At 40.3% G+C, this 1,153,433-nt stretch overlaps 7 protein-coding genes and 1 long non-coding RNA gene across 10 annotated transcripts; 4 read left to right on the plus strand and 4 right to left on the minus strand.

Moving 5' to 3' along the window:
- Window positions 1–94,126: 94,126 nt before the first annotated feature.
- LOC115258541 (G-protein-signaling modulator 2) lies at window positions 94,127–133,365 on the minus strand. Of its 2 annotated transcripts, none has more exons than XM_062850691.1 (7): window positions 132,546–133,365; window positions 122,477–123,216; window positions 104,221–104,728; window positions 102,593–102,811; window positions 102,442–102,530; window positions 96,864–97,101; window positions 94,127–96,795 (listed from the first exon to the last, which is right to left on the minus strand). In XM_062850691.1, exons 1-7 carry the CDS (start codon window positions 132,597–132,599, stop codon window positions 96,391–96,393), a joined length of 2,253 nt encoding a protein of 750 aa, XP_062706675.1. In that variant the 5' UTR covers window positions 132,600–133,365; the 3' UTR covers window positions 94,127–96,390. The 2 variants fall into 2 exon arrangements, with proteins under 2 accessions (XP_062706675.1, XP_062706676.1); XM_062850692.1 differs by having other exon boundaries at window positions 132,555–133,364.
- LOC109398700 (uncharacterized) lies at window positions 121,583–122,482 on the plus strand. Of its 2 annotated transcripts, XM_062850693.1 has the most exons (3): window positions 121,584–121,758; window positions 121,820–122,319; window positions 122,378–122,482. In XM_062850693.1, exons 1-2 carry the CDS (start codon window positions 121,680–121,682, stop codon window positions 122,314–122,316), a joined length of 576 nt encoding a protein of 191 aa, XP_062706677.1. In that variant the 5' UTR covers window positions 121,584–121,679; the 3' UTR covers window positions 122,317–122,319; window positions 122,378–122,482. The 2 variants fall into 2 exon arrangements, with proteins under 2 accessions (XP_029714420.2, XP_062706677.1); XM_029858560.2 differs by lacking the exon at window positions 122,378–122,482 and having other exon boundaries at window positions 121,583–121,758; window positions 121,820–122,365.
- A 3,007-nt stretch (window positions 133,366–136,372) lies between the features above and the next one.
- Window positions 136,373–138,077, minus strand: LOC115258546 (uncharacterized). The gene is made up of 3 exons (XR_003893682.2): window positions 137,555–138,077; window positions 137,370–137,472; window positions 136,373–137,306 (listed from the first exon to the last, which is right to left on the minus strand). It is a non-coding gene; the product is annotated as an uncharacterized LOC115258546 (long non-coding RNA).
- Window positions 138,078–140,789: 2,712 nt separating this feature from the next.
- On the plus strand, window positions 140,790–142,151 carry LOC109406705 (S-adenosylmethionine sensor upstream of mTORC1). Its single transcript, XM_029858688.2, has 2 exons — window positions 140,790–141,226; window positions 141,389–142,151. Exons 1-2 carry the CDS (start codon window positions 140,930–140,932, stop codon window positions 142,094–142,096), a joined length of 1,005 nt encoding a protein of 334 aa, XP_029714548.1. The 5' UTR covers window positions 140,790–140,929; the 3' UTR covers window positions 142,097–142,151.
- A 34,770-nt stretch (window positions 142,152–176,921) lies between these two features.
- On the minus strand, window positions 176,922–788,395 carry LOC109398676 (netrin receptor unc-5). Its single transcript, XM_062850694.1, has 11 exons — window positions 787,019–788,395; window positions 769,443–770,665; window positions 768,865–769,081; window positions 680,104–680,300; window positions 668,450–668,528; window positions 609,739–609,909; window positions 597,872–598,147; window positions 370,418–370,543; window positions 214,157–214,478; window positions 181,290–181,396; window positions 176,922–178,441 (listed from the first exon to the last, which is right to left on the minus strand). Exons 2-11 carry the CDS (start codon window positions 770,058–770,060, stop codon window positions 177,066–177,068), a joined length of 3,489 nt encoding a protein of 1,162 aa, XP_062706678.1. The 5' UTR covers window positions 770,061–770,665; window positions 787,019–788,395; the 3' UTR covers window positions 176,922–177,065.
- LOC115258557 (uncharacterized) lies at window positions 353,792–355,225 on the minus strand. The gene is made up of 2 exons (XM_029858733.2): window positions 354,981–355,225; window positions 353,792–354,918 (listed from the first exon to the last, which is right to left on the minus strand). Exons 1-2 carry the CDS (start codon window positions 355,166–355,168, stop codon window positions 353,838–353,840), a joined length of 1,269 nt encoding a protein of 422 aa, XP_029714593.2. The 5' UTR covers window positions 355,169–355,225; the 3' UTR covers window positions 353,792–353,837.
- Window positions 788,396–837,962: 49,567 nt separating the features above from the next.
- On the plus strand, window positions 837,963–845,655 carry LOC134286262 (uncharacterized). The gene is made up of 2 exons (XM_062847850.1): window positions 837,963–838,611; window positions 838,682–845,655. Exon 2 carries the CDS (start codon window positions 839,089–839,091, stop codon window positions 845,653–845,655), a length of 6,567 nt encoding a protein of 2,188 aa, XP_062703834.1. The 5' UTR covers window positions 837,963–838,611; window positions 838,682–839,088.
- Window positions 845,656–1,144,323: 298,668 nt separating this feature from the next.
- Window positions 1,144,324–1,152,458, plus strand: LOC109407273 (uncharacterized). Its single transcript, XM_062854650.1, has 4 exons — window positions 1,144,324–1,144,329; window positions 1,144,507–1,144,695; window positions 1,151,522–1,151,886; window positions 1,152,052–1,152,458. The coding sequence occupies exons 1-4, from the start codon at window positions 1,144,324–1,144,326 to the stop codon at window positions 1,152,392–1,152,394; spliced, it is 903 nt and encodes a 300-aa protein (XP_062710634.1). The 3' UTR covers window positions 1,152,395–1,152,458.
- Window positions 1,152,459–1,153,433: the final 975 nt, after the last annotated feature.

The raw sequence follows: 1,153,433 nt of genomic DNA on the forward strand, positions 1-1,153,433 counted from the left end.
AGGAGTTACTCCGGTAATTCCTCCAAAATCATCGGAAAGCTACTTCGAGGACTCAGAAAATTCTCTAAAAATTTCATTGAGATATTTTTTCAGATGATTTTTATTCAATTTTCACGGGGGTTACATGGAGTTCCATTAAATTTTTTTAGAGGAAATTTTCACAAAATTCTTCGAGTTCCCGATGAATATCCAGGAAAAGTTTCTTCAGAAAATCTTTCAACATTACCTCGCGACATACCTCCACAAAAAAATCTTCAAATTATTCTTCGGCAAAATGTTGGTAAGGAATTTCTCGAAAAGTTCTTTCAGGAATTCCTCAGGAAATTCCTCTAAGAAAATCTTATTTAAATGTCTCCTCAAAGTCCTGGAAAATTTGCAGGAATTCCAAAGAAAATTCTGCCAGTAGTTTCACGAAAAATTTCTCCAGGAGTACCTTCAAGAGTTCCTTGGAAAATTTCTTCAAGCGTTCTTGAATGATTTTCCCGAGAAGTTCTCCCAGAAGCACCTTGGGCAATCTCCTCCATAGTTCCTCAGGTGAATTCTGTTAAAGTACCTCCAGGAGTAGTTCAAGTGATTCCTCTAGGAATTTATCGGAAAATAACTCTAGCAGTTCCTCCAGAAACTTCTGCAAAAACTCTTCGAGGAATTCCACCAAAAGTTCTTGAATAAAATTCCTCAGGAAATTTTCTTCACTAGTTTCTCTGGAGCTTTTGGTAATTCCTCCTGAAACTCATCGAAAAGCTCCTTCGAGGACTCGGGGTATTCTCTCAAGAGGTCCTAAAATTCCTTCAAAATTTCATCGAGAATTTTCTTCAGAAGATCTGTAGTCAATTCTTTACAGGGGTTAGACGTGAAATTTTTCTAGGTTTTCTCGAGAGAAAGTGCTGTAGAAATTCACAGGACGATTTTCCAGGACTTTCTCAGCAAATTTCTCCTTTGGTGAAATTTCTCTCGAGGTTTCATAAAAAAATCTCACAGAAAATTTTCCTAAAATTCTTCGAGTTGCCGAAGAGTATCGTGGAAAAGTTTTCCCATTAGATCTTGCAGCATCACTTCGGGAAATACCTCTAGAACAAGTCAAAGTATTCTTCAAGAAGGAATTTCTCTGAAAATTTCTTCAAGAATTCCTCGGGAAATTGCCTGGGCAGTAATTTCAAAATGATTTCAGGAGTTACTCGGAAAAATTCTTCCAAGAGTTTTTCTTCTAGCTCCTCCTTGAAGTCCTGGAAAATGTATAGGGATTTGTTCAAGAACTCCAAGGCAAATTCTCTGGTTATTCCTCCAGAAACTCATCGAAAAGCTCCTTCGAGGACTCGGGGTATTCTCTCAAGAGGTCCTAAAATTCCTTCAGAATTTCATCGAGAATTTTCTTCAGAAGATCTGTAGTCAATTCTTTACAGAAGTTAGACGTGAAATTTTTCTAGGTTTTCTCGAGAGAAAGTGCTGTAGAAATTCACAGGACGATTTTCCAGGACTTTCTCAGCAAATTTCTCCTTTGGTGAAATTTCTCTCGAGGTTTCATAAAAAAATCTCACAGAAAATTTTCCTAAAATTCTTCGAGTTGCCGATACTCTTCGTTTCCCATTAGATCTTGCAGCATTACCTCGGGAAATACCTCTAGAAAAAGTCAAAGTATTCGTTAGGAAGGAATTTCTCTGAAAATTTCTTCAAGAATTCCTCGGGAAATTGCCTGAGCAGTTATTTCAAAATGATTTCAGGAGTTACTCGAAAAATTCTTCCAAGAGTTTTTCTTCTAGCTCCTCCTTAAAGTCCTGGAAAATGTATAGGGATTTGTCCAAGAACTCCAGGGCAAATTCTGCCAAGAGTTCATCGAAAAACTTCTCCAGAAATACCTTCAAAAGTTACATGGAAAATTTCTACAAACGCTCTGTGGTAATTTTTGTGAAAAATTTTACCAGGAGCACTTTGAGAAATTCCTCCCGGGAATCCTTAAGAAATGCCTCCCAGTTCCTCCGGAAATTTCTCCAAAAACTCTTCGAAAAATTCCACCAATAATTCCAACAGAAAGTCATTCAGGAGTTTCACAGGAAACTTTTTTCACTAGTTTCTCTGGAAATAGGTTAAGGGTTAATTTGGAAATTCCTCCGGAAACTAATCGAAAAGTTACTCCAAAAACTATGAAAATTCTCCCTAGAGTTCCTGGAATTCCTTTAGAAGTTCATTCGGAACGGATCTTTGATAAATTTTTGCTGCGGTTAGACGAAAAATTTTCTAGGGTTTCTCTAGCAATTCACGGGACGATTTTCCAGGACTTCCTAAGACAACTTCTTCCAGAAGCAGCTTAGGTGATTTCTTTAGGAGTCCTCGGAAATGATCCTCCACAATTTTCTCTAAGAATTCTTCGAGCAATTTATGCAGTAGTTTATTTAAAAATTCTTCCAAGAAATCCTCTTGAAATCTTCCAAGAAGTTCCTCATATATTTCCTCAAGGAGATCCTCCGACTTATTTTTTCAGAGGCTCCTCGAAAAATTCTTACAGATATTCTTCAGAAAATTCATACAGTAACACCCTGAGATTTTTTATTGCAATGATTTCTTATCAAATTCCTCCAGAAATTCATCGAGAAATTCTTTCGAAAATTCTCCGAAAAAAATCTATAAGAGCTCGACAAGTGTTCCTCGAAAGATTCCATGGCACTTCCTTTCTTCTTTCCTCAAGAAGATTCGCCAACAATTCCCCGGAAACTCCTCAAGCAGTTACTTGGGAAATTCCTCCAGCAGCCCTTCAGAAAAAATCCTCCTAAAGTTCCATGTGAAATTCCTCTAGTAAATTGTCGAGAAATTCTTCCGGTGAGTTTCGTGGGGAAGTTTCTCCAGAAATTCTTCCAGCAATTTCTCAGGAAAGGAAAACTTCCAAGAAGAATTGTTTGATGGGAACTTTTTGAAAATTCCTCCAGGAGTTTCTCTGGAAATTCCACAGAAAACTTCTACAAAAGTTCAACAAATAAATTGTCCAAGAGTCCCTCCAAGAATTTTTGCAGGAGTTCCTCGGAGTGTTCGTTTAGAAGTTTCTCAGGAAATTTCCGAGTTCGCTTGGAAAATTCATCCAATAGTTCTTTGGGAAATTCCTCGCAGCTTCTCTCGCAACTCTGGAAACTGTTCCATGACTGTTTTTGATCAGTTCGATTCTTCCTGGAATTGGTCTAGAAGTTCCTCCAGATACTCATCGGATAGTTACTCCGAGAAATCAGGAAATTCTCCCAAGAGATGCTGGAATTCCTTCAAAAGATTCATGATATTTTCTAGGCCTCGAAAAATTCCCGTGGACAACTTGTCCACTTTTCTCAGAGTTCCTCGGAAATAATACTCCAGAATTGTCTCCAGTAACTCTTCGGATAATTTATGCAAGAGCTCCTCTGGAAATCCTCCAAACAGTTCCCCGAAATTTTCCTAGAGAACCTCCTCCAGATTTCTTAGTGAGCTTTCGGGAAATTCTTTCAATAGTTTCTCAACAAACTCCTCCAGAAGTTCCCCAAGAAATTCCTTCAAAAAATTCTTGAAAATTTCTCTGAAAGTTCTACAGATATTCCTCGACAGATTCTCAAAAAAAATCCCGGGAAACTCTTCATGCAGTTACTTGGGAAATTCCTTCAGCAATCCTTCAGAAAACTCCTTACGAAAGTTCTTTGCGAAATGCCTTTAGCAAATTTTCGAAAAATTCTTCTAGTTTCCGATGAATTTCTCGTGGAGAAGATTCTCCAGAAATTTTTTTAGCTGTTGTCGAGGATATTCTTCGAGCAATACTTCGGCGATCCTTTCATTAATTCTTTGGAAAATTCCTCCAGGAGTTTCTCTGGAAAACAGTCATGAAACATCTGCGAAAGTTTGACAAATAATTTGGCCAGAAATTCCTCGAAGAATTTCTCCAGGAGTTCCTCGGATTATCCTTCAAGAAGTTCCTCATATATCTCAAGGATTGGCCGGGGCCCGTGGCGTAGTTGGTCACACGTTCGCTTCATATGCGTATGGTCATGGGTTTGATTCCCAGCCCCGGCACTTGCAATTTTTCGTCAGTTGCTCTTCACCGAGAGCGGCTGACACTGACCCTCTTCTGAGCCCCATGGCTCAAACGGACCCGGATACCTAAACATCGGCGAATTGCTACTCATAATGGACCCCCAATCGGACTGGAAAGGAACAACGGCCACCTATCATCCTTGTGCTCATCATTCTACCATGTATAAAGTAGAAAAGTGAAAGCAGCAGAAAGGCAACCAGCTCGATAAAGTATAATAGAATACATCTAGGCGTTGTACAATCTGTAGGTACAGCTGTCAATTGAAATCGCTCACGTAGTGTTCTAGTGGACAATAGAGCTTTAAATTAGGTTAAGTGATTAAGAATAAAAAAATTTCCTCAAGGAGATTCTCCGACTTTATTTCAGAGGCTCCTTGAAAAATTCTTCCATCCCCGAAGGACCAAGCAGCAATGGAGTGTACAATAGCTTTCTTAGCACTTAGTCACTCGCATCGAAACGAAGCCATATTATTTGTAAAACATACGGAACGGTTGGTACGAGATGTCCCCGTTTTTTATTATGTTATATCCAATAACGCTACACAGTGGGCTTGGCCGTTCAATGTCGGTAATGTATTTCTGATACATTACAAACATTAATAGACAAGAAAAATGGCAGATCGAAATCTGTCATTTTCCAGGATTCTTTCAAGTACCGTCGTGCGGGGCTTCTTTATACACTTTTTAATGGTTTTTCAACCTTATGACATTATAGCTCCCAGAGTAGTGAATGTATTTCCACAATTTTTACACATAATAATTGTGAGTATGTATGTAGGATGCATGCAAAATTTGAACTAAATCCATCCATAAACAAAAAAGTTGTCCATACATCAATCGGAGACATATCATATAGAACCAGAGAGGGGCTACTTTGGACATTCATAATTAAAACAAAACTGCAGTTAAAATTCCGGGTTTGTTTAGAATACTACTTTGTACCAATACTGTTGTATACTATATCATACATGATTTCAATAAATATATGCGTTTTTAGGTGGTTCTGTGCTACCTTTGGTTTTATGAGCAGCGTGATATTTTAATATAGACTAAAAGGCTGTCTGGGGGCCATCATTCCATTATTTAGGTGAAACGGTCATTTATATTGTGTATCCATACAAATATTCAATTGTATATGCTACGTCGATACTTCTTGCACGAATTGAGCAACCCTTTGAAATTTATGAACTGCAGAAACAATGCTTACAGAGCAAATGTTCTGATACGTTATGTATATTTTTATGATTCATTCGATGTTTTTTCGCCTCCTGACAAGCAATAAAGAGTTTGTTTGAAAAACAATTTCAACCAAATGAAGGGGAAAATATTGCGTCATAATAGTCCCAAAGACATCAAACAGATTTGAACGATATTTCAAATTCAAAAAATCCATATTCAAAAGTGTCCAAAGTAGCCCCGTATTTCAAAAGTAGCCCCGCACGACGGTACTGGATGTGTTAGTGTAGACCTGAAACGTGTAGACTAGACTGGACTAGAGGCTCCTCGAAAAATTCTTTCAGGTATTCCTCATGAAATTCATGCAGCAGCTCCCTGAGATTTTTTGCAATGGTTTCTTATCAAATTCCTCCAGGAGTTCATCGGAAAATTCGATTAGGTGTTTCGCTTAGTCAATAGACTTGCTGAATCCTAACGTATGGTTACTAAATCGTTCATAAATGTAGTTCAAATATTACAAATCAAACGACAGCGTGACTCTAAGTAATTGATAGCAGTAGCAAACAGTTTCCAGCTGATGCATCAATTTTTCCAGCATTATAATCTCTCTCGCATGTATTTAGTAGTATTTAATCAGTCATGTAAATATGCTGTAGATTGTAATTAATTAGCGTACGATTATAATAGGCAGACCAACTCAGTATTTGCCCCCGTGGCAGGGCTGCCACACAATCAGAATAAAAATCAAAAATCAACAACACGGAAAACAAATGGGTGTAATTATTTTAATGCCTTAGTTTGTTTGCCCATTCGACGCTTTTTTGCCTCCTTTCTTCGATACGGCCATAAATTCAGGTAGCGCGCGAAAATTATCCCGCGCGGTTGCTAACAGCTTGCGATTTCTGCTGGTTGTTGGGCAGTACGTATTACCATATCAAACAATGTATGATTTTATCCGCGAACCAAAGCGAATTTCTAGCCTCGAAGCAAAAACAAAAACTGAACCACCATGAAGGCTTGTAGAGTAATGCGGGGCAAAAGTTCGCACGGGGCAAAAGTTCGCAGTGGGTCTTTTTCTGAGCACAAGTTAAGAACCCAAACAAATCTGTATGGGTTTGACACATAATCAGGTCAGTTACTCGTCAATAAAAATTGGATTGATTTCGTTATGGTTTGGCAGAGTTATGCAAAAAAATGTGTTTCGAGGTGTTTTGATAGAATTTTTGGACCTTTTGGAATAAGAATTTGTAGTAACAAGAAGAAGAAAAATCTCATAACCTCTTGACGTCGGAGAATCGTTATTCCATAGTAGTTCGAGAGGTGCACTCGACTAAACAATAAACTACTAGTGCTTCTTACAGAAAGGGACATTGTTAAAACCTCGACAATGGGGCAAAAGTTCGCAGTAGCTGTGGGGCAAAAGTTCGCACTAGATTTCTGAATCTAGTACATTAATATGATTACAGAATCTTTGAAGCAATGAAGATTTCGTATAGAAACTACTATATATGTATAATATGTGTAGTATGCACCTCGAAATCGTTCCGGTAGAGGGTTTGAACTTAGTTTTGTGAGAAGTTCCATTGTAAGGCAAACATTATGTTAACCCATTTAAATCAAAAAATGAAAAATGGCTAAAAACATTTTTAAACATTTTCTTCGTCATCCTCGTCGTGTCTTTTCGTATGTTTCTGAAGTTCTTATGTTCATCTACTCTACCAGGGTCTTTCATAGTTTAATTTGTAAATTGACAGCTATAACACATCACCATACTGACGGGGATAAGATTCGATTTTGGTCTTGTTCAACAGTTTTGCTGCATATTTGTTTTTTTTTCATGTATTTTGTGCAACATGTATCTCTATGATTACCCCACAATGTATTTTGACAACTTTCAGTAACGCTGGAAAGGACAGCTCTTAGTTGATAGTTGTGGAAGTCCTAATAAAAACACATTCTATACAAAAGCTGAACACCAGGTCGTATTCCAGTTGGGCCGTAATGCTAAGAACAGAAGAAAACAGATTTCATGGCTAGAGTGAAAAGACGAACATGAATTAACATGAAATAAATGAACAATCACACCAAAAAAACTACCCTGTACAAGGTGCGAACTTTTGCCCCGCATAATGCGAACTTTTGCCCCCACTATGGGGCAAAAGTTCGCATTGGAGTACTTGTATTAAAAATTGTATTACTAAAACTACAAAAGTAACACGAAAAAATCCAGTACTACGTTTTGAAGGCAACATGATAGGGACCCCTTTAACGAAGAAAAATGATATTGTTTTCTTTTCGTTTATTAGTTATTTTGTGAAGTCTGTTAGGTGCGAACTTTTGCCCCGCATTACTCTAACTTGTTTTTTTTTCATTCGTTTGTTTATACAGCTCTGGCCAGCAGTTCGCCCAATGAGAAATTGCGATCCATTAACTCGTGTACAAATTACCCGAACAAATTAATTTATAAACACTATCCTTGCGAACGTTGTTATTAAAATATTTATGCGTTGTTATTCCATCCAAACCGACGCGACGAGCGATGCACCTGATACACGGACAACGATACAATTTGCCGATGTTGAACGGGTTGGATCTGGATGGTTATAGGGTATGTGTGCCATCAGTAATCTCACGCTCTCATATTCATCCTATTCGAAAACAAGCGATTACGGCATCGATTGATTCCGTTCTTTTTGTTTTCATGGGTGCTCACTTCTAACAAAAAATACAAAAATAAGAAACAAAACAAACAACGCTTTAATCCTTTGTTTTTCGTAGGATGAAAATGGGAGCCACATGCTTAAAAAGGGAACCAATACCCTATCACAAGTCCCTATGGGTGGTGCGAATCGTCATTTGGTTCGATGTCACTACACGTGAATTCTTTGGATGTAAATTGTGGTCAAAATTCTGGCAAAACTCCTAGGTATGAGAAAACACCACCCATTAAAAGCCCAATGTCCAGGTTATCTTCCAGCCCAATTTCAGTAAGGGCCCGACTATAAACTACGCAGACTCTAAGGAGAGAAAGGGGAGTTATGACCGAAGTACTTGTGCCTTTGTGTTAGGGCCCATATAGCCGAGGCGGTAAACGCACGGGTATTCAGCATGACCATGCTGAGGGTGACGGGTTCGATTCCCGGTCGGTCCAGGATCTTTTCGTTGTAGCATCCCTTACATCTTTCGCCTTATTCAAATCTGTTTCACATTAACATCTTGAAATTCAATCCTAGAGAACGAAGCCTTAAATTTATAGTTTACATTCCGTTCTCAGTAGGTCATAAAATTCCATTACAAGGTCGTCTCGAACCTTTCTTTTGTTTACACACTTTTGCCTGTTGAATAAGCACAACTGTTTTTAGCCTTCCGCATGGGCGCAGCTATGCTTACGCTGCAGGGCCATATGGTTGTAATTAAATTGTTTTTGGAAACATCGCCGGTGGCTTGAGTTTGGGCAAGCATGAGCAAGTAGCCTTTAAGATATATGGTAAGCGAAATACACGAGCTGTCGAGTACTGAAGCTGAAACAGAGAACGTGACATGTTATGCTATTATCCGAACTCCAAACGTTAGTTGGCATACCGTGACAGAGATCACTGAAAGTGTGAATAGTGATAGATTAACTTAGCCACTGAAAAGTGAAATCGAACCAAAGTCGCAAAAGTTGAACTACTATTGGTGAACAAACCTAAGTGGCAGTGCAGTGCATACACGGTGAAACGGATCGAGCAAGTGTTTGTCTCTTTGGCCAACGAAAATTGAACAATCGAAATGGGTTGGTTTAGTGACACATTTATCACCCACAATGAAATAAGCACCACCGAAATACGTATCGTCGCTGGAACAGCAGTGGTTCTGCTAGTAGTGTTGTTGGCGTACATGTGCTTAAGAATGCATGGCAAATTCACAAACGCAAAAATACAGGATAGAGTGCAACGAGAAATCCGACTCAATAACTTGAGCGCTAGTAAAGCGGTGTAGTGCAGGAATTATGCACGAACATAAAAACTTTCAATGTCAAAAACTAAACTCTTTGGGTAACGTTAACGAAAACCAACGTACATATAGACAATAGTGCAGTGCGTTAAGTTCAATGAAGACGAGTATTAGACAAAAGTGAAGAACAGTAGCCAAAGACGAGCTAAATTATTATCAACAACAAGAAACAGGCGAAGGAAGAGCCAATTATGAGTTAATAAGCAACGACGAAGATTGACCAAGGAAGAGCCAAATTATCATCAACACCCGTGGATTTTGGAGATCGGTGCGCTATGACCCAGCGCTATAGACGACGTTGCTGATGATGTGCTGTACACTGCGAGCGGTAAATTAAGGTACTGTGAATCTTGAAATGTAAATAGTGGATCCAGCCTTGAATTGATTACTAGATTATATACCCAAACTAAAAATCATGTGCGATTTTAAGTGTAATGGACATAATAGAAAGTAATTTAGCTCAATTAAAGATTATTCTAACGAATTTTAGAAAAGCTCCTAATCGGAAATATCGCAGAAGTACCCTACTAAATAAACTTGCGGAAGTTCAAACTCTTAGAAATAATATAAATAACGAATTAATTACCCTTGAAAACACTATTGCTATTGGAACATTTGATCAAATTAGAAAACTAGAAAGGTCGTTAACTGGGGAATTGCAGCTAATTATTGACCAAAAATTAGCTAACCTGGGAGATAAACCCGATATAACATTAAAAAGCTTAGGAAAACTTATTGTCATTAGTTATCGATTAACCAAATCGGCAAAAATGGCAACGCTTATAGAAACAGTCAAGACTGTAACCGCACTTTTGCCTACGTACGATGGCACACCTAGCAAACTGAGAAATTTTTTGGACGCACTTAAAGTCGTCAAACAGATAGCCACAAACGCAGATCAATTACCGACGGTAATTAACATCGTTTTAACAAAATTGGAAGGGCGAGCAAGACATGCTTTCCCGGCAGCACCTGAAACTATTGATGCAATCATCACCAAACTAAAAGAGGTATCTTCACCGATTCCTCCCGAGACTATCATTGCCAAATTGTCCTCTTGTAATCAGAGAAATAATATCGCTGCATACACTAAGGAAGTCGAAGAACTAACAATGCAACTTGAAGCGGCGTATATAGCGAAAGAAATTCCTACGGCCGTAGCTCAATCAATGGCTACGAAAGAAGGAATTAAATACTTAACTGCGGGACTGAAAGACGAAAAAACTGCCATCATTATTAAAGCGGGCCAGTTTAAATCAATTACAGAAGCAATTAACAAAACTCTTGAAGAGTCTCCTCAGAGCTCAAATGTGGTAACAGTACAGTATGCAAGAAGCCACCCTAGACAATATCAGTCTAGATGGCAAGCATCTGGAAATCAACAGTCCAATCGATTCCATAATTCAAACTACCGTGGTGGACGCTATAATTATCGCACCCAAAATAATCAGCGGTACCATGATCGCCCACAAAATAGTGAAAACCGTGAAAATCGAGATAGCAGAAACGAAAATTTTAACACTCATCGGCGGTATGGTAATAATCAATCTCGTGGGAGCAGAGGTCGAGGTGGACCTCCTCCTCAACGAAACGTGTATGTTTCGGAAAACGGCAGAGGTCCTTCGGAAAATCCCCAAGCCGAGGCACGACAAAGCAACGGGGAGACAACATTTCCAAACAGGGAGTAAATGTGTTTAACTGTGACTTAAATTACTCCAATTTCGTTCAAATTAGAGTAGATATGTGCGAGAAACCTGTAAATTTAACTGTAGACACTGGTGCGGATGTGTCCATAATTAAAGAAAATTTATTAAATGAATTCCAAAAAATATATATTAAACAAAAGTGCACCATTAAAGGGGTGACCGATGGGAAAATTGAAACTATCGGAAGCACACCCACGAACATAATAATTGATAACACTTCCATACCACATAACTTCCAAGTTGTTACAAAACATTTCCCGATTCAAACAGATGGTATACTTGGAAGGGATTTCTTAGCCAAGCATGGATGCAATATTTGTTTGAAAACTTGGCTTATAACATTTGAAATTGGTCGAAAAAGATTTAAAGTACCAATAGAAGATAAATTTAATGGTAATATAGTTATTCCTCCAAGGTGTCAAGTCATCAAAAAGTTAAAATTATCCCACGTAAAGGAAGACAGTGTAATTCTGTCCAAGCAAATCAGACCAGGAGTGTTCTGCGCCAATACCATAGTTGGTCCTGACGCACAATATGTAAAATTTGTAAATGTTAATAATAATGCCGAAGTAATTCCACATAATTTTGACGTTTTGAAAATTGTACCAATCAGAAATTACTCCACATTACCGCTAGATAAACATGAAAATAATGACAACGATAGGGTTCAACAGCTAATGAATGAACTTAATTTACAAAGCTCATTGCCAGAAGTCAAGCGGAAGCTGGGAGACTTATGCGCAAAATTTAATGATATATTCGCATTGAAAAATGACACACTAACAGCAAATAATTTTTATAAACAAAAAATTCATTTGGAGAAAATTAATCCAGTTTATATAAAAAATTATAGATTACCGGAGGTTCACAGGCAAGAAATAAATAACCAAGTGAACAAAATGCTTCATGATAAAATTATTCAACCATCCATCTCACCTTTTAATTCACCAATTCTTTTGGTGCCCAAAAAATCCAACACTGACGAAAAGAAATGGCGATTAGTCGTTGATTTTCGCCAGCTCAATAAACAAATAATACCGGATAAATTCCCACTTCCACGTATCGACGAAATCCTTGACCACATTGGACGAGCAAAATATTTTACTACTTTGGATTTAATGTCCGGGTTTCATCAAATTGAGCTCGACAATAAGTCAAAACGATATACAGCCTTCTCCAGTCCTGATGGACATTACGAGTTCAATCGCCTACCATTCGGATTGAACATATCACCTAACAGCTTCCAGAGGATGATGACGATTGCGCTCAGTGGACTACCACCAGAGTGCGCGTTTCTTTACATTGACGATATTATTGTCATGGGTTGTTCCGTCAGTCATCACCTTAAAAACCTGGAATGCGTGTTTACCAAACTACGAGAACATAACTTGAAACTTAATCCCTCGAAATGTGTCTTCTTTGCATCAGACGTTACGTATTTGGGTCATCATATTTCTGAAAAAGGCATCCAACCAGATAGGTCGAAATTTTCCGCAATAGAAAATTATCCCACACCGAAAGATGCAGACGAAGTTCGTCGATTTGTCGCGTTCTGTAACTATTACAGACGATTTATTCAAAATTTTGCAGAGATTGCCTACCCTTTAAACAAATTATTACGGAAAAATATAAAATTTGATTGGACCTCAGAATGCCAACTTGCATTCGATTCTCTGAAAAAACAATTAGTATCACCTACCATACTACAATTTCCTAATTTTAAAGAACATTTTACCCTGATAACCGACGCTTCAAAAATTGCATGTGGTGCAGTCCTTACTCAAAAGTATGATAATATTGACTTACCAATTGCGTTTGCGAGCAAAGCATTCACAAAAGGTGAAGCCAATAAATCAACTATTGAACAAGAGCTCACTGCAATTCACTGGGCTATTACTCATTTTCGTCCCTACCTTTACGGTCGTAAATTTACTGTGAAAACAGACCATAGGCCGTTAGTCTATTTATTTTCGATGAAAAACCCATCATCAAAACTGACTAGGATGAGAATAGATCTCGAAGAGTTTGACTTTGATGTACAATATGTACCAGGCAAGATAAACTTTGGAGCTGATGCTCTATCTAGAATCAAAATCAATACCGAAATCTTAAAAGACATGTCTGTTCAAGATCTGTCTGTTCTTATGGTACAAACAAGAGCAGCAGCAAAGAAAAATGAAAATAATACCGATAATGACATACAAGTGAATTCCGGCAATGAAGAGACTGATCACCTCAACATCCGAGAGTCACTCAACTACTATGAAACATACAACCTTCCTAAATTAGTCATTGAGCGCTCAGCCACACGAGATGGCATTTTAATTAACATAATGGATAAAAGCTATAAAAGGGAGTTGACTCAAGCGTCAATCATCCACACAAAGCTATCCGAAGTAAATGAGAATCTAAGTAAAATCGTGAAACAAATTGAAGCAATTGCAAATAAGCTGAAGGTAAAGTTGTTAGCTCTAGCGTTGACTAACGAAATCTTCCGAATAACTGATATTCAAACTTTCAAGCAAGTTTGTAACAACGAATTGAAGAATTTAAACATCTTGATTTATCAACCACCACAGTTGGTTGTTAACAAAGATGAAATAGAAAACATAATTAAATCATACCATAATACATGTATTGGAGGCCATGTTGGTTCAAACAGACTTTATCAAAAGTTAAGGTGCCAATACACATGGAAAAATATGAAGAAATCTATTTTTGATTTTGTCAAAACATGTTCAAGTTGTCAGAAAAACAAACACACAGTTAAAACAAACGAAAATTTTGTCCTAACACCCACACCGCATAAACCTTTCGATTCAATTGCCATGGATACAATAGGACCATTTACAAAATCTAATACAGGAAATAGGTATGCACTTACAATACAATGCGACCTATCCAAATATATTATCATCAAGGCAATACCAAATAAACAAGCAGAAACTTTAGCTAAAGCGTTTGTGGAAAGTTTCGTTTTGATATATGGAACACCTTCAATCATTAGAACGGATCAAGGTACCGAGTATAAAAACGAAATTTTTGACAAAATCGCTGAACTATTACATATGAAGCAATCTTTTTCAACACCTTACCACCCACAGACTATTGGAAGTCTTGAAAGGAATCACCGTTGCCTAAATGAATATATAAGACAGTTTGTCAATGAATCACATAGTGATTGGGATGAATGGTTACCTTATTATTCATTTTGCTACAACACGACTCCACGTCCAGATTTTCAATATACTCCATTTGAACTAATTTTCGGTCATCAAGCAGTTCTTCCTCAAAACCTAATTGATCCAAAAGCAATAGAACCAATTTATAATTTAGATCAGTATCAGTTTGAACTTAAACAAAAATTGCAAGCAGCTAGAATTAAAACCAAATATTTAATAGAAAAGGAGAAAAATAAACGAACTCAAAAGCAAGGCATGAATAGTAACCCCATCGAAATTCAAGTAAATGATAAGGTAATGATAACAAATGAAAACCGAAATAAATTAGATGCAGTCTACAAAGGACCATATACAGTGGTTCAAATAAATCATCCAAACGTTAAAATCAAAAATGAAAAATCAGATATACAAGAAGTTCATAAAAATAGATTAATTAAACTTCACTAAAAATAATATCAAAAAAAAAAAAAAGAAAAAAAAAATGTAAAAAAAAAATATAATAATAATAGCGAAGTTATCTCAAATTCAAGCCAGCTACTTTTATCGGAACGCTCTGGGCATTCCTTCTCAAAGGGGGATGGTGTAGCATCCCTTACATCTTTCGCCTTATTCAAATCTGTTTCACATTAACATCTTGAAATTCAATCCTAGAGAACGAAGCCTTAAATTTATAGTTTACATTCCGTTCTCAGTAGGTCATAAAATTCCATTACAAGGTCGTCTCGAACCTTTCTTTTGTTTACACACTTTTGCCTGTTGAATAAGCACAACTGTTTTTAGCCTTCCGCATGGGCGCAGCTATGCTTACGCTGCAGGGCCATATGGTTGTAATTAAATTGTTTTTGGAAACATCGCCGGTGGCTTGAGTTTGGGCAAGCATGAGCAAGTAGCCTTTAAGATATATGGTAAGCGAAATACACGAGCTGTCGAGTACTGAAGCTGAAACAGAGAACGTGACATGTTATGCTATTATCCGAACTCCAAACGTTAGTTCGTAAATGAAATTTCCTTGAATTCCTTTGGCATAGAGTATCTTCGTGCCTGCCACACGATATACACATGCAAAATGGTCATTGGCAGAGGAAGCTCTCAGTTAAAAACTGTGGAAGTGCTCATAGAACACTAAGCTGAGAAGCAGGCTTTGTCCCAGTGAGGACGTTACGCCAAGAAGAGGAGAGGAGGACTTGTGCCTTTCAGTCCTGAGCATGGTGATGCAGAGGGCCGAATTGAAAGATCTCCATCCTTAGCGATTGCTTGCCATCTCCTTGACCTATGGCCAGATCAAATTTCTTTCGACCACCCTAATTTCCTTGTTGAGGCTGTGCCGCCATGAGCCTCTAAGCCTGCCTCTGAGGGGTCCCCACGTATTTTTTAGTTGAGACGATCGAAAGCGTTTTCGTAGTCAATGAACACCAGCAAGAGAGATTCTTGGAGCTCATTGATTTACTCCAAGACTATATGTAGCGTGACAATATGGTCCACACAGGATTGTCCGACACGGAATCCTGCTTGTTCGCTGCAGGATTTGCCGCACGGTGAAGATTTGATCCATTTTCGAGCGACCGTCAACGAAGCCGGATTGATAACTTCCTGCAAACTTATGACCTTTGGGTGAAAGACGACGGAAGATGATCTGGGATATCGCTTTGTAGGCGGCATTCAGAATTGTAATCGCTAGGAAGTTCTTGTACTCCCAAGCTCTCTAGTAGATAATGAGATCAGCTCGGATACCACCCTCACCAGCTGACTTCTTGTTATTGAGCTGCTGGATAGCTTCCTCAACTTCCCTCAACGTGTGTATTAGCGTGGGTCATCGAAACCTTTTCCTCAGATCAAAGCATTTTTGGTTCCGTTTCAGGTCCTGAGTATCTGTGCAAAATTTGAGCACGATCGGGTGCGTCTACACTTTGCGCATTGCAATTGAAATTTGTATTGGATTTTGTATGGGGAAACATACTTTTCTGCATTTTTGTCATAAGTTGAAAAAGTTTTTCTGAAACTTTTAAACCGACATCGTGAAATGATAGCCTTGGATGTTCTGAAAAACTTTGTTGAAGACCGCAAAGCGATCCGATGCATGTGAAAATAGTTCTGGTTCGCAGCATCCTCGAGTATGGTGTGGTGGTGTGGTGCCCTTACCACGCAGTGCATATCGATCGCATAGAACGGGTGCAAAAGGCGTTTCTAAGATTTGCGCTCCGTGGGCTACCGTGGCAAAACCGTCTTCAGCTACCAGACTATCAGCTACCAGCTGATCAGACTTCCAACACTGAGGGATAGAAGAACGTTATTGCAGAGGCTATTTATCTTCGATTTGCTTGAAAGCAATATTGACTGTCCTGAGCTGCTATCGCGACTTCGATTCAACGCACCTGAGAGAGTTACTCGGAGGATGGGATTTTTCCGGCAACCCCTGCAGCGGACGCAGTACGGTCAGAATAATCCACTGAATGTTTGTTGTCAATTGTTTAATGTTGTTTACTATCTGTATGACTTTAGCCTAAGTAGAAATGTTTTTAAATCAAGAATTAGTAATTAAGTTTTAGTCTGTGCGACATAAAAATCGAAGACTGTAGATAAAATAAAATAAATAAATAAAATGTGTGTTGCTTGGGAACCAACGAACCGCATGCTTGTGATTATGTTTTAACATGTAAAGGAATAACAATAGCAACAAAATCATGCTGTTTCGGCAAGCAATGTCAACGCTATAACTTTTTTCATAAGCATCAGATCACTTCGCGGTCTTCGACAAAATTTTTCAGGACACCCTAAGCTATGTTTTCACTTTATCGGTTACTTGGTTTTAGAAAAAATCGTGCTTGTTATGAAAGAAATGCCAAAAAGTGTGTTTCCCATGTAAAATCCCATACAAACTTCAAACGCGATGCGCAAAACGTAGACATAACCAGGGTGCAAAATGTTCATAGTCATTGACTGAAAACAGTACGAATTTGAATGATTCTGCACTGAATATTCAAATCAAATAAATTCATTTTCACTCTCCCTCTTCACACAGTCAGTCAATTCGTAGTCATTGAATATGCGGTCGATCGAGAAACATCTTCATAATTACCTACGTTTGTGGCTACGATTCCTTCCAAAATCACTCCACAACAATCAAATGAGAAAAGATCTGTGTAAAGCACCGTTAAATGTAATCGAAACGTTAATATTTTATCAGCAATTTAACACTTCGTAAGATGTTCACAAATATTCATTGGCTTTCATTCAGTTGACAAACGAGTATCGAGCAGCTGAATATGAATATGCAGGCAAGTGAATGAAAATTGCCGCACGGTGAACTTCAGCTCGTCTGCTCGAAAATTTTGCGCCCTGGACATAACCGATCGTGCCCAAATTTTGCACACATATTTGGGTCCTGAAATGGGATCAAAAAAGCTTTGATCTGATGGGATACCATTGATTTTTTTATTTTCATGATGGTTTTCATCTTATTCGGAATGATCGAAACCGGCATGGGGGAGGAATCTGTATATACTTGCGAAAAGACTTGACTTATCGACTGATCAGGAAATCATTAGTAAACATGAATGGTTCATCTAATGCTACCGAATATTTGATTTTAGAAATCCAAGTAGGTAATAATCGTTTACTACTAGCTGTTTATTACAACCCCCCTGAAGTTGACTGCTCTGATTTGCTACAGAATCATATTAATGAATTTTCTTTCAGATATTCCTCTACCTTTTTCGTTGGTGATTTCAATACCAATCTCCTTAAAGAAACTAGGAGATCTAAACTTTTCAACGATGCAGTTGCAAGTATGTCTTTTAAAGTTGTAAATTATGAGCGTACTTTCTTTTTCAATTCGGGAAGTTCGCTATTAGACTTGCTGTTAACAAATACACCAGATGAAGTACTGAAATTTAGCCAGATTTCAATGCCAGGGATTTCTAAACACGATCTTATTTTTGCATCGTTGAATTTTTCACAGCTGGATAGACAATCCGATTACTGGTACCGCGATTACTTCAATTTCGATAATGCATCCCTAATCGATGCCTTTTTCGAAATTGACTGGAACAGTTATTTTTGTATTGATGACCCGAATATTCTTACTGATATGTTGAATAATCATTTTAGTTTACTACATGACCAATTTTTCCCATTGAAATTTCGAAAGTTTCGCAAAAATCCCTGGTTTAATCAAGATATTGAAAAAGCGATAATCGAAAGAGATTTAGCATATCGCAATTGGAAGCGGTCGAAAACTGTTGAGAATAAAACTCAATACAAAAGATTGCGAAATAGTGTGAATTCAATGATTTTCAATGCTAAAGTAGCCTACGATCGCCAGAGGTTAAATCTGAATCTCCCTAGTAAACAGCTATGGAATAATGTAAAGAATCTTGGAATTTCAGCGAAAAATTCTTCATCTGTTGTTTGTGAGCATTCCGTGAATTCCATCAATGATTACTTTTCATCAAACTTTTCGGCTCTAGGTAATGAAAGAATCCAGTTTTCTTCAAATGATAACGGATTTCGCTTTAGACCAGTGTTTGACTATGAGATAATAAATGCAATATTTATTATCAAATCTAATGCGACTGGCTTTGATGGAATACCCATAAGTTTTCTGAGAATTATAACTTCCTATGCCTTACCTGTTTTTGAACACCTTTTTAACTCAATAATATCTGCTAGTAAATTCCCTTCCAATTGGAAACGTACAAAAGTCATTCCAATCTACCAAAAACCCAATGTTAAATCAATTTCGAATTTGTGGCCAATAAGTTTACTGTCTACGGTTTCTAAAGTGTTTGAGATGCTGCTTAAAGGCCAAATCCTGCAATATGTTAATAGAATGAATTTTATTCATCCTTTTCAATCAGGCTTCAGAAGTCAACATAGTACTGAAACTGCTTTGTTGAAAGTACATGATGACATCGCACAGTGAGTTGACAAAAATGGCGTAACAATTCTATTATTAATAGACTTTGCTAAAGCTTTCGACCGTGTGGTTCACAGTAAATTGATCAACAAATTGATTTCTTTGTACAATTTTTCAAATCCTGCTGCAAAACTGATAAAAAATTATTTAGAAAATCGTACTCAAGCTGTGTCCTGTAACGATGAGCTGTCTGATTTCACATCAACCATTTCTGGAGTTCCACAGGGATCGGTCCAGGGACCAGTACTTTTTTTCCTTTTTTATAAACGATTTGGCAAGTGTTCTAGAGTTTTGTTCGGTACATCTTTTTGCTGATGATGTCCAAATTTATATTTGTACTGATGGTAGCAGTGATATGTTTACCATTGGTAATTTGATAAACCATGATCTGCGCAATGTCATAAAATGGTCTAAAGAAAATTTACTTCCCATCAATTCAGAAAAAAACAAAGGCGATGCTTATTTCTAAGCGCAAAGTTCCTCCCCAACCACCTCTAATTTTGATAGATGGTGAAGTAGTGGAATTTGTTGATAATGCTAAAAATTTAGGACTTCTTTTCAAAAATAATTTAGAGTGGGATGCCCATATAAATAACCAATGCTCCAAAGATTATGGGTCTTTGAAAAGATTGAGTTTGATAACTAAGCATTATGACTCTGGAACTAAGTTAAAACTTTTTAAATCTTTGATTTTACCTCACTTTATATATGGTGATTTTGTCTACTCTAATGCAATGGCCGGATCAGTCGATAGGCTCAGGGTTGCTTTAAATGCTTGTGTCCGTTATGTGTATAATCTTTCACGGTATGCTCACGTATCACATTTACAAAAAAACTTAATAGGTTGTTCCTTCGTAAATTTTTACAAATACAGATCGTGCGTGACTCTGTTTAGAATAATCAAAACTTCTTCGCCCGCTTATCTCTTGGAAAAGCTTCAGAGTTCCGCAGCATAGTTCTTGTTACTATAGCCAATCGTTTTTTGTTAGGGGTGTTGTAAGCTGGAACAGTTTACCAACTTATTTGAAAGAACTTAATTCTACATCACAATTCAGGAAGGATCTTCTGCAGAATCTGCGGTAATTGGGTATGATTAGCAAAAGAGAACAAATTATAGTTTTAAGAAAATACGTGAATTCCAGATGAAGAACCACATTGTAACATTAAAAAAGATGATTATCTTAAGTTACATGCATTTGAATGCCAAATAAATAAATAAAATAAATAAATAATCTTCTTATTTTAAGCTGATTACAAGTGAGCAAGAACAGAATAATGAAATTCATTGTTTTTTGAAGCTTGCTTCTTGAGATTTGTGCGTCTGAAGTACTGATGCACTGTTGAAGCGGGATGTCAAGACGTTTGTCCTTAAGGAGACAAGGGGCGACCTCTGGGATTTTTTATCAGAAAGTGTAACTTTTCCCATAGTAAATCCTATGAAAACTTTGAACCGCTTGCGCTAAATTATAGTTTCACCAATTGCGCTGAAATTTTGCACAGTTCATATGGGACCTAAATGGAATCAAAAAATTTGACTGGAGCGAGAATTTAATGTTTGTCCCATACTACTGCACATTTTGTCTTGTGGCACGAAGCATCTGCGGGATGCGTTGAGCTTCTGGTAGAACTTCCATGTTTCTTGTGAACGACTCATCGGTTCCATTTGTACATATTCTGCTTCTTCCAGGCGGTGTTTTTTCTCCCGGAAGAAGCAGGTCTGCTGTTTCAGCGTTCTTTTAAGTCGCTTCACGTTCTGTCGAGCCCCGTGCTGCAGCACAACCGGCCTCGCTGCGTTCTTCTCTTCTAAAATCTCTCTACACTCACCGTCGAACCAATCGTTCCTTTGGCTCCGTTTCACATACCCAACGTAGGTCTTAGCTGCGCTGTTGATGGCTGCTTTGTCATACTCCAGCATTCCTCGAGAGGGGCTTCATTGAGTTCGTCCTCGTCCGGTAACGTTGCCTCGAGATTCTGCGCGTGTGCGGTGGGGACATCCGGTTGCTTCAGTCACTCCAGATTATACCGAGGCAGTTGTCGGTATCTTACGTGGTTGATCACGGAGAGTTTTGGTGCATTTTTACCATCACCAGGTAGTGTTCGGTGTCGATGTTAGTGCCACGATAGGTCTTGACGTCGATAATGCCGGAGAAGTGCCGTTCGGACGTGGTCGATTTGGGATTACGTTTAATATGGTGTAAAGATAAGGTAGGCTGTGTTGAGAAAAGGTGCTACGTATGGACATATTTTTGGAGGCGGTGAAATCATTGTGTCGTAGGCCGTTTTCGTTCGTCAGTTAGTGGGTGCTGAACTTTCCAATCGTCGTCGGTCTGAATTCCTCCTCCTGGCCTACATGAGCGTTTAGATCTCCTATGATGAGTTTGACGTCGTGGCTTGGCTAGCAGTTTCACTCACGTTTGAGCTGCATGTAAAATACGTCCATGTCATCATCATTGCTCCCGAGCAGAAGGGAATAGCAACAGCATAATATAATGTGTTATTTTGGAAAAATAACTGAGTAACGGAAAGAGTTATTTTCATGTTATTTACATAACATATCCTGTTCTAAACTTGTCTGTCATAAGCGGCAAAATAACAAAAATTATAACAAAAAAATGTTCCTGGAAGACCTGTTTAATAACATGTTTTGTTAGTTTTAATAACAACTTAATAACAGCGATTTTTTAAAATATTTCAATAACAAATTTTGATATGAATATGTTATTGATAACAATCTGAAAACAAAATTTGCTTTTTTTCTGTTGCAGATAGGAACTCCTCCATAGTCCCATATGAATTCAATGGGATACGCAACAATAGCATCTATTGTTAAATGTTTCATTCATAATTGGGACGCTATTGTAATTGTTGTCGCAAGCGATTTATTATCGAAAACAGAGAGAAACAATAGTTTTCGTTTATTTTCCAAACAACTTAAGTTGAAAAACTACCGACGTTTAGAAGCCCTTTATTATGTGATTCATTGTTTATAAGATTAATTTACATTATTAGCTCATTGATTGACACATTTTTCTAAGTGAATCTAAGTGGGATCGATGCAGTGAAATCAATAAAAATAAAATGTCTAAAAATAATAATCAATAGAGTTCTTCTTCTTGATGACTTATTTTTACGTTTTTGTCAAAAAAGTGATGTACGTACTTGAATTCCACCAGTTGATCCAAAATGTTTCATAAAATGGCTAACACTCTATTACACTCTCTATATTCATATTCATACTTAACTGAAAAAAACTGGTATACTTTTCAAAGTGCTTATAAAACAAAAGGCTGATAAGTTGGCTCTGTCACAGTTAAAAAGTAATGTCAGAAAGAAGACGAATTGATGACAAAATAATATTTTCTCTTACAGTTCCTCACGGAATGATGTGAACAACGAAAATCTCGAATGGTGTAGTTTTGATTGCAAAGCTAGTTATGTTGTGATATTAATGATCAAATGTTTGTGCAGTCTCAATGACACAATAATAACTGAACTTGTGCTACAACAAAACATGTTATTGAAATGTAATTTAAAGAAAATATACCAAGAGCACGATCATAACAAAATAAGATTGCCTAACAGAACATGTTATGGAACGGTGATGACTTAATAAGTTAATAATAACAATCCGAGATATAAAAACAGGTTTTGTGATTCCGTTGTTGTTATTTTGATATTTTCCTCTGCTCGGGCTTCCGGAGTGTGGGCTGTGCACGTTTATTATTCTGTAGTTGAAGAATCGGCCCTTGATCCCTAACCTGCACATTCTATCGTCCATCGGCAACCAATCCATCATTCGCCTCTGCATGTCACCCATCACGATAAGAGCTGTTCCCAGCTCACGTGTGTTGCCGCAGCTCTGGTAGATAGTATGACTACTCCGAAACGTTTGCACCATGGATCCTGTCTGACACACCTCCTGCAGTGCTACGAGAACCCGCGGTCCTTCAGTAAATCGGAGGATTTGCGGATGCTCCCAAATAAGTTGAGAGCTTGGCAGTTCAATGTACCGAGTTTCCAATTATGCTGTTGCTGATTTTCCGTTTTTTATGGCTGGCTCGTAGGGCCGGACACCAACCCCCTACTTTCTGGATAACCATATTAAACTAAACCCTCTAATACCCAAATTTTATATTTTGATCTAAATATCATTTTTCGTCATCTAAAATCGATTTAAACATGTTTTGGAAGATGATTCTTTTCAATTCTCGATTTCGTGAATTTCAGGTTTTGATTTTTCTAATTTTTATTTTTGAACATCCCCACACTTTTAAATTTTTCCTGGATGCCAATTTGGGGAACGGATTTTTTGAGATGAAAACATTTTAAGATTTTTTGATTATTGTTGAAATATTATTATTTTTAATTTTTTTTACAGAAAATTTTATTTTCCGTGTAATTTTAAGGAAAATAATTTTAGAGTGTATTCGATTCCCTCAAACTATTAAACAAGGGTAGAATGATTTGGGAAAAATTTAAAATATGTTAATTGAAGCGATTCAATACAAAATAAACAATAATTTCTAAAAGGTGACTAAAACATCAATTTTTCAATGATTTTCAAAAAATGTAAATACGCTTTATAATACACCAAAAACCATTTTGAGATATACAAAACAGTCCTAAATATCAGCCAAAAATATAAAAAAATTGGTTTACTACGAAACAAAAATTACAAAAATGCTCAAACTATACCCCGTCTAAAGGCGGGATTGGGTATTAGAGGGTTAAAGATATTAAATAGTGAATAGAAATATATTACAAAATTATGCTCCTGCGAAATCAATGAGGATGTTTTGTTTGTTTGTTTGTTTGCCAAAAATTATTAAAAAATAAATCAAGAACTTGAAATAAAAGCTATTTTTATATATTTCGGTGTTGATTATTTTCGGTGATAACTCACACTAAAAGTCGATGTTCATAACGTTTCAGCCTACTGAAGTTCAGCCCTCATCAGATCTGTAAGTTTATAATTGATGGGATAAGAGGCAAAGGGATGTAAGTGACAAAACCCCACTTTCGAGTAAATGAGGTTTAAAGTTATTCACCAAATTTTTATCCCATACAAAATGTATGGAGTTTCAAAATCGACCTAATTTTTCCCGATTTATTGCAATTTTTCTGAGCATCGTAAAAACAATTTTAAAAACGTTTCTTGAAAGCTTGAAATCTGAAGAATTGTTTGGTATGCTCAGCTCAAAATCGACAAAATGGTCACTTACACCCCTTTGCATCTGGGCCCCTCAATTGTTATTCTCTTTTACAATTTTCATAAGAGAGCGTCCATAAATGACGTAGCTTGCAGTTCGTATTAGGATGACTTATAATGCAGGGGTTTTCAGCCGTTTGACGCGCGGAGCACTTCATTTCAATAAATTGATTTGTCATGGCATAATTAGTTTTATATATTTACCTTAATCTCGCGTATAATTTTTCATATTTTTTTTACAAATATCCCTCGCTTTGTGCTTTGTCGATGATCACGATGGTCGGTGAGTATATGGAGTGATTCGCCCATTCGTCAAGCTTTTCCTCAAAGCTCACTAAAACAAACATCTATCAGCATTTCTTATGACTTCCTCACCAAGAGTTGTAGTATATTCCTGATATTTTTGGTAGATGTCTTACCATCTTGGCGTGTACTCAGCTGATTGAATTCCACAATTTATTGCAACTTCCATAAAAAGGTTAGCAGATTACTGACAAGATGTGTGATATTTTTTTTTTCTAGCTCTGTCATAGTCAGAGCTAGTTAGTCAAGGTTCCCGATTTCAGCGCCTGAATTGCTGGAGGAATTTCTAAAGGAACCGCTTGAGCAATTCCTAAAGGTACTGCTGGAACAACTGCTGGAAGAGTTTATGGAATATTTTTTGAAGACATCCCTGCTGAGGTTTCTAAAGTTATTTTAGGAATTTTGAAGAAGTCTCTAAAGATATTTTCGAAAGTATCGCTGAAAAAATTTAAAAAAATCTGAATAAAATTCTAAATGAACTCCTGAAGGAATTTCTAAAAAAAAACAGGAACATTTTAGGAATCCAAAATCCAGAACGAAAACCTGAAGAAACACCCGGAAACCCCTGACGGAAAACCTAACGAAACCTTTTGGGATATTTTTGGAAAAAAAAATCCTGGAGAAATTCCCTAATAAAAAACCTGAACATTTTTTAAATGAATTCCTGGAGGAATCCATAGAGAAATTCCTAGAGGTACGCTTGGAGGAAATCCTGGAAGAATATCTGATGAATAATGTAATGTTTCGTTTACGTCGCGAAAGGAAAGAACTAAATTTTCACTGCCTAACTTAAATTTTTTTTATTCAAATTTTAGAGTCGTAACAAAATAGGCGACCAAACATGGCACGGCTCAAGTCAACACTATCCGTGTTCTATATTCGGTATTCGTTCGTGATGATCGTTCAACAATTCATTCGTAGTTTATTTCATGAACCACAGCGCTCGTTACAATAGATAGAGGAATACCCAGCAGAATTCCTGTTGAACTCTCCGCGAAAATTCCTGCAGGATTTTTTTTAGGAAATTGTGAAAGATTTTTTAAATGAATTCTTGGATGGATTTTAGCAAGGGTTAATGAAAATAATATAAAAAAAGTAGAATCTTTTTCAAAGTAAACCTTGGAGTAATTTGAAAAGATATCTCTGGAGGAAAATCTGAAGATATTTCTAAAGAAATTATTAGTCAAATTATGAATACAGGCCATGGGAAATTTCCCTGGAAGAATTTCTAAAGAAATTCAGATATTCCAAAAAAAAAACTTTGGAGCTTTTCTAAAACAACCCCCGTAGAAAATTTTGGACTACATCCTTGAAAGAGTGTTTGAGAGAATGCTTAAAGGAATTTCCGAAGAAATTTTCTGAAAAATATCCAGAAAAGTCCCGAAAAAATAGGGTAAATCTCTGAAAGATTTTCTAAAGAAATCCCTGGATGAACTTCTGCAGTAACTCATACACAACTTTCGTACACAACTCTTTGTCTCTAGTGGAATTTCTGGAGAAATTGGAAGTTTCTGTGAGAATTACTGCCAAAATCCTTGGAAGAATTTCCAAAGAACTCCAGTACAAATATTGATGGAACTTTTGAAACATTTCCTGCAAAACTCTGGAATAGTTCCTGAAGGCATCGCTGAAAGTTTTATTAAGGAAATCTCTGGAGAAATTTCTGCATAAATGTTTAAAGAAATTCCTGACGAAATCTTTGAAAAATTTTTTTAAAAGAATTCCTGATGGGATTTCTGCTCAAATTCAAGGATATTTTTTGGGAAAAAAATGGAGGGATTTCAGAAGTAAATCATGCAAGATGCTTTAAGACAATTATTTATGAAATTTGTAGAATATGTTGATTTTTTAAACAAATCTCTAAAGTTTCGGAATGAATACATGTAAGATGTTTTAAAGAATCTGAATTTCTGAATATTTTTATTACGAAAAATGTATGTCAAACCATTGAATTGAATTGCTGGAGAAAATTCAGGAAAGAGTTTTTGACAAAACTATGGCATGTTTTAAGTTGAATTCCAATATGAAGCACTGGTAGATTACTGGAGGAAACACTTTAAAACATTTCTTGGAAGTAATTCTGAAACAATTTCTCCAACATTCCCATCACATATATCATTATGTGTACATTTATTCGACATTAAAAGAATACAAGTTTCAAAAAATATTAAATTTGTTTTCAGAAATTCCATCCTTCTTCTGCTTCTTCTTCTTCTTCTTCTTCTTCTTCTTCTTCTTCTTCTTCTTCTTCTTCTTCTTCTTCTTCTTCTTCTTCTTCTTCTTCTTTATGGCTCGACGTTCGCATTGGAACTTGGCCTGCCTCTCTTCAACTTAGTGTTCTTAGAGCACTTCCACAGTTATTAATTGAAGGGCTTTCTTTGCCTGCCATTGCATGAATTTGTACATTGTATGGCAAGTACAATGATACACTATGCTCAGGGAGTCGAGAAAATTTTCTCGACCGGAACGGGAATCGAACCGGGAAATTCCATCCATTAGATGCTAATAATCTGCCCGAATTTCACCGGTAAGAATTTTCATGATGATCAGCCATATATATGGAAATCCCTTGATTATTTTCAAAAATCCCGGCGAAAATCAGATGAGTAGAATATTGGAGGAAGCTTATAAAAGTGCAAGAATTTTTAACGAAAACTTTGGAGAAAAAATCCTGTGAAATCTTTTCAGGCATTTCTTGATGAATAGTTGGAGTAATTCTCAGAGGAATCCTTTGAAAAAATCTGTAGTTTGAACTATCTTGCTCGAGGAAATCTCAAAAGAATTCTAGAAACTTGTCTTCGTTTCGTTCAGTTTTTTTAAGATACCTCTATACATTTTTCCGTTATTCTTTAGAATTGCAGAAAAATGATATTTTGATATTTTGTGGCAAAATGTGATGTGAGTTTATTTTTGTACACACTGTCGAACTGAGTTGATTGGTGTGATTCGGACCTCCGAATTTTCTATCAAATAGTAATTTTTGAAGTGAACATTAAGCCTTTCCAGTACACTTAGTGTACGACAAAGGCAAACAATCATCCGTTTTGTACGTCGTTGTATAAATTACTATTATTGCTTAACAAAAAAAAACTTCATGTTTTGACCAGTATTTTTAACTCAAACGTTCCATGTGCATCTCAAAATTTAATTATTAACTGTCCACTAAAGTAAAGTCCTTTACTGCTAATTACCCATCGGTATGGGGGCACGGTAGCCAGTAATGTTTGCGGTACCAACAGTGCAGTAATGGGTGGTATACCAACCTATAGGTAAGTACAACAACATAACAAATGGTAACGAGTGCAACAACGCGATGGCTACTGTTCCTCGCAACGAGCTATAAGCCATTGCCGCCGCCATCCCAACAAGATGGCGATAGGTCACCTATGGAAAGCACAAACATCGCGCTTAAGATCGCCGTCTACCATCGGTCGTATAGGTTGCTAATGATATTCATTACAGCGGTTCGCGCTCACTATCAGACCTAAGTCATGCTATTCCACGTTGCAGGTCCTCGCCTCTCTATATAGTACTACAGTGCAGCCCCAGCCAGTCAGTTGTTGGTTGGTGCAGGGCAAACAGATTAAATCTTATTATCCAATTAAAGTCCAATTATCTTACTTACGGTTCCTCCGACGACAGTGCGAATATCGAGGGCTCACTCTAAGTGTGAATAATGTCATTTCAATTGAGATAGCACGTCCACAGCACGTCTGTGTGTGACAACTCTTGGCACGAGATCGTGCGGGTCACAAATTATTCACTGACATAGTGATTAGAAATGATGAACTTTGCTCTGAAGTCATGCAAAGTTACAACGATAGATTATGTTGATTGACAAATTGCTACAATGTATTCCTAATTTAGACTGGTTGGCAAAATGAATATTGAATAAATGAGAAATAAAGATGCGTGCAATTGAGTTGCATAATGTTTATAATGCATATCAAATTAGTTACATAATGAACCTTATGCAACTCATTTCAGTTGCATAATGAAACCGTTCAGAAAAATTTACCATTATGATACCGAAATAAGTAATATAAAATAGAAATTATGATACTGAATTGCATAAAAGCTAATTCTTCACATAGAATGCAATCCGTCTATTATTGACATCCAACATTTCAACAAGACACCCAGTAAATTAGTCGCATCCAAAGTTGATTCAACCCCACCGTAAACGCCTACAAAGCAACTCGGTGGCTTCAAAGTGCATTACATTAACATTTTATAGCCTTAAACCGTCTTTTTTATGACAATTTGCGCAAATCTACGCTCTTCCAACCAGTAAGCAAAGTAAAAAGTAAGTAAGCAATAAGCATCCACTACTACATGAGTCCCCACTTCCCAGCGCAGCGATCATCCTCTTTCATCAGATCAGTATCCCATCGTCCCGCTGCCGCGCCATCGCGTCGTAGCAATGAAAAACATGAAAGGCGTTCTTTGTTGAGCCTCATTTTATTCCAACTTAAACAGCTTAAATGACAAATAAAACGTCTTATTTTACAGCGATTGTGAAACTACTGTTCGCTTTTTGCGCAGTGCCTGTTCTCAGTGCAACGAATCGCTAGTCGACGTATAAGTATTAAAGAACCGTTCATTGATGGAAAGGAATGTATTTCATAAGAAATCCTGCCTACAAAATTACGAGATCGTTTGAAGTTTCAACTCATCTGCCTGGCTCGTGATTTGACAACTTTTTTAGCATTTGTACATTAAATAATACTGCGCAATTGCTTTTCATTGTAGTCATATACAACTTAAGTTGGGCTGCAAAACGGTGAGTCGAGCTATGTTTCTGGTTCTCACAAGTTCCTACCTCATGCTACCACGGGTCAAGCAATGACAAAGAACGCCAGCTAAGAGTTGTGTGCTTTGCTGGTAGTGTTGTCTGGGCACTGTTGTCCTTCTGACTTCAGCTAGAATGAGGAGGCACGTCTCGAGCGCCTCTCACCTAGGAGGTGGAGGTCTGTTCTGGCATCCAGCGGCTGAGTAAGAAACGCTACATAACGCCCAGCTAGATTCAAGGTGATGGCCTCATTAGTGTGGTCGTCCTAGTGTTGGTTGAGACGCTAAACAGAACTGGCACGATGACCCTTCGGCGAGACAAGAGTATTGGCGTAGGCCCAAGAAGCCACTCGTTAAAATCCCCATTACGAATAACATAGAAGAAAATACGACTCGATACAATCGACACAGACCCACGTGACGTAAAAAGGACTACGTTCAGAAACTTGGAACATTGAGTTGCAAGTCACTTGGTTTCACAGGATGTGACAGGATAGTCTACGACGACTTACATCCCCGCAACTTCGATATCGTGTCGTTGCAAAAACTTTGTTGGACTGAACAGAAAGTGTGGAAAAGTGGGTATCGAGCTTGGTATCGAGCGGCTACTTTCTACCAAAGCTATGGCACCACCAATAAACTGGGAACAGGATTTATAGTGTTGAGCAAGATGCGACGAAGTGTGATCAGTGGTAGCCGATCATCGCAAGGATGTGCTTGTTGGGAGTTAAGGGCCGTTTCTTCAATTACAGCATCATCAATGTGCACTGCCCACACGAAGGGAGACCTTAATATGCCAAGAAAGAACAAGCAGGTCACGGTGTGTCTGGTAGAACAAAATTATTTAAAAAAAATCGGTATCGCTAAAACACCCACCAAACGAAAGCTGAAGGTCCCCCCTTTCATTTGAGGCTAAAACAAGAAAGTTCTATCGGCGGTCCTAGAACAATTTTTTTTTTTCAAAAATTTATTACTAAAGGACACATTTCACGCACTACTACACCGCGGTTTTTGAAATTCATTGAACGATATTTCCGGACTCCTGCTGTCGATTTTGATTCTTTTTGCACCAAAATGAAGATAATAACCTATATTTTTCTAATAGTACCTGAAACTGAAAACTGCTTCTTGAAAGTAGCAAATTCCTCGGCGTTCGGTCGAAATTCGTCATTTTTTGCGATGGTGTCCCGTTACGCTGTATTTCTTGTTTTCTTTCGAAGTACAAAGGTCCAATTCCCAATTAGAAAGCATAAACTGAATCTTCTATCCAAATCTGATCGTTTGATATGCTGGTTGGTAGGGTCTTGTATCATTTGGGCAGGTGTACCTATTTTGGGCACTTGCCGCTAGAACTGAGTCAATTTCAAACCGATTGATTTGAAATTTTGTCCAGAGTTAGGCACGTACAGTATCTAACTCTGTACAAAAATTCAAATCGATCGGTTTGAAATTGACTTAGTTATAGCGGCAAGTACCCAAAATAGGTACACCTGCCCAAATGGTACAAGCATTAGGTATTGAATCATAAAAAATAAAATAAAAACAATTTCAACATAACTTTGCTCCAAACCTTTAGAGAAACAACTATGACATGAAATCATAAAGTCACGATGAAAACCGTACCAAGGTGTGCGTGTTGTGTTTGAAGAAGCTTTTTCTGCAACCATTAACCCTAAAAAGGATACCTGGGGTCCATTGGACACCAGGCGCCTTTTAGAGCGAGGTGACGAAACTGAGGCCATGAAGGTATCCCTTTTAGGGTTAATATCATCGAAGGTAGTTGATATTCACAGATTTAGATATTTGTTTTATGTGGCTGAGCATACAAATAAAAGACAGAATAGAATAGAAAAGTCCCAATTTGTTTTTATTTGTATTTGCAGGTTATTGAGATTATTGATCAACTTTAATATACCAGATATAGAAGTTGGTATTATCCCACGATAATATATCGCAATTACTCATTTAAAGTTTATTCGTTCAATGATGAGATCATACCCTTTAGAATTAATCTCATTAAGTATAAATATAATTTGAGTCTTCTACGCAGAGTATCGATATTTGCTGTAATTGCGCTGCAAGAACTGCAGCAAGAAAAAGAGCAAACGCAGCAGACCTAGCACTACTACCGATGATGCAAAAAGATAGTGCTCGTTGCAGTTCTGCTAAAGATGCAATCACTGTACTGCATTCTCCTGCAGCAGTACAGTAAATACATTTTTGATACGAAAATATCAGCATTGGACGAGAAAACCGCTTTAGATTTTTCAATGATGATAATTATGTTAATGACGGCCTTGAGAACAAAAAATGTCGGATAACAATTAGATATTATGAAAAAGTACCTATTTTACCAAAAAACTAAATAAATCAACGCAATTTTTATTTAAGTTTTGTTCCATTATTGTAGGACCACCTTTCTCAAATTATGTGTCGTGACTCACCTGCCCTATTAGAAATACACGCGTTTTAAAGATTTGATTCCAGAAAATATCGAGTTGCGGTCATCTTAGGATTCTGGAAAGTGTATGTCATCTTGTAATAAATTGTAGTATCTTAGCATCTAACATCGTGGCCTTAAGGATGTTTTCCCTTTAAAACAGCTCAGTCAAATAAATTAGCAATGTTTTGTGCCTAGAGATTTGTAGAACTTGTTTATAAAGTAAAAGTATCAATAACATGTTCAGTTAGCCGGGGCCCGTGGCGTAGTGGCTACACGTTTGCTTCATAAGCAGATGGTCATGGGTTCGATCCCAGCTCCGGCACTTCCGTCAGTTGCTCTTTCCCCTGAGTGCAGCTGACACCTGACCCTCTTCTGAGCCCAATGGCTCAAATGAACCCGGATACTTGGACATCGGCGAACGGCAACCCATAATGGACCCCCAATCGGACTGGAAACAGGAACAACAGCCACACATCAACCTCCTCGTGTTCATCATTCTACCATGATAGGGTAGAACGTGAGAGCAGCGCAGCGGCAACCAGTTCGATATAGTACAATAAAAATAGAATACATTTAGGCGCTGTACAAAGTGTATGTACAGCTTCCAATTGGAATCGCTCACGCAGTGCCCTAGTGGACAATAGAGCTGTAAATTAGGTTAAGTGATTGAAGAATAAAAAAAAACATGTTCAGTTTGCAGTTTTAGCCAATTCATGGTATTTGGAACACATAGCCGTTCCCTTCACAGACGTTGATATTAGAGAAAATTCATTTTTTTGCTGTCTTTTTCATGAACACGCATCCACCTATTGGTAGAACCGCGCGAGACACTGTCGGCCATCATAGGATGCGATTTGACGTTTGCATAACACGCACACTTTTATACATGTCTCCTGTAAGTTTCGTTTGTATCATTCAGCAACGTGTACACTTGCAAACATCAAAGCGATCGAACATTTGCACCTATGATGAAAGAATCGCGGAAATCAAACTAAATTTGAATTCATCGTTAAATGCATGTGCCAAGCCCTATTGAAGAGTGTTACGTCTGTTTGTCTGAGCTTATATCGTGCATTGCTCAATAGAGAAAATAATAAAATTCATTAAATAATTGAAAGTGTTATCAAATGCATTCTATAAGGATGAACACGGTGATTTAATAATAATTACGAGTATTAGTGCATGATGCGGTACACATGTAAATTGAAATTTGAACTCATCATGTCCACCTGCTTGAAACTATTACATTTTTTTAGCATTACTGCCCATAACCACGAAACTGACAACTGTATACTGTTTTTTTTTATTAACATGGGACTATTATGCTTTTGTGGGAAGTGTAATTAACATTATATAAAAAATCTTCCGTCGGAAAGCCATGTTGGCAATGGACAAACTGTTTTTCGTTATTACTTAGTATTTCGAGAAAATACAAAAAATATCACACTATTTCAAAAAAAAAATGTTCTAGAACCGCCGATAGAATTTTCTCCTTTAAGTCTCAAATGAAAGGTGGGACCCTTAGCTTTCGTTTTATGGGTATTTTAACGATACCGATTTTTTTAAAATAATGTTGTCCACCAGACACACCGTGAGGTGGGAAGGGAGAAAATGTACAGACCAGTAAATCGTGCGAAATAGCCTGCACGCCGTATGGATTGATAACGGCCAGCGATGCGTAAACTTTGCAGCCTATTGTGGCATGATAGTCCGGACCATCAAATAGTAAACCAAATCGATCACGTTCCAATCGACGGAAAATTCTTCTCGGATATTACCAATGTCCGCACATACCGCAGTGCGAATATAGATTCGGATCACTACTTAGTCGCTGTATGCATGCGCTCAAAACTTTCGACAGTTATCACCACGCATCGAAGTCGAACGCCGCGGCTCATCATCAAGCAGCTACGTAACGTAGAAGTGGCCAAGACTACGTGAAGCAGCTAGCAGTGGCCCTACCAACGGAAGAGCAGCTTGTCGTAGCTACAATTGAAGATGGTTAGATGGACATCCGATCCGCCATAAGTAGCACATCGCCTACAGCACTAGGCTTCGCGACTCGAAATCACAGAAACGACTGGTACGACGGCGATTGTGATCAGGTGAAAAACGAAGAATATAACATGGGCGAGAATGTTACAACACCGTACGAGGCACGTTATACACAGGCGCGGATCAGGCAGAACGCAGTCTTCCGGAGGAAGAAGCGCCAGCAAGAAGAACGAGATCGCGAAGCGATGGAAGAGCTACACCGCGCTAAGGACACGCGGAAGTTTTACGGAAAGCCGAACCGCTCGCGCAGAAGCTTTGTTCCACAAGCCGTCATAATCCAAGAGAGTCACGAAAATCTTCTCACGAGCGAGCGTGAGGTGGTTGAGATGCGGCAGCGTTACGATGAGCACCTCAATGGCGACGTTGCAAACACCGAAGGTGACGTGATTACAGATCTACTTAAGAGTACGTGAGCAGGACAAAAGATTTCCAGCCCCTAACCTCCAAGAGATTGATGAGGAGGTTGGCCGGATGAAAAACAACAAAGCCGCTGGAGCAGATCAGCTACCAAGCGAACTTCTAAAATACGGTGGAGAAACGCTGGTGAGAGCACTACACTGGGTCGTTACCAAGATTTGGGAGGAGTAACTATTACCGGAGGAATGTATGGAAGGTATCGTGTGTCCCATCTACCAAAAAGGGCGACAATTTGGATTGCGGCAGCTATCGCGTAATAACACTACTGAGCGCTGCTTACAAGATATTCTCTCAAATTTTATGCCACCGTCTATCGCCCAAGTAACAATTCCATCGCTGATTGGTTTTGTTTGATTTTTATTAATGTTTTATTACAGCAATAATTAAAACTCACAGTTTTATGACTGCTTTTATGAAAACCATTAATAAAATGTTTTATAGTATACTTGAAGATATCCATAAAGACAGATTTTAAGAGTAAACAAAACTTTCCGATATGTAAACCTTCTGGTAATCATGATTACCGGAATAAAACTGTTAAAACTCTCAACAGATGGCGATCCGTTCGATTAGTAACGACATCTGTTGGTGGAAAAGCAGAAACTACGACACTGCTAGGTTTATTGCGGTCATCATAAAAGTAAACTTGCTTTCGATTTATTTTCGCTGATTGTGGTCGTCGCCATATTGAGGAATTAGCTTACGTGAATGAAAAATAGTTAATTTTGCTTAAATTAGCAATGAATTGGTAGTTTGCAACCATTTTCATAACATGCTCACATAAATAAACTCTCTCTGCTGAGTTTTCTTGTGATTCGGGATAGTTTTACTAAATTCACAAATTGATTTATTTCATTCCAAGATGATAATATTCACTATTTTCGAAGCGCATTAATTTTATGATTCTGCAACCCCAATATTCACGGTAAATTCGAATGCGCATAAGCCTACCAGCACAATAACTACTAAAATACTACTTTGAAATAATCGCTTTCTACTTACGAATGATGTATCCTCCTGAACTTTACGTGCCATCGAAGAAGCTTCTCTGCATCTTGAGCTGTCATAGTTTTTGTTGAAAAAAAAACAACAACAATCGAGAATGGGAAATATTTCAACTAGGTTTTAAAACGGGTTTATTGCTACTCTTAATGCGGTTTGCAAAACCTCTCCGAGAGTGGTCCACTTAGCCGGAAGATATTCTTAAAGAGGTTATCAAGAGGTTTTGATGTATGATTCAGTTTTATTGCAAGTTTTATAAAATTGGTCATGAAGATCCCTTGTAGAGCCGAACAAAACTTAAAATGTTACTTGGGTCACCGAACCAGATGTTCGCCATTCGCCAGGTCCTGCGGAAATGCCGCGAATACAACGTGCCCACACATCATTTGTTCATCGATTTCAACCCTCCTAGGATGTTAGGATTTTTGAACCACGGTGGCGTAGTGAACGTTGACCCCAATATCTAATTAGGGTAAATTCGACGTATGATACAATCGATCGAGACCAGATATGGCAGATTATGCACAAATGCGGATTCCCGAATAAACAATACGATTGACGATAGATTGAGTGATATGTGTAGTTCGAGTATCAGGGACATTCTCGACTCCCTTGGAATCTCGCAGAGGATTACGGCAAGGTGATGGTCTTTCGTGCTTGCTTGCTTGCTGTTCAACATGGAGAGTGGGGATAAGCACGAATGGAATGGTTTTCACGAGGTCCGTTCAGCTAATTGTTTTCTCTGATGATATGGATACTAAAGCTCGCAAATTTGAGACTATGGTGGAAATGTACATCCACATAAAGAATGAAGCTAGGTGAATCGGATTAGTCATTAATATGTCGAAGGCACGGTAAAGGCTGGGTATGCTGTGCAATTCAGATCCCATTGTGATCCACTAGCCTCTGCCCAGCAACTCCTATTCATACTTCCTCGCGGTACCGGCCGGAAACTATGAGCAACCTTAGGGAAGATCGGGTAACCAACCCCGGTGGGAACTTTGGTCGTAGGCTGACAGGGAAGGGGGGGTTTGCTTCGGCAAACCTGAGCGTCTGTTCTCCAGGGGGAGCGACTCATAACAGCGTCTGGTCCCCATGTTAGGGGCGGCTGATCTACGTCTGAGTGCCAGGGAAGGACTCTAAGCTCAACTGTGCACTATGGTCCTCCGAATTTGTTTTTGTTTTTATTAATGTGTATTTTAACTTAAATGCTAATTCTACACTTACCTCCGGAAAGTAGAGGGTTGGTGTCAGGCCCTAAGAGCCAGCCGTAAAAACCCATTGTAACGGAAAATCAGCAACAGAATAATACGAACCGAGACGAACGCCAACGACCCTAGCGAAAAAAAGGACTTGCGATTGAAAACGTGGAACTGCCGATCTCTCAACTTGATTGGGAGCACCCGCATACTCGCCGATCTACTGAAGGACCGCAGGTTCCGCATCGTAGCGCTGCAGGAGGTGTGTTGGACAGTATCCATGGTACGAACGTTTAGAGGTAATCATACCATCTACCAAAGCTGCGGCAACACACGCGAACTGGGAACAGCTTTCATCGTGATGGGTGATATACAGAGGCACGTGATCGGTTGGTGGCCGATCGACGAAAGAATGTGCAGGTTGAGGATCAAGGGCCGATTTTTCAACTTCAGCATAATAAACGTACACAGCCCACACTCCGGAAGTACTGATGATGACAAGGACGCATTTTACGCGCAGCTCGAACGCGAGTACGATAGCTGCCCAAGCCACGACGTCAAGATCATCATAGGAGATTTGAACGCTCAGGTAGGCCAGGAGGAGGAATTCAGACCGACGATTCACACTGGGCCAGGAACAGACATTAGCCAGACAAAACCTCTAGCACATTGGGGTTACGTCCTATCAAGTTGGTGTCTCGGCAAAGTTGTTGGGATTTATCTGCGCCTTAAATTGCGCTTGGAATTTAGTTCGTAAAACCGCCGCATAAGTGGCGCTGCGGTGCTAACTTTTTTTATTTTACATCCTAGAGCTTTGGCGTCTTCGACAAAGTTGTAGAACAGGCAAAAATAAGAAAAGTTGTCGAAGACACCGAAACTCTAGCTCTTGAAATAACAAAGTTACATTGAATATTATAAAGGAACGACTTAAATTTGCGCTTTTATGTTTTTTTCTTGTTTATCAGCCTACATGTTGCCATGGCAACAGTAAACAATAATCGCAGTAGTCGAATAAGATCGTATTTTTGAAAATTGTATTTCACTCTTGCAACAATCATGCGTTTTGAGGAATAATACATACATTTGTCTAGGTATCACTAGTAGAAATTCCTGTTTTAGTGTATATGAGTGATATGATTTTGCCTTAATGAAACGCATGTTTTGTGTGAATCTTTTTAAATAGTCAGGACTGCTACCAGATGCTGCCACTCACTTTACGCTCACCGCAAATTCCAGGTTGTCGTGCATATAAATAAGTTTATTTTGAGTATTTGACAAGTCTAAAGAGGAGCCTAAACGAAACCAAAAATAAACTAAATCGGATATAAGTTAGCTGAGATATTGTTGTTGGCGTAAAGTGGATGGCAGCGTCTTATATGAGTCCCAACTCTACTTTTGTTTTATCCGTTTTCACGTCAAATCTGAAACAATATCAACTGCAACAGAAAATATGAAAGATTTGTCAGATATAAGGTCCCAAATTATTCATTTTACAGTTTTTGTGTTATTTCAAATGGCTAAAGGTAGTTTTTTTTTATTTCACTAATATAGAGATTGGTACCCTTTTTAAGCATATGGTTCTCATTTGCATCCTACGAAGAACACGGGATTGAAGAACTGTTTGTTTTGTTTCTTATTTTTGTACTTTTAGTTAGAAGTGAGCTGAGCACACAAAAAAAAACAAAAAGAACGGAATCAATCGGTGCCGTAATCGCTAGTTTCTAATAAGGAAGAATTTGAGAGCGTGATATTCCTTATGACACTTACACCCTAATTAAAGGGTGATACGGTCAAAATTTGGTCACACAATTTGTTTCATAACTTGAGACTGCGTACACCAAAACAGCTGATTTTTGGACCATTATTGGTACATTATATATAGCTTATACCATAAAATTTTCATCAAAATCGGTTTAGTATTTGCGGAGATATTGTGAATCCTGAAAACTGCAATTTTAAAATTTTGTACAAAGTGGATTAAAAAATAAGAACACATTTTTACTCTTTTTTTCATAGAACCAGAAATACTGAACCAATTTCAATGAAAATTTTTCTGTGTGTATAGTATACATATCAAAACGTTATGTAAAAATTTCATTCAATTTGATTCAGCCGTTACAAAGTTATAGTTGTTTAGGTGGTCAAATTTTGTCAAATTTTGTCAAGTCAAGTCAAATTTTGATCACACAATTTTTTTCATAACTTTAGATTGCGTACACCAAAACTGCTGATTTTTGGATCAGTAATGGTAAATTATATGTAGCTTGTACCATAAAATTTTCATCAAAATCGGTCTAGTATTTGCGGAGATATTGTTGAACCCTGAGATCCGCAATTTTAAAATTTTGTGCAAAGAGAATTCATACATTTTTACTGTTTTATTTATAGAGCCAGAGATACTTAACCGATTTCAATGAAAACTTTTCTGTATGTGTAGTATGCATATCAAAATGTTGTGTAAAAATTTCATTCAATTTGATCCAGCCGTTACAAAGTTATATTTGCTTAAGTGGCACCCGGTCAGTTTTTTTCATATTCAAACTGCTACAACTTTGAAAGTATTCATACAAAATGGCTCAAAATTTTACTAAGAACGTATTTTCATAATAGTACTATACTGTAAAATTTTGATACAAATCGGAGCAGTATTGGTAGTTCTATAATCAAAATTGTGCTTTATTGACCTTAAATTTCCGAAAATTTACTATGGAGCGCCTTTGTACAAAATTTTAAAAAGGTAGGTCGATGGTTTTGTCTATATATCAACCAATACTCAATCGGTTTTGTTGAAAATTTTATGGTATAAGCTACATATAATGTAGCATTACTGGTCCAAAATTCAGCTGTTTTGGTGTACGCAGTCTGAAGTTATGAAAAAAATTGTGTGACCAAATTTTGACCGTATCACCCTTTATTATATCAAGCGTAATGCGTTTGCTGAGAGATTTCATGAGCATCTTTTAGAACATTTCACCATCAGAGCAATCGATTTTAATATTCATATAAGATCCCACCTACATACTTCATCGATAGTTTTATTTTTAAGAAAGATCCCGCAATATTTTGCATGCTAATGCTGCTTACTTTAATCATACTTAATATAATAAATATATTAGTGAATTAAAATAATAAACCTTTAGTCCGCTATGTTGACAACTCATAAAGACCGTGGATGGATAATGTGGGGTATGAACAAAGCTGAGTAGCATTTCCCATGCGTGTATTTCCCCTAGCAAGCATCAGTGACAGCCAGCACCATGACGGGGTCGTCGTCAGTGTGATGCTGCCGCATTGACGAGTGGACTGTTGGCGGAGCAAGACGCCATCACCGTGAGGTTCCGTATTATGCCAAGTGATTCTACTGCAGTTTGCTAAGATGGCTGGGAACGGCAATGTGAATACCGGGCAACTCACTGGAACAATCCGTTCCCAGCCATCTTAGCAAACTGCAGTAGAATCACTTGGCATAATACGGAACCTCACGGTGATGGCGTCTTGCTCCGCCAACAGTCCACTCGTCAATGCGGCAGCATCACACTGACGACGACCCCGTCATGGTGCTGGCTGTCACTGATGCTTGCTAGGGGAAATACACGCATGGGAAATGCTACTCAGCTTTGTTCATACCCTACATTCTCCCTCTTCTCCGAAAAAAAAAGTTTTCGACTAGCAGGCTTGTTATTTTTACGCTCAAACCCTCAATTTCGTTCTCTTCATCCTTATGGCACCAATGCAACAAGATACACTTTAAGATACAAGAATTAAGACGAATGGCCACATTTACTTTTTTGTTTAGTAAACGCACTTTTGTAAATATCGAGCCTATATCATTTGATTGATAACTTGCAATGCTAACCAATCATCTATGGGGTTTTGCCGAGCTCCAATAAAAATAACTACAACACACGCAGTTGGGTGATGCGTCTTCTCTCCTTCAAGCGCACGTCTCGTTATGTAGCCGGCCCTGTTTTTCTCTCACTCAAATCAATCGTTATTCACGATTGCGAAAATTCGACGCATTCAACGAAAACGAACATATTTTGTAAGAATTATTTGTCAAAAAAAAAAAAAAAAACAAGAGATTAACGAATTTGAGATTTATCAGACTAAAGATTCCGTATATCATACAACTCCATTTTCAATGCTTCAATGTGATGGTACAGATGGACCATATATAACACACAAATGTCCTTCATTATACGAAAATAGATTCTACAAAACGAGTTCAAAAGAGGTTCTACAACATATTTTCAGTAGATATGTTTTCATTGCGTACTTCGAATTTTAAACTGTTTTACGATATGCAATTTTTATGGGCGGTTTTCATTACACGTCCCTGCATTTTCCTCACGCACAGCTTTCGGCAGTTATCATGCAACGCCATTCCCAAGTAACATTTTAAGTTTTGTTCGGCTCTACAAGAGATCTTCATGACCAATTTTATAAAACTTGCAATAAAACTGAATCATACATCAAAACCTCTTCATAACCTCTTTAAGAGCATCTTCCGGCTAAGTGGACCACTCTCGGAGAGGTTTTGCAAACCGCATTAAGAGTAGCAATAAACTCGTTTAAAAACCTGGTTGAAAAATGTTTCATTCTCGTTTGTTGTTGTTTTTTTTTCAACAAAAACTATGACAGCTCGAGATGCAGAGAAGCTTCTGCGATGGCACGTAAAGTTCAGGAGGATACATCATTCGTAAGTAGAAAGCGATCATTTCAAAGTAATATTTCAGTAGTTATTGTGCTGGTAGGCTTATGCGCATTCGAATTTTCCGTGAATATTGGGGTTGCAGAATCATAAAATTAATGCGCTTCGAAAATAGTGAATATTATCATCTTGGAATGAAATAAATCAATTTGTGAATTTAGTAAAACTATCTCGAATCACAAGAAAACTCAGCAGAGAGAGTTTATTTATGTGAGCATGTTATGAAAATGGTGGCAAACTATCAATTTATTGCTTATTTAAACAAAATAAACTATTTTCCATTCACGTAAGCTAATTATTCAATATGGCGACGACCATAATCAGCGAAAATAAAACGAAAGCAAGTTTACTTTTATGATGACCGCAATAAACCAAGCAGTGTCGTAGTTTCTGCTTTTCCATCAACAGATGTCGTTACTAATCGAACGGATCGCCATCTGTTGAGAGTTTTAACAGTTTTATTGTGGTAATAATGATTGCCAGAAGGTTTACAAATCGGAAAGTTTTGTTTACTCTTAAAATATGTCTTTATGAATATCTTCAAGTATACTATAAAACATTTTATCAATGGTTTTCATAAAAGCAGTCATAAAACTGGGAGTTTTGATTATTGCTGTAATAAAACCTTAATAAAAATCAAACAAAACCAATCTGCAATGGAATTGTTACTTGGGTTTCCTTAGACGGGTTTCTTTACACATCGCTGCATTTTCCTGATGCAAACAATTTTCGGCAGTTTTTCAATAACATTTCCTTGGACGGATTTCATTTCACGTCCCTGTATTTTCCTTATGCAGAAAAAATTTTCGGCGGTTATCCAACAACGCCTTTATCTTGGACGGTTTTCACTACACGTCCCTGCATTTTCTTTATGCAGAATAATTTTCGGCAGTTATCCAAAAATGCCGTTTCCTTGGACGGTTTTCATTACACGTCCCTGCATTTTCCTTATGCAGAAAAATTGTCGGCGGTTATCCAACAACGCCATTACCTTGGACGGTTTTCATTACACGTCCCTGCATTTTCTTTATGCAGAATAATTTTTGGCGGTTATCCAAAAATGCCGTTTCCTTGGACGGTTTTCATTACACGTCCCTGCATTTTCCTTATGCAGAAAAATTTTCGGCGGTTATCCAACAGCGCCTTTACCTTGGACGGTTTTCACTACACGTCCCTGCATTTTCCTTATGCAGAAAAATTGTCGGCGGTTATCCAACAACGCCATTACCTTGGACGGTTTTCATTACACGTCCCTGCATTTTCTTTATGCAGAATAATTTTCGGCGGTTATCCAAAAAAATGCCGTTTCCTTGGACGGTTTTCATTACACGTCCCTGCATTTTCCTTATGCAGAAAAATTTTCGGCGGTTATCCAACAGCGCCTTTACCTTGGACGGTTTTCACTACACGTCCCTGCATTTTCCTTATGCAGAAAAATTGTCGGCGGTTATCCAACAACGCCATTACCTTGGACGGTTTTCATTACACGTCCCTGCATTTTCTTTATGCAGAATAATTTTCGGCGGTTATCCAAAAAAATGCCGTTTCCTTGGACGGTTTTCATTACACGTCCCTGCATTTTCCTTATGCAGAAAAATTTTCGGCGGTTATCCAACAGCGCCTTTACCTTGGACGGTTTTCACTACACGTCCCTGCATTTTCCTTATGCAGAAAAATTGTCGGCGGTTATCCAACAACGCCATTACCTTGGACGGTTTTCATTACACGTCCCTGCATTTTCTTTATGCAGAATAATTTTCGGCGGTTATCCAAAAAATGCCGTTTCCTTGGACGGTTTTCATTACACGTCCCTGCATTTTCCTTATGCAGAAAAATTTTCGGCGGTTCGAAACGCCATTAATATGCCCAACCAAAAACCCGAGCAAAAACCAACCCAACCAACCAACGCCGCGAGAATTTTACGGCAACATTCAAAATAGTCAAACACCTCTACCATCATGCACATCAACCTGTTTGCATTTACCGTTCAACCGAGCGACAACACGAGCATGTACGATCCGAGGAATCAACGAAAGCGCGACCATCCATGCCGAGCAAGAACATGAAGAAACATGCATGCAATCATCGACCGACCACCTATCCACAGCGTGCTACCATAGACTAATTTCAAGACCTCGATGTACCAAAGAAAACGATCAAATTTTCGGTGACCAGTCCGGTACCCAATAAATATTCATAACCGTGTATTTTTTTCCGTGTAAATGGCCTTTTGTGTAAATTTTATTTAGCGTGTTACATTGATCTGACAGCTCTGACAATAAGGGACTAAACATAAATTACGTAAAGTGAGTACCGAGGATTGTTCACAATCTGCGAACTTGACTGCGGAAAAAATTGCGACCATGACGCCGCTGGTGCTACCAGCCGACAACAAAAATCAACCACGTCACCGCGCCTTTGTTCATGTGTTTGTGCTAGAACCAAGGCTAAAACAGAACGCGGTTGGCATGACAAAAACTTTCCGCGCTCTAGCTTTCGTCAGGAACCGCAGAATTGCAACACCCACTTCACTGTGTTTGCAGCACCACCACACACTTCACACAAAAAAAAAAACGATTTGTTTTCTCTCACTGTTTTTATGCCAAGTGATTCTACCTATTTTATGATTAACTTGTTATTGATTATGGTGCACTCCTGGCAGGATCGCCAATGTGAATACCGGGCAACTCACTGGAACAATCCGTTCCCAGCCATCTTAGCAAACTGCAGTAGAATCACTTGGCATAATACGGAACCTCACGGTGATGGCGTCTTGCTCCGCCAACAGTCCACTCGTCAATGCGGCAGCATCACACTGACGACGACCCCGTCATGGTGCTGGCTGTCACTGATGCTTGCTAGGGGAAATACACGCATGGGAAATGCTACTCAGCTTTGTTCATACCCCACAGATAATTTGTCAACTTTTATCTGGTAAATCTTTCAGTTTTTTTTTCTTTATTAACGAGATTTTTAGCCCTAGGCTAGTTCATCTCGGAACCTACGCTTAACTTCCCTTCCGAAGGAAAAACTCACATTTTGTGAGTTTGTCGGGAGTGGGAGTTGATCCCAGGTCCTCGGCGTGATAGTCACGTGTTATAACCATCCAACCAGGTCCGCTCCACAAAAAAAATCTTTCAGTTTATTCAGATTCGTTTCTGATTTGATGTTAAAACGTATAAAACAAAAGTATAAAAGATACTACAAGTGAATTCACCTATGAAAAATACGTTTGATTTGGGGAAAATCAGGAAGGTGCACATCGACAGCTAGCGATTTAACATTCATATATACTAAACCAGGAATTTATACTAGTAATACAAATGTATATATTATTCCTCAAAACGCAAGATTGTTGCAAGAGTGAAATACTATTTCAAATATACGATCTTGTTCGACTACTGCGATTATTGTTTTCTGTTGCCATGGCAACATGTAGACTGATAAACAAGAAAATGACACAAGAGCGCAAATTTAAATCATTCGTTTATAATAATCAATGTTACTTTGTTATTTCAAGAGCTACAATTTTGGTGTCTTCGACAACTTTTCATTTTTTTGCCTGTTCTACAACTTTGTAGAAGACGCCAAAGCTCTAGGATGTGAAATAAAGAAGTTAGCACCACAGCGCCACCTATGCGGCGGGTTTATAAACTAAATTCCAAGCGCAATTTGAGGCGCAGATAAAACCCAACACCTTTGCCGAAGACACCAACTTGATAGGACGTAACCCCAATGTGCTAGAGGTTTTGTCTGGCTAATGTCTGTTCCTGGCCCAGTGTGGATTGGTAAGTTCAGCGCCCACCAGCAAACGAACGAAACGACCACTCATTGATTTCGCCGCCTCCAAAGATATGGCCATACGTAGCACCTTTTTCCAACACAGCCTCCCTTATCGTTACACCTGGAGATCACCACAGCAGACGGAATCTCAAATCGACCACGCTCTGATTGACGGACGGCACTTCCCCGACATTATCGACGTCATGGCCTATCGTGGCGCCTCCGACCACTATCTAGTGATGGTCAAACTGCGCCCAAAACTCTCCGTCATCAACAATGTACGGTATCGGCGACCGCCACGGTACAACCTAGAGCGACTGAAATAACTGGATGTCGCCTCAGCATACGCGCAGAATCTCGAGGCCGCGTTGCCAGACGAGGGCGAGTGCGATGAGGCACCTCTAGAGGACTGCTGAAGTACAGTGAAAGCAGCCATCAACGACGCACCCGAGAGCACCATCGGGTACGTGGAACGGAATCGACGGAACGAATGGTTCGACGAAGAGTGCAGAATGGTTTTGGAGGAGAAAAACGCAGTGAGGGCGGTAATGCTGCAGCAAGGGACTCGACATAACGTGGAACGTTGCAAACAGAAGCGGAAACATCAGACCCGCCTCTTTCGGGAGAAAAGCGCCGCCTGGAAGAAGCGGAGAGCGAAGAAATGGAACTGCTGGCTTCGTGTCACGAGTCGAAATATGCAGAGATAAACACGGAGGCATTTGACGGACGGACGTGAGGTGATCGAAAGGTGGAAGCAGCACTTCGATCAGCACCTGAACGGCGTGGAGAACGTAGGCACGGGAGCCCATGGCAACGGAGGAAACGACGACGCCAGTGCAGCGGAGGACGGAAATGAACCAACTCCCGCGCTGCGGGAAGTTAAGGATGCCATTCGCCAGCTCAAAACCAACAAAGCAGCTGGTAAGGACGGTATCGCAGCTGAGCACATCAAGATGGGCCCAGAAAAGTTGACCACCTGTCTGCAGCGGCTGATAGTCAGGATCTGGGAAACCGAACAGCTACCGGAGAAGTGGAAGGAAGGGGTAATCTGCCCCATTCATAAGAAAGGGTACCATATGGAATGCAAGAACTTCAGAGCGATCACTATTTGGAATGCTGCCTACAAAGTGCTATCCCTGATCATCTTCTGTCGTCTGTCACCTAAAACGAATGAGTTCGTGGGAAGTTATCAAGCCGGTTTCATTGATGGCCGGTCGACAACGGACCAGATCTTCGCCGTACGGCAAATCCTCCAGAAATGCCGTGAATACCGGGTCAAAACGCATCACCTGTTCATCGACTTCAAAGTGGCATACGACAGTATCGATCGCGCAGAGCTATGGAGAATGGCTATGGCTATGGACGAAAATGGCTTTCCTGGGAAGCTGACTAGACTGATTAAAGCAACGATGGACGGTGTGCAAAACTGCGTAAGAGTTTCGGGTGAACTATCCAGTTCATTCGAATCTCGCCGGGGACTGCGACAAGGTGATGGACTCTCATGCCTACTCTTCAACATCACTCTGGAAGGTGTGATGCGACGAGCCGGGCTCAACAGCCGGGGAACAATTTTCACAAAATCCGGTCAATTTGTGTGCTTTGCGGTCGTCATGGACATTATTGCAAGAACATTTGGAACGGTGGCAGAACTGTAAACCCGCCTGAAACGCGAAGCAGCAAAGGTCGGACTGGTGGAGGAATTCATCTACCTCGGCTCTGTACTGACGGCTGACAACAACGTGAGTCGTGAAATTCGAAGGCGCATCATCAGCGGAAGTCGAAAAAGATTCACCCACTCACCAAATGCACCATGTACAAAACGCTATTAAGACCTGTGGTCCTCTATGGATGGACACGAGCCATGGACCTGCAAGGAGAACGATGTGTGGTGGAGAAGGATGATTCACGAGCTCGCTGCACTTTACGGCGAACCCAGCATCCAGAAGGTGGCCAAATCTGGAAAGATACGGTGGGCAGGGCATGTTGCAAGAATGCCGGACAACAACCCTGCAAAGTTGGTGTTCGCGACAGATCCGGTTGGTACAAGAAGGCGTGGAGCATGCTCTCTGCGCGGATCAGGTGAGTTGGCGAGCATCGGGCGTGACCGAGGATGGAAAACGGCAACCATGAACCGTGTATTATGTAGAAATATTGTTGATTCACTTTTATCTTGAATCACATCAAGTAGGGTATGTGTTCCATCAGTAATCTCACGCTCCCATATTCATCCTATTCGAAATCAAGCGATTACGGCACCGATTGATTCCGTTCTTTTTGTTTTCATGCGTGCTCACTCCTAACAAAAAATACAAAAATAAAAAACAAAACAAACAACGCTTCAATCCTTTGTTTTTCGTAGGCTGAAAATGGGAGCCACATGCTTAATAAGGGAACCAGTACCCTAATAAATGAATAAATGAAATGAACTATCAGACCATCAATCAACTGGTTTTTAAAGAACTTTGCGGAAAAATCATGAAAACAAGGTTGTTTAATGAATTTACTATTGATGTATGTATGTGACTCAATTTCGTTTTAGTTATGTTGCAATATTGAATAGAAACGAGATAAGGTCTGATTAACTGCTATCTCATTCAAGAAGAGCATCACTTTCATCTTCAAAATGTGCATCTAAATTCATTTGGAAATGCTACCACCTACCACGATCTTTTAATGGCCCAAAATCATTTATTCGTTTTTATTAGTTGCCCGCGCAACTGATGACAGCAGCTGATAAACCGATAAAGCCCAACATAATTCCCCAAAATTTATGAACCAGCGCCACACGAAGAATCTCCATTGGAACGACGGCGACCGACGGTGTCGTTTTGAAACATCGATAAAACCCATTAATTCAACAACGTCGACGACGACGATGAAGCTACTTCAGAACAACATGCCACAACAAAGTCCAACTCCCACCGATCGATGATCTAATTTCCGCCGTTTCTCGACTTCTTCATCACCTACGTACCTCCACCGAAATGGCAGGTAGAATTTCTTCGCCCAGGAAGGATCCTGCCCCTTTTTTCGACTTTTGTCGCGTCCGTCGTGGTCCCTAAACCTACCACGGTTCAAATATTTCGGAATGGAGATATCGGTCCCTAAAGCGATATATCATATCGAGATTTTAATCTTTCACCCGAAGATGCTACCGAAATAGTTGAACCATCCGAAACCGGCCTGATGGGATGGGATGTCCCATCGGGCGCTTAACATTTTTATCTCACGGTTAATATGGGAAGCTCGAGCTGGGCCCGATTTCCAATGAAGTGCTCGCGGTTGAAACACTCCCGGATGGACCTTTTCTACATATTTGTAGCACTTCTATTGCCAATCCGCTGGGATGGAAAGGCCAGGTTTTGCGGTCATTGCCATATTGGGGAAGGATCGCCGCAATTCAATCGGTAGCCCAATCAATGCACTCATACGATACGCGGTAGTAGGGGAACAAAGCCCAAAATGCCAAGATGGGGTAAAATGGCCCAAATCATAAAATTATTGCTGAATGGGACTTGATCATTACTATAGGTGAATGGTGTCAAGATATGTTTGCATCGAACATTCTTCTAGAAGCTAGGCGACCAAACCCACAAAAAATCTTTAGGTTTCCCAATGAAAACTGGCAACTTCAGGTTTTTCGTGCTTGCAATTAAGGTTTTCTGGTGGTTTTATTATCAGCCAAGTGTTTCCAAGCAAATTGTGGCGCACATGGAGACGCATGGTTGTTGATGTCTACGCTTTCCATGTTAGGAGTCATTTAAATATGACGACCATCGTTTTGCGGGGAGGGGGGTAACACTCCATTCATTGAGTATACAAAAAAGGCGGGACAGAGGGGGGTAACGACCGTGCTAACAGGGCGAAGGCCGGTGGTAATAGCGGGTGACTTTAATGCCTGGGCTGTGGAATGGGGAAGCCGTTTCACGAACCAGCGGGGTCAGATCCTGCTAGAAACACTGGCCATCTTAGATGTCGACTTGGCTAACGTCGGTACCAAGAGTACCTATAGTCGAAATGGAGCGGAGTCAATTATTGACGTGACCTTTTGTAGTCCTGGCCTAACAAGTAGTCCGAACTGGAGAGTAGATGATGGCTACACTCACAGCGACCACCTGGCGGTTCGCTACAGTATCGACTACAACAACAGCAGACAGCGGATAGAAGAAGAGGCGGCTAGGCCAAGGCCAAGCCCTCGTAGGTGGAAGACATCATACTTCGACGAAGAGGTATTTAGGGAAGCGCTCCGCCGTGAGCGAAACTTACTCGGTTTAGACGGCGACGAGCTGGTAGCGGTGCTCTCACGTGCGTGTGATGCGACCATGCCTAGGCGAGTCCACCCTAGAAATGGGAGGCCACCGGCTTACTGGTGGACCGACGCGATTGCGGACCTGCGCCGCGCCTGCCTACGGGCTAGGCGGCGGATGCAGCGAGCACGATCAGAGGAAGAGCGAAACGAACGGCGGGTGGTGTTCGCCGCTGCAAAAGCCGCGCTCAAGACCGAGATAAGAGCAAGCAAGAAGGCCTGCTTTGAGGGTCTCTGTCAGAGTGCCAATACGAACCCGTGGGGTGATGCCTACAGGATCGTTATGGCCAAGACGAGAGGTGTGATGGCTCCTACAGAGCAATCTCCAGAGATGTTGGAGGGGATCATTGGAGGACTTTTTCCGCGTCATGATCCTAGTCCTTGGCCTCCTTTCGTAGGACAGCCGGGGACTGGGGCTGGCGATGAGGAAAGGGTCACCGATGTGGAACTTGCGGGGATAGCTAAGTCCCTTAGCGTAGGTAAGGCCCCAGGTCCGGACGGAGTTCCGAACCTGGCCTTAAAAGTAGCTATTGCAGAAGCTCCCGAGATGTTCAGGTCTGCTATGCAGAAATGCCTGGACGAGGGAGTTTTCCCAGAAGCTTGGAAGAGGCAGAGCCTGGTACTATTGCCAAAGGCGGAGAAACCACCCGGAGACCCGTCGGCATATAGACCAATATGCTTGATTGACACGGCGGGGAAGGTGCTCGAAAAGATCATCCTCAATAGAATGTTGAAGTTCACTGAGGGCGTAAATGGTCTCTCGAGCAACCAGTATGGCTTCCGGAAGGGGAGGTCCACCGTAGACGCTATCTTGTCGGTTACAAAAACCGCCGAGAAAGCACTCGAGCCTAAGAGGAGCGGAATTCGCTCCTGCGGGGTAGTGACTTTGGATGTAAGGAATGCATTTAATGGCGCCAGTTGGGCTGCTATTGCCGATGCGCTCCTGCGTCTGGGGATACCGGAGTACTTGTACAAGATTCTCGGAAGCTACTTCCAGAATCGCGTACTAGTTTACGACACGGAGGTGGGTCGGAAGTGCTTTCACATAACCTCAGGAGTCCCGCAAGGTTCCATCCTGGGTCCGGTGTTATGGAATGTCATGTACGACGAGGTGTTGAGGTTAGAGTACCCAGTGGGAGTGGTGATCGTTGGATTTGCCGACGATATTACGCTCGAAGTCCACGGTGAAACGATCGAGGAGGTGAAGTTGACTACCGACCACTCGATCAAGGTTGTGGAGGCGTGGATGCGGTCCAGAAAACTGGAGCTGGCTCACCACAAGACAGAGGTGACGGTTGTTAACAACATGCAGTCGGCGCAGCAGACGGAGATCAGTGTAGGAGAGTGCACTATCCTGTCGAAGCGCTCTGTCAAGCACTTGGGCGTGATGATCGATGATAAGCTTACCTTCGGTAGCCACGTCGATTATGCCTGTAAAAGAGCCTCCACAGCTATTGCGGCACTGTCCCGGATGATGTCCAATAGCTCAGCGGTGTACGCCAGTAAGCGCAAGCTTCTGGCTAGTGTTGCTACGTCCATACTTAGGTATGGCGGCCCGGCGTGGGGTACCGCGCTAAGTACTGAATGCTACCGACGGAAGCTGGAAAGTACTTACAGGCTTATGTGTCTGAGGGTTGCAAGCGCGTACCGTACCGTGTCACACGACGCTCTCTGTGTCATTACTGGTATGGTGCCTATCAGCATTCTTATCAGTGAGGACATGGAGTGCTTCGAAATGCGCGGCACAAGAGGCATACGCAAGACTGTCAGGATGGCCTCTATGGTCAAATGGCAGCGCGCGTGGGACAGTTCCACCAAAGGAAGGTGGACCCATAGGTTGATACCGAGGGTAGATAGTTGGATTAATAGGCGCCATGGGGAAGTTTCATTCCACCTGACACAGGTCCTTACAGGTCATGGTTGCTTCCGACAGTATCTACACCGTTTCGGGCATGCGGATTCTCCCGAATGCCCAGTGTGCAATGGTTTAGAGGAAACGGCGGAACACGTTTTGTTCGTGTGCCCGCGTTTTCGCACAATGCGTGACCGCATGCTTGCCACATGCGGGGAGGACACAACTCCGGACAACTTGGTCCAGAGAATGTGTAGGGATGAGATTAGCTGGAATGCCGTTTCAACGGCTATCACCCATATCGTCTGGGAGCTACAGAGGAGGTGGCGCGTGGACTCGGAGAATGGCTAGTCCAGATGCAGTACAAGAGGTGGTCCAGGGGTTCGAAGTCGGCTTCGTAGGTCATACCGGTGCCCTGCGGTCGAGATCGACCCTTACAGCGATTAAGTGGCCGCGGAGAGGAAGTCCCGGTAGCGGTGCTGTCGTGGCGTCGGTCTACTGGGTTGGATCTGAGCCCGCGGTTGGAAAGGGGTCCCCGGCAAGGGTCGGGGTAGGTGAGATGCTGCTGTCTGCAACCTACGGGTGCATCTGATAGGGCCTGAAGGGTAGTGATACCCTTCCTTACGGGCAGGTAAGATCGGGTTGCACGTGGGCATCAGTTCTTGATGTCCGCTCAGCAGTAGGGCGCGGGCGGGGTTGACCCTGCCCGCCTTCCGAGGACAAAGGGAGTGGCGAGGACCACTCGGGAAACTGGCTAAGCGCCAGCATGCTATCGTGATGGACTCTCCAGAGCGAGTCATCGATGTTCGTTGCTGCTAGGCTACGGCAGCTAACCTTGAGGGTGCGATATGCACTAGCCCCTCTCTGAAGCAATACCTTCTTGGTGGTTCCGGAGAGACGTAGGCTTTGGCGACCATAGGAATGTGTTTTAGTGGGTCGAGGAGAGAGTAGTCCTGGCTTCTACCGGCATTGTAGAAGACGGCCTCATCCCCACACTACCCTAACCTTCCTGTTAGGATGTCTGATGAGCAGATTTATCCCCCTATGGTTTAGAAGGAAAAAAAAAAAAAAAAAAAAAGAGGGGGGTAAAGGAGTCGGAAATGCCCGAAAACTGATGGACGTAATTTTTGAATGTTTTCATGAAGTGACATCTTACCACATGGCAGATGGTATTTTTGTACCACTACGAATCAGTTTTAAAAATCGCTAAAAATCGATGAAAATGCAATAGTTTTTAGTGAATATTTTTGCTGAAGTATCGAGAAAATATTGTCTAGTTGCTGTTACCACTTTGAAAGCCTAACAAATGAGGCTAATTATTATTGAAAACGATGAAAGTTTGAAAAATGGCATCTTACCCCACTTGACCCTATCGGAAATTTCCTTTGACTTCCTTGGGCACATACAAAAAGGCCATTGGCGGAGGAAACTCTTAGTAATTTTAGTTACCTGTGGAACTTTATCAATTTCTATTATTTCTAACTGGATTTGCATTTTTTTGTGGGTTTGTACTTTTGCTATGTTATTCTGACCGGCAGCTATCAGGAATTTAAGCTTTTGTTCGATTTTATATGCTAATTCAGAAAATGTAGAATATGTAATTAAGTAGTTATCTTAAGATTGCTTCTTCTGGATCACTAAATCCCCCACTACAGATTTTAAAGTAAGTTCTTTACATAGAAGTACACTGAAGTTTTTTTTTACGACGGTAATGGTCCCGCGTAAAAAAAACCGCGTAAAGAAAAACCGCGTTATTTTAAAAAACGTCGTAAAAAAACCACGTTATTTCAAGACCCGTCGTAAAAAAAACCGCGTTATTTCAAAAAACGTCGTAAAAAAAGTCAAGTCCCGTTAGATGTGGTGCTGACTATTTTACGCGTGTTTTTGAAAAATCGCGGATTTTTTTACGACGGTTTTTGAAATAACGCGGTTTTTTTTAGGACGGACCGCGTAAAAAAAAACCGCGTAAAAAAAACTTCAGTGTATCGCAAAAACTTTATGCCAATCCAATCGCCAATGAATCATGAGAACGTATAATCTCTGTGGAATCGGTCCGCCGCTGAAAGGCTTCGCCGCATGAATGAATTAGTTTCCCGTTTATTTGTTTTTCGCTTCGTTCCTGTCCTTTTCGGCCCGCCGCACTCCTTACCTTCAGTTCGATGACGGCGACGGCTTGACTCCGCGCGCCAAATATATATCATAATATTTCACGCGGGAACAAGCAAGATATAAAACAATTTACACGTACTCAAGGTGGTAATATCAATATTTCATCGTTGCACCAAACTTCACACCCTCCAACGCAACAACAACGAGTTGTTTATGCACGTCAGACCATCGCATCGATGGACGAACGGCGGAGAGAAGACCTCCTGCCCCATCCTGGTTACACATCACTGCGCACAGGTTTCATTCCAGAGACCTTTTGGATGATGGTTAGGAAGAAAAGGGGGAACCAGGGTAAGATATTTGTATGAAAATTTCAATTTCATTTCAATATGGTTAGATGGTCATAAATAAAGAAACCCGTTCGTTGAGCTGTTCGGACCTGGTGCGCTAGCTGCGGGATCGAAACATTTACGCATTGAGGGTAGATTAAAACAGGGTAGAGTAAATGATTTGTAATATTTTGAAAATTTGTTCAACTAAAAAATTTCATCTTACAAATAGAGTTATTCGCGACATGTCATATACTACTTACTTTCAGTCCTGAGCACCTAAGGTTGTGCAGAGGGCCGAATTGAAAGATCTCCGTCTTGGGCGATTGCCCGCCATCGCCTTGATATGTACCCAGGTCAAATTTCTGTCTACTTGCATTATTTGGTTGTTGAGGCTGCGCCGCCATGAGCCTATGGGTCTGCCTCTGCTGCGATGTCCTGCTGGATTCCAATCTAACTCTTGCTTGCAGATTTCATTTCCGCCCTTTATTAGATTATGGCTGATTCATCTCCACTTTCGCTCCTGAATTTCTGTCGCTATCGGCTTTTGATGACATCGATGGTGGAGCTCTACGTTGTGGGGCCACCATGCACGAATTATATACCGCAGGCATCTTTTGATGGATACCTGCAGCTGTTGAGTGTTCACTGATACACACCAAGTTTGACTGGCGTACAACAGCACAGATTTCACGTTCGAGTTGAAAATTCGGATTTTAGTGCGTCGAGTAATATGGTTGTTTTTGAAGCAGTAGTTGTGCAGATACAACGGTGTCAGCTTTGACCATCTCAGCTGATATGCGATCGATCCTCGGGGCTCTGTTCGATTTTATGCTACGGATGGTTGTTTCTATCTACTACACTGATGGAGCTTCGGTGTTGATACAGGTTATGCGTCGAACCCTTGAAGGATCATGCTGAGGTGTTGATGGCGTGGCCGATACTTGAAAAACTACCGTGTGCAGCATAGTTGTCCCATGTACTATGGGAATCCCTATTAACTTGAGACAACTATGCTGCACACGGCAGAAAAGGCTTCCAAAGTGTTCGAACCAGCGTTTCAACTGTCAGCCGGATCGGTCAATAACTGTCCAGACGTGTCTTTCACGGGTATCATAGCATTATTTTTTTAACAGTTTCTTTATTTTGTAGGCTCACTTGTTTACTAAAAAACTCTACCGAGTTGAAATTCGTGTTAACAATTTATTATTCTAAAAAAAATATCAAACACAAACAGAAGCGAGTCCTACGAGGAACCTTCATTCTGGGCCAGGATCTAGAACTAGAGCTAGAACCAGAACCTGTCTGTAGCCGCAAATTCAGCTGGTCGTTTTTTTCCTCCCCTGTCGGGTAAATTAAGCCACTGCGTCCAATAAGTTGAACTATTGTGGCATGTCCCGTTTTGATATTCGCATCTAGCTAGTTGATTACCATATGTCAAGTAATCAGCTTCTGCCACGACGCGTCGTCTCCCAGTCAGGTGCAATGGAATTAATAAACCCTAAGACCTTACCAGATTCTGCAGACCAGATCTCACTGGGTTGCAAGCAACCACTATTTGGTCGGGGTTCTGCCAAACCGAATCTTTGCCTGCGTGTGTATAAAGCACCACAACTGCAAAGCAGATGTTCCGAGGTTTCACGTTCCATTACAGAAACGACAGATATCACTCTGAATCTGGCCAATATTTTTCAAGTGATACCTGCTCGGACAAGGTCCAGTTACTAGGCCAGTGTATGTACATAGAGCTCTCTTGTTGAGCTCTAAGAGCTTTTTGGTTTTATAAGCATTTGGCGTTTTGACTGATTGCAATTTTTGACATCCATCCAATTGAATATCACCCTATGCTCAGCCCAGCGTTTCAGGTCCATTTTTATTGTACAGTTTGATATACCACAGAATGGTTCTGGGCCAGCAAACTGTAAATTGGAATCACTTTTAGCAAGCTCGTCTGCCATTTCATTCCCTTCAATGCCACAGTGGCCTGGAACCCAGTATAAGTTTACTGAGTTCTATTGGCACAACCTGCGCAGTGAAAGAATGCATTCCCAGACAAGCTTTGAAGTACATTTGTAAGCGCACAATGCTTTTAGTGTAGCTTGACTATCTGAGAAAATACAAATATTTGCATATCTGTATTTTCTCTCAAGGCAGATATTTGCGCAATCTCTGCTTGAAGCACCGTAGGATAGTGTCCCATCGCCACTGGAATTTGTATTCCAGGGCCGTAGATTCCTGCTCCCGTTTTTATTCCAACTTTTGAGCCATCTGTAATGAATTTGATTGACCCTTGACGAACAGTGGGACCTCCGAGTTGTTTCGTGCAATTTGTAAAGAACATCATGGTTCTCCATAGGTTTCATCCAGTCTTTAATCATTTTCATTACTGGCCTATTTTGGAAGTATTGTGAAATGCTCAGGTGACCAACAAGATCACCTGGCATAAACTTTTCAACTCGTTCAAGTCTCAGCAATTCCTTTTCTGCTTCTAATTGCACGTAATCGTGCAAAGGTAGCAGATTGAGAATCGCATCTAAGGCTGTGACCATAGTGGGTAAGGTGAGATGCGATCGGATGCGATAAGTTATGAGATGAGAAGAGGGATGTTTGATAGGCCATAGTGCATGAGGTTTTCAATGAGGGTGCGCATGTTGTTTTCACATCCTTTTTCGCCTATTTCGTGCGCATCAACGACTCGCGTGATTTGATCGATGAAGTCGCTTGTATGTTGAAGCGCTTCTTTGGATGTGGGTAGTGAAATGATCGTTTCATCTATAAGAGCGGAAAGATAAAATGCACCCGCTTTTTGTTTTGCACGGGTCGATTTTTTGCTATAACTTAGTCAGTTTTGATCCTGTTGCAATAGCAAAAATCGTCCAGTTAAAAAAAATCTGGTGTAACTGTACAAGATTGAGATTATTGAGTTAATTATTTGAGAAAAGAATGTATAACATGTAATCAAATCCGCGTGTGCGATGTCTTTATATATACACATATTTTAACTTTCCGAACTGGGCTATCTGAGTGTTGATTTCAATTTAAATCAATATGAGACTGTTATACTGATTTTCGGCATTAAAACATTACTTGATTGTGCTGACCTCGGCAAAAAGAAACAAAAATTCGGCAAGTATGTATTATTTAAGGGTATAGGTTTTTTTTATTACAAAATTTTCGGTGATATCTACGAGAAAAGATGTCTCTAATAAGTACACAATATTCATCATAAGGACTGTATCGTTAATTATGAATACATCTTTGAGGCCCTGTATTAAAAAGACTAAGTCTTATTTTGACAACTGCTGTGTGTTTATGTGTTGCTAGCGTTGTAAACAAAAGATAACCTTTATAAAAAGTTAAAGTTTTTCCTCAAGTGGAGCAACGCGAGTGTTTACGGATGAGAAGCGAAAATCGATTGTGACCAGGTACTGCTATGAAAAATGATTATCGCTAAGAAAATTAGCAAAAGTTGGAGATGTTAGCGTTTTTTCTGTCCAAAATGCTGTCAAACGATTCGGTATGCATAACACACTGATAGACTCACCCGGACGCGACAGAAAACCAGGTGCGTCCAAGTCAAATTTGGACAGCAAAATTTGCAAAATCTTCAAAAGAAAAAAGGAGGTATTCATCATAGATTGCGCAAAAAAGTGTGGAATGTTTATTGGTATGGTTCAGCGCGCCAAGGAGCGTTATTCCCTGAAGACTTACCCAAAACAGAAATGTCCAAAAAACAGTCAAATTCTGGCGGATCATGTGAAAACTCTGGCTCGGAAACTGTACGACGATGTTTTGAGCAAAAATTACATGTGCATTATCATGGATGATGAAACGTATGTCATATTGGACAACAAGGCACTTCCAGGGGCACAGTTTTTCACTGTGAAGCGTGGCACTGATGTTCCAAATTCGAAGAAATCGATTTTTTGCAAAAAAAAGTTGGGAAAATGTATTAGTTTGGCAAGCAATTTGTCAAAGTGGTATGAAATCGTCACCTTTCTTCACCGTCCCAAGTATGAACGTCGAAATATACCGGAAGGAATGCCTCCAGAAACCAATTCTGCCACTCATCTGAAAGCACAAAGGTCCTACATTATTTTGATCGGATATGGCATCCTGCCACTATGCGCGTGACACCTTTGACTGGTATGAAGAAAACAATGTCCAATTTGTGGAAAAGGCAATGAACCCTTCAAATTGCCCGCAAATTAGGCACATAAAGAAGTATGTGGCTTTGATGAAAAGGAAACTACGGCAAACGGATAGAGGAGCAGAGGACGCCATCAAATTCAAGAAAAACTGGGCCAACCCAAGCCAAACCATCGACGGAACGGTTGTCCAAAACCTTATGAAGAACACCAAGAAGAAGGTGCGAGAGCTGGCAAGATCCACGAAAAATTAAATATAAAATGATACCATGGGCTTTTCTGATGGTCAATAAACAATGTAATTGAATTTAATTTACAAAACAAATAAAACATTTTCAGATACAGCAATTTTCAGGTGTACTCAAAATTAACGATACAGTCCTTATATTAGGTAAAAGAGTATCAATCGAAATTGATGTCACACTATTTTCGTTTAGGGATCTAGTTTTGCCTGACAAAGAAAAAAGCAGAACTTTTCAATCAGAATGCTTTTAGCAATTAAGTTGAATACCATAAAACCTTAAACTTTCTAACTTGCACATGAATAACATGTACTGGACAAACGACCATATCAAACATTGATCACTTGATTCAAATCTCGAACAGAGAAAATAAAATGTTTTCTTATACACATATAATAACAAAATTATGCTGTTAAAAACTTAAACGATTTGATGGAATACTATTTTATATGCAATGAAATATGTTATTTTACATAGTGATCGAAAGACAATAATGATAAATTTTTATTACGTCCGGTCCATCAAAATGCATGTCATGTGAAAGAGCATTGAGTTATGTTTAAAAACAACAACATATTAACGCATTTTATATTACCTACTAGCATTCCCAACACATTAAATCTGCATTGCTTTACATACACAACGAGCGCAATCATAAAATCCATACCCGACGAGCATTCTCTTGCGTTCTGTTGCGATCACATGCGTCGAAGCAGCTCCATCGCATCTCCGCACTCATCGCAACTCATCTACTATGTGCGGTTCATGCGTTCTGCATATAGTTTCCACAGAGTGTGCTTCGACGCTTATCCGATCTCTTATCTCTTTGCATCGCACCTTAGCCACTATGTGCTCAACGTAAAGCTTTTGATGGAGTGCTTCGCATCGCTCCTGTAACAGCAATGAACGCAAGACGTTGAATTTTCGTAAGCTTTGATTGCGTGGTAGCCTCTTTTGTTTTTGGCCATCAGACAAACGAAGCATACGTTACTTTTGGGCAAATTATGGCAGTAGGTATAAATCCACATTATCATTTTTGATTTCAAGCCCCACTTCCTGCCAATAGTTTTGGAGCATAACCAGAACGCACTTGTTGCCTTACCGATCACGGACTCAATTTGAGCATTCCAGTTCAGTTTGGCATCCAGAATCAAACCTAAGTATTTGACTCGATCACTAGAATGAATTTGTATCCCTCCAGGCCGAAAAGCTCTAAGGTTGATCTTCCTTCTCCTAGTAAGAGGGACAATTACGACTTTTGACGGGTTGATGCTAAGGCCCTCCTTAATACAGCATGAATGTGTGTAGTTTAGGGCCCTTTGCATTCTCTCCGAAATAGTTTCGTCATACTTTCCTCTCACTATTATGACTATATCGTCTGCAGAGCCCATAACTTCGAAACCTTGTAACCGTTTGGTTACTAATTGTAGATTTTTGTTTTGTATTTAATGTTGTTTGTGTCGGACCCTTCACGTTTCTTGTGTAAAACCAGCAGAGATACCACAGAAGTGAGAGGGTTAAGTGCCGCTGTGAATGTATTCGTCTGCTACCAATTATGTAACATGGCTGAACTAATGAGCAGGCAGAATACACAGAGAATGACGGAATGTGGGAAATTGGGATTTTAACGGCCATTGCCCAAATTAGGCAGCTTTTGCCAATAGGCGTCCGTGTGCTGTGGATGTGGTTTTTATTAGTGCAGTGGTAAAATTCGGTTTAAGAACCCCCCCCCCCCCCCTTTTCCTAGCAGGAGCTAGGTTGTGCTTTGGGGAAGAAGACCGTTCAGGTAATTTGAATACCCTGCACAATAGTCAGAAACTATTTTAAAATATACGTCCCCAAATAGGACCTCTTCTGTTGGACCTAAAATAGGTCTCCGTCCAGCACACGGCTCGGCCCGCGGAACCGGCAACGGTTCCCGCGCCTAACCGTCAAAGATCGCGAATCCTCATAGGAGGATCAATAGCTCGGGCCGAAGGCCCTAACCGTAAAGGAGCTTTCCCCTCTCGGCCGTCCAAGGTGGCCATGCCACGGCCGGCCGATTGCGCCTAAGAGGGAAGACGCCTGCATCCCCCCCCCCCCCCAGCAACGCCCGCTGGTCCCGTCGGCCGAGTACCGGCCCCGCTCGCCTAATCATCCGGCGAGATTTCCGGCCAATGAGGTACAGATACAGGTGGCGCAGATAAACATTGCAAACCACTGGTTGTCTCTTTCGTTCTACCGCTGATCAAATGCAACTCAATTAGTGACGTCACTAATTGAGTTGCATTTAATGAGCGGTAGAACGAAAGAGACAACCAGTGGTTTGCAATGTTTATCTGCGCCACCTGTATCTGTACCTCATTGATTTCCGGCCGCACAGCTTGACAGGAGTCGCTGTGTCGGCCATCGAACCCACCATCAACACAGCAGCGGTATGTACCGGTACCACCAAACATTAGAGTAGGTCACACTTAAAAAAATTACACTAAATTATTACACAGAACAACACGCACACTCAACAAATAGGATTTTTCAATAAATTATGTGAGTAATGTGAAGGATCTGTGTTATTAGTTTTTGTATCGCGAACCGCCCTTGATTACCCGGTAGCTAGCCGACCCTGGGATTGCCGGAGAGATCTTGTGTCCTGAGTCGGCCTGGCACTGATAGATTGTCGATTAGTTTCAACCTCTTTCCTTCAAGCTTCTTATAAGATCGTCTACAACTAAGGACCACATTAGTGGTGAGGAAACCCTTTGTTGCTTTTACTGTTATAGAAGAACTTCCCAGCTCAGAGGTGATTTCTCTTTTTGCAAGCACAGTATAAATCCAATGTATGATACATTGGTCGAAGTTTTTATTCTCCATGGCACGCTTCATAGATGAATAGGAGGCATTATCGAAAGCTCCTTCTATATCTAAAAAGGCGCATAGAGCTATTGCTTTTGCTGAAAACGTTTTTTTCACCTTTGTTACTAGCGAATGAAGTGCCGTAACAGTTGACTTACCAGATTGATAAGCAAACTGAAAGTCCGATAGGGGATGCTCTTTCATGAAGGAAGAATTAATAAAATCTTTCAAAACCTTTTCCATAGCCTTCAACAAAACTGAAAAAGACTAATTGGTCTATATGCTTTCGGATGCGTCTTGTCTCGCTTCCCCTTTTTTGGTATGAAAATAACTTTTACAAGTCTCCATTATGATGGAACGTAATTCAATCTCAAACTAGACTTGAACATCTCAATTAGTGACGGAACCAACACCGCTTCTCCGTTTTGAATCAGTGCTGGAAATATTCCATCAACTCCTGCAGATTTCAAAGGTTGAAAAGATCTAATTGCATTTTCCACTCTGGCCTTCGTGAAAATTTCTTCAGCTAAATCTGAGGCGGTGTTTACTGTAGTATTTGACTCCGTAGTGTTTATAATAGGACATCCTTCACCTTTCACAGAAATAATATCATTGAAATCCACACTTAGAACCGACCCTGGAAAATGTGTTTCCATCATTAAATCCAAAGTTTCACGAGGAGTTTTGGTAAAAGCTCCATCGTCACGCTTCAAGTTTCCCAATTCATTTGCGTGATCTTTTGCAAGCGTTTTTTGTAGTCTTGCAACTACAGGAGTACTGTTTATGTTTTAACATGCCAGCAGCCAAGATTTTCTTTTAGATTTTCATATTTCGTTGTTGTGATCAGTCAGGGCTTTCCTATACTGAGTCCAATCTCCCGTTTGTTTCGCTCTATTGAACATTTTACGAAAAAATTTTCTTAGGCGATCCAGTTTAATTAAAGTTTCACCATGGCACGTCTCTAGTAGAAGATGATTGTATGGTGGGACAACCTTCGTTAAAGGAGTTGATGATACTTTCATTTATCCTTTGAGAAAATGATTCCAACTTTTGGGTTGAATCAATAGTTTCTCCTATTGTTAATGAATGCGTATTCAACAATTCTACATATTGATCCCAGTTTGTTTTCCTGGGATTTCTAAATGCAGTTCTAGAATAATCTCCACCGCTCCATTTAAAGATTATGTGTTTATGATCAGATAGAGAAATCTCATCTGACACGTGCCAGTGTGTGATCTTGTCAAAGATGGCCCCAAACCGTGTGATGCGCATTGGCGTCACAGCCAATGATAAACGATTTGTTGTTTTCTTTACAGAATTGAACAAAATGATGAGATCTCAGAAGCATCATAAACATGATGCCTAGATCGTACAGGGGGTGGCCAAAATGTTTGGGATATTCAATTTTTTTTCTCTCACAAAAAAGTTCAACAAGCTGTAATTTTTCCTGAAGTGCATCAAAAATACTCAAATTGTGGCTATTTGTCAACCAGTTATATGTTCATCATTGGTATAAATTTGAGCTCGATTAATTAATCCTTTGCGAAGCTAGAACCATTCTCGTAAAACACTATTTTTTAGAGTACTTTTTTTAACTGTCATATCTCAGAAACCAGTGAACCGAATTGAATGAAATTTTGAACATTTATCAACAATATATTAATGCCTAAAAAGGCTTTAAAACTTAGGTACATTTCAGACGTCGAAAAAAGTTGTGATGGATTGACACTTTTTGGATCTTTCTCGAAAAATCTAATTTTTTTTTTTTTAATGTGATTAATTATTAGTTTCGATATCCAACGATGTTCTACTTCTGTTCTCTAGATATCTATAATAAGATAAATTAGAGCCTAACTGGATTGAAGCAAGAAAACATTTAGTAATTTTTGTGTGATATTGTAAATTTGAGTTATTTTTCTCTATATGGGTGGAAAATATTCGTCGTGAGAAAACATTAAATTTTATAACGTCGTAGTAAGTATCAATATATTGTTGATAAACGTTAAAAATTTCATTCAATTCGGTTCACTGGATTCCGAGATATGACAATTCAAAAATTAGTTGTCTTAAAAATAGTGTTCCACGAGAACGGTTCTATCTTCGCGAAAGATTAACCAATCGAGCCCAAATTTGTACCAATAATGCACATATGATAGGTTGATAAGCAGTCAAAATTTGAGAATTTTTGATGCACTTTATGAAACTTTTTGTGAGAGCAAAAAACTTGCCTATCCCAAGCATTTTGGCCTCCCCCTGTATGTAATCATTGAACATGATGCCTAGATCGTAATCAAATCACCCTTTTAGGGTATTTTTACGTAGATGCCTTGCATCCAGTTGGCCGGAAATGTCATGGGTTCCCATATGGTACAGAAAAATGAATGCAGCAGTTGTGCAGGTACTACGGCGCCGGCATCTCGCGTCAGCGATCGAGCCCCGGGGCTGAGTTCGATTTCATGCTACGGATGGCTGTTTATATCTCCTGCAATAAGCTTCGGTATTTACTCGGCTAATGCGTCGAACCCATGGCGAATCATGCTGAGATGTTGATGGCGTGGACGACACTTGTAAAAGGTGTTCACAGTGCACGAACCAGCGTTTCAACTGGTCAGCCGTGTCGGGTATCAGGTATCAGGTATCAGAAGGCCGGCTCCAGAGGCACGTTATCCTCCATTTGGGACATTTGTGCCATCGCCAAAATAACAGCCTATTTCATCATCTACCTGAGGGAAAAGGAAGGAAAAAGGATTTGGATGGGGATAGGGACAGGTAGGGAAAAAGGAAAAACACCCTGGAAGAGGGTACTAACGCACAAGCGTAGCACAATGAGTTCAAACAGCGCCCTGAAAAGGGCACTGTAATAACGCATAAAGCGAAAGAGAGCCTATAGCTCTTTACCACAGCGGGTTAAGAACAACAGAATATCCTGAAGATTCAGGTTTCTGAAGTCAGTTTCACTTAATAAGTGTTTACCGAATACTCGGAAACGCAGTTGCGCGAAAACTGGACAGTTACATATCAAATGATACGAAGTTCCATAATCGGATTCACAGCTATCACAGGCAAATGAATCAGCTTGCTGAATATTCGCCATGTGATAGCTGAGTCGGCAGTGGCCAGTCAATGCTTTGACCAGCATGCTGCAATTCTGCTTAGACAGATTAGTTAGATACTTCGCCACCCGTAGAGATGGCTCAGCACTATACAATTTGGTTTGACGACATGACTCCAAACTATTCCAATATTGTCTGTGTTGAGTGACAGCCCAGGTGTGAATCTGAAGCTTATTCCAACACTTCGATATCGGAATAGTTGGCTCAGGGCCAATGAAGTCATGTGATGATCCAGAGCGAGCTAACTCATCAGCCAATTCATTTCCAGCGATGGAAGAATGACCAGGTACCCATAGAAGGTGAACAGCGTTTGCTGAATTCAGCTCCTCGATTTGAGTTCGACAAGCGATAACTATCTTCGACCTGGAGTTGGCCGAAGCAAGTGCTTTAATAGCAGCCTGGCTATCTGAACAGAAGTATATTACTTTGCCCATTACGTGCTGCTGAAGTGCTGATTGCACTCCGCACATAAGAGCAAAGATTTCGGCCTGAAAAACGGTACAGTGTCTACCAAGTGAATAAGACTGTTACAGCCTTAGCTCACGAGAATAAACACCAGCACCTGCTCGACCTTCGAGAAGGGAGCCATCAGTGTAACATACGATGCCGTCTGAAATACTTCTTTCCAGATAACCAGATGTCCACTCTTCCCGGGAAGGGAATTTCGTGGAAAATGTCCTATATGGAAAATTACAAGCAATTGTAAGATCACTTGGAGCAAGGACAATTTTGTCCCAATTCACCAAAAGTGGAAACAACGAGGTGTGTGTTGAACTGCGGTTCACAGGAGTTTCCTCTAGTAGACCGAGTACCCGTAACCGGTAAGTGCAAGAAAGGGCTTCTTGTTTGAGATGAATGTGTAGTGGGGCAACGTCAAAGAGAACTTCTAGCGCTGCCGTAGGAGTTGAAGAGAACGCTCCAGACATCGCCATTAAGCACATCCTTTGGAGATGGCCTAATTTTGATTGGACCGTTCTCACTTCACCCTTTTGCCACCACACAAGACATCCATAAGCCAATATTGGCCGAACCACAGTTGTGTAAATCCATTTGATATACTTGGGTTTTAGACCCCAAGTTGTACCAAAAGTACGCCGGCATTGCCCGAAGGCCATACAAGCTTTCTTGATTCTGAACTCAATGTGAGGTGTCCAGGAAAGCTTGGAATCAAGAATGACTCCAACGTACTTTACCTGTTCAGTCACATCGATTCCAGAATCAAAGAGACGCAAAGGTCGAACGCCATTACGGTTTCGCCTTTCCGTGAAAAGAACAATAGATGTTTTACTCGGATTAACCGAAAGGCCATATTGGCGACACCAACCCTCAACTACCTGAAGGGCGTTTTGCATCAGGTCGAAAAGGGTGCTGATGCACATACCAACTAACAATGTTAGGTAGTCGTCGGCAAAACCATAAGTAGGAAAACCGCTATTATTGAGTTGCCTCAATAGCGTATCTGCTACGAGATTCCACAAAAGCGGTGATAAGACTCCCCCTTGGGGGCATCCACAAACACTCAATTTCCTAATCCCTGCTAGACGCAATGTCGAGAAGAGATATCGGTTTTTGAGCATTTGGTGAATCCAATTGGAAATCATTGAAGATATACCATGACTCCGTGCGGCTTCCAATATGGCATCGAAAGGCACGTTGTCAAAGGCACCCTCGATATCTAAGAAAACACCCAAACAAGATTGCTTTTGAGCGAATGCTTTCTCGATATCGTAAACAACCTTGTGTAAAAGAGTCACAGTGGACTTACCAGATTGGTAGGCATGTTGGTTCACATGAAGAGGCACGTTGGCCAGATGAACATCACGGATATGATGATCCACAATGCGTTCTAAGCATTTCAGAAGAAAAGAGGTCAAACTGATAGGTCTGAAACTCTTTGCTTCTTCATACGACGCACGACCCACTTTCGGAATAAACTTTACAGTGCAAACAAGTAGTTTTTTCAAAACATGTTTGAAATAATCAAATCCCTTCTGAAGCAAAATAGGATAAATCCCATCTGCCCCAGGAGATTTGAAAGGAGCAAAGCTATTAAGAGCCCACTCAATCGATTCTATAGTTACAATACTCCGAGCCGAAGCTAAAGAATCATAACTACAAGAAAAGACATCAGGATCATCCGAAGATGTAATATCCACACATCCAGGGAAGTGTGTGCTGAATAAGCATTCCAGAACTTCCTCATCAGAGGAAGTCAGATCGCCATTTGGCAAACGAAGTTCGTTCACCCGGAAATCCTTAGATTTCGCAAGGATTTTGTTTAACCGACTGACTTCACTCAAGCTGGAAACATTTGTACAAAGGTTTTTCCAGCCGGATCGTTCAGCAGACCGGAGAGCTTTCCTGTAGGCCTTGCGAGCCGACCTGAAAGCCTCCGAACCAGCCGAACGTCGTCTGTTCCAACTCTTTCTACATTGTTTCCTGAGTTTCGCCAGATCAGAGTTCCACCAAGGGGTTCCTCTTGTGATCTTCACAGACCGTAGAGGGCATGCTTCTTCAAAAGCTTCCATGATGAAGGTCGTTGTAGTATCAACGGCATCATCTAAATCACTTGGAGTGTCAATGGATGGTGAATATCCATGAAATTTGGCTGCAACCAAATCAGTATAAAGATCCCAGTTTGTTGACCGAGGATTCCTGAAACGCAATGTTTGCGAAGTAACATTTAAATGTTCAAAAAAGATATTGAAACTAATGTTCTGCCCGACAACAACTCAGCAGCGCGAGACTCGGACGTAGTCACAGGGTCGGCGCGCTACCGGGCAACCGGAGGGGCTTCGCGGATCTATTAGGGCGCTCAAGGATTTAAATAATTAACACTAAAGCGGTTCGAATCTACGGTGTATTCTGGTGTTCTGTTGTTTGGGTCACTGGTTCACTGCACGTACCTTCTTTGGCTGCAAACCTGCGAGCGCTCGCGACGGGGCTGCTGTTCCAGCGATGGCTGACCAGGCTCGTTGTAGTCCACCGGCAAGATGGTGGAGCAGCTACCGATGATCTTTGGAATCCCGAACTTACAATGGCGTTGGAGATGGACTGGAATGGCGGTTTGTGGAGTTGGTTCTAGACTACAGGCGCTTCCTTCAAACGTAGTCGGTCGACGACGGCAAGGCCGCCCTCTGTCGAACCGAGAAAGGAATCTCTCCTTGGTAATTAGGGCTTTTGCCCGAGAGCTAGTTCCTCCTTAGCGTTTATGGCCCGAAGCCAGAGGAACAGTGTCGGTCCTTTACGATTAGATTTGGGCACCTTACGGCAACCCAGATCGTGGCGTGCACTGGCGGTCCTTCGACGCGCCAATCAGAAGGCTAGTTATAAAAACGGACATTCCAGGATCAGTCTCGATCTATCTGGTATTGGAGGGTCTAGTTACCTGAATTCGGAATAACCTTGGCACACCTCACTATTGGCCTTACTATTGGCTTTGTTCACTCCACTATTTAACTTTAGCACGTCTGATCTACACGCTCGCCTGTTTTAAAGTGGACGATGGCCGCCCCCCGAAAGTCCTTCGAACCCTTCAGCCATCTCATTTGTTTCGTGACGTCATTAACTGTGACTTGATTCACGCCATGTTTAGCTGTAGAACATGTTTGCAACCCAGTGGTTTTCTAATCGCTGAAGTATGTGAACCTACCTTAATCCTCGACTAACATGGCGCATATTTAAAAAACTGATTTGAACCTTGTAACAACGGTTACAATATAGCGATGGTCAGATAAAGATTCTTCATCTGACACATGCCAATTGGTCAGCTCGTGACTAAATCTGCTAGAGCAAAGCGTTATATCTAACACTTCCTCTCTAGCAGATACCATGAAGGTTGGGCGGTTGCCTATGTTAAGTAATGCAAGATCTGTACTACTTAAGTACTCCATCAAACTGGAGCCTCTCAAGTTAATGTCTGAGCTTCCCCAGATGATATGGTGAGCATTAGCATCACTGCCAACAATTAGCGGAAGGCCTTTTGAAGTGCAGTATGCGATGACTTGTTTGAAAGCATCCGTAGGGGATGGTTCATCATGTGGTAAATACACAGAACAATAGACGTATTTCCTGTTGAGGTTTCCAACAGATACATCAATTGTGATAGCACATACATCTCTGGTGGTTAGTTCAGAGATGAGTGTAGCAACTATTGCGTTGTTGACAAGCACACAGGCTCGAGGCATGACACGCGAGTTTGCCATTTCATGTTTACTGAAAGTAGCAAACACCGGGTTCACAAGGTTTCCTAGATAGAAATTTCCCTTACGAAAGTAAGGTTCTTGTACCAAGGCCACTTGGGCTGTACCATTTTGCATAAGTCTGCAAAGATTGATCGTTGCTGTTCTTTTATGCTGAAGATTGATCTGAGCTATCCTAACCGTAGCCACTACCCAAACTAGGTAAGATTAAACTCTTCGCAACAGCAGCACAACAAAGAACAGCAACAATAAAACCAAATCGGTATCGATTGGAAAACGCCAAAGGCGAGGATACACAGAATACACTGTGTAAATCGCATAATGCGAAACCATATAGGTGAAAATTTAAACTAATTAACAACATCTTCATAATCCCGCCCTTATTTAGCCTCAAGTGAGACTAAAGAAGGGCAGCTGATTGTCTCGGAGAAACACAAGGTCCACTGCACCATTGCTCCGGTTAGCGCAGTAAGGGCTACATACTGTGGAGGGCGCCCTGGTACTCCACAGGCTCCGTTAGCGGTTAGGTATTTATTAGACCCCCCTAGCCATTCATTCCTAGGCACGGTAAGCATAAAGCCGCATCACACCATGAATTAGGGGTCACCTGTTGGTGGATTCTTACCACCGGAACAGGCGGTCCGCAGTGTTATTCTTAGCCAATTGAGACAATCGCTACCGACACTACACAGCTATCTAGGCTGATCGAGAAAAGAAGTTAATATTGATGATCAACTTCATACGGACTCGAACAGCCGTTAACATTAAATTTTATAACGTCGTAGTAAGTATCAATATATTGTTGATAAACGTTAAAAATTTCATTCAATTCGGTTCACTGGATTCCGAGATATGACAATTCAAAAATTAGTTGTCTTAAAAATAGTGTTCCACGAGAACGGTTCTATCTTCGCGAAAGATTAACCAATCGAGCCCAAATTTGTACCAATAATGCACATATGATAGGTTGATAAGCAGTCAAAATTTGAGAATTTTTGATGCACTTTATGAAACTTTTTGTGAGAGCAAAAAACTTGCCTATCCCAAGCATTTTGGCCTCCCCCTGTATGTAATCATTGAACATGATGCCTAGATCGTAATCAAATCACCCTTTTAGGGTATTTTTACGTAGATGCCTTGCATCCAGTTGGCCGGAAATGTCATGGGTTCCCATATGGTACAGAAAAATGAATGCAGCAGTTGTGCAGGTACTACGGCGCCGGCATCTCGCGTCAGCGATCGAGCCCCGGGGCTGAGTTCGATTTCATGCTACGGATGGCTGTTTATATCTCCTGCAATAAGCTTCGGTATTTACTCGGCTAATGCGTCGAACCCATGGCGAATCATGCTGAGATGTTGATGGCGTGGACGACACTTGTAAAAGGTGTTCACAGTGCACGAACCAGCGTTTCAACTGGTCAGCCGTGTCGGGTAGTAACTATCCAGGCGTGTCTTCAACCCTAGTAGGATGTTGGGGTCAATATGACGCAGGCAAGCTAGCCTACTTAGGATGGTTAACGAGAATTGTTTCATTTACCTTAGTCCTACTAAGGCAAGATGAGATATCGAAGAGGAGACGAATGTCGCCGGGATTTGCGGCTTTCTCGTTTTCGTCGGCTAGGAAGTTCGCTAACATTTTTTGTCCCGTCTACATGAACATTTCACTTTTTTCTCGAGAGCCATGACAAAAAAGATGAAATGGATGAAATTCCTGTTAAGAAATCATTACACATACTTTTAAAGCAAATGGTCACATGTCCTGAAAATTCCACCTGGTACTGTTGGTAATCTCAGTTCCTCTCAGAGCCTTTTCGCGTACCATCGGCCAATGTATTATTTATGGCTTTCAATTTCACATCGCACGCAAATTCATCGATGTTTGTACGAAACAATATCGTACACGGTAAGGTGCACATGCATCAGCGCTTCTGCTCAGCGAAGACATTGAAACTCTCATGCCTCGAGCAGCTATCGGGCCAAAATCGATCCCGCTTCACTATCTTCTTTTCATTTCGCCTACCGTAAACCGGTGGTGATGGTTTTGGATGGACCTTTCGAAAGTTCAAATATTTCTAATATCATAAACATTATAATTTCTCATTCAATCATTTACTTACTATTTACAAGATCCCCAACAACAACAGCAGATGATATAAGTTAACTCTAAACTAAACGAACCAAATCTCCAACAAACTCAAATAAACCCAACAAGCACTGCAAATATTAATTGGGCTGGTTATACATATCGAATAACTAAGATAATCAACGGACTTAAGCAGACTTCTCTCTCTCTTCTTGGCGTAACGTCCTCATTGGGACAAAGCCTGCTTCTCAGCTTAGTGTTCTATGAGCACTTCCACAGTTATTAACTGAGAGCTTCCTCTGCCAATGACCATTTTGCATGCGTATATCGTGTGGCAGGCACGAAGATACTCTATGCCCAAGGAAGTCAAGGAAATTTCCTTTACGAAAAGATCCTGGACCGACCGGGAATCGAACCCGTCACCCTCAGCATGGTCATGCTGAATACTCGTGCGTTTACCGCCTCGGCTATATGAGCCCAGACTTACAAAACCTGAGTCTTACAAGTTGTTGAAAAGCGTTCGATTTCCCATCAAGTTACGGTAACCATCAAGTTAGATGCAAAGAGAACCATACATTCCGACACTCACCGGGTGCGAATCAACGAACGGTACTGACTCTTCAGGTACCGTGTAAAATTTATTGCCCCATATCGATAAATAACACCTCAATTTTCAATAAACTACGGCAAATTACATTGATGAATGTTTGCAAACATTGGGCACATAATTCAAATCCGCAATCAAGCCAACGTGCACGGGAACGTGTTAATGGAAAAGCGTGATCGAAAATCGTTCTTGAGTTATCGTCGTCGGTTGCTGCCGCCGACCAACCGTACCTAAGGTTTGTTCTTGTCTTGCATGGTCACACTCCCGGAAGCGAGGCAACAACGACTCGAACCGATGAAAATGCGTAAACCATACGAGAACAGCATGACGCCGCGCAAATCTGGTCGAACCGGGGCGTACACCTTCTCGGTCGTAATCGTCCCACATATTGCACCATCATCCTACGCGTCATTGTCTTAACCCGCATGAGGAAGATTATAACCTTCCGTGGAGACTTGGGACTGTTGTTCCAAGCAGTAAGTTCTAACCTGGCACCTTAGAATTAGCATTTGTTCCCAGTCAGTGTCGAAGCAGTAATGGTGGTTGTTCGACCCATCCTACTGCGGCTACTGGATGCCAGCCGACCAATGTGATCTATAATTTTCTCATTGTGTAATTTCACTTTCCGGCGGCGATCGGCGTGTTAAAGTCCCACCACACCGTATGATGGACAAGAGCCATGGGTGGAAGGTCGCCGCCGGTTGGTTCAACCATTCGATCCACGTACAAATGTAAGAATGGCAGCGTCAAACTCTTCTGTTCCTGCTGCTGCACTCTGCGGGTACGCCGTCTGGCCATCAGTATGGAATTAATTGAATAATCACCATAATCTAAAGACAACGACTTAATAAGCGACGAACCTGCTCGCCGTTCGCTTGAGCACAGCTATGTGCTACTGTCTGACAGTAGAGGACGCAGTACGCTGCTCCTAAATGACGAAGGGAAGATGTCTACGATGGAGGAAGATGATTAAACGCCCCAAAATCTGTGGTGGTCATGTAGTATGCGTTGTGGTTTCCTTTGTCCGCCATTCATGTTGGCTACCAAATGACTTGCGCTATTGACGGGTTGTTGCCTGTTGCGAATGCTGAAACATCTTACATTAATACAGAACTGGACGAATTTTTAAATCAAAAAATAGGAAAATTATGTAAAGCACAAGCTTTCCTTTAACTGATATTCCGGGCCCATACAGTTGAAGCGGTAAACATTACGGATTTTCGGACTCGTATGAAGCTGGTCTTGGTGTTATGCGGCTTTATGCTTACCGTGCCTAGGAATGGGGCGTTAGGGGGTCTTATAAAAACCTAATCGCAAACGGAGCCTGTGGAGTACCAGGGTACCCTTCACAGTATTTTGCCCTTACTGCGCTAACCGGAACAATAGCGCGGTGGACCTTGTGTTTCTCCGAGACAATCAGCTGCCCATCTTCAATCTCATACTTGAGGTTGAATAAGGGCGAGATATGAAGATGTTATTAATTACATAGTTTAAACTTTCACCTATATGGCTTCGCATTGCGCGTTTTACACAGTGTATTCTGTGCATCATTGCCTTTGGCGCATTCAAATCAATACCGATTTGGCTTTATTGTTGCTGTTCTTTTTTGTGCTGTGATTGTTAAGAGTTTAATCTTACCTAGTTTGAGTAGCGGCTACGGTTAGGATAGTTTGGATCAATCTTCAGCACAAAAAACAGCAACGATCAATGTTTGTAGACTTATGCATAATGGTACAGCCCAAGTGGCGTTAGTCCAAGAACCTTACTTTCGTAAGCGGAATTTCTATCTAGGAAACCTTGTGAATCCGGTGTTTGCTACTTTCAGTAAAAAGGAAATGGCAAACTCGCGTGTCATGCCTCGAGCATGTGTGCTCGTCAACAACGTAATCGTTGCTACACTCATCTCTGACTAACCACTAGAGATGTATCTGCTATCACAATCGATGTATCTGTTGGATTGTAGGTACACCCTTGAAGGTGCATCACCCATCAGTGAAGCTAAGGAATTCCTGAATGAATGCCGAAAGAATTTCTGGAGAATTCATTAAAATCAGAAGGGTTCCCTGAAAGAATCCTGTAAGTTCCGGAGAGAATCTCGGCAAAAATCCATAAAGGAATCCCGGGAGAAAGCAATGAAGAAATTCTACTTGAAAAAATAATCTTTAAAGAACCCTTGAATGGAGGCATCTGCAAAGGCAACCTGGAAAAAAATCAAAGAGGAAATGCCAGGAGAAATTTTTGAAGGAAGCACGGAGAAATCTCTAAAACAATCTCTGGAGTATAAAACGGGAGAAATGTCTGAAGGAATTCAGGGAGGAATCAACGAAAGAATGTCACAAGTAATCCAGGGAGAAATCTCCAAAGGAAGAATCCCTGAATGAATCAATGAAGAATTCTGGAAGGAAGCCTTGAAAAAAAACCCTGAAGAAATCCCGAGAGAAACCACTCGAAGAATACATGAAAACCCAGGAAAGGAATCTCTCAATACATCTCACTAGGAATACCGGAATATGATGATCACGGGATTGCTAAATGAAAACATCCCGGTGGATATCAACGAATAAGTCCAGTGATGAATTCCTTAAAAAAGCCCGAAAAAATCCCTGAAGGAATCCAGAAATAATACCTGGAAAAAATCCACAAAGGAATCCCTAAATGAATCTCAGGAGGAATACCGGAATAAGTTCCAAGAAAATCAATGAAGGAATATCGAAAGGAATCCAAGGCAGAATCCTTGAAAAAATATCTGAATGAATTTTGGTAGGAATTCCCCGGAGATTATCTGACGGAATTCCAGGATAAATCCCAAAGGATAACCCGGGAAGGATTAATGGAAGAATTCCGAAAAAAAAACAAAAAGGATTTCGGGAAAGTACCAGGAAAGCTCAATGAAGAAATTCCGGAAAGAATCTCTTAAGGAATTCCGCAAGGATTTCCTGCGCAAATTCATTACAGAAATACAGGAGACATTTGAAAAAATCTCGACAAAAAGAAATCCCAGAAGTTTTCCCGGGTGAAATCCCTGAAAAAATCTCGGGAAGAGTACCTTTAGGCATACCAGGACAAACCCCTGGAAGAATCCCAGGCGTAATTCTTTGAGGAATCCTTAGAAGAACATGTGATGAGATACCAGGAAGAATCCTGAGTGGTATACCGAGAGGAATTCCAAAAGAAATCCTAGAACAAATCCCTACAGCAGAGGTTCCCAAACTTTTTGCTATCGCGGCGCCTTTTGAAATTTTCAAAAATCTCGCGGCGCACCAGCAACTTTTAACAACGAATTTTGATAATTTTAACACTTTCAGTTGAAAATTTCAAATACAAATCGTAAAAAATCAATGCAATACTTACAAATCAATCAAAACTTAAGAAATCAATGCAAAACTTACAAATTTGATAAATAAAATATGTAGTTTATTCTATTAAAGAAAAAAAAATATAAAAAGAGATTTTTCAGTCATTTTTTCGTATTTTTTCACCATAAGGAGATGAATCAGGCTAGGACTTAAAATCTCAATAATTACGGTAATGATGAATGTACACCATGAGAATCACGAGAATCGACTGAGTTATAGCCAAAACTAGACCCGTGCAAAAAATGAATTGGGTGTATACATGACGTTCAGAAACTTTTGATACAGCATTATTATTTTCAAAAGAACTTCAAAAAAGTTCCTTGAAAACATTACTTTGAATTCAAAAGAATTCATGAAATCAAAAACTAAGCAAAAACATAAAAAAGTTCAACTTCATAGTGCTCTCGATCCTGTTCTGAACATTTTTTTAATTCTCAAAACAACTCCTTTGTAGGTTCCATTACAATTTCAATAGGAATAGGAATCTCCAGAAATTAGAAAATTTGGTAAAAAAACTAGACGTTTCATGAGGATATAAGAAATTTCGGAAAACATTCAAAGACTTTGGAAAAGTTAGTTATTAATTGAAAATTTGGAAGAGGGAAAACTCCGTTGAGTAACTTTCTTTCGAAGTCTTTCCTAAAAAGTCAAGACTTTGGTCTACAACGCAAAAATAGTGAGGCGATAAACAAAACAGAAAAGATTTTCCGCCTTCAATAATAAGAGTTTGTTCTATGTGCTTTGGCTCAACAGCCTGCGGCGCACCTGACAAGTGTTCACGGCGCACAGTTTGGGAAGTACTGCCCTACAGGATTCTCAGAAAGAATTCCGAGATGATACCTGGTAAGAATCCTAGGAAAATTTCATGGACAATCATGGAAAAAAAAATTCCGCATTAGACCTTGTCTTTGAAACATCGTAACTCAACAACGAAGCAACGTATATTATTTGGATTTTTTTTTCGCGAGTACGCATAGCATAGCATTTCCTAAGGAATTTTCTTTACGGTGGATACTTTCGTGAAATTTTCAGTTTCCGATTTTTTTCAGCTTGAATTTTTACATACATAAATACTTCGTTTCTACGATGCGCCGTTCTTGAGTTATGATTTTTCCTAAGAACATATTGCCCGTTGTGAAAATTTATAGATTCCGACGCCAACAAATGATTAGGTTCATTTCCAGCGTTGGTGCGCTATAAATGTTTGTTTACAATGCAAAACTATCACCAAATGTGTACACAGATCGAAAAAAGAGAGTAAAATTCTGTGACATATGATGCACATGTTTGGAGCGTGGGATATCACAGAAGTTTACATGACATATCATGTAAAAGTCATAAAATATCATGTAAACTTCCATTATATGTCATGTAATTCAGCATGACTCTGTGTGTTTACATGACATATAACAGAAATTTACATGATATATCATGTAAACCATCATAACACTAAGTTTACATGACTAAACTGAAGTTTACATGACGTGTAAATCTCATCATTTTTATCTGTGTACCTAACAACACAGCGTAAAATATTCACCAGGGCGCGGTCTACACTCAGAAATAAATAAAGTCATTAATGAATATTTTCTATGAAAAATTGCGGTTCGACTGGGTTCATGCATTAACTTACTAAATGTGTATTAGTTGAGCAAAACTATATACCATTTAGTTTTCAGAATGCATATTTTTAGTACTTTTTGGAAAAGTGGTTCCTTCTGATTTTTTTCTTAATTTTATGCATTTTATGTATAAATTTAAGTAAAATTTCACCTCTCTTTAGGAGTTTCAATTCAATATAATAAATAAATGAATCAGCAGTCAAATTTCAACTTGAGGCGTTTCTAGTTTAAAAATAAGTTTATTTAAAAAATAAATGGAATCGTTTTAACAAAGTTCAATATTTCAACATGCAATGGTTCTGCTGAGAAACCTTCACTTCTCATAACTTGCTGGGCTCTATAGATGAGTAGCCTGGTCCATGAGCAATGTTCCAAGTTCGCATCCTCATATCTTGAGCCACCAACCAAGGGGAATGACATATCCTTTTCTAACCGGAATATCCGCATTTATCCGTTTCTAACCGTCGCTAACCGTTGCTAAGCGAGCTGCTAAGTGAGCAGCGGTTAGACACGGTTAGCGACGGTTAGAAACGGATAAATGCGGATATTCCGGTTAGAAAAGGATATGTCATTCCCCTTGCCACCAACAGGAACCTGTCCACGGTGTCAATCAAGGGGAATGACATATCCTTTTCTAACCGGAATATCCGCATTTATCCGTTTCTAACCGTCGCTAACCGTTGCTAAGCGAGCTGCTAAGTGAGCAGCGGTTAGACACGGTTAGCGACGGTTAGAAACGGATAAATGCGGATATTCCGGTTAGAAAAGGATATGTCATTCCCCTTGGTGTCAATCTGTCCTCTGCAAAGAATATGGTGTAATTAAATATTAATATTAAATATGGGATAAGGATAATCTTCATTGTCACGTTTTTGTTTAGCTCACCGCGCCATTTTTTCAGAAAGCGCTTCCTACAGATATAGTATCACCGTATCACTGCACTGTATCCCTTATGCGGAACTTGTCGAGTTGTACTAATACAAATATTACAAATATTTATATGCAAACTTAAAAAGAATATAACGAAAGCGGAAAATAAAGATACAAAATTTATAACTGCTGCGCTTTTCTTGTAAGTTGCCGCCAATCAGGTGTTTGGAAATTATGCATTCTCTCACTTAAATTAATTTATGCATTCTTATTATGAAATATATGCACTGAGAGTCTATTTTTTAGAAATCTTTATGTATAAATGCGATTTAGTAACGGAATGAATGAAAAATAGTCATTTCATGAATATCCTTATTTCTGAGTGTAGTTTTATATCTGTGGGCCCACGCAAAAAAAATCCACGCAACTAATTTTCGCGCAGGAGTTTAAACAGGTGGATATAAACAGGCAATATAAGCATATACAGATAGGCACATCTGGAAAAAAAATGATCATAACTCCATGAACGAAAAAAAGTTTATTAATTTCACTCTCTCTAAAAAATACGATTCTGATTTCTTTTCCGTGATGCGTCTTTACCGTGGAAAACTTTTCGCAGTAAATTGCTGAAAATATGTGCTTGTATTTTCACAAAATAAAAACTTTGTTTCCACGATTCTACAATTTATTTATTTTTTTATTCGTTAGAATAGTTTAACAAAATTCCAGGCTTACTCTCGTTGCTAGAACATTACATTACCCACACGCTAACGCCGCTCAGCACAAAAGTGCATAATTTCCAGACTACACCAAAAATGTGTAACCCTTGCACATTCACAAAATCAGCTCCTGTGTCCGCAAAATCGTTAAATTCGCAAAAATTTTTGTACAGCAATCTAGCTAGGTTTACTAGTGACCTTGGAAAACAAAAAAAATCGACATTTCGCATCTAGACGAGTGTACGAGCTGTTTTTTGAGAATGTGTAACTGTAACACATTTTTGTGTGGTCTGGAAATTATGCACTTATGAGTAGGGCTTACACATTTTAGTGCTGAGCGGTTTTACTGTGTATATGTAATGTAAAAATCGGAAGTAGACATGTTATCTAAGTTTCGTGCAATTTTCCTTTGATTGTAGGTAGAATTTGAATTTTGCTTGCCAGCTGCCTCATGAGCATAGATATCAAGCTTCGATCAAATAAATTTTGAGCGGCTACTTCCTTTACTGCTAACGGCAATAGTGCAAAGTTTTAGACTTTTCTCATTGGTGACCCGCAAACTTTTACCGAGAATTTTCATTGTCCCCTTTCATTTATCGCTCCATCATCCAACTTAGCCTATCCTCTAATGCATTGCAAATTGTTGACTGAGTTCACAGGATCGAAAACCAACCAAACATTTCCGAAGCGTTACTGAATGTATGGGAAAATGTTCGATTGCAACCGTTTACCCTTCTGGGAAAAATGTGCCTAATATCTCGCTCAAGTCAATTCGCCGAGAGTAAAAAAAAACTGCGGATTGTGCTACTGTTATCGTCATAACCGAATCGATCGATTAGTGCAACGAGCAAAACTGGCCGGTGTGCACAGAGCCAGAGCATTTTTCGTGCCTAAAAATTCAAAATGGAATTTGCATCCAATTAAGGAATATTTGGGGCTGTTGGTTCGATCCCTTTCTTAAATATACTTCCTATCTCTGGGCGCAACAACAACAACGGCGGCCACATGATCGTGTAGAACCGGCAGCAGCCAGCAGTCCCCTATCCTGTCCTAAAAGCAACAACAATAACATGCCCACGGATCCTCAGACAATAGAGAATTATGGGTACCCGCTCACCAGCTCGAAAGTGCTTACTTCCTCGCTGTCTTCTGACGGGTTTGCTTTTCGCTACAGGGTGCTCGTATAAAATATCAAAATTTATCGATACATCTAGATGACCGCATCACACCTAAAAGGTTCATACTTTAAAACATTCCAATGAAACTAGGCTTATAACAGTTGGACATTTTTTCGCATCTGTTCTTATTCTTCTACTTTTTATTATTTTTCTTCATAAGCTTCTTCTTCTTCTGCCAAAGGGGATTAGAATGGTAGGCAGGCGCCGCCCAGGTCCGCAATCTCTTGAGTCCACCAGTATACCAATGGTCTCCTATTTTTAGGGTGGATTCGCCTAGACATTGCCGCATCGCACGCACGCAAGAACGCCGCTACCAGATCGTCGCCGTCTAAACCAAGTAGGTTTCGCTCACGTTAGACCGCCTCCCTAAATACCCCTTCGTCGAAATATGATGCCTTCCACCTTCGAGGGCTTGGCCTTGGCCTAGTAGCCTCTTTCTCTACCCGCTGCCTGCTGTTGTTGTAGTCGGTACTGTAGCGAACCGCCAGGTGATCGCTGTGGAATGTAGCCATCGTCTACTCTCCTGTTCGAGCTATTTGTTAGGCTCCTCACCGTTCCGACTAAAGATACTCGTGGTACCAACGTTAGCCAGGTCGACATCTAGTATGGTCACTCACTGGTCTGTGTCGCTTCTAGCAGGATTTGACCCCGCTGATTCGTGAAACGGCTTCCGCATTCCCCGGCCCAGGCATTGAAGTCACCCGCTATTACCATCGGCCTTCGCCCTGCATCTGCGTCAACTGTTCGATCGACCATCGCGGAGGCGCATAACAACTACAGAAGAAGACCCCATTTACTTTGGCGACCACGAACCCTGATAGGTAGTAAACAACAACTCCTAGACGAAGTATTAACCCGTTGTCCATATCGCCATCATTTTTCTGGACCCATCCACGACCAAATGCAGTAACCGGCGGGTACTCGGTATGGGTCCGCTATGATGGCGATATCCGTTCCTCACTCAGAAACCGTCTCACAAAGCAGTTGCTGAGCTGCGTCGCAGTGGTTCAGGTTCAGCTACGTTTACCTGTACTGTGATTTGTTCACTACGGCTTTCTTGAAGGCCGGGCACCTTGGCCCACCCGTTGGGTGCCTGTTGTTCAAGGATTTCCCGGAACAAATCAAACACATGGGTGGACTCGTACCTTATGGCCTTCAGCGCCGCATCGCCTGCACAGCTTGCTCCTTTTAGGGTTTTTGGGTCCCATGATTTGTGTCCTACTTCCCGGACACCTGACGCCAACCTCCGGTGGCTTATGAAAGGTCAGTTGGCATACTGACCAGCCCACCTTCAGCTTCCCTACTTTTTTTTTCCTATCTAGTTTATTTGGCAGGCTCAGTCATGAATCACAAAAGTTAACAGAAAATCAATCGTGGTAAAAAAAAACAAAATGATCCACCAACACCCCGGCTTTGGCTGTCCTCTGCTTGTCCTCCTCAATCAACGATTGCCGTTCGTTTTCATCGGTGATCCAATCATAGCTTGCAATCCTGTCTGATTTTCCTAGGTGACGCATCAACGGCGGCGATCAAGCTGCAGCCCTCACTTTCACTCGAGGACGTGTTACTTTTATTCTGTCGCTTGTGGGCTTGACTCTATGCAGAATCAGGTTGACTGTCCGTATCTAACGAACGCTGTCTCTTTGTTTCGGTCTTCTTGGTCTTCTGTTGTCGTTTCTCGCTTGTTTTACCATTCTTGTCCACAATTCCCTCCACAACACTAGAGGCGTCTTCAACTAATGGTTTCTCAGATGTTTCGATTTCAGCGACAACGACAACAGTCGCCTGCTTTTTCTGCTTCACAGGCGTCCGTTCACGCAATACTGGGCAGTCCTTTTTGAAGTGTAATTCTGATTTACAACAGAAACACTTCGATTTAATTCCGTCATAATACACTCTGCCCTTCCGGTTGCGGAAGTAGAGGATATCCGGAATTTCTTTCTCTATATTCATATAGAGGCCTCGAACCCCGTGTAGAGTATATAAACACTATGGATGGACCCCTTGATAAAAAGCCTTTAAAAGAGGAAGAATAAACATTGAAAACGAGAGAGGTAGTTAGGTGCCGCAGCCTCAGCAAATACGAGCTTGGGGCATTAGAAGTGTAACCACATCGGAGAGTAGAGTGAATAATAAATCGCTGTTCGTTACTTGAATGAGGTATTCGGAATCTCTGCAGTATCCGAAAGTACATGTAATCGGGAGTGAACTCGACGCCCCGGTAAACAGATCCAGTTGGCGGTCTGCCGGAAATCGCTCGCGTACTGTACGTTTGATTTTTCCATATTCCTTCATCATTGTTACTAGGTCTGCATCCGATATACTTCGGGTGGCAGATCGAACACGCGCACATATCGCGTGTGTCCTGCCATCACCATGCGAACAGCCACTTTGTTCCCATTTAAGTAATGGAAAGGCATCGATTGACTGTTGTTTTCAAGTAAAAATTTCATTGCTTCTTCTGTTTTGAACCGAATGAAAACCAACTTTTCATCGGTAATCTTGTACGCCGTTTCCATCAACGAAAGGTCACCTTTTGAGTGCCTTCACAAAGCCGGTCATATCTGCGACGGTCGGTTGCGTGGCATCTTCGGGGAACAGGAACGCTATTAACGTGTTTGTAATCTCGATTTCGCTGTCATCAAACAAAAGGAGCTGCTGCAACAAGCAAACAAAAGGAACGTTTTCACGAAGCGTCTATTCGCAGCGAGAGCTGATTGTCCACTGAGCTTCCCTACTTTAACGGACTTATTTACGTCCGCCACAGGTAGCTGTACCAAGGCTACCTGTGTCCCTGCCGTCCCCTTCCGTATTCGAAAGGCTGTGGTGGCTATAGGGTCTGGATCAGTGACGTATTAACACAAGTGCAGGGAAAAATTAGAGACTACCTGACGAAGAGAGGACTTTGGTGAAGAGGGTGCGCGAGGAGAGGTGGTTGGTGGCAGCTGCGATTAGGATGCAGAGAATCCGGATTCTGGCGATTACCTGGACCAGAAGACATAGTAGCGGAAACGATCAGAAATACGGTCAGCGGCAGATACTACAGTGACCACCTGCATTGTTGCCGCAGTGGCGTGACGATCTCGTCCGCTTCGGTGATCTTGTCTAGGTTCTTCACCTTCAGAGTCACCTCCGTTGTAAGAGCCCTCACCTCGCCCCTTAACCTAGGGCCTCTTCAGCCAGGCCTATGTAAAGCCTGTATCCGCAATAATCGGGACACAGAAGAACGGCAGTAACTCTGTACTGAATCGATAAAAATTGGCCAAAAATTAACTGAGAACTCTTCAATGTATGTTTATTATTTGTGCAAAATTTCATAAAAATCGATGCATTACTTTTAACTGTGGATGAGAAACAAACAGACGTGGTTTTTAAGATTTTGTACAACCATGACCAATTTTCATTTGCATAATAGGTGGTTCTTTTCCGCTACAATTCAAAGTTCTGTGAGGATAATTTCGAAATTTCGTAAGTTATGAATTTTCACAGAAGGTAGTTGATTATGTGTGTATTATGCCTGAAAAATTTGATGATTATTGGTAGAGTACTTTCAACAATATAATTGAAAGAATACGGGCTGCTGACTAATTATAGTCTGAGGGGCTAAAATCACGTTTAGCCCCATTATATGTTTCGACTATAAAATTGTTGATAGTGCATCGATTTTTCTGAAATTTTGTCTATGCAAGTAAAGTAGATTGAGAGGTTTATGTTCAAAATTTCAATCATTTCCTTTATCAAATTCAAAAGTTACAGCGTTGACAAGCTAAACCAGGGGCTGTACAAAATTCAATTGCACGCGTTCTACTGTTTCATTGCTACAACAAGAAGTACTGCACCGATTCACATGAAATTTTGCAGGTGAAATTAACACATCTTAAGATATTATCAGGTCAAATTTGAGCAATTTTAATTTATCTATTGCAGAGTTACAGCTATATTTCTGTGTCCCGATTATTGCGGATACAGGCTTTAGGCAGCTCGCTTGCGGTCCTTGTTGCGCTTGAGCTCCAGGATCATTTCACCCGTACAAGTACGTCTAATCCAGAAAACTAAATCGATCACGTTTCAATCGACGGTAAATTCTTCTCGTACATAACGAATGTCTGCGCATACCGCAGTGCGAATATAGATTCGGATCATAACCTAGTCTCAGTATGCATACGCTCAAATTTTTCGACGGTTATTACCACGCGTCGAATTCGAACGATGCGGCTCATCATCAGGCAGCTGCGTAACGTAGAAGTGGCCAAGACTACGTGCAGCAGCTAGCAGTGGCCCTACTAACGGAAAAGCAGCTTGGCGCACCTACACTTGAAGATGACTGGAGGGACATCCGATGGGCCATACCCAAGAAACAAAATTAGCTGTATAACAGTTTCTTAAGCTAAAGCTTGCTTAAGAGTGGCTTGTTCCACTCTTGTACAACAAAATTGTTTGTTGGGTAGGTAGTACCTCGGCTACAGCACTAAACTTCGTGACTCCGAATCACAGAAACGACTGGTACGACGGCGAATGTGAACAGTTCAAAACGAGAAAAATGCAGCATGGGGGAGAATAATGCAACACCGTACGAGGGCGAATAAGGCACGTAATAGACAGACGCAGAACAGGTAGAACTCAGTCTTCCGGAGGAAGAAGCGCCAACAGGAAGAACGAGATCGCGAAGCGCTGGAAGACTACAGACGCGCTAGGACATACAGAAGATCTACGAGAAGCTGAACCGCTCGCGCGAAGGTTTTGTGCCACAAGCCGAGACAATCACGGGAATCTTCTCACGAGCGAGTGTGAGGTGGTCGAGAAATGGGAACAGCATTACGATGAGCACCTTCATGGCGACGTACCGAAGTGGCGTTGGCGTGATAACAGATCTAGTAGAACGTGCGCAGGACGGAAGATTTCCAGCACCCAACTTCTAAGAGATTGAGGGGGAGATTACCCGGTTAAAAAACAACAAAGCCGCTGGAGCAGATCAATTACCAGCTTTTCAAATACTGTGGAGAAGCACTATGGTGGAAACGTACATCCAACTGAAGAGTAAAGCCAAGCGAATCGGATTAGTCATTGATTTGTTGAAGACAAAGTACATGATATCAAAGGGCTCCAGGGAGGAATCACCGCGCCCGCCACCCCAAATTTCTATGAACGGTGATGAAATCGAGGCGGTTGATGAATTCGTGTACTTGGACGCCGACAACGACACCAACAGAGAAATTCAGAGACGCATTGTGGCAGGAAATCGACCTTACTTTGCACTCCGCAGAACTCTACGATCGAACAAAGTTTGCCCTCACACGAAGTTAACTATCTACATAACGCTGATTAGACCGGTAGTCCTCTATAGGCACGAGACATAGACCCTATGTGCAGAGGACCAACAAAACACCCTTGAAGTTTTCGAACGGAAGATGTTGCGTACCATCTACGGCGGAGTGCAAATGAAAGACGGGACTTGAAGAAGGCGAATGAACCACGAGCTGCATCAGCTGCTGAGAGAACCAACCATCGTCCATACCGCGAAAATCGGGAGGCTACGTTGGACGGGTTACGTCATCAGGATGTCGGATAGCAACCCGACTAAAATGGTTCTTGAGAGCCATCCGACCGGTACAAGAAGACGTGGTGCGCAGCGAGCTAGGTGGGTTGACCAAGTGGAGGACGATCTGCGGACCCTACGCGCTACGCAGAGTGCGGAACTGGAGACAAACATCCATGGACCGAGTGGAATGGAGACGGCTTCTACAAAGACCCAACTTTAGGTCTTTGGCTTCTATGCACTGAAGAGGCCACCCAGGCCTTAGCCTGATCGGTAAGGCAAATAGTTTAAACGGATATTTGTTTTCTCTAGAAATTATGCATGCCTCAACTGAATCGCTACGACTAGCTTATAAATTTCTTGTAGAAATCTCTCAAAATCTCTGAATAAATTTTGTTCCACAAAAATTTATTGAAATACCGGCTATTATAGTTAAACAAATCTTTTCAAACTATTCCTATGGCCACTAACATCATTAATTTGAGAAAAATACTTTTTTGTAATTACGTTGTGAAAAGTTGAACATTTCAGTTGTCTGAAGTATGCTGAAATGGCCTACTTTTCACCCATAATGCAAGTGTGCCGAAAAGTACTACTTTTCGGCACTCTTAAGAGTGCTGAAAAGTAGCACTTTTCGGCACTTTTGCTCGTACGCACTTTTTACTTACTACTATGCCTTCCGTAGATTCAGCTTCTGCCTCTACATCTACTGAGCAGCTCGAATCCAAATCAGGACGATTTCAATTCGAATTCGAACTACGAATCCAGTGTAGAGGCAGCTGCTGAATCTGCTTTTGCTTTTTCCCGTGTACAACTGTTTGACAACGGGATGTCGATCATTGGTGACGCCTACTACACCAGAGCCTACCTGATCAAACGAAAAACTACGCCGACAAGCATGGGCGCGCGCACGTGGTTCCTTCTGATACATGTTTGTGTAGCTAGAAAAGATCGCACTAAATGGGTGTTTTTCGTAATTACAAAAAACTTTGTATGCAACTCGTTGCAAAACTCGATTTTTTCAGCACTCGTCGTATTTATCCAACTCGGCAAGCCTCGTTGGATAAATGTACGACTCGTGCTGAAAAAATCATCATTTTGCAACTTGTTGCATAAATAACTATTCTCATTTAGTTGCTTCTTCAGTGTCTCATCCTGTAACAACCCAAAATTTTTCGCTATCTGTTCGGATGCTTCCTGACTATGACCAGAAGAAGGCCACGGCAGAACTCACGATACACCTCTTCATCCCCACCGTACACACGATTTCGTTGCACGTTTTTTGGGCAACCAAACCCCGCCATGCAGGAGAACGGGGGAAGAGGCCAAAAGCCGAGAGAACAAATGAAGATTACACACGGATTTCGCGCTGAGCTTCCCAATCCGCGTGTCTTCTCAGTTCGTTGTTTTTTGTCCACGCTGAAATGCCTTTTGTTTCGGTTGTATTTTTTCTGCACATATTTACATAATTGTTAGATAGCAGCATCAGCGGATTATAATAACCTATAGGATTTTGCTGGCTGCAGAGCGAACGAACGGATTTCTTCCGAGGAAATTCGAGAAATCAAAATGGAGTTTGTTCGATCGTGGGCCGTTTGTTATGTATGGACACAAAAGGCTAAAACAAAAACAACTGTCTGGGGGTCTTGAAAGTGGGTCTCGGACCTCAGAGGCTCAGACGCGGTTGAGGATGGTGCTCGCCGTGGAGCAGGATATCGTCGTCTCAATACGAGAAGCAGCCTGCAAACGTTCTTGTTGCGGTTGTCATCGTAGCTACTTATGCGTCGCTTGGTTGGCCCTTTTTCCATTCAAATTCCAGCGAAAACCCGCATTCATCGGAAAATAAGCCAATTAGCCAAATACCGAATAATTCAATTTACGACACTCTGGTTCGCTTTCTATAGCTGCTGCTGTTGCTCTGAAGTTGGGGGCTGTTGGGAAGGATACCGCAGATCTTGATGTTTTTGTCACTTTTAGGCGTTCGGCAAAATTGAGGGCATTTATGTTTCGGTCAAACCATACAGAGCATGGCCAAACCAGGCAGGTGAGAAGACCATGTTTGGTGGCAGCCGTGCAGACTGCATCAGCCGAGAATGAAAGGATTGCATTCCGACAACAACCATCGGCGACGGACGGAAGTTGGCTGAATTATGACAAATTGCCGCCACTGATGCTTGATTTAACGCAATTATGGCGTTCACGTTTCAACAAACGATATGTTTCAGGGCGGCCACACTAATGGGAACACGAGCACACGAACATGGCGATTATGGTAAATTTTAACAAATTGATCATTAGGATATCCGGTAAAGGATTTTTTTTTCGCCTGGTCAGGAATAAGTTTAAAGGTAGACAGTTTTTTTTACTGAAACCTATTTATTTCAACAAATTTTAAACCGAGTTTATTTTTTGAACGTGGTAGGATACAGACTAATACTAATCGTAATCAGCACGACCATGTTGGGAGTAGCTGGTTTCGAATTCAAGTCCAGCCGGGAATCTTTTCGTGCCTGCTACAGAATAAAGAGTATTTATCTAATTCCCGTCCAACTATAGCGATCAATAATGGTCGAGCACCTCACCTAATGTCTCAAGGTCAATTTGGTATCAATTACTACTTTATAAATTCTCTTCCACATCATGTAAAAAAAAAACAGATTGATCCACCTAGTGGTGATAGTGCCTTTCTCGTCAAATATGTACTCATGTTCTTTCCATCGACGTTAGCCAAAATGTTCCTGAATCCTGAGAACACTTCATATAGAAAAGCAACATTTTTAACAAAGCCATCATCAATTTGGGAAACTTATTGATGGTACATAATCCGATGTTACACACTAAACGCTTTCAGCAATATTTTGCTGAATTTTGCCGAGCTGAAGGGTCCAGCAAAATTTTTAGCTGAACTTTCAGCAAAATTTTCTGAATTTCAGCAAAGCGTTACTGGTGATCAGCAGACTTTACTGAACAAATCAGCAAAATTTTGCTGAATTCCAGCTGAAGCCTTCAGCTCGGCAAAATTCAGCAAAATATTGCTGAAACCCTCAATCTTCCGATACTCTCACTTTGATGTTTTTTTATTATATTGCGGGAATTGAACCTAGACTGTTGAAACTGAACCACGATGAAGCTCGGACGCGCTAACGTTGTGTGCTACGATACCATATATTTTGCACCTGGAAAAATGTGCAACATTAAGTAACGTATGCTTAGCTCTTGCTTTATTGAGTTGTGTTTTCAGCAACTCTAAAAAATGTGTTGAGGTCTGAATGCCATTAGTTATATTACTCTCGAATATAAATTCGTCTGTGTGGATCCTGTTTTTTTTTGTTTTCATACGTGCTCACTTCTACCTAAAATACAATAAATAAGAAACAATACAAACAGCGCTTTAATCCTTCCTTTTATGAATTCGGGGCGTTATGTTAAATAAGGAAACCGATACCCCACATAATTTTTGTTCCCTCAGCATCTGATTGTTTTCATGTCCCAACCAAAAACCCAAAAAAACATATATAATATAAATTTTCGAACAGCAACATTTGAGCATGATAATCTATGTGCTCCGCAGCAATCCACGAAAATTTTGGTTTGTTTTTCTTTTATTTGAATGGTTCTGTTTCCAAAAGTGTTTTACAGTATTTTTTCGAACTAAGCGATATTTTTCTGTTTACAACGATGGACGCTTTAGTAAAGGCATATATAAAGTAATAAATGCTTGCATTATTGATTGCTATAAAGCTTTTAACATGGTAATGCAATGAAGCATTTAACAACGGCTCTATGGAACTATGCAGGACTGTCAAAATCTCGTAATGCTTCAATGCTTTCTCTCTCTCTCTCTCTCTTCTTGGCGTAACGTCCTCATTGGGACAAAGCCTGCTTCTCAGCTTAGTGTTCTATGAGCACTTCCACAGTTATTAACTGAGAGCTTCCTCTGCCAATGACCATTTTGCATACGTATATCGTGTGGCAGGCACGAAGATACTCTATGCCCAAGGAAGTCAAGGAAATTTCCTTTACGAAAAGATCCTGGACCGACCGGGAATCGAACCCGTCACCCTCAGCATGGTCATGCTGAATACCCGTGCGTTTACCGCCTCGGCTATATGGGCCCGTTGTTCAATGCTTTCATAATGTAGATTAAACGCTCCATTACTTGACATATGTAAAATAAAAGTTATGTTGCATTAGCTAAACTATAATACGATTGAATTAATGTTATGATATAATGCTTGTGGTTACTTGGGGTCATTATGACCCCATTCCATGCACTACGGCAGCGGATGAGCAACAGCTAATGCATGAAGAAGGTTAACTTTATTCACAATCACAGATCACTTTATGATTTTCGACAAAGTTTTTTTTAGCACACTTTAGGCTATATATTATTATCATGGGTAATACAATTCATGTAAAATTTGACCTCCTTACGAAAAAAAATGCAGAAAATGGAAATTTTACATTCAAATTTCAATCGTAATTAGCAGTAATTTTAGAAGCAAAAGGAGATTGAAGATTGAAAAAAAAAACTTTTTTTGCAATTGGTCGGCGTTAAGTCAGAGTGGACCACGCGATTTATTTGGCAGGTAAAGATTAGTGAAGGAATTCGATAATTCTTAATTTTTCGACGTTTCTTTTATGCAAATGGGTCATTTCATAAAAGAAACACATACACACACACAGACATCACCTCAATTCGTCGAGCTGAGTTGATTTTTTTTACTTATTCGTTTATTTGGAAGGCTCGGGCGCCACATGGGCATAACTGAGCCGAAATCTTTTGTTTTTACAATGATTTTACATTTTACAATTTATTACTGCCTTAAAACTATGTTAGTTTGGGAAACCGAAGTACTCGCGGCTGTTTCGAGGTTAAGGATTGAAGAAAAAAAAATTGGGAAGGACGGATTTATGGGTTTAAAACTAAATTATTTGCTAACTTATACTAAAACTTTGATGGGACAAATTGTCCATATCTGTAACGGAACCAAAAAGAAAGGACTTTATCGGTAGAAAACGACAAGAACAGGACAAACGGAAGGGGGTGACGACAGACAGGGGCGAAAAACAAAACCAAAAGGCGGACAACGAAAACAAGGGGCGTACTTCATCAAACTCTGACATCAACACGTTTCAAAAACTGGTAAATCAGGTTCATGTATTCCAAATCAAGTCCTGCCAACACTTGTGGAGCGGACCTGGTGTGGTGGTTAGAACACTTAACTATCACGCCGAGGACCTGGGATCGAATCCCACTCCCGACATACTCACAATATGTGGGTTCTTCCTTCGGAAGGGAAGTAAAACGTGGGTCCCGAGATGAACTAGCCTAAGGTTAAAAATCTCGTTAATACAGACAAAAAAAAATAAAAAAACACTTCTCTAACGGGTTTCTGTTGTTTTCCTCGGGCCCGGAGAATTTCGTGCAGCTCAGATCTGACCTCACGATACTCATTGCATCTCCACACGACATGTTCGATATCCTGGTAAGCCACGCCACAGACACAGAGATTGCTTTCTGAGAGCCCAACACGGAAGGTATGTGCGTTCAACAAATAGTGGTTGGACATCAACCGACACATTACACGAATGAAATCGCGGCTCAAATCCAACCCTTTGAACCATGGCTTCTTCGACACCTGTGGAATGATGGAGTGCAACCATCTACCCATCTCTCCATTTGTGTTGCCAGCTGATCAAGGTCTCCTGACAGGCCAATGCAAAAAATTCGTCGAAGGCGATTTGACGCTCGTAAATATCGCCTTCGCTAGCGCCCACCTTAGCCAGTGAGTCCGCTTTCTCGTTGCCCGGGATTGAGCAATGTGAAGGGACCCAAGCTATGGTGATGATGTATGAGCGTTTGGACAAAGCACTCAAGACTTGGCGTATTCCTTTCAGGAAGTACGCAGAGTGCTTCATCGGTTTCATTGACCGAACAGCCTCCAGAGAGCTTAGACTGTCGGTAAAAATGAAGTAGTGCTCAGGTGGAAGAGTGCGAATGTACTCTAAGGTGTAGTATATAGCCACGAGCTCAGCAATGTATACCGAACATGGCTTTTGAAGCATGAAGGTGGCGCTATGAAATTCGTTGTAGACACCGAATCCAGTCGAATCATTGGTTTTGGAACCATCTGTGAAGAACTGTCTGGCCCCGCTAACATGCCCGAACTTACTTGCAAAAATTTGTGGAATGCCTATGGAACGAAAAGATTCCGGTATACCGGTGATCTCATCCTTCATAGAGAGATCAAAATCCACAGAGGAGCTGTCGAAGTCTGAGAAGTTGTCACGATTGGTGTTAACCGGAGATGGGCTTACCTCCAGCGTCATGTACCAGTAGTACGCACTTATAAAACGAGTTTGGGGATTCTATTCGAGCAGCTTTTCTATGACTAACGGATTCACAACCTCGCATCGGATGAGGAACCGGAACGACAACTCCGCAAAGCGGTCTGCCAGAGGCTGTACACCAGCAAGTACTTCTAAACTCATTGTGTGAGTCGAGTTCATGCAACCTAACGCGATCCGAAGGCAACGGTACTGAACCCGTTGAAGCTTCAGCAAGTGTGTTTTCGCCGCGGATTAAAAACAGAAGCTACCGTATTCTAAAACCGATAGAATGGTTGTTTGGTACAGCCTAATCAGATCTTCCGGTGTGCTCCCCACCATGTTCCGGTAATAGTTCGCATAAAGTTGATTCGTTTTTGGCATTTCTGTATCAGATACACAATGTGCTTCCCCCAGGTGCATTTGGAATCGAACCAGACGCCGAGGTATTGTGAAGACATGCTATGAGTGATTGTCTTACCCATCAGAACGAGCGGAAACTTAGCCGGTTTGTGTTTTTTAGAAAAGACAATCATATCAGTTTTCTCCGGAGAAAACTCGATACCCAGCTTGAGAGCCCAAGCAGACAAATTGTCCAAAGTATCCTGTAGTGGTCCTTGCAGATCGACTGCTATTGATCCCGTTACAGAAACAACACAGTCATCCGCAAGCTGCCTTAACGTGCAGTTTTCCATGAGACATTCATCTATGTCTCTAACATAAAAGTTGTAAAGAAGGGGTCTTAGACATGAACCCTGGGGGAGGCCCATGTAGCTAATTCGTGAAACTGTCAAGTCGCCATGAGCGAAATTCATCTGCTTCTCAAACAGCAAATTATACAAAAAATTGTTCAGAATTGGTGAAAGGCCACTTTCGTGTAGTTTGTCGGAAAGAACATCGACACAAACTGAATCAAAAGCCCCCTGAATATCCAAAAATACTGAGCCCATTTGCTGCTTTTGAGCAAAGGCAAGCTGAATTTCTGAAGAAAGCAACGCAAGACAGTCGTTTGTCCCTTTGCCTCTGCGGAAACCAAACTGTGTATCTGACAACATGCCATTCGATTCAACCCATTTGTCCAGCCGAAAGAGAATCATCTTCTCCAGCAGCTTCCGTAGACAAGACAACATCGCGATTGGACGGTACGAATTATGATCCGACGCGGGTTTCCCGGGTTTTTGAACAGCCTCACTTGTCTCCAGTCATCCGGAACGATGTTGTTATCCAGGAACTGATTGAACAAGTTCAACAAGCGCCTCTTAGCGACGTCGGGGAGGTTTTTGAGCAAGTTGAACTTGATTCGATCCATTCCTGGAGCGGAATTGTTACATGAAAGAAGAGCAAGTGAGAATTCAATCATTGAAAACGGTCTATCCATGTCGTCCCTATCGTCGGAAACATCACGAATTATTTGCTCCACGGGCACGGAATCTGGACAAACTTTTTTTGCGAACTTGAGGATCCATCGAGGCGAGCTTTCTCGATCCTCGTTGACCGACATCGCGTTACGCATTCTTCTACCGACGTTCCAAAGAGTTCTCATCGAAGTCTCGCGCGACAAACCCTCGACGAACCGACGCCAGTAACCGCTTTTCTTCGCCTTGATCAAGTTCTTGAACTTGCTTTCAAGGGAAGCGAACCGCTTGAAGTTTTCGACCGAACCGCGTTTCCGAAACTCTTTGAACGCCGCGGATTTCTCGCGATAGATTTCTGTACACTCATTATCCCACCACGGATTGGGGGGTTTCCTGCGAACCGACGGACCTGGCACTGGTCGACGTTGTGCCTGAAGCGCACTACTGATGATCAGTTCTGATAGAAACTGATACTCTTCCCGCGGTGGAAGGAATTCTACCGATCGATCACCGTCGATGGTTGCTTCCACGAACTTCCCTCAGTCAATGTGTTTCGTGAGGTCGTAGGAAATGTCGATAGATGAAGTACAGACAAACAGACGTAACACCTTGAACGATTTTCATGGAAATCCATTGCCCAGTTCACACTACCATCACCTGGTGGAGAAGTTGCACGCATCATTGTGTTGTGCAATATCGTCAACAGAAGGCGCTAGTGTGAAACGTCAAACGCATAGAAAAACGATGCGCGCGCCTCTGGTTGTGAAAGCCACAACTATGAAAATTTAAAATGATCGTTCAAAGCGTGGTCGATGGAAATTTCGCAAGTGTTACGTCTGTTTGTCTGTGGATGAAGGTTGATGTGAACCATGGAAATAGAAACAACGATCGGAAGGTGATCACTACTATGGGGATCCTGGATAACCCTCCATGTGCACTCCAGCGATAGTGAGCTCGAACAGATTGAGAGGTCTAATCGGCTGTTTTTAGGGCTGCCATCTTTAGCTGGAGGCGCCACTCGCGTAACTTCTCCGGTGTTCAAAATTGTCATGTTGAAGTCGTCGCAGAGGTCATATATCCATATTGAACGGCTGTCATCGTACAGTTCCCCCCAGCTAGTACCATCGGAGTTGAAACCCCCCATGAGCAGCCGTGGCTCAGGCATATCCGAGCAGATGTGGGCAAGATCCCTGCGAGATATCGCAGTTCTTGGTGGAAGGTATATGGAGGCAATACTGAGGGTTTTACATCGGACAGCCACCTCACATGCGACGGCTTCAAAGCCTGTCATCGGATGAAAATCTCATGGTGCCTACATGTGTTCAAAATTTCATGAGAATCGGCTCAAAATTGATTGAGTTATAGCAAAAACCAGACCCGTGCAAAAAAATTTTAATAGTTCTGTGTCAAAAAAATCAGCTCAATCCAGCAAAGTAAATAGTTACAGCATCTAAAACAGCAATTTTGTATTATAATCGGGATCGGGATGAAGTTTGGGATACATATTTATACAAGTAGGTAATACCTGCTGCAATGAAATATCTCACATGGAAGTTCGCCTAATGTTATGCTACATGAAGGCAGCAGTTTTCTGGAAGCGGTGTTCCCAATACACAGAGAAAAATTTCTACTCAGTGGCTGAGTTAGTCTTACTCAGAAATCGAAAAATCCTTTGTTTTCTTACTCATTTTCCGTTAAAAGTGGGACAACCCATTGCCAATGGGTTGTCCCACTTTTAACCGAAACTGAGTAAGAAAACAAAGGATTTTTCGATTTCTGAGTAAAGCCAACTCAATCATTGAGTAGAATTTTTTCTCGGTGTAAGGCGACCGTGCCATTCTTATTGGAATAACTTTCCTTTGCAGCGGCACTAGGGAGGAGTGGACTGTTTTAAATATGTGCACATCTACACATTAGAAACTTCTACAAAAATGGATTGAAGTCGTCAGGTCAGAAGTTACGTTGTAATCATCAATTAATGGGAATAGTATGGTTTGGAATGCTACTGTAGAAGAGACGTGATCTCTATTGGCCAAAATATAGTACTAATGGTTACGCGGCTAATCTTCAATCTCCCATTGTTATTGTCGTTATTCTAGACTCTAGAGCACCATCCGTTTTCGATAAAATCAAAACAATCGGAACAAGATAATTATGAAGCAACACATTTATAAATCTTATCTAATTAGGCCTGAATTGTTTTTGAATAATAAAACATTAGCAAAATTAAAACTAATGATTTACAACTAAATTTTTCAACGAAAATTTCGGAAAATTTAACATATTAGCAACAATGTTTGTTGAAGTATATTTTTCAAAAAGGATTTCAATAGAAATTTGCGCATCCAATGAACAACTCCAATGACATTTCGGACATGGAACAACACACAAAACGATTAGACAATACATAATTTAGATGCTTCATATATATTTTGTTTTCGTTAATCAGACTGTTAGGATCGGACATAACAAGAATTTATTGTAAGATAAAACATGTTTGAACTTTCAACATTTTTTTTTCAAGTACTTCGACTTACGTGCTCACGTTTCTTCCCTCTTGGGACACTACTACTTACAGAACTAAATATACCGACCGAAAAAGTAAATGATTGGGACCACCTAAATATCCACTAAATTGTAATATTTTTTGTTTTCCAACTGCTAATGAAGCATTATCACAAACAGGAATGAAGGTATACTTGAAATTCACACATAACACCGAAAAATGAAACAATTCGTCTAGTTAGCGTGGCTTCCAGTGCCACTGAAATGCACCCAGCAAATATCAAATCGTTTCTCTGCTAACTAATTGAAATTGAAAGAAACAATTTCCAACTCATGCGGTTATTTATTGGCATGATTCAAACCAACACTCATTCTAGTTTTCACGCAATTCGCTAGCGTTGTGAGGTGTGTTTTTATTTTCGGTTTAGGTTTTCTTTATTCAGTTGCTAGAAATTCACACGTTTGTCTCATTTGTTAGTAGTTATAATTTAGTAGATTGTATATGTTATAATTTGATTTCAATGTTATATTTTACAATTTAAGAGTTAAATATATTGGAAGATTTGACAGCACTGCTAGCAGCAATAAGTGCGTGCAGCTTTGGGGGAACAAAAGCCTTATCATATTTTGTGAATTTTCTTTAGTGTTAAATGCAATGATCATTGGCGGCACTGTTAGTGCACGCACACACATTCTAGTAAGGGAAGTTGTACAACAGAGTATTGCAATAAATTTCATAGATGGAATTCCGCTGGTCACGTTGCACGGATGTCGGAAGAATTACAGATGAATATAATATTTGGTAAATAACGGCGACTCCGTGGAAGGTCACACATTCACAATTACTGTTTGTAGTTAAAGAGGACCTAAGGTCTAATGTTCAGGGAGACTGGAAAAGATTGGATTCTTCATTCAGCGATTATTCGAAGAAGCGAATTTTAGCTCAAGAAGTAAGTAGCATGGGTTAAAGCAAAGTTTAATAGTTATGATTTTCAAGTAAATGTCAAATCTAATTTTCTCTGTAATAGTTCATCTATGCCAATGCCAGCCCTTGTCTTGTAGAAATATACTTGTAGGGACTGGCTGTCAAGCGGAATTCACACCTTAATATCGAGAAAAGGTTTTGCAGTTTCTGTGTTTTCTGGACTTTATCACCTCTAGAAGTATATAAATGGCTGATGTTCGTTCCTGCTCACTAAGCTTATTCTAAGTTTCAATAATACATATTTTATCATCGTATTGGAAAGTTCAGCCATAGCGCGCTGATTGTTAAAAGGTCATTTTGGTCATTCTAGTCGGTTCTTAAAGATTAGGATAACACCGTCCTGCTCTAGTGGGTCTCACTTTTCGAGGATCGGTGTCACCATCTAATATTGTTAAATGTTTTTTATGATGGGAAAAATACTTATCGCACTCGAAAAAACTATCCAAGAGGTTGGTTTTAGTCTTGTGTTTTGTATTTGTTCGATTCCTTTTATTGTAAAAAAATACCGTAAAATAATTCGATGTATAGAAAAATAAATCTCGGTCGAAAATATATTATAAAAGACGCACTCATTTGAAAACTTAATTTGTTTCCTATGTACAAAAAGTGAAATTACATGCGACGAATTTCTATTTAAAAATCTAGAAGATTCATTGTTTTGTTTTTACAAATTCACATCGGAGGGATATACTTATACATAGCTGCAGTTTCAAAATTAGCACTAAATCATCAGTACAACATTTTATCTCTTCGAGAAAACAAACACACGTACATGCAAACATCCAGAGTGCAGAAGAGACAGAAAATATGGCGCGGATCGATTTCTATGTATCGTTTTTTGATATCGACGTGGTTTGTGGGGATTTCATTTCTTGTTATCGCATGTGTCTAGTCAAAAGGTTCTATGAAATTTGTTAAAAAAGCCCAATTTTGCGCGATGTTGAAAAAAATCCCCATGGTATCTCTAGTTTTTATATAGATTGTATAATCCCTACCGCTAATATACATAATAGGTATCTAAGCATACACCCAGCAGCTCTTCAGAGTGCTTCTATCCTGCTACAAAGGTTCTAGGAAGCGCACTGAAACAGAGTGCCGGCAAGCGCAACAAACGTCAGGTTTACAATTTCCGTTTCGTAACAATCACCAACAAGTTCCAATTCAAACCCGATCTAGCGAGTAAAATCATTTCATTCCCTTCCCTCCGCCATTGTTTGAACTTTGGTTTTGACTATTATTCGAATTGGTTCCGTTGCTACTGCTGCTACTACTGCTATTGCTACTAGCGCTACCACCAACAGCTCCATTGTTGTGATTATTACTACTGTTGTTGCTGTTGTAATTTTGATTGTTGTTGTTGTTGATACGACTGTTATTGTTGTTGTTGCTGTGCAAAGGTACCGTAGCTCGTTGGTCTTCCATGCGGCCGCCCTGGAGGCGCATGATGAGCGAAAAGAAATCTTCATCTGGGACTGTGGCTCCGCTGTTGGGATTACCCATCGTTGGTGCCCTTCGGCCACCTCCAGCTTCAGCGTCCATAGTGATGTTGGGCGTCGGCAGTTCCGAACGTTGTTCTTCAATTCTCGAACCCTACAAATTAATACAAGTTCGAAATAAAATGCCCTCAATCTCGCTGAACACATCAAACAGAAGCTAACCTGGCATCGCATCAGCATATCCAGGAATGCATCATCCGGCGGTGTACCGATTCCATCCGATGTCGGTGGGAGCTGCGGTGGCTGCTGAGTCGATGGGAGACTGTCGGACCCTGAGTTGTTCATACCCGGACGGTTCGTTGCGTTGTTAAGTGATATTCGTTTCAGCCCCGGCAGCAGCGCTCGCTGTTCGTCCATACGTTCCGACTGGAAGTCGGCAATCATCTCCAGCAGGGCGTTTCTGGAAAACAAATGAAGGTTAATGTTAGTTGACATGACTTAACACTGGAGATGAATGCTCAGACAGCTCAGGTTTTCAGCACTTTATGTGGAGCAAAGCCCAATGCTGCTTCCAAACCTTAGCTTCCGAGAAGGTAAGCCCAGTGCCCTGGGTTAAAGGTTTGGTGTCATGGTCCTGCGAGTCAGCGTTAGAAACATATGTAGTGTCTACCTACTTGTAGTAAATGTAGTAAGTGTAAGTAGTGTTTAGAGAGACTTTACCGTTCTCGGCATTCGTCTCTTTTCTGGAGGATTTTAGTAATATACACCTAAAGGATTTCCATCCCCGAAACATCTGGGAGAATTCTAGAATGGACTTCAGGAGGAATTGTAGAAGGATCTGTAGGAAATCCAGAAGGAACTTCTGGAGGAATTTAGAAAACAGTTTCTAGAGGAATGTTGGATAGAATTCCTGGAAAAATCCGTATGCTGTATCTGAAATAATCCCGGCAGAAGTTCCCGAAAAAATCCCGTATGAAGTTCCGGGAGAAATCCCGGAAGAAGTTCTTTGAGCACGTCTTTGAGTAATCTGGGAAGGAGTTCCTGGAGGAATCTCGAAAGGAATTCCGGAAGGAATCTCAGAAACAATTCTTGAAGGATTCCCGAAACTCCTGAAGAAATCCGGGAAGAATTCCTTTGAAGTATCTTAAAAATCTAAGAAGAAACCATGGAAGAAGTTCCTGGAGGAATCCCGGAAGAGATTCTTCGAAGAATTTCGAAAGGAGTTACCGGAGAAATCTCCGAAGAAATTTTCGGAGGAATCCCGGAAGGAATTCTGACGCAATTCCGGAAGTAGCTTTTGAAAGAATCTGAAGGAGGTCCTGGAGAAATCCTGGAAGTAGTTCTTGATAAAAAAAACTGGAATAGTTTTCGGAGGATTCTCGGAACGAGATCCCAGAGGAATTCCGGAAGCAATTCCTGAAAGAATCTCAGAAAGAGTTCCCGGAGCAATCCCGGAAGGAGTTTCCGGAGGAATCTAGGAAGAAGTTTCCGAAAGAATCCCGAAAGGAGTTTGTGAAGGAATCCCGAGAGAAATTTCCGAAAGTATCCCGGAAGTAGTTCCTGAATGAATTCCGGAGGAGGATCTTGGAGGTATTCCGAAAGGAGTACACGTAATAATCCCGGAACGAAGTCACAGAGGTATACCAGAAGAAGTTCCTGAAATTCCTGGAAGAATTCCGAAATAATTCTTGCAGTTGTATCGGAAGGAATTACAGAAGAAACCTTGGAATAAATTTCTGAAGCAAGCCAGTGAAAATCTTCTGGAGGAAATCCGGAAGAAATTGCTGGTGAAATTCCTGAAAGTATCCCAGAAGGGACTCCCCAGAAAAAACATCCTTGAGGAATCCCAGAAACCGATGGAACTCGTAAGGAACAGGGCGAATTCTTCGAGAAAGCCCGAAAGAAATCTCTGGAGGAATCCCGGGAGGATTTCCTGGAGGAATCCCAGTTGGAACCTGTATAGAAGCAACTCCTGGAGGAAACCTGAAAAAAGTTTGTGTAGAAACCGCAGAAGGATGTAATTATTCTTGAATAGGAAGCAATCAGTGAAGTACTAGATTGAAAGTAGTGAGATGGATTTTTGTATGGTGAGATGATCAGTTCTCCATTTCTGTAATGAAGTGGTACACACAGTGTGGGTTATATGATTTCTTGATTAATTTGATGCTATTTGAGCAAAAGTTTGAGTAACTGTGTAGTTGTATTATTTATTTCTTGCAACTTCAACAACACAGTTACCCAAACTTTTGCTCAAACAGCATTAAATTGGGCAAGAAACCACATAACCCATACTGTTTGCACCATTTCATTGCAGAAATGGAGAACTGATCATCTCACCATACAAAAATCCAGCTCACTACTTTCAATCTAGTACTTCACTGATTGCTTCCTATTCAAAGAGCTCCTGGGTGGTTCCAGTAATTTTAGCCGGGATTTCTTTCGGGATTCCTCCAGGAGTTCTGTTGGGGATTGCTTCAGGAATTCGTTCCAAGTTCAGAAACTCTTTATAAAATTTCGTTAGGAATTCGTTCCAGGAATTCTATGCGAGATTGCTCCCAGAGTTCCTTCACAATTTTTTCTGGGATCCTTCCAGGAATCTACTTCCAGGATTATTTCGGGAGCTCTATCAGGTATTAGTTCGGGATTTTTTTTCTGGGCTTCTGTCAGGAATACACATAAGATGCGACGCGAGACAGGACACAACACTTATAGTTCTTACAACAAATTAAAAGGATTTAAATTTACTTAAGTCGACCGGTTTCGGGCTCGACGTTGCCCATCGACAGGACGATGTCCGACTGATAACATGGAGCACTAATACAATCGTACTGCGAACAGTACTCGTCGAAGTTGTTGTTGTTTCACTGAATTCTCAGCTTAGTCAAGTTGAAGAGGGGGGATTGTATTGGAGGATCGTCTTCGTTCATGAGAGGGCGATCAGCTGTGGCGATGTACATAGATTCCCAGGCGTTTAGTTCTGCAGCTTTTCTAACGTTCTTCACCAACTTAGCGTTCTCCCAATCCACAGCATGGTCCAAATGTGTGGTGTGTAGTACACACCACACATTTGGACCATGCTGTGTACTGCTACACTGGATTCATTGGTTCGTTCATTTTCGACTGCGTGTTTATGCTCACGAAGGCGAATTTTGAACTTCCTCCGAGTTTGTCCAATGTACACCGCAGGGCAGCTCTGACACGGTATTTGGTAGATCCCAGATTTTTCCTCCGCTGGGACCTTGTCTTTCAAGTTGCATAACAGGTCTTTCAACGTGTTGTTACTTTTGTACACAACCTGAAATCCATGGTGTTTAAGGGTTTCCTGAACAGGGTTGGAGATTTTAGAACGGGAGACTAATTCTTTTTACTTCTTTCTTTTCCGGCTTCAGTGTTGTGGCTTCAGTGTTTCTGTGGTTTTTCCTCTCGTGTTTACGGAGGATTTTATCCACGAATTCTTCTTCGTAGCCATTCAGCTCCCCAGCTCGATGAATTTTATTTCTCTCCTCCACAAAATCCTCTCTTTCCATAGGGATGTTATACAAACGGTGTGCCATGGAATGAAACGCTGCTTGCTGTTGCGCACCAAAGTGGTGTGAATCCGAAGTAATGTACCTGTCTGTCGAGGTAGGTTTCCGGTAGATTGCGTATTTTAATCTATTTTCCTCTGTTTTAGAGATCATCAGATCAAGAAACGGCAGCTTCCCGTCCACCTCTTTCTCCAGCGTAAATTTTATGCTCTCATGTTGGGAATTCAACAGATCAATTACCTGAGACAAATATCGTTCTTTTACGACATCGAAGATATCGTCTACATACCGTCTCCACACCCGGGGGAACAACTTTTCTTTCTGTAACCCTACTTCAAAGTCGCTCATGAAAGCATTTGCCAACAGTGGAGATAGTTTGCTTCCCATGCTGAGACCGAAGGTTTGTATGATGTAAATGAATGAATGAATGAAAAGTAGTTCTGATTCATATTTACAAACCTCGGCTACCTGGAGGTAAGCGTCGATCTGGTTGTACGGTACTCTATTCCTCTCCAAATGTCTTCGCAGGCTTCGCAAAGCATCACCCACCGGCACGCTTGGGAACAGCGCAGTGACGTCAAATGAAACCAACACCTCCCCTCGCCGTATTTCAACATCTTTTAAATGTTCTACCAATTCTACCGAATTACGAACACTTTTACCGTGGGTTATCTGTCAGGAATTGCTTCTGGAATTTCTTCAAAAACTCCTTCGTGAATTTCTTCGGGAACTTCTTCCGGGATTCCTTCTGGAACTTTTTCTGGGATTCCTTCTGGAACTTTTTCTGGGATTCCTTATTGAACTCATTCCGGGAAATTCTTCTGGAATTCTTTTAGAAACTACTTCCAAAATTCTCTTCAGGAACTCTTTCCAGGATCCGTGTAGGAGCTCGTTTCTGGTTTCATTCATGAGTTCTGTTTGGAATTTCAGCAGATCGTTGTGGAGTTCCTCTGGAAGTTCATTCAGGAATTTTTCAAATGTTTCTATAGGAAATCCTCCAGGAGTTTATTAAGGAGTATTTTGAGAAAATACTTTTGCAGTTTTTGTTTATGGATTTCCTCATCAAGTTCCTTCTGGCTATCATCAGAAGCTATTAAGAGAATCTCGGATGGAATTCTTGGAGAACTTCCGGAGCTCCATAAGAAATCCCGGAAGGAATCTCAGAAAGAATCTTGGAAGAAATTCCTGAGATGGAACTTGTTAGGAATCTCAGAAGAAACTCCTGGAAGGAATCCCACAAAGAATCAAAGAAGTTGTTGAGGAATCACAGAAGGCAATCCCAGAAGGATGCTAGAATTGCTTGGGTAGTCTTGGAAGGAGTAATCTTAGAGGTATCTCGGAATTAACTTCTAGAGTAATTTCGGAAGGAATTTTGAAGAAATCCAGGTACTCCTGAAATCCAACCGCCCGCACCTCCCACAACCGCAACAATTTGAGAAGGTATCGCTCAATCAAATCAATAAAGAATCTCTGGAAGAATCCCGGGAATACTTCCTGGAGGAATCTCCAAGGCAAGAGCTCTTGAGAGAATCCTCGACGGAACCCCAGAGGGAACTTCTGCAGGAATTCTAAATAAACCATTAGAAGAATCTTATCCCTGGGAATCCCATAAGAAACTTCTGGAAGAGTCCTAAAAACAAATTTGCAGAGAAACCGCGAAAGATTCCTGGGATTCCTGTGGAACTGAAAACTGACGGAATTGTTCCAAATCCGAATTCAAATCCGAATGCCAAATCCAACTCAATTAGAGTCTAATAGAGGTGGGAAGAAGATACTTCGTGTGCGTGAGATCCGTGTGGTGCAAAACATGTCACTACTACATGCAACGCGTGCTCCCATAAGAACGCGTGTCAAATAGTGACGTCACTATTTGTGTTTACATTTTTCTTTGCTTACTAATAAATGGCCATCTCTTCTTCTTCCCCACATGTAATATACTCTCATTGTAAACAACTATAGGCCACGAATCGTCAACTTGATCGTCAAAGACTTTCGTAGCAACTTAACCTTAGCAACCACTCATCACAAGGCCTGAGCACACGACTCCATTTCCAAGGATCCAACGTGATCACCGTGTGGTTTTTGCCCGATTTCACTCACATGGGTTGTGCTAATTAAATTACATATTAAGCAAATTGTAACCCGGGAAGATAGCACAAGTCGCCTAAGAATGGATCCTCATAACTCTCTAAGTAGAGTTAATCGGATTGGTTTGTTTTCTTCCTCTACTCTTAAAGATGGCGTTTTGGACCTTAATTTCTTAAAACACTCACCTGTTATCCTTAGCTGCTGCAGTGGTCGCATTGCTGTTATGTTGCGTCAACGGTTTCCTAGCCGAGTCGACGCTTTCCGCGTGAGTCAACTGCAACCATATAAAAGTTTAGATTACGCCTATCCAGACGAAATGCCCATTTAAGTACTTACCTTCAACGTGCACCGTTGATCATCCATCCGTTTGCTCTGCGATCTGGTCAACAGTTCAAAGAAATCTTCGTCGTTGTTCTTGAAAATGTTCTCGTTCTGCTTGTTGCTTAGCTTTTGCGCTTGATGATGGTGTTGCTGCTGCTGTTGCTGTTGATGTTGCCCGATCAAGTGTTGCTTCTCGTGTGCAGTATTTACCATCTTCTTGCCATCCGGCGTCAGCTGTGGATAGAGGCGGAGCACGGTAAAGACCAGACAAATTAATTATCTTGCGCGTTGGGAAAACCCCCTGAAAATTGGTTTCGGTACCGGAACGTTTCGTGAACAGGAAAATTTATGATAACGCGTCGCGGTGGTAGATTATTACGACTCGAACTAGGTAAAGTAGATAGTCATGTCACTAAATCAAAGCTTGCGTATCGCGATGACTAATGTAGTTATATCGTTGATCCGTGGAGTATTAGGTTTCGAACGTACGACCGAGACCGAGCGAGTGGAAATGATTATAATTTGCCTACACACTCCATCCATCGAAAATTAGGTGCACTGTTTGATGTGCGCTGCGAGCGGCTTTCACACGGGGTTATCATTGTTTGTCGATTAATTGCCGCTGAAGTTGGATGTGGTGCAGGGCTTAGCGTCTAACAAATGCGATTGATTACAATTAACGTGGCTACAGTGACCGTCAGGGAAAACGATTCTCTCGCTAGGTAATAATTGCACTAGGTATTACTGTAATTCATTTTTTTTTCATTCATTTCAAACATATGTTCGAACACATGTTTATGTATTTCGTGTTTTATTGATAGTACTAACTTTGGTTTCAAAGATTCCGCAGTCAATCAAATCAGTTACGCAGGTGGAGCTGTTCTACTGCCGGTCACTGTGAAACCAAAGCTGATAAAGATCTTACACATTGCATCATTTAAAATAGACATGAGCGTAGCAAGATTATGGTAAATCATGTTATAGTAGCAATTTAATGAACTGATTATTGAAAGATGTGTATACAACAATTCCGTGGACAAATTCATTAAAAAATCATGTTAGATGTTTGACAGAATTCCTAAAAACTGGAAGCAAAATACTATTACCGTAAACCGGGGTCAAATTGATCTTCGGGTCGAAATTGATCAGACGTTTTTCGGTTAGAAAAAGCATATTTTTTAAAGTTTTATTTTAAGTATCGTGCTGTTGGAATCTGATACTTGATGCAATTTGTAGAGAAACTGTTCAAGAAATGCTTTATCTACTTGAAAATCGACTGATCAATTTCAACCCAGAGATCAATTTGACCCCAGTTTAAGGTTCTTCAAAAAAATATTGTGTAGGAACTCCTCGACTTGAGTTTACAAAGTTTTTTTTTACAATGTATGTCCTATTTTAGATATCCACGTGCTGCCAGTCTAGATCTATGAGGTCTTTGTTTTACTAGTCTAGATCTATGAGGTCTTTGTTTCACTTCACAGCAATGAAAAATGGAATACATGCTGAAAAATAGTATGGCAATAATGTTATAATGCATTTGACATTTTCGATGTCCTGTATACGAGCGTACGAACTCGGAAAGGCATCAACTTTTTGAGCCAGAGTTTCACTTATGTTATGTGCCCACAAACAGTCAAACATACCTTGATCAGGTCCAACTGTTCCATGCTCTGCCGCCGCACGCGGTACTGTTTGGACAGCAATCCCGATCCGGATTTCAACGCCCCGTGCTGAGTATTTTGATTGCCGGGCAGTTCCTGGAGAGTATCATTCTCGATGGCCATTCCGGAGCCGCTGCCCTCCGCGGGCATTTCCGGTAGACCGAGTATTTTCCTTAGATCCGATATGTTCATTTTGGCGGTATTTTCGCCCACCACATCGCCGAGTTCCCGGGCCAGTATGTGGTGCGAGTTGGCGTAGTGGAGTGCTTTTTCGTGATTACCGATGGACGAGTGGGCATTGCCCAGGCTCCAGCAGGCCCGGGCTTCTCCGATGCGATCGCCCAGTTCCTGAGCTATCGCCAGGTGGCGCTGGTGGTAGTCGATTGCCGTGGGGAAGTCCCGCAGCAGGGTGTAGGTGTTCCCTAGACTGTAGCAGGCTTGCGCCTCCACCGCTCGTTCGCCCAATTCCATTGCAAGGGATAGAGTACGCCTGTGGGGTTAGAAAGGAGGTCAAAGATTAGTAAGTGTATACCAGCTTTTTACGCTAGCCTGCCATAAATTTTGAATCACCCCCTTGTGACGTATCTTGCCGACACTATAAAAACTGTTATGGTTCAATCAAAGCAAGCAGAACATGTACAAAACAAACGTCAACAATTTTCACGTGTGTTACAGAAACATAAATCAGTCTTTAAATCAGTTTTATTTCTAAAATTTGAAGGCTAATTCTAACTTTCTCGCTATTTTAGGTCGAAAATAAACAGTTAATGATAGCTGGATGTAAGGAACTAAGGGATTAAATGTCGAATGTGTGAAATTCTACGCCAAATTTTACAACCTATTTCAAATCACTGCGCGATCTGAGGTCAAGAATTTCGTAACTGCACCAAGCTACACCTGATTTACGGTTTTCACGATTTCTTGCCAATTTATTAGAGTATTCGAGTTATATAGTTCCAAATGAGGAAGCATCCATACAGTACGTCAGGCGAAAATGGGAATTTTGAACCCCCCTCCCCCCTTCGCACGGGTTTTCCTTATACTGAATACATTCCTTGTCACACATTTGGAAAAAAAACCCTCCCCCCCCTCCAAGCGTGACGTACATAATGGGTGCCCCCTAATGGGGTCGAAACTCACCCAGAAATTTCTCAGTTCATGTTCCTATATGTTGAGAATATCCGCTCATTGCGTAATCATCCCGCCCCCAAAGATGGACGTACGAATTTAGTACAAATGTATACCGTAATGTGAATAACGTACAACATTTACGATACCTTCTTTCCTATAGATTTTTGCCAATATTTTAGCATAGATCATTAACAAAAGAATTTAATAACGAATAATTTGTTCTGCACTTTTTCTTCACATAAAAGTTATGAGAGTAATGAGTAACAGGGTGGCCACTCTGAGCGGCAAATAAAATTCCCGTGTTTTTCCCGGTTTTCCCGATAGCTTTTTGAAATTTTTCCCGATTCTAAAATAGAATGATTTACAGTGAAAATTAAACGTAACTTACTAAGAAAAATTTAAGAGAATTAATATTGAATATTTTCAAATCATTGGGTTTTACATAGTATTTATATGAACTTGAAAATAAGTTTATAACTGATTTACTTAATATTTAGCTAAGTCATGTGTTGATTGTCTCGTATCCAATGATGGGCATTGAAGTCACGACATCCTCATTAAAGATTCTTAAATTTAAATTTTAGGATGACCAACTAGTACAAATTATGCAGTTGTTTAAGCAAATAAAAATAAAAAGGATAATCCGGAAGGGGGGGAGTTTGTCGCAATTCTCAGAGAATACACTATGATTATAGGATTTACGAATCTAATAATAAGTGAATTTCTTAGTAATAGTCCAAAAAAAACTTGGTAAATTCGTTTGGGAAACTAATAGGAAATAACAGAATGCCCAGAAAAAAAAATATTCTGGATGGACTTCTGGCGGAATATCTGGAAAGATTAATCGTGAACGAATATTGGAAACGATTTTTAGGGATATCTTCCGTGTAGTATTTGTGATGGTCATTTTTAAGATAATTTGATAGAAAACCAGTGGCGAACTTTATGGTAGCATAAATGGCTACTACAGAAAAACAGGCAGGTTACTTAGGCTGAAATCGTTAATTCTAGGAGAAATTTGAGAGATCAAAGAAATCTTAGATTTTGTCTAATAAACGTCTAGCTATCAGTTATTTCATCAGCGATTGCAATATGAAGTTCTCAGAGATTTAATTTTTGATCACATTTTCAGATAGGATGATGGGTATTATCGGCAGGTTTGTTCTCTTCGTCATGGGGGGTTTTTGTGGACCGAATTGCCTGAAATTTGGGCATATAACTCAGCTTGGTTGGGAAGGATTTGAGGCCAACTCTGAGCCCTACAGGTTTCAAAAAACCCCCCATGACGAAGAGTACAAAACTGCCGAGAATACGTAAGTTCCCCTATGTCAAGAATTTCTCCAGGAATTCCTGAAAGATTAGTTTTTGAGAAATTATTTCCCCAAAAATTTAGAGGCAGATTCATTATTTGGGATTTTTTTATTTCCATAAATCATACAACTATATTGCTCCAGATGCTTTTGAATACTCACTGAAACTCCCGCGAGAATTTCAATTGATAGTTTAACTAGAAACTACGAATACTCCAAATTCTCGAGAATTTGCTGAGCCAAGAGTTTTAGCAGGCACTTATGCTAAAGCTTCGCCTAAACGGGATTTTTCCGATAGAGAGTTCGGCTTTCTCCGAACATTTTTTTTTTCACCAGTTCAACAGATGAGTACATCAAAGCACTTCATAAAAAACAACAGAAATCTTTCAAACAAAATATTAGAAATACTTTTATGAACTACACTAGGCGTGCTTTGAGGAATTCCATCAGATATTAAAAATCCCTTTAAATATTCTTTCAAATGTTTTTCACTAACTATTTTTAAATTGTAAGAATTTTTTCACCAGAATTACTCATCTAGGTTTTCATAATTTTTATTTGAATTTCTTCTTGCAGCAATTCATTCATTCATTCAAAATTTTATCAGCATCTTATCCAAATTTTCTCAATGACTTTTCGCTCAAAGGACAAAGGCTATATCAAGTATTCTCCTAGAGATTGTACAAGGATATTTTTATAGAAAGAAGTTATAATTTTTGTTTTGTTTTATAAAACTTTTATAGGACGCTTGGACGCTTGATGTTTTCTGGAACATGTACATCCTGAAATGCATAAGTGTCATATGAATCTATAAATTTTTGTAAGTGTCTCAACCAGTCTTTCCACCAGAATGTTCTTTAGAATATCTTTAAAATTGTTCAAATTGTGATGTTAGGTAATATCACTATGATTAACTTTACTTGTCATGAATCGACGATAAGATATTAATTTCCAAGAATGGTTTTTACGCCAATTCACCCACTATGTTATTAAGTTCAACAGTTGTTAACTGCATTTCCCACAAATTCCCGTACTTATGATTCTGAAGACTGCACAAAATTTAGAATTTTGGAAATTCCCGGTGACTAGCAACAATTCCCGAGGTTTTCCCGACTTTTTCCCGGTGGTTTCAAATTCCCGAGCTTTTCCCGGTTTTCCCGAAATTCCCGACTGGGTGGTCACCCTGGAGTAAGTACACCTCATTCAATCGGAGTACAATACGCATTGCCTGTAATTTTTTACTTCGAGCCTGTAATTTACTATCTCGTGGAAATCATGGAGTAACAGTCCTCGGGTATCCTAAAATAATAAAAAGGACAATTAATAAAATAAAATGAATTGGTGAATGAAGCAACTTTAAGTAACGAATAATTCGTAGCTCCCAAACAATCGTTGTGAAAATTTTTGACAGTCTGATAAACAAACTAATATTCCCGCCTACTTAGAATAAACTATAAAATCTGTCGGCAAGAATTGTCAAATTCGAATCACCCCTCGCAGTTTTATAGCCAGCGTAAAAAGCTGGATTCAAGAAAAAATGGACTAAACTCTACGATACTCGTTCATGATCACATTACGGTTCCATATGAATAGTAAACCAAGCAAAGATGGGACTGATACACGAGTTCTTGGAAAAGGAAGAACGCCAACTCAACTTGCGTTCCACTTGATTCACCGTAAATATACTACGAGGGTAATGTCGTCGTCGGCAAAGCCAACCAGCTTTACGCCAGGTGATAAAGTGACCCGCCATCATACGTCCATAGTACCGGGCCTAAGATTGACCCACCCCTGTGATACCCCCGCGGTGTCGTAGAGGACTATCCTATTTTGAAAGTATCTCTCAGATATTCGGCAAATATTATATGGGACTCTTTAATGATGTAGGTAAGGCGCTCTCGATGATAGCCCAACTGACACTGTTAAACGTGCTCTTCATGTCTAGCGAGATAACCGCGCAGTAGCGGACCCAACTAACATTTTCACTTTTCAGCGCTATAAGCTTCAGTCATTTGCTTTCTGTTGTGTAACCATCGAATAAAAGCAGTCAACTCTGAAGCTAGTCAAATATAAATCATAAGCTAATACACGACTGCAAAGCAAGCACCATACAGCTACCAAACTCGGTTTTCAGAAATCCATCGCTTGTCACTGGGGTTGCCTTTACTTCACTCTATTCCAACTCCGGGAGATTTCCCGGAATATGTCAAAACTTGAGCAAATCGAATAGGAGTCCCCACTACCAAAACAGCTGCTACTATACAGTCAATTCGTTATACTGACGAATCCCAAAACCAGCAGCGCTTTGAAGGCCGTTATGCGATTTCATTACAGCTAGAAGCTGTAATAAAGAAACTGTTGGCATACCAACACGGCTTGTCAAATGTAAACATTATTGTCAAAACAAACGTTAAGTAGGATATATAGCTACTACACAAATTGTTTACAGCTAGCCATCTCTGTGCTGTGAAATTATTTGGGTTGCTTTTATTGCACTTTAATTCAATGCCGGAAGATTTGCCGGAAGATGTGCAAATCGAGTAAGAGTCCCAGCCAATACAACAGCTGCTTTTATACAGTACGTTTTGTAAAGCTGCCAAATACACACAGCAGCAGCGCTTTGTAGCTGTTTAAAGAACACTCTTTCAGCTAGAAGCTGTGACGAAGAACCTGCTGGCGCAACCACACAGCTTGTTCAAAGTAAACATTATTGCGTTTGACGTTTCACAAGCTTTTGCAGCAAGAAGAAGTTGGGTAAGGTTTTATGTAGCACAATTATGAAGCCTTGTCTGGAGTAAAACAAAACGGGCTATTTTCTATGTTATTTATATATAGCAGTGTGGCAGCGAGGACATCATCGGGACCAGTGGATACGGAGAGCGGGAGTTCGATTCCAAGTAGCGGCAAGTACTTTAATTATTCAATTTTAAAAGTGAGGATTCCAGTTCCACATGTATTGCGTCACGGTATCCATAAGCTAATTATATTTAATCGATTAATTTGGAGATCCCGTATAACTATTACTTAACAGCTGTGAAAAGGCTGAAAAAGCGCCTTCTCAAGATGTTATTCAGTTAGTGGTTACATAGGAGTCGAGAAAAAAGCTATGACTTGGTGGCATAGAAGCTGCTCGCACAGCATGTACAAGTAAATTAAGTTCGCCAGATTCATTGGTATAGGGCTTGAATAGAAGCTTCCGTCCACACATACAACACAGTAACTCAGCATCAAGCCGTATTGAAGACGCTTTGTTGACGTTTAAATTCACAATAAATGTTAGTTGGGGATTCTCCTTCGCTTCATTTGGAGCGCTATCTCGGCCTTTTTGGTTACAAACCTAATAGCGTCTACCGTCGATCAACCTTTCCGGAAGCTGAACTGGATATCCGAGAGCTTAGAGTCATCTGGCCTCTTGGTATATAGACACATCTGCAGGCACATCTGCATAGCCATTCTGAACATGTCAGGGCGAGCCTTGATGCTTTGCCCGGGTAGAGGCTAATGGCAAACAAAGGACAAAATAATAACTGGATTTGCCATCATATCACTTTTTGCCATTCTTCTGTTATTATGAAAAACTTAAAATGGCAAATCAATAGCAAAATATACAATCATAACAAATCTTGTCATTGATATGTTATTCATGAATAATGCTAAATAACACATCAATAACAAAAATTACTATCATGGTAAAACTTGCAATTTAGCACCTTTTATTAGGATACCAGCTTTTTACGCTAACACGAGGGATGATTCGACTATGACGTTTCTTGCCGACAACCGAATTTCAGTTCAATCTGGTTAAGGAACTTGTTGATTGAAGTGTCAACTTTTTTCACTTCATCGAGTCCAAGTGTAATTTGAAATGGTGTTGTATATTTATTCTGCTGAAGCATTCAATCTAGTTTTTGTTTCTTTTTAGGTTACATTCCAACAGGTTAATTACAAATTCTGGAAGGAAGTCTGAGGGCTGAAATCTGATGAATTTAACCAAGAAAGTTTTGTAAATCTTCACGCACTTTGGACGTTAGTTTATGGCTCATTTGCGTATTTGATTTCTCAGCTTGAACGCTATTTCGCAAACGGATGGTCGTCCTTCAGGCAACATATTGTACCCGGTTACGTTATTAAGAACTGAATAAAATGCTCTTGATAAACGGAAGATATGTTTTTTTTTTTATCAGACGAATGATTTTTTGACAAATTATTTGTTTTATTAGCTTGACCTAGAGTAATTTGTTGCGAACTATGCGAATATGGGCCAAAGGTTACCGAATTCGAGTGTCCCTAACAAGTCTCTACGCAACTTACATGACATTCTGCTATTTTTGACCTCTATGAAGGAAAAATATTAGTTTTGGGCTGTTACTACACAACGTCAAATGGAAAATGGACGTTGTAAGCTCGGTTAATTTGTCAGAGCGTCAAGGTATATTGGCATATTTTCACATACATGATATATTTATAATCAATGTGGGTCAGTTTTTTAAAGTTGACCTAAAAGAATTAAAAACTAGATTAATTTCTCCAGCAGAACCAATAAATGTATGTATGACGCCATAACAAAATACGCTGATGATCGCTGTTGGTACAAAATGGTCCACTGCACGAATTTATGCTGGCCTGCTTACTCTCACGCAAAATTTGACGTTTGAGCGGTGCCGACACCGCTCAAACGTCAAATTTTGCGTGAGAGTAAGCAGGCCAGCATAAATTCGTGCAGTGGACCATAGTTCAAGTGAAAATTTCGTTACCAACAACAAAATCTCAAACAGTCTACTAGGATAAAATTGAACTGAAATTCGGCTGTCGGCAAGAAACGTCATGTTTGAATCACCCCTTGCATTAGCGTAAAAAGCTGGATAAAATATCAAAACAATAACATAATTTACATTCCTAGCTAAATTTGCCATTATTTTGATATTGTGAGAAATTATTTATAAACATTAGGCACCATAACATATTTTACTCTTAATATACCATTAACTATTATATCGGGAGTAATTCGCGAATAGGGCGTAACTAACAAAACAATAACAATGCGAAAACAACAACCGAATTTTGCTGATCAAATTTCAATTCCTATTTAGAAGTAATACAGAATAATTCAACTTAAATAAGGTTAATTGATACAGTTCTGACATAGTTTCTTGTTTTTCTAAGAACACTGCACGAATTTGAAATTTTTTGCACTAAAAATTGCAATTATTTAATTACGCCTGAATTGATACCTAAGAATGCTCATTTCGCCCAATACTATGCGCCTCGAATCGATATCATTTTCAGAATCGCCTTTTACTTTTCGCCTTGTTTATGATTTTGACAGAATTTCGCCATTTGCTTTCGCCGTGTTTACGTTTTGATTTCAGTTTCGCCTTCTACTATCGCCGTGTTTACGTGTTGATTTCAGTTTCGCCTTTCACTTTCGTAAACAAAACACCAAACAAAACAAAGGAGTAGAAGGCGTAATTCTTGTTTTTGTTCGTTTGGAATAGAATGGAATTACGCCTTTCACTCAATCAGTGATTTTGAATAGTTATAAAAGTGATATCAAGGAAACTTTGTGAGCATTTAGAAGACAAATCTAGCACCTGTTCAGTCCTGCAATTACTCAAATTGTGTACATTTTGTTGGTTACGGCTTTTTCGCTAATTATTACGGATATTGTATAACTTTTCAATTCGACGTATCTCGTAAAAGTAAACAAATCCGAATTCTCAGCTGTGTGTTTAGGAGAAGCCAGAGTAGATCGCGGGGCAACGGTTGGTGGCTACGTTCATCAAAGTGAATTTGATTTTTAAGTTCGTTTCGTTTTGAGTTTTTAATTTCCACAAAATAGAACTGTTTTTACCTTGATTGATGAACTTAAATTTTATTGAAAAAAAAAAGAAATAGCTCATTTTACCTTTCTTCTGCTACTTTGACATAATAACTGAATCTACCATTATTTTAAAATTGAATTTGAACAACTAAACCTACCATTATTTTGATCGCCACATAAACAGCTAAATTTGTTCTTATTCTGTTATCAATAACTCAAGAGTGTCATATTTTGTTATTCACCGATAACAGTTAATTTGGGTCTTATTTTGTTATCAATATCTCAATAGTAACTTATTTTGTTCTTCAATTTAATCCGCATGCTTTACCATTACTTTGTTATTACAATGGCAAAATAAGTTATTTTTAAGTTTTTCTGCTACCAAAATTTTGTTATTATTTTTGTTATTTTAACTCTTATTTCAAACAAATAAATAACACATTTTGCCATTCAAACATTCTGTTTTAATGGTAAAATTTGCCATTCTTTTGCCATTAAGCTCTACCCGGGTGCTATCGCGATGAGTTCCTCGTTTGTCACCGGAGCAACCTGGCTTTGGCCGGTTTGGCTATAGGAGACAGGAGCCCATGGTCGTGTGTCGTGGTGCGGGAACAACTTTTCCACGATCTGCTACAGCATCTCGCACAATCTCTCGCAGCTTACGCACTTAATTACTTTGTTCAGTGCCAATTTAGTCGCCCTGTAGGCCTAACACCACTCCGTTCTACCCTCGTCGGTTGTAGCTCTCTGCATCCTCCTCCTCACTTTTTGGAGAAAGCGCGGAATCCTGCGATTTCTGAGCACTATTGGTAAACACGGCTTGTCAATATTGACTTATTTTCTCGATCATCCTCGATAGCTGTGTTCGACTGGCTAAGAATATCACTACGAACTTGTTCAAGTAGTTGGAGCCCACTAATCAGGTGACCCCTAATTCATGGTATTATGCGGCTTTATGCTTACCGTGCATAGGAATGAATAGTTAGGGGGGTCAAATAAAAACCTAATCGCCTTTGGAGTACCAGGGCGCCCTCCACAGTATTTTGCCCTTAGGGGATCTAAAATTGCCAAATTTTGCATTACGTAATATTTGAATGAACCCTTACTGCGCTAATCGGAGCAATGGTGCAATAGACCTTGTGTTTCTCCGAGAAAATCAGCTGCCCTTCTTTAGTCTCAAACTTGAGGCTAAATTATGGCGAGATTATTAAGATGTTGTTAATTAGTTTAAAATTTCACCTTTATAGTTTCGCACTATGCAATTTACACAGTGTATTCTGTGTATCCTTGCCTTTGGCGTTTCCCAATCGACACCGATCTGGTATTGCTGCTGTTCTTTGTTGTGCTGTGATTGTAAAGAATTTAAGCTTGCCTAGTTTAGGTATTGGCTACGGTTTAGGATAGCTCAGATCAATCTTCAGTATAAAAGAACAGCAACGATCAATCTTTCCAGAATCTTATGCAAAATGATATAGCCCAAGTACCGTTAGTCCAAGAACCTTACTTTCGTAAGGGGAATTTCTTTCTAGGAAACCTTGTGCATCCGGTGTTTACTACTTTCAGTAAAAATAAAATGGCAAACTCGCGTGTCATGCCTCGAGCATGTGTGCTAATCAACAACGCCATCGTTGCTACACTCATCTCTGAACTAATCACTAGAGATGTATGTGCTATCACAATCGATGTATCTGTTGGAAACCTCAACAGGAAATACGTCTATTGTTCGGTTTATTTACCGCATGATGAACCATCCCCTACGGATGCTTCAAGCAAGTCATCACATACTGCACTTCAAAAGGACTTCCGTTAATTGTTGGCAGTGATGCTAATGCTCACCAAATCATCTGGGGCAGCTCTGACATTAACTTTAGAGGCCCCAGTTTGATGGAGTACTTAAGTAGTACAGATCTTGCATTACTTAACATAGACAACCGCCCAACCTTCACGGTACCTGCTAGAGAGGAAGTGATAGACATAACACTTTGCTCTAGCAGAATTAATCACGAGCTGACCATGTGTCATATGAAGAATCTTCATCTGACCATCGCTACATCTTTTTTGAACACTTGAATGTTACTTCGCAAACCTTGCGTTTTAGGAAACCCCGGTCAACCAACTGGAATTTCTATACTGATTTGATTGCAGCCAAATTGCATGGATACTCATCATCCATTAACACTCAAAGTGATTTAGATGATGCCGTTGATACTACAACGGCCTTCATCATGGAAGCTTTTGAAGAAGCTTGCCCACTGCGTTCTGTGAAGACTACAAGAGGAACCCCGTTCGGCTGGATCGGAGGCTTTCGGGACAGCTCGTAGGCCTTGCACTTCGGTCCGCTGAACGATCCGGCTGGAAAAACGTTTGTACAAATGTTTCCAGTTTGAGTGACGTCAGTCGGTTAAACAAAATCCTTGCAAAATCTAAGGATTTCCGAGTAAACGAACTTCGTTTGCCAAATGGCGATCTGACTTCCTCTGATGAGGAAGTTCTGGAATGCTTATTCAACACATACCTTCCCCGGATGTGTGGATATTACATCTTCGGATGAACCTGATGACTTTTCTTGCAGTTACTTATGATTATTTAACTTTGGCTCGGAGCATTGTAACTATAGAATCGATTAATTGAACATCAAATAATTTTATTCCTTTCAAATCTCCTGGAGCAGATGGGATATATCCTGTTTTCCTTCAGAATGGACATGTTTTGAAAAAAAACACTTGCTTGCAATTTTGCTACAGGGTATATTCTCAAATCCTGGAGGGATATTACTACATATAAAAGTTTATCCTGAAAGTGGGTCGTATAAAGAAGCAAAGAGTTTCAGGCCTATCAGTTTGACCTCTTTTCTTCTGAAATGCTTAGAATGCATTGTCGATCATCACATCCGTGATGTTCATCTGACCAACGTGCCTTTTCATGTGACTCAAAAGGGTGTGGCTCATGCATTCAACCAGTGGCGATTCCCTAACCTCAAATCTACCTGTTCAACAAACGTAAATTCTTGAATTTTTTCATCAAATTGGCTTGTAATTTGTAATTTGATTCTGGTCATGAAATCTTCGCAAATTCAAGTTTTAGGGTCGTTGAACAAGTAAAAAGTGAGGTTACGAGACGCCACTGCATTTAACGACGACTACCTAACATTGTGTTGTTGTTGGCACGGTAAAGGCTGGGTATGCTGCGCAAATCAGATCCCATTGTGATCCACTAGCCTCTGCCCAGCAACTCCTATCCCTACCTCCACGCGGTACCGGCCGGAAACTATGAGCAACCTTAGGGAAGATCGGGTAACCAACCCCGGTGGGAACTTTGGTCATAGGCTGACAGGGAAGGGGGGGTTTGCTTCGGTAAACCTGAGCGTCTGTTCTCCAGGAGGAGCGGCTCACAACAGCGTCTGATCCCCATGTTAGGGGCGGCTGATCTATGTCCGAGTGCCAGGGAAGGACTCTAAGCTCAATTGTGCACTATGGTCCTCCGGAAAGTAGGGGGTTGGTGTCAGGCCCTACGAGCCAGCCGTAAAAAACCATTGTAACGGAAAATCAGCAACAGAATAATACGAACCGAGACCAACGGCAACGACCACAGCGAACAAAAAGGACTTGCGATTGGAAACTCGGTACGTGGAACTGCCGATCTCTCAACTTCATTGGGAGCACCCGCATACTCGCCGATCTACTGAAGGACCGCGGGTTCGGCATCGTAGCGCTGCAGGAGGTGTGTTGGACAGGATCCATGGTGCGAACGTTTAGAGGTAATCATACCATCTACCAGAGCTGCGGCAACACACGCGAGCTGGGAACAGCTTTCATCGTGATGGGTGATATGCAGAGGCGCGTGATCGGTTGGTGGCCGATCGACGAAAGAATGTGCAGGTTGAGGATCAAGGGCCGATTCTTCAACTTCAGCATAATAAACGTGCACAGCCCACACTCCGGAAGTACTGATGATGACAAGGACGCATTTTACGCGCAGCTCGAACGCGAGTACGATCGCTGCCCAAGCCACGACGTCAAGATCATCATAGGAGATTTGAACGCTCAGGTAGGCCAGGAGGAGGAATTCAGACCGACGATTGGTAAGTTCAGCACCCACCAGCAAACGAACGAAAACGGCTTACGACTCATTGATTTCGCCGCCTCCAAAAATATGGCCATACGTAGCACCTTTTTTCAACACAGCCTCCCTTATCGTTACACCTGGAGATCACCACAGCAGACAGAATCTCAAATCGACCACGTTCTGATTGACGGACGGCACTTCTCCGACATTCTTCTTCTTCTTCTTTTTGGCGTAACGTCCTCACTGGGACAAAGCCTGCTTCTCAGCTTAGTGTTCTATGAGCACTTCCACAGTTATTAACTGAGAGCTTCCTCTGCCAATGACCATTTTGCATGTGTATATCGTGTGGCAGGCACGAAGATACTCTATGCCCAAGGAAGTCAAGGAAATTTCCTTTACGAAAAGATCCTGGACCGACCGGGAATCGAACCCGTCACCCTCAGCATGGTCATGCTGAATACCCGTGCGTTTACCGCCTCGGCTATATGGGCCCCATTCTCCGACATTATCGACGTCAGGACCTATCGTGGCGCCAACATCGACTCCGACCACTATCTGGTGATGGTCAAACTGCGCCCAAAACTCTCCGTCATCAACAATGTACGGTACCGGCGACCGCCACGGTACAACCTAGAGCGACTGAAGCAACCGGATGTCGCCTCAGCATACGCGCAGAATCTCGAAGCCGCGTTGCCAGACGAGGGCGAGCTCGATGAGGCCCCTCTAGAGGACTGCTGGAGTACAGTGAAAGCAGCCATCAACGACGCAGCCGAGAGCACCATCGGATACGTGGAACGGAATCGACGTAACGAATGGTTCGACGAAGAGTGCAGAACGGTTTTGGAGGAGAAGAACGCAGCGAGGGCGGTAATGCTGCAGCAAGGGACTCGACAGAACGTGGAACGTTACAAACAGAAGCGGAAACAGCAGACCCGCCTCTTTCGGGAGAAAAAGCGCCGCCTGGAAGAAGCGGAGTGTGAAGAAATGGAACTGCTGTGCCGTTCCCAAGAAACACGGAAGTTCTATCAGAAGCTCAACGCATCCCGCAACGGCTTCGTGCCGCGAGCCGAAATATGCAGGGATAAAGACGGAGGCCTCTTGACGGACGGACGTGAGGTGATCGAAAGGTGGAAGCAGCACTTCGATCTGCACCTGAACGGCGTGGAGAACGTAGGCACGGGAGCCCACGGCAACGGAAGGAACGACGACGCCAGTGCAGCGGAGGACGGAAATGAACCAACGCTGAGGGAAGTTAAGGATGCCATTCACCAGCTCAAAACCAACAAAGCAGCTGGTAAGGATGGTATCGCAGCTGAATTCATCAAGATGGGCCCAAAAAAGTTGGCCACCTGTCTGCATCGGCTGAAAGTCAGGATCTGGGAAACCGAACAGCTACCGGAGGAGTGGAAGGAAGGGGTAATCTGCCCCATTCACAAGAAAGGCGACCATTTGGAATGTGAGAACTTCAGGGCGATCACTATTTTGAATGCTGCCTACAAAGTGCTATCCCAGATCATCTTCCGTCGTCTGTCACCTAAAACAAATGAGTTCGTGGGAAGTTATCAAGCCGGCTTCATCGACGGCCGGTCGACAACGGACCAGATCTTTACCGTACGGCAAATCCTCCAGAAATGCCGTGAATACCAGGTCCCAACGCACCACCTGTTCATCGACTTCAAAGCGGCATACGATAGTATCGACCGCGCAGAGCTATGGAGAATCATGGACGAAAACGGCTTTCCTGGGAAGCTGACTAGACTGATTAAAGCAACGATGGACGGTGTGCAAAACTGCGTAAGGGTTTCGGGTGAACTATCCAGTTCATTCGTATCTCGCCGGGGACTGCGACAAGGTGACGGACTCTCATGTCTACTCTTCAACATCGCGCTGGAAGGTGTGATGCGACGAGCCGGGCTCAACAGCCGGGGAACGATTTTCACAAAATCCGGTCAATTTGTGTGCTTTGCGGACGACATGGACATTATCGCTAGAACATTTGGAACGGTGGCAGAACTGTACACCCGCCTGAAACGCGAAGCAGCAAAGGTCGGACTGGTGGTGAATGCCTCAAAAACAAAGTACATGCTGGTGGGCGGAACCGAAAACGACCGGATCCGTCTGGGTAGTAATGTTACTATAGACGGGGATACTTTCGAGGTGGTGGAGGAATTCGTCTACCTCGGATCCTTACTGACGGCTGACAACAACGTGAGCCGAGAAATTCGGAGGCGCATCATCAGCGGAAGTCGGGCCTACTACGGGCTCCAGAAGAAACTGCGGTCGAAAAAGTTTCACCCACGCACCAAATGCACCATGTACAAAACGCTAATAAGACCGGTGATCCTCTACGGGCACGAGACATGGACCATGCTCGAGGAGGACCTGCAAGCACTCGGAGTTTTCGAGCGACGCGTGCTAAGGACGATCTTCGGTGGTGTGCAGGAGAACGGTGTGTGGCGGAGAAGAATGAACCACGAGCTCGCTGCACTTTACGGCGAACCCAGCATCCAGAAGGTGGCCAAAGCCGGAAGGATACGTTGGGCACGGCATGTTGCAAGAATGCCGGACAACAACCCTGCAAAGCTGGTGTTTGCAACGGATCCGGTTGGCACAAGAAGGCGTGGAGCGCAGAGAGCACGATGGGCGGACCAGGTGGAGCGTGACTTGGCGAGCATTGGGCGCGACCGAGGATGGAGAGCGGCAGCCACGAACCGAGTATTGTGGCGTACCATTGTTGATTATGTCTTATCTTAATGATGTTGAACAAATAAATGTATGTATGTACCTAACATTGTTAGTCGGTATGTGCATCAGCATCCTTTTTGACCTGATGCAAAGCGCTCTTCAGGTAGTTAATCCGAGTAAAACATCTATTGTTTTTCACGGAATGGCGAAACCATGATGGCGTTCGATCATTGCGTCTCTTTGATTCTGAAATGAATGTGACTGATCAGATAAAGTACGTTAGACTAATTTTTGATTCCAAGATTTCTTGGGAGTTCAGAATCAAGAAACCTCGTATGGCCTTCGGGGAATGCCGGCGAACCTTTGGTAAAACTTGGGGTCTAAACCCAAGTATCAAATAGATTTACACAACTGTTGTTCGACCAATATTGGCCTATGGATGTCTTGTGTGGTGGCAAAAGGACGAATAATCCCATCAAAAGTAGGAAATCTCCAGAGGATGTGCTTAACGGCGATGTCTGGAGTGTTCACTTCAACTCCCACAACAGCGCTCGAAGTTCTCTTTGACGTTGCCCCACTACACATTCATCTCAAACAAGAAGCCCTTTCTTGCACTTACCGGTTACGGGTACTCGGTTTACTAGAGGAAACTTCTGTGAACCGCAGATCAACACACACCTCGTTGGTGTGGTGAATTGGGACAAAGTTGTCCTTGATCTAAGTGATCTTACATTGCTTGTAATTATCCATATAGAACATTTTCCATGAAATTCCCTTCTGAAATCCTGTTACACTGATTAGGGGGCATCCATTTAGTACGTCACGCTAAAAATGGGAATTTTTAACCCCCCTCTCCCCTTCGTACGGGTTTTTCCTATACTTAATACATTGCTTGTCACACTTTTCAGAACCCCCCCTCCCCCTCTAAACGTGACGTACTTTATAGATGCCCCCTTTCTCCCTTCTCGAAGGTCGAGCTGAAGCTGGAGTCTACTCTCGTGAGCTAAGGTTACATAGGTCTTACTCACTTGGTAGACAATGCACCGTTTTCCAGGTCAAAATCTTTGCTCTTATGTGCGGAGTGCAATCAGCACTTCAGGCATCACGTAATGGACAAAATAATATTATATAGTTCTGTTCTGATAGCCAGGCTGCTATTAAAGCACTTGCTTCGGCCATCTCTAGGTCCAAGTTAGTTATCGCTTGTCGAATTCAAATCGAGGAGCTGAATTCAGCAAACGCTGTTCACCTTCTATGGGTATCATGTCATTCTTCCATCGCTGGAGATGAAATGGCTGATGAGTTAGCTCACGCTGGAGCATCACATGACTTCGTAGGCCCTGAGCCAGCTATTCCGATATCGAAGTGTTAGGAAAAGCTTCAGATTGACACCTGCACTGCCACTCAGCACAAACAATACTGGAATAGTTTGGAGTCATGCCGTCAAGCAAAATTGGATTGGACTGAGCCATCTCTAGGGGTGGCGAAGTGTCTAAGGGGCTGTTCATAAACCACGTAGACCAAAATTTGGCCATCTTAGAACCCCCCCTCCCCCTCGTAGACTTTCGTCCATACAAAAATTTTGAAATTAGTATGGAGCGTAGAATTTGGTCAGATCACCCCGCTCCCCCAAAAAAGTCTACGTGGTTTATGAACGGCCCCTAACTAATCTGGTTATGCAGAGTTGCAGCATGCTGGTCAAAGCATTGACTGGTCACTGCAGCTATCACATGGTGAATATTCAGCAAGTTGACTTCGTATCAATTGATATGTAACTGTCTAGTTTTTGCGCAACTGCGTTTCCGAGTACTCGGTGAACACTTATTAAGTGAAACCGACTTCAGAAACCTGAGTCCCTTCATGACGTTCTGTTGGTCATGAACCGCTGTGGTAAAGAGCTATAGGCTCTCTTTGCGCTTTATGCATTATAATAGTGGCATTTTCAGGGCGCTGTTTCGTGTTCATTGCGATGGTACAAATTTCCCAAATGGAAGAGCACGTGCCTCTGGAGCCGACCTACTGATACCTGAGCATACCTGATACACTGGTTTCTGAGTAGGAATCTTCTTGTTGTTACCGCTAGACAGATCGTCTGCGTTGCATGAGCAATCGCAATACAAATTCCGGCTTGTCGAAGTGCGAGGTCAGCCATTCCTGAGGGCTATCCATGACCCTGGGCTGTGGCCCTCTTCCTCCGTGTTCAACCTTGTACCGAATCGCCTCTGTAGGTATACCCATCGTCATCACGCCATTCTGAGGTACTTTTGTCGCTCATCAGAAATTTTCATCAAATCATTAGCAGTTCTATAAATTTCCATCCCAAAGAAAATCGTAGCAACCAGCGTTTTTCACCATTTCCTGTCATTAGAAAAAAAATTCTTCGCCCACGCTGACGTCCGGTTTTGAAGCTCCCGAAAACCTGAAGCAGAATGCCCGCCGTAGTACCGAAAAAATTCTACCGAAATGTGTTCCGAGGAGTGTCCTACTACACTCGGGGTCAGAAAAGGCGTAAGTTCTCCTACACCTGAATAGCGTAACTTTAGAATTAATCGGATTCTTTTTTGATCAGCCTGTAAACTGTCGGAGTTGGTCGCGTATGTCTACCTGAAAAATGGTCGAGCTCTTCCAGCGAATCGCATTGAAGTAATCGTGAAGAACGCCCTAGCCGATTTGTGCTCGTCCGGGGTCATCAAAAAGAGTCGGGACCGCTACCAGTTGTCGGATGTGCTTGTGAGAGATGCTTCCATTGCTGGTCCAAGCACAAGCGGTGCAACGAACAAAACCACTCGAAGAACAGCTTCCACTAGCCGCAAAACGAAGGCTCCGGCTAAGCGAACCAAAAGATCTCGCAGGGGACCCGTTGATGCCGAGGGACCAGAAGAGGAGGATGCGAGTGATGGTGAGGATGAGCAAGAGGCGGAGCCAGAGCCGCAACCATTCCTGCATCGGCCGTTGAAAATGGAGCGAGAAGACTCCGACGAAAGCGACGCGAATGATGGTGCAGGGCCAGCGACTACGACGACAACGGGGAACTCAGCTGATCAACAGGCACCAAACAGCTCGTAAATAGTATGAAACTCATGTACAGATAACAAACATGTTTTATATAATCTTTTTTTAATGGCAGATGGTTTTCGTGGTTCAATTTTTGGTGAAGCCGTCAAAATCCATTATATTTTATAGTAATTTATTATTTCTAGAATAAATACGTGATAGAAAAACTTACTTGTAATGATTTGCTGCTTGCTCAAATTGGCCAAGAAATATGTGAGAATTTCCCAGGTTGCTGTTTGCGCGCCGTTCTGCTGCTTTGTCGCCAAATTCCCTCGCAATCCGTAACCGCTCCTGGTGATGTTCGATGGCAGTTTCAAAGTTTCCCAAAAGGTAATAAGTATTTCCCAGGTTTCCGCAGGCCCGTCCCTGAGCTCCCCGATCGCCCAGTTCCTTCATAAGTGTCAGGTTCTGCTGGTAATATTCAACGGCTTGCATGAGTGATTCTTTCACTTCGTCGGAAAAATCTCCCGGATCTTTTTGACCCAGCTGTTTGCCTTTGGCGTGATATACATTGCCCAGATTGTACAAGGCGCGGCCTTCCGAGAGTCGATCGCCGAGGGACTGTGCAATGGCCAAGTGTCGCTGACAGAAGATCGCAGCCTCGTCGAAGCGACCCATCACCTTGAGCGTATTGCCCAGATTGCCGGAAGATTTGGCCTCGCCTAGCTTATCGTTCATCGAGCGGGCCAGCGTGAGGTCGTGCTTGTGGTATTGCATCGCTTTGGTGTAATCTCCGAGATAGAAATAGGCATTTCCCAGCTGACTGTATATGGCACTCAGTGTCCGCAGGTCGTCGGTTCCGGCTTGGATTGCCGCCTGGAAGAATGCCACTCCAGCACGACAATCTCCAGATTTGCACAGACGTTCACCTTCCAGGGCCAATTCCAGGCACATTGAAGATCCATCGTTATTCTAAAAATAGTTCAAAAGAAAAACGAAAATGTTGATGTTAGCACAATAGGGAAAAAAAAGGAAATATCTTTACTTAGTTGGGTTAATTATGACTATATTCAATAACGTCCAGACAAATATTTAGCAAGTAATCAGCCCAAATTAAACAGTAGAAATGTTCGTTCCATCTACAGCTTTATTCGCATGCGAACGAGAAGCAGGTGCGCAACCGAAATTAGTAAATTAAATAATAACTGTATTTTGCTTCTCAGACAATAACAGACTGAGCATTACGCGCCCAGTTGGTAGAGCACCTAGAAATAATAAAGCAAACATCCGCTCGCTTGGGAGAAGGCTAAAACAAATTCACATTTGGTCCGACTGAACTTTATGGGCTGAAGCGAGCAACCATTCAAGCGGCGTAAATCGGTTTTGGTTAAATGTGAAAGATTCAAGACTGAGGTCTTAGCTGCTTTACGGGTCTGCATGGTTACAATGATTACAACGATTAGGGGTCGTGCACAAATTACGTCACGCTTTTAGGGGGGGAGGGGGGGTTTGGCAAAACGTGACGAGCCATACATAAAGTTTTAGGGTCTCATACAAAAAGTGTGACATAGGGGGGAGGGGGGTTTAAAAAGGTCGATTTTAGCGTGACATAATTTGTGTATTACCCCTTATATCAAATTAGTTATTTATGCAACTAGTTGCAAAATGATGATTTTTACAGAACGAGTTATACATTTATCTAACGAAGCTAGCAAATACGACGAGTGCTGTAAAAATCGAGTTTTGCAATGAGTTGCATATTTACAACATTTTTTGCAATATTCACTAGAATATCATCATTCTCATTAATACCATCGTGCGAACGGCCACGTGCTCGGACACGAAATTTAGATCTACCAAGCTGTGCTATATGGCTGCAAAACAGTGAGTCGATAAAGAAAGCGTCCAGCATAGCTCTGGTCCTCACAACTTCCTACCTCATGCTTCCACGGGTCAAGCGATGACAAAGACCGCCAGCTAAGAGTTGTATGCTTCAGCTACGTTCAGCTGAGGAGGTACGTCTCGAGCGTCTGTTCACCAAGGAGGTGCGGCTGAAACAGCGTCTGTTCTGGCATCCAGCGGCTGAGTATGAAATGCTCCTCCACCGGAAGCTATACCTAAGGTGGCAGCCTTACTACGGTGGATAGGGAACCTTAAGCCAACAACCTACTGTTTCCGAAACCAAAAAACCGTTACAGAAACCGAAAATAAAAGATTACGGACTGATTCACCGGCAACGACTTTTAGCGCGAAACAACGGACAAGAATTGGAACTTGGAATGTATTAACCCTAGCCCAGCAGGGTAAACTGGCACAACTAGGCAATGAGGCATGCCGTATGAAGCTGGAGATCCTAGGACTGAGCGAAGTCCGATGGCCGAACTTTGGAGAACACCGATTGGCGTCACGTCAAATTCTGCTATACTCTGACCTACGAGGTGAACACGCTCCTCGCCACCGTGGAGTGGGTTTCCTGCTCAGCGCTCACGCCCACGCTGCGCTCATAAAGTGGGAACCTATTAATGAGAGGATAATTGTAGCCAGATTCAGAACACGGGTTCGAAACCTTACCATGATCCAATGTTACGCGCCAACCGATGCTGCCGAATTGCAAGATAAAAAGAACTTGGACAAGACTCCGAAAGGTGATATCAAGATCCTCATGGGCGACTTCAACGCGAAGGTTGGTTCCGACAACTCGGGCTATGAGCACGTCATGGGCAGAGCCGTAGCGTGGTCCCACGGCGCCCTTGGCAAGCATCCAGATTGGCGCCCCACGACAATTAGACATTATTATTTTGCTAAATTTGTTTATTCAAAGTTATGTGTACGTTTTCGAAGTTTTCAAAGAGTACGAACAGATTTTGCATTTCAAGAATCATACTTAGACCAGCACAATAGTTAAAAATGACATTTAAAATTCTTAAAATGTATGATGCATACATTTCTAAAGGAAATCTTAGTTTTTTTATTTTATTTTTAAAAATACTGAATTGAATTTCAGGAGCATTCAGAAATCCTCAAACGTTTTTACTATTTTTTGGCTATAGCTTCAACTGGTTTTACCAGAATTTCCTAATAACTTCACCACAAGTTTCTTCTGAAGTTCAATCAAAATATTTCTTAGAAAATTTTCAGAAATCATTAGACAAAAATGGATATGAAGTAATACCAGGAGAAATTCCTGAAGGATGAAGTTTTGTTGAAATCTCCGGAAGAATTTTTGCTGGATTCATTGAATGAAATTATGAAAGAGATTGCGGAGGAATTCCTGCATTTATCCGCATGAATAAATGATTAAAATTTTCAAGAAATTTAAGTAAGCATTCTAAATGGAATTTAAGGAGTATTTTTTTGCAGGAATTCATGGAGCAATTCGTAAAGAAATGCCTGATATGCTAATGCCCTTAATAGTTTGTAGAGGACCATTAGAAGAGTTAAAAAAACTTGGCAGAATATTTGAAGGAATCTCTGAAAAAGTTTCTTAAGGAATTTTTGGAGGAATTTCTGAAGAAATCTATGAATGGCATTCAGAAGAAAGCTTTGGAGAAATTTTGGATGAAGTCAATTGCAGATTTTCTAACGGAAAACCTGTAGAAATTTTCAAATTATTCCAAATTTATAATTTTATGGAGGAATTTATAAAGACATTCATGAAAAGTTTTCTAGTGAAATTCTAGCAGAAATTTATGGATCAATCCCTAGTAAGCATGATACAGTTTCATATAAGATTTTATTTCAAAAATTCCTAGAAGAATTTCTGAAATAATTCATTCTTAGAGGGACTTCTGAAGGAATCCCTGAAGTGATTTCTAATGGAATCTCTACAGAATTTTTCATAGGAATCCATGGAGGAATTACTAAAGAAATCTATTGAAGGGTTATTTAGTAATCCTTATACACATTTTTTGCAGGAATCCATTGAAGGAAATTATTAAATATCCATGTATAAATGTCGAGAGGAATCCTTTGACTTTGAGAAAATGACATGGTTCATCTACCTAGGTAGGACCGATAGGACAATTGAACGAATTTGAATATTTTTAATAGTATTTGTAGCGGGATGAAAGTTGACATGAAATCTTTATTATTTTAAAATTTTATCACAATCAACTGACCAACTTGGCGTATTTTTGATTATCTCTTAGATGTTCAGAAGTTCAGTTACATGTTTCTGTGGATTTTGGACCGATGACAATTTAAGGACACAAGAGATGAACACAAGTAGAAAACGATTAGCGAAATCAAGAAAAACAATTTGATACAGGATCGACTATATTTTAACATACAGGGTTCGATTGATTCGATGAAAAAAAAAACAACATACGACAACTGACTTAACGAGGAGAAAAACATATTTAACCATACCACAAAATCAAACAAGGAGACAAACACAAACCGTGTGACCATAACACTACATAGGCAAATCTTGACTGACTGACCAATTGAAAACTTTCCAATCTTCTACCGTATCTTTCTGAGTCAGTTGCAACAGTGTCTTAATGGATATCATTTTCCGCGTACGGCTGGCAAACTGCTTCTGAAAGATTACGTACTCTTTTCTATCTTCGGGTCTAGTGTAGAGGTTTCAACTCTATTCAGAGTGCAGCTAGAAACCTAGCAAAAAAAAAAAAAAAAAAAAATAAATGTCGAGAGGAATCCTTTGACTGATTCCTGAATAAATCCCTAGATAACTTCCTGAAAACCTCCCTGAAGGCATTTCTAAAGGGATTCTTCGAGAATTTTTAGTAAGAATCTCCAGAAGAATTCTTTATTTGCTTTTTTTAAATAATTTTTAATATAAGATTTTGAGAGAATTTCTGGAGAAATTCTTTGAAATGTTTTTAAAGAAATTTCTTGAGAAAATTCTGAAATAGTTTTTGAAAGATTTGCTTAAAGAAGCCCAGCAAAAAATCCGAAGAAATACCTGGTGAAATTTATGAAGAAATTCCCGAAATATTTTATTTGTTTGAAGGGAATGAACAGCGTCGTCTGAATATTTTTCATTTAAAATACTTGTTAAAACACTCTAAAATATGTCAATAAATAAGTTTCCAGTAATTTTCAGAGAAAAACTTTCACTAGAATTTTGAAAACTTATTGATTTTGCTTGCTCGTTAAAAAACAACTAAAATAACTTCAAAAGTAAAAAAAACAAGCTAAATTCCCAGGTAACATCATGATAAATAATCTAGCGAACGAATTTTTGAGAATAACGTAATGTTTTTACATTACACTCGATCAATCTTAGATATTTTTTGCAATTCAGCACTATAAATTATTGTTTTACACTTGCCGTTTTGGCACCGAAACGGCCTACTTTTTTGCACTATATCAAACAGTTGCATTATGGTTCATAATGCAACTCATTTCGGTTGCATTATGAACCATAATGCAATTGTTTGATCAACAATCTGAGTTTCCACATTGGTTGCCACCGTTTCATCGGTTAGAGCTTGCAAAACTGTGACGGTTATAGTTGGTTATAGCACAGCTTGCTTGATCCAAACTTCAGGTCTAGTAGGTATGTTGGAGCACGTGGTCGGTCTCATTGAACTTCCGCGAAACATGATGGTACTGACGGAAATGATCATATTCTAGTAAATAATTTTGGTCATTGCAAAAAATGTTGTATGCAACTCGTTGCAAAACTCGATTTTTACAGCACTCATCGTATTTATCCAACTCGGCAAGCCTCGTTGGATAAATGTACGACTCGTGCTGTAAAAATCATCATTTTGCAACTCGTTGTATAAATAACTATTGAAGTCTTGGTAACATACAAGAAAACAATAGCATCATAATATTCCTTCTAGCCTTTTACCTTTTCGGCGCCCCTTAGAGGCTGGTGCCCTTGGCGGGGGCCAACCTGGCCAACCCCACGCTACGGCTCTGGTCATGGGACGCCATGGTCTCGGAGAAATGAGCGAAAACGGAGAGCCGTTTGCAGAGTTTTGTGGCAACAATGACATGATGATTGGGTGATCGCTGTTTCCTTATCGACCATTGCACAAAGTGACATGGGTTTCCCGTGATGGCGTCACGGAAAATCAAATCGACCACATCTGCATCAGCCGAAAATGGAGAAGGAGCCTTCTTGATGTGTGAAACAAACGTAGCGCTGACCATCATCTCCTAATCGGCGAGATCCGACTGCGCATTGCTAGGATCCATCGACAGTAGGAGAAAATCGGGCGCCGGTTCAACACACGCCAACTGGAAGACGCTACGGTGAAAAGGTCCTTCGTCGAGGAGCTAGAGTACCGACCGTGCTGCGGATATTCCAGAAGGTGGAAGCGTAGAAGATCAATGCAGCAGCAGCGCCATCAAGAAAGCCTTCATCGCCACCGGATGAGCTACGCACCCGGAGAAAGCAGTGGATGATACAGATGATACCTGGAGAAAGATAGAGGAGCGAAGGAACATCAAGGTCGCGATAGAGCGAGCAAAATTACGGGGAGCCATAGCCCGTCAGCGCTATTCGACTCTCGAGAAGGAAGTGAAACGTTCATGTAGACGGGACAAAAGAGCGTGGGCGGACTCCCTAGCCGACGAAGGCGAGAAAGCCGCTAACACCGGCAACATCCTTTTCCTCTACGATGTCTCACGTCTGGACACGTCTGGACAGTTACTGACCGATCCGGCTGACCAGTTGAAAGCATTTGAGCACTTCGGCAATCTTTTTCAAGTGTCGGCCACGCCACCAACACCTCAGCATGATCCGCCAAGAGTTCGACGCATTACCCGTGTCAATACCGAAGCTCCAACAATGCAGGAGATAGAAACAGCCATCCGTAGCATAAAATCGAACAGGGTCCCGGGGTTCGATCACATATCAGTAGAGATGCTTAAAGCTGACCCCGTACTATCAGCACAACTGCTGCATCAAGTATCTTGCAACATATGGGAAGCCGCGACATTTCCGGCCGACTGGATACAAGGCGTCTTAGTAAAGGTACCCAAAAAGGCTGACCTGACTGTATGCGATAATTAGCGGGGCATCATGTTACTGTGTATCGTTCTCAAAGTCCTCTGCAAAGTGATGCTTAACTGGATACAATAGAAGATTGACGCAACTCTCCGATGGCAGCAAGCAGGATTCCGTGCCGGACGATTCTGTGTGGACCATATTGTCAAGCTCCGGAGCTAATCAATAAATTACAAGAGTCTCTCTACCTGGTATTCATTGATTACGAAAAAGCTTTCGACCGTCTCAATCACGAAAACATGTGGGAAACCCTCAGGCGCAAAAAAGTCCCGGCCTCATTGAAGCACAGTACAGGGCATTTTCGTACAGAGTACTGCACAACGGTGTTTTATCCGATCCCATCCGGGTTGTTTCTGGAGTGAGACAAGGATGTATACTACCACCGCTACTGTTCCTCATCGTAATCGACGAGATCCTGGTTGGTGCGATTGACCGTGAACCAAATCATGGATTGCTGTGGCAGCCCATTACCATGGAGCACCTAAATGACTTCGAATTGGCTGATGACGTTGCTCTCCTAGCTCAACGGCGCTCTGATATGCAGAGCAAGCTCGATGATCTAGCCAATCGCTCCGCAGCGGCAGGTCTTACCATCAACGTCAACAAGACCAAATCGTTGGATGTAAACACGGTCAACCCTTCCAGTCCAGCTTTACGGTAGCTAGGCAATCAGTCGAGAATGTTGAAAGCTTTCAATATCTTGGTAGCCAACTGGCGGCCGATGGCGGCACCAAGATCGACATAGGTGCACGGATAAAGAAGGCGAGGGCTTTTGCGAGTTTAAGAAATGTATGAAAAAAAAAAACCAAATTAGAAGACGCAACCAAAATCCAAATTTTCAACTCGAACGTGAAATCTGTGTGGCTATACACCAGTGAAACCTGGTGTGTATTAGTGGAGAACACGCAACGGCTGCAGATCTTCATGAATAGATGCCTGCGGTATATAATTCGTGCATGGTGGCCTCACAATTGGATCTCCAACGTGGAGCTCCATCATCAATGTAATCAAAAGCCGATAGCGACAGAAATTCGGGAGCGAAAGTGGAGGTGGGTCGGCCACACTCTACGCAGGGGCGGAAACGAAATCTGCAAGCAAGCGTTAGATTGGAACCCAGCAGGACATCGCAGCAGAGGCAGACCCTGAGGCTCATGGCGGCGCAGCCTCAACAACGAAATCAAGCTAGTTGACAGAAATTTGATCTGGCAACAGGTCAAGACGATGGCGGGCAATCGCCGAGGATGGAGGTCTTTCAATTCGGCAATCTGCACCACCGTGGGTGCTCAAAACTGGAAGTAAATAAGTATCCGTATAGTCGCTGGTGTAATGCAAGGATGCATATGTAATCGACGAATCGTGGGCATGTTTGTTAGCTAATCACTATTGAGCATCTGAACGACTTCGATTCGGCTGAGGATGTTGCTCACTAGCTGACTAGCCCAACGGCGCTCTGACATGCAGAGTAAGCTCAACGACCTGGCCGAACGCTCCTCTACGGCGAGTCTAACCGTCAACGGCAGACCAAATCGTTGGATGTCAACACGGACAACCCCTCCAACTGGGCAAGCAGTGGAAAAGGTTGAACACTTTCAATATCTTGGTAGCCAGATCGCGTCAAATGGCGGTTACAAAATCGACAGAGGAGCACGGATCAAAAATACTATAGGGCTGCTTTAGCAAGCTTACGTAATATATGGAAATCCAATCAGATCAGTCAACGCACCAAAACATGAAACCCAGTGAAGAGAATTATCAGACAAAAGAGGCTCAAAACAAGCAACAAAGAAGGTGCGACGATTACTCTTTATCCCTACTGGTAACAGATAATGACATGATCTCGAAATTTTTTGTTGCAGACAAAACGGAAGCTGAATTTGTTGCGTACTTTTCAACTCGTGAATAATCAATTATTGCTAACCCAAAATCGAAACTGTTTGATGATAGAGCTTCACCAGAGTTGCTGTGTTTACCGACTCGAAGTTACCGTTCGAAAATCGCAATGCAAGGCTAAAAAATCTCTAAACTCATGGTGTACGATGTTAATCTCATTATTTTCAAGTTGGGACAAACTTATGTCGCATGGGTTTGTTTGTCGCAATAAATACAGGTTGCGACATTGTCATTATTGTTGCGCGATGGTTGAATTTTGATTCACTGATGAAACCTAAACCTGTGCTGTTGTACGCCAGCGGAACGCGGTGCGTGTCAGCACAGACCACGGAGAAGCTACAGGTTTTCATCAATCGATGTCTGCGGTTTATAATTCGGGCCTGATGGTCTCACAACTGGATCTCGAATACTGAGCTCCAATGACGATGCCATCAGAAACCGATATCAACAGAAATGAGAGAACTTAAATGGAGGTTGGTCGGCCACACACTATGAAAGAATGCAGACAAAATCTGCAAGCAATCGCTGGATTGGAATCCGACAGGACATCACAGCCGAGGCAGACCCAGAGGTTAGTGGTGACGACACCTCAACAAGGAAAACAAGGAAGTCGATAGGAATCCGACCTGGGTCCAGGTCAAGGCTAAAGCGAGGAGCCGCTCAGGATGAAGATCTTTTACGTTGGCCATATTTACCCCCAGAAGTGCTCAGGATACATGAGAGAGTGAATGAGTGTTGGACTATGGACTCAAAAGTGGCCCAAAACATTCGCTACTCAGCTGAATTATACGGTCAAGCTTTGAGCAATTTGATTGCCCTCACGACGAAGAGAAAAAAATCTGCTAAACCGAAAATACCCAAAGTTACCCTATATAGGGGGTCTCCAGTTAGTTAGTGGTTAAGGCTATGGATCGCCAATCCGATGACGGCAGGTTGGATTCCCGTTCCGGTCGGGAAAATTTTCACGACACTCTGGGCATAGCGTATCATTGTGCTTGCCTCACAATATACAAATTCATGCAATGGTAGGCAAAAGAAGCCCTTCAATTAATATCTGTGGAAGTGCTCAAAGAACACTAAGTTGAAGCGAGACAGGCCAGGCCCCGGTGGAGACGTAGAGCCACAAAGAGGCATTTTCTGTATTACTGTTTTTGGTTTGAAGTAAAGGACATAAATAAAGCCACTTATCAAGCTTATTCAAAACCTTTTCATATAGATGAATGCTTTATCTGCAATCGTATAGAAGCTGAAAAAACATCGAAGGCAGGAAACATACAAGATTCCAATATCAATAATCCAAATGAATCATTGAGTCAATTCAGGGAATCGCCGCACCTCTAACAATGAATGAGAAATTATCTTATCTTTCAAGACATTCACGTATATTTGCAACTTTCGCAATTGAACCCATGTTTGTATTTACCGTATTTACCTGGTCGCTGGACAGGTTTTCAGCGCTAGCCGAGAGTGAAGACATCCTGCACAATCGTTGAAATCTGCTTCAGTAATAAAATCGATGAATTCACAGAAGATTCGAAGCCAACGAAATTATCGTTCTTCCACGACAAGCAACCGACCCAATCAGCCAATTATAATTGCTTTCCGCACCCTTTTCTTCTACACACTAAACACTAATGGACATTGCACTCCCGAGACGGCACGTCAGAACAATCTTCAATTAATGCCACACACGAACGAATCACATCAGAAGGAATTCCTCCCACCCCAGCCCAGAGCACTTCCAAACACTGCGCGAATCCACTAGCGATGGACTGTTCCGTAGAAAATAAAAATGGGTGACGCATAAACACCCGAGCCTATTTGAATTCGCGCAACCACCAGAGAGCACCCCGCGGACGGACGGAACGACACCTTAATCCCGATTACCAATCCGCACAATGCACACTGCCCTTTTGGCACTCTTGACTCACGACGATAATTTCACTCCGTATCCGCGTATCGACCGTTTCCTTCCGTAGGTCTGGAACGACGACGTTCAATTTAGCAGAAAAATATCTTTGAAGATTACACACAGACGAAAAGAAAAAAGAAACGATTCCACTTTGATGATGTTTGATGCTCTCTTCGCGTCGCACCCACCGCACCAGTACCAGAATATGATGCTACTCTGCTGCGTGTGTTTTGCTTCCAATTTCCAGCAACCAACCAGCAGCAGCACAGTCAGCTATCGCGCACCACTCGTTCACAACCGTTTACCGTTTGTTCCTCCTCTTCCGAACCATCCGCATGAACGAGACGTTGATTTTTTCCCTTTTTTTTTTTCTCTGCTGCTTTTGCTGTCGGTTGACGTTTTATTTACACAGTTCTCGTGGGTGTGTGCGTAAGAGCGTGTAACGCTTAGGTGACGCTTCGATGACAGCTTTTTCTTTGAGGCACTGTGATTCTGAAGGGTTTAAACCTGCACGGAAAGAAACTCATGTGGAAAATTTTGCAACATAATTTATTTCGACAACGATTTTTCATTAGGGCCCAATAGATCGACATTCCAAGCTCAAAATATCACAGATGGCTCTTTTTTGTGTGGTAGTATTGCGAATTTTTTTTACACTTAGACTTCAGTGCAATAAATTTCGTCGTTCTCCTATTTCGCTTTCGATTTCGCTGTCGCTTTCTGCTGCCGGTCTTTAGCAACTCGCCCGATATAATGACAGATTTCGCCGGCCGTCTCAATGTTTACACATTTCTCTTATTGTTCTCGTTCCACCAGCTGATCATGTTTACACAACAAAATCAGCTGGACATCCGATGTTTACGTTCATCCTCATTGTTCGGCAACCACCAGCTGATCTTGTTGCCATAACAAACCGCACTGATTTCGCCTGAATCATGGGTCGGAAGCGAAAAGCTGTCGGAGATGACAGATTTGTACGATTTTCGGGCGATTTCAATTTCGTCACGAAAGTCTGATTATTCGTAAAAAATACAATAAAATCAAATTTTCTCGGTGAAGTAACTGTTCCGGAACATGAAGTAAACACAAAACGTTGCCTTTTCAAACCATTCTTGATTATTCAATAACTTTTCACAAAACTATACTGTTTTCTAAAAAAATAACGTTTTTCGCGATTTTTTCATACGATTTGACAGTTCTTGACTACCATACTTCCGTGAGCTTGATGTGAAGATTTAAGAAAGTTGACAACCGAGAGTAGCACAGACGATGCATTGAATACAAGTGATGGTGTCGCCGCCGGGCTGTCAGCGCTGGAAACTAGATGCTATAAAAGTTCTTGCATGCAATTTTCACTGCTGGCGCCAACTGATAGCAATCAAAAATGCACACAGCAATCATTCTATTGATGATTTAAAAGAAAAATAACTAATAACTCTGGCGTTCGATTTGAAAAGGTTTTATCAACATAGGAATTACAGCAAACATACGACCTATTCAAATCGAACGCCAGATCTGGTCAAAATCTCCACGCAACTAAAAAAACATAGAAAATTCGTAAGATTTTTGCCATAACTATATGAACTTGATATGAATGCTATGAGAAAAAACTTATGAAACATATTTCATGCTACAAGAGTAACTTATGCCTTAGGTGCCGGCCACATTGGACGCGTCACGCGATGCAACGCGAATTGGTCATACACGAAAAAAAATTTCCTTATTAAATGTAAAAGAAAATGTTATACATTTTTGCCATTTCGTTTGCCCAATGAAATGTATGCAAAACCTTTTTAAATCCTATCAGGAAAACATCATGAATAGTATAAGTTTGTCTTATACTTTTCATGTACTTTTTTCTAATAATGATTATTACACACATTATACTAGATATAAAAGAAAACTAATAGAATTTACTATTTTTTGTTTTGAATAATTGTTGTTACTTTGTAATAAAATTTAAACAAAAACTCAAAAATGATAATAAAATAGCACGTGATAATACTTCAATGTTTATTTTCTCAATGGTTTCTTTATAATTTATACAAACTCGCCGATGTTGGAACAATGTCCCAATTACCAAATACCGTTCACCACCTGCCAGACTTAGTGCGACGACCGTAGTCCTTCACCGTCGGAATGGTTTGGAGACCTGAATGACGAGGTAATTGAAGTCCAACTGCATCAACATCTCCATCTCCTGGATGAACCCGGAGCAGAACCTATGGCGGAAACTTCCGGGAAGTAGGAATCTCTGCGCTCACGTTCCTCCTGCAGCTAAAATACCACGGAGCTGTGAGTGGCACAAACGCAGCGATCTCTTTGGGCAGGTTCTGTGTGAAAATGGTGGCCACTTCGTTCCCGCGTTGTAGATAACCACTATGAACTTCGATGTATACCTGAAATTAAGAATATGATGAAAATTAGTTAACTGATTATATAACGTATGGATTAGTTTATCACTTACCAGAAACATTCTGATCCAAAAACCACCACCATTATGCAGCCGATCACCGAGATAAACCGAAACATGTGTTCCTTTCTAAATTTTGTGCCGACAGCCATGCTGGAGATTTTTCAATACTAAACATTATTAGAAGTATAAGTTTTGCCTAATATATTTTCGCCATTAGGCAAAACTTATACTTATCACTAGGACGAGTTATACATTCCATTAGGTTTTGTTTTAAAGTTAATAAAGTGACGTAATGAAGTTTATATGGTACAATGTAATGAAATTTGTTTCTAAAATCTAATAAATTATATCATTACTTTTCTTTTCGTGTACGTTTCTACAGCTCCTTATTATTGATTCTAATTCCTTTGCATGCAAATTTTCACGTCGCACCGCGTGGCGCGCCCACTCTGGCCGTACCCAAGGCCGTAGCCTTATAAGGATAACTTATGGAGAATATAGAATTAAGCCACACCTTGAATTTTCAAAAGCACAAATCTGAGGAACCAAATATCCTAGAGAAGATTCATTTTTTACGCCCATCGTTTTCGGAATTTCTAGACCCCCTCCCTCCCCCCTCTGTCACGCTATTTTCCTATACCTAATACACGTCTGTCACACTTTCTTAGACCCTCCCTCCCCCCAAAATGTTGGACGTAAATTTTGAACGTTCCCCTATCGCGCTGAAAAGTTGATCGATTGGTCACCTGTTGGTGGTGCCCAATCGATCAAGTTTTTAGGGCGATCCGTCATTTGGTTCCTCAGATTTGTGCTTTTGGAAGTTCGAGATGTGGCTTCGTTCTATATTCACCCTATGGAAACTAATTTTCATTATATAGATAGTACACTCAAAAAAATTTTCACGTCTGAGTAATGTGTTTTACATATAGATTTGCGCAAATTGTAAAGCCCCACGAATGTCACGTGTGGAACATATAGAATCACCAACAAATGTTTTGCCCCGATCTGTCAACAATCCACACGAATCTCATGTGTACCTCACACGATATTTGAATGAAATACATATGCATTCCGATTGAAGAGTCAATAAATAACAACTTATGAAAACATAAATGCCACATTACGCTGAACATAGATTTCGTGTTTTGTTGCACATAGATTTCACGTTATGATGCCCATATAGTCCTCCAGGCAAAAATTACTTTATGTTATGACCTTATTTCATGCGAGCTCAGTTTTACCATCACGATTTTAGTTTGGAATTTCAAGAGATGTTGAATCTCTTGAAATTTTATTTAAAATCGTGATGGTATAACTAAGCACGCATGAAATAAGGACACTTAAAAGGAAACTTAAATTCAGTGATTTTAAAAACATTTATTGTTGTTTTCTTCTATTTTACACTTTACATGATAGACAATCTACATATACTTACGACCTATAAAATGGCCCTGGCGCATCGATAGCTCTCATATTGGCAATATTGGCCACAGAATCATCTCTTCCGGTAGTCCTCCTTTACAGCACATTTGGAATCACAATTATGTGACACCTCCCACTCGGGCTGCTCCTGAAGAACGAAATCGTCAGCAGATACCTTCCATTCGGAGAGTTTTTCCGGAAGATTCGGTGGAAGCAACTCCGGCTCCGGTTGGTGGTGGCGGCAGCAGGCACTTGTTCCCAATTTATCAAAAGGTTGGCCGTGTTCATGTATGATACATACTTTTTCGGTCCGATAGCAGCTCTAAAGCATTGTCGTGTCCTCCTGCTATGCGTCATGCACTTCCACGGAGAAGTAATTTCCGGAACTCGGTCGACCGTAGCAGATCTTTTTGGTTATGTTGGCATACGCACACCTAAAATATGTTTTGGATTTTCATTTAATAGTGAAGGTTCTCTTTCCTGTGCATAATTCTTACCATTATCACCAGGAAATCCGTTCGTGGAGATCATGCACTTCAGTTCGATTAGCCCGACAAGTTCGAGGAATGACTGGCGTTTAAAAATGACAAAAGCTGAGGCCTGCAAAAATAGAACATAATTTGGAATAGTTTAATTGGTTCCATATAATTGTCGGAACTTCATAATTTTGTAGGTTCCTTACCACCAAAACTAGGTCAAGTCGTTTCTTCGAATCCTCCACCAGCTCCGCCAATCTGCTGTTGGTGAAAATTGACGAAATGATTGACGGCACGATCATGTTCTGCTGTTGGCGAGGCTGTTGGTTATTCAAAATGGCCGTGATAAAACATGTTTTATGTTTGGAGGCTTTTTTTCATTGGTCATGTGCCACCAGTTATGGAATGCATTTGGAAAACCTAGTAGCGCAGATTCGTTAGAAAAATTCTTCATTTTCTATGGTAGCACACATGAGATTGTAATGTTTTGGCAATTGGATTCTGTTAAAAACAGAGGCATTTGAATGCCAAGTGTATCAAATATTACATCGAATTGAATTACATTTGATTTGGTGATGTAGGTTTTGCCGCAAAATCCATGTTATGTATCAGATTAATCTAACGTGTAGAAAACACATAATACATTGGAAAGACACATCAGACTAACGTTGACGTTTTTGAATCAGTTCACAAGTTAAAACACATGAATCGATCGTGTCGATTTTTTTCAGTGTACCGTCTACCCACGTCTGTTTGACCGCATCTAATCCGAGCACTTTTTAATTTGACCCCCGCTTATCTGCACCTCGTGCAAACTAAAAATAGTTCAAACAGAGGAATGACGTTTGTACCATTTTTAGTTTGAACGATGTGCAGAGTAGAGGTGGTCAAATTAAAAAGTGTTCAGATTGGACGAGGTCAAACCAAGGGACAAACCAACGGGGGTAGACGGTTTACCACCGACGAACCGACGTGACAGCTAGAACAAATGAATTCAAATTTGTTGTCCGCGACGCCATGATGAAAAATAAGCGAACTCTATCGCCACCTCTATAAAACGGCTCGCGATGATTTGATAGCTCGACACCGAACCCCCGTGTGTTCATATAGACGGTTCGCGTCTGCGTTAATTTGACAGAAGCGATCGCTCGCTTCGGTGGTCGACCGTTAAATTTGGGGGGACACTTTTGAATCACCACTGTCACGTCGGTTCGTCGGTGGGTTTACATTGATTTTTTCAATGCTTTCGTTCTGGGGACTAGGCCCATTTCAAATGTATCGCAAGAAATAATAGGTCACTGCATGAAAATCACTCCTTCTCTTTCACTCTTACAGAAATGTTGTAAACAACAAGGCCACGAAACGTCAAAATCCCATACAAAATCAAATCAGTGCAGTGCCCTATATTACATATCTCGCGTTACATTTGAAAAGGGCCTATCCCTAGAACGTAAACATTGAGAAAAATCGATGCAAACATTTTCCATCACATTTCCTATTCCTATTTCACAGTTTTCGGATTTTTCAACACGTATTTCGTTTTAATGACACAAGAATAGATCTATCTATGCTTCAATAATCAAGTTTAAATTAAAAATTATCAAAAAAGTATGAAAAATTATAGATAAACATGTTAAGCTAATTTGAAAAGTTTCACCCAGGGTACCGTCAAGGCACCATTCACCGTGGATCTAAGAGGATTCGGGGCAAATAAGGGCTGTCATTTGACACCAGTCTTGTAAACAATGTTGGTGCCGCTTTTAATTGCCTTCATTATAGGTTAAAATTAAAGCAATATCCACAGAAGTAGAAAATTTTTCACAAAATTTGGTGATATAGTACAATTAGTAAAGGGTAGTAGGGTCGCTTAATTCCGTGGTAGGTCACCATTCACCGTGGTAGTAGGGACCCATTCACCGTGTATGAGAAATGTTATTCTACTTTGTTTAAAAATGACCAAAACAACACAGCCAAGGGAATTTTCTTCTTTTAAATTCATTTCAAGTAATAATTTGCAATATTTTATTGGAAAAACGAATGTTCAAATTTTCGATTTTTTCTAGATATATGGGACAATATGGGGCACGGTGAATGGAGACCATTGATTTTTAGGGTACCCATTCACCGTGCCTTTTTGTTTCAATTAAAAAGTAAGAGTAATCGTACTTTCTTGTTAAACTTACTTCGGTAATGCAAAATACATACCTGATATGTGAATTTAATTGCTTCTTGGTGGAATAAAAACGTTACTACATTTATTTTATCGCTTAAATCACCTTAGCGCAGTTTTCGTTTTTTCACTATGAATGCAGTGAACAAGCAGAAACCCGCTTCATGTAAACACACTTTAGTGTCAAAATGATACTTTTAAATGTTTCTAATGAGCGTTTTGACATGGTAACAATACATGAGTGTTGTATTGGTGAAATTGAAGGGAAATTGTCATATCATTCAATCATAATATGGAAATAATGAAAAAATATTCGAAGGCACACGGTGAATGGAGCCCCCACGGTGAATGGCGCCTTGACGGTACGCCTTATTGTGAGTCTTTCTGAAATTTTCTTAGCGTGGATTGGTCCCCCGAGTGAGTCCGTTGTTGACATCGTGTCAAGGCTTGGCCGTTTTTGACAGAGAGAACTCTCTCTCTCGGCGCTCGAGCCGAGAGCCGTTCGGAAAATTTTCGGTTGTCGGCCCTTTAAACGAGAGGACCAGCAAATGAAAACAAAATTTTACCGTTACTGGCCCATTTGGAGCACGGGCTTATGAATGATTGGGAAAAAAAAGCAATGTTCGGCTGTTTTGAAGGTGGGGTTTATTTTGATAAGATTAACGGTTAGGCGGGTGATGTTTGCACAGTATGTTACTGTTGGGGGGTGCTATTGAAAGGTATCAAAATCGATTTGTTTACATTTTAGGGATAGGCCCTTTTCAAATGTAACGCGAGATATTTTGAAAAAAAAAAATTCGGTTTGTGCTCACTGAACGGCGGCTTGCGGTGAAAATTACTATTCTGAGGGTCAATTTAAATGCACAACGCCACTAAATTTGTGCAGACTGAATTTCGTTTTAATTCAACAGAATTATGTTTTCAATTTTACCATGGACTCGATCTTCAATTAAAAAAAGTTTCTGTTGGCAACCGGATTCGAACCAAGAACCTTGACATCACCAGGCTCGCACGCTACCACTCAGCTATCGAACCGGTTGATGTGAGAAGAAACAAAGCGCACACAAGAAGCGTTGGTGGGTCGATGATCATGTTTTGCCATGGTAAATTTAAAAACATTTTTATGCTTGTCATTACTGCAAGGCTCCTTTCAGTGCTCGTTTGAATGGAAACTTCTGAAGGGGTTCAAAATGTCATCAACATTTCCTTTTCTCTCTTCTTCGCAACACGTTTTTGTTTTGAGTCTGATTTTCGTTGTAGTGTTTTTGGTCGGTGTCGGTCTGGGTCTGCACCATTCGTTATCCTCAGCTCTGCATGGTTCGTTGTTGAATCATGTAATTATTAATTTATATCCCTATTTGAAGAAATTCGAAGTTTTGCAAGCTCGATCAGTTTATTTAACCAACCTACCATGGCTTCGGAAGAACAGCTTGCCCTTTCCGGGCTAATCAAATCGGTTCATCAGCGGTTGCGAGACTCCTCCAAGGAGACCCCTCCGGATCAGGTTTGGAGAGAGCACTTGCAAAACGAGGACCTTTTGCGGCGGTACGCCGTAGCAATGCACACCCTGGCCACATGCTACTGGGACAAAACCATGGAGGTATCCTGCAAGAAGGACAACAGCCGCATAGAGTGGGTGGTCAATTCCTGCCGGGAGTACTTTTTCCGGTCGCGCTTGTTGAACTTGTTTCGCGAGAAGGATGACAAGGTGAGTTGGTATAGTGAAGGAACACGAGTTTATACTCCTAGGGTAAACCAACGGTAACGGTTTAGAATTGACCTTATGAGTAGAACGTTTTTTTTTCACCTAAGGTCCTCTATACTCCGCGCTCACAAACCAAACATTCTATACTCATTTAACTTATTTCAGGTAATGAAAGCTCTTGAGAATTTCAACTATCAACACCACCCGTACGAGATTTCCCGAGTAAGACTGCTAGACGTCGGAAGTTGTTACAATCCGTTCAGCGAATTCGCAGATTTTGAGGTAACTGCCATTGACATTGCACCAGCACATGAATCGGTGATATACTGTGACTTTCTCGAAGTTCCCCTGGGTCAAAGTTTAACAACTGACCTCAAACCTTCTTCGATCGATAGCCTTCCACTTGGGTACTTTGATGCCGTCGCCTTCTGCTTACTGCTAGAATATATGCCATCGTCCGACCAGCGCCTACTGTGCTGCCAGAAGGCGTACGCTGTGCTGAAGCCGGAAGGAATCCTCCTTGTAATCACACCGGATTCCCGCCATCAAGGAGCCAATGCCAAATTGATGAAAAATTGGCGCTTTACCTTGGGGTTGATGGGCTTCACCCGGATAAAGATCGAGAAGCTAGAACACGTGACCTGTATGGTGTTTAGGAAGTCCATTTTCAAGGAAGTTTCCGAACGGTGGTGTAGAATTCACAAGGAGGATTATATGACGGCGGTGCTAAATATACCACAGGATTTCAAAAACGACACAATGTCGAATGAGGATGATGATCAGGGAGAACACGTCGAGAAGTCTGTCGAAGATATGGTTGAAATCAGGGAAATGTTTGGAGGGTTGCCGTTTGTCGATGATGAAATGAACTGATGAACCAAACAACATAGTATAACACTTGCGAAAGAAAGCCATGGCATAAAGATCCACACATCAACCTGTACCTGGGTTTTTGATCATATATCTATGTAGAAAAATTATCGGGTGGTGCAGGGACCACGATGATTTGGTGACTCTCTTTCTATAGATGGCAAATTTTTGCTAATATAAAATGACAACATTCTGAAATCAACTTCTGGCAAATTTGAAAAACATCGAGAGATAACCGCTTAAGATAAGTAGCTTCTACCCATTGTTCGTCTTGTTTAGAGCGGTCCTGTCGTAAGCGACATCAACAAACACTTTTAATTTGTGCTTTTTAGTTCTTGGAGCCTCACTTCTCGTTGAGTGGCTTTTGCTATTTGATTGTTTTGTATTGAAACTTGAACAGCTTGAACACAGTGCTCTGGCAGTGACTATCTACTAATAGCCTTATTCGTGGTAGTGCATAAAATGATTTCATTACAGCTAGGGGAACTTAGGCTAGCCACACGTAAGGATTGGAGACGGGTGTGTAAAGACATCAATAACGCTCCTGCAACGGCAAGGCTCCATAAAGTCCTTTCAAAAACCATCCCAATGGTCTTGGAAGCCTTAAAAAGGAAGATGGCAGTTTTACTGTCGATTCTTCTAAAACTTTGAAAGAGACGATGAAGGTTTATTTTCCGGGGTAGATCTCTTACTCGACTGAAGAACAGGACTCAGACAAGGTAAACCTTGTATGGTCGACAAATGCCTATCAGTAAGCCTGTGAAATCTTTACGCCATCGAGGGTCGAATGGGCACTGAGTTAGGTACTTGAACAAGGTAAAAAAAGGATCTTAAATGAAATATTTAGAGCCAATATCACTTTAGCTTACATTAAGGCATGGCGTAAGGTTCATGTTGTTTTTATTCCAAACGCTGACAAAAGAGATAACACAACACCTAAAGCCTTCCGACCATTAAGCCTTTCCTGTGTTCTATTAAAGACCATGGAGAAAGTCTACTAGCTTAGTAGAAATGCCTCTAAGCAAGTTTCAATCTGCTTAAGGTAAATCTGCCATAACAGCACTTCAGTCGCTAGTCAGCAAAGTTGAGAAATAGTTTCAAGTCAAGGAAATAGTCGTGGTTGCTTATCTCGACATTGCAGTAGCAGGTTAGAACTCTTGACCATCAAGCCGAGGACCTGGGGTCGAATCCCACTCCCGACAAAACTCGCAAAAAATGTGAGTTCTTCCTTCGGAAGGGAAGTAAAGCGTTAGTCCCGAGATGAACTAGCCTACGGCTAATAATCTCGATAATACAGATAAAAAATGGAACCAAGGGGCTTGGATAAAAATTCATTATTAAATGAATATTTTCAATGCTTGAAGATCGAGAGATTTTCTCCGTTCGTGGAGGTGCGCAGCGCAACTATCAGTCAGATATGTGACCACCTGTTCCGGGGGTAAAAGTCCACTAAACAGATAATTCCAATCCAAGGTGTCTGGCGACCCGTGCTGATGGATGAATGATTAAGGGGGTTTGAAACATGCTCAATCTTTAACGGGACGGAGCCCGTAGCGTAGGTAGATCACCTTTTTGGGTTGTGTTGCGGCGAAAGATCAACCAAACCGAACCCTAGTCCTAACTGCTTTCAACTATGGAACAGCCTATTTTAGTAATAAAAAGAAAAACTTTGGTCCTTATTGCATTCGGTGTTCACTGATTTGAGCCAGTAGGGACTAGGGCTCCGATGCATGGTCAATATAGGTATTCATTTCTTGACTTTTTCGTTAAGGGATCCAATTTTGGCTGAAAAAGGAGCGTGGTAAGAGTGGAACCTATCAATCAGAATCCTTCCTTGCGATTAAGTTGAAAAAGGCTACTGTAACAAACCGAATACTTTAAAAATAAGGAGGAGTAATATCGCCCTTATTGTGATTTTTTGTTGAGAACGAACTCCTTAAAAAGCTTACTAACTTCTTTCAAAGTTGCGAATAATGCACTGGGATCATTATGACATGTGGAATAGCATTATATTTTGTCAGTAGTTGTGGAATATGTTGCGTTCTGGACCATTTAGAAGGATACTATCTTCCGAAAAGTTGCTCAGAAGATTAAGAGTTTTCGCATAGAAAACAATATAATTCGAGAATCACTCACTACTTGGCACTAGTGCTTCTGGGAACTTCCAGTTTAGTCTAAACGTTTTTTTGCGTTCTGGGCCACTTAGAAGGATACTGTCTTCGGCAAAGTTCCTCAGAAGACTACGAGATTTCGCATAGAAAAGATTACTGGCTTCAGAAATTACTCAAAAGAATAATAGCTTACGATTTTAAGGGAGGTTCTCAATAAATTCCTTTGCAAACTCTTATGGATATTTTCAAGACAATCGATAAGAAGCTTTCTAGGAGTTCCATTGGCATTTTACAACAATTCCTTTGAAAACATTCGGCATTTCTTTTGGTAATTGATTCAGCACTCCTTTGAAAACCGTTCTGCATTTCATTTGAGAACTCATTCAGATTTTTTTTATCTGATTGTATTTTGAGAATTTCTCAGGGAATTTCGAAAATTTCTTCTAAAATATTTTTTTTTGCAATTCTTCAGGGAACTCATTCAGAATTTTATTAGGATTTATTCGATCGCTTCGGTAATTCCTTGGAGTTCTCTCTGCAAATTCTTCGTTTTTATTTTTATATATTCTTTTTCAATACATATTTGCTTTGAGTATTTGTTCAGCAATTATAACGGAAATTCATTACAAAATTACTCTAAGAATTTATTTTACAACAACTTAAAAAATATCCGGCAATTTCTTATTGATTTCTTGCGTTTCTGTCGGCAAACTAAATGGGATATTCTCCAGCAATTCTTTTGGTAATTAATAATATTATTTCATTGGAAGTTTTTGATATAATGTTCAGTACTCTTATCTCTTATCTCGAACAATCCAATATCTCGTTTTGATTGTCAGTACTTTTATTGACAGTACCCAGCTATTCAAACGTATTTAGGAATCGCTTATTGAAATTTTTTAGCAATTTTTTGGAAACTGTTCTGGCAATCACCTTGATTTTTGGTTAATTCTTACGTAACTCCTTGGAGATTTTCTCCGGCCATTCATTTGAAAATTGTTTCATTCTTAAGAGAGTATCCAATAGTGCTTCCAAAGTAATTGCAGACGGGGATCAAGAGAGTTTCCATAGGAATTATCGAGGAAATTTTCAAATTGCCTGAGAAATTTACGAACGAGTTTTCTAAGGCATTTTCACAGTGTACCTTGCGAATGAATTTCTCACGGAGCTATCGAATGAATTACCGTTAGGTTTTTCTTACGTGGGGGATACGTACCGCGTAAAAAATAAACTCAGTTCAAAATTGAAAAAAACGCATAAAAACGTCTCACCATTTCTCGACAAATCATGCAAAAATTAGACGATGATTTTTTTTTTGCATGGAGTTTTCAGTTACGCGGCCGCGTAAATGAAAACCGCGTAGAAAAAGACCTGACTGTACTAAATTGTCAGAATTACAAAGTTGTCCAGAGAGATTGCCGGTGAAATACCCAAAGAAATTGATGAAGGAAATCCCATAGTAGTTGCCTGATGAATTTACAAAGCAATTGCACATACCTTCTTAAGCTAGAGACTGTACAGTGTACAGACTGAACATAACTTATACTAGACAACGGATAACGTATAAGACAATTAGTGGCCAAATAATGATTTTTTCTATCGACGAATGTTTCCTCCAACTTGAATGGAAAGGCTGACGGCACTAACCGCCACAACCGGTCACAAAGCTCACGGTAATGCAGTAGGTATTTTCAAAAATAATAACCTAAATCAATTTCCCAATAATACGCTGAGAAATTTCCACAAGAGTTATCAAACAAAATTCCAAATTGCCAAAATACTTTTCAAAACAAAAAAAAAATGCCTAAATAGGCCAAAAAGTACCCTTTTGGATCTAATCTATAGATACCTATAAATAAAATACAGGGTGTTAGGTTCGTGAGTGCAAACTTTTTAAAGGATGATATAGGACCATAAATGGTGGAAAACAATATTCTACGCATATGGTCAAATCTAAACCGTTACGTAGTTATTGAATTTCCCATGTTTTTGGGCTGCAAAACGGTGAGTCGATAAGGAGAGCGTCCAACATAGCTCTGGTCCTCACAAGTTCCTACCTCATGCGTAGGAAGCGATGACAAGCGATGACAAAGACCGCCAGCTAAGAGTTGTGTGCTTAGCTGGTAGTGCAGCCTGGGCAGGGCACTGTTGTCCTTCTAATTTCAGCTAGATTGAGGAGGTACGATTCGAGCGTTTGTTCACCAAGGGGGTGCGGCTAAAACAGCGTCTGTGCTGGCATCCAGCGGCTGAGTAAGAAACGCTGCACCACGCCCAGCTAGATCCAAGGTGGTAGCCCCATCAGCGTAGTCGTCGTAGTGTTGGTTAAGACGTTAAACAGAACTGGCATGATGGCCCTCCGGCGAGACAGGAGTGTTGGCGTAGGCCCAATAAGCTACCCGTAAAAATCCCCATTGCGAATAACATAGGAGAAGATACGACTCGATACAATCGGCATAGATCCACGCGGCGAAATAAGGACTACTATTGGAAACTTGGAACATGGAATTGCAAGTCACTAGGTTTCGCAGGATGTGACAGGATAATTTACGACGAACTACATCCCCGCAACTTCGACATCGTGGCGTTGCAGGAACTTTGTTGGACTGGACAGAAAGTGTGGAAAAGCGGGCATCGAGCGGCTACCTTCTACCAAAGCTGTGGCACCACCAATGAACTGGGAACAGAATTTATAGTATTGGGCAAGATGCGACAGAGTGTGATCGGGTGACAGCCGATCAACGCAAGGATGTGGATGTTGAGCGTTAAGGGCCGTTTCTTCAATTACAGCATCATTAACGTCCACTGCCCACACGAAGGGAGACCTGATGACGAGAAAGAAGCGTTCTACGCGCAGTTAGAGCAAACATACGATGGTTGCTCGCCGCGTGACGTGAAAATCGTTGTCGGCGACATGAACGCGCAGGTAGAAAGGGAGGAAATGTACAGACCGGTAATCGGGCGTAACAGCCTGCACGCCGTTTCGAATGATAACGGCCAGCGATGCGTAAATTTTGCAGCCTCCCGTGGTATGGTAGTCCGAAACACCTTCTTCCCCCGCAAAGATATCCACAAAGCCACCTGGAGATCACCCGACCAACAAACAGAAAATCAAATCGACCACGTTCTAATCGACCGTAAATTCTTCTCGGATATAACCAATGACCGCACATACCGCAGTGCGAATATAGATTCGGATAACTACTTAGTCGCTGTATGCATGCTCTCAAAACTTTCGACAGTTATCACCACGCGTTGAAGTCGAACGCCGCGGCTCAACATCGAGCAGCTGCGTAACGTAGAAGTGGCTCAAGACTACGCGCAGCAGTTAGCAGTGGCCCTACCAACGGAAGAGCAGCTTGGCGCAGCTACACTTGAAGATGGCTGGAGGGACATCCGATCCGCCATAGGTAGTACCTCGACTACAGCACTAGGCTTCGCGACTCCGAATCACAGAAACGACTGGTACGACGGCGAATGTGAGTAGTTGAAAAACGAGAAGAATGCAGCATGGGCGAGAATGCTGCAACCAGGGGCGTTTAATTTCGTTTCAATGAGACACTTTCATGCAACATTTGAATGAGTCACTTTATCTGTTTGACACACTAAATATTCGAGTCTTTCTTTTCGATTCGGAAAACGTTCTCATTCATCGTAGCACTCGGTTGTCCCTCTTCGGAGTGGCGTTGCTTGTGCTTCACTCGGCAGAGCCGAGAGAGCAGTAGTGTCTCACTCTTGCGCGTTAGGGCACCGTTATAGTTACGCGTGAGAGTGGGAGTGAGCGTGTGCGAAGCCGCAAAGAAGAATAGCAAATCCACGAAAATCCTATGGACGCGCTCTCTCTTTCTCACTTTGAAGCGGCACTATGGCAGCGTGGTTAGTCTCTCCCGGTTAATTGGATTAAAGCGGTCGAACTTGTGTTCCTTTTCATAAAACATAATGATCATTCTATTGGCGTGCACCACTATTTGGGAAATTGTTTTAAATAGTGTTTTTAGCACATTGAAATTTTTCAATGACCCTCAATTGAAACGAAAATCCAAAGTGTTCCACTTCAATTTTTAAACACACTTGTTTCAGTAGCAATAATGAACGAGCGTGTTGCAGTGTGAGTTATGAAGCATCGCAGCAGTCCCGTCGCATGGGAAACGGTTTGCTACAGCTTTCGTGCGTCATGTTTTCCATTCGAAATTGCACGTCCCTGGCTGCAACATCGTACGAGAGCGAATGAGGCACGTTACAAACAGGCGCGGAACAGGCAGAACTCAGTCTTCCGGATGAAGAAGCGCCAGCAGGAAGAACGAGATCGCGAAGCGATGGAAGAGCTGTACCTCGCTATACACGAAATTTCTACGAGAAGCTGAACCGCTCGCGCAGAGGCTTTTGTGCCACAAGCCGACATGTGCTGAGATAATCACGGGAATATTCTCACGAGCGCGCCTGAGGTGGTCGAGAGGTGGCGGCAGCATTACGATGACCACCTCAATGGCGACGTTGCAAGTATCGAAGGTGTGTGGTGCACGTAGCATATTGGTTAACTTCCCTTTGGCGTGTAATATGTCTTGAGGCTTACCCCCCGGATTGACAGATGGATGAACACGCATTCATCCATCTCAGCCACACATGCGTCATCGAGAAGCGACTTCGTGCCACGGCCTCTTTCACCGGTGGACCATCAGGCGAGGCAGACGCACCCAACCAGCACCATCCACGAAGAGGCCGTATTGCGTGGTTCTCACCGGCAAGCATAATCCGGACTCCCACAATGGCGTTCCTGCCAGGTTTTGTTGCCCGCTAATGGTGGGGCAGCAAAGCAAATCAGCGAATTAAAAATCTGGTGAAAATCGCTCAGCTTATGGAATTGTCGGTAAGTCAAAAAAATAAGGAAAAGAGTGTGTGTGTGTGTGCGATCGAACGGGAAAGTGAAATGTGGAGAAATCGCGGCATAATCCATCACATGATTTTTCGTTTACGTTTGGAAAAAAAAAGAAGAAACAGAGTGCGATAAAACAGACAGCTAATGTGCAAGTGTAAATAGTAAAAATGATTTTTCATGTGTTGCGAAATTGCGATTTAGTCGACGATTACTTGTGCGACGGACGGAACGGACGGAACCGATTGAAATTTCGTGAGTACAGGTGGGAAGAAAGGTTGGTTATGTGTTAGTAGGGAGAGGAAAAATGCACACAAGTAGTGACGTCGGTATTTGACGCGTTTTTTTATGGAAGCTCGCTGTGATACATTTTGCACAATCCACAGCGTTGCGTGCGATTAGTTGGAAAGAGATTTTGATCGAACGGAAGGAAGGGATTTATAGTGACTATTTTCATCAAAATTCGAGCCTCAGTCGGGGCCTTTAATCGTATGATTGTATACACTGCCTTTGTGAGTAACGATTTGCATTCAGCTAATTATTATTAGTTTGTGCATGTTGTATTTTGAACGTTTTTAAAGTAAAACTGACTGCATCTGAAGAACATGCATTTTCTGATCAGATGGCAACTAGGTGGACATGAGAGGTTAAGTTTTGGAGCGTTTTCATTTGGAGGAACCAGTGGGCCTCACGCTGCTGTTTGGTTTTCTTGTTGTGAGGCCCTACAAACTCCGTGTATGGTCCACTAGTAAATCTACAAACACAGATGTGTTTTTACGACTGCACTCTCGACGCAAGGCGTAGTAATAGCATGCTCAGTACGACATACCCAGGGGCATACCTTATTGTGAGAGTAGTCGGCACAAATGGGCATTAGTGGAATCAAAATATGTGTGTAGTATTCAACATAAAAATCCAATGGATTACATAATGAATTACACAAAGTATTTAGCGATGTAAATACAATTTTAGATATCAGAGATATTATCTAGAGTTCTATCAAAAAAAAAAAACGCACAAGATGTTGCATATTTTGTGGGACGAGCATGTGTTTAAAGTATTTCATCTCACGAAAAAAGTTGTGCGCGTTGATCGGGACGACGACGCTTGAAAAGTGTAACATGTTCGGGACGAGGTTTGTCTCAGAGGAAGAGTAGGCGTGTCGATCGGGATGACCACACACGACGGAAAGTTTCATGTTGTTCGGGACGACCATGTACTTGAAGAATTTCATATCACGGAGAGTGTACGCGTGTTGATCGGGACGACCACGCACGCCGAGATGTTGTTCGTGGCGATCATGTTATCGGTAGAGCTCTCTCTCAGAGAAATGATTTGCGTGTAGATCGAGACAAAAACGCATGACGAGGCACTGCACGTTGTTCGGGACGACAATGTATTGAAAGAGTTTTGCGTGTTGATCGGGACGACCACACATGATGAAATGTTGCATGTTGTTCGGGACGACCATGTATTCTAAGAATTTTGTCTTTCGGAAAGAGTTAGCGTGTTGATCAGGACGACCACGCATGAAGAAATGTGTGTAATCCGGGATGATTATGCACTAAGATAGCTCTGTCTCTAAGAAAGGATTCGCGTGTTGTTTGTCATGATCTTGAAGGACAAAATGCTGCGTGTTTTTCACGATAATCATGTATCGAAAAAAATCGGTCTCAGTACAATAATTTCGGTGTAGATCAAGACGATAACGTATGTTGTTCGAAACGACCATATATTGGATGTTTTGTCTCATAGAAGTATTCTGTTCATGAATCTAAACGATCACGCATAAAAAAAATGTTACGTAAAGGCACAGAGAACAGACATTTAAGCTCGAACAAAAATACGTCAAAATCGTGTGTAAAGGATTTAAGTGTACCTCAACGCCACCAACGGAGACTGCCCCACATAAAAAGTCGATTTGACCCCACGATGGCAGTGTTCATCGTTAAAATACACTAGCCCACAAAGCGACACAAGCGCCAAACGGCCAAAAACGGCGAGCACTGGAAACAAATTTGACAACACAACAATGTAAGTGATGGGACGCTAGCGCCGCGCAACGGGGACATAACCACATACTCTGAAATGACCGTTACAAAGTTTTACACAAGGCAAAAAGCGAAGATAGACGTCTGTTCTCTGTGGTAAAGGTAAGAGAGACCATGTAACGGAATAATTTGGCCTGTTGAATGAGACAGCCACGGATAAGAAGATAGCGCATGTCGAACATGGGATTTATTATACTAATTTTCGGCTCTCACGACAATGAGCAATGAGCGACGAATCCGATGTTAATTTGTAATTTTGTAATTTGATGTTTTATTGTAAACGATAACCTTTTAGTTGCTTCTTTACATAAGGTCAAGGATTCCTAATGTGCAGGTCGTTTGAGACTTGTGCGAGTTCAACTTATAAACCGTCTAATTTTCAAGCTGCGCAAAAATACAGCCATTAATGACCTGTTGCATGATCAGAATTCTTGAGAGAAAAGGTTAGTACGTGTAATGGCTTAAATTTTGGGATAAACAAAAGTAGATAATACACTTTTAAATCTATTAGAGAATACGCATACCTTAACTTTACAGTGGATATTGATTTCATCAGTAGTGATCGTAACACAGTAAGGCGAGCTTTTGCTTCTCTGAGGAATTGGCGGTCGTAGACGTCAAAAAAAAAAATAATTAACGAAGTGGTGCATAGAGAGAGAGGCAGGTGCAGAGGTGATGTGGTATTCCTTGACTGCAGAATGTTCGAAGTTGTTGAAAGACTTGTGAATCCTAAATTGTGTATAAAGGACTAAGCATTTGAAAAAAATAGTACAGCAAACCGTCTACAGCATTTGAACTACTCGTGACCCTACATAATCAGTTCGAATCGAATGCTTTGTTGCCTTGAATTAGCATAAGCTGTGCTGCTCATAAGCTTTCTGCATTTAAACCAAAAGAAAGATTGCTGCAGGTAGTTTGGATTGGGAACATAGCTATCCAAAAATTCTCTTTCTTTCTAATTCCAAAAAAAATGCGCCAAATAAGTGGATCCTTGGACGGACTATAAGTTATAGATCAAAAGAGGGAATAAGAAATATGTTATAGATCGAGGACGGAAGAAAAATGCTCTAAGTACGAGGGAAAGTTTTTTGAAAACAATAAGTTTGGTGGAGTTGAAGCTGTTTTCTAATCATTCTATGTATTGGAAATAAAACCAGTACACAGCATCGCAACGGCTGTAGCATATCTTGGAGCGTGGAGAAGCAGTACAACTATGGTTGAGTAATCTCCGGTTCATAACCTTAATCACTATTTCAACCCTAGTAGGATGTTGGGGTCATTATGGTCCTGACAAGATCGTTGAACGTGCACTTCATCATCATGGAGCGTCCTACTTAGCATCTTAGGAGGGCTAACAGGCAAAAAAAGTATCAACGCACTTCTACCTTAACCCTACGCATCGTTGTGAAGAAGAACAAAGCTGTTGATGGTGTGTGATAGTATGTAGATTCACGCTAACATATTCAGCAGCCAACAACGACGCACGCTCTTCTAATAGGCATAGCGAAACAGACACTCGCGTCGTGCGTCGTCTTTCGTCGAAGAAAGTCAGTCAATTTCCCACAACATACGCTTGTTTGTCAAATTTAAAGCGCACATATGGTATAAGCTATGAAGATTAATGACTGGTTTTTTAGTTGGTGGTTTCGTCGTTTGATGAAAAAAGAACTTCGCAAAAGAGTTTACGATAATAAGAGGCTTCCAACAAACCTTTGTCAATACCATTACAAATTGTGTCATAATCACGAAAATGATTATCAACAACAAAATTCAAGGGGAATTTGTGGCCTTAACTCTTACTGTCAAATTACTATTGACTATAGATACAAAATTGAAAATGATGATATTTTCACCGTACTGCAGTGTTTATAAATACGAAATTGTTGAAAGATTGCCACAACAAATACAGAGTGTCACAAAGGAAAGTTGAATGATGTGGTATACCTAAATTTTATTCAATTCATATAAGAACAGTAAAATTATGTGAGGCCCGTGAAACATACCAAATAAATCAATCGTTAAACTCATAAAAATATGTGAAATTAGTTGAGTGCTTTAACTCATATATAAATAAAACCTAGTGCTATATTTCGGACAATACTCGGATAGAACTCCTAAACAATAAACGACATAAGATATACTAGATATTTAAAACAGCTCCATTATTTTTTTGTCAAATTGTATATTTAGGTCGGAGATGAACCAGCCAAGTTTCAGCCCTATAAGTCAAGTCAATAATTGTAACAGTACACTTATCAAACAACAAAAACTAATCCGTTGAACAATTAAGCTTTGGCAATTTTTTTTTTTTTCATATTATTTTCGAGTAGAAGGGGGATGTGTGGTGCACGTAGCATATTGGTTAACTTCCCTTTGGCGTGTAATATGTCTTGAGGCTTACCCCCCGGATTGACAGATGGATGAACACGCATTCATCCATCTCAGCCACACATGCGTCATCGAGAAGCGACTTCGTGCCACGGCCTCTTTCACCGGTGGACCATCAGGCGAGGCAGACGCACCCAACCAGCACCATCCACGAAGAGGCCGTATTGCGTGGTTCTCACCGGCAAGCATAATCCGGACTCCCACAGAAGGTGGCGTGGTAACAGATCTAGGAGTATGTGCGCAGGACGATAGACTTTCGGCCCCTGACCTCCAAGAGATTGAGAAGGAGGTTGGCCGGTTGAAAAACAACAAAGCCGCTGGAGCAGATCAACTACCAAGCGAGCTTCTAAAATACGGTGGAGAAGCACTGGTGAGAGTACTACACACCAAACGCTTTCAGCAATATTTTGCTGAATTTTGCCGAGCTGAAGGGTTCAGCAAAATTTTTTGCTGAACTTTCGGCAAAGTTTGCTGAATTTCAGCAAAACGTTACTGGTGATCAGCAGAGTTTACTGAACAAATCAGCAAAATTTTGCTGAATTTCAGCAAAATGTTTACTGAAACCTTCAGCTCGGCAAAATTCAGCAAAATTTTGCTGAAACCCTCAATCGATTTTTGGTGTGTACACTGGGTCATTACCAACATTTGGGAGGAGGTGGCAATTGTGGCAGAAAATCGTGCTTACTTTGGACTCCGCCAAACTCTACGATCGAAAAAAGTTCGCCGTAACACGAAGTTAACTATCTACTAAACGCTGATTAGACCGGTCATCCTCTATGAGCACGAAACATGGACCCTACGTGCAGAAGACCAACGCGCCCTTGGAGTTTTCGAACGGAAGGTGTTGCGTACCATCTACGGCGGAGTGCAGATGGAAGACGGGACTTGGAGAAGGCGAATGAACCACGAGCTGCATCAGCTGCTGAGAGAACCAACCATCGTCCATACCGCGAAAATCGGGAGGCTACGGTGGGCGGGTCACGTCATCAGGATGTCGGATAGCAACCCGACTAAAATGGTTCTCGAGAGTCATCCGACCGGTACAAGAAGACGTGGAGCGCAGCGAGCTAGGTGGGTCGACCAAGTGGAGAACGATCTGCGAACCCTACACAGAGTGCGGAACTGGAGACAAACAGCCATGGACCGACTAGAATGGAGATGGCTACTATGTACAGCAGAGGCCACCCCGGCCTTAGCCTGATCGGTAAGTAAGTAAGATTTCAGTGAGATCTCGCCATGAAACTCCCCATAGATCTGGGGAAATTCTCATATATGTAGAGCTGCTTGGTGTGAGGGGGAGTGGCGGAGAGAAAAGGTCTATTGGAAAATCAAGCTCTCAGCTATTAACTATTGAAGGTATCCTAGAACTTTCAGCCAGTGTTGCAAAATGAGCGAGTACTCACACAACTACTCAAACTCACGAGTGAGTATGAGCAGTACACCTTAAACTCACCGTGAGTATTACTCACATTTGAGTAAGCGCTGTACAACTCACACTCACTCGTGAGTATTGACGTGCAGATACTCACTCACGAGTATGCTTTACTCATATTCATACGGTAATCTAAAATTTATTTAAAGGCTTGGAATCCTACCAAACATTAAAATGGTATGTTTTATTGGGGCGAATGTATTGAATCAGTAGACCCAAGGTTGCTTGTCAATAATTCTATTGTTTTTTTTTTATTCTAGTGAATTGTATCTTACTGGTAGTTCTAAGCGCTCCGTTAAGGGCGGTCCTGAAGAGGTCCCCTTTGAGCCCAAGAGCTCAACGTGAGGGCTTTTGTTTGAACTCAAACCTCTTGTAGACAGAGATCAATCCCCTGAAATGGCTGTCATCCGCATATAACTGGCGTGAAGCCAAAAATTTGGTGCAGGACGTGATGCTGATTTGAATGGGCGGTTGCATTAAGCTGGAAACAGTGATTTTTTTCTGTTACTGCAGGCGTGACATTCACATATAATTGAGTTCAGCGTTGTTTTAAATGGACGAAATGTATTTGCATGCTTGAGCGTCTTGTAAATTTAATAAAGAACACTAAACGCATTGAACAAATGTGTAAACGATCGTTTCTCAAATGCAAGATAATTCGTACGACAAAGTTCGCTTCCGCACGTAGCAGATTGAAAGGCAGGCTGATATTTCGTAAACGAGCCCGTTCGAGCCGGCTTCAAGAACTAACGCTTTCTTCGGGGGGTTGGCAGAGATATACTGCCGTGAATCGCATATCTGTCCCATTTTCATAGGAAATCCAGCAAAGATGGGACTAATATGCGATTCACGGCAGTATAGCAATTAAGAAAAAGTAATTTTACGGAATCGTGTGGTGTGCTCGATTGGTAGCCGATTTGACCTTGGATTTGACAGTTCGATAGCAGCAGACCTGCTGCAAAGGCGCATACAGTGCTGAATTAATGCCATTTTAGCTGCTTATTGGTTACCTGGGTGTGATTACTGGCCATGTTACTGGTAGTAATTTGCTCGGCAGTTTTTTTTTTCTTTTTAGGTCCGAGGCTCATATAATTAGGGTGGTCCAACTTTATATGAAAAAACCCAGATTAATCCACCTAGCGGTGATAGTGCCTTTCTCGTAGAATACGTTCTCTAGCTCCTGCAACATAGAAGCTTGGAGCTTGTAGTAGTTATAGCAATTAGATTCTTTAAGGGCACCGTAATCCGGGGTCAAATTGATCACTTTAAAAAAACTTTTGAGCATAACATCAGTGGTAATTCAAATATTGCCAAAAGAATTTCTGTAAAACCAGTACCCAGTGGATCTCCATGGAACCATGTGTTAGAATTTTGTTCAACAAATTTAAACTTTGAGTTAAATAACGCCAAAAATCAATAAATGGAAATGCCACTTTGGGGCGAAATTGATCAGTGTACAGTTAAGCATCGGTTGGAAAGGAAAATTTCCTTCTCCGCATAATTTTTCTCTTCTAAAACCGAATAAAGCATTTAAAATATTATAACTAGTGAATTTAATACCTAAAATGCAAAATTTAATTTTAAAATTAAACGCCTAAAGGTAGACAATTTCATTTGAAATAAGTGATTTCTATAGTAATAAATGACTATTCCATCATAAAATTAACTATTCCAAACTATTTCATGTTCAGAATAGCTACATGACTTCCCCACCAAGGCTCCACAAAAATATTAAAACAGAAAATTTACGGGAAGTCCTATTAGCAATCGATTGTTTATTAGCAATGATTTCATCCTAATGAGAAATACATTGTAAATTCCTAAAAAAAAATGAAGCTAAGCTAACTTTTTTCTAAAAAAAAAATAAAAGTCTACACTCATCTCTAGACATATAGAGCCGAATCGATAGATGACTCTTTTATAGGTAAAATATTGGCATGGATTCGTACACTGATCCGTTGATTGTGAGGCATATCCTTTACCTCTCGGCCATTTCACCGAGTGGGTGGGTGTGGGTGTGATAAAATATGATACTGCTTTTAGGTATCTGCTGAAACGGGTTTATCGACGCTTTCCGTTGCCAACCAGGGTGTACATGGTAAGTGTGATAATTGTTGGAAAACAATGTAATCGGGTGAAATTACATTCAAAAGTGGATAGGGGGATTAGGGGCATAATGGACACCCGGGCGAAATGGACACCCCTGTTTTTGCCGAAACCGTTGACTTTTATGTAAAACTTTTAATGCATAAGTGTAAAGGAACAAGTCATTGTTCTATTTTTCAAAAGTACCATTTATATTCCTTCAAAATAACCAAAATATCCTTGAAATTGAAGCATGTTTTTCATATGGTGGATTTCTTATAATTTTGAAGCAGCAGCAAATAAGGCATAACGAGTGATTGAGTGTGTCCACCATACAAACAAGTGTATTGTCAGCTTATCTACATGTATACGTAGATTACGCAATGGAAGAAGTATTATATTTTTGATCAGAACACTGAAAATAGCAATTTTAATGTTGTAGTCTATTCGGGGCGAAATGAACACTGGCAATTTTGAATGGATGTACGCACGTTGCATACTGTTAGGCGTTTTAGAGAGTTTGAAAAAATTCAATCCGATTATTTTAGCCTAAAATTTATTTAATTAACTTTGAAGTTATGTAAACTCGTCTAAGATGGAGTATTATATATGTGGTATTGATCTCCGTTGGCAAATTACTTAACTGGTCGATATTCTCAAAGATACAGCATAAAATATGCAGGGGTGTCCATTTCGCCCCGTACCTTTCCTGCCAGCCCCAAAAAACACACGGTTTTCAATTCATTATTTCTTCACAATAATGACATTCTACTAGCTGTAAATTATTGAAATACGTAGGAAACAAGTTAAAGTTGTAAGCCAACTGATAATATGTTAAGTTTTTGTCTGTTATACATGCCTAAAATACTCATTATGCCCCTAATACCCCTGCATCGCCAGAAATTACACGCCTGGATATTACGAAATTATTTGCTGTGTACCCGAATGATCAATTTCACCCCGCTGATCAATTTGACCCCGGTTTACGGTACCGTAATCCGGGGTAACATTGATCAGAATGTTCGATCTTTCTTGAATAATTAACTTGTTTTAGATTTTTAAAACAAGTACTGGCTCTCTGAGTATGTGTTAAGCTACTCGAAAAAGTATTGCGAAACTTTGAAACATGTTTAAATCGGCTTTTAAATTTATTTTTTTTATTTTGTTGATTAGGGGTAACATTATGATCATGTCATTGATCAATGTTCATTTGTGTTGAAAATACCCTTACTTACTAAATTTGGGGTCTCTGATTTCGTTTCTGTTGTGGAAATTCTTACAAGTTATGTAATTTTTGAGATTAAAATTCTCCAAACCACGAATAACGCCTAAAGGTAGGCAATAGCTTAAGGAATTGATAATCTACTTTTAATAAATCGTATATTTTATTGAAAGAGTTTCATAAAAGTTTCGTTTATTAAATCCAACTCTCGGATATCATATTGAAATTATACAGTGATTTCGAATCGCATATTGTATCTAGTATTCATGCCAAGCATGAATGTTTAATAATGTATCTCATTGATCTCATTGAGTTACGAAATACAGTTATGGAAAATCGATTTATTTCAATGTTTATGAAATTCAATTTTGATAAATAACATGTCATTTAATACCTGAATAATAGTAGATTACGAAATGCCATTCGAAGGAAGAAACTGATTCAATGAAAATGCTTGTTTGAACATTTCATGAGGTCGGTCAAACCGATCAATGTTACCCCGCTGACTAATGATACCCCGTTTTACGGTACAAGCGAAACCGAAGTCGGGTTAGGGTTGAAACTGTGATCCCATCCAGTTCTAACCCAGGTTGGAACTGGATCAAAAAGAAAAACGACATGAGTTTCGTTTCAATTCAACATAGGGTAATTCATGTATTTTGGACAGGCTGAAGACAACGTTGGAAAAATCATCCCCTAGCTTCCATATAAAGCAATTGATTATTTCGCAAAGTTACTAATACGCTTATAATATGACAGTACTTTGCGTTCCTGGTGACAAAAACCTTAACGAAAGCATTTTAAGCTGAGAAAACCACAATTTCCAACCGCCTTTTAGAATTGCATTTTGGACACCGAATATATGTTTTGGACACCCTCAAGTATATATAATTTGGACAGGGCAATTATCTCAATATTTAACCATGTGTACTGCTAAATCATGGAAGTAGCATAAATTAACAAATATTTTCTTACGAATAATCAAATTTCTCCGCTTAACAGGCATCTATTTTGATAACTATTAGAGTTTTAGTTAAAATAGAGAAAATATCGCCAGACCCACAGAATACGCCTCCAAGTATGCAATGTACAGCATCCCCATGTAGTTCGTCAGATGACCAAAATATATAAACAGTAGAAAACTAGTAATGTATTTTGGACACCATCTATTTTAAGCGTTCTAGATGCATGTTAAGAGATTGGCTGCCTAATGCTTCTTGATTGAACACTTTCCATCGCAATAAGGCTTTTAAATTTCTTACAATTATTAATTCAACGATTTTGAGGCGAATATTGTATGTGACTGCGAAATGTATGTCGTCTTGCATACCTGTGCATTTGAGGGGTTTTAGGGAAATAATTTACATTTTCGATAATTTTGAAGTAAATTCTCAATTGTTAAGCGTATTTTCACCGTAAGTCATCAGAATAGGGTCTGCTTGATCCAATAATCGATATTGAGAAGTATCTACTTTTATAAGCTCTCCGGAACAAGACATACAACGCCGTGCCTGTCCAAATTACATACATGTCCAAATTATATTTTTTACCCTATTTATGTTTTCAATTTTACTATGGACCCGATTTACGATTTAAAAAAACTGTTGGCAACTAGGTTCAAACCAACAAGCTTGAGATCAACTGGCTCGCACGCTACCACTCGGCTATCGGACGAGTTGATATCTCAACAACAAAATGCAGACAACAAACGTTTGTTGGTCGATGATCACCTTTATTGCCATGGTAAATTTGAAATCATTTTTATGCTGGTCAATACCGCAAGCCGTCTTTCAGTTAGTTTTCGCAACAAAATTAATTCCAATGTAAAGTTGTAAATTGGGTCAATTATAAATTGACAGTGTTGAATTGAAGCGAAACTCAGTCTGCACAAATTAAGTGGCGATATTTAAATTGATCCTGCAGAATTTTACGAGCCGTTTTTATGAAATCGATATCAACTTCAACATTGTTGTCACTTCGTGAAATGGCTCATAGTAATTTCAACCGCAAGCCGTTATTCAGTGTTGGAAAACATAAACTATTTCTGAGTAAGATCAACCCAGTGACTGAGTAGAAATTTTCCTCGGTATGTGATAATTAGAACCTGACAAATGTACATTTATTCGTTAAGTGGTAGGTAAGTTAATCGCCAAGATGTATGCAACAAACAAACCATTAAATATATTAATATGTTCGAGACGTTCATAGATTACGTCACATTAAAATTTTCCATTCTAAATCACTTTTCTCCCTCTACGTCAACATTTTAACATTTTCATTTCCAAAATATGTGCATGGATTATTACACTTTGTGAGTACCTCTTATAGCGTGTCGTGATTCACGATTGCTGCCTTGCCTAAGCGAAGCACACGCTTAAAAATGTTACATTACGTAACGTGTACACCTGCAAAAAATGTACTCAATTTCTTAGTTGTTCTCACTCAGAAATCGAAAAATCCTTTGTTTTCTTACTCAGTTTCCATTAATGATGGGACCTCATTGGCAACGGGTTATCCCACTTTTAGCTAAAACGGAGTAAGAAAAATAATCGTTTTTTCGATTTCTGAGCAAGATTATCTCAGCCACTGAGTAGAATTTTTTCTTGGTGTACTAATTAGAACCCGGTAAGCGGAAAGTTAATCGCCGAGATGTATGCAGCACACGACCCATTAAATGTACTAATGTGTTTGGGACGTCCTCAAATTACGTTACATAAAAATTGTCCTTTTTCAACCCGTTTTTCCCTTGTAATCAAACTTTTTGCATTGTATCTCCAAAATATGTATCGGGATTATCACATTTTTCAGATATCCCTCGAAATTTGACGTGATTTATGGTCGCTTCCTTACCTGTTACAACACACACGCTTAAAAAATGCTACATTAAAAGGTGTACAATAATTCACTACTTTTCGAGCTTTAAATAGATCATCAAAACCACTCCGTTGAATATGCAACTTAAATTTACTACATCTACTGTTGGGCTACAGTTGAAAATGGTTTTCGCTACAACTTTGTCAATCTAAAACATTGCGAATTAAATTCACAGCTCAGGTGAATTATTTTAGGGTGCCCGATAAGCGTTCGTGTCTAGACTTGGAAAATGGGATCGTGGGGAATGAGAAGTTTTTATTTTGTGGTAGCTCGCAAACTTTTTCGAATATCTCTGAAATGGCTTGAAATATCCAAACCAAATTCAATAGCGTTCAACTACAACCTATTCTCTATCAAATGAAGCATGTTGCGGCTCAATCGATTGACATTTACTAGGAAAAACATAAGCTCATTTCTTTGCTTAGCATTATTAGCACACTCATACACACACTCATACGGACGGACATTTGCTCATGCCGTTTTTCTTTTTGAACCTGGGTTGGAACTTGATTGGCGGAAAATGTGTAAACAAACAAACGTCAAACAAACTCAAACAAACTTTAGTACAAGCGAAACCGAAATCGGGTTGGGGTTGAAACTGTGATCTCATCCAGTTCCAACCCAGGTTGGAACTGGATCAAAAAGGAAAACGGCATCAGTTCGTCAAGCTGTGTCGATTGATATATGAGACGTGATAATCTGAGCTTTCTATCAAAAATGATTTTTGGAATGAAATGATAGCCTTTCGGTAAAACTTTGTTGTGCAAGAAAGACAAAAATGCCAAAAAACGCAAAAACAAGTAGGGGTTTCATACCTTATAGGTTGTTTGTTTTGTGTTTTTGGCATATTTTTTGGTAATTTGTTTATTCGTGTGTAACGTGTACTAATTAGAACCCGGTAAGCGGTAATTTAATCGCCGAGATGTATGCAGCACACGACTCACGAAATATACTCATAAGTATGGGACGTCCTCAAATTACGTTACTAAAAATCATCTATTTTCAACCCCATTTTTCTTGCAGTCAAACTTTTTGCATTGTTTCTCCAAAACATGTGTCAGAATTATAACATTTTGCAGATATCCCTCAAAATGTGACGTAATTTATGGTCGCTCCCTATCTATTACATTGCACACGCTTAAAAAATGCTACATCAAAAGGTGTACAATGCACTACTTTTCGAGCTTGAAATATAACTTCAAAACCACTCCGTTGAATATGCAACTTAAATTTACTACATCTACTGTTGGGCTATAGCAGAAAATGGTTTTTGTTACAACTTTATCAATCTAAAAGAATATGAGTTAAATTCACAACTCAGGTAAATTATTTTAGGGTGTCCAAGAAGCGTTCGTGTCTAGGCTTGGAAAATGGGAACGTGGGAATTAAAAATATTTATTTGTGGAAGTTCGCAAAGTTTTTCAAATATCTCTGAAATGGCTTGAAATATCCAATCCAAATTCAATAGCGTTCAACTACAACCTATTCTCTATCAAATGAAACATGTTGCGGCACAATCAATTGACATTTACTAGGAAAAACTTAGGCTCATTTCTTTGATCTATTATTTGCACACACATACACACACACATACACACACACATACACACACACATACACACACACATACACACACACATACACACACACATACGGACGGACATTTGCTCAGTTCGTCGAGCTGTGTCGATTGATATATAAGACTTGATGATCTGAGCTTTCTATCAAAAGTTGATTTTTGGAGTGAAATGATAGCCTTTCGGTACAACTTTGTTGTACGAGAAAGGCAAAAAAAACTAAGACTTGAAAAAGCCCATGGGATTCCTTCAGAATTTGTTCCTTTTTTTCATTCTTCAATCACTTTACCTAATTTACAGCTCTTTTGCCCAATTGGAAGCTGTACTTACACTTTGTACAGCTCCTAAATGTAATCTATTATAATTCTACTAGATCGAACTGGATTCTGTTGCGCTGCTTTCACTTTCTACACTATCATGGTAGAATGATGAGCACGAGGATGTTGATGTGTGGCTCTTGTTCCTTTTCCAGTCCGATTGGGGGTCCATTATGAGTTGCCGTTAGCCGATATCCAGGTGTCCGGGTCCGTTGGAGCATATGCTCTGAAGAGGGTCAGGTGCCAGCTGCTCTCGGGGGGAAGAGCAACTGACGAAAAATTGCAAGTGCCGGGCTGGGATCGAACCCATGACCATCCACTTATGAAGTGAACGTGTAGTCACTACGCTACGGGCCCTGGCAATTTGTTCCTTTTGTCACCCATAAGTGCCAATAAAGTTTTGTTTCAATTCTATCAAGTCTAAGTACTTTTTTATGAAACATCCAGCAATTTGTGCTGATAGGGCACAAAGTTGTACCGGATTCTAGCAAAAAAATGCCTAAAAATCAACTATTCGTTTTGCTGGTTTTTGCTTTGCTGGATGCGTTAAGTGTGTATGTTTCATGTTCGAAAGTTGAGTACTCAAGTAAATTTACTATTTTTTTGTAAATGTTAACTTATAAACTGATCAAGTGTTTAGTATGAGGAAAAACGTTACTTTTCCTTACGGAATAATAGAACGGACTATTTTTCCGCGCAGAAAAATCTACAGCTCTTTTAGATTTACAAAGGAGGCGTTACCAGTGTAAAACTTTTTTTCCTTACTTGCCTACTCAAGTAATGGGGCACGTTCGGTGTAGTACTAGAATTGTAGTAATGAGCTGAATTTTAGTATGGTGAGAAGGTCAATTCTCTGTTTCTGCAATGAAATGGTGCAAAAAGCGTGGGTATTATGATTCCTTGCCTAATTTGATGCTGTTTGAGCAAAACTTAGGATAACTATGTTGTTTATGTTACAAGAAATGGAGAAAACAACAACACAGTTACCCAAAGTTTTGCTCAAACAGCATCAAATTAGGCAAGGAATCATAATACCCACGCTTTTTCCACCATTTCATTGCAGAAACAGAGAATTGACCTTCTCACCATATTAAAATTCAGCTCATTACTACAAATCTAGTACTTCACCGATCTGTCCTATTTTGAAGCGAAACCACTATTTGTCCATTATATGCCCTATATTTTTGCACAGTAATAGAAACTAGCCACATGGGAAAAAACGATCAAATGTATGCAGAAAAGAAAAGTTTTAAATGTTTGGACCTAGGAGATGCTGTAATTGACCCTACCATTTTTTATTTGAAGGTAGGTAAATATATGCCAAACATCTTTATTGAATACCGTAAAGTGACCCGACGTATGCGAAAAAAGTTATACCATTGACAAAGTGTGGTGAAATATAGAGATTTCCTAATTGATGATATTACTTTGCATGCGTAGGTAAACAATAAAAGTTTTTAGCCTATGGTGCCAAAGCTCTCGAGCAGATCCACCTTTCCTCGAAAACTGTGCCTTGAATATAAATAATCACCATTCCAGTACAGAACAAACGAAAACATAATTTCAAACCAACAAAAATAACTTACTCACTAAACTCACCGTGAGTAAAATGAGTAACTCACGCGTGAGTAATGACGTCATACTCTCGCGTGAGTATTACTCACAAGTGAGTAATACTCACGCGAGAGTATGACGTCATTACTCACGCGTGAGTATACTCATACGCGAGTAACTCACAGCGTGAGCATTACTCGCAAATGAGTAAGGTGAGTGAGTATTTTTTACTCGTGAGCATGAGTTTCGCAACACTGCTTTCAGCTGAGAAGTAGATTTTGTCCCGTCAGTCCTAAAAACTGGATTTCTCCATATTGAATCGCTATCACATTTCAGGATAAAGTTATGAACCTATAAGGACTTCGGATACTTATTGCCGATTAAAATAGTTTCTATATATTTTTTGTATAATTCAGGTTATATTTTATAACAAATATATACTTCCATAAGTGTATAATATATAAATTTCGTAACCTTACTTTCTATACATAAATTTATTACACATGTAAAATATCTACAATGTTACGCATTTTTCACTACTTTATGTTTGTTGTTACTTCGTCTAAATACACCATGGTTTCCATTTTTTACTTGCACTACTACAAACAACGCTCAACTTTTATTTAATTAGCTGACATTCGGCCATTTTTGCGTAACTTTCTCTATTTCCTTAGTATGCATAATGAGTTTTCGCACTTTTGTTTCAACAGTGTGCAGTGTTTCCTGTGGTTTGCTATATGGTTTTTGCGATGTATTTCCGTTTCATAAATGCACATTACTATTGTTTCTTTTGTTGGTTTGCGGTCGCTACTGTACTATTAGATTTATCCACGCTAAATGTTTTATTGTTTCCGGCTAGACACTAAGCGAGTCGTTGCGCTTGACTGAAATCCAACAACAGGATCGAGCTGATTATGCTGATTATAATATTAAATGTGGTGACAGGGGATTAAAAACTAGGAAAGTTTCTGGCGTTGTCTGTGTGAAAAATGCGGATATTTAGCGGCGGGCGTGATGCAGAGATAGCACCGGATGTCACTACACGCTGTTTTTTTTTGTTTCGTGAACGTGTTTCCTGTTTTCGATCCAATAAAGCATGGCCAGTTATAATTAAACAACATTTAAATTCGCGCGCATTGTTGTGTACTCACTCATATTTACAAATCGGTTGACCAACATAAATTTCGAAATTTATCCGCGGAGCCTCCGCGGCCAGCGCTACATGCAACCGGTGTATTATGCTTTGGTTTTGCTTTATTGGTGTTTTCGCTTTTTGGGAATTTTTTCTCCGGTTGTGAAAATTTACGATCACAGGCAAGCAGGCGTCTTTTTTCCGAAACGTGTCCTAGAGACGAACCAGCCAAGGGCTGAAAGTCTCTCTAATAAAGACAAATCAATCAATCCGAAACGTGTTCATTGGAGAAATCATCATGTTGTCTACAGGTAGGGCAGTGAATTTTGGTGATTCTGTTTCAAAACACATTACTAGTGACATCTATTGAACATTTTGGTAACTGTTTCAAAACTTGTAAGTTGCGATTCCCTAATCAACTTGATTAGCGAATTCAAATTCTTGAATTTTCTGAACAAGTTACCTTATAATTCGTAGAACATTACGAGAATAACCATTTTATCTATTTCCAGTATGATTTCGATCCAAAATACCCCGTCCGTAATCGTAAGTCGTAGGGTAAAAAGTGAGGTTATGATACGCTGAGATGAGTTATGAAAATCTCGTGCAAATCGTACGCCCGCTTATCTGTGACCGCAACAACGGTTTCGCACCGGAGGCGCCATAATTTGCGGCCATGATCCGGAAGTGCTAATTGTTTGCTGATCTCGATTATTTCGTGTTGGCGAAGCGGATCTGCTGACAGGATTTAAAATGCATCGCTTCTACCTCTACAGATGTATGCATGACATGGATGGCAGTGGTCGGGTCGGTGGCGGCGGTAGTGACTTTCCGAGCGATTAAATCGCTTGCGGCTTTTGGCTGTACGTTGGCACTTTCCGATTATTTCAAACCAACAACCTCGGGCGTTCATCGGTGGTTGGAGTTTTGCCTAGGAAAAAAAACTTAACCGCTAATTTACTGTGGAAAACTTACACGCATTCAAACACGGGGATAGTTCATGTTTTAGTATAGCTTAAACAGTTACAACCATATATAGCACGAGTGTGGTAAGGTAGTTTCACCGAGCGACGGCGAGACAGTAGGATTAGGGATCAAAACATTTAAGTAGAGGTTTTTTTTTCGTTAAAACAATTCACATAACTTATAGTGTGTACGGTTTGAAGTAGAAGGCATTTTTCGTAAGTTCGGTTAATTATTTTTGAAATAATTTTCAAATTCTTCCAGCAATCCTCCAAGGGATTATCGCTACAGCTTATTTTGCTAAACTAGTTTTTAGTGTATCACTTTGGAATCTACCAACTACAGAACGTAACAACTAAAGTTAAAAATAAGCATACATTATTTACACGAGTTGGGAAAGGATAAAAACAACTAATGGAATATTTGAGCTGGGGATGCGATGCTCTTGAGTCGTACAAACACAAACTGAATAGGTTGAAAATCATTAGTTCTTTTGCGTAGTATTCGATGCCGTAATTTGGTATGTTTTATCTATTTAACTGCTTTTGTTTTATTGTTTCTTCTAAAATAGCTTGACATCTCATTTTGCTGGTACGCTTTCCGTTTAGTAGTTACAAATGTATATTTGATTCGCTTTAGAATTCTTCCTTTTTGCTTTATTTACACTGATCAGTCTTGATATTTTTTCTTTCTCATTAGATTACTAATGCTCTATGATTATAGTTTTGTTTCCAAGCAACATACGTGGTAGCATCTACTTTCACATTGTTTATTTGTTTGAATTGGTGTTCGGAGTGCTGACGTGATGAAATGAAGCAAACAAAATGCAACCTACTTGCTTTCCGCTGAAATTAAACTATGATTTTAGTAACAATAATGAAGCCATACAGTTGGCTTTACTGAGGAAAAAAAACTTCTAAATACTTAATTCTGATAATTTTTGAACTCAAATGATTGTTTTAGAATTCATTAAGAATGTCCCTCATGAATTTTTTCAAAAGCTTTCCATTTTTCCCGTTAAAACATCACTCCATTTGTTCCATAGGTTTCACCAAAAAAGCTTTATTTCTAGCTTTGGGCGCCGTCCACAAATTACATAACGCAAGAGAAAGAGGAGGAGAAGGAGTACGGCCGAGCGTTATGGCCCACACAAAAGTTTTAGGATATTTCATACAAAAATGCCTTACGGAGGGGGGTCAAAAAATGACGATTTTAGTGTTACGTATTAAATGCACACTACCTTGACATCTTTATTGATATTTTTCTTAGAATTTGGAATATTCCCTTCCTCACCAATTATTTTGGGCTTTGTTTCCAAATTAGTTCGACTAGAAACTTTGTCTCAAGTTCGTTCATAAGTGCTTCTACCGTATGTTCTTTCCAGATTCCTAATTAGAAAGATCATTCTTCCCCAACCCGCATAAATATTCGCAGAAATCTCGGGAATATTATCTGGAGAAAACCAGTATCAGGATACATCGAGAAAGAAAAAATAGTAGGATGATCCCCGGGAGAAATTCCAGAAGAAACCCCGAAAGAAGCCGCGGGTTGTATCTCGGGACGATTATCGGACGCAATTCCTGGAGAAATCCCAGAAAGAATCCAGGAGTAATCTCAACACAAGTCCCGGAAAAAAATAAGAGAAGTATCTGAGAGAATTCTGAATGAATTCCTAAAATAATTCTAGAAGGATTCCTAGGAGAAACCTAGGAAGGATTTCCGAGAGGATAGCAGGATGGAATGCCGAAAGAATTGCTGGAGAAAACATTGAAAAATCTAAGAAAAAATCCCTGAATTCATGATTGAATGCCGGAAAATGTCGCTGAAGGAATCCCGGAAGAATTATTTGAAAAAAAAAATCCCGGGAGGAAACAATAATCAATGAATGAATCCCGGAAAGAATCCTGGACATAATTACTGAAGGATTCCCAGGAAAACATTGTCGAAAGAAATCGATAAAACAATCTCGAGGTAAATCAATGAAGAAATTTTCATGGATTGATTTGATTGATTGGTTTGTCTTTATTTAAGAGACTCGCAAAACCCATGGAGGTATTCCTGATGAAATCCATAGATCCATAGAGAATCCTCCTCTGGAGAAATTTCCAAAGCAATCCCCAAATGAGCGGCCCATATAGCCGAGGCGGTAAACGCACGGGTATTCAGCATGACCATGCTGAGGGTGACGGGTTCGATTCCCAATCGGTCCAGGATCTTTTCGTAAAGGAAATTTCCTTGACTTCCTTGGGCATAGAGTATCTTCGTGCCTGCCACACGATATACGCATGCAAAATGGTCATTGGCAGAGGAAGCTCTCAGTTAATAACTGTGGAAGTGCTCATAGAACACTAAGCTGAGAAGCAGGCTTTGTCCCAATGAGGACGTTACGCCAAGAAGAAGAAGAATCCCCAAATGAATCATACGAGAAATTAATGAAGAAATCATGGAAGAAATCGCTGAAGGAGTGCCTGCAAATATCCAGGAAGAATTCCTCGGGAGAAGAATATCTGAAAAACTCCGAAAAGAGTCCGAGGGAAATCAATGATTTGAAGAAACGTCGGAAGGGGTATGGTGATAAATCTCCAAAGAGATCACCGAAAAAAAATCCTAAATACATCTTGAGAGGAATCCCTAACAGAAACCCGGTTTTAATGAATGATGAAATCCCGGGAGGTATCAATAAAGAAATTCTGGAAAAAATCCTAAAAGAAGTGCGGAAGGAATTCCGGGAGGAATACCTAAAAGAATCCCAGATGAAAATTCAGGAATAATTCTGGGGAACCTGCACGCAAAAACATCCGTTCCGATATACGTGCACTCTCAGTCACGGCAACGGGAACAAACGGGAACTATATTTGCGTTTGTTTGTTCATGTCACGGATTTTTTCGCGTGTGGCGAAATCTATGAAATAATCCTTGACAGAACTTGGATGGAATCGCGAGAGAAATCCCTAAAGGAATCTGTGGAGGAATAAATAACGAAGTTCCAGGTGAAATCAACAAAGGAATCTCAGAGAAATTCCTGAAGAAATCCCTAATGGATCACCTTGAAAGAATCCCTGAATGAAACTCGCAAGAATTTCTCAAAAGAACTTGCAAGAATCAATGAAGAAAGCCCGGAAAAGACCTATAGGAATCCCGGGGAAAATTCTAGGAAGAATCCCAGATCAATTCCTAATCCAGTCTTGGGAATAATCTTTAAAAGAATCCCGAAAGAAATCCTTAAATGGATCCCGGGAGGAATCGATGCATGAATACCACCCCCCCTTCGAGTCTACGTAGTTTATGGACAGGCCCTTATGCCGAAAGTATCCCTGAAGGATCCCGGGAGAAATCAATGAAAGTTTCTCGGGAGGGATTCCCAAAGGAATTCCAGAAAATATATTGGATGAATCGCAAGAGACATTCCTAAAAGAAACCCGTGGACAATCAATGGAAAAATCCCAAAAGGAATTCTGAGAAAAATGCCGGAAGATATTACTGAAAAATCCTGGAAGATATCTCTGAAAAAATTCCGGGAGAAATCTATGAAAGAATAACACGAGGAATCCCTGATGGAACCCCATGAGACACTGTTTTTAGACATCCCCAAATGAATTCTTTGAGAAACGAATGAAAGACCGCCAAGTAGAACTCTTCGGAGGACCCTGGAAGAAATTTCGGGAGAAAGACCTGAAGGAACCCCGGAAGGAATCCCCTAAAGAACTCTAGATAAAATACTGGGAAAAAATCCTGGAGGAATCCTTAGAAAAATAATTTAAGGGATTCCTTCTGTAATTTAGTTGGAATTCCAAAGCAAAAATATGGGACGAATAACTACAAGATTCTCTGGAGAAATTACAAAATGAAACCTGGTAGGAATCCTAGAAGAAATCCAAAGAGAATTATAAGGAAGAATCAAATCAGAAAAAAAAACATTCAGGAGTCCAATTAGTAATCCCATAGATCATAAGATATGATCTTTGAAATTCTTACAAATTTTTGTAACTCAACCTGGATTTCTGTTGTCTGGAGATTCCGTTGCGACGAGATTTCAAAATTCTATCCATGATTTTTCCTTGAATTCCTTCTTGTTTGTTTTCGCGGTTTCTTACGGAATTCTTTCCGCGAATTCATCCTTTAATTTATTGAAGGTTTTTCTTTCATGGAGGTTTTTTTAATCTCTAAACTGCCGTGAATCGCAAGTCAGTCCCATATGTAAAAAGTAGGCATTGAGAAAATGGCCTCTGAAGTTTTCAAATTCCATTTCTATGAGAAACTCTAAAAAATCGCCTTTAATTGAAAACATCTGCGATCATCATGAAACTTTCACACATAGTTTCAAACAATAAAACGTAACAGTGAAAAATATTAAACTAGCTAAAATAGTGACAGGTTTTGTACTGGAGGGTGCACAAGTTCGTAATGGGACTGACTTGCGATTACATTTCATTATGGGACAATCTGACTTGGTGTTGTTTTTCAATTTTACTGAACAAACTACATATTATTTTGCACGCAGCTGAAAGATCATCCGAAGAAAGCTCGAAAACGGCCATTAACTCATTTTTGCCCAAAATGCATATGGGACTGACTTGCGATTCACGGCAGTAAAGTTTCCAGAGATTTTTTTACATACTGACGCCTATAAATAGTTCCTTCCGAGATTTTTCGGTTTTTTTTTGAGATTTCAGGGATTTCTTGGGATATCTTCATGTGCTCCTTGCAAAAGTTCTACTGAAGTTTCGACAGGGTCTCTGCTGGATTACCTTCCGGGATTTTTTCAGGGATTTTACCGATGTGCACCTAGAGTTTCTCGCTGGATGCCATCCGGAATTCGTTTATCCAAAGTTACTTCAGGAATTTCCTCCAGTAGTTTTCCGGGATAGCTTTCCAAAGTTTCTCTTGTGAAGCTCTTCCAGGGAGTTTTTCGACATTCCTTTTGGATTTCCTTGCTTAGTTTCTTCCGGGATTTTTCTGATAGGTTTCCCCAGTTTCATCTTGAATTTCCTTAATATTTTATTCCGGGACTACTACCACAACTTTTCTCTAAAATGCCCCAATTTTTCTAAAGGTTTCTTCCGAAGTTTCTCTTATAATTTCTTTTGCGGAGTTTCTTGCTAGATTTCACCTTGATTCCTTCCAATATTTCTCCGGAAATTTCATACAAGGAGTTTTGTAACTTATCCCAGCAGACATTCCGGAAAAAAACTCCCGAAAAAATCCGTGTAAGAACTCCAGGAGCAACTGTTAAAGAAATCCCAAACGAGCATCCATAACCTCGGGACCCTTTCTAGTAGGGATTACGAGAAGAGCTCTTTTAATAATCCAGAGAAAATCTGTAATTTCAGGTGGATCACTGTGAGAAATCCGGTAAACAACTATGAGGAAAAGTCAAGGAAATTCTCGGAAAGACAACATGAGAAGAACTTCATTAGGAATATCAGCAGTAGCACCAGCAGTTATCCCAGCAGACATTTCGTAAAAAACTCCCGAAAAATCCCTATAAGAACTCCGGGAGCAACTATAAAAGAAATCCCAAAGGAGCACCCAGAATTTCGGGGCAATTTCTAGTAGGGATTCCGAGAAGAGCTCTGGGAATTATCCCGAGAAAATCTGTAAAAAAAATAATCTCAGGCGTGATCACTGTAAGAAATCCGGTAAACAACTACGAGGAAAAGCCTGGAAAATGCTCGGAAAGACAACACGAGAAGAACTCCATTAGACATATCAGCTGTAGCTCCGACAGAAATCCCAGAAAACACTGCGGGAAAAATATTTGGAGAAAGTACAGGGTAAATTCAGAAAAAAAAACGGAGATACATTCAAGGACCAATACCAGAAAAAAATCTTTGGTAGAATCCCTAGCAGGAACTCCTGAAGCAAAATCCTTGCAAAAATTCTTGACAAATCCTTGATGGAGCTCTAAGAGAAAACCCAGGAATACCTCCTGTAGCATTTCTGGGAGAAGTCTCGGAAGATCTTTTGGGGAAATCACAAGTGAAACAACGGAAGAAATTGTGGGGAATCTTCCGGAGGAGATAAATCCTGGTAGAAGTTCCATGAAAATGTCTATGAAAAAACGCAGTTCCACGAGGAACTCTGGAAGAAATATCGGTCTCTGGAAGAAATTGTGCAGAGAAATTTTGTAGGATCCCCGGCAGAAATCATCAGGAGGTATTTTCAACATCTTCACGAAATCATAGGTAAACAAGTAGTGACAGCTTATGCTCGATAGAAGTAAACACTACATAATGTATTTTTGCTGTTTTGTTATGATTCTGCGTTCCAATTCATCCCGCTTCATGAGCGAATTGAACGTATAAACACCACCGTTCATATCACATGAGCCATTCACTTGACTTCAACGAAAGTTGAACATGTTAAACTTTTTCATTCAAGTCAAATGAAACCATCTCACTTGTAAATACTTGAGATACATTTAGGGTAAGAAATCAAACTTTGAACTAGTCAAATTGTAATCTTAATTTGAACCATTTCAAAATTCATTAAAAAGACGTACATTTCAAGCAAATATTGTCCCGAAAAAGATGTTAAACAGCTTTCCGTAATATAACCTGATAACATGGACTTTAAAAGCATTGAAAAAAAGCGTTTTTGTCATGGAAAATAGGCAATTGAAAAATCACTGTGATTTCACCCATTTCTCCCAAGATAAAGCACATTTTCGGTGCACTCGTACAGCCCATGCATTGTATCACACGCAATATGTGAACACGCCAAATGAAAGCTTATTTATCGTAGAATCGACCAACCGAATAATATTCCGCATTATTTGTCATAAAATTATCAAATTTAAGTGATTCTTACTTGGAGATTGTTATCTTAAATTGAACCATTTGTAATCTAAATTTGAACTAGTAAACTGGGGTGAGCTTCTAGTGTTGGCCTGTAGATTGCGCTAGTGGTTGCTTTGTTTACTCTTGGGGGATGAAAAAATCCAAATTTAGTTTCCAAATTCCTAAAGAATTTCGAACATTCTGAGTTGAGATTCCACTGCCTAATGAAAAATAGGTATGAGAATTAGCAGATTCATGTGATTTTTCATTGCTTAGCATGGAATTGGCTGTTTTGTGAGTTGCTCGAGCTGCTGCCGCCAGTAGTTCATATTAAGATTAAAATTGGTTCAAATTATGATTACGATGGTTCAAATTAAGATTAAAATCATTGTTGATGAAAAATCAAATATTTCAATGAAATTCGGTGCAAATACAAACTTTTTACCATTTAACAGAAAGCTTATACCCGTGGCTTTCATGTACATACGATTTTGCCGTAGTAAATTATTTCCATGTGGGAGAAAAAATCACTTAAAATTAGCACTGCTTCAGAAAGCCTCAATTTGGTTCAAATTTTGATTACCTACCCTAAAAGAAAACTCGTTGGCACAGTCTAAAGATGTCATTAAATTGGATTTAATAGTTTAACAATAATCTTGAAACGTTATAGTTGTGGCACAGACGCAGCACGTGGAACAATTTTCGTGAAAATCCATCGCCCATATCACACTATCATCACCAGGTAGAAATATTTCACGACACATTGTACACAGTGCGTTGTGCAGTATCGTCAACAGAAGGCGCTAGTGTGAAACGTCAAACTCATAGATAAACGATGCGCGCGTTGTGAAAACCACAACTATGAAGATTTAAAATGATCGTTGAAAGCGTGATCGATGGAAATTTCGCCATTTTTACGTCTGCTTGTCTGTGGTTGTGGCTTTCCAGATGCGAGTGCATCGTTTTTCTTTACGTTTGACGTTTCAAGGATATGAAATCCCCAAATGCACCGGAACTGAGGCCTATCGACAAATAAAAACTGGGCTATTATGAAGCAACACTACGCGTGCATAATAAAGCAGAGTCTGATGGGCAGAGGAAAGACAGTGAGTATTGGCTTGACAACATACTCTATCAAGACGAAGTACATGGTCGCGAGTAGAGATAGCCGCAGTCCCCTAGTCGTGTTGGAGCTCAGGTAATGATTGAAGGAGAAGCTTTTGAAGAGTATGATAACGACATTTCCCAAAGACCGACGCAGTTGTTATAAGCTGACCGTTGGACTAAAGCTATGGTGTAGCCATTAAAGCATCAATGCAGGTACTACAACAGAAACGCATACGTTTCTTTGTGTCTCCTGAAAGTTATGCAGGCTGCAACTAAAATGGCAACAATGTTGCTCCCGGTTGCTCGTTACTGTACGTTCGGCAATAAAATTTCAATTACTGGAGGCATATCAACGCAACTATAAAATTTTACAGATCTTTACTATCGGCGTTTGAAAACATACGTCTCAATCGTCGCCGTCGTAAACTAAGAAGCGTTTTTCATGTCCTTCCGCGTTTCAATTACATCTCCACATCAATAGGCATATAAGCAGCCTCTATTGCGTCTCTAGTCCCGCCGGAAGGCGTAATTCTTGTGAAATAAAATCACTTTCAGCTATCAATATTCAATTAATCGGTTGAATTATCGGTAGTAAAACGTGAGGTGTGCCCTGCTACCGCACCTCTCGCAATATGAATGGACCATTTGCGTTTGAGCTGCAGCTCAGTTGCAAGTGATTTGCCGCTTGTTTCCTTATAGCCCTATGTAATCGATAAAATGAGGGGCCGAAAGCGAAAGATTAACTCACCGCAACTAAACCGCTCGCTCGTTCTTCTGTTATATGTTAATCCGTAAGCTATGAAATCTTTTCCCAATCGAACAGTAGGTAGTTTGGCCTCCGGAACGATAATATGGTGGTATCTTCACGGACGACCGACCCCACCGTGTCGTCCACCGATCATCGCGAGAGGAACCAAGAAGGATAGAAGTATCTACCGAGAGTTCTACCACCATCAACTCCTGCCCTATAACAGATGTTGCTCGGCCAATCGAGCGCGAGGCCATCGGGCTCGGGCTGACGACGGCTGTAGTAGGTACTGAAACAATAATTTAAATAATCACAGAGTGTTGCAAGATGTTGTTGATCGCCGCAACAATCGAAACAGCGACCGGTGCGCTGGCCAAAGCTCATGCCATGATTTGACCGCACTACCGCACGCGTTTGCGCGCTTGTTAGCGAGAATCGCAAGGCGTGCGCTCGCGAGAGGGACATGCGCCCTAACAGAAGAGGCCATGCAAATTAAGTAGCGGAGAATGTGATTGTTCTTATCATCCGGAGTATTTTACAAAATCTGCAAAATTTGTGATCTTGTAAATCATCTATAGAAAAAATTTTGAAGACTAATCATGAAAACGATAAAAAAGTAAGAAAGTTACCATGAAAACAAGAACAAGATTTGAGAAAAACGAGCACTCGCAAAAAACTAGATGTCTTTATGTAATAATATTATGGAACGAACTCACCAGTTCATATTTGAATCCCTCTCTTGCTCCTATGCTAGTCAAACGCCGAACGGCACACTTACCGACGGCCATTTTCTCGTCGATTAGACGCACAATTGACCAAGAATATAGTCTTTGTGATGAGGAAATGTTAGTTAATGGTTCATTACGGTACGCAAATAAGTGCTGTAACGAACCATTATAGCACTGCTTATTTGGTGTGGGGAAGTAGGCCTTTTCCCGGCAGATTTGCGTGACGTGTTATATGCTACTGAATTCAACCTGTTTTTATGATCTTCAATGATATTCGAAGGAAAACACATTCTCTCCTGTGGTGGATTAATACCAATTTTCTATAATGAAAACGGAACGAATAGTGTTTGCGGCCTAGCGATTGGCACAGCGGCGCGTATCAGCCAGATAATGATTTATAAATATTTATTAAGATTGGTTTGACCTATATGTGAGAGCGCTGTGCGCATGTGTAGTATAATCCGAACCGATCTGGCAGCGCAGGATGCATCTTGTTTGCTTCGCTTAAGTGTGGCTACCGGACTTTTGAGATGGGCCGCCATGCTCAATCAACGGGCGGGTGAGCGGAAAGTGACGAGTGAAACGAAATTCGCAGAACATAATCACGTGCCCCGATCGCCCAAGTTGCGCGCGCGGCGCAAAGGTTAAATACCTACTTTGATTACCGGGCCCGATTACGATTAAAGAGCATGGCGGCGAGATTTTCCGTAGGTAGGAGTCTGCACCTAATCGTTTCGATTATGTATACATCTTCTTCGTCGCAAATTACTTCGAGAGTTACACGGTGGTTCTCTTGTTGCTATTATTGGGAAAATATAACTATCATAAATATTTTGAATGCCTGTCAGTTTGTATAACTTTTATAATTCTTGATCAAACTAAAATAAAACGGTGTTTGACGTTTAGAAGGTATATTTTTCCAACAATAGTGGCAACAGAAGCACCGTTGGTTACGTATATTTATGTCCAACAACCGACATCGATTGCGCCTCTGTATATATCATGTTTCCAACCTTTGACTAAAACCTATATATCTACAACCAGGAAGGCGTTTGAATCTCTTGCAATATGCTAACCGCGTCGTGACGACCCATATTCCGGCAGATCTCGATCAGATTGCAGACCGCGTTCAGATCCCGGTTTCGGCATTCCCACAGATCGAGGATCTGATCGGTGGGCGAGGGTTTGGTGGCAAAGTACGCCAGGTAACGATCCACGCTCAGATGTGCGGCCAACATTCGCCAGTCGTTACCCTTCTGGGTCGGCGGATCCAAACACTTGCACAGCTTCTTTTTCACCAGTTTGCTCAACCGGAATTTGTCCGTGTTGATGACGTTGTGTTCGCCATTGGCCGAATTCGAGCCCACGCTGCAAATGGTCATCGTTTCGAAGGAACTTGACGAATGCTGACAATTGCTGCCATCTTTCGAGAGAGGAGTAAACGACGAAATGGTCAGCGTCGACGGTGCCACGTTGAAGCCGCAATTCTCCTGTATTGCTTGTACATCGATCTTGAAATCGCACTTATCGTGCTCCGTCCGACTCAGCGTAAAACTACAGTGCAGCGTGGAGTTGCTATTGTTCCACACGTGCGAAAACGGTATCACCTGTCGATCGCCGTAAGGCTTCGATTTCCACCCTCCTACGCATCTAATATCTATACACAGATCTTGGCTGTTATCGGAGAAATACAGCACCGTACTCTTCCCCAGCAGCACTCCTCCAATCTCCTGTTCACAGTATCTACAGCGCTCCTCGGCTCCCGGGTTATCCTCCACTATGTATATCCTTACGCTAACATCCGAAAACTCCGGCACCGTCGACGGACCGCAAATGAACATCCGGAGCTTCTTGCAGGCCACTCGCTCCTGGATGTCGTTCGCCGACTCGCCCACCAGCACATACTTCCCAAAGGCCTCGGTCAACACGTACGCGTACCGTTTGTCTATCTGTACAAACGCCGGTGTGTTGATGTTCTCCTTCCCGATGGTAACTGACTCATTCCACCTTCCAGACCCATCCGCCGAGTGGTACAAAGAAAACTGCCAATTGGACAGATTCTCCGCACAGTGCGGCACCTTCAGCACGATCGGCTTGTGCACTTTGGTATCCGGAGGGCCGCAGAACACCACCGGACTGAGGAAGGTGATGCGCGATCCCGGGCTTTGGATGGAGAACTTTTCGTCCTTGACGATGGACAGGACAACGCTCTGCTTCTGGTGCTTGGAGATGGCACCCTCCGGGATGAGCAGAGCCACGTAGTAGGTATTGAGCCGCATCAAGGCACCCGCTGGCGTCAGGGTCATCTGGGTGTAGTCGGTGGTTCGAAGGCCGTTGGATATGGTTTGATCGACCGTGGTCGGCAGGGTGGAGTTCATTATCAGGGCTTGGTCGTAGTTGGAGTCACCGGCTGGAATGAGAAGGCAGGACAAAATAGATAGATGAGAATCGTTTCGTAAGAGTAGCGTTATAAATATAAATAAGTATACATGAACAAATGTGTATCAGATGTACCCAGAGACTCTGGGTACCGTAAAAGGCCGAGTATCAGATTTTATTGAGATCACAAGCCTCTGCACGACAACTGCTATCCCTACCTCCCCGTGGTACCGACTGGAAATTGCGAGCAACCTTAGGGAACATCGGGTAATAAACTCCGGTGGGAACATAGATCGTAGGCTGACAAGGAAGGATGGTTTCGTTCTGCAAACCTGAGCGTTTGCCATGTTAGGGGCGCCTGATAGACTTCCGAGTGCCAGGGAAGGACTCCAAGCTCAACTGCACTATGGTCCTTCGGGAAGTAGGGGGTTGGTGTCAAGCCTTACGAGCCAGCCTAAAAAACCATTGTAACGGAAAATCAGCAACAGAATAATACGAATCGAGACCAACGGCAACGACCCCAGCGAACAAAAAGGACTTGCGATTGGAATATCGGTACGTGGAACTACCGATATCTCAACTTCATTTTGAGCACCCGCATACTCGCCGATCTACTGGAGGACCGCGGGTTCGGCATCGTAGCGCTGCAGGAGGTGTGTTGGACAGGATCCATGGTGCGAACGTTTAGAGGTAATCATACCATCTACCAGAGCTGCGGCAACACACGCGAGCTGGGAACATATTTCATCGTGATGGATGATTCTTCATCTTCAGCATAATAAACGTGCACAGCACACACTCCGGAAGTACTGATGATGACAAGGACGCATTTTACACGCAGCTCGAACGCGAGTACGTTTCGTACGAACTCTCCCAGTTCATTCGAATATCGCCGGAGACTGCGATAAGGTGACGGACTCTCATGCCTACTCTTCAACATCGCTCTGCAATGTGTGAGGCGACGCGCAGGGCTCAATAGCCGGGGAACGATTTTCACAAAATCCGGTCAATTTGTGTGCTTTGCGGATGACATAGAAATTATCGCCAGAAATTTGGAACGGTACACCCGCCTGAAACGCGAAGCAGCAAAGGTCGGATTGGTGGTGAATGCCTCAAAAACAAAGTACCGTCGTGCGGGGCTACTTTTGAAATGCGGGGCTACTTTGGACATTTTTGAATGTGGATTTTTTGAATTTAAAATATGGTTCAAATCTGTTTGATGTCTTTGAGACTATTATGAGGCAATAGTTTTTCCTTCATTTGGTTGAATTTTTTTTTTTCAAACGGACCGTTTATTGGTTGTCAGGACGCGAATAAACATCGAATAAACCAATAAAATATTCATAACGTATCAGAACATTTACTCTGCAAACATTGTTCCTACAGTTCATAAATTTCATAGGGTTGATCAATTCATTCAAAATGTATCAACGTATCATAAACAATCGAATATTTGTATCGTTATACATTATAAATGACTGTTTCACCTAAATAAAGGATTGATGGTCCCTTTTTCCAGGCTATCTATACAGCAATATCACGCTGTTCAAGATACCAAAGGTAGCACAGAACCATCTTAAAACGCATATATTTATTGAAATCATGCCTGATATAGTATACTACAGTATTGATACAAAGTAGTTTTCTAAATAACCCTGGAATTTGAAATGCAGTTTTGCTTAAGATACAAATGTCCAAAGTAGCCCCCATCCGGTTCTATATGAGATGTGTCCGATTGGTGTATGAACAACTATTTTGTTTATTGATGGATTTAGTTCAAATTTTGCATACATTCTACATACATACTCACAATTATTATATGTACAAATTATGGAAATCCATTCACTACTCTGGGAGATATAATGCCATGAAGTTGAAAAATCATGAAAAAGTGTAAAAAGAAGCCCCGCACGACGGTACATGCTGGTAAGCGGAACCTAACACGACCGGATCCGTCTGGGTAGTAATGTTACGATAGACGGGGATACCTTCGAGGTGGTGGAAGAATTCGTCTACCTCAAATCCTTACTGACGGCTGACAACAATGTGAGTCGTGAAATTCGAACGCGCATCATCAGCGGAAGTCGTGCCTACCATGGGCTAGAGTAGAAACTGCGGTCTAAAAAGATGCACCGTCACAAATGTACCATGTACAGAATGCTACTTGAATTGGTGGTTCTCTGCGCACACAAAACATGAATCATGCTCAAGGAGGATCTGCAAACATTTGGGAGTTTTCGAGCGATGCATGCTAAGAACGATCTTCCCTAGTGTGTTCTTGAACGGTGTATAGCGGCGAGAGATCAATTCGAGCTCTCTGCCCTCTACGTCGGACTCCGCATCCAGAAGGTAAACCAAAGCCGAAAGGACACGACGGGCAGGTACAAAAATGCTGAACATCAACCCTGCATTGTTAGTTTTTGCTACTGATCCGGTAAGCACAAGGAGGCATGGAGCGTAGAGAGTTCGATAGGCCGACCAGGTGGAGCCTGATAGATTGATGCTCTATCCAGAAAACAATCCTCACATCATGTCGCATTCCAATTGATGAACAATAATTTAACAGCATTCCAAATCGAAACAAGCGAAGTGGTCGGTCCACTTTTCCAATGACGACCATCGTCGTCACCCATCTCAGTAAATGGTCGCCGTTGATGACAACTTATTGACAGCTAACAAGGCTCAACTTCACCGCCTTCGCACATGTCAATCAAAATTGGTCTTGTCGGTATGTCTTGTTTTTTTTTCGCAATACGCGATGCGTGAATCTGTCCATCACCTATTTTAGTATCTAATAGGTTGGGACTTCAATTAAGTGTTCTTTGAAAAATGATACTTCGAATACGATGCCATCCGCGATCAGTATGAGAGGAACTTACATGTGTTGGTCGATGTGGCCAAGGACTCCACACTGCAGACACGCTTCGAGTAGCTGGACGACGAGTATGATTCATTGATGCTGATTTTGTCCAGCGGGTACATGTAGCTGAAACGAAACGGAAAAGGAGGGATACGTTAGTAGTTTGTCTAAGAAAGAACTACGCATGAATGAATCGAAAGATTCCCTAGGAATGCAATGCTGCTCATTGCATTACTGAGTATTAGACTAGTCGTAAGTTAGAAACCTTCTTTGAACAGTGGATTTCTATGTCACACTTTTAGGGAAAATTGTACGTCATTCGGAATGATAGTTTTAGAGCGGATGTGATTCTGAGTCATGGGATAGAGCAGGGGTTTTCAAGCCATTTGCTTCACGGTGCAATCTTCAAAAACTCTTGGTACAGAATCATAGTCTTTACGATTTTTCTGCTTATTCGTGCAAAAATGTCACAGAAATCCTAAAAAATACTGTTGGAGCATCAACTTTACAAAACTCCACGAACCCGCCTAATGGACATCCGTTGAACCTCCCGGGGTGAACCCATCTGTGGCGGACGGATATTTGATGGCAACCGGCTCTACGCTTCACAGGCGCGCGCGCGCGCGACTAGAGGTCGTAAATAATATTCCCAAGTTTTTCAACGTTTTGGTCCTCCTCTTTCCCTCGTAAAACATAAATGCCGGACTGCCGGAGAAAATTAATTGTTGGTTTTCGACCATCTCACCATCATCAGAAACCGTGGTAAACAAACGAGTTAATGGTAATTAGATGTGTCCACAACACCAACCCGGACGGACGACGCGGCGACGAGGATCGATGCTCGCGCTTTGGTGTTACCGTTGGACATTTCTCGTTTTTCATGAATTACGTGTGTAATGTCATACGGTACCTACTGCTTACTCTGGTTGGTAAGGTTAGGCAGAATAATTGCCTCGTCGAGTTGGAGTGGCGCGAACGTTGCATAGTCGGAGGATAAGCTTTGCAGCTAAATGGCGCACCGTTGCTGCTGGTAGACTAAATAATGTCATAATGTAGCGTTTGATTTATGGACATGCTATATTTTAAACACGTCTCGTGATGCGAATCAAATATCATTTAGCGTCTGTGTGCATGGTGGCCTATTTATTATGTGAGTGTGGCCCGTGGAGCTGGAAATGTTTGATTTATTTTGAACATTAAAGTATGAAAAATGCTGACTCGTGCCTGTGCTGAACGTGTATACGGTGTGGGAAATGATGAAGGCTTGTTCAAATGGCATTTTGATAAAGTTGCTGAAGCCGTTTAAACGACCCAATTGTGTGTAGAGATGCAAGTTTGTTTCGATTGAATCATGGTTGAAGCATCTCGTTAAATTGAGTGATCTTTACTCATAGAATGCACTAGGTATTAACAGATATTTATTATATAGCGGCGGTTGATCGACGTCTTTGTGCCAGATTGAAGGACTTAAAGCTCAACTGTGTACTATGTCACTTTCGGAAAATTAGGGCATCGGTCCTGTGGGCCATCTGTAAAACCAAGCATCCAAAGTAAACAATACAAGAATACGAACCAGATCCAATAGCAACGGCCCCAGATCAACTTCATCGAGAGCTAGGATAGGATGTGACACCTGCAACTTCTCTGTCTAATTTCACAGCTTGCTGTCTTGTTTTTCCGCTTTGCTGAGATTATTGGTCCCCAAATTGGTCTCTTTTGGGCTGACTAGTTGTCGTATCCTATCCTAGATCGAGAGTACCCAGATACTCGCCGATGTACTGAACGATCGCAAATTTGGCATCGAATCGCTGCCGGAGGTGTGTAACATCTACCAGATCTGCGGTAAGAGGTCGATCGAAAAAAAATTGAGAGTTGAGAGCCGATTCTTCTCAGGAAGTAATGATGATGATAAAGACGCATTTTACGCGCAACTCGACCGCGAAAACGACTGCTACCAAAGCAACGACGTCAAGATTATCATACGAGGCCTAAATGTTGTAGGAGATCCATGACAAAGGAAACATAACGAAAGCTTAGGTCAGGAAGAGGAATTCCGGCCTGATGTTTGAAATGTTCAGTGTCCATCATTGTTGATTTTGCGACCCCCAAGAATACCTTCTTTGAAAACATCCTGCCTTATGCCACCGTCTACTGTGAAAGAATCGCAAGTGGATCACGTTTCGATTGAAGTGCAAGGCAAAATTGCATCAAACAAACTTCGTTGGCCTGCTCAGAGATCAATGAGATTACCAATGAGATCTCTGCCGAGGACTTGCAGACATCTGCAGTGTGTGTGCGTTTGGTTTCTATTTATAGGCGACAATGCAATGGCGCCTGCCATGTCAAGTTGCAGGTCAATGCAATGTAGGGAAGGGGAAGGATGTGATGATTGCAATCGTTTGTATCTACAGCAGATCGAATATACCTCTGCGTCTGCACAAATTCATGCGGATATCGGAGTGTTGGGTGGGATATGGCTGTCATAGGGTTCACAAATTGGTGCATGGATGCCAGGCTTATGGTCATAGACTTGTGTGATTATTACTATGGAGCTAATGCAGCGCAGTTCGCATGATTGCATAAATCGTAGGCGTTATTTGATAGGTCAACACTGTGATGTGATAGTTGGAAGGAAGAGAAACGCCATTAACCAACCACACAGAATGGAAGTTCGAAAATATTATTGCATGAGTTGGCAGATCCGTCGGACAACCAACCAGCTAACCCACCAAAGTGATTCAGAATGGAATCGCGGTTGCCGTCCCAGCAAAATCGGAAGTGTTGTTCAGTCTTGGACCAAAACTGGCACTACCGATCACCGCTGTCCACGAGCTTCCGTACTACCATCCTACGGCCAATGTAGAACAAGTAATAAAAGCAACCCCAAACGTTGTCATCAAAGATAACTGCGTTCTGCATAGACTTGGCTACCGCCCTGCACCGTATGATAGTCAGGATCTTGGAAACCGAGTAGCTAACGGAGAGGTAAGCCCCAGCGATAACTTTAGAACGATCAGCATTTTGAAGGTTGTCTACAAAGTCATATCTCAGATCATTTTCCGTCATCTGTCTCCAAAAACGAACGAGTTCGTTGAATGTTAGCAAGCCGGTTTCATCAACGACCTTTCAACAACGGACCAGATCTTCACCGTACGGAAAATCCTTAAGAAATACCGTAAATACCAGGTCCCAACATGTTCATCGTTTTCAAAGCGGCATGCGACGGGAACAGCTTACCTGGGTATCTGACCAGACTGATCAAAGAAACAGCGATGAACGATGTGCAGAACTACACATTACACAAGGGTTTTGGGTGAGCTATGAAGTTCATTCGAATCATTCATTCGAATCTGCGACAAGGTGACGAACTAAACAACGCATTACAATGGAAGGTGTAATGCGACGAGCTGGGCTCAACAGCCTTTAGCATACAAATGCTTACAGATAAAGTGGGGTATTGGCATGATCACCAAGGGTAGGCTAGGGTAGCGGGTTATGGTAGAAGGTAAGGTAGCGGGTTGGGGTATAGGGTAGGATAGCAGGGGTTCTCAAACTTTTCCACCTTGCGACCCACTTTTGATTTCAATAGAATTTAGCGACCCACACCAGTACATATTTTCATAACATGAGTCATGTTTGAAAATTTGAACTGATTTTTTATCGATTTTACAGTGACCCCACACCGATGAATCACCTTAACTTTGTACACTATTTATGAATCACCATGTTGATCAAATGAGTGATCCATAAACTGTGGTCATTTTTGCCGATGCATAAATTGTGGGGTCACTGTATAAATTTTGAAGTTTTTCAATTACAGAGCTGTGTGGAGAGAACCTGGTGTGATGGTTAGGACACTTGATTATCAAGCCGAGGACCTGGGATCGAATCCCACTCCCGGCAAACTCACGAAAATGTGAGTGCTTCCTTCGGAATGGAAGTAAATACGTGGGTCCCGATATGAACTAGCCTAGGGCTAAAAATCTCGTTAATACAGATAAAAAAAATACACAGCTTTTTCTGTTTTTTGAAAAAGGTCAAAATAATATAGACATGCCAAAGCAATTAGTTTCAGTGAACTTTCTATCACCAAAAAATTATGTAAGTTGGTGAGTTTACACAAATTACATTACTATAGTACTCCACAGGAATTATGTCTCACATTTTCAAAAAACACTTTGAAGGTATAATAGCAACTTTATGCTTATGTAAAACTTTAAGAAATTCCTGTCGAATGAAGGTGCACGGCGTTCACTCAAAATCGTACATTCTGTATGTAACGACGTGCATAAATTTCAAGATTCATCAAACAGGTACTGATTAAAATGTTACTCAATGTTTACGCGAGTAGGCAAACATTTAATAAGTTTTTTAGAATTATAGTGCTGCTAGAAGATGATCAGATATTGAATATGTTCAAAATACCGAAATTCAGGGAAAATTTTCCGAAGCTCTGCTTATACATATATACTTATGAGTTCACTGATTCTTCCAGAGTGTTTTTAAATTTCGAAATACGATTTGAAGTGAAACATCAAATCAGAACATCACACAAACCTTCGCGACCCACCGAAAATCAGCCCGCGACCCATAGTTTGAGAAACGCTGGGATAGACAGTAGGGAAGAGGGTAGAATGCAGGGAAGGATGAAGGGTAGATGGTTAGGATGAAAGGTAGGGTTGAGGGTAGAAATGACAGTTTGGGTAGAACGTATTATAGTGGGTAGGGTAGAGGGTTAGGGTAGAGGGTAGGATGAGATGAGATGAGATCATGTCAGATCAGATGACCTCGAGATACCTTCAGGATTTCATCAGAGATTCCTCTCGTAATTCTTCCCAGGATTCCTGCAGATGTTTCTTCCGGAACTCCTCCCGGGATTGCTTTAGAAAACCCGGAACGGGTTCTAGGCGGCAATCCTCCAGGGATTGTTGCTGGAATTTCTTCAATGATTCCTTCCAGTATTTCTAAAAGCAATCCCTTTATGGACTCCTGCTGAGATTCCTTTATGGATTCCTCCCGAAAAGCAATTTGAATAGATTTCTGCCAAGATTTCTTCAGGCAGTTCTGTGGTTATTCTTCTAGATATTCTAGGTATTCGTGCTGGAATTTCTGATGGGATTCCCTAAAAAAACGGAGTTTATTTTTCAGAGATTTCTTTAATACAACCTTAAAAAATACCTCTGGCGCGAGGACGTTTTTGAGATCCTTATCTTCAACATTACTTTTTTCAAAGGTTTATGATTTATATCAGTAAATGTTCCTATGCCGTTGATAAATTAATGCCTTGACTATATTATCCAATAGAAAAATGCAAGGTTTATCGATTGGAAGAACGTGAGCAATGTCTTTGAAAACTTTCGCATTTTTTTATGGGCCATACTGTATTTCAGTAACCTCTCGGGAATCCGTCAAGGATTTCTGCAGGTAGGTGCTTTAGAAAATCTTGAAAGGTTTCATTCGTGTATCTTAGTCGGCGTTCCGTCAGGGATTACTGTTGGAATTCCTTCAAAGAGTCATTCCGGGCTTTCGTAAGGATTCCTTCAGGGGTTCCTGCTAGGATTTTATTAGGGATTCCCCTGGCATTTTTTCTAAGATTCACGGAATCTTGGCGAGATTCTTTTAGGTATTCGTGCCAAGATTTCTGTAGGGGTGCTCTCAAAGATTATTAACGTTTTTTTGGAACTCAACAGCGGATTTTTTCAATTGTTTTTTTTTCAGGAACCACTGTCGAGTTTCCAGTCGGGGATTCCTTTCATTATTTCTTCAAGGATTGTTCTGTGATCTTCTGGGATTTATCCCGATAACTCCCGGGATCACTTAAGTGATTCCTCTTGGATTTCTTTCGGGGATTATCTTCGGGATTCCTTCAGTGTTTTTTTTTCGGGAATCTTCAAGGTTTCCTGCCGGGATAGCTTCGATGATTTCTTCCGGAATTTCTCTCTGGATTCCTCTAGGATCCCTTCTGGGATTTCTCCGGAGATTCTATTTGTTCTTGGATCCCTAACGATGTTTGTTTTGTATTTTTTCCCAAATTTCTCCAGGGATTCTTCCCTGAATTCATCCGAGAATTTCTTCTGCAATTTCTTCGGTTATTTCGACAACAGAACATCTGTTTTAGTTAACGAGAGTGGAAGGGTAAGAGACAAATAGAGAAACAGAGAGAAATGGCTCATTGATGCATCAAAATATCTCTAGTAAACCATGCTGTCATCTACTAGTCGATTTTTTTATTTTTCCTGAGTTGTTACGTAGCTCTTTTTTACTCATTATATGCATCATATCTATTTGGATCAGAAGACAAACATAGTATAAAAATTGTACTTAAAAAAAATATCAGATATTTATTATCCACATTGAAGATTTTTTGGAACTACACCATAGGCTTCAAATTGTTTCGTGAAATTATGATTATTTTATTGGAAGATGACTGTTTATAACTTTTTATGGAGATTATGTGAGTCACTTTGGGAATTAACTTGCTAAATTTGATGCAGTGGAGATAATGGTGTGTATCAACATTAGATATTTGGGATCTATCCTGAAGCAATAAACGATATACGTATGCAGAATGGTCAACTCTCAGCTGATAAATTAGCTGAATAAATTAGAACATTAAACTAAGAATCAGGATTTGTCCCAGTTGGAACGTCATGCTAACAAGAACAAGTAAAGGTATTCAAAAGATACTATTCAGTTTACATATAGCATTGAAATAGCATACAACTGAGTAGTCGATAGCCCATATACCTCGACTCATCAATCATTAATTTCCCTAAACTAGCTCGTGAACCCTTCAATTTCGCTTGATATCAACCGCAACACCGCCAATGATGGCCCGTTGGCTCCCCTTCCGCAACATGCCAGGTCCCTGATGGCAGCACATTAACAATTTATAATAACATAATCTATATTGATTAAATGCCATTTAGCTAGGCGCCATAACAGCAGCGCGTGAACTAAAAGACTCGTTTTACGACCACAGACGGATGGGTGGGGACTACTGCTGCTGGCTGTTGGAATTACCAAGCTGCTCGGTTACCTACTACCTATTGAAGAGCTCAACAAAGTTTCCATTAGGTAGCTAGCTAGCTAGAGCACAGTGGCTGAACGAGTTGTACCATTATTGTCGCCCGAAAGAGAGGTGAAATTAAATAATTGCTTCATCATCGCCGAACACAAACGCCATCAGTTCCCGCGGATCCGTGGTTGGGGAAACTAGGACCCAGTCAACAGCGGTATTCGTGGCCTTCCAGCAACGGTTTCCGCGCCCTCGGAGTTGTCTATTATTATTCAATTAATTACACTTTCCCGAGTTATGACAGCTTCATAAAGGTCCGATTTGATTAAAGCACGCCAGAACGCGCGATGGAACGAGCCACGTAGATGGCGTCATCCAGACGTACCACGAATTGGTTAGTTTATGGGGTTTTGTTCGTAGCGATAGTGTAATGGTTGTACTTTTACGGTCCTTGCTTGGAATGCCCTCCGCCGCTCTCAATTGTCCAATTAGAGAGAAGCGCTACTGTGCGAGTTATTTCGCACCGTCGGCCGCCGTCGACCAAGATCCGCAACAATCATTCGCAGAATTATAAGCTTCAAAACCCCGAGAAGCTGATGCAGCTTGGTGGGCTAGGGCTGGTCGGGGACGACGAGAGAAATGGCTTTATTGCGACGTAATATCGCACATCATTTGTAATGTGCGCGCACTTATTCAATTAATAATTATTTACGGCTGTAATTACAACATTTGTCATCCGGGACGCCGACATTAATCTAGTGGCTTGTCTTGCATGAGCAGAGCAGCACCGGATCATATTTGCGCCGGGAAAGCGGTTGCAATTTACTGCCAAGTTGTTGCATTTTGACGGGGTTACACAAGAAGAAAGCAGATACGTTGAGCGAGTGGAGAAACGAAGTGTTTGCTTGATAAGTTTGATCATTTTAGTGATACAGCGAAGTATGTTCAATTAGCTGTCTATTATACTGCTTGCAATCATATTGAGGGACGTACCCCCAAGATGTACTCTTTGTGTCCCACTAGTTTTGGGTCATGGATCGAGTATGGCAAGGATGACAGTATATTGATGGATGGCTGGTAATTGAAAAGTGGAAGCAGTATTACGATGAACAGTGCATTGATTTTCAATTTGGCATAACATTATAATAGCATAAGCGTTTGAATCGGCATTCCAAAGATGTCAGATTTGATTCTCGGAATGGTTGAAGTAGGATTTCTTTTCTTGACCTCCTTAGCAGAAAGTATCATGAAGATTGTATCATTGCATCCTTTTGCTACCAAAGCCGCTTCAATTAATAACTGTTGTTATGCTCAGAAGAACGCAATGTTTAATAACGCATTCTAAGTACCATTAAGATTAGGTAGAAAATAAAAGAGAACCCGAATATCGCAGAGATTGCATGCATGATAAGTAATATCTACCATGATAATCCTAAAGTAAGGGGTCTCCAGTTAGCCTTGTGACTAAGGCTATGGATCGCCAATCCGGAGACAGCGGGTTCGATTCCCGTTCCGGTCGGGAAAATATTCTCGACTTCCTGGGCATATGTAGTGTATCATTGTACTTGCCTCACAATATACAAATTCATGCAATGGCAGGCAAAGAAAGCCCTTCAAATAATAACTGTGGAAGGGCTCAAAGAACTCTAAGTTGAAGAGAGGCTGGCCAAGTTCCGATGCCAGCCTAGAGCCAAAAAGAAGAAGAAAAATAATGCTAAAGGGAAATCGCTGGAAAAACTCAAACATTGCAATGACGCTAGTTTACCTTACTCCCCTTACAAAACTACCTTCCTGAGACAATCGTGGAGTTGCCAAGGAATCATTCTCACTCTTCCTAAAATACCTGATCATTTTCAGTCACTCCTTCTTCGGACTAAATTAGTCACCTTATGCCGTTCTCGCGCCTCGCGCCAATAGCAATTTGTCGGTAAGACATTGCAAACATCATTCAAACACGCCGATTCCCCTGCCAAAACCCCTACCCCCTGTGGCACAAGTTGAGACATTGCATTTTAATTCGAATAAATAGATACTTTAATTAGATAGACACCACCGACCACACTGCACAGTCAGTGCAGTGTTCAGCGCCATGACACCCGAGAGCGACCTGATGGCGCTTGAAGCCAGGAACGTGATGCAATTGTTCTGGCTTGGGTCTCCCTGGGTCGTATGGTCGGTATGGTAAAGCTTGCCTAGAAAGTGCATCGCAAAAAGTGTATCAGCATAGCAGGCACGACCCCCATTTAACACTGCCACCACACAGGCACTTACACTGACTGTTTCTAATGCTCGCTTGGCGCGCGGCAACAGCAGCAGCTCTGGGGAAATTGTGTTATGTGCTACAATTTAAACAAACAACTTTGCCGCAAGCGACCAGATTGTTTGCTATTTATCATCTGCTCAAGTACGACCTACCAACAACGGTTCCGCACCTACGCCACGCCACGATTGTTCCCTGTGGCGCCGCACAAAGGGTTGGGCTTTGATAGGAGCAGTCCAAAAGGATTTTTTCCTTATTTTCTTTGATTTGATCTGAATTCTCAGGAAATCATTTGAACTTTACAGCCACGATCCCCGAAAACTCATTTTCAAAATGTTGACATTTCGTCATTTTTCATCAAAATTTTTGAAAACCGCCTCCAATTGATCATAAATTTCAGCAAGCTTATTTAAGTGGCCATGCATTACCCACATCCGTTTCGGAGATATTCCGAATTGTACTGGAGAATTATAAGAATCATAAAACATACACATAAAACTTGACGCGAGACAGGACACAACACTTATAGTTCTTACAACAAATTAAAATGAATTACATTTACCTTTTGGTCAGAGATCGACTATTGGTAAGTTCAGCGCCCATCAGCAGACGAACGAAAACGGCCTACGACTAATTGATTTCGCCGCCTCCAAAAATATGGCCATACGTAGCACCTTTTTCCAACACAGCCTCCCTTATCGTTACACCTGGAGATCACCACAGCAGACGGAATCTCAAATCGACCACGTTCTGATTGACGGGGGCATTTCTCCGACATTATCGACGTCAGGACCTATCGTGGCGCCAACATCGACTCCGACCACTATCTGGTGATGGTCAAACTACGCCCAAAACTCTCCGTCATCAACAATGTACGGTACCGGCGACCGCCACGGTACAACCTAGAGCGATTGAAACAATCGGATGTCGCCTCAGCATACGCGCAGAATCTCGAGGCCGTGTTGCCAGCCGAGGGCGAGCTCGATAAGGCCCCTCTAGAAAACTGCTGGAGAACAATGAAAGCAGCTATCATCGACGCAGCCGAGAGCACCATCGGGTACGTGGAACGGAAGCGACAGAACGAATGGTTCAACGAAGAGTGCAGAACAGTTTTAGAGGAGAAGAACGCAGCAAGGGCGGTAATGCTGTAGCAAGGGACCCAACAGAACGTGGAACGTTACAAACAGAAACAGCAGACCCGCCTCTTTCGGGAGAAAAAGCACCGCCTGGAAGAAGCGGAGTGTGAAGAAATGGAATTGCTGTGCCGTTCCCAAGAAACACGGAAGTTCTATCAGAAGCTCAACGCATCCCGCAACGGCTTCGTGCCGCGAGCCGAAATATGCAGGGATAAAGACGGAGGCCTCTTGACGGACGGACGTGAGGTGATCGAAAGGTGGAAGCAGCACTTCGATTAGCACCTGAACGGCGTGGAGAACGTAGGCACGGGAGCCCACGGCAACGAAGGAAACGACGACGCCAGTGCAGCGGAGGACGGAAATGAACCAACTCCCACGCTGAGGGAAGTTAAGGATGCCATTCACCAGCTCAAAACCAACAAAGCAGCTGGTAAGGATGGTATCGCAGCTGAACTCATCAAGATGGGCTCAGCAAAGTTGGCCACCTGTCTGCATCGGCTGATAGTCAATCGATATCGAGATACCGGTGAGTGCAGACGTATCTTGCTGAGCTGGTGGAAAATAGTATCGGTAGTGCAATTTTATCACACACAATTACACACAAACACGGACAACATGGCGGCCGCCAACGGAAATCTACGAGAACGAACATTCCTTATTAACTTCTCGGAAGCCTTGAAGAAGCCGAAGATTGAGACGGTTACGGATTATCTGTTCAACGTCATTGCTGTTGCATCGGAAAGGATCAGGTCAGTGCAAGCGAATTTATCGAGAGGTATCACGTACGTTGAGGTTGACAATGTGGAGTATGCTATGGAAATGGTTGAGACCCATGATCGGAAGCACGAGATAAAATACGACGACTACAAATTCACGGTACCGTTGCATATGGAGGATGGAACCACGCTGGTTAAGGTACATGACCTGCCGCCTCAGATGGGAAATGATATGATCAAGCGAGAAATGTCGAGATTTGGAGAGGTTTTATCGATCAAGGATGAAACGTGGGAGTCGCCATCTCCGCTGAAGGGCATCGTAAATGGAGTAAGAGCAATACGAATCCGCATACATGAACAGATCCCGTCGTACATCAACATCGCTGGACACTTCACATTCGTTACACATAAGAACCAGCTCATCACTTGTCGTCACTGTGGTAGAGCGGTCCACATCGGTATGCGTTGTGCAGATGTGGGTCAGTTACTTCAAAATCGAACTAGCGTAAACGAGAGATTGAACAGAGGAAGTTCATCGTATGCCAACCAGCTACGTGGACCGGCAGCTAATAGACAGCCGGTACGTGAGGACAGCGGAGCGAACAATGTGAAGCCAATGACAATGACCAATCTCAACGAGCTGAACAAGGAGAGAAGAGCCACTACAGCATCCAGTTCATCAACTAACACTACTAAATGGGAACTCAGCAATACATCCAAACACGGAAGCAGCTCAACGAGAGTGACCACGGTCCCAGCGCCTGCTGGACCTACCGTGGTTTCTACGAACATTTTCAACGAGCTTCGGATGGATCAGACGGAGAAGGATGGAAATATCACGGATTCGTCGATGAACTCTGCGACGAGTAATGCAAGCCGCAAGCGGCTTCGGCGTCAGCGATCAAAGCAGGATAAGTAGATATTTCGAGTTTTAACATATACTTTTCGTTGTTTCTTTTTTTTCAAATGAATTCAAATGGGATAGATAGGACAGTTGTTTCATACAACGTTGCCACTATTAATTTGAATGGGATTTCTAATGCAACTAAATTGAATCATTCAAGACATTTGTGCGTTCAATGGAATTAGACATTGTAATGATGCAAGAAGTTGAAGGGGAATATTTTGAAATGTATGGTTTCGATGTGATTTACAATATTGATCAGAGCAAAAGGGGGACAGCAATTGCTATCAAATCTCATATAAACTACGGTTCAGTTGAAAAAAGTCTAGATTCAAGATTGATCAAGATCAAAATATCAAATCATTTGACAGTTTGCAACATATATGCACCATCAGGATCTAACAACCGGTCACTAAGAGAAGTATTTTTTTCGGAAATTGTTCCACATTACTTGCGGAATCCATTCGAATATTTGGTGTGTGGAGGGGATTTCAACTGCATTGAGTCTTCGAATGACAGTTCCAATGTACATTGTAATAATTATAGTATGAATTTGAGAGCATTAACTCGGGAGCTTCGATTGCAGGATGCGTGGGCTGCAGTGAATGTGAATTGCGTTGATTATTCATTTGTGCGTGCTGGTGTGGGATCAAGAATAGATCGAATATACGTTTCTTCAAATTTGAAATAAAGTGTTGTAAGTGGAAAGATGCATGTAAATTCCTTTTCAGATCATAAAGCCCTAATCATTAAACTCAAACTTCCAAACCTAGGTCGCATCTTTGGACGAGGAGTTTGGCGATATAAATCTAGAATAATGAACCAGCAGAATAAGAACGAGTTTAGAATAAAATGGCGCTACTGGACGTCACAAAAAAGATACTATCGTAGCCCAGTTATTTGGTGGACAGAATATGCAAAACAAAAAATATCGTCATTCATAAAGTGGAAAACTGGTGAGATGAATAGAATTTTCAAAGATTCAATGGAAATTTGGTACTGTGCTCTCAAAAAAAGCATATGATGAGTATTTGGTTAATCCACTAAAAATTTCGGAAATCAACAGAATCAAGGGAATTATGCTAAAGTTACAAAAACAGTTCACAGCTTTTCAAACAAATGAAAATGGGAATTTCAATATTGGCGAACCAGTTTCGGTGTTTCACGTAGCTGAAAAAGTTCGCAGGTGCAATGCAGCACAGATCAAAACGATCGAAATTAATGGAAATTGTTGCTCAGATTCTGCTGTTATAAAAAATCACATTGTAGAACATTTTAAAAATTTATTTGACCGTGAAAATGTTAATCCCAACACAGATTTTTTCCCGCAAAACGTCTTGCCACCAGATTTGATTGAAAACGATAATTTAACGGAACCGGTAGATGAAATATTTGTTTACAATTTGATTAAAAATAGTAGTTCTAACAAAGCGCCGGGAAATGATGGTTTAACAAAACAGTTTTTCATAGATACGTGGGCTATTATCAAATCTGATTTCACAGAAGTTGTGAACGATTTCATAGCTGGCAACGTTCACAAAAAGTTTTGTGACGGAGTAGGGGTGTTAGTGAAAAAGAAAAATAGTAGTCAAATTCAAACAGTTAATCAGTTCAGGCCTATCACGTTATTAAATTTTGATTCCAAACTGTGCTCCAGAATACTCAAAAGCAGATTAGAAAAAGTTATGAATTTTATTATTTCACCTAATCAAAAATGTGCAAATAAGAACCATAATATTTTTGAAATCACTTGCTCTCTTAGAGATAAGATTACAGAATTACATTTAAAACAGAAAAAGGCGTATCTTATATCGTTTGATTTAGACAAAGCATTTGATAGAGTGGAAGATTCATTTTTATTAAACACGATGGAGAGGATGGGAATCAACATAAGATTTATTGATTTGATTAGACAAATAAGATCAATGTCTTATTCAAAATTGTTAATCAATAGCAGATTAAGTAGCGAGATACACATCAGAAGATCGGTTAGACAGGGAGATCCTTTGTCTATGCATTTATTTGCTATTTACATGGAACCTTTAATACAGAAATTGAGGGATATTTGCGATGGTGATTCAGATTTCTTAGGATCGTATGCAGATGATGTAAGTGTAGTAGTTGATTCCATAGAAAAAGTAGAGAGAATTAAACAAATTTTCAATAATTTCGGATTAGTTTCAGGAGTTAGGTTGAATCTTTCCAAAACAGAATGTTTGATCATAGGGCATGGAACTGACCTGTTATTTCAGCCGGATTGGCTTCATGTTACACAAAATATCAAAATTTTGGGAGTCTTTTATTCTAACGAGTTCAAAGAAATGATAGAAAAAAACTGGATACATGTTTCGGACAGCCTGTCAAAATTATTGTGGCTACACAAAACAAGAAATCTGAACAAAATACAGAAAGTACAATTTTTAAATACGTTTGCATTATCAAAAGTGTGGTACATAGGATCTATTATCGAATTACCAAGTAAATATAGAGCTAAAATTATCTCATTAGTAGGAAGCTTCCTGTGGAAAAATTATGAACAAAGAGTAGCATATACGCAGTTAATTTTACCAAAAAATAGGGGTGGATTAGGGCTTCATGATGTCGAAAGGAAATGTAAATCATTAATTATCAATAGATTTTCGAAGCTTTTCAATGATGGAAACAGCTATCTGAGGAATTCGTATTTCGATAGAAACAATCAATCAGCACAAAGATTATCTTTTCCTTCCAAATTCGGGTACATAAAACTCATAGCCACTGAGCTTGCAATCTTGCCTTCGTCAGTTTCTGATCAAATGTGCTCAAAATCATTGTATCTTCATTATATAGCAAAACTTCCAGGCTCAGAAATTGAAAAAAAAATATCGTCAACAGCAATGGAAACTCATTTGGAAACATGTTCATCACCGAGGACTCGATTCGGATGAGGTTTCCTCTTTATACCTTTTCGTGAATGAAAAGATTCCAAATTTGGAGCAATTTCATAGGCATGGACGAGTTCCTCAGCCTTTCTGTACGTTTTGTCCAGGATTGGTTAAGGATTTGTCGCATAAATACGTAAATTGTGTACAGAGTAAAGATTTGTGGACATATATGTTACATATTTTGTCGAGAAGGGTAGCAGTTGCTAATAGTATTCAGTGCAATGATTTGAAATTTCCAAGTTTAGGTAGATTTAGTCGAATTGAGAAAAATATTTTGTTAATAGCTTTAGGTAAATATGTACATTATATAGAAAGCACTCCTCCTTTGACTAGACATGTGAATGATTTGAAGATTATACTAGATAACTAATATTTGTAATATGTAACTTGTAACTAAAAAATAAACAAGCCATTGAAAAAAAAATTGTACTGGAGAATTATGAGAATCATAAAACATACACATAAAACTCGACGCGAGACAGGACACAACACTTATAGTTCTTACAACAAATTAAAATGAATTACATTTACCTTTTGGTCAGAGATCGACTATTGGCAAGTTCAGCGCCCATCAGCAGACGAACGAAAACGGCCTACGACTAATTGATTTCGCCGCCTCCAAAAATATGGCCATACGTAGCACCTTTTTCCAACACAGCCTCCCTTATCGTTACACCTGGAGATCACCACAGCAGACGGAATCTCAAATCGACCACGTTCTGATTGACGGGGGCACTTCTCCGACATTATCGACGTCAGGACCTATCGTGGCGCCAACATCGACTCCGACCACTATCTGGTGATGGTCAAACTACGCCCAAAACTCTCCGTCATCAACAATGTACGGTACCGGCGACCGCCATGGTACAACCTAGAGCGATTGAAACAATCGGATGTCGCCTCAGCATACGCGCAGAATCTCGAGGCCGTGTTGCCAGCCGAGGGCGAGCTCGATAAGGCCCCTCTAGAAGACTGCTGGAGTACAATGAAAGCAGCTATCATCGACGCAGCCGAGAGCACCATCGGGTACGTGAAACGGAAGCGACAGAACGAATGGTTCGACGAAGAGTGCAGAACAGTTTTAGAGGAGAAGAACGCAGCAAGGGCGGTAATGCTGTAGCAAGGGACCCAACAGAACGTGGAACGTTACAAACAGAAACAGCAGACCCGCCTCTTTCGGGAGAAAAAGCACCGCCTGGAAGAAGCGGAGTGTGAAGAAATGGAACTGCTGTGCCGTTCCCAAGAAACACGGAAGTTCTATCAGAAGCTCAACGCATCCCGCAACGGCTTCGTGCCGCGAGCCGAAATATGCAGGGATAAAGACGGAGGCCTCTTGACGGACGGACGTGAGGTGATCGAAAGGTGGAAGCAGCACTTCGATCAGCACCTGAACGGCGTGGAGAACGTAGGCAAGGGAGCCCACGGCAACGAAGGAAACGACGACGCCAGTGCAGCGGAGGACGGAAATGAACCAACGCTGAGGGAAGTTAAGAATGCCATTCACCAGCTCAAAACCAACAAAGCAGCTGGTAAGGATGGTATCGCAGCTGAAGATGGGTTCAGATCAAGATGGGCTCAGCATGGGTTCAAGATCAAGATGGGCTCAGCAAAGTTGTCCACCTGTCTGCATCGGCTGATAGTCAGGATCTGTGAAACCGAACAGCTACCGGAGGAGTGGAAGGAAGGGGTAATCTGCCCCATTCACAAGAAAGGCGACCATTTGGAATGTGAGAACTTCAGGGCGATCACTATTTTGAATGCTGCCTACAAAGTGCTATCCCAGATCATCTTCCGTCGTCTGTCACCTAAAACGAATGAGTTCGTGGGAAGTTATCAAGCCGGCTTCATCGACGGCCGGTCGACAACGGACCAGATCTTTACCGTACGGCAAATCCTCCAGAAATGCCGTGAATACCAGGTCCCAACGCATCACCTGTTCATCGACTTCAAAGCGGCATACGACAGTATCGACCGCGCAGAGCTATAGAGAATAATGGACGAAAACGGCTTTCCTGGGAAGCTGACTAGACTGATTAAAGCAACGATGGACGGTGTGCAAAACTGCGTAAGGGTTTCGGGTGAACTATCCAGTTCATTCGAATCTCGCCGGGGACTGCGACAAGGTGATGGACTCTCATGTCTACTCTTCAACATCGCTCTGGAAGGTGTGATGCGACGAGCCGGGCTCAACAGCCGGGGAACGATTTTCACAAAATTCGGACAATTTGTGTGCTTTGCGGACGACATGGACATCATTGCCAGAACATTTGGAACGGTGGCAGAGCTGTACACACGCCTGAAACGCGAAGCAGCAAAGGTCGGACTGGTGGTGAATGCCTCAAAAACAAAGTACATGCTGGTAGGCGGAACCGAACACGACCGGATCCGTCTGGGTAGTAGTCTTACGATAGACGGGGATACTTTCGAGGTGGTGGAGGGATTCGTCTACCTCGGATCCTTTCTGACGGCAGACAACAACGTGAGCCGTGAAATTTGGAGGCGCATCATCAGCGGAAGTTGGGCCTATTACGGGCTCCAGAAGAAACTGCCGTCGAAAAAGATTCACCCACGCACCAAATGCACCATGTACAAAACGCTAATAAGACCGGTGGTCCTCTATGGACATGAGACATGGACCATTCTCGAGGAGGACCTGTAAGCACTCGGAGTTTTCGAGCGACGCGTGCTAAGGACGATCATCGGCGGCGAGCAGGTGAATGGTGTGTGGCGGAGAAGGAAGAACCACGAGTTCGCTGCATTCTACGGTGAACCCATTATCCTGAAAGTGGCTGAAGTTGGACAGGGCATGTTGCAAGAATGCCGGACAACAACACTGCAAAGCTGGTGTTTGCATCTGATCTGGTTGGCACAAGAAGGCGTGGAGCGCAGAGAGCACGATGGGCGGACCAGGTGGAGCGTGACCTGGCGAGCATTGGGTGCGACAGAGGATGGAGAGCGGCAGCCGCAAACCGAGTATTGTGGCGTACCTACTATTGTTGATTATGTCTTGTTTTAAATGTGATGTTGAACAAATATTTGTATATATGTATTGGGTTTCTCATTAATGTTTAGACTACTGTGATAATTTGAGAATCCACTTAATCATCATTTCCAAGCGAAATTTCACACTAATCAAACTTATTTTGTTTACCTGACGTGCATCCGACGCCCCTGTCATGAACTCAACCAAACTTGTGCATGCCAGCCGCTGCGAAGTCGTGTGCGAAATTCAACTGTGATGATAATGAATTTCGGCCGAGTCTAAATGGGTGCAAATGTCGCAATATGCACATTTACCTTTAAAGTCGACCGGTTTCGGGCTCGACGTTGCCCATCGACAGGACTGTGTCCTGTCTCGCGTCGCGTTTTATGTGTATGTATTGTCGAAGTTCTTACGTTAGCACAAAACTCAAGAAATTGAAGTGTCATAAAACTTAACTGTTATAATACGTGACAGTTCCGCGGAGGCTTCATTGGGAACACTTCTGGTTTTCAACCAAATCATTGCGTACGACGTATCAATCATGACTTCGAGAGAATGAGGCAGAAAAGGTAGGCTGAAGTCTGTATCAACTGATATGGTTGATCAGAGACGTCTGGCACAAACTGATTTTGAGAGAATGAGCCAGAAAATAGGCTCGGTAAAGGCTGGGTACGTGCGCAATCTAGATCCTATTGAGATCCATTAGTCTCTTCCAGGCAAATCCTATCCCAGCCCCTACATCCGCATGGCTTAGGGAAGATCGAGTAACTAACCCTGATGGGAACTTTGGACGTAGGCTGACAAGGAAAAAAAGGACTTGCGATTGGAAACTCGGTACACGGAACTGCCGATCTCTCAACTTCATAGGGAATCCCGCATACTCGCCGATTTACTAAAGGACCGCGGATTCAGAATCGTAGAGCTACAGGAGGTGTCTAGGACCGGATCCATGGTGCGAATATTTAGAGGTAATCATTAGGGACAATGGAAATTCGCGGCAAAATTTCTTAAATTTCGCGGGCTACTATTGTTAATTTCGCGGCACTGTCGCGGTCACATATTTTTGACCGTTTTTTATGAAGAAAACGCTAATTTTGCATGCCAAATAAATCATTCACTTGGTTTTCAGAGGTCTAATGATGAATTCATCGAAAAAGTAACATATATGACGTAAAAATAGAAAAGAATCATACATTGAAAATACAGTAAACTTGTATTATGCGATACAATCAGTCAATTTGAGTTTAAAAAATTGAAATTTATAAGGTATTTTCACAATTTTGTAAATTTTCGCGTCATTTCGCGGGATTTTTCACATTTCGCAACCAAAGGCCAATTTCGCGGATTTCGCGGCTCCCGCGAAATCGCGAATTTCCATTGTCCCTAGTAATCATACCATCGGTTGGTGGTAGATCGACGAAAGAATGTGCAGGTTGAGGTTTAAGGGCCGATTCTTTAACTTCAACATAATCAACGTGTCAGTTGCTATCCATGTCTCAGCGAAACCACACGCGTTCGGTTCTTTTACGTTTTATTGCATTCTACCATCATGCCGGTTGCAAGGAAAAATTGTGTTGTGCTGGACACATCAGTTCTTCCGAAACGGCCAAGCATTCCCGATTTAAAACAGTTGTTAGATTGTGAGTTGGAGTTCGATATAACGCAACCCCACATCGTGCGGCATGTTATTTATATGACAATGCAAAGTGAAGAAGCAGCAGTCAACATTGCATCAAAGTACCACCTGAAGCACTTTATGAATTTTGAAGGGAAGCGACTTCCAATTCCACTGCCAATTTACATCGATAGCTGCGCTGTCGACGTTCGTCTACATGACCTACCGGAGGAGATCGTAAACCATACGATCACTACCCATATGCAGCAGTATGGCGAGGTGATCTCCATACAGAATGACGTATGGAGAAGCCACTTTCCTGGTACGTATGCAGCTGACCCAACCCATTTCATCATATATCACGGTGGCTGATGAAACAACGTATGTTTCTTATCTGTCACAAACACGCACCTGCCGCAATTCTGGTGGAAGAGATCACCCAAAACTGCGGTGCTCTGAAGCGGTAGCATCCACAGCTAACAAACAGCCGGTGCAGTGCAAAAAAAACTAACGAGCCACAAGTTCCATCAACGCTCGCCGAAAAACAATGGGCATCTCTCTCCAAGCCGAAGATCAGTGGTAAGGGCAAAACAAAAAAAAAACAAGAAAACAATAAACCAGATCCCAAGCGACATCGATCGGTCGGCTCAGACATAGCTAGTACCAACGCATCCAAACGTATCGCACTGCCTCTATCTATATCCAACGAAAGTGATAGCAACGTTGCTGATTTTGATGTCCTCCTCGCTCCCGCACCATCGCGATACCGACGTGGTTCGTATTCACACATCGACGACCCCGTTCTTCGACAACAGTATATTGAGTTGTCCAAAAAATGTCTCACGAAACCTACTGCAAGCCTATCCATATACGTGAGAACAAAAGATGTTTACAAAGTTCTTACAGATAGATTAACACGGGAAATCTGAACACAAACCACTACCACACAGGCATTTGGATTGGTCAATTGAAGAAGAGAGCATTAATTAATTAACTGATAGAGCAAAGATACACACTTGGAAAAAATGACGGATTACGGTAAAATTTTACCGTAATCTCGACAGCTGAACGCACGGTAAAAAGTTCGGTGATTTTTCAAACCACCGAACGTACTGCGAATCTCAGGAAAATGCATCTGTCAAAATTACCGGAACGTTCGGTACTTTTTACAAATTTACCGTAAAAATCGCAGAACGTTCGGTATGTTTGTTTACAAATGAATTCTCAATATCACTGAACGTACGGTAAATTTTATAAATTTACGGCGATTTTATGCGAGCACAAAAAACAATATTTTCATAAAAAAACGTCGATGATGGGATTGAATACATGATCTTCTGATCAGGAACCACACTTGCTGCCACTGTACAAGAGAGTCTTGCTTGGAGATGATGCGCAAATTCTAATAGAAATGCTGCTCGAAGCTGCCGGCGTGGCTGTCAAACGCATTTTACAGTAGTACGGTAAAATAGTCCCACCACCGATCTGTTCGGTAAAATATTCACAGGTCTCCTGTAAATTTGTCTGATTTCACTGGTTCTTCGGTGATTTCTTAGTTTTCACCGATTTTCTACTGCAATTTCATCGATTTCGCCGTAATACTGTAGTTTGCTTGTTTACAGACCAGTTTCGGTGATTTTTTTCACCGATTACTGTAATTTATTCTAAGTGTGTATACACACTTAATTAAAATGTAATTCATTAATACAATTATACGGCTCCGTTATGCCTAGTGCGCATGAGCCTTATAAATAAATGCTAGGTTAAAAAAAATTAACGTGTTCACAGCCCACACTACGCTACGGTCGGCCCAGACCGACGACTGGAAAGTTCAGCACCCACCAGCTGCCAAACGAAAACGGCCAACGACGCATCGATTTCGACGCCACCAAAAACATGGCCATACGTAGCATCTTATCGGTACACCTTGAGATCACAGAACTCAGTCTTCCGGAGGAAAAAGTGCCAGCAGGAAGAATGAGAAGCGATGAAAGAGCTATACCGCACCAAGGACACACGGAAGTTTTACAAGAAGCTGAACTGCTCCCGCAGAGGCTTTGTACCGCAAACCGACATGTGCCGAGACAATCACGGGAATCTTCTCACGAGCGAGCGTGAGGTTGTCAAGAGGTGGCAACAGCACTACGATGAGCACCTTAATGGCAACGTTGCAAGCATCGAAAGCGACGTGGTAATAGATCTAGGATTACGTGCAGAAGATGAAAGACTTCCGGCCCCTGACCTCCAAGACATTGAAGAGCAAGTTGGTCGGTTTAAAAACAACAAAGTCGTTGGAGCAGATCAACTACCAAGCAAGTTTGTAAAAAACGATGGAGAAACACTGGTGAGAGCACTACACTGGATCATCACCCAGATTTGGGAGGAAGGCCGTCGTCTATCACCGATTGCAAGAGAGTTCGTGGGGGCAATATCAGGTTGGATTTATGGGTGATCGCGCTACAACGGTATTGCAGAAATGCCGCGAATACAACGTGCCCACACATCACTTGTTCTCACTCGATTTTAAATCGGCGTATGATACAATCGATCGGGACTAGCTATGGCAGATCATGCACGAATACGGATTCCCGGATAAACTGATATGATTGATCAAGGCGATGGTGGATCGAGTGATGTGCGTAGTTCGAGTATCAGGGAGTACCTTCGAATCTTGGCAAGGGTATGGTCTTTCATGCTAACTGTTTAACATTGCTTTAAAGGATGTAATAAGGAGAGCGAGGATAAACACAAGTGGATAGATTTTTACGAAGTTCGTTCAGATGGAAAACGGGACTTTAAGAAGGCGAATGAACCACGAGTTGCATCAGCTGTTGAAAGAACCAACCATCGTCCCCACCGCAAAAAATTGGAGGCTACGGTAAGCGGGTCACATCATCAGGATGTAGGATTGCAACCCGATTAAAATGATTCTTAAGATCCATCCGACCAGTGCAAGAAGACGTGGTGCGCAGCGAGCTAGGGTAGATCAAATGAAGGACCAAGTCGAATGGAGACGACTTCTACGTAGGTACAGCAGATTACACTCAGGCCTCAGGTTTGGATTTTTAGGAATAAAAACGGTAAACTGCTGGCGGACGGAAGTGAGGTGACTCAGGAGCCGACCTACTGATACCTGAGGTGACTGAAAGGTGGAAACAGTACTTTGATAAACACCTGAATGGCATGGAGAAGGTGAGCACGGGAGATCAAGGCAACGAGAAAAGCTTAGGGTGAAGATATGACAAAGCCACACCTCAAATTTTCAAGAGCACAAATCTGAAGAACCGAATGTCGGTTTGCGCTGAAAAGTTGATCGATTGGTCACCACCAGCGGGTAACCAATCGATCAACTTTTCAGCTCAATTCGATATTCGGTTCTTCAGATTTGTGCTCTTGAAAATTCGAGGTGTGGCTTCGTCATATATTCACCTTAGAATACCTATATTCCCCCTTTTTTTCCCCCTGTTTTTTTGAAATTTCGTTCGAGAACGCGACAAGGTGATGGACTCTCAACATCGTTCTGGAAGGTGTAATACGACGAGCCAGGTTCAACAACCGGAGAACAATTTTTCGGTCAGGCTGCAGCTCTGCAGTGTACCTTATTTGACTCATTATTATCTTTGTAAAATAGGTCAGTAGCCAATTTACTCCTACTTCGCGTTTTGACCTACTATCTGCGGTATTTTTGCCGCTGTGCGGCGGGAAAATCGCTTTTCATGTTCCTCCCGACACCACTCGCACGCGGTAAAGTAAAGTGAGGCATAATTTGACGGAACTAGTTGCAACAAAATATAAAGTTTTATTTGAACTCAGAGGACTCTGACAGAGCGGTTCTTCCCTGGTATGTACATAAGTATACGTCGAAATGTGTACCAACTGCTATCAAATTGCAGTTGCTTGTCTCGTCGCCGATGTCGTTTGCGAGTCAGTAGTGCAATTGCGAATTAAAGAGCGTCACAATCAAAAGCGATGTCCGCTAGCTAGCCTAGTTGGGTTCGACTGACCGACCGACCGGCGAGTGCCGGAGAGTGTGTCAGAGTAAATAAGTTTGTCCAATTAGGGCGCCAGCCACAATTTCAGCGAGGCGTGTACGCTGATTTGAGTTTGTTGCACATTTGCTCTCGAATGGCCGTTGCACGGTGGGGACACCGCACCGTGGTGGTGCCTTAAATGGTGATAATACGCGGATGGTGTGTCATTGGCAGAATGTATGCGTGTGTGGTCTTGTTTGTTGCCCCATCAGTCAGTTAGTTCTTCTATCTATGGGTAGATTGCATATTGGTTGAATTCGACATGGGACGTAATTACCGCGGACAAGAGCAGTCATCTGTAATAAAGTTGCAATCATTCATCGTAATTATATTGAACGCCCGGGCGCATATTTCATGGTGGTGCACTGGATGTCAGCAGAGTGCCATCATCGCTGGCCAGTGGTGCATTTCTCTGCTCGGTACTGCACCGGTTAGTGGAGTTATGATGGGAAGTTGGGGCGGTATGAACCAGCGTTGAATTGATTTGTTGGATAGCTTTTTAAATAGCAAGCATATTTGCATTTCTGGAACTCGACGAGATTTCTACAAACAACCTTTAGCTTCCAAATTGCACCCCAGATTCCACTACTTACGATGTAACGCCAACAAATGCTCTATGATGCGACATGGTTGATTTCTCGCTCTGGTTAGTTTCTAGTGGCCTGGCACCTAGAAGCCATTAGTTTCAATCAAAGGCGATGAAGCGAGGTTGACGTTTCACTTGACTTTGCTGTAGTACATTATTCGTTGGGTTGGCCCAGACTGCCAAATTAATGAGTGCAGCCATCGTCGCTTTATTGGCATTATGCCCAATTGGTTATTCACTACGCTACATCGTGATGATGCAATGGAAACTGATTTCGTATAATTATATTTTAATGCTATGGACACGGATCGGCGGATGCCGTTGAGCATACCAAAATGCAAATTTTATAGGCGTATTACAGTGTAAAATTCTAGTCATACGTTTGGGTTGAAAACAGTATTGGGATTCTATCGTAACATTCCATAAATTTAAATTTAGCTAGATTTTCTTGAATTTCAAGCTTGCAGTCATATTGGCTTTCTATTCCATAATTTGTACCATACCATCTATGTAGAGTGGTTCGCTCGCCATGTATTGCAACCCAGCAGCACCATTGTCCATTTTTATTCTCCGTCGGCTCCCACGCTTCATTATATTCCTCCCTAGTTCCGAAAGAAGAACACCCGTCCAAGAGAAAGAAAAACAACTTCAAAATTAACCGGCAACCATATTTCAATCCGGTCGGTCGGTTAATTTGCTACGACATCATCGCGTTTAGCTTCATGCAAATTAGCTGCCCATAACTCATCTCTCGGGTCGCCGTCGCCTCGCCCACGCCACCATCCGCACTCACAGCTCCCACGAAGTTCGCGGGGTTCGTCCGCGTCAATCACAAATCCGCGAACGAAGAAGAAAGGTGCAAATCGTATTTTCTACATTTGGCCAAAGAAAGACCATTCGACCGGCCGAGGCCGGACTAGGTAATTGATTCACCCGGCATCACGCTTTGAGATTGCTGCGCCGTGCCGCCGAACGTGTGGTTGCTTTCCAGTACAAGTAAGTTGGGGGTGGGCGGTCTCAATCCTTTTGGGTCGTTTGTAGTGTGGTCATTGGTCAATAGTATCCCGCAGTGACCTGGATTGGGTCGACACGAAAGGATTTTGCTATGATTCAGGTTGCGTGTGGATGCAACCAGAAAGTATTATGGCTTAATTGCTTTGGATCACGCTGAGATGAAACGCTGGACCGCGCATCTTCTTCATTGTGATTGTGTGGTAAAGTTAATTGTCTTAGCATTTCATTTTTTGAGATTGAACACTAATGGAACTTTTCTTTTTATTGCTTATTTGGATCAGTAGCTTCCAACATGCCAAACGGTAGGTCGACAAGGAGCGTCCATCAGAGCTCTGGACCGAAGACAAAGATCGCCAGCTAAGAGTTGTTAGCTTAGCTGATAGTGCAGCCTGGGCGCTGTTGTCCTTCTAGCTTCAGCTATAGATTGAAGAGGTACGTATTGAGCGCCTGTTTACTACACGAAAAGAAAAATCATTATTGAATGTATAAGAAAAAGTTATACATTTTTGCCATTTCGTTTTCCTCATGAAGCTTATCTGAGCGTGTAATATGAAGCATAACATACGATAAATACAATGTATAAGTTTAACTTATGAATGTCATTTTATATTCTTAATAATTTAAATTAGAATTGCCTAGTAGTATGTATGCATTAGATCTAATAAAATGTATTACTGCATATTTTGATTGCGGATTCCAAATATTTTACTTTTTCTATACTTTTTTGAAAAAATATGAAATTGTTGATAACGATAAACTTTATTTATTTGTTTATTAAAATCAACATCACTACAGTATGTTATAAAAACGAAATCATGAACGCTCAATAATTCCAGCCGGAATCTTAGTTTCGGCAGCATGTGGCACCGCCCTTTCCAGCTGGAGCGTCGAGAAGCAGCGAAGCCAGAATCTCCGTTCCGGTACTAGGGAGCAAGTGGGAGACAGCACCACCAGGTAGTAGGATGTCGAAGAGTGACGCTGCCAGCCGGAGTTTCCGTTCCCATACCGAGCAAGTGGGAGACAGCACCTTCAAGTAGCCGGAATGTCGAGGAGTGATGGTACCAGCCGGAACCTTCGTTCAGGTTGCGAGCAAGTGGGAGACCTCGTGGGGGACAGCATCTTCAGGTAGCCACGATGAGAAGGAGCGATGGTGCCAACCGGAATCTCCGTTCAGACAGTGATTAGTCATTATCACCGTTAGCTACAGTATCGAGAAGCAGCGAGGTAATATGTCGACGTTGTGGCCAATGTATTCACTCTGTTGAAATGGAGATTGAAACAAACAATGATTAAGTTATACATTAAAATGATGTAATTATCACTTACCGTGTTCTACAAGCACTTTTAAGTATTCTACTCCGCCGGAGTACAACATTTTTCGACGGTTTTTGTTTAAAGAGCAATGGCGCCGTTCCTCAAGCCGAATCTTCACGATGGTGAAAGTTTCCAAAACAAAGCCGTGGAAAATTTATTAGTTGAAACTTATACTTTTCTAGCCATAACATAAAACTTATACAGTGCATAAGGAAATGTTATAGCTATTATTAAGTTCTGGTATGAACAAAATTAGTTGAAATTATAGAAGCAATTAGGGCATTCCTAATGAAAATTATTAACCAATACTCATAAATAAAATAATTAAATTATTTTTCGTGTAAGGAGGTGCGGCTAATACAGCGGCTTAGTATAAAATGCTCCTTCACCGGAAGCTATACCTAAAGTGGCAGCCCCAATACACGGGAAAGGGGACCTTAGGCCAACAAACTACTGTTCTCGAAACCCACAGATACCGAAAATGAAAGATTACGAACAGATTCAACGGCAACGATTTTGAGCGCGAAATAACGGATAAGAATTGGAACTTGGACTGTATTAACCCTAGCTTAACGGTTTCAACTAGCCGAGACGTGCCGTATGAAGCTTGAGATCCTAGGACTGAAGGAAGTCCGTTTGCCGAACTTTGGAGAAAACCGATTGGCGTCGGGTCTGATCTACGAGGTGAACACGCTCCTCGCCACCATGGAGTTGGTTTCCTGCTCAGCGCTCACGCCCACGCTACGCTCATGAAGTGGGAACCTATTAAATTAATGAGAGGATAATTGTAGCCTGATTCAGAACACGGGTTCGAAACGTTACCATGATCCAATGTTACGCGCCAGCCGATGCTGCCGAATTGTAAGACAAGGAGAACTTTTACAGCCAACTGAATGCTGTCGTGGGCAAGATTCCGAAAGGTGATATCAAGATCCTCATGAGTGACATCAACGCGAAGGTTGGTTCCGACAACTCGGACTATGAGCACGTCATGGGACGCCATGCTCTCGGAGAAATGAGCGAAAACGGAGAGCTGTTTGCAGAGTTTTGTGGCAACAATGACATGGTGATTGGGGGATCGCTCTTTCCCCATCGACCAGTGCACAAGGTGACATGGATTTCCCGTAATTGCATCAGCCTAAAATGGAGACGAAGCCTTCTTGATGCGCGGAACAAACGTAGCGCCGACATTGCCGACAGGAAGAGAAAATCGGGCGCCGCGCCGGTTCAACGCACGCCGACTGGAGGACACTGCTGTGATAAGGTTCTTTCTTTGAGGAGCTGAAGAACCGTGCTGCGGATATTCCAGAAGATGGAAGCGTAGAAAATTAATGGAGCGCCATCAAGAATGCCTCCATCACCACCGGCGAGAACAATTTGGGTGAGCTACGTGCCCAGAGAAAGCAGTAGATCACAGATGGCACCTGAAGGAAGATAGAGAAGCCACGATAGAGCGAGCGAAAATACGAGGAGCCAAAGTCGTAGCCCGTCAGCGCAAATCGGCTCTCCAGAAGGAAGTGAAACGGTCATGTAGGCGGAACGAAAGGACTTGGGTGGACTCCTTAGCGGACGAAGGCGAGAAAGCCGCAAATAACGACGACATTCGTCTTCATCTGACGTCACCTTAGTGGAACTAAGATGAATGCTACGATGCCTGTGAAGCACTTTGGAAAGCTTTCTCAAGTGTCGACCACGCCACCAACATCTCAGCATGATCCGCCAAGGGTTCGACGCATTACCCGTGTCAACACTGCAGCTCTATCATTTTAGAATATATAAACAGCCAATAGCCATCCGTAGTATGAAATCGAACAGGACCCGGGGATCGCTCACACATCAGATGAGATGCAGTATCTGCACAACAGCTGCATCAATTATTCTGAAACATATGGAAAACCTCAACGTTTCTGATCGACTGGCGTCTTTGTAAAGGTTTCCCAAAAGAATGACCTAACTATATGCGATAATTGGCTTGGTATCATGTTGCTGTGCATCGTTCTCAAAGTCCTCTACAAAGTGGTCCCTCACAGGATACAGGAAAAGACTGACGCAACTATCCGGCGACAGCAAGCAGGATTCCATTCCGGACGATCCTGTGTGGACCATATTGTCACGCTCCGTGTCATCTTGGAGCAAATGAATAAATTCCAAGAATCTCTCAACCTGGTGTTCATTGATTACGAAAAAGCTTTTGACCATCTCAATCATGAAAACATGTAGGGAGCCCTCAGATGCAAGGGTGTCCTTGAGAAAATCATCGGCCTCAATGAAGCACAGTACAGGGCATTTTCGTGCAAATTGCTGCACAACGGTGTCTTGTCCGATCCCATCCGGGTCGTTGCACGGATGTATACTATCACGTCTACTGTCCCTCATCGTAATCGACTAGATCCTGGAAGGTACCATGTCGTGGGTTGCTGTAGCAGCCCTTTATCATGAAGCACCTAATCATGACTTTGAATTGGCTGATGACGTTGCTCTTTTAGCTCAACGGCGCTTTGATATGCAGAGTAAGTTCGACGATCTTGCCGATCGCTCTTCGGCGGCTGGTCTTATTATAAACGTCAACAAGACCAGTTTGGTGGATGTAAACACGGTCAACCCCTCCAGTTTTACAGTAGCTGGGCAAGCAGTAGAGAATGTTGGAAGCTTCCAATATCTTGGTATGGTGGAACCAATATCGACATAGGTGCACGGATCCAGAAGGCGAGGGCTGCATTTGCAAGTTTAAGAAATGTATGGAAAACAATCAGATTAGTCGACGCACCAAAATCCGAATTTTCAACTCGAACGTGATATCTGTGCTGCTGTACGCCATGGTGTTTCTTGGTTTGTTTCATCGGAGACTCAACGGCTGAGGTCTTCACCAATAGATGAATGCGGTTTCAGTGTAACCTCAATTTATGCATGTTATTTTTATGCAGTTTTAATTTATGCACCTCTTCTCTTTTATGCCTTGCATAAAAAGAGGGAAAGCTACTCAGAACGAATATTGCATTGCGCATAAGAATATTTAATGACGGTAACTATTCCAAAGGCGGCCAGGGTGTGTTTATAGAGATGAGCAAATGGAAGTCACAGGGGAGTTTCAGGGGGTTCTAAGGGTTTTCCGCGGGGTACCTGGTGATCTCAGTGGTGGTTTTCTAGGGTCTGAGGGGGTTTTTGAAAACATTGCAGAGAGTTATAGGGGATTTTCGATGGGTTTTGGAGGCGTTAAAGGTACGTTTTCGAGGGTTTCCGAGAGTCTCACGTGCGTAACATGGGGTCCAAGTGGGTCTTAGAGGGATTTGGAGGCCTTAGGCTGGCGTTTTTGGGGGTTCAGATGCGTTACATTGGGTCCGAGAATATTTTAGAAGGATTTTGGAGGCATTTCAGGAAGTTTCAGAGCATATCCGGTGTGATTCAGAGGCAGTACGGAAGCGTTACGAAGGAGTTTTCGGGGGTTTCGATGCATCTCAGGTGCGTTACATGGGGTCCGAGAGGGTTTTAAGGGAATTTTGGAAGCATTTCAGAAAGTTTCAGAGCATTTCCGGTGGGACCGAGAGGCGTTATGGAAACGATACGGAGGAGTTTCCGGGGGTTTCGGAGCATCTCAGGCGCGTTACATGGGGTCTGACCGAAGGGGTTTAAGGGGGTTTTTGGAGGCATTTCAGGATGTTTCAGAGCATTTTCGGCGAGATTCAGAGGCGTTACGGAAGCGTTATGGAGGAGTTTTAGAGAGTTTCTGACCGTCTCAGGTGCGTTACATGGGGTCCGAGAGGGTTTTAGGGGGATCTTTGAGGCGTTTCAGGAAGTTGCAGAGGATTTACAGGGATCCCATCCCAAAATCCTTTGAAATGCCCCTGAAATTAGATTTAAAGATATTCTTGAAGCCCCCTGATACGACCCTGACCTGAAATATCTCGAAACGCCCCTGAAATGCTATCATACACACCTTAAATCTCTAGGAACGCCATTAAAATACTCCTGGAACCCCCTGAAATTCTCTTAAATTATTCTGAAATGCCGTGAAACGCCTTTCAAAGGCTCCTGAGATCGCCTGAATTGCCTTTAAAGCATCTTGAAACCCCCTAAATTCTATTGAAATGCTCCTGAATTTCCCGTAATCCCCGTCCTTGGAACCCCTTTTTCTGGGCTCTCGGGAACTTTATGGAACAAATGCCCATAGGAGCAAGACCTGTTGTCACGATCTAGATTGCCTCAATTTCCCTCATTTTATGCCTTTTTTAATTTATGTACATTTTTAATTTACGTACCCCCAGCCATGTGCATAAACAGTGGTTTAAGTGTATATAATTCGTGTATGGTGGCTTCACAGTTGGTTCTCCAACTTGGAGCTCCATCGTCAATGTCATCATAAGCCGATAGCAATAGAAATTCTGGCGCGAAAGACAGGTGGGTCGGCCACACTCTACGAAAGGGGCTGGAACGAAATCTGCAACCTTTTAAGAGCTTCAATGAGATCATTGAAGCGTTTTTTGGGATTACCTTCAAGAAGTTTCTACAAAATCTTCTACAAGAGTTTCTGCAAAAAGTTCTATTTTTCCAGGATTACTCCAGGACTTTCTTCAAAAGCTTCTCGAAGTGGCGTTTCTGGGGTTGCTGAAGTTTCTCCAGGAGCTCCGGGAATTTCCACTGAAGTTCCTTCAGAAATTTCTCCGAATGTTCCAAACCTTTTCTGGGTTAAGTCAAAAGGTGTACTACAAATTTACAAAGGGATCTTCACCACAGGTTCTTTCTGATTTTTTCTAGGATTTTTTCAATAAGTTTATTAAGAATGCCTCAAGATGTTCATATTTTTTTTCATGAAATTTCTTCTCTTGCTTCACGATTTCTTCGAAGAGTTCTTCCCTGCAGAATTCTAGGAGTTTTTTCAACCAATACATTGGTTCTTTCAGAAATTCATACAGCAGTTTCGATTTTATTCAGGAATTCCCCCAAACAATCTTGCAGAAATTTCTCCAGGAGTTTTTCTACAAATATTGAACGTTCCCTTCAGAAATTTATCCTTATCCATGTTAAAATATTCAATAGAGAAATACATGATGAAATTAAAAAAAAAAACACACATCCTTAAGGTTTTCCCTGGATTTCCTGAAAAACTTTTAGGATTTTTTTTATGTCTTTATTTATGAGATTTTCAGCCCGAGGCTGGTTCATCTCAGACTTTAAGGATTTCCCAATGAAACTCCTGAAGTAACTGTTAGAGAAACTTTTGAAGGAAGGTAATTTTATTGCCCCTTATCGGCTATAACAGTCGGCTAATATGTCAGAAATAGATAAATAATCTCAAATTTCGAGACACAGTATGTGTTTAAGTGAGAGATAAATTTATGAGAAAATTATTACTTGTTTTGGTGGGATTCGAACCCACGACTCCGTATCACTAGTCAGGCGCTATTTCTCAACTAGGCCACAGAATAAGTTACGAATCGCGAGAGTATGGGAGATTGACAGCTTAAGCCGAAAGAAAGTTGAAGTTGTGAAGGACGGACCCGATTAGGGTGGTGCTTCGAATTCGGTTTGACTTTCTATTCCACAGAATCGTAACTTGTTCTGTGGTTTAGTTGGTTAAAGCGCCGGACTAGAGATAAGGAGTCGTGGGTTCGAATCTCATCAATACAAGTGATATTTTTTCACAAATTTGTCTCTCAATTTGTCAATCAAACACACACTGTGTCTTCGAAATTTGATTTTTTTCGTTTATTTCTGAAGGAACTTCTAGAGAATTTTTTGAAAGAATTTCCAGAGAGATTATTGCAAATACTCCGGAGAAAATCACTGGAAAAAAGCATAGAGAATTTTCGCAAGAGACTACTTCAGAAGGAACCGCTGAGAAGCTCCAATAGAAATTCCGTTGTAGAAATTGCTGGGGTATTTTTTTAGAATATCAGGAACCAGCTGCTGTAAGTTGGTAAAATAATTTTTAGAAGATATTTCTAAAGCAAATTTTGAAGCAATTGATGAACGAACTCTCTTAAAAAGCCCTGAATAAACTCCCAAAATAATTACTTAAACATATTTTTCAGCAATTCCTAAAGGAACACTCCTAGCGAGAGTCATGTAGGAACTTGAACGATTTCTCGAAGAAAATCTTGAACGAAACCTTGACGAAACTTCTTTGGACATTTTTAGGTAATGTATGAAGAAACTGCTTAAGGATTTCATACAGTAAAGTTTTATTTCACTTTTGGAGGAATTTTCATATTTGTTACAACCAAACAGATTCAAGAAATAGCATACAGAAATGAGTGTGAAGACTTTTGATAATTTCACCAGGCATCCCTGGTAGTGATAGCTGTCCTATAGGATATATAGCTATAGCTACTGCGGACGATCATTTATGCTTCTACTCAGATATTGAAATTCAATAGGGGATACTCACTTATTACACAAATGAGGCACATCGTAGTGATGCTCCGAGTTGGACCGCGGGAAGGGCACTGAATTTTTGAGCGAATTGCTCTGGTGAAGTCCTCCCGGGTGCTGCTGCTGTTGCTGCTGAAGTCCGCCTATCCTGTCCACCGACATTCCGTGGTGCGCTGATTGCTGCTGCTGCTGTTGCTGGAGCAGATGATGTTGGGAGGACGGCTGGTGGTGTGGCGTTAGGGGATACTCGTAATTTATGGCCACCGTATTCTGCGTCAAATCGGGCTGAAAATGGGTTAGCTTCTTGCTTTCGGTCGGGAAGTACTCGGATGGCATTTCTGCAAAGACAAGATGAAGAAACAACCGCTGGTTAGATGGCGACGCAAAAAGTTTTTAGGGTAAAATGAGAATAAATGTGCGAAGACGCGAAGCTTTGTCGTCGTCGTCGTGAGCAGGACGTTGTCATGTGTCGAGACTCGTGGGTGGGCACAGGGCTTCGCTTGCGTGCCCATTCCGGAAGGAATGTAATAAAAATCTAATTAGGCCACTAATTTCATTGCGTGCGCCAGATAGTAACATCCAGATGGATGGCAAGTATCATGCGGTGGGACACTATGGGGCTACGAACCAGATGGCAACCGGATTGGAGTTTTCCGGCGGATGGTGGGCGAGAGCCAAAGTACATTGACTTTGGTGGTAGGAGTTCGGGGTTGGAGAACGGGGGATGCTTTAATTGCGTAACTAAGATGCCGCCACCAGGGGAAGTGCGGCACCATCTTTCGGAATATTTTCAACCAATTAGATGTAGATTAGAGTTTGGTAAAAGTTTCTTAAAGCCATTAGAAAAGCCACTTCAGTTGGAAAGTCTTAGCGCGGGGCGGTTGATGAGCGTACGGATGACTGTCAATTCCATTAGTTGAATGCGATGTAGCATCGAGATAAGAGAACGATGCGGCAATGGATGGAGGTAAGATGCGGCGGATGTAACTTTGTGATTGAACTTTGTCTAATTTCCTGTGATTGCGGCGGTCCGTAGAAACGTATCGTTCTAACGAGTTTAATGCCGATTGGTACTGAACAACGTGAGGGGAAAGAGTTTGTCCAAATCACACTCATTACGGAGCGGTTTCAATCGGGGAAACATCCTGCAGCGCTTTGATTATACGAATTTAATGCTTTCAAAATGGTAGCTATAGTTTATTTGTTGATAATAGCGATTGTACAAGTTGTTGTTAATGGTGCGCCTAATTGCTTCCGAAACAGGCGATTACACGATGATCAAAGCCTTTGTTCTACACTGACGTATAGGTGTCAATGTAACGCTTGGTTCAATTCATTCAGTAAGTTCATGCTGCGTATAATTTCTTGACCCATCGGGATTCGTGAAACTATTGGGGTCGTAATAACCATTTCAAGATACTTGTCAGATATTTCAGGGCTGCCGAACTCCACTAGGTCTACAACTTCAAGTCTTGTAAACATTTCACTACATAGAGAAAGTCCTCTCTAATCCTTTTGTCCTGGAGCTCAGTCCTTAGAAACGTATTGATATTACAGTAGTTTATATGCTAAAAATAGTAACGATCCTTTTGGAATCTCAAAGGGCCGACTCAAAATACTTTTCAAATATTCCACTAATCTGGAGTTCCGAATTTCAGTTCTTCGATGTACAACTGTACTTCCCTGAAGATCGACAAAATGAGCTAACTATTTCACTGGGACAAAGCCTGCTTCTCAGCTTAGTGTTATATGAGCACTTCCACAGTTATTAACTGATAGCTTCCTCTGCCAATGACCATTTTGCATGTGTATATCCTGTGGCAGGCACGAAGATAATATGCTAGGATTTCTTTATGTATTCATATAAGAACTCCTGCAAGATTTTTTTTCGAAGATTCTTACTCAAATTCCTCCTAGAAATTCTATAAAAATCCTTCCAGAGGATGCTTTATTTTTTTCGTTAGAAATGCTTCAGGAATTCCTCTAATAAGCCATTCATGGATTCAGGAACTCCTTCTTTCGACATTCAAAAAAATATAGGATTTTATATCAAGAATTCTCATAGAAAATCCTCCTAGAAATTGTATTGAAATTTCTCAAAACATTTTTAGGAATTGCTTTGTGATTTTTTTTTTTTATAAAATTGTTTGTAAACTTCTCTAACAATCACGTTATTTTTGGGAACTTTCTTAGGTAATTCTTTTGAGATTTTCTTCGGTCGTTCCGTTGTAAATTCTTGGATTTATTTTTAATTCGCAAGAGTGTAACTCATAGAACTTCAAAAATAATAACAGACGGAATTCCGTTAGGAATTAACAAAACAAATTTCCAGGGGAATTGCCAAAGGAATTTTCTGAGTAATTACCAGAGTAGTTTTCAAAAAAATCCATGTTAATTTACAAACGAATTCACTGTGGACTTTTCAAAGTACCTTTCGAATGAATTTCTAAAGGAACTATTGAAAGAATTACAAAAGTAATTGTCAGGTTTATTAGTAAAAGATGAAACTTTCAATGAAATTGCTGAAATCCCGTAGGAGTTGCCTGATAAATTTCCCAAGCAATTGCCCAAAAAATTTCGAATAATCATGATTTTCAAAAAAAAAAAAAAAAAATATGACCTGAATCATTTTTTTATTACTGCCGAGAAATTTCTATAAGAGCTACCGAAGCTAATTCCGAAATAGTTAAAAAAAAATGGAAAGGAATTTTCGAATCAAATCCATTAAAAATTGAATTTCCATAGAATTTCTCGAAAAAACTCCGCAAAAGGTAATTTGATGGATTTTGTCTACTCACAGGAATTGCCAAATGAATTGCCAAAGTAAATGCCATATGCATTATCCAATCAATGCCCGCAGGAGTTGGCTTAGAAGTTTCCAGAAGAGTGTTGCAGTTATTCCCAAAGGAATTACTAGAGGATTTTCCATACGAATTGCATGCCTTGCCGAGAATTGATTGAAGAAGTTTCCAAAGGAATCGCCTAACAATTTCTCAAAAGAATTGTCGTAGAAATTTTATTTCTGTTATCTATAGCGACTTCTATCGGAGATCCTAAAAATAGCTGAGACTGAGATAGTTTTCGAAAGAATTGCCAAATAAATTTTTAAAAAATAATGCAGAATGAAATCAGAAAAAATAATTGCTTAGGAATTCACAAAAAGATTTCCGAAGTTATTTTTCAGATAAATTGCTGAAGGGATTAAGATATTACTTAACGAATTGTTCCACGGATTTCCAAAGTAATTACTGAAAAAGATCTAAAAAAAATTTTCGAAGAAATACTTCAGAAATTCTAATAAAAAAGTGTAAAAAATCCTTCAAGAATTCTCTCAAAAAAATCGTTCGAGAATTCTCATAAAAATTCTTCGAAGAAATTCTACAGGGATTCGTCCAAGGTTTCCATCATGGATCATTCATGGACCGAGTGGAATGGAGACGGCTACTGTGTACAGCAGATGCCACCCCGACCTTAGCCTAATCGGTAAGATAAGTAACTTTTTATTTTATTCGTGAATTTTAACTTAGGCTAATTCTTCAGATTCTATGGATACCTCTAGGTAAACAGCGATAACAGCTGTTCGGATTCCCTTCACTAAACTTCTAAAAAAATTTCTTACGATTTCATCAAGCATTTGTTCCAAGTGAGGAACTACAAAAACTCTTTCTTGGATATCTTTTACGATTTATCAGAAATTACTTCAAGGACTTCTTTACAAATTCCTCCAAGATTTCCTTCGAAAGTTGCTACAACGATTGCTTCGGGAACTCCTCCATGCATTTCTGAAGGAGTTTCTTCAGTAATATGTATTCCCAAGAATTCCATAAAGTTTCCTAAATATTTCCTCCTCCGATTCCATTGGGGCTATTTCATATAATCACTTCAGCTAATTTCCAGAGGAATCTTTTAGGAATTCCTTCAGGATTTTCAAAAATTTCTTTAAGAATCCCTTTTGCAATGTATCAAGCAGTTTTTCTTGAAGTCCTTTCAAGGAATTCTTACGAATTTGTTCAAGCATTTTTTTTAGTAATACTTGCAGGGATTTCTTCAGAAATTCTTCCAATAATTGCTGTAGGGAATGATCCAAAGATTCCTTAGGCGATTTTTTCAAGTCCTTTTGCACTATTCGTCCAAGAATCCTTTAAAAAAAAGTCCAGTGAAGATTTGATCTTTTTCTCTAAGGATTTTTCCAAGCTACGTTACAAAGATTCGTTCAGGGCTTTCTCAAAGTTTCCCTTCAGATAACCTTACAAGGATGAACACATTCATCCCCAAAGGATTCCTGCAGAAATATTCTCAGGGGGCCCTGTAGAAATTCCTCCAAAAAAATATATAAGATTTTTTTTTGAAGATTTGCTTTTTGATTTGCTTCAAAGAAATTGAGAGAAATTCTTTGAGGTTTTCGCCATTAATTTCTTTGAGAAATAAGCTAGGCTTTTCATCAAAACTTCTTCTGGAATCCTTTACATAAATCCTCAAAGTACTCCTAGTACTTCTAGTACTACTTCCTAGTATTGTAGTAATCCTTTGAGAATCTCATCAAATATACCTCCAAAATCAACCCAATGATTTTTTCCGAATACATCTTGGAATTCATCTAAATGATTCTTCAAAGATTCCTTTAGAAATACCTTCAAAAATTCTTGCAAACATTTCTACAAGGATTCCTTGGGGAATTCCTCCAAAATTCTTTTAGAAAATCTCCCAAGGATCCTTTCAGGTATGGCTTCAAGCGTGATCTCCGAAATTCATGAAAGATATTTTCCATGAGGAACTCCTGCAAGGTTGCTAGTTGAAGATATCTCTAAAGGAATCCTTGGCTTCATCTTTTGAATCTTCCTGGACAAATGGTTGAAGAAATTCCTAAAAAAAATCCTTGCAGGAATTCCTGAAGGTTTTCTTGAAAACTTCCTGAAGGAAATATTGTAAGTATTCCTAAATCAATGCTTAGAAGAACTTCTGAAGCTTTCCCTGAAAAAAAAACCTGAAGTTAATCTTATAGAAACTTTTGTAGAAATATTTGAAGTAACTGCTAGATAAATCGTAAAAGATGTCCTTGAAAGCAAGGTAAGTATTTACCTTGCCCGATGAAATTGCCGCAGAAACCCTTCAAGGAATAGTTGGAAAGAAATACTGGGTGAAGTAGATGGAATACGTTGATTGCACTGGCTATATGGGCCTAACTACTTTAACGATATTCAGGTTGTTCTAAGATCTTAATTCTTGAGATCTGCAGCAGTTACAGTAGTTAATTTCACTGTAAACTTTAGCGGTACATAGTCTGCTGTCCTCATATCGGGCGGTCATGTTGCATAATCGAGTTATAACAAAAAAAACTATCATCACAGCTTCAGATACCATTTTCCGAATTACAGAACAGTTTGGATAATCCTGAGTATCTCATCAGTATTTCATGGTCTCTCTCTCTCTTCTTGGCGTAACGTCCTCATTGGGACAAAGCCTGCTTCTCAGCTTAGTGTTCTATGAGCACTTCCACAGTTATTAACTGAGAGCTTCCTCTGCCAATGACCATTTTGCATGCGTATATCGTGTGGCAGGCACGAAGATACTCTATGCCCAAGGAAGTCAAGGAAATTTCCTTTACGAAAAGATCCTGGACCGACCGGGAATCGAACCCGTCACCCTCAGCATGGTCATGCTGAATACCCGTGCGTTTACCGCCTCGGCTATATGGTCTATGCTGATATTTTATGAACTTCAATAAGCCTAGCTAGTCGAATCTAGATCTCTTACAAGCACAGTTTTTTTAGGATTTTGCTATTCAACATGCCCTGCCCACCGTATCCTTCCGGGTTTGACAATCTTCGGAAAGCGATCTCCCTTCTTCAGCACTCACCGTTCTCCTACATAAGCTTTATCCTAGGTCGTCCTTAGCACGCTCGCTTGACTCCTCCAAGAGCTTGTCCGTAGATGATCACCAATCTTATAAGTGTTTCGTACGGTTTTATGCGCAGGTGAATCTTTTTTAATAACAATTTCTTGTAGAGCTCATAAATGCCAGAATTTCTACTGATGATGCGCTTTCGTAATTCGTCGCGGACGTTGTTGTCTGCCAAGGAACCGGGGTAGTAGGAACAATCCTAAATGTTCAAAGAATTCAACACTTTAAGTTTACAGTCAAAACAATTATAAAATTACCGCTCTAAAATTGATATGGAGTTGTTTTTTTCAAGGTTGAACTAAATAAATCCAAGAAATATTTATTTGCTGTCAAATAAGAAAAAAAAAACACCAGAACAAAGTAAGTATTGTTGTGTTGCTCTCCTTTGTAAATGTTGTTATAGTATCTCAAATTTATCGCCTCACCCTGTCACAATGTTCCACTGTCATGTTCTTGGTACCATTTCGTCATAATGGAATCCTCCCTGTATGCGATAAACTACTAAATCAAAGTCACATCCTTCATCAGCTTCACTCCGTTTTTCAACTCTTGCTTATTTTGAACAGCTCTCAATCAATAGATACATATACGTAAATGTTGATGGGGGGTGGTAGCCCGCTCGCTTTTCATCGGGATAAGATGGGTAGGGTAATCCTTTTTGAGAAATTGATTTATTGCATCTTAGCTGTCACACGCAACTACAACTAGACAGAATGTAGAACCCATACGGACCACAGAGCGAGAGGCAGACCTACGATTTATGCCCAGTCTGACCATCGTCGTCGTCCCGGTCCCAGAACACACGGAAGACACGAGCTTGCGCGACCGAGAGAATGCTAATTTACCACCTTTCGGGAATGAAATATAGTCCCAGGGTCCAGACAATTAGCAGATTGGTACAAGTTGTAGAACTGTTATGGCACCGCATCAGAAAGGGCTAGGAACAGCTAGGAAAAATACACACAGTCGGTGTTGAGGTAGAGGCGCATACACACGGTAGGAATGGGCTGCAATAAATCATAAACAGCTCGGCATTAACATATTTCGAGCAAAGTTTTATTGGAGAAGGGATCGCAGCTTGAGCCGGACCGAATGATCCGCACTCGAAACTTGAAAGGCACTTTGTGAACCATATTAAATGGCTATTTGTCTTGTTGATTAGGCCGCCTCAACCGACGACGATGCCATCTTCAATGGCTTTCGAAACGGCACTTGAAGTGGACATTAGCTACACACACCGGTTTGAAGTAGTTTCAAAGTAGCCACTCTGTGCACCGTGTGTAAATTATATCACCTAATTGGAATTTGTCAAATCCATTCAATTATCGCGTTATTGATTGATGTAGTGCTGCCACACACGTTATCAATCAGATCGATTTCTGTTGTCGGCTGCGCGAAACCATACGAGTATTATGCAATTTAGGTAATGGACAAATTTGTTCATCATTCCAATTATGGAATCGTACCTATTTGATCAAAGTGCACCGCAGCCCAGCCGAAGCCCATCGACCTTCCATTCCACCAATAATGGACCGTAACCATTTCGCGCCCATTTCGAATTTTACAACCCGAAATTGCCAAATTAATTCAATCCCTCAGTCTACTGCCACACCACTTAAAAAGTCATAAAACGTATTAGGAGATTTTGTTCCTGCGCAGCCCGATTCGATCCGGGTGACGACGGCCGAACGGACGCGATGGGGCGAGAATGGTGATGATCGATCCTCCCAAATAAGGAACTTCGCGGTTAATCCACACGGTGTGCGCGTTGATGATTGACCACAATAAACTGCTGCTTCTCGAAATCCACCAGTGGAGAATGTCGACGATGTTTCACAAATTAGCATAGATAAAACTCATTAATAATTTAATCAAGAAGCCGCTCTCTTCGGCCATAAAACCATGCCTTAGCATGCTCATTAGAGTTATGATCTCGCTGGCCGTTCGGAGACGGGAGCCATAAATTCAAGCTCACGGGGAGTTGGGATTCCACCACTGCACGCAAAAACGGCTACGCTCAAAAATGTGTTCGGCCTGCACATTTTTAGTAAACATCCATGCCGCACATGACTGTGTTCGAAACACACATTTTTTTTAAATTACTCGTACGCTTATATGAGCATGTATTTTGCAATAATTTCGACATGGCAACCTCACTGGGTTTATAAACCACCTTCAAATACCGAAAAATATTGATATTTTGCAAAAATGTGAGAGTGCGAGCAATTTAAAAAAATGTGTGTTTCCAACACAGTCCCTGTGCGGCATGGACGCTACTCAAAAATGAGAGCTTTTATTTTAGAGAGTGACTGGACTGAGAAGCGGCGGTGTATTTGCTGACCGAGTTCAAGCTGAGCTGCGTAGATCTAGATTCACCACAGGAAATGGAAAGGGTCTGTCTTCAGCTGGCTAGCGGGATAAGCTTTCCAAGAGCACGGTTCTACGCATAGCTGACCCATGCTGATTGGAAACCCCATACAACATGGGACAATTATGCGTAAAATGGCATATCGATATACACAAGAAAAAGCGGCAAATCGCGTGTTAAGCAAACATTGATTTTTCTTGCAGGATTTCGGTGCCGTTGAAGGATGAGTTATTGAAATGTGTTAGCTTCTGCATCCCGTGGCGTAATTATTTGCACATCTGTCTTGAAACAGAATGCCCATTTTATCTAGCAATCAGGCTATCATTTTGAATGAAATATTACAAAAATGCTGAAACTATAACCGCCTTAAGGCTCAAATGAGGATCACCTATTATCCAAAACTGAAAAAGCACTTTTCTCTAGAATGACGAAAAATCGAACAAAACCATCATGTCTGATTGTCATTATTGACAAAATAAACAATAGGACATGTGGGAGCGGACCTGGTGTGATGGTTAAAGCGCATGCCTTTCACGCCGAGGACCTGGGATTGAATCCCACTCCCGACAAACTCATAAAATGTGAGTTCCTCTTTCGGAAGGGAAGTAAAGCGTGGGTCCCGAGATGAACTAGCCAAGGGCTAAAAATCTCGTTAATACAGATAAAAAAATCGGACATTCTTATTTTCTTTGATTTGTGGATAATTTTGAGAAAAAGTTCATTTTTAGTTCTGGAACATATGCCATTCTCAATTGAGTCTTAAGGCAGGGTTGGGTGTCTGAGGGTTAATAGTGTCCAAACTTCATTGGATATGCCTCATTGGAAAATTTTCCAATTTATACTGTTGGTCTAGAGTGATTACACTCCAATATCCAGTTTGGTACCAAATGCCTCGATTGGTACCAATTACTAATTCATAAATTAGCTTCCATATCACGTAAAAACATACTGTGAAAACACTATAATTCCCTTAAAATAATAATATTGAATGATTGTCCCTCAAATTCTGTTTCCGTCTAATCCAAGTCTATTTCGGGCACAATCTGGATTCAATTCCCGGCACACCTTCTAAAATTATGATTTGACCGTAGGTAATTATTCGAGAAGTCGATCTAATTCTTCGCAACCCAAATTGAATCATGTGTTCAAAGTACGATTGAACAGAAAGCATTTAAATTGAAATGAATCTACACTGTGGTGCATAATTGATCGGACAAACGCCGATTTTCATACAAAATGGCCAAGTTAGAAATGCTGAAAGTATGGTTTGCTTTGGTGGATTGAGCTACACGGAAATATGCTGAATTTTACGTGTACGAAGAACAAAATGTTTTCGTTCGGAGGCCTTGGCGAAGTAAAAAACCCTAGCGGTGATGGCGCCTTTCTCGTGCCTTCAAAAACCCATTTCAACAAAACTCAAGTGACATGTTGATGGATATCGCACATTCATACGTTTAACAGATATCCGTTTCATAGCAACAGAAATCATATCGTTTTTCTGGCTCTCGATATTTGAGCCTCAAACTCTTGAAAAAAAACCGCAATCTTGAACTTTGAGCCGCCATTTTGGGTTTAAGTCCGGAATCTTGGAAATTCTGGTTGCCATTTTTTGACTTCTCTTGCATACCAGCTATGCTCATATTGAACGGTTTTAGAGCCCAAAACTCAATTAAACAATCGCAATAATGATTTTCAAATGCCATCTTGAGTATTCTGGTCGCCATTTTTGAACTCCGGCTGTCTTCCCCATACCAAATATACCCATATTGAATAGTTTTAGAGCCTAATTCTCCATTAAACAGCCACCATCTTGAATTTTGATCCGCCATCTTGGATTTTCGATCGCCATTTTGGGTATTTTGATCGTAATTTTTGCACTCCAGACATCTTCCCAATACCAAATATACCCATATTGAATGGTTTCAGAGCCTAAACTCTATGAAACAGCCACCATCTTGAATGTTGAGCTGCCATCTTGGATTTTCGATCGCCATTTTGGATATTCTGGTCACCATTTTTTTATCTCCGGACATCTGCCTTATACCAAATATATCGATATTGCTTGGTTTGAGCGCATAAAACTCCATTAAACAGCCGCCATCTGTGACTATGGAGCCGCCATCTTGGATTTCAGACGGCCATATTGTATATTCTGGTCGCATGCTTGGACACCGGATATCTTACCCATACCATATATACAGGGTGTTAGGTTCCTGAGTGCAAACTTTTTAAAGGGTGATAGAGGACCATAAATGGTGAAAAAATTGTTCTACGCATATGGTCAAATCTCAACCGTTACGTAGTTATTGGACTTCCCATGTTTTTGACTCTTATTGCCTCAACTGGCAATAACTTGAAAATGGTCAAACTTATCGAAGTTTTTTGACCCTTATTCGAAAGATTATTGAATTTTCTATCAAAAGGCATCTTTGAATCGATTGGTTTAGTTAAATAACTAAGTTTTTTAGAGCAAAATAGCTAAAAATAGTGTATTTTTAATGGTTTTTGTCAATTATCTTTAAAAAATGCGTAATAAATTAACATTCTTTCCTTGGCAAAGTTGTGGCCCCTGTTACACTCTACAATTCGTTTTTTGACGCCTAACTTCTAGCTCTTATCGTTTTCTTGCAATTTTGATTTAAATGTGCGGCACCATGCGCAAAAAGGTGCTTTCCATGACAGTTGCAAATTTATGATAAGAAATGCGATGTTTAAATCAAAATTGCAACAAAACGATAAGAGATAGAAGTTTTATGTCAAAGAACGAATTGTAGAGTGGAACATTAGCCACAACTTTGCCTAAGAAAGAATTTAAAATTATTACGCATTTTTCAAAGATAATTGACAAAAATAAATTAAAACACACTACTTTTGAGCTGTTTGCTCTAGAAAACTTAGTTATTTAACTAAACCAATCGACTCAAAGATGCCATTTGAAAGAAAATTCAATAATCTTTCCAATAAGGGTCAAAAAACTTCACAAAGTTTGAACATTTTCAAGTTATTGCCAGTTAAGGCAATAAGAGTCTAAAACATGGGAAGCTCAATAACTACGTAACGGTTGAGATTTGACCATATGCGTAGAACATTTTTTTCTCCATTTATGGTCCTCTAACACCCTTTAAAAAGTTTGCACTCAGGAACCTAACACCCTGTATTTTTATTGCATAGTTTTGGAGCCTAAACAACCGTCATCTTGAATTTGGAGCCGTTATCTTGGATTTTAGACCGGATTTTTAGGCTGGATTTTCCGGTTTGATTCGAGTTATAACCCAGAAAATCGGCCAATGGGAAGTGCCTTAAAAATGAGTAAACTTGTTTTGCGCACAGACATACATACATACACACATACAGACATCATCTCAATTCGTTGAACTGAGTTGATTGGTATATGTGACTTGACCCTCCGAGCCTTTTAACGAAAATTCGTTTTTTGAGTTAAATAAAGCCTTTTAGTACACTTCGGTGTACGAGAAAGGCAAAAATGTTTTTGTTCGGAGGTCTGGGCGTGGCACGTTGTTGAAAATATTGCAAAAGTGATCGGACAGCGGTACCCCTTCGACTTACACACGTGCCGCTGTCCGATCACTTTTGCACTATTTTCAACACCTTGGCACGCCCAGACTTCCAAACGAAAACATTTTTGCCTTTCAGCAAATTTGTAGTTCTCAGTAAAAAATTGAGCTCAATCCACCAAAGCAACCCAAAGTTACAGCATCTCAAACTTGGCCATTTTGTATGAGAATCGTCGTTTGTCCGATGATTTATGCACCACAGTGTACATCCATTTAGAAAAACGACCAAAATATTGTAAATACAGTACTTTACCGATTTTAGCAACAACCGTTTTTGTCTACTCCCGATTTTGTCAACACTCGTTTATGGCAACACTTTCTTACCAATTTTGGCAACACTTGATTTTGGCCACAATTTTTTCGCGATTTTGGCAACATCAATTTTTGCTACAGTTAAATACATATTTTTTGGCTTACATTGCTTAAAAAAAAAGTAAAATTCATTAACTTTTTCAAAATCACCATTTTTACAAATCATGACGTAGTTTATGAGAGAGCGTTCACTAACTTGTGAATAGTTCATATTGATAATATAAGCCAAAATACGCATAAAAGTTGAAAATAAACCACAAAAATATTTTACCGATTTTGGCAACATTCCATTTTGGCAACATAAACTTCATCTCGTATTTATTACTAAAATCGGTAAGAAGCTGTAATATAATATTTTTGCCCAGCAGATCATAATACGTCATCACAGTGCACCGAAGAAATCTTTCTCTGCGATTGTGAAATACGTAGTTTAGTATGCAGACAATCCACGCACACATTTGCTTGCATCCTCAGTAGGTCGACTCTAGAGGCTTGCATCCTACTTCGGAGAAGACAACTTGTTGCTAGACTTGTTGTTTACATTTTATCGACGGCAGAACAGTAATTTAAGTAATTTAGGGTATGTTCACCAATCGTGGACCCCTTAGTAGCTGAAATTTGCTATGATCGTAAAATTATAATGATTTTATGATCCCGTGGGGTCCACTATTGGGTAGATCTTATTCTCTTACCATGTTAAATCGGTGGCAATAGTGGATCCCCCAACTTGTTTACATTTCCAAATTTACTAAATTTACCAAATTATAGCTTTCAGTCTAGTTTCACCAAATGGAACTGCTGTCTAGGAACATGAGTCACGGCCTCCCGGTGGAAGTTTACCGGTAGAAGCAAATTTGAGCGGGAAATTTGAAAATTATTGCTAGGGAGGGGTCCACTATAGGTTAAGGGTTCACCATTGGCTGAAATATCCTATTTGATTGATTCAACAGCTTTTGCTGCATTTTGCAACAATGAAATCCAACTTTGAAGTGCCACAGCGCTTTTTTTTTTGTTTATTTGTTTATTTGGTAGGCTCGTTCGTGTATAACACATTGCTGAGCCGCATACGTTATTGTTAGTTTTACAATATTACAATATTAATTGTATATTAAAAACAAAGAAATACAAATCAATCATGAAAGAAAACTATTTGGTCTAACGGAACACCAGCGGCTACGGCTATCCTCTCCTTATCTTCTGCAATCAGCAATCGTCGTTCGCTTTCATCCTCGATCCAATCGTACGTTGCGACTCTGTACCTAGCCTCGGTAGGCGATGCATCACGAACAACGGTCACCGCACTGCTACCGCCATCGCTAGGCGAAGGTTGGTCTTTGCTTCGCTTCTTCTGTGCCTGGTTAGACACAGAGGCTGACTCCGGGTCTGAATCCAACGAACGCTGCCGCTTCGATTCCGTTTTGTTCGCTTTGTGTACCTTCTTTTTACTTTTTTTCTCGAAACTATTCTCTGTCGCTTCAACCATTTTATCTGCTTCGATGTCTGCTTCTTCTTGCTCCCTGTCAAGGTCATCGTGTGCTGCCGTAGTCAATCGCTGTTCATCATTTTCTCGTCGCTCACGCTGGAGTGGACATAACCTTTTCAGGTGTGTGTCTGACTTACAGATGAAACACTCTTGTTTCACCCCCTCATAGTAGACTCTACCTTTTCGGTTACCGAAAAGCAGAATCTCGGGAATTTGCTGCTCGATGTCTATATAGATACCCCGAATTCCGGTGAACATGTTTAACTGAAACTCGGCCGGAAAGCGCTCGCGAACGGTACGCTTTACCGCTCCGTATTTCGCAAACACTGATGCCAGATCGTTGTCTGAAATTTCCGGTGGTAGGTCGAATACCCGGACATAGCGAGTATTCCCTGCTACTGACATTCGGACCATCACTTTCTTTCCGCTATTGTAGTGGAAGGGCAACGACTTTGCATTGTTCACAAACACAAAGTTCATTGCTTCCTGGCACTTGAAGCGAATGAACACTGATTTTTCGTCAGAAATCTTGTATGCCGTCTCCATCATAGATTGATCTCCTTTCAGCGTTTTGATGAAACATGCCATATCTGCTACATTTGGCTGATCAGCATCTCTGGGAAACAGGAATGCCAACGTATTCTTCACTGCAACTTCACCTGCCATGACGCTCGGAGTTCACACACACACACCGCGTACCACCAAAAACCGCCACAGCGCTTTTGTGGGAGTGAATTGAAAGTTGGTTCAACAAGTGAATCTGGCGAAGTGAAAATTGAGTGATGATGAAGAACAATTCGGCTAGCTGCTACTTTGGTGAGGCTGCCTTCGTCGTACGCAAAACGAGAACAATTTTGAACTCGTAAGTGGAGTGAAACTGAATCGTGAAATTATGCGTAATTATTCGATTTTCAGTGCTATTGTCATTGACTGTTTTGCTTCTATGTGAAGAACCATTGACAAAGGTAAGTTGGGATATCTGTAATAATTTCCCGTCTGATAATTATGACGTGGGTTACGCATGTGACGAAGCAGATTTTTTCCCTATCTAAAATTATAGTTGGATGAAAATCCTCTCTACAATCCATATTTTTATGTACCATGTCATTCTAGCGGCCATTGCCAGAACTTTTTTCCGGACGCCCTAGTGCTAATTTCAAGTTTCTTCCATTCGACCGACATTCAAATTAATTTAGGATAGCGCTGCATTAAGTAGAATATTATATCACTTCTCAGCAATCTTTTCCCATTTCCATTCCACCTTCAGTACCGAAGCCCTAAGAAAAACCAAAAAAAAAAAAACTTCTTAACCAGCTAGCTATCATCTTTTCTGAATTGTCATCATCACGGCTTTCAACGTGCACACAGCGACAGCACACAACCAATCCGTCACAAACGACGATTCACCCTAGCTTTCTTCTCGAAAAGGCGTCGTCGTAACCAGCAGAACTCAGTTGTGGAAGGGTGTAGAGAGTCGGAGGAAAAAAAATGGCAACAAGATTGGATTGTTCGCCAAGAAAACTTTTACTCGGATGGTACAGAAAGTCACGAAAATGAGTTTTCACTCTTGTGCTTTTTGTGCGCACGGGACGAATCTTGGATGATAGTGGGGAAAATGGGGCATCATGCGCGTACAGGACATTTAAAATAATCATTTCTTCATCTATTCGTAATATGTAATACAAGCCTTTGCTTGATTTTCTGCAAATTATGGCATAGTAAGTAGTTTCGGATCACCGTAGTGCATTTCACTCAAAATCCCCCCACCCTTCATGTGAACTCCACGACTTGAGGCTCAAGTTTAGACTTTCTAATTAAGCGAAAAAGGGTAAAATTGAAAAGTGGGTCCAGCGGCCGAGGAAAAAAGGGAATCCGAAATTAAGAACCAAACGAACCACGAAGCTTTCCAGTTGCGGTCGAAAGATTTTCGGGCTTTTCATTTCGCGTCCAGGAAGATCCTTCCTTCGCATTGAAAAACGAGCATCCAGATTGGGGTGCACATTCGCCTCGCCACGTTATGAATAATGGTGCTGATGGCATAATTTGAAAGTTGTCGAGTTTATCTTATTTTGGCGGACTGTCGGCGACAGAATTAGTTTGCTCAGTTTGTGAGATTATTTATAAGTTGTGCACTGGATTCAGCTGATAAAATTCAAATTATTGTTAATGACTACAAAATATTATTCTGTGTACAGCGAGAAGCTTTCCATGTTACTTATTCACGTGTTCAAAACATAGGAACAACCTGACTTTGATCATTCTAATTATTTCATAACATAGATTAAAACTTCTCCAGGTCCTTGTTTCTTCAAATATGCAATTAGGAATAAGAGAATAGCTGGTAAAGAAACAAAATGGATTTCATCATGGGGCTGTCCATAAACCACGTGATCATTTTTATGGATATTCCAAACCTTATACGGAGGGAAGGGGGGGGGGGTTGTTAGAAGTCACGGTGTGCCAAAAACCGTTATTAACAAATAAAAATGTCCACCCAAATGGCACCCGGCATTCGAAAGATATACTGTTCTAGTATCTCCTCTGAAAATTTGAAAATCTTTCATCGAGGGAAACTAAAGTTTTTTTGTGATTTGAAGATTTTGAGCCATTTCTATAGAATTTTCTTATATGAGTAAATATGCGCGCACGGTGTGTCTAGAACCACTATTAACTAATAAAAATATAAATCATATTGCCACCCGTTATTCGGAAGATATTTCATTTTAGCACCACCTCAGAAAAATTGAAAATGTTTCATCGAGAAAAACAAAAGTTTTTACTGTTTGAAGGTTTTCCTCTATTTTCATAGCATTAGCTCATATTTGGCAATATTGTCATAGGATGTTTCAATGGCTTTTCAAATCATAAACAAATAATCTTAAGTTTCACAAACATCATTCCAAAGATACAACACTCAAACAACTTCTCTGGAAATTTGACAACATTTCATTGAAACGATCGCAAATTACAGTGGTTTGAAAATATAAGATATGATTAAGTATATTGAAAATGTAGTAACTTCATTGAATATTATTTCAATTTCTCATGTTAATCATTCCTCGCAATGAATATATATTTTGTAACTCATCTAAGACTTTGATTATATATCACATTTTTTGCGATACTGTTACAAAACTCAGTAGGTGTCTTTAACGTGTTTATAGGCAAAGCGATACCCAACTAACATTATTGTGAATGTAAACGTCAACAAAGCGTCCTCAATACGGCTTGATGCTGAGTTGCTATGTTGTACATATAGATGGAAGCTTCTATGCAAGCCCTATACCAATGAATCTGGCGAACTTAATCAGCATGTATATGCTGTGCGAGAAGCTTCTATGCCACCAAGTCATAGCTCTTTTCTCGGCTTCTATGTAACCACTAACTGAATAACATCTTGAGAAGGCGCTTTTTCAGCCTTTTCTCAGTTGTTAAATAATAGTTATACGGCATCTCCAAATTAAACGATTAAATATAATTAGGTTATGGATACCGTGATGCAATACATGTGGAACTGGAATTATCACTTTTAAAATTGAATAATTAAAGTACTTGCCGCTATTTGGAATCGAACTCCCGATCTTCGTATCCACTGGTCCCGATGATGTCCTCACTGCCACACTGCTATATATAAATTACATAGAAAATAGTCCGTTTTGTTTTACCCCAGACAAGGCTTCATAATTGTGCCACAAGAAACCTTACCCAACTTCATCTTGCTGCAAAAGCTTGTGAAACGTCAAACGCAATTATGTTTACCTTGAACAAGCTGTGGGGTTGCGCCTTCAGATTCTTCTTCACAGCTTCTAGCTGAAAGAGTGTTCTTTAAACGGCTACGAAGCGCTGCTGTTTTGTGTTTTGGCAACATTACAAAACGTACTGTATAAAAGCAGCTGTTGTAGTGGTTGGGACTCTTACTCGATTTGCACATCTTCCGGAAAATCTTCCGGCATTGAATTAAAGTGCAATAAAAGCAACCCAAATAATTTCACAGCACAGAGATGGATAGCTGTAAAGAATTTGTGTAGTAGCTATATATCCCGCTTAAAGTTTGTTTTGACAATAATGTTTACATCCGACAAGCCGTGCTGGTAAACCAACAGTTTCTTTATTACAGCTTCTAGCCGTAATGAAATCGCATAACGGCCTTTAAAGCGCTGCTGGTTTGGGGATATGTCAGTATAACGAATTGTACTGTATAGTAGCAGCTGTTTTGTAAGTGGGGACTCATATTCGATGTGTTCAAGTTTTCACATCTTCCGGGAAATCTCCCGGAGTTGGAATAGAGTGGAGTAAAGGCAGCCCCAGTGGATTTCTGAAAACCGAGTTTGGTAGCTGGATGGTGCTTGTTTTACAGTCGTGTATTAGCTTATGATTTATATTTTACTAGCTTTCCTTTTATTCAGCGTTGACTGCTTTTACTCGATGGTTACACAACAGAAAGCAAATGACTGAAGCTTATAGCGCTGAAAATGTTAGTTGGGTAGTGTGCATATTTCCTATGAAATAGAAATCAAGCTAAAAATTGTTGCTACTGATGATCATTCAAATGAAATATTTCTGAATTCACGGCAAACACGTTAGTAACATGACGTATACAAGCTGACTAGTGAAACGATTAGCATTTAGGTATGCTTTAAAAGCTTCAATATTTAAAACATTATACCAATGATTTACAAAGCTTCCTACGAACACCAAAACCTTGGGCAGTTAATTCGCTTTAACTCTCGTTTCACCATGAAACGTTTTCAAATTCATCGACAAGATACCTTGCTTAAAAACAAAAAAACGATGTGAAACTCTTAGAAAGTTTATGTAATCAACGCCGTGAGCGTGCCACATTTTTATTTGTATTCGAGTAACAGGTAGAACTGTGGAATATTAATTAGATTCTCACATCATGGTAATTGACATTCCACTCAATGAAATGTTGTCAAATTTTCAGAGAAGTTGCTTGAATATTGTTCTTTTGAAAATTATGAACTCATAACACCGTTCAACACTAGTTCGCGTTATGAGATGAGAAAAAAATAATAGGGGGTTGGGACCCTAGAAACCCTAATGCGTATATCAATTGAACACCCCAAGTTCTCAATTCAAACTTCGGTCTTGAACTGTGAAGTCGCGTTCCAATATTTTTCGAAAATTCTTTCAATATGACACTTCTAGGGTTCCAAAACCCTGTTCTCTTTTTTCACATCTCATAATACGAACTTTTTTTTTTAAATTTTGTCGAGCAGTGTTATTATTGGTTTATGATATTAAGAGCACCGTATGACAATATTCCCATACACTCCCGTTCAAAAGTTTGGGGTCACCCCCTCAAAAACATGACATTTTTTTTGGCCCATATCTCCGCCAATTTGCGTCCGATTTCAAAACCCTAGGTTTCATTCAAAAGATAATAAGCCAAAGAAACTTTGAACATGATTTAAAAGAAACTTTTTCAAAAAATTTTGTAAGTAAACTTAACCCAAAATTGCCAAATTTTCTAAAAAATGAATATATACTTACGGCAGTGTCGCTGGAAATTGGGTCGACCAAATTTTAAGATGAGAGCGGCAATATGACCCATTTTCTATTAGCTTTCAACTGCTTTTACAGAACTTAGCTAAAAAATCTAGAAAAAAAGTTATTAAGTAAATTAATCCTTGATGTCATCGACCAAAAGTTTGGGGTCACCCCTCAAAATGATGTATCGGCCAAAAGTTTGGGGTCACTATCGTAAAACATGGAAAAGTGATTTGTTGATATCTTTGTCATCTTTCATTCAATTTTAATTCTTCTTGGCTTATTTGAAACAAAATGAATGATACTTACTGCATAGACATTGAACCACACATATTTGTTGAAATTTGCATACTAAAACTTAACGTAAAGTTGCCTCATTTTTCGAAGCGTGGTAAAATGTGCTAACTTTACATAACATTTTTATATACAAAAATCGTTAAATACGTTAAGTTGAAGACATCAAACGTAAATTTAGTTAATTATCTTTGAAATGAGCCAAAAATAATTGAAATTAAACTATAGATGACAAAGATATCACCAAATCACTTTTCCATGTTTTACGAAAGTGACCCCAAACTTTTGGCCGATACATCATATTGAGGGGTGACCCCAAACTTTTGGTCGATGACATCAAGGATTAATTTACTTAATAACTTTTTTTCTAGATTTTTTAGCTAAGTTCTGTAAAAAGCAGTTGAAAGCTAATAGAAAATGGGTCATATTACCGCTCTCATCTTAAAATTTGGTCGACCCAACTTCCAGCGACACTGCCGTAAGTATATATTCATTTTTTAGAAAATTTGGCAATTTTGGGTTAAGTTTACATACAAAATTTTTTGAAAAAGTTTCTTTTAAATCATGTTCAAAGTTTCTTTGACTTATTATCTTTTGAATGAAACCTTGGGTTTTGAAATCGGACGCAAATTGGCGGAGATATGGGCTTAAAAAAATGACATGTTTTTGAGGGGGTGACCCCAAACTTTTGAACGGGAGTGTATATGAGCTAATTCTGTGAACATAGAGGAAAATCTTCAAACAATAAAACCTTTGGTTTCCCTCGATAAAACATTTTCAAATTTTCGGAGGAGATACTAGAATAGTATATCTTTCGAATGCCGGGTGTAAGTTTGGAGTACATTTTTATTTGTTAATAGCGGTATCAGGCACACCGTGCGCGCATATTTACTCATATAAGAAAATTCTATAGAAAAGGCTCGAAATCTTCAAATCACAAAAAAACTTTAGTTTCCCTCGATGAAAGATTTTCAAATTTTCAGAGGAGATACTAGAATAGTATCGAATGCCGGGTGCCATTTGGGTGGACATTTTTATTTGTTAATAACGATTTTTGGCACACCGTGAAGTGGTCTTACGTACATACAATAAATTTAAAATTGTTAAACAGATTATCTCACCCTATAGCTGGTCAAAGTTAATCTTTTTAATCCTTAAGGACAAGGTATTTGGAGTACATAGCTCAAATTTTGTAGAGCACCGTTAAGGCCGTGGTTCAAGGGGTTGGACATGAGTCGAGATTTTATCAAGATAATGTGTAGACTTATGTCCAATCTCTTCTCTCTGGGCTCGCATTTCTATCGAATAGGGCTCATAGATAGCAATCGCTGTAGCTGTGGTGCAGGCTATCAAGATATCAACCATGTTGTATGGGCCCGAGGGAAACCAGAAAAGGTAGATATTAGAGATGGGTTGGGTAAACTTGATCTTGAGTACATGAAGCACGACTTTTTGAAACAAGCTGAATTCTTCGTTTGATAACTCGTCTTGTCGTTTTACTTGTCCTAAGAACTGATGTCTACGTTCAATCCGATCTGATCTGCTGAAGGCACACTACCCTTCAGACCCTATCAGCTGCATCAGAAGGTTGCTGAAAATAAGATCTCCACCTGCCCCGGCCCTTACTGGTGACCTCGGGTCCAACCCAGTAGACCGACGCCACGACAGCAACGCTATCAGGATGTTCTCTCCGTGGCAAGTCAATCGCTTTAAGGGTCGATTTAGACCGCAGGGCACCGGTATGAACTACGAAGCCGACACCAAACCCCTGGACCACCTCTTGTACCGCATTTCAATTGACCATTATCCGAGTCTACGCGCCACCTCCTCTTCAGCTCCAAGACGATATGGGTAATAGCCGTTGACACGTCATTCCAGCCAACGTCATCCCTACACAGAAAAAAATATGTAATTAAAATTCAGCGAGAAATCATGCACATAAAGGGAATGCTAGAGTTAGTGCACTTTTACATGGGATATGATGTAAAATTACATTACCATCATGTAAATTTCCGCCAACCATCGCGTAAACCATCATGGACGCCAACCGTTTACGCGTCTATTAGCGGAAATTTACACGATTTCAACGTAATTTTACATGATATCTAATGTAAATATGCACTAACTCTAGCATTCCCTTTATGTGCATGATTTTTCGCTGAATTTTACATGAATATTTTTTTCTGTGTACACATCCTTTAGACAAGATTGTCCGGAGTTGTATCCTTTTCGCATATGGCAAGCATTCGGTCACGCATTGTTTGAAAACGCGGGCACACGAATAAAACGTGTTCCGCGAATTCCTCTAAACCTGCACATACCGAACATTCGGGAAAACCGCATGACCGAAACGATGTAGATACTATCGGAAGCAACCATGGTCCAAAAGGATCTGAGTCAGGTCAGGGAATGTTTCTTTCCCATTGCGTCTGTTAATCGAACCATCTACCCTCGAGATCAACTTGTGGGTTAATCTTCCTTTGGTGGAACTGTCCCACGCGCGCTGCCATTTCACCATGGACCCAGGATGGAACCTTGCGGGACTCCTGAGCTTATGTGAAAGGACTTCCGACTCACCTCTGTGTCGTAAACTAGTACTCGATTCTGAAAGTAACGTCCAAGAATCTTGTACTAGTACCCGTACTAGTACTAGTCGCCGAGCTGACGCTTTTGAACGCGTTCCTTAGATCCAGAGGCATTATTGTACAATAGCGAATCCCCCTCCTCTTACGCTGGAGCGCTATCTCGGCTGTGTTTGAAACCGACAGGATGCGTCTACGGTCGATCTCCCCTTCAAGAAGCCGAACTGGCTGCTCGAGAGACCATTTACACCATCGTAGTGCCTCAACATTTTATTGAGGATAATTTTTTCGAACACTTTCCCCGGCGTGTCGATCAAGCATATTGGTCTATATACCGACGGGTCTCCGAGTGATTTCCCTGCATTTGGCAATAGAACCTGGCTCTGCCTCTTCCTAATTTCTGGAAAAATTCCCTCGTTCAGGCATTTCTGCATAGCAGACCTGAACATCTCGGAAGCCTCTGTAATAGCTACTTTTAAGGGCAGGTTCGGAACTCTGTCCGGACCTGGGGCCTTACCTACGTTAAGGGACTTTGCTATTCCCGCAAGTTCCACGTCGGTGAACCTCTCCTCATCGCCAGCCCCAGTCTCCGGCTGTCTTACGAAAGAAGGCCAAGGACTAGGATCATGACGTGGAAAAAACTCCTCAATGATTCTCTCCAACATCTTTGAAGATTGCCCTGTAGGAGCCATTAAACCTCTCGTCTTGGCCATCATGATCCTGTAGGCATCACACCACGTGTTCGCATTGGCACTCTGACAGAGACCCTCGAAGCAGGCCTTTTTGCTTGCCCTTATTTCGGTCTTCAGCGCAGCTTTGTCCCTGCTGACCCCTTCCATAGCCGAATGGCTGCGGTAGCCATCTGCACGTCGCACTGTTGCCGCAATGCCGTGACGAGCTCTTTCGCTTCGATGACCTCGTCTAGGTTTTTCACCTTCAGAGTCGCCTCTGCTGTAAGAGGCCTCACCTTTTCCGCCAAACTTTTGGAGGCGGTGCCCTTGCGTTCCTTGTCGCGCTTCAGCTCAAGAAGCATTTCCCCCGTACTTGTACGGTAATGCGCACGTCGGCTTCCAGATCCACAAGCTTGGCGTCGCTTCGCATCGCCTTCAAGACGTCCGAGTACTTAGACTGTTTGGTCTTGATAACGAGCGCGTCGCCTACCTCGCGCTTGGCACCTATCCACTCACGCCTTCTTGGTTTGCCGTCCCTAACCTCCTAAACTAGCGGTTTCTTCTTCTTCCTTTTCCGTTCGACTTTCGTCCAAGGAGGTCCTTCTCTTGATTCGCCCTACTCCGTGGTTGCTGAAGGCCTAACAACAGTCGTTCCCTCTCACCCAGGACCGGCCAGCCTTTTCAGGTCCACTCTTCCTAGCTATGCGGAACGCCTTGCCGGCGTTACTGCCGACCTTCTGGGTTAGTATCCGCCTAGCCTTACGGACACCGCCAGACAGCTCCTCACATGACAGCTGCCTCACCCGCTTCTGCGAGTGTTTATCAAAAGCAATCGCATCCGCCACACCTTTTGGGCTTCCTGCGAAAGCGAAGGTCTCCGTCTATGGGTAGACTTCGTAACCTTTGCTTTCGCCGGTTCTGCCGCTGCAGCAGTTTTCACGAGTCTCACGTGGTCTTGCTTGGCATCGTCCACCGACTTACAAAATATTTAGCAACGGTCCTGGTTTATGTTGGACTTCGTGGACGCAAAGTCGATGATGTTGCCAAGCTGCTGCAAAGCAGCAGTCGTCTCAAAGAAAAAAGTTTAGCGGGTGGGGGATATTGTCATGCCGACAAATTTCGTTGGCTGTTGGAGGTGATCCCTTACATCACAATATCACTTTATTGTGCTTATTTAGTTTATCGTCCCATCTTAGTTTATTGTCACATCAACTTTTGCTCCGAATTCCTACTAATCTTTTAGTCCAACTTATACTTTCCATTTCTCACGTTTCACTTTTTACTCAATGAGCTCACAAAACTGCACAATCTTCCAAGAACCAATAACTTAATTTATAATGGTATTACACTTCCATGGGGTGCAAATTCAGGCGTTCAAATTTACGCAAAAACTTTTAATCCCTCCGGTTTGTTTCTCCGAACGGACATTTCTTTTGCTTTTCACTTCGGTGCGGCGGGGCGTTCCCCTGACCAAATCGATCGATCTGATCCGCTGCCTCTGATGATGAGAGCACACAGTTCAGAATTGTAATAAAATTTTATAATCAAACTTTGTCCTATGGCACGTCGTCAGCGTTCGACGGAACTTGGTCTCGCGTCCCAATTCGATTTCGGGGCGTTGCATTTAGAGCACAGCAGAGCAAACTTTTTCCAGCAGCAGCAATGAATTGCATCAAACAGGCCCTGCCCTAGGGGGACGTCCATCCCGAAAAACGAACGAAATATGCTTAAAACAATTAATGAAGATATTTATCGTTGGCAGAGTCGTGCCAAATCGTTGATGAAGTCACTCCAACGTCGGTGCTCCAGTACAAACGACGGCAACCGGGGTCTAGCTCGTAACCGTGGTCCTCCCCTCCATGGCATACCGAACCGCGCACAAAAAAGGTGTGATTTGGAAGCTGGCGGCTGCCGCCACGTGCTTTGTCACTCTTTTATCTTGACTCGCTCCAGCTGAAGTTGCTCTCAGGCTGGGATGTCGAGAACGGGCGCTGCGCCTACCGTTCTACCCATTCCTCAGTCCACGACCTAGGTACCTACCGGAGACGACCGAACCGATAAGTAACTTTTTGCGCTTTGAAGGAATGAATGAACGGTGTCAACTTGGTCGCCTATCACCGCCGCCGCCATCACCATCGGATCGCGTGAGCGCAGCGGCGGGGCGAGGAAAAGCCGGAAAATTTCCAAGGCGGGAAATCTGCGGTGGAACAGGGACTTCAAACAGCGAGACAGTGTGAGATCAAACGACAAAGCTAATGAAGATAACACAGAAAGTCTCGCAACGATGCGAGGGCACGCGGTGGACGAGAGCTGCTGAGTCAAAGCATTGATGAACGCAGCGGATAAGGCACACTCCTGGAAGCTGGACTTTTCCGATTCCGTCAGGGGACTCTGCGTGGGGTAGTGGCGGGTTTTGTTCCATCGGATCGAAATAATGGGCGACCGGCGGCGTGCGACAGTCAGTATAGTGTCGGCGGCGCCAGTAAGGCTACAATTAGAGGAACTTTGTCTACTAGGTTCGGGGCGGTCACGGTTCGAGTGAAATGCTTTAATGAGTAATTTCTCGTGACAAGTGTTCCATGATTAAAGACTGCTCCGGTAGACCGGAGATGGGATAAATTCTGCGGACTTTGATACAAATTTGACTGGAGCAGAGTCTGTTGTGCCAAAACAGTCTATTTCGTAGTTTTCGAGCACCAGTTGATTGATGGCTTCTGTGCATGAGTAGCCAATACTCAAGCGCTGAGTGATTCATGTCTAAAAAATAAATACATGAGTAGTTCTCACCTGTTTTCGCAGAGACTTCTATCTCTACCTTTCTTATACACCCGATTCTATTTTTGGCCCGGATCTTGTTTTTGCTATAACTCAGTTTTTCAACCGATTCTCATGAAATTTTGTACACATGTAGGCACGATTAGTACTATCAGTGAACAAAATTTCATGAGAATCGGTTCAAAATTGACTGAGTTACATCAAAATAACGACACGTGCAAAAAAAGAATCTGGTGTAATAGTTTTTAGTTGTTTCAGGTGTTCCGTCCGAAATCTCGATCGTCTGGGACTTACCCTAATCTAAAAAAGAAATCTTTTGTTAAATTCGGTATTTTAAGGCAATAGTTTTAAATGATTACTGAAAATCTTGAGGGTTCTCGGAAATACCCAAAAAACTTGGGATGTATTCGAAAAATAATTTTGTTTTTCTAAATGTACTCATATGATTCTAAAGAAATCCCTAATGTTTCTAAAAACTAATAAAAACCTTTTATCTTATAGTTCATTATTTTATGAAACCAGTCACTTTATGAATTATTGTTATTATTATTATTGTTTATTTTAACTTCAAATTTTTAAAGAGGGAAAAATCCCTTTGAGTGATTTCAACAGTCACTTTATGAAATATACTCTAAAATGTTATCCGGGGTCCATAAAGATTCCTAGAAATATCCAGCCATCTGGGATACATTCATAAATTTAATAAAAGCATCTCGTAGCCTCACTTTTCACCTGTCTAACGACTTTATAACGTACATTATCAAAGAGTTCAAGACGAAAATTAGATTGGGAATGGGTGAAATAGCTGTTATTGTCACGATAACGAAACAAACAAAACATCAAACAATTTTCGAAAATCTTAGACTAATTTCGGTAATTCTCAGCCATCTGGGGCACATTTTAAGAACCAAATAAATAAAATCCTCAATCAATTTGAAAATCAGTTGATTTACGAGATTTACGAATGCTCTTTTTTTCGCTACCACTTGGAATATATTCTAACAATACATTAGGAGTTCCTTCAGAAATTCCCAGTTGTTTGGTATTTGTTAAAAAAAATCTTTTTTTGGAATTTATTAAATATATTCAAATGAATACTAACACTCCCCGCTTACGGGGAGAAGATTAACTGATGAAAAACTAAAAATTCCTGAAGGTTTTTAAAATCAATAAAAACTTTTATCATATAGTTAGTCTTTTTATGAAATCAGTTGATTCACGAAATATACTCATATGATTTTTAAAGTTCATAAAAGTTCTCAGGCATCCTTGTAATATTTTAAAATATCCTATTATGAAGATTAAAAATAAAGCTCCATAGTTTCACGAAGCAAGGAAATTATATTTTAATAAGTTTTGAAAACCTTTACAGATTTTCAGAAAATTTTTAGCTATCCGCGTAATTTCATTGAAAACGCTCTGTCTTTTTCGCAATATATACATCAGACATGAATCACTTAAATATGAAGTTAACCAGGCCTTAATATGAAGTGAATCAGATGTGAATCACTTAAATATTAAGTGAATCAAACCTGGAATACTTGAATATGAAGTGAATTAGACTTGAATCTCTTGAATATGAAGTGAATCACTTGAATATTAAGTGAATCAAACTGAATCACTTGAATATGAAATAGGTCAGATCTGAATCATTTGAATTTTAACTGCATCAAACCAGAATCAATTGAATATGAAGTGAACTAGATCCGAATCCATTGAATATGAAGTGAGTCAGATCTAAATCACTTGAATATGAAGTGAATCAGACTTGAACCACTTGAATGTGAAGTGAATCAGACCTGAATCACTTGAATATGAAGTGAATCAAACCTGAACCACTTGAATATTAAGTGAACTAGACCCGAATCCATTGAATATGCAGTGAATCAGATCTAAATCACTTGAATATTAGGTGAATCAAACCTGCATCACTTGAATATGATATAAATCAGACTTCAATCACTTGAATATGAAATGAATCAGACCTGAATCTATTGCATATGAAGTGAATTAGACCTGAATCACTAGAATCAAACCTGAATCACTTAAATATGAGGTGAATTAAACCTCAATCACTTGAATATTAAATGAATCAAAGCTGAATCAATTGAATATTAAGTGAGTCAGACCCAAATCATTTTAATATGAAATGAATTAGACCTGAATCATATGAATATTACGCGAATTAGACGGGAATCACTAGGATATGAAGTGAGTCAGACCTGATATACTTGAATATGATGTGAACAGTGCTGAAAAATTCATTTCGTCATATCTAAATTCAATCACCTACAGCTCATTTTAGAAGCTGAACCTGAGAATATGGTATATGAAAAACTTGTGCGGCTAGAACAGTTCTGCAAGAAAGTCACGGAAAAACCGTTATTTTTCGAATATACAGGGTGTTAGGTTCCTGAGTGCAAACTTTTTAAAGGGTGATAGAGGACCACAAATGGAGAAAAAAATTGTTCTACGCATATGGTCAAATCTCAACCGTTACGTAGTTATTGAACTTCCCATGTTTATGACTCTTATTGCCGTAACTGGCAATAACTTGAAAATGGTCAAACTTATCGATGTTTTTTTACCCTTATTCGAAAGATTATTGAATTTTCTAACAAATGGCATCTTTGAATCGATTGGTTTAGTTAAATAACTAAGTTTTCTAGAGCAAAATAGCTAAAAATAGTGTATTTTTATTGGTTTTTGTCAATTATCTTTGAAACATGCGTAATAAATTAAAATTCTTTCTTTGGCAAAGTTGTGGCCCTTGTTACACTCTACAATTCGTTCTTTGACACCAAACTTCTATCTCTTATCGTTTTCTTGCAATTTTGATTTAAATGTGCGGCACAATGCGCAAAAAAGTGCTTTCCATGACAGTTGCAAATTTATGATCTGAAATGCGATGGTAAAATAGAAATTGCAACAAAACGATAAGAGATAGAAGTTTGGTGCCAAAGAACGAATTGTAGAGTGTAACAGGGGCCACAACTTTGCCAAAGAAAGAATTTTAATTTATTACGCATGTTTCAAAGATAATTGACAAAAACCAATAAAAATACACTATTTTTAGCTATTTTGCTCTAGAAAACTTAGTTATTTAACTAAACCAATCGATTCAAAGATGCCATTTGTTAGAAAATTCAATAATCTTTCGAATAAGGGTAAAAAAACTTCGATAAGTTTGACCATTTTCAAGTTATTGCTAGTTAAGGCAATAAGAGTCATAAACATGGGAAGTTCAATAACTACGTAACGGTTGAGATTTGACCATATGCGTAGAACAATTTTTTTCTCTATTTATGGTTCTCTATCACCCTTTAAAAAGTTTGCACTCAGGAACCTAACACCCTGTATATGGTAAATGTCACGGGCTACCTTTGAAAAATGCCAAATGATATTCACGGTGAATATCATTTGGCATTTTTCAAAGGTAGTCCGTGACATTTACCTTAAATATTCGAAAAAATGCGATTTTCCGTGACTTTCTTGCAGAACTGGTCTAGCCGCACAAGTTTTCTTTATACCATATTCTCAGGTTCAGCTTCTAAAATGAGCTGTAGGTGGATGAATTTTGATATGACGAAATGAAATTTTCAGCACTGGATGTGAACAAATACTCAAACACTTGATTGAGTAGTAAATCAGACGTAGATCACTAGAATATGTCACGAATCAGACTTTATCGGAATCGCGAGATAGAGCTGGTTAAAATGCGTCATTTGCTCACTAGAGTCGCCTAGCAGCAGAAATGCGAACCAAACTTCTTGCCTTTATGAAGCAAGCGGCCTTCTGATCAACTTTTGTGAAAACTTGAATTTTCTATTTTGTCGTGATCGAGTGATAGAATTGATTAAAACATTAAATTTTACATGCTCACTAGCACCACCTAGCGGCAGAATTGCGAACCAAACTGTTTGTCTTTTAGATATGAACGACCTTCTGAACAGCTTTGCTGAAGACTGTATCTTTACAGATAATTAGGATTTCGAGATATAGCAGCATGAATTTACTAGTTTTCAGGCAATATGTTGCAATACTTTTTCATACCTCGACACAATGATACTTCTTTTTGTTGTTGTTACGACGTTGATAACGTTGTTAGTTTGTGTAGACAAGTTGATGGGGGCTCAGCATTGTTTACCAATGCTTTTAAGCTTTTTTCAAATGTTGCTCCAGACGTTATATCTAAGTTACATTATATCGAAGTAGAATGGTTTCCAGATTTTTGTTTTTAGGCAAGTTTTGGAAGAGAAAATTATTTATTCATGTTGTACCAAACAGGGCGTTGCAGTCTTTCTCATACATTTATGTCTATTTATTTCATTTATTGAAAAAAAAAAAACACTTTGATTCGTATTATTCCACACTTATGGTAAACAAATATTATTCTAATACTCTAAGGGTGCTTTCCACACAGCATAATCTTTTTAGAACAAACGTTAATTTAAAATTTCTCCAGGGATTCATGCTAAAATTCTTCTAGTTATTCGTGCTACTAGAATGTCTACTTGAATTAAGGAATGCCAATCGTTCCTAAGAGTTTCTTTCAAAAATTCGACTATGAATTTATACATGATTTTTTTAGTGATTCCTTCAGGAATTATTCGCAGAAGTCGTTAAGTATTTATTCAGTGATTATTTATGTAATTCCCAATTTCGTCAGCTCAGAAGCTGAGTAGCTGGCTTGATTCCAGAAGGAATGTAATGTATAGATTAGTCTTTAAATCACACTTATCATTTAAATAGGCAAAAGTTAGGAGCAAGTAAGTTGTATCGAGGTTTCATTATATCGAGGCATGACTGTATTCTATCTCTCTGCGAATCGATAGAAGTTTACAACAAGATTTTAAACGGCTACGCAGCCTTCAATACGGAAAATGAGGTTTGGTTTTTGTCCGGCGTTTCGACATGGGGGTTTTGTGCCATCATTAGTTACCCCTGAAGATGACACAAACTCCAGTGTCGAAACGTTGGGTGAAAAATAAACCTCGTTTTCCATATTGGAGACTGTGTGGCTGTTGAAATACTGCATTCCACGTTCTTATGATTTTCGAAAACTGTTTAGTTGCTAGTTGTCTGGGTTATTTTTTTGAAACATAATAAAAAAATATCATTTCAAGAAACTTGTCGCTTTACGAAACATATTCCAACAATTACCAAAAATTTTAATTTTTTTTTCGGAAATACATTTGCTTGCCATTGCATGAATTTGTATATTGTGGGGCAAGTACAATGATACGCTATGCCCAGGGAAGTCGAGAAAAGTTCTCGATCGGAACGGGCTGACAGGGTTACAAAAATGACGATTTTTCATCACATCACACCTGATTTGGCGCGTAATATCTTAGAAATTTATATTGTTACATGTACAAAGCTTAAGCATAATTTTTGGCAGCCATCTTAGATTTGGTCGCTGTTTAAAAACTTTATCATAAAATCGCAACTAAATAGAATATCTTAAAGGGTTATGAAAATTACCAATATCCTGCTTTTAAATGCATCCTATAATTACAGCAAGGCGAAGAATTTTTGAAATTTTTAAAATTTGCGACTTTAGGGAGGCAGTGATCAAAATTTGAATAATTTTCGAAAATCCTTGAAAATTTTCAAAAACTCTCAGATGTTTGAAAACATTCTTGAAAAAAATCTTTAAAAAATATAAAAACAGAAATTAGAAATTAATATAGAAAAAAGAGAAAAAATAAGAACAAAAATATATAAAAGAGAAAAAATCAATCTTCAAATTGATTGAATAATGAATAATGAATGAATTAAAAAAAGGAGTTTTGTTTGGTGTTGTAATAACCATGTCTGTAGGATAATAAGATTGACTCAATTTAGACATTAATTCAATGTGCATTTCCATGCAAAAGTACCGGTTTTCCGTTCCAATCCATCGCGCCACGGTTCAGCTTTAACAGGATAACCTCTGACGTGTCTTAAATTAGAATAATGAACCACGCGCCCGGAGGACACACTTCTTCCATTAGCGTGACTGCTCAAGCCCAGTTCCTCTAGTCTTTTTTTTCTTTCCGTACCGACGACGCCGACGGTGGCAGCAGATGCCGCCTTTCGCTGAAATTGCAGTATATGTACAATCCGTTTAATATTTGCTCGTTTTTCTCCATTTGCACGGTTTTATTGCGCTCATTCTTCGGGGGTTATGCTGCGCGATTTAGCGACACAGAAGCTAAACCTACCGAACCGACACAACCCATCATGATGGATACAAACAACAGCAGACACGCCGGTTGATGGTAATTAATTATTTGACACCATCTCAGTAAAGCTGATTTAATGCCGCTGCTGCTGGTTGGCTGGCTGGCACTACTCCTCGGCGGTGGCGGCTTCCTTTCAGAAACGGTTAGAGGAGTTGCCATTCATTTGACTGTCGCTCTCGCCATAGGTTTTGTTTCCTTTGTTTTTCCGCTAATTTCATGTTATGAGGAAGCTTCAGTCTCAGAGTCAGACCCGTCCGCAGACGGACGGCGCACATGTAGGCAGGGTCACGGTAAATGGAATAACCGCAACAATCACGCGACACTTTCGAAACTGTCTCCTCTACGGCGGTGAGTTCTTCCCTTTTGGGGCCGGGAACAGTAGCAACAACAACAGTGGGGAATGTGCCATTTGGATGGTTGATTCGGCACGGGTCGGGGCATCGTTCATCACGTTGGAATAAATTTAAATAAATTCTTCTAGGAAATTGAAACAAGCCTATCTTAAAGAGGAGCGAAAAAGAAGCAGGATTGTAATCGAATTCGAAAGTTGGCATCTATATTCAGAATTGAAAAAGTTTGGTGAACAATGAATGTAATGATTGTACATGCAGATTTTTTAATATCAAATTACTTTAAAGAAAAGTTTAACTTTTTCCAATTACATATTTATTTTTTTCGTAAAATAATAAAAATAATTAAAACTCCTGAAGGAATTCCCGGGGAAATTCCTGAAGGAATCCCCGTGAGAATTCCTGGAGGAATCCCCGTGAGAATTCCTGGAGGAATCCCCGGAGGAATTCCTGGAGGAATCCCCGGAGGAATTCCTGGAGGAATCCCCGGAGAAATTCCTGGAGGAATCCCCGGAGGAATTCCTGGAGGAATCCCCGGAGGAATTCCTGGAGGAATCCCCGGAGGAATTCCTGGAGGAATCCCCGGAGGAATTCCTGAAGGAATCGCCGGAGGAATTCCTGGAGGAATCCCCGGAGGAATTCCTGGAGGATTCCCCGGAGAAATTCCTGGAGGATTCCCCGGAGAAATTCCTGGAGGAATCCCCGGAGGAATTCCTGGAGGAATCCCCGGAGGAATTCCTGGAGGAATCCCCGGAGGAATTCCTGGAGGAATCCCCGGAGGAATTCCTGGAGGAATCCCCGGAGGAATTCCTGGAGGAATCCCCGGAGGAATTCCTGGAGGAATCCCCGGAGGAATTCCTGGAGGAATCCCTGGAGGAATTCCTGGAGGAATCCCCGGAGGAATTCCTGGAGGAATCCCCGGAGGAATTCCTGGAGGAATCCCCGGAGGAATTCCTGGAGGAATCCCCGGAGGAATTCCTGGAGGAATCCCCGGAGGAATTCCTGGAGGAATCCCCGGAGAAATTGCTGGAGGAATCCCCGGAGGAATTCCTGGAGGAATCCCCGGAGGAATTCCTGGAGGAATCCCCGGAGGAATTCCTGGAGGAATCCCCGGAGGAATTCCTGGAGGAATCGCCGAAGGAATTCCTGAAGGAATCGCCGGAGGAATCCCCGGAGGAATTCCTGGAGGAATCCCCGGAGGAATTCCTGGAGGAAACCCCGGAGGAATTCCTGGAGGAAACCCCGGAGGAATTCCTGGAGGAAACCCCGGAGGAATTCCTGGAGGAAACCCCGGAGGAATTCCTGGAGGAAGCCCCGGAGGAATTCCTGGAGGAAACCCCGGAGGAATTCTTGGAGGAATCGCCGAAGGAATTCCTGGAGGAATCGCCGAAGGAATTCCTGGAGGAATCGCCGAAGGAATTCCTGGAGGAATCGCCGGAGGAATTCCTGGAGGAATCCCCGGATGAATTCCTGGAGGAATCCCCGGATGAATTCCTGGAGGAATCCCCGGAAGAATTCCTGGAGGAATCGCCGAAGCAATTCCTGGAGGAATCGCCGAAGCAATTCCTGGAGGAATCGCCGGAGGAATTCCTCGAGGAATCCTCGGAGGAATTCCTGGAAGAATCCCCGGAGGAATTCCTGGAGGAATCCCCGGAGGAATTCCTGGAAGAATCCCCGGAGAAATTCCTGGAGGAATCCCCGGAGGAATTCCTGGAGGAATCCCCGGAAGAATTCCTGGAGGAATCCCCGGAGGAATTCCTGGAGGAATCCCCGGAGGAATTCCTGGAGGAATCCCCGGAGGAATTCCTGGAAGAAATTCCGGAGGATTATAAAGTGTTCTTAGCTATTCCCAGAAGTAGGTTAAATACACCAAATCCATTCCCAACTAATCTGATCAAAAGCGTTCGTTCAGGCAATTTATCATCATCCACATGCATTTGTCACCATTAAAACTCCATTTTCAAACCACTTGCATGAGTCACCCTCACACTTTTGTCATTCAAACCTCAATCAAGAGTGCACCACCAAAAGCCTCTTCCATTTATTCTCTCACAACCAGAAAAACCACAGTTGGAAGAATGGAAATTGAACCATTGACAGCTCTATTAAGCCAAGCCGAGTAGCGAAACGGATTTATGTAGGGTGCCAAAACAAGTTCCTTCTATGGCATAGAAACCTGCCACGATTACCTTCGACTTCGTCGTCGACTGCTGTTCGTTCACCATTGTCGGCATGTGGCTAAGAGGTCCGCTAACCTAGCCTAGCCCATTGTCCTCGGTGGTGGTGAGACTAGGACACCCTTCGTTTTTATTCACCTCCCGATGCCGTTCGAGAGGACCGTGAATAATTTGCACCGCGTCCGAAGGGGAAGCAACCTGCTGTCAGCTTCCTGAACAGGCCAAATTCTCTTTTAATTATTTCCCAATTTGGTAGATCTTATTATTATCCCTTAAGAGGATCTGCGACGGAGGATGATGAGCTTCCTCCCGTTGGGTGAGTGGATTCCCAAGCGACCCGAGCAATTTGGTCTCAGTAGCTCCGCCGGGATCGAACGAGGGAACGATTCTTCTCCGGTAAACATACATTCTGATTATTCCATATATGAATGAATGGATGGATAGCGGTGATGCTTCTCGAACCTGACCCACCGCCACCATCACGAAGTAGCAAAATGCAATCAATTTGCTATTATAAAAAGAATCGAGCAACCCTGCCCGGGAGATTAGGGAGATATTACATGATTACCCTCTAGGCGGCGAACAAACGAAAGGGGACAAACCCGGTGATGGTGATGGCGGTGGAAGCGCTTTTTTAGAGTGAATTGAATTTGAAAAGAATCCGAATGGGTGGAAATTGAAACGTGATGCCAATATGGGAGAAGTACGCTTTGCTTGCTGAATGTACCGTGGTGCGACAGCTCTTGGTGGTACTACCATCATCCCCGGGCGTGATCTAAAATTATAATTATGAATCAATTGTGCAAATTTGCCCTTTTCTCGCGCAGGATGGACTCGATGCCAACTCCTGCTGGTTGAGTGGGTTTTTGGAAAGCAGGGTGAAAAGCAAGTCCACTGTGGACTCTGTAGAATAGTTGATAGACTGGTTCAACTTGTTTGAAACTTCTTTAGGAACAGGACATCTCAGACAATCAGAAGTCGCATAAGGATACACGCAGTACATCATATAAAGTACTAAATGGTACTTTAGTATAAATAGTACGTTTACTACGATGTAATATTCTTGTCTTATTGCGATGAACTTAATTTATCAAAGTATCAAATGAAATCGCACAATTGCGTACTGCGATCATTATTCGACTTCATTTGATGTTTCTTATCAAGCTATTTCATCTCGCATTGATGTACGAATGAAATCGCATAAACTCATTAAAGTGTGCATACAAACTCGCATAAGCTAGAATCGTTTATGTTGATATAATACGATTTGATATGTGAAAACAATGAAAAATGTACTGTTGGACTGCGGTTGCCGAGCCATAAGGCTATAAGAAAGTGATCAGCTATCATTATGGTGACGAAGTCATAATTTTTGTTTTTTGGTCCTGATAATCAACATGATAAACAACGGGCTTGGTGGTCTAGTGGCTACTCTTTCTGATTCCTATGCAGAAGGTCCTGGTTTCAATCCCTGGCCCGTCCCTTTCCTCCTACTTTGTATCTTTCTATATACTTCCTTTCCCTCTCTACATATACAACTCCCCATCCAACACACGATCTCATATGATGTAGGATAGGATTCTAAAGCGGAGGCGATATGCGTACACGTTACATGCGGTTAAATAGGAGCATGTAAGCATATGGCCTCCACTTTAACATCTTATTCTACATCGTATACGACTTCGTGTTGGCTGGGTCATGTATATTCACATGTTCATAGCTATCGCTAGAACAGAAACGGGTTGAAAAAGCCGTTTCCCTTCCTTTCAACTTTGATTGCACAGTGTCAATCTATCATATAACGCCTGTGAGTTATGCAACTAAGCGAACTGTGCCGCATTATCTTCAGAGTAATAAATACACTAATCTATCACCTTACACCTGGCATTCACGCTCCAATGTGTGAACCCTTTGCCAACCATATCTCACCAACGCTCCGACATCGGCATGAGTTTGTGCAGGCGCAGAGGTATATTCGGTCTGCTGTGGATACAAACGATTGCAATCATCATTTCCTTCCCCTTCCCCACATTGATCTTCAACCTGACGTCGCAGGCGCCATTGTCGCCTAAAAATAGAAGATCACCAACACTCACACACTGAAGATGCCTGCCTAGTTCCCGGCAGATATCTCATTGGTTCCTTGTGTGAGTGTAGCTGGTCTGGCGGGAGTAGCATCTACGGGCGGTCAATCAAACTCAGGCTGAAGCTGATAATCAACATGATAAACAGCGTTACCCAAGTAACCACGGTGTTGAAGCCTTATTGCATGCAGATATACGGTGTATTTAGAGCAATAATTACTTTGCATGAACACTTAAGGTTGATTTAAAGTGGAAATGGCAATTATGCGGCTGATTTGAGATTATACCAGTATAATCGTAATTTGATTCTATAATTGCCCATTTCCACTTTAAATCAACCTTAAGTTTGCATGTAAAGTAATGATTGCTCTAAATACACCCTATATCAGCATGCAATAAGGCTTCAACACCGTGGTTACTTGGGTAGGTATTAAGTGTGTAGTGTAGATCGATAAATAATCCAAAGATCACTTGTTCGACATTGAGGTGACATGTTTTTTTAAATATTATTAAGTCACATAAGATACTTTATTACGTCGCAATTGTACTCACCGTACTACATCGCATCAGATATCACTTCAAATCATATAACGTTATTATTATTCCGCCACTGCATTTCAGCTTTGTATGAATAAGGCATTTTTGCTGCATCTTATGCGTTGTAACTTTGCCGCATAAAAGTATGTATAACACTGGCATAAACTGCATTATACGTGCAAATTGGTTGTCTAGGGGGAAGCTTGTGAATAAAATGATGACTTGGTGCACAATTTGAGCATTACGTGACTCCAATGCATTAAAAAACTAACGCATTTATATGTCGTGTGCTTTGCCTCGTGAGCACATACGATGCTTACTCGGATTTGACGGCTACACAGTCTTGTTAAATCAAAACAAGTTGTTGTCTAACCCGACGTTTCGACACTTTGTATTGAGTCTTCTTCAGGGGAACAAAAATCACAAAAACGTATCTTTCCCCGGAAGAATTTCTAGGTGGAATTCCTCGAAAATTATTTAAAAAAATCCTGGTAAAACCCTAAGAGTCATTCAGGAATAAATCTTTGGAAGAGGAGTTCTCTTAGGAATTTGTGGAGAAATAGCTAAAGTATTCATTGGAGGAATAGCTGAAGAAACCCTTGTATGAATTAGTGGATGAATTTGTGAAAATCTTCTAGGAATTCGTGGGAGCTTCGTGGCCGAGCGGTTAGCGGCATCAGTCGTTTAGGTGTCTCGTAAGCCTCGGTGTGTGGGTACGATTCCCGCTCCAGTCGGGAAAAGGTTTTCGTCAAACGGAAAACTTCCCACTGGTGCAGTTCGTTTTCAAATGTTAGTAATGATCAGTCTGTAGAGACTGCAAGGTCGAAGACGGTGTAATTGTATTTTCTTGTTTTGTCTTTTCGAAGAACTTTTGAAAGTAATTAGGTTAATGATATTTGGAGGAACTCTCAAAGAAGTTCTTGGAGAAAAATCTTAAATAATTTTCTAAAAATTGCACGGTGCAGTTCCTGAAGTAGTCCTCGAAGAAATGTCTGAAGAAAACCTTTAATTGAATTATTGGAAGATTTCCTGAATAAAAACTTGGTTAAAATTCTGAAGCAAACCTTGGAAGAACTCTTTAAAAATTCTTGGAGGAAGTCCTTGAAAATTTTTCAGAAAAAATCTTGGTGAAACCCTAGGAGGAATTTAGAAATAAATCTTTGGAGGAGTTCTCTTAAGAGTTTCTGAAGAAAAGAACTTCCAAAGGAATCCTAGGAGAAGTTTTCGTGTGAAGCTTTAGGAAAATGAATGATTTTTTGGGGGATTTTCAAGTAATCCTTCAAGGAATTCCTGTAAGGTTATTTGGAGAAACTTCATAGTGAATCCTAGCATAAATTTCTGATAGAATTCATGCAGGAATTCCTGTTAGAAACCATGTAGGAGTTTAGGGATGAATTTTTGGAGAATTGCTTTTTTCATACTTTATGAAATTACTTGTGGTATCCTGAATGGAGTTCTTGAACAAATCTTTGAAGGAGCTTTTGCTGAAATCAGTTGAGAAATTTCCGAAGGAATCCTTAGAAGAATTCCTCGAGCAATTTTTGAAGTTATTCTTCGATTTAACCGTAGAGGCCAATTTTCAACGCATGCCGCCAAAACCAAACTAGTTCTTAGCAACAGACTCAACTTCATCAGAGCCTTATCGCCCAAAGCAAGCAGATCGTCATTATGGAAAATTGCCAACGCCGTGTGTATGTCCAAACTCACATATGGAGTAGAATTGTTTGGCAATGAAATTACCTCACTGTTAAAACCCACCTACAATGAACTATTAAGGATCTCTTCCGGAGCTTTCCGAACCTCTCCAATCCTTAGTCTAGCTGCGGAAGCTGGAGAACTTCCATTCGACTTTCGGCTAGCAGAATTATTTGTGCGAAAATACTGCAGAATTGTCGAAAAAAATAATAAAGACTATCCACACTTCCACTGCGCCGTTGATCGCGTATTGAACGAGCTAATAGGGGTGCAAATACCGGACGTCGCTAAGCTACAGCGAATAGGCCGACGGCCATGGAATTTTTCACGAACGAAAGTTGACTGGTCTATCAAAAAAGCGTTCAAAAAAGGACAAAACCCAAAAATCGCCAGGGCGTTAACTCAAAATCGCCTCGACACCCAGTACCAAAAACACACGAAATTTTTTACGGATGGATCAAAAACTCTTAGAGAGGTCGGGGTCGGAATCATCGGACCAAACATTGTCGTCGAAAGAAGTCTACTACCTCAATGCGGAATTTTCACAGCAGAAGCAGCAGGACTCTTATTTGCAGCTCGTCTTGCTCCAAAAACATGTACTGTGATATTTTCGGATTCTGCCAGCTGTATATCTGCCGTAGAGAAAGGGGAATCTACCCATCCCTTCGTCCAAGAGTTTGAAAAGGTTGCTGCCGAAAAAAACCTGGTGGTATGCTGGATCCCTAGCCACACCGGAATCTCAGGAAATGAACAGGCCGATCAAGCTGCCGAACGAGGTCGATCCGGCAGACTCTTCCGCCGAACAGTCCCCGCTTCGGATATCGCCCAGTGGATTAAACAACAATTTCGTATAAAATTTCAAGAAGATTGGGACAAAAATCAGGGTTTATTTTTAAGGCGTTGTAAACCAATAATTGAAAAATGGTCGGATAGGGAAAACCGTCAAGAACAAAAACTTTTAACAAGGCTTCGTATAGGGCATACCAAAGTAACCAAGGAACATTTATTTAACAATAACGGATCGCCGAATTGCGATGTCTGCAAATCTGAACTCACTGTAAAACACATACTCATAAATTGTAAGAAATTTGATTTAGTCAGGGATGAACTTCATCTAAGCAACAACTTGCAAATACTTTTAGGCAACACAAAAGAAAATGAGTCAAAATTGTTAAAATTTCTCAAAAAGTGCAACCTCTCAGATAAAATTTAAATTTAAATAAACAGAGGCGAATGAACCAGATGGTTTAAAACCTCTATAATAAAAAAAAAAAAAAAAAAAAAAAAATTCTTCGATTAATTGATTTGATTAGAGAAATCTTTCGGTGGATCCATGATAGTATTATGTATGCTCAAATGAATTGCCAAAGGAATCTATAGAGAATTTCTGAAGATACACTTGAATTGCAAATTCACTTGAAAGAATGTTTGGAGCAATTTTTTGGAGAATCCTTAGACGAGTAATGGATTTCTTGGAGGATTTTTAAAGAAGTTTCTCATGGAATTTGTGGAAGGATCCATGGAGTATTTCTGAAGGAATTTTGATAGAAATTTAAGTTGAATGCTTTGGATGAATTCTGAGACGATGGAATCCTTGGGAAAATTCTTAAAAGTTTCAATTGAGAAAATCCTGAGAAGTCCTTCATGAATTCTTAGGGGAATTCTTGTAGGTAGCATTGGGTAAATTTGTGAAGTATACTTAAAAGAAATGCCTGAAGGATTCCTTGTAGGATTGCATAAAACTTTTTTTTTATAATTATGGTACAAACACTTGGGTCTCTTCTGAAGAAATCATTGGAGGAATTCTTTGAGGAAATTTTGAAGTCATCCCTGAACAATTTCGCGGGAGAATTTCTGGAAAACACAGAATTCTGGGAGAAATTCTTGAAGCAATCCATGGAGGAATTCATTGGAGGATTAGTCGGAAGAACAAGAGGTGGAATTTTTGAAGGATTTTTTACAGAAATTCTTGGCACAATCCTGGCGGATGCTGAAGAAATCCTGATTTTTTTCTGAAAGACATAAAAAACTTATCGTTCTTATAATCGTCAAGACCGGTTTCTGGCGTGATTTTTCCCATCTACAGGACAATGTACAACTGACTGCATTGTGAGAGCTAGGAAATCGAAGTGAACGATCTGAAAAGCCAGATCTTCGGCATCGAAATTCGTCAAACTGTCGGAGGAATTGTTAAATTCCGGAGTAACTGCTTCAAAACTTATGATTCATAAGTTATGACAGAATTTCTAAAAAAATACAGGTGGAAAGGAAAGGCTTAAAAAAAAAACAAAAATGTTGGAAAATTTTTCACTTTTTTAATAAAAAAAAAACCTTCGAAAAAACATGCAACAAAAGGTGACTAACTAAATCTTTAAAGATAATCCCAGAAAATTTCATGGAAGATTTTTAAAGATATTCATGGAGACTGGAAAATAATCCCTGGTCTCAATGTCGTCAACAATTACCGTCGTTCCGTCACAGACATTATTACACTCACTGCTAGACGACTGCTGGAGCAGATCAACTACCAAGCGAGATACTAAAATACGGTGGAAAGCACTGGTGAGAGCACTACACTGGGTCATTACCAAAATTTGGGAGGTCGAAGTATTACCGGAGGAATGGATGGAAGGTATCGTGTGTCCCATCTACAAAAAGGGCGACAAGTTGGATTGCGGGAACTACCGCGCGATCACACTACTGAGCGCTGTCTACAAGATACTCTCTCAAATTTTATACCGCCGTCTATCACAGATTGCAAGAGAGTTCGTGGGGCAATATCAGGCTGGATTTATGGGTGAACGCGCTACAACGGACCAGATGTTCGCCATCCGCCAGGTGTTGCAGAAATGGCGCGAATACAACGTGCCCACACATCACTTGTTCATCGATTTCAAATCGGCGTATGATACAATCGATCGAGAACAGCTATGGCAGATTAGGCACGGATACGGATTTTCGGATAAACTGATACGATTGATCAAGGCAACGATGGATCTAGTGATGTGCGTAGTTCGAGTATCAGGGACACTCTCGAATCCCTTCGAATCTTGCAGAGGGTTACGGCAAGGTCTTGCGTGCTTGCTGCTCAACATTGCTTCAGAGGGTGTAGTTAGGAGAGCGGGGATACACACGAAAGGAACAATTTTCACGAAGTCTGTTCAGCTGCTTGGCTTCGCTGATGATATTGATATTATAGCTCGTAAAATTTAGACGATGACGGAAACGTACATCCGACTAAAGAGTGAAGCCAGGCGAATCGGATTAGTCATTAATGTGTCGAAGACAAAGTACATGATGGCAAAGGGCTCCAGGGAGGAATCACCGCGCCCGCCATCCCGAATTTATATCGACGGTGATGAAATCGAGGCGGTTGAAGAATTCGTGTACTTGGGCTCACTGGTGACCGCCGACTACGACACCAACAGAGAAATTCAGAGGCGCATTGTGGCAGGAAACCATGCTTACTTTGGACTCCACAAAACTCTACGATCGAATAAAGTTCGACGTAACACGAAGTTAACTATCTAATAAACGCTGATTAGACCGGTCGTCCTCTATGAGCACGAAACATGGACCCTACGTGCAGAGGACCAACGCGCCCTTGGAGTTTTCGAACGTAAGGTGTTGCGTACAGGGTCGTGCAATTTCGAAAGGAAAACATGACGTACGACGACTGTAGCAAATCGTTTCCCATGCGCACGGACTGCTGTGATGCTTCATCTCTCACCCAGCAACACACTCGTTCGTTGCTGCTACAGAAACAAGTGTGTATGAAACATGGGATGATACACTTGGATTTTCGTTTCATTTATGAGTCATTGAAATACTTCAACATGCTAAAAACACTATTTAAACCACATTTTTAAATAGTGGTGCACGCCAATAGAATGATAATTATGTTTTATGAAAGAGGATAACAAATTCGACCACTTAAATCCAATTAACCGGCGCCCGTAACCATTGAGAGACTAGCGCGCACCAGTGAGACACTAATGCTCTGACGGGTGAAGCACAAGCAATGCGACCGGGTGGGAGACTACCGAGTGCTACGATGAGTGGAAAAGTTTTTTTTAACGACCGAGTCATTAGAAAAATGTATGAAACACTTGAAGTGACTCATTCAAATGTTGCATGAAAGTGTATCATTGAAACGAAATTGTACGCCCCTGGTTGCGTACCATCTACGGCGGAGTGCAGATGGAAAACGGGACTTGGAGAAGTCGAATGAACCACGAGCTGCATCAGCTGCTGAGAGAACCAACCATCGTCCATACCGCGAAAATCGGGAGGCTACGGTGGGCGGGTCACGTCATCAGGATGTCGGATAGCAACCCGTTTGAAATGGTTCTCGAGAGTCATCCGACCGGTACAAGAAGACGTGGAGCGCAGCGAGTCAGTTTGTTTAATATCATTAGTACTCGGCGCTACAAACACAAATGTAGCACTCCATTTGAGTGTATATGTGAGGCGGAGAACAAAAACTTATGCAGTCAGAGCTTCGTGTTTCATCGTGTGCTTCAAGAAGAAGATATGATCGCCGCTGCTGGCTGATATTGATACTGCTTGGAATAACGGGCAATGTATGCTGCTTGTATGTGCGAAAGTATTGCTATGAGTGCCGGCGGCATTGCACAACTCTGCACATAGATCTCTGCTTTAGATTTAAACCGGTCTATTCTGTGCAGATTAGACCACTTACTCTCATCACAGAACGCGTTCCTATTCGTTTCCTGTATTGGCACACGCTCCCGTCCAACGATGACCAACGTATGGGCGATAAAAAAGGAGACTCGGCCAACGTCGTCGGATGTGTCAATAAAACGAGCCGGAGAATGTGAGAAGGGGATTCACAATCAATTGCTTCATTAGAGTTCCTGGCAAATCATCCCATCGTCATCCACCCATCACACACGGACATCATCATCATAATCATTATCGCTCCCGGGGATCAATAATCGGAGGTCTTATGCTTCCGCTGGATGGATGAGCACACATTCTCACACCATATAATTTGCCCAACGCGCGCGATCCAATCTCTGAAACGACAATAAATCACAGAGCACTTTATTTGGATTTAATGAGAAATCACGCACGGTTCCTCAGTCCCGCTGCGAGGTGGCGGTGGTGCATTGTACGCCTGCGGAGAATGACTTTGTGCGGGTCGGTTCATCTCCTAACAATGATTGGATCTCTGAGCTCGACAAAATTAGTCTCGCAAATCAGCCACTCTTGCCCCCATCATCGCATCATGGCAAACTATTTTCATCGTCATCGTCTTCACCGCACCAACCGCTTTCATCAGTCGCTATCTCTCCACTAGGAGATGCTGCTTCAGCATTGGCGTATCTAGGATTTTTTCCTAGGGGGTGCCTAGGGGGTGCCAGTTTCAATGGCTTCCAGGTTGTTTTGCATTTTTGTAAAAGGAAATATCTTTTTTTTAGTTTTTATTGTTTTTTTTTGCACCGTATTCGACCCCCTGCAGAAATTTTTTGTCACACCACAATATGTTCCCACCGGTTTCAGCATACATTTGTTCGTTTCGCTGCTAGAAATTTTAAGCGTCGGTTACACTTTTTGGGTGGTGCATGGAATAATCGGATTGTTCACTTGCTACTTTCTTTGGTGTTTGACGTGTGAACAAATCGACAATGATTTTTCATGAGGGCCTAACTGACTTGATCGATTTCTCTTCATCGACTCTCTTTTTCGCTAATAACTTGATCAAAACAAACAAAATCAATATTCTTTTCATTTCTATAGCAAGATATAGTCGTCTTCTTCGCATTTCATCCAAAAAATCTTTGGAAAACTCAATATACAATGTGTAATAACACAAAGAGAGGACCGATGAAGAGAATTCGAAAATGTCAGTGAGGCCCTCATGAAAAATCAGTGTCGAAATATTTCTGTCGATTGAACATTTGCACGGTAAGCTAAAAAACAAAGCAAGATGCAATATTACCGTGTATTTTAACTATTGCTAATTCTACACTAGGAAATGCCGATTCACCCTCAATTTCTTAGTATAATGATATACTGCGTTGCTAGAAAAATAAGCCCACAAATTTAAACGCGCTATATTTTAAAAATATCTTTTTTTTTTGAAAATTTGAAACGTTGTACTGATTTAACACTTTCCCCGCCATGTGAGGTTTGAAAACTTGATACTTTCTGGAAGTATCCTAGGAAAACTGCCTGGAAGAGCCCCAGCAAGGATGCCAGGAAAAATCCCTAGAGGGACTCCTGCAGGTATCACAGTAATATTTTCTGGAGGAGACCTAGGAGGCATTCCTGAAACGTTAGAAGCAGCAGGAATTACTTGTAGAATCCTAGGAGGAGTTCCTGGATGAAAGTTAATAGCAGTTCCTGGAGGAATCGAAGGAGAAATATTTGGAGAAATCCCATGAAAAAAATTCTTTAGGATTTCCAGGAGTAAACACCGAAGGAACTTCTGCAAGGCTTATAGGAAGATTGCCTTGAATAATTCCCGCAAGTTTTTGAAGGAATCCCTGAATATTTCTCAAAATAATCCCTAGAAGAATTCCGGGAGGTATTACAGTAAGAATTTCTGGAGGAGTCCTAGGAAGAACTGCTGGAAGAACCACAGCAGAATAGCTTGAGAAATCCAGCTGGAATTCTTGGAGGAATACCAAGAAGAATTCCTGGAGGAATCACATGAGAAATTTATGGGGGAATCCTTGGATATAATATCGTGGATTAAAATTCCTATATGGATCACTGGAGAGCTTTTGAAGAAAAAATCTCACGAAGTATTCTTAGAAGGATTCTTGGCTGTATCAATGTGGAAATTTCGGCAGAAATCCTAGGAGAAATTGCTGGAGGAAACTATACAGGTATTTCTAGAGAAACTATCAAGAATGCCTGGAGGAATTCGAAAAAAAAATCCTTGGAATACCTAGAGAAGTCTCGATTCTCTATGCGATTCCATAGAGAAGGCCCTGAAGGCATCGCAAGATGAATTTCTGAAGTAATCTCAGGAAGATTTTTCGGAAGAATTCCAGTCATAATGCCAGGATAAATTCATATAGGAATCACTAGAAGAGTTTCTGGAGGTATCATAGTGAGAATTTCTGGAAGAATCGAAGGAGGAGTTGTTTAAGGTATTCTTGGAGGAAGGCCAAAAGGATTTTCTGCAGGAATTCCACGAGGAATTTCTGGAGAAACCTTTCTAATCTAATCTAATCTAATACAAACGCAGCCAGTACGAGAAAGCATCCTGGAAAGTAATCGGGTTAGATCATGCCCGATTACTTTTCTTGTCAATATTGAGGCTTGCAGCATATCAAAGATATGACACAAGCGTCAAAGCGGCCAGGCCTACTGCGTTGTATTTGCCGCAAAGATGATTCTTTGAAGTACCTCGAGTTTTGAATGATTGTTCTTTCGTCGAAGTAATTCTTGAATCTACAGGGGAGGAAGGATGCGTGGACATACCGTACCAAACGCTCCAGATTGTATATGGTCAATATGGTTGAAATATATGTAAATGTGTCATATTGGGTGATATATAATGTAAATTGGAAAGGTCTCACCCATTTATTGAGTAGCTTTGTAGTACGACGTTGATCCTACAATTCGTTGATTCAGGAATCCGCTGCGACACTGATATCACTATAGAAACATTCAAACAGTAACTACAACTCACACAATTTGTCATCGCCAGACCATATGCCGGGTGCGTACACTTTCAAACTTAACTTATCTGAACACAAAATTTTCTCTATTCAAAACACGCGAACATTTCATCTAATTCACATTATGAACGACACCAATAGGAAAACAAATTGTGCAGCATCACCGCAGGTGGAAACTGATTTTCATCAACAGAAACTGTTTCAGCTCGAGATCCACGATATACAAGCGCCAGCCAAACGCAGAGAAACACAACTTCTTCACAGCAAATCTTCTGAGGCGCTAAAAGATTTCTTCGACATTTTTTCAAAGGGAACTTGCACTTTCCACCATTTCACCAGAGGAATCCTAGTCTAGTCTAGTCTACACATACACAGCCAATCATTGAAAGCATCCTGGAAAATGATAGAAACGACTAATTCCATCATTTTTCTTGTCATTATTAATGATTGCAGTACATCGTAGGTGCATTACAATCATTAAAGCGGCCAGGCCTACTGTGCAGCGTTTTTAATTCAACAATAAAAACAATGAGTGGGGACATCTCGTACCAACCTGAGGTGTGCGGACTCAACTATTTTGGTCATTCAATTTGAGCACGTACGTTTTCTACCAGTGCTCCACGTTGTTGAGTTGCTTATCTCTATGGAGATTTATTTCAAAGTGTACGCATAAACTACTCCACACAAAGTTTAAACAGATGAATAACAGCAAAAGTTACAATCAAACGTAAATATTCAGATGATTTGGTCCTATATGGGCTTGGAGGAATAATTTGCAAACATTGGGCAAGTTTTGCACAAAATTTTCAAATAAATAAACGTTAGAAAAACATTTTCGTATCTGATGGCAAAGTTTGTGTGTCATTTAACGTTTCACTTGTTTTAGCGTGACTAAACAAACCGAACTTGTATCCAGGCACACTCTGATCATTTTGGAGATTTGGCAGCAGCCTGGCTGCTGTCAAATTTCAGTCCGCAATCCTCAGGTACCAACCGCTCAGTTCATGGAAAAGCAAAATACTGTGAAAATCGATGGGGGTGACGATGCTAAGAAGGTTAATGTCACCCCTTGGTCCTTGGTGCTTCCTGGGATGGGACACAGGTATTTAGTCCGTGTCCTGGCCCTATTGCCTAGGCTTAAGCGCCATTGCTCGCTCTCTGAAACGAAAAGAAAAGAAGATGCCCTTCTAACCCATTTACAGTAATTAGCCCAGTGCATCACTATACTACAACTCAAAAATAATTAGATCAATCAATAGTACTTCTGAAATTTTAGCACTTTTGCTCTTTTCGTCATGGTGTTAACCTTCCCTACAAAATGAAACCAATTTGGCCGACGAAACCCTCTTATAACGAAGAAAACAATTCCACGGAAAATACCCAAAATCACCCTACATAGATTTGTAGATGAACAAAGATGTAAGATATGTTGTCTTGGCAAGTGTTCAATAATCCTACGGGATACTTAGTAACTATCTATAAGCTAAACTGGTAAGATCTCACCGAATTTCAGCGTCATTTTGTTCAGGTAACGGAACGGACTCACTATGAAAATGTTTAAACATCCGGAGAATACACACGCAGCCAATCAACTCTGGCAAAACAAGTCATTATGTACGGTATGTTATTCACAATCACAAGCGTTTTTTCAATTTCCTGATCGAATATTTCTGTTTGGTTCAGATCAGAAATTTATCACAAAATGATCGATTTATATTGAAAAAAAAAATGAAATTTTCACTGCCAGCCGATTTTAGTTCAATTGTTCAAAGGCAGCCAAATGGATTTCTGATGCTGATTCACGGCAGATTTTCTTTTCCGGAAAAGAAGTCTTTCCTTGTTTTTCTTTTCACACCGAAGACACTTATGAGTTTGGATTGCGTGTACCACTAAAAGATTAGCTGCACAGATCTTCTTCAATATCACTCGCGGAATTAATGGTTAAATCAATTTCACAATAGCCATTTCGTTGGTCAAATCGTACGCGGAGCCGAAGTAAAACATGACAGGTCCCAGCAAATCTTCTGAGGCGCTAAAAGATTACTTCGACATTTTTTCAAAGGGAACTTGCACTTTCCACCATTTCACCAGAGGAATCCTTAACTCAAACTTATTCTTCAAACGTTCTTGCACACTAAAACTTCCCGGCTGCACACGGGTAATGACGATGCACTAACAAATCGACGGTAGCGCTATCAAACCTATCAAACCGACACGAAAAAGGTGGCCTCCGGCTACTGACTGGCAGCATCGTCACTGCAAATCACACTCCAATCACTTTGCAAGCGCTTCTCCGAGGAATTTCTGGAGAAACCTTTGGATAAAATCTCTGGAGAAATTCCTGGAAGAACAACCGAAGGAATTTCTGCAAGAATTCCATGAAGATTGCCTGGAAAGATACCAGCAAAAAAAAAACAGGAGAAAGCTCTAGACAATCCGTAGCATAATTTTACCAAGTACCACAGTTAGAATTTCTGGAGGTGTCCTTCTAGACGAACACCATGAGATATCACTGAATAAATCCATGGAAAATTGTTGAAGGAATCTCTGGAGGATTCACTGTAGGAACTTTTGGAAGAACCTCTCAAATATTGCCATAAATAATCCCAGTAAAAACTCCTGAAGGTATTACAGTAAGAACTTCTGGAGGAGTCCTATGAGAAATTGCTGGTAGAACCACAGTTGCAATTGCTTGGGGATCTCAGCTAGAATTCCTGGATAAAATATCTGAAGATGTGCATTGAGTAACCACCGGAGGAACTTCTGGAATAATTCCAGGAAGATTGTCTTGAATGATCTCATCTGGATTTTCTGGATGAATTCCTGGATGATTTTTTTCTAGAGAAATCCTAGAATCAGGAATGCCGGGGGAATCCTAAGAGAAGTTCCTCGAGGAATACCTACAGTTCTCCTCGAAATAATGGGTAGAAGTATACTGGAAGAATCCCTGATGGAATCGCAGGAGGAATTTCTAGAGGAATCTTAGGAAGATAATCCGAAAGTATTGGAGCAAGTTAGTATGCGAGGAGAAATCCCTAGAAGTATTTCTGAAAGAATCCCAATGGGAATTGCTTGAAGAATTCCAGCTGGAATTCATGGAGGAAGGTCAATAGAAGTTCTTGGAGAAATCCCATGTGGAGTTTCTGGAAGAACCTCTGGAGGAAGTCCTGGACAAATCTTGAAGAAATCCCTGGAGGAATCACCGAAGGGATTTTTGAAAAAAAAAAACTCAATAGAAATTAAAGAAATCACTAGTAGAATTCTGAAGATAACACTGTGAGATTTTTTGGAGGAAGTTCTAAGAGGAATCGCTGGAAGAATCGCAGCAGAAATTGCTTGAGGAATCCTAGCTAGAATTACCAGAGGAAGGTAAATACCCGCATAAACTATAACCACAAGATGTGCTTAACCACCCATTCGAGATACAATTTGAGCAGTATGCGGTATTGTTGAACCGTCTATAATACGGTTCGTATATGGTGTTCGTTTATTAGGATAGGAGCTCCTGGAGGAATCCCATGAGAAATTTCTGGAAGAATATCTGGATAAAATCTCTGAAGAAATTCCTGGATGAATCACCGAAGATTGTCTTGAATAATTCAAGCAGGTATCCTGCATGAATCCCAATAGAATTTTTTGGAGGAAACCCTAGAAGAATTTCGAGAAGTATCATAGTAAAAATTTCTAAAGAAATCCTAGGAGAAATTGTTGGATGAATCTCTGCAGAAATTTCTAGTCTGTATAACCCCATCAGGACTACCTTGAGAATCCTAAGAAGAAATATCGTAAGGAACCCATAAAGGGAAACCTAGGGGAAATCACTGTATGAATAGATAGAGGTATTTCTTGATGAATCCATGGAGAAGTCTGTTGATTGTTCTCACAAAATATCCAAATCGCCAAAACGTACAAAAGGGATATAAGTAATTCCGGGTGTATAAGTTTTGTTCAAATGTGCTATTTATAAATATTAGAATTATTGTGTGAAGTTTTAAATTTTAGATGGCTGTCAAGGAAAAATTCTAGGGGGTGCCAGGCACCCCTGGAACCCCCCCTAGCTACGCCAATGTGCTTCAGCCACTCTGAATTGGTTTCGAGCCCGGTCCCCGGAGTTCGGTCGGGGTCGGTAGGCTACTGGTTCAGGCAGAAAAGCACTCGAGCACTCGCTGTCTCTCTCGCCCCTTTTACACAATGCTTCACCACCGCAACTCTGAACTGCATTCTGCGGATTTTGTTGAGCTTGAGCCAAAAATTGTTCAAGTGTCATAAAGAGGGACTGTTATAAAAAGCTCACTTTGCAGTGCCAGTGGCCTTCCCACCCCACCTCACTGCACCATTGCATTGTGGGTTCCTCCGCTCCAGTTGAGCTTGAGCAGGTCCATAAACAGGTGTGCGCCGAAGTGGGTTGAAGCCAATGAAAAACTTTCGAGTGCAATTAACATCTTCCACTCGAAAAACGAGGGGGTGCAATTTTTCGAGTCTGGTGCAAAATCCGATGAGTGGTTTGCTGATGGGTGCCGAGTCGGTGCGGTACGGTGAGGTGCTCCAGCAAAAGGTGACCTTGTACGAGTGTGGTGATGATGAGCAGAGCATGAACCCGGGGCACTTGTGCGTTTCTCTGATGTAATGAGTTTTTTAACAATTTTGGCCAGATGGTGGTCAGTTTGCAAAAGGGATGTCGGATTTATTTTTAACCCGTAAACATCCGAGACAACCTTCTAGAAATGCAATATCATCTTTGTTTTTAAACTTTCTAGCCTGTCGTTTTTATATAGTCAATGGAACCACATCCCTTTTGATGATTGCCGAAAATACGTGACTTTTTTTTCGTATTTTTCATTTTTTACTTTTTATTCGTGAATTTTTACTTATGCTAATTCTTCAAACCGTATTTTTCATCATTTTGCTAATCATTAACAGTTTTCACTGATCCTCGACAGGCAATGTCTTACTATCGATCATTATCTGTTAAAGTTCTCATTTCAGAACTATTCTAAGGCCTCCGAAGTACTCCGAATTTTGGGTCACAAATCGGTTATCGTAAACCACATTAAATACACAACTAGTGGTCGCGGAACATAGTCTTGTGGTGTTCAATAAGCCTCAAGGCACCGCGAGAAGGTTTTTGTACCTAAATTGGCTATTCAAGGTCATCCAAAATACTCTAGAATTGATTGTTTCAAAATCTACACGATATACCATCCTTTCTGTTTACTTTTTCAAAGAACTTTATTCACGTTGATGTCCGTGGGACTTCGCAATATTACGAGCAACTCGATACTGTACTAGTTGGACATTCCGTGAAATAAAAATGGCCTCCAAAACACTTAGAAGTTTGGGTTACAATATCTACGCACTGTATTATGCTTTAATTGTATGAATGTTTGAGTCCATGCTACTGATGGAGCCTCAATGTACAACTATATTAATTTTGATACATTCATGGGATGTTCTAGCTAGAGGCTATCCAAACTTTTCTTGAATCAAGACCTTCAAAATCTACAGGTTCTACTCTTGTTTCTCTTCACTTTATCGGTGTAATGCTTCCACAGAGACAGTAACTCATAATAATACGAAGATATTTATTAGGGTGTCCATTATGGTACATAAATGGACTCCAATGAATTTGAACTCCGTTTGAACTCCAGTTTTATTGTAGTTAAGGCTCTCGGAATATAATCTACGCTACTCCTGGAACCACGCAGTGCAATTATGATGGTTTTGAAACATCTACTTGGTAAGTGTAGAATTAGCATAAGTTAAAATACACAATAATAATAAAAAAAAACATCCACTTGGGGATCTAGGTCATCCAAACTATACTGGAGTTAAGACCTTAAAGGTCTACAAGCTCTACTCTTGTTTCTTTTCACTTTATCGGTGTGATTCTTTCACGATTGCCTCTGTTGTATCTCATAATATCACAAGTATCTCTTTGTGTTGCTTTTGTACGTACAGTGGCATAACTGGCATACCAATGATGGTGATCTAGGTCATTCAAACTATTCTTTAATTAAGGCCTCTAAGGTTTGCCTGCAGCCTTGTTTCACTTTACTCGTGGAGCCTCGTAGCAGTGCGGTTAGGGTCACCAAGCTTCTAATCGCACCATCTACGTGTATCCCTTGTCTAGTGTTAAGTTTCATTCAGTCTGTACAGCCTCTGGCTGAAGACGCTGTCCACGTCTTTTATACTCTATCCGTGTAATTATTTCGAGATTTTCTCTGTTTTACCTCATAATATTATGAATATCTCCTTGTGTTGCTCTTTGGGTGATTTCTAGCACACGATCAGTCAAAGTTAATCAAGTGCTTGATATTTGTTCACACAGTGTTACATAACCTTCCTAATACATCACATTGGGAACAGTTCGCTGACGAAGTGTACGGTTTGGATAAAAAATGATCCTAATGCACAAGGAGGGTTAATTTGCCTTGTTATTTCATTAATATCATCATTTATCGTCTCCTGTGTAAAATGATGAACATGAGATCTCGCGACACCATCCAAGTATTCAAAACCAGTTGAATACGGTTCGGTATTCATTAATGTGGTATTAAACAATGATGATTACAGCCACCGATGAATTATTGGATACTGCAACATCTGTTTTCTAAATATGTAACGCGTTTAATTTTTCCAAATATGGTCACTATGACGGTAAGAATATCACTTCTTTAAACTTTAAATGTTTATCTATTTGTCCAAATTTGTAATATTTTCGCCTATTCTATGGGATGATTTACAGTTCGCTTTGGTTTAATGAAATACGACTTTTCGTCTGTTCTGCCAGAAATTTACAAATAACTCCACGAACAGTTGTTCGGCTTACTCGACTTTTACATCGTAGGAACATGATCGTTTTCTGCATCCAATAGTGAACAAAAACTTAATTTTCGAAACAAAATGGAGTTTAGTACGGTTTAGTATTTAGAACCCCGACCGAATGCACTTTCCAAGTAACATTTCGATGACTTGTAGAGTTTTTTATTACTGTCATACAACCTCACACCTCTTATTTTGGGTTTAAAATGGTTCTAAGAACCTCTTCTAGTATATTTTACAAAAATAAAGTTACTTGGGTTACCTCTTCACTTATAAGTTCCTAGGTGTTACAATTTAAGGTAAAGCATCAGAAAATACAAGTATTGTTGTCACAATGGCCAACTTGCACCCCTACTCAAGTTTTCAAGTGCACCATTTTTTTTTATTTTTTTCTTTAATTTGAGGAGCTAAGAAGCAAAGGGGTGTGTAACAAAAACCCACTTTCGAGTAAAGTAGGCTCAAAGCTTTCCACCAATTTTTTATCTCATATAAAATGTATAGAGTTTAAAAATCAACCCAATTTATCCCGATTAAAATTTTTATAATAAAAAAAGTTAAAAATTTTCTTAAAAAACCCTGAGAAACTTGAAGTCTGAAGAATTGTTTGGAATGCTCAACCTAAATTCGATAAAAAGGTCACTGTATGTGTAACTTTTGCATTTGGTCCTTCTTTTTTTATATTCTTTTGTTTTAATATTAATATATTTGATTATCAAGCTCTTTTGATGCTATGTTCGTTCGATTAGTGCCTTTCAAGACTGTATTAGGGGTAGGTGTTAGGAAAAAAAACACAGAATCCAAACATGAAACAATAACTAATCCAACTAAACTTGTCAAGAGGACAAACCTCTAAAATTCTTGCGACTGAACTTATTTTTCTTAATAATTGTACATATCAGCAAAGATAGGATAAACAAGCCAAAGTCTCCAATTTTTTAAAATAAATTTTCCTACAAAATTGAGTTCAAAGCTGTTTTACCCTAATGCAGGGGTTTTCGGGTGATTTAGATCACGGTGCACCCGATTATTTTTCACAAGAGTACTTTTTAAAATTTATCAAAAAAATGCTGTTGTATTTGCCAAAACTACTTCCGATTGCAAGCAATGTTTCCCTCACCGAAATGTTTACGATATTGACGTCATTGTGTTTTGGTTTTTTTTTATTAATATTCTGAGCTTTTTGTTGTGATTTTTATTTGTTTTTTTTAAGACTTTCTGAAATATTGAATCTACAAAGAAAACTCTAGTAAATTTCATTCGAGTTTTCTGAAAGACTCATTGTTGAACTTTGGTACATTACAATCAAGATTTCTGGTTTGTTTTCTTGGTTTCCGGTGCTAGCTCATGAAAAGATGTACAGAATATTTTAGAAATTTGTGTGATTTCTCAGTACATTCTTTGGTAAGTTATTAGAGTGACTATCAACGGACCTCTTCGCAAATCCAAAGCAATACAAGTTAGATTTCTTCGGTTTTTTTTGCAAAGCTCTAAGATGTTTGGTGTTGATATCAGTCATGAAAAATTCTAAACGAAAACTTTTTCAACGAGATTTATTCACGGGAAGGACTAAATTGGGTTATTTTCTGTGGTTCCTTGGTGCTGCCAGAATTTCTTAGAAGTTTTAGCGAGCCTTTTGCACATTCGCTATTGCACAATTGTTGGTTGAATAGTTTTTCAGAAAACCCATCTTGTGATGAGTTGACAGTATTTTTTTAACTCGGCAAGCTGATGATCATACAAATGATCCTATTTTTTTTTTTGAAAATAATCCAAAATTGAAGGAGGTTGTTCCACATAAATACTCATCAATATCTCGACTTGCATCAAACTGACGCAAAAATTGTAAAAAATGTAAATCCCATATTTTTTTAAAACACGAAAACTGTTTATTTTTTTTTAACACGAAAACTGCTTATTTTTTTTTAAGCTGCGTCCCTAAACCAGCACGTAATTATGCTTCCAAAAATAAAGTCGGTGATAGATTTTCAAGACTTTCATTTTATTTTATAGACTAGTTCATAGACAATTTTCAAAATTTTTTGTCTGTATATTATTATTTTTTTCTCAAGCAGAGGCAATAAAATTAAAAGTGGCTAGAAATCCGTATGTCTCTACTGATATGTAACGGTTTTGACAAACATTCAAGACAAGTTTTTTCATAGCTCAATACAGGTAACTTGAATGAAATTTTAAAAACAAATTTCACTAGGTTAGAGTTATCTAATTTTTTATTGACAAACTATGCCATATCATATGACCCATATGTACATTACTTGTTTGTAGACATGTTTCTTTCATTCTTTCAGAAATTTTCCTAGAAGTTTTCTTTCGAATAATGGTAAAAATATCCTCAATTTGTAATTTTGCCATAACGAATGCATCTAGGAAACCCTTTTCAGGGTTTGAAATTTCGCTTAAAATTCTGTCTGAAATTTCCGCCCATAAATCTTTTGGTGATACATCTAATTGAAGTCTGGCAAGTTATGTACACACTTATGAATTGATGTTGGCGAACACATCGCCGTTAGCGCTCACCTTCTACACAGCAACCTTGCGCCTCACACACACCACCCGCGGACGTCTGAGCGACAGGTAATGTTCAGCTGTCAACCGGTGAGTAGCAGAAAACCAAAACAACCCCAAGCGTGAACAAGTGCAGAAGCAAGTGAATTATCCCTAATCATTAGAAGTTGTTACAATATATTGAATTATCGTCTCAGTTGCTACAAATATCTGGGCTTAATACTATTAGTAACAAGGTAAACTTACATAAACTACTTAATTGAACTTAAAATTAGCTTAACATATTTCTTAGTCTACTTGTTGAATTTGACAGTCATCGAACTGAAATCTAACCTACAACTATATACAGAAGTACTTCAAGACCGGTAAGCCTACAATTTATAGAATTTCTTCCACACAAATCATAAAATTTATAATTATATATGTAGCTACCCGAACCAAACCGACTAAGACTTAGACAAGACGAACGAGATAACTACTTGAGGGACTAAACGTAAGTTACTTTATTTGATATTATGACATACTAAGGACACACAACAAAAATCACACAAATATGTACACTAGAGTGGGTCATCGTTTATATGAAAAAAAATTAAAAATTCAATGGTATCCCATCAGATCAAAGCTTTTTTGATCCCATTTCAGGACCCAAATAAGTGTGCAAAATTTGGGCAGGATTGGTTATGTCTACGTTTTGCGCATCGCGTTTGAAGTTTGTATGGGGTTTTACATGGAAAAACACACTTTTCTGCATTTCTCTCATAGCAAGCTCGAAATTTACTAAAACCATGTAACCGATGAAGTGAAAACATAGCCTAGGGTGTCCTGAAAAACTTTGTCAAAGACCGCGAAGTGATCTGCTGCTTATGAAAAAAGTTATAGCGTTGGCATTGCTTGGCGAAACAGCATGATTTTGTTGCTATTGTTATTCCTTTACATGTTAAAACATAAACACATGCATGTGGTTCGTTGGTTATAACTTTTTTCACAAGCATCGGATTGCTTTGCGGTCTTTAACGAAGTTTTTCAGAACATCCTAGGCTATCATTTTACAGTATCGGTTAAAAAGTTTCAGACAAACTTTTTCAACTTATGACATAAATGCAAAAAAGTATGTTTTCCCATACAAAATCCCATACAAATTTCAATCGCAATGCGCAAAGTGTAGACGCAACCGATCGTGCTCAAATTTTGCACAGATACTCAGGACCAGAATTGCAACCAAAAGAGCTTTGATCTGAGAAAACGGTTCCGATGACCCACGCTAATGTACACTATCAAATCTATGGATGATTAACTATTTATATGTATGTTCATAACCACTAAACAGGAAAATTATAATCTACCGTTCAACTGCATCAAATACCTGTGTTTCCATACGGTGATTATAATCACGGAAGCAACCCTTTCAGTACCCGTTGGTTTAAAAACCAACAATTGGTTTAGGATTTTCTAGACATGAATTTCTCTAGACCTTTGTCGGATTTAGTGTGAGAAAGTCCTCTCAAAAATCTTCTCTGAGGTCTTTCTCAATAAGATTCTCCTACAAGGATTCGCTTTGAAATTTCACGTGAAAACACCTTTTTTCGAGGCTCTTTCAGAAAGCCCTCAACAATTGTCACCAAAAAAGGTTTTTCTTATATTTTCTATATTTTTTATTTTTTGTAAAAATAAAGTCTTTCTTGAACTTTCAACAATGAACTCCCACTCCAGAACAATATATTCATTTGTAAGGAATATGTATCCACAAAAACTTTTTTAGAAAATATGTTAAAAGTATTGCCAGAAGTTCCAATTAACATTGTTTGTATAAAATTCTTCATGAATTACAAATATAATTTCCCCGATTTTTTTTGAGAATCTTCGTTGTTAACCTCAGAGACGAGTAGGAATCAACATTGAAAGCAAATGATATTTCTGTTTTAAAATTCAACATGGTTTTAAGTGTATATTTTTAATTGATTTATAAAGAATTGGCTAAGATTTCAATGTAAAGAGCATTTCCAGCCTAAAACACGAGATATATTGCCATTTTTGACTCGATATTCTGATATGTTATTGAATGAGATTTTTTTATGCGCTGTATATAGTAAATCATTTGCATCAACACGTAACCGTTTTTCCTCACCTAACTTCTGAAAAGGACGTATGAAAAATACCAAAATTTCTTCTTTAAAAAATTATACCTCGAAAACGATTTATTGGATTGAGAAAAAGCGCAGTAGGCGTTGCCGCGTGCAGACGTGTTTTGCTCTGCTTGTCGTGGTTTCGTTCGTGCTCGATTTTTTTTTTCTCGCGATTCCGCTGACGGTTTGTTTGGTGCTACGCCATCTGGATTGTTCTTCCGCGGGTGAGAAAGTGTCAACGATTGGTTTTGCGAAGATTTGTGAGTGATTCGGCGGGTGCTACGCCTCAAGTATTGGAAATTTCGACTCCAGTCCTTGTTTTAAGATAGAAAGTGCTAAATATTTTGATTACGAAAATGAAAGTGCGTTCTAATAAAAAAGTTTTCTCCGCCACCCTTTTTTTCGCGATTCTGGTCGTGGAGTGACAGCCGGTACTACGTGTTCCGGAGAGTTCAGTAGTTTCGTGACGTAGGGGACCGGGAAAAGTCAAAAGTGCCGAAACTCGTTGTTGTTCTCGCGTTTTGTCATGTGCCGCTACCGCTACCAATTGTCCGGCAGACGCAGATTGGAAATTTAGAATCACGGGGATCATCAAGAGAAACTTTGGACCGCACAAGCTAAATGGGTGAGAACTTTCCAATATTCACCATATTCCATTCAGTATCATTATTTACATATTCTTATATTTCTCAATCATATTTAACACATATTTGGAGCGTTTGGTACGGTATGTCCACGCATCCTTCCTCCCCTGCAGATTCCAGAATTGCTTCGACGGGAAACAATCGTTTAAACTCGAGACAATTCGAAGAATCATCTTTGCGGCAAATACAACGCAGTAGGCCTGGCCGCTTTGACGCTTGCACTATATCATTGATATGCTGCAAGCCTCAATATTGACAAGAAAAGTAATTGGGTCTAATCTAACCTGATTACTTTCCAGGATGCTTTCTCGTACTGGCTGCGTTTGTATTAGATTAGATTAGAGATTAGATTAGAAAACGATTTATTGGATTGAAATGATGTCTTCGAAGATGTTTGAGGATACTTGAAGGGCTTTTCGGAAAAAATACACTGAGAGTATTTTTTATCGTGGATCTATGTTAAATGTCATGTAATTTTAACTTTCCAAAAACCTTATCATTCGTTATTTTTAATTATTTTTCTCAAAAAATGCCAATTAGCCCAGAATGCTTCCAACTTTTTTTTGCGAATTATTATTTTGTATAGATTTTCAAAGCAAACAAAAGCAAACATTGTTTGTTTTTAATCAAAAATAGATTCTACGTACAGTTTTCAATGAAAAGACAATACCTTTTTTCCCCTACATTTCACCATACTTAGGTTACAGCAAATTAAAAAAAATAATAAGAAACATTTATGAACCTAGTGAAGGTTTGTGAAGTTTTTATTGTACTGTTTTATAGTTTTTATCAGAGAACGATTTTATCTTAGATATGTGAATTTTCAAACAATCTCGAACGACATTTAACACGGTCCATTTTATTCTTATTTTTTTATTTTTCGAATTTGGTTTAACTTAAGTATAGTTAGGTGTGGGTTGATATAAAAATCTCAAAAATTGGCTTCCTTTTTCTCGTTAAAAAACGATGAAAAATAAAAGTTCAAGAAAAACTTGTTATGTAGAAATATTTGATCATCCTGGGCTGCCGTGTGCACCATAGTTATCTCCCATGTTCTACGGAAATCCCTAATAACATGGAACAATTATGCTGCATACGGCAGAGGGCTACTTGGCCAGTTTGGAGGCTAAAATTTTGCTTTCTACAGAAAAATAATAAAAATTTAAATTATGTATATGACATCTAACACAGATTCGCGATGAATCTTACTCTCAATGTATTTTTTTCAAAAAGTCCCTCGAATATACTGAAACATCTCCAAATAAATTTTTAAATACAACAAACCGTTTTCGAGATATATTTTTTGAAATAAAAAATATGTATTTTTCATATGCCCTTTTCTCTAGTTTAGAATTAGCATAAGTTAAAATACACAACAATAAAAACTAAAAAAAAAATATGCCCTTTTCAAATGCTAGATGAAGAATATTGCAAAACAAATACATATGTAACACGAAAACCAATTTTAGATAAAAGCTTATACATGAGCAATATTTCATTTGAATTGAAATAAGCCTCATCTGCACCATTCGTTCATAGTGCTGGAAGTGCCCTAAAGTGTAAATATATATTACCACATTAGGACATAAAAAAGTGAACGTTAACCTCTCAAATATATATTTTTGGAATGCCCGATTCGCAACCACCCTAAGCGAGCAATCTGGAAGCCATTGCACCACATTCCGAAATGAGATTTTCATGGTGCAAGAGTTTTAGCAAAATTAAAATGACCTGGTTGGTCTCATTTGGTGCAACGTACCAACCTGCTCTCCAGCTGCGTCCCACGACCACCTCTGAAGACCAGGGAAAACCACAAACTCCCAGCCGTCCCGTCGGCGAGCTCAGGGATAGAAGACCCGAATCTAATTGAACTAGGAATCTTAAACGTTTTAATTTCTTAATTATCCTCATTTGCTTTCACTGCTCCACACTGAGCTGCCCTGCCCTGCCATTCGACGACGATGAAGGTTCAACAGCTGCATTGTTTGCTGCTACTCCCACAGCCAACGTTCCCTAATTGCCCATAATGCTATCTTCACCCTTCATCTCGCCGTATACGTACGGTGCGGCAGCGAACTTGGGGAACGAGTATTGCTGGGAAGCAACATTTCGTCATTTTTTTCACAACCGCCACCACCGCACAGCACTGCTACCTACTGCACAGCTGCTTTCAGATGAGACATAAATTGAGCCATCAATCAGAACCACGTCTCTTCTTCGGTCGGAGGAGTTTTTCCCCGAAGAAGGAAATGAGTTTCCATCATTTCACCCGAATAGCACCGACAGCCAGACACCTTTTTCGCCGTTCGTGACACATCCAAAAATGACAAAGTCACGACTTTGTGCGCGCGAGTTGGAGCTGTCGAATTGGATTTTGAATATGGAATGCACCTCCGCTGAGCGGTTCATTGATGCGGCATTTGGACGATGATAACAACCTTCCAGAGTCTGCTCCCGTAATAATGCATATGCGAGCTACCAAGCTTAGTTGATGCAAAAGAAAATTAACATCATCAACGATGGTGGTGTGGTTTCGTCTGCAGTTAACACGATCGAGCGATGCTGCTGATTATAGTAGTAGGTACCTACCTATGCTCGTTGATGCTTGCTTACAGAAAGTAGCAATTTTCTTATCTTCATCCATCAATTTGCGTGTGTGGGGACAGCGACGACATCATGCGACAATGTGCTGAAGTCAGGAGCTTGATGTGAAATTAAGTAATTTCCAGAAGAGTATTTAGGTATAAAATATTCTTTCATGGATGGAATAAGTGCTGCAACATACACATTGATTGTTTTGGGATATGTTTGCTTTCATAATTCTTATAAAGTTTTTCTACCTAGGGTCTGTCCATAAACTACGTAGACTCCTGCCGATTAATTTTTGGAAAACCCTGCGGTTCCTTCTATTTTTTTTTTAAATTTCATAGTCAGCTTTCATGGTAAATTAACTGAAAAATTTTCCACGATTCTTTCGCAATATTCTTTTGAAATCCCTGCGGCAGTTTCTTTTGAAAATTTATCATAAATTGTTTCGGAATTTCAGAAATTTCGAATTGGAGCTGCCGAAGGAATTTTTGAATAGATTTATTCCAGAAAGGATTCACAAAGGAATAGCGAAGAAATCTGAAAATAGAATTGCTATGTCAATTTCCAAAGGAATAGTCCATTTTACGAGGCGATTTTCCATCACTCGATATTGATGGGGCCATCCACTGATGGAGGTTTGACAATAGGAACTGTCACAGAAAAAAATCCGATAGGAATAAAAAAAAAACTTTCTGATAAATTACTAATGGAATTGCCGAGGTCGGTTCCATGGAAGATACCGAAGAAATTTTCAAAGTTATTGCTGAAGGTTAAGCTATGCAAGTTGCCTAAAGCAAAAGCCGAAAAAAATCAATAGAAATTTCCACAAGCATTCACAAAGAAATTTCTGAAGGACCTCCTGAAGAACATGCTGAAATAATTCCAAAAGAATTGCTTGGGGAATTTGAAAGTCATTTCCGAACGGTTTTTAAAAAACAATGCCAGAGAAATTCGTGAGCGAATTGCTGGACGACTCCTCAATAGGAATAACTAAAGGAATTTTTGAAATAATTTTGAAAGGAATTAGCTAATGAATTTTCAAAGCTTTTTTCAAAGGTATTGCCAGAAGAATCCTGAAAGAATTGTCAAATAATTTTACGAAGAAATACCCGAAAAAAAAATTTCTTGAGACATTGTTCTCAGGAATTGTCGATGACATTCCCAAAGAATGTTTCGAAGCAAGTTCGAAAGGAATTTCCGAGAAAATTCTCAATAAAACTACCGCAGAACTTTCCAAAAGCATCACTGGAGTATTCACGTTTCAATCATCTGAAAAATTCATAAGAATTGCAGAAGGAATTAACAAAAGAATTTTGACGGAAAGGAATTACCGGAAGATTCTTAAAAAAAATACCGACAGAGTTCCGACTGTAGAAATTTCCAAAGCATTTTTAGATAATATTACTGAAAAAATTGCTTGAGTAATTCCAAAGGAATTGCCAAAACAAAACTCTATCATATTTGCAATCCAAAAGCATTGAATTAATCACTAAAAGCATCACGGAGGGAATTAATTAAAAAATATGAGAAATTCCCAAAATTAGTGGCAAAATACTTCCGAAACAACTTCCAAAAGGTTTGTTGATGAAATTTCTAATTCCAAGTGTGCTGCTGTAGGATTTGTCCAAGCAGTTTCCAAATGAATTGCCAAAGAAGATTTTGAAGATTCTTCGTAGAAATTTTTAAAGAAACTTTCGAATGGAATCCAATGCCAAAACCAAAAGAATTCCAGGAAATGACAAAACCGTTGCTACTGAAGGAACTTTCAAAGATATTTTTGGAGGAATTTCCAAATATTTTTTTTCACGAATTGCAAAAAAAAATCAAAGAAATTGTCGAGAAAATTAAAAAAAAAATAACAGGAAAAACTTGCTTAGGTAATTCCAAAGAAGTTGCAATAACTAATTTCTAACAAATTTGAGAAGAAATTTCCTAAAGTATTTCCAAAATAATTACTGAAGGCGAGGGAATTTTCAAAAAGATTGTTGGAGGGAATTCCAAAAATAAAATAGCTAAAATAATCGCAAAGAACAACTTCCAAAAGAACTGCTGCAATAATAAAAAAACTTGAGAAATGCCCAAATTAAGTGGCAAAACACTTCCTTAACAACTTCTGAATTGTTCTCTAATGAAATTGCTAATAAAATGTCAAGTTTACTCCTAGATTAGTTTCCAAAAAAAAAAAATTAAAGATTGTTTGAAGAAATTTCCAAAACAAATTTCGAAGGGGATTCAAAGTAAATGTCAAAGAAATTCCCAAAGTCATTGTCACCTAAATTTCCAATTGCGTTATCAAAAATATTTTAAAAAGAAATTGCTGGAGGAATTCCCAAATACATTGTCTAAAAAAATGCAGAAACAAACCGTAAGAAATGCTTAGAAAATTTTCAAAGGAATTACAGAAAAACGTGAATATCCAAAAAAATGCCCAAAACATTTTTTAGCGCTTGGCATGACGGTTATAGATTTCGATTCGGTGTTTACATAACTCTTCTATTACACTATTTCTATGGACATTTCTAGAATTTTAAAATTAACCTTTATGGCCATTGTAGTGAAAATTATCTCCCTTGTAGATAGATAATAAACAATCTTAAAGAGATTTCCTCAAGAATTTTTCGAAGAATACATTTAAAAAACCATTCACGGATTATGCAAAAAATGTTTAGTAATTCCTTCAAGAATCCTTCAGGTGATTCCTTCCATGTAATCCTCAATAAATTCTGCCAGGGATCCTTTCTGAAATTTTCTTGAGAATTCCTTTCAAAATTTTTCAAAAGATTTCTACATAAAGTCAATAAAATCATTTATGAATTTCTCTGAAGCTCTCTAAAGATTCATCCAGAAATTAAGTACTAAAAATTTAAGTACACTTTTAGAAATCCTCTCATGGATTTCTCCCGAAGTTGTTCCATGGATCCTTTTGGAAAATCCTCCAAAGATTTTTTTTATTTCAAAAATCTCTTTTGAGATTCTTTCTGAAAATTTGTTCCGCGTTTTTTTTTTAAATCTAAAGATCTTTTTTTTTGAAATTTCGCAAAGGATTTTTTTCCTCCTTTAAAAGTTTGTTTCAACATTTTTTTTCGGAGATTCCTCAAGACAATCTTTCAGAGATTCCAATTAACCTTCTTTGGCAATTATATTTATGAATCCCCGGAAGATTGTCTTGAGGAATCACCGAAAGAATTAAAAAAAAAAACTTTGAAGGAAAGAAAGACTTTCAGAAGTTTCGATTTTCCTAGACCTGATGGATACTTTTTCTGAAAGCATCTCAGAAGAGATTTCTGAAATAATTTATAGACCAATTTCTTGGAAGCAAGAAACCCAGAAATTTATTAAGAAAATCTTTATTCAACTTCATCTAACGTTGCACTAACTCCAGTGATTTATTGATTTCTGCAGAAAACTTTGGCGAAATTGTTTTATGAATCTCTGGAAGATCATCTTATGGAATCCCAGAAACATTTTTAAAAGAAACTTTTTGTAGAAAGAAAGAAAACTTTTGCGAAATTCTTCCAAGGTTTCGTTCAGAAATTTCTCCAGAGACTTTTTTAGAAAATCTTCTTTGAACTTCTTCCAAATTAAACTATGGAACTATGGAATCTTCAGAACTTACTCCACGGATTCATTCATATAATCTCTTAAGGATTCTTTCAAAAACTCTTCCAGGAAATCTTTAAGAAATTTTAAGATATGTCCTTAAGAATTTATTCAAGAATATCATCAAGAATTTGTTTAGAAAATTCCTCCAGACACTTCTGCAGGGATTACTGCAGAAATTATTCTTGGTTGTTCTTTAGTAAATCCTTATGAAGGAATCATAAGTATCTTCAGGGGTTCCTTCATAATTTTTGCCAGGGACCGGGAAATTTTAAATGTCCTTCTTTTGAGATTATCAACCTTAGTCTGGTCCATCTCCGTATTCAAACATTCTTTCAAAAAGATTTTTATCGGAAATTTTTTCAGCCAGTGATTTTAGTTTCCAAAAAACATTCCAGTGGTTCCTTCAGGAATTCGTACAGGTATCTCTTCACAAACTCCTTCTGAGATTTCCTCGGGAATTTCATTGGAAATATTCACAGAAATATCTCCATGAATTACTTCATCCAGAAAACCCAGCAAGAGCTTCTCCAGGGATTCATGCATTTCTTTCAGTGATAATAGCAAGAAGTCCTCCAAAAAGTGCGGCAGATATTCATTAAGAGATTCTTCCCGGAGCTTCAGTAGTAGTCCTACGTATATTTCACCTGAAATTCCTCCAGAATTGCCTCTAATGACACCTCTAGGATTTCTTCCATGGATTTGGAAATTTCTCTCAAAATATTTCCTAAAAAATTCACGATTTCATCTAGAGATTTTTCGAATTCCTCCAGGTTAAAACAAAAATCTTCAAGTGTTCTGTTGACGGATTTCTCTTGGAGCTCTTCAAAAGTTTCTCAATAAATTATCTTGGAGTTCCACCAAGTGTTTCCCAAAAAGTTTTGTTTGATGTTCCTCCTGGAATATCCTGCAATTGCTCTAAGGATCTCCCTCTATTCCTTCAAAAATACCCTCAGGGATTTTTACAGGAATCAGTGTAGGAATTCAAAAAATGCTTCAGAGATTCTTTCAGTAGTTCATTTATGGATTCCTTGTGCAATTGCTTCAGGATGTTTTTCATGACTATCTCCAGGGACTCTTTCAGTATTTCAAGCCTTTCTTTAGGAATTCTAATGAAGGATTTTTTTCTAAACTTCTTCTATGGATTTTTTTTCCATGAAATTCTCCTTCAACCATCCTTGTGGCATTTTTGGCCCAAGCCGTGCACTACAGCAGTGAGCTGTTCCCCAATGGAATCTCTCAGGAATTTCTGAAGGAATCCTTGAAAGAACTCCACACAGGTATGTATGTGGAGACTTTTAAAACAAATCTTTGAAAAATTTCTGCTACGATTCTTGGACTAAAATTCCTGAAGCAATTTTTGAAGCAACCTCTGCAAAAAATCGTGGAAAATTTCATGGAGAAATACATGAAGGAATTCCCTGATTTATCTCTGAAGGAATTCTTTAAAGAGTATAGTGAGAAATTTTTGATGAAATTCAGGAAATATTTCCAAGGAAAAACTCTTGGTGGAATTCTGCAGTAATTTCCGACTGTGTTCTAACGAACACCCTTGAAGAGTTTCTGGAGGAATCTCTGGTATTTTTTTTTAAGCTTTTCCTGAGAAAATCCTGTAGATACCTCAGGAGAGATACTTCATAGAATCTCGTGTACCAAGGGACTCTGTCAGTATTTAAAGATTTTACATAGGAATTCCAGTCAAGGATTTCTTCAAAATTTCTTCCATGATTTTTTTGTCCATAAAGTTCACCGTTTTAAAATACTGCGGAAATTTCTCAAGGGATTCCTACAAAAGTTTCATAAAGGTGTTTTTTGAAAATATTCCTGCGATTCCGCCAAAAATATCCCCTAAATATTTCCAGAGATATGGATATGGAATCCCTCAGGGATTTTCTAAAAGAATCCATAAAAGAACTCCAGAAGATACCAATGTAGATTTTTAGAGAATTTTCTGGAATTATTCCTGGACTTAAATTCCTGAAGCCATTCCTGAAGTAATCTCTGCAGGATGCAGGGTTAGTTCTTGAAGAAATACTTGAAGGAATTCCATGAGACTCTGAAGGAATTCCTGAAAGAGTTTAATGAAAAACTTTTAAAGAAACTCTGAAAATATTCCCAAGGACAAGCTCTTGGAAGAATTTATGTAGTAGTTTTCGAGGAAATCCTTGAAATTTCTGTTGAAACTTCTAAAGCAAATTCTGAAAGAATTCCTGTAGAAACCTCAGAATAGATGCTTCGTAGACTCTCTTGTATCCAGGAACTCTTTCAGTATTTTAATACTTTCATTAGGAATTCCTGCAAAGGATTTCTTAAAAAGTTCGTTTTGGATTTTTTTCATAAAAATCTCCTTTTGAATATCCTGCTAAAATTATTCCAGGAGTACCTAGAGAAATTCTTCAAATTCCTGCAGAAGTTTCTATAAAGGTTCTTTTTAAAATAGTTGCTGCGATTTCATCAGAAATATCTCATGGGAAAGATATATCCAGAGTTTTATTTTCAGTAGTTCCTCCAGAAATTTCACAAAAATATTGAAGGTCTTGTGAATAGCTCACGGAATCCCTGAAATCCCTGAAAGAACTCCAGAAGATACTAATGTATATGGCATTAACATTTGATTAGTTACACGTCAACGTGTAATCAGCTTTTACAGCAAAAAACTGGCAGCACTGTTGTCTGTAGACACCTTTCAATAAACAAGCCTTCAGAGGCTCTCTTTTAATATGTGCAATCGAACTAAATGAGCGTGCTTTATTTCACTCCGCGTATTACGAAGAAAACCCACGTTGAGAGTAACCCCTTTTTCAGTTGTTCCTGTTATTTGGTTCGTGAAAGCTATTGGTCGGTTTGGATTCTCCGGTAGTCGAACTAATAGGATACTTTAGCGGATTAAATATGTACACTCCCGATCAAAAGTTTGGGGTCACCCCCTCAAAAACATGTAATTTTTTTAGGCCCATATCTCCACCAATTTGCGTCCGATTTCAAAATCCTAGGTCTCATTCGAAAGATTATAAGTCAAAGTAACTTTGAACATGATTTATGTGAAAGTTTTTAAAAAATTTTTGTTTGTAAAGTTGACCCAAAGTTGCCAAATTTTCTAAAAAATGAATATAAACTTAAGGCAGTGTCGCTGGAAATTGTTTCGACCAAATTTTAAGATGAGAGCGGCAATATAACCTTTTTTTCTATTACCTTTTAACTGTTTTTTACCGAACTTGGCTAAAAAATCTAGATAAAAAGTTATTTAAGTAACTTAACCCTTGATGTCATCGACCAAAAGTTTGGGGTCACCCCTCAATATGATGTATCGGCCAAAAGTTTGGGGTCACTGTCGTAAAACATGTATAACTGATTTGGTGATATCTTCGTCATCTATAGTTCAATTTTAGTTCTTTTTGGCTCAATTCAAAGGTAATTAACTAAATATACGTTAGATGTCTTTAATTTAACGTATTCAACAATTTTTATGCATAAAAATGTTTTGTAAAGTAAACACATTTCAACGAATTTCAAAAATTGAGGCTATTTTACGTTAAGTTTTAGTATGTAAATTTTAACAAATATGTGTGGTTCAATGGCTTTACAGTAAGTACGATTCATTACGTTTCAAATAAGCCAAGAAGAATTAAAATTGAATGAAAGATGACAAAGATATCAACAAATCACTTTTCCATGTTTTACGATTACCCCAAACTTTTGGCCGATACATTATTTTGAGGGGTGATCCCAAACTTTTGGTCGATGACATCAAGGGTTAAGTTACCTAATAACTTTTTTCTAGATTTTTTAGGTTAAAATGAGTTGAAAGCCAATAGAAAATAGGTTATATTGCTGCTTTCATCTTAAAATTTTGTCGAAACAATTTCCAGCGACACTGCCGTAGGTATATATTCATTTTTTAGAAAATGTGGCAACTTTGGATTAAGTTTACATGCAAATATTTTTGAAAAACTTTCACCAAATTCATGTTTAAAGTTACTTTGACATATTATCTTTCCAATGAGACCTAGGATTTTGAAATCGGACGCAAATTGGCGGAGATATGGGCCTAAAACAATGACATGTTTTTGAGGGGGCGACTCCAAACTTTTGATCGGGAGTGTAGATACCTATGGAGATTCTTAAAAAAAAATCTTGAAAAATTTCGAAAATTCCTGATGAAATTTTTAAAGAAAATTTGAGAAATTCATGGAATAATCCTTGGAGAAATACCTGTACAAATTCCCTGAGATATCTCTGAATGAATTCCTAAAAGAAATTCATGGGAATCTTCTGAAGTAATACTGAAAATATTACTAAGGGAAAAGTCCTGGAGATATTTCTGAAGAAATGTCTGAAGTAGTTTCTGAGGAAACCTATGAAGAGATTTCTAACAGATACCCCTGAAGAGTTCCTGGAGGAATCCCTAGTGAAATTTCTAAGGCAATCCCTGAAAGCACTCCAGGAAATACCTCAGGAGAAATGCTTCCAAGAATTTCTTGTATCCTCTCTAGGTACTCCTAGAATTATTTCTTCAAAGTATTCTTGAGAAATGCCAAGGAATAATACCCTGGAAAAACTCCTGAAGGTTCTTACCGGTGATGCCTGAAGGAACTCATGAAGTTCTGAATAAATCCTTATTTTAATTTATGAAGCAGTCTTTGAAGTAATAATACCTGAAAGAACTTCTAGAATGAATAATCTTTTGAGAATTTTCTTGAGGATTTTTTGGAGAAATGCCAAAGAATAGTTCGTAGAGGAGTTTCAGAAGAATAATAATATAACTATCTATGGTACCCCAAGAGAATATATGGAAGAATAGCAGGAATATAACCTGAAGAAACATCGAAAAAAATAAGAAAAATCACACATCCATCTGAAACATTTAAAAAATGGAAAAGCAAACACATTAACAACTAATTTAGAGATACCCACAACGTCATCTTTATTTTCCACTTTATTGCAGTTTTTTTCTCCCATTCTCCCTCTCTAATTGAGTCATGAAATATGAATATGACATTTCCTCCTCAGATGCACTTTTCTCATTTCAACCCATCAACCCATCCAGCAGAGAGGAAAAAAAGTGACTCCAAGAAGTCTGTTTTCCTTTTCCACTTGTCAAGAAAACTTTTCGTCCCATTTTTGCTTCTTCATTGCTTGACAAAAGAAACTAACTTGAACGCACACAATATAGAGCAACTTGAAGACATTGCTCATCTTTTCTCATTTTTTTTTTCTGTTCCTTCTGCCATCCAACTTTCATCTGCCACTAATTTTGTTTCAACCACTCTTAGAGCAAGACTTTGCTCTAAGTTCTCCTCCGCAGCAGCATCAGCGGTAGATTGCCTCCTCCAAGAACTCAGGAAAAGCGAAGACAATCGGAACTGAGATAATATTCCTCGTCACGAAGCTGTCAGTCACATACCCACCAAGTGGAGTGTGGCAACGAACGAACGGCGGGAACAGAGTTCGTAACCAACTTGGTTTTAACGGTGGTGGAGCTGCAACGTAGCGTGGGCGTGATGATGGAACGTGGAGATATGAGTTGCATCCTCCTTGGTTGTCGTCACCGTCGTCAATGCACCGCCACTACCGTGTCGTCGGTCGTGACTTGTTATCTCCATCTAATTTTGAACAAGCGCAACCAAAGCCACTTTGCGCGCGACGCCCTACTGCTGCTGTTGCTGGGTGAGAGGAGGTCGTAATCCGGAAAATTGCTTAAGATGACGCCCGTCCAACCGATAATAAAGGGCAAACTTTGAGAAGCAGGGTGTTGATTAAAAATCAACATCGCGTTCTTTGCTTGTGGAGAGCGATTTTAAGAGGTGAACGTCTTGAAGATGGGATTGAATAGATTCTTTTGGTCTATTGTTACTCAGTTTTTTTTCGTACACATGTGTGAATCTTAAAAACTGATATGCCTTCCTCCTTCCTGGCGTATGGTATATGTTCAATCGTGTGGCTGGTACGAAACTGATATGAAATGAAACTTAAAGATCTACTTTTGGTTATTTGTTAAATTTATTTTGACATTTGTCCTAAAAATCATGGTATCTCAAAATAGACACCAAATATATTAGTACCTAATACAGATATGTCAATCAAAAATTCTTTTATGACTGCAAAGAAAATATGAACGATACTCTCACAAACCAACTCGGTAACGAAATAAGGACTTTGATTGGAAACTTGGTACGTGTAACGTCGCGAGGGTGAAATGATTATGGACGAGTGAGCCTTTTGGCCTCCAGAAATAGGTCTGAGAGTTTCTTCATGAATTACTTCAGAAGTTCTTCCAGGAATTCCTACAGGTGTTTCTTTGGGAACCAGTCTAGGAGTTTTCTCAGAAATTTTTCTAGGAGATCCCGGCAATTTGTTCAAGAATCCCTTCTGAAATTCCATCGGGGATTATTCTTAGAATTACTTCGGGATGTTTCAAGAACATTTTTCAGAGATTCTTTCAGGAGTTCTTTCAAGGATTGCTCCAGAAGTCCCTTCGGTGATCTCTCCAGGAGTTCGCTCAGAGATCTCCCTGAAAGCACCAGGATTCAGGCATGCCTCCATGTGTTCAATAAGAATCCCTTCAGATGTTCCCTAAGTTATTTCAAGAAGGGCTCGTCGAGCTATCCTTCCAGAAGTCCCTTTAAAGATTTTATCAGAACGATTCATAAATGCCACCTGGATATCCATCAAGAATCCCGTGTAAAGCTTCTTCAGGAATTCCTGCAGGAGGTTTTTAGAAATTAGTCTAGGAGTTTTTGCAGGGATTCCTTCTGAAGTACCATTAGAAATTCCTACAGGAGTTCTTTCCAGAAGTTCCATCAGAGATTCCTCCGTGAATTCTTGCAGATGATTCTTCACAGATTCCTCCTAAATTTCTTCAGGGATTTCTACAGAAGTTCTCTCAGAAATCTCTACAGAGGTTCCTTCAGAGATTTTTTTATGTAGATTCAAGGATACCTCCAGGAGAGTTCAGGGATTACCCCAGAAGTTTATTCAGGGATTTCTATATAAGAGTTCCTTCCAAGATTCCTTCAGAATATCTGTAGGGGATTGCTCGAGAAGTTCCTTTAGGAATTCTTCCAGAAGTTCTTCCAAGGATCGCTTCTGGGGTTCATTCAGATTGTAGATCGGGATTGAGATTTTTCCAGAAAGACTCACGGATGCCTCCAGGAGTTACATCAGAGATTTCTCCAGAAGCTCATTCACTAGGAACTCTTATAGGAGTTCCTTCAGGGAATCTTGTAGGAGTTCCTTCAATAATTGCCGTAGGTTCTAATCAGGCAAATCTTCAGAATATTCTTGAGGGATCTTTCATGCAGTTTCTACAAGTTTTCCTCAAGGATTTCCTTCTGGAATTCTTCCAGGAATTCTTTAGATAATACCTCCTGCAAACCCTTCCTTCTACCCGGAAAGATCCGCTGAAAATCCTTCGAGGATTCCGCCTGGTAATTATTTGAATATTCCTACCCTGCAGGGATTTCTCCTGCAATTTTTTTGGGGATTTCTCCTGGACTTCCTTCAGGGGTTGCACTGGACTTCCTTCGAGGATTCCTTCTGGCTTTTTTTCTGTTTTTTTTTTCGGGGATTGCTCTTGGAATTTCTTCGGAGATTCTTCCTAGATTTCTTTCGGGGTTTCCTCCTAGATTTCCTTCGAGGATTCCTCCTGAAATTCTTTCGGGGATCCCTCCTAGTATTCCGTCGAGTTTTTTTTGCTAATTGCTCTTAGAATTCCTTCGGAGATTCCACCTGGATTCCTCATGGAATTCCTCCAGGGAATTCTCCTGCACTTCATTTGGGGATTCCTCTCGGACTTCCTTCGAGAACTCCTCCTAGATTTCATTCCGAAATGTCTCCTGGAAATCCTTTGAGGATTCCTTCCGGAATTCCTTCGGGTATTCCTCCTGGACATCCTTCATGGATTCCTCCTGAAATTCTTTCGGGGTTTTCTCCTAATATTCTAACGTGGAGTTCTCCTGAAATTTCTTCGGGGTTTCCTCCTGGAATTTCTTTGATGATTTCAGTTAGAATTCCATCGGAGATACCTCCTGGATTTGCTTCAGGAATTCCTTCAGGAGTCCTTCTGGAATTCCTGTGGGGTTTTCTTCTGGAATTGCTTCAGCGATTTCTCCTAGAATTACTTCGGGGATTTCTCCTGGAATTCGTTTGGTAATTTTTCTTTAAATTCCTTCGGGAATTCCTCCTCGAATTCCTTCGGAGATTTTTGCTGGATTCCCTATGAAGATTCCTCTTGTAAATCCTTCGAGTGTTCCGCTTGGAAATCCTTCGAAGATCGCTCCTTCAAGGGTTCCCCCTGGGATTTCTGCAGGGATTTCTCCTGTTATTTCTTCGAAGATTTCTCTTGGGATTCCTTCAGGCATTCTTCCAGGAATTCCATCTGGTATTCCTGCTGGACTTCCTTCAGGGATTTCTTTAGGGATTCCTCCTGGAATTAATTCAAAGATTCCCCCTTAAATTCCTTCTAGAGTTTCTTCATGGATTTCTCCGGGAATTCTTTTGGATATTCCTCCTGGAATTCCTCTTCGAATTTCTTCGGAGATTTCTCCTGGAATTCTTTCGAGTTTGCCTCTTGGAATTCCTACAAGAACTCCTCCTAGAATTATTTCAGGGGTTTCTCATGGAATTCCTTCGATGATTGCTGAGAGGATTCCTCCTGGATATTTTTCGATGGTTCCTCCTAGAAATGCTTTGAGGATTTCCTCGAATTCCTTTAAAAAAACTGGAATTTCTTCGGGGATTCTTCCTGGACTTCCTTCATTATTTAAATCCTCCTGGATTTTTTTCGAGGATTCCTCTTGATTTGCCGTCGTGAATTCCTCCTGGGATTACTTTGGTGATTTCTCTTAGATTTGCTTCAAAGACTCTTCCTGAAATTCTATCAAAAAATCCTCATGAAATTACTCCAGCATTCCTTCTGGAATACCTTCGGGATTTCCGTCTTGAATTTCTTCGGTGATTTCTCCTAGAATTCCTTCGGAAATTCCACCTGCTATTCGAAGATTTTTCCTAGAGTTCCTTCTTGAATTTCTTTAGAGACTCCTTCATCTTAGAATTCCTTCAGGGTTTCCTTTTTGAGGAATCCGCTTGTAATTCTTTCGGAGATTCCTTATGGAATTCCTTCAGAGGTGCCCTCTGGGATTTCTGCAGGGATTTCTCCTGTAATTTCTTCGGGGATTTTTTCTAGACTTCCTTCGAGGATTCCTCCTAAAATTCATTCGGGGATTCCTCCTGATATTTTGTCCCGGAACTGTTTCGGGATATCCTCATGGAATTCCTTTGGTGATTTCTCTTCAATTTTCTTCGAGGATTCCTCCTGGAAGTCCTTTGGGAGTTCTCTTAGAATTCCTGCAGGGTTTCCTTCTGGAATTCCTTCGGTGATTTTTCACTGAATTCCTTCTAGAATTTCTCCTGGAATTCTATCGGGGATTTATCTTAGAATTCCTTTGGGGATTCCTCCTAGAGTAGTTTCGGGAATTCCTCTTAGAATTAGCTTTTTTAAGCAGTTGCTACGGTATCTGACTATCACCGGAAGCTGGATGAGTGGATAAGTGGGACCATCAAGAACGACAATCTCAACACTCTGTTTAAGTCTATCCACGGATCGGATAAACACTGTTCAAAGACAACCTAAGAACGGGTGCTTCGACAACGAGGAGTGCCAGAGGGTAACGGACGAGAAGAATATTGCCAGAAGTCGGATGTTGGTGTCGGGGACCAAGCAGAACAGGGAGCAATACATGGAAGCTAGAGAAGCTGAAAAGCGAAGCCACCTCAAAAGGAAAAGAGAGCATAAGGAAAATTTGATTGCCCAGGCGCAAAAGAGTCACTGAATAACGTGCGGTGAAAAACAGCCCCTGCTCCTGTCGCGTCGTTAGCAACGACCGTGATGGAAACTTGTTGACAGGTAACAATGGTGGCTCCCAGGAGGAGAGAGCTCTTCGAGGTATTGTTGATCAAGTCAGCAATTAGAGAACTGAAGAATACCAAGGCTGCTAGGAATTACGAACTCCCGGTCAAGCATGGTAGTGAGCAGCTGTAACAAATCTTTCGCCATTTTAAATTGAAGATATTGGAAGAGGAAGAACTGTTTGATAATTAGTTGGATGGTCTCATTTGCCCTCTATACAAGAAAATGCATCGAATGGAGTGCGTGAATCAAAGAGGAATATCATTTCTCAATAGAAGTTGATCAGAGTGCCTGTTGAGTCTTCGAACGTAAAGTGTTGTGAACAATACTCGGCGGTAAACTGGACGACGCGACGGCATCTGGCAGCGTCTCATGAACTTCGAATTGTACTAAGTCTGTGAAGAGATGGATATAGTGAAGCAAAAAAAATACAGCAGGCTGCGGTGGGCTGGGCACGTAGCTCATATGTCATAGGACCGACCATATTCAGCAGAGTACCAGTAAGTGGCCGTTGGCTTCTTGGAAAGCAGCGCATACGTTGGCTTCTTGCAGTTGAGGAGAACCTATGGACTCTAATCGTTCAGGGCGACTGGAAGCGATTGGCTCAGGACCGAGACTAGTACTGCATGGCCTGCTCAAGTCTTAAATGTAGACCTCTATTCACTTAAAATATTAAAGGTTCAAGAATTTACAGCATTCATCATTCCCCACACCAGACACCAAACGTTTGTTTACCCGTCACTTATCTATTGACGATCACGTTCTGTTTGCTCTGCAAACAAACACAAAAGTACAAACAATCGCACTCCAGCATATCAAAGTGCCAAAGCCTTACATGCCCACCTTCCGAATGATTTCTCGTAACAGAATCGACTTCAGAACTGAACGTCGTCGGTCGGTCGGTGCTTCCCTTCACAGAAGCCTTACAAATCGAACTTAATGATAATGATTGGAAAATGATCTCTCTGTGTTCTGAAGGCTCCCACATCCTCACCAGCAGCAAGCAAGCAACCCACGCCAAACAGGAGATTCTCGGTTTCCCGGTTCATTTCCGTTTCCTCCTAGCATCACCTCTCATCGAATCAACCCAGTGCCAGTCAGTGCAGTCAGTGTTTGTTCTCAGGAGGTACGCCGATGTTTACTTTCACTTCACATCCCCATCATCAGACCTGGGCGATTCGTGGGCTGTTTGTACTTTGGATGTAGGCTGTGCGTGCGCTGTAAGGTAGGACCGAACCGAGCAAGTCGGTTTATTCTCGGGTGTTGGCTTCGAAAGATGTGAAAATGTCAGTTTGCCGTGACAGTATCGTATTAAGGTTCTTGATTTCCCCCCTCTCCATCAATCAGCCAGCAGCGGAGCACCCTGCCATTTTGTTGTACGACGTCGTCTTCGACGTCGTCGTCATTCACGTTCGATACTCCACTCGATAACGATGAAATTCAATTAAGCGGAATAGATTCGATATGTCGATTTGCTCCTGGGAAGCAGCCGTAAATCGACGAGCTGCCGCATATGGGGAACTCAGGACCGAGAGTCTTGAGCCAATGGCAAACGATGCCGAAGCTGGAAGATTGTTTTCCCAGCATTTTCTGGTTGAATAGACGTGAGGTATATTACAAAAAATCGCTTATACCTGGAGTGAGAATGGACGAACAGTCTGCAGTATGTAGAACGAATGGTTTTACGGCACCTGGACAAAATCTCGAAGTCGAAGGTCGTATTGAACATCGGCAGCAAACTTTTCGGTCGGGATAAGATTGGGTTCGAATGCATTCTGGTTTGAGCATTTCGTAAACAAGAGTATCATTTTGACAGAATTGTTGTATTCGCCAATAACTCTAGAAATATGGTAAAGCATTCTGTACTTCATTACGAAACGGAAAACCTGAGACTTACCTGGTAATTTTGACAGTTTTCGAAACAAAACAGTTAATAAACAGTTTTTATAAATGAACATAGATTTGCGTGAATAATCACGAGAAGTTTTTAAGGTATATCTAAAATTTGTGTTTTATACAGTTTAAAAAGTTCATTCAAAACACTCAAATATCTTGCTTTGCAGTGAACCAATTATTAATCTCTGTGCTAGTCTCTGTGTGAATTGAAAACTGAATAAGGTACACCGGGGCAAGTTGAAACGGGTAGGGTAAGATGAAACAGCGGGTTAACAGGATGTTTTCTAATGATGACAAACAATTTGATTGTCGTAACACATAGTTTTTGATTCAAACAATCTTTTAGGGAAGGATAAATTTCCAAATTGTGTTGAAATCTATTTCAAAATTCCGAGTTTCATTTTGCCCCACCCGTTTCAACTTGCCCCGGTGTACCTTATATTTTTTGGAATCTCTTCAATATGCATACTTCAGGGTGTCATAATGGTCAATATATAAAGTTTTGTAAATATTTAAAACATTGTCCAGTCTCTAAATGTTCAATGCTGAAACCCTCAAACAAGATATTTAAAATCATAGAAATGTTGTTGCTTACATATACTGTCTGATATAACATTCTATATAGATGACCAAGTAGATGACGCAATATTTCAAAAACCGAAACTTTTAACGAATGTTTAGTACATACCATGAATATTTAAAGAAAAAAAATAATAAAAAATGTATTTTTTTCTCAAGTAATGGCCTGAGGATCTGTGCCCTAGTGTGATGCATATGACTATTACGCCGTGGACCTGGGATCGAGTCTTATACACCACAAATTCACAAAATGTTAGGTCTTCCTTAATTAATTTCATTAATAAAGTTAAAAAACTAATAATTCCGGTGATGGCGCCTTCTCGTGCCTTCGAAACCCCATTTCAACAAAACTCAAGTGACATGTTAATGAATATGGCACTTTCATACGTTTAAAAAAATCTATTTCATGGCACCAGACATCATATTGTTTACCTGACTTGACCCATAAACTCTAAAAAAACCGCAATCTTGAATTTTGAGTCACCATTTTGGTATTAAGCCCGCCATCTTGGAAATCTCGGCCACCAGTTTTTGACTCCAGACTCCAGACATAACTCCATATATACCCATATTAAATGCTAAATGCAGCCTAAAACTTCCTTAAACAACCGCCATCTTGGATATTGGATCGCCATCTTGGTTATTCTGGATGCTACTTTTGGACTCCGGAAATCCTTCCTATACCAAATATGCCCATATTGCATGGTTTTAGAGTCTAAATCACCATTGAACAGACCGCCATCTTGGAAATGTCAGTCGCCATTTTTGGACTCCGGACATCTTCCTTAAACCAAATATACCCATATTGCATAGTTTTTGGGCCTAAAACTCCATTAAACAGCCGCCATCTTGAATTTAGAGCCGCTATCTTGGATTTCTGACCGCCATCTTGGACATTCTGGTCACCATTTTTGAGCTCCAGGTATCTTCCTCATAACAAATATACCCATATTGTATGGTTTTAGGGCATAAAACTCTTTTAAACAGACGCCATTCTGACCGCCATTTGGACTCCAGACATCTTCCTCATACCAAATATCATATTGCATGGTTTTAGAGCCAAAAACACCAACAAACAGCCGTCATTTTGAATTTTGAACCGCCATCGTGGATATTCTGTTCGCTATTTTTGGACTTCAGACATATTTCCCATACCAAATACATATATTCATATTTCATGGTTTAAGGGCATAAAACTCCATTAAAAAGCCGCCATTTTGAATTTGGAGCCACAATCTTGGATTTTAGATCACCATCTTGGATATTCTGTTCGCCATTTTTGGAATCTAAACATCTTCCCTATATGTACTAAATAATGCATATTGAATGGTTTTAGGGCCAAAAATTCCATTAAACAGCCGCCATATTGAATTTGGAGCCACCATCTTGGATTTGATACCGCCATCTTGGATATACTCGCCATTTTTGGTCTCCAGACATCTTGCCCATAACATCGCCATCGTGAAAGTTTTGGTCTTCAGTGTTGTTTTCCGCATAAAATTCGTCAACCATGCCAAAGGTTACAAAAATCGTCGCAGCTTGATATGTCGCTTGATGGGGATTCAAAGATGCCATTTGATAGAAAAATTCAATAATCTTTCGCATAAGGGTAAAAAAACTGCAATTAATTTGACCATTTTCAAGTTATAGCCAGTTGAGACAATAATAGTCAGAAGCATGGAAGCACAGACAAACAGACGTAACTCTCTGATAATTCTCATCGTACACTGATTTAACGGTCTATTTAAAAAATGATAGTTGACCAACTGGCCATCCGTGGCGCTCACATAGTTTTTGTTCGAGTTTCACGTTTGCTTACTACCGCCACCTAGTTGATGGTTGGCCAAACTCAATCCTTTTAGCATTGGGCGAAAATGTTTCCGTGACTATCATTTGAATTGCAAAATGTTCGAAGTGTTACGTCTGTTTGTTTGTGATGGAAGGTTCAATAACTACGCAACGGTTGTGATTTGGCCATATGCGTAGGACATTTTTTCACCATTTATGATCCTTTATCACCCTTTAAGAAGTTTGCTTTCAGGAACCTAACATCCTGTATATACGGTCAGTTCTACCGGTGCTGATCCGAATCATTGAAATGGCCATACCCGAGTAGGTGAGAAAATCTAACCAATAACACATTCAGTTATTATCACATGAGTTACTGAATAACAAAAACTGATATTCGTTAGATTGAGATCAGAGGTAAAACATCAGAAATAATATCAAAATCTAGAGAAGTGCTCAATAATAGCTCGTTACAAGATTTTTCGTCATTTTTCCTTGAAAATAAAAAAACAAAATCTGTCAATAGCGAGCATCAAACCTTTAACCTTACGATCCGTAGGCGGCGATGCTTACCACTCAACTGTAGCTCACTGTTGTGAATATGAGGGGAATAAGAGCATACATTTCTTCGTTTCCACAGCTCAGAAAGAGGCACATAGCGTTTCACTAACATTGATCCAACTTTACTAGTGTATGAGTTCCATTTCGATCAGAAGAACTATTTTTTTCTTTTGTAGAAATTACAACAAGAACAAAAACTGATATTATATCACTTTGAGTTATTTGTGAGATATTTATTTATTGAATTTTTAAATAACACGTCAATACCACATAGAGATATGACATCAAAAGTTGCTCGCTTTGAGATCTCATTTAGACATTCTCATCTACCCGGGTAACTTCGGAATGCAAACAATACATTAAAATTTAGGTTTGGTTGCGAAAAATCGGCCCATTCGAAGTGCCTTAAAAGTGCGTGACATATTTTGTACACAGACATTCACACTGACATCATCTCAATTCGTCGAACTGAGTTGATTGGTATATGTGACTTGATTCTCCGAACCTTCAATCGAAAGTTTGTGTTTTTGAGTCCACATGTTGCCTTTCAATACACTTTTGTATACGAGAAACGCAAAATCAAAAAAACGTCCAATAATAATGTTTGTTTGTTTTTTCGACACTTGACACCAGGGTGCATTCGTGTCACAGTCCAATAATAATAAATGTTGCAAGTACACGACGCGTCCTATCCTGGGTTAATGTATAGTTATTTCTTACCATAAATTTAAGGTTAAATTGTCGACATACCTGAAAAGAAACGAAGAAAAGAAGAAATTAGCATGGACAGTTGAAGGACGTTCTTAAAAGGCAAGTTACAGTACAACATAAGCTCGATATTCTAAGCTAAAAATATAACCGATGGCTCTTTTTTGTATGAGTGTAAGGTAAGCTATCCTTTGTTGGATTTTTCAGCCTAAGCTGTCTCACGTTATTTTGTTTTTCTCAAAAATTTTCCTATGTTCATTTAATCTGTATAAAATGTGTAAAGAATTAGTAATAAGTGAAAGTTTACTAATAATAAAGTTATTCCACATATGAGAGAGGAGATCCCACAAAGAGTGAAGAGTGAGCAATGTCAAATATGCAATGAGATGTTTGAAAAACTGTGAGGAGTAACCTGTGCTATGATGAGTGAAAAACTGTGGGGAAGTCAATAGTAACGCGTGAGCAGCGCCGAATGATAAATGGGGAGGTTGGCGTGATAAATGAAGAGTGAGCTGTGATTAGTGAGGACTGAGCAGTGGATATGGGAGAGTGTGAAGTAAGAAGTGTGAAGCAGCTATTACCAAGAAATGAACAATGGGGAGGAGTAGGAGTGAGCAATAATTACTAAGCATTGCGCAGCGAAGACTGAGGAGAGAGACATGAGAAATGCAGAGCGAGCGATGATGAGTGAGAAGAAAGTAATGAGCAGTGAAAAGTGGGGAGTAAAATATAAGGAGAGAGGAATGAACAGTGAGAAGCGTGAAGCAATGAAAAGTAAGCAGTGGAGAGTAAGGAGTGAGCAGTGAACAGTGAGAAGTGTACAATGAGGAATTGGAAAGGAGGGAAGAGCAGCACTGAAAATGTAATTTTGGCTTATCTAGGTTCAATCGCTCAAAGCTCACTGCTCAGAAGCTGAACCTTTTAATATGATATGTGATGAACTTGTGCTGCTAGATCAGTCCTACACACTAAGAAGAGCTCGGTATTTTTCCCATCCTTCTACTGAATCTGAGTTCTCAACAGCAGATTGAACTCGGTACGCTCGGTTGTATTTTTTGCGGCAACTCTGTAACTGTAAATGTAAACGAGCTCAGCGAATCAACTGTCAACAATTACTGATGTACCAAGATAAATCTGCTGTTGAGAATTCAGTAAAAGATAAATAGTTCTGAGCTCAGTGAAAAGATTGCTGAGCTGGAACATTAGCATCTAAGTGTGTACAATACAACAAAGTCACGGAAAAACCGCTCTATCTCTAAAATTTGAGGTCAATGTCATCGTTTATCTTCAAAAAATGCCAATGGGGCACGTTCGGTGTAGTATTAGATTTGTAGTAATGAGCAAAATTTTAGTATGGTGAGAAGGACACTTCTCTGTTTCTGCAATGAAATGGTACAAGAAGCGTGGGTATTATGATTCCTTGCCTAATTTGGCGCTGTTTGAGCAAAACTTTGGATAACTATGTTGTTTATGTTGCAAGAAATGGAGAAAATAACAACATTGTTGGCCAAAGTTTTGCTCAAACAGCATCAAATTAGGCTAGGAATCATAATACCCACACTTTTTGCAGTATTTTATTGCAGAATAGGAGAATTAACCTTTTCACCATACTAAAATTCAGCTCATTACTACAAATCTAGTACTTCACCGATCTGTCCTATTGGGGTTTTAAATTTTGAAACATTTGTTGATTTTTTATTTAATACGGTAGATTACCTCTCTCTCTTAGATTTTTTTCAGAATTTTTAAGTTTATTTTGATATTTGAAACCAATTGAAAGAGATTTTTTGATACGTATCACCGATTGACAGCTGGAAAGCTGCTTGACAGCTCCGCCCAGTACAAAATCCGACGAGGGGTCGCTCAAATCGTTCCCATAAAAACTTCGAATTGATTTTTAAATAGATTCCCGGGCATCATTATTCATGAACATTTTGATTTCGGCCCAGTTTGGCGTGTAAATTTTTGATAAAGAGTTATCACAATACCGTTAAAGAAGCCGATATTCATAATTTATGTCATACATCATATTTTCGGGCTAAGCTTCTGAAATGAGATGTGGGCGATTGAATCTAGATAAGTCTAAATTACATTTTCAGCACTGGTAAGGAGTGAAAAGTGAAGAATTAAAAGTGAGTAGCGGTGAAGAATGAGGAGTGAGGAATCAGTGGAAGTGAAGAGTGAGAAGTAAGTATGCAGTGTGGAGTGGAGAGTGACCATTGAAAAGTGAGATTTGAGCAGTGAGGACTGAGAAATCTCGAGTGTGTTTCAGTGAGAAGTGAGTAGTGAGGTGTGGTCAGCGAAAAGTGAGAAATGACCTGTGAGTAATAAGCAGTGAGAAGTGAAATATGAAAAGTGCGAAGTCTGAAGCGAGCAACATACATTAGCGAGGAGAAACTTTGAAAATCTATGTGTTTTGTAAGTTTAGGTTCAAATTAATGTGCGTTAGTATGTATTTAGCATGGTTTTAAAAATGGCGCCGATCATTGATTTTCGACATCTAGTCACCGAGCCCGTTCCGTTTATTGCATGGTTTCCCATGGGTTTTATTTTTGTTTTTAAATCGGAAGGTGACTTCTTGAATACCGAAATGGCATCTGACATCGATTTTGAATGCCTACTGGTTGAGTCTGTTCCAAAAATATCCACTTTCAAAAACATTCAAGCAACTTGGCAAAACTGCTCGTTCCACCCTATCATGCCTTATGCTTAAAATATTCTCCACGAATTCCAAAAAACACCTCACGAATTTCAAAAACCGAAACGTCGGAGCGAGAACATTGTAGTTCGCTTAATTCTTTAATAAGACTGCCGAGCCATTACAACTTCAAATTTAAACATGGTACTCTTTTGGGCTGGATTTGCTCTATTACGACAGTCCAACAAGTGAGAACTTCATCCGCTTTTCAAATCAACCAAAAATATTCGACGACACTATACCTATCTTATCACGCAATCGCGCCAAACAAATTGTCTGTCGTTTTTCGGTGTTCAGCATCGAATTGAATATCTATATCAAATGGCCAGCTGACTGGCACCCGTTCCGGCTACGATCCATATCAATCAAAAATTCCAGCCAATTTGGGACGAGTTGTAAACAACCCCGATAACACCTACTACATTCCGGAAAGGTGCCAAATTTGCTCCAATCTCTTTAATTAGATTCCCGCGAAATCAACTTTGACGCCATCGCATTTCGAACGAACGCAATGGTGGAATAGAAGAAAAAAAAACATAATAATCAAGCACCTGAGAAAATCAAAAGCCAGCTTGTCAATGGGTTTGTGGTTATGGGTTGTTTTCCCCAAGTGAACGCCCCCATCACGCCGCGCCGGTAGAAACGTTAATGTAGCGTGAAATGAAGTTATGAACTGCCGAAGTGAGAACATTATTTTCGCCGGTTTTTCAATTGATGTGCCCCGTTAGGTAAACGACCGTTTACGATGGGCCATCATGTTCACCTGCAGCTGACGAAAAAAAAAACTGCCATGAAATAACAACTCCATTCAGGAGAGCTGCCCTGACTGTCTACGCCGCACTCGCGCTGCTGGGTTGATTGGAACGGACGCTAAATGTGCACGCTGCTGCTCGAGAGAGCTTTGTGCCGGTTGTAGGTAGCAGCGCTGTGTGATTGGAATCAAATTATCATCCATTTCAAATGTTATAGTACTAATAATAACATTTTATGGTAAACGTCCGACCCATACCTGCCTGCCGCTCATCGAGCGGGGCGCACCACGTTTGCTTCCTCCCAATTAGAGGAGCGAAAACTACCGGGACCGAGTGATGCTAATAAAGTTTAATTCCTCAATCACAATTTAGATGAAGCACGGGCAAAGGATTGCTTCAGCAGTCAGCAGTGCCATGCCAGTCATCAGTAGCGCGGTTGGCCGATGCAGGGATTCCAGAGGCCATGCTGAGAATGCGTTAATGAGATGCACTCTGCGTCTGCACTACTCCGGCGCAAACATGCAGTTTGGTGCACTGCACATACCTTTCGGTATAGAGGTAAATAGCTGGTGGTGTTGCTGCTGCGAAATGATTGCAGCAGCGCATTTGAGCTGTGGAATGTTGCTGGAATCGTTTCTTCGCCAGGGATTAATCCTGGGAAAGTGGATGGATTCCGGATGAATTCTTGATGCATCTACGATTTTATTTCTATACCTACATAAGAATAGGAATGTAGCTTGTATAGGCTTTTTTTCCCAACGGTTCTACTGTGAACCTTCTTCGAGGGGAAAGTTGGACTAATCCGAATGCAAATAGAAGGATTTGGATACCACTCAACCATCGGCGCAAAGTTGTTCCGGCGCCTTCGAAACGGTTGGCGGCAGGGTTGCCAGCTGGTCATCTTATGCGTCGACAGTCTCCCCCGGGTGTAGTCCTCCGGAACTTCACGTACCTTTTGTAAGTCCAGCAGCGCCAACTGTAACACGGGTCTTAACAGAGTCTTGTTCCCAATCATCACAACGGCCTGACGATGCCAGCCATCGGGGTTTGGAATCGTGCGAATGATTCGTCCTCGTTCCCATCCGTTACGGTTCGTTGGTTCCGCGACCATTACCAGGTCCCCTACTACAAGCGGTCGAGTTTTATCAAACCATTTCGGTTGCCGACAGATCACCGGCAGGTAATCTGTCAACGAGCGCTTCCAAAAAACGTCCAGCTGGCGCTGGATTAGATCCCAGGATCTTCCTAGGATCTCTCGGCGGATCAGTACACTGGACGGACCGTGAACTGTAGGTGCAACTCCTCTGCCGTAGTGTTTCACCCCGGACGAACTCAACATCAAAAAATGGTTGGGCGTAAGTGCCTCTGCCTCTACGGTCTCGAGTAGCAAATACGTCAGAGGCCTCGAGTTCACTATATGTTCCGCCTCCACGACCAGTGTTTGCAGCCCCTCGTCATCAAGCTTTCCTTGAGAGTATGCTTCAGCAGTCTCTGACAGTCCCCTCTTGCAGTACACGTTCGGCGCCTTGGAAATTTGTGCCGTTGTCACCGAAGAATTCGGCGGGAGATCCCCGGCGACCCACAAATCGACGTACACAAGAAATGCACGACTCCGTAGACAGCGTATAAGCGACTTCGAGATGGACGGCACGCATCGTTAGGCACGTGAACAGTGCGATCCATCGCTTAACGTTGGATCTTCTTAGTTTCACCAGCAGCGGCCCGAAGTAGTCCACCGCTGTGTAGGTTAAGGCTCGTTCATGGTGAGCCAGTCGCGCACCTGGGAGAGGTGCCATCGGCGGAATCGCTGGTCTCGCTCGACGGATCTTTCAGAACGGGCATTCACGGCTTACTTTCTTAACCACCAAACGCAGTCTTGGGATGTTGTACACCTGGCGGATTTCGTTGACAACGGTTTCCGCATTGCCGTGACGGTATTGCTGATGATTTCGGCGAACCAGGAGCTCCGTGACTTGGTATTTTCTCGGTAGGATAATGAGATGACGTACGCTGTGACAGATGTCTCCAGCAGCCCCGGTCCGTCCGCGCTCACGCAACAAGCCGTCATCGTCCAGAATCGGCATAAGTCGGTAGATCGAGATCTATTTCCCAATCAATGGCCTCCTGTCCGGGTTCAGTCGGTGCCCTGTTAGAGAGTGCAGCGTACTCATCGGGATAGGACTCGCGCTGCACCAGCTTGAAAATCGTTATCTCTGCTGCTCGAAGGTCCGCTTGTTGTAGTTTTCCTGCATATTTCATCTGCCTTTTGTTCGAGTTGTGTACGAATCGGATAGCGAAGGCTGTTGCTCGTAGTAACCGGTTCCACGAGGAAAACCGGGCGAAATCGATCACAGGCTCGATCAAACAATGTTGCAGGATTGATGCACGTATCTCCTCCGAAGTAGCGGCCTCCGGCTCTTTGGGACAAGGCCACTCAGTCTCCGGGAGACGTAGGAACTCAGGACCCTGAAACCGCTTACTGTTGCGATCGAAGTATGGACCGCTTCCCCATTTAGTATCTTCAACTGCTGGGTTGGACTTAGATGGCACCCATCTCCAATCGCTGGCCGTGGTGTGCTCCAGAACCTCACCTTCTCTAAAGGACACAAACTGCCTGTAGTTTCTGGGGTCGACCATGATTCAGGCCAAGGCTGTCCTGGAATGCGTCCAAAACACCATCTTGGAAGCAGGAATTCCGTGGTTTTCTCGGACGAACTTCGACCAACGTACGCTCAAGACGCACCCTTGTGGGTCCAGCCTGGGGATCAACCATGGCTTAAGTGGAGTGACTTTCGAGTTTGCGGCGATCAAACAACACTGTGAATTAGCTTCTGTATCGAGCGTGCGCAGATAGATTGCGCAAGACTACGCCACCTCACTCGCATCGACAAACACGTGGAGTTCGGAGTTGAGTATGTCTTCTGATTTGCGAGCCGGAAGTAACATGTTGGGATGCGCACGACGTCTGCGCAAAGACGTCTGCGCTAACTTGCTCGTCCCATTCAGTGCCTTCTCTCCAATTGTCCTTGATCAGGACTTTACCATGGATGAGGAATGGTGAGAGCAACCCTGAGGGGTCGAACAGCGTCTTCACGCACCGTAGTACCTGTCTCTTTGTCGGTCTCGTGGACGTTTGAATCAGCGCCTGAACTTCCTCACTCATCTGGGTGGAAAAGCTCAGCTCATCCGTAGACGGACTCCATAACATTCCGAGCAGTCTTTCCGTCGTCACTCCGTCGATAAGTTTCAACTGCTTTTCCTCTGCAAGTGGAACTTCACCCAGCCGTTCTAGAACCGTACTGCTATTGGACCGCCAGTTGTGCAGCTTGAACCCTCCGTTGCAGTGTACGTGGCGTACATCGCGAGCCACCTTTGCTGCTTCTTCGTCCGTGCCGAAACTAGCCAGGTTATCGTCTACGTAGTGGTCGTCGATAATCGCTTTCGCCGCTTCCGGATACAACTCGCGGTGTTGTTCGGCGTTCCGATTCTTGACGAACTGAGCCGAGGCTGGCGAGCAAGTGCTTCCAAATGTGGCAACGTCCATAAGGTATACCGTCGGCTTTTCGGATGGGTTGTCGCGCCACAGGAATCGCGGTGAGTTTTTGTCCGTTTCTCGGATTCGGATCTGGTGGAACATTTCCTGGATATCCAAGCTGACCGCCACCTCGTACAATCGAAAACGGAAGAGAATAGCAGGAAGGGAAGAAAGTTGATCCGGGCCTTAGAGGAGTGCGCTGTTGAGCGATACGCCGTCGACCTTGGCCGCCGCGTCCCAAATGACGCGCACTTTCCCCGGTTTCTTGGGGTTCGTTACCGCTCCGACTGGCGGGTGCCACACTCTCCTTGGGTCCGCTGCTTCCATCCCAAGTAACACACATGTTATAATAAAGTTACGACAGCGCAAGTTTTGGTTGTGTAGAAGTTTATTTTACGTTATTTCAACATAATGTTAGAATTACGTAAAATAAACTTCTATACAACCAAAACTTGCGCTGTCGTAACTTTATTATAACATGTGTGTTGCTTGGGATCTCCGCCTTGTGTGCATATCCTTTCGCTTCGTACTCTCGTATTTTCCGGTGCAGATTCTCCTTCAGACCCGGGTCCTGCCTTCTAGGCATTCCAACCGACGAACTGCCATGGAATAGCTGTTCGGGAACTCTACGTGGTCTTCCTTCCAAATTAGTCCCGTTTCGAAGCGATTCCCCACTCGATGAGTTGTGGCTTCCATTATGGTAAGCGCCCGTTCATCTTCCTTCTTCATCGAAATCGCTGTCGGACCCACTCCTGCTCCTTCGATAGCAAAAAGTCTTTCACCGCCTCGTGAAGTGTTTCATCACAAGAGCACTCGCAAATATGGAAGCTGTGAGACATAATGCTACTGCTTCCCCAGGGACCGTAGACGCACCAGCCAAGTCTGGTTTTTACAGCCACCGGTGCTGGTCCATCACCTTCTCGCATCTTCAGAGGCAGAGCCAGACGTAAGTTGTCTACACCGATGAGGATCTTGGGCACTGCGTCGTGGCAGCTGGAGAGCGTGATGCCTTGTAGATGTTTGTGCATCTTAACTGCTTCTTCAACCTCGAAAGTTTGGCGAGGTAGTTCGAGGTTGTTGACGGTTCTCGCGTTTAGAAGTTTGTGCCGCTTGTCTTGTCCAATCCCGGCGATTACAATCGTAGTTATCTACGACTCCTTTTCCACGCGCGAGGTATTTCCTGTCCACCGGAGACATAGAGGATGTTGAGTACCTTTCACTCCAAGCGAAGCAACCAAATCACTCTCTACCAGTGTCAGGTCGGATCCTTCGTATAATCCTGTAAAGAGAAAAGTCGAAGATCCTCGGTTGAGGTTAGATTTTCCATAAGGGCGTGTGAGAAAGAACAAAAGCTTACCGAATTTTTGAAGTTTGTCGGGGTTCGGGGCGTGAGTTGAAGTCAAACAGGCTTTTTTAGCGTACATTCAGAGTATATTCAGTTGTTTAACTTTTAAAAATTACTGCTCAAAATGCTATCTCACACTGTGGTCTTTTCTGTGCTACGAAATATGACAACTGATAACCGGAAATGGTAGACCCGTCCACGTGACGGCTGTCATTCGCATTGCCACGGCGCTTTGAAAGCAAAACGCGGCTCCTTCGAAACGGTTGGCGGCAGGGTTGCCAGCTGCGTCGACACTCACTATAACGCGTTTTGGTAGTCATAGAAGATCAGTTGATTTACGTGATTATATACATGCTAGAAGTTTCCCGGATCATCCAAACTATTCCGAAAATGAGACATATGGTTTGCATGAACTCCTGGTCCTGAAATCTTTGGAGGATTCCCGAGGAATACTCGGGGAACTCCCGGAAAAAATCCCGTGGATTTCCTGGAGGAATTCTCGAGGAACTCTTGCAGGATTTTTCTAAAGGTTCTTGAAGTAATTTCCGAGCATCTTCTGGAGGAATTCCAGAACAGCTCCTGAAGGAATTTTAAAGAAACTGCCGGAAAACTTGTGAAGGATTTAACGGGAAGTCCTAGAGGCATTTCTTAGGAATTCGTAGAGGTATTCTCGGAGAACATCACGATGAATTTCTAAGGGACTCCTGGAGGAATTTTTGGGTAATTTCAAACACTTCAAAATACTATAAAAATCATTTTTATGTCAGTGGATGCATGAAAAACACAACGAGGTACTCAAGATACATCAGAAATAATCGTGAAAAATTGCATCGATAAAGGAAAGAGATACAAGAGTGGAGCTTGTAGAGCTTGAAGGTTTTAATTCCAGAATAGTTTGGATGACATAGATCACCAAGTGAATATGACTAAGTTAGAATTGTACGCTGTGGCTCTAGGTAAGAGTACCGTTATATTCCGCGACCATTCGCTACAATAGAAATATCCTAAGACATTGACACCCATGCTTAAAAATATATTGGGTCCATTTGTATGTCAATGAACTCCCAAATAGAAACACATAGACATACTCGTAATATTATGAGGTGCAACAGACACAATCATGAAAGAATTAGAGTGAAGTGAAACAAGAGTTGAGCCTGTCGACCTTGAAGGTCCTAATTTGAGAATAGTTTGGAAAGGCTGGAATATTTCATGAATGTACCAAAAGAATTGTAGCTATACACTGAGGCTCCATCGGCAGTATATACTACATTCCACGTATATTTTTCACATTTAAAGCATTATACAGTATGTAGATATTGTAACCCAAACTTCAAAGTTTGGATTACAATAAGACATACCATTAAGTACGTGCCTCTCAATCAGCGGACCAGAGTTCGAATCTAGTTCATTATTTTACTTACATATATTTTATCTCTCGTTTCGGCTCTAGCGATTGCTAGCTCGACTTTATTTGTGATAGAAGACGTAAATTTGTGTCCAACGGGCCGCTCCTTTTATGTGCATCCAAGTGAACTTAAATTTGCACGATTTTTTTCTAAGAGTGTGCGACAGTAACCTAAAATAGTACTTTATACCATCCACTATTCGCCCTGGTTGTCTGGGTACGTTTTTCTCCTACAGCAGAAAAAAAGTTCAGATACCTTGACATTTCGGGGGGGAGCCTAAGCAATAACTTCTACAAAGATAGAACGCTGCCAATTGTTTCGGCAGGAAGCATCGTTCCGAATTCAACCCTTTGTTCGCTAATCGCATCCACGATCCAACTATTGCTGGAATCTCACCGTTTGTGGGTTCGGCAGCTTAGCCGGCCAAAACCTCAAACCACACCTGCGCGTCGCCACTCGTGGGATACCCCTTGCACACTCCATAAACAACTCATTAAAATTTAAATTAAAGACTTCGCAGTTCCATGTGTTTATCTAGCTTTAGTCCGTTCGCATGCTCCATCTCCGTCGACGTGCCTCCTCTTCCAGGTCCCCCGACGCGATTATTAGTTGAATCAACAGGAATGAATGGAAATGCAAAGCATTTCCTAACCCAGAGTTGGGCCGAATTTGTTACCACTACCCTCGAGTTGCAGTGAAGTAGAAAAACACTTGGTATAAAATCTCGTCCAATCAGTTCTGGTGTTCCTGGGTCCCGCTGACTGGGAACCGGTACCTACATAACGTACTAGATGGACGTAATTAAATTCAATTGCTATTTTACATAGACACCACGCGAGACACACCGAGAGATTTTAATTTTATAAACAATTATCGTTTACAACAAACCATTTTACTTGCCCTGCTCAAGTCCCGTCGTTGCGTCGTCGACTCTCGAGGCTTTCCCCTCTGTATCGATCGCACCGTTGTTGTTGTTGCGTTGTTGTTTACCTACTTGGACTATAGCTGGGAAATCCAGCAGTTCGTTTGACTAAAATATGTATGGAGTGTTATTTATTCTTCCCGGTCAGCCCAGGGCCTATTGGCTTAGCCTGGCAGTGCCAACCGACAACCGAGCCAACTCCACCACCAGCTCCAACAGACGACGTAGGTATATTTCAGCACATGTTTCAAATTGTTGTTCCTATTTGGAAAACGATGCAGAAGTGCATTAAACAAGTTAATTTAAAGGGAATGGCGCGAGTGGATGCGATGGAGCAACTGCCGCTGCCACACCGCCGTCATCGAGTGAATAGTTTGTACTAAACCGGTGTAATTCACGATTATTGCCATTCGTTGTACCAACTCTGCTAGTCGAACGTGCGAGTCTAAGTTTTTGTGTTTATTTGATTTTTATTTTCTCAATGTCCTACAACATTATTCGCTTGAGCACTATTGCAGTCTTGATGTTCTTAATTGCGCCAGAGACGGTGGAACGGTTCGAAAAACGATGCCGAGAGTCCATCTAAAGGTGTACTCATTAACCAACACCAATAGGATCAACTGGGGATACCTGCCTTACTGACTCGTGGCCGAAAGGAATACATAACTTTCCTGGAGTTTGTTTAGCAATGCTTGAGCACGATCGTAGTTTCGATCGGTGAGATGGGCTCGAACATGCATGTAAAATTGACTTTTTTACCTGAAAGGATAGACCATCTTGGACCAACCTGGAAGGACCATCAAAAATGACTCCTAGAAGTTCTTACCTCATACTTCTACAGGTCAATCGGTGACAACGACCGCCAGCTTAGAGTTGCGTGCTAAGCTGGTAGTGCAGTTTTGACACTGTTGTCCTTCTGCCTTCAGTTAGATTAGAGAGGTACACCCTGAGCGTCTATGAACCAAGGAGGTGCGGCTCAAACAGCGTCTGTTCTGGCATCCAGTGGACCAACTTGAATTTCTGTATCGTGTCACCTATCCTATACCTAAGGAGGTAGATCCTTCAGCGCGATGTAGATAGCACGACTCCAGCAAGATAGCCTGCTGAAAAGCTTCTATCACCAAGAAAATAAAAAGTAAAGCAACTAATAATATTCAGGACCTTGATAAGGCCTTCGAAGAGTGCCCAAAACAAGATATCAACATAGTTATCGGAGACGCAAATGCGCAGATCGGCAGAAAAGCTGTTATCGACCTGTCATTGGAATGGAAAGCCTCCATTCTGTTTCCAACGATCATGATCTTCTGCATGTAATATTCACTGCTGCTAGGAGAATGGAAACCAATCCTACTTCACAAGTAAGAATATCCGAAAACACACCTGGTGACACCAAAGTGGTAACTCTAGCTCCCAGATAAACAACGTGCTGGTCGACATTTTCTGGACAGGAAGAAGATTCTCGTAGGATTTCTTGAAATGATTTTAGCATGAATGTCGATAAATTTTCATCTTAGTATCCCTTCAAAATGCATTCCTGTTTATGGATTTCTTTGAAAATTTTCCTCCAGGAATTCCATTAGAGATTCTTACAGGAATCCCCCAAGAATTTTCCTAGCTTCTCAAGAAATACTTCAAGAAATACTGATTTTGAAACTGGTCCACGGGTTTTCTTAGAAATTCATCTTAAAATTCCTTAAGGTCAAGAATTTCTTCAAGGATTGCTACATAAGTTCATGCTTGTATGCTTGTATATCTTCATACATTTCTAAAGGAACTCCTCCAGAAAAAATCTCAGATTTTTTTCCAGATCGAGATCCTAAAGAAAAACTTCTTTAGGATTTCTAAAAAAAAAAAAATCTCCAGGAATTCATTCAAACGTTTCTTTAAATGTTGCAATTTCAGAAGTTTTCTTTCACAAGGATTTGAAGATTCTTTCAAAAATTTCTCTAGGGTTTACCTTTAGAAATTTAGAAACTTTCCCAGAAATTTTTCATAAAGTTTTGCATTAATTTCTCCAGAGGTAATTCCAATTATAACTCCATTTATTCAGGGATATTCTCGTGCACTTATTTGGAAATTGGCCTATAAAATTATCAAGAGATTTTTCTGGAAGATCCTATCCTTCACAGTTCCTTCATTTATTTTTCCAAGTATTGCTATAGATTCCTTCAGGGCTCTTTCAGATTTTTTTTTCCAAAGTTTCTTTCAACAAGTCTTGCATGAATTACTCCAGATTATTTTCATTGCCTTTTTCTCAAAAAGTTTTTCAAGAAAAATCTACGAATACCTGCAGAGGAATATCTGCAGTTCTTCCAGGCATTATTTCAAAGATTCCTTCAAAATTCATTTTTTAATTCTTTTACTGGGTCGCTTAAGAATTTGTCCAGAATTTTGTTAATTTTTCTGCAGTTTTTCTTTCCAAAGTATCTCTTAACTTAGGGCGTACAAATTCCTTCAGAATTCCAGCAGTACCTTTGCATCCTATTTCTACAGGCATTTTCTAAAAAAATGCCTTTAGAATTTCCTTTTTGGAGAATCTTTCTTGAAGTTTCCCCAGCATTTTTTTGGAACTTCTTGCAGAGTTCCTTCGTAAGTCTCCCGTATTTTTTGTGTCTGAGAATTAACGAAGTATCTTAAGGTATTTCTTCACGTATTCTCTTAAAGATTATCCCAGGCATTATCCGGGAATGGCTCCAAAGATTACTTCAGAAATTTTTGTCCTGAAATTCTTCCAAAAAAAAATCAAGAATGCCTTTTAGAAGTTTTCAAAGATACAGGGGGTGGCCAAAATGTTTGGGATAGGCAACTTTTTTTTCCCTCACAAAAAAGTTCAAAACGCTGTAACTTTTCATAGAGTGCATCAAAAAATCTCAAATTTTGACTGTTTGTTTGCCTATTACATATGCATCATTGGTACAATTTTGAGCTCGATTGGTTAATCTTTCGCGAATCTAGAATCGTTCTCTTAGAACGCTTTTTTTTAGACAACTTATTTTTGAACTGTTATACCTCGGAAACCAGTAAACCGAATTTTATGAACTTTCGAACGTTTATCAACCATACATTGATGCTTCTCATGTCATTTAAACATAGGTACTTTTTGAACGTAAAAAAAGTTTTCATGATTGAATATTTTGGATTTTTCTTGAAAAAAATGTAAATTTTTTACATCAATGTCAATACATTTCAGTGTTTATATCCAAAGATTTTCTGCTTCTGCTTCTGCTCAAGATATCTCAGATAAGATGTATTAGAGCCTATTTGGATTGAAAGAATAACATATTTAGTAATTTTTGTATGATATTACAAATTTGACTTATTTTCCTCTATCCAGCTTTTTACGCTTGTGTGCCATAAACCGTGAATGATATTTCTTGCCGACACTATAAATTCCATTATGGTTAAATCAATGTAAGGGGTCGTCCATAAATGCCGTAGCTTTTTGGGGGGGAGGGGGGTGTTTGTGATTTTGTGACGAAGTGTGACGATAGGGGGGTAGGGGTTTGTGATATGCTACGTAGCTTTCTACTAGGCCTATAGAAAAAAATATTTCATAATTAATAAACTTTTTACTTGCATTAAGTATCATTATCCAGTAAATAATAAAAATGCATGATTTTTTTTCCATTCACATTATTGTACAGAGATGAACCAGCCACGGGCTGAAAGTCTCTTTAATAAAAAAAAAAAAAAATTAATGTAAATAACAAATAATGGAAATAAATGCCGGCTTCATTTCATTAGACATGCAGCTATCGGACGCAACAACTGTATCTGAGAAAGTGGTTTTGAAACCCTGCGTAAACAATAATATATTGTGTTTGCCGACAAAACTCAATTTCGCTGAAATGCTTCTCAAGACCAATAAGTTTGCTGCTTGATACAGAGGGCACTGCACGCCGCTAAGGTTACAAAGGAAAATTTTTCTAAGCTTTTGGCATAACGGCAAGATTCCAAGAGTTCCATATATAGTTTCTAGCGGACTTCCACGAAGAATTCATCCAACAATTTCTTAAGGAACTCCTCTAGCAACTCTGTAAGGAATTTCTCATTGCGTTCTTCATAGGTTTCCCAAACAGGAGAAGGATAACATTTCCACAGGAATTCCTACTGGGAATCCCAGAAAAAAAAAACTTCTGAAAACATTTCAAAAGGATCTGGAGGAATCTCAGAAGGAATCCTTGAAGGAACTTCCAGAAGAATTTCAGAAGGACTCCTGGAACAATCATGAAAGGAAATAGAGAAATTTCAAAAGAAATCCCGTGAGGAGTACCTGGAGTAATTTAGATAAAACTTTCGGAGAAACCTTGAATAAACTTCTTAGATTAGATTCTTAGAAGATTCTTAGATGGAGATATTTGTAGATTGTCAGAAGGAACTCCTGGTTTAATTTCGGAAGAAAGCACGGAAGAAATAATTGAAAGAATCCCGTAAGGAATTTCAGAAGCAATCCCGAAAATTACTTTTGGGAAATCTTAAAAGATTATCTGGATATAACTCCTGGTGAAATCTAAGAAAGACAATCCTGGAGGAATTCCAGAAGCAACTACCGAGATCTTGGAATGTAGAACTGAGTGAATTCCTGAAGGAAGCCAAGAAGGAACACCTGGAGGAATCCCGAAAGGAACTTTTTTAGGAAACACAGAAAGAAGTTCTGATGGAATCTCAAAAGAAATTCCGGTTAAAGTCCCTGTAGAGACGTTTAAAGAAACTACTGGTGAAAAAGAGGAGAAAAAAAACTCCTAAAGGAAACTATGGATAAGCTTTTAGAAAAACCTCAGAAAAAAACTCCTGGAGAAATCTCAGTAGGAACTTTTGGAGGAATCTAAGAAGGAACTCCGGAATGAATTTTTGGAGGGATCTTTGAAGGAACCCCTGAAGGAATACAATAAGGAGGAATTTTCTAATGGAATACCAAAAAAAATCCTTGGGGAAATCCCAGAAGGAAGTGCTGGAGGAACCAAAAAGGGAGACATTCTTAAACATGGGAATTCCAAAATAAACTTCTCTAGGAATTCCAAAATGAACTGCTGTAAGAATTTTAGAAGAAACTCCTGCACGGTCCTTCGAATGTCGTGGTGAATTTTATTCAAATGAAATCAATTTGATATTCTTATTACATTTATTAGTGAACAAACTAATATCTTCGGATGAGCTTGTAGGCTAATATGGTAGCAGAACGATGGGTGGTTTATTGAGTCATTAGCTTTGGTGATAATCTCCACTGGTTGCACCTATGGTCTTGATGTCGGCGATCTGAACCTGGCAGTCGGCAATGTTTCTTGCTATTGTTGTTTTTTCATAATATTGTATTAGCATACAAGTTAAAATTGAAATCAGAGCTAAGTTCGAGTTTTTTTTACATGCAAATTTTGTTAAGGGGGGGGGGGATGTTTAACAAGCTACGACATTTATAGAGGGGGGTATCTGAATTTGTGACGAAATGCTACGAGGGGGGAGGGGGGTATTAAAAATCGCTCAAAAAAGCTACGTCATTTATGGACGCCCCCTAAGCTTTGTGGAAAATTTTCAATGTTGACAAAGTGGAACGTCAAGAATTTTCACGCCTCCGGAAACAAGAGAAATTTAATTTAATTTTTTTATGATTTCCAATTCGTTTTTACATTTTTTACTATTCTAGCTTGACAAAAAATGCTGACGATAACTAGCAGGAAGGAAATATGGAATCAGCCGTAAGTTTCAAAATGGCTTTTCCATAAATATTTATATACAACTAGGAGAGACTACACCGAACTGTGTTCGAACGAGTCAACACCTATGTCGGCCATCCAGTTGAGCCAGGTTTAGGCTTTTTTTTACTTAACAGGACCTAGAAGGACCGAGATCAAGCGAGATTTGACGGGTTGCATGCTTTGCTTTTGCCCGAAATAACTTCACTTATGGTTTCACTTATACCCGCTCTCGGTGTAGCGCGATCAATCGACTTTGTTAAACGCTAGTTGCTCATAAACATGGCTGATTCATACCAAATAGTCCCTCTAATTTACCACCTTACGTTTTGGAGACATGAGACGTGGTTTTGTAGTCAGGCTCATGCTGCGTGGCGTGTGAGGTGACTAATACAAATCAAACGGGATTGAGCCGACTTTTGTCACCTAATTCGACGCGTCTCATTTTAAGCAGAATAAGCCTGAGTGTATACTTCTCTACCTTTAATCAATCACAAATTGAGTCTGATCAAAACCCAATTGCAGTTGGAAGTGGAGAGGCAACTATCGCTTGGGAATTGTGTATTTTTGTTCTTGTATAAAGCGCGGCACGAAAGGCAACATAAGTTAAATAATCATAAAAAAAAGTGTAAGCCCCGTAATGTGCACTGTTCGTTGTGATTTTAATAGTCAGCATCGGCGCTACGATGAACTTTTGGAAAATCTCATTCCTCAACGCCTTGTACCTAAGCCCTTTTTCAGTTTTGCGGTCCTCGGATGCCTAAAGTAGTCTAAAAATCAATTAACAATAAAATTTAATGTGGTACGCAGGAGAGGTTTGAAAAAAAAAACACGGTGGCCTTCGAACGGTGAAAATTTTTGACAGATGAATCAACAAGTCTGAATACCCCGCCTACTAAGATCAAGCTATAAAAGCTGTCGGCAAGAATTGTCAAAAACGAATCACCCCTCGTTGATTTATAGCCAGCGTAAAAAGCGTAAAAGCTGGTGAAAATGTCAAACCGGTATAACTTCATTCATCGTGAGAAAATATAACATTTTATTGCGTTAAAAATTTCATTCATTCGGTTCACTGGTTTCCGAGATATGACAGTTCAAAAATTAGTTGTCTAAAAAATAGTGTTTTACCAGAGCTATTCTAACTTCGCGAAATATTGACTAATCGAGCTCAAATTTGTACCAATCATGCACATATAATGGGTGAACAAACAGTCAAAATTTGAGAATTTTCGATGCACTCTATCAAAAGTTACAGCATGTTGAATATTTTTGTGAGAGAAAAAAAAAGTTGCCTATTCCAAACATTTAGGCCATCTCCAGGAGTTTTTAAAGGATTTCCTGGGACCATCCTTCAGGGTTTTCATGGAAAATTTTTCAGAGATTCCTCAAAAAATACTTCAGTAATTTTTGTGCAATTTGTGACCGCAACAGCAAGTCCTTGTAGGAATTTCTGCAAGAACCATAGAAGGAATTTCGCAAATATTTTTGGAGAAAACCTAGGGAAGAATTTCCGAAGCAATCTCTGTGGTATTTGTAAAGAAAATGTTTGAAGAATTTTTCAAAACCCCATAGATTCCACTTGTAATGAAATCCTTTACTGAAATTTTTATAGCTATCCGTAAAATTCTTAGGAAATCTCTGAAAAGAAATATCTCTTCAAAGAAATTGCAGAAGGAATCCCATCAGGAATTTCTGAAAGAAACCCTGAGGAAATTTTTGAGAAAAATCTTCAGTTAAATCCCTGTTGAAATCTTAGTGCTTTTGAATAAATCTTTAGGTTAACATCCGATGAAATCTCAGGGAATCCCAGAAAAACTTGTCGAAAACTTTTGGGAATTCTTGGAATTAAAATATTGTGGGGATTATAGGGAAATTCCTGGAGAAATCCTTTACCAAAATTCACGGAGGATTATCTGAAAGTATTCTCAAAGAAATATATGGACGAATTAAAAAAAATCTGCTTACCTGGAAAAACGCATCTATAGATAAGACCTGTTGCCAACCAAATGTTTTTGAGAGAATCGGTGTAGAAATTAGTCTGATGGAACCGCAACAGCAATTTCCTTGCAATAATCTTTGCAAAAAATTCGGCAATCCTATAAAATCTGCAGAAATCATAAAAGTAATTTCTCAAATAGTTGCAGAAAACCTAGGGAAGAATTTCTGAAGCAATCTTTGTAGAATTTGTAATGAAATTTTCTGAAGAATTCCTCAAAAACTTCATGGAAGAACTTTTGAAGAAATTCCTGAACTTGCTAAAATTTCTGAAACAATCCCTCAAATTCTGAAGAAGACTCCCGAAACGAAAATAGCTCCTCAAGGAATTTAACAAGAAATCCTTGCTGTAATTCTGAAAGAAACCTTGAAATGACATCTGAAGAAAAAATCCCTGTAGAAATCTAGGCGCTTTTGAATGGCTCTCTGACGCAGAGAAACTTCTCGAAAACCCTTGCAGAATTCCTCTAAAAATATGGAGGGTATTATAGGGAAATTCCCGGAGATATCCTTTACCTAAATTCATGCATTATTTTCTGAAAAAAAAAATGTGGACGAATTCCTGAATACCTGGAGAAACGCATCGACAAGATTTAACGCCGACCAAGTGTCTGTAAAGATCCCTAGAAAAAAATCATGAGATAATTCTAAAGGAATTTCTAGGAAATGTAATTGTAATCTCTGGAGAAATTTCTGCCTGAATCACTGAAAGTAGAAATGCAAGCACATCAAAAATATTTTTTTGGAAAATTATCCGCGAATTCAGGCATAGTTTTTCCTGTTTTCTTTATGAATTTTCTCAACGATGACAAATTTTGTGGATTTTTTTCCACTTCATATTTTTATTTGGATTCCTGAGAAAAGTTAATTTCAGTTTTCTTAAAAAAAAACTTTGTTTCTACGATACTTCGTATTTGAGTTATGAAGGAAAAGGCTTATATGGCACATTTGGACATTTTTCACAAAATTGGCTATACCTCAGGAACGAAAAAAAATGCATTCCAAAAACTTCAGCGATCTAAGCTTATGAAATAACCTTCTCAAAATATTTTTTGGAAAATTTTCCGTGAGTTCGGGCATAGTTTTTCCGGCTTTTCTTCATGAATTTTCTCAACAGTGGAAAATTTTGAGGAAAACTTTTTCCACTTCATATATTTTTTGGATTCATGAGAAATTTGCTTTCATTTTCATTTAAAAAAAAATGTTTCTACGATGCATCGTATTTGAGTTATGATTTTTCAAAGAAAAAGCTTATGTGGCACATTTGGACATTTTTCACAAAATCGGCCATAACTCAGGAACGAAAAAAAAGCGCATTCCAAAAATTTCAGCGGTCAAAGCTTATGGAATATACTCTTCAAAAATATTTTTGGAAAATTTTCCGCGAATTTAGGCATAGTTTTTCCGACATTTCTTTATAAATTTTCTCAACGATGGAAAATTTCTCAATTCATATTTTTTTGGCTCCATGAGAAAGTTTGCTTTCATTTTTATTTAAAAAAAATTTTGTTTTTGCGTATTTGAGTTAGGTTTTTTTAAGAAAAGACTTATACGGCGCATTTGAACATTTTTAAACAAAATTGGTCATAACTCATAAACGAAAAAAAAAGTGTATTCCAAAAATTTCCGCCAACCTTCTCCATTTTTTTTGACAATTTTCCATGAGTTCAGGCATAGTTTTATCGGCTTTTCCTTACGATATTTCTCAACTGTGGAACATTTTGTGAAATTTTTTTTTCTATTCATATTTTTTTTTGATTTTTGAGAAAATTTGCTTTTATATTCCCAAAAAAAATTTTGCTTCTACGATGCTTCGTTCTTGAGTTATGATTTTTCAAAGTAAGTAGTATCAGGGAAAAACAAAAAAAAATCCACCTGAGTTTTCCGGGAAAGTAGGCGACCCTGATTTTTTTCTCAATTTTTTTTTTTCATATATCTATTAGCTCTGTCTGTGCAAAAAGTTTCATGGGAATCTGAGACCCTTCGGCTCAGATTGTACGATAGTAAAAAAAATCCCCTCATCGAACAGTTCGAGCCGAAGGGTATCCGATTTTCATAAATTATGAATCATATATGGAATTCCAAAAAACATATTTAGCAATTAGTCATTAAAAATTAGGCATCGTAGAATAAACTTTTTATAATGAAATCGACGTCAAATTGGCTCAGAAAACCAACAGCTGGTTATTCAGTGAGTAACTTGGAGTAATCTCGATGACACAAGGGCCCATATAGCCGAGGCGGTAAACGCACGGGTATTCAGCATGACCATGCTGAGGGTGACGGGTTCGATTCCCGGTCGGTCCAGGATCTTTTCGTAAAGGAAATTTCCTTGACTTCCTTGGGCATAGAGTATCTTCGTGCCTGCCACACGATATACACATGCAAAATGATCATTGGCAGAGGAAGCTCTCAGTTAATAACTGTGGAAGTGCTCATAGAACACTAAGCTGAGAAGCAGGCTTTGTCCCAGTGAGGGCGTTACGCCAAGAAGAGAGAAAGAGACCCCTGCGTCACACGATCACATTTTTAACGTTTGATTCAAATATTTGATAGTTGATCGATTAACCAGTCGCGGCGCTCACATCGTTTTTCCTTTATTTAACATTTGCTCACTACTACCATCTAGTGGTTGCTCGGCCAAACACAGCATGATTAGCATGGAGCGGTAACGTTTTCGTAACGATGTTTTTTACTGTAATTCGTTCTTGGTGTTACGTCTGTTCCTCTGCGGGGCGACGTTTTACGGACGTCTTTAACGTTAGGTCTCACTGATTGACTCGGATCATTATCTAGTAGTTTCAAAAAACGAGTGCCGAATGCGAAGAATGTCATCTGAAGTGGCCCGTACCCCGTTCAACAGGAAGCGGTACAGGGTGACAAAAGTAGAAGAGAAACGTTTCCACCGCTCTAAGAAACGGCAGTACGGAGAGAGTGTGATTGCTGAAGCGCAGGAAACCATAGACAGGAACGATATGCGGAGGTTTTATGCAACCATCAATAGCGTGTGGCACAAGACTGCAGAGGGAAATTTGCCGACAGTTGTGGCAGCCAAGTGGAATGAGAACTTCGAAGACTTGTTGAATAGTTGAAATGAAGGTACACCCAGGAACAGGATTAACAAAGTTGATGACGAGATCAAGCAGTGGAACCACCAGAACTGGATGAGGTTAAAAAGGCCCTTAAGGAGCTGAAAAACAGCTAGACTTCTGGGGAGATCTTCGTCGAACTTTTTAAACACGGAAGCGAGCAGCTGCATCAATAAATCCACTAGACCTAAGAAGTGTATCTTTGATTTTGCTATGCAAATTAACCACTGCCGTCTTTTCATACGTGATCGAAAGAGTTGTCTATAAAGCTAGTTTTTTTAACTGTATTAACGAGATTTTTAGCCCTAGGCTAGTTCATATCGGGACCCACGCCTTATTTCCCTTCCAAAGGAAGAACTCACATTTTGCGAGTTTGTCGGGAGTGGGATTCGATCCCAGGTCCTCGGCGTGATAGTCAAGTGTTCTAACCATCACACCAGGTCGATTCCTAGTTTTGTTTATCATCTGTATTTTATCGTTGGGTAATGGGTATGCATATTCTTGCAGAAGTCAATGGCCGTCGATAAATTATCGATAAATTTTGTTTGTGATCATCTAAAACTAATGATCGATATACTCCTCATAATCTCTGTTGTGCTACCTTCAAGAAGCTCGATACTAACTGCCGTTAATGATGCCCTATATGAAAAGTATACTTCCAGAAACAATCATATCTCAGCATCATCGAACCATTCTTCGAACTACGTGCAGCATTCGTTGGTCAGTCATCTATTTTCTAAATTTGACAACCATCAGCTTCCATTAATCATATTAACAAATGAACCCAATGTCTTTACCGACGGCGACGACCCCGCGACACCATTATTCCTGTTCAGCCACCTTAAAAGCACGAAGAACCACTCAAACGATAATCGAACCATTCCAAAAACATCAGCCAAACAACCGAACCGACCGACAAGCTTGAAGCAACACAGACAGCAATGGCAGAAGCTAAAAATGGAAGCATTTGAGTCACTGTGCCACGCGCCACCAGCTATAGTTCGGCCGGACTCGATAGCAGAGCGCGCGCCACCGACCATCATCATCCATCCATGCCAGGACCACGGTGGAAGTGGAAAAGAAACACCAACAAAGTCGTGATCGAACCAACTTTTCACAACATGGCATGCTTGCAAGCGTGCACGACACCTCTCTTGCCCTCCTATAGCGAGCCCACAACCTCATTCAATCTGATTCAAACCCCAACAATAGCGGAAAGAATCCGCACAAGAAAGGGGTTCAAGTGTTACAGTGAAAGGTTAATTTCTTAATTTTATTCTCATTTTTCATGCAGTTCGTGGAGAGGACGGAGGGTATGAGGTGGGTGACTTGTGTCGACCAGCCAAGCAGCGTTCCGTAAGAGTGGTCATTCAATAGGCACTGCTGGTCGAGTTCTGTTGTAGCCAATGTTGCGCAGCATAAGATGACCAACCGACGGAAGCGATACCTAATTTTGAACGGATAGTTTAATATAATTGGTGAAAGAGAAACCTATGGATTCTCATCTTAATGCAAACAAACGTGGAAATGTAACAAAGAGTAGAATAGAGCGTCGGATACGGCAGACTTATGTGGTCTGGTGACTTAGTGGAAATGTCAACAGAAATAATTGCAAAAACAATATTCAGTATGGAAGAGGTATCGCCAACTTACACATTTCGAACACGCTGAAAGAAGACCTGGGAACCCTAAGCATTTCGAAAAACTGGTAAAAGATTGCCCATATTGCCCACGACCGACAGAAAGATATTCATAATACAAAATAGTTACTTAAGAATTTTTGTGATAGTTAGAAACTTGCAGTTTGCAGGTGAATGCACAAGGTGATGAACTAAATTAGAATATATTCGTACAATGTGTTAACGCATACATACAGCATTTCATCAGATACTGGATAACTGATGATAAACCTTGAAATTAAAATGCATTCAAACCCAATCTAAAATTTTACAATCTAATAAAACAGCAGATCCCGCCTAACCCGCATCTCTAATTAAACATACCAGCAATGTGTCTCGCATATAAACCCGACCCTACCCATCCAGGACTCAAAATGTACACGATCGTAACTTCGCATTATTCTTGAGCCCGGCTGCTGTCAAGACCAGCCACTAGTGCTAATCTTACAGCACTATTTTCCACTATAGCAAGAACGCCCCGCCCGACCATCGGAATCATTGTCGTTGGTCGTGGTTACCGACCGTCAGGGCCATAAAGCTTCATACATACTTTTGTATCATGCAGTGCGACAACCGGACAGGCCGGTAGTAGTGCCATACAATCTATGACTTCCCCCAAGGTACCTTATAAAAAAGGATTTCTGCGGACTCTAGTGCTAGGTACCTACCAACTAGTGCGTTGCTATCGAGCAAATGTGGTCGGTCAGTGACACATTCACTACACAACCACTCAGAATGTAACCGCAGTGTGCAAAGGACAACGAACACCCAACGGCAAGGCCGAGTGTCGTCTGGACTGATATAAATACCTACTTGGTTGCCGGTTTCGGCTCCCAGCAGATGCAACTCCAAATGGGCTCAATGGAGCAAGCTCACAGCTCGGTTGTACAGTTGCGATTGAAAAAGTTTGGCTTTTTTTCAAATTCGCACGAATAATTTATTCAACAATTTTCACGGCCTCTCGATTTTGGACATTCATTGACTTATTTAAACTGAACTCGAATTATTATTTTAAGAAACCCCTAAATAATCCACTTAGCGATGATGGCACCTTTCTCGTGCCTTAGAAACCTCATTTTAACAAAACTCAAGTGACATGTTGATGAATATCGTACTTTCACACGTTTAACAAAAGTTCATTTCATGGCACAATAACTCTTTTCGGTTAATCTGGCTATCATGGAAATTCTTGCCCCCACTTTTGAACTCCGTTTATCTTCCCCATACCAAATATACCCATATTGCATGATTTAAGGGCCTAAAACTCCATTAAACAGACACCATCTTGAGTTTGGGGCGGCCATATTGGATTTTAGACCAGCATCTTGGATATTCTGGTCGCCATTTTTGGACTCCGGTCATCTTCCCCATACCAAATATACTCAAATTGCATGGTTTAAGGGCTTGAAACTTCATTAAACAGACACGATCTTGAATTTTGAGCCGCCATCTAAGATTTTAAATCGCCATTCTGGATATTTTGCTCGCCATTTTTTGAATCCGGACATCTTCCCCATACCAAATATACCCATATTGTATGGTTTAACAGCCTTAAATTCCATAAAACAGACAGTTTGAAGTTTGAGTTGCCATCTTGGGTTTCAGATTACCATCTTGGAAATTTTGGCTGCCATTTTTGAACTCTACACATCTTCCCCATACCAAAATACCCATAAAGCATTGTTTTAGGGCCTAAAACTCCATTAAACAGACACCATGTTGAATTATGAGCCGCCATTTTGGATTTCAGACCGCCATCTTGGATATTCTGATCGCCATTTTTGGACTCCAGACATCTTCCTTGTACCAAATATACCCATATTGCATGGTTTAAGGGCCTAAAACTCCATTAAACAGGCGCTATTTTGGATTTTGAGCCGCCATCTTAGATTTCAGACCGCCATCTTGGATATTCTGGTCACAATTTTTGGACTCCGGATATCTTCCCCATACCAAATATACCCATATTGCATGGTTTTAGAGCCTAAAACTCTATTAAACAGCCTTCATTTTGAGTTTAGAGCCACCATCTTGAATGTTATGCCTTCATCTTGAATTTTCGGCCGACATCGCGGAATTTCTGGTCTCCAGTTTTGATTTCCACACAAAATTCGCCGCAGTTTGATGTGTCGCATGATAGGACTTGGTTCAGTTTCTTATACGGCCAGTTCAAGCAGTGCTGGTCCGGATCACTGAAATGGTCATAACTTCGGAACGCCTTCACCGATCCGACAGACCTCATCTCAATTCTTCGAATTGAGTTGATTGGGATATGTGACTTGACCCTCCGAGCCTTGTATAGAAAATTGGTTTTTTTAGTACACTTTGGTGTACGAGAAAGGCAAAAAGATACTTTTGCTTGATCTTCCATAACGGTGATAATTTCAATAACTATTTTGTGGATTTGAATTTCTATTGCACCATTTAACATCAATTGAATGGCCGGAGTTAGGAATCATGAAAAAGCAATTGGAATTAGATGTGGTTGCAAATATATGATAAGAAATCATAAATGAGAGCACAAATTTAATAAATAAGGCTTATGATTTCATAAGTTTTCGTCATGATTCTGGAGTGCATGTGGCATGATATTATGACTCAGTTTTCCTCTTTTGGCCGATAGAACCGAAATCATAAAAAAAAAATCCTTGTTTCACGAATAAAGTAATAATAATGACAATGACACAAATGTCCCAAATGGAGGAAAACGTGCCTGTGGAGTCGGCCTTCTGATACCTGATCCTTTTAGAGCTAATACATATGGACAACGTAACGCCGAGGTTATTGGGCAAAACAAGTCATGATATCATGCCACTTTTTATGGTGTATTATCATATCATCTTCTTCTGCTTATTTGTGGATCTACGTCCCCACTGGGACTTGACCTGTCTCGCTTCAACTTAGTGCTCTTTGAGCACTTCCACAGTTATTAATGGAAGGGCTCTCTTTGCCTGCCATCCCGAGCAGGAATGAATAACTGACACATAACTACAGCATACCAAAGTCAGGTATCATACCAAGACGAGGTATTGGTCGGTTACCCAGGTATTTAAAATAACTTATTTTGGTATTTTCTAGGTATTTATAAAATACCTCAACGAGTTATTGATTTGGTGTTGAGGACTGCTTGAGGTATTATTTAATTATGGAAAATCGCTCTTTGTATGGCAAAATCGCCGATTATTATTTAGGTATTGTCATACCTGAGGTCATTATTTACGTGTTATGCACAGAATATACACCAGTTATTATTTGAGGTATTTGACCTCTTATGCAGGGCTTCTTAATACCTCATTCAGGTTGTAGGTATTCGGTTTTCCATATCTGAGTTTGGTATTCTGCAGCTATTTTCTCCTGCTCTGGATTGCATGAATTTGTACACTGTGTGGCAAGTATAATAATACACTATGCCCAGGGAGTCGAGAAAATTTTCCCGACTGGAACGGGAGTCGAACCCGCCGTCTCCGGGTTGGCGATACATAGCCTTAACCACTAGACTACCTGGAGACCCCTGGAGAAAATTGTACAACTTATAGCTAACTATTTGAGGAACTAACAATTAAAATTTGAGAATGTTTGCTGTGCTTAATGAAAAGTTACAACTTATTGAAAATTGTCTAGCTACCTAATAATTAAAATTTGCGTGATTTACATTTACATCCAACACCACCCATTGGCAGAAAATCGAACCAAACGGCAATTCAATCGAGAGCCCATTATCTACGATAATTCGAATCAAAACCATACTTCTGTAGGTTCTTGACTTGCCAAACAACCTTACCGAAGGCACTAACATTTCAAGTACTAAGGGTTCTCAAATATATGAAATTGCAATGGCATTAGCGTAACATCTGTTTCTGATTTCTGTGATGTCATAGACAAACGTAAGTCTGACAAAATAACCATCCTATATGCAGTGCTTAAAATGTCATTTCGACATATCTAAATTCTACCACCTACAACAGTTCATTTTAGAAGCTGATCCTGAGAATATGGTATGTGAAAACTTGTGCGACTAGAGCAGTGCTACAAGAAAGTCATGGAAAGACCGCTCTTTTTCGAATTTTTAGGATAAATGTCACGGACTATCTTCGAAAAATGCCAATTGATATTCACCAATTGACTTTTTATGTATAAAAAAATAACCCAGGTAAATTACAGAAAATCTATACTAAAACCAAAAAACGGAATACTGTTGCATCTAAAATCTAAAGCACCTTGTCGAAGACTGCATCGCAGTCTTCTGGATGCAAATCCAGAACAATAGACCAACACACAAAAAGAAAAAATGTCTAGAGCAGGTATAGCCAATATAGATCAAAATCGAAGGCTTGTAAATGTGGTACCAATAAATCCAAAACAATCCTTCAAAGACTTCATGACTTCATCGACCTATCATGATATCTAGAACACTACATAATCACATCAAAAGATACAACTGATCTAGATCAGTTTCAGAAGATCTAGATCAAATCCGAAGACGTAGGAATCCAGTACCAACAAATCCAAAGCACTTTGCCGAAGACTACTAACCTCTAGGATGCATATCGAGAATACTAGAGCATGGTATCAGAAGATAAAACTTATCTAGATCAGTTTTAGCAGATATAGATCAAAACCGAAGACGTAGGAATGTAGTATCAACTAGTCCAAAACACTTTGTCGAAGACTCCAACCCTCTGGGATGCATACCAAGAACACTACAGCATCGTAATGAAAGATAAAACTTATTTAGATCAGTTTAAGCAGATCTAGATCAAAACCGAAGACGTAAGAATGTAGTACCAATCAATCCAAAGCACTTTGCCGAAGACTCCAACCCTCTGGGATGCATATCGAGAACACTAGAGCATGGTATCGGAAGATAAAACTTATCTAGATCAGTTTCAGCAGATCTAGATCAAAACCAAAAACGTAAAAATATAGTACCAAGCAATTCAAAACACTTTGTCGAAGACTCCAACCCTCTGGGATGCATACCGAGATCACTAGAGCGTCGTATTGAAAGATATAACTTATCTAGATCAGTTTCAGCTGATCTAGATCAAAACCAAAGACATAAAAATGAAGAACCAATCAATCTAGACAACTTTGCTAAAGACCCTAACCTTCTAAGATGCTTGGCAAAAGCACTGGTGCGCTTGTTCGTGGAGAGTCGCAATTGATCGTAACTAGGGATGTTCAAGATAGTTGCGAACATTTTGTACTACCTCTACAATATGTCTGACTACTTTTTTATCTGTATTAACGAGATTTTTAGCCCTAGGCTAGTTCATCTCGGGACCCACGCTTTACTTCCCTTCCGAATGAAGAACTCACATTTTGCGAGTCTGTCGGGAGTGGGACTCGATCCCAGGTCCTCGGCGTGATAGTCAAGTGTTCTAACTATCACACATGGTCCGCTCCTTTATGTCTGACTAGCAGAAATCACGTTTTGCAGTCATTTTAAGTTGTCACGCAAACAAAAAATATCAATTATTAAAAAACGTTCCTTACTCACGCAATTCTGGATGAAAAATGAGCATCCCTAAAAAGTGAATTAAATGAAGCTAATCCAAGGGTAACCTAAAAGTTTTACCGTAAATGTTGTTTAAGGATTTCGTAGAATGTAAATCATCAAATCTACCAGCATAACCAGCAAACTAAAAAAAATCCCAGAGAGCCTTAAACATTTTGAACATTATTCAACATGCTTCATAGAATCACTAGCTCCGCTTGTAGACTCAATGGCCTACATTCAATATACATCATTAAGACCCAAAAGCACTAAAGAGGCATTGGGCTCGAATCATTACATTACGCAAATACATGACCATGTGTGAGAGCAAACCTAATGCCATAGCAAGCACCTAAGCAAACCATAATGCTTCAAAAGCCCGTTTTTCTAAAAGGAATTCTTCGGAGATTCTTGCATGATGATGTGTTATTATAAAACTTACATATTCACAATGTTTCATAGGATCACTACACAATCAACATGTTGAAGCCCAATTAGACTTTAGAAAGTTCTGGGAGCCGTCCCAAAAACACGTTTTTTAAAATTTTGGTCTCATGATGGTTTTATCAATGGCTTGGAATATGTTCTGAAAATGTTAATATGGTAGCCAGTGATAATATGATAATCCCGAAGGTCCTCAAAAATGATTCGTAACCAACATGAAATAAAACAAATTTAATTTTGGTTTTATGATGGCTATAAACTCTTCTGAAAACAATTTGACACACAAATGAGATAGACAGTAGTTCTAGATTGCGTATAATGCCATGTAACCCTAAGAGGTCTTGGATATTTTTATGTAACCGTTGAACTCTAAACGAGTAAAAGTAAAGCCACAGACAAACAGACGTAACACCTTGAACGATTTTCATGGAAATCCATCGCCCAGTTCACACTACCATCACCTGGTGGAAAAGTTGCACGAATCACTGTGTTGTGCAATATCGTCAACAGAAGGCGCTAGTGTGGAACGTCAAACGCATAGAAAAACGATGCGCGCGCCTCTTGTTGTGAAAGCCACAACTATAAAAATTTAAAATGATCGTTAAAAGCGTGGTCGATGGAAATTTCGCAAGTGTTACGTACGCAGTTGATTGACTTTTGACCACCACTGTACAAGAGAAAGCTCCAAGTTTTCAGTTAGGTATTTGTAATGTTGGTTTAATGCGGTGCGGCCAGCCAGCCCGGAGATTCAGCCCAGTCCACACTACTGGGCAGCGCTATTGGGGCGTCCATAAGTGGACGAGTGTATGCTTCTGATATAAATTTAAGTTATTTATTTGCAACCATCGCACCACCGCACCGTTTGGCCAGTTGCTATGTGTGTTGTTATAGTTTTGCAGCAGAAGGTCCCCGTTGTGTGACGCAGCGCAGCGCGACCAGGGCGGTCATTGATTCTTTCATGTCCGTCCACTGACTGGGTTGGTCCCAATGCGATGGTCGTGTCCAGTTGCGGCTGTATGTTGCCATCAATCGGACCTCGGGGATCTGCCCCTGCCTGGTCGGCGTTGTATCGAACCCATGTTCAAGTGAACCATAAATCAACTACAGACGCGCCATCGTCCGGCCCCCTCGCCGTACGAAGCGGGTGAAAATCGTCTCACGCTGAGGTCCTGCCCCCGGGAGACGACGGTTGGCAAATACAGCTGCGTCGCTGCTCCGGCGAGAAAAACTTTTTCATTAGTGCGATAATTTCAGTCACATTACGGAAATAAATCAAGGCCCGCGGTGTGCTTCGGTTTGGGAAGGAAGAAGTCTGCTTTCTGTCGCAAACTCTCCCGTCCTCGGTCACAAACGGAGCAATTGAATTTATTAACATTCAGGAAAATCAGTGCGAGGTAGCACTTCATTAAATATGATAACCACTTTTGCGAGTCGGGTTCACCCTCGGAATGCACGCGACAGAAACGAGATAATTTCCTTCATAAGACAAAAAACACGCTTCCTCTTCAAGGTAAGCGGTCCGACCCACTATTATCGTTTGAAATACCGGTTGGAAGTGAATCTCGTCTAACAAATTAAATCGACGAAAATAAGGAGTTCGGTTCAGATTTCGGCATCATCCTTTGGCTAAAGCTGTCAATTTCCAATTTCTGTTGAAGCCAAAATGTACGCAACGTGGTGGGTGTGAAGATGGCTCGTGTTTCTGTCATATTTCACCCCCCGTTTCTACACACCTTGATGAAGATTTATCTGCCGATGGCAACCAATGGCGTGAGAAAGGAAGAGAATCATGGAATGGCATAGAAGCAGCAGAACTTGATGGTATCCTGCCGGATGGTTTGCACTACGCATAGCATTTCCTCATTGTTTCATTTACTGTTATTAGTTGAAATTTGTTTTTTTTTTCTATTTTCAGAGGAAAAAAGTTCAGGGATAACAGCCAAACAGTTGGAATGTTACAGATGAAAGTGCAGTTATGATGTAATAGGAAGCAATCAGTGAAGTACTAGATTGAAAGCAGTGAGCTGGATTTTTGTATGGTGAGATGATCAGTTCTCCGTTTCTGCAATGAAATGGTGCAAACAGCGTGGGTTATATGATTCCTTGCCTAATTTGATGCTGTTTGAGCAAAAGTTTGTGTAACTGTGTTGTTGAAGTTGCAAGAAATAAATATTACAACAACACAGTGGAACAAACTTTTGCTCAAACAGCATCAAATTAGGCAAGAAATCATATAACCCACGCTGTTTGCACCATTTCATTGCAGAAACGGAGAACTGATCATCTCACCATACAAAAATCCAGCTCACTACTTTCAATCTAGTACTTCACTGATTGCTTCCTATTAAGGACAAGGTATTTAGAGTACATTGCTCAAAATTTCTAGAGCACCGTTTTTTAGAACCGTTGAACGGATTTGGATGAAAATGCATCACGCTAATTGTTCAGTGGTTGTCAACAGCGTGATGCATTTTCATCCAAATCCGTTCAACGGTTCTAAAAAACGGTGCTCTAGAAATTTTGAGCAATGTACTCCACATACCTTGTCCTTAAATAAGACATCAATCTTTTTCACTTTTATTTTTTGTTTCTTGTGTTACATCTGTCGCAGGTCCCGTTTTTTAAACATTTTGTTTTTCTTCTTCTTGGCGCCACGTTCTCACTGGGAGGTTCCAGGTGCTAGGTCATTCTTACTAAATTTGGGTTCCGATCTTTAGGTCTGTATTCATAACAGTACACTCTTAGAAAAAATCATGTAAATTTAAGTTCACTTGGATGCACATAAAAGGAGCGGCCTGTTTGACACAAATTTACGTCTTCTATCACACAAATAAAGTCAAGCTAACAATCGCTAGAGCCGAAGCGAGAGATAAATCATATGTAAGTAAAATAATGAACTGGATTCGAACTCTGGTCCACTGATTGAGAGGCACGTACTATACCTCTCGGCTATATCACCGAGTTGTGAGACGAAGGATAAAGGTAAAACTGTTTCTACCTATCTGGTCAGATAGGTTTGTTGACATCTTGTGCAACCAACTCGAACTTACATGATGGATGTAAAATTGAATCAAATTTGCCATTCAGTCATGAAATGTTTACGTACGTTGATGGTTTACGTCACGTGTAAATTCCTAATTTTTTAAGAATGTACATAGTCGCATCCAGTATACAGTGTAACATTGCATAATCAAACCTAATAGTTATTACTATATACATTTGGGGCATCCAGGGTAGTCCAAACTGCAGCCGCCAGTTTTGTTATGAAGCGTAACATTACATATCCAACTATAATTTATGAACCCTTGGAATTGTTTAAACCACTCCAAAATTATTTTGGGATATTACCGACAAACCAAACTGCAGACCATCATTTATAGTCAGTAGTCACATTCGCTATACAGGGTAACGCTGCATAATCAATCATGGTCTTCAATCATTGATGTTTTCACAACTGTTGAGCTCAATTACTCTAGATTGGTTTTATTGGATCTTGTTTAATTTTTTCCTTTATAGACGTTTCCGTACTTTCACATTTTCTTTACTTTAGTGCCTTTCAACTTACTTTAATCAATGGAGATGACTGTATACTTTTGGGACACTTCGGGTCGTCCAAACCGCCCTGAAGTATAGTCTTATGTGTAGATATCTAAATATTGAAATGCCTTCTAGGACTTACCACAAGGTCTAGGATTCCCCGGGATCTCTACAGGAATTTCTTTCAGGATATTCCTTAGATCTTATCTCTAATTTTTTTCTAAAGTTCCTCGCGGGATTTCTTCAAGGTTTCTTCCGCGGATTAAGCCCAGCGTTTGACGTTATTCATGGAATTTTTACTAGAGTTCGTCTTGGGAATTTTTTTCAGAGGGTTTTCTCGTTAGATACACTGGGTTAAGATGAAACAGCGAGTTAACGTGATGTTAACAAATAACGAAAAACATTTTGAATACCATGACACACAGTTTTTGATTCAAACAATACTTTGATAATGGATGATTTTCCATACTGTCTTGATATCTGTTTTCGAAATTTCGCGTTTAATCATGCCCCTTGAAACTTCGGCAGGAATCCCGTTTGGGGGCTCCGGAAGCAATAATGTACACATTGCTTCCAGAGTCCCTAGTGGGATTTCTGCCGAAGTTCCTTCTATTTCTTTCTTCAAGAAATATCCTTTAGATTTTTTTAAAAGAAAATTTCTCCCGGGTTTCAACAGTAATTCCTATCGGTTTTTTCTTTCCATAGAATCTTTCCTAATTTCTTTTGAAGTTTTACCTTAAACTTTCCCGGGACTTCACTCAAAAAAATCCTTCCGGTGTTTCCTGGATTTGCTCCCAAGATTTGCTCCTTGTTGGTTTTGAGGGGTTTTTCAGGCTTCTTCTTGTATTGGCAGATATTATTGAAAAACAAGCCTGAGTTAAAAATCACAGTAAATAAAAAAATACCTGCAGTGATCCTTCTGAGATTTTCTTAAGAGATGTTGCGTTTGTTATTATTTTTGCTATCATTCAGTTTGCTTGTAACGATCAAGTACAAGACACGATAACCGTCCGTGCTACATTCAAAATACAGACCGTTATGAATTGTGGCTCAAGTCGGGGTACCCCTTAGGATTAGAAATACTAGATCAAAAAAAGAATTACCGTAAACCGGGGTCAAATTGATCAGAGGGGTGAAATTGATCACTCGGGTACTACATTGTATTTCCATACTAGGAACTCTTAAGCGTTGTAATAATCTTAAACTTTTTACGTCATCTGATTCGTAGATGTCTAGAGATGAGTGTAGACTTTTCATATTTTAGAAAAAAGTTAGTTTTGCCTTAATTTTTCAATGAATTTGCAATGTATTTCTCATTTAGCTGAAATCATTGATACTAAACAATCAATTGCTAATAGGACTTCCCGTGAATTCTCTGTTTCAGCATTTTTTGTGGAGCCTTGGTTGGGATGTTATGCAGCTAATCAGAACATGAAATAGTTATAAAAAGTTCATTTTATGAAGAAATAGTCATTTATTGTGATAGACATCGCTTTTCAAACAAAATTGCCTATCTTTAGGCGTTTAAGGTGAAATTCCAAAATTAAATTTTGCATTCAAAGTATTCAATTCACTAAAGACCGGTCCAGAAAGTATGGACGCATAAAGAAAATACTTGCATTTCAAAACTATTGATGACAAGTTCTTTTTGAAAGCTACATCCTGTTGGTCAACCTATTTTCTCAGCATTTGTATAGCAGTTTTTGTTATTCCAACAGTTTGTTTCAAAATACATGAGCTTTCAGCGGAACATCATCGAAAAAATATGCACAAACGATGAACAGGGCTTCAAAGATCACTAAGGAAATGAGCAAAATATGGTGGGAGTAAGTGAGAAAACCGTGCAAGCAGCAATCAGAAAACACGGTGGGGATAACACGTTTAAGCATAGGCAAAAATTGGGTAAAAAAAAAATAAAGGTCCTGCTAACCACCGTTTGGAAAAACAAATGATGAAGATATTTGAGCGCATGAAAAAACCTTCTAAGTTACACAGAGCGAGGCATGACCAAAAAGGTTATCATTTCGAATTCCGATGTTTATCGTGGCAAAGAACGTTTGAATATTCGATCCTATAGTAAGCAGAAACAGCCAAAACGAAGTCCGAAACAAGAACCATCGATCAGGCCTAGTCAACTGAAGACTAGGTGCGTCTATACTTTCTGGGGCAGTCTTTAGTTGTAAGATTTTAGACGCGTTATTCGATTTTAAAAGAACAAAATTAAGCAGTGAAGGAAATTTTCCTTTCCAACCGATGCTTAATTTTATACTGATCAATTTCGCCCCATTTAAAATATTTAGATGTTTGAAGTTATTTAACTTAAAGTTTAAATTTGTTGAACAAAATTCTGTCACATGGATCCATGGAGATCCACTGGGTACTGGTTTTACAGAAATTCTTTTGGCAATATTTGAACAGGCACTGATGTTATCCGCAAAAGTTGTTTTAAAGTGATCAATTTGACCCCGGATTACGGTATCGTTCGTGCGGCTTGCTAGAAAAATAATGCGATTACAGGAGGAATGACTGATAAACCATGAACAGTTATGGGACCTGGTCATCCTAGGTTCGGACATCGTTATCCATTTGGATAACAGGTCCGTTTATTTACGTTTTATATGTTGTTTTACGTTTTATATGTTGTTAATTTGTGGTGTGTTTTATGCATTTGTAGTGTTCTATTTCATTTTCGAAGCAGAATCCAACGTGGAACCCAATGCAAAATATTACATAGATCATTTGTAGAGTTCTATTTCTAGTCGATCGTGATACACGATGCATTTGCAATGTTCTGCATACGTTTTTTCGTTACAGAATTATTCCTGGGATTGCTAATCTACGAAATGCCTCGTATGACATTCCCCGAGAAATATTGAAAGGAAACCAGGTAAATTCTTGTGAGATACTCCGGGAATACCTTTCGGGGAAACCTTGAGAAGGAATTCTTAGAAAGACTAGGTTATCCCATAAAAAAAAATGTGGGAGTAATCTCGGCAAATATTAGGGAAATGCTAGGGGATTTACGAAAACTTTTATGAGAAATCCTGGGAGAGTCTACACAGCCAATAATTTTGTAATATTTAGGCGCGTAATATCTGGAACATCATGAGAAATCCTGTAAAACTCTCACGATGAAATCTCTGGAAGAACTGGAGTTCTTCATGGAGAAATTCCAGGAAGTTTAAAACAACTTTTTGAAAAATAACCTTAAGGCGAAACTGGAAGCATTTCCTCATTTTTATGGTTTTTGATTTTTTATAAAATAACGAAGCATTTTTTTCAAAATCGGTTTTCGTACATATGTAGAGTATTGATCAAGGTATCTCCTGTATTTTTTTCAGGTGGAAAATGTTTTTCGTTTTTGTAAAAACCTTTTTTTGTGATTTTTTTTTAAAATGATTTTAGCAAAAACGAGAAACATTTTCCACCTGGAATAAATTCAGGAGATACCTTGATTAATACTCTACATATGTACGAAAACCGATTTTGAAAAAAAAAATGCTTCGTTATTTTATAAAAAATCAAAAACCAAAAAGTGAGGAAATGGATCCAGTTTCGCCTTAAGAGGAGTTTCGGGACTTTTTTTTATATATTCCCTTTAGATTTTATTAGTATTCATCGGAATATCCACTATCTTATCCGGCACCACCCGTTTTTGTATGTAAAAATCTTCCGTGAAAGAATCTCTGAAGAAACCTCCAAAAAATTCCAAGACGATTCACTGGATTCACTTAAATTCCATGTAAAATTTTTGAAGAATTCCTTGGAAGAATATCTGGACAAATTACCCGAGGAATTACAGGAACTCCTTAAGTAATTCCGTGGGTAACTTATGCAGAAGCCTCTTAATAAGGTTCCAGATAAATTCTTTGAATGGTTTCTGAAATAATCTCTATATCAATCTCCGAAGACATCCATGTTAGGATTCCAAATGAAATTCCTGGTGAAATTTAAGGTGGAATCCCTGAAAAAAGTTCTGGGCAATATCTGGAGCAACTCCTAGAGAAATCCCAGTAGAAATGGCTTTAGAAATTCTACCGCGAATTCCGGGAGAATTCTCCATTAGAAAATCTAGCATGAATTATAGAAGAAACTACAAGAAAACATCCTGGAGGAATACCACGAAGCAATCCTGAGGGAATCCTAGGGGTCCACCCAGTTAGATCCATAGAAGAAGCCCTATAAAAATATCAATATCTATAGGAACTCTGGAGAAATCCCCAATGGAATTTCTTGTTCGATTGTTTGAGACATAACTGGAGGCGTACAAAATTCTGGAAAACCCCCTGTTTAAATTCCTAGTAAAAGTTCTGAAGGAATTCCTGGAAAAAATTACGGAGTAATTCTAGGAAAAATTATCGGAACAATCCTTTTTTACATAAATTTCTGGATACATGCCTAGCGGAGTTCCTGTGGGACTGGAACTGGGAAAAGTGCTGCAGAAATACCAGCAAGAGTTTCTGGAATATGAGTATATTGGAAGAGACCCTTATTGAAGCTTCTGGAAGGATTACCGGATGAATTTCTGTAGGAATTTCTGAACGAATCATTGCAAGAACTTCTGGACTGATGGATAAATCCCACAACGAATTCCTGAAGAAAATCCAATAGGGATTTTGAGAAAAATCCCAAGAAGGATCCATCTTCAAAAAAAAAATCTGCTAGAAATCTATGGAAGACATTTTTAGAGCATTTCCTGGAAGAATGCCAGCTCCTGAATCAATCCTAAAAATTCCTGAAGCAATGCCAGTAGGGAATCTACTGCATAAACCTCAGCTCAATATCCTGTATAACACCAGCAAGGGGTCCTTCATAAGCCATGTAGACCTATGGATTGACATCTAAGAGCCGAAGGAGAGATAAAGTTGTGAAAGACGGACCCGGTTCGACTTCCGCAGAATCGTATCTTGTTCTGTTGCTTAGTTGCCTTGGTTGTTTATAAATGCTTCAAATTTTTACATCTACGTAGACCCAATTTTTGTCATCTTCGAGCCAACCACCCCCCTCCTCTTCTAAAGTTTCGTTCCCAAAAAAAAAAAATGTAAACTTATGTGGAACGAAGATTTTGGTCAGATCCCCTTCCCTCTCCTTCATGCGTAGTTTACATCTAGATGGTTTATGAATGGCCCCAATTATTCTTCAAGGAATGGTATCTCAGAAAGAGAAGCAAATTTTGACGAAATTCAGTTAAAAGAATGATTGCTATCACAGTATCGCATACTTGAGAATGTCTAACTTATGATCACACTAACAGGCAACGTTTGACGTTTGTACTGGTCCAAGGGATTACTAAGAAAAGGTCTTTTAGCTTTATGAAACGATAATGGTTTAAAGGTTGAACAAGATTGGACCACGTATCGGCCGACGTCAGGTACTAAATGGTTATATGCCCACAAGGCTGACACAAATTTCGACTTTTCTTATATCATTCTCCCCCTCTCTCGAAACATTTTGGTCGGAATTTGACATGTTGAGGGGGGGGGGCACACATAAATTATTCAAGAAATTTAAAAATTTTGGAGTGAAATTAGAGTCGCCGAGAAAATTCCTTTGCAAACCCGATAAGTTTGATGATTTTGCCTAATTGTTTGTGTAATTTTTCATCAAATACATTTATTATTTATCATCTCCCCCCCTCCCCTCTTGACGAGTCAATGAACAAAGTGACAAAAGAAGAAAATTGAGATTTGTTCCGGCCTAATACTTCACTGAAAATGGCTTAACAGTTATTATTACGACTGCACCATGTGTCGATATTCAGGACAGTTTTGATAATTCTAAATATGTACCTTCCATAGTTTCTGTTGATAAACCATGAGCTCCATTAAGCTTAATAGTTTGGATGACCTACATATACCTTTTCAGTCCACCTTCGTTATTTGAGAAACGCAAATCCTGCGCACACCTCTGACCTCCAGAAAGCATATGACAAAAAAAAGCAATTTGATTACGGACCATGTGTATATACAGGTGATTGTGCGCCTGATGCTCCTTTAACTGAATGGGGGTGAGCGTCTGCTTTTGAAGGATTTCTCACGTTGCCAGCCGGAGGCTTTTTTTATTTGCTCCTTCTGGGCTGCTCTCGTCATATTGCAAGCATATGTAAGACGAACGATGGCGATGACGACGACGACAACAACGAAGGTGTGCGATATTCTGGTAAAGACTTTGATGAATTGAATCAGACTGACACCGTTTTTTTCCTGCTTCTGGCTCTACTCGATGTTGTCAGCGTTGATGTCTATCTCTAGAAGAAAGAGGAAGCTGCTTCTGAGTGATGGCGATGGATTCCACCTTGGTTCCAACGAGTCTTAACAACAATGTATATATACACACGGTGGCATACCGAATGAGAGTTGGTGGACACAAAGGAGGTGAAAATGCGTGAAATGAACACAATTTCCTCTATTGTTCGGGTTGATGAATGGGGAAGAATGGGAAGGGAGTACCGGCAGGCAGGCAGGTGATGAAATTAGAGTGGGAACAAGCAATATTGATGGTAAGTGATTCATTTTGCCCTGTCAAGCATAGAGCTACGGATTTTTAAATTTTTCATTAAATTCAATTAAGTGATTCATAAGTAGACCGAAAATTTCAATTTATTGTAAGTAGGAATCTACACTGCACTCATGATTTCATGGTATTCAAAAAACAAACGTTTACAGGAACTTTTAATTTCCGTTATTTTTATCATCATATATGATCCTTTCTGATAAAAAAACACAATAACAAAAGAAAACAGTTTTACAATTCATCGTATTGAGTTGGTTGAACATTAGAAGTACTCCACTAACAATGTGAAAGGTCTCTTAATATAATAACAACAACCTTCTAAGCTTAATTGCAAGTCTAATTTCGCTAGATCAGCAGCACTCCAACATCGAACCAATGATATAGCTGCTTCGAACTAACAGATATCTTCAAGATGTGAGTGTTCCTGATCTTATATTTTTAGACAAGAATGACGCCTGTTACGTCAAATTGCCGGTCCACATGAGGGAGGGGAATAAATAGATTATTTTTCGCTCATCCACGCCAGACCGCATATACAACTGAGACAAGTTTATGCGGATGTAGGAATTGGGAAATGATTGTAAGGTAGAGATTCACGTTGTAGCATGGATTGATGTTTGGTAGGCATAACATGTATTACTGTGAATTATTGTTGAACCCACTGTATATTAATAGTTTCCAGCTATTCTGACTAATAGAGCCCGTGAGAACCGACCGCAAAGACTACATATTGGCACCCGCAAATTGCATTCAATTCTTCTTAGCATGCCGAGCAGTCAACTACTCCGTGACTATAACCGTATAATAACCACAACCATAATCACTGGCTGCGAAATTGAAAAATCTTTCCGCTCCTCATCTCCATACAAAACCACTTCCAGCAACAGCAGATGGTTGCTATTAATAGTTTTAAATTTCCTGTCACATTTCCGTGATGAGTTCATTAACGACATGGTTTATCCCGCTGCTAGTCAGAAAATGATTCCACAACGCTGACTGGCGCATAGTTCGCTCCAACCAATGCACACAACCGCAAACGACCATGAATGCCGGGGTATAAACTGTGTACACTGTGCAAAGAAGTTTAATTATAGAAAAAGTAGTTAATGAAAAGCGAAATTACGTAAACAATTTCTCTACGCGTAAGAGCACCCGCAAGGCACGATCCACCCGAGCTACTTAACTGCTTCTGCTAACAAGCAACCAACATAACAGTGTGCTGTTCAGCTATGAAGTGTATTAGGGTAATTGTTCCCTTCGTTGTGGTAGTACCTATTGTTGCGGTAGTGGCAATTGAGCACTTTTTCAACTGAAATGTTACCAAAAGGCATTTTTAATAGATGTATTATGCTTAAATTATGAGATTGCACCATTTGTGTGCTTAAGATTTGCCCAAGAACCTATTTTAAAAAAATAGTTTCCTTAAATTTTTTGCTGCTGTGTTCCTATTGTTGCGGTAGTGTTCCTAATGTTGCGGTATCCCATATGATTTCAATGGGATACCGCAACAATAGGAACCAAAATTAAATTTTACCTCCATAATAGGAACAATGTGCCTAATGTTGTGGTAAGCGATTTATGATTGAAAACAGAGAGAAACGATAGTTTTTATATTTTTACAAGCAAATTTGGATAGAAAACTATCAACTAACGTTTTGCAACCCTTCATTAGATGGTACGATCATTGTTTTTAAAATGAATTTACCTTAATACCACAACGATGGGCACACTTACCCTACTACTAGCGAAATAAACAATTAGTTACAAGCATGACAAGCACCACAGGAGCAAACGCGGAAAAACTCACGGCACGGACCCTTCTTAACCTATGAGACGACGATGCTGGCGACGACGACGACGACGAGGACGACGATGACGGTTGCAAACAAATGAACAACCGATGACGTTGCCATATCGTTTAGTATTGGGCTCTTCCATGTCTCTGGTCTGAACGTCGTCGTCCACCCTCTCTGATCGAATCGGATGGTTTACTACCAACAGAATAGCTGTTTAGCTGTTGCTGACTTGCGGTAAAAACTGCGATTCAAGCTACGACGAAGACTATGGGTCGGGACATGACTATGCCATCAACGTGAAACGGTCTCGTTCGTGCATATTACATGTCAACCCTTAATTATTGAACGCGCGGAGTAAGGCATGGAGCGCTGCCAACGACACCAAGAATTGCTGTCTCTGCTGGTGATGACGCTGTTCTAGTTCAACGAGGACGAACGGCCGCGATGGGACGGGATGGCAGCCTTAAGTTGACAAAGCGAACATTTAGCACGCACGATGAACATAAACTGCGGTGTGCCACGTCGCGTCGGGCGTATGAGATGGTGTCGTGCGATAGATACTTCTGCACTGTCAGCATACTTGAGGGAAAGTAGTTAACAGTGGGGCATGAGGTAGACTTGAACGTCCAATCCGTTCGAACGATGGCACTTTGAAAAAAATAGCAGAATGTTTTGGTTTACCTGCAATAGGACAGATCGGTGAAGTACTAGATTTGTAGTAATGAGCTGAATTTTAGTATGGTGAGAAGGTCAATTCTTCGTTTCTGCACTGAAATGGTGCAAACAGCATCAATTTAGGCAAGGAATCATAATACCCACGCTTTTTATACCATTTCATTGCAGAAACGGAGAATGGACCTTCTCACCATACTAAAATTCAGCTCATTACTACAAATCTAGTACTACACCGAACGTGCCCCATTGAGTGTTCTCCAATGATACACACCAGGTTTCACAGGTATTCATCTACACACAGATTTCTCTTGAGGGCCCCAGATACAATGGGGTGCATGTGACCATTTTGTCGATTTTAAGCTAAGCATATAGAGTGCGTGTACCAGTTATCGCACTACCTAAAGAAAACTACTTCTACAAAAATAATAAGAAGACAACTTCAAACCTCATTTACTTGAAAGTGGGGTTTCGTCACTTACACCCTTTTGCTTCTAACCCCCTCACTTTACAGTTTAATAATTGAGCCTCTGTGCTTCAATAAATTCGATAGTTTTTTTTTCCGAAACATATTTTTTGTCGATGAAGAACTTTAAATGAGATCATTAAAAAAATCACGTTAATTTACCAAACTTATTATCACATTTTGAGTTTTATCATATTGTAAGAAAATTCTTTTTTCAGCTAGTTTCTTAACGACAGCTGAGAAAATTATGTGAATAGGGTAACAGAGTCCAAAATGCCAAGATGGGGTAAAATGGCTCAACTCATAAAATCATTGCTGAATGGGGCTTGATTATCACTATAGGTGAATGTTGTCAAGATATGTTTGTATTACACATTCTTCAAGAAGCTAAGCCACCAAACCCACGGAAAATCTTTTGATCTCCCAATGAAAATAGGCAACTTCCGGTTTTTCGTGCTTGCAATTAAGGTTGTCGGGTGATTTTATTACCAGCCATGTGTTTCCAAAGAGATTGAGGCACACATGGAGGTGCATGGATGTTGATGTCTAATTGTCTACGCCAGTGTTTCCCAAACTTCTAGGATGCATCGCCCTCTTGTAGCTGAAGAAAAACATTTTCAACCCCCCCTCCCCCCTACGTAAAATTTTATTTTTTCAATGAGCCAAAAGCTGAAACAATGCTTAGATGAAGACCTTTAAAGATCACTATGATACCATGGCATTTAGTGTATCTATATGGGTATCACTCTCATTTTGATTTCATTGCATTGTAAACAAATTGATTCTCCAAATCATAAGTGGAAAATAGTTATCAAATTATTGTTCGTTTGAAATTAGGTACAACTGAGAAATATATCGGTATATTTTTAAATTAAGTCAGTTCTGACAGCTTTTGAAGAGATTGAGAATTCAGAAATTGTTGATGATCCTTTTTGACAAGCCACGTTTAAAACCGAGTCAAGAAAAATGCAAAAGTAGCTGATTTTTTGAGCGATTCCTGGCATGAATTTCCCGCTTATCGAGATAGGCCAAGAAATTGCTTGCAACCTGCATACTACCCATAATAAGTCAACTATTTTGGGCACTTGCTGCTATATCTTAGTTTATTTGAAACCAATTGACTTGATTTTTGGCATACTCACAACAGTACATAACCCGATTTCGTATTACTTACAGGTATTCAACTAATACGCCCAGGTTCATCATTATCATCATAGATACCAAGCGGACGGAGCAGAATTATTTCATCGATTTTAAGCGATCGATTGTAAGCATTCAAAACGACGTGGCCTTTCTGAAGAAGTTTAAAAAAGAGAAACTAACACCCATTAGTTATAGGATTAAGGTCAAGAGGAATATCACATTGAGCGTCACCAGGAAGGCTGAAACAGAGTATATTGCAGACGGCAAAAGGTTAATGCAACCATAACAAATTGCAAATGCTCCATAAAAAATCAAAAAGCGCTCCATAAAGAATGAACATATGTTCCATTAAAATGTGAAATGTTACCCAAAAAAAATTGAAAGGTTCCATACTTTATAAAAAATGTACCGGTAAAACAAAAAAAAATTCTCATTAAAAGTGAAATTTTGCACCAATAAATAATACTGAAATGCTCCATAATAAAATACAAATGCTCCATAGAAAAATGCAAACGCTCCATAAAAAATTGAAATTGTACCCATAGAAAATTGAATATTGCTCCATAGAAAAATTAAATTGCACCATAAAAAATAGAAATTGCACCATAGAAAATATTTGAATGCTCCATAAGTATTAGCAAACTACACCACATAAAATACAATTTGCTCCATAAAAAATTGAAATTCTCCATAATTTTAAACATTTGCACCACTAAAGCAGTGCAATGTAAAGCAATTCAGCCCTGTCGAATTAAATTAAAAGAATATGCTATCTATGGAGGATTTTCAATTTTTCATGGAGCAATTTAATTTTTCTATGGAGCAATATTCAATTTTCTATGGGTACAATTTCAATTTTTTATGGAGCGTTTGCATTTTTCTATGGAGCATTTGTATTTTATTATGGAGCATTTCAGTATTATTTATTGGTGCAAAATTTCACTTTTAATGAGAATTTTTTTTTGTTTTACCGGTACATTTTTTATAAAGTATGGAACCTTTCAATTTTTTTTGGGTAACATTTCACATTTTAATGGAACATATGTTCTTTCTTTATGGAGCACTTTTTGATTTTCTATGGAGCGTTTCTATTTGTTTATGGGTGCAATAAATAGGCTGCCATTGCAGACACCATCAACCGCCACTATGCCAAGTTGGACATGCTGTGCTGATACTTAAGTGATATTCCCTGCATTTAAAGTTTGCTAACAAATTTCCGGAAGGCTCCCCTTTGTTCCTGACCTAGGTGAAGCAAGCGGAAGAATGTGAAGCAGACAGGAAGAGACGAATACACAATAGAAAGCTGACGAATCTACGGAACGAGACCAAGGCGACGAAGGATACCCACACCGCTTCACCAATATTCCGGTGGCTCAACCCATTGAAAGATTCGTAGCAAACCGTTCGACGCAACAGTTCACAGTGGAATAATTGACACAGCTCAATAAGGGGTTAGGTTATGCGGCTACTTCGAAGCCAGACTTGGAGCAGATCACCGTAGACATGGACATAGTGATAACACAGAACGTTGCCATCAAAGATCAACATACAGCCAAGAATAACGCGGCAGAGGCCATCCAAACAAGAAACCACAGTAAGGGAGATCCGAACGAGAAAAGCGGAACTTAAGAAGAAAACAGTATACTACATGATGGCAGGCGAAGGAACTTGGTGGTTATTATGGACAAGAAGAACTACGACTAACAGATGGAAAAGAAGATAACTATTAGAGCGGGTCATCAGAACCGTTTTGTCAGTTCAAGGCTTTTTTTGGTTCTATTTCGGGTCCTGAGTAACTGAGAAAAATTTGAGCACGATCGGTTGCGTCTACACTTTGCGTATTGAAATTAAAATTTGTATGGGATTTTGTATGGAAAAACACACTTTTTTGCATTTGCATTTGCATAAATTGCAAAGTTTGTCTCCGAAAAAGTAAAAGTATAGCCTAGGATGTCCTGAAAAACATTGTCGAAGACCGCAAAGCGATCTGACGCTCGTAGAAAAAGTTATATTCTACAACCCACATGCATCTGCTTTAGCTTTAACATGTAAAGGAATAGCAATAGCAACAAAATCATGCTGTTTCGGTCAGAGAATCAAAATTCAACCATCGCGCAATACGTTTGTCCCAACTTGAACAGAATAGGACAAAGATCGTGCACCACGAGTTTAGAGATTTTTAAGCCTTGCATTGTGATTTTCGAGCGGTAACTTCGAGTCGGTGAGCACTGCAACGCTGCTGAAGATGTATCATCAAAAAGTTTCGATTCTGAGTTAGTAATAATTGATTATTCACGAGTTGAAAAGTACGCAACAAATTCAGCTTCCGTTTTGTCTGCAACAAAAAAAAATCGAGATCATGTCATTATCTGTTACCAGTTGAGATAAAGCGTAATCGCCACGTCTTCTTTGTTGTTTGTTTTGTGCCTCTTTTGTCTGACAATTTTCTTCACTGGTTTCGGTAAGCAATGTCAACGCTATAACTTTTTTTACACGCATTATCGCTTCGCGGTCTTTGACAATGTTTTTGGGACATCCTAGGCTATACTTTTACATGGTCAATTATAAAACATTAGAAAAGTTTGAGCCTCCGATGAGAAAAATGCAAAAAAGTGTTTTCTCCTATGTAAAATCCCATACAATCTTCAAATGCAATGCGCAAAACGTAGACGTAACCGATCGTACCAAAATTTTGCACAGTCATTTGGGACCTAAAAACCTTTGACCTGGTTGGATGCATCAAATTTTCCATTTCCCCATATAACGGATGACCCACTCTAATAACCATACAAACATCTACTAGTTGACCCACTACCCTGCAATGGGACATAACTGACAGACAAAACTCTTCACAAGACCGATCAAAAGGTGCTTGAGCTTGATTGACCGCCCGTAGATGCTACTCAGTATCGCCCAGGGATGCCAGATGATTTTTTGAAAAATCTGTATATCAAATTTCAAAAATCTGTATCCCATACAAAATTTGGGTGAAAAATCTGTATCCCATACAAAAATAAAATAGCCCCTTCAGTTCAAAAATCGCATGTTTATTCCACACCAGCTGTGTAGGATTGACTGAAGACGACTTGTGCACAAAGGCGCTGAAACCCAATTTGATTTGGATGTGTGGTCAATGCCTGAACAAGTTTCGGGGGATGCGTGACGGTACGTGGACTGATTCGGCTGCTGAATCGTCCAAAACTTAATCGATCAACGACGATGTTGAGGCCCTTAAAATCACCGTTGACGGAATGCTGGAAATGCTATCGAAAATTGCTCCAGTTGCTGCTCCGGACTGCCGTGCTCTACTACATTCAACGCCCGTGTCAACAATTATGCATTACGAAGAAGTGAATACAAGCAATATCGAGGCCAACACAGATGGAAATGAGCTACAATCGCAATGCATGGATGAAGGGTATTTCTCATTGTTTGTTTCGAATAATGACTGTAGTGTGTCTGAGCGTGACGTCCACAAAATGGTTTCGCGAACGCTGAACGTAGCTGAACCCGATCGATTTGATGTGTTAAAACTGGCTTCAAAGTGGAATCACCGCCAACCACCAGACTTCATCTCATAGGGTATTGGTTCCCTTATTAAGCATGTGGCTCCCATTTTCATCCCACTAAAACAAAGGATTGAAGCGTTGTTTGTTTTGTTTTTTATTTTTGTATTTTTTGTTAGAAGTGAGCACGCATGAAAACAAAAGAACGGAATCAATCGGTGCCGTAATCGCTTATTTTCGAATAGGATGAATATGGGAGCATGAGATTACTGATGGCACTCGTACCCTATAAAATAACGCTAAATAGAAAGCGAAGGCTTTAAACCCGTTAATCTGGCCAAAACAAATAAAATTAAGAGAGTGAGTGTAATCAGTTTCGTACCTTTTAATTCCGTTTTAATTGCTTATCCTTTGGCAGATACGCGTATTTCGACTACCACTTGTAAGCTTCCTCAGTGTCAGTTATCCACTGAGTGGATACTACAAGGATTTACATTTTGGTATATGGTATGAGTACCCTTATTCAGCCTTAAACCTTATGTTCATCATGTTCTAAAAAACAGACGATTTAAGCACCGATTGTTGCGGCCTCTTTGTATGTATGCTCACTTCTAACAAAAAATACACAAATAAAAAACAAAACAAATAGTGCTCATTACTATTGTTTATGATATGACGAAAATGGTAGCACTTTGTTTTAAGATGGATTCCGGTCCCCTACTCACTATACTTTCACTTTGGTCAAAAAATGCACAGGTGATTTGTTGTATTTACGCTACATACATGGGGTCAGATGCCATTTTTCAAACTGTCGTCGTTTCCAATGATAAAACGCCTCATTTGTTGGGCATTCAAAATGGTAACAGCAATTCAATAATATTTTCTTGATACTTAAGCAGAGATATTAACGAAACTTTTGCATTTTCATTATTGTTTAGCGATTGTAAAAACTGGTTTGTTAAACGAAAGTCATGCAAAAAGGCCATCTTCCATGGGGTAAGGTTCCACTTCATAAAAACATTCAAAATATACGTCCGTCCAGAAAAATGCTTTTCAGACCCCCATTACCCTCTCTGTCAAGCTTTTTCATAAATTCAATACAATGAGTATCACACTTTTACCCCCTAAATGATGATCGTCATATTTGAATGACCTCTAACATGGATAGCGTAGGCATCAACAATCATGCGTCTCCATATTTTTCTCAATCTCCTTGAAAACACTTGGCTGGTAATAAAAATCACCAGAGAACCTTAATTGCAAGCAAGAAAAACCGGATGTAGCCAATTTTTCTTGAGAAATCAAAAGATTTTCTGTGGCATAGCCTGCCTGGCATCTAGAAGGATGTTTTACGCAAACATATCTTGATTCCATTCACTTATAGTAATCACATTCAGGAATGATTTTATGAGTTGGCCCATAATAACCCATCTTGCCATTTTGGACTTTGTTTCCCTATATCACTGCAGAGATAAGAAAAAAAACTTGCGGCGCAGATTCGTTGGCGTTAATAGAGAAACTGTTTATCCTGTATTGGGGTGTTAGAAACATAAAAACATAATGGCTTTTTTGCAGGCATAGTTTTATCCTTAACTTTCGAATGTAGTGAATTGTTAACCATAGCAAATCACTGTTTATCACAAATATTCAAATGAGTTCCTTTTGTTCCGATGGTCGTCCACACCTAACCACTTTCAAATGAATCTTGTTAGCATTCATTGGATTCCGCCGGGAACTTCCTCGCCTCAACCCACTAAGTCAAAAATCTACACCGGCCGGCCACTTATTCCGCTGGACGTGCTTTGCATTTTTCACCTTGCCCGACATGCAAATTTCCCCGCTCAACTATTCCGACACTGACTGCAAACAGTATTTCATTTTCCCATCCTTCCGACTTGGCACTGCTGGCTGGCTGGTCTAATCTTCCCAAGTTGCCCCAACTCCGTCGAGTCGGGAAACGGCAAGTTTTTGCTCCAGTTTCCAGTTGCGCCCAAGTTCCGCCGGCAGACCGACCAAGAGCCAAGAGCCCGCCGGATTAGGAGACTAACAGTTAGTCGCGCTGGTCGGGTCGGTCCGTAGAACGCGAGGAGCGGCAGCACCGGCGCAGGAAACCAAGTGCAATGAAAAAGGTAATTAATGAAAATAATATGGAAATTAAATCTTGCTGGGCGCAAGCTGACTTTTGTTAGTTGTCGGAACCGGGTAACTGGGGCTGCCGGCCTGCAAGTTTTTCTCTTACGTTTCTCGGTTTGTGGATGATGTTTAAGTCGAGGGTGGAGGATGACCGTGTCGGTTGATTGAGGATGGCTGGGCTACCACGTCGGTGTAGATGGGAGGTGGACAGTTGGAAGCGATAAACAAACGTTTGGACATTTTAAATTGTTTTCCAGCGTCGGTTGATCCGGCTGAAGTCAGCGCATTTGCCTGTGATCGTCCTTGTTGTCCGAGTGCGCCTCAGAGGACGAATGACTGATGTTCACACAGGAGTTACAGGTTAAATTTTGTGACAAAAGTGTTGCTCTACGGAGCTGCCACTTTCTATCATCTTTGCACCTCTTTTACTTCCTGTTATTTACTTAATTCTTCTCCTTCTTCTGTGAGTGGCCTCTTCTTTCTTCTTCTTCTTCTTCTCTTTCTTCTTCTTTTCTTCCTTTATTAATTAACCTTTTTTTCTACCCTATCCTATCTTTTAATCTTGCTAAATTCTAATAATCTCAATATCCTAATACTTTTTTCAATATTCCTATCCTTTCCGTATTTCTATATTTTACACTTTTTGTTTGCTTTTTTTTTTCTAAACAGTTAAATGAACAATTGTTTTCGATCAGAAATACAATTAATCAACTCCTACGTGCGGCGACCTAGCAGGAAGCAGGGACGCAGAAGCCTTATCTCTACGGGTTTCTGCTTCATTACCATTGTGGAGAGTGATTTTACTTTGCAGTTTTCAGTTTTTTGTTTTTTTACGGGTGGTGGTGGCTGACAAGATTTGCCCGACAGAATGGAAATGTTTGCCTTTGAAATGATTTTTCACAATAAATCTTTTGTCTTGGTGCGTTTTAGGGAATGGTTCCGGGGAGCAGCCAGAATAGGAGCCATGTTGTTGGAATATTGAGGGGACATTTTTCGTGATTCGCTTTTGTTGCGTTTTTGTGCCTGGATTAATTACGGAATCTGTCAACATTCGATTGAATCTTTCCATTTCGGTTCCATTGTTTGAATGTCTTCGATATTTTTTCATTAAAATAAAAACAACGGGGGAGGACGTATACCCTCTTGCAAGAACGTGATCAGCAGCGCTTGTTAGGCCGATGACGACGGGCCTGGGGCGCCTTAGTTTTCCCCGTGCTGCGTCAGGTAAATGGTTCGTTTACTCGGGAAAAACGGGAAAGGACAAAGCAAATTGGCTGCGTGCAAAGCAAGTGCCCTGCTCCTGGATTGGACGCCATCCGTGTGGGTGGTGACTGGTGGTGAGTGAAAGCCTATTGTGATGGAAAAACATTTGTTGACGAGTCACTTCCTTCTAGGTGATTTTCCACGTGCCAGCGTGGAGGAATAACAACGGAAAGGAAAAAGTACTTGTGGATCCAATTCCCCAGCGGTGTTACATGGAGCCAGTGTTTTCTTTGTTTTGACGGAACAATCACGAGCGGCAGTTGGCATGTCATGATCGTAATGAAGAATGGTGGAAAAAGTTTATTACGATTACTTAGTTGACGTGGAATAGCATTATCACTTCGTTCATTCAATTAGGAAAGTTAACATTTCAATAACGTAGGGTGTGCCATAAGATTCTAAATACAGAATATAACACAAACGATGAACTGATTGATATTGTATTATATCTGAATCCCTGGAGGATTTCCTGGAGAAATCACTGGAGGATTTCCTAAAGGAATCCCTGGAGGATTTTGTGGAGGAATCCATGGAGGATTTTATGGAAGTATCCCTGGAGGATTTCCTAGAGGATTCCCTGGAGGATTTCCTGGAGGATTTCCTGGAGGTATCCCATGAGGAATCTCTGCAGGATTTCCTGAAGGATTTTCTGGAGGAATCCCTGAAGGATTTCCTGGAGGAATCCCTGAAGGATTTCCTGGAGGAATCCCTGAAGGATTTCCTGGAGGAATCCCTGAAGGATTTCCTGGAGGAATCCCTGAAGGATTTCCTGGAGGAATCCCTGAAGGATTTCCTGGAGGAATCCCTGAAGGATTTCGTGGAGGAATCCCTGAAGGATTTCCTGGAGGAATCCCTGAAGGATTTCCTGGAGGAATCCCCGAAGGATTTCCTGGAGGAATCCCTGAAGGATTTCCTGGAGGAATCCCTGAAGGATTTCCTGGCGGAATCCCTGAAGGATTTCCTGGAGGAATCCCTAAAGGATTTCCTGGAGGAATCCCTGAAGGATTTCCTGGAGGAATCCCTGAAGGATTTCCTGGAGGAATCCCTGAAGGATTTCCTGGAGGAATCCCTGAAGGATTTCCTGGAGGAATCCCTGAAGGATTTCCTGGAGGAATCCCTGAAGGATTTCCTGGAGGAATCCCTGAAGGATTTCCTGGAGGAATCCCTGAAGGATTTCCTGGAGGAATCCCTGAAGGATTTCCTGGAGGAATCCCTGAAGGATTTCCTGGAGGAATCCCTGAAGGATTTCCTGGAGGAATCCCTGAAGGATTTCCTGGAGGAATCCCTGAAGGATTTCCTGGAGGAATCCCTGAAGGATTTCCTGGAGGAATCCCTGAAGGATTTCCTGGAGGAATCCCTGAAGGATTTCCTGGAGGAATCCCTGAAGGATTTCCTGGAGGAATCCCTGAAGGATTTCCTGGAGGAATCCCTGAAGGATTTCCTGGAGGAATCCCTGAAGGATTTCCTGGAGGAATTCCTGAAGGATTTCCTGGAGGAATCCCTGAAGGATTTCCTGGAGGAATCCCTGAAGGATTTCCTGGAGGAATCCCTGAAGGATCTCCTGGAGGAATCCCTGAAGGATTTCCTGGAAGAATCCCTGGAGGATTTCCTGGAGGAATCCCTGGAGGATTTCCTGGAGGAATCCCTGGAGGATTTCCTGGAGGAATCCCTGGAGGATTTCCTGGAGGAATCCCTGGAGGATTTTCTGGAGGAATCCCTGGAGGATTTCCTGGAGGAATCCCTGGAGGATTTCCTGGAGGAATCCCTGGAGGATTTCCTGGAGGAATCCCTGGAGGATTTCCTGGAGGAATCCCTGGAAGATTTCCTGGAGGAATCCCTGGAGGATTTCCTGGAGTAATCCCTGGAGGATTTCCTGGTGGAATCCCTGGAGGATTTTCTGGTAAAATCCCTGGAGTAATCTATGGATTTCCTAGATTTCCTGGAAAATTCCTTGAGGATTTCCTTGAGGAATCCTTTCCAGGGTGTCCTGGAGGAATCCCTGGAGGATTTCCTGGAGGAATACCTGCTGGATGTCCTGGAGGAATTCCTGGATGATTTCAAGGAGTAATTCCTGTAAGATTTCCTGGATGACTCCCTGAAGGATTTGCTGGAGGAATCCCTGGAGAATTTCCTGGAGGATTTCCCGGAGTAATCCCTGGAAGATTTCCTGGAGGAATCCCTGGAGGATTTTCTGGAGGAATCCCTGGAGGATTTCCTAGAGGAATCCCTGGAGGATTTTCTGGAGGACCTCTTGCGGTCCTTGAGGATCTCTCTAGGATTTCCTGGAGGAATCCCTGGAGGAATCCCTTGAGGATTTCCTGGAGGAATTCGTGAAGGATTTCCTGGAGGAATCCCTGGAGGAATCCCTGAAGGAATCCCTGCAATCTTGGAGGAATTCCTGGATTATTTCTGAAGGGATTCCTGGAGGAATTTCTGCAGGATTTCCTGGAGGAATCTATGGAGGATTTTGTGGAGGAATCCTAGAAGATTTCATGGAGGAATGTCCTGAGGATTTCCTGGAGGAATCCCTGGAGGATTTCCTGGGGAAATCTCAGGAGGTTTTCGTGGAGGAATCTCTGGAGCATTTCCTGGAGGAATTTTCAAAGAAGTTTGCGGAGGAATTTCTTTAGGATTTATTAGGGTTATCCCTGAAGAAATTGCAAGAGAATGAGTACCTGAAGGAATCTCTGAAGGAGTTTCTGAAGATTCTGGAAGAATTCCTAAATAAAAAATCGTTCAGGAATTCCTCCAAAGGTTGCAACAGAAATTCCCCTGGGACTTCTTTTAGCAATTCCTTCCACAAATTGATCAGGAAAAGGAATCCTTCGTGAATTCCTCCAAGAATTTATTGCATAGTTGTGGATATTCTTGCAGAAATTTCAGGATTTCTTATATGAAATCCGGAAAATCATCCGGCGAATTCGCCAACAATTCCTTAGAATAGTTCTTCAAAAGTTTATTCTGGTAAACTTTGGTGGGTTCCTCTAAAATTTAATTACGAATTGTTCTTAAAGATCCTCCTGGAATACCTCTAGGATTTTTTTTTTCCAGTAATGCATTCAGATATATCAAGTTATGTTATAACTTGTCATCTTCTTCGCGCGACTTATATAACTTGTCATTCTCCTTTGGTGCGCTGAGAAAAGCTTCTTAAACAGCAAACCATTACTGGGCCATAAGGGACTACAACATACATACATTCCTTGAGACCTCGGCCCACCGTTCGTGGTCATATAGACAAAACGAAGAAAAACACAACTCGCTGTTGTCGTTGTAGCACGAGACAAATGAATCAACATGAAAAACTAACACCGCTCATAAACTCGTTTGTAAACATAATTCTGTTGTTCGTCGTGAACTCGTGGAGCAGAACCTCTCTAGTTTCTCTACGGCGGAGCAGCAGCAAGCCACAGGGGGAAAATCTACTAGGTACGATGCATCCAATACCCAACTCCACGGACGACGACGTGTGTTAGTTCACGGCTGGTGTGCGACCCGAGCGTTGCTCTCCGGCGCACAGCTGGAAGTCGCGAGCAGCGTGGCACGCTGACTGCTGGCTGGGTGACCGTGTGACCGAGCCGCTCGCGCTACAACTAGAACCCCGACCGTCGACCAACAACAGCGGAAAGGTACCTCAGTCGTCGTTGGTTGTAAATTCAACTAGAGTCACCCAGTGCACAGTGGTGGTATCTATTTTCAGATTTATGGGTTCACCCGGGAGATTGTAATGTTGTTTGCGAGGTGCTACATGAAGTATTGCGCGGCTGAACAGCTGATTGCTTGCGACACAGCACCGGCGCGCGCTAACCTGTCTGATCCGTAGGGAATTATAATCTCGAGTCGTGTCGGGGAAGGTGCAATTTCGGTGTGGGGATCCATGTCGAAAAGTTTTATTGGTTTTGCTGTAGGTACCTAATAATTGATAAATAAATGTGCCATGTTTCTTAAATGATCACGGTGCTCCATTTACCGTTATTATAAAATAAAATATACCATCAAAACCTGAAACGCCATTCTCTTTATTTATCTATCCTACACCTCTGGGCAAATTTTTAAAATCATCGTTGGGCGAAATTTTGAGTTACGCCCTTTTAAAGTGCCTAACCTCTTAAAAATCGTGTTTTCTATAGAATAACACCACATTTCATAACAGAATCATGAATTAAAGGCATTAATAACATAAATTATCATGAATAATATTGAAATTTGGTAGTATGCATCCATATAAATATTAGTGGAGTGCATTTTCTATCAAAATTGGTCATTATGTCAATAAACGGTAGGTGTTCTTAGGGCCTATAGAAAGCAAACATTTAATCGGTGTAACAATTCAATTAAAAGTATATTGTATTGTGATTCCATATGTCTATAGATGTTCATATTGTGCATCCTAGCTTATTCACTCAGATCCTGCTGATCTGAGTCAGCCGCCATAAGATTGCGCCCGTTTGATTTGTACACGGCGGCTGACAGCTCCACCCGGCGGCTGCAAAACAGTTTTAGCCAAGGTGCACACCGTGTACAAATCATACGTGCGCGGTCTGGCCCGATCTGACGCTGCGCGTTTCGAACGCAGCTTGCTGAGAATCTAAGATAGGGGTGGTGGGGGTAAAGTGGACAGGTGGGGTAAAATGGACAGGGTACAGTTTCATGGCTTCTATTGTTTTTCAACATGTTTTAACGATTGACGCTTATGCCTGAGCATGAATCGTTATGCTTTTGCTGATCTTGAACATTGAAATTAAATAAACCTCTTTAAAATGACAAAATCTTTAAAAATAACGTGAATAATCGGAAATGATGTAAAATCTGCTTAACATGGCTAAGGTTTTCTCGTAAGTTATTTTCAAATTATTACAAGTTTTACACCCTTAACCAATGAAGACCAAGTAGAAGACTACATTTGACCGAAAAAAAAATGAGTTTTGTGAAAAAAAATGTTTTGGGAATAATTTTAACATAATCAGACGGTGGGGGTAAAATGGACAATCGGTTCAAATTTCACCAAAATTTCATATTTTTTTATGCAAACTCCAGAATCATCAGCCATCATACATATCGTGAGATAGTTGAAGTAAAAAGTTATAAAAAAATATTTTATATCAACAAAATATAATTTTCATCCAAAAAAGTGCTTATTTTTTACACTATTTTTACGATAATTATTTGAGTGTGTTTCAAAGTTCGTATTAAAAATTTTAAAGCAACAAAATAAAGGTTTCGTATGAAATTTGATAGTTTGTAATTAAAAACATAGAAAAAATATGCTGTTATATAACTTTTAACGACTTGTTCATTTTACCCCATCGATTGTCCACTTTACCCCCACCGATTTTTTTCACGCTATTTTGATGCACGTTTTGGTGAAGAAAATAATCAAAGAAAACAATATTTTTTTAAATGCAATCCTTCACGAGAATTCTAGAGTACATCATTACCTTCCATGTTACTCGGAAAAGCAGATGGATTTTGCAGTATTTCCACTGGAAACGACCAAATTGCTTAGGTTGTCCACTTTACCCCCACCACCCCTAAGCGCGACAATATTACTCTCAGTCAAGGCGATAGTATTCACATGCATACAGCACCAACATTTCAAAAGGACGTTACTGATCTTTAACACAATATCTTCTCCCATAGCTGTAGATCGTATCTCATCTTTCCCAGGACACCAACAACCACTATCGGAAAGAATGGCATTTTCCCCGTCCGGTAATGGTTGTACATTGCGTCGGAGAGATAAAGGTTTGGTTTCTGAAACCGTTTCAGCAAGCAGTTTCACCTTTTTGAAATGATATCACCGATTGAGTTGAAGTAAGGGCGAAAGTAACATGAGCGAGTTCTCTTCATCGACTCTCTCTTCCGCTAATTAAAGTTACAAGATGCAAATTCAATCGCTTTTTTCACACTTAGACGCACTTAGACTAGCGATTTATGACCAAAAAGTGTAACCATACTTGCATCTGGTCACTTTAATTTGAAGAAGAGAGTCGATGAAGAGAACTCGCTCATGTTACTTAACCCGGGGGTGGTCGCGTCGTGTACTGAGTACACGCACCATGAAAAATGCACGCTTGTGATACACAGTGTGAACGTAGTGCCGTTGTAGGTAGTTGAAGACGCGACTGCTCGAGAGTTTAACTCAATATAGATTATACTAATATTTGAAAAGTGCGTGACAAATATTGCAAATTTCTGCTTCTTCAGATCCTCCTGAGCGTATTTCCCATTATTCACGTAAACTCTAACCAGTAACAGGTAAAGCAGTCTCCCCTTATCTGATAACCGGATAAATTTGCATGAATGAATTGAAACACGCCTAGGAGAGACGGAAGAAGTTGAAGCGTTCAACGGTTGTTCCGCCCTTTTCACATGTTGGTCTAGAGAGCGTACACTCTCTATACAGCAAATCTGCTTTAAAAACAATAGTCTCATATGGGCAACCATAAATTAAACAAAAAGAAATATGTCTGTGTGCCAAATATCTTAAATTATAACTTATAAGAATAGAAAACCAAAAGCATTACAAGGCTAAAAGACAAAAAGTCGAAACAGGCTTCAAATAATCGAACATAATATGCTGCATGAAAATTCTCTCTTTTTTAATTTGTAGGTAAGACCTTTTCACTTTTATCGACCTACTGGCGACGATCTATTAGCGATTTTGAACATTTTTGCGCGATAATCTACGGTTAAAGGCGCAATATTTTCTTTCGATTTTTTTTTCATTTCTACGTTTTGTCTTCTCAGCCTCAGCATTTCAACAGGACGTAACAACTTCCCAAAACAACACCTTTTTTCAAAGCTGTGGCATGACACTTCTAAACGAAAATAATATTCCTCTTTTGATGGCTTACATTAGATGGGTGACATGCAATACACATCCATAAAAGAAGGTGCCGTATCAAAAAGCAGTTACGCCCAGTGACGGCAATTGTCAAATTACGGTCATCTGCACCGACGCCCAGCGGCGCCAGCGTCGTTGATTTGTTTTTGTTTTGATAGTCGTCTTGACAACCCGAGCGGAATTCTCAGAAATGTATGCTTTCGAAATTCTATTGACCGCTGTCTGCTGAACTTCAACCACCTACTGATACTCAAAATCAGTATTTTCATTTTCAACTGATTCGTTTTAATTAAGCACGATGCAGAAGCAAAAAATGCAGTTTTTTTGCATCACTCACCAAAAGTAACTATAATGCATTGAATTAAGGTAACATTTCGGTATTTGCATGCCTAAAACTATAATAAATCAATTCCAAATTGAAATATTCATATTCGAATTCGTCGAGCTGAAGTTCAGCTGAACACTGAACTTCAACTGCTGTGCATGACACCACAAGACGCCGCTTTCATTGTCTCGTCTCTTCATTGTCATGTTCATTCTCGGCCTCGTGTCTATGGGTAACTGTGTTTGTTTATTTGTGTTCGTTTTCGCACAAATTGAACATCTTTGTGCTGATTTTTTTCGACACTGGTTACGCCCTTCTGAAATGCTGAAGCTGATGAAGACAAAACGTACTAATGAAAAAAAATGAAAGACAAAAGGTCGAATAAAAGTAAATTCAGAAGGGACAAAAGGTCTTACCTACATATTTTGATAGAAGAAAATAATTTCACCCTGCAAATTATGCTTGATTATTTACTGCCTGTTCCGACTTTTTGTCTTTTGACCTTTCCATATTTTGGTTTTCTATTCTTATAATTTAAGATATTTGGCACACAGACATTTGTTTTTGTTTAATTTATGGTTGCCCATATTTTTGACTATTGTTTTTAAGGCAGATTTGCTGTATAGAAAGTGTACGCTCTTAATATATCGGTGCTAACATTTCAAAAAGGCGAAACTGCTTGCTGAAACCAAACCTTTATCTCTCCGGCGCAATGTACAACCACTACTGGACGGAGAAAATGCCATTCTTTCCGATAGTGGTTGTTGGTGTCCTGGGAAAGATGAGAGACGATCTACAGCTATGGGAGAAGATATATTGTGTTGAAGATCAGTTACGTCGTTTTGAAATGTTGGTGCTGTATGCATGTGAATACTATCGAATTGACTGAGAGTAATATGAACATCTATAGACATATGGAATCACAATACGATATACTTTTAATTGAATTGTTACATCGATGAAATGTTTGTTTTCTATAGGCCCTAAGAACACCTACCGTATATTGACGTAATGACCAATATTGATAGAAAATGCACTCCACTAATATTTATATGGATGCATACTACCAAATTTCAATATTATTCATGATAATTTTTGTTATTGCTGCCTTTAATTCATGATTCTGTTATGAAATGTGGTGTTATTCTATAGAAAACACGATTTTTTGAGGTTAGGCCCTTTTAAAGGGCGTAACTCAAAATTTCGCCCAACGATGATTTTAAAAATTTGCCCAGAGGTGTAGGATAGATAAATAAAGAGAATGGCGTTTCAGGTTTTGATGGTATATTTTATTTTATAATAACGGTAAATGGAGCACCGTTAAATGAGCTTATGTTTCCACTTTCACCAACGAATATCTGTGAAACTATAGTTCCTAGATCAAGCAAGCTACTGTACTACATTCTAATCTCCTTTTAAGTTAAATCAAACTTTACGTAGGATCAAGGTAAGAAAACATCTTGCGTAGGATCTTATTAAACTGTCTTACTGCGCTGCCATAGTGCCGCGTCAAAGTGAGAGTGGGAGTGCGCGTTCAAAGGATTTTCGTGGATTTGCTGTTGTTGATATTCTTCTTTGCGGCTTCGCACACGCGCACTCCCACTCTCACGCGTAAGGGTGCCGTTATAGTTACGCGTGAGAGTGGGAGTGCGCGTGTGCGAAGCCGCAAAGAAGAATATCAACAATAGCAAATCCACGAAAATCCTTTGAACGCGCACTCCCACTCTCACATTGACGAAAATCCTATGGACTCTCACTTTGAAGCGGCACTATGGCAACGCGGTAACACGTCAAGCGAAGCGTGCGCGTGAGCATTAAGCAAGTTCAAGCCACGTCGTTGAACAGTACTCCCGAGAAAAGTTTCATAATAAACGGATAACAAACTATGTTATCTGATATCAAAAATAAGTAACTAAATTTGTTCTCAGTTTGGTTGAATAAGCAAACATGATAACAACCAATTATAGGGCACTGCATGAAATTCTCTCCTTCTCTTTCACTCTTACAGAAATTTTGTAAACAACAAGGCCAAGAAAAAAAATCATAACAATGCAGTGCCCTATACCCACGATATCATTAAAATACCTCATTATGTTATCATCAGGGGCATCCTGATAACAATTTTTGTAAATCATTTGAATTGATCTGATTGAAAGCTCAGTTTGTTATCAGTGAGATATTTTCTCGGCCATTGATAACTAACTTCCAATGTTGTTGTCGATGATGACGCTTCAGAGTTTGACAGCTGTGGTAACATGAATTATCAGGATGATAACATAAAATTGGTAAATGAGTTCTGGAGTGAGCACCAGTCATCATTTTGTTATGGTGCTGTTATTCGACTTTGCTCGGGCTGCTTATCTGTTCATTCAAGCCTTGTCAAACTGTACTGTGTACTGAAAGCTACATCTTCTACGAGGACTTTGAGACAATCTTTATTATTATAAAGAGTTATTTTTCCGTTAAATATTATAATTTATTCGTTTTATTTAAATAATTACAATAGAAGATATAGGCCATTGGCCAACATGAGAGCAGCGAACGCTAGGCCGCTACGTCCGCCAGCGGAATCGGCTGGTTTATCTTCCGTTGCGGGAGGGTCATCCCTGTTCTTGATTTCAACGAAAGCTTGCTGCTCAGCCACCTTCCATGGATCCTCCCCAATAGCAGCAGTCGGGGCAGCTGGTGCCATGGTTTGACCTGGTAGGGCACGGCATCCTGTGGGAGGTTTGGCCATTGGAGGCTGCGCCATTGCAGGTTGTCCCATTGGTGGCCCTCCCATTGGTGGTCCTCCCATTGGTGGTCCTCCCATCGGCGGTCCAGCCATCTGCGGTCCTCCCATCGGAGGGGCATTACCCAACCGGCACGTTTGTTTCGATTGGCACCGGCGTTGCGGCTGCTCCGAGAACCGCCAATCTTGAGGACCCATCACGCGAGTATGCTGGCGTGGTGGTGCCACGTTGGTGATTTCCGGTGCTGACGGGAGCGGATTTGTAATTTGGGGGGCTTCAACATGTGGTGTCTGGGTTTTAGCAACCGTGGGGACATCACCGGACGATGCACCGACTTTTTCAGCCGGCGGCAGAACTACCGGATCATTACTTCCGGGAACGTTAAACTCCGACAGGTCCAGCACTTCGGGAGATTCGCCCAGCTCGGGCAGACTGACCGAATCGGAGGCGGTCACGCTTTCCTCTACGGGCGGTTCAACGGGAGTTAGGTCCTTCGGCGAGATTGGGTCCTGATTCGAGAACTCCAACGTGGAGGACGAATCTGCTGATGCGGATGGAATGTTTCCTGCGGGATAGGGGCTTTGGACTCGAATCGGTCTTCGCGGCCTTGTCGGAACGGGTGGATGCTGGACCACGTCGAGGGATGGAAACGGGAAGTCCTTGGGCATATTGGGAAAAACTTGGACCGGGGGCGGTAGCGGAGCATTGCCTGCATCTTTATCAGATGTGGCGGCTGCAACGGCAGCGGCACTACCGGATGTTCCGTTTGCGGCGCCTGCGGTATCATCGGCAGGAGCGGGTTTTGCGTCATCAGTGTCCTGCCGTTTCATACGTGAATTGTTTTCCCTGACAACGAATAAAAAATTATCACCATGAAACAAAGTATCCAATGGAAACGGAAAACTTACGGGCAATAGGATTTACTGCACTCGCTTCCAATCTCGTCCCGGCTCTCCAAATCTGCGGCCTTACTGATGATGACCTCCGGTATTGGCCGAGCATGGCGGGGGCTGTGATGAGTGGTACCCGAAACGATGGCCACGACAAACGGAACCAGAAACAGGAGGATCTTCAACCGGATTCGCTTGATTCCCATCTTGACAGCTTGACGATCCAACGAGAATTGGAAAAAATTTCACCCTTTCGGAGCTCTAAGATTGCTTTGATCTCTGAGGAGTTTCAGGAGGAGCTGCACATGATTTCAGTTCAATGCACTGAAGCGACGCGTCGCTTGGGTTGCGAGAGATGACCCATGATCCGGAATAGGGTGAGCCTAAAGCGAAAGGCTCGAACACCGAGAATCGTGATTTATAGGTATTCAAGTGGTCAAATTAGTGCTGTTTTCCGCTGGTTGCTAGCCACGAGCGGTTAGGACTGGTTATGCTGCCTGGTGAACGGCTCATGCAAATTTCTCACGCCAACCAACCGCCGCATCGAACGGACTCAGCCAGGAAAGACACGAGCTCAGTCGAACAAATATAAATCTACGTAATGGAGAGAAATCGATATCTTACTTAATTTGCACGTTAAATCGCGCCAAGGCGACCTGACCGACCGGCTGGAGGCTGGTGGTGTGGTCACTTTTCACATTTAATGACGAAATCATTCAGACGGTGCTAATGGTCGGTGTCCGAGCTGCTGAGAACTGGTGGACGCAACGCGGGATGCTAAAGCGTTCGTGGCGACGGCGACGGGAAGTTCGATTTGAATAAGTACTTACTTACGTATGTTAGTGGAATTAATTTCTTGCAATCGAGGTCTCCGCTAGTTGGAACCGGTCGGTTTCGACGTTTATAGATAGAACTGGTGAAAACACCTCATTGACCGGTAATTAAATGCAATTGGAGCGAACTTCCACAACGGTGCTTCGAACGTTTAAAGTCTTTATTTAAAAACCAATAACTGTATAGCGTTAAGGGTAACATAAGTTTGATGTTTAATTCACAACCCCAAACAAATGATAATTTTAGGTTTTTTTTTTTTTGAAGCATTCAGATTTATTTTAGATTAACTAAATATGAAATATCTAATCGTTGATTGAAGTCATCGGTTAATCGGTTAATCGGTTAGTCAAGTTAATGTATTTTATGGATACGTGGAATACAGAGGACTCTACTTTCAGAGCTCCAAAACTTCTCTCAGGTTTCTTCAAAAACATTTTTTCCCGAAATTCCTCAGGTTTCGAAGAAACAGTTTTTCTGAGATTTCATCAGAAGTTCCTTCTCGAATTAACACAGTTGTCCCTTTTCAAATTACTTCTGGAGTGTTTCGGGGATTCTTTCTGAAATTCCACCAGAAATCCGAATTCATTAACCTTCCTTTTGCATCACGTTGGTTACTGCTGTACGCTTCGGCTACTGAGGCGTAACAATTCATATTGTAACTGGATTTATTTAAGTTTATGAAAGCTTTGTCGTAGCATCAGTTATTCTCATCGATTTTATCATAATTCCAGCTAAGCACAATCCTCGCGTTTAGTATCATACAGGCGTATCTACAATGATCGATTTCTCTTCGGATTATTCCGGAAAATACGACCAGTATTCGGATGAAAACTCGGTGTATTTCGGTGAAGGACGACTAGGACTAGCATCTAAAACAACAAAAACAACCAAAAATGATTTGCAGGCCAAGTTATTAGCCGAAGAGGAAATCTATGAAGAGAAATCGATCATTGTAGATGTAAGATTTTGATTCTGATACACTTAACACGTCTGCTTTAGTTGCTGGTTGCGAAGGAAGAGAGAAAGGAATCTATACGAATGAATGACGTTACCACATCGCCTACTAGATTGCATTAGCTCCAATGTTCACTGAAGGTACAGCAAACATGAACAAGGTACAGCAAATATAATTTTATTGTGATCGTCAACCATGACGTCAGACAATCCTCAACATACTCCCCCGCCAATAACTCATTTCAACGAAGGCCATTGACGGTTGAGAACCCTTATGCGTTCAGCAAATGATAACCATTCCATCTAATGGGTAGTACGCAGATGGCAAGAAATTTATTGGCCTATCTCGATGCGTGGAAAATTCAGGTAAGGAAACGCTCAAGAACTAATAAAGAGTTGCTTTATTCCGGATCCTAGAACGGAGCTGAAACAAAATGTCAAACCAAATGGGGCTTGCTGTGTTAAATTTCTTGACCATTCCGGTCACGGAAAAATAATGCACTGAACGAAAATTATTTGAGCGATTCCGTTTGAAGTGCATACCTCGCATAACAAGGCGCTGTTGATCAACCTGTCAAATGAATCCCTATACACAAACGATCACCAGTTCATCAGTGTTGTTCAAATATTACAACTGATATAATGTGTTCATTCATATATAATGCAGTTAATGTCGTACACCTACGGCTATCTAAGGATCGAGCACATTGCCGGCAGTACACAATACCTTGAGTGTGTCCAAATGTAGCGTATGTGGTGATACAATGCGACTAATGAGGCAACTCTGATCATATCAGCATGATGATCATGTATAACACCCTCTGTATCTGATTGACCTCAACTTGTATTCAAAGTGTCTTCGTCTTGGGGTCAAAAACTCGGCCGTCACCCCATCCCTCAGCTCAATGTTTGGAAGCCGATTTGATAAGTGAACCACTCTTGTATTGCACTATGCACACACAACTCCCCCATACACAATCATTGGTGTTAAATTTGGTCTGTCATCATCCTGTCTCCTCTGTCAATTAGAAAAAAAGTTCCTTTTCTCAGATTGCCCAACACTACCAGGAGATTACAAGTAATTTAATGCCGACCCTCACACTCGAGGGCAAACCGTTCTTACGCGGAGCACACAGCTAAAATGGAACAAAGTAGGCCTCTCAGTGAAGCCTCCGACAGCCGTCCAAACATGTGCTGCCTGACTTATGCGTCAGGTCTTACGTGGATTTCAAATTGTAAATGTTTTTACTCCAACCCACATGTTGGACAACGAAAACCTTTCCAATTCTGATTCAAAATTATCAACCCAACCCGGGTGTTCAATGTCCATAAAAGATGATCAGGATGTTATTGTCAACCCATGCGTTGATTTGGCACAACGATGCATGTGTCGTTAACACTTGCATCTAACACAATCATTAGAGATCCCACGATTGTATCGTTCTCGCTAGACAATATAACCCTCGTGTCGCTCCACCATTCAATCCCGAAACTGAAGAACATTGTCCGAACTCAACTGACCCACGTGCTAATTGCATCCAACCCAGGCGTTGGATGCAGAAATCCAGAAAAGGTGATTCAAAAGCCAACCACAACCCATGCGTTGATTTTGCATAACGACCCACGTGTCGTTTATAATTTCATCCAACCCAGGTGTTGGGATATTCCAAATGCATAACGACCCACGTGTCGTTTTCAAATTCATCCAACCCAAGCGTTGGGATATTCCGAATGTATTAATTCGACCCATGCGTCGATTGTACTCAACCCGAGTGTTGAATACTTAGATCAACCCACGTGTTGATCCGCCATAGCGACCCGTGTGTCCCTTTGGATTTGTGTTTCATTCGACCTTTGCGTCGATTGTTGTATTCAACCCTGGCGTTGAATTCGTAGATCAACCCACGTGTTGATCTGCCATTACGACCCGTGTGTCGTTTCAATGACAGCTCCAAGAAGAAAGTTATCAGCGTATATGTTTTTGACCTAAGTATCGTATGTATGTATCCAACTCTGGTGTTAGATAGCTAAGGTTTCATCAGGCTCTTCGAAAGCTAGGAACTGGGAAAATTAAGAAACAAATTACCTCTACGATAAAACACCAATCCGGTTCGAAGGACCAAATGTAAGATTTTGATTCTGATACACTTAACACGTCTGCTTTAGTTGCTGGTTGCGAAGGAAGAGAGAAAGGAATCTATACGAATGAATGACGTTACCACATCGCCTACTAGATTGCATTAGCTCCAATGTTCACTGAAGGTACAGCAAACATGAACAAGGTACAGCAAATATAATTTTATTGTGATCGTCAACCATGACGTCAGACAATCCTCAACAGTAGATACGCCCGTATGATACTGAGCGCGAGAATTATGCTTCGATGGTATGTGGTTTTGAACACCCTTCAAGTATACTTGAGATTCTGCATAAAACTTCTTTTATCACAAGACGGTTGCGCGGACATTTTCAGGGAAAAGGATGCAGGAGCTCGCTATTGCTGCATCCAAGTGATTATTTTTTTGGTTCGTCAGATCGAGGCTTTCCATATTGTGGCAGAAAACGTCAGATCTGCGGACTTTTTCAGGGAAGTGGCTGCAAGGAGCTCGCTGCTGCTGCATTCGAGTAATTGTCTTTCAGTACATCAGTTAGTGCTTTCGCGTATTTGTATTTTTACGGTTTATCAGTCCTCAAGAAGTTTCTTAGAGTCTTTCTTGGATTTCTGCACAAGCTCTTACAAGGATTCCCTCAGGAGTTCCTTTACGAATACCTCCCGGAGTTTCTTTCGGGACTCCTCCAAGACTTTCCAAGAACGACCAGGAGTTGCTTCTGGGATTTATCCGAGAGTTCCTTCAAAAATTCCTCTTCTGGGAATTTCAACCATGATTTCTACCGGTATTCCTCCAAAAGTTCCTTTTGGAATTCACTCCGTTCTTTTAGGATCTTTTCAAGAGTCTTCTGGGATTTTTCAGGGACTTTCTTCTGAAATTCAGGAGAAATTCCGGAGCGACTTTGTAAAACTCCAACGCGATTTTATATGGGAAATTTAATTAATATTTCCCCAGGGGTTTTTTGTGATTCCTCCAGCATTTCCTTCTGATATTCTAAAGTTACTACAAATATAGTACTTCACTGATTACGTCCTATGTATTCATGGAGAAATGTAATCCCAGAAGGGGCTTTTGAAGGGAACCCAGAACGACCATCTGGAAGAATTCATAAAAATATGTTGGGGAATGGAGGAGGAACGCCAAAAGGCTAATACAAAAAGTAATCCCGGAATGAGTTCCTAATAATTCCGAAATATGTTATACACAGCTAATCGCGTTCGGTATTTTTTACCGAAATCTCTACCGCTGAGCGTTCGGTAATGGACTTTTAACGAAATTCTGTAAAAAAATAACAAATTTCGGTAAAATGTTTTCGTTTATCTGTCAAACTCTAACGAACTTCGGTAAAAGTTGCTACCCTTACCGAATTTTTCCTGTAAAACAAACTTAACGGGTGAGATTTCGGTAAAACATTACCGAAGTCGGTGATTTTTTCTAACTGTGTAGGAGGAATCCCACAAGAAGTTTTTTCTGGGTGAAACCAAGAATTTCTGAAGGAACTTCTTAAGCGATTCTGGAATTTCTGAAGGAACTTCTTAAGCGATCCTGAAAAAAACTTCTGGAGGAAACTTGAAAAAAAAATCCAGAGTGAAATTCTTAAAGGAATTCCACAAGGAACTTCTTGTGTAATCTTCGGAGAAGATACTGAATGAATTTTAGAAAATTTCACTCATCCTTTTTATCCTTTTCATTAAGGAATTCTAAAGGAAGTTCCCAGAGTAATCCCGCAAAAAAATCTTGGCGGAATCTACAAAAGATCTCCTAGATCAATCTCAGAATGAACTCCTAGCAGCATCACATATATATTAGAACAATCCAGGAATGAATTTCCGGAAGAATCCCGGAAGAAATTCCTGAAGGAATCTAGGAATTTTCAAAAGGAGGAATCTCAGAAGAAACACATTGAAAAATCCCAGAATACTCTCGAAGAAATCCTAATAGGAAGGAGTGAATTCTGAAAAGAACTTCTGGAAGAATACCGGTAGAAATCACTATTGAAATTTGTGGAAGGGGAAATCTTTGAAGTAACTCTTGGATAAATCCCAAAAACAACTCCTGCTCAATCTTGGAAAATTTTGAAGAATCCCAAAAGGAACTCCAGGAGGTATCCGAGAAGGAACTCCTGGGAGAATTCTCGAAAAAGGTCGTGCAGGAATAAAAAAAGGGAATCTCAGAGAGAACTCCTTGAAAAATCACAGAAGAAACTTTTGAAGAGTTCCCAGCAGAAGGTGATAAAAGAATTCTCAAAAAAGAAATCCTATATAAGGAATTTCGAATACAAGAAGAAACTTCTTGAGGATTCCCAGAAAAAATCCTGGAGAAACTGCTGGAGTAGTTTCAGTAGAAACTCCAGGGGTCCCTCGAAGGAACCCCCGGAGAAATCTTGGAAAGAACTTTCAAACCAATCTTTGAAGCTACTCCTGGAGGAATTCTAGAAGGAGCTCCTAAATGAATATCAGAAAGAGCTATAGAAGGAATCTGAGAAGAAATTTCCGCGGAAAAATAAGAAGAAATTTATGGAGGAATTCACAAGGAACTTCTGGAGGAATGCCTGAAGAAATTCATGGAGCATTCGCTGGTATTTTTTCGCTAACTGAAGTTCAACGGGTTTCAGAGGCGTTACAGGGCTGCTTCAGGTATTTCGGGGGTCTCAGGGGCATTACAAGGGTCCGAAGAGGTTTCGGAGAGTTTTCTGTGGTATTTCCGGTATTTTTGGAGGCTTTTCAGCGAGTTTCAGTGGCGTTACAAGGGAGTTTTCGGGGGTTCAGGAGGGACTCATGGGGTCCGAGGGGGCTCCAAGGATATACGGTGGCATTTCAGGAAATTTCAGAGGATTTTCAGCGGGTTTCAGAGGCGTTACATAGGCGTTTTCGGGAGGTTGAGGATGGGTTCGAAGGCGCTTCAGGGGGTTTTCAGAGGCATTTCAGGAGTATTCAGAGGGTTTTCAGCGGATGTCGGGGACGTTGCAGAAGCGTTTTTGGACGTTTCATATGTTCTCATGTGCGTTACAGGGGATCCAAGGCGATTTCAGGGGTTTTCAGAACCGTTTCAGAAAGTTTTTGAACATATATTTTGTATTAATGTTCTCAGGTGAGCTTCAGGTGGATCTCAGAGGCGTTTTAAAACGAGTTTCAGTATGCAAGACGTTCCTGACTGATTTCGCTTGTACATCTGTGATGACCCACACTCAAGGGAGCTCTAGGCGATTCTTAGACAAACATTGAACTCACCCCAGCACATAGTAGCCTGGGGCTGTGCATGCATGAATTTTATTCAAACACACAAGTTATGCGATGACTTATGCTGCCGTTCTACGCATATTTGTCCTATATATGGGATTCCCGTATAACATGGGACAATCGGGTGTAGAATGGCAGTATGCTCGTGAGAGGTTTTAGGGAACCCTAAATACTCCAAAATCCCTCTCATCCCTTACACTTAAACGCACCCGAAATTCCCCTTAACTCCACTCGATACTCATTTCCCGTGAACTAACCTTACCCCTAATCTTAGGCACTCCAACTGTTTTCAACACAATCAAATTCCATTTAGGTAACTTTACCTAAATAGATTCTACCTTATTGAAGGTTCTAGTGTAAATACTTATGAAGCACTCTCATCCTACTTCTTCCGTTCCGATGAATGTTTTATATCCGGTTAATTATTCCACGAAATCAAACAAAGAACGACTTCTACTTTTGTTCATCGAGCGAATACAGATGCTAACCAAACCGTAAAATGACAGCAATTGCATTCATATCCATACTTAAAAAAGTGCAACACGAAATGTTAAAACACTACCAATAAATTATTCGGCTCCCACTGACCTTAATCAGTTCGGCTCGGTTGGCAGTTGGAATGCATCAGGAGACTGACAAGCGTAAGCTTAACTGCGTTTCTCACACTTAATTTCCTTGTAGTGTACACTCACGCTATGGGCGGGAAGATACAGTACTGGACGAAATAAAGTGCGCACTGGCTGTTTTTCATGCTCATGTTTATTGGGGAGCCGAATCTCAGCTTCTAGTGCACCGATTGATCTCAAATTTTGACTAGACATTTGTAATAACTTGAATTGAATTGATCTGTGAAAAAACAGGACATTTCTAAGCAATACTTTTTAAAATATCGCAAAACTCCTACTCCTAAAAAAATGAAAAAAAAAAATATTTTGAAATAATTCCAAAATTTTGATTTTTTGATAAAAATATTCTTCTGCAAAGTTGATGTAGTATGGGGAACCCGACTTGCAATGAATTCAAAGCTTTGCTGTAGACAAAAAATATTTAGTGTTTGTTAGTAACCTTATTTGTATTTCTACCATTAATTGGCTTCTTAAACGATGTTGAGATAATTGCATGTTCTGAATCTGCATTCAAAACTGTACCGAAATGCAAATTTTCATGATTTTCGGTGCCCGGGAACCTATTTAGAAATCGATTTGAAATTTGTATGGGAGCGATTTGTCGAATCACCCCTTGTCGCATTTTGTACTGAGCGCAGCTGCCAAGCAGTTGCCCAGCTGTCAAAAGATGATTTCAAAAAATCTCTTTGAAATTGATTTTAGGTGCCAAAATAAAGTTCTAAAAATCTGAAAAAATCATAGTGGCTCAGAAAAAGGTGCTATTTCGTATAAAATAAAAAAAAATCAAAACATTTTACAAAATTTAAAAACCCAATTAGAAATGACACAAGTTTTTTAAGCCGATATGAGCCACTCTTTAGTTGTTATTTTCTATTCGGGTTGCCGCGCAAACTAACGATGAGTGTCTGTTGATGCAATAAATTCTGCCCTACAAACGAACGCATCAGCCACGAGACTAGATGGTCGAGGAGGGGCAAACCACTTAATCTGAGTTTTAGTAGGTAGTAGGTAGATATTCAGCCCATGCTTGGCCCATACAGAACAAATTTGGTGCTAAAGGTTGTTCTAGATTAATTTATCTGTCTATCATCGGCACCTCTTTTGCGAAAGTTGCGCTCATGGGAAGTGGATCGGAGTGAAGAAGGAGTGAGTGGATGGTTTAGAGTTTTTTATATATTGGTGCTTTCAACAGATTCGGATGTAAACAGTCAGTATTAAGTATCTAGCGAGAGTGGAGATTTCGAATGAATGGATTTTGGGTTGTTTTGGTGGCTGGAATGGTGTGTTTGGTTGAACGAGTTGGCGTAATGATCTGTTTCAATTAACGAGCTTGCCGTATGGATTGATTTGAGTTGATTGATTGATCGCAGGTGCTTCGCCTAATTGGGTTGAATGTTGTTTTAGGATCTACCACTGTGAAATATGATCATCTGTGCTGTAGAACTAATGGCCAGGAGTGATGATGGTTATGCTTCCAGTTTCACTATAAAATAGGTGAACATGTTTTTCTGGGTGGCAAGTGGCTACCGTTTCTTATTCTTATGTAGAAAATCCTCATTCCAATCCCAGACCCGTCACATTCCTCGTAATTTGGATCTCCCTCTTGTTCACATTTACAATTATATGTATATTAGCGATCGCTAGAACCAGACACGAAGTAAACCCACAGAGAACAGACATCCAAGTCCAGTTCTGAAACTGTGTAAGGAATTTAACGGCCATTTGAAATCGGCAACACAAGTGGCAATAGCGGGGCGTTGCAATCGGTTAATTTCCCATACTAATTGAATTCACCACTTGAAATGTTTCAATTCACCACTGACTGTGGCAATATGGTGTTTGGTGGCGTTAGTGTTGTCATCGTGTATTGGTTTGCAACCTTACTCAAGTAAAGATTCAAATCCTTACACAACTTTCCGAATGAAATTTGTTCTAGCCTGGATGTCTGTTCTCTGTGGTAAACCTGCTTTACTTCCCGAGTAGAAGTAAAAATCAGAACAATATCATCATTTGATATTCCTCAGTGAAATACTCAAGATCATAATTAGCTATTGGTTTGTTTGACATAAGAGATAAAAGATCAGAAATAAGATCAAAAATTAGTATGGGAAAGAACATAATAATATCTCATTTAGATGTTATAAGATCAGACTAATATCTGGGGAGATCTGGGCTGTAGCACATCTATCCAATATCATAAAATGATCTGACAGATGGGTTAGAGTAAAAAAAAAGAAAAATGGCCGCGACCAGAATCGAACTTATGACCTTGTGATTTATGAGCAGTGACATTACCACTGCACTACGACTCATATCTGAAAATAGGAGGTAACAAGAGCATCAACTTCTACGTTTTCCAAGGTGTTAGCGAGTCATGGTAATTGTGTTGGTTTGGTCCCGCCATGTTGTAGATGAGTGTGTGAAAGAACTAATTATGATCTTGAATAGTAGTTTTCAGATCTTACAATTTTCGGATGTCATAGATGAATGTGTCAAAGAACTGATTTTGATCTTGAGCAGTAATTTTCAGATCTTTCGAATTCTGGATGTCGCAGATGGAAATGTGAAGAGCTAATTTTGATCTTTAGCAGTATTTTTCAGATTTCTCAATGATAAATGTTCTATTGCAGAATATTAATACAGTTTCCACCCAAAATTTGTAAACTGACGTGATGGTATGGAAAATAAAAATGAATTAAGGCTATTCGGCATATTTTCCTAAACTAAGAGAGCACTTTTCTCTAGATGATTCCACATTTCATGCTCATTCTCTGAATTGTTAACAAAGCTAGTGATCCAAACTTTAAAAACGACATGCGCAGAAACATGTTTGGTTTATTTTGCCCCTAAAACAGGACGAATTTCCACCAATAGGACGCAATCAGTGAAGTACTGGATTGTAGTAATGAGCTGAATTTTTGTATGGTGAGAAGGTAAATCTAGTATGTACTTCACTGAACGTGCTCTATTGTGAACTGTCGCCCAGAAAAGCTTTGGAAACATTTAGAAGATCGTAGTCGTCACGACTGTCGGCCGTTCGTATACCTCATGCAGAATCGCTACGCAATTCGTTGGTTGAAACTCAAAAAGCTTGTCGTCTGCAGTGGTATGTTTTGTTGAATCTAGAATCAAACGGTCCGTTTTTTGAAATGGACGTATTTTGCTTAGCGGGCCGATAAAGTTCCCAATCTGTCCGGTGATTCATTTATTGGATTCGTACCATAAATGCAAGCTCGACATCGAGGTCCAGCTCATGTTGTCATCGGACTCAGTTGGAAATCCTCTGCCGGTTTACTCTCAGTGAAATAAAATAAATATAAACTGGGTTTAAGAAATCTATCAGATAAAATCAGTATATATTGTTATGCCTTTTTTTAAAGAAAAGCAAATATCGATTATATGCATTTTTTTGTGCCGATTACTCTGTTTTTTTTATCAACTGCCGCATCCATAAACCCGCTTATTTAAAATAAAGGCCACTGCTTCTTCCTTTTTGTCCCAGTGCTCGTCTATAAAATTTGTGGTGTACATAAGGGAACATCTATTTATTATGTAGCGCTAAATTCGATATCTTTAAACTCGGTGGTTAGTTCATTAGGATCTGGCGGAATCCATAATATGCTTTTGTATGATAACTCCAACTGTTTTGTATGGGTCGTAACGCTAGGCTGTATTCCCTATTCCCCTAGAGCGTTACGGAATTTATTGAACCCATATCTCCTGAAGCGTTACGTTATTTGGGGACGGCGCATAATGAAAGTTGAACACTTAAAATAGTTTTTTATGCGCAATGTTGGGAAATTTCGACATTAATACAGCGGGTTGCACTAGGCTTTCCAAAGATCAAATTAAGTACTAATTTTGAAAACATATCACGATGAGATATTGAGCAGATATTCGGCAAATTTTTGAATATCTCATCAATATCATATTAAGATATGACATCAAAATTTGATCGTTTTAAGATATGATTATGATATTCACGTTATATAACAAGTGAACTGTGCCACATCATCATCGGACTAATTTGCCCCCGCACCAAACGTGAACCCTCTATCAAGCAACAATTTTTCAACAGGCGTGGGCTAGCAATTGCAATCATTTCTCACTTCCCTCCTCACATTGACCTGCAATCTGACGTAGTAGACGTCATTTTCATCTGGAAATAAGAGATCTCAAGCAGTTATTTCATTGCATTGAACCTTGTGTGAGTGTAGCTGATCTGGCCACACTGCAGTAGGATCTGAGACCATTTCGGCAGGAGCATCTATTTTGGGCACTTGCTGCTATAACTGAGACAATTTTAAGCCGACTGACTTGATGTTTGAGACATGATGAGATACGAACAGTATCAAGCCATATTCATAAATTCAAGTCAATCGGTTTGAAATTGACTGAGTTATAGCAGCAAGTGTCGAAAATACACTCCCGTTCAAAAGTTTGGGGTCACCCCCTCAAAAATATGTCATTTTTTGGCCCATATCTCCGCCAATTTGCGTCCGATTTCAAAACCCTAGGTTTCATTCAAAAGATAATAATAAGTCAAAGAAACTTTGAACATGATTTAAAAGAAACTTTTTCAAAAAAATTTGTATGTAAACTTAACCCAAATTTGCCAAATTTTCTAAAAAATTAATATAAAATTATGGCAGTGTCGCTGGAAGTTGGGTCGACCAAATTTTAAGATGAGAGCGATCATATGACCCACTTTCTATGAGCTTTCAACTGCTTTTTACAGAACTTAGCTAAAAAATCTAGAAAAAAAGTTATTAAATAAATTAATCCTTGATGTCATCGACCAAAAGTTTGGGGTCACCCCTCAAAATGCTGTATCGGCCAAAAGTTTGGGGTCACTATCATAAAACATGGAAAAGTGATTTTTTGATATCTTTGTCATCTTTCATTCAATTTTAATTCTTCTTGGCTTATTTGAAACAAAATGAATGATACTAACTGCATAGACATTGAACCACACATATTTGTTGAAATTTACATACTAAAACTTAGCGTAAAGTTGCCTCATTTTTTGAAGCGTGGTAAAATGTGCTAACTTTACATAACATTTTTATATACAAAAATCGTTAAATACGTTAAGTCAGGGGTTCTCAAACTTTTTCAGCTTGCGACCCACTTTTGATTTTTAAAGAATTTGGCGACCCACCAGCACAAATATTTATAAAATAAGTTTTTTTTTTCAAATTTGGACTGCCTTTTCAAATAAATACATTTTATCACTTTCATAGGCTTCTGCAGCACTTTAAAATTAAATATCGGTTGAAAATGTAACAGATATTCACAGCAAGTGGGTAAACATCAAGTAGTTTTTAGAATTATACTACTGCTGAATGGTCAGATGAGTCCTCTTGAAATTTTTAGTAATATTCTTGATTCACACATGTTTTATTTCCATTTTTATTGAAATCACTTTTCAGTTGTCCCGTTTAAGTTGAGATGATCGACCTTCATCAGAATTTTACAGAAGTTTAACTTTACTGAAGTTCGTTGAAGAGAAGGTTTCTTGTCGAAGTTTGGTAATTTTTTGGTATTTCTGCAGAAACTGGCGTGTAAGTCTAACTCAAAATGCTAACGCAAGCAACAACTTGAACTTTTTTTTTTTCTAGAACAAGTAAAATCTAAAATTTTACCCGAATCTTAAAACGCAGAAAAACAGGCGTAACATTCACGAAACGCGACGCGAGATAAGACACGACACTTATGGTTCTTACAATCGTCAAAATAATTAAAAAATTACCTTAATGCCGACCGGTTTCGGGCTCGATGCAGCCCATCTACGGGACAATGTCGGACATTAAGGTAATTTTTTAATTATTTTGACGATTGTAAGAACCATAAGTGTCGTGTCTTATCTCGCGTCGCGTTTCGTGAATGTCGTGTTTGTTCTTACGTTAGCACTAAGTACACAAATTGAAAGTGACAGGCGTAACACTTCGAACAAATTTCTTTAAAAAATCGTTACGAAAACGCAAACCCCCATTGCTAATCGTACAATACTTGGCCGAACCACCACTAGGTGGCGGTAATGAGCAAACGTCAAACAGGAGGAAAAACAATACCAATGCCGCGAGTGGTCAATTGACCAACTACCGAATATTTGAATCAACCGTTCAAGAGGTGTTCAATGGGAAGCGAGCAGAGTGTGGAGTATGTTTCTCTGTGCTTAAAACTCAATTGAAAACTCATAGCGTCGGAATCGATTCAAGAACAGTAGATTCAATATTCAATATACTCCACACAAGACTTAGAATACAAAATTTTGAAAAGAATTAAGGAAAACCCGAAATTCTATGAATAACTCTTCTAGAAAAGGATTCTCCATGAGAGTATTTGAAAATTAGAAAATGGCTAGCAAAAACATTCGGCATAAGTTAATAAAGACCACGCGACCCACCAAAAATCAGCCCGCGACCCACCAGTGGGTCGCGACCCATAGTTTGAGAAACGCTGCGTTAAGTTGAAGACATCAAACGAACGTAAATTTAGTTAATTATCTATGAAATGAGCCAAAAATAATTAAAATTGAACTATAGATGACGAAGATATCACCAAATCACTTTTCCATGTTTTACGAAAGTGACCCCAAACTTTTGGCCGATACATCATATTGAGGGGTGACCCCAAACTTTTGGTCGATGACATCAAGGATTAATTTACTTAATAACTTTTTTTCTAGATTTTTTAGCTAAGTTCTGTAAAAAGCAGTTGAAAGCTAATAGAAAATGGGTCATATTACCGCTCTAATCTTAAAATTTGGTCGACCCAACTTCCAGCGACACTGCCGTAAGTTTATATTAACTTTTTAGAAAATTTGGGAACTTTGGGTTAAGTTTACATACAATTTTTTTTGAAAAAGTTTCTTTTAAATCATGTTCAAAGTTTCTTTGACTTATTATCTTTTGAATGAAACCTAGGGTTTTGAAATCGGACGCAAATTGGCGGATATATGGGCCTAAAAAAATGACATGTTTTTGAGGGGGTGACCCCAAACTTTTGAACGGGAGTGTAGGTGCTCCTGCCCATATGGTCCCAGACCCTATCACCAATCGAGCAAATGCTCAAGATAAACTTCACTGGAGTTCATTCTTTAATCACTTAACTAATTTATAGCTCTTTTGTCCATTAGGGGGCACTACTTGAGCGATTCCAATTGGAAGCTGCACCTACAATTTGTACAGTGCCTAAATGTATTGTATTCTAATTCTACTATATCGATCTGGTTGCCTTTGCGCTGCTGTCACTTTCCTACCCTGTCCATGGTAGAATGATCAGCTTGAGGATGTTGATGTTTTTTTGCTCTTGTTCCTTTTCCAGTCCAATTGGGGGTCCATTATGAGTTGCCGTTAGCCGATATCAAGTTTCCGGGTCCGTTAGAGCATATGCTCAGAAGAGGGTCAGGTGTCAGGGGGGAAGAGCAACTGACGAAAAATTGCAAGTGCCGGGGCTGGGATCGAAGCCATGACCATTCACTTATAAAGTGAACGTGTAGTCACAAAGTCACGGGCCCCGGCATATCTTTTCTGAAGTTATTTGATATGAAAGAATATTTCAGACCGTGATGACCGTGAAAATGCAGAAGTGATTTATGTGGTTTTTCTTTTTCAAGAATTCAATATAGAATTCAGTTCGTACTCAAACAACGATAAAAAAAAAATTACGATGTCGTTTCCTCTTACCTGATCTAGCAAGATTGTACGCCGGAATCGTTTTCTTCCGCCGAGCCAGCCGCATCAAACCAGCTCCAATTGCGATACAGATGGCCGCCGTCAGGGCCAGCCCTACGTAGATGGTCCAGTTGGATCCTAGAACGAAAGAAACGAAACAAATCGAGAACCATAAGTTGCTGCTTCCATGTGGAATATACATACATATGTACGTTCGAGTGTACGAATATTTTGCGTCCTTGAGAATGCACTAAATGCACGCTGCAAATCGAGCTGATTGACGCAACCTTGTTGAAACTTTTCGCCCATTGAAATATTACGAATCTCTTTTGCTTTGGGCCGATGTCGGGAGTTCAAAAAGGCTTGAAGTGTGCCACTACCGCCACCTTAAATAGGTGAATGGATTCTTTCGATTGAATTGTTGTGGCGGAAACAAGTGGAGTGCACTTGAAACGCAATTGTACCTACGAGTAGAACTGATTCATGGTGACAGGGAATGCGATGGGTGATTCAACCGAAAAAAGGGGGTGTCAATTTCGGAACCGGACGGCACTGGCAATGATTGGAGAGAGCTGGGTGGAATGCGATTTCGAAGTAAAACAGGCGACTCAAAGAGAAATTGTGCAATGTCAAAGATAACAAAGATGAATGTTTTTAAAGAATACACATTTGAAATAATCCTTTTTTGTTTAAAATGAATAGCTAATTTAAAACTGGAACATTATCAACATATATTTTAAATAATAGCTCAATATTTGCTGCATCCGACATTGATTCCCTTCTCCTCGGTTCGTCGCACAAGCTGTAACCTCATCGTATGTTGCCTGTCAAATGAAATATTGAAACTGATCTAAAATCGACTCGAATGGCCCTTGGTTTGCCTACAGAACCATAAATCGAACTAGGTTTGCGTGACTTTTTAAAGTTTTGAGCGCAGGCGGCTGACAAGCCGTCATTTACAAACACCATCACCTACTGGTTGGTAAGCTGGTGCCATCAGAAAAACAGCCCAGTTCACTCCAGTGACTGCCTAACGGATCATCAATTATTTCCAGCGCAGTGCCCAAATTGCGTTGCACTTTATCAAATAAATGTGATCTAGTTCCGTCCCTCGCGATGCACCGAAACAGTGTAGCATCCATCAATTTGATCGCACTCGGTGTTCGACTACGAAGCTGACCTGTCAATTGCAGAGACGCGTCAAATGCACTCTACATATATTGACTGCATCGTATAGTGTGTCGCATCCGGACGGAGCAGTGGAGGAGGCCCATCCAATTCAATCAGACCGCGGTCCATTGAACCCACTTGCCAATTTTAATTGACCTCATTGATGATGGTCCTTCCTCCACCCACATACCCCACGCGCAATCACTGTCGGATGCAGTATAGTGGACTCTCAATCTCGAGAGGATTGCGTTGACACGGGATGCAGTTTGATATGCATCAGCTACAAATGTGTGCATCTCCTGAGAGTGAGACTACGCGTAGCTACTCACACCCTCTAGTGTGGTTCACTTGACGTGTTAGAAATCAATGACCGAGATGGGCTTCACGACGACAATGTTGGCTAGCCATAGATATCCTAGGTCATAGATACCTATCTACCAACTCTGATCCGCAGTGTGACTGACCGGAGGTCTCGCTTTCACCGGGACGTGTCAAATTCGCACAGAACTGGTGCGGTGGTGGACCGATTCCAATTTGTACTAGGCTTGGTGAATTATTAATCCCGTTCCATGTAGGTAGGTATCGATGCAACCAGTAGTGGACAGGCGGAGGACCAGGCAGGAAAAACTCATCAATTCCGGCAACCGGCAATGGCCATCTCTCCATAATGCAATTAGCTAAATCCATATACATACATCAGACAGAAAGAGATATTGGATGTTCTCTCGCTTGTCTAACCTGGTCCAGAGCCCATGGATTGCGTAATCGGATTCGGTCCACCTTCATCGTGGGGTCGGTCGTTATGAAAAGTGGACCACTGCGTGCAATCGCAATAAAATTGATATCCAATTCAATTATGATTATGTTCGCTACGCAACGCTGTTGTTGATGTTGCAGATTGTCGGAGTTTATCGATTCTGGCGAAGATCCGTTTCTACCAAAGTTTCAGTGAGATATGCAGTGATAAAATGCGAATATGACCGACTATTTTGGCTTGGATAACAGTTCGCTTAGATAGATACAAGTACAAATTTTCAAAGTTTTATAAAGACAGAATTCTACAAAGCGGCACAGCAAGGAGAGAGCTAGGGGCTGTCCATAAACCACGTGGTCATTGGGGGGGCACTGCTGCAGTTGATATTGCTTTTCTTACATATAATCAGATACCCTGTAGGCGAATTCCGGCGCACTTTTTCTTCGAAGAGAAGAAAATTTTCTTGCTGGTGGGTAATGGAAGAAAATTTCTTCTCTTCGAAGAAACTGTGCGCCGGAATTCGGCCACTGGTGTAGACTTTTCAAACAGTATTGGTTTCAATAATGAATCACCCAAGAAAGCTTAGCATCAACCGATATCTCAAAAAGCTGATGATCTGAGCGGAACTTTTGGCGGAATAAAAAATTATCGAAAGTATCCCGACAAGAATCTTTGAAGAATCCTGAGAGAAAACGCTGAAGTAGTCTCGAAAATATCCCGTCAGGATTACTTAAAATATCCCAAGTGCAATCATTCAAGCAATCCCGGTGCAGGAAGATTTCCTGTAGAATTTCCGGGAGGAATCCATGAAAATCATAGACAGGAATGCCTGAGCGAATATTTGTAGACATTTCTTGAGGAATGCCAAAAAAAATCTGGAAGAATCTTCGAAGATACCCCAGAAGATATCCTGGCTTGAATAACTAAAAAATCTTTAAGATTCCCTGTAGAAATCTCGGAAAGAATACGAGGAAGAATCTTTGATAAACTCCTAGCAGAAACCTCTAAACGAATCTCGTATTAAAAGACCCCTTAAGGGATTTCAGTAGTAATTCCCGACTAACATGCCTGAAAGAATCCCGAAGCAATTCCGGCAGAAATCCTTGAATGAATCTTAGGAGGATTCCCTATAAGTATTCTGGGGGAACATCTAAAAAATCCTGATATTAATCCCAGCTGGAAGTTCTACAGAAATTTCTGAAAAAACCGCAGAATAAATTCCGAGAGGAATCCCGAGAGGAATTTCTGAAAATATCCGAACAAATTCTTTCAAGTAATTGGGATCCAGCAGGAATCCCTGAAGCATTCCTAAGAGAACTCCACTAGGATTCTCCGAATATATCCAGGCAAACGGGTGGCTCTCTGTCTAGTAGTATTTGTGAATTACGTGGAAAATACAAAATACGACCCACAACTTTGAAAGATCTTTTTTGAGTTTATTTTTATTTTTGAAATTTTGAAAGAAGCATCAGCTTCAAAATGCAATTATGTCCTTATATCCAATATTTGAAAAAAAAAAAAATCAGGACAAATTCGTGAAGTAATCGCAACAGGAGCCTCCAAAAGAATGTCGGCTAAAATATATGAAAAAGTCCTTTCGGGGTTTTTATAAAGCATACCGGGATTGAAATCCCTGAAAGAATCATAGAAGAAATTTCGGAAGGAATTTTTGAAGAAATCCTTGAAAAAACTCGTGAAGATTTTTTTAAGGAATCCTAACAAAACATCCAACACGATTACCTAGAATATTCACTCCAGGGTTGCCTGAAGGGATCTTGGCAGAAATCTATATTCTTTTCTAGAAGGAATCCCAACAAGAGTCTTTAAGAAATCCTGACACGAATACCTGCAAGACTCCCGCCACGATTCCCTAAAAAAATCTGAAAGAACATCAGGAGGAATCTATGATTCCATTGCAAGAACCTCTAAAGGAATATTTGAAGGAATTTCAGCAGAAATTTCTGGAGAAATGCCGACTTGAATACCTTAAAAAATTCTTACAGGGTTTACTTAAACGATCTGTGCAGAAATTCCTGAATAGATCTCAAGAGGATCCCCTGAAGGAACACTGGGGTTCTTGAGGAATCCCGGGAGGAATCCCGGGAGGAATCCTGGGAAGAATTCTGGGAAAAATCTCGAAAAGAATCCCTGAAGGATCGCTAAGAATTATGTTGAGAAAATCTCATCTCAACTGATACGATCCGATCTGATTTAATCTCATCTTATCTAATCTCAACTCATCTCACAATTACTCCCTAGCTTATCATCGACTCTACCCTCTACCCTTGCCCTATACCATACCATTCACGCTACTACTCTTTACCCAAACCCGATACACTACCGTCTTCCCTATCATCTACTCTAACCCACTACCCAACCCTCTACTCTACTCTCTACCCTACTCTCTACCCTATTATCTAACCAACTCTCTACTCCACCATATAGCCTAATCCTTTACCCTACTTATACCCTACCATCTACCCTATCATATACCCCATCCATTATCCTAGTTAGCCTAGTGGTTAAGGCTATGGATCGCCAATCCGGAGACGGCAAACTCGATTCCCGTTTCAGATGGGAATTTTTTTCGATTCTCTGGGCATAATGCATTACCAAATAAAATGAATAAAAACTTGTTCCAATGCATTGCGAAACTCTGTTGAAGAGTTTTATTAAATATTTGCCCAGGAGTACTACTGTATTAATGTAGGAGAAGGTGTAATATTTGAATTTTTTTAGCTTTCTTTTACATATCCTTCCACGATTTTCACCAATATTTCTGATTAGTGGCTGACCTGGAGTATCTCTAAAGTGTCTATAAAGAGTTTTCAAATGACATTAGAGATTTCAAGAGCTTCACGGATCGCAGCAGTTCATGCAATGCTATTATTAATGACGAAAACACATCAAGTTGTTCTTGTAGATTTGAAGGACTTCATTGTAGGACAGTTTGGACGATCCTGAATGTCTCAGAGGTTTATAATAATATCAAGTAGACTTTAGATTGGTCTAGTAATCGTGGTTGATTATGAAACGTTACTCAGTATAACAGATATGGTTATTGTTACGAGTGTAGACCTGAAGTTCTGAACACCTAGGTAGTTTGGCTGACCTGAAATATTCTTGGAGTGTTTATAAATAACATTGTAAAATTCAAGAGCTTCACGGATTCCAGTTGATTATGTAATGCTATTGTTATGGCGAAAACACATACAATTATTCTTGTAGATTTAAAGGACTTTACTACAGTACAGTTTGGAACACCTAGAACATCACAGAAGATTAAAAAAAAACAACCTTTCGATATTCTTGACGAAGGTTAAATGAATACATATAAACGTAACCCATAGCCAAATTAAGATTTTAGAACAACTGGCATGTCAAGTTTTTTCGTTTCTCCAAACTTTGTGGTGCTAAGGATGTTCTAGATTGTCAGTGAAGTCTCAAATACAAATATTCCCATTTTTACTTAATAGAGGACTAAATTTGCAACATTTTTTTATGTTGGGTTCATATATAAACCCCATCCCTTGGCCTCGAAAAATTAATGGTACTTTTGAGCTGGGTTATCATTGATTGAATAATAATTGGCAAGAATTACTAAAGTAACACAGTTTTTATCGGAAGTATCTGTTGAAACTCAGTAATATATTTCGTTCAATGTTTTATGGGGCGAAATCTACTTAATAACGGCACAGCAATTCCAATTCCTCATACTCCGCTTCTTCCAGGCGCCGCGCCATTACTTCTTCCGAAAAAGGCGAGTCTGTTCCTTCAGTTTCCGTTCATGTATATCGTTCCGAGTCCCATGCTGCAGCTGCACTGTGATCTTCTCCTCCAAAATCTCTTTTAACTCCTCGTCGAGCCAATCGCACCTTCGACTCCGTTCGATGTACATGGTGGTTCTCTCGCCTACGTCGAGTTTGGCTGCTGGAACTATAGTCCAGCAGTTCTCAACAGGGGCCGCATGGAGCTCGCCCTTGTCCGGAAACGCTGCCTTGAAAATCTGCGAGTATGCTGAAGCGACATTCGATTATGTCAGTCGCTCTAGGTCGTAGCGTACGTTGTTGTTTACAGAGATTACCAGAGATAAAAAAAACGCGTCGTAAATATCGTCTTCTTCTCGCGTTCACCTAAGCCAAGGAGTCCGCTTTCACATTCCCCGGAATTAATCTATGTGAAGGTACCCTAGCTAGGTTGATGGCGAAAGTATACGATTGGAGCACTCAAAACATTGCTAATTCCATTCAGGACGTACGCGAGGGCCCATATAGCCGAGGCGGTAAACGCACGGGTATTCAGCATGACCATGCTGAGGGTGACGGGTTCGATTCCCGGTCGGTCCAGGATCTTTTCGTAAAGGAAATTTCCTTGACTTCCTTGGGCATAGAGTATCTTCGTGCCTGCCACACGATATACACATGCAAAATGGTCATTGGCAGAGGAAGCTCTCAGTTAATAACTGTGGAAGTGCTCATAGAACACTAAGCTGAGAAGCAGGCTTTGTCCCAGTGAGGACGTTACGCCAAGAAGAGGAGAGGAGGACGTACGCGAGTGCTTCATCGTTTCCATTTACTCGAGCATTGGTAGTATTGCTGCGATGATTATATCATCTGAAGTAGCTCAAACATAATTTAGAGATGCTTCAATTTGATGGAATTCTTAGGTAGTAGGGTCTGGGACCATTTCGCGTTCACCTAAGCCAAGGAGTCCGCTTTCACATTCCCCGGAATTAATCTATGTGAAGGTACCCTAGCTAGGTTGATGGCGAAAGTATACGATTGGAGCACTCAAAACATTGCTAATTCCATTCAGGACGTACGCGAGGGCCCATATAGCCGAGGCGGTAAACGCACGGGTATTCAGCATGACCATGCTGAGGGTGACGGGTTCGATTCCCGGTCGGTCCAGGATCTTTTCGTAAAGGAAATTTCCTTGACTTCCTTGGGCATAGAGTATCTTCGTGCCTGCCACACGATATACACATGCAAAATGGTCATTGGCAGAGGAAGCTCTCAGTTAATAACTGTGGAAGTGCTCATAGAACACTAAGCTGAGAAGCAGGCTTTGTCCCAGTGAGGACGTTACGCCAAGAAGAGGAGAGGAGGACGTACGCGAGTGCTTCATCGTTTCCATTTACTCGAGCATTGGTAGTATTGCTGCGATGATTATATCATCTGAAGTAGCTCAAACATAATTTAGAGATGCTTCAATTTGATGGAATTCTTAGGTAGTAGGGTCTGGGACCATTTGGGCAAGAGCACCTATTTTGGGCACTTGCTGCTATAACTCAGTCAAATTCAAACGAATTGATATGAAATTTTGTACATGGCTAGATACTGTGCGTATCTTACCGTATTCGTATTCCAAAAATTAAGTCAATTGGCTGAAAATTAACTGAGCTACAGCAGCAAGTGCCCAAAATAGGTGCTCCTGCCCAAATGGTCCCAGACCCTACAGTTCATGGATAACTTAACATAGAGTTGTACCTAACCCAACTCCGCATGAGCAGAATTTGTCATGAGTTGACTGATTGGCATGTGTCAGATGAGGAGTCTCCATTTGACCTTCTTTGTACATTTAAGTGTTCCTTCGCATACTCTGCGTATTGGGTTTTTAAATTTTGAAAAAAGTATTAATTTTTTGATTTTATTTCTGAGCCACTATGATTTTTTTCCCATTTTTAGAACTTTATTTTGATAGGTACCTAAAATCAATTTCAAAGAGATTTTTCGAAATCACCTTTTGACAGCTACCCAGCCAGCAATTTGGTTGCTATATCGAAATTGCAACTGAAATAATCACACATATATAGCACCAAAGAAATCGTATTCAATGCACGAAACAGGCATATGCATACTAAAGTGGAGGCCATATCGAAACATATATACGATTACTGCGATTCCATCCAACATAATTTACGATTTCTCGAAAAATTTCTACGATTTCGCCGATTTTATCCGTCTAAATATACGATTATGCATGATCTTTTACGATTGAGTGTACCAATATACGACTCAAGATTTTCAAATAAAAAAAAAACAATTGGTGTTCAGTGGGAATCGAACATAGGTCCTTTGATTGGGAACTGCGCGTTATCTCTATTGGCTATACTGCCAAGTTGAAAATAGAGAGTTCAAAGTGAACGGCATGAAACTAATAAAAATTAGCATGATGCGGTGCAAGACTTGTGGTGGGAGCGTTGTTGTTGTGCATTGAGTTGCACCAAATGTGGTACTGTGCAATAGGCCCGGAATTCACATCGTTGTTGGAATCTTTACATCACTTGTTGTTAGTCATCTGCTAGTATGAAAACCTATGTATTTGGTTGAAATTATTGCTACCATGGTTGGAATGTGTCAACAACAACAAAAATACAAATTTGTGATTAACATCATTTTTCTTTTTCTCCATCATACAAATATGTAAACAAAACCATTTACGATTTCCGAGATTAAGATTCGACTATTAAAAGTGCAGTAACAATCATATGCGACTGTAAAAATGAATATACGATTTCTACGATTTCATTGACTTGGTATACGACGCAAGTGTGACGCAAACGATCAATATACAACAATGTTATAGTTGTATACGATTTCACCGATTTTCATCATACCTTTAGGTAGCAAGCTCGATTAAGCAGATTCATATATGATGTAAAGCGACGATTTCCACGATTCAAAGAAATCATATATACGATGCTAACGAATTTGCAGCTTGACACTAAGAATGTATGTTTTTTTTCACGATTCCATCCGATTCTGTGCGATTCTACCGATAGAGTCTCGCACCTTTTATGATCGGAGACGACTATATGAAACGAAATCGCAATTGAAATTTAATTTGGCATGAAATGCGATTTTACGCAATCATTGTCAACAAATATACATATTATTATACAATTCTGATTCAATATATGAAAATATACGATTTTTTCCACACAATGATTTACGATATGTGGTTGGCTGGGTAGGCAACTGTTTGACAGCTCCACCCAGCACAAAATGCAACGAGGGGTGATTCGAATAATCGCTCCCATACAAACTTCAAATTGATATTTAAATAGGTTCCCGGGCACCAAAATTGATAAACATTTGGATTTCGGCTCAGTTTGGCATGCAGATTCAGAATATGGATTTATCCCAACACCGCTAAGGGGTGATACACAAATTATGTCACGCAAAAATCGACCTTTTTCAACCCCCCCTCCCCCCTATGTCACACTTTTTGTATGGGACCTCAAAATGTTTTGTAAGGGTCGTCACGTTCTACAAAACCCCCCCTCCCTCCTTAAAGCGTGACGTAATTTGTGTACGACCCCTAAAGAAGCCAATTCAGCAGTCCTTGCTCAAAAGACATTTTTTATTGCTCGAAAACCAATTAATAATGGGAAATTATGATTTATTTATGCACTTTCTGATTTGTTTATGGAAATTTTAAAGTTTATTATTGCGCCCACCCCTACTTCTTTATTGACAATTTCTGATTATGTTATGGAAAATGATCACTATTTTATGAGTCGTTTACATTTTTGCCATTGTGGTATACCATAACTATTGCTTTGAAAGAAGCTTGTCCTCTGCGGTCTGTGCGTACCGCAAGGAGTATTCCTGAATGGAACGCTGATCTGTTCAAGTTCAAAATATCTTCGGATAAACCAGTATTTTGTATAGCTACGAACCTCTAGCCCCGAGGATTGTGGCCATAGAATCAATTTAGTGGGCTCTAAAAGGCTCTGCTTACTTCAAATCTCCAGGAGCAAATGAGGTTTTGTCCTATTTGTCTCCAGAGGGATTTGAGTGTTTCAAACATGTTTTGTAGAGTAATGCGGGACAAAAGTTCGCACCTAAGATACTTCACAAAATAACTATTGAACGAAAACAAAATAATATCGTTTTTCTTCGTTAAACGGGTCCCTATCATGTTGCCTTCAAAACGTAGTACTAGATTTTTTCGCGTTCTATTTGTAGTTTCAGTAATACAATTTTTAAAACAAGTACTCCAATGCGAACTTTTGCCCCATAGTGGGGGCAAAAGTTCGCATTATGCGGGGCAAAAGTTCGCACTTTGTACAGGGTAGTTTATTGGTGTGATGTTCATTTATTTCATGTTAATTCATGTTCATCTTTTCACTCTAGTCATGAAATCTGTTATTTTCTGTTCTTAGAATTACGACCCAACTGGAATACGACCTGGTGTTCAGCTTTTGTATAGAGTGTGTTTTATGAAGACTTCCACAACTATTAACTAAGAGCTGTCCTTTACAGCGTTACTGAAGTTGTCAAAATACATTGCGCGGTAATCATAGAGATACGTGTTGCACAAAATACTTAAATAAAATCAAATATGCAGCAAAACTATTGAACGGGACTGGTATCGAATCTTATCCTCGTCAGTATGGTGATGGACTATAACTGTGAATTTACAAACTAAGCAATGAAAGACCCCGGTAAAGTAGATGAACATAAGACCTTCAGAAACATACGAAAAGACACAACGAGGATGACGAAGGAAATGTTTTAAAATGTTTTTTAACCATTTTTCATTTAAATGCGTGAACATAATGTTTGCCTTACAATCAATCTTCTTACAAAACTAAGTTCAGACTTTCTGTCGCACCGATTTCAGGGTACATACTATTCATATTATGCATATGTAGTAGTATTTATACGAAATTATCATTGCTTTAAAGATTCTGTAACTATATTGATGTGCTAGACTCAGAAATCTAGTGCGAACTTTTGCCCCACTGTCGAGTTTTAGGTTTCTGCAAGAAGCACTAGTAGTTTATTGTTCATTCGAGTGCACCTCGCGAACTACTATGGAATAACGATTCTCCGACATAAAGAGGTTATGAGATTCTTCTTCTTCCTGTTACTACAAATTCTTATTCCAAACGCTCCAAAAATTCTATCAAAACCTCTAAAAACACATTTTTTCGCATAACTCTGCCAAACCATAACGAAATCGTTCCAAATTTTATTGACGAGTAGCTGACCTGATTATGTGTCGAACCCATACAGATTTGTTTGGGTTCTTAACTCGTGCTCAGAAAAAGACCCACTGCGAACTTTTGCCCCGTGCGAACTTTTGCCCCGCATTACTCTACTTTTGTAGTTTTCTATTGGGTATTTTCATGGCGTGAAATTACTCCATAGTTTTATCTTGGAAGGGTGTGTGCGTTGTATGAAGAAGAAATGAGTTCCAGCTTTATCTGGTTTCTTCGTTGTTTCTGAAATGCATGAAACGCATTGTCGATTATCACATCTGTGATGTTCGTCTGGTTAACATGCCCATTGCCCATACATGTGAACTTACATGCCTCCCAATTTGGGATGTCCACAGTGACTCTTTTACACAAAGTTGTATAGTATACGTTCTCAAGAAAACACTCGCTCAAACGTAGTTTTTGCTTGGGTGATTTCTTGAATATTGAGGATGCTTACGATGACGTGCCTTTCAATGTCATATTGGACATCGCATGACGTCACAAGCTACCTCCAATGAGCTAAAGGCTCTCTTTACGCTTATGCGTTTTACAGTGTCCTTTTCAGGGCACTGATTAAACCCGTTGTGGTATGGGATATGAGCTCTCGTTGCGCTTATGCGTTCATTCCCTCTTCTAGGGCACCCTTTCCTATTTGATCACCTTTCTTTTTCCAAATTCCCATCCCTCGTTCCATTCTCCATCAGGTCCCAAATGAAGGATAACGTGCCTCTGGAGCCGGCCTTCTGATACCTGATACTCAAAACTTTGCTAATTCCATTCAGGACGTACGCGAGTGTTTCATCGTTTCCATTTACCAAACTGCCTCCAGAGATTTCGTTCAGTGCAATTACAAAATTTCTAAAATCAGTGAAAAATCAATCAGTCAATGAACTGCAAAACGTCATTAAAATCAGCAAATCCCGCCTCCAAAAGGTCACGTGCCATCACTCCCGCGCACTCGACTGCAATGCCATTTTCTTCCAATCACTGTCGAACAACGAACGTGTCAATCTCCTCGCTTCTTTCTTTCTCGAGCGGTGCGGTGTGTCAAAAAACACTTCCACGTCCCGATTAGCTGCCCGTACAAAAATAAACGTGCGAGTGTTTATTTTCGTAACGATTTTCCACGATCTGGTCCAGCAGGCAAAGCCACCCGCACCCGTGTGCCGGGAAAAAAGATTATTGGAGATTGGAAAAACTGCACTGCAACATGGCGGGGTGATGATTATTTCTTCACGCTTGTAGAGCTTGCAAGAGCAGTGCACGACTTTGTCCCAATCGCGCTTAAAATAACAATAACATTCGATTGAAGAACTGCTTGAGTTCTCGTTTTGTTTAGGAAAATCCTAGAGGGGTGACAAGTATAGGGTAGCTGGCGGAACGTATAGATTGAGATCGAATATTTGACAAGTGAATGGAGAAATGTTACTTGGATGACTGATTTTGGTGGGACTTTTAATGGTTTCGGCTTGCAGTCACAGAAATAAGCGTTGGTTCTGTTATTTCATCGCCGACGTTTCGATCCTCGGGTTTGGATCTTCTTCAGGGCTCGAAGTTAACCAACTTGTGAAATGCCGTGTTTGCACGGAGGTATGTCGGGATTTTTGTGGAATGGCCTCATTAACATGTACCCTTGTTAAATTAATGGGAAAATTAATTACTGGGGGTTTTTCTACACTGTCCGGAATTGCACTTTAAACGGATGTTTCACCGTCGAAGAACGGGAGAGTAATCTCCCGTTCTTCGACGGTGAAACATCCGTTTAAAGTGCAATTCCGGACAGTGTAGAAAAACCCCCAGTAATTAATTTTCCCATTAATTTAACAAGGGTACATGTTAATGAGGCCATTCCACAAAAATCCCGACATACCTCCGTGCAAACACGGCATTTCACAAGTTGGTTAACTTCGAGCCCTGAAGAAGATCCAAACCCGAGGATCGAAACGTCGGCGATGAAATAACAGAACCAACGCTTATTTCTGTGACTGAATGGAGAAAGTTTGTTGTCTTAAGGTTCATATTTCAATTGGTCTGAGTCTGTGTGTCGGAGCCGTTTCTCGTTAAGCTGTTTTTTGCCCTCACGATTTAACAGCTAAGACGACGATGATGACGGCGGGTTCGCTCGTTAGAACTGACGGCAGACGTGCTTCTGGACGGGTTTTCGACGGCAAGCTGCTCCATCATAATCGATTTATACAAGACATTTATTTAGTTTGTGATTAAGATGTTTGGGTGCCACCGTCTTCGGATGGTCGGGGACTGTTGAGGCGGGTAGGGAGATTCGGTTTCTTCGTTTTAAGCTGGCTGCATATTGCTTGTCAATAACGAGCGGCTGCAAAGGGAGATTCGTGAGCAGTGCTTCCTCTGTGGCTCAATATCTCGGCCATCTCCTATGAGTAAACACTTTTAAAACGAGCCAATCATCGGTGGCTGAAGAGATGGAATTAAAATGTTTGATAGGCGGATTACGGCGAAATGCATGAAACTGGAGAAACACTTCGATCGGAGTTTGGACAAGTGTTGGCGTTGGACCGGGGACGCGTGCAACTCTCCAGAAAAGACGACAATGACAGGCCATGCCACGCAAGCTGCCAGGCGACGAAAACAGCTCTCGCTCGAACAAGTGTTTTGCATCACTGGCGTTCCCATGGAGGAATGCAAATGGAAACATGAGCTCTTCTCTGCCCGAGAGATTCGATGGGTTCGAGTCTTCTCGGATGCCCTGCCTGCCTGCCTGCACTTGAGTGGCCCTGCATTTATCGTAGAATTTGCAGTGTGGCAATGTTTACCGAAAAGATCCACGCGGTAAATAAAGTTTTGATGCAATGTGAAAAGTTTTGGGGTGACATGTAATTAAGGAATGCGAAATAAGCGAATCCTTGTTCAACATTTGTTTGGAAATTGTACTCACTTGAAGTGCAAATTTTCGGTAATACCAATCCGTGTGGTCAAATTATGAAATTCAAATAACTCAACGTACATATGTACAGATGGGTAAATTATTGGTTAAATTGGGAAAAAAATCCACAGCTCAGGTGAGATTTGAACTCACGACCCTTATTCGCTAGACAAGTGCTTTACCAACTAAGCTACCGAGCCAATTAATGACCCGGCAACTTAGTTGTCATAAGGTTCAATTCTAATCTCATCGATCTATATCATCTTCCCCTAAACCGCAAATATAACCATCTCTGTTGTACATATGTACGAAGAGCGAAAGCGATTTGTTTATTGTTTGAAACTGTTTGCCTATCGTACAGGCAACGCTTCCTCAACCACTTGTAGAGGAAGAACAATGCTACCTGGAAGGCGATCAAACGCGTCGTTCGCATTCTATTTGATACGACGGGTAACTACGTAGAGGTAGATGCTCGAAAACGACTCACTTGAAGTGCAAATTTGGAAATTGTAATTTCTACATGAATAATACTTTGTTCTAACTTGTGTTATGTCCTTCACCTCCACATCGCATACACAGTTTGCTCCTGTCAGGGCCTTTACAGTCCCAGAACTTGTGTCCTGACTCCAGACACCTGAAGCAGTGCTTTGGTTCCTTGAGCTTCCCTACTTCAACGGACTTGTAAGCCTCCGCCACAGGTTTCAGTACCAAGGCCACCTGTGTCCCTGCCGGGCCTTTCCGTAGTCTAACGGCAGCAGTGGCCACCTGCACCTCGCACTATTGCCGTTGTGCCGTGTCATTGATCTCGTCTAGGTTTTCCACCTTTAAAGTCATTTCCGCTGTGAGAGTCATCAGCTCGACACCACCGCCAAGGACATCTTCCGGAAGACTCTTGTGGGTGGCACCCTTGCGCTTTTTATCGAGCTTGATCACGAGTATCCAACGAACTGTGCTGCATTAACTTCCATGTAGCTAATGCACAATTTGTCACCTTTCGTCTGGAATGTACGCACCAACGCAAAACTTCTGCCAAACCACATTCTGACATCCGCATGAACTTGAGCGGTCAGAATAACGCCTAAGTGTCCTCTGCTGTACGTAAGAGTCATCTGCATTCTACTCGATCCATGGTTGTGGGTCTCCAGTTCCGCACTCTGCGAAGGGCCCGTAAATCGTCCTCCACTTGATAGACCCACCTAGTACGCTCCGTACCACGCCTTCTTGTACCGGTCGAATGACTCTTGAGAACCATTTTAGTCGGCCACCGTAGCCTCTCGATTTTTGCCGTGTTGAGGATGGTTGGTTCCCTCAGCAGCTGATGCAGTTCGTGGTTCATTCGCCCTCTCCAATTCCCGTCTTCCATCTGCACTCCGCCGAAGGTGGTACGCAACACCTTCTGTTCGAAAACTCTAAGGGCGCGTTGGTCCTCTGCACGTAGAGTCCATGCTTCGTGCCCATAGAGAACTACCGGTCTAATAAGCGTTTTGTAGATAGTTAACTTCGTGTGACGGTGAGTTTTGCGGAGTTCAAAGTAAGCACGATTTCCTGCCATAATGCGTCTCTGAATTTCTCTGCTGGTGTCGTTGTCGGCAGTCGATAGAAATTCGGGGTAGCGGGCGCGGTGATTCCTCCCTGAAGCCCTTTTTCATCATGTACTTCGACACATTAATGACTAATCCGATTCGCCTGACTGCATTGTTCAGTCGCATGTACATTACCGCCATCATCTCAAATTTGCGAGCTACAATATCAATATCATCAGAACCAAGCATCTGAACGGACTTCGTGAAAACTGTTCTACTCGTGTTTATCACGGTTCTCCTTATTACACCTTCTAAGGCGATGTTGAACAGCAAGCATGAAAGACCATCACCTTGCCGTAACCCTCTGCGAGATTCGAAGGGACTCGAGAGTGTCCCTGATAATCAACTACTTACTCGATCCATCGTCGCCTTGATTAGTCGTATTAGTTTATCCGGGAATCCGTGTGCGTGCATAATCTGGCATAGCTGTTCTCGATCGATTCATACGCCGATTTGATATCGATGAACAAGTGATGTGTGGGCACGTTGTATTCGCGGCATTTCTGCAACACCTGGCGGATGGCGAACATATGGTCCATTGTAGTGCGTTGTTCACCCATTAATCCAGCCAGATATTGCCTCACGATTTCTCTTATAATCTCTTATTCTCTTATAAATTTGAGAGAGTATCTTGCAGGCAGCGCGCAGTAGTGTGATCGCGCGATAGTTCCCGCAATCCAACTTGTCGCCCTTTTTTGTAGATGGGACACACGAAACCTTCCATCCACTCCTCCGGTAATACTTCCTCCTCCCAAATCTTGGCAAGGACCCAGTGTAGTACTCTCACCAGGACTTCTCCACCGTATTTAAGAAGCTCGTTTGGTAGTTGATTTGCTTCAGAGGCTTTGCTGTTTTTCAACCAATCAACCGAGTTAGTGGATGGACATATTTCGTTCTGCGTACGTACTCCTAGATCTGTTACCACGCTACCTTCGGTGCTTGCAAAATTGCCATTGCGTAATGCTGCCGCCACCTCTCGACCACCTCACGCTCGCTCATGAGAAGATTCCCGTTATTGTCTCGGCACAGGTCGGCTTGTAGCACGAAGCCTCCGCGCGAGCGGTTCTTTGAGTGAGTTTGGCTGACCTGGCGTTACTGGAGTACCATCTGCAGGTGATCAATGAAGCTCAAGCAAAGAATTTCTTTAAATATTTAACACTATCTGCAAATCTCTAATAACTCCACCAAACAGTTTTCCGGGATGTATTGTTCGTGTACCACGAAAGTAGTCTGTTTTTCCGTGTATGGCCAACCTATCGTCAAATGCGTGAGGGGAATCCCCCTGCTGAACTGCAGTCCGACAATGATGACAGGTGTCATCATCGAACCCTTCGGAAAAGGCAAGATGGAGAAGGACAGACTTCCGATCCCTCGATTATAAGAGGCCTCGAGAAACGTCACCACGCTCTCTTTTGACATCTGACTGGATCACCCATGGAGCCATCTACCTTCGAGTGGAAATTATATTCTGTGTAGTACCGTAAAGTGAACTGAATTAGAACTAGTAGTTATTTTAAATTAGATGAAATAAAGTTAAGTGAAATGCAAAGTTGAATTTAAATAAAGTGAAACTAAAAACTCTAAAGTGAAACGAAGTGCAGTGATTTCGGAAGGGAAGAAACGAATTCCAAAACAAGGGTAGTTCTGGTCCCCACAGTGGTTCTCAGTGCCGCAGTCCACCGTTCATCTGTGCTGCAGACATGTATAATTGTGGTATTTGTTTCTAAACGATCCCGATTTTTTTTTTTTTTCAAATTTCATCAATATTGTAGATCACCGCGCACCGTCAATACTATAACTGCCAGCAACCATCATCCAAATCGCAACGTGATGATGCGGCGATGCGGGATGGTGGCATTCGAAGCCTGCTTCATCTAACTGAGGCATTGCATTGCAGTTTCAATCCGTTTGGCAAACAGAAGGCCAATCTGGCAAACATTCCAACAGGAGCAAATAGTGAAGTAGGTAGCTCATCTAGCCAGACGAGCGCTGCGGCGAAACTCTGTCGACGTCGACGATCCCGATGCGGTGGTGATAGGTAATGGCAGAATGCGAGGACTTTTTCATCGAATCTCCCGTCGTCGTCTAGTCCAAGATGACAACCGACTGACATCATGCATCACATCAGGTAGGTACCTACAACCAACAAACGATGATCTTTTGAGGCGCTGCATCAATCGTCATCTTCGTCGGAGTTGTTGGTCCAGCTCTCAATTGGCAAACGAGCTGTTGCTAGCTAGTGCTACACGCAATGTCCATGCGATATGGTAATATTCTTCGTGTTGATGGATGTAATTTTATACGGAGAACAAGTGGTGGCAGCGCTGCTGGCGCTTCGACGGTGACGAAAATGATGATGACCGTGAAGAAGCGGAGCAGGAAAAAAGGAAGCGAAAATGTGGTTTATGCGTTGAAAGATTTTAAGCCGGCTCAGATTTCACTGTCGCTTGTTGTTGTTGGTGAAACATCCGCCATCGAGAACGGTGACGATGGATGTCGTCACGTGCATGTCAGATTCGATGTGGGTGGGAATTTGTCGCGAGTTGGGTGGTTCTAAATAGTGGAGGAAGGATCTTGTTGAAAAATCTTGATTTCTGATGGGATTGCTGGCATTCTGGTTGGATTTATGACACATGCCATTTTGCAGAATTACGGTTATTTTCTTCTTCTATCTGCCGTTACGTCTCAACTGGAACAGACGCTGCATAGATCAGTCAGTCAACTAGAAAGAAGTTCGTTTACTATGCCGATATCGATATCGATATTCGATATCGATGCCGGTTGAATCTATCTGCAGCTGCATTTTCTTGAGTATATCACAATAAAAGATGCTAGGTACAACACAGTTTCCAATTAGTAGTGCTGTAATTTTAAGACATATTACGGAAAAAATAGAATGTTTCAATCAGTATTTGTTATTTTTTAGGATATGTTTACACTGTGTGCATATCAGCTTAGTGCTCTATACAAGGCTCTATAAGTACTTTCACTGTTTTAAGTTGAGTCCTTTGGAAACAGTCATCATTAGCATGGTCTTTCCGAATACTCGCGCATTTACTGTTTCGTGTATGTATATTGACCACACAACGATAACAGATTGTTACAAATGTATTAGAAAATGCGGGACGAATATGGTTTTCCTATTAGAGCTGCTTTGAAGTTTCCGCCACAACTGTTTACATATAATCGTCTACAAATAAAAGGAAAATCAATTTAATCCTCAGTTCACCAACCGAGAATACCGATTATAAAACAAATCATAAACGAACACTTTCCTTTCTTTCATTCATCCAAAACATCACGGTCCATTTCTAATCGTTTCGATCGAACATAGCTTCCCAAAATGGTCACAAGAGGTGCCACCAGTTAATGCTACCAACCAACCGCAGACGCAGCCGCAGCACTAGCTCCCTGTCTGGGCTTCCGACGACCATGAATTTATCCCTGCAGCAGTGCGTGCTGACGTTCATAGTCCATGGTCGCACTCTATCGTTGTGTTGACATCTAAATTATTTGACAACCGATTTGCGTTTTGCTATGTTCAGCTGATGCTGCTGATGGTGCTGCGTTTATCCTTCCAGCAGCTATTTGTGCATTCGCCGGATTGAATTTGTAGCTTAGGTACAGTAATCCCACTATGTAAGATGCCGTTTTACTATAGTGTTTCACTCTTAAATGGTGGCAACCAAGATTACTGGGTTAGACGATAACGTGAAAATCTTGACTCCTACTACACACATTCGTTCTATTCTATCGCGGTATCCAAAGTAGATAGAACAGTGTCGCCTTTGTAGTATCCTCACGCCGAGGACCTGGGATTGAATCCCGCTCCCGACATACTCACAAAATGTGAGTTCTTCCTTCGGAAGGGAAGTAAAACGTGGGTCCCGAGATGAACTAGTCTAGGGTTAAAAATCTCGTTAATACAGGCAAAAAAAAAGTGTCGCCTCTGGAAAAGTTCTTCTGGATGTCAAAGGCAAATTAACCGTGCACCATTTAGTTACAGGTGCTAGTACCTACCTTGATACGTTGTTGTCTACAAATTACAGGGGTTACTCAAAATAACTGGGACAGGTAAAATTTTCACTTTTCAAAAAATTTTCAACTCGCTGTAACTTTTCGAAAAGTGCATCGAATATTCTCAATTTTTTACTGTAAGTTCATCAACTAGTTGTGTATCAGTAGTCCAATTTTAGAGAAGATCGGACCATTGTCCACGGAGTTATAAAGATTCTAGAAAAAGGTAAAATTATCCGATAGCCAACTTTGAGCTGTTATATCTCCGGATTCAATGAACCGAATGCAATGAAATTTTGACCATTCATGACTTGTATAATGAGCTATGAAAAACCTTTGACTTAACTTAAAATTCTTAACAAGGAAGAAAATTATAACGATTAGATTATTTTTCTAATAAAACACCAAATTATCCAAAACTTCAACATCGTTTCAAAATTCAAGATGCAAATTATAGTTCAATTAATTTCCCTCTAAATGACTTATATATAAATGTGTTTTGAAGGAAAGTTACAACATAGCCGCTAATAAATTAAGAAAGTATTGGGATGCATATTAGAAATTGATGAATTTACTAAAAAATCGTGAAATGAATGAAATCGTTATAACTTTTTCTTTTGTTAAAAATTTAAAGTTAAGTCAAACGTTTTTAAGAGTTCATCATATAAGTCATGAATGGTCAAAATTTCATTGCAATCAGTTCATTGAATCCGGAGATATAACAGCTCAAAGTTGGCTATCGAATAATTATACCCTTTTCAAGAATCTTTATATCTTCGTGAAGAATAGCCCGATCTTTTCCAAATTTGAACCACTGATACACAACTACTTGATGAACTTACAGTAAAAATTTGAGAATATTTGATGCCCTTTTCAAAAAGTTACAGCGAGTTGAACATTTTTTGAAAAGTGAAAATTTTACCTGTCCCAGTTATTTTGAGTATCCCCTGTAACTTTACTCCAACGCCGAGCGTATAGTAGAGCGCCATTTTCGTCGATCTTGGGCGATGTTCCTCCAAATCCCCGAACTGGAAGAATCAGCGCCTTATATAGAGAGAATTTCGTTCACGTTTGCTTTGCAAGTTACAGGACCTAAGCTGGTTACGCAATCCGTAAAAGGCTCTATTCGCAGCTGCAATACGCCTTTTCACTTCATGAGAAACATCATTGTCAGATGTCACAAGTGTTCCACGATAAACTAATTCTTCAACAACTTCAAACACATCCCCATCAATCACTACCTCAGCACTAACACCACAAGGCCTGCTGTTGTGACACGATCTTTGCTAATGGAAAGGGGCATTGATCGGACCGGCTAGCAACATAATGTACGCCTCAAAAACTAGATTGTGTGCAAACATTTATTACAAACAAGTACAGGGTTTTCATGTCTTCAATCCTACTGTTCCCTACTTCTGATCTAAGGCCTTCATCTCTACATGCATTTTCGGGCTTCTTCCGCACCTCACTTTCTTCGTGGTACTCACGCGCTCAGCTTCCTATCCGCTTCCGGCAGCACATCGTCGGCTCCTCTAGCGCCAACCTCGCAGGGTGCTTTTGCTCCGCCGTCGCGGCTTAGAACACCGTTGTACAGGACCGTAGTTCACTCCACGCACTCACACGATGATCGTTCCGGTTCGCCTTGTTTGCGCGGCGAAAGGATGTGGGATTGCGCGCAATGTCCCTCGCTTTTCCCAATGGTGGGCCGCGCGATTGTGCTCGCGTGATCAGCGTCTTCCCCGGCGATCACTGTGCTCCGATCACGTGGACCACGGACTATCGTGGTACTATTCGACGAACTCTGGCTTTGGAATTATGGCTCCTTACCCCGAATTGGGTGACCACCAAACTGCAAAAAGGAAAAAGAGCCCTACGGCATATCGGCAATTAGTGTTTTCCCCCTTTTGACGATTGCAGGTTACTCACTTCCTGGGGAAGGCTCTTTCTCTTGTTTTTCGGTTGTGACCGACGTCTGGAGGATTCCTCGTGACGAATCTGCATGCGAGAATTCGGTTAGCAGGTTGCATTATGCATAGCATGCTGTTTATCTTACCAGGTTAGGTCGGAATTTGCGCAATTCCGCCGGGATTATTAGCTGCACTCCGGCTTCCGGCCTCCCAATATCGCTGCTCCACCTTTAGGGCGCTTGATGCACGGTCAGGTTCGGAATGAAAGGTTTGAGTGCGATCAGCCTTGCGGTGGCCGGGATTCACGAGAATTGTGGCGTGCCTGTCAGAAAGACTCACATAAATAGTTGTTCTACGCATCCTTTGTCTAAAGCTTACCCCCGTGGAATCGCTTCTAGAGCGCGGTTGTTCTCGCCACTTCCTTGTTCGAGCGATGCGGATTCCGACCTTCTGTTACCGGGTTCCGTTGCTCCACCTCGTAATTTGCAAAATCGGCGTTCTCCTCGAATGGCTGACCTGGGATCACTGCTGCCGGTCTTACCACGCTGGCCGTCACTCGATGTCGCACAGTATGCGTGTAGGTTTTATTTTCCGCACCGTCAGCAAGGAATCAGCACCGTTTTATAAGTTTCCACGTGCTGGTTTGTCCCCGCAGCGTTTGCCAGCGGTTCTTGTGGTGGCACCTGTTCGACGTCCGAATCCACTCTACTGTGCTTTGGTGTCCTATCGCGCTCGACTTGTGCAGCGGAAGTTTTGTTGTCCAATTCGTTTTGCAAGATAATTTCATTCGGCGGTTTTGCCTTCAAGCGAGAGCCCTTCAGAAACTTGTTTTGCTCACATTCGGTCTAGTACACACTAGTTCTGGTGGTTTGCACACATCTCAAGAATCAACTAAACAGCTTAATTAATACCTACGTAACACAACCTTACCACAGGCGCAGAGTTTTTTGTGAGCGCTGACAGGCAGCTCACAAAAAACTCTTAGACTCACTTCTACAAGAAGTCGCAGAGAGACTGGAGCAGATCTGAAGGTTATCTTTTGAGTAGACCTCAAGATGTCGATAACTGCAGCAAAACTAACAAACGCGAACCTTGTTGTTCGCCAGATCCAGAAGCTCAAAACATAAGCAAAACAAACATAACAGCAGCGAGTCCTGCCAAAGGTGATCTGAACGCTCACAAATGAGCAAATGTCTCTGCGCTAGTTCTTGTCCCATCTTCTGTGCTATGCCGTTCCTGTGGCAAAACACTCAGTATGATCTATTCTAGTTTTAAGAGCTACAATAAAACTAAAGATCAAAACATGTAACGAAAATTAAGGCTAGTGTTGGCTAATATATGAACGTCTACAGTGGATATTGTCAGTCACGATTGAGTAAAGGTCGGATTTGGTCGTCCTGAATCACTACGAGCCCAGAAAGGAGGTTTTACCGCGCCCCCCGGTCGCGTTGCTTTTATGGAAGTTTTTCGTAGTGACCCCCATGCAACCGACTACCACTTAGTTCAAGACCTGTGCCTGGAAGTTTGTCAATGTCACTCGGTGGGATTCTCCAAGCAGTTTTGGCGCTCGATCGGATGATCGGCGGCGCATACGCGAAGCTGCAGGTCCTTTAACTCCGTGGTCGACTACCAAGGGTCCCTCACTGTCTGGCGGGTCGTTGTGTTTGAGGTTTAGACCGTGTGCGACAGATGATTCTGATGTGTTGGTCCACTGTGCTGCAAGGAACGGCGAGGTTTCGCTTGATGATCTTGGTCCTCTAGCCACTGCCGTAAGACGTGTTTCGGTGGCTCGTAGGCTCGTCGTTAACAGCTCCCTGCTCGTTGTCTGCATAGCTTGTCCGTCGATGACATTTGGCGTCACCTTACTAGCTTTCGGAGTCCCAATCTCCCTCGCCGGCTGTGTCCTCCTACCTTCGCTGTGCCGACACTTCTGTTGGTATTTGGGGCCATCCTCCAACTTTCAGGGTTCCAATCTCCCGAGCCCTCCGTAGGCTTCATGCAGTCGCTGTTCATGGCATTTGGAGCCTCCCTACTCGCTGAGTTGCTTTCAGGGTCCCAATCTCCCGAACCTGCCGTAGGTTGTGGTCTTATCGCGTTGTCTCAATTTCCGGTATTTGGAGCCTCCCTACTCACTGGATAGTTTTCGGGGTCCCAATCTCCCTCGCCTTCCGTAGGCGCTGCTACGTACTCCTCCTCTCCCAGTACTCCCAGGTGCGATTCCGCTGCGCCTGATAGTGGCCGTAAGCTTCAAGCCGCGTCGAACCGATTGTTGGTCGTCGATCTCCGACTCTCCACTCCTCCTATCCAGAAGCCAGCTGGTGTACTGCAGAGATCCCTGCTCCCCGTTTCCAAAGACGCAGGGTGCGATTTCTCACGATCGCGAACAGCGCGCGGTACACTTCTTGGCGCGATAGAAGTGTTGGTGTACCGCTGATTCTCGCTGCTGATGAACCGTTGTCTTGACCGCAAAGCGTGTTTTTACTTCTTGCGAAGTTCGTAGTCGACAAACGAATTTGCGTACATAGCTGTATAATGGTCAAGGTGGAGAGGTAGTTTATAAAAAGTTGTTGCTCATCACACCTGACTGTGGACGCTCGACCTGGTTTGGGAGCTCGACTGGGATCTAATCCGTGTTCGCCTAGGCTCCGTTGTCAAAGAGTGCCGCTGAACGATGAACTTGACTCCACGGCAGAGACGATTCTTGTGCGACGCAGCACCGTCAGGGTCCTCCGTGTTTGCGGAGCGCGTTGTGTTTCTTCTTCACTGCGTTCCTTCTGCTACCCTTGGGCGTTGTCTGGTTTCTCGCTCTGCACCATGGAATCTTGACCGCTTCGCGTATTTTGGTGATTCTCCGAAGATAATTCGTAGTTGACAGCTGTTGCTGCTTACATAGCTTGTGGAAATACTTCGTTAATCTGGCTTTATGTCCTTGGCATGATACTGTCCTCGCTTGCCATCCCTCACGTCTTCTAGCATGTAGAGATTACTCAATAGGATCTTCACCACCGTCGCCGGAGCGAATTTGGAGTCGAGTTTGCGGTTGATGTGATCCACCTTGGAAGACTGAGTGAAGGTTCTTCGCCAGACGAGATCGCCAACCTTGAAAACGATGTCGCGTGTCCGCATGTTGTACCGCTGCTTAGTCTTCTCGTGGTTGTTCTTTATACGCTGAATGATGAACTGGTGAATGCGTCGAATCGCCGAGAGCCGTACGTCCTGCGCCACTTTCGGATCGTCGGGCGTGTTCAACTCCTGCTGAGTATATAGGTCCGTGTGTAGTATCAGCTCCCTACCGAAGTTCGCATAGTGCGGGCTGACACCGGTCGCCTCGTGCTTCGCTCCGTTGATGGCTGCTACGATCGCTTGCAGGTTTTCGTCCCAGCCTCGGTGATCTTCATCCAACAGGGCTCGTATGCAGGTGATGAGGACTCTGTTCACTCTCTCGGCATTGTTCACCATCGGACAGTAGAACGCAGTCTTCATGTGAATGATGTTGTGCTTAGCGATCAACGCTTTGAAGGCAGCCGACAGAAACTGCTTCCCGTTGTCCGAGAGAATGATACGTGGTCGAGAGTAGCGTAGGAAGACTTGCTGTTCTAGGAATTCCACCATTTTAACGGAGTCCGCAGATCTCATCGGATGAACGACAACGTATTTCGTCACCCAGTCCACTACGACGAGCATCACTGTGTTTCCGGCACGAGAGCGAGTGAAAGGACCTACGAAGTCGACCGACACCAATTCCCAAGGTACACGGGCAGGTTTGGCACCACCCATGTTCGGCATCATTGTTCTGTTCGGCGCTTTGCTGGCTTTGCATGTCTCGCATCCCCTCACGTACCGTGCGACGTCCTCCATCATCTTCGGCCAGTAAAAGTGGTTCTGCAGCTTCTGCCAAGTCTTCTGGAATCCGAGATGCGCTCCTGATGTTGAGTCGTGGAACTTCGCAATCACTTCAGCTCGCTGATTGAGCGGGACAACCTTCCTCCACCGGTGTGTCAGCGCGCCTTCTTCATTCCTACAGCTGCAGTTCTTGTAAAGCTCTTGATTCACCAGACGGAAGTCCGGAAACTTAGCCCCGTCTTGCTGCACTCGTTCCGTTAACTTCTGGTACCACTGAGCGACGGAAGCATCTGCAGCGAAGACCATCGTGCTGACTATTCTGGACAAAGCATCCGGTACCGTGTTGATTTCTCCCTTCCGGTATTTGATGTCGAAGTCGAAGGCGTTCAATCTGAGTATCCAGCGACTCATGAGTGCTGTAGGGTTCTTCATTGATCTCAGATAGCTCAAGGCAGAGTGATCGCAGTGTACCGTGAACTTCGTGCCCTCTACGTACCCTCTGAACTTCTCTATTGCCCGGATGACGGTCAAACATTCACGTTCTGTCACAGAATACTTTCGCTCTGACGAGGACAGTTTCTGGGAGAAGTAAGCAATAGGATGTTCTTCCCCATCTGTCTCCTGCGTCAGTACCGCACCAATCGCTACATCGCTCGCATCGCATGCAATGGCAAACGGTTTCGCGTGATCTGGCATCGCTAGGACTGGTGCTGCTACCAAGGCTGATTTGAGTTTCAGGAACGCGTCTTCTGCATCTTTCGTCCACCGGAACTTGGTTTTCGTCTTCGTCAGCTCTGTCAGCGGTACTGCGATTCTGGAGAAGTTCGCAATGAACCTGCGGTACCAGTTGCACATTCCTAAAAACCGCTGTACCTCCTTCCTGCATTGCGGAGCTGGGAAACGCACGATGCACTCAATCTTCTCCTGATCTGACCTGACCTTGAACTGGAAGTGACCTCTTTGCGGGACTGTAAAAGCTGTCACCGGCCGGGATTTCTCTTCCAATGGCATTTGCCAGAAGGCATCTTTTAGGTCGATTGCCGAGATGTAGGTGCATCCGCTGAGGTTGTTCATGATTGCCGATATCTGTGGGATGGGATACCCCTCGTTAACCATCACCGAGTTAAGGTGACGGGCATCTAGACAGACACGGTACTGACCGGTCTTCTTCTTCACGGCAACCAGCGGATTGTTCCACGGCGAGAATAGTGCCTCTTCTATCACGTCGAGCTCCAGCATCCGGTCGATCTCCTTATTCACTTCGTCGAGAACGTACTTGGACATGGGATAGTAGCGCTGTTTACGTGGCTTCGCTTCTCCAACGTCGATTCGATGTACGTAACGGTCTGTTCTTCCGAGTCTTCCGGGTTCGGCCTTCGGGAAGTGGCTTATGGCTTCGTCCAGTATCTGCTTCTCTTCTTCTGACAACGGTTTCATGGATTCTTGTTGCGGCGCGACCTCCTTTTCAGCCTTCAGGTTTATCGTGCAGCACACAGGTTTAATGCCAAAGGCGTTCCAGAAGTTCATCCCGAAGATCACACAGGTCGGCAACGTGGGAAGGAGCAACATCGACACGACTTCATTTTTGTTGTTGTAGGCAATCGGCAATCGGGTGTACGATTGTATACGATGCTCAGTTCCGTCTGCCGTCTTGATGCCTCCTACCAGAGCTATTTGCTGCAAGCTTAGCTCCTGCGCCATCTTTACGTTGTCGCCTCCTAGAATCGAACAGTTGGCACCGCTGTCGAGTAATCCGGTAACTTGTTTCCCGAGTATGTCTACCACTGCGTGCGGACGATTGTCGTTGTCGGGGTTGATGATCAGTGAGTTGATCTGAACTAGGTCAGGAATTGTAGAGGGATCGTCGACTTGAGGCGAGGATGTCCTACCCTCTGTTACTGGCTCCCCGCTTGCGCGTTTCCCGAGCGTTGAAGACAGGTCGGGCAACTTCGCAACGAAAATCCCTTTTGTCCACAGCGATAGCAGAACAGTACTGCCTGGGGTTTGGCGCAGTCCATGAACCGGTGTCTCCCTTCGTCACAGTTCCAGCAAATCATCGCCGCCGGTGGATCGCGAGCGTTGTTTGCTTCAGGAACTTGGCGATGGTTGTTAGGATTGTTTGCTGGCATTTGTGGGAACTGTTGGTTGGGCGACTGTCTTCCTACTGCTTCTCGACGGTCGAATCTCAGCTTCAATGCGTTCACCTGTTGTAGCAGGACTTCCATCCGCTGATCCATCTTTTCTTCGTCCTGCGACACTTGTTCTGCTTCTGCACCGTAGGCTGTTTGCGAACTGCTCTCTCCATAGCTGTGAAAGCTTTCCGTTTCCAAAGCGTGGACCTTTCCAAACCTTTGGAGCGGCTGTTGTGGCTTCGATGAACGTAGCGAAGAGTTCGGTGTAGCCAGCGCTGGTTCAATCAGTGCCCCATACGGTAGCGAGATCCGTCGCTGATGATGCTGTAGTTTCCGGAGTTCGTCTAGTTCCTTGCACGCCTTCACCAGCAGACGTATGGAATGGTGTGATGCGGCAATCGGAGCGTACGTTGAGTTCATGTTCTTCTTGATGATGAACAGTTTCTCTTGATCTGTCACCGGCGGATCCATGTATTGGAAGAGAGTGGATATATCCTGGTAGAATTTGGAGAACGGCTCTTCTTCGCCCTGCAAGCGATGGTATGCTTCGGCCCGCAGAATGTAGGCGTAGCTCGCCGGCAAGAATTCTTGCCTGATCAGCCGCTTGAAATCGTCCCAGGATACCAACTCTCCCGACACGTAAACACTGCTGTACCAGTTGAGCGCGTCGTCCAGAAGCAGATGTTTGACGTTCCTTAGCAGCACATCCTCCGTTACTCCTTCCGATGCAGCGAAAATTTCCACACGTTGCAGAAAGGTGTTCAGCGACGACCCATCCTTCTCGCCCTTATATCTGAACGGCCAGTTATGGATGGCCTTCAGCGTTCTTCTTTCTTCTAACAGCGGCCGTGGAACGTGTTCTTGTGGCCTGTGGTTCAGCTGTCGCAGTAGATCGGTCCGCAGTTGGTTGTAGTCACCTCTCGCATCAGCTTCGCCCGCTTCGGTTCTTATCGGTTCATATGGCGGTGGTGGAATGGTGCTGCCCATTGTTGGTTCTCGCCAGCTGGAGTTTTTCTGCGCTTCAAACCTGTTGTTCGGGACGACTCGCTGACCAACCGCGCTCCAACCTCTTCCTCGCGTGGTACGCATGGCTTCCAATGATGCAGCGCCTCTCTCGTTGTCGTGGAGTGTTGAGCTGTCGCGCTGAGGTCTAGCTGCTATCGGATCGGTCACTGGAGATGCTGTATGTCGCTGTTGTCGCTCAGCGTGGATGATGGACGCTTGATTCATTGTACCCGAATGGTTGACTGGATTTCCATTCTCGTCGAATCCTAGGAAGTCTCCTTCAGTCACGGTCGAAGATTGTGTGGTCCCTTTTGGAACTGCACCGGTACTGCTTCTGTTGGCACTGTCACTGTTCACTGGTCTGGCACTTTTCTTCGTTCTTCCTAGCGCATCGTCCACATCTTCCAGGGAAAACTGCACTAAAAGTGCCACGGCTGCGTGTGTGTCGAGGCAAGCTACCGGTGGATCCACGATGGATAGTCTGTCCCGATAGTGCACTAACCGCGACCGTAGTAAACGAACTGCTGGGAGATCACCGCGCTTCAATGCTGCTTCCACTTCGGGTATTAATTCGCGCACGCGAGATTGACATTGACTGATATTGTCCCCCACATCCATAACATGGGAGGAATTGTCGTAAAGTATTCCCTTTATTTCATCTTCCTGCATAAGAGCACGCAAGCGAACTGCTCTTGCCCTGCGAGGAAGTGCTCCGAGATTGTTCACGTGGCGCAAGGCCAGTTCGTAACTGATCTCTTCTTCTGATAGGCTTGCTGGATCCATGATCCAAAAGGTCTTAATTAGCCAACTAGACAAAACTAAAAATGTGGTAGGTTCTACAAATGTGCTACAAAATAACAGAATTGTGCCACAAACAGAACACAAATTCTAAAATCTACAAACCACAAACTAAAATGGTTCGTTTTGTTGGGCGCCAATGTTGTGACACGATCTTTGCTAATGGAAAGGGGCATTGATCGGACCGGCTAGCAACATAATGTACGCCTCAAAAACTAGATTGTGTGCAAACATTTATTACAAACAAGTACAGGGTTTTCATGTCTTCAATCCTACTGTTCCCTACTTCTGATCTAAGGCCTTCATCTCTACATGCATTTTCGGGCTTCTTCCGCACCTCACTTTCTTCGTGGTACTCACGCGCTCAGCTTCCTATCCGCTTCCGGCAGCACATCGTCGGCTCCTCTAGCGCCAACCTCGCAGGGTGCTTTTGCTCCGCCGTCGCGGCTTAGAACACCGTTGTACAGGACCGTAGTTCACTCCACGCACTCACACGATGATCGTTCCGGTTCGCCTTGTTTGCGCGGCGAAAGGATGTGGGATTGCGCGCAATGTCCCTCGCTTTTCCCAATGGTGGGCCGCGCGATTGTGCTCGCGTGATCAGCGTCTTCCCCGGCGATCACTGTGCTCCGATCACGTGGACCACGGACTATCGTGGTACTATTCGACGAACTCTGGCTTTGGAATTATGGCTCCTTACCCCGAATTGGGTGACCACCAAACTGCAAAAAGGAAAAAGAGCCCTACGGCATATCGGCAATTAGTGTTTTCCCCCTTTTGACGATTGCAGGTTACTCACTTCCTGGGGAAGGCTCTTTCTCTTGTTTTTCGGTTGTGACCGACGTCTGGAGGATTCCTCGTGACGAATCTGCATGCGAGAATTCGGTTAGCAGGTTGCATTATGCATAGCATGCTGTTTATCTTACCAGGTTAGGTCGGAATTTGCGCAATTCCGCCGGGATTATTAGCTGCACTCCGGCTTCCGGCCTCCCAATATCGCTGCTCCACCTTTAGGGCGCTTGATGCACGGTCAGGTTCGGAATGAAAGGTTTGAGTGCGATCAGCCTTGCGGTGGCCGGGATTCACGAGAATTGTGGCGTGCCTGTCAGAAAGACTCACATAAATAGTTGTTCTACGCATCCTTTGTCTAAAGCTTACCCCCGTGGAATCGCTTCTAGAGCGCGGTTGTTCTCGCCACTTCCTTGTTCGAGCGATGCGGATTCCGACCTTCTGTTACCGGGTTCCGTTGCTCCACCTCGTAATTTGCAAAATCGGCGTTCTCCTCGAATGGCTGACCTGGGATCACTGCTGCCGGTCTTACCACGCTGGCCGTCACTCGATGTCGCACAGTATGCGTGTAGGTTTTATTTTCCGCACCGTCAGCAAGGAATCAGCACCGTTTTATAAGTTTCCACGTGCTGGTTTGTCCCCGCAGCGTTTGCCAGCGGTTCTTGTGGTGGCACCTGTTCGACGTCCGAATCCACTCTACTGTGCTTTGGTGTCCTATCGCGCTCGACTTGTGCAGCGGAAGTTTTGTTGTCCAATTCGTTTTGCAAGATAATTTCATTCGGCGGTTTTGCCTTCAAGCGAGAGCCCTTCAGAAACTTGTTTTGCTCACATTCGGTCTAGTACACACTAGTTCTGGTGGTTTGCACACATCTCAAGAATCAACTAAACAGCTTAATTAATACCTACGTAACACTGCCTCTGTCTCTACCCGCTATCTTGTACTTCGTCTTGGTAGAGATAATCGTTAAGCCTATTCTCATCGCTGTCTCTCTTCCTCCACTACCCTACGATCGATGCCTATCAGATCAATATCGTCCGCAAAGCCGAGGATCATGTGCGACCGTGTGATGATAGTGCCATTCCTCTGCACACCAGACCTCCTAATCGCTCCTTCATGTGTAATGTTGAACAGAAACATTGAAAGAGCATCATCCTGCTTCAATCCATCCAAGTTCACCACAAACGGTGTAGACACTTCGTCTGTGATCCGAATACTTGATTTTAATCCATTCAGCGTTTTGCGTATCATCCGGAAAACCATGTTCTGACATTATGTGCTAAAGCTTATTTCATTTCACTGAATCGTACGCTGCATTACTGAACACATGACGAGTCTGCAAGCTATATTCCTCATGAAAACCAGCCTGGTATTCGCCGACGAAGGACTCCTCAAGAGGTCTCAGTCTGTTGAACAGGAGCCACGACAGTATCTTATATGCCAAATTTAAAAGGGTAACCCCTTTGTAATTGGAACACTCTAGTCTGTGCTTTTTCTTGAAGACTGGGCATATGAGGCATCCAAACAGCTGGTAGGCAATTCTTCATACTCCCAAATCTTTAGCTGCTCGCTTCCGTGCTTAGGAATTTCGATCGAAATCTCGACCTTTCCAGCAGCCTTGTTGTTTAAGAGCCTTCTTAATCTCATCCAGTGTTAGTGGTTCCACTACTTGACCGATATCCATTATGGTAATTCTGTTAATGGGTGTTTCTTCACTGCTACCATTCAACAATTCTTCTAAGTGCTCCTTCCACTTGTGCCGCGCACCATTGACAGTTGCATAAAACCTCCGCATATCGTTCCCGCCCATACTTTCCTGCACTTGAGCAATAAACCTGCACTCTTCGTGCTGCCGTTTTACTGCGTTCCTGTACCGCTCCCTGTTGTGCCGGGTATCGGCTACTAGCATTCGACTCTTCTGGCGTCATTTGAGATTTGACACTCCTCATCGAACCATTCATTACGTTGGCGTCGCTGAGCGGTACCTATCACCTATTGCTCTGTTGTTGTCACTGCTTCATGGATAACTCCCAAAAACTGTTGACTTCTTCAGATCCGTTGGTCTCTCCTATCCTCTCGTCCAGCTTCTGATGGTACTGTGCGGCAACCCCTTCGGCTGGCAAGCGTTAGATATTGAAACCCACAGTTCTGATGTTTCGTGAACTCGTGACGCTGGATAATCGCGCCCGGTTTTTTGCGGCTACATGATAATGATCCGAATCAATGTTAGGGCCTCTGTAGGACCTCAACACTATGATGTCCGAAAAATGTTGCCCGTCCACCAGCACGTGGTCGATCTGGGAGCAAGTTTTACCACTCGGGTGTCGCCAGGTGTGTTGTCACATATTCTTACGTGTGAAGTAAGTACTGTTGATTGCCGTCCATCTGCTGCTCTGCTGCGAATGTCACAAGGCGCAGGTCGAAAGAAACTTTCTCTGTCGATCTTCGTATTTGCATCTCCGATGACTATTTTGACAGATTGTTTTGGGCACTCTCCGTAGGCCTTATCAAGGCTCTCATTGAACTTATCTTCCATGTCATCGGGTTTATCGTTTGTTGGTGCATATATGCTATTCAGGTTGTAGTTGAAGCATTTGCCCCTCACCCTCAACACACAGATTCGGTCGTTTATCGGCTTTCACCGAATAACTCGCTTTGTCTTCTTCCCGATCACTATGAAGCCAACTCCACGTTCTGCCTTATCGCCGCCGCTGTAGTAGATGTGGTACTCTAATGAAGTATTGACAACAGGATTCACTGCTCGCAATACGCGTTCTCCGGTTTTGGGCCAGAGTATCTCCTGGATAGCTGCTACATTAACGCTGACAATCTTCAGTTGACGAGCAAGAAGCCCAACACCTGCGGGTTCATTCAAAGTTCTCACGTTCCAAGATCCGACTTTCCAGTCGTTGTCTTTAATTCGTTACCGGGTCTGTAGCTGTTTAATCCATCCGTTTATCATTACTCTACTATTGCTTTTATTGGTGTTTGAAGGTTTTCAACAGTTGAAGGGGCTCTCTCCTTAGGTATAGCTGACGCGATACATCATTTTATACTCAGCCGCTGGGTGCCAAAACAGACGCTGTTTGAGTCGCACCCCCTTGGTGAACAGACGCTCGAGACGTACCTCCTCAATCTAGCTGAAGTCAGAAGGACTACAGTGCTCAGGCTGCACTACCAGCTAAGCACACAACTCTTAGCTGGCGGTCTTTGTCATCGCTTGACCCGTGGAAGCATGAGGTAGGAACTTGTGAGGACCAGAGCTATGTTGGACGCTCTCCTTTTCGACTCACCGTTTTGCAGCCCAAATACAGTACGGGGTTCACAACTCTGGTACCACCACATCGGGGAATTGCTGTAACATAGTTTGTCTCCCTAAACCGAAACCCATTAGGGCGATCCGGAACGGCCCACTTTGAATCACTCTCGATCATCGCCATCAGGTCGTAGTTATGGGCGCGGTTTGACGGACTCCCTCGGGGTTATCTGCCCCGACCCGAGCCGACCCGACCGTCACCATTTACTGTCAAACATGCAAACACGTATTGACACACGCAAACATGCCAGTTTAGGTTGGTCAGTCCCCGAATGCGCGTTCAAATGTCGACAGCGAACCACCAGAGAGATCGTAAATTATAATTTCATCTCGCGCTACATGGGGTGCTGGTTGCTGGTTGCTGCTGCTGTTTCTAGCCGTCACATTACTACATAGCTGTCAGTTGTTGGGTCCGTGCCTGGTCTCGGTTGTTCGATTTTGCCGCGTTATCAGATCAACTCACAAAAATGTACCTTTTAATTATATGTGTACACTGCCGCGCCGTTTTCGCCGACTGGCCAATGTCGTTCGGTGGCTTCCTTTTCGATTTGTATAGCCGTTCCCGTTCGCTATCGGGGAACAATCTCTCCGATCGATGGTCGCGGTTATAGCTGTAGGTATATGTGAAAGCGGAGGTGGTGGACAGAGATGTGACAACGAACGGAGGAGATTCAGATAACCCTTGCTGGGTGAGTAGTGTGGTGAATAACAACGACAACACATGAGGCAGAGAAAAGGCAAGGCACATGGTCAACATTTCATTAGTAAACATTTTTGAAATTTATGGCAGCCCTTTCAATTACAGATAGATAAACGATCGGTGTTGCTGCTGCGGTGGTTGATTTTATGGACGCAGGCCACAGGATAAGCGATAATTTCAGTTCTTCTGTTAAAATAAACACAAGGCCCAGGATTTTCTGATACATAATAGAAGTTAGCGTCTTTTTTGTCAAACTAATTATTTCGTATAATAAGGTTTAAATTGTTTTTCAAAAAAATAGCATTACTGGCTGAGACCTTGCATCATAGAAACTGGAGATATCGAGGCAGGAAATACTTTATTTTCACATCGTACTATTCTTAGCATTTTTAGACAGCCCTGCCAGCTTCATGTTACGATGACATATTATTCCTACAAAAGCGCACATTATTTTTTCCTTATGTGACTTCCAGTTTTACACTTTAATTTATGATTTGGTATTGGTTGAAACCCCCCTATTCTTTGTGTCCTCCCTTAGCGGTTAAGCTAACATTCCCTCGAGGGCTTCAACCTACGGATTCAGTAGTTCGGAACCGAACCCAACCGATTGTATCGGAAAGTTTATTTCTACAGATGTCATGTACACGCTAAGAAAAAGTTACTCTAAAATGAGTAAGATTCACACAAAACTGAGCTAAACTGGAACAGCTCAAAAAATGAGTAAATTGCATTTCCAGCGATAGCGCTGGCCCAAGTGCAAAAATCCAACTGGTTTAAGCCGTATAATATTCTTCGCATCATCAAGAATATTATACGGCTTAAACTGATGAGATTTTCGCACTTGGGCCAGCGCTATCGCTGGAAAAAAAATTTACTCAATTTTGAGTTGTCCCACTTTAGCTCGAAAATGAGTGAATTTTCTGACCGTGTAGTGTTTTTTTTTTCGTTCCATATCTCAAAACCACATCGCGACAAAACGAGCGATTATGTTTCCCTTTGGTCAACGCGGTTGCTGCTGCAGTTGTTTAGTAGTTGGTGGTACCAAACTGTGGTGAAGCCACATTCCGTTTCGGTTGGCCGAGTCGTCGTCGTTGGCAGCTTGGCCATTGCGGGGGTGCTCAACACCAAACCCACGGAATGCAGATTCCACTTGGTTCGGGAGAATTTGGGATCACACCACAGAGTAGCGGGTAAAACAGCTTTACGCGATTATCTCTCGAACATCTCTCATGGTTGGTGATTGTTGTGCTGTGTTTCGTAGGTCATTTTTGGCTGTGCTTTGGGAACAGCACAGATCGATGGTTTTCAAACCGTAGAATTCGAACACTGCCTGCATCCATCCAGTCCAATTGCCCCCTGGTCCAATACACTTCTCTCACAATTGCCATTCTCCACTTTATTTCACACTTCATTTCACGTTCGACCCCCCGAAAAAAAAAACGCGCCTGTCCGGTTAGTGCACATTTTTCGCTTAATGGAACACTTACGCTGCGAGTAGGTTAAACGGTCCCATCAAAAACGCTCATTAAACATACCGAAAAAAAAAGTTTAAGACCTTTTTACATACCGGATTGTCTATTACCGGGCAACGTGACTCGTCAAGAGGGCGAAAGCCACTCACCGGCTCGGCTCGCTCAAGTTCGGTCATTATGCTAAACACCCATAAACAGCTACTTTGCGAAAATTTTACAGCTTTTTCTGGCAATTACCGGTCGCGGCGGCGGCGGCGGCCCCCGCGTACCACGTTCATCATCCGCTGCTGCTTCGGTTCGGTCAATAAATTTGGCTTTTACGAGTTCTATGAACGACAATCACTCACTGCCTGGCACGCTGGCTGCTGGCTGAGCCTCGCGTGTTAGTTCAAAGGCGGTTTGCTTCAATCAAACAGACGTGCCTACTTTAATAAGGAAGCTGGCTAATGAATGTTCCAGATAAATCATCGTTGTTTTATGCGTTTGTCGTCTAAAACCTCATAATCGAAGAATTGGGAAGTTATCTCTTCGACTTCTCCAACATGATTGACGTTAGGGCCTATCGTGGCGATAGCATATCATATATACTCTTTCCAATACCTATTGATGGTCAAACTGCGCCCCCAAAACTCTACATTACCAAAAATGTACGGTACCGGTGACCGCCACGATACAACTTGAAGCGACTGACCCCGACACTGAAGCAATCGGATGTCGCTTTAACAAACGCGCAGAATCTTGAGACTGTGTTGCCGGGCGAGGACGAGCTCAACGTGATCCGTCTAAATAGAGGGCTGCTGAAGTATAAAAAAGCAGTGTCGTAACCAGATGAAACCTCCATGAGTTTTCGTCTGGCTTACATCCACCAGAATGCAACACGTCCGTTGCTCTCTACTTTGTCCGATTGACTGATGCCGTTCCTTCTTTCTTTCACCGATCGCATGCATAGTCGGGTGCCGAATCTACCACTCGACCGGCGTCGTGGGCTCTTCACTCACATTTTCTTTCGCTCACTCAGGCAAATAAACCTAAGATTATCATAACGTCAAACTTATGAAATGGCCTTTAAACAATTCATAACGACTAAAATGAATTTCATAAGGTCGGTTTATGACGCAGAAGCGACTGACGGTTTGGCTTTTATACACATTTAGAAATATTATATTCCCAAGCGTCGATAGCCGCGTGGGTTGGACATGACTTAGTGATCTCGACGCTCATGGATCGATTCCAGTCTGCATCATTTTACGATTTTTTCTGCTCTTTTCATAAGTTTATCTTATGTAATTAGGTCATAAAAAGCATGTTCAATTTTCATAAGATATTCTTATGGCATCCATACTTTACAATTATGACTAAATTTCATAAGTTATTTTAATGAATTTCGGTAGTTTACTTCGCTGAGTGCTCTTCTCTTTCTCAAGCGGATGACAGTTGGGATTCGTTTATTCAAAATGTCTACACAAATTCAAATTCGCAGAACGCAGCCTAAACAAGCCGAATAAACAAATGAAAATAATCTTCAAATCAGTAATTCTTTTATAGTTTCTAATACCCTATACCATAAGCAGGTATCAATGATGCAGCCGATGACGGAAATGATCCAGCTCCCACGCTGAGTTAAAGAATTTAAGGATGCCATTTACCAGTTAAAAACCATCAAAGCAGCTTATAAGGATGGTATCGCGGCTGAAATCATCGAGATGGGCCCGGAAAGTTAGCCACCTGGCTGCGTCGCTTGTTTGGTACGACCTGGGAACCCAAACAGCTAGCGGAAGAGTGGAAGGAAGGGTCATTTACAAGAAAAGCGAACATTTGGAATGTCAGAACTGCAGAGCGATCACCATTTTGAATGCCTAGTATACTATTCAATGCTATCCAAGATCATATTCCGTCTTCTAATTATTGATTTTCAAATTGAAAACTACAAAAAAAAAAAAAGAATTGCAGTCATAGTTTTAACTAAGTGAACTGAGCAAATGCCTTGTCGTTGATCATATCGGTAACTTTTCGATAATGAGACGCCGAAAACTGTAAATAGCAATCAAATTGATCCTGAATCACTGTACAGGTACGTGACCAGATTGAAATCGTGATATGCTAGTTTTCACCTATGTTGATTATAATATCAAAGTACGTGTGTTTTGTCCAAATACCTCGCCTCGTCTACATTGAAAGTCTCATTGATGGATTTAAATGATTTGTACTGACCTGAAAGTAAATGAGAGAAAAAACAAAGTTAGTATGCTCTTATTCCTCTGTATAATTTGGCTACAATGTATAAGGGTCTTAACCTGTTGACACTCATGGTGTCTCACAATTTTAAGCTTCATATAATTTTGTTATCTATAGTCACGTTCGGGCCCATATATCCGAGGCGGTAAACGCACGGGTATTCAGCATGACCATGCTGAGGGTGACGGGTTCGATTCCCGGTCGGTCCAGGATCTTTTCGTAAAGGAAATTTCCTTGACTTCCTTGGGCATAGAGTATCTTCGTGCCTGCCACACGATATACACATGCAAAATGGTCATTGGCAGAGGAAGCTCTCAGTTAATAACTGTGGAATTGCTCATAGAACACTAAGCTGAGAAGCAGGCTTTGTCCCAGTGAGGACGTCACGCCAAGAAGAGAGAGAGAGAGAGTCACGTTCGAATGAAATTAATATGATTTCACTAAAAAATGAAAGTCTATGGCTTTCTCAGTCTAACAGAATTGAAACAGCTAGTTTAGCATAGTCCGACGTTTCGGCCCCGTATATTAGGCCTTTTTCAAAGAATAAGCACAGCAAGCGACATAAATCTGCGATCTGCAGTGTTCAGTGCAAGTAGTCCCAACAAATTATAGAAAACAATCTTTATTTAAGGACAAACGTCATGAAATCCCGCTTCTACAGTGCATCAGAACTTAAAACGCACAAATCTCTCGAAGCAAGATTCAAACAACAGTGCATTTTATTATTCTGCTCTTGCTCACTTGTAATAAGCTTAAAATAAGAACCTCAGGTGCGGTGGTTTTGTTTACGATGAGATTTTTGCCCTCGAAATCGTGAGTAGGTGTCAAAATCAGCCATTATAGCGGCCATTTTGGAATTCTAACAAGTCTGTCCTTAAACACCACCCCAGAAAGTATGGACGCAGAGAGAAAATACTGGCATTTAAAAGTTATTGATGAATAGTCCTCTTCGAAGGCTGTATCTGCCTGCAAGGTTGACCAACCTACTCTCTGCATTTGTGCAGCGATATATTCGTTTCCAACACTTTGTTTCAAAATACATAAACTTTCATCGGAACACCGTCAAAAAATTGTGCACAAATGTTATACAGAGCTTGAAATGTCACTTAGAAAATAAGCAAACTACGAAAGGAGTAAGTGAGAAAACCGTGCAAGCAATAATCAGATAGCATGTTGAGAAAAAACATGTTTGAATATAAGCAAAAAATTGGGTCAAAAATAAAGATCCTGCTAATCCTTGATAATGTCCTTGGTAGACGTATGATGAATGGACAAGAACAAACCTTCTATGTTACACAGTGCGGGATATGACCAACATTTTGATTTCCAATGTTCATCGTGGCAAAGAACGTTTAAATTATCAAACATATAGTAAGCAGAAACAGCCAAAACGAACAAACAAAACAAGAATTATCAATTAGGCCCAGACTCCTGAAGACAAGGTGCGTCCATACTTCTGGAGTAGTCTTCAATGGTCAATGGCACCTCTTAAAGTGCATTCCCAAACCGCATAACGAGAGACGGTTGACTGCTTATCTCTTGGAAAAGGTCCAATACACGGGATCGCAACGTCGGGCTATACCAAACTAGTCGTTTCAATACTGTTGTAAATAGTGAGAAAGCCACTACAGTTAAACATTTTCTCCCAGTCGTAAACCTCCTTCAAAACTTTCTATTATACTATCGTTACATTCTGATCCGTAGAGATACAAGACAACTCTAAATGAGAGAAGGAATCCCTATTTCTAGAACAAATCCCTAAAGGTATCCCGGGAAGAATCCTTAAAGAACTCCTGTTCTCGGGAACAGCCCCTATAGAGAACCTGAGAAAAATCAATAAAGGTACCTCAAGAGGATTTAGCTAAGAAATCCTGGGAAGAATATCTGAAGGAATTTCGAAAAAAAAATAACAATTAAAAAGCGGAAGAAATTCTTCAAAAAGCTGTGGATAATCCTTAAAAGGAACTCAAAAGCAGTCCTTTTGAAAATCTTAGAGGAATCCCTGAAAGAATTCTTAGAGATCTCTATCGGGATTGCGGAAAAAAATCCGGAAGAAATCCTTGAATAAATTCTGGAAAAAAGTCTGATGAAGTTGGGAGGAATCCGCATAGGAATCGCTAAATAAAAGAGAGAGGAGAAATTAATGGAGGAATATCACATTCACAAGGAATTCCGGAAGAAATCCCCAGAAGAATTTCGGAAGGAATCCCCAAAGGAATTCCAGGAAGGGGAGGAAACCTAGGAAAAGTCAATTAATGAATCCCAAAAGGAATTCCTGAAGGGTTTCCGAAAGGAGCACTTGAAATGATTCTGGAAGAAATACCTAAAGAAATCCCGAAAGGTAACCCATGAAAAAATCTGGAGAAATTCCTGATGATGACCTATGATACAGTCTCGGGAATAATCCGTGAAAGAATCCCGTGAAGAATTCCGGAAGAAATCTCCGCAAGAATCCCGGGAGGAATCAATGAAGGAGTTTCGGGAGGAATTTCACAATGCCGGGAAAAACACGGGAAACAATCAAGGTATCATGGGAACAAATGCGAAAAGAAATCCATAAAAGAATCTCGGGAGAAGTCAAGAAAGACGTTCCTGGAGAAATTTCTGAAGAAGAAATCCAATGCGGAATCCCTGATAGGATCCTATAAAGAAGGTTAGGAGAAATTTCTAAAGAAATCCCCAGAGAAATCCTCGAAAGAATTCCCTGAAAATATCCTGGAAAAAAATCCAAATGAATCACGGAATGAATACCTAAAAAAATGCCGGAAGTCTAGCTGAGGGAAATTCCTAAAGGAATACCGGGTGGAACCAATAAAGAAATGTCAGAAGGAATCTCGAGAAAAATCCCTAAAGAAATAATCGGAATTATCCTTGAAAGAATCCCTTAATGCATCTTGGGATGAATCTGTAAAGGAAACGGAGTAAAAATAAATAATGAAATTCCGGGAGATATCACTAATGGAATTATGGCAGGCAACCCCGAAGGAATCTTTGGTGAAATCTCTAAAGAGGAGGAATCCCTGATGGAATACTGGAAATAATCAGTGAAAGAACTCGGACGGAATCCCCGGAGAAATCCCTAGAGGAATCCAGGGAGCAATCAATGAAGGAGTCACCAAGAAAACCAATGAGAGAGCGCAGAAGGATTTCCGGAAGAAATCCCTATAAAATCCCGGGAAGGATCCTTGGGAGAACTCCTGAATGAATCTCGGCAGAAATCTCTGGAAACCTAGGAGAAATGTCGGGAGGAATCCCTGTAGCAAGTCTGGAAGAAATACTTAAAGGAATACATGGAGAAACCCCAGGGAGAATCCTAGACGAATACCTGATGCAGTATTGGGAATAATCCGTAAAAGAATCCTGGAAGTTATTTGAATCCCGAAAGAAATCGATGGAGGAATCCCAAGGAGAAATCTTAGATGAAATGCCGAAACAAAATTCCAGAAAAATCTTTGATGATTCCCAATAGGAATCGCTGGAGAAATTTCCATAGGAAACCCGGGAATGATCAATGGAATGTTCCGGGAAAGGATTCTCGGTTGAAAAATGCCCAAAGAAATCTATGAAAAATCACGGGAGTTATTTGGAAGGAGTCTCTAAATTGATTCATTGGAATCTCTATAGCAATCCCTAAATAAATTTTGGACGGAATACCTTATTTTTTTACTGCTATGACCGAAAACTGGGACTTCAACCGGAAAATGCTACGACCGGAGTTTACAATGATTGAGAGCTGCTACAGTTGAACACTTTCGAATTTAAGCTTGATACGACTGTTCGAATGCGGGTTTAAGTTCATACTGACTTTATTGAATTCATTGGTACCTATAATGTCCTTACTTTGAGTTCACTCTGAGTTTATTTCACTTAATCCTAATTCCTATACGTATCAAACCACTTAACCTAATTTACAGCTCTTTTTTCCACTAGGGCACTGCGTGAGCGATTACAACTGACTGCACTTACACTTTTTGTACAGCGTCTAAATGTATACATTCTACTATACCAAACTGGTCGCTTTTTTGCAGGGATAGGGTGCGACTCAAAACTCTTTGCGTGCCGCACACTCTGCTACGAGACAGCACAACAAACTAGAAGGAGACGAGTACGCGCAATCGGTTGTGTGTTGCTCGCTTACTTTGCCGCGCGCTGGAGCTCTCCTGTCTCTCACGCTCTGTCGTATGCACTCTCTCGGAGCTTGTCTCCGTGCTTGGCACTTGGCTTGATACTACGCACGATTGGAAAAATTTCGAATCAAACGACCCATCACTTGTCAACCCTTGACAAGCTTAACAACTTTGCCGAAAACACAAACTCTTCAATTCATTTATTAATTGATTTTTTCTGTTTGGAGACAAGCGCAGTCCCAAGCACCGTGCATTACTCCCTGCACCGTAGAGCTAGTGCTGCGATTGTCTCTCGCTCAATTACGAAAGCTCTCACTCATACGTCTCTTGTCTCTCGGCAAAACGGGAGACGAGCACTTGCGATTGTGTGAAGCACACGCTTTTTTCGCACCGCACGGTGCATGCCGCCAATCCCTGCTTTTTTGTGCCGCTTTAACTTCCTACTAAATCATGGTAGAATGATGAACACGAGGATGTTTATGTGTGGCTGTTGATCCTTTGCCAGTCCGATTGGAGATGCTTTATGAGTTACATAAAGTTGCGAAAAATTGCATGTGCCAGGGCTGGAAATTAAACCCATGACTATCCGCATATGAAAATAACCCCTATAGGAATCACGGGAAGAATACTTGAAAGAACCACTCAATGAATTTCAGGAGGAAACCTGATAAAAATCAATGAAGGAATTCCTAGAAATCAAGAGATTCTTGAAGGAATCCCGAAAAGGCTCCCTGAGGGTATCCCGTAAGAAATAAACTAGATTCTTTTTTGCACGGGTCGGGTTTTTGCTATAACTCAGTCAATTTTGAATCGATCCTCATGGTATTTTGTACACATGTAGACACGATTAGCACTATCCGTGCACAAAAATCAGGTCAATTGGTTAAAAAATGACTGAGTTATAGCAAAAAAAAAAAAAAAAAAACGACCCATGCAAAAAAAAAAGAATCGGGTGTACCTTAAAAATCCCGAGAGAAAACCCGAGGAATCCCTGATTGAAACCCTGTAGACATTTTTAAAGAAATCCTGTGATAAATCAATGATAGAACCTCAGGTGGGATGATTGGGAGGATCTTGAAAGGAATCCAAGGAGAAATCCTTAGAATAATACTTGAAAAGATCCCATGAGGCAACTGGAAATCTTTTCGACACATGGATCTTATACACTTATACAACGGTTTTGGCTAAGACGGCATCTTTATACCTTTTCACTGAGTTGAGATATCACCAACAGTAGTTGTTGTCTCCCCAGTGTCATAAGCAGAGCTGTGCAATATCAGTTCTATCAGGTGACTACTGATATTGCTCCACCGTCACTATCACTCCAGGCCGTTCAATATCAAAACGACAATGACAGGCAACGACTTCATATTGACCCGCACTGTAGATCACAATCATTGCAACTGATGTGATATTTTAGTGGTTTTCGCCAAAACTCAATTTTTTACGACCAACATGCAAAACTTGTTATTTTGTACCACATATTAAAATATCATCTTGGTAAATCTTCATATGTATTTTTTAACAAATTTTAAAGATTGCCTATCAGTGATATCCACACACCATCACGGTCAGTCCAGTTCTGATGGAACAAGGAAAGTGACGGTGACTCAATAGAGCGCACGCTGACATGGATCGCAGTCGGCCTACCAAAATCAGCCATTTACTTACCGTTGACAGTGGCAGAGTGCAACTCTGGTCATAAGTGCCAAGGATTTCTTACGGATAATTACATTACCGAACTAAGTTTGATCAGATAAACATATTTGCATAAAAACACCAATAGTGTACCTTTTTGATGGGCTGAGATATTATCTAGTAAAATTAAGGACAGACTTGTTAGAATCCCAAAATGGCCGCCACAATGGCCGACTTTGGCACCTACTCACGATTTTGAGGGCACAAATCTCTTCGTAAAGAAAACCAGTGCACCTGAGCTTTTAATTTAAAGCTAATTACAAGTGAGCAAGAACAGAATAATGAAATGCATTGTTGTTTGAAGCTTGCTTCTTGAGATTTGTGCGTCTGAAGTTTCGGTGCAATGTTGAAGCGGGATTTCATGACGTTTGTCCTTAACTACATGCTGTAGTACCATGTAGTGAGAAAATTTCTTACTAAAGATCAGTTGAGTAGAAGATTCGCATCCGTATGAACTACAGCACAGAATACACAAACATAAAATTTTAAACCGTGGTTAAGGTATCAGGACAACATATTTACTTCATAATCTCACCTATATATAATGCTGAATAGTTATGGTTAAGTATTTATGTTTTTGAAAAGCAAATAATCATTTGAAATTTTCATTACATTCCCATCTCTGAACCAGTAGTGCCCCATAAAAAGCATAAATATATCATCGCACGCATCATCGAAACGTTTTTTTTTTTTTGTTTGACACCAATTGATTTATAATTTAGTCTCTGAATGAAGATTTGTATGTGAAATAACATGCAGGTCTACAATAAAATTTTAATTCAATTTCTGTGCCTTTTATGTGGTACACCATTATTGGTACCGCGTTTGGCTTCGTGATGACATCGATTGCATATGAAATAATTTGTAACAAAACTAGAATAAATACGCATATATCTTTCTTGAAATCAAATTCTAGTAACCAGGACACGGATAGATTCAGAAGACTGTTTGCCAGGAGTATGTTGTTCGGCGCAACATGTAAACAATGAGTATGTGGGCCGCTAGATTTGTAAGATTGCTTTCTAGAAGTCTGCTGTTAGTCACGTGAAGTATATAGTGAGCGAAAAGTGAAGATCATTTGGCCACGAGAGCATTATTTTGTGTAGAGATAAATAAAATTAAGGCCAGGGTGTGAGCCATCGACGAGGTGGGACTTGGTGAGATCTTTCCGATTTATTTTTTACATGTACATATTATATCTTGTTATACGACTAGGTCATATAAAGATATATTCAACATGCTTCCATCGGAAGTTGTTTCAGGTCCAAGCGCTTTCTGAGTTGATGACAGGATTTTTACAATGAAATGCTTTCGAGGACTTAGAAGATGTTGAAGCTATGGTATTGCAGATAGTAGTGGTAGGGAGACTGAGGAGACTTGATCCCTGGGGAGACTTGTTCTCCCCATATTTTCTCGGAATCAAAAACAGTTTTCTTCTAGCATATTTTTTTTCAAAACAACATCTGGACAGACGACAATGTTTTGGCTACAATTGATTTTAACAGTGCTTTGCATTATTTTTTAATGGCTGATGTTTGTTTTCAGTCCTTCAGAATTCTTTTAGGCGATTCCGAAAAATCTCAATAACTTTGTTAAAATTGAACCAAATCGTGTCAAAATTTTACAGCATATAGTATAAATAAAATACTATCAAACGTATTTATCCAAATAAGACTGTTCTATAAATATTTTAATTAATGCAGCTTAGTGTATACAACAGTGACATGGGGAGACTTGATCCCTCGAGGATTACACACACATTAAAATTCTATTTGGAAGCCTCTATTTACTCGGAATTCTTGTATATTCAATGATAAAACGTGTCAGATAATTATTATTTTATTACACACCATTAAAAGGGGGATCAAGTCTCCCCATTTTCAAGATACGGCACATCCTTAACAATATAAGGAAATCTTATAATTTCAAATACACCGTATTCATCAAAAATGCAAGAAAACTTGAAAAGAAATTGAATAGCAAGCTTCTGGAGTTATTTTCCCTTTAAATCAACAATGTGCACAAAAGGGGATCAAATGTGTCCCATTTTTGAAAAATACATCATAAGACATGCCTCCATAAAAACACAGTTTTGAAAACTTTAACAATAATTTGAAGTCTTTCTGTTGTGTATCAACTTGCAATAGTTGTTTACCTGCCATTCTGTACAAAAAATGGATCTGATCTAGTTTTGTGTTTTTTCTTAAAGTTACAGGCCAATTAAGAAAAAGGGATCAAGTCTCCCCAGTCTCCCCTATATACAAAGAGTATGGATGCTCATCTTCATAACTCCAAGAACAATTTTCGAAAGTGTATGAACTGGAATGCACGTAAAAAAATGCACTTCAGGGCGCAATCAGCATAGTAAACATATGCACATGACAGTGAAAGCTTCATCACATCTGTTTGTATGTAAATCAACCGGCAGTAGCAGTTTCCCTCTGAATCAGAGAGTCTGTTGATGGTAGCCTGAGAACTCCACCTTCTGGTTGGATTGTTCGAAATGTTAAAGTGCAGAGAGTGTCGGACTATATGATGTACACTGCGAGTGTTCGAGGGGCACTAACATAAATCCCGTTACGTTCCAAACCACCAAAAGTCTCCCGAATGCAAACGAATCATTGTCGGACCCCTCGTCGGAGAACCCGCCCCAAAGAGAATGCCAAATAAAAAGTGTAAATGATTCGTCCATAATTCAATTTAATTTCATAAATCCGTAAAATTTATGATCATCACGTTGCTGTTGCGTTATCGTCGTCATCATCGTAGCATGGCCGTGGCCTCCAAAGGGCACCGCTGCTGTTGAATGGACGCCAATCTGGAATCCGCTAGGACCACTGACTGGACCTGCGATATGGTGTCGCTGATTGGGCGGCAGCAACAGAGGCAAAGTGCTCTCTGCTCGGCCACCGCGCCGGTGCGTGACAGATTTTCGCAAATATTATTATGATTATTGTCTGTTTGTGTGTGCCGCAAGCATTGCATGATTATCCTTCCAATGTTGGTTGGTTGTTCGTTTTTTTTTTGAGCACCGAATCGACCTTCTGTGGCTGGCGAGATGACGTGTAAACAGGTCCTTGGGGCGTTGCGATTGAATCTGCCCCATGACGACACGGCATCGCATGTCGTACAGGAATTTTAGGGTTACCATGAACATGAACTCATACTAGCATTTTTTTTAAAGAGTTTGCTCAAGGGTTTTCCTGATGTTAAGCCAGAATCTGGTGAACACATTTACCAACTATGATACGCAGTTGCGCAGGCCCTATAGCCACAGCTGCAAAAGCGTGGGTATTCAGCATAACCAATAACCATGCTAAGCGGGATGAATTCGATAACCAGCTGGTTCAGAAACTTTTTGTAAAGAAAATTTCCTTGACTTCATTGGGCATAGAGTATCTTCGTGCCTGCCACTCAAAACACACAACACATGCAATATGGTCATTGGCGGAGCAAGCTCTCAGTTATTAGCTTTGGATGTGCTCATAGAAGCTGAGAAGCATGCTTTGTCTCAGTGGAGACGTTACGCCAAGAAGAAGAAAAATAAGAAGAAGAAGAAATAGAAGATAGTTGAGCAGACGTTCCACCAGCGATTTATAATAAAAAGAATAAAAATATCTCGTTTGGCTTTTGCAGACGGTAGATCACTACCTTGACTAAATTGAGAATCTTTGTCAAAAAATTCTGCAGAATTTTCCTAAAACTTACAAAGGTATCAGCCAAGATAGTTGTTTCGGGCCCATATAGCCGAGGCGGTAAACGCACGGGTATTCAGCATGACCATGCTGAGGGTGACGGGTTCGATTCCCGGTCGGTCCAGGATCTTTTCGTAAAGGAAATTTCCTTGACTTCCTTGGGCATAGAGTATTTTCGTGCCTGCCACACGATATACGCATGCAAAATGGTCATTGGCAGAGGAAGCTCTCAGTTAATAACTGTGGAAGTGCTCATAGAACACTAAGCTGAGAAGCAGGCTTTGTCCCAATGAGGACGTTACGCCAAGAAGAGAGAGAGAGAGAGAGTTTTTTGTTTTGTTTAAAGAACTGCTATACGATTTCTTCATTCATTTAACATTCGTATGGTAACCTTACCCGTCACAGCAGACCCCATGAAACCCGAAAAGATGTTCCATTCGCGGAAATTTACGATATAGGTAGTATCTCGAAAATAATTATGACACGTGAAAGCGCGCTGCACATGTGAGCAATTACAAGGGTCCGAACGACGTGACGTGACCGCAATTTTCGCCGGAACCGAAATTTTAGTTATTGTTCCTTCATCACCGACCATCACCGACCGAATAGGGAGCTAAGCGAGGACGACCGAGGACAATCCTCGGTCAGTCAGTGGTGTGCTGTCACCATAAAACTTCCCGGCGAACTTTCGAATTCGTGACATTCCTTGCCGGTAGGTAGCTAGCAGTAGAAACAACAACGTGGTTGTGGCGACGGCGGTGACTCTATCTCGCGTTGACCAGTTCAAAGGATCGCCCAAAGTCATCTATCATATTTGCATTGTCGTGTTTCGAATACAACATGGTGGCGGGCGGTTGCAGTATAGCATCAGCAGCAGCAGTAACGTTGCACCACCGCACAAACAGTAGCGAGCATAGCAGTGGTGTGTTGCGAGTGTAGATGAAATGCAGGAAGAATTTTTATTTCCTGCTGTTTGTCATGTGCGCTTCCTCGTATTTATTTGCTGCCGGTTGGCCAGTATCTGCTGGGATATTTTGCAAACATTTTACTTTTTTCTTCTGTGGGATTTTATTTGTATTCAAAAGTATCCGGTGGGAAACAGATGCTTTTAATTCCTGGTTCGTGCCAAGGCAGCAGCAACGTTTGTGCATTTTAACGGGACTTCTCGTAAATTGAACTCAGATATGAACGTGACAACGGAACATATGTTTAAATCATTGTTTGCCAATTATTTCTTCAATTCTTCAAAGGTCTTGCCATTATTTTGCGTATTCATTGTGTATAACACTGTGTTTGGTTGTGAAGAATAAGCGGACAATGTTCTACAGCAGTAGTACATATTAACTCTCAGGCGGCGGTGCTAAAAAAATAGCCTCAGAAGACGGTGCCTACAAAACACCGTTACACTAATTTTTAGAAACATCATATCTTCTTCGTTTTAAACCCAAATGTAAAAATTTTTATATTGCCGAAAACCTTGGGGCCTCAGCTTTCATAATAATTTATCAAACATAGTCGTAGCGAGGAAAAACGATAAAAAGGGGCTTTTCAAAGAGGGGCACCTCCTTAAAAACAGCGTTACACTAATTCAAATGCTTATATCTTTGCTGTTAATCCATATAATTACAATCTTCTTCCATCATTGGAAACCGCCAACACTCACCTTGCTAGAAAAAATATCGAACATAGTCGTAGCAAGGATAAGGGCAAATGGGGGGCACCCCATTTATGTGTTCGCCAAACATATAAAAAATTATATCAGCCCCGTTTTGCAAGCAAATCATGATTTTCTTTCACGGTCAGAATCTTCAGGTGAGGTACTTCCAAGAAAAAATGCAAATCATGGGCGAAGCTAGGAAAAACAGTAATAAGGGGCAATTCTTTCAAAATCGTCCAAAAATTTCAAAAAATCATAACTTGACCAGAGATGGCATTTCACCGTAGCGATTCACTGTGGCGTCAGTTTATCGACCACACTGGGGATAAGAACATTTTTCACCACACCAAGTAGCCAGTTTCTCTTGTTTTGGGTGGTAGGTAGACCAAGCGCTAGTGCGTGCTCTTGCTCGTCCGCCTTGGATCGAGTGTGGCTCACTCTTTCGCGCGCATCGCTCTCCGGCGCTCTCCGTGATTTCACCCAGCAGTCACCGAATTATCACCATGGTGTCGCCGGGGCCAGAACTCTCCGGTGTTTCACCGCAGCGCGCACTCTGGCGCAAAAACCTCACTGGAGCGCGCACCCGGGTGATTTTCTACACTTTCACCGAAGAGAATTTTAAATCGCTCTCGCCGCACTGTTGTGTGGCCTAGTGCTCAGGGAGCTAAGAGATTTATTTCTACCCACCAAGCTTGCGCTCATCCGAATCGCAGTGGTGGATCCACATATAAGAGAAGGGCTCCTGTTCAGATGCACAGCGTAAGTGGTGTATTTTCTATTTCTCTTTCCCACACTGAGGATATGGACATCTCTGAACTTGACCATAAAGTAACGAATAATAAATTTTCTTGCGCCAATTAGAAGCTTAGAATCGTGCATTATCGAGAAAAATATCACACATAGGTGTAGCCAGTGATATGGGCTCGCAAGGAGCAGAGCAATTGAGTACTCAAATCAGTACATATAATCAATATTCTATACTAAATTCTCAGTCATCAAATCTAAATTTTTTTCTTTCTTTTTTACCACTGTAAGCCACCAGGACCCACCTTGAAAGGATTAGGCATAGTCGTAGTAAGGAAATAATAAAGGGGGGAGAGGGAGAAAGGTGACTTTAAATATTTTTCAAAAGTTGCCGCTTTGCAGGTAAATAATGTCTTTCTTCCACGATAAGCATCTTGAGACGATGAACTTTATAAGAAAAATAATATAATACATAGGCGGAGCTAGGGAAAAAGTAATGAGGGCAGCCCCTAGAAAAATACACATAACATGCACTATTTATTTTTCTATTACCAAATGATCTTCTAAAAATTGGATGGGAAGCTAGTTTTAGGTGTTCCCTAAACCTTCTCATTTCTTTCACAAATCTTTATGCCCATTTTCGTGTTCAACTGCGTACTGCGATCCAAGAGAAGCGGTTTCTTAGGAAATACAGGCAATGAATTTCCTATGCATCAAGATAGGCCCATATATTCCTACTGAACTGCAAATAGCCTTTTGGTAAAAAAAACATTAAAATAACACAATAAATAGACGAAGTTTAGAAACTAGTAATAAGAAGCAACCACTTCAATCATTTACTCCTACGGAAGACATAAAGAATGAAAAAAAAGTTCAAAATTAAAAAAAAAGAAGTCTTAAAAAAATCTTGAAAACTCTTCCAGCATTTCCTACTATGATTTCTCTTGAAACACCTTCTATGAAATCTCCTGAAGTTCTAGGAATTCCTCCACAAATTTCTTCAAGAACTGTTTGTGTGATCATTCAATGCAATATTCCATGGATTTTTCCAGAAGGTCCGCCAGTGATTTCTCCAGGAACATCTTCAGAGATTTTATCCAGAAAACTCAGCTGTGATCCGTCAAGCAATTGCTTGCAACTGTGGTTCTACCAGCAATTCCTTCTAGGACTCCTCCAGAAATTCTTACTGTAATACCTCCAGGAGTTCTCCAAAAGTTTTCTCGTGGGATTTCTTCAGGATTTTTTTCTAGGATTAAGCATGGCAATATTCCGGACATTCTTATAGAAGTTCCTCCGGTGAATTGTCTAGAAATTCCTTCAGAGATTTTATCCAGTTATTTATCATGGTATTTCTCCAGGAGCTCCCCGTGGCCTTCCTCCAGAAATTCCAGCATGGATTCCTCACGTACTATTCCTGTGGTTCTTCCAATTGTTCTAGCTTAGACTCCTCCAGAATTTCTAACTGTGGTTCTTCAGAAATTCTGCTAGGGGTTCCTCTAGAGCTTTCTTGTTGTGATCCTTCCGGGCAATCTTCCTGGAATTCTTCTAAAAATTGCTTCGGTTGTTCTGCCAGGGATTTCTTCAAGGACTCATCCAGGAAATCGTCCTGAGATTTTATCCAAAAATTCCTTCAGTTATTCTAACTACCGTACCTCTAAGAATGATTTTAGTGATTGCTTTAGGCATTTATCCTGGCATTCTTGCTGGATTTTTCCCGGAAAATCTTCCTGAGATTTTTCAGAAACTTCTCCTGTGATTCCACCAGGGCCTTGGGTCTGCTCTGTGGATTCCTTCAGAATACCTCTACCAGTTCTTTCAGGGACTTCTCGAGATATTTCTGCAGGTATTTCTTCAAGAAATTTTTCTTTTGATTTTCCAGACATTCTCGATCTTTAGAAATTTCAGAATGGTTTCCTCCAGTAATCTCTAGGATTTCTGTTGAAATTTCTACAATGGTACATTCCAGAATCCTTCTAAGATTACCTACAGTGATTTTACCAAAGATTCTTCCAGAAGTTCATCCGGTGATTCCTCCAGAAATTTTTATCCAAGAGGTTTTATCTAAAGATTTTCCCATAAATTTCTCATGGTATTCCTCCAGGAACTCCTCTTGGCCTTTCTCAAGCAATTTCAGCTGGATTTCACAAGCAATTTCTGCTGTGTTTCTTCCAGCAATTCTTCTCATGACTCATCCAGAAATTCTTACTATAATACCTCGCGGCATTATTCTAGGGATTCTCCTAAGAATTTCTCCTTGGATTTATCTCAAAAATCTCTTGCTGGGATGATTTAACGCAAATTGCGTTACGCAATCATTACATGATTCTGAAATCTCTAGAAGAAGTATATCGGGAGATAATAAGTCTCTGAAATCCCATTCGAAATGGCTGGAGGAATGCTAAAAGAAGTTCCTTGAATATATGCCAAGAGGATTTCTTAGAATCTTGCATTATCGAGAAAAATATCACACATAGGCGTAGCCAGTGATATAGGCTCGCAAGGGGCAGAGCAATTGAGTACTCAAATCAGTACATATAATCAATATTCTATACTAAATTCTCAGTCATCAAATCTAAATTTTTTCTTTCTTTTTTACCATTGTAAGCCACCAGAACCCGCGTTGAAAGGATTAGGCATAGTCGTAGTAAGGAAATAATAAAGGGGGGAAACTCCCGAAAGAATCCTTAAGGACTGTAATCTATCTATCTATATATATATAAAAATGAATTTCTGTCTGTCTGTCTGTCTGTCTGTCTGTCTGACCGTTATGGATTCAAAAACTACTGGACCGATCGGTGTGAAATTTTGTATGTGGGCATTGTTTAGGCCTGGGAAGGTTCTTAGCTTGGTGTGAGACCTCTCCGGTCTCTGGAACGGGGGGCTCCCATACAGATGACATTGCGGGGGACGTCCCTACGGAGCGGTGTGTCAAAAAACACAGTAGGCAGGCAGTACGACGTTTGCCGGGACAGCTAGTTAACTATAAACATTCAAAATGCTCTATCTCGAAGCACGATTGGTATTTTTATTCCGGTTTTTCTATGAAATCTTCACAATATAGTTAAATTTAGAACAGCTGGAAGAAATATGGAAAATGTTTAGTATTATTGAAAATATGGTTCTATGAGTATAGCACACAAAATAACAATCTGCACAAACTGCATTTTTTTATTTTTTTTTAACGTTTCAATAATTTGTAGCTAAAAAAATAAAGTACGGGGAAAATTCTGGAAAATAATGATTACTACCAGCAGTTATGTACACACAACATATCACTCAATACCGACTTTAAAAATTCTTATTTTGGATAGAAAAACCTCCAACATTAAGAATATGATCAATCCCAAAAAAACACCTTCTTTTTGGTCGAACTTAGACGCTCTGTTTTAAATATCTTCAGAGGTTATAAAATTCCGTTCTCTGGTAAAACTACCTCTTCAATAGATTTAAATACATACCCAATCGAAAAAAATGCAAATGTACAACTTCATGTATTTTTTATTTTCGTAATCGTTCTTTGAAGACGCTTAAAACAAGAGTTCCTCGAAGAAAGGCCTATTTTTCAATTTTAAGAATTGCCCTAAACTGCGGAGGGAATTTTTCTTGATTAAAATAATTTTCCTATATCATGGGCATTCTGGAAAAGAATATATTTGCGCATAAATAAGTGAAAAAATTGAATATTTTCCCACAGTTTTCGCAATTTTAAATTTTCAGGAGGTGTCCAAAATTTTAAAAACATATGTGCAATCTTTGAGATAAAAGTCTAAGTTAAATGATTATTTTATGAAAATCAGAACTGCCATTCTTTATTTAAGAGATTTAAATAGTATCTTCAAAAATAAAGTTAGGTTTATTTTGAACAGATTATTTTTCAGGCAATTGTGAACGTTTATAAATAATTTCCGATACAGTCCTTAGAAAAATTCCCATGAGAATATCTGGAGCTTTTTTTTTTTGAGATTCCCTGCAAAAAATCATCAAAAATCCCTGAACTCTTTGGAGAAATTTCAGTGGGTATTTTGAGAAACCAAGATGAGCTCCTGAAATAAAGGTCCCATTAGACGTGACAAATATTTGGCCAAACAAGCCCAACAAATGACCAACACAACGTGAATCATAGCAACCTTGGATAAATGTCGGACTTACATGGAAAATATTTGTCATAATGACAAACAGTCTAATGGCACCTTAACGTCTGCAAGAATTCTATTATAAATTCCTGCAGTAGTTTTACAATGATTCCTGAAAGCACTCATCAAAGAAACTCGTGAACGAATTCGTAAAAAAAGTCCTGTTCAAATGGTACAAGACCCTACCTTGGGAAATTTCCGAAAGAAATTCTGTGACGAAGTCCTTAAGCAACTTCGGAGAAATAATTTTAACGAATCCCTTGAAAAAAAATAAAGAATCCTGATAGCAATTCCCCAAAACAAAGTTGGAGAATTTCCCCAAAGAATACCTTAAATAATCGTTTTGAAGAAAATCACAATTATTCTGGAGGAATTCCCGGAATAATGTTTAGTATTTCAAAGGAATGCATGGAGGAATTTCATAAGGAAACCTTGATGGAAGACCTGATTGAGTCGTTTGAGGAATTCCCACGGGATTGCTTACAATAATTTCCGACGGAATGGATTTCCATTAAACATCCCTGGAAAAATTCTTATGAAATCTCTGAAATAGATTGTCAAATTATCGTTCGATTTTATTAAAAACCCCCTAAAAAGAGTTCGTAAAAACACTCTTTTCGCGATAACTTTTTGTTTTGCAATATTTTTCAACCAAATTTTAACACAAGAAGTGCATATCCTTCAAATTTAGGGATTTGATATGGATTTTTGGATTGAACACTTGGTTCCGGAGTAATTCCGGAATAAAAATGGGTCATTGGAATTGTCCATATTGGTAAAAGTGAATTTCGATATGAGAAAAGTTTAGTTTCAGAGGGGCCATCCATATACCACGTGGACAACTTGGAGGAGGAGGGGGTTCGAGTAAAGTCCACGCTTGTCCACGGAGACGGGGGTGGGGGTTTGTCAAATGTCCACGTGGACAACATTGATATAAAATAAGGAAACAAAGATACCGTAATCCGGGGTAATATTGATCAGAATTTTCGATCTTTCTTGAATAATTCTCTTGTTAAAGCAAATGTTACATGATTTATATTTTTAAAACAAGTACTGGCCCTCTGAGTATGTGTTAAGCTACTCGAAAAAGTATTGTGAAGCTTAAAATCATGTTAAAATAAGCTTTTTAATCTAATTTTTGATTTTGTAGATTTGGGGTAACATTGATCATGCCAGTCATCAATGTTCGTTTGTGTTAAAATACCCTTACTTACTAAATTCGGGGTCGCTGATTTCGAATATGTTGTCCAAATTTTTACAAGTTATGTATTTTTTGAGTTATTTTGAGATTAAAATCCTCCAAACCGCGAATAACGCCTAAAGGTAGGCAATTCCTTAAGGAATTGATAGCCTACTTTTAATAAATCGTATATTTTATTACAAAAAAGCATTTTCATAAAAGTTTCGTTCATTAAATCCAACTCTAGGATATCAGTAATACAGTGATTTCTACCCTCATATTGTATCTAATTTTCATGCCAAGCATGAATGTTTGACAATATATCTCATTGCGCTACGAAACACAGTTATGGAAAAATCGATTTATTTCAATGTTTATGAAACTCAATTTTGAAGAATTACATGTCATTTAATAGCTAAATAACAGCAGATTAGGATATGCCATTCGATAGCAGAAACTGATTCAATGTAAAATGCTTGTTTGAACATTTCATGAGGTCGGTAAAGCCGATCAATGTTACCCCACTGATCAATGTTACCCCGGATTACGGTACATTAACGAAACAAATAATAATAACAAGTAATGTTCGAAAAAATTTCCGAAGCATCTCCCGGAGCAACTTTTGGAAAATATCCTGAGGAATTAAAAAAAAGTCAGGAGGAGTTACAAGATGAAATTCCAGGATAAAATTTTAATGGATTTCAGAAAAATATTCATGGGAACTTACCATAAGCATTAGCTAGTATTAGCATCAAGCGAGTCGCACAAATTCGTAGGTGTTACAGTCCTAGAATGAGAGTTGCCTTCTTCCCGTCTGTTACCGAAGAACAAAGATATAGGACTGACATCTGACTCTACGACAAGATCGATGCAATCTGGTAGAGTTCTCCTAAGAACTTCCAAAAAATTTCTCTTTTAGAAGAATATCTAATAAAATGTCCCGGAAAATATTCGAAAGATTTTCTGAAGAAACTTCCACAAAAGTTCCCTCAGGAATTTTCGAAGGAACTTTTGAAGATTTTGCGGAGGATCTTCAAGCAAAATCAGAGCAAAAAATTAAGAAGAATTTACGAAGGTACTTTTGGAGAACTTCCGAGAGAAACTCCTGACAGAATTCCCTGGGATGCTTCAGGAAGATTTGCCAGAAAAAAATACAGAAGAACACAGCTAATCGCGCTCGGTAGTTTTTACCGAAATCTCAACCGCTGAGCGTTCGGTAATGGATTTTTACCGAAATTCTGTAAAAAAATACAAAATTTCGGTCAAATGTTATCGTTTATCTGTCAAACTTACGAAGATCGGTAGAAGTTGCAAGCTTTACCGAATTTTTCCTGTAAAACAAATTTAACGGTTGAGATTTCGGTAAAACATTACCGAAGTCGGTGATTTTTTCTTAGTGTGTACCCAGTGAACCCAATAGTATCTCGTAAAAGAACTCCCGGTGAAACTATTAGAGGAATTCCCTATCAAAGAAAGATCCCGAAGCAACTTCCGGAAAAACTTTTAAAAATTCCCCGTAGAATCCCCAGCGAAATCCTAAGAGGAAATCCTAGTGGGGTATCTAAAGAAATCACTAATGAAACTTCTAGAGGAATTCTAGGTGAAACTCTTTTAAGAATACCCTAAAAAAATTCACTATGAATTCCCAGTATAGCATCTGAAAGAATCTCCGGCGGAATTTATGGAGGATTCCACAATGGGAAGACCTTTTGGAGAAATTTTCTCAACAAATTATGACAATCATGGATTGAAAAACATTCCGTGCAATTAAAAATAATGTTGTACTTCTTTTAGAAGACTTTAAAAGAAGTAAAGTAAAGTAAGTAAGAAAAAAATCATTTTCAAAAAAATCAAAAAAGGGATTTTTTTTTTGTTTTGTCCACGTGGACATTAGGGGAGGGGGGTAGGGGTCAATGTAAAGTTAGCACTTGTCCACGGGGAGGGGGGAGGGGGTCAAAAACCATGATTTTTCTGTCCACTTGGTATATGGACGGCCCCAGATGTAATTGAACTAGAATGATAGAAAAATATGTCTAAAATTTCATCCCGATCACTTAAGTGCCTTGGAACCAGGTTTACGGATGTTTCGAAGAACCGCTTCCGGGGTCAATTTTTGAATATAATTCAGTACCTCATACGACACCTCAAATTTCTTGATTTTTTTTTTTGATATATCATTCAGAGCTATTTTTGTGATATTCGAAATAATTTGTCCATTTTGGAATCAATATGCGGATTTCACGGAAATCGGTGCCGTCGGTTCCGCGGTATATTTTTCGAAGATGAATGAACAAGGCTTCATGATTTTGAAGCTTGTAGCATTTGAATATATTTGGGTATTTTGGAATCCGTTTACCGATTTTCCGGAATCATGTTTCGAGGACCATGTTTTGAAAATGATTCAATGCTGTCATGCGACACTTCATAGTTCATACAAGTTCATACATCGGTTTTCGAAATACACTATACTGGTGTATGTAATTCCCATCCTGGCAAAGAATGCTAGGATTCTTGCTGGATTATTTCGAGCAATCTTCCTGCAATTCCTCCAAAAAATTCTCCAACGATTTCTTCAGGGACTCCTCTATGGATTTCTCCAGAACACCTCCAGCCATTTCGGATGGGATTTCAGAGACTTATTATCTCCCGAAATACTTCTTCTAGAGATTTCAGAATCCTATAATGATTGCGTAACGCAATTTGCGTGAAATCATCCCAGCAAGATATTTTTGGGATAAATCCCTGGAGAAATTCTTAGGAGAATCCCTAGAATAATGCCGCGAGGTATTATAGTAAGAATTTCTGGATGAGTCATGGGAAGAATTGCTGGAAGAAACACAGCAAAAATTGCTTGTGAAATCCAGCTGGAATTGATTGAGAAAGGCCAAGAGGAGTTCCTGGAGGAATACCATGAGAAATTTATGGGAAAATCTTTAGATAAAACCTCTTGGATAAAAATTTCTGGAGGAATCACCGGATGAACTTCTGGAAGAATCTTTGGTAAAATCACTGTAGGAAATCTTAGAAGGATTCTGGAATGTACCATTGTAGAAATTTCAACAGAAATCCTAGAGATTACTGGAGGAAACCATTCTGAAATTTCTAAAGATCGAGAATGTCTGGAAAATTAAAAGAAAAATTTCTTGAAGAAATACCTGCAGAAATATCTCGAGAAGTCCCTGAAAGAACTGGTAGAGGTATTCTGAAGGAATCCACAGAGCAGACCCAAGGCCCTGGTGGAATCACAGGAGAAGTTTCTGAAAAATCTCAGGAAGATTTTCCGGGAAAAATCCAGCAAGAATGCCAGGATAAATGCCTAAAGCAATCACTAAAATCATTCTTAGGTGTTAGTTTCTAAACTTCGTCTATTTATTGTGTTATTTTAATGTTTTTTTTACCAAAAGGCTATTTGCAGTTCAGTAGGAATATATGGGCCTATCTTGATGCATAGGAAATTCATTGCCTGTATTTCCTAAGAAACCGCTTCTCTTGGATCGCAGTACGCAGTTGAACACGAAAATGGGCATAAAGATTTGTGAAAGAAATGAGAAGGTTTAGGGAACACCTAAAACTAGCTTCCCATCCAATTTTTAGAAGATCATTTGGTAATAGAAAAAGAAATAGTGCATGTTATGTGTATTTTTCTAGAGGCTGCCCCTCATTACTATTTCCCTAGCTCCGCCTATGTATTATATTATTTTTCTTATAAAGTTCATCGTCTCAAGATGCTTATCGTGGAAGAAAGACATTATTTACCTGCAAAGCGGCAACTTTTGAAAAATATTTAAAGTCACCTTTCTCCCTCTCCCCCCTTTATTATTTCCTTATTACGACTATGCCTTATCCTTTCAAGGTGGGTTCTGGTGGCTTACAGTGGTAAAAAAGAAAGAAAAAAAAAATTAGATTTGATGACTGAGAATTTAGTTTAGAATATTGATTATATGTACTGATTTGATTACTCAATTGCTCTGCCCCTTGCGAGCCCATATCACTACGCCTATGTGTGATATTTTTCTCGATAATGCACGATTCTGAGCTTCTAATTGGCACAAGAAAATTTATTATTTGTTACTTTATGGTCAAGTTATGATTTTTTGAAATTTTTGGACGATTTTGAAAGAATTGCCCCTTATTACTGTTTTTCCTAGCTTCGCCCATGATTTGCATTTTTTCTTGGAAGTACCTCACCTGAAGATTCTGACCGTGAAAGAAAATCATGATTTGCTTGCAAAACGGGGCTGATATAATTTTTTATATGTTTGGCGAACACATAAATGGGGTGCCCCCCATTTGCCCTTATCCTTGCTACGACTATGTTCGATATTTTTTCTAGCAAGGTGAGTGTTGGCGGTTTCCAATGATGGAAGAAGATTGTAATTATATGGATTAACAGCAAAGATATAAGCATTTGAATTAGTGTAACGCTGTTTTTAAGGAGGTGCCCCTCTTTGAAAAGCCCCTTTTTATCTTTTTTCCTCGCTACGACTATGTATGATAAATTATTATGAAAGCTGAGGCCCCAAGGTTTTCGGCAATATAAAAATTTTTACATTTGGGTTTAAAACGAAGTAGATATGATGCTTCGAAAATTAGTGTAACGCTAATTTTAAGCACCGTCGCCTGAGAGTTAAGGAGAGTTTGCATTTCTCTAGAGAAAAACAATATTGATCGTTATTGTAGATATGCACGGCGTTTTTCATAGATCGGATACTGGTCGCTTTTGTTGATCTGCTCTTAGGAATAAAGTTAGGGGGTTAATCTTGTCTAATCTCAACCAAAATTCCGAAAAAGCACGAATGTCATTATTCCTTGCCACGGATAGCTTTTCTCCAGCTAAGGATAAGGTAAGAAAGTGTTGATGTAGTAATAATTAAATGACAGGTTGCCGACTCAGCGATACTCTCATAAGTACTACGGAGTAGGTGGCTGCGAGAGGCAATGAATCCATGGGAATTGTTGTTAAATTGCTTGATATTATATATTCTGAATACCGCCAATTTAAAAGGAAAAAAAGGTTAGCATATTTCTTCTCATTATGATGAGATACAAGCAGAACCGATAAAAAAAGAGCAGAGTGAGGCTCGGACAATAATGTACATGATTTGTGCAAACCATGGCTCTGAAATTGTTTACAAATCACATTTTTTCGACAGTTGAGTAATTCCTGAGTAATATTAAAACGCTTTGACATGCATATACACAACCAAAACACGTGATCGATGAGCAAATCAAAATAAAAATTGCAAAAAAAAGTGCTTCGGTGGGAATTGAACCCACGACTCCCAATTCGCAAGACAGGCGCAACTATTCATCCAAGCTACGGAACAACTAGTCGTCTGATAGCGTATAACTTAATTTGATTCCACTATAGCATATAACTTGCTTCTTTCCACTATCTAAAACTTCTTCGGATGTTATCTAACACTAATACAGTTGTGCACATGTATGTCAAAGCGGGTGAGGAATTATTTTGAAATTGTCGTAAACCTCGGGCACTGCCTACTGATGACTAATCGGTATAACTTTGCAACGCCCCTGAAACTCCTTGTAACACCCTTTAAAGGCTCCTGAGCTCCCCCATGTATCACCATTAAAGCCCCTAGAAACGTCCCTGAAGCCCCCTTAAAACTATTGAAACGCCCCTTACTAGGATAATCTCATTAAAACGCCAACGAACTCTGACGGAACGCTCCTGAAATGCTTCCAAAGCCCCCTGGAACCCCCTTTTTTTGGGCTCTCTGGGAACTTACTCTTGTGAAGAATTGGTTAAAATTCACGAATAAAAATAAATACAAAAATTTAGATCAGGGAACCTTCTGGAAACCCCCTTGGCCCATCTCAAATTTCCAGGAGCAAGATCTCTTCTCGTTGAAACCCTGACTTAATTTATGCACAAAATTGCCTCCTTTTATGTCCTTTTAACCTATGGTCACCCAGCCAATTATGAAAATTACTAGTATTTTTTAAGTTCATGTGACCTATAAATGTTGTCGTTCACATTTTCTTTTTAATTATTCGATTTATTAAAAATATATTTACTTTCAACTGCTTCAGAAACTTTTAGTGAGTATTGAAGACGGATTTCTGGGGACAGTTTTATTTAAGTAATTCGGTATTTCTCGATAAGTTTCTAGACAAAGCTCTAGAGGAATTCTCGGAGGTGTTTTCTGAGAAACTTCAGCAATACATTTTCTTTCAGCTCCTGGTGGAATTATTTTCAAGAAACTTCTGGAAAAAAAATCCAGATAAATGTCTAAAAGAATGCGTCAGTTTCTAGAAAAAAAACATTCCAAAATTTTCTGGAAGCAATTCTGGAACCATTTTTCACGAAACAAAAACTCCTCAGAAAAAAAAAACCGTGAAAATCCTGGAGAAATTTCGCTATGAATTTATTTTTCAATGAATTTACTCGCGGAATATCTTTATGAAGGATTTTATTTAGAAACTTCTGGAGGAAAATCTAGGGGAATTTTTCCAGCACCTTTTGTGGTACTCCTGTAAACGTTTCCCAGGAAATTCTGTAAGGAATTTCCTATGGAACTGCAAAGAAATCTCCAAGAGGCAGTTCTTGAAGAATTTTCCAAGGGACGTCCACAGGACATTCTATAAATTTCTCAATAAAAAACTCCATAAAATTGTGTAAACAAATCTGGAAGAACTTCTGAAATATTTTTTCAAGAAGAATTTCCAAGAAGAACTCTTGGAGCAGTTTCCTAGGGATTCCAAGGCGAACTCCTGGAGAAATCCCCAAAAAACTCCTGGAAGAGTTTTCTGTGAAACTCCAGAAGTATTTTGTTCCAGACTAGTTTATCTGGAACATGTTTTATTGAAACTCCATGTTTTATTGTTTTATTGGAAACTCCAAATAAAATTTTCCTAGGAATTCCTGGACTCTCAATGTATTTATGGAGGAATTTCTTGAGCAACTCCTGAAGGAACTTCCAAAGAACGTACCCGAGGAACTTCTGAAAGGATTTTCTATGGGTTCCCTGGACTATCCTGTAAGAATGTGGAGCAACTTCCCGCATATTTCGTCGATTAACTCTTGAGAGACATTTCTGACGAACTTGTAGAGAAGTTTTCTGAGGAACTCCAGAAGCAAAATATCAGTAGGATCCCCTGAAGATATTTCCTGAGGAATTCCAGGATGAAAGTTACAACATTTTCAAAATATGTATGAAGCTTAAACTTTGGCCCCACCGGCCTTCCCTTCAGAGAGTCTACGACTCTACGTCATACATGGCCAGGCCTCTGGGGTATTTTCTGAGAAACTTCTGGAAAAAATAATTTATGAACTCTAGCAGAAATTTTTCGAGAAACTCCTAAATTTCTAAAGAAGTTATCCAATGAAATCCTGAAGGAATTTTTTACCAAAAGAAAATTTGAAAAATTTCGCCTACAGATGTTCTTCGAGAAACTTTCGAACGAATTTCTGGAAAAACAATGTTCAGGAAATTATTTAAAAGCTCTAAAAAATTCTCGAAATTTTTCTGCCTTAATTTCTCAAGAAACATAGGCAGGATTTTTACCGTAAGACCTGTGGAGGAATTTGCCAAGGAATTGCTGCAAGAATTTCCCGAAGAATTTCTGGAGAAATTACCCTCGCCGCAACTTCTGAAGGAATCCTCCAAATAATACCTGTCGAAATCATGTTAAAATGTTTTGGGAAACACTAGGAGGCTCAATGAACTTCTGGAAAAAAAAATTGAGACACTTTTGACAGAATTTTCTGAGACCTTCTGTGAATTCTCAGAAGCCTTCTTTAGGAAATTTTCCAAAGAATGAATATCTTGCGCAAAAACTCTTCTGAGTCTGTTTTGCATCTGTGATCGAAAAGCTGTTGCGTTCTGCATCCAGTTTTTCGGCATTGTTTCGCGGTGTACCAAGGTTACGAAAAATCGATCCATAGTGTTACACTGTTACGTGAACGTAGCTGTGAGCATCGTATAGTGTATTTCTACGGAATTACAGCTTAATAGCTCACTTCGGAGGATATTAGAGCAAGTGGATAACAACATATTTGGTTTTGTTTGGCAAACAAAAAACCCTCGTCGACAAAGTCAACCCGTTATAAAGTCGACTAGCAATAGCAGACTTGCGTACTACTACGCACACAAGCTCTGCATAGGGAGTTGCTCACTGCTAGGCGCAATCGAAAAGCTCTACCTCTTCAGAACACTCCTCGCTCGTAGTGGAGCAAAATCTGATTCGAGCAGTGGTAGAGAACAAAATTTGTTAGCTGGACCTTTGGACGTTTGGCTAGCAAAAGATGTAGGAAAAAACGTCCCTCTCACGATTGGACCTTTAAACGCTTGGTCGTGATAGTATAGGAAAAGCGTAGTCGCCAATCACTACGGTGGTGTCGCAAAACTTGATGCCTGGACCTTAACCCTTGGGCAATCAAGGAAAATCAGGTTAAAGGGTAGTCGTTACTTACCTAGGTAAGAACGTGAAGGATTTTTTCGAATAGTAATTTGACGCTTACAACCGACTGATTTCACCAAGTGCGGAACGTGAACTACGCTGACGGCCAGTATGGCGTCAGCAAAACATCGTCCTCCGGATCCCCCTCCTGAAGGGATTCCAGGACCGAGCAACGCTAACTCCAATGACCGAACGATGCCCGAGTGGATGGATCAGTTGGGAATGTACGGACAACGAATAATTCTATCGCTGCGGCCGACTGAAAACAGGCCCTTACCGAACCCATGCATCGTAGGAAAATCCGTTGAATATTTCTGCGGGAGCTCCAAACTGGAATCAGCAGAAACTGAAGACAGAGGTACCAAGTACATCCTCAAGACGAGAAATGCAGAGCAGGCGAAAAAACTAATGCAGATAACGGAACTCATTGATGGGACAAAAGTAGAGATCGTCTTGCACCCTTTTTTGAACTCTAGTCGATGCGTAGTAAGCTGTCGGGAAGCTATCAATATGACAGAAAGTGAACTCCTTAGCGAATTATCTCCTCAAAAAATAAGCGCCGTGAAAAGGATCTTCCGCACGGAAGACAATCAGAAAATCAATACCCCCACATTGATTTTAACTGTTTGTGGAACTGTCGCACCTCATCGGATCTATTTCGGATTGCTGAGTGTGCCTACAAGGATCTTTTACCCGCGACCGATGATATGCTACAATTGTTGCGAATACGGACATACCAAAACCAAATGCCAAAAGACAGCGGTATGCACAAACTGCTCCGGAAATGCTCATGCTGAGGGAGAGAAATGCTGTCAAGCATCTTACTGTAAGAACTGTCGCGGAGCCCATGCACCGGTTAGCCGAAAATGCCCGTTGTATTCGAAGGAAGAGAAGATGATAAAAATCAAGGTTGATAACGGTGTGTCTTTTGGTGAAGCACGAAGGGAGTACGAAAAAATACACGGAAAGGATTCATACGCCGCGATCAGCGGAGCTCAGGACAGAGTTGAACGGATTCAGAAGGACAATCAAAGAGACATCGAAATCAAAATGCTTAAGGAAGAAATCGCCAAGCTAAGGGAGACCAACAAAAAACAATCCGATGATGAGAAGGACAGAGAAATTTCTAACCTCCGGAAGGAAATCGCAGAGCTCAAGAAAGTTATAGCAGGTTTGAGCCGGTGCCAAGTTGTACTAGAGAAACAGCGGTTGGATTTGGATATTTCAGAATCCGAAGGAGCAGTTTCGGATGCAGAAGCTCAAAATACAGAACTGGATGCAATGGAAGAAGATGAGTACGAGACCCGCGATAAAAAGGATCAAAAAGGAAAAAAACGAGGTAAACAGGCAGAAACTGAAAGCGATAACAGCAAAAGCAGTGATAAAGGAAAACGGATAGGCAATGGAGCAAGTTCAGGTACAACAAGGAGAGGAAGGCCAACAAAACACCGGAAAAATGACCAGCGTAAATGAAAAAACCACCAGCGAAACCAATGATGAAGACCTTTGCAGCAATAATGAACACGACCACGGAAATCGAATGGAACCACGATTGAATCTCGAAGCGGAAGCAGTAAACGAAGTCACCAATACCAGAAATCAGCGCAGTTCGCAATTTCCAAGTTGCATACAAGAAACTAGACCAGTAAGTTGGTTGGGGTCAGGTGAAGAGAAAGTAGCCTCCCCACTTCTCACCAGAGAAGAGAATTGTTTGAGAGGCGGGGGCGAGGACGTTACAATTCCACCTCTGCCCTGCCAGTCTGCTCAACATTCTGCCAATTACATCGTACCAGTAGAAACCGAAACACATCCCCATCCTGAAACCCGAATGCAAACTTTTGCTCCATCAGTCATCTCCTGGAACATTCAAGGATTGAGAACAGGGAGACCGGAAATCAAAGTGATTAACAACGAGAGACAGCCGCTTGTTTATTGTCTTCAGGAAACAATGTGCTCAACTGAGGAACAAGCCCATATTAGAGGATTTTCAACATTTCACCGGATGCGTACAGGAGGCAGAAGAGCATCGGGAGGAGTATTGACAGCAGTCAAGGCAGGTATAGATTGTCATGAAATCAATGTTAATAGTGTCATAGAAGCAGTAGCGGTTATGGTGGGACATCCGTTGAACACTAACATCCTTAACGTATACATTCCACCCGGTAAACCTGTCGAGGAATCTGATATAGTTAGCCTTATTAACCAAGTTCCAGCTCCTTTAATCGTGGTTGGGGACGTGAATGCAAGTCATCCTCTGTGGGGGGCAGCAATAAGCAACAATCGTGGGAGGGTCATAGAAGCAGCTCTTAACGAATGCCAGTTAGCAATATTGAATAATGGAGAAGCTACACATGTGCACCACGCAAACGGAACCATGTCATCCATCGACATAGCATGTTGTTCAAATGATCTAGCAGGATCTTTGTCCTTCGATGTAATTGCTGACTCCCACGGTAGTGACCATTTTCCTTTAGTCGTAACTTTCCCAGACACGGGACAGTCCCTCCAACGTAGAACTAATTGGAAAATTGATGAAGCAGATTGGCAACTTTACCAGAATACAGTACACTTCAAAACAGCACCCAACGTAGAGGACCAAATCGAAGAAATCACCAAGGCAATCTTGAAAGCAGCGGAAATCTCCATACCGAAAACAAAAGGCACTAAACATGGAAAAACGCCAGTTCCGTGGTGGAACCATGAAGTAGCAGAGGCCATAAGGAACCGCAGGAAGGCCCTGAGAAATTTGAAATCAAATAGCAAAAAGCACACGAATAAGGAGGAGCTCTTAAAAAAATTCCAAGAAGCGCGTGGAATAGCCAGAAAAACAATAGCAAGTGCCCAGCAAAAATCTTGGCAAAACTTTGTCAACGGTTTTTCAGTTAACACACCTACTAAAGAAATGTGGACCAATTTCCAGCGCGTCCAGGGGAAACGAGTAAATTCTAGAGTATACGCCATGAAAGTAGATGGGAAAACGGTAACGGAGGATGCAGAAATTGCAGAAACCCTAGCTAAAGCTTTTCAGTCTGTATCTAGCAATAGCAGCTACTCAAAAGACTTTCAAACCTACAAAGAGATGAAGGAAAATCAACCCATACAGTATCCAGAATGCTTCGAAGCGGAATACAACAACCCATTTTCAGTGTACGAGTTGGAACACGCCCTAGAAGGACTGAAAGGATCTACACCAGGAGAAGATCAGATACACTACAGAATGATTTCTATGCTGCCATACGACTGCAAAATGATCCTACTGAAGGCCTATAACCAGCTATGGGAAGAATCTAAGTATCCAGATGGCTGGCGACATTCAACGGTTGTTCCCATATATAAAGGTAAAGGAGAGCGGTCGAATCCGGACAATTACAGACCAATTTTTCTTAACAGTTGCCTAGGCAAAGTTATGGAAAGATTGATCAATAACCGCCTCATGCATATTCTAGAATCAAGGAAATTGATAAGCTCGCACCAATACGCTTTTCGCAAAGGTAGAACGACAGTTGATCACCTTACAGAAATGGAAAAGATCATCAGGGAAGCCTTCGTCAAACACGAGTATGCATACGCTGTGTTTTTAGATGTATCAAAAGCGTACGATACAACTTGGCGAAGACTGGTTTTGAACAAACTGTGTGAATGGAAAATCGGAGGAAAACTCCTTCTGTTTCTCGAGACAATGCTACAGAAAAGGTGTTTCAAGGTTTTAGCCAACGGACATCTGTCAACAGAAAAGCTTATGGAGACAGGCCTTTGCCAAGGTTCAGTGCTCAGTGTGACGCTGTTTCTTATCGCTATCGATACCATAACAAGCAACCTACCCTGTAGTATCAGAATATTACTATACGCGGACGATGTTGTAATACTAGCAACGGGAAATAACTCAGCAGTAGTCAATAATCAACTACAACACGCACTTGCTAAGGTCCAGGAATGGCAAGGGGAAACCGGATTCAAAATATCACCAGGAAAAAGTGCCTTAGTCATCTTTAGAAAGAAGCGAATGAGGAAACCAAAGACGAAGCCCATCTTGGTCCTAAATAACCAAACCATTCCGGAGAAAAAGTATCACAAATGCCTCGGTGTGACTTTCGATGAAACTTTAAAGTTTGATGAACATGTAGAGGAAATCAAAGCAGCTTGCCAACAAAGAATTCAAATTCTTCGAGCGGTGGCCGGCAGATCATGGGGAGCTGACAGAGCTACTCTCATTAAACTCTATCGCGCAACAACCGTGGAAAAACTTTTATATGCAGCACCAATCGTTTCAGCATCAAACAGCAAAACGATCAAAAAACTAGAAACAGTGCACAATACCGGATTGAGGATAATTTGTGGAGCATTTAGAACCAGCCCGATTTCCAGCTTACAAGTTGAAACAGGAATCCCCAGTTTTGAAAATCTTCTAAGACAACGAACTGCCTTACATTCTGTCAAGAAAACATGTGAACACCCCGCTGGGGCAGTTGACTCTGAAGGTCAAATAGAAGTATCCTCGAACTACAGTAGCAGTAGTGATGAAAGTTCAGGCGAGATATGGGGAGAAAACGTTGCGGAAGTGGAACTCGCCGAAACAGCAGAGTTAAGAGGAATGCGTATAATTGACGACCTACAACTGGACGTGCCTCCAGTGGAACACTACACCGTCCCTAATATACCGCCTTGGAACATGATCAAGATACCTCTTGACAAACGAATGTTGGAAGCCTCTCGTGAAGGACTACAGCAAGCAGCAATGAGAAACTTGTTTTCCAGTATTCGATCCACTAAGTATCGAATATACAAAAGCATCTATACTGACGGTTCAAAACGAGAGAATGCCTGTAGCTACAGCGTGGTATGTGAAGCCAACGTCATTCGGAAGAGGATCTACGGGAACAGTAGTATATATGCAGCAGAATGTGCAGCTTTAAAAGAAGCATTCCAATGGATAATTGATAACGAGCAATTGGGAGCATATTTGATATGCACCGATTCGTTAAGTGCTGTATCTAAACTGGAAAAATACAAACTTAAAAGTAAGTGGCAAGAAGATATGTTGCAACTGTATCGCAGAATAAGGGAAAATGGAAGCGACGTACAAATCATGTGGCTCCCTAGCCACATAGGAATAGCAGGGAATGAGAAAGCGGATTATGAAGCGAAACGTGCATTGGATGATCCTTACGTTACGGTGACTCCAGTGGATCTCAATGAAATCAAAACGATCGTAAAAAATCAATTTATCAACCGGTGGCAGGCTCTATGGTCAACTACTAGGGACAACAAACTACGTGAAGTTAAACCCTCTGTCAGACCCTTCACATCAGCATTCATCGGAAATCGAAAGGATGATATTGTTCTGGCCCGACTCCGGATTGGGCATACAAAGATCACTCACCAATACCTAATGGAAAAGGAACAACCCCCCAGGTGCCAACATTGTAACGCCCCATTATCAGTTAAACACTTTATGACCGATTGTCCAGTTCTAGAAGAAGAGAGAGATAGAGCAGATATTTCCACAAATCTCCAAGATGTGCTAGAAGATAATCTTGATAAAGCAAAAAAAGTCATTGAATATCTTAAGAAAATCGATATGTATGATAAAATTTGAGTTAAATGTGTAATAGTTAAATATCGCACTTTAGTGGATCCGAATGACAATAGTTAAAAGATCCACTTTAATAAATAAATAAGGTACCCCGGGGCAAGTGGGACCTAAAAAAATGCTAGTTTGGTTTTGTCAAGCCAAAAAATTCTAAACATAAATAATTTTATAATTCCAATGGTTCTAAAAGACATTGTTGGTATATTTCTTCTAAGTAATGGGCATTAAAACTGTTTCAAAATTTTTAAATTCTGTGTATTATGAATATTATGAAAAGTGGAACAGATCTTCATTTACACCGTATCACGGGGCAAGTGGGACCAATTCGGATTTTTTTTTAATAATGGCTTAATATAGTTGCTGCATATATGTAAGGTAGCATAAATTATAAATATGTTATGCGAATAACTATGTTTAGCGATTTATGTTGGAAAAATTTTGTGGTATCGTGCATAAATTACGTAACACGTATAATAACGAATCACTGAAAAAAAAATGATTGAACTCTAGCAGCTCGTGCAAAACATATTGATTAAATTTATACAAAAAGCGCCCAAAGTTTAAATGCCGAAAGATTTACAAACTTACTTTTCATATTACGTAGTTGATGAGTCTTGCCAAAAGGTTTTTCAACATTTATAGATGTTATGTTTTCCCATACATAATATTACGATCATTAAATAAAGATTTTTAAATCGTGAACTCCGACGTTTTCCAATTTTTTGATACTTTATGGCCGGTTCCTTAACATTCAGAAAAACTCATTATGCAGCGAAAAACGAAAAAAATAATAGAATTTGCTTGAACTAAAATATGAAAAAATAGATAATTTCGAAAAAAATATGTTCTATTAAAGACTTCACCATTTTAAACAATAGCTTCATCATCAGAACAGAAGTAATTAAGTATAATTCAACGATTGATTACTTAAGGCGCCGATTTTTACTTCACTTTTGTATGAATTTCGACTTAGGCTGAAGAAAGTGAGATCAAACTATGAAATTGTGTTTGTTTACTCTCATAGGTCTCACTTGCCCCAGATGCTGAAATGCACTGGGGTAAGTGAGAGCAGTTAACAAAAGGTAATACATGAAAATAAATTACAGCTTTTTTGCTTAAAACAGTTTGCAAGCACTCCAAATATTATCCTGGAACTGAAAAAGTTTTACTTTATTTGTTATTCTATTTTTAAACGACGAATGTAGTAGAGTACGTTAATCTCACTTAGTGAATTGAAAATTACATATGAACAACAATATCATATACGGTCTCTTTATGGTGAGAACAATAACAATTTTTGAATTCAAAGTATCCGTTGGTGTGATACCTATGTTTTCTATGAAGAATGTTTGCCTTAAAAATAAAAAACAAAAAAAGTTATAGCTGTAGGTCTCACTTGCCCCGGATTCTCACTTGCCCCGGGGTACCTTAAATAAAAAAAAAAAAAAAAAAAAAATATCTTGCGAAAAACTTGGAAACAAATCTTCTGGGGCTTCGTGACCGCGCAGTTAGCGGCGGCAGTCGTCTAGGCGTATCGTAAGCCTCGGAGTGTGGGTTCGATTCCCGCTTCAGTCGGTGGGAACTTTTCGTCAAACGGAAAATTCAATTCATCACTGGGCCACTGGGTGTTCTGTGTGTTGTCCGTTTTCTAGTGTAAGTAATATGTTCAGTCTGTGCAGCCTCTGGCTGAAGACGATGTGAATTGTCTTTTTAATTCTCGAAGAATTTCTGAAAAAATGCAGAAAAATACTCGAGCGAAATTCCTGGAGAAATTTTGTTAATAAACTCCTGTAAATATTATTCGAGAATTGTTTAGTAGTATTTTAAGAAGCTGCTGAAATATTTTTTTTAAAGAATTCCTGAAAGATTTTCCGGATCTTCCTGTGATTTCTCGACAAACTTTGGATAGTGACTTCCGAGTAATTTGTGGAAAAATATTTGGGTAGTTTTGGAGGCGTTTTCCAAACAGGTCCAGGAAATATTGACCTGCAGGACTTTCCTGAGAAAACTACAAAGAATTTTTCTTGTTACTCTTGCGGAAATTGCCAGAAGAACATATAATGTATTGAAAAAGTGAACACCAGTGAAAATTTCTTGTGAAATTTTCGGTGATTTTCCCATGGAATTTCTTAAGAATTTTACCAAAAAGCTCATTGAAGAATTTCCGTAAAATCTACTGGAGGTATTTTTCGAAATACTTCTAGAGTAATTTTTTGAGTAATTATTGGAAAATGTTCCCCAGCAGCACCGGACAAATTTGTAGGTTTTTTCCTTGAATTCCGGTGGAAATCCGTAGGAAGCTTTCTGAGGATTTCGCGAGGAATACCTGTAGGTATATCCCGCGATATTACGGATATGTCTCAGAAACTCCTGAAGACATTGGTTAAAAAAACATTTGGTGAAAGTTCCAGACAAATTATTGTGAGCATCATTCAATGAAGTCCAGGAGGAAGAACTCCTAACGAATTTAACAAGAAATTCCAGTAAAAGTTTCCTATGAATTTAGGTTGAAATTTCCCGAGGAACTCTGAGAGGAATTCGTTAAGGAGGAAATATTTACTGGACTTTTGAGAATATTTTAACTTTTGCGAGAATTTCAGAAGCACGCTTCTGCTAGAATTTACTGAGGATTATTTGAAGAATGTCCCGGGATAGTTCTTGTGAAGGTTTCACGAAGAACTGAAGGAAAATGATTGACCAGAGATTTAATCCAAATCATTCAATGTCCCAATATGATAAGCAAATTAGCGGCCAGTCCGAGCAAAGTTCTCTGAATGAAAAAGTTTTGCGTATGCAACTTATATTTTATTTCTACGAAATCTGAAACTGTATTATAATGATCAAAAATGCTATTAATCATAATTCGTTGGCGGTAAGTCACACTTCTGGAGCAACTCCATTTTTTGCATGCTTATCAATACAGTTTTGTTTGTACAGTAAAACAAGAAAAAAAAATATAGTGTTGAAAAAGGCGCTGATATGCTGAGAGCGCCAGCGCTTAAACAGTACAAACAAAACCAGGAATTCAAGTGATGGCACTGTCTTGTTTTAGCTGATAGGATTGTGTTTAACTCAATGGTGTTTAAAACGATTTGTTTCCCCAATCACATTCATGTATGCTATTTTGGTTTTTAACGCCTTTCTAAGGAATTTGATTAGAGCGAACCGAGTGGAACAGCACGTACCAGTTACACTGCCAGTGAAAGCTGAGGGTCACAGATGATGACTTCTCATCTAGCGTGTGTGACGTGCTTGATAATTGATAATAGCATACGAAAGCTGAGAACGGATGGATGCGAGATAATGTTGTGATGTGTCCGTTCCTGCTGACTTCATTGGATGATTGATGCTTTGTTCTAATTCAATTGAAATCATCGTACTTCGTACATACATGATGTTGTCGAAAGTGGTTAGATCTCGCTGTTAGATCATAAGCCTGTCGGACAAATTCAAGCTCGTTTCCTATCACCGGCTTCGATATCGGATAATGACACATCAGGGAACTAATCATCTGATCGATAACGAGGGAAAGCCTTCAACCACCGGCACCGAGTAAACATCTGAATTTCTCCTTACGTGGGACGGACGGTTCGAACCTTGTCGTAGCGTACGTGCGAGCATGCGTCCAATTATCCAATTCCAAACAACATCTTGATAACAGTTCGCACGCGTGTGTGACTGCCTGGCTGCACTTGATTATGCATGCACGTTTTGCATCAGTTGCAGCTGCGCTGCGTTCATTCGTTCGTCGTGTGTTACGACGGTGAGTAAGGGTACAACCTCAGCACAACGACGACGACAACAAACGGCAATCAGTTGATGCGTAACCGTGTGTCATGCCGTCCGGACTATGATACAGAGCTTGTGGTATATATCAGAGCTTCCCAAACTTTTTGTTACCACGGCGCCTTTTGAAATTTTTGAAATTTTCGCGGCGCACCAACAACTTTTTACAAAGAATTTTATGATGATTAACCTGGGCTTGTTAGGGGAATATCTGTAAATAAAAGAAAATCGGGTTAAGTACGGTTCCTTTGAATTCCACTAAGAATTTGCATCCTTTGACAGATACGTATTTCGACCTCAACTGTAAGTCGAGTCAAGTACAAGACACTGAAGACGACCTTACAGTTGAGGTCGAAATACGTATCTGTCAAAGGATGCAAATTCTTAGTGGAATTCAAAGGAACCGTACTTAACCCGATTTTCTTTTATTTAAAGAATTTTAATAATTTCAACACCTTCAGTTCAAAATTTCAAATATAAATCGTAAAAAAGCCTTCAATGTCATCCTTTAAAAAAAAAAAAAGAAATACAATGCTTAAGGATTCGTAGAACTTAACACAGATTCTAGATTTCTGAAGGATTGCATTGCAAAGCTTTTTTTTTAAATAAAGTACGTAGATAACCAAATTTAGGGGAAAATAGATATAAAATGAATTGTTCAGAAGCTTTCAGAACGGCTGACAGTGACGGTTAGAGGTCATGTTTTTGTATTCGGAACTCAAAAAATTCAAATCCACTCAACAACTCAAAAAAGGCTAAACCAGTCTATAGGAGAAAGTCTCAATCATAGAGACAAACTAACAAGTTATGATAGTGATGTAAGTAAATATGTCGTCCCAAAACGTTTGAGACAGCACGAAGACCTGGAGATTGGCAGTAATTATAGATGACAGTATTACGCAAAGAACTTCAAAACAGTTTCTTGAAATATCTACTTTGAATTACGAGCTACATATTGATAAAATCGAAAACAAAGCCGAATCATAAAAAGTCTAACAATTTGAGAGTTTTACAAAAATTCTCAAAATTCCGGAAATATAAAAATTTTGTAAAAATCTAAATGTTTCATAAGGATAACATTCGTAGACTTTGGAATATTTACTATTTAATTAAAAATTTAGAAAAGGGAAAACCCCTTTTTATTTATTTATTATATTATTTCAACTGACATTATTTAGTCTTATTGAATATACTTATACTAAGATATCAAAAATACTGAAGACATAAACAAACTACAAGAAACAGAGATGCATAATTCGTATTATCACACCATAGAAACTACAAGAAACAGAGATACATAATCACTTTAGCAACATAAACATTTTAAAATCACTGTTCATACATTTACATATAGCACAAAAAATCTACACAATATCGGGCTTTGAATGACTTTCTTTTGAAGTTTTCCACAAAAAAAGCCAAAACATTGGTATCGAATACAAAAAAGGTTTTGAGGTGACACTAGTTTTACAAAACATTACAAAAACAGCTAAAATATATTCTGCCTTCAATAATAAGAGTTTGTTCTTTGTGTTTTGGCCCAAAAGCCTGCGGCGCACCTGAGAGATGTTCACGGCGCACCAGGGCGCCGCGGCGCACAGTTTGGGAAGCACTGGTATATATAGATAAATAGACGCTCACGGTTCATAAGCCATCTAATTGCCCGGTGTATATCGTGTGTTTGCTAACAAGGATCGGAGCTTCAATTTCTTTTAATATGGCACTTAATTTTTCTCGGTTTCTGCCAGTGACTCCCGTTGCCGTTCATTGTAGGCCAGAATATGAAACTTCAAGACGAAATTCAGATACATACTCAATTCTACAATTTTGAACTTTTGAACCAAAAGATATATGCTTCAGCTTGATCTTGATTGTCGGTTGTAGGGCCAAATCAATATCAACGGCTAAACCGAGCAACTGAACGAACTTCGTGAAAATCATACCACTCGTGTTTATTCCCGCTCGCCTTATTACACCTTCTAAAGCAATTCTAGACAGCAAGCACCAAAGATCATCACCTTGCCGTAACCCTCTGCGAGATTCGAAGAGACTCTTGAGTATCCCGGATAATCGAACTACGCACATTTCTCGATCCATTGTTGCCTTGATCAATCGTATCAGTTTATCCGGGAATCCGTATTCGTGCATAATCTTACATAGCTCGATGGATTGTATCATCGCCGTTTCAAAATCGATGAACAAGTGATGTGTGGGCACGTTGTATTCGCGGCATTTCTGCAACACCTGGCGGATGGCGAACATCTGGTTCGTTGTAGCGGGTAAACATGAATCCAGCCTGATATTGCCCATGGTGGCGCAGAGGGCCGAATTGAAAGATCTCCATCCTGCCAGGGCGATTGCCCGCCATCGCCTTGACCTGTGGCCAGCTCAAATTTCTGACGACTTACTTTATTTCCTTGTTGAGGCTGCGCCGCCATACCTCTGAACTAGCAAATGCTGCAATGTCCAGCTAGGTTCCAACCTAACGCTAGTTTGCAGATTTCGTTCCCACCTCTGCGTAGACTGTGGCCGACCCACCTCCACTATCGCTCCCGAATTTCTGTCGCTATCGGCTTTTGATGACATCATCGATGGAGCTCCACGTTGGAGATCCAGTTGTGAGGCTACCAAGCACGAATTATATACAGTTTTCATCTATTGACGAAGACCTGCAGCCGTTGAAGGTTCTTTACTGATATTGGTTGATTTTCGACCGTCTTGATAATTTATGGGATTTTTTGGCGCTATATCGGTCTTCGGGTTTCTTTAAAAACAACCGGTTAGGTTAAAAGCCGACGTTTCGAATGTTTATTCATTCATCCTCAGGGCAAACTACAAATTTCACATTTAGTCACTTATTAACATATAACATACAGATTATACAAATTACTTACACCAAACAGTTATTTCTATGTCAAGTGGTTTTTGAACATTGATTTTGGAACGGCTGACAAAATTACACTGCAATATTTAAACAAAAATTCGGACATAGTGACTAAATTCATTTGAATGGGTCTAACATTTAACGTAGCACAAACTTACACAGCTTTCACCCGCGCACATCCAAACGGTTATGAATCAAAATGTTTCAAATGAGAGATATCAAAACCCATATGGAACGGACAAGGAGAGATGACAGAGAACATAAAACATAGAGAGTGAGATATTATCTATTATCGCCCTTCGTTCGCGATTGAGTGCAGGAAACCCGAATAAACTACATTCAAATTGCTCGTGTCGGTTCTGAAATTTACCGTTGTGTTGCTTTTGTGACACATTTCGAGTATTTGAAGCGCATGTAGCCGGTTGTCCTGTTCTACGATCTTTGTTTTCGACAGATCGAAACGATGATCGTTCTCAATCGCATGTACCATTAAAGCTGTCTTTTTGAATTCTTCCTCCCTCTCATTCGCCTCGAGTGGATCAGAAGACTTCAGCTCTGTATACCGATTGATGAGTGATCGGTGTCCAGAGAGGCGGTTTTTTAGTTGCTGTGTTGTCAAGCCAATGTAGGAAGCGTCGCAGTCAATACAGGGGATGCGATAAATCACATTCCGTTGCTCCAACTGTGGCGTCTTATCTTTTAGCTTGGAAAACAACAACCTATTGGTTTTGACGCATTTGAAACTTAGTGTGATGCTGGGAAAGTTTCTTTTAATAACTTTCGCAAGAGCCGGAGTAAGGTTATCAACGTGATGGAGAGATCGATATGTTTTTGGTTCAGGATTAGTATTGCCACTATCATTAGGTACATTGGTGCTTCGGTTGATAAATCGGTTTACAAGCCGATTTATCAACGCACTCGGATAGTTATTGTTGAGCAAATACTCCCTTACCACGCTTCCTACATTGGCTTGACAACACAGCAACTAAAAAACCGCCTCTCTGGACACCGATCACTCATCAATCGGTATACAGAGCTGAAGTCTTCTGATCCACTCGAGGCGAATGAGAGGGAGGAAGAATTCAAAAAGACAGCTTTAATGGTACATGCGATTGAGAACGATCATCGTTTCGATCTGTCGAAAACAAAGATCGTAGAACAGGACAACCGGCTACATGCGCTTCAAATACTCGAAATGTGTCACATCTTTTGTGACAACACAACGGTAAATTTCAGAACCGACACGAGCAATTTGAATGTAGTTTATTCGGGTTTCCTGCACTCAATCGCGGACGAAGGGCGATAATAGATAATATCTCACTCTCTATGTTTTATGTTCTCTGTCATCTCTCCTTGTCCGTTCCATATGGGTTTTGATATCTCTCATTTGAAACATTTTGATTCATAACCGTTTGGATGTGCGCGGGTGAAAGCTGTGTAAGTTTGTGCTACGTTAAATGTTAGACCCATTCAAATGAATTTAGTCACTATGTCCGAATTTTTGTTTAAATATTGCAGTGTAATTTTGTCAGCCGTTCCAAAATCAATGTTCAAAAACCACTTGACATAGAAATAACTGTTTGGTGTAAGTAATTTGTATAATCTGTATGTTATATGTTAATAAGTGACTAAATGTGAAATTTGTAGTTTGCCCTGAGGATGAATGAATAAACATTCGAAACGTCGGCTTTAACCTAACCGGTTGTTTTTAAAGAAACCCGAAGACCGATATAGCGCCAAAAAATCCCATAAGTTCTTTACTGATACACACCAAATTTCACTGATGTACAACAGCACAGATTTCTCGTTTGAGTTGAAATTCTGATTTTGGTGCGTAGACTAATCTGATTGCTGTTCCATACATTTCGCCTCTTGATCAGTGCACCTATGTCGATTTGAGTACTTCCATCGGCTGCCATTTGGCTACCAAGATATTGGAAGCTTTCAACATTCTCCTCTGCTTCCCCGGCTACCGTGAAGCTGGAAGGTTGACCGTGTTAACATCCAACGATGTGGTCTTGTTGACGCTGATGGCGAGACCTGCCGCCAAGGAGCGATCGACAAGATGATCGAGCTTATTCTGCATATCATAGTACCGTTGAGCTAGGAGAGCAACGTCATCAGCCAGTTCGAAGTCATTTAGGTGCTCCATTGTAATGGGCAGCCACAGCAACCCACGATTTGGTACACGATCAATCGGACCAAGCAGGATCTCGTCAATTATTCTCAATTTAGTTGAAAATCGGAGTTTTCGACTAGCGAAGTTGGATTTTTCTCCAAATCCGTGCGTCGGACCTAACTTCGGATGTGGTGCGCTGTATAGCAAACCTGGTCCGCTATACAGTGCACCACTTCCGAAGTTAGGTCTGACGCACGGATTTGGAGAAAAATCCAACTTCGCTAGTCAAAAATTCCGGGTTTCAACTGCACGTACAATACAATGAGGAACAGTAGCGGTAATATGATACATCCTTGCCCATGTCCTTGCCTCACTACAGCAACGACCTGAATGAGGTCGAACAAGACACCGTTGTGCAGTACTCTGCACGAAAATGCCCTGTACTGTGCTTTAATGAGGCCGATGATTTTCTCAGGGACACCCTTGCGCCTGAGGGCTTCTCACATGTTTTCATGATTGAGACGGTCGAAACCTTTTTCGTAATCAAAGAACACCACACTGAAATAAATTTTGTTGTGGAAACTACCGATTCCATAGTAAAATTACTAACCGTACCTATGATTCTCAACCGACAACAATTTCCAGTTAATTCCACTAAAACACTGTCAACTTAACTAGCAGTGCAGTTAACATTACCAAAAATAATCTTAATTTAACAAATGAGCATTGTATTTTTAACCATACTGTGTTGTACAATGCGTGTCCTGGAAAAATTATCAATATTTTGTTGTTGAGACGACTATGCTTTTAGTTGAATTTACTACAAGGCATTGTAATTTCAAGCATATTTCAGTTACCTTAACAGATTTTGTGGTCGGTTGAGAATCATAGGTACGGTTAGTAATTTTACTATGGAATCGGTAGTTTCCACAACAAAATTTATTTCAGTGCAGGTAGAGAGACTCTAGGAGTTCAATGATTTTCTCCAGAATGATACGGAGCGTGACAATATGGTCCACAAGGGATCTTCCGGCACGGAATCCTGCTTGCAACCGGAGAGTTGCGTCAATCTTCTCCTATATTAGAGATGGGCAAAACAGTTCTTTTAAGAGAATCGTTCTCAAATGAACAGTTCTTTGGAAAGAACTAGTTCTTTCGAACCGTTCTACCGTTCAGTAGTTTCTTATCGTTGTTTTGTGAGTCAAATGCAGAATAAGTACTTAGATAATCAAAACATTACAGCCCTATTAGTCAAGCCCAACTATCCCAAAGACTTTAGATATGCATACATAAATTAAAGTTTTCAACTATCAGTTTTTATTTCTCTTCTTAATGTTGTTGCAGTCGTTTTCAACTTTTTTGCCTTTCTCGTACACCAAGGTGTACCGAAAGGCTATATGTTCACTCCAAAAACGAAAATTTGATAGAGCCCCCGGAGGGGTCAAGTGTTATATACCAATCGACTCAGCTCGACGAGTTGAGATGATGTCTGTGTGTATGTATGTGTGTGTGTGTGTGTGTGTATGTATGTGTGTGTGTGTGTATGTGTACAAAAAAGGTCACCTCATTTTTAGATAGTAAACATCAACCGATTTTAACGACCGACGGTTCATTCGACGCGGAATCTGGTCCCATTGTTTCCTATTGAAAATGGTTCGGATCGGTCCAGCCGTTCCGGAGTTATGGCCATTTAGGTGTTCCGGATCGGTACCCCAGGAAGGGGCCAGATATGAAAATGAAACAAACCCATGCATGCGACCCATCAAACCACGGCATTTTCGATAACCTGATGAGCGGTAAGCAGAAAAATAGTCTAAGACCATATCTGAACCGGTAGTGTTCCGGAACCGGTTCCGGGTGTCCCGCCGGAAGTGGCAAATATCAAAGTGAACCAAACCCATGCATGAGACACATCAAACCACGGCATTTTCGATAACCTGATGAGCGGTAAGCAGAAAAATAGTCTAAGACCATATCTAAACCGGTAGTGTTCCCGAACCGGTTCTGGGCGTCCCGCTGGAAGTGGCCAAATATACAATTGTACCAAACCCATGCAAGCGACACATCAAACCACGGCATTTTAGATGACTTGATGGACAATGAGCAGGAAAACCATCTCAGACCATATCTGAACCGGTAGTGTTCCGGAACCGGTTCAAGTCGTCCCGCTGGAAGTGGCCAAATATACAATTGAACCAAACCAATGCATGCGGCACATCAAACCACGGCATTTTCGATGACCTGATGGATAATGAGCAGGAAAACCATCTCAGACCATATCTGAACCGGTAGTGTTCCGGAACCTGTTCTAGGCGTCCCGCTTGGCCAAATATACAATTGAACCAAACCCATGCATGCGGCATATCAAACCACGGCATTTTCGATGACCTGATGGATAATGAGTAGGAAAATCATCTCAGACCATATCTGAACCGGTAGTGTGCCGGAACCGGTTCTAAGCGTCCCGCTGGAAGTGGCCAAATATACAATTGAACCAAACCCATACATGCGACACATCAAACCACGGCATTTTCGATGACCTGATGGACAATGAGCAGGAAAACCATCTCAGACCATATCTGAACCAGTAGTGTTCCGAAACCCCTTCCGGGGTTCCCGCCGAAGTGATTAAATCTGAAAGAGAAACAAACCCGTACATGCGTCACATCAAATAGCGGCTTTTTAGATTACCTAATGAACGGTCAGCAAGTGTTTCGGAATCGGTTTTGAGTGACCGGAAGAGGCCAAATGTAAAAGTCAACCAAATCCAGGCATGTGACACATCAAATCGTGTCTTTTGCGATAGCCTGATGAACAGTTAGCTAGAAAATAGCCTTACGTCACACTAAAGACAACTGGTAGTGTTCCGGAATTGGTTCCGGGTAGTAAAATGTAAAATTTAACGAAACCCATGGATGCGGTACATCAAATCACGAGCAGTCTTGTAAACATTCGACACTTTTTACTACCTTCATTTCGTTGCCGCAGTCGGGTGTCAGTCGGCTTTGTTACATTCGTGCGCTATCGTTACCTCTTACCTACACACAACACGAGCAGTAGAACGAAGATCAATAAACATAAGAAAGAGTCAAATCAATGTCATCTGACACGATGACATGTGTCTAATTCTAGCTTTACGCATAGATTTTCAGCCAATTCCGATTGTGAATGTTAATATTAGTTTATTATTGCATGTTGCATTGAATACGACACACAGATGGGCAACATAGCTCTTATTATGGAAGAAGACAGGAATAACAAAAGCCGAACCGTCTTCCGAAGCCGCTATCGTGGTGAAGTGCATTCGTTTGACATTTTTGTTTCGAACAGTAGTTTGATTGATTGTGTTGCGAATACCGGAGACAAAGGAGGCCGAATATCAACGAAAAGGTTCAAATGACTGTGATCTCTAGCAAGACTGATCACGACTTATCGACAACCTGATGGAAAAATAGGGTCAGACCATATTAGATTCCCGGTAGTGTTGCGGGTTCAGCTGTGGCTTCGAAGGTGGTTAGAAGTAAAAGTGAAGCAAACCCATTCATGCGATGTATCAAATCGCGGTGATTAGGTAATGGTGAATAAATAGTAATAAAATATTCTCAGACCATAATTGGGACAACCGGTAGTGTCATGGTCCATGACTCATGGAATCAGATCCGGCTATCCCATCAGAAATTACCAAATATAAAAATGAACCAAACCCATACATACGACACATGGCCTGATAAACATTAGGTATGAACAACAGTGACGAATAGGTCTAAGTTCTCATATATGAGATCAAAATATTGACAAAACTAAAGCGATCTCATCAAATCGTACCATTTCAGATTCCTAAGGTGTAAATTTATAGCAGGATGGGTCAACGTTGAATGGAAAAATAAGAATTTGATCGCGTCAACAGAAGATGGTGGCTGTTTTATGGAATTTTGAGCTCTAAAACTATGTAAAATAAGTGTATTTGGTATGGGAAATATGTTCGGAGTCCACCAGAGTATCCAAGATAGCGGTCCAAAGTCCAATATAATGGCCCAGTATTCAAGTTAGTGATTATTTTATAGGACTTTTAATTCTTGCATTATGGGCATATTTTGTATGAAAATATGTCCAGAATTCAAAATTTGTAATCAGAAAACCCAAGCTGTGCGCTGTTTCATAAGGTCTGCAATTTGACTATAGTTTGAATGGGGAAGAATGCCGGTTTTCGTCCAAAACTGGTAACCAGAAAATCATAAACGAAATGCCAAAATTCATTACGGCGACTATTTTATGTAATTTTAGGTGCAGAGTCCAAAAAATTAATACCAGAACATCCAAGATGGTGTCTCAATGTTCAAGATGGCGGTTAGTTTAGTTGGGGTAGATATCCGGAGTCATAAAATGATGACCGGAAAATCTAAAATGACGTTTCAAAATTTTACGGCTTCATGACACTTGACAATGATTTTTATTGCCCTTTTCCGGCTATACCAGTCGGCTAGTATGTCTGAAATAGACGTAAAAACTTGTAGTATTTTTAGGCAAAGTACGTTTAATTGGCAAATTGAGAGATAAATTTGTGAAAAAATTACCACTTGTTTTGGTGGGATTCGAACCCACGACTCCGTTATCGCTAGTCCGGCGCTTTAACCAACTAAGCTACAGAACAAGTTACAACTCTGCAGAATAGAAAGTCAAACTGGATTCGAAGCACCACCCTAAACCGGGTCCGTCTTTCACAACTTTATCTCTCTTTCGGCTCTTAGATGCCAATCTCCCGCACTCTCGCGGCCTACGCGGTCTACGAGTTTTGCCAATTAAACGTACTTTGCCTAAAAATACTTCAAGTTTTTACGTCTATTTCAAACATACTAGCCGACTGGTATAGCCGGAAAAGGGCAATAAAAATCATTGTCATACATGAGTTGCGTTCTCTCTAACGCAGTTGGACGGCCGTGCGTCCGTTCGCGTTGAGTGCTCAACGCATACTGAGTTTGCACCGATCATATGGTTGGTGACAAAGTATGTGTCAGTCGAGCTTCAATATCAACATTCTAAAAACAATACGCGCACACTTGTCGTTCGTAGGCCGCGAGAGTGCGGGAGATTGGTATCTAAGAGCCGAAAGAGAGATAAAGTTGTGAAAAGCGGACCCGGTTTAGGGTGGTGCTTCGAATCCAGTTTGACTTTCTATTCTGCAGAGTTGTAACTTGTTCTGTAGCTTAGTTGGTTAAAGCGCCGGACTAGCGATAACGGAGTCGTGGGTTCGAATCCCACCAAAACAAGTGGTAATTTTTTCACAAATTTATCTCTCAATTTGCCAATTAAACGCACTTTGCCTAAAAAATACTTCAAGTTTTTACGTCTATTTCATGACACTTGTTTGGTTTGAGTTGTGGATCGTTGTCTTATATTTTCTGAATATTGGTTGTTATGCTAATATAAAATGTATCCATATTGAATAGATTTAGCAAGCAGTTTTCATTTTGTATTTATGTCAATGTCACCAACATGTCGCTCGAGTTTTGTGGAAAGGATATTTTAAAGCACGAGAAAGGCACCATCACCGCTAGGTGGATTAATTAGGGTTTTTAGAACTTATCATAGATTTTGATGAATGAATTCAATTTTTGACACATTTTTAACCTTCAATCTAAATACTTCTCTTCTCATCGCCCTGTTTAAGAGAAAGTTCGTTTGCACGGAATGGAAGTCGCTGGAATGCAAAGCCGTTTCTGTATTATAGTGAACAGGTTCGGATAAACACATTTACGTTGCTCCCCCCCAAAAAGTGGATCGCTGGTTCTTGGCAAAATGGGCTCTGCAATGTATTTATCTAGCTCGATACTGCTGACGACATCCGGTTCATGTTTGGATTGTATTTGGCTCACAGATTCATCAAATACAATCCCACAAAGACGAACTCGAAGTACGTTCCGGCGTACTCACTTCTTCTGCGCATTCTCCATCGCTCAAGGCTTCTTGTTGCTGCATTCGCATTTGGTTTAGCAGCGTTTGATACCCCAATTTGTAATGATCCTCATTATCGAAACCGTGTTTTTTTAAACCAGGCATCGAGAATTACTGCTTGGGAAACTAGCTCATTTGTAACTCTCGATGCGAACCGTTTAGACAAACCGTCTTCAAGGTTATTTACCAGTTTTGTCACCTCCGGTGGAAACTTTTGTTTGCGCTCCATGATATTCGTCAGAACGAAAGTTTTGGAGAGGGAAACATTGAGTTCAGCTGATATTTCCACGGTCACATCATTGAAAACCTTCAAGTCCGCAGTCGACGACTTGACGATTTTCCAGTCCTCAGCTTTTAAGGACAACTTAGTATTCAGCAAAGCAAGAGTAGAAATTATCGAATTCTTATAGTGCACGATGTAACATATCGTATGTGGAGTTCCAGCGAGTAGGAACATCTTGTTTTAAAGAAGCTTCATTCGACTTACTTTGCATGTTGTGCAATTTTTTGAGAGCGTAAGAACTTTATTGCACGATAATTTTAACTTTGTTCATCGTAGTTTGAATCGAGTTTGCAATTGCGCTTTGAATAAGCAGATAAAGTGTGTGTGTGCAAAGCATGACAGGTGATTCATTTTCAATATCGACACAGCGGATTTCATGTTAGCTGCTTTATCTGTGACGACAGCTACAACTTTTGACTCAATCCCAAATGACTTCATAACCCGCATGATCCAAGCAGCAATATTCTCACCTGTATGTCTATCCTTCAATTCAAAGCACTCAAGAAGGCACGACTTCAACTGCATCTTTTTGTCAAAAAAGTGGGCTGTGACGGCATAATAACGTTCGTTGTTAATACTGGTCCACTCATCACATGTGATGCCAACTGCTGGAGTACCGTATTTAACCACTTGAGTGCATCCTCATACACACTCAGTTTCTATTTCGCTGTTCGGTAATTTTTTCACCGGGAAAATTCGGTAGAGCGAAAAAATACCGTTGTTCGGTAAAAATCAACTATTTTACAAAAGTTCGGTGATTTGATTACCGAAGAGTTTGTAAATTGATAGTTACCTGTCAAATAAATTACCGTACGTACTGCAGAAACTAAAAAATGCAGTATACTGTACGAAAAATTACCGAACAGTTCGTTTATCGCACCCTACATTACCGAACAATCAGTAAAGTGGTAAGAAACACTTACGAAACGTCAAGTTGGGGCAAATAGAATTTGTAATTCCATATTTTGAAGCTCATATATTGTTTTGTGAAGTTCTAGGATGGTGTAACTATCGGGCAAAGCATCATATTTGCTGAATCGTGGTAAGTATGCATCCAAATATTGAATCTGGCCATCTTCTATTAAAATTATCAACACAATATTCCAGCCGCTAGCAGCTTCTCCAACTCCAAAACGATGAAAATTCACGTCGCATTCATACTACGTACCAGATCGAGCGGAAATTAGAGCAAAAAATGGTGAAGCTTGTTCATTCCGAGTAACACAACTTTTTCTACAATTACCGTAAATAAAAACAAATAAAGTCTGCCTTGCATCTTTCATTTTCATAGATACCGAAAAACTGTAAAAATATCCAATAGGAATTGAAAAACTACCGAACTTTACGGTAATTTAGAAATAAGCACTACCGGAGAAATTCGGTAATTTTTGACAGCTTTTCTAAAATTCTATTTACCGGACGTTCGGTACCGGTTTGGATTACCGAACTGATTACCGAACGTTCAGCTGTTGAGAATTCGGTAAAAAATTACCGGATACTGTAAAAAAATCTAAGTGTGTACACCAGACGCGCCAACTTGGTCAAATTATTGGGGGGGCGAAACCTGGTTTTTCTGATTTTTTGTATGGGAATATCGAGAAATCGTCAATTATTGGGGGGGCAAAACGATGCTTGCCCCCCCTAAGTTGGCGCCTATGGTGTACACTGTTGGCATCAGACTGTAAGTCATCGTTTTTCGGCTAGGGAGAGTGTATGCAGGACAGAGCATACTCACGAACTTCTTGAATTACGAGTCCTCAGCCAGCGATAACGGATGATACTCCTTACAAACCATCTTTAGCAGCTGCACATCGATCAATGACTTCTACATAATTCGTTAGGCACGTCTGAGAGGGTGGCTTGGAATCCATGTCACTCGCTGGCTTATCGTTGTTTGAAGATTTTTGCTGACTGACTATGGCATTCGGCATCACTGACGACAAAGGAACTGATTCGGATTTTGCATTGGAAGTATCGTCTTTGTCGGCCTTTTCAACAGGAATCAACGGATGCTTCGTCCTTAAATATCGTTTCAAATTTGCGCTGGAGCCAGAAGCCATAACTATTGAAGCATGACAATAAAGACACTTTCCTCTCTTGTTGTCGAGCTTGATAAAATGATATCAGATTTCACTGGTAACTCTTCCACGGTCAGTCATCTTTTTTAGAAAAATAGCCACCTTTTAGATCTTGAACAGAAACTGAGAACTCGATTGATTCCACTTACTAGTTGATATGTTCCAGAGGCAGCTAGTATCCAGCAGTTGAAGTTATACCGCAGACCAAACCACAAACAACTTCTAAAATGTACTTTCCTACCAAAAACTGTGCCTAGGAATCATTTCTGAATCGTAGGGAAAGGTTGTCACTTTCGAATGGAGAAAAAGGTAAACGGAGAGTGCAACTAGTTATGCGTGAGAGAAATTTCTCTTCAGAAGAGCGTGAGTGGATAATAGTCCAATACACAAGCTTCGCGCCAATGACACCTGCATTAGTTTGACGTTTGTACGGTGTCATGTTATTTACGTGAGCACAGAAACATTTTTATGTTTTGTAAATCCAACTCCCCGAAGAATGTGAGATTTGTGATCTTGTGCATTGACCCGTTATTTCTCAATTGCCGTTCTCCGACTGACTGCATCGGAGAACAGTTCTGTATTGCGAGATGGCGGGTAGAACATTTTAAACACTCACTCTCTCAGAAACCAAACTTCGTTCTTTAGAAAAGCAGAAAGAACGGTTCTGAAGGACATTCTGTTTTCTTGTTTTTGAGAGAACGGAGAATTACCGTTCTTTTCTAACGAACGACAGTTCAGTCAATCTTTCAGAAGAACTAGTTCGTTTGAACGGTTTGCCCATCTCTATCCTGTATCCGGTTAAGGATCACTTTGAAAAAGACTTTGAGAACGATGCACAGCAACATGATACCCCGCTAATTATCGCATACAGTCAGGTCACCCTTTTTGGACCGGATATATCGCGGCTTTCCATATGTTGCAGAATAATTGATGTAGCAGATACTATTGGGTCAGCTTTGAGCATCTCGGCTGATATGTGATCGACCTCCGGGACCCTGTTCGATTTCATGCTACGGATGGCTGTTTCTATCTCCTGCATTGTTGGAGCTTCGGTATTGACAAGGATAATGCGTCGAACCCTTGACGGATCATGCTGAGGTGTTGATAGCGTAGCCGATACTCGAAAAAGGTTTCCAAAGTACTCGAGCCAGCGTTTCAATTGGTCAGTCGGATCGGTCAATAGCTGTCTAGATGTGTCTTTCACGGGCATCGTAGCATTCATCCTAGTCCCGCTAAGGCGACGTGAGACATCATAGAGGAGACTAATGTCGCCGGTATTTGTGGCTTTTTCGCCTTCGTCGGCTAGGGAGTCCGCCCACGCTCTCTTGTTCCGCCAACATGAACGCTTCATTTCCTTCTCGAGAGCCGAATAACACTGACGGGCTACGGCTTTGGCTCCTCGTGTTTTCGCTCGCTCTATCGTGGCTTTGGCGTTCCTTCGCTCCTCTATCTTCCTTTAGGTGATATAGGTGATCCACTGCTTTCTCTGGGTTAGCATTGGGCAAATCTGGTTGTGACATCGATTTTTGTGAATCGATTCGAATCGGATCAGCAGAATCGATTCACCAATTTAATCGAATGATTATTACAAAACTAAAATGATTCGTATGTTTTATTTGTCTAAATAAATTCAATATAAAAATTTGAGATTTTACATCGCACATTTCGCGACTCTGATTCAAAAATGGATACAACGTTAAGTCGGTGCATTCTGAATAAAAAAATGAAATTTAATATTTTTCAATCAAAAATCAAATCCTAAGATTCTGAAATTCCCCAGAACTCTGAAAAGTGTTTCCATTCAGATAAATTCCTTCAGACTGCTGAGGGAAATTCCCTTAAAATCTTGAAAGAGACTCCTCCAGTATTCTGAAAAGAGTTCCTCAAGAATTATGAGAGAGATTTCTTCCGAATGCTGAAAATGAATACACCAGAATTCGGAGCGACATTGTCTAGAAAAGAAAGCAAGACTCTTCCGGTATCGTGGTAGGAATTCTCTCTGAATTCTATTAAGGATTTTCCTAGAAACCTGAGAGAGATTACTCCATATCTATGAGATGGATATTCGCAGAGTCCCGAAAGGAATTTTCCCAGAATCCTGTGATGGATTGTCTTAGAATCCTAATAGAAGCTTTCCCGTGGGATTCTCCCAAAATGTTCCAGAATCCTAAGAGGCATAATCCCAGAGTCCTGAATAGCATTATCCCAAAATGCTAAGATGAATTCTCCCAGAATCCTAAGAAGAATTCCAACAGCGGTTCTTCCACATTCTTGAGATACATTCATTTAGAATATACTGAAAGAGATTCTCCCAAAAAAATATATTTTTGGAATTCTAAGATGAAGAAGAATATTTAAAGAAATGACCCAGAATCCTGAACAGGGTAGCTTAGAGCCCTAAGAAGGATTACTCCAGAATCCTGAAAATGGTTCCCTCAAAATACTGGACAGCATTGCCAAAGAAACCTGAGATATATTCTCACAGAATTGTGGGAGATATGATTCCTCTAGAATCCTGAGGAGAATTTCTCCAGAATCCATTTAAGTACTCTTCCAGAAATTTTCTGAAATCCTGAGTGGAATCCTTTAGAATTCGCGTTGAGGGACCGTTGCAACGCATCCACATCGATTTTGCTGGACTGGAATGTACTATTTAGTAATGGTGGATTCTTTCTCCATGTGGCCGGAATTCAAACACCTACAACCTCTACTACTATCACTTTCGTGCAAGAAAGTATCTTGCAAGTAGAGAATAAATATGCCAGAATCTGAGAGGGATCATAAGAGGGGTTCTTCCAGATTCTTGAGAAAAATAAATCTAGAAACCTAAGTGGGATTTTCCTGATGAGGATTTTCCCTGGAAAGGATTACGAAAACTTCTAGAATGGACTTCCCCAGCATTCTGAGAAGGATTCTCTGGAGTTCTGTAAGGCATTCCCTCATAAAACAGAAAATTCACCGCAGATTCCTGGAAGACATTTTCCCTCCTCTCCTCTCCTCTTCTTGGCGTAACGTCCTCCCTGGGACAAAGCCTGCTTCTCAGCTTAGTGTTCTATGAGCACTTCCACAGTTATTAACTGAGAGCTTCCTCTGCCAATGACCATTTTGCATGTGTATATCGTGTGGCAGGCACGAAGATACTCTATGCCCAAGGAAGTCAAGGAAATTTCCTTTACGAAAAGATCCTGGACCGACCGGGAATCGAACCCGTCACCCTCAGCATGGTCATGCTGAATACCCGTGCGTTTACCGCCTCGGCTATATGGGCCCTTCCCAGAATCCATTTTCCCAGAATCTTTGAAAGAACTCCCCTAAGCTACTGAAAGGGATTGTCCCCGAGCTCTGAGAGTGATTTCTCTAGAATACTTTAAATTATTACACCAGAATCTTAAGAAAATCTTTCCATAATCATGTCAGGGATTTTCGCTGATTACCAATCCTGAAAGGGATTTCTGGGAGCAACTGCTCCCAAAATAAAGAAAATGGAACTCTACTGGGATTCTCGTAGAATGCTGTGAAGGATTTATTCCGAACACAAAATCTATGCGAGGGATTCTCCAAAATCCAAATATCTCTAGAGAATTCTGCCCAGAATCTCGTGAGAGATTCTTCAAGAATTAATAATTTTGAAAACAAAATGCCCCAAAATTTTGAAAAATATAGCCTGAGAATCCCAAGGATTTCTCCAGAATCAAGAGACAAATTCCCCAGAATCGTGAGAGAAATCGCCCCTTTTTTAGAGAATCTTGAGAAGAGTACCCGCAGAATACTTTTTTTTATTTATTTATTTTTTATTTTTTATTTATTAATGACACTTTACACTGAAAAGTGCATTCGTGTCAGAGAATACTTATTTATATTCCCCCAGAATCTTTACGCAGAATCCTGAGATACCACTAGAATCCTGTGCGGGATTCCCACAGAATCCAGAATTCTCCCAGAATTCTGAGAGGAATTTCGCCACAATTCTGAGAATGCTGAGTATGATTCTCCAAGAAGTCTGAGAGGAGTTCCTTAGAACGCTTAGAAGGATTTCCTCAGAATTCTGAGTGGATTCCTAAGTGAGGGTCTTCCAGAATCCTTAAATCAAACCAGATCATCCAGAAATTTCTTAGAATCCTGAAAAGAACTTCACTCTAGGTAGGGAATACTCCAAAGCCCTCGGGGTACTCCCAGAATGCTTGGACGGATATCCCCAGAACTCCCAAGCGGATTCTTCTAGAGTCCTGAGAAAGATTCTCCTAGAATCCTGAGAGAAATTCTTCTGCAGTATTGAATGACATCCCATTAGAATCTTAAAAGAGATTGCCCCAGAAACCTGAGAGGGGTCTTGCACATTATTATGAGAAATTCATCTAGAATCCTGAGAGGGATTCTCAAAAAAAAAAAAAAATGTTCGGAATCCAGAGATGGACTGACCTAGAATCCTGATCAGAATGCGCTAGAACCCTGAAAGGGACTCTCTAGACTATAAGAAGAAGTCCTCCAGAATCCTGAGAAAGATTCACTTAGACTTCTGGGAGGGATTGCCCAATAAACCTGAGATATACACAGGTATACCTCGATTTAGTGGATCCTAGATTATACAGATTATATAGTTTTTTTTTATGATATTATTTCTTAGATTTGGTCACAAAATTCAAAGTTCTGACCCATTGTGCCTTGAGATCTCAGTCGTTCGGAATCTAGCAGCATCAGTCATACAAGCACTGACTGACTTGTCTGGTGGCGGTTGCAGATTGCAACGGATTGGATGGTGGTGGTGCTCTAGACTACGATCTCGCGCCGCCGCCGTCTCGGAGGTACATTCTTCCTCTGATGGTGCGCAAAGATCACAAGAACTGACGAGCTCATAAAGCGAAAAACTCAGATACACCGCAAATCAACCGAATGTCACGTGTTCAAAGCATAATAATTCCACACCAAGCACCTCGAGGTACCGAGGCGGAGGGGCGGATAAATATGAGAGTGTGCTATGTTGGTTGACTAGGGCTTGGGCTATCTCTGAGTGGTGATCTGATCGTTATGATGAAGGTGGTAAAGTGTTGGGCCTAGGGTGCTTGTGGAAGTGGAAGTCACAGGAAACCAGCATATCGTTGTCGCCCGTCTCGCACATGTTATTTATTTATTTTTTATTAGATTGGACATAAATATACCGTTGTCGAGTGAGGTGTCATAGAGGAACAATCATTCGAATGATAGATAAGCTCGTCAAATAGTTTAACTGGGCTTTTGAATCATGTTTAATAGGTTTGAAGGTTAGCTTTCAGGATTGATAGTTTTTTACTGTTTAAAAGTTTTGTGTACAAGCCTTGTAAAACAGTTTCAGCACGACCATGATGATAGTAACGGGTTAAATTACCGTGATTTCGGGTGAAATTGATCACTTTTCACAGTTTTTGGCACCTTATTTTTGAATAGTTATCGATATAGTCAAACTCGATGCTTTAAAACAAGTACGACCACGGTTTTCATCACCCAACGAGGTTGAAACTTTATCTGCAAATCATTTTATTGCAATAAATATCATCTATATATATAAAAATGCAGTGGCATACGTGGGACCGCGCATAACTTGCGAACGGAAGGTCCGATTTTGGTCGTCTTAGTTTTGTTCTGTTAGTTTTCACCCAAGGAAGGTTTATGAGTCAAAAAACATGAAAAAATGAGAGTTTTGAAAATCGATCTTCCATACATTTTGTGATCAGGGACTTGGTCTTGGCTAGAAACTTGAAACGTCAAAAAACGCAGTAAGCAAGACAAAGTTTGCCGGGTACAGCTAGTTTAAAATAAAAAGATCAGAAAGTTTAGTTTCGGGGTGAAATTGATCATACGATTGCGTAACTAAATTTTTAATTATTTAAGTTTAAAGTTTAATAAATCTCAAGAAAACGCCTGAAAGTATGCAATTTTCATACTAATTATGAATAACTTCCGAAAAAGTACAATTTTTTGCATAAATTTCAAAATTTATTGAACTTTTGATGACGAATTCGTGTTTAGCGGGCAAGTAGAAACATTCATTCGAATATTCATAACATGTGTACATTGCTGTTTACGTTGTAGCTCCGGATACGTTTTTGATTTTCAAACTGTTGTAGCTTTTCATAAAAAGACCTGTATGTTTTAGCGTCTAATGTAATATCCGTTGAAACCGATTTAAGAAAATTGTTGTTCCTTGCATCGCGGAATCCTTAAAAATCGACGTTTAAAGCCAATTAATTACATTACGTCGGTGCGTTTTTTCTGTTACAATGGCGGGTGAGCGCATTTGTAACAAATGTCTTCTGAGTATTGATGCAAAAGACCTGTATAGCGTATGTGAAGGAGAATGCGCGTGTTTGTTCCACGCCAATTGTGTTGGTATACACGAAGAAGACTTGTGTATGATGGCACTAAAAACAAACATCGTCTGGATGTGCGATACATGCTTGATCCGATTTCGTAGAACGAGCGAGCGAGCGGCGGCAGATTCACCTGTAGATACGATCCAACCCAAACCCATCGACGACGAAGTGAAAGAACTTAAAATCGCTGTGGCGGGAATACTAGAGATGATTTCCAAAATTGCTCCAACCGCTGTTTCGAATGATTGCGAAGTACTGCATTCCACACCTGTTTCGACAAACTTGCCGTCCGATGTGATCAATACGAGTGTTATGAATGTAAGCATCGTGGAAAATGATCAACTATCACACCGTGCGGAGAGTGACGACGATCTGTCATTGTTTATTTCAAACATTGATGCTAGTGTGTCTGAGTGCGACGTTCGTATAATGGTTTCACAAGTACTGGGTACTAGCGTTCCCGAACGCATCGATGTGCTAAAGTTAGTTTCGAAATGGAACAATAGCAGGCCACCTGATTACATTTCTTTCAAAGTTTCTCTCGATAAAAAGTGGAAATCTAAAGCATTGAATCAAATAATATGGCCAAAATATGTGAAATGTAGGGAATTTGTTCCACGACATAATTTAACTTGGAGGCCAGAACGTTAGAAATATTACAGAATCGATGATAGGCTTAGTTCAATGTTGTATCTTGTTAATGATGGATTGTATATTTAGTTTGTGAAGCTTATGTATGTTTGTTTTATTGTGCATGTATTTAAAAGGAATATTGCTGCTTTTTTATGATTCATGTATGAATATATTAGGCTTAAAATATTCAATAAGACTGAAAAAGTCAGTTGGATTACAGTAATAAATAAATAAATAAATAAATGTGTGAAACAGCTATGGTAACAAAAGTTTGAATGTGTCTTTGAAGTTCGCCTAACACACAGTTTCGGAAAATATTGATTTTTTTACAGAAATATGCGACTAATTGGCTGTAAATCATGTAAGCTCATCTTTCAATAAATCTTAAGCCAGACGATGGACATTTTTTTTATAAATTGTTTCAATTTTAAAGCGTTATTTTTAACAAATAAAAATGACCCTCACTTCGATCAATTTCACCCCACTGATCAATTTCACCCGAAATCACGGTACCGGTCGGTCCAGGAGTTTTCCGTAATGAAATTTCCTTGACTTTCTCGGGTATCTTCATGCTTGTCGTACGATATACACGAGACGTGGTCATTGACAGAAGAAGCTCTCAGTTTATAATTGTGGAAGTGCGCATGGAAGCTGTGAAGCAGGCTTTGTCCCAGTGAGGCCGTTATTACGTCAAGAAGAGGTGGAGACACTTAAGCATTACTTTGAAGAATCATCAAATCGGTTTATTCTTTAGATATTTTTGTAGGATATTGATTTTTGACGCACTTCCAGTTATAGTTATTTTTTCTGTATTATGTAGGATTTACTGCCTGTAATCGCATAACTATTCCATATGAATATGAAATCAAGCAAAGATGGGACTGACATATGATTTCAGGTCATATAAGTCAGATACATCCGAATTCTATACTATTTGCCACAATACTCCACCTCTTCGTTAAAATAAAACATGGATTTTTATGTAATTTACTCTACTCGTCTCCTCCTGCGTCTCATACCAACTCACTTTCACATTAAATCCCCCATAATCTAGCTCCCATAAACTATAAAACCATAATCCAATATAATGCATCTTTAGTGAGCGCATCAAACGACTCGTTTTCAGACTTCATAACATTACGTCCCAACTGGGAGATAGCCCATCTTTTCATCTTGGCGTATCGATTTTCGATTTTCTTTTCATCTCTACCATTTGCCAACCATAATCTAGCTCAGCTAAAGAAAAACATATTAGACTAGGATAGGACACAAACTCAAAAACTTCAGACAAACCTTGCTCTAGAGTTTTGTCCTCACTGACTGATCCATGAAAGACTCCACACCACTGAGCTACACGCCCCTCAAAAAGCCATTCCCTCACAAGCTAGCTTCGAAGCAAATCGAAATGCATCTTCAAACCCATAACGATCCGATTCGATTCAAAACAAAAGCCATGAAACAAACGAACGGAGCATTAAAAAAAACGAAACACAACGATCCATTAAAAATAATCAAACACACTTCCATCCCTGCAGGTTCGAAGCGGAGGGCAGGCATTTATTTAAAACTTTTAGATGCACCCATAAAATGATGATTGGAAAACGGGTAAAATTCAGCTTTTGGGCTATGTTTAAACTTTACGACTTTTTCGTCGTCGCGTCGCGCGGTTGGTTGGCGTCAGGCGTCAGGCGCGCGCGGTGGAATGCAAGGGTCGTAATTTCCTGTTCGCTCACTATAGGAAAAGATGCGTCGTCGTCGTCATCGCCACGTCGGGTAATGCACAACGCTGGCCACGAAACAACTTGATATGTTCACACCAATTTGTTTAGATTTTTATTGGCGTATTTTCGGGGTTCACACTTGGGATTCATTCGGCTAAGCTGGGCGTTAGTTTTATGCATTCTTTCCTTTTTTCGGCGGATGTAAGGTGTAAAATTCAAATTTGCTTGGTGGTAGCAATGATGGTTGAGAGTTGTCACTTCTGGATTGATTGGTTGAACAGTCATACACACAATTTGATATCATCGATATAATAAGGAACCGTATAGTTTTACTTATCCTGATCATTGTAGCATCGGTTATCAATCATCATTAAAGTACCTGAAAATAGAAGAGAAATACCATTATCAACCAATTGTGCAATAACGTTTGTATTTCTGAAGGGCATTAACTTAGTTCAGATTGTAGGTCTTAACATAAAATGATATTAAAGCAAATTCTTCTTTTCTTTCTTCTTCTCAATCTTCTTATTGTAATAACGCCTCCACTGGGACATACCCTGCATCTCAGAAGTGTTCTATGGGCATTTTATAGTTATTAACTTTGCCAATGACAATTTTTTCGTGTGGCAGCCAAAAATTTTGCAAGGGCTTAGAGTAAAAGTATTTGGAGGAAGCCAAAAAAAATTTCCACTACGAAATGTTTCTAGAGCGACCTGGAACCGAATCCGTCACCCTTCGCATGGTCATGCTGAATACCTTACAGCTGTGGTTAACTGTGGTCACTGACTACATGGGCCTACATACTCTGCAACATACCTCGAAAAATCCACACATATTGCACAGAATCAACTCAGCAAAGGCGGACATTTATCCATGGCTTTGCTACGAGTTTTGATCTGAAGGCTATACAGTGATAGACATTCGTTTAGCCGAGACCAAAAAATTTTCAAAAAAGTGCCAGGAAGCTCATACAAAAGATTTTATGGTAAAACTTTTTTATCGTAGTGATAGTATATCAAGTACTGTTATATAAAAATGGGATACATTACCCGGGTAGAGGAAAAAATCTCAATAATAGCTTTTTTTGATATTGAGATCAAAATGTGATATTGTTTTGATTGACATAAGAGATAAAAGATCTAAAAATAACATCTGAAATTTACTCCTGGAAGATCATTATCAGATCATATGTAGATCTTGTAAGATCTAACCAATAGCAAAGAGCTATTCGTTTGATCTTGAAATATCAAATTTTGATATTGTTCAGATGTTCCAGGAACATTTTTCAGATATTATTTTCAGATCTTTTATCTCTTATATCAATCAAACCAACATCACGTTTAGATCGTCAGTATTTCACCTCTACCCGGGTACACTGACATATACATTGAAACAACACCGAGGGTAAAAACCCTTCAAATGTCATTTTTTGCCTAGACATTCGTTTAGCCGAGGTAAATGGAAAACTGGTTTTCAATAAATTTTTTGCAATTTCGTGAGTATATTTCGAGGATATACCCCAAGGCATTTAGTTTATGACGTGTTAGCAAGATAATTGACCTTGAAAGTTTATTTATTTATGAAATTCAGAGAAATATTATAAAAAATGTCCCGATAAGGAGAAGCGATCATACACAAATTTATTTAAGAAAAATGATTTCTGCAAACACTCAAACGGAAGCTAGACTAGCAGTTTAGAAAATATGGCACAGAATTCTTGTTGGAAATGTTCAAATTATTGCATAAAATGTCATGAAAAAATAAAGTATATTGGGTTTTGGTTGGTTAAACCTCAAAATGGGATCGATAAAAGCTAAAGTAAGTAGTTCTGCGTTGAAATAAAGACGTGCCCTAATGCCTGTGTAGTATACCTGTTCGATACTAGCATTACTAAATGAGTTAGAAGACTGCTAAGTGAAAGAACTGCAAGAAGTGTCAGAATTTTTGTACCCTGTTTATTTAAAAGCAGATGTTCATACAAAAATGCAGGATATGGTCAAACAATTGGCTTATTTCATTCAATCTGAAGAAATATACTATAAATGAGTGTTAGTATTGAACCACATTCATTTTCAACATAATTTATTTGAAAAGAACGTCTAAACTATGAAACAAGCAGTTCATGCTCGAAATTTGAATACTTTCGCTGCCATTTCTCAAAATGTGAGCCGTCCAATGTATGTTATTTCAACCAGAATACAGTCTAGAAGATATTGGGAGCTATAAGAAGACGTAATAGTAGTAAACGCTGTGATTTATGCAAGTGAAATCATCATATTTCATCAAAACAATACTTAAATACGTGATTTTTTGATGGTTGGCGTTATTTTTTCAGTTAAAAACGTTGTTTTTCGTAAATTTTCAACCTGCGCTCGTCATGAAACTTTCATTAGATTCATTTGAAACACTTCCGATAAAAATAACTACATCTAATCTCAATTTGGAAACATTTACAATATTACGACATATTGACATGAGATGCATTTAAAATTAATATGGCAACACTTCCGAAAACGATCTAATTCATGATTTACAAGTCGAACTATAATGTAGGTCACCATACAAAATGATTTGGTTGGATATATTTCGAAATTTGTTAGTTTTTTATTATGGAATTCTAAAAATTCTGCAATTCGGCTATTCGTTCTAGGCAAATAATGACATTTGAAGGGTTTTAACCCTCGTTTTTGTTACAGTGTATATGTAAGTGTGATGTATCACATTTTTTTTAAAACAGTCCTAGATATGCTATCAATACGATAAAAAGTTTTATCTTTAAATCTTTTGAATGAGTTTCCTGACACTTTTTTGAAAATTTTTTTGCCTCGGCTAAACGAATGTCTATCACTGTAGTTACCACAAGTTTTTAGATCCTTTGAATACCACAAATGAACTGAAAAAATAAACTTACATGCGTTGTACAGCATCTGTAAACCAAATGTGATTAGTTCAAGTGACTTAACATTAGGCCGTCCCTTATTTTGCAAAAAATGTAATCTCAAGGCAAAGTTGCCTTGACTTCACATTATGATATTACACATTTCGGCCCAACATTAAATTTGGCTGAGATTTAGTGTAAAGTTCCCAAATTAGGCCCCCCAGCTCAAATGGTCCCAGACTCTACATCTTTAAGATAGTGTGGAGTGTGAATAAAAAAATAGTGACATTCCCCTTGTGTGTCCATCCCCTAGCAAGCATCGGTGATAGCAAGCATCATGACGAGGAGGTGGTCAGTGTGATGCTGATGCCTCATTGAGGAGTGGAGCTCTGGCACAGCAAGTCGTCTGCATCGCGAGGTCCAGTAACATGTCAAGTGATTCTGCTGTAGTTTTCTAAGATGGCTGAGAACAGATTGTTCCAGTGAGTTACGCATTATTCACAGATAGTATCTGTTATCTATTTAGGTCCTGTTCCTGTCCATAAACTACGTAGACTCCGGGGGAAGTGGTTCCGGCCAAAGTCTACGGCTCACACAAAAGTCTACGATAGGAGAGGGCGGCACTGAGATTGTGTGCAAAAATTGTGTCTACGTAGTTTATGGACAGCGCCTTATTTAAAATCTGTTTACCTACATTGAGGCTTTATTACTCAAATGAAACATTATTATGCTCAGGAGTATATTTATGGAGCACTTAAAATTACGGATAAGGTTGTTTAACATGCAAGAAGCAGCGACGGGAGTGGTATGGAGTTTAGAGCGTGTTCATGAGTATTTAATGAGAGATGGGTGCTGTTTTAGATACACCAAAAACTTTCTATAATGTCTCGGATCTATATGCATAATTTGTGACATCTCACTGCATTATGACTTTGCTTATTAATTACACATGGCCTCATCATACATATATGATTTTTTGAGTTCAATGACTATCTAAGAATATCCAAAAACTTCTAGGTGTGTTGGATCTAAAATGTATTAACCCTCTAATACTCATTTTTTTTATTTTGATCTAAATATCATTTTTCGTCATCTAAAATCGATTTAAACATGTTTTGAAAGATGATTCTTTTTTATTCTCGATTTCGCGAATTTCAGTTTTTGATTTTTCTAATTTTTATTTTTGAACTTCCCCACACTTTTATATTTTTCCTGGAAGCCTATTTGGGGTACGGATTTTTTCAGATGAAAACATTTTGAGATTTTATGATTATTGTTAAAATATTTTTATTTTAAATTTTTTTCATAGAAAATTTTATTTTTCGTGTAATTTTAAGGAAAATAATTTTAGAGTGTATTTGATTCTCTTAAACTATTAAACTAGGGTAGAATGATTTGGGAAAAAATTTAAATGTTTTAATTGTAGCGATTCAATACAAAATAAACAATGACTTATAAAACATGACTAAAACATCGATATTTCAATGATTTAAAAAAAATGTAAATACGCATTAAAATACACCAAAAACTATTTTGAGATATACAAAACAGTCCTAAATATCAGCCAAAAATATAAAAAAAGATTTTCCACGATACAAAAATTACAAAAATGCTCAAACTATACCCCATCTAAAGGCGAGATTGGGTATTAGAGGGTTAATTGATATATCTTAATTATGCATTAAATTGATGCTTACTCACAGCCAGTTCAATGCCCAGTTCATCAGTTCAATGTATGTATATTTGAGGATTTTTAAAACCTCCTTTGAGCAAAGGTCATTATATCTACGTAATCACTTCTGAAACCTCTGTAATGCTTTTGAAGCCCCCTTCAATGACAGTGAAGCAAACCTGAAAGCCTATTAAACCTTCTGCAAGCCGCGGAATCGTCTGAAATGACTTGAAACGCCTTGAAACCACTTTCTGGATCTCTGCTGAAGATCTCCTGAAGGCCCTGAGCCACTTGAAATCTGCTGAATCGTATTTAAGCTCCTGAAACTTTCTGAAACTCCCTGAAACGTCTTGACTTTGACTTTGAAATCCCTCCACAGCACTCGGAATCTCTCCGAAACCCCCCGAAACGCCCAGAAATGCCTTGAAACGTCTCAGAAATCTCAACGGTGACTGAAACCCCACAAAGTCCTCTGAAGCTTGCCTGTAAGCCTGTAATGCTTCCTGGAAATCAGCTCCTCTGAAACCAGTTGAAAATCCTTGAAAGAGTCTGAACGTGTTTCAGGGAAAGAAACAGAAGGGGATTCAAGAGGGCGGGTAAAAAAAAGTTCAGGATAGCTTCAGAGGAATTTTAAAAGTGAGCGTTAAGTAATGTAAAAGTGTAGGGAGGATTTTGTTAGGTTTTCAGTGGGGACTAACTAGGAAGGTTTCAGCGAGTGGATCTAAACGGGAACTAAGGGGTTCCACTTGGGTCTCAGAAGTTTTTGGGATTCAATGAGGATTTTGTGGGTTTCAGCAGTGATTTCAGGAGAACTTGGTTTCAGGAAATTTCAGGGAAATTCAGGGATTTCAAAAGGATTTTCAGACAGAGACGAACCACCCAAGGGCTGAAAGTCTCTTAAATAAAGACAAAACAATCAATCAATCAAGGATTTTCATTGAGTTTTAATGTGCTTCTCTGGGCGCTTTGAAAGGTTTTTTTTTTGTAGAATTTGAAAGAGATTCCAAGCGGACTCAAATGGATTTCAAGGAGGCTTGAGAAGGGTTTCAGAGTTTTAAAAGATTTATGCAGATTTTAGAAGCATTTCAGGTGTTTTCAGTGAGATTTCAGTGATTTTTAGAGACCTCCAAGGGGTTTCAAGGAAGATTTCTATGGGGTTTCAGGAAGATTCCATTGAGTTTATGGTCAATCCATCGACCCACAAGTTGTGTAACCGATCGAACTGTGCCGTTTTACTTTCAGAGTAATACCATGTGATCGACCTTACGGCTGGCATTCACGCACCAATGTGTGAACTCTTTGCCAAAAATAACCACATTTAAAATCAAATGTTACTCCCGGATGGGGACGCAGAGTGCTCTCGTTCTCTAATACCAACAACCATCACCCCCTAACATTCCTTTCCCTTCCCAACTGATTGAAAGGACTTGGTCGGCGCTGTTATTGATCAAAAATGTATGCGCTACTAAAATAGCACTTAACGAGAAACTCGTTGCGAACTCTTTGCCAAAAATAACCACATTTAAAATCAAATGTTACTCCCGGATGGGGACGCAGAGTGCTCTCGTTCTCTAATACCAACAACCATCACCCCCTAACATTCCTTTCCCTTCCCAACTGATTGAAAGGACTTGGTCGGCGCTGTTATTGATCAAAAATGTATGCGCTACTAAAATAGCACTTAACGAGAAAGTTGAGTAGCCCTTACAGCCCTTTATCATTTGAATTTCAGTGCAATTGAGCTAAGCTAAGCTAAATTTCAGTAATTCCATTGGGCAAACTCAAAAGTTACAGCTCTGACAAGCTTAATTAGGTGTTGGTGTTGTACAAAATTGATTTGCAAATGTTCTACAGCTTCATTGGTACAGCAAAGAGTACTGCACCGATTCCAGCAAAATTTTGAAGGTAACATGAATATATGTTTAGACGTTCCAAGGACAAATTTGAGCAATTTTAATTTGTCCATTTCAGAGTTACAGCTGATTTTTTATGTCCCGATTATTGCGGGTATAGGCTCAGCCAACTGTAGAAATGAGTGAATAAAAAGAACAAATCGAAACCAATGACGGCGACTCCAGCGATGACTCATAGATCCACTGAAGCATGGCGGAACATCTGAGCGCTGCGTGCTTTATGTAATGTGTATCCATTATTTTCCAATATTTAGTTCGGTTTATTTTTGTAAAATAATATTCAGGCAGTTTCTGAAAATCGCAGTGGAGTAATTCATTACCTTTGTGTTGTATTACTTAGTGTGTAAAAAAAACTAACAAAAATGATCTGTGGCTTAGTAGGTTAAAGGACCAGTCTAGTAAATACGGAGTCATGAGTTCGAATCCTACAAGAACGCGATTTTTTTTCACAGTTTCATCTCTCAATTTGTCAGTTATTCAACATTCTGTGTCCGTGTCTAATAGTGTAGTTTTTCCTAGTACAAACATGTTAAAATTCACGAAAATGAAAAGAATTAAAAGAATCTCTTGTTCAGTCAAGAAATCATCACAGTTGCACAGAAACACATTTTACATCTCATAATTCATTTCGAGTCACGTGCCTGAATGTTCCAAACACAACCAAACGATCCAACGATTTCAATTTTATCTCTGCGATATGTTGCAACATCAACTAACTTGTCCAGAGCTCTCCGACCCAAGGACCAACCTGAGCATGAATGGTCTTCCGCGTAAGGTGCGTTAGTACATTGCGTGTCTTACCCACATGTGACCTGTCAAACATGTGACATACCGGACTCTGGTGAGCTTGCTACGCTAGCTACTGCCACAGTGGTTCCTTGTGGTTCAAGTGGACAGATGACCGGTATTCCCGGGAAGCACGTTTTTCTCCACACCTTTTGACAACCCGATCGGACAGATTCGTCGTCGTTGATAACCTGTTGGCCCCTTCTCGGAGTGGCGTGGCGTGGCGTGGCGACTGGCGATCCGAAGCTCATACATTTTTCAACGTTAATTGTTTTATTTGTCTTTTCCTTTTTCGTACCCGCGTCCGCGGATGAACGGACACGGGCCGCCGGGGCCATTTTCGCGGAGGCAGACTGCCGTCGGAACCGGTCCCGGTGCGTAATGCGGGCGTGTGATTGATGGCCAGACGTGCAGGGCTGCTGCGCGATGCTTGGCTACTGATTGCGATCATTCATCGATATATTTAGCTATGTTTGGAGCTGCAGTTTGAGGCCCACAACCGGTTGCCACAGAGGAAAAGCACCTGGACGGGTGCGGTTTTGTTTTCATTCCTATTATATATTTTTTTTTCTCCTCGTTGAACTGGTTCATCCTGATTGAGATAAGAGGAAATGAAAAGCGACATAACAGCAATGGAAAGAGCGATATGCGGTCCAACTTATGTGGTTGACATTATCATTAGCTTAAGTGTTTACAAAGGTGAAGAACGGATTAGCTTGATTTGATAAGTGCATATCAGGTTTTTGATACTAGTACATTTAGTGATGGGATTACTGGTCTATTGGCCATAACTTCTGTTTAAGTATTGAAAAGTCCTGAACTCTATTTCTGATTCATTCTCTTTCTTCTCATTTGTATCTTAGTATCTACAAGAGGTAGACAAAATGATCAGGTCAGACGGAATTCTACGTGGGACTCATTGAAATACGCATTTTAGTATTATGTTAGAGATTTCTTCTGAGATTATTTAAAGTATTTTTTCTGGGATTCCGGTCAGTATTTTCATCGGGATTCTTTCAATGATATTCCAAGTATTCTTACCAGGATTAACCCCGGAGTTCTTCCCGGGTTTTCTCCATGGATTCATCCCTAGATTACATCCAGGATCCCTAAGGATTTTTTGCGAGATTCCTCCAGGAATTTTCTCTTGAATTCTCAACACAAGTCCTCAGAAGATACTTCAAGGATTCTTTTAATTATCCCTTTCGGAATTCCTCCATGCTTTTCTTCAGAGATTTTCCGAAGGTTTTCACCCGGGATTTTGTTTTGGAATTCCTCTAAAGATTAATTCCTAGTGTTGATGCCAGCTCTGCCATGCGGTGTGCAATATTCTTACGTTGGAAAACAGAAGTTAGAGAAAGCAGACAAAATCTTTAATTAGTGCTCTGCAGCCGCAGACAAATCTCTCACAAACAACCAATGAAGAATTGACGCTTCGCAGCGTCAAACTTCCAGACTTGCGAAATTCGAAGCTCACCGCAAGAAGTTAAGTAATTAATCTTGCCCAAGACACACTCCACGGCCGGCAGGCAGCAGACAGAGCGAGTGGCACCTAGAAGAAGTGAAAAAAAGGGAATACCACGAGACAACCATTAGAATTAATTAAACTAGAACCTGGCCGTTTGCTCTGAAAGAACTCAAGAAAAACAGCAAAAAAAACTGTAACTGCGTGGAACATCAGACCCAGCTGCGGCCGGGCATGGCAAAGTGAGGCAACGCAGCTTATTTCCACCGCTGTAGCGAGCAAATAATAAATGAGAGCACATGCTCTAATTATCTGGTTCATCTTTCTTTGCTTTCGATATCTGCAGAAGGCTGAAAACCCGGGATCGTCGTTGGTTGGAGCATTTCATCGCAAAAGTGAACGAATGAAAAAAAAAACCCGGGAGACACTCTTGATAAGACGAAGCTATTAGCGGTTGTAGTGGTGACTACTTTCGAGTGAGGGCCACCTTGGCTATAACATGATGGACCCCAATGCGAAGTGCTAAAAAGTTGCAGCTCGCTGGGACTCTGGACGGAGGGCTCCCCCGGGGTACGGGTAGACAATTGTTCTGGGAGCAAAAATTAGCAGTGTACACATCGGAATGGAAGTGAACAAACAGAAAGTTTCTGCAAATGAATCATTCAGTGGGGCACGCTGTCGGTGACGCAGTCGGGTAATGGGACAACGCGAGGAAAATTGTGTAGAATATAAGTTTTTTTTTACTGTGATTTTTTGTTGGCGAAACTGGAAAAGAGTAATTGATTATTTTGTTGAACTTAAAATAAAAAAAAAAACGAAAATAAAAAAACGCAATGCTTGGTTTGTTCCATCGTTGAACTTTCCCAGAAGAGACTACTTACAGAAGTTTTAAGTTAATTGAGCGTTTTTTTCACTTTTAAACCTCTCTCTACTTATAATTTGTCTTTAACAGCAGTCAGATAAAAAGAAACTCGCGTTAAGTACTGTTCCTTTGAATTCCACTAAGAATTTGCATCCTTTGACAGATACGTATTTCGACCTCAACTGTAAGGTCGTCTTCAGTGTCTTGTACTTGACTCGACTCTTAACGCGATTTTCTTTTTACTTACAGATATTTCCCTAACAAGCCCAGGTTAAGATATTCAAATTGTGTGGTGTTGACAGAGTACACCCTATTTATTTGGAAGTAACATAACCTGATCGTCGATTCGGCATTAATCCATTGATGAACCATCAGCCCACCAGTATCACCCAACCCCAAATGCAAATCTCGACATCATGTTGCTTGTTTGGTTCAAAGCACACCCCAATAGAATGCGATTCCCACACCTCCTTCGAAATGTGATTCTCGCATTCACAAGATGACTACGACGTCGATGATCTTTTCGACAGCCGTCTTCCCAGGCAATAGTTTACTCACCCACCTATATTCGTGATTTGTTCACTCCCTGTCAGGGGCCTCCGACTGACTGTTGTTAGGTACACGATGGCAATCAGGCAGGCGTGTCACGGAAACAACACAAAATGTGCGATCACGAACCACCAAGTCGACAGTTCTCAGTTGGTACATAGGTACCAAGGTGCCTACACCTCTATGACTTCAAAACTACGAACATGACAACGCGAAACGATGATCTGTATCACTTCGCTATATGTATAGTTAGCTGCCGGGCCAACACCGGGGTCAAGTCTCCTCCTGGGAAGAACACCAGTAAAGCACCTTTCGGGGTTTGCATACATATTTCATTTTACGGTCGATTTCGCAAAACAACATCTCGCCAATAGTTTCACTGAGTATGTGTGGTGATTGCATCGGGCGGGGGAATTGGGGAGTAAGCAAACAAGTTGTTTGCAATTTTTTCTAGATGTGAATAGGTGCTAACGAGTTTGGAAAGGATTTAGGGTGGTTACTTGTTGGTTGAGTATGTCTATGAAAAAGAAACTTTTTGCATTCTCGTACACAAAATGTACTTCTAAAATTACTTTTTGATAGACTACTTGGAGAGTCGAATCACATACAAGCTTGGTGGTCTAGTGGCTACCGGTTCTGATACATATGCAAAAGGTCCCGGGTTTAATCCCTGGCTCGTCCCTTTTCTTCTACTATTGCAATCATCACTTTCCTCCCCATCCCCACATTGACCTGCAACCTGACGGTCCCATGACTCCGGTTGGTTCCTTCTCGCTCGCTCTACTCAGACAGACCCGGCGATGGATCTGACTTACTCCGACAGAGAACTCTTCAACGAAGGACGTTCTTCCGTAGCCGACCGTATGCCATTCAGCACGATGTTGTCGGCACTTACATATGCCAGGAACATAGTTTTCTGTCATCTCGCTGCGCTCAACAGCAAAGCGTGGACAGGACACTCGATAGCGACGTGCTCCGATGATGTCTCGACATCTCCGCATTCGATACAGAACGGTAACCCTGCATGTCCGAACTTATGCAGATATTTCTTGAAGCAGCCATGACCTGACTAGAACTGCGTCATATGGAAATTGACTTTCCCCATGACCTCTGTTCACCCTTTTAAAACAGATTTTGAGTAAGGAGCTTCCCTTTGTTGTGGGATTTCACTCGTGTTACCACTTCGTCATCGTGACGACAAGCGCTGTCTACCAAATGCCTCTTGTGCCCTTGTGGCCTCATAGCACTCTTTGTACTCTTCCAGAACAAAGGCGATAGGAACCATCCTGGAAATCACGCACACCGCATTCGATGATATCGTTTAATATGCGCTCGCCACCCGCGTGGCCATCAGTCTGTACGCCCTGCAGAGCTGAACGCGATATCTCTTCGATTTCGTAGCGGTCGTCTAAGCCGTACCAGCGCGTACCTGTAGGACACGTTAGCTAGTAACCGCCTCTTGTTACTGGCGATTGCCGAATTGTTGGGCATGATCCTCGGCAATGCCGTGATCGTCTTTGCTTTCCCGCAGGCATAATCGACGTGGCTATTGAAGTTTAACCGGTCATAACTCCGAGATGTGTCAACTCTCGCTTTGAAGCCGACCAAATCATAGGCTCGTGTTGATGGAACAATCCTTCGACGATCATTTTCAATTTTTCTGTGTATGTGTTCCACTGAGCCTCTGATTTTAGCCACCGCATCTTCCCACGGGTTTACATCAGCATTACGACACACCTTGAAGCTTGTTTTCTTGCTCCGCTTGAACTCCTCTTTAAAAGCAGACATTTTTTTCCGGAGGTCCTCCAGAGCGACATCTGTGGTTCGGCTCGATCTCTCTTGGTGTGATTGTGTCCCACGCTCGCACCAGCGCGGCTGTTAACTCCTCCGGCCTCAAATTCGACCCCGGATCTTCTTTTCTAAGAGCTTCGACGAAAAGCCCTTTGTTGAATTTCTTCGACTGTCACTTTCGATCGCGAAGTTGGCTTTTAGTCTGATAACTCCGTAGTCTTCTTCTTCTTTTTGGCTCGACGTTCCCACTGGAACTTGGACTGCCTCTCTTCAACTTAGTGTTTTCGAGCATTATAAATTGAAGGGTTTCACAGTTATGTATTGATTGAAGGGCTTTCTTTGCCTGCCATTGCATGGCAAGGACAATGATACACTATGCCCAGGGAGTCGAGAAAATTTTCCCGACCGGAACGGGAATCGAAACCGCCGTCTCCGGATTGGCGATCCATAGTTTTAACCACTAGGCTAAATGAAGACCCCACGGAGACTCCGTGGTCCTATTTCAATACTATACCGAACTTCGGCTATGAGTGTATCCGTCGCAAACTTACCAGTTGATGATTCGCGCCAACACGGAACTACAAGAAGTGTTGAAGTTTATCGATTCTCAACCATTTCTTCGGTAAGTGCTGGTGCCTAGCCAAGTCCACGTCGAGCTTTTCTAGTGCTAGGACCTTCCGTCCCTTTTTTGCTCGGCCTCGAATCTTCTCTTCTGAGAGCTTCGACGAAAAGCTCTTCGTCTATCGTAGTCGATCGCGAGGTTGGCTTCCAGTTTGTGTACTTCGTGGCTGTTTTCCAATACTATACCGGACTTCCTGGTAGTCGCTGTGAGTGTATCCGTTCAGTTCATGTTTCGTGCCAGCATGGAACTACAGAAGGTGAGGTCGATTATCGATTCTTGACCATCTCTAAGGTGCTGGTGCTTCCTTCGTTTGCCGAGTCCACGTCGAGTTTTATTTTTGGCAGAACATACCCTCTTGGGTTTATGAGGCGGCTGCCCCAATTAGTCACTCTGACATCAAAGTCACCGGCTATTACGACCGGTCTCCGTTCGGCTAGCTCATCGCGTTAGCTCGTCTAGCATATGGTTGAACTGTTGTCTAGTCCTCCGAGGAGGTGCGTAGCAGCTACAAACAAAAACACCGTTAATTTTGGCGATCACGAAGCCTCCGTTTGCCTGATACACTACTTCCTGAATAGAGTATTTCCTCGTCGTCCACATAGCAACTGTATCAGCCTTATGTGCGATCCAGTAACCGTCTCCAGCTGGTATGCGATACGACTCAGAAAAGATAGTTACATACATAGTGGTTTGACTCCGACACTGATAGCCACAACAATTATTGTGCTGTTTCTCAGTGGTTGAGGAGTTGAATTACCGCCACTGCGATTTAGTACGTCTCGCCTGCTTAAAAACCGGACATCTAGGGCCTCCTGTCGCGTTCTGTTGCGTGTCGCATGACCTTCTTGACCGCATTACGTGTACAGCTTACTTCTGTCGATTCCTTTACAGTTCCGCACCAGGTGGCCATATCCCATAAATCTTCAGCACCCTTCTGGTCGTTGGGAGAACCTCAGTGGGAATACTGAATCACCGAGTTGCCTGATTTTCCCGTTATCGTCGCTTTATTGACGCTGTCTGCGTTCCGAACAGCCCTCTTCTTAAGCGAACCGTTTTCTCCACGCCCTTCAAGTTGCATTGCTGCTGATCAGCAATGAACACAAACATTTTAAACGGGCTGTATTTGGTTATGGCACAGCAGAAAGAAAATGGGGATTTCGGATTGGTACTGAATTACTTCAACACTTCAACTATTCGCCTTGACGGAGGCTCTCTGAGAGAATTGCGTTTTGCGTGAAAACATTTTTTTTAACATGGGAAAGGATAGGAGCTGCAATTTCAAATGCTTCTAAAATATTTTAGTGACTTCGGATTGAAAAACGTGTTGTTGTTTTGCAATATACTTTCGATTAGCTACACTATAACTGGTTTTAGACAAAAAGTTTTTTAATTACAATGTTATGTCTATAATATAGCGTATCAAAATCTCTTTCGATAACATTGAGAACGTTTTGCTTAAAAAAATGTCTATAAAGAATTAGAAGCATTTGAAAATGCAGCTCCTATCCTTTCCCATGTTAAAAAAAATTGTTTTTACGCACAGCGCAATTCTCTCAGAGAGCCTCCGTCAAGGCGAATACTTTATTTCTCTCTGCTGCTATTTACGCTTTGGGTAATTTCACTTCGCGTTATTCAAACCACGTGTACGCTTATTACTTGATCACTTTTCGAATTCAACTGACTCTCTACTGTGAACTCGCGTATACATTCTACCATAATTTCAATATTCTGGAAGCATATGGAAAATTCTACGCGCGCATAGAACCCATGCGACGCGGCTGGAAAGCGCCGAGAGTCGCTGATGGTGATTATGATGACGGCTGCGGCAGTGGTGTTTGCTGCTGCACTCACGGTAGGTTTGCAAGGCACTCACTCTCTCGCCGTTGATCGCTGCTGTTCCTTCGAATCGGGTGAGTGCGCGTGTTTGATGATGGTTCCGATGCGATGATTGGTGTTGGTCACGCAGAGTAACATGCTGATGCCGTCGTTATACCCCAGGCAGATATGTTATACGGGGGTGATACACGTACAACGGTACTCACTGTCAAGAAAATTCTAACAAGACTGGCTTAAACGGAGAGAATTATCAGTGTGGCACTCATTTCAAGCGCAATTTTATAGTGATTCGTGTATCACATGTGTGTCATAAGTATTCGGTGTGTCTTCTCAGCTCTCAATTTTTCTTCGGCTTATAATCTCATAAAAATCCTTATATTCGAACGTCACTTCGGAACACATGGCTTCCAACTGCACCTTTTTACTCATTACTTTCTCTGTAAGCTCTTTGTACGCTGAGCTTCTGTTTTTGGAGTCTTTTTCAACTTGAAGATCATACCTCCTTGAGTAGTAGATCCGTTCTCATAGCCCGCAAGACATCATCGGCGTACGTGTAGTTTTTACGAAGACCACTCAACCTTTTGTCCTCCTTCTGATTGGCTTTGGTGTTTTGGCGGCTTGGCGCTACCCAACTAACAATCGCCAGCCGCAAACAAGCATGCATGCTGAATTGTTGCTTTATAATAGTAAATATAGCCGAACTAAAATTATGCTGTACACATTACTGTACAAATGCTTTTTCAATTGAAAAAGTAGCCAATGTTCAACTTTTCGTATTGGTATAAACAATGATAATTTAAAACACTTTTCAAGCGTTTAATAAGATTTTTATTTGACACGCAGTAATTCCTTTACAACATAGTTTAACAAGACTTTTTTCTGCTTTTTGTTAAGTTCATGTAAAAATTAGGACATGTATCTGTATAATGTGTTTTTCACAAGTCAAATAAGCGCTTTCGTTTCATCATACTTCTACTCAGAGTACATGATGAAAAACACGTTTTTTTACCGAACAACAGCTGAACTAATCTGTTGTTCAGTCGTTAACCATAATGTTGTGCTAATTCACCACTGCTGTATAGGAGTCAGAGTCTGATCATTATTAAACCACGGGAAGTTTATGTTTTGATTTGAGCGCTGCAATTCATCATCTCTAGGATGGCGCAGATAGGAAGGCATGCGGCTGGCAATCGACGGGTCTCGAGTTCGAATCTGGATTTAAGTAAATTTATGTGTAGTTATTATTTCACAATATTTGTTCACAGCATTAAGTTCCAATTATAAACTCTCGCGGAAATTGAAAAGTTTTGCATTTTTTTTTAATTTTTAATCATTTTTGCTAAAGCTGAATAACAGCTTTACTATGTATTTGTAAAACGATTTAACAACAAACATTTCAGTTGGTACACAACACTATGCTTTGAAGTTTCTCCAAATTTGTGTGAACAAAACCCGAACAAAGGTTGTGCCTGAAAATTATCCAAATGTTATTCAGCATCATGCTGAATCAATTCGTCGTAAAGGTGCTTGAAAAATGAGTAATTGTTAGTTGGGTATCTTTCCTGCTTCTGTCCGTCTTGTTCCAGGGGATAACACCATTTCCACCGCTAATCGCTGATTGACTGAAGACAAATGGAGTCTTGGCATCTTTACTGAGAGCTGTTCCGGATTTAGCATGTTGCAGTACCGCTGCGGCCAAGGCGTTTTTAGTCACCCCCAACTCGATATCAGCGACTTCCACTTTTTCCGTTAATCTTTTCCACTCCTCGAAGTTTATTGTGGATTCGTGCTACGAGGTACTTTATCTCCTTGTGTACATTAATAATAATATTTTAACACCACACTACGCCATCTTATTTTCCTTATCGCTCCCTCTCTTTCCCACGATTTGCCTTACGATTTTGAAGGTATAGATTTCGCATTCTACTGCACTGACGTCGCTGAAACTTGGGTCGATTGTGCACAACAGTTGAGCAAGCAAATGATCAAATTTCTAGTTCATAATACATAGTAGAATCCGAGATTTATATCATGATAGTAGCAAAGCAATGGCGAATGATTGCGCTGATGTAGCGTGTCTCCTTAAAGAAAACAGTTTTACTAAAGACTAGAGACAAACACATTATGAGGTAAAGCGAAATTGCGATGAAAATTTCCTAGAAATATTGAATAGGAACTCTGAAAGAGAATGTTGGTAAAAATCTGTAGGCAACTTTTGCCAACACTTGTTTTTATAATCAGAATTGTAAGAAACCTCCATGATACTTGTTTTTTTATGAACCATAGTCTTTGGCCAAACGCTCCCAACTCGACTCAGCTCAATTTCCGTGTAGCTAAGCAGCGACCAATATGGATCGAGTTAATTATTGCACCTCGCCCAATGCCTTATGACCAATTTGGTTTCAATTACGTCTATACAGTAAAAATATTGTGATAGAACTTCAATTTTCTTAGAATAATAAGATTGAATAATTTTCTCTCGAATTCTGTTACCGTCTAGTCCACGTCTATTACGGGCACAACCAGAAGTTACTGTGGTATGTAGGATGGTTAAGAAATATGATTTGACTGTAGGTGTTTATTAGAAAAAAAGGACCAAATCAAATTTTGTGTTCAAAGCACGATTGAGCAGCTTTTAAATTGAAATGGATGTTGCTTTAGAATAAAGGCCACTATATTTCAATGGATCACTAAAATAACTAAAACGGCCGCTATGAAATGAACAGATAGCGCCATCGTAGCCTTTTGTGTTTGACGTAACTCGACTGCTGTCACTGTGTGACCGTCCATATACGGTGGCGCTTTTGTTTTGATGCGGTGAGTAGCGGAAAAGTCGGCTTCAATGATCCATTAATGTCCTTGACTACCACATCATTATAAGCCATCGCAGAGCAACGAAGAAATCTTTCTCGTTGGTTGTAAAATAGGGTATTGGTTCCCTTATTAAGCATGTGGCTCCCATTTTCATCCCACGAAAAACAAAGGATTAAAGCGCTGTTTGTATTGTTTCTCATTTTTGTATTTTTTGTTAGAAGTGAGCACCCATGAAAATAAAAAGAACGGAGTCAATCGGTGCCGTAATCGCTTGTTTTCGAATAGGATGAAAATGGGAGCATGAGATTACTGATGGTACACATACCCTACCTACTATGTTTCGTATGCAGAAAATCCACGCACACGTTCGTTTGCATCCTCCCTAGACGAAGACAACTTGTTGTTTACAAGTGAAAACTGAACTTTGACGATGGACGGTTCGGCTAGCTGCTGCTTTAATGCGGCTGCCTTCGTCGTTCGCAAAACGAGAGAAATTTTCAACTCGTAAGTAGAATGAAATTGGAACGTGAAATTTCGATTTTAGATATTGCCTACTTCTTTTTGCTGCCATTGGCAAAGGTAAGTTTGAATATCTGTAATAATTGGCTATTTTCCGTCTGACATGACGGGAATAAGCGCCAATGACGAAGTGAATTTCTATCTACCCTATCTTTGCAAAATTGTTTCTTTAAAAAAATTAAAATAAATTGTTATAGATAGATAGAATTCTATCAAAACATAAAACATTTCAATAAAAAAACAAGATCAACCCTAGGAATCGCAAAATGAGCATTCACGAACTGCAACGATGCACCTGCATCATCATGCACTCTATACCGTTCCACATGAGCAACCAAATTGATACCGGCCATGAAGTGTACCTCGAAATTGGTTTTCCTCTCAAAGCTTCGGTGATGAATGGTTGGCTTAGAAGCGATTACTGTTTGGATAAAAAAATATCGATTAAAATGTTTCAGCTCAGCTGTTGTTCGCTACCTGTGCAACGTGTCTCGCTCTCTCATTGCTATCCCTATGTTTATGTGTGTTAAATGGAGTTTGGAACACGGGCCAGCACACTCCATTCAAAAGTATTCACCGAGATTTACGAAATCTCGTGAAATATCGCTGCCGCCGCCGCGCGCTCCGATTCACAGCATCCCACCTAGCAGCAGCAGCAGCGGTCCCGGTGCACGAAAACAAAACTAAAATTAACATTTTTCCATAACCATAAAATGCACATAAATCAACAGTAGGATTTCCACTCTGGTGCCACCACACGTTGAACCCGTATTGTCGTTTGCGCGGATTGTCGTAGATGATGCGGGCGGGTGGCCAGAGGGAGGCAAACCGAAAGTAAAACAAAAACTCTCGCCGGGTCCACCAGCATTCGAGATGGGAAACTGTGTGGAAATTATTTCCATACTCCGGCACATTTGCCAGAATTCCATCCTTTGGCACGTGAGAAGTTGACCAAACTAAAGAGGAAAATACATACCTTCTGGACTCCGTTCTGACCCTTCAGTTTGACTAATCTCGAGGCCAACCATAGAGAAAAAGTCTCCCCACATTCGTTTGCTCCGGCGCGGGATACCGAACAAGAAGTCACAGGAAAAGTTTTTTTTTCTGCTTCAGATCCATAAATATCAGAACCATTCTCCTCGTAGTTTCGGTTGCTTGCTAACCTCCCCAAAACTGTTTGTAGTTTGCAGCAGCCTCTCAAAGTCACCAGCATCAGTTTTGCGGAGATGATTCTTGAAGACAGGAGGGGAGATTTTGCAGCTATGAATAACGTTCTACGTACAACTGTACGAACCCCAATGGATGTTCGGAAGCATATGTGGAATGGATACCGTGAAACGGGGCTTCGTTGGCAGGGGGCGAACCTTATTAATTCCAACGATCTGATTTCTGTAAAGGAATTATATAGCGCATTTAGTTCACCACTGGACTATCGCACTAGTTTTCACGAGTGCGAAAACGCTAATAAAAAAGCGCGATTGCATCAAATCAACTCGGTGTCTTCAGAGCACTTGTTCACTATAGATTGGAGAAATAGTGCGCTGAAGACATCAACCTGATTTGATGTAATCGCGCACTTTTATTTATGTTTTCGCACTTATGAAGTCGCAGTTCGCAGTCCAGTGGTGAACTAAATGCGGTATATTGTTTTGATTTCTGAGCAAACGTTTTTGCTTTGTTTTGTATAACAAATCGATACAGCTCAGCGAGTTTAGCAAATGTCCATCTGTATGTGTGTATGTATGTGTGCGTATGTATGTGCAAAAATATAAAAATGCCACTTTTTTTCTAAATAAATGTCATTCGATTGAGCTGCCTCATTTTTCATTCGATAGTAAATAGAATGTAATTGAACTAATACTATCACTGCTAGATGGAATAATATGATTTTTTATTTAGATAACCTGATTGTACAAAAAATGAAAATAAAAAAACCTTATCAATGTACCGCCGTTTCACGATACTCGAGTCCTATTGCTGTACTGCAGCAACAGCAGCCACTAGTCCTAAAGTAGTAGTGGAGCGACACATGGAATGGGATATTCACAGTAGAATTGTTTGTGGCAAAAAGTACCCCCTCACTTGATATATATGGCAAATGCGAGCGAGCGGAGATGTTTTGAATGCCAAATTTTGCCACCATTGTTATGGTCATATGCGAAAATGCAATAAAACTCAACTCGCATACAGCATTTGGTTTGTTGGTAGTAGCAAGGATGACGATGGTTTGCTTCGGCATCAGCATTCAGTGGCCGGAGTTTCTCATATTTCTCGTTTGCTGCTGCGTTGGGAATGAGGTTAGGTTAGGTTTCTTTTTTTGACTCTGTCATATTCACAAATTCTATATTTACAAACACTTGTGGGAGATTTAACTTTTTGGTATACCCAACCGTTTGCACCGCAAGTGACAACAGTTGGTGCAAATATATGCAGCAGGATCAGTGGTAACCCTGGAACAGATGAAGACAAATCTGAAATTAATAAAATGGCATTCTTAAGTTACCCAATATGAAGAACAGCAAAGGTGCTATGATGTTCCATATGTTTTCTGACAATTTTGAAAACTTAAATCACTGCAACCCATATCACATATCGACAACATATTGATGCAAGGCCATCAATGTTCGAAGTTCAAACATCAATGCATATCTCAAGCTATTAATCAAATGTTCGTTGCTCAGTTCTTAATTAGACCGTCTCTTATTTTGCAAAAATCGATGATTTTAGGACCTTAGCGGCCAAAATGTGCTCAGACTTGCGATATCTCCACTCGTTTTCCGGAGGAACTTCCGGAGGAATTCCTAGAGGATCTTCCGAAGGAATTCCTAGAGAAATTTCCGGAGGAATTCCTATAGGAACTTCCTGACGAATTCCTCCAGGGATCTCCAGATGAATTCCTAGAAGAATTTCCGGAGTAATTCGTAGAGGAATTGCCGGAGGAATTCGTAGAAGCATTTTCCGGAGTAATTTCCAGAGGAAGTCCTAGAGGAATTTTCGGAGGAATTCCTAAAGGAACTTCCGTAGGAATTCCTAGAGGAATTTCCGTAGGAATTTCTAGAGGAATTTCCGTAGGAATTCCTAGAGAAATTTCCGTTGGAATTCCTAAAGAAATTTCCGTAGGAATTTGTAGAGAAATTTCCGTAGGAATTCCTAGAGGAATTTCCGTAGGAATTCCTAGAGAAATTTCCGTAGGAATTCCTAGAGGAATTTCCATTGGAATTCCTAGAGGAATTTCCGTAGGAATTCCTAGAGGAATTTCCGTAGGAATTCCTAAAGGAATTTCTGTAGAAATTTCTGGAGGAATTTCCGTAGGAATTCCTAGAGGAATTTCCATAGGAATTTCTAGCGGAATTTCCGTAGGATTTCCTAGACAAAATTTCAGTGGAATTCCTAGAGGAATTTCCGTAGGAATTCCTACGGAAATTCCTCTAGGAATTCCTACGGAAATTCCTCTAGGAATTCCTAGAGGAATTTCCGTAGGAATTCCTAGAGGAATTTCCGTAGGAATTCCTAGAGGAGTTTTCGTAGGAATTCCTAGAGGAATTTCCGTAGGAATTCCTAGAGGAATTTCCGTAGGAATTCCTAGAGGAATTTCCGTAGGAATTGCTTGAGGAATTTCCGTAGGAATTGCTTGAGGAATTTCCGTAGGAATTCCTAGAGGAATTTCCATAGGAATTCCTAGAGGAATTTCCGTAGGAATTCCTAGAGGAATTTCCGTAGGAATTCCTAGAGGAATTTCCGTTGGAATTAATAGAGGAATTTCCGTTGGAATTCCTAGAGGAATTTCCGTAGGAATTCCTAGAGAAATTTCCGTAGGAATTCCTAGAGGAGTTTCCGTAGGAATTCCTAGAGGAATTTCCGTAGGAATTCCTAGAGGAATTTCCGTAGGAATTCCTAGAGGAATTTCTGTAGGAATTCCTAGAGGAATTTCCGTAGGAATTAATAGAGGAATTTCCGTAGGAATTGCTAGAGGAATTTCCGTAGGAATTCCTAGAGGAATTTCCGTAGGAATTCCTAGAGGAATTTCCGTAGGAATTCCTAGAGGAATTTCCGTAGGAATTCCTGGAGAAATTTCCGTAGAAATTCCTAGAGGAATTTCCGTAGAAATTCCTAGAGGAATTTCCGTAGAAATTCCTAGAGGAATTTCCGTAGAAATTCCTAGAGGAATTTCCGTAGAAATTCCTAGAGGAATTTCCGTAGAAATTCCTAGAGGAATTTCCGTAGAAATTCCTAGGGGAATTTCTGTAGAAATTCCTAGGGAAATTTCTGTAGAAATTCCTAGGGAAATTTCTGTAGAAATTCCTAGAGGAATTTCCGTAGGAATTCCTAGAGGAATTTCCGTGGGAATTCCTAGAGGAATTTCCGTAGGAATTCCTAGAGGAATTTCCGTGGAATTCCTAGAGGAATTTGCGTAAGAATTACTATATTAATTTTCGTAGGAATTCCTAGAGGAATTTCTGTAGGAATTCCTAGAGGAATTTCCGTAGGAATTCCTAGAGGAATTTCCGAAATTCCGTAGGAATTCCTAGAAGAATTTCCGTAGGAATTCCTAGAGGAATTCCGTAGGAGTTCCTAGAGGAATTTCTGTGGAATTCCTAGAGGAATTTCCGTGGAATTCCTAGAGCAATTCCTAGAGGAATTTCCGTAGGAATTCCTAGAGGAATTTCCATAGGAATTCCTTGAGGAATTTCTGTGGAATTCCTAGAGGAATTTCTGTGAAATTCCTAGAGGAATTTCCGTGGAATTCCTAGAGGAACTTCCGTGGAATTCCTAGAGGAATTTCCGTGAAATTCCTAGAGGAATTTCCGTGGAATTCCTAGAGGAATTTCCGTGGAATTCCTAGAAGAATTGCCGTAGGAATTCCTAGAAGAATTGCCGTAGGAATTCCTAGAGGAATTGCCGTAGGAATTGCTAGAGGAATTGCCGTAGGAATTCCTAGAGGAATTGCCGTAGGAATTCCTAGAGGAATTGCCGTAGGAATTCCTAGAGGAATTTCCGTAGGAATTCCTAGAGGAATTTCCGTAGGAATTGCTAGAGGAATTTCCGAAAGAATTCCTAGAGGAATTTCCGAAGGCATTCCTAGAGGAATTTCCGTGGAATTCCTAGAGAAATTTACGTAGGAATTCTTAGAGTAATTTCCGTAGGAATTACTAGAGAAATTGGTAGAGGAATTTCTGTAGGAATTCCTAGATTCCGTGGAATTCCTAGAGGAATTTCCGTGGAATTCCTGGAGGAATTTCCGTGGAATTCCTAGAGGAACTTCCAGAAGAATTCGTAGAGGAATTTCCGTTGGAATTCCTAGAGGAATTTCCAAAGGAATTCCTAGAGGAATTTCTGTGGAATTCCTAGAGGAATTTCCATAGGAATTCCTAGAGAAATCCTAGAGGAACTTCTAAAGGAATTCCTTCAGGGATTTGTGAAGAATTTCCGGAGGAAATCGTAGAGAATTCCAGAGGAATTTCCAGAGGGAATTTCCGGAGGAATTTCCAGAGGAATTCCTAGTGGAATTTCCATAGGAATTCCTAGTGGAATTTTCGGAGGAATTCCAAGAGGAATTTCCGAAGGAGTTCCGAGAGGATTTTCCAGAGGAAATCCTGGAGGAATTTCTGTAGGAATTCCTAGAGGAATTTTAGTAGAAATTTCCATAGGAATTCCTAGAGGAACTTCCAGAGGAATTCCTTCAGGGATTTGCAGAAGAGTTTTTTGAAGAATTTCCGGAGGAATTCCTAGAGGAATTTCCGGAGGAATGCGTATAGAAATTTCCGGAGGAGTTCGTAGAGAAATATCCGGAGGAATTCCTAGAGGAATTTCCTTGGAATTCCTAGAGGAATTTCCGTGGAATTCCTAGAGGAATTTCCGTGGAATTCCTAGAGGAATTTCCGTGGAATTCCTAGAGGAATTTCCGTGGAATTCCTAGAGGAACTTCCGTGGAATTCCTAGAGGAACTTCCGTGGAATTCCTAGAAGTATTTCCTTAGGAATTTCTAGAGGTATTTCCTTAGGAATTCCTAGAGGAATTTTAGTAGAAATTTCCATAGGAATTCCTAGAGGAACTTCCAGAGGAATTCCTTCAGGGATTTGCAGAAGAGTTTTTTGAAGAATTTCCGGAGGAATTCCTAGAGGAATTTCCGGAGGAATGCGTATAGAAATTTCCGGAGGAGTTCGTAGAGAAATATCCGGAGGAATTCCTAGAGGAATTTCCGTGGAATTCCTAGGGGAATTTCCGTGGAATTCCTAGAGGAACTTCCGTGGAATTCCTAGAAGTATTTCCTTAGGAATTTCTAGAGGTATTTCCTTAGGAATTCCTAGAGGAATTTCCGTAGGAATTCCTAGAGAAATTGCCTTAGGAACAGACATGTCCAAACACTGCACTGCACGAGGAGTCGATGCTCAAACACACCACCGTGGGTGCCAAGCCACCACCTAGCTCTCCGTGTTTCAGAACGAACACGCACCGTGTCTGGCTCAACACCGGTGTCGGTGGCGGTGCTCAGGCACTAGGCACGGTGTTTGACGCTTCGGGTAACACGGAGCCCGAGTGTTTCCGATTATGCAAAACACTCGTGCGAGTTCAAGCGCTCGGTGCCGTTCGTTCTCCAGCACCAGTTGCAAATACTGTTGGTCGACGACGCGTCGTCGAGAGTGAAGTACACGGTTACAGAAGTTACACAGATTTGTGTACTACTAGATCAGCCTCACCGCTGTGTCAAATGTACACAGATACTTTTCCGGCTCCAGCGCTGGCATGAAAACAAAATTAACAATTATTTTTGCACTGATCGATTCCTGATAATGCATGTCATCGTTCAGAGAAAATTAGTTATGAACTTTGCTCCCATACCAGCGCTAGAGCCAGAAAAGTGACTGTGTACATTTGACACAGGGGTGGAGGCTGATCTAGTAGTACACAAATCTGTGTACATTGTACACAAGCCTGTGTACATTGTACACAAGCCTGTGTTGTTTCATTTTAGGGTGTACTTGGCGGCTCCATTTGTGCCTTTCTCGTCCCTTCTGACTCAGTGGCTCTGATGCAGCCAAGCTACCACGCACTGTGGCTGAGCTGACTGCTTTGGTGTTTCATACAATCGTAAACACTCGGCCTCCGTGCCCAACCAAAACTGAAACACGGAGCCGAAACTGAGGCTCGAGTTATAACACCGACACGAGTGTTTCGCCAGTCGCACTGCGTGTTCATCAGTAGAAGCTGCACGAAGGTGGTGATATGAACACACACGGTGGTGTGTTTACGGGCAAACACGCCACCGGTGCGGCACGGTTTGGTGTTTTGCCCATGTCTGCTTAGGAATTCCTAGAGGAATTGCCGTAGGAATTCCTAGAGGAATTTCCGTAGGAATTCCTAGAGAAATTCCCGTAGGAATTCCTAGAGGAATTTCCGTAGGAATTCCTAGAGGAATTTCCGAAAGAATTCCTAGAGGAATTTCCGAAGGAATTCCTAGAGGAATTTCCGTGGAATTCCTAGAGAAATTTACGTAGAAATTCTTAGAGGAATTTCCGTAGGAATTCCTAGAGGAATTGCCATAGGTATTCCTAGATTAATTTCTGTAGGAATTCCTAGAGGAATTTCCGTGGAATTCCTAGAGGATTTTCCGTGGAATTCCAAGAGGAATTTCTGTGGAATTTCTAGAGGAACTTTTAGAAGAATTCGTAGAGGAATTTTCGTAGGAATTCTTTGAGGAATTTCCGTAGGGATTCCTAGAGGAATTTCCGTAGGAATTCCTGTAGGAATTTCCATAGGAATTCCTAGAGAAATCCTAGAGGAACTTCCAAAGGAATTCCTTCAGAGATTTGCAGAAGAATTCCTAGTGGAATTTCCGGAGGAAATCGTAGAGAATTCCGGAGGAATTTCCAGAGGAATTTTCAGAGGAATTCCTAGTGGAATTTCCATAGGAATTCCTAGTGGATTTTTCGGAGGAATTCCTAGAAGAATTTTTAGAGGAATTCCTAGAGGAATTTCCGAAGGAGCTCCGAGAGGAATTTCCAGAGGAAATCCTGGAGAAATTCCTGTAGGAATTCCTAGAGGAATTTTAGTAGAAATTTCCGTAGGAATTCCTAGAGGAACTTCCAGAGGAATTCCTTCAGGGATTTGCAGAAGAGTTTTTTGAAGAATTTCCGGAGGAATTCCTAGAGGAATTTCCGGAGGAATGCGTAGAGAAATTTCCGGAGGAGTTCGTAGAGGAATTTTCAGAGGAATTCCTGGAGGAATTCCTAGAAAAATTTCTAGAGGAATTGCGGTATGGTAGCTGACTATCACCAGGAGATGGACGAGCGGATAAATGAAATCAACGAGAGTGATAATCTTAACACTCTGTGGGAGTCTATCCACCACGGAGCGATGAGTACGGAAGCGCGGGAGGTAATAGGCACTACTCAAAGACGACCTAGGAACGGCTGGTTCGACGAGGAGTGTCAGAGAGTAACGGGTAAGAAGAATGTGACCCGGCAGAACAGGCAGCGACTGCTCAGGCACAAGAAAGTATGGAGCTGAATGATATGCGGAGGTTTTATGAAATTGTCAATGACGTGCAAAGAAAAACAGCGCCTTCTCTCGTCATGTGCAACGACCGTGAAGGAAATTTGCTGACTGACAAAGCAAAGGTGGCTGGCACGTGGAGAGAGCTATTCGAGGAATTGTTGAACGGTGGGAATGGAAGAGCGACAGACAGAATTCGAATCGACGACGACGGACAAGTTGAGGAACCTCCAAAGCTAGACGAGGTCAAGTGACTCAAGACAGCCATTAGACATCCACGGGAAGCTGCTTAGCTGCATAGAGCTGGTCTGCGTACTTTCTAAGTTGATGATGAGATTTTTTAGATAAAAATGCTTGCAAGGACTTGGCCAGGTATGTGGGTCTATAACCTTGTAGATAGCAATAACATCAGCAATGCCAATGCTATACTCCATTCTACAACTCCATTTATTTGTGAAAATATACATAGCATATCATATGCTATGTGAAGGAAGAATTCTCAGAGAAATATCAGTAGACAATCCTGTCAGAAATTATTAAAAATACCCTGGAAGATTTTCTGAAGGAATCGTTGGATAAGTTTTTGAAGATATCTAAGGGACCATTCATAAACCACGTAGACTTTTTTGGGGAAGGGGGTCTGGAAAAAGTCTACGCTCCATGCAAATTTCGAATTTTTTTTAAGGATGAAAGTCTATGAGGGGGGAGGAGGGGTTTTATTATGGCCAAAAGTTGGTCTACGTGGTTTATGAACAGCCCCAAAGAGGCTTTCTATGTGTTTTTTGATACATTTTTGAAGAATCTCTCAAATAATTTCTGAATTTATGTACAAATTCATGGAGGAATTTTTGAAGCAATCCGTGTAAGATTCTCTATAATATTTTTTTTGAGAAATTACGGAGAAATAGGTAGTTTGTGATAAATATTTGGCTTAATCCCCGTAAAAATCTCTGGAAAAAGTTTCGATACATCGTCATCAGTGAGATTTGGAAGGCAGTTTTCTCGCTCAAAAGACAAATAGGGTAATTTTCCAATTGTTGCACGGCTAAAAATTCGCCAATTATTGCACACCTCATAAGAATAACATGGAGTGTGCAACAATAGGAGAGTTTTTAGCTGTGCAACAATTGGAAAATTACCCTATTTCTAATGAAAATATATTCACTGTGTTCCAGAGAAGAATGAAATACAGTGAGTGCATTTTTATTACAAACATTTATCATTTATGTTTTGAACGAGAAAACTGCCTTCCCAATCTTAATGATGTCGGTGATGTCATGAGACTACTTAAACCTTAAGTTCATTTAATTTCGTAAAATCTCGGCTACAGAATATTTATTTATGATACACTTCGATTTTTTTTATTATAATTCAATACGTAATTAAAACAGTAATCACAGGTGAGACAAAATTAATCGAAATAACGGGACCGCATAAAAATTGCCTGCATCCAATCAAACTGACCCGATCCGATGTGAATGGCAGCAGAACGAATCTCTGCCTTTCTCAGCTGGGTTCTCCCTTCACGCGTCCAACGACCGTAGCAATTCCAATTGCTACACGAGAACTTGATTCCGTCGTACGTTGATTACCCGATTGGATGTTGGCAAAAAGTCCGTGGGAAACAAAACACCCGCTCTCTCGAGTCTTGTTTCGGGGTTAATGGGTCGCGAAATGGGATTTTAATCACCTCACTCATTTGGAAATGATCTCTGGGAATCCTGCGCTGCGCAGCTCCGCTGATGGGATGTTATATCTCGTTGGTGGAATGGTGAGGGAACTCACGTGATTTTATCTATTTGAATGGTTACATTCGTACGCTTGCCAGGTATCAGAAGGTATCAGAAGGCCGGCTCCAGAGGCACGTTATCCTCCATTTGGGACATTTGTGCCATCGCCAAAATAACAGCCTATTTCATCATCTACCTGAGGGAAAAGGAAGGAAAAAGGATTTGGATGGGGATAGGGACATGTAGGGAAATAGGAAAAATACCCTGGAAGAGGGTACTAACGCACAAGCGTACCACAATGGGTTCAAACAGCGCCCTGAAAAGGGCACTGTAATAACGCATAAAGCGAAAGAGAGCCTATAGCTCTTTACCACAGCGGGTTAAGAACAACAGAATATCCTGAAGATTCAGGTTTCTGAAGTCAGTTTCACTTAATAAGTGTTTACCGAATACTCGGAAACGCAGTTGCGCGAAAACTGGACAGTTACATATCAAATGATACGAAGTTCCATAATCGGATTCACAGCTATCACAGGCAAATGAATCAGCTTGCTGAATATTCGCCATGTGATAGCTGAGTCGGCAGTGGCCAGTCAATGCTTTGACCAGCATGCTGCAATTCTGCTTAGACAGATTAGTTAGATACTTCGCCACCCGTAGAGATGGCTCAGCACTATACAATTTGGTTTGACGACATGACTCCAAACTATTCCAATATTGTCTGTGTTGAGTGACAGCCCAGGTGTGAATCTGAAGCTTAATCCAACACTTCGATATCGGAATAGCTGGCTCAGGGCCAATGAAGTCATGTGATGCTCCAGAGCGAGCTAACTCATCAGCCAATTCATTTCCAGCGATGGAAGAATGACCAGGTACCCATAGAAGGTGAACAGCGTTTGCTGAATTCAGCTCCTCGATTTGAGTTCGACAAGCGATAACTATCTTCGACCTGGAGTTGGCCGAAGCAAGTGCTTTAATAGCAGCCTGGCTATCTGAACAGAAGTATATTACTTTGCCCATTACGTGCTGCTGAAGTGCTGATTGCACTCCGCACATAAGAGCAAAGATTTCGGCCTGAAAAACGGTACAGTGTCTACCAAGTGAATAAGACTGATACAGCCTTAGCTCACGAGAATAAACACCAGCACCTGCTCGACCTTCGAGAAGGGAGCCATCAGTGTAACATACGATGCCGTCTGAAATACTTCTTTCCAGATAACCAGATGTCCACTCTTCCCGGGAAGGGAATTTCGTGGAAAATGTCCTATATGGAAAATTACAAGCAATTGTAAGATCACTTGGAGCAAGGACAATTTTGTCCCAATTCACCAAAAGTGGAAACAACGAGGTGTGTGTTGAACTGCGGTTCACAGGAGTTTCCTCTAGTAGACCGAGTACCCGTAACCGGTAAGTGCAAGAAAGGGCTTCTTGTTTGAGATGAATGTGTAGTGGGGCAACGTCAAAGAGAACTTCTAGCGCTGCCGTAGGAGTTGAAGAGAACGCTCCAGACATCGCCATTAAGCACATCCTTTGGAGATGGCCTAATTTTGATTGGACCGTTCTCACTTCACCCTTTTGCCACCACACAAGACATCCATAAGCCAATATTGGCCGAACCACAGTTGTGTAAATCCATTTGATATACTTGGGTTTTAGACCCCAAGTTGTACCAAAAGTACGCCGGCATTGCCCAAAGGCCATACAAGCTTTCTTGATTCTGAACTCAATGTGAGGTGTCCAGGAAAGCTTGGAATCAAGAATGACTCCAACGTACTTTACCTGTTCAGTCACATCGATTTCAGAATCAAAGAGACGCAAAGGTCGAACGCCATTACGGTTTCGCCTTTCCGTGAAAAGAACAATAGATGTTTTACTCGGATTAACCGAAAGGCCATATTGGCGACACCAACCCTCAACTACCTGAAGGGCGTTTTGCATCAGGTCGAAAAGGGTGCTGATGCACATACCAACTAACAATGTTAGGTAGTCGTCGGCAAAACCATAAGTAGGAAAACCGCTATTATTGAGTTGCCTCAATAGCGTATCTGCTACGAGATTCCACAAAAGCGGTGATAAGACTCCCCCTTGGGGGCATCCACAAACACTCAATTTCCTAATCCCTGCTAGACGCAATGTCGAGAAGAGATATCGGTTTTTGAGCATTTGGTGAATCCAATTGGAAATCATTGGAGATATACCATGACTCCGTGCGGCTTCCAATATGGCATCGAAAGGCACGTTGTCAAAGGCACCCTCGATATCTAAGAAAACACCCAAACAAGATTGCTTTTGAGCGAATGCTTTCTCGATATCGTAAACAACCTTGTGTAAAAGAGTCACAGTGGACTTACCAGATTGGTAGGCATGTTGGTTCACATGAAGAGGCACGTTGGCCAGATGAACATCACGGATATGATGATCCACAATGCGTTCTAAGCATTTCAGAAGAAAAGAGGTCAAACTGATAGGTCTGAAACTCTTTGCTTCTTCATACGACGCACGACCCACTTTCGGAATAAACTTTACAGTAATATCCCTCCAGGATTTGGGAATATACCCTGTAGCAAAACTGCAAACAAGTAGTTTTTTCAAAACATGTTTGAAATAATCAAATCCCTTCTGAAGCAAAATAGGATAAATCCCATCTGCCCCAGGAGATTTGAAAGGAGCAAAGCTATTAAGAGCCCACTCAATCGATTCTATAGTTACAATACTCCGAGCCGAAGCTAAAGAATCATAACTACAAGAAAAGACATCAGGATCATCCGAAGATGTAATATCCACACATCCAGGGAAGTGTGTGCTGAATAAGCATTCCAGAACTTCCTCATCAGAGGAAGTCAGATCGCCATTTGGCAAACGAAGTTCGTTCACCCGGAAATCCTTAGATTTCGCAAGGATTTTGTTTAACCGACTGACTTCACTCAAGCTGGAAACATTTGTACAAAGGTTTTTCCAGCCAGATCGTTCAGCAGACCGGAGAGCTTTCCTGTAGGCCTTGCGAGCCGACCTGAAAGCCTCCGAACCAGCCGAACGTCGTCTGTTCCAACTCTTTCTACATTGTTTCCTGAGTTTCGCCAGATCAGAGTTCCACCAAGGGGTTCCTCTTGTGATCTTCACAGACCGTAGAGGGCATGCTTCTTCAAAAGCTTCCATGATGAAGGTCGTTGTAGTATCAACGGCATCATCTAAATCACTTGGAGTGTCAATGGATGGTGAATATCCATGAAATTTGGCTGCAACCAAATCAGTATAAAGATCCCAGTTTGTTGACCGAGGATTCCTGAAACGCAATGTTTGCGAAGTAACATTTAAATGTTCAAAAAAGATATAGCGATGGTCAGATAAAGATTCTTCATCTGACACATGCCAATTGGTCAGCTCGTGACTAATTCTGCTAGAGCAAAGCGTTATATCTAACACTTCCTCTCTAGCAGATACCATGAAGGTTGGGCGGTTGCCTATGTTAAGTAATGCAAGATCTGTACTACTTAAGTACTCCATCAAACTGGAGCCTCTCGTGGGATTAATCATGAAATCAAACAAATCAAGCAATCAAAATTCAGGTGGAAGTAGTGGTGGGATCAACCCCTTCGCAAGAAGCGGGTTGATGAGATCTCCGACAAGGAGAAGTGAGGAGATAGGCGCTGGGAGTTGCGTACGCAGCTCAAGCGTGGGTGCTCCAGTCCACTTCCCGGCAAGCCAGCCGGTGGAGGTTATGGACGGAGCGTGGTTGTTGAGGGCCGTCAACCGAGGATCCAAAGGACGGTCCGCAATAGAGGTGGCTGAGCAGCAGCTTGGCAAAATCATCGACTTTGCGTCCACTAAGTCGAACATAAGCAAGGACCTGAAAACGGCCTTGCTTCGACTTAGGGCGTCGATCGACGATGCCAAGCAGGAGCACGCGGCACTCGCGTTGCTGACTGCTGCAGCAGCGGAGCCTGCAAATGAGAAAGTGCCGAAGTTTACCCAAACGGAGGCTTTCTCCTTCGCAGGAAGTCCAAATAAGGCGGAAGCGACTGCTCGCGACAAACGGGGCAAGCAATCGCAGAAGCGGGCGAGGCAACCGTCAGGCGAGGAGCTGTCTGGCGGTGCCCGCAAGGCCAGGCGAATCATTACCCCGAAAGTCGGTAATAATGCCGGAAGGTCGGACCCCAGCCAGGGTTCCCGGAAAGCTGGGAAGGGTGGGCCTGAAAAGGCTGGCCCGTCCCGGAACGATGGGAACAAGGGGTTGCGACCGCTAGTGGGCCCTCAACAGCCACAGAGTAGGGCGATCCAAGGGGAGGACCCCCCTTGGACGAAGGTAGAGCGGAAGAAGAAGAAGGCGAATCCGCAGGTAGTAGCGCAGGACGCCAAGCCAAGGCGTAGGAGGGCAGGTGCCAAGCGCGAGAAATGCGACGCTATCGTCATCAAGACGGAACAGTCCAAGTACTCGGACGTCTTGAAGATGATGCGAAGCGACGCCAAGCTTGAGGGTCTTGGAGCCGACGTACGCAGTATTAGACGTACTCGTACGGGCGAGATGATCCTGGAGCTGAAGCGCCAGAAGGAGCACAAGGGCGCCGCCTATAAGAGGCTGGCAGAAGAGGTCCTTGGTGAGGGTGTGCAGGTGAGGGCTTTGACACATGAGGCGACTCTGAAGGTCAAGGACATCGATGAGATCACCGAAGTGGAAGAGCTCGTCACGGCACTGCGGCAACAGTGCGATGTGCAGGTGGCCGCCGCAGCCGTTAAGCTACGGAAAGGGCCAGCAGGGACACAGGTAGCTTTGGTTCAGCTACCTGTGGCGGACGTCAAAAAGTCCGTTAAAGTAGGGAGCATAAAGGTGGGTTGGTGTGTATGTCACCTGACATTCCACGAGCCACCAGAGGTTTGCTTCAGGTGTCTGGAACCAGGACACAAGTCGTGGGACTGCAAAGGCCCCGACAGGCGCAAACTGTGCAGGCGATGCGGCGCTGAAGGTCATAAGGCCCAAAGCTGCACGAGTCCGCCCATCTGCATGATCTGTACCGGGAAATCCTCGAACAACAGACATCCGATGGGTGGTCCAAGGTGCCCGGCCTTCAAGAAAGCCGCAGTGAACAACAAATCACAGTGCAGGTAACGCAGCTGAACCTGAACCACTGTGATGCAGCTCAGCAACTGCTTTGTCAGGCAGTTTCTGAGTGGGAGACGGATATCGCCATCATATCGGACCCATACCGAGTACCCGCCGGCAACGGCAACTGGGTCGCGGATGGGACCAGAAAAATGGCGGCGATATGGACGACGGGTAAATACCCCGTTCAGGAGTTGGTGTCTACTACCTATGAGGGCTTCGTGGTCGCCAAAGTAAACGGGGTCTTCTTCTGTAGCTGTTATGCGCCTCCGCGGTGGCCGATCGAGCAGTTCACGCAAATGCTGGACCGCTTAACGACCGTGCTAACAGGGCGAAGGCCGGTGGTAATAGCGGGCGACTTTAATGCCTGGGCCGTGGAATGGGGAAGCCGTTTCACGAACCAGCGGGGTCAGATCCTGCTAGAAACACTGGCCATCTTAGATGTCGACTTGGCTAATGTCGGTACCAAGAGTACCTTTAGTCGGAATGGAGCGGAGTCAATTATTGACGTGACCTTTTGCAGTCCTGGCCTAACAAGTAGTTCGAACTGGAGAGTAGATGATGGCTACACTCACAGCGACCACCTGGCGGTTCGCTACAGTATCGACTACAATAACAGCAGACAGCGGATAGAAGAAGAGGCGGCTAGGCCAAGGCCAAGCCCTCGCAGGTGGAAGACATCGTACTTCGACGAAGGGGTATTTAGGGAGGCGCTCCGCCGTGAGCGAAACTTAATCGGTTTAGACGGCGACGAGCTGGTAGCGGTGCTCTCACGTGCGTGTGATGCGACCATGCCTAGGCGAGTCCACCCTAGAAATGGGAGGCCACCGGCTTACTGGTGGACCGACGCCATTGCGGACCTGCGCCGCGCCTGCCTACGGGCTAGGCGGCGGATGCAGCGAGCACGATCAGAGGAAGAGCGAAACGAACGGCGGGTGGTGTTCGCCGCTGCAAAAGCCGCGCTTAAGACCGAGATAAGAGCAAGCAAAAAGGCCTGCTTTGAGGGTCTCTGTCAGAGTGCCAATACGAACCCGTGGGGTGACGCCTACAGGATCGTTATGGCCAAGACGAGAGGTGTGATGGCTCCTACAGAGCAATCTCCAGAGATGTTGGAGGGGATCATTGGAGGACTTTTTCCGCGTCATGATCCTAGTCCTTGGCCTCCTTTCGTAGGACAGCCGGGGACTGGGGCTGGCGATGAGGAGAGGGTCACCGATGTGGAACTTGCGGGGATAGCTAAGTCCCTTAGCGTAGGTAAGGCCCCAGGTCCGGACGGAGTTCCGAACCTGGCCTTAAAAGTAGCTATTGCAGAGGCTCCCGAGATGTTCAGGTCTGCTATGCAGAAATGCCTGGACGAGGGAGTTTTCCCAGAAGCTTGGAAGAGGCAGAGCCTGGTACTATTGCCAAAGGCGGGGAAACCACCTGGAGACCCGTCGGCATATAGACCAATATGCTTGATTGACACGGCGGGGAAGGTGCTCGAAAAGATCATCCTCAATAGAATGTTGCGGTTCACCGAGGGCGAAAATGGTCTTTCGAGTAACCAGTACGGCTTCCGGAAGGGGAGGTCCACCGTAGACGCTATCTTGTCGGTTAAAAAAACCGCCGAGAAAGCACTCGAGCCTAAGAGGAGGGGAATTCGCTTTTGCGCGGTAGTGACTCTGGATGTAAGGAATGCGTTTAATAGCGCCAGCTGGTCTGCTATTGCCGATGCGCTCTTGCGTCTGGGGATACCGGAGTACCTGTACAAGATTCTCGGAAGTTACTTTCAGAATCGTGTACTAGTCTACGACACGGAGGTGGGTCGGAAGTGCTTTCACATAACCTCAGGAGTCCCGCAAGGTTCCATCCTGGGTCCGGTGTTATGGAATGTCATGTACGACGAGGTGTTGAGGTTAGAGTATCCAGTGGGAGTGGTGATTGTCGGATTTGCCGACGACATTACGCTCGAAGTCTACGGTGAAACGATCGAGGAGGTAAAGTTGACTACCAACCACTCGATCAAGGTTGTGGAGGCGTGGATGCGGTCCAGGAAACTGGAGCTGGCTCACCACAAGACAGAGGTGACGGTTGTTAACAACCTGAAGTCGGAGCAGCAGACGGAGATCAGTGTAGGAGACTGTACTATCCTGTCAAAGCGCTCCGTCAAACACTTGGGCGTGATGATCGACGATAAGCTTACCTTCGGTAGCCACGTCGATTATGCCTGTAAAAGAGCCTCCACAGCTATTGCGGCACTGTCCCGGATGATGTCCAATAGCTCTGCGGTGTACGCCAGTAAGCGCAAGCTTCTGGCTAGTGTTGCTACATCCATACTTAGGTATGGCGGCCCGGCGTGGGGCACCGCGCTAAGTACTAAATGCTACCGACGGAAGCTGGAAAGTACTTACAGGCTTATGTGCCTGAGGGTTGCGAGCGCGTACCGTACCGTGTCACACGACGCTCTCTGCGTCATTACTGGTATGGTGCCTATCAGCATTCTTATCAGTGAGGACATGGAGTGCTTCGAAATGCGCGGCACAAGAGGCATACGCAGGACTGTCAGGATGGCCTCTATGGTCAAATGGCAGCGCGCGTGGGACAGTTCCACCAAAGGAAGGTGGACCTATAGGTTGATACCGAGGGTAGATAGTTGGATTAATAGGCGCCATGGGGAAGTCACATTCCACCTGACACAGGTCCTTACAGGTCATGGTTGCTTCCGACAGTATCTACACCGTTTCGGGCATGCGGATTCTCCCGAATGCCCAGTGTGCAATGGTTTAGAGGAAACGGCGGAACACGTTTTGTTCGTGTGCCCGCGTTTTCGCACAATGCGTGACCGCATGCTTGCCACATGCGGGGAAGACACAACTCCGGACAACTTGGTCCAGAGGATGTGTAGGGATGAGTTTGGCTGGAACGCCGTTTCAACGGCTATTACCCACATCGTCTGGGAGCTACAGAGAAGGTGGCGCGTGGACTCGGAGAATGGCTAGTCCAGATGCAGTACAAGAGGTGGTCCAGGGGTTCGGAGTCGGCTTCGTAGGTCATACCGGTGCCCTGCGGTCGAGATCGACCCTTACAACGATTAAGTGGCCGCGGAGAGGAAGTCCCGGTAGCGGTGCTGTCGTGGCGTCGGTCTACTGGGTTGGATCCGAGCCCGCGGTTGGAAAGGGGTCCCCGGCAAGGGTCGGGGTAGGTGAGATCCTGCTGTCTGCAACCTACGGGTGCATCTGATAGGGCCTGAAGGGTAGTGATACCCTTCCTTGCGGGCAGGTCAGATCGGGTTGCACGTGGGCATCAGTTCTTGATGTCCGCTCAGCAGTAGGGCGCGGGCGGGGTTGACCCTGCCCGCCTTCCGAGGACAAAGGGAGTGGCGAGGACCACTCGGGAAACTGGCTAAGCGCCAGCATGCTACCGTGATGGACTCTCCAAAGCGAGTCATCGATGTTCGTTGCTGCAGGCTACGCAGCTAACCTTGTGGGTGCGATGTGCACTAGCCCCTCTCTGAAGCAATACCTTCTTGGTGGTTCCGGAGAGACGTAGGGTTTGGCGACCATAGGAATGGTTTAGTGGGTACGAGGAGAGAGTAGTCCTGGATTTTACTTTTGTTGTAGAAGACGGCCTGTCAGACCTACACTACCCTAACCTTCTGTTAGGGTGTCTGTTGAGCAGATTATCCCCCTATGGTTTAGAAGGAAAAAAAAAAAAAAAAACTGGAGCCTCTCAAGTTAATGTCTGAGCTGCCCCAGATGATATGGTGAGCATTAGCATCACTGCCAACAATTAGCGGAAGGCCTTTTGAAGTGCAGTATGCGATGACTTGTTTGAAAGCATCCGTAGGGGATGGTTCATCATGCGGTAAATACACAGAACAATAGACGTATTTCCTGTTGAGGTTTCCAACAGATACATCAATTGTGATAGCACATACATCTCTGGTGGTTAGTTCAGAGATGAGTGTAGCAACTATTGCGTTGTTGACAAGCACACAGGCTCGAGGCATGACACGCGAGTTTGCCATTTCATGTTTACTGAAAGTGGCAAACACCGGGTTCACAAGGTTCCCTAGATAGAAATTTCCCTTACGAAAGTAAGGTTCTTGTACCAAGGCCACTTGGGCTGTACCATTTTGCATAAGTCTGCAAAGATTGATCGTTGCTGTTCTTTTATGCTGAAGATTGATCTGAGCTATCCTAACCGTAGCCACTACCCAAACTAGGTAAGATTAAACTCTTCGCAACAGCAGCACAACAAAGAACAGCAACAATAAAACCAAATCGGTATCGATTGGAAAACGCCAAAGGCGAGGATACACAGAATACACTGTGTAAATCGCATAATGCGAAACCATATAGGTGAAAATTTAAACTAATTAACAACATCTTCATAATCCCGTCCTTATTTAGCCTCAAGTGAGACTAAAGAAGGGCAGCTGATTGTCTCGGAGAAACACAAGGTCCACTGCACCATTGCTCCGGTTAGCACAGTAAGGGCTACATACTGTGGAGGGCGCCCTGGTACTCCACAGGCTCCGTTAGCGGTTAGGTTTTTATTAGACCCCCCTAGCCATTCATTCCTAGGCACGGTAAGCATAAAGCCGCATCACACCATGAATTAGGGGTCACCTGTTGGTGGATTCTTACCACCGGAACAGGCGGTCCGTAGTGTTATTCTTAGCCAATTGAGACAATCGCTACCGACACTACACAGCTATCTAGGCTGATCGAGAAAAGAAGTTAATATTGATGATCAACTTCATACGGACTCGAACAAGCCGACTGATACGTTGATTACCCGATTGGATGTTGGCAAAAAGTCCGTGGGAAACAAAACACCCGCTCTCTCGAGTCTTGTTTCGGGGTTAATGGGTCGCGAAATGGGATTTTAATCACCTCACTCATTTGGAAATGATCTCTGGGAATCCTGCGCTGCGCAGCTCCGCTGATGGGATGTTATATCTCGTTGGTGGAATGGTGAGGGAACTCACGTGATTTTATCTATTTGAATGGTTACATTCGTACGCTTGCCAGCGGGTAATCATAATCAATCATGTTTCAGAATCCATTTTCAGAAGAACAGTGTACCATATCAACATTCTAGCAGCACCGCTTCTGAATCACGGTTGGTACTCACAGCGATGTGACCTGTCATGCCTTCGCGTCTCAATCAACAGGAGCTATACGCCTCCACGGTCATCGACACAGCCGAGACCCCCGGTCAAGTGACCAAAACATTGTTGATTTAATTTCAGGCCTTAATCCGTGCCAACATTGCTCTGGTGAGCAAACACGTTGTTCGCCTACCCCACACTCCTTCGCTCACCTACCCTCGCGGGGCCACCAATACATACCTATAATAGTTATGTAGCAAAATGTTGCAAAATGTCTTTTTATTTGCACCGCACCGCACAGCTGGGGATGACGACTCCGACAAGGAACGGTCGCGTACCGTGCGACGATCCCTATTTACTGTTGACCCGTTTGCTCAAATTGTTCAAATAGTGCCCGCCCGCCGATGATGTGGGACCCAGGCTCCGGCCCTGCCGGAGGTTGCATTTTAGTATAATAGGCGCCTGTAGTGGACCTACATTGCACACGTTCTATAAATACACGCAGCCGAGCCGCGCGGTGGCCTCCAAAAAGGGTGACTACGGGGCGTGATTTCGGTCCGCAAACATGAACAACATGTCTATGGGATTTATGGTTGGTGCCATCGCAGCACCGCGTCGCCGTACCGAATTGGGATTGCTTGGAGCGCAGTGCTTGGTGGCGCTGAGAACCACGCTGCTCGATGCTCGGTGCGATGTCACTGTCATACGCACGGAAATTGACGACCGACCGACCGTGTGGTGAACAACTAGAGCACGCACATCCGGTGTACGAGGACAACCGGCAGCGGACCGTTCCGGTGAATTTTGCGGACGTTTCGGATTTTCGGTAAATCGATAGGCGTAGGTATGTGAACGCCAGCGCTGATGGCTACTGATGGCAATGGCTAACCGAGGAGACATGTTCTACGGGAAACTTCTGGCAAGTACAAAATTGATGCAGATGCAGCATAAATGACAATTACCTACACTAGGTATCGCCGGTGGGCTGATCAGTTGGTAGGCTGGGTTCATGATTTTGTTACAGTTTCAGATCAACTTTACTTTAATTGATTTGAAGTCATGGCAGAACAGGAATCATGAATTATTTCTCTGCTTACTTACCTTACCGGTCAGGCTGAGGCCGGGGTGGCCTCTGCTGTACATAGTAGCCGCCTCCATTCCACTCGGTCCATGGCTGTTTGTCTCCAGTTCCGCACTCTGCGTAGGGTCCGCAGATCGTCCTCCACTTGGTCGACCCACCTAGCTCGCTGCGCTCCACGTCTTCTTGTACCGGTCGGATGACTCTCGAGAACCATTTTAGTCGGGTTGCTATCCGACATCCTGATGACGTGACCCGCCCAGTAAACCACACATCGTAATGGGAAATACATTCAAAATCGTATATCTTGCGGTCAGAAATCGAAATCGTAAAAGCCGTTGAATCTTGTGATAAAAATGTCAAGCCCAATTGTATATAAATCGCTGCTGTGATTTGTTTTGTAGTAAGTTTGTTGTGTGTAGAGCAAGTCATAAATAGCGCTAATTGAAGTCGTCTCTGTTTGCCTACGCTTACAAGTCATATATAATGTTAGTAAGGTTTGGTTGGGAATCGTAATGACTTGATGAACTTCGACACCGCGACGAGGTGATTGGGTGGTGTTGGATGTAAAATTAAAAAAGCATCCCACTTGCCTTGCTCATCACCGCCTGGCCGCTGATTATGTTTTGGGGCATTCTGTCAACCAATAATTATATTCGGGCAATGAATGAAGACATTTGTCTCACAATTATTCCTACATGAGCAGTATTTTTTTTCCCGCGACGACGACGCGAACGACGACAACGACGACGACGACGACAACGACGTCGTCGAAACGTACACTCGATGCGGGACTAATGTTGTAAACAAAACATGTCGTAATGAATGCAAATCCAACTCGCTACGAGTTGTATATAAATTGACAACTCATCATTAGGTATGCTATATATCAGTACAGCATTGTAATAAATGGAATCGCAATGACTTACGAAAAAAATGCAGCCCAATCCTCTTATCAGCATTCATGTTAGGAAGACTGGCAAAGGCATGTTTCATGGCTGGTTTAGAAAGCTTAAGTTTATATTGGCCAAAATTTGCGCTCTTCTCAAGGCAGATCAGTTAGTACAATGGTATGGGCTTAGACTCACAATCTCGAGGTGCCGTGTTCTAGGCTAGGTGTCAACTTTTTTTTATAGCTAATTTCGGACATCGTATTACATATCACCCGAAGTCGTATTTTATTCTTTCGATCGATTATTTGGGACATCGTAATGATGATCATATGAAATCGCCAAATGTCGTCAGAAGTATGTATATGGCCTCCACTTTGGTACGTATATAGCAGTTTTGTGCAGTTTATACGATTAAAAAGGTTCTTATATAGTAGTGTATAACACAAATTATACATACCAAAATGTTTACTGGGCGCCCACCGTAGCCTCCCGATTTTCGCGGTATGGACGATGGTTGGTTCTCTCAGCAGCTGATGCAGCTCGTGGTTCATTCGCCTTCTCCAGGTCCCGTCTTCCATCTGCACTCCGCCGTAGATGGTACGCAACACCTTCCGTTCGAAAACTCCAAGGGCGCGTTGGTCCTCTGCACGTAGGGTCCATGTTTCGTGCCCATAGAGGACGACCGGTCTAATCAACGTTTTGTAGATGGTTAACTTCGTGTTACGGCGAACTTTATTCGATCGTAGAGTTCTGCGGAGTCCAAATTAGGCACGATTTCCTGTCACAATGCGCCTCTGAATTTCTCTGCTGGTGTCGTTGTCGGCGGTCACCAGTGAGCCCAAGTACACGAATTCTTCAACCACCTCGAATTCATCACCATCGATAAAAATTCGGGGTGGCAGGCACGGTGATTCCTCCCTGGAGCCTTTTGCCATCATGTACTTTGTCTTCGACACAATAATGACTAATCCGATTCGCCTGGCTTCACTCTTTAGTCGGATGTACGTTTCCGCCATCGTCTCAAATTTACGAGCAATATTATCAATATCATCTGCGAAACCAAGCAGCTGAACGGACCTCGTGAAAATCGTCCCACTCGTGTTTATCCCCGCTCTTCTTATTACACCTTTTAACGCAATGTTGAACAGCAAGCATGAAAGACCATCACCTTGCCGTAACCCTCTGCGACTCTGCGAGATTGAAAGGGACTCGAGAGTGTCCCTGATACTCGAACTACGCACATCACTCGATCCATCGTCGCCTTGATCAATCGTATCAGTTTATCCGGGAATCCGTATTCGTGCATAATCTGCCATAGCTGTTCTCGATCGATTGTATCATACGCCGATTTGAAATCGATGAACAAGTGATGTGTGGGCACGTTGTATTTGCGGCATTTCTGCAACACCCGGTGGATGGTGAACATCTGGTCCGTTGTAGCACGTCCCAGCCTGATATTGCCCCACAAATTCTCTTGCAATCGATGATAGACGGCGGCATAAAAATTGAGAGAATACCTTGTAGGCAGCGCTTAGTAGTGTAATCGCACGACAGTTCCCGCAATCCAACTTGTCGCTCTTTTTGTAGATGGGACACACGATACCTTCCATCCACTCCTCCGGTAATACTTCCTCCTCCCAAATCTTGGTAATGACCCAGTGTAGTGCTCTCACCAGTGCTTCTCCACCGTGTTTTAGTAACTGGTTTGGTAGTTGCCCAGACAACCAATTTGCACGTATAATGAAGTTTATGTTCATGTTATACGTACTTTTATGCGGTAAAGTTACATCGCATAAGATGCAGTAAAAGTTCCTTATACGTACAAAAGTGGAGGCGCTATACGTGCATTGACGGAATAATAAAACCCGATTTAATCCACCTATGGTGAACAGAACCCTTCTTACACTTATTAAAAATATTGTTGTATTATGCGTATTAAGCAAATTTATTTTGTGTGATTGACCAAAAGTTTTAGAAAATATTGTGGATTTGACATCTAGTGAATTGGTTCCCAAAATAGCATCAGACCATGGACTTACCAGAAATGCCAGACACCTCCTAGAATCCTATATGGAATGTTAAAAAAATAGCTTTCATATTCTGGAATATTGTATCTTTTGTTAACTGCCAAATAATCTTGAATTGATTAACAAATGGATAAGAAAATCAGCGAGATGCACTTTGTCTAATATCTCTTAAATCAGTCGAATAAATTAGCTCCGAAGTACTTGGTATTCATGGTTATGGTGTAAAAAGGACAAAAATGATATATCTACTAAGTTAATCAGTTTTGGCATTAACTAGTTATTTTGGCTGTCCGGTTCTTGCATTTTTCCCACAATATATAAATTCAAAGCTTTTATTAAACATATTGTTTTTTTTTGTCTGTATTAACGAGATTTTTAATCCTAGGCTAGTTCTTCTCGGGACCCACGTTTTACTTCCCTTCCGAAGGAAGAACCCACTTTTTGTGAGTATGTCGGGAGTGGGATTCGATCCCAGGTCCTCGGCGTGATAGTCAAGTGTTCTAACCACCACACCAGGTCCGCTCCACAAACATATTGTTAGTTTTCATAAAATTACTGTGTATTTGTAATTTGTTAATTATAATTTTGTTGAAAACAATAACCTGCTAGAATACACTTTGTATGAGATCAGCATTATTTATTGAAAAATAATTTCCCATAGACTGGTGAAAAACTATTGCAAGATAACAAGTGAATATAATAATAAAAAATATCAAATGTCAATTTCTTGATTTTGCTTTGGCTGACCAAGCCATGTGGGAAATTACACTGTTGAAAATGCTTTAACATCCATGTGCACAACAGAACACGTGCGCGATGAACAAATTGAGATTTGAAATTATGAAAAGAAATCCACGTACTCCGGTGAGACTCGAACTCACGACTCCCAATTCGCTAGACGGGCGCTTCTATTCCTTCAAGCTACGGAGTCACTCGACTATCTCCGTCGCCAGCAGGCCTAGAACTGAACTCGATTCCACAATCGCACATGGTTATCTTCTTTTCACAATCCAAACCCCCTTCGGATGGGATTAGATGAACATCTAACACATTGTCTGTTGTGCACATGTATGTCAAAGCGAGAGAGGAAGTTATTTTTAATTGTCGAGAGCTTCGGGCACTGCCTCCCTTGTGCACATGGATGTTAAAGCATTTTCAACAGTGTAATTTCCCACATGGCTTGGTCAGCCAAAGCAAAATCAAGAAATTGACATTTGTAAGGTGCTACGGTCACCCTTACCGTATTCGGTCGGCCGAGGACCGACCCGTCGAGAGTCCGACTGCACACTAATTGCCATACCAATAAGTGATTGGGAGGCAGTGCCCGAAGCTCTCGACAATTAAAAATAACTTCCTCTCTCGCTTTGACATACATGTGCACAACAGACAATGTGTTAGATGTTCATCTAATCCCATCCGAAGGGGGTTTGGATTGTGAAAAGAAGATAACCATGTGCGATTGTGGAATCGAGTTCAGTTCTAGGCCTGCTGGCGACGGAGATAGTCGAGTGACTCCGTAGCTTGAAGGAATAGAAGCGCCCGTCTAGCGAATTGGGAGTCGTGAGTTCGAGTCTCACCGGAGTACGTGGATTTCTTTTCATAATTTCAAATCTCAATTTGTTCATCGAGCACGTGTTCTGTTGTGCACATGGATGTTAAAGCATTTTCAACAGTGTAATAAAAAATAATTTATTGAAAGAATTTATTGAAATACTCTTCGTAAGATATCTCAGTAATCAAATGTCGAATCGAAATAAAATTTCAGGGCCTTATACAAGGCTATTGTAGCTTTCATTTGGTGCTTAGAGAACCCAAATCGGTTGACAGATGGCTGAGATATTTATTATGGTACCCTTGGTCCAAAATCTTTCAAAAAGTTAACCTGTATTACTCCCAAGTACTCTTTGAAAGATATCTCGGTAATCAAATGTCCAATTCTAATGAAATTGTATAGGGTTCTACTAGAATGTTGTAGCTTTCATTTGGTGCCAGGATAACCGAAATCGGTTGACAGACGGCTAAGATATTTATTATTATACAATTGGTCAAAAATCTCAAAAGGTTTAGTTGTATAAATCCTAAGTACTCTTCGAAAGATATCTCTGTAACCAAATGTCCAATCGAAATCAAATTTTTGGGTGATCTACTAGGATGCTGTAGCTTTCATTTGGTGCCAAGAGAACTTAAATCGATTGACAAACGGCCGAAATATTTATTATGATACACTTGGTCAAAAATCTTAAAAAGTTTAGAAGTATGACTCATAAGTACTCTTCGAGAAATATCTCGGTAACCAAACGTCCAATCGAAAAAAAATTCAATAGCGTTCTACTAGGATGTAGTAGCTTTCATTTGCTTCCAAGAGAACTCAAATCGGTTGACAGACGGCTGAGAAACGTGCGTGACTTTTTTTTGTAACGCACATACACACACACACACATACACACATACACACACACACACATACAGACATTTGCTCAGTTCGTCGAGCTGAGTTCATCAGTATATGAGACTCGGCCCTCCGGGCCTCGGATCGAAAGTCGGTTTTTCGAGCGATATTTATACCCTTCTTATGGGTGTAAGAAGGGTAAAAAACGCTATATGACTTCAAACGATATCGTATGCGATGCACGGTGTGCACTATTGCGACGTAATATTATACCTTATGCGACCTAATAATAATCGAAAAAAAAACTTGTCACCTCAGTATCGAACTAAGAACCTTTGGATTTTCGAGCCACACCTCACACTTAACACAAAACACCACTTATGAAATACACTGATTAATTGTCATGACATTCTAACTCACCTCATTGTTTGTTGGAATGCACTTGGTTTCCCTGCGCTGTACGTGTTCGACAAGCTATCTGGAGCTCAAAAGGACGAAGCGTGATTCCCCGCACAGTTATCACTACCCCTCTGTTAATTATCAGGTCAACAAAACAAAAATAATGACTTTTTAACTTGTTTTGTAACCACAATGCTGACTGTTACCTTTCTTGTAGCTTTTTGGCCAACAGCACCTCTTTCACTGTTATCACATATCACATTGCAATATACCAACGTTAACGATTCTAGCTTATGCTAGTTTGTATGCACATTTTAACGAGTTTATTTTTACTTCTATGCGATTTAGTTTGTACACCAATGCGAGTTTAACTGACATAATAAGAAAATACCAAGCGAAGTCGTATAATCATCGCAGTGCGCAATTGTGCGAATTTAATTGACACTTTGCGAGTCCGCTCGAACTCTTTTGCGAATAAGTAAAATTCGTCACAATAAAACATCAGAATATCGTCTAATACGATGTAGTTATACATTATAAAAGTTAATTTGCACTCTTATATGATTTTACCAGATACATCGCAATAAGTTCAAAAAATAACATCATATGCGATGAAAATTGTCCCTCGCCCGTATATGTATGCGATAGTGAGTAAAAATAGTACTTTATACGATGTACAGCGTACATCCTTATGCGATTTCTGGTTGTCTGGGTGGTATACAGTGTTGATTGATTGATTGATTGATTGATTTGTCTTTATTAAAAAGACTTTCAGCCCTTGGCTGGTTCGTCTCTCCAGTGTTGGTAGTTGGTACAAGGTACAACATATCGTATGTTAGCTGAATTTTGGCAAATTATTCCTGAACCTCAGCTAACAAACAACACGATTTCTGAGATCTAGTTGAAAAACGAGTTTGCTAAGTGCTCGGCGGTGCCAATTCCGGTAAAATGCAAGAAAAATTGTCGAGATTCAGCGAAAAAAAAAATAAGTGTGTAGTATACAGGCATGGAAATAAGTTTTTTCTGTTTACCGTTCATCGATACTGGCAGTAAAATAAAAACAAAACAACGGCAGCACCAATACCATCAGACGCCGCGCCGACGGCAGTCGAGCAGGCGCTTGACGGTTTTCGCTTCCCCACGAAAATTTTTATGAGCAGTCATGCTGAGGCGGGTGATTGCGAAAAATGTCAAATATTTTCAACTGCTAATAACTCACTTGTTTTAATAAATAACTTAATTCGATTTGCACAAATAGCTAGAGCACACTCCTAGCTTTGTGATGCATGTAAAGAAGTTTGTCTAGAAGCGGTTTGAAACGCAGAAAAATGCGAAAATGGGAGAGACAGAAATTTCTGTCGTCGTTGTGCTCGAGTACTGGCGCTCTCGCACTTGGATACCGTTTCGAGGAAGAAGGCTGCAGGAAAAAAAATGTTATGACATTTATTTTTCGAACAGTTTGAGTTTGGCTGGGCCTGTGATGTTCGTGTGGAAAAATGTCAAATGTACAGCCGGTAACCGTTTTTTCCAGTACATTTCTCATCCCTGGTAGTATATTTTAAACGCTGACTTTAAACTATGAGATTTTTGAAGTTATTTCTCGGGTTCCTCCAGATATTTCTACTGGGATTCTATAATAAGGTCGTTTTGAAGTTTCTTCTAGGATTTGTTTTTCAGAAATTCGTTCTGGGAAAGCTTCCAAAATGTCTTCTTGGTTTTCTCCAGAAGTGCTTTTTCCGAAACGTCACGTCACATCATTGTCACGTCACCACGATGCTTCTTGAAATTCTCCTGGAAATCATATTGATACCCCTTCAATGATTTGGTCCAGTATTCCTCTGAGAGTTCTTTGTGCAATTTTAGATAGAACTTTTAGAAGATTTCAGAGGAATTGTATGCAGGATTTCTGGAGTAATCCCACAAGCAATTGAAAGAGGAATAACAGATGGGGATTCGGAAATTTCGGAAAGTCAAGAGAAATCTTGATGAAAAATTTCAGAAAAAAAGAATGTGGAACCTCACAAAGAATTCCTGATAAAATTTTGAAAGCTAAGTATCCAAGCAAAAGTAAAAGTTTTTTTTTTCTTCAGAGGTAATCGTTCCTTCCTGTTTTTTTCTGATTTTGCTACTTCACGTGGTGTTCCTTCAAAGCCCATCTTCTTAGTGCCACCTTCTGTGTATGAATCTTCTGTTGAGAGTAGAGAGATTTTGGAAAAGAAGAACGTAGCGAGGGTGGAACGATATAAGGAACACTTTGCAGAGGACTTTGAGAACGATCAACAGTAACATGATGCTCCGCCAATTATTGCATACAACCAGGTCACCGTTTTTGGGTGTCTTTACTAAGATGCCTTGCACCCAGTCGGCCGGAAATGTCGCGGTTTGCCATATGCTGCAGAATAATTGATGTAGCAGTTGTGCGGATACTACTTTGAGCATCTCAGCTTAGCTGATATGCGATCGACCGCTGAGGCACTGTTCGATTTCATGCTACGGATGGCTGTTTCTATTTCCTGCACTGATGGAGCTTCAATGTTGACACGGGTAATGCGTCGAACCCTTGGCGGATCATTCTGAGGTGTTGAAGCGTGGCCAAAACTTGAAAAAGGTTTCCATAGTGTTCGATCCAGCATTTCTGGTCTGGTCGATCTGTAATTGTCCAGACGTGTCTTTCACGGGCACCGTAGCATTCATCTTAGTCCCACTAAGGCGACGTGAAACATCGTAGAGAAGACGGATGTTGCAGCTTTTTCGCCTTCGTCGGCTAGGGAATCCGCTCACGCTTTTTTGTCCCGTCTACATGAGCGTTGATGGGCTACGGCGCTGACGGATTGCGGCGCTAATAGGCTACGGTTTTGGCTACTCGTGTTTTCGCTCGCTCTATCGCGATCTTCTACGCTTTCACCTTCTGGTATATCCGCAGCACGAAGATTTTTTTCACCGCAGCGTCTTCCAGTCGCGAACCGCGCACCGGTTCAACACACGACCGGTGCGCGGTTTTCTCCTTCTGTCGATGGATCCCAGCAATGCGCAGCCAGATCTCACCGATTAAGAGATGATGGTCAGACGCAAATCGGCGCTACGTTTGTTCCGCATATCGAGAGCTTCGTCTCCATTTCCGGCTGATGCAGATGTGGTTGATTTGATTTTCCGTGACGCCATCACGGGAAACCCATGTCACTTTGTGCACGTGTCGATGAGGAAAGAGCGATACCCCAATCACCATGTCATTGTTGCCACAGAACTCTGCAAACAACTCTCCGTTTTCGTTCATTTCTCCGGGAACATGCACGGAAAGATCGATGTACACAGAGCAAGGAGTAACTTTCACGCAGCGATCGAAAAGACAAAAGATTTCATGCAAACTTATGTGAAATTTTACGCAAATTTGTGTAATACCGGATCAGCACATTTTTTGTGCTGATCCAGTCGTACGCAAATATGAGTGAAAAATCCTTTGTCTTTTCGCAAGTTACTCATTCGTTGTGTACTTTCGTTTAAGGGTGTGGCGCCCCATGACGTGCTCATGAGTTGTAGGAACCAAACTTCGCGTTGAAGTTGCCCATGAGGATCTTGATATCACCTTTCGTAATCTTGTTCATGACAGCATTCAGTTGAGTGTAGAAGTTCTCTTTGTCTTGCAATTCGGCAGCATCGGTTGGCGCGTAACATTGGATCATGGAAATCCGTGTTCTGAATCTGACTACAATTATCCTCTCATTAGCATCAGCGCTGAGCAGGAAAACAACGCCACGGTAACGGAGGAGCGTGTTCACCTCGTAGACCAGAGTATAGCAGAATTTTACCCGACGTCAATCTGTGTTCTCCAAAGTTCGGCCAACCGACTTCGCTCAGTCCTAGGATCTCAAGCTTCATACGGCATGCCTCATTGGCAAGTTGTGCCAGTTTATTCTGCTGGGCTAGGGTTAATGCATTCCAAGTTCCAATTCTTGTCCTTTGTTTCGCGCTTAAAATCGTTGTCGTTGAATCAGTTCGTAATCTTTCATTTTTGGTTTCTGTAACGGTTTCTGGGTTTCGGAAACAGTAGGTTGTTGGCCTAAGGTCCCCTATCCACGGTGGTGGAGCTGCCACCTTAGGTATAGCTTCCGGTGGAGGAGAATTTCATACTCAGCCGCTGGATGCCAGAACAGACGCCGTTTGAACCGCACCTCCTTGGTGAACAGCCGTTCGAGACGTATCTCCGCAATCAAGCTAAAGTCAGAAGGACAACAGTACCCTGGCTGCACTACTAGCTAAGCACACAACTCTTAGCTGGCGGTCTATGCCATCGCTTGACCCGTTGCAGCATGAGATAGGAAATTGTGAGGACCAGAGCTATGTTGGACGCTCTTTTTATCGACTCACCGTTTTGCAGCCCAACAGCCCAGGAACGATATAACAGTACGTGGAAATAGCAGACCAGCCTCTTCCGGGAGACAATGCGCGACCTGGATGATGCGGAGTACGAACTATTGTATTGCTAGTGTTATGCCGTTCACCAGAAACACTGAAGTTCTACCTGAAGGTGAATATATGACGAAGCCACACCTGGAATTTTCAAGAGCACAAATCTGAAGAACCGAACGTCGGTTAGCGCTGAAAAGTTGATCGATTGGTCATCACCAGCAGGTAACCAATCGATCAACTTTTCAGCGCAAACCGATGTTCGGTTCTTCAGATTTGTGCTCTTGAAAATTCTAGGTCTGGATTCGTCATATCTTCACCAACGTATCCCGCAAGGCTTCGTGCCGCGAGCCAAATTGTGCGGGAATAACGATGGGAGCATCTTGATGGACGGACGTGAGGTGATCGAAAAGTGAAAGCTACACTACGACAAACACCTGAATGGTGCGGGGAGCGCAGACATGGAGGGCCAATGCAGATGCTGGCCACCTAGTTTGAATGGTGGAAGGAAGAATGTCGTCGAGTGGAGGTCGGCTGCACGCTGTTGTGGAAGACCTGTAGAAGCCTTAACGTTATGTCAAACGCTTAACACTGGAGCAAAGTTACGCTGTAACCATCTAGGTTCGTATCAGGTAAGGAATAAGAAGAGTCACCTATAGATAAATACATTACTAGTGAAGTTAAACTCTGGCAATAATTAGTAAGGTGCGTGAAATTCCAAATAATCACAAACCAATTTCTATAAATCGTTACAACAGCGCTCGTATGCCACGTCGTGCAACTGGAAACAAACAGAAATTACCCATCTTTATGTTGAAACAGCACCGTAATGACAATTTGGCCCACCAAATTGCACCGGTAGACGTTATAAAAATCAGATACCAACCAACCTCAAGCCACCCACAGCAACTTGCTACCATCCACCAGCCAACCACTACTGGCTGTCAGAGTCAGACACGCTTGAAGAATCGCAAAAGTCTTCAAACAAGACATGAAAGGAAACCAGCAAACACCCGCCGACCAGCAACCTCTGCCACACACCAGAACAGGCAGTCAGTGTGGTGATGGCGACCGTGGCGGCACTCATTATATTTGGGGTGCTTACTTTTTATTATGTTTTCAATTTGTCCATTCGGTTGTTAAATGGAGCGCGCGATCGCGGCGACAAAGGCGGCGGTCTTGGATGTTGTGGCTAGGTGCTGCCGCTGCTGCTGCGCTGCGGTTTCCCAGGATTGAAAGAAGTTTGCCGTTTTGACCAAAATGACGACGACGACGACGAGTGGAGACACACGGTCGTTAAATTGAATTATCAGAAGCGCTGCTGACTGGCACGGGTGCGCGCGGGTGGGACAACCCAACAGCACACTGAATGGCCAATTCAGAAAGCCTACGTGCTTTCGTCGAATCTCTGATGTTGATGTGACTTCGCGAGACTGGCGAATTTGGCGAAGAACTGCGAGAAAGACAACAGGACGGGACACGGTCCGTGATTGATGGTTGATTGAGCTGGGAATAGCCGATTTTCGACTGTCTAATGATGTAGGTTAGGGGCCTTCCTGGGTCTTGCGTGTTCGTGGTTACAGACAAACCCTGATGGTGGCTGGGTTCGAACAGCAATCCGGTCGAGGTTTCGGATTTTTCTGATTTCCGTGGGTTCATGATCTTTGGATAACAAGAGAAGAAGTGTTTGTAAAGGTTAAGCTAAAAAGCAGGCTGAGTTCCAATGGAATGTAGTGACAAAAACGAACAGGCTATATTTTCCCTCCGGGAGACACCAACTCGCAATGGGATTTGACGCAAATGTAAAGTAATTTATGGCTACGACACGGCGTGCGCGGTGCGGTGTGTCTCTAAAGAAGAAAGAAACAAAACACAATTTGCGCGATTCCATGAATGCGTATTAGAGGCGGTTTATCTGCATTTGAATGAAAGTAGGACGCTTGACGCCTACGCGCGGTCGGTCACGGTCCCTCCACCGGACTTCGTTTATTGGCATCATTTCGCTCCGTTTCCATTGATGTAGGTAGGTATACCCACCAGCCCACATTATCAGCCGTTTGCACACGAATGGCTGCATTGCAGTTTAATTGCAGTTAAAGCTAATGAGGAAATTAAGATAATAAAGTTCAACTGATACAACCTCAAATGATCTGGAAACGGTTATGCGCTGACTGAGATGATGACAGTTTAAGCTGGGTAATAATGGTGATGTTTGAGTGATTAAAATTTCCATTTCAAATATTTGCTTAGACCGACTTCAGAGAACCACAACAAGTGCTAGAGAAAGTAGTCACAGTGTGTCCCAATAGGCAGTATACTTTCTCTTTTCTTGTCACAAAGGCCAGATGTTTTATATTTGTGATGAATTTCAAATTTTGGTTTATTACTATCAATTTTCTAAAATTGAATTATAAAATGACGAGTGATAATATTTGCTCCCAAAAAGACCATCACCTTTTTCGGACGTCATAGATGTGAGGTCCTGCAGAGGACCAGCTCATTATCTTGTAGTCGCAACAATTCGGGCACGATACCCAGTGTCACGAGTTAACGAATCTACATAATGATGCGTTTCCAACGCTCAATCCAACGCTTGTCAGCTGAAAAAATTATTGCACAATACAATCAGAAGCTAGTGAAGGAGATAGATGATATCAATGCATCTGGCGATGTCACAGTTAGTAAGAGTTTCTTCATAAAAGAGCACAAAACAGCGCTAAGGTTTATCACTTCCACTGATCAGCGAAGCCTGAACACAGGAAAGCATGGACCGAAACGATGTGCGGAGATTTCATGTAACAAGCAATTGTGTATGGCACAAAGCTGCGCCGAAAATCAAGTTAAGTACTGATCCGTTCGATTCCAACTATGTGTTTGCATCTTATGACAGATACGTATTTAAAACTATACATACTTAAACAGTCTTATGTTTAAGGACAGACTTGTTAGAATCCCAATATGGCCGCCACAATGGCCGACTTTGGCACCTACTCACGATTTTGAGGGCACAAATCTCTTCGTTAACAAAACCAGCGCACCTGAGCTTCTTATTTTAAGCTTATTAGAAGTGAGCAAGAACAGATTAATGAAATGCATTTTTGTTTGAAGCTTGCTTCTTGAGATTTGTGCGTCTGAAGTTTTGATGCACTGTTGAACCGGGATTTCAAGACGTTTGTCCTTAAGTCTGTGTTTGTTTTGTTGAAGCCTTAGAAATAAATCATACACTAACACGTGTATACACTCAGCGTATACGCTTCACACCGATGGAAAATATTATACCATGCTATATACCGATCGGCAATCGATAGCTGTTAGGTATGGGGTCTCCAGTTAGCCTAGTGCTTAAGGCTATGGATCGCCAATCCGGAGACGGCGGGTTCGATTCCCGTCCCGGTCGGGAAAATTTTCTCGAACCCCTGGGCATAGTGTATCATTGTACGTGCCTCACAATGTACAAATTCATGCAATGGCAGGCAAAGAAAGCCCTTCAATTAATAACTGTGGAAGTGCTCAAAGAACACTAAGTTGAAGCGAGGCAGGTCTAGTCCCAGTGGGGACGTCGTGCCATAAAGAAGAAGAAGAAGAAGAAGAAGAGCTGTTAGGTATCTGTCTTCGCTAACAGGTAGCAACTTGACGGAACGAAGAAAGGATTGAGAAAAAGCAGTCAGAAGAAAAAGTGGTCCGTTCGGTACAGGTCACACGTGGGTTCTTGGGTCGTCCAGCAAATCTTTTTTTGCGCAAAAGGAGAAAACCCCCTAGTTGATTGAGTAAAACCCAGTACGAGTGACACGGCCAACGAGAGCAGTTCGGAAGTATCGCAGGAGGTGAGAGTGCTCCACTGAATATCAGGATTTCGTCCAATAACCTCTATTTTCTAGTGTGATTAGTACGTGCCGGAGCCGTAGGAACTGGAGATCACGAAATAAACCACCTTGGGTGCTAAAGACAAAACAGGGAAAAGATCGCTGGTGGTAAGAAACCTACACTGTTGCAATCGAGATTTCGTCCATTAACCTAAACGTAAACCCATTGCAAGGTGAGAAATCTGGAGTTTTCTTGGATCGATGCACATGACCCAACATGCATTTCCCGTTCGTAGTTGTCCTTATCATCCCTAACGCAGCGTTCCGCTTGAGAAGCTTACCAATATAACAATCAACAGCCGTCAAGGCTCACATCAAGAAAAGAGGCTTTCCATCGGAACGGAAGTAAGTGCGGCCAAAGGACAGAAAACTGAGCTTGTTGCTGATGACAGTGGTCCCTCACAGGGCATCTATCTGCCTTTTCTAGATCGGTTGGCATCATCGGCGGACGGGTAAGATCCGTTGTGGCAACGAAGAGTCGGCGATCAGACCGAACTCACGGAGTAGCGCGATCGGTAAAAGATGCCTTTGCGCAGCGTGGAAGTCCTCCAGCTGCGAAGGCGCTGAAAGCCTTGCGCCCGCAAGAGACCGGACATTCCGTTGTGGAGGCCAGTTCCGACAAGTTCTAAAGGGTTCCGGAAAGCGATTGGTGTTTGTCGTTGTGGATACGTGTGGTGTGGACGAGAAAGTGCGAGCTAGATTCGAGGTGGCCGGGAGGGACCAAGGCCTATCGGAGCACGGTCGGCTGCCTTCGACCATACAATCAACGGGACTGTCGCCGAAGAGAAGACGAAGCAGCCCGCGGGCCAGCTCCAAGGCCTTCGATCAGCAGCAAACCAGTCAAGGTGAGCTCATGGCAAGAGACACTAACTCCTCTAGACAAACCAAGGAACAGGATTTACATAATGTATGGTTTCCGTGTAGTTGCAAGCCTAGAATAGGAATACGGATCACCTGTTACGTTGGTAAGAGTTCACCAAAGTAACCCAAATTCAAAGTGTTAAGCAACCCATGCCGACGAATGAGTAATCGAGGAAGTGAAACAGATGCTCGATTATTAACGGAATTTGTGGGTACCCCTCACATTAATTCGCCCCTTACCAAGTTAATGCAGGGCTCTGGTGTGGTGAACATTTTTTCCCGTTCTATATGTGGGATTCCACAATGAGCTTAAGTAATAATCAGAAATCAGTTACAAGCGGTAGTAATGATGTTAATCTCAATCTCTTCTATGTAGAGCATAGACAAGAAGAGGTATCTGTATGCGAAGTGCCAGCGTAGGTCCCATTTACTCTCCAGATAACGTGTCGGGAGGAGTCGGATGGATCGTGGTTGATGAGAGTCATCAACAAAAACAAGGATGTTCTTTCTGCCGTGAAGAAGGCTGTGCAGTAGCTTGATTCCATCAATGACTATGCGTCCTCGAAGCCGAACATCAGCGAAATCCTCCAGCGGGCCTTGTTGATACTTCGAAGTCAACAATGGCGGCCAAGCAGAACCATGACAGTTTCATGGCAACTGCTGCAGCAACAGAGCCCGTGTAACTGAAAATGTTGGAGTCTACCCATACGGAAACCTTCGCATTCGAGGGTCTGCCAAATGCGACTACTTACGTCAAGTTATCATAAAAGCATGCGAAGCAACCGTTACTTTTAGTAGCTACCAGATGGCCCTTGCAAGGCCAACTCCGAGAGTGAAGGGTAATAATGCTGGCATGTCAGACCTGGCTAAGTATCCCGGAAAGCTGGGAAGAGTGGACTCGTAGAGACCGTCCCACTCCGACTTGAAGAGTTCAGGAGATTGCGAACATTTGTAGGTCCTCAGCCATCACAGGTTAGGAAGGGTTAGAAGGAGGACGCCCTTGGACCCGAATAATAAAAGGTGGGAGGATAGGGGCCGGTCAGGGGAAGGATGATGCGTTCGTCACTCAGACGGACGAATCTAAGTTCTAAGAAGTCTTGAAGATGATGAGGTGCGATGTCAAGCTCGTGGATCTTGGAGCTGACGTACACAGTATTCGATGTATTCGTACAGATAAAATGATCCTCGAGCTCAAGCGTAATAAAACAGGCCCTACCTGAAGCAATCTTTGTGGTTGATGTGGAGGCCTTAAGGCCTAAGACTGCACAAAACTTCCCAAGTATCTGATCTGTTTCGGGAAATGCAAGATGTCACAATTTGTAATCCTGGCCTTACAAGTAGTTCGAACTGGAGGGTAGATGATGGCTACAGTCACAGTAATCGCATGTCAGTTCACTACAGTATCGACTACAACAACAGCTCTACGATACTGTAGCGGATAAAGGAAGAGTTGACTAGGCCAAGACCAAACCCTCTTAGGTGGAAGACATCATATTTCAACGACGAGCTATGAGCGAAACCTAAACGGTTTAAGCGGGGACGAGCTGGTAGCGGTGCTCTCGCGTGCGTGGGATGAAACTATGCCTGGGCGGCAAGTCTACCCTAGAAATGATAGACCACCGGTGGACTCAAGCGATTGTGGACCTGCACCGCGTCTGTTTACGGATGCAGCGAGCACGAACTGAGGAAGAGCGAAACGTACGGCAGAAGGTGTTCGCCGCAGCTAAAGTTGCGCTGAAGATCGAGATAAAAGCAAGCAAAAGGACGTGCTTTAAGGGTCTCTGTCAGAGTGCCAATGCGAATCCGTGGGATGATGCCTACAGGATCGTAATAGGCAAAGCAAGAGGTATAATGGTTCCTACAGAGCAATCTCCAGAGATGTTGGGAGAGATTATCTCCAAAAATCGGGGGGCTTTTCCCACGTCATGATCCTAGTCCTTGGTCTCCTTTCGTAGGACAGCCGGGACTGGGGCTTACGATGAGGAGAGGGTCACCCATGTGGAGCTTGCGGGAAAATAAAAGTCCCTTAGCGTAGGTAAGGCCCCAGGTCCGGACGCAGCTCTGAGCCTGGTCTTAAAAGTAGCTATTGCAGAGGCTCCCGAGATGTTCAGATCTGCTATGCAGCAATGCCTGGTTTCTCAAGCAACCAGATTAGCTTCCGGAAGGGGAGGTCGACCGTAGACGCTTTCCTATCGATTCCACAGACAGCCGAAATAGCGTTCCAGCGAAAGAGGGGAATGATTCGCTACGGTGGCGTAGTCAATCTGGATGTAAGGAACGTATTCATTAGCGTCAGTTGGGCTGCTGTTGCCGATGCGCTTTCAGAATCGTGTACTAGTTTACAACACAGAGGTGGGTTGGAAGTGCTTTCACATAGCCTCAGGAGTCCCGCAGGATGGTCCGGTGTTATAGAATGTCATGTACAGCGAGGCGGTGAGGAAAAAGTTCCCGGTGCAAGTGGCAATCGTTTGCTTCGTCTAAAGTGAATCGATCGAAGAAGTTGAATCACAGTTGCAGAGGAGTGGATGAGTTTCAAGAAACTGGAATACCTAGGCTCACCATAAAACTTAGGTGGTGGTTGTGAACAACTGCAAGTCAGAGCAGCAAGCGGTGATTAGTGTGGGCGATTGCACTATCACTGAGCGCTCAATCAAACACATGGGTGATTGAGCGCAATCTTTTGGGCAGTATCGCCTCACCCATTAGTAAGGTATGGGAGCCCGGCTTGGGTCACTGCACTACTTCAGTGGGTCGGCTCCAGAGGTTCTCCTCTATTTGGGGAAACTGCACTACTTACAGTTTTCAGCAAAAAATACGGGCAGGCTAATGCAGCTGAGAATGGTAAGTGGGTTGGGTACCGTACCGCAATTGTTTTGGTCAATCATGTAAGAGCAAATACATACTTTATGGTTTTCTATGCTGTCATGTTTGAATATTATTTAATCTTTCAAAAAATTTCACAATTTACAAATTTTTTAAGTTTTAAATTCACAATTTCATACTTTATCTTGGATGGTGTCTGTTTCAGTTTCAAATCCGATTTAAAATTCTATCCAACCAATTCCAATCGTTCATTCGGCTTCTCATTTCGCCACTCAAGAGAAAGCAAAAAATTAAGGAATTAACTTTGTAATCACCCCGCCGTACCACCGCTAGATAAGATCCCATTTCCTCCGACTCAAGACAATCTGGTGTAATCTGCAGCTCACCTAAATGCAGGCCTCTTGGTGAACCCCCACCATTTGGACTTTTAGAGCAACAGGAGAAGTACGTACGCATTCTCCACCGCTCGCGCCCCTTAGAGGCAGATGAGGTGCCCCAGCATCGCGCGGGTGCTGTTGGGGGAGAAAAATTCAAAGTCGATCTAAGCGGATTAAAAGTACGACTTCTGGTTTGCCTCCTGGCACCACGTCGCCTCGTCCTCCTCAACGTCGTTGTCGTAACATCATCTTCTTCTCGTTGATGGTCGCGGCGTAAAAATTGCGCTTTGAATCTCTAAATAAGCACAATCGCGCGGGATGTGCGTTACGATGAAAATAAAAAAAAAAAAATACAAAGACGGAGAGGAAAGAAACGTGACAAAAAAGTCACCACCACCTTGTGATCCTTCACCTTCGACTTAGAGGAGAATGGGGTAAATAGAGTGTCGTCAATGTCAGGATTGGAACAGTGATCAATGTCCGTCTGTCAAATTCTTTGACTGACAGATTGAGAAGAAGACCTGCCAAAATCGGACCATGGCGCCACTCTTATTTCTTTTCACTCTTAGCTTAAAGTTTGCTTCCAATTTCAACCAGTCTGGTAAAATATAAAACAAATCGTAAAATTTCTCCTTGTTTTTTTTTAAGAATTATCGGCAGGTGACTATTTTTGTTGGGTGGCGTGATATTCGCAATAATCAAAAGTCACGTGAAATTCGTGACTTTTAGCAGCACTAATTTTAACAATTTAGAACTTTTTCAAAAGAAAATTTATCTGAATTTTTAATGAACGAAGGAAAGTAATCTGTTCATTGTTTAGTAATCAGGATATTGGCGCATTGTACACCAACCTCCTCTATCCGTGCTCACCCGCTACCCAAGGTTTAGGTAATTCTTTGTCAGGGACTCGGTGTGGGAGGCTCCCACTGGGAGCGGCGGAGTCCCCAGAAGGCAAAATCTTGTTTGCGTCTTTAGCGGAAAGATAATGATCTTAATTCTAAGGCGCTCACAACTGCTAGTTTAGCACAGTGTCCTCGTTTTTTTTTCTTGCCTTCCTTTTGTTGCTGCTGCTGTTGTTTTATCATTTCGGAATATCTTGTCGTCGGACGACGATGAGGAATCTGGAATGTCCCGGATACAGGTAGGTATGCGGATAGTAGTACGGGTAAGGTGATTCAAAAAAACTCACCGCGCACGCTGGTAGATTGAGTTGGCAGCGGATCGAAAATTGGCCGCTCCCATCAGATTTCGCGATTCATTTAATGAGGTTAGTTGTTGGATTTCGTCACGCTTACCTGGAAATAGAATAAAGAAAAAAGAAGGACAATAAGTGAAAGTGATTTTGGGTATGTTTACAGAACGACGGGTGAATGAAGAAGATTTTAATTACGACAACACAGCTGATTAGATCGTTGCTGATTAGCAAACAATAATTCTATTGAGCCTGAATGCTATGAATCCTCTGATTTGGATCTTCTCCAAGCTATTACGAATCTTATGATTAGGTAGGGTACCAGAGCTGCACTCATATCAAGTTTCTATAAATCAATGTTCATAAAACCATGGGCGAGACATCTTGACCTCCATTGCTACTACCAAATTTTCATTAAAATAGAAACTGGCCAGTTGTTCCATACTGATTGAAGCTGTTGTATTAGTTGTCAGCTTTATTACGTCTTGGGCCTCGTTTATAGAATTTAAAGAATTCCTCTTGATAATAACTGTACGTTTCGTTTGTGTGCAGAGCTGAAAATGTCACTGAATGTCATGAAAAAAAATGTCATGAAATTTTTCCGGTTTTGCCATTTCTCGTGCAAAATTCTGTCTGCAAGCTTAAATTTTCAAAAATTCTGGCTAGATATGGAAAAATCATGATGTCATCGACAAACAGCTCTTACCAGGGGCAGTGAAATGGGAAAATAACCAGTGGTGCAGTTGCTAATTGTCCATGGTCGCAACATGCCTACTTCGAAAGCTGAAAGGCAGCCTCTAAGAGACGTTGGTAAATTTCGGTCTTGTGCCTTGTCGTTCAGAGCCTAGTTGGTTATGGTTATCTTCAGGACGCAAATCAACTTGACCATTTGATCAAACCAACCCTTTATACAGGAGTTGGTGGATGTAGTGCCGCTAGTGGACGTTGAATGAAACAAATGTCAGACAAGTCGACTTGGGATCATTTTGCGACTACATAACTGTCACGGCTAATACCAGCGCGACGCTCCTTTACACAAAACACTTGCTAATCACAAATGGCGAAACTTTTGTTAATCGTTTCATTCGCTCAATCTGCTCAATAGAACTTAGCAGAGCATTCGACAGAAAACTGATGACAATTCAGTACGAAACCGACAGTTCAGCAATGTGTCACAGAAATTAGAAAGAGAAGTAGCAGGGGTCACATCCTATTCAAGCTCAAAACAGACCTTACTACGTGTGCTATCTTGGTGGACTCTCCAAAGCGATTCATCGATATTCGCTGCTGCAGGCTACGCAGCTTGAGGGTGCGATGTGCACTAGTCCCTCTCTGAAACAATGCCTTCTTGGTGGTACCGGAGAGACGAAGTTTGGCTACCATGATAATTTGTTCAGTGGGCTCAGGAAAAAGTAGTCCTGGCTTTCAACTTTTTTTTGGTAGAAGACGGAAAAATCTCCTAATAAAAATCCTTAACAATTTAAATTATGAATTCTTGGAGGAATCCATAGAGAAATTCCTAGAGGTACGCTTGAAGTAAATCCTGGAAAAAAATCTGAGAAAATATATAAGAATACCCGGCGGAATTTCTGCAGGAATATCTTTAAGAATGTCTCCCAAATTTTCCGCAAAAATCTTTTCAAGAATCTCTGGAAGACTCTGTACTCAAAAGGAATCTCTGGAAGATTTGCTAAGGTTTTCTTTAGATATGCTTGGAGCAATTTAGGAAGTCATTTGTCGTGAGTATCTAAAGGAATGTGAAGAATTCATGGGAATTTCCATAATAATCTATTGTAGAATTTCTAAAGCAATCCTTGGAGAAAATTCCTTAGAAAGCTTCTGAGAAAATGTTGAAGGTGTTCTGAATTTGAATTCCTAATGTATACGTAAACCATTTTCTAAAAAAAATTTTTGAGTATTTTTAAAAAAAGTTCATGGAGGGTTTCCTAGATAAATGCTTTGAATAATTTCTGATTCCTTCAATAAGAATCTGAAGAAAGTCGTAGATTAATTTATGGAAAATCTTTGAAAAAAAAATGAAAGGATTTTTTGAAGTTTTTCCTGAAGAAATCCATGCCACATTTTGGGAAGCTATTTGTGCAAGACTTTCTTAAAGAGTTCTTGAAGAAATTTTTCGAGAACATTCTAAAATCTAAAGGAATCCCTAGAAGATTTTGGAAAAGAATTTGTGATTGAATTTCTTTTGGATTTCTAGGATGATTTTTTTAAGTAAATCTACGAGAAGTTGCCAAAAAAGCCACTGAAAGAATTTCTTATAGAATCCCTGAGAGATTTTTTCAATAACTCATGAAAGATTTTTTAAATGAATCTTAGGATGAACTTCAGCAAGGGTCCATGAATGATTTATCGAAAAATCTGTGGAAGTTTTTTCAGTTATTTTTGGAGAAATTTATACAGAAATCTTTGAAGGAAAATCTGCCGATGTTTCTGAACTAATTGCAGCTTAATGTTTGCACCGTTATAACGATCTTCCCAAGCAGCACACTTTGTTACAACTAAATCACGGTAATTTCTACGCGACAAATTCAAAAATCGATTTTAAAAGACTGCAACGTCGATTTCTACAGCTATGTCACCGAAAAAGCGCAGGAGGTGGAGCCTGTGCAACATATGTCGTTCGTCGCATAAGAGCTTAGATGGTAACCAATGTGTAATATGGTTTCTTTACACTGCAATAGAAAAATAAACTCTAAGTTACATTGCTTGTTTCGTCATAACAATTATGGAAAATGATAAACATGGCAATGGCGATTGGAAATAAGTATCTTTCTAGTAAAATGGAAATGTGTTTCGTCGGGACACCGTCATAAAATTGACCGGCAATTGTATTTTTTCTGGTGAAATTGTCAATTTTACTAGCGAAAAACACGTGCGCTTGCAAAATTCGACAATTTTAGCATAATCATTTGCACATCGCACTGATTCGTTGTACGATTTTTGAACGGGAAAAAGGGTACTAGGCTTGTTAGGCCAGTTTATTTATCACTTCTGATAAGTTTTCTTCCCTATTCTGTTCGCTTAGAACTCCATAGTCATAATTATGTCAGTTTTTTGTAACTGGTATAACTAATCGCCATTGTGATTATTGGGTAGAACCTACATTGCCGGTTGGGTGTCTGAAGATATCAATATTCACATAAAACATTACTTCATACAGAATTCCCAACTAAAAGCTTGAAATCATTTTTTTTAATCCACGGAATCGTCATACTTGAGTTCTCCTCATGATCCCCCCTTGGGTCGATGCATCTCTATTTGTTTTTTTTTTTGAAACTAGTATATTCGATATACTCAATTTTTTGGTAAAATTCACCAAAAAATATAGGTAGTTCGGATTTTCCGTGAACTTCTTTAAAATAATATTTTCTAAACATCGTATTTGTTAAGTTTTAGCATACAAAAATATCTAATTACTTAATATTTTCGACATGCAGTGTTGAACTCAACCTGTTAGTAACTGGTAAGTTGCACATTTGTGATCAAGTAATCGAACGTTTTTGCGCGTCTCATATGTGTTTACAATGTAACATCAAAAAGTTACACTGTCGTCATTTGGAAACGACTTTCGGTAACATGATACATGGTAACCAAACATTGACTTCGCAGCAACTGGTCTGGTCATTTGTTTTGGTTTTTGGTTTCAATGTAACAGGATGATGTCAAGAATGCAACTTTTTGAATTTGACAGTTCAAGAGCAGGTTTCACTTAAGCCACTGTGTGACATTAATGTAGCTTCTGCAAGATTAAGGTTGCATTGCGATGTCTGAGCAACCTTAATGTGTACTGCAAAAACAGAATTGTTACCATTAGTCTGAAGTGAAACGGCTATGCAATCTTCAATATTTTTCTAAAATATTTCCTAAGTTACAAGTGCTACTTGGGTTATAATAACAATCCATGAAAAATTGCCAAATGATCCATTGAGAACTTTTCAATATTCTATAGGAGCATACCAGAAAACCATAAAGCAGTCATTACGATCCATGAAACATTATCGAATGCTCCCTTCTTTGTAAAATTTAGCAATAAAAAATTTCAGAATTTTATTAACTAATCCTTGAAATGATCCATAAAAAATAAAAAGTGGTCTCAAAAAATAAAAAGTTGTCCACAGAAAATAGGAAACTGATCCATAGAAAATATGCAAGCGATCCATAAAATATAAAAAATGATCCTCAAAAAATAGGAGATCGATTCATAAATCATAGAAAATGATCCATAAAAAATTGGAAAAGATCCATCAAATTTGGGAAATGATCCCTAAACCAGCGGTGTAAATTTTACGAAAAAATCGTCCATCATTTTACTGTAACTTCTAAGGCAGTTTCAATAGGAATCCTTGCAGGAAATTCCCAAATGGATCTCACATTTTTTTTTAAAAAGTCCTTGGAGGAATTTCTAAGGAAATCCCTGGATGATTTTCTGACAAAAATACAGATTTTCAGAAAATAATCCCTAGAGTAATTTCTAAAGCAAGCACCGGAGTAAATTTTGGAATAAATCTTTGAAAGATCATTTGAGAGAATTCTTAAAGAAATTTCCAAAGGATTTTTCGAAAAAAAAAATCTAGAAAATTCCTGAAAAAAAATAAAATAAATATCAGTAGGATTTTCTGAAGAAATTTCTGGAAGAATTCCTGCAGAAACTCATGCACAACTTTCTTACATAACTCTTTGTGAAACATCTGGATTTCTGTTGTAGAAATTTCTGGTGATATCCTTGAAAGAATTTCCAAAGTAACCTCGGTACAAATTGCAGAAGAAACTTGCAGAAGAAACTTGAAAACTTTAGAAAAGTTTCTGAAGGCAAGTTTTGTTAAAGGGATCTCTGGAGAAATTTCTGAATAAATGTCTAAAGAAATTTGTGAAGGAATCTTTCAACACATTTTTGGAAGCATCCTTGTCTGCTCAAATTCAGTTTTTCAGGAAGGTTTTTTTTTGTAAAAAAAAATGGAGGAATTGCAGAAGTAAAGTGTGCAACATGCTTAAAAAGAATTCTTTGTGGCATTTGTAGAATAGGTGGAATTTCTTAACAAATCCCCGAAGAAAACTTCCGATTTAATCCATGGAAGATTTTATGAAAGAATCCGTGAAGGAATTTTCGGCCGAAAACGCGAGCAAATTTCCTAACATTTTTTTGAAAGATTTTTTTTTGAAGAATTATGAAAAAAATGGAAAATTTTCTAAAGGCATCTCCAATAGATTCTCCAAATGAATGCCTAGAGGAATTCCTCAAATAATCCCTGGACGAATTTAACATACAATCTCTGGAATGATTTGTGAAAAAACCATAGAAGAATTGGTAAAGCAATTCATGCCAGATTTGGTGAAAGAATTCTTTGTGACATTTTTGAGGAAACACATGAAAGGACCAAGAGACGAAACAGCCAAGGGCTGAAAGTCTCTTTAATAAAGACAAATCAATCAATCAATCAATCAATCAATGGACCGTCGTAATAATATTGAACATTTTGAGACACTTACTTTTATTTAACACTACTCGTACAGAAAGATCGTTCGGCAAATACAGCTCAACCAGTAACCACGCTCGCTCTATCAAGTGCTTGTCACGTATCTCTAAATTTCTGAAGGAACCCCTTAAAGAATTTCAGAAGGCATCACTGAAGGAATTCCTGAAGCAAATCGTAAGGTAAAACTTTTGAAGCAATTCGTAAAGGAATTCCAGGGCAAATAAAACCTCGAAAAGAAATACCTGAATGAATTTCTCAACTTTTTGATTGTTTGGGACATTTATGCAAATAACGTTATATGTGTATGTCCATTGCTCGAATCGACCATATATATTTTTGGAGACAAATGATTTAGATCGTAGCAAGTTTTCGAGATAGTGGTTTATTCGTTATTTAGCGAGAATTACTAGTACATATATGCTAAACCGCCGAGCTTTTTTTATCGAAAACTCAGTTTTCATGCAGTTTTTATATGTTTTGTTGATACATTTTGGTTTACAATTAGACATTTCGAAAATTCAAATGTAGTTACTTTTACGGTTTACGTAATGCAATTTTCAAGCAGAAATAAAATGTGTTACGTAGTGCTAAACATCCTACAAAAAGATGATTGTTTTGTGATGCAATCGACAAATTAGAGATCAGCAGTATAAATCATAATGGGACAAGATAGAATTTTCTTCATTATTACATCTATGTCAATTTCTCAAATACGGAATAAAAAAGTTGCCCTTTATTGAACCATAAATTTGACAAGTCGCATACAATATGCAATAAAATGTTTTACAACCATCACAGAGATGAAACACTGCCGTGCACTATCTGCCCGCGACTTCTCCACCAAGTGATACCCATTCATCTCCGCCCATGTCACTTTTATTCCCTAGCCATTTATCATCTCGCACTTCTGATTGGGACAAATGACCGCGCACATGTTGCCTGTCACGAGATGCCCATATTAAAGCTAAGCATCGGGCGAGCATAGATGAAATCCTCCTGAGTTGGTTCGGTTTGGACTATAATTCCCCACCCCCGCAGTTGTCTACCCATCTATTCTGCGCCCGCGACACATAAAACTCCTCCGAAACAGTAATCAACACGGGGATCAGCTCAACGCCCGGCCGACCGTGGTCGTCCGTCGCGCTATGTGTGGGACGTTCCAGGCGAGTTGTCCGTTGGCGGGTGATATGCTCAATGCTCATGAGCATGAAGCGCCGACCACTCGCCTCGGTTTCCCCGATGGTCCCCAAGCAGTTCTCAAAGTCAGTAAAAATGTTGTCCAGGGGGATCAACGCCGAATAGCACGTTGTAAAGTGTAAATTGACTCGAAAAACTACGCCTTCTCACGGGGACCGACGACTTCGGGGACGACGACGACGCGGACATGGAAATCCGACAACCGCAACGACAAGACAACCAACGTCGACGCGACGACAATTCTTCCATTTTTACAAGCTCTACTTCCACGTTTCTGGAGGCAAGAAGCGAGCGCGCGCGCTCATCAGCAGTTCGAATTGTGAGCGTGCGTTTTTAGGGTCAGACTTTTTCAAATTAATTAGGAAAAACATGCATGTTATAAAATTTCTCGAATAACTCGGCTAACTAATCTAATTTATGGCTTCTTGATTGGGACACGACGGTGCGGCGGAAATGTCCCCGGGTCGGAGTCGGATTGTATCGTCGTGGTCGTGGACCGTGGTGGACTTATCGGACGGGAGTTTGGTGTTTGGTGTCATTTGAGGATCGAATTCGTCACCAGCCAGTCAGCCAACAGTTCAAACGAAACGGAATGCACTTTCGCCGTGACACATCTGGACTTTGGGTGCAGCAGTGTGCTAAGTTCGGACGCGGCGCAGTTCCAGTCAGCCCGCGTTTGTTTTGTCGACTGTGTTAATGAAAATTTGGGTTAATGGAAATGTTTTGTAAGCCTAATCGAACTTTTGCCACCGCGCGCGAACTGCTCTCTGGGTGGAAAGCAACAACAGAGGAAAAGAACTCCTCTGCAGTCATATCTATAGAAGGGTGAAATTGGAATGGCGTTGTCGTTGTCTGTTGCGTGCGCGGAGAGATAAGATAGCGAAGCAAGGCATCGATTTTTTCGGGGATTTTGCTTTGTCTGAATGTGAAATTGACTGAATCCAGCTATCTGTTTTGATGATCTTTTTATGGAATGTTTCTATTAGGAAGGATTAAGTTAGATTATAATGGAGGCTTCAATTTTGAGGGGATTTACTGTTTCAGAGATAAGCAACATGTTAGTAGAGGTGGAAGAACTGGTTCTGTTTCAACTCAATTACGGATAAAAGTATTGGGCTTTCTGAAAAAAAAGTGCTTGTAGTCTTTACAGATCATTTAATTATTGACTAACTTTATATCATGACGAAACTGAATCAACTTTGGTGTTTACGGCAGTGGCATTACAGCCTTCATGACACCTAACGTTCGCTAGAAGAATACATAACATGAAAAACTCTCGAAAACGTTTGAACATTTGTATCATTGCCATACATATAAGCGTATTCATCATCAACCTGAGGGAAAATGGGACAAGGGATGATGATTAGGAACAGAAAAAGTGATGAAATAGCAAGAGATATCCTGGAAGAGGGAATTAACGCATAACGTGCTTTCAAAAGAGCACTGTACAACGCATAACCGTGAAGACAATCTATAGCTCATTGTGCTCTGGAGAATTCATTCCAGCAATTCCGAAGCATTCCTCTCAGGAATTCCGGAAAATTCCTCGAAGAATTTTTCTCAGGAATTCAAAAGAATTTCTCTTCAAAAGAATTCATCTCCAAATTTCCGGAGAATTCCTCCCAGGAATTCCGGAGAATTTCTTTCAGGAATTCCGGACAATTTCTTCCACGCATTCTCCCAGGAATTCCGGATAATTTCTCCCAGGAAATCCAGAAAATTTCTTCCAGGAATTGCAGAGAATTCTTTCCAAGAATTCAGTAGAATTTTTCACAGGAATTCCGGGGAATTTTTCCCAGGATTCCTCTTAGGAAAACCGAAGAAGTTTTCTCAGAAATTCCGAAGAATTCCTCTCAGGAATTCCAGAGAATTTCTTTCAGGGATTTCGGAAAATTCCCCCCAGGAATTCCGAAGATATCCTCCCAGGAATTCCGGATAATTTCTCACAGGATTTCTGGAGAATTTCTTCCAGGAACTCCGGAGAATTTTTCCCAGGAATTTCAGTGAATTATTCCCAGGAATTCCGGAGAATTCTTCTCAGGAATTCAGGAGAATTCCTCTCAGAGATTCCGGAAAATTCCTCTCAGGAATTCCGGAGAATTCCTATCCGGAATTCCGGAGAATTCCTCTCCGGAATTCCGGAGAATTCCTCTCCGGAATTCCGGAGAATTCCTCTCGGGAATTCCGGAGAATTCCTCCCAGGAATTCCGGAGAATTCCTCTCAGGAATTCCAGAGAATTCCTCTTAGGAATTCCGGAGAATTCCTCTCAGGAGTTCCGAAGAATTCCTCTCAAGTATTCCGGAGAATTCCTCTCAGGAATTCCGGAGAATTTCTCTCAGGAATTCCGGAGAATTCCTCTTAGGAATTCCGGAGAATTCCTCTAAGGAATTCTGGAGAATTCCTCTTAGGAATTCCGGAGAATTCCTCTTAGGAATCCCGGAGAATTCCTCTCAGGAATTCCGGGGATTCCTCTCAGGAATTCCGGAGAATCCCTCTCAGGAATTCCGGGGATTCCTCTCAGGAATTCCGGAGAATTCCTCTCAGGAATTCCGGAGAATTCCTCTTAGGAGTTCCAGTGAATATTTCTCAGGAATTCCGGGCAATTCCTCTAAGGAATTCTGTGGAATTCCTCTCAGGAATTCCGGTGAATTCCCCTCAAGAATTCCGGATAATTCTTCTCAGAAATTCCGGAGAAATCTTCTCAGGAATTCGCAAGAACTCCCCTCAGGAATTCCTGAGAATTCCTCTCAGGAATTCGCAAAAACTCCTCTCAGGAATTTCCAAGAATTCCTATCAGGAATTCCGGCGAATTCCTTCCAGGAATTCCGGAGAACTTCTTTTAGGAATTCCGGAGAATTCCTCTCAGGGATTCCGGAGAATTCATCTCAGGAATTCCGGAGAATTCCTGTTGCGAAAGGTTTTTCTGGAGTTCTCGCAGCAGACACACTTACCCAGATTTAGGTGGTAATCAGCTCAAGCTAAAATTCAATTTATTTAGAATAGGTATCGATTATCCAGTTAATTAATTTTACTTACAATTTAGTCTCCGTTGAGTAGTTTAACCGTTTCAAAGTAATCTAACGTTATGTTTTAGCCTGCAAGTTTAGATCTTAAGTTTTATAATTCAAATTGTTACATAAGCAAAACAACTTACAGTTAAGAAGAAATATCAAAATTAGCAATAAGATACACTTTCTGTTCTGCATGTAAACAAATGTTTTTAGCTGTCTCTCTGCTCTGTTATCATCGCTGTCTATTGTTTTCTAGTATTAGTGCCCCTTATGAACTGCCTGTCATCTAAGCCAGCCACAAAATATCCTTTACATATAGATAGAGGCTCAGCAGTGGTGTTCAACTATGGGCTGTGTAGGCGAAGAATTCCTCTCAGCAATTCCGAAGAATACCTCTCAGGTATTCCAAAGAATTCATCTCAGAAGTTCCGGAGAATCCCTCTTAGGAATGTCGAATAATTCCTCCCAGGAAACCCAGAGAATCGCTTTCAGGAATTTCGGAGAATCCTTTTCGGGAATTCCGGAGAATTCCTTTCAGGAATTTCTAAGAATTCCTTACAGGAATTCACAAGAATTCATCTTCGGAATTCCCAAGAATTCTTCCCAGGAATTCCGGAGAATTCCTCTCGGGAATTCCGGAGACTTCCTCTTAGGAATTCCGGAGAATTCCGCTTAGGAATTCCGGAGAATTCCGCTTAGGAATTCCGGAGAATTCCGCTTAGGAATTCCGGAGAATTTCTCTCAGGAGGAAACTTATTTCACGAGAACAGGTTTTGCTTCTGAGTATCTTAGATGGGGCCAAAGGGGTTTGCAGAAAGTTCCCAGAAAGCCCAAAAAGGGGCTTCAGGGGCATTTCAGGGAATTTCAGGAGGCTTGTGAAGTCGTTCCGACAGGTTTCGTAGGCGTTTCAAAGGAATTACACTCAAATGGATTTAATAGTATTACGGAGGTTAGAGAGACGCGTCAAGGGGCTTCAAGGTTGATTCATGGGTGGTCCCACGAGCCTTCAAGCGGCAAGGGGTTTCAGGGGTGTTTCAAACCAAATTTTAGAAGAGGGGGTTTCAGAAACGTTTTAAGAGCGTTTAGGGTTTAGGGGCGTTCGATAGCATTTCGGGGGCGATTAAGGGGGTTTTCAGGTGCGTTTCAGGGGTTTCTGAAGCCTTTCAATGGCGTATCAAGGAGCGTCAGGGGCATTTCAAATTGATAACGGGGATTTCAATGACATTTCTACGGGATTATGGAAGTTTCAGGGCATTTCAAGTCGTTACAAGAGTTTTTCTTTCTGAAAGGGTCTCGGGAATTTAGGAGCGTTCAAAAAAAAAAAAAATATCGCGATTTTGGGAGCGTTTCAATAGTATGAAACGGCTCAGAGACTACCTGGAATACCCTGAAACCCCGTTAGGCCTTATGAAACCACTTGAGACCCCTTGAAACGACCATGAGACCTGAAACCCCTTGAAACATTTTTGAGTACTCCAGGTACCTACATGAAATCCCTAAAATACTCCTAAATCCCAACGAAAAGCTCCAGAGACCTCCACGTACTCTCTGAAACCCCCTGGTATCCCCTAAAAGGAGCATAAGACTTTCTGGAACGCCCCTGAGATCTCTTGTAGTGCCCCATGAGACTCCCTGGAACCTCCTGAAACGCTCATGAGACCTCCAGGTATCCTTCTGAAACTGCCTAGGACCCCTTCAAACGCCCCTGAGATCTCTTGGTACCCCATGAGGCTACTTGAAACGCTCCTGAGACCTCAAGGAACTCTCCTGAGACCCCCTGAACGTCCCCTGAGGTCCATTGAATCGCCCCTGAAGGGCTCCTAAGATGTCCTGGAGCATTTTGGAACCCCCCTAGACACCCTGAGACGACGCTGTGATCCCCATAAACGCCTCTGAGACCTCTCGGTACACCTTGAAACACCCTGAGATTGCCTTGAAACGCCCCTGACACATTTCATGCGTAACGTTTTGCGCGAGCAAATCAGATTTTTGTTTCCAAAATTGTAATGTTGTTAAATACATGCTAACCAGTATCAAACTATTAGATTTGAAAAGAAGATTCAATTTATGCTTTCTAATTGGGAATTGAACCTTTTTACTTCGATAAAATCATAAAAAAAAGTGTAGCGGGACAACAAAAAACAAATTTACTACTTTTTCGAAACAGCTTTCAATGTTTGGTGTAAAAGAATCTTCATTTTGGTGCAAAAAGTATCAAAATCGACAGCATACGGCAGAGGAGACCGGAAATATCCCGGGTTAATGGACTTTCAGGATTTCTACAATGTAAACGATGCATTGAAGAGCTAGTACCATCCGTTATTCTTCGCTCAATATAAAATATATAAATCAATCTCATCGCTAGTTACCATGCCTCTACCTTCAAGGCACAGGTAAAGATTGGCACCCTAATGACCCCGGCTGGTACTCACGGGGAAAATAAATCACGTTTCGATCCAAATGCCACAAACCCCTTGAGGTGCCTAAAATTTATGAACACATTACTGTTCAAAAATTTCCCAACCATACAAGCTGGTTCCACCGGGTCGAGCCTAAAGATTCTTCCGGGTCGCGGTGCTCCGTGTCTTCGACACTGCAAAAACCATCGCAACAAATAATGAAAAGAACTTATCACCATCACACTCGGGCACAATTTGAGCGCAATAATTGACCATAAATCATTTGTTTCTAACGAACTCAATAAATAAAGGAAAGTTTTGCTGGTTGCGTCACCCCCCCCCCCCCCTCTCGAGGGTCTTGTTCTTCCGATTCGACTTAAATGTTTGTGGGCACAAAAGCTTTCAGTTCAACTTTGGTACCCCCTCCCGCGCGCTGCTGGGGAGAAGGGGTCGGAGTCTCAAGCCGTATAACAATAACAACAAAACTGGACGACTTTGGCAATGGCGACGGCGGAGGTGATCGTAACAAAAAGGCGCTAAAGCGTCCATTGTGTGCGCTGTGCAAGCTCGGAACCAGACGGTCATTAATCTCGCATCAGTAATAAATTGTCCACCGTCAAAGAAACTCATAGGCTTATCCCCCACAGTGGAGCCCGTTTTGGATGATCCGTTGAAGCACACGTAGAAGATTAGATTATGAGTTTTTCCCCTTGAACAACATATGCTAGGAGCAGAGCTTTCACACGGGTTGATGCCTCCCCTGGGGTTGCGGGGAGGTTTGAGGGTTCTCAAAGGACTGAATCTTATCGGTTGGTCTCCACCCACCTTGGAGCTCAGGTGATAAATTTCTTGTGGCTTACCGCGATTCCTGAAGGATAGTGCCAAGATTTTCCTCTGGTAAGATGGACGACATGGCTACACAAAGAAACAATTTTTCATAACCCGACCACCGAAATGCGGCCGCACCGCACACTCCTGCTGATGCTGGTAGCGAAGCTCCAGATTAATGCTATTCAACTACTAACTTGTAAGGCAAAATGGGGCCAATTGGAACGGGGACTTGAAAGTGGAATTCTTCGGAATTCCTGACGAGGATTTCGAGAGGAAGTCTTTGGAATTCCTGAGAAGAATACTTAGGAATTTATAAGTGGAATGCTTCAGAATTCCTAAGAGGAATTCTTCGAAAATCCTGAGAGGATTTTTTTGGAATTCCTGTGATTCTTGGGAATTCATGAGAGGAATTCTTGGGAACTCCTCTACGGAATTCTTCGGAATTCCCGAGAGAATTTCAAGGAATTTGTGAGAGAAATTTTTCGGAGTTCCTGAGAGGTATTCATTGTAATTCTAGAGTAGAAGTCTTCGAAGTTCCTGAGAGAAATCCTTTGGAATTCCTGAGAGGAATTCTTTGGAATTCCTGAGAGGAATGTTTCGGAATTCCTGGGAGGAATTCTTCGGAATTCCTGGGAGGAATTCTTCGGAATTCCTGGGAGGAATCCTTTGGAATTCCTGAGAGTATTCTTTGGAATTCCTGAGAGGGATGTTTCGGAATTCCTGGGAGGAATTCTTCGGAATTCGTGAGAGAATTTCAAGGAATTTGTGAGAGAAATTTTTCGGTGTTCCTGAGAGGTATTCATTGTAATTCCAGAGTAGAAGTCTTCGAAGTTCCTGAGAGAAATCCTTTGGAATTCCTGAGAGGAATTGTTCGGAATTCCTGAGAGGAATTCTTCGGAATTCCTGAGAGGAATTCTTCGGAATTCCTGAGAGGAATTCTTCGGAATTCCTGAGAGGAATTCTTCGGAATTCCTGAGAGGAATTCTTCGGAATTCCTGAGAGGAATTCTTCGGAATTCCTGAAAGGAATTCTTCGGAATTCCTGAAAGGAATTCTTCGGAATTCCTGAGAGGAATTCTTCGGAATTCCTGAGAGGAATTCTTCGGAATTCCTGAGAGGAATTCTTCGGAATACCTGAGAGGAATTCTTCGGAATTCCTGAGAGGAATTCTTCGGAATTCCTGAGAGGAATTCTTCGGAATTCCTGAGAGGAATTCTTCGGAATTCCTGAGAGGAATTCTTCGGAATTCCTGAGAGGAATTCTCCGGAATTCCTGAGAGGAATTCCTCGGAATTCCTGAGAGGAATTCTTCGGAATTCCTGAGAGAAATTCTCCGGAATTCCTGAGAGAAATTTTTCGGTGTTCCTGAGAGGTATTCATTGTAATTCCAGAGTAGAAGTCTTCGAAGTTCCTGAGAGAAATCCTTCGGAATTCCTGAGAGGAATTCTTCGGAATTCCTGAGAGGAATTCTTCGGAATTCCTGAGAGGAATTCTTCGGAATTCCTGAGAGGAATTCTTCGGAATTCCTGAGAGGAATTCTTCGGAATTCCTGAGAGGAATTCTTCGGAATGCCTGAGAGGAATTCTTCGGAATTCCTGAGAGGAATTCTTCGGAATTCCTGAGAGGAATTCTTCGGAATTCCTGAGAGGAATTCTTCGGAATTCCTGAGAGGAATTCTTCGGAATTCCTGAGAGGAATTCTTCATAGGAGTTTTTCGGAATTTCTGAAGTAGGCGGACACGAACCATTCTAAAAAACTGACGACAAAGTGTTTGTCGCAATCTGCGTCTCAACAAATTTGTTTACACCACTATGCCTTGTAGAACTTTCATCTAGCTCCGGTGTACCTTACAGCAAACTGAAGGTAGCTGACTGAACTGAACAAACCATTCCAGCTTGTGATAAGATCTCCTTCCCCTCATCACATCATCGCTGCCGACGCCACCGCCATCCTTGGTGGTAGTTGGTGGACTTGGAGAGGATGATCCTCTGCACCACCGGTCCAGCGGGTGGCAGATGCGTGCACGTCTTATGATTTATGACCGATGAAAGGAAAACAAATTCTTGAAAACATCTTCATCTCGCCCAGGAGCCCCCGAGTCAACGTATGTATGTTATACCGAGGACTTATCGCTCGCAACGAAGATGTTTACCACCCACGCGCGCGCCCGCATCGAAGCCTTCTCCATGAATGATGACCCAGAGGACAGGTTGGATAAGGACGCGTGGGTGGTGCTTGGTTGGGGTAGAGTCTCACGATGATCGGGGAACGGTGAAGGATTGATGCAATTAATTTTACCCCAAGTGGTGGAGGTTGGCCACTGGCTGTGGCGTGTTGGTGTGTGGGCTCGGGCCAAGCCACCTCCTATACAGAACACGGTGGTGGAATGGATGCTCGTGGATGATTAAATCTCGGTACTGACAGTGGACGACAGATGGGAGGATGGTTTTTGCAAGAGAAGGAGATATCTGGTTCAGTCGTTGGAAAACTCGTGCACTCGACTTGTGTTAACACATGTTCTGCGTGGATATTTATGTGGATCATCAATTCTGAATTTGGATGGTGATGGGTAATGGTTGATGAAGTCTTACTTTCAGTCATGACACAATGTGAAGTGATCAATGGAAGTTTAAATAAATTGTTTTTGCTTTGTTTTTAGTTTGCTTGGTAGACCTACTTCTTAGCTTAATTCCCAAGAGAAACGAAACATACTGGAAAAACTTGTAATTAGAAGGCACGAAATGTTGCTAATTGGCAAATTGAGAGATGAAATTTGTGAAAAAAATCGCGTTCTGGTGGGATTCGAACCCACGACTCCGTATTCGCTAGACCGGCGCTTTAACCAACTAAGCCACAGAACAGGTAATGGTTCTGCGGAATAGAAAGCCAAACTGACTCCGAAGCCGCACCATGAACACTCCTATTTCACAAACTCATCTCTCTTTTCGGCTTAGATGCCAATCCACAACACACTCCTGTTTGTGCCCACTACCTACAAGTGCGAGCGAGTTATTTATATGAAGCCGAGACTTACTCTCGCACTCCGCATACCTAGCCACCAGGCAGTTTGTTTTGCTGGTGTCTGCCAGTAAAATGGGCAATATGTATCATTGTACCCTTGCTTGCGTCACTTGGCGCAGTCCGGTCGTCCGAGCGTCCGACCGTGCCGAGCTCTCGACGCATACTAATTAGACACCAGCAAAACAAACTGCCTGGTGGCTAGGTATGCGGAGTGCGAGAGTAAGTCTCGGCTTCATATAAATAACTCGCTCGCACTTGTAGGTAGTGGGCACAAACAGGAGTGTGTTGTGGATTGGCATCTAAGCCGAAAAGAGAGATGAGTTTGTGAAATAGGAGTGTTCATGGTGCGGCTTCGGAGTCAGTTTGGCTTTCTATTCCGCAGAACCATTACCTGTTCTGTGGCTTAGTTGGTTAAAGCGCCGGTCTAGCGAATACGGAGTCGTGGGTTCGAATCCCACCAGAACGCGATTTTTTCCACAAATTTCATCTCTCAATTTGCCAATTAGCAACATTTCGTACCTTCTAATTACAAGTTTTTCCAGTATGTTTCAGACATACCAGCTAACCTGGTAAAATGCCAGTAAAATGGGCAATATGTATCATTGTAAACGAAACATACTTCTCAGATTTGTGTTCTGTGAACACTTTCATATGAATCGAACCCACGACCTTCAACATATAGTACTTAAGTACATACATTTAACGGTTCCAGGTCTTCATAATTAAATGCCTGTGGTACATAATTCATTTATGGTGGCCTCACAACTGGATCACCAACGTCGATGTCACCATACGCCGATTGCAACAGAAATTCTGGAGAATAAGTAAAGGTGATCCTACCACACGCCAAGCAGTGGAGTAAAGAAGCCTGCCTACAAATCTTAAGGTGAAACATCAGAGAATACAAATACGGTTATTACAATAGCCAACTTGAGCCACTTGTCACGTTTCCAAGACTACTAAACTTACAAACTCGTAAACAAAAGCACCTGATTTAGATTTTCTGCCTCTATTTGAAAGTAATTAAATCCAGGGTGAACAAATGCAGCATGCCTTTAAAGTTTGTATGCAAAATTGACATTGCATTCGTTAATGTTTCGCCTTAAATTGAAAATCAGCAGAATATCATAGCAGAGCCAGGTCAAGAGGCTTAGTTTCAATTGCTTGAAGCTGTAGTAAGGAAACAAATCGCACGTGTTCTTACTTAACATTGTTTTACATTCTCGTGATTCTACAACACCTCCCCAAGCAACAATCACTTGTTCCGTTACACTTAAAAATTCCCGTAAATTTTTATGCTCAAACAAAAACAACGAAATACGGTTCCTCCTCGGAAACGACCGGATTGCATTAGCTCCGGCTATAAGTGCAATGATCTTTCCCGCACATCGGAGCGCATCTCACCCGTAAAAAACTAATTCAAATATTGAAACTCCAAATAAATAAAACTTTCACAGTCAATAAAAGTTGGAATTCATCGTTTTCTACGGCGGCCACCAGACCAGCTTCCGTACCCTTCGTGAATGTGGTGAGTGTGAAGCACCACCATCGTCATCTGGACCGTCGTCGTCGTCGTCATTCCCACTCGCGAGCAGACTGACCGACCCTCCAACCGTTGTTTGCTTCCAACCGACTCATTAAAGCCATCTCCGGCTCCAGCTCCATCAGCCAGCAGCCACACCACAGTCACGGCTAGAAGGCAGAAGCAGCAGGCAATTTAAGGGCCAAACTCGACTAACTAACTGCGCTGCGCTTCTCAGCCGCGTTCGTTGCTGTTTGCTGCGGAAATTTATAGTATTGCACCTTCCTTTTAACGATTGTGCTCTGGAATTGACTGGAAATGCTCGGAAATGTTGGAAATTCATCTCTCCATCAGCTCTGGGAGGTTCATTATTGCCGCCATCACGGTGTCTTTGGAGTGCTGCTGACTGCAGCGAAACCAAACCGAGGTGGAAGATAGTAGCCATAGTATAGTGCAACGGCCAATAAAAACCGAAGCCAAATAATGAGATCAAAACATGAAAATGTAAAACATTACAACACCAATAACGTCAAGTTGGATTTTACGGTGCCACTTTAAGAAGCGGGTTCTTGATTTATGGTTATGGTGATGGAATCTATAGTGCTGGGTGCCTCTGGCTGGAGTCTGGAAAAAGAGAACACATGGTAGTCCTTGAAAGAAGAGAAATTAAGATTTTGTGGCTTCACTATTCTTCTATTTTAAACACTAGAAATTTGAAGCTGTAATGGCCAAATTCTTCTTCTTCATTCTGGCGTAACGTTTGGACTGAGACCATTGGCGTAACTAGAATTTTTTCCTGGAGGGGGCCAAGGGGGGGCCTGACCTGAGATGAATTTAAAGCGGGATGGGCACCCGATATGTGAATATGCAAATCAGTATTGTAGTTTGAGTAATCAAAATGACTGTTTCAGATTTGTTCATAGTTTTGTAAACTATATGAGTACGAACAATTCCTCCAAGATTTTTTTCCATAGCTAAATTCAGTGATTCCATCTTGGCTTCTTCCAGAAAATCAAACAAGAATTCATCTAGGGATTCCACTAGATTTTTTTCGGGGATTTGTCCTGGGATATCTTTAGAGGTTCCTCCAGTAATTGTTCCAGAGCTTTTTTCGAAGTTTCCTTCAGGAATTTCTCCAGAGATCCTTTAAGGTATTTCTGCAGGTATTCAGAGATTTCTACAGGGATATCTCCATATATGCCTTCCAAAATTCCACTAGAGATTGCTCCAATAATTACATCTGGAATGATTCGAAGTATTTCTGCAGGAATGTGTTCCAGAAATTCTTTAAGTAAATTTTACTTAGAGATTCTTAAAAAACACTCCAAGAATTGCTTGAAAAATTTGTACAAAAAACCTTTAGGGATCCTAGTTTTTTTTTATCTGTATTAACGAGATTTTTAGCCCTAGGCTAGTTCATCTCGGAACCCACGCTTTACTTCCCTTCCGAAGGAAGAACTCACATTTTGCGAGTTTGTCGGGAGTGGGATTCGATCCCAGGTCCTCGGCGTGATGGTCAAGTTTTCTAACCATCCCACCAGATCCGCTCCACTAGGGATCCTAGTATTCCTTCAACAATTACTGCAGACATTGATTTCTTCATTTTTTTTATCCAGGAATATTCCTACAAAAATTCTTCCAGGTATTCGCTAAGAAAGCTCTCCTGAGATTCCATAAAGAGTTCCTAATGGGGATTGCTTCCGGGATTCCTCATCGGGTTTCTTCAGAAATTACTTCAAGAGTTCCTCCAGGGATTCACCGGAAATTTCTTCAGTTATTCTTACAAAAACGAATTCCGAGATTATTTTAAACATTTCTAGAAGAACTCTTATTGGGATTCCTTCAGAAACTCCCGCAGGAATTAATCCAGGATTTCAGGATTTCTTCAGGAATTTCAGCGGTTTCTTCAGTATTTCCCCTGAGAATTCTTCAGAAAATCCTCCTGGAATTCCCTCAGAAATCGAACTTTGTATTTCATCAGGAATGAATCTTGAGATTCCTCCAGGAACTCCTTCGGAAATTCCTCCCGGATTTTTTTCAAGAATTATTCCAGGTATTCCTCCTGGCATGCCTCTAGGATTTCATTCAGGCATTTCTCCAGAGACTGCAAGAGTTCTACCAAGATTTTCTCCAGGTATTACCCCAGGTATTTCCTCAGGAATTACTCCAGGAATTTATTCAAGTTTGGATCCAGGATTTCTTCCATGAATTCCTCCGAAAATTCTTCCAGGAATTTCTTCTCTAGGGTTTCCTCTGCACATTCCTCCAGGATTTATTTCATGGATCCCTCCAGGAATTTCACGAATGATTCCTGCAGTAATTCCTCCAGAAAATCCTCCTGGAACTCCATCAGAAATTCCTTTCTGAATTCCTCTAAAAATTTCTCCGGGAATTCCTTCAGAAATTTCACCATGGATTCCTTTCAGAATTCCTCTAGAGATTCTTCCAGGAATTCATTCAGGGATTCTCAAGATATTCATTTAGGGATTCCTCCTACAGTTCTTCCAGGAATAGTTCCACGGATTTTCCCCAAGATTTCCTATAGAGATTTGTCCAGGAATTCCTCCTGAGGTTCTCCCAGAAATTGTTTCAGGGATTCCTCCAGGTTTTTTTTTGCAAGAATTCCCCCAGGGATTCTTCCAAGTAATTCTCTAGAAATTCCTCTAAGGATGCCTCCAGGAATTCCTCAAGAGGTTACTTAAGTATTACCCCAAGAATCCCTTCAGAAAGTCCTCCAGGAATTGATCCAGGAACTCCCATAAGAATGCCTTCAGAAATTACTACCGCAATTCCTTCAGGAATTCCTCCTGGAATTCCTCCAAAAATTCCTCTGGGAATTCCTCTAGAAATTTCTCTTGGATTTTCTTCAGAAATTTCTCTTGGAGTTTCTTCAGAAATTTCTCTTGGAATTTCTTCAGAATTCCTCCATTAACTGCTTCCAGAATTTCTCTCGAGATTCCTCCAGGAATTCATTCAAGAATTCTTCCAGGAATAGTTCCACAAAAATTCCCTTACATATTAATCCAGGAATTCTTCCTAGGATTCCACAAGGAATTTATCCAGAACTTCCTACAGGAATTTTTCCAGGCATTCCTCCTGAGGTTTCTCCAGAAATTGCTTCAGGGATTCCTCCAGGGATTTTTCAAAGAATTTTCCCAGGGATTCTTCCAAGAATTTCTCTAGAAATTTCTCTAAGGATTCCTCTAGGAATTTTTAAAGAGTTTTTTTCAGAAATTTCTCCTGGGAGTTTCTCCATGGACTCATCCCGGGATTTCTCCAGCAAATCATCTAGAGATTGCTTCGGGAGTTCTTCTAAAAACTCCAAACTCCACTAGATTGCTCCCAGAATTCTTCTGAAAACTCCACTCCATCTGGAAATGTATCCAGAGATTCTCCAAGCATTAGTCCAGGAATTTCTCCAGGGATTTTTCAAGGAAATTCCCCAGGGTTTCCTCCAGGGATTTCATAAGGAATTTCTCGAGAGATTCCTGCACGAATTGATACAGGCATGTCTCCAGGAATTTATGCAGGGGTTACTCCAGGCATTCCTCCAGAAGTTCCTCCAGAGATTTCTATAGGGATTCCTCCAGGCATTAATCCAGGATTCCTTCAGAAATTACTACCGCGATTTCTCCAATTCTTGGAGAAAATCCTCCAGGGATTAATTTAGAAATTACCCCAAGAATTCCTCCCGGAGTTTATCCAAGAAATATTCCAATAATTCTTCCTGCGATTCCTGAATGATTTCCTCCTGAGATATCTCTAGGAATTTCTTCAAATATTTTTACACGAACCCTCCAGGAAATCCTCAAGGGATTCTTTTAAAAATTTCCCCACATATTCTTTCTGGAATTTATTCAAGAATTATTCCAGGTATTGCTCCTGGCATTCTTCCAGGATTTCATCCAGGTATTTCTCCAGGGACTCCTCCAGGAGTTCTACCACGAATTTCATCAAAAATTACCCCAGGTATTTCTTCAGGAAAACTTTCGGTAATTTATTCAGGAATGGATCCAGGAATTCCTCCAGGAATTTCTTCGGAAATTCGTACAGCAATTCCTTCAGGAATTGTTCCAGGAATTCCTCCAGAAATCCTTCCAGGGTTTTCCCCAAAAATTAATCCAGGAATTTCTTCTCCGCGGTTTCCTCTACACATTTGTCCAGGAATTATTTCATGGATTCCTCCAGAAATTCCTCCGATGATTTCTCCAGTAATTCTTCCAGAAATTCCTTCTGAAATTGCTCCTGTAAGTATTCCAGAAATTCCTCTGGAAATTTCTCCTGGAACTCCATTAGAAATTCCTCTCAGAATTCCTCTAGGAGTTTCTCCCGGAATTTCTTTAGGAATTTCTCTATGCATATATTCAGAAATTTATCCATGGATTCCTTCCAGAATTCCTCTAGAGATTCTTCCAGGAATTCATTGAAGGATTCCTCCAGGAATTCATCCATGAATAGTTCCATGGAATTTCGCCAAGATTTCCTAAAAAGATTTATCCAGAAATTCCTCCTGAAATTCCACCTGGAACTTGTCCGGAAGTTCCTCCAGAAATCCCTCCTAAGGTTCCTCCAGAAATTTGTTTCAGGGATTTCTCCAGGGTTCTTTCCAAGAATATCTCCAGGGATTCTTTCAAGAATTTTTGTAGAAATTTCTCTAAGAAATTTTGGGGGAATTCCTTATGAGGTTTCTTCAGAAATACCCCAGGAATTCCTTCAGAAAGTCCTTCAGGAATTCATACAGGAATTCCTTCAGGAATTCCTCTGGGAATTCCTCAGAAATTACTACCGCAGTGTCTCCAGGGGCTCCTCAAGAAATTCCACCAAGATTTACCGTAGGTATTTCTTCGGAAATTCTTACAGGGATTTTTTCAGAAATTGATCCAGGAATCCCTCCAGGAATTTCGTCGGAAATTCCTACAGCATTCCTCCAGGGATTTCTGCAGGAAATCCTTTAGAGATTGCTTCCGATATTCTTTCAGGAGATTCTTCAGGAAATTTTATAGGAATTTTTCCAAGGGATTCCTCCGGAAACTCTTTCAGGTTTCCTCTAGGAATTAATCCATGAATTTCAACTCCAGGGATTCCTCTAGAAATCCGTCCAGGAGTTATTTCACGGGTTCTTCTAGAAATTCCACCAGGAATTCCTCCAAGAATACACCAGAAATTCCTGCAGGGATTCCTCTAAGGATTCTTCCGTGAGATTCCTCCAAGAATTCCTCCTGGAATTCCTTCAGAAATTCCTCTGGGAATTCTTCTAGAAATTTATCTTGGAATTTCATCAGAAATTTCTCTAATGCTCCAGGCATTACTCTAGGAACTTCCCCAAGAATGCCTCCTTCAGAAATTCATCCATTAACCCACGAGCGATCGCGCTGTTGTATTTTGTACAACACGTTGAAAAAATCTCGCTTTTTGTGCTCAGCATTAGCTTGGTGCTGACGCAGGTAGTCAACCGCGCGAGTTACGGAAGGTTAACTTTGGAGCCAAGGGCTGAAGGTCTCTTTAAAAAAGACAAATCAATCAATCAATCCATTAACTTTTCCAGGAAATCCGCAGGAATGTGTCCAAAAATTTTTCTAGGATTTCCTCAAGAAATCCGTCTTGGAATTGCTGAGAAAATTTGCTTATGATTTCACAAAAAAAAATGTGCCTATGATGCTTCGTTCTATGATTTTTCATAGTAGGTGGTGTCTGTGGAAATTGTTTGATTTTCACTGGAGTTTTCCGGAAAATTAGGCGACCCTGATTTTTTTCAATTTAGTTTTCAAATATATATGATCCCTACCTAATTTCATTAACCTTCAGAAACTTCATACCAATTTGTACGATAATAAAAAAAAATCCCCTAATGCTCCAGGCATTAGTCCAGGAACTTTTCCAGAGATTCCGCATGGAATTTTTCCAGAAGGTTCTCCCGGATATCCTCCAGAAATACATCTAGGAACTCCTCCTGTGATTTCTTGAAGAATTCCTCTAAGGATTCCTCCAGGAATGCATCCAGAAATTCCGCCAAGGATTCATCTAAAAAAAATCTGGTAATTTCTTCAGGGATTTCTGATGCGGATTCTTCAGATTTTTTTCCTGAAATTCCTAGCATAATTGCTCTTCGGATTTCTCCAGGAATTCATCCAGGGATTCCTTCAGGTATACTTTCACAAATTACTCCAGGGATTCCTGCAGGTATTGCTCCGAGAATTCTTGTAATGATTTCTTCCGAAATTTCCCTCGGGATTTTTTTCAAAAATTATTCAGCGGTTAGTTAAAAAAATACACTATTCCGTTTATAATGTTTTTCAGGGATTCACCCCAGGTTTTTTTTAGGATTACTTGTAGATGTTTTGAATAATTTGAAGGATTTTTAGAGGAATTCCTCCAGCGATTTGTATTGAAATTTTTTTAGATAATTTTAGAGGGACATAGAAGCCAAGAAATGCTCCAAGAAGTCATCCAGGAATTCTTTCACAATTATCTCATGAATACCAAGTCTTCTACAAGTCCAATCATTAATACCTTCAAACTTACGATTACATCTTGCAGCACTAGCTTTTAAATATATTAAAACTTCCTCAATGACCATTTGAATTTGTGCGTTATTTGATAAACGCAAAAATACACCTGGCCCACGAAATAAAAGAAATTGATAGTGACCGACTAGAAATCACACCTAGCATGATTTTAATGAATACACTCGCGTTTACGCTTCAGCTATGTACATCTATTCTCACTAGGAATTCACAAACTTTTGCTGGAATTCCATTGCCAATTCAACCAGAGTTTTTTCCCACATGATACTTGATTTCCATAAAGAAGCACCTAACCATATTTTGCAGTAATGCTGCTAGAAAATTCAAAGATTCATAAAGATACCCATCCAGGAATACCTGGAAATTATCATTACGATTTAATTTCCCAGCGATTTAAAAAAGAAGATGTACAAAGTATTGCTTTTTAATTCTGATTATATAATATTTCCAAACAAAACTAACTAATTACATAGACAATTTTGGACAATGATCTTGTAAAGAGTGGCAAGTTGAGAATTGTCTCCAATAACTGTCAATTTAAACACATATTATGCCAAATAAATTTCTACTACTGTACGTGCAGTTGAAACCCGGAATTTTCGACTAGCGAAGTTGGATTTTTCTCCAAATCCGTGCGTCGGACCTAACTTCCGAAGTGGTGCGCTGTATAGCTGTTTGCTATACAGCGCACCACTTCCAAAGTTAGGTCCGACGCACGGATTTGGAGAAAAATCCAACTTCGCTAGTCGAAAACTCCGATTTTCAACTAAATTGAGAATATAGATCTATGTTTGTCACCATGACAGTGGTTTTCAGATTTTTTCTAATTTCCATATATAAAGTCATGAAAAATTTCTGGGGGGGGGCCTGGTGGATTCTGGAGGGGGCCTGGCCCCCTTGGCCCCCCCTCTAGTTACGCCAATGACTGAGACAAAGCTATGTGAAGCGCAAGATTGATGGCCAATCGACACAAGAATGTGCAGTTTGATGATCAAGAGCCGATTCTTCAACTCCAGCATACCTAATCAACGTACACAGCCATCACTCCGGAAGCACTGATTGATGACAAAGGTCATCATAGGAGACCTAAACACTCAAATAAGTAAGGAGGAGGGCACGATACCTAAAGGCTTGGTATGCTGCGCAATTCAGATCCCATTGTGATCCACTAGCCTCTGCCCAGCCAGTCCTTTCCCTACCTTCTCGTTGTACCGGCCGGAAACTATGAGCAACCTTAGAGAAGATCGGGTAACCAACCCCGGTGGGAACTTTGGTCGTGGGCTGACAGGGATGGGGGGGGGGGTGGTGGGGTTTGCTTCGGCAAACCAGAGCGTCTGTTCTCCAGCAGGAGCGGCTCACAACAGCGTCTGATCCCCATGTTAGGGGCGGCTGATCAACGTACGTCCGAGTGCCAGGGAAGGACTCTAAGCTCAACTGTGCACTATGCTCCTCCGGACAGTAGGGGATTGCTGTCAGGCCCTACGAGCCAGCCGTAAAAAGCCATTGTAACGGAAAATCAGCATACGAACCAAGACCAGTGGCAACGACCCCAGCGAACAAAAAGGACTTGCGATTGGAAACTCGGTACGTGGAACTGCCGATCTCTCAGCTTCATTGGGAGCACCCGCATACTCGCCGATCTACTGAAGGACCGCGGGTTCGGCATCGTAGCGCTGCAGGAGGTGTGTTGGACAGGATCCATGGTGCGAACGTTTAGAGGTCACCATACCGTCTACCAGAGCTGAGGCAACACGCGCGAGCTGGGAACAGCTTTCATCGTGATGGGTGATATGCAGAGGCGCGTGATCGGTTGGTGGCCGATCGACGAAAGAATGTGCAGGTTGAGGATCAAGAGCCGATTCTTCACCTTCAGCATAATAAACGTGCACAGCGTACACTCCGGAAGCACTGATGATGACAAGGACGCATTTACGCGGAGCTTGAACACGAGTACGATCGCTGCCCAAGCCACGACGTCAAGATCATCATAGGAGATTCAAACGCTCAGGTAGACCAGGAGGAGGAATTCAGACCGACGATTGGTAAGTTCAGCGCCCACCAGCAGACAAACGAAAACGGCCTACGACTCATTGATTTTGTCGCCTCCGAAAATATGGCCATACGTAGCACCTTTTTCCAACACAGCCTCCCTTATCGTTACACCTGGAGATCACCACAGCAGACGGAATCTCAAATCGACCACGTTCTGATTGACGAACGCCACATCTCCGACATGATCGACGTCAGGACCTATCGTGGCGCCAACATCGACTCCGACCACTATCCGGTGATGGTGAAACTGCGCCCAAAACTCTCCGTCATCAACAATGTACGGTACCGGCGACCGCCACGGTACAACCTAGAGCGACTGAAACAACTGGATGTCGCCTCATCATACGCGCAGAATCTCGAGGTCGCGTTTCCGGATGAGGGCGAGCTCGATTAGGCCCCTCTAGAGGACTGCTGGTGTACAGTGAAGCAGTCATCAACGACACAGCCGAGAACACCATCGGGTACGTGGAACGGAATCGACGGAACGAATGGTTCGACGAAGAGTGCAGAACAGTTTTGGAGGAGAAGAACGCAGCGAGGGCGGTAATGCTGCAGAATGGGACCCGACAGTACGTAGAACGTTACAAATAGAAGCGGAAACAGCAGACCCGTCCCTTTCGGGAGAAAAAACGCCGCCTGGAAGGAGCGGAGTGCGAAGAAATGGAACTGCTGTGCCGTTCCCAAGAAACACGGAAGTATTATCAGAAGGTCACCGCATCCCGTAACGGCTTCGTGTCGCGAGCCGAAATATGCATTGATAAAGACGGAGGCCTCTTGACGGACGGACGTGAGGTGATCGAAAGGTAGGAAGCAGCACTACGATCAGCACCTGAATGGCGTGGAGAACGTGGGCACGGGAGACCACGGCAATGGAGGAAACGACGACGGCAGTGCAGCGGAGGACGGAAACGAACCAGCTCCCACGCTGAGGGAAGTTAAGAATGCCATTCACCAGCTCAAAACCAACAAAGCAGCTGGTAAGGATGGTATGGCAGCTGAACTCATCAAGATGGGCCAGAAAAGTTGGCCAACTGTCTGAATCGGCTGTTAGTCAGGATCTGGAAAACCAAACAGCTACCGAAGGAGTGGAAGGAAGGGGTAATCTGCCTCATTCACAAGAAAGGCGACCATTTGGAATGTGAGAACTTCAGAGCGATCAATTTTTTGAATGCTGCCTACAAAGTGCTATCCCAGATCATCTTCCGTCGTCTGTCACCTAAAACGAATGAGCTCGTGGGAAGATATTAGACCGGCTTCATCGACGGCCGGTCGACAACGGACCAGATCTTCACCGTACGGCAAATCCTCCAGAAATGCCGTGAATACCAGGTCCCAACGCATCACCTGTTCATCGACTTCAAAGCGGCATACGACAGTATCGACCGCGTCGAGCTATGGAAAATCATGGATGAAAACGGCTTTCCTGGGAAGCTGACTAGACTGATTTAACGCAACGATGGACAGTGTGCAAAACTGCGTAAGGATTTTGGGTGAACTATCCAGTTTATTCGAATCTCGCCGAGGACTGCGACAAGGTGATGGACTTTCCTGCCTACTCTTCAACATCGCCCTGGAAGGTGTGATGCGACGAGCCGGGCTCAACACCCAGGGAACGATTTTCACAAAATCCGGTCAATTTGTGTGCTTTGCGGACGACATGGACATTATTGCTAGATCATTTGGAACGGTGACAGAGCTGTACACCCGCCTGAAACGCGAAGCAGCAAAGGTCGGACTGGTGGTGAATGCCCAAAAAAAAGTACATGCTGGTAAGCGGAACCGAACACGACCGGATCCGTCTGGGTAGTAATGTTACGATAGACGGGGATGCTTTCGAGGTGGTGGAGGAATTCGTCTACCTCGGATCCTTATTGACGGCTGACAACAACGTGAGCCGTGAAATTCGGATGCGCATCATCAGCGGAAGTCGGGCCTACTACGGGCTCCAGAAGAAACTACGGTCGAAAAAGATTCACCCACGCACCAAATGCACCATGTACAAAACGCTGATAAGACCGGTGGTCCTCTACGGGCACGAGACATGAACCATGCTCGAGGAGGACCTGCAAGCACTCGGAGTTTTCGAGCGATGCGTGCTAAGGACGATCTTTGGCGGTGTGCAGGAGAACGGTGTGTGGCGTAGAAGGATAAACAACCAGCTCGCTGCACTTTACGGCGAACCCAGCATCCAGAAGGTGGCCAAAGCCGGAAGGATACGGTGGGCAGGGCATGTTGCAAGAATGCCGGACAACAACCCTGCAAAGTTGTTGTTTGCTAACCATCCGGTTGGTATATGAAGGCGTGGAGCGCAGAGAGCACAATGGGCGGACCAGGTGGAGCGGGACCTGGCAAGCATTGGGCGCGACCGAGGATGGAGAGCAGCAGCCATAAACATAGTATTGTGGTGTACTATTGTTGATTATGTACTATTGTTGATTTCACCGTCTCCAACAGCATGATCATTCGTAGCACCTTATTTCAACATAGGCTCTCCTATCGTTACACCTGGAGATCACCACAGAAGATAAAATACCAAATCGACCACGATCACTGATCGTTGGACGGCTCTTTCCTGATATTACCGGCGTCAAGACCTATTTATTTATTTGGATGCTTTTGACTGCTGGGAGTTTGTACCAGGAGACTTTTTCGGCTTCCAGTCTTTAGAGCGCAGCGGTCAGAACTAAACGTTTCGATTAGTCAACCATTGCAGAAAATTGAATATACAATCGAAACGTCGGGCGTAGAAAATATGCTTCAGTTCTGACCGTTATAAAGACTGAAAGCCGAAAAGGTCTCCCGGTACCGAAACCTATTGGTGCATACATCAACTCTGACTACTATTTGATTATAGTATATTTATCATGCTTTGTAATTGGTAATTGAGATGGTACACGCTTGGGTAACTATGCACAAGTGAGCTGGTAGCGACGGCATTATATCCTCTCAGTAAGGTCAGGTGACACTGATTTGAAACGGCGGATGGGTTAAGGTCGGCGCTGTCTTCCGTCCCATAAAAACCGTGACGTGGCCTTAAAGTACGTGCCTGGTCTGTGCCCAGCTCAGGCAACCAACTGGGTGGTAGATAGTAGGTTCAGATAAGCACTCTTGATTCACGCTGATCCGGCTCTGAGCTCAGTCCCCATAAAAGCCTGGGCCAACGCTCGGGTGGCCTCTCTGATTTCATAGATAGCCACCAGGATCATTGGTGACTACTTCATTTGCAGTGAGGCATACCGGTTCTAAGGGGGACCCAATAGAAATTAGTAGTAGTCGACTACTACTAAATCCATGAACAACAATGAACCAGTTTGCGCGAGGAGGACTGGCGAGATCGCCACTACGAGGGGTTGGTAATACCCAGCAACGCACAAATGGCAGGAGGTTCAACAGGAAGAGTACGAGGCGGCGCAGCACCGGCCGAGGAAGTGCAAATGACTAGAGCGGACCTCACGCGGGTGCCGAACCCCAACAGGAGCGGGCTAGCAAAGATGTTGGTAGTCGAACAGCTGGACGAGCTGATCGGTTACACGAGCGGACGGACTACCATCTGCAAGGACCTGAAACAGGGCCTGCTGAAGCTCCGCAAATCGTTGGCTCTGATAGAGAAGCGGAGTGCGGCCGATGCGAGCAAGGAGGAGCGGTCCCCCCAAATGGATAGCTTCTTCTTTGCTGGCAACGGGATGATCCAGCACGAAACCATGCAGCTCGCCGGAGCCATAGCGGAGAGGCAAAAATGCCCTACGGCTCGGGCTGCATGGTCGAAAACTGCAGACGAAAAGCGGCCCAAGAAGCGTCCTGTAGAGGCGGGCGAAATGCCAAAGAGGAATAAGGGGACGGCCAGTGCGAGTAACCAGGTTGTCAACCCTAAGAGGAAGGGTGGTCTACTGGACCGAGGGAAAATAACCCTTGGATTACGGACGGAACTTGAACGACGCGCTGGTCTTCAAAACCAAGACAGACACGTACGCCGAGAAAGAAACTAACATTTCACGAGCTTGTCGGAAGTGGAATTCGATCACAGGTCCTCGGTGCGATAGTCACGTGCATTAACCAACGTGGATGGATCACCAGGGGTCCATCATTGACGTGACCTTTTGTAGCCCGGATCCAAACCCTAGCTTGGACTGGGGGGGTCGACCATGGATACGCGCACAGTGACCATATGGCGATTCGACACAGGTTGGAACACGGAGGAAGGAGCCATAGGGGATGGCTGACCTCGCACCATAACATACCCTCCATAACACCGACAATCTGTTTAGCGATGATCTAGTCGGAATTCTAAGCCGTGCATGCGACGCCGCAATGCCAAGGCGATCCCTACCCAGAAACGGACGCAAACCGGTACACTGGCGGTGTCCAGAAATCGCAGAAACTCCGCGCATTCTGCCTAAGAACTAGAAGGAGGATGCAAAGAGCTCACCGAGGTCTACAAGGCGGCCAAATTGGTACTGAACAAAGAGATAAAGACGCGTAAGCAAGCGTGCTTCGAAAATCTCTGCCAGGCAGCCATCACGACCCCTTGGCGGGGTCGATGGCGCAATTGGTCACACGTTTGCTTCATAAGAAGATGGTCATGGGTTCGATCCCAGCTCCGGCCGGCACTTTCGTTCGTTGCTCTTTCCCCCTGAGAGCAGCTGACGCTGACCCTGGCTCAAACTAACCCGGATACATGGACATCGGCGATCGGCAACTCATAATGGACCCCCAATCGGACTGGAAACAGGAACAACCAACAGCCACACATCCTCGTGCTTATCATTCTACCATGATAGGGTAGAGAGTGGAAGCAGCGCAACGGCAACGAGTTCGACACAGAATAATTAAAATAGAATACATTTAGGCGCTGCACAAAGTGTAAGTACAGCTTCCAACTGGAATCGCTCACGCAGTGCCCTAGTGGACAAAAGAGCTGTTAATTAGGTTAAGTGATTGAAGAACAAAAAAAATCCCGACCCCTTGGGGCCTACAGAGTAGCCATGGCCAAAACAAAAGGGCGCATCAGTACCCCCATAAACAATGCATTCAACAGCATCTCCGCATGTCTAGAATGCGCAGACTGCGACGAGACCAAAGGCAAAGGCCGAGTATGCAGGAGATATGCGGTAGAGATATCAATCACTCCGGGCAACATTGTTGTAAGGATGTGTACGGGGGTGGATAAGTGGGATATCGATTCTTTCACGGTCTCCCGAATCGTACTTGAACTACAGCAAGTTGAGTTGCCACATCCACTGAATTTTGGAGCAAAGCTGCAATTTTATGAGTTTTGAAGTTTAGATGCTTCTCAATTGTTGCGATGCCAGTTATGTGTACTTTCAATAAGCCTTTTGAATGATTTTTCAGCCCAATTTGGCATTATTAATGATATGCTTGTAGCCGGAACATCTATCAAAGATGCACAAGCACATGCCACCCTCCTCGGCTAACTCAGAAAATAGATCCCAACGAAAATTTACTTTTCCAGGAAACCAAACCCAATCGGTCTTCGACCGGGATCGATACATTCCACCATTCATGATGCGACAACTACGATCAAAATGCCGATGTTACGACATGAAGAATTCGTGTTGCAACAACATATGTAGTACTGTATATGTACCTCTGAGGGTGACGATGGAGTAAAAACCATCCAACCAAACGTGCAAACAAGTTGGTGGCAGCATATACGTGTACGTTCGGATGCTGGTTCGTTGGGTACTTATTTCGCGGATGAAGTACCCGACAACATATGCAACTAGACAGCAATGATACACTTATAAATAAACTTCTGCCTGTTTGTCTTTCCTCTGCCTTCAGTGAAGTCCCATTCTACGAGAACGGGGGAAGTGCAACTTCTTCGTCTTGTGCACCGCGCGGGTTGTCACTTGAGACGAGTTTCCTCTCCGTGTCGTCATCTTTCATCGTCAAACCGTGCGTCGTCGGCGGTGGCATCCATCCACCCGCACAGCTAAAACCAACAAACATCAAGCGTGGAGTAGCGAGCTAGGTGCAATGTTCTGGGAATCGAACACCCATATTCCATCACCGTCGAACGCGCGTTCACAACTTTTACGATGATCTGGAGCTCTCTTTGGCTGGAAGACTTGTACCTACTACGGACGGTGATGGCAGCGGAGGAATGCGCGCCGCGCAGCTCGTCAGCTCTCATCATCATATTTCTTGTAAGTACAAACGAGAAAATGCTTACGAAGCACGGGGAAATAAATGTTCGAACTGTTCCACTCTGTTCTTGCCAACGAAGCCCCAATCCACTTTGTAGCAGCAGCAGCAGAAAGGAAGCACTATTGGAGTAACACCACCAGGTACATCAACCAGCCAGCAGCCAGCGTCACGTGTTGGCAGAAAGGTACGAAAAACTAACAGATCGTCTTTCACCCGGTGAGGTATCGAAATTGAGACAAGGTAGGTACGACGAAGGATGGTATGCAGTCTCACTTGGAAATTGCATAATGGAGCAATGAGCCAGAATGGGTAACTCAATTGTAATATGATGTGGACCAAACCTCTTCAAGTTCTGTTGAACGTTGTATTGAACAGAACCGCAAAGCTCTTTGTCACACTCACCCTGCCAATAATTTAAAGTTCAATTAGTTTTATTATCGTTCGTAGGATACGGGTATTCAGCAATGCCATACTGAGGGTAGCATGTTCGATTCCCGCTCTGTCCAGGATCTGTTCGTAATGGAAATACTCTTGAATTCCTTGGGTGGGCATCTTTGTGCCTACCACATGATTTACAAATGCCAAAAAGGTCATTGACAGAGGAAACTCTCAGATAAGAACTGTGCAAATACGCTAAACTAAAAATCAGGATTTGTCTTAGTCCTCACTGTCAAAATGAAGAAGCAATATATTGTTGTAAAAATCTCCTAGAGTTTATTTCAAAAACGTTAGCAGCACATACCATCCTGCCTTCAACTAGGTATGTACAGAAATGCATCACCTCATCCAATCTGACAAACCCTATGGGTGTACACACCTATAGTAATTCCGAAGATGCATCCATAGAGTAGGTGAAGAAACAAATAAAACAACCAGGGAGTTCATTTCAACCTAGTCCTCATCATCATCAACATCATTTACGGCATGTCGGGTATAGGTATGGTATGGTATCTGCCTCCGAGTCGATGCAACACTACACCACCGCGCCGCGCCGCGACGTGGCGTGATGATGACGGTTCGTCCTCTTTCTCCATTGAGGTGCTGGTGTTGTGTCTCTTCAAGTTCCTCTCAATCACTTTGAAAAGTTGTAGTAAGTGGGAAAAAATAAACAAACAAACCGAGCAGCATACATCGCACGAAGAATAAGGCGGGTACCCAGTTCAGGAGCATACCGGTAGGTCGTATGGATGGTAGAGGTCAGTAGCTTAGTAAGGTAAAATGGGATGATGTTTCAGTATATTAAGATAACTTTCTGGATTTGAAAAAAAAAGTAAGGTAATGTCCACTACCATATTTCCTGGAAAACAAGTATGTAGTGTAGGTCCAGAAGCCATATTTATCAACCGTAACGGTGGCATTCGAACAAAATAAAGAAAAGCACATAGGCCACTTACTTCACACAGAGTGACAGTATAACCGATTGAGTGTTATTTTTAAGAATCTTTATTAATTTATTAGCTATTCTAGCATTGCCACATTATTACACTTAAAAAGGTTACGATCGCTCGTTTAATCCATCGCCATTCACCATGCATCCACTGTCGATCCTAACTACGAACAAATATAAACAATAACAATGCCAAGCGAATAACACATCGCGCAGGCGAAGAGTTGGGTCCCAAGAAACAGTAGTAGCTGAAGGTGTCAGGTCATTCGGCTGAACGTCATTAGGCCGAATGGTCATGGGGTCTTCTTCTTGCCGTTACGTCTCAACTGAGACAAAGCCTATTTCTCAACTTGTGTACTATGTGCACTTCCACTACATAGGGTATTGGGATGCTTCGTTGGCATAGTCTTCTCGTTCGGCCTATCTCAACGTAATCCAAAAACTCAAATATACACGCATAACTGGATATCGAAAAAGCTATGCGCCAAACAACTTTAACATTTCGTTTCAATTTTAGCACTTTGGAACATTAAAATTGAATGAAAATGTCACTTTGTTTAGCTTTTGTAGACGCCATGATTCTTCGGCTTAGTGGGTAGTCTATACACATGATCATAAATGGCATGATTCTCGAACATTTCGAATTGACTTTTCAATAACTTAACATTTGATGCGACGGTCAAAGACGTTATTTTGAACTTGTATATTTGTTTTCAACGAATAATAACTATTTGACAAATTGAATGTGAGCTGAATATTGAGGACATTTTTTTCCACTATGCACCCAAATCTTGGCCCATCAGTGATGTGACGTCAACAACACCGATAAAGTGACGTCAACAACATTGCTTGCCTAAAAACCAGAAAGAACGAACAGGAAGAAAGAATTTGTGTGCGGTGACTGTAAAAATATAACACAATAATTTGATTGTGTTGTTTTCGTTATTAAATTATGAAAGAACTTTTTTTTTCCTCCCTGTTAGGAAAATTAAGCCACTGCGTCCAATAGGCTGAACTATTGTGGCAAATAGTTTAGTTTAAGTGATTTATTTATAGTTTTTTGAAAATTTGGCTCCGAAAATGTAATTCAAAAGTAAGATCGGTGAACAAACAGAGATAATACTTCAGCAGATATATTGAAAAAATGAAATAATAAGTGGTTCTAGTGCATGGAAAGCAATAGGCCAACGTTGCATCCACTAATAGGCCAATTTTTGTACCATAGACCAACGTTGCATACCATCGCATCGAATCTTTTCAACTTAATTAAGTAAATTCTTATTTTCGTAAGTTTACTTCCAATTGGTGAAACATGCATTGACTAGAGTGTGTAATAGGGTCAGCATGTTATTTCTGGTGCTATTCATTCATGAGTTATGGTCAAAATTGTCAAGGCGGCTTGCAAATTAGGCCAAGGAATGGTACATATACCCTAGTAGTAACTGAAAGCTTCCTCTCCCAATAACCATTTTACATGTATATAAGGTATTGGTTCCCTCATTAAGCATATGGCTCTCATTTTTATCCTATGAAAAACAAAGGAATGAAGCGCTGTTTGTTTGGCTTCTTATTTTTAGGGCGATCACCCATGAAAACGAAAAGAACGGAATCGGTGCCGTAATCGCTTGTTTTCGAATAGGATGAATATGGGAGCGTGAGATTACTGATGTCAACTAAGTGTTATATGTGTTATCCGTTGTCAAATGTTAGTAATGTTCAGCCTGTAGAGGCCACAAGGTCGAGACGATGTAATTGCCTTTTTATATATCGTGTGGTTCATGTCCAAGGAAGCCAAGCTAATTTCCATTACAAAAAGTTCCTGGACAAACCGGGAATTGAACCCATCATTCTTAGCATGGTCAAGCTGATTATGTAAAACTTGTTGATATTTAAAAATAATCGTTTCCCTTTTCTTAGCATAGATTACTCTTTATATTTTCATTGCATCTGTAATATATGCCATCTATAGGTAATTAAGTCTACTTTTCGGTCTCTCCATTAAAACAGTATCTAAGAATTATTATATTATTATATATTATAATTATTGATGTTTAACTTCACAGTACGAACTAAATCTGAAAATTTATGACGAACTGAATGTAACAAACTGACCTCCATCGTGTTCGACAGAAATTTATGTGTGAAATTATTATTACACTGCTGATTGATGAGAGAAGTGCTAATTATAGCACCGACTTTTCAAAGAAACTTAAAAAAACCCAACACGAGAATCGAACTCAGATCTTCCGAGTGAGAGTCCACATCTAACCCCTCTAGGCTGTCTCACCAAGCTCAATCGAAGAAAAAACATATTCCACCACCACAAGCGAACAAACTGATGTCCCGCTTCTGACACAGAGAGACAGCCGTCCCCGCAGCGAGGCTGATGAAATCCGAATGGCTGGCGACTGAGCGTGGCTGTCTTCGTTTACGTTATTGCATGTAAATTTCAAGCGAATATGTTTCAAAATCTGTAAACAATACGCATGGTTGACCGATTACTGAGCGAACTGCATCATCTCACGGCGAATTGCTGTACTTTTCAAGTTTCTGCTATAATTTTCAGTCAAAGCTTAGCTTCCGTGTTGTTTAATTTTCATGATTTCTTTCTTTGTTGATGTTGAATCTACTGATATTGTGCCCATAAATTTTTCCTTCTTTAGACATAGGGTATTCATTCTAGAAAAATTGCTAACATAGTTTTTAACGCTGAAACTGCTGATTTTCTTTCTTTGGTGGCTATGTAGCGCACTTTGATTGTAGTAGTAACATGTTTTCCATCAAACATGGATCTCACGCACACGAAGTATCTGCTTCCACACCTTTATTAGACTCTTATTGCTACATCACTGGCACTGGCATCCTAGTATGTGAGAGTCAGTTTACATTTTTAATTATATCTTACTAGTTGTCCCGGCAAACTTTGTCTTGCCGTCTTGTGGTGGTTTGACAACTGTTAATTTCAAAATAGCACCGCACTCTAGATTGATTTTATTTCGGTCGTGTTAATTTCCTTCCCAGCTCATGGAAAATCAGTTCATCATAAATTTTGTTACTTTTCTAGTTGATTTTCATAACTTTTTGTACATATAAACACAGCCACCATGAATACAAATCAAACCATGCAAGAGTCATCCTCACCGGTACAGCCGTTCGTGAGTTTTGTTGCCTCAAAGGAACTTCAAACTTATTTTTATATATATAGACTAGCTGTCCCGGGGCAAACTTTGTCTTGCCGTCTTGTGGTGGTTTGACAACTGTTGAGCTCAAAATAGCACCGCTTTCTAGATTGGTTTCATTTCGATCGTGTTGATTTCCTTCCCAGCTCATGAAAAATCAGTACTTTATCAATTTTCTTACATTTTCAGTTCATTTTTGTAACTTTTTTTTTACTTTTAAACACAGCGACCATGAATACGAATCAAAGCATGCAAGAGTCATCCCGATCGGTTCAGTCGTTCGTGAGTTTTGTTGCCTCAAAGGGACTTCAAACTCATTTTTATATATAAGATATATAGATTATTATTATTAGCTTTATTACGAATATTTTCAGCCCGACTCTGGTTCATCTCCAAATCATACATTTTTACAATGTAAATCTCTATATCGTAGGCCTTTCGGCTCTTTCAGTCGGAATACCAACTCAAACGTTATTTTTTTAAACTGGTTAGCCTAGGTTGGGACTTTTTAGCTGATCTTCCGACTGCAAAAGTTGGAAACCATACTATATAAGTTTTCATAGTCGATAGCCCTCAAACTACCGATATAAACTTTATCACCTTGAAGTTGAATATGTTATTTCAGTAGAAGGTTAACAATCCAAAGTTGCAAGCTGGAAATAGTATGTACCTGAAAAGAAAAAAAAAGAGAGAAACACTTCATTAATTTATTTGTACTTGATGTTCACTTTCATGGGTTTGGTTATATCTTATGGGAAATTAGTGTTGGAATGTCATAAAATAACCCAACTAACCATAAGGTTCTGTAAGAGAGAACTATATATAGTCAGTTTTTCTTATTGGGTAAAAAGTCTCACCATTTCTCGACGAACCACGTAAAATCAGACGATGACAAAAAATGTATGATGCCGCGTAAATAAAAACCCCGTTAAAAGACCTGATTGTATAAGCCAACCAGCGTGCTTGTGATTTGTTGTAATTTGTAATTTGAAGTTCATAAAATGTAGTCGATACACTAGTCAGTTTCTGACGGAACATTTTTAAAATTTCAGATCCAATGTTTCAGCCCCACGAGGGGGTAGAAGAGGCAGAGGATGGTTTCAAGAGTAATTAGGCTCCGCACATCGTATTGAAACGTTTTGAACCCCTCATAAACTCCCGTGTAGCTCACTTGAGAGCTTGACGAGTTAAACCACGAAGCTCCTTGATACTTAAAAACGCCTTGAATCACTTCAGCCAACCGCCTGAGGCCCCGGTAGTATTCTGATTGATTGATTTGTCTTTATTAAAGAGACCGGTAGTATTCTCTTAAACTCAACTTAAGCCCCCCTGAAACTCATTTAAAAACCTCCCAAAACGAATAAGTACGTATTGAAATGCATGAAATTGCTTTGGAACCCCCATGAGACTACCGACGACTTTTCTTAAACTCTACTGAAACGTCTCAAACCCCTTTGCAATTCCCCAGAAACTCTGATGAATGCCTCCGAAGTCCCATGAAACACCCCCTTGAATCTTATGACTTGAAATACCTTCAAACCACCCAGAAACCTTCTGGAGCTCTCCTGAAATCCCTTAAGTCCCCCTGATATCCAGCCCATGAATCCCTTTGAAACTCCTTTGACAGTCACATAATTCCTTCTGAAACAGTCGTTAAAGTCTCCTAGCGTAGCCACTCACCCTGCTTGAGCTCCCCATGCACCCTTGACACTAATTAAGGTAATAAATCAATTTTCGTCTGAAGCGTTTCCATTCATTTCAGCAGGTTTCAGAGGGTTTTAGAGAGCCAACGTGGGGCCCGAGCATTTGTAGGGTTCCATGTTGTATTATGTAACATGGCTCCCAACTAAAAAAAACCGTATATGCAAATGAAAGCAAGTTGAAAGGATTATAATTACAGTTTTAAGGCCATTTAATTTTTGGAGACAAGAGCTCGTTCATAAAAATAAAGTTTAGGGTAATTGATCCGATCATGGAGGAGTTAAGCACTGGGTTCATGTTTAAACCACAATTGTATCGCCCCAAGCAAACTTTTTACATGGACTGAATTTAAAATGATAAAATCCATCCTTAATCTACGTGAAAATAACGAAATATTGCCACTTTGATGTTGTTATGAGCATTTTATTCGTTTTAATATGAAAGAACATTGTGTTCCTAATGTTGCGGTATTTGCTCCTAATGTTGCGGTATCCCATTGAAATCATATGGGATACCGCAACATTAGGAACACTATCGCAACAATAGGAACACAGCAGCAAACACATTAAGAACAATATTTTTTAAAAATAGGTTTTTGGGCAAATCTTAAGCAAACAGATGGTGCAATCCCATAATTAACGCACCATACATCTATTAAAAATACCTTTTGGTAAAATTTCAGTCGAAAAAGTGCTCAATTGCCATTACCGCAACATTAAGTACTACCACAACGATGGGAACAATTACCCTAGTTGCGGTAAGATTTATTCGTTACAAGATTTGGAGAGAAGTTTGGCTTTCGGGTAACATAAATCGAGTTTTTAGTTGAGGTGTTTTTTGGGGAGTTGTTAGTCCTGTTCGCCGCTACGTTTCTGGAAAGCATTTTGGCTTTCGGGTAGCATAACTCGTTTCCTGCTCAAACCTTGAATTATGTTACGGGTATAAATATTTGTTACATTAATAAGACAAAATAATTGATTAATGCGTTTAAAGTTCAATATTCGTGCGTTCGTTGTGTTATTGTATTTTAACTTGTAAATATTTCCCTAGTATTAATGCACATTAATAGGGTGCTGGCAGAATAGAGGCCCATGAACTGCAATCCTATTTCGATTGCCAACATTCAGGCCATTTCGGGCCGCGACTAAGTACTAGAGATGTAAAGCTTTCCCTGGCACAAAGTTCAAGTCAAGTTATAAAACTCTAGTGACGAAGCCCGAATCGGGATGCCCGATTAGGATTAGTTTTCCTAAACAAAACCAAGCTATGAACACAGCAACAAATGCTGTGAACTAAAAGGCAAACTGCCAACTAAAATACAATTCCAGGATGACTATTGGACCCAAACCAATACATGAAACCTCGTCATCCTGTGATCGGAAGGTGTTATCCATTTGGATAACAGGGCATATTTATGTTTTGTGTTGTCCTGTGTTAATTTCTAATGTCTCTTGTTTGTGCATTTGTGTCAAGATGTGTTAATCATTTGTAGTAATTAATTTCTTTAATTTTTGTAACAATAACAGTCTCTCTGATGAACTTTACAGGAGTTTCAGGGGTTTCAGAAGCACTTCAAAGCGTTTCAAGTCGTTTCAGGGCGTTTAAAGAGATTTTAGAAGGATTTTTGGTAGGTTTGCAAGCCAGTTTTAAAGGCTCTCAGGTGAGCTTCACGGGATTTCATTGAGTTTCAGAGGCGTTTCAATGCGTTACAACGCATATCAGGAGATTTCAGAATGGTATTAGGCGGCTTCACAGGTTCTCAAACGAACTTTACGGGGATTGTAGGAGGTTTCAAAGAAATTTCAAGCAATACAAGGCGTTGCAATTCAGGTTTTGAGAGGGGGCTTCACAGGCTCTCAGGTAGGCTTTATGGGGCATTACATTCGAGGCGTTTTAGGAGGTTTCGAAAGGGTTTTAGTGGACTTCACAGGCTCTCAGATGGGCTTCACTGGTATTTCAGGGGGGTTCAGAAGCGTTTCATGAGGTTTCGGAAAAGTGTTGGAGCGCTAAGCTGCACGGGGGTTTCAGAGGTTTTTACGGGCCTCCCAACCCGAGCAGAAGAAAATAACAAATGAATAACATATCAAGGTATTTACCTTAAATGCTACCATACCTTGATATGCCCTTCATTAGGTGGACATAAGAGGCAAAATAACAAAAATAAATACCAAAATTTTGTATAAATAACACCTAGAAAATAACAAGTCTTGTTATTTCAATAATGAATGCATACCTAACATTTCAAGAGCTGTATTTGTTATTCCAAAGTTATTGAATAACAAACTAATACCATTTCTTGTTATTAAATGTTTCATTTGTTTGATGGCTTCATGATGTAATAGCAAATCTTGTTCTTCGGTTATTTTCACTGCTAAACCAACAAATACTACATCAATACCAAACTTTGCTCAAATACCTTCTACTGTTATTGTGATGCTCTCATAACATTTCGTACAATAACGCAGCAATATCAATTTAAGGTATTAGACCACATGTTGCTCTTTGCATGGTATTTGTAAGGTATGCCCTTCTGCTCGGGAAAGCGTTTCAAGATGTTCTAGACTGATTACGCTTGTGTATCCGAAGACCTGAAAGCATGAATTTCAATCAAACATACAAATTAGGCATGTACATGCGTTTACTTATACTCAAGAAAGTGTTTTGGATCTTTAATTAGTCTCAACTATCGTGAAACCTTCGTGAATTAAATGCTGTTCACAAATAACTTTGTGGCTTCGTGGTCCAGCGGCTAGTGTCGCCAAGCACTTAGTCGCATCGTGCTGAGAGCGCATGTTCGATTCTCGCCGCAGCTGTCTCCGTTGCATGCTAGTCCATTGTCTAGTGTCGTGCTTTCTTCAAAGAGCGAATAGCTCACTGGAAGCATTAAACATATCCGTGTAACTTTTCGCCTGAATTGTGACATTACAAGTTCCAAAATACCAAGAAAGGAATTTGTTATCATAAATCCATCATTCTCTGGGGAAGATTCTTTATGGGGATTAGTTTTCTGCACAGTATGAACGAAATCTGTAAATTTATTACGAACTGAATGTAATAAATTGACCTCCATCATGTTCGACAGAATTTTATGTGTGATCTTAAAATTACACTGCTGATTGATGAGAGACGTGCTAATAATAGCACTAACTTTTCAGAGAAACTTAAAACAATATCAACACAAGAATTGAAGTCAGGTCTTCCGAGTGAGAGTCCACACCTAACCCCTCTGAGCTGTCTCACCAAGCTGAAGAGATGGCAATCGAAGATAAACATCTTCCACCACAAACGAACAAACTGTTGTACCGCTTCGGCCATAGAGAGAGAGCCGTCTCCGCAGCGAGGCTAACGAAATCACATTCCGATTGGTTAACGACTGAGCGTGGCTGTCCTCGTTTACATTATAGCATTTAAATTTCAAGCGAATATGTCTCCAAATCTGTAAACAATACGCATGATTGACTGATTACTGAGCGAACTGTATCATCTCACGGCAAATGGCTGTAATTTTCAAGTTTCTAATATAATTTCAGTCGATCCTTAGCTTACGTGTTGTTTAATTTTCATGATTTATTTCTGTGTGGCTCATGGTAGAGTTGTATACCATGGTAATTACCATGGTAGGAGAATCTTAAAAGGGTTTTTGAGGGTTCCACGAAATTTTCGGGGAGCGATTTGGGAGTTTTTGTTTTAAGTTGTACAGTACAGTAATTGAAAATCAAGAATCAAAGTAAATACATCAACTTTTGAAAATTCTTATATCAAAATGCGTGCTACTGATTTCAACCCAGCCAACCACATATCGTAAATTATTGTGTGAAAAAAATCGTATATTTTCATATATTGAATCAGAATTGTATAATAATATGTATATTTGTTGACAAAGATTGCGTCAAATCGCATTTCATGCCAAATTAAATTTTAATTGCGATTTTGTTTCATTAAGTCGCCTCCGATCATAAAAGGTGCGAGATACTATCGGTAGGATCGCACAGAGTCGGATAGAATCGTGAAAAAAACATACATTCTCAGTGTCAAGCTGCAAGTTTGCTAGCATCGTATATATGATTTCTTTGAATCGAGGAAATCGTAGCTTCACATCGTATAAGAATCAGCTAAATCGAGCTTGCTACCTAAAGGTATTATCAAAATCGGTGAAATCGTATACAACCATAACATTGTTGTATATTGATCGTTTGCGTCTCACTTGTGTCGCATACGAAGTGAACGAAATCGTAGAAATCGTATATTGATTTTTTTCAGTCGCATATGATTGTTACTGCACTTTTAATAGTCGAATCTTAATCTCGGAAATCGTAAATCGTTTTGTTTACATATGTATTGAAAGTCAAAAATGGTATTCATCACAAATTTGTATTTTTGTTGTTGTTGTTGACACATTCCAACCATGGTGACAATAATTTCAACCAAATATATAGGTTTTCATACTATTTATATACAGCAGATGACTTACAATAAGTGATGTATAGATTCCAACAACGATGTCAATTCCGGGCCTCTTGCACGGCACCACTTTTGGTGCCACTCAATGCTCAAGAACAACACTCCCACCACAAGTCTCGCACCGTATCATGCTTTTTCTTTTTGGTTTCATGCCATTCATTTTGAACTTTCTATTTCCAACTTGGCAATATAGCCAATACAGATAACGCGCAGTTATCAATCGAAAGACCTAAGTTCAATTCCCATCGAACACCAATTTTTTTTTTTTACTTGAAAATCTTGAGTCGTATATCGGTACAATCGTAATAAGATCAGGCAAATCGTATAATTAGACGGAGGAAATCGGCGAAATCGTAGAAATTTTTCGAGAAATCGTAAATCATGTTGGATGAAATCGCAGTAATCGTATATATGTTTCGATATGGCCTCCACTTTAGTATGTATATGCCTGTTTCGTGCATTGAATACGATTTCTTTGGTGCTATATATGTGTGACTATTTCAGTTGCAAATTCGGTATAGAAACCAAATTGCTGGCTGGGAATTTTTTTCTGGAATCCGCAAATTCCAAATTTTGGATCTACTGATTATTTCGCGGCGGTCGTGATAATTCACAGCACTGAAGGAATGTTTAAACTACTTCCAGTATTCAAATTTTTGTGATAACTATTTTTTATTTTTTTTTTCGTAATGCTTTAAATTAAAATAAAGCCAACTTTCCACGAATTTTTAGTATTGGTTTAACTTCTGCGACTTCCAAAGGTTGACTAAAGTCGCGTTATTAGCAAAACTACCAAAAAATGCAATTATCACAAAAACTGGAATGCTGAAAGTAATTTAAAAATTCCTTCAGTGCTGTGAATTATCGCGATCGTCACGAGATAATCGGTATATCCAACATCTGGAATTTGCGGATTGTGGATTTCTTCATTTGTGGATTTCACCTTTCGCTTCTTAGCGAGAAAATATACTTTTGCATATAAAAAGCCACGAGGGATCAATGAAAAATTTCCAAATGATCCATGGATAACTATTCAATATTCCAAACAAGCAAACTAGAAAACCATAAAGCAGTCATTTGTATTCATGAATCATTGTCAAATGCTCCTTCCTTTTTTGGTAAAATTTAGCAATCAAAAGTTCCAGAATTTGATAAACCGCACCATGAAATGGCTGAAACGATCCATATAATGATCCATAAAAAATAGGAAACAATTCCTTTAAAAAAATAAAAAAAAATATTCATAGAAAATATGAAAGCGATACATAGAATATAGAAAATGATCCATAGAAAATTGGAAAGCGTTCCATAAAACATTAAAAATGATCCATATCAATTTGTAAACGATCCATATTGTTTTGAAATGATACATAAAGTTGGGAAAATAATCCATAAAATATGGATCCAAAAAATTCGTAAAATTAACACTGTTGGATTATGGATAATTTCCTAAATTTTATGGATCATAATCCTAATTTTATGGATCATTTTTTAAATTTTTTGGATCATTTCCTATGTTTTATGGAACGTTTCAATCATTTCAAGGACCAGTTTTTTGAAATTCTGGATTTTTGTATTGCTAAATTTTACGAAAAGAAGGGTATATTCGACGATGTTTCATAGATCCAAATGTCTGCTTTATGGTCTTCTGGTATGCTTGATTTTTTTCTTTGTGATTGTGAAATAATTTGTTTTGTATGCAAATGCTTGCATTCTTCCTAAGCTAAGACAACTTGTTGTTTTAATTTTACCGACGGGAAAAGTGATTTTTTAAATAAATTGAACAGCTTTTGCTGCATTCTGCAGCTGGGAAATCCAACTTTGAAGTGCCACACGTTGAAGGTTGGTTCAAAAAGAGAATCTGATGAAGTGCACAGTAATGAAGAACTATTTGACTAGCTGCTGCTTTGGTGCGTTTTTCTTCGTCGTACGCAAAACAAAAAAAAAAATAACTCATAAGTAGAGTAAAATCGAAAAGTGAAATTTCGCGTAACTATTCGATTTTCAATACTTGGGGCTGATTTGATTATAGATACATTTTTTGCTATTGGCTACCCAAGCAACACACATGTTATAATAGAGTTACGACAGCGCAAGTTTTGGTTGTATAGAAGTTTATTTTACGTAATTCTAACATTGTGTTGAAATAACGTAAAATAAACTTCTATACAACCAAAACTTGCGCTGTCGTAACTTTTATATAACATGTGTGTTACTTGGGTATTTTCCGTCGGACATGACAAGTATTAGCGCATATAACAAAGTAAATCTCTACTCTATTTAAAATATTTTATGATATTGGGAAAAAAATGATCAAGGATTGTGTTTTTGGGCAACTACCTAATCTGCCGTGAATCGCAAGTCAGTCCCATCTACATTTTGGGCAAAAATGAGTTAATGGCCGTTTTCAAGCTTTCTTCGGATGATCTTTCAGCTGCGTGCAAAAAATATATAGTTTGTTCAGTAAAATTGAAAAAACAACACCAAGTCAGATTGTCCCATAATGAAATGTAATCGCAAGTCAGTCCCCTTACGAACTTGTGCACCCTCCAGTACAAAACCTAACACTATTTTAGCCAGTTTTATATTTTTCACTATTACGTTTTGAAACAATATGTGAAAGTTTCATGATGATCGCAGAAGTTTTCAATTCATGGCGATTTTTTAGAGTTTCGCATAGAAATCGAATTTGAAAATTTCAGAGGCCATTTTCTCAATGCCTACTTTTTACATATGGGACTGACTTGCGATTCACGGCAGTAATGTTATGATCAGGATTTGATTTGTGTGGTGAGGTGTGATATTTCTTTAATTCGTAGGAGACTAAACTTCAATATCATTTGCACCTCCTAATTACTACGCTACTGGTAAAGTGGCATCCAACTCGCGAGAAACGAGCAATTGAAACGATGAGTCCTTCTCTTTGGTCTACTGCCTGGCTGGGTTGGTTAGATGGAAGTTATGTTGCGCAGTACCTTCGTACATACTTTCGGAATTAGTATGTCTGTAGCAAAACGCCACGGTGGTGTGGCAGCAGCTTGAACTCACGTGAAATCCAAACTCCGTGTATGCGATGATGGAGCTGGCTCGGGTAGGCAGGCGATCGCTGACGAGAGCACGTCACCAAAGTTGAAGAAGTAAGAAAAAACTTTAAACAAACATTAATTGTCGTTAAATGATTTACGACTGAGAGGATGAGTGTTGTTTTGAATTTCAGGTTGCGGTGGGGTGTTACTTTTTTCGCTGCCGTGTGTTTAGGGAGCGCACTATTTTTCTTGTCTCATTGAGGGTCATGTTGACGCCTTGTAGTTTGTGAATTATTGTTTTTTCAAGCGCTTACCACCGTTCGTGTAGATCGATATGGGTGACGTTGAGAGCGGGATGGTGTCAAGTTTTTATTTTCGATTGTTGTATGTTCAACAGATTTGGAAGCTTGAATAAACTGTGTGTGAAATGTTGAATATATTGATACCTCTGGAAGAGTACTTGAGAAATCTTACATGGTCAGTGCAAATAAGTTGACTGTGCGTTGTACAAGAATGAGGTTAGGGCAAAAGGCCATTGTGACCATATCAAATGGAATATATTCCACAGAAAATCGAAAAATGCTTCATGAACAATGAACATTACCCAAATGACTGACTGTATTATTTGAACTTAAAACATCACAGCCAATTGAAGCCACAATCCTAAAAATCAATCAAACATCATTCACGTTAAGATAACCACCCACAATCAAATCCAACAATCGGAATCAAAACTATCGTCCCGTATCGTCGCTAGTGCCAATTATATTTCGACACCCTCGACTCACGCCGATCCAATTATCCGGATGGCGCCGCCCCGGTCAGCTCGGGGAAAGGAAAGTGTCCAATTACGATTTCCCAACAAACGGCGACGGCTAGCAAACTGACTACGACCCCGTCGTTGATCCGCAGATCTACTTCAGCTCCCGAGACTTGGGGAGGTGTGAGCCATGCGTGATGACAGAAAATTACAGCTCTCAATTTAGTGTTTGACACGTTCCGGGGCGATTCCGCTGCCGAAGCGTGTTTTTACAATAAAGCAACAATGCCCCAGCACACAACAGCATCATTGACTGTGGCCTGACGACGACGACGACGACGATTCCCCGGAAGAGATTTTGATGAAAGCGAAAGGTTTCTACAACGGCGCACGAAACGTGCAAATCGTGGTGGTGATAATTACGCCACTTCAAGACCCGCGCGACTGATGGTGACGGGACGAGGCCCACTACTGTGCTGTGGACCTATCCCGGCGGGTGATCTTGATCTCGGTGAATGGATCTGCGCAGCGCAGTGGTACGGTGGTGTAGTCGTTTTGTTAAGGCATTTTGAGCCTCTGGTCACGAAACAAAGCCAAAACAGTGGGAATGTCGGTAAATTAGCTTCAAATATTGGAGAGTCGCGACGTCGTCGAAGGTGACGGCGGGCGGCGGCAATGATGATGGACGACGGAGATCATGTTCCATGATTTGGCGATTGTAACTGAGCCCCCGTTTCAATGCGCGGCGCGCCGCTGGAAGCCGATAGCTGAAGCACAATTTTGAAAAGTGTTGAAAATAATCCCACCGGACAAGCGAGCCGATAAACTATTCTTCGATTGGAAACACGAGACACGATAGTGCACTGCACGGACGGCGTGGTTCCAAACTTTCCAGACGGGGTGTGAAAATGTTTTGTTCGGTTGTAGAACCGATTAGAAAAAATTACCCGGTTCCCGTTTTCTCCGTTTCGTTTTATTTAGTATGGCGGAACAATGTTCACAACATCGATGCAAATAATAACCTCTAGGCCCGTACGTAGGCCCAGTCCTTCTAGGTACTACTTGTTGATGATGGCTGCGAGTCATGCAATTCCGGCGACGACGGCCCTCTCGCTCGAGTGGATCCTTCTGACGACGCCGACGACGACTACGGTGGATTGACATGGAGTGGGCATCACCGTTCATACCAGTCAGAGGCACACCGAATAGCTCTGAACCATTTTTCCCCAAACGGCGGCTGGCCTAGGAAAAATTGTTTCCTTTTTCCTGTCGGCAAGTTGTGTATAATGCAAAAATCTATTACCCTCACCCTGCTGCTCGAGCAGCGAGTCCGCGTTGGCGGTTTATTGTTCGAATGGCTGCTTGCAGCTCTCTGTTTGTTGCTAACAATAGACTCTAGGTGATGTTGGATGTTGAAATTGGGACTGTTGCAACTCTATACAGAAGTGATTGGCCTGAAATTTGGACTGGTTTTGTTTGGTAATTTCCACTGCACTGGTTGAAATCTGTCAAACAGAATTGAAAACAACCTGAAATGAGGGCTACCGGAAATAGAACAGAGTCTTTCGTTGTGATAAATCAATAAATGACCAGTAGAAATTCGTTTCACACTTCAAGCTTTAAGCTTCATTGAATCGTACATGTGTGAGAACTGAAAGATGGAAGCAACACTCCGATGAACTTTTGTCCAAACAACATTTTTGGAAATTGTATAGACCGTGGGCTTTCGCCATATATCTTCTCCCCCCTAAAGGGTCCATAAATGACGTAGCTTTTTCAGGGGGGAGGAGGGTGTTTGTGATTTTGTGACGTAGTGTGACGATCGGGGGGGAGTTCATGATGTGCTACGTAGCTTTCTACTAAGCTTAATAATTTTTTTACTTGCTTTAATTATCATTAACCAGTAAATAAAAAAATTACATATTGCGTGATCTGTTTTTTTTTTCATCACATTAATGTAAAAAACAATAAATGGATATAAATGCCGGCTTTCTTTCATAAGATATGCAGCTATCGGACGCAACAACTGTATCTAAGCAAATGTTTGTGAAGTCCTGCGTAAAGAATAATGAATAATGAACCCGAGGAAAATCACCCTAGGGCTGAAAGCCTCGTAAAAAAAGCTAATAATAAAAAAATGAATAATGAAAGAATAATGTGTATGAAAATCAATTTCGCTCAAATGCTTGGTATAGAGCACTGCACGCTGCTAAGGCTGCAAAGGAAACAGTTTTGGCATTATTCCAGGAGTGTCTACTGGGAATCCTAGAAAAAGCTTCTGAAAACATTCCAAAAGGGTTTGGAGGAATCTCAAAAGGAACCCTACAAGGAACTTCCAGAAGAATTTCAGACGAAACTCCAAGAGGCATCTCGAACAGGAATCATAGAGAAATTTCCCGTGAAGAGTTCCTGAAACAATTCCAGACGGAACTTTTAAAGAAATGTTGAATAAGCTCCAGGAAAAATCTCAGAAGTAGCTATTTGTATAGTCTCAGAAAGAACTCGTGGTTAAATTTCTAAAGAAATCACGGAAGAAATTATTAAAGGAATCCCGAATGAAATTTCTGAAGAAATCCCGAAAATAACTTTTGGGGAATCCCGGAATATATCCTGAGGAATCCCGGAAGAACTCCTGGTGAAACCTTAGAAAGAAAATCTTGAAGGTATTCTGAAAGGAATGAATGGAGGGATGCCAAAAAAAGTTCCTGGAGGAGTCCTGGGAAAAAAAAATCCTGGATAAATCCTAGAAGGAAGCCCTCGAGGAATCCCAGAAGAAACTCCCAGAAGAATCCTGAAGGAATTCGAAAAAGAACTTCTAGAGGAATCCCAGAGGCATCTCCTGGAGGAATTTTGAAAGAATGCCGGAGGGGTTTCCTACAGAGATCTCGGAATGAATATCAGAGTGAATTCCTGAAAGAAAGCAAGAAAAAAAATCTGATGGAGTCTCAAAAGTGATTCCGTGTCAAATCCCCGAATAGATGTCCGATCTACTGGTGAAACAGAGGAGAAGAAAACCTTGAAAAAACTCCCGAAGGAAACCATGGATAAACTTTTAGAAAAAGCTTAAAAAACTCCCGGAGAAATCCCAGAAGGAACTTTTAGTGGAATCGAAGAAGGAACTCCGGAAAGAGTTCTTGGAGAGTTATCTGAAGGAAATCCTGAAGGAATACAAAAAGGAGGAAAACTCAAATGAAATCCCAATGGAAATTCTTGTAGAAATCAAAGAAGGAAGTGCTGGAAGAATTAAAAAGGGAGAAATCTTCAAAAAAGGAAATCCCAAAAAGAAACTCCTTGGGAAATTCCAGACTGAACTGCTGAAACAATTATAGAAGAAGCTCCTTCGGAGCGGTTCTGGTGTGATGGTTAAAACACGTAAATCTCACGCCGAGGACCTGGGATCGAATCCCACTCCCAACAAACTCGCAAAATGTGATTTTTTCCTTCGGAAGGGGAGTAATGTCCCAGCCAACCACATATCGTAAATCATTGTGTGGAAAAAATCGTATATTTTCATATATTGAATCAGAATTGTATAATAATATGTATATTTGTTGACAATGATTGCGTAAAATCGCATTTCATGCCAAATTAAATTTCAATTGCGATTTTGTTTCATATAGTCGTCTCCGATCATAAAAGGTGCGAGATACTATCGGTAGGATCGCACAGAATCGGATAGAATCGTAAAAAAAACATACATTCTTAGTGCCAAACTGCAAGTTCGTTAGCATCGTATATATGATTTCTTTGAATCGTGGAAATCGTCACTTCACATCGTATATGAATCTGCTAAATCGAGCTTGCTATCTAAAGGTATGATGAAAATCGGCGAAATCGTATACAACGATAACAATGTTGTATATTGATCGTTTGCGTCACACTTGCGTCGTATACGAAGTGAATGAAATCGTAGAAATCGTATATTCATATTTACAGTCGCATATGATTGATACTGCACTTTTAATAGTCGAATATTAATCTCGGATATCGTAAATGGTGTTGTTTACATATTTATATGATGGAGAAAAAGAAAAAATGATATTCATCACAAATTTGTATTTTTGTTGTTGTTGACACATTCCAACCATGGTAGCAATAATTTCAACCAAATATATAGGTTTTCATACAAGCAGATGACTTACAATAAGTGATGTATAGATTCCAACAACGATGTGAATTCCGGGCCTCTTGCAGGGCACCACTTTTGGTGCCACTTAATGCACAACAACAACGCTCCCACCACAAGTCTTGCACCGTATCATGATAATTTTTATTTGTTTCATATCATTCACTTTGAACTCTGTATTTCCAACTTGGCAATATAGCCAATTGAGATAACGCGCAGTTCTCAATCAAAGGACCTAAGTTCGATTCCCACTGAACACCAATTGTTTTTTTTTATTTGAAAATCTTGAGTCGTATATTGGTACTCTCAATCGTAATAAGATCATGCATAATCGTATATTTAGACGGATAAAATCGGCGAAATCGTATAAATTTTTCGAGAAATCGTAAATTATGTTGGATGGAATCGTAGTAATCGTATATATGTTTCGATATGGCCTCCACTTTAGTATGTATATGCCTGTTTCGTGCATTGAATACGATTTCTTTGGTGCTATATATGTGTGACTATTTCAGTTGCAATTTCAATATAGCAACCAAATTGTTGGCTGGGGTGTGGGTCCCGAGATGAACTAGCCTAGGGTTAAAAATCTCGTTAATACAGATAAAAAAAAAATCCTTCAGGGCTCTTCAAATGTCGTGGTTAATTTTATTCAAGTGAAACCAAATTGATATTCTTAACAGATTTTATTAGAGAGAAAACTAATATCTTCGAAAAAGCTCCTTTAGGTTAATATGGTATTGAACTGTATTGGGAGCATCTACTTACTGTTCTTCGACATTAAGCAGAACGATGGGTGGTTTATTGTGTCATTAGCTTTGGTGATATTCTCCTCTGATTGCAATTATGGTCTTGACGTTGGCGATCTGAACCTGGCAGTCGGAAATGTTTTTTTGTATTAACGATATTCTTAGCCCTTTTTCATCTCGGGACCCACGCTTTACTTCCCTTCCGCAGGAAGAACTCACATTTTGCGAGTTTGTCGGGAGTGGGATTTGATCCCAGGTCCTTGGCGTGATAGTCACGTGCTTTAACCATCACACCAGATCCGCTCCACAGTCAGCAATGTTTTCTAGCTATTGCTGTTTTTTCATAATATTCGCCAAACATACAAGTTGAAGCCGTGGCTGTGAACGGTCACGTGATTTGACAGAGGCGTTACGTCCGCGTGTTATTTTTTCGCTTGTATCGGCGGATGAAAATTTGATTCTGCTGTTGATGCTACGCCTTCCGGCACAAATTTAGGTATGTTTGCCATAGTTTTGGTGGAATCTGTGGGCGTGTGAAGATAAAATAAAATTTGAAATTGACGAAAAAATGTGCATTACCCAGTGATAACATTCTCTTCCACCTTCGGATATCAGTGGTCAAAGAGATGAGTGCTTCTGTGTAGAATGCCTTCGCACTCGGGAGTCCTACTACGTCACAGTTACGGTGATAATAAAAAATGCACGCAGGAAGACTAGTTCAAAGAAGATCACAACGGAAAACGGAGTTGTGTGAAGAAAAAATAATAGTAATGAAGTGCATTTATGGCGCATGATCTGGCAATGTTCAGTGATGATGCGCGACGGAGGTGAAAGCAAATACATGATAGCATCACGTTGGGTTTGTTTCGAGCTGGGATTGAAGGATGAATTTTTGGAAAGCTTCAAGCATGTTGGACTTGATTATCGGTTGAATCGGGTGAGATCACAACGGAAGAACAAGGCTCATCATGTCATTGGTGGAATCGGAAGCTTCACCAGTGTAGATTTGAAGTTCCATTGAGATAATGATCTTCCGTCAAACTCCGTGGATGTCTCCAACTGGCAATGGCCGCCGATATCGTACTTGCTGATCCGAAATACCATGAGCTAGCCTCCGTGTACGTGAACATCGGAATAGGAATGTATCACGATACACTTCTGAAAGGTCTTGTGAAGCTCGGCCCAGGCCAGAAAATTGCCCTGGGCTCGGTCGTCTCCGAGAGGGTGGGATTGAGCCAACCTCAGAATCGTAAAGTCGCTGCACATGTCTGCAGTAGATACATTTTCCCTGGAAGATTCGCGAGCAAGGTTCTTGGAAATTGCGTCATGCTTATTACTAGTCATCAAGCAAGGTGTTAATCGAAGAATCAGCCTGTAAAGCTTACTTCTCGGTAAGCTTCGACGACAAGAGACAAGAATGGTCGGTTTGTTATGGTCTTGCCAAAAATGCCGGACGTCAAGGGAAGTCCTGCGAGAACGGGATAGCCAACCGTCGGCTCCTTTTGCTGAGCCGTCATTTAGAAGCGAAAGCTGCGCAGCAGGCCTCATACTCGGCATTCGCCGAAGAATTTCCGGATACGCTAAGTACGTTCACTTCATTAATTTAGTTAACATCAAATTCATAATAATGCTGAATCAACAATTTGCCGTCATAATACTCGATTTGCAGCTGCATCTCCAACATCGGTCACGCCCAACACTCGCCATATCACGCTCCACCTGGTCCGCCCATCGTGCTCTCTGCGCTCCACGCCTTCTTGTACCAATCGGATGGTTAGCAAACACCCACTTTGCAGGGTTGTTGTCCGGCATTCTTGCAACAAGTCCTGTCCATCGTATCCTTCCGGCTTTGGCCACTTTCTGGATGCTGGGTTCGCCGTAAAGTGCAGCGAGCTCGTGGTTCATCTTTCTCCGCCACACACCGTTCTCCTGCACGCCGCCGAAGATCGTCCTTAGCACCCGTCGCTCGAAAATTCCGAGTGCTTGCAGGTCCTCCTCGAGCATCGTGCATGTCTCGTGTCCGTAGAGAACCACCGGTCTTATTAACGTCTTGTACATAGTACATTTGGTGCGGGGGTGAATCTTTTTTGACCGCAGTTTCTTCTGGAGTCCATAGTAGGCACGACTTCCACTGATGATGCGCCTTCGTATTTCACGGCTCACGTTATTGTCCGTCGTTAGCAAGGAACCGAGGTAGACGAATTCTTCTACCACCTCGAAAGCATCCCCGTCTATCGTAACATTGCTGCCTAGGCTTGTCCTGTCTCGCTCAGTCCCACCTACCAACATGTACTTTGTCTTAGCCGCATTCACCACCAGTCCGACCTTTGCTGCTTTGCGTTTCAGGCGGGTGTTCAGTTCTGCCACCGTTCCAAATGTTCTAGCAATAATATCCATGTCATCCGCAAAACAGACAAATTCGCCGGATTTCGTGAAGATCGTACCCCGGCTGTTGAGCCCGGCTCGTCGCATAACATCCTCCAGGGCGATGTTGAATAGTAGGCAGGAAAGTCCAACAGCTTGTCGTAGTCCCCATCGAGATTCGAATGAACTGGATAGTTCACCCGAAATCCTTACGCTGTTCTGCACACCGTCCATCGTTGCTCTTATCAGTCTGGTAAGCTTCCCGGGAAAGCTATTCTCGTCCGTGATTTTCCATAGCTCTGTGCGGTCGATACTGTCGTATGCCGCTTTGAAGTCGATGAACAGGTGGTGCGTTGGGACTTGGTATTCACGGCATTTCTGGAGGATTTATCGTACGGTGAAGATCTGGTCCGTTGTCGACCGGCCGTCGATGAAACCGGCTTGGTAACTTCCCACGAAAGACGACGGAAGATGATCTGGGATAGCACTTTGTAGGTGGCATTTAAAATGGTGATCGCTCGAAAGTTCTCACACATTAACTTGTCGCCTTTCTTGTGGATGGGACAGATTATCCCTTCCATTCCACTCCTCCGGTAACTGTTCGGTTTCCCAGATCTTGACATCTAACTGGTGCAGACAGGTTGCCAACTTTTCCGGGCCCATCTTGATGAGTTCTGCTGCGATACCGTCCTTACCAGCCGCTTTGTTGTAGATTTGGTTGTAGATTTGGTTTGTTATATTGAGCTGGTAAAATTTGGTACATCTTCGATTGATGCCAAAAGTAGGAAAAAAATTGAACAACTTTTAATAAATCTCGTTAATCACATGAGCTTATGGCGTCATGTAACGAAATCAATTTTCGCTATTAATCAGCGGGCACCAAACCTTCATCTGTTACCATCGTGACATCGCCATAGCATCATCGCCTGCTCAGTTTTTACACAGCATTCCATTTCCACTCATTGCGCCAAACGGGAGCAAAATAATTCGTCACTGCCTTGAACCGGCGCCAGCATCATTACTCTTCGAAATGACACTCACTTGTTACGTAACACGTTCATATGCCACCATATCTTCGACAGTAGTAACAAAAACATGCACATGGCCCCTCTTATACAGCTATTACTTATGCTCTTCGTCGAAACGGCACGACAGTTTTTGGCAAGCATCGAATCATCGAGTGTCGGCCAACGCGAGTGCAACACAACGCAGTGGCAACACTCGTCAAAATCGGTCCAACATTATTAATGATACGGAAAAAAGAAGCGGGCTTTGGCCGTATCATATCCCTTGTTAATCGTCACAACATTGGAACGGAAGATCTGCGAAGTTGGGAGCGTGAGGAGAAATGTGCCATTCGACGCTTTACGCTCATTCGATTCAATTGAAAGTATGTCAAAGTCAATTGAATGTGAGGTCATCAAGTTGAGAGACTGTCTCGCGACTTTATAGTCAAACATATAAAAAAAATACCAGAGATATATTTCAGAATGAACAAAATAGCTTTCAGGATGCATGTATAGAATAATGATTCATTTTACTCCTAACAGTACATAAAACTGTTCACATTGAGGAAAATTGATTTACACAAGAAGGCGCAGTTAACATCGATTCCTTCTAGCGCATATCGTTCCTCTCTGAAAAGACCATCAAATCACTTTTAGAAGTCATAAATTGTCGGTGCTGTGTGCATGGCTTTCATTATTTTTATTAATCCACACTTCCGCATTTGCCATGGCAGCAGAGCCAGCCGCCGGAAGAAGCACTATGGTGTAGGCAAGGCACTCCTCCTCCAGGACATTTTGGTTGGTGATGTGGTGTGATGGATTTCTGCAACGAAGCAGAACACGATGTGATAATGGATTCGACAACGGGCCGTTCATCCCTTTTTGTTTCCTAGAACCAAGCCAAGAGGGCTATGTAGGACGATGAGAGGATCGATGCAGGGCAACAACGAAAAAAATGTGTGCCATCACTTGACTTGATTCATTCGTCGTTGATCTGGTCGGATAAATACAAGTGGAACAAATTCAGACGAATGTGACAACCGAATGGCAGTTGATGAACTGCGATTTATTATTTTGAATGTCTTGTGAACAGGCAAAGTGTGTCGTTGGGGTGGCCATGCATTAGATTTCCCATTTTCTTACTTTATGAAGCAGATTTGTTCTACTTGTTTTATTCATTCTGTTGCGTTGGCGCAATTTCATCATTTGTTTGGGCTTAATTGCTCGTGTTGAAATAACCATCCAATTAGCATAGCATAGCATAGCATAGCATGAATACTTGCACAAATCTTGGATGGAGTTGCAAAGTTGAATTTCCATTGACATTGCTGATGTTGCTACTATCTACAATGTCATAGATTCACTCAGCTCCACACACCTGGCCAAGTCCTTGCAAGCATTTATAAATCCCTTCATCAACTTAGAAAGAGCCCAGAACTGAAGCATCTTCCAATAGATGAAAGGATGATGAAAATAGCGAATTTTCAACTTATATGCAGTTATAAAATAAATATACTAAAGTAGAATTATTTATAAATAAATAAATAATATTGGAAAGATCTCACCATCTAATTGTCTTGATTAATGTTCTTCTCTGTAAAGACCAACACAATACTCAGCAAAGAACAACACAATACTCGTGTTGAAGTAACCATCCAATTATGCATTAATGACGAAGCATTACACAAAGAACGCGTCATTTTGAAGTACCGAGAAATGTAAGGGCTTAAATTGAAGTATTTTAACTGTTCATTGCTTCCATAACCCAATAAAGAACCATAAGAACTTTTCCAACCACTTACCCCATCAAGGAAGCAAAAAAAAGAATGATAAATTGGCTTTTATTCAAATTGTTTTATGTCCGAGGTTGGCGGATCATCCCCTATCCCCAGACCGCCCCTTGATTGAGCATAAACATAAACGTATACTACCCCCAAGGATATTTGCGTTCCGGGCTGCTCTTTGGAGTGTTTTTATGGGCTCCATCCCTCCGAAGCACCCAAAACGAATCTCCGGGAGGACTTGTTTGATGGGAACGCACCCAAAAGTCTTCAGATGTAACGAGGGACAGGGACCTTCCTGCCGAGAAGAAACTTTGTGTAATCATAACCTAGCCTTCGGGTCGGGAATAACACACAGCCACAACGTTTGGTGGTGGTGACAGCGAGCGGGAACCAAAATTAAATAATGACATTCGTACACAAACGCCGCGAGGGTTGATTTCGTTACGCTTGGACCGTAAAGTACACATGGGCAATGCGGGAGTCACATTTACACAGTTCACGGCACTGTGACAACATTAGAATCACAGACAAACAGGCAGTGTACTGCTGTTAAAAACACGCAGTTTGTCAAGCTTCTTGCTCCTAGATATTCATTTTCTCAGTTTATAGTGTTCTATGCACATTTTCACAGCCATTAACTGATACAGTGTATCAAACAATTGTCCGTATAGCAAATTTTTTGTCAAAATATTTTTTCATTCAAATGTTAATAATTTTTCTATGCGTCAATCAGAAACGCTGTAATTTTGACCAATCATGAATCATATATTAAAGCTCCATTAGTAAAATATTGAGCAAGATCGAATAAGTTTTCTGAAAGTTATAGAGCTTTTAGTAAAACTTAGAAGATTTTTGAACACATTTTTAAAACATTATATCTCAATATGTACTCGATGAAATTTTTTCAATTTTTTTTGTGTTACGTCTTGAACCTAAGGCTTTCATAAGCAGCCATGTTTGGGGTTTTATATTCACTACAAAAAATATGAAAAATGTGCGTATGTAGTTGACGATGTTTTAAAATTTACCATATTTTGCACATAAATCTGCTAAACGTTTTTCACCAATAAAAGTGCATTAACTGAACGAGAAATCCATAGGACCTACTCTTCATATGTAGTTTAGTAGGTCCTGTATAAAAATATATCATTAAGAGAGTTTAAAAAAGTTGAAAACACTTGGCACTTTTATTGATCAAAATATGACAAATTTCCAAATGGCACTCTGAACATATACAGATTTTTCATATTTTTTGTAGTGAATATAAAACCTCAAACGAAGCTGCATATGAAAGCCTTAGGTATAAGCTGTGACACGAAAAATATTGAAAAAGTTTCATGAAGTACATATTGAGATATAATGTTTTAAAAATGTATTCAAAAATTTTATAAGTTTCACTAAAAGTTCTATAACTTTCAGAAAACTTATTCGATCTCGCTCAAAATTTTATCAATGGAGCTTTAATATATGGGTTATAATTGGTCAACATTTCAGCGTCTTTGATTGACGTATAAAAAAGTTATAATCATTAAAATGAAAAATTATTTAGACCAAAAAATTGCTGTACGGACAATTGTTTGATACACTGTAGCTTCCTCTACCAATTGAGTAGCCAGTAGAGACATGAAGATACAGGGGGAGGCCAAAATGTTTGGGATAGGAAACTTTTTTCTCTCTCACAAAAAAAAACTTCAACATGCTGTAACTTTTCGTGCATCAAAAATTCTCAAATTTTGACTGTTTGTCAACCTATTATATGTGCATCATTGGTACAAATTTGAGCTCGATTGGTTAATCTTTCGCGAAGCTAGAACCGTTCTCGTAAAACACTGTTTTTTAGACAACTAATTTTTGAGTGGTCATATCTCCGAGACCAGTGAACCGAATTGAATAAAATTTTGAACGTTTATCAACAATTTATTAATGCTTGAAAATTCTTCAAAACGTAGGTACATTTCAAACGTTAGGAAAAGTTATGATGGATTGACACTTTTAGGATGTTTCTCGAAAAATTGTAAATTTTTCACATCTATGTCATAAAATTTAATTTTTGATATCCAAAGATTTTCTACAGTACATTTCTTAAGATATATGAGAGCCCATTTAGATTAAAGGAAGAATACATTTAGTATTTTTTGTGCGGTTTTGTAAATTTGACTCATTTTCCTCTATACGGGTGAAAATGTCAAATCGTCATAACTTTTTACAGCGTTTGAAAAGTATCTATGTTTTGAAGAATTTTCAAGCATTAATATATTGTTGATAATCGCTCACAATTTCATTCAATTCAGTTCACTGGTCTCCGAGATATGACAGCTCAAAAATTAGTTGTCTAAAAATAGTGTTTTACGAGAACGGTTCTAGCTTCGCGAAAGATTAACCAATCAAGCTCAAACTTGTACCAATGATGCACATATAATAGGTTAACAAACAGTCAAAATTTGAGAATTTTTGATGCACTCTATGAAAAGTTACAGCATGTTGAAGTTTTTTTTGTGAGAGAAAAAAAAGTTGCCTATCCCAAACATTTTGGCCACCCCCTGTACTCTATGCCCAAGGAAGTTAAAAATATTTCTGTTACAAAAAGATCCAGCACCAACAACAGGTCTTGAATACCCGCGTGCTTACCGTTTCGCAATATTAACTTTGAAATCTCCAATTATGAGTTAGTCGCAGAGGAGGGATTCGATCTCAGCACCTTGGCATGAATGGCATGCGTTGTTACCATCACTCCAACTCCTGGTTCACTTCACCTCTTTCTATCTTCTATATTAGTTCTTCCAGATAAATCATAGATTCTTCGTAGTGCTTCGTCCACTTATCTAAGTTCGAACCACATTCACGAGACAAGCGAAATCAATCCACGAACGAGCGCGAGCGGAAGGAAGTAGCTCTACATGTAGAGCCGCTGCTGTCGGTGGGTACTGGGTATATGTGTGGTTGCGCATCAACCAGACTGTAGCAAATGGGTTCATCAAATATTCAAATGTGTGGAGGTCCGTGGACGACGGTGACGTTGATGATGGCGCGATGGTCTGAGGCTACTACACCCGGCCAGCACATTCATAGGAAAGTGGAAGATATTGTTTCGACATTTGGTTCTATGTTACACGCCGGACCTACTGCTGGCTGTTGGGATAGGTGACAATATCGTCACTGATTGTGGTTATCCTTGGGGCATGGGTACAATTGGACCGGTAGTGCTTGGATATGTGTGATTGAGGTAGGATATATCGTGCATTGCAAAGTTGATTACCTTAGACAATACTGAAACAATTGAAGCATTTGTTACAGTATAATACTTTATGACAATTGATGTAGCTTATTGCAAAATAATAACACAATATTTATGTTAGAAACACCAAATCTAGATAACCAATAAAATATGTTGACTTCAAATAAAGGGTCCTGCAAAAAGATATGGTTTCCCAGTCTTGACAAAAATAAAAACTAGAACTCTCAGAGGAAGGTCCCAAACGGCTCGTAACATTTCTTGCAAAATAACAGCAAACCATGGTCGAGGTTTAAGATGAGAAACGTGAAAAGTACGTTAAAATAACAAGAAATCTTAAAGGATCGATTATACTTTACGCTTTTATGGGACAAGGATGTCTTTTTGGGCCCGTAGCTGCCCGTTTTTGGTCTTAAAATTGAGGCTATATAAGGGTGGAATCATGAAGATGTTATTAATTAGTTTAAAATGTCGCCTATATGGTTTCGCATTATGCGATTTACACAGTGAGTTCTGTGTATCCTCGCCTTTGGCGTTTTTCCATCAATACCGATCTGGTTTTATTGCTGCTGTTCTTTGTTGTGCTGTTATTGCGAGTTTAATCTTACCTAGTTTGGGTAGTGACTACGGTTAGGATAGCTCAAATCAATCTTAAGCATAAAAGAACAGCAATGATCAATCTTTGCAGACTTATGCAAAATGGTACAGCCCAAGTGGCCTTGGTCCAAGAACCTTACTTCAGTAAGGGGCAAACTCGCGTGTCATGCCTCGAACCTATGTGCTTGTCAACAACGCAATACACTCATCTCTGAACTAACCACCAGAGATGTATGTGCTATCACAATTGATGTATCTGTTGTAAACCTCAATAGGAAATACGTCTATTATTCGGTTTATTTACAGCATGACGAACCATCCCCTACGGATGTTTCAAACAAGTCATCGCATACGCAAATGGCCTTCCGCTAATTGTTTGCAGTGAGGCTAATGCTTACCATATCATCTGGGACAGCTCAAACATTAACATGAGAGGCTCCAGTTTGATTGAGTACTTAAGTAGTACAGATCTTGCATTTCTTAACATAGGCAACCGCCCAACCTTCATGGTATCTGCGAGAGAGGAAGTCTTAGACATAACGCTTTGCTCTAGTAGAATTAGTCACGAGCTGACCAATTGGCATGTGTCAGATGAAGAATCTTTATCTGACCATCGCTACATCCTTTTTGAACATTTAAATGTTACCTCGCAAACTTTGCGTTTCAGGAATCCACGGTCAACAAACTGAGATCTCTTTACTGATTTTGTTGAGGGCAAATTTCATGGATACTCACCATCCATTGACACTCCAAGTGATTGAGATAATGCCTTTGATACTACAACCACTACAACGATCTTCATCATGGAAGATTTTGAAGAAGCATGCCCTCTACGGTCTGTAAAGCTAGCAAGAGGAACCCCTTGGTGGAAAAATGATTTGGCGAAGCTCAGGCAACAATGTAGAAAGAGTTGGAACAGACGACGTTGGGCTGGTTCGGAGGCTTTTAGGTCGGCTCGCAAGGCCTACAGGAAAGCTCTCCGGTCTTGTACAAATATTTCCAGTTTGGGTGAAGTCAGACGGTTAAACAAAATCCTTGCGAAATCTAAGGATTTCGAACTCCGTTTGTCAAATGGCGATCTCACTTCCCATGATGAGGAAGTTCTGGAATGCTTATTCAGCACACATTTCCTTGGATGTGTGGATATTACATCATGGGATGAACATAATCTCTTTTCTTGTAGTAATGATTCTCTGGCCTTGGTACGGAGTATCGTAACTATAGAATCGATTGAGTGGGCTGGGCACTTAACAGTTTTGCTCCTCTCAAATCTCTTGGGGCAGATGGGATTTATCCTATTTTGCTTTAGAAGGGATTTGATTATTTCAAACATGTTTTGAAAAAAGTACTTGTTTGCAGTTTTGCTACAGGGTATATTCCCAAATCCTGGCGGAATATTACTGTTAAGTTTATTTCGAAAGTGGGTCGTGCGTCGTATGAAGAAGCAAAGAATTTCAGACCCATCAATTTGACCTCTTCTCTTCTGAACGCATTGTGGATCATCACATCCGTGATGTTCATCTGGCCAACGTGCCTCTTCATGTGTACCAACATGCCTACCAATCAGGTAAGTCCACTGACTCTTTTACACAAGCTTGTTTACGATATCGTGAAAGCAATCTTATTTGGGTGTTTTGTTAGATATCGTGGGTGCCTTTGACAACGTGCCTTTAGATGCCATATTGGAAGCTGCACGGAGTTATGACATATCTCCAATGATTTTCAATTGGATTCACCAAATGCTCAAAAACCGATATCTCTTCTCGACATTGCGTCTAACAGGGATTAGGGAATTGAGTGTTTGTGGATGCCCCCAAGGGGGAATCTTGCCACCGCTTTTGTGGAATCTCGTAGCAGATACGCAATTGGGGCAAGTCAATAATAGTAGTTTTCCTACTTATGGTTTTGCTGGCAGCTACCGAACATTGCGCGGTTTGTGCATCAGCATCCTCTTCGACCTGATGCAAATCGCTCTTCAGATAGTTGAAGGTTAGTGTTGCCAATATGGCGTCTCGGTAAGTTCGGGTAAAACATTTATTGTTCTTTTCGCGGAAAGTGGAAACCGTAATGGCGTTCGACTTTTGCGTCTCTTTGATTCTGAAATCGATGTGACTGAACTGATAAAGTACGTTGGAGTTATTCTTGATTCCAAGATTTCCTGGACACCTCACATTGAGTTCAGAATCAAGAAAGCTTGTATGGCCTTCGGGCAATGCCGACGAACCTTTTTTGGTACAACTTGGGGTCTAAAACCCAAGTATATCAAATGGATTTGCACTACTGTGGTTCGGCCAATATTGGCCTATAGATGTCTTGTGTGGTGGAAAAAGGGCGAAATGAGAACGGTTCAATCAAAGTTAGGCCATCTTCAAAGGATGTGCCTAATGGCGATGTCTAGTTCTCTTCAACTTCTACGGCAGCGCTCGAAGTTGCCCCACTACACATTCATCTCAAACAAGAAGCACTTGCTTGCACTTACCGTCTACGGGTATTCGGTCTACTAGAGGAAACTCCTGTGAACCGCACATCAACACACACCTAGTTTTTTCACTTTTGGTGAATTGGGACAAATTGTCCTTGCTCCAAGTGATCTTACAATTGCTTGTAATTGCCATACAGGAAATTTTCCACGAAATTTCCTTCCCGAGAAGAGTGGACATCTGGATACCTGGAAAGAAGTATTTCAGACGGCATCGTATGTTACACTCATGGCTCCCTTCTCGATGGTCGAGCAGGTGCTGGTGTTTATTCTCGTGAGCTATGGCTGTATCAGTCTTACTCACTTGGTAGACACTGCAGCGTTTTCCAGACCGAAATTTTTGCGCTCATGTGCGGAGTGCAATCGACACTACAACAGCACGTAATGGGCAAAGTAATATACTTCTGTTCAGATAGCCAGGCTGCCATTAAAGCACTTGCTTCGGCCAACTCTAGGTCGAATATAGTTATCGCTTGTCGAACTCAAATCGAGGAGCCGAATACAGCAAACGCTGTTCACCTGGTATGTGTACCTGGCCATTCTTCCATCGTTGGAAATGAAATGCCTGATGAATTAGCTCACACTGGAGCATCACATGACTTCATTGGCCCTGAGCCAACTATTCCGGTATCGAAGTGTTGGGGAAAGTTTCAGTTTGACACCTGGGCTCCCACTCAGTACAAACAATACTGGAATAGTTTAGAGTCATGTTGTCAAACAAAATTGTATTATACTGAGCCATCTCTAGGGATGGCGAAGTATCTTACAAATCTGTTTAAGCAGAATTGCGGTATGTTGGTCAATGCATTGGCCACTGCTGACTCAGCTATCACATGGCGAATATTCAGTAAGCTGGTTCATTTGTATGTGATAGCTGTCAATCCGATTATGGAACATTCTTATCATTTGATATGTAACTGTCCAGTTTTTGCGCAACTGTATTGCCGAGTATTCGGAAAACACTTATTAAGTGAAATTGACTTCAGTAACCTGAATCTTCAGGACGTTCAGTCCTTGACCCGCTGTGGTAAGGAGTTATAGGCTCTCTTTACGCTTTATGCGTTATTACAGTGCCCTTCTCGGGTTGTCTGGGTAAGACCCAATTTCGTACAAAACACGCAATACAAATTTAATAAACCACAGACAAATCGTATTAGCTTATCAATAATTTTGGACGGAAACAATAGGAATACTGATTCGTTACTCCAATATTCTAAATCGAGCCCAATGAAATATGACAATAAGACTTATTTATTACATAGTTGATATTACAGCTATACGGTATAGTTTCAGACAGAGGAAAAAAGGGAATACGTTGCCTTTCATAGTTTTATGCAATTTTGCAAGTGAACTGATCGAAGTGTCACAAAATGAATCCTGAAATATGCCACCCCGTCTGAACAGCGGAGTGACACTTTATCCACCCATACATCATCAATCGTTGCCCGAGCACTCTCTGTTGATGACATCCGAACGAACGGACGCACGGATGGACATTCACCCCAGAATCCTGAACATCCACCGACCAGCATCACATCATCATCATCACCGCCAACATCACGGCCAACAATGTCTACAACGGCGGAACAAGACCACCATCAACCTACCAACTCACCGACTGGGGGTGGCGCGACGACGATGACGCAGCAATGAAACGGCAAGAGCGTGTCCCGTTGATTTATGGCAACGTTTATCACTCATTTGCATAATTTTTTGGGTAAACACTTTTCCCGTCGTTCGCTCTGGTCCTGGACGTCGTCGTCGCCGTTCATCATCATCGTTGTCCTGTATGCTGGCTGAGTTGCTGGCTGGTCCGGTCCATAGCTTTCCATGCATTTTCCCACCCTAGGGATTTTTGGCCGGGGCAGCAAAAAATCCATTCCATCGCCATCATCATCGCCATCGCCGTCGTCGGCGGTAGCATCAGCATCCGGAATGGCATAATTCAGGGCGGTGACGGTGTGGCGGAAAGGCGGTGGTACTGTAGGTTCAGGTGAAATTGAACTGAAATCTGTCAGTTCATCGGAGATGAACTGTACGCAATTAATCGGTCATTGCTACTATTAAGAAGAGGAACAATTTCACTCACAAATACGGTCGAAACTGGGCTTTCTCTTTTTCGCCAGAAACGATCCATTAATGCACTCTAATTGGGGTGCTGTCGATTGTTGACACAAACATTCACACGAATTGTCCAATTGCTGGTTGGTTAGCTGGCTGCCTACGAAAGAGGACACGTATCGGGTGGGTAGCCCGCAATGATAAATTGTTTGGGATTAAACAGAGCGGAGACCAAAAAAAAAAGGTTCATCGGCAATCGAAAGGGATTCCCCGGGAGTTGAGACCGATTGCTGCTTCAGAAGCAGAAAGCACTTTTCGTGTACATAAATCCTTAATGGAAATATTTTGATAAGATGACAATTTTTGTCTTTTCTTGAGCGGAAACTGCTTCCGTCGTCGGTCTGGCACAGGCTACTGAAACTGAAGGATGTCTGCACTTTACTGCGGAGGGACGTCTCGAAATGGACGACGACGGTCCTAATGAACGTGTTCTCTGTAGGCGACAGCCATATATCCCCGCGTGTTTGAGTAATGGCTCAGGGTGGAGCTTGGATGTGTCACGACACTCTAGTGTTAGTGCATTGCACCATCCTCGCGTACATGTTCGATCGGAACAGATAGGACAAAATGCTCTCCAAATGAAGCATAACAATCTGTAAACAGAATTTGCTAACTTGGCTCTGCTGGCGGTGGATATGTTTGACAAACAATCATTACCATAAATAAACCGGAGCCTGCTGAGCCCGTAGCTTTCCATGCCGGCATATCCACATCAGATGAATCCCTCCGTACATATGCACTTTTGAGGATTCCAAAACGACGAGATGTTTGCCGAAAACGTTTTCGGTTACCGCTGTAGCTGATCTACTGCTGTATAGTGGATTGTATTTTATCGTAAACCTGGCCAAAAAAAGCCTTTTATATAGCTTAATTAATAAAATAATAAGAATGAGTGTAATCAGTTTCGTACCTTTTAATTCCGCCCTATGTGGCTTATCCTTCGACAGATACGCGTATTTCAACTACCACTTGAATTCTGTGGATAACTGACACTGTGGATAACTGACACTGAGGAAGATTGCAAGTGGTAGTCGAAATACGCGTATCTGTCAAAGGATAAGCAACATAGGGCGGAATTAAAAGGTACGAAACTGATTACACTCATTCGAAGAGGGTATTCTGCTTAGAGGGCTCGAAAAGTCGGTTCAAGAAAATAATAAGAGTTTACAGATTCGCTCCACGTTTCACTGGCATACAACAGCATACATTTCAGGAACATTATCGGTGATAGTATACATCGTTGCCTCACACAAGCGACTACCCGGATGGCGTCGGACAAAGCTACGTTATGCAGGATTCTAAATACAGTGGTGTCATCGAGATTACTCCAAGTTACACCCTGAGTAACTAGCTCTGGTGTCCGGCCATTTGGCCGAACGCCATTTGGCCGAATGACATCTGGCCGAATGGGTCATTTGGCCGAATTATGACCAAATGAATTCAGAGGAAGTTTTTGCCAGCCAAACTACCATTATGATTATCACAAATATTTCCTTCTATTCTTTCTAGTTTTGACATTTTGGGATTAATTGGCGTTAGAACTGTCAATTTCATCGCATATGTTTCCTTCTTTTAATCATAGGCTGTTCTTTTGATTCATGTTGATGCGGAGAACAGTGGCATGGTCATTTCAAATCATAATTCATTTTTCGGCCAAACGGCATACGGCTAAATGACCCTTTCGGCCAAATGGCGTTCGGCCAAACCAGCTGTTGAAGTAAAGAATAAATGTATCTCCCATCATGAGCGCCTTCGCAGGTATAAGGAAACAACATATTTATTTTTTATTTTTTGTGCTTCCATCCATGAAAGTTTATGATTTTTGATGGGAGAAAATGCCTCTTTAGTGATTTGCTCATGTATTTTTTTTTTCGAAATTATTTGTGGCCTCACAAACATATACAAAAAGTTACCTGTGAAATTTTTCAAATGTTGATCTTCCTGAATTCCCTCCATACACATCGGATCAATAAATTACCATTATAAATTTTCCAATTTTTCTTGTGCCCTCACACGTGCAAAAAAAGCTCTGTGATATTGAAGCATCTTTAAGGGATTCCTTCAGAAAACCCTACAAATAAAAACATAAGCCGAGATCTTCTTCAGAAATTCGGAACGGGATTTCTTCAAAAATTTAAAAGATTAACCCATAAATTCTTCCAGATATTCCTCTATGGGCTCTTCAAAAAATCTAAGGAATTCTTTAATTTACCATGGATATCTTCGAAAATTCATTCCAAAAACCTTCATGTATTTCTTCAGGAATTCTACCACCGATTCTTTCAACAAATCTTCAAGGATTTTTTTAATTGCCTACGCGATTTTTCTTAAAATTCGTTCAGAAATTATATCATTGATTCCTTCAGAAAATTCCAACAATTTTGTAAGTTTTCTTTTGTATTTTCTTCAATGTTTTCAAGTGATCAGCCCAAAAAATAATTTTGGAATTTTTTTGTTACACCTTCCTGGATTCCTTCCGATACCCGATATCCTTCAAGAATACGTTTCAGAAAGTCTTCCAAGGATTTCTTTTGGAAGTTTGTTGAAAAATCTTCCACGAATAACTTCCTCCTTTTTCTGAATTTTCGTTAAAAGATCCTCCGGAAATTTCTCAAAAATTTAACCTAGAAAAGTTTTCATGGGTTTCCTTAATAAAAACCCCCTAAGATTTTTTGGGAATTCGTGCGAGAATTTTTTTCAAGAAATCATCCACGGATTCCTTCAGAAATGCTGTCAGGGATTATTTAAGAAAATCGAAGGTTCCTCTAGAAATTTCGCCAAAAGATTTCCTTCAGGAATATTTCTGTGAGTTTCTTCTAAAACTTCACCTAGAATTACTTAAGAGATTCTTCTCAGGGTTCGTTTGAAAATTGAACGGAAGTTTATTTGAAAATTGCAAATAAAAATCCATCATATATTTGGTAAATTCTTCCAGTGGTTTCTTTAGATAATTTTCCAGATATTCTTTAAGAAATTCGTTCAAGTATTTCTTCAGAAACCTGGGTACATCCAGAAAATTCTACAGGAATTCTTCCAGAGATCCTTGCATTATTACTTTTAGTGATTCAGGCAATAGTTCGTCCAGAGTTTGCAGCAGAGATTCATTTAGTATTTATCAAAGAAAGCTATCCATTTTCTTTAAAGATAACTCCAATTATTCACCACTGATTTTTAAAAAAAATTCATACAACTTTCCATTTATAGGGATTTTTACGGAAATTCCTTTAGACATGTATCAGGAGTTTTTTTCTAGGTATCTTTGCAGATGCTTATCTATGCCAGGTTTTCAAAATTGTTTTTCCATAAAAAAACAGAAACGTCCACAGATTTATCCAATACTACTTTTAGAAAATCCTCCAAGATTTTTGAAGAATTTCTCGAAGAACTTTCCGATTAATTCCTCAATATTTTTTTCCAGGAATTCCACCAAGTTTCTTGAGTTTCTTCTTCCTCTGTTGGGGAAATTAAGCCATTTGTTAGACGCAGTGGCTTAATTTCCCCAGCAGTGGAGGAAAAAAAAATCCTGAGTGGATTTTTAGAATTTCTGCCATGAAGTTTTCCGGGATTATTCTAAAAATTTCTTCACAAATCTTACATTGCTCAGGAAATTGTCTTCAAGATTTCTTAAATAATATAATAATTTTTTGGAAGTTCTTCCGCAAATTGCCCAAAAATTTCTGAATATTTTTTAGGGAATCCTTGAAGGCATTTTTAAGAAATTCCTATAGAATTGTTTCAAGAAATCTTTTGAAAACGCCTTTTAGATACCTGATACCTAGAAAAAAGTTCATTAAGTTTAATTCGATGAATTTCTGGACAAAACTTCCTGAAGCAATTTCTGGAGTTATCTTTTAGGGATCTCCTTGATGAATATCTAGGACAATACCTAAGAGAATACCTGAAGAAACATCTTAAGATATTCCCATAATTTTCAGAATAAATACATGAGAGTATTATGGAGTAACTCTGCAAATAATTCAAAGGTATTTATAGAAAAAAATCTTAGAAAAATGCTATGGAATAGATTCTGGAGCAATCTCTTCAGGAATTAATGAAAGAGTTTTTAAAGAAAATGGGAAAGAATCCCTGAAGGAAGATCTGAATAAATCCAAATCAATACCCGAAGGAATATCTTCAGGAACTATTTAACTAACAACTGGAGGAACTCATAGAAAAATATCTTCAGAAGTGTCTGAAGGAATTTTCAAATAAATGAACGAGATAATCCCTAAATAAATTAAGGTTCGAGGTTCGAGCAACTATGTATTTCTGAAAAAGTTTCAGAATTTCTAAAGGAAAGCCCTAGAAGAATTTCTGAAAGAATCTTGAATCCTTTGTGAAAAATAGCTCTTGGAATAGCATCTTTCCAAGAAACATTTGAAGAAATTCCTGACAAAACTGCTAAAGAAATTCCTAGGAGAGTTTCTTGGAAAAAATCTAGAAGAATTTTGGAAAAAAAACTGTCGATCATTCTTTCACAAATGTTTGAAGAAATATATGATTGAATACAAGCATGAACTTATGTAGAAATCCTTGGAATAATTTTCTATATAATACCTTAAAGAATCCCAGAAGGAATCTCGGAAGACATTTCTGAGTAAACTCGTGAACCAATTTCAATATGAATCTTTTGATAAATTGCATGAGAAGTGATAAAAGGAATTCTAGCATGAATTACCCTTTTGGCGATGATTTAAAAAAAAATAATTCATGGAGGGGTTTTCCTGGAAGAATTCTTAATCAGGGACAATAATTTCCTTGGAAGTTCCACTAGAATTTTATCAACAATTTCTTCGGGAATTTATTTGGAAATTGCAACAGCAACTTCTTCGTCACTTTATTTGGTATCTTATTCGGTGATTTCATGATAAATTCCTGACAAAAAAATACTTAAGGAATTTCTTTTGTAGTTCCTTTGAAAATTTTTCCGGATTTATATTAGTATTTTATTGATTTAATTTTAGTCCTCCGAAAACTGATTCGAAGATTTCGGACACTTTCTTTGTTCATTGCTACGATAGTTCCGTCAGATTTTTTTTCTAAATTTTCTTGCATAGGAAGATTTTATTGCAATTCCTTCAAAAATTTCTCCGGCCATTTTTTAACGACTCAGACAATTATTTTAGGACTTTCGTTGGAAATCCCTTCAACAACTCTTTGCGGATTAGTTCGTTCATTTCCAGGGCCAGATTAGGGGGGGAGGGGGTTGGTAGGACACGGTCCTAAGCCACCATCGTCCTGAGGGTCGACCTGGTTCACGTTCTTCTTCATTTGGGAAATGCTTGCCACCATATTGCAGAGGCCACCACAATATCTCACTTCACGAAACAAAAACACTTTAAAAAACACAAGGAACATCTTTTCATTCAAGTGTCTTGATTTAATTTGTATTATAAGAGCTACAAATTACTGTCTAATGGTGTGATGTTCATGATATGTAGAGTTCTAATTAAAAAGACTCCAACTACTTCAGAAATTCAGAAAAATACATAATATATTTTATCGTAAATCTTGGAGAAAATCTGAAATCTGGAATTCTTGCAGTAGCTGGCAACACTGGTAATGCAGATTCATATATAACTCAATATCTATGATGTGGTGTAAGGTAGGTACCTCAAATGTTCGACAGTGTTATAGTGAACCTCAAGTGTGTTGTGACACACACATTATGGAATTGCTGGCAACAGGGCCGTTCTCACTTCCCCTCACACCCTTTTGCCACTACACAAGACATCCATAGGCCAATATTGGTCGAACAACAGTTGTGTAAATCCATTTGATATACTTGGGTTTTGGCCCCCCAAGTTGTACCAAAGGTTCGCCGGCATTGCCTGAAGGCCATACAAGCTTTCTTGATTCTGAACTCAACATGAGGTGTCCAGGAAAGCTTGGAATCAAGAATGACTCCTACGTACTTTACCTGTTCAGTCACATTGATTTCAGAATCAAAGAGACGTAAAGGTCGAACACCATTTATGGTTTCGCTTTTCCGTGAAAAGAACAATAGATGTTTTACTCGGATTTACCAAAAGGCCATATTGGCGACACCAACCCTCAACTACCTGAAGAGCGTTTTACATCAGGTCGAAAAGGGTGCTGATGCACATACCGACTAACAATGTTAGGTAGTCGTGGGCAAAACCATAAGTAGGAAAACCACTATTATTGAGTTGCCTCAATAGCGTATCTGCTACGAGATTCCACAAAAGTTGTGATAAGACTCCTGCTTGGGGGCATCCACAAGCACTCAATTTCCTAATCGGAATTTCCTAATTGGAAACCATTATTGGAGATATACCAATATGGGATCGAAAGGCACGTTGCCAAAGGCACTTTCGATATCTAAGAAAACACCAAAGCAGGATTGCTTTTGAGCGAATGCCTTCTCGATATCGTAAACAACTTTGTGTAAAAGAGTCCCAGTGGACTTTCAAAATTGATAAGCATGCTGGTTCACAAGAAGCGGCACATTGGCCATATGAACATCACGGATGTGATGATCGACAATGCGTTCTAAGCATTTCAGAAGAAAAGTGGTCAAACTTATAAGTCTGAAACTCTTTGATTCTTCATACGACGCACGACCCACTTTCGGAATTAACTTTACAGTAATCCCGCCAGGATTTGGGAATATACCCTGTAGCAAAACTGCAAACAAGTGGTTGTTTCAAAACATGTTTGAAATGATCAAATACCATCTGAAGCAAAATAGGATAAAAAAACAACTGCTCCAGGAGATTTGAATGGATCAAAGCTATTTAGTGCCCACTCAATCGATTCTAAAGTTATGATACTGTGAGCCGAAGCAAAAGAATCATAACTACAAGAAAAGATATCAGGTTTATCCGAAGATGTAATATCCACACATCCGGGGAGGTGTGTATTGAAGTGGAATGTTCCTCATCAGAGGAAGTGAAATCACCATTCGGCAAACGAAGTTCGTTCACTTGAAAATCCTTAGATTCCGCAAGGATTTTGTGCAACCGACTGGCTTCACTCAAACTGGAAACATTTGTACAAACGTTTTTCCAGCCGGATCGTTCGGCAACCCGAAGACCTTTCTGGTAGGCCTTGCGAGACTACCTGAAAGCCTCCGATCTAGCAGAACGTCGCCTGTTCCAACTCTTTCTACATTGTTTCCTGAGCTTCGCTAATTCAGAGTTCCACCAAGGGGTTCCTCTGGTGGTCTTCACAGACCGCAGAGGGCAAGCTTCTTCAAAAGTTTTCATGATGAAGGCCGTTGTAGTATCAACGGCATCATCTTAATCACTTGGAGTGTCAATAGACGGTGAGTATCCATGAAATTTGGCTGCAACGAAATCGGTAAAAATATCCCAGTTGGTTGACCGGGGGTTCCTGAAACGTTATGTCTAACACTTCCTCTCTAGCAGATACCATGAAGGTTGGTCGGTTGCCTATGTTAAGTAATCCAAGATCTGTACTACTTAAGTATTCCATCAAACTGGAGCCTCTAAAATTGATGTCTGAGCTGCCCCAGATTATATGGTGAGCATTAGCATCACTACCAACAATTACAGAACGCCTTTTGAAGTGCAGTATGCGATGACTTGCTTGAAAGCATCCGTAGACACCTTAAATTAGGGGTTACCTGATTAGTGGACTCCTACCACTGTAACAGGCGGTCCGTAGTGCTATTCTTAGCCAGTTGAACCGCTACTGGCACTACACAACTATCTAGGCTGATCGGGAAAAGAAGGTAATATTGGTGATCAGCTTCATACGGGCCCGAAAAGCCGTGAATCAATCGAAATTCATTATGGCTCTACGTTCTTACTGAAACTTGGCTCTCATCCATTTTCATACCAGGTTTTACATAATATGACCACTTTTTATCTGCCACTGATCCCATTGTGTACTGCCGAAGCTGCCGCACACATGCATTATGCCCACACCATCAACAACATCCAGCTATAATACTCCTCCTGCAAAGCAAATACTCCATAATCTCCTTAATGGGCCAAAAGATGGCCCACCGCATGCCCCGATGCGGAACGCAGAGAACGCAGATCCATATCGAACCCTTTGTTTGACAGCCGATTGAAATAATTAAAACATACCAATAAGAATCAAGTTACATGGCAGCAGCGGGGGCGTCGGAAAACGGTGAAATAATCCTCCAATATGAGCTTGAATTTACTCTGGAACAGAACCCATTCCTGCAACCGTAATAAAATTCTTCCCCGGAAAGTAACAGACACCGGAATTAAATGTTCGCGCTCGTTTCCTTTCGGCGTTTCCTAGGACGTGACGACGACGGTTAAACGAAGACGTACCAAAGTAGGAAATTCACCATCTTCAAAAGTTACCGGCAGTAAAAAACTGAACTCGAATGATGGCTACAGCCATTCTGGAAGCGTTTAATTTGCGCCTACAGCTACTGAGCTGCTTGTGTGTGTTGTTCCCGTTTTGGTTGAAGTGCTCTGTCGTTGTCCATTTTAATGAGATTATAGCGAAACGTGAAAGTGATATAATATCCCCCCTAAAGCCTCAGTCCAGTCAATGAAGACGCGAAGCATGGAAATGACTATGGTGATGATGATGGTTTTGAGAAGGCATTTTTGCGCTGGAAGAGGTCAAGTGCTGCTTAAGCGTGCTAAAGTGTAGGATTTTCGACTGGCTGGCTGCTGAATCGTTTTTGAAGATATAAAGTATTTGAATCATACGATTAAATAAAACAAAGAACGAACGTTTTTGGGACGCTTGAGTGCGGAGTTTAAACTTTTCTACCAAACGTCATCTGGATCTACAGATCCACAGATTATACCTCCAGGATTTCTTCCAACTTTTATTCTACTCCCTACTGAATTCTTCCGAGGATTTTACCAGGAAATTTCCTATGACTCTCTCAGAAATTTCTCAAGGGATTAACAAAGGAGTATTCCCAGGATTCTCCAAAAATATTTTCAAGGATTATTCAGGATTTTTTTAGGAATTATGGAAACGATTCTACCAGAAGTTTCTACATAGTTTTCTGTAGCATATTTTTGAAACAACCGTTTTATTATTTTCCCAATGATTTTTCCGGAAATTATTTCAAGGTTATCTTCAAGGATTACCAAAAGGGTCCATTGATTAATTCCATGGAAAAAATACGCGTTGATTTGCAATCTTGTTCCCGCCAAATATTCATTCATCCTTCCAAAAATCCCTACCCCAGGACACCTACCTTGAACGCTGTAGCTGCACGCCCCTCCGGTGCATTTGGCCGACTGGAGGCTCTTGCCGACGCAGTTGATCGTACTGCCATCGTAGTACGGCTGTTGTTTGTCCATCAGGCTGCCGCTGGTCGTGTTGGCCACCAGGGCAGCCGCTGCCGACGACAATGACGACGATGACGACGAGGACGACACAGCCACCGGTCCACCGATGCAGGACCTGTGACGCGTCTGGGTACAGTCCGGTGCACACTCGCTCCACTCGGACCACGGCGACCACCGGCCGGCTGCAATGGTAAAATTGAATTATGCAAATTAGGTTTCGGGTCGGGAGAAATGGGATACAGTAGTGTGGAGTAGGGATGGGGGGCTATCTGTCTGTCTGTTCCTGTGGATGGTAAACAAGGTTCACGGTTGCACCAGGTTCGCTACAGGGTACACGGTAGCCTGGTTAGTCTGGCTACGTGTAAGGTTTCTTTAATTCAGTCCGTATTGAATGTCTATGGTATCCTGGTCGAGTTGAAGTTGAGTGTATGCATAAAAACAGAAATACTCCATGCTTTGGAGGTCCTAGGGGAGCTTGAGGCAAAAGTAGGTTGTTTTTTTTTTAAATTGCTGCACAGGTTTGAGCCGAAAAGTTTATTTATTGATATACTCATTAAATCTCGTTATCTCTTTGAAAAACCCCTAACTTTAAACTTTAACCTTTAAACAACAATACACTTGAAACGTCTTCAAATGCCCCTGAAATATCTCGAAATATCCCTAATACACTAAAAGGTGCACCGGGGCAAGTTGAAACAGGTGGGGCAATATGAAACGCGAAGTTTCGGAATAGATTTCAATACAATTTAGAAACTTTGCTTTCATCAAAAGATTGTTTGAATCAAAAACTATATGTTATGGCGTTCAAGCTATTCACCATCATTGGAGAACATCATGTTAACCCGCTGTTTCATCTTGCCCCACCCGCTTCAACTTGCCCCGGTGTGCCCTAACCCGATTGAAGCACCCGTAAAATCCCCAAAATCCATTTGAAGTTCCCGAACTCTGAAATGATTTGAAACACTCCTGAAACCCTTGTAAGGCCGTTTGAAGGCTTCTAGGAGCCCCTGAGTTACCCTTAAAGACCTTTGAAACGTCCCTGATACTAAAGTAATACAATTGAAACGCCAACGAAACATGTAGGAACGCCCTTAAACGGCTCATGAAATCCCTTGAAACCTCTTTTTGAAATGCTCCTGAAGTTTCTTGAAATCTCCTTTTTGGGCTCTCTGGGAAACCCCCATGCGTCACCTCAAATACCCTGGAGCAAGACCTGTTCTCGTGCACCTAACGGCGATGACATAGTGCCGCTTCAAAGTGAGAGTGAAAGTGCGCGTCCAAAGGATTTTCGTGAATTTGCTATTGTTGATATTCTTCTTTGCGGCTTCGCACACGCGCACTCCCACTCTCACGCGTAACTATAACGGCACCCTAAGCTTCACGTGCCTCATTAAAGCCCTGACCTAATTTTTTGTTTAGTTAGTTAGGATTAGTATTTTGTTTCGTTACAGAGAGCTCGTGAAGGTGCCTAAACCAGAGTTGATGTACACGTGCTGTAGTCCCATGTACGGGAGCCACATTTTGAGACTGAAAGTTGTGCGCCTCATTTTTCTCAAGATGTGTCTCATGAGCTGCGTCTCATGTGCTGATTAAATTAGAAAATTTCACGACAAAAACTTCCTAAACGAACGAGAATTGAAACCTTAACCTTTGCATTGAGAGTCCCTAGTCGTATCGCATAGACCAACCAGACACTTGAGTTGTGTACGGAAAAAAGTTGTTGAGGTTCTTCGTTACCAAGAAGTTGTTTTTCACCTTAGATACCAACAGCTCACGCAGCGCATGAGACGAGCTCCCCGGGAGCTGTGCGCCAAGCTCGCACCCACAAGATTTTCGTGAGCCTCCTAGCAGCGCAGCACGCTGCGATTTTGAAGAGCTATTAGACAATTTGGTGTGAGGCTCGCTGTCACATTTATGTACACATGAGCAATCGGAAACTCTGGCCTAAACCTTTCCATTAGGGCCAGGAAACACCGTGAAAATATGTGTTCTCCATCCCAGGAGGCTGCGGACCAAGGAGTGACACCTTCTTATCTGTAAGTGTAGAATTAGCATAAGTTAAAATACACAATAATAAAAATTAAAAAAAAACCTTCCTAGCAATGCCTCTCCAACCGATTTAATATATTAAATAAACAGAGCATGTGCCCGTTCTATTGCTTCAATGTAGAATAAATTTATGCTTTGATGTCTGAAAAAAAATATTATAACTGCACAGTATAGGCCGAGCCACTTTAATGCTTGTAATACATCTCTGATATGCTGCTAACATTAATAATGACAGGAAGAATGATAGACAAGATGATAGAAGTAATCGATTCTTTCAATGAATGGCTGTGTATGTGCAGACTAGACTACACTAGACTAGACTAAGCTAAAACCCTGACCTAATTTACACACACAATTCCCTCAATTTATGCCTTTTTAAATTTAGTCATGTTCTAACTTATGCATCCCCAGAAAATGGCATAAAATGTTGGGTTCCAGTGTAATTGTTTTTGCTTACCGAGATTACTGAAACGCCAAATAACGCTAAATTTTTAAAACAGTCGTCTTCAATACAATGTACAGAGATAGCCAAGAAATTTCTAGCAATATAACCACTATGTTCCGTTTATTCCATAAGAAAATCAAAATGAATGAGACCAAGACGTCGGTTGAAAACTTAAGAATCCGTTTTTGAGTTATTCCTCCCAAGACTGAAAGCCATAACCTCCAAACATAAACATCAACAAATTAGTTAATAAACATCAACAGTCGAATGCTCAAGAAAGATAACCACTACACTGTTGTAGAAAATAGTCTACTTTCCTCAGTCAAATTGCATTCGGCAAAATTACCTGGAATCACTATTACCAGGGACTTTTTTATCAACAATGTAGTATTTATCGATTCCTGAAAAGGTTCATTTAGAAGATTAATTCAAAATACTGCAAAATAATCCGTCAGATGTCTTTTTAGGGTTTTGTTTACACAACCCACTTTCCCAAGAATCAATTTAATAACGTTTACTGAGAATATGTCATCGGCGAAACTAAGGATTTTTTCCAGGGGGTGCACTATAAACACAAATTCATTAGATCCATTCATCATTCATCGCCCAATATCTCACAGCAATGCTTCAAAATTATAGGGGGTGCCTGGCACCCCCGGCACCCCCAGTAGTTTCACCTATGGAATATGTTTGTTTCATAAATCTTTTTTGGAGTTTTTACATGGACATTTTCAAGGTAGTTAGCACTAAGCTTTGTTTAAACCTTGACAACAGTGCGATGACTTGTTAATGAACTAACAGTTAAAATCTCGGGAAAATAACCATGTGGAAGCCCTGAAAGAATCCCAGAAGCAATTTCAACAATAAACTCTGTTGCAATCGCTGATTGAATTTCTGATGGAATCACTGAATAAATTTTTGAAGCAATCAATAAGAGTCTCAGAAGTAATCTCGCGAAAAATTCCCAAAGGTATCCTACGAGTTTTCATGAAATAATCCTAGAGCAATCCTGTACAGAGTCTCCAGAAGAGTCCCGGAGGCAATCCTGGGAAAAATCAATGAAGGGATCCCGGAAATGCCAAAAAAATACTGGAAGTAATTCGCAAAGAACCTCGGAGTAGAAATCCGTGAAGGAGTCCTGAGAGGATTGTATGTAGGAATCTCTGATGGAATCCCAGAAGGAATTCCAAAGGAATTCTTGAAAAAAAAAAACCAGAGGAATCTCTGTAGGAATCCTGAAGAATTTTCAAGAGGAATGCCTGAGAAACTCATACAAAAATCCCGGAAGAAATCTTTAAAAGATGCACTTGCAGAAATCAATGTGAGAATCCCGGAAGAAAACTTTGAAGGAATCTCCGTAGAAATGCTGAAAGGAATCCCTGGTAATTTTATTGCGTAATCTCGGAAGAAACCTATAAAAGAATCTCGGAGGGAAATCCCAGGGATATTCCGAAAGGTGTCCCGGGAAATATTCCCGAAGGAATCCCAGGAAAAATCCCAGAAAAAAAATTTGTGGGAATCTCGGGAGAAACCCCGGCAAAAGTCCCGGAAGAAATCTCTCAAAGAAACCTGGGAGAAATCTTTGAAGAAATCCCGATGAGAATTTATGTAGGAATACCGGGAGGAATAGGGAAATCGAAGAGTTATTTCTGATGAAATTCTGGAAGAAATAAGTTAACTCTTTGGCTTATGTCTCCAAATAAGACCCAGGCGGCGACAAAACCGAGCATAACAAACGTAAAATCCTAGAAGTTTCCTTGGAAGAGTCTTGGGATGAATCCAGGAAGTTACCTCTGAGATAATCCGGTGTGGATCCTCTGAAATAATTCCAGAACAAAGTCCTGTAAGAATCAGTGTAGGAATTTTGCGATGAAGTCGCAGGAAGGAATTCCTGAAAGAATCTTGAGAGGAATACCTACAGGATCCCCAAGAAAAATCTCGAAACGAATCTTTGATGAAATCCTCGGAAAATGGGGGTGGAATCTCTATAGGAATCCAAAGAGCAATCCTCTACAAAAATATGGAATAATTTCGGAAGAAATCCATGAAGCAATTAAAAAATGGGAAGAAATCCCAAAAAAATCCCGGGAGAAATCACTGAAGAAATCCTTATGGAATATCTGACGGAAACCCAGGTAAAATCCCGAAAGAAATTTTGCCATAAACCTGGGGGAGATACCTAAAAAATCCGGGAAGGAATCCCTGAAAATATTCTGAAGAAATTGATGAAAGAATCCTGGAAGGAACTGGAGTAATCTCTAGAAGAGTCTGAGTGAACTACTGGGAAGCATGCCAGGAGAAATCTGGAGATGGATACTTAGAGAAACATCTGAAGAAATTCCGAGAGGCTCCCTGCAGGAATCCCGCAAAACACCCCGGAAACATCCTTGTAGACATCTCGGGAGGAATCGTTGAAAAACAAACGAAATAAATCCCTAATAAAATTCCAGGAGCATATAGCAATCCTTGGAAGATTACGTAAACCCAAGCGTAATTTCTAAAGAAATTTTGCAAGAAATGCTTTAACTCTTTGGGGTCAGAGGGATCATATATGACCCTGGTGATGAGCCCGATCATAACAAACATGAGGAACTCCGGGAGAAATCGATTAGAGAGTCCTAAAAGTAATCGCGAAGGAATATATGGGAAATCCTGGAATAAATCAATTAAAGAGTCTTAGAATTAATCCCATGAGGAATCCTCAGTTTCTAAGGAAGAATTCTGGTGAAATTCAAGAAGTAACCTCTTAGGGAATTTTGAGTGGAATCCCTGAAGCAATTCCAAAAGTTAGTCCTGTAATAATCAATGGAGAATTCCCTGTAGGAATTCCATGAAGAATCTCGGAAGGAATCTCTGAAAGAATACCTGCAATACCAACTTCAACGAAAATCCCAAAATTTCTCCCTGATGGATTCTCTGAAGGTCCGAGAGGAAACTTTATCTAAAGAAATCCAAAGTGGAATCCCTAAAAGATATATAACAAGTGAAAGGCATAAATCCTAGAAGGAATCCCGGTTAAAATCTCGGAAAAAATCAATTCAAAAATTCCGGGGGATATCCCTGAAGCAATCCTAAAAGGAATCTCTTGAGAAATATATGAAGAAAATCCAGGAAAAAATCCCTGAAAAAAAAATCAGGGACGAAACCCTACTGAAGTACTGGAGAAATTTATGAAAAATTCCTGGAAGGAATGAGAGGAATCTCTAGAAGAATCCTCAGTGAAATACTGGAAGTTATGCCAGCAGAAATGCTGAGTCGAATTCCTAGAGAAACAGCTGAAGAATTCCCAAGCGAAATCTTTGTAGGAATTGTAGGAATCTGGGGTGGAAAAAATACCGGGAAGAAGCAGAGACCCAAGGGTTGTTAAAAAAAAAAAATAACGAAGCTGAAACCGAGCATACCAACCATGGTTGAGCCAGCGGTAGCAACGTTAAAACAATTCAGCTCCTTAAGATTTTAGGATCTTAAAACGAATTCCCGAGAAAATCCTCGAAGCAGTTCTGGAACTATTTTCGAAAGGAATCCTGAGAAGAACCCCGAACGAATCTCTGGAGAAAATCTAGAATAAATCAAGAGAAAGTGCCACAGAAGTAATCCTGGGAGAAATTCCAAAAGTTTTACTGGAAGAATCCTGGAGAAATCCAGGCAAGAACCTCCCAAAGAATCCCGGGTGGAATCCCTGAAGGAAAACTAAGAGTAACTGCAAAAGTAAATCTGATAAGAATCAGTGAAGAAATCCTGGGATGAATTTTGGAAAGAATCTCAGAGGAAACCTCTGTAAGAATCTCGAGAAAAATTTCCGAAGAAACGTAAAGAATGCCGAGAGGGGTCCCTGGAAGAATTCTTCCCTGATAGAATTCCCTGGATAAATTTCTGGCGTAAGCCGAGGAAAAATTTCTGAAGAAATCCCGGGAGAAACTCCTGAAGGCATTCCGGGAAAATCCTGAAATAAATCGCTGCAGGTACCCCAGTATCTCGGAAAAATTCAGCAGGGAGGGAACCGAGGTGGAATCCTTAATGGGATTTCAGAAGGCATTCTGGTAGAAATCCCTGAAAAAAAGGCAATCCCTGAAAGATTTCTGGAGAAATCTCTGAAAGAATCCCGGAATGAACTAGAAGAATCTCTGGAAGAAAACTTGAAATAATGAAAGTAAGGATCTTGAACAAAATGTTGGAAGAAATGCTAGGAGAAATCCTGAGACGAATAATAAGATACAGCTGGGTAAGAATCATAGAAGAAATCCATGAAGAAATATTGGGAGAAATCGCTGAATATTATCATAGATAAATCTCTTCAGAAGGCTTTGTGCCAAGATATTCACAAAATCAATTACATCAGAGCCGTCAGGCGCGTTAATTTCTAACTAGAAACTAGTCGAGTCAAGTACAAGACACTGAAGACGACCTTACAGTTGAGGTTGAAATACGTATCTGTCAAAGGATGCACATTTTTAGTGAAACTAAAAGGAACAGTGCTTAACACGATTTTCTTTTTACTTAGAAACTTCTCCCAACATGTTTCTTTTGTGCACTTAAACGGTTTTATTGAAAGCGTCATCTTTAAACCATTATTGAGTCCAAACATTAGGAACAAATGCTTATACCACCTCAGTGCAGTGCCACCGGTTCGAAGAATTTCTTACTAATAAGCTTGTAACGAGACAAACCGAGCATCTCAACTGTATAGTATCGAACCATCATTTGGACGAGTTACAGATGTTACAGTGTTGGTTTGAACCGGAGAATTCTCCATTAGCACTTTCACTAAAACCAGTATTCAGTGTCTAGACGCCATGATAGAGTTCGGCGCAGTGGTAAAACAAATTATTGTAAACTACACCCTGACCATCTACCCACAAATAGCCAACACAAGCTCAAATTCACCAAACCCCACAGCCCTACGCCAAGCAACCGGCGATACAAACGTAGCGGTATCCCTATAACCTCCCTGAAGAAGACCCAAACCAAGGGTCGAAACGTCGGATGAAATAGTATCACCCCGCTTATAACTTATCCGGACCGAAAAGCCAACCAAAGAGGGATAATTCTGTCAATCCGTCGGTCGTTTCCACAATCAGTTCTACTGTTTATTGTAATCCCCTGAATTCCCCTGAAATACAAAAGTAAAAGTTACAAATGGAACCAAATCGTTTCAAGCTGGTTATCAGACTAAGTTTGGTCAGTTATATTTGTCGAAAACACCTAAAGAAAACTGTTAAATTTATTTTCACAAGGAAACGTTCCTGAACTATTGATGAGTTTTCACTGAAATTTATAGAAAATGGATTGTATATGTATTCAGAAGGTGGGATAAATGTTCTATTGTACATTATCACTGATTTTTTTTCCTCAAAACAATATATATTTATAGTTGTATGGGAATTTTCAGACTAGGCAATAAATTTCGGAATGTTCTACTTTCCTCCTTTATTTAAGCTGCTAGTACACAGGTTCAAATACTTGTCCAAAAAGAAACCAATGCTCAAACATCTTGTTTGACTCGATCGAATTTTCATTAGTGTCAAACTGATGTTGTTTCTTGAGTTCTTTCCTTGTCAAATATTTGACCCTGTGTACTACTGGCCGTATAAACACATCTGTGTATGATATCCTCATAACATGTTACAAACCACAGTTGACAGTTCATCTGCATATTTTTTCTGGAATTCATATTTTTAAGGTTTTTGTTAAATTATTGCAAGGAATCAATCAAATCGATTACATAAATTATGTGGGATAGGAATTTACTTCGTCATATGCACCAATTCCCATCGTATTAGATGGAAAATAGCCAATTCTTAGAGATATTCCAAGTGACCTTCGTCAATGACTCATCAGATGGAAGCCAAACGATGTATACTTTAAGCACTGAAAATTGAATAATTACACATAATTTCACCTTCCAATTTCACTCTTCTTACGACTTCACATTTTTTTTTTTCGTTTTGCGTATTCCGAAGACAGCCGCACCAAAGCAGCAGCTAGCTGAATTGTTCATCGTCCATCACCGTTCCGCCAGATGCACTTAATGAGCTAACCGTCAATTTAAGAGCTCTGTGACATTTCAAAATTTGATTTCACTGCTCTAGATTGCAGCAAAAGCTGCTCAATTATTGAAATCAAATGCTTTTCTACGTCGGTTAATTGTAAGCAAACAGCTGTCTTCGTCCTTGGAAAGAAGCAAGCAAATGTGTGCGTGGAATTTCTGCACACGAAACATCTTTTTTGACAACCACATACAAAGATTTCTTCGTTGCACTGTTATAGCATATTATGATCTAGTGGACAAAAATATTAACCGGAATATTTTGGTCCTTTTTCTAAATCTACAACCATCTTAATTTAAAAGCTAACTCAATCGTTCTTTGAACACATGATTCGATTCAGATTGCGAAGGATTTGATCGACTTTTCAATACATGTACAGTTAATATAAAGTGACCAGATATATTTTGCTCAAATGCGGGACAACATGTTAATCATTAAAACTTACGTTAGTTTTTTGCAGTAAGGACTAAATTTTGGGTCTGGTTTTCGATGTATAATGGAACATTTTTTTAATTTAATACTTACAAAGCGGCGAAGCCGAAATTTTTTTTAGTCAGAAAAGGTTTTAATCTAAAAATTTGTTCCACAAATTTGGATTTTTAGAGAGGCATAGCCGAAACCCCCTCCTCAGGAGTAAATGTTGCAGCATTACGCGGGAAACAACACCATTGCACCAATTTCGAAACATCCCAAAAATATCAGAAGTTTCAGATTTTTCGAAATTCACAGCTTATGATCAGGCAGGAAGGACTTTGAAATGACGAAAACTTTATAAAATACATTAAACAAATTGCAATGGGATTGATTTTTTACAAGGAAAATCAAAAAAGCATAATATGTATAATATCTTAAGCAGAATTCTATAAATCAACTTCTTTTTTTTCAATCAGCTAAGAAAGATAGAAGTTTATTTTAAAAATGAATTGCCTAATTGTGTAAATCCGGGACGTTTCCGGGACGCTTGTAAATGCGGGACAGGCTGCTTGAATCCGGGACTGTCCCGCACAATCCGGGACGTCTGGTCACTTTAAGTTAATAATAACTTTTGACCATCCTATGAACGATAGTGTCACGTGGAAGGTATGACGAGAATAAGACTCATATTGTGCCCAAAATAGGCGTAAATAGAATTCGAGGGAAAATTCTACAATCTTATTCAAAAGAAAGGAAAGATATTTTACAATAAATTCTTAAAAGATGTGAGAGTTAATTTGTGAATTAGTAATTGAAACCAAATTAGCCATTAGGCTTTGTCGAGGAGCAAGAACAAACTCGATCATGACTGGTCGGTCCTAAGTATTACGGGAATTATATAACCGTTACACCCACAAAATCTGGCATAAAATTTGAAAGATTTCCTTTTAGACAAGTGCCCCATGTTGCCTTTAAACGATACCTACGATATGCTGGCAGCCTGCAACATAAAACTGTTTACAAGGAACACACAATGAAGCGTTGCAGCCGGAAGTGGGATACGATGAAAGGAAGCATGTATGCCTCTCTAGTTTGAACAAAAAAAATCCAGAAAGGATCGATATCGATTGAGAGGGAGCGATAAAATGCGGGACAGTGTAGTGTAACGTGCAAATACCTACTTTACAATTTGCAGCTCAGCTGATGATGTTTGAACAAGAAGACCGTTTCTGCTCGTTAATGTGTGAGTGAATGAAAACGTGTTTACCATGCAAACTTGATGTGCCAGCTCGGGTGGAGGTATCGCATTACTTTGCATAATTAACAGGAATGGTAGCACCTATGTAGTTAGGAAAGGGATCCTGCTGCTTCAGATGAGATGAGAGCGATTGGAATAGATTCGGATCGCAGGATGCTGTTTAGATCCATTGAAATGAATCCGCCTAATTGAATTAGAAAGTGACTATTCTGATGGCTTTAATCCTAGCTGTAGCTCCAATCGTGGTATTGATTGAGCAAACCGATTTCATTGACCGTAATTTAAGCCGTTTTACAGCTTTTTCGTGTCTCATCACGAATACGCTCGAACATGCAAATGACATAAAAAAGAATCCACATGGTTCAGCTGCGCTCTCTCAGCAGCAGCATAAAAATTGGTGCTCTTCTTGAGTATATTCTAGCGCATATCAGAATTGTAGCCAGTTCTCACTTGTTCTATGGTAGCACATATGCGTAGATCCATACATTGTGTAATTTTATGATTGCCATCAGTAATTGAATTTTGTCGCTCCGGAAACAAAGTGGTGTTCGAAAGTGGTGCCTCGTGTTGGGACGGCGGACACTGACTGTGACACCACCGCACCCCGATGCCATGGGGGATGCTGGTGAAAGCAATGAATAAGGTTTTGGAATCAGTGTGAATCGACGTTGGGGATACTTTGCAATGTGCTTGGTTGTCGTAATGTTGGGTTTCAAATGGGAAAGAGCGTTGAGTAGGAAAATTATTCCAGTTTTCATCATTTGAAGCGATGTAATACGTGAATCTTCATGCAAATCTTGGTTGTCTGAAATAGTTTGTTTTTATCCATCGATGAAGATATTAAATGCAGTGATATGAAATCATGGCGAAACATTACAATACCATTGAATTAGACGACAAAACCGTTAGAAGTAGTCAGAAAGCTCAATTCTTGCGGCGAGAAGCAGGTGAAATTACTGCAAAACGGATTACGTGGGATACAACAATGGATTGAAGAATGCGTGCGTAGTGCTAGTGAGTGTGAGTTGTATCCCCATTAGTCTGAAAAGTGGATGAGATGAATTCAATTACCAGCTTTGCTTCGAGACGAAAACACTGTAATGGATGCGATGGGTGGTAAGTAACCAACACACTCCAAGCCAAGCGCCAGCAGCCACCAGCGGTGGCATGTGGCGCTCTCAAAGACAATGTGGTTAAATTTGCATAAACATAGTTTGCATTCAGTGCGAAATGGATCGCAGCCAGTTTGCAGATGGGTAGGTGAGTGGCTCTAGAAGGGCGGCCCCCTCCAGGAATGGGTGTTTGAAGAGCAAATAAATACTACACTCTATGGGGCACACTAGAAGTGCCAAAACCATGACGTGATGGAAGGTTGTTTAAATAGTACCGAACACTCCGAACACAACAGCATCAGCACAGGTTCAGTACAAAAAGCTTTTCGATGTTATCTCCTGGGAGCATTTGTCACGTCTTGAAGCATTTGGTTGCTGTCGTCGTCGTCGTAGTCGCCGTACCTGTTCTCGTCTGACTATTGCAGTTGGAAGCTAAAGTCCCTCTTACCTGTGCACGGCAGACAGTCCGGAGTGGTTTCGGTGTTGTGGCCGACGCAGGGAGCTCCACTGTTCAGTGGCTGTGGATTGTTGCATACTCGGGTTCGTTTCTGACCTTGCTTCGGGTGACCGGGACATTTACAATCGGTCCAGGGACCCCACGAACCCCAACCTCCGTCAACTGAAATGGAAAGAAGAGGAAGAAATTTATAATGAAAACGTGTTCGCAGTAAATCATCGCCATAATCTTGGATTTATTTAAAACTGCCTTAAATGAACAACATAATCTTCTGCCTAGTACAAGCTGAATTTCGTTAGCCCTATGAAGACGGACGAGACTGAAAATGTTCCCATTGTCGTAAAACACATGTCATCGGTTAATCCCTTCGTAGTATCGCAGGTCGTTCCAATAGGGCTGATAACCAGAATACTGCATCAATGTTGTTTGTATGCCATTCCTCTGTTAGATGAGGAGATCGACGTTAAATGAGCTGAGTTTAGAAAGTAATGAAGTTGGATGAGAGTTTTCAAATCAAATATTTAAAAGTGAGCGCTCACTTAAAAATGTGCATCTACACTAGAACTCTTTTGTCACAAATGTCGCAAATGGAGGATAACGTGTCTCTGGAGCCTGCCTTCTGATGGTACACGCAGAAAAATAACGCATGGTTGATTTTCAAACTGAGCATTTACTTATTCCAAAGTTATATTTCTTTGTTCAAACTTGGAGTTTATTGGTCAAAACAATCAATTCCCATCATTCCATAAAATGTTAAAAACTTCATTTGTTTTAACAAAATGGGGACCACAAACATGGCCTGGAAGCACTCACACATCTTTAAAATTCTCACTCCAACATCGCCACAACGAAGAAAGTGTTTCAAATCCATCACTCCAACTTCCAAGTGCAGTTTTGGCCGTGATGGATAACGCGCAGGTACTCAAAACAGTATCCACAAAATGTTGGTCGGTTTCGGCTTCTTGTCTTTTTTTATTCATTCTCGCTACCATCCGCTTTCCGAGTGTCTAATAATAGATTTCCAAGCTGCCGTCACCAACACAATCACATTCCAGCTTTGTTAGTCACAAAAGTACAGTCGTTTAAATCAATTTGTTATTTTATGTTGAAACTACCAAATCTCTGTTTGTTCTAACAAACTGTCACAAATTTCGTCAAATGAAAACATTTGTATTATCAAACAATGCAACAATTCAGTTTAAACTAGGAATCAGTTTGTCGCTATAGCAAACTGAAAAATCGGTTGATTTGAACTACACAGGGAAAAATTTCAACTCAGAGGCTGAGTTGGCCTTACTCAGAAATCGAAAAATCCTTTGTTTTCTTACTCAATTTCGGCTAAACACTTTTAACGGAAACTGAGTAACTGGAAGTTGGAAGGCCAACTCAGTCATTGAGTAGAAATTTTTCTCGGTGTAGAATTTAATTATGTTTACAATTTGTTTATCTGCGTGTATATCACTTACCCCAACTTCTATGTCTCGAAACAGTGGGAACAGTATTTTTCAACTTCATATAGGGTGACTTTGAGTATTAACAGTAGGTTTTTCTCTTCGTCATGAGAGGTTTTTCCTGGCAAAATTTCTTGAAACTTGGTTGTATAATTTGAGTTTAACAGGTTTCAAAACAATCCGCATGACGAAGAGAACAAAATTTCCGAAAATACGTAAATTCCCCTATCTCAGTCGTTTTTCATACGATTTCCAAAATTTTAGAAACTTTGAATTTTCTCAGCTTTCTATATACATGTGAAATATAACGATTGCATCATAGTAATAGCTGTTATATTTTTGAGAACTCGCAAACTCGGAGCAAGTACTTAAAGCAGTTTTTTTTATTATACCCAACATACTCCCACACATATTTTGATGTTGAATTAACCGTATTGATGAAGCAAAATATTGCACAGAAATAGAGATAGTCAATCTGAAGACTCTAATTTTTTTTTACAAAATTACGAATAATACACGAGTTTTGTATTTTAGGTTTAAAATTTCATTAATCGCTACGCTGAGGATTGTTGCTTGAAGACAATTACGAGCAATGAATATTGAAAAAAAAACGACACCTTCAGAAATTAACGTGTGATACAGGAAACTTGTATTTTTGGATCGAACTCAAAATTCACCACGAAAGCCCTTTTTTTGCCTGAAAATAATCATCTGTACATAACAATAATCTTCCAGAAAAATTGTGAATATTGTATAAATACTATATTAATTGTTATATGCCAGAAAAATTGTGAAAATTGTATCAATACTATATAATGTTATATAACAATAAAAATATTATTGTTATATAACAATAATGTTTTTTTAATCCATGTAATATAGAAATTTTGTATGTCAGGTAAAGATTATGGAAATCTGTAGGGTATTTTCAAAGTTTTGTCAAATTTCGTGGCATTTCGCGGGATTTCTTACATTTCGCGACCATGACCCGATTTCGCGGATTTCACGGCTTCCGCAAAATTGCGAATTTCCATGGCCCCTACTCATCGCCAACGTTTCGATCCAGATGTTGAGATCTTCTTCAGGGGTTGAAATAAATCAATTTGTCTGTTCCTTTGTACACCTTATGGTTGATTGTCGCGTTTTTGATTTGGCACTGCACAAATCTCATGTATTGCCAGCACCCTCGTATGTAGTGGAGGTATACACTGGCAGCCACGAAACTTGCCATCACTGCCAGAGCATACAGCTGATCAAGCATAAATTTAATGTTGTACATGTTTAATTGAAATTTACTTTGTGAGAGATTCATTAAAAATATTTAAAATTGGTTGGAAATTAAAAAAAGATATGGCTCTTGAAGTGAAAACACCTTTTCATTACTCGAAAATTCAAATTTATGGCTCTATATCTCAATATTTTTGGCTCAAACTCAGAGGTTTCTCCTTTTATGTCATTTGAATCCGGAAGAAGTTACGAATTCCAGGTTTCAAAAACTTTTCAAAAATAAGCCACAGCCTATTCTACACTCAACATTCATATCAAAGTCCTGAATATCTATCTAACAGTTCCCATATTATACACAATCTCTTAAACTATTGTAAAAACTTGTTTTGACAATAAATAATCAACACTAATTAAGAAGAACTTGAAAGTATTATTTTGGGTAGAACACAAAATTGAATTATTAATTGCTTGAAAATCTCAAGAAAAGTTCTTTTAACTTGTTTGACCATTTCTTAGGAAATTCCCTTTCTCTAGTAATTCCTTCAACAAAAATCTCAGCAATTTCTTCCGAAATTGTTTTCAATTCGTTATGCAATATATTTGGGAATTGGTCCAGTAATTCCTTTGGGATAAAAACGTATAGTGGAATATTGTGGCAGGAAAATCTATCAGTAACGAAAATTTGAAAGGCAATGACCATGAAAATTTCACTAGCAATTTCTTCAAAACATTTTTGGCACATCTTAAAAAAAAGAAATTGCTTCAGAAATTCTTTTAGGAGTTTTCTTTTTAATTTGTTTGGCAATTTTATGTTCTAGAATTTACCCAGCATTCCAGCAATTCTTTCGACAATCTCTTTGGGAATTTACTCGGCAGTACCTCTGGAGATTTCTTCGCTTTTTTGGAAATTCCTTTTGACATTTTTTCAGGCATTTTTTTATGTTAACCCTTTGGGAAATTTCATCATCAATACCTTTCGAAACACCGCTAGCAATTGCTTTGACAAATTTTTAGAATTTTTTTTTGAAAAGGAATTTTAAAAAATTCTTCTGTAAATTACTTCTGGTATTCCTGTGAATTCTTTAGGCAAGTCGTGTGCATTCTTTAGATAATTTTCTCGTGAATTCTTCAATTATGCTTTTGGAAATTTATGCAGCAGTTTCTTTGAGAATGGCTTTCTTCCTCAGCTATTCTTTTAAAACTTTCCCAGAGTAATATCTTTGATGTTTTTTTTTTTCAAAATTTGTTTTGAAAAATTCTTTGGTAATTCCTGTGAGAATTCTTTAAGAAATTCCTTGAGTAATACTTTGAGGAGTTCTCGAGCAATTCATTAAGGCTTTCATCTGATATTGTTTTGAAAAAACGTTTGGTTCTTCCTTTGGAAACTCTTCGATTGATTCCTTTTGGAATTTTCTCCGCAATTCCTTCAGCATATTCTTTAAAATGTCCTTCATAAATTTCTTTGTAAATTATTGGAGCGATTCCAAGCAACAGCATCAAAATTAAGGAAAATTTTTAATTCATGATTTTCTATTGAACTGAAACTTTGCACAGTTTTTCAGTTCCATCTAAATCGCCATTTTTCGACATCAAATTTTTATTTAGAGCCACGGCTAACTTTTCAAAAGGGTGTATGTGAAAATGGTTCAAAAATATTCAAAAATATGCACAGCAAAAACGGATTGTTCGATTGTTATGAATTTTTCAGCAAAGTTAGATAGCTAAATGGTGATTTCTAAGAAAATATACACTGTGAAAAAAAATCTATTTTATCATTGAAAAACATCATTTTTGTCACAAAAACTCAAATATCTCAAAACCCTATATTTTTACCAACTTCAATTTTTTAGGGAAAACGGTCCATTGTATTAGCAATCTACCATAAAAATTTGGTGATGGTAAACTAATAAACAAAAAAGTTATAACATTTCAAAAATTTCACAATTTTTACATTTAGTAAAAAAAATTTTTCTGTGTAAATTATTTCGGCCGGAAATCGCGATTTGATGCTGATTTTATTGTTCAGCAAAGTTAGATAACTAAATGGCGATTCCTAAGAAAATATACACTGTGAAAAAAATCTTTTTTAACATTAAAAAATATCATTTTTGTCACAAAAACTCAAATATCTCAAAACCCTATCTTTTTACCAACGTAATTTTTTAGAGAAAACGGTCCATTGTATTAGCAATCTACCATGAAAATAAACAAAAAAGTTATGACAATTCAAACATTTCACAATTTTCACATTTAGTAATAATTTTTTTTAGTGTAAATTATTTCGGCCGGAAATTTAAGTTTGATGCTGATTTTATTGTTAATGGCCTTGCGTGAGTAAAACAAGTTGTTTTTATTATATATTATATATACATATAATATAATATACTATGTACCGTAATGTTCCGATTTTATCACGCCCTCCGCGCATTAGTCGTTTGTTCATTAATTTGCTGTTACATTTGAGGACAAGTGTTTTCCCTCTTCTTCAAGATGAATGTTGAAAGCGTGTTTTGCAACGTTAAAAATATTGAAATGGGTATAGATGTTGAAGAATATTACAGGGCATTTTTGAAAAGGGGCGTAATTAAATTGTTTAAACAGATGTCGCTGATGGCAATTTCTCAGTTGTTGTCGTTTTCGAACTTCCTGCGCCCTGCTTTACCGATGATATACAGATGGCTCGTTTGTCAAATTCTAGACGGCAGGACGTGCAAATGCGTAATTTTGTACACAATGTGGACATTTGGGCATAACCAGTCTCTTTCAGTTTATCTATGGTGCTTTCGGTGAGATTTCGTAACTCTTTTGAACATTTTTTTCATCAAACGGTCTACAAGAGAGCGTTGAGTTGAAGACCTTTGAGAAAGCGACTGTTCATCTTGTTCGTTAGATTATAATAAACAAAATCACTTATTAATTTTAACTTACTTGTTTGGTGTTGGTTGCTGAAGAAAAAAAATACTATACAATTTTTAATATTCATAGCGGTAGTATTTTTTTGTTTTTTTCGTGAGCATTGTCAGGTATGTATACAGACAAACAAACGTAACACTGGCGAAATTTTCATTGACCACGCCTTCAACGATCATTTTGAATCTTGGTTGTGGCTTTCATAACAAGAAGAGCGCCCATCGTTTTTCTTTGCGTTTGACGTTTCACACTAGCGCCTTCTGATGACGATATTGCACAACGCAGTGTTTCGTGAAACATTTCCACCAGGTGGTGATAGTGTGAACTGGGCGATGAATTTTCACTAAAATTGTTCTAGGCGTTTCGTCTGTTTGTCTGTGGTATGTACCTCTTATGCATTTGTTGTTGTTGAAGTTCCGATCATAAAGTCTGTTCTCTACACACTTAATTTTGATTACCGAGTTCGGTAATTTTTTGACGAGATTAAAACTGCTGAGCACCGAATTCGTTCAGCAAAAATGCATTGTTTACCTTTTCCATACGATTTTGACAGTTGTTTTACTGAGCCTCAGTAAAATCGATTACCGAAACTACCGAGATCGTACTGCTGTTATAATCTCGTCAAAAAAGTACCGAACAGACAATTCAGAAATAAGTGTGTAAGAGGGATTTTTTTTGCGGATAAACTAGACGTATACGCGTATAAAAAAACTTTTATTATACAGCTTTTGTCTTAAAAATAAATTCAATTCCATTTTTCTTATAATCAACAGCTTTTCAACACTATCAAGGGATTTTTTCACCAGTCACGTACAATAAAAAGTATGACAATCTCAATATTTTTGATCACAACACTGGATCGCGTCTAAGTTTCAAATAGATACTATAGTAATTACGAATAATCAAACTAAAGTATCATGAAAACAACTTGTTTAATTCAGGCGGTAGCCTTTACAATAAAATCAGCATCAAAATATAATTCTCGAAATAATTTACACAGAAAAAAAAATTTTTTTTGTTACTAAATGTAAAAATTGTGAAATGTTTGAAATGTCATAACTTTTTTGTTTATCAGTTTACCATCACCAAAATTTTATGGTAGATAGCTGATATAATGGGCCATTTCTCCTAAAAAATTGAAGTTGGTAAAAAGATAGGGTTTTGAGATATTTGAGTTTTTGTGACAAATATCATATTTTTTCAAAGTAGAAAAAGAAATTTTTTACAGTGTATATTTTCTAAGGAATCATCATTTAGTTATCTAACTTTGCTGAAAAATTTATAACAATCGAACAATCCGTTTTTGCTGTACAGCTTTTAGAATATTTTAGAACTATTTTCGCATACACCCTTTTGAAAAGTTAGTCGTGAGTGAATATGAAGGTTTAATATCAAAAAATGGCGATTTATATGAAATTGAAAAACTGTGCAAAGTTTCAGATATTTTTGAAATGGTCGCTCAGGATCGACTGACATGACTCCGTGGAATTCCTCATTGTAGAAATTTCTATTAGAGTTTTATCGACAACTCCATTGAAACCTTTTTCGGCAGTTTCCTTACAAGTTTCTTCGGCAACGTCAATAGAAATTACTTCTGCAAGTCTATTGGGAATTTTTCGTGCGGTTTTTCTGAAATATATTTGATTTTTTTTTTCTAAGGAATGATCGATGGAATTCACAAAGAAATTTACAAAGAAATTTTGAAGGAATTCCCAAAGAATAAGCATAAACACACGTGGAAGGAAATCCTAGCATAAGTGCTGAAATTTTCAAATATATACTGTTTCAGAAATTTTAAATAAACTTTGTTTTTGATGAATGTTTTGATTTTAAAATTTTTTTAAGAGTACCGTTATATGGGGTAACTTGCAACAATATTCGACTTTCAAGCAATATCACAGAAAATATAAAGTTTTGAATCATATTGTAAAGTATCGTGTACACTAATTACCACAAGTATAATTCTATGCAACACTTGATTAATCAAAATACACTGTCACCTAATCAGAAGGTGCGAAATACATGCTTGTTGTAAGTATCCTCATCTGTGGGGTAAATTGCAACACATGACATGAAACTTAGCTAGATATCATTGAACTGCACTAACATTCTAGTTCATAGTCATTAGACCTGTTCACTTTGAAACGTTTTTTCTCCGATTCTCCGTAACAAATCAAATTATCAAAAACAAGTCTTCAATCCAAAAATGAGCCAAATTGATGAAGGTTTAGAGGTGTATCAAATCAATTTTGTGTTTTTTTTTAGCCATGTTCTCAGAAATTTACTCTGAAATTCACAAAATTGCACCGAGAAGGTAGCGGAAATACCGTTAAGATATAGTTAGAATAATACTCTACAAATTTGTCGTAGACACTACGGTGCTTAAATTGCGTTTTTCAAAGTTATATATTAGGGGTTATCCATAAATGACGTAGCATTTTAGGGGGGAGGGGCAAGTCTCCGAAAATGCTATGAGACATGTATTAGGTATGGGAAAATATGCTACGAGGGGGAAGGGAGGTGTCAAAAATTGTCATAATAATGCTACGTCATTTATGGACGACCCCAACCAATTTTCGTTGAAAAATCACGAAAAAAAGACATTATTTTTACGATTTTACATATAAAAGTCATGTCTTTTTAAAAGTCATGTAATTTTACATTATTTTACTTGACTAGCTTAATTAGCTTTTACTCCAATGTGTTGCGAACATTTCATCCATACATTGTTTAAGTGTAGGAATTCGTTTTCATTGACTAATTATCAAAAGTATGCCACGTTGATACTGAAAATCGCAGAATCGCCAGCACGAATTAAAACAAAGTTACCCATGATTAAGCCCAGCCAACAATTTGGTTGCTATATCGAAATTGCAACTGAAATAGTCACACATATATAGCACCAAAGAATTCGTATTCAATGCACGAAACAGGCATATACATACTTAACTGGAGGCCATATCCAAACATATATCCGATGACTGCGATTCTATCCAACATGATTTTCGATTTCACTAAAAATTTCTGCAATTTTGCCGATTTTCTCTGTCTAAATACACGATTATGCATGATCTTATTACGATTGTGTGTACCGATATACAACTCAAGATTTTCTAATTAAAAAAAAAAACAATTGGTGACCAGTGGGAATCGAACTTAGATCCTTTGTCTGAGAACTGCGCGTTATCTCTATTGGCTGTATTACCAAGTTGGAAATAGAGAGTTCAAAGTGAATGGCATGAAACGAATAAAAATGAGCATGATACGGCGAGACTTGTGGTGGGAGCGTTGTTGTTGTGAATTGAGTGGCACCAAAAGTGGAGGTCATCTGCTGCATATAAATAGTATGAAAACCTATACATTTGGTTGAAATTATTGCTGCCATGGTTGGAATGTGTCAACAACAACAAAAAAACCCGATTTAATCCACCTATGGTGAACAGAACCCTTCTTACACTTATTAAAAATATTGTTGTATTATGCGTATTAAGCAAATTTATTTTGTGTGATTGACCAAAAGTTTTAGAAAATATTGTGGATTTGACATCTAGTGAATTGGTTCCCAAAATAGCATCAGACCATGGACTTACCAGAAATGCCAGACACCTCCTAGAATCCTATATGGAATGTTAAAAAAATAGCTTTCATATTCTGGAATATTGTATCTTTTGTTAACTGCCAAATAATCTTGAATTGATTAACAAATGGATAAGAAAATCAGCGAGATGCACTTTGTCTAATATCTCTTAAATCAGTCGAATAAATTAGCTCCGAAGTACTTGGTATTCATGGTTATGGTGTAAAAAGGACAAAAATGATATATCTACTAAGTTAATCAGTTTTGGCATTAACTAGTTATTTTGGCTGTCCGGTTCTTGCATTTTTCCCACAATATATAAATTCAAAGCTTTTATTAAACATATTGTTTTTTTTTTGTCTGTATTAACGAGATTTTTAATCCTAGGCTAGTTCTTCTCGGGACCCACGTTTTACTTCCCTTCCGAAGGAAGAACCCACTTTTTGTGAGTATGTCGGGAGTGGGATTCGATCCCAGGTCCTCGGCGTGATAGTCAAGTGTTCTAACCACCACACCAGGTCCGCTCCACAAACATATTGTTAGTTTTCATAAAATTACTGTGTATTTGTAATTTGTTAATTATAATTTTGTTGAAAACAATAACCTGCTAGAATACACTTTGTATGAGATCAGCATTATTTATTGAAAAATAATTTCCCATAGACTGGTGAAAAACTATTGCAAGATAACAAGTGAATATAATAATAAAAAATATCAAATGTCAATTTCTTGATTTTGCTTTGGCTGACCAAGCCATGTGGGAAATTACACTGTTGAAAATGCTTTAACATCCATGTGCACAACAGAACACGTGCGCGATGAACAAATTGAGATTTGAAATTATGAAAAGAAATCCACGTACTCCGGTGAGACTCGAACTCACGACTCCCAATTCGCTAGACGGGCGCTTCTATTCCTTCAAGCTACGGAGTCACTCGACTATCTCCGTCGCCAGCAGGCCTAGAACTGAACTCGATTCCACAATCGCACATGGTTATCTTCTTTTCACAATCCAAACCCCCTTCGGATGGGATTAGATGAACATCTAACACATTGTCTGTTGTGCACATGTATGTCAAAGCGAGAGAGGAAGTTATTTTTAATTGTCGAGAGCTTCGGGCACTGCCTCCCAATCACTTATTGGTATGGCAATTAGTGTGCAGTCGGACTCTCGACGGGTCGGTCCTCGGCCGACCGAATACGGTAAGGGTGACCGTAGCACCTTACAAATGTCAATTTCTTGATTTTGCTTTGGCTGACCAAGCCATGTGGGAAATTACACTGTTGAAAATGCTTTAACATCCATGTGCACAACAGAACACGTGCTCGATGAACAAATTGAGATTTGAAATTATGAAAAGAAATCCACGTACTCCGGTGAGACTCGAACTCACGACTCCCAATTCGCTAGACGGGCGCTTCTATTCCTTCAAGCTACGGAGTCACTCGACTATCTCCGTCGCCAGCAGGCCTAGAACTGAACTCGATTCCACAATCGCACATGGTTATCTTCTTTTCACAATCCAAACCCCCTTCGGATGGGATTAGATGAACATCTAACACATTGTCTGTTGTGCACATGTATGTCAAAGCGAGAGAGGAAGTTATTTTTAATTGTCGAGAGCTTCGGGCACTGCCTCCCTTGTGCACATGGATGTTAAAGCATTTTCAACAGTGTAATTTCCCACATGGCTTGGTCAGCCAAAGCAAAATCAAGAAATTGACATTTGTAAGGTGCTACGGTCACCCTTACCGTATTCGGTCGGCCGAGGACCGACCCGTCGAGAGTCCGACTGCACACTAATTGCCATACCAATAAGTGATTGGGAGGCAGTGCCCGAAGCTCTCGACAATTAAAAATAACTTCCTCTCTCGCTTTGACATACATGTGCACAACAGACAATGTGTTAGATGTTCATCTAATCCCATCCGAAGGGGGTTTGGATTGTGAAAAGAAGATAACCATGTGCGATTGTGGAATCGAGTTCAGTTCTAGGCCTGCTGGCGACGGAGATAGTCGAGTGACTCCGTAGCTTGAAGGAATAGAAGCGCCCGTCTAGCGAATTGGGAGTCGTGAGTTCGAGTCTCACCGGAGTACGTGGATTTCTTTTCATAATTTCAAATCTCAATTTGTTCATCGAGCACGTGTTCTGTTGTGCACATGGATGTTAAAGCATTTTCAACAGTGTAATAAAAAATAATTTATTGAAAGAATTTATTGAAATACTCTTCGTAAGATATCTCAGTAATCAAATGTCGAATCGAAATAAAATTTCAGGGCCTTATACAAGGCTATTGTAGCTTTCATTTGGTGCTTAGAGAACCCAAATCGGTTGACAGATGGCTGAGATATTTATTATGGTACCCTTGGTCCAAAATCTTTCAAAAAGTTAACCTGTATTACTCCCAAGTACTCTTTGAAAGATATCTCGGTAATCAAATGTCCAATTCTAATGAAATTGTATAGGGTTCTACTAGAATGTTGTAGCTTTCATTTGGTGCCAGGATAACCGAAATCGGTTGACAGACGGCTAAGATATTTATTATTATACAATTGGTCAAAAATCTCAAAAGGTTTAGTTGTATAAATCCTAAGTACTCTTCGAAAGATATCTCTGTAACCAAATGTCCAATCGAAATCAAATTTTTGGGTGATCTACTAGGATGCTGTAGCTTTCATTTGGTGCCAAGAGAACTTAAATCGATTGACAAACGGCCGAAATATTTATTATGATACACTTGGTCAAAAATCTTAAAAAGTTTAGAAGTATGACTCATAAGTACTCTTCGAGAAATATCTCGGTAACCAAACGTCCAATCGAAAAAAAATTCAATAGCGTTCTACTAGGATGTAGTAGCTTTCATTTGCTTCCAAGAGAACTCAAATCGGTTGACAGACGGCTGAGAAACGTGCGTGACTTTTTTTTGTAACGCACATACACACACACACACATACACACATACACACACACACACACATACAGACATTTGCTCAGTTCGTCGAGCTGAGTTCATCAGTATATGAGACTCGGCCCTCCGGGCCTCGGATCGAAAGTCGGTTTTTCGAGCGATATTTATACCCTTCTTATGGGTGTAAGAAGGGTAAAAAAACAAATTTGTGATGAATAACATTTTTTCTTTTTCTCCATCATACAAATATGTAAACAAAACCATATATGATTTCCGAGATTAAGATTCGACTATTTAAAGTGCAGAAACAATCATATGCGACTGTATAAATGAATATACGATTTCTACGATTTCGTTCACTTCGTATACGACGCAAGTGTGACGCAAACGATCAATATACAACATTGTTATGGTTGTATACGATTTCACCGATTTTGAACATACCTTTAGGTAGCAAGTTTGATTTAGCAGATTCATATACGATGTGAATCGACGAATTCCACGATTCAAAGAAATCATATATACGATGCTAGCGAACTTCCAGCTCCAGACACTAAGAATGTATGTTTTTTCACGATTCTATCGGAGACGACGTTATGAAACAAAATCGCAATTGAAATTTAATTTAGCATGAAATGCGATTTGGCGCAATCATTGTCAACAAATATACATATTATTATACAGTTATGATTCAATATATGAAAATATACGATTTTTTCCACACAATGATTTACGATATGTGTTTGGCTGGGACGTCATGCCATCGTATTCTAATGTCCATTGATTCAAGTATCAGAAATGGTGCAGATGATAAGGCTCGAGCCTGCGGATCATAAGGTCCCAGGTTCAAGCACAAATACATGTTAAACTTTATTTTTTCCTTTTTTTGTAGCAGTTAGCATGATGAATCTGCCATGACTTACACGCAATCTCCCGAATAATAATGTTCGGGACCTGCCAATTAAGTCCATTCTATGACTAGCTAGACATTTGGTTTACTTGTTGATAATAAGTCGTGTCGCTGGGCGAAACATGAATATCGAACACCATTAAAACAATTGGTTGAAATCGGTTGAGAACTGTTTCCGCAATCGTAGTTACGCATCGACGTTTTTGGAAAACACATTTCCGAGATAATCGCGTTCAAAGTTTCAAGTATGAACTACGCGCCCGTAACGGAGCGAGGTGCAAAACGCTATATCTTTGCTTTTACTGCTTGGATCTCTATGAAAATTTGACACAGCATTCTTAAGAACCCATAATTTAAGATAAAATAATTATAAAAAATCGATTTTGTGCCTGACCCCAACATATATAACCCCTTAAGCTGCCTACGAGTTTTTCCAAGAAATTTGGAAAGGTTGTACCGAAAGCTGTTCCAATAAAGATACAAAGGAAATAAAGAAATTGCCAGAGAATTGCATAAGGGCTTGCTATCTGAATTTTTATAGAATTATTAACTGTGTTGACAGCGTGATTAGCTTTGTTATTAAATATCTGATCACCTAATTAATGTATTTTGTGTGTAAATCTCTCGTTTTCGAACTCGTATAGTGTTTTTGTGGCGTGTGAACATCGTGTACATAAGTCGAAAGTGCAGTTCAATTGGTTTTCGAAGCGAATCTTTAAGTATTCAGTGTTTAGTTTTAACGCACTAAACAATTTACTCTGCGTTCGCCGTCTGTTTTCACCCGGGCAAAATGCCCGTGGGTATGGATGGTGAAAACAATGAGCACGGTTGCTGCAGTCAGCCGTGCGCGCAATGTGCCCTACCAATTGATGACGACAACGCTTGTGTGGAATGCTTTGGCCGTTGCAAGCTGTTTATCCACATCCAATGCTTGCCTGGTGTGACAAGTGATGAGATAGCGAGTCTGCAGAAAATAAAAAATGCTGTGTTCGTGTGTGACGCGTGCTTAAGTCTGGCTGAATTTGATGATAGGCGCAGTGAAAAGCGATTGGATGAAATTGCCTGTAAATTGAATGATCTTGCGAGTGCGGTTGAAGTAGTGAAGAATGTTGAACAAGTTGTGAGTAGAGTTGTGTGCGAGGAAATAGCGCGTGTGAATAAATCGAATGTGGCTAGTGACGAAAATGACTTACCTCGCCGTATGATTACCCGTGCATCTGCAAAACGGAGGAAAATCAACGTGTCGGGCGGCCATGTGGAAGCAGAAGAGACTCCGAAAACATCTTTTGCGGATGTTTTGAAAATAAATTCCGGAAGAAAAGTAATAGAACAACCAAAGAAAAGCATACCGATTCAGAAACCAAATCCAGTGGTCATCGTCAAGCCGAAGTCAGGAGTGCAGGTTGAAGACGTTCGTGCCGAGCTACGGAAGAAGGTTAATCCTCGGCATTTGAATGTGAAACGTGTCACAAATGGCAAAAATGGTGAAGTGGTGATTGCGCTGCAGGACGAGGAGAGTGTGAAGTTGTTGAAAGAAAACGTTGCAAAAAATATGGGTGATTCGTTTGAGGTGAATGTGCGGGAAAATCTAAAACCGACCATTAAGCTGCTCGGAATGTGCGAAGAAATGGAGGAAGAAGAGCTCAAAGGTTCATTGGTTGACCAAAATGATGCTTTTGCAAATCTGAAGCACTTCAAACTTCGTAAGACTTACAGCAACGGAAAATCGCGGTTCAACAACACCAGTGCAATTATTGAGCTTGATGCTGAAACATACGAGAAGGTCATGCAAGAAGAAAAACTAAACTGTGGTTGGGATCGGTGTCGTGTTGTTGACGGACTACAAGTGACGCGGTGTTACAATTGTTGCGCCTTCAATCACAAGAGTAAGGACTGTAAGGCAGAACAACCCAAGTGCCCTTTGTGTAGTGGTAGTCATTTAGTGAATGATTGTCAGTCGAACTCGAAAGAGTGTGCCAACTGTAAAAAAATGAATACTGAACGAAAGCTGAAGCTGGATACGAATCACGCTGCGTGGAGCGCAACCTGTCCGGTGTACTTGAGACTACTGGAACAACGCAGAAGTTTTGTGGATTTTTCGAAGTAGCAATCATTGTCTCCTCAAGCAATACATTTTTCGAACACTGTTGCCAACGATGCAATCTGTTGGGGAACCTATAGGAGCTCTTTCGGATATTCTGTAGCAGTTGACACTCCTGCTTTCTCAGGTAATTTTGAGAATAGTATATGTCTCGCCGAAGCTAGGCAGGATGCTGCACCGTTTTTAAGCCCATGTGATTTACAGAACGATGATGCTACTACACACATGGATGTCAACGATGTTGGAATCCGTGGAAACGGTAATGGTCACTCAGAAGCAGTCGATACTCCTGCTCCGCCAGGTAATGCGCTGAATTGTATATGTCTCGCCGAAGCTAGGCAGGATGCTGCACCGTTTTTAAGTCAATGCGATTTACAGAGCGATGATGCTACATACATGGATGTTAACAATGTTGGAATCCTCGACTACGGTAATGGTCACTCAGAAGCAGTCGATATTCCTGCTTCCCCAGGTAATGCATTGAATAGTATATGTCTTGCCGAAGCCTTCTACGATGCTACCAAAAATATAAGAAACGAAAACTTCCAGTCCTTCTACAACTCTTCGCTTGCAACCTTTCCTGAGGGCCTTTCTACTGTGTCAGGTAATGCTAGGAGCAGTATATGTCCTGCCGAAGCTACCGATGGTACTGCCTATTGTTCAAGTCACGACAACTTCCAGAACAATCTCGCACATGCGGACCAGCCCATGGAACTCTGTTCGCATATCAGCCCCGAACCACTCTCTAATCCAGCGGACTCATCTCATAATTTGCACTTTGGAGACCAGCTTCCTCTGTCAGGTAACGCCACTCATAGTATATGTCTCGCCGAAGCCTCCGGTGATACTGCTCGTCATTCAAGTGATGCCAACTTTCAGACTCGTACTACTCCGAGTACAATGAACACAGTTTCGTCAGCCTCCATCAACATCCTCCCAAGGGAGCAATATTCATTATCAGGTAATGCTAGGAATGGTATATGTCTTGTCGAAGCTCCAGATGATACTGCACGCCATTCAAGGGACAATCATTTCCAGACGGACCGCAACTCAACCCCTCATCCTGCTGAAGTTGATGACCCCAGAGAGAAGCTTACGGTTTACTATCAAAATGTTCGTGGTCTTCGGACAAAAGTTGATGATGTCTTTCTCGCTATATCTGACTCCAGCTATGATGTGATAGTATTAACTGAAACCTGGCTCAACGATCAAATATTCTCATCCCAGTTATTTGGCAGCACGTACTCTGTGTATAGGAATGATCGTAACATCTTGAATAGTCGCAAATCTCGTGGCGGTGGTGTCCTAATTGCTGTTTCTACGGCCATAAATAGCTGCATCGATCCATCTCCCGTTGCATCCAGTCTTGAGCAGCTTTGGGTTAGGCTTAAACTTGCTGATACCGCAGTTAGCATTGGAGTTATCTACTTACCGCCCGACCGTAAGACAGATGTGAATAGCATAAATCACCATATTGAGTCAATCGGAGCTGTACATAATAATCTTGGACCCAACGACCATGTACTCCTGCTAGGCGATTACAATCAATCCGGTTTGGTATGGACTCGTGCTGATGATGAAGTTCCGATGGTAAATGTGTGTCAGTCAGAAATTTCTGGCGCAAGTGCTGCATTGCTGGATGGCTTTAGCTTGCACGGCTTGAGGCAGATAAACTTCATTGGCAACAGGAACAACCGTTTACTCGACCTTGCGTTAGTGAATGATGGTACGCTGGATGCTTGTTCTATCCGCGAAGCACCTGAGCCTCTTTTTGTTATTGATGCAGATCACCCTGTCTTGGAAGTTGAAATATCGCTATTGAAACCTGATCTCACTGTTGTTGCTGACGAACCAGCTCTTAATTTCCATAAAGCGAACTACAACGGACTAATGGAAGCACTTTATCAAATGGATTGGTCGTTTTTGGAGTCTCTCGAAATTGATGATGCTGTGTGTCGCTTCACCAACGTTATGCTCAACATGCTAGCTGAGTTTGTTCCACCGCGTGGTCCTACTCCTAAGCCTCCATGGGGTAATGCTCGCCTTCGTCATTTGAAGCGTTTACGTTCGAAGTCACTTCGGAAATACTGTAGATCACGTTGTCCGTTCAGTAAACTGCAGTTTAATTGTGCAAGCAATAATTACCGGATATACAATCGTTTCCTATACAAGCGGTATACACTACGAATGCAAGATAATCTGCGACTAAATCCCAAGCAATTCTGGCGTTTTGTTAACACGAAGCGGAAAGAAGGCGGATTACCAGTAGAGATGTTCCTGGAAAATCTTACCGGCAGTACCGGAGGAGAAAAGTGCAACCTTTTTGCAGCCCACTTTGAGAGTGCATTTAACATTTCTCGTGCATCTACGACTCAGATCGAACTGGCAGTTCGGGATACCCCAAGCAATGTGCTTTCGTTAGAATGTTTCCAAATTACACCTCAGCAAGTCAGTTCTGCCATCGAAAAGCTAAAATCATCTTCCTCAACAAGTCCTGATGGTATTCCGCCGTGCATTCTGAAGAAGTGTCGTAATGCCTTGATTCAACCGCTTACAGTCATCTTTAACAACTCGCTTAGGCAATGCAAATTTCCGACGGAATGGAAGTATTCTGAAATGTTTCCAGTTTACAAAAAGAAAAACAAACGAGATGTTGCGAACTATCGAGGTATAACTTCTCTGTGTGCCTGCTCAAAAATTTTTGAAATCATCATTAACAACGCACTGTTTGCATCCTGCAAAGCATACATTTCTCAAGATCAACATGGTTTCTATGCTAAGCGATCAACTTGTACGAACCTTTCTCAGTTCACTTCATTCTGCCTGCGAAGCATGGATGCAGGAATGCAAGTTGACACAGTGTATACAGACTTCAAATCCGCCTTCGACCGAGTTGATCATATGATATTGCTTGCGCGGCTCAGAAAACTTGGAATCTGTCCAAAACTGATCGATTGGTTTGAGTCGTACCTAGAGAATCGTCAGCTCGTAGTGAAAATAGGACCCGATAAGTCTAGAGTTTTCACGAATACGTCCGGTGTGCCACAAGGAAGTAATCTCGGCCCGCTACTATTCACGATATACATCAACGATCTATCCATTGCGCTTCCTCCAGGTTGTCGCCTTTTTTATGCTGACGATGTTAAGTTGTACTTGGTTATAAAAAGTATTCTGGATTGCATGACTCTTCAACGTCTGATTGACCTCCTCGTCGAATGGTGCTCCAAAAATGTGTTGACTCTGAGTGTTCAAAAGTGCTGTACTATGTCATTTCATCGCAAGCTGCATCCAATTACTTACGACTATACCATCGCCAATCAAGTCCTCACACGAGTTTCACAAGTCCGTGATCTCGGTGTTACACTAGACACAGCACTCACGTATCATGGTCACCATGATGACATTATCTGCAGAGCTAATCGGCAATTAGGGTTTATTTTCAAGATTGCAAGCGAATTCCGTGATCCCTTTTGCCTTCGTTCGCTTTACTGTGCATTAGTACGATCAATACTTGAGTCAAATGTAGTAGTATGGTGCCCATTTCAAACCACCTGGATCGCAAGAATTGAGGAGGTTCAGAAGAAATTCGTCAGATACGCTCTGCGTGGACTGCCATGGCGCGACCAGCTCAACTTACCACGATACGAGGATCGCTGTAACCTTTTGGGAATGCAGACCCTGAGCCATAGAAGAAAAACTGCGCAAGCTGTGTTTGTCGCCAAGATTTTACTAGGAGAGACCGAGTCTTCAGCCATTCTGTCTCAACTGAACATCTATGCTCCAGAACGCACCCTCCGACAACGCGAATTCCTACGGATGGATCACAGGAATACCGAGTACGGATTGCACGATCCCTTACGATTCATGTCGAAAAGCTTCAATGATGTCTACGAGTTTTTCGATTTTAATAGGGGAAGACGGGGTAAGACGGCCACCCTAAGCCAAAAAAATCATAACCTAGCACTGACAATGAATTACACTAGTTTCAACACAGCATATCACTTTTCAAAGTGTTGGGCATGCAAGAAAATTAATTTTCGATTCGTGCTGTTGAAACTTTTATATTTTTGAGTCATTTGAAAATGTGAATAAAAAGCACTTTATTTTTTGACGACGGGGTAAGACGGCCCACCAGCGGGGTAAGAAGGACCATCACTATTTTTTTAAATAATAGTGATTAGAAATGTTTGAATTTCATACGTTGAAATAAGATATGACTCCCTTAAGTCCCTCACATGGAAAATTGATTAACATAATTGTCCGGGGGTTACCATTTATTATTTTTATTGGGGTATCGTAAATATGGATATTCAAACACCCATTTACATCACAAAAATGTTGTTTCTGGTTACGTCCAGCGCAGACAACGCAAATATGAGTTTATTTATGTGAAATGGCATATTTTCAACTAACAATTGGGTTTTTAAATTAAGAAAAAATCAATGATTTTTTATTTTTAAACAAAAGAGCACCTTTTTCTGAGCCGCTATGATTTTTTTCAGATTTTTAGAACTTTATTTTGGTACCTAAAATCAATTTCCAAGAGATTTTTTGAAATCACCTTTTGACAGCTGGGCAACTGCTTGACAGCTCCGCTCAGTACAAAATGCGACGAGGGGTGATTCAACAAATCGCCTCCATACAAATTTCAAATTGATTTTTAAATAGGTTTCCGGGCACCAAAATTGATGAAAATTTGGATTTCGGCTCAGATTTGCATGCAGATTCAGAATATGGAATTATCTCAACACCACTAAAGAAGCCAATTGTCGATGAATTGGGTGCAGCCATATTATTCTATTATATAGGGGGTGGCCGTCTTACCCCATTCGAGGTGGTCGCTTTTACCCCGCTTGGGCAAATTTTACTTATGAGGGTAGTTCATAAGGATTTTTGTTTTCAATCTCAATCCCGTTCCTCTTATGTTTTGTTAACATTCCTGGTAAGTTATTAACGGGTTACTTTTTTGGTTTGAAAACGTTATTCCGAATCAAAATCCTTAAGGTTGTATGCGACAAAATAAGATCAAATACATCATCATGGAGCAAAATCTTTGTTTTGTTTATTTGTTTTGAAAATCTCAATATAAACATTGCACAAAATGGCTCAAAATGACAAATATTTTTTACTTCAACAGAGTACTAGGTGATAGTTTATAGAAAACGGCATTTTCATGGTGAACTGCAGGTGGTCCGTCTTACCCCGGCGGGCCTTCTTACCCCGTCTTCCCCTACCTCTGCCACAACCTTCAAGCAAAGATTGCTGAGCAACCGTTCTCTGCCATGACATGGATGAAATGGAACTAAGTGGAAACAGAGCGGGTGAGTATCGCTCCATAAACTTTGTTGCTTCAGTAGTTTGCTATCCGTTTTTTTTTTTATTTCCGGTTTTCAACAAACTTCACGACGAGATTCATTGGATACGGATTGATGGACAACTTCACTGTTCAAGACCTGCAGTAATATGGCTTTTATTTATTTTTATGTATCTGTACTGTTGTAATTATGTTAGCCGTGCATCGAATGTTTTTCAAATAATTGTAATGTTGTTGAAAAGACATGGAGTTTTTACGCCTTTTTGAAGGAGCCCAATTGAATGTTTTTGGCTCGTTCAAGGAGGCTTTTCTCCATCACACTTCATTAAGACAAGATGTCAGATGAAGCAAATAAATAAATGAAATATTTTTATGAAATATTTTTATATTTTTATGGAAAAAAAAAATTCATTACACAAACAGTTTTTTGAAGAAATTTCGAAAAGAATTTTCAATAAAATTCCCAAAGTAATTGCTGAAGTAACCCTAGCAACAAATTGATTGGTTGCAAAATTTGCAAATTGAATAAAAATCGCCGAATAATAGCAAGTACAAATTACCGTTCCCTTTGGTTGGGAGGCATGGCAGTGGGAGTTTTAATTACCGGCAAATATCACTGACGAGTGGATTGTTAAGTCTTTACTACTATTTTTTTTTATTGTTTTTTTTTTGGAGATTCTCACAGTATTTTGACCGGGATTTCCAAATAGGTATTTCATCTTTTGATGACTTCAGAAGTGTTCTCTGGGATTCCGTCAATAACTTCTTGTAGAGTTTCCACCTAGTCAGCCTTCTGTGGCTTCATTCAGATACCTTAATCGACTTCTTCTGAGATTTTGTCCAGGAATACCTGCAGAAATAAGTTCTTTTAGGGAACAGTAGTTTAGTTTGGCATCCAGGATTTTGATCTGGTAATTTCTCCAAAAACGCCTGAAAGATTCTCAAAAGAAATTAAGGATTGTATGAAGAAACTACAAAAGAACTCCAGAAAATTTCTAACATGGAACTTATGGAGGATTTTCAGCAAGAACTTCCGGAGAATTCCCATAAAAAAGAACTTTTGTTAGATTTCTATGAGGAACACAAGGAGGAATTTCTGATGGATTTGAAGAAAGATCTCCTGGAAAATTCTCAGAAGCAATTCCCAAGACCAATAAAGATCGAGCAAAGTCTCTTGGAAGTATTAAAAATCGAAGTCCTAGAAGGAACTCTTGCTGCACAAATATCCAAAAGAATTCCTACAGGAGTAATGTTCGGATGATTCTCAGAAGGATTGAAAAAATACCAGAAGAAACTTTTTTTTATGTCTTTATTTATGAGATTTTCAGCCCGAGGCTGGTTCATCTCAGAAAGAAACTTTTGAAAGAAACACAGAAGAAACGTGTGATGAAATACTAGAAAAAGTGTTGATAGACATCCAGAAACAAATACTGGGGTCACCCAGAATGACCTTCAGCAGAAATATTAAAAATGGGTTTTCGGGGGATTAAAGAAAATAATCTTGGAAAAAACCCTTAAAAAACTAAAGATTTTTTTTTCTTTTTTTAACCCTCGAGCGATCGCGCTGTTGTATTTTGTACAACACGTTGAAAAAATCTCGCTTTTTGTGCTCAGCATTAGCGTGGTGCTGACGCAGGTAGTCAACCGCGCGAGTTACGGAAGGTTAAAGGAATTTCGATTGCTGGTGGAATTCCTGAATTAATCACCGGTAAAACCCCAAATTAATTTAAAAAGGAATACCTGTGTTAATCCGAGAAGCAACTCTCAAAATAACACTCTTTTAAAAAATCTTATCGATTTCCAAGAAAACCAATTGTGAGTTTGTTCGAGAGTGGCATTCGATCCCAGGTCCTTGGCGGGGACTGTGGGTATTTCGTAACTTACCGGAACAATCCATTCCCAGCCATCTTAGCAAACTACAGTAGAATCACTTATGGCATGATACGGGACCTCGCGATGCAGGCGACTTGCTCTGCCAAAGCTCCACTCCTCAATGAGGTAGCATCACACTGTCCACCTCGTCATGATGCTTGCTGTCACCGACGCTTTATAGGGGAAGGAAACCCAAGGGGAGTGTCTCTAATCTTTGTTCACACCCCACAATAACTAAAATTGCATGTTTTTCTAGTAAAACCATTAATTTGTACTGAAATGTTGCAAAATACTTTGTCGAAGAAAACTATCCCGTTTTGCCAACTGAAAATACCTGTAAATTAAACTCGCGCTCCTCAGTACGATGCGACTTAAGGCGAAACTGGAAGCATTTTCTATTTTTTTCGGTTTTTGATTTTTTATTAAATAACGAAGCAATATTTTCAAAATCGGTTTTCGTGCACATGTAGAGTATGAATCAAGATATCTTCTGATTTTTTTTGAGATGGAAAATGTTTTCCATTTTTGCGGAAACTTTTTTTTTGTGAAATTTTGTTCAAAAATGGTTTCTGCAAAAACGAAGAACATTTTCCACTACAAAAAAAAAAAAAATCAGAAGATACCCTGATCCATACTCTACATGTGCACGAAAACCGATTTTGAAAATATTGCTTTGTTATTCAATAAAAAATCAAAAACAAAAAGTGAGGAAATGCTTCCAGTTTCGCCTTAATGCTTGGTGACGCTTGCCGCATGACCACGAGGCCAAGGATTTAGCATTTTTCGACTTCCTTCCAACGCCACATTTCACACCGCTATCCCCAAGATAGTCGACGGCTGCGCGTTACCATGAGAAAGCCATCTCGCGCTCCGCATCGCTTGGTCCTAAATTATTATCTCGCGCGAGATGCCCTCCTATCCGTTTTTATTCCCGGTAATAATGGCTGTGCGTAAAGCGCCGATTCCCAACCACCAAATGGCTACAAACCGTAACGACAAAAGAGCCTGCCCATAAAAGTGCGCTCCAAAATTATCAATAACGACGGGCTTTATCTATTTATTGCCTTTTGCTGCCATCGCCATGATGGGTCGTCGCAAGACCGACAAACACACAGACCGCGCGAGCGATGCGCGAGTTGTCCCCAGATACTCCGTCCATGCGTGTTCGCCTTTCTTATGTTAATGCATTTTTGGTTTATGTTCACGGGTATGTACCTACTAATTTGATCTTGGAGTTTGGGCATTGGCGTAGCTAGGGGGGGTTCCAGGGGTGCCTGGCACCCCCTAGAATAAATTTGGCACCCCCTAGAATTTTTTCTTGATAGTCACCCAAAATTGAAAACTGCACACGAAAATTCCAATATTTATTATGGCGTATTTCAACAATAGTTAAGCTACACCACTTCATTGTCTGTCTTTCTTACGTTTTGGATGGGTAAGAACAATCAATAATAGACGGTAAGTGTAGCACCAAAGTGGTACCAACTTTACACTACTTGTTTATTTAGTTTAGAACCCTCTAAATAGGGTTATCCTGAGTCACTAAATAAAATGTGTGTATCAGTTTTTCGATTCTGAATGTGGCCTGGGTTATCAATAAAAAAAATAGTACTGAGCAATTCTTTCTATTATCAAGAATCAGTGATAAAATTGATAAGAGTTGAGCACCACGACCAGAGCTGGATTTGCAGTTCCGCCGTATGGAATTTTATAAATTTTCTTCAAGTATTGGTTACTAGGGCCAATACACAGCTATTTTTGGTCTTGCTGGAGATATTTAGACTCAATTCGTGAGAGATATTTTGTGACTTCTCTGGGCAGAGTCTCTTGGTGACAGCTATTGGCTAAAAAGTCGGTTAGTTGGTTATATTAGAACTTTAAAAAATCCGTTTGAATGAAGTTTGTAGTGAGAATTTAATATTAAGTGTGGGCTTCTCACGGTTGACTTATTTAATAGAAAATAAACACTTTCTTAAACCAAATTTCATGATGATTTCATTCCAGCTAGTCTAAGGTATGCGCACAGCAAAATCTGGCCAAAGAAAATCAAGCAGTAATAATTCATTCCAACTTATTCCCAAACCAAAAGCAATTCATCGTAAAAAAGCATTATTTTACTTTAAATCAACATCAAGACATTGCTGATTTGACTTGTTATATCCGTCATCTCAAGTTTTGAGCTTGAGTCCTTCCGTAAAGTTTTGCACAGTACCTTCGACCGCATGCCAAGAAATTTTTACCACCTTTGTGTCAAAATCAATCTTATTTTTCGATGAAAGCTGTCGTTCTTGACATTTTTTGAAGGTTCCAATTCACGGTTACTCAATATTTTTCAATTGGGTTGAGTTTTGAAGTGTATGAGATTTTACGTTTTTTGGAAAAATGCAGTACAATTTCTACATAGTTTTCTGCATACAAACGCAAGCATTCTCCGCCAAAAACAGGGGACAAAAATCAATTAAAATCAATACACAATATCTAAGCTTTTGAATAAGGGGTGCCAGCCATTTTTCCCGACATTTCCCCTAGTGAAAAAGATGATTTGCTGTACATGTATTTCTAAAAGTTCGGTTTTTCAAACCACAAATTCATATTGTTGACCAAACTATGTATTTCTTGCCAAACTTCGATTTTTTCTTGCTCTTAAGTTGATCTGCAACCTTTCCAGGTTGTAATGATGTATTTAACCGAATACTTGAAAGCTAACTTAGGTCTGCGGGGACGGTCGCATTAATGTACATTGTCAGATTTTCAGCACGTTTGTGCAAAAACTTTTCGAGGACTTCTTGTTCCCTTGACTCTATTTTAAACAAAATGTCAAAATATATCCCGAAGTAAATATTTTTCGATTCCTTACACAATAAGCTTTCATTTTCGCCAGAGATTGCCACGATTCGTTGAAAATAGAGAAATTTCTATCCCAAATGAGGTGGCTAGATTTTGCTGTGTGCATACCTTATATATATAAAAATGAGTTTCTTTGAGGCAACAAAACTCAGGAATGGATGAACCGATCAGCATGACTCTTGCGTGGTTCGATTAGTATCCATGGTGGCTGTGTTTATAAGTAGAAAAAGTTTCGAAAAACAATATTAAAAGAAAGAAAATTGATAAATGACTGATTTTTTATGAGCTGGGAAGAAAATGAACCTGATCAAAATAAAACCAATCTAGAGGCGATGTTGCAGACTTCAACAGTTGTCAAACCACTGCAGCTCGGCAAGACAAAGTTTGCCGGGACAGCTAGTTTATTATAAATAGATACTCAAGCGCTATAAGCTTGCGTTGCAGAGCCATGTTCTATGTATGTACAACAAACTAAATTTCATGTATCGCATAATACGCCCTATTTAGCATTGTCATGCCTCCCAAACAGTGGAAACGGTAATTTCAATAACTCGGTTATTTTTTGTCCGATTTGCGTAGCTTTGAACCAATAAATGTGGAATACTTACAATATACGTAGATTCGATCACAAATGTGTTTTTGAGAACTGAAAACATTGAGAGCAAGTAATCAAAACACACTGTTTTGGTTATTTACGAAGTAACATGGCATGAATACAACACTGAAGCATCTGAAGATGCTCAATTTAAAGACTACTATTTCCACAAGATCATGTAAAACACAGGTAATGTGTATTTTTGGTTGGAACTTAAGATTTGTGGCGACAACCCATTTGTTTTGCGTTGCGTTGCGTTGCGTGGTAACGGAGTAATTCGTAGTGTGGCGACAACCCATTTGTTTCATAAGTGAAAACTGCAAAATATTCAATAAATGACATACAATACAGCAATTTTGAAAAACAGTAATTCTTAAAACACAACAAACAAATGATTTTTGCGATTGCAGGAGGGGTTCCAAGACCATCTCCAAGTAAATTGAAAGACAACATATTTGTCGACGATCAGCTGCAAAGCTGCATTAAAACGTTTATAAGTCTAAATTATATTTACTTTCAAAGCACTACTTTAAATTTCAGTGGAAAATTCACAGAAAATAATTGATTCTTCAATTCACGTATCTCCTCCTTTGCAACGCTTCATAACGTCTTTCGTCTTTAAATGCCAGAATTTTACTACTTACGTATAACATAGAATTGCTCTTATGAGTGCAACAACGATAACCCTCTATTTTGAAAGCAAGAAGTTTTTTTAATGCTGATATTTTTACAAAATATGGTACATGATGGACCATCCATGATGGTAATGAACATTCAAATCTTTTTTTTTTTTCATCCGACTCAGCATTTCTTCGGAAATAGAGTAGGTAATTAATTCAATCATTGTAAGTTTCTTTGGCATTTTTCGGTATTTACTTTAGACAATGTTAACAATATATTTGAGACTTGATTATGTTATATTCTTGTGAAAATTCCTTGTTTTTTTTTATTTTATATTTTTGACAATTGTTCGTCAATTCATTTGGGCATTTCTTCGGATATATGTTTAGAAATATTTTCGGAAATTCTTTGAAACTTATTTTCTTATTTCTTTTGATATTGGTTTAGCACATTCCTTGAGGATTGCTTGGGCATGTTCATTTGTTGCGTTTTTTAAAGGAATTTATGCGATTATTCCATTCGGATTTGATCAGTAGTTTCTTTGGAAATTTATTCTGAAATTTCTTCGATAGTTTAATTGTAATACTTATTGTAATTCTTTATGATTTCATTCTATTTATATTTTTTGCTTCTAAAAATTGCTTGAGCAATTTGTTTATAAATTTTGCTGGCCATTTTTTGGAATTTTATTTATAACTTTCTTTGGTAATTCCTTTGACTGCCAAGGGATGAAAGTCTCTCAAATAAAGACAAATCAATCAATCCTTTGACTATTTAATCGATAATGACTTCGATTTTCCCTTTGTAGATTATTTCGGTGTTCGTTCAGAATCTTCTTTGAGAATTTCTGAGGCAATTTGGTTTGAAAATCCTTCTGTAATTCCATTCAAATCTTCTCTATTTTGTTTTTGTAAATCTTCTGGAAGTTCCTTAGTCTTTTGAATTGAAAATTTTGTGGAAAATTCTTTTATTAATTCATTTCAAATTCCTTTGGTATACTCTTAGGGAATTCTTAGAGTTATATATTTGTGAATATCTTCGGCCAGCCCTTGAGAAATTCTCAGACAATTCCTTTGGGAATTAAGAATTTCTTGAATGGCTTCCTAAAAGAATTTACAAAGAAATAGTGGAAGAAATTTGAAAATGGAATTGCCGATTCAATTCACAAAGGTATTTTTGGAAGCAATATCAAAGGAAAACTCTAAGAAATCCCGAAAAACCTGCTGAGAAATTCTAAAATAAATTGCCCGATAAATGTACACCAAAATTAGAAGTTTCCGAAGATGATGCCACAGGAATCCCTAAAAGAATTTCCAAAGCAATTCCTGAAAATTAATGAAAGTTTTTCAAAGTTCAATTCCAAAATGAATTGTCGAAAAATATTTCAAAGGAGTTGCTGAAAAAAATCCGTAAACATTTCTGCAATCATTCACTAAGACATTTGCGAAGGAATTCTCAAAGAGTATAACGCAGACATTTCGGAAGGAATTCTCAAAGAATTTCTTGAGAAGTTTCCTAAAGAATTACAGAACGACTTTCTGAAGACCATGGAGAAATCATCAAAGGAGTATCTTAGGCATTTAAGAAATAATCCCAAAAGGAATTGCCGATGGAACAATTTTACGATGGCTGATGAAATCCCCAAAGAAATTTTTGAAGCAAGTCACATTGGAATTGTTGAAGGTATTTTTTTACTCTGAGGGCTGTTTGCAGTTCAGAATAAATGTTTCGGCCTATCTTGATGCATGGGAAATCCCTTGCCTGAACCGCCCAAGAAACCGTTTTAACTCGATCGCAGAAATAACAATTCAAATGGCAGTCACTGTAGAAAGTTTCTGACAGGATTCGATCAAATTTCTTGAGCGATTCCTTTTAAACGCGAAACTGGGCTTTATTAAGGAGACTTTCAGCCCGGGGCTGTTTCATGTTTGACATTACTGAAGGTATTCTGGAAGATCCTGCTGCAGGAATTTCTTAAATAACCACTGAAGAAATATCAAAGACATTGTCCGAAGAATTCTCATAGGAATTTAAGAAAAGATTCATAAAAAACATACCGAAGGAGTTATCAACACTCTACAGAAAGGAAGGAATGTAAATTAACAAACAAAATGTAAGACAATTTCCAAATAAATTGCCGGGTATATTTGTATAGACCGGACTCGTTTACCCGGATTCAAGTCTCTCCCAAAACATGTCTTGCAAACGGAATGTTTTTCAAAGCTGGAATTTTAACTGATTACTAATCAGAAATGGTTTTACGAAAGTCAAAATTTCAGCTATTTGCATCATCCTTATCATCAGATAATATCTGATAGATATATGTTTGTGAAGCTTCAGAACGCGACTCAGGATAATGGAGTCCAGCCTGTACTACATGAAAATATTGTAACTTTTAAGAATCAAACTCACAATTGCTCTGTAACAAGATTTACATGTTCACGTGGTAGTTTTTAACTAATGTGTCGTAGTTTCCAAGATTTGAACTCCTCATAAATGTCCTGGAAATGTATTCTTTCATATGGGCACTTGATTGTTTTGAAAAAAAAATAAGTTTTCAAACATCAGTATCGAACAAGCTGGAAGTCACTGAAGCTGGCACCCTCTAGGCACCCCCTAGGAAAAAATCCTAGATACGCCAATGAGTTTGGGGTGGGAGTATCATCGCGGGGGTGTGCGAGGCGGAGCAGCGCTGCGTGTCCACTCTGTTGCCATGCACGACGATGACGACGACATGAACGAAACATGAAATAAATTATCGGATTAAGCGCAGCTAAGTGCAAGCTTTAGATGCTGATTTATGTGCGGAGTTTCGTTTGTGATTCGAGATGAGTGGTATGCCTGCCTGCCGGCCGTGTGGGTTGGTGCGTGAGGTTTTCAAGGTCGAGGAAATGTTTTGATTCGTTGAAATCTCAAAGCAAATCGAGAATGTTCAACGAGCTTCTGAAGCGGTCTCAGCCTTATGATCACAGTCAATTCTTCACAAAAAAAAAACTATGCAGAGGACCTGGTGTTATGGTTGAAGCCTGTGATAAACACACCGAGAACATGGGATCGAATCCCACTCCCAACATACCCACAAAATCTGATTTCTTCCTTCGGAAGGGAAGTAAAGCTGTAGGTACCGAGATGAGCTACAGTCTCGTTGATACAGAAATTAAAAAAAAAACATTAATAATGGTGAGTTCTTTAATGCAAATACAGGTCGCTTGTTTGCAGAAGTCATGCAGAAATGAATAGCACTAGGGGTCGCAGTACCGACTACTTTTGGTGAGTACCGGTATTTCGGTACTGGGGCTGACAGTACCGGTAGTACCGGTAAAATACCGGTACTGAGAAATTTTCCACTAAAATGAAGAATAATCTATTTTGCACAGAGAATCTACAATTTACCAGGCATTTGTGAATTCCGGTTTTCAGGAATTTCTTTAAAGCTAATCAGAAAATACTAAATCAAACAAAAAATATCAGATAAAAATGATGAAAAGAAACTACTTGTATGAAAATGTTTTTGTAGTTTTTGTTTAGCTTCTGCGCAGTTTCACAGGCAGTATCTTGATCAGTCTAAAATGAAACAGGATCATCCTTACATGTACCAAATTCAGGTAGATACCCGACTACGAAAGCATCAAGTTTATAACACATTGTGATATGATGTTATGTTTTTTCTCTTTGACTTATTATGTTATAAACTAAATGCAGAATGATGTTAAAATAACTAAAATTGTAACAAAAAGTACACTGGTTCAATCAAAATAATAATCTATCAAATTTATAACAAAATATGATATATTTCAGCTTCAAAAAAACTAGTTATGATAGAAACTTTGATACAATTGTGTAGAATTATTTTCTGACATTCAGAATCAAAACTAAATTATTTCACAATGAGTTAGTAAACAACATTTAAAACATGATAGGGGTACTCACTAAACAGATTGAATTGCTGTGTAAGCCATGATTTTCTGCTTATTTGAAATGTTCCATGATTTTGCGAATGAAATAATCAAAGATTGCCTTGGTGATCGCTACTTTTAATCAGTATAATCAGTTTACGCTGTTTAGTGAATCACCCTAATATGATATATTTGAGTTATATTATTTATTTCCTAAACACCAGTGATGTTGAACATGATTATTGCACAATGAGTTATAAATATCATGGTTGTTGGATAGCTACAAGGAGAAGACAGAAAAAGATTTAACATTTTTTTTCCTTTGTGATGCTGAAGAAATAATAAGAAACCCTAATCTAACAAGTTTTATTCTAAGTTAATGAGTTCATTTGAAAAATTCAACGTTCATTAAACCAATCATTGCTATGATATCCTGGATTTGCAGAAATGTTGCATATATGAAATGTTTGTATGTCAAATTACTTGCTTTTAAATAAATATTTTCGTTTATTGGCTAAACTAATGACCGGATTCCAGCACTTCGGGAAAGATTTCACGGTACCGAAAGTACCGGTACCAAGGCTCAGTCAGTACCGGTATTTCGGTACCAAAAATTGGTCGGTAATACCGGTATTTTCGGTACCGGTACTACCGGTACTACATCCCTAAATAGCACCTTAAATTACTAACAGTTTATACGTTTATCAACTGTCGTTGACCGTATAATGGATTTCCGATGCACCCAATGCAGTGCAACAAATCAACTCAACTCCATGGCCTGACCAATCTCGTCAACCTCAAAGCCACAACATATTGATATGCACCTGTCACTCCAGGTTGAAATGTTTTGATTACTCAATATATTTAAATACAGTTCTCCGCCTCATTGAGCCTTCAACGGCCAGTCGATCTATCATCCCAGTGCAGTAGACCTTCGTCGAAATGCAAACGAACCAACATCAAAAGATTAAAACCGCCACCCAGAGACTTCATCGGCATCGTCGTCGTCTCCAGAGAAAGATTTGTGGTATGCGCACTGCGCAGGTTGTCAGAACATTGAAAAAGAAGAAAGGAGGAAAAAAACATCCCAATTCTCAATTCCCCGACGACCGACATGCTTCCGAACACTCACGCCGTGCACAGGTCTTCCCTGTTCGAAAATACATTTTTATCAGGTGCCGTACAATAAAACTTGAAAGCCGAATGCAGCAGCAAGTAACTAAGTAGAGACGTGTAGTTTGGTAGGGGGACTCCGGGAGCGCGCGCCGAGGGGCAACCTGAAAAGGGCTTCTGTTCAGCTCCCCAATCGGAGATTGAAAAAAATCCGGGGGAGTCTCTGGACTGGATTAAAGGCCGACAGACAGACTCTTCTGATTTCCTTTTTTAATTTACAAAAAAGCCTTCGAGTGATATTGGAAGAAAAAAGAAGCGATGGATTGGAGCAGAGTCAGACAGACAACAGCAGCAGGCAGGCAGGCAGGCCGGTAGGCAGACAGTCAAGTTCTTATGATGAATGCAAGGGGAACACAGGGAGCCGACAGCCCAGAGTGAAAGAACGATAAGAGCTGGTATCCGGCGAAAGGGTATTTACGACCGGTGGAAGGCGGATGTGTGCCATAACAAGTTTAGAGGTGTTAAGTCAAACGTACTTATTTAATACTTGATGGGCTACGAGTTAAAGCGGTGAGTCTACACCGAATGAAGCAATCGCCTCCACTGGTTTCGGTTCTCGGCCAATCTCTGAACATTTAGAGTCCTTAGGTCCTCCTCAACAGCAAAATGCCAACACCGTGGCCTCCAACGAAGCCGACGGCCAATTCCTGGTTCTCTACTGAATATTGTTTTAGCTTGTCTTTCCTCCGGCATACGTGCTACATGCCCAGCCTACCACAGCCTGCCGTGGAAACCTTATTCGTTATAGACCGATGAATACGTTTGTAGTTTCGATCACCCATACACAAGAGGTTATTTAAACCTTGAACAGTCACCAAACAAAACATTTGACCCAACGTTACTGCATGAGACTGGATAAGCATGAAATCTGTCCGTAGGGCTTCAAATGATCATATGTTATTTTAGTAGATTCAATTCCCTACACTCGGAGGAGTTCTTTTACCTGCTTCTTTTCTCCAACTTCACTTTGCTATAGAAGTTTCTTCGGGGACTTTTAAGAGATCTCAGGATTTTTTCTACACTATCATTTGGGCTACACCAGAGTTTGTGATTCCCCAAGAAGTTTTTTTTTTGAATTCCTCTAGGTTATCTCGTACCCCTTTTAGATTTTTTCGAGGAAAGTGTTTCTGACCATTGGTGTTTCATCGGAAGTTCTCTCCGGATTAACCCAGATGTCCCATTTGGGAGTTTCTTTCGGGATCATTTTAGGAATTCCACCACCAATCAAAATCAGAAAATTATTCTGAGTTCAAACCAAGACATGCTCCAGAAATTCATCTAAGAGAATTTCAAAAAGTGGGATTTCTCCAAAAATGTTTCTACGATTTCAGCAGTAGTTTCTTCTGGCATTCTTTAAAGATTTACTTCTGGTATTTTCCAAGGCTCGTCCACATATTTCTCCACGCTGCAATAGCTCGTTTTGGTATCTGCGCGCAGCACAAATTCCTTCTGGAATATTAATTTTGAATGCTCCTAAGAGATTTTGCTGAATTCTACCTTAATTCGACTTTGTAATTTCTCTAGGATTTCTTACTGCGTTTCCTTTAAGGGTTTAAGGGTTTGGGTAAACCCAAAAGTTTATTCTGGGAATCCTTCAGGGGCTGCTTTTGGGAATTCTACAGGAGTTGCTTTTGAGAACCCTTCTGGTGTTCCTTAAAGAATTCTTCCGGGAGGTATTTCTGAAAATCCTAAGTTTCTTATGGGAACCTTGCAGAATTTCCATCAAGAAATCTTGCAGGTGTTCTTTCAAGAATTCCTCCAAAGGCTCCTTGTGGGGAACCTTAGGGATGGAATTTCTCTAGGAGTTTCCTTTGGGAATCCTTCAAGAGTTCGAATCGAATTCTGATATCTCCGACTAAACTACTGTGCTCTAAAAGAACGAAGTTCTAACAGAATAAACTACTCGATTCCATAAAGTATCCTTTGCAGTATTTTCTGGAGAAACTCCCAGAAGATTTCCAAAAGGAATTGGCAGATGGGGCTTATATAGCCGAGGCGGTGAACGCACGGGTATTCAGCATGACCATGCTGAGGATGACGGGATCGATTCCCGGTCGGTCCAGGATCTTTTCGTAAAGGAAATCTCCTTGACTTCCTTGGGCATAGAGTATCTTCGTGTCTGCCACACGATATACGCATGTAAAATGGTCATTGGCAGAGGAAGCTCTCAGTTAATAACTGTGGAAGTGCTCATAGAACACTAAGCTGAGAAGCAGGCTTTGTCCCAATGAGGACGTTACGCCAAGAAGAGAGAGAGATCCAAAAGGAATCTGGAGTAATCCACAGAAGACATGCAAGGTGGAATCCCTAGCAGGTGCTACTGATGGAATCCAAGATCGCATTTTTAGAGTAATGGAAAGATGGTAGAATTTCCAGAATGAAGTTTCTGGTGGAATAGTCAGATCCTGGAGGAATCGCCGAAAGGTACCCTAGCACATTCAAAGAAAAAAAAAAAAAGAATCGATAATTCGGGGTGAGTTTTCAGGGAATTTCTTCAATATTTTTTTTAGGAATTTCTTTTCAAATTTTTTCTTAGGAAATTCGTTTGAAGAATCTTTTAGAAATTCTCTAGACAATTTACTCGTGACCTCTTCAGTAATGCATTATTGACACATTTTATCGTAACGTTACAATATTTTAACGCCTTGATGGCCAGGTTTTCCACTATAACTAATAAATACGACCGAAAACCTCAAATTTTTCACATTCGAATTCTTTGTAAAATGTGCTGGAACTTGCTAAGAAATTTTCTTTAGAAATTATATTAGCATTACTTTAAAATTTTCTCAGGCAATTATATTTGAAGCTTCTAAGTTTATTGCTTTGGGTAATTCCTTTGACATGGTAATTTCTTCGGTTTCATATGAAAATTCATTTGAGAATTTTTCATATGGTTTTCTTTCAGAATTTGTTCATCGATTCATTCGGAAAAATTTTCAGCAATTCCTTTAATGATTTCTTCAGCAATTCCAATATGAATTCCTCAAGCAATTCTTTTGCAAACTCCTTCTGGAATTTCTTGGACAGACTCTTTAAGAAATCCTTCGGCAACTCCTTCTGAATCTTTTTCTGTTGTTTTTGAGAATTGATTTGGCCGTTTGCTTTAAAAAATGTTTTCGCAATTTCTTCTGGAAGTCTTTTGGCAACTTCATTTGAAGTCTTGGCAACTTTTTTGAAAATTCATTATTAGCTAAACTCTTTGGAAATTCTTTCAGCATTCGCTTTTAGAATGTTTTCACAATGTTTTGCCTTTCTCGTACACTAAGTGTACTGGAAGGCTATATGTTCACTCCAAAAATGACTTTTCGATAGAAGGCGCGGAGGGTCGAGTCACATATACCAATCAACTCAGCTCGACGAATTGAGGTGATGTCTGTGTGTATGCATGTGTGTGTGTATGTATTATTTTTTTCCTTCCATAGGGGGATAAATCTGATCATCAGACACCCTAACAGGAAGGTTAGGGTAGTGTGGGGTTAAGGCCGTCTTCTACAATGCCGGTAGAAGCCAGGACTACTCTCTCCTCGACCCACTAAAACACATTCCTATGGTCGCCAAACCCTACGTCTCTCCGGAACCACCAAGAAGGTATTGCTTAATAGAACAGTGTGTGTATGTATGTGTGTGTGTATGTGTGTATGTATACAACAAAAACTCACATCACTTTTTGTAAACCTCAACCGATTTTAATGACCGACGGTTCATTCGACGGGGAATCTGGTCCCATTGTTTCCTATTGAAAATGGTTTGGATCGGTCCAGCCGTTTCGGAGTTATGGCCATTTAGGTGTTCCGGACCGGTACCACAGGAAGGGGCCAGATATGAAAATGCATTTAACACATGCATGCGACACATCAAATCACGGGATTTTCGATAACCTGATGAACGGTAAGCAGGAAAATAGTCTCAGACCATATCTGAACCAGTAGTGTTCCGGAACCGGTTCCGGGTGTCCAGCCGGAAGTGGCCAAACATAAAAGTGGACTAAACCCATGCATGTGACATATCAAACTGCGGCTTTTTCGATAACCTGATGAACAGTAAGGGGCTGTCCATAAACCACGTGGTCATGAGGGGGGGGGGGGGTATAACCCATGCATGCGGGTTATTTTGATGAACAGTAAGCAGGAAAATATTCGTAGGGCAGTGGAGGAAGCTTATGCTCCTCTGAAGAGAGAGACAGCGAGGATAGGCTTGACGATTAACTCTACCAAGACGAAGTACATGATAGCGGGTAGAGACAGAAGCAGGCCTAGTGGTGTTAGTGCTGAGGTAGTGATTGATGGGGAAGTGTTTGAAGTTGTTGAAGAATTTGTTTATCTTGGAACACTTGTGACTTGTGACAATGACGTTTCCCGTGAAGTGAAAAGGCGTATTGCAGCTGCGAATAGGGCCTTTTACGGATTGCGTAGCCAGCTTAGGTCCCGTAACTTGCAAACGCAAACAAAATTCGCTCTGTATAAGACGCTGATTCTTCCGGTTGCCCTCTACGGTCACGAAACGTGGACGTTAAAGGAGTTTTTGAGCGCAAAGTGCTGCGGACAATTCTCGGTGGGAAACAAGAAAATGGAGTGTGGCGCAGACGCATGAATCACGAGTTGTACCAAGTGTACGAAGATGCGAATATTGTCAAACGTATAAAATACGGCAGACTTCAGTGGGCTGGACACGTAGTGCGAATGTCGGAAGAAAGAATAGCGAAGACAATATTCAGCAGAGAACCCGGTAGAGGTAGGCGACTTCGTGGGCGGCCGCGAACTCGCTGGCTGCACGCGGTTGAAGAAGATCTACGATCCCTTCACGTTCGGGGAAACTGGAGGAACATCGCCCAAGACCGACGAAGATGGTGCTCTACTATACGCTCGGCATTGGAGTAAAGTTACTTTGTAGCCAACCAGGTATCAAGGTAAGGTAAGCAGGAAAATATTTTCCGAACATACCTGAACCGGTAATGTCCGGAACCGGTTCTGGGTGTCCCACTGGACATGGCCAAATATAAAAGTGAACCAAGCCCAGGTATGCAACACATCAAATCAAAAATTTAGGTATATCGAGTTGCCTAAAAGAAGTTTCCGGCCATATTTGGGACAACCGATAGTGTTCCGCAACCGATTACGAGTGCGTCATGACTTTTTAGGTAACCTAATGAACGGTTAACATGAAAAAAAAAATCATAGGCCATACTTTGGAATACCAATAGTGTACCGAAACCGGTTCCAGGTGCCCCAACGAAAGTGGTCAAATGTAGAACGGAACCACGAAAAGTACACACAGCATATTAAATAACGGCTTCTTCGATAACGCGAAGAACGGTCAGCAAGAAAATAGTCTCAGGCCACATTTAAGACTATCGTTAGTGTTCCGGAATCAGTTTCGAGTGTCTCGCAGGAACCGGCGATATGTACAAATGAACCACACCCATTCATGCAGTACATCAAGTCGCGACTTTTTTTAGGAAAACTGATTAACAATTTGCATGAAACTAGTCTAAGACCGCATCAGGGACAATCGGTAAGTAATGAAATGAGAACCGAAATTGCGTTGTAAAGTGATAAAATGTGAAATTGAAGCAAACCCATGCGTGTGGTGCCATAAAACCACGCTAATTCGACAATGATTGCTGCCAGATTACCTGTGTGAACTTTTATTTCGATAAACTAACTATATTTTAGTTTTTGTTTAGGTTGTAGGATTGGTTTTTGAATACAAATCCTACAGATATTGTGGTGGTACGAATTGAGAGCTTGTTCCTTTTACAATTGTTGGCTTCCGAAGTTCACTGAAGTTGGTCACAAAACGGATCAGGTGTCGGAAAGCACCAAATTTGAACTTTCGGAAGCAGCAGCTGCACGAGGAGCCGCTACGGGTGTGAGTAACAGCACAATATCGAATCATTCGTATTTACAGTGTATTACATTGTGACATTGTCGAATTAAAAAATGTCGTATTGAAGTGTGATGAATGCGCAGGGTTTGACAGTACATGAAAAAGCAGCTTTTTTGATAACACAATGATCGATTTGTAAGAACTTAGCCTCAGATCATATTTTAGACAACCGGTAGTGTCCCGAAACCAGTTCTGGGTGTCCCACTGGAAGTGGTCAAATGTATTAGATAAAGCTAATCGTGTTTTTTAGGCAACCTAATGCTCGTAAGCAATGAAATAGTCTCAAACTATATTTGGGAGACCCGGTAGTGCGGGAACCTGTTCCGGTACCGCATCGAAAGTAATCAAATGTACCACATCACGGTTTTTTTAACAACCTGAGGAACGGTTAACTAGAAAATAGGCTCATATCACATTAGAGACGGCTGGTAGAGTTGCACAACCAGCGTTTGGTACTTCGCCGGAAATACGAAAGTAAATAAATTCCTTGCAAGCGATAAATATGTGTAAGAGAACAAATTCTTTACAAACTAAACCCACATACAAACATACGTCTCACTATAATTACTACCTATCGTTCTTGTTTTCAACGGTCAATAAAATATAGCCTAAAATATGCAGAAAAAACTTTGTCGAAGACCGCAAAGTGATCTGTAATGCGTTGCGTTGCGTTGCGTTGCGTGGTAACGGAGTAATTCGTAGATTGCATACTGAAAGTTGCCATGGACCGCAAAGTGATCTGTAATTGTGTAAAAATTTATATCTTAGCTTGTTAGTATCGTCTTGATATTGATCAGCCTCCAGTGTTGGTGAAGGTGCTCAAGCAGTCAACTGAGAAGTCTGATATTATTCAGCTCTACATATACGTTGAACATAACGTCGGACCATGTGCCGATAATAAGTTTTAAGTCAATTCAATGATGACTTTGATAAAATGCTTGCTTTTCTTTAAAAAAAATATCAGGATTTAGGAACACTTTCACTTACGTCGACGGAAAGATTGTGAGAACATATTCGACGAGAAAGGCACTATCACCACTAGGTGGATTTATTTGTTTTTTTTTGGAAATTTCTTCTGCAAATTCTTTGAGATAAAAGAAGTTCTCAAAGATTGAACAAATCTGTTTTCAAACGATCTCAACTGTTGCTCTGTAAATTACACCTTCTTTTGAAATTCGTTTTTCAATTCCTTCTGTAATTTCTTTGCAAATTAAGGGTCATTTCACACCAAGTGTACACACTGCGTGTTATTGACCTTCACGGATTTTTACCAAATTTTGTTGGAATGTTTGTTTAAATGGAGGAAGAAAAAAGCCAAACTTTAGTGCCGATCGGATCAGCCCTCGGCCCGTGGCAGCACTGACGTAATTCTGCAAAGTGACGTAAGCGACATTGATAGTTTTGGCCCATTTTTTGGTTATTATGCATAAAACTCTTGGTCATCCTCTAAGTTTCTTTTCATAGATGATAGATTACGACTAGATCTTGCATTTTAATACAGCAGATATACTACAGTGTCATATTTACACCAGATATTATATATAATATACCAAAAAATATCTAAATTTTGAATGGCGCTAACGTCACTTTGCAGAATTACGGCAGAGCACCCCTCGTCTTTGCCAATACAAGTAAAATCCAAGTTTTCCCATCCTTTTCTTTTTTTTTGTCTGTATTAACGAGATTTTTAGCCCTAGGCTAGTTCATCTCGGGACCCACGTTTAACTTCCCTTCCGAAGGAAGAACCCACATTTTGTGAGTATGTCGGGAGTGGGATTCGATCCCAGGTCCTCGGCGTGATAGTCAAATGTTCTAACCACCACACCAGGTCCACTTCACATCCTTTTCTTAATTTATAGCTTTGAAACATAATATAACATATACACATTTGTGACCTTCGGCTTTTTTGAAGAAAATTGTTGGAGGAATTCAGGAAAAATATTATTTTTTCGATACAGTGTTGTCAAACATGTTATTTTTCAGTTTTAAAATTTAAAATTGATTTTTCCATCTTGTTTATCTGACATTTTCCAATCGAAAAAGCTTAACTCCCCGAGGTCTTTTTGGCCGTTCCAGAGATACAGCGTTTTTGAGCTTGAAAAGCGTTTTGCTCTAATTTATAAAATAAGTCCAATTTACAAGTTTCAACATTATTCGATGCAATTTAAAGGTGTTTTGGGCTGATTTAGACAAAGGAGAAAAGAAAACTATATAAAAATCATAATATGACAGTGTTGCCAGTTTATCAATTGTTGATTTATTAGAATGGATAACAATAAATTGCTAAAGTTTTAAATTCATGTATTATATTCCTTCTTTCAATTGAAATCCTACCTATGTAAACATTTAATTGACGAAAGTATTGCCAAACATTTTAATTTTATTGTAAAAATCTACATGAGAACTTTTGTATCAAATCAAATTATCAAGCAAGAATCATAAATTCCTTTTTTACAATTTTATTACTATTGGCAACACTGAACCTTGATAGTTTTCGTTTGGTGTGCAACTGTTTATTCTTCGAACAAACCTTTAGTAATGGCAGTGGTAAAATCAAATGTTCACTGAAATTTATTCATGGTTCAGAATTTCGAGAAGAATTGTTCAGCCCATACAAAATGTATGGAATTTGAAAATCAACCCAGTTTTCTCCAATTCATTTAATTTTTCAAATAATCGTAACAATAATCTTAAAAAGGTTCTGAGAAGTTTGAAATGAGATGATTTTTATGACATGTTCAACTCAAAATCGACAAAAAGGTCCCTTAAAACTCTTTGCATCTGGCCACCTCATTTTTAAAAACATTGCCAACATTCATTGTCAAAGGATTTCCTAAAACAAAAATTGCCGAAGGAATTCCCCAAAAAATCATAGAAATTTTCTTGGGAATAACCTAATAAATTCCAAAATGTATTACCGAAGAAAATCCCAATCACAAAATCATCTTTTTGAATTGTATTTGAAAAGCAAAGTGTACAATTTAGTCTAATTCTGGTATTTTTGAGAAAAGCTATTAGCTCAGTTCTTAAGTTGGGTACGGAGATGAATTATAAAAATAAATAAGGAACAGTAACATTTAAAAAAAAAAGCAAATGGCAACAAAAAGGTTTATTCACAAGTAGTGAATCACTACTGAAAATACTTTTTTCAAACGCAACTTAGATATAAGCTATGTGTATAAATGATGGCCTTATTGTGGTAGTTTTGGTGCTCCAAAAGTATACAAAGGAGTTAGAAACACAACACGCTGGGATTAGAATTGCACTTAGCATTAAATTGCATGTCAAATTCAGTTTTTTTTTTGAGTAAACAATACTGATGTAAAATACGTGGATAGAAAAGTAAAGGATTAGTGAATTTTCCTAGGTGAATTTATTTTCTCACGTATACTAAAAATTTTCCTTCTAGTCATGTAGTCTTTTGAAGGGCCATATTTTTACATACTGCATGTTCAGTTCACAGAACGCAGTAAATCTTCTGGAAGGCTTCCGGGGAATTCGTTGAGTTTCCAGATATAAATTCACTGGAATTCTTAAAAGTAATTGTCCTGAGATCTTGGAAGGAACTCTCCGGAACATGCCGGGAGTCTAGAGAAGGAATTTCCGGAATTGCAGAGCAGGTTAATGATATTTTTCAGTTCCTGTATTCGTGAAAACTCATGAGAATTCCTCTCAGAAATGTATTGTATTTTTTTGCGAAGTATCCGAAGCATTTTGAAAAAGTATTCCGAAGAACTCTTCTAATGAGTCCTGGCAGACAACTAAACGTTCCATAATAAATACAAAATTACCCATAAATAATTCGAAAAGTCCCAGTGAAGAAACAGGGGTGTAAGCAGTAATAAATAACAAAAATTCCATAAATAAATAAAAAAAAATGCATAAATAAATCAAAAGTTTCCATAAATAATTGATTCTGAGCAATTAAAAACGACAAAAATGCAATGAACTAAAACGACAAAAATTGCAATCAACTATTGCAATAAAAAAGCCATTTTCCCACCAAATAAATCCGATTTTTCCATAATAAATTAGAAAATTCATAATAAAAGAATATCGAAAAAGCAATAAAAAATTCAAAAAATACAATAAAAAATGACGGAATAACCCATGAAAAACAAATGCAAGAAAGTAGGAGACAGTGAAATACTGAATCCCACTTATATGACTGAAACGACTGTAAAGCTTGCGTAACTATTATTGCAATTTACCGAGCTATTGCTTGCTGTCCGAACTCGCTATCGCTCGTCGGACCTAAAAAAGGGATAACATCTATGTTTCCATTATAGCGGGCAAATTCTTGGATCTGAGGTTTGCCTAGAACTGAATCGATGCAGCTGCGGTGCATCGGATATCGGAAACTTCGGTGGCCTTCTGCCGCCTCAGTTCCTCAATCCTCTATGCGGTAGGCCATGCGGCAAAATAATTTTTTGGCTCAAAATGCATTTACGTTTATTGCTCGTATTTTTTGCATTTATTGATAATTTATATTTTTGTTTATTGCACTTGTTGAATTATTTATTGCTTTTTTGATATTTTTTTATTGTGAAATTTTTAATTTGTTATGGAACAATCGAATTTATTTATGGACAATTCGAAGTTTTTTGGTGGGAAAATTGGCTTTTTTTATTGAAACACTTGAATTATTCATTGCATTTTTGACGTTTTTAATTGCTCAAAAATCAATTATTTATGGAAACATTTGATTTATTTATGCATTTTTTTATTTGTTTATGGAAATTTTGTTATTTATTATTGCTTACACCCCTATTTCTTCACTGGGACTTTTGATATTATTATGAAGAATGATCATTTTCTTATGAGTCATTTTAGCCTGGAGAATTCACCTAAAAATATCTAAAGAAAACCTACAATATAATGGAGAATTTCTTCCACACATTCTGGTATTTTTTTTGTTTTAAGTTACAAACAATTTCTATCAGGAATACGCGAGTTCTGGATGAATTCATTTGAAATTCATGAATTGTATAGATTTGCGAAATTCCTGCTAGATTTTCTAATAAAGGAGGACTAGAAATCCAGAAATTCTGGGAAACTCCAGTTATTTCTTGTTGTGGAGTTGTGAGAGGTTTATATTCAGGAGTTTTGGAGAAATTCCTTCATGAAATCTTCGTTAGTCCTAAACCTGATTCATGAGTATTCTTTTTATGCTTTTCTGAGAGGGATTTTACGGCTTTTTGGAAGTGTTTCTTGCCTAAAAGAGATTCTCCGTCATTTCTGAGAAAATTTTGTAAAAGTTCCGAAAAACAAATTGATTCATTTGTTTTTCGTGGGCCACAGTAATTCTTTTGGAAGTTCATATGCAGCCTGTGGGCCGCATTTGGTATTCACTACTGTATACAAGCGCTTTATCGTTCTTTGCCGTAGGTAACTACCATGGTTGGTTACCCAAGTAACATTTGGTTGACCAATTAGTCTTGTAGCGGGTTTCAAAACCGCAACCGCAAAACTTGATACTCTTTATTTTTTGTTTTAAGATAGTTTTTACAGCCTCTTCTAGTGGGCGGACCCAGTGTGCATCAGTGTGTAATGGGATTTCGTCCGGGTGCCGGTGACGCGCGCTTTTGCTTCGGTGGTTCGATTCTTTTTCTATTCGGTAGTGAGCATTTCGACGGCGGCGGACCCAGTGTGCATCAGTGTGTAATGGGATTTCGTCCGGGTGCCGGTGTCGCGTGCTTTTGCTTCGGTGTCGTTCGATTTTTCTTTTTCCCTATTCGGAAATGAGCATTTCGTTGTGTCGCGTTTTTTGTAGCAACACTGAACGATCACCTGACGTGGGTGATCAGTTGTTTGCTTCTCATATGAAGTGAACAATAGTGCGTCAGCTTGCATGTTCGGTCGTGTCATTTGCAGTTAAATATTTGGCGACTAGCTTCCGCGGTTCGATTCGAAATAATAAGTGACCACCTGACGTGGGTGATCGATTGTTTGCTTTCCGTGTGAAGCGAATAATAGTGTGTTAGATTGCATATTTTGTCGCGTCGTTTGCAGTAAATATTAAGCGACTACCTGACGCGGGTGGTCGATTGTTTGCTTTCCGCGTAAAGCAAACAATAGCGCGGCAACCAGCGTGACAGGAAGGTCATATTACTTATCAAAGTGAATCCAGACCCAACGATACCTTTCCCACTAACAAACACTCCTTCCTGCAGCCTTTGGTGGAGTCGCAGCGGTAAACGCGGGCCTTCACTTAACAAAGGTTGTTACTAATATTCCTTCCCTCTTCCAACCTGACTGCAAGGACGTGGCCGGCGCCGTTATTGTACCGTTAAAGAGAGTCTCTGAAGCGTGCACAGTGAGAATATTGACCACTCCCAGTCAATTATTCAGTTGATTCATTGTGCAACTGTCATTGGTTCGGGTCAATCACGGAATAGCAACCATAGATGTGTGCAGTCAGTCTAAGCTAAGCTAAGCTAAGTTTTTACAGCCTCTTCTAGTCTATTTTACTAAAAGATTTTACTTGAGTAGTTATATTTGAAAAGAACCTATTTTTCTCGGTCATTTTTCTCCGCCCATCGTAAACAATTTCAGAAAATGTTCACACATTAATCTGATCAACGCTCTTTTGTACCTCAGCGATACAATATTCTTCATATTAAAGCAATAGATGTATGTGTTCAGCCGTCTAGGCCTTTTCTCAAGCATCGGAGTTAGGGTTCGATTCCCGCTTCGGTCGGTGAAAACTTCTCATTAAAAGGAAAATTCTTCACTGGGCAACAGTCTATGCAATCTCGGGTTGATGATGGTGTAGTGTCTCTTTTTAGCACCCATTGCGTTTTAAAGGTGCATCCAGTAAGCTGCCCAGAAATCCCTTCGGTTTTCCGACATTATGGAAAAAAACAAAATCAGAAAGAATGTCATGAACATGTGTCTGACGCCGCCGCCACTGCCGCCAATCGAAGAAGCATTCGAAAAGACGTAAGGAAAGTGCCACTTTACACTGACTGTCAGCCGGTTCATATACGCATTAGTGCGGGACAAACATCAAATTCTCGCTCCAGTCGACTTTTTCGATTCCATTTAGGTCCCATATGAACTGTGCAAAATTTCAGCGCAATCGGTGAAACTATAATTTAGCGCAAGCGGTTCAAAGTTTTCATAGGATTTACTATGGGAAAAGTTACACTTTCAAATAAAAAATCCCAGAGGTCGCCCCTTGTCTCGTTAATTCATATCGATCAACGCTTCTTGTAGAAAAATCATTTATGAAACTTTCCTTCGAAGACCGCAAAACAATTGGATGGTTGTGGAAAAAGTTATTGATTTATTATCGATTAGTGATCCGACGAACGGCTTTTTGTTTTGTTTTATCAGCAGCACTGCTGCTGCCGTTGCTGCATGGGGTGGCGGGTGGCATCACCACCCCCAGAAACAGCAGCAGCCAAGGCAGCAGCTACAGTGCTGCTGATAAAACAAAACAAAAAGCCGTTCGTCGGATCACTAATCGGTAATAAATCAATAACTTTTTCCACAACCATCCAATTGTTTTGCGGTCTTCGAAGGAAAGTTTTATAAATGATTTTTCTACAAGAAGCGGTGATCGATTTGAATTAAGAAGATAAGGGGCGACCTCTGGGATTTTTTGTTTGAAAGTGTAACTTTTCCCATAGTAAATCCTATGTAAACTTTGAACCGCTTGCGCTAAATTATAGTTTCACCGATTGCTCTGAAATTTTGTACAGTTCATATGGGACCTAAATGGGATCTAAAAAGTCGACTGGAGCGAGGATTTATTTTTTCCATACAAGCGTGTCCCATACTAATACGCATCGCACACTTCCATGTTCGCCGAGATGAGGGAGAATCAAGAAAACTTATCACATTCTCATATGGAGGGCATTAAAAGAGGCGTCGTCGTCATTAAAAACGACTTATTCCACACGGCCATGTTTGAGTTCGTTGCTTTGGAGGGATTAGTCACTTGAACGGCATGCATTAATAATGCGACTTTTAATGTTCCAAAGCGGGGAACATTGTGAAAGCCAGCGATGGCTGATGGACGGGCACTGATAAGAGTTTCCTGCTTGGAAACAGAGGAGCGGAATTAATTGTTGGACTAATTCTCATGATTATGAAACGTAATTTGTACCCTATCACAGTCTGGGACTGTGGGGTCTACAGTGCAGAATTCTAGCACGAGCCTCATAAACCATCATTCATACAGCCAATTATACTAGCATCGAGGTGAGCTCGGCTTTCTTGTTCTCGTGGCAGGTTTTTGTTTTGAGGGAGAATGCGATGAAATCACGACTAGAAAGTTTGATTAAGTTACTTCTACATGAAAGTAAATTGTAGCTCTGAATAATTTGGCTTCAGTTTCATAGAATACTTATGTAGTAGACACAAAACTTGGATGTCTTAGCAAAGGCACTTCTCGACCTTCATGGGATGACGAGCTGACTGACATGGGTTAGATGCAGAATATCGTTCTGACAATCGCTACAAAAGATATTTCAATGTTACTTTGCATGCAAGTCTAAAGCTGTTTTCAAGTTATGGAAATAATGGTGCATTTAACAACGAGTCCCCCCATTTGTCATAATCCGGAAGAGTTCTTTTTCGTTTTTTTTTTACATTCGAATAATCCCACACACCTGCTGTTGCGCATTGTTCTAACCTATTGTCATCCAAGCAAGAAGACACTTTCCCATCGCATTAGAGAAGCATACCCAATCAAATGGTCCGCCAGGTAGGTAAAGTAATACGAGTTGACGCCCGGCAGCAGTGCAGTGGTGCGTGATTCTAATTACAGATAAATTTCTCGAGATTATGAGAACTGACAAGCAGTTAAACAGCGAGACGCCTCTTGTCATCGAGTTCTCAGCGAAAGGGCAACAGCAAGTAACGATACTCGCCACCTGATGTCCGCGGCTGGTGCAAGAGGATGATCAGAGGTAGATGTCATAAAAGTGGAGAATGAAACCCTTCTTGACAGGTGAGAACAACGAAGCGCATCGCATCAGTACTTCATGGGAAAATTCGCTGTAGGGCAGTCCGTCCATCTGTTTATTCGCCTGGCATAGAAAGAGAAGGACAACCACACACCGCATGTCGTTTAATTTATGTCACGAATGGAATGTTTGATACCCAACGACGTACCTACTGCATACCATGGTGTTATAGTTCATAACTAACAAACCGTAAGGTGAGGAAGGGACAGGGACGTATTATTTACATAAGGGTATGGCACAGTTCGAGTCGCACTGGTGGTACAGGGTGTTGTTGGGGCAGAATTTCTCGACGGACTTTGAATTTCACGGCAACAACCGTCGAAATACTTCGAAATTTCTCTCTGCAATTCCTGGTACTCCGGTATGTAGTCCGATGAGGAGCTTTCCGATTCATGTGAATAATTTTCAGGAATTCATGAGAAAAATTCTCTAAAATTTCAGAGACAAAATTTCCGAAATTCCTGTGATGAATTCTCCGAAATTACTAGAAGGATTCTCTGAAATTCTTGAGAGAAATTCTCTGAAATTCATAAGAGGAACTCTCCGAAATTCCTAAGAGGAGTTCCCCAAAATTCCTGAGAGGAATTCTCTGAAACTCCCAAAAGAAAGTCTCCGAAATTCCTGAGAGAAATTCTGTGAAATTCCTGAGAGGAATTCCCCGAAATTCTTGAGAGGGATGCTCTGAAATTCCTGGGACGAATCCTCCAAAATTCCTGAGAGGAATTCTCTGAAATTCTTGAGAGGAATTCTCCAAAATTCCTGTGATGAATTCTCCAAAATTCCTGAGAGAAATTCTCCGAAATTCCTGTAAGGATTTTTTTGAAATTCCTGAGAGGAATTCTCAAAAAATGCCGAGAGGAATTCTCTGAAATTCCTGAGAGAAATTCTCCGAAATTACTAGAAAGATTCTCCGAAATTCTTGAGAGGAATTCTCCAAAATTTCTGTGATGAATTCTCCGAAATTCCTGAGAGGAATTCAATTCCTGTGAGGAATTCTCTGAAATTCCTGTGAGGAATTCTCCGAAATTCCTAAAGGGAATTCTCATAAAATCCCGAGAGAAACTCTCTGAAATTCCTGAGCGAAATTCTCCAAAATTACTAGAAGGTTTTTCTGAAATTCTTGAGAGAAATTCTCTAAAATTCATAAGAGGAATTCTCCGAAATTCCTAAGAGGAGTTCTCCGAAATTCCTGAGAGGAATTCTCTGAAACTCCCAAAAGAAAGTCTCCGAAATTCCTGAGAGAAATTCTCTGAAATTCCTGAGAGGAATTCCCCGAAATTCTTGAGAGGGATGCTCTGAAATTCCTGGGACGAATCCTCCAAAATTCCTGAGAGAAATTCTCTGAAATTACTAGAAGGTTTCTCTGAAATTCTTGAGAGAAATTCTCTGAAATTCATAAGAGGAATTCTCCGAAATTCCTAAGAAGAGTTCTCCAAAATTCCTGAGAGGAATTCTCTGAAACTCAGGAAAGAATGTCTCCGAAATTCATGAGAGTAATTCTCTGAAATTCCTAAGAGGAATTCTCCACAATTCCTCAGAGCAATTATCTGAAACTCCCAAAGGAAAGTCTCCGAAATTTCTGAGAGAAATTCTCTGAAATTCCTGATAGGATTTCTCCGAAATTCTTGAGACGGATGTTCTGAAATTCCTGGGACGATATCTCCAAAATTCCTGAGAGGAATTCTCCGAAATTTTCAAGAGGAATTCTCCAAAAATCTTGTGATGAACGCACCAAAATTCCTGAGAGGAATTCTTCTTAATTCCTGTGAGGAATACTCTGAAATACCTGAGAAGCTTTCTAAAAAAATCCCGGGAGGAATTCTCGGAATCTCCCGAGAGAAAATCTCCGAAATTCCTGAGAGAAATTCTCCAAAATTACAGGAAAGATTCCCTGAAATTCTTGAGAGGAATTCTCTGATATTCATAAGAGGAATGCTCCGAAATGTCTGAGAGGATTTTTTTTAAATTTCTGAGAGGAATTCTCTGAAACTCCCAAAAGAAATTCTACGAAATCCCTGAAAGAAATTCACTGAAATTACTTGAAGGGTTCTCTGGAATTCCAGAGAGGAATTCTCTGAAATTCCTGAGAGGAATTCTCCAAAATTCCTAAGAGGAAATCTCTAAAAATTCTTGAAAGAAATTCTTCAAAATTCCTGAGAATTCTCTGCAAATCCTGGGAGGAATTCTCTTGAACCTCTGAGAAAAAGTCTGCAAAATTTACAAGAGGGATTCTCCGGAATTCCTGAGAAGAATTTACAAAAAATTCTGAAAGGAATTCTCTAAAATCTCTGAATAGAATTCTCCAGAATTCCTGAGAGAGTTTTCTAAAATTCATTCGAGAAGTCCTCCAAAATTCCTGGGAGGAATTCTCCAAAATTTCTGAGAAAAGTTCTCTTAAAGACCTGAAAGGAATTCTTCGAAATTCCTAAGAATTCTCTGGAATATCGGGAGAAATTCTCTGGATTTTCTGGGAGGAATTCTCAAAAATTTATGAAGGGAATTCTCCGGAATTCCTGAGAGGAATAATCAAAAATTTCTGAGAGAAATTCTTTAAAATTTCTGAGAGGAAGTCTCTAAAATATCTGAAAGTAATTCTTCCAATTTCCTGAGAGAATTTTCCAAAATTCCTTAAAGAAATCCTCGGAAATTCCTAGAACATATTCTTCGAAATTTCGGAGAGCAATTCTCCAAAAGTTCTGAGAGGAATTCTCCAAAATTCCAGAGAGGAATTCTTCAGAATTCTTGAGAGGAATTCTCCGGAATTCCTGACAAGAATTCTGCCAAATATCTGACACAAATACTCCGGAATTTCTGACAGAAATTCTCCGGAATTCCTAAGGGCAAATCCTAAGAGTAAATTCGTTGAATTCCTGAGAGAAATTCCCCCAAAATTCCTGAGAGGAATTCTCTCAAACTCCTGAGAAGAATTTTCTGAAATTCTGTAGAGGATTTCTCAGAAAGGAGACTGGGCGAATTTGGGCCCGGAATGTACACCAATGACCCATAGCTCTTTCGAAAGGTCTAATTGAGACAAGGAAAAGTTGCTATGGGGCGAAAAATATTAATCATGGGAGAAAAAAGTTATTTGACATTGTATGGGACGGATTTTAGTTGTTTTTGTTGTAATTATTTGCATTATTTTTTATAAGCAACCAATCTCAAATAAACCAAATATATCATCTGTCAGTGTTATACTCAATAATAAGTCATTCTATTACAAAAACCAGATAATAATGATTTCAGGAACAGGCCAGTGCACAGAAAAAGTATGGGCTTCTGCAAGTTTTTTGGGAAAAAGTGGAGGGGCACGTAGTGTATTGATCTTTGTATTAATATTATTATAGTGGATAACCAAAGGTATACCTAAAAACCCTTCCCTTGGGCAAGTGATTGTGAAATGTACAGATTCTAATGTTGAAACACAGTGAAACATGTCAAAATATAAGGGGAGTATGAAAAATAAACATTTTGAGTCAAGCGAAACTTGGCATTTAATTAAGATGTTTTAATTATGTATGTGATGCGCTAGGTTCTATGGATAATATTCATTGCTGTACCGTGAGGATACCAGAAATATAGTGACTTTAGGTAGACGACAATGCTTTCAATAAGAAGCTCGATTACTTGGGATCTCAGGAAAAACATTGTAACCTTGGGAATAGTAAGTGAATTCAATATACATATAATGGATCTTAAAAGATTCGGATACCGAGGGAAATACCTAGGGCTATTCCAAAAATAAAACGGGATTAAAAAAAAAGCTGGCGATTTATGGAGCAAGATGCTAGTAAAAAGCAAAGAGTTAGTGGAAAAAGCTGACGATTAGAGCAAAAAGCTCATATTCGAGCAGGAAGTTGAAGATTCTGGGAAGAAGCAGATGCATCCTAGAGAAGTCGAGAAAAACCTCCAGAAACTTAAAAAAAACTGGGTATTTTGGAAAGCAACCGAGGGCTCTAGAAACATACTGGTGGTTCTGAGGAGGAAGTGGTGATTTCAAGGGAACTAGAAAAAAATAATGGAATTCAAAGATAGAAGCTTTTGATTTTAGCTAGGATTGGATAAAACTGAAGGGAACAAGGGTTTCTTAGGGACAGCTGTTTCTGTTTGAATAAACTGGCGATTAATTGTGATATGCAGGGCCGGATCTAAGGGGGGGCCGGGGGGGCCCGGGCCCCGGGCCCCCACATTTTAGGGGCCCCCATAAAGACTTTTTTGGTTGCTAACATTAGCATTATTTTTCTCATATTGGTCAAGTACTGTACGAAAATAAGGAAAAACATTTTTGGTCATCTCTCCGAGGGGCCTCCACATCCGCTCGGGCCCCGGGCCACCACAATCCTTAATCCGGGCCTGTATATCACTGATATCGAGAGACACAATAGCAAGCTTTGTAGGCGATGTGGGGACGAATGTCATAAGGCACAAGGCAGGTCAACCCATCCCAAGCGCTTGATTTGTTGCGGGAAATACGCGAACAACATGTACAGCGGTCCTTGTCTTCAAAAGAACTTTGTTGATAAGTCACAGTACAAACCTGAACTACTGTGATGCAAACCAGCAACTGTTGATTCAGACAGTCGCTGAGTGGGAGATGGATATCGCCGTCATAACGGACCACCCATACCGAATACCCACCGATATCGGCAACTGGATCGGCGTTATGAACAACGGGTGAATACCCCGTCCAGGAGTAGGTTTGGGAACAGTTCACTCAGATACTGGACTGTATGACCTCTTAGCTGATAGGGCAAAGACCGGGTGACAGGTGATTCCAATGCCTGGATCGTGTAAAAGGGATGCCGTTTCACGAACCAGCTTGGTCAGACTCTGCTAAAGGCTCTGATCATGCTAGGTTTCGCACTGGCTAATGTCGGTACTGAAATGCCTTTAGCCGGAAAGGAGATGATTATTGACTATAAAGATTTATCCATGTCAATGAGTACTTGTAGGCCGCGCCTTTGCAGATTTTGTCGTGCTTTAGCACGAGGATATTTTTTTTCGAGTGCGGCGGCTTCAGAGTCCGTGGATTTGGCATTGCTCATCATCGCCTTCAAAATCTCTTAGTGCTTAGACTCGTTTGTCTGGATGACGAGGGTGTCTTCCTTCTTGCCCTTATACTTCTTCTTGCCTTAGCGTCTCTAAGCTCATGTTCCTCATTCATTTTTTTTTCTTTTCTTCTTCTGCGTGTCCACAAGGTCCACAAGGTCCCCTTACCCGCCCTAATCTGTGGTCGCTGAGGACCTACACATAGTCGCAAGCCCCTGCTCCCTTCGATCTGGGACGAGCCGGCCGATCAAGGCCCTCTCTTCCAAGCTTGCAAGTATGTATTACTGCTCTTCACTCTCCGGGTTAAAAACCGACCTTACGAACGCCGCCTGGTAGCACCTCTCCTGTCGGCTGCGCAGCCACCTCCATTTTTCTGCACTCTACTCATCCCTATTTTTTAAGGCTTTCATCAACCATGATTCATTCATGACCTCTCCCGCCATGCTAGTCAGTAAGAAAATGGGGTTCTCTTTACTGGCACTTCGCACACAGCTACCTCATACTGTCCCTACACTGCTTAAAGAATTACCTAGCTTACCCGCTTCTTGCGAAGAGGTTAAACCCCAGACAACCAGGAGTAGCATAAGGATGCATGCAGTACGCCGTAAAAAGTACTATTTTAAGCACCTATCGCATATATGTATGGCGGAGGCATAATTTTCATCGCATATGATGTTATTTTTGTACTTATTGCGATGTATCTGGAAAAGTCGCATAAGAATACAAATCAACTTTCATATTTTTTTATATTTCTCAAAAGTGTGCGAACGAACTCGCAACGTATCAAATAAATTCGCTTAATACCATACTGCGATGATTACATTGGTGTACGAATGAAATCGCATGAATGAAAAAATAAACTCGTTAAAGGGTGCATAACAACTCGCATAAGCTAGAAACGTTTACGTTGACATAATGCGATTTGATATGTGAAAACATTGAAATATTGGAAGAGGTGCTTTTGGACTGTCCATTCCATGCAGTGCCAAATAACTACAAAACAGTGAATAGTCATTAGTTTTGCTTTGTGGCTCTGATAATCAACAATAGACGACGCTAGCCTGAAAGGGGAAGTGGACACAGTGCGGGGAATCACGCTTAGTCAGTTTTATCTCCAGATAGTCTGGCGAACACACACGTAAAGTGGGGCTCGATAATTCAAAGGTTATTAGTTTGACACTAAGATGACAATAATTGTTTTTTTTTTCGAATATTATAAGGTCGCATAAGGTGTTATGTTACGTCGCAATAAGGTAAACCGTACTTCACACAAGATGTAGCTTCAAGTCTTATGGCGTTATTGTTGCCCCGCCAATGCACGTATATTGGCTCCACTTTTGCACGCATAAGGCACTTTTGCTGCATCGTATGCGATGTAACTTAACTGAATAAAAGTACGTATAACACGGTCATAAACTCCATAATACGTGCCAACTGGTTGTCTGGAGCTCGCCACAACCGCTACTAACTGATTTTTGATTATTGTTGTTCTCAGTTTGCAATCCCACGAGTGGCAGTGGAAAAACGTCCACCACGCCATGCATTGACGCGTGAGGGACAAGCTACTGTGACGGGTGCATTGCATAGGCACCGCACAGGCTTCGTTAACGATGGAGCACCTTCTTCACCACTTCGATCATTTATTCCTTGCTTCCAAGATATCCAAGATATTAAAAGTTTTTGACCTTCTCTTCTACTCTTACAGCTACTGTTAAGTTGAAGGGGTAGTCCGTGTTGACATCCAATGATTTGGTCTTGCAGACATTGATAGTTAGACCTGCCGCAAAGAAACGTTCGGCTAGGTCATTGAGCTTACTCTGTTTGACAATGCACCATTGGTCTAGTAGGGCTACATCATTATACAAATGGAAGTCGTTAAGATGCTCCTAGTGATGGGCTGCTAATGTAGCCTACAATTCGATGCACGGTCAAATGCTCCCACAAATATCTCGTTGATTACGATAAGGAACAGTTGCGGTGATAGACCATCCTTGCCTCACAACCCTTGCGACAACCCAGTTGGTCGAATAAAGCTTGACTCTAATCAAAGCGATTTTTTTTTCTTATTTCCCTTATATTTTGACATGTTTCACTGTGTTTCAACATTAGAATCTGTACATTTCACAATCTCTTGCACAAGGGAAGGGGTTTAGGTATAATACCTTTGGTTGTACTGTACCCATTCCACTATAATAATATTAATACATAGATTAATACACTACGTGCCCCTCCACTTTTTCCCAAAAAACTTGCAGAAACCCCAACTTTTTCTATGCACTGGCCTGTTCCTGAAATCATTATTATCTGGTTTTTGTAATAGAATGACTTATTATTGAGTATAACACTGACAGATGATACATTTGGTTTATTTGAGATTGGTTGCTTATAAAAAAATAATGCAAATAATTACAACAAAAACAACTAAAATCCGCCCCATACAATGTCAAATAACTTTTTTCTCCCATGATGAATATTTTTGGACCCATAGCAACTTTTTCTTGTCTCAATTAGACCTTTCAAAAGAGCTATGGGTCATTGGTGTACATTCCGGGCCCAGACTCCATACATTTTTGCCCAGTCTCCTTTCCAAAAAGAATTCTCAGAAAATCTTGAAAGCAATTCTCCGAAATTCCCGAGAGAAATTCTTTGAAATTCCTGTGAAAAATTCTACGAAATTCCTGTGAGAATTTATGAGAAGAATTCCCAGTAAATTCTGAGAGGAATTCTCTGAAACACCTGAGAGGAATTCTCTGAAATTCCTGAGAGGAATTTTCTCAAATTCCTGAGACGAATTCTCTGGAATTCCTGAGAAGAAGTTTATATTCCTGAGAGTAATTCTCTTGAAGTTCTGAAAGGAAATCTTTGAAATTCCTGAGAGCGAATCTCTGAAATTTTTGAGAGGTAATCTTCGATTTTCCTGCGAGGAATTCTCTGGAATACCTGAGAGGGAATCTCTAAAATTCCAGAGAGTAATTCTCTGAAATTCCTGAGAGAAATCCCTTGGAAGTCCTAAGAGAAATTCCTTCGAATTCCTAAGAGAAACTCTCTGGAAATCCTGAGAGGAGTTCCTTAAAATGTCTGAGAAGAATTTTGCAAAATCTTTTCGAGAATTTCTTCAAAATCTCTAAAAGGAATTCTCCAAATTCCAGAGAGGAATTCTTCCGAATTCCTCAGAGAAATTCTCCGGATTTCCTGACAGGAATTTTCCGGAGTTCCTGACAGGAACTCTTAGGAATTTCTGACAGGAATGCTACAAAATTTCTGACAGGAATTCTCTGGAATTTCTGACAGGAATTCTCCGGAATTCATAAGAAGAGTTCTTAGAAAATCCTAAGAGGAAATCTCCGAGATTTTTGAGAGAAAATTCTTTGAATTCCAGAGAGGAATTCCTTCAAATTTTTGAGAGGAATTCTCCGAAATTCCTGAGAGGAACTTTCCGGAATTCCTGTGACGATTTCTCAAAAATTCCTGTGAAGAACTCTTCGAAATTCCTGAGAGGAATTCTTTGAAATTCCTGAAAGAAATTCTTCAAAATATCTGTGAGGAATTCTCTACAATTCCTGAGAGGCGTTCTGTGGAGTTTCTGAGACAATCTCTGCAATTCCTGAGAAGGAATTCTAGGAATTTCTGAGAAAAATTCTCTGAATTTTTTTAGAGGCAATTTTTTGGAATTCCTGAGAAGAATCCTCTGGAATTCTTAAGAGGAATTCTAAGCTATTCTTTGGAATTCCTGAAAGTAAAATTCTGCAAATCCTGAGAGGAACTCTCTTGGATTCCTGAAATAAATCCTGAAAGGAATTCTCTGGAATTCCTGCGAGATAATCTCTGGAATTCCTACCAGGAATTTCCAGAATTCGTGCGAGGAATTCTCTGGAATTGCTTAGAAGAATTTTCCGGAATTTATGCTATATGTTTGGATTTCCTCAAAGAAATTCTATGGACTTCCACAAAGGAATTCTCTGGAATTCCTGAGAGGAATTCACTGAAATTCTTAAGAGGAGTTCTCTGAAATTCCGGAGAGCAATTTTCTGAAATACCTAAGAGGGAATCTCTGAAATTCCTGAGAGGGAATCTCTAAAATTCCTGAGAGGAAATGTCTGATATTCCTGAGAGGAATTCTTCGAAACTCTTGAGAGAAATTCCTTCGAGTTCCTGAGAAAAATTCCTTAGAATTCCTGAGAGAAATCTCTTGGAATTCCTGAGAAAAATTCTTCGGAATTTCTGAGAGGAAAGTTTCAAAATTTCTGAGAATAATTTTCTGAAATTCCTGAGAGGAATTCTCTGGAATTTCTGAGAGGGAACCTCTGAAATTCCTGAGAGGAAATATCTGATCTGGAATTCCTGGAAGCAATTTTCTGATATTCCTGAGAGGAATTCTCTGGAATTCCTGCGAGAGAATCTGTAAGGAAGTCTCTGTTAGAAATTCTCTGAAATTCCTGAGAGAAAATCTCTGAAATTCCTGATGAATATTCTGAAATTCCTTAGAGGAATTTTATGGAATTCCAGAGAGAAGTTCCTTGGATTTCCTGAGAGAAGTTCTCTGGACTTCTTGTGAGATGTTCTCTGATATTTCTGAGAGGAATTCTATGGAATTCCTGTGAGAAATTCTATAGATTTCCTGCGAGGAATTCTTCAGAATTCCTGAGAGGAATTCCCTGAAATTCCTGAGAGGTTTTCTCTGGATTTCCTTGGAATTCATGAAAGAATTGCCGAGAGAAATTCTGTGGAATATCGAGAGGAATTCTCTGGAATTCCTGAACGGAATTCTTTGGAATTTCTGAAAGAAATTCTTTGGAATTCCTGAGAGGAATTCTTTGGAATTCCTGAGAGGAATTCTTTGGAATTCCTTAGAGGAATTCTTTGGAATTCCTTAGAGAAATTTTTTGGAATTCCTTATAGGAATTCTTTTGGATTCCTTAGAGTAATTCTTTGGAATTCCTGAGAGGAATTCTCCGGAATTACTGAGAGGAATTCTCCGGAATTCCTGAGAGGAATTTTCCGGAATTCCTGAGAGGAATTCTCCGGAATTCCTGAGAGGAATTCTTCGGAATTTCTGTGAGGAATTCTCCGGAATTCCTGTGAGGAATTCTCCGGAATTCCTGTGAGGAATTCTCCGGAATTCCTGAGAGGAATTCTCCGGAATTCCTGAGAGGAATTCTCCGGAATTCCTGAGAGGAATTCTCCGGAATTCCTGAGAGGAATTCTCCGGAATTCCTGAGAGGAATTCTCCGGAATTCCTGAGAGGAATTCTCCGGAATTCCTGAGAGGAATTCTCCGGAATTCCTGAGAGGAATTCTCCGGAATTCCTGAGAGGAATTCTCCGGAATTCCTGAGAGGAATTCTCCGGAATTCCTGAGGGGAATTCTCTGGAATTCCGCAGAGGAATTCTCCAGAATTCCTGAGAGGAATTCTCCAGAATTCCTGAGAGGAATTCCCTGGAATTCCTGAGAGGAATTCCCTGGAATTCCTGAGAGGAATTCCCTGGAATTCCTGAGAGGAATTCCCTGGAATTCCTGAGAGGAATTCCCTGGAATTCCTGAGAGGAATTCCCTGGAATTCCTGAGAGGAATTTCCTGGAATTCCTGAGAGGAATTTCCTGAAATTCCTGAGAGGAATTTCCTGAAATTCCTGAGAGGAATTTCCTGAAATTCCTGAGAGGAATTTCCTAAAATTCCTGAGAGGAATTTCCTGGAATCCTGAGAGGAATTCCCTGGAATTCCTGAGAGGAATTTCTTGGAATTCCTGAGAGGAATTCCTTGGAATTCCTGAGAGTAATTCCTTGGAATTCCTGAGAGGAATTCCTTGGAATTTCTGAGAGGAATTTCTGAGAGGAATTCCTTGGAATTCCTGAGAGGAATTCCTTAGAATTCCTGAGAGGAATTCCTAAGAATTCCTGAGAGGAATTCCTTCGAATTCCTCAAAGGAATTCCCTGGAATTCCTGAGAGGAATTCCCTGGAATTCTTGAGAGGAATTCCCTGGAATTCCTGAGAAGAATTTCTTGGAATTCCTGAGAGGAATTCTCTAGAACTCCTGAGAGGAATTCCCTGGAATTCTCTGTAATTCCTGAGAGGAATTCTCTGAAATTCCTGAGAGGAATTCCCTGAAATTCCTGAAAGGAATGCTCTGCAATTCCCAAGAGGAACCTTTTGAAATTCCTGAGAGGAATTCTCTGAAGTTCCTTAGAGGAATTTTCTGCAATTCCTGAGAGGATTGTAATTCTTGAAAGATATATTCATGAGAGACATTCTCTGGACATTTTCTAGTATTCCTTAGAGATATTTTCTTGCATTCCTGAGAGGAGTTCTTTGAAATTCATGAGAGACATTCTCTGGATATTTCCAAGAATTACTGAGAGAAATTCTCTTGAATTCCTTAGAAGATTTCTCTGCAATTCTTGAAAGGAATTATCTGGAAACCCTAAGAAGAATTTTCTGGAATTCTTAAGATAAATTCTCTGGAATTCCTGAGAATTTACTTATGCCAATGTTAAAAGTTTTTATTTTTTCATGTTAAAATCCAAAGGATTCCATTATAAAAACGTAATGAAAAACTATTTCGGTTGAAAACTCCACAAAACAAAAAACTAATTGTGCTTCAGAATGTTACTTGAGCTATCCCGTCTACATCTAATAAACCGAAATTATCTTTTTCGGAAGCTCTGCAAACTCTCATAAATCGTCTCCATTATTTGACAAAATCCATAATTCTCACAAACAACAGCACAAGCCAGCACGATACGGAACGGAAACCGTGCACTTGAAACTGTTCCATTCATGCCCCGGCTACACCATAAGCAATTTACCACAACCTCCATTCGGTAGCTGTAGAGGGGCCCCGAAAGAACCAGAAGGGCACAGAAAGAACACCGCCCCGGGGCACTTGAAAATGCATTAACTTTTCAAGAAAACAGCATCATTTACACAAAGAGTACTCTGCGCCGCCACACCTTTCCACATCTATTTCGGTCCCGGTTCCATGGGACCATCGTCGTTGTTGGCGTCCGAAGTTCATATGCTGGAAAATAACGAGAGCAAAAGCAGAGATATGGCTGCTCTCCGGCGACCCGTTGTTGTTGCTGAATTCGTCCAAATGAGAAATAAATTGTCTTGTCTTTTGCCGGACCCTTTTATCGGTGAGAGTGTGCTCCCGAGCAAAGAAGAACCTCTATAACAATGCTATTTGCAGTTGTCACAAATTGAATGGACAAGGCCTTTACAATTCCTGATAGTTGAGCTACTTGACATATCCCAAAAACAGCAGTGAGATAATGTTACAATTCTACTTTAACTGTTGTTCATTTTTACCCGGGTAAGCTCATAGTAGTGAACATCCACACACCACTCGGTCATCCCAGGACCCAGAAAACTGACAAAGAACCAAGGGCACTTACCGTAGACGGTGAGACTGACTGGGTCCGAAACACGCTTGCCGGCGATGTTCTCCGCAACACATGTATAATTGGCCATGTCCTGGAAGAATAAGAAACCGGAGAGAAAAAAGAATACATCAACAAAACGACATCAAAAAGAAAGTAAGTAGAAAAAAAAATAAACATCTCTGAGAGGGGACCTTGAGGGATATGGATGAGTTTCATTGTGTCCGAAATAAAAGACAACTCGTTGGTTCGGTTGGGTGCACGAGATGGATGGAAAGATTACACCGCCATCCGTCAGCCACCTTTTACTTCTTTTCGTGTCCCATTCGAGGATCCTTACCGTTCGTTCCTATGCAGTGCAATCTCTAACGCTGCTGTGCTATTTTTGTGCAAGTAATCTGTGAGAAAATGCTTGCCTTTACACGCAACAGAAGCATCAACAGAAGACGAATTAGCACAGAGCAGTAGCATTAGGTAGGAGGAGAGAAAGAGGTGTCTTTTTGCCAATGTGAAAAAAGATACTTTTAAGACCTAAAGACGACTGGCGATTGTTGGTTGTATCCAACAATGGAGGAAGGATTTATTTTTCCTGCAGATGATATATTTTGGTGCACAGGCGTTTCTCCTTGGTAAGGAAGATTAGAGAGGAATTAAGTTTTATTGGCAATGATGCTTCATCATTTTTCCGTCTTTTGGGGTCGTTGCGACCACAGGTCAGTTTTACTGGCTGGCGCAATACCAAATTTTCCAAATCAAATAAACAATTTGTAACATGGTTACTATTCATAAGTTTTTGGGATTTTAAACTTTATTTCCCGGGATGATATCCCCAAATAACCCAAATCCCGGGATTTTTGTCCCAGGATTTCTCGGGATGTATAGTAACAGTAGCCACCAGTAGTATTTGAAAGCCGAAGTGATAAATAATCCACTCACCATTTTTTCTTTCCTTCTTTAGGTTCTGTTTCAATTACCAGGCGTTCTCTCATCGAGTCGCATGGGTCACGAAGGAATACAAAGAAGATACTCCAATATACCTAAGCTGCGGCGATATCATTATTTAACACATTTTTACTCTAAAACGTGGCATACCATTTAATTTATTTGTAGTTATAAATTTGCAGGTTACATTGCTATAAAAATCAAGAGTTATAACAATATTCTGACAAATAATATTCTTGCCGAATTTTTCACTTTCATTAGCGTCACCAAGCATCTCCTTTCTTGATTCAAATAAAATGAATATTAGAATGAATACAATTTCGGGTAGCATTTCCGATCACGTTGCTTCACCGTTTGTAACACTCGTCGAGTGTAGCACAAGCTGGATATAAAGACTACTCAGTTACTCGCGATAAAATTCCAAACACTACTGGTAGCCCCCCCTTCGGTGTTCTCATGTAGAAATCACAGGAATATTAGTAACAGCAAATTCCCGAGGGAAAAATCCTTCTTAAAGATTCCCGTTTTTTATCGTTTACCTTAGAGATTCTCGAAAAAAAAAAACTCCAGCAGGAAACCCAGAAAAACCCAGGAGGATTTCTCGCAGGAATCCCTGAAGTGATGCTGGGAGGAATCCATAAAATAATCGTAGAGAAATTCCTGAAAGTATCTCATGAGAAGTTTGTTAGAGAATCCTGGAGGAAATCCAGAAGGAATCGCAGGAGAAACCTAGGAGGGAACTCTGTGTGGAATCTACGAAGGAATCCAGAAAGGTTAAAACCCTGGCAAAGAAATACTCAATGAATTTCAGGAAGAAATAGATGCTGGAAAGAATTCCATGAGCCATCCCAAATAGAATTCCGGAGACATAAAATCCTAGGAGAGATCGCTAAAAGAATCCTGGAAGAACCCCTGAAGGAGTTTCAGGAGAAATCCCTAGGAGAATCATTGTAGGAATCCCTAGAGGATACCCAAAAAAAATATTGGAATCGCGAGAGAGATATCTGTAGGAATCCCAGGAGACATCACGAAAGGAAGATTCTCTGAAAGAATCATGAAAGGAGCCTCTGAAGCCATGCTGGTACTACCTGAAAGAATGCCAGAAAAAAATCCGAATAATAATGAGGAAATCTCAGAAGGAATTACGGAACAAGTCCCCAAAGGTATCCTTGAAAGAATCCCTGAATTAATCTGGAAGTGAATATCCAAAGGAAACCTGGGAAAGATCAATGAAAAAATCCCAATAGGAATGAATGCAGGAATCACGGAATAAAACCTTGGAATAACCCTGGAGCAATCCCTGAAGCAGTTTCGGAAATAATCTGTGGAAGAATCCCGGAAGAAACATGGGAAGATTAATGAAGGTACTATAGAAGAATTCTGTCATGAAATATCGGTCCCTGAGGAAATCCCAAGGCAATACCCGTTATTCTTCCTGGGAATCCCGAAAAAAAACCCGAGAGAACTCGCTAAAGGAATCCCAGGAAAATGTGCTAAAAGAAATCCGTAGAACAATCTCGAATGTATCATTAATGAAATACCTTGAGGAATCCCTGAAGAAGTCCAGCGATGAATCTCCAATGGAATCATATGCAAAGTCTATATTGTAACCCGGGAGATAGATTTGAAGGAATCCCTGAAAACATCCAGGAAAAATTCAGAACTTAATCTTGGGATAAACACTGGAAAGAATGTCTGAAGCAGTACCAGAGACATTCCTGATGCAATCCCGGAGAATCAATGGAGGAATCCTGGGAGAAACTAATGAATTATTCTAGGGGAAATCAATGAAAGGATCTAGCAAGAAATTTCGGATGAAACCCACAGAGAATTTGATGACTTTTCATCACTTGATGGAAGGAATCCCGAGAATGCACAAATGAATTTTTGGAGGAATTCCTAAGACCCGGTTTAAATGAATGACGAAATTTAAAGAGGTATCAATAAAGAAACTCTAAGGAGTGAATTCCTATTGAAAGCCCGGAAGAAATCCCTGGACGAGTCCCAGGAGAATAAATGAAGGACCCGTTCAAAAGCACATAACAAGATCATAACAAAATGATGACAATTGTTGTTAGACATAACAGAAGTTGATATAAGTTTGTTGCCTGGATTTTTCTATGTGAATATCGGTAGCAAAATTATAGCAATATTTGTTATTATATTTTAGTACCACCAAAATTTGTGAATATCGTAGTTTTTTAAATAATTTTTGTTAAAACAAATTGAAAATTGCTTGATTTTTCTTTTCTATGTTTGTCATATTCAGATAAAATAAAAAAATAGTACTGCAACAGATATCAGAACTTGATATAATTTAGTTATAATTTACCAGGTTTGTTCTATCAAAGTTTGGTAAAATCTTTATCTTGTTAAAATAATATCTCAATTGAATACAAGATTGAATATCTATTTGTTGAAGTTGGAAGGATTTTCATTAGCATTTCTATTATTTTAACTTGTATAACATCATCTTTTGTTGAAAAATTCGTTGTTGAAATTATATCATCCGTTGTTCACAAAATAACACAACATGTTATTCGAATGAGTGTACAGGGTGCGGCAGGAAAAAATGCGAAAAGTTTAAGGCACTATTACACGCTAAATATGGGATATATATGACTATTTTTTCATGACAGTGTATCAGTCAATGTCTATATTCTAGCACTGCAAAATAAAAATGAACATATTTGATGTTTAACATGTGATAATGTAAGCCTAATAAGCGGGCATCAATAAACTGCGCGCCCAATGGTTATTGAACAAAATGACTATAACAGTAAAAAAACTAGCTTAAATTTGATGAACAATCAGACCACACTGACCCAGAGCCATGTAATTTCACATCCTAGATGAAATAAGTACATATATTTGATGATATTGTAGAGAAAATTAAAAGGTTTGTTTTATCAGATACGAAATTTAGCGACCGTGTACTTTTCTACGGTTTGAAAATTCTCAATGTCTTCAGCTTCAGGCGTCGCCCTGTAAAGGTTAGTGACCAAAATGGTAAAATTTTTAATTAACTTTTCAGAAAACTAGCCTATTAGAGATCATGGAACGTTGAAACATAGATTGGTTAACGTCAAATGGGCGAAAATGAGGTTTGAAGTTGAAAAACACTTTCGCATTTTTTCCTACCGCATACTGTAATTAGATTTTGTATTTACTAATTTCGCCATCTTTTGCTTATCCTGTGACAGATACACGTATTTCGACTACAACTTGTAATCTTGTAAGCAAAAGAGGGCGGAATCAATGAAAAGATCTTACGCTTAAATTTGTTAGAAATCTATGATAGAATTTTGGGAAGAAACTTTGAAAGAATGCCTGCATACATTTTGGGAGGAATCTCTAAAGGAAACCTGAGAAGAATCAATAAAGTAATCTCGGAAGAAATCAACGAAGGAATCCCAGGAGAAACTACCGAAAAAAAATCTGGAGAAATACCTAAGAGATTCCCCGGAGAAAACCCAGGAAGACTGCAGTCTCGAGATGTGTCCGTGAAAGAATCCTGGAAAATATCCGTAAAGGAATCCCGGCTGAAATCCGTGGAAGGATTTCGAAGAAAATTCCGACAGAAATATCTGAAGAAATGGTGGGAGAAATCCAAGATAGAGCTCTGCTAGGAATCCATAGAAGAATACTTGAATGGATCCCATTAGGTATTATCTTTCAATACGACGCTCTACTGTTCTCGATATGCATCACAAAAGGTTGTAGTCTTCGCAAAGTGCTTTGGATTGGTTGGTACTACGTTTTTATGTCTTCGGTTTTGATTTAGATCTGCTGAAACTGATCCAGATAAGTTTTATCTTTCAACACGACGCTCCAGTATTCGGTCTAGAGAGTTGGAGTCTTCGACAAAGTACTTTGGATAGGTTGGTACTACAATCTTATGTTTTCGGTTTTGATCTAGTTCTGCTGAAACTGATCTAGATACGTTTTATCTGCCAATACGACGCTCTAATGTTCTCGGTATGCATCCTATAGGGTTGGAGTATTCGACAAAGTGCTTTGGATTGATTGGTACCACATTCCTACGTCTTCGGTCTTGATCTAGATCTGCTGAAACTGATCTAGATAAGTTTTATCTACGACACTCTAGTGTTCTCAATGTGAATTTGAAAGGGTTGGAGTCTTCGGCACAGTGCTTTGGATTGGTTGGCACTACAGTCTTCTGTTTTGATTTTAATCTGCATTAACTGATCTAGATCAGTTGTATCTTTTGATATGATTATGTAGTGTTCTAGATATGCATCACGGAGGGTTGGAAAAGTAGAAAGCTTCTCAAGATTCTGGGGTGAATTTTCTCGGGATTCCAGAGATAATCTCCACGAGATTCTGAAGGGGATCTTCACGAGATTACAGAAGAAATCTGCACGAAATTATTGGAAGGGGCAGACGATATTTCCACTAGTTTCCAGGAAAAATATCACCGAGATTCCAGGAGGAATCTCCAACAGATTCCCAGTTGTACCTCTACGTGATACCTGGGATAATCTCCACGATGTTTCAGGAGAAATCTCCACAATCTTGACCAGAGATGACGTGCTCCTATGTGCGAACCGTGACAAGCAAAACCATATACTCTGTTCACGACTTACAACGAGAACGAAAGTGGGCTTCTATGTTCACATTGGTGGGAATTTTATGTTAACAAAAATACGAGTTGAAAATTTGCAAAATCATGCCAATTTTAATTATTAGCTAGACATTTTTTAACTAGGTGTTACTTATTATAAAATTCAGCAGATATTCTCATACTTTGCCTGCTTGTTCCTTTACTAGATGGCGGTTGTAAAATGTCACGGAAAAAATGTCATGACATTTTTCAGTTCTAATTTCAGCCCGTAAATAAAACCTTCAATAACACAGCTCAACAGTTTTTTTTTGTCTCGAGGGCAAGCTTATTTATCTCCGACAGATTTTGGGTTGCTGAATCCGAATCCAGGCTCAGTTTTGCTCCAGCACGTCACGATTTTTAGCTATACCACAATATATAGGGTAAAATATGCGACGTTGGGCTTTTGTGACTGTAAGCTATTAAGCATGGACATATTTTCAAAGGGTAAATTGGTCAAATAACATCTAAATTAACGACTCATGCAAAATATTTCGCTTTACAAAATCAAATTTGAGAGATTTAGGCATTTTATGTTAGTAAGTAAGTTTGCATGCAGCTTTTGGAGGGTGACTTGTATGGGAAATATCGTGCTTAGTTAATTAGTTAGTTAGTAGTTAGTTAATTTTTGTTTCGCAGTGTAATGCTTGTTAGATTTGGTAAAATTACGATATTGGAGATACATATTTTTTTACTAGGGACAGTGAAATGTAAAAAAACGAAATGGCGCTAGTGCACTGCTAGTTATTTTTTTTCTTATTCAACTCTCTTTTTTTAACTGTTTTGTCTCAGGATTAAGTAAACCGAACTAAATGAAATTTTGTACATTTATGTATGTTCAGTATATTGCTCTAAGAAAAACATTTGAATTAAATTATGTTCAAGACTATCACGCCGAAGACCTGGGATCGAATCCCACTCCCAACATACTCATAAAATGTGAGTTCTTCTTTCGGAAGGGAAGTAAAAACGTGGGTCCCTAGGATTAAAAATCTCGTTAATACAGACAAAAAAATATGTTTGAAGTGATAAAAGTTACCGCATTTTGAATACTTTTTACGAAATTTCAATCATTTAAAAGCTTTTGAAATTATGCGACTAGTACTGCTTAGTGACGAAATTTGACATAAAACGACCCATGAACTGTAAGCCCGTGACCTATCAAACAAGCCGTAGAAACCTACTTTCCAAGTAATCAGGATCCTGAGATATACAAGCCCCGTCTAGTAGGAAAACCATGAAAGGAACGGCCCATCAACTGTTAACTCTTGACTTTCAAAATATTTTGCCAAAGAAACCATCATTCTAAACACTTTCATGTTCCTGGTACAATGCACAAGAAAGTCATATCAAAAGACAAAACTGATTTAGATCTAGTAGTAGTTGTTTTCTACAACGAAAACGTCAAATGTAGTTACAACCAATGCAAAATAAGACTGTAACCCTCCAAGATGCATACACCCAATTCTTTCTTTTTTTGCACGGGTCGTTTTTTGGCTATAACGTAGTCAATTCTGAACCAATTGACATGTAATTTTGTACACAGGTAGACACGATTAGAACTATTCGAGTACAAACAATCAAGTTAATAGCTTGAAATTGAGTTATAGCCAAAAAACGACACGTGCAAAAAAGAATCGAGCGTGGGCCTGTGGCGCAATTGGTCACACGTTTGCTTTATAAACAGATGATCATGGGTTCGATCTCAACCCCGGCACTTTCGTCAGTTGCTTTTTACCCCTGAGAGCAGCTGTCACTGACCCTTTTGAGCCCATGACTCAAATGACCCCGAATACTTGGACATCGGCGAACGGCAACCCATAATGGACCCCCAATCGGACAGGAAACAGGAACAACCAAAAGCCACACATCAACATCCTCGTGCTCATCATTCTACCATGATATGGTAGAAAGTGAATGCAGCGCAACGGCAGCCAGTTCGATATAGTACAATTAGAATAGAATGCATTTAGGCGCTGTACAAAGTGTATGTACAGCTTCCAATTGGAACCGCTCACGCAGTGCCCTAGTGGAGAATAGAGCTGTAAATTAGGTTAAGTGATTGAAAAATTACCGATTGTGGAGCCTCGTAGCCGTGCGGTTAGGGTCACCAAGCTAATAATCGCACCATGCTATGGGGTGAGGGTTCGATTCCCGCTGCGGGCGTTGAAACTTTTCGTGAGAATAGTTTCTTCCCCGTTTCCACTGGTGCATGCTCCGTTGTCCGTTGTCTAATGTTAAGTTCAAAACAGTCTGTACAGCCGAAAGCTGAAGACGTTGTCCGTGTCTTTTTTAAATTAAAAAAAAAACAGAATCGGTTGTATTCAGATCACTAGAGTAGGAAAAGCTGATCTAGATCACTTAAGGCCGCACGGGACGACGTGTAATTTTTCCTATCTTTCCTCTCTTTCTAACAATTTGCCTCGCGATTTTGAAGAAGCAAATATCAATTTCCACTGCACTGACGTAGCTGAAACTTTAGTCGATTGTGCACCACAAGTGAGCAAATGAACGATCAAATTTCTAGTCAATAATATGAAGTAGAAGTTGAGATTTGCATCTTACTAGCAACAGAGCAATGGCGGACGATTCAACCATCGTCCCGTCCGGCCTTAAGACGGATCAAGATAAGTACCGAAGACGTAAGAATGTAATAACAAACAATTAGAAGCACTTAAGCAAATACTGCCTCCCAACAAGATACATATCTAGTGCTCAGAAAACAAAACTGATCTAGATCAGTTACAGCTGCAGATTTATACTAAAACCGAAGATGTAAAATGTAACAACTATCAACCTAAAGCACTTTGCCGAAGATTGCAACCCTCTAGGATACAAGTTCTAGTGTTCTGGAGAGGCATGCAAAAAAATGTCTTGAGCAGTTACAGCCAATCTATACTTATATAGAAAGGTTGTAAATGTGCTATCAAAAAATCCAAGACACTTCTTCAAAGACTTCAACACTTCAGGAGGCATATTTAGAACACTACATAATCATATAAGTTGTATCAGGTCCGTGCACAGAAAAGGTGAAAAGGGAGGGTTTTTCTTAATTTTGGCAAAGGGCGGTGGGGCGCGTAGTATATCGACAATGGGAGGGGTTTAACCCGCAAAACCCCTCCCTTGTGCACGGGATTGAGTTGTATTGATCTAGATCAGTTCCAGCAGATCAAGATTAAAACCGAAGACGTAAGAATGTAGTACCAACCAATACAAAGAACTTTGTCGAAGACTCCAACCCTCTAGGATGCATATCGAGGAATCTAGAACGTTGTATTGGAAATAAAGCTAATCTAGATCAGTTTCAGCAGATCTAGATCAAAACAAAAGACATAAAAGTGTAGCACCAAACAACATAGACAATTTTTCTGAAGACCTTAACCGTCTATAGTTGAGAACATTTTGTGTTACATCTGCACTATGAATTAAAGAAATCACGTCATTTTAGGTTGTCATTTTAAGTTGTCACGACTTGAATTTGGCATGCAAATAAAAAAAAAATATCTATATTTTTTAAATTACTTACTCACGCTTTTCTGGAGGAAAACTTAAACATAAATTTTGTATAAAATAAAAGTGGAAAAGTTGGATCGATGATCACTGAAAAAAAAAATGAAAATCGGTTCACAGGCGGCTGAGAACTCGCTGCTCAAACTTTAAGTTCCCACTTTTTTATCACGGAATTTGGAGTGTTAATTAATGAAGCCATTATCCCAAGAATTCCCAAAAGAATTGTTGGAGGTTTTGCTGGGTGCATTTCTGAAAATAAAATTACCAAAATATCAAAAAATTACTGAAGCAATTAAAAATAACTTGAGAAATTCTCAAAATGATGGCAAAACACCGTTCGTGAAAAAAACAAGTTTATTCCTTAAGTCATTGTCAGTTTCCAAATGAATTACTAATTAAAACTTTAAAGAATATGCCGAAAGATTTCTGACGAACTTCCGAAGAAATTTCCGAAGGGAATCCAAATGATATGCCAAAGAAATTCCCAAATTCATGCCACTAAAATTTTCAACCGCGTTACTAAAGAAATAAAAAAAAATGCCGTGGGAATCTCCAAATAAATTGCCTTAAAACTGCAAAAAAAATCTCTTAAGGCAAAACTGGAATCATTTTCTCATTTTTTTAGGTTTTTGATTTTTTTTTAATAACAAAGCAATAGGGTAAATGTACCAATAGTGGTGCTATTAGTAGCTCCTTGTAGTAAAATAATTGAATAAAATTAATAAAACCACAAAATAAAAAGGCTGAAAACTTTAATCGGTAGTTTTTCACATAAACTTTCTAGAAAAAATGCAAAAACTATTGTTTATTTCAGTTTTTGCTAATAAATCACTTGCACCAACTATAGGTACACGGTTCCTATTATGGAGGTAAAATTTAACATTGGTTCCTATAGTGGCGCATCCCATTGAATTCTTATGGGACCCACCACTATGGGAACACTACCACCACTATAGGTGCAAAGGAGCAAACAAATTAAGGAAAATAATTGTTTTAAATAGGTTTTTCGGCAAATCTTGAACACAAAACTGAATTAATGTTAGTATTTAGGTATGATGCATCTATTAAAAATGAAATTTGCAAGCTTTTTGGTCAAAATGGTTCTAAATTGCCACTACCACCACTATTGGTACTACCTCCACTAAGGGAGCTTTCACCCTATTTTCAAAATCGGGTGTCATGCACATGTACATTATGGATCAGGGTATCTTCCGATTTTTTTCGTGGTGGAAAATGTTTTTCTGTTTTTGCAGAAACCATTTTTTTGTAAAATTTAAAAAAATAAAAAATAAAAATAAAAAAATACCCAGATCCATACACAGCAAATAATTTTGTAATTTCCAGGCGCGTAATTTCTGGCGATGCATCCATTTTTTGATGTAATTTCACTCGGTTACATCGTTTTCCAACAATTTTCACAATTTCCATGTACATCCTGGTTGGCACCGGATAGTGTTAACAAACCCATTCCAGCAGATACCTAGAATCAGTATCTTATTAATCATCTATCCTCTAACTCGGTGAAATAGTCGAGAGGAAAGGGATACACCTCTCAATCAGCGGATCAGTGTACGAATCCGTGCCAATATTTTTATTATATATGATATTTCCGTCACACCGGTTCTAGCGATTGCTAGACCTACTTTCAAGCTGGGCAGCTATTTTGCAGCGTGGAAAGGATGTAATTTGTACATCATTTTTACCACGCGACTGATGTGCAGCGAAAATGATGTGATTTCACAAGATTTTTTTTGCTGTGTACTCTACATGTGCACGAAAACCGTTTTTGAAAATATTGCTTCGTTATTTAATAAAAAATAAAATACCAAACAATGAGGAAATGGTTCCAGTTTCGCCTTAAGACAGTTTGATGAAATATTGCAAATACTCAAGATTTTCACCTCGAAAGTACTGTACTTTAAATAGAACATAAAGCGCATAAAATTGTAAGAGTTATTGTAAAACGAAAAATTGAATTTGAAATCAAAGTATGGACAAATAAGTTAAGTTTGGATGAAAAGAATTAACCGCCTTCCATTCAACATATCTAGTAACGATTATTGGGAAAACCTATTATTTTTAAGCCCATCCTTCATCGAAAAGGCTCGCCTCCACAATCGTTATCCTGTTCCAGCATTTTTTTCCCAGAGAACCTTCCTAGTAATAATCGACTATCTATCGAATCGCTGGAAGAAAGAAAGTCTTCAAGCCATTCTGGCTGCGGAATGCCTCCCACTGCTTCAAGGGACAATCCTTTTCGTTCGATAAGCGTTACAAATTGAAACTGGGTCGAACCCATCATTCATCAACCTAAACCCCTCAAAGGCAAAGTCCTATCATGTCGGCCTTTGAAGAATAGCCAGGATGTGGAAAAGCGTCGTCGGGTAGGCAGGTAAAAAAAATGTGTAAGAAGAGATGCCCAGCTGATGCCACGTCTATCAGTCTGATGGGTCCTTCGGCAAAAAAAAACGAGCAGGTGGTTGATTGATTCGATTTCTTTCGGTTTACCTCCTCCGTCATCCTTATCCCTCTCATCATAATCGACATGAAACCCTCCTCAACCGACATGTAACATTGCGGAGAAAACACCTACCTGCATGGTGACGTGTGCGATCAGCACCTTATCGTCGACGGTGATCACCACCGGGGGGTTCGCCACCAGGGGGAGGCCGTTCTTGAGCCACGAAATCTTGGCGACCGGGGTGGCGTTCACGTTGCAAATGATCTCCGCCCGGCCACCCAGCTCGACGCGGATCGACTTCGGCGTGATGCTGATTTGCCGCTTGATGTCTGAGGAAGAGAAAAAGAGCACAGGAAAAAAAAACGTTTGAAGCGTACGTTCACATAAGTTGGTGCAACACAACGGTTCGAGTGTGGTTCCCTTACTCCCGAGTAAAACATAAAAATAAAATTTAAAAGAAAAGATATTTCATTATTTTGAATGTAATAAGTTTTACTACTTTCTAGATGCCATTTAAATCGAAACAGTAAAAAGCAAACGACATAAGCAAATTCGAAGACGTTGGTTATTATGGTTAGTAAATAAAGAAACAGAGAAGGAATTGATATTGCAATCGCTCGCCCACTGCTGCGTTTTTATAACAAGAAATTTGGTATTTAAAATCGAAACAATCATATTTTTGAACGTGTTTTTGAAAGACTTTAAATTCCTCGTTCCATTCGGGCATCCCATGCAGTGAGGTAGTTGCCCTGCGTTTTACTGGATGCTGCTTGACTGGGAGGTTTGTATCCCCTGCTGCCCATGTTATCGTTGTAAGTTATGCTTTCGGGAAAAAAGGTGCAGAGTAATCGATGAAAAATTTGAATGTGAAAGTAATCGCCGCACCGGTAAACGACGATGACGGTGCGGATTGAAAGTGAAGAGTGCGACCAGGACCACCCACGGATTCGCGGCAGCAGTCGGCCGAGGTACCTATTATTACTGACTGGCTGAGGATACGCTTAGCAGCATAGTGGGGCGTTTATGTTTGGATTGCCGCAGGTCAAGGGCTGTTGACGTGAGTAGATTAGCGACTGCTAAATGTGGTATGTATTGAAAAATAAAGAAGCCTGTCATCGCACTGGCGCATGACATGGAAGCTCGGTATTTGGCGATTGAATAGATAGATACTGGAAGGGTTTTGACGTGAAACTGTTCAATCATCTGGCTCATGAAAATAAGAAGTTCGATGCATGGTATAACCCATGCGTTGTACTCAGTGCTGTCATGATGAAATCATAGCTGGTTACTCAATGTTTCCGAATTTGGAAATGACTTAACTATTGCGCCTAGCAAATAGTTATTTCGGGAAAACTCCTCCATCCATTATTATCTAACGAAAATTTTCTGTAATTATCGGGACAGGTAAATCCTTGCTGGAATACCTTTTATGAGTTTGCAAGAGTTCTTATAAAAATATCTGGAAAATTTTCCTGAATTTCCTCCATGTGCATCACTAGAATACCTTTGAGAATTTTTCAAAAAATGTCTAGAAGGTTTACAGAAAGAAGATTCTTGCAGGATTTCTTAAAATGATTTTAGCAAGAATTCCTCTAAAAAATCCTCTTAGTAGTGTATTGGTTCCCTTCTTAAGCATATGGCTCCCATTTTCATCCTACGAAAAACAAAGGATTGAAGCGTTGTTTGTTTTGTTTCCTATTTTTGTATTTTTTATTAGAAGTGAGCACCCATGAAAGCAAAAAGAACAGAATCAATCGGTGCCGTAATTGCTTGTTTTCGAATAGGATGAATATGGGAGCGTGAGATTACTGATGGCACACATACCCTATTCCTTAAAAATTCATTTCTGTCCATGGATTTTTATTGAAAAAATCTCCAGGGATTTCTCAAGAGATTCTTTTAGAAATTTCCCCGGGAATTTTCCTTGGAACTTCTTCAGAAGTTTCTCAAATAATTTATCAAAAGATTGATCTTTAAGCCGATTCATGGGATTCCTAAGAAATTTCTTCCGAAATTTTTGCTGGGATTTCTCAAGGGATTCAATAAAAACAAACTTCTTGAAGGATTGCCACATAAGTACATGCTTGCTTTCTTTCTTGTATTTCCTCAAACCTTTCTGAAGGAATTCCCCCAGAAATATTGTCAGATGTTTTTTTCCAAAGTTTTCTTTTCAAAAAATGCTTTCTGAAAATTTTCAAGAAATTCTTCTACGAATTTCTCCAGGGGTTTCTTCAGGCATTCCTCCAAACGATTCTTCAAAATATACAGAAGAATTTTCACAAGGATTCGAAGATTACTTTTAAAATTCTTCTATGGTTTTCCTCAAGAAATTCAGATTTATTTCCAGAAACTATTGCTTTAATTTGTCCAGAAGTTCTCTCAGGTATTACTCCATTTATTCAGGAATTTTCTCGAGCTAAATTATTGGAAATTCTTCTAAAAAATACTCAACAGATTTTTCTGGAAGATCCTCCAGGTGTTTCTCTAATAGTTCTTACAGTTATTTTGCCAGGCATTGCTTTGAACTTATTCAGAATTTCAGAGATATTTTCAGATTTTTTTCCAAAGATTATCTCATTCTTTCCTACAGAAATTACCAAATTATCAAGGAAACTTTTGTTTTTTTTTTACAAATACCTGCAGAGGGTTATCCAGTTCTTCGAGGTATTATTTCAAAATTTCCTTCAAAAAATATTATTATTTCTTCAGTGATTCTCTAAAGAATTGCTCTATGTTTTTCTTTTACTGCTTTGCTGGATTTTCTCCAAAAAATTTTCCAAGTAATTGTTTAGAGATTTTTAAACACAAACCCCTTCAGAAATTGTACCAATTTTTTTTTTCTGAGACACCCCTAGGAGTTCTTACAAGGATTGCTCCTTCAGAGATCCCTCAGAAATTAACTGAGGAATTTCTTCAAAAATTCCACTAGAACTTTTATCAGCGATTTCTGCAGACATTTTTTAAAAGATTCCTACAGAAACTCCTCTACGGATTTTTCCAGGAAGATTCAAGCATTTTTCCCCTGAAACTACTTTCAGAGTTTTCCCATTAGTCTCTCATGTTTTTTTTTTCTTCTGAGAATTAAATATGTATCTTAAGATGTTTGTTCAGACAATCTCCTAGGTATTAACCTGGGCATTCATCCAGGAATTGTTCATGTGATAGCTTTGGAAATTGCTGCAGGATTTTTTGTCCAGGAATTCCTCCAAAAAAATTAAGAACTTCTACTAGGAGTTTCAAAAGATGTCTCTTGGAGTTTTTTAAGGGATTTCTTGAGGCAACCCTTGCAGGATTTCTTACACATTTCTTCAGGAATTTCTAAGATATACCCTCAGGAATTAATGAAAAAAAATAATTCAGTAATTTCTGTGCAATTCCTGGGAAAACTTCGGAAAAGTCCCTGGAGAAATATCTGAATAAATTCTGCAGGGATCTCTAAAGACATCGTAGGTAGATATTCATGATGGATTCTTTTCTATATATCCTTGTTGAATTTCAGCAGCAAGCACTGAAGAACTTCTCAAGAATTCTTGAATTAACCTTTGGAAGAATTTCCGAAGTAATCCCAAGAGAATTTGTAACAAAATTTTTGTACGAATTTCTGAAAAACTCCATTGATAAACTTTTGAAGAAATGTGTTCCTGAAATTTCTGAAGCAATTCCTAATATTCCGAAAAAGTCTATGGAGGGAGGTAAAAGTATTTCCTCAAAATAATTTAAGAAAGAATCCTAGCAGGAATTTCTGAAATAAACCGTGAAGGAATTTCTGAAGAAATCTTCAGTAGAATCAGCAGCAATTTCAGTATGTACTTTTGAATAATTAGATCTCTTCTGGAAGATTTTCTTAAGTTCTTCATGGAGGAAATTTCTCGGGAAACCCTTGGTGGATTTCCTAGAAAAAGAGTGCTAAGGAATTTATAAGAAAAATTCTGGAGGAATCCCGTAATTAAATTATTGAAGGATTTTCTGAAAGTATTCTTGAAGAATTCTGTGGACGACTTTTTGAAATAAAAACCTGAACACCTAGAAAAATGCGTAGATAATCGTCTTCAAAGTTCCAAAAAAAAATCCAGAGATATATCTAAAGAAATTTCTAGAATAAACTGTTGCATAAATATATTTAAGAGCTCATGTAGAAATTATAGAAATTATTCTTACTAGAAATTCCGAGTAAACGTCTGAGATAATAAATACATGGAGGAGTATCTGGAGGAAATCCTGAAGAAATCTTTGTGTGGATTCTTGCTTGAGTCTTTTGAAAAAATTCTATCGGATTTTCTGCCAAAATTGCTAGACATGTGAAAGTTTGTAATTGAATCCCTAGAGCCATTTATGAACAATTCTCTGACGGACTTCCTGAAGAAATACCTGATCAAATTTCTGTAAAATATATGCCAAATTTTCTGAAGAAACAAAATCTATGAAATAATTTTTGAATAAATCGCTGTACATAATTCTAAAGGTATCCCCTGAAGAAATTTCCACAGTTTTTTCTAAATGAATCCCCTAAAGAATTAAAATTTAATACCTTGTAGAGAACACATAGAAATCAACTTCAAAGATTTGTTGAAGAAATTCATCAAACAGTATATGAAGGAAGAAATATCAAGACCTATTTCAAGAGATATTTCTTTCTTGAAGAACCCCCGAAAAAAAAACTCCAGAAGAGTTATTGTAGGAATCCATGAATTACTTTTCTTGAACTTGGAATCCTCCAGAGAAATTTCCATAAGCGGCCTTGAAATAATTTCTGCTGGAATCACTGTAAGATTTTCTAACATAATCTGTGAAAGCTTTTCTACAGAAATCCTTGGAAAAAATTCCGGAGGAACTTTTGATTTTCTCAAAGAATTGTTGAAAGCATTTCGGAAAGAATCTGAATACCGACCAATAATGATCTAATTTATTCCTTGTCGCCCCCGTACTTTCAAGATTTATTTTGGATGTTTCATTGGCTATTCCTCTGAAATTTCTCAACACAATATTTTAACATGGATTGCTTCGGAAATTCCTGCAAAAAATATTCAGAATTCCTTTCTGATTCCAATATTTATATCTTCAGAAATTCCTCCATGAATTCCAGTAGAAACATCTTTAGTCATTTCTAGAGAAAATCCTGATGCGATCACAACTGAAATCTTCCAGAGAATTTGGAAGAAATTTGGTCAGGAATGCCTTCGGAGATTTTACTGACAATTCCTTCAGGAACTCTTCAAGGGATTCTTTCATAAAACTCACAACTTCTTATAGGAATATGCTGGGGATTATTGCTAGAATTGATTCAGGAACTCCATTATAGAGCCTTCCTTGAATTCCTTCCGGAATTGTTCCATAGGTTTATTTTGGAAATTCCGGATTTTTTTCAGGAATTTTCTTAAAAACGCCTCATATGTCTTTCCAAGAATTCCACCAACGTTTTCTCGTGAAGTTTCACCAGGAAGTTCTGCATAAATTCCTCCTGGGATTCCTTCAAAAAAATTATCTAGAATTTTTCCAGATATTTCTCTGGAAATTCATTCTAGAGTAGGTACTTCCTACTGAGATATATTCAAGGGGGGATGAAAAGCCTAACCAGCCAAGAACTAAAAGTCTCTTTAATAAAAATAAATCAATCAAATACTTAGGATTTTTTTTTCAGAAATTCCTGTTCGGATTTCTTCAAATTTCCAGAGACTTTTTCAGAAGTTAAGGATTTTCCTTAAACTTTTAAAAAATTTCTCCATAGAATATTCTTTTAGAAATATATCTTAACTTTTTTAATCCTGTAAACCTTTTCTAAGAATTTATTTTGAAATGCCTTCAGACATTCCAACAGAAAGTTCTACAATGATTTATTTTCGTATTTGCTCCTGCTGTTCCGTCAGAAGCATCTGCTGAAATTCCTTCAAAGCTTCCTTACATATGTGTTTTAGATTTTCCTCCAGCAGTTTTGCCGAAGTTTTTTTTTTTTCAAAAATATCACAATCTTTGCTGTAACAATACTCGAAATAATCCTTGAAGGAATCCTTCAGAAAAATCTTATTGCTTTGCAGACTCCCAGAAGCAATTCTTGAAAACTTTCTGGAGAGATTTCTGACCAAAAATTCCTTAAACAATTTTTGAAGTTATCTCAGAAGATATTTTGAGATGAATACCTATAGAAATTTCTTAAGACACCTACTTAATTCCTAGAAAAAAAATCATGGGAAACTTTTGGAAGGAAGACTGGAAGAAATTGAAATTACAGAAAAGATGTCCAAGGGATTCCTGAATATATCTAAAGAAATTAAAAAAAAAACCTTTTGAAATGTCTCCAGAAATTGCAGACATCTTCTTCTTCTTCTTGGCGTAACGTCCTTACTGGGACAAAGCCTGCTTCTCAGCTTAGTGTTCAATGAGCACTTCCACAGTTTTTAACTGAGAGCTTCCTCTGCCAATGACCATTTTGCATGTGTATATCGTGTGGCAGGCACGAAGATACTCTATGCCCAAGGAAGTCAAGGAAATTTCCTTTACGAAAAGATCCTGGACCGACCGGGAATCGAACCCGTCACCCTCAGCATGGTCATGCTGAATACCCGTGCGTTTACCGCCTCGGCTATATGGGCCCTTAGGACATGGTACTGGCGGATTTTCAAAAGAAATTCCTCAATTGATTTCGGAGGGTTTTTCGATCCCATGGAGATATCTGAGGAGAAATTTTTAATAATAATTTCTAATACAATTTCTGAGGGGGAAGTACACACACCTGGATACTTTTTTGTGGGAAATCCTGCAGAAACAAAAAAAAAAGAAATTTCGAAGGAGTTCTTCAGAGAATCACTGGAAAAATAAAAAAAATGAACTTTTGAAGGAATTTTCGAAAGAACACCTGAAATAACTGGAGAGCCCTCTGCAAATATTTATAGGAAAATTTCTTGTAAAATTCCTTGAAAATTCCAAACAATACATTCTCAACTATTTTTGCAGGAATTATCGAGAAAATCGTCGTAGAAATTCATGAAGCATCACTGATTTTTTTAAGAATACCCGAAAAAAGATCTAAACAAATCCTAAGCCTTTCCTGCTGGAGGAGTACCTAGAGGGACTTCTGAAGAAACGCTTGAGGGACTTCCTGACAAATCTAATTAGAATTTTCTTGAGGAATTACTAAATAAATGACTAAGAGAATCTCTGAGCACCTAAACAAACCGAAGTAATCTCTAAAAAATATTCTAAAAATTCTGAATTTCTATTGCAAATTTCTAGTGGAATATCTGAAAAATTCTCCAAATTTTTATGGAAAATATCTCCTGGAACTCTTTTGAACATCTTTTGAAGACATCTCTGGATACATTTCTGGTAGAGTAGTTACGGAAATTGGAAATGCTCTAGAAGAATTAAGGGAGAAGTCCAAGAAAAGTCATCAAGGAAATTCTTAAATTATTCCTGGAGGAATATCTTCAGAAATGTTGGAAGAAATACACGCACTTACTTCTGTAGCAATCCTTGAAGTAATTTCCTAAAGAATCAACAAATGAATCTCAGGAGGATTTTTCTTCAAGAAAATCCACGGATTATGGAGGAATTCCTCAAAGAATTTCTGAAAGAATTCCTGGAGAAATGTTCAAAAATAAAATACATAGGTGAAATTGCATTCTAAAGGGATAAATGGAGGAATTTCTGGAACATACCTGAAATCATTCTAGGAAATCCTCCAAAAATCTTCTTTCTATAAAAAAATGCGGAAAAGTTTTGATAAATATTGAAAGAGCTTTAGCGTGGGCTTCATTGACCGCCCGTAGATGCTACTCCAGTATCGCTAGACCATCTGCACTCACACAACGAACCAATGAGATATCCTCCGGGGACTAAGCAGGCATCTTCAGTGTGTGAGTGTTGGTGATCTTCTATTTTTGGACGACAATGGCGCCAGCCACGTCAGGTTGCAGGTCAATGCGGGGAAAAGGAGGAAGAGATTTTCACAATCATTTGTATCCACAGCAGACCGAATATATGTACCTCTGCGCCTGCACAAATTCATGCGGATGTTGGAGTGTTGGCGGGATATGTTTGGCAATGGGTTCACACATTGGTACGTGGACGCCAGGCATAGGTAGATAGATAGATTAGTGTATTTATTACTCTGAAGACAATGCGACACAGTTTGCTTGATTACACAACATAGGCGTTATATGATAGTGACACTGTTTTAGGAAACATGGAAGGAAGGGGAACGGCCTTTTCAACCCGTTTCTGTTCTAGCGATGGCTATGAACATGTGAATTTACATGAGCTGTATATGTAGAGAGGAGGGAGACCCAAGTAACAGACACTGGAATGGTTTTGATTGTGCAGTTTAATCATCTGGTTCATGAAAAATAAGAAGCTTGATGTATCGCAATGCTTGGTCTCATTCATGCATTGTACAGAACACATCCAAATGCGTCTCAAGCTTCAAACCTATTTGACCGTGATTCATTCTATGAATAGACTTAAAAACTCCCCTAAATGACATAATTTGCATAACTCAGCCTCGTCAAATGGAACAATCAAACTCTTAAACTGCAAATTCCTCTCAGTTCCCATGATTGAACAATTATTGTCAAAATGAAATCATTCACAATTCGCCTGACAAAAAATAACTCTTCACCTGGGGCGCCTCAAGGCGATCCGCCAAAACGTCTGAGCATCAACTCTGGCCAGCAGCGATTGTTTGCTATTTCAAGCGGTTCAGCCCCCTTTTCGTTCCACATTTATAAATGTATATCAAGGAGGCGCATTTCTTCCATCCACGAACCTAAACCGTTTCGCGTAATTGTCTGATCAAACACTCGACGACGACGTCATCGTCTCTATACAGAGCAAAAGACCCGCGCCGCGCGCGCGCCACGCGGACACCCCGAAACGAGGCGAAATCAATTTGCCTGTGTGAATGGGTCCGATTTTGTCATGGTCAATAAACGTGGTTACGAAACGATTAACTTCTGCTCTTCCTATGGTCCCCGGTCCCCGGGTCCGATCCGGTCGTCATCGTCTTCGACGCAGTCTTTTTCCCTTATTTTTCGCGCTCTTCAATACAGCTTTAGGAACGCGCGGCTCTTGATAGACGGCGGCGCGGCGTGCGCACGTCGCCGCGCCAACCGGGAAGGTCCATCATCGAACATCATCATCAAAAATCGATTCGATACAGTTTAAAAGATGAAATGCCGTAACAGTTTTCGGTTTAAATGCGTGGTGTTGTTCTGCTTTTTGCCTGCCCGGGCACGACCGCAACCGTGGTCAATCTGCCGTTTGAAGTCGTCACGCCGAGCCAGATGCGGGCATTAAAATCCGTGTGTATGTAGCAATAACGTGTAAATATTTGGACAGATATCGAAAGAATTTTTTTTCTTTCTGTGTTCGGTGGGGGTAAATATGGGAGGAAGGTTTTTGCGATGATTGAAAGATGTGTAGGCGAACACTTTCAAAATGGTAACTTGAAAGCCTTCTCTGTCGAAGTGGTTCTTGTGTGGAACAATACCCAGGGTAAGTATCTGGGCACCCCCCTTGCCCCTTACCGCGTTCATGAGGGCTCAAATATCAGTACGGGCCTCAACCAGGACATTAAGAGACTTCGTGATGCTTTGGAAATTGCTTGAGGAGTTCCTCCAGGAATTCATCCAGAAAGTCTCAAATATTTCTCCAGAAATTATTCAAAGAATTCCTCAAGGAATTCGTCCAGTAAGTCCTCCAGGTATTCCTCCAACAAATCCTCTAAAAACTTCTGTTAGAATGCCTCCGAGATTTCCTTCAGGGATTCCTCCACGGATTCCACCAGAAAATTCTAAAAGATTTTTTCTCTCGGAACTGTTCCAGGAATTTCTCAAGGATTTCCCCGAGAAATTGCTTCAAGGAATCCTCCATGGATTCCTTCAGGAACTTCTCCGTGGATTTCTCAAGGAATTTCTTCTGAAATTCTACCAGGAATTCCTCCATAAATTTTTCAACAAAATATTGCAGGAATACCTCTAGAAATTCATCAATTTCTCCAGAAATATCTTCAAAAATACCTTCAGAAATTCCTACAAGGACTCCTCCAGAAATTTCTTCAGAGATTCTTTCAGGTATTCCTCCAGAAAATAGTCTAGGAATTTCTGCCAGAAATTCTCCAATATTTCCTTTAGGATTTTTTTTTCAGGAATACAGTAATCATCCAGAAATTTCTCCAGAATTTCCTCGAAAAGTTTATCCAAAGATTCTTCCATGGATTTCTGGAGGAATTTCTCCAGGAATTTTGTCAGGAATTCGTCCAGGGAATCATCCATGAATTTCTCAAGAAATTCCTCAAAACTTCTTTTAGGTATTCCTTCAGAAATTCTTCGAGGAGTTTCTCCAGACATTTCTCCAGAAATTCTTTAAATAATTCCTCCAGGAATTCCTCCACAATTTCCTTTAAAAGTTCCTTCATGAATTCTTCCAGAAGTATCTGCAGGATTTTTATCAGAGATTGCTCTATGAATTCCTCCAGGAATTCCTCCATCAAATATGCTAGGAATTCCTGCCAGAATTCATAAATAAAATCCTCAATGGATTCCTTCAAAAAATCCTAGAGGAATTTCTCCCGGAACTGTTCCAGGAATTTCTCAAAGAATTTCACCAGGGATTCCTCCATGGATTCATCCAGGAATATCTCTAGGAATTTCTTCAGGAATTCCTACAGGAATTCATCTATGAATTTCTTAAGAAATTTACCAAAAAGTTGTTACTGAACTTCCACCAGTAATTCCTTCACAAATTCCTCGAGGAGTTTCTCCGGGAAGCCTCAAATATTTCTCCAGACATTTTTCCAGTACTCCCTCCAGCAATTCCTCTAGGAATTCCTCCAAAAATTCCTTACGAAATTGCTCCAGAAATACTTCCAGGAATTTTTCCATGAATTTCTTCAGGAATTTCTCCATGGATTCATTCATGAATATCTTCAAAATTCTACGAAAATTCCTCCAGGAATTCCTACAGAGATTTCTCGACGAGTTCCTCTAAATTTGTTCCATTAGGCCTCTAAAGTATCTCCAAAAAATCCTCAAAAATTCCTCCAGACATTCCTTCAGTAAATTCTCCAAGAATTCCTCAAAGAATATCTTCATAAATACCTCCAAAAATTCCTTCATGAATTCCTCCAGAAATACCTCCAGAAATTCCTACAAGAATAACTTTAGGGTATTTTCCTCTGATTCCTCCTGGAATTGCAGCAGGTATTCCTGTAGAAAATTCTCTAGGAATTTCTGCCAGAATCCCTCCAAGATTTCATCTAGGAATTCCTCTAGGGATTCATTTATAAATTTCTTCAAAAATGTCACAAACATTCTTGTAGGACTTCATCCAGGAATTTCTCAAGGGGTTCATTCGGAAATACCCTTTAGGAATTCCTACAAGGATAACTCCAAGAATTTCCACACGGATTCCTCCAGGAATTCCTGTAGGTATTCCTCCATAAAATCCTCTAGAATTTCAGAATTTCTCCAAGATTTCCTCTAAAGATTCCTCCGGAAGCTCCTGCATAGATTCCTCCAGAAAACTCTAGAGAAGTTTATCTCGGAATTCTTTCAAAAATTCCTCTTGAAATTCCTCGAAAATTTTCTGCAAGGATGCCTATCTGGATTCCATCAGGAATTTATCGAGGTATTTCTCTGTGAATTTCTCTGGAAATTCACAGAGAAATTCCATCATGGGATTCATCCATGAACTTCTTCAGAAATTTCTCAAAAAATCCCTCAGAAATTCCTTCAGAAATTCCTCGCGGAGTTTCTCCAGACATTTTCCAGGAATTATCAAAAAAATATTCAGAAATTCCTCAAACAATTCCTCTGAGAATTACTCCAGTAATTCTTCCGGGAAATACTCAATGAATTCCCCAAAAAATCTTTCAGAAATTCCTCAAGAAATATCTCCAGGGATTCCTCCAGAAACTGTACTGGAGGAGTACGGACCACGGATCCCTCCAAAAAATCCTAATGGAGTTTCTTCCGGAACACTTCCAGGAATTTATCGAGAAATTCCTTCAGTGATGCCTCTATGGAATTCTTCAAGAATATCTCCAGGAATTTCTCCAGAATTTCCTCAAAGGATTTCTCAAATAATTCATCAAGGAATTCGTCTATAAATTTTTCCAACAATTTCTTCAAGAATTCTTTCAGAAATACATCCAATAATTCGAATTCCTCCATAAATGCCTCCGAAAATTACTTCAGGTGTACCGCCAGAAAGACCTCTAGTTATTTCATTCACTCGAGCCATGAGTTTTGTTACAAAACTTGTAACAAATTTGTTCTTAAATATATAACAAAACTTGTTATAATTTTGTTATAAATTCGCAAGTTTAGTCTAACAAAATTTGATATAATGTTGTTATGATCATATCTCAATTTGTTATGTTTTTCTTTTAATTGGAACGAGTTTTGTTAGAATTTTTGTCATTGCAACCACTAACGGTACATGTTTTATATCAACTGTTGTTACAAAAATTAGTGTAACAAAATAACACAACTTGAAATAATTTTGTTCTTTTTTCTAGTCAGGTTTGGACATATGATAATCTGCTGAAGAAATTCTTAGTGGAATATCTAAAAATCTCCTGCAGTAGTTTTTTAAATAATCCTTAAAAGAATTTCCTTAAAAATTTCTTAAAGTATGCTTGCAAGACTTAATGAAAAAAAAATGCTGGAAAATTCTGAAGGAATCTGTGCAGGATTTTCTGAAAGAATCTTTGGAGAAATTTCTAAGAAAATCCACTTTTAGCTTAAATCAAAAAAAAATTCTCGGAGAAAATTCTAGGTAACGAATTTTCACAAGCAATCTGTGGAAGAATTGCTGACGAAAACTTTGGAAGATTTTTTTTATACTCGCTTGAGCCATCTGTAAAAAAAAATCCCTGAAAGAAACTATAAAAAAACTTCTGAATTATGCTTTGATAGAAGAAATAGTTTGATAAATTTCTGATGGGTTTCTGAATTCATGATTGTCTAGAGGACTCGCAGGATGAATCTTTCATTCCATGGAAGATTTTCTCGAAAATCTGCGTTTTCTTAAGACATGCGCACAGCAATTTCAGAAGGATATCATGGAATAAAAGAAAAAATAGTTATTTTAGAAATTTCTGTAGGAATCTCTAGAGGAATTGCCAGAACATATTTGGAAGCAATTCTTAGAAACTATCTATGGAAGTTTTTGTAAAGTAAATCCTGGGTTTCTAAGGGAATCTCTGGAAGATTTTCTGAAGAAATCGTTGTAGCAGTTTGAGAAGGAGATTTTTTTCATGTCTTTATTATCGAGACTTTCAGTCCAATACTCGTTCATGTCCAAAGACAGAATAGAAGATTATCCCAAATCTATCTCGAAGCAATTTCAAAGAAATCCCTGAAGGATTTTATGAAGGAAATCAAGGAGAATTACTGAGATCTATGGAAATTTTTCTAAAAAAATGATTATTTCAGAAAGAATTTCCATATGAAGTTTTAGAGGAGGGAATTTTTGAAGTAATTCGTGGAGGAGCTTTGAGGTTATCCGTGGAAGATTTAGAAGGTTATGCTTCGAGAATCGCCTGCACTTTTTTTCAAGAAATCCCTGGAAAAAAAATCGGTGGGAATCCATGAAAATATTTCCGTTTGAACCTTGAACCTTTAGCTAATTTGGCTTTTGTCTAATCTAAAGGAATCTATGGAACATTTAGCAGGAAAAATCAATTAGATTTTGGAGGAATCTCTAGTAGAATGAAACAATCATGGAGGAACTATTGCAGTGAATCACTGGATAAATTTTAGAAATAATCCACGGATAACTTTTTAAAGGGCCCCATAGTGAAATGTCTTTAGAGCATTTTCTGAAAGATGCCCTGTGGCAACTTTCTACAGAATTTTCGAAAGAATTAAAATTTAAAAAAATAAAAATTTCCTGGAAAACTTTCTGAAAGAGTTCTTGGTTCTATTTCTTTAAAAAACATGGGAGAAATTTTGGAAATCCGGAAGATTTTCCTAATGAATTCCAGGAAGATTTTCTGAACGAGTGTGAAGAATTAGCTTAAGTTAAAATTCACAAATAAAAAGAAATTAAAAAAAATTCTGAACGAAGCTTTCGATATATTTCCTCGCTCCTCTTCTTGGCGTAACGTCCTCATATATTTCCAAAATGTTTGGGATGGCCAAAATGTTTGGGATAGGCAACTTTTTTTCTCTCACAAAAAAGTTCAACATGCTATAACTTTTCATAGAGCGCATCAAAAAATCTCAAATTTTGACTGTTTGTCAACCAACTATATGTGCATCATTGGTACAAATTTGGGCTCGATTGATTAATATTTCGCAAAGTTAGAACCGTTTGTCTAAAACACTATTTTTTAGACAACTCATTTTTGAGCTGTTATATCTCGGAAACCAGTAAACCGAATTGAATGAAATTTTGAGCGTACACTAACAATATGTAAATGCTTCACAAACTATTAAAATATAGGTACTTTTTAAACTTTGAAAAAAGTTATCATGGATTGACACTTTTTGGATTTTTCTCGAAAAAATGTAATTTTTTTACATCAATGTCAATAAATTTTAGTGTTGATAACCCGGTATAACTTAATTCGTGGTGAGAAAATATTACATTTTATAACGTCGTTTTGAGTATCAATATATTGTTGATAAACGTTAAAAAATTCATTCAATTCGGTTCACTGGTGTCCGAGATATGTCAGTTCAAAAATTAGTTGTCTAAAAAATAGTGTTTTACCCGAACGGTTCTAACTTCACGAAAAATTTATCAATCGAGCCCAAATTTGTACCAATGATGCACATATAATAGGTTGACAAACAGTCAAAATTTGAGATTTTTTGATGCGCTCTATGAAAAGTTACAGCATGTTGATTTTTTTTTGTGGGAGAAAAAAAGTTGCCTATCCCAAACATTTTGGCCATCCCCTGTATTTCTAAAAACATTTTTGAAAGATTTTTATAAGGAATACATGAAGAAACTGATCTAGGAATCTGTGAAAGATTCTTCGAAAGAAACCCTTGTATGATTTCTAAAGGCCTTTTTGGAGCAATTTCGGAAGGAAATTATTTGATTATTTTCTAGAAGAGTACTCGGAGAAACTGCGGAGGAATTTAATTTTTTGTAGTAGAGTTTCTTAAAGTGTAATTTATAAAGGAATCTATTAAAGATTTGTTGAAGAATTTCTGGGAGAATTCTTAGAACAATTTCTCAAGGAACCTCTGAAAGAATTTGTTCAAGAGTCCATGGAGAATTTTCTATACGAACCCATTTAGCTTTCACTGAGCAAATCTATGGTAGGTTTTCTAAAGAAATCCTTAGAAAAACTTCTGTAGGAGTCTCTAAAACAATTTCTGAAGGAAACTTTGTAGGAGTGTTAACACTCCAAATACCATGATGAAAAACATTACGCGGAATACCGTGATCAGAAAAAAAAGTGAGAACTTTTACTTTGAGCAGTTCGTTCTCAGCCGCCTGTGAACCAATTTTCTTCCTGGGATCTTCGACCCAACTTTTCCACCATTATTTTATATAAAATTCATAATTTTAGTGATGCTCATGTTTCCTCCAGTACAGCGTGAGTGAGGAACATTTTTAAAAATCTGATGTTTTTTTTTAAATTTGCATGCCAAATTTAAGACAGCTTAAAATAACTGCAGAAGGTGATTTCTGCTAATAAAGCACAGTGCAGAGGTGATAGGAAGTGTTCGCAACTATCTTGAACATCCCTAGCTACGATCAATACGATCGGCTCTCGACGAACAAGCGCTCCAGTGCTCTTGTCAAGCATCCTAGAGGGTTAGGGTCTTCAGCAAAGTTGTCTTGATTGTTTGGTACTACACTTTTATATATTTGATTTTGATTTAGATCTGCTGAAACTGATCTAGATAAGTTGTATCTTTCAACACGACGCTCTAGTGTACTCGATATGCATCCTAGAGGGTTGGAGTCTTCGACAAAGTGCTTTAGGTTAACCTTTATGTGTCCGACAAACATTTCGCTTTTTTCTACACCGTGCTCTTTATATGGACGCTGGGTACCCGGGTACCCTGTCGGCCACATAAGAGTTTATATATGTATTTTTTTTTACGTTTTATTTTTTGGTATAGATTTGCTGTAACTTACCTAGATTACTATTTTCGATATAACGCTCAAGAGCTCTAGATATGCATCTCCAAGGTTGCCAGTTATCGGCAAAGAGATTTGTTTGTACTACATTCTTACATCTTTGTTTCTTTGTCTAGATATACCTACTTTTATTTTTCTTATACAACCCATGTATTTTACAGGCCCACCATTTAGGCCGCCGCAAATATTGGTCAGTTGTTGGGTTTCGTTCTTCTGCGATTGAGATGGGTGAACAGATATTTGACAGGGCGAAGACGGATGTGTTTACCGTCGTGGGTCACGGAATGATGGAGGAGAACCACAAAGCAAACGATAATATTTGCGGATGGCATTTATACTTTATACACACCGAATTGAAAGACCAATCAGAGTTTGGATTGCCCCTTTGATATCTTGTTTGATTGCTTGCTTGCTGGCTTGCTCGCGTTAGCCTGTTCAAGCTTATTCGAATTTGATCGTCGCACAACGATACGCGACAATGTCCCGTAATGCCGCGCGTCATAAATCATAATTTACATGTTAATGCTAATCCTTTGGGGACACGACGCGATGCCACAGTTGAAAACCTCTCAGATAATCTATGACGATTCTTTCTTATTCAAATCGTACTTTTCCACCGGGCACTGTGCTCTGGCTTCGTCGAGAGCAGAAGCGTGTCCCCGAAGTGCTCGATAAGAATCTCGGATCCGACAAAACCTCAAACTCACATCTGGCTGACTGTTCCCTTTTGTATGCAAATCACCTTTTTGGCTCAGCTGTGCTTCATTTCGGAATGGTCTCTCTGTACGAGAAGAACCCGGTAAACGGGATCACACTCTCGCAGCAGCATCGAGGAGTAGCCAGCCACACTGACGACTGTCAAAGCTGTTTGATCATTGTCAAGCTTTTATTTCGATTTTGTCACATCGTTTGTTATTCTTTCTTCGGGGGGTTCATTGTCAGTCCGATTTTCATCTTCGGGGCAGAGAAGAGTACCATTTTTTTTCACTGTTGTGCCCATTGTACTGGATGTGTCATTCTACTTTTTAGATGGACACATCCGTAGGTGTAGCCACGGTTGGAATTGAGGGCTGTTTTAAATCTATTGTGTTGGGTAGTATGGTTATTTCCAAATAACATTGTTTAGTCAAATAGACTAGAAGAGGTTCTTAGATCCATCATAAAAAGTGTGAGGTTTTATGACAGTTCTCAAAATCTCTACAAGACTAATTAGCTATCAAAATGTTACTTGGGATATTTTGATTGGTTTAACTCATGCGGCTTTTTGTCCTACACTGTTTCACCTCAACTAAAACGATGGGTAGCTTTGAGTTGGTTTTAAAGTAGCCTTGAATTGATTGATTCTTGGGAGACCATAAAATTAATGGGGATGAGATTTCAGCTTTGAAATAATGACAGAATTACAGATTATCTTTAAATTGGTTTTTACTACAGCCAATTGGCCTCAGGTCGGTCTCATGAATGGTCGTTATGCTGACTTTGGGCTAGGTTTGGATAATAATAGGATGGAATTTCAACAAGTTTTTTTTATTGGCATTATTTTGGATTTGATTGGCCGAACATTTATTTAGATTGACTTTGGATTGGATTAGTTCTGTGATTGTTCTGAACTGGCCTTGATAAGATTACAATTTCCAAAATCTAGTACTTATTTTGTATCGGTTTTGTACGAGCCTTCGAGAAATTTGGCTTTGGTAATGGTGTAGTTTTGTAAAATTTCGGTTGGCTTCGAATGGACTTTTAATTGCTTTTACTAAAGTTTGGTTTTGTAATAGTCTAAGATTAGCTTTAAAGAGGTTTCGAGTAAATAGCAGGCTAAAATTAGTCATGTCTGGAGTAATTTCAATCTTATTCCGGAATGGTTTAGTATTGGTATTATAATGGCTGTATATGAATCAGAGTTTAACTAAATATAGGCTGTCAATTCACTATACATCGGTATAAAATTGGCTACTGATTGACTATCTATTCTAATGTTATTAGTTTTAAAGTATTATTTCTCTTGTTGGCGTGACGTCCCCACTGTGACAAAGCCTGCTTCTCACCCTAAGGCCGTTCGCAATGCTGTTTTATTTTGTATGGCGAGTTTTAAAAATTTTAAAATTCGCCATACAAAATAAAACAGCATTGCGAACGGTCTAAGTGTTCTATGAGTACTTCCACAATTATTAATCGAAATCTCCCTCTATCAATGACTATTTTGCTTGTGCATATCGTGTGGCAGGCATGAAGGTAGTCTATGCACAAGAAAGACAAGAAAATTTCCATTACCACAAGCTCCTGGACCGACCGGTAATCGAACCCGTCACGAATCAAAGAAGGTGTTCTTGTGAATATTACTAGCTTTTTCTCCCCCACAGGTGTACAAAGAGTATATGGAATGGGGATTTGAAAATATTGAAAAATATTGTTGCGCCCACATTAGAAAATAATACTTTCCAATTTTTACTTTTTTTGTGGTGTAAGAAAAATAAAAACAGCTGTGTGATTTTGAAAGGGCGAAAGAGCCTCTTATATTATGTACACATATAGAGATTGTTCCAGTGATTTTTTACGAAATTATTTGCGCCCTCCTAAATACACGTATAAGCAAAGATCAATTCTGATATTTCTCTAGCTATTTTAGAAATTCTTGCATGGATTAATTAAAACATTCAAACATGATTTTTTAAATTCTCCTTTAATGATTACTTCAGGAGATCTTTCAAAGATTACTCCACAAATTTGGAATTCCTTATAAGAATTTATTCAGAGATGCCTTTAAACAAATCTTTCATCAAGAATTAATCAAGAGATCACCCCAGAAATTAGTTTAAAACCTTCCTTGCTCCATGATTTTTTGTTTTCACGGGTTCATTTTGAAATTTCTTCTGGAATTGCTTCAGAAAGTCCTCAAAAAAATCTTGAAAAATTTCTTAAAGATTCCTCCAGGGATTCCCTCCAAGAATCCCTGTAGAAAACTATCCATGGGTTTCTTTCCATCGATTCTTAGTTCTTTCAAATCATCTACAAATTTCTGCGGAAATTTTTTTAGCGACTCCATCAGAAAATTCAAAGTTTGGAATTCCCCTAGAAATTTAGTTGAGGATTTCTTTAGAAAATCTTTCACAAAGTTCTTTTGAAACTTCCTCCAGTGGTTTCTTTCGAAATTTCCCAGAAGATTCCTGCAGAAACTTTTAATCAGATTTCTTATGATGATTTACCTGGGCTTGTTAGGAGAATATCTGTAAGTTTACTCACAGATTTCTTAATTAATTTGCTCAGGGATTTTTTTTGAAGAATTCTTCTATGGATTTTTTTTTCCAAAATTGCTCAATGATTTCTAATAAAAAATATTTCAGTAATTTGAACTCAAAACTTACCAGTTTTTTTTTTTCGGAAACTCCTCTTGCGCTGTTTTTAGAAACTAGCCCAGGTTTAATAAGTTTCTGTGGTGATTCCTTCAGGCATTCCCTCACAAAAATTACTTTCAAGAATCCTTCCAGGGATTACTTTAATAAAATGTCTAAGGATTCGTTCAGGAAATTCCTCGAAAATGTCTCCATATATTTTTTCGGAAATTGGAGTAGTGATTTCCCAAGAAATTCTTTAAAAAAAATCTTTCTTAAACTCTTCTAGTGATTACTTCAGAAAATCTACTGGAGCGATCCAGTACAAAACGCACAAGCCGTCCCCTATCAGTAGGTCGGCTCTAGAGGCACGTTCTCCTCCATTCGGGAAATTTGTGCCATTGCTATCCCCTAACACGGACATCAAATTGTAGACGGTCTTGTGTTGTTGCCCGAATCTGGATGCCCCCTTAGGATTAAAAATTCCTAGACCAAAACAAGCTATGCATGCAGCAACAGATGCTGCGAACTAAAAGGCGAACTGCCAAACAAAATACAATTCTAAGATGACTGATGGACCAAGAACAATTATGAAACCTCGTCATCCTGGATTGGGACTTCGTTATCTATTTAGATAACTGGGCACAATTAATGTTATGTGTTGCATGTTTGTGTTTTGTGCATTTGTAATGTTCCATTTTATTTTGCGTATCTAAGTTCCTAGACGTGGGGCCCGATACGGAGAATAAAATGTGCATTTATGAGGTTCCAATGTACTATTCATAACAAGATCACTTCAGTATATCCTTCAGATATTCCTCTAACGATAACACTAAGATTTTCTTCACGGATTCGTTAAAGAATTTATTCAGAAATATTTCTAAGAAACTCAGGAACTTCTCAAGAAATACGTCCACTGATTACTCCAGGAATACTTAAAAATATCGTCGAAGAATTTTAATTTTTTATGTGATTTATTTAAAAAAAAGGAAAATAACACCAATAGCTCCGAGAATTCCACCAAGGGTTGCCCGTGGAAAAAAATACCTCCTCGGATTCTCTCAAGAATTTCTCTGAGATTTTTTCAGATATTATTGCAGAGATTCATTCCAGATTAATCTACTGAGCATTTCTCATGACATTCCTTCACGGATTAATTCGAAATTTCCTGCTGGGAATCCTTCTGAAAGATTTCATAGTTTTCTTCAGCAATTCCATCCCTGGAGTTCTTCAGGAATTCCTTTAAAAATCACACAGAGATTCATTCGGAAAATCTTCCAAGGGTTTTTCCAAGAATTCCTCCAGAAATGACTTCAGTCATTCCTGAAGAAACTCATCATCATAAATAAGAAACTCCTTGGGGTATCTTCTAAATTCCTTTAAACAAGAATCATGAGAAACTCCCGGAGGAACTTTGCAAGTAGTTTCAGGTTATAAATAGTTTGAAAAATTTCTAAAGGGATTCCTGGAAAAAATCCGTAAAAAAAATTCTGTTGGAATTTTTTGAAAATATCCGCAGAAATCCCTGACCAAACGCAGACAATGGTACTGATTGATTTCTTGAAGAAGTCACTCAATGAATTTCTGGAAGAGCTGTGGAGGACTTTCTGAAGGAATACATGGAAAAACTCCAAAAGGTAATCTGCAAAAACTTAAAAAAAATCTTATACAAAAGTTCCTGAAATTTATTTCAAAACCCTGCAGAAACAAAATAAAACTTGCAGGCATTCTTTACATAACAACTGAACAAATTTCTGAGAAAACATGTTTAATCTTCACAACCTGGAAGAACTGGAGAACCTTTCGTAGGTATTTATCAACATTTTCTTTTTACTGCAGAAATTGCTAAGAGAATTGTTGGAGAAATTCCTGAAGCATCACTTGAAAAATTTCTGGAGGACTTCTTGATGAGAGATCTGAATAATTCCAAAGCAATTCATGGAGGAATATTTTCTGGAACTTCTGGAGAAACCTTTGGTGGAATTTCCAGACGAAAGCCTTGAGAAGTAAATGCCTGATAGATTTCCTGAATATAGGAAATAATAACACTAGAAAAAAACTGTGGAGAAATTCCAACAAAAATCTTTGAAAAAGTTCCTGGAAAATTTTTCGGATTTTAAAAAGAAAATTCTAGAGGAATCTTTGAAAAAATCTCTGAATCCTTGTGAAAAAAATCTCCTAGAATTATGCACAGCTTTGGAGAAATCTTAGGAGAAATCCTTGGAAAACCTCTGGAGAAATTTCAATAAGAACCCATGGAGAAATCCCAAATTAAAACCCCTGAAGAAAATTCTGATGGCATTTCTAGTGGAGCTCATTCAGAAATTTTGGAAAAAATGCAAAATTCACGAACTTTGGCAGGAATTCTTGAAGGATTTTTTCAAAGAATACCCAGAGGAATTTCTGACGAATCGAATGGACTAGTTACAAGCTGATTTTTTTGAGAAATTTCTCGAGCTGAAGAAGACCCAAGACTAATTCCAGGAGGAATTCTTTTAAGAATCTCTGGAGGAATCCCTGGAGAAATTTTCAAAGAATTACTTGAATGGAAATGAATACTAAGGGATTCCTGGAAGAGTCTTTGAAAGAATTCTCGCGCAAATCATTTAAAGAAATTCAGAGAGAATTTCTTGGCTATCAACAATTTTTTTTTTTGATAAATCCAGAAAAAATTTCCATTAAAAACACGAAAGAATGATTCTAATAACAGAAAAAAAATCATGAAGAAATATTTTATAGACAAGTTTTCCTGGCCAGGCTGCGGCTTATTTTTAAAAAGTTGCAGAATCCTGGAATTCGTAAGCTCTTCGGGATTCATGTGACACAAAAAGAGAAACCTCTTAATGTGAGTCAAAAATATTGAAATTTAGAGGTGGCGCAATCGCCTCAAAGTTTTTTTTAGAAATAAAAAGGTGTTTTCACTTCAAGCACCACAATTTTCTCAATTCTCAACCGATTTTCAATCTTTTTTTATGAACATCTCACAAAATAAATTTGAAATAAACTCGTGGAACATTTTTTTTTTTCCAAAGTCACGCAAAATATGAGTTTTAAAAGATTTATTTTTTTTCTTCTTTTTCACAAAAAAAAATTCTTTAGAGTTCTATAACTTTTAAACCGTTTTACCAATTTAATATTTTAGCTTGTTTTTGTAGATATTTTTATTACCCAAGAATGCTGTGAATAAACTGTACGTTTAAAAGAGCGTTTCAAAATGGATAAGTAGCAAAAATCGTTCAAATCAGAATCAAAAAAAGAGTTTTATTTGTTTTTACGATTAGTTTCGTGCTTAAAGTGAAAAAAAGAAAAGCCTTATACTTAAATTTTTGGAGTGCTCTGAATCATAAAATATGTTCGTGTTCTAAATGCAAGGAAAAATAAATAAAAAAATACTCTATTGTGTTCCATATCCCTAAATATGATGCTAAGATACTACCCAGACAACCAATTTACATGTATAATGAAGTTTATGTTCATGTTATACGTACTTGTATGCGGTAAAGTTACATCGCATAAGATGCAGTAAAAGTGCATTATGCGTACAAAAGTGGAGGCGCTATACGTGCATTGACGGAAAAATAATAAAGCTATATGACCTCAGGCGATATCTTATGCGATGCATGGTGTGCACTATTGCGACGTTATATAGCATCTTATGCGACTTAATAATATTCGAAAAAAAAACAATACTTGTCGCCTCAGTATCGAACTAAGAACCTTTGGATTTTCGAGTCACACTTCACACTGAACACCAAACACTACTTATGAATCACACTGATCAGTTATCATGACCTTCTAACTCACCTCAGTGTTGGAACGCACTTGGTTTCCCTGCGCTATCTGGAGCTCAAAATGACGAAACGTGATTTCCCGCACAGTTATCACTACCACCCATTATAAATTATCAGGTCATTAAAATAAAAATGATGGCTTTATAACTTGTTTTGTAACCATAGTTATGACTGTTAACTTTCTTGTAGCTTTTTGGTACTCCAACAGCACCTCTTTCCTTGTTATTACATATCACATCGCAATATACCAACGTTAACGATTCTAGCTTGTGCGAGTTTGTGTGCACATTTTAACGAGTTTATTTTTACTTTTATGCGATTTAGTTTGTACACCAATGGGAGTTTCACAGACATAATAAGAAAAGTACCAAGCGAAGTCGTATAATCATCGCAGTGCGCAATTATGCGAATTCAATGGATACTTTGCGAGTCCGCTCGAACTCTTTTGCGAATAAGTAAAGTTAGTCGCAATAAAACATAAGAATATCGTGTACTATGATGTAGTTATACATTATAAAAGTTAATTTGCACTCTTATATGATTTTACCAGGTATACCGCAATAAGTTCAAAAAATAACATCATATGCAATGAAAATTGTCCCTCAGCCGTATATATATGCGATAGAGAGTTAAAATAGTACTTTATACGATGTACAGCGTACATCCTTATGCGATTTCTGGTTGTCTGGGTAGCTGGTAAAAAAATGCAAATTATCGTCAAAAACTCCAATTTTGCATAAAAATAAGGTATGTTTTGGTAGTTTTTTGGTGAAAAGTATCATAAAAATGACTACTTTGACGAAAAGTTCGTTTGAAACAAAGATAGGCAACAGAAATGTCTACAAAAGCAAGCTTAAAATTAAATTGGTCAAACGGTTGAAAAGTTATCGGACTCTGAAGTTATTTTTTTGTAACTAGAAGAAAAAAATTAATTAGATCTTTAAAAACTCATATTTTGCGTGACTTTAGAAAAACTTTATGTTATACAAGTTTATTCGAAATTTGTGAAATTGTGTGAAGTACATTAAAAAAGATTGAAAATCGGTTGAAAATTGAAAAAAGTTATGGCACTTGAAGTGAAAACACCTTTTTATTACTCGAAAATTCAACTTTGAGGCGATAGCGCCACCTCTGAATCTCAATATTTTTGGTTTAAACTCAGTCATCTCTTTTTGTGTCATTTGAAATCAGAAGTGCTTACGAATTCCAGGTTTCAACAACTTTCGAAAAATAAGCCGCAGCCTACTGGTCACCATGTTGCATGTTCACACCTTTACAGCTGTGGCCAAGGATGTAGCTATATGGCGCTGAAGTAGTTTCGGGTTAGTTTAGATATGCAACAACTAACTTCGAATTGTTCGTGGATTGACTTGACTTTGGCTTTGGATTGGTTCTAGTTGAGCTTTAAAGGAGTAATGATTTGGTTCTGAGTAAGTATTAGACTGAATTGAGAAACAATCTTATTCCCTTGATCCGCCTATGCAACTGCATAACATTTCCCAGGATCCTCTCTGTCTTATTCTCCACAAGAATCACGATCGGATCAGAGCTAGAACGCGCACGTTGACACAGAGAGAAAGCAAAAAGTGAAGTTGAAGTGCCATGACACAACAACGCAACGCTTCAAGTATCATTCATTTGTGACTCGGTTTCCACTTTTTTTCCTGTTCTTCCTGTCTAAATCTCCGCTGTGAAATGGACTCCTTCGAACCCGGACACGACCCGATGCGATGATGCTGATGGTGATAGCCATGCTTTAGAAAGGACATTGAGGCCAGCAATGGTCTGAATAGCTGCTGTGTATCGGGAGTAAAAACTATGCTGATATTTTATTCATAGAATTTTTCTGGCTGCTGGCTGCCACTCCAGAAATGCTCTTCAGCGCGCAATTGTTTGGCCTTTCACGTCTTTATTTTGTGTTGAGAATGGATTTTTTCCTCTGTTTTGTGTCCTGGCATGGCAGCAGAGGGACTTTTGTTCTATCGTTTTGAGACAATTTCTTTTCGAGGTTCCTTTGGGGTTGGGTCGAAATTGAATTAGATGGTCTTAGCCAGATAAAAGCGCAATTGTGTGCTCTTCGTTCGGTCGTCCCGTTCCGGGAGCAGATGTTTGAGCTGGGATAATGCAACATAATCGCAAATGGGAATAAACTCCCCGGGGGTGTTGGGTTTCGAATAGCTTAAATTGCGTTCTGAATGTGATTACTATGTGAGAAGATCCGTTTGAGTGTTTCTGGTAGTTGAATTGACTGGGTACCACGACCTATATATAGATAGCTCGTGTGAAGATTCGTTCTCAGACACTCCCAGACAACCAGTCATCGTATAAGATGTTGTATAAGATGTTAAAGTGGAGGCGATATGCGTACATTTTACATGCGCCTAAATGGAGGCATGCACGCATAAGGCCTCCACTTTATCATCTTATGCAACATCTTATACGATGACTGGTTGTCTGGGACTGGTACAGTTCGTGGCGCCATGAAATAATACAGTCAAAAACCTATTGTGAGTCATAGCTCTGTAAGGCACGGTCTTTCAACGTACCGGACGCTTATAAGCACGGAACAAACAAAATGTCGTCGAAGGTGAGCACATTGAAAACACCTGAAACATCATTCTTGTGCCTATGATCCAACACGGAATGCTCCATAGCCCAGCATCCATGAAGCAGCAACAACTGGGATAAGGTTGTTTTTTACGACTGATAAACTCTTTCTTTTCAACAAACACTGGTGCTACTCTTTCTTCATCATTCGTAGCGCACCGTAAGAGAAGAGCCAACACGTGTAGGTACCTTCGAGCAGCAACCAACGAAAACGACACGAAATGAACCAACTAGAATGTCTATTTGTTATTCAAATTATCCACAAATAATGATGATGATAAACCTTGAGTAGCATAAATATTTGATGGTGAGCTAGACGCAGACATCATTAAAGAGGCTGGAAGCTGTTTTACACAAGGATGGGATTGTGTGAGCAGCGTTTCAACGGTATGCTCCAATTGTGGTGCAGATTAGGTAACCCTTAGGAAACACATCGACGGGTTTGTGGTAGAAGGTTTGTTCTGAAAAACAGCTTCAAATCGAAATTTTAAAAATATGCTACGTTGGGATTGAATCCCCGATCCGATCGGGAAATTTTCTTGAGTTCTATTTCAAAACAACACCCAACTTGTGGGTCTTGAAACTGTCAAAAATAGTTGACACAGTCCCGCATCGTTTTCACTTCTCTCGTGCTGTCAGTCCCCTTTTAAACGGTCATCAAACACTCATAATTCTAATGTTTGCGACAGATTGGAAAATAAACCCCCGGAGAATACAACGTAACGCAACGGTGGTGAGCCAGCAAGCAACCGAACACTCTGAGGTGTCACACACACAAACGACCGACCGACTCAAGACGTCATCCCCTTCCGTTGTTGTTGTTGTTCCGGACCGGCAACAATGTGAGCAACATCACCTAACACACATTCATATTTCATTCTCACATTTTTATGTCCGGATTGAAGAGAGAGAAAAAAAGTGGGAAACCCTTCCTGACAGCAACCGAGAAAGGGGTTTTCGAAATTTATGAAATGTATATAAATTTCATTGTTTCTTATATGGGTTGCAATGCAATCCTTGGCTTCCGCCTCGTGTTCGGTTCTTTCGTCTGGTTTGGATTTATGATCTTATCCTGGCTGCTGTCGGGGCAGACAAGATTTTCTTTCCCCCTTCGGTCGGAGATGATAGTCGTTCACACTTGGTAGGGAAAGATGATGGAATCAGGGGGGAGGATACCCCTAGTTGTGATGTGACGTTTGTGGGAAAGTTTAGAAAAAGATCATTTCAATAGTGAAAGGAAGTGTAACTAAACTGAATTGATGCATGCGATAGCTTTCAAATGTAGTCAAAGCTAATGTTGTATCATTTGCTTTCCAGAACAAGTTTCCTCATAGATGTATGCCTTCTATTAAATTTATTTAATGAAGTACTAAACGCCCATATTAAGGCCGATGCAAATATTATTTTTCTTTTATGTCCGAGACCTCTCATCAGGTACGAGGGGGAAGACAAAAATAAATAAGGAACAAACGAAAAAAAACTATTGACAAATTTGAATTTTTACCAACTATTGAAAAAATATTTTTCAACTATTGAAAAATAGTTGCTTGTAAAAAAAATGTCTATTGAAAATGGAGTCATGAGACGCTATGTTTTTTTTTTCGCCCCTTCAATATTTTGAGATTTTTGAAGGGGGGGGGGGGTGACATAAAACAAATTAAATATTTGCATCGGCCTAATGACGGCAATATTTCCCTATAAGTGAAGCATTTCTCAGTGTCACTTTGGCATTTTGGAGCCTTTCGCTATCCTCTATCCATTTAGCCTTTTCTACTCGACCGAGCTCAAACTTATTCCACACAGACATTCCGCATATCGCCCATTCGTTGTTAACTGGTTTACTCTTCTGCTTCATCTTTCAGAAGTTCACCTTTTGCTAGATCAGTGATCACCAAACTTGGACGTCAGGGCCACATACAGCCTGCGCGAGTGGTCCGATGTCTAATTTTTGAATCATATTCTTATTTCTTCATTAGATTGGCATACTATTTCAGCTAAAATATTTGCTTTTAATACACACAGTTTTTAGCTCAGAGTATTCATTGTCCATTGAGCGCCTTTTTTGTGTACTATGTGTATAAAGATACTCAACACCCAAGGAAACCCTGTGGATTCCTATCACGAAAGGATCCTGGACAGTGTACGCAGAATATGGCACCGCATGCGAAAAATAGGCAACAAAGAAGGCACGGCAACAACGCTTTGTTTTTTTATTAGCAGATAATGACAAAATCGCTCCCGAGTTTGTTCACAACAAAAACGGTAGGAATATTTGTCTCGTTCTATTCACATCGTGATTTTTGCATTGTTTTACAACTTAAACTCGACTCTGAGGATGGCAAGAGTCTTAATTCGACCAAATGCTCATGCATTCGATGATGTGGGTCGAAAATTTCAGAAGAAAAGCCGAAATATTGGCATACGCTTGGCAAGCGATATTTGTTTTATTGCTCTAATCGTTTGACATGCGTTTGTTGCGGAGCGCCTTTGTTACCGACATGCACCGCTTAGGACAAAGCGTTTGTTTTTCGGCGTGATCCGTTTTTCGTACCCTGATCCTGGACCCATCGAGAATCGATCCTAAAAACACTCCTCAGCATGGCCATGTTGAACAAACACGCGTTTATAACTTCGTCAATATGAGCTCTTGCTGCATATGCAGGTATACGGAACTTTCAAATCTTATTCCAGACATGGTGATTGAGCTACGGTTTTTAATAAAGCATACGGTTTTATTTTTCACGATGGTTATGGTTACGCGTAAAAAACCGCGTTATTAAAAAACGTCGTTTCAAAACACCGCGTTCAAATATTCATGTCACGGTTGATGCAAAAAAAGACTAGAGGTTTCACGGAGTTGTGGGATGATTCTGGGGCGTTTTAGGAATATTTCAGCTGAATCAAGCATTTCACGAAATTACAAGGTTTGGGCGGATTTCAGAGATGTCACTGAGGCGTTACATAGGTGTATCCGGGGGTTCAAAAATTTCAAGAAGTTTCAGATGAATTTCAGTGGGTTTCAGAGACGTTACAGAGGCGTCAAGTGGGTGTTTTCGGGGGTATTGTTGGTTTCAAGTGCGTTACATGGGGTCTGAGGGGCCCAAGTAACACAGAAAACATCTTTGAGAATGGAATTTGAAAAAGATGTTGTAATACAATTGTTAGACGCCACGCGTCTAGCATACCTTTCTAATATCGCCTAGACATACTACTGCAACTGGTGAGGTAAAAAATTCTCTCGAGATTAGCAATCCAGCTTATGAGATACGGTCCATCTCACGATCAATGGACCGGTGAGTAGCAACGGATAGTATAAGAAGCATGAAGAACCAAAACAAACCGATAGAAAAGAATAATTGTTATTGCACGCAGAATTCATATGCATGCTTCATAGGATTGTAAAAGTTAATCGTGAATTAAGTTGCATTTCCCCTATTAAAGTAATATCAAGTAGTGTAACCTAGCTTACATTTGTAATTACCTTGAATTTGTTCTAATAGGTAAGTTGGATCAAACCGGAATTTGGTCATATTTGAGCAATAACTTTTATCTGTTGCAATTAGGTTACCGTTTGCCATATACACTGCTAGCTGGCCGAATTGTTGGGTTTGAACCCGTTGCCACTTTTGGTAAGTAATCCGTCTAAAAAGTTTAAGTTTAAGTTGGAATAACAAATAATTATGAACTACTGTGAATTTCAGCGCAGATAAGCCATGATTTATTGACCCCTACGGTAAGACCAACCAAACCATTGAAACAAACAGTTTTGTTAATTCCTTGTTGGACCTTTCAGGCTTACCTCACACCTCTACCATAGTCACGACTCAACTAAGAACTAGAACGAAGGGACTAAACGTAAGACAATCACGAATGCGACGCGAGATATGACGCGACACTTATGGTTCTTTCAATCGTCAAAATAATTAAAAAATTACCATAATGCCGACCGGTTTCGGGCTCGATGCAGCCCATCTACGGGACAGTATCCGACCGAAAAAAAACTAAACGTAAGTGCTGGTTATGTAACATTTTGATTGAAAGTATAAATCAGGGGTTCCTAAAACCATTAGCACGGTGCATCTGCAATGTGATCCTTAAACACTAAAATGTTTATTATTAAGAATATTGATACGTTCTGCGTTGATTGATATGTTGATCGTTTAAATGCTTCTCTACAGGAAATTATATTCTCCCAAAACCGAACCGCAGTCGTTTTATGTGCCTTCGGCTGGAGGATCATATTTCGGAATTCGTTCCAGTTGAAATCGAGTTTTAACGTAATATAATTAGAGATTCCGAATGTGGTTGTTGTGGATGAAACTATGGAAGGATCTTCGTGCAAGACGTGCAAAAGAGCGGACACCAAGGTGATGGTTCAGTGTGACAAATGCGATCAGTAGTGGTTCCAATTCTCCTGTGTGGGTGTTTCTGAAGATATTGCCGACAAGAGCTGTACAAACTGCGTTACCGCGACATGGATCCAGCGAACTGAGGCAGCTTTAGACAACGGCACCAAGCGGAACGATGACAACCTGGAGCGCAGATCAACCAGGAGCCAGCCAATCGGGAACATCGTTACTAGCACGCGTTCCAATCTAGTGATTCCTCCAGAAAATGAAGTTCATAAAGCTGCCTCCGTGGATCGAAATCCCTTCACCAGTGTTCGAAAATTTTCAACAAAAGTGGCGAACGATCAAATAGAGACCGATTAGCAGAAGCAGCAGTGGGAGCTCTCTAACAGCGATAGTCGGAAAGCAGATGTTCTGGTCGAGGACGCCGCAAAAGCCTTGTCGGAGGTTTCCTTTTCTTCGTCGCAGGTCAGCGGTTAGTCGTGCAAGGCTTCAGCTGATGCGGCTACAGGAGGAAAGAGAATTTCAACAGCAGCAAGAAAAGCGCCGAAGAATCGCCGAAGAAAAAGCTACACAAGAACATCGAAAGTACCTGGAGGAGAAGTACCGGTTGCTCGAAGAGGCGTTGAGCGAGAAAGGATCGAGGAGAAGTGAAAACGGATAGAAGAGCCGCAGTGAAGCCTCAAGTCGAGTGGTTGATTGGGTACAGAATACCAGCCAAATGCAGCAGATCCAACCAGACGTGAGTGGTTTTAGTAGGGATAAACCCCAACTCCCCGTTGACAACATGAAGCCAACGCAAACCACTTGGCGGTTCGTACAGCCACGAATTCGTTTCGAATCAGACGCACATACCAGATTTACAGGTAATGCAAAAACTGGTCAACAATTCGATCTGCGTTTAGTGATTCATCCAAATCACACAGCAGCAGCAACGACCGCAGCTGCGAGACGGCCATCGCAGTCCAATCATTTCCGTCAGGGAGGAATGCCACCAAACCCTATCGGTGTTCCGTTCACCTGGCCATCCAGACCCCCATTCAATTCCACTACGTTTGATGGACAGGTCCTGGCTCCACCGGCTTCCTCTACTGGTGTTCACCATCAGAACTCTCTGAGTGGCATCCGCGCCTCCCAAGGACTGTCTCAGGAGGAGTCTTAGGATGAGTTTCAGCTTTCTGGACCCCAAGTGGCAGTCAGACAAGCAGTAGGTACCGAGGGATTTGCCAACGTTTTCCGGTAATCCAGAAGAATGGCCGATATTTCTGTCGATGAACAACCGTACGACCACGATGTGTGGGTTCACCGAGGAGGAGAACCTGGTTCGACTGCAAAAGGCCTACGAAGCGGTAAAGAGTCGGCTGATGTTCCCTGGTAACGTTTCAGGCATTCTGTCGACCCTAAAGTTTCTATTTGGGCACTCGAAGTCATTATTCAGTCGCTAATTGAGAAAGTGAGCTCTCTACCGGCCATCAGGGAAGACAAACTGGATACACTGGTTGATTTTGTCGTACACGTGCAGAACTTCTGTGCCACCGTAGACGCAGCATCGTCTAATGGAACACACGGCCAACCTGGCGACCTTCAGTTGGTGGATGTATACCTTGGCAGAAGCGGCAAGCATCGTCACCTTCTTGCCGCCGGTGCAGCATGAGAAACCTTCCCGAAATGAGATTCACGGTTCAAAAAAGGGAAATGCGTATCTCAACGCCCACTCTGAAGCTTCCGAAGAGAACAAGAATGCTTCGTCTAAGGGACACGCGAAACCAGCGCCGGCGGAACAGGTTTGCCCAATCTGTAAGGGCACTTGCAAATCCGCCGACAAGTGGGAGCGGTTCGTCGAGATATCCAGAGAATCACGCTGAGCAGCTATTAGGGAGTTTGGTCTGTGTAGAACCTGTCTGCGGATTCACAAGGGAAACTGAAACGCCAAACCGTGCGGTGAAAACGAGCTGCTGCACAACGATTCGAAGGAAAAGCCTCAGAATACCGCCGCCCCAGTTGCAGCTGGAAACGAAAGCAAGCCATCTGCTCCACCTTGTCCAAATCCATCTGGATGCAATACTCACAAAACAGCCGCCAGCTCTGCACTGTTTCGCTACCTCCCTGTCGTCTTGTACGATAAAACGACCGTAGTTCATACGTACGCCTTCTTGGACGAGGGCTCCGAGCTTACCCTGCTTGATCAAGAGCTGGCTAATCTGCTAGAGCTGGATGGTGCCGAACGACCGCTATGCCTGCGTTGGACGGGAGGAAAGGAACGCTATGAATCGAATTCCCGAGCATACAATCTTCAAATCGCTGGAGCTAAGGAAAGAAGCAAGCGGTTGGATATAAACGACGTACGAACGGTGAAGGAACTTAAGCTACCACCGCGAACATTGGATATGATCAAATTTTCCCAGGAGTATTCACATCTCCGAGATCTGCCGATCGACTCCTACCGAGATGTACGACCACGCATACTGATTGGAACCAAGCACGCCCACCTTGGCCTCGTCTTGAAAAGTTGAGAGGGAGAATTCGCGCAGCCGATAGCAGTTAAGTCACCGCTGGGTTGGACCATCTGTGGAGGACAAGGCTTCGCCACTACAGCTTTCACATCTGTCCGTGTAAACCGAAGCAGATAAGAATCTACACCAAGCGATAAAGGACTACTTTTCCCTCGACAGTCTAGGAGTCATCAAACCGGACAAATTGTTGTTATCTGCCGAAGATGAACGGGCTCTCATGCTGCTACAGTCGCTAACGCACCGCCAGGAGGGACGATACGAATCCGGCCTACTCTGGCGATACGACGAGACCCTCTCTCTCTCTTCTTGGCGTAACGTCCTCACTGGGACAAAGCCTGCTTCTCAGCTTAGTGTTCTATGAGCACTTCCACAGTTATTAACTGAGAGCTTCCTCTGCCAATGACCATTTTGCATGCGTATATCGTGTGGCAGGCACGAAGATACTCTATGCCCAAGGAAGTCAAGGAAATTTCCTTTACGAAAAGATCCTGGACCGACCGGGAATCGAACCCGTCACCCTCAGCATGGTCATGCTGAATACCCGTGCGTTTACCGCCTCGGCTATATGGGCCCTACGACGAGACCCGTCCACCGGATATATCGAGATATATTCGATCCATGGCGTTGCAACGGTTCCAATGCCTAAAAAAGCGGATGCATAAAGAGCCAGAGCTGCAAACAACCTTGCAAGGAAAAATCGACGAGTACTTAGCCAAAGGCTACATCAGGCTACTCAACGATGAGGAAGTAAACCAAAAAGTACTGCGCCGATGGTATTGACCGGTTTTCCCCGTGACCAATCCGAATAAACCCGGAGAGGTGCGGATAGTGTGGGATGCCGCGGCATGCGCCTACGGCGCACATCGCTCAGCTCGGCTCATCTCAAAGGACCAGACCTACTTTGCTCCCTCCTCACTATTCTGCTCCAGTTCCGAGAACGTCGCATCGCGCTCACCGGTGATATACGTGAAATGTTTCACCAGGTGTTGATCCGTACCGAAGACCAATTCAGCCAGTGCTTCTACTGGATGAACGAACGTGAAGAAACTGTTATGACCTTTGGAGCGTGCTGCACAGTTCGTGAAAAACGCAAATGCCGACCGTTTCGCATGCCCAGCACAGCGGCCCAGCAAGCCAACACGAAGTCCCACAACGTCGACGATATGCTGGTCAACGTGGACACCGAAGAGCAGGCCATCCACACAGCAAAAAAATTCTTGTGATATCACATCACTTTCGCTGCACATCAGTCGCGTCGTAAAAGTGATGTACAAATAACATCTTTTCCACACAGCGAATTAGACGCCGTAGCTTGAAAGTGAGTCTAGCAATCGCTAGAGCTGGAACGATAGATAATTCATATGTAAGTAAAATATTGGCATGGATTCGTACACTGATCCGCTGATTGTGAGGCATATCCCTTGCCTCTCGGCTATTTCACTGAGTTAGAAAGTTGGTGATGAATATGATACTGCTTCTAGATTTTCGCTGGAATGGGTTTGTTGACACTTTCCAGTGCCAACCAGGGTGTACATGGGTGAGTGTGATAATTGTTGGAAAACGATGTGTCCGAGTGAGATTACGTTCGAAAATGGATACATCGCCAAAAGTTACGAGCCTGGAAATTACAAAATTATTTGCTGTGCAGCTGGCTAAGGATGTTAGGCATGTCCACTAGCAAGGCGGATTCGAGATTTGGAACTGGATTTTGAACTTTTTGAAAATCCTCCAGTAAATTGTTTGGAAATTAGACAGGATGTTTTTGAAAGTTGTTTTGGATTTTTTTTGGGAAATTTCAGCTTAATTGCATAAGCAATATTTTTTGGAAATTCCTTTGAACTTCTCAGCAAATTCCATAGAAAAATCGTTGGAAAGCTTTCTTGGAATATTCATACGAAGAATGGTTGAGTTTGTACTTATTAACTCCTAAACTACCAAGGGTCCAAAAAAAGTCGGAAGTCCAACTTTGACAAGGCATTTCTCGGCCGTTTTTCAACCGATTTCAAAACTTTTTTTTTGCGATGGAACCGGACAGGTTTCAAGATCATCTTTCATTTAAAAAAATATAAAATAGATGCGTCTACCCAAAGTTATTAAGCAAAAGGCACTTCCTAGTTTTTTTTGAGAGCGCATTTTTTGCGCACATTGATCAATAAAACAAAATTTAAAGCGATGACATATGGTTTTTTCGACTCTAAATCATGCGTACAGCTGGAGTGAACATGTTAATGCAAAATTAGTGGTTTTTCAGTACACTGATAATTTACCTTACTCAAAAAACTGCTAAAATACCCTATTTTTCACATAAAATAAGCAATAAATCAAAATTCAAAGCGATGACATATAGTTTTTTTGGTCTTAAATTGTTCGTAGGATTGTACTCGACATTTTTTATGAACAATGAAAATGTTCTAATTACACTCTTATTTTGTTTTACCCGGAAAACTACGAAAATTCCATACTTTTCACACAAAATAGTCAACAAAACTAAATTTAAAACGATAACATGTAGTTTTTTAGCCTGGAAATGTTCGTAGCAGTTTGGGGGACATACTTGAAGAAGAATAGTGATGTTTTCATTACACTCAAATTTTGATTCACTCAAAAATCAACGAAAGTACCACATTTTTCACGCAAAGTGCTTAATAAAAATGATGGCTTAGAATGCAAAGTAGTTTTTTATCTTCAAATTATTCGTGAAAGCGTACTGGACGTTCTTGATGAGTAATAGTGATGTTTTCATGACACACTTAATTTATTTTCCTCGAAAAGCTACAAAAATACCATAATTTTCATACAAAACAGTCAATAAAACAATATTTAAAGCCATAACATGTAGTTGTATGGCCTTAAATTTTCCGTTACAATGTACTGGACCTGTTTTTGATAAAATGTTGATGTTTACATTACACTAATATTTTGTTTTAGAAAAAAATGTACGAAAATACCACAAAAAAGCGAATAAGCCAAAATTTAAAGTGATGATATGTAGTTATTTAACTTTGAATTTATCGAAGTAGTTTAGTGGATTTATTTGAACAATCCTAGTGAATTTTTTATTACACTCATATTTTATTTCACTCGGAATACCAGGAAAATATAACATTTATCACACAAAGTGGTCATCAAATAAAAATTGGAGTCAATTCATTATAGTTTTTTTTGCCATGAAATTATTCATAAAAAAGTACAAGACTTGTTTGATAAACAATAGTGATCTTTCAATTAGACTCGTTGTTTTTTAAATTTGTTTATAAAAAACAAAAACGACTCAAATAAAGAGAACTTACTATGCGCAGCATATAGTCACATGTTGATGTACCGTAAAAATTTTTTTTGGGATTTAATATGTCTGTCAGAGCACTATCAAAGTTTCCTCAAAATGAAAATATGATTCTCGCTCATATGAAAAAATAATATTGATCACCCAAAACAATTAAAACTGTCCAATCCTTACATTGCAATTATAACTGAGACACCAGTACTTGTTTTAAAATTATTACATCAGGAAAAATACATGGAATAATACATTAGGGAAATTTGCTGAAAAACTATCAAAGCTCCCCGTTTTACGGTATTGCATCAGAAACTCTTCTTTATACATTTGTTTTTCAGAAATTTCCCAAAAGGTGCAATTATATTTTATGATATCTTTCAAAGATTCTTTCAAAATATTTTGTCGTGGATTCTTTTCGAAAATCTTTCAAATATATTCCAGAGATTCCTTCAGGGATATTTTCAAAAACATCAAGGATTCATGCGGAATTTATTCAGGGGTTCTATTTCTCGAGGAAGTCTTTTAGAAAACTTTTGAAATGTTTCCGTGTATTATTCCTTTGGGGTTTTATCAGACATTCCTCTAGCGATTTCTCCAAGGACTCATTTAGAATATTATCAATTTTTTTTAAGGAATCTGGAGCATTTTCGAAGTTTTTTTTTTCTGGCTTTCTCCAGTTCTCTCAAGTTTCCATCCTAGTTCCTATGCAAAGTGTTTTTCTTTTATTTGCTCCCATTAATAGTTCCTTCCATGTTTTTTGCCTTTCTCGTACACTAAGTGTACTGGAAAGGCTATATGTTCACTCCAAAAATGACTTTTTGATAGAAGGCCCGGAGGGTCAAGTCACATATACCAATCGACTCAGCTCGACGAATTGAGGTGATGTCTGTGTGTGTGTATGTGTGTGTGTATGTGTGTGTGTATGTGTGTGCGTGTGTGTGTGCGTCTGTATGTGTGTGTACAAATAAACTCACATCACTTTTTGGCAGTAAACCTCATCCGATTTCAATGACCGACGGTTCATTCGACGCGGAATCTGGTCCCATTGTTTCCTATTGAAAATTTTTCGGATCGGTTCAGCCGTTCCGGAGATATGGCCATTGAGGTGTTCCAGAACGGTACCCCAGGAAGGGACCAGATATGAAAATGCATCACCTATGCATGCGACACATCAAACCACGGCATTTTCGATAACCTGATGCGCGGTAAGCAGAAAAATAGTCTAAGACCATATCTGAACCGGTAGTGTTCCGTAACCGGTTCCGGGTGTCCCGCCGGAAGTGGCAAATATCAAAGTGAACCAAACCCATGCATGAGACACATCAAACCACGGCATTTTCCATAACCTGATGAGCGGTAAGCAGGAAAATAGTCTTAGACCATATCTGAACCGGTAGTGTTCCCGAACCGGTTCTGGGCGTCCCGCTGGAAGTGGCCAAATATACAATTGTACCAAACCCATGCATGCGACACATCAAACCACGGCATTTTCGATGACCTGATGGACAATGAGCAGGAAAACCATCTCAGACCATATCTGAACCAGTAGTGTTCCAGAACCCGTTCCGGGGTTCCCGCCGAAGTGGTTAAATCTGAAAGAGAAACAAACCCGTACATGCGTCACATCAAATAGCGGCATTTTAGATTACCTAATGAACGGTCAGCAAGTGTTTCGGAATCGGTTTTGAGTGGCCGGAAGAGGCCAAATGTAAAAGTAAACCAAATCCAGGCATGTGACACATCAAATCGTGGCTTTTGCGATAACCTGATGAACAGTTAGCTAGAAAATAGCCTTACGTCACACTAAAGACAACTGGTAGTGTTCCGGAATTGGTTCCGAGAGTCCCGTCGAAATTGTCAAACCCTGCATGTGATACCTTCAATTTGCAGCGTTTTTGGTTAACCGATTAGCAGTTAACAAGACAATAATGTTAGACCATATTTGGTTCAGCTGGTAGTTACCCGGAATCAGATCCGGGTAGTAAAATGTAAAATTTAACCAAACCCATGGATGCGGTACATCAAATCACGACCAGTCTTGTAAACATTCGACACTTTTTACTACCTTCATTTCGTTGCCGCAGTCAGGTGTCGGCTTTGTTACATTCGTGTGCTATCGTTACCTCTTACCTACACACAACACGAGCAGTAGAACGAAGACCAACAAACATAAAAAAGGGTCAAATCAATGTCATCTGACACGATGACATGTATCTAATTCTAGCTTTACGCATAGATTTTCAGCCAATTCCGATTATGAATGTTAATATTAGTTTATTATTGCATGTTGCATTGAATACGACACACAGATGGGCAACATAGCTCTTACTATGGAAGAAGACAGGAATAACAAAAGCCGAACCGTCTCCCGAAGCCGCTATCGTGGTGAAGTGCATTCGTTTGACATTTTTGTTTCGAACAGTAGTTTGATTGCTTGTGTTGCGAATGTCGGAGACGAAGGAGGCCGAATATCGACGAAAAGGTTCAAATGACTGTGATCTCTAACAAGACTGATCACGACTTATCGACAACCTGATGGAAAAATAGGGTCTGACCACATTAGATTCCCGGTAGTGTTGCGGGTTCAGCTGTGGCTTCGAAAGTGGTTAGAAGTAAAAGTGAAGCAAACCCATTCATGCGATATATCAAATCGCGGTGATTAGGTAAAGGTGAATAAATAGCAATAAAATATTCTCAGACCATAATTGGGACAACCGGTAGTGTCATGGTCCATGACTCATGGAATCAGATCCGGCTATCCCAGCGGAAATTACCAAATATAAAAATGAACCAAACCCATACATACGACACATCAGATCGCAGATTTTTTGATAATCTAATGAACGGTTAGCAAGAAAATAGCCTTAGATCACATTAGAGACTAGCTGTTGTGTAGCAGAACCAAACATTAGGTATGAACAACAGTGGCGAATAAGTCTAAGTTCTCATATGGTCGGTGTTAAGTCAGAGAGGACCATGTGTCTTTTACTTAATTTCTAGAAAAACGACTTCAAAATTTGCAACTCTATAAGTTTTGAGTTTTTCAACAAATGCTCTTGAATTTTTGCCATAAATCTTAATAACCATTCATCACAGCATCGCTCTGTATCGATCGCGAAAAAAAGTAAAATAAAGCTTGAAACCGAGAAATTGCTAAGTGATTGATTGTACTTAGTCCACTCTGACTGAACGGTTTTTGGAATATCTTCAACCAACTACAGTTCACACTCAAGTTTTTACATATTTGATGAAAAAATAATGTACAAGTAGGACAACAGTTAATGGGAGTTGTGTATAATGTGAGCAGGAAGTTTGAAATTTGATATTTCTGGTTGATTACCATTTTCAATTTCTATGTTCAGTCAGAGTGGACCAAGTATAACAGTTCAATATCATATAAAGGGTAGTCAATTAATGAGCTATTTAAGAATTCTTAACTTGAATATTTAATAGCTAACTACTTTTGAATGTTCGGTACGTTTTTGAAATATTGTAGTTACACAGTTCATAATAATTTATTCAGAAGATTGGCATTTTTCAAAAATTCGTTCAGACAGAGCCAGGTACACAATTCAATATGATGCTTAACAACTACATACTAAACAAACATATTTTCATTTGGAAAGGATTACGAAGAATAAGGTAAATTCAACTAGTTTTCATAGAGACACATGGTCCACTCTGCCAGCACGCGAAATGCCACAATATGCTTCAACACGATTATCTGTAAAATATGATATTGACCATAATAAAATGGAATTGCATATGTTTTCTTGATCAACAATCATCCGAAAATGCGTGAGAGAGTCATACGATTTGGAAACGCATCACATTTTGATGATAAACTATTTTATTTATTGGATTTTAATCAATAGATATTTTTTCAACTCTCTTGGCATCAAGCATATGGTCCACTCGTTAATTGTAACAAAAAGAAAATTGAATGTTCCAAGTAGCTCAAGTAATTCTTAATCAGATGCCCTAAAAATCAAATTTTCAGTAATTTTGTTACTTGGTCCCCTCTGACTTAACGCCGACCATGAGAACAAAATATAGACAAACCTAAAGCGATCTCATTAAATCGTACCATTTCAGATTCCTAAGGTGTAAATTTATAGCAGGATGGGTCAACGTTGAATGGAAAAATAAGAATTTGATCACGTCAACAGAAGATGGTGGCTGTTTTAAGGAATTTTGAGCTCTAAAACTATGTAAAATAAGTGTATTTGGTATGGGAAATATGTTCGGAGTCCACCATAGTATCCAAGATAGCGGTCCAAAGTCCAAGATAATGGCCCAGTATTCAAGTTAATGCCTATTTTATAGGATTTTTAATTCTTGCATTATGGGCATATTTTGAATGAAAATATGTGCTTCTTCTTCTTTTTGGCTCTACGTCCCCATTGGACTTGGCCTGCCTCGCTTCAACTTAGTGTTCTTTGAGAATTTCCACAGTTATTAATTGAAGGACTTCCTTTGCCTGCCATTTCATGAATTTGTATATTGTGAGGCATGTACAATGATACACTATGCCCAGGGAGTCGAGAAAATGTTCCCGACCGGAACGGGAATCGAACCCGCCATCTCCGGATTTTCGATCCGTAGCCTTAACCACTAGGCTAACTGGAGACCCCTGTCCAGAATTCAAAATTTGTAATCAGAAAACCCAAGCTGTGCGCTGTTTCACAACGTCTGCAATATGACTATAGCTTGAATGGAGAAGAATGCCGGTTTTCGTCCAAAACTGGTAACCATAAAATCATAAACGACATGCCAAAATACAATAAGGTGACTATTTTATGTAATTTTAGGTGCAGATTCAAAAAATGAATACCAGAACATCCAAGATGGTGTCTCAATGTTCAAGATGGCGGTAAGTTTAGTTGGGGTAGATATCCGGAGTCATAAAATGTTGACCGGAAAATCTAAAATGACGTTTCAAAATTTTGCGGCTTCATGACACTTGTTTGGTTTGAGTTTTGGATCGTTGTCTTATATTTTCTGAATATTGGATGTTATGCTAATATAAAATGTACCCATATTGAGTAGATTTAGCAAGCAGTTTTCATTTTGTATTTATGTCAATGTCATCAACATGTCGCTCGAGTTTTGTTGAAAGGATATTTTAAAGCACGAGAAAGGCACCATCACCGCTAGGTGGATTAATTAGGGTTTTTCGATATTTTTAGAGATTTCCGTTAATTACTTCTGGAATTTCTGCCAAAGAGTTTTCCGATATTTCTCCTGAATTTTTTCGCTGGTTTTCATCCGGAGTTTCTCCCGGGATTTCTCTTAGAGATTTTCAGAGTTCTTTCATGAATATTCTATATATTTCCTACCAGAGCTTTTTTCCGAGATTTCCCAGTTCTTCTCAAGATTTCTTCCGAAGTTTCTCTCGCGTTCCTCATTGCATAATTTCTCACAAAAATCACGTGGATTCATTCCGGCATGTCTCCGGTTATTTACAACAATGAATTTTGTAGGTTATCTCAGTCAGGAGGTTTTCCGAGAAACACTTCTAGAAAAGTACAGTCGCATTGACCGATTTTCATACAAAATGCTTAAGTTTGGAACTCTGTATTTCAGCTTCTAGAGCACAAACTCCGAGAGTAATCCCAGGTGAAATTTAAAAAAAAAACTCTCACAAGAACCTTTATAAAATGTCTTGGGTGTAACTTCTGTACAAATCAGGGGAGAAACTCCAGAAAAAAATCATTGAAATTTCTTAAAACTTCGGGAGAAATCCCAGAAGCAATTCCTTAAGAAAACTCGTGAAAAACTCCTTTAAAATCCGGGAAGAGCCTCAATTGAAATCCCAGCAACAGTTTCTGTAAAAACCTTAGAAATCCCAGAAAAATCTCATGGAGAAGTACCAAGAGGAATACCGGAAGAAATCGCGGAAAACCTTGAAGAGAAATTCCGAGAGAAACTCTAAGAGAAATTTTACGGCAACATCTGATGTATATTCCCGGAGAAAAGAGAATGAATTCCACGAAAATTTGTTTAGGCAAAACGCAGGAGGAAAAATCCAACGAGAGACTCTGAGAGCAAATATGGGAAAACCTGTGGAAGAAAATCTATAGGATTCTCATAAAAACCTTCAGGGGACAATATTTGGATTTCAGAAATCCTGCAATATTCTCCAGGATTTTTTCCGGAAAGAACTGTTTGAATCTAGGGTAAAAACGTCGATAGGAATACGAAAGAATCTCCGAGAGGAATTTGAAAAGGAATCTCAAGAAACAGGAATGAAAGAAGGCTGAAAATCTCTCTAATAAAGACACATAACCTAACCTTAACTTTGGAAACCGTAACTTTTTTTCGTTTTCACGGGATTTCCGTTTATTTGTTGGTGTCACCAACATTGCTACTGCAGGTGATTGCTACTGCATGTTCAGGAGACGCAAATGGATTCAAATAAAAACAAATAGAAAAAATCCCTGATGAATTTTCGGTTTGCCTTGTATTTTTTTCAGGTAGTAGATAACCTGAAACCGGTACAAAAAGCCAGTTATAGAAATCTGCATGTGTTTGTTTTGAATTTTGTGTTATTGGCTATTTAGTGTGAAAAATATGGCACATTCGTGATTTTTTAGTAAAACATAACGTGGATGTGATGTGAACATCAAAATTTTATCAAATACTACATTCCAACGGAAAATTTTAAGACTAACAACTACATGGCATTGCTTTAAATTTTGTTTTATTGACTATTTTGTAAGAAAATTATGGTATTTTAAAAACTTGTTTGGTAAAATGAATTAAGAGTGTCATGAAGGCGGTATTATTGTTCAACGTTCATCATTTCATGAAAAAATTCAAGCCAAAAAACCAGAATGCATTGCCTTATATTTTTATTTGATGACTACTTTGTGTGAAAAATGTGGTATTTTCCTGGTATTCCGAGTGAAATAAAATATGAGTGTAATAAAAAATTCACTAGGATTGTTCAAATAAATCCACTAAACTACTTCGATAAATTCAAAGTTAAATAACTATATATCATCACTTTAAATTTTGGCTTATTCGCTTTTTTGTGGTATTTTCGTACATTTTATCAAAAGCAGGTCCAGTACATTGTAACGGAAAATTTAAGGCCATACAACTACATGTTATGGCTTTAAATATTGTTTTATTGACTGTTTTGTATGAAAATTATGGTATTTTTGTAGCTTTTCGAGGAAAATAAATTAAGTGTGTCATGAAAACATCACTATTACTCATCAAGAACGTCCAGTACGCTTTCACGAATAATTTGAAGATAAAAAACTACTTTGCATTATAAGCCATCATTTTTGTTAAGCACTTTGCGTGAATAATATGGTACTGTTGGGGTCACTGAAGACCCATTTCGGTTTCGGAATGGACTGTTTAAAAGCGATTTGAGAATTTCTCTCTGAAACACGTTTATTCGGTCCGGTTGTACGAAAAACAATAATAATTAATTACAAAGTACAGAAAGCAGCAGCGCTGCGCGATATGAAAAAATAAGAGAGTTCATTTGTACAGTGCAGCAGCGCTGTTACGTGAATTTACCCATCATAGCAACCGTGTTGCTTGTTTGACGGTAAGAAAAATTATTTTATTAAAAGCATTTCAAGCATCAAGAACGGTTGCTGACATCCTGCCCCGCGGCTGCGAAGCTGAAGAACTTGGGTAACTGGTTGAATTCCCATCGTTATCGTCGATTGGCAGTGGGGCCAACTTCGAAATACTGCGCTTGAAGACACCGGAGCTGGTTTTCACGTCAACTACACGAACAAGAGAATCCGAACCTGGGTAGGTTTTCGTCACAACTCCTATTTTCCAGGTCAAAGGAGGAAGGTTGTCCTCGATCAAAAGAACCACTGTACCAGGCCTTACGTTTGGGGTTCTCTTGGTCCATTTCCCTCGAGTCTGCAGCGTAGAGAGGTACTCGCGTGACCAACGGGTCCAAAAGTGCTCACGAAGCTTGTCCAAATATCTCCAACGCGAAAGGCGGTTGTCTGGTGTGCTTGAACAAGACGGTTTTGGAATACATTGCAGTGGCCTTCCAATCTGCAAATGCGCCGGAGTAATCGGAAGAGGGTCCTCAGGATTATCCGACAAGCTGTATAACGGCCGGGAGTTCAAGATGGCCTCGATGTGTGACAGCATGGTAGCAAATTCTTCGAAGGTAAGGATAGCATTTTGAAGCGTTCGTTTCATGTGTGTCTTCACACTCTTTACGCCTGCCTCCCATAAGCCCCCAAAATTGGGAGCTCTGGGAGGAATGAAGACCCATTCTATTTCCCTAGGTAAGAGAAAACTTTGGATCCGCTGGTTTGTCTGTTCATCCTTGAAGAGCGTGTAGAGATCCCGCAACTGGTTGGCCGCACCGACAAAATTCGTTGCATTATCCGAGAACATCTTCCGGACCAGTCCTCGACGGTTGACAAAACGTTCCAGTGCAGCCACAAAAGCGTCGGCACTGAGATCGGAGACGAGTTCAAGATGAATATTCTTCGTTGTCAGGCAAATGAACACGGCAATGTAGGCCTTCATAGTCTTCGGTCGGTATTTCCCCTGTTTAACTATAACCGGCCCAGCAAAGTCGACGCCGGTGTACTCGAACGGAGCTGCTACATTCACTCGCTCTTCGGGAAGTACACCCATCAACTGTTGGATCCCAGACGGTTTGCATCGAAAACATTTCAAGCATCGACGCGTAATTTTTCGAATACTGGACCTGCCGTTTAACGTCCAGAAGTTCTGCCGAACGATGGCGAGAAGTCCGGATGGGCCGATGTGCAGATTCTCAACATGTAGTGAACGAATGAGGGCGTCAGTGACACAGTGATTTGGCAGGATCAGCTGGTGTCGGGCATCGTATGGAAGCTTGGCATTTTCCAGTCGACCACCCACCCTCAGCAAGCCATCATCGTCGATGAACGGGTGCAAGGATGCTAGTCGACGTGAGGGAAGATTTCTTCGTAGGCGATCGAATTCCTCAGGTAACTCCGACCGTTGAACCATCTTCACAATACTCTTCATTGCATTTCTCATTTCACACACTGTGAGCATCGGTCCCCGTAACGTAGGTTGCTTGGCAACACGACACTTACAGTTCTTTATGAAACGCAACACGTAACCGATCACTCTCTGAAGTCTACGAAAGTTATCGCATTTGTCCAGAATAGGCAACACCTCTTCAACTACCACTGATTCGACAGTCATTGTTTCGATTCTCAGCATGTCACTATTCTCACTTAGTTCTGGTTCAGCCAATTCATCTTCAACGCACCGCAAAAACTGTGGTCCATGCCACCAGAGGTCACAATGAACGAGAGCAGATGGCAACATTCCTCTCGAAACAACGTCCGCTGGATTCGAATCGGTTTTCACGTATTTCCACGACCAATTTTCTGTCAAACTGTTAATTTGGACCACTCTATTGCGAACGTAGACCTCCATATTCCCGGGTGGCTTTCTAAGCCACGCCAACACTATCTGGCTGTCTGACCACAACACGATTTCGGAAACCTCCATCGCCATTTCTTCGACTATCTTCACTGTGAGCCGAGCTAACAGTACGGCTGCCAGGAGCTCCATCCTGGGAATGGTGACGGCCTTCAAAGGAGCGACTCTTGACTTAGCGCAGCACAGCCGCAACTCAGCACTACCGTCGACACTGATGCAACGTATGTAAACGCAGGCTCCGTAGGCAGCAAGAGACGCATCGCAAAAACCGTGGATTTCGTACCGACAGGCTCCTTGAACTACGACGCATCGAGGCACACTGATCTCTCCGAGACCAGGTAGCGCTGCTCTGAATTTGCTCCATTCACTTAATACGTCCCCCTTGAGCTCTTCGTCCCAATCGACTCCCTTAGCCCACAGTTTTTGAATCAGTATCTTCGCTAGTACAATCACTGGGGACACAAGGCCAAGGGGGTCGAACAGTTTCGAAACACATGAAAGAACACTTCTCTTCGTGACTGAAGATCCTTCCGTTTCCATGGGATAACCGACAAACAACAGAGTGTCCTTTTGTGGCTCCCACAACACTCCTAATGCCTTAATCACTTCACTGGTATTGTTTGTCTTATTTTCATTTACACTGATCAGTTTTTCCCGGTCTTCTTCAGGTACGCTGTTCATCACCACTTCAGAGTTGGAAGACCATTTTCTTATTGGAAAACATCCAGCTGCTAACAGCTGCTTCACTTCCTGCAAGCGCTGTACTGCTTCCTCTTCTGTGTCAGCTCCGGATAGCAGATCGTCGACATACACATCCTTTATCACTATATCTGCTGCTACTGGAAACCGCTGCCTTTCTTCCGACGCAAGCTGCACAAGACATCTCGTTGCTAGGAACGGTGCAGTTGCCGTTCCGTAAGTTACCGTCGATAACTCCAGTACTCGAAGGGGATCGGAGAATTCCTTCCGCCAAAATATCCGCTGGAACGCTGTTTGGCTGTCGTCCAATCGCACTTGACGATACATTTTGGTTATGTCGCCGGAAAATGCGACCAGATGTCGGCGGAAACGAAGCACGATCGAGAACAAGTCTGCTTGAACCGTTGGACCAACCTTCAAAACATCATTCAACGAGTAATTGGACGTTTTGGCACTCGCGTCAAAAACCACTCTCAGTTTGGTGGACGAACTGGACGGTTTCAGCACCGCGTGATGTGGTAGGTAAAACTTCTTCAGACTTGGATCATCATCAGTCTCACAAACTTCTTTGCAGTGTTCGAGGGCTTCGTATTCATCAAGGAAGTCTGAATATTGCCGCTTTAGCTCTGGGTTTCGCAACAGTCTACGTTCAAGCTGATGGAATCGTCGCAAGGCTAGGGTGCGATTGTCCTCCAACTCCATCACAGTGTCTCGAAACGGCAATTGCACTATGAAGCGGCCATTTTCATCACGGCGAAAGGTATTCGCGTAATGCAGTTCCACCTCCTGCTCTTCAGTGGACAGTGGTGATGAATCTGTGACTTCCTCCATGCTCCAAAATCGCTCTACGGCCTTCGTCAATGGATCCTCCAATACCACGTTAGAACAAATTACAGCTGCGTCAGCTTGAACAAATGGATCGTAGGCTCCTGTCACAATCCATCCGAGGTCCGTTTCTCGCAGTGAAACTGTCCCGTTTGCCAGCTTCAAATTGTCGGTTCGCAGAAGATCCCACACATAATTCGACGCCAAAACCAAGTCTATCTCACACGGTTCAAAGAATTGCGGATCGGCCAGCTGGATGCCGCTGGGAATATTCCAGCCACTGATGTCGATGGTTGTCCAGGGCACCTTACCGGTGGGCCTTTCGGAAATCAGGCACGAAATGGCGTCGGTGAAAGAACCGTACTTCGACGAGAACGATACACACATCTTCTTGCGTGCCTGCGTCTTCAGTGCATTTGCACCTACCACTGTCACATTGCACTTCGCCGTTGGGAGCTCCAAAAGGTTCGCCATGGATTCCGATAAGATGTGCGCTTGCGATCCCGAATCCAAGAGGGCACGGCACGGGTGCATCCGACCATATTTGTCTGCCACATCTATGATCGCCGTTTGGAGCAGCACTTGCTGAGGCAAATGCGTCGGTTCACTGGAGAGACATGACGAATTCACGGAAGAACTGTCCCGTTCCTCTGTTGGGCTTCTCGCATCTGGTGTACCGCTAATGTTGACATTCGACTTAACTGGTTCCACTTGCGGCTGACCAGGTTTCGAAGCCGGCACTGACACTTGGCTTTCTTCTTCTTGGTGCAATAGCGTATGGTGTTTTTCGTTGCACTTTGAGCAGCTTCTTTCGGACAAACACTTGGCACTGCGATGTCCTTTGCGCAAGCAGTTAAAACACACCTTCACTAGTTTTGCCTTAATTAACCTTTGCGCAACACTCATCTCACGGAAAGCACTACATTTGAAGTTTGGATGCGAACCCCCACAGAGCTCGCACACTGTTTCGCTGGTGGTCGTGGCGGCAGAAGAAACTTTCGACGATCCCTTTGCAGAAGACAGCTTGGCCATCGGTTTGGCCGGATGCGCGACCGGCACAGTCGCCTCGCATCTTTCGAGTACTTGACACCGCTTTTTGAGGAACTCAATCGTCTCGTCATATTTTGGAAGGTCGCCATGGTCGATTGACGCTTCCCAGAGTTCCCGCGTTTCTCTGTCCAAGGCAGATGCAAGAAGGTGAACCACAAACAACTCTGAAACGCCAAGAAGATCCTGATTGTGGAATCGTAAGTTTTCAACGTGCCGGGAGCACTCGGTAATCAGTTCTCGCAATCCGTGTGACGATTTTTTCTCCATTTTCTTCAGCTTCAGAAGACCTTCGATGTGGATGTCAATCAGGCGCCGTTCGTTCTCGAAGCGCTCCTCGAGCACAGCCCATGCATGGTCATAGTTGTTATCCTGAATGGTTTTGGTGTCAATGATCCCGGCAGCTTGTCCTACAAGCGACTTCTCAAGGTGGAACAATTTAACTGCGTTCGAGTCTGGCGAAGTTTTCATCAAGTCGGTCCACATGGACTTAAACTTGGGCCAATTCTCATATTTCCCATCAAAGACCGGCAGCGGAGCACGTAGGGATTGCTGGTGTACAATAACTTGCGGCTGTGGCTGGCCTCCTGGTCCCACTGGGACGAGCAACTGGGAGTGCCCGACTACTGCCCGATCAGTCAACAGAGTCTCAATCAAAACAAGTGTGGAATTATAGAGATCTTCGAATTCGAGCAGTTTGTTTTCATGTTCCTCCCTCTGATTTTCAGGAATGACTTCCATGACCTTGTCGTGAACTTCCATGAACTCTCCGTAGTACTTCTCGATGCTTCGCTGGTGAACTTTCAACTGCGGCAGGGACACTTGAACTGGTTCATCCTCATGCGGCACTTGAAGGGAATTCCATATTCGAGTAAGTTTTCCCTTCGCCTGCCCGCGCTTGCTCACTAGCGATTTTATGAGCTCCATTTTTGCCTTCTTCTTTTTCCTATTCGACGGGGGTGTCTTGGGAGTCGACGGCACCGATTCGGAGTCGGCTTCTGGGAGGGATTCTGTGGCTTGCTGTTCCGTCTCCGGGTGGCTCAGCAATGCCCGCCACATGGATTATCCGGACTCGCAACGGGATTGCTATCCGACAGTGGAATAACAGCGGGACTGTTATTTTCCGGCGTGTGCAGCACACCAGAATGGCAAGATGGCGACACACCGACGACGACGTCTTGCGAACCGCACTCGCGCTGCGATGCTCGACAAAACGAACTTTTACGGTAAAACTCGGAACTTTTCGCGGACTTTTCGGTTATCCGGATCACACCCGGTTCGATGGACCAATGTTGGGGTCACTGAAGACCCATTTCGGTTTCGGAATGGACTGTTTAAAAGCGATTTGAGAATTTCTCTCTGAAACACGTTTATTCGGTCCGGTTGTACGAAAAACAATAATAATGAATTACAAAGTACAGAAAGCAGCAGCGCTGCGCGATATGAAAAAATAAGAGAGTTCATTTGTACAGTGCAGCAGCGCTGTTACGTGAATTTACCCATCATAGCAACCGTGTTGCTTGTTTGACGGTAAGAAAAATTATTTTATTAAAAGCATTTCAAGCATCAAGAACGGTTGCTGACAGGTACTTTCGTTGATTTTTGAGTGAATCAAAATTTGAGTGTAATGAAAACATCACTATTCTTCTTCAAGTATGTCCCCCAAACTGCTACGAACATTTCCAGGCTAAAAAACTACATGTTATCGTTTTAAATTTAGTTTTGTTGACTATTTTGTGTGAAAAGTATGGAATTTTCGTAGTTTTCCGGGTAAAACAAAATAAGAGTGTAATTAGAACATTTTCATTGTTCATAAAAAATGTCGAGTACAATCCTACGAACAATTTAAGACCAAAAAAACTATATGTCATCGCTTTGAATTTTGATTTATTGCTTATTTTATGTGAAAAATAGGGTATTTTAGCAGTTTTTTGAGTAAGGTAAATTATCAGTGTACTGAAAAACCACTAATTTTGCATTAACATGTTCACTCCAGCTGTACGCATGATTTAGAGTCGAAAAAACCATATGTCATCGCTTTAAATTTTGTTTTATTGATCAATGTGCGCAAAAAATGCGCTCTCAAAAAAAACTAGGAAGTGCCTTTTGCTTAATAACTTTGGGTAGACGCATCTATTTTATATTTTTTTTAAATGGAAGATGATCTTGAAACCTGTCCGGTTCCATCGCAAAAAAAAGTTTTGAAATCGGTTGAAAAACGGCCGAGAAATGCCTTGTCAAAGTTGGACTTCCGACTTTTTTTGGACCCTTGGTAGTTCGCGGGAGTTTTTACCCCCTCGGTAGTTTAAGTGTTAATTTGTTTTTTTTTTTATGGCAGAACTAAGATTTTTCTTTCATTTAGGTTACAAAATCTGATGGGAAATGTTCAATTAGTTTGTGAAAAATTAGCACGCAATGAAGTTTCTGTAGCTTTTGGTGATATGTACTCAATTGTGAAGAAAAATACAGTATTTTCTTGTACCGACTTTTCGAACCCTCTAAGCAGAATACCCTCTTCGAATGAGTGTAATCAGTTTCGTACCTTTTAATTTCGCCCAATGTTGCTTATCCTTTGACAGATACGCGTATTTCGGGTACCACTTGTAATCTTCCTCAGTGTTCCTCAGTGTTAGTTATCCACTACGTGGAAAATTACAAGTGGTAGTCGAAATACGCGTATCTGTCAAAGGATAAGCAACATTGGGCGGAATTAAAAGGTACGAAACTGATTACGCTCATTCGAAAACCGTATTTTCTTTAAAAATTAATATAAATTGGAAAGGCCAAACTGCACATTTGGCTGTTACCAGTGCTCAGGTTATTGAACAACAGCACCATAAACTTACGCTCTCACTTTGAAAACAGACGATTGAGTTACGGTTTGTTCTCAATGTTTTTATTACTACCTACGTATGCTAAATTTAAACAAAAATACAAAAAGGTATTCAAATCTCTTGAATGAGAAAATTGGAAAACGCTATTTACAATAAACATGGATTGCCTACAAAAAAAATTGAGAACAAAAATACAAAAAAATAGCAGTTTGAAATATGGAGATTCTTGTTATTACAAGGAGCGGAAAACTAATTGCATAAAGTATAAAAGTATAAAATGTCAAATACCTGACTTTAAATTAAAATATATAAAAAAACCCTCTAAGAACATATGTTATCACTACTGCTGATTATCTTAGCTGATCATTTTCCCTGAGTCTATAGAATGTTGTAAAGCATAACTTTTGATTCAAAGATTTTAAGTAGTTTCCAGAGGGTCTCAGCGGCGTGTCAGGACGTCCCAGGAAAAATAAGGTATCAGGAAGGACAAATCAGGGAATCTCAGGGGTTCATGGAGCTGCTTGGGTCTCATGGGGATCGATGAAGATCTCAGAGACGCTCCAGGTGATCTCAGAGAGCTTCAGAGGATTTCCAGGAGGCTCAGGGGCACTTCGGGAGGTCCCTGGGAGCTTTCAGGCCGTTTTAGGGGATCTAAGAGAGTTGTCGGGGGCTTCATCTGGTTTCTGGGGGATCTGGGTGTTCTCAGAGGCGTAACAGGAGTTCTCAGGTACGATCCTGAATATCTTGGAAACGCTCCTTAAACCTATTGTAACACCTCTGAAAGAGCTTCAATTCTTCTAAAATAAATCGCAAGATCCCCCCCCCCCCCCCCCTGAACACCCAAAATCTCTCTGGGTACCCTCTCTCTCGTTTGTCGGGTGAAGATCACTGCGTCCAGATTTTAGAACTATTGTGATATACCCTTTTGCTGTGAGGTACCCTCAGAAACACACCTGAAAAACCTTGGAACTGTTGGAACCACCTTCGGCCCAATTAAATCCTCCTGGAATATCATTCTCTTAGGCTTTTCTTAAACTTCCTTACTGTGTGCCCTGTTTTGATTTATGCCCATATGTTATTTATACACCTCCTTCTTATGGTATAAAAAGAGAATCCAGTGCACAAAATTGACCCTTGAAGTCAGATACTCTGAAGAACCACTGCTCCAAACGCTGCTGCTACATTGTTTGCTCGCGGTGGTCGTCTTCACGCCTCATAAACCCTAACCACAGTCAATATTCACCGACACCGACACCGAGACCGAGACCGGCAGTCAGTTGCGTCAACACTCTATGCACCGCGACGAGCTTTTTCTCCTCCGGGAGCTGATAAAAATTCCGGTCAATTAACCTGACGTTTAGAAATGGAACAACGGAGAAGGTGATCATCGGGGTACCACCAAGTTGTTTGCCAAGGTGCTGGTAACGCGGTCCCCCCGAAGAGCCAAGTAATAAAATGAGCCCCGAAGACACTGAACCGAGAATGAGCGCGCGCGTCGAAAAGAACAATCAAGTAATATCTCTCCTTTTATTGCTGGTGCTCGGTGCGCGCAGTTCAGTCGCGACGTCATCCTCTTTCTCCGCACGACGAGTGCATCATCACCATCATCACCCAGCAAAGTTCTTGACTGCTTGCCGGAGTACGGGCTGTCGATTGTGGAATGTCCCCTTCTGTCGCCTAGCACTTCTTCAACAATGCAAGGCCTTAGGCCTCCCAGAGCACGCACCAAGATGACAGAATGGCTGGATGAGTACCGGGAGCACACTTGAAGTCCATTGTTAGCTGCCTTCACGCGTTGTTGGGTTCTACCTACATTCTTGCAGTATGCTGGGTGGAATGACAAGCAGTCGAATCAGATGCGCCGGTGGAGATAAGTGAGAGCGCGCGGTAGCGATGAATGATAAATTGACATAAATAAGACGAGTGAATTTTATTTGTGTCGCAACGCAAGTGGCGGCTGTCTTTCTCCGTTGAGTTGATGCTTGAATGGTGATGAGGTTGATGAGGATGCTAGAAAACATCCGCCATTACGGACAATAGACCACCTAGTGGAAACTAGATCCTTAGTAATGCGATTTAATTCACTGATCTACATTATATTGAAATTATTTTCACTTCATAATTAACCATTCGCAGCTCTTTACAAGTTGTATAGATAACAAAATACCGTAGGCCAACATCCATTGGATATGTAGACTGCCTAAGAAGTCTCATTCAATACCCGCTGAAAGCACCGTCTCCGCTTTAGCACATTAGCAAAAGCCAACATATATTGCCCAATTCCACCATCTTCATGGCTCCCCCAATTCAACAACTATCAACTTCATCCAACCGATGACAACCGTCCATAACAGCGTATAGTAGTGGTATCACTTTCTCAATAAGTACTTCTACGCATCAGCGGCCGGCCCACTGATAGACCGAACTCCGTGGCACACAGATCTTATCACGGCACATTACGACGACGGCAACTCGCCACTCGGTATCTACTACGTGCAAACAATCCAAGTCCAACTTGTCCGAGCCAGCAGCCGAAGACAATCGTCGTTCAGGCCAACTGACAGCTAAATGACTGTCAATGGCCGGATCCGTCCTCCCGGTCGCAGTGCACACAAAACGCAACAACGACCATTATTGTGTGTATGTTCGTATATCTATACACTTTTGGGTGGTGACAGCGCAGCGGCGTCGAACCATACGGTCGGTGGTGGATGTTCAAGTTGGTGGACAATTTCAACAATCATCTTCTGGCGAGTTCGTCGCATCAGTCGCCTGCCCACCCAACCCGATCTCTCGCGGCGGGGACATAAAACGGCGAATACTACACTCCGACGACGACTTGAGTCAATCGGCGAAGCCATTCTTATTCGAACGACCAACCAAAGAAGTCATCACGTGTATACATACTTTGCTGCTGCAGCAGCAGCAGCTGCACTGTGCCAAGTGTTTAACCCGGTCACAGTTGTAGAAGCGCACTGTGGGTCAGATTTGGAAGTGTTATGACAAATTTTCGTGAACTTTACCAAATTTTGCATGATAAAACAGATATCAGGAACATTCAGTAACGGATCTCTGCTATGAGGAAGTTCAAATATCCGACATTGTTTCATCCAATACCATTTAACCTTTACCTACATAGATGTCCGAGTACATCCCTCGCCGATGCAGAACTTGGAGGTATTTGGATGTAGTTAGGTGAACATGCTGTCGTGGAAAGGTTATGTGAACAACAATGCTTCCGAAGATTCCGAAAGGTGATATCAAGATACTCATGAGCTTCTTCAACGCAAAGGTTGGATCCGGCAGCTCGGACTATGAACGAGCATGCCATGGGACGCCATTGTCTCGGAGAACGGAGGGCTGCTTGCAGAGTTTTGTGGCAACAATTACATGGATATTAGGGGATCGCTCTTTCCTAATCATCAGTGCACAAAGTTACATGGGCTCGCCGTGATGGCGCCACGGAAAATCAAATCGGCCACATCTTCATCAGCCGAAAATCGAGTAGCGCCGAATTTGCGTCCGATAATCATCTCCTAATCAGCGAGATCCGGCTACGCATTGCCAGGATCCATCGACAGGAGGAGAAAATCAGGCGACGGCTCAACACACGCCTACTGGAAGACGCTGCGGCGAAAAGGTCCTTCGTCGAGAAGCTAGAGAACCGTGCTGCGGATATTCCGGAAGGTGGAAGCGTAGAAGATTAATATCAAGAACGCCTTCATCGAGAATAATTTGGGTAAGCTACGCAACCGGAGAAAGCAGTGGGTCACATATGATACCTATGGGAAAAAAATAGAGGAGCGAAGGTACGCCAAACCCGGCGATAGCGCGAGCGAAAACACAAGGAGCCAAAGCCGTATCCCGTCAGCGCTAATCGGCTCTCGAGAAGGAAGTAAAACGCTCATATAGACGGGACAACAGAGCGTGATTGGACTCCCTAGCAGACGAAGGCGAGAAAGCCCCTAACACCGGTGACATCTGTCTCCTCTACGATGTTTCACGTTGCCTTTGTGGGACTAAGATGACTGCTACGAAGCCCGTGAAAGACACGTCTGGACATCTATTGGCCGACCCGGCTGACCAGTTGAAACTCTGGTTCGAGCAATTTGGAAACCTATTTCAAAGGTCGGCCACGCGCCACCAACATCTCAGCATGAACCGCCAAGGGTTCGATGCATCACCCGTGTCAACACCGTAGCTCCATTAGTGCAGGAGATAGAAACAGCCATCCGTAGCATGAAATCGAACAGTGCCCCAGGGGTCGATTGCATATCAGCTGAGATGCTCAAAGCTGATCCCGTAGTATCCGCACAACTACTGCATCAATTATTCTGCAACATATGGGAAACCGCGACATTTCCGATCGACTGGATTCAAAGGTACCCAAAAAGGGTTACCTGACTGTATGCGATAATTGGCGGGGCATCAGGTTACTGTGTATCGTTCTCAAAGTCCTCTGCAAAGTGATCCTTAACCGGATACAGGAGAAGATTCACGCAACTCTCCGACGACTGTAAGCAGGAATCCGTCCTGTGTGGACCATATTGTCACGCTCCGTATCATTCTGGAGCAAATTAATGAATTCCAAGAGTCGTTCCATCTGGTGTTCATTGAATACGAAAAAGCATTTGACCGTCTCAATCACGAAAACATGTGGGAAGTCCTCAGGTGCAAGGCTCTCGCTGAGAAAATATCGGCCTCATTGAAGCACAGTACGAGGCATTTTCGTGCAGAGTACAGCACAACGGAGGCTGAAGTGAAACAAGGATGTACATATACCATCACCGCTACTGTTGCTCATTGAACCTAATCGACGAGACCCTAGTAGGTACGATTGATCGTGAACCAAACCGTGGATTGCTGTAACAGCCCATTTTCGTGAATCACCTAAATGACTGGATGAATGCATCGAGCTAGCCTACTCGATGCTGATGAGGTTGCTCTCCTAGCTCAACGGCGCTCTGATATGCAGAGCAAGCTCGATGATCTTGCCAATCGCTCCTCGGCAGAAGGTCTTGCCACTTCCAGCTTTACGGGCAAGTAGTGGAGAATGTTGAAAACTTCCAATATCTTCTTAGTGATTTTAAGAAATGTATAGATAAACAATCAGATTAGTCGACGCACCAAAATCCGAATGTGAAACCATGCAACTATACGCTAGTGAAGCATGGTGTGTATCAGTGGAGAACACTCTACGGCTACAGGTCTTAATCAATAGATGCCTGCGGTATATAATTCGTGCATGGTGGCCTCACAATTGGATCTCCAACGTTCAACTCCATCGTCGATGTCATCAAAAGCCGATAGCGACATAAATTCGGGAGCGAAAGTGGAGGTAGGTCGGCCACACTCTACGTAGGGGTGATAATGAAATCTGCAAGCAAGCGTTAGATTGGAATCCAGCAGGACGTCGCAGCAAAGGCAGATCCAGAGGCTCATGGCGGCGCAGCCTCAACAGCGAAATAAAGCAAGACGACAGATATTTGACCTGGTCACAGGTCAAGGCGATGATGGCGGGCAAACGCCCAGGATGGAGATTTTTCAATTCGGCCCTCTGTGCCACCGTAAGGCTCTGGACTGAAAGTATGTCGAACATTAGTAAGCACCTTCAGCAGGCTTCTTTAAGATTAGCGGCCAAGCAGGACTCTTGGTAACTAAGACAGCAGCAAAGCCCGTGAAGCTAAAGGTGCCGATGTCTAACCAGATGGATGCCTTCGTATTCACGGGTAGCCCAAAGAATACGAGAGACGCGATTGCTTACGACAAGCAATCGCAAAAGCTTCCGAGGCAGCCGTCAGGTGAGGAGCTACCAGCTGTTGCTCGCAAATCCAGGAGGCTGTTAAACACAAAGAGTAGCTGGGAAGGGTGAGCTTGAAAAGGCCGTTCCGTCCCGTACGGAAGTAAGCTGGAGGTTGCGACCATTAGTAAGTTCATAGCGACCCTTTGAGGACGATACCCTAGTAGGCAGGAACAAAAAGAGGAAGATCATGCTAGGGGAACATGAGCTCAGAGACACCAAGCCAAAGAAAGGTAGGAGGCCGGATTCCAAGCGCGAGAAGATTGTTGCGCTCGTCAAGCCGAATTTGTCTCAATACTCAGAAGTCTTGGAGGCGACGAGAAGCGGTGCCAAGTTTGTGAATTTTGGAGCTGACGTATGCATTATAAAGGGCGCCGTCTGCAAACATTTGGCCGGTGTGGTCCTTGGTGAGGGTATCGAGGTGAAGGCTGTCACCGGGTTTGAGGCTATGAAGGTCAGAAACCTGGACGATATCAACACAGCAAAAAATTTCTTGTGATATCATATAATTTTCGCTGCACATCAGTCGCGTCGTAAAAGTGATGTACAAACTACATCCCTTCCACGCAGCAATTTAGCCGCCGCAGCTTAACAGAGGGTCTAACAATCGCTAGAACCGGAACGATAGATGATTCATATATAAGTAAAATATTGGCATGGATTCGTACACGGATCCGTTGATTGTGAGGCATATCCCTTACCTCTCGGCTATTCCACCGAGCTAGAGGGTAGATGATAAATATGATACTGCTTCTAGGTATTTGCTGGAATGAGTTTGTTGACACTTTCCGGTGCCAACTAGGGTGTACATGGTAAGTGAAGGCCATAAGACGCAAGCCTGCATAAACCCTTCTATGTGCTTGAATTGTTCCGGGAAATTCGCGAACAGCAAGTACCTTACGGGAGGTCCAAGGTGGCCGGCCTGAAGAAGACCAACAACAGACAACCCAGCCAACAATTTGGTTGCTATATTGAAATTGCAACTGAAATAGTCACACATATATAGCACCAAAGAAATCGTATTCAATGCACGAAACAGGCATATACATACTAAAGTGGAGGCCATATCGAAACATATATACGATTACTACGATTCCATCCAACATAATTTACGATTTCTCGAAAAATTTATACGATTTCGCCGATTTTATCCGTCTAAATATACGATTATGCATGATCTTATTACGATTGAGAGTACCAATATACGACTCAAGATTTTCAAATAAAAAAAAACAATTGGTGTTCAGTGGGAATCGAACTTAGGTCCTTTGATTGAGAACTGCGCGTTATCTCAATTGGCTATATTGCCAAGTTGGAAATACAGAGTTCAAAGTGAATGATATGAAACAAATAAAAATTATCATGATACGGTGCAAGACTTGTGGTGGGAGCGTTGTTGTTGTGCATTAAGTGGCACCAAAAGTGGTGCCCTGCAAGAGGCCCGGAATTCACATCGTTGTTGGAATCTATACATCACTTATTGTAAGTCATCTGCTTGTATGAAAACCTATATATTTGGTTGAAATTATTGCTACCATGGTTGGAATGTGTCAACAACAACAAAAATACAAATTTGTGATGAATATCATTTTTTCTTTTTCTCCATCATATAAATATGTAAACAACACCATTTACGATATCCGAGATTAATATTCGACTATTAAAAGTGCAGTATCAATCATATGCGACTGTAAATATGAATATACGATTTCTACGATTTCATTCACTTCGTATACGACGCAAGTGTGACGCAAACGATCAATATACAACATTGTTATCGTTGTATACGATTTCGCCGATTTTCATCATACCTTTAGATAGCAAGCTCGATTTAGCAGATTCATATACGATGTGAAGTGACGATTTCCACGATTCAAAGAAATCATATATACGATGCTAACGAACTTGCAGTTTGGCACTAAGAATGTATGTTTTTTTTACGATTCTATCCGATTCTGTGCGATCCTACCGATAGTATCTCGCACCTTTTATGATCGGAGACGACTATATGAAACAAAATCGCAATTGAAATTTAATTTGGCATGAAATGCGATTTTACGCAATCATTGTCAACAAATATACATATTATTATACAATTCTGATTCAATATATGAAAATATACGATTTTTTCCACACAATGATTTACGATATGTGGTTGGCTGGGAAGTCACAGTGCCGGTAGCGTAACTGAACCTGAACAACTATGACGCAACTCAGTAACTGCTATCGACTAACAGACTAACAGTGGGGGACAAACATCGTCATCATATTGGTTCCATACCGAATATCCGACGGTAGCGGCAACAATATGTACAACGGGGAAATACTCCGTTTAGCAGCTGGTGTCTACATCTTCTTCTTCTTTATGGCTCTACGTCCTCACTGGGACATGGCCACGCTTCAACATAGTGTTTTTTGAGCATTTCCACAGTTTTTTATTGAAGGGCCTTCTTTGCCTGCAATGGCAAGTACAATGATACGCTATGCCCAGGGAGTCGAGAAAATTTTCCCGACCGGAATAGGAATCGAACCCGCCGTCTCCGGATTGGCGGTCCATAGCCCTAACCACTAGGCTAACTGGAGACCCAGTTAAGTGTCTACATCTTACGAGAATTTTATGGTCGCTAAGGTTAACGGAACTTAGGTCCTGTAGATGTAGCGCTGGTCGATCGAGCAGTTGACGCCAATTCTCTAGCCAATTCTTGACTGTACAAAAACTGAACTGACTGGGCGAAGTCTGGTGGTAGTAACGAGTGTCTTTAGTACTTGAGGCAAATGTCGGTATAAAAAGTATCTTTAGTCGGAAAGGAGTGGATTCCGATCATCGACGTTACTTATTGTAGTCCTGACCTAACAAGTAGTTTGAACTGGAGGGTAGACGATTCACAAGATTACTGATGGAATCAAGCTATTATGAAACTGAACCACGGCTGTCTACGGGCTAGGCGACGGATGCAGTGAGTGCGTAATGATAAGGAGCGAGATGATCGACGGGTGGCGTTTGTGGCTGCCAAAATTGCGCTCAAAACCAAGATATGGGCAAGTGAAAAGCATGCTTGGCTTGTGGCAGAGTGCAAATTCTAGCCAATTCTATGGAGTTGATGCCGACAGGGTCATGATGGATAAGGCAAGAGATGTAACGGCTCCCCACAAGCTGCCTTCAGAAATGCTGGAGAAGATGGTGAAGAGCTACACCACGTAGAACCGCTGGGGACTGGGGCGGGCGATAAAGGAAGGATCACCGATGAGGGACTTGCGAGAAATATATTTTTTTATCCTTGGTGAGGAACCAAAAAAAATGAGTAAGTTTTCCAGAGCGGCTAGAAGCGGCTGGACCTGGTTCTATTTCCAAAGACGAGGAAACCCTACGGCGACATGGGGGGCTAGGAGGGGTTAAATGGGAGTTCTTCTAAAGGTGGTTCCTGGAGTATGGTTCTGTAAAGAACTAATTAAAAAATGTTCTAGGCTATCCAAGAGCTTAGGTCATCCAAGGACTTTCGCGAGTAAGAGCCTTAAGATCTACAAGCGTAATCGATGGATTGTTGTTACATCACTGATACGGTGATCTAAGAGTGTAATCAATGAATTGTTGCTATATTACTGATTCGGTGTTACATCCTACAGATCCATGGAGCATGGTTCTGTAGAAAACTACTTTCCAAATATGTTCTAGGTCATCCAAGAACTTCCGCGAGTAAAGAATTTAAGATCTACAAGCGTAATAAATAGATTTTTGTTACATTACTGACACGGTGTGACATCCTACTGGTCCATTGAGCATAGTTCTGAAGAGAAGTTATTTTCAAGGATATTCTAGGGCATTCAAGCACTTCCTTGCATAAAGGCCTTAAGATCTATAAGCGAAATTAATAAGTTATTGCTACATTACTGATGCAGTGTACCATCCTATAGGTCCATGGAGCAAGGTTCTGTATAGAACTAGGCACACGGTTTCGTAAACGTGTTCTAGGTCATCCAAGAACTTCCGTAAGTAAATGCCTGAAGATCTACCAGCGTAATCAATCAATTGCTATTGTTACATCATACAGATTTATGGAACACGATTCTATGGAGATGTTATTTTCAAAGATCCAAGAACTTTCGCAAGTGAAGGCTTGAAGATCAACGAGCATAATCAATGAATTATTGTTACATTACTGATGCGTTGCAACATCCAATTAGTTCATGAAGCATGGTTCTGTAGAGAACTACTTTCCAAAGATGATCTTGGTCATCCAAGATTTTCCACGAGTACAGAGTGTAATATCTACAAGCGTTACCGATGGATTTATGTTACATTACAGATTTAGTGTAAAATCTTACAGGTCCATGGAGCATAGTTTTACAGAGAAGTTATTTTCAAAGATGATTTAGTGCATCCAAGGACTTCCGTAAGTGAAGGCCTCAAGATCTATAAGCAAAACCACAAGGGCTATTGTTACATTACTGATTCCGTGTAGCATCCTATAGGTTCATGAATCATGGTTTTGTAGAGAACTTCATCAAAAAAAAATCTAGTTGATCCAAGAACTTCCGCAAGTAAGGGCCTTAAGGTCTATAAGTATAATAATGGAATGTTGTTGCATTACTGATGCGGTGTAACATCCTACAGGTCCTTTGCGCATGTATCTGTAAGCGTATTCTAGATCATCCAAGAACTTCCGCAAGTAAAGGCCTGAATATCTACTAGCGTAATCAATCAATTGTTTTTACTTTACTGATACGGTGCAAAATCATACAAATTAATGGAACACGATACTATAGAGATGTTATTTTTAAAGATGTTCTAGGTTATCTAAAAACTTGCGCGAGTAAAGGCATCAAGATCTATATGCGAAATCAATGGGTTATTGCTACATTACTGATGCAGTGTAACATCCTATAGTTTCATGGAGCATGGTTCGGTAAAGCAATAGGCGCACGGCTTTGTAAACGTGTTCTAGGTCACCCAAGAACTTCCGCAAGTAAAGGCCTGAAGATCTACCAGTGTTAACAATTAATTGTTATTACATTACTGATATAGTGTAACATCATACATAAGTATTTATGGAACACGGTTCAATACAGATGTAATTTTCAAAGATATATTCTAGGTAATCCAAAAACTTCCGCGAGTAATTATTATTCTAGGTAATCCAAAAACTTCCGCGAGTAAAGGCCTTTAAAAGCCATAGAGCATGGTTGTAACAAAAAAAAGTTTTGCGAAACACTACAAATGCATTATGTTCCCGATGGGTACCACAATGTAGACAACTGCAAACAGAACCCTACAAATGCGCATTTTATTTTCCGCATCGAGCCCCACATTTTGAAACCTGTGGGATACGAAAAGTAAAATGGAACATTACAAATGCACAAAACACCAACATGCAACACACAACATTAATTTGTGCCCAGTCATCCATATGGATAACGAAGTCCGAACCCAGGATGACGAGGTTTCATTATTGTTCTTGGTCCATCAGTCATACTAGAAATGTATTTTGTTTGGCAGTTCGCCTTTTAGTTCGCAGCATCTGTTGCTGCATTCATAGCTTGTTTTGGTCTAGGAATTTCTAATCCTAAGGGGCATCCTGATTTGGGCAACAACACAAGACCGTCTACAATTTGATGTCCGTGTTAGGGGACGGCTTATGCGTTTTGTACTGGATCGCTCCTGAAAATTTTGGAGCGCTACAAATGCACATTAAATTTCAGGGACAAGTGTACAAACCTTAGTAAAACATACAAAATAAACAGACAATTTACAAACGTAACACACTCCATGCAACAATCGAAGAATTTTCCATGAATTGGAGAATGCAATCCATGGAAAATTCTTAAAACTACTTTACAACGATTTAACTATATTACAAACGTAACATGGTTCTGTAGAGAACTTCTGTTCAAAGATGTTCTTGGTCACCCAAGAATTTCCACGAGTACAGAGTTTAATATCTACAAGCGTTATCGATGGATTTTTGTTACAGTTCTGATATAGTATAAAATTCTACAGGTTCATGGAGCATGAGAAGTTATTTTCAAAGATGATCTAGTGCACCCAAGAACTTCCGCGAGGAAAGACCTCAACATCTATAAGCAAAATCAATGGGTTATTTTTGCATTACTGATTCCGTGTAACATCCTATAGGTTCATGAATCATGGTTTTGTAGATAACTAGTATCCAAAAAAATTCTAGATGACACAGAGGTGGGTCGGAATTGCTTTCACATAATCACAGGAACTCAGCAAGGTTCCATCCTGGGCACAAATTTCCCAAACGGAGAAGAACGTGCCTCTGGAGCCGATCTTCTAAAGGTTCCTAAGGGTTCCAGTGTTATGGAATGTCATGCACGACGAGGCGTTGAGATTAATGATCACAGTGGGCGTGACAATCGTCGGCTTCGCTGATGATATTACGCTGGAGTTTTTATTATGGAAGTGGAATTTAATGCGGCTATGGAGGAGTGGTTTAGCGCCAGGAAACTTGAATTGGCTCATCTGAAACTGAAGTGTTGGCTGTTAACAGCCGAAAGTCGAAGCTAAACGTTTTTCGACTGTATGGTTGATACTCGAAGAGATGGCTCTCCAGTCTTGACAAAAATAAAAATACTGCTATTTTATCTTGTCCGACGTTTCGGTTCGTTTAGGACCTTCTTCTGGGACTCCAAAAGATTATTTATTAAATCCATTAAAAAATTTTCACGAATAAAAAACTTTACAATTTTTACCATTTTTTGCAGATTTTTCGTCCAGTGTTACACTGAAACCGGCGGTTTACGAGGGAGTAAGTACACGGAGAGAATTTTTTGTGTGGAGATTGTAAGTTTTTTCATAATTTGCCTTTTAATAGAAACTCAGAACCGATGACATTTAGACGTTCCATAGAACAACACTGGACGAAAAATCGGTAAAAATAGTAAAGTTTTTATTTGTGAAAATTTTCCAATGGATTTAATAAATAATCTTTTAGAGTCCCAGAAGAAGGTCCCAAACGGACCGAAACGTCGAACAAGATAAAATAGCAGTGTTTTTATTTTTGTCAAGACTGGAAAGCCATCTCTTCGAGAAAGTCGAAGCATCCAGCAGTGATTTGTGTAGGCGATTGGACTATCACTTCAAAGCGCTCCAAAATATTTCAACAATCTCATCATGTTCTCGTCAAAATAGATTTCAACTAAAATTATATAAGAGTAGAGATGCTAAATACAAAGTTTAGAAAAATCAAAACCCGACATTCACAAACTGCGAATAAAAAAGAATCGCCGTCCACAACATGTTTTAAATCGGTTTTAGAATATGAACAATTAAATTTAGATTCAAACTTTAATATTTCTGTGTGGAATAGACTAAAGGTTTCTGCTCCCTAGTGGAGTGGAGACGCGCGATAGAATTTTCTTTTTGGCTAGTTCTTGCGTCGAAAAGTGGTCGGTTGTTAACGGCGGTTTGTGTATATTGATCCATTGTCAAATCATATCACCAACCATAGGTGACTCCCGGACTGACAATGTACCTTACCCTACTAACAAAAAATTCCTTCCTGAGGCAAACGTGGAGATGCAGCGATTCGCGGTCTTTTTAACAACGTTTGTCTTACTAACATTCCCTTCCATCCTCGATGACCGTAAGGACGTGGCCGGCGCCGTTATTGACCTTATTAAAGTTGAGAGCTGTCGACCTGTGTACATTGAGAATAGTAAGCTAGTCCCAAGCCCTATTAATTGGTTCCTTGTGCAATTTCGATTGCTCTGGTCAATCACGGAGTAGCAACTACGAATTGTGCGGTCATCTATGCTCATGCTCATGCTCATGCTCAATTAAATTTAGATTCAAACTTTAAGTATTACATAATGGGTTGCATGTATTAAAATTAATTATGACTACTACTTTTCCGGCCCACAGTGAAGCAACGATAGTTGGCAGCAAACAGCAGTGTGACAATCTATACCGACCCTTTGAACACACCACTCTCCTAGCTCCATCCACCACCGCCGCGCGGTGCAAAAGAAGATGGTAAAACCCCAACTCTAATGTCACTTGGAGAAGTCAAATGACAAAACGATTCGCTTCTCGGTCTCCAACTCAATCAAACCCCGCCGGGGCCAATCATCGCCGTTTTATGCTCTACGAGGATTGTGAAGAAGGGTGGGTATCGGGTCGAGGCAACGGAGAAGAGCTATGCAAATCAAGATATATCGTGATAATAGGATTATAATGGACATTAAACTCAGCTCGTGCGGACTCCTGACGTGGTGTGGCATGGCGTGGGACGATACGATACACGATGACCGGCGGGGACGGAGATATAGTTGGCTATAGTGCGGTAGTAGTACTTAATGACCACTCGGTTCTTCGACTGTGTGCCCGAGTTGGCGTATACTTTTGGACAAACGCGTTGACATGGGTTGTGGTGGTGGGTGCAGCCAGATGCACAGGTTCCACTATTCGACTGGATGCGAACTCGAGAGGGTGTTGGATTGTTTGTCGATGTCAAGTGTTGTGCAGCACCAACTGCTGTGTGCCAGCCAGAAGGCATCAGGTGGAAATCGGTCGAGAGGTGTGAAGAGACGCGATAAAAATTTAAGTCGGCACCTGTGAGTTTGTTGCACGTACCTATGGAGCAGTGCTTCGGAAACATATGAAGGTACGTTGGTTATCTTCGTCAGGTGGATCTTGAACATCGAAATGCTCTTAAATGGGAGATCATGATGATAACCGGGCGGGGAGCTGGTTGTAGGGCGGTAGCTTGTTTGATAGTAGCAAACCGTTGCCTTTGATTGGAATTTAATTGCGTAACGGTGCTTTTTTTCGGTGGGGTCGAGTTTTATGCAATGTGCTTGACTCCACACACCCACATTCAACGAATGTCAAAGTATCAATAGGTCAATATTTGTCTTTTTTTAATACAGCTCATGCCTTTCAATGTTAGGATGCATAATGGTATTGGATTGGTTTCATTGAAACTTTCAAAGTGATAGTTCCTTGTGTATGAAACTCTATTTTAACTGTTTCCCATGATGTTTCTCGTTTTCATTAATCGATACTACACCCACAAATTATACCTTCCCAAGGGATTCCACAATCGCAACAGAATTCTGGAAACAAATGACGCCACCCAGGCAAGTAGATTTCCCCTCCAAGAGTGATAAAATATTAGCGGACAAGAGTTGACAAGACAGTGCGCATTTTTCAATTTCACCACACAACTCATGTCCGATAGAGCCCGCCCGTTGTTGCTGATGGTGATGGTTTACCCAGTAAAACAAACACCACGCTTGGATGGAGTAGGGAACTGAACTGAAACATAGACCCAACAAACGATAACAACTACTACGCCTGACAAAACTAGTGAAAGATTAATTCATGTAATTATGAATGACACAAATTTATCATTCTTGAGTTGGGTATCCGCCCGTCTCGGTTCTTCGCAGTGTTTGAACGTGGTTGAATCGTGACTAGGTTCGCCCCAGGCGAAGAAAGCATCTAAAAACGGAAGGGAAGTCAAAACTAGATGTGCCGTGCCTTCCTTCGCGCACAGCAGCGTAGAAACGAAAGCACACAGCCAGACTTCGTTCTTTGAAGCTACAGAGTGGTTGCTTCAGCTTCAATGACTTGATTCAAGAGTCGATTCCACGCCGGATAATCAACTGCAGATGTTGAAGGCATATTTTTCCTTTACCCACATAGCCTAAAACAATGTTTGAGCATTCTTTCACCGTCGTCGTCGGCGGCTGTTCGCCATGCGGAAGAAGGCCCCGGTCGAGATTTATGGTGAGAGAAAACCTCTTCGTCGGGTGCAGCAAGCGATAGGTAGCAAGCAAAAAATTCCAAAAACTTCCCCAAACTGATGATGACGGAATGGCTTTGTTCTACTTTTTCTCTCCAAAGGAATCCCAAAAAGTGAACGCGCTTGAGTTGCGCACGCTGAAAATTAAAATCACTTTCGGTTTTACAGAAGACGGTTTTTACACAAGCTGTTGCCGTCGAAGCGGCAAACATTTTTTTGGGCGAATGAACCAATAAAATAAACGCAATGAGGTTTTTGGTTGAAGATTCATTCTACTTGTAGATACATTTTTGTATACGTGGGACTATCCATCCATAAATCTATGAACTATTTTCGTTATTTTTAGACGCTATCTCTCAAATTTGACTTCTCTCCACAAAATCACGTTGTCAGATTGTTTTTCACTCTATGATAAACTTGACAAACATTCTTTCAAGCTGCGAAAACAGAAAAATAGAATGAAACGAGCTCACCAATCCATATAGGGTAGAAGCCTCAGTTTTTTTATTCTTAATCACTTAACCTAATTTACAGCTCTATTGTCCACTGGGGCACTACGTGAGCGATTTCAAGTGACAGCTGTACGTACAGTATTGTACAGAGCCTAGATGAATTCTATTATACTTTATCGAACTGGTGCCTTTCTGCTGCTTTCACTTTTCTACTCTACATGGTAGAATGATGAGCACAAGGATGATAGGTGGCCGTTGTTCCTTTCCGGTCCGATTGGGCGTCCATTATGAGTAGCAGTTCGCCGATGTCCAGGTATCCGGGTCCGTTTGAGCCATGGGGCTCAGAAGAGGGTCAGTGTCAGCCGCTCTCGGTGAAGAGCAACTGACGAAAAATTGCAAGTGCCGGGGCTGGGAATCAAACCCATGACCATCCGCATATGAAGCGAACGTGTGACCAACTACGCCACGGGCCCCGGCAAGCCTCAGTTTTGGCCAGTCAGGTGTATTGGCCATAGTGCGTTATTCAGCCTGTTGCGATCCAAACCACCACAGTGCAACGAAGAAACATTTCTCTGTGGGGGGCTGTCCATAAACCACGTGGCCATTTTTTAGGGACTTCTCAACCCCCCCTCCCGCGTGGTCATCAGTCCATACAACATTTTTTATTCGTCCATACAAAATGGTCATTGGCCGAACCCCCCCCCCCCCCCTCATGACCACGTGGTTTATGGACAGCCCCTGGTTGTGAAATTCAATGATTCGTATGCAGAAAATCCACGTACACATGTGTTTTCATCCTCCCTAGACGAAGACAACATATGGTTTTCATTTTACCGACGGGAAAAAGGTGTTTTATTTAACTAATTAGGCAGCTTATGCTGCATTCTGCAGCAGGGAAATCCAACTTTGAAATACCACAGAGCTTTTATGGGGTGTAAATTTAAGTGAAAGCGGCGAGTGAAAATTTAACGGTGATGAAGATCAATTCGGCTAGCTGCTGCTTGGTGCGGTTGCCTTCGTCGTACGCAAAACGAGAAAAATGTTCAACTCGTAAGTGGAGTGAAATAGCACTGGAAAAATCTACTTCGTCATATGCGTTAGCTCCTGTCATATCATTCAGGAAATAGCCAATAATTACAAATATTGAGACTCAACATTACCAATGGCTCACAATATGGGAGTAAAAGTATGTAGATTATGTAGATTATGTAGATTTGTGGGCTTCGTGGCCGTACGGTTAGCGGCAGTCGTTTTGGCTTATTGTGAGCCTCGGAGTGTGGGTTCGATTCCCGCTCCAGTCGATGGAAACCTTTCGTCAAACGAAAATCCATCACTGGGCCACTGGGTGTTCTTTGTATTGTCCATTGTCTAATGTGAGTAATGTGTTCAGTCTGTGCAGCTTCTGGCTTAAGACGGTGTGAATTGTTTTTTTTTACTCCCATATTGTGAGCCATTGGTAATGTTAAGTTTCAGTATCTGTAATTATTTACTATTTCCGTCTGATATGCCAGGAATTAGCGCATATGACGAAGTAGATTTCTACCCTACTGCTCACAGGATCTCCAGGAAATGTATCCAGTTTTTTTTTCTGAAATTTGTCTACGGATTTTCCGCAACTCTTTTGGAAGTCCTCTTCTAATCTTTTTCAAAATTCCTCCATGGAATTCCTCACCAGTTTTTTTACAGTCAAATTCCTCTCTACGTTTTCTTTTCGATGTTTCTTCTGAACACCCCGGAGATTTTCCTGAAGCTTGTCTGGCAATTTCTCTATGAAGTTCTTTCGAGAGTCTTTGCAGAGTTTTCTGGACTGCCCAGTGAGTTTTTTCTTGTAATTTCTTCCGAGATTAATTTCGTTGTTGTTTCCTGGATTTACTCTGGATTTTTTTCAAAATTCACCCGAATTTCTCTGGGCGTTATTCATTAGTTCTTCCTAACATTTCTCCAAAAGATTATCCAAAGATTTATATGGAAGTTTTTTTTGTAGATCAATATTTCCCACAGACTCTCGTAGATTTTCTCCTGGAATTTTTCTCGAGAATGCTGCAGGAGGATCTCCCGGAGAATTCTCCTTGAGATCCTCGCATGTGTAAACTGGAATTTCTATCAGTTATTTTTGTAAAAGGGTTTCTCGAGACTATTTCTGAAGTTTCTTTCAAGTTTTCTCTAACTATTTTTCCTTTGATTTACCAAGAGTTCCTCCCAGACATTATACCTATCTATCCTGAGATTTTCTAATCATACTTCTCGTAATTTTTTTCCTGAACATTTTTTCTTTGATTTCTGTTAGGGAATAAATTGGGGAGCGGACCTGGTGTGGTGGTTAGAACACAAGACCATCACGCCGAGGACCTGGGATCGAATCCCATTTCCGACATACTCACATAATGTGAGTTCTTCCTTCGGAAGAGAAGTAAAGCGTAGGTATTGAGATTAACTAGCCTAGGGTTAAAAATCTCTTTAATACAGACAAAAAAGAAAATAAACCATCGGTAAATTTCCACAGGAAATCTCCACTAAAAAAAATCAGAAAAGATTACGGAAGAAAGTTTAGAAAAACAAACGGAGGATATCCCAGAAGAAACTCCTGAAGTGATCTGGCAGAACCTCTGGATGAACGATGAGAAAACCCCCGAGAATAAACACTAGACAAAACCGCAGAAGGTTTTCTTTTTATGAGAACTTCCCGGATGATATGACGAACAGTTCCGGAAAGAACCTCGCAAGAAATCCCGGGCACACGAAGAAGACAAACCATGAGAACTCCATGATAAAATCAAAGACAATCTTCTGCAGAATCTTGGAAAGGAATTTAGTATAAATCCAGAAGAGAACTTCTGAGGAGAATCTTGCAAAAACCTCTTTGATAAGTCGCAGCAATATCTCCACAAGAAATTCTGGGCATTACACCACTATACTAACATAAACTTATGAAGCGATCTAACAGAACCTCCGAAAGAAATCTCAGAAGCTCCTGCCGAAACTAAAAGCTGGGTCCTGGGAGAAATCCCGAGAGAGTGTCTGAAAAGAATCTCTGGAAAAACTACAGTAGAAATCACGAAAACAAAACTACAAGAAAAATCCTGGGCAAAGAAACGTAACAAGAGTTATCTCTGGGAGAAATACTGTAGAGGAGCTCTTGGAGAAACTGTGAGACAAATTGCCATGCATGGAATGAATTCCGGAAAACCTCAAACAAACATCTCGCGAAGAACTCTTAAGAAAAGTTCTGAAAGAACTTCTACAAAAATCTCAGGAGAAACTTCTTGACCCATTTCATGGAAAATTTCTTAGGAAAATATAAGGAGAAATTCTTCCACAGAAAGCTCTTCGGAACATCTCCCATGGATCTTCCAGAATTTTCTTCGGAGTTTTTCTAAATTTTTCTGTTCTCAGTTTCTTCAAAAAATCCCCTGGAAAAGCTTCCATGGGTTTCTTTGAAAAATAATGCATCCATTTTTTTGGAAATCAGTACGATTTCTTTACAAATGCTTTCAGCGATTCTTTGAAAAAATCAAAGGCTCATCCAGAAGATCCTCCAAAAATTTCTGTAGCAAATCTTTTTCAGAATCCACATAAAAATGTACAGCAATTCATGAATAAATTCTTTAAATGACTTTTCGGGAAATTTCCCTGGGGATTCCATCAAAAATACATCATCATCAGGTTCATCTATAAATATGTCCGAGATTTTCATCAAAGGATTTCTTCCAAAATAATCAATGGATTCCTTCAGAAATTACTTCATTCTTAAAATCATCCAAGGATTCCTACAGAAATTCAATAAAAAATCTTGCAGTGGTTCTTCAAAAAAAGATTCCAAACAGCTTTCTTCAAATATTCCCTCATCAATTTCTCTAAAAGTGTTTGATTGTATAGGTTTCTATTGAAACTCTACAGGAATTACTTTGAACAATATTCTAGGAATTCCTTAAAAAAAATTCGGTTTTTTTTTCAGGGATTATTTTATGATTTTCTACAGCCTACAGATATTTCTTTAGAAAAGTTTTCAAATTCGTTTTTTTTTGTTTTTCTGTGGTTTCTTCAGAAATTTTTATAGATATTTTTTCAGAAATTTATTCGTCAAGTCTTCATGAAGTCCACCAGAGATTTGTTCAGCAATCGCTCTAGGGATTCCATCAAAACTCACACATAAATTTTCTACAGTGATTCATGTATTACTACATTCGGGCAGGGATTCTTCCAGAGATTCAAAATTAGTTTTAAAAAATTCTACATAAATTGATTGAAGGGTTTCTCCAGGAGTTTTCTCATAAATTCCTAATTTTTTCTAGGCCATCCACCAAGAAAAGTTCCCGAGAATTTTTTTCAGGTATTTCTCCAACAATTTCATAAGCATTTGTTCCTGAGATTCTTCAAAATTTCCCCTATTACAAAAATTTTAATTATTTCTCCGAAAATTCATCCCAAAAGTACATGTCAAGATTTGTACAGGAATTCTACTCAGAATTTCTTTCAGAAATTCCTGCTGGGATCTCTTCTGAAATTCATTTGAAGAGATTTTTTTTTATTTTTTAACTCCAGAGACATCTTCAGAATTTTGGAGTTGCTTTAGAACATAGGTTCCCAAACTTTCAGGTGCACGACCCCCTTCTGCCAGCAGACGTACTGTTCGCGACCCACCATAGAAATTACCTCATTTATTGTCTCTTACAGTAAAATATTTTAGTGTCCCTCGCGACCCCATGGATGACAGTCGGCGACCCCCCTAGAGAGTCGCGACCTACTGTTTGGGAAACCATGGTTTAGAAATTTCAGCAAGAAATTTCTTGAAAAAATCTTCTATGGATTTTTTTAGGAATTTGTCCAAAATTTATTAACAAATCCTGCTGGTATTGCTAAGGAAATTCTTTCCAAGGTTCTTTAAAAAAATATTTGAGAAATCCCTTCTATGAATCCAGCAGAAATTTTAACAATTTTTTTTAGAAATTGCTCTTTCGGTTCCATTAGCAATATCTGCTGAAACGTTTTTAGAGATCCCTCTAGAATTTGTTGATATATTCCTCCAGGGATGTTTGAGAAGTTTTTTTTTTCAGAAATTGCACAAAAATTAATGAAAAATTATTTAAGGTGAAACGGGACGCCGTGTTATTTTTCCTATCTGGTGGAATTTTTGAAGGAATCCTATCAATAAATTTCTTGAGAATCCCTGGAGGATTTTTTGTAGAAATCCTTGGAAGAACTCCTAGAGACATCTCTCAAGAAATTCTCAGAACTATTTTTTTAAACAATTTCTGAAGTGATTTGGACCATGATTTGGACTCAAAGTTTCTTAAGCTATCACTGGCCAAATTTCTGAATAAAATTCTTAAGAAACTATAAAATAATTCTGGAGATACCTCTCAGAGAATGACTGATGAAATTTAGAAAAAAATGAATTTAGAAGATATATTTGCCATTTTACCATTAGGAACCAGAGATCCCTCTGCAGGTATTCATAGAAAAACTTCCTAAAAAAAATCTTTGATAATTAAGAAATTTCTGCAGCTAATAATTCCGGCAGAAATTATTTAACTTTCAAGGATTTTTTTAGAATTTTTTCTATGAATATCTGCAGAGGGTTCTCCGGTTCCTCCAGGTCAAATTTCATCTTCACAAATTATAATTTATTTATTTCATCAGTGATTCTCTAAAGAGTTTCTTCAAGATTGTGTTTTTTTGTTTCTGCAGAATTTGCTTCAGAATCCTAAGGAAAAAAAAAATAAAAAAAAAATGTCTAAAGGTCCGAATGAATCCAAAGCAATCCTGGAGGAGTACTTAAAGTAACTATTGGAGAAACCCCTGTAGGCACACATGATTTTTAATGTTGTCCTTTATAGGATTTTACCAATTTGCTGGTACGACTAAACGTACTGGAAAAAACTTCAAAATTAGAAGACACATAATGTTGATTGACTGACAAATTGAGAAATTTGTGAAATGAAAATCGTGTTGTGGTGGGATTCGAACCCACGGCTCCGTAGTCACTAGACCGGTGCTTTAACCAACTAAGCCACAGAACAGGTAATGATTCTGCGGAATAGAAAGCCAAACTAACTCCGAAGCCACCCCGTGATCACTCCTTTTTCACAAACCCATCTCTGTGTCGGCTTAGATGCCAATCTACAACACACTCACGTTTGTGCCTACTTGTTTGACAATTAGCAACATTTCGTGTCTTCTAATTACAAGTTTTTCCACTATGTTTCTGACATACTAGCAAATCTTGTGAAATGCCAGTAATATGTATCATTGTGAGGATGAACTGTTTTGAATTAATTTAAAACCTTTTCAATAGACACTCCTTCAAACAATGATATAGCATCAAATATGTACCTTTGAAATAAATACACCACATACTTTTCTTCCGATGAAACATTAAAAGTAACCAATTATGGCAGCCTCAGAAACCTTCATTTTTTTCTAATAGACTTGTTGCCGTCATGTTTCACTATTTCATACACCTATGAGTAATAATTGATTCTTGCGGTGTTCATATCCATAAAACAACATACACCAACTGTTAATCTAATCTACAAATTTATTGCTAACGTACATCGAACCTGATCACTTAAGTTCACAACTGGAGTCCTTTCTCACAACTTCCCCCGCGAGACGAATCAGTGTAAATCTTCCACCTATGAACCGCAGAACTATGAAATGTTCCGCGACCGAACTGGCAGCCAACTCCTTCAAGCGTCCGTACAAGGAAAATATTTACTCACCGGATTGACCGCACATTTTCACGGCTTTCAAGTGCGGAACCGCAAAAAATAATGCATCACGCTCTGCTCTGCCACGAACTTTACATCTATACAGTGTTCGAGTCGATCCACGACAGACCACATTGAAGTTTATTTATGTTGTTGCAGTTATTTACACATTCTTACGAGATGTTGTAAAACTTCAAGTCAAGTTTCGCACGCCGTGCGACGGCCCTTTTGAGCGGGAGGCGGCCGGTGGCGTGTCGGCCGATTGGTCGGTCTTGTGGTCCGCCGCTGTTATTGCCGGTGCGCCCTCTTTTGCCTGAACATATTAATAAAATTCAATAGCACCGTAAATCGCTCGATACTTCAGTTCGGAGTGTGTTTGAATGCATGCTGCATGCAGAGTCCACCGACGCGATTGCCTGTAGACGTCTGAGAACCCTCTATAGGTTTTTCCTCCTCGGCTGAATGGAGAAAAGTTCTCGCTAAATTTTTCAGATGGTCCGAAGTACGAATGGGAAATTTCGCTTTCTGTTCGTTAAAAAAATACAAAAATACATACAGATGATCTCTTTCAAATCACCGAAAATAGTTCTTGTTTGCATTATGATTGATTACTTTCATAACTGCGGCATATCTAAACATGTGTTTCCGACGAAACTAATAAGGCTAATAAGTGATCATGGGAATATCGGAACTTCTTATTCGGATGGGGTAGTTTTGAAATCAACAATAAACAGGGAATGAAGTAGAAGTCGTTGAAAACGAATCTTCCAAGAAAAAAACACAACGTTTGGAAAAGCTCCAGATAGACGCTAAGCCCTTTTGGAAAGTTGACCAAGAGTTCTTCACAGAGAGCTGTTCAGTGTGTGTTAGCAGAAGTAGTTTTATTTCGCACACTCCCCCGCATCCACTTCTAGAGGCCTTTATCTCTTTCAATAGTTCAAATGCAGACTTTTCCTCCCGTACCTAGCAATAGTATGCCTGCTGGAATGCATTAACATTTTTTCCCTGGCCGCCTGGCACCGTATTTATTGAAAGGAGACTCCAGTGCCAAAGCATTTTCCGACTACATATCCACCCAGCTAATAACGTTAACTATCTTCGGGTGTCGGTTGGTCGGTTGAACACAAGCAACCAACCAACCAACATCCGGATCCATTTAATGGACATGTCTTTGCTATGAGTCTCGTCGATCTGAAGCTAGGGAATGTACCTATGTTACGACGTCCATCCATTTCTACGGGAAGGTTGTTTGAGAGAATTCAAAACACTATCAGCTGCTGAGTCAACAAGGTAATCAAAGCAAAATTGATCTACAAAAAACTAGGCTGACTGACTGGAACAGCCAGCAGTCCCGTTCGAATGGGAAATAAACTGGAAGCGAAATTTATGGGATTGCTTTGCTGTTTTCAATGTGTTTGCTTTTCTTGCTTCGTTTTATGCATTCTGCTGCATCGTGCGATAACATGGATTTATCTGCAGTGCATTGAGCAGGGAATTCTTTGAAGAGTCGTAGATTAACCTTCCCGGCGTTTATGAGCAAAAAGCCTTTCATATATACAATTGTTCATCATTCCGTTAGTAAATTCCGTTAGTTTACACTGTGTAAAGGTAATATCCACTCGTTTAGGAATTTCTCCAGGGATTCTTGCAAGGATGCCTTAAGAATCCGCCAGACATTCCTGCTATGATTTCTTCAGGAGTTGCTTCAGGCATCTACAAGGAATGCTTCAGGGATATCTTCAGAGATTTCTCCAAGGATTCCTCCAGGTATTCATCAAATGATTTCTGTAGGGAATTTTTCAAGGACTTTTCCAGGGATTTCTCGAAGAATTATCCATAGGAATTTTCCAGGGGTGCCTTCAGGTATTCCTCAAGGGGTTCTTCCAGGGATTTCTCAAGAGATCTCTCCAGCGATTCCTGATGGGTTCCTTCCAGGGATTCAAAATGGTATTGTTTATGGGATCCCTCCTAGAAATGCTTTAGAGATTCCTTTCGAGATCCCTCCAGGGGTTCCTCTAGAGATCCCTCCAGGGATTTCCCTAGAGATCTCTCCAGGGTTTTGTCTGGAGATCCTTCTAGGGATTTCTCTAGAGATATTTCTAGTGATTTCTCTAGAGAACTTTCCTGATATTTCTCTGAAGATCCCTCCAGTGATTCCTGTAGAGATCACTCCAGGGTTTCCTCTAGATCCCTCCAGGAATTCTTCTAAAGATCCGCTCAGGGATTGCTCTGAAGATCCCTCCAGTGATTCGTCCAGAGATCCCTCCAGGGATTTCTCTAGAGATCCCTCCAGGGATTTCCCTAGGAATGGCTTTACCGATTATTCTAGGGATCCCTCCAGGGATTCCTGTACGGATCTCTCCAGGGATTCCTCTAACGATCCCTCCAAGGATTCCTCTAACGATCCCTCTAGGGATTCCTCCGGGGATTCCTCCGGGGATTCCTCTAAGGATTCCTCCAGGGATTGCTCTAGGGATTCCTCCGGGGATTCCTCCAGGGATTCCTCTAAGGATCCCCCAATGGTTTCCTCTAGGGATTCCTCCAGGAATTCCTCTAAGGATCCCTCCAGGGGTTCCTCTAGGGATTCCTCCGAGGATTCCTCTAAGGATTCCTCCAAGGATTCCTCTGGGGATTCCTCCGGGGATTCTTCTTGGGATTCCTCCAGAGATTCCTCTAGGTATTCTTCTAGGGATTCCTCCAGGGAATCCTCAAGGGATTCCTCCAGGGGTTCTAGGGATTCCTTCAGGGATTCCTCTAAGGATCACTCAAGGGTTTCCTCTAGGGATTCCTCCAGGAATTCCTCTAAGGATTCCTCCAGGGGTTCCTCTAGGGATCCCTCCGGGGATTCCTCTAGGGATTCCTCCGGGGATTCCTCCAGGGATTCCTCTAAGGATCCCTCAAGGGTTTCCTCTAGGGATTCCTCCAGGAATTCCTCAAAGGATCCCTCCAGGGGTTCCTCTAGGGATTCCTCCGGGGATTCCTCTAAGGATTCCTCCAAGGATTCCTCTGGGGATTCCTCCGGGGATTCTTCTTGGGATTCCTCCAGAGATTCCTCTAGGTATTCTTCTAGGGATTCCTCCAGGGAATCCTCAAGGGATTCCTCCAGGGGTTCTAGGGATTCCTTCAGGGATTCCTCTAAGGATCACTCAAGGGTTTCCTCTAGGGATTCCTCCAGGAATTCCTCTAAGGATTCCTCCAGGGGTTCCTCTAGGGATCCCTCCGGGGATTCCTCTAGGGATTCCTCCGGGGATTCCTCCAGGGATTCCTCTAAGGATCCCTCAAGGGTTTCCTCTAGGGATTCCTCCAGGAATTCCTCTAAGGATCCCTCCAGGGGTTTCCTCTAGGGATTCCTCCGGGGATTCCTCTAAGGATTCCTCCAAGGATTTCTCTAGGGATTCTTCCGGGGATTCTTCTTGGGATTCCTCCAGAGATTCCTCTAGGTATTCCTCCAGGGATTCCTCCAGGGATTCCTCTAGGGATTCCTCCAGGGATTCCTCAAGGGATTCCTCCAGGGGTTCTTCTAGGGATTCCTCCAGGGATTCCTCTAAGGATCCTTCAAGGGTTTCCTCTAGGGATTCCTCCAGGAATTCCTCTAAGGATTCCTCCAGGGGTTCCTCTAGGGATCCCTCCGAAGATTCCTCTAGGGATTCAACCGGGGATTTCTCCAGGGATTCCTCTAAGGATCCCTCAAGGGTTTCCTCTAGGGATTCCTCCAGGAATTCCTCTAAGGATCCCTCCAGAGGTTCCTCTAGGGATTCCTCCGGGGATTCCTCTAAGGATTCCTCCAAGGATTCCTCTAGGGATTCCTTCGGGGATTCTTCTTGGGATTCCTCCAGAGATTCCTCTAGGTATTCCTCTAGGGATTCCTCCAGGGATTCCTCTAGGGATTCCTCCAGGGATTCCTCTTGGGATTCCTCCAGGGATTCCTCTAGGGATTCTTCCAGGGATTCCTCAAGGGATTCCTCCAGGGGTTCTTCTAGGGATTCCTCCAGGGATTCCTCTGAGGATCCTTCAAGGGTTTCCTCTACAGATTCCTCCAGGAATTCCTCTAAGGATCCCTCCAGGGGTTCCTCTAGGGATCCCTCCGGGGATTCCTCTAGGGATTCCTCCGGGGATTCCTCCAGGGATTCCTCTAAGGATCCCTCAAGGGTTTCCTCTAGGGATTCCTCCAGGAATTCCTCTAAGGATCCCTCCAGGGGTTCCTCTAGGGATTCCTCCGGGGATTCCTCTAAGGATTCTTCCAAGGATTCCTCTAGGGATTCCTCCGGGGATTCTTCTTGGGATTCCTCCAGAGATTCCTCTAGGTATTCCTCTAGGGATTCCTCCAGGGATTCCTCTAGGGATTCCTCCAGGGATTCCTCTTGGGATTCCTCCAGGGATTCCTCAAGGGATTCCTCCAGGGGTTCTTCTAGGGATTCCTCCAGGGATTCCTCTGAGGATCCTTCAAGGGTTTCCTCTACAGATTCCTCCAGGAATTCCTCTAAGGATCCCTCCAGGGGTTCCTCTAGGGATCCCTCCGGGGATTCCTCTAGGGATTCCTCCGGGGATTCCTCCAGGGATTCCTCTAAGGATCCCTCAAGGGTTTCCTCTAGGGATTCCTCCAGGAATTCCTCTAAGGATCCCTCCAGGGGTTCCTCTAGGGATTCCTCCGGGGATTCCTCTAAGGATTCTTCCAAGGATTCCTCTAGGGATTCCTCCGGGGATTCTTCTTGGGATTCCTCCAGAGATTCCTCTAGGTATTCCTCTAGGGATTCCTCCAGGGATTCCTCTAGGGATTCCTCCAGGGATTCCTCTTGGGATTCCTCCAGGGATTCCTCTAGGGATTCCTCCAGGGATTCGTCAAGGGATTCCTCCAGGGTTTCTTCTAGGGATTCCTCTAAGGATCCCTCAAGGGTTTCCTCTAGGGATTTCTCCAGGAATTCCTCTAGGGATCCCTCCAGGAATTCCTCTAGGGATCCCTTCGGGGATTCCTCTAGGGATCCCTCCGGGGGTTCCTCTAGGGATCCCTCCGGGGATTCCTCTAGGGATCCCTCCGGGGATTCCTCTAGGGATCCCTCCGGGGGTTCCTCTAGGGATCCCTCCGGGGATTCCTCTAGGGATCCCTCCGGGGATTCCTCTAGGGATCCCTCCGGGGATTCCTCTAGGGATCCCTCCGGGGATTCCTCTAGGGATCCCTCCGGGGATTCCTCTAGGGATCCCTCCGGGGATTCCTCTAGGGATCCCTCCGGGGATTCCTCTAGGGATCCCTCCGGGGATTCCTCTAGGGATCCCTCCGGGGATTCCTCTAGGGATCCCTCCGGGGATTCCTCTAGGGATCCCTCCGGGGATTCCTCTAGGGATCCCTCCGGGGATTCCTCTAGGGATCCCTCCGGGGATTCCTCTAGGGATCCCTCCGGGGATTCCTCTAGGGATCCCTCCGGGGATTCCACTAGGGATCCCTCCAGGAATTCCTCTTGTGATCCCTCCAGGGATTTGTTCAAGATTTTTTCCAGGTATTCCTCAAAGGATTTCTGTAGAAAACTCTTCAAAGATGCTTTCAAAGAATCCTCAAGACCAATATCATGTTTTGATGGTTTGTACGACCGTTACCATTCCAGTTTATTTATTTTTTATACTAATTGGAAAACATTAAACTACCGAAAGCAATCAAACATATCTGTTCTGAAGTTTAACATCCATTTGCGCTTGTTTACGCTCACACCACTCAAATCAAATAAAACACGATAAATCACCCAAATTACAATTCTAATCGATACTTTGTTCTCAACCAGACACAAACAAATCGTCATCAGATGTTGCTAGTTCTCCGCCGTCGTTCATCATGCAACACCCAATTTGGAGAGCAACCAAGTAGCGCATCCATCTAAGCAGAAGCAGCGCAACACGAATGGACCATGCTGTGTGTGTACCACATGTGAACTGAACATCTAATAAATGTCTGCTTCGATGCACTTCAGGAATGGGATCGGGGATCGATGGGAACCAACCGTTTGGGTCTGGTTCGCTTTCGTAATGTAATTATTCAAAATGAAGAAAATCAATTTACCACCAGACAGAGTCCGAAAGCCCCAAGAATGCACTTCCAACTTCTTCCCTGCGCACAAACCAAAAAAAAAAAAAAGATGTGGAACCATCTGTGCGCCGATACATGCATCAAAGGAATATTTTATACCCTCGACTAAACCAGCTGGCCCCGTTTGACTTTCCCAATCGGGGTCCCTCAAGAAAATTTTAAATTCTAATAGCGATAAATTCCTCCTCTGAGATGTAAACCTCAGAGCGCGGGAGTATGGTTTAAATGTGACAAAATTGGATTTTCCCGTACAGGCAGTGAGCTACACACATGGCTCCCAGCAGTCACAGTCACTGAATGCCCAATCTCAACAATTCTGGGGTAGTTCGTGGTTCAAGTGTCTACGGTTTGTTGATTGATAGGTCTCAAGCCGTCGTCGTCACCGGGGCAGACAGAATCAAGGTGGTGATGACGAAAGTAGGGACGGAAACGAAATTGAATCACAAATGTCGACATCTGAGCGGAGCGGGCGGGTGGTTACCGAAGCGAGCAGCTTTATCCAAGCCGAACCAAGTGAGGAAATTTGAATTTCAATGTCGAGAAACTTGGCAGCCATTGGGACGACAATGACGACGATGACAATAAAATGCCGTCACCGTTTGATGTACATTAGTATGGTACACGCTTGTATGGAAAAAATAAATTCTCGCTCCAGTCGACTTTTTAGATCCCATTTAGGTCCTATATGAGCTGTACAAAATTTCAGCGCAATCGGTGAAACTATAATTTAGCGCAAGCGGTTCAAAGTTTACATAGGATTTACTATGGGAAAAGTAACACTTTCAAACAGAAAATCCCAGAGGTCGCCCCTTGTCTCCTTAATTCAAATCGATCAACGCTTCTTGTAGAAAAATAATTTATGAAACTTTCCTTCGAAGACCGCAAAACAATTGGATGCTCGTGGAAAAAGTTATGGATTTATTACCGATTAGTGATCCGACGAACGGCTTTTTGTTTTGTTTTATCAGCAGCACTGTAGCTGCTGCCTTAACTGCTGCTGTTTCTGGGGGTGGTGATGCCCCATGCAGCAGCGGCAGCAGCAGTGCTGCTGATAAAACAAAACAAAAAGCCGTTCGTGGGATCACTAATCGATAATAAATCCATAACTTTTTCCACAAGCATCCAATTGTTTTGCGGTCTTCGAAGGAAAGTTTCATAAATGATTTTTCTACAAGAAGCGTTGATCGATTTGAATTAAGGAGACAAGGGGCGACCTCTGGGAATTTTTATCTGAAAGTGTAACTTTTCCCATAGTAAATCCTATGAAAACTTTGAACCGCTTGCGCTAAATTATAGTTTCACCGATTGCGTTGAAATTTTGCACAGTTCATATGAGACCTAAATGGAATCGAAAAAGTCAACTGGAGCGAGAATTTGATGTTTGTCCCATACTGTGCATGCAGCTGGAAAAATGCGACCGTAAATACGTAGCGCAATTTTCATTTGATTTTTTGGAGATTTCCTGAAAATTTTCTGATGGAAAATCCAAACTTTGGATTCTAGAGAAAATCATAGAGACTTTTCTGAAAATTCACGAAACTCGGAGATATCCTCTAGCAAATAATTTCAGTAATTGCTTGGGAGAAAACTCTGATAATTTTATTGAAGTCATTTGATTGTCATTTGAAGTTCAAATGCACAGCATTCGGAAGAAAATCTTATTCACCCCTGATCTCTCGAACTTCCTTCATTGATTCTTCTCGAGTTGTTTTAAGGGTTTCCCTCGAAATTCTTTCAGCTATTCCTTAAGTGACTACTCCAGAAATTCCTCCAATATTCTTTCAGGGATTTATTCCAAAATGCCTTCGGAAATTACTCCGAAGATTTCATCAGGAATATTTTAAGAATTTATACACAGCAAATAATTTTGTAATATCCAGACGCGTAATTTCTGGCGATGCATCCATTTTTGAACGTAATTTCATTTGGTTACATCGTTCCAGACGCGTAATTTCTGGCGATGCATCCATTTTTGAACGTAATTTCATTTGGTTACATCGTTTTCCAACATTTATCACTTTCACCATGTACACCTTGATTGGCACCAGCAAGTATCAACAAACCCATTCCAGCAGATACCTACAAGTAGTATCATATTTATCTTCTTCATTTTAACTCGGTGAAATAGCCTAGAGGTAAGGGAAATTCCTCACAATCAACGGATCAGTGTACGAATCCATGCCAATATTTTACTTATATATGATTCATTCATCGATCCGGTTCTAGCGATTGCTAGACCCACTTTCAAGCTTCAGCGGCTAATTTGCTGCGTGGGAAGGATGTAATCTTTACACCACTTTTACGACGCGACTGATGTGCAGCGAAAATGATGTGATATCACAAGATTTTTTTTGCTGTGTACCATACTGCCTTCAGGGATTCCTTTTGGGACTCCTTTGAGGATTCCTTCTCGAATTCCTCCAGAATTGCCTTCAATAATTTGTTCCTTTTAATTCCGAGATGCTTTCTGGAATTCCATCCGGAATTCTTGACGAAATTCCTCCCGATCCGATATTCTTTCAAGAATGCCTCCAAGTTCCTTCAGGGACTGATTTTAAGAACCTTTCAGAGATTACTCCTGGATTCTTTCAGGAACTTTTGTTAGGATTCCTCCTGGGTTCTTTCAGAGGTTATTCCTTGAACCCCTCCAGGAGTTTGTTCACGAGTTTCTCCCGGGATTTCTTTCGACATTCCTACCGGAGTATCTTCCAGGATTCCATAAATGATGTCTCCCAGGACTCTTTGATTCCTCTTGTGATTTCTTCCAAATTTCCTCCTAGAAATTCGACCGGATTTTTTATTCTGATACCTCCAGATGAAAAATAAAAAAGTTCATCTAGCTGTGACTTGTGGTGCATCAGAAACACTCAAATTTTCACTGCTACTTGATGAAGTAGTTTCTAGTAATCTACTAATGGTCCGAATTTGAGCAAGATGGGGACAAGGACAAGGACAAGGTTGGTAGAGTACAAAGATGGCCGCCATAATGTCTGCCATTCTTCTTGAACGAAATTTCTCGAGCACAAATCTGGAGATGCATCAAACAAATCGATCTGAAACGGCTACTCGTTGTTTGCTTCCTCGTAGCATTTTCAGTTTGTGCTCGAGAAAATGCGAGGCAAAATGCGATTTGTGGAAAGTGGTTTCTGATGACCTTCACCCTTACCTACTTGGAGTAAGAGCAATTCGACCTAATTATCTGATTTCGCCTAGTTAAGAATGTAAAATGCCTTGTTGGCATTAAGGACAAGGTATTTGGAGTACATAGCTCCAACTTTCTAGAGCGCCGTTTTTTAGAACCGTTGAACGGATTTGGATTAAAATGCATCACGCTAATTGTGCAGTGGTGGCCAATAGCGTGATACATTTTAATCCAAATCCGTTCATCGGTTCTAAAAAACGGTGCTCTGGAAATTTTGAGCAATGTATTCCAAATACCTTGTCCATAAAACATGACAAAAATATGGCGAACAAATTGCATTATTGGCAATTATTGGATACACTACATTTCTGCAAATTTCTATAGTAAGTCGTAATGGGTGTCCAACCATTTGCCCGAATGCCGTTTGGCTGGATGCCATTTGGCCGAACGTCATTTGGCCGAATGCTATCTGGTCGAAAGGCCGTTTGGCCAAATTATGATCAAACCTATTCAGAGGTATGGAAAAACCAGGGATTGGCGGCATGCACCGTGCGGTGCGAAAAAAGCATGTGCTTCACACAATCTCAAGTGCTTGTCTCCCGTTTTGCCGAGTGACAAGAGACGTATGAGTGAGAGCTTTCGTAATTGTGCGAGAGACAACTGCAGCACTAGCTCTACGGCGCAGGGAGTAATGCTCGGTGCTGGGGACTGTGCTTGTCACCAAACAGAAAAAAATCACTTAATAAATTAATTGAAGAGTTTCGGCAAAGTTGTTAAGCTTGTCAAGGGTTGACAAGTGATGGGTCATTTGATTCGAAATTTTTCCAATCATTCGTAATATCAAGCCAAGTGCAAAGCACGGAGACAAGCACCGAGAGAGTGCATACGACAAAGCGTGAGAGACAGGAGAGCTCCAGCACGCGGCAAAGTAAGCGAGCAACACACAACCGATTGCGCGTACTCGTCTTCTTCTAGTTTGTTGTGCTGTCTCGTAGCAGCGTGTGCGGCACGCAAAGAGTTTTGAGTCGCACCCTATCCCTGGGAAAAACTCATCATCAGAATATACAGATCATCAGAAATATTTCCTTCTTTTAATCATAGGCTATTCTTTGTAGTTTTACCATTGAGGAATCAACTGACGCTAAAACTGTGATTTTTATGTCAGAGATTTTTCTCTCTTTGAATTTGAATCATAGGCTGTTCTATCGAGTGACACTGATGTGGAGAACAGTAGCATGCTCGCTCACTTGAGTTCATCATTCATTTTTCGGCCAAGCGGCATTCGGCTACATGGCATTCGGGCCAAATGACCCGAAACCGTCGTAATGTCATTTGACAATCTTTTTTAAATTCCTTCTATCATCATGCTTCGCCTTCCTCGTACAGTATACCCTATACCGTACAGTATAGAGGTGAAATACTGACGATCAAAACGAGATATTGGTTTAATGATATAAGAGATAAAAGATCTGAAAATAATATCTAAAATTTGTTCCTGGAACATCTGGACAATATCAAGATTTGATATTTTAAGATCAAACGAATAGCTCGCTGCTATTCGTTAGATCTTACAGAATCTAAATATGATATGATAATGATGTTCCAGGAGTAAATTTGTGATATTATTTTTAGATCTTTTATCTCTTATAACAATTAAACCTACATCATTTTTTGATTTCCATATAAAATATGCTATTTTGAGCTCTTTTCCTCTACCCGTCTAACTAGTAACGATGAAGTATAGCCTAGGGCCCTAGGATATGCCGAAAAACTTTGCCGAAAACTGCTTAGTGATCCGACACTTGTGACAAAAGCTATTACGTTCAGATCGTCTGATGGTGCTTAACATTTCAAGCCTAACTTTACCAAACACCGTAGCTAACAACGAACGGAGAAAACCGAAGGGAAAGTACGCTGTTCCCATAGCAACTCATACATTGAGCATTTCGGAAACGTGAAAAGTTCGGGTATTTTTTCACAAACCATCCTCAAAGGTACAAGTAGTCCTTAACAAAATTCAGCGCCTAATGTGAAAATCTCTTTTTTGTTTACATATGTTACATACGGTGGTGTTTGGTAAAGTTAGGCTTGATTTAACATGTAAAGGAATAACATCAATAATAAAATCTCAATTTTTGGCCTAAGTTACCAAACGAATATCTATTTTCAAAGCATCGGATCACTTTGCGGTTTTGCGGTCGTTGGCAAAGTTTTTCGGCATATCCTAGGGCCCTAGGCTATACTTCATCGTCATAAGTAAGATCGACAAAAAAAATGAATTTATGAGAAAAATGCAAAAAGTACGTTTTCCCATACTAAATTCTATACACCTTTCAATCACAAATTTTGCACAGTTGTTTTGGACGCTTCCATAAAGGAATCGAAAAAACTTTGGAAATAATAATGTCGTATGGAGGCCATGATAGAGTACTCTATCCGTACTTACGGAAAAAAAAGAGTTCGACTGTTACGATCTATAGAGCAGCTGATTTCGGCACTGCAGTCTTGGGGAATTAAAACGACACTTTGAGATTTTTCCCAACGTTTCGACTCGAGCTAGAGTCTTTTTCAGGGGATACTGTAACACCGACAGTTCTATGTCAACCCAAGCGAAAAACGATTAATCAGCAGGGGATAGACAAAATGATCGGGACAGGCAAAATTTTCACTTTTCAAAAAATGTTCAACTAGCTGTAACTTTTCGAAAAGTACATCAAATATTCTTAATTTTTTTACTGTGAGTTCATCAACTAGTTGTGTATCAGTGGTCCAAATTTAGAAAAGATTGGGCCATTCTCCACAAAGTTATGAAGATTCTTGAAAAAGGTAAAATTATCCGATAGCCAACTTTGAGCTGTTATATCTCCGGATTATATGAACCGATTGAGATGACATTCTGAACATTTATGACTTATATAATGAACTCTGGAAAACATTTGACTTAACTTGAAATTTTTAACAGGAGACAAAATTATAGCGATTTTATTTTTTTCACGATTTTTTAGTAAATTGGTCTATTTTTAATATGCATTCTATTACTTTTTCAATTTATTGGTTGTAATGTTGTTACTTTCCTTCAAAATACATTTATATATAAGTCAATTAGAGGGAAATTAAATGAGCTATAATTTACATCTTGAATTTTGAAACGATGTTGATATTTTGGATAATTTGGTGTTTTATTAGAAAAAAATCTAATCGTTTAATTTTCTTCCGTATTAACAATATTAAGTTAAGTCAATGGTTTTTCATAGCTCATTATATAAGTCATAAATGGTCAAAATTTCATTGCATTCGGTTTATTGAATCCAGAGATATAACAGCTCAAAGTCGGCTATCGGATAATTTTACCTTTTTCAAGAAACTTTATAACTTCGTGGAGAATGGTCCGATCTTTTCTAAATTTGGACCACTGATACACAACTAGTTGATGAACTTACAGTAAAAATTTGAGAATATTCGATGCACTTTTAGAAAAGTTACAGCTAGGTGTACACTTTTTGAAAAGTGAGAATTTTGCCTGTCCCGATCATTTTGTCTATCCCCTGAGAATGTAAGTGAACTATCAGAACATGTAATCCACACAATTAAGATTCCCATAATTACAGTATCCTCTGAAGAAGCCTCTAATACGACTCGAAACGTTGGGAAAAACCTTAAACTATCGTTTTAATCCCCAAGACTGCAGTGCCGAAATTAGTAGCTCTATGGATCGTAACAGTCGAACTCGTTTTATCCGTACTCTATCATGGCCTCCATATGAAATGGATATTTCCGTTGTATAACAGCTAACTTCGGAAATGAAAAAAACTTTGTTCCAAAAAATCTATTTTGTTGACCCAGTCAAATGAACATCTACCTTGAACCGAGTGTACTCGTAGTTTGAATTAAGCATCTAAAACTTCATGAAATAGTCGCCATCTTAACCTTTGAGCCACAATTTTGGATTCAAAGCCACCATCTTGGATATTCTAGACTGTAAACATCCTCTCTACACCAAATATTGCATGGATTTGAAAAACGACTGCAAACTAAAACAAACTGGGTTCTTTTGTAATTCCTACATGATTTCCTTTTAGGATTTCTCCACGAATTCTAAGAATCACCCACAAAATCTTTCCGGGATTTCTTCAGGAACTCCTTCTAGTTTTTTTTACGGATTCTACCCATAGTTCCTTCTTGGATTCATCCAGGATTTTATTTTGAGAATACACTAGCAGTTCCTTCTGTGATTACTCTATAAATTCAGACTTTCTTTCTGGAAACACTCTGAAGAAGTTCTTTTCAAAGATCCTCCAGAAATTCTTTCCGAAATTCCTCAAAGAAGTTCTATCTGTTTTTTTTTCTGGAATTTCTTCCGGGATTCGTTTGGGACTCCTTCTTTGATTTTTCTGGGAATTTCTTCTGTGATTCTACCAGGGATGCCTTCCAGAATTGTTGTAAATCCTGTTGGAATTTATTTGAAATGTTATTCTGAAATTCTTTAAGATATTCTTAGAAAATCCTCCAGAAGTTTATTTTAGAATTCCTCTAGGAATTTTTTTTCGACTTCTTTATGGAATTATATAATATAATGTTTACATCCTTTCAAAGTTCTCACAGAAGTTAAGAAATTATTTTTCATTTTCTTAAGGAATTTCTTCAAGAGATTTTTTTTTGTTTTTTTTTTCAAAAAGTTCTTTCTGATATGACATTTTTCCAGGAAATGCTTCATGGAATCCTGAAAAACATTTTGAAAACATTTCGAATGAAACAGGAGGAATCCCAAACACACTCCTCGAGGAATCCATGAGAAAATTTCTAGAGGAATCTCAGAATGAGCTTCTGGAAGAATCCCGAAAGGAATTCTTGAAGAAATCTCGAGATGAATTCTTACGCAAAATTAACCTTCCGTAACTCACGGGGTTTTCTACCACCGCCAGCATCACGTTAATGTTACGTACAAAAAGCAAGATTTTTTCAACGTGTTGTAAGAATGAATCTCTGGAGGAATCCCGCTTGGTGGAAGTGCGCTTGGTGGAATTCCAGATTGGTCCTCTTCAGAAATAACAAAAAGGCTCAGAAATTTCTCAATTGATCTCCAGAAATAGCTCTCCCAGAAGAAATAAATAAACCACGGGAAGAATCTCATAAGAAGATTCGTGATGAATCCCAGAAGAAACTTCCAAAGTAATGCTACAATTATTTTTTGGAGAAACCCAGGAAGAATTGATGGAGGAATTTCCGAAGGAATTGTTAAAAAAAATCTCAGGAGGAATACCTGGAGAAATCGTGGAAGGATTTTTGTAGGAATCCCGGAACTGCTGGAGGAATACCATAAGAAATTCCTGGAGAAATTTTCTCTGGAGAACCCTGGGAGAAACTCCTGGAATAATTTCGGAAAGACTTCTTGAAGGAATTATAAATAAACTCCTTTAAGAACCTCATGAAGATTCTGACATATATTTGATATGGCAGCCAAAAATCCGTTTCTCGTTCTTATTTTGCCATCTCAGTCAATGAGGAATGGTATACTTGTCCACATTTCAATTTGTCACAATGAAGCCATATTCAATGCAGAGTTACTACCGGAAATCGGTTACTAGAAAAAGCGAGGTTTAGGCAGTAAAATATCACTTCAGTGAAATGTTAATAACTTTATCGAGTCTATTCCGACTTTCTTCTAATCTTCAACGTCTATTGGCCATGACATCTCCTTTGAGTTTCACAGAGCTAGGAATTTATTAGTTGCTTTCCGCGCCACGTAGTGGCAACATTCTGGGTCCATTCAAAGATTTTATTCGCCAAGTACATGTTGTTACGGAGTTATAGCGGTAAGTCTCCCTGCCCAAATGGTCCCAGATCCTAGCTTCCCATAGTTTGAAAATATCAAATTCCGCTGGCTCCCTTATGGGAACTGATTGTGAATTTCTGGCCCACCATCTGTATTGAATGGAGTCTTACACCTATGGTCCGCGCGATAAAAGATTGGGCAGGCTTGTCCTAGACCAAGACACCTCCTTCAACAGCGACAGCAAAACTAGAACCCGTCCACTCTTACCGGGTCCATTAAAAATCGCAAGAAACTAACATACATAACTCCCGCTCCCGTTTCCCTCCCCCATCCCCAAACACACACTTAACGCTAATTAACACTTACATGCGACTTGAATGGTGGCGGGTTGTGTCCGCACAACGCCCCGCGAGGACCGGGCATGGCAATCGCACTTGAACGGTCCCCGGCCGAAGAACTCGTCGACCTGCTCGCGGGTTATGGTAGTGCTAGCCTCCTGCAGCTGCACGCCGGTGTGCGGATCCACATGCGTCTCGTGGGTCGTCAGTGGAGGCTTGTTGCCGCCGCTGCATTTGAACGAGATCTGTTGGCGAGACGGATGGAGAGAAGAAGGAATACAGTTGTAGGGATGAAGAGAATGCAAACAGAATTAAACACGGTCGTCGTGGTCGGTCCGGCCGGCTGGTGCGCAACCGACTAATTAGTCGTGGAACTAATGAGGTTCAAATATTAGCATCGGACTTCACACGAAGGTTAATGTCGCGACAGGGCTGGCTGGGGTGTCATCTTTTCAATGAGTCAGTCACAGTCTTGTTCACTGTTTGGTCATATTGAGGTTATAACCCATAGCTGTCGTCCACAGTCAATGATTATGTATAGTGTTACCGCTACCATCCCTGCAATTGACATCATGAAGAAATAGAAAAAAATAATTCTCAACTCACCTGGAACGCATGTGACGCTTTGCACTGCAGCACCGCCGGTCGGTTTTTAATCACGTACGTACTCTGCGGCTCCACCAGAAATACCGGAAGCAAACTGGTACTATCGCTGCCATCGCCAAAACTTTCAATGTGATCTATGGCATCGCCATCGAATCCATCCGTGTAATCTCCCGAATCTAATCCGTGCCCATTGGCACCGCCACCCTCCTTGCCACCCCCACCACGGCTATCGTTTTCATCCGGATGATCCAGCTCTTGCTCATAATCATAGTCATCGTAGTCGTCGCTGGTTCCGTGTCCCAGCAGCGACGGTTTCACATTGGACACCGAACCCTGTCCAAGGATGCCACCACCTCCTCCTGTTCCACCCCCCAAAAGGTGATGCTGGTTGCCGCTTTCGTTTTGCTTTTTAGCGAATATCACATCGTCCTCGTCACCGAACCTGGTGGGAAGTCCGTGCGAATCCGAGATGTAACCAAAATCTGATGCAGCATCCTTCTGGTGGTGGTGCTGCTGCTGTCTCAATTGTCGCTCTTTATTCACTTTGGAGCCAATTACCGGGCTCAGCGAGAGAGCGATAATAAATAATTGAAACAGCGTAACTTTATTTATGCTCATGTTATCTGCCTTTGGCCCTTGGCACACTGGTCTGGTATAGGTAGGATACAGACAGAGTTCAAGTGGGAGATCTAAGGTCTGCCGTTTGCCAGCAGACTCGGTGGCTTCATTCACTCAGCGGTCGCGAGGGGTTGCCTCCCACTAGGATGCACGTGTACCCGGCGTACGTGTGTTCCGGATCAGTGAGGACCAGAAAAAAAAAACGCTAGTTGTCGTCTCTCGCGAGGCAGAGGAACTAACTTTTAGAAGCTATTGTACGACAGAGTACAATCTCAGTTCACGGGTATAACAATACATCAATGTGGAGTAAGCGTACATGGCAGTAGCAGTAGCAGCAGCGAAAACCGTAACCGCCTGTAATCGCTGTTGTGTAGGTATGTGTGGTTTGGTGTGGCTGCAACAGACAGGACTACGTTACGCGGTTCTCCCGGCTGCTTGGTTGTCAGTCTTGTGCACCGTTCAGCAGGAACTTGATGGGTGGCGGTGGCGAAGCTTTGTCTCCACGCTGCTGGCACTGTGTGTGGCTGGCGGTGGTGATGGGTCGCTGTTGGCGTGTCGATCAACTTTCCGGTACTTGTACGTACGAACGAGCAAGCACAGCTTTCCTGTGGGTTATAGAATAATGGAAATTGAATTAATTGACATGTGTGTAACAGTATGTTATGGAGAATGAGGGTTTTGGGTATGTAGTGTGATGGGTTGTTTGGTAACTGGTTGAAAAGTGTTTGCTTTTTTTCGGAATGATTAAAAAATTGAATCCATGTTAGTTTTTTTTTCACAAGAGCTTGCACTGGAAACGTTCAAATCAAGGTTCAAATTGAATATTTTGTACAAAAATATTCAACATAATTTTGAAAATCAATATTAATAAAACCTGAAATATCATGCTTGAGATTTTTCCCACGCGATTTTTTGACAAGTCCCTATATCACTGCCGATCAAAATATAGAGTACACCGGGGCAAGATGAAACGCTAAGTTTTGAAAATGATTCCTATACATTTTGAATTTCTTTCACCAAAAGAATGTATTACTCAAAAACTGTATGGCATTCAAATGGTTTATACTGCCTATGATCGCATACACAAGTTTGCAAAATAAAACGAAAGTCGTGAACTTCTGTCAACGACCAAAATTTTTGAAGCACAATTTAGTGCTGATTTCAAAACCGACCTTCAAAAAATTTAAAGTAGAACAGTTTTTGAGTTATAGCTCAATATCGAGTTTTGCAACTTTTCAAAATATGTAATTTACTAAAATTCAAATATATTGCGTTTTGTTTAACCAATTTTAAATCTATTTCCATAAATTAAAAGCTGAATGCAATACCATTCGATCATCTGAATACAGGTTTTACGTCAGATTAATGAAATTCAAGATATGTATTCGCGAGTTTTACAGACGATCTTCTTAAATTTTAGCAAAATACCCAAAAAATTTTGAAGAAATGTATTTTTTTCAATAAGAAAAAACCAAGTTAAAAATTCTTTCTCGACGTTTATTTGACATATCATATGTAGGCGAGTTACAGTAAAAATTTCAGCTCAATCGGAGCATTGATTACGGATAATGAGATGTTTGAAGTGAGCGACTTTGCTTAAAAATAGAACAAAAGTCAATTTCAAATCATCAACCTTGTATGGAAAGTCGAAAAAATTTCCGCTCTTCTGTAATTTTTTTCTTTCGCGTTTTCGAACTCAGCGCATGATTCTACACCAAAAATGATCATCAGCTTACCGAGTTCAAAAATGCTGTAAACTAGTGATATCAGTCCCATATTTGCTGGGTTTCCTATTCATATGGGACAGTTACGCGATCATAGACAGTATAATGATTGAATAACATCATGTAAACCCACTGTTTTATCTTTTTCACCGTTTTCAACTTGCCCCGGTGTACCTTACATGGGTTTACAAATGTTGTTTGTTTTGTTTCTTGGTGTACTTCAGCGAAATATTTGGAATTTTATGATAGAAAAACATCAAATCTAGCATATACAATAATGATCAGGACCAATCCTTAATTTAGGTAGACTCTTAGTGAAGAGCAAGGGTTCGATCAAATTTGTATGTTCCATACACATTTCAAGACTTTTGTATGGACAAAAGTCTACGTGTGGGTCTGGATGCCTGCGAAGTATTTTCAATTTCGTCATTAGGGTTACCAATTTTAATACAGTGTATTTAAAAACATTAAAGTTGTCACAAACTAAAAATTTTCAAAAAAATATAACTCTTGAACCAGTTGGTCGATTGTTTTTTTAGAGTTGAAGAAGCTCCGGATTAGATCCTGAATTGATTATCAATTTTGTGGAAGAATATTTGATGGAATGTCCTGATGGATTCTTGGATGAAACCCTAGTCAATTTTATAAACTTTCAGAATCCTGAAAAAAAAAATCACTGGAAGAATTCTGAGAAAATCCGCGAGAACACTCGCGTGGAAAACTCTAAAGGATTAATAATTAAAGACATTTCCAGCTCATTGCACGAATCGCGTATACGCGACGTTTTTCAGTTCGAATGAAATTTTGCTCATGTATGATGCAATATCCATCGCGTATCTATGTTGTCACACAACTTCAATTTTCCAAAAACCTTACCTTAGTTTTTTTTTTATTATTATTTTTCTATAGAAATCTGACTTTCAATCGCATATTTTACCAAGTAGCCCAGAATAGTCAAGTGCTTTTAACTATTGTTTTCTTGAAATTTTATTTTTTATTGATTTTTATATCAATGAGAAAAATATATATTATTGTTTACCATACTAAAATTGAAGCGAATAAAAAGGGGTTTTATATGTTAAGGGTCGAGAAAAAAATGCTTTTTTATTCTTTTATCTTTAAGTGTGGGTTCTTAAGAACGCTCACATGCAGCAAACATTTAAGCTCTCTACAGATAAATAATAAAGCCATTGAAATGAATCAACAAAAAACTTACAATTTGAAAAATACCAAGTCAAATATGGCATATTTTTTCGTGTTTTGGGCAGGAAAAACACCTACAGCAATATAACAATGAAAAATGGTGATTTTTGTTTCATTAATGTCTTCGAAAAAAAAAAATCTTAAAGTTTCTACGAGGAAGAAACATTTCTTGCAAAAAGTTTCATCACTCAAAGCGGGACACCCGGTGACACTAACCTTACGACCACAAGGGTCTACAATAAGGTACAGTCGATGGAGTACCAGATGTATATGTAGTGAGCTGGCAATGATATAGTGCAAACTGCGTGGGCATTATAATTTCTTGCCCAATTTGAGGCTGCTTGTGTAAAACCTTGGTTTTCTGTGTGGTTCATACAATATGGCCAGACTCTCACTTTTTTTGTCACATTGCTCGTTGACTCGCCAAGGAGGGTCGTCGGATTTCTTAAGAAATTCTCAGGGTAACTCTGATTTCACCTCAAAATTTCCAAATTTCTTCAATGAACTGTTTGTTTCCCCTCCTAAACGAATTCCAACAAAACAAACAACACAATTTTCCGACAAAAGTAAAAATCCAAATTTGTGTCAGTTTAATAAACAGTTTTATCACTACATCTTGAAAGAATCGCCATTATTTAAAGAAGGAAAAACATTAAAAATAAAATTTAAAAAAATCGAAACGTCTATTAACCTGAATCTAATCGTTTATTTGACCCTATATCGAGGAAGCAATATAATAATAATAATGACTAAAATGAAGAGTAATCTATTGTGTACAAATAATCGACATTTGAGGGGGTTAGAAAGAAAGAGACGTAAGCGACAAAAAAACAATTTCGAGTAAATAAGGTTTAAAGTTTTTCACCAACTTTTTATTCCATACATAATGTATGGATTTTCAAAATCGACCCAATTTTCTCTGATATATTGTAATTTTTCGAACCATCACAAAAATAATCCTAAAAAAGTTCCTGAAAGCTTGAAATCTTAAAAAAAAAATCGATATGCTAAACTCAAAATCGATAAAATGGTCACATACACCCCTTTGCATCTAGGCCTCTCATTTGTGATTTCCGATTATCAGGGACGTCATTACATCTAACCAGAAAATTCCAGATTGATAAAAATATAAAAAGATGTATGAAACTATTTTTTGGAGCTATTGTTTGGCTGCTGCGCAGTTTTACAAGTAGCATCATGGTCAGCCTGAAATAAAACAGGAATAAACTTACATACCCTTGTCCCATTGTTTCCTATTGAAAATGGTTTGGATCAGTCCAGCAGTTCCGGAGTTATGGTCATATAGGTGTTCCAGACCGGTACCACTGGAAGGGGCCAGACATGAAAATCAAATATACTATATTAACAATATACGTCACTCTTACGATTTTTTGGCGACACCTTTTTAGTGAATGTGGCGCCACCAAGCGTCAGAAGAGGTACTACTACACACTAAATGCATGCGCTATCCGAATGACGTTTATTCTGTCGAACTGTCATTGCATGATGGGGATGCCCATTTCTTCTGAAATAATCGATTAACATTAATCGATTTTTTTTCAACTACTCAAATTAGAACAAATTTAATGCTCTCTTCTTAAACAATTTTTGGCGTATATTATCGTTGCAGCACCAAATCGAAGTCGCGACTCGCGGGACATGCGAAATAACTTTAAACTGATAAACGTACATAACAGACTAAACACAGAAGACCCTAAACGAGCTTTCCGTTAGCGAGTTATGAACGGTATTTTCTCCGGAAATTACACAAGAATTTCCTTGTGGAATCTCTTAAAGAATTGCACCCTGGATTGTTTTTCTCCAAGATTCCTATAGAAGCTCTTGGGGGATTCCTCCTAGAAATAATTCTGGAATTATTTCAGGAACTCCTTTCGGGATTGCTTAGGGAGAGCGTTCCAGCGTTCCTCCTTCATCCTCCAACATTTATTTTTATCAAATTTCTCCTGCAGTTTTGAAAAAAATCCTCCAGATGTTCGTTCTGGTTTTTTTTTTTCAAAAGTTCCTTCTGGGATTACATATCTCCATGAATAAAACGCAATCAGCACTGAAACAACTCCTGGTATTTCTTGGAAAATTTTGGAGGAATTCAAGAAGGAACTCCGGGAGGTATTCGTAAAAAAAACTCCTGAGGGAATCGTTGAAGGAGCTTCTACAGGAATCCAAGAAAGACTCCAAGATACTCCTATTAGGAAATCTTACAAGGAACTTCTTAACAAATCCAAGAAGAGAGTTCTTGAGGATTCCTAGAATTAATTCTTGAAGGAACAGCAGAAGAAATTGCTGAAGTTATTTCTGTAGGAACTCCTGGGGGTCCCTCGAAGAACCTCTGGAGAAATTTCAGAAAAAAAAACTTTAAATCAATCTCTGAATTCACTTTTGGATGAATTTCAAAAAGAACTCCTGAATGAATCTCTGAAAAAAAAAACTCTAGGAGGAAACCAAGGGGAATGACATATCCTTTTTCTAATTGAAAAATCCGCATTTATCCGTTCCTAACTGTCGCTAACCGCTGCTAACTGAGCCACAGGCGCAAGAATACCGATTAGTCCGGAATAAAACTATCAGTATTCGAATAAACTCACAGTTCACTTCGGAAGAACAACGAAATTAATCGAAATTAAATATTTCCATTCTCAGGTCCGGCCCCGGAACTCATTTTTTGTAAGCACGGAATGGATGCAATGTCTTGCACTTCTCGTGCTTATAGTAGGTATCATACGTGCGTATCTACAATGATCGATTTCTCTTCATCGACTTTCTCTTTGGTTAATAAATTGACCAGCAAATCATTTTCGGCTGTTTTTGTTGTTTTAGATGCTAGTTCTAGTAGTCCTATTCTATTCTATTCTATTCTATTCTAGTGCTTGCACAGCCAGTATTGAAAAGCATCCTGGAAATATCAAAATTTCTTCTGATATTTTCTTGTCAGCATTAATATTTGCAGCATATCATAGATGTGATACAAATATTAAAATGGCCAGGCCCACTGTGCAGACTATTGGATTGAAAGATAATTCAAAAATATAAGGCAATCAGGTTATCCACTTATGAATGACATGATTGACAAACCTTTTTGAATTGAATGAAGGAAGAAACGGGGACAACCGTACCAACCGTTTCTGTGTAGGGGAATGATTTTTGAACATGAGATCGTTGGGAGTGATGCAGCTAAGAAGGTTATTGCACACTCCGTTATAGTTGGGGTCTCTTCTCCTGGGATGGGACACAGGCATTTGTCCATATGTCCTGGCTTTAAAGCCTAAGCTTAAGCGCCATCTGGCGCTGGCAATTACAGCAACTATCACAATGCCCCCATTTTGTTTCGCTTGCAATATGTCATTTGACATATGTACATTTTTTGTTATCATAAGCCTATGCTCAAAATGAAACAAGATATTACTGCGGATAGTCTGAAGCTTCAAAGATGCTGCTAAAATGCTAACAAGTTTTTTTTTTCAAATTATGCTTCAAATCGACACTCATAGGACAAACTGTACAAATATGATGGAAGAATAATTAAAAGATATGACTGATGATAAATCGACTGATTTGGTGGAATTGATTATGTTTGGCTACGCAGTCATTTATTGAACAAACGACGTTCTTTATTTGCCCGACGTTTCGACACGGGGATTGTGTCTTCCTCAGGGGGTAAATATTTGTGTCGTTATTTGTCCTATGTTTAGTCGAACTATAACTGTCGGGTTTAGCGAATTTTGGTACATGACTTTGAAATTTCTAATTTTTTTTTTTTTTTTTCCCGCACAACTTGTACTGCTCAATGGCGCAATCTTTCTAATTTCTAGTCCTTCTTTCTTCTATCCTACGGACTGGTTAACGTGCCCTATCGGTGTTATTGATTCCCTCTCATCTATGCTATCGTTTCTCGGTGTCTTACGCTCCCTTCTGCTTTTTATGTCGTGCAACACTGCTGCGTATGTCGTACTCAGTCTGTCTATGTCGGTTCGTTTATTAACTGTGTTGTCGGTGTTCGTGATGTGACACATCTCTAAAAATGGAAGTGTGGATTGTTTGTAGCTATGGTCAATAATTTGTGTGTGTTCTAAATCGAATCGGTGATCTTGTTCTATACAATGTTGTATTAGTGCTGTGGTTGTTTCTATCAGTGATGCCTTGGCTATTTCTGTGTTAGTATTGTTATCATTTATCAGTTTATCTAACCTATTAACATTCGATCGGTGCCCTGCTAGTCTTTTTCGTAGTGTGTTTGTGGTCATACCGATGTAGCTACATTCACAGTTACTACATGGTATTCTGTATACTGCATTACTAACATCATCTCTGTTAACTGGATGCTTGACTAGTGTGTGGAGGCTTTTGACTACTCGGTTCTGTTTTGTTGTTATTGCCAAGTTGGGATAATCTTTGGCTAATATTTTTATAATTTTCTGGGAAAGTGAAGGTATGTACGGTATTGCCCTATATGTTTTTAAACTATTTGTCGTTTCAGATTGTTCTGCTGCAGGATTTGTGGTGCTGGAGTGATTGGAGATGACGTTATGTGGAGATGGTGTTTGGTTCGCATGATTCACATCAGAAGATGCATTTGGATGGTGGCAGAGTGGTTCGGTTTGTTGCTGCATCTGATTTGAGGTGATTGGTGATTCGATTGGTGTGGATTCGTTGGCTACCAGGTTGGATGGATTGTGATCCGGTCGGTTCTGATTGTTCTCGGTGATTTCGGTCAGTGCGGGTGGTGTGGCTGCGATTGGTGGGCTGGGAGGCTGGCATGATGGTCGGCTTTGGGTGATTTCGATCATTGTGGGAGGTGTGGGTACGGCTGGCAGAATGGCTGGTGGGGTGGGCGGCTGGCGAGATGGTCGGCTTTGGGTGTCCTACAGGACAGCTAAGGAGTTAACCACGAACAACGCGATTTGTCCCAGGATCTACGGCCAGCCGAAGGCGCATAAGCAGAACCTGCCGCTTCGACCTGTCACTCCCAACGTAACAGCCCCGACATACAAACTCGCCAAATACGTAGCCAACATCCTCCAGAGCTCGATACACAGTCCCTACAACACGGCCAGCTCATTTGAGTTCTGCGACGAAGTGAATAACATCACACTTCCAGAAGGATATGTAATGATTTCTCTGGATGTGACGTCTCTTTTCACAAACGTACCGCGGCACCTGGTCACAAAAAACATCATTCACCGGTGGAATGAGGTTGATACCCGTATCAATCTGGATCTGTTTTTGGAGATCGTCGAGTACTGTATGGAGGCCAGTTATTTCTGCTTTGAAGGGCAGTATTACAAACAGACATTCGGGACGGCTATGGGAAGCCCGCTGTCGCCAATTGCGGCGGACATTGTACTGGATGCAGTCATCGCTCAAGCTATGAGATCTCTACCGTTCGAGATAACAATATTCAGGAAATACGTGGACGATATATTCATGGCGATACCACGGAACACCGAGCAACAAGTCCTGCAAGCATTCAACAATGTGGAACCGAGAATTCAGTTTACCATTGAAGCCGAGAAAGACCAAAAACTGGCGTTTCTAGACGTGACGGTAATCAGAAACCCAGACCAAACCCTAACCACGGAGTGGTATGCAAAACCGATAGCATCAGGGCGCATGCTTAACTACAAATCCCACCACCAACTCAAACACAAGATGAACGTAGCCAAGAACTTCATCCACAGGGTCTGGTACCTCACCCGAAATAAGTCCACAGAGGAAATAGTGAACATCATCCACCGACATCTCCAGCTGAATGACTACCCCAAACAATTAATCAATCGATTAATCAACCTGTATGAGAACCAAAAACAGTCACCTACACCACCCACACTGACTGAAATCACCGAAGACCTGCAAAGCCGACCATCTCGCCAGCCGCCCACCCCACCAGCCATTCTGCCAGCCGTACCCATACCACCTACAATGATCGTAATCACCGAGGACACCCAAAGCCGACCATCTCGCCAGCCGCCCACCCCACCAGCCATTCTGCCAGCCGTACCCACACCTCCCACAATGATCGAAATCACCCAAAGCCGACCATCATGCCAGCCTCCCAGCCCACCAATCGCAGCCACACCACCCGCACTGACCGAAATCACCGAGAACAATCAGAACCGACCGGATCACAATCCATCCAACCTGGTAGCCAACGAATCCACACCAATCGAATCACCAATCACCTCAAATCAGATGCAGCAACAAACCGAACCACTCTGCCACCATCCAAATGCATCTTCTGATGTGAATCATGCGAACCAAACACCATCTCCACATAACGTCATCTCCAATCACTCCAGCACCACAAATCCTGCAGCAGAACAATCTGAAACGACAAATAGTTTAAAAACATATAGGGCAATACCGTACATACCTTCACTTTCCCAGAAAATTATAAAAATATTAGCCAAAGATTATCCCAACTTGGCAATAACAACAAAACAGAACCGAGTAGTCAAAAGCCTCCACACACTAGTCAAGCATCCAGTTAACAGAGATGATGTTAGTAATGCAGTATACAGAATACCATGTAGTAACTGTGAATGTAGCTACATCGGTATGACCACAAACACACTACGAAAAAGACTAGCAGGGCACCGATCGAATGTTAATAGGTTAGATAAACTGATAAATGATAACAATACTAACACAGAAATAGCCAAGGCATCACTGATAGAAACAACCACAGCACTAATACAACATTGTATAGAACAAGATCACCGATTCGATTTAGAACACACACAAATTATTGACCATAGCTACAAACAATCCACACTTCCATTTTTAGAGATGTGTCACATCACGAACACCGACAACACAGTTAATAAACGAACCGACATAGACAGACTGAGTACGACATACGCAGCAGTGTTGCACGACATAAAAAGCAGAAGGGAGCGTAAGACACCGAGAAACGATAGCATAGATGAGAGGGAATCAATAACACCGATAGGGCACGTTAACCAGTCCGTAGGATAGAAGAAAGAAGGACTAGAAATTAGAAAGATTGCGCCATTGAGCAGTACAAGTTGTGCGGGAAAAAAAAAAAATTAGAAATTTCAAAGTCATGTACCAAAATTCGCTAAACCCGACAGTTATAGTTCGACTAAACATAGGACAAATAACGACACAAATATTTACCCCCTGAGGAAGACACAATCCCCGTGTCGAAACGTCGGGCAAATAAAGAACGTCGTTTGTTCAATAAATGACTGCGTAGCCAAACATAATCAATTAAAAGATATGTATACATATAAGTGAATCCAAACTATTACCTATTGTAAAAGTCTGATATAATAAAATATCAAAAACAGAAACCAATACAGCTCAATTTACTTTTAATAAAATGTTTGATTTATTAGAAAAAAAAATAGCATAGCATCAAAGATAACAAGGAAAGATAAAAAAAATCAGCGTACAAAAATGTTTTAAGCACCAAGATGACCGCATCAAAAGAAAATTTATCATTTCTAAGCTTTCACAATAGAATAATAGCATGAAACGAACTCACCAATCTCGATGTTCATCCCTCAATTGCTCTGTTGCTAGTGGCGTCTCAAACACTTCAAAAACACTTTTCTCGTCCTAGAGAACAAAATGAAAACGAACTAGCGACTGATTGTCACCATCAGCCAATTTCCTTAGGAACCGATTTTTCAACACGAATTTGACCACCCCATTCACCGATCTACACACACCAACGGTTCAGAATGAGATAATTTATTTGGTACATAAACCAAGTTTTCCACACATTTTCATTGAATTTTCGATGATTTTCTTCGTTTGCTACAGTTCCGTAAATCTTAAACTGACCAAAGAATCTTCACGGCTAAACGCACGACCTACGAGTACTAACCCCAGATCTGCCAGTTTGACACTACGGGACGCGACGAAGAGAAAAGTAACAAAACGACGACCGATTCCAACGGAAACATTGTTACCGTAAAAAAATCACTTGCCAACGGTGGCCACTTGTCGGTGTGTTTCAAACCGTTCAATCATTGTTTTCTTCGGAGAATCAATTTCCCCAAAAACTCTTCTTCCACTTTTATGCACTTCGCCGGATGTTACTGGAAAGCTTCACCTTCAACTCATGTTAGCACCATCCAAATAGAAATTCGCACAACATTGAATTATCTAATTTTTATACAAATAAATTTTTACACAAATTCTCGGCCGAATCTAAAATCCGCGGAAGTGAAAAAACGTGACAGTAAACCAAAAACTCAACCGTCCGCGAGCGCCGCCTACCGCGATCTTCTAGATGCTAGTTCTAGTAGTCCTTTACTGAAACACGCCCAGAGATCATCCGAATATTGGTCGTATTTCCCGGAATAATCCGAAGGGAAAATCGATGAAGAGAAATCGATCATTGTAGATACACCTGTATGATACTAAACGCCAGACTTGGTTGGTGATCTTCCAGATTTTTTGTAAGCTATCCAATCCGATGTATGTATGTCAGCGTGGACATTAAGAAAGATGACATTAAAAGCCATTGTCAAAGGAAAATAGCAACCACCGGGGCAACATATAAGTTAATTTTGTTGGAGTAAAGTAGTAACTGCCTCCTTGTACTATAATAACGATGAATGATGATGACTGATGAGATCTGTCTGAGTGTGTTTGTGTACGAGTACCGACGAAGCATATTGCTGAATTCAGGCCAAACATTTCAATAGGTTCTATCTGCATTTGAGAGGCTCTCTTTGTTCACTTTCTCTTTCAATTATTGCAATGTAATGATACACTTTTCAACTATTTTTATACAGTACAAATCAAATGACGATTGTTTTTACCATCGTTCAATGCAAGGAGATAATCATGAAACAAATAAACAGCTGAGATATTAACAAAAGAGAGAGAAACCAAAGAGAGCCTCTCTTCTGCAGATAGGACCTTTAGACATGTTTGGCCTGAATTGTGTTGATTGTTTTGTTTTTATCATTAGTCCGTACTACCCCGTTGGCAATTAAACAAATGTAAAAACGCACTCTGAGAGTTAATCAATTTCTTCTTGGTTACGCGAATCCCGGGACGGTACACGCTATGTCTGAATCAGCAGATTATAAAAATTGAATGTTCATCGGGTTTCTTTCCATAAAACATCAGTATTCAAGCTATATTTTCATTTGCAGAAGGTTTCAAAATATTCTATCGGTGAAAATTTGTCCATACATTTTGTATGGGAGAGAATTTGACCGAAAATGATGATTTCAAGTAAATTTGTATGAAAAACGGTCAAAAAGATGGAAAAATCAAAATTTCACCGATAGAATATTTTAAAATGAAAATATAGCTTGAATACTGATGTTTTATGGAAAGAAACCCGATGTACATTCAATTTTTATAATCTGCTGGTTCAGACATAGCGTGCGGTAGTGATGTGATAGATCGGTTGGAATTATAACTGTGTCCACTGCGAAGCCAAGTTCAACAAATTTTGAGGGTGAAAATTTTAAATTTCGAAGTTAAACGATTTCGATGACATTACAATGAGGGAGCATTCAAATTCTTCTACAGATATTGAGTATTTTACAGCTAAGTAGACTATTTATATTCGTAGATGTCATCTAATGAAATATTATTTTGTTGGTGTACCTACATATATTGTAAATCGATTATTTATTATTCGATTATTTGGGAACAAAAAACTTCGACATCCCTAACATCTTTTTTCGAGAAATGTCACCTTGCACGGTAAACTAAAATTAATCAAAATTCAATTATTGACTTTTTCTGACAACATGTGGTGCTGTAATCATTCGTAAACGGCGTCTCCATGTCGTTGTATGTGAAAACACGAAGTGACCTATATTGTTAATATAGTATATTTGTGAAAATGCAACAAACCCATACATGCGGCACATCAAATTGCGGCATTCTCGATAAGAAGCAGTCAACTGAGAGGTCTGATATTTGTCTGTTTTGTCGTTAACATAAGTTCCCCAAATCGATGATGGAAGTTACCTAGAAGAAACCCCTCAAATAAACCTGGGAGAAATTCTGGAAGGTATCTTGAAAAAAATCCACAAAAATCCTGGCCCTAAAATGCCCGAAAGAACTTCGGGAGCAACCCAAGAAAGTTATCTCTAAAAGAGTAACCAGCAGAGTTTCTGGAAAAATCCTGGAGGAATCCCAGGGGACATCTAAAAAGACATTCCGAAAGAGGTTTTAGGGGAGAAACCCGAAATGATTTCTGAAGAAATCATTCGAAGAATCTCGAAAAAAATCTGAAGAAAAATTCAACAGGAATCTCGGTAGGAAAACCTTAATCAATACCGGAAGGAATTCCAGAAGAAATTTCCAAAAGAATCCTGAAGAAGCCCTTGAAAGAATCTCGAAAGAATTCCGGGAAGAGTCCTTGAAGGAAACAGAGGAATAATTATCCAAGTAAGAATCTCAAGAATTCTAGAGGAATCCCAGGAGAAATCCCTAAAGGTATTATTGAAGTAATGTCAAGGTGAACTAATGCAAAAATTCAAAAAAAAATATTGAGGTGTCCTTGACAGAAAAATCACTGAACAAATCCCGGACGTAATCCTAAGATAAATTTCAAAAGCAATAGCAGTAAGATTCTCCAAACCAATGGAGGAATTATAGAAGGAATCTCTGAAAGAATCCATGAAACAATCCTTGAATGGATATCGAGAGAAATCTTTAAAGTAAATCTGGGAAAAAAATCTGAGATGAATTCCAGAAGGAATCCCGTATCAAAACTCAGGAAGAATCGTTGAGCTTTCTCTGATGCAATCTCGTAAATTATCAGTAAAATCCCAAAAAAGTATTAAAAAAACATGAAATCCCAGGGAAATCCCTGATGAAACGTTTGAAAATATCCCGATGGAATGCCGAAATAATCCCTTGAAGGAATCCAGGGAGACATTTCTATAGGTATTTTAATAGGAACTTCTAACGGAATTCCAGAAAAAAAAGTGCTCGAAGAACCCTAGACAGAGAAATACCTGAAGAAACCCCAGGAGCAATCACTAAAGAAAACTCGAGAAGCATCAACGAAAGAATCCCGGAAAGAATCTCAAAAGAAATCGCGATAAAAACAGCCGAAATAAATTCATAGAAGAGCCCCGAGAGATATCTCTAAAGTAATCGCCGGGTGAGTCTTAATAGATTTCTGTTTTTTTTTTTTTTTTTTTTTTTTAATAAATCCCGCGATAAATCCCTGAAGGAATTCAGTTACCAGAGATAATGTCGGAAGCAAGGATCCATATAAGGACTGTATCGTTAATTATGGAGTACACCTTTGAGGCTCTGTATTAAAAAGACTATGCCTTATTTTGTTAACTGCTTTGTGTCTTTGTGTTGCTAACGTTGTAAACAAACGATAACCTTCAATAAAAGTTAAAGTTTTTCCTCAAGTGAAACAATGCTAGGGTTTACGGAGGAGAAGCGAAAATCGATTGTGACCAGGCACTGCAAGGAAAAATGATCATCGCTAAGAAAATTAGAAAAAATTGAATGTGTTAGGGTTTTTGTTGTCCAAAATGCTATCAAACGATTTGGTATGCATAACACTCTGAAAGACTTACTCGGACGCGGCAAAAAACAGGTGAGTCCAAGTCAAATTTGGACAGCAAAACTTGCAAAATCGTTGAAGGAAAATAGGAGGTATCCATTAGAGATTACGCAAAAAAGTGTGAAACGACTGTTGGTATGGTTCAACGCGCCAAGGAGCGTAATACCCCGAAGACCTACCCAAAACAGAAATGTCCAAAATGCAGTCAAATTCTGGCGGATTATGTGAAAACTCAGGCTTGGAAGCTGTACGACGATGTTTTGAGCAAAAATTGCATGTGCATATTCATGGATGATGAAGCGTATGTCAAATTGGACTACAAGGTACTTCCAGGGGCACAGATTTTCACTGTTAAGCTTGACACGGATGTTACGAATTAGGAGAAATCGATTTTTTGCGAAAAAAAAATGGGAAAATGTGTTGGTTAGGCAAGCAATTTGTCAATGTGGTATGAAATCGTCACCTTTCTTCACCGTCCCAGGTATGAACGTCGAAATATACCGGAAGGAATGTTTCCAGAAACACATTCTGCCACTCATCTGAAAGCACAACGGTCCTACATTACTTTGGCCGGATTTGGCATCCTGCCACTATGCGCGTGACACCTTTGACAGGTATGAAGTAAACAATGTTCAATTTGTGGAAAAGGCAATGAATCCTCTAAATTGCCCGTAAATAAGGCCCATTGAGAAATAGTTAACTTTGATGAAAGGGAAACTACGGAAAAAGGATAGAGGAGCAGAGGACGTCACAAAATTCAAGAAAAACTGGGTCAACGTATGCAAAACCATCGTCGGAACGGTTGTCCGATCTTATGAAGCACGCCAAGAAGAAAGTGCGAGAGGTGGCAAGATCCACGAAAAATTAAATATACAATCATGTCATGGGCTTTTCTGATGGTCAATGAACAATGTAATTGAATTTAATTTGCATAATGCATAAATTTAAAGTACATTGTCGTTAAAATGCTAGGCTAGCAAAAAAAATCGAAAACATAAAAAAAAATCGTATGCATACCCATGTAACCAAAAAGTGTTTTAATGAGCTGTATTTTAGCTTCAAAACTGCATTATATCTGCTTGCTGCCGTATCATAGCAATTCGACTGCAAAATTGCCCTATGTTACCAATTCAAATGTCACTTAAAATCTGACAGCTATTGTGTAGCATTTCAAATGCAGGATGTTTTTTCCCTGAAGAAATCTCAGAAGAATTTCCTGAAGGTAATCCAGAATCAATTAGGAGGGAATCTTGTAAAGAATCCCGGAAGGAATCCCGAGGGAAATCGCAGAAGATATCCTTTCGAAAATGTCAGAGAAGTCCCTTATAAAAACCCGAGAGAAATATATTAAAAAGGAATCCCGAGAGGAATTCTTTAATGAATCCTGAGAAGAGCGAAAGCGATTTGTTTATCTAATCTAATCTAATCTAATACAAACGCAGCCAGTACGAGAAAGCATCCTGGAAAGTAATCGGGTTAGATCATGTCCGATTACTTTTCTTGTCAATATTGAGGCTTGCAGCATATCAAAGATATGACACAAGCATCAAAGCGGCCAGGCCTACTGTGTTGTATTTGCCGCAAAGATAATTCTTTGAAGTACCTCGAGTTTTGAATGATTGTTCTTTCGTCGAAGTAATTCTTGAATCTATAGGGGAGGAAGGATGCGTGGACATACCGTACCAAACGCTCCAGATTGTATATGGTAAATATGGTTGAAATATATGTAAATGTGTCATATTGGATGATATATAATGTAAATTGGAAAGGTCTCACCCATTTATTGAGTAGAAGAGCGAAAGCGATTTGTTTATTGTTTGAAACTGTTTGAAAATTGTATCTTTTCGTTGGGTTAAGATATAAAATCAATTATACTACAGCACCATCCAGTAAAGGAGCGTCCATCAATGACGAAGCATTTATGTTGTGGATTTTGGACAGCCCCGTTCATTTTTGTAGCATAATTCCCATAGGTTCGTAGTCAAATCGGAAACTCACCCTGAACAAATTTCTAACTAAATATTATTTGAATGGAAGATTCACCTCCGTATTAACAACTCTAACTTCAAGTTTTAAGCCATGGTTGAGATATTCGAAAAATAAATTTACTGCACATTTGAAAAGAACTCGAAAACCACGTCCATATGTAATTATTGCAGCAACGTTCGCACCACGCAATGAGCCAATTTGGAAGCTAATGAATAATGTACGAAGTATGACCAACTTTTCCAGAGATTATAAACTGAAATATAGTGTTGTTTTCAAGATATTCACTTAAAAAGTGCTGCCCTACACTTTTTAAGTGAATATCTTGAAAACAGCACTATATTTCAGTTTATAATCTCTGGAAAAGTTGGTCATACTTCGTACATTATTAATAGGGTGCTGATCAGATATGGGTAAATCTCTATGAAATATAATACTAATAATTTGTTTAGTCATTATCATAGCATTAACTCAAGATTATGTCAAATAATCCAACATACCACGATGTTTCCTGAACGCCTCCCAAGCTCTCGAACGGTCAATGTTTTGTTTCTGTTCTTCCACTTTCTTACTCCTCAAGCGATCGAACGTTCAACGTCAACAGCAAATAATTTCACCGAACGTCACACGGTCACACGTTGCTTCTACTTCTCGGAGGTTGGTGCTGCGCACCCGTTTTCTAATTAAGATTTTTTCAATAAATTTTTAATTACACTCTTGCCACTCTTCGTTGCGCACCCCACCACAGAACCTTTCCAATCTTCCACCAACCGGGTGAAAATCACCACAACACTGACTTTTCACTCTTCTTTTGTTTCAAGCTCCGCTCAGCCCCCCACTTTGACGCCGGCCGTTGCTTGGGAGCATTGATGAAATTGAGAGGAAAAACCCCTTTCCACATCCGATGCACATTTGCCACTCACTTGGACCAGGCTTACAACACTCTCCGGTCGACTTGTCGGAAAATTGGCCCGCTTAGGGTCGCAAGAAACACACTACACCAGCACAGAGGGTCGATCCAGACCAAGCTCACAGAGCAGACCACTTTTCTTCTCGATTCCCCGACTATTTATTCCGGGCAACCGGAATGGCAATTTTTCTTCTGCTAGCACTTCTCCAGGACCAGGACGACGTATATGTCCCTGGCAGATTTTCACTTCACATCCTTATTCGCGCTTGATTCGCTTTCACACAAATTGAAACAGCACTCTTATAAATTTCCCAACGACGTGAAGCACGGAGAGGACGGACGACCGGCGAAGGCGCGAGGAACGGCGGTGGCACTTCCGTTGTCGTTTGTGTCGTTGTTCGGATAAATATCCTTCTTCCCCGAGGAGTGAGCCCCGGAACGGAACGAAACGAACTTCTCCTAGTAGAAGCGCTGTGTCGTTCTCTAGTCGAGTAACATATTACTCTGCGCTCGCTTCAGAAGCCGGTTTTCGCTTTTTTTCGTAGTTTCTACTCCACACACGCTCGTTACAACATCACCCGGCGGCGCGGCGACAACGACGACGACCGGTTGCATTGCATCCGCGACGATGACTGAGCTCGCTGGGACGGACGCATGGAGGGCGATGCGATCCTGCCTTGCCTGCCCCGAAGCTCGCTCACTTGCTTGCCGGTTGATGATTGTTGGGAGAGATCGGTTAGCTATGCTGGCAGACACGCGAGAGAGCGAGGTTGAAGCCGTTTGAAGCTGAAGCGGTGTGTAGTGTGTAGTGTGGAAGCAGCAACAGCAAAAGCTCGAGGGTGAGATCCTCTATTGGACCAGGTGATACCTGCAATTGGAAAATTAAATTAACCATTGTTAGAGGTCTTGGTTTTGGACGAGTTGGTAGGATTCGTTCTTATTTTTTTTTGCGCTACTGAATCGTATTTTCGTTGTCAAATTGAAAAGTACAATTGCAACTGCGAGGTTACCTAGGCTGATAAAAAAGGTTTGGATGAGAGTTTTCAAGTTTGATACTTGACGGTGCAATTTATTATTGTATACTTATCTAATAATTTATTTGTAATTTCAATTTGATTTTTTTACAATTTCTTTGGAAAGCCCTTTGATAATAGTCATGTTTTCAACACACTTGTGGGAACTTCTTCTACTAGAATTGATTAAGCAACTCTTTCGGATTTTCCCTTAGAAAATAATTCGTGAATTCCCTTCAAATCATACCTTTAATATCTTCGGCAATTTATTTAGATTTTTTTTCAGCAATTTCCATTTGATTTGTTCCAGTTTTAAGGCAGTTACGTTGCGAATTGATCAGTAGACATATGTAGTATGATACAGTATTTCTTTATTATTTCCTTTGCCAATTTCTTTAGCAGTTTTGTCGGCAGTCCCTTTTGTTATTCATTTGGCAATTTATTTGGTAATTTTTCAATAATTCAAAAATTTAATCATTCGCCAAGTGCTTCAAAATTCCATAGTCATTTCGTTCGTAAACATCTACGGCACATTTTTTTTTAAATTTCTTCGATTATTCCTACGGAAATTCCTTTGGTAATTCCTTTCAGTATTCCTTCTGTTATTACTTTGAAAACTCTATGAGATGTTTTCTAGCAGTTTTAAAATAAAATCAAGAATTCACAATAAAGGAAATCTTAAAGGAATTACCAAAATGAAAAGTTACAGCATGTTGAACTTTTTCGTGAGAGTAGAAAAAGTTATCTACTTCAAACATTTTGGCCACCCCCTGTATATTGCCAAATGAAAACAAAGAATTTGCAAAGAGAGTTGCTGAAAGAATTGCCTTAGAATTTCGTAATGAAATGATCGCAATTACCGAAGGAAAATAAGAAAAACTTCTCAAGGTGTATCCAAAAGCATTGCTGAAAATATTTCCAAAATAAATAGCCAAAAGAAATCTGAAACGAATTTCCGAAGAACTTTTAGAGTGGGTAATTTCCAAAGAAATATTCTTATTTTTGCCGTCAGCGAGGGCTGTTATAGCATTCAAAGTGATCATTTAATAGCCATCGAACATTTTTATAGATTTTTGAAATATCGTTAGGTACATAATCATACTTCATGTAGTTCAGTTCACCATGTTTCACACAATTACATAGATAATTTATTTTATCCAAGACAAACTCGACAACCTCATCCGTCTATCCTTTCCTCTTCTCTTCTTGGCATAACATCCTCAGTGGGACAGAGCCCGCTTCTCAGCTTTGTATTCTTCAAGCACTTCCACAGTGCTTGGGGCCTGTGCCCCCTCTTTTATCTTTTTCTTTCAAGTGTTTCAAGTGAGTGAGAAAAACCAAAAAGCTAGCTACGCCAATGGTAATGAATAGGTATTTGTTATCATTTCTACCAATACAATAACAACACTCATTAGGCTGTGCGATAAATTTATACATAACAGATAGTATTCCAGTAGAACAATAAATGTAATTATCAGCATGGTAAATATGCTATTGCACAACAGTTTGATGTTTTTATTGAACTCTATGTAGAGTTTGTTTACACTGTATTATTACACAGTGGTGCACAGCAAAAAAAATCTTGTGATATCACATCATTTTCGCTGCACATCAGTCGCGTCGTAAAAGTGATGTAAACAATTACATCATTTTCATGCAACAAATTAGCCGCCGCAGCTTGAGAGTGGGTCTAGCAATCGCTAGAACCGGATCTTTAGATGAATCATATATAAGTAAAATATTGGCATAGATTCGTACACAGATCCGCTGATTGTGAGACATATCCCTTATCTCTCAGCTATTTCACCGAGTTAGAAGGAAGGTGATAAATATGATACTGCTTCTAGGCATCTGCTGGAATGGGTTTGATGATACTTTCCGGTGCCAACCAGGGTGTGCATGGTGAGTGTGATAATTGTTGGAAAATGATGTAACCGAGTGAGATTACGTTCGAAAATGAATACATCACCAGAAATTACGCGCCTGGATATTACAAAATTATTTGCTGTGCATTTGATGCCTAATAACTAACTTATGAACTAGCTTTCAAAAAATGTTGTAAAACAACTAAGTATTTCCTCAAAACAATAGGGGTACTCACTAAACAGATTAAATTGCTGCGTAAGCCATGATTTTCAGCTTATTTGAAATGTTTCACGATTTTGCAAATGAAATAATCAAAGATTGCCTTGGTGATCGCGACGTTTAATCAGTTTAATCAGTTTACTCTGTTAAGTGAATCCCCCTAATAAGAATAAAAAATTATTCCTCGAATAATATTTCCATTGAGAAAAACCTCTTAAATTAAGATACCTAGATAAAGCTACGAAATAACGAACACAATATTTTAGTGTTATTATTTTTGTCCACCAGATCATAATACGCCATCACAATGAAACGCATAATTTTTTCTCTGTGGTTGTGGAATACGATGTTTCGTATGTCGAAAACCCCCACACAGGTTTTATTTGTTTGTTTATACTTTATCCACGCGATATAGTTATTTACTTGACTAATTGAGCAACTTTTACTGCATTCTACAGCAGTGAAATCCAACTTTGTAGTGCCACAGAGCTTTAGTGGAGTGTGACTTGAATGTCTGTTCGATAAGGTGCCGTCCACAAATTACGTAACGCTCTTGAGCGAGGGGGAAATTTGGCCAAGTGTTACGGTCCATACAAAATATTTAGATTTTCATACAAAAAAGTGTTATAGAGGGGGGGGGGGGGGAGGGGGGGTGGTAAAAAATGTTGATTTTGGCATTATGTAATAAATAGATGCAGCCTAAGTGAATCGGCTAGCTGCTGCTCTGGTGCGGTTGCCTTCGTCATAATTGTCAAACGTTAAATGAGAAAAATTGTTAACCTTGAAGTGGAGTGAAATTGAAACGTGAAACTTAGTATAGAAGCTGGTTTTTGATAGTCTACATCCTTTTGCTTTCATCTAATGAAAAATTGGCAAAGGGAAGATGGAGTATTGGAAATGATTGACTATTTTTCTTCTGATGTGATGGAAATAAGCGCATATGATGAAGTAAATTTTTACCCTTCTAAGCAAACCAAAAATATTCACGAGCTTTTTTCACAAACAAATAGCATGAGTGCATTTTTCATTGGTTTGAAACTGCAAAGAACTTGGAGCTGCGTCGCGAATCACAGACGAGTGCATGCTACGCTTTTTCGTTAATCAAAAAGAATGATTAATTCTCGATGAGAAGATTTTTTCCGCGGATCATTCCATCAATTTATCGAGGAATTTCTCTATGAGTTATTTATGGATTTCCCAGAGGATTTATCTACAGAAATTTCCTAAGGATTACCCGTGAAATACCCTTTGAATTTCTGGAAGAATTTCTAAGTGATTTCACCATGGATTTCTCAGGATTTCCCGCCAGAGATTTATCCAGGGATTTTCTAGGAATCTCTCCATTAGAAGTTACTCCAGGAATTTCTGCGTTTTCTTTTTGTCGAAGATTTTTCTATGAATCTGTCCTGTGATTTAATAGGAATTGCTGCAGAGATTCCTACAGAAACTCCAGGAACTGCTTAGGGATTTCATATTATCAGTAAATTCTCTCAGAGAATCCTACAGATTTTTTTAGAAATTTATATAAGGAATACTCCAAGAATTCATTCAAAGATTTTTTCAAAAAATTATCTATGAATTTCTGCAGGATTTTTTTCATTTTTCCCCAATAATTTCCACCAGGGATTTACAGTACTGGCAAGAATGAAATACACACTCCCTTTATTTCATACAAAATGGTCAATTTTAGAAACTTATATCTCAAGCTCTTGGGCACCAATCAATTGAATATTTTAACGTAGGCTGGAGAGCAATTAGAAATTTCATTGGCGAATACATAATGCGTATTTTCAATAACTTCGAATTCAAAACATTTTTCCCATTTGGAAAAGGTTGGTAAAAATATGATTCTGAAATATGTTGAAAACAATCATTAGCATAACCTCGAACATTCGTATTTCACAATTATTTCATTTTCAAAATTTAGTTTTTTTTTAAATAACAGATTTTGGCAAATTTTTAAAAATTATATAGAAATACAATCATTTCGCAAACACAAAATATCGAATTATTTCTGAACTGCAGTCAAAATTTTTGGACAATTATCGATTGATATAGCCCTCTAAACTTGACCATTTTGTAATGGCTAATGTGTACTCTTTGGATCTAGATATTTCTCCAGAGAATACTCAGGGAATTCCGAGATTTATTCAAAAATTTCTCTAGCAACTCCTTTGAAAGTTTCGCTAGAAATTAATCCAGGCATTTCTGTAGGGATTTCTCCAGATATTTTTTGAAGAATTTCTCCATGAATTTTTCAAGATATATCAGGACATTTCTCAAGGATTTTTCGGGGAATCCCACTAAGGATTTCTCCTGAGAATTTTCTAAGAGTTTCTCTACGAGTTTCTCGAAGGATTTGTTCAGTGATTTCTCCGGTTTTTTTTTCAGAGATTTGTCCAGAAATGTCTTCCAAAATTTGGCCACGGGTTTATCTAAAAAAATATCTAGAAACTCATCTAGATATTTCTTCGGAGATTTACGCAGGAACTCCTCGAGAGGATCTTTCAGGAATGGCTGTGGCGATTTATCAAGAAATTGTTTTTCAGAACTTTTTGAAGATTTTTTTTTTGAAATTTCTTGAGGCAATCGTACAGAGATTCGCTAGGGATTTCTCCAGAAAAGCCTCTAGAAATTATTTTCGGGATTCGTCGAGAAATTCATCAAGGGATTTTCCCAACTTCTATACTAGAACGTCTTCCAGATGTTAACCCAGAAATTTTTCCAGAGATTTGACAAGGATTTTTTCTATGTATTTATGCAGTACTTCCATTGAAGATTTTTTAGAGATTCCTCAAAAGATTCCTCTAATTTCTCTAAGAACTTATCCAGGAATTAAATTAGGTAATTCTACTTGTTTTTTTTTTCTAAGTACACTGTGGTGCATAATTGATCGGACAAACGACGATTTTCATACAAAATGGCCAAGTTTGAGATGCTGTAACTATGGTTTGCTTTGATGGATTGAGCTCAATTTTTGACACGGAACTACAAATATGCTGAATTTTGTGTATACAAAGTATAAAATGTTTTCGTTCACAGGTCTGGGCGTGGTAAGGCGTTGAAAAATTGCAAAAGTGATCGGACAGCGGCACGCGTGTAAATCAAAGGGGTACCGCTGTCCGATCACTTTTGCAATATTTTCAACGCCTTGCCACGCCCAGACCTGTGAACGAAAACATTTTATACTTTGTATACACAAAATTCAGCATATTTGTAGTTCCGTGTCAAAAATTGAGCTCAATCCAACAAAGCAAACCATAGTTACAGCATCTTAAACTTGGCCATTTTGTATGAAAATCGGCGTTTGTCCGATCAATTATGCACCACAGTGTATGTCTCCAGGATTTTTTAAGGTATTCCTCATCTGTAAATTGCTCAAAATTTCTTTGGTAGTTCCTCCAGGAAGCCATTATAAAAATCTTAACTTTCATGTTGCATCACTTTGGGAATAGCTCACTGACGTAGTGTACGGATTGGGCTAAAAAAATATACCAAGGGATACATCGAAAGTTTTCCAAGGGATTTTTTCAAGGATTTTTCGACGAATTTTTCCAAGAACTCCACTCGAAATTCCTCCGGAAGTTTTTGCATAGACTACCCCAGAAATTATTCTTAGAATTTCTCCAGTATTTTAAAGGGATTTGTCCAGGCTTTTTCGTAGATTTTTAAAGGAGTTCCTTTAGAGATTCCTTCGGAGAATTTCTAGCAGTTACTTCAGGGATTTATCCAAACATGTCTTTGAAGATTTCTCCAAGAATCTCTCTTTACTTTTTTTCTAGAAATTTTCTATATTTCTCTAGTTGCTCTAGCGATGTCTCCCATAGTTTTTCCAGGAAATTATTGAAAAAATTTTTGTAGCGATTCCTGAGTTGCTCCTGAGTTTTCTCCAGATATTCTCTCGGAGAGTTTTCTAGAGATTTCTCCAGGAATTTCTTCAGGATCTGAATGACGGGTGTTTTAAAAACATCACTCACAAATTTGTCCCGGAGCTCCTCAAGAGGTTTCTCGGGAGATTTCTCAAGGAAATTCTTCAGGGGTCACCTGAAGAATTGGTTTAAATGTTTCTTGAGCTATTTCTCTCAAGATTTATCCAAGAACTTCCTTAGGAATTTCTTTTATTAGGTATTTCTTTTTATTAGGAATTCACTTAGGATTTTTGCAGAGATTCCTCTGGATATTTTTTCAGGGATTTCTCCATGGATTCATTTGGGAGTTTCTAAAGGGATTTACCAGGAATGCCTCTTGAGATTTCTTCAGGGATTCCTATAGAGATTTACCCAGTTACTTCTTTGAAAATGTATCCAGAGTTTTCATTTGGAATTTCGCTTGAGATTTTTCAATGATAAATCTCGGATTTTCTACATTGTTTCCTCTACTGATTTTCCAGGGATTCTTTTGTGGGGTTCTTAAGGGATCTCACCGGTTCTCAGAGGTTTCTCTATGGATACTTACATGGATTTCTATAGATGCTTCTGAGAGATTAACAAAAGATTTTTCTTGGAATTCTCCAAGAAATCCTTCAGATATCCTCCGAAAAAGTTTTGGCAATTATGTTGGGGATTTCTTTATGATTTCCAAAAAATCCGGCGCCTAATCTTAAAATGTACATTGTCGCTGCTGTAGACAGAAAAGGACGAAGCTGATGTTTCAAGCCTGAATCAGGCAGTTGCAACTATACTGCCACTCATATTTTTTCTTTTTATTCTGCTTGATAAAAACTCATACCGCACTCTTTTTTCGGTTTCCGCATAATTGAGATAACTATCAATGCTGCTGGATCATATTTTGATCCCGAACAAAGCTTTACTAGCAATATGGTTGCTGTTTGTAGAAGCACTGTCCATATACTACGATGACTCATTTAGTCATAGACTCAGACTTAGAAATGGCTTGATGGCTGACAAAATCGAACCATTGCTGAACAAGTTTTCTTTAGCGCTGTGCATAAAAGAAATAGACTCATTTTTGGTCATCTCAGACCTCCCTCCCTTCCTCCGTTCGAGTCAACGTAGTTTATGGACAGGTCCTTCGTATTTTTTCGAGGAATTTGGATTACCTTAGCTTGAAGCTAAGACTAGCTTTAAGTTAAGTTGTACATAAAACCTCACAACACCATTACAGTAACGGAACATTTCATTTGTCCTGAAAGTATACCTTTAGGTGCTCAGAGAAATTCTCAAGAAAAACGGAAGAACTTGCTCAACTCCTCCGCAGAGGATTCATGCCGCAAGCCGAACTGTGTAGGTATAAGAACGGCAGCCTCTTGACGGGTAATGATGTAGGTACACCCGATTCTTTTTTGCACGGGTCTGGTTTTTGCTATAACTCAGTCAATTTTAAACCGATTCTCACGAAATTTTGTACACTGATAGTACTTATCGTGCCTATATGTGAAGGCATTTTTGATTTTGTTCTTGCTCATTGGTAAAAAGCTTAAAATAAGAAGATTTGGTGCGCTGATTTTGTTTACTAAGAGATTTATGCGCTCAAAATCGTGAGTAGATGCCAAAGTCGGCCATTGTGGTGGCCATTTTGGGATTCTAACAAGTCTGTCCTTAAGCATGCCATTCAACAGCTCAATAAAAATAAGAACAAGTAGTAAAGATTGAAACTGAAGCTGAACTCATCAAAACGGTTCCAGAAATGCCTTGTCCAGTTATCAGAATCAAGGAAATTGCTGTAGTAGAAAATGCACATGCAAACCCCTGGCTCCACACACAGGACTTCAGTCGACTATAGACAGGCACCATGCGGGTGTGCAACTGGAACTGAGTAAATTGGGAAAACCAACAATCACGGTTCACGGTGTGTTCTGGCTCTGTCGCTTAGCTACTTTTCCCGACTCGGATTCGATATTTTTTGTCTAGTTTTTCTCGCCTAAATGGAGTGCCAACCTCACCATCGCCGCCGGAATTTGGTGACTTACTTAGGTCGGTAGGGTTTTCGTCTGCAGGTTGCAACACACCACCGACCGACCGGATAGACAACAGCAACTGGGACAGTGCAATCAAGTTGATCGAATTGAAACGTGGTCGCGGCAGATCCGTTGCAGAAGGAAGAGTGGGAAATCGTAAAGTGAGGTTAGGTGGATTAAGTAAGTGACTTTTATTGATGGTGGCTATTTGGTTTCGTTCTCTATCTGCTGGTGTCACTTTGGGAGATTTATGAACAAGGGGTACTTTGTAGCTTTGGAAAATTGTTTTTTTTTTGTGGAGGACATACGTTTCAATAGAGTATCAGGAACAAGCAATGTGAGAATCATGCATTCATAATGTTTGTTTCTCTACTTTCCCGTTTCGAATCTCTGTTATTTTGAATATTCTAATAAATTTTCTCCATATTTTTTACCTTTACATATATTTTACCATTTCTTCTCTATTATTTGAGTATTTTCCAACTCTTCCTTTTCTATATTGCTTATTGATTTGCTTCAGTTTTACATTTTTTTGTGTTTGAAGAAAATATGTCTGTTAGAGACGTATTTGTCTCTTACATACATACCACGAGCGATTTTACTAGTGTTCCTAGAAGGTCGATTCAGCTACTATTTTTGACATATTCGTATAAGCCTATATTTGAAAAAAAAAAATCTAATTCAATGAAAGGACCTATTGAATTTCAATTCCATTGTTACGTCTCAGATTCTTACGAATATACCCCATCATTATCGAACCCATAGCATTAGTATTATTCCGATCCAGATTGATTTCCATCGAAAAAACTCAATCTCGAGCCCCCACCCAACCCGAAATGCTTAGAAATGTCCCACTTTCGAGCATATCGCGCCGTAATCGATCCCAACGGATCCCGGAGCGTAACCTTCACCGACGACCGTCGTAGGAGGATTATAAATGTCATCAGTCACCACGGAGCGCGCCTCACACTCCGCTGGCGTTGTTGGTTGGGAGGTGGTGACACTTTTAACCTACACCGGAAAGTCCACCACCGGCATCACCCGCATCATCATCATTGCCATTCGGGAAAACTCCACGCCAAAACGACGATGGCGAAAAATGGTTGAAATGGTAATGGAGCCCGGGCTGTTCCGAGGAAAGCTCCGCATGTAAATTCCTTGCGGAAAAGCACCCGGAAGGCAGCCACCCATTATTCGCCGGCAATAATCGAATATCGTTTTGCTTCTTCTTGTTTGGCGCCGGTGGGGTGGGAGGCGAAAGCTGCCTCACACAATGATGAAGTCTGTTTTTCGATTTTTAGAATGTCAAGGGGTGGAGGCGAATCCCGAAACGACTTACTTCGTTGGAAGCGACATTTTATTATACATAATACAGCGTCCTTACATGCTCGTCGTCATCGTCGAGTCGACGAGAAGAAAACATACAAAAATCTCCGAAATGGGAAAAATGTTTCCTCGTTGTGTAGTGAGGGAATTTTGTGCTCGGTATTCGATCTTTGGCTGATGCTGATGCCGAAAAGACTTGGAATTTTGGCCCGGCGTTGTGACCTTTGAGTGGGGAATTTTGGAGTCGCCGAGATTCACCTTGGCAACGGGAAAGTCAATTGATTGGCATCCAACCTAGCGGAGACCTGGTTTTTGTTCAGCGAAAAAAGAAAGATGAGCGTCTACACTGGTAAAAGGACCTTTTCCAATTTGTGGACAAATAAATAGATGAAATAAATACTACTAAACCTTGAAAAAGGGTATCATACCTAAATTTCCAACTATAACTTCAAGAACCGCCAAAACAGGTGAGTTCAACAGGTTTTGGTCTGAAGATTTCACTGGAATGTACGTATTAAAAAAAACAAGCTGATACACACCACGTTTCACACACGATTATACGTTGGCTCGTCGATGGATTTTACATTTTTTTCATACATTTCTCAAATACACGAAAGCAGCCCTCGTCTTGATTCGTGCGCCTATGTTGACCTTGGTTCCATTATCAGTCACTATTTACCTACCATGTAATTGGAAGCTTTCAACATACTTCATTGCTTTCCCAGGTACCGTAATGAGCCACACCAAGGCAAATTCGCATTTTAGTTTTTCTCTCGCAATTCATCCAGGAATTCCACTTAAAATTCTTCCAGGAATTCCTCTAGTAATTGCTCTAGGAATTCCTCTAGATTTTCCTCTAGAAATTCCTCTAGGTACTCCTCCAGGAAGTTTTCTAGCAACTCATCCAGAAATTACTTTTCTAGGAATTCCTCCAGGAATTTCTCTAAGAATTCCTCCAGGAATTTCTCTAGGAATTCCTCTGGGAATTCCTCTGGGAATTCCTTTAAGAATTCATCCAGGAACTTCTCTGGGAATTCATCCAGGAATTCCTCCAGGAATTCCTCCAGGATTCCTGTGAGAATTCCTGTAGGAATTTCCCCCGGGATTCTTGCAAAAATGGCTTCCACCAGGATTTCCTTTTGGAATTCCTCCACGCATTTCTGACCTTTGAAAACCCCTGAAAATCCCAGGAAGAAATGTTTGGAGTAAGTCTGGAAGGATCTGCTGAAAGAATCCCGGAGGTAAATCATGTATGAATTCCAGAACGAATTCAAAGATAAATCCAGAAATGAATTTTTAGAATGAACTTCGATAGGAATACCTGGAGGAATGCGGGGATAAATACGTGGGTGAATGCCGGGAGTAATTTCTGGCGGTATCTCGGGAGGAATTGCTGGAGAAATCCAGGGGATGCTTCCTGCAAGATTCCCGGGCGTAGTTTGGGAAAGAATTCCTGCAAAAATCCCGGATGAAACTGCCAAAGGAGTTCTGGGAGGAATTTCTGGGAGAATCCCGGTAGAAATTCATGGAGTAATTCATACTCCTAGAGGAATTTCAGGAAAAATTCCTGAAGGAATCATGAGAGGAAACCCTGGGAGCTATTATAGAATTGTGAAGGGAACACCTGGAGGAATCCCGGGAGATATTCCTGGAAAAATCCTGGAAGGAATGCATGGAATTCCAGAAGGAACACCTGGAAGAACACCTGCTCCCGAGAGGAATCCTGAAAGGAATTCCTGGAATCACACCGCAAGAAATTTCTGGAGGAATTCTTGGAATAATTCTCGAAGGAATTCCAGAGGGGCTCCTGGAGGAATCACGGAAGGAAGTCGTAGAAGAATCCTGGAAGGAATTCCAGAAGAATCTCCTGGAGAAATCCAAGGGGTGATTGATGCAGGATTCCCGGAAGTATTTCATGATATAATTCCTGGAGGAATCCCGGGAAGGAACTGCTAAAGGAATTCTGGGAGGAATTTCTGCAAAAAATACCGGAAGAAATTCGTGGAGAAACTCCTGGTGGAATTCCAGGAGGAAATCCTAAAGAATCCTAAGGAATCCCGAGAGGAATCCCTGAAGGAATCCCAGGAGGAGTTCTTGAACCATAAACCACGTGGTCATTTTTTTGGGACTTTTAAAACCCAGAACCCCCTCCCCCCCCGCGTGGTCATTAGTCCATACAAAAATTTTTATTTGTCCATACAAAATAGTCATTGGCCGAACCACCCCCTCCCCCACCCCTTATGACCACGTGGTTTATGGACAGCCCCAAATGACATTTTTAATGGATGCATCATAACTAATTAATAACATTAATTCAGTTTTGTGTTCAGGATTTTCCGAAAAACCTATTTTAAACAATTATTTTTCCTAAATTTTTTGCTCTTTTGCACCTATAGTGGCGGTAGTGTTCCTATAGTGGTGGGTCCCATAAGAATTCAATGGGATGCGCCACTATAGGAACCAATGTTAAATTTTACCTCCATAATAGAAACCGTGTGCCTATAGTTGGTGCAAGTGATTGATTAGCAAAAACTGAAATAAACAATGGTTTTTACATTTTTTTCTAGCAAATTTAAGTGAAAAACTACCGATTAACGTTTTCAGACTTTTTATTTTGTGGTATTATCAATTTTATTCAATTATTTTTCTACAAGCATCTACTAATAGCACCACTATTGATACATTTACCCTAGTACAATGCCGTTGTCACCGCTGCGCACTCATCGTGAGCAACTGCACGGAGCTCCATACATTGGGAATTATCCATTCCATTCTTACCGTGTTGCCGTTGTCATTGTGTTTGGGACTGGTGAAAAGGTTGATCGTGTTTACATGCAACGATTTGGTCTTGCTAACGTTTTTGGTTGTTAAACCTGCCGCTTATAAGTGATTATCAAGAACATTGAGCTTACACTTGTATGAAAAAGTATTGCAAGGTCTCGGTGCCTGTTTGTTGCTCAGAATGCCGAATTTTTGGTTATAGTCTATCGTGAGAAAAAACGCCGTGAGTTAGTGAGAAAGTTATTGATTTAAACATTGACTCACTTGTCCTACGAGAGATTGTATTTTCAATAATATTTGAATTTTCGCCATCGTGATCCACTCTCTTACTCACTATCTCACTCGCTCGCCCTTCACTAACTTAGCAGCTCACTAGATTCACAAACTTACTAGTTGACTTGCTTACTTGCTCACTCGATCACCTGTTCACTCACCTATCAACTTATTCAATAATCAGTAGTAACTCACTGCATCACCCATACACCATCCCACATTCTCACGCACCTACCAACTCACTCACTCATTACACTATCAACTCAAGCACTCGCCCACAGTATAATTCACACAACTATTTCACTAATTCGATCGCTCACTTGCTCACCTACTCATCAATAAAAATCCATTAAATCACTCACTTACGATCTTTATCCCTCACTTGAGGTCCGTGCGCAGAAAAGGCGACAAGGGCCCACTCACATTTACTACCTCACTCACTATATAACTTGCTCACTTGCTTATTAACTCAATCATTGACATACACATTCACTGACTAATAGGCATTCACCAACTAATTCATGCAATCCTAAGCTCATTCACTAATTCACTGGTTCAATTGCTCAAAAACTTATTTATTCAGTACTCCACGGACTAAGTCACTAAATTATGTATCACTCATATGCTTTTAAATTTAACATCTTACTTACTAACTAACTCGAATACTCACTGTCTCACATTTTTTTACTCATTAGTATCTTGGCAGCTTAGTGTTGCTCGTTCAGTGGCTCCGAATCTCATAAATGCGAGCAGTTGAAATACGAGAAGAATGCAGCTTTACTGTTCTACGCAAAGTTGCCCTATTTTGAAAAACTTGCTTTCTTTTGGTAAAGGGTTGCAACAACAAATTGAACATAAGTATTAATAGTATTTTGAGAAATATTTTATACTTTAATACTTGTTTTGATTCAAATTTTATGCACATGTAGTATTTTTTATGCAAAAAAATGTTTGCTGAGACTGTTATGCATAGAAATGTGGTCTTATGGGCGAAATTTCTACGCATATCAATCCCACACATATTACTCGTCTTTTTTCGCACTTGACGTGGTCTGCTCTGAATGTTTTTATTTTATTTTTTATTTTAATATTCGTATAAGTAGAAACAGACGGGCTTGGTGGTCTAGTGGCTACCGCTTCTGATTCATATGCAGAAGGTCATGGGTTCAATCCCTGGCCCGTCCCTTTCATCCTACTTTGTATCTTTCTATCCACTTCCTCTCTCTCTCTCTCTTCTCTATATATACAACTCATGTATATTCATATGTTCATAGCCATCGCTAGAACCAGAAGCGAATTGGAAAAAAGCCGTTTCCCTCCCTTCCAATTTCCACTCCCAGCACAGTGTATATAACGCCTACAAGTTATGCAACCAAAGCGTGCTGTGCCGCTTGACCTTATTCACCTTATTCACCACACAATCTATCACCTTACGAACACTATAAATAACCCCATATCCATGGATCGCATCACCGACCCTACGGTGACTCCCAGATCTCCCATCCTTTCAGTCTAACAAATACCCCAGTCCGTGCTGGTTGTGGGGATGCAGAGGTGATCTCGGTCTTTAGTAGCAACAACCAGCACACTCTAACATTCCTTTCCCTTCCCAACTGACTATAAGGACGTGGCCGGCGCTGTTATTGATCCAAAAATGTATGAGCTGCTAGAATTGCACTTTGAGAATAAGTGGAGTGTCCCAGCCCTTATTCAATTGGATCTCAGTGCAATTGGTACCAGCTCAGATCAATCACGGAGTAGCAACCATTGACATGTATAGTCAGATTTGATCGTTTGATGATTTTTTAATATTCGGATAAGTAGAAACAGGGTGAGTGAGTGAGTTGGTGAACGACTGAGTGACTCAAATGTATGATTTAGTGAGTAGGTGAATTAGTGAGTGGGTGAGAGTGAGCTGCCGCAAGATAACTAGCGCTTAGGGCAGATAACTGCCACGTTAAGAACTCAAGTATGTTAGTAAGAGGATTAGTAAATTAATGAGCAAGAGTGTGAGTTAGTGAGTAAATGAAGTAATGAGATGGTGGTTTAACATTCCGTCAGCCCCACGATTGGCCACCACCACCGTCAGCACCCCGCTAATGCTGAGTACAAATACTAGATTTTATCAACGTGTTGTACAAAATTCAACAACGCGATCACTCGAGGGTATAAGAGATCTGATCCGTAGGAGTGAGCTTGTATAATGATGAGTGATTTAGTGAGTTAGTCAGTGAGTAAGTTACCGAGTGAGTTTATGAGCGAATTGGTGAGTTAGTGAGTGAGTGAACGAGAGTGTTGATTTATGAAGCGATTAATAAATGAGTGAGTATTGCTGTGTGCGTTCAAGATGCAAAAGGTGCCCAAATGCGTTCCAAACGCGGTAACACAGTGTTACCAAAGGCAACTAAGCAACCGTAGTCAAAACCACCGCCAACCTAAGATTCAAAAGCTCTCACTGATATCGGGTTACTTGGTAGAAAATCTTACCGCATTTGGTGCTCCCGCATTTGATATTTGCATTTCGAATGCACACAGCAATAAACTGATAAATAAGCGAACTTATGAGTTGATGAGTGCATGAGGTCAAATGAGTGAGCTAGTTAATTAGGGCAGCGTCCATTTATTACGTAACGCTAAAATTGACATTTTTCGACCCCCCTCCCCCCTCCGTAACGCTTTTTTGTATGAAAATCCTAAAATATTTGTATAAGCCGTAACACTCGGTCGTACTCCCCCCCCTCCATGAGGTCAAATGAGTGAGCTAGTTAATTAGGGCAGCGTCCATTTATTACGTAACGCTAAAATTGACATTTTTCGACCCCCCTCCCCCCTCCGTAACGCTTTTTTGTATGAAAATCCTAAAATATTTGTATAAGCCGTAACACTCGGTCGTACTCCCCCCCCTCCCCCTACAACGTTACGTAATTTGTGGACGGCGACGGCGCCTAGTGAGTGAGTTGATGAGACAGTGAGTTTGAGAGCTAGTGAACAAGTAAGTTGGTGAGTTAAAAAAGCAAGTGAGTGATTACGGAGCGAATGAGTCAGTGAGTGAGTGGGCTAGTGAGTTAGTGAATTAGTGAGTGAATGAGTGGAATAGTTAGTGAGTGATGTAGTGCATGGTTTCCTAAACTGTGGGTCGCGCCCCCCCAGGGGTGTCGCTGGCCTTCATCCAGGGGGTCGCGAGGGGCAGTCTAATATTTTACTGTAACAGACAACAAATGAGAGAATGTCTATGCTGGCGCTGGAAGCATAATTGTCCCATAAGCATTTTTGGAAATATTGAGATTTGGCAGCCCATGACCATGTATCATGGTATACTATCATAAAGGGAAATAAAAATAGGAAGTTTGTTCCGCAAATTGTTGAAAAAAATGCAACGCCGATTTGTCACATTATAAAAAGTGGACACATATTTAAGCGGCACGTTTTATTGGAAATCCTATGGAGCTTTAAAATCGCTCTAAAACAAAAAAAAAAATAGTGCTCAAATTCAAAATTGGTTGATGTTAGAACACGATTTGAAACTTATACTTCATAGTTGAGAAAATAATTTTCTCAACTATGAAGTATAAGTTTCAAATCGTGTTCTAACATCAACCAATTTACTTTTTCGAACTTTGGACGCGATTTTCTCGATTGTCTGTTTTTGCACATGAGGCATTTATGCGTCCACCGGCAGTATGGCGTGTCACGAAAAGTACCTTGGCTGGCCAAAGGGGGTCGCGCACCTGAAAGTTTGGGAACCTATGATGTAGCGAGTTATGAAGAGAGCTAATAGTAGAGCGAGAGAGTGAGCTTGTCAATTTTTTTAACGCGATTTTTTTACGCGGAACAAAACATCGCGTAAAAACTAGAATTTAGTGTAGTGCGGTAAGTGCAAGTGTGAGTGAGAAAGTGAGTTAACTTATGAGTGCGTTAGTGAGCTAGTGAGTAAGTGAGTGAGTTTGTTCGTCAGTGAATATGTGAGTAAGTGAGTGATGTTATGAGTTAATAATTTAATGAATGAGCGAGTTGGTAAATACGTGAGTTAGCAGATCAGAAGGCCGGCTCCAGAGGCACGTGAGTTTGTCAGTCAGTGATGTATAGAGTTAATCAGCTGGTAGTGTAGTTGGTTAGTGAGAGATTAAGTGGATTTATATTTTATTTGATAAGTGAGTCGATAAGCCCGTGAGCAAATGAGCGAGTAAGTGAGTGACCTAGTGAGTTATTGAATGTTGGGTGAGTGAGCCTGTAAATGAGTGAATGTGTCAGTAAATGAGTGAGTTATTGAGTAAGTGAGAAAGTAATGTAGTAAGCTTTGTATTTGGTTAGTCAAAAGGTTCATGAGTGTGTGGACGGGCGAGTGTGTTAGATATCGGGTTAGTAAGTCTGTTAATAAGTGTATATGTGAGCAAATGAGTGATGCAGTGGGCGAATTATTGAGTTGAGACCCCCAATACGCTCAATGTCGTCTATAAGTAAACTTGTTTTAATTAATATTGATGAAAATTATATTTTTGTCGATAAGCATTTCGGTCAAGTATAAAAAAAAATATTTGTAAGAGCTTGTATTTCACAAGTTAGCATATTGCGGCCAATATCATAGAGTATGTTTTAATTTTTGATCTATCTGCATTACCGCAGAGATGTCGTAACTCTTTTGAGATGACATGAGTATAGGAATTTTCAACAAGACACGGAGTCTGCGTGTCATTAGTGGTCGCTAGCCACAAATGCTTAGACTCTTCTTATTACGAAGAAATGACTGATTAAAACAAGGAATTAGAACTCCATTTATAATGAAATGTGTAATGTGATGCTTATTTATAATCTTTTCAAAGACATGTGATAACTGTGAATAGTACTTAAATAATAGAGTCAGATGAAAGCAAATATTTGGGATTCTCGCTTCGAAAAACATTAATTAAAAAAAAAAGACTAGAATAGAATAATAAATCGAACGTTTTAAAACTTTCATACAAAGACTATCAAAACTTTACCACAAAAAGAACATTTTAATAAATGAATAAAAACTCCAACCGACGGTGCTACAAAATGGCCTAGTATGGCCTATCTGTTCCAATACCAGATGAAAGCAACTTCAGAGGATTCCAAATAAAAAAAATGAATCAAAATTTAATGACAAGTAAACCAACCCGTTTCAATGCAATCGAAATCGATTCATTTCTATTGAAGATGATTGAGGAAAGCCAGAACATAAATTTTCCTCATAATAATAGTACATGTACATAGTAGTAAAATCATGATTCCCAATGTCCCACAAAATTGGTTTTCCACGCGCGTATTCCCATACACAATGCATTCAATAACATTCATCGAAACTTTACCCGAGCCATATAGTTAAAAGCCCTCAAATTGGAGCCATAGAAGAAATTTTAAACCATTCATTATCTACATTCAACCCACAAAACTTTCTTCCATTTGAAAAGACCCCTTTCAACTTTCTGCCTTAGTTGCATGTAGACGCGTAAACGGTGTTCTTTCAATCGAACTCGATTAATTTTTCATCGGACTGGCAAAGGCAAGTCCCCAATTATTATGAACCCAGTCAGCAGTGGCAATTTTATGCTGAATGATGGTTTCGGTTGCACTGCTTCTGTGCTATTCATATTCTAACAAAGGTCCCATCATACCGTCCGCCACCACCGAGCAGCTAACTTTTTGCAGTATAGGGACTTCCCATATGCCATGCCAGGCTTTCAGTGGCACACAGTTAAGTAAGGCATTGTTTTTTATTCTTCTGTTTCCTAGTGCCAGAGTTCAATTATTGTGTGTTTGCGGCATTATCAGAACTGAAGCCTACAATAACCGCAAAACCTCCAATTTCGTTCGTTCGTTTGTTTGTAGGACCTTGTCGTGCACTGCTTTTAATATGCATGTGCGGAAAAGGATGTCGCCTTTTCATTCGTAAGTTTCAGTTGAGTCAACGTGGTTTGCAATTTCGATTGTCGCTAATTGAAGGTTTCGGTTTCAGGTTTTGATGTGTTGGGGGAAATTGGTCGATTTATGGCTTCTGAGGGAAGGAAGTGTGTTCCTGTCAATAACAGATGGTGCGAGCGATGCAAATACTGAAGAAAATATAATGCGTATTTACGACTCCAAACAACATTCAAGGATGCTAGTCGCGTTTAATTCTAAATATCCCACAAAAACAATGAATGAAAGTAAACGTTCATGTCGAAACCCCATTGTAAAGCCAATTATAATTGATATCGATTTCTGCAACCACTCGCCGCCCCCATCACAAGTGAAACACTCCAAAACCGGAAGCAAACAGTACGTGCAGAACAGTAACCAACCCGGATTATCATGATTTGCAATCTATGCAAAAGACGTTCATTTGCTCGTCTATAAAGGCCTTTAGTCTACACAGTCCAGTCTGTAGTCGCCTTGGCTGGGATCCTCAATCACGGTCCGCACCCTCACCGGGGAGTCGCAGTGGCGTCAGGATGCAATAAAAAATCCCGAATGGAACAATCGCACAGTGCTGTGATACCACACAGCAATGCTAGTTAACCGCACCCTCTCTGCCGTATGAAGTTGACTGGAGCTACATGTGTAGAGCCCCCCTTCTTCCCGTAATTCCATTAAAGAGGGGGCACTGTAACTGGATTTCACTTTTATTACCACCTCACCCTGACCACCTGTCACACCTCGATTGGGGAGCGAACCATTTCAGGATCCTGAACGGAAATTGCTCCTTCTGTGCCACGGTCGCCGACAGCGACGTCAACCGTCGTCGTAGTCTTCGTCGCCGTCACCGCACTGATATTAAAAAATGGCTCCGAAAAAATAATAACAAACGGGTTGATTGCAGCCCTCGATGATACATAATAAGTTGAAACTGTCGCGCACGAAAATTCCCCGCTTTTTTCAGCTTTTATGGATCATAAGCCTCATAATTGGGTGCGACGAGGGCGCCTCCCTTGTTTCGATTCGGCGGCGGCGGTGCGGTGGTCTCCCATAAAGCTGCAGGCCCACCAGGAGTGACTCAATGTCTCTATTTGTTATTTTTGTCCCCTGTTTCCGCGTCCAGGTGGTAACTTTGTCGAGGATAAGGATTATCCTTTTTAGGCGGCATGTCATCCACGGAGCTTCCTACCATTATCCAACGATTCATATAGTGAGAAATTCTCCGAAAAAACCCCAAAAGTTTCACCGTGCAGCGCACCCTTGACCCTCTCGTGACAAACAACGACGATGACGACCGACAAAACAAGTCCTTGATTACCTTTTCAATCAAAAGGTGTAATCCGGTCGTTGATTCTGTCCCTATTCCCGGTCGTCGTCGTCGGTTTCCCATTCCCTGCGTTCTGACATCGCGGCAGCGTGGCGGGAGTTGCACAACCCTCTCCATTCCTGTGGGTTAATATTTATGAAGTCCTTTTTGAGGTTGGGAAAGGGTTCGCAATTTAGAGGCGACTGGCTGGTTTCCTCCGCTCTCTGTGACGGCGCAATCGAAGCAATTTGCATGGTTTATGCGTGCGTAAAAATGTTTCGCTCTGGAGGTTTCTTGCTCCTGAGTACTTACGCCGCTTTTTTTTCAGGAGTCGGTCGTTTTTGAAGGGAGATTTTCCATAATTTAACCATGACTGCTACTGGGTAATCTACTTCGCAATTGTCTTTGTGGCAATGAAACGACTTATCAAAACGAAGTGGCAAGCTTAGAATGGCAAAAACCCACGCAGGATGTCAGATATCGATATCCAGTCGGGTCAGCAACTTTTTGAAATGAAAATTGGATTTTTTTTTTTGAAATAGAGTAGCTCCATATAAGAGTGACGACAGTTTTGGTTGTATAGAAGTTTATTTGACATTATTCTAGCATTGTGTTGAAATTACACCAAATTAACTTATATACAACCAAAACTTGCGCTGTCATCACTCTTATATGACTTGTATGTTTCTTGGTTAATAAAAAAATCTTACAGTTTATGGATGTTCCAAGCAACACACACACTAAAAAAAGAGTCACGGCGCGGCGTGGTTACTGCAAGTTACTTACTGAGTAACCAGCTCTTGAGCTTGAGCTTGAGCTTGATTGACCACCCGTAGATGCTACTCCAGTATCGCCAGACCAGCTACACTCACATAAGGAAGCAATGAGGAATCTGCCGGGGACTAGCAGGCATCTTCAGTGTGTGAGCATTGGTGATCTTATATCTGTAGGCGACAATGGCGCCTGTCACGTCAGGTTGCAGGGCAATGTGGGGAAGGGTAAGGAAGTGATGATTGCAATCGTTTGTATCCACAACTGTCCGAAATTTGTTTTGGGAATTGCTTTAGGGATTCCATTGGAAATTCTCACATAAATGTGACCAAAAATTGCTTCAGGGATCGATCCAGAAAACCCTGCAGGAACTCCTCCAGAGATTTTTGTATAATATTTTCAGTGGTCCAGGCAGGAATTTAGCCAGAGACTCCAGCAAGAGTTCGTACAAAGACTCCTTCAGAATTTCCTCCATCTATTCCTTCATGTATTTCCCCAGAAATTTTTCCGGCATATCCTCTAGGCAGGGGTAATCCCAATAATTTCTCCACGGATTCTCTAAGAAGTTTATTCAAACGTATTTCCTTGGAATTTATACGGAAAATCCTTTAGAAATATTCGAAGAGTATTTAAGGGATTTTTGCAGATGTTTATCTTTGCGTTTCTCACGGTATTCAGGATTTTTTTTTCAGAAATCCCTTCACAAATTTCTCCTGGGATTCCTTAAAGAATTTCCCTAAGATTTTTTTAGATATACCTCCAGAGACTCATTAGAAAAAACTTCCAAAGATTTCTACAGTGGTTTTAACCCTTCAGCGCGCGCGCTGTTGTAAAAAGTACAACACTACCAAAAAACCTCGCTTTTCGTATACAGCGCGAGCGCGGTGCAGTTTCGGTAGTTTGATGGCGCGCGCTGGAAGGTTAATAAAGATTTCTCAGACATTTCTTCAGAGTTTCTTTCATATATTTCTGCTGGGATTCCTTCTGTAATCCAAGGAGATATTTTTATCTCCATAGATTTCTTCATTACTTTAGGGATTGCTACAAAAATTTCGGCAAAGGACTTCTTCAAAAGTTCTGTAAAGTTTTTCTGAAATTCTTTCAATTTTTTTTTTACAAATCCTACATTGCTTCGGTAATCCTTCCCAAGGGTTCTCCAAGCATTATTTGAACAATTCCTGCAGTAGATTCTGCAGAAATTTCAACAGTTTTTTTTTTTTTAGAAATGGCTCTTAATGATCTATCATTGGATGTCTTTAAAGATCCCCGCAGAATTTACTCAGATATTCCTACAGGGATTTATCAGATGTTTTTCCAGAAATTGCAAAATTGTTGAAAAATTATTTAAGGAATACCTGAAAAAAAAATACGGAGCCTCTGCAGGATTGTCTCAAGAAATCCATTAAAAACTTCTTAGAATATCTATGGAAACTCTTTGATGAGATTCTTGATTTTTTTAGGATTACTGGAAGAAAATCGCTTTAAAAAAATGTCATAGCTGTATTTGTATTTTAAATAATCTGACACGAATGCATCTTTTCGGTGTAAAGTGTCTCTTATAAATAATTATAATAATAATAATAATAATAATAATAATAATAATAATAATAATAATAATAATAATAATAATAATAATAATAATAATAATAATAATAATAATAATAATAATAATAATAATAATAATAATAATAATAATAATAATAATAATAATAGCTTGACTTGAACAAGCTGTACACACGACAGCGAGCAATTATGTCTCATAATATGCTCACAGCTGCAGAAGTGGAGTGCATCAAGCTGGAAGCGCAGAGGAAATTGGGAGAGGAGAGGACAAGATCGAGCGATACGTCGAGAAGGAGTTCTGATGGGCTGGATGCATCGAACGCGAGTGAGAGTCGTGATACGACTGCACCCACTGCTCCAGGACCAACAGCGGATATGCAACGACAGCAACTACGAGACGAACTAGCGCTCCACATGGCCACAGCAGTCACGCAGTTCCGTGGGACAGACCCCATGTCCCGGCACCGAATACCAAAGCTGCGGAATTCCTATCGGTTAACAAGTGCAGTAAGCATCCTAAACCAGGATATTTTGCCACAGTACTTGGAGGCCGTACAGCACCTTGAGGATCTGCAGTTTACGGTGTATTCAGCTGCGGTGGCTGTTGTCAAGACGCTGGGACTGCGGACGCGCCCGCAAGGCGACGGTGAAGGTCGCACACGCCCCAGCACACAGAAACCCGCGTGGATGCGACGTTTGGAGAACCGGATCGCCACATTGCGGACCAAGATTGGTCGATTAACACAGTACAAGCAGGGGAATCGATCAAGGAGGCTAGTTCGTTATGTTGCTGAAATTGTGAAGCCCGCAGAACTCCGAGATCTCACAGAAGTCAACATTACGGAGATCCTCGACACCCATGTACAGCGGTTGAGTGCTCTTGCGAAACGATTGCGGCGTTATGGAGAATGTTCGAAGCGGAAGGAACAAAACCGGATGTTCAACATTAACGAAAGAGAGTTCTACAACTGCATCCGAAACGACAAGCCTGACTATGAAGAAGGCCTTCCGGAGATTGGCGAAGTCACACAGTTCTGGGCCAATCTATGGGAGAACCCTGTCCAGCACAGCGACGATGGGATGTGGTTGGCAGAAGAAGAGCGACAGTGTAATGGAGTTGGAAACATGACCGCGGTCGTAGTAACCGCTCAGGATGTACGAGAGGCTACCCGGTATACCAGAAATTGGGCTGCACCAGGACCCGATTTCGTGCACAATTTTTGGTATAAAAAGCTCACGACGATCCACGGGCGGATGGCGGAATGCTTCAACATGGTGCTAGAAGACCCCACGCAGCTACCAGAGTTCATTACCAGGGGTATCACTTATCTTCTGCCGAAGGACCAAAACACAGCTGACCCAGCAAAGTACAGACCAATAACGTGTCTTTCGAGTCTGTACAAAGTGCTGTCGTCGGTGATAGCGAGGAGGATACAAACCCACTGCGATGCCAACAACGTGATGACCGAAGAACAAAAAGGGTGTCGCAAAAACACGCAAGGCTGCAAAGATCAGGTCATTATAGATGCAGTCATTGTGGGTCAAGCCACCGATAAGCAGAGGAACCTGAGCATGGCGTACATCGACTACAAGAAGGCGTACGACTCAGTGCCGCACTCGTACCTTCTTAAGGTGCTGCAGTTGTACAAGGTAGACGGGAACGTCATCAGGCTGATGCAACACGCGATGGGGATGTGGAGCACGTCCCTACAAATCACCGACGGAACAGCTGTGTTGCGGTCCAGAACTCTCAGCATCAGGAGGGGTATATTTCAAGGCGATACCTTCAGTCCGCTATGGTTCTGCCTTGCAATGAACCCCCTCAGCAGAGCACTCAACCAATGCAACTATGGCTACCAACTGAAAAGTGGGGGAAGGAGTACAAGAATAACCCACACCTTCTTTATGGACGACCTGAAGCTGTTTGCGGAATCAGTACAGAGGCTGCATCAACTGTTGCAGCTTGTGACGGTGTTCAGCAACGACATCCGGATGGAGTTTGGAATTGACAAATGTCGGTCAGTCCATCTTCGCCGGGGTCAAGTAGTGGACGCCAGCTGTTTCCGCGTCAACGAACAGGAGGAGATTCGGAATATGGTTGAAGGCGAAGTGTACAAGTACCTCGGCTTCCTGCAACTTAGAGGTATTCGCCACACAGCGATCAAGAAGGAACTGCAGGACAAGTTCTTGCATCGTGTCAACTGTGTTCTGAGGAGCTTTCTGTCAGCCAGCAACAAGGTGAAGGCGATCAACACGTTTGCTGTGCCCCTGTTGACCTACAGCTTTGGGGTGGTAAAGTGGACCAAGACTGACCTCGAGGCGTTAGAACGAGCAGTACGAGTGGCGTTCACCAAGCACCGCATGCGCCATCCAAAGTCATCCATTGAGAGAGTCACCCTGCCACGCGCAGTAGGAGGAAGAGGCGTCACCGATATCCAGGCACTATGTGTCTCCCAGATCCAGCAGCTGCGGGCATATTTCGTAGAAAGCCAGCACCGTCACGAAATGTACCGCACTGTATGTGAAGCTGACCACGGTTACAGCGCCCTGCATCTGGCGCAGGAGGATTATCAGCTGAACTGCGACATCAAGACCGTCGACGAGATGATCGTAACGTGGAAGCAAAAGGAGTTGCATGGGACGCACCCCCATCAACTGGAACTCGAGCACATCGATAAGGCGGCGTCAAACGCGTGGCTGGTGCGGGGTGACCTGTTCTCAGAAACAGAAGGTTTCATGGTAGCCATCCAGGACCGGGTAATTGCGACGAAGAACTATCGGCGGTACATATTGCACGAGGACGTGGAGGACCGTTGTAGGAAGTGTAATTCAGTAGGGGAAACGATCGAGCATGTCATTGCAGGCTGTTCAGTGTTAGCTGGATCAGCTTACCTCGATCGTCACAACGAAGTTGCCAAGATTGTGCACCAACAGCTTGCTTTAAAGCACAACTTGGTCGACAGATTTGTACCCTACTACAAGTACCAGCCGGACCCGGTTCTGGAAAATAGTTGCATAAAGCTGTACTGGGATCGCGAGATCATTACGGACGTCCTCATTCGTGCCAACCGGCCTGACATTGTGGTTTTCGACAAAAGGATGAAGCGAGTAACTCTCATCGACATCGCTGTACCGTTAGACCATAATGTCCAATCAACGTTCTCCGGCAAGATAACCAAGTACCACGACCTAGCGGAGGAGTTGAAGCAGATGTGGCACCTGGAGGACGTCCGTATAGTTCCGGTTGTCCTCTCGGCAACCGGAGTTGTCCCTAAATCTCTCCTGAGGTCCCTAGACGAGCTGGAATTGAAGAAGGACCTGAACAGCATCCTGAAAGCGGTGATTCTTGGAACCTGTAGTATAGTTAGGCGGTTCCTGAATCATCACAACTGAAAGTACATCCAAAAGCAGACTCATTAGGATAAGCTAAAAAACCGGCTAATGAGATCCACAGAGCCTAATCCCCTTTGGCATTCCGATTGCCCGGGGTAGGTGAAAGTTTCCAGCAATTTTTTGCTGAGAAGTGCCAAAACTCTATAATAATAATAATAATAATAATAATAATAATAATAATAACAAGAATAACCCACACCTTCTTTATGGACGACCTGAAGCTGTTTGCGGAATCAGTACAGAGGCTGCATCAACTGTTGCAGCTTGTGACGGTGTTCAGCAACGACATCCGGATGGAGTTTGGAATTGACAAATGTCGGTCAGTCCATCTTCGCCGGGGTCAAGTAGTGGACGCCAGCTGTTTCCGCGTCAACGAACAGGAGGAGATTCGGAATATGGTTGAAGGCGAAGTGTACAAGTACCTCGGCTTCCTGCAACTTAGAGGTATTCGCCACACAGCGATCAAGAAGGAACTGCAGGACAAGTTCTTGCATCGTGTCAACTGTGTTCTGAGGAGCTTTCTGTCAGCCGGCAACAAGGTGAAGGCGATCAACACGTTTGCTGTGCCCCTGTTGACCTACAGCTTTGGGGTGGTAAAGTGGACCAAGACTGACCTCGAGGCGTTAGAACGAGCAGTACGAGTGGCGTTCACCAAGCACCGCATGCGCCATCCAAAGTCGTCCATTGAGAGAGTCACCCTGCCACGCGCAGTAGGAGGAAGAGGCGTCACCGATATCCAGGCACTATGTGTCTCCCAGATCCAGCAGCTGCGGGCATATTTCGTAGAAAGCCAGAACCGTCACGAAATGTACCGCACTGTATGTGAAGCTGACCACGGTTACAGCGCCCTGCATCTGGCGCAGGAGGATTATCAGCTGAACTGCGACATCAAGACCGTCGACGAGATGATCGTAACGTGGAAGCAAAAGGAGTTGCATGGGGCGCACCCCCATCAACTGGAACTCGAGCACATCGATAAGGCGGCGTCAAACGCGTGGCTGGTGCGGGGTGACCTGTTCTCAGAAACAGAAGGTTTCATGGTAGCCATCCAGGACCGGGTAATTGCGACGAAGAACTATCGGCGGTACATATTGCACGAGGACGTGGAGGACCGTTGTAGGAAGTGTAATTCAGTAGGGGAAACGATCGAGCATGTCGTTGCAGGCTGTTCAGTGTTAGCTGGATCAGCTTACCTCGATCGTCACAACGAAGTTGCCAAGATTGTGCACCAACAGCTTGCTTTAAAGCACAACTTGGTCGACAGATTTGTACCCTACTACAAGTACCAGCCGGACCCGGTTCTGGAAAATAGTTGCATAAAGCTGTACTGGGATCGCGAGATCATTACGGACGTCCTCATTCGTGCCAACCGGCCTGACATTGTGGTTTTCGACAAAAGGATGAAGCGAGTAACTCTCATCGACATCGCTGTACCGTTAGACCATAATGTCCAATCAACGTTCTCCGGCAAGATAACCAAGTACCACGACCTAGCGGAGGAGTTGAAGCAGATGTGGCACCTGGAGGACGTCCGTATAGTTCCGGTTGTTCTCTCGGCAACCGGAGTTGTCCCTAAATCTCTCCTGAGGTCCCTAGACGAGCTGGAATTGAAGAAGGACCTGAACAGCATCCTGAAAGCGGTGATTCTTGGAACCTGTAGTATAGTTAGGCGGTTCCTGAATCATCACAACTGAAAATACATCCAAAAGCAGACTCATTAGGATAAGCTAAAAAACCGGCTAATGAGATCCACAGAGCCTAATCCCCTTTGGCATTCCGATTGCCCGGGGTAGGTGAAAGTTTCCAGCAATTTTTGCTGAGAAGTGCCAAAACTCTATAATAATAATAATAATAATAATAATAATAAAAATAATAATAATAATAATAATAATAATAATAATAATAATAATAATAATAATAATAATAATAATAATAATAATAATAATAATAATAATAATAATAATAATAATAATAATAATAATAATAATAGTTTCTGAACCTGTCTTCTAATCAATTCCTATGTACATGCATGCTCTAGATAATACGAAAATACCTGAAGAAATACCTTTAAGATACCCCTTAAGTCCCAGAAATCTTTCATGGAAGACTTATAGAGGAACTCTTCAAATATTTCCAAGGAAAAATGGTTAAGAAATCGCAGATAAAAGTACTGGTGGAATTCTTGATAAAGGTACTCCTGAAGAAAGGCAGTGGTTTATATACAAACATCCCTTAACTAATAACAAGAAGTTATCTGAAGACAAGAAGTTAGCGAAGGAGCACCCAGGAACAGGATTAACATAATGGATGACAGTCAAGCAGTGGAACCACCAACACTGGATGAGGTTAAAAAGGCCCTTAAGGAGCTGAAAAACAGCAAGGCTGCTGGGGAGGACGAGATCCCGGTCGAACTTCTTAAGCACGGAAGCGAGCAGCTACATCAATCAATCCATCAGATTATTATAAGGATTTGGGAGGATGAAGAATTGCCCACCAGTTGGTTGGATGGCCTCATATGCCCAATCTACAAGAAAGGGCACAGACTGGAGTGTGCCAATTACAGAGGGATTACCCTTTTAAATTCGGCGTATAAGATACTGTCGCGTGTCCTGTTCAACAGACTGCGACCTCTTGAGGAGTCCTTCGTCGGCGAATACCAGGCTGGTTTTCGTGAGGGCCGATCAACGACGGATCAAATGTTTACCCTGCGGATGATCCTAGATAAATTTCGGGAATATAACTTGCAGACTCACCATCTGTTCATTGATTTTAAAGCAGCGTACGATTCAGTGAAAAGAAATGAGCTTTGGCAGATAATGTCAGAAAATGGTTTTCCGGCGAAACTAATTAGGCTGATACGCGCAACGCTGGATGGATCAAAATCAAGTATTCGGATTGCGGACGAAGTGTCTACGTCGTTTGTGACCTTGGATGGATTGAAGCAGGGAGATGCTCTTTCAAATTTATTGTTCAACATTGCACTCGAAGGAGCGATTAGGAGGTCAGGCGTGCAGAGGAATGGCTCTATCATCACACGGTCGCACATGCTCCTCGGTTTTGCGGACGATATTGATCTCATCGGCATCGATCGTAGGGCAGTGGAGGAAGCTTATGCTCCTCTGAAGAGAGAGACAGCGAGGATAGGCTTGACGATTAACTCTACCAAGACGAAGTACATGATAGCGGGTAGAGACAGAAGCAGGCCTAGTGGTGTTAGTGCTGAGGTAGTGATTGATGGGGAAGTGTTTGAAGTTGTTGAAGAATTTGTTTATCTTGGAACACTTGTGACATGTGACAATGACGTTTCCCGTGAAGTGAAAAGGCGTATTGCAGCTGCGAATAGGGCCTTTTACGGATTGCGTAGCCAGCTTAGGTCCCGTAACTTGCAAACGCAAACAAAATTCGCTCTTTATAAGACGCTGATTCTTCCGGTTACCCTCTACGGTCACGAAGCGTGGACGTTAAAGGAGGTAGACCGAAAAGCTTTTGGAGTTTTTGAGCGCAAAGTGCTGCGGACAATTCTCGGTGGGAAACAAGAATATGGAGTGTGGCGCAGACGCATGAATCACGAGTTGTACCAAGTGTACGAAGATGCGAATATTGTGAAACGTATAAAATACGGCAGACTTCAGTGGGCTGGACACGTAGTGCGAATGTCGGAAGAAAGAATAGCGAAAACAATATTCAGCAGAGAACCCGGTAGAGGTAGGCGACTTCGTGGGCGGCCGCGAACTCGCTGGCTGCACGCGGTTGAAGAAGATCTACGCTCCCTACACGTTCGGGGAAACTGGAGGAACATCGCCCAAGACCGACGAAGATGGTGCTCTACTATACGCTCGGCATTGGAGTAAAGTTACTTTGTAGCCAACAAGGTATCAAGGTAGGTATCTGAAGGAAATCTTGCATAGACAGTTGCAAATCATGGAGGAATTCTGAAAAGATCACTGAAATAAAAACAAATGAATTTTTGAAAGAATCTTTGAAATAACTGGAGTATCCGCTGAAGGTATTCATAGAAAAAAATCTTTTTAAAACCTTTGGAAAATGCTGAAGGATAGAGACTGGATGATGATTAACCTGGGCTTGTTAGGGGAATATCTGTAAATAAAAGAAAATCGGGTTAAGTACGGTTCCTTTGAATTCCACTAAGAATTTGCATCCTTTGACAGATACGTATTTCGACCTCAACTGTAAGGTCGTCTTCAGTGTCTTGTCGAGTCAAGTACAAGACACTGAAGACGACCTTACAGTTGAGGTCGAAATACGTATCTGTCAAAGGATGCAAATTCTTAGTGGAATTCAAAGGAACCGTACTTAACCCGATTTTCTTTTATTTAGAGACTGGAGTTATTTCCGCAGAAATTGTTGAGAGAATCTTTGAAAAAAATATACAGAATTGTTCCGATTTTATCACGCCCCTTTTCAAAAAAGCTTTTAAATATTCTGCAAAATCTATACGCTTTTTCAATATTTTTCATGATGCAAAACACGCCTTCATCATCCATCTTGAAAAAGAGGGGAACACTTGTTCTCAAATGTAACAGCAAATAATTGAAAAATAATGGACTGACGCACGGATGGCGTGATAAAATCAGAACATTACTGTATATCTAAAAGAATCCCTGAAATAATGGTCTGAATAAATCCCAAGCAATCCCTGGGGCCACTATTAAACAAACATCTCGAAGAACTTTCAGAAAAAGCTCTTGAAAACTGACTAGAGAAAATTGCAAGTAAATGCCTGACAAAATCCCTGAATTAATGGAGTAACACCAGAAAGAACCTCTGCTTAAATTTAAGGAATCCGCTGACAAGTTATAACATGAATCTTTTGAGAAATTTCTCAAGAAACTCCTGAAGAAGTACCAGAGAAAATTTCTGGAGAAATCCCTGGAGAAACTTTCAAAGTAATCCGTGGACAGAAATGCACTTTTGAAGGGATACTTTGAGGAATTCTTAGAAATCCTGCGACAATCTTGTTTCTGTAAACATTCCAGATATTTATTTTTAATAAAACCTCAAAAAATCTCCAAAAGAATTACAGGCGGTGTTTCTAGAAGTTTTAAGAAGAACTCTTGCAAAACTCATAAAAGAAATTCCTGCAATAATGTCCTTCCGCGATAATTTTAGAAAAAAAAGTTTAATAAAAATGCATAGAGAAGTTTTCCAAGAACAATTCTTAATTAGCCACAATGAAGAAGTCATTTCATTCGGATGTTCCAGTACAGGGAGCGCTGCAGTTTGGAAATCTTGAGTTGAGTGACAAACTTTTATTTCACAATGACAGCACTAGTCACGGCAGCGCGGATTTTGGCTGTGCAGAAGTCATTGTGTCTTACTATTAACAAATAAGTACCTCACACTTTGAAAGTTTGAGATATCAAAAACATTCTTAAAATCAAACAATAGCTTTGGATTTTGAAAACTCACATAGTGTAGCAGCAATAAGCGTAACAATAGATCAGAGAATAGCTTTTCTCATCAGACATTTGTAATGTTTTAGAAGATAGAATAAGTAGAAAAAAAATAGCCGGACTAGAGCCATATATACACCAGGAGTGACAAAGTGTTGAAACTGTGTTATGCTTTAATTTCTTAGTTCGTTTTTAGCAGAGATCCACTTTTTTGGTGTAAATTTATAACAGTTGTTACAATTTGGAACGCCAAAACTAGACCATTCTGCTCACTCAGTTTGACCGCCGATTGTTTCAAATTTTAAATCACGCAAACGTCATCGTCTCATTGATGAAGCTTTGAAGTAAAGAATATTGTCCTCTGAAATAAACCGAAGTCACTACGACATGGGGGTTCCAGAAAAACCGTTCCGTCCGAGTATATTATTATGTTCTGGACAATCAAGAAAAGCTAAAAACACAAACAAAAATGTGTAAAAATCTCTAGAAGAGAGATAATTCCACAAGCAGCAGTGTAAGCAATTCATCTAGTCTAGCAGTTCATTCCACACGAATTTTCATACGAAATTCAATGGTGAAATCTTCCTCAATGGGGACACCTCCGGATGTATCCATAGGAATGTATAATATCTCAAGGGGTTCACAGCGAATTCCTCAAGAAGCTCCATCGGCAATTCCTTTGGAAGTTCTGCTGTGAATTCTTCTAGGAGTTCTGCTCCAAGAGTTTCGTGGGAAATTCACTTAGGGGATCTACACGGAGTTCATGTAGAAGCTCCATTGGCAGTTCCTCAAGGTTCTAGAAGTTCCGCTGGAAATGCTTGTAGGAGCTCCCTTGGAAATTCCTCGAAGAGTTCCGCTGGAAATTCCCCGAGAAGTTCCACTGGAATTCCACTAAGAGCTCAGCCGGGAATCTTTCTAGGAGTTTCGCAGGGAATTCCTCTATGAGCTCATCTGGGAATATATCTAATAGTTCCGGTGGGAATTCCACTAGGAGTTCCACTGGGAACCCAATTAAAATTTTGATGACCAATTAGTCTTGTAGAGGTTTTTAGAACAGCAATAAAACCTAAAACATTTTATTTTGATTTTATTGTAGTTCTAAAAACCCGTTCTAGCCTGTTTGACTAAACAAATGTTACCTGCGAATTCCTCTAGAAACTCCATCGATAATTCCTCTTAGTTCTAGTAGTTCTGCTGCAAATTCCTCTGGGAGTTTAGCTGGGAATTTCTCTTGGAATTGCCCTGGGAACTCCTCGAAGAGTTTTGCTGGAAATTCCTCTATAAGTTCCACTGGGATTTCACTGAGAGATTCATCGGGAATCTTTCTAGGAGTTCCACAGGAAGTTCCTTTAGGAGTTAATCTGTGAATAACCTCAATAGTTCCGGTGAAAATTCCACTAGGAGTTCTACTGGGAACTCCTGTAGAAGCTTCATCGACAATTCCTCTAGGTTCTAGGAGTTCAGCTGAAAATTCCTTTAGAAGTTTATCTGGGAACTACTCGGAGCTGCCCTGGAAATTCCTCAAATAGTTCCGCTGTAAGCTCCTCTAAGATTTCCGCTGGGAATTCCTTTCGGAGTTTTGATGGGATTCCACTCTAGGTTTTTAGGGGCCTTCCATTAAGTAAATCACGGTCCTATGGGGGAAGGAGGGGTCTATGAAAGTGTGACAAGCAATGTATTAAGTATATGAAAACCCCTTCGAAGGGGGGGGGGGGAGTTCGAAAGTTCCCAAATTTAGCATGACGTACTTAATGGATGCTCCCTTAGTGGTCATTCCCGCAGTGATTTCAACAGAAATTCCTCTAGGAGTTCCGCTAGGAATTCCTCTCGAAGTCTCGATGCGAATCCTTCTGAAACTCAGCAATTTACTCTAGGAATGACATTGGAAGTTCCTTTTGGAACTCCAGTGTGAATTCTTCCAGAAGCTACAGTAGAAATTCTTCTGGAAGCTGGAACGGTAATTGTTTGCGCCGATATCTGGTATGGATTTTTTTCATGGATTCTTCGTTGCATCTTATATGCAAAAGAATAGTTTCCCGTAATTCTTCAAGAAGTTTTTCTGTGATCTATTTTATAAACTCCTTCAGAGTTTCTACGGGAAGTTTATGGTAAAAACTCTATTGGAAATAACTATGGATTTTTTTCCCTAATTGATTGGAAAATTACTCCAGAAATTCATCTGGATTTTTTTTCACAAGTTCCTCAAGAACTTGCTTCAGTAATTACTCTGCGAATTTTTCAAAAGTTCCATGTAGTTCCTCCGGAGATTTTTCAAGAAGTTTCTCTGGAAATTTACCTGGAAATTTCTTTAGGAATTGTACCAGAAGTTCTACTAAGAACTCTAGAATGCTCTTTCGTAAACCTTTCCGAAATTTCTCCGTCACTTCTGACGAAAGTATTTACAGGAATTCGTCGAAAACTCATCGTAAATTTTGAGCAGGAATATTTCCAGAAAATCTACAAAAGTTTCTTTGCAAATTCTTCCAAACGTTCCTCCGGAAATCTTATAGTTAATGTTATGAAACTTCCCAAAAGAGTTCCCCCGGACGTTCCTTAGTAATACTTTAGGAAACTCTTTTTTACAAAATACTCTCGGATTTTTTTTAAGTTGGTCCGGGAATTCTCACGGATAATCTATAATATGGTTGAGTTGCAAAGCTCAGTGATTTCAAAGCTTGAATCACGAGTCACATCAATATTCCAAGGCTAATATCCGGAAATACAGGGTCTCCTTAGCCAAGCAGATAAGGCTTTGTGCCATCGATCCGGATACGACGGGTTTGACTCCCGTTCCGGTCAGTGAAATGTTCTCGAACTCCTGGGCAAGATTCGAAAATGACTGCTCCCCCAAACCCAATATGTTAGGTAGATTTGTAATTTTCAAAGAGAATAGAACTTTTGGTTACTTAGGAAAGTACATAGTCCCAATAAAACATCACGAAGCTACACATTTTGAATGGTTGTCCTTCAATTCCTCACCTCATCCTGGTTTGCTGCATCCATCATATCCTTCGTAGAAGCCAAACAATTATTTGTTCAACTTTTTCCCTGATTCCCGCATGTCACGCTGTCACTTTAAAAGTTTTCAAGGAGTGGATCTCAAAAATCACAATCGCACAGAGGAATTAATAAAAAGTGACTTTTTTCCATGGTCCTGGAAATCATGTGATTGATGTTGATACGGGTAAAAGTCATGTCTCTCTACACCCTTTTCGGTACATGGTAATTCTCAGTCACATCATTTACCCCTTCTGGGCAGGCGACCCGAGGAATTTAATCGTACGATTCAATCAGCACTTTTCGTAGGCTCGGTGTTGCGGTGCCAACCCAGACAGCAAGGCGATGCTATGTGTGACGAGATGAACGCCGATTGATATCACCGAGAATTTTGATGATGCCATGGCGATGAACAATTGATATGACGATGATGATGATGATGACGATGGCGTGTTTTGATTAATTTCTTCCCTTGCCTGTCTTCAGTGCCATTAAGGGACACACGAAAAGGTTCTCTGCTGCTGCTGTTGGTTCTGCGTGAGCCGAGGCCGTGACAGCCAGCGTTGAAAATTTATTCCACACGATAATTTTTGTCTGAATCATAAATTCCGAATTACAACTGAAGACGCGACGACGGCGATGTCGTCCTCGTCGTCTTGAAAGGAATCCGTAAAAGCCATCCGAGGGACACTCCATTCATAGTTCGTGGTTGGGTAAGCCCCGAACCGAGAGCGAGAGGGGGCCATATCAGGGAAAAGTTATTTAAAATTAAATAACCCTATAATTATGAATAATATTTCTCCTCTTGTTCTTGGGTCGATGGGGTTTCACCGAGCACAGCTGCTGCCGTTGGAAGCATGTTCCCATGTAATTTGTACAGCTTCGTGCAATCTCCTCGACTTTTGAGCATTTATGGAGTTGGGATCTTGAGAGGAGATAGGACCGAGGAAGAAGGTGGAAACATAATGATCGGTGGTGACAATGGCCTATGAATGAGTCAACGATGACGACGATGGCTGGATGATAAGTCTTGCTTTGAGTATTCTGGCTACGAAACCTGTTATGTTCGCTACTTTTATGGAAATAAAAAACAATAAAAGGAGAAAACCATAAACGTTTATTGCATCGTAATAGAGTTCTTATGATTTTCGGTAGATGCAACGCGTTATGATGCTTGTTTATGGTAATTTTGTTGAAGAACGATTCGTTGCACAACAGATGCAACTAACATGAACCCTTGTGATGACTCAGAGTATGACGCTAATCGTACAATGCAATGCACAAAATTCGTTTTCCACGCTTGACCAAGTTGACTTGGTTGTCGGCCAGCCAACGACGAAGCCGGCTTGATAACTTCTTACGAACGCATTTGCTTTAGGAACTAAATAACGGAAGATCGACACAAACAAGTTTTTGGTACAAGCCACTGAAATTGCTTATATAGCCTTCCCGAATACACATAGAATATAATCATCATCGAAAATGGGGCAGCCAAGTTGAAGCCGTTGTAACCTGCTCTCTATAAGGCATTAGAACTAGATCTCTCCAATCTTCTTTGAGAAGAGTTTTGACAACATGGTGGATCTTCGGGCGCTCTTCCATTTCAACATGAAGTGCGGGAAGTGCCACCCGAAAAAACGTGATCCCAGGCCGTGTTGCAAGTTTCTTGTTTCACTTAGCTACATAATATCACGCTGCGGCAAGTGAGCTGAACGTCATTCAACCAGATATAGCATTTTGTTGAACGACATATCAAGCAACCATGGGATTTGCACTGAATCGCTATTGCAAGAGTGACCAAACTAACACCATTTCGGGAACGGTTGGAGACTTCATCAACATGCATGGGCCCCAAATACTCGATGGAGATTCCATAATGGAAAGCTTGTTCCTTATTTAACAAAAAAAAACTACAAACTTGCCGATTTCCTCAACCAATGCAATCACCGAGGAGCCGCAGCAAACTTTCTTCATACTGGCTTTCCAGCTCGTAAGGCTTGACTGTCGCACTTCCGATGCGGAAATTACCAAACGTTGTAACGTCACGGTAGAATGTGTCTGTAACCTTCTGCCGAGCTTACATCTGAAATTCAACGATGCCATCGGTGCTGAAGGTAGCCACATCGCTGGCCCAAGCACCATCATCTGGGCCTACTGCCCAAAACAATGGAACTGTAATCGACCCTTATAGACCTTATAGAAGATCTACATCAGCTCACTCTACCCGGAAGCAGTTCATCCTGGCCCGTTATCTGAACGCAAACCACGCAGAAGAAACAGTTGGCACTACCCGAAAGGAATAGTTCTCTAACAAGACCTGAAGAAAGGCGTCTACACCATCCTGTACCCAGACACCCTGACCGGAAAAGTTGATCTGGGGCCCACCGCAAGCTCGATGGACATTCATAGATACATACATTTATTTGTTCAACATCACATTTAAGACAAGACGTACTCAATAATACTACGCCCGCAATACTCGGTTTGTGAGTGCCGCTCTTCATCCTCGGTCGCGCCCAATGCTCGCCAGGTCACGCTCCACCTGGTCGACCCATCGTGCTCTCTGCGCTCCACGCCTTCTTGTGCCAACCAGATCAGTAGCAAACACCAGCTTTGCAGGGTTGTTGTCCGGCATTCTTGTAACATGCCCTGCCCACCGTATCCTTCCGGCTTTGGCCACCTTCTGGATGCTGGATTTGCCGCAAAGTGCAGCGAGCTCGAGGTTCATCCTTCTCCGCTACACGCCGTTTTCCTGCACACCGCCGAAGCTCGATCTTAGCACGCGTCGCTCGAAAACTCCGAGTGCTTGCAGGTCCTCCTCGAGCATGGTCCATGTCCCGTGTCCGTAGAGAACTACCGGTCTTATTAGCGTTTTGGTCATGGTGCATTGGGTGAGTGGGTGAATCTTTTTCGACCACAGTTCCTTCTGAAGCTTGTAGTAGGCCCGACTTCCGCCGATGATGCGCCTTCAAATTTCACGGCTCACGTTGTTGTCAGCCGTCAGTAAGGATCCGAGGTAGACGGATTCCTCCACCACCTCGAAAGTATCCCCGTATATGGTAATATTAATACCCAGACGGATCCGGTCGTGTTGGGTTCCGCCTACCAGCATGTACTTTGTTTTTGAGGCATTCACCACCAGTCCGACCTTTGCTGCTTCGCGTTTCAGGCGGGTGTACAGCTCTGCCACCGTTCCAAATGTTCTGGCGATAAAGTCCATGTCGTCCGAGAAGCACACAAATTATCCGGATTTTGTGAAAATCGTTCCCCGGCTGTTGAACCCGGCTCGTCACATCACACCGATGATGACATCAGAGCGATGTTGAAGAGTAGGCATGAGAGTCCGTCACCTTGTCGCAGTTCCCGGCGAGATTCGTATGAACTGGATAGTTCACCCGAAACCCTTGCGCAATTTTGCACACCGTCCATCGTTGCTTTAATCAGTCTAGTCAGCTTCCCAGGAAAGCCGTTTTCGTCCATGATTCTTCATAGCTCTGCGCGGTCGATACTGTCGCATCAGACTGAAAAAGCCATATTCAAGTTAGATACTGTCGTATGCCGCCTTGAAGTCGATGAACAGGTGATGCGTTGGGACCTGGTATTCACGGCATTTCTGGAGGATTTGCCGTACGGTGAAGATCTGGTCCATTGTCGATCGGCCGTCGATGAAGCCGGCTCGATAACTTCCCACAAACTCATTCGTTTTAGGTGACAGACGACGGAAGATTATCTGGGAAAGCACTTTGTAGGCAGCATTCAAAATAGTGATCGCCCTGAAGTTCTCACATTCCAAATGGTCGCCTTTCTTGTGAATGGGGCACTTCCTTCCACTACTTCGGTAGCTGTTCGGTTTCCCAGATCCTGACTATCAGCCGATGCAGACAGGTGGCCAGCTTTTCTGGGCCCATCTTGATGAGTTACCATCCTTACCAGCTGCTTTGTTGGTTTGAGCTGGTGAATGCTATCCTTAACTACCGTCCTCAGCTGCATTGGCGTCGTCGTTTCCTTCGTTGCCGTGGTCTCCCATTCCTACGTTCTGCACGCCATTCAGGTGCTGATCGAAGTGCTGCTTCTACCTTTCGATCGCCTCACGTCCGTCCGTCAAGAGCCACTGTCTTTATCCTGCATATTTTGGCTCGCGGCACGAAGCCGTTGCAAGATGCGTTAAGCTTCTGATAGAACTTCCGTGTTTCTTGGGAACGGCACAGCAGTTTCATTACTTCGCACTTCGATTTTTCCAAGCGGCCCTTTTTCTCCCGAAAGAGGTGGGTCTGCTGTTTTCGCTTCTGTTTGTAACGTTCTGTCGGGTCCCTTGCTGCAGCTTTACCGCCCTCTCTGTGTTCTTCTCCCCCAAAACCGTTCTGCACTCTTCGTCGAACCATTCGTTCCGTCGATTCCGTTCCACGTACCCGGTGGTGCTCTCGGCTGCGTCGTTGATGGCTGCTTTCACTGTACTCCAGCAATCCTTTAGAGTGGTCTCATCGGGCTCGCCCTCGTCTGGCAACGTGGGCTCGAGATTCTGCGCGTATGCTGAGGCGACATCCGGTTTTTTCAGTCGCTCTAGGATCTAGGTTGTATCGTGGCGGTCGCTGGTACCGTACATTGTTGATGACGGAGAGTTTCAGGCGCAGTTTGACCATCACCAGATAGTGATCGGAGTCGATGTTGGCGTCACGATAAGTCCTGACGTTGATAATGTCGGAGAAGTGCCATCCGTCAATCAGAACGTGGTCGATTTGAGATTCCGTCTGCTGTGGTGATCTCCAGGTGTAACGATAAGGTAGGCTGTGTTGGATAAAGGTGCTACGTATGGTCATATTTTTGGAGGCGCCGAAATTAATGAGTCGGAGGCTGTTTTTGTTCGTCTGCTGGTGGGCGCCGAACTTACCAATCGTCGGTCTGAATTCCTCTTCCTGGCCTACCTGAGCTTTTAAAACTCCTATGATGATCTTGACGTCGTGACTTGGGCAGCAATCGTACTTGCGTTCGAGCTGCGTGTAGAATGCGTCCTTGTCATCATCAGTGCTTCCGGAGTGTGGGCTGTGCATGTTTATTATGCTGAAGTTGAAGAATCGGCCCTTGATCCTCAACCTGCACATTGTTTCATTGATCGACCACCAACCGTTTACATGTCTCTGCTTGCACCCATCTCGATAAAAGCTGTTTACAACTCACTGATGGCCCACTGCACGAATTTATGCTGACACCGCTCAAACGTCAAATTTTCGGTTAGAATAAGCAGTTCAGCATAAATTCCTGCAGTGGACCATCACATCTAAAGCTACGCACCATAGATCTTATAGCGCTACGATTCCAAACCCGCGCTCCTTAAGAACATGCGTGAGTATGCGAGTGCTCTAGGTGTCTTCAGTTAGCCTAGTGGTTAAGGCTATGGATCGCCAATCCAAAGACAGCGGGTTCGATTTTCGCTCCAGTCGGGAACATTTTCTCGACTCCCTGTGCATAGTGTATCATTGTGCTTGCCCCACAATTTTCAAGTTCATGCAATGACAGGCAAAGAAAGCCCATCAATTAATAACTGTGAAAGTTCTCGAAAAACAAATGTTGAAGTGAGGCAGGCCGTAGAGCCACGAAGAAGAAGAAGAATGAGAAGAAGATGCGGATGCTCTCGATGAAGAGAGATCTGTGGTTCTACGCAACGCACCAAGCTTTCAAGCGCAAGTACCTTCTGGTCGCTGTAGTCTTGACTCTCATTCTTCTCTTGTTGACTATTCGCTGCTTCTGCTGTGCTTTTATGACATACACCAACCCACTAACTAAGGCACGGGTACGGAATTGGCATGACCGCCAAATACAGTGCAAAATAGCTTGGGTCAAGCACTAACCCTTACCGTTTGGTCTAAATAACAGCTCTTGTCAAGCGATTTGGTGAATCTATTTATATATATCGCAGAGTTGGAAAATGTCACCATATGTCACCGGAAAAATGTCATGACATTTTCAGTTCCACCTTCCCCTGTGTAAATGTTGGTCCGTGATCATAAACCTCCAATGCTCCAGTCAAGCTGGTTATTTATCGAATAATAATTATGTCGCCTAGGTATATACATTTCTTACTAGGGACAATGGAATAGAAAAATAATCAAATGACATTTTTATGATATTTTACAGTCCTGGCACAGAATATGTTCCCACTAGGGGGCTGTCCATAAACCACGTGGTCATTTTTTTGGGACTTCTCAACCCCCCCGCGTGGTCATTTGTCCATACATGGACAGCCCCTAGTCGGATCAGTAGGCCATTTGGAATCCCGTAGCTAAATCCCAGGTTACCGAGTTCTGCAATTCGTAGTCTTCTACATAGTTGTTAGACCATCACTGCCCGTGTAGCTGCCGGCTTAGAATAGCACTACGGACCACCTGTTCCGGGGGTAAAAGTCCACCAAACAGGTAACCCCAATCCAAGGTGTCAGGCGACCCGTGCTGAGGGATGAATGGTTGAGGGGGTTTAAAAGATGCTCGATCTTTAACGGAGCCCGTAGCGTGGGTAGATCGCCTTTTTGGGTTGCGTTGCGGTGATAGATCTACCAAACCGAAATCTAGTGTCGTCCTATTTTTCAATTTTGGAATATGTGTTCTTGTAATTCAAGGAGTTATAGCATTTAGTCCTACTACTGGTGTTTTGGTGACTTCCAGTTTTTGAATAAAACTGAGTTTATCAAGTTTATTTTGCATATAGTTAAAAACCTCATCATCTGAGGCTAAACTCAATGCAAAGGAAATCAAATTGGGTTAGGGATCCATGTATGTACTAACTCTTCGAAGACTGGAAAGTGCTAGTACGCAAGGAACATACTAGAATCCTTATTACTGAACACATGTTCCATTATTGGAATCATATTGCTGCTAATGTTAAAACCCGGGTCCTAAACTTCCTACTGGGGAGAATTTAGCAGTAAAACAAGGGTGATGCTAGGTTTCCGATGCATGGCCAATATCAGTACTCTTGTTTTGTTTTCTAAGAAAACAAAACAAAAACTGTATCAAAATCGATACTTTATTGCCCCTCAATGGCAATTGAGTAATGCGACATGCACTACACTAAGGATACGGGTAATGTCACAATAGATCTAAAAACTGGTCGCAGTGACAAACCCGAACAGGAATAGAAAAAAAAAAAAAAAAAAAAAAATAGACCATCACACAAATTTCTGTTATTTTTACATGGTTTCAAATCATATTAGAGCTCCTAAGAAGCTGAATTGAAATTCTAGTTTATATTAATCATATAATAATTTAAGTTGACGAAAATCGACTCAAATTATGAATTGAACATTTATATAAAAAAGATACTCAATGAAGTTCAGCTTAATTGAGAAAATCAATGTTCTCGACCCAATTTCGTTCGCTAAACCTACACATATCAATTCTAGTCATCCTATCCTAAGTAATTTATTTCCTGCAAATTTCCTTCATTGCGCCAATGTTCCCGTTTCTCATCAACTTTGAAGCATCAGCAACAATCCAGACCACCACCGCACCAGTCTGGATTATCGGTTTTATCAGAATCCACCAATCCCTCTGGTATCTAGTCACTAGAGCAAATAATTTACCAAGCAGGTTGTGGGGGAAAATGTGCCAACCACCACCACCTCCGCACCATCCAGCTCGCAGAGATACGACAGGCCACCACAGCAGAATGCGGAGGATTTTCGTTCGACCGAACTTTGTTTGTCCCTCTGCTGCAGCCTTCGGGGCGCTCAACAGCAACGGGGAACCGCGCGCGTGCTATCGATCCATTGACGAACTTCGATGGATTTTGATGGGAAAAGTTTGTCGAGTGTCTGATCCTGAGCCATAGAAGCGAGGGAGCCTATTTCGGCGGCAAACTAAAGTAGAATTTTGCAGCTGATCCCACTCGGGGGGATTGTCCCGACCGAATTGCGGATTAAAGCCAAGCAAGAGTGTCTTATTGGAGTGCCCGAAAATCGCGGCAGCTTATCGATGCGGATATTGGAAGATTTTGAATGAAATGAAAATTTCCGTTGTACGCGGGCTGTGAGAAGCCTTACACAAAGAGTGTCACGTACTAGTCATTCATTGGGCATTATTCGGGCCTCTTCCATAGAGAAAACATGGCGCATCGGCGGAAGTGGATTGACTTCTGACATCGACGACGACGGGGCGTCATCATCGGCCTATGTTTATTCAGACGATTTCGATTTCGACAGCCGAAACTGGTGAAGCCAACGTAACTCTAATAATGGATTCACTGTCTAAAGATAACGAGCCAAAGCCGTGGGTAAATATTCACACCGCAAAAAAGAACGCCAGACACGTGAATGAAATTCAAACAGTTCGATAATGAAGTCAGCCGCCCGTGGGGGGGACCGTCGTGTGTTATGTGTCACTCGCGCGAAAGGGCGTCGCCTTAGTCACCCGACGAAGACAGAGAGTTGAAATTTCGGCAACAAACAGCTCCATAATGAATATGGATCACCGCGAGTGGACAACAACATAAGCTCGCAGGGCCACGCCGTGACGCTTCGCACTTAAGGTCACTTCCTTTCGAGGAAAAGGTAACGTTATGGGAGAATGCCTGTCGAAAGCAAGAAATTCTTCCCACGACCACCCATTTATTCGGTAGGTAAGAACCGCGCCGTGGTTTATTTTTATGGATTCCGTTCTGGCGAGAGGGGCTGGGTAAACATATAATTAGCCGGCCAACGCCAACCGCTGAAGCTGACTGGCTGCTTGTCGTGGCCGGTGGTCGTTGTTTTGGTTGAACATTGGGTGGCACGAGCCCACCTTCCGTATAGTAATTGAGGCGATGAAAGTGACAGATAGCTAATCAGGCTCGCGTGTTGTAATTGTATTTCGGCTGATTTGATTCCATTTCCGGGTGAGAAATTAAATGGTTCAATCTTGACCTTAGTAACATTGTTCCAGTGGTCCCGGCTTGACAGCTGGCCGTTGATAATCCACGTATACGACATTCAACTTCATACATCGTAGTTCGTCTGAACAATCAACATCAAGGCCAAGGATGGAAATCTAGTGATCATGATAAGATCCCGATTGTGTCGCGCTTGAAGCACATCGCGCGATCATAGCAACAACGATAGAACGTTGTCGTCAAGCATTATAACAAACCACGCTCCGCGAAAATTGAATCGCGAGGCATGTGCGGCCATGATGCAATCGTTATCATGAAGTTGAAATGATAAAAACCGAAAATCATTCACTTTTTGTGCATTTTTGTTGCTCTAATACCAAGATATGCCAATGAACATATTGTTTTTCATCATCAAATCTGTTTATTGATCCATAAGAGGTTTAAATCCAGGTTTAAATCGTGATGAATAATATTCATCGCGACTTGTAACATGATCTGATAACGTGTGATCCCATGATAAAGCGTGCATCAGATACTTTGATTGCCTATGATCCCATGATACAAGCACGGGGCGAGGGTGTCGGCATCATGCTACTGCAAGAACAAAGGCAATCTTGGATTGTTCGTATCCTGTATCATTTGTCACTAGAAGTGATTTTCTTCCATCCTTGATCAAGGCATTCAAACTACTTAATGTCCGCTGCCAGGATCGTAGTGGAGTTAATCGTCAATATTAGAACTGCATTTCTTCTGATCCCAATATCTTGCGATCTGATTTTGCTGTTTATCTCATTCACTCTACGCCACATTTTGATAGTAGATTGACTATTGTCAAAACTATCTAAAAATGGTTCCCAGGACTCCATTTTCGCTTTTAAGATGACATCTTTACAATAATTTTTACTCAGCTATATTGATTCTAGTGAATTCGGTGTTTTCGGAGTCCATTCCATTCCACTTCCATTCCACGTCCATTCCACGTCCATTCCACGTCCATTCCACTTCCATTCCACTTCCATTCCACTTCCATTCCACTTCCATTCCACTTCCATTCCACTTCCATTCCACTTCCATTCCACTTCCATTCCACTTCCATTCCACTTCCATTCCACTTCCATTCCACTTCCATTCCACTTCCATTCCACTTCCATTCCACTTCCATTCCACTTCCATTCCACTTCCATTCCACTTCCATTCCACTTCCATTCCACTTCCATTCCACTTCCATTCCACTTCCATTCCACTTCCATTCCACTTCCATTCCACTTCCATTCCACTTCCATTCCACTTCCATTCCACTTCCATTCCACTTCCATTCCACTTCCATTCCACTTCCATTCCACTTCCATTCCACTTCCATTCCACTTCCATTCCACTTCCATTCCACTTCCATTCCACTTCCATTCCACTTCCATTCCACTTCCATTCCACTTCCATTCCACTTCCATTCCACTTCCATTCCACTTCCATTCCACTTCCATTCCACTTCCATTCCACTTCCATTCCACTTCCATTCCACTTCCATTCCACTTCCATTAGTTTCTCTTACATTGGATGCGGTATATGTTAATCAGTTATTCGCTATGAAATTCTTCAGTGTTAATGGTCTTTATGAAAATGTAGCATCTCTATGAATACCCTGAAAATCTTGAATTTCTCCTTATATTTTTTGTTCTAAAATTTATTCAGAGTTTCCACCTGAAATTTCTCTATCAATTGTTCCCAAAATTTTTCCAAGTATTCTTGTAGAAAACATTTCTTGAACTTCTTTAGAAATTTCAGAAATTCCTCTGGGCGCTCTCTCGGAAAATCTTCTATGATTTTTTTTAGAAATTTCTGTCATGCTTTTTTCATAAATTTTTCCTCTTTTTTTCAATTTTTTAAAATTACTTCGAACAATTTGCTACTGTTTGAGGAAATCTTCTTGGGATTTACCCCGCTCTTTTTGTATTTTCTTAAAAAATCCTTCATGATTTTCTACATGGAAACCTTAAAGAATTTCTCCTCGCACTGTTTTAGAAATGGAAAAAGGTTATTGCAACTCTGTATTGCAAATTGCAGATGCTCCATAGAAAATTGAAAATTTTACTCATAAGAAAAAGATAAATGCACCATAATTATTATCAAACTAAAAAATATAAAGTATGGATTGCCCCGTGAAAAATTAAAAAAAAATTTTAAAATGTACCATCGAGTAATTCAGTATTATTTACTGGTGGAAACTTTCACTTTTAATCAGAAAATTTCATGTTCCACAGGTAAATTTTCTATTAACCTTTCAGTACTCGCGCCAATTTTTGTAACGCGAGCAGTCACGCGTTGTACTTTGTACAACACCCATACATTCTGAAATATCTAAGGATCCTGATTGTTTAGAGGAGGACTGTCTTTGGCAAAGTTGTTGTAAATTTCATGGGCTACTTGATGCTGACAAAGTTGATTCTTAATACGTCCACTAGGCGGCGCTAGTGAGCAATATCATGTTATATCTTATATCTCAGGATCCTGATGTTTTAGAAAGATGGTGTCTTCGGCAAAGTTGTTTGGTAAGTCAACGGCTTACAGATTATTGGCCGTTTAATTGGAAATTCCACCACTAGGCGGCGCTAGTGAGCAAATAAACTTTATATCCAATGTATCTCGGGATCCTGATTACTTATAAAGATGGTGTCTTTGACAAAGTTGTTTGGTAGGTCAAGGACTTACTTAATTTGAAATTTCACCACTAGGCGGCGCTAGTGAGCAATTTCATGTTATATCTTATTTCTCAGGATCCTGATGTCTTAGAAAGATGGTGTCTGTTCACGCCCAACGTGAACGTAGGCATGATCTATTTTGATTACCATGGTTAAAGGTCGTAACCCACAGTGTCACTCGGTATCCACTGCATGATCATCCTATAGATCCAAAGCAATACAACGATCACATCACATCTGTTGGACTATAAATATAATCAATGCAGTGATCGTTGTCCAGAAATCGCGACAATGCTTTCGCTATTCTGGCATCTCTCCACGCTGTTTCACAACAACAGCATCTATACAGACGAACAACGAGGCAGAGCACAGCATCTGTGATCATCATCACCCCCCCCCCCCCCATCTCTTTCTCTAACCTACTGTCCGGTTATCATTAGGAGCAATAATAGGCAACAACAGAGCTTGAGTCAGTACTACAGTTGACCGCCGACCGACACAGTACGGTCCTACAGCACAGTCCAACTGTGCTCCGCGCGCGTCGTCGCCCGTCGCACCTTTCGCCCACAGACCGGGATAGGTGCAGTGATAAGTTAATTTAAGTGCTTTATGTATGTAGTGTAAATATACTTGTAGAACCTTAGTGCAATAAACTGTTTTATTACTAAATCCGTTGTATGTTGAAGACTAACGTGAAGAAGGTTCTAAAGGTGTAAGTGCACCTGATGTGTCAATCATCAGATCTGAGATCACTGTCCTCCCAGGCCCTGAGTACGGCCAGTCTATCCCGGCGTCATCATTGGTCCTTCGAGCCGGATAGACGCTCGGGCCTGGCGTCCCATCGCTTCTAGAGGACAATAGAAGCCCGTACCGGTATTGTGCGCAATCGCCATCGCGAGTACCTCTGCGGACGCCATCGTCAGCCGGTCTGTGGGCTCACCTGCAATGGAGACTGTCTCCCCATCCACGATGTAAACGCCAAATCACCCGACCACTGCCGTTTGATTGGATAATCACCTGCTGAGGACTTCTTCGAATGGATTATCACTTGTTGGCGTTTTCCACTCTTCATTGGAATCGGGTGAGTGCAGTTCCATTGAATTCTTGCAAGAAATCGGTGCTTCTGGTGCGTTTTCTTTCCCCAGGTGAGCGAGCGTACAACGTACCATGCGCTCCCATTTTGCGACGCTCAATCAATTTGACCAACGATCTCCATGAAGATGCACGATTTCGTAGCGCATGCAATCGTCGTCAGCGTACAATTGCTTCCACCACGCCAAAATGGTGAAACTTCACACGGCCTCGGCACACTGGTTCTGTTCCTCGACACCTCAAGCGTGGTCGGACCGGAGGAACCCTCACTTGCGTACTGTACCACACGTACGAAATGTACCACAAGGTTGACAGAACACCCGATGACTAAAAAACAAGTACCACCGTACCAACAAGATCAGGATCACAACCCTTTCAAGCCCATCGTAGTATCGTCACCAAGAACATATGGAGTTTCAAGTAAACAACAACCTTTCGCAAACAATCACCAACGACAAGGAATCAGTCAAGCTCCAACGTGTATAGCCTGCCAAAACAACCCACACCACTACAATCATCAAGCAATCAATGATTTCGACCGTAAGCCAAGAAGTTGCACGAATTGCCATCCGCCAGTCGAGAGGACTCCTGGCCCAAGCTCGGGGGAATCGAGCATGTTCCTGGAGCAGCTATAAAGAGGAACAAAGCTCTCCGTTTGGGTCCTTGGACCCAACGGACGGGACTTTGCCTCAGGCAAGTACCTTTTTCGTTCCCTTTATAAACAGTTAGTCAGCCGTTCACCCTTTTCTACAAGGTACAGCTTCCCGACTAGTCGACAACCCCTTCATCGTCACTGAAGAACGATACCATGTAGATGGAACACCAATCCGGTGAGGGATTCGGACCGAATTAGACCTAGCGTGATTTCCATCTTCCCACTCACCAACCTATGCTCAGATGATCACCACTTCGGATTACTTTCCGGACCGAATCGTATCTGCGTGATCATACTCAAGGGAACGTATCACATCCACGATCGCCTACATGTATCCAACCAAGCATTTCATCACCTGGTCGAATCACGTCGGAACGTAATCCGGACCACATCGGCCAGCGTATCAACGTTCATCGCTTAACACCGTATCTCGCTTGCATGAATTGCATCGTAGAACCATCGTCAAAATCCACAATTAATATTCGCCAGTCGAGTGGACTCCTGGCCCAAGCTCGGGGGAATCGAGCATGTTCCGGGAGCAACTATAAAGAGCAACAAAGTTCTCCGTTCGGGTCCTTGGACCCAACGGACGGGACTTTGCCACAGGCAAGTACCATTTTGTCTTTTTCATATGCAGTTATTCAGTCGTTCATCCTTTCCAACAAGGCACAGTTTCTGACCCGCCATCAAGCTTCATTCATCACGACTGAAGGACGATGCCATGCATATGGACCGCCAATCCAGTGAAAACCCGGACCGAATCAGACGTGATTCCCGGCTTCCTGCTCATCGACTTACGTCCACATGATCACCACTCCGGAGTGCCTTCCGGACCGAATCAGATCTGCCTGATAGTATTCATCCAAGCACATCGTGTCTCCGTGCGCTCATGAACCAGGTCCAGCCGAGCCTTTCATCATCGGGTGCCACCATTCCGGAACGTAACCCGGACCGTGTCGAACATGCGTGCCACCTACCAACATGGAACGTTGAATCACCGTCACCATCGTCATGTCAATCAAAAGATATCGGAACAGCTTGCACCTTACCAGACTACATAACGCCAGGTCATTTAGCTATATCGGACCGATCCATCCATGCGCGAGGAACCTCACTCACCATGCCACCGTAGATTTCAAACCATCGTGTACCAAAACCAGATGGAGATTACATCATCTACTCTGACGTCTAGCCGGACCATATTATCTCTGCGTAGATATTCGTCGTCTGTGTCGACTAGCATCAACCTGGTTTCAAAGATCGTCATCAGTTTCCGAACACGCTTCGTTACCAACGTTCAAGTCAATTGCCGATATCATTCTACGGTTTCGCCTCCCACGATATTGAAGGCGGGGAGTTTCTAACAATGTTCGTGTCCAGTTGGAATCAAGATCTACTGCGTAGAAATCTACATTCAAACTAATGTGATTGAATCCTCAACGAATTCAAGGCGGGGAGTATGTTCACGCCCAACGTGAACGTAGGCATGATCTATTTTGATTACCATGGTTAAAGGTCGTAACCCACAGTGTCACTCGGTATCCACTGCATGATCATCCTATAGATCCAAAGCAATACAACGATCACATCACATCTGTTGGACTATAAATATAATCAATGCAGTGATCGTTGTCCAGAAATCGCGACAATGCTTTCGCTATTCTGGCATCTCTCCACGCTGTTTCACAACAACAGCATCTATACAGACGAACAACGAGGCAGAGCACAGCATCTGTGATCATCATCACCCCCCCCCCCCCCCCATCTCTTTCTCTAACCTACTGTCCGGTTATCATTAGGAGCAATAATAGGCTACAGTTGACCGCCGACCGACACAGTACGGTCCTACAGCACAGTCCAACTGTGCTCCGCGCGCGTCGTCGCCCGTCGCACCTTTCGCCCACAGACCGGGATAGGTGCAGTGATAAGTTAATTTAAGTGCTTTATGTATGTAGTGTAAATATACTTGTAGAACCTTAGTGCAATAAACTGTTTTATTACTAAATCCGTTGTATGTTGAAGACTAACGTGAAGAAGGTTCTAAAGGTGTAAGTGCACCTGATGTGTCAATCATCAGATCTGAGATCACTGTCCTCCCAGGCCCTGAGTACGGCCAGTCTATCCCGGCGTCATCATTGTTGATTATATTTATAGTCCAACAGATGTGATGTGATCGTTGTATTGCTTTGGATCTATAGGATGATCATGCAGTGGATACCGAGTGACACTGTGGGTTACGACCTTTAACCATGGTAATCAAAATAGATCATGCCTACGTTCACGTTGGGCGTGAACATACTCCCGACAACGATCACTGCATTGATTATATTTATAGTCCAACAGATGTGATGTGATCGTTGTATTGCTTTGGATCTATAGGATGATCATGCAGTGGATACCGAGTGACACTGTGGGTTACGACCTTTAACCATGGTAATCAAAATAGATCATGCCTACGTTCACGTTGGGCGTGAACAGTGTCTTCGGCAAAGTTGTTTGGTAGGTAAACGGCTTACAGATTATTGGTCGTTTAATTGGAAATTCCACCACTAGGCGGCGCTAGTGAGCAAATAAACTTAATATCCTATGTATCTCGGGAACCTGATAACTTAGAAAGATGGTGTCTTCGACAAAGTTGTTTGGTAGGTGAAGTACTTACGGATGATTCGCAGTTTAATTTGAAATTTCATCACTTGGCGGCGCTAGTGAGCACGTAAATATTATATATTGTGTATCTCTGGACCCTTATTACTTAGAAAGATAGTAGGGGTACTTACTAAACAGATTGAATTGCTGCGTAAGCCATGATTTTCTGTTTATTTGAAATGTTCATGATTATGTGAATGAAGTTGTAGCGGGAGGCGTTACAACCGTTAGTGCGACGAAGAAAATATTCAATAGGGATGGCGGATATTTGACGGAACGATCCGTCACCGAACGCCATCGTTTGTCATCCGACAATTGTCACGGCATGAGTGGGGAAAATGAAGAGAAAAAAAAAACAACAGATGATGGAATGTAGTGATGCAAATTGTGCTAGAGCGGGAATTTGATTAAATATTGAAATAGTCGATATCTTACGTGAATTTACTAGTGGCAACTTGACCAAATGAACTCTGTTAATAGTTACTAGTGAGTCAAACATGAAAATTATTTATTCTTATGCGAAAAATATGTGAATTCCTTAAAATCATGATTTCAGGTTAGATTCCATGCACTATTTCCCTGCTAGGGCTTTATATTTTGCGCTAAAATTAGAACTTAAACTATATTTGCCATGCAACAGTAAGTAAAACTACATCCTATTGTTAAACTTAAGACTAAGAACTTAAAATCGACTTACTAGGTATACTGACTAGAACGATAATTGGGCGGTAACAAGGACAGGGACGTTGAGACTAGAGTCACTGAAATGTGAGTACAACACGATATGAATGATGAATCATGGGATGTAATTGGAAACTTTATATTTTAGCTTTAAAGCGTTTTGCTGAATAAATTATGGATTTCGCTACTAAGACAGTGACCCGTTTTTCCTGCGTCTTACACCGTGCCAACAATCTTTAAAGATTTCAACTCGTTGGAATCGTGCTGCTGAGTAAGTACTGTATGGTTCGTAGAGGTCAAACAGAGGGTGAATTCACGATGCCTACTACTACGCGATCCGCGGCTAAAGCCAGCGCGGAGGAACATCAGTGCATTTGTGGGATATGCAAAAACCCCCACCACGTAGCAGAGATGGTAGCTTGCGAGCGATGTCGTCGTTGGTACCATCGTACGTGTGCGGGAGTGGCTGAGAGTTTCAACGGCAGGTGGGCATGCAAAGATTGCATCTCGATGGTGACCATCAGCGAAGCCTCAATATCAGGACGGACTAGCAGCACATCCAGATCTACACGGGTTCAGCTGCAACTAATGCGATTAGAGGAGGAGAAAAGGGCCCAGGAGAAGCTGATTCTGGAGCAGCAGGAGCAGGATCGTATCCTACAGGAGAAGGCTCGGGCCGCAAAGGCTGCGCTGGATAAGAAATACCTGGACGAGAAGTATGCTCTGCTTTTGGCCGATGCCGAGGATGATGATGCTGGGAGTCATAGAAGTCGTCGCAGTCGTTCGAGCCGCAACAGCCAGGTGCAACAATGGATTCATGGGCTGGAAGGAGCCGCCAAAGAAAACCCCGCTCCTGAAAATGTCGACGATATCTTCCCTCCGATTTCGGTTAGCAATCACGTTAATATGCACGGTGGAGCGTGCGGTGGAGGAATGCTAGCGAAGTACACTGGAACAGTTCCGAAAATTCCACAAAATCCGATGAACGTAGCAGCGAGCAGGGAAATAGATCAGTTTTCGTCCAGGCCTGCAATTGGATGGGTCGCAGACAACGTTGGTACTGAGGGAATGAGTACTACAGCCGGAATGAAAGAGCCGATCACAGCATCAACCCCTATTCGATCGGATGGTGTAGGTAGGCAGCCGACGGCGCGAAGTGTGATACAAACGCAATCATCTATGTACATACAGCCAGTGTTGACACAGCCGGTGTATACACAGTCGGTATTTGCACAACGAATGCAACCTCCACCCGCTCAGCCGAAGCTCGTCCCACGACCACCACTACCAACGTTCTTGTTCCAAGAACCAATTTCAAGGCCATCAGCTGATCACGTACGTTCGTCGCTCCCGCCGATAAGTGAGTCCCCGCTGCTACAGTCGAGAGTCGGACAATGTACACAATTGCCGTCATCGAATCCTGTACCACAACAGCCACAAACATCTCGAACGTTGGTATCGCCACCGTCACAGCCATCGCAGGTAGTGCAGTCGTCGATTGAAGCTTCCATACAGTTAGCTGAGCAAATATCGAGCATGCAACTACCACCAACGACAAGGGCGTCGTTCTCTCAGCTATCGTCTCGGCAGCCGCACACACTGGCGTCGGCGATGTGCGATCAGCTCGTTGAGCAATCGCAGCCTCCATCTGTGTTGCGAGAAGCAATTTCGTATACCCCGCAACCACAGCACTCATCCAATCCGGAGAGATTGGCCTCGCAATCACCGATCCATCAGACGACGTCGTCAGTGTCGTTGCAACAACAGAACGAGCCATATGCTGCCCAGCTGCAGCAAATGCAGAATCAGCAGGCGATGTGGGGCCAATTCCAGCAGCAGTTGTCGGCCAGACAGGTAGTGCCGAAAGAGCTCCCTGTTTTTTCTGGTTGCCCAGAAGAATGGCCACTTTTTGTGAGCAGCTTTCACAATTCCACTGCAATGTGTGGATATTCTCAAGCCGAGAATTTTATGAGACTCCAGAAGTGCCTCAAGGGTAGAGCACTAGAGGCTGTTCGGAGTAATTTGTTGCTGCCCTCCTCGGTCCCGAAAGTAATGGAGACTTTGGAGACATTATTCGGGAGCCCAGAGCGATTAGTTCAGTCGCTGCTCAACAAGGTGCGCAGCGTTCCTACTCCAAAGGCCGAAAGGCTCGAGAGCTTGGTAAACTTTGGTTTGGTCGTACAGAACCTCGTTGGCCATCTGAAGGCTGCCAACCAGCAAGCCCATCTGTCCAATCCAACCCTGCTGCAGGAGCTGGTGGATAAGCTGCCGCCACACCTTCGATTAGATTGGGCTTTGTACAAAAGGAACGCTGGACTCATCGATTTGGGAACGTTTTGTGATTACATGAGTGCCATCACGTCAGCCGCGAGTGATGTGGCCCACTTCACCGATTTCGAGGGACCTCGCACTGGCGGACACGAGAAGCAGAGGAAGGATAAGGCCTACGTCAACGCTCACGTTTCTGCCGAACCACGAAGGAGCGAGCCGCATGGAAAGAAGGTGGAGAGCCAGGAAAGACCTTGCTATGTCTGCCAGAGCGTGAAGCACCGTATCAGGGATTGCAACAAGTTCAAGTCCTTGTCGTTCGGGGATCGTATGAAGGCGGTGGAAAACCATCAACTTTGCTTGGTTTGCTTGGTGCCGCATGGAAAGTGGTCCTGTAAATCAACACGTACCTGTGGAATTGGAGACTGCACCAAGAAGCATCACCCAGCGCTGCACCCAAGTCAACAATCGACGGCCAAACCAACGAATTCTGAGAGTTCTGGAGCACGATCGAAATCGGACGCCGTCGTGAACATCCATCGGTGGAATCACAAGACTACGATGTTCCGTATAGTACCAGTGGTATTGCACGGAAGGGAAGCCAAGATCTCCACCTTTGCATTCCTCGATGAAGGTTCATCGTCAACACTGATTGACCAGGAGGTAGCTGACCTGTTGAACCTTGACGGTAAACGGCAACCGTTGTGTTTGACATGGACTTCGAAGGTTTCTCGTCACGAAACTGACTCTAGAGTGGTTTCACTGAGGATTTCTGGGAAAGAAGACAGCGAAAGTTTCCCTCTGTCGGGTGTCAGCACTGTGCGTCAGCTGGATCTTCCAATACAGACACTACAGTATGATGAATTGTCGCGTCGGTATCCGTATTTGGCCGGACTTCCGGTTAACAGCTACGAGGACGCTATTCCAAGGATCCTGATTGGGTTGGACAACATGAAGCTGTCGTTGCCTCTCAAGGTACGAGAAGGACGGCGCAGCGGACCAGTGGCAGCGAAAACAAGGTTGGGATGGACTGTCTTCGGAAGCACTGACGGCACTAAAGTGGACTTTCGGTCCCCAGTATTGCACATCTGCAAGAGCACTGAGGAAACCGACCTGCACGACCTGGTGAAAGGTTACTTCGCAATGGAGAACCTTGGCGTTTCCGTAGCGGAAGGACCAGAAGCAGAAGAAGATCGAAGAGCGAAGGAGATTCTACGGCGAACGACGATCAAGCGTGCCGACGGGCACTACGAAACCGGGTTACTGTGGCGGTACGATTCAGTGGAATTACCATCGAGCTACGGCATGGCCGAACGTCGTTTGCTTTGCCTGGAGCGGAAGCTGAGATCTAATCCAGATCTGCAAGCGAGCTTGGAAAGGCAAATTTCCGAATACCAGGATAAAGGCTATGCTCACAAAGCAACGCCTCAGGAGTTGGCAAATAGTGATCCGCACCGTACATGGTATCTTCCACTAGGAGTGGTAACGAACCCACGCAAGCCAGGGAAAGTGCGTATTATCTGGGACGCGGCCGCCAAGGCAAGTGGTGTGTCTCTCAATGATGTTCTATTGAAGGGCCCAGACCTTCTTACGTCGCTTCCAGGGGTATTGTGCCGTTTTCGTCAGCGAGAGGTGGCGATTGCAGGTGACATCCGCGAAATGTATCACCAGCTGAAGATACGGAAGGAGGACTGTCAGGCTCAGCGCTTTCTTTACCGAAGCGACCCGTCTCAGAAACCGGACGTTTTTGTGATGGATGTGGCGACCTTCGGTTCGACTTGTTCGCCCTGCTCGGCGAACTTCGTGAAAAACAAAAACGCGCTGGAGTGGAAGGAAGAATATCCAGAAGCGTCAGCGGCGGTGATAGAGAACCACTATGTGGACGATTACCTGGACAGTCGCGATACGGAGCAGGACCTGGCAATCTTGGCATCAGACGTACGGCAAATTCAGGCGGAGGCTGGATTCGAGCTACGAAACTGGCGATCGAACTCAAGAAAAGTGTTACAGTCTCTTGGAGAAGATGCGGCGATCCCAATGAAAGAATTCAATGCCGACAAGGAAAGTCAGGTGGAACGTGTTCTAGGGATGGCGTGGTTGCCGGCTGAAGATGTGTTCGTGTACTACGTCAAGTTGCCGGACGACACTGAGCGTTCAGGTTCCTGCAAGGTCATCACGAAGCGCAGTATCCTGAGGTTTGTTATGAGCGTGTTCGACCCGCTCGGACTGATTTCGAACCTCCTCGTCCACGGAAAGGTGATTGTACAAGACCTGTGGAGAGCTCAAGTAGGATGGGACGACGCTATCCCCGCAGAAATAGAGCAGAACTGGATTCGGTGGATCGAGTACCTTTCCAAGTTGGAGAAACTTCGGATTCCACGGTGTTATTTTGCCGGATACGATCCGGATAGTTTTCGTTCGTTGCAGCTCCATATTTTTGTAGATGCAAGCGAGAGCGCTTTCGCTTGTGTCGCCTATTTCCGCATAGTCGATCGTGGCCAGCCGAGATGCGCTTTGGTAGCCTCAAAAGCCAAGGTGGCTCCGCTGAAGCCACTGTCAATCCCACGATTGGAGCTGCAGGCAGCAGTTATTGGGAGCCGAATAGCAAAATCCGTCGCAGAGTATCACACGCTGTCCATAAATCGCAGATTCTTCTGGAGCGACTCTAAAACTGTACTTTCCTGGATCGGTTCAGACGCCCGAAAGTATCGCCAGTACGTAGCAGTACGGATTGGCGAAATCCTGGATGAAACTCAACCTGATGAGTGGCGCTGGGTGCCCACAAAACACAACGTTGCGGATGAAGCCACCAAATGGGGGAAACGCCCAGCTTTTCATCCGGACAGTCGATGGTTCACGGGACCGGACTTTCTTTTCCAGCCGGAAAATGAGTGGCCACAGCCACAGATACCATTAGCGAACACGGAAGAAGAACTACGAGTCGTAAATGTGCATCGTGCAGAGATAATGGAACCGTTCATCGAGTGCGACCGGTTCTCCAAATGGGAACGAATACTCCGTACCACAGCATATGTGTATTCGTTCATTGATCGATGCCGGAACTTCGGTAAGCAAGGAGCTTCGCGAATCAAACATGGATTGACGCAGGACGACATGCAGCGAGCAGAGAAAGCTTTGTGGCGGCTTGCACAAGCCGACGCCTACGCCGAAGAGATAAACGTCCTGCGGAAACAGCAAGAATCAGACGAACACAGTTCGTTGAAACTCGACAGAAGCAGCACGATTCGTCAACTATCACCATTTTTGGATAAGTTCGACGTGGTTCGTATGGCGGGACGAACTGAAGCTTCGCCGGTGGCAAGTTACGATGCGAAATTCCCAGTAATCTTGCCGAAACATCATCGCCTGACTGAACTTCTAATCGACTGGTACCACAGACGATTCGGCCACCATAGCAACGAAACTGTGGTTAATGAAATTCGTCAGCGCTATCACATTTCCACTCTACGGACGGTGGTGCGCAAAGTTGCAAAGAAGTGTCAGTGGTGTACGGTTAACAGGGCGCTTCCTGAAGTACCCAGGATGGCTCCTCTACCGGAAGCACGTGTCACTCCGTTCGTGCGACCATTTTCATTGGTCGGCATTGATTATTTCGGCCCTTATATGATAAAAATTGGACGAAGTCAAGTGAAGCGTTGGGTGGCACTGTTCACGTGCTTAGTCGTTAGAGCGGTACACCTGGAAGTAGCCGCCTCATTGTCTACCGAATCATGTAAGCTAGCTCTTCGGCGATTCATCGCTCGTCGCGGCGCACCGTTACAAATCTTCTCCGACCACGGGACAAATTTTGTTGGCGCCAGTCGGGAGCTGGCTGATCAAGTAGCGGCAACGAACCAAGAGCTGGCGGAGACCTTCACGAATGCTAACACCCGTTGGCTTTTCGTCCCTCCATCTTCCCCGCACATGGGCGGTGCCTGGGAAAGAATGGTCAGAGCAGTTAAGGCAGCGATGGAGTCGATTAACCATGCCCGTGCGCCGTCTGAAGAAGTATTCATAACAATACTTTGTGAAGCAGAGTCAATGGTCAATTCCAGACCGTTGACATACGTTCCTCTCGAATCATCGGATCAGGAGGCTTTGACTCCAAACCATTTTATTCTCCTCAGTTCAAATGGAATCAAGCAGCCGGAGAAAGTTCCCACTACAGAAGGAGAATCACTTCGGACCGGCTGGAACTTGTGTCGCTTTATCCTGGATCAGTTCTGGGCACGGTGGATTCGGGAATATCTTCCGGATTTGACTCGGCGAACCAAGTGGCACGAAGAGGTCAAGCCTATTCAGGAAGGAGACATAGTGTTCATTGTTGGAGAAACGACTCGGAATCGATGGCCGCGAGGTAAGGTCGTGAAAGTTTTTCCAGGAAGGGATGGTCGCATCAGGCAGGTGGATGTGCAGACGAGCTCAGGGGTTCTACGTCGTCCGGTGGCAAAACTCGCTGTGCTCAACGTTCTACCAACAGGTAATCCTGCTGGATCGGAGCAGCATTACGGAGAGGGGAATGTAGCGGGAGGCGTTACAACCGTTAGTGCGACGAAGAAAATATTCAATAGGGATATTTGACGGAACGATCCGTCACCGAACGCCATCGTTTGTCATCCGACAATTGTCACGGCATGAGTGGGGAAAATGAAGAGAAAAAAAAAACAACAGATGATGGAATGTAGTGATGCAAATTGTGCTAGAGCGGGAATTTGATTAAATATTGAAATAGTCGATATCTTACGTGAATTTACTAGTGGCAACTTGACCAAATGAACTCTGTTAATAGTTACTAGTGAGTCAAACATGAAAATTATTTATTCTTATGCGAAAAATATGTGAATTCCTTAAAATCATGATTTCAGGTTAGATTCCATGCACTATTTCCCTGCTAGGGCTTTATATTTTGCGCTAAAATTAGAACTTAAACTATATTTGCCATGCAACAGTAAGTAAAACTACATCCTATTGTTAAACTTAAGACTAAGAACTTAAAATCGACTTACTAGGTATACTGACTAGAACGATAATTGGGCGGTAACAAGGACAGGGACGTTGAGACTAGAGTCACTGAAATGTGAGTACAACACGATATGAATGATGAATCATGGGATGTAATTGGAAACTTTATATTTTAGCTTTAAAGCGTTTTGCTGAATAAATTATGGATTTCGCTACTAAGACAGTGACCCGTTTTTCCTGCGTCTTACACCGTGCCAACAGAAGTAATCAAAGATTGCCTTGGTGATCTCGACGTTTAATCAGTCTAATCAGTTTACGCTGCTAAGTGTCTTCGGCAAAGATGTTTGGTATATCAAGGGCTTATTGATGAGTGACAGTTTGATTTCAAATGCCACCACTAGGAGGCGCTAGCGAGCATGTAAATTTTTAATATCATGTAGCTCAGGATCCCGATTAAAAAGGCACGGGACACCGTCTTCAGCCAGAGGCTGTACAGACTGAACAGAACTTAACACTAGACCATGGACACGACATACATTACATGCACCCGTGGATAGCATGGTGCGGTTACACGCTTGGTAACGTTAACCGAACGGCCACGAAGCTCCACTTTACTCAGAAAGATGGTGTCTTTGGCAAAGTTGTTTGGTAGATCAAAGACCAAATGGAGGAAAAGTTACCTCTCGTGCCAACCTTCTAAAAGATCGAAAACTTAAAGATAGTTTTCCGTTTGAATCGTAATTTCACCACTAGATGACGCAAGTGAACATAAAAAATGTATATGCAATAGTTCTCAGGATCCTGGTTACTAGAAGAGAGATGGTGGTTTCGGTAAAGTTGTGAAATAGGTGAAGTGCATTTGGTTGATGGGTCGTTGAAATCAGTATTTCGCCAGTAAGTGGTGCTAATGGGTATGAAAATTTTGTATCTTATATATCTCCGAGTCTGATTACTTGGGAAGTTGATATCTTTGGCAAGGTTGGTTAATAGATCAAGGGCTTTCAGTTGATTGACCATTTGATTCGTGCTTCTGCCACCAGAAGACGCTAGTTGTAAATTTGCAAAAGCATGAACGTGTTATTATTCATCTAGAAAAAAAAATCAACGAGCTGTAAATTTTTATACTTCCGAAAGTTTTCAAAATTTGAAAATTACACAACTAGTTGATTATAATTTGTTTAAATTTGCGCTTGATTGATTGATTTTACATGAAGTTAAAGCGCTTGGTAAACTATTCAATATCTAACCTTCGTATTTCAATATACTCTATCTTAAGGTTGTCAATGTCACGGGATAAGTACATCCATCCTTAATCCATCAAACAACAACGTCGAAGACATCATCTTTCTAAGTAATCAGGATCTTGAGATATATGAGGTATAAAATGGGAATGCTCACTAGTGCCACCTGGATGTGAAATTGCACGTCATATTTGTCTTCATCAGTTAGTGTTTGATTTACTAAACAACTTTTCAGAAGACACCATCTTTCTAAGTAATCAGGGTCCTGAGACACATGAGTTATAAAATTTGAATACCCACTAGCGCCACCTAGATGTGGAGTTTCAAATCATACGGCTCTCCATCAGTTAGTGTTCGATCTACTAAACAACTTTGCTGAAGACATCATCTCTCCAAGTAATCAGGATCTCGAGATATTTGAGTTATAATATTTGAGTACTCACTTCCGCCACCTGGATGTGGAATTCCACATCATACTTGTATTCATCAGTTAGTGTTTGATCTACTAAACAACTTTGCAGAAGACACCATCTTTCTAAGTAATCAGGGTCCTGAGATGTATGAGTTATAAAATTTCAATGCCCACTAGCGCCACCTAGATTTGGAGTTTCAAACTAAACTGCTCTCCATCAGTTAGTGTTTAACCAACCGAACAACTTTGCCGAAGACACCACCTTTCTAAGTACTCAGGATCCTGAGTTATATGAGATATAAAATTTACATGCTCACTAGCGCCGCCTATCGGTTGAAATATGAATTTCTCAGATCACCTCGCGAAGGCCCTTTATATCCCAAGTAACTTTGCCGCAGACACCATATTTCAAGATCATTTAGATTTTGAAATACACTAATTCACATTCAACTGTCTATCTTATCTTAAATATAGTACGTTCTTCATATTGCGATTTTCAATTTCCCGCATTATAACGAGTTATGCTGTTTTCAAAAAAGGTCTTATAATATTCCAAATACGATTCCTGTAGAATACATTTGGGGTTGACATCGATAGAAAAGATGGTTTTAAAGCAATAGTCGATCATTCTCATGTGTTGTACAAAGTACAACAGCGCGATTAACGGATGGTTAAGTATGTAACGTTTCCAATTATTTACAGTATTTCATACAATTGTCCGTAAAAAGATTTTTTCTTCAAAATATGTTTTCATTCAAATGTTCATTACTTGGTGATATTTTGAGCGGAATCGAATGAGTTGTCTAAAAATTTTATAACTTTTAGTAAAACTTGGCTATTTTATACACCATTTCAATACTCTATATCTTAAGTAGTAGTGTATGGAATATTTTCATTTTTAGGGGAGAGTAACACTTGAAAGTTCAATATGCACTATGTTTGGCTTAATTTTCAATTTTCAATTATGTAGTTGATGATTTTATAAATGTATAATATTGTGTACATATACATAACATGTCAAACGTTTTTCAGTTTTAAAAGCGCATTAATTGAACTAAACGCACCGAATTTATTCCGCAAATGTAGTTTGGTGGGTCCTGTATAAAAATATTGCAATGAAAGAATGTGAAGAAGTTGAAAACTTGGCACTTTTATTGATAAAAAATATGAAATATTTCCAAATCATACTTTGAACACATACAGATTTTCCATATTTTTTTTATCAATATAAAACTCCAAACAAAGTTGCATATGAAAGCCTTATGTATAAGCCTTATCATAACAAGAAATTGAAAATGTTTGATCCAGTGCACATTAAGATCAAATGTTTTGAAAATGTGTTCAACATTTTATAAAGTTTTTCTAAAAGTTCTATAACTTTTGAAATTTTATCTGATTTTACTCAAAATCACGCATAAAAAAGTTGTGAGCATTTGAATAAAACAAAAATATGACAAAAAACGCAGTATGGATAATTGTTGGATACACATTATAAGTGAGATTGCACATTTTCATGGAACATATTGAGCGCTTTTTAATTCATATAGAGCGTTTCTAGTGCGATGCAGTATATAGGTTGCCTTATTCAACCCAGGAATATTTCCCAGTAACTTCTTCAGCAATTTGTTCTAAAGTTTCTCAGGTGATTCATCTAAAAATATGATCCCTTTATTTCACCAGACATTTCTTTAGAAATACGTCCGTAGATTTCTCTACAAATTCCTTCAGAAAATTATCCTGAAAAAAATATTTAGGGATTTCTCCAGGATGATTTAAAAAATATCTCCAAAATATTTCAAGAATTCCCAAGGATTTTGTTTTAATTTCCCAAGAAGTTCTTTTGGCATTATGATTAGGCTATATGATTCTTCTTTGATTTCTCCAAGAATATCCCTTTAATTTCTTCAGATATTCCTTTGGAGATTCTTTAAAGAATTCCTATAGAGATTTTTACAAGAATTTGACTGAACTTCGTTAATGACTACTACTATTACTACTAATACTTTAGGAATTCGTTTATTTTTTTTTTATCAAAATTGGAAATTTCCAAAGTGGTCGTTTATAGAACAGAAGTTGAGAAAATGGCACCGAAAATAAGAAGATGTTGTATTGCGCAGCTTTGAACAAGGCATTAATGAATTTCACGACTTTCTTCAGAAAGCAACACTTTTTTCGTATTGTGAGAAAAAAAAACTAAGAACGATAATTCAGCAATTTATTTCTATATCTTCAATTTTTCTTTTGCAAAAGTGAAGTAATATTGAAGCGTTGTTTTTTAACTAGTGTTTCACGAGAAACTATTCAATGGCCATAATGGGTCGTTCTTACAAGATGACAAAATAAAGCATAAAATATTTTTTATGTGTTCAACCCAATACAAAAGGGCCCCCGCTCGGTACCGTCTGACATCTCACAACAATGGTAGAACTGCTGATTTAAGCAATTCTCGAGATCATTTTCCATCATAAAAAGCAGAGAAAATCCATTCTAAATAAATGTTGAAAATAGAAGATCAGGTTACCACACCGCCGCCGCCACCGCACACCGGTCTCACTGCTGCGCTGCGGGCTGCCTTCGGATTCCCACTTCATGCACTGTCACTCTTGCCTCCAGGCATACCTCTCGAACTCGGAACATCATCTCAAGAAAAGAATACAGCCGTAGCCGTACACCGAACGGCCCGTGTAAGCAAATAAACAGAATCGTTTCGAGCAGCAATCCCTTCCACAACACGGCGCAGTCAGCGGACGGAACAACCAGTGACTGACTGTCGCCACACAAAGTGCCCGCATAATGCGTGTCGTCTACATCTTCGTTGGTTCGGCGGTTGCCGGGCCTTCAACATTCAACATTGTCGTCAGCTCAAAAAACCCAAGCAAATATGGTTAGTATCGGATTACACGGTCTGTGGCTCCGGATGAGCTGTGTGGATTCAATGCGTGCGATAACGTGATTGTGTGTAGGTGGATTGAATGGACGGGCGCGCTCTCCCCATCCCGACGACCAGGACCGAGCAGGAAAGGGGGGAGGGTCAAAAATCGATAACCGTTGAATGGTATGTCTTCGATAATGGTGGTAGGATGAATTTGACATGGCTCTTATAGCGTTTTGCCGGCTTTTGATCCAAATGAAGACAACTCTTCAGAAATTTGCAGTTCCTCCAGAGATTATTTCTAAAATTTCTCCAGGTAATTCATCATAAAATCCTCAGGGATTGCGATAGCTCCATAAGTTCTATCAAGAATTTTCCCAGGAATTCCTACAAGAATTCATCAAGGAATTCCTCCAGGGCCTCTTTCAGAAGTCTGTCCATCGGATATCTTTAGGATTTTTTTTTAAAGAAAATCACTCAGGAATTCCTACATACATTTAGCCAGGAACTTTTCCAGAGTTTCCATCAGGAATTCTTCCAGAGGTTCCGTCAAACATCCTTCTAGATCTAGAGATTCCTTCAGAAATTTATCCAGGGGTTCGTCAGGAATGCCTCCAGCGATGCCGTCTGAACTACCTCCTGGAGTTCCTAAAGTACCTATGTTTTAATAACTTGTGAAGCATTGATATATTGTTAATAAGCGTTCAAAATTTCATACAATTCGGTTCACTGGTTTCCGAGATATGACAGATCAAAAGTAAGTTGTCTAAAAAACAGTGTTTTACGAGAACGGTTCTAGCTTCGTGAAAGAGTAACCAATGAAGCTTGAAGCTTGAAGCTTGATTGACCGCCCGTGGATGCTACTCCAGTATCGCCAGACCAGCTACACTCACACAAGGACCAATGAGATAACTGCCGGGGACAAGCAGGCATCTTCAGTGTGTGAGCGTTGGTGATCTTCTATTTTTAGGCGACAATGGCGCCTGCCACGTCAGGTTGCAGGTCAATGTGGGGAAGGGGTAAGGAAGTGATGATTGCAATCGTTTGTATCCACATCTGGCCGAATATACCTCTGCGCCAGCACAAATTCATGCGGATGTTGGAGTGTTGGTGGAAATTGGTTGGCAGAAGGTTCACACATTGGTGTGTGGATACCAGAGGAAGGTGATAGAATTGTGTGTTTTTATTATTTTGAAGATGTGCGGCACAGCTCGCTTGATTGCATAACTTGTAGGCGTTTTCTAATAGGATTGTGACACTGTGCTGTGAAAGTTTGGAAGGAAGGGAAACGGCTTTTTCAACCCGTTTCTGTTCTAGCGACGGCTATGAACATGTTTATATACATGAGTTGTATATGTAGAGAGCAGAGAGAAAGTATATAGAAAGATACAAAGTAGGAGGAAAGGGATGGGCCAGGGATTGAACCCAGGACCTTCTGCATAGAAATCAGAAGCGGTAGCCACTAGACCACCAAGCCCAACTTCGTGAAAGAGTAACCAATTGAGCTCAAATTTGTACCAATAATGCACATATACTAGGTAGCAGGGTATGAAAAACAGATCACGCCGAAAAACAAACGCTTTGTCCTAAGCGGTGCATGTTGGTAACAAAGACGCTCCGCAACAAACGCATGTCAAGCGATGAGAGCAATAAAACAAACATCGCTTGCCGTGCGTGTGCCGATATTTCGGCTTTTCTGCTGAAATTTTCGACCCACATTATCGAATTCATGAGCATTTGGACGAATTAAGACTCTTGCCATCCTCAGAGTCGAGTTTCAGTTGTAAAACAAAGCGAAAATCACGATGTGAATAAAACGAGACAAATATTCCTACCGTTTTTGTTGTGAACAAACTCGGGAGCGATTTTGTCATTATCTGCAAACGAAAAAACAAAGCGTTGTTGCCGTGCCTTCTTTGTTGCCTATTTTTCGCCTGCGGTGCCACATTCTGCGTACACTGCTAGGTAGACAAACAGTCAAAATTTTGAGAATTTTTGATGTACTGTATGAAAAGTTACAGCATGTTGAACTTTTTTTTGTGAGAGAAACAATGCTGCTTATCCCAAACATTTTCGTCACCCCCTGTATTTGCCTCATAATTTACAATGTCATACAACTCCAGGCAAAGAAAGCCCTTCAATTAAAAGCTGTGGAAGTGCTGAAAGAATACTAAGTAGAAGCGTGGCAGGCCAAGTCCCAGTGCGGACGTAGAGCCATAAAGAAAAAGAAGAACCTCCAGGGATTCCGTCAGTAATTCCTCCAGGGATTGCGTCAGAACATTTTTCAGATATTCCTTTTTCAAGGGAATCAGGATTTTTTCCAGAAATTTCGTCAGGAATTCTTCCAGAGATTCCATCAGGAATCCTCCAGAGAATTCATCAAGAATCTCTTCAGAGATTCCGTCAGCAATCCCATCAGAGATTCCGTCAGGAATCCCTTCAGAGATTCCGTCAGGAATCCCTTCAGAGATTCCGTCAGGAATCCCTTCAGAGATTCCGTCAGGAATCCCTTCAGAGATTCCGTCAGGAATCCCTTCAGAGATTCCGTCAGGAATCCCTTCAGAGATTCCGTCAGGAATCCCTTCAGAGATTCCGTCAGGAATCCCTTCAGAGATTCCGTCAGGAATCCCTTCAGAGATTCCGTCAGGAATCCCTTCAGAGATTCCGTCAGGAATCCCTTCAGAGATTCCGTCAGGAATCCCTTCAGAGATTCCGTCAGGAATCCCTTCAGAGGTTCCGTCAGGAATCCCTTCAGAGATTCCGTCAGGAATACCTACAGAGATTCCGTCAGGAATCCCTTCAGAGATTCCTTCAGGAATCCCTTCAGAGATTCCTTCCGGAATCCCTTCAGAGATTCCTTCCGGAATCCCTTCAGAGATTCCTTCCGGAATCCCTTCAGAGATTCCTTCCGGAATCCCTTCAGAGATTCCTTCCGGAATCCCTTCAGAGATTCCTTCCGGAATCCCTTCAGAGATTCCTTCCGGAATCCCTTCAGAGATTCCTTCCGGAATCCCTTCAGAGATTCCTTCCGGAATCCCTTCAGAGATTCCTTCCGGAATCCCTTCAGAGATTCCTTCCGGAATCCCTTCAGAGATTCCTTCCGGAATCCCTTCAGAGATTCCTTCCGGAATCCCTTCAGAGATTCCTTCCGGAATCCCTTCAGAGATTCCTTCCGGAATCCCTTCAGAGATTCCTTCCGGAATCCCTTCAGAGATTCCTTCCGGAATCCCTTCAGAGATTCCTTCCGGAATCCCTTCAGAGATTCCTTCCGGAATCCCTTCAGAGATTCCTTCCGGAATCCCTTCAGAGATTCCTTCCGGAATCCCTTCAGAGATTCCTTCCGGAATCCCTTCAGAGATTCCTTCCGGAATCCCTTCAGAGATTCCTTCCGGAATCCCTTCAGAGATTCCTTCTGGAATCCCTTCAGAGATTCCTTCCGGAATCCCTTCAGAGATTCCTTCCGGAATCCCTTCAGAGATTCCGTCAGCAATCCCATCAGAGATTCCGTCAGGAATCCCTTCAAAGATTCCGTCGTCAGGAATCCCTTCAGAGATTCCGTCAGGAATCCATTCAGAGATTCCATCAAGAATTCCTTTAGAGATCCCGTCAGGAATCCCTTCAGAGATTCCGTAAGGAATCCCTTCAGAAATTCCGTTAGGAATCCCTTCAGAGATTCCGTCGTCAGGAATCCCGTCAGAGATTCCGTCGTCAGGAATCCCTTCAGAGATTCCGTCGTCAGGAATCCCTTTAGAGATTCCGTCGTCAGGAATCCCATCAGAAATTCCGTCGGGGATCCCTTCAGAGATTCCGTCATGGATCCCTTCAGAGATTCCGTCATTAATTCCTTCAGAAATTCCGTCAGGAATCCCTCCAGCGATTTCGTCAGGAATCCCTTTAGAGATTCCGTCAGTAATTCCTTCAGAAATTACGTCAGGAATCCCTTCAGAGATTCCGTCGTCAGGAATTCCTTCAGAGATTCCGTCGTCAGGAATCCCTTCAGAGATTCCGTCGTCAGGAATCCCTTAAGAGAATCCGTCGTCAGGAATCCCTTAAGAGATTCCGTCGCCAGGAATCCCTTCAGAGATTCCGTCGTCAGGAATCCTTTTAGAGATTCCGGCGTCAGGAATCCCTTCAGAGATTCCGTCGTCAGGAATTCCTTCAGAGATTCCGTCGTCAGGAATCCATTCAGAGATTCCGTCGTCAGGAATTTCTTCAGAGATTCCGTCAGGAATCCCTTCAGAGATTCCGTCAGGAATCCTTTCAGAGATTCCGTCAGGAATCCCTTCAGAGATTCCGTCTGGAATCCCTTCAGAGATTCCGTCAGGAATCCCTTCAGAGATTCCGTCAGGAATCCCTTCAGAGATTCCGTCAGGAATCCCTTCAGAGATTCCGTCAGGAATCCCTTCAGAGATTCCGTCAGGAATCCCTTCAGAGATTCCGTCAGGAATCCCTTCAGAGATTCCGTCAGGAATCCCTTCAGATATTCCGTCAGGAATCCCTTCAGATATTCCTTCAGGAATCCCTTTAGATATTCCGTCAGGAATCTCTTCAGATATTCCGTCAGGAATCCCTTTAGATATTCCGTCAGGAATCCCTTTAGATATTCCGTCAGGAATCCCTTCAGAGATTCCGTCAGGAATCCCTTCAGATATTCCGTCAGGAATCCCTTTAGAGATTCCGTCAGGAATCCCTTCAGAGATTCCGTCAGGAATCCCTTCAGAGATTCCGTCAGGAATCCCTTCAGAGATTCCGTCAGGAATCCCTTCAGAGATTCCGTCAGGAATCCCTTCAGAGATTCCGTCAGGAATCCCTTCAGAGATTCCGTCAGGAATCCTTTCAGAGATTCCGTCAGGAATCCCTTCAGAGATTCCGTCAGGAATCCCTTCAGAGATTCCGTCAGGAATCCCTTCAGAGATTCCGTCAGGAATCCCTTCAGATATTCCGTCAGGAATCCCTTCAGATATTCCATCAGGAATCCCTTCAGAGATTCCGTTAGTAACTCCTCCAGTGATTCCGTCAGGGATTTCTCTAGGTTTTCCTTAAATATTTATCCATGGATTTCGTCGGGAGTACCTTCAGAGATTCTGTCAATAATTCCTCCAGAGATTCCGTCGGAAATTCTTCCAGAGGTTCCGTCGGGAATCCCTGCAGAGATTCCGTAAGGATTCTCTCAAAAGATTTTGTAAGGAATTTCTCAGGGGATTCCATCAAGAATTCCTCCAGGGATTCTTCCATGGATTCCATGGGCGCAGTATCATAACGTCCGAGGCCATAATGTCCCAGGACTTTATGGCGCATTTTTTCGGGGCATAACGTCCAAACGTGCAGGTATGTCACGAAGTCCAAGGAAAGAAGGCACATAGGATATTATGACGCATCCAAACTTGTGGACGTTATTTCGCAAAAAAACGCGACTTAACGACCGGGACTGTATGGCCTCGGACGTTGTGATCCGGCCCCGGATTCCATGTGGAATTCCTCCAGAAATTCCATCTGGAATTCCTATAGGTATTCCTTTAGAAAGTCCTCCAAGGATTTTGTCTGGAATCCATCCATTCCATCGAGACCTTCTCCAGGGAGTCCATCAGGAATTCATCCAGCATTTCCATCTGGAATTGCTCCAGAAGTTCCATCAGGAATTATTACAGGGATTCCTTTAGGATTTCATAAGGAATTCCCCCAGGGTTCCGTTAGGAATTCCGCCACAAATTGCTCCAGGGATTTCGTCTGGAATAATTCCACGGATTTAGTCAGGAATTCTGCCAGGGGTTCCGTATGGAATTCCATCTGGGATTCTTCCAGAGAATTTGCATGATAATCCTGGTTTGATTAAGAATGCCTCTAAGGATTCAGTCAGCAATTTCTCTAAGAATTCCGTCATGGATTCTTTCTAGATTCTTTTAAGTAATCCTTCAGGACTCCGCTAACAAATCTTCCAGGGATGAGATTTCGTTATTTCGTTTGATTTTGGTTTAATAATGATTCTTAGAACCTCTTCTAGTCTATTTGACTAAATACGTCATCAGGGTGTTTAAGTGAAATGTAATTTTAAAACAACTTTATAAGTTGATTTCACTCCTTCTAGGACTGCTTCAGCCATTTTTTTTTAAATTTGAACATTGCAACTGTTGGTTGTTTTGATAAAAAGTTTAAATCTAAAGCAGATAGTACAGTTTGCATTTATGACGCCAACAATAAAGACATTTAAAGTGCTGCCTGCATTTCTTAACATAAGATACCATAGGACTTATCCGTCATCAGTTACCTTCGCGAACTGCTGCTTTAACCTCAATTACAGGTGAATACTTAACCACTTCTGTCGGCTCTTCGCAACAAAGGCATTTTCCTCCTTCGCTAGGGCAAAGCAGTCTTCTCCATCTGTGCGGTCGTCGTTTCGGTAGCCGGCTACCGCCAAGCAGCCGCCAATGTTGTATTTTGCATGCAAATTTTAACGATCATGATACGCGCCATCATCGCCCTCAATGTTCTGCTGGTCCGGTCCCAGTGACGACATCCATCGAACGGACGAAACTGAACCCTATTCGCGACTGGGTGTCTTGTGCCGCGGACTGCGGCGAGCATCTCAACTCCATTCAAATGATTCGCTGCTGCGCCGACGAACAAGCGTGGAAAATTGATCTTGATTTTTTTGTTTCGAAATGCGCTGTCTATTTAGCATACTAATGCCTAAACATGGTTAATAGCGGTCCGGTCCGATGATGATGGTGGTGGTGGCGGAGTGAGTGGAGCCTGTTGGCCAACAGCGAGATTGGGAGACCGCCTATCAACATCGCAGTCAGTGCGGACAATCAGCACGACATTAATGTCTTTGGAGTGCACAAGATTTACGACATTGATGAAGAACTTAAAAACACGAGGAGAAATGCAAAACTTGTCGTTGTCGTCCTCCTGGTTATCGCTGGCAGTACTACAGAGCAACACCGGCACCGGCAGGACAGATGTCAGATAGTGGAACTTGATACGTCAGCCCAAAACGTGTTACTGTCTGTTTCGCGTTGCTCAAAATTCGCCCGATCTACATATGGGTTGCTGCGGGTTTCCTGTGAGCCCAGGTAGATTCCGGTTCCCGGGTAACTTAATTCCCGCTTGCGGACCGATTCGAGGATTGCAGATTCTTTCTTAGAGATTGTGATGCCTTCGTCTACCGTTGCCGTTTATCTAGGCCTTTCCATCGACATCGTCGTCGTTGTCATCGGACGACAAGCAACGGTGGATTTTAAATTAGACTTGGAGATAACAATCTGCACCACAGGAGGAGCTGTCGTCTGTCGATTGGATCTTTCAGAGGGTCATAAATTGAGAGGAATATGTGTGTCGATCGAGCCGTTCGATCGAAATGAGATATGCCAATAGGATGAACGACCGTTTATTGTGGGATACAAACAGTTCCAGTGACAAATATTTGATGAGTTGTAAATGAGGCCATTTCAGTGCTAATTTGACGAAATCAAGCTCATCAACGAATCGATAGATTCACCTTCGAATCCAGTTTGTTATAACTGCTTCATGGGTGGGTGGGTTGTATCAGTCCCGTTCCAAAACTCACAACAAAAGCTGTCATTTCCTAATCACGAAACATGATTTCCAACTTGAACAGCCCTTGTCCCAAAAAGTAATAGCTCTGCCAACAAGGGTACTCCCTATCTAACTTCCGAAGAATGAAGAATGCTTCCGTCTGATTCGGCGGCGGCGGCAGCAGTGGCGGTTCCGTGACAAAACATCATTTGATTCCAATTTTTGTGATAACACGATTCACACGGGGAAAGTCCACCACGCACACAACACACCCGCCCTCCTAACCAGTCGACCATCGCCGGAGCGGAGTGCCAGCTGATGGCCAACCCACGAGGAAGAGGCTCTCAGCACGTAACCGTTTTGTAGGCAATTAACGTGCTTGTTTTTTTTTCGGGCTGTTGAGCTTCGTATGCCATGCCGTGTATCCACTACTGACGAAGACTCCGGAGCTGGAACCGTACGACGCCCGGGCCCAAAAAAATAGCGTAAGGCACTTTTCACCCAGAAGAAAACCAACAAAAACAACGAAATCATCAATGAAACGATACGGGCACTGCTAACTGGCTGCCTGTTGTTGTTGTTGTTGCCTGGTGTTGTTTCACAACACTTATGATAGTTTGATGCGTCCCGCGTCGGTCGTATCTTGGGTAAACATTCGGTATTCCAATCTACAACGGGCTCTCGCTCTTTTCACTGTCCAATATAGCTCCGATAATGTCCATCAATGTATCGGTCAACAGGCAGAGGTGTCCAATTTGTTGGTTCAGGGTCGGAAATTGTAGAAAATTTGAATGAGCTACGCACTCATGAAAACCATGAGTTACAAATGACATCTGGAAGAACATCATGACCACGATTGAGCGAGTGAAAACAGAAGAAGCCACAGCCGCAGACTGTTTGCAATACAGGTATACATACCTCGATTTAGTGAACCCTCGATTCTATAGACCATAGATTTTGCTACTTCGATTTTATGTACATTTTTGTTGGTATTTTTTTTTTTTTGTATCAAACAAGTTAATGCTTGCAATTGATGATGCTTACAATGATGACTCATAATGCAGGGGTCTTCAGCATTTTGACACGCGGAGCACTTCATACCATTAAATTGTTTTGTGGAGCACCCAAAATAGCGCCAAAACGTACTTCATGACATGCTTAGCTTCAAGTTTGGTCAAACCTTTTTCAAAGTTCATTATTAACATCAAATTCATGAAAATACTGAATCAACAATTTGCCGCCATAATACTCGATTTGCAGCTGCAGCTCTCCAACATCGGTCACGCCCAACGCTCGCCAGATCACGCTCCACCTGGTCCGCCCATCGTGCTCTCTGTGCTCCACGCCTTCTTGTACCAACCGGATGGTTATCAAACACCAACTTTGCAGGATTGTTGTCCGGCATTCTTGCAACATGCCCTGCCCACCGTATCCGTCCAGCTTTAGCCACTTTTAGGATGTTGGGTTCACCGTGGAGTGCAGCGAGCTCGTGGTTCATCCACCGTTCTCCTGCACGCCGCCGAAGATCGTCCTTAGCATGTGTCGCTCGAAAACTCCGAGTGCTTGAAGGTCCTTCTCCAGCATCGTCCATGTTTCGTGTCCGTAGAGAACCACCGGTCTTATTAGTGTTTCGTACTTGGTGCATTTGGTGCGTGGGTGAATCTTTTTCGACCACAGTTTCTTCTGGAGCCCATAGTAGGCACGACTTCCACTGATGATGCGCCTTCGTATTTCACGGCTCACGTTATTGTCAGCCATTAGCAAGGAACCGAGGTAGACGAATTCTTCTACCACCTCGAAAGTATGCCTGTCTATCGTAACATTGCTGCCAAGGCTTGTCCTGTCTCGCTCAGTCCCACCTACCAGCATGTACTTTGTCTTAAACGCATTCACCACCAGTTCGACCTTTGCTGCTTCACCCTTTCAGGCGGGTGTAAAGGTCTGCCACCGTTCCAAATGTTCTAGCAATAATATCCATGTCATCCGCAAAACAGACAAATTGGCCGGATTGCGTGAAGATCATTATATATGTAAGTCATAAATAGTCAACATTTCATTGCATTCGGTTCATTGAATCCGGAGATATAACAGCTCAAAGTTGGTTATCGAATCATAATACCTTTTTCTAGAATCTGTATAACTTCGTGCAGAATAACCCGCTCTTTTCCAAATTTGGACCACTGATATACAACTAGACAACTTGATCAACTTACAGGTAAAAATTCAGAATATTAAAAAAATATAAAAAATATCTGATGCTCTTTTTGAAAAGTTACAGCTAGTTGAATATTTTTTGAAAATGGAAAATTTTGACTGTCCCGGTCATTTTGACTTTCCCCTGTATTTCTAGTGGTGTCATGGAAAAATCAGAGCTAATTACTCAAGGTTCCTCGATTTCAGCGCCCCTTCATTGGTACATACCCATGGATGAACTCCTTGAGGAATTTCTGAAGGAACCGCTTGAGCAATTCATGCAGGAACTGCTGGAACAACTTTGAAAGAATCCTTAGAATAAATTTTGAAGAAATCAGTGCTGAAAGTTCTAAAGTGGTTCTAAGACCATTGAATAAGTCTCAAAAGATATTTCGGAAAGTATTACTGAAGAAACTTCAGAAGGAATTTAAAAAAATCTGAAGGAAATACTCAATAAATTCATAAAAGAGTTTCTGAAAAAAAAATCAGGCATATTTTTAAGAAATCATAGATGGATTTTCAGAAGAAATTCCAGTAGGAATACCTGTTTCTTCTACCTGAAAACTCCTGGTGCAATACCTAACACAACAAGTAAAAAGAAAATCGTGTTAAGTACTGTTCATTTGAATTCCACTAAGAATTTGCATCCTTTGACAGATAAGTGTTTCGACCTCAACTGTCAAAATCTGTCAAAGGATGCAAATTCTTAGTGGAATTCAAAGGAACAGTACTTAACGTGATTTTCTTTTTACTTACAGATATTCGCCTTGTTGTGGTGATGTTATCAGTGAAACTGGCAACACTGAATACAATAAGAAATCAGAAGTAAATCGTTAATTCTCTAGGTTGGAAGGTCGTTCCCTTGAATAAGTACGGAAAATACCAAATTGTACGTATATATTGATTTGTATATCTGATGAAGAGTTCTTATAATAAAGTGAATTACAGCATTGAAGCTGACATCAAGAATGCTGCTCTCAATATTTGTGTTCGTGCTCAAGGTGACTGCAACTCTTCTCAACACCCCTAACAAGCCCAGGTTAATCATCAACAACATCTTGAGATATATTTGGAAAAAAATATCCTAAAGAAATCCCCTAATAAAAATTGTAGACAATTTTGAATGAACTCCTGCAGGAATCCATTAAGAGAAACTTGTACAAGTACGCTCGGAGGAAATCCTGGAGGAATTTCTGAGAAAATACATAGAGGAATATCCGGCAGGATTTCTGATGACATCTTTGTGTGCATTTCTACAAGAATGTCTTCCAGCCTTTCTATAAGAGTCTTTATAAAAAAAACCTCTGAAAGAATCAGTACAAAAAAATCCACAAAAAAATCCAAAACAATCCTTGGAAGATTTTTTAAGACCTTTTTAAAAAATCCTTGGAGCGATTTTTGACAGAGAAATGTCTTAAGGAATGTGAAGAAATCTTAGGAATCTCCTTAATAATATCATTTAAAATTTCTAAAGCAGTTCGTGGAGATTTTTTTTTAAATCTCTAGTGGATCTGGAGAAATTGGAAATTTCTGTGTGGGGGGGGGGGGGGTGTTGGTGTGGGGGTTAACACCCAACCCCCCCCCCCTCTTGTGCACGGGCTTGATCTAGAGGAATTTCTTAAGTCACTCCTGGGCGAATTTCTCAAACAATCTCTGAAATTTTATGAAAATCTATCGTACTGATACACATACTGATACAGTTCATTTCGGGGACACTTTCTTCAGTGCCGGAAGGTCAAATATGGCATCAAACAGTTGACTTACTAGAAAACTATTGTTTTATACAGCGTTTCAGCCAATAGATTTGAATGGCATATGGATTTGTCCGTCCTACGACTGGAGAAGATACACCCGAATTTCTAGAATTCAAGGTTGAAAAGAAGTTTGAGAAGGGCAAGCGGATAGCAGATGCAAAGGGGAGGGGTTCCAGGCTTTCAGATGTAAAGGGGGAGGGTTAGAGAGAGTTTAAAGGAGGAAGAAGGAGTACAGAGGCGCATCCAGGTGTTTCAGGGCACTTAAGGAGGTTCCATACCCAAGTAACATTTTTTAGTCAAATAGACTAGAAGAGGTTTTTAGAACCATCATAAAGCTAATATAAAGGTGTTCTGTTTTATAACTGTCGTCAAAACCTCAACAAGACTAATTGACTATCAAAATGTTACTTGGGTAGGGCTCCCATGTGAGCGTCACGGCCGATTCAGAGCCGTTTCAAAACGTTCTAATGCGTTTCAAAACGTCTCAAGGTGTTTCAGGAGGTTCCGGATGCGTTTAGGGGGCTTTATAGACTCTCAGGTGAGCTTCACGATGATTTCAGAAGGGTTTCCGAGACGTTTTAAAGCGGCGTTTCAGGGCGTTTCAGGTGGCTTTGGAGGTTCTCAGATTAGTTCCGCAGTGGTTTTATGTGGGTTTCAGAGGCGTTCCAATGCATTTCAAGGCGTTTCAGTGCATTTCAGGAGATTTCAGAATTTAGTGGGATTTTAGGGGGCTCCATAGCTTCTCAGGTGAGTTTCACATTGATTTAATAGCTGTTTGAGCGGTGCTTCAGGTGGTTTCAGATAGGTTTTAGGGGGCTTCGGAGGCTCCCAGGTGAGTTTGACGGAGGTTCCATTGAGGATTTCAGAGGCGTTTCAAAGCGTTTCAAGATGCTTCGATGCGTTGCAGAGTGTTTCTGAGACTTTTTGAGGGTTTCTAACGCTCTCGAATAGGTTTCACGTAAGTTACTGGGGACTTTTAGAGGTGTTTTATAGCGTTTCAAGGCGTTTCAATACATTTCAGGACGACTGAGGAGGTTTTAGAGCAGTTGAAAGGGGCTTCAGTGGCTCTCAGGTGAATTTCATGGAAATGCCATGGAAGTTTCAAAAGCGTTGCAAACCATTACAGGGCATTTAATAACGTTACAATGCGTTTTAATGCATTTTGGGGCGTTTCAGGAGGTTTCTGGGGGATTTTAGGGGACTCCAGAGGCTCTCAGGTGAATTTTACGGAGATTTCATGAGGGTTTCAGAAGCGCTTTAAAGCGTTTCAAGGCATTTTAAAGCGTTTCGACGCGTTTCGAAGCATTTCAGGAGGCTTCAGAGGGGCTTAAGGAACTTCAGAGGCTCTCAGGTGAATTTCACGAAGATTTCAGGAAGGTTTCAACACGTTTCAATGCGATTCTATGCGTTTCAGAGCGTTTCAAGAGGTTTTAGGGGAGTTTAAGGGGGCTTTACAGCATAGGAGGTGAATTTCACGGAGATTTCATGGGAGTTTCAGAAGCTTTTCAAAGCGTTTCAGGAAGTTTCAGAGGGATTTTAAGGGGCTTTAGAGGCTCTCAGGTGATTTTCACGGAGGTTTCGATGCGTTTCAGTTCGTTTCAGGACTTTTCAGGAGGTTTCAAGGGAGTTTAAGGGGCTTTCAGAGAATCGCAGTGAATTTCACGGGGGATTCATGGGAGTTTCATAGGCGTTTCAATGCATTTCAAGAGTTCCTTAAACAGATAATGCACTCTCCACTTGACAACACATGGTTGAATGAGGATGTACAAGCATATATATTATTCATAATATGTACTCCAATAGATCAATGATTACGCTTGTAGATCCGATGGCCTTTACCATGGGGAGTTCTCGGATACTTCTAAACATCCATAGTACCCACCACTTGATAGAACATAACACAGACAGTGTGAGTATGAACCTCATTCATATTTTATGTACATACAACTATGACAACTACAACGATGACCTGTACTCAATGAGATTCTTGGAGGCCCTTAATGAATAATCGAACTCATCACTTGATAGATCATAGCTACCTGAAACTTTGTGAGTATTAGCCTTAGTCATAAAGCTCCTGGAGACAACCAACTACGTTGGTAGATCCTATAACCTACACTCAAGGAAGTTCTTGGAGATCCTCAAACTAACAATGAACTCACCACTGTGTGTTGTCAACATGAGGCTGTGTAAGGAAAAATTTCATTCATAATGTGCCAATAGATCACTGATTACACTTGTAGATCACATGGCCTAACCTCCAGAGAGTTCTCGGATACTCATATACAACCATATAACTTAAGACTTGATAGAACATATATGCCAGAGGCTGTGTGAGTATGAACCTTATTCAGAATCCTATTAGATACAACTAGTAGTTCTGGCAGAATTCGACGATCTCTATTCACGCGAGACCCTTAAAAAATCGTTGAACTCACCACTTGATAGATCATAGCTACCTGAGGCTTATGTGAGTATGTGCCTCTATCATAAAGCTCTTAGAGACAACCAAATGGTAGATTGGTAGATGCGATGACCCATACTCTTTGAGGTCCTCAAACAGAAAATGAACCCTTAAACACGCCGTAAACGCTCCAACTTTATCCCTAATATTTGATACTACAACTGCTCTGAACATAATCAAATTCCATTTAGATAACGTCACCTTAATGTAGGGACCAAAATAGATTTTACATAAATTGATTATACCTAAATGGAGATTTGAGTGTATTGTGGCTTCACCACCTTTGCCATGTCTACGTTGGAATCAGGGAATCCACAAGCGGCAATGTAGGCCTAACTGTATACTAGGTAAACTGCAGCTTGTCATCTAGGATAACTCCGAGATTCTTTAAGCGATCCACACGTTGGACATGAAACATGTAATTGATGATAACTAGGTTACGGATTCCAACGAAAATGATGATGGAACATTCTTCACCATTGACGACCATGCAGTTTATGGTACACCATTGCACAATGCGAAAAAAATAGGTATAAAACGTGAATAAATTCAATATCTCTGCTCGGAGTGGATGGATTTGAATGAAACTTTGACACAAACTGCAAAAAACTCTACAGTTTCGGATAAGGAGGGGGTCATTCGCCGCACGATGCTGGAAATCAGTGTATCGGGCCCGTTTTACCCCACTCTCTCAGTTTTTCACCTTTTTGGAAAAATCCTGAAGTGCAAAATAAATGATTTATTTGATTCGTGTTTGTGTTAAAACTTCCGTAGTACCGAATGGAGCTGGTTTGGTTCACCGCACGGCCCTAAAAATTGAAATATCTTCAAATAACCCCGATATCCCCTATTTCTTTAAATTTTCACATGCATCTCCGCCCGAAGTGGAATGCAATCGACAAGAGAAGGAGCAATCTTATGTCAAATTTGCGATACAATGGAAGTTTCTACACAAATACGAGTTAAATAAGTCATTTATTTTGCACGCTAGCCAGGAATAGATAAGGATTTTCTCAAAAAGGTGTGAAAAAGAGAGCGCGGAGTAAAACGAGCTCAATACACTGATTTCCAGCATCGTGAGGCGAATGACCCCCTTTTTATCTGAAACTGTAGAGATTTTTGCAGTTTGTGTCAAAAATTCATTCGAATCCATCCACTCCGAGCAGAGATATTGAATTGATTCGCGTTTTATACCTATTTTTTCCCACTGTGCATTGGACGAAGTAGTTCAGATCTTGCTTATGCCAAGCTGCATCGGAAGGGCAACGTATTCTCAAGTAAAGCTTCAAGTCATCTGCATAGGAAAGGCGGTGACATTCCAGCACGTGGTTTACATCATTGAAGTACAGAAGGATTATTAGAGGTCACAGATGACTTCCTTAAGGAATACCTGAGGAGGCGAGCAACGCCTTAGAACAAAAACCTTCAACTGCTACTGTAAATATTCGGTTGACCAGGTACGACTCGAACCATCACAGGATATTTCCGTTATTTAGCAGCTGCGATGGAGTGATTGAGTTTGTCGAATGTCACAGAGAGGTCAGTGTTGATGACGCCCATTTGAGTAGATGCCACGAGTCCTTCTGTGACGTGAGATGTGGGTCACAAAGAATTTGTAGTGATTGATCTTTCCGAGAAGAAAGCTTGCTGGTCATCGCTGAGGTATTGCTTACAGTGAAATAACAGAGGATCCAGAATAGCGAGTTCTAATTACTTGGAAATATATATTTAGCACATGGAGATTATATGCCTCGATAATAATTCTTCACTTTCGATCATTTTGTGAACAGGAAACATAATGGCAACTTTGCTTATGAGAGGGTATTTATATTTATTTTCCCATCTGATGCGCCTTGCAAAAATATTTTGGTTCTAATACAGAAAATCTTACAAGGGGGGGGGGGGGGAATTCTCTTACATAATAAATGGATGCTGGACAGCCCCTAATATGTAATCGCCACAACTGTAAAGGCGTGGGTATCACCATACTGAGGGAGATGGGTTCGATTCGCGGTCGATCCGGGAACATTTCGTTAAGGGAATTCCCATGACTTCCTTGACCATAGAGTATCTTCGTGTCTACCACACGATATACACATGCGAAATGGTCATTGGAAGAAGAAGCTCTCAGTTAATAACTGTGCTCATAGAACACTAAGCTGAGGAGCAGGCTTTGTCCCTGTTGTGACGTTACACCAAAAAGAATAGAATAGACTAGAGATCTTTCACGTTGGACCTTTACACCACCATAGGCTTACGTGAAGGGCTCCACATTTCCTCAAATTGGGGACCCATGCCAACGAAACGACCCGTTCGTTCGCATTAAGGTGATTTCTTTTCGCAATTTCGCACCACAACTCTCGTCTCGCGGTATCAGTTACACCAGGTTTCATGCGTACCACGTCGTTCTGTGTTTTTTTTTTCTGCTCCTTCTTTCATTATTTATCAAACGTAATAAATGTCCAACCATTAAATGACCTGCGTTGCACTTCCCAAGCGGCGAGGGTCCCGTGGCCTCACCACCTGTGGCACCACCATAAATGATCCAACACCGATCAACGATGCATCATTGATCAGTTAAAAAGCCCCGGCATGGCACAGAGCGCAAGAGCCGTGCGCGGATCCTTCTCATGTTTTATGCGTTCCATCACGCGTGCTCTCCGCGCTCCGTGGAGCTGTGCGGATGGATATTGTTTCGATGTCGAGTTTTTTTTTTCTTCTGTGGCCAACTGTCCGCACACTTTTTGTTGCGAACTGTTTTGTAATGTTAATATTTCCGCTCATTCAACTAAACGGCTGGAGTAAATGGTTTGTACATTTTCATGGTAATTTCGCTGCCAGGTCCTGCGGTGTAGTAGGAATGGAATAGAAGGGAAGTTAGGTTTGTGAGATTTCCTCAAAAAATTCTGAAAATAGGTTTAATCTGACGAATTTATAAATTAACTTATTTAAAAAAAGTAAATTTAGTTATTTTAGTAAGTTTGTTTATTATAGGTAAATTAAGCTAATGTTATTGATACGGTTAATTAGAAAAAGTATGAAAAATGCGTGAAATTTTGAAAAAATAAGTTAAATTTTGGTAAATTTGCAAAATTTCGGAATTTTGAGAAATTTGGGAAATTCGAGAGATTTAGGGAAATTGGTAAATTTTCTAAATTTAGTATATTAGGTACATTTTGTAAATTTCATTACTTTACATATCAAAGTATTTGGAGAAAATTATTGAATTGTAAAATTTATGAACTTTAAATTTTGAGGTTTATTTGTTATTGATTTTTTTTTTTACATTTCTCTAAACTACTTATACCCTTGCGACAACCATCTGTTTTATCAGCTTCTGACTGTACATTGTGGTCTTTGCATTTTAATTCTCGCCAAAGCACCTGACCGAGGAAACCTGTTTCCATTCACAAAATAGTGTTCCTATCCGACTGCGTTTTCGAGACACAGGAACCAAAACGAAAAATACGGTTCCAAGCGAAAAGTCAAAATAACTTATATAGAGGTATGCTAAAGAAACCGGTTGAAGCACATCACATTAAACGTAATTTTGCCCCATCAGCAGCCCTCGCGAGAGAGAAAAAGAAAAACAAACCACGCATCCATGGTCGATATATTTTGATTTAATCGAGACACGTTGATTGAATAATTTCGATGATACCGGACGCAGACTCGAACCTCCACTGGCAGTAGTAGCAGCAGCAGCAGTAGCACTGTGTTGTACAAATGAAGGAAATTGAAAGCCTATAAATTACGCTTTCCTCGCGCCCTAGTCGATGCTCAGCAATGAACCGATAAATGATGCCGATCGATGTCGAAATGGTATTCCGAGTGGAAAGAAGTGTCACTGCTTTAACTTCAGGTGTATTTTGGTTAGTATTGCGTTTCATTTCAATATGTTTCACACAGTCCACCTTGAATTCTGTTCAGAATCCACCTTGAATTCTGTTCAGAATCCACCTTGAATTCTGTTCAGAATCCACCTTGGATTCTGTTCAGAATCCACCTTGGATTCTGTTCAGAATCCACCTCGGATTCTGTTCAGAATCCACCTCGGATTCTGTTCAGAATCCACCTCGGATTCTGTTCAGAATCCACCTCGGATTCTGTTCAGAATCCACCTCGGATTCTGTTCAGAATCCACCTCGGATTCTGTTCAGAATCCACCTCGGATTCTGTTCAGAATCCACCTCGGATTCTGTTCAGAATCCACCTCGGATTCTGTTCAGAATCCACCTCGGATTCTGTTCAGAATCCACCTCGGATTCTGTTCAGAATCCACCTCGGATTCTGTTCAGAATCCACCTCGGATTCTGTTCAGAATCCACCTCGGATTCTGTTCAGAATCCACCTCGGATTCTGTTCAGAATCCACCTCGGATTCTGTTCAGAATCCACCTCGGATTCTGTTCAGAATCCACCTCGGATTCTGTTCAGAATCCACCTCGGATTCTGTTCAGAATCCACCTCGGATTCTGTTCAGAATCCACCTCGGATTCTGTTCAGAATCCACCTCGGATTCTGTTCAGAATCCACCTCGGATTCTGTTCAGAATCCACCTCGGATTCTGTTCAGAATCCACCTCGGATTCTGTTCAGAATCCACCTCGGATTCTGTTCAGAATCCACCTCGGATTCTGTTCAGAATCCACCTCGGATTCTGTTCAGAGTCCACCTCGGATTCTGTTCAGAATCCACCTCGGATTCTGTTCAGAATCCACCTCGGATTCTGTTCAGAATCCACCTCGGATTCTGTTCAGAATCCACCTCGGATTCTGTTCCACCTCGGATTCTGTTCCACCTCGGATTCTGTTCAGAATCCACCTCGGATTCTGTTCAGAATCCACCTCGGATTCTGTTCAGAATCCACCTCGGATTCTGTTCAGAATCCACCTCGGATTCTGTTCAGAATCCACCTCGGATTCTGTTCAGAATCCACCTAGGATTCTGTTCAGAATCCACCTCGGATTCTGTTCAGAATCCACCTCGGATTCTGTTCAGAATCCACCTCGGATTCTGTTCAGAATCCACCTCGGATTCTGTTCAGAATCCACCTCGGATTCTGTTCAGAATCCACCTCGGATTCTGTTCAGAATCCACCTCGGATTCTGTTCAGAATCCACCTCGGATTCTGTTCAGAATCCACCTCGGATTCTGTTCAGAATCCACCTCGGATTCTGTTCAGAATCCACCTCGGATTCTGTTCAGAATCCACCTCGGATTCTGTTCAGAATCCACCTCGGATTCTGTTCAGAATCCACCTCGGATTCTGTTCAGAATCCACCTCGGATTCTGTTCAGAATCCACCTAGGATTCTGTTCAGAATCCACCTCGGATTCTGTTCAGAATCCACCTCGGATTCTGTTCAGAATCCACCTCGGATTCTGTTCAGAATCCACCTCGGATTCTGTTCAGAATCCACCTCGGATTCTGTTCAGAATCCACCTCGGATTCTGTTCAGAATCCACCTCGGATTCTGTTCAGAATCCACCTTGGATTCTGTTCAGAATCCACCTCGGATTCTGTTCAGAATCCACCTCGGATTCTGTTCAGAATCCACCTCGGATTCTGTTCAGAATCCACCTCGGATTCTGTTCAGAATCCACCTCGGATTCTGTTCAGAATCCACCTCGGATTCTGTTCAGAATCCACCTCGGATTCTGTTCAGAATCCACCTCGGATTCTGTTCAGAATCCACCTCGGATTCTGTTCAGAATACACCTCGGATTCTGTTCAGAATCCACCTTGGATTCTGTTCAGAATCCACCTTGGATTCTGTTCAGAATCCACCTTGGATTCTGTTCAGAATCCACCTTGGATTCTGTTCAGAATCCACCTTGGATTCTGTTCAGAATCCACCTTGGATTCTGTTCAGAATCCACCTTGGATTCTGTTCAGAATCCACCTTGGATTCTGTTCAGAATCCACCTTGGATTCTGTTCAGAATCCACCTTGGATTCTGTTCAGAATCCACCTTGGATTCTGTTCAGAATCCACCTTGGATTCTGTTCAGAATCCACCTTGGATTCTGTTCAGAATCCACCTTGGATTCTGTTCAGAATCCACCTTGGATTCTGTTCAGAATCCAAGGTGGATTCTAAACAGAATCCAAGGTGTTTTCTAACCAGAATCCAAGGTGTTTTCTAAGCAGAATCTACCTTGGATTCTGCTCAGAATCCACCTTGGATTCTGCTCAGAATCCACCTTGGATTCTGCTTAGAAAACACCTTGGATTCTGGTTAGAAAACACCTTGGATTCTGTTTAGAATCCACTTTGGATTCTGTTCAGAATCCACCTTGATCCAATATTTACACCATCTTGATACACCCACCAATTCGGGACTTTCGAAGGCTGCCCTCGAAGACTGGGTAGCGTGCCGAGACCCGGGTTGGGTGATAGTGCATATAAGGCACGGTTGGCTGTTGGGTTGTTGGGTGCGTTTTATTGGCACTTTCGGAGCAATTACACAAGTTTACAAAATAAAACGAAAGTCGTGAACTTATGTCAACGAACAAAATTTTTGAAGCACAATTTAGTGCTGATTTCGAAACCGACCTTCAAAAATTTTTAAGTAGAACAGTTTTTGAGTTTTAGCTCAATATCAAGTTTTATAACTTTTCAAAATATGTAATTTACTAAAATGCAAATAACTTGCGTTTTGTTCAACCAATTTGAAATCTTTTTTTACTAATTGAAAGCTGAATACAATACCATTCGATCATCTGAATACATGTTTTGCGCCAGATTGATGAAATTCAAGATATTAGCGAGCTTTAGGGACGATCTTCTCAAATTTTAGCCAAATTCCCAAAATTTTTTGAAGAAATGTATTTTTTTTCAATAAGAAAAAAACAACTTGAAAATTCTTTCTCGACGTTTAGTTGACATATCATATGTAGGCAATTTACAGTAAAAATTTCAGCTCAATCGAAGAATTGATTACGGAGAATTAGATGTTTGAAGTGAGCGACATTGCTTAAAAATAGAACAAAAATCGATTTCAAATCATCAACCTTGTATGGAAAGTCGAAAAAATTTCCGCTCTACTGTAATTTTTTTCATTCGCGTTTTCGAACTCAGGGCATGATTCTACACCAAAAATGATCATCAGCTTACCGAGTTCAAAAATGCTGTAAACTAGTGTTACATGCGACGCGCGTTCACCACCATCCGAATCCACCGAACTAGACCAGACTGCCGACGAGCCGCGAATCGTGAGGATTTGTGTTGGTTTTCTGCTCAAGTCAGCAATCGATGTTGAATGGTAGGTACATAGCTAGCTAGTTGCGTGGGAGAGTTTGGCTGTGGGAGCTTGGCAGGCAGGCAGCTGGATGATAGGTTGTTAAATGGCTTTTCGATTGGTTCGATAAGTATTAAAACGATTTACAGCGGGGTTGCCGTTTCCAATTGGATGCACAGGAGCCGGCATTAGGCGGCTACCGAAAATGAGTCTTGATGAATTGGCTGGCGGAATTGGTTTTGTAGCGTGTTATACAAAGGGGCACCAATTTGATAGATAAACATGACTGAAGTGTGGAACGGAGAGCAGACTGTTGAAAGAGGGAATTGGTCAGCCAAATTTTGATTTGCTGAGAAGTAAATTCAGTGGAGCGCATGGAAATGTATGGAGAAAACGTGGCTAAGTTTACAAAACTGCAGATAAATTTTGAAAGAAGGAAAAGACATCCTTTTTTTTATATGTTATGTATAAATGTCTTAGCTTTCAATTGATGCAAACATTTTGGAAATCGGTGGTTGCCCTCAAGGTGAAAAAAATGTTTTGGTATAAAAATCCAAGATAGTGGCCAAAATCAATATGGCCGACCCAACTTTTTATTATTGTAAATAGTAGCTCTATCTTTCCTCTTTTCAACAACTATTCGTTTTGAGGTGGTTTTTGGCGAAAATTTCGAGTTATAACGGTTTAAGTGAGCCACTATTTGACCAAAATCGAGGGGTCTGCAAAAATTGTTGTGTTTCAAACTAACGGGGGGTCCATCAATTTGAGTAACCAATTGCATTTTTCTTATTTTTTCAGCGAGGGCTTTCAGAAAATCGGCACCTTAAACATTTTTGAAGACAAGGTGTAAATAGTGGGCCGGTCTCAGCGAGAATTACCCATTGCAAGTATAACCTATCTTTGATATTGAAAAGGTGTGTGAACAATAAATTAAATGTAGAATCTGGCTTGGGTTATGTTTAGAATCCACCTTGAATTCTATATAGGATGGTTTTATTTAAGAATCCACATTCGATGCTGTTCAGAATGCACCCTGGATGCATGACAGAATCTATTGATTGCATGTAGAATCCATTCTGGAACCTGTTTAATAACTTATTCTCTGAACAAAATCAGGGTCCTTGGTTTTTGACCATTTGTTTACCATTATTTTACATTCAAATGTAAAATGGAAGTTCTTCTAGTGATCAACATTATTCATGTACATTCATGTAAATTGGGAAGAAGGAGAAGCTAACCAAACAAATGCAGCGATTTATAAAATTTTAAAAGCTTTCCTAGAGTCACTACATCACAGAAACACTTGACTTCTATCTCCTAACGGTTGGCACCAAGCAATAACCATTCAAAATTTATCACTCCATTCTTCGAACGTCACCCGGTATCTCAAGTGGCGTCGTTGTCTATAACAGAAGGCCTCTGAGCTAGGGCCCTACAATGTTTCAAAATTCCCACATTGACAAAACCAGACGCCACCATCCATTCATCCATTCGTCTATCATAGGATAGCAAACATTAACCAACCGACCCATTCGGTCGATAAATATTGCCTCGCTGTCCGCCTCTTGACATAATTAAGAAGAGGTTCCAGATGACGTAATATGATCCTTGAAACAGAGAGAGCATCGATGCGATGGATGCGAAGCCATGAAAACAAAAACCCTAAACCCGACCCAGCATCGAAAAAATAAAGAAGGCATTCGTTATGGTTGAGGTTCCTCGGCTCATCGAAGAGCAGCTGCTAGATCAAAAGGCTTTCGCTTCTTGCGTTCGTTGTTGTTGCGTTGGATTTTAGCTACGTACCTACCGACCGACGACGAAGACGAGAATAAGAAATGGTTCAATCGGACCCGGGTTCGCCTGGAAGAGGACTTGACCTGGCAAAGGTCCGCACTTGAATCGGTTCTTGGCCTGAATTCGAAACAACATTATTGTGAAGAGGATTGACGAGGCCTGACATCGAACCTATAGGGAAGGGAATCGATGGACCGGCTACCGCAAAAACACAACACTACTGAAAGGTAAGAAAATACTTGTGCAGGTTCGTAAAGGAAATAGACCTGCAACAATATAACCCTAAATTGACCCAATCGATTGACGGGACTGACGGGAGAATCCTGGTGAGCTGGTAAAAAAATCTTAAATCTAGATATCCATCTATGAGGGCATTTTTTTTTATTATCGTGCAAATTGGGCCGACGGGTCTCAGATTTTCATGTTTTTTTTCCACAGGCTGGGCTCATGAATATATGACCGAAAAAAATTGAGAAAAATTCAGGGTCGCCTATTTTCCTGGAAAACTCAGGTGGAAATTCTTTGATTTCCCATGACACTACTTACTTTGAAAAATCATAACTCAAGAACGAAGCATAATAGAAACAAAGTTTTTTTTTGGAAATGAAAGCAAATTTTCTCAGAAACCAACCAATAAAAAATATGAAGTGGAAAAAGTTTTCCACAGTTGAGAAAATTTGTTGAGAAAAGCCGGAAAAACAATGCCCGAACTCGTGGAAAATTTTCAAAATAAATATTTTTGGGAGGTTATTTCATAAGCTTCTATAGCTGAAATTTTTGGAATGCACTTTTTTCCTTTTTGAATTATGGCCAATTTCGTTAAAAAATGTCCAAATGTATCATATAAGCCTTTTCTTTGAAAAATTATAACTCAATAACGAGGCATCGAAGAAACAAATTTTTAATGAAAATGTAAGCAAATTTTCTCAGGAATAAAAAAAAATATGAAGTGGAAAAAGTTTTCCACAAAATTTTCCACTGTTGAGAAAATTCAAAAAGAAAAGCCGCTAAAACTATGCCCGAACTCACCGGAAATTTTGAAAAAAATATTTTTGAGAATGTAATAAGCTTTGATTGCCAAATTTTTGGAATGAACTTTTTTTCTTTCTTGAGTTATGGCCAATTTTGTGAAAAATAACCATGTGCGCATATATTATATGGTCATTCTTCACATAATTGGCCTTAATTCAAGAACTGGCCATAACTGAAAACCCATAAGAAAATCTCCAAGAGTAATCCCAGTAGTTTCCTTGAAAATAAAAACTCTATGGGAACACCCCAGAAGAAATCTCGAAAGAAATTGTTGGAAATCAGTTCTAGTTCTAGTGCTTACTGGGAAGTGATTTCTCCTAGAAACTTTGAGAATCTTTTAGAATAAAATTTAAAAGCAATCCCACGAGGTATTTTGTGAGACAAAACCTCTGGAAGCTGTCCTGGCACTTTCTCCTTCAGAAAATAAAAATCTGATAGAAATCCAAGAAAAAAAAAACTCTCAACAATTCCTGAAGGAACTCAAAAATTCAAATACCTGGAAACGCCTGGATGGAATCGTGAGAAAACTCCTCGACTAAATAATCCAGAAAAAAAAACGAGAAATCTTCAGAACAACATTTTATATAAATTCAATGAAGAATTTCGGTGAAACTTGCGAGAAGAACTCCGTAAAATTTTAGGTAGATTTTTTAGCAAAATTCTATAAAAATATCTGAACAAAATCATAATCCCTGGAACCTCAACCGAACCCCCTCTATCCACTCTGGAATAAACCATTAGAGGAATTCCTAAGGAATCCGTGTAAAGATATTTTTTATATTTATTGAAAACATATTTTCAGAAATTATTGATAAAATGCTTGTAAGAGTTTCCAAAAGAATCCGTGAACATATTTCTTGATTAATTCTTTGAAGAAATTCTCGAAGGAAGTCTTGGGAAAATTCTGCAGAAATCATGATAAAGTTCTTAAAGGACGAAATTTTTAGAGGGACTCTTCTTCCAAGGAATATTTAAGAAATTATTGAAGCATTTCCAGGAGAAATGCTTAGAATAATCTTTAGCAGAAATTTTTAAAAAAATGTAGGGAAATTCTTGGAGCAAACCTAGAAAGGTCTCCGAAATGAATCTTTGGAGGCGTTTTCGAAGAAATCTTTAAGGAAAGTTCAGAAAGATTTTGAAAGAATTCTTGAAGAAACTCTTGAAGAAATATTTAAAAAAAAGATTATCTACGAATCATTGGGGGATTTTTGGTATTACTTCAAGAATTTTCTCAAAATATTGTTTTAGCAATTAGGCCGTTACAAATATTTATTTCACTTTTTGTCCTACCACTCTTTGGTTGGTCGAGGGGGGGGATAAAAATAATAAAGTATTTAATTTGAAAAGTATTAAAAACTCCTCGGATTTGTTAAAGAGTTTTTGCCAAGACCCGATATTTTGATAAATATTTTTTTATCTGCTCCCTCAAAATGAAAAATCCAGCCAAAAATTTTTGAAGGGGGGGGGGGAAACAAAAAGTGAAAATAAAATTTGTATCAGCCTTATTGGAAAAAAGTATGGAAGAATACTATGAGAAAGGGGGTGGATGCAGGAATTTTAAGGAAAATTTCTTAAATATTCCTTGGAAAATTACCTGAAGGTTAACTTGTAGGAATTTGTGAAAGTATAATATAAATAATTTTGGAATGAGTCTTTGGTGTTATTCTCACTGGAATCACCGGACAATTTTTTGAAGGAATCCTTGAAGAAATTCCTCTAGAAGTTTTTGAAGCGATCACTGAAAGGAGGAGGAATTGCAGAAATCCTTCGAGAGTAGAGATTTTCTTGAAGGGATAACTCACTTTGGAAACCTAGAACAAAATTTTTGGAAGAAATCATAAGAGATCTATAAGAAAATCTTAAAAGAATCTTCAAACCATTTCTTGAAAATCTTTGGATGATTTCCTAAACAAATACCATCAGAAACTCTCAATCAAATTTCTGAAGGAATCTATGCAGAAATTTCTCGGAAACCCTTGGAGATTTTTTTTCAAGTAAATCTTTAATACATATTTTAGTTAATACTTGGAGTAATATTTCAAAAAATCATGAAGGTTCCCTTGAACAAATTGCTTGGAGAGATACCAGATGAAATACTTGGTAGAATTGACCAGGGATTTCATGGACAAATTCCCCGCGGATTCGTTGGGGAAATTTGGTTAGAATTTCTTCTCTCTCCGAGTAGTCCATTATGATTTAAAAATAACTCAACGTACATCCACAGCTCAGGTAATATTTTTTTTTGGTTAAGTTTTACCAATGATTAACCCATCTGTCAAATCATAGTAATTCTTGAAGAAATTGTTGAAGGATTCTTTGATAAAATTCTGAAAGGGGTACTTTCTGTTTAATAACCTGAAATAATCCTTCCACGAATTCCTATGAGAAATCGTTTGCCAAATACCTGAATGACTCATTGGAGGATTCTTTAGAGAATAATACACATGTCTATGTTGCCCTTTACTTGCATATACCAGATATGCGGGAATTTATTTAGGCACTTACTTGAAAAACTTGAAATTAAAAGACATATAATTTAGATTTTTCACTAGCTATTACTAGGAAATTTCTCAAAAGGGTATTTTAGAAAATCTTACAGATTTTGCAATAGAAATGCTTTGAGAGATAGGTACCTTCAGAAATTTATCTAAGTATTCATTTGGAAACAAATCATGGATATTTTCGAAAATTCTTCCATGGATTATAGTAAAAAAACCTCTAGGTATTTCATCGGAAATTCCCAAAGGTATTCCTTCCAGAGAAATTTGAGAAATAAATAACAAGTAATGCCTTCGTAGATTTATCTGAGATTCTTCCAGAGATTCCTTTAGCAGAATCTTATTTTCTGTTAGAGTTTTCTCCAAAGTTTTCTAGAGATTATCCAAGAAATAAATTTTGAACCTTCCTGGGATTCCTTTCCAAATTACTCTCTTGATTCCTTTAGAAAATCTTCAGAGATTCCTTTTGGAAAGTCTTCCATGAATTCCTTCTGAATTTTTTTTTAGAAAATTAAGTATGAGTGTTGTTTTTTCGGAAATCGATACAGAATTTCCTTCCGGAATCCGTGTAAAGATATTTTTTAATTTGTTGAAAGCATCTTTTAAGAAATTATTGGTAGAATGCATGTAAGAGTTTCTCAAAGAATCCGTGAAAGTATGTGTGGACTTAATTATTGAAGAAATTCTCGAAGGAATTCTTGGGGAAACTCTGCAGAAATATTTTAAGAATTTTCTGAAAAAATATGGAGCAATTCCAGTAAAAATCCTGATAAAAACCTTAATGGACGAAATTTTTGGAGGAACTCTCCTCCAAGGAATATTTTAACAAATTACTAAAGCATTCCCTGGAGCAATGCTTAGAATAATCTTTGACAAAACGTCTCAAAAAATTGTAGGGAAATTCTTGGAGCAAACCTAGGAAGGTCTCCGAAATGAACCTTTGGAGGCGTTTTCGAAGAAATCTTTGAAGAAATTTCAGAAAGATTTTTGAAAGGACCTCTAGAACATCCTCCAGAATCTTCGCCAAGAACTCCTCTAGAAAAGCTCCCATGAATTACTTGAGATGTTATTCCATATTTTTTTTTTCTAAAACTCCGTACGGATTTTTTTTCAGGAAACCATCCACGGATTCCACCAAAAATGCTTTCGGCGATTCCTTCAGAAAATATAAAGTTTACAAAACAACAGAATTTTGTCAGAAACTTCTCCACAGATTTCTTTCGAAAATTGTCCACAGAATTCTTTAAAAATTTCCTCAAAGTTTCCTTCAGAAATTGAGATTTCTTCCGAAATTTCCATGGAGGTTCCCTGGAGGAACTTTGTATGAGATATTCTTCATAAATTTGTGTAAGGATTCCATTCGGAAATTCTCTATGAATGGCTTCCAAAATTGCTCCAAAAGTTTTCTTTCAGAAATTACAAATAATTTATCAAGAAATTTATCCAAGAATTCTTTCATGTAGATTTCCATCGATTTCTGCTGAAGCTCCTTTGGGAATTACTTCAGAAATTCTTCTGTGGAATCGTTCGGAAAACCTTTCGGTAAATTCTAAAGCGCAGTTGTGAAGTTTTTTATTATTAATTGCTCAATGAACGTGAAATAATAAACTAGGAATTCCACCAAGGCTTTCGTAGGAATGCTCTTCAGAAATTTCCCAAGAAGTTCTTCAAAATTTCCTGCTGTGATTACTTCAAGAATTTCCTGATAATTCTTTAGAAATTCTACTGAAGATATCTTCAAAAGGTTCGTCAGGCTCAGAGATTCTTTCATTCTCTGGAGGAATTCCATGATGAAAGCCTGGGAAAGTACTCATAGAAACTCCTTAAGATACCTCCCTAATTTCTTAAAGAAAAAACAAATCATGAGACACTTCTGGGGGAACTCTAAAAGTAATTTCATAGAAAAAATGTTTCACTTATTTTCTCCAATCCTTTAGAACTCCGTAAAGGAATTTCGGAAGTAATCTCTAGAAAATGCTTGCTAAAATCCTCGCAGAATCTGCAGGCAAATGTACAGCCTTAAGCAATCACTGGAGGAATTTCTAAACAAATGCCTGAAATAATCCCTAAGTATAAGAAATAATTCATGAAAAAGTTCCTGAAAGAATAACGAATTTCTTGAAGAAACCTTAAGAGGAGTTTCTGAAACATCTCTGAAAGAATCTCCGAATCTCTGTGAAAAAATCTCTCGAATCTCATGAAATAATCTATGGTGGAACTCTTTCACAAAACCTTGGATAAATCCCTTGAAGAATTTCTTTAGAAATTTCTAGAAAATTCGTAAAGAATTCCTAAGGAAAAATTCATGACAGAAAATTCTAATAATATTTCTGGAGAAAATTCAGACAAGAACGTATAAAGCAATACAAAAGCAAATACATGCACGAATTTCCATAGCATTATTTGAGAGAATTTTCTAATTAACCCCTGAAAGAATCCCAGGAGGAATTTCTGAAGTTTTAAGAAGAATATATTCTGAGAAATTTCTTGAGAAACTTCTGAAGCTCTCCTGAAGAAAAGTTGGAAAAAAAATCTCTTAGAATTCTTTGAAAAATTTTCGAAGAAATTCATGAACGGGAATGCATTCAAAAAGAATCCATAAAGCAATTTTTGAGGGATTTTTTATTAAAATTATGTTGAGAAACCTTGAATTTAGAATCATGGCGAAAATTGTTAAGAAATGCATGGGAAGAACAACATTCTGACAGAATACTCGTAGGATACTTTAGAAAAAAACTTGCTGAACTCATAATTCGAATTCCTGTAACAATACGCCCTAGTATTAACCGGATTGTAATAATTCGTTATTATTGAAATATCTAAATCAAAAGTGTTGCTGAAGTTTTCGAATAATAGCAGTGTGCCACAAGAATTTTATGTCATCTTTAAAAATATTCAATGTTGGGAGTGAATTTCAATTTCACTCCAACTTTTTTGTCCTAATATATATGTTTACCGGTTAAAATATTCTATTAACCGGTGTAATCTGTAATGCAACAATCTCCGTAAGTGGATCACTTTATGTTGATCGATCAGTGTTGCCACATGAAGTCACAATCCGCAATAGTGGATAACTTCACTTGAGACTATCGACTTTGCAGAACACATGTAGAAGATAAACTTGCATGTACTTTACTTTCATTGTTCTATAAATCTTTACAGTTAGGCTTAGGGAATTTGTTGACCAGAGGCTTCACCTTACTCAATGGTTCATGACAACTTCACTCAAAATAAATCTGAAAAAATAAATAAAAGGAAAACGAAATCAGATTCCAAAACAATTCCCCAAAGTTTAGCTGAAAAGGTCCCAATCAGAACGCGACTTCCAAGTTCACGTCCCACAATAAATTCTCATCCCTTAGAAGAGGTGGAATTTCATTATCCTGCCAGATTTTGTGTGCGTTCCATTTTTCTGAAGCACCAAAAAGGATTCTGACGGATGAGGGAATTCAAGCCCGGCGGGGTTTTCTCGCCCCCTCCTGAACGCCGGCAAAAAAAAAGAAACCGCAGACAGTTTTATTTTTGTTCTTTCAAGTTTAATGCGAAAAGAATTCCGGGTCCAGGAATCTGGGATCCAGGATAGCAGCCCAGAGAAAAAAAAAAAAATACATGAACGAATGAAGCGCGCCACGGGAGGTTGAAATAGTACTATTTCCGAAGGAATGGGAATTATGCTGTTAAGACTGCTTGAAGGACGACGACCGACGACGACGACGCTTCGAGAGCCGCCAAGTGTGCTTAACTCTTTTGCCTCCGAGGGAATTCTGCGCTGGAGCAAGATTCCGGTTAGGAACTTCCTGGATGGTTTGTGGGTGTGCGCTGTGCGTGCGTCCGTGGAACCCTTCCACCGAGCAAATGAAAAGGATAATGCAGCAAAATCCTACTCAGGGAATTAGCGGCGAAATCGAGCGCAGCAATAAATGAGCTGGAAAGGTCCGGGTTGATTCGAAGCGCTACTGCTGCGGCTGGATTTCCCTTTCGCTTGTGCGCTGAATTCTGGTGGAATTATTGTGGACTCAATTCCAATTTTACTTTAATGTTTCGGGTTCGAAATTCTTTCGTGCACGATGACAGCAGACGGTTTCTACATTGATAAATGGATTTCTTACTTGACCAATGAACCAAAAAATGTTCATTCGAAAAAAAAATGAAAGTCAGCCCACATTCTGAATAACGTTTCTTAGTCTTCAAATCCTTTGTGAACAACCAAAAAAAGATTAACTTGCCGCTTCCCATATGTGTGTCAAGGTACGAACCATCCAAAACTTAGAGGAGGACTCCTGGAGGGTGCGATCGATCTACAATTCCATTACAATGAAAGCTTTGAGCTTCAACTATAATGTTCATGTCTGGTGTGATGGAACTAATCGTGGGCAGGCCAGGGATTCCTACTTCCAGCAGGGTTTCTCATCAATCATTCTCCAATAGTGGCTGGCCAATATCGTAGGTGATGGAAACATCTTGTAGAGTAATCCTGGGACTAAAGGGTGCGTAGAGTGATGTAAAAGAAGGACACAATAATCCTAGCCCTCCATTTGCTGCATGGCGGCTTATGCTATTTGATGTAATGGAATCTTTGAGCATGGTAGATTATATGTGAGAGAGTATTGATTGCCTAATGCAGCAAGCCTCACAAGAAACGGGTGAGATATAGTGCAAATCATTATAACATAAAATTGCTTTATAATCATCAAGAAAAGATTCAAAAACATCGAAAGATCTAAGGTGGATTTTGAACAGAACGCAAGGTGGATACTTAACAGAATCCAAGGTGGCTTCTCAACAGAAACCAAGGTGGATTCTGAAAAGAATCCAAGATGGATTCTGAACAGATCCCAAGGTGGGTTTTGAGCAGAATCTAACGTGGATTCTAAACAGAATTCAAGGTGGATTCTGAACAGCATCCAAGGTGGATTCTGAACAGAATCCAAGGTTTTTTTGAACAGATTCCAAGGTGGATTCTGAACTGAATCCAAGGTGGATTCTGAACTGAATCCAAGGTGGATTCTGTTCAGAATCCAAGGTAGATTCTGAACTGAATCCAAGGTGGATTCTGAACAGAATCCAAGGTGGATTCTGAACAGAATCCAAGGTGGATTCTGAACAGAATCCAAGGTGGATTCTGAACAGAATCCAAGGTGGATTCTGAACAGAATCCAAGGTGGATTCTGAACCGAATCCAAGGTGGATTCTGAGCAGAATCCAAGATGGATTCTAAACAGAATCCAAGGTGGATTCTGAACAGAATCCAAGGTGGATTCTGAACAGAATCCAAGGTGGATTCTGAACAGAATCCAAGGTGGATTCTGAACAGAATCCAAGGTGGATTCTGAACAGAATCCAAGGTGGATTCTGAACAGAATCCAAGGTGGATTCTGAACAGAATCCAAGGTGGATTCTGAACAGAATCCAAGGTAGATTCTGAACAGAATCCAAGGTGGATTCTGAACAGAATCCAAGGTGGATTCTGAACAGAATCCAAGGTGGATTCTGAACAGAATCCAAGGTGGATTCTGAACAGAATCCAAGGTGGATTCTGAACAGAATCCAAGGTGGATTCTGAACAGAATCCAAGGTGGATTCTGAACAGAATCCAAGGTGGATTCTGAACAGAATCCAAGGTGGATTCTGAACAGAATCCAAGGTGGATTCTGAACAGAACCCAAGGTGGATTCTGAACAGAATCCAAGGTGGATTCTGAACAGAATCCAAGGTGGATTCTGAACAGAATCCAAGGTGGATTCTGAACAGAATCCAAGGTGGATTCTGAACAGAATCCAAGGTGGATTCTGAACAGAATCCAAGGTGGATTCTGAACAGAATCCAAGGTGGATTCTGAACAGAATCCAAGGTGGATTCTGAACAGAATCCAAGGTGGATTCTGAACAGAATCCAAGGTGGATTCTGAACAGAATCCAAGGTGGATTCTGAACAGAATCCAAGGTGGATTCTGAACAGAATCCAAGGTGGATTCTGAACAGAATCCAAGGTGGATTCTGAACAGAATCCAAGGTGGATTCTGAACAGAATCCAAGGTGGATTCTGAACAGAATCCAAGGTGGATTCTGAACAGAATCCAAGGTGAATTCTGAACAGAATCCAAGGTGAATTCTGAACAGAATCCAAGGTGAATTCTGAACAGAATCCAAGGTGAATTCTGAACAGAATCCAAGGTGAATTCTGAACAGAATCCAAGGTGAATTCTGAACAGAATCCAAGGTGAATTCTGAACAGAATCCAAGGTGGATTCTGAACAGAATCCAAGGTTGATTCTGAACAGAATCCAAGGTGGATTCTGAACAGAATCCAAGGTGGATTCTGAACAGAATCCAAGGTGGATTCTGAACAGAATTCAAGGTGGATTCTGAACAGAATCCAAGGTGGATTCTGAACAGAATCCAAGGTGGATTCTGAACAGAATCCAAGGTGGATTCTGAACAGAATCCAAGGTGAATTCTGAACAGAATCCAAGGTGGATTCTGAACAGAATCCAAGGTGGATTCTGAACAGAATCCAAGGTGGATTCTGAACAGAATCCAAGGTGGATTCTGAACAGAATCCAAGGTGGATTCTGAACAGAATCCAAGGTGGATTCTGAACAGAATCCAAGGTGGATTCTGAACAGAATCCAAGGTGGATTCTGAACAGAATCCAAGGTGGATTCTGAACAGAATCCAAGGTGGATTCTGAACAGAATCCAAGGTGGATTCTGAACAGAATCCAAGGTGGATTCTGAACAGAATCCAAGGTGGATTCTGAACAGAATCCAAGGTGGATTCTGAACAGAATCCAAGGTGGATTCTGAACAGAATCCAAGGTGGATTCTGAACAGAATCCAAGGTGGATTCTGAACAGAATCCAAGGTGGATTCTGAACAGAATCCAAGGTGGATTCTGAACAGAATCCAAGGTGGATTCTGAACAGAATCCAAGGTGGATTCTGAACAGAATCCAAGGTGGATTCTGCACAGAATCCAAGGTGGATTCTGCACAGAATCCAAGGTGGATTCTGCACAGAATCCAAGGTGGATTCTGAACAGAATCCAAGGTGGATTCTGAACAGAATCCAAGGTGGATTCTGAACAGAATCCAAGGTGGATTCTGAACAGAATCCAAGGTGGATTCTGCAAAGAATCCAAGGTAGATTCTGCACAAAATCCAAGGTGGATTCTGAACAGAATCCAAAGTGGATTCTGAACATGATACCATCGAGTAACTACATACCTTCTTTAACAGCTCAATGAATCGTACAAATCCAACTCAATGCATACCTGAAACGAAAAAAAGAGAATGAAGTTTCATTATTCACCATGTAAAACTCGAATCCATTCAAATCAACTGTACAGCAAAAGAACATCCCAACCCCGTCAGATATACCAATAAATCCTCGGTAGCTTAATTGACTGCCAAACCAAACTGTCCGTGTATTTTTCATTTGCCCTTGTCTTGCTTCGATCCTCTCCGTGGGAATCGACAGGACCTCCGTTCCGAAGGCCCAATTGAGACATCGTGCGCCGTATCAATTCGAATGTGCTCTGCTGCAACAAGAAGCAAATTAAGCGAACAAAAGTGAATGTTTTGCCTTCTGGTCTTCGTTCGTTCATCTGTTTCTCGCCCAAATTGGTCGTCCGTCCCGTCGACCGGATTCAGTTCGGCAGGCCAAAGGTGCACAGTTGGGAAGGCTTTGAGAACGATGCTCATGTGTCACACACAGTCGGGAGCTCGAGACGGAGTTGGGACACAAAAATTGATTTATTTATTTTAAATTAAGCAAAGCGCGCCAATCTTCATAAATTTGCATTGATTACCTCTTCTGGTCTGACTTCTGTTTTTTTTTTGTTGGCGTACGGTTACTAGGCCCGAGTTTAATTAAGGCTGCGACCGCCTGCGTTTTCAATGACTTCATTTAGTGCGAGTGCGAGTACCAAGTCGAACGAAAAATCGATTCATGGGAAACTCATCGCACCGCGCGGTTTTTCTTCTAGCGTTTCGATTTCAATTCAAACAGCCCGAGATGATTGGATAACGGAGAGGCGTTCCAGTCAACCAACTGCAATAAATCATTTATCAAATCATTCATGACCTATTCAACGCCTTTCCAGTTAGTACCTACGCGATCTATTGCAGTTTCACCGTGGCGCGGCGCGGCACACAGTTTCCAAGAGTTCACTATCTGCGATTTCGATTTGTTGCTAGCAGCTGTCTGTCATCGCGCGCCACAGTGCACAACGCCAGCAGTTGAATGCAGTCGTTTCGCTGAATAGATGTGATATATTTTTCGCAGTATCATACCACCCGATACCGACCCTCGCCTGGAGAGTTTACGATACGGTGCTGAGGTTCACTCACTCACTCACTTATCGGCACTTTCGATCTGCAAATTTCGCATCTTGCCGTGGGCTCCGATTTCGCTGGTAACGATTGAAGTTGGGAAAAGTAGAAATATTGTATGAAACTATTGCAATTATTATAAGTTACTTTTCATCACATCACATTAAGTACATCACCAAACTGAAACATACAGTTTTTTTTTCTCACAAAAATTCATATCTCAGAAAGTCTCCTTGAAAATGTTTTCAAATTGCTCTCAGGAGTTCTGATCAATTCCTCTCAGGAAAACTGATAAATTTCGAACAGAAATTCTGATGAATTCCTCCCAGAAATTCTGATGAATTTCTCTCAGAAATTCCGATGAACTCCACTCAGGAATTCCGGTGAACTCCTCTCAGGAATTCTGATGAATTCCTCTCAGGAATTCTGATGAATTCCTCTCAGGAATTTTGATGAATTCCTTTCAGGAAAACTGATAAATTTCGCCCAGGAATTCTGATGCATTCCTCTCAGGAATTTTGATGAATTCCTATCAGGATTGCTGACAAATTCCTCTCAGGAATACTGATAAATTTCGCCCAAAAATTCTTATGAATTCCTCCCAGAAATTCTGATGAATTCCTCTCAGGAATTCTGATGAATTCCTCTCAGGAATTCTGATGAATTCCTCTCAGGAATTCTAATAAATTCCTCTCAGGAATTCTGATGACTTCCTCTCAGCAATTCTGATGAATTCCTCTCAGGAATTCTGATGAATTCCTCTCAGGAATTCTGATGAATTCCTCTCAGGAATTCTGATGAATTCCTCTCAAGAATTCTGATGAATTTCTCTCAGGAATTCTGAAGAATTCCTCTCAAGAATTCTGAAGAATTCCTCTCAGGAATTCTGATGAATTCCTCTCAGGAATTCTGATGAATTCCTCTCAGGAATTCTGAACGAATTCTGATGAATTCCTCCCAGGAAATCTGATGAATTCCTCCCAGGAATTCTGATGAATTCCTCCCAGAAATTCTGATGAATTCCTCTCAGGAATTCTGACGAATTCCTCCCAGGAATTCTGATGAATTCCTCCCAGGAATTCTGATGAATTCCTCCCAGGAATTCTGATGAATTCCTCCCAGGAATTCTGATGAATTCCTCCCAGGAATTCTGATGAATTCCTCCCAGGAATTCTGATGAATTCCTCCCAGGAATTCTGATGAATACCTCCCAGGAATTCTGATAAATTCCTCCCAGGAATTCTGATGAATTCCTCCCAGGAATTCTGATGAATTCCTCCCAGGAATTCTGATGAATTCCTCCCAGGAATTATGATGAATTCCTCCCAGAAATTCTTATGAATTTCTCCCAGGAATTCTGATGAATTCCTCCCAGGAATTCTGGTGAATTCCTCCCAGGAATTCTGGTGAATTCCTCCCAGGAATTCTGATGAATTCCTCCCAGGAATTCTGATGAATTCCTCCCAGGAATTCTGATGAATTCCTCCCAGGAATTCTGATGAATTCCTCCCAGGAATTCTGATGAATTCCTCCCAGGAATTCTGATGAATTCCTCCCAGGAATTCTGATGAATTCCTCCCAGGAATTCTGATGAATTCCTCCCAGGAATTCTGATGAATTCCTCCCAGGAATTCTGATGAATTCCTCCCAGGAATTCTGATGAATTCCTCCCAGGAATTCTGATGAATTCCTCCCAGGAATTCTGATGAATTCCTCCCAGGAATTCTGATGAATTCCTCCCAGGAATTCTGATGAATTCCTCCCAGGAATTCTGATGAATTCCTCCCAGGAATTCTGATGAATTCCTCCCAGGAATTCTGATAAATTCCTCCAAGGAATTCTGATGAATTCCTCCCAGGAATTCTGATGAATTCCTCCTAGGAATTCTGATGAATTCCTCCCAGGAATTCTGATGAATTCCTCGCAGGAATTCTGATGAAATCCTCGCAGGAATTCTGATGAATTCCTCGCAGGAATTCTGATGAATTCCTCCCGGGAATTCTTATGAATTCCTCCCAGGAATTCTAATGAATTCCTCAAAGGAATTCTGATGAATTCCTCAAAGGAATTCTGATGAATTCCTCAAAGGAATTCTGATGAATTCCTTCCAGAAATTCAGATGAATTCCTTCCAGAAATTCAGATGAATTCCTCCCAGGAATTCTGATGAATTCCTACCAGGAATTCTGATGAATTCCTACCAGGAATTCTGATGAATTCCTACCAGGAATTCTGATGAATTCCTCCCAGGAATTCTGATGAATTCCTCCCAGGAATTCTGATGAATTCCTCCCAGGAATTCTGATGAATTCCTCCCAGGAATTCTGATGAATTCCTCCCAGGAATTCTGAACGAATTCCTCCCAGGAATTCTGATGAATTCCTCCCAGGAATTCTGATGAATTCCTCCCAGGAATTCTGATGAATTCCTCCCAGGAATTCTGATGAATTTCTCCCAGGAATTCTGATGAATTCCTCCCAGGAATTCTGATGAATTCCCCCCAGGAATTCTGATGAATTCCCCCCAGGAATTCTGATGAATTCCCCCCAGGAATTCTGATGAATTCCTCCCAGGAATTCTGATGAATTCCTCCCAGGAATTCTGATGAATTCCTCGCAGGAATTCTGATGAATTCCTCGCAGAAATATTGTAGAATTCCTCCCAGGAATTCTGATGAATTCCTCCCAGGAATTCTGATGAATTCCTCCCAGGAATTCTGATGAATTCCTCCCAGGAATTCTGATAAATTTCACTCAGGAATTCTGATGAATTCCTCCCAGGAATTCTGATGAATTCCTCCCAGGAATTCTGATGAATTCCTACCAGGAATTCTGATGAATTCCTTTCAGGAATTCTGATGCATTCCTTTCAGGAATTCTGATGAATTCCTTTCAGGAATTCTGATGAATTCCCATCAGAAATTCAGATGAATTCCTCTCAGGAATTCTGATGAATTCCTCTCAGGATTTCTGGTAAATTCCTCTCAGGAATTCTGATAAATTCCTCTCAGGAATTCTGATAAATTCCTCTCAGGAATTCTGATAAATTCTTCTCAGGAATTCTAATGAATTCCTCTCAGGAATTCTGATGAATTCCTTTCAGGAATTCTGATGAATTCCTTTCAGGAATTCTGATGTATTCCTCTCAGGAATTCTGGTGAATTCCTCTCAGGAGTTCTGATAAATTCCTCTCAGGAATTCTGATGAATTCCTCTCAGGAATTCTGATTAATTCCTCTCAGGAATTCTGGTGAATTCCTCTCAGGAATTCTGATAAATTCCTCTCAGGAATTCTGATAAATTCCTCTCAGGAATTCTGATAAATTCCTCTCAGGAATTCTGATAAATTCCTCTCAGGAATTCTGATAAATTCCTCTCAGGAATTCTGATGAATTCCTCTCAGGAATTCTGTTGAATTTCTCACAGAAATTCTGATGAATTCCTCTCAGAAATTCTGATGAATTCCTCTCAGAAATTCTGATGAATTCCTCTCAGAAATTCTGATAAATTCCTCTCAGGAATTCTGATGAATTCCTCCCAGGAATTCTGATGAATTCCTCCCAGGAATTCTGATGAATTCCTTTCAGGAATTCTGATGAATTCCCATCAGGAATTCTGAATAAATCCTCTCAGGAATTCTGATGAATTCCTTTCAGGAATTCTGATGAATTTCTCTCAGGAATTGTGGTGAATTCCTCTCAGAAATTCTGGTGAATTCCTCTCAGGAATTCTGATGAATTCCTCTCAGAAATTCTGATGAATTCCTCTCAGGAATTCTGATGAATTCCTCTCAGGAATTCTGATGAATTCCTCTCAGGAATTCTGATAAATTCCTCTCAGGAATTCTGATAAATTCCTCTCAGGAATTCTGATAAATTCCTCTCAGGAATTCTGATGAATTTCTCTTAGAAATTCTGATGAATTCCTCTCAAGAATTTTGATGAATTCCTCTCAGGAATTCTGATGAATTTCTCTTAGGAATTCTGATGAATTCCTCTCAGGAATTCTGATGAATTCCTCTCAGGAATTCTGATGAATTCCTCTCAGGAATTCTGATGAATTCCTCTCAGGAATTGTGATGAATTCCTCTCAGGAATTGTGATGAATTCCTCTCAGGAATTGTGATGAATTCCTCTCAGGAATTGTGATGAATTCCTCTCAGGAATTCTGATGAATTCCTCTCAGGAATTCTGATGAATTCCTCTCAGGAATTCTGATGAATTCCTCTCAGGAATTCTGATGAATTCCTCTCAGGAATTCTGATGAATTCCTCTCAGGAATTCTGATGAATTCCTCTCAGGAATTCTGATGAATTCCTCTCAGGAATTCTGATGAATTCCTCTCAGGAATTCTGATGAATTCCTCTCAGGAATTCTGATGAATTCCTCTCAGGAATTCTGATGAATTCCTCTCAGGAATTCTGATGAATTCCTCTCAGGAATTCTGATGAATTCCTCTCAGGAATTCTGATGAATTCCTCTCAGGAATTCTGATGAATTCCTCTCAGGAATTCTGATGAATTCCTCTCAGGAATTCTGATGAATTCCTCTCAGGAATTCTGATGAATTCCTCTCAGGAATTCTGATGAATTCCTCTCAGGAATTCTGATGAATTCCTCTCAGGAATTCTGATGAATTCCTCTCAGGAATTCTGATGAATTCTTCTCAGGAATTCTTATGAATTCCTCTCAGGAATTCTGATGAATTCCACTCAGGAATTCTGATGAATTCCTCTCAGGAATTCTGATGAATTCCTCTCAGTAATTCTGATGAATTCCTCTCAAGAATTCTGATGAATTCCTCTCAGGAATTCTGATGAATTAATCTCAAGAATTCTGGTGAATTCCTCTCAGGAATTCTGATGAATTTCTCTTAGGAATTCTGATGAATTCCTCTCAGGAATTCTGATGAATTCCTTTCAGGAATTCTGATGAATTCCTCTCAGGAATTCTGATGAATTCCTCTCAGGAATTCTGATGAATTCCTCTCAGGAATTCTGATGAATTCCTCTCAGGAATTCTGATGAATTCCTCTCAGGAATTCTGATGAATTCCTCTCAGGAATTCTGATGAATTCCTCTCAGGAATTCCGATGAATTCCTCTCAGGAATTCCGATGAATTCCTCTCAGGAATTCCGATGAATTCCTCTCAGGAATTCTTATGAATTCCTCTCAGGAATTCTGATGAATTCCTCTCAGGAATTCTGATGAACTCCTCTCAGGAGTTCTGATGAATTCCTCTCTGGAATTCTGATGAATTCCTCTCAGGAATTCTGATGAATTCCTCTCAGGAATTCTGATGAACCCCTCTCAGGAATTCTGATGAATTCCTCTCAGGAATTCTGACGAACTCCTCTCAGGAATTCTGATGAATTCCTCTCAAGAATTCTGATGAATTCCTCTCAGGAATTCTGATGAATTCCTCTCAGGAATTCTGATGAATTCCTCTCAGGAATTCTGATGAATTCCTCTCAAGAATTCTGATGAAAACCTCTCAGGAATTCTGATGAATTCCTCTTAGGAATTCTGATGAATTCCTCTCAGAAATTCACTTGAATTCCTCTCAGGAATTTTGATGAATTCCTCTCAGGAATTTTGATGAATTCCTCTCAGGAATTCTGATGAATTCCTCTCAGGAATTCTGATGAATTCCTCTCAGGAATTCTGATGAATTCCTCTCAGGAATTCTGATGAATTCCTCTCAGGAATTCTGATGAATTCCTCTCAGGAATTCTGATGAATTCCTCTCAGGAATTCTGATGAATTCCTCTCAGGAATTCTGATGAATTTCTCTCAGGAATTTAATTCCTACCAAGAATTCTGATGAATTCCTCTTAGTATTTCGGATGAATTCCTCTTCTGAATTCAGATTTATTTATTTCAAGAGCTCTAACGAATTCCTCTCGGGATTACTGATGAATTCCTCACATGAAATTCTCACAGGAATTCAAATCAATACCTCTCTGAAATTCTGATGAATTTCTCTTATGAATTCTGATTAATTTCTTCTCAGGAAAAATGTCTATGAGAAATCAGCCTTTTTTTAGAAAAAAAGAGCAGTGAATTCTCAAAGGAGTAATTAGTCATCAATTCAATCGAGGAAGGCTTCAACAATTTCCTTAATGTAAGTTAATAAATTTGCCATTTTTAGCATTCGAAAACAATATTTTCTAAGCCTGAATCGCTGCCCTACCACCCGGTCCCATTTGTCCCAATACTGTCCCATTCGTGCAACAATAAATCGCACTTGGAAGTTTATGATACACACTCCGATATGAACTCCCCAGGCAACCCAAGGAAAAAGTGTCCCACTGCACCAGTCGTCCAATCGATCGAGCAGCGTGGACGACGCGGTGTGGACGAACTACTCACTCTGCAGCACCCAGTCTGTCCCGCGGGACCAATTGCATGCGAAATCGCGCCCCGATCTAGGTAGGTACTCCGCGGCCCCGGTGGTGACTGCGCTGCTGCCAGGGTGATTAATTACTTCAACAGTGCAGTAACTCACCGCGTTAATAATGCCCTATCGTTATATCTCGTTAAAGTTAAATGCACATTCACTACGACATCGTTGTTGTCGGCAAATCGCAATCGCATCGGCCGGCGCACAAAGTGTCTTTCCTCTTCTTCGGTGCGGTGAGAGTGCTGAGCCGACAAAGTCCTTTCGCGCAGTTCAGCTGGTTTACAGCGCTTCGGGATGTAATGTACAGTACGGACCGATGCTTTAGTAACATCCCATACAGGTATCAGGTATCAGAAGGCCGGCTCCAGAGGCACGTTATCCTCCATTTGGGACGTTTGTGCCATCGCCATACATATGAGCCTATTTCATCATTTACCTGAGGGAGAATGGGACAAGGGATGGGAATTGGGAAAAGGAAAGGTGATGAAATAGGAAGGGGTGCCCTATAAGAGGGAATGAACGCATAAGCGCAACGAGAGCTCATAGCTCATACCACAACGGGGTTAATCAGTGCCCTGAAAAGGACACTGTAAAACGCATAAGCGTAAAAAGAGCCTGTAGCTCATTGGAGGTAGCTTGCGACGTCATGCGACTTTCAATATAACATATAGAAAGGCACGTCATCAAAAGCATCCTCAATATTCAAGAAATCACCTTTCTTGAAAACGTATACATCTTTGTGTAAAAGAGTCCCTGTGGACATCCCAAATTGGGAGACATGTGAGTTCACATGAACAGGCATGTTAGCCAGACGAACATCACAGATGTGATAATCGACAATGCATTTTGAGCATTTCTGAAAAAACGACGTAACCAGATAAATCTGGAACTTATTCCTTCTTTTTACATCGCACGCACCCTTTCGGGATAAAACTACAGAGTAATTTCACGCCATGAAAATACCCAATAGAAAACTACAAGAGTTCAAAACATGTTTGAAAAACTCAAATCCCTCTGGAGAAAACTAGGACGAAGCCCCATTTGCTCCAGGAGATTTGAAGTAAGCAGAGCTTTTTAGTGCCCACTAAATCGATTCTATAGCTACAATCCTCGGGGTAGAAGCTAAAGATTCGTAGCTATACAAAAGACTGGTTTATCCGAAGATATTTAGAACTTGAACAGGTCCGAGTTCCATTCAGGAATACCTCTTGCGGTCCGCACAGATCACAGAGGACAAGCTTCTTTCAAAGCAGTAGATATGGTATACCACAATGAAGTGCGTTGTAATAACAAAACCATAATGAAACTCTCTTAGAGTAGCAATGGAAGCGAGTTATCCATAAAATGTGATCGCAACCAATTATTACAGGTTCCCAAGCTTGTTGAGCAGGGACGCCTGAATACGCAAAGTTTGCGAAGGAACACTCTAAAATGCAAAAAGGTCAAATGGAGAGTCCTCATCTGACACATGCCAAACAGTCAACTCATGACAAATTCTGCTCATGCAGAGTTGGGTTAGGTGCAATTCTATGTTAAGTTAACCATGAACTGTACTACCTAAGTATTCCATCAAACTGAAGCATCTCAAATCAATGTTTGAGCTACTTCAGATGCAAAATACCAGCGAAAAGATGCTGAAAACAAGAGCTTGCTTGATGGCATCCATAAGGAAAGGTTGAAACATTCTGTTAACGTTATTCTAAAATATAGCATGCTCGAGGCACGACAGTTCATCTATAATGAAAAAAGCAAAGCTGGGTTCACAGAAAACCTTACTTTACACAGAAGTTACCTTACGAAAATGAACTTTTTGAAGTAGATCCACTTGGGCTACATACGCTTTTTACGCTGAAAATTGATCTGAGGTTTCCTTGCCGTAGCCACTACCCAAACTAGACAGGATTACACTCTTCACAATCACAGCACAAAAAGGAAACACCAACGACGAACCAAATCGGTGTCAATTGAAAAACGCCAATGGCGAAAACGCATTAAGCGAACCCATATAGGCAGTAATGTAAGCTAATTAACAACATTTGAATAACCCCGCCCTTATTTAGCCTCAAATTTGAGACTTAAGAAGGGCAACTGATTATCTTGGAGAAACGCAAGGTCCACTGCACCATTGCTCCGGTTAGCGCAGTAAGGGCGTAATACTGTGGAGGACGCCCTAATTCTCCACAGGCTCCGTTTGTGGTTAGGTTTTTATTAGACCCCCCTAACCATTCATTCTTTGGCACGGTAAGCATAAAGCCGCATAACACCATGAATTAGGGGTCACCTGTTTAGTGGACTCTTACCACTGGATCAGGAGGTCCGTAGTGTTATTCTTAGCCAATTGAGACAACCGCTACCGACACTACACAGCTATCTAGGCTGATCGGGAAAAGAAGTTAACATTGATGGTCAACTTCCGAACGAACCCGAACAGCCGGCAATTAGTAACATCCCATACAACATTTTATACAAAATAGTCAACTTTGAAGAATTTTATAATTTTTTCCAAAGAAATCCAGAGTGTTCATCCGAAGGAGTCCTCTAAAGAAATTTCAAGAATTACTCTGATAGAATTCGGATAATTTTTCATTTACTAAAAGATCAGAAAATCTTAAAAAGTGGCTAATAAGTTGAACATCGCTGTACTCTAATCCAACCGATCGGCTCTCCACAGCAGTTTGCTAGTATCCAGCAAACGGCGGCATACGTATCTTAAAACTGGACTCGCGCCGACGAGGTTCAATAGAGATCGATCGATCCGATCCGGCGATTGATCGATCAACGATAGACGCATATTTATGCACTTATATATGCGAGCTAGCATTGCGAAGCGGCTGAGTGGCGGTTCAGATCGGTGATGACGATGACGACGACGACGAAAAACAGGCGCTATTAGCCGCCGGTGATTTATAGTGGAGCAAATTAATTTGAATTTATAATTTCTCACACACAGGATCGCCGTTTGGCGGTACTGCGGCTTGTGCGCGCGATACATGCGAACGGCGATGTTTCAAAGTGGAATTGCAAGTCGGTTTCATACGCCGAGGCTGATTGAGACTAGCCGCTCGGGAGATTGTAATCAGTATGTTTTGGTAAACTTTGTATTTATTTTAATTAAAAGACCTTGATTGGTAATTACAGCGCTTCCGTGGACGACAAATGGAACGAGACAGCAGTCGTGTTTAGTTTATTGGGAGCACACATTGAGGAACCGGAATGTGATAACCGATACTGAAGGTTGCAAAATGAATACGTAGAATCATTATTCAAGCTAATATAGATAAGCTACCATCCAAAACAATGATAAACATTTGAATGAGAGGCATTCAAGTAAATTCCTGAGAGGAATTCAAGTGAATTCCTGAGAGGAATTCTAGTGAGTGCCTGTGTGGAATACTAGTGAATTCCTGTGAGGAACTCTAGTGAATGCCTGTGAGGAATTCTAGTGAATTCCTGTGAGGAATTCTAGTGAATTCCTGTGAAAAATTCTAATGAATTCCTGTGAGGAGTTCTAGTGAATTGATGTGAGGAGTTCTAGTGAATTCCTGTGAGGAATTCTAGTGAATTCCTGTGAGGAATTCTAGTGAATTCCAGTGAGGAATTCTAGTGAATTCTTGTGAGGAATTCTAGTGATTTCCTGTGAGGAATTCTAGTAAATTCCTGTGAGGAATTCTAGTGAATTCCTAAAAGGAATTCTAGTGAATTCCTAAGAGGAATTCAAGTGAATTCCTGACAAGAATTCAAGTGAATTCCTGAGAGGAATTCAAGTGAATTCCTGAGAGGAATTCAAGTGAATTCCTGAGAGGAATTCAAGTGAATTCCTGAGAGGAATTCAAGTGAATTCCTGAGAGGAATTCAAGTGAATTCCTGAGAGGAATTCAAGTGAATTCCTGAGAGGAATTCAAGTGAATTCCTGAGAGGAATTCAAGTGAATTCCTGAGAGGAATTCAAGTGAATTCCTGAGAGGAATTCAAGTGAATTCCTGAGAGGAATTCAAGTGAATTCCTGAGAGGAATTCAAGTGAATTCCTGAGAAGAATTCTAGTGAATTCCTGAGAGGAATTCTAGTGAATTCCTGAGAGGAATTCTAGTGAAATCCTGAGAGGAATTCTAGTGAATTCCTGAGAGGAATTCAAGTGAATTCCTGAGAGGAATTCAAGTGAATTCCTGAGAGGAATTCAAGTGAATTCCTGAGAGGAATTCCAGTGAATTCCTGAGAGGAATTCCAGTGAATTCCTGAGAGGAATTCAAGTGAATTCCTGAGAGGAATTCAAGTGAATTCCTGAGAGGAATTCAAGTGAATTCCTGAGAGGAATTCAAGTGAATTCCTGAGAGGAATTCAAGTGAATTCCTGAGAGGAATTCAAGTGAATTCCTGAGAGGAATTCAAGTGAATTCCTGAGAGGAATTCAAGTGAATTCCTGAGAGGAATTCAAGTGAATTCCTGAGAGGAATTCAAGTGAATTCCTGAGAGGAATTCAAGTGAATTCCTGAGAGGAATTCAAGTGAATTCCTGAGAGGAATTCTAGTGAATTCCTGAGAGGAATTCTAGTGAAATCCTGAGAGGAATTCTAGTGAATTCCTGAGAGGAATTCAAGTGAATTCCTGAGAGGAATTCAAGTGAATTCCTGAGAGGAATTCAAGTGAATTCCTGAGAGGAATTCAAGTGAATTCCTGAGAGGAATTCCAGTGAATTCCTGAGAGGAATTCCAGTGAATTCCTGAGAGGAATTCAAGTGAATTCCTGAGAGGAATTCAAGTGAATTCCTGAGAGGAATTCAAGTGAATTCCTGAGAGGAATTCAAGTGAATTCCTGAGAGGAATTCAAGTGAATTCCTGAGAGGAATTCAAGTGAATTCCTGAGAGGAATTCAAGTGAATTCCTGAGAGGAATTCAAGTGAATTTCTGAGAGGAATTCAAGTGAATTCCTGAGAGGAATTCAAGTGAATTCCTGAGAGGAATTCAAGTGAATTCCTGAGAGGAATTCAAGTGAATTCCTGAGAGGAATTCAAGTGAATTCCTGAGAGGAATTCAAGTGAATTCCTGAGAGGAATTCAAGTGAATTCCTGAGAGGAATTCAAGTGAATTCCTGAGAGGAATTCAAGTGAATTCCTGAGAGGAATTCAAGTGAATTCCTGAGAGGAATTCAAGTGAATTCCTGAGAGGAATTCAAGTGAATTCCTGAGAGGAATTCAAGTGAATTCCTGAGAGGAATTCAAGTGAATTCCTGAGAGGAATTCAAGTGAATTCCTGAGAGGAATTCAAGTGAATTCCTGAGAGGAATTCAAGTGAATTCCTGAGAGGAATTCAAGTGAATTCCTGAGAGGAATTCAAGTGAATTCCTGAGAGGAATTCAAGTGAATTCCTGAGAGGAATTCAAGTGAATTCCTGAGAGGAATTCAAGTGAATTCCTGAGAGGAATTCAAGTGAATTCCTGAGAGGAATACAAGTGAATTCCTGAGAGGAATTCAAGTGAATTCCTGAGAGGAATTCAAGCGAATTCCTGAGAGGAATTCAAGTGAATTCCTGAGAGGAATTCAAGTGAATTCCTGAGAGGAATTCAAGTGAATTCCTGAGAGGAATTCAAGTGAATTCCTGAGAGGAATTCAAGTGAATTCCTGAGAGGAATTCAAGTGAATTCCTGAGAGGAATTCAAGTGAATTCCTGAGAGGAATTCAAGTGAATTCCTGAGAGGAATTCAAGTGAATTCCTGAGAGGAATTCAAGTGAATTCCTGAGAGGAATTCAAGTGAATCCCTGAGAGGAATTCGGAATTCAAGTGAATTCCTGAGAGGAATTCGGAATTCAAGTGAATTCCTGACAGGAATTCTAGTGAATTCCTGAGAGGAATTCTAGTGAATTCCTGAGAGGAATTCTAGTGAATTCCTGAGAGGAATTCTAGTGAATTCCTGAGAGGAATTCTAGTGAATTCCTGAGAGGAATTCTAGTGAATTCCTGAGAGGAATTCTAGTGAATTCCTGAGAGGAATTCTAGTGAATTCCTGAGAGGAATTCTAGTGAATTCCTGAGAGGAATTCTAGTGAATTCCTGAGAGGAATTCTAGTGAATTCCTGAGAGGAATTCTAGTGAATTCCTGAGAGGAATTCTAGTGAATTCCTGAGAGGAATTCTAGTGAATTCCTGAGAGGAATTCTAGTGAATTCCTGAGAGGAATTCTAGTGAATTCCTGAGAGGAATTCAAGTGAATTCCTGAGAGGAATTCAAGTGAATACCTGAGAGGAATTCGGAATTCAAGTGAATTCCTGACAGGAATTCTAGTGAATTCCTGAGAGGAATTCTAGTGAATTCCTGAGAGGAATTCTAGTGAATTCCTGGGAGGAATTCTAGTGAATTCCTGAGAGGAATTCTAGTGAATTCCTGAGAGGAATTCTAGTGAATTCCTGAGAGGAATTCTAGTGAATTCCTGAGAGGAATTCTAGTGAATTCCTGAGAGGAATTCTAGTGAATTCCTGAGAGGAATTCTAGTGAATTCCTGAGAGGAATTCTAGTGAATTCCTGAGAGGAATTCTAGTGAATTCCTGAGAGGAATTCTAGTGAATTCCTGAGAGGAATTCTAGTGAATTCCTGAGAGGAATTCTAGTGAATTCCTGAGAGGAATTCTAGTGAATTCCTGAGAGGAATTCTAGTGAATTCCTGAGAGGAATTCTAGTGAATTCCTGAGAGGAATTCTAGTGAATTCCTGAGAGGAATTCTAGTGAATTCCTGAGAGGAATTCTAGTGAATTCCTGAGAGGAATTCTACTGAATCTGGCTTCTCTGCTCCTGAGTAGAATTCGTGAAAATCACGTTATACTTAGAAAGTGAGCTATTTCGATTGAGCTATAGAAAATAGCAATATTGAATTTACTAAACAGCTGAATTAGACATTATTAATTTGCTTAAGTTTGTAGAATTTCTTTTTTTCTGTTTCCCCTAAAGTTGTAGTTTAATGTTTCGAAGAAATAAATTCGTCTGTTTTTATAGTGCATGTCTTTAGGAGTTTCAATAGAAGTAGCACAAAATATACCAAAAATTCATTTCTTTCACACAAGTACAAGCACGAACACATTTTGAAATTCAAAAAATTGCACTAAGTGCAGCACAATAATCAGAAACGACATTTCAGACTCCTAACATAAATGATGCATACTTTTTTTTCAAGACATCTAACAGATTTTTTTAGTTCTGTTTCTGGATGTTTTTTTCAACTAAATTTTGTTTTCGTGAATACTTTATTATGTTACAGGGGTTTTCAGGAATTCAAATGATCTATTTTACGAATTTTCAGCGATAAGTTTTGGTTTACCACAATTCTCCAATATATTTACCAAAGGTTTTTTCTGAAGTTCATTCAAAATGTTTGTCAGAAGCTCTGCAAGAATATGTTCAATAATCATTACACGAATCATGGACATGAAGAATTACCAGCATGAATTCATGAAGGAATCTCTACATGAGTTTTTCATGGAATCTCTGGAAGAATTCCTGCTGGAATCAGTAGATGAAATTATGTAAGAATCTCTGAAAGAATTCGTGATGAAATTCCGGGAAAATTTCAGCAAGAATTTCCAATGGAATTCATGAAATAATTCTCGCAGGAATTCTTGCAGAAGTTTCTGATGAAATTCATGATGGAATGCGTGTCATAATTTAACACTTTCACAACACCGAAAAAAATTCTGAAAGAATACTTGGAAGAATTATGTTATAGATTTTTTCTTCCAGATGTGAATTTTTTTTTTCAGATTCGCTGCCGTCACTGTTTTGTAACCATGTGTGTTGCTTGGGTTGTATATGTATGTAATTGTCAACAAAGTACTTGCGATGGAAACTTGGTACGTGAAACTGCAAATATCAAACTTCATCGGGAGCACCTGTATTCTTGCCGATATACTGTAGGACCTCTGGACAGGCTGCTCATGACACGATGTCGGGATTATAATAGGAGCCCTAAACGCTCGCGTAGGCCAGGAGGATGAATTCAATTCGATGATTGGAAAGATCAGTACTCAGCAAACGAATATGGCCTAAAGTTCATCGGTTCACGACTCATCGACTTCACGTCTCCATGAACATGGCTTTTTATAGCACCTTTTTCCAACAAAGCCTCCTTTATTGTTATACCTGGAGATCACCACAGCCGAGAATCCCAAATTGATCACGGTCTGGTAGATCACCGACATTCTGATTCCATTCTGATCACTACCTGGCGATAGTTAAACTGCGCTCGAAACTCTCTTACATCATCAATGCACGATACCAACAACCACATCGGTACCACTCAGGGCGACTGAGACAACTGAATGTCACTTCAGCAATCTCGGCTCGGGGTAATGTTGCCACGCGAGGGTGAGCTTAACGAGGCTCCTCTAACAGACTGCTCGAGTAAAGTTAATGTAGTGTGTGGCTCGGGCGATAATGCTGCAGCATGACATCCGGCAGAACGTTGAGCGTTTTAAAGAGAAGCGTTAATAGGAGAACAGCATCTTCGGCAGAGAAAACGCCACCTGGAAGAAGCGAAGTTCGAGGAAATTGAATTGCTATGCCGTTCTTAAGAAACACGAAGTTCTACTAAGAGTTCAATACATCCCGTCGGCAAAAGGTTATTGCAACCATAACAAATTGCAAATGCTCCATAGAAAAACAAAAAGCGCCCATAAAGAAAGAACATATGTTCCATGAACATGTGCAATGTTACCCATAAATAAGTCAAAACGTTCCATACCTTATAAAAAAATGCACCGGTAAAACATAAAATTTTCTCATTAAAAGTTAAATTTTGCTCCAATAAATAATACTGAAATGTTCCATAATAAAATACAAATGTTCCATCGAAAAATGCAAGTGCTCCGTAAAAAATTAAAATTGCACCCATAGAAAATTGAATATTGCTCCATAGAAAAATTAAATTGCACCATAAAAAATTGAAATTGCACCATATAAAATAGACAAATGCTCCATAAGTATTATCAAACTGCACCAAATAAAATACAGTTTGCTCCATAAAAAATTGAAAATTCTCCATAACTTAAAACATTTGCACCAATAAAGCAGTGCAATGCAGTGCAGTACAATTCAGCCCTGTCAAATTAAATTATGAGAATATACTATATATGGATGATTGTCAATTTTTCATGGAGCAATTCATATTTTCTATGGTGCAGTTTGATAATACGTATGGAGAATTCATCTATTTTTTATGGTGCAATTTCAATTATTTATGGTGCAATTTACATTTTTTTATGGAGCATTTGAATTTTTCTATGGAGCATTTGTATTTTATTATGGAGCATTTCAGTATTATTTATTGGTGTAAAATTTTACTTTTATTGAGAAAATTTTATGTTTTAGTGGTACATTTTTTATAAAGTATGGAAAGTTTACAGTTATTTATGAGTAGCATTGCACATTTTCATAGAACATGTGTTCATTCTTTATGGAGCGGTTTTTGAATATCTATGGAGCGTTTCTATTTGTCTATGGGTGCAATAAATAGGCTGCCCAACCCGTCACGGCTCTGTGCTGCGAAACCAAATGTTCCGGAATAAGGACGGCAGCCTGCTTACGGACCAGCGCACGGTGTCAAAATTTTGATTATTATCGAACTTTCATGTACCTCGGATTTTTCTTCATAGAATGTTAAAATTTCGGCTATAATTTACAAATGCAAAATTTGAAAATATTCTATCGAGGAAAAATTTAGTTAAATGAGTTTTTAGCTATTTTCCATACTAAAAATCAATAATTACTATTTTAGCCCAATTTCGCCGATGACATATTTTCTTGTTTTCCGATTGTAAATATATAGCCCAAATACTAATCAATTTCGAAGAAAAATCCGAGGTACATGAATCTACGATAATAATCGAAATTTTGACACCGTGCAGCGTTAGGTGAAGGAAAAGTGGAAGCATTCGACTAACACCTGAATAGTGCCGAGAACGCAGACACTAAGGGTCACTGTAGTGGAAAAAATGACTACAGTGTATCAAACAATTGTCCGTACAGCAATTTTTTTTATCAAAATAATTTTTCATTCAAATGTATATAACTTTTTGATAAGTCAATCAAAAGCGCTGAAAATTTGACCAGTCATGAATCATATATAAAAGCTCCATTGGTAAAATTTTGAGTGAGATCGAATAAGTTTTTTGAAAGTAATAGAACTTTTAGTAAAACTGATAAGATTTTTGAACACATTTTTAAAACATAATATCTCAATATGTACTCTAAGATTTTTTTCTATTTTTTTTTGTAGGTTTTATGTTTACTATAAAAAATCTGAAAAATGTGCTTATGTAGTTGACGATGTTTAAAAATTTACCATATTTTGCACATATAATCTGCCAAACGTTTTCCACCAATAAAAGTGCATTAACTGAACGAGAAATCCATAGGACCTACTCTTCATATGTAGTTTAGTAGGTCCTGTATAAAAATATTACATTAATACGCGGAGTTTTCGGCTATTCAGTCTTATGATTTCAAACGGTAGTTTGTTAACTGCCCGACGTTTCGGCTGTTCTTGGCAGCCTTCTTCTAGGGGAAACTGAAAAGGGGTCTTTTATTCAATTTTATGCTCGACATCTGATCAAAATTGTACATACTTAGATCTATCGTTTGCGTTTGTGAACATATATCGTGTGTTGGCTTGTCGTACATTTTTAGCGTGAATCTGTACGACAAGCCAACAAACGATATATGTTCACAAACGTAAACGATAGATCTAAGTATGTACAATTTTGATCAGATGTCGAGCATAAAATTGAATAAAAGACCCCTTTTCAGTTTCCCCTAGAAGAAGGCTGCCAAGAACAGCCGAAACGTCGGGCAGTTAACAAACTACCGTTTGAAATCATAAGACTGAATAGCCGAAAACTCTGAGTATCAGATTCTACCAGTCGAAAACCACTGTAAAATATTACATTAAGAGAGCTTAAAAAAGTTGAAAACACTTGGCACTTTTATTGATATAAATATGATAAATTTCCAAATGACACTCTGAACATTTACAGATTTTTCATATTTTTTGTAATGAATATAAAACCTTACACGAAGCTGCATATGAAAGCCTCAGGTATAAGCTGTAATACAAAAAATATTGAAAAAGTTTCATCAAGTACATATTGAGATATAATGTTTTAAAAATTTGTTCAAAAATCTTATTAGTTTTACTAAAAGTTCTATAACTTTCAGAAAACTTATTCGATCTCTCTCAAAATTTTACCAATGCAGCTTTAATATATGATTCATGATTGGTAAAATTTTCAGCGTGTTTGATTGACGCATAAAAAAGTTATAAACATTTGAATGAAAAATTATTTTGGCCAAAAATTTGCTGTACGGACAATTGTTTGATACACTGTACATCAGTACAACAGTTAAGTAAAGTAAAATATTTCATTCGACAGATGAAGATGGTATTGTAACTGTACTTAACAAGATGGACCTGGAAACTTTGACGTTCAGGCAATTTGGCCAACAAAAACCTCATATGATGAAAAGAACAAACCTGCCGATAATACTTAACCAAAGTCACTCTATTTGAATGATTGTCTTCCAGTTCCATACTGTCGAAACGGTAAAATCATAGTCACTCAGTAAAACCATGTCCTGAATCCCTGAATCGCACCTAGAACATTTAAATTAAATTATTTAAATGATTTTTCTAATAAAATTAGGGCATATGGTAAAATGAAGACAGACGATTGTTATTGGCGACATTTTCCGTTTTTCACAGTATGTTGCCCATAGCGACAGCTTCCGCGATTGAAAAAGACCCCGAGCCTATCCAACACTAGGCTCCCCACGCACATTACTCAGACGTGGTGGTGACACCAAATGTTCAATTCCCCCCTAATAGAATATTGCCTGACGCAACAACAACGCTTCCTGGAACCCTCCTGCATTGGGGAAGAAAGTTTCTTTCCTCGAAATTTGTTTCGGGGGCGGCACCATCTGTGACGGAAGGAAGTGTCATCCAGAATGGTTAACCCACCACAATTGTGCCCTGTGGCGGCGGATGGTAAGACGCTGCTGGCTGACGACAAAGTCCTTCTCCCTGGTGTCCGTCCTAGTTGCGTTGTTGGTTGGATGGATGCCGATTTGTTATTATTGTGAGCAAACTTTGTGTCCCCAAAGTGGCACTCAAGTGAACAAATCTGAATCAATAAATATGACAACAATGAAGAGGGCCGTTGGAGAGTTGTTGTTCGCAGTGTTATCCAATAAATTTGAGGGGCTTGGAGGAGGGGAGTTTGAGTTGTGTGTGACATAATTAAGCCTATATTTTGGGATGTTTATGTGTTTCCTAGATTTAGCTCAAGTTTTTCACAATTCACCCGTATTCAGACGGAGCGCCAGCTTGCGAACGCGTTTGTTTTCCCAACAGCTCGAAACACACCGTTTATTTCCGGTCCAACTACTGACAGTTTCCATTTTTGGAGAAAAAGGTTCACATGTCGGTTACAACACATAACCTCCGCGTTCGTTGTAGCATAAACCGCGATGATTGTTCTCGGCATTATATTTCACTCTTTGCTTACAATTAACAGGTTTCCCGCCGGAGTCTCAGTACCCGGCACGGTGCGCCAGCAGTTGCAGCAGTTTACAATGTTTCCAAAAGTGCAACCGACCCGCATCCGAAAACACTCATAACTCATCGCCGTCGTATCCCAAGTTCAAGTTTCACCAGGCCGCGGCTAGGGACGAGTCGCGTCTAGCTGGCGTCTGCTCTTTCATCACGCCACGCCGCCCCGTGCCACCGACCGTGCCATTGTGATCCGTTGTTGTTATATATATATACATGTTTGGGAAAACAATAACAGAAGCATAATATTTTATGCTCCGGAAAACTTGCCACTCTCGGTTTTCGTTTATTATGCATGTGAGCTACCATCATATGTATGTGCCGACGTCGTCGGTCGACGTGCTCTGTGGGATTCCAAGTATCTTCTGTATTGCAACAAAGTACCCAGCTACGGTCGGGAGGAAAACTTGGAACGGGGCATTCCCATGCTTTGGCTGTAGGTTTTTCTTTTCTTTCCTGAACCTACATATCTGGGTTAATATGCTACTCTTCGACCGGCACGGAAAGATTTCGGCAGGGAGTCGTTCTCTCGAACGCCACCCACCACAGTCACGTCCAAACATACAAAATGCTTCTGGCGGCTTGCCCTTGTCGCCGCCGTGGCCGTCGCCTCTGGTCTCCTTCGGTGCATGAGAACAACGATCTAAAATAAACATGTGCGCTCACTTACCGGACTGTTCCGGGGTAAGAACGACGATGACGACGAAGGTGAGGGGTTTTCGGCAAATGATATGTTTAGTAGCAAAGGAATTTTCGGAAGTAGTACCTATGGGAGGCACGTTTGATTCCCTGTCCGGTTGGGTTTACTGCTGAAAGCAGAAAGTACATTATGCGTTGGCAGCCGACACGGGATTAGGGGAAGTCTACCTCAGAAATAATGTGATTTTTACTGTTTTTGGGAGGTTCTCATGGAACCCTATGTTCTGTCTGCAACCTTCGCTGTTCTTAACTTTTCATCTCATTTCTAATAAGCAAAGAAGTTTTTAAACAGAATAGACAATCGATCGCCTGTATGGTTTAATTAATAGTTTTCGGCTCCGCAGTCTTTATTGAACTAACGACGTACTACATTTTCCCAACGTTTCGGCACTTGGTGTGAGTCTTCTTCGGGAGGCAAATACTTGGGTCCCTAAGCAACACACTTGGACATTAATAAGTTCCTGTAATTTGTATGCAGCTATATTGGAAGTTATGCCATTTGAACCAATCGTCTTATTAACGACTAAATTGCAACCAAAAAAGCGCAAGAGGTGGAGCCAATATAAAACATCCATTCGGGATATAAACGGTTTTAATACGCAATCAAATTATAATCAAGACACAACTTATAGTCGACTTAAAAATGGTGACCGATTCGACAGCTAGTGAGCTAGTCACCACATTCGTCACGGCCAGTTATTATACATCAACAGTTTCGTTCATGTGATTAATAAATTGTGTGCATGAATATACCGCAAATAAGGCTGACCGAGAACGTCAATTTGTGTGCCGTTCCAGATTTATCGATAAGTTACGCATTTTAGCTCCGTATTCTCAACGCGCCTCAGTGAAAATTTAGACATTTGTGGTGAAAATTAACTCACCATATTGCTTTGGCGGAGTGCATTTCAGTAGCTCATTTAATGCACCCATAAAATGCTGAAAATTAATTTTTGAACTTAGAAAGATACGATTTGCTGAATCATGTCTATGGGAATCCGTATTGACAAAGTACAACAATGCTGCACGCGGTACACGGAATCGTCAAACTACCCAAAATTGGATTCTTTTGACGCAATCCCATGGTTCGGCCCAATAAGTCAACATTTGAGTGAATCGATTAAGCTCACGCAATGTAAATTGCCTTTACATCGAACTAATAATATACTCAAGAGAAGGTAAATTCAACCCAAGACCCCCTTCATTCAACCCAAATTTGGGTAAATCTACATTTACCCAAAATTGGCTTATTGGCCTCAAGGACCCCCGTTGGATAGAAGCATCTCTGTTTATTTACGACAACATCTGTGGGGGAAAGAGTAAAAACAACCTAATTTTATGTAACTAATCAATTTGATATACTCATTTTAGGGTAAAATCGACCCAAAATAAGGTAGTTTGAATTTTCCGTGTAGGACATAAACAACCAAAAAAGCGAATACTTGGACGTGTACTTCCCATTTACGTCGACAAGAGGCTGTCCATTTATAACGTATCGAAAATTTCACGTTTTTTGTAAAAAAAAGTAAACCAATTGTAATTTTTTTCGTGGGAAACGCCTAATATTTTTGTACGTTACGTTAGATTTCTCAAAACCCCATATATTCAAATCTTCCCAGTGGTAGGTACCAGTTGTTCAGTACTGCGAAAATGAGGCAGAATTTTTTTTTAATTGGGTCAATATTATACTTCCAATCAGATTTTTTTTCAATTTTACCACATTAATTTTATAAAATTTGGAATATGTCGATAAATTTATGAAGAAAAGGTTACATTTTATTTGTACATGATTTCATTATTTTTGAAACATTTTGGTTTTTTTAAAGTGCATTTTATATTTTTCGTGATCACAAAAACATTTGCCGCACATTTTGGAACTTCTATCTCTCCTGTCAAAATTGTTCGTTATGTTCTAAATAAGTTCCAGGTGCAACATGTTTACAACAATCAGAATCAATGTTTTGGTTGATTTGGTTTGTAAACGGTTGTAACTAAGTTTCGTTGAAACAATCAGATTATACTTCAGTTACAAATTGGTTTCGCAAGCTTCGACTAATGATGACATTTGTTTTCATTTTGCTAGTTGTTATAAAACTGTTATACCTCAGTTTGGCATTAACAACAGGATTTTAATAGGTTTAAATTTTGTTTGTTTCATGAAAACTCAGTTGCAACATGTTTGCAACGATGATTATTTCCATTGTAGTTGCAGGTGCTACTTAGGTCGTTATTTGTCTCATGTTTAGTCTAACTATAACTGTAGAATTGGGTATTTTTAGTGCATGGCTTTAAATATTTGTTTTTTTTTTACAACACAACCTGTACTGGCAATGGTGTAATCAATCAATCAGAGAAAGACTGAAGAATTAAAAAAAATATTTAAGAAATTCTCAAAATGTTCCAAAATGTACCAAAAAAAAACCCAACCCTACAGTTATAGTTAGACCAAACATAAGACAAGTAACGACACAGGTATTTACCCCCTGAGGATGACACACAGCAAATGTCGAAACGTTGGGAGAATATAGAACGTCGTTAGTTCAATGAAGACTGTGTAGCCGAACATCTGATAGGGGTTTCTCGGCTCTGGCAGTCTGCGTAGGTAGCAAAAGGCTGTTTTGCACCTAGGAGATTTCTTTTATTAACGTACTGGTTTGGGCCGAAGGGTCTCTGATTTTCATGATTTTTTTTTTTCCCAGGCAGTATTCATGGAGACATGAATAAAAAACCCGTTTTCTATGAGTTCAGGCATAACTTTCCGGCTTTTCTTCACGAGTTTTCTAAATTGTGGGAAATTTTGTAGAAAACTTTTCCTGGTTCATATTTTTTTGGATTCCTGAGAAACTTTGCCTTCACTCTCTCAAAAAAAACTTTGTTTCTACAATGCTTCCTTCTTGAGATATAATTTTTCAAAGTACCTTGTGTCAGAGGAAAACAAAAAAAATCCGCCTGAGTTTTCCGATAAAATAGGCAGTAAGGTGGCCCACACTTATATGAAAAACAAAAATTTCGAAAAAAAAAAGCCAAGTCTGACCTCCTCAATCAATTATTTTGGACTCCCAGAAGCTACGTTCAAAATTTGAGCAAAATCGGTTGAGCCTAAGGGGGCGCTCAAAATATGCATATTTTGCATAAATGCATAAATGCATAAATTTTATGTTTTCGAATTTTGCCGCTAGGTGGCGCTGTAAACGTTCAATAACCAAACCCTTTGATATTATTGTAGGTGACTATATGCCAAACAACTTTGTCGAAGACCGCAAAGTGATCCATCGTCTGTGAAAAAAAGTTATACCCTAGGTAAAGTGAGGATAAACTTTATTGTAGTTTTTCCAGTACATGTAAAGGAATAATATCAATAATGAAACTCTGCCTCACTTTGCCTAGGGTATAACTTTTTTCACAGCCCTCGGATCACTTCGTGGTCCTCAACAAAGTTCTTTGGCCTATGTCACCTACAATAATACCAAAGGGTTTGTTTATTGAACGCTTACAGCGCCATCTAGCGGCAAAATTCGAAAACATAAAATTTCTGCATACATTTGGCCAAGTTTTCCTATACAAACTTCAAGCGTTTTGAGCGTCCCCTTAGGCTCAACCGATTTTGCTCTAATTTTGAACGTCGCTTCTGGGAGTTCAAAACAACTTATTTAGGAGGTAAGACTTGGCATTTTTCGAAATTTTTGTTTTTCATATAAGTGTGAACCACCCCAACAGGCAGCCCTGATTTTTTTTATTTTTTTTATTCATATACCCATGAACCCTGCCTGTAGAAAAAGTTTCATAACAATCTGAGACCCTCAAGCCCAAAACCAGTATGGTAATAAAAAAATCCCCACGTGCAAAAACCCTGATATTGGGATTTCTTACAGAGATTTTTTCAGAAATATATTCAAGGATTACCCAAAAAAATCCTCCTGAATTTCTACAGGCTCTATGAAAATTAATTACACTTCCATTTGGAGAATTTCTCCAGGGATTTCTTCAGTTTCTCACATTTTCAGAAATTCTTCCAGGAAACTTCTGTGAAATTCGCCATGAATGACTTCGAAGATTTCTCTGAGAAATCCTTCGGGTGTCCTTCCATTGATTGCTTTGAAAAGTTCTTAATTTCTTTTAGAACTTTTTCTAAAGATTTTTAAAGATTACCCTTCGAAACTAATTTGGATTTTTTTAAGAACCTTTCCTGGATTCTTTTGAAAGTTATGTAGAACATCTTTTATGCATCGCTTCAGAACTTCCACTGGGATTCCATCTGACTTTTCGATAGAGGATCCTCCAGATTTGTTTTTTGAAAATTCTCTACGAAAGCTTTCATGGGTTTCATTTAAAAATCCTCCATAGATTTTTCTAGAAAACCGTACGAAAATCATCTAAGTATTTTTTTTAGAAATTAATTCAGCGATTCTTAAGAAAATCAATTGTTCTTCTAGAAATTCCTTCAATTTTTTTTTTGGAAAAATTTCCACTGTCTCCTTCGAAAATATTTACAAAGATGACCTCAGGAGTTTTTCCAAGGATTTGTTTAAAATTTCCTCTGGATATTTCTTCAAAAGTTCCTTACAAGATTCCTCCATGAATTTGGCCAAAGATTTCTTCCAAAATTGATCCATGATTTTGTATTTTTCAGGCATTCTTTGGTAAACTTATCCAGGACTTCTTTCTGATATTCTTAAAGAATTTTTAAGGAAAAAAATGAATTTGAAACTTCACCAGGAATAGCTTTAACTTTTCTTCTGGAGATTCGTTTAAACAATCATCGATAATTTCTCAAAGGATTTCTACAAAATTTCTTGCAGAGATTTCTTTGGAATTTAGAAATTTAGAATTGGTATTTCTTTGGGAATTCCAACAGATATATGCTAAGAAATTGTTCTGGGGATACCATTCAAAATACCCGCATAAAGGGGACCAGAAATGGATTCATGCAGAAATTCTTTCAGAGATACTTAATTTCAGAGATTCAGACAGGAATTCTTCCAGAGATTCCTAAATGTGTTTATACAGAGATCCTTCCAGGATTTCCTTCGGATATTTATCTATATATTACCCCACAATTTTAGCCGGAATTTCGCCTAAGAATAACTTCAATAATTTTCCGCGGATTCTTTAGGAAATTTATAAAAAAAATTGCCATAGGATTTTTTTTTCTCGATAATTCATTTGGAAATACGTTCAGATTTTTAAGGGGTCTTTTCAGACGCTCACTTATGCGTTTCTTGAGCTATTTTTCTCAAGAAATTTGTCCATGTAATTCTCTAAGATCACTTTCAGAAAATCTTCCATGAATTTCGCTTAAAGAATTACATCAGGGATTAATCGAAAAATTTCTCTAGGAAGTTCCTAAGAAATTCCTTCTGGAAAATCGTCAAAAAATTTTAATAGAATTTCTTCGAGCATTCCTCCAGAGATCTACTGAAAAGTACTCCTCAGATTTCTTCAGGGATTTTACTGAAGATTTTTTCACATCCAAAAATCCTTGCAACCGAATGTAGAGTTTCGCTGATGTGTTCTTATACAGTCATAGAATGAGAGGTTCACACTGGCAATTCAGGGGAGAGTCCGCCTTCCTGATCACGTAACTCCTCAGGTTTTATTTCAGAAGTTCTTGCTGGGATTCCTTCTGAAATTCCATTGAGGATATTTCTATGGCACTGGAGAATTCTTCAGAGGTTTACATTCTTCTAAAAATATATTTTCAAATCCTACAGAGCATTGCTTCGGAAATTCTTTGAGAATTCTGCAGAAATTCTTACAAGGTTTTTTAAGAAATTGCTCTAGCGGTTTCAGACATATCTCCTGGGATGTCTGTAGAGATTCTTGCAGCATTTGTTCCAGGGATTTTCATAAATTTTTCCAAAAATTGCACAAAAACATTGAAGAATTATTCAAGGAGTCCCTGAAGGAATTTCTTAGAGATTACAGGAGATTGTTTCAGGAAATCCTGAATTTTCTTTGGAGAAATTCCTGGACAAAATTCCTGAAGCAATTTCTGAATTTGTCTCATGAGCAACTATTTGATTAATATCTAGATAGGATAATACCTAGGAGAATACCTGAAGTAAAACCTTAATAATTTACCCCCTTTATTCTCTGAAAAAAAAATCTTCAGATAGTTATGTAAGAACTCTGCAAGAAATGCCAAAGTAATACGATTGAGAAATCTCTGGAAAAAAGAAATTCTAAAGGAATCTTTCAAAAAATGTCTGCAGAAATCGCAGACAAAGGTACTTGAGGAATTCATTAAGAAATCCTTCAATAAATTTCTGAGGGATCCCTGGAGGATTTTCTTGAAAGAATCCTTGGAAAAACTCCTGAAGATACTTCTGTAGAAATTTCTTATACAATTTCTGAAGGTATGTGTACACAAAAATCATTATAAAATTCATAGACAAATTTCTTGAAAAGAATCATGAAAAATGCCGAGGAATAGATTCGGGAGTAATTTTTGCTGCAAATGATAGGGGCATCGTTGGATGAAAAATTCACGAAAGATGATCTGAATAAATCCAAAGCAATGCCATGAAGAGTGCCTGAAGGAACTATAGAAACTCATGTAATAACTTCCAGATTTTTTTTTTCAGAATTTTTAGAAGAATTTGCCCGACAGAATCCTTGTGTAAATGAAGTTATACCTCTGGAAAAATTTAGGCAATAATATCCGAAAAAGTTCTTGGAAAAAAATCAGAATTTCTGATGGAATTTTTAAAAGAACCTCTGAGTTTCTCTGAAAAAAATCTGCTGAAAAAAAAATCCGACTGGAGAAATTTCTAGAAGAATTTTCGGAGAAATTCCAAAGGAAAACTCCAGGAAAAATTTTGACAATATATTTAGGGGGGTCTCCATTTAGCCTAGGGGTTAAGGCTATGGATCGCCAATCCGGAGACGGCGGGTTCGATTCCCGTTCCGGTCGGGAAAATTTTCTCGACTCCCTGGGCATAGTGTATCATTGTACTTGCCTCACAATAAACAAATTCATGCAATGGCAGGCAAAGAAAGCCTTTCAATTAATAACTGTGAAAGTGCCCAAAGAACACTAAATTGAAGCGAGGCTGGCCAAGCCCCAGTGGAAACGTTTAGCCATAAAGAAAAAGAAGAAGAATAAGAAGAAGAAGAAGAAGAAGAAAAGAAGAAGAAGAAGAAGAAGAAGAAGAAGAAGAAGAAGAAGAAGAAGAAGAAGAAGAAGAAGAAGAAGAAGAAGAAGAAGAAGAAGAAGAAGAAGAAGAAGAAGAAGAAGAAGAAGAAGAAGAAGAAGAAGAAGAAGAAGAAGAAGAAGAAGAAGAAGAAAAAGAACTTCAGATATGTTTGAAGAAATATGTACATAAAAAAAAAAAAAATAATGTAGCAAAAAAAATGTAATTATGTAGGAGAAATTTTAGAAAAGACCCGTGAACCAGTTTCAGGATTAATCTTGTAAGAAATTTCATCACAAGCTCCTGAAGAAGTGCAAATACCTGTGGAAATTCCTTAAATAATAGGAATCCCTGGAGAAATTTTCAAAGAAGTCCATGTACAGGGATGCATTTTGAAGGGATACAAAGAGAATCTTTAGAGAAATTTTAGCTACAATCATTCTAAGAAATACAGAGATAATCGTTTGTTCAAAGGAAATTCTGGTGGTAGAGGAAATTGTAGAGGAAATTCTGGAGAATTACAAAAAATAAGAAGATTCCTTACAATACTAATAAGGGGCTCTCCATTAACCATAGTCAAGAAGTCCATGTACAGGGATGCATTTTGAAGGGATACAAAGAGAATCTTTAGAGAAATTTTAGCTACAATCATTCTAAGAAATACAGAGATAATCGTTTGTTCAAAGGAAATTCTGGTGGTAGAGGAAATTGTAGCGGAAATTCTGGAGAATTACAAAAAATAAGAAGATTCCTTACAATACTAATAAGGGGCTCTCCATCAACCACATGGTATTTTTTTCTGGAACCACTCTCTCTGCGTGATCTTTGGTTCATTCAAGAAATGTTAAATTTGTAAGGACCACGGTCTTTGCCCTATACGAAGTTTGTGTCAGTTGAGCTTCAATATTCCATCGCAACAATAAACAAAATGTTTAACAATTTTCAGGTCATTTTTACATATGAAAGAAAAAGACAAAACATTCTTATACTTTACCGACTTTGTTGTCGATTTTTTATACTCATTTTACATACAGTAAAATGATTAGTTGTGAAAGACGGATCCGGTTAGGGTGGGGCTACGAATTTTGTTTGATTTTGTATTTCGCACACCTAAAAATAGGATTTTCAGAATTGAGGTATTTTCAGACCCACGTTCTTGCATTCTCTTTCATTCGCTATTTGTATTGTTGTCAGAGAGCAAAGAGTTGAACAACCCTATATTAACAGTTCGGAGCTGGAATCCAAAATTGAATAAGTGGTATCTATCCAAGGTAAGGAATCTAAAATTGAATAAGTGGTTACCGAAAATTGAGTAATTTTAACAGCCGACGGAGTAAAAAGATCTTTAACTCCAAGTATTTCGGCCCTATGTGAGCAAATTATTCAGCTCAGCATTCCCAAGTAACATTTTAAGTTTTGTTCGGCTCTATAAGAGATCTTTGTGATCAATTTTATAAAACTTGTAATAAAACTGATTTATACATCAAAATCTCCTGATAACCTCTTCAGGAGCATCTTCCAGCTAAGTAGACCACTCTCGGAGAGGTTTTGCAAACCGCATTAAGAGTAGCAATTAAACTGTTCTAAAACCTAGTTGAGAGTTTATTTATGTGAGCATGTTATGGAAATAACGGCAAACTATCAATTCGTTGTATATTTGAGCAAAATTTACTAACTCACGTCTGCTAATTCTTCAATATGACGACGACCATAACGAAAGCAAGTTTACTTTTTGATGACCACTATAATCCTAGCAGTGTCGTAGTTTCTGCTGTATCACCAACAGATGTCGTAACTAATCGAACGGATCGCCATCTGTTGAGAGTTTGAACAGTTTTATTGCGGTAATAATGAATGCCAGAAGGTTTACATATCGGAGAGTTTTGTTTACTCTTGAAATCTGGCTTCATGGATATCTTCAAGTACACCATAAAACATTTCATCAATGGTTTTCATAAAAGTTGTCATAAAACTGTGAGTTTTAGTTATTGCTGTAATAAAACCCTAATAAAAATCAAACAAAACCAATCAGCAAAGGAATTGTTACTTGGGTTAGCCCCCTCAACTCAAAGTCTGCTTTTCATACGCACCCTCGAAGTTGGGTGGGTTGCAGGGTAAAGTGGAGTAAAATGCCATTTTTCAAACTTTCATCGTTTTCAATGATATACAGCCTCATTTGTTAGGCTTTTAAAGTGACATCAGCAACTAGACAATATTTGCTTGATGCTTCAGCAAAATGTTCACTAAATTATTGCATTTTCATCGATTTTTAGCGATTTCAAAAACTGGTTCGTAAAACGGAAGTGATACAAAAAGGTCATCTGCCATGGGGTAAGATGCCACTTCATAAACACTTTCAAAAATTACGTCCATTAGTTTTCTAGCATTTTTGACTCACTTTCACCCCTCTGTCACGTATTTTCGTATGCTCAATACATGGAGTGTCACCCCTCTTTCCCGCTAAACGATGGTCGTCATATTTGAATGACCCCTAACATGAATAGCGTAGACATCAACAACCATGCGCCTCCAGGGGCGCCTCAATCTCCTTGGAAACACATGGCTGGTAATAAAATCACTCGAAAACCTTAATTGTAAGCACGAAAAACCGGAAGTTGCCAATTTTCGTTGGGAAATCAAAAGATTTTCCGTGGGTTTGGCGGCCTAGCTTCTAGAAGAATGTTTAGTACAAACATATCTTGACACCATTCACCTATAGCAATGATCAAGTCCCATTCAGGAATGATTTTATGAGTTGGGCCATTTTACCCCATCTTGGCATTTTGGGCTCTGTTCCCTTACTCTCTTTTGGGTGCTTTCGTTTCTCCGTGCAGATTCGAAGCGTGTTCGGTGGATTAGTTGGATAAAGCGCCGGCCTGGTGATCCAAACTCGTGGGTTCAAATCCCAATATTTACAAATGTGTCTCTCAATTTGTCAGTTGACTTTCCTAATGTATCACGTTGGGAATAATTCACTGACGTAGTTACGGTTTGGGTCGAAAATCCTAATGCACAAGGAAGATTAAACACACATTATTCTTTAGATATGTTAACGTTAGTTTTGATTTCTTCTACAATTCAGAAATTCGACTACATTAGTCACTCTTTATCATACCTTGTTATGGGAATTCTGCACTATTGTTATTGTACACCACGTTTATTTACTCTCACCCATATTGGCCCACATTTCACCTACTTCAGCATCGTAAACTACATCGTGCCTCTGCCCTATACAAGCCACCGATTATTGCCAAACATAATAATATCCACACAATCGTAAACATATGCCCCAATTCTCCGGAAGAATCCCACTTGTGTTTATTTTTCCTGCCACTTCCGTTCCGATTTCCAACAACTCATTCTCCCGTACTCACGTACCTAAACCTATTACTACACTACTTGCACAATGCCCAGGCGAGGAACACACATGCTTTTCCCGCACCCGAAATCCACCCACAAGGAAAAAAAGGCGCCAGAAGAACCCGGAAGAGCTTTGACTCACTCAAGAATGCACGACCGAACCAACACTTTATTAGGTTATTTACGAGCCCAATAAAGTGCGAGCCGTAAGAATGGTTCCCCTATCTCTAGGCTTTGGGTGCAAAAAATGGTCGACGACGTCGTGTCGAAAATCTGCAAAGGTGTGTCCGGAATGCGCTCTTGGACGACGGACAAGGGTGTTAATGGCGGTAAAGGATTAGCCTAAACTGCCTGCTCCTGTCGGCTGCTGTCTGTGCCGGCGGGCCCATCCGTGTCTCGCCAAAGATTTTCTCTGGGAACGAGGATGATTTTCCGACACGTCCCGAACATTTGTCCCGGGACCCGAGCTTGTTTACTCGGGTCACGTCCCAACGGACGTGGATGTGTGGTAATGTGTACTTAAGGTGCTCTGGATTTTCCGCACGAGTGGGTGCTGCGGCTAGGATGAGACTGAAGCTCTGATGATGGTCTTGTGGGGCCACTTGGGGGGCTTCTTCCGATTAGGATGTTTGGAAACATATTTACAAGTCCAAATGAGTGGGAAAAAGCATCACCTGAGGTCATTACGTGACGGCATGTGTGGGATTCTGAGTTTGTACGGTACACTTCATTGTGTGGCAAATTATTCCATTATAGGAGAAGCTGTACGAGTCCGAAACAGTAGAGATAAATTAGGTCTTTTGAATGTTATATTATCGGGGAAGTGAACAAAGGAGAAAATTAGACTCCTTTTGATAGAAGCATACTGTCGTGAATCGAAAATCAGTCATGTCTATAAACAGTAAACATTGAGAAAATGATCCTTGGAGTTTCCAAATCCGATTTTCAAGTGAAATTTCAGAAAATGGCCATGACTTCAAAGCTTCAACAATTATTTTGGAACTTTCACCATTTTTCCAATGATCTTTCAGCCATTTATCCAGAAATTTTCTTCAAAAATTATTTTACAAATACCTCTAGGGATTGCTACAGAAATTTCTTCAGGAAATCCATTAAAAATATCATCAGGGATTCCTCCACAAGTTTCCCCTAGAATTTCTTTACGCATTCTTCAAAATAATCTTCCAAGGATCAGACATTTTATTTCGGGATAGTTTAAGAAATTCCTCAAAAAAAAAAATCCTTCTGAAATTTCACAAATAAACTTTTCTACAAATCTTGCATGGATAACTTAAGGGAGTCTTTCAGAAATTGCTCGGAAATTTCTACAGAGATGAGGATTACAGAAAGTTCTTTGGATATTTCTCAAGAAATTCTTTCGGAAAATCAAATTCGTTCGGAAGTTTTCCCAAGAATTCTTCGAGAAATTTTCTTAGGAATTCCTTCAAGAATTGCTACAAAAAATCTTCCAACAATTTATAAGGAAATTTTCCCAAGAAAATGTTCTAGAAATATCTTTTCTAGGATTGATCTGGAAATTTCATTCTGGGATTATTCCCCAAAATATTCCTAAAGAAACTCCACAAGCAATTTTTTCATCAAATCTTTAATGGGTCGCTTCAGATTTTTTTCTTTGAAATGATATTCCTCCAGGAATTCTTTAAGGTGAATACATGACGAAGCCACACCTCAAATTTTCAAGAGCACAAATCTGAAGAACTGAAAGTCGGTTTGCGCTGAAAAGTTGATCAATTGGTAACCCGCTGGTGATGACCAATCGATCAACTTTTCAGGGCAAACTGACATTCGGTTCTTCAGATTTGTGCTCATAAAAACTTGAGGTGTGGCTTCGTTATAAATTCACCTTAAGAAATTGCTGTAAATGTTTATTCAGAAACTTCTCAACGGATTGCTTAAGAAAATTTTTCAGATATTTCTTAAGAAATTCTTTCGGGAGATCTTTGGAAGATGTAATTCGTTAGGAAAATTATCCAAAAATACCTCCAGAAATTCTTTTAGGAATTCTTTTACAGATTCCTTCAAATAATTTTCCAACAATTTATTCGGAAGTTTTCTTCAGAGATTATTTTTGAAATATTTCTAGGTATTGGTTTGAAAATTTCTTCAGGAAATCTATATATATAATAAATTCCACTAGGGATGCTTCCAAAAACTCTTCAAAGAATTTATTCACGCATTCTTGAAAACAATCTTCCCAGGATCAATTCGGAAACTTTATTTTGGGATTGATTTACAAATTCCTCAAGAATTCCTCTTTTAGTAATTTCACAAATAAAGTTTTCAACAACTCTTGCAAGGATCACTTAAGATTTTTTTTTCTATGAAATGAGCAATATCAGAGAGTCAGTAAGAAATTGATCCAGATAGGGTATCGCGCCACTTGGGCGGTGGCTTCTATATTCGTCTGTTTTCCACTATAACTCAGTCAATTTTGAACCAATTGACTTGAAATGTTGTACACGGGTAGATACTATACCTATCTCACCACATTCCAAAAGTTGTGTCAATTGGTTCAAATTTGACAGAGTTATAGTGGAAAACAGACGAATATAGAAGCCACCGCCCAAGCGGCGCGATTCCCTATTTATTCGGAGATTTGTCCAGGAACTCCGTAAGAAATTTTTTAAGAGATTTTGTAAGAAATTCTTTCAGAAGTTCTTCAGAGAATCGAAATCATTCGGAAATTTTCTCAAGAACTCTTCGAGAAATTTTCTCAGGAATCTCTTCATGAATTACTTCAAATAGTTTTGCAACATTTTTAATGGAAACTAGCTGTCCCCGGCAAACTTTGTCTTGCCTACTGCGTTTTTCAAGTCCCCAGCCAAGCCCAAGTTCCCGTTCAAAATGTATGAAAACCCGATTTCCAAAAAATCCCAATTTTCCCATGTTTTTTACCTCATAAACCTTCCTTGGGTGAAAACTAACAGAACAAAACTTAGATGACCGAAATCGGACCATCCGTTCGCAAGTTATGCGCGGTCCCACGTATGCCACTGCATTTTTATATATATATAGATTTTATCAAAAAATTGTTTTACAATACCTCTAGGAATTGGCTTAGAAATTTCCCCAGGAAATCCCTTAGGAAAATCCACTATGGATTCCTCCAGAAATTCCTCTAAGAGTTCCTTTGCACATTATTTATAATGCAATTTTCCGAGGATTCAGTCGGGAATCTTATTCTGAGATTGTTTTGGAAATTTCCCAAGAGATTAGTACAGAAATTTCACAAATAGGTTTTCTAAGAAATCTTGCATGGATCGCTTTAGAAATTCTTATATGAAAAGATATTTCTCCACGAAGTCTTTCAAAACTCCTTTCTGTAGTCCCCCAGGATTTCTTTCCCCAAGAATTTCTTTAGAAAATCTCTTGGGAATTCCTTTACGTATTCTACAAAAAATCTTCGAGCAATTTTACGGGGGAATCTTTAAAAAATCTTACATTTACTGGTTTGAAAAATTCCGCTATGAATTATTTCAGGAATTCCTCCAGGATTTTTATTCAAAGTTCGTCCGGAGATTCCCACAAAAAATACTAGAATTTTTGGACACATTTTTTTTGAAGAATTTTCTTGGTAAAGCTTTCAAAATTCTTCCTTGGGATTTTCAGAAAATTTCAAATCAAATTCTTTGAGGGGTTACAAGCAAGATTAAATTTTTTAACCATGCTCAAACCTTTCCATCTACTTCTTCAGAAATTTCCAAAAAACTTCTTCAAAAACTTCTTCACAGTTATCCAAAGAAAATATTCCAAGGATTTTCTCAGTAGCTCTTCCGTTAATTTATTAAGGAAATATTCAGGAAAAAAAATATTGGTTGGACTATTTAAAAAATTCCAACATGAGTTTCTTCAGATTTTGTGCAGATATCCATCAGAACTAGAGGTTCCATTTCCCGACCATTTTGGTTGTCCCGGGATTCGGGATAAAATTTGTTGCTTGTCCCGGGAAATCCCGGGATCCCGGGAAATTTTTCAATCTGCTTAAAAACACATTTTTGCGATCAGAAATATGTTATATGTATTCATCATATCAAATAAATAAATGGTTCACATCAAGTAACTGGTCTTATCAATTTGAATTCGTTCTCTGAAAATACGACTTCAAGAAGCAAATGTTTTTGATGATTTCATCGAACAGTGAGGGTCGCTTTTTAGAACGGATATATCCGGAATTCGATTTTAAATTCGGGGTCAACTTACCATGTAGCTCAAAAAGTGACAATTCTTTCGCAATTACTTCCGAAAATTCAATCATTTCCGAATCAGTCTAAGACGGGTTGCCATATTACTTTATAGCCGATTCCGGTTCTTCCATCTCCAGCATTCAACTCGGCAGCATCATTATTGGTCCTTAAGGTGAAGATATGACGAAGCCACAGCTCAAGTTTTCAAGAGCACAAATCTGAAGAACCGAACGTACACTGAGGATACTGTTCGTATGCTTTTCATAGTTTGCATCTTATGAATCAGTAATTTTTATTTTTTTGATCATTTCATAGTTCTCGTATGCTTTTCATACATTGAAAAGCGAAATCCATAAGACTTGTCGTATGAAAAATCTCATAAGAAGCATCGTATGAAAATCATAAGATGTGTTATGAAACACCATTGCTAAAAAACAACAAAACCTTTTATTGACTTCTAACCACTTTTACTTCCGAAGCGTCGATGGGCGCATGAGTAAAGCACGCATTCGCCAACCTTGACGTTCCTGGTTCGATTCCAGGTTGCGATTTTTTTTAATTTGTGCAAAACTATTTCATAAAAGTATGTATGACAGTCATACGACATAATTTCGGATTTTATACGTTATCGGTATGGTTTTCATCCGTGAATGTTATGAAATTTATACAGTAACAGTATGACAATAATAGTTGTTGCTATGAATCCAAAATCATAGTTCGTAACTATGATTTTCGCAAGAAATTCTTGTGGCAAAAAATCATAGTTGATTCGTATGATTTTCGGAGTTGCAGTATCCTCAGTGTAGGATTTCGCTGAAAAGTTAATCCATTGGTTACCCGCTGGTGGTTACCAATCAATCAAATTTTCAGAGCAATACGACTTTCGGTTCTTCAGATTTGTGCTCTTGAAAATTTGACCTGTGGCTTCGTCATATCTTCACCTTAAAGGAACTTTAGCGCTGTTATTATTTCCTTTTGGCGCCGATCGTTGATTCTTTTCATGATTGCATGGAAGAGGTCGTTTCCAACATTGGAGTTACTTTTTGTAAGCTTCGAATACAAGAAACTCAAGCTGCCTTCCGTAGACAATAATATAGCATCTCGTCTTCTCAATGCTTCCGAAGCGAGTCTGATTGGCTGAAGAGCTTCCTGATGATTTTTTGCAGATTCAAAATCATTGTCCATGTCCAACATAAGTCTAGAAAGGCCTATTTCGAAAAAATTCTCTTTGATGCTATCAAAACCGTAAATGAAGTGCTCCAGCATTGTTTCAGTCGAGTTTTAACGAGTTTTGATGTCCACACACAGTTGAAATGGTTTATGTAACATTTTCGTGATTTTTTGTTGAAGGCGATTTTTGAAAAAAAAAATCACGACTCTTCGAATACGTTTCAGAGATTCTCCAAATTCAAATGAAAGCGAAAAATATGTGTAAGAAATGTGTGTCCCGGGAATCCCGGGATTTTCGGGACGGTGAAAGATGTTGTCCCGGGATTCGGGAAATCCCGAATTTTCCAAGATCCCGGGATTTTTTGTCCCGGGATATCCCGGGTTGGAACCTCTAATCAGAACTCCTCCTGGCATTTCACCACACATTTTGCTTCTTTATATTGTTAAAATTATTTTTTACACTGGGAAATTTTTATGCCATACTCCTGAATACAATGAAAATGGGATTTGTCATTTTTTCGAATCCGTTTGCACCATTATAACTTTAGAGAAAATATTAATAATTTTGTGAAAAAAATCTTTATAATGCAAATATAAAAAAGTCACCTATGTTTTTTTTTCAATTTTAAGCGCCGCAATTCGCGCACTAAAACTTTTACTAGTAGGACTTCTCTCAGAGTTTCTACGCTGATTTCCCAAAAGAAGAAATATTCAGACGATTCCTTCAGGAAGAAATTCGAGAAATTCCTCTAGATTTTTCTTCAGAGATTCTTCGGGAAATTTCTTCAGATATTCCTTTTGAAACTTTTCCGGCGGTTTTTCAGAAAACCTTGCAAAAAATCCTTCAGAAAGTCTTTTATGAAATGATATTCATCCAGGGATTTTTTTTTGTTCGGAAATTTCTTCAGAGATTGCTTAGGGAAATTCTTGACAGTCTTTTAGAGGAATTTTTCTGAAAGTTAGTTCTCTGAAGAATTCCTTTACAGATTCCTTCTTATAATCATCCATAAATTTATTCTGAAAATTACTTCAAAAATTGTGTTAGAAATACCTCTAGGAATTTCTCCAGGAAATATTTTAGAAATTCCGTCAGGGATTCCTCCATAAATTCCTACAAGAGTTTCTTCAGGAATCCCTAAAACAATCATCCAAGGATACTTTTAAAATTTTATGCTGGAATTGTTTTAAAAATTCCTAAAGAGATTTCATCAGAAATTTCAGATATTTTTTAACAAATTCTGCAGGAATCATTTATGAAAGTCTTCTGTAAAATTTTATTTATTCAGGGTGCCTTTCAGAAATTACTCCAGATATTTATTCGGAATATTCTCCTGGGATTCCTTCACATTTTTTTTTCTATATTTTTTGAGAATTTTTTTCGAGAGTTTGTAAGAAAATGCTACGAAGACTCCTTAAAAGATATTCTAAGAATTCTTTCCAAAATTTTCCATTTTTTTCGGAAATTCTTTTAGGAATTCCATTATGGATTCATTCAAATAATGTTCGAAAATTTTTTTCAAAATTTCTTCAGGAATTTTTCCTTCCACTATGGGTTTCACCAACAATTTCATGAACAATTCTTATGATACTCTTGCAGTGATTGCGTAGGAAATTTCATAATGAATTATTCCTCCTGGGATTCTTGCAAAATGCGTCCGGAGATTCCTCCAATTTTTTTTTCTTAATTTTGTTTTTGCAGAAATGACTCCAAAATTTTTTCGGATTCTGCTATTATTTTCAGAATAATTCAATTCAGAAAAAAAAATCCTGAAAAAATTAGATTTCATTAGAAAGGAGATGCATCCAAAAATATTTGAAGGATCATTTAAGAAAATAATCCGTTGATTGCTTTAAAAATTCCCCTCAAAATTGTTTGGAAATTTCTCAACAAATACCAAATACCAATAAAGCTTTCACGGATTTTCTCAGTATTCTCTCCATTGCTTGAAAAAATCATCCAGGAATTCCTTTCAGAAAATCTTCAATGCATTTCGTCATCCATGGATTCTCTACGAACTTTCTTGAAGGAACTGTTTCAGAAATTCATCTTTGAGCTTTTTTTTCAAAATTTCTTTTAGCATATCCTTCCGAAATTCCTATAAAGATTTTACCACAAATTTCCCCAAGCCTTCCTCTTGCCTTCAAGGATTATTAAATAAAAAAGAACTGGAGATTCTTTCGGATATTCTTCCACGTATTCCACCAGGAATTTTTTTCCAGATTAGGCGTTGCTAATTCTTCCAGACATATTATAGAAAAATCTTGCAAGGTTTGCTCCAATAATTTCTCCAAATATAATATTCGAAAACCTTCAATAGATTCCTTTTAAAATTGCTTCAGAGACTTCAGAAATATATCCTGGATTTTTTCCAGAAAAGCTTCCACAGATTCCTTTAAAAAAGATTTCGGCAGTTTCTTTGGAAATTCTTTGAGAATTAATACTCTCCAGGATTGCTTCAATAATTGATCCACAGATTCCTTTGGAAATACTCGAAGAAATGTTTCCAGGAAGAAATCTTGTTTGATATGTTTCAGTAATTCCAGCAAGGGTTTCTCCAGAGATGCCTGCAGAAATTCAGTAATTCTTCCAAAAACTCATCAATAAATGCCTCCTTTCTTCACGGATTACATGAATTCATTTAGAAATTTTCCCAGAAATGTTTTTACAGATATTTTTTAGCAATTCTCCCGAGATCAATTAGTGAACTCTCCAGGGATTCCTTCCAGAAAATATTCCATGGATTGCAACATCCAAGGACTCATCAAGAAAATTTTGAATTGACTGATGAATCATTTTCTTTGTGAATTTCTACAATTTTTTTAGGTATCCTTCAGAAATTTCTCTAGAGATTTCATCACATTTTTTTTCAAGGATTTCTCTTGAAAACTTCCTGAGATTGCTTACAGATTATTTCAAAAAAAGCTTTACAGGATTCTTTTGGACAATGTTCCACGAAGTCCATCAAAAATTCCTCCAGCATATCCTTGGGAATTCCAGAATTTCTTCAACAATATACTTTGGCAGTTCCACGAAGGGTTCATAAAGAAATTCTTTAAAGGTTGCTTCAAATATCCCTCTATTGATTGCTCTGAAAGTTTCTCCAGATATTCCTTTCGAAAACCTTCAACAAATTCTTTTCACAACTGCTTCACAGAACTTTCCATATTTTTTCCTGGGTTTCTTTCAGAAAATCTTCCACAGATTTCTTCAGAAATTCTTTCGGCAATTCCTTTATAACTTTTCTGAGAATTGATCTCCTCTAGGATTATTTCAATAACTTATCCGCTGGTTTCCATACGAAATTCCTGAAGAAATGTTTCCTGGGAGGAATCTTGTTTGATTTCTTTCAGTAATTCTAGCAGGAATTCATACAGAGATTCCATTAGTAATTCCTCCTGAGTTTTATACGTATTTTTTCAGAAATTCTTTTGGAAGTTCTCCCATAAATACCTTTAAGAATATCTTCATGATATTCATGACTATATTCAGAAATTATCCTTGAAATATTTGTCAGAAATTTCTACACGTCTTTCTTTAGAAATTTCTCAAGAGATTTTTTTAATGTATATTTGAAGAAGTTTCTCTATTTGTTCCTTAAGAAATACGTTGGTGGATTTATGGAAAATCTCAAATCAGAGCATCTTCTCCAGGAATTTTGTAAGAAATTCATTCAATCAAGAAATATTAGTAAGATTAACGTTGCTTACAAAATTTCCTCCAGAACTTCTGCAAAAATGTCTCCACAGTTATCTACAAAAAATCTTTTAGGGAGTTTTTTAGTAACTCTTTCGTCAACTGCTTTAGATAATCTTCCAGGGATACCTTTCAGAAAATCTTCCATGGATTCCAACATCCAAGGACTCTAAAATCTTGAATGGACTGTTTATATATTTTGAATATCTTCAGCTTTTTTCAGGTATCCTTCCTCTAAGGATTGTATCAATAAATTTCTTCAAGAATTTCCTTGCGTTTTTTTTTGTCAGCAGAAACCCTTCAGTGGATTCTTTCAGAAAATCATACACGAATTCCTTTTGAAATTCTTCCAGCAATTACTTCAGCATTTCAAAATTTCATCCAAAATTTTCCCAAAGATTTTGTAAGAAATTTCTCCATTCCTCTATGGATTCCCTCGAAAGTTTCGCCATGTATTTCTTTCGAAAACCAACAATGAATTCCTTTCAAAATTGCTTCACAGATCCTTTAAGAAATTCTTTGACGGATTATCTTTAAAAATTCTTTCTGCAGTTCTTTCAGAACTATTTTGAGAATTCCTCTCCTACAGATTTTTTTTTCAAAGATCCCATTGAATGAATGTTTCCAGGAATTTCTGCAGGGCTTCATAGAGTCTGGCTTGATTTCTTTCAAAGATTCCATTGGGAATTCCTTCGGTAATTTATGTGTATTTTTTTCAAAAATTCTTTCAGGATTCCCTCCATAAAACCTTGAAGAATATCTTCAAATATTCTTGCATTAATCCATTCAGAAGTTTATCCAGACTTTTTTTTTGCAATTTCTACAGGAGATCCTTTCTAAGTTTTTTTTCATGAAGATTAACAGAGGGGTCTCTATCTGTTTCTTCAAGTAAACGTTCACGGATTCTTCAAGGAACTGCTTCAGAGAATCATGACCGAAATTTATTAATGGATTCGTTCAGTATCTCAAGGTATTCTTTGAGAAATTTTACAAGGGATTTTCCATAAAGCTTTTTCAGGTACTCCTTCGGGAATTTCTTATAAAAATCTTTCCTTAATTTCGTCCAGATTTTCACTGGCATTCCTTCAGATATTCCTCCAGGGATTATTTCAAGAATGTTTCCAGAGATTCCTGTAAATATTTTTTTAAGTAATTCATTAAAAAATGTTTTTATTTTTTATGACAAAATTAAAGTTTTTTCTTATGATGCGTAGCTTAGATTGACTGCACTGCATATATCTAAGAAACTAAATTTGATTGTACGCTAGATCAACAAGAGGATCCTTTCAAAGATATAAGTTAAACTGGATAAAGTTGTTTTATTTTTATTTGCATCAAGGCAGAACAAGTTGTTGTTCATTTCATCACATAATTAGGTATGGTGTACTCGTATTTTCTTTTTGTACTCAACATAATCCAATCCACCTGAGTTTGATGCGTGTATAAGTTACTGCAATTTATCAACCCAGTTTAACAACTTCTTATACGGATCCTCACGTTCTCCTATGACTTTGTACAACTAATAGCCTTCAAAAGTACCGTTGAGCCACAAATCTTCCCAGAAAGTTCGTAGAAAAATCACACACATATCTCTGCGAAACGAAGCGAAATTTCCACCGGTTTGCTAAGGTCGCCATAGATCATTAATATTCTAATCAACTTCGCACGAATCGACCGCCGTGCCAGAGCCGTTTCTCTCCTCTATTTATTGGACGGCTTTCTATCGCATATGTGATATTAACCAGCTCCGGACAAAACGGATTTGGCATGCACATGTTTATGCATAGCATACCTCACCTTCCCAGCACTTGCCTACATACGAAGACACTCTCTCTAGATCTAGGTAGGTACTCGAGCAGCCTTTTGGTCGACGAGCTTGGATCGTGGAGCTTGGCTGCCTGCCCAGAGTATGTAATTTATAAGCTGATAAGACGATTTATTGCCCCAGTGCACAATTCAATTGATATGCGTCCGAAGTTGTTCTGCCTTGTTCTTGGTATTCGGTTGGTCATAGAAATTGGACACAGACGTTCGTTTTGTTGGTTGGTCGAAGCGGTCGGTTTGCTGCCATTCCGGATTTGGTTCGATGATGATGAGAGGCCGCCTTCTTGATGCCATCAGCAGCGCCCTTTAATATGATTGATTGCGCAATTGACGAGCCATTCAATCGGGTCGGCTGCCCGAACGGTGCCAATGATACACTTTCTGGGGCGATCTCTCCGGGTGCTTTAAAGAGCTTTCGTAGAATGTTTCCGTTATGTTTCAGCTGGTTGCCTTCTGGCGGTGTGATTTGAATCTGCAGTAGCATACCGTCAATCGTCACTCCGTCCGATGAACTTGGCAGCCAGCACCTATGAATCGGTAGGAGGTGTACAATTTATTGCACGTAGCAAATCAATCCGAGCGTTGAAAAGAAGATTGAATGAGATTGATGAAATAACCCTTACTGGTGTAGAAAAGCTTGGTACTATGAGGGTCACTGCCAGGCTACTTCTACAACCAGTCACGTACCTACTACATAAGAATCGAGAAAAATGGGTTCATGGATTCGTTCATAGCAGCTTTCGGCAAATTGCGGATGAGAGCAGTGTTGTCAGGGCCAAATCAGAGCATAGTTACTCAACGATTTCAAATTTCAGTGCCCCCTAGACTTCAATATTGCGTCTAATCAAGAATTATTCTAGGAGATCCCCACTAATTAATTATTCAGGATGTTTTTCTATAATCATTGTGGAAGAAGCATTCTTGTAGGAATTCCTCTTATGAGTTCAGCTAGAATTCTTCTGAAGATTCCTCTGAGAATTCTTTTAGAATGTATTCTTTTTAATGTACTTGTTTAGAATACACTCCTCCAGGATTACCTCCAGGGACACCACCAGAAATCGCTTTAGGGCAGGGGTTCCCAACCTTTTTGAGGTCGCGACCCCCTTTAAGAATTGTCAAAACATCTTGGGCCCAATGATTTTTTTTAGAAAATGTGAATTAAATAAATAAAACCGAGTAATTTGAGTACAGTGGCGTAGCCAGAAATTTACTATGGGTTGGATTTTCAACGATCAATGATACTTTTTTTTTGACACTCACATTTCGTAAACAATGATGCAATGTACATTCAATTTGAATAGTAAAAAAATAGAAAAAAAAAATGTTTTTCTTCTGCGTTTTATACTGAAAATTTGTTCCTACAAATTGTGGCGCTTGGGGGTTTGGTAATGGTTAACCCTAAAAAAACTTCTCAATAGATATTTAGATTTCCAAGTTCCAAAATGTTTTAGTCTCCAGAAACACTCACAAAAATTGTCTCCATACATGTACCAATCTTGACATTCTGTATAAATATGGAGATTTCTTAGATGTTTAGAAAGATCTCGTTTTAATCTTGAAAAAAAAGGATAAATGTTTGGAAATATAATCTTTATGAATGAATAAGCACCTGGACATGTTCTGGAAACTACTGAAAAAACCGCCGCTTTTACAGTATTTCTGCAGAATCACTGGTTTGTACCCATCTCTCGTTTTCGCATGTGACTGAACTTATTACCGATACAGAAAAAAAAAATCGCAAAACAAAATTATAAAGATGAAAATTTGTATAATTTGGTATAGAATAAAAATTTCACATTTTTTGGTTACACCGCGGCCCCCCTGGACTGACTTCACGGCCCCCCAGGGGGCCGCGGACCACCGGTTGGGAACTCGTGCTTTAGGGATTCTTTCAAAATTTAACAAAATGTTTCCATTTTTTTTTTTGTTATCAACATAAGATTTTAACAGGATTTTCAAGAATAATTTCAGTAAGAATTCTCTAAAGATTCCACCAGGTACCCATTTTGGATTCCAGTCCTTGTGTTTCTTTGAAAAAAATTCCAAGATTATTTCTTCGGTGTTCTTCAGGAGTATCTTTAAAAAAATTCTCCACAGGTTGCTCTTGAATCTAGTCTAAGAGTTTCTTCAGAAAATCTTACTGAAATTCAACCTGCGATTCCTACATGAATAGTATAGTAAAATGTTTCAAGGATTGCCATTGTAGTCCACACGTATTCCTTCTTGCATTTCTTCAAATACTTCTGAAAGAATCCCTTCAGGTGTTTTTTTTTCGGAATTTCTCCAGGAACTTTACTAGACATTTCTCTAGAACTATTTCAACGAATTTCTCAATAGGTTTCCTGGATAATCTTTCAAAAGATGTAATTCCTGAAAAATTTATTCACAGAGATTCGTAGTTTTTTTTTTCAGAATTTTTTCCAGGGGATTCCTTAAGAAATTATGATTTTTATTCAGGCGCTCTTTCAGATTCTGATATTGAAATTTCTGCAAAGGCTACTTCAGGTATTACTCTATATATTCTAGGAGCAGAGAGTACGAAGGGCGGTCCAGGTGGAGCGTTATCAGGCGAGAACTTTTCGTGGTTTAGGGTGGAGAGCGGCAGCCAAGAATTGAGTATTATGACGTACTATTGTTGATGATGTGTTATCCTAATAGTGATGTTGTGCAAATAAATGAGAGAATCTCTGATCTCTGACACTTTTTTTGGAAATTTGTCCAGAGATTTGTCCGGATATTCCCGGATATAGTTTGTTTAGTATTAATTCAGACCTATTTTTAGGTATTCTTCTTTTGTGGTGATGTCTGAGAAATTTCTACAAAGCAGATTTTGAAGTAATTTTGCAACTACTGCAAAATTACTTCAAAATCTGTTTTGCCTTTCTCGTACACCAAGGTGTACCGAAAGGCTATATGTTCACTCCAAAAACGAAAATTTTATAGAGCCCTCGGAGAGGTCAAGTCTTATATACCAATCGACTCAGCTCGACGAGTTGAGATGATGTCTGTGTGTGTGTGTATGTGTGTGTGTATGTATGTGTGTGCGTATGTGCGTGTGTGTGTGTGTGTGTGTGTACAAAAAGGTCACCTCATTTTTAGATAGTAAATATCAATCGATTTCAACGACCGATGGTTCATTCGACGCGGCATATAGTCCCATTGTTTCCTATTGAAAATGGTTCAGATCGGTCCAGCCGTTCCGGAGTTATGGCCATTTAGGTGTTCCGGACCGGTACCCCAGGAAGAGGCCAGGTATAAAAACGCTACAAACCCATGCATGCGACACATCAAATCACGACATTTTGAATAACCTGCAGGAAAATAGTCTCAGACCATATCTGAACCGGTAGTGTTCCGGAGCCGGTTCCGGGTGTTCCGCCGGAAGTGGCCAAATATGAAAGTGAATTAAACCCATGCATGCGACACATCAAACAGTGGCTTTTTCGATAACCTGATGAACAGTAGGCATGAAAACATTGTCAGACCATATCTGAACCGGTAGTGTTCCGGAACCGGTTCCTGGTGTTCCGCCGGGAGTGGCCAAATATGAAAGTGAACCAAACCCATGCATGCGACACATCAAACAGCGGCTTTTCGATAACCTGATGAACAGTTGGTAGGAAAACATTGTCAGACCATATCTGAACCGGTTGTGTTCCGGAACCGGTTCCTGGTGTTCCGCCGGAAGTGGCCAAATATGAAAGTTAACCAAACCCATGCATGCGACACATCAAACAGCGGAACAGTAGGCAGGAAAGCATTCTCAGACCATATTTGAACCGGTAGTGTTACAGAACCCGTTCCAGATGTCCTGCCGGAAGTAGCCGAGTATAAAAGTTAAACAAACCCTCACATGCGACGCATCAAATCGCGGCTCTTTAGGCAACCTGATAAACCTTTAGCAAGAAAATAATTTCAGACCATATTTGGATCAACCGATAGTATTCCGGAACCGGTTCCAGGTGTCCCGCCGGATGTGGTCAAATGTGGAAGAGAACCAAACTCATGCCTGCGGCACATTAAACAGCGGATACTTAAATTATTTGATGAATGATTACCAAGAAAATAAGCTCAGACCACAACTAAGATCTCTTTAAAGACTACCGATAGTGTTCCGGATCCGATCTAGGGTGTCCCACCGGAAGCGGCCAAATGCCAAAAGGCACCAAACACATGCATGTGACACATCAGATAGCGGTTCAGTTGTTACGCCAGAAGTAATCAAATGCACAAATGAACCAAACCCATCCATTAGACGCATCAATTCATGGCTTTTTAGGAAGCCTGATGAACAGTTAGCAAGAAACTAGTTTCAAACCATATAAGGGATAATCGGTATTGTCCCGGAATCGGTTCCAAATGTCTCGCTGGAAGTGGTTAAATGAAAAAGTGATCCTATCCCATGCGTGCTATACAACAAATCGTGACTTTTAAGATAACCCGATAAACGGTTAGCAAGAAAATTGGCTCAGACCGCATTCAAAACTACCGATAGTGTTCAGGATTGGGTTTCTCGGGTATCCTACCGAATGTGGCCAAATACAAAAGTGAACCAAACCCATGCATGCGACACATCAAGCCGCGTTTTTTTAAATAAGGGAACGTACATGAATTACGTCACACAAATTTTGACAATTTTCAACTCTCCTTCCCCCTATGTCACACTTTTTGTATGAGGCCTCTAAAATTTTAGTATGGGTCGTCACACTTTGCCGAACACCCCCTCCCCCCTCAAAGCGTGACGTAATTTATGGACGTTCCCTAACCTGAGGAACGATTAGCAAGAAAATATGCTCAAACCACATTAGAGGCTACCGATAGTGATGCAGAACCAGCATTGGGTGCTTCACAGGAACTATAAAGGTGAACAAAGTCAATGCAAGCGATAAATATGTGTAAGAGAATAACATCTTGACTAAACTAAAACCACATACAGACGTCTCACTCTACTCACTAACCATCGTGCTTCTTTCAACGGTTGAATCAAATATAAATCAAGCCTAACTCTACCAAACACCGTATAACATAGAGTAATGTTGGGCAAAAGTTCGCACCTAACAGTCTTTATCAAATAACTATTAAACAAAAAGAAAATAATACCGTTGTTTCTCGTTAAACGAATCCCTGTCATGTTACCTTTGAAACGTAGTACTAGATTTTTTCACGTTCCTTTGGTAGCTCTAGTAATAAAAAAAATAATTCAAGTACTCAAATGCGAACTTTTGCCCCATAGTTTGAAGTTCATTAATTTCATGTTCACCATTTCACTCTATGCACGAAATGTGTTTCTTTCAATTCATGACATTACATGCCAATTGGAAGACGGCCTGGAACTCAGCTTTAGTATACAGTGTATTTTATGAGCACTTCCAAAACTTATAACAAAGATCGTTACTCAAGTTGTCAAAATACATTGTGAAGTAATTACAGTTGTAAGTGCTACACAAAATACTTAAAAAAACAAATATGCTGCACAACTTTTGAACGGGACTGTAATTTTAATCTAACCTTCGTCAGTATGGTGATGAATTATAAGTATGAATTTACAAACTAAGCTATGAAAGACCCCCAAAAACTTTCAAAGGTTGACATGAATATGGCGAAAAAATGTTTCAAAATGTTTTTCAGCCATTTTTCATTTTTAAAAGGCGAACACACTGATAGCCTTATAATCGATTTTCTTCCAAAAATAAGTTCAAATCCTTTTTCAGAACGATTTAAAGATGCATACTACACATATTATACATAATATTAGTTTCTATACGAAATCGTCATTGCTTCAAACACAGAGAACAGACATCCAGGCTAGAACAAATTTCATTCGGAAAGTTGTGTAAGGATTTGAATCTTTACTTGAGTAAGGTTGCAAACCAATACACGATGACAACACTAACGCCTTCCTACAAGAAACACTAGAATCTTTTTGTTTATTCGAGTGCATCTCTCGAATTACTATGGAATGACGATTCTCCGACATCAAGAGATTTAGTAAATCTTCTTCTTTCGATCATTACAAATTCTTATTACAAAAGTTCCAAAAATTACATCAAAACAGCTAGAAACACATTTGTTTACATAACTCTGCCACTACATAACAAAATCGTTCCAGTTTTTATTGACGAGTATCTGGCCTGACAATGTGTCAAATCCATACAAGTTTGCCTGGGTTTTTAACTCGTGCGCAGAGAAAGACCCACTTCGAACTTTTGCCCCGTGCGAACTTTTGCCCCGCATTACTCTATGTAAACAAAAAAAAGATTTAAGGATTACTTGTATCACTCACCTTTAGGGATGATTTGTGAAAAAATGCCCGGATTTTTCACGTTTCTGAAATGCTCAATGTATTAGTTACTATGGAAACAGCGAACTTCCCCTTCGATCGTCTTCGTTCGTGGATTTTGTTAGATGCGGTGTTTGGTAAAGTTACACGTGAAATCGTTTTTGTTCGATTGACGTTTCCTCACTACCGCCATCAAGCCAGCAGCGGGTTGAGAAATGCAACCTGATTAGCATTTGGCGATTATTTTTTCGTGACGATGAATATAACAGCAATATGTTCCAAATGATATGTCTGTTTGTCTATACTAAAGCAATCTTAACAAATCACACCATTTCAGATTCCTGAGGTGTAAAAATATACAGTAGGATGGATCAACATTATATAAGAAAATGAAAATTATCGCATCAACCTCGGACAAGGTTTTTTCAATCCTCTTTTGCGTTTAAAACTATTGGGAATTTTTTATGCTTTTATTGCTTGCATTTTTTGTCAAATATTACATAAATCTTGTAAACTTTGATAATAAAATATAGCCTAAAGTGTGAAGATAAAACTTTGTCGAATACCGTAAAGTCATCTGTGATTGTGAAAAAAGTTATATCCTAGCTTGTACACCGTGTCCAATAAGTTCTCATACAAAACCAAATTCAATTATTTTCACATCTGTAATTAGGATTTTCAAAGTAAATTTATTTAATGAAAGGCCAACTAACATACATCAAATATAGCATATGTTTTGGAACTAACTGGCCTTTATCCTCCTCTGCTGATCGCTTATGTGTCGTAAGTCCATTTTAGCTGGCACGCACACCATTTCATTGGTATTTCGTCATATTTTAACGAGTAATGGTTTAAAGTTGGAACAAATTAGGTTCCTGTCCTCCCCATTGCTAGTAGCAACTATGACCAGAAGAGAAAAAAATATAATATCCTGTATTGGTAATCAACGAAGCCGTTTTATTTCGTATAAAATAAAACGTAAATTAAACAAAAATGCTCATACACCTGTTTTTATAAGATTTGTTGTGTTAAAGATACATGCGTGCATATTATCTGGTTGATTCACATCATTCTCACTTTTAAAACACGCTTGTATTCCTATTGTGGTAAATTTTGTCCAAAATTTAGGTTTTATGATGTTTATCTTTGACATAACGGTTACTTTCATGAAAATCAGCCCAAGTTGAGCTTACTTGCAAATTTCTTACCATATCATCACTAAAACTGTATTGTTTATGTCTTAGTATACCCATTTGGTTCATAACTTGAGATACAAACTCAAAGTTTATCCATATGGACTCTATTTTGCTATTGTAGAATGAAAAACTTTTCGTACATTTTTTATGCGTGCCGGAGAAAACGGATTTCAGAAAACAGAAGTGTACTGATAGGCTTATAAAAACAAATAGAAAATATAGTTATTCTTAACCGTATGCTTTATTTAATCAGTATTATATGGCCTTTCAATACATGTATTCACTTTGAAAATATGAATCACATATGTGAAATAAAATGATATTTTCTAAATTTGTATTTTGTATGAGAACTTATTGGACACGGTGTAATTATCGTCTTGATGTTGATTGTGATAGTGAAAGTGCTCATGCAGTCAACTGAAAATTCTGATATTTTCCAGCTCTGTCTATACGTTTAACATAACGGCGGAATATGTTCCATTAATAAGTTTCCCAATTTTATTAAAATTATTGCTTTACTAAATAAAGTATTCTCAGGCTTCAGGAACAGTTCGGATAACGTCGACGAAAGATCATGCTTCAGAATGATGGCCCATGCACAGAAATTTTCTAAACAAAGCAATAGTGGAAGATTCCATAAACAGGCACCGAATTGTAGACCACCCGATAGGTAGTAGATTGTCCGCATCACGACGGTTTCAAGCCGAAGAGACTCAATATATACCAAAACTTCCGTTTGACATTCTTGAGTTTATCAAAGCCATCTTGACAAGGAAACCTTGACCGATTGAACCCCTGCAAAAGCCCCATACGGACCGAAATGTCGGAAAAAATCATAAACTAGTGTTTTCGATTTCTTCAAAGGACTGCAAAGCCAACAATCTAAAGCAAAACTATCCCAGTCGTATCCCGACCAAGGAAAGATCATGAGTACATGTTCGACGAGAAAGGCACTATCACCACTAGGTGGATTAATCTGGGTTTTTTTTTTCAAAAAATCCTCCAAGGCTACTTACGAAATTTATTGAATGATTACAAAGGAAAGGATTCCACCTGTACCTTCATCTGCAATTTCTGCAGGGGTTTCTGCAGACATTTTAAGAGATTCCTATAGAAACTTCTCCACAGATTCTGCAGAACTTTGTCAACAATTTTTCCTTGAAATTACTTTCAAAATTCCTCCACAAATTTCTCATGATTTTTCCTAGGAGTTAAGCGGGTATCTTAAGAAGTTTCTGTACATAGGATGCCATTTTTTGCTAGGTTTGTGTGTAACAACTGTTTGTAGTAATTAACAATTTCGGATTTCGGTTAAGGCAATCTTTGGTTTTAGCGTTGATTGTTTCTTATCTTCGTCGACGTTTCGGTCATCGGATCGGACCTTCTTCAGGGCTCGATAATAATCAACTGGTGAATTTATAAAAACTTTTGATTTTTCGGACGTCAGGTCTGAAAGGGATACATTTCTTATGGTGGCGTTGTGATAGCGTTTAGTCAACCCCCAAGACCTCTTGATAAATCCAGTGACCAAACCGTATTTTAGATCGACTTTAGTCCGATCAAACACTGTCATATAAAACCACTTGAACACAATCTAATCCAATAACCATATATGATATGCGCCACCATAAGAGCTGTAACCCTTTCAGACCTGACGTCCCAAAAATCAAAAGTTTTTATAAATTAACCAGTTGATTATTATCGAGCCCTGAAGAAGGTTCGATCCGAGGACCTTAACGTCGGCGAAGGTAAGAAACAATCAACGCTAAAACCAAAGACTGCCTAAGCCGAAATCCGAAATTGTAAATTACTACAAACAGTCGTTAAGAAGTTTCTGCAGGCATTTTCTCAGGCAATCATTCAGCGATTCTTCCAGAGGTTACTTCAGAAATCGCTCCAGAATGTTTTGTCCAGGAATCCATCCCGAAAATTTTCAATATTTTTTCCAGGAATCTCCAAATGTAGCACAAGAGTATTTTTATAAGAGATTCCTTCAGACAATCTTCAGAGGATTTATTAAGAAATTCTTTCTGGAAATCGTTCAATTCAAAAACGTTTGTGCAATTTTTGAAGGATCTTCAGAAAAAATCTCCGGAGGAAAATTTTAAGCAATTCCTGCGAAAATCTCTAAAAAAATCACAAGAGATATTTGTGACGGAACTGTAGGAGCAGTTATTTAAAAAATCTAGTCACAGGAAATTTACAGCAATTCCTGAGGTAATTTCAGCATCAATCGCTCAGCGAATTCTTGAAGAACCTCTTGAAAGTATGCATTGGAAGAATGGAACCCTTGGAAGAATCGCTGCAGGATCTTTGACTTTGTTTAGAAGTCTCTTGAGTTATTCTTAAAGCAACCCCTAAAGGAATTTCCAAACGAATCGAAGAAGGATTTTGTAAAAGAATTGCCGAAGAAACTTCCTGTAGAATACCATAGAGAATTATCTGATAAAAAACCAGAAACAGAATATTTGAAGGAGTCATAGGACAAATTTCTAATAGATTGTCTGGAAAAATACCTGGATTAACTCCTTGGAAAACCTTTGGTAAAGTTCCCAGAAGAATACATTGAGGAACTTTTAGTAAAATCCCTGGAATTTTGTTTTTGGAAATTTTCTTGGGGGATTTTCTAAATTTGCCTGGAGGAATCTGTTGTCGTGGTTGTGGAGAAATTCCTGAAGGAATACCTAAAAACACCTAGATAAGCTTTTGTAAAACATTCTAGAAAAGAAAAAAAAAACTCTTGAGATATTTTTAAAATAATGCTGAAAGAAATTCCTAAGAAATATTATTGTGTATAAATTCCTCAAAGAAAACATGGAGAAATTCTTAGAGTTATTCTCAAAGGAAATGCAGGAGTAATTTCTGGGGAAAACCTGAAACCTGAGACAATCTTTAAAGGAGTTTCTCCTTGAATCACTGAAAGTATTAATGCAAGAATAAAAATCTTTGGAGGAATACCTGCAGGATTTTCTGGATGAATTTCTGGAGAAGTTCTTGGACACATTCCTGCAGGAATTTTCAATGCAATCTTTGGAGCAATCTTGAATAAACTCCGGGTGGATTTCTTGATGAAATGCCTTTGCGAATTTCTGAAGGAATCTTTGGAAGATTTTCTGTAGAAATTACTTTAAGAATTTGTGGAAGACTATTTGAAAAAGATTGTTAAGGAATCCCCGTAGAAAAAAACCTAATAAATTTCCGATGTAATTTATGAATTATTCCCTGGAGAATTTCTAAAGCTTATCCCTGACGGAGTTTCAAAAGCAATTATCAAAGACAATTTGACACAAATTTCAAGTGAAATTCTTAAGTAAATATGTGAATGACGCCCTGAATAAATTTCTTGAGAAATTCCTAAAGGGATTTCTGAAATGAATCCTAGGACAAATTCATAGAGGAATCTCCGAGGCAACATCTTAAAAAATACCTGGAAATTCTGGATGAATATTGAATTTTGTATATTCTGAAGGAATCGCTGAACGCATTTTTGAAATAATCCGTGGATGATTTTCTGAAAGAATTTTTGTATGGATTTTTGGAAGAACCTATGGATGAGCTTCTGAGGAAACCCATAGAAGCTTTTCTAGAAGAGTTCTAAGAAAATTTTCTGGAGTATCGACTAGAAGAAATGCTGATTAAAATTCTCGAGATATTTCTGAAGCAATTCATAAAAGATAAGCTGTCTTTTTATTAGTGAGATTTGCAGCCTCAGGTTGGTTCATCTCTTGCCGTGAATGATGTGCTAAAATAACGTTCAAGAGGAATCTGTGGAAAACCTCCTGAAATAAATTCCTGGAGGATTTTCTAAAGGTGCAATTTCGGAAGCACCCCAAGGAATGTTGTATACACGAGTTATTAAATTCCATTTTTTCTGATTTTTTACAGAAATCCACGAATATCATAAAATATCAAAAAGCGTTTTTCTAAATGAGTTTTCTATAATAATTCGGAAAAATATCTAGTGAAATATTTGAAATATTTCCAGTGAAATCTGAAAAAAAAAATCCATTGAGAGAGTTTCATTTGATGTTTTTTTAAAGATCCCCTTAAAAAATTAATGGGTAATCTTTGCATAAGTTTCTGAAGAAATCCGGAAAAAAAAAATAGATGGAAACCAAAACATTTATGTTTTTAGGGATATCTGAAGAAATCCCTATAATAAGTTCCAATATCACAGAGTTATTTTTTTTTGCGCGTGTGAGAGCGCAGCAATTAAGTAAAATAAGTAATTTTCCTCTATGTTTCCTCAGAAGTTAAGGAATTTTCCTCTATGAAAAGACGCGACCGAGGATCGAACACTTTACCTTCTGTAAGGTCATGCTGAATATCCGAAAACTTACCGCATCGGCTGTATGGGCCCTCATGTAGGTGCGATTAATCGCAGCCAAAGGCCTTATTTTAACTTATATGCTTTTTCCATCTGATTGAGATCAATTCACTGCCTTATCTATTTCCATAGCTCCACAAGCCGTGATCCAAGTTCACACCGAACCTGCTAACGAATGCTTTACGCTGATCCTAATTTATGACCCGATTCCTGTACGCCTATCGATTATCAGTCAAATAAACTACTTCCACCCAATCAACCAACCGAGAAGGCAGTCAGAGTGCGCCTATACAATAAAACGTCTCGCCATTCGTCGGTCATTAAAACGGCTGCTGTTCCCATAGAGTCGGAATCGGAGAGGAAACAATCGTCATAAACTTTCAGATAATAAAAATTGTCTATTTCCATCACCCGTCACCACCACCACCGCCACCGTTTTTTATTTCGAATCAAACCTATCCCAAAGCCACCACCATCACCCTCGTGTTGGTTTGTTTATTGAAAAAGAACTGCAAACCGAGCAATGGTACTTTTTTACGACCCGATGACGACCGGCACCAAACATAAAACCGCGTGCGGAAGCACTATAGTAAGAATGTGTCTCCAGCGTCGTCGCACCATCAGCGAACGATAAAATTCCAAAACTAAGCCAATGCCAGGAAGAAAAGGTGTTTATTCAAATTCCGGAATCCGAATGATTTTATTAGCATTAATTTTAATGTGCGGGCTGAACGAACAAGTACGCTTTGGCTTAGCATTGCTGCAGACAAAGGCAGCTGAAGCCAACAGGATTCGACCGTCGCGTCGTCGTCTAGCGAGTCAGGAGGATGTGCGGCGACCAACCGATCGAACCGAGACAGATCCGTATCCTTCGGTGTCTAGTCTATAGAGGGCAACTCTCATTCGTCGTTACCAATATGCTGATTAGCCACTACACTTTTAAACAAATTGGAAATAGGAAAAAAATAAAACGCCCCTTCGGTTCCGGTGCTTTCCTAGACAGGGTGTCTTCGGTAACTGATGGCAACGCTACCGCGTTTGGCCCCGGTGCTCGTCAGGGACGAGCGTTCGTTCGTATAGAATATCCGTTTGAAACTGAGGGGTGAGTCTTCAAGATGCTTATCTGGTAACGAGATTTCAAAGTTCGATAAGGAGTAGGGGGAGTTTAACCAAAAAGGTTGCTATGTACTGTATGTACCTAGCCACTTCAAGAACTCTATTCTTACGTGAGTTTATGAATGACAGCCTGTAGCACCCCGAAAAATAAACATTTCATTGACTATAACTCTTGTACATATCTCTGTAAATATCAGTCACAACAAGGGCACAAATTGTACATTTTATGTCCAACATTACATTTAAGATAAGACAATAGTTCGACACAATATTCAGTTCGTGGCTGCCGCTCTGCATCCTCGGTTAGGCCTAATGCTCGCCAAGTAACGCTCCAGCCCATCGTGCTTTCTGCGCTCCACGCCTTCTTGTGCAAACCGGATCAGTCACAAACACCAGCTTTGCAGGGTTGTTTTCCGGCATTTTTGCAACATGCCCTGGTCACCGTATCCTTCAGAATTCAGGCATCTTCTGGATGCTGGGTTCGCCGTAGAGTGCAGACGAGAATGGTGTCTCCTGCACATCGCCCAAGATCGTCCTTAGCACGCGTCGCTCAAAAACTCCGAGTGTTTGCAGGTCCTCGTCGAGCATGGTCCATGTCTCGTGTTCGGTCTTATTAGCGTTTTGTACATGGTGAACTTGATGCGTGAGTGAATCTTTCTAAACCGCAGCGTCTTCTGGAGCCCGTAGTAGGCACGACTTCCAATGATGATGCGCCCTCGAATTTCACGACTCACGTTGTTGTCAGCCGTCAGTAAGGATCCGAGGTAGACGAATTCCTCCACCACCTCGAAAGTATCCCCGTCTTACGTCACATTACTACCTAAACGGACCCGGTCGTGTTCGGTTCCACCTACCAGCATGTACTTTGTTTTTGAGACATTCATCATCAGTCCGACCTTTGCTGCTTCGCGTTTCAGGCAGGAGTACAGCTCTGCCACCGTTCCAAACCCAAGTAACCAAAAGTTCCGTTTCCCATGACAAAATGCACTTTCAAGTTCCGCGGAGTTCAGATAAAGTTCCAAATGGAACTTTCTGGCTGCTTAAGAGGCTAACAATGAGCCTTGCTGAAACTTCGGTCACAAGTTCAGGCAAGGCTCATTGTTAGCCTCTTAAGCAGCCAGAAAGTTCCATTAGGAACTTTATTCGAACCTCTCTGAACTTTAAAGCTGCCTAAGGCTCCTCGGAGCTTTGTCGGAACTTTCAAGTTTATAGAAGTTCAGTTCAGTAGCATTGTGTTTCAATGAAGATTAAATTTATTTCTTTTACAGATAATAACTTTTTAAGCATACACGAATAAAAGACAAATATAAATTTATCAAATCAATGAATACCTACTAGGCTTGAGCAAAAAAAAAAAAAAAATTGGCGCCCATCGGATTCGAACCGATAGTCGCTGCATGAGAACCCTACGCTCTACCACAGTACTACAGTTGCGATTGAGTGAACAGCAGCTAAAGTCTAACTTGAATCGATTTTCTGCCGGCAGCTAGTTTTGCACATTTGTACAGTACTGAAGTTAGCATGACTTTGTCAAGTGTCTTGAGCAGCGCAGCGGTAAGTCGGCAGGCTATCACGCAGGAGGATCCAGTTCAAATCTACATAGCAGCGACATGAGTGAAAATATAATTATCAGAAGCAATTTCCAGACATGAAACACAAACCCACCAACAGGGTTGTGATTCTAGAAACACATTTTTGTTTCTGCATGAATTTTGTCAAAGTTCTGTCAGAAGCTGCTTAGAAGGCTATCCGTGCTTGTGTGCTTGCTGCTTAGAAGGCGTGCTTGTGTGAACTTTCAAGTTCCAAAATTACTTAAAAATGAAGCTGCTTAGAAGGCTAATGAGCTACCTCGAACGAGCTGCTTAGCTTATGAAGAACCCCCTTTTCTGAACTTTTAATTACTTGGGAATGTTCTGACGGTAATGTCCATGTCCTCCGAAGAGCACTCAAATAGACCGAATTTTGTGAATATCGTTCCCCGGCTGTTGAGCTTAGCTCGTCGCATTACACCTTTCAGAGCGATGTTGAAGAGTAGGCATGAGAGTCCGTCATGCTGTTATGGAAAAATCAGAGCTGGTTTCTCAAGTTTTCCAAATTGCAGCGTCCCCTTTCCATCATGATATCAGTATTGCGACTAGTCAAGGTTTAATCCGGAAAAAACCCTTCCATGCATTATTTTTTCATATTTTTTTCTGTAAATATCGCGGAAAGGACATTTTTGCTGAAGACGAACTTCACGCCGACTCGACCAGCGATTGGCAGCACCCTCTCAGAATCGAACGAAACTTTGTGGGCAAGAACAATAGGTCTTTCTGAGCAACTTCGCACACTTTGTTTTTACAAATTTGTCAAGAGTAGCAGGAGAAGAGGGCCTAATTTTTTTCATAGATTTTTTTTTAAATCGATGTAACTCAAATGTTACCAAGACAAGTTGCTCTGACATATTTAAGGAAAAAAGCTTTTCTAACAAAAACTTTTTTCATGTCTTCATTGAGGGAATATTTTTCATCGTGTTTCGTGCCAATATGGCCATATATAGGTTCTGTAGCCTCTCATCAACCAATGAAACTTTATGGATGTTTAAACATTTGTTTAAGAATCGACTTTGCATAATCTAATATTTGAAAAGGGCGTATTAGGGTAGCCCACACTTATATGGAAAACATGAAATTCGAAAATTGCCATGGTTTATCTCCTGTATCAGCTATTTTGGACTCCCAGAAGCTACGTTCAGCATTTAAGCAAAATCGAGTTAGGCTAACGGGTGATACACAAATTATGTCACGCTATATTCAACCTTTGTCAATCCCCCCTCCCCTCTATGTCACGCTTTTTGTATGGGACATGTGCAGGATTTGATACATTTCTTCAGGGAATCCTCTGAAGATTTTTCATTAATTCTCCTAGGAATTTTTCCTGGGACCTCTTCAGGAGCTTCTCAAAAAATTGCTCACTTGATTCATTTTGAAACTGATCCACGGGTTTTCTCAGAAATTCCTTAAAAAATTTCTACTAGAAATTGTTAAGAGAGTTTTTTGGAAATTCTTTCAAGGATTGCTACATGCTTTTCTTCCTTCGTGTTGTTTCAATATTTCTTTAACATTTCTTAACATTGCTTCAGAAATATCAACAAAATGTTAATAGAAATATATTTTTCTTGAATTTTTTTTTTGAAATTATTGCCTTTCTTCATATGTTCCTTCAGGTATTACTAGTATTTATCAAGGAATTTCGTCGAGCATTTACAGGGGATAGACATAATGATTAGGATAGCCAAAGTTTTCTTTTTTTTTTTTTCAAAAAGTGGTCAACTAATTGTATCTTTTCGAAACGTGCATCGAAAACTTTCAAACTTTTATTGGAGGTTGGCCAACTAGTTCTTTATTAATAGTTCAAATTTGAGAAAGTTCGAATTATTTTACATAAAGTAGAAAATATTCTAGTAGTAAATAACACACATCTGATAGCCAATTTTGAACTGTTATATCTCCGGATTCTATGAAAAGATGGCAATGAAATTTTGTGCATTTACGATAATGAGCTTTAAAAATCGTTTGACTTAACTTAAAATTGTTCACGAGAAATAAAAGTAAGAGTGATTTGATTTATCAAATAATTTTTTTAGTTAATGAGTCTATTTTTAACATACACTCCATAACTTTTTTCAGCTTATTGTCAACAGTCCAAGGTTGATTATCGGATAACTATGCCTTTTTCTAGAATATTTCCAATTTTATGCAGAATTTGCCGAATTTACCCAAATTTTGCCCATTGATAGACAACAAAGTTGACCAACTTACCGAAATAAGTGAGAAGTTTTGTTTTCACTTTTTGAAAAGTGAAAATTTAGCCTGTCCCGAACATTGGTTTCCCAACTGGATATTACAAAATTATTTGCAGTGAAGGTTGGGAAATGATGGTGTATCCCCTGTATTTGGAATATCTTACAGAACATTTGCAATAGATGCTTCAGGGAATTCCGCCAGGGGTTTCTCCAATATTTCCTTCAGATATTTCTCCAAGAATTGCTTTGGATTTATTCAGGCTTAATATGACCACCTGAAGAGCGTTCTCCTACAGCCTCTAGCGACTTCCAGGTATTATTTCAAAGATTCCTCCAGTTTTTTTATTTCTGCAGTAGCTCTTTAAAGAATCCTTCCATGATTTTTTTTTGTTTCTGCTGGATTTCCTTCAAAAATTTCTCCAGGTAGTAGTTAAGAAGTAGCTAAGGACTTTTTGTGTAGGAATCCCTTCAGAAATTGGAAAAGATTTTTTTCTGAGAGTTCTTTTTTATGAATCTTCAGGAGCTCTTCCAAGGATTCATTGATTAAATCTTCCAGGAATCTCTCAGAAATTTATTAAAGGATTCCTTCAAAAATTCACCAGTTCCTTTTTCTATGTTTTACAAGGCATTTTAAATTAATTCCTTTAGAAATTCCTTCCTTTTTTTCAGGTATGGAATGTTTTGCAAAAATCCTTCAAATATGCATATCTTTTATTTAAGGATTGAGTACCTTGACTTTTTGAACATCGCCTTTCTTTGTGACAGTCTAATGCTGAGGCAAATATCTGGTAGTTCCTCCGCTGCTATCGTACATTTTTGACGATGGGATGTTTTGGGCGCAGCACCATATTGCACAGTTGAGCTTCTCTGGCAATCTAACATCGACCAGTCGTCATTATCCTGGGGATCAGATGCCGATGTGAGTCGCACCCACTTGAAAACAGACGCTCAGGTTTGTATAATCGAAAAATTTGAACAAAAAACCATCCAGTTCTGTAGCAATTTTAGAAGTGGTTGGTTTTTTCTTCAAATATTTGAGTATGAAACAGATAAGCACGGAATAGCAGTAATTCTTAGAGACACGATGGGTAACATGTTGTCTTGTGAGGAAACGTTTCCAAATCATTCCATTCCAGCAAAAAAAAAAAAATACCTCCACTACTCAATACCAAATAAAAATCTTCAACACTCAAATCCATTAGCACGGAATGCCACGCGAAATTCCTTCCCTGGGGCCGACCAGACGACTCTCAGCTGGCATCCTAATCTAAACTTCTACGTGATTTATTTCTGCTCAAACCGATGTGAGTTGCTGCGAACCAATTGATTCGTTATTTCTGCCGAATGCGCGCCCGCGCCGGCGACCTTCACCAAAATTGCATTCCTGTTCTCCATTATGCTTGGAGTGGAGTTACCTTTTTTTTCATATCGGCGGCGGAGCTTGTCTCTCGAAATGCGATTTCCTCCTTTTTTGGTAGGAGCGAAAATATTTCACTTCAAAATGTCTTGCAAGTTTCCGACGTCTTCGTCGCCGGTTGACGTTTTCTGCTGGAATGAGGTGAGGCGTTAACGCTGATCGTCGCGGTCAGTCGGAGGATGCTAGTGGGTGATAGTGGCGGTCGTTGGTGATCAACCAGAATTCACACCAGTTCGTAGTGACATAACCTCGGTCCACGATGTGGTGGCGATGGTGTTTGCTAAATGTCAACTGTCAGCTGTTTGTTTGCGGGTTGTTCCGTTGGTTCCTTGGCACGGTTATTTGTTCGGGGGAATTGAAACCATGTTGTAGCTGTGCGAAAGAATAAACAGAAACTGGGATTGCCCTGTTGGGAAGATTTTTTTTTCGCCTAACTGTATTTGGATTACCACTTGCAGAATTTCTTGTGAGGTTGAAGTGTGAAAGAGTTTCGAGAATCGAATCGCCTCAAGGCCTACCGAAGGCGAATTCAATCCCGACCTAGCTCCGGAAAGAAACCGTCGTCGTCGTCGTCGTTGTAGTCGACGACGGCGAGTCAAACCTTCATAATGTCATGTTTTCTCGACTTTGTTTACCGCTGTTGCTGATTCCGTGGAAGGCAAGGCCCAAAAAAGCAAATTTCAGAGTGGAAATTTGATAGACGAAAAATAAGCTTAACAAGGGGAAAAACTACCCGAGCGACAGCGTGCGAAACGAACCTCCTGTATTCCGATAGAGAAGCATTGGGATACGACGATACACGTCGAAGAAATAGCACACATGGCAACATATTTCGGCGGCGGCGGTGGTGGTGGCGGGTCGTCATGCCTCCCCGGTTCGTCGTCGTCGTCGGTTGACTGTCGCATACCTCAACCGGGCTCCAGCACTGCCAGTAAGAAATCTATGTTTGTTTGCTCTCTGTTTTTAGAACATGTTAGGTTTCTAACAGTCTGCATCTTGGAAGTGTGTCGTCGATGGCAGTCGGGGTGTTCTTCCGGCCTTCGACGACGACAACAACGCCACAACACACCGAACTTTTCAATGCTGTTTTTGAGCACGTTCGGGGTGTAGGAGAATGCAACAGAACGTATACCTATAGCTAGCTGACTGCTGCTGCCAAGGCGACGACTCTAATCGGATGAGGGGCTGTTGATTGACACAAGGCAGGGGGTGTTTTTCCTGGGAATCTGTTTTGCATACAGCCAGCCGGTTCTTGCGTTGTGTTTCGCTGTTTACCCAATTTTCGGGTGATATTTTGTTTACGATGGAATAATGCTTATTAGGCGTTTTGTCCTTGTCAACGCTAAGTCTTTGCTTTATTTGAAGCTTAAAGAACTTGAGATTCTCGTCTACCGGCTAACTTGTGCTACAGAATCAAACCAAAGAGAACAAACTTCAGATGTCCAGTTAGAATTTTTTTTTTTATTCAGTGTAAGGTATTTCCACCACTACAACCATTATTGTTCTGATATATTTCTAAATTTGTTTTTAGTTTTGTCCTTATGACATAGCCAAATATGTCATAGCCAAAATGTCTTTCCCAAATGGAGGATAACGTGCCTCTGGAGCCGGCCTTCTGATGGCATAGCAAATGGAAGTAGTCGTCATTGTTAGAGTTGTAAACTCAATCAACCAAATGAAACTTAAGTAATTCATAAGGTCTTACTTATTGAACAACATTTAAATACACTGTTGAACATGCTTTGACATCCATGTGCACAACAGAACATGTGCTCGCTGAACAAATTGAGATTTTAAATTATGAAAAGAAATCCACGTACTCCGGTGAGACTCAAACTCATGACTCCCAATTCGCTAGACGGGCGCTTCTATTCCTTCAAGCTGCGGAGTCACTCGACTATCTCCATCGCCAGCAGGCCTAGAACTGAACTCGATTCCACAATCGCACATGGTTATCTTCTTTTCACAATCCAAACCTCCTTCGGATGGGATTAGATGAACAACTAACACATACACTGTTGTGCACATGTACGTCAAGAATATTCCTCTGATCTGATATTGTCTTTTTAATCTTCAGTAAGACGGACATGATGGATTATAAATCGAAGCTTTGTATAATGAAAGAAGTTACTGATACACCCGTAGACTCCAGGACCCAAACTTAAGAATAGTTTGAATGACCTAGGGTATCCACAAAAAAAAAAAACTCTGCATATTCTACCCTTTCTATGCTGTTATGCACCAAAGCCACAGAAATAGGTAAACAAACTTTATTATAACGCTTGGAAACATTCCAGCTTCAAAGGGTTAAAGTAGGTTAAAGTATGACTCCTAGGAACTTACAAGGATACCGAAACATTGCACAATGGTCCGAATCCACGTTTTAGCAGGAAAAAAATCCGTATCTCTGTTTTCGTTAATTTTAGGCATTTGGTGTCTTCAGAGAAGTTGTTTGCATTTGTTTGCTGCATCTTTTCCAAAAATTTTTGATTAGGGTGGTCCGCGTCTTAACACAAATCTGGAATAGAACTTTTTAATTTTAAGTCATACGCGATCGAGTTCTTCAGAAAAGTTGTAGGCAATGCTATTTCTAGCAACTTTTCCGAATTCGCCGTTTATCTAGCTCTTAATTTGAACATAGTAGGTCAATTTTGAGTTTTGACTTAGGGTGAGCCACCCAAAAACGGTTTTTTTCGCAATAACTTTTTTATTTGATTTTTTTCGAAGATGTGAGCTTCGGAGCATTTGAAGACCAAGTAATGACGCATATTTGTTCTGAACATTGCATGTTGCTAGGTCTTGTCATTCAAATGTTATGGGCAATTTTGACTTAAAAACAACGATGTCTTCAAATGCTTATATCTCTAGGAGCTGGTAAATTAAAAAAAGTTCTTTAAGCGGCATTTGGAAGGTCACATATAAAGCCAAATTTGGAGCAAAAATTACGGGAACGTTAATTTTTAAATTGGAATAAATCGACTCCAAAAATCCCCTTAAAATTGAAAAAACGGTTGTCCCCCATTTCCCGGAAAACCATTTCCCGGAAAACCGTTTCCCGGAAAGACATTTCCCGGAAATCCATTTCCCGGAATGGACCATTCCCCGGAAATCCATTTCCCGGAATGTACCATTTCCCGGAATGTACCATTTCCCGGAATGTATCATTTCCCGGAAAAAAAAATATTTAAAATTAATTTTCCGTTTGTGTTCTGTAAATAATGGCAGTGAATTATAATTGTATAATGTTTGACAGTATTGATGTTCTTAGAAGAGTAATCGATAAGGACACAAAATCATTTTCTGCAGAATACATAAGAGACCGTCATTTTTACAATTATTGTAATTCTCACAAATAGTAAATTTCTCCTTATTTCAAAGTATATTCATTTGAGTTTTTTGTTAAAATAGTTGTCAGCATCAAACCACCGACGAAATCAAACTGCTAAGTTTTCATCACATATTTTCCCTTCTTTCTAGCATAGGCTGTTCCTTCTAGTTAAATTGCTAAAATAGTTGTTGACATTAAGCTGCTATCAATTTCATAAGATATTTTGGTTGTATACCATTTCGCGGATTTTTTTCGCAGTGTAACATTTACCGGAATGAACCTTTTCGCCAAACACCATTTCGCAAAATGACGGAATGTACTGTTTCGCGGAATACCATTTCGCGGAATAATATTTCACCTAATTTAATATTTTGCAAACGATAGAAGACAAGGATGGAAATCTAGTGATCATGATCAGATTTCGAATGTGTCGCGGTTGAACGGCATCGTGCGATCATAGCAACAACGATAACATTTTGTCGTCAAGCATCATAACAAACTACGGTCCTAGAAGAATGATTCGCTCGGCATGTTCGGGCGCGATGCGATCGCTATCATGAAGTCGAAATGATAAATTCGCGATTTCATTCACTTTTGGAGCAATCTTACTTCTTTAACTTGAATATATGCTTATGAAGGTATTATTTCTAATCATGAATGCTGTTTACGGGTGCATAAAGGGCCTAAATTGTGATGAATAAAATTTATCATGACTTGTAACATGATCCGATAACGGGTCATCACGCGATAAACCGTGCATCAGATGCTTTGATTGCTCTGTGATACGAGTACGGTGTGAGGCGTCGGCTTCATGCTACTGAAAGAACAAGGCTATCTTGGATTATTCGTATCCTGTATCATTTATCGCTTGAAGTGATTTTCTTCCATCCTTGATAGAAGAATCAACAGTGTAATTTCCGCATGGCTTGGTCAGTCAAATCAAAATCAAGAAATTTACATTTGACAAAAAAAGAATGACAAATTATTTTCTCTGCTTTAATTCTTTAACTTTAACTATGCTTAACCTTAGCTCTCCGATTATACTAATTGTTTGTAAATCTAATACCTTCCTGGATAAAAATTTTCCTTGTTTGATTCGTAATCTGTTCTCAAGAATTTCGAACGTAATGCTAAAGGCCATTAGGCCAGACGTCATCAGGTCGAAAGCAATCGTTGTCACATAGATTGTATTTTTAAGCATATTGGTACATAACTCCATCAGAGATTCTTCCTTCTTTCAAATAAGGCTGTTCATTCCAGCAAAATTATAGTTTGGCAACCGAATTGCTAAATGTTCCATCATTTGTCTTCTTCATCAAAGGCTGTATATGTGTTGTTAAGTTTGCGGCGATGAAATTCGACACTCTATAGAAGATTTCACCTTCTTTTGATGATAGGCTGTTTTTAAAATTACACTGTGGAACATTTTGACCAGCTACTAAACTGCTAATCAAATGAACATTTTTCCTTCTATTAAGGACAAACGTCTTGAAATCCCGCTTCAACAGTACATCAGAACTTCAGACGCACAAATCTCAAGAAGCAAGCTACAAACAACAGAGCAACATAACAAACAACAGAATAATAAATGTTCTTGCGCTCACTTGTAATAAGCATAAAATGAGAAGTTCAAGTGTGCTGGTTTTGTTTTCGAAGAGATTTGTGCCCTCAAAATCGTGAGTAGGCGTCAAAGTTGACCATTGTGGCGGCCATTTTGGAATTCTAACAAGTCTGTCCTTAAAAATGGGCTGTTCTTCAGAGTAACACTATTAGTGTGTTTTTGGTGGTCAAGCTGCTGACCCTACCTTCAGAAATGTATCCTTCTCTAAGTCGGGGTTTTTTTTGAGTTGCACAGTTATGTTGTTTATTGGTGGTCCACTGCTAACTCCGTAGGAGGTTTGTTCTTCTTTTTAAATGTGCTCTCCTTTCTAATAACACTTGCTGGTGACCGAACTGGTATTTACAATTGAAAATTTTCCTTCTTTAAAGAATAAGTTGTTAACTTATAAGTTGCAGTGCTACCGTATTATTTAGTATGCCAGTAACTAACTTATTCTTATGAGATTTTTATTTCTTTTAATAATAGGCAGATCTTTAAATCCAATTGGCCTAACATCTATTAAGCCCAGTGATTAATCGCCTCATGTCAATTGAGCCTAATCTCCCAGCATCATAATTTTCGGACTGAGCCTACTTCTCAGCTTCTACACGTACGCCCTTATTGACTGAAAGCATTATATGTTAAAATGTTGCTTTTTTGTAAACCACGTGACCGCGTAACACAAGTCAAGTAACACTCCTTAGGGATAACTTTATCGGCTTTTTCTTCTTTTTGATGTTCCAACTAGCTTGTACTGTTATAACAGAAATCAAAACAAATCTTATTTTTGTATCAGAGGATTTCCTACCTATCAAACATACGCTGTTTTTTACAGATATGCTATTGATCAGATATTAGATATCAGCCCTTCTTCACAACAAAGGCTGTTCGTTGATAAAAAAAATATGCGTTATGCTGTTTTTAGAATAACAACTGCTAAAATAATATTATCGAAGAATTTTCCTTCTTTCATAAATAAGCTGTTCTTTCGAAGTATACCCTTACAAAAATTTAATTGTTGATATGAAACATTCCATATTTCATTTGCTATTTTGAGTTTTGAATCCTAGATCTCATCATGATGTAGTCCCTCGATTAGTTAAATTTTTGTATCATATTAACGATTATCCGTAAAACGGTGCATTCCGCGAAATGGTTAATTCCACCTAATGTCATTACGCGGAATGTTACACCGCGAAAAGGAATTCCGCGAAATGGTTTTCGGCGAAATGTTACACAATCGATATTTTCCCTTCTTTTACACCTAGGCTGTTCTTCCGAGTTATCTTATAAAATAGTTGTCAGTCAGCATTAACCTGTCCATGTTGTCATCAGATATTGTCCCTTGTTTTAAACATAGGCTGTTCTTTCTAGTTACACTGTAAGAATAGTTGTTGGCATTAAGCTAGCAATATTTCCATATGATATATTCCCTTTTTTTACGCATATGCCGTTCTTTCGTGTTTATCGAGATCAAACTGCTAACTATTTCATCGAATATTTTCCCTTCTTTTAAACATAGGCTGTTCTTTAAAGTTATACTGCTATACTTTCAACAAGAAGTCTTTGATATTCGTAAGATCAAAAAACTGGAAAAGAGATAATGGTAATGCTCTTGTCCCTCCGATTAGCTGTTGAGGCATACCGTAATTTAGAGACTTCAATTATTCATAATACTCGTCATAAAAAAACTAATACATATTGAATTTAGTACATAACTTTATTATTTTTATGCAAAAAAATCTTTACAATATAATGAGAATAATAGAAATGTTGTTTTTTGATATTGAACATGTTTTCCGGGAAATGGTCATTCCGGGAAATGGTTTTCCGGGAAATGGTACGTTCCGGGAAATGGTTTTCCGGGAAATGGTACATTCCGGGAAATGGCTTTCCGGGAAACGGGTTTCCGGGAAATGGTTTTCCGGGAAACGACGTACAATCGAAAAAACTACTTATTACTCATACAATTTCAAAAATAGAGTCAAACTGTCTTCGAAAAAAATGTAGGTTTTTACCATGCCTACAAGTTTTCCATACACGAGTTTTTTGCAAAACGTGAAACAAAAGCTTGAAATTGATAATTTGATTCTTAGGGGTACAATGCTATGTTTTTCTAGGTAATCAGAACGATTATATTCTTTAAAAACAAATTATCAATTTCAAGCTTTTGTTTTACGTTTTACAAAAAAGTCGTGTATGGGAAACTTTTAGGTATGGTGAAAACCCACATTTTTTCCGAAGACAGTTTGACTGTATCTTTAAAATTGTATGAGTTATATGTAGTTTTTCGATTTTTTAAGGGGATTTTTGAAGTTGATTTATTTCAATTTAAAAAATAACATTCTTGTAATTTAAGATCTAAATTTGGCTTTATATGTGACCTTCCAAATGCTGCTTAAAGAACTTTTTTTATTTTGCCAGCTCCATGAGATATAAACATTTGAAGACATCGTTGTTTTTAAGTCAAAATTGCCCATAACATTTGAATGACAAGACCTAGCAACATGCAATGTTCAGAACAAATATGCGTCATTACTTGCTCTTCAAATGCTCAGAAGCTCACATCTTCGAAGAAAAACAAATAAAAAAGTTATTGCAAAAAAAACGTTTTTGGGGGGCTCACCCTAAGTCAAAACTTAAAATTGACCTACTATGTTCAAATTACGAGCTAGATAAACGGCGTATTCAGCAAAGTTGCTCGAAATGGCATTGCCTACAACTTTTCTGAAGAACTCGATCGCGTATGACTTAAAATTAAAAAGTTCTTTTACAGATTTGAGTTAAGACGCGGACCACCCTAATCAAAAATTAATGGAAAAGATGCAGCAAACAAATGCAAACAACTTCTCTGAAGACACCAATCGCCTAAAATTAACAAAAACAGAGATACAGATTTTTTTCCTGCTAAAACGTGGATTCGGACCATTGTGCATTGTACTGTGTAAACCCATTCGCTACGTGTTTAACTTTTCAACAGGATTCTGCAATGAACGCAACTCACCTGAAAATAGAAAAAGAAGGGAAATGAATTAGTAATGCAACGCGTGAAACAATATTTAACGAACGTCAGCTTGAACTTCGCAGCCCATAAAATGCACCCAAACACAATGTGCCACTCCATAAACTGATGAATCATTCCCGGAGACAATCATTCAAATTTTGAAAACCGATACCCGAACAAAGCCTCCTCCAACAGCTCGCCGTCAAACACATGTCACAACGGCTTCCACCAAAAAACCCACACGCTAGCTGAATCAAATTAATTCCCTCCTCCTACTCCAGCTCGTGACCACCGCATACGTGATCCGTATGGTTCCCTTCGGGTTCTACCTCGCTCTCTGCCAATATTGCTTCCCTACTAAGCACAAAAAAAAAAAAACTCGTGACGAAATCAATCAAGCGTTATGCATTTTTCGACCACCCATCCTCTCTGGTTCCTCGTGGCCAGGTCATCCCCGTACCCCGAGTCGTCTATTGCCCCTTCATTCATAGAGCCACCACAGAACCAACAACCGAACGCCGTCACCGGCTGACTACAGAGCGCTAGGTCGGTAGGAAGGTACCTACCCAAGTAACACACTTGTCACCGAAGAGTCACGGCAGCGCAGGTTTTTGTTGCGCAGAAGTCACTGTGACTTACTTCTAACAAATAAATACTTACTTGCTAGAAGTAGGTCTCAGTGACCTTTGCGCAACAAAAACCTGCGCCGCCGTGACTCTTCGATGACAAGTGTGTTACTTGGGTAGAGACCTACACGCACTCGAAGTTGCACAACCACCTACCACCCGCTGCCGCCGGGGAGGACCCACATCATATCGCACATATCCCGGCATATCCATCAAAATATGGCACAAACAATATACCTACGATGTGTGATCCCGTTGATCCATAGTGGCAGCAGCAGCAGCAGCACTAGAGAGAACCTGACCAACGACGATGACGACCAACGAACGGTTCACATGTGATGGGCGATAAAAAAAATGCTGCAGAGATCGATTCACCCAATGGTGGATGTAGACTTTTCCTCAATAACGTTTTTTGGGTCCAGTGCTGAAAATGTCATTCGACACATCTTCATTCAACCACCTCGAATATTTAAGCTACATGTCACGGACTACGTTCGAAAAATGCCAATTGATATTTCAATTCATTCCAAGAATGCTTCCATATCATTAAAAAATTCTCCCTAGATTTTTCAGCAATACCTACGAGAGTTCTTTAAGAAAATCATCCACGGATTCCTTCAGAAGTGCTTTCAACAATTCTTTAATAAGGGCCTGTCCATAAACTACGTAGACTGGTATGGGAGGAGGGGGAATTTCGGCCAAAGTATACGCTCCATACAAATTTTTAAATTTTTGTATGAACAAAAGTCTACGGAGGGGGAGGGGGTGTCTGAGATCACCAAAACTGAGTCTACGTACACTGTGGTGCATAATTGATCGGACAAACGCCGATTTTCATACAAAATGGCCAAGTTTGAGATGCTGTAACTATGGTTTGCGTTGATGGATTTGCGTCCAAATAAAATTTGGACATGTATATAATTTGGACATGCACGGCAATGTATGCCTTATTCCGGAGAGCCAATAAAAGTAGATACTTCTCAATATCGATTATTGAATCAAATAGACCCTATTCTGATGACTTACGTTGAAAATACGCTTAGCAGTTAAGAATTTACTTCAAAATTATTGAAAATGTAAATTATTTCACTAAAACCCCTCAAATGCACAGGTATGCAAGACGACATACACTTCACAGCCACATACAATATGCACTTCAAAATCGTTGAATTAATAATTGTAAGAAATTTAAAAGCGTTATTGCAATGAAAAATGGTCAATAAAGAAGCATTAGGCAGCCAATCTCTTAACATTCATCTAGAACGCTTAAAATAGGTGGTGTCCAAAATAAATTACAAGTTTTCTGCTGTTAATATATTTTGGTCATCTGGCGAACTGCATGGGGATGCTGTGCGATTGCATACTTGGGGGCGTATTATGTGGGTCTGGCGATATTTTCTCGATTTTAACAAAAACTGTAAAAGTTATCAAAATAGATGACTGTTAAGCGAAGAAATTTGATTATTTGCAAGAAAATATTTGTTAATGTATGCAACTTCCATGATTTAGCAGTATTCATGTTTAGCCATTGAGATAATTGTCCTGTCCAAAATATATATACCGGAGGGTGTCCAAAACATATATTCGGTGTCCAAAATGCAATTCTAACAGCTGATTTTCTCAGCTTAAAATGCTTCCGTTAAGGTTTTTGTCACCAGGAACGCACAGTACAATCATATTATAAGCGTATTAGTAAGTTTGCATAGTAATCAATTGCTTTCTGAGGAAGCTAGGGGACGATTTTTCCAACGTTGTCCTCAGCCTGTCCAAAATACATGAATTACCCTAGTTCCGTGTCAAAAATTGAGCTCAATCCATCAACGCAAACCATAGTTACAGCATCTCAAACTTTGCCATTTTGTATAAAAATCGGCGTTTGTCCGATCAATTATGCACCACAGTGTAGTTTATGGACAGCGCCTAACATCAAAGGTTCTTCCAGAAATTTCCCCATGGTTTTTTTTTAGAAAATTTTCTACAGAGTCCTTCAGAAATCCTTATGATATGAATGATCCTTCAGAAGTTCTTCCAGGGACTATTTTAGAAATTTCCTAAGAGATTCATCAAAAAAATCGTTATTCGGGTTTTCCTTAAACTTGAAAAAGGATTCGAAGCAAAAAAATATGTTATGAATTCTTCAAAAATTAATCTTTGCATTCCTTCAGAAATTACTTAAGAAATTAGTTCTTAAAATCTATCAAGATTACATAGTTGCAGAAACTCCACGGTATTTTTTTTCTCAGGAAATATTTCAGGAATTCTTTAAGAAATTTCTCTAAGGCTTTCTGCAGATATTCTCAAATTTCTCCATGAACTGTTTTAGGTGGATTTTAATTAGTTTAGTTAGATTTTCTAGGATTCGTCTGAAAAAAAAAAAATCATCAGAATTTTTCCAGGGATTTTTTAGCATTTTTAGCATTTTTCTACAGGGATTGCTTTATGAATTCTTGCAAAGCTTCATCAATAAAATCTTCCAGTGTTTTTTTTCAGAATATCTTCCATATAACATTTCAGAAATTCGTTGACGTATTTCTTAAATCCAGCAGAGATTTGTTTAGGAATTCCTCTAGAGATTCCATTGAAAATTCACACATGAATGTTGTTGGCGGGGAAATCGAAGAATTGGTCGCTGGGTTGTCAGCAGCACATCAAAGACGCAGTTGGATATACGATTTCATGCAGCTTTAAACTGCAAATTAATAAATTATTATTATTCATCATATTTACATTAATTCAGGGTCTTACACTTTCAATATTTCTGCATATTCCATTTTTCTCCAGCAACAAATTATATGCATTTTAGTTAGTAGATTCGTGCCTCTGGAGCCGGCCTTCTGATGGATTGATGTAGATTTAAGTAAACTTAGATAAGATAAGTTCAACATTATCACTGACGCTTTGTGTCACTTCTGCAGTACCTGACAATTAGATTTAAGTAGAATAACAAATTGAACAACCTTTAGAAGTAACTAAATTACAATCTTTTCTCGTTCCTTTGTTATATACTACCATCTGTGTTAGCTGTCACCCGTTGGTCTGTATTAGCTGTAACTGTGTATTGGATGTATCTTCCACACACAATACAGCCAGTGTTCCCAGCGGCAACAAATGTGTTCAGAAATGTCTTTAGGGATCAATGCAGAAAATCTTTCAGGAATTCCTTCAGAGTTTCTTACATCACTATCTTTTGTGATTCAGGCAGGAAATTATCCAGAGATTCCTTCGGGAGTTCCTATAGATATAACCCCATGTGATAACATAAAAATTTATCCCATATTTACTCTAAGCTAGATTCACTAATTTATCGACAGATCCTTTAAGAAATGTATTTAAAAATATTTCCTAGGATTTTTTGCGAAAATTCCTTTAAAAATAACTCAAGAGCTTTTTCTATGTATCTATGTAGATCAGGGCTGCAATTTTTCGACAGGCCTTTATGATAGCGATATTTTGCTTTTTTTCATTTTCTCCTTTTAGGTTTTCCTGTCATTGTTGTTTTCCGATCAGCAACACGGGAGCGAAATGAAATAGGTACTCACACTTGCACGCAGCGTGCTGAAAGCGAGAACGGACAGGGCTAAATTTCCATTCAATTTTCTGTAGTTGAGTGTTTTCACCCGTGGTAACGTATAGGGCACTCGCTCTCACAAGCCACCGCTTCAGACCAATGGCCTGTCGGTATCACTAGTGTGTGGATGATTGTTAATTGACCTTATTGGGCCGCTCACGAATGGAGCTCTCGGACTCTGTCAGTTCTCACATCGAGGAGCTGAAAACGACCACCGCAGTCATTCATTTTCGGCTGACAAGCAGGCACTGAGACTGATATTTAGCAGGCCTGATGCAGACGCTTATCTACGAGATTTTTCAGGCATGCTATTTTAGTAATTTGTACACAGATATCATCAAGAATGCTTTTAGAAAATCATCAAAGAATTTTAATAAAGGATTTTGAAGGAATTTTATTATAATACCCTAAATATTTTTTGAAAGCTTACATCGAGGGCTTCCCAAATAAAATCATCAGGTATTTCTCTAGAAAATTATAAAGAATTTCGTCCTAGATTCTCTTTAAGAATTTCCCGGAGATTTCTTCGGATACCCTTCCAGAAATTGAGTGAAACGTAGTTTGTAAGATGTGTACAGTCATTCTACTGAAGATTTCTCCAGAAATTCATGAGTTTTTATCAGAAATTGCTACTGGGATTCCTACTAAAATTCCTTCGAGAAGATATTAAATATCGATATTTTATTCTTAGAAATTTTACGGATTTCTCCAGGAATTTCGGCAAAGGACTTCTTCAAAAGTTCTTCTGGAGAGCTTTTCACAGACTCTTCTGAAATTTTCTTTACGAATCCTACAGGGATTGCTTCGAAAATTATCCCGAGGGCTTCCCCAAAAATTGTTTGAGAAATTCCTACAATGATTCCAGCATTCTTTCTTTCCAGTCCCTTCAGAAATATTTCTTGAGATGCATGTGGAAATTCCGGCAGATATTTTCAGATATTTCTTCTGGATTTTTTTTTTCAATAGCTCTTACAAAAATTGTACAAACATTACTAAAGGTTTTATTTACGCAATTCCTGAAATTGTTCTTATAATGTCCCTGGAGGATTATTTCATGGATTCCCTTGAACAGCTCCTTGAAATACATTTAAAAACGTCGAGCAGAAATTCTTGGACATTTTTTAAAGGGATTCCTGTACAAAAGTTCCTATAGCTATTTCTGAAGTTGTCTCTTGCTCGTTTCCTTCATGAATGCCTAGGATAATACCTTAAAAACACCTTTACATATTTTCTCACTTCTCCGAAAAAAAAAAACATGGGAAATTTTTGGAGGATCGCTGCAAGTCATTCCAATGAATTAATTCAGAGATTTCTTTAAAAATCTGTAGAGGAATTTTTAAAGAAATCACTTTGAAAAATATCTGCAAAAGTCGCATTTTTTTAGTAATCCATAAAGGGTTTTTTGAAGGAATCCTTGGAAGGATTGCTGGAGATACCTCTAGAAGGAATTTGCCGAAAACTTTCTTATTGAATTTGTGAAAGGATTTCCTGGAGGAATGTTCCACAAAATCACCGAAGAAATTTAATAAAAATGTTTTGAGAGAGTTTTTAAATAATATCTGAAAGAACTGGAAATTCTCTTTAGGGCGAACTTACAGAAGAATCTCTCGATAATTTCTAAAGGAATTTCCAAATTAATACATGAGAGAATCGCTGAATAAATAGAGCTTTACCCGAACAAATTCCTTGAGAAATTCAGGAACAAACTTATGAATAGTTTCTGAAAAAAACGGAATTTCTGAATTAAATAACTTCTAAAATCCTAAAGCTTTAAAGAAGCTTCTGAATAAATAATTCCATGAACATGGTTGCATTCTGAATTGTAAATATTCGAGATTTTTTTTGGTTAATCTTCAAAGAATCTCCAAAGGAATTTCTGGTGGTGTCTTCAAAGGCAATCATGGATAATTTTCTAGAAAATTTAAGAAGAGTTCATGCTAAATTCATCAAAAGAATTCCAGCAAGAAAAACAATAAAGGTATATATGATAAAGTCACCGCATCACACCTAGAAAAAAAAGAGAGACAGGAAATACCAGAACCAGACAGAAGAAGAAGAGGACATCTAGAATCTAACCACAAGACCCTGTGCTAGATCGAAAATATATTTTTCATTTTTCTATAGTTTTTAACAATGTAAGCATCGAATTTGAGCTGTAATTTGAAAACGGTTTCCTCGTTTGTTGTTTAAAGAGCCAACGGTTAATTGGTTTATAGAGTAAAACGTGGTTATGCATGATCGTTGATTGCAGTTCATTCTGTTTTGTTTCACTTTTTTCTGCACTGAAGCTGAACATTTTTTAGAATGCTTCATAGGCGCATGAAATTTTACAGAGCATTTTTGGGATACTGTGAATATTTTATAAAGTTTTGAACTGTTCTGGAATCCTTCCGTTTTAACCTCTGAGGATTTATAACTGGATTCGAAAATTACGAGAATTACTTTCAAGATTCTGCAAGGATTCGTACAAAAATTTAACTAGATTTTTTCCAGAATTTTATCTTATAATTCCTACAGAAATTCCATAAGACATGACTGAAAGGTGTTTTCTGAAACTTCTATATCGAATTCTCTAAAGATGTCGTCATGGATTTCTCCGAGATTTTATACAAATTTCTCCAATAATTCTTGCAAAAAATCGTATTCAGATCTATGATGAGGGAGACTTTGCCCAAGATACAGTCTTTCATTCTATAGCCGATCGTAATCGTAATGATACCAATAGAAAATACTTTTTGATTTCCGTTAGACATGTTGCCAAACAATTCTGTAGCACTCGCCGAAAATGCATTTTTTGCTTAATTCATAAGTTTTAACGGCAATTGCTTCAGCAATTTCCGGAAAATTTATTATGATTGTTTTTTTTTTAAATATCACATCAAACATCGGCAAAAAAGTTCATATATAGATATTTCATAAAACATTTCACTCAGAAACAGAAATTTACGTGAATTTCAATGTTTTATATGAACATTCTTACTACCGGAAAAATGCTACTCTGTAAACTGAACAAGAAATATTTGTTGAGTTCTAAATTATTGTCACAACATTCTTTCCGAGTTTCACTAAAAATTCGAACGATTTTTTCGAGAATATTCTTTCGGAGACGCGAGACGAAGTTTGGGATGCTATTATCTAGGGACTTTTGTGAAAACTCCTGTTTGTTAGATCTTCAAATATCATTATAGGTATTTTGGCAACAATTTTAAAATTTTATTACAATACTTTCATTTATTCACAAAGTCCATCAATGAACTGTTTTTTTTTTCTGATTTTCAGAAAGTTGCTTAGAACTCAATTCAATATTCTATTGAATTCTTGATTTCTTCCGGAAACAATCCCGGTGTTCCACATAAACCCTCCCAAGATACTTACTTAAAATGCTTTCTTCAAGAATCTTCTGGGCTACCAGTGTTCTATCATAGTTTCTTTTGGGGTTTCTTCTGGAGTTTTTCAAGAAATTGTTGCTAGATTTTCCAAAAATGTCGCTACTGTGATCTTAAAACCGATACTCAGGATTCTACTTTATGATATAGGGTGACAAAGGGTATTATCGGCAGGTTTGTTCTCTTCGTCATTGGGGGTTTTTGTGGGTCAAACTGACTGAAACTCGGTCATATAGTTCAGCTTGATTGTAAAAGATTTGCGGCAAGTTTTGAGTTCAATCGGTTTTAAAAAACCTTCCATGACGAAAAGAAACAAAAAACAGGCCGAAAATACGTAATTTCCCCTACTTCCAGAGTCTTTCAAGAGTTTCACCTACAATCTTATGAGATATTCACCCAGATTCCTGCAAAAAGCTATGCCAACAATCAAAAGAGACATTGTACTAGCATCCTATGGATAATTCTCCTAGAATTCTGAGAAATATTTCCCCAGAATCCTAATACGTGTTTTTTTCCAAAATCATGAGACATATTTGCCTAAAATTCTGAGAGGCATTCCTCCAGAATCCCAAGAAGGAATACTCCAGAGTCCTTAGAGAGCTCGCCTCAGAATCCTGAGCGAGATTTCTACAGAATATTGGGAGCAGTTACCTCAGAATCTTGAAAACGATTCCTCCATTGCAAGGGATTCTCCCAGAATGCTAAGAGGTATTCTCTCGGAGCCCTGAAAGGGATTCTTCTGGCATCTTGAGAGGAATTCACCCAGCATCTTCAGAGGAAACACCGCTATGCAATGGATACCTCGCCAAAGTCTTGAAAGAGTCCGCGGGCTTTGTGGTCGTGCGGCTAAGGGCACCAAGCCTTTAGTCGCATCGTGCTGAGAAGTGCGGGTTCGATTCCCGCCGCAGCAGGCAGGAAAAATTTTCGGCTGTGCCACTGGGCGTTGCATGCTAGTCCGTTGTCTAGTGTCGTGCTTCCTTCAAAGCGCAAATAGCTCACTGGAATGCATTAAACGTGTCCGTGTCTTTAAACAAAAAAAAAGAGAGTCCTGGATGAGATTCAGCAGAAATTGATTCTCACCGAATACTGAGAATGATTCCCGCAGGAACTCTAGAAGAAATTCTCGAAAAATTTTAAGAAATACGTTTCTAGAATTCTGAGGATAAATTTCTAAAAAAATCCCCAAAATTCTAATACGAACTTCTCAAGAAACCAGAGCGGTACTCCTCTAGAATCTAATAGTTTTGTATGTTACGCCTTAAGATTACTACCTTGGAGGGACCATGTCAATCTCCCGCCATACGTTGACCACTGCGGCTTGGTAGGCACCGACACTCTAGAGCGTCGTCGGACCATCCAACAAGCAGTAAGTGTTGCAAAAGTCTTAAACTACGTTATAGATTGTCCAAACCACCTTCTTGCATAGTTGTCGTTGAACGTTACGACGCCCTTCCATCGTTTACATTTTGGTTTTTATGAACCGTTTTTCGCCATGGGGAGAGTCTTCAAGACGTGGCCAACTTGCTCGAATTCGGAGTTTCTACAGCGGAATTTCGGAGAAGAATCATTTCTTCGGCACGGCCTGCGAAGACGTCAGTTGTGTTAGTATACATTCATAAAGGCCTGTGTCAGATGGATTAAACAAAACATAATAATGGCGATAAGATAAATTGAAGTAGAAGTTTGAGAGCAATTCTCTCATGATTTCGGGAAAGATTGTTTATGAATTCAGAGAGACACTTCCCAATAAATATGAAAGAAATACTCCAGATTCGTGAGAGGAATTCTTCCACAATTCTGAGAATCATTCTCCTATAATTCTACAATTCTGAGAGGGATTTTAAGAGAATACTTGGAGTGGATTTTTTCGAGGAACTACCCCGAAACCTTGTCTGAAATTCCCTAGAATCATGAGAGGAACTCCCAAGTACTTTTAGGGTGATGCCTCCATGATCCTGGAAAGAATTCCTGCAGAACTCTAAAAGGGATTCTCCCGCAATCCTCAGAGTCCTTGGAGTCTGTTCAAGAATCCCGAGAGAGAAGTCTGAGAGAGTACGCCTCAGAATAACTAGTGGAATTACTACAGAGTCGTGGGAGGGCCTCTTTTAGAATTCCATGAGAATTTTTCCTGTTACCAATTCATGAAGTTTTCTGCATCACATGATGAGATCTTAAAAATCTAATCCCTGGAATCAGTTCTCGAGAAATCGGTTTCGAAATTGTCAAGCGTGCAGTAAGCGATACAATATCATAGTAGAATAATGCAAGCCTTCGTCGCATAATTAGGTTTCTTCATCTCCAAGACCCGGACCTCGGAACCGGTACCCAGGAAACCCAGATACGATTCCAAAATGACCAATTGTATTCCGAACGATTAGACATCGCAATGACATCTTCTTAAATCACAAATTTCAAAGTAGACCTAGCGAACTTTCCGCGACGGCCAAGTTTTGAGCAAATCCACGGGTTCGTTAATCAAACCCTTGGTCTACTGCCCAGCCAAGTGAAACGCTTGCAGATTAATCATTCTTTGAAATGCGCGCATGTTAAATGTGCCGATCTTGCGATGGCCGAAAAAATAGTGCGAGAACACAACGGACGACACGAGCTCGAAGTGGAAGGCTGCAGATATCCAGTGCGATTGACGATTGACCGCGGTTGTACGGAGGTCAAAGTTCATGACCTCTCCGAGTGTGTAAGCAACGATGATATAGCTGTTTATCTACGTCACTTCGGTGATGTACACGAAGTGAAGGAGTTGAGTTGGGGTCCATCATTCCCCTACCAAAATGTTTCATCTGGAGTACGTGTAGCGGTTATGACACTTCGCTGTCATATCAGATCGTTCGTTACGATCCAAGGACAAGAAACCTTGATTACCTACCGTAATCAACCTGCTTCATGCAAGCACTGTACCCAGCCACTGCATCCTGGCAGTACATGTGTACAAAATAAAAAAGCAGACAAAATCAGGCCTGACAATCAATCAACAGCCAACAAACCCGCGGGCGATAGTAACTCGACACTCAAACAAGCGAACGAAGCGAACGAGCCGAACGTCCGTTCGAGCTACTCCAGCGTGGTGGAAAATAAACCGACCAACAAGCTATCGGTAGACGTCGCTACTACCGGCGGGAAAAGAAGGAGAAACAAACAACAGCAACACAGTGTACAGCCGCCCGAGCGTGTGGTGGTTACGAACAAACCAACATCAGAATCGCCATCGCCACCGAGAAAGAAGCCGGATAGCAACGAAAAATACTTTCGCAAGGTTGAACAGTCGCAGAGAGAACGCAGCCCAGATTTCGATATGAGTATTGAATTGAATGAAGACGACGAAGATGATCCCGAGCCCGACCGCGATGATAACATGGACGCATGGATTAAATGGTTACGCAGGAGTATTGATAGAGAGAAACGGAGAAAACAGCAATGAAATTTGTATTATTATTTTTTTTGTAGTTAGATTTAGATTCCGACCCGAATGATCATTTTTGATTAAAGGGTCGTTAATAAATAAACAAACAAACAAACAAACAACAAATTTCTATATGCGGCATAATGACAAGCATGGACAAGCCACCTTGGAATCCTAGATCCCGGAAGCGATTTCCAGGCTTTAACCAAGTTCATTTCATATGTTATACCAATGTGCTATGACGATACAAAAGAAACCTTCCAAAACCTTCCATACAAATGCCACCCAAGCAACACACTAGTCATATAAGAGTTACGACAGCGCAGATTTTGGTTGTACAGTAGTTAATTTGACGTTATTCTAGCGTTGTGTTAGAATAACGTAAAATTATTTTCTATACAACTAAAACTTGCGCTGCCGTAACTCTTATAAGACATGCGTGTTACTTGGGCAAGGATACCTTTACCGTTCCAGTACGAGCCAACCGTAACACCATGTTTCCGAACCGGGAGCAAACCTGGTGGAAAATTTTAATTTTCTATTGTTTATGAATCCAACGAACCGAACTTTATGGACCACCTCCCGGTTGCTGCTGACTGCATGTGCTGTGCGTCCTCTACCGGCGACGATGATGATGGGGCGATTGCTGAATCCACTCTCTCTCATCATGAACGTACATACATCCAGCAGAGATCCCTGAGGGCATCCTCATCGCCGGCCGCCGCCGTCATCATCGGGGATATTGTATGGATTCTTGCTCCTGTTCCTAGAGCAATGTACAGGGATGACGGACGGACGAGACACGTCTTTGAGGTTGTTGTTGGTTCGGTGCCTCGGGCACGCAGGACATTGGTCCTAGCCTAGGTCGGACGTGTATGTTTACACTTTCCACGTCACCGTTATGGGTCGGTCGGTCGGTCGTCGGTCGACGGTTACCGGTTGTCGTCGTCGTCGCCGTCGCCGTCCACGGTTCAGTGATTCTGAGAGGAAATTATGTGGTACTTTGCTGTTTGTGTTTGTACTTTTGAGGGTTGGCTCACTTATATTCATTGGACGCCGCTGCCGCCGCCGCCGTGTAGAGCTCTATGCGGTGTGCGTTGCGGTGTGTAAGGGTTACTTACGAACGATGACGACGGGGAGCTTCGAGATCATTGGGATTTTGCTGTATGACGATACCTACCGGTGGTGGTGGCGGTTGACGGCCAAGGGATGAAGTTACACTGTGCGGTTGGTGGGATAGGACACAACCATCACTCTTGGAGTCGATTTCGGTTGTTTTTTTTTTGTTAGATCGGTGAAAAGAATGAAATTGCCATCGGCTGGGAAAAAAAGTTAGATGACTTTTTCAATGGCAAATGTTGACTGTTGGTAGGCTTCCCGTTGAGGTTTAATGATAGATTTTGGCTCCCTGGAGACAGCGGTAGAGATGAAATAAGCGTGCAAATTTGATGATTGACTGGGAACTAGTGGGGTCAATGGGTTTTTGTTTTGTGATTGCTTCGTAGTCAATTGCAACGAATAGCCAACAAGAGAGAAGTATGAACCGAAACCAACGGCTTCCGACCTTACTGAGCATCCTGAGCATGAGCATAGTCATAGTTGCTACTCTGTGATTCACCAAACTAATCGAATTTGAAGAAGGGACCAACAATCGGGACTTAGAAGTACCTAACTTACTGTTCTTAAAGTGCACCTTCACGTATTTCAAACTTTATGAAATTAATAATGGCACCCTCTACGGTCATCCAGGTGTGGAAGGAATGTTAGTTTGACGTGTGTTTCTATTAGAGACCGAGATCACCTTATCTTCTCAACAACTGTCACGGGACGAAGTTTTTGTTAATGGGAAGTTGGAAAAGTGTAACAAACTGTTCAAATTGTTTTGTCAAGGCAGATTCGTGAACTTGTGCCGACACTTGACATGACAAACCTTCCTATATTTGTGGAGTGAATACCGTAATCCGGGGTAACATTGATCAGAATTTTCAATCTTTCTTGAATAATTCTCTTGTTAAAGCAAACGTTAGATGTTTTATATTTTTAAAACAAGTACTGGACATCTGAGTATGTGTTAAGCTACTCGAAAAAGTATTGTAAAACTTTAAAGCATGTTTAAATAGGGGTTTTAATCTAATTTTCGATTTTGTTGATTTGGGGTAACATTGATCAACCCAACTAACATTTTTGCTGTATAAGAGCTTAAACGAGCTTGCTTCCAAAAGCGTTTTCGCTTTAAGCTTTTATGCAGCTACTTTGGTTAGTTGGGAAGTCAGTGATCAATGTTCATTTGTGTTGAAAATACCCTCACTTACTAAATTTGGGGTCGCTGATTTCGAATATGTTGTCCAAATTCTTACAAATTATGTACTTTTTGAGTTATTTTAGGTTTAAAATGAACTAAACCGCGAATAACGCCTAAAGGTAGGCAATGACTTAAGGAATTGATAGCCGACTTTTGATAAATCGTATATTTTATTGAAAAAGATAATTTTCGTAAAAGTTTTGTTTATTAAATATAGCTCTAGGATATCATTTTGAAGTAATACAGAGATTTCGAACCTCATATTGTATCTAGTATTCACGCCAAGCATGAATGTTTGACAATGTATCGCATTGCGTTACGAAATACAATTTTGGAAAAATTGATTTGTTTCAATGTTTATGAAAATCATTTTTCATGAATTGCATGTCATTTAATAGCTAAATGATAGCAGATTACGATATACCATTCGATAGCAGGAACTGATTCAATGTAAAATGCTTGTTTGAACATTTCATGAGATCAGTCAAGCCGATCAATGTTACCCCGCTGATCAATGATACTCCGTTTTACGGTACACGAAAAATATGGTTTGGTTTTTCCCGCAGCTTATAGCATATTGTCCCATAACTGATACATGACTGGTTACACTATTAAAGAATCCCTTCCACTCACCCAAAAAAATCCTCGGTATATGATCTGGTGGATTCCAATGTTAAAATACAACCCAAAAGAAATCCTAGTAGAAGTAATCCCGGGAATATTCGCAGTCAAAATTCCGGAAGGAACCCCAAGAGGAGCCTCGGGAAAAAATCTGGGACGATTTTCAGAAGGAATCTCTGAATGAATTCATGAGGAATCCCAGCAGAGATCCCTAAGGGAATCTCGGGAGCGATCCATGAAATAATCCTGGAGATATCCCTGAAAGAATTTTAAAAGGAGTCTCTGAGAGAAAGAAGAAACCTAGGAAGGAATCATGTGAGAAGTTCATGAAGGAATTTTCAAGGGATTCTAGGAAAAATCATCAAAAGAATCTCTGAAGGATTTTCTGAAAGAATCTTTTGAGACATTTCCAAAGGAAATCCGTAGGGGAATACTTTGGAAGAATTCGTAAAATTATATCAGTTGAAAGAATGTTGGAAGAAATCCCGAGAGAAACCCCCAAAGGAATCCGGGGCAAAATTCTTGGAAAAATTCTCGAAAAGTAATCTCGGGAGGAATCTCTAAAGGAAACCTGAGAGAATTATGAGAAATTTCTTGGAGGGCTCAATTAAAGTATCCTGGGAAAAGTTCCTGAAGGAATCCTGGGAAAAACACCTGGTGAAATTTGTAAAAGGAGTCTTTTTGAATATTCTACAGGAATTCTAAAAGAATCCCGGAAAAGATTCCTGTAGAAATGGGGGAAGGTATCCGTGAAGAAATCCCGGAAGGAGTCTCTGAAACAGTCCCAGGAAAAATTTCATAAGGATCCTGCGAGAAATCCCTGAACGTATTCCTGATTAAATAATCAAATGAACCTGTGAAAGAATCTCTAAGGAATAGTGGGATAAACCCCAAAAGGAAATCCGGGAAGAATCAATGATGGAAGACTTTTCTGAGTGAAATCCTGAAGGAATCTCCATAAGAATCCCTATATAAATTTTGGTAGGAATACTTGAGAAAATGGTGGAAGAAATCCCCTTTACAATCATTTTTTTTGTTGTAACTTTTTCCATACATTTTTGGGAATTTTCAAGTGTTCTACAAAGTTATTAAGTATGACAAAATACGTGTTTCTTTTGAAGACGGCAACATTGTATCTTTGATAGTTTTTGAGATATTCAATAATTTATTTAAAAAAATATCCTTCTTTACGGCTTTGTGACATTTACAGAGGCAAAATGGGGCAAGATTTTTCAATTTAATATGAAAGAAGTTTATAATAGGTGTACATTTTGTTTCAACTCAGGCTAGACACTTGCTTCCTTGACACACAAATTGAGCTGTGAAATATTTTAGTTCGTAACTGAAATTTTCAAAAAACTCAAAAAGTATTGAAGATAGAACTTTGTCGTATTTGAAGAAAACATGTATTTTATCATATATAATAACTTCGTAGAACATTTAAAAATTCCTAAGAATGTCTGAAAAAAGTTACCTTGAAAAAACTAATATTTAGGGGTCGTTTTCAGGAAATGACCCATATCTTTCAAAATGGAGCATATAGAACAACAGTTTGTTCGGCAAGTTTTCTTATAATGATATTTCCTACAACTTTCCTGAAGACATCAGTATACTATATTCACATATGGTAAACACTGAATTTTCATCTCACTACTAGGTGAATTGATCACAAAAGAAATACTTTCAAAAGAAGGATTCTTGTCTATCAAACAACTTCTTGCAACAAACTTTTGTCCTATCTGCTCCGTTTTGAAAGATATGGGTCATTTTCTGTTAACGACCTCTAAATATCGTTTTTTTCATTGTAACTTTTTTCAGACATTTTTAGGAATTTTCAAATGTTCTTGTAACTTATTATATATGATAAAATGCATGCTTTCTTTAAAGACGACAAAGTTCTATCTTCAATACTTTTTGAGTTTTTTGAAAATTTCAGTTACGAACTAAAATATTTCATAGCTCAATTTTACTATCAAGGAAGCAAGTGTCCAGCCTGAGTAGAAACAAAGTTTACACCTATTATAAACTTCTTTCATATTCAATTGAAAAATTTTGCCCCATTTTGCCTCTGTAAATGTCACAAAACCGTAAAAATGGCTACTTTTCAAAATAAATTATTGAATATCTCAAAAAGTATCAAAGATACAATGTTGCCGTCTTCAGAAGAAACACGTATTTTGTCATATTAAATAACTTTGTAGAACATTTGAAAATTCCCAAAAAATGTCTGGAAAAAGTTACAACAAAAAACTGATTTTAAAGGGTCATTCACAAATAATGGTCCATATCTCTAGAAATTAAGCAGATAGAGCAAAAGTTTGTTCAGCAAGTTTTCTCATAATGACATTTTCTACAACTTTGCTGAAGACATAAACACGCTTTCTTCACTTATGAAAAAAAATCGAATTTCTATCTCACTTTTATGAGGATTAATCACATTAGTGATAAAAAAAAAGAAGGGCTCTGATATACCAAACAACTTCTTCGAAGACACCAAATCTCTAAAATCAATTTTTCATGCCCAAAACAATTTCGATCACGATATTGGGCCTTTGGAAACAGTGTGGAATATAGAGAAGTATCGCTGAAGGAATCACGGAAGAATTCACTGACGGAATCCCATGGGGAGTTCCAGGAGGGATCAACGAAGAAATTCTGAAAGGAATTTCCAATGGAGTTCTAAAACAAAGCCTGAAGGATTCCTTTATAGAATTCCCGAGAAATCCCTGAAAAAAATCCCGGATAGAATCAAAGAAACCAATCTCAGGAAGGATCCATGGCATAATCCTTAAATCATTTGAGAAATAAATGAGGGAATCCCGGAAGAAATCTCTGAAAAAATCCCTGTAGTATCCAGGAAAATCATTAAATGAGTCTCGGAAGGAACACCTGAAAAATGCCAGAAGGTATCCCGGGCGAAATTTCTAAAAGTGGTCCGGGACAATCAATGAAGAAATATTGAAATAAATCCCGGCTCTAAAGGAATTTCCGGTAGAACACATGAAAAAGTACCTAAATAAATCTTGAGAGGACTACTAACAGAAACCCGGCAGAAATAAATGACGTAATCTCGAAAGGAATCAATTAAGGAATTCCGGGGAGCAATTCCTTAAGAAAGTCAGGAAAAAATCCTTGAGGAAATCGCGAAAGAAAATCAAGGAACGATCCTGAAGAAATCCATGAAAGAACCTGGAAGGATTCCCGGGAGAAATCTCTAGATGAATCCTGGAAGAAATCATTGAAGGTGTCTCTGGTGAATGCAATGAAATAATCGCAGAAGACATCCCTAAAGGAATCCCGGGAACAATCCTTGAAAACATGTCTGAAAAAAAATCGGGAGAAATCTCCAAAGAAAACCCGAGAGGATTCAATACAAGAATCTTGAGAGAAATTGGGAGGAATACTTAAAAGAATCCCGGAAAAATCTAGGAAAGCCAGGGAGAAATACCCACAGGCTTATCTGTAAAAATCCTGAATAATTCTGGAGGAATCCTTGGGGCAGTCTCAGGAATATTCCATGATGAAATTCCGGAAGGAATCCCGGGAGAATTTACTGGAGGGATCCTTATAACAATACTTATAACAATAACGATCTCATGAGGAATCGTGAGTGAAATCTCGGAAGAAATCTCTGCAGTAATCCCTCGAAATATCCGGGAGGAATTCCTCAATGAGTTTCGGAAGGAATAACTCCAAAATGCCGGAAGAGTCCCGGGTAAAATATTTGAAGGATTTCCGAGAGATATCAATGAAGAAATGATGAAATTATGGGACGAATCCTTACAGGAATCTCTAGAGGAATTGCAAGATTAAACTTGGTAGGAATTGTAGAAGAAATTCATGGACAATCATTGGGAGAAGTTGCTGAATAAGAACCTGCAGGTGGTCGTGCATGTACACTAAGATATTGATACACCAAAATGTTGTGAAATTTGATTCTTCAAATCTGCAGGATAAGTTTTGATCGCTTTGGCAAAAAGTAGCAATAAATGCTGTGTTTATAGGTGTTTCAAAGTGTTTCTAGGCTTTCAGGGCATTTCAAGGTGTCTCAGGAGCAGGGATGCCATATATACAGATTTATCTGTATTATACGGATTTTTAGCATCCATACAGATTTCATTTTATATGAAATAGAGATTTTTGAGCTGAAGGTGCCATTTTTTTCCTACCCTGTTGGAGAAATTAAGCCACTGCGTGCAATAGGCTGAACTTTTGTGGCATGTCCCGTTTTGATATTCGCATCTGGCCAGCTAATTACCATGTGTCAAGTAATCAGCTACTGCCACGACGCGTCGTCTCAGGTGCAATGGAATTGATAGACTCCAAGACCCTCCCAGGTTTTGCAGACCAGATTTCACTGGGGCCATTTTAATTTTGTATGGGATACAGACTTTTCCCCCAAATTTTGTATGGGATATAGATTTTTCAAAAAATCATCTGGCATCCCTGCTCAGGAGAGCCTCAAGGAGTTTCAGTGGGCTTCAGGGGACTTCATATATGCTCCTAGATGAGCTTCAGGTTGGTTTCAGAAGAAATCAATGAAAGGTTTTGAAAGGTTTCAAACTTTACCATCAACTTCCTTTAAGATCTGATTAAGTTCCAAACGAAGCTCCCTGGCTGTTTAAGATTCTCACACTGAACCTGATCGGAGTTTACCTCAGAAATACTTGCAAGCCCCATAACCTGCTTAAGATGTTTCTTGGAACCTAGTCGAAGCTTTCAAGTTATTAAAATTAGAGCCATTGATTTCGGGAACGTTTCAGGGGAGTTATTTGAAGATTTAAGCGTCGTTTGAGTGCTTCTTGGGGACATTCGAAGTTTTAGAGGCGTTCCAGGAACCCTCACTACGTAAAATGAGGTCACACGGTGTTTCAAAGGGATTCAGTTGATTTTGCGATGGATTACGAGATAGTTACTGAAACTTTTCATGACCATAATATATTTTTACTAACACGCGCAAAATTTGGCATTCCCTGAATGTGCACGATTTCACTTTGGATTTTACATAAAAAAAATATCTGTGGAGGGGCGTTTCAGGGAGTTATCAGAGCGATTAGTTAGGCAGGATTTCCGCTGAAGAAGGAACACGCTCTTTTTATGGTCTCGGGGGCGTTTCAGAGAGCTTCAGGGAAGTTCAAGAAAGCCTTCAGAAGCGTTTAGGGGGTCTCACGTCGTTTCATGTAGTTTCACGACTGATTTGTTAGAATTTAAGGGCTGTCGTGACTAGATGATTTCAAAGAGAAGACATTCAGGTTCCCAGCGGTTTTCAAAGGTGTTTCAGGAAGATAAAAGGCGTTTCAAGACGTTTCAGAATTGAAGGCTTTTGGTAGAGCTTCAGGAAAGTTTCGAGAGGGGTGCCAAAGCGGTTTCAAAAACGTTTCAGAGGGGTTCTCTGGAGGGATTTGAGGAAATTTTAGAATGCTTCAGGGGTTTGAAAATGGGTCACAGAGCGGTTGAGGAAAACTTTAAAGGCGTTTGATGTGTTTTAGGGGGTTATAAGGTTTAATGGGGCTCTAAAGTACATATTTCAGATGTTCTTCAGAGGCTTTTCAGGATGTTTTAGAGGGAATTTAGAGGTCACCTCCAGTGAAGTTTCAAGAGGTTCCAAAAATATTGTATAGCATTTCAAGGCGTTTCAAGGCACTTAAGCGTGTCTTTGGGAGCTTTCCCAAAAAAACATTTCTGCTGTACATGAGTGGAACAAACCACTCTTAAGCAAATTTTAGCTTAAGAAACTATAATTCAGCTAGTTCTGTTACTTGGGTCTAGGAACTAGGAGGCCGTACACAAATTACGTCACGCTCTTGAAGGAGGAGGGGAGGCTTGCAGAACGTGGCGACTCATACAAACAATTATGAGGTTCAATACAAAAAGTGTGACATAAGGGAGAGGGGGGAGGCTGGTTGAAAAATGTCGATTTTTTGTAATTTGTGTATCATCCAATTGCCCCGGGTTAAAAATCTCGTTTATAAAGATAAAGAAATAAGAACAATTCAAATGTCCTTCTATTCCATAACTTCTATTCTACGTACGATTATTATTCGCCGTGCTGATTCCAGTCAGTGGCACCCTATTCTTACAATTGGTTAGCATTAAGCCAGACTGGATCATCTGTTTTTCAAAAAAAACAAGTACTGCAAAGTCTTACGATATCAAATCAAGCGCATTTTTTTTTCTGAAAAACTATTATTCTTTTATGCAATCAAGCAGCTACATCAAAATAATATCGAAAAGTTCAGAGCTATTGAGTTTCTTCGCTTATCTTTACCTGCCCAAAAAATCGTGTTGTCCACTCTGACTTAACGCCGACCAATTTAGTCGCAACTTCCTCGTTTTTTGTGTGCGAGTTATTTTTCTCCGTAAGTAGCCACTAGCCAGGACATTGACGTATGACTCGGAGTTACAAAACAAGTCAGTGGCACGATACCGCTTTTGTTCGCATGAATTAGGAGTACACAATCGTTGGGCACTCGAAAGGACATTTATGGATGAGCTCGTTCCATTTTATCAAAATAAATAATACTACATGATACTTATACAAATTTAAGCAATATTTTGATTAAATTATATTTTTCGTGTATTTATCAACAACTATGCAAAGGCTCGTTACGTCAAGTGTCGGTCTATGCTCCCAGTCACGTTTTTGTTAATAATAAATAGTTTTGCTTTATTTTTGCATTTGCAATTTGGATGGTTCGTAATTCCGGTGTCAACCAGTTGCGTAGGATTGTAGAAATGCACATTATACTAATAATACTTCTTAATGCAATTTCCTCAAAAAAATACCAAGCGTTTTAAGTTTCAACTGTAGCAATTTCCAACAAAGTGAACTCTCCGTAATTGCAAAATCAAACAAAGCGTCAGCTTGTATTACATGCACCTACCCACCGGTACCGGTAGCAACAGTTGTTGCGTCACGAAACCTTCCTTCCTGCATCCGAACCGAAAGAGAACCGATCTTACCCAAACACATGGTGCTATAGGAATTCTAATCGACCCTGACTTTTATTCTGCCGGAGAAATTTCCTCCTTCAGTAGCGGCAGCGCAGCGTCGTCGCCCGACCTCATTCGATGGAGTGTCGGTATCAATTTCCGTTGCGTGTCAGAGAAAGAGAGTGAACGACCGACCGCATAAGCAACGCATGTGTTCCACCCGAACGCGACGTAGAGACCCCTATCAGTAGGCCCACATCGTTGAAACGACAGGAAAAGACCAACTTTTGATTTCACGCTTCGAGATCCTTGGACCGAAAGAACCTTCGTCCATTTGCTCGCCGCTCACACATGTCGGAACGGGGCCATGACGGGAGCAGGCAGGTACGGTATTCATCGTGCGTAGTTCTACTGGAGTCGTTTCGCCACCATAGATCCGGCATTTGTGGTTTCATGCCATGATACGGCTGTGACATATGCTAGATGCCTTGCTTACATCGTTCACCCCTCGCTGCACGCGGACTCATACAGCAGCGTCAAGTTTCTGCCCGGAATGCTAAACAGGTTTTTGTGCATTACTGCTGCTTACATTATCGACCTTTCGACTAGAAGTGATAAATTCAATGTTCTCTTCTACGAAGTGGAGAACTTGTTGAAATAGGGGTTTACGACAGTCAAACATAATATGCAAAATAACTCAGACTTCTAATAAATTTAATGATCAAGTAATAATCCATACTGTACTGAGTTTTCTGCGGGAGCATTAAACAGGGCGCTCTGAAAGAAAAACTCATTTCACCAGTTTATATGTATAAGCATTTTCTATTTCATTACCAATTCAATTGCACTACAAGAAAGTACTCAATATGCATGCACCTCATGTACAAACATTTTAAACAAAATCTATTTCACCGGTTCATTCCCGTCTCCCAGCTACCGGGTTGAAAACCTGCAAGAAAAAACTGCATTTATTCCTGGCAAAACTCGAACACCACAAAAAATAGCATCACAGGAACGCTTTTGAACCAAATATTCCAAACTTGCTGCTTGCTACTGGTGCTGCCTTCCTCGTGCTTAGTCCTGAAAATTCCATTCCACATGCATACGACGTTCTCATCCAGATCCGGAGGATAGAGCGACTTGATCCTTTCTTGCTGCCCCGACAACAGTAAATGCAGTAGGTACCTACTAGGTAGCACCATTCAAGCGAACGAACCGACCAGCTTTCAAACGTTAGTTGCCCGGACCAACTTCATTTTCGCATGTGTGGATATATGAGTTGGTTACTATAATCCACCCACCTAGTTGGTCCATTATGCACCCATTTGAAAAGCTTTCTGCAAATGTGGGAGTACCTACTTCATGTATTAAATGGAAAACCGTTTCGGTTTTCCACACTTTTCCAGAATATAATCATTTCTGTATGGAAGCCTTATTTCGGGGTACCCCCATCACAATCCCTTCATCCCTACAATGGTATCCACTGGATGCCAACTTTTAATCGTCGTCTTCAACCTAGATACGGTACGATGGTCAATTTTGGTGAATTGTGGTTACCAAAGCACCATTTAACAGAAAAGCAAACCCGTTTGCCCAAAAATATCACATCTGACAGACCATCTCCTGCATTTTCATCTTTATCAGTTTTAAAGGCGAATGAACCATTCGGTTTAAAACCTTAAAAAAAACCTTTATCAGTATCAACACGTGTAAGAATGTTACCATCCCGGTTCCAGATGATTTCACATGAACACATTGTCTGACTCAATCGCTCCGAAGATCTGATATTACAATTATCAAATGCCTAAGTAAAGCAATTGCATCATAACATGAAGGACGACTCGAAGAATATGTGATTGCTGAATCGCAAGGAAGCATGGATAGGAACGACATGTGGAGGTTTTCTGCAACTGTCAGTGGTGCGCAATACAAGACATCAGTGACTATGTGCAATGACCGATAATGTAATTTGAAGGCAAAACATCATTGTCAGGTTTATGGAGCACATTGGAGATTTTTTAATGATAACAAAGAAAGTATACAAAGAAATAGGATTGACATGATTTATGATGGACTAACTGCTGAACCATTAACATTGGTTACGTTTAAGGCCCTAAATGAAGCTGAGAAGGACGAATTCCCAATTTAACCCTAGTAGGATGCTGGCGTCGATATGACCCAGACAGTGCCTTTTTAGGGGGAAACCCCGTGAAACCAACAGAAGCATCCCTGGAATGTCCCTGAATCCCCTTGAAACCCCTCGAAAGCTCCTGAAACCTCCTGAACAGGGCTGACAATCCTTCTTCTCGTCACAATGATTCATATTGTCCTTTACTGGCATTTACCAGATTTGCTGGTATATCTGAAACATACTGGAAAAACTTGGAATTAGAAGCCACGAAATGTTGCTAATTGGCAAATTGAGAGATGCAATTTGTGAAAAAAAATCACGTTCTGGTAAGATTCGAACCCACGACTCCGTATTCGCTAGACTGGCTCTTCAATCAACTAAGCCACAGAACAAGTAACAATCTGCGGAATAGAAAGCCAAACTGGTTCCAAAGCCACATCGTGAACACTCCTTTTTCACAAACCCATCTCTTTTTCGGCTAATATGCCAATCCACAGCTCTCGACGCATACTGAATTAGACGCCAGCAAACAAACTGCTTGGTGGCTAGGTATGCGGAGTGCGAGAGTAAGTATCGGATTCATAAAAAAATCGCTCTCACTTGTAGTTAGTGGTCACAAATGCGAGTGTGTTATGGATTGGCATCTTAGCCGAAAGAGAGATAGGTTTTGTGAAAAAGGAGTGCTCACGGTGTGGTTTCGGAGCCAGTTTGGCTTTCTATTTCGCAGCATTGTTACTTGTTCTGTGGCTTATTTGATTAACCTTCACGTACCCGCAGTATTGGTAAAATCACTCTCAAATCACACTCATGAAGCCTCCTGTGTGAGCAAAGCAAACTCGCACGCGATTCTGAATCATTTTCTCAAGCGTGAGATTTTCATGCAAAATCTTGTTCTTATGAGTCAAGCGCAGACATCTCGTTTGCTTATAAAACGAATCTAAATCAATTTGAACGGCATTCAATGTTATTGTATGCTAGATTTGCTTTTGTTGTATCATACAATCCTAAAAACATCGATGTAAATAATAAGAACACCAAGAAATAAAACAATGAGTGAAATCACGAGTCAACTCATGCATGATATTTCGGCGGTGAGTTTGGCGAGTCAAGAATCGCGCGTGAAACAACTCATCCATGAGATTTCAGAATTTGAGTTTTTACCAATACTGCATACCCGACCACCGACAACTCATTTTCAAAATGCTGGCATTTCATCAATTTTCATCCGATTTTTTTTGAAGTCGCTCTCAATTGATCATAAATTTGTGCAAGTATATTATACTCAAGTGGCCATATAATATCCGGAACCATTCCGGAGATATTCCGGATTGTACTGTGGTCAGAGGGTGGAGGAGGAGTCTGTTTTGTCAAATGACTAAAAGTGATTATTTCATGTGTTATTGTGTTTTAGAGGCCCTCGCGGAACCTGTTCCAGGTATTACGGAGCAGCCACCAGGGATGGCATGCTCCTCAGTGTGAGTGCAAGTGTGCGCGGTTTTAATATGAAAATGAGCTGCACTGTGCACAATTTCAGAGCGAAATGCCATCCCTGGCAGCCACATCAGTTGATACATACTTCACTCAATTTTTCCTGCCCCATTCTTTCGAAATCATGAAGTTTGGTAGGGTAAGAAATCAAACTTTGAACTAGTCAAATTGTAATCTTAATTTGAACCATTTCAAAATTCATTAAAACGAAGTGCTTCTCAGGCAAATGTTGTCCCGAAAAAGATGTTAAATAGCTTTCCATAATATAACCTGATAACATGGACTTTAAAAGCATTGAAAAAAGCGTTTTTGTCATGGAAAACAGGCAATTGAAAAATCACTGTGATTTCACCCATTTCCCCCAATAGAAAGCACATTTTCGGTGCACTCGTACAGCTCATGCATTGTACCACACGCAATATGTGAACACGTCAAATGATAGCTTATTTATCGTAGAATCGGCCAACCGAATAATATTCCGCATTATTTGAAATAAAATTATCAAATTTAAGTGATTCTTACTTGGAGAATGTTATCTTAAGTTGAACCATTTGCAATCTAAATTTGAACTAGTAAACGGGGGTGAGCTTCTAGTGTTGGCCTGTAGATTGCGCTAGTGGTTGCTTTGTTTACTCTTGGGGGATGAAAAATTCCAAATTTAGTTTCCAAATTCCCAAAGAATTTCGAACATTCTGAGTTGGGATTCCACTGTCTAATGAAAAATAGGTATGAGAATTAGCAGATTCATGTGATTTTTCATTGTTTAGCATGGAATTGGCTGTTTTGTGAGTTGCTCGAGCTGCTGCCGCCAGTAGTTCAAATTAAGATTAAAATTGGTTCAAATTATGATTACGATGGTTCAAATTAAGATTAAAACCATTGTTGATGAAACATCAAATATTTCAATGAAATTCGGTGCAAATACAAACTTTTTACCATTTAACAGAAAGCTTATACCCGTGGCTTTCATGTACATTCGATTTTACTGTAGTAAATTATTTCCATGTGGGAGCAAAAATCACTTAAAATTTGCACTGTTTCAGAAAGCCGCAATGTGGTTCAAATTTTGATTACCTACCCTACGTCGCACGGCATGTTTTGGTTGCAAAATAGAAATGTCCCCACAGAGGCCCCCGTGGCACCTGTGGTAGAAGTTCCGGGGTGGCCATATTAGTTGATACAGGCTTCAGTCTATCGTTTCTGACTCAGTCATTCGAAATCAGGAGGATTACTACGTCGCACGGCATGTTTAGGTTGAAAACCAGAAGTGTCCCAAATGAGGCCTCGCGAAACCTGTCATGGGGATCCGAATGGGTCAACTTATTCATATACACGGTAAAAATTCTGCACGCTAGATGTAAGGGAAAAATCCCTTAACTATTCAATGTCGTAATCAACATGATCAGAAGTGCTTTTCCTTTAAGATCGCAATGCTGTCAGTGTTGATTTGAGGACCAAAACAAACCCACCAGAGAAATCAACAGAAAATCCCTTCGATTTGCACTACTGTAAAAAGCAATACGATCCAAAGTGAAAAGTTGTTGATTTGGTAATGACTGTTTTGGGCATGAAAGTAAATATAGATGACAGGCGGTAGAAAGTGCTTCGCTTCGATTCGCACCTCTCTAACAGATGTGAAGCAGTGTAGTGGTAAAATAGTTGATCGTGACTCTAAAGGTCCTGGTATCGAATCTGGGTGCGGCTGCACACATTTTTTTTTTAATTTTAGTTTTGAAATCAAAACATTGTCAACAACGAATTGATGTGAAGTTACATTGAAATTGAAGAGGCATTGGATGTTCTTTGTCAAATGATATGTAATTGATAACAAACGGATTGAACAGTAGTGCGAATTCAAGTGCCAATCAGTTTATATCACAGTGCTGATTTTTTACCGTGTATGGTTATCGCAGTTGTGTTTCACTGTTCGCAACAAAAATTTCGCTGAAAATCGATGGTTCAAACACAATTACACACGAGATAATCACTTTTAGCCATTTTGACAATCCCATGACCCCAGCACAATCCGGAATATCTCCGGAATGGTTCCGGATATGACATGGCCACTTGAGCATAATATACTAGCACCAATTTATGATCGATTGTGGGCGACTTCAAATAATTCGGATGAAAATTGATGAAATGCCAGTATTTTGAAAATGAGTTGTCGGGGGGCGGGTACGTGTAGGTTAAAGCGCCGGTCTAGCGAATACGGAGTCGTGGGTTTCAATCCCACCAGAACGCGATTTGTTCACTAATTATTGCTTAATTTGTCACTTAGCAACTTTTCGTGCCTTCTAATACCAAGTTTTTCAATTATCCTTGTTGTCACCACTGCGCAAAAAATAAATAAAAGAAAATCATGTTTGTCCGAAAAAGCAACGTTGATACAAAGGTTTCCAAGATGAAGCTCACCACCTCTACCACCATCATTTTGATTGTCCTCTTTGCTCTTTGGAAATGAACGACGATGGGTCAAGCGAACGCCACCAGGGATCAGTTTTTATTAGTGTTTCAGCGTATGTGGTATTGTGATACTTGATAGCTACCATGGTAACAGTGATAGATTCCTATGCAGAGATCCGTTGTTTAATCCGGGATGAAAACTTTTTTATTTAAATCCTTGTGAATTGCTGATACAACGACATAGACTTCATCATCTTTTTGGACAAAGAGCGAAACAAAACAAAGCCCACCACGACGCTTATTGTTTGCAGAAATCGATCATCAGATATGGACCATGGCTTACATTTTCCTGCACGAACGGTGATGATTGCCAGCTCTGAAACCCTAGAAACCCAATTAAACTCCATGGAACACCAATGAAACCATTGTCTCAGAAACACTCTGAACCCTCAGGGGCGATCCAGATGATCTGAAACCTTTAAGACTCCCTTGAACACCCTTAGAGCGCCTCTGGGACCTCCGAAACAACCTAAAGCTACATGGAATGCCTTGAAACCCTTTGAAAACCCTGGAACACCTCTCCCAAGCACACAAGTTGCAAAAGAGATTCGATAGTGCAGGTTTTTGGTTGCACACGAGTCAATGTCAAGTTATTGCTACAGTGGATTAGAATGACAAAACCTGCGCTGTCGTGACTCTTTGCTGCCTTGGGCTAGAACATCCCTCTCTGAAGCTCCATCGAACACCATTGTAAATTTTTGGAACACACCTGAAGCCCCTTCAAACCCATTGAAAGCCCATGCGATCCCCTGGAACACTTCTGGATTAACCCCGGGACTCCTTAAAATCCTTAAAGCACAATGTAGCGCCCCTGAAACACCTGCAACACCTCTAGAACGACCATGGGATCCTCTTAACACCCTGAAACCCTCTGAATCACCCTAGAACGCCCTGAGACGCCTTTGAAACCCCACTGAAACCATTTGGAATACCCTTGCAACGCCCCAGGGACTCCTTCAAGCTCCCTGAAACTTCATGAAACAATCATGAAACCCCAGAGACCTCTTGAAGCACCACTGAATCACAACTTAAACCCGCTGGAACACCTCTGGAATGCCCTATATTTTCGGAAAAATGTCTGAAGGAGTCCTGGTCAAACACAGATCGAAAAAAGAGTGAAAAATTCTGTGACATATGATGCACATATTTGGAGCGTGGGATATCATAGAAGTTTACATGACATATCATGTAAAGTTCATGAAATATCATGTGAACTTCCATTATATGTCATGTAATTCATCATGACTCTGAGAGTTTACATGACATATAACACAAATTTACATGATATATCATGTAAACCATCATAACACTAAGTTTACATGACTAAAATGAAGTTTACATGACGTGTTAATCTCATTATTTTTATCTGTGAATCTTGCTGAAATCTCCGTAAAGACTTATTGGTGAAATCTCGAGAGGAACTTCGATAGAAATCCTGAGAGAAACAGGAGCATTTCAGTAAAAAAAAGTTCAGGGAGTAATCCCAGGAGGAAATATCAAGGAAATTTATGGAGCAACTCTGAAAACCTCTGACAGAAATCAAAACTACGTGAAAAATCCACGAGAAACTTCTGAAAACTATCTCTAAAACAAATCCCTGGGAAAACTTCTGCAAACAACCCGGGAGAAACAGTTGGAAACAACAAAGAGAAATTCCTAATAGAACTTTGGAAAAATTTGGCAAGATTTCCGGAAGGAAACCAGCGAAAAACTGTGGGAGAAAGTGCGTGAGGTACATACTCTAGCAGAAACCCCGTGTAAAACCTCGAAAAACCGAGAAAATCTCGAACGGAGCTATCTATGGAAGCAAATACGTAAAAAAAACTATGGATATAGGTAGCTAGAAAACAAAAACCTTGATAATTTGAAGGACAATCTGCGTGAAACTAAACAGGAAATTAAAGGAGCATTTTTGGAGAATTTGAAGTGAAGATCATGGGTAGAACTTTGAAATTACAAAATTACTACACCACCAGCACAGAGTACTAACAACCAAGGAATATAACAGCCATGCAGTATGTGGAATTACTGATTGAACTCTCGTATGTTTCAACCAGATTTTTTTTAGAGTGTTTGGATGTCATTGTATCATTTAGGTGAAAATGTCAAAGTAATTTCTTGCATATAACCCAAAAGAACTATGGGAAAAAATTAGAATATTCCTTAACCGACTCTTGCATACTATTCGAAAGAGTTTTGTCTCTTGAATAATAATTTAAAGATAAAGTTTTGACGATATTTCTGTAGAATTTTTGAGAAGCATAGAAATTTTATAAATTTGGTCTAGTTTCCCAAGTAACATTTTGGTAACAAATCAGTCTTGTAGAGGTCATGGTAACCGTCATAAAACTTTATACATATTATTTTGGTTTTATGATGGTTCTAATAAGCTCTTCTAGTTTATTTGACTCGAAATTGTTACTTTGGTTTTGAATTAATGACATTTACAATTTCCCCCTGAGAAAAAAAACCTGGAAAACTCAGGAATTTAATTTTATCTTATCATTAGACACCCTGGTGGAGGAATACCTGAAACAAAAAAAAACGTGGATATGTAGTTAGAAGAATGTTTAGTTGTTCACACGGTTTCAGAAAGATCCCATGATAACGGGCTTGGTGGTCTAGTGGCTACCGCTTCTGATTCGTATGCAGAAGGTCATGGGTTCAATCCCTGGCCCGTCCCTTTTCATCCTACTTTGTATCTTTCTATCCACTTCCTCTCACTCTCTCTCTCTTCTCTACATATACAACTCATGTATATTCATATGTTCATAGCCATCGCTAGAACCAGAAACGAATTGGAAAAAAGTCGTTTCCCTCCCTTCCAATTTCCACTCACAGCACAGTGTATATAACGCCTATAAGTTATGCAACCAAAGCGTGCTGTGCCGCTTGACCTTATTCACCTCATTCACCACACAATCTATACACTATAAAAATAACCCCTATCCATGGATCGCATCACCGACCCAACGGTGACTCCCAGATTTCCCATCCTTTCCGACTAACAAATACCCCAGTCCGTGCTGGATGTGGGGATGCAGAGGTGATCTCGGTCTTTAGTAGCAACAACCAGCACACTCTAACATTCCTTTCCCTTCCCAACTGACTATAAGGACGTGGCCGGCGCCGGTATTGATCCAAAATATATGAGCTGCTATAATTGCACTTTGAGAATAAGTGGAGTGTCCCAGCCCTTATTCATTTGGATCTCAGTGCAATTGGTACCAGCTCAGATTAATAACGGAGTAGCAACCATTGACATGTATAGTCAGATTTGATCGTTTGATCGTTGATCGTGATCGGTTTCAGAAAGATCCCATGACCTTTACTAAAGGGGACTCTTGGAGATCCTCAAACCGATAGTGAATAATCACCACTTGAGGTGAAATTGAAGGTTTTCTGTTGGGAGCAACGTGCGCTATGAGTCAGGTTGAATAGTTCATTCCAAATATTCCCTGGAATAACTGAAGGCAAGGATATGTATTTCTAAAATTCTTTCTTCTTTCACATTTTTTCAGAATTATTTTTGTAATCCTTCTAGAGCTCTTCCAGCAATTTTTCATGGGATGTTTCCCGAAATTTCCGAATAATTCATTCTCCAAAGATTCCTCCAAAAATTCAATCAGCAAATCTTACAGGAACTCATTATGGAATTCTTCCAATAATCTCTCCCGGAATTGTTTCAGGGTATCTCACCTGAATTTTCCACCGATTTTTCCTGGAACTGTTTCATGTGTTTCTCTCGCAAATGTTCTGTATATTCCTCCTGGAGTATTTTCCAATATTGCTCTTGAAATTCTTACAGGGATTTTTCTCGGATTTTTTTGGAATTTCTCTTGGATATTTTTACTGGGATTTCTTCCAAAATTCTAACAAATATTCTTACCGAAATTGTTTCAAAGATGTCTTCAGCAGTTCTTTAATTGTTGCTTTCCGTATTTTCTAAAATAGATTCTTCCCAAAATTATGGTATTTATGCAATCTTCTCTAATTTTTTTTAGATTGTACCCAGAAATTCAAAGGAATTGCTTTCACAGTTATTCCATGGATTTTTTTTCCTGATTTTTTTTAGAGAATACACTAGAAGTTCATCCCAATATGCTTTTAGAAAAGGATTTCATCCTGCAATCTGCTTGTAATTTCTTACAGAATTCACTCAAGATTTTTCCGGAGTTCGTGTAATAATTTTTCCACGAGTTAATCCAAAATTTCGTCTCCGAATATTTAAGAAATATCCCTGAAATTCTTTTGGGATTTCTTTCAGAGTTCATTTAAAAAATCCTTTCGAAGTTCTACCAACAGTTCAACCAAGGATTTCTGCTGGAGTTCTTCCGGGAATTTATGAATGTATTTTGTAATTCCTCCAGAGTTTCATATTGTAATTCTTCCCCAGAGTTCTTCTAAAAAATTGTTATGGAATTCTTCCAAAGGTTTTTACCGAAATTCCTCCTGGAATTCTTCTTTTGTTTTGCTTGATTTTCTCTACACAATTTGAAAATTTGCCGGGGAGTTCTTCCAGAGACTTCAGCTATTTCTCCCGTAGTAGTTCCAGAGATTTCTCCCAGAATTTTGTTTTAAGTTTTCTCCAAGATCTTTCCCATAGATTTCTCCCGGATTTCTTCCACAGATTTCGGTCTCCATGCATTTTGGGTTATTTCCCGGGACTCTGTCAAAACTTTTTGTCGGAATTCTTACAGATGTTTTTTTCAGATATTTCCCCCATATTTTTTTCTGATTTTCTGTAGATATTTTCGTATTACTCCCAGAATTCTTCAATATATTTCTACTGCTATTTTCTCTGGAATGCTTCCAGATTTTTTTTTTCCAGGGATTTCTCCTTCAGATATTTCTCACCGAATTCTCCAGGATTGTTAGTGGGGCTCTTTTTCATATTGCTTCCCGAATTTCTTTACTCCTCTTGGAATTTCTTCGAGAATTTGTTAAGGCCAACACCCGAAATTCTCATGTAGTTTTTGGAATCCAGCTGTTTCTTCCGGAAATTTTCAGGCATTTATCTCAGATTTATTTCAAGGAATTTTCCATTGATTCCACTCGATTTTTTTCAGAAATTCCTCCCAGAAATATTCCAAAAACCTTGCCGGAATTTTCCAAAAAAAAAATCTCCAGGATTATTTTTTGCTAGATTCCCCCTGCAATGGTTCCATGGATTTCTGTCGGATTTCTTTAGGAAGTCTTCTCGGAATATTTCCAGGGACTCCTTCTACAAATCTTTCAAGTTTTTTTTTTATTTTATTTTTTTTAAATTCGTTGAGAAATTCTTCTGGCGTTTCTTTTTGAAACTTTTCAAAGCACTGCTCCCAGAAATCTTATATAAATTGCTTCCGGAATTATTCTTCTTCTTTTCCAAGGGTTTTAACCATTAATTTTTCTATAATTTTAACATGGATTTTTCCAGAACTCTTCCAAAGATTTCTTACCTGTTAGTTTATAATTCCCCAGTTCGACTAAAATTCGAAGTTTTTTTTATAATCAGATGTAATACATACTAAACTCACTGACTCTGCCATTCGACCTCAATCCTACAATTCTCGAACATCAACCCCATCATCAATATGTCAACCCACACATCAGCATATCAAACTCACAGTTAGTCATTCGCCACACAAAGGACCAGCCGTCACGTCACCAGGACAAGAAGCCATCAGTCAACCGTGAAACATGAATCCTGCAATTTTCGACTCCCTTTCCACATCCAGACAGGCAGGGAAGGTAATTGACAGAAAACTGTGACTTGCTGACACTTTGACGAGCTGCTGCCTACATCACTTGTATGGGTGGTACAGCCAGCCTAGCCAAGCCAGCCACCAATATAATGTCATCCTTGTCACTTTGTTCCTTCAGGGACGATACACACAAGAGCTCTCTGTTATTGCAGCAATCTCCCAGCGACGTTTTAATCATAATGGAATGGTGGACGAGGGGCTTGCTTTCACCCCGGCGCATATCCTGGGGCAGTACAAGTGTTTAAATTTGCTGGAGTTAAATTTTTAATGAAAATACCAACGGCGTTCGCCGTTTCTTGTGGAAGGAGTGACATAGAAACTCGCGAACCATGCAGCGGCGGCAGCGAACTGTGGGATGCAGGAATGTGAACTCCCTCGGTCCCCGAGCTCAATAGAGTCCTTTCTCTGAGCTGACTTGCGGTGATTATGATTGTTCTTGAACGGAGGGAGCACTTGGCCTGGATGGTTGTACTGAATAGTGAGAAGCAGGAGATTTTCCGGTGGGCTCAGTGCCTCCAAGGATAATATCTTCTGTTCCACTGAAGCTACGATAACCCACAGTTCCAATCCGGATATCGCACCCCATAAACCAACACGGAATAGCTTTAAGTGAATTGCAAATTTTTCCACACAATGAATTTTAATAATTTAGAACTCATGCTCCCTACTTTAAGCGAACACACCATCACTACTGGATGCAGTGAATTTCTATGGAATCCTCATTTCAGAAATCCAACCATACAAAAAATTCCAACCTCATGGGAGTACCAGGAAATTCTCGTCAGCTGCTGGCTGTGCCGGCCGGCAGCTTGAAATTGAAATCCTGCAAGCGAGTTCTGAAATGAGCCAGATGAAATTTCCTTCTCGTGGGTCCGGGAATCTCCGCCGCCGTCGTCCCAGGATAGTGTTCAACCAACACATGCCACACTGCACTGAGTGCGCCGGCTGCTGGGCTGGCATTGATGCTTGACCATCACATGACGGGTGATGGTGATGGAGCAAAAGTGTAACGTCGTCCTCGTTCTCGTTCAGTTTTTTTTTCTCACTGGAGTCTCTTGTACTTGCACTGAAGCCGAAGGTTCATCAAGTACATTGTGCAAACAGATTGCTTACAACGGACAATGATGTTACCGGGATGCTTCTGGTGAAACTAGGAGTCGTAGCAAGGTTTGAGAGTGATGGAATCCGAGAAGGATGTGATGCGAATTGAATTTCCATTTAATACACTCGGTTGTCAGTAATACAGTGGTATTCATACAGATTTTTTTTAAAGAGTTTTAGTGCAGATAGTAGACGCTTAAAACAGTATGACGCATATGCTGAAACTGTCGATGGACTGCGAAGAAAAGTAGTGCCGATTTTTGTCATGTGCAACGGCAGAAAAGTTAGCTTATTGAAAGTAATTAAACAGATTGAAGGGTCCATAATATATATTGTTTATATTCGAAGCGGAAAACGCGCAGATATTCAGCAAGACCAAACTGAGGATAAGGATTCAATTTCTGGTCGGTCCAGGAGCTTTTTGTGAAAAAAAAAATCATTTTTCCTTCGAAGAGATGCACATGCAAAATGGTCATTGGCAGAGGAGGCTCTCACATAATAACTGCGGATGTGTTGATAGGACACTAAGCCGAGGAACAGGCTCTATCCCGAGAGGATGTTACGGCATGAAAAGGAAGAAGAAGAAGCAGAAGAAGATGGAGAAGTAGAAGAAGAAAAAGTAGAATTCAAAGCTTTGAGACGATAAGATAACTGTGGCTGGAGACTAATGTACCGAAATACGTTTTTTTTTTATTGGTTTAATTAATTCAGTACTTCAGTGTAGAAGATACAAAGTTCGTTCATTCTTAATGCTCATTTGACGTTTTATCGAACACAGAACCTCGAGATCAACAGTCTACCACTATACTACTGTACCAACCACACTTAACAAAGCTTCGAGAAGAATCATTGAAAGAGATCCGGGTGAAATTACTGGAAGAATTCTGAGAGCATTCCCTGGAAGATTTAAGGGAGGTATGTTGAACATCTTCGAAAGAAAATTTCTTGGAAGAATTCCGGAAAAAGTCTTTGGATAATTATCAAGTAAGATTTCTTGCAAGTAGCACTAGACAACCCGTTAGATTTATTCAAAATAATCCAGCGATGATTCTTTTAATTCTTTAAAGCCTATTTTTTTCCAAGCGTTATACTGGAGTTTTTCTGTAGTTTTGGCGGTCAATAGTATAAAAACGGTAGAATATTATGCGAAATATTTTTTCTGGATATCCTAGGTCATTCAAACTATTCTTGAGTTTAGATCCTAAAAACTACGGGTGTAACTGTAACTTCTTTCATTATACAAAGCTAGAATTTGTAATCTATCATGTACAGTAAGTCTTCTGAAAGGTCAATAGACAGTATCAGATCAGTTGGGATATCCTACGTCATCCAAACTGTTCTTGAGTTTGGATCCTAAAGTCTACGGGTGTAACGGTAACTTATTTCATTAAAAGCTACGATTTGTAATCTATCATGTTCAGCAAGTCTTCTGAAAGTTACAGTGGTGGTTTTTATCAACTAAGCTTCCGGACGACCCTCAATATCGCACCATGCTATGGGGTGAGGGTTCGATTCCCGCTCCGGGCGATGAAACTTTCCGTGAGACTAGTTTCTTCTCCGTATCCACTGGGTGCATGCTCCGTGTGTCCCTTGTCTAGTGTTAAGTTTCATTCAGTCTGTGCAGCCTCTGGCTGAAGACGGTGTCCGCGTCTTTTATATCCCGTGGAGCGGACCTGATGTGATGGTTAGAACACTTGACTATCACGCCGAGGACCTGGGATCGAATCCCACTCCCGACAAACTCGCAAAATGTGAGTACTTCCTTCGGAAGGGAAGTAAAGCGTGGGTCCCGAGATGAACTAGCCAAGGGCTAAAAATCTCGTAAATACAGATGAAAAAAAAAAACAAAAAAAAAAAATAAACTCAATATCCCAAAGGTTCATCATAATGTATAGTAGGCTTCAGGCTGGTCCAGTCACCGCGATTGATTATGAAACGTTACTCAGTATATCAGATATAACTGACCTTACGAGTGTAGACCTGAAGTTCTGAACTCATAGATAGTTTAGTTGTCCTGGAACATTCCCATAGTATCTGTAAATGACATTTGAGATTTCAAGAGCTTCACTGATCTCAGCAGATTATGCTTTGCTATTATATATAGCGAAAACACATAGTTTTTCTTTATAGAACAGTTTGGATGAACCCGAATGTCCCAACGGAGTATAATTTAAAAAAAATAGACTTCAGATTGATCCAGTAACCACGGATAAATATGCAACGTCACTCTTTATAGATGTGGCTGTTGTTAGGAGTGTAGACCTGAAGTCCTGAACTCTAAGGTAGTTTGGCTGACCTGGAATATCCCTGTAGTGTCCCTAAAAGACATTTGAGATTTCAAGAGCTTCGTGAACCCCAGTAGATAATACAATACTATTATTTATGGTGAAAACACCTAAAATTATTCTTGTAGATTTAAAGGACTTTATTATAGAACAGTTTGGACAACCGTAGATGTCCCAAAGGTTTATAATAAAAAAGTAGACTTCAGATTGCTCCAGTAACTACGGTTGGTTATGCAGCGTTACTCAGTATAACAGATATGGATACTGTTACGAGTGTAGACCTGAAGTCCTGAACTCCAAGGTAGTTTGGCTGACCTAAAATATCCCTGTTGTGTCTCTTTACGACATTTGAGATTTCAAAAGTGTCGCGAACCCCAGTAGATTATACAATGCTATTATTTATGGTGAAATCTTTTTGAGAATTCCAAATGTGAATTCCAAAATAAGTCTCTGAAGGAATTCCAAAACATAGGATTTCCAGGTATATTTGCGACAGAAATCTTTGGAAGAAGAACTCAAAAAGAAATCCTGAAAGAATTCCGCGGATATCTCCGAAAATTCCGAAACGGATGCTTGAAAGAATTGAAATTGTTGCAGGAACTTTACATACATAAAAGCCTTCACTGTCGATAAGAATTTCATGTTTTTTTAGCCCCATACAATTTTTCAGAACTTTAGGTCTCTTGAGGAACCTTTTAGCCTTGAGATATGGACTTCAAATTTTAACACGATCATTTTCCAACTTGAATGATAATTTTCCAATAACGAACTTTTTTGCAAAATAAGGGACGGCCTACTGTGAAGCTTTATAAAATCCCTCTGATGAACCCTGATACGCCTTCAAACGTCTTGGAACGCTTCTGAACGCCACGAAAAGCCTCAAAACGTCTTTGAACGCCTTTGAAGCTCACCTGTGTGCCTGCGCAGCTCTCTGAAACGCCCCGAAACACCTTAAAATGCCTCTGAAACTCCTTAGAACCCCACTGAAGCTTACTTGAGAGCCCGCAAAGTCCTCTGAAACGCTACTGAAACCCTTCCGAAACCACGATAAAACCTGCCTAAAACTCCACAAATGACTCTCACTGATACGCTTAGAAATCACTTTGAAACCCTTTTGAAACCCTCCTGAAGATCTCTAGGAATCCCTGAAATCCTCTTGAACCCCTGAAACGTATTCCAAAGTCTCTTAAATTCACCCTAAACTCCGTAATTAAACATGACTTCGCCTTAAAAGTTTTTTGCTGCTCCCTCCAATGATTTCCTGACCATGCCTTTCTTTGAAAATTGTTCCAGGAATTCCACCAGAAATTTTCCTTTGCATTTTTTCAGGGTTTTCTCAAATTTTTTTTAAGCATTCTTCTAACTACATGTCCATGTTTTTTATCAGGCATTCCCTTCAAAATGCAAATGCAATTACAGCGAAAATTACTTCACAATTTCCATCCAAAATCCATCCAGAGATTTTCGCAGGAAATCCTCTAGGGATTTTTTTTTCAGAAAATCAGATTTTTTTTAGAAATTCTTGTTGAAATTTCTTCAGAGAATTCTACAGGTGTTCGTTTTTTAAATTTCTCTGGGATTTCTTCAAGAGTTTTTGCAGGAATTACTTCTTGGCATTCCTCCAGAAATTCCCCAATTAAATTCACCAGAGTGCTTCCAGAAGTTCTCCAGCGATTGCTTCGTGATTTCATTTTAGGATTTATTCTGACCTTTTTAGAGGTATTCTCTTAAAAATTGTACTGGTGATTATTTAAAAATCTCTCCCGCAATTCTCTCTAGAATTCTTCCACAAATTAATACAGGATTTATTGTTTGGCGTTTCTTGGCAATTTTTTTCATGAACTTCTTATAGAATTCATCTGGTATTCTTTTCTTCCAGATTTCTTCAGTAACTCATTAAACTTTTTTTTCATATTTTTTTCTCAATTTTCTGCAAATTATCTTGCAGAAATTCGCTCAGGCATGAATTCAGAAATTGCTCAGGGGATTTTGTCTACTAATGCGTGTAGAAATTGTACAAGGTAATCTTCTAAGACTTTCTTCAGAGGTGTACCCAAGAGTTCTTCAAGGAGCTGTTTAAGGAACCCCCAAGTCCCTTAAGTTTATGGGATTTCTCGAAAGGTATTTCAAAGACTTCTCCAAGAATTCCTTCAGAAATTTCTTCATGAAATTTTTTCAGATTTTAACCATGGAAGGTATCTCTAAAAGCTTTTTTTTTTTTTAGAAATTTATTTAGGGATTCCTTCAAGAATTCCTCAAGTAATTCTTGTGCATTTTCTGCAAGAACTTCCGAAAAAAAAACTTGGGGAAATCTATGAAAATATACCAGGAGGTATTTGAGACGGAATCTCGAAAGAAGCATAAAAAAACCCTTGCTGACATTCCCGGTCAAATTTTTGAAATACAAGAGGTTCTCTGGGAATATTTCTTAAGGAATGCCTGGGAATTTCAGTGAATGTCAGAAATTCTTCTAGACATCATTGGAGCAACTCATGGAAGAATCCTTGGAAGTTTTTCTAGCCAATTCCTGAAGGAGCTCTTGGAGAAACTTTGATGGAAACCCTTGATGAAATTCTTTAAAAAAAAAAATGAGAAATAAGAAAAAAAGCCATGCTGAACAAGTTCTCTAATAAAGTTATTGCATAATTTTCCGAAACTACTCATGGAAAGGACATATTTCTTCTATATCTTGAGATACACCTAATAAACAATTCCTGCTGGAATTACTTAGAGTAATAATGAAGCAATGTCTGCAGGATTTTCAGGATGAATTCCTGGAATAACTACTGGAGACATTCTTGTGGGAATTTTCTATTATAATCCCAAGCGATATTCCTGAAGAAATTTCCGGAACATTTCCGGAGCAGATTTCAAGAAATCGATGGAAGATTTCTAAAAGAACATAAGAAATAATTTCTGAATTCATTCTTGGGTGAGTTTTAGAAAGAAAAAAATCCACGGAAACTTCGTAATGGAAGATTGAAGTTGGTCGAAACGTTATGCCAAAACGAGTTGGAAAGTCACCGAGAAAAATCAATAATTCTGAATCAGAAATTGCCTGAAGAAAGTCATCGAACATTTTTAAGGACTCTCTGTAAAAAATCACTAGAGCAATTTCTGATAGAATTTATGGAAGATGTTTAAAAAAAAATTGCTTGAGTAATTGCGGAAGAAACTCATGGAGTGGTTTTGAAAGAAAACTATACCAGATTTTCTGAAGGAATCCTTGGAGAAATTTCTGGATGAATCTCTTAGGAAATTTCTGAAGGAATCTCTGGACAAATAAAAAATAAAACATAAAGAACACCTTATTGAAAACTCTTAATGAGTCCTTGAAGGATTACTCTATAAAGAATCTCTGAAAAAAATTCTGATGAAAACTTTGTGAGACATTTCTGAAGGAATTTTGTACTCTTGGGTTTTTGAAGGAATTGCTGTGGACCTATGTATGGAAGTTTTCCAGAATAATTCTGGTACACAATTCTGTTGGACACTTAAGAGGAATTTCTAAGAGTTAAGAACTTTATGAAGCAATTCGTGGAAGATTTTTTTAAAGAAATCCGTTTTGGAGGAATTCCATGGAACCATTTCGGAAGAAATGCATGGAAGAAGGGTGGGATAGATTGCTTGCAGAACCTCTAGCGAATTCTCAGAGGAATCCCTGACAGAATTAATGAAAGATTCCTTGAAGATTTTCTAAAGGAATCTCTGCGGGAACTTCAGAAGAAACCCAAGAGTGATTTTCCAAATAAATCTCTCGTAGTAATCTCTGAAAAAAACTCCTGAAGAAACTCATGGAAGATCTTTTGAAAGCGGTCAGCTAGCTCTTCAACTGCTGATCAATTACTTCAAATATGCAGCTCAATATCGATTTTTTAGAGTTTATCAAAACAATTTTTCAGAAACTTGATGCTCCTTTCTCCTTGAAGGTTAATCTATAAACTCATCGAATTTGTTAAGAAATTTTCTGTGCAACTCTAATTTCACCTTAAAATTTAAAAATTTCTTGAATAATTTATTGGTGTCCCCCCTCAAAATGTTGAATTTCGACCAAAATTTCCCGAGGGGGCGGTGACATAAGAGAAAATCAAAATTTGTGTCAGCCTAATTAAAGCCAACCAAAAAATCATGGGAAACAGAAAAAAATTCAACACATTAACCACATATTTTATGCGCCAAAACCTCGAGGTTTGCAGTCAGTCGGTTTGGTGGCACCGATTTTTCCTGCAATGGCAAATTCAAACCATCAGCACAGTACGGATGGCAATGCGACATTATATGAATATGAGCCATACGTTGGCCCGTTGTCACTCAAATTCAACGCAAACCAATCGACCGCAACAAATGAGCATCGTTCCCGACGCATTGGCAACTGAAAAGTTTTCCAATTGACCAACCCGCATGAATTTCAATTATTATGAGGGAGGCATGTTTGATGTTTTATGGTTCCAACATTCAAGGTTAGGAAAGCTCACTGAAATTTTTAAAACAAGAATGTCAGTATATCCCTAACATTTTTTATGATTGCTACCTATAGCATGAACAAAACTCATCGAATTTTCCATATGAACCATATTTCACATGATAATAAATGGTGCAGCAGACCGGTCTTGAACCAACAGCTTTGTTGCAAGTAAATCTCTACGTAGACCACACGTCTGTCAGATCTTGAAGAAAATGGAATTGAATTCCATTACACGATGATTTGAAGTAAAACTCATTCTACCAGAGGAAGTGATAAAAGCTGACAATGATCAAGAAATTATGAGAAAGGACAGTCCTCACTCGAAAGTGAATCATCACCAGTGCAGTGGTGTCGGTTATTGATATTACTCCACATGGCAAGCGTTCGGCTGGGCATGCCATTTTGACCGCACATAATAAATTTTTCGGTCGAGCCCGTCCGCCTTTTTGTCTCGTACCACAATCCAGCTAGGCGAGAGACGGTGACATTTTTTTTCTGACTGCTGCTGCCTGCCAGTTTATGTGACAGATACGCTTCAATTGCCAGGGGGTGGGCAGGTTGGTATCCTCCGGACAGGTGCGTTATTCGTTCGTACTTTAATAACTGTCGCTTTTGCTGTTTTTAAAGTTTCGGTTGAGTGCGTTCGTTTGAATGACTGACTGACCGACGGTATGCAGCAAAGAGGTAAATGGCGAAGGTGTTCCCATTGCAATTATTGGTAATTAATTAATTTTTCGAGAAATCACATGCTGTCACAGCCATTATCTTCGTCGAGGAATTTTGAGGTTTTAAGTAGTGCCTGGTCGGTGGTGAAAGGCACCGCTGGAGGCTGGCTGCTTGACCAACTTTTTCGCTGGTTCATTGTTTTCGGTCAATTAAAAGATCATCCTTGAACAGTTTGGTTTTATGGAGAGTATGTTCAGTACGTACCGTTGGACGGCGTGATATTGATCACATTGCCTATACGCTGAGATCAAGTTATATCTTGAGTAATTTCGATAAGTTATGAGATGGATCAAAATCATAAATTTGGATCGCAGACGAAGTGCCTACCTCATTTTGTGAACTTGAATGGACTGAAGCAAAGTGGTGCTCTTTCAAACTGACTGTTTAATACTGCACTTCAAAAATTCATTTGGAAATTTTCCACGAATTCTTGCAAAAACCTTTCATGAATTCATTCAGAAATCTTTATAGGGATTGCTTTAGAAATCCTTTTCAGACTCCATGAGAAATTCTTTCAGGTTAGTTGAAAATCTGCCAAATATTCCTTTGATAATGTGAAATTTTTCTATGACTTCCACCTGGCACGTGTTTTTGAAAAAAATCTTTCAAGGATGCATAAAGGATTTTTTTGTGAAATTCCTTTGAAAATTTCTTTCACGTTTTTTCTTTGAAAATCCTTTCAAGATACCTTGAGAAATTTTTCAGGTTAAGTTAGAAAATCTTTTAAAAATTTCTCCATGATTACTACCAGGAATTCCTCTACGGATTTTTGAAAAAAACATCTTTCATTTGGAAATTTTCTTCAGGGATTGTTTCAGAAATAATTCGTTCAGGAAAACCTTTTTCAATCCCATGAGCATTTTTTTTTTTCAGATAAGTGGAATATATTAAAAAAAAAGTCATTTGGATATTTCCCATGATTTCCACCAATTCCAATTCACGGATTCTTAAAAATATCTTTGAAAGATTAATTCAAAAACTTTCTTCATAGATTCCTCTATGAGAAAAGTTCAGATATTTCGCCAATGATTGCTTCAGAAAATCCTTTCAAGATTCCTTGGGATTTTTTTTCCGGATAAGTTTTGAAAAAATCGAAAATTCATTTGAAGAATGCTTCATGATTTCCACTTGAAATTCCTCCAGGGGATTATTAAACAAATAATTCAAGGAATCATTCAGAAATTTTCTTCGGGGATTTTAAGAAATTTCTCTAATTCCTTCCTCCAGAAAATCCACCAAAGATTTCTTGAGAGATTTTTCGAGTTAGCTAAAAAATCATCCAATAATTCATGAGGAAGTTGATCTATGATTTCCAGTATCATCCATGGACTGTTGAAAAATAAACTCAAGAAATCATATAGAAATTTTCTTTAGGGATTCCTCCAAAAAATTTCAAAAATTTTCTTCAATGTTTCGTTCCGAAAATTTTTTTCGGATTACTCGAGAAATTCTTTCGGGCTAGTAAGAAAATCTTTCAAAAATTCCATTGTAAGTTTCTTTTATGATTTCCATCAGGAATTTCTTCTCGGATTCTTAAAAAATCAGAATCTCAGACATTTTCTTCAGGAATTCCTTCAAAAATTTTCAGAAATTTATCCCATGATTCCTTTAGAAAATAAATTCAAGATTCCTTATGAAAATCTTCCGTGTTAGTAAAAAAATCTTCCAATTTTTTTTTTGGAAATTTCTCAAAGATTGCCACCAAGAATTCCTTCACGGCTTCTTGGAATGATCTTTCAAGCATTCAATAAGAAATTTTCTTCAGGGATTTCTTCAGAAATTTTCATAAATTATTCCAATGATTTCTTTGCAAAATTCTTCCACGATTCCTTGTATTTTTTTTCGAATAAGCTAGTTGAAATAAGTTTCATTTGTAGATTACTTAACTGATTCTTGAAGATTTTTGGTAAAATTTCCCCAATGATTCCTCAAAAAATCCTTCCAAAATTTCATGAGAAATACTTCCGGGTTAGTAAGAAAATCTTTCAAAAATTCATTTGAAAATTTCTCCATGGTTTCCACTAGAGATTCCTTCACGAGTTCTTATGAAATTTTATATTGCTTTTTTTAAATCAAATCTTGCTTTGAATGCTTCAGAAACAACTTCAAGTTTTTTTTCCAGAAATATGGCTGAATGATATTTATTCAGATTTTTTTCAAAAATACATGCAAAATTCTTCTGGACATTATTCAACAAATTGTTTCAAACAATTTTACCAAGGATTATTCAGAAAATTTTATTAGGGTATGCTTTCGAAGTTATTCTAGAAATTCCTTCAAGCAATCTTGCATTAACCGCATTAGATGTTTAATTTTGCACACGTAAAAACCCTTTGAAATCTTGCATGATCTGCTTCAGAAGTTCCTTTAGGATTTTTAGGATATTTGGTCAGCGTTACCTCAATAAATTGATCTTGATATATATATATATAAATATATATATTTTTTTTCTCATAAATACATTCAGAAAATCTTTCATGAATTTCTAAACAAATTATTTTGAAAATCTTCTTTGGATGATTCTGAAAATTTCTTTATAGTTTGCTGGAGGGGCTTCTCTCCAGGGATCCCTTTTAAAATGCTTCTAGAAGCGTTTCCTTCAACATTTTTCGGAAAATCACTATGATTGTTTTAAGAAATCTTGCTCTTGTAGATATTATTCTCTTCTGAAATTCTTCCGGGTTTTTATGAAAATTTCCAAAACTTTCTTCAGAAAATCCTCCAAAAATTCACCGAGACAAACTTCCATGAACTTTATCGATACTTAAAAAAAAACCATCGGGAATTCATTCAGAAAATTTAGCACGGAAGCCATCAGAAAAACTGAAACTCAGCATTCATTCAAAAAAATGCTCAAAATTGCCCTTCATAAGTTCTCACAGAGATTCCTTAAGAAAATTATATCAAGGATTGCTGAAGAAATCCCGTTATTTCACCAAAAAATAAATTTATTGAAAAATAAATTCAAGAATTCCTTAACAAATTCTCTCAGGGATTATTGTTTTCAAAACATCTACAATAGTTTTCTTCAGAATTTACTCTCTGAACTTCTCAATAACATTTTTCAAAATTCAGAATTTCCTCCAACAGTTCGTTCAAAAATTCTTTCAGAAATCTTTTAAGCAATTTCTCTTTTAGTAATTCCTCCAAATATTTCTGTAGATGGGCTTCGACAATTTTTTATTGATTTAACAGAGGTAATTCCAGGGTTTCTATTGTAAATTGATCCAGAAGTTTCTTTAAAAAATCTGCACCGAATTCCTTTAGGAATTCGACACCTCAGAGACTTCTGCAGGAATTCATGCAGAGATTCCTTCAGAAATCCACCGGGTATTTCTGTATGTATTTTCTCAGGAATTCCTCCTGGATGTCCTCCACAGTAATCACTAGGAATTTCTTTTCGGTTTCTCCAAGAATTTCTTTGAAATTTGTCCAGAAATTTCACTACAGGATTTCTTCAGCAATTAGCTTAAACTATCTTCAGAAAACCCTCCTTTGATTTTTTTTCTGGATTTTTCCTTGGATTCCATCAGATATCACTTCAAGATTTCTTTAAAAAATGCCTTTAAAGATTTCTCTTGGAACTAGACTAGAGATTTCTTCAGAAATTATTTTCAAATTCTTCAGAAATTTATTTAGAAATTCCTCCAGGGATTCTATAGGAAATATCTTCAAATCTTGCCCAAATATTCCAACAAATATGTGCGGTGAGGGGCGTCAGTCGCCCAACCGTTTCATAAGCCTCGGAGTGTGGGTTCGATTCCCGCTCCAGTCGGTGAAAATTTTTCGTCAAACGGAAAATTCTACACTGGACCACTGGGTGTTTCGTGTGTTGTCCGTTGTCTCATGTTAGTGATTGTTCAGTCTGTGCAACCTCTGGTTGAAGACGGTGAAGTGTCTTCTTTAATATTTCGGAAATTTCAGAAAAAAACATCAAGGATTCTCTATAAACATCTTCTACAGATTCCTTCAGAATTTGTTTTTGGAACTTCTAATTAAAATTTTCCAAAATTCAGAATTTCTTTCAACGGTTTTCTCGAAAATTCTTCCACAAATTCATTTAGGATTTTATTTTTATTTTTATTTTTTTTTATTTGTATTAACGAGATTTTTAGCCCTAGGCTAGTTCATCTCGGGATTAACGCTTTACTTCCCTTCCGAAGGAAGAACTCACATTTTGCGAGTTTGTCGGGAGTGGGATTCGATCCCAGGTCCACGGCGTGATGGTCAAGTGTTCTAACCATCACACCAGGTCCGCTCCACATTTAGGATTTTTTTTTTCAGGGTTTTTTTTTCAAAATTTTTATCTTCGGGTATTATTTTTATTTTTATTTTCTCAAGAGAATCTGTTATTATTTCTTCATAAAATCCTTCTTTGATTTCTTCTAGGATTTTCCTTGGATTCCATCAGATATTGCTCCAGTAGTTTTTTTTTTTTCAAAAATTACTTTGAAGATTTCTCTTGGAATTAGACTAGAGATTTATTCAGGTTTTTTTAAATTCTTCAGAAATTTGGATATACCTTCAAACACTGCCTCAGTATTCCAATAAATATTTTAAAAGCTTCATGGATTTTTTTTTCGAAATACTCTACAGATTTCTTTGGAATTTATTTTAAGAATTGCTTAATACAATTTTCCAGAATTCAGAATTTCTTCCAACAGTTCTCATAAAAATTCTTCCAGAAATTCATTAGGGAAATTTCTCTTTCAGAAATTGCTACAAGGATTCTTTTAGAAAGTCTTAGAAAGGTTTTTTTTAGGGTTTTTTACAGAGATTATTTTAAGTATTATTTTAGAAATTGTATCAGCAGCTTCGTAATAAATTATCTACGGGATTCCTTTAGGAATTTAAAACCTTCAGAGATTCATTCAGGAGTTCCACTAGTTTTCTATATGTATTTTCTCAGAAATTCGTCCTAGATTTCCTCCAAGGATACCACTAGGAATTTCTTTACGCTTCGTTCGGGATTTTATTTTTGAAAAGTTGTTTCTTCAGGTATTATTTAAAAAAAATCAAGAGAATCTGTAATCATTTCTTCAAAAAATTCTCCTTAGATTTCTTATTCCTAGAATTTTTCTTGGATTCCATCTAATATTGCCCCAGAAGTTCTTTCAAAAATTCTTTTAAAGGTTTCTCTAGACAAGACTAGAGATTTCTTCAAAAAAAAAAAAATGTTTCTAAATTTTTCAGAAATTTATTTAGGAATTACTCCAGGGATTCTATTGAAAATATCTTCAATCACTGCCTTAGTATTCCAATTTCAGAAAAAAAATGCTTCATGAACATTTTTATTCATAATATCTTCTACAGATTTCTTTAGAGTTCTGTTTTAAGAATTTCCAAATAAAATTTCCCAAAATTCAGATTTTTCTCCAACAGTTCTCTGAAAAACTCTTGCAGAAACTCATTAAGGATTTTTTTCAGAAATTACTTCAAGGAGTTCTTTTAAAAGCCTAAGAAAGTTTTTTTCAGGGATTTTTACAGATATTATTTTAATGATACCTTTGGAAAGCAGTGCAAGCAGTCTCGAAAAAAATATCTACAAAAAACCTTTGGACATTCAACACCTTCAGAGATTTCTGCAGGAGTACATACAGAGATTCTGAGAAATTGGTCCTTGATTTCCTCCAAGGATCCAGGATTTTTTTTTCAAAAATTGTCCACAATCTTTACTTTTATTTCTTAAGACATAAATTTAAAAATATCTCATGAAAATCTGTGGTTATTTCTTCAAAAAATCGTTATTTGATTTCTTCTAGGATGTTCCATGGAATCCATTAGATATTCTTCCAGGAGCTCTTTCAAAAACTCTTTAAATATTCTACTAGATATATCTTCATTTAAAAAAAATCTTCACAAATTCATTCGGAAATTCCTCCAGGGATTCTTTCGGGCGTGTTTTCAGATACTTCTTTAGTATTCCAAAAAATATTCCAAATAGGCGACTTCATGTACGGGTTTGAACCTGTTGGCTGAATGCGATTGCAGCAGATCAGGGAACTAGAGATGGGAAAACTGATTCAATTTCTACTGTGAATCGCTCTGGATTCAATCTCAAAAAAGAGTCGACTCTTTTCATCGATTCAGTAACTCATTTCCGGGATTTGAAGAAAATGGCGATTTTCGATGTGACCCAACTCCTTTTCGTACAAATCTACTCAGTTTTCGAGAAAATCCACACTATGCATGGTATGAATATTGACAATCTGCAGTGGAGCGGACCTGGTGTGATGGTTAGAACACTTAACTATAATGCCGAGGACCTGGGATCGAATCCCACTCCCGACAAACTCGCAAAATGTGAGTTCTTCCTTCGGAAGGGAAGTAAAGCGTGGGTCCCGAGATGAACTAGCCTAGGGCTAAAAATCTCGTTAATACAGATAAAAAAAAATTGACAATCTGCACAAACGTCTGAGCGTCAAATGCAGGATTCGAAGGTTTTCGTTAATTTCACCGAAGAATCGAATCGCTGGTGCGAGCTGGCCACATAATATAAGTATTCAAACAAAATTAATTGCCAAAGATTGCAATGTTCTTCGTCGAATCATCATTAGGTGCGCAATCAAACTAACTCTTTTAGCAATCGTAATGAACATCAGCGAATCTTTTGAAAGAGTCATGGCTCACTCACTCGTTTCGCGAATCGATTCTTTGAGTCGATTCGCGAGTGAGTTACCCATCACTACAGGGAACCCTAAATGTCCGGAAATATTGGAGGAAACTAGTTTAACCCTTTGGAGACGGATGGGTCACATAAGCCCAGCCGTGAAAACCGACCATTTCAAACGTGTTCTAGACCAGCGAGGTTGCATCCAGAAAGGCGAAAATACCGTCTCCAAAGAATTAAGATCGACGCAGAGTGCGCTCTTCTAGACGCTTGGCATCGATGTAAAGTTTTACTTTGTAGCCAACAAGGTTTCAAGGTTATTAAGGTACCTTTCTTACCTTAAAGAAATGGAAATGCTTAAAAATAATAAACAGGGACAAGCTATGAATTGGTCCCCACTATACGGTAATGATAAAAGTTCACGACACGCTGGTTGTACTGTCATCCCCCGTATCCATGAGTGTGTTGTTCTGGCGCAACGCCTGTTGAACCGAGGGACACCGAACCGTCTGCTGCCAATCATGCCACTTTATTATCGTCATTAGCCTCGATGCATGGCAGCTGGTTGGCAAGGCAACGCAACATCATCTCCCCATATGTCCCTCCCTATGGTGGAGCTGCTGGAGCCTGTGTCCGCTTGTCGGTGGATTCCGTGCATGCATGTCATGTTCATTACCCACCACCGCCGTCGTCCAACCAAAGTGCCCTCCCAATAAAGGTCTTTTTCTTCCTCCTTTGGTCGTCGCCAAGTCAGATACCTAGGCAGTTGGCAGCAACCAAAAGAAGTGATTTACGTTGTCCCAACGTTGAACGCAACGGCCGGTGAGTATAGTAATCATCGCATGCAACCGCAATCTACGAGTCTCTGCCTGGTATCTCTCCTTGATTTAAATATCAACCTACGGGTATGGGTACGCGCGAATTGTCCCTTTCGCTCCGGTCTGGGTGGTGTGGTAATCACGCGGACACGGAGCACTAATAACTTAAGCCTTGAAACGTGACCTTGGCAGACGGAGGGAAACGATTGCCATGTAGGTTATGTTCTTTTGCTCTAATCTGATTGTTATTTATCTCTCTCCAACTGACAAAGCGTGTGACCCTTTCCCTAGGTTGATGCTAATGACAACATGTCCCGAAGGGATGTTGTGTGATACATACAGTCAGTGCGTAGACTACATAACTGTAGAATCACGGAGTGAGAAGTTTTGAATCCGTAACTTCAACTCTGACTCGAGTTGGTTGTCCCTGACAATTTATTCTAATTTGCAACAAATTTTAATCATCCCCTCCTTGGAGGGCTGTTTGCTCTTTGGTGTGTTGGTTTGTGATAATTAAAGAGCATATAGATACATAGGGAGATGACAGGGCTTAACAGAAACTCAAATGTGGAGGGTTAATTGGTGTGTCGAGCTTTGAACTCCTTGCATCCGTACGTCTTTGAGACTAAATATCATGTTTCTTCTCTGCATGTCGTTGATTTATATTCAGTTGAACTGTTGATTTTATTAGCAAGATGATTCGCAGTACATATATATTTATCAAAGAGTTCATTTGGCCGAAGCGGTAACCACGCGAATATGTATTTAGTAAGACAATGTTGAGGGCGTTTAGGCTCGAATCACGATTAATCCAGAACCTTCTTTTTACGGAAATTTCCTTGACTTCTCAGGACGTAGAGAAGGTATCTCAGTGCTTCACAGGATTTTAGTCAAGGAAATTTCCGTTACGAAAAGTTCCTGGACTGACCAGGAATTGAACCCGTCTCCATTAAAAGATTTTGCTGAACGCACGCACGTTTAACGCTTAGCAAAATGTGTGTTCTTCCTTCGAAAGGGAAGTAAAGCGTTGGTCTCGAGATGAACTAGCCCAGGGCTAGAAATCTCGCTAATACAAATACAGGATCGTCTTAAAGGGTTCCAAGGATACTTAAAGAGTTTTTAGAGGATTTTCAACGGGGTTTTTGAGGTTTCCAGAAGAATTCAGGGGAGTTTCAAAAGGGTTTCATAAAAGCACTATGTGAATCACTTCAGAACCCTACTGAAATGCCCCTGCAAACCTTTTGGAATCTCCCATCTGCGTAGAAACTCTCTGAATTGTCTTGAAAAGTCCTTGATACCCTATTGTACTTCAAGGGGTTTTCAGATGCATTCGGGGGGTTTCTGCATTGTTTTAAAGGCGTTTCAAGAAGTTTAAAAGGTATTTCAAAGTGATTACGGGGATTTAAAGGGCGCTGAATTAAGTTGATTTCAAAAGCGTTTCAATAGGATTATGGATGATTCAGAGGCATTTCAAGGGGTTTAAAGGGTTATTTTACTGGATGGGTCTCAGGAGTTTAGGGGCGTTGAGTAATATATCAAAAGAAAAAAACAGGGGTTATAGGAGCGTTTGATTAGTATGAAGTGCCACAGAGACCCAAAGGAACCCTTTTAGACTCCTTGAAATGCACCTGAGAACGTCAGGTACCCTATGATCCTCTAAAACGCCCTGAGACCTCCAGGTACCCCCTGAAAACTCATAAGACCCCAGAAATACCCCACAGATATCCTAAAAAGTACCTGAAACCCTCATAAACGCCCCTTAATCCCGATGAGGCTCACTTCTTCTTCTTCTTTATGGCTCTACGCTCTCACTGGAGCTTGGTCTGGCTCTCTTCAACTTAGCGTTCTTTGAGCACTTCCGCAGTTATTAATTGAAGGGCTTTCTTTGCCTGCCATTGCATACATTATGCCCAGAGAGTCGAGAAAATTTTTCCGACTGGAAAGAGAATCAAACCCGTCGTCTTCGGATTGGCGATCCATAGCCCTAACCATAAGGCTAACTGGAGACCGACGAGACTGCCTAGGCCCCCCAAAATAGGCCCCCCAAATGAGACTCCTAGAAGCGCCACTGAGCCCCCCTGGAACACCACAGAGATCTCCTGGTACCTCATTAAACCCCCTATAACCCCTGTGCACATCACATTTCTGCCTAGTTTTACTTAAGTTTATTGTTATTGCTTACAACACTTTACTCTATCACTATTAGATAAAGCTTCCACCCTAAACGATTAACAAGTTACCCAATCATTTCAACACGTCATTGTAACCTATTGATCCCCCCGCATACCATCCGCCATTCACCATTCCACTTCGTCGCTCGGAAGAAAACGATAATTTTACGGTGCCACATTAATCTCGCAATCGGTTGCGGGTTTCATTCGGTGCCTTTTTTTTTTCTCTTCTCGGACAAAGCTCAAATGCCTAAAGGGCATCATCATCATTTCCAAAAATCCACATCTCGGAAGGGTTCGTCGCCGATCTCTCTCACTCTTTCTCTCTCTCTATCTACTTGGTTGATGGTGGTTCGCTATCGCAGCATTCCGATCGCACAAACCTTTCGACCAGAAATCTCAAGCTCCCTCGAGGCCCTGCCGTTCCAAACGCGAGGGAAGGAAAAATGCCGAAGGGTCCCTATCGATGGTAATGTGGCTGTTTTGTAAATTTGCCGTTGTGCGATACCGGGAGCCGATGAATGAAAATATTAGATAATAGCGACTTGATAGGTGCTTGATTTGAAGGTTTGGAAGGTGATTTCACCTTGCTCTTCGGTTGGCACTCAGCCCACAGCGCCCAGTACTGTTGCTGGTGACAGTGATAAATGGCATTTTCAATCTTTACGGTATTTTTTTTTTTTTGGGAAAAAAGGTCTTCCCCGTCCCGGGTTGGAGGGTTTGCCGATAAACCCCGATTTGATAAGCAAGGGCAGCAACTTCCGGTTGAGCTCGAGTCGACTCGAGCCTGGTTAGTTGACTGACAAACTGATTGATGCACTCCATTCGCTGCCATAATATAGGGAAATTCGCCAGCCAGCGTGTCACTGGAACATGGGATTTCAATTTACAAATCATGATGGAATGATGTTGTGTCTGAAAATTAGGGCAGATGGGGTTAGTTGTGCCTCCACATTAAAGATAGTTGAATGGAAATTCTCAGAATTCCTCTCAGGAATTCACTAGAATTTCTCTCAGAAATTCACTGGAATTCCTTTCAGGAATTCACTGGAATTCCTTCCCGGAATTGACTGGAATTCCTCTCAGAAATTTACTTAAATTCATCTAAAAAAATATTATAACTCTTCTTAGGAATTCACTAGAATTCTTCTCAGAAATTCTTCTAAGGAATTTACTACAATTCCTCTCAGGAATTCACAAGAATTTCTCCCAAGAATTCAATAAAATTGCTCCTGGGAATTTACTTTACTACTTACATTGAAATTCCTCACAGGAATTCACTACAATTCCTCTCAGGTATTCACTGGAATTCCTCTCAGGAATTCACTGGAATTCCTCTCAGATATTCACTGGAATTCCTCTCAGAAGTTCATTTGAATTCCTCTCAGGAATTCATTTGAATTCCTCTCAGGAATTCACTTGAATTCCTCTCGGGAATTCACTTGAATTCCTCTCAGGAATTCACTGGAATTCCTCTCAGGAATTCACTGGAATTCCTCTCAGGAAATCACTTGAACTCTTCTCAGGAATTCACTTGAATTCCTCTCAGGAATTCACTTGAATTCCTCTCAGGAATTCACTTGAATTCCTCCCAGGAATTCACTTGAATTCCTCTCAGGAATTCACTTGAACTCCTCTCAGGAATTCACTTGAATTCCTCTCGGGAATTCACTTGAATTCCTCTCAGGAATTCACTTGAATTCCTCTCAGGAATTCACTGGAATTCCTCTCAGGAGTTCATTTGAATTCCTCTCAGGAAATCACTTGAACTCTTCTCAGGAATTCACTTGAATTCCTCTCAGGAAATCACTTGAATTCCTCTCAGGAATTCACTTGAATTCCTCTCAGGAATTCACTTGAATTCCTCTCAGGAATTCACTTGAATTCCTCTCAGGAATTCACTTGAATTCCTCTCAGGAATTCACTTGAATTCCTCTCAGGAATTCACTTGAATTCCTCTCAGGAATTCACTTGAATTCCTCTCAGGAATTCACTTGAATTCCTCTCAGGAATTCACTTGAATTCCTCTCAGGAATTCACTTGAATTCCTCTCAGGAATTCACTTGAATTCCTCTCAGGAATTCACTTGAATTCCTCTCAGGAATTCACTTGAATTCCTCCCAGGAATTCACTTGAATTCCTCTCAGGAATTCACTTGAATTCCTCTCAGGAATTCACTTGAACTCCTCTCAGGAATTCACTTGAATTCCTCTCAGGAATTCACTTGAATTCCTCTCAGGAATTCACTTGAACTCCTCTCAGGAATTCACTTGAATTCCTCTCAGGAATTCACTTGAATTCCTCTCAGGAATTCACTTGAATTCCTCTCAGGAATTCACTTGAATTCCTCTCAGGAATTCACTTGAATTCCTCTCAGGAATTCACTTGAATTCCTCTCAGGAATTCACTTGAATTCCTCTCAGGAATTCACTTGAATTCCTCTCAGGAATTCACTTGAATTCCTCTCAGGAATTCACTTGAATTCCTCTCAGGAATTCACTTGAATTCCTCTCAGGAATTCACTTGAATTTCTCTCAGGAATTCACTTGAATTCCTCTCAGGAATTCACTTGAACTCCTCTCAGGAATTCACTTGAATTCCTCTCAGGAATTCACTTGAATTCCTCTCAGGAATTCACTTGAATTCCTCTCAGGAATTCACTTGAATTCCTCTCAGGAATTCACTTGAATTCCTCTCGGGAATTCACTTGAATTCCTCTCAGGAATTCACTTGAATTCCTCTCAGGAATTCACTTGAATTCCTCTCAGGAATTCACTTGAATTCCTCTCAGGAATTCACTTGAATTCCTCTCAGGAATTCACTTGAGTTCCTCTCAGGAATTCACTTGAATTCCTCTCAGGAATTCACTTGAATTCCTCTCAGGAATTCACTTGAATTCCTCTCAGGAATTCACTTGAATTCCTCTCAGGAATTCACTTGAATTCCTCTCAGGAATTCACTTGAATTCCTCTCAGGAATTCACTTGAATTCCTCTCAGGAATTCACTTGAATTCCTCTCAGGAATTCACTTGAATTCCTCTCAGGAATTCACTTGAATTCCTCTCAGGAATTCACTTGAATTCCTCTCAGGAATTCACTTGAATTCCTCTCAGGAATTCACTTGAATTCCTCTCAGGAATTCACTTGAATTCCTCTCAGGAATTCACTTGAATTCCTCTCAGGAATTCACTTGAATTCCTCTCAGGAATTCACTTGAATTCCTCTCAGGAATTCACTTGAATTCCTCTCAGGAATTCACTTGAATTCCTCTCAGGAATTCACTTGAATTCCTCTCAGGAATGCACTTGAATTCCTCTCAAGAATTCACTAGAATTCCTCTCAGGAATTCACTGGAATTCCTCTCAGGAATTCACTAGAATTCCTCTCAGGAATTCATTTGAATTCCTCTCAGGAATTTGCTAGAATTTCTCTCAGTAATTCACTAAAAATCCTCTCTGGAATTATAGGTGATCACGTTTGAAGTATATTCCGAATGTTGCGTATTCTGAATCTCCAACCGAAAATGAATGGGAATCCAAAATTTCATCATACTTGATGAGTAACGATCAGAAAGTTCATATTGCCCCATGTGCCTCATTAAACCCTAATAAAATTGAATCGTCAAAGCGAAGGGAAAAATACAAGCTCGCCAAAGACTAAACACGAAAACACATCACTAAAACATTCAACGATCTCGAACTTCTTTAATGACTTAATATAAAAATCGTTTCGGTCCTTCCTCGCGTGGCGTCCCTTTTTCGATTCGTAGGCATCCCCGATGATTGCGGAATCATTTATCTGCACACTTTTTTTTTTTGCTCTCCCGAATACCTACATCTGATGTTTGCTATCTGCATAATTCTGCAGAATGCGCAACGACGACGAATGCGATGACGAGGAAAAGGCAGGAACAAGGCGGCAGCACCAGTCCCGAGTCGGCACAGGCTCTAATTTAGTTCAATCTGGAAAACTTCTGCTCGTTCTCCAACCTCTTCATCAACGATGACGACGACGGATGGATGGATGGATGGATGGTTGAATAGATGGACGGGCATTTTTGGAGAATGTTTCAAACCGAATCGGTGAGCAAAGTCAGTCCGTCGTCAGTGAGTCGGCGAAGCTTCGAAAGTAAACATCATCGGAGTCAACCCGCACACAGAACTCCGATTCTGGATTGTAGGAGGAAGTAAAGCGTATGGATGGATGCTGCTGGAAGAGATTTCAATCAGAAATGGGAATGAGTGAGCTGCAAAGGATGGGAGGGGGATAATTTATTCATTTATTTAAATTAAACAAATTAAGCATAATTATAATCGTTACGCCAATATAAGCTTGAGTGTGCGATTGGGAAGTTGCTGACTTGGGCGGTAGAGATGAGAGGGTTAGTTCGATGAACGGCTTGGGTTGAATGTGGGGTGTTGCGAGATTGCTCTTAATATTTTTTATTACTATTTAGACTCTGTATTAAGAAAAAAAAATGAAAATTCATATTTAAAATTATCATTAAATAAAGAAATTGAAAGATATTGAAGGCTATTGACCAAAAAATAGCCTGTAAATTGGCTTTCCTCAGTTAGGTCGTTAACCTAAAAATAATAAGTAAAAAAGATCACTTGAAAACAGCAAAATAACCGAAAAATTAGCTTACATATGTATATATATATATATATATATATATATATATATATATATATATATATATATATATATATATATATATATATATATATATATATATATATATATATATATATATATATATATATATATATATATATATATATATAAATGATAAATTGAGTAAAATTTTGAAAAACGAAAACCAGCTCAAGTGAGATTCGCACTCACGACCCTTGTACGCTAGACGAGTGCTTTACTATCTAAGCTACTGAGCTTTATTTCTTGCAACAACTACCTGAGACGTCGTATCACTGTCAGTGGTGTCATCGAGGTTACTCCACTAAGAAACCAGCTCTTGAGAAACAAAAATAACACCCTAGCTGTATGAGCGCCCAAGGATATCCCCACAAATTCCCCAGAAATAACTATACGGGTTCTGAAAAAAAAACTATCAAATATTCATACGAAACTGTTCTCTAGAGATTTTTGGAGATTCATACAGGGATTAATACAGATATTTCACTAGCTTTTTCTCCAAAATTTCTCAAAACATATTTTAGAAAATATTGAGAGGATTGCTTCAGAAATTCACCCATCCAAATATTTTTCAGGAACACTTTAAGGATTCATTCAAAAATTCATTGAGAAGAAATTTATCAAGCGATGCATTTGGAAAACAATTCATGGATATCATCGGACATAACCCCTTACTTTTAAATTTCTCCTTTTTTAAATTATCCCAAAAAATATGAAAAGAACTCATTTATAATGCTTCCTTGGATTCCGTCCACAATTTCTTCATGGATTACAAAGGAAAATCTTCAAGTTAAATCTTTTGAGAAAGTCATCTACGGATTCCTTTCGAAAGTTTGTTCAAAACATTTGCCATGAGTTTATTCAAAAATTGTTCTAGAATTTCTTTTGGAATCGCCTCTAGAGGATCCTCCAAAACATTATCCAAAAACTCCTCTAGCCTTCATGGGTTTCATCAGAAATTCTTCTATAAATTCTTTCAAAACACCGTACGAGCATTCTTACAGAAAATAAACCTCGGATTTCTTCAAAAATGCTTTTAGCGAATCATTCAGAAAATTGAAAGTTTATAATTCTTCCAGAAATTTCTCCACCGATTTCTTCAGATTCGTTTAGCAATTCTTCCAAAGTTTTCTTCAGAAATTCTTCCAGGGATTCATTTTAAACGAATCTTAAAGATTTCTTTAGAAATTCTTCATGAGATACCTTCAAACATTTGTCCAATTTCTTTATTGATTTTTCTAGAAGGTTTTCTTTAGAAATTACCTGAAGAATTTCACCAGAAATTTACCCTGGGATTCTTTTATGTAGATTTTCATGAGTTTCTCCTGAAACTTCGCCAGGAATTGCTTCAGAAAACCTTGTAGGGCTTCGCTTGGGAAACCATTCAGAGATTTCTCTAAGAATTACTTCACAAATTCCTACAGGGATCCAGAAGTTTTTTTTCAAAGATTCTTTCATAAATTCTTCCAGTGGTTACTTCGAAAAATCTTCCAGAGATTCTTTTAGAAATTCGAACAGGTATTTCTTCTGGAAATCCTCCATAAATTTGTTCAGGGGTTGCTCCAGTGAAAATTCCCACCAGAATGTGTCCAGGAACTTCTACACAGAGATTGATCCGCAAAATCCTGTAGAAATTCCTCCAGAAACTCTTCCAGGAGTTCTTCCAGATATTTCTCAGTGTATTTTCACAGAAGTTTCCCTTTAGAATAACTCCAAGAATTTCTCTTCGGATTCATTGAAGAATTTAATCAAAAATGTTTCCTAGGAATTTCTACGAGAATTCCTTTAGAAATGTCTCAAGATTATTTTTTAAGGAATCGTTACAGAAGCTTATCAAAAAGTTTTTTTTCTCAGGTTTTCGTACAAAAATCTTTCAGCACTATATCCATAAATTGCATCAGTAATACTTGCTATGAATGATTCTTTCAGAATATGAAATATTCAGAATTCCTTCAGAAATTTATTCACGGATTTCTTTCAAAAACCACATAATCTATTTGGAATTTTATTAAATGAATTTTTTTAACCCTAGAAATATGTTGGGGTCAATATGGCCCAGACGGGCACGCTGAACGTGCACTACGCCATCGTTGTGCGAGATTTCTAACATCCTAGGAGGCGTAAAGATTGTTTAATGCACTTTTCGAGGAATTCTGCCCAAGGCTGTTCCGAGGATTTTCTGCAGCTATTTCTATAGGAAGTTTTCCAAAACTTCCTGCTGATATTTTTTCAAGAAATCTCCAGGCATTTTTTTTGGAATATTCCTCAAGAGATTTATTCGAAAGTACTTCCTGAGATTTTCAGAAATTTTACTGCAGATTTCGTCAAAAAAATTCCTTTCGAAACTTCTACAGAAACTTCTTCAAAGTATAGGGAATTTCTTCAGCTGGATTTCTTTATTTCTTTTTATGGAGTTTAACAGAAGGTCATCAAAAATTTCTGCAAAGAAGACGTACAGAGATTCTTTCGGAAATTCATCTAAGGGTTCGTCCAAGAATTTCATAAGAAATTCTTTCTGAGATTCCTGCAGAAATTCATTCACTTTTTTTTAGAATTTGCTTCTGCGACTCTGTCAGAAATAGTTCCTAGGGTTCCTTCAAAGATTCATATAGAAATTGTTTCAGATAATGCTCCAGGAATTATTTTCTCAAAAGTTTTTCCAGAAATTGCAACAAAATTCTTGGAAGAATTCTGGAAAGAATCTTTGAAGGAAACTTTGAAGAAATCCCTGAATGATTATATGAAGGAATTCGTTATAAGAAAAACTCCTTGCTAAAGCTTTGGATATACCAAGAAAAAAATCTTGACTGTTTTCTAGAGCAATTCCTGGACAAAAGTCTGAAGAGACTCCTTAATATACCATTAATTTCTAGATAAAAATCACAAGAAACTTGTTGAGGAACTCGAGGAGGAACTCCAAAAGTAGTTTCATGGAAATACTGCTTAAGATATTTCTGGAAGGAATTTTTCAGATATCCGTAGAGAATCTCTGGAAAAATCTTTTAAAACAATCTGCCACAATTCTGCAGTATCTGGTTCAGTTGGAGTTCATGTATAAATACATTAACAAATTTCTGAGGGATCCCTGGAGAGATTTCTGAAGGAATCCTGAGAAGAACTCCTGGAGATATCTATGAAGAAATTCATAGCATAATTTCTAATAATATTTCTTTAGGGATAGGTGCATAAAAGTTTCTGAAAAAAAACCTGAAGGAGAAATTTCTGAAAAAATCCTGCAAAAAACAAATTTAAGAGAATTTTTGAAAAAAAAGAAGGATTTTTTGATATTTTTTTTAATTCCAAGTCACAGATTCTGGAATAATGTCTGCTGGAATTGCTAAGAGAATCTTTGGAGAAATTTCTGAAGCATCACTGGAAAGAAATATGAATCCTTGAAGCAAGATCAGAATAGACTCTAAGCAATCCTTGGAAGAACTTCTTGAGAAACTTTTGGTGTTACTTTCAGAATCTCTTGGGAAAAATCTCTTGAAATAAAAAAAAAATCTTAAGAATTTTCTAGAAAAAAATCTAAATTAATGCCTGCAGGACTAAGACCTAAGGGAAACTCTAGAGAAATTCCAACAATACATCCTAAAACATTTCCTGGAAAAACAATTCTTCCATTTCTAAAAGAAACCATTAAAGAAAGTTTTGAATAAATATTTGAAATAATCCCCGAATTTTCCCAATCTTGTTTCCTCAAATGACATCCTTTGAAGAAATTTTTGGAGGAACTCCCTTGGAGAAATGTCTAAAAGAATTCTAATAATATTCCTAGGTGGAATTCCTACAGAAATGTGTGAAACCTCCGTGGCAATCCTTCTTGGTATTTTCGATATATTCGCTTAAGGTTTTTCAAGAGAAATTTCTGAAGAACCTCGTGGATTAGTTCTAAAATTAATCTTTCGAGAAATTTCAAGAGATACTTCTGAAGATATTTTGTATACCCTCATATAACCAGTATGGAAGGCGCTGAAATTTGGAAAACTGGAATAACCAGCTCTGATTTTGACATGACAGCATTGGTCATTGTAAATCACTCGTACAACGAAAAGATCGTGAATTAAAATGCTTAAAATTAAAATTAAAGAGCTGTGACTATAAAAACTCTAACGAGCACTATCATAAGAGTTTGACTGCAATAATTGGTTTCTCATGATCGATTTCTCCTGTTGAGTTCCCTTGGATATTCCAACAGAAGCTTCATCAGAGATTCTTACAGGAGGATTCAGATACACCTTCAGGAGATCCATCAGGGATGAATTTGGAAGTTCCTTCAGGAATTCCTACAGGTGGTTCTCCAGAGATTAGTCTAGAAATTCCTCTAGAAATTCCTTCTGAAATTTCTGCCGGAGTTCCTGCCGAAGTTCCTTAGTCCAGGAGTTCTTTCAGAGATTCCTCCAGGAGTTTCAGGGATTCGTACAGTTTCTTCAAAGATTCCAGATTCCAAATTTCTTCAGGCATTCCTTCAAAAATTTCTTCTGAAATCTCACCAAGAGTTTCTTCAGGAATCAGTAGGTTGGCTCTAGAGGCACGGTCTCATTATGGGTTCTTACAGCTAAATCGAAGAATATCCTAGGAGAATTCAGGAAATCAAGGATTAGTCCAAGAGTTCCTTTTAAGATTCCTCCAGGAGTTCTTTTTCGGAGATTATTTCAGGAGGATTCAGAGATGCCTTCAGGAGTTACATCATGAATTGTTTCAGAAAATCCTTCAGGAAGACCTGCAGGAGTTCCTTTCGGGAACTGTTTATGACTATAATCAGGCATATTTCCAGGATATCCTTGAATAATCTCTCAAGGAGTTGCTCCAAGGGTTTTTTCACGAACACCTCAGGTATTCCTCCTGGAAATCCTTTGAAGATTCATCCATGAAATCCTTCCCGGATTTCTCCTGGAAACGCTTCGAAGATTCCGCTTGGAAATTCTTCCGAGACTCCTCCTGAAAATCCTTAAGAGATTCCTCCCGGGATTCCTCCTGGAATTTCTTGGGGTATTCCTCTAGAAAATCTTTCGGAGATTTCTCTTAAAAATCTTTTCGAAATTCCTCCTTGAAGCCCACCGGGGATTCCTTCTGCAATTTCGTCGCAGATTCTTCCGGGAATTTCTCCAGGGATTCCTCTTGCATTTTCGAATGAGTGTAATCAGTTTCGTACCTTTTATTTCCGCCCTATGTTGCTTATCCTTTGACAGATACGCGTATTTCGACTACCACTTGTAATCTTCCTCAGTGTCAGATTAAGATTAAAAGATTACAAGTGGTAATCGAAATACGCGTATCTGTCAAAGGATAAGCAACATAGGGCGGAATGAAAAGGTACGAAACTGATTACACTCATTCGAAGAGGGTATTCTGCTTAGAGGGTTCGAAAAGTCGGTACAAGATTCCTCTTGCAGTTTCTTTGGTAATTTCTCTTGGAATTCCTTTGAGGATTCTTCCAGGAAATCTTTTGGGGAGTCCACTTCGAATTCCTTTTAGGATTCCTGCTGTAATAGCTTTGCTGGATTTTTTTTGGGATTCCTTAATTCTTTCAGGGATTCTTCGGAGATTTCTCCTGGAATTCGTTTGGGGATTCCTGCTGGAATTCTTTCGGAGTTTTTTTCAGGGTTTCCTTCTGAAAATCCTTCAGAAATTTCATCTGAAATTCCATCAGGAAATCCTGAAATTCCTCTTTAAGTTCGTTTGGGAATTCCTGCTGGAATTATGGGGTTTCCGGCTTGATTTTTTTCGAAAATTCATTCGGGTGTTCTTCCTGGAAATCTTTCGCGGATCCCTCCTGCAATTTCTTCGAGTATTTATCCTGGAAATCCATAGGGGAATCCTTCTGAAATTTTACGGGAATTTCTCCTGTAGTTCATTCGGAGATTTCTCCCGGAATAATTTTGAGGATTCCTTCAGAAATTTTTTGGGATAACTCTTCGAATTCCTTTTCAGACCTGCTGTAATTGTTTTGGGGATTCCTGCTATGATTTCTTTGGAGAGTTTCTCTGGATTTCTTTCCGGGACTCCTGATTTTTTTTTGGTATTCCTTTGGGGATTCTTCGGGGATTTCTTCCGGAATTACTTTGGGGATAACTCTTTTAGTTCTTTTGGGGACTCTTATTGGAATTCGTTTGAAGATTCCTACCGAAATTATTTCGTAGATTACTTCGGTGATTCTTCCTGAGATTCCTTTAAGGATTTATCTTGAAATTCCTTTGGAGATGCCTCCTGGAGATCCTGGAATTTCTCATTGAATTTTTTTAGGGATTCTTGCTAGAGCTCCTTTGGAGATGCCTGCTTGAATTCTTTCGGCGATTCATTCGGGGATTCTTCTGGAAATTTTTTCGCGGATTCCTCCTGCAATTTCTTCAGTGATTTCTATTGTATTTCCTTTCAGTATTCCTCTTGGAAATACTTCGGAGAACTTCGGTTTCTGTAACGATTATTAGGTTTTGGGAACAGTAGGTTGTTGGCCTAAGGTCCCCTATCCATCGTGTGGGGGCTGCCACCTTAGGTATAGCTTCCGTCGGAGGAGCATTTCATAACCAGCCGCTGGATGGCAGAACAGACGTTGTTTGAGCCACACAACTCTTAGCTGGAGGTTTTTGACATCACTAGACCCGTGGAAGCATGAGGTAGGATCTTGTGAGAACCCAAGCTATGTTGGACGCTCTCCTTATCGACTCACCGTTTTGCAGCCCGATAAAAGCTATTGGGACGCATAATATATTTGTTTTTGAGGAGGGACGACATGGGAAGTACACATAAAATAACCAGACAAACCTCCCCTCCCTTAGAGCCCACTTATTTTATGGACAGGCTTTATCTTGTCGTCAGGAAAACTTGACATAAATGATCCATTGATACATATATTTATCTTTACCTGGAAGCTGTTCTGCAAAACTATGGATACATTTTTGTCGGCTCTCTTTCGTATAAAAGCGTTTTTCTTATCTTATCTTCGAACTGCATCGATTCACATTGTATCAATTTTGATAGCAAGGCAATAACATCATTACCATCAACATAATTATTTGGGGATCAGATGATGATACGATATGTAACGGAGGATCCACCACCAAAGGTAAATGAGTGAGATGCCAAAAAGTAAACATGACTCGTATAATCAAAGCGAGTGCCTACTTCTTCCACCATACGCTTGCCCCACACATACCCGGCAAAGCTGTTGAACTGCAGAGAATTCAACGGAGAGCTCACCATCCGACCGATGAGGTTTGCTTTTCCAACCCGTTCATTTGCTTTATGGTTGGCAACCTTCCGATGATGATGATGATGATGGCAAGGCAAAGTCAGCCCAAGTAATAAGCATGTTTATTTGAGGCACATTAATTCGGCTCAATCCGATTGTTGTTGCCACTCTAATGCAGCAGTGTAGCAGCAATTCGGCGATCCACCAGTCGAGCCAGAGGCAAAAAACGGGCCCGTTTTGTGAACCGGAATAATTTCGGTTCGCGCTAATTGAGTGAGAGGAAGTGCGATTAAGCTGTTTCTGGGTAAACAAATTGGGACAAATTGGGCCAAAGCTCGGATCTTCGGATCATCGACGGCAGTCAGTGTTTGGATGAGCGACAGACCTACTGCCGAAACGGGATGGATCGGTCGGATCTAGATTTAGGGCAGTCGTTGCAATAATGGGTTGTGGCTGGTTGGTGAAGCTGTTGACACAGCTTTTCCCAAGAAAACACATCGATTGAGGAATGACTTGGAATTGCTTTCTCGGTGCCAACACTATCGGCAATTCATGTATTATAACCAATCAAGCGCCGCTACCAACTCGACGTCAGTCAGCCAACTAGCTCGTACGCGCACTCAAATAGCCGCCGGCGGTAAAAGATCAAACAGACGAAAGAAAGTCTATCTCGGCATGACCTCATATATTGGAGAAGTGGTACTACACACATCATCATCAACATCAACTTGAACCAAATCAACAAACGTCGGTCGGTTCGAAGGCATGCGAGCGCCCGCTGCTGATCCCATACCATGCTCTGTCAATATATTCCCAACGTTGTTCAGTACGTTTACTACACGAATAGAAGAAGGCATAGATTATTAATTAATTAAAAAATAACAAACGAAAATTTTCTGGGAGTAGGGAGGGCCTTCACCAACCAGCAGTAGGTTGCGTTGGGAAGCCATTGCGCCAGCAGCAGGTCGGGGTCGTCGAAGTCACTCAATTGAAAACTCCACACTACGGCCGTCGCCGCCACCGTAGAAGACTGGGATCTTGATGACGACGACGATGGGAGGCTTCACCCGCCGAGAGGAATTTATTTTGTTTGAAGTTAGTTGAAATTGATTGAGGTTTTTTGGTGATGGCACGAGAGCAGTTGGGAGGAACGACGGAAACTTAAGAAGTTCTTCCAGTAGTGCAGCAGTAGGTATATTCTGCTCAGCATTCCACATACTTGTGGGGTCGGGTGCGCACATGACTCGGGGACTGTTGGTGGCATCCAACAGCCAGGCCAAGCGGGAGGGAAAATCATTGCCGGAGAATTTCATGTGTTCATGTGTTCGGATATCGATGGTGGAGCTACCAGCAGAGCGGCGGAGAAACTATGCCAGAAGCTCAAAGTTTTCCCAAAGTGGAGATTAGAGGGCAATCAATAATAGGTATGGCAACGTTGGGGAGGATCCTGGTGACCGAGCGGCGGGATATCTTATCAGAGCTAGATGCTGCTGCTGCTGGTTGCAACCCTGAGGACAGAAACATCAATCAATTTAGCTAATCGAAAGGTGATTGGCTGATGGAGAGTGATGGGAAAATCCATCGGAATGGAATGGATGACTCTCCGTGATTGATTTTTGGATTCTAGAGCAAATAGGATTGCAAAGTAAATGGAAAATGTGTGTGAATATTTCTTTAATTAAACTTGGGAGATATTTTATTGACTACTCATGATAAACCGTACCTCAAAATTTGAAATACGAACAATTGAAAAAGAAAAAAAAATCAAATCGGTCTACTAGTTTTGAAGATATCGTGATCACCAAAACGGCACTTATGAAAACCTCAATTTCGAGATAATTCCGTGATCCAATCTATATGAAATTTGGAATGTGTATTGTCTAACTAGTAGAATTTCAGATTATGCAATAAAAAAGTTAAATTTTTTTATCTCCATCAGGGGTTGCGGGTAACTGACGGCTGGGTCCTAGATTTATTTTACAATCTCTAGTGCCTGAATTGTTTTCCCGTTGCATCGATAAGAACAAAGAAACACCGTCTCCCGTCCCAGAATCAAAGCCCAGTTCAACGAGAAATAGATACGAATAGATGTTGTGCGGCTCAACTCTCTAAGTTTAGCTTCATCGTGAACGTAGTTGTCAAAAACCCATTAGTTACCTTCCAGCTCCATCTCGACTGCAGTGTGGCTTGGTAGATAAATGCCATACTCAAACGCGCTCAAGCAGGTCACAATCTCATTGGCGATTGGCCTGCTTGCAATCACGCACAGTGATCCGAAGCTTACCCGTACCAACCAAGCCAATATCAAAAACGAGAGAAAATCAGAGAGAAGTCCGGTCCATACTGATCAGAATAATGCTCAAACGTTTGCTTTTAGGTCGGAAGAATACAACATATGGCCTGCCAAAGTAAGGAGTATACTATAGTATACTAGAGATTCAACTGTAATCAACTTTCTCTTAGATATGGCTACTCAGTCTTTCGATGTTTTTTAACTTTACGACATGGTGTTAGTATCAACAGCCCCGAGGGTCGATCGCATATCAGCTGAGATGTTCAAAGCTGACCCCGTAGTATCCGCACAACCACTGCATCATGTTATTCTGCAACATATGGGAAACCGCGACATTTCCGGCTAACTGGATGCAAGGCGTTATAGTAAAGGTACCCAAAACCCACAAAGGGTGACCTGACTGTATGCGATAAATTGGCTAGGCATCATGTTACTGTGTATCGTTCTCAAAGTCCTATGCAAATTGATCATTAACCGGATACAGGAGAAGATTCACGCAACTCTCCAACGGCAGCAAGCAGGATTCCGTGGCGGACGATCCTATATGGACCATATAGGAACCATATGGAATCAATTAATTCCAAGAGTCTCTCTACCTCATATTCAATGATTAAGAAAATGCTTTCTTCAGTTATGTTGCTGGCTTTTCAGTCTTCTGGGAGAATCAAAACAACTATATGTTTTCTTGATCCGACGTTTCGGTCCTTATTGGACCTTTTTCAAGGATTCTGCAATATTTATTAAGTCTAGTACATGGTAGAAGGGTTCTTAATACATTGGATATTTACCGAAAGTCTAGTTGTTTTTTCGTTATGTTAGTTTGAACAGTTAACCGTCATTTATGTTTAGCTATAATAGAAATTTTGTTAGGACTCCTTAAACTGTGGTTCTCAAAGTTACTTACTTTTCTAGGAGTGTTTTAACTTTAGGAAAACTAGTTTAAAATATCTAATATCAGAATCCGTCCCACTGTGTGTTGCACTGGCGCAATTTTTCAAAATGACTGTTGGTGGTTAAACTGTTCTATCTGTTCTATTACTACTAGTTTGGTGTGTGGTTGTGTTAGTGGAAGTTGTACTGTTTACATTTGTTCTGTTTTGGTCTCTTCGTTCTGTTTTTCGTATGTTTTCAATGGTGTGTAGAACAGCAGCGTATGCTACATTTAGATTGTCTGTGTCTGTTCGTTTATTTACTGTGTGAAAATCTCTTTAATAAAGATAAAGATAATTAATTAATTATTTACTGTGTGTGTTGTGTTTCTGATGTGGCAGCTCTCCAGTATTGGTAAGCTGGCTGATCTGTTTGACTTGTCGATAATGTTTACATTTTCTAGTCTAAATGTGTGATCCATAGCAGCTGCATGATCCACTAGAGCCGTTTTCTCACGAACTTCCATGCTCGCTGCATCCTCGTTTGTGTAGCCTGCTGCTCATAGTGTTTCTAAACGCCTTACGTTCGATCGGTGTCCCGAGATACGCTGTTTCAATTTTGTGGTCGTCATGCCGATGTAGCAGGCTTCACAGTCCCCGCATTGGATCTTGTAGATTACGTTTGATTGTTGTTCCTTCGCCGTCTTGTCCTTTATCGAGGGTAGTAGTGTGCCAACCGTTTTTGTTGTTTTGGTGGCAACTTGGATGTTTGCGTATTCCTTCTTGAGTGTTTTGGAAATCCGACTGGAGAGGCCGTCGATGTTGGTGAGCGAGCGGAACAGTTTTTCATCCTCTTCTGGTGTGTTTTCGCTAGCTTCCATAGCTGTACTCGATATTAGTCTTTGTTTTGCTCTGTTTACACCGAAAAGTTCCACCGTCTCATTCAGAAATCGGTTGAAAACTACTCGATCCAAGCATCGACCCTGAACACCAAAGCCCTCCACAACGCAACGCAGATTGAACTCCCCGAAAAAGTGGAACTACTGCTGAGTCTAGGATCTAAGTTTGCACTACCGTTTAAAGACGTAGCTGACGTTCCATTTTACCACCTATTAGCAGACGTTGAAGGAATCATCCAAACGAATAACAACTGCGAAATACAACAACGAACTCGGTGCGAAACAGCAAACATTATCCAGAATTTCATTCACCGACACCGCCACACAAACTCGATGTCCCCCAAGGATAAACTCCTACGCCAAGCAGAAACCGAAACACGAAATTTCTTGAAGGACCATCCAGAGCTCTACGTGTTGAAAGCAGACAAGGGCAACAAAACGGTTGTGATGCTTAAACAAGACTATGTCACGCGAATGGAACAGATGCTGTCGGATACACACACATACGAACGAACGCAATACGATCCAACGTCGGGTCTCCAAACTAAAAACAACAATATCGTTCGCCGCCTAGAGAGATTAGGTCTGCTTGATCGTACGACGGCAATGAAATTGCGAACCTATAAAGCGGTGTGTCCAAAAATACATATATGGTCAGCCAAAAACACACAAACCTGGCTTTCCTCTAAGGCCAGTCGTGCCTTGCATGACATCGCCATCATACGAGCTGTTGAAACCACTTATGACCCTGGGAGCTCCTGCTGGCCCTGAAGGAGCCAGCCTAGACCCCAAGCAGCTGGTCTAAGCCGCGGCCGCTTCCGGGGTGGGCACACAAGGCCTCTTTTGCTCCCAGATCCCAGGGCGTTTAACAGAGGGAGAACTTTCGAAAAACAACAATACACAGCAAAGGAAATACATTTACATACCTTTTCTTTTATTGTGCGACTACGGTGTGAGCAGATGGCGTATAGCGTGGATGAAACATTAGTCTACGTCGCGCTGAGGGGGGGGGTCTTGCTAGCAGGTCGTTCACCCCTGAAGAAACACCGCCCAATAAGGGGGGGGGGGGGCGGTACGGTTGATCGTGGTGGAGAGTGGCAGTGACCACATCGAAGCGCCGCATTGGCCGCGACAAGCGCCGACGTTGACAGCGACGAAGGGCGCCGGTGGTGGAGACCACCGAGAAGGGTGGCGTCGGCCGCGGTGAGGTTTGACGACGATGGGTGGTGACCAACGTGGCAGTGGTGTGCTCTAGCTTGGAACGTAGTTAGCCGTCGTGAAGAGCAGCACCATGAGGCTTCGGCCTCGATGACGAGCGGCGGTGGTAGCATATCAAAACGGCGGGGGCCGCCGTGAAGCACAGTGGTGGCCGCAACGAGAATCGTCGACAAAGGGTTCTGGCCACAGGTGGGTTGGTCGTGGCTTGGATCGGCGTTGGCCGCCGCAAAGGGTAGCACAGCGCGGCTTCGGCCGCGATAATGGGCGATAATGGCGACTGATGAAAACTGCAGTGGCCGAAACGCGGATCAGCGACGAAAAATCTTGGTCACCGTCCACGCCGCGAGTTTTAGAGACGCGTGGTCCTGACCGGATAATTTAGAAAAAACGATCTTCGCAAATCGACGCGGAGAACGATCCGACCTCTCGGTCTAACGAACACCGACTGACCCCTGTTCTTGATGCTCATCGTGCTCCTCCGCTCATTGCTCTTCATCCGCTTCGAGAACTAAACGCAAAGCTCTACCCGAGGATAGCTTCGGTATAACGCCCAAAATGCCCAAAACGCAACTTTTGCTCACACCGCATTTAAACTGAACGTTAAAATAAGTTTCGCGAGCTTTGTTACCGTTGAAGACGGTAACACTGTCAAAGTTCATTGCAACGATCCTCCAAAAATCGTTCCAAAGCAAATTCAACGTACGAGATTCCTTTGCCTTCTGCCAACACTCAACGGCTGCAGGTCCTCATCAATAAGTAGAAGCCTGCGGTATATAATTCGTGCATGGTGGCCACACAATTGGATCTCCAACGTGGAGCTCCATCGTCGATGTCATCAAAAGCCGATAGCGACAGAAATTCAGGAGCGAATGTGGAGGTGGGTCGGCCACACTCTACGCAGGGACGGGAAACAAGCAAGCGTTAGCTTTGAACCCAGTAGGACATCACAGTAGAGGCAGACCCAGAGGCCCATGGTGGCGCAACCACAACAACGAAATAAAGCAAATCGACAGAAATTTGATCAAGGCGATGATTGGCAATCGACCAGGTTGCAGATTTTTCAATTCGGCCCTCTGCACTAGCGTGGGTGCTCTGGAGTTAGGGTTTCAACATGTTGAGCAGTTAATAAGCATCGTTTCATTATTAAAAGACTGCGTAGCCGTTTCTAAAAGAAAGTTTGGACTGTTGTTGTAGCGACCTCAGCGCCTAGTAAGTCAAAGAGTCGTCAGTTATTTGCTGGCGATCACGACCAAGCAGCTTAGTAGATAAATACCATATTTAAACATAAAGAGTTCATATGTATGTCACTATATCATTGGCGATTGGTCTGATTGTGATCATCAACGGTGACCTGAAGCATAAACATATCAACCATGTAATGGAGCAAAAACGCTAGGTTAGACTTTTGCTAAGCAGAATGGGATTCAAACGTTTGCCTTTGGATCAAAAAAAAAAAAACAACATACGGCTCACCAAAGTTGTGCGTATAAGTTTTGAGGCGAGAGAGCGTAATGATACACATATATATGTAGCCCTTTATAGACATGTACCAATTAGTACAAAATTAGAATACAAAGAATGTTGATTAAATGGCGAACTAAGAGAATTGTGAACATATAGCGTTCTGATGAGAAAGTAACGCGCTTGTCTAGTGAGTAGAAGGCGTGAGTTCGAGTCTCAGCGAGAGAATGTGTAAATTTTTCGCAAATTGCACTCCAATTCGTCCATAGAGCTTGCTGACGTTTATTCACCTTTCTCTTTTAAACATGCAGGCGGAATAGGATTTATTGTATTACAGGTTTCCCGATGAAAACAAATCCTATCCCGCCTGCATGGTTGAAAGAAAGAGGTGAATAAACGTCAGCAAGCTCTATTTTTTACTTACGCCAATATTTGTAAAGTCTAGCTTGATGGCACAAATGTTCCAAATGGAGGATAACGTGTCTCCAGAGCCAACCTTCTGATACACTGAAACCTTTTCATGCACCTGGCAGGAGTGCAGAAAATAAAAATGTTTAATTTATGTACATTTTGGCATAAAAAGAGGGAAGTTTGTGCACAAATTAAGAAAAGGCTTTTATGAGGAAAGTAACTTCGCGAGAACAAGTCTTGCCCCTGCGTATTTGAGATAAGAACTTCAGGGTTTCCCAGTAAGCCCAAAAAAACGGGGTTACAACGGGCTTCAGAGACGTTTCATAGTGTTGTTTCAGGATCCTTTTTAGGGTATTTCGACAGATTTCGTAGGTTATTCAATGGAATTACGGGGTAATGACGGTAGCTATGGCATCGGTGGGCCGAGGATGTTTATAGGAGAGAGCAAAGGGAGATCTTAGGGGCATTTCAGAGGATCCCAAGGGGTTCCAGAGGGTACCAGGAAATCTTAGGCGTGTTTGAAGCGTCTTTGAGACCCCCAGGAGCCTTCTTGAAACGCTTCTACGGTCTTCTGGTTCTCCTTAAACTCCTTGAAACGCCCCTAAGACCTCTGAAACTCCGCTGAGATTACTTGAAGCACCCCTGAGGCTACATTAACTCCCCCAGAGATTCCCTGAAACGCCCCTGAAAGGGAATTTCTGTGGAGGGGTCTCAAAGTGACTGAAGAGCGAGTGGAGGTGGGGCCTGCGGGTCTGTTAGTGTTCTGAAGGGTTTCAGAAGAGTTGTGGGGAGAGGTGAGGGGGCAAGGGGGGTGGTTTCTGTTGGAAATACATGGGGGGCTTAAGGGGCTTCAGTGGGGGGTTTTCTGAAGGTTCTTCCTGGAGTATAGTTCTGTTAATAACTAATGTAAAGAAGTCGTAGGTTATCTAACAAGGGAAGGTTACGATGGTGTCCCCCGGGGATTTCAACCGGACTATTTTTGTTGTATTCTACTTGTGGAAATATGAATAAATCCAAAGCCTTTCGGGTGATGGACCAGTGGTGTAGTCAGGAGAGGCCCTCAAAGGGACAAATTATGCCAAATATGACATTATTGAAAATGCTCAAACGCCAGCAAAATGCAAATTTCATAATGTATTACAGTAGAAACAGACAGAATATGCATAAATACAAGTTTTCGTGATAAAAATAATTTACCATAGGCGTTTCCATAGATGTTATAGGGCCTCCAAGAAGTTCCACGAGTAAAGGCCGTAAAAACTACAAGGGTAGTCAATAGATTGTTGTTACATTACTGATACGTCGTAATGTATCTATGGCATATCCTTCAGACACATGAACAATTTTTCAGCAACTAAATAATTGCTCTAGGTCTTCCAAGAACATACGTGAAACAAAGCCTAACGATCTATCTGCCGAAGAAAACTAATTTAGATATTGTAAGTCCTCTAAGAACTTCCGCGAATTAAGTCCTTAAGATCTGCAAGCGTAATCGTTGGATTGAACTAGTTGGAGAACTAGTTTGCAAAGATGTGCTTGGTCCTTCAAGAAGTTCCGCGAGTAAAGGCCTTAAGATTTATTTATTTATTTATTTATTTATTTCGTCTTCGATTACATCGCACAGACTATTTAAAATTAAAATCTAATTTAACAAAAAACTTTCAATTAGGCACAATTATTCATTTTCAACAATAACACAAATGCACAAAAGTAAAGAAAACAGCAATTTAAGCGATTACAAATTAAAATGAAATATGACCTGCTCGGAATGAAGGTCTCCATACGGGACTGGATTGATCTTTGAACTCTCGGCATCGCACACCGGATGGCCATTTGGAAGCAATTAAGGCAGAGCTACGGTATATTGCGTTCACGACGACTTTGAAGGACACATAATCGTATGTTGAAAGTTGCTTCCACGGAGAAACCAATCGTTTGACAGTCAACACATCTTCTGCTCCTATTGTCTCGCACACCATCATTTTAATTTCATCTTCGGTGACGTCATTTGCAATATTGGAGATGAACAATTGCAGATGCGAGTTGTTCCTATCATCCGGGGATTGATCGTCGATCTGTGTTGAAGTAAGCGGCGGTGTGAGTACAGGTGCTGAATGTACAGCGAGCCGGTTACTCGAGGAATCATTTGATGTTCGGATGCATGTAGTAGAGTTTGCTGCCAATGTAGACAGTGCTTCACTCATACGTTGAACTTCCAGCTTCAAACTATGCACTTCTTCCTTCGTTGCCCAATCGGCCGTTTGAATCGAATTGTTGCAGGAATCACACATCCAGCAGATATTACTGTGCAAACACGCACAGCCTTCGTCGTATGTTAATCCTACACATTTTGAGTGGAAGCAGTGACGACGTTGGCAGAAACCTCCACAGGATACGACAATATCCTCGACACGAATTTCTGCTTTGCATGCATAACAGTTATCCATGTTGAAGCGGTAAGGCTAACCCTATCTGCTTCGTTCGTTTCAACGTCGGGTGGCAGCGGCACGTCGTAGGCAAGATCAATGGCACGTAAACACAAACAAGGATGGCGATTGATAGGCGGTTCAGTAGATGAAAGTTTTATTAACCACAGAAATTGTACGATATATATCTTCGGAGACACTCTGGCGTTTCACCTTCTGTTACATGTGAATCAAAGTCACTGCAGTTATAAGAAATTGTATAACACGATGCAAAATAAGCAACACGAACATTAAATTTCAACGAAAGCGGGGAGCGTATTCGGAATAGCAGCGCACAGTACGAGCTCACACAACGACACATTCACTTCCTTCTAGAGTTACTCCGTGGATTTATCAAGGAATTCATCTAGGGATATCCTTAAAGATGTTTTTTTTTTACAGAATGTCCTCTTAGGATTCATTCATGTATTCTTGCTGGTAATTTCTCAGGGGATCCTTTCAGTTTTGCTTTCCTCAGGAGAAATTCCCTAGGATTCAGTAGGTTCCCCAAGCCATTTATTCTTCTTTGAATTTCTCTGGTATTCCGCTTGGTATCTCTCCGGGATTTACTCTTTGTATTCCTACATGCATATTATATATCTCTTGATATTGCTTCAGAAATTCCTCTGGAATTGATGAAAGAATTTCTCAAGCCAATTCAACTGGGATTCTTCCAGGAATATCTCCAGATGTTCTTCTAGCACATTTTTTTTGGGAATTTCTCTGTGGTTTTCTGCAGAAATTTTATCTGAAACCCTAACAAGATAACAAAAAAATAATTTCTCCAAAGATTCCACTAGGAAACACTCCATGTACTTTTACAGAAACCACTATTGGGATCTAGATTGGGATTCTTTGAGGAATTCCTCTAGCGTTTCGTCCTTTGAATTCTCGTATTTGTTTAGGGAAGAGAGTAAGAAAAAAAGAAAACGCCTGGAGGTGTTAGAGACGTTTCAGTGGGTTTTTAGATGCCTTCACAGGAGTCCGAAGGAGTTTCAGGGCATCTCGGGTCGATTCCATGTGGCCTCAGGGGCGATTCATAAGGCCTCAGGGTGAGTTCCAAAGGATCTCAGAGGCATTTCAAAGAGTTTTAGGGGATTTAAAAGGCGCTTCATTGGGTCTCAGAAGCATTTCAGGAGACTTCCAGGTGGCCTCAGGAATGTTTCCCAAAGGGTTCCAGCAAAGTTCCAGAGAATCTCAGGGGCATTTCAGTAAATTTAAGAGGTACCAATTTAAGGTGGTACCAATTCAAGGAGATCTCATGGGCGTTTCAAGAGGGTTACAGGTGGTTTTCAGATGCCTTCCATGAGCTCTGACGGGGTTTCAGGGGCGTTTCTTCAGGTCTCAGGGTCCCAGCTAACATGAAGTGGTATATGGTGTAGAATAGAATGCTTAAGATGATGCCATATGCGACTATGCTTCGATTTAACAGCATGTAAAGTGTACCCAGTCAACCAGTGATCGTATAAGATGTTGCATAAGATGTTAAAGTGGAGGCGATATACGTACATTTTACATGCGCCTAAATGGAGGCATGCACGCAAACGGCCTCCATTTTATCATCTTATGCAACATCTTATGCGAAAACTGGTTGACTGGGTACGCATACACCGCCACTTTAGTATTCTATTCAACAGCATATGCGATTGCTGGCTGGAGGTCCATGAGGCCTCAGGGGCACTTTAAGAGGCCTGTGGGTGTTCCAGGGGGTCTAAGAAACGCTTCAAAGGATCTCAGGGGCATTTTCGGTTGTCCCATGAGGTTTCCCAGAGGGTTCCAGATGGTCATCGGCTTTAGTAGAATAGTGTATTTTTTTTTCGTCGAAAAAAAATCCAATTTTGTTTGGTCCCATACAATGTTTAACAACTTTAGGCCCCTTGAGAGACCACTTAGCCTTGAAATATGGACTTCACATTTTGACACTATCATTTCTTAGCTAAAGCAATCGTTTTTTAACAACGAACTTATAAAATTTCCAAAGGGACGGCCTACTAATAACGCTTGTAGATTCGGTGACCTATACTCACGGAAGTTCTTTGAGTTTCTCAAGTAAAAATTAAACTTCTCCTTTGACAGCACATAGTTGCATAAGGCTAACTAACTCGGGCAAAATGTTCACTCATTCGAATACGAATCACAAGTTACCACACGTCGTCACTGTCCCAATCTGAATTATTCATTCAACCATCTGCTCCTACAACTCAGTTTTTAACGGATGAGACGTACAAATATCGCATTACCAGAAAAGTGTCAAAAATCAGTCGGAATGGCATCAATTTTTGATCAACTCTCTCCAAGCATCATTGCAAAGTGGATACCATCCACTTTCGACTGTCAGCTTAAATCGGCACTGATTCCTAACGCCAAGGAAAAAAAACCGAAAGTCCTCCGGCTTCCTACATGTAAGCACACATACCAGACGAGTTTTCCTCGGTCTTTGCCATCCAATGCATTGCATCCCCCCCCCCCCCGACTCCTCCGAGTGAGACAGATTTACGGGTTCAATACGGGAAAATTGACACTGAATCACATTCATACATGCAGTGCTGGGGTAACTAGTCGGGAGAGGAGACCCAGACCCAGAATCAGACGTTGTTATGCGTCTTCGTCGACGACGTTCCACCAACAGCAGCAGGACAAAACCCGACGGTCCTACTTCACATACCACACGGTCGAGTCGCCCGTTCCGAACAACGGTGAACCGAAAGGCATTTTCGGTGTGAATAATTTAGAGCGGTTCCATTTTCCAGTCGGTTTTACATTATAGGTTCTTGTACTCTTGGTACTGGTACAAATTTTCTGCCCTTTCCTGTGTGGCGCAGTACGGAACGACAAACAGAAAAAAAACCTAACATTCAGCTGAAAGAACGCTGGCTGTATTCGGCACGGGTTGGGTAGATACATCACGTCGCCTCAAAGTGGCAGAACGATGTTGGTTCAAGGAACGTTACGACTCGTCGGTCGTCTCATGGACGGACACGGGAGAAAGGGCTTCCAGGGCTCCAGGGCTAGGCGGCAGCCGAGACCTGTTTTATTATTAATGCAGCAATCAAACATGAAATTCTGCTGCCAACGTCGATTCTTTCTTCCTCGGCGCAGCAGCGACTCGGTTGTTCACCCTGATTTAGCAGCGAGCAGCAGCAGCAGCCCCCAGGAAGTCATGCAGCACACCGAAGCAACTGATGATGGCGAACTGGCGATAATACGGAATGACAGGGTGTCGCTCCGTCTAAATGGACCAATTTACCGAATCGGTAGTGAACCCAGGGAGACTATGAAAGACGATGATCGGCGGCGGCGGTCTTCGTCGACCCGGTTGTTGTAGCATGTCTTTCGTTCGTTGCTCGTGTCGTTAATACCTTCCCTCCGGAGAAGTTGGCGCTTAATTTTTGCTCCCCATTTCTGGTTAGGCTGGTCCTATTTAGATAAGGCAACCCGGCCAAGTCCAACAGTCAGCGGATTTTCTCGTATAATGACCACTCATCGTTGCCTAAGTATAGCCGACCGACTTGGTGCTGCTGTCCAGGATGGTGGTGGAAGTGGTGCGAGAAATAGCGAAATGATGATCGCTCACTTTATGGCGACCGTAGCAGAGAATCGACTCCATTCCGGGAAGTAAGTAAATCTGGCGTTTGACCTTGCTTCCACTAGAATGGGAATGTGAAGACAGTAAGCGAGAAAAAAAGACGTGCGGAAAATGGAGAGATGATTTATAACGATGGATTTAAGTGGGTAGTAGAAATGTTTTCTCGGTGAGTGACGTTTATGATGGTCAGTTATTTTTTCGATGGTTATCTTATTTTGATAGTTTTACGAGGGGCTGTTATTCTGCAAATGTAATATCATAACTTGTGGCATGGAAGAAACGTTCCGCTAGAGGATTTGATGAGTGGCAGTTTTATGTTTGCGATGTACTTTCTTATTCACGTTGTGAATGATGATTAATGATAATTTATGGAAATTCTTGATTGCTGCATCCAGGAATATCTATAAGAAAACAGGGTTATTCTTTGGTTTTATTTAAAAACTACTCATTCAAATGTGGGAGATGGAATCGAGAAAAACTATTGCCTCAACTTTTCTTTCTTCTCAAAAGGTGATATTAAGACCTTTTGAGAAGAGACCTGAAATGACCAAGCAACAGCATGCAGATAGTAAAGAATAAAGTAAAGCAACATCAACTTGATCGTTTAACTTTCAGTGATCTATTTTTTTTATCTGTATTAACGAGATTTTTAGCCCTTAGCTAGTTCATCTCGGCACCCACGCTTTACTTCCCTTCCGAAGGAAGAACTCACATTTAGCGAGTTTGTCGGGAGTGGGATTCGATCCCAGGTCCACGGCGTGATAGTCTAGTGTTCTAACCATCACACCAGGTCTGCTCCGTGATCTATTTTGAGTTAGGTAAATTAGCGACTTTTGCAAATAAATGGAGCTTGGTGAAGGACTGGTGTCATCGGTAAATTTGTTCAGATGGTTAAGGTCTTCTCGATGAAATGATACTGGTGATAAACTCCACTGAGCCAGCATAACCTTTGAGCTCATTGCTGACATCGTACATAAAAAAATACAATACAGTGAGGACCCGATTTTGTCAGCCCCTGGTGGAGGAATTCCTGGAAAAATTCCTGCAGTAACTCTTAGATCTTAGATCTTGTTTTTTGAGTCTCTGAAGAAATCTCTGTTAAGTTTTCAGACGAAATCTCTGGAGAAACCCACAGAGGAATTCCTGAAAAGAGTTCTGGGGTAAGTGGTGTCATCGAGGTTAGTCCAAGTTACTCACTGAGTAACCAGCACTTGAGAAAAAAAAAAAACTTAAAAAAATCTATCAAAAGATTGATACCTAAACTTTTCCATAGGTTTCTAGAGTTCGTTAATGGATTTAATACATATATTTCATTAGCTATTTGTCTGAAATTTCTCAAAAGGCCATTTTAGAAAATGTTGCTAAAATTGCTTAAGAAATGATTTTTTTAAATCCTTTAATGATTCCTACAGAAATTATTTGAGAGATTCCTCCAGAAAGCAGGTTCATGCTTATTGATATTTTCATACATAACTTCATGGTTTCCTGCAAAATTTCCACCGGAAATTTCCAACGCAATTCCTTCAGAAACATTTTCAAAGAATAAAAGAAAATGCCAAGAAGCCCTAGGAAATTTCTCTTATTCCTCAAAACACTCAAATTTCCCTTTAGAATTTATTTTCAAAAGTTTTTCAAAAGATTATCCTAGAAATTAATCAAAGAACTCCTTTATAAAACCTTCCTTGGATTCCGTCCGGAATTGTTCCATGGATTTCTTTAGAAAATTTTGGAAACAATCTTACAGAAAGTCTTACACGGATTTCCTCCGTAGTTCCGAAACTTTTCTAAAGACATCTACCAAGGATTTCTAAAGAAATTTTTCAAAAATTTCATTTAGAATTACCTTTAGAGGGTTCTAGAACACCTCGAGAAAAACTTCTAAGGCTTTCCTCACAAATTCCTCCATAAATCCTTTCTAAGGCTTCGTACGAGAGTTCTTTCAGGAAATCATCTCCTGATACCTACAGAAATGCTTTAAACGATTTCTTCAGAAAGTCTACAATTGGGAATTCCTCCAGAAATGTCTTTACGGATTTTTTGTAAAAAAAAATCCACAGACTCCTTTCAAGGGAGTTCTTCCGAAGTTTTCTTCAACAATTCTTCTACAGATTCCTTAAGATATTTACCTGTACTTCTTCAGAAATTTATTTATCTTGAGATACTTTCATAAATTTGTTCAAGGATTCCATACATGGATATTTTCCTCCCGAAAATCCTCCCGAAAATCCTTCAGGGATTACTTCAGAAATTCTACCAGGGTTTCGTTTAGCAAACGAATTCTTTCATGAATTTCTACAGGGATTACTTCAGAAATTCTTTCACAGATTCTTTCATGAATTTTACCTGTTGTTTTTTTTTTCAAGAACCTTCTAGAGATTCATTTAGAAATCCGTAAGGAATTTTTTAATCAAGACCACCAGTAATTTTTATTAAGAATTACATTGATGATTCCCGCCATAATATGTCCAAGAATTTCTACAGGGATTCATCCAGAAAATCCGGCAGGAATTCCTCCATAGATTTTTTCAAGATTTCCTCCAGAGGCTTCTCTATGTTTCTTAAAAATTTCTACATGAATTCCTTTAGAAATTTCTCAAGAGTTCTTTCTTCAAATAATACTTCAAAAATATTTCCTCTAACTTTCAGAAATGCTTCCAGCGATTGCTCCAAGAAATCAAGAGTTCAGAATTCCTTCAGAAATTTCTTAAGAAAATATACCATAGACCCGCTAGGATGCTTTCAGGGATATTTTTAAAAATATCTTCAAAAACTTTCAGAGTTTAAGGGATTTCTTTGAGAATTTCACTGCGGAATTTCTTCAACCGTTCTTTCGTGGAGCATTACAGTAATTTATCAAAAAAAATGTTTAAACAAATCCTACAGAGATTATTTCAGGATCTCTTCTGTAGGTTCATTCAAGAATTCAATGAGAATTTCCTATGCGATTTTTGTTTGGACATTGCTCCTGTGGCTCCGTCAGAAATATCACCCGGAGTTCTTTCAAAGATTAATGTAAGAAGTGTTTCAAATATTCCAACAGGAATTTTTTCAGAAGTTTTTTTTTCGGAAATTTTACTAAAAATGCCTGGAAGAATTCTTGAAGGAAAGAAATTCTAAAAATACCTGAATGATTTCTGAACATATCCCTTCTTAAAAACTCTTTATTATAACTTGGAGTTTCCTAGAAGAAATTTTTGAACATTTTCTGGAGCGTTTCCCAGACAAAAAATCCTGCAGAAGTACCTGAAGGAACTACCTAAAATACCTTTTAAAATCACAGGAAATAAAATTAGGAAAAACTTCTTAGGGTATCTCTTGAAGTGATTTCAAGCAAAAAATGGATTGCGATATTTATGGAAGGCATGCTGCAGAAATCTGCAGAGAAATGTCTATAAAAAAGTCTGTAAAAATTGTTATAGAAACTGCAAACAAAAATAGTGCTGGAATTTTTGTTTAAATCCGTCAACATATTTCTGAGGATTGTAGAAATTCTTAGAAGAAGTCCTGGAGATATCTATGATAGAAGAATTTTTAAATCAATTTCTTCAGAGATAATTATATAAAAATTCCTGAGGAAAATTTCTGAAAGAGAAATTTCTGGAGGAAATCTTGCAAAAACAAAAACATCAGGGTTTGAGGACCCTGTGCAGGTATTTATAGAAGGATTACTAGAAAAAAATCTTTGAAAAATGCCAAGGAATAGATTCTGCAGTAATTTCTACAGGAATTGCTAAGAAAACCTTTGAATAAATTTCTGAAGCATCTCAAAAAATATGAAAGGGTTTTGATGAACCCTGGAGAAACTTCTGAAGAAACTTGCGGAATCTATTGATTTTTTTTTTCGGAGAAAATTCTAAATAAATGTCTGAGGGAATCTCTGAATATATGAAATGATATCCGAAGAGAATCCAAAAAAAAAATCTGCATTTCTAAAGAAACCCCGTAAAAGAACAATGTTTGGTTGAATCTCTAAATCACTGTCAAACAATTTTGAAGAAATTTTTAGAGGAAGTCCTTGAGAAGCTCTTGGAGAAATTTCTAGAATGCTTGAAAATAATTCTGATAATATTTCTGAAGGAAACTCCTACAGAAATGGTTGGTTGAAGAAATACATGAAAGAATACATGCACAAACTTCCGCAGCAATCCTTTGAAGAAATTTTCTAAAATATTGCTAAAGGAGTCCAAGGAAGAATTTCTGAAAGAAACTTGTGGAGTAGTTTCAAGATGATTTTTTTTTGAGAAATTTCTTGGGAAACTTCTAAAGCAGACCCAAGGAAAATTTCTGGTGGAGTATTAGAAATAACCCAAGGAGAGGAGTTCCAGGAGAAAGTTTTGAAGAAATGCATGGGCAGGAATACATTTTATAGGGATACTGGATCAATCTTTGGGGGAATTGTTATTTGAATCATTCTAGGAAATCTATCAAGAATATTCTTTCTATAAAAATTAAAAGAAATCTCTCTTGAAAAATCCGAGGAAAAGAATAAATTCTAAAAGACTTTTTGGAAGAAATCTTGCTGAACTCATAGAATACCTGCAATAATTCCAGACAAAAATCGTGAAAATATTTTCCCGGAATTATGTATTAACAAGTTGTAATATTGAAGTAATTTCTATGGGAGCTTAACAGATCAGGGAGCGCTGAGATTTTGAAATCTTGAGTAACAAGCTCTGTGGGGGAGTATCTGCAGAACCTCCTCGAAGAATCCAAGTAGAAATGGATTGAGAAACTCTTGCATGAATTCCAGCAGAATTATAATAAGTGTTCCTATAAGAATCTCTGCAGGAATTCGGGAAAAAATCACAAGAGTAATTCTTGAAGCAATGGCAAGATATATTAATGCAGGAATACAAAAAGGCAATCCTGGGAAAATCCTTAGAGGAACAACCCAAAAAAGGGAAATCGCCTCAACAATCCTGGATAAACACCATGAACCGCCCCTGAAGTACCCTGAAGCGCCCCTGAGACCTCCTGGTTCCGCTGGAATCACCCTTGAGATCTCATAAGACACACTGAAGCCCCTTAGACACCCTTGATACCCTCTGGAGCCTTCTGGAACCCCCTGAAACCCCATGAAATAACATGGTACCCCTAAAACCCTCTAGGACCCCTTTAAATGACAATAATACCTGCTGGTACCCACCTGAAACGCCCCTTCAATCTTCCAGAACGTCCCTGGGAACCGGCCATGTGGCCCAGCAGAATCCCCTTAAACGCCCTTGAGACCCATGAAGCTTCCCTGAGATATTCTGGAACCTCCTGAAACCACCACTCCCTTTTTAGCCCCTTAGTTCTCATGTGGCCCACTGAAACCTCCTGGGATCCTCTGATACTTCCCAGAGATTTCTTGGTACCCACTGAAACCGCCATAAATGCCCATGAGGTTGCTGAAAACACCCCTGAGACCTAGCCTGAGACCCTTTGAATCGTTCCAGGAACTCCCACTGACTGCTGAAAGTACCGCTGAGGCCCCATGGAAACCCCCCAGCCAACACACGATCGCATATGCTGTTGAATAGGATGCTAAAGCGGAGGCGATCCCAAGTAACACTCATGTTATATATTAGTTACGACAGCGCAAGTTTTGGTTCTATAGAAGTTTATTTGACGTTATTCCAACACAATGTTAGAATTACGTAAAATTAACTTCTATACAACCAAAACTTGCGCTGTCGTAACTAATATATAACTTGTGTGTTGCTTGAGATATGCGTATACTTCACACGCTGTTAAACAGAAGCATGTACGCATATGGCCTCCACTTAATCATTCTATTCTACACCATATACAACTTCGTGTTAGCTGGGTCACTGATACCCGCAGAAACGCCCCTGAAACCTCGTAAGAGCTTCTTGAAGGCCTCTGAAAACCCTCTGATGACCCTGAGATACGTTCAAACACCCTGGGTCCTTCTGGTACTTCGTGAAACCCCCTGTAACCCTCTTAAAATGCTCATGAGATCTCCTGGTACTCCCCTAAAACCAGTGATGGAAAACAGTGAGGAATGCAGCTAAGTAGACACAAACGCAAAGCTATCCTACTCGTGAACAACAGAAGCCAGAATTCGCACTTCCTTCACTCACGAGCTAACGAAGCTGGTCGCACTCGTGATTGATTCGCGAAGCAGCTCTGAACATTTTTAATTTTGTGAAAAAACGAATTTACACGGCCGACAGATTAACTTTTCAGGAACAATAAAGCACAAAACACTACTTCTAATGGATAAATTACTTGTTTTGCTATAAAAATCACACTAAAATGCAATTCCCGCATCTCCACTTGTTCTTCGCGAATAAAAATTCATGAGTGTTTTTGTTTTTGTTTTGCTTCATACTCGTGAAGCAAGCGGGTGCGAATAAACTCACACACGCCTTTCTCTCGGCACCGTGAGTAAACCGTTTGTTGCTTTTACACTCGCGAGTTGATTCACGATGAGAGTGTTTCCATCTCTGCCTAAAACTCCCAGAAACTTCCCTGGAACCCCCTCATAAACGTCTCTGAGGCCACCTGGAACCCACTTGAAACGCTAATGAGACCCCCTGAAGCGTCCTTGAGACCCTCTTTGCTCTTCCCAATAAAAGCCCCCTGGTCGCCGATGCCATAGTTACCGTCATTACTCCGTAATCCCATTGAAGTTCCTAGGAAACCTGTCGAAACGCTTTCAAAGACTCCTAAAGCAACTCCCTGAAAAGTCTCTGAAAACCCTGGTTACCTCGTTTTTGGGCTTACTGGAAACTTCCTGAAAACCCCCTGTGCTCATTTCAAATACAGGAGCAAGATCTGTTCTCGCGAACTAAGTTTCCTCATACATAGAATCCTCAACTTAATTTATGCACAAAATTCCTTCTTGTTATTCCTGTTTTACCGAATGCATATTTTCAATTTCTCAAAATTCGCGAATAGGCAGTGCATCGCTGACATAAACAAATTCAACTGAACCAGTTCTCTATTTCAAGTAAATTAATTTCAAGTAAATTTCAAGTTTGCAACACACTGTCGGAAGATCACATGTGGTGAACAACAAAACACCGTTCACTCCAAGGCAGTCTACAAACCCACCCAAAACTTCAGAAGGGGGAGAAACTTAATTTATGTCAAATGGCAAGCGATTTGAGATAACAGTTAATTGAAAATCCCACTCTTCCGTCAGCAGCGGTTTTCTGTTTGTTGGTTTCCACAACCAGCCAAGACTGTCAGAGTTGACCAAACAACACCAGCAAACGAGCGAATCTCTGTTGACTTTGGAGGCTGCAACGTGGAGCCGCTGCAATAAGCGGGAAGTTTTGCACATACGCAATCAAGTTTTTATTCCACCACACGGAGATTCGATTTCGGGGAGTGGAACCTTTCCCAGCTCTGTGGGCATAGGCGGAGTTCCACTTGATTTTTACGCCCTCTGCGGCTGGACTTGTAAAGTTGTAAATGCAACTACGCCGCCGCGCCGCTACCGAGCCGCGCCGACAGTCAATTATAATTCCTTCTCCAATCGCGGGTCGGGTCGCGAAATTGACTGCTAAATGTTTTCCAATTTGCTGTCACTCCGGGTTAACGGCGAAGCTGCTGCGCGTGTTGCTCCGGCCTGATGTCGGCGGGAACTTGATCATCTCGATGAAGGCTAACTCTACCAACACGGGCAGGTAGGTATGCGACCCAGTGCAGTGCAATCCAGCGTGGTTGGTGGCCAATTCATCAACGCGCAAAGGGAACATTACGACGACAATGATTGGCATATGGTCGTCTTGTCGTGGGTAAGATATCGAAAGGGTTGCGGTTAGAGGTTCCAACCCGGGATATCCCGGGACAAAAAATCCCGGGATCTTGGAAAATTCGGGATTTCCCGAATCCCGGGACAACATCTTTCACCGTCCCGAAAATCCCGGGATTCCCGGGACACACATTTCTTACACATATTTTTCGCTTTCATTTGAATTTGGAGAATCTCTGAAACGTATTCGAAGAGTCGTGATTTTTTTTTTCAAAAATCGCCTTCAACAAAAAATCACGAAAATGTTACATAAACCATTTCAACTGTGTGTGGACATCAAAACTCGTTAAAACTCGACTGAAACAATGCTGGAGCACTTCATTTACGGTTTTGATAGCATCAAAGAGAATTTTTTCGAAATAGGCCTTTCTAGACTTATGTTGGACATGGACAATGATTTTGAATCTGCAAAAAATCATCAGGAAGCTCTTCAGCCAATCAGACTCGCTTCGGAAGCATTGAGAAGACGAGATGCTATATTATTGTCTACGGAAGGCAGCTTGAGTTTCTTGTATTCGAAGCTTACAAAAAGTAACTCCAATGTTGGAAACGACCTCTTCCATGCAATCATGAAAAGAATCAACGATCGGCGCCAAAAGGAAATAATAACAGCGCTAAAGTTCCTTTAAGGTGAAGATATGACGAAGCCACAGGTCAAATTTTCAAGAGCACAAATCTGAAGAACCGAAAGTCGTATTGCTCTGAAAATTTGATTGATTGGTAACCACCAGCGGGTAACCAATGGATTAACTTTTCAGCGAAATCCTACACTGAGGATACTGCAACTCCGAAAATCATACGAATCAACTATGATTTTTTGCCACAAGAATTTCTTGCGAAAATCATAGTTACGAACTATGATTTTGGATTCATAGCAACAACTATTATTGTCATACTGTTACTGTATAAATTTCATAACATTCACGGATGAAAACCATACCGATAACGTATAAAATCCGAAATTATGTCGTATGACTGTCATACATACTTTTATGAAATAGTTTTGCACAAATTAAAAAAAATCGCAACCTGGAATCGAACCAGGAACGTCAAGGTTGGCGAATGCGTGCTTTACTCATGCGCCCATCGACGCTTCGGAAGTAAAAGTGGTTAGAAGTCAATAAAAGGTTTTGTTGTTTTTTAGCAATGGTGTTTCATAACACATCTTATGATTTTCATACGATGCTTCTTATGAGATTTTTCATACGACAAGTCTTATGGATTTCGCTTTTCAATGTATGAAAAGCATACGAGAACTATGAAATGATCAAAAAAATAAAAATTACTGATTCATAAGATGCAAACTATGAAAAGCATACGAACAGTATCCTCAGTGTACGTTCGGTTCTTCAGATTTGTGCTCTTGAAAACTTGAGCTGTGGCTTCGTCATATCTTCACCTTAAGGACCAATAATGATGCTGCCGAGTTGAATGCTGGAGATGGAAGAACCGGAATCGGCTATAAAGTAATATGGCAACCCGTCTTAGACTGATTCGGAAATGATTGAATTTTCGGAAGTAATTGCGAAAGAATTGTCACTTTTTGAGCTACATGGTAAGTTGACCCCGAATTTAAAATCGAATTCCGGATATATCCGTTCTAAAAAGCGACCCTCACTGTTCGATGAAATCATCAAAAACATTTGCTTCTTGAAGTCGTATTTTCAGAGAACGAATTCAAATTGATAAGACCAGTTACTTGATGTGAACCATTTATTTATTTGATATGATGAATACATATAACATATTTCTGATCGCAAAAATGTGTTTTTAAGCAGATTGAAAAATTTCCCGGGATCCCGGGATTTCCCGGGACAAGCAACAAATTTTATCCCGAATCCCGGGACAACCAAAATGGTCGGGAAATGGAACCTCTAGTTGCGGTTTTTTCGAGATTTCATTTGTTCCCGCATAAAGGAATTGTTTGCGCTTACCACCAGCACAGATTGCGGCAATGCGTGTTTTTTGATCGACAGTTGTGGTCAAAGAAGGAATTTGCGAGTGGGTGATTAAGCAAGTGAGATGTGAATCATACACGGAGATCGTTCGTGGGTTTATTATAGTTGAATCAGATTCATACCTACATACCAACTGTTTTAACTAAAGGAACTTGATTGTCAATTAAACTGGATGGTTTACCCTGGAAAGAAACAAGAGAAAAATATTAGAGTTTTTTTTTAATAATTCACAATAGCAGCTGGTAGTTTCCAAAATAAAATGAAATAATTAGAATGACGAATTCAAGAAAGTTTAAAAAACAATTATGGGAAAGTTTTCCAAAACAAGAAATATCTGCGACAGATTTATCATTTTTATTGTTGGGTGTTTATCTAATTCCCGTCTAGCTAAGCACCGACCAATAATGTCCGAGTTTATTATTGCACTTCACTCTCGCCTAATGCCTCATGGCCAATTTCATATCAATTATTAACGTATAAATTAGCGTCCATATCATGTGAAAAATATGTAGGAACATCTACAACGTCCTTAAAATAATAACATTGAGAATTTGTCACTCGAATTCTATTTTCGTCTATCCACGTTTATTTCGGGCACAACCTGAATTCAATTCTCGGCACACTTATTGAAGTTAATATTTTTGACCACCAGATCATAATTCGCCATCACAGTGCATAATGAAGACAAATTTCTTTGTGGTTGTGAAATACTATGTTTCGCATGCAGAACATCCACGCACATACTTGCTTGCATCCTCCCTAGACGAAGACATCTTTTTGTTAACATTTTACCGACGCATTTTTTTTTTTAATTTTATTTATTTGAATGATTGAACAGCTTTTGCTGAATTCTGTAGTAGTGAAATCTAACTTTGTAGTGCCCCAGAGCTTTTATGGAGTGTGAATTGAGAGCAGTTCAACAATCTGGCGAAGTGAAAATTGAAGAGTGATGAATTCTTCAGACATTTTTAAAGATACTTATGCAAGGATGCATCGATGAATTCCTCCATGAATTTTTCCATAGTTTCCTTCAGTGATTCCAGCATGGATTGCTCCAGAGATTTTTTCAAGAATTCCTCTATGGGTTTTACCAGACATTCCTCCGGGAATTTTTCCTGGAATATCTTTAGAGGTTCCTCCAGTGATTGTTCCAGTGCTTTTTTCGAGAATTCCTCCAGGAATTTCTCTAAGGATTCCCAAAGGAATGTCAACAACGATCCTTTTAGGTGTTTCTGCAAGCGTTCCTTCAAAGATTTTTTCAGAAATTCCATATGTTCCTACAAAAATTCCACTAGAGATTGCTCCAATAATTCAATCTGGAATAATTCGAAGTGTTTCAGTTGGAAAATCTTTCAGAAACCCTTTCAAAAAAATTTACAAGAGATTAGCTGAAAACTAATCCAGGAATTCCTCAAAAAGCATTGTTTAGGAGTTAATCCAAAGATTGCAACAATAATTCGTCCAGAATTCATTGCAGAAAGGATTCTTTCATATATTTTTTAATATTTTCCCACAAAAGTTCTCGAAGGAATATAATAAGAAAGCTTTCCTAAGGAATTCCTCATTGCTCATCGGATTGATTCCGAGATTCCTAATAGAATTCCTCCAAGTTTTACTCCAAGAAATCCTCCAGGGATTTTCTTCAGTGTTTCTGCAGGAACAACTGCAGGGATTATTTTATAAATTCCTCCAAGGGTTCTCCCAGAATTTATTTTTTTAATTCCTTCAGGAATACCTCTTGGAATTCTTTCAGGAACTTCTCCAGAAAATAATTTATGTATTTATTTATTAATACTACATCTTTGACAAAAGTGCCACACAGACTGATTAAAGATTCTTAATCCTATTCTTAAAAACTAATTTACTAACATTAAAATCAAAAACGTCACACACATCATTGAATAGCCTACAACAGAAATCTAATGGATTAAACAGTCCATAGTCGGTGCGGTGGCCAGGAATCCACAGCAGCTGGCGATTTCGGACTTGGCGAACAGGTGCGTGGAGTCTCACATGCTCAAGAAGGCTGCTGCAGTCGATATTGCTTTGAATGATGTCAAACACGAAGAGTCTTTGCAGCATAACACGACGATAATCCAGGAAATGTTTAGGGAATCCCTTGAGTATTCTCCTTGGTGTTGCTTCCGGCATTCCTTTTGTGTTTTTCAAGACATTCTTCTAGGGATTTATTCAGAAACTGCTACAAGGGATCCTATAGGAGTTTCTCCATGAACTTTTCTTAAGATTCCTTCAGGATTTCTCAGGCAAACATCATCTGCAATTTCTTCGGGTGTTCTGCAAAGGATTCCTTCAGGAATTCCTCAAGGGATTTCTCCACGAATTTCTTCACGGATTCCTCAACGTATTATTCCAGGGATTCCTCAGGGAGTTACTTGCAGGAATTCATAAAGAGATTCCCACAGATATGCCTAAACAGATTCCACTGGGAATTTCTCTAGAAATTCCTCCAGGAGTTTCTCTAGAGATTCCTCCGGGAATCCTTACAGGCATTCCTCTGGAAATCTGCCAGGGAATCCTTCAAGAATTTCTTCAGGGCTTCACTCGGGAATTCATTCTGTGATTCTTTCTGGAACAATTTACTTGAAGAATTCCTCCCAAGGATTCCTCCAGGGACTCTTCTTAGGATTCCTTCAGGAATTCCTCCTTGTATTCTTTATAGAACCCCTCCAGGAAATAATTCAGTATTCCTCCAGGAACTGTTTAGGAATTCCCTTAGAAACTGCCACAAGGATTTCTCCACGAACTCTTCTAAGGATTCGTGCAGAATTTGTTAAAGAGTTCCATCTGCGATTTCTTCGAAAATAACGAATTCCTTAGAAGTTTCCTCCAGAAATTTCTTCAGAAACTCGTCCAGGAATTCCTCTAAAAATTTCTGCTGTGATTTCCCTAAAAAATCTCCAAGAATTCCTCCAGAGATTCCGTCAGAAATTTTGCCAGAAACTCTGCCAGAAATTCCTCTAGAGATTCCTCCAGGCTTAGGAGTTCCTCTGGAGATTCCTTCAGGAAATCCTACAGGCATTCCTCTAGGATATCCTCCAGGGACCCCTTTAAGAATTCCTACAGAAATTCTTTCATGGATTCCTCCAAGAATCCCTCCAGGGTTTTCTCCAAGCATTCCTTTAGGACATTCTCCAGGCAGTTCTCCAGGGATCTATGACATTTGGTCGAAAGTACGTTTGGTCGAAAGGACATTTGGTCGAATGGACATTTGGTCGAAACCCATTTTGTGGAAGAAGTCGACAATTGACAATCGACAATTGACATTTAGTCGAATGGACAATTCTTCGAATGGATATCTGGCCGATAAAAAGTGATTTGAGTGGAAAATAAAATGTTAGATTTCAGTACCATAGTTCATATGTTACCGAACTTATTTTAGTATCATATTGGCCAAAACTCAACAGCCTTTGATACAAACAATTTTTTGGATAACTATTCTTGGAGCGGTAGTTGACAAAAGCAGCGGTGCATTTGAACGCGATCCATTTACATAAAAGTTCAAACTCAGCACTCTGCGATCAGAAATATTTGGAAATTCTTCAGTTCAAGATTCCAAACGAAAATGGCGATTGAATTACCCGCCAAAAATACACCCGTAGAAAGAAAGTATGATATACTGGTATTATTTGAATTGAAATGGTCATATCCGCGTCATTTTTTCACAGATGTGATTCATCTTGGGCTCGTTAGATTCAGAAACTCATTCAGATTACTGAAAACAGATTCGAGTGAACCAGTCCGATCATTGTGGGTTTAAGAAAATCCGGATTTCCAGGAATATGTTTGGTATGTCAGCTATAATAACTATCAAAAAATTGCCTCAACCGATAGCCTGACCACTGACCAGTTTTGCCATCATTCTTTCAGTTGATCATTTCAGTAAAGGATTCTCAAGAAGGGAAAAATCTCTGATGAAAAAGTCTGCAGCTATAACATCTTAATACCAAACGGAAGAACAGCTTGTGTTCAAAAAGAGAAGTTTCTTCTGAAACATTCAGCAGTTGGTACAAGAAAACGCAATGAAATAAATAAACGTGAAAGAATAGCCTATGTTTCAAAGAAGAAAAAAAAAACAAAGTAAAAAGACAAAAGCTATAACATTCAAACACAGTACAAATACGAAGCTTGAAAGAAAAGCCTATGTTCAAAAAAAGGAAAAATCACAGAGTGGGATTCGATCCCAGGTCCTCGGCGTGATAGTCAAGTGATCTAACCATCACTCCAGGTCCGCTCCACCATTCGACGAATTGTCCATTCGACTGAATGCCATATGCTTCTTCTTCCACAACATGGGTTTCGAACAAATGTCCTTTCAATCAAATATCCTTTCGACCAAACGTACTTTCGGCCAAATGTCATTCGACCAAATGTCCAAAAACCGTTCTCCAGAGATTCCTCCAGGAATTGCTTCAGGGATTCCTCCGAGAAGTCCACCAGGAATTCTCCTAGGCTCCTTTAATTAATTCCAGGAATTAATCCAGGCATTCTTCAAGGTATTCCTCTGTGGATTCTTGCAGAGATTTTTCCAGAAATTATTTCAGCGATTTATCCAGGAATACCTAGTATTCCAAATATTCCTCCAGGAAGTGCTTCAGAGACTCTTTCAGGAATCAGGAGTTCTTCCATTAGTTTCTCCTGGGATTGCTTCAGGAATTCTTCCTGGGATTCCTCCAGAAATACGTGCAGGCATTCCATCGAGATTTTCTCTAGGGTTTCCTTGAGGAATTTCTCAAGAAATTACCCCAATTTTTTTTAGAGGTTCCTCCAGGAATTTTACAAGAAATTAATCTAAGAGTTTCTTTATAAATTCTGTCAGCAATTCATCCAGGATTTTTTGCCAAAAATATCTTCAGGGATTTCGCCAGAAATTACTTCAGAATTTTCTCTAGGAATATCTTCTAGATTTTTCCAGGCATTCCTTCAGGAATTCTTCCAGATTTTGCTCCAGGTATTGCTGCAGGGATTTCTCCAGGAATTCCACTAAGAAATTCACTATGAAACCACCCAGGAAGTTCTTCAGAGATTTTTCCAGGGATTTCTACACGAATTTCTCCAAAGATTCATCCAGCGATATCTCCAGGAATTCTTCCCAGGTTTTCTCCAGGAATTCCTCCAAAAATTCCTCTAAAAACTCCTCCAGGAATTTCTCAAGGGATTTTTTCTGAAATTCCTCAAGGGATTTTCCCAGAAATTTCTCCCAGAGTTCCTCTAGAGATTTCTACAAAAAAATCATCCAGTAACTGTTTCAAGAAATCCTCTCGAGATTCCTCCTGAAATTTCTCCAGGAATACCTTCACGAATTTCTCCAGGATTTTTTTCCAGGAATTTCACCAGGAGCTCCTCTATGAATTTCTCCAGAAATTGCTCCTGAACATCCTTCAGAAATTATGTGTGCAATTTTTCCTGCAAATTCTCTAACGATTTCTTCAGAAATTCTTCCAGGAAATTCTCCAGGAATACTTTCAGGAATTTCCCCGGAAATCCTCCAGGGATTTCTCCCGGAATTTCTACAGAGATTCATTCAGGAATTGCTTCAGGGATTCCTCCACGCATTTCTCCACGAATTTCCCCTAAGATCCGTCCAGGAAATCTTTCTAAGATTCCTATACGAAATCCTCCCGATATTCTTTGAAGGATTCTTCCAGGAAATATTTTAGGAAGTTCTTAAGAAATTCTTCCAGGAAATTCTCCAGGAATACCCTCAAGATTTTTTGTGTGGAATTCCTCTAGGCATTCCTCCAGGAATTTCTCCAAAGATTCCTCCAGGGATTTCTCCACAAATTTCTCGAGAAATCCCCAAGTGATTTCTTCAGGAATTCCTTCGAAGATTTCTCCAGGAATTCTTCCAAAAATTCCTCTAAAAAATTCTCAGGAATTACTCCAGGAGTTGCTCCTTTACATCCTTCAGAAATAATGTCAGCAATTCCTCCAGGAAATTCTTGAGAAAATTCGGATTCGTCCAGAGATTTTTCCATCCGAGGAAACCCTCCTGGAAATTCTCAAGGGATTTTTTCAGAGGATTCTCCAGGAATTCCTCTGGATATTTTTCCCGGAATTACTCTAGGAATTCTTCCAGGGATGTTCCTCGAATTCATCCAAAAATTCCTGCTCGGCCTCATCCAAGAATTTCTTCAGCAATTCCTCCAGGGATTACACCAAGAATGTGTTCAGAAGTTCCTTCAGGCATTCCTCCAGGATTTTTTTTAGGAATTGCTACAGGGATTCCTCCAGGAATTCCTTCAGGAAATTTTGCAAGAATTCCTCCAAAGATTCTTTCAGAAATTTCTCTAAGATTTCCTTTAGGAATTCCTTAAAATATTTTTTCAAACATTTTTCTAAGGATTCCTTCCAGAAAACCTCCAGGAAATTCTCCAGAAATTAATCTAGGATTTCTTCTAGGAATTTTTAAAAAAATTTCTTCAGATTGTTCTTCGGAAATTCCTCCCAGAATTTATCCAGGAATTCCTCCAGGTATATTTTCAGAAATTTCTCCAGGGATTGCTCCAGATATTGCTCCGGGAATTCCTGAAGTGATTTCTTCTAAAATTCCTCTCAGTTTTTATTCAAAAAATAATTCGGGAGTTTTTTCAGAAATCCTTCAATCATCTTTTCCAGTGATTTATTAAAGATTTTCTCCAGACTTATCTGATGATTTTTTTTAATTATTTTAAGAATTTTTGGTGGAATTCCTCCAGCGAATAGTGAAAGAAGATAATTTAAAAAGGATGCATACATGAACCAAAAAATTATCTAGGGATTCTTTCAGAAACCCCTCCAGTAGTTTAATTTAAAGTTTACTTATTAAAGACCTTCATTAAATCATCATTAAAGTTTCCAGTGCTGGTATCATATGCTGAGCTCGAATAAATTTCTTTATAAATCAATATTGTTCTTACATCTTTCCAATCATTCAATAACATCCCAGTACTACTGTATAGCAAGCAGCTTGCATTAGTACATAGCTCTTCTGCCAGCTGGTGGTAGACTTCTAGATCATATTTGCATATTTGTGTTTCATAATACAACGGAACGCCTCGGCCTTATTTGCTTTACTGTCTTTCCAGCAGCAGCAGGCCATCATCATCTGACTGAACCAGAAGGCCCAAGACCAAGACAACATGTCAGCAACGCGGGTATCCATCCCAGCAGCAACAACAGCAACGAGTGCAGCTTGACTGTAAATACCAAGGCAAACATACACATGTCAGATGCAGCAGCAGCAGCCGCACCAGAACCAGTGAAGACCTCTGTGTTTTTATCCACCAGCATCCCGCAGCTAGAGCCGGCACAAGTGTCCTGCCGGGAGCTGCCGGAGATTCTGAGCCCGGAAAAAAAAAACGCTCCGAGAGGGCCACATAATAGATTTTTGTCAGTTAATCATCCCGAATATTATGTCTCAATTTTTCATGCGCCACTGCAGCCTGCAATGTTCGTATCCCACAATCCCGCTCCCTGCTGCCCATAAAGTCATTAAGCGCATTCACTCGCTTATGCCTTTATTTCCACGTCCAAACTTGAGATAACAATCAAATTGTTTGTTGTTGTACGCGCGGCGATGTTGGTTGCGTGGTGGTGGCGGAGGAAAAAAACTTCGCTTCGATTAAAAAGTGAGTGTCGGTCGGAACGGGATGGGATGGGACCCCGAAAAAGGGAAATAAACAAAACAAGAAATCCAGTTCGCGTTCATTTCCCTTCACAAATTTGTTGTTCCATGCAAGTGACTTTGCATATTTCGTTCCGTTTCGGTTTTTTTTTTCTGCTGGCGCTGAAGAACCCTCATGCCGTGCGGAAATCCGCGGAACGCACGCTGGATATCTCCGCAGCCGTCGTCGCATGCCACAAAAATGGACTGTTTGTTTCTGACTATCGTGCAACCAACGGTGCACAGTGGTATCATTTCGTTAGAAGGGTGGCCAATGCCAGTGGTGATGTCTTGTACAGCGCGGAAACATCTACCCTCCCAATCAGAGGTGACCTCAACCTTTTGGTCGATGACATCAGGAGTTAATTAAATTAATAACTTTTTTCTAGATTTTTTAGCTAAGTTTGGTAAAAAACAGTTAAAGGTAATAAAAAAAGGTTATATCACCGTTCTCATCTTAAAATTTGGTTGACCCAGTTCCCAGCGACACTGCCGTAAGTTTATGTCCATATTTTAAAGAATTTGACAGCTTTAGCTTGAGCTTACATGCAAATATTTTTGAAAAAGTTTAATTTTAATCATGTTCAAAGTTTTCGTTCTTTTGAATGAGATCTAGGGTTTTGAAATCGGATGCAAATTGGCGGAGATATGGGGCTTTAAAAATGACATGTTTTGAAGAGGTGACCCCAATCTTTTGATCAGGAGTGTACATTGAATGAACTTAGAAATGCTCATTCCATTTTAAGCGCTTGCGCCACACGTGGAGATGCCAGATTATTTTATCAAAAATCTGTATCAATACAGATTTTTCTGTGTCGTCGTATTTAACTTTTAATTTGTTCTGGTATTTATTTTTCGGAAACATATGTATGTGACCATGTACAAATTTTCTGAAATTCTTTTAAATTTAAGCAGCATTTTAAAAAAAATCGTTAAACTTATTGAAAATAACTTGACATTTTATAATTTTTTGGAGAAATCTGCATCACATTTTAAAAAACTGTATTTTTTTGTACTCTGTATCTTGTCTGTATAGAAGGTCAAAAATCTGTATAATACAGAAAAATCTGTATATCTGGCATCTCTGGTCACACGGCATTTTCACAATTAACGTATTTTTACGATCTTCTTCTTCCACCGCCTGTGATTTGAACATTTTGAGCATAACTGAAGTGACACGTTTTGCGTCCGGTGATAAAGAAAGCTGTCTTCACCCTATCTCTGGGGTCGAGTCATTCGATCATTTGATGCAAGGTAATACTAGTATTAGTTAATCACTTTCAAGCCATTCATATTAGCCAATTCGGTTTCCTTTTAATTTCGCTAAGAATATCGGAATGTCAAATCTATGTAGCAGCAGATTTGCTAACGTATACTAACATATGCTAATAACAACGTATTTCAAGGGCAACTTTTAAAAAAATGCAGATATACAAAGCTGGTATGGATGTTGTATCTAAAGAAAATAATGGATTTTTTTTAAAATGATTTCTATACATTTTTTGAGATATTGCCTTTGTTAATTAGTCTATGGTTTTGCTCCAATAAATTCTAAATTGATTTCCACAGAACTTTTTTGGTTGAGCTATATTTTGTAGAAAAAGAAATAACGGATTTTTCCAAGAAATGCCTATTAGATTTTCTGAGGAACACTTTCTGGATTTTAAATAGGTTTTCTTCAAAGGCTCTTTAAAAATTAAAAAAAAGTTATCAGTTTAAAAAGAAAATATACAACCGATTGATATTATTAAAAATTCCTAGAGCTTATGCATGTAAACAGTCTTATAGGAAATCGCAGGAGATTCTTTGGATGAGTTTGGAATGAAATTGTCTGAGGACTAGCTAAATAATCCCCAGAGTAATTTTCGCAAAATTTTCTTGAAGAATTCCCAAGCAGGTTTTTTGTGGAATTTAAAAAAAAATATTGGAGAAATTTCAGGAGAAAGCTTCAAAAAAATCTGAAAGGATTGGAGAAATTTTTGAGAAGCAATTTTTCAAGTACTACAATACTGAAATTAACATTTTGTAGTATTTTTCAAGTCGTGTATTTATATGATAGGCACTTGATCGTCTTCGAAAGTTTTCTCAAAAAAATTATTTATGAAGAAATTCATCGAGGCATTTCTGATAAAATCCTTGGAAGACCCCTCGTAGGAATTTCCAAAGAATATTTAGGAGGAGTCTCTAAAGAGTAATTTTGATTTTTAGCAATCTCCGAGCAAGTCTTTGAAGGAATTTATAATATGCAAAGTCCTTCGAAGAACTGCTGGAAAAATCATTGAAAAAACCCTGGAGGAATCTTCGGAGGAATTTCAGGAGGGATCATTAGAAAACCCTGGGAATCATTTCTTGATGAATTTCTGAAGGTCTCTTTACAAACACTTTTAACCATTCTAGGTTGCTAGTATTGGTGCACCACGCTGATGTAGAGAACGACCAGCGTGCCTGTCTGGGTCATATTGACCCCAACATCTTACTTGGGTTAAAAGAGTTTTCGGATAAGTTTCTGGACCAATCATAGGATGAACTTTTGAAGACATATTTTAGATAATCTTATGACTAAACAATCCGATTTCTGAATGATTTCTCGAATAACGTTTTGGGAAAATTCCTCGGAAATTTATTAGGGATTTTATTGGATTTTGTATGAGGAGATTCTGAAGGAATACCTAAAGACTGATTGGAATAATTCTTACAGACAAGGTAACAAATATTGGAAGAGGCCTTGAAGGATTTTCTAGAGGATCCCTCAGAATCCTTGGAAAAATAAATTTATTTTGTTGTCGGAAAAACTTCAGTAGTGTACCTCATAGAATCTTTAGAAATAAAAAAAAATCTTTGAGATATTCATGGAGCCATTTTCTTTACGACAATTTCTTTTGCAAGTTTTAGAGAAATTTCTGAAGTTATTCTTTTTATAATTTCAAGATAAATCTTAGAGGATTTTTGAAAAAAAAAACTCGTTTTTTTCTAGAAATAACCTCTTTGAATGTTTTGAAAATATCTTTGAGAAACTTATGCGAGTCCACAACCATTTTTAAGGGAAAACTTTAATTTTGTGGCTTCGTGGTCGTGCGGCTAGTGTCATCAAGCATTTAGTCGCATCGTGCTAAGGAGCGCGGGTTCGAATCCCGCCGCAGCTGTTAGGAAAAGTTTTCGGCTGTGCCACTGGGCGTTGCATGCTAGTTTGTTGTCTAGTGTCGTGCTTCCTTCAAAGAGCGAATTGCTCACTGGAAGTATTAAACGTGTCCGCGTCTTTTTATTTCTACAAGAATTAATGCTAGAACCATAGTTGGAAGAAAAAAAAATTCGAGTGAATGCTTAAGAACACTTACATATATGGCCAGCATCGGTTTCAAAAGTTCTACAGTGGTTTTTTTTTGGATTATTTCCGAAATTGTATCAAATATGAGAATGAGCATGAGGTTGGATGACCGTACAATTCGTAGCCGCTACTCCGTGATTGACTGGAGCAATATAAATTGCACAAAGAACCAATTAATATGGCTTGGAACTAGCATACAATTCTCAATGTATACAGTTCGGGAACTCCCAATTTTAGTAATGTCAATAACGGCGTTGGCCACGTCCTTAGGTCATCTTGGAGGGATGGAATGTTCTTGATGAAACCTGGATAAATTGGAGAAGATGTTATTGCTTTTACAAGGCAATGGCATTTTTTTTTATTATTATCAACGACACTTTACATCGCGATATTGAATTCGTGTTTAGTATAACATAAAACTAGTTACTAATCTGTAAATATGAATTAATCGGTACGTCTACAACGCTTATTGAATTGGATTATCAACCTTATCACTTCGTTCGAGGATCTGAATCTGAATCCGAGTCGTAATCCATAGTCACCACCGTATTCTCTTCACCTGATCCAGGCAAAGTTCTGTCATACTAATTCACACGGGCCGTATCAGTCGATTTGGTATCTTTTTATGGTGTCTTTTTTCCAGCTATGTTATGACGGAGTTCATCCAAGAATCCCTCCTAAATTTTCTCTGGGATTACTCGAAAGGTTTTAAGGACTTTTTTATCAGAAATTGCACTAGAGATTTCTTAAGCAATACATCTTGTCTTATCGGACTTAAATATGGGCCTTTTTTAAGGGATTGCTCCAGAATTTCTTCCAGAGAGTGCTCCAGGGATTTCTCTAGGAATTCATTCACGGATTTATTTAAAATGTTTCCGGGTCATTTGGCCGAACGCCATTTGGCCGAACGTCATTTGGCCGAATGCCGTTTGGTCGAAAGGGTCATTTGGCCGAATGCCATTTGGTCGAATGCCGTTTGGCCGAGAGACGACTTATGAACTTAAGTGACCATGGCACTGTTCCCCGCATCAGTATAACTCGAACGAACAGCCTATGATTTAAAGAAGGAAAAATCTTTGATAAAATAATGGCAGCTTCTACGCCAACAAAACCCTGAATGTCAAAATTAGAAAGAATAGCCTATGATTTAAAGAAGGAAATATTTCTGATGATCATATTGGTAGTTAGACTTTCAAAAACTTCCTCTGAATTCTTTTGATCAGAATTCGGCCAAACGTCATTCGGCCAAACGACCTATTCGGCCAGATGGCATTCGGCCAAATGGCGTTCGGCCAAACGATATTCGGCCAAACAGCATTCGGCCAAATGGCCGAACACCGTTTTAAATTAAGATTTTGTTCAGGAGCTCCTCAAGAGATTGCTAATACTAGATCCTCTCTGTCATAGTCTCTCGAACCGATGATATTGAGGGAAGCACTTGGCACAGACGCACTCCACTACTGCTCATAGACATATTAGGAACATTCCAGGGGGACTTAAAAGGATTTAACGTGTTTCAGGGGCCAACAAGGGGGTTTAGAAGAGTACCAGGAGGCCTGATAGGTTTCAGGTAGAGGGTATCAGGGACGTTTGAAGGGTTCTCAAGGGGTTCTCAGGGATCTCAGGGGATCTCAGGGGCTTTTGGAGAAATTCCAAGAGGTCTCAGGGTGCTTCAGGGGAGCTTCAGGGGTCTCGAAGGAGTTTCAAGGCTGTTGCAGAGGGTCTGAAAAGCGTGTAGGGGGCTGAAGGGGTTTCAATGGTGCTCCAGGGTGCCTCAGTGGATTACAAGGAGATTTCAGAGGATCTCAGGGCGCTTCAAGCGTTTTTCAGGAGGGTTGCAGGCCCTGGAACAACCTGAATACCTCAGAAACGCCCCTGAAAAAGCTTTAGTCCCTCTAAAACAAATCTCAAGCCCTTCTGCAGCCCTCTGAAATCCGTTCTGAAGTGCACCCTAAACTTATGGAAACCCTCTTAAATTTCCCTGGAACCCCTAACAACACTTCTGAAATCCCCTGAAACCACCTCTTTTTAGGATTTCTTCGACCTATCTCAAACCCCCAGGAGATGAACATTTTTCCTAGAACTGAATTTGTTCATTTTAAGTGCTGACCTAATTTATACAAAACTCTCTCTTTGAGCCCTTTTTTAATTTATGGACATCCATAAAAAGTGACTTCAGTTTATATTAGTTTTTACGGGTTTTGATGGTCTCGGGACCAAGCAAGCAAAATGTTTTTATTCTTTTAGAAAATTCAGAATATTTGGCCTAACATATCAAAACGTCAGCGATGTATTTGTCTTTGGCCAATCTCATCGACATCGTGCACACGCTGTGTACCACAAGCGTGCTTTTTTCATGCTGCGTGTACTGAGTACATGACGCGACCGCTCCCAGGTTAGATACAGGCTACTCTAAAATTGTCTTGTACTATAAATCCTCATAAAACCATACATTGTTTTGAACATTTTAGTGATTCCCCATTAATTAAAGAATTTTGTGCCAGTGGGCAGCTCACGTCATCAGGATATCAGATAGCAACCCGGTTAAAATGGATCTCGAGAGCCATCCGGCCAGTGGATGCAGACGTGGTGCGCAGCGAGCCCTTCGCAGAGTGCGGAACTGGAGACACACAGCCATGGACCGAGTAGAAATGAGACGACTTCTACGTACAGCAGAGGACACTCAGGCCTTAGTTTGACTGGTAAGGTAAGTGAGTTTACTGAGAGTGGATTTCTGTGGTCAAATTTGTCACACAGACGTGCTGGCTGCACGCGGTAGAGCAAAAACTGGGGATCTTATAAGTCCTAGGTACAGGAGAAACATTGTCTAAGACGGATGAAGATGAAGCTCGGCCCTGGTGTAAATAGCTGTAGATATCAAAGTGGTAGGTTAGTTTTTGGACTTTTGCCCGATGCATATGATACCACTGTGTTCCATCGAGTGGGACGTTGTAAACTAACATTCGAATCGCGCTCCAGTTTTTGTAACGGGTACGCTGATGCTCTGCGGTACCACCTAGCGATTCATTGACAGACGAGAACGAATGGCACAGCAACGACCGGCGCTTGCAGAACGATGATGATGACGACGACGACGCAAACATTGTACACACACGGGTCTGGTGATGATGGTTCAATTCAGAGCCGCGGAATTAATGCCTGTGTGACCACCAATCATCCCATCCATCCGAAAAACGGGGGCGAAGAGGCCTTACCGCTAGGCGCTCATACATACTTTCAGAGATATTGTTCATCGCGAAAAAAGGGCCCATTTTCGATGAGCGGCGCACATTTATGCTTGATGGGTTTGTCTGTTGGCGTCGTCGTCGTCATCGTCCCGAGTCCCGGGTGAGAAATGGATTTTATTGCCTTGGCATGCTGTCACACACGGCGCTGTCGACTGGATTACCGGGAAGCGATCGTTCGTCCTCCGGGCTCCTGCTAGTCATCATGCTGCAGATGAAATATGACTGTCATCGCTGCTCAAGGAGAGAGAGATGATTGGACGGAAAAGTTTTTTGATGGGCTTCGGAAAGCGATTTTTATTTTATATTTTTGACGATAATGGTTTGAGCGAACGCTCGACTCAACAAAGTTGCGATAATTTCTGCGAATGAATGTTTTTTTTTCCGGGGTGTCATAAATTTCGCTCAATTTAATTTATCATTAACGACCAAACGTTCAACGAGCGAATTTCAATACATTTATCTGTTTTAAATGGCCCTCGATGGTGAATGATGAAACGTCAATTCCGGAAATCAAATTTTACAATGAATAATGGAAATTGTGAGGCAACTCTTTATTATTTTGCAAAATACAAACTATTTTCAATTCAAAGCTCAAAATCAACATTTTCCAGTATGAATCACCGACCTGGATCATTCTCTTGCAACCCTTTGGTAATTCTATTTCACTTACACCCGCCGTCGATGCCAATCTCTGGCAATCACCATAAATCTTCCCACCACACCATATTCCGGCAAAGTGCTCCGGCTGTGCAATTCCTTTCTTAGTGCAAACCCCGTCCCAACGTTTAGTTCCTTTGCTCCAAACAGAACCGAACAGAGCGCGGTCCAAGTTTTAACGTGCAATGATAAAATTCCCAGGAAGTCAAAGTGCATCCAAAAGCCCAGCCTACGAATTAAAGTTGCACGCCGCCTCCTATATGCGGCCTCCTATACATGCGGCATGGCAAACAGCAGTACCAACTTCGCACTAATTACACCGTGAAAACATTCCTTTCCACCCGCCGCACCGCCACAGTCAATGCTGGTGCTCGGGTCCTACCCAAGCCGACTCCGGCCAGGGTTGGGCCGCGATTTTTGTAGCTGCGATTCCCAGCCCGAACCAACTTCTTATTTGATATAAATCTCAAAACGACCGTAAACGCTTCATAACATACTCGGACAGACTTGGACCGACCCGCTGTTGTGTTCCTCCTCCTTTGAAGTTGTTGTTCGGGGAACCCGGTACAGGTTCCTTGGCGAGATTCTTTCGGCTGAGGAGCCAACCCAGTCCCGGTTGATTATCTCCGATGGGATGATCGGGTGGTGGAGGTTTGCTCAATGCTCATGTGGCGAGTTTTACAAAACCTGCTATTCTGATTTTCGTCTTCAGCTTTGGTGAAGGTGTGTTTGGGTTGAGAAGATTACTGTAGAGGGACAGAGCGGAACATCTACCATTTGAAGTGGGTTGATGTTCAATGTTGAATCAATTAAAGGTGCTTTATAGAATACTAGCACGTTGCCCTTCTGGTCTACTTGGACCATCCGTAGCTCTTGCAAACACCAGTTTTGTAGGATTGTTATCTGGTATTCTCACAACATGCCTTGCCCATCGTATCCTTCCAACCTTAGCCACCTGCCAGATACTAGGTTCGCCGCAGAGTGCAGCGAGCTCGTAGGTCATCCTTTGCTGCCACAAACCGTTCTCCTGGGCGCCGCTAAATATGGCTCTTAGCACCCGACGCTCGAACACTTCGAAGGCTTGCATGCTCAGCTCAAGCATAGTTCAGGTGACCTGAATCAGGTCTCGTGCCCGTTGAGAACCACCGGTCTTATCAGCGTACATGATGCATTAGATGTGAGGGTAATTTTTTATCGATCGCAGGTACTTGTGGAGCCCATAGTAGGCCTGATGCGCCTTCGTATAGTACGGCAAACAATGTTATCTGCCGTTAATAAGGATCTTAGGTAGACGAAGCCTTCCACCACCTCGAAAGTGTTCCCGTGTATCGTAACACTGCTGCCTAGGCTTGACCTGTAGTTCATGGTTCGCAAATGTACTTCGTTTTGGACCTTTTGTGCTTCACGTTTTAGGTGGGGGTACAGTTCTGTCACTGTTCGAAATTTTCTGGTAATAATATCCACGTCATCCGCAAAACAGACGAATCGTCCAATTTACGTGAAAATCGTATACTAAGTTAGTATACTAACTGTTGACGTTGAGCCTAGCTAACACATTCCAGAGCTGCGTTGAACAGCAAGCATGAGAGTTCATCAACTTGTGGCAGTTCCTGGCGAGATTCGATAGAACTAGACGATCGGCCTATAACCTTACGCAGTTTTTTTTACACCGTCCAACGTCGCTTTGATCAGTCTAGTGAGCTTCCCGGAGAAGCCGTTCTCGTCGATGATTTTCCTTAGCTCTGCGCGATCGATGCTGTCGTACGCTGCCTTGAAATCGATGAACGGCCTATGCATTGGGACCTGGTATTCGTTGTATCTTTGGATGATTTGCCGTATGTTGAAGATTTGGTCCGTTATCGAGCGGCCGCCAACGGAGCCGGCTTGATAACTTCTCACAAACTCAATGTCATTTTATAGATGATATTCAGAATTGTCATTGCTCGGAAGTTCTCACATTACAACTTGTCACCTTCCATATGGGAAAAATGACCCTTTCCTTCCACTCCTCCAGTAGCTGTTCGGTTTTTCAGATCCCGACTATAAGCCGGTTCAGGTAGGTCGTCTTCTCATTGTTCTAGGGCTGGTGGAAAGCATCCTTAACTTACCTCCACGTAGGCGTTGGCTCGTTGTTGCTCCCTGCTGTACTGTTGGTCCTCCATGTTGTCTACTCTTCCCGTACTATTGAGGTGTTCTTTGTAGTGCTTCCACCTTCCGATAGCTTCACATCCGTCCGCCAAGATGCTCCCTGCATATTTTGACTCGCGGCACGAGGCCTTTTCGATGCGTTGACCTTCTGTAGAACTTCATGGCACAAATGTCCCAAATGGAGGATAACGTGCCTCTGGCGCCGGCCTTCTGATGTTCTCTTGAGTCTCGTGTCGCCGCATGACAGTTATTAAACCATTAAATTCCACCCTCTTGTGCTTTTCTGCGGAATTGAATGGTACAATAACTGAATCACAGGTGTGTCAAGGCTTTAAAATGTATTTCAGGGTGATTCCAAAGGGATTTCCCAGGGACGCTCCTGAAATCCCCTGAGACCCTTAGAACATCCATAGAACGCATCAGAAACCTCCCCGAACCGCCTTGAAGCCACCTGAGACGCTCTGGAATGCCTCTTAAACTCTTCTGAATGCGCCTTATTTCTTTGGAATATCCTTGATCCTTCTGAAACACGTTGAGATGCCCTAGAACGCCCCAGGAGTGCCTTCAAATTCCCGGTACACATGGAACATCCCTTAAAGCTCTTGAAAATTTCTGTAACGGTCATAAAACCCACAGGAACACCCCTTGACAGCCCCCAAAACTCCTTGAATTCCGTCAGAACGTTCCTGAAACGCCCTGGAATATGCCTGAATCCCATTGAAAACCCGTCAAACGCCCTCGAAACTACCTGGAACACCTCTGAAATCACCTGAAATACCTCTGAAATCCCCTGGAATACCACTGAAACCTATGTAACGGCATCTAAATCACCCGGAGCGCCATTGAAACCGCTTGAAACCTCTGGAATGTCCCTGAAATCTTATGGAATACCCCTGAGCATTCTGAATCGCACTTGCAACCTCCTGTAACACATTTGACACCCCTGAAATGATCCTGAAACCCCATGAAACCTCCGAAACGCATCTGATACACTGTGAGCCGCTTTTTAAACTCCATGAAAATTTTAAAATCACGAATGAAACCTTTTCAAAACTTCTGAAACCTCTTGAAAATCCCAGGAAAGGCCCTGGTACTCTCAGGAATATCCCCTTGGAAGTGCAAGAAACGCCAGAGAACCCCCTGGAATGCACTGAAAAGACTCCGAAACTCCTTAAAGACGCTTGGAACGCCCCTGAAAACACTGCACGCTTGAACCGCTTTGCACTAAAAAGTGTTTGAAGTACAGGAGGAATCCTGGAGGAATTCATGAAGGAATCCATGGAAGAAATGCTACAGGAATCCCTTTAAGATTTCCTGAAAGAATCCCTGAAGGAATCCTTTGAGGAATTGCTGAAGGAATTTTTGGAGAAGTCCCTGTAGAAATACCTGTAGAAATTCCTGGAGTAATCCCTAGAGAATTCCATGGAGGAATTCCTGGAGGAATCCCTATAGAAATACCTGAAGAAATTCCTGGAGAAATTCTTGAAGGAATTCTAGGAGGAATCCCTGAAGGAATTCCGGGAAAAATCATTGGAGAATCCCTGGAGGAATTCCTGGAGCAATTCCTGGAGGAATTTTTGGGGGAATACCTGGAGAAATACCTGGACGAACTTCTGGAGGAATCCCTGAAATAATCCCTGTAGGAACTCCTGAAGAATTTCCTGGGGAAATTTCTGAAGAAGTTCCTGGGGAAATTCCTGAAGGAATTCCTGTAGGAACTCCTGAAGGAATCCCTGGAGAAACTCCTGAAAGAATCCCTGAAGGAACTCCTGCAGAAACCGCTGGAGAAACTCCTGGAGGAATCCCTGGAGGAACTTCTGAAGGAATCCTTGGAGGAATCCCTGGAGGAATTCTTGGAGGAATTCCTGGAGAAACTGCTGGATAAATTCCTGTAGGAATCGCTGGAGGAACTCCTGGAGGAATCTCTGGAGGAATTTCTGGAGGAATCCTTGGATGAATCCCTGGAGGAATTCCTGGGGGAATACCTGGAAGAATCTCTGGACGAACTTCTGGAGGAATCCCTGAAGAAATTCCTGGGGAAATCCCTAAAAGAATCACTGTAGGAACTCCTGAAGGAATCCCAGGAGGAACTCCTGAAGAAATCCCTGAAGGAACTCCTACAGGAAACGCTGGAGGAACTTCTGAAGGAATCCCTGGAGGAATTCCTGGAGGAACCCCTTGCAGGAATCGCTGGCAGGAATTCTTGGAGGAATCCCTAGCAGGAATTCCTGGAGGAATCCCTAGCAGGAATTCCTGGAGGAATCCCTGGAGGAATTCCTGGAGGAATTGCTGAAGGAATTCGAAGAGGAATCCTGGAGAAATTTCTGGATGAGGAATTCCTGGAGGAATCCCTGGCAGGCATTCCTGGAGGAATCCCTGGCGGGCATTCCTGGAGGAATCCCTGGCAGGCATTCCTGGAGGAATCCCTGTAGGAATTCTTGGAGGAATCACTGGAGGAATTCCTGGAGGAATCCCTGGAGGAATTCCTGGAGGAATCCCTGGAGGAATTCCTGGAGGAATCCCTGGAGGAATTCCTGGAGGAATCCCTGGACGAATTCCTGGAGGAATCCCTGAACGAATTCCTAGAGGAATCCCTGGACGAATTCCTAGAGGAATCCCTGGACGAATTCCTAGAGGAATCCCTGGAAGAATTTCTGGAGGAATCCCTGGAGGAATTCCTGGAGGAATCCCTGGAGGAATCCCTGGAGGAATTCCTGGAGGAATCCCTGGAGGAATTCTCGGAGGAATCTCTGGAGGAATTCCTGGAGGAATCCCTGGAGGAATCCCTGGAGGAATTCCTGGAGGAATCCCTGGAGGAATTCCTGGAGGAATCCCTGGAGGAATTCCTGGAGGAATCCCTGGAGGAATTCCTGGAGGAATCCCTGGAGGAATTCCTGGAGGAATCCCTGGAGGAATTCCTGGAGGAATCCCTGGAGGAATTCCTGGAGGAATCCCTGGAGGAATTCCTGGAGGAATCCCTGGAGGAATTCCTGGAGGAATCCCTGGAGGAATTCCTGGAGGAATCCCTGGAGGAATTCCTGGAGGAATCCCTGGAGGAATTCCTGGAGGAATCCCTGGAGGAATTCCTGGAGGAATCCCTGGAGGAATTCCTGGAGGAATCCCTGGAGGAATTCCTGGAGGAATCCCTGGACGAATTCCTGGAGGAATCCCTGAACGAATTCCTAGAGGAATCCCTGGACGAATTCCTAGAGGAATCCCTGGACGAATTCCTAGAGGAATCCCTGGAAGAATTTCTGGAGGAATCCCTGGAGGAATTCCTGGAGGAATCCCTGGAGGAATCCCTGGAGGAATCCCTGGAGGAATCCCTGGAGGAATCCCTGGAGGAATTCTCGGAGGAATCTCTGGAGGAATTCCTGGAGGAATCCCTGGAGGAATCCCTGGAGGAATTCCTGGAGGAATCCCTGGAGGAATTCCTGGAGGAATCCCTGGAGGAATTCCTGGAGGAATCCCTGGAGGAATTCCTGGAGGAATCCCTGGAGGAATTCCTGGAGGAATCCCTGGAGGAATTCCTGGAGGAATCCCTGGAGGAATTCCTGGAGGAATCCCTGGAGGAATTCCTGGAGGAATCCCTGGAGGAATTCCTGGAGGAATCCCTGGAGGAATTCCTGGAGGAATCCCAGGAGGAATTCCTGGAGGAATCCATGGAGGAATTCCTGGAGGAATCCCTGGAGGAATTCCTGGAGGAATCCCTGGAGGAATTCCTGAAGGAATCCCTGGAGGAATTCCTGGAGGAATCCCGGGAGGAATTCCTGGAGGAATCCCTGGAGGAATTCCTGGAGGAATCCCTGGAGGAATTCCTGGAGGAATCCCTGGAGGAATTCCTGAAGGAATCCCTGGAGGAATTCCTGGAGGAATCCTTGGAGGAATTCCTGGAGGAATCCTTGGAGGAATTCCTGGAGGAATCCTTGGAGGAATTCCTGGAGGAATCCTTGGAGGAATTCCTGGAGGAATCCTTGGAGGAATTCCTGAAGGAATCCCTAGAGGAATTCCTGGAGGAATCCCGGGAGGAATTCCTGGAGGAATCCCGGGAGGAATTCCTGGAGGAATCCCGGGAGGAATTCCTGGAGGAATCCCGGGAGGAATTCCTGGAGGAATCCCTGGAAGAATTCCTGGAGGAATCCCTGGAGGAATTCCTGGAGGAATCCCTGGAGGAATTCCTGGAGGAATCCCTGGAGGAATTCCTGGAGGAATCCCTGGAGGAATTCCTGGAGGAATCCCTGGAGGAATTCCTGGAGGAATCCCTGGAGGTATTCCTGGAGGAATCCCTGGAGGAATTCCTGGAGGAATCCCTGGAGGAATTCCTGGAGGAATCCCTGGAGGAATTCCTGGAGGAATCCCTGGAGGAATTCCTGGAGGAATCCCTGGAGGAATTCCTGGAGGAATCCCTGGAGGAATTCCTGGAGGAATCCCTGGAGGAATTCCTGGAGGAATCCCTGGAGGAATTCCTGGAGGAATCCCTGGAGGAATTCCTGGAGGAATCCCGGGAGGAATTCCTGGAGGAATCCCGGGAGGAATTCCTGGAGGAATCCCGGGAGGAATTCCTGGAGGAATCCCGGGAGGAATTCCTGGAGGAATCCCTGGAAGAATTCCTGGAGGAATCCCTGGAGGAATTCCTGGAGGAATCCCTGGAGGAATTCCTGGAGGAATCCCTGGAGGAATTCCTGGAGGAATCCCTGGAGGAATTCCTGGAGGAATCCCTGGAGGAATTCCTGGAGGAATCCCTGGAGGAATTCCTGGAGGAATCCCTGGAGGAATTCCTGGAGGAATCCCTGGAGGAATTCCTGGAGGAATCCCTGGAGGAATTCCTGGAGGAATCCCTGGAGGAATTCCTGGAGGAATCCCTGGAGGAATTCCTGGAGGAATCCCTGGAGGAATTCCTGGAGGAATCCCTGGAGGAATTCCTGGAGGAATCCCTGGAGGAATTCCTGGAGGAATCCCTGGAGGAATTCCTGGAGGAATCCCTGGAGGAATTCCTGGAGGAATCCCTGGAGGAATTCCTGGAGGAATCCCTGGAGGAATTCCTGGAGGAATCCCTGGAGGAATTCCTGGAGGAATCCCTGGAGGAATTCCTGGAGGAATCCCTGGAGGAATTCCTGGAGGAATCCCTGGAGGAATTCCTGGAGGAATCCCTGGGGAATCCCTGGAGGAATTCCTGGTGGAATCCCTGGAGGAATCCCTGGAGGAATCTCTGAAGGAATCCCTGGAGGAATTCATGGAGGAATTTATTGGTGAAATTCCAAGAGGATTTCCTGGAAATCCACAAGGAATTCTTGGTATTATTCCTGGTGAAATTGTTGGATGAATTCCAGGATGAATTCCTGTTGGAATGCCTGGAGGGATTCCTGAAGGAATTCCTGGAGGAATCCCTGGAGGATTCCTTTTAGCAAGCTTTGCACTTATTTCACCATGTTTCCCAATGGCTCATCCGTCTTCACGCTTGATTATCGACCGCGGAGAACACCAAACTGGGTTGAATGAAATGCATCCAGCGAAAAAATAGCAAGCATTGCGTGCATAATTTACACCCCACCACACCAAGTGGAGCCTTGGCCACACCAGATCCCCTAGCTAGCAGCCGGCGATGATGCCATAGTACCTAAGGATCATGAATCGGTGGTAACGGGGCGGGCGGGCGTTGGTAGATTTATGTTTTTTATTACCTTTGAACTGCTTTTTTCTCCCCAGTGTGTTGCGCGAAAAGCATCCACGAGGGGGGAAGCCTCCACACGCTGAAAATCCTTTCCGCAACTATCGTCGATTCCGTCTGTCTGTCTGTCGAGCACCATTCGCCCGGTATGAATCATCCGCCTTCTTCGGGGGGCCTGCGGTCCGGATGGGGTGCGCACATATGTTGCGAGCGATCGTGTCGAGCTAGCGGCATCGTCTTATGCTTGCCAGCATATAGGGGGAAAGGGGGAAAGGTGGAGCCACAGCCAGCTCCCCGGGCGAAGGAAGAAACCTTCGCCGAGGGCTGCTTCTTATCTGATTGCCGGAAAAAGCAACGCAAAGGAGAAGGCAAATGCTTTACGCACGCGATGTTTATGAGGGTAAACTATTTGACAAACCCATAGAATGCAGTTATTTTTTTTTCGTATATCGTGTGGCAAATACGATGATACGCTTTGTCCAAGGAAAACATGAATACATATTTCCATTATGAAAAGATTCAGCATCTTCAGTAAGGACCCGATTTTGTCAGCCCCATTTCGCAACGAACTTATTGCTCTCATCATCTGACGTTGGAACTTCAACCAATTCATTCATGCACGTCATTTAACTACTGCTGAAAGGCAGATCATGGAGGGATAAAAAGTTTGAAAAACTGTTCAGATTTTCTAGGAGAGCAAAAAATGTGTCCCGGAAAGGGGCTGACGAAATCGGGTCATTTATGTACCAGGAATTGCACCCGTCACCCTATTCATCTTGCTTAATACCCATTCGTTTTCCAATTTGGCTGTTCAGCCCTCACATTCTCATTAGCATTTTTTTTATTAAATCAGTTGTATATTAAAAAATAATTTGTTCAACGGATAATGCCAAATGTTATTGAAAAAACGTTCAAATTCAAACCACGTGTTTTGCTATGTTATATAATTCACTGCATTAACCGAAAAGGACTGTCAGCATTGTTACTGTGCAGTGTACACATTTCAAGTTGTGGTTACACAGCAATCCTAAAGTCGCAAAAACTTTTCATCCTATCTGCAAAAAAACAGAGGTAATCTATCCGGCGCACAGATGTTCCCGCCATCATCATCGGTGGGTCGGTCGGTCGGCAGGGAAGAGAAGGAAAGGACGAGACGGCAAACTTGCATCTGCGAGCTTCAGTGTAAACAGAAAATTAATGGTAAATTGAGCAAATGATATGGAGAGGAAAAGGTGAATCGATTAAGAAAGTTGTTTTTGCTTTCGGTTCACGCTTTGGCGTTTAGTATTTTTTTTTTCTTACTTACTTAATTCAACTTTTCGTTTGGTTAACTTTGACGGCGCGGCGGTGCAATTTTGTAATTTGGACAGAGCAGAGCAATGATTATCGTGATTGGGTCAATAATTAAATGGGGTTGTTTTGCTGCGGGTAAATGATGTTTGCATACTGCCGAGGTAATCATCATCTGTTTGTTGGCAGAAGACGTTTGATTGTATGTTGATGTTGAGGGGAGTCGGAGCACTATTCAAACGGGAGTATGGATTCCGAAAATTGGAGTGTACGTAAATTGAGTAGATCACGAGAGTTTTGAAAAGCTTTCAGTTCAATTTTTTTGTTATGTATAACTTTTTCAACCGAAATTAGAAGTGTGAATCGAATAACTTTCTTTTATTAACCATTATGGCTTTATATTCCAACTGAATTGAGAATCATCATGACCTTTTTGCCTAAAAAGAATTCAAACCCTTCCCTCTTTCATATGGTATTGGTATAAATAAGAAATAAACGTTATTAAAAAAGGATGAAACGAGATCACCGATTCAAATATAAGTAGTACAGAAGTCCCAAATAGCTGAAGCGGTAAAACCGCGGTTTTCAAGACCTTGCTGAGACTCGTCACGATACTCGATCGGCCCAGGATTTTTTCGTAATAGGGTTTAGCTTATCTTCGTGCCTGCCACATAACATACACAATGATCATACGAATAGAGAGCCTTTGGTTAACCCGCAAACACCCGGGACGATCTACTTTTGGCAGAAATGCAATATCTTCTTTGTATTAAAACATTTTACCCCGGATTTTTTTTATAGTCAAGGGGAATAGTTGTGCTAAGAAATGCATGGTACCTCCCCCCTTTGCACCCTCCCCTCTTTTGCGGGGAGGCGAAAATACTTGGCTTTTTTTTGTATTTTTCATTAATTCTACATGTTTTTGCTGAAATATCATCGTTTTGCTAATCATCAATAGTTTTCACTGATCCTAGATAGGCAATGTATTACTACCCATCATAGTCTGTTGAAGTTTTGATCCCAGAGCTATTCTAAGGCCTCCAAAGTACTCCGAAGTTTGTGACACAAATCTAACATTCTCAACCAAATTTTATACACGATGAATGATTACAGAACATTGTCTACGGTACTCAAAAAGTCTCAAAGCACCCCTAGAAAATTCATGGTACATGAATTGGGTGATCTAGGTCATCCAAACTACTCTGGCATTCATTTCTTAAGATCTAAAACATCTACCATCATTTGTGTTCACTCTGTCCAAGAAATTTAGTCACGTTGATGTTCATTACACCTCACAATGCTATGAGCAACTTGATATTGTGGTAGTTGGACATTCCGTGAAATACAAATGGCCTCCAATACACTTTGAAGTTTGGCTTACGATATCTACATACTGTCTCATGCTTTAGTTTTGAAATATTTTCGTGGACTCTAGTCTATAGTGCTGATGGAACCTCAGTGCACATCTATAATGCTTTTGGTACATTCATGGGATATTCCGGCTTATTGCTAGAACCAGAAACGATTTGAAAAAAAAAGTCGTTTCCCTACTTCCACTCACAGCACAGTGTATATAACGCCTACAAGTTATGCAACCAAAGCGTGCTGTGCCGCTTGACCTTATTCACCACACAATCTATCACCTTACGAGCACTATAAATAACCACTATCCATGGATCGTATCACCGACCCAACGGTGACTCCCAGATTTTCCATCATTTCAGTCTACCAAATACCCCAATCCGTGCTGTTGTGGGGATGCAGAGGTGCTCTCGGTCTTTAGTAGCAACAACCAGCACACTCTAACATTCCTTTCCCTTCCCAACTGACTATAAGGACGTGGCCGGCGCCGTTATTGATCCAAAATGCATGAGCTGCTGAAATTGCACTTTGAGAATAAGTGGAGTGTCCCAGCCCTTATTCATTTGGATCTCAGTGCAATTGGTACCAGCTCAGATCAATCACGGAGGAGCAACCATTGACATATATAGTCAGATTTGATCGTTGATCGTTGATCGTTAATGGTGAAAAAATCTGTGGAATAAGTGGAAAAGTTTTAAATGGATTTTTATAAGAATTTCCAGAAAAATCTCCGAAGAGGTTATGAGGGATGATCCGGTGATATTTTTGAAGGAACTTCACAGCAACTTATAGCGAAACTGCTGCTGAAAATCCCGGAGAAATTTCTGGATGAATCCCCAGAGAAATTTCTAGGGAAATTCTCAAGTAAATTTCTAAGAAAAATCCTCGCAAAAATTCCAAAGTAATTTCCGAGGCATTTTTTGAAAAACTATCGGAGAAATTTATGGAGGAATTCTCGGAAAAATCTAGAGGAATTCCCAAAAGGCCTTCCAGCGGAATTCTCGGAACATTTTGTGGAGGAGTTTCTACTGGAATTTCTAAGAGAATTCCAGTAGCAATTGCTAAAGGCATTCCCAGAGAGATTTTTGGAAGAATTTCAGAAGCAATCAGGAGGAATTCACACAGGAAATTCTGTGGATTTCTTGGAGATTTTTTTGGGGATTTTTTATATGAATTTGTTGATAATTCCCGAGAAACTTCTAGAGGATTTCCCAGAGAAATTTCTTGAAGAACTCCGTTGAAACTTTATGAGGAATTTCGGGAAAAAACAAAATTAATTCCGGGAGCAAGTTTTGAAGGAATTTTCCAAGAAACAATTTCTGGTAAAATTCTGGAAAAACATCTGGTTGGATTCCTAGAGCAGCTTCTGAATGAATTACCAGTGAAAGTTATAAAAGTGTTTTTTTTATCCAAGAGAAGTTTCTGAGGCATTTAGACGAAATTTTCAGAGGAACTTCCGAAGGTGAGATTATTGAATAACCTCACGAAATTTCTAAGGGAATTCCCGGAGCAATTTTTGGAGTAATTCAGGAGAAATTACTAGAATAATTCATGAAGGAATTTATGGAGCAATTCCTCGTGGAATTTCTGAAAGCAATTCCTGAAGGATTTGTTGGATGATATTCTGGGAGAATTTCAGGAGAAATGTAGAGGATAATACGCACCAGTGGAATCTATGGATAAAAATTCTCGAAACTGTTTTCGGAGAAATTTCAGGAACAGTTTCTATAGGAATTCCTGGAGGATTTTCCTAATTTTATGAAGAATTTGTTGAGGCATTCTGGAGGAATCATGAACCTGGAAGAGTTTTTGTGGAGAAATTTCAGGAGAAATTCCTGAATGAATTTCTGGGAAAATCCGCGGAGCAATGTCCCAAGAAATTTCAGACTGATTTCTGGAGAAATTTCGGAGGAATGTGTGGAAGAATTTATGGATGATCTACCAGAGGATCTTGTGGAGAAATTTCCGTTAAAGCTTTTGAAGTAATTTTAATAGCAATTTTTGGAGGAATTTCAGAAGAAAATTCAGGAGAAATTCTTGGAAGGATTCCCAGTGGCGTTTCTGGAGGATTTTCCGGAAGAATTTCCAAAGGAATTCATTGAGGACTTAGGGAGACATTTCTTGAATTCTTATGGAATTACCGAAGCTGTTTCCGAAGGAATTGCCGAAGGAATCTCGGGAGAAATTTTCAGAGGATATTCTTGAAAAATTTCTAGGTTAGTCTTAATGGAATTTTTGGAGGAATTCCCAAAGCAATATCTGAATTAATTTTCGGAGGTGTTTTTGAATGAATTCCCGGAAGATAATTTTAGGGAATCCTCACTGAAATTTGTAAGGAATTTCTGAAGCAAATCCATTCAGAAATTCTCATAGGAGTTTCTGAAGGAATTTTCGAAGAAATTTCATGAACAATCACCGAGGAATGTCTGGAGGAATCCCCGGAAGAATTTCCGAGGAAATTCCCCTATGAATTCTCGAACGTTGCAACTGTGATTTGTTGGTTCGGAGTAATGGCCTCCAGTCTGTTATTTTGAAAAACTGATTTTTTTTTAGGACCGACTTTTCTAATCCTCTAATTAGAATATTCTTTTTGAATGAAGGTAAGCTTTGTACCTCTTAGTTTCTTTTTCTAGGATTTTAATATTCCAATCAGACGTTTCGAACACCTTCATCGTGATTTTAACAGAAAAAATGTCGCATGTCTCATTAAGGCCTGCAGCATAGGTACCTTTTCTCAGCGACTTATGCTCAAATAGTTCATCCACTTATTCTCTAGCCGTAAGATGGATTGTCTGGTTCCCGGAATCGACATCAGGAAATCAATCCCTGAAAATATCAGCCTTTTGTGGAAGAATCTCATCAGTAATATCTCATAGAATATCAAGTAATATCAAGAACCATCATTACTTACGGGCCTTTTCAATGCAAAAGCTTTTGTTTCCAATTTCTCCTCCACAGCAGTAGAAACAAACGTTAATTAATGTTTTAATTATCTACTGCTTAGTGCATTATTTTTTATGATATAACATGCTTTGCCATCTGAAGGGTTGAATGAGCTGCAAAATTAAGTTAAATTAAATTGATTGTATCCAGGAAAGCTTAGAAATTGTGTGATAATTCTTATCATCCATAAAAAAAACTTAAAAATAAGAAACTTGATCTCAGAAAAATGTTGCGGAACTGCCTTTATCGCTTTTTTTCCAGGTTTTGATAAAGGCATTTCTTGAGAGAACGAATTTGATAATAAGTTAGATAATTTTTAGTATTTAGTGTTAAATAATGTTGAAATTATTGTGCAAATACAAATTTGGAGAATAAAGTCGATTGTTGGAGAACTCGACTGCTTTTAAAAATATCATGACTATTAAAAGGAAATATAAAAATGTGAAACACAATATGCTGTGTTCTGGAAGAAGCTCTAAATCATCAAAACAGATCATTTTATTCAATAAACAAAGTATATTTATAATTTCTGAAACAGCTCTAGTCAAATTTAAGAAGTTTCTATTATGGAAAATTGTGACTTTTTATTTTCAAAGAAATATTACAAAATTTTAATTTATTAAAAAGACATACAGCTTTGATTGGTTAAAATGTGATGCCATTTTTTTCTTCTGGGATGAACCTGCCTACGGCAGAAAATCCCTAAATAGAAAAAAGGAAATAAAAATTATGCCATTCTTCCTGAAAAATTCGGGTCCATTTATTTTCAATGAATTACAAACCCATCAAGTATTACGACATTCGGAGTTGCACTATATCGATTTTCTATGGAATGGCAATCAACTTTAATGGGGCGAGAGTGTTCATCAAGCAAAAACCTCCGCTTTATACCAATTTTCCAAATTTTTGTGTGGCCAATAGTATACGAGGGCACTTGATGGAGGGGTCTAAGATGTCAGTCAGTTTTTGGCTAATTTAACCGATACCTGTCAGGATTACAACAGTTACAGCTGTATTTATGTGTCTAGATTACTGTGGATAGTGGAGCGCACCTGGTCTGCCGTAATTCTGCAAAGTGACGTAAGCGACATTGATAGTTTTGGCCCATTTTTTGGTAATTAAGCATAAAACTCTTGCTCATCCTCTAAGTTTCTTTCCATAGATGATAGATTACGACTAGATCTTGCATTCTAATACAGCAGGCATACCACAGTGTTATTTTTACACCAGATATTGTATATAATATACCAAAAAATATCGACATTTTGAATGGCGCTTACGCCACTTTGCAGAATTGCGGCAGTGGTGTGATGGTTAAAGCACGTGACTATCACACCGAGGACTTGGGATCGAATCCCACTCCCGACAAACTCACAAAATGTGAGTTCTTCCTTCGGAAGGGAAGTGAAGCGTGGGTCTCGAGATGAACTAGCCTATAACTAAAATTTCGTTAATACAGATAAAAAAAATACTGTGGATACCATTTTCACTGTAGTCCACTTAAATATGAATACAAACACAATCAATCACTCTCATTATTCAAATGGATGCTGCTAGTATTATTATTTATCCGACGGGATAAAAGCCTCATTGAAGTTTTATTCTCCGACCGCAAAGCCTTTTTAAAATGCAACGTGCAATCAGTAGTTACTGGCCGTCTGATGCACGGAAATAAGGTCCACATTTTTGTTTGATTCGGTATAAATTACGGCAGATCGATTGCTTCGGGGCTCACTTCGAATATGCACTGTAAAGCTAGTTTATAGGGCAAGCAATAGCTAATTGAGTTGTTTATTGCGGCCGCCGTGGAAACCGTGTAAAGATCCGGGATTAGTTTGACTAATGGATGTTTATTGCGCGCTCAGAAATCATCCATCGATGACGACGCTTCAAGGATCAGCGGTAAAGGTAACTGAAACGAAATTAAATAACTGCGTCATTCATTCAAAGGGCAACCGATTGAATTGCTTTCGTTAAGTGATTCGTTCACGATACAGTCGGCGACAGACTATGTATATTCATGTTGCGGTAGCCGTGAAGAAAGCATCTTCATCGCTTCGATCTGGCTCCAGAACGTAGGGAACGCCGCAGAACTTATCTGGAAATACGTCGAACGTGTACAGATGCATTTGTAAATGGGTCTTCCATTCAATGTACCGTCACTGTATTTCCCGTGTAGCGCACCATACCGCACCATAGCGCAGCAAACCACACATCGTAAATCATTGTACAATTTTAATCGTATATCAATATATATTTCATCGGAATTGTATATCAACACGTATATAAGTTAGCAATGTTCATTGTTTATCGTATTATATGATTAGTAAATTTGTAATACGATATCATTTCTCAGAACCTTTCAAAATCGGATATGGGATTGTAAAGTATCGGTTCAAATCTTAAGTAATCGTAAAATGGTATACTTTGCTGATTTATATCAGAGTTTATGTGTCAGATCGCAAACATCGTATATTTGACTATTTTGAATAAGTTAAATCATCAATTATCATCGTATGAAATGCTACACTATCGCATATGATTGATGAATAAGTCATAAGCACCGATTTCGTTTGTCTATTAGCTGCCAGAGTACATCTTTTAAAAGCACTGGTTGCACCATCAGTTTTTCTGAGGATTTCATTGAAATGCACCATTTATAAATTAGTAAATTTTCTCAATACATATTGTTTTATATTCTACGCTACTAGTTTACTCACGCACATGTTCCACCGACAGATGACTAGCAGGGTGCCGGTTTTCGTCCTGCCACTAGCATGTTTCTCCTGACACTTTTCAAATCCGGGTACCTATCTTCGATTGCAGCTTCTGGGTACATCCAGTAGCATCCCGGCCCCAGTCAGATTCTACAAACGTGTGGCCGCCACCACTGCAGGAATTAACGACGGAGGGACAACCAGCGGTCTGAGTTTGAGGGAGAATTTGATTGTGCCACTTTCACTTCAGTCAAACTTGATGACTTCAACTATCCGACGGCGTGCACTGCAGCCTTCATCGACACCGCACCAGGAACCTGATGATTTAATTTATCCAGAATTGTGACGACCGTATCAAGAAACCCGATTCCAGTTCATCCGCGACGAGTTTACGGGTACCGACCGCTCAAAAAATACTTTTTTTTTACCGCCGAGCGAAATAAAAACATCAAAAATACAACTTCGACGCCTGCGAATACCCCGACGTCGTGTTTATTTTTGACGGCACAAGCAACATGCATGATATGCGTGCGTCGCTTATTCAAGTGTTGCTAGATATGCTGAACGGCGCACGAAAATGCATTTAAATTATTAATGGTATTAAGTGTTATTGCGACGTAATTCGTTACATATAAACAATGTGTTGAAAACAAAAATGTATTTTGCGAACAGGAATTTCAATCAGAATTTCGTTTTTGATCAGAAAAATAATCTAAATGTGAAAACAAAATTCAAAACGATTCATTTTTAGCTTGCGTTTTATTCATAATTATTGATGCTTACCACACTGAACCAAGCATGTATCGAAAGCTGTGTTTGAAATCGTGAAAGTCGTATAAAACTATAAGTAGGATGTATATCGTTCTTTTGCATTGTGCTCAAGTCGTATATAACACAAATTCGGTATAGTCGTACATTGGCTTACAGAATCGCAGATGTATGATTTTGCAGTTTTATTTAGTCGGATATTAATCATAGCGATCATAAGTGATTCTGCTGACATATCGGCTTATTCCAGCTTCAGGAAAAGTATATATTTCACGCATATTGAACATAATCCTGCTGTTAATATAGGATAGAAGCATGTTCCCTTTGTGGTGTACATTTTATCTATATCACATATCGTAATCATATTAACATAACACAGCACTCTCATCTCATTGCAGTATCATCTGTTTCACTGTAATCCTTCCTTAATTAACTTGCCAAAATGGCTTAGATAGATCATGCAGCATCCTAAGTTAAATGGCGTAAGTTCAATCCCCACTAGATTAATACCAATATTTTTTTGTTATTAGAGTAAATGTCGATGTATAAGGCATCACTGAATCGTAATAACAAATATATAATAATATCGAAATAAGACGGTTGGGAACTCCGTAGAATCGTTAATATTTTTTCCAAAAACTCGTAAATAATGTTGAAAAACATCGATTTTATCGGATGAGGGTTTCTATATGGCCTCCACTTTGGCATGTATATGCCGTTTTCGTGCATAGAATACGATTTCTTTAGTTCTATATATGTGTGAATAATTCAGCTGCAATTTCATTATAGCAGCCAAATTGCTGGCTGGGTATCTGGCTGACGCTATATTTCATTCATCGATTCTCATTCAATTCCACTTCCCCATATGTTCAACCCTTTTTCCATTTTTCCACCAAGAGACTTTGTGCATCTTGCCGCAGTTTGGATTGATGGGTTGAGAGCATCACCATCATCATCATCGTCATCATCAGCGTCATCGAGCACCGTCAGCATCAGCAGCTCAAACACACTTATGTTGGTTGCACCGACCGACCGTATTAAAGCAAGCGAACAAACGAGAACAGATCAATGAATCGAGTCTCCCCTTGAAGAACACGAGCCCTTTCATTGCCTGGTGCTCCATCTGAGATAAGACGGATTCTACCACTTTGTTCCGCACTTGCTCCTTCCGTCCCCATCGTCAGCTGGAAAGTCATCGAGAGAAGATGCGAAGGGACTGCACTAACCGTCGGAACGACACGACGACGCGACGTTCCGTGTAGTTCATGGCGGAGGCTGGAGAATGTTTGACGACTAAGGCGGCGCGAGGAACAATCGACAGCAGATGTTGAAGTGTGCCATACACTCGCTCGCTCGTACGAGCAGAACCCAATCATGAACCCCGGTGTCGGTCGTCGAGCCAGGAACAAGAATCGACAGCCACTGCGCCACATGCCATACTGGAGCGCTCTTGGAAATCTGTTTGATTTTCAGCTTTTTGTAAAAGATGGAATTTAGCTTCCTTGGCTTTGATCACTCTGCTTCTGAGGAGGAGATACTCGTTTGACAGCCTTTCCTCAGGTCGAATCGAATGGTGGCTGGAGGCAGCTTCGGGCGTATTCGGTAGAATTAATCCTTGAATCGATGGCTTTGTCTTTGTAATTTTTCGATTGGTTGCCTTCTGCCTGCCACCGTGTGTGTCACGAAGAAGAACCAGTTTGTTCCCAAAAATAAATCTTCTGATAGTGGGTATTTAAACGGTCGTTGACTTTGGCAGTCTTGAGTTGACTCGACTTAACAATCACCGCTGGGAGCCCGGATAAAAAATAACTATTCATTTCATTGTAAATATTTTTAACATATGATAGGTTTCATTGTTGACAATAAAACACACAGTAGATACATTGTAATTTTTTACGATAGAAATCAAGCCCATACAGTTCATACGATAAGTGAACATTAGCTTTATTAGTGACTAATTGATTCGGTTGTTTTCCAATAGCTTTTTAATAATTTAAAATTAACATAGGTAAAAATCAATTTTGATTGTTTTTAGACAGTTGGAAAATTGCCTAGAAAGTTCTCATGGACTATTAAGTAAACAAAGTGTATTTCTTAATTACACTTTAAAACAATTCGTAACAATGAAATAACAATATATATTATTGTTGCTTGAATCATGTTATTCTATTAAAAATCACTTGTCATTTTGTTTAGCTTTCATTTAAAATTTGAGTACATATGTTTAACGTGTACAAGTGTCGTGTCTGGCTAATTAAAGATTCTTACTATGTTGCCATGCCTTAAGTAAATAATGGGGGGATACCGTTAATACTCTGATATATAGATGCAAAATAATCATTGGCAGAGAAAGCTCTCAGTTAATAACTGTGGAGGTGGTTATAAGACACTTTGGCTATAGCTGAAAAGCAGGATTTATCCCAGTAAGGACATTACGCCAAGAAAAATAAAAATAAGAACAATGATTTTTCTATTGTTTTCCAGTAAACTATAAAATCTAATAAGTAGTAAACTACCATTGATAACCATAAAAATACAGTTAATTTGTTGGGGTCAATTGAACAGTTGTGTGTATTTTATACAATAATATGTAAGAAGTTCTCGCTTTCGAAAAACCATAGAATTAATATTTCTCGGTTACATTTTTCTCGAGCATTTACAGGTGCTAATGGTCACCAGAACTGTGAACAATTTATGGTATGGATCAAATGGTCTTAAGTCTGGCCTGTGATATTTAGCAGTACTTGAAAAGATTGAAAATCTTGTCAACAGCTGTCAAGCAACACATAACAGGTGGACATCAGAGTGTTTGATTCTTATCAGAAAACGTTCGTATAATTCTGTTGGCCATTAGTGCTCGTAAATGCTGGATAGAAATATTACCGGGAAATATAAATTTTATGGTTTTTCAAAAGCAAAAACTGCTTACAAATAACAACAAATATTATTGTATTTTTTACTATAGCAACGATTTAATTGACGTAATTTAATTAATTGTATTTGTATTGTTATCAATGATAGTTAACTATTTAATAGAATTTTTAGTTTATTGGAAAGCAATAGAAAAATCACTGTAAGAACAATGAAGAAACATTAGGATATATTGTTTTATTTTTTAAAATGCTCTAAAAATGTCTCATAAAAACACAATACATTCTATTGTTTTTCGCGAAAACATGTATGAAAATATTCTCAAAATTTTATGGTTAAGATACATAACGACCACCATTTTTTATTGTAAAAGTGCCATTTACCATTCGCCGAATGGTATTAAACAATAGGGGTGATGGTGAGTGTGCTGTGCAAATTACAATTCGTTTAATGGTGAACAATTTTCGAAAAAATGGTGTTGTAACAATAAAATTTATAGTATTTTTATGATATTTTTTATTAGGGAGGGGAAACAATTAACAGTTCGTTCAAAGAGGAGCTCCTCAAACGCCCAAACCTACCCCAGGTCAGTTGTAAAACAAATTTCCACACAAATTGAACCATGTTGTCTAGCCATCATTCGGAGATATAGAGATAGGCAACGAAAATAAAACTAATGCGAGCAATCTGTGAATTACGAATCTAGAGAAAACACAGAAGAAGCTAAAAACCACATTAACAAATGCCTTAAATTACGGGAATTTCATTAAGATCAAAGATAGCGAGAGGCGAGAATCAGCGAACACAACTCCCAAGGGCCAAGTCAACTAGCACACCCATCGCCGGATTGGAGAAGATCCGTCGCCATCGGTGTCGGTGTGTTGGCAGCTCTTTATTTCTCCATTCTATCCATTTCGACTTTTTCCAAAGAGAGGGGGGATTCTTGAAAATGTATAAGAAACAAAACGTCTGTCCAGATCCTAGGATTAAACCGTGCGAACGTATGGCACAAGGTGGAATTGAAAAATATGTTTCTTCATTCTGTCTAAATTAATTAACCAACCCGACGAGGCTAAATTATTGGGGTGCTGCTGCTGCCTGTGCTGAATAGGTTCTTTGCTGGAAGGTGAAATATTTCTATTAGGTTCAGTGCTCCATGGGTGGGAAGCGGTTCGGGTACTAAATTGATTGGGCGATTTGGAAACAATAATGAGTACCTAATCAATCGTAAATGGTTTCAATTTTGAGGCAATCGTTCAGAAGAGTGCAAGAAGTTATATCAATTGGGGATTATTGGTGCGAAGAGCATTGTACTACACCGCTGCTAATACGTAGCTCAAGCAACTAAATGTTTTGTTTTCTCGTGACAAATTTAAAAGAATACGTTTCGAGCAGAGCTTTCAGTCTGAGTAACGGGCTTAAGAGTATCTTAACCCTTTGAAGCCGGAATTTTCCCAAGCGTTATTGTAGAGTTTTTTCTACGTATTGCTAGAATACGATGCAAACTTTTTTTTTTCTGGATACCCTAGTTCATCCAAACTGTTTTTGAGTTCAGATCCTGAAGTCTACGGGTGTAATGTTAAATTATTTTATTATACAAAGTAACGATTTGTATTCCTTCATGTCCAGTAAGTCTTACGAAAGTTCAAAAGACAGTATCAGATCAGTTTTGGAATATCCTAGGTCATCCAAACTGTTCTTGAGTTCTGATCCTAAAATCTACGCGTGTAACGGTAACTTCTGTCATTATACAAAACTACGATTTGTATTTTAGCATGTCCAGTACGCCTTCTGAATGTTCAATGGACAATATCAGATTAGTCGGGATATCTTAGGTAATCCAAACTGTTCTTGAGTTTAGATCCTGAAATCTACGATTATAATGGTACCTTCTTTCATTATATAAAGCTACGATATGTAATCTATCATAGCGAGTAAATCTTCTGAATGTTCAATAGACATCAACAGATCGGCTGGGGTCATCCAAAATAGCAATTGAAGTTTCTGTTTTGGCTATATAGAGTTATATTGTACAATCTGTTATACTTACTTACTCAGAGAATATAATCACAGAAAATGACGTAGCTTCGGGCTATTCAGAATCGTACACACTGTCCTGCAATATGGACTGAATACCATGCAACATGGAGTCTACAGCCGTAATAATATCTTTTTTGCTGTTTTGAGTTACACAACATTACCAACCGTGATGATTGTTACTATTTAATTTATTTAGCGTTAATTACAATTGATACAATTAATACAATTCTACACATTATTACAATTAAAACAATTCTACACGAACACTCAGTTCGTGGCTGCAGTCCTTATCCTCGGCCGCATCTCACATTTGCCTTCAGATTTGTGTCCGAGATGTGGCTTCGTCATATCTCCACCTTAGCTGGAAGTTCTGAGTTGTAGGGAAGTTTAGCAATCCTGAAATATCTCAAAGGTATTTGGAAGTTTAAGGATCTTTATGGGTTCGACTAGGTAACGTAACTTTTTATACCACAAATAATGACTACAACGAATGCAGATTTCAAATCAGTTTCATAAAAGTTTGAACAACCTTAAATGTTTCAAAGCTACAGAACAATGTCTACTAGTCTTTAAAGAATATTAGTAAATATGGTTGATTATGTATCATTATTTAGTGTAGTGGGCTAGTATTGCAAGTGTAGGTATGACGTTGTGTACTCCAAGAAAGACTGGATGACCTAATCTATCACAAATCTATCATGAAGTGACTCTTGAGAGTTAAGTGGTTCATAGATCCTGTTTGGTTGTGTAGCGTTACTATCTAAAACGTAATCACCTCAGGGGGATAATCTGTCAGTTGGGTGTGTAATGTTGATTGATTGATTTGTCCTTGGCAGGTTCGTCTCTTGTAATGTTACAGGTCATTGTGAGAATTACTATGACTATATTACTATAACTGTCAAGAGCTAAACTTCAGCACAGTTTGGCCGACCCTTAATGTCGCAAAGGTTCATAATATTATACACGACCCGTCATAAGTACGGACTCACTTAAAAAAGTATTACAACACTCGTTGAATATTGCATAAACCCCAAAAAGTTTAGCATCACCTGAAAACAGCTAAATTTGTGCTGCCTTGCCTTGAAACCCTGATAATATGCAACGGTACAGTCTTCAGCAAAGTTGTTCGGAAGGTCGTTGGCATAACAATGGCAAGCAGTTTGATTCACAATTCTGCCGCTAGGTGACGCTAGTGAGCATGAAAAAATGAGCATTTGCCAATGATAAGCAGTTTATGAAGTGAGTCAGGCCTGAATCACTTGAACATCAAGTGAATCAGCCCTGAGTCACTTAAGCATGAAGTGAACCAGAGCTGAACCACTTGGATTAAAATGGCTTAGACCTGAATCATTAGAACATGAAATGAATCAGACTGAATCACTTGGATATGAAGTGAATCAGACCTCAATTACTTGAATATGAAGTGAATGGAACCTGAATCTCTTGATTATGAAGTGAATCAGACCTTAATTATTTGAATATCAAGTGAATCAGGCCTGCATCACTCGAAATGAAGTGAATTAGAGCTGGATTACTTAAATGTCAAGTGAATCAGATCTGATTCTCTTGAATATGAAATGAATCAGTCGTGAATCACTTGAACATGAAGTGAATCAGACCTGAGTTATTTGAATATCAAGCGAATCAGGGCTGAATCACTTGAATATTAAGTAATTCAGACCTGAATCACTTGAATATTATGAATATCAAGTTAAACAGGCTTGAATCACTTGAATATCAACTGAATCAGAACTAAATCATTTGAATATGAAGTGAATCAGACCTGAATCACTTGGATTAAAATGACTCAGACCTGAACCATTAGAACATGAAATGTATCAGACAGAATCACTTGAATATGAAGTGAATCAGACCTCAATCACTTGAATATGAGGTGAATTAAACCTGAATTACTTGAATATGAAGTGAATCAGACCTGAATCCTAAATGTCTCAAAGGTTTATAATAATACGTATCTAGTAGACTTCAGGTTGGTTCAGTAACCGTGATTGATTGATATCCCTGTAGTGTCTATAAATTATATTGTAGATTTCTAGAGCTTCATGGGTCCCAGTAAATTATGTAATGCTATTATTTATGGCGAAAACACATATTATTATTCTTGTAGATTTAAAGGACTTTACTACAAGACAGTTTCGAACATCTAGAGCATCCCAGAATATAAACACCTTTTGATCTTGACGGAGGTTAAATGAATATACAATGAATTTTTTTTACGCGGTTTTTTTTTACGCGGTATCGCGTTATTTCAAAAAACGTCGTAAAAAACCGCGTTATTTCTAAACCCGTCGTAAAAAACCCGAGTTTTTTCAAAAACACGCTCAAAACAGTCAGGATTACATCTAACATGACTTGATTTTTTGGACTTTTTTTACGACGTTTTTTGAAATAACGCGGTTTTTTACGTGGTTTTTTTACGTGGTACAATTACCGTCGCAAAAAAAAAACTTCAGAGTATATGAACATAACCCATATCCAAATTCAGCTTTTAGAACAACTGGTATGTCAATGAAATCGTTTCTCAAAACTTAGAGGTGTTCAGGATGTTCTAGGTTGTCAGTGAAGTCTTAAATACAAATATTCCAATTTTTCCTTACTAGAGGACTCAATTTGCAACAACTTTTAAGACAGTATTCTGTTTTATTGAATGTGTGAATTTATAAGCCGTTTCTATGTTGGGGTCATATATGACCCCTCCGGCTCCAAAGGGTTAAGGCGCTTTCGAGCTGATCTTGATCGAAACTTTGCATGCTGATGCTCCAGCCACGATCATTGCTAGCCTCTTATGCTCTTTTGCAGCTTGGAAGCTGATTAGGATCTACGTCACCATCAACATTGTGATATTGAGAAAGTTCCATCAATTTCGGATAACTCACCCGAGCAGAGGAGAATAGCAAATTGATAACAACAGAATCACATAGCTTGTTTTTATATCATAATTTGTTATAGTTAACTGTTCAAAACATATCTTTTTAATAACATGTTTTGTTGGGCAATTTTATTTTGTTATGTTTTTGGGATATATCCACAAGATAACATTTCAATTATATATTTTGTTGTATAACAAGTTTAGTCATTATTCTGCTATAGAGAATGCACAAATATGTGATGAAGAAACACAACAGTAACAAGTTCACAAATTTCCTATTATTAAGTTGTAATTGGTCTAACAAAACATGTTATTCAATTAGTCTTCCAGGAACATTTTTTTCTTATGATATTTGTTATTTTGCCGCTTATGACAGACAAGTTTATAACAGAATATGTTATGCTAATAACATAAAAAATACTGATTCCATCATACAGTTATTAGGTCAAAATAACATGTTTTATTATACTGTTGATATTTTCTTCTGCTCGGGCATAGTTATGACCTAACAATTTTTTTCTATTATTGGGTTTATTCGCAATGGCTTCAAAACGATTTTGACATCTACATTCACGAAGAACCCAACAGCCCAGGCATGACTATGCCGCTCAGGTGTGGTCAATCCAGCAACGCAGAGCTACAATTTATCCAGAACCCCCGCCAGCAGTCAACGAACGGTTGTTTCGAAATCATTAATTTGCAATAATTCCGCGCCAACTGTCTTTGCCTCCAGCCAGCGGTGCTGCGATTAACCAACCTGGTGTGGTGTCGGACGGTGATCCACGAGCGATAACGAAAATCATGCAAATATTTAATCACGCAATTGAAATGTTAAGATCGATCTGTTTCGTGGGGAACAGATGGTACATTGCATGGTTGGTGAAGCAATGAGGTGGAGAGATATTTCCTCCTTGCTAAATATTTCGATTGCACGATCAAATCGACGACCGACAACGCAGCGAAAAAAAAGGGTTGCGATGAATTGAGTTCTCGCTGCGGTGGATTGAGATGACTCATGGTGCTTAAACCTAGTCCCACAGGGGGTTTCAACCATCGCAAAGGGAGAGAGGTCACGCAATAAAAGCGGTTTTAATTTTGCGGTTTCTTCATCTGGATAGATATGCTTTGCGTGTATAATTTATTAAAATCCGATCAGATTTGTTGAAACGAGATGGGACTCGAGTCGAATTGATCTAGACGTATCAGATATTTTTATCTCAAATCAGAACCGAGAAATTGAAATGTTTCGTAATGCTTCTCCACCTTTCCATTCCCACTCTGCTGGTGCTATATCATTGATTCAAGCTTGAACCTTCCAAGGAGTGGGTGGTCATCGAAAAGTCGATTGTACGTTACCGGATTCAAGTATCTTCATCGTTGAATAAAGCATGGATCACTTGGAAATGAAACATAGAGTTACAAATTTTATCTGTAAATGTGCATTTTTTTTTTAAGGAATCTGCAACCATTTTTTTACGTACGAAATATTAAGGCGAAACTTCTCTACACATGCGTAAGAAAACCAATTTTGAAAATATTGCTACGTTATTTAATAAAAAATCAAAAACCAAAAAAGGAGGAAATACTTCCAGTTTCGCCTTAAGTCCGGGGCTAGTTCATCTCGTGATCCATAAATTTATTCCTACCTCAGGAAGTACTCATATGTCGGGATTGCGATTCAAACCCAGAATTTTATTCCTGGTATTTTTTGCCATTTTTGTGAACGCAATCAAAAGCAACACATTATTTGCTGTGTGCAAATTTCGTTAAATAAAAAATTTAATTTTCAAAATATGTTGTTCAGAGTATGAACATGAGCATAAACGACCATACAACTCGTGATTAACCAGAACAATTAAAATTACTTGGAGAACCGACGAATGTGGTAAACACAAAAAAACAAAAGAACTTTTTTTTTCAAAAATATTCATTACACTTTTTTCTTTGAAATTGAAGGAAATAAAATCAAGCATTTTGTATCGTGTTCTCTCATACAAAAAATCTCCAACCCATCAAACAGATTGAGCTGGAAATACTATTCTGTATTTGCGGTGAATGGGTAAAACGTAATAGTAGGGTATCGTACCATTTGGGCAGGTGTACCTATTTTGGGCACTTGCTGCTATAACTAAGTCAATTTGCAACCAATTGATTTGAATGTTTGTACAGAGTTAGATACTGTATAACTCTGTACAAAATTTCAAATCAATCGGTATGAATTGGACTTAGATATAGCGGAAAGTGCCCAAAATAGGTACACCTGCCCAAATGGTACAATGGATAACTGACACTGAGGAAGATTACAAGTGGTAGTCGAAATACGCGTATCTGTCAAAGGATAAGCAACATAGAGCGGAATTAAAAGGTACGAAACTGATTACACTCATTCGAAGTTCAAACATAGTCAAACACAGTCAAACAGTCGTATCACCCTGATAATTCCCATCGTATACCAATTAAACGGTCCATTAAAAAATTATAGTTGACCAACTGCCCACCCGGGGCACCCCCCCACCCTATGAATAGAAGATGGCTACCCTAAAGATTTTGCGCACCCCCCTTATATCAAATTTTGCATTTTATTTTCTTTATCTTCGAGCTTCCAACTGGGGCAGATTTGCCTGAAAAGCTTGTAATATACTTTGCTGTAACTACAAAGTTCCGATCAAGTTCAAGTGAGTCTCTTGAGGAAATTTAAAACTGCTCACTCAAGTTGCTCCTTTGAACTGTGTGTAACATGAAACTTCTTCGGAAATTTATCTGAATTGTAGCGTAGGGTAAGTGTACCAATTATGGCTATAGTACCAATTATTCGCCATAGTTAATTTTCACCCTTTAACGATGTAAATCAACAAGAAAAAATTTGTGAACAACAGACCACGTTCACAAAAGATAGTCGCAATCATTTAAACTCGACATTTTCCTCAAATTATGGTAGAAATAAATAATTTTCCTTAAAATTTCGGCTTCCTTGCACCCTTTTTCGCCATAGTGTACCAGTTATGGCTAACCCCATAAGGAATGCATGCAAATAGTGCGAAAAGGAACCGAAGTTAAAAAATGTATCCATAACTGGTACATGGTTCCCATCATTGGCACACGCTGTAACCAATACTAAAAGTAGTTTTGGCGCCGTTTCTATATTTTTCCTGTAAAGTATAGAAACTAAGCTGTCTTTTAACTTATTGATGACATTCGTTGGTCTTCTCGTTATTTTTGTATAAATAGCTTTCCTTAGGTAGTGCCATAATTGGTACACCCACCCTACAACGTGTATTTTTGTCTTGGCGTGATGATCTTTTGATTACTTAGGCCCTCATCAGAGGAGAAAATGTTCTCATCGGGTAGTAATTCACGAGTACAAAACCAGCACATCAAATACAGGGGATAGCCAAAATGTTTGGGATAGGCAACTTTTTTTTTTCTCTCACTAAAATGTTCAACATGCTATAACTTTTCATAGAGTGCATCAAAAAATCTTAAATTTTGACTGTTTGTCAACCTATTATATGTGCATCATTGGTACAAATTTGGGCTCGATTGATTAATATTTCGCAAAGTTAGAACCGTTCGGGTAAAACACCTTTTTTTAGACAACTCATTTTTGAGCTGTCATATCTCGGAACCCGGTGAACCGAATTGAATGAAATTTTGAACGTCCACAAACAATGTGTAAATGGTTCACAAACCATTAAAACATAGGTACTTTTTAAACGTTGAAAAAAGTTATCATGCATTGACACTTTTTGGATTTTTGTCGAAAAAATGTAACTTTTTACATCAATGTCAATAAATTTTAGTGTTGATATCCAAATATTTTCCACTTCTGTTCTCAAACTATCTCTAATCAGATATATTAGAGCCTATTTAGATTGAAGGAAGAACACATTTAATAATTTTTGTGTGGTATTGTAAATTTTACTTATTTTTCTCTATATGGGTAAAAAATTCAACCTGGTATAACTTAATTCGCCTTGAGAAAATATTACATTTTATAACGTCGTATTAAGTATCAATATATTGTTAATAAACGTTAAAAAATTCATTCAATTCGGTTCACTGGTTTCCGAGATATGACAGTTCAAAAAATAGTTGTCTAAAAAATAATGTTTTACCCGAACGGTTCTAACTTTGCGAAAAATTAATCAATCGAGCCCAAATTTGTACCAATGATGCACATATAATAGGTTGACAAACAGTCAAAATTTGAGATTTTTAGATGCACTCTATGAAAAGTTACAGCATGTTGAATTTTTTTGTGGGAGAAAAAAAGATGCCTATCCCAAACATTTTGGCCATCCCCTGTATCTTGTTATTGAGATTTAGCTGTGTTTATTCGCTTCCGCCTGATTCGTGAGTCCCAGGCAACCAGGAATCGCATAAAGCGGTCTTCTCACTTTACCGGGCCGGGACCGTGCCGGGCCCCGGCCGTGCCCGGTTATCGATTTCTCTCTAACGAAATCTATGGCATGCTTCTCACTATCCCGACCGAGCCCCGGCACGGTGTAATGTGAAACACGCCATAGTAATCACATGTAAGAAATCGATGACCGGGGCACGGCCGCGGCCTGGCACGGTTCCGGCCCGGCGTAATGAGAATAGCCCTTAAGGATGCACGCTGTACATCGTATAAAGTACTATTTTAAGTCACTATCGCATATATGTACGGCTGAGGGACAATTTTCATCCCATATGATGTTATTTTTTTGAACTTACTGCGATGTATCTGGTAAAATTATATAAGAGTGCAAATTAACTTTTATAATGCATGACTACATCGTAGTAGACGATATTCCGATGTTTTGTTGCGACGAACTTTGCTTATTCGCAAAAGCGTTCGAGTGAACTCGCAAAGTGTCAATTGAATTCGCATAATTGCGAACTGCGATGATTATACGACTTCGCTTGGTGCTCTTCTAATTATGTCAGTTTAACTCGCATTGGTGTACAAACTAAATCGCATAAAAGTGAAAATAAACTCGTTCAAATGTACATACAAACTCGCATAAGCTAGAATCGTTAACGTTGGCATATTGCGATGTGATATGTGATAACAATTAAAGAGGTGCTGTTGGAGTGCCATAGAGTTAAAAGAAAGTGAAACGTTATCATTATGGTTACAAAACAAGTAACAAAGTCATCATATTTGTTTTGTTGACCTTATAATAAACAATGGGTGGTGCTAGCAAGAGAGGAGTATTGGTAACTGTTTAGGAAATCATGCTACATCATTTTGATTTCCAAAGAGCCTGCCGACATTTAATCAGTGTGTTTATAAGTAGTGTTTGGTGCTAAGTGTGAAGTGCGGCTCGATAATCCAAAGGTTATTCGATACTTAGGTGACAAGATTTTTTTATTTCGAATATTTTTAAGTCGCATAAGGTGCTATTTTACGTCGCAATAGTGCATACCGTACATCTCATAAGATATCGCTTCAAGTCATATAGCGTCATTATTTTCCCGTCAATGCACGTATATCGCCTCCATTTTTGTACGCATAAGGCACTTTTACTGCATCTTATGCGATGTAACTTTACCGCATAAAAGTGCGTATAACATGAACATAAACTTCATTATACGTGCAAATTGGTTGTCTGGGGTATCAAGCAAAACGAAATTAGAAACACTCAATGTGTCAAAAACTAACGGAAGAGCATTTTATTAACCCTCGAGCAGTCGCATCTTCGACTACCTGCAACGGCACTACGTTCACGCTGCGTATCACAAGCGTGCATTTTTCATGGTGCGTGTACTCAGTACACGACGCAACCGCTCCCGGGTTAAGATTTTGATAACATATCAAGTGCTTATCCATCATAAACCAATGTTTTGTACTTAATTGTGATTTGGGGCCATCCATAAACCATGACCACGTGGTTTGGGTTGGGGAGGGTTTGGGCAAAGACGGTCCATACAAATTTAAATTTTTTTGTATGAACGAAAGACCACGCGCGGGGGTGGGGGGTTTCAGAATCTCCCAAAAAATGACCACGCGCTTTATGGACAGCCCCTTTCTTCATTAAACTGGAAAAAAAATCTTTAGAAATAGTGCCCCTGTTGTTCACGAGGTTAGTTTTGCGTCTTTGCTCAGCTTTCATTCCTGATTAACAGTGACCGCCACAACAACCCCGATTCATGTTTAGAATAAGTATGTCCCATTTTCAAATGGCCCATGCTTCGAAAGTACCGTAACAGTTTCATTTCTTTTCTATCTATTGAAGATGTTTCGTGACAAAACTGCCATAAGGATAGACCGAGATGGCGATGGAAGTGGTCAACAACAATGATACTCATTTTCCAGTTTAATTCAACAGAAAATCTCCATCACCAAGCGGAATCGAAACTCCTCCCGTTCGGTTTCGTCCGTTCTGCTTGAAAAGAAGAAAGCGAAATCATGACAAAAGAAATCCGTACCACGATGACCGTCGCGTCAGTGACCTGACGATGTTGGACTCAAGTTATATGGCCGATTCTTCCGTTGTAGAATATTTGAATTCTCATCAAATCATCCCACTGGATTCGATTTGCCAAATAAATCGTCCCAGGGGAGGAATCATGTTACGCTTTGCTGTTGTGCTATTGTGGTTTCCATTCTCCGTGGAGACCTTTTTCGTGTTCGTTTGCTCCATGGCTACTGTCTCGCAGGATACCTTCATATGTTCATGATAGTGATTGCCAACGAAGAAGCAGAATTGTGGCTTGTCTGTAGATCTGTATTAAGTGCCAGGAAACGCATAGGAGGTACCCAAAGAAGAAGGAGGATTATGAATGGCGTTCAAATGGCAGCCGATGAATGGTTATGGGCCTAGTAGCAGCACAACGTCGACGACTAATCGCCATCACCAAGCCGTGTCGTGCGGTGTGAGTGCGGATCGTTGTCGTCAGAGTAGCTGTATGTCGAAATGTAGGCGGAAACGAACCTGCATTATGCGGATCCTAATCTCGTCAGAATTGCTTATCGATTTCTTTATTCTGCTTCGGATGTGATGGGAATTGTTACTGCTGTGGAAATCTGGGTAGAATTCAATCGTGATTGACCTAAATATTTCTTGTACGGGTCTTATCTGATCCTTTACGTAAAGGTATGTTCATAGATTGGGTAATTACATTACAGTACATACAACCTGTTTTTAAATTGTGTATTCTGAGCAAGTTCAATAAATTCAGTGAATTTACCACTCATGATTCCCACTTCAAATTGAAAGTAAACCTTTTGGGTAGAATTGAAACAAAAATAGAACTATTTTAGCTTTTTAAGAGCAGTTATAAACCGAAACTTCCACTTTGGTCCTGAATAATCACCAAAAGCTTTGAAGTCATTACATAAATGGTTTCACGTGCTTGAATCACATGTCTAGGCCCCTTTTCTTGATTTCTGCTCGCAAGCTCATGCGAAATTCGCCGAAGATTGTACATTGTAATTCGTCATCGGTATATTTAACGTTGAACAGCCATTCATGGCCACCATCCCATCCAACGTATTTGCATAAACAAATGATAACCGATTGATATGACAATGCAGTAGGTACAGTAACCACAATCAAACGTTCAAGTGACTCAACCCGGCCCATCTACGTTGAACATCGCACATTGATTCGAGCTGCTTATCAGAACAGAATAAAACGTCGGATGGCTTCGAGTCCTCCCGTGGCTTATCAATCCGCGGTCAGTTTGCGCGAGCGGACACCCGTACACAATGATGATGTGTGTGATTTGCGTTCGCATCAGCACTTGTGCTGGCTGCCCAAGCCATGCGAACAATTTCAATAACGCGAAAACACTTGTTTGCCTCCTGGTCGTACCTATGTAATTCCAAGTGCGCACCACCAATCCGACCCCGTCCGACAGAGATTGATGAGCTGCGTTCAAACATTATTATTGGCACGCTATCGAAGGGTGTATTGGCGGAAATTCTACGCACTAAGCGGACGGATCTGGACGTATTCACACTTGGTGCGATCGTAGGGTTTTTGGATTGATGTAATTTCAAGTGAAATGGGTTGCATGTTATACATTTTTAACTTTATTTGAGTACTCTCATCAAATGCAGAAATTTTACTGATAATCATTTCGAGTTCATATTTAAAAAAAAACATGAAGCGAGTTCACCAATTTAGGCGGTTCATTGATAGAAAAGTGATAAGTAATCTTTAAGTAATTGTTTTATCTGAAAATTTCAAAGGTATTGTCTCCCCGATCTCAAATACTCGACATTACGTCCACTTTTTCTAAGGACCTCGGCCACAATTGTAACATTCTGTTTAACCATTTGTTTATGAAAATAATGTTGACAAGGTTTGACTAAGCTCAGCGCAAAAAATATTTAAATATATTAGTTTTTCATGTTTGCACGACCTGGACCGTGCTACCTTGGCCCTGTTTTTATATTTTTATGAAAAAATTCAAAATATTTGGCGTAAAGAAAACGGAACCAGTTCGGGTAGCTTGGAAATTAAATTTAGCTGAATGAAAAACATTTTTAAAAATAACATTTACCAATTCTTAGTAACATTTTTTGTAATTTTGCCCAAACTGTTTCCGTTGCCTTTCCGCGATAATTTTCAAAGTGTTCCAAGCCAAAAACAGCCTCTGTCGGGGTCTATAACGCACACGTGTTACTGGGAGCGGTGATGCCAATACCGCAAAAATACGCTTCCTTCAAGAGCCATCGCAATCTCTTAAGGAATCGCTATAGGGATACAAATCTCAAAAGAAATTCTTGGATTTGTCCTTGAAAAAAATATTGGAGAAACCCTAGAGACTACACTGTCATCTATAGAGGATGTCTGGAAAAATCTTTTGAGAAAACCCTGGAGGAATCCATGGAAAACCTTTGGAAGGAATACATGGACAAGTTTTAGAGAAATCCCTAAAATAATCCTGAGGAACATCTTAAAGAATTTATTGAGAAATCCAAGCACTTGTTTGTATAAGCATTCATGAAAAAAAATCACTGGATGAATCTCCAGCAGGAGCTCCCCAAGCTCTTCTGGTAGAATGTTATTAGGAAAGTCAACGTCCAAGACATCGCACAATTTCAATATTTATAAAAAAAAATGTTATCAATAGTCAAGTTTCAATAAAATAGACATGATTTCACGTACTGTAGTTCTAAAAAAAATTTCTAGGTTGGTCATAGAACATCTAGTTTTTCAAGCTCTATTTTAGCACAACTGTTATACTTTCGTTGTATTATGATCCGTGTAGATACGATACATCTAAAATGAATGAACTACTCAAAATAAAAAAATGTCTGTTAGATGACATCTTGGTTCACAAGAAATATCTATGTGTATCAAAAAGCCTATTTCTCTAGGTTTTCCTTTTTTTCTCTTACTCTGATTAGTTCTAACTCACGCTTTGTTCTAATACTCTTTCTTTCTCTGAAATAACTCAGATACTCTTCATGAACCACGTCACGCTTTTGAAGGAGCAAATGGGTCTACAACAGTGCTACGCTTCACATGAAATTTAAAAACTTTCCATACAGAAGATTCTCTAAATCAATCCCGGCAGAATGCCCAGAAGTTATTCCTGAAGGAATCCCGTAAAAAATACTTGATTTTATCCTCAGAGGAATCATTACAGGATTCCCGGCTGGAAGCTCCATGAAAGAATTATAGAAGAAATGCCGGAATGAACTATTGAAGAAATCCCAAAAAAAAAAACTCGGGAACAATTTTTGGATTTGGGCATCAATACCTAAAATATCTAAAAAATCTGGGATTGTCTAAAGAAATCTTGTCATATTCCTTTTCAAAATAAATCTCTTAAGGAATCACAGCAGGTATACCGAATATAGAAAACCTACAAAGATTCCTGAGGAGTTCTTAGGAGCATTCTCTACAAGAATTCTGGAAAGATCATCTAGAATAATCCCGGGAGGAATCCTAAGAAAATTCTCGAGAGGAATGCCTGAAGAAATGCCATTTTCTTGATATTTTTAATTGCAAAGTGTTGCCAAGATTTTTTTTTTTTTTGAAAACTTCACTGCAGCGTTTTGTTGACTTTAAACTAAAATCTCAAAAAAAATTCGCGTAAAATTTCTGACGGTTCGATTTGAAGGTTTTCTGAATCGAGTATCAAGAAACAATTTCAAAACTGTTAGATTTTCTTTGAACTTTTTTTTCAGGCAGTGTTGGGGGTACTCACTTGCAAGAGTGATACTCATTTGCTTCTATCTCAGTCCAGAAGAATGCTATCAAAAAATGATGTTTGAAGAGCTTTTAGATTGTCGTTTAATCTAAAAGTTTGCCAAATAAAGTAAAGGTCGCAGTCAAATACCAAAGTTGTGGGAGAGCTGTTAGTACGAGGTGAGTAAAATTCGTGTAATTTATACTCACCTTGTGTGCTCACAGCTCTCTCACGGTTTTGGTATGCGTCTGTGATCTTTACTTTTAGATTAAACTACAATCTAAAACCCCATCAAACTCATTTTTTGATAGCATGCTTCTGGACTGAGATAATAGGAAGTGAGTATAACTTTTTGCAAGTGAGTATTCCCAACACTGCCTTCAGGGCAATGCTTCGATAACGTAGAATTTTTCAAGAAATCTGGTACGGATTTTTTCCAGAATTTCGGTAGAAGATTCTCCAGTCGTCCACCGTCTCAAAATTGTATCAAAAAAGTCTTCACAAATTGAATGACAGTTACTCTATTGCATCCATTAGGAATAGGAGCAATTTTGAACCAGAACATAAGTTTGCAGATCAACGTATCCCCAGGCATCTTCCAACGGGAAACTTGTCCTTCACAGCAATTCCTAGCAAAATATTCGGCCTGTGAGTATAAACCTGTAATTTTGTCGCATGTTAACTCTCAAATGGGTTCATAACAGAAGGTTTCTGGAAGGTCCACAACAGAAAACGTTGGCATCGAGGCGCGTTTTCCTCTCAGAAAATCAGAAAATTGCTAAAGCCTGTATCCGCAATAATCGGGACACGGAAGTACGGCTGTAGCTCTGTAATGAATCGGTAAAATTGGCCAAATAATTGACTGAGAACTCTTTGGTGTATGTTTATTATTTGTGCCAAATTTCATAAAAATCGATGCATTACTTTCAACTGTGGATGAAAAACAAACAGACGTGGTTTTAAGCATTTTGTACAATCATGGCCAATTTTCATTCGCATAGTAGATGGTTCTTTTACGCTACAGTTCAAAGTTCTGTGATGATAATTATGAAATTTCGTTAGCAGTTATGATACTTATAGAGACACTTTCTTGCAAAATTTCATCAACTTTTATCAAATGGTTTGAAAGCTACTGGTGTTGATAGCGGTGAGTGTTAGAGAAAAATTTTCGTGTTTTTCATATGCAATGTTTGCCTATTCATAACTTTTGAATTTCTCTGCCAATTTTCATGAAATTTTCACAGAAGGTAGTTGATTATGTGTATATTATGTCTGCAAAATTTGATGATTATTGGAATAGTACTTTCAATAATACAATCGAAACAATAAAGGTTGCTTACTAATTGCTGTCTGAGGGGCTAAAATCACGTTCAGTCCCAATACATGTTTCGACTATAAAACTGTTGATAGTGCATCGATTTTTTTGAAATTTTGCCTTCGCAACGAATGTTGATTGAAAGGTTTGTGTTCGAAATTTCAGCAATTTCCTTTGCCAAATTCAAAAGTTGCAGCGCTGACAAGCAAAACTAGGGGCTGTACAAAATTCAATGGCGCACATTCTACTCTTTCATTGCTACAACAAAAAGTACTGCACCGATTCACATGAAATTTTGTAGGTGAAATGAACACATCTTAAGATGTTATTAGGCCAAATTTGAGCTATTTTAATGTATCTATTACAGATTTACAGCTGTATTTCTGTGTCCCGATTATTGCGGATACAGGCTTTAAAAAGCCACAAGAGTAAACTCCAATTTCGAAATAGGTCACTCAGCTGAAAATTCTACTCATTGCTTGCTCACAAGTAATAAGAGTTGAGAACAGAGCACTTTCATCTTTGAGCGTATTGTGAACGATTCAAATATTTAGGGGTTCTGACGCCCTCCCATTTCAAATTAAGGGTCAACTATCAAAGCCTATTTTTATGAGACCATGTGAGTCAGAACTCTATAACATATACAATACGGAGCAGTTGACGAAATGTCACCGTTCTGTGTTTAGTACAACTGTTAAAGGCGCTGCATAGTAGGTCTACAAAGAAATTCTTCAATATTTGTAACGCATCTTAGATGCTTTGCAAGTATTGATAATGACAAGGAAAATGATACATAGATGTAGCCGGGAGATGGCTAGGTCTAGTCTAGTCTTGTCTAGTCTATTCTACAAATACACAGCAATTCATTAAAATAATCATGGAAAATGATAAAATCGACTACTTCTATCACTTAGCTCATGACTTTGCATTATTAACCTTCCTAATGCATTACGTTGGGGACAGCTCGCTGACGTAGTGAATGGTTTGGGTCAAAAATGACCCCAATGTACACGGGTTAATTCTTGCAGCACATCAAAGATGTGCATATTACAAGCATTAAAGCGACCAGACATAATGTGCAGCGTTGTTAATGGGTAATTCTCGCTGAGACCGGCCCACTATTTACACCTTGTCTTCAAAAATGTTTGAAGTGGCGATTTTCTGAAAGTCCTCGCTAAAAAAGTAAGGAAAATGCATTTGGTTACTCAAATTGATGAACCCCCCGTTAGTTAGAGCCACAACAATTTTTTGCAGACCCCTCGATTTTGGAACCCCTCACTAAACGAAAGCTGAAAGTTTAAGCTTTTCAAAACACTAAAAGAGTTATGAAAGCAATGCCCGCATCATTGAGAAACAGTCAAAAACGGAAACGAACCTCCGATTTGCCCAAATTTTGCGATGGTGCCTTGGTGTATACATGCAGGCGTGAACTCGGATGCTGTTGCATGTCGTTGCCGGTACGCATGGAAATGTATGGAGAAAACGTGGCTTAATTTACAAAACTGCAGATAACTTTTGATAGGAAAAAATACATCTCTAAATTTTTGATATGTTATGTATAAATGTCTCAGCTTTCAATTGGTGCAAAAATTTTGAAAATCGGCGGTTGCCCTCATGGTGAAAAAAATGTTTTGGTATAAAAATCCAAGATAGCGGCCAAAATCAATATACCGTCAGTGTACCAGTAGCCGCTCGTGTTCCAATAGCCGCTCACCGTCTTGAAAATGATGTTTATTGGCATGATTGTCTTCATCCATGTAAAATACGGCACGCATATTTTGAATATCCGTGGAAAAAAGATTGTATTTTTGCAGGGAACTTTGTTTTCTACACTCGTGAGCGGCTATTGGAACACGAGCGGCTACTGATACACTGAGGGTACCCACCTTTTTATTATTGTAAATAGTATCTCTATCTTTCCTCTTTTCAACAACAATTCGTTTCGAGGTGGTTTTTGGAGAAACTTTCGAGTTATAACGGTTTAAATGAGCCACCATTTGACCAAAATCGAGGGGTCTGCAAAAATTGTTGTGGCTCTTACTAACGGGGGTCCATCAATTTGAGTAACCAAATGCATATTCATTACTTTTTAGCGAGGACTTTCAGAAAATCGTCACTTTAAACATTTTTGAAGACAAGGTGTAAATAGTAGGCCGGTCTCAGCGAGAATTACCCAATGTTATTGAAATACAAAAGGGGTCATCTAGTACCAACCGTTTCGTATACAATGCATAAATTCCAAATATAACGATGGGAGTGACGTTGCTGAAAAGGATAGTGTCACTCCGTGATGCTCAGCATCCAGGGATGGGACCCAGGTATTTCCCAGTGGGACCTGGCCCTTGTGCCAAGACTTAAGCGTCTAGATTATGAACAGCCTTGTCGTGCAGGAATTTAACTATAATTTGGAAAGATCTTACCAACTGAAAACAAAACAACTGAAATCTCTCAACGTTCTTGAAACATCCTACTCACGGAACAGAGAGAATAAAGTCGTAGAAGAAGCGCTTTTGTGTCATCTCATTCGCACGCACTACTTCAGCTCCAGCACCAGGCAGTTTATTTGATGGTTGCCTGCAGTTGCCTTCTGGAAGAATCTCTATTCATATTTAGCACACTGGCAGCGCAGTTTAACTTATCATAACACTATTCTGGGCTGATTACGACAATTTCATAAGCGAGTTTGCGTTTCGCTGTAGTTGAACAAAATTTCAACCGAACAATACTGATATTGATTCATCTGTTTCAAAAATTATTTTTATATTTCTTTAAAAGTTACACAAGTTGAAAGCTAATAGCTGAACCAGAACCAAACAAATCAAAAACTCACCTCTTCCAAGAGATGATTGTGTATGTGTAAACTAGTGTAGACAAACTAGACAAGAAGACTAGAGACGAACTTTTAAAATATTTCAAAGTCTTCTTGAAAACTTCAGAATTTGCTCGAAACCCTCTGAAACTCTCTTCAAACCTTCTATAAACTCATTGTTTTCCCGTATGATTGCCTGTAAACTACTGTAACTTTCATTGAACATCCCTCAAATTAAATTAAACCCTCCTGAACAACCAAGAAACCTTTGTCAAACTTCCTGAATCACCTTTGAAACCTCTCTGAATCTCGCGGAGACACCTTTGAAACTGAAAACCTCTGAACCCCTTGAGATTCGTTTGAAACAAATGAGCCAAATGGAGGACAATTTGCCTCTGCTGGGTTTGGCCTTCTGACACCTTTTGGAATTGTTCTGAGTTCCTCCTGGAATCCTTGTGAAACCCCCTAAAACACCATCAAGAATCCCTTCTGGAACCAGCCGAATTCCTCTAAAAACTACCTGAAACTGGAATTACAAAGCTCTTTAAATTGCCCAAAAACCCCATTGTTTCGTTTTTTTTTCTTTCAAGAGTAGGGTTAATGTCAAATTGGTGATTATACAAATTGTCTGTCGAGCTTATACAAACTTTTAAACAAATGAAAAAAATCAAAATTTTCTCAGCCCAGCAGAATGTTTCTAATAAAATTTGATGGAAGCGTAGACTATGTTTAGATTTTCTCTACTGCTTTAATCAAAAAAATTTTCTTGGTTTAAGAAATTATAAGAATTTGTGCTGGATAAGTGCGACTGGAAATCTGTTACTTCCGAAGATCTGGCTTTCTCAGTCTTGGACTATTCAAAACGGTATGATTTTCTTTGCCCGACGATTCGGCACTTTTATTGGGCCTTTTTCAAGGGGATACTATAAACAAAGAACAATTAAAGAGCCGAAACGTCGGGCAAAGCAAAACAGACCGTTTTGAATAGTCCAAGACTGAGAAAGCCTGAAGTTCAATGAGAAATTTACCACAGCTCAGAGCTAGTAGCAAGAGTTCGTCGCGTCATTATTTTGTCAGTTTCCAATATTCGTCACAACAGATGATACTCAAGTTCTCTTGAATTTGTTCTTTAGTGCATATGTACAGCTGTAGGAAAATTCATTGATGAGCTCGTTCCATATTTACTCTTACTTTGTGATCTGCTAGTGGTTGTCAATCACAGCGTAGCCGGTGGTCTCAGCAAGACAATGCTGAAGGTGTGTGTAGTTTCGATTTTCGGTGCAGTTCAGAATCTTAATAATATCTCTATGCCTGCGTATGACAAACGATTGCAAATATGGGAATTGGCACAGCTCTCCGTCAATACGTATGAGCACTTCATGACTTCTTCCAGTCTGAGAAGTAGTATTTGTTCCAGTTGGAATAACATTCCAGGATCCCACGGTCCAGTTTTGCTCTACTGAGCTAGTTGAAAATTTTTTTACCACAGGGCGCCATTTCAAAGTTGGTTCAGATCATCGCAAGCCAGAAAAATTATCCGTTTAACATCAAGTCATTACTGTTTTCCAGTATTCTTCTTCACGCAGTTAGCGCCAAGCAATAATCTTGCAGCAAAGCGCCTCAACTCCGTTTCACCAAAAGACTATTTCATCCAGATTCCCACACAGTTAAACCCGTGAGATAATCCCTTTTCTGCGCCGCGCTTTTTCCGCCTCACAGTACTGCTTGGAGTCGCAAAAGTGAAGAAGTGCCATTTTCTCAAGAGGATTTCCCCCGCGCACTTGGTTCCGGTGTGATACTATATTCTGCTGGGTAGTAGGACGTCTAGCAGCGCCGTTGTTTCAAGCACCTCTACATCCTGCTCCGCGACGTTCTTGACGTGAAACGCTGGCAAGGAGATAAGCGACGAGCCAAGAGTGAGAGAAGGATTCACTTTTTAATCCTCCTGATGAATACATAATGAATAATTTATACGGTCGGTCCCGTCTATTGAGGTCGGACGGATGGTCGCCGTTGAGGAAGGTTGACGATTTCTCATGCATACGACTTTGTTCGGTGTTAAATAGGATGAAGAGACATCCTTTTCGGTCCAAAGTGGACCGGCACACAGCATGGTTGTTCAAGTGTGAAAATGGGTTAACTTGGGCTGTCCACACATAGAGAGAGCCCGCCGATGATTAATGAATTGTTATGAGCTGTGACTTTTATGTGTTTGCAGGGGACTTTTGATGGGTCTATAAATCAAAACTGGTGAAAACTGGGTTGACAAAAAGGGATTCGAGTGGTCAGGTTTCTGAGAGGGTGGAATTTCTACACCAACATTTTCTATGGAACCGTCCGCAAAACCTCCGTTTCCTACGAACAAGACAGGTCTTCTATTTTCATGGAAGAACACTCGTCAACCACGCACGAATGCCCGTCTACCACTGTTCACCCATTCTGCCTTCCTGTGATGCTTCTGTGTGGTTGTGGTATGAATATCCCTGCCGTATAGAGCAAAAACGGTTGGATTGATGCACAACTCAATCAGAAAACGAGATAAGCGTGTTACGCTGAGCATCCTAACGACGTCGTCGCAGCTCTATGGGACTATGGTAACGCTTTGGCTGACAATGACGACGCCACATAGATTCTTTCAACCCGATATGGCTTCTAATATAGCTGGGTGGTGGGGCCGGCGGAATGAGTTCGAAACGGCGCACCCCAAGATGTGTCACATCGTCATCATCGTTTCTGGAACGATAGCCTCAAAAACTGTTGACTCTTTGCCTTTTTGTTGCCTAGAGTTGAAGGAAATTTGATGTTTGCGATTACGCTAATTTTATAGCTCGCACCGGATAGTGTCCCTCCACGGCCCGACGCCCAAGGCCATGACTCGGCTTAACGAAATCATGTGGAACAAATGTTAAGAGTTGAAAGAACTTCGATCCCGTACAAAACGCAACTATTGAACCTCAATTAGATTGTTAGTGTCTGACTTTGCCAGCACCTACCTCTGGCTTGATGATGGATTTATGCAAACCGTACACAAACAAGCGCTACACAGATCACAGTGAAATTATCATAGGTCAAAATTGTTCGAATCCAGAATTACCATTAAGAGTTCTTACTTAATTTTTACAAACAGTTATCAGACAGATACTTTGATCAATTTGTGTAGGGATTTTGAGCTTGAGCTTGATTAGTCGCCATTTCAGTTACACTCACATAGGGAACCAATAAGATAGCTGCTTAGAGATAACAGACATCTGCAGTCTTTATTAAGGCGAGAATGACGCCTGTTACTTCTGCTTGCAGGTCGATGTGGGAAGAGAAAGGACAAGATTATTGCAGTCACTTGCCTGTGATAGACCGTAAATCGCAGATATGTATGACCATCTGCCCCAGAAAACATACCCACCGTGCGTCATCTCGATGAAAGATGATTCGCCGAAGGTAAAGTTTTCCCCTTGGAACATAATCACTGCGCGAATTTCTTCTTGCCAGCCAACTAGGGGAATAGTTCAACTTTTCCGCCAACTAGGAACTTCTCTCTCTCTCTCTCTTCGAAGGAGTCAGTTTTCTCTATAGCCGTGAAGCGTCCTCCCCGTCGCTGCCACCATTCAATCGAAAGCCGAGCAGCCAGCAGTGCAGCAAGCTGTATTCTTTCTTTCTAATTTGTTCGCTGATGCAGCTAAAATGTGGCTCTTTCCCGGCTCACAATCCATCAGCAGCGTTGCGTTGGTTGTTGGTCGCCCCTCCAAAACCGAAGAGGATTCATTATTTCTTGGGGCAAAGTTTTCCGCTAGGAAAAGATGAAGTTTGCCCCCCAGGCTGCTGCTATCACCCACAAGAATACCACCGCCAAGTTTATCAACACGATGCGGTGGTGACTGCGTGGCGCGGTGCGGGTGGGGAAGCGCGGCGGATGAACCACTCCCCAAATATGCGGGATCCGCGGTAGTTTTCTTGCTGAAAAGTTACAAAACTCTTCAAATAGCTTTATCTGAGATGGGGGTGGAGAGCGTAGTAGCAGCAGCAGCGAAAGCGGTGAGAACAAGAAAAGTAATTCAAAGCACCTGCAGTATCCTTCCGCTTTCTAGGATCTGTCTTGCCACGCTTTCGAGTAGTGCGGTTTACAAGAACTCGTTAAAATTAGAATTCCCATGAATAATGATGATTGCCAATCATCCCGCAGTAGCGCAATTGAAAATTGGTTTTACTGTACAAAAAATAATTGCCACGGGAAACGTACAACAGGGGAGTCTCACCGTTCAATGGGGGAGGAGAACTCTAAAGTAAACCGTATCAACCATGATAATTAATCTGATTGAGAAACTTGATGGTCACTTCTAAATAAAAAAATGCCTATAGCCCACCACTACCAGGCATTTGATTTATTTTGATATTCATTGATGTTCTACACATCAAAATATATGAAAATTACCAGCATGTAAAATTAAGATCGACTGAAAATTGTGACAGAAGCTTTGTAAACCACGTGCATTTAGTGTCAGCCAAGCAGCCTGCTCAGATTTCAATCAATCATGGGGAAATTTTACATGCATCTGCAATAAATCATGCCAGTCCTAGTGCCAGTCACTCTCTGCGGTCGCTCGGCTTGCTCGCAGTTGTAACGATTGTCGCGTTTGGGCCCAGGTGATTTTTTGAAAAATCTGTATCGCACTTTTCACACATCTGTATCTCATACAAAAATAAAATAGCCCCTCTAGCTAAAAAATCTGTATTTCATATAAAACTAAATCTGTACGGGTGCTAAAAAATCTGTATAATACAGAAAAATCTGTATATCCCTTTCGGGACGGAGCGCAAAAAAGTGAAATTTCCATACAAATTGCTCAATTTTGGCTCTCCAGAACTCTTAGATTTCCCAAAAAAGCAACAATTATTTTTCCTCATTTGAAAGAACTACTCTTTATCTTTCGATTTCTAGCTTTGACTACCTAGATAAATCGGAAATAATAAATATGCGACAGATAAAACCAAGGTAAGTAAAAGGAAGGTAATCCAATATGTCAGATTGTATCATCCGCCATATTGGAAAACCTAACGACAGCTGGCAAGTTTGTATTTAATTTTTTTCACTAGTGAGATGACAAACAAAAACTTTCAGCCCTAGCAACGTAGCAACTCCACAGAAACCATTCACGCTTAACTTTCTCAGGGTGTGAACCATTTCGCTTATTCGTTTAACTTTTAGTTAAAATTTGACACTTTGGTGGTTATTTTTCATCGGATGGTTAAAAAATAACTACGAGGGTGGCCCATTTGAAATGTGACAGACGAGTAGTTATTTGGAACAAAATACAGTACGCAGCCAAATCATTGCGAACAAAAAATAACTATCGAACTGTCAAGACTAACCCTGGTCGGGAGTAGGGTTATTTTTAACCGGACGCAAAATAACTATCGAAGTGTCAAATTTTAACTAAAAGTTAACCGAATAAGCGAAATGGTTCACACCCTCAGCACTAAAATCGGACAAACTCCATGACACTTATCGAGTGTTTCCTACTTACACGGATTGCAAATTAGCTCGTACACCCACTTAAGCAAATATTTTGCAATATTTTCGGCAAAGCAATCTCTTTTGGTTAAGAAATAACCATTGTATTCATAATTAACAAAAATGCGGGGGCACGAGCAAATTTTAAACCTGGGGGAATATTACTCATGTTATGAGTGCCATGGAAATAAGTCAACATTGGTTATCCGTGTTGCGAATGTTGTTGCCGATGCGGCGCAGCAACGCTTCTGTAGCGTTCTGCAGCATAAACAAACTGGCCGGCTGTCATCTCCATCCCCCCGCAGTGTGCCGCATTCCCCGCATCCACTTACTGCTTATACGCTAACACCTTCCTCATAAACATCTTGGATAAAACTTTTTCATGTTTTACGGTTTTTGCCCACTTTTCGTATACCTTGTTGTGGTAAATTTCACAGGCAATGTAAACAAAGGTTTGTTTACACACAAACTAGTATAAGCAATGATGCAAATTATCACCTCACTAGTGCTCATCACAACTCATCAACTGTATATTTATCGCGTGCGATTGAACTGTGCACTGATCAGCGATGACCAGCAGCAAAGAGGTGGCAAAACGAACATGATGTAAATCACAAACGATTTTGCACACATCTGACTGTGCCGCCACACGCTCGCCCGAACAGCCGATCCATACCGAATAGGTTGGTTTGCGAAGCTACGGCACGAACGCTCGACACGCACACAGAAGCAACATTCGCATGTACCGATACCATACTAATAAAGCTTCCAGCCAACGATGCTTCGCGATAAGCTGTCGAAAAGCATCGAAAGCGATGAAAAGAGATGCTTGGCTAGAACGCAACGGCTCAACGGCGAAAAGGAAGAGTCAACTATGCTGATCAGTGTTGAGCCCGTTCGTGTGCTACTCGTATGGGAGGTTGATTGAATAAAGCGAGGATGGGTGAAAACGTATTCGTTGTCGAAAGCAAATCGCATCATTTCGCGAATGTTTTCATCAAATAGCAAGCTTGAGTATAAGTAATGGCTGAATTATAGAAACAGTTTGGTAAAGCACTTGTCTAGCGAATAAGGGTCGTGAGTTCAAATCTCACCTGAGCTGTGATTTTTTCCCAATTTAACCAATAATTTACTCATCTGTACATATGTACGTTGAGTTATTTGAAACTCATAATTGACCACACGGATTGGTATTACCGAAAATTTGCACTTTGAGTGAGTCGCTTGTGCTTTGGTCAATGATTGCTCCTGATACGCCATCTACCAAGTGTCCAGCAGCGATAACAACGTACAAAATGGCATTAAAACGGTCGCAGGTCATCCATGTTTTGAATACTGAGCATCTCTTACAAAATTAAAAAAAAAAAAACTAGTGAAAAATATATGAAAAGTTGCAAAATTTAGGCAGATTTTTCGCCTGATTCATTAATTGTGCCATACCCGTGTTTTTCCCACATCTTATTAATCATGTGTTTTGCTCAATGTTTTAGGTGAAGCCGCTATTTCGCAGAACTTTTCCTTCGTAAACACGCTGATTCAACATTGTGAAGTTGATTGCAACTTAACTTTTTCCCAAAAAGTCGTTCAGAAACGCCTAAAAGACATTTACACCGTCTTGAGCCACAGGCTTAACAGACTGAACATTACACTAACACGAGACAACGGACAACAAACATAACACCCAGTGGCCCAGTGGAGAATTTTCCATTTGATGAAAAGTTTTCCCCGACTGAGCGGGAATCGAACCCACACTCTGAGACTTACGAAACGCCTAGACGACTGACGTCGCTAATCGTACGGCCACGAAGCCCACAAAAATTGACAGTCAGCAGTTTCGTTGATTTCGGAAGCAAAATCGGATTCCACGCTGTAACAACTATTGTGATGTTTGTTATACACAACAATTTGTCCTAAAAATACTTCTTAGATGCTTTGTGACACGTGTACGTTACTGTGTGATTTTGTTATTTAAATCCAGCTGATTCATAAGCTGAGGGTGAATCATCGGTGTGGGGTCACTGTAATTTTATTATTTAGACAGTCATCTGAAATGTAATTTGAGGATCGCACAAAAATTTACACCGTACATGATGGGTAGGTCCCAAGTAGGTGAAAAAATCTAACGAATAACATTCAGTTATTAATAATTGAATTACTGAAGAACAAAAACTGATATTGGTTTGATTGAGATAAGAGGTAAAACATCAGAAACAATATCAACATCTAGTATGGAGAAGTGCTCAATAATAGCTGGTTAAGATATTACAAGATTAAAACAATAGCAGACAAGATTTGTCGACTTTTTTCTTAAAAAAAAATGAAAAAAGTGCCAACATCCAGCATTGAACCTACGACTGTGAATCCTAAACAGGCGGCGATGTATACCACTCAACTGCGGCTCACTGTTGTGGATATCATGGGAACAAGAACATGAGGTTCTTCGTTTCCCCAGCTCAGAAAGGGACACATGAAATTTCACTGACATTGTATTCCATTTCGTGCAAAAGAGCCATATTTGTTCTTATGTAGAAATTTTAAGATATTTCGACAAGAACAGAAACTGATATCATAACATTTTGAGTTATTGGTGCGATATTCCTTAAATTTTTGAATAAAACATCAAAACCACATTGAGCTACGACAGCAAAATTATTCGATTTGAGATTTGATAGATACTCTCGCTTGCCCGGGCTTTGATACATTTGATCCGTCATAATTTTATAGGTTTTGTTCGTATTGTGTACATGTGAACACCAAGTAAACACAGCCTTCTTGGCGCGGGCTCATGGTTGCGAGAATTACACACTTTCTGTGCGGATTGTCATAGCTTCAATTCCCAGACGCGATCCTGAAGACTATTCGACAAGCCGAAATAAATTGTCGAATAACTGTCCTCTGAACACATGCTCTAATGATACCGCATAACTGATACGGAACAACATCGAGCTCTTAGTTCTACCAGCGACGAAGTAAAAAGAAGAAAAGCAGCAAGTTAGTTCATGTGAATCCCCAAGTACGCAAAAGAGGTATAAAAGAAAACTGAAAAAAAAAAAACAAAAAACACATACCCTGAATACGAATTTACACCAAGCAAAAATCATACTGATCCTTTTATTCGTTCGAGAATTATAAAGCTACAAAAAAAAAACATAAACAGTCTTTATTTCAATCCATCCAGCGTTGTATGTGTCAGCTTTAATAGTTTCGTGGGAAAACCATGTTTTGTCAAAAAGTACATATCTGCCAAAACTTATTTCATTTTACTGAACCTTGCGTGGTGATTTTGCTAGTTATATTCCCGTATTGTCGAGGATGATCCGCAAAGCAAACATCCTCTTCTTTTTTTTTTTTGACGTAACGTTCACACTAGGACAAAACCTGCTGATCTGCAAAGCTCTTAGGGGCCGTTCATAAACCACGTAGACTTTTTGGGGAGAGGGGGGTCTGGCAAAAATCTACGCTCCAAACGAATTTCAAAATTTTTGTATGGACGAAAGTCTATGAGGGGGGAGTGGGGGTCTGAGATGGCCAAAATTTGGTCTACGTGGTTTATGAACAGCCCCTTAACATACCTTTATATATTTTTGGCTGACGTCAAACGACTCAAAAACATATCTCTGTTATTTTTTCACCGATTTTTTAAGTTTTTCAATCGAAATCAGCGGTTGTAGTTTCTGTATCTAGAACAAAAAATGCCATTGGCATCATCGTTCCGGTTTTTTTTTCGTGGTTTCGTGGAGTTGTTACTTTTTCCTGGTGATAATACGCATGCTAAATATTGTCTATGCATGCCTCTCGATACACCATGGATCATGGTTTACGGTTTGAGAAGTTTTTGATCAGTTGAAAAAGTTGAAAACCCCACTATGGTACAACAATTATTTTCTTTTAAATTTTTATTTTGTATTCCTTCTGGAGTTCTTTCTTAAAAAAAATCTTCTGGTAGATAAGCTAAAATTCTTAAAGGAGTTTTACATGCGATTGCTTCTGAGGTTTTTGGGAATTGATTCAGGAATTTATTCAGATACTTCTTTTGGACACCCTGCAAGACGTTCCTCGCAGAATCTTTAAAGTGCTCTTTTTGGTGAGGGATCCCAAACAGAAGTTCCTTCTGTACTCAAAGTTCCGTCTGAAATTCCTGCAGTGGTTATTCTTGGCATTCTTCCTGATCATGAAACAAAATTATTAGGTGTTTTTTCTAGGTTTTCTGCAGATATTTGTTTGAGTGTTTCTAAAATAGTTAGTTTTTGTATTATTTCACAAGAAAACCCTCTGCAATTCCTTTATATATTTTATCTGGGAAAGTTTTTTCTAAGAGAATCAATTTCTCATGGAATTCTCTATACGGTTTCTACTGGGTTATTTTCTAAGGTTTCTCCTGTTTTTTTTTTTATTTCTAGAATTCCTTCAGATCCACTAACGAGTTTCAGAAAGATCATCTTGAGAAATCCCATAAGAAGCTTCTTGAGGCACCCCAGAAGGTCGGATTCTGGAATCCGTCTCAATTTCCTTCTGTGATTCCTTCAGAAGATCATTCTGAGATTCCTTATAAAATTTATCCATTAATAATGCAGGATTCCTTCACAACTTTCTTTTAAGAATCCAGAAGAAGAATCCATAACTTTCTTCTTAAAGAATCCCAGGACTGCCGTAGTTTCGCAAAGTGATTAAATCAACATTGACAATTTTGGCACATGTTTGGCTCTGATGCATCGAACTTGAACTCATTATTCAAGATTACTTCCATAGATTCCAGATTACGACTATTATATCTTACATGGCATCCGCCCTTATATAGCCGGCATACCACAGTATTATTTTTTTACGATAGGGGTCTGGTACCATTTCAGCAGTGGGACTTATTTTGGGCACTTGCTGCTTGAAACCCATCGAATTTTTAATCAATTGATTTAATTTAGGTGCGTACAATATTAGGCCATGTCTTGGGCCATGTATTAAATAAAGTCTATTGGTTATAGCAGCGAGTGCCCAAAATATGGCTCCCTGCCCAAATGGCATCAATCTCTATAACAAAAGATGTCAAAATTTGGAATGAATCTTATGCCACGTTGCTGAATTACGAGACTTTTTTTTTATGAAATTTCTAAAAAATAGTAGAATTCAGTAGGATAAGCAAAAGCTAAATTTGGTAAATTTCCAGATATATTTTTTAAATTGTAATTTTTAATGTTAATAGTGACACAACAAATTTTCAAGTCTTGACAAAACAATGGTACCAAGGCTGGAAAACATAAGGAAAACTAATACAGTGCAGTACAAAAATAGGACATGTTCGGAGTAGTACTAGAATTGTAGTAATGAGCTGAATTTTTGTATGGTGAGAAGGCGAATTCTCCGTTTGTGTAAGGAAATTGTACAAAAAGCGTGGGTATTATGATTCCTTGTCTATTTTGATGCTGTTTGAGCAACACTTTGGAAAACTATGATATTGAAGGGACAGGAAATGACGAAAATAACAACACAGTTTTCCAAAGTTTTGCTCAAACAGAATCAAAATAGACAAGGAATCGTAATACCCACGCTTTTTGTACAATTTCCTCACAGAAACGGAGAATTCGCCTTCTCACCATACAAAAATTCAGCTTATTACTACAAATCTAGTACGTCACCGATCGTGCCCTATTCATGCGAATCTCAAAAAGACCGTCTTAAAAATACCTAAGGAAATTCCAGAAAAAAATCTCAGAAATAACTGCTTAAGAAATTCCAGAAGGATCCCTGTACAATCTCCTCGAGGGATCCTATAGGAATCTCTTTGAGGAATATGAGAATGTTTTTTGAAGTAACCTCAGATGAAATATCTGGGAGATAGTTGCATGATTCCATCAATAAATGAAATGATAAAAAAAAATCACTGCAAATCCATCATATCTTCATCTGAGTATTCATTAAAGACTCTTTCACTCTTCTAATGGCTCTAATTGCATACTAACCTATTAAGGACTGATAAATACTGGTAATTCAAGGACTCACGTGACTTCTTATTACAGAACAAACACCCCAATTTGCCAGAGTTTTGCAACTAGCCTATAACCCCGTTTTTTGTTGTTGTCTTGGGAGCTAGGACTACAGTAGAAGCAAAACATGGATGGAGCTTGACACACTTTACACGCGGTTAAATGGAAGCAGGTACGCATATGGCCTCCACTTTAGCATCCTATTCTACATCATATAGGACTTTGTGTTGGCTGGGAGTTACCTTCGCAGAAATCCAGTCTCAAGACGAAAAAACTCTAGGAAGAATATTCGAAAACATCCTGGAAGGAATCCTAGAAAGACTTCCGGGATGATTCTCGGAAGGAATCTCTACAATCCAGGAGGAATTCCTGTAGAAATCGTAGAAGGAATCGTCAAGTATCCATGAAATTATCCTGGAGTTATCCCTGAATTAATCACACGAGGAATCCTTTAGAGAATCATGAAGGAATTTGTGAAAGCACTCCAAGAGAAATTTAAGGAATTCCGAGAGGAATTCATGAAAGAATTCCTGAAAGAATTTCTTTCCTTAAAAATCTTGGTTATCCCTGACGGGGGCAAATCCTAAGCGATATCCGGGAAATCAATGAAGAAATTGCGGAAAAATCCTGAAAGAATCCAAAAGAAATTTTCAAAGAAATCTCTCAATGAATCTACGAAGTAATTCTTGAAAGAATTCCGGAAGGAATATCGAGGGGTATTCCTAAAATAATCCTGGAAAGAATCTCTAAAAGACTCTCGGAAGAAACCCCTGAAGGATACCTGTGATGAATCAATAATGGAGTCTTTTGAGGACTCAATAAAGGTATTCTGGGAGAAACTTTTAAATGAATGCATGAATGCATGAATTCTGGAGGAATCTTTGATAAAATCTCTGTAAAACTCTAAAAGAATCCCAGATGGAATACCTGGAGGAATCACTACAATAATTATTGCAGAAATCTCGGGAAAACTCCCTGACGGAATCTCGAAAGGAGAGAGTTTTCAGGAGAAAGCATGAAAAGAATGCTTATATTTTTCCCGGGAGCTGGGGCCCGTGGCGTAGTGGTCACACGTTCATTTTATAAGTGGATGGTCTTGGGTTCGATCCGAACCCCGGCACTTGCAATTTTTCGTCAGTTGCTCTGAACGGTTGACACCTGACCCTCTTCTGAGCATATGTTCCAACGGGCCCGGAAGCATGGATTTCGGCTAACGGCAACTCATAATGGACCCCCAATCAGACTAGAAAAGGAACAGGAGCCACACATCAACATCCTCGTTCTCATCATTCTACCATTGACAGGATAGAAAAGTGACAGTAGCGCAAAGGCAACCAGTTGGATATAGCTGAAATAGAAAAGAATACATTAAGGCGCTTTACAAAGTGTAAGTGCAGCTGCCAATTGGAATCGCTCACGCAGTGGACAAAAGAGAGGTAAATTAGGTTAAGTGGTTGAGGAATAAAAAAAAATCCAGGCAAAACTATAAGATGAATCCTGATAGATAGAATCCCAGAAGAAATTCATGAAATAAAACCTGACGGGTGGCCTTGAATGTACACAAAATATCCGGTATATAAATTACATGAGTATCGTCTTATTCAGTAGTTTTTAATTGGACTTTTTCGACAATGTGGCTCTTATACACATTGATGGTTTTGTTGTAGACGCCATCCTTACGTCTCTTCACTGGCTTTCATTCATTAGATTAATTTTCAATCAAACATTATGAAGTACAGGTAGGATTTTTTTTAGTGCCGCAATGTAGTTTTCAAGGATTTGCGGTGTACCAAGTGCACTGCTGTGAACGATCTGAAACTCCCTGACATAGTAGAAATAATTTAACTCTAACCATCATAATGGCCTGGTATGCACTTGACATTGAAGCCAAAATTTCAATCCCGAACTTTTCTAATCACCCCAAAACAATCTTTCCAAGCACCGAAAACACTTTAAAGTCAACTTACTTTTTATCGTTCCGACATAACAACTCCTCAATTGAAGCAATTTCTCCCAGAGCATGAGAGGACACCACCAGAAGGACGTCAACAGTGTTTCTTTCTTCCTTCGTGAAGCAGCCTTTTTTGCCCTTTGTGGATCGCTCTCCGGCAAGCGTGTGGCGTGCCCGGTCCGTTCGACTTTCGTCTGTTTTTATCCTTCTGATGACATTCAATTAAAATGTTTGTTCACCGTCAAAGCTCATATACCTATAGTAGTTGTCTTCCTCGCTGCTGCAGCTCACTTGCGCTCGCTTCTCGTTAAAAAAGAACGGTATACACTTTCTATGACGTTGATGTAGTGATGGAAGGAAAGGGTGGAACCTCTCGTCTGCGACGAGGTTATCCTTTTTTCTGGTTCCTTTCTTTTCGCGTTGTGCACCCTGCTGGGAATCACAAGAACATAACACTTTGGAGTCGACTTTCGACGCTTCTTAATCCTTTCCACCGTAGCACAAGAACACTTCACACTGATGGCTCCGAAGAGCTGCCTCGTTGCCGTCACCGTTGTTGACACAAAAACTTGAATTCTTCTTCGGTGTGTTTAAACAACTTTAGGCGCTCTAATCACTTTCTTCCTGCGAGCAGCCGAAACAATCACGTAAACACACTATAAATCAAGATCTTCGTCACCCGAGCCGTGGGCGAGGACCTTCCCAAACTGCTGAGGTTCTTCGTTTCCACGAATTCGACCTCCCACTCGCACGCTTCACCGTTGTTGCCCAATTATCACCGCACTCTTCTTAATCGAACAACCGATGGCAGTAAGTCACTAATCGACCGCGTAGATTTCCTGGGAATCATTCATGGACGACCGGCAGACACCGATGCAGACTTGGCGATTTTATCGGACGTGAGCATAAATTGACTCCCGAGTCACTGCTGCCAGGCCGTTGTTCAAACAACCGAGACCGAGACCGAGCCGGGAAGAATGGTCTGAGACAAGCTCGGACTCGGAAAAGTAATAACCCGCAACGGGGTCCGTAGATCGAAGTGGCTGGATGGTGGTGGCCTTTACGCGCCACCGCACGATAAACAACACCGCACTCCTCGCGGCGCAAGCGATTCTTCGATATATTCGCGCCTCACACTCCGCACCGTACACCGGGGCTCCGGTTATAATCACGATAAATGAACCGATAATTTCCCACTTTGCTTTCTCACCACACCGTTGCGCTTCCCGCACAATCTTCTGCACCTTGACCGTCCGTGCTTCAACGCACAGGAACTACCAATTCGAAAATTATGAACCAAACAGCGCGCCAAACGCACTACTGAACTCGTTCCGCGCGCACTTCAGGCCAAGAGCACCCACCAAGACGTGTCTTCCTGCCCAGGTGGCCCAGTTTCCGAATCTGAACAACCTCACTAATTATCACACCTCCTCTAGAAAGGCCCGTTTTATTTCTTAATGACCACCAACCAGACAGACATCGACTTCCCTCCACTTGCGAGTAACGAGCCCTTTGGATTACGCGCGCGCACTACTTCTCATACCCGCTTGTCCGCGCGTCCGGAAGTCCCTTTTCTACGGCTCTGCTGGTCGTACCTCACCGGGTAAGCCGGGTTCAACAAGCCCCACTCGTTCGAAGTTTGAATAAAACGCCCGACGTATCTCCGTGGAGAGATGATGAGCAACTAAAGACGCCGGGTGCATTTGCTCACGCGCTCGGGGACGGTTCGCTCCACGGCAACATTCGCAAGGAGTATTCGGCCAGAGCGCGAGAACGATAAGCGGTTCGGGTGCGGTGAGCAGCATTCTCTGTTGTTGGAAGCAGCATAAAAGCTCCGAACGGTTTCGTTGGGGGTGGTAGCATATAAGGTGGCATCGTGCACGCCGGCTGAGAATGAGTGGGGCAATGTTTATGTTTTGCCGGCTCTCTGTTAACAGGATTTGCCTGCACGTGGAGTTGTTTGGATTGTGGTAAATTTTCTCAGAGATAGGTTCGTTGCTTATCAGGTGAGAGTGAGTGGATTGGTTTACGTTGAACAGCCCGTACGGGGAGCTTTATGCTGTCTTTTATCGGTTCAGAAGTCTAATGCGAATAGAAATCTGTACAGAAAGCTGATTTAAGAAGATTTTCAGAAAACTTATTCGGAATTGGGCTATTGTGAGCATAGAAAAATGCTTCGTATAGAAAGAAAGTTGATCACACGACATAGCTAGCCTTGTGATAACCTTAACTCTACGGTATTTCATACAAATTACAATGATAATCAGGAAAAGCAGTAAACCGGAGGAATTCCTGGAGGAGTTCCCTGAAGAATTCCTGAAAAAAAAACCTTAAATACCTAGAGGAATCCTAGAGGAATTCGTGGAGCAATCCCTGGAGGAATTCCTGGAGGAATCCCTGGAGATATTGCTGGAGGAATACTTGGCGAAGTTCTTGGAGGAACCCCTGGAGGAATTCCTGGAGCAATCCCTGGAGGAATTCCTGGAAGAATACTTGGTGGAATTCATGGAGGAATTCTTGGAGGAATTCCTGGAGGAATTCTTGGATAAATTCCTAGAGGAATTCTTGGATGCATTCCTGGAGGAATCCCTGAATAAATTCCTGAAGGGATCCTTTGAGGAATTCCTAAAGGAGTCCCTGGAGGAAATCCTGGAGGAATCCCTGTAAGAATTCCTGGAGGAAGAATCCCTAGCGGAGTTCTTGGAGGAGCCGCTGGAGAAATGCCTGGAGGAATCCCTGGAGGAATTCCTGGAAGAATTCCTGAAGGAATTCCTGGAGAAATACTAGGTGGAGTTCATGGAGGAATTCTTGGAGGAATTCCTGGAGGAATTCTTGGATTAATTCCTGGAGGAATTCCTGGAAAAATCGCTGTAAGAATTCCTGGCGGAGTTCTTGGAGGAGCCGCTGGAGGAAATCCTGTAGGAATCCCTGGAGGAATTCCTGGAAGAATTCCAGAAGGAATTCCTGGAGAAATACTAGGTGGAATTCATGGAGGAATTCTTGGAGGAATTCCTGGAAGAATTCTTGGATTAATTCCTGGAGGAATTCTTGGATGAATTCCTCCAGGAATGCTTGGAGGAATTCCTGAAGGAATTCTCGAAGGAATTCCGGGAGGAATTTCTGGACGAACTCCAGGAGGAATTCTTGGAGGAATTCTCGGAGGAATTCTTGGAGGAATTGCTGGAGGAATCCCTGTAGAAATTCCTGGAAGAATTCCTGGAGATATTTCTGAATGAATCCATGGAGAAGTTTTTGGAGGAATTCCTGAAGGAATCCCTGGAAGAATTCCTGGGAGAATCCATGGAGGAATTCCTGGATGAATTTCTGGAGGAATTCCCGAAGGAATCCCTGTAGGAATCCCTAGATAAATCCCCGGAGGATTTTTTTTTAATTTTTATTACGTGTATTAAAAAAAAGGAGGAATTCCTAGAGGAATCCCCAGAGGAGTTCTTAGAAAATTCCTGGAATCTCTGGAGGAATTTCTAGAGAAATTCCCGGAGGCATTCGTAGAGCAATTCTCGGAGGTATTCCTAGAGAAATTTATGAAGAAATTCCTAGAGAAATTTCTAGAGAATAGGACAGATCGGTAAAGTACTAGATTTGTAGTAATGAGCTGAATTTTAGTATGGAGAGAAGGTCAATTCTCCGTTTCTGCAATAAAATGGTGCAAAAAGCGTGGGTATTATGATTCCTTGCCTAATTTGATGCTGTTTGTGCAAAACTTTGGGCAACGTTGCTGTGGTTTTCTCCATTTCTTGCAACATGAAAAACATAGTTAATTCAAAGTTTTGCCCAAACATCATCAAATTACGCTTTTTGCACCACTTCGTTCCAGAAACGTAGAATAGAACTTCTCACCATACTGAAATTTAGCTCATTGCTACAAATCTAGTACTACACCGAACCCCATTCCCACAGAAATTCCTGGAAGAATGCCTAGAGAAATAGGAAGCAATTAGCGAAGTACTAAAATGAAAGTAGTGAGCTGGATTTTTGTATGGTGAGATGATCAATTCTACATTTCTGCAATAAAACGGTGCAAACAGCGTGGGTTATACGATTTCTTGCCTAATTTGATGATGTTTGAGCAAAAGTTTGAGTTGCAAAAAATAAATGATACAACAACACAGTTACCCAAACTTTTGCTCAAACATCATCAAATTAGGCAAGAAATCATATAACCAACGCTGTTTGCACCGTTTTATTGCAGAAATGGAGAATTGATCATCTCACCATACAAAAATCCAGCTCACTACTTTCAATCTAGTACTTCACTGATTGCTTCCTATTCCCAAAGAAATTCCTGTGAGGATTTCTAGACAAATTCCTGGAGAAATTATTTGAGAAATTTGGAGGAATTCTCAAAGAAATTCCTGAAGGAATTCCTAGAGAAACTCCTTCAGTAATTCCTTGAGAAATTCCTGGAGGAATTCCTTGAGAAATTCCTGGAAGAATTTCTGGAGAAATTTCCGAAGGAATTTCTAGAGGAATTCCTGAAGGAATTTCTAGAAAAATTCCTGAGGGAATTTCAAAAAAAATTTCTAGACAAAATTCCTGGAGGAATCTCTGGAGAAATTCCTGGAGGATTCTTTGGAGGAATTCCTGGACAAATTCCTGGAGGAATCTCTGTGGGAAACCCTGGAGGAATTTCCGAAGAAATTTCTAGAGAAACTGCTGCAGGAATTCCTAGAGAAATTCCTGAAAGATTTCCTAGAGAAATTCTTGGAGGTATTCCTAGAGAAATTCCTGCAGGAATTCTTAGAGAAATTCCAGGAGGAATTCCTTGAGAAATTCCTGGAGAAATTCTCAGAGAAATACCTGGAGGAATTCCTAGATAAATTCCTGGAGGAATTCTCTAGAGAAATTCCTGGAGGAATTCCTTGAGAAATTCCTGGAGGAATTTCTAGAGAAATTCCTATAGAAATTTCTGGAGGAATTCCTAGGAAATTCCTGAAGGAACTCTTAGGAAATTCCTGAAGAAATTCCTATTGAAATTCCTGGAGGAATTCCTACAGAAATTCTTGGAGAAATACCTAGACAAATTCCTGGAGGAATCCCTGGAGGAATTTCTGAAGAATTCCTGGAAGAATCCATGGAAGAATTCCTGGAGGAATCTCTGGAGGAATTTCTAAAGGAATCCCTGGAGGAATTTCTGAAGGAATTCCTGGAGAAATTCTTGGATGAATCTTTGGAAGAATTCCTGGAGGAATTCCTAAACGAATCCCTGTGGTAATCCCTGTAGGAATTCATGAAGGAATCGATGGAGGAATGCCTAGAAAAATTCCTAAAGGAAACCCTAGAGAAATTTCTGGAGAAATTTCTTGGAAAATTTCTAGAGGTATTCCGAGGTGTTGAGGAATTTCAAGAGAAATTTCTGGAAGAATTTAAAAAAAAATCCTGAAGGAATTTCTAGAAAAATTCCTGGAGGAATTTCTAGAGAAATTTCTAGATAATTCCTGAAGAAATTTCTGGAGGAATTTTGAGAGACATTTCAAAAGAATTCTTTGTAAAAAATTCTTGAGAAATTCCAAGGGAAATTCCTGAAGAAATTCCTCAAGAAATCTCTACAGGAATTTCTGGAGAATCTCTGGAAGAATTCCTGGAAAAATCCCTGATAAATCCCCAGACAAAATCCTGGAATAACTCTTTGAGAAATTTCTAGAAGAATTTATAGGAAAATTTCTAGAAGAATCCCTTGAAGAATTTTGAAGAAATTCCTGGAAGAGTTTGAGAGAAATTCCTGGAGGAGTTTAAGGAAAATTCCTGGATGAATTTCTGGAGAAACTCCTGGAGGAATTTCAAGAGAAATTTCGAAGGAATTCCTAGACCAATTTCTGGACGAATACCTAGAGATATTCCTGCAAGAATTTCTTAAGGAATCCCTGGAAGAATTTGTGGAAGAATCATTGGAGGAATTCATAGAAAAATTTCTGTAGGAATCCCTAGAAAAATTCCTGGAGAAATTCCTTGAGAATCTCCTAGAGGTAATCCTAGAGAAATTTGTGGAGGAATTTCAAGAGGAATTTCTGGAAAAATTTCTAGAGAAATTCCTGGAGCAATTTCTAAAGGAATTCCTGGCGAAATTTCTAGAGAAATTCCTGGAAAAATTCCTTGAGTAATTTCTAGAGAATTCCTGGAGAAATTTCTTAAGAAATTCATGGAGGAATTCTTTGGGACAATCCTGGAGCAATACCTAGAGAAATTCTTGGAGGAATTCCTAAATAAATTCCTGAAACAATACCTAGAGAAATTCCTAGGGGAATTCCTACAGAAATTGCTAAAGGAATTTCTAGAGGAATTCCTGGAGAAATTCTTTGAGAAATTTCTGGAGGAATTTCTACAGAAATTCCAGGAGGAATTCCTAAAGAAATTCCTGGAGGAATTCCTAGAGAAACTCCTGCAGTAATTCCTTGAGAAATTCCTGGAGGAATTTTTGGAGAAATTTCCAAAGGAATTTCTAGAGAAATTCCTGTAGGAATTTCAAGAGAAATTTCTAGTCAAAATTCCTGGAGGAATCTCTAGAGAAATTCCTGGAGGATTCTTTGGATGAAATTCCTGGACGAATTTTTGGAGGAATCTCTGTGGGATTTCCCTGGAGGTTTTTCCGAAGGGATTTTAAAAAAAAAATCCTGGAGGATTTCTTAGAGAAATTCCTGGAAGTATTCCTAGAGAAATTCCTGGAGGAATGCCTGGATGAATCTTTGGAGGATTTCCTGGAGGAATTCCTAAACGAATTCCTGTGGGAATCCCTGGAGGAATTCATGAAGGAATCGATGGAAGAATGCCTAGAGAAATTCCTGAAGTAATCCCTAGAGAAATTTCTGGAGAAATTTCATGGGAAATTCCTAGAGATATGCCGAGGTGTGGAGGAATTTCAAGAGAAATTTCTGGAAGAATTTCAAAAAATAAATCCTGGAGGATTTTCTGGAAAATTCCTGGAGGAATTTCTAGAAAAAATCCTGGAGGAATTTCTAGAGAAATTTCTAGAGATTTCATGAAGAAATTTCTGGAGGAATTTTTAGAGACATTTTTAGAGAATTCCTGTAAAAAAATCTAGAGAAATTCCAAGGGTAATTCCAAGGGAAATTCCTGGAGAAATTTCTTAAGGAATCTCTACAGGAATTCCTGGAGGAATCCTTGGAGGAATTCATACAGGAATCCTTGTGGGACTCCCTAGTGGTATTTCTGAAGGAATTCCTGAAGAAATTCCTGGGAAAATCCTTGATTAATTCTTGGAGGAATTCCTAGACAAATTCCTGGAATAATTCTTTCAGAAATTTCTAAAAGATTTTCTAGGGAAATTTCTAGAAGAATCCCTTGGGGAATTTTAGAGAAATTCCTGGAGGAGTTTGAGAGAAATTCCTGGGTGAATTTCTAGAGAAATTCCTGGAGGAATTTCAAGAGAAATTTCGAAGAAATTCCTAGAGCAAATTCTGGAGGAATACCTAGAGATATTCCTGAAAGATTTACTTAAGGAATCCCTAGAAGAATTTGTTGAGGAATCTCTGGAGGAATTCCTAGAGAAATTTCTGAAGGGATCCCTAGAGAAATTCCTGGAGAAATTCCTTGAGAATCTCCTAGAGGTATTCCTAGAGAAATTTGTGGAAGAATTTCAAAAGAAATTTCTGGAAGAATTTCTAGAGAAGTTATTGGAAACATTTCTAGAGAAATTCCTGGAGGAATTTCTAGAGAAGTTCCTGGAGGAATTTCTAGAGAAATTCCTGGAAAAATTCCTGGAGTAATTTCTAGAGAGTTCCTGGAGAAATCTCTAAAGAAATTTCTAGAGAATTCCTTGAGAAATTTCTTGAGAAATTCATGGAGGAATTCTTTGGGACATTCCTGAAGAAATACCTAGAGAAATTCTTGGAGGAATACCTAGATGAATTCCTGGAATAATACTTTGAGAAATTCCTAGGGGAATTCCTAGAGAAATTTCTAGAGGAATTTCTAGAGAAATTCCTGGAGGAATTTAAAAAAAAAAAACCTGGAGGAGTTTTAGAGAAGTTCCTGGATGAATTTCTAGAGAAATTCTTGGAGGATTTTCTAGAGACATTCCTGGAAGAATTTCTAGAGAAATTCTTGGAAGAATTTCTAGAGAAAATCCTTAAGAATTCCTTTAGAAATTCCTAGAGAATTTCCTGAGAAATTTCTAGAGCAATTCCAGGAGGAATACACCAGAGAAGTTCTTGAAGGAAATCCTAGAAAATTTTCTGGAGGAATTCCAGGGAAATTTCAGGAGGAATTCTCAGAGAAATTTCTAGAGGAATACCTAGAGAATTTCCTGGAGGAATCATTGGAGGAATTCCTAGAGGAATTCATGGAGGAACTCCTATAGGAATTCCTGGAGGAATTCACGTGGGAATCCCTGGACCATTTCTGACGAAATTCATAAAGAAATTCTTGGAGGAATCCCTGGAGGAATTCCTTCAGAAATTCCTTAAGGTATTCGTAGAGATATTTGTGGAGGAATTTCAATAGAAATTTCCGGAAGAACCTCTAAAGAAATTCCCGGAGTAATTAGTAGAGAGTTCCTGGGGAAATTCCTGCAGGAATTTCTAGAAAAAATTCAAGAGAATTCCTGGAGAAATTTCTAGAGAATTTCCTGGAGTAATTTCAAGGAAAATTACTGGAGTAATTTCAAGGAAAATTACTGGAGTAATTTCAAGGAAAATAATTGGAGGAATACGAACAGAAATTCATGCAGGAATTCCTAGACAAATGCCTGCAATAATTCCTTGCAGAATTCTCAGAGGAATTCCTGGAGAAATTTGTAGAGGAATTCCTAGAGGAATTTTAGGGAATTTCCTGAAGGAATTTCGAGAGAAATTCCTGGATGGATTTCTAGAGAAACTACTGGAGGAATTTCTAGAGAAATTCCGAATGAATTTCGATGAATTCCTAGAGAAATTTTTGGAGGAATACCTAAAGTATTTCCTGGAGGAATTCCTGGAGAAATTCTTGGAGGTATTTCTTGAGAAATTTGTGGAGGAATTTCTGTAAAAATTTCTAGATAAATTCCAGGAGAAATTTCAAGAGAAATTGCTGGAGAAATTTCTGGAGAAAATCCTGGAGGAAATTCTAGAGAAATTTCAAGAGTATTCCTGGAGAAATTTCTAGTCAAATTCCTGGAATTATTCCTTGAGAAATTCATAGAGGAATTCCTAGAGAAATTTCTATAACAATTTCTAGAGAAATTCCTGGTGGAATTTTAGAAAAATTCCTAGAGAAATTCGTGGAGGAATTTTAAAGAAATTCTTGGATGAATTTCTAGAGAAATTCCTAGAGAATTCCTCGAGAAATTCCTGAAGAATTCCTGGAGAAATTCACAGAGAAATTCCAGAGGAATTCCTAGGGAAATTCATGGAGGAATACCTAGATAAATTCCTCAAGGAATACCTGGAGGAATTCCTGGAGGTATTTCGGAAGGAATCCATGGAAGAATTCCTGGACGAATCCCTGAAATCATTGGAGAAAATCCTAGAGAAATTCCCGGAAATTTTCTAAGATAAATTCATGGAGAAATTCCTTGAGAAATTTCTTGAGAGTTCTCGGAAAAATAATGGAGGAATTTCCAGAGAAATTAATATGTAGAGGAATTCCTCAAGAATCCTGGAGGAATTCCTAGAGGATTTTCTGGAGGAATACTCAATGAAATTGCTGGAGGGATATCTAGACAATTTTTTTAAGGAATTCTTTTATTAATTCCTGGAGAAATTTCTGGAGGAATTTCTAGAAAAAAATTCTGGAGGAGTTTCTAGAGAAATTCTTGGAGGAATCCCTGGATGTGTATGTATGTTTTTGTTGCTAAGTTGCCGCACTACGTTGATCTCGTCTTCCATTTCAGGGCGTTGTTATAGCGAAGCGTCAGGAATCAACAATGACAAACTCACACTGACGTGACACTATCCTGGTGCACAAACGGCTGGTGAGAAGACGTCGAGTACGGTACCTGATTGAGTCGCAGGACCTTTTAGTAAAGGAACCATGAAAATTTCTATCTGTTGTCATAGTAACGTTTTGTATGACACGTCACTTTGGCTCTGAACTAAAAATGTTCGCGTACACAAACCTGAAGCAACTGATGTACAAATGAAAGCTAACAATTCCGTACTTACAGTTGATTTAATAATTTATTAGATATTTTATCAAAATATAATTAAATAGATTACTGTAGAATTTCGCTTGCCCGCTCATCAGCATCGTCGTGCGCGGCGACCACGGGAGTGACTTCGTCCGCCGGAGCTTTGGCTACGCCGTCGTTTACGACCTGCACGACTGGCCGACCGGTCGGTGGGTCCCCGTCTGGAACTTCGGGAGCGCGCTCTAGACCGCGACCGGTGTCCGTTACTGCCCTTCGACGACGGTATACCGCAAGGCGTTACCCGCTGGGGATGGCCGCAGGCTAGCTTGACGTAGGGTGACCGCTCTTCCGCGCTCATCCGGTTCCACACGTTGGCACCCTGGACTGCCGCTTCCACAACCGTCAGACTCCCGTTCTTGCCTCGAAATTCCCGGAGGAAGTTGAAAAACGGATTCGTTGTTACCTTTCCGTGGGCATGGACCGATGCTGCTCCAGATGTGGATGAACGCTCCCTTGATGGCGGGCAAGGAGGACAGGCCATATCGCGGTCCATTTTCTTGAAGTTTCCTTGGAGGAATGCCCGAAACTGCGAAATTAGGGAAAACGGTCCGTCCTCGTCTGCGGATGACATTAATATGAGGCTTGCGGGGTCCACATTTGCTGTTCTATTTCATCTGGGTTACTGCGATAATCGATTTTGATCTCTGACCATTGATTCAAAGTGGCGCGGTGAATCGATGCAACGCGGTTAGTTTGAGCGGCGCTTCCGTGAGAAGGAAATCCATGCTGCGCAGCTGCACAGTGCGCACACATTAGGGTGTTCCTTGCGTGGTTTTGGATTTTTATGATCGTTAGAATCAAGCTTTCATATAAGCTTCCATGCAGCGTTTGGTTGTCTTACAATCTAATATATTAGTGATAGCAAAGGTTATTTATCATCAACTTCATTTGATTCAAAAGTTTCCTCGATATTTTTATGACTACATAAATAAGATCACTCATTATTTTCTTCACAAAAAGTACTCTTCATCCATTATTAGCTTCAAGCACACATGTAAAACATGCACCGAAATGACGACTTTTATGTCTTCTTGGTTGACATACGAATCCATCATACCGTGTAATGGCGTGTAGCCACACTTATCCGCCACGGCCTCAAAGATACCTTCAGGTATTGTACGCATATGCGTCAACCATATTGCACCACTGTTACCCAGACGACTCAGCTTATAATTAGAACATATAGAATAGGCACTACGGCATGCATGTTTACTGACTATGTTGAACCAAGCAGCAGTAAGTACTTTCGACTGCGTAGTCACCGCCAGTCACCACAACTTAGAAAAAGGAAATTGAATACGACAATTATTACGATGTTAATGGCACTCCAGAGCGGGGGCTCCTCGGCGCTGCACGGCGGTAATAAACCTTGTGCGTTTTTTACGGTTGAAAGTGAAATACCTACTTGCTCTAGAAGAGGCATCCAGCAAGCTAGCTGCACACATCTCATCGATCAAGAACGCAGCGGCAGAATTCCGGCGCGCATCTAGACAGAAGACACGATATGATGAAGCTGACTTCAATCTCGTTCGGAAGGGAAGTGTGTTTAGAAATGAGTTCAAGTACTTGTAAATGTCCTATTGGGTACAATTTATGCGGTGATCATTAAGTGCGTTGCGTTGCGTTGTATGGAGACACGATAAAATGTTTTCTTGATGATCGTGTTCGAAACGGATACATTATGCCAGGGCCGGATTTAAGGGGGGGGGGGGGAGGGGGGCCATGGCCCCGGGCCCCCACATTTTAGGGGCCCCCACAAAATCTAACTTCAAATGGGAACCGAAAAAAAGTAGTGCTGAAAACATCGTTATTTAATTTTTATCACAAGTACTTCTACTCTCAAGATGTGTGTGAAATATTGTGCTTCAAATTAGAAAGAAGCAGATATCTGCCTTTTTTATAAAATTTCAAACTTTCTCTGAAAGTTGTTAAGTTTTTTTATGGTTCGGAATGATCATCTTCACCTGAATTCTGGATGAAATCTTAAACTCCATGAAATAGAGAGTCGAACAGTTTCTGCTGAAAATTCGTGTTTGCTAATCGAAAATTATTGGTATTATTTTTAAACATTTCCTACATAGTTCTTTGAAGAATTGCAAGTGTTTCTATCAGAATAAAAAAAAAAGGTTTTAAAGTTCTAGAGTTTAATTCCGCTTACCAAACTTATAAATTATTCAAATCGAATCCCAAAATTGTTGAAACATTTCTTTAAAGGAACTAGCAAGATTTTTTGACGGATTCTTTTTTGCAAAGATCTGGTATGATTTTCTTTAATTTGATTAAATCCATGATGAATTTTTCTTCCCTGGCGTGAATGTGTTATTTAAGGCGAACTCTGAACAAATCCATAGGTTCCTTATAAAAATTTCAGTAGATATTGGTGGAGAAATTCTTGAAAGATCCTGAAATATTTAAAGTTTGGCAAACCATTTTTGTTTAAATTGGCAAAAAATTCGTCCGCCAAAGATTATTATGAAATTTTACTTATAATTCTATTCAAAATAAAACAGAAATGCCATCAGGAACTCAATACGGATTTCCAATGAAATTTCTTCAGCAGCTTTTAGTTGAATTTCCGCTAAAAATACCACTATGGGTTTTTTGCCTCCTGAAGTTTCACAAAAAGTTCTGAACAATTATTTTGCGCGTTCATAAGAAAATCCTCGAAGTCGCGTTAGAAATGATAATGCTTAATTTCCACAAAAAAAAAAAGAAACCTTGTAATCACTTTGCAACTCTATAGATTTCATCAATAATTCCGCGAGAAATTCTATTTGGAGCTTGCAATAACGGCCCCAAGGAGCGGACTTGGTGTGATGGTCAGAACACTTTACTATCACGCCGAGGACCTGGGATCGAATCCCACTCCCGACAAACTCGCAAAATGTGAGTTCTTCCTTCGGAAGGGAAGTAAAGTGTGGGTATCGAAATGAACTAGTCTAGGGCTAAAAATCTCGATAAAAAAAATAATAAAAATAAAACGGTTCCCAAGATAGCGCTATGAATTTTATTTGAAATTTATCAAAAATGTCTCCTTTAAATTTTTTTTTAAATTTCTTAAAGGACTTTCTCTTAAATATTGATTAGATCAATGGAATCTAATACTTTGAACACTCTCGGATAAAGCGTTATTTACTTGATAAAATTTCTTTTGCAATCGTCTTCAGATTAGATTTTCATATCTGGATCTCTGTTATGCTTAGATAGCCTTTTTTCTAGTTACGCTACGCTAATTAAGCTAGATTAATATCCCCAATAACATCCCTAATTTTTGGAAGAATTTTTCATATTTTCTGATTTTTTCCATAATGAAAAAAAAATATCCTCTAAAAAGAGGGCCCCCACAACACTGTGGCCCCGGGCCCCCACATTTGTAAATCCGGCCCTGCATTATGCCCTAAGGGTTTCCAAATAGCTGCGCCCCTGGACTGGTACGCACTCATGCAAATTTCTTCAATATCGCGTCTAATTAAGAATTTATTGCAGAAAAGCCCCTCAATGAATTATTTTTTCAAGATTTTTTTTCTGTAACTATCACGGAAGAAGCATTCTTGCAGGTATTCCTTTTATGAGTTCACCAAGAATTCTTCAAAAGATTCTTCCGAGAATTCTTCTAGAATGCATTGCTTTCTTTTAACTTCTTTAGAATTTTCTCCATGAATACTTCCAGAAACATCATCAGAAATTCCATTGGGATTCTTTCAGGATGTTCCAAATTGTTTATGGATAGAAAACTTTGGCAAGATTTTCTAGAATGGTTCCAGCTGAATTCCTACAATATTGCTACGGAAGTTCGTGCATGTATTCCTTCATATTTATCGTGAATATATCTGAAAAAAAAAAAAATTCTCCAGAAGTATTCTTGAAGGAAATAACTGAAGAAGTCCCAAAGAAATTTGTTGAGAAACTCTCCGAGAAACCATTGATGGAATTCCTAGAAATGCTTTTTTGAAGAATTGTTAGGAAAATTCTTAAAGAAATCCTTCGAATAAAATTGTACGAGGGTTCTCTTAAAGTATTCCTGGAGCATATTTCAGTCGGAATTCCTGAAGACAAGTCTAAATATGCTTCTGTAAAGCTCCTTAGATAAAAAACTTTTGAGAAAGGAATTCCTGTAGAAATTCCTACAGAATATTTCTCAAATAATATCTCAAAGAATCCGTGAGAAATTCTTAGAGTTATCCTTAGAGTAAATGCCGGAGAAATTTACGAGAATTACATGAAGGGATATTTGGAGAAATCCTGAAGGAATCTAAAAAAAAACATTATCTGAACCACTGAAAGGAATAATGTAAGAGTCTGTAAGAGAGGAATTTCTGTAGAATTTTCTACTCAAATCCCTGAAAAAAAATCTGAATATATTCCTGTGAGAAATCGTTTAATGGAATAGCAAAAAAGAAATGAGCAATTCCTGAACAAATTGTAAACTTTTTTTAAATATCTTTATGTAGATTTTCCAACGTAAGGTACAACGGGGCAAGTTGAAACACGAAGTTTTGAAATAGTTTTCAATACAATTTGAAAATTTTTCGTTTGCCGTAAGATTGTTTGAATCAATAATTATGTGTTATGGCATTCAAGCTGTTTACCATCATTGGATAACATCATGTTTTTTATTCTTAACCACTTAACCTATTTTACAGCTCTTTTGTCCACTAGGGCACAACGTGATCGATTCCAATTGGCGGCTGCACTTACACTTTGTACAGCGCCTAAATGTGTACTTATTCAAATTGTAAATGTATTCTTATTCAACTATATCGAAATGCTTTGCCTTTGTGCTGCTTTCACTTTTTAACCCTGTCCTTGGTAGAATGATGAGCACGATGATGAAATGATGTGTGGCTGTTGTTCCTTGTCCAGTCCGATTGGGAGTCGTCTATTTTGGGTTGCCGTTCGCCGATATCTAATTATCCGGGTCCGTTTGAGTTATGAGAGCTCAGAAAAGGGTCCAGTGCCAGTCGCTCTCGGGGGGAAGAGCAACCCAGACAACCAATTTGCACGTATAAGGACTGTTCAATTTATAAAACGGACAACTTGCTTGTGCGATATCTTTTTTTTATTTTTCAATAAAATCGTTATGAGTTTTTTGCATAACTTTCTATAGCTATTCTCAAATGTAGGAAAAATATAACATTGAGCAAAATGTTCTTTATTGTGTAACTGAAGCGATTTTCGTAAAACATCAATAAAAACCCATTTCTCAAAATTCGACATAACTTTCCGCATACTTAACATGCACGTTTGCATGAAGTTTTTAATGAATTGGAAGCTTATACTATTCTACTAAAGGTAAAGCTCAATAGTTGATCAGTAATAATACACCAAACAGTCTCCAACTTGATATAGTGAGTTGCCTTGTTTTCATAGAAATTATTAAAAAAATGTTCATTTAAGTCCTGTGTTGCAATAGCATCACGGATTCGGCTAGAAATTTGTCCAGAGTAGTAGAATATTGCTCTCTGAATGATACAGAAGAAAAATTTACTTTTAATTGCATTTTCCCCAAAAAATTTAATCCATAAAGATGATCATATTAAAAAATGTCATACTTTTTGCTCCATTGATGCAGATTTTCGATTCTAGCGAATCTTGTTATTATATATTTTTAACAAAGTTCATCCTATGTTATTGTACACCTTATTTAATAATAATCGGATGCAAAATTTTTATTTTCAACATCATTGTTATGCAAAATTTGCATTCGATAGCATTGTTATTTGGAAGAACCTTCAAAGAACGAAACTGTTTGATTACTGTGTCTGTGATGGCGCACAGTAACCAAACCAGCAATGCTATCAAGAAGCAGTTTTCTGTATTTAAAACCACATTATTCCCACTTTCGACTGGATGCATAAAAAAATCGATTATTTAATATTTTCATGCCCTTTTGGCTTTACAATTGGATTTTATTCAAAAAATCGAATCTCACTTGAGACTTTAATATCTCAACACTTAATTTTAAAATTGAGTTTAAATTTTGCCAGAATGTTCATTACTCATGCTGCTGCAGCATGGCACATACTTTTTTGGTATTAAAAACAATATACCATATGTGATCAGTAATTTTATAAATACTTTCAATTATCAGCAATCGAAAAATTCACCTCATTTAACACCTGGCCGATTTTCTATAAAATAAAACTATTTTTGTTCGATTCAAAAATTATTACTATAATGAAAGATGATGTACTGAACTACGAAGCAAGGGTGGTTAAATTTGAACTACGCGTCTTCTTTTTATAGCCTTGTAAAGTTGTCCGTTTTATAAATTGAACAGTCCTTAGTGAATTTTATGTTCATGTTATACGTACTTTTATGTGGTAAAGTTACATCGCATAAGATGCAGTAAAGTGCCTTATGCGTACAAAAATGGAGGCGCTATACGTGCATTGCCGGAAAAATAATGACGCTAAATGACTTGATGCGATATCTTATGCGATGCACGGTTTGCACTATTGCGACGTAATACAGCATCTTATGCGACTTAAAAATGTTCGAAATAAAAAAAAATTGTCACCTAAGCATCGAACTAATAACCTTTGGATTATCGGGCCGCGCTTCACACTTAACACCAAACACTACTTATGAAACACACTGTTTAATTGTCATGACATTCTAACTCACCTCAGTGCTAGTTGGAATGCACTTGGTTTGCATGCGCTGTACTGTAGATCAAAATGTTGTAGCATGATATTCCGCACAGTTACCACTACTCCTCTCTTGCTAGCACCACCTATTGTTAATTTTCAGGTCAACAAAACAAAAATGATGACTTTGTAACTTGTTTTGTAACCATAATGAAAAATTTTCACTTTCTTGTAGCTTTTTGGCACTCCAACAGAACCTCTGTCATTGTTATCGCATATCCCATCGTCATTTGCCAACGTTAATGATTCTAGTTTATGCGAGTTTGTATGTACATTTGAACGAGTTTATTTTCACTTTTATCCGATTTAGTTTGTACACCAATGCGGATTAAACTGACATAATTAGAAAAGTACCATGCGAAGTCGTATAATTATCGCAGTACAAAATTATGCGAATTCAATTGACACTTTGCGAGTTCACTTCACATTCAGCAAAGTTCGTCGTTAATTGGCACTCTTATATGATTTTACCAGATACATAGCAGAAAGTTCAAACAATAACATCATATGCGATGAAAATTGTCCCTCAGCTATACATATATACGTTTGTGACTTAAAATAGTACTTTATACGATGTACAACGTGTATTAAGGTGGCCCACACTTATATGAAAAACAAAAATTTCGAAAAATTCCAAGTCTTACCTCCTAAATCAGTTGTTTTTGACTCCCAGAAGCTTCGTTCAAAATTTGAGCAAAATCCATTAAGCCTAAGGGGGTGCTTAAAACGCTTGAAGTTTGTATGGGAAAACTTGGTCAAATGCATGCAGAAATTTTAAGTTTTCGAATTTTGCCGCTAGGTAAGCGTTCAATAATCAAACCCTTTGATATTATTGTAGGTGACTATATGCCAAATAACTTTGTCGAAGACCGCAAAGTGATCCAACATCTGTGAAAAAAGTTATACCCTAGGTAAAGAGAGGATAAACTTTATTGTTGTTTTTCCAACACATGTAAAGGAATACTATCAATAATGAAATCTCAAAACTTTGCCATTCTTTTCCTAGGGTAAAACTTTTTTTACAGCCGTCGGATAACTTCGCGGTCTCCGACAAAGTTCTTTGGCATATAGTCACCTACAAAAATACAAAAGGGTTTATTTATTGAACGCTTACAGCGCCACCTAGCGGCAAAATTCGAAAACTTAAAATTTCTGCATACATTTGGCCAAGTTTTCCCATACAAACTTCAAGCGCTTTGAGCGCCCCTTTAACCGATTTTGCTCAAATTTTGAATGTAGCTTCTGGGAATCCAAAACAACTGATGTAGGAGGTAAGACTTGGCATTTTTCGAAATATTTGTTTTTCATATAAGTGTGGGCCATCCTAACGTGCATCCTTATGCGAGTCCTGGTTGTCTGGGGACTGACGAAGTGCCGGGGCTGGGATTGAACCCATAATCATTCGCCTAAGCGAACGTGTAGCCACTGCGCCACGGGCCCCGGCAATAACATCATTTTAACCCGCTGTTTCATCTTGCCCCACCCGTTTCAACTTGCCCCGGTGTACCTTATTCCTGATAGAATTTCCAAACAAATCGATGTTGGAAGTTCTAAAAAAAAAATCTTGGTATATTTTAAGATCGAAGACTAACTCATGGAGAAAATCAATGAGAATTTCTGAAAGTATCTAGTAGAGAAATATCTGCAGGAATCACAGGAAGTATGTATTAACTGAATTTTAGAACAATTGAGGAAGATTTTCTAATGAAATCTTTGATGAATTTTCTGGAAAAAATCTAAACTTTCCATTTTCTGAAGCAATTGCTGAAAACATTTCTGAATGATTTCCTGAAGACTTCCCGTACGGCTTTCTGAAGAAGACTACGGATGGACTATGGAAGAATTCTTGAGGTAGTCTATGAAGATTTTTCTAGAGGAATTCTTTGATAAATTTCTGGATGATCCTCTGAAGAAGGATTTTTCAAAGCAATTCATGAAAGATGTAATAAAAGAACTTTCACTAGGAAATAGTGAAATACTTCCTCAATAGCATTTCTGGTGGATTTTCTAAGGGAATCCATGTATCAGTTTCGGAGGAATCCAAGAAATGTTCAAGTTCTTATAAGGAATTCTAAGGGAAAATGTGTTCAGAGAAATCCCTATAAAAATACTCAGAGAAATATTTCCGAAGGAATTTTGAAGAAATGTCTTAAAAATTCCTTAGAAGACTTTCTGAAGGAAATCTTCAGAGAAATTACAAAAGATTTGGTATTTTTTGGAAATATACATGGATGGAATTTTTATTGAATAATATGATAAATTTCTGAAGAATCTCTCAAAAAATTTCTGAAGTACAGACTGAAGTATATTTGTAGAAATTCTTAAAACAATCTATGCCCGAATCTCTTACATTTATTTTTTTTTGTGGAATTTCGAAGAAATAGCATCTGAATTGATACCAGTGAGAAACAATAAAGAAGCCCTAAATAAAGTTTTTTTTTCTGACATGTCGAAAAAATCACTTATGCCTCTTTTTATTTTCAACAGGGCGGAAACAGTTCCTAGTTTCTCTAAGAAGTATTCAGGCATGGAAACGAAATAAAGTGATGCATAAAAACCTTGATTTTTACATTTCCAATGGCGCTCATACTACCAATACATTTTTTTTAAAGCCATGAGTCGCACTCATTTATCAGTTTTGTTCAAGATAACTTTGAAAATTCCTAGCAGAAATTCTTCTGGATGCATTTTGGGATAAAAAATTCTGTAATAATTTCTCAAGTTACCTCTGGTGGAATTCCTAAATGAATGGTTTGGATAAAACGTTGAATTATACCTAAAGAAATACCTTAAGATACGCCCTTGGTTCTCAGAAGAAGAAAAAATTATGAGAGACTTCTTGAGTAGCTCTGCAATAAATTCGATGGAAAAAATGCTTTATAAAATTTTGAAGAGATTCCTTGAGAAAATCCTAAAGGAATTTCTGAAGGAATCTTTTAAAAATTGTCTGCACAAATCGCAAACAGAGACTGGTGAAATTCTTGAAAAAAATCGCTCAATAAATTTCGGAGGGATCCCTGGAGGGATTTGTAAACAAAACCCCTTAAACTAAAACAAAAAAAGCTGAAAGAATTCTGTTCACACCTGCAATACCCTAGGAGCACAGAAAACACAGAAATAAGGCATTTTTGAAGGAATACCTGAAAGAACCGAAGAACCATTTGCAGGTAGTCATAGAATACTTGAAGAATTATATGAATTATATGAATTATTTGGAAGGAATACATTCTTAAACAACTATGCATGAATTGTCGAGACAATCGTTGAAAGAAAAAAAAATGAAAGATCCCTGAAAGAAAGTCTGAATAAACCCAAAACAATACCTTGAGAGATTTCCAAAGGAATCTCTTGAAGTGGTTCTACAGGAATTTTCAAATAAATGCCCGATAAAATTCCACAATATATGTTGTTAATCCTCAAGGAACCTTGAGAGAAATTTTATAATTATTTTCTGAAAAAGTTTCTGAAATTTTTTCAAAGGTTTTAAGGAAATCCTTAGAGAAATGTCTGGAAGAATGTTTGTGAAAAAATTGCTCCAGGGATTGCACCTTTTAAAGAAACGATTGGAGGAATTCCTGAAGAAAGCCATGGTGAAATTTCTAGAAAATTTTCTTGACAAATTTCTAGAAGAATTTTCAGAGTAAATCCGAAGGGAAAACTTCAACAAAAACTCCGAAGACACTTTTGGTGGAATTCCTTGTTTGAAGAAATATATGAAGGAGCGCAAGCATGAACTTATGTAGTAGCCCTTGAAGGAATTTCCTGTAGAATCCCTTAAGGAATCCTAGGAGGAATTTCAAAAAGAATTTCTGAGGAAACCCGTTGACCAGATTTAAGATGAATCTTTTGAGAAATTTCATAAGAATCTGTTGAAGAAGTTCCAAGGAAAATTCAATGAATTCCTAAAAGAATATCTGGAAGAATCCCCTGAGATTTTTTTGAATGAATTCATAGACAGTTTTGTTTTTTATAGGGATACTAAGAGGATTATTAGAGGTATTCTTGATAACGCAGTTTCCGCATTGTTATTGATATGGGACTTAGTATGAGAAAACGCATTTTTTTTTTCATTTTTCGCAAAAAGTAAATAAAAAATTGGTCTAAAACTATGTAAATAATGACGGTAAAGCATAGTTTAAGACACGTTGATAAAACTTTGTCAAAGAACGCAAAGTGATACAATGCTTGTAAAAAAAAAGTTCCAGGAGGATAACTCTGGAGGAATCCACGAAAAAATCCAGAAGAAATCCCGGCAGAAATTCCCGAAGTAATCCCAGGAGCAAATCATATAAGAACCCTGGAGCTTTCCCTGCAAGGAACTCAAGAGGAGTCCTGGAGTGAATTCTGGAGGTATTCTTGAAGGAACACTGAAAGGACTCCTGGAGAAATCACGAAAAGAAAATTCGGAAGGATTTTCTGAAAGAAGCTTGTTAGAATTCCCCAAAGAAAATCCGAGAAGAATTAACGAAGGAATTACGGGATAATTCTTTGAAAGAATCCAGAAGACATCCGCGAAGGAATTTCTGATTGAATCTTGGGAGAAATAACTTACAGATTACCGGTAAGAATACCGGTGGAAATCTATAGAGGAATCCTAGAGATTTCTGAAGGAATCCCGAAAAAAAATGTGTAATATGTACCCGATCCAAAAAGGAGTCTCTATGAATATCTTGGAGGAGGCTAAAAGTACCTCTGAAAGCGTTAAGGAGGAATTCTGGAAGGAATCTTTGAGGGAATTCCTTAAGGAACCCTCACAGAAGCTTATGCAGAAATCCTGGGAAAAACCTAGGGTTCAGAAACAGCCTTTGATATAATTTAGAGAATAATCCGCGTAAGAATTCCAAAAGGAATATCAGCAGAAATGCTTAATGGAATGTATCCATGAAAAAAATCTCGCAAGGTTTTAATTAAGGGATCCCTTGAAAAAGCAATAAGAAAGCAATTCTATACTTAATTTAAAAAAAATGGAGGAATCTTAATCTTAGGAGAAATCTTTAAAGAAAATTTCGAAAACATCAATGAAGGAATCGTGTAATGAATCCTGAAAGAAATCCTGGGGCGAAATAGCTGTAGGAATCGCGGAAATGTGAAATCAGAAATCCATAAAAAAAATCTTGGCAAAAATAAATACCCGACAGCAATTCCTGAAGGAATCCCGATAGAAATACCTACCCTATAAATAGAGTATTTGTAGAGGAACCCCAGAAAAGAAATAAGAAAAAAGGAATGCTTGAAAGAATGTCAGAAGAAGTCCTGGAAGAAATGTCGGAAACAATCTCTGGACGAATCTCTCTGAGAAAAAAAAAAAACCAGAAAAAATCAATGAAGGAATTCCTCATGGAGTTTGAAAGTGAATCCGCGAAATATTCTGTGAAAAAAGAGTCTTGGTGTAATCTACATATAAGCCTGCAAGAATCCCCGAAGAAATTCCGAGAAAAATGCCGGAAATGCAGACCAAAATATCTGAGTACCATTAGAAATTTCCAACTGGAAATCTTTTCGAAACATGGCTCTTATACGCTTCATCAATGTTGCTGAAGACGCAATCTTTATATCTCTTCACTGAGTTGAGATATTAGCAACAGTAGTATTTTTTATTCTGTCGAAGAATTTCTTGCAAAGATTTCAAATTGGTGTATGAACAACTTTTTTTTTCATTGATGGATTTAGTTCATATGTTGCATATATTCCCTATCTCTTCTTGGCGTAAATTCCCCACTGGGAAAAACCCTGCTTCTCAGCTTAGTGTTCCATGAGTACTTCTACAGATTTTAACTGTGAGCTTCCTCGGGCAATGATCATTTTGCTTGTGTATATCGTGTGGCAGGCACGCAGATACTCTAAGCCCGAGGAAAACAATAATATTTCCTTCTCAAAAAGTTCCTGGACCAACCGGGACTCGAACCCGTCACTCTCAGCATGGTCATGCTTAATACCCACACCTTTACAGCTGTTGCTACAGGGGCTCTGTAAATTACTACAGTTCTTATTTTGAACGATGATGATTCCGTGCACATCGATAATGAAGTCATCGTTATTTAACATAACAAACAAACCATCCATCGCAAGGTCAAATGCTAAAATCTTACCATCTACGTCATCTGACGAGGGAAACGAGAGAATGACCTAAGACCACTTGACCCTGGTTGGAAATTCCACAGCTGAATGCACAAAGAACCGACTTGGGAATCCACCATCCACCATTGCAGAGCAAAGTTCCTCCCACCTTCTACTTGTAATTTCCATTACAACTGCCGGCCGGCGTTTGCCACGCGAGGAGAAAATCCATCATCGGAAAATCGCGACAATTTTCAGAAGACGACGGTTTCCAAATGGTATCTACTTGGAAAATCGCAATGTCTCATTTGAATACAGCAGTACATAGTGTGAGAAACGAAACACCCCGTGAAAAATCGACAGAATAAGTGTAAGCACTTGAGCGCCTTTATTGGAAACTGAATTTTTCATTCCGCGTGAAAACACACAGTCAGTGTGGGCTGCTCGCTACCATACCATGTGACTGGCGTTGTTCTATGGAATGGAAGTGTCATCCATTGTCACCGTTAACCGGTGAAGATTTCCACCACTTCGGAATGCAATAGTGTCAAGTGTTTCGAGCTCACTCGGGCCAGGCGCTCGGGCGCTCGCGGTAGACTGGGTTTCGAGGGCCTCCAAATTATATTATTCATGGGAAAAGATTAAAATACAATTTTCGATTTACATTTTCCGAATTGACGGCGAGGGTGTAGAAGGAAAAGGGCGTGTTGCAGGGAAGAGGAACAAGTGCATTTTTTGTTTCGTACAAAAAAAGGGTAGTTGTAGGGCCCATTTAGCTACAGCTGTAAAGGCATGGGTATCCAGCATGACCATGCTGGCGGTGATGGGTTAGATTTCCGGTCGGTCCAGGAATTTTTCGTAAAAGAGACTTTCTTGACTTCTTTGGGTATAGAATATCTTCGTGCCTGCCACACGATATACACCTGCAAAATGGACATTGGCAGAGAAAGCTTTATGTCAAAAACTGTAGAAGTGCTGAATAGACGTTTTGTGCGGCCCGCGGTACGATTGGAGAAAAATAATAGAATTTAGCCCGAGGAATAATAATTCTGAATATTTTCCTTTTTCAATAGAAATGTATTTTATTAATTTTAAAAACTCAAATTACTTTTTAGAGTGTATTTTGTAAATTTTTTAAAAGGTTTAAAAATATGCAAGCATTTGGTTTGAGTTTCCTTCATATTTTAACTAAAAGATTCTTAACAATAAAATTAATGTGTTTGTTAAAACTCTGTAGATAAGATTGTAAAACCAAATAAAAACATTACGTAAGTAATTTTGAAAAAAAAACATGAAACATTTTTTAAGCTTTCAGAGATTGTGTTTTTGTGCCAATCAATATCTTTATCTGGCACTACATAGAAACATGTCATTGAAACTTCATTAATACTGTTCCAAGCTTCAATATTCAGCAAAAACTTTCAAAAATGCTTTAAAATTTCATGTTTCTGAGGCAAAAAACGTGTCATTTTCATCTAAAGAATTATGAAAATTCTTTCCTATTGTCTAGCCATGTTCAGAAAAGATAAAAAATGTTAATGTATTATAGAATTGTTATTTCTGGCCCATCGACTGGTATGGAGTTTCACCAGTGGCCCGCAGCCGAAAAAGGTTGGGCAGGCCTGTTTTAGGTGATCAGTGGTGCCGAAGGTTTTTGCATCGCTACAGCTCCGAATTGTCTGTACGTAAATCAGAAAGTGTGACAAAGGCCAGCGCGAACGTTACCGAAGCTGGAAATAGTTCCGTGAAGTTCTTGAGCTGCTTTGGGAAGATGAGCTTGAAGACATTCTGATCCGAAAAGAATGCTCAACGGCGATGAGACGAGTTTCTATTTGAAAAATAGAAATACACTAGAACTCCAATGGTGCTATAGTCACTTTTCCAATTTAATTATTTCAATAACTTTAGTGGTACTAATTGATTATTTTGAGGTATCCATCTTGTAGAGGATCTTTTGTTTTGAAAAACAAAATTTATTTGACACTTCTACTTCTAGTACCGCTACTGACGCTGTAAGGACGTGGAATACTAGATGTTAGTCACACGAACAGCCGCGACATTGGACTTCTGTGGCTAGTTATTCTAATATTTGAAACCGACTGTCGACAAAGTGATAGCAATGCGAGGTGAGAGGAACTTTTATAAGGTTAATCAGGGGCAGGCAAAGAAAAACATCAAAGTAATGTTCACTTGCTCTGCTGACGGTAAAATTTTTCCTCCCATGGTGGTGTTGTCGTACAAGAAAATTCCCTTGAATGTCACTCAAAGCTTGCCCTCCGAATGGGGAGTCGGAAAGACCACGGTATACAGAAGGTGATATATTCCCGAAATCTGACAGTTTCTTGATGACGTAATTCAAATCGTTTATAGGTGATCTAGTACGCCACACCAATTTGATCAACGTGAAATACAATAAGAACGACGTCACATGTTTACCATCTAAATAGATGTTTACATAGGTTATTTTTTTTTTTTGTCTGTATTAACGAGATTTTTAGCCCTAGGCTAGTTCATCTAGGGACCCACGCTTTACTTCCCTTCCGAAGGAAGAACTCGCAATTTGCGAGTTTGTCGGGAGTGGGATTCGATCCCAGGTCCTCGGCGTGATAGTCAAGTATTCTAACCATCACACCAGGTCCGCTCCACACATAGGTTATTTACCAGCCTACCTTGTGATCTTTTTTGAAGTACATTGTGAAAATCTTGCATCCTCAGCTGGCTGACCGCGCTACCATAGTACCGCGTCAAAGTGGGAGTGGGAGTGCGCGCCATTTCTCCCACACAGCTTGGGAAACGGCTGAAGAAGCTACGAAACTGGGTATCGTACTCGTATGTTTGTATCCAAACTGCACTAGGATTTTGCAGCCCTTGGACGTTTCTGTGTTTAAGCCGTTGAAAACTTCCTGGCTGAAAGTCGTGGATGACTGGAAATTAAAATACCCGAAATAACCCATCAAATCACAGATCCCCCCCCCCCCCCCCTACAGAAGGCAATGGAGTCTTCCAATGATCGCATTGTGCAAAATGGGTTTAAAGCATGCGGCCTGTATACCTTCGATAAGAATAATGTGGACTACTCCATCCAGCTAACACCAAATCGCATATGACGTTGATTAGGATGATAAAGTGGAGGCCATATACGAACATGCTACCATTTAAACGCGTGTAAATTGTACACATATCACATCCGAAGATGACGAAATTCTGGCGAAAGTTTATGACATACTGAACCAATAGATACCGAAGATCTCATGCTCGAGGAATATTAGATTGGACCCGAAGAGGACGCATCTGGAGCGGTCGATAAGGAAAACGAATGGAAATGCTACAAATGCTAGGGCCCCACGTTGGGCGCCATGTTACAAAAATAAAAGAAAATAAATTACTCATTACATAGTATTAAAACATCGCAACATATAGAACCTTATAAATGCACAAACAAGATACATCACATGTGGGCACAGCACAACACAAAACATAAATGCACCCTGTTATCCAAATGGATAACACCTTCCGATCACAGGATGACGAGGTTTCATTGATTGGTTAGGGTCCATCAGTCATCCTGGAATTGTGTTTTGAATGGCATTCAGCTTTTTAGTAGACAGTCATTGCCAATGTGGTAAAAGTATATATCACATTGAGTCATTGCTGCTGCTTTCATAGCATTTTTTTGTCTAGGAAAACTAATCTTAATCGGGCATCGCGATTCGGGCTTCGTCACTAGAATTCTATAACCTGAAGTTTGTGCCAGAAACAGGTTCACATCTCTAGTACTTAATCGCGGCCCGAAATGGCCTGAATGCTGGCAATGGAAATAGGATTGCAATTCATGGGCCTTTTTTCTGCCAGAACCCTATAAATGTGCATTAATACTCAAGGGGAATATTTACAAGTTAAAATACAACACAAAGGACGAATATAAAGCTTTAAACACATCGAACAATTATTTTGTCTTATTAATGTAACAAATATTTATACCCGTAACAGTATGCTCCAGTAATTGAACCAGTAGATTTATTAAATCTTTCATAAAAAAGCAATACACCTGAAACACTTCAAGACCAAAAAAGTGCACTTGCCGATTCCCTGAAATCACCCGAAACTCCTCGACGAGCAGGAACACTAAGATTTAAGCGACTTAGTCCTGTTGTCTTGACATCGCGCCGTAGGCAAGAGTACCACAAAGCTAAAGCAGAGCAAAAAAGAAAGAAGAAGAGGAAAAGCAAAGAAAATCAGAACTGAGAAAGAATAAGAAGAAATCATCCCACAAACCGAAGCTGTGAATATTTACTGTTCCGTCTTCTTAATTACCGTAATCTGAGGGGAAGGAATGATTCGAAACAAATATTTTTAAAACATGAATTATGATACCCGAGGGGGTTTCGGCGTTTTTAAAAAACTACGACTGCGCCACTTCAGTTTCAGCTGAAGACTCTCTCTTCTGTATTGTGCGAATCAGTTTTTATAAACTAACACTTCCCGATCGATCATGATTATTCCTGATCTAACCTAACTGAACTTGAACTTGAAAAATATGTTGCGCCACAGCTATGACGATGATTCTACGTCGTATGATGTGCGTGCGGGTGGATGTTTATGTTTGGTGCGATTCGGCTGCATTGGTGCTCCGGCGAATGAATGTTTATGTTGACTCATGATGATTGCGTCTCAGGCTTGGATAGCGAAAGTGGCTTATTGACGAATATCGGCATGATCGGTGGTAACGGTTTAATTGTGGTCAGTGGAAACGGGTTGCTCGTAACTACTCCCCTCCGTGAAGTCGAGACGTCCCGGGTCGACAAAAGTGTTGATTGTATTCTTGGGGATGATGAAATCTCTCGCAATTCTGATGACTCATCTTTAGCTTGGTTGTTTGATACTTCTTCTAAAAATGGTTTTCTGCGGAAATTGATGTTGACGTTTTTGGTTTTGACTTTGTACAAAATGATAAGGGTTATAATTCCCAGAATGCTGAATACCGATAAACTTATTGAGGAATAATGGTGAATTTGATGACTTGTCGATAGGGTTTCCAAATGGTTTCGGTTTTGTATTTGCAGATCTTCAATTGAACTTTCTATAATCTGCTTTTCGATATGTAAACCATCTAATGGTACTATCAACGGCATCTCTGTTTTGAATATTTCGGTATTTTCAAATTTTGTACTGTCTAAAATTATACTGCAATTGCGAAATTCTATTAAATACGAGCCAGTTAGGTTTCTGTTTGTTATTTCGCAATTTGACCTTATATTTACGGGAGATTTCGATTTGACAATAATATGATTATTAGTTATTTGTTTAAATTCTTTTTGTTGATTGTACATTTTAAAAGTGCATTTACCGCTCATACCTCGAAGTAATTGTGTAAAACAGGTGTCATTGCTTAAATCCAATAAATCCTTCTGATTGCATATGAGATATTCTTCTATGTTTCGGCATTCCTTCGTAATAAAATATGTCTCGTTGTTGCTGATCATAGCTGTGCTGGCGGGCAAATTTAAAATCTTATTTTTGATTGGCAAAGCTTCTAAAATCAAACGACTGTAAGTATGATTCTTCAAAGATGGAATTTTAACTACAAAAACAAGCTTTGTCATATTGTAAAAAGCTGATATTTCTAAGAAATCATATACCTGTTCAAAATTATGAATTACAATTCCTTTTTCTTCTAATCTATCGATCGAGAATGACAATTCATCGGGACGCAAGATATGTTTCGAAATAATGTTTACCTTTGCTAAATGAATAGATTCAGAGATATCTTTAAAATGAGAGATAAGATGATCCAATTGAATATTAACATTTATAATACTTTCCAATATTTTGATTTGTTTCTGTAAGCTTCCTGACTCGTTATTATTAATAGCGTTCATTATAAGTGATTGTTGATTATTTATTTGCTTAATCAATCTATTGACTCTATCTTGCATATCAAAATTAATTTTTCTTTGTTCGTTATTCTCTGTAATAAGCTGATTACTTTTAGTAGTAAGATCATCTAAATCTCGTGAAATGTCGATATAGTCTTGATGGTCCATATTTCCAGTTAAAAATTTTATTCCTGTACCTACAAAATCCATCAATCCTCGTTTTTGTCTAGTTTTCATTTGTAGTCCAAAATAGAGGTTTTTGAGATTGAAGAGCTTTGTAGATAAAACATCGTTCAATTCTGTAAAAATTCCATAATTTCTTAATTCCTTGGTTATTAATTTCAACTTTGTGAAAGTGGGTTCGTATAAATCAAAATCAATAGTATGGTAAATTCTATGTTCACCGACTTTCATAAAGCTTTCTCCTGCTGTTAAAGCCAATAATCCAGGGTTTTGATTAAGGTCCATGATTTGAATAGTACAATGAATGGGTTGTAACATACAATTAATAGATATTAAAAACAAGAGAAGTGTTGTTGTTTCCATGATGAAATCTAAAACGAGAAAGAAAAAGTAATATGAAATTTATTTTCTGATACGACGCATTTTAGTTTTATGGAGTTTTCTGTTTTTATCGTCCTTGTAAGTTTGATTTCTATCCGAGGTTACTTTGACTTTTTCAAACCATTCTTTGGTTTTAGCTTTAATTCCTTGTCGTCTATTGAATGCTTGTTGATCTGGTTCTAAAGCTGGTGGATCTTCTCTAGAAGCGTTCCGGTATTTATGCTGTTCCTGTTGAGTGGAAGTTATTTTAGTAATTGTTTCATCATAAATTTTATCACGGTATTCTATGAGTTGTGCACGATCGAGTGGTCTTTCTTCACCATCTTTTATTCCGTAAAATACTTCACGTGGTTTTAATTTTGTTGAGGTGTGAATAGCGTTATTGTATAAACTACATGCGATTAGAAACATTTCTTTACTGGAGAGGTTTTCGTATTTATGTTTGTTGCATCGGTAAATTTCACTTAAGGTAGAATGGAACCGCTCAACAATTCCGTTCACTTCACTGTAATTAGTTGGTGTAAAATATTGTTGTATGTTGAGATTGTTTAACAAATCTCGAATTTCAATTGATTTGAACGCTGGTTCATTATCTGAAACAATTAACTTTGGTGATCCGAATTGAGAAATGAATTTGATCAAACCTTTTCGAATGTCTATTGTAGTTCTTGATTTGATAGGAATTAAAAATCCGAATCGTGACAATTTGTCTACAATTGAGAGAAATAAGTTTGGTTGTGATATGAAAATATCTATGTGAATAATGTCAAGAGGCTGTTTTGGTATTGGGGTTTCACCTAGTTTGATTTTATATGGTTTTCGTTCGTATTTCATCTTATTGCAAATTTCACAAAGGATAATGTATTTTCGTATTTTATTTTTCATTTTGGGGAAGAAAAATCTATTCCGTATTTCACAGAGATTTTCTAAAATACCACGATGTGAAGTCTCGTGAGTGTTTTCAATAAGAGTATCTTGTTCAACTTCGGTTCGAACGTCGATACGCATCGTTTGAGATATCTTTACTTTGAAAGTGCGACATCTGCTAAAATAGTTTTTGTAAACAAATTGAATGATATTGATTACATTCTCAGGGCAAAGAATACAGTTAGTACGTCTTGTATCCATGTATTCCTTGAAAATTTTAATTATGAAAGGTACTCCGAAAATAAATTTGGTGATAGTTCGTCTATAAACTCGTGGAAAAACTTCTTCATAAATATTGCTTTCTTCATTTCCAATTTTCAAAATAATTTGATTACTGAAATAATTAATCGGAATTTCAGTGCATGGTATAAGTTCTGAATCATCTGTGTCTGCTGAATGCATAGTATCATTACTAGACGATGTTTCATCTTCATTAATGTTCACTTCTTGGAATATTCTTGATAAACTGTCGGCTACAACATTTTGTTTGCCTGGTTTATATCGAATTTCATAGTCAAATTCTGACAAAGTTAAGCGCCAGTGAATTAATCTTTGGTTTGGTTCTTTCAAATTTAAACTGTATGTTAAAGGTTTGTGATCTGTGTATAAAATGAATTTTCTTCCGTACAAATATGGACGAAAATGTTTGCAAGCCCATACAATAGCTAAGAGTTCCTTTTCTATTGTAGAATAATTTTCTTCGGTTTTATTTAAAGTACGTGACGCAAAGGCTATTGGCTTATCTTTTCCCAATGGTCCTTGTGAGAGTACTGCGCCTATGGCAAAATTTGATGCATCAGTAGTGAGAATGAATGATTTATCAAAATCTGGATATTGCAAAATATCACTGCTTGTCAAAATTGATTTACACTTTTGAAATGCTTTCACGAAATCTTCTGAATGAATTATAGTTTCTCCTTTTCGAAGTGAATTTGTCAAAGGTTTTGCAATTTTTGCAAAATCTTTTATAAATTTTCTATAGTACCCTAAAATTCCTAGGAAACCTCTAAGTTCCCGTTCATTTTTAGGTAAAGGCCAATTCTTAATAATTGAAATCTTTTCAGGGTTAGGTTTTACACCATCTGTAGATACGATGTGTCCTAAGAAAGCAACTTCTTTGCGTAAAAACTCACATTTGTCTAATTGTACCTTCATGTTGTATTTAGACAATGTATTAAATATTTTTCGTAAGTTATCAAGATGTTCTTGTAAGCTTGTGGAAAACACAATAATGTCATCCATATAAATAAAACATCTTACGCCAATATGTTCACGTAAAATATTATCCATTACTCTTTGAAATGTAGACGGTGCATTTTTGAGTCCAAAAGGCATTCTCAAAAATTCATAGTGTCCATTTTCAACGTTAAAAGCTGTTTTGGGAATATCTGATTCTTCAACTTCAATTTGATGAAATCCAGACGCCAAGTCTAATGTGGTAAAATAATTACATCTTCCAAGCTTATCCAAAATATCGGTAATATTTGGGATAGGATATCTATCATCAATAGTCTTATCGTTCAATTTACGATAGTCAATAACTAGTCTCCATTTCTTCAGTCCAGATGCGTCCATTTTCTTAGCAACGATCCAAACTGGTGATGTCCAAGGACTTATAGAATGTCTAATAATTCCTTGTTCTAACATTTCATTAATTTGCTTCTGTACCTCATCTTTATGACAGAAGGGATACCGATACGATTTACAATAAATTGGCATTTCATCCTTTGTTTTAATGCTGTGTTTGATAGCATTTGTAAATGTTAAACTTTCTCCGGGTAAGTAAAATACATCTTGGTTGTCTGCAATTAGTTTCAAAAGTTTTGGTTTCTCTTCAGAGTTTAGGTGATCCAATCTTAACTGATTAAATAACTGTCGATTGATTGGTCTAACTGGATGTGGGTAAGATTGTGATTCGAAATTATTCAACTCAGAAACAAATGGTTTAAAAATTTCAATTTCAATTGGGTTATTCCGATGATTTGTTATTGCTAGAAAAGCATGATTGTTTTCTGCTTTGTATAATCCTGCGTGTACGAAAATAGAATCATGAATTTGAGTATCATGAGAAACAAAGAAATCACCTTTTTCAAAATTAACAGGGAAATGGATAAATTTTGTCTCATTTGCATTAAGTTGTACCTGTGTAGAACATGGATATTTACGTAGCATTTTAATATTTCCAGAGGGAAGTTGTAGTTCATTTGTACTTGTTATGATATTTGCTTTCAAGTCTTGCAAAGCTTCGTAACCAATTAATCCGTCAAAAAATGGATGAAAATCAAAAACATAAAATTGCAACTTTTGGGTATTTGGAATTTTGTAAAATGGATTGAAATGTACAGACTGATTAATTGTGTGAACTCCATTAATATTATGAACTGTTAATGGATCTGTAAATTTAGCTTGATTAACATGTTTGGGGCTAATGTAATTTTTATTGGCTCCAGTATCTATTAAAAACTTGAGTGGACCTTTAGTAGTGTCAACTTCAACATAGGGAATAAAATTATTCATGTTGGGTGCCCGTCTTCCGTTCGCTCGCGAAAATTTATGTCATCAACTTGAACATTATTTTGTTCACATTCTTTGATTGCTGGTAGAGTAACTTTTGGTAAATTTGTTTTGTTGTTTGAGGCTTGAGATTGATTTAGATCTTCATCAAAATATTCCGAATAGTCTAAGTATTCTGGATATTCTGAGTATTGTGGATATGGTGAATATTCTGAGTATTCAGGATAATAATACGGTTCAATGTAATTGGGATAATCAAAACATTCATCAAACTCTTCTACCTGATAATGTGGTCGATTCATGTAATTTACCTGTTTGCTGAGAGAAGGGTCTACTTCCATTGGTGTCGGCTTCGGTTGTGGTTTTGGGAAATTTCTTTGGAATGTGTTTTGCATAAACGGATTTCTTTGGTATTGGAATGGTCTTTGGAATTGGTTTTGTTGGAATGGTCTAAATTGAAAAGGTCTTTGAGGCGTATTAAATTGGAATGGACGTGGTCCATTATTAAATTGAGGTCGAGGTGTTGATTGAAATTGGAAAGGTCTTTGATATTGTGGAGGTTTCTGAAAATTGAATGGTCTTGGTGGTGGAAATTGGAAAGATTTTTGCATCGGTTTTGGTGGTAACGAAATTGGATTCGAAGTTTTCGATGCTGATTGGAATGGATTTTTCACATAATTGTAATTATCCTCTTCAAGACAAAGTCTAAGTGCTTCCTTAAGTGTTTTGGGTGCTTGAGCTCTAATGATTGGTCCAAGAGGCTCTTTAAGTCCCGACAAGAAAACTTTTAAACCTAGATCTTGGTAAAACTGTTTCTTCGCAGCTATTATAACACTTACCTTTTCGTTTACCTGTAACAAATTGATAAGTAATGAAATAGAATGTGATACGTCTCTATAAAAATCTTGAACTGAATCCCCTTGCTTCAATTTAAACAAGTCTCTAGTAAGAGAAATTTCATCCCTTTTATCACTGAAATGAGTAATCAAGGTATTTTTAATATCATCCCAGTTAGTTTCAGTACCATATAATTCAAGTGCGGCATCCGCATCATGAGTAATTTTAGATCGAATAGCATGCATCCAAACATCAAATGCAGGTGTTCCTTTAGCACGCTCCAATGTTGGCATTAACTTGTCAATAGATTTTATAAACGAATGCAATTTAACAGGATCCCCAGTGAAGCATGGAAAATCCCTTAAAATTTGTGGAGTCTGCAAGCTTTTCAAAATAGATTCCACATCACTGAAATTATTCATAGTAGCAGCTCTCAAATTTGCAATTTGTTGGTCTTTTTGATTAATTTACAATAAAGCATTATCAAGTTGATTTTGCACATCTTGTCCAGCGGCTAATTGATGTTGTAGTTCAATTACCTGACGATTTTGTTCAACCATGTCTGCAGCGGCTTGTTCCAGTTGTGCTTGTAGCGCTTCATTTTCTGCGGCCAATAAATCACGGTTTCCATCGTACCTGGCCATCGTTGTCACTCACTAAAAATATCTAAACACACTTAAAAATACACTTATGGATTAAAAGATTAATTTTGGTTATTAACTTTTGCACTTTTAAAAATTTTTGATTCACTTTTTATTTGGTTCACTTTTATTATTTATTTCACTTTTAAAATTCTTTGATAATGATTCTTTGGTAATTTTTCTTTGATAATAATCTTTGATAATAACTTTTCAATAATAATTCTTCTTTTTCTCTTAAAATTACACTTAACTTACCACAATCCTTTTCGGTCCTCACTTCGGTGTTCGTCCGTCGCGTTTCCGTCCTGGCTGTGGGTTCCCGTTGCACTTCGGTATGCGCCCGTTGTGTGTCCGGTGTTTGCCGTGGTCTTCGGTTCCCGCCGTGTCCAGGTGAAATGAAGTTTTTTTCTAATCGACGATATGCACTCGCTGATGGGAATTGTCCCGAAAAAACTCACTAATCACTGATCACTGCAAGCGGTATCCTACCGACACTGCGACAATTATGATACCCGAGGGGGTTTCGGCGTTTTTAAAAAACTACGACTGCGCCACTTCAGTTTCAGCTGAAGACTCTCTCTTCTGTATTGTGCGAATCAGTTTTTATAAACTAACACTTCCCGATCGATCATGATTATTCCTGATCTAACCTAACTGAACTTGAACTTGAAAAATATGTTGCGCCACAGCTATGACGATGATTCTACGTCGTATGATGTGCGTGCGGGTGGATGTTTATGTTTGGTGCGATTCGGCTGCATTGGTGCTCCGGCGAATGAATGTTTATGTTGACTCATGATGATTGCGTCTCAGGCTTGGATAGCGAAAGTGGCTTATTGACGAATATCGGCATGATCGGTGGTAACGGTTTAATTGTGGTCAGTGGAAACGGGTTGCTCGTAACTCATGTACTGAGTGGTCCTGTACCAGGTTCCTTAAACGATATTCTTACAAGATACTGCTTCATTTTGTAAAAAATGTTAAAATGGCCAAATTTGAAAACTTTCAATCCGGGGTGAAGTTGATCAACCAATGACATTCCAAGACTGGAAAATTACACTAGTTTACAAAATAAAACGTAAGTCATGAACTTCTGTCAACGACCAACATTTTTGAAGCATAATTTAGCGCTGTTTTCGAAACCGTGCCTCAAAAAATTTAAAGTAGAACAGTTTTTGAGTTTTAGTTCAATATCGAGTTTTATAACTGTTTAAAATATGGAATTTAATAAAATTCAAATATCTTGCGTTTTGTTCAACCAATTTTAAATCTTTTTCCATAAAAAAAAGCTGAATATAATACTATTCGATCATCTGAATACAGGTTTTGCATTAGATTGATGAAATTCAAGATATTGACGAGTTTTGAGGACGATCTCCTTAAATTTTAGCAAAATTTCCAAAAATATATGAATAAATGTATTTTTTCAATAAGAAAAAAACATTTAAAAATTCTTTCTCAACGTTTATTTGACATATCATATGTAGGCGAGTTACAGTAAAAAATTGTTTTCCTTCGCGTTTTCGAACTCAGGGCATGATTCTACACCAAAAACGATCATCAGCTTACCGAGTTCAAAAATGCTGTAAACTAGTGTTATTGAAACTAAATTGGTCATGCTGAATCTGAATAAGTTTTGAAAATTCTTACAAATAGTGCATTTTGTATGTTAAAAGATTAAAAAAAAGACACTACACCGTCTTCAGCCAAAGGCTGCACAGACTGAACATTACACATACACAAGACAACGGACAACACACTGAACGAACACCCAGTGGCCCAATGGAGAATTTTCCGTTCGACGAAAAGTTTTTCCCCGACTGGAGCGGGAATCGAACCCGCACTCCGAGGGTTACGAAACGCCTAGACGACTGACGCCGCTAACCGCACGGCCACGAAGCCCGCATTAGAATAGATAGTTACAGAATGACCCAAATTGAACGCCTAAAGGTATGCAATTTCTTAAAAAATCATCATGATTTCGCAAAAATATGCTATTTTCTAGAAAAACTTATATGTTAACATCAATTTTAACTCAAATCTATGTTCATCTATGGAATGCCAAGAAAAAGAAGAAGTAATTTCGGTATCATGCAGTATCTAGCTTCATCTTGAGTTTAATTTAGTTGATTGTTATCCGGTGTGTCCAAAATTTATTTGTTTACGTTACGCTGTGTCCAAAATATATTTTATGCAATTCAGTATCATAATTCAAATTTTTTATAACTCATTTTGGTATAATAATGGCCAATTTTTCCGAACTGGTTCATTATGCAACTGAAATGAGTTGCATAATGAAAAATAGTTGTATAATGTAAATATTATGCAACTCGGCAAGCCTCGTTGGATAAATGTACGACTCGTGCTGAAAAAATCAATTTTTTGCAACTCATTACATAAATAACTATTAGACACGTCCAAAATATAGTGAAAAGGTCTAAAACATGATAATTTCACGCTGTGGAAATTCATTATGCGTACGAATGAAAAGCAGCACAACATTCGGTTAGTATCTTTAAGTTTTTGCATTTTAGAACCGAACAGTAGGAAACATACCTAATTGAAACGAATAATTATGCATTTTTTCAAATGAAATATCGAACAACCTCCTCTAGGGGTCCAAAATTCGACCATTACCCTAGTGGTTAAGGCCATGCTTCGCCAATCCAGAGACGGCGGGTTCGATTCCCGTTCCGGTCGGGAAACTTTTCTCGACTTCCTGGGCATAGTGTATCATTGTACTTGCCTCACAATATACAAATTCATGCAATGGCAGGCAAAGAAATCCCTTCAATTAATAACTGTGGAAGTGCTTTAAGAACACTAAGTTGAAGAAAGTCAGGCCAAGTTCCAATGCGAATGTCAAGCCACAAAAAATAAGAAGAATGGGATCTAACACACACTAGACAAATATCGAGTTGATCTGTAATCGATAGGAACATAGCAGATGCGCCCGTATGATACTAAGTGCTAGATTTATAGCTGGTGACATGTCCAAAAAAAATGTATTTTTTCCATCATTCCATCCCAACTCACTTATAACTCTAAAAATAACTTCGAAAAATGACAAATTACTTTTTTGTGTTTAATTGAAATTCCCCAAGTTCAAAGGGAAAACAAATTCGTCTCATCCAGTTCTTGTCATTGTCCCCAATTGCGATCCCGTCAAACTCCATCTATCCGGGCATGCTCCGACACGCCAGACGTAAAATCACCACCCACCTTCTCGTTACCCACCGAATTCTGACACCAGCTCCAACACACCATCATCCGGCAGAAGCCAAGTGCAGCCCGTGCGACTGCTCCCGGTTAGCTCGAACCGTACCATTTAATATGCAATATTTTAATGTCCCTTCCTACCAGGAATTTTCTTTCTCTTCGTTCCAAATATTTCTCGATTCATTTTTGCTGCAATTTTTCATTTTCGCTCCAGCCAATGTGTGGTGGCGCTGCCTACTGGCACTGATGTGGGGCATATTTAAACCATTGTCAAAAGTGTCGTACGGTATCCAGACAACTCTTTTTCAAAATGCACTTTTGCTAGCTACTTTGTCATACTATGAACACATACTCTTAGCTGTCACATTGGGCAGAGTTTTTCCTTGCCTTTTCACGCTCCAATTTATTCGTAAAATATGTTTGAGTGCATACTGCACATGCATGCGGTGGAAGTGGGAAAATAAGTGTGGTGTATTATTTTTTCTTAAAAAAAAAATCTGAATTGGCGTGGATGTACTAACGGAAAACCAAATGTGGCAAACTGGCGCGCGATGTCATTGTGATCACACTGTTGCGTCTCGCAATTGTGAACTTCACAATGTGAAGGCGTTTGTACAATATACACTTCAAGTAAATGACACCCTTTATCACGAGGCAACAGGGATGGTGGTCCAAGGGGTTGACGACTCCCTCTTCTGCGAGTCGCCGGCTAAGAATATGACTACTAACCCCAATTCAAGGTATCAAGCAACCCATGCCGACGCCGAGGAATTAGTGATCGAGGGGGGTGACAAAGATGCTCGGTCTTCAACGAAGTCCCCCCCACAGTATTTCGTACCTTACCGCGTGAATGTAGGGATCTGGCGTGGTGAACTTCCTTTCCGGTGCTACTCGTGGGATTAAGCATGAAGAACAATTTAAACAAAAATCAATCAGAAAGAAGCGGTAATGGTGAAACAAGCCCCTTCGCAAGAAGTGGGTTGGCTAGGTCTCCGTTAAGGAGAAGCGAAGAGTCAGGAGCAGGAAGCTGCGCACTCGTAGCTCCAGCGTGGAACCTCCAATTCATTCCACGGCTAGTCTGCCGAGAGCCGTTAACCAAAAATGAGACGGACTGTCTGTCAATCGAGGTAGCTCAGCAGCAGCTTGGCAAGATCATCGACTTTACGTCCACGAAGTCCAACATAAGCAAGGACCTCAAAATGGTCCTATTGCGACTTCGCAAGTTATAGGCAGGATCACGAAAAACTCGTGAAGCCTGCGGCAGTGGCGGAACCGGTGAAAGTAAAGACTATAAAGTCTACCCAGAGGGAGGCCTTCACTTTCGCAGGTAGCCCAAAAGGTGTGGCGAATGCGACTGCTCGTGATAAGCAATCGCAGAAGCGGGTGAGGCAGCCGTCAGGTGAGTAGGTGTCTGACAGTGCCCACAGACCAGGAGGATACTAACCCTGAAGGTCTGCAATAATGCTGGTAAGTAGGACCCCAGTCAAGTGTCCCGGAAAGCAGGGAAGTGTGGGACTGAAAAGGCTGGCCCTTTCCGGCAGGATGAAAACAAGGGGTTGCTTGGGTTTTCAAGCTCTCAGACACCACAGAGTGGGGTGAACCAAGGGGAAGACCAACCCCCCCCCCCCCTCCCTTTGGACGAAGGTCGAGCGCAAGCAGAAGAAAGTAGAGCCGCAGGTCGAGAAAGTTAGGGACGTCATAACAAGGCGCAAAGGAGTAGGTGCCAAGCGCGAGATAGGCGACGTGCTCGTCATCAAGACACAACAGTCGAAGTACTCGGACGTCTTGAAGGAGATACAAAGCAGCGCCACGTTCGATGGTCTGGGAGCCGACGTGCGCAGTATTAGACGTACTTGTACGGGCTACATGATCCTGGAGCTGAAGCGCGATAAAGAGCGCAAGGGCGCCGCCTACAAGAGTTTGGCGGAAGAGGTCCTTGGTGAAGGGGTAGTGATGAGGGCTCTCACACAAGAAGCGACTGTGAAGGTCAAAGACATGGTCAAAGACCTTGACGAGGTCACCGAAGTGGAAGAGCTCGTCATGGCACTGCGGCAACAGTTCGAGGTGCAGGTGGCCACCACATCCGTCACAGTTGGGCTAGTCAGTATGCCAACTGACCTTTCATGAGCCCCGGAGGTTTGCTTCTGGTGTCTGGAACCAGGCAACAAGTCATGGGACTGCAAAGGCCCTGACAGGAGCAAACTGTGCAGGAAATGAGACGCCGGAGGCCATAAGGTCGCGACCCACAGGTGGATCGCGGGATCACTTTTGATGGGTCCCGGGTCCCGGATAGGTCCAGAAAATAGTGGTGATATGGATGATGAGTTAAAACCCCGTCCAGGAGCTGGCGTCTACTACCCATAAGGGCTTCGTAGCCGACAACGAAAACGGGGTCTTCTTCTGTAGTTGTTATGCGCCTCCGCGGTGGTCGATCGAGCCAGTTCCCGCAGATGCTGGACTGCAGGCGACCGTGCTGACAAGGTGAAGGCCGGTGGTAATAGCGGGTGACTTCAATGCCTGGGCCGTGGAATGGGGAAGTCATTTTACGAACCAGCAGGGTCAGATCCTGCTAGAGACACTGGGCATACTAGATGTCGACCTGACTAATGTCGGTACCAAGAGTACCGGAACGGTGCGGAATCGATTATTGACGTTACTTTTTGTAGTTCAGGTCTAACAAGTACAGGGGATAGACAAAATGATTGGGATAGGCAAAATTTTACCTTCTCAAAAAAATTCAAGTAACTGTAACTTTTCGAAAAGTGCATAAAATATTCTCAAATTTTCACTGTAAGTCGATCAACTAGTCGTGTATCAGTGGACACAATTTGGAAAATATCGGACTATTCTGCACGAAGTTATAAAGATTCTAGAAAAAGGTATAATTATACGAAAGCCAACTTTGAGATGTTATATCTCCGGATTCAATGAGCAGAATGCAATGAAATTTTGACCATTTATGACTTATACAATGAGCTTTGAAAAACTTTTGACTTAACTTAAAATTCTTAACATGGAAGAAAATTATAACGAAAGGAACTCTTGCAGGAATTCCTTAATAAATCCTTCTTGGAATTCCACTAGCAAGTTCTTTTAGGTAATTCGCCATCAACTGCTCCGAGAAATCCTCCCAGAATTCCTCCAAGAATCTCATCGGGAATTTCTTCAAGAATTTCTACCAAAAAATCTCCAAAAATTCTCCTAGCAATTTTTTAAAGAATTTCTCCAGTTATTTCGCAAACACTTCTGCTAAGAATTCCTTCAAGAATTCGTCCAGGAATTCCTCCACGATGTATTCCAGAAATTCGTCCGGCAAGTACTCCGGTAATTCCTTTAGAAATTTTTCTCCAGGAGTTACTCTACGAATTTCTCCTGGAATTACTACAGGAATTCTTTTACAATTCCTTCACAACCCAAGTAGCACCTGCAACTAAAAAAGAAATAATCATCGTTGCAAACATGTTGGAACTGAGTTTTCATGAAACAACGGATATTAAAATCCTGTTGTTAAAGCCAAACTGAGATATAACATATTAATAACAACTAGCGCAATGTAAATAAACGTCATCGTTAGTTGAAACTTGCGAAATCAATTTGTAACTGAGGTATAATCTGATTGTTTCAACGAATCTTAGTTACGACCGTTTACAAACCAAAACAACCAAAACATTGATACTGATTGTTATAAACATGTTAACTTGGAACTAATTTAGAACATAACGAAAAATTTTGACAGAAGGGATGGAAGCTATAAAATGTGCGACAAAAGGTTTTTGAAATCATAAAAATAATAAAATGCACTATAAAATCTTAAATGTTTCCAAAAAAAACGAAGTCATGTACAATTAAAATGTATCATTTTCTTTATAAATCTTCCAACATATTCTTTAATTTTATTAAATTAAAGTGGTTAAAAAATTAATTGGAGGTAAGACATTTTTGTTTGATTAAAAAAATGCAAGTTCATTTTCATATTTAAACAATTGGTTTATTATTATACCATAGTTGCTCCATATTAAATTGAAATAACATCATAAACATCAGTAAATTGGTCAATAAAGAATTCATACATTATAGCATTCCTTCTTCAAACCAAGAAGAATATACAAGCACTGGTAAATGCTTCATTTGTTGTTAAATTCTGCACTATTTACGTAGTACAGGACGACTGTTACCACTGGGAGGATTTCAATACATGCTACAGTCGGACTATATAGTGGCGTTCTGAAGCTTCCTAAATATCTGGCGAAAAGATGCAGCATTCCGTTAGCTTAAATTTTGACATTTTTTCGAACCAATCTTGATTTCTTATCAGGCAAAATTTCAGACACAGCATTTCGTTTTTAAATATATGTTTAATGTCCTACCGTGTGAAGCAATGTTGTCCTAGACATGATTTAGCAAGCAAAAATTCTTAACTAATTTTCAGCATTTTACGGGTGCATTAAATAAGCTGTTGAAATGAACTCTGTCAAAGCAATATGGCGCGTACATTTGTGCTACAAATGTCTAAATTTTCACTCGCAAAATGATAAGTAGACTGAGGCGCGTTGGAAATACTGAGCCAGAATGCATGATTTACCAATAAATCAGGAGCGGCACAAAAATTGACGTTCTCGTTCACCTTTTTTTTCGGGCAAATTTTACCCACAATTATTAATCACATAAATGAAACTGTTGACACATAGTCACTGGCAGTAACGAATGTGATGACTAGCTGACTAGTTGTCGAATCGGTCACAATTTGTATGTCGACCATGAGTTGTATGTCGGTCGTAAATCGATTCCGAATTAAAACCGTTTATAACACGAATGGATGTTTTATATTGGCTCCACCTCTTGCGCTTTTTTCGTTGCAATTTAGTCGCTAATAAGACGATTGATACAAAGGGCACAACATTTAATGTAGTTGCATTTAAATTATAGAAACTTATTAACATCCAAGTGTGTTGCTTGGGAAATAACTACATGAATTCTTCCAGGAAGTACTCCAGGAATTACTTCAGGATTTTCTCCAGAAATTTCTTCACGAAATTTTTGAAGAAATTCCTGGAAGAATTCTTGTGGGAATTATTTGAAGAATTCGTGAAAGAATTTTTCGAGGAATTCCTGGCGAAATTCCTAGAGAGATTGTTGGTGGAATTCTTGAAAGAAATCTTGAAGGTATTCCTGAAGTAATTAATGGAACGGAATTGAAGGAATTCTGGATTGTCGGAGGAATTTTTGTCGGATATCTTGGATGAATTCCTGGAGGAATACTTGAAGGAATTGCTGTGGAGATTCCTGTAGGCATTCCTGGAGGAATTTCTGAAAGATTTCCTGAAAGAATTCCTGATGGTATTTATTGAAAAACCCCTTGAGAAATTCCTAGAGTAATTTATAAAGGAATCCCTGGCCAAATTCTTGGAAGTATTCTTGGAGGAATTTTTGACAGAAGCATTGGAACAGGTCTTAGAGAAATTCTTATCAGAGTTCCTGTAGGAAATTCTTGAAAGAATATCTGGAGGAATTCCCGAAAGGATTCTTGGAATAATTCTTAGCAGAAGTTTTGCAGGAATAACTGGAGAAAATTTTGAAAAAAAACCTGGAAGAAGTTTTGGAGAAATTCTGGGAAGAAGTCACGGAGCAGTTCATGGAGAATTACCTGAAGGTTTTCTCGGAGGAATCCCGGGAGTTTGTCCCAGGAGTAATTTCTTAAGGAAGTTCTGGAGGTTTTCTGAAGAATCTTGGAAGTGTTCATGTAGGGATTTGTGGAAGATTTTTTGGATGAATTCGTGAAGAAATTTCTTGAAAAAATCCTTGGAGGAGTTATAGAGGGGAAGGGCCTGTAGGATTTTTGAAACAAGTCCTGGAGGGATTCTTGGAAAAGTTCTAGGCAGATGCCCTGAAGGAATTTATGGATGAATTCTTGAATAAATTCCTTGAGGAATTAATTATGAAATTCCTGAAGGAATTCTTGGAGGAATTCCTGAAGATATTTTAAGAGGAACTCCTGCATGAATCCCTGGAGAACTTCGTGGGGGAATTCCAAAAAGGATTTATTAAGGAATTCCTGAAAGAGTTCCTGAAGGAGTTCCTGGAGTAATTTCGAGAGGAATTTTTGTCATAATTTCTTTGGAACTTCTGAGGAAATCTCTGAAGGAATTCTCGGAGATGAATTTTTAGAGTAATCCCAACAGTATTTTCTTGAGGAATTACTCAAGGTTTCGTGAAGGAATTCAAGAAAGAATTTCTGGAGGAATTCTTGAAAAAAAAATCCAAAAAAATGCCTGAAGAAATTCCTGGAAGAATTCTTCGAGGAATTCCAGAAAAAGTTTCTGGAGGTTTCCTGAATTAATTTCCTTTATATTCCTTGAAAAGTTTATTCATGATTTCCTGGAGGAATTTTTGGAGAAATGCATGAAAGTAATCTCGGATGAATCTCTGGAGAAAATTTTGGAACAATTTCTGGACAATTTCCTGCGGGTTTCTGGAGAAATTCTCTTGAAGGAATTCCTGGAGGAATGCTTGGAGAATTTCTTGGCAGATGTCTATGAGGAATTCCTGGAAAAAATCTTGGAGAAATACCTAGAGAGAATCTTTGAGGAATTCTTGGCAGATTTTTTAGAGTAATATCGAAAGAAATTATTGAAGAAATTCCTGTTGTAATTCTTGAAGGAATTCTTGAACAAATTTCTAGAGAGATTCTTGTAGGAATTTCTGGTAGAATTTTTCGAGGCACTCCTGGGATAATTATCGAGGATTTTCTTGAAGAACTCTTGGAGGAATTCCTCCAAGAATCATTGGCAGAAATTCTTAGAGGAATATCTGGAAAGATTCTTTAATGAATTCTTGGCGAAAGTCTTGGTGGAGTTCAGAACGATTTTTTGGAGGAGCTCATAAAGTATAAAGATTGAAGAGTAGAGCTTGTGGAGCTTAAAGTTCTTAATTCCAGAAAAAATTGGATGACCTAGATGACGAAGTGAATGTTGCTAAATTATCAGAATTGCACTCCGAGGCTCCAAGAATGGCGTAGATTATATCACGAGCATTCGCTACAATAAAAATACCCTTAGATTCACAAACATTGCGAACCATTCTTCCAAATATATTGGGTCCATTTGAATGCCAGTGGACACTCAAAAAGCAACACATAGGTTAGATGTACTCGTGATATTATGAGGTGCAGCAGACACAATCGTGAAAGAATTATGCTGATAGAGTGAACAGAAACAAGAGTAGAGCCTGTAGACCTTGAAGGTTCTAATTCCAGAATAGTTTGGGAAGCCTGGAATATCCCTTGACTATAAAAAAAACTCCAGGGTGAAATGTTTTGAAACAAAGAACATATTGCATTTCCGCCAAAAGTTGATCGTCCAGGGTGTTTACGGGTTAAAGTGGTTCAAAGGAGTTTCAAAAAAGTTTCAGGGAATTTTTGAGGATCCATGTTGGTCCCTGGAGGTTTCTGAGGGTTTGAAGCTTCAGGCAGCGTCTGTGAGGGCTTCGAAGGAGTTCAGTGGGTTTCAGGTGGCTTAGCAAGCTTGAGTAAATTTCAGGAAGTTTTTGGAAATTCCACTTAATTTCAAGTGGATTACATGAGATTTCAGAGGAGTTCAATGAGTTTTCAGCAGAAATTCAGGGAAACAGGAATTTAGAGGACTTTTATGGGGTATTAGGAAGTTGGGGACCCTTGAACAGTCCCATTTTACCTCTTCCTCGATCATTACCACGCCTTGAACGTCTCTTAATTGCCAGCGACGATTTTTCACTTAATTCCACTTTGAACCTAATCTAAAGCTTTCAAGCGATGTTATTTATTACCTATGTTATTTTATTTTAATGGGGGTACCTAAATCGAATTTCCTTAAATTCACCTAACTGCATGAAAACTCTTGTTTTCATTATTATTTGTTACAAACTTGTCTTTTTTTTATCTATGACATAAACCATACAAGCAAGTTTTACCACGACATCAAAATGGAACGTGACTTTTTATGTACATCATCGAAACAATAAAGCAAAAGCTAATATCAGCGGGTTTTCGGACAATTAGCACTTCCTCGAGCCATAAAGATGACATTCATGTGACAGTCGTGCAGGCAGCATCCAGTGCCACGTGTCCGGTCACAGTTCCTGACACAAGCGGCCCCCTTCCAGAAGAGTTTGGAATACATACCTACGTACCTATTACAGATTAAATATAGGGAAGTGAAACGTAACAAACAGTAGGATGCTTGACGCATGAGTGCCATTTCGGCGGGTGGTCATTAGTGGAAAATTAAAAGGCGTGCTTCTGAATTAATTTTACTCTTTACAAAATTACAAGCCTGACGAGATTAGTAGGTATGGAAATGTATTATGTTCATTCACTATAGGCATAGCTAAATCTATTTCAGAGCTGTAAGGCAGCCACTAAAAATGCTCCTCGATCGATATCTAAATTGACTCCAACCTACTCCAACATATTCCTGAACAAAAGTTAAGTTATAAGCCAAAAAATTCCTAGGTGCGCAATCTGAAAAAAAAAACAGGTACAAGTGAATGTATTACAATATGAAAAATGTACTTGAAACGTGAATTGCAATCACATTGGCGTTTAGATCTTGTAATTAAATACTCGCAATTCACATCCTCTCACATCCGGTAGTTTCAAACATTTCTTATTGTTGCCTCACCCTAGACTTCACCGTGCGTTGACGCGCAGCGTTGCCTTAACGTTAGAACTGAACTTCCTGATTCTCCTGAAAAACTCAATCGCAGTAGTCGTAGCTCGAAGAAAACGGAAAATTTTCATCATTCACATTGGTTCACTCAAGCCGTCAAGATGGAAAAGTCCAACCTTCTCTTCAAGTCCGCCTCTCTGGCACTGGTCCTGGTGGCAGTGTTCCAGCTGGTTCCCGCAAGCCCCCTCCATGAAGCCGAAGATCCAATCACCGTTCCGTCCATCCAGTTCCGAAGCAAAACCGACAAGGACCTGTGCTCGGCCTACCAACTGAACGGCAAGATGTTTATCGCCCTGACCCGCTGCTTGGGAAACGAAGCTAGGTGAGTTGTTACTTGCTTGAAAGATTTTTTTTTGGGGAAGATTCAGTGGAGTGAATTTTATGGTTGAACCCAAATGACCAAACGAATGGCTTTTCTTCCCACCCACCTTTTGGAAGTTTCAACAGTTCTTCGATAAAAGTTTTCTTTCTTTCAAACTCCCAATAGCCGAATCAACCAACTGACGGAACTGGATGTGGTCGGCAAGGGCCAGCAAACGGTTCAAGCTTTTGCCCTGCAACCGGCAGGAACGGACTCTCTGGGAGATTTGGCGGTCATCATGTACACCGGTGCCATCGATGGGGAAGACCAGCCGCGGGACTCCAGCGCCGGCCTGTTCGAAAAGTTCGGTCTACGGAGCTTGGTTCGGTTCGGTCGTCGCAGCCGTCAGGATGAACCGGCCGCCGGAGCTGCAGACAACGCCACCGACAGCGCCCCGTTCACCGGCAAAAATGCGCAGCTGATTGGGGCTGCCCTGACCTTTGTGGGATCCGTTCTGCTGATGCAGTAGGGGGAGTTTTTAGTGATGTGCATTAATTATTGCTAGAAATAAAACGCTTGTGTAATTATTCAAATGGGTAGTTTTTATACAGGGCATTGTGGATGCGAAAATCCTGAAATTGCATGAAATGACGGGACATGTTTTTGCAGCTCAAGGTATGCTTCGATCAAATGCATTTTCTGATGGTAATTGATGGCTGCTAATTGATACGCAAATGAAGGTTGGAGAGTCCAAGTGAGTTTTGCTTCGATCCATCAGGCTTACGGCGAGTCGACTTTTGTCACCTCATTCGACTCGTCTCACCTCACACGCCGCGCAGAATAAGCCTGTATGTCAGCGCCGTAAGGGTGCATGTATTTAGGGAAAACAAGAGGCTACGAGGTCGCTGAGGAGGTGTGCTGCCATAGTGATGCAGAACGAGTTACGCTTTTCACCTTTTTTTTTCGGCCAAATGCACACGAAACCGCAAAGAATCAACAGCAGCAAGTGCACGCAAACCCATTGGACACGCACAAGGTCGATGGCATAACTGCGCTGCCATAATACCGCGTCAAAGTGAGAGTGGGAGTGCGCGTTCAAAGGATTTTCATGGAATTGCTGTTGATCAGGCTTATTCTGCGCGGCGTGTGAGGTGAGACGGACGGTTTCGTCTCACGTGAAGTGAGACGACTAATGTAAATCAAATGGGGCGAGTCGACTTTTGTCACCTCATTCGACTCGTCTCACCTCACACGCCGCGCAGAATAAGCCTGGATGATTTTCTTCTTTCCGGCTTTGCACACGCGCACCCCCCCTCTCACGTGTTATAGTTAGGCCGATGACGTAGTAAGGCGGCGCGTGAAGCGATGCACAACGCGCTTGTTGATCAGCTTTCATACACGCGTCGAGCAACGCGAAGCATGACACAGTGACGCGCCTTGTGGTGACGCGCATCCGAAGCGAAATTACCTATTATGCGGAAATTTAAAAATTTGGATTTTGGTGCGGAAATAACGCGCAGCGGGCTATCCCCGCGTAGAACAAAACGTGCATAGTATGCGCATAGGCA

The sequence above is a fragment of the Aedes albopictus genome, chromosome 2 (assembly GCF_035046485.1).
Source record: "Aedes albopictus strain Foshan chromosome 2, AalbF5, whole genome shotgun sequence".
In the NCBI taxonomy this organism is placed as follows: Eukaryota; Metazoa; Arthropoda; class Insecta; order Diptera; family Culicidae; genus Aedes; species Aedes albopictus.

Coding starts and splice junctions, on each gene's coding strand:
- LOC109398700 (XM_029858560.2), top strand. CDS start 121,680: ATGCCCGCCGTAGTACCGAAAAAATTCTACCGAAATGTGTTCCGAGGA. Junction 121,759..121,819: donor CACTCGGGGTCAGAAAAGGC/GTAAGTTCTCCT, acceptor TTTTTTGATCAG/CCTGTAAACTGTCGGAGTTG.
- LOC115258541 (XM_062850691.1), bottom strand. CDS start 132,599: ATGTCTTCACTCTCGGCTAGCGCTGAAAACCTGTCCAGCGACCAGGTA. Junction 102,812..104,220: donor AACAGTTGGACCTGATCAAG/GTATGTTTGACT, acceptor CTCTATCCACAG/CTGACGCCGGATGGCAAGAA. Junction 102,531..102,592: donor ATCAACGGTGCACGTTGAAG/GTAAGTACTTAA, acceptor ATATGGTTGCAG/TTGACTCACGCGGAAAGCGT.
- LOC109406705 (XM_029858688.2), top strand. CDS start 140,930: ATGGCTTCGGAAGAACAGCTTGCCCTTTCCGGGCTAATCAAATCGGTT. Junction 141,227..141,388: donor TTCGCGAGAAGGATGACAAG/GTGAGTTGGTAT, acceptor AACTTATTTCAG/GTAATGAAAGCTCTTGAGAA.
- LOC115258557 (XM_029858733.2), bottom strand. CDS start 355,168: ATGGGAATCAAGCGAATCCGGTTGAAGATCCTCCTGTTTCTGGTTCCG. Junction 354,919..354,980: donor TGCAGTAAATCCTATTGCCC/GTAAGTTTTCCG, acceptor ATTCGTTGTCAG/GGAAAACAATTCACGTATGA.
- LOC109398676 (XM_062850694.1), bottom strand. CDS start 770,060: ATGAGCATAAATAAAGTTACGCTGTTTCAATTATTTATTATCGCTCTC. Junction 680,301..768,864: donor CGCCACCATTCAAGTCGCAT/GTAAGTGTTAAT, acceptor TCTCTTCCTCAG/ACATCAAGCGGCAAATCAGC. Junction 181,397..214,156: donor GTGCCTCATTTGTGTAATAA/GTGAGTATCCCC, acceptor GTTTCGTTTCAG/CTACATGTACCCGCTGGACA.
- LOC134286262 (XM_062847850.1), top strand. CDS start 839,089: ATGGTTCGTAGAGGTCAAACAGAGGGTGAATTCACGATGCCTACTACT.
- LOC109407273 (XM_062854650.1), top strand. Junction 1,144,696..1,151,521: donor TCGATGGTCTGGGAGCCGAC/GTGCGCAGTATT, acceptor GCCTCACCCTAG/ACTTCACCGTGCGTTGACGC. Junction 1,151,887..1,152,051: donor TGCTTGGGAAACGAAGCTAG/GTGAGTTGTTAC, acceptor AACTCCCAATAG/CCGAATCAACCAACTGACGG.